The 1126229-nt window shown below is 37.0% G+C and overlaps 1 protein-coding gene, 1 long non-coding RNA gene and 1 pseudogene across 3 annotated transcripts; 2 read left to right on the top strand and 1 right to left on the bottom strand.

Annotated features, from left to right (window-relative positions):
• Positions 1-278148: 278148 nt before the first annotated feature.
• On the bottom strand, positions 278149-999260 carry LOC131757746 (SCAN domain-containing protein 3-like). 2 transcript variants are annotated; one of them, XM_067034715.1, is made up of 10 exons: positions 999181-999260; positions 987331-987443; positions 903646-903854; positions 792454-792506; positions 710391-711595; positions 707694-707742; positions 550437-550597; positions 451233-451446; positions 288377-288404; positions 278149-278228 (listed from the first exon to the last, which is right to left on the bottom strand). In XM_067034715.1, exons 3-5 carry the CDS (start codon positions 903662-903664, stop codon positions 711347-711349), a joined length of 321 nt encoding a protein of 106 aa, XP_066890816.1. In that variant the 5' UTR covers positions 903665-903854; positions 987331-987443; positions 999181-999260; the 3' UTR covers positions 278149-278228; positions 288377-288404; positions 451233-451446; positions 550437-550597; positions 707694-707742; positions 710391-711346. The 2 variants fall into 2 exon arrangements, 1 of the variants encoding a protein (XP_066890816.1); XR_010840790.1 differs by lacking the exons at positions 451233-451446; positions 550437-550597; positions 707694-707742; ... (3 more) ...; positions 987331-987443; positions 999181-999260 and adding exons at positions 289767-290017; positions 291536-291639; positions 492035-492056.
• On the top strand, positions 480766-481228 carry LOC131756869 (claudin domain-containing protein 1 pseudogene; annotated as a pseudogene).
• On the top strand, positions 518490-527538 carry LOC136794266 (uncharacterized). The gene is made up of 3 exons (XR_010840791.1): positions 518490-518653; positions 519227-519513; positions 524201-527538. It is a non-coding gene; the product is annotated as an uncharacterized lncRNA (long non-coding RNA).
• Positions 999261-1126229: the final 126969 nt, after the last annotated feature.

The raw sequence follows: 1126229 nt of genomic DNA, 5'->3' as shown, positions 1-1126229 counted from the left end.
GAGTGAATATGCTGAGAGATAAATTAGAAAGAAAGACATTAAAGGACACCTTATCCTATGAGAATGAACAAAAAAAAGACCTCTGAGAACAAAAAAGGTGGAGATAGGGAAATATATAAATAATAAGATCTATAAAACTATATACACATAGTTTTATTATGGATACATTTCTAGAGATGATTAGAGGTTGAGGTCGATCATGCTTGATGGCTTCCAACTCTTCTGGATGAAATAGTAGACAAAATTGTCATCTCAAATTGAAGGGAACTTGAGGAGAATGATGATTTTTAGTTGAAGAAAAGGAAATGGACAAGAAAAAGAAAGACTGAGAATCTATTCTGAATACACAGTGGAGTTTGGAGACGATGCATTGGGTAGTGGTGCGAACCTGGCAAGATCTGTAAGTTTCTCTATCAGGGCACTGGGGAAGTAAGGTTGTCGCTTCAAAACACGTTTATGTTTTCATTGAACAGGTGCTGCAGAAATACAATGAAAGAAGTCAAGGCTTTTGGTGAAGAATAGTTCAGATGATCAACTATGGGACTCAAGATGGGTCAGGAAGGAAGCAACAGCACATAGGAAAGAAAAGAAAGTCATCTTTTTAATATGGTGCATTAACATGCCTCAGCCTACCAGGAAAGCCATGTCATAATAATCCAATCCCAAAAGAAATTATTCCACTTGTCATGCATGTGTGCATGTGCTTGTGTAAAATTTTTACATAGCTATATATGGCATTTTATATTATTTGATATACTTTTATGTATAGTTAGATGTATCTAATACTACATTTCTTTTATAGAAAATTTTATTTTCCAGTAATCAAAGTGAAACAGGAAATAAGATATTTTCTCACATTAATAAAATATTGATTTTAAATGTCTGAGGTAATATATTTTTCACAAAATAATGAAACATTAAAAAACAAAACTATTAAATTCATTTTATTATTTGTAAATGTATGGGTTGCCCCAGATTACAAAAGAAATTTTAAAAACCCAGGAGGGTCTGTTTACAATAGCCAGGACATGGAAGCAACTTAAGTGTCCATCAACAGATGAATGGATAAAGAAGATGTGGCACATATATACAATGGAATATTACTCAGCCATACAAAGAAATGAAATTGAGTTATTTGTAGTGAGGTGGATGGACCTGCAGTCTGTCATATAGAGTGAAGTAAGTCAGAAGGAGAAAAACAAATACCGTATGCTAACACATATATATGGAATCTAAGAAAAAAAATGTCATGAAGAGCCTAGGGGTAAGACGGGAATAAAACACAGACCTACTAGAGCGTGGACTTGAGAATATAGGGAGGGGGAAGGGTAAGCTGTGATGAAGTGAGAGAGTGGCATGGACATATATACACTACCAAACGTAGGGTGGATAGCTAGTGGGAAGCAGCTGCATGGCACAAGGAGATCAGCTCGGTGCTTTGTGACCACCTAGAGGGGTGGGATAGGGAGGGTGGGAGGGAGGGAGATGCAAGAGGGAAGAGATATGGGAACATATGTATATGTATAACTGATTCACTTTGTTATAAAGCAGAAACTAACACACTATTGTAAAGCAATTATACACCAATAAAGATGTTAAAAAAAATAAAAACAAACAAACAAAAAAACAAACCCAGGAGGGTTATTCACTTTTTATCCATTTGTATATTCTAACCGCTAACTAACTTTGTATGTGCCCTTTCACGCTATGTGAAACAGTAATCATCTAAAAAAGAAAGTGGCTTCAGAAGATGACATACAGAAACAGAGGACAACTTTCTCGACTACTGAATGCCCTACAACATGACATTTTAATTTCTTGACCAATGAGTAAAGGGCATATATTCATTAGCAGGATTCATTTCCATTAACTGGGTGCTGCATGTTGAAGAATCAGAAGGGGTACTAATCAAGCCCCAGCTTTCTCAAACCATCATCTAAAAACATCAACAGTATTAAGTCCATCAACAAAACTCTTCTTTCCATCAACTGTCTGCATTTCTCAACAGGCATGTTATCAGACTATATCAGACTACACCACTTATGAACTAGATTTCCAGTGTTTTCAATCAGAACTGGAACTCGGTATAACGGAAATCATCTGATCATTTTCAATGGTTTCCCATTGAGCACTCCATCCTAACTTCATAGTGTTACCCCCTTCACATTTGCCTGCATCACACATAAACACACACATCTTTAGGTGGCCCAGCTGAATGAGCCTGCTTTACTTAACCAATCTCAAGTTTCTAGGACTCAGCTATCTGTGCCCTTTAATGTCAGTTTACCTCCATTGTACACATTGTATTCAGATTGTGTTCAGTTTTTTTTTTCAGGGAAGCTCCATTTCTCTCTCTCTCTCTCTCTCTCTTTCTCTCTCTTTTTCCTTCTCTCTCTCTTCCCCCTTCTACGCCCTAATTGCCTGGTGAAAAGCTATGAGGAATTTTCTCACATAGTAGCTCAATGTGTTATCTTTGTCCAAATAATTACATTTATTTCAGGATAATAGGATGTCTTCATTGGGTAGTGTTTTATTAAGTGTCGGGATTGGGTAGGGTTGATGATTTTGGTTATATGTGCCTCACCACCACCACATCAGAAATCTCCCTAGCAGGAAGTCACTTAGACCACTTACACACACTCTTTTTTTTCCCTGTCACATCTTGTTTTGGTTTTGCCTGTGACTAGAAGAAAGCGTCTATTTCTGATATTAAAAGGGAAGATCATGAAGGCTTCACATTGCTATGTAATCTTTGTTGATAATGAAAAACCAGACGTATTTTTAAAATATGGTTTCGTGACCAGCAAGAAAAGACGAGAGGCAGAGACTTCAGCCAGGAGATATGTGCAGCTTATATTTTCTATACTAATGAAAAGGAATATTCACATTACTAATACTTACCTATGAAATATAGATCAAAATCTCACTTACCAGCTGCAGTTGCATCTAAATAATGAGGAAAAATGAATTCAAAAATAAAAGGCAGAATTTTGGAAGGCATCCTCTAGGAAGGGACTAAGGCAATGAATACAACTGATTTCCTACTTTTCTTCCCCCTGTGCCTGTTCTCCCAATGATCTCTTTCCAATTTTCCATCTTACTCTCACAGGTCACCAGAAGATTGCTAAGAAGGCAATAAAAATTGTGAACATTGATTTTTTTTAATGTACATAAAAGGATAAATGATAGGATTGTTTGAATTGAATGTCAACAGCAGAGAGAGAGAGAGAGAGAGAGAGAGAGAGAGAGAGAAGATGTAACTACCACCTGCCAAAGTTAGTCTATTTCCTAAAGGAGCATTAGAAAAAAGTGTTTATAAAAATTCTTAGGGAAAATAACCACTTCATTTCTTCTCAGTGGCTAAATATTGGCCATCTTTTTTGCAGTTATAAAAAAAGAGAAAGAGAGAGGGGAATGAAGAAAAGCAAAACTGTAAGTCTCTTTTCTTTTTCTCATGTTCTTCCTTACTTGGTTTTTAAAGCATTAAACAATTCTACTGTTGCATCAGTGTATGTAAAAAATAGCTAGAGAGTCTGCTCTGAGTCAGGTGCAAGGTAATTCTTGCATGAAATGAGCTATTCTTTGGCAGATTTATAAATAACAAATTGAGATGGCTCATTCAGCTTTCAAGCAAGCTTCTTATCTAAATTCTGATGTAGATAGCTTATCCTGCACCTCTTAGCCATAATGCACCTGATGGAAACATTTTCTCCTACCTATGGGTATTAACAGAGAATTATCACATATATTTTTAGTCTAATGTTGTAGGAAATAAATGTTATTGTGGAATTCAGATTACAATATGCACAATTAAGCCATTTTATTGGTGGAAAATGAACAGGACTATATTATCTATATGGAGTTTCCCTCATACACACTATAAATTGACTGCTACTAGTTTGATCAACAAGTACTTTATATAAATATATGACTACAGTGCCTACTACAAAAGTAAGACAAAATGGGTGTTTAACTTGGGTGAGAAAGAGAAGGGAATGCCTTACGGAGAAAGTAAGCTAGATCTTCCTTTGAAGGTCATGTTATTGACGGAAGAACATACAAGTTTGGAGATAAAGATTAAAGGTTGGGAAATGAAGCATACACAGGAAGCATAACAATAATCAGATTTCTGTGTCCAAGGGAAAGAAAAGTATCAGCCCCTATGCCAGAAAGTTCACATCAAAAATGACAAAATTCAACAGATGACAAAATTCAACAGATATCGAAAACAAAATTATGGAAGTTTTAAATGATATAATTGGGAGTTTGTACTAATTCTGTAGTCAAAAGGAATTTGAAAGGTTACTGAAGAGGGTAAAGAGAAAATAAAATCAGTATCTGACATTATTGTGAAATGAGGAGATTAGTAGCAAGGCTCTTGTTAGGAGGCTGTTGACCTGGTTTGGATGTGTCCAGTTTAGAATCTGGTATGGTGTGGTAGCTCTAGCAAAAGGAAGAAATTAGGAGGTAGAAGGTTAGAAATAATTTAAAGAAGAAGGATCATGACCTTTGACTCTAATTGAATATGATTTTAAAGGGAAGTTAAAATAACATATCTGCACATACATGTATTTGATAAAAATAGAGAAGTCAGGAAAGGGAACAGACTTGGGATTAGAATGAGTCCATTTTTATACATCTACGCTTGAGGCTATGTTAGGTGATAAAAGAGGTTTTTTCCATAGCATCACTATTCACAATAGCCAAGTCATGGAAACAACCTAAATGTCCATGGACAGATGAATGAATAAAGAAGATGTGGTACATATATATAATGGAATACTACTCAGCCATAAAAAAGAATGAAATAATGCCATTTGCAGCAACATGGATGCAACTAGAGATTATCATACTAAGTAAAATAAGTCAGAAAGAGGAAGACAAATACAATATGATATCACTTATATGTGGAATCTAAAATATGGCACAAATGAACCTATCCACAAAACATAAGCAGACTCACAGATATAGAGAACAGACTTGTGGTTGCCAAGGGGGAGGGGGGTGGGGGAGGGAAGGACTGGGAATGTGGAATTAGCAGATGTAAACTATTATATATAGGATGAATAAACAATAAGGTCCTACTCTATAGCACAGGAAACTATATTCAATATCCTGTGATAAACCATAATGGATAAGAATATTAAAAAAAAGAATGTCGGGGCTTCCCTGGTGGCACAGTGGTTGGGAGTCTGCCTGCCGATGCAGGGGACATGGGTTCGTGTCCCGGTCCAGGAAGATCCCACATGCCGCGAGCGGCTGGGCCCGTGAGCCATGGCTGCTGAGCCTGCACGTCTGGAGCCTGTGCTCCGCAATGGGAGAGGCCACAACAGTGAGAGGCCCACGTACCAAAAAAAAAAAAAAAAGAATGTCTATATGTGTATAGCTGAGTCACTTTGCTGTACAACAGAGATTGACACAACATTGTAAATCAACTATTTCAATTAAAAATTTTTTAAAATTTCAAAAAGGGTCCTTTTTCGTAGAGGTTCACTGTCTTCTTCTATTGATAAAGCATAATATCTACCAATATCTGCCTAAATAGTCAACAGTTTGATAGATGGGGAAACATCTTATAACAGAGGAAATCTCTGGATTAAGAAGATACAATGCTTCAACTCCATATACACAACCCCACTTAGTAATATAATAAATAGCCTTTAGTTAAACATACTAAGGCAGAATTCAATTCCCATGCAGTCACTTCTCAATGTGAATGAGAAAGCTTTTCCTTACACAGAGCCAAAATCTGTGTACCCTGAGATACCTCAGTGACCTCAGTCCTGCAATTTTGGACTATAGAGAAAAATGCAAGTTTCCTTTTGGTTGAAAACTCATCACAGTATATTAATTTGACAACACAGAGTCCCCTGAACCTTCTATTCTTTAGGATAAATTATCTTAAACTGGTCCTCAAGTTATCTGATTTTTATCCTTTCACCTTTTGGTGTTTCTTTTCAGGCCATCCTCCACTTTATTTTTTCTCTCTTAAAATAATAAATATATGTAAATAGGTAAAATATCATGGTAGACTATGGAATTTGGGTGATTATGGTGTGTCAATGTAGGTTCATCAACTGCAAAAAATTTACCACTCTGGTAGGGCATGTTGATAATGGGGGAAGCTATCCACGTGTGGGGCAAGGTGGCCATATGGAAAATATCTGTACATTCTTCTAAATCTTGTTATGAACTTAAAACTGCTCTAAGAAAATAAAATCTGAAAAAATGATGTTCAGATATGAATACTGTTGCAAATACGGTCCCATTACAGAGGATAGTTGGACATAGCCATTTTACAGACTATGAGATTATTAAGGCAGCCTCTATGCCATTACTGTGGTCTGTCATATATAACTTCATATATAACACATAAAGAGGTGTGCTGCATCAGGATTTGAGAAGAATATTCTTATTCTGTATGTGATTTTTAGGTTTCTGTTTTTTCATACATAGCAGCTTCTAATATGTAATACTTAACTAGTTAGGGAAGCCTATCACTGTGGAAACAAAAACGTTTACTTTAAATCTGAAATGGAATGGATGGATTCATTCCAAAGAGGCCTTAATGATGTTCATATCATAAAATCCATGTTAAAAATAGAAAAGGAGAGGGGCTTTCCTGGTGGCGCAGTGGTTGGGAGTCCGCCTGCCGATGCAGGGGACATGGGTTCGTGCCCTGGTCCGGGAAGATCACACATGCTGCGGAGCAGCTGGGCCTGTGAGCCATGGCCACTGAGCCTGCGCGAGGCCACAACAGTGAGAGGCCTGCGTAACGCAAAAAAAAAAAAAAAAAAAAGAAAAGGAGTTAAGCACAGCCATTAAAGCACAATGTGTGAAAATAAGTATTTAATACATGCTAGCTTTTCCAAATAGTAAAAAAATTGGGGAGTGGTGCTGAGATTGAAGGAAATTTCTTTATATCAGTGTAATTTTAATTGATAACCTAACATGTTAAAAGACAAAACTGAATCAGATTAGGCCAGAAAAAGTGTGCATGAGCTTGAATTAATCACTTTTGATGGAACAAGAAAAAGACATAGCTGTGGAGGATTGAGCTATGTAGTGACTAAAGTTAATTGTAGTAGGGACTTCCCTGGTGGCACAGTGGTTAAGAATCTGCCTGCCAATGCAGGGACATGGGTTCAAGCCCTGGTCCGGGAAGATCCCACATACCACGGAGCAACTAAGCCCGTGTGCCACAACTACTGAGCCTGCCCTCTAGAGCCCGTGGGCCACAACTACTGAGCTCATGTAACACAACTACTGAAGCCTACACACCTAGAGCCCGTGCTCCGCAACAAAAGAAGCCACTGCAATGAGAAGCCAGTGCACTGCAACAAAGAGTAGCCCCCACTCGCTGCAACTAGAGAAAGCCCGTGTGCAGCAACAAAGACCCAATGCAGCCAAAAATAAATAAATAAATAAAAATAAATTTATGGTGAAGATAATGGTTACCTCGGGGGCAGAAAGCAGGGGTCATGACCAGGAAATAGTATAAGGAAGGCTTCCGAGCTGCTGGGAAAGTTCTGTTTCTTGAACTGAGTACTGGTTATACTAGTGGGAATTCAGATAACTCACGTAAGTTATTAAGTTTATAGTTAAACTTAATGACTTACACACTTTTCTCTGTGTTAGAAGTTATTAAGAAAGCTAAGACAAAAGCCTTATTTAGTTCATTAAGATCAACAGTTGGCAAAGAATTATTGAATATTATTTTAAGACACCTACAAAGTTCAAGGAACTGTCTTAGGTGATCACAGATTCCAAGTCCATTCCATTATCAAATGATTGCTTAATTTTAAATCAAAATGTTATCATTAAACATTGATATTTCAATTTTATTTAATGAATATTTATTGAACATCTTTTATGTACAAATGGAGGTATGCTGGTATACAAAGGAAACAAGAAAAAGTATTGTATTCAAAATTTTTTGGTGTCAAGTAGTAAAAACCCAACTCAAATCAGTTTAAGTAAAATTAGGAGGGAAGGGGGTACAGGGAATGGTGCTTTTGACTCAGGCCTAACTGGTTTTCAGGAGCTCAAACATCCATTGTGCTGGTCCTGTTTGTAAGCAAGCTCTCCCCAGGTGGTAGCAAGTTAGCCACTGGCAGTTCTAACCTTTCCTCATTCTCACAGCTTATTATCCCTGTGAAAAGAGTCTCCCTTGCTCAGTTAGTTCGAGGAAGCTCCCAGAGAAGGCTCTGATTAGGTTGGCTTTTATCAATAATCCATCTCCGAAACAGTTCCTGCAACCAGGAAGTAGAAGGGCTAAATAGGGGGCGTCACTCCAGCAGCATGGAGTGGGAATGTAGTGGGGAGGTCTAGATGCTAACTAGACAAAACTAAGTGTTCCCTCAGATATCTCATGGTTACAAGAAGTCTATACGTAAGATGAATAAGATCTCATTTTAGCCCTCATTCTACTGACCACTGCTTTCTTCTACTTGCCCAGCTACTCCTTGTCTTCTGCTGCCTCCTGCTCTTGAGGTGATTTCTAATGTGGAACTAACTAGTGTTCTACCCTTTATTCACCTCCTGCCCTTTCCCACCCACAACATCTCTTTAAATGACCTCACCTAGTCTCATGGACTTAAATACCATCCATATATCCTTTCTAAATACTTATCTCGAACTCTGACCTCTCCCTGCAACATCAGACTCATATTCCCAAATATGTGTTTAATATTTCCACATGAATGTTTAATAAACCTAAAACAGAACTTTTGATAATCGTAGACTCTCAAACCCACTTCTGTTAACAAACGCAAGTTCTTGCGCCAGATACACAGTGAGGCCAAACAAACTGAAACGTCGGAGTTTGATGCAGAGAAAGGTTTATTGCAGGGTCAAACAAGGAGAACCCGTGACTCTAGCTCAAAAAACCCCGAACTCCCCAAGGGTTTCAGTAAAGCATTTTTAAAGGCAAGGTGAGGGAGGGGTGTCCCAGAGTGAGTGATCACCTCCTGCACAATTCTCTGATTGGTTGGTGGTGATTCATCCTTAGGTGCCAGAAGGTCTGGGGGCTATGTGCTCATGATAATCAAGTATTTAATTTCTTTCATTTGGTGGTGGTTTTAGCATCTGAAAAACTCAGGAAATATGTGTCAGATGCTATTATCTAGGTACTTCAGAGAGGAGCTAAAGCAGAGGATATGGGGGAGGGGTCTGTCCCCGGAAGGCCCCATAGGGTCCTGGTTGGTTACATTTCCTCCCTTGAGTCCCCCACCCCCGCCATTAATCAACAGCTTTGCAACTCATGCAAATACTTAAGACAAAAATCTAGAAATTATTCTTGACACTGTTCCTGTCTTCATCCTTCAAATCCACATTATGGGCAAGTCATGTAAAATCTACTTTCAAAACTTATTCCAAATTCATCCTCTCTCTCCATCTCTGCTATTAATAGCTCAGCCCAAGAAACCACTGTCTTTTGGCTCCACTATGAGCATCCTAATTGATCTTCTTTGCTTTCCTATATCTTGTTCTCAGGAGAACAGCCAGAGTATCTTGTAAAAATGTAACTTAGTTTACATCACACAAAACTCTCATGTCTCATTCAACTTCCCTTCTCACTTGGAGTAAAAGCCCTCACCTCTAGCATTACCTACAAGGCCTACTTAATTGGGCCCTCATTATTTCAGATTTCATCTTAGACCATTCCTATCCCTCACCCACACTAGCTCATTCTTGCCTTAGGGGTTTCATTCCAGTTTCTCCTTTTGCCTCTTCTTTCCCTTCATCTTCTCAAAACGGATCCCTTCTAGTCAGCTGTCAGTTTAAATGTCATCTGTGCAAAATGTTGTTGTATAGGAAAAACTTACCTGTTATTTCTCTACTATTCACGCAATACTTCTGTACTCTAAGTGTATGGGAGTTTTTCCACATCAGGCAATTCTCCAACTGTGATGGACACCAATTGGCTGTCCTACAATTCAGTTCTGACACCATATACCTGGAGATAGCATCAGATCCCACAGGTTAGAGGCTCAGTCCTGTTAGACTGCCCCACCTCTCCCCCACCTCAGACGCTGATCATAAATCTAGGTTGATACCTGTACTCCAGACTGGCTAGGTATCAGATGTTCCCATGACCTCCCCTCCTCAGGTTTGATTAATTTGCTTGAGCAGCTCATAAAACTCAAGAAAATTGTTTACTGATTAGATTTCCCATTTATTATTACAAAGGATATTAAAGGATAGGAATGAACATTCAGATGAAGAAATACACAGGGTGAGGTCCAGAAGGGTCCAGAGCACAGGAGCTTCTGTCCCTGTGGAGTTTTAGGTGCACCAAACTTGTCCACCAACCCAGAGCCCTTTGAAACTTCATCCCTTTTGTGTTTTTAATGGAGGCTTCATTAAGTAGGTATGGTTGATTAAATCATTGGCCACTGGTGATTAAGTTACTCTCTATCCCTTCTCCCCATCTTGGAGGTGACAAGGGGTGTGGGGGTGAAGCTGATCTAATCACTTCTAATCACCTCCAATCACTTGGTTTGTTCCCCTGGCAATCAGCCCCCATCCTTCCTGACTTTCCAAAACTCTCCTCATTAGCATACATACGGTGTGGTTGAAAGGGGCTTGTTCTGAATAACAAAAGACACCTTTACAGCTCTAATCACTTAAGAAATTCCAAGACTTTGGGGAGCTGTTTTGCCAAGACAGGGCAAAGACCAAATATGTATTTATTATAAATCTCAATATCACAGCTGTTCTCCAATTATTTAATCAAAAATGGCCACCCAATTTCACACTACTACGAGAGTCTGCAATTTTTTTCTTTTTCTGTAAAGGACCAGATAGCAAATATTTTAGGCTTTGCTGGCCATATGTTCTCAGTTACAGCTAATTGATTGGTGTTGCAGCAGGAAAGCAGCCATAGATAATATGCAAATAAATGCGTGTGGCTCTGTTCCCATAAAACTTTATCTGCAAAAAGAGGTTAACATAGCCTGCTCAATTACATCAAACTGTTTTGATTCTCTGCTTTTTATTTGTGCACTATGTTTTCCCTCATTCAAATTTAAACTCTGAGAACAGCAGCACCATCATTTATCTCGCTCCTTGTTACTTTACTAACACCTAACAATTGGAGCAGAGAGGGAGCTTGAAAATACTTATCAAATGAATGAATGAAACTGGTATGTTAAATTTAAAACACTACAGAAAAACCAAACACCACCTCACGGTGTTTACCTAATTGTTCGTTAGGACAGGAAAGATTAGGAAATTATTACTATCAATAGATGATTTTACTATTTAAAAGTTTGTATTTATCCTTTAGGTACAATTATACCTGTAAGGAAGTTTAAATTATGTTTCCACAATACGTATCTTACAGATTCTTTTTTTTTTTTTTTCTTTACATTAAGGCACTTCTCTTAGGCCAATGGTTCTCAACTTAAGGTGATTCTGTTCCAATGTCTGGAGATGTTTTTGATGATCACAACTTGGGGGTACCACTAACATCTAGATGACAGTAACCAGGGATGTTGCTAATTATGCTACAATGCACAGGACAAACACCCACAGCAAAGAATGATCTGGTCCAAAACGCAACAGTGTTGAGATTAAGCAACCCTGCCTTAGGTTTATTTCCCATGGAAATAGGTCTTTGTTTTTAGGGAAATTTTTATGGAATTTAAGAATGCTACCTAAATCTGTAGATGAGTTTTGAAAATTTGTGAGAAGGCAGGTTGTATTTCTTTAAAGCCATAACTTTTGTATGAGATGGAAAGCAGTTCTGAAGGGTACATTTCACTTGGGGAAAAAAAAAAAAAAAAAAGACAAACCTCACTGTCACATTTGTATTCCAAGAACATTCAGCCAACCTGATAACCTCCTTAGAGGGTTCAGATTTCAGACTGCCTGCTCATGGACTCACACAAGGTTAAGTGCCTACTACATTTCATGATATTCATTGACCAAATGACAACAATGACAGTAAATTTGAGCTGACATCCTATGGCAGCAACAAAACAGGAAAGGAAGGAAGGAGCATTCCAAGGGCAGGAACAATACAGCAAGTATCCTTTTATAGTTTCCATGTGAGCCGGTGACTTTGTTGTTATGCGCTGATACCGTCCATTGTTGAGTTAAGCTGGCCCTACGCCACAATCTCTCAAGTTAAGCTCAGACAAACAATAGCTATAATCTCTTGATACTTAATGCTAGAGGTAACTTTTAACTATCTTCTAATTTTATTAGATTTCAATAGAACATAGTAAGAATCTGTTGGTCTGAACACAGACCTATTATTGAGGAATATAACCCTATTTCACAACCATTGACTTACAGTTACCTAACAGCAGGGGAGTGTGTGTGTGTGTGTGTGTGTGTGTGTGTGTGTGTGTGTGTGTGTGTGTGTGTGTGTGTGTGTGTGTGTGTGTCAAGGCAATGTTTGTACATTTTGATGCTGTTAATATCATTAAATAAATAACAGGGATTACACACGAACACTGTGGGTAATTATGTCTTCATGAAACTAGATGGTTTTTCATTATTCAGACTACTCCTGCCTCTTGTGATTTTCCTCCCCTGCCACCTTCTCGGGAATGTCTTCCTTTGGTTTCCTCATGTAGATATTTCCTGAAGTTCTGTCTTTGGTCTCCCTCATCTCATTCTGTAATCTATTTTGGGATTTTATTTATTCTAGTGGCTTCAACTATCACTTCCCTGTCAGTGACCTTCCAGTCTTTACCTGAATTTTTCACCTACTTCAGGAACATCTATTCTTTAATTTTAATAGCTACAAATACACCTATTTGGAAATCCTCTTGGTGCCTTAAACTGCATATATACAAAATGCAGCTCATAGTTTATTCCTCTTATGTGGCCTTTTCCACTGATCCCCATCTTATCCATCCCGTTGGGTGATACAAAAATATAGAACTCGCCCTGACCCTGCCTTCTTCCTCATACTCAGTTTGCAAATCATCATAAAATTCTACTTTTTACCTCTGAAATATTTCTTAAACGTGCTCACTTCTCCCCTGTCTCCTACCCCAACTGTAGTCTGTGTTACCACTTCATCCTCTGATTATGATACTTTCATGCTTAAATATTTTCAGTGTCATCCTATTGCTTTTAGGGTCAGAGACCCTTTAACACAAACCACAAGGAGTTGCATGGATACGCTCTTTCTTGTCCCTCTTGTCCAAGATCATGCCCCCCTTCTTTCACTGTCTCCACTTCAGCGACATGGCCATCCTCTTATTTCTCACACATGCCATCCTCCTGCTCTCCACAAGGTGCTGTAGTAGTGATGGTAGTTGTTTTTTACCCCCCCCCCCCCCCCCACACACACACACACTAAGCTTTAGAAGGCCCTTTGCTGCCCTCTTTTTCTATTTGGCTCCTATCACCTAGTCTTCAGATTTCAGACTAAGAGTCATTCTAGTGGGAGAAGCACTCCCCCAGAAACACTGAAATCACTCCTTTTACTGTAGCCTCAAATGTAACTAGGTATCTCCCCTTCACAGTGCTTGTCACATTTGTTACACTTTTACATTTATATTTGTTTGTATTATCAAATAGCCCAGCAGCCTTCCTCAGTAGAGTATAATCTATCTGTTCCTGTTCAGTATTTTATCCCCAGCACTTAGCTTGGTTTCTGGCACATAATAGGATATCAAGTATTTGTTAAAAGAATAAAAATTAAGCTCATCTTTTCAACACATCAGTTCACCCCAAAACACTTACATTTCTAAATTCTCTCATTCTGTTGGTGTTCCCATCATCTCCTAAACCCAAGGCCCAAATGTTCAGACTTCTTTGGCTTCTCTCTTTCTCTCTTGCTACCCACATCTAATTGTTTGCCAGGTATCATTGATTCTACCTCCAGAGAACATTTCCCACAAACCTTCTCAATGCCATTACCACTACTTCCTGGTGCAGGTCCACCCCATGCTATCTCTGGTCTATTGTAAAATCACCCCTTTGGGTTTCAGATCTAATCTCTTCTTACCTCAATTTTTCTTCCAGCCTTCCAAAAACACTGTACATGTTGCTCCTGTGATCAAAATGATTTTAGGATTCTTAACTTTCTGTTCAATATAGCAACCAGCATGCAGGTTCTCTATGATCTTGATTCATTGAACTTGAAACATTAACTTGAAACATTTTCTATCTAACATCTTATATTCCAATCAAACTGAAATATTTTGTGTACCCAGCACATCCCTCACGTTTACCACTTCCAGGACTTTATCTCTTATACTCTCCTATTACTTCTTGTCCTTCAAGTACAAATTCTACTTTCGTTTTCTAGACTACCTTTTTACATCCAGGGACTCTTTCTTATTTATCATTGCATAGACTATAGTGATTAACATCAGGGCTTTGGACATAAATAATGTTCAATAGATATATTTAATGAATTATTTCATTCCTTCCTCTTTTTTCTATGCAGCTTTAGTCTATAAAGGGGAAATATTTTCTTATGTATTTTATATTGTTCTTGCAGAGATTTTCCATGTCTTTTTTTTTTTTTGAAAAGGCAGCCCGAAAATAAGATTTTATGAAGTCTTTCTCCCTTGCCTTTTAAGAATGCTGCATTTTTAAAAAAAACTGAGAAAGTAATAAGAGCAGGATTTTAAAATTATGATCTAGGAACAATAAGCACAAACACTTGTTAAAGATTTGTGCTTTTCTCTACTCAAAGATGACATGCAATTCATAAACTGGTCAAAGACTGAATAGGGATGAAGTTTATCTAACTTAACAACATATATTGTCAGTAGTAAAATAGTAGCCCTAGAAAACTTTACATTGGCTTTTATTGTAATATTAATCTTTCATTTCAGGAAATACCTTAACCGTTTTTGAGGACGTTAAACACGAGTGTTCTAGACACTTTAAGCTAAGACAGCTTACCACAGTATTGACTGTATTTATTTCTGTGGTAGTCAGCCTAGAAACTATGATTCTGAATTGCTAACACCATAGATTTTTTTTCTTTTCTGAAAAACAACTGAAGTTTTCAAAATAGTGTTTTTAATAATTATACTCTACCAAATGTTTTGCCCATATTTTCTAGTAAGACCGTTTTACATTTTAAAGCAGGTTTTGTCTTCCATTTAAATATTCTTTCTAAATAAACCATATAAGTGTATATTACAATTTTTACTAAGCAGATATTCACTTCTTTCTTTATCTTAAATTTCTTATATAGTTTATTGCTCCAAGCCATAAGCACACACACACAGTATATATAGTATAAAAGATTTATAGATTAAAAGAAGAATATAAACATACAGAGTATGAAGTTTAAATACCATTTTTAAGGCACCATCACATACAAAAATCATGGTGGTAAAACCACAAACTAACCAATGCATGGAAATCTTTCTTTTTAAGTTTCAAGCCTTTTCCAAACAGAATTTAAAGCCACTGAAGACCTTTCTGTGGAGTCAACTTAATGTGCATGTGTGGAAATATCTAAAAATAAAATAATCCCATTTTTGCACCATTTCAAATTTAACTCTTGTGGTCATGAAACCTACAGTGCAAGTCATCTTTCAAAATTGAGATGTGGTATGGAAACTGCCCATTATCCGTTAAGATGCCTTAGTATATGGCAAGAGGAAAGTTTATTTACTTAAAAGTGAAACTACAGCAAAGAAATCCTACATTATTGAGTTTATTTTAACATCAATTTAATGGTTATTTATTAATTTCTTCTCACTTAGGTAAAGGTACGTTATGAAATTAAAAACATTATTTAAAACATTGATGATCAGGAAAATGCTGAGGAAAAGACCTTATTTTTGTAACAGCTGAACTGAATTAATAGAATATCTCAATAACAGCAGTGACAACTATTATTATTACTTATGCACCTGGCAGCATTTTATAGTTTTTATATTTTCATTTATGGAATTTATGGAAGTTTTTTGTAGCATACAGATTTGCCTTGGATATAAGTAACTAACATTTTGACACTTATTAGCTTGCATTCTTGAATATTTACCATGTACTATGCAAAGTATTGTGCTTGTATTTTCTCAGATAATCCCCTAATTCTTACAACACCCCTGTGAAGTAGGCGCTATGAACCCGCTTTAAAGAAACTGATGTTTAGAAATTAAGTAGTTTGCCCAAATCACACAGCTAGAAGGTAGCAAAACTTGGATTCAAACTCAGGCTCTTTGGAGCCCACAGCCCATGCTTCAAACTCTCTTACAATATTGCCTCCCTAAACTAGGCTTTCCTGACCTAAGACAAAACATTTAATCCTAACAACGACAAGAAGCAGCAGGAAATATTATTTCTATATTAAAAATTGAAATTGTGCCTCAAACAAATCAGCTTCCAACTAAATGTTGAAGACACAAATCAAGTTTTGTCTAAATTTAGAACCATGCTGTTTTCACTATACTAGTCCAACTGGACTTTCAGCCAGCATGGAGATGGTCTCCCTTGGTTGTCTAATAAGATAGTCACCAGCACATGTGGCTGGTGAACACTTAAAAGTTGGCTAATGCTGGTGAAAAACTACATTTAAAATTTTTTTTTTTGTTTTTTTTGTTTGTTTGTTTGTTTTTTTCCTGTAGTACGTGGGCCTCTCACTGTTGTGGCCTCTCCCGTTGCGGAGCACAGGCTCCAGACGCACAGGCTCAGCGGCCATGGCTCATGGGCCCAGCCGCTCCGCGACATGTGGGATCTTCCCAGACTGGGGCACGAACCCGTGTCCCCTGCATCGGCAGGCGGATTCTCAACCACTGCGCCACCAGGGAAGCCCTAAATTTTTACTTTATTTAATTTATTTTTTTGACTCCATCGCCCATTTCTCCCACCCCCCAACCCCTGGCCTCTGGCAACCAACAATCTGTTCTGTATCTTTGATCTGAGCTTGTTTTTCTTTTTTAAGATTCCACTTATAAAAGAGATCACTTTATATATAAAATAGGTAACAATAAGGATAACAATATAGCACAGGGAACTATATGCAGTATCTTGTAATAATCTATAATGGAAAACAAGCTGAAAAAGAATATAAAACTGAATCAATTTCCTGTACACCTAAAACTAACACAACATTGTAAATCAACTACACCTCAATCTAAAAACAACAACAACAACAAAAGGGATCACACAGTATTTGTCTGACTTACTTTTTTTTAAAGGTTGGGCATGCCAAGATTTATTTATTTATTTATTTGGCCACAATGAGCAGCTTGCAGGATCTCAGTTCCCTGACCAGGGATTGAACCTGGGGCCACGGCAGTGAAAGACCAGAATCCTAACCACTATGCCACTAGGGAACTCCCATGACTTATTTCATTTAGCATAATGCTCCCAGGGTCCATCCATGTTGTTGCAAATGGTGAGGTGCCATTCTTTATAGGCTGTATAATAGTCCATTGTATATATATATATCACATCTTCTTTATTCATTCACCCATCAGTGGACACTTAGATTGCTTCCATGTCTTGGCTGCTGTAAATAATGCTGCAATGGACATGAGAGTGCAGATATCTTTTCAAGTTAGTGTTTTGTTTTTTTTTTGTTTTTTTTTTTTTTGCGGTATGCGGGCCTCTCACTGTTGTGGCCTCTCCCATTGCGGAGCACAGGCTCCGGATGCGCAGGCCTAGCGGCCATGGCTCACGGGCTTAGTTGCTCCGCGGCATGTGGGATCTTCCCGGACCAGGGCACGAACCCGTGTCTCCTGCATTGGCAGGCGGATTCTCAACCACTGCGCCACCAGGGAAGCCCTCAAGTTAGTGTTTTTATTTATTTTGGATAAATACTCAAAAGTGGAATTTCTGGATCATGTGATATTTCTATCTGCACCAATTTACATTCCCACCAACAGTGCACGAGGGTTCCATTTTCTCTACATCCTTACCAACACTTGTTATTTCTTGTCTTTTTAATAACTATTCTGACACCTGTGAGGTGATAGCTCATTGTGGTATTGATTTGCATTTCCCCTGATGATTAATGATGTTGAGCATATTTTCATTACATTTTCAAACTAATTAAATTAAAATTCAAACAAATGCCCTATGTGGCTAATGGCTACTTTATTGCACAGCACAATCATGACTACACTCAATTATACTGGCCTCCTAAGCAATATATAGACACTTACGGAAAAAAGTTAAATGAACTTAAGTTTTAAATAAACTCAAATTTAAATAAATTCAGTTATTTCTCACTTGTTAATTCTTTAACTCAACATAAACTGGTATTTCCAAGTAAAGTAACCCAGCCATATCCAATGTAGAACTCAAACATTTTTTCTTCTCAGTTCTTGCTCTAAGGTGCCTTTTTTTCCCCAGTTGCTTTACTTTAACTTCCTTTACTTCAAGTTCTATTTACTTTAACTTCCCTTCAAATTACTTAAAAGTAAAAAAATTATATATATGCAAACTTTAAATCACGTTGAAAAATTTTTTTTTTTTTTTTTTTTTTTTTTTTTTTTTTGCGGTACACGGGCCTCTCACCGTTGCGGCCCCTCCCGCTGCGGGGCACAGGCTCCGGACGCGCAGGCTCAGCGGCCATGGCTCACGGGCCCAGCCGCTCCGCGGCACGTGGGATCCTCCCGGACCGGGGCACGAACCCGCGTCCCCTGCATCGGCAGGCGGACTCCCAACCACTGCGCCACCAGGGAAGCCCTGAAAAATATTTTTTTACCATGCATCCTTGCTAGTCTCCCCCTTTATTTTTCAGCACCTAGAAAATGTGAAATCAGTCTCCAATCTTTCTGCAGTAAATCTGTTTCATATTCATGCTGTGACATTCACAGATCAGCAAATCCCAATTTAGAAGAATAGAAGTCAGAGATAAGGCATTTCAGTCAAAAGGGGACTGAATATAATGTCCTGGTTCCTAGTCTGGGCAAACAACCCAAGGAACGAAGCTTCCAGTTTTCCACTCTTTCAGTAACATGAGAAAAGAATCCAAACATCTACAAAATTAAATGTTTCCCCAGGGTAAGGTCTACAACAGAAGTTATTGGTATTGGAGCTGCCTCAGTACCAGCTTAAGCTGCCTACCTAAAATGAAGGATGCTGAAGCAGCTCCCCTACTGCTCTTGCAACATCACAGAACCCAAAGTTACACCAAGATGTTATGTCTTAGAACTAGTCTTAGAATCTGGTGGGATGATATCTGGACTTCTGAGAATCAGCAAATAAAACAACTTCTCTTTAAGCCTGTAGAATTCCTACAGATCATCTCTCTGCTACTTCCTTTCCTTCTGTCTTACTCTGCTTCCAGAATCCAGAGTACTCCCAAAGTCACCTGATCATTAAAATGTACCAGTCTATAGGAATAGACATTCATACCTGAAGAGCTTCTACTACGCACATTTCCCTGATTTTTCTTAGAATTCAAGTACCTTAGTGGAAACTTTGATTAAAATCTGATATCATTGGAGACAGCATTATCTATCTTCATGATTCAAAAAGCAAGCACCCTTCTTCCTGTCATAATCATTTCCTTTAGGTTCCTTTTTTTTTTTTTTAAGATTAGGAATAAGCAAAACTTTCATAATATAGTTCACATATCAACAGATGGAGATAATTTCAAAATTATTAGCCACATTTCTCATCCCTCATCTCTCCTGACCTCATGTAGATTTTATTATTAAATTAGATTGATCAGAGGTAAACTTTACAGGTTTTTTGCTTGTGTTAAAATCCTGACTCTAATTCTTATAAACTGTGGCCTTGGTCAAGTTGTTTTAGTCCTTTCAGCCTTGGTTTTCTTTTTCTGGAAAATGGGTTTAATAATGCTACTTACTACGTGGAGCTGCTGTGAGAATTAAATGAGATAATTTATGTGAAGTACTTAACACGAGACTTGACATACTGAAAATACTTAATAAATGGTATTATTATCTTTCTATTGTAATGCATGTAAAAACATGTAGGAAAACTAAGGATCACTAATAAGAACACATTTTAGTCTACTTAAATGTAGAGCAATACACGGTAATAATATTCAGTGGAAACAAGGGAGAATTTAAGTTGAGTAAAATGACGAAGTTTGAAATTTTACTTTTTACTTTACTTTTACTTTCTCATAGTTCTAAGATTAAGTTCTTACCCAAGCTAACACAGAATATTTAAGTATTAGTTATGAGAAAAAAATCTTTGTGAACATCTATAAAGAACAGAACCTAGGGCTTCCCTGGTGGCACAGTGGTTGAGAGTCCGCCTGCCGATGCAGGGGACACGGGTTCGTGCCCCGGTCTGGGAAGATCCCACATGCCGCAGAGCGGCTAGGCCCGTGAGCCATGGCCGCTGAGCCTGCGCGTCCGGAGCCTGTGCTCCGCCACGGGAGAGACCGCGGCAACGAGAGGCCCGCGTACAGCAAAAAGAACTAAACCTAAAAACAGGCAGCTGATCACTGAAAACATACTTTTCCTACTACTTAAGAATAATCAAACATGAATCAAAAATAATTACAATTTTTTTGAGCCTTTACCTGGAGCTAGTTAATGCCAATTTGTATATTTTCAAGAAAGAAATAATCCTCAGTGAATAAAGCAGAAATGAAGCACTACTTCTTATTGATCAGAAAATTCTCCTTTCTGGTTTTATTTTTTATATGTGTTCAAAGAAACCTTCTCTAAACCAAGACTCCAGAGTCAAGATGAGGTGAAACACAAACCTCTTGACCAGATGTAAGGGGTAATTAGATTGGACTTGTGTGTGTAGTTAGGTCACAATCAACAATAATGATAAGGCCTATTTTGACATACACCCTAAACTCAGAGATTATCTCAAAGCTGCATCTTCTTTATAAATTTCAGCTTACAGTCCTGAAACATCTTCATCCAATTTTGTTTTCCAGAATTTCACAGGACAATCTATACTTTTATCTTTGTGAAAATACAGTCATGATGATACTATGAAATATAAGCCTAACTTGTTCACTCTTATTTTCTAGAACAAAACAGGAAAAAAGCAGGTTAACAAAGGCAACGAAAATGGAATTATAAAATAATAATGTGTATCTTTTCTTTTTTTTTTTTAACATATTTATTGGAGTATAATTGCTTTACAATGGTGTGTTAATTTCTGCTTTATAACAAAGTGAATCAGCTATTATCTTTTCTATTTACATACAAATTTACTACACTGTGAACATTTTGGCACATATTGAATGTAAGCAATCAGAATATGGCAGGTTCTTCAAAATATATAGCCTAAGATATATAAATACAAAGGATTTTGATAAAAATTGAAAATACTATTCAAAGCAATAAAATCCATTTCAGGACTGACTTAATAACCTATCTGGAAATAAAAATTAAGTTTTCAGGCTTCCCTTGTGGTGCAGTGGTTGAGAGTCTGCCTGCTGATGCAGGGGACACGGGTTCATGCCCCGGTCTGGGAAGATCCCCCATGCCGCGGAGCGGCTGGGCCCGTGAGCCATGGCCGCTGAGCCTGCACGTCCGGAGCCTGTATTCCACAACGGGAGAGGCCCGCATACCACCAAAAAAAAAAGTTCCATCTTCATTAAATTAGCTTTTTCAGAAAAGTTTAAAAATTGGCAATAAATTATTTCTGAAAACCATATAACATATTAAAAGACAATGTTGCAACACACTTACAAATATCTAGGAGAAGTCAAGGTAAATTATTCTCATTTGGAAAGATTTCACTGCATGCTTTTGTCTTAACTTTAAATACAAAATTTAATATGAAATTGTCAAAATGTTAAATATGGCTCTTAAGAAACACAATACACCACTTGAACCCTTCTCTTTCAGAGAACTCTGATTTTTGTTTAAGGTAATAATGTGTCCAGCTAAAGACAGACTCCCTGGCAGTTGGAAGTGGCTTTTCAACCCAGTACTAGACTAGATGTAGGAGAAGACGCTAAGGGAAGGATTTCTTCCTAAATAAAAAAGCAAATCTTGCTAGGATAAAGCACTTTTGTCACTTGCATTTTCCATTGCTTTCTGCCTGGAACGTGATGGCTAGAGGTATAAGATCAACTTACAAACATGAGGAGAGAAACGTGTATCTTTCACATAGTGGAGACAGGAAAAAAGAGCCTGAGGAGTTGATGACATCATGAAGCTACCTCATCAGTCTGGACTGCTACCCTCAGACAACTTGTTATGAGAGAAAAATGGACATCCTAACCGATTAAGCCCCTATAGTTTGTGTTCTCTGTGGAAAGCAGACAAATGCAAACAATGGATTACAAACAGTAGAAAATGACAAACATTATAAACAGTGAGATTTAATTATTTGGCCAAGATCAATTATAGAATAAAAGATGACAGTGTGGAAAAATGGAAAAGAGAAATATGATTCCATATTTTTAATTTGTGTGTTGTGTTCTCTAACCAGTCTGTTATAAAATATAACTTCAGCATTTTTGCAGATTTTCAGTCATTCCAAAATGTGTTTTAATGGCCTAATGCAGGCTACTCAGTTTACAAGTAGGCAGTAAACACTTTCCCAATTTCCTCAAATCCAAAGCAGATTGACAGAAATTATAAAAGTCCTTAGGTTAAAATTATCAAATTGGAACTACTGGCTTATAGACAAAATTGACTTTTCATTCTCTGGCAATTCTCTCTTTACATGATAGATAAACATATGATATAGCAATCGAATTTCTAGTATTTGTAAATTGAAAGCAGTTGCAAACACTAATGAAGAAATAATTTCACGTATGATAATTTCAAAAATGAGATTGTAAAAGAAGCATGAGGTGTTGCTTCATGATACATCAATATTACTTTGATTTTTTAAATAAAATCTTTATTCTTTGGTTTATATTTATACAAATCCCATTTTGGTACTGTAAGTAAATGAAATTTACTATTTCCTATGAAAAATATTAGAGGTGAAGAGACATAAAGTGGAAGAATGCAGGGTCCTTGAATCACCAGATAGAGGAAAGTCACTGATGTGGGAATGATAAACATTAGAATCAGAATATTACATGAATAAGAAACTTCTATGATGTTAAGAGACTAAAATTTGGAAGTTTGTCATCTGTTAGTCAATTGTCAAAATGTTTCATAAAAGTGATTTAATAAAATTCATATTTAGCAAATAAGTTAAAGTAAAATTCTGATTTTTCTGTGGATTAGCTATGATATTCTGATATTCATGCATTTTCTAATTAAAGCTCAAAGATAAAGTTTAACATCATTACATTATTTCTTCTATATGTTTTAAAAACTTTAACTTCTATGATATTCCCTTATAAAACCCAATTAATTTTTGTCGGTTTGAAATTTAACTATTGAAGCCAGAGAATACATTACAGAAGCTATTATAATTCAAGAATTATTTTTTCTGCAAATGAATGGTCATAACGGAAATTTACAATTTAAAAACTAATTAAATGGAAGGATGTTCTCGTAATCGATGTTCTAGTAATTTTGCTGGTGAGCAAAATTCTGTTAATACATGTCAGACCATATTTCATTTGACATTTGCCTGAAATTATATTATGTGTGATTACAATTATGATATTATGACCAGAACCAATAGCTATTTCTTTTATATAAATAATTAGAATTTTATTTTAAAGCTTCTGTAACTCAATTCTTAAAAATAAAATGGGTGCAATGTAAAAGCTGTGTTAGTACCAAAAATCTCAGTGACCTCACTATTTTTTGATAAAAGTAGAGAAATATTTATTCTGATATATCTTATATATTTAGATCCTTGGAGGCAGGGATCTATTTTATCTATCTATTCACACATACATATAAATTTGCTCACAGATACAATGTTTGGTCTTCCATCTGACCTCTACTCAGAGTATGGGTATGGAGCTTCTACAGTCTGTTTGCTCAACAAAACCTCACTTATACACTGTCTCTTTTCTCAAAATGAGCACCAGATTCATACATGACACTAGCAGTATGTCTGTGTTATGTGTTTATGTCTATGTGTTTACGTCTGTATAAATTGTGCATTTATATATGGAAAAGGATAGATGAGAACTCTTACTCAACATGTTTGGGTGTCGCACCTTCTTGGAGACACTTGTTATAGAAAAGTGAAAAACTACAGGTCTCTGCCTGCAAGCATCTTACAGCACTGACAAATGTTTTTTGGAATAATAATTAGTGCTTATCTTAAGGGTATAATGATATATTTGGTTTCAGCATTAACAATTATTTTAATGTAGAGTTTTACTTGTTTGTGTGTTGAAAAGAGTCAATGGTTAAATGATGTTTACTCAAGGAGAAAGACTTGCAACTTGTCTAGTTGCTATGGGAACTGCATTCTTTTTTCACTAAATTAACCTACGCAAGAAAAGAAACTTTGTAAATGGTTAAGGCAATATATACTTATTAAATAAAATTTGGAAAATACTAAATAGTATTTTTAAAATGCCACCCATAATTATTTCACCAAACATACTCTGTTAATATTTTGAGATGTTTCCCTTTTATTCCACTGCACGCATTTTTTGTTGTGGTAGTGGTATTTGGATCATTTGTACATTTTTGCATCACTGTTTTCCAGTTAACATTATAGCATACTTTTTCCACTAAAGTTATATTTCAGAAAGAGACACACACACAAAGCACATAAGATTATATGTTCTTTAAATATCATTTTGCCATCTTGCATGTTAATGCTTTTAAAACAATCTGTGATCAAGTGCATTTATATTCCTTCTCCAACTGTTCTTTATAACACATTTACTTTCAAAAATTACCCCATACTGTAGCTCAGAATCCATTTTACTTCATCATCACTTACCATATTGCCATATATGGGCAGGCTTTTTACAAGGTTTACTCATGGTTTTGTGCCAGACTAACTTCTAACACAAACGTACTTTTGGAGAAATTATCTGTGGTGATTATGCCACATCTCTATTCCTCTCTGTTCATATATCCCTCACTATGATTGTTCTTTCTCCTTTGGCTCCAACTTTCATTCACTTACTCATTTGGTGAATGTTTATGGAGCATTTAACAAGCCAGGCATTGTGCTACACACTGGGCTATAATGGTGAGTAGAGCACAGTTTTGACAATCAATTACTATATAATGTGATAAGTGCTGACTGGCAGAAATAGAAGGTATTTTGGCAGAAGTAGTAAAGGTCTGTCTTAGAGGATCAAGAATAGCTTTCTTGAGAACATGGCTTTATCAAATGGAATACTGCCAGCTTGGATATGACTGATGGCCAGAAAAGGAAGATCTAGCTATTATAAAGAATTTCCTCAAGTATAAATTTGGTAACTCAGGTAAATTCAGGAATTTACATTCTACAACTGGGGTAATGCAAGGTGTTAAGAAAAGGGTAACCAATATTCAGTCAAAGATTAAGGCTGGGAAGGAGCTGGGCAAATTAATTTAGCCACAGATACTGCCTCAGAAAACCGCCCCAGGCATAGGCTGCCCAATGCGTAGCGCCTGATGGACATAGCAAGCTCCCACGGACATATGTGTTCATTGATATCAGGTGGTTTAGCCTAGTGGCTACAGTAAGGCAGCAGAATTCTGGATAAATGCTGGACATTAGGAGAACTTTCTATACATAGGAGAACAGCAGACAGGAATTATGGAGACGGGACATAGACCTGGGAAAGGTCCACATCCCTCAGCTTTGAATTCAGTAGGCTTCATTGCCAGATAGAAAAACACTGGTGTCTAGAAGAATTAATACATAACTGAATGTTAGGGATGGAAACCCAAGCTGAATTCTCATAGCCTGGCTCAACATGAAGCATATGGAAGGCTATATTATCCAGAAGGGGACACATTTCAAGCATGAGCTATACTGAATTGGTGATGTGGTTACGAATATTCTTCCCTGCCTAGATAAAGTATGCTTGCAGACACACTAAGTTCTATTTCTCCATCTATAATCCTTCAAAATAGAGTCCTACCCTATCAAGTTTTAGTACCAATATTATTTTCTGTAAAATGCTGTTAAATATTAATTCTCTGACAGTAAAGAAGAAAACTTAAGTTAAAAAGTATTGTCAGAGAGACAGACTGTCCCACAAGATTCCCAGTTTTATTAATTTAGAGGAGCTGGGATCTTTGGAAGGCAGCTTGTGGGGCTTCTGAGAAGTGTCTGGGAAGAGCAGGTCTCTATACTGCTATTTACACTGGTCTGTGAGCTCTGATAGTAGGCGTTGATTTTGTGGATTCATGACGTACAAGCTAAGGAACTGAGTAAACTTTTGAGAACAATTCTCTCCCTAAGTTCCATTACGGTAAATCATTTTTGCTGATGGTCTTCAAAAAAAGAATCTGAGAAGGACATGAGAAATTCCCACAGATTATTTATCTCAGGAATTCACTTCCTGACTCAAGAATCCCAGTCTGTTAAGCAATAGGCAGAAGCTGACCAGTGGTATCTACGACTCTTGTGAGCAGTCACATGCACGAACTTCCTCTGATCAAGAATTTCCCCTGACCTTGCAATCCTCTTAAAGTTCTTTATTTTATTATTGTTTATAAAAACGAGTTGCCCAATTAATATATGTTCAATATAAAACATTTTGAATGTTCAGATTAAATGCAAAGAGGGAGGAGATATCTAACTGTAACTACATTGACTTTTTCAATTTAACATGTCAGGGACCTAAGTTTTTTGAGAGTCAGTATTTGTAAGATTAAAACTGCCCAAGGCAGAGCAGAGTATCTGAGACTCCTATAATTTGGGGGGAAGGGGGGTAGTGGGGACTCTTCTTTTACCTATAAAATTATTCAGAGAAGTGAAATAGAATTGCTACTGACCTGAACAGCAAGTGGATTTTCTACTCTTGTGCTTTCAAGGGCCAGTATAGTTTCTCACCAAACCTATATAATGATTAGGAAAAGGCTATTTCTAATATTATGGCTCATTCACACAACAGATCATCATGCTTGTGTTATGATAAAAATAAAGTAGTTCTTTATTCACTAATATGAAACAATATTAAAGATGTATTAATTAAAAACAGAATTAAACTTCATAATAGGCTATGATGTGTTTGTGTTAGAAAGGTAGGTCTTTTTTCCAGTAGAATATACAAAAAAACTAATAGCTGATGACAGTAGTTCCTTAAGGGTGGGTTGGGAGAGAGGAAGGCTGGAGAGGTTGCAGAACATGGGTACTGGTGGCTGGGGAGGGAGGAAGACAATTCTTACTTCACTGCCTTTCTTCTGTTGGATATTTTTACTATATAAATATTTTGCTATTTTTATTAAAAACTAGTTAAATAAACATATCACTCCATATGCCTTAGTGAATGGTATAGATTTTAATCTAAAACTTACTCCTTTAGCATATGATTGTTATATCATATCCAAATAATTATTTAACATTGAACCTATAAATTAAGGCTGTGTTATTTGCCCATTTCCAATATACTACATATTTATAGAAATTGGATCTGTAGAAGACTGTAATGCAGACTTAGGGAGTAACATAGTATATTTATCTGTTTTTTCAGGGTAAAGGTTTCTATCATCTTAAAAGTCATTATTTAGGAATTTAAAACCTTCCTATAATTCTATACTGTACAGCCATCCTCTGTTTATTTTCCATTTTTTAGACTACTGGGCATTTAGATAAACTTCAAGTCATCCCTCACCTGTTCTGCCAAAGAGAGGCCTCCTGGGAATATCATCCATTGCCCAATCTGAAAAAGCTGTAAGACACAATTTTATTTCTTTTGGAAATGTAATATTTATTGGGTATGAATAGCTGCTCTACAGCAGTTGATGACCTTGACTATGTGAATCAAGAGAGATGTAGAGCACATTCATTTGCTTATTTTTAACCCCCTGAAGAAGAATATAGCATTTTAAGACCTCACCTTTATTCATACAGATAATTGCAATTTAATATTCTGAGTAATTCTCCGAGAATTCTTGATGATAGTCCACGAAAGTAGGCTATTCATAACATCCTAAGAGATTGACCATTTTCTGAATTTATATATATATATATATATATATATATATATATATAATTATTATTATTTTTTTTTGCGGTACGCGGGCCTCTCACTGTTGTGGCCTCTCCCGTTGCAGAGCACAGGCTCTGGACGCCCGGGCTCAGCAGCTATGGCTCACGGTCCCAGCTGCTCCACGGCATGTGGGATCTTCCCGGACCGGGGCACGAACCCGTGTCCCCTGCATCGGCAGGCGGACTCGCAACCACTGCGCCACCAGGGGAGCCCTCTGAATTTATATATTTAAGAATACATTTCTCTTCCATTATTTAAAGTCTTCTTATTTTAGAGTCTGCAAAAAGGAGATGGATCTTAACGAAGGAAATTTTATCTCATTGTAGAAGATATGCTGAAGTGTCAAGAAACAATGTTTCATTGGAAATATTATCTGAGACTTGACACATAAAAATACATCCTGGCAGTGAGTAAGCAGATGAAAGGGAAGTGGAGATTTGACTGAAATAATCTGTATTCTGCTAAGAATTTTTTCCTTTATTTTCTGACTCGACTTTTTAATCTCATTTTTGATCACCTAAGCATACTCATCTTTCATGGGTCTTTAGTCTATGCCAAGTTGCCTCAACTTGGGCTAAAAAGTAAGTTACATTATAGTAAGGTTTTAAACACCACATACGTAACTGATTTTTATAATCGTACTCCTCGAAAATAAAAGCAAAAGAGCATTTCACACCAAATATACTTTACATAACAGTTCCACTTCGAAAGTTACTTTTTCAGTTTTTGAAAAATCCAATCCACTCCTATAGCACCTTTTAACTAGCTCTGAAATATTCCAAAAGAATTGTGATCTGATTGTCTCATAGGGGCCTCAAGCTAAAAAGGTCCAGAATTAAATTCGGTATTTTTCTCCACTCACTATCCCATCAGCTTCCTTTCCTGTTGTGTTTCTAATCTAAGCAAAGGGCTCTACCCTTAATTATTCCAACTCCTCCATCTCATCCTGTCAAACTGACCTCCTAAATATCTCTTAGAGCCACTGCTTTCTTCTCACATGTTAACCTCATCCTAGTTATAGTTTAATAATAGCTGAGTCCCAAGAATTTTGCAGCAGTTTAATAATTAGTCTCCCTTCACCTCTTCAGTCTTTCCACTTAAAGTCCATTCTCCACAAACTTTTTTGAAGACACAGATACGATCATGTTGCTTCCTTCAAATGACTTCTTTATGAAAAGCTCAAGGCTCCTAATCAGCTGACACTTGTCTAATTTTCCATGATCAAATTTTGTCCTGTTTTCTCTATGTATTCTGAATTCTCAGGCATAGTACACTCATGGCCTCTGCTTTTCTTAACAAGACAATTTTTCTTATGAATTTGTGGAGTTTAAAGTGTAGTTGGGCAAAGAAGAGTCCTAAGAAAGAACTTCTGCATATATCCCCAGGAACAGACTCAGCAGTGAATAATTAAAAAAAAAAAAAAATACGGGAAAAGTTGGGCTTACTCTCTAAACAAAACAAAGTATAGATATAAGAAAACTATTTTTCCCCAAAGACAGATATGAAGGAAAAGACTGACAAGAAATGAAGCATGACCATGATAGATTGTACTTTTCTCTTTGTGAAAGTGGGAAAAGGCATTGAAGAACAATATTGCTTTATTTTTGTTATTGTCTTGACCTATAAGAGGGTATAATAAGTCATGTACATGAAAGTATGAAATGATGTCCTAGGAAGGAAGTGGCAATATGGTAATTCAGGCAGGTGAAGAAATCCACCTTTCCCGTGTCCCTTAAATTCCAGGCAAACCACACTCATTACCTGATATCCCTGAAGTAGTGCAGCTTTCCCACACCTTTAGGCATGCTGCTCTCTTTCTGCCCAGAATGCCTTCCCCTCTCTTTTCCTGACAGTTTAACTCTTATTCATCTTTCAAGTTTCTATTTCAGTGTCAACACCTGTGACTCTTTCCCCATTACTCTCCTCTGCTGTAACACTGTCCAATGTATACTGAAGCTGTTTACTCACTTGTTTATTTCCTCAAATATTTCATGCTTTCTTCAAGGGCACCACTGTATTCCTAGTATCTGTCGTGAAGTAAGAATTCTACATTTGCTGAGTAAATAAAGGAAGGTATCTACTACAAGTTCTGAAGAAAGAAACAAATAGCAGCACCATTAAAATTATTAGATAGGGTCCAGGTTTATAATCATTAACTTGAAAAAATTAACATTCAGTTCACAGTATAAGTTCAGGTTAATCCACTAAAAGTTACCAGCCTTATTACCATCATGAGGCAAATCATCCAGTCCTTCTTCCCATGTCCTACTTTGTTCACAAATAAGGAACTTCCACTCTCAAAAATATTACAGTGAGACCATCTACTTTCCTCTGACCTCTCACTTGTTCCTTTCCTTGGAAGGAGGAGTAATTTATATGATGGACTTGACGGTGGGAGTCTGACTTACAGTGATCTACATCTCTTTTTTCTAATGTTCAATGTCAATATGCTTAAGGTTGCTAAGCATGTGTGACCTTTCCTCTGGAGCTTTCTGTGTGCAGCTCAATGTGAGGCAGCTAATAGCGCATGTGCTGCTTTGCAGACCCAGCTCTCTCCAAATGAAAGTCCCAATGCCTAGATGTGTGAAGTCACCCATTTTGGTTTCAGAGGCAAGAGAGGTTTTCTAGTCTACCTCTATCAGATATAATTCAGAAGATATTTTCATCTATATCTGAACCTTCTGTTTATTTCTCAATTACTATAGAATCTATCTGTGTGGGGTGAGAATAGCACTCTCAAAACCAGACAACACTTATTAGACCTCATAAATGCACATATCTACACGCAGTAAAGCAATCTTTTGGCTTTCCAGATGTCAGAGTTACCACGTTGGTGGTTCCACCAGTACTGGAATCAGGGCGTAACTAGGGGTTACTTTAATGAAACAGTGGGAGTTATTCCATGAAAATAGGATAATTAGATTCTATTCCCAAGAAACCTATTCATAAAACAGAAATTAGACCTCAACTCTTCTCCCTCACCACCAGACCCTTGGAAATCCCTTAGACATTCCAGCAAAGTTACTCTCTGTGGTTCACACTGCAATAAAAACTTGGCCTTTGCTCTTATGATGGTTCACTTGGCCCCTGCATTTTACTGTTAAAGCTGGATTTTACTAAGCTCTGATCTACTCTCATGTAGCATCTTCTTCCTTCACGCAGGCCAGACACCTCCAAATGACAAGGATAGTGGCAAAAGGCAGGATAATATCTCTTTATCTGAACATGGTCTTTCCTTCACTTTTCAGATTTAGGACTAAGATAAGGACTTAGAGGTGGGGTCATTTGTTTTTCTCCTCCATCCTAAGGAAGGATTTGGGCAGTTAGTTGGTCCCTGTCTCTTTATTTTATAGTAAAAATCCTTTCCCTAGAAGAATTCAAATTGTATAGCAGAAATATGGGAAAATGCACTTTGGAAGAAAATATCCAGGAATAGGTTTTGCTAAAGTTTTCTGGAAAAAAAAAAAGGGTGAAAATTAACCAAGCGAAGTTTTGGAAAAGGAAGTACTTAGATTGCTGCTCATTTTAATATGGGGGTTGGTAGGAGGTAAGTTAAGATGTATGGGGAGGTTCCTGTGAGTGGACTCCCTTGTGAAGAACTCAACTCTTGTATCTTTACATTAGAAACTGAAAATATACTATTTACCATAAAGCTTTAGTTTTTCTCTTTTTTTGGTTATTATCTTATACATCATATACAGATACATATATAGCTTGATGGTCTTGGAGAGGCTAAAGGCATGAGATGGTAAAGAGGTAGGATAACCTGTTTTACTCTCTTGAGAGGAAGCAACCTTCCATGCAGACAGTGGCCATCATCTCAGGAAGAGTGTGACCTCACTCCTTTCCGTTGTAATCCTTAAGCTAGGATGCAGCTTTTCTCTGAAGGACAGGGCATGATGCATCCTGTTTGTCTCATGGATAAAAAGATATTCAAGTCAGAAAATCTAATGATGAATTTTAGAGAACAAAACTATGGTTAATTTTCAGGTGAAATACTGACTTGAATGAACATGAAAACACAGTTGAGAAAGAGCTAAGTGTAATACAGCATGGAAGGAATCACAGAACTTAGAGCCAGAGAAAGCTTTAGAAATTATTTAGTCTTCACTTCTGGTTTTGAATCTAAGGTTTAAAGATGTTAAAATCTTGTCTTAAGATCACATAGTGTGTGATGGGGAGTAGGGATGTGGTGTAGCCTGGAAACCAAGACTCCTGTCTATAATCTGTGTCTCTTTTATACAACCCCATGCCTATTCCCAAATGGCCCCTATTAGCTGTGATGAAAACCAATCCGTGCCTCAAATCAGCAGAGTCCAAGAATGATCAATTCTCTAGCTGACTGTACCTGATGAGCTCTATGACCTGGATTTCTCCTGCAATGTCTTAATTTCCCCTTGCCCAGTTATTTTTATGACCTATTTAATAAGTCATAAAATTATGTTCTAAATTAAAAAGATAATAACTTGTAAGACTATATTATGAGAATAATGTCATTGGTAAGGAATCCTATGTAGACTATTACTTTTTAAATTTCATAGATATCTATAAGTTCTGCTTGGGGGAGCTGGTTTGAACTAGATACAAAGAAATTAGCCATATAATGATTTATCTCTTTGGCAAAGCCATTTTCTTAGTTCTTCAAAATGACTTCTGCTTCAGAAATCAACACATGTCCAAAGCCAGTATACAAACCTAGAGGTCACTGCAATAACATTGCAAAATACCATCTGACCTGCCCAAATACATATTCTTAGACGGCTCTAAAAATGGTTCCTTCCCCCGGGATACATATTTCTATTCCTTTTTTGTGAATGAATGTGTTCTCCACTCCTGCACCCTTCATTTACAGGAAGAGGAAGAAACATCGGAATTACTAAATGGAGCATGACTTTTTTTCCAGACAGCAGGCCCAACCATGAGAATTAGAACGTCACTTGGCACTGGATCCCTTTTCTATCCTCAGAGACGATGACACTTCAGGAAAGAGCTTACCTCCACACACTTACTAAAGCCTTATAAGGTCAGGAGTGTTTGCTGAGAAACATTTATTTTCCTCTTCTCAATTTAAAGGCATCACAATTTTTTTTCAGAGAGGTTTCGATTCTACAAAGTAATTCTAGTAAAGAGACTTTGGATCTAAAATTTATCACATTAAAAACTACTAAAATCAGTTCACTGTAATTTGCTTCAATTTAAAATATTATCATGAGAGTATGGCTCTTTATTTGTGTGTGTGTGTGTTTACTAAAATCAGTTTATTGTAATTTGCTCCAATTTAAAATAATTATCATGAGAATTGGTTCTTATATTTGTGTGTTTTTTAAAAATCATCTTTTAAATCCTTTTCATATTGTTTCATCCTAAATATATTAAAGTTAATCAAAGGCATGGTTGTTTTTTAGCTTAACTGGCAAAAATGGAGAAGAAAATTGCCAAATTTTAAGACATAGTCAATACTGAGAGTAAACTTTTAGAATGAAATGTCAAATTCATCTTATTGGTAAACTATTTGCTTACATTCTTTAAGAAATAGACCAGGAAACCCTGTCCATTAATATGAGTTGATTGTACTTTTAGGATCCCTCCTAGTAACTCTGCCTGCCTAGTTCTTTCATAACAAAAGCCAAATCCTCACTAATAACTCGGTAGCAGAAGAAAGTCACTTTGGGCAGAAAAGGAAAATATGCATCCCAAAGGCACAGAATTTACTTGGAAAGACAGACATAGAAAGCAAATTAGTGGGATAAATATTGAGAGGTCTTTGTAATAACTAAAGTCTCATGTATTTAAATGTTACAAAGCAGAGGAGAGCTGTCCGAAGGCCAGTCGCTAGAAGGATTTGTTGAGCTCTTACCCTGTGACATCATGAAAGTCTTTGGAAACATTAAAGCATAAAAGTCTCCACCCTTCGGATATCTAGCCTCCAGAACTGTGGGACAATACATTTCTGTTGTTTTAAGTGATCGCAGTTTGTGGTACTTTGTTATGGCAGCCCGAGGAAACTAACAATAAACTTGTCTGTCCTAAAAAAAAAAAAAAAAAAAAGTCACCACCCCACTTCCTTCTGAGAGAGATTCTAAATGCCACTGAAAGTTCAATGTACTCAAATGCCCTGATCTCTTAAAGATCTCCACTCCTGAGATAAGGATCTAGGATGTTTTAAATGTTACCTGGTTAGATTGACAAAAATAATACTCAAGTCTTAGAATGCTCTTGATCTTAAACTTATTTCGCACACTCTGTCAAGTTACAGAAAGCGTTAGTATAAAACAGCATAGAAACTGATTGCATTCTGACAAATAAGTACAGTTAAGCTTAATGACTGAAGCTTTGATACAATTTAATTCACCCTTCTTTTTTTGTTATTGTATTATATTTGGCATATATTAATGAATTTATGAGTGATTTTCCACTTTAAAGCAAAAAACTAAAAAGGAATCTCAGAGGTCTTTTTTGGAGATATGTTAATGCAAAAGGTAATTTCTATTTCTTTAGATAACACAATATTTTAATAGTTTAAAATAATATGAATCTGTGGTTTTTGAATGGCGTTATATTGCTGGTGCTGCTAGAGACAGTCTTATGATGTGTGGAGCTGGAACTGAAAGTTTGGGTGACCTCATTTCAGCTGCTAAGTTCAAGTAGTAGAATTTTGTTGATTTGGCATCTCTTGACAGCACTCAAAATATATAATTCATCTTTAAATTCAGGTCCTGCTCCTACCAATCATTATTTGCTTCATAAAGGTCCTTTCTTGGCTAATAAGGCCTTTGTTCCATGGGATAAAAGATACCCAATATTTTGTCATTGAAATGAACTGCTCAGTTTTTACCCATATTATGTCAGTAGCAGGATATTCCCTTACTGTACATCTAATATATATTGTATATATATAATCTTGGTGCAAATATTCATAAATTGTTCTCAATGTTTTTGATTCTGTGCTATTCCTTATTCTTTCTGTAACAGTCTACAGGTATACCTCGAAGATGTTGCGGGTTTGCAGCAATAAAGTGAATATCACAATAAGGTGAGTCACAAATTTTTTGCTTTTTATTTTTTGTGAAAAATAATTTTCACAATTTTTTTGCTTTTAATTTTTTGCATATAAAAGTTACATTTATACTATTCTGTAGTCTGTCAAGTGTGTAATAGAATTATGCTTAAAAAACAATGTACATATCTTAGTTAAAAAATACTTTATTGCTAAAAAATGCTAATTATCATCTGAGGCCTTTTGCTGGTAGAGGGTCTTGCCTCGATGTTGATGGCTGCCTACTGATCCGGGTGATGGCTGCTGAAGTTTAGGGTGGCTGTGGCCATTTCTTAAGATAATGAAGTCTGCTGCATCTATTGACTCTTCCTTTCACAGATGATTGCTCTACAGCATGCAATGTTGTTTCATAGCATTTTACCCACAGCAGATCTTCTTTCAGAATTGGAGTCAATCCTCTCAAACCCTGCAGCTGCTTTATCAACTAAGTTTATGTAATATTCTAAATCCTTTGTTGTCATTTCAACAGTCTTCACAGTTTCTTCACCAAGAGTAGATTCCATCTCATGAAACCATTTTCTTTGCTCATCCAGAAGAAGCAACTTATCAATTCAAGTTTTATCATGAGATTTCAGCAATTCAGTCACATTTTCAGGCTCCACTTCTAATTCTAGTTCTTTTGCTATTTTTGCCACATCTGTAGTCACCACTTCTACTGAAGTCTTAATCCCATCAAAAACATTCATGAGGATTGAATCAACTTCTTTCAAACTCCTGATAATATTGATATTTTAACCTCTTCCCATGAATCACAAATGTTCTTAATGACATTTAGAACGGTGAATCATTCCAAAAATATTTTCAATTTACTTTGCCCATATCCATCAGAGGAATCACTATCTATGGCAGCTATAGCCCTATGAAATTAGTGTCTTAAATAATAAAACTTTAAAGTCAAAATGACTCCTTGATCCATGGGGTGCAGAATGGATGTCATATTAGCAGGCATGAAAACAACATTAATCTCATTGTACACCTCCATCAGAGCTCTTGCATGACCAGATGCATTGTCAATGAGCATATTTTGAAAGGAATCTTTTTTTCTGATCAGTAGGATGCAATAGTGGGCTTAAAATATTCAATAAACCATGTTGTAAACAGATGTGCTGTCATCCAGGCTTCGTTGTTCCATTTATAGAGCAAAGGCAGAGTGTTCTGCCTCTTAATGGCCCTAGGATTTTCAGAATGGTAAATGAGCATTGGCTTCAACTTAAATTCATTGGCTGCACTAGTCCCTAACAGGAGAGTCAGCCTGTCCTTTGAAGTTTTGAAGCCAGGCTTTGACTTCTCCTCTCTAGCTATAAAAGCCATAGATGGCATCTTCTTCCAATAAGGCTGTTTCACCTAATATTGAAAGCCTGTTTAGTGTAGTTACCTTCATGAATTATCTTAGCTAAATCTTCTGATAACTTGCTTCAGCTTCTATATCAGCACTTGCTGCTTCATCTTGCACTTTGATGTTATGGAGACGGCTTCTTTCCTTAAACTTCATGAACCAATTTCTGTTGGCTTCATTCTTCTCTTCTGCAGCTTCCTCACCTCTCTCAGCCTTTATAGAATCGAAGAGAGCTGAGGCCTTGCTCGGGATTAGGCTTTGGCTTAAGGGAATGTTACAGCTGGTTTGATCTTCTGTCCAGACTACTACAACTTTCTCCATATCAGCAGTAAGGCTGTTTCACTTTCTTATCATTCATGTGTTCACTGGAATAACAGTTCTAATTTCCTTCACGTTAATTTTCTTGTGCATTCACAACTTGGCTAACTGTTTGGTGTAAGACACCTAGCTTTGGGCCTATTTCAGCTTTAAACATGCCTTCCTCACTAACCTTATCATTTCTAGCTTTTGATTGAAAGTGAGAGATGTGCAACTCTTCCTTTCACTTGAACACTTAGAAGCCAGTGCAGGGTTATTAATTGGCCTAATGTCAGTGTTGTGTCTCAGGGAATAGGAAGACTGAGGAGAAGGTGAGAGATGGGGGAACAGCTGGTCACTGGAGTAGTCAGAACACATACAATATTTATCGATTAAATTCGCCCACCTTATATGGGCACAGTCTGTGGCCTCCCCAAACAATTAAAATAGTAACTTCAAAGATCACTGATCACAAATCACCATACAAAATATAATGATGAAAAAGTTTGAGATATTGTGAGAATTACCAAAATGTGACACAGGGAGATGAAGTGAGCAAATGCTCTTGGAAAAATAGTGCCAATAGACTTACTCAATGCAGGGTTGCCAAAAATCTTCAATTTGTAAAAAAACACAGCATCTGCAAAGCACAATAAATCAAAGTGCAATAACATGAGGTATGCCTACATATGCCATCAAGCCTTTAAGGCAGGAAAATGTAATCTTAGATAAGAAGCTAGGTGCAGACTCTACAATAGGCTAATAATAAAATTTTAGATTATCTATTTTTTCATGTACTCTTTCACTTGAAAGGATTTTATCAATAAAAATTTTGTTCATTATCATAAAAATTTTATAATGTTTTACAATTTCATAGCATCATTTTATATTTCCAGACATTAGGACAAGGAGCTTTCCTGGAAGAAAAGCATAAAGGCTCAATATTAATTTATTAAAATTAACCTTTAGGATCACTAGTAGGAAAAAGTCAAATAATAATAGCTCTCTCAAAAAACCCATAGTGGTAGCTGGGTTTAGAGTATGAATATAGAGGAGTTTTTAGGTTAGATTTATACATCAACATTATTCTTGGCAGAATATATTTACTCTTTCATTTATTTTAAAATTTATTTATTAAGGGTTAATTATGCATCATGGTAGGTAATGGAAAGCTATGGCTCTTGCTCTCAAAGAGGGCATGATCCACTGAGGAGGTAAACACAGCAAAATAAATGCAGTGATTGAGTACTTGATTGAGTACTATCAGGATGATAGAGAATAGAGGAGGGGAAACTTCCTAGAGGGGGATTCTTAGTTGATGAGGAGGAATTGGTAGGATAAAAATGGGTAGGCATGCGAGACCAGGAATAGAGTCCACAACAAATACAGAGAGGCTTAAAACAGATGGTTTTCTAGGGAACTCCACGAATGTTGCTAAAGCCCAAAGTGAAAGATAAAAAATGGCAATGGATGAGTAGAGGGAGGGATGGAAGACAGATTGTGGAGGACCTTCTATGTCATGTTTGGTATCTTGGTCCTTTTTCTTATGAGCAATGGAGAGATGCAGAAAGATTATAAGCAGGTGTAGACATATGTAGAATGAATTTGAAATGCTTAGCCTGGAGCTAATTGAGATGCTGCTAAAATAATCCACTTTAAAGCTAATAAAGTAATAGTGGAAAGAAGAGTACTATAGATACATTTGTGAAATATTTGGCGGTAAAATCAGAGGATATTTATTGAATGGTAAAAAAGGAGGGTGAAGAAATCATTAAGAATACATATTTATAGTGTGGGTGACTAGATAGACAGTGAAGCCCCTAACTTGTATAAAAGATCCTAGAAAAGTAGGTTTAGAGAGGAAGAGGAGGGGCTAATGATATTTTAATTTTAAAGAGGGCTTTTGGCCATTCAAATGGCAGTATCTGGCAGACATTGAAATGTACAAGGTCAAAACTCGATATTTTTAACTGGGAATATCAATTCAGACATCATTTTTATATAGCTGGTAGTTAAAAAGATAAGTGTGGGCTGAGATCTCCTAGTGAAAGAGCATGGACTAAGACTAGTGGATCAACACAGTATTTAGAAAGTTTTATGTGATCAGAGAAGAAAAAGTCCAATAAGGGGACAAGAAAATCGGCTACAAGGTATTAGGAAATTCAAGCTAGAGGATAAGTGCCAACAAAGTCTGGTAGGTAGAAAGTTTTATGTGTTCCTATATGTTTCTAGAAAGATGGACAGAACTATTATCAATTTTGCTTGCTACAGAAAGTCCAGGACAATAAGGAATAATATTTACCTATAGACACTGTGATGAGGAAGTCATCAGTATCTTAGTGAGAGACTGTCCAGGGCTGTGATAGGAAAGAATCTTTATTACTATGCATTAAAGATGACCACATGGATGACAAAGCCGTGACAGAAATATAAACCAATTTGGAGAAGTTTGGATGAGGAAGTACTGAGAAAGATTAGGTCGTTCTTAGAAGGAAATATTGCCATTAAAGGGAAGTTTGTTTCTTTATAATGGGGAAGACCTGAGCATATATAATGCTCAGAGATAAGAGGCAGTTGAGAGGGAGAGGTTGAAAATACAGAGGTAAGAGGTAAGATGGTCCTTAACTAACAGAGCAAGACTCCAGAGGAATCAGGATGGCACAGGCTTATTGGTTGACAATAGGTGGTAGGTGGGAAGTCAATGAATTCTTAGATATGAGAGGGGAAAAAAAAGTGAGCTTGGGTTTGTCTATGGACAGATTTGTAGATTTGGAGCCTGGACATAGATCTAGAGTGTATCTGAAGGCTTCAAAGGTATCAGTGCAATTGGAGATAAGGTCTTCTGCCCAGAAAGAGGGTGGTGGGAGTTGATCAAGGAACTTAAGAAGAGAGATTGGAATCTGGAAGACTCATTGACAGAAATGGAAGGAGGAGTTGACCAAGGACGATAAACACATTAACTATTGATGCCGAGGAGCCGTTTGAGAGTTAAAACTGTGTACCAGAGATGATCACAGTCTGCTTGGTTTGGTAGTTTTCTGCACAGGGGCTCAGTGCCTAGGGGATAGGAGCACAGAAGTCATATTTTAGCATTAATGTAAGTTTGGGTTTTCTGAGTGAAGAAAAACAGAAGAAGAATGTAAGGAAATTGAGCGTGATCTAAGAGTCATTCAGGCAATCAGATAGAGAGCTGGAGAGTAAAGAATTCAGACACTGTAGAGAGGCCTAAGTGTAGAGAGAAAATAGAGGCAAATAAAAAACTATGGGAATCTAAATTGTTAAGGACAGAAGAGAAGAGCCTAAAATGACAGGAGGTTGTGGCCGGGGATTAGAACTAAAGGGAAATTATTGAACAGACTGGGACTAAGATGTGATTTGACCAAGACCACAGTACTGTCTAGCATCGATCTTAATCTCTATGGCTCCAGGGTGTTCTCATCAGTTACTTCTCACTTAATTTCTGTTCTACTAAAAAAAATTTTAAAAAGTATTACTTCACAAATACGGAGACAAGGTAGTGCGTGCTGTTAAGAGGCTTACCAAAGATAATAGGGAGTTAGTGAAGAGGCAAAAATATAAGTCAGGGTGTTTGTTGGGAAATTAGGTTAGAAGTGTCACTGAAACACTTGAATAAAGTCTTATAATTTTTTCTTCTTTGAGAGATATAGGGGGACTTCCCTGGTTGTCCGGTTGTTGGGACTCCGTGCTCCCAGTGAGGGGGGCTCAGGTTTGTTTCCTGGTCAGGGAATTGAATCCCGTATGCTGCAGCTAAAGATCCCACATACCACAACTAAGACCTGGCGCAGCCAAATATAAATAAGTAAATAAATAAATATTTTTTAAAAAGAGAGAGAGATAGGTTTTATCACAGAACATAGCTGTAGAACTCTATACTTAACGAAGGATGTTTGAAAGAGTAGCACAAAGATGCCCACGTTCTGTTTGGTGAGGCATTCAGAAGAATTTCCAGCACTTGCCCAATGTTAGGAAGGAAGAAAGAAAGAATTAGAGAGAGAGAGCAAGAAAGAGGAATAAGAAAGAAAGGCAGTTTACATGTCTAATGAAGTCTGTCAAAATATAACAAAATAGAAAGTTGAGTTACGCTGCAGGATTTCTTTTATATCACAGACCAAAACATCCTAGAAACCTCTGCCTCTGTATCTTAATATTTTACAAATCCTCTTCTGTCTCTCTTCTCTACCTAAACAAACAAACAAAAACACTCCCAACTTTACCTGAAACTCAGACTTCAATGGCTAATACCCTTCTCTTCCTTCCCCACTCATCTTCCATGCTCTTCTCTACAGGCAAATCTCAGCCTTCCCCTTCACTAAAATTCATCTTATTGGATTGCAGAAAAGTGAAGGGGAAAATAAGGGAGCTGAAAATCTAATAATACGATGATATGTATTTTTCTGTTTGCTAAACTGTTGCTAAATTATTACCAGGAACAGGGCGAAGACATGCACATGTTGTTATTCTATGTTTGCATATTCATGTAGGGAATAAAGAAGCAGATGAAGAGAAATGCTGTTAAAAGAAAGTTTCTCTGTCTGTCATTGTCTTTCATGTCTGTGGTATCATATGATAGTGAAGCTTGGGCTCTGGAGTTGGGCTGCTTGGGTTTAAATCCTGGCTCTTCCACTTATGAGCTCTGTGCCTCTAGGCAAGTTATTTAGGGAAATTAAATATACCTGCATTTCCTCATCTATAACACAAGGATGATGATAATAGCATTGAACCCACCAAGTTATTATGAGGATTAAAGGAGATAATGTTGGTAATATACAGTAAGTCCTCAATAAATGTTAATCATTATTACTTTGACTGCTAATACAGAGAAAAGAAGAAAAAGGAGGTCAGAGAGAAGAGAACCTAAATGCGTCAGTTTACTCTAGAAATAGTCTGTGAAATAGAAAGTTATTAGAATTTTTCTTTACATTGAAGTGCTGAAAGCTAGGAGACCAGCAAACCTTCAACTCTTTTTGACAACAGGTTCTTTGGATATAAGGTGGCTGTTTAGTGGTCCCAAGTAAGATTTAATTACACAATTGAATTCTGAGTGAAGTGAATTAGAAAGACAAATATCATATGATATTGCTCATATGCAGAATCTAAAAAAATATTGATACAAATGAACTTATTTACAAAACAGAAACAGACTCACAGACATAGAAAACCAACATGGTTACCAAAGGGGAAAGGTGGGGGGGAGGGATAAATTAGGAGTTTGGAATTAACATATACACACTACTATATATATATATAATGTAGTTAACCAACAAGGGCCTACTGTATAGCACAGGGAACTCTGCTTAATATTCTGTAATAATCTAAATGGGAAAAGAATTTGAAAAAGAATAGATATATGCATAAGTGAATCACTTTGCTGTACACCTGAAACTAACACAACATTGTAAATCAACCATAGTCCAATATAAAATGAAAAATTTTTTAAAAGCATACATGAATTATGTGCATATTTCTCGAGGAAGGGACATCGGTTATCACAGAGAGAACTTGCATTTTATTTGACGACATAATAGACTACAGGGTTCATAATATAGAAGGATTAATGATAATTGTGAAGATAATACTTTTACACTGTAAAGTTGCTAGTTATAAATTTAAATGATATGAGTGATTAAGACTTGTTAGCAGATGATTATGAATATAACTGCAAATATATGTAATATCTTTAGAATACTTGTAACAAATGTACTGCACCCTTTCAAATGATAAGTTGATTTTTAGATGTGACTAAAAATAGTAGCTGACATTTATTTTATGGAAATATTGTAAGATCTTTTCATGTAGTAATTAACTTCATACTCACAACAACCAGAGAGGTGGGCTCTATTTTTATCACTTTATAGATAAAGAAATTGATGGAGGGTTGAGTAAAATCATATATACAGTAAATAGTGTACTGAAACCCAAAACTCTATATTACCTCCCCCAAATACTAAACATAGTCCATTATCTAGATTTTTAAAATAACACATGAATTAAATCTTACTTTACCAAGGACTAGAATAAACTTTTAATAATTTAACTCAAAAATTTTTAAAAAAATTCATAGTTGGTGTTTCTGTGTACTTTTTTTTTTTTGCGGTACGCGGTCCTCTCACTGTTGTGGCCTCTCCCGTTGCGGAGCACAGGCTCCGGACGTGCAGGCTCAGCAGCCATGGCTCACGGGCCTAGCCTCTCCGTGGCATGTGGGATATTCCTGGACCTGGGCACGAACCCGTGTCCCCTGCATCGGCAGGCGGACTCTTCAACCACTGCGCCACCAGGGAAGCCCCTGTGTCTGTGTACTTAATGTAATTATATTTGCAATCCAGGATTTTATCATTTGCATTTACCATTCAGTAGAAGTTAATTTTCAGAAGCACTCTTAGAGAAAATTTGCCACTTAAAAACCTAACTTTGAAAAAAGTAAAATATAATATACTGTTATATAAAAACAGAAATTTACTGTTTCAAACAGTACTAGCCTTGAACACAAATCACAACACATTCTTAACTTAAAAGGTTAAATTAGGCTTTAAGGGAAAAATAAAATGACCGTTGTTCATGATTATTATTTGGTTAAAAGTTTTGAGAAATTGGTTTCATCATGAGCCAGGGAACAAACTGATTTATAGAAATATATTGGTCTATTTAATACATAATAGAATAAAACCGTACGTGCAAGTTTTTCTTTTTCTTTTTTTTTCTTTTCTAAACCACAATCTTTTAGAGGGCTTAAATTTACAGAGGAACCCTGATGAGTAGCATGTGTTGAATATGTAAAGCTGGGCTTGGAAAATTATACTACATATACAAATTCTTTCATATGATTTAGGATTTGTGTATACTATCTTTGACTTTATTTCATGAATAGGCACAGTAGCATGCTTATGTTAGTTGCTAAATGTTTTAAAACTGATTGTAGACTATTAAAGAGGTAGAGAATACAAAAAGAGAGGAAGCAATCTTACAGGTTCAGTATTTTAATGAAGAAACTGGTTCCTCAATGTCTATAGGATAAACTCTTAACTTCCTACTATACCTGAAGCTGGGCCTTTTCTACAGACCTTACCTGTCTGCTCCACAGCTACTTCCCCTATGCAGGAATAATAAACTCCAGGGAGTATTCCTGGTACCTATAATGTGTTTCATGGAAAGTCTACACCTTTCATAAACTGCTGGTAAAATCCTGGTTCAAGACCTGGTTTAAGAGGCTCCTTCTCTTAAAATTTGCCTTAAGTTGTTTAAGCAGAGTGGGTCTTTTCATCTCTTGAGCCAGTTTTATAAGCAGTCTATGTCATTATTATTATTTTTTTCATATATCTATGTGTGTGTACATACACACACACACACACACACACACACACACACATCTCCTCTTGTTCATTGTGAATTCTCTGATGTAAAAACTATGTTATCTTTGTCAATAAGTCCCAAGCAGAACATATGAGACAAAGCAGTATCTCAATTTATCCTGAGACAAAGCAGTATCTCAATTTATCCTTGTTGAATGAATTATTAGAGATATTTCCTTTGGAATAAAAAAATCCTAGCCATCACCTTCAGGTCATTCTCAGAGGAAATGTCATAAAGGAGAAAAACCTGGGTCAAGATCAGGAATCATGGATTCTTGTCTTGGCTCTCCCACTAACTCTCTCCTTGGCCTTTCTATAGACATGAAATGTTCCTGAACAATAACTAAATCATCTACAAAATAAGGATTCAGTTGCTTCTTTAAATGTAGATGATTTGGGGACCCAATGAACAATAAAATAAATACAGAAATTAATTATTTCAATAATGACCAAGGAGTTTCCTGGAAGAATTATTTGTGAATGAAAACTTAAAAAGCATATAATAAGGATTTACATAGTTTCAGAATTTTAAAACTTAAAAAAAAAAATACAAATCTTCAAATATTTAGCATAATGATTCTACATGAAATTTCTTGAAAATTTACTGAGTTTGTATATTCTCTTTAAAGTCATGTCATGAAATACGATAAATTCTGTTTTATTAATCTCATTCTCATGAAAATTTTGATTGATATGAGTTGATAAGGCATAATATTAAATGTTAAGACACTTGATCTCAAACAAAGCACTTTTTTTTCTTTTTGGGCACAGTTGTCCTTTTTTCTTACATCTTTATTGGATTATAATTGCTTTACAATGTTGTGTTAGTTTCTACTGTACAACAAAGTGAATCAGCTATATGTATACCTATCCCCTCCCTCTTGGGTCTCCCTCCCACACTCCCCATCTCACCCCTCTAGGTCATCACCAAGCAGGGAGCTGATCTCCCTGAAACAAAGCACTTTTATAAATACTTACATTTATTGTTGCTTTTGACAGTTTCCCTTAAATATAGGACATCTCTTCTGTGCTTGTGTTCTGAACTAATTGAGTTAAAGAGTAAAGCAGATGATAGGGAGGGTGGGAGGGAGGGTGACACAAGAGGGAAGAGTTATGGGAACATATGTATATGTATAACTGATTCACTTTGTTGTAAAGGAGAAACTAACACACTATTATAAAACAGTTATACTCAAATAAAGATGTTAAAAAAATTAATTAAAAAAAGAGTAAAGCAGATGAATAATAACTAATAATAATACCACTAATACCTTGCAGATGATGTCGTTTTTAGGTCTGTTACTGTTACGCAAGTAGATTTTGTGCACACAGCTCTTCAGAATTAATCAAACAAGATATAGAAAGTACTGGGAATCTGCAGGGCTTCCCTTTAAAGAGAACAGAGGAAGGAAGGGTCAGCCTATTTTTTCCTCCCAAAGATATAGCACTTCTTATCCCCTGGGGAGGAGTGAATGAGAGGGTAGAGAGAAGCCAAGAGTGTCATGTTAACTGATATGCCTACGCATGGAAGAAGGTATCAGTAGTTGGAAATAAGTGTTGGCCCAAATACTATCACCCATAACCTCCAGATATGTGCTTGAGGAAGAGTTTACAATAACTGTCTAAAGAGATAAATCATAGAACTCATAAAAATACTTTGCATGAAACCAGCGCATTTATAACTGGATGACAGTCATCAGAGGCAGATTTCATCTATTCTGATACACTTTCTTGCCTTTTGCGCATCATTTTCTTGGTTACCCCTTGCACAAAACCCTCAGAAGAAGCATTAGCGGATGACACACTGGCAGCAGCAATAGCAACGTTACGCTCATACGCCACGGCCTCTCTGACTCTTCTCCAGCCAATTTTCTTCAAAATTCTCCAATTTTCTGACCACATTGATAGAAACTTTTGGAGGACAAGATGTAAATAAGGATTTTCAAACCAGAGGCTTTCAGACTGACTAGTAGCATGTTTTTTGTGGTATGTTTGTTTGGATCTTTACTGTGTGTTTTATTTTAATTACATTTATTCATTTACTTTTGGATCTTAGGCATAGAAAGCTGGATAATTGCACTCCTTAGTCCATAGCATGTTATTATCATATGTCCATGTAATACTTTTTTTTTTTTTTAATTTGGTATTCCTCTCTCATTTCTCTTATCAGTCTTGTCTCCCATAACCAAGGCAGGATTCTAATGTGTTTGATTTATGTCATTCAATGTACATGAAATCTTATAAAATATTTTGGGTTGTTTTTTATGTAAACATTTGAAATTTATATAAATGATATGCTGGGAATCTCATTCAATTTTTTTTCTCAATGTTGTGTTTTATAAATCCATGTGCTATGCGCCATAAAACATTTTTATAAAAGTTGAATCAGTTCCCAACATTTACAAATTAGAAGATTTTTACATACAAATGCAGATTGTTGGTTTCACTTTGAGTCTATTTCTGCATGGCAAACAATCACAGGAGCTGTATTGACTGCTGCCTTAAGAAGGAGCATATGCTTTCTATTTTTCTGTTAGACACTATTCACTCATTACCTGTTCCCTGTAAGCATTTCAATATGCAGCCTCTAGAAGCTAAGAAACATGAACATGGCTCATGGGACACTGTGGCCTGTTAAACTCTTATATTTTCCTTCCCTTCTCCCCTCCCTTGTTCCCATCACTAAGTCTCCAGTTTAACTTCTAACTACCAGTATCTTTTTCTTGGTTATTAGCAACTTTTTCCTGAAGGACAAAAAGTGACTCTAGGATTCCTTTCCATTTCCACATTTGTATATAATTCAGCCCTTTTTCTCCATTAGGTCCTTCTACTATTTTCTGTGTGAACACCCGTTGTTTTACTTTTACTCAAATTATGCACTTTGTCCTCATTTATGAGATGCCATCTCCATCAGTAAATATCATTCCCATATTTCCATTAGAGCCCTGTTGTTTTTCACTCTTCAATACTCTCTCATAGTACTCCCTGTTCTATCACTGCTTCTAACACCAGAATCCCCTACACCCTCATACATATCTCTTCTTTTGAAGTAGTATATACGTTCTGCTTTTACCATTCATTCATTCCTTCAGTCATTCAGCCAGTCAACAAATATTTATTGAGCTACTACTAGGTGCTAGGAACACTGTTCTAGTTTCTGGGAATATAGAAATAAACAAAAAACAAACAAAAAGAATAAAATTATCTTCCTATTTCCATCCTCATGACTCATAGAGGATATCAATAGTTGGGAATATGCAGTGGCCAAACACCATCACTCTCCTGCACCATTAAGTGGTTTTTGTAACTGGTTCGAAAAATTGTATGACTGCTCTTATTGACTTTTATAATTTTCACCTGATGCTTAAAAATAGGTTGAAAATACACTTAAGTCTTAACATCTATTAGATTCCTTAATCAATTTGGAGAATGGTAGGTTTAGATTTAGTTCCAGGTTGATTTTACTAAGTTTACTGTAAAGTCAGCAAAAAGCAGTGGAAATAACATACTCAGATTAAGGAGAAGTGTGGGAACTTCTCCCTAATATCTCCCTATTTCTTTGTGGAGCCAAATCCTAAGTTTGATGGTCACTACAGACAATATAGAATGAGGAATACACCAGGTCAGAGGATCCATCCAGGCCATACTTTGAACCATCAGGCTTGGGTGGGGGGGGGGGGGTGGGAGACCGGTGGTTCCTCACTATGCCCCAATCACTTACCTTTCTGTTCTATTTCCAATGTGATACTAGACCCACAGGAGGCCAGGCCATGCTGGCCAGATTTCTCACAGTAAGCGAGAAATTTCTTATTATCAGAGACTCTCACTATCTCTAGATGAGAGGAAATCTGGCTTGTAAAGGTTTGAGGTGAGAAGGTCACTGATAAGGAGGTTGTAGAACCTGCATTAAATGGTAGATCTCTTCCCTAAAGGGGGTAGAAAGAATACACTTGAGAGAGTTCTCTGACAATTTACTTTGTGCATCTGGCGATGTAGTCCCTGGCCTCAGTCCTGAATGACCAGAAACAGGGTGTTATCCATTGAAAGCTTTTTGTCTTTTCTTAATCTGGTTCAAGATCTGGTTTGTGAAAGTCCAAGGCAAGACAAGCTCAAGACAAAAAACTGTATATACCTATAGGAAAATTGTATATACTGATGGAGGTTTTTTTTTTTTTTTTTTTTTCAGTATGCTGGCCTCTCACTGCTGTGGCCTCTCCCATTGAGGAGCACAGGCTCCGGATGCTCAGGCCCAGCAGCCTCGGATCACAGGCCCAGCCGCTCCGCAGCATGTGGGATCCTCCCGGACCGGGGCACGAACCCGTGTCCCCTGCATTGGCAGGCGGACTCTCAACCACTACGCCACCAGGGAAGCTCACCTATGGAGATTTTTATATACTAATTTTAAGTTGGATTTCAATGATTTTTGTTACTACTACAGCTTGAATTGACATTTTTTTGTTCATATATACAAGATATTTCTGATATTTTGAAGTTAATGTCTTTCTTTTTTTGGTGAGCATTGTTTAAAGTAAGAAAGTCAATAAATCAATTTAACAATATCATACAGACCTACCAAATGTATTTGTTCTCAGTTGGTAACTGAATCATATTCATGCATTTTATTTATAAAAATAAATTTTTTTTCATGCTAGTTTCAGAGAGGCAGGATATATTAATGAAGTTGCTTTCTACTCTGTGACAGAATCTAATGTTTATTGACTACCTACTATGTGTCAGGCACTGTACATGTTGCTGTATATATTCTATTGAAATTAATTCAAGTTAAATTAAGGATGGGGTTAGTATTTCTATTTTAGATCTGAGGATAATTAATATCACAGAAGTAAGTAACCTGGTGGAGATTACACAGATAGTATGTGGAAGAATTATAAATAAATAATGATATTAAATAAAGCCTACACACACACACACACACACACACACACACACACACACACACACACACTTTGAAGACTAAGCCAACTGTTCAGAACTTGGAAATGAATGTATCTGATTCCAGATCTCATACTTTCCCCATTTTAATAATGATAATGTTATAAGAAAGAGACAACCTGCCTTGATTCTCTTCCCCAGGGCTGGCATGGCTAGGTAGGCTTAGCCAGTATGGTTTGAGGGGTTCTGGGAAGGAAGGCTTACTCAGACTCAGACTATCTCTATACAAATCCCCATCTGAAAGGTTTGAATTTAAGAGTCAATATCAATAAAACTTCAGGGAATTTGTTGATCCAAACCATTTCCAGTGGTGATAGATAACAGAGAACACAGTCCCCAAGAATTAAGACAAAGGACGATGTATAGGTTTTCCATGGGGAGGGAAGCAACAGGTAATACTGAGAAGGCCATAGAACAGACATGAGGCAGCAAATAATAAGCTGCACTTATTTACAGTTTTCTCAAGTTTTCTCTGCTCAGTACATGGAAAGGCATCAATTCTGACCTTTAGAAAAATATTAGGTTTTGATATGATATTGTCAATTTGGTATAAAAATCATTTAAGAAAGTAAACATAGTACCGTACGATGTCTTAATTTGCTTTTTTTTTTTTTTTTCAAATAAAGCATACCTGCTTCAGATGTGTCAGATGTGTTCTCTTCTGGTAATGTGTGTTATCTCAAGGTCAAATGAATCCCAGCAGGGAGACCACAAATACACAGCATTATAAATGACCTCTGGAGAACAGAAAAGTGAATATTAATCAATTGTAAGCACTCCAAGACAGCAGGAGACTCTTTTGGCTAGGTTGCATGGCACTTCTTCTAATGACATGACTACTTGACAGCTCTTTCATTCTGGGGGAAAAAAAAGTTGAACAAGAGTCGGGGAGGTCATAAGCCAAATCAAAATCTCAAAGGAGAAATCAAACCCCAGAAGTACTCTTTAAAAAGATGGACAGTGTATCCAATGTGTAGACATGTTACAGTGAGTCATATTTGATTTTAAAGTATTATACAATCAGCTACTAAGCATCAATAATTTCAATTCAGTGAGGACAATGAAGATTTTTCAAAGACAAAGACAAAACTAGAAAGATTGCTCCAAGCAATTAGTTAATTGGGGGCAGCAAAACAAAGAAGAATAATTAAATTATGGTTTTTATTTTTATTTTCTTACCACTAGCAATATAGTCATTGGTTTTCTCTGTTGACCGAAAAATTCGAGTTCCTATTTATAATTCATTCATCCACCTATTCCTTCAATGAGCATAAAAAAATTAGCTCTACTATATGCTAAGAACTGTCAAAATCACTAGGGTTAAAAAATACCAGAAGAGGAACTTCCCTGGTGGTCCAGAGGCTAAGACTCTGCACTCCCAATGAAGGGGGCCTGGGTTCAATTCCTGGTCAGGGCCCACATGCTGCAACTAAAAGATGCTGCATGTCACAAGTAAGACCTGACGCAGCCAAATAAATAAATAAATATTAAAATTTTAAAAATACCAGAAGATAGGAGAGATGAGATGGAAAGCCAGAAAAGAAATGGAAATTTTAGTACCTGGATAAGGAGGCAATGTGTAGGTCAAGAGAAGGGAAGATGCCTGTCAATGCAGGGGACATGGGTTCGAGCCCTGGTCTGGGAAGATCCCACATGCCGCGGAGCAACTAAGCCCGTGCGCCACAACTACTGAAGCCCGAATGCCTAGAGCCCGTGTTCCGCAACAACGAGAAGCCACCGCAATGAGAAGCCCCTGCACCGCAACGAACAGTAGCCACCGCTTGTCTCAACTAGAGAAAGCCTGCGTGCGGCAACGAAGACCCAACACAGACATAAATAAGTAAGTAAGTAAAGAGAAGGGAAGAAACTGAGTGTCAGGGGTATAAGGTTGAAACCCAAAGAACAGGAATGGTGAGTACTGGAACTTCCTCCATAAAAAAATCATCATCTGTCTGTTTGCACTTTCAATGTCTTGCCTACTGTAGTTGCTGGGCTTCCATACTGGTGGAAGTTGTATAATATCCTGCACCAAGACAGTTTAAGTGCAAGTTTCTGTGATTCTAGTTGTCACGTATCTACTTTGTATGCTAACCCTAGTAATTACTAAATGCTGATCAGAAATGTCGGTCATTTTAACAATGTAAATTGAATCATATTAACATGCCAGCTGAAAAATGCTTTAAAAGCTTCCCATTGCACCTGGAATAAAATTCATCCTCCTTAGCATCACCTATTAGACCTTATGTGATCTGGTCCCTGACTACTTCCCCAATTTCACTCTCAATCACTCACCCCTGACTCTCCATTCTCCATGTGCATTCACCTCCCTTTAGCGCCCCAAACACAGAGGCCAAGGCTTCTGCTCATGCTGTTCCCTTTGCCAGGATTTCCCACTCCCACGCGCACCACCCTCCATCTGACTAACTTCATTCATCTTTGCAATTTGATTTCAAATGTCCCTCCCTCGATGGTTCTTCTAACCATCAAGTCTAAAATAAATTGTCAGTCCCTCATTATTTTCTCTCATTGGACACTGTCCTTTGTTTTTCCTTAAAGCACTTGTTCAAACTGGAATTGTATGACAGTATATAATGCAATTATAGTATAAAGTACCTAGAGTACCAAAAGCTCCATAAAGACAGGGACCATGTTGTTTTTCATTTACAATATAATGCATGCTTTATAAAAAGTACTAAATAAATGTTTGCTAAAAGAGTGAGTAAAGGCTAATTATGAATGACCTTGAAGAATATGGGTAATTAATTATTGCATAATACAGGTAGGATTTTAGAGTCAAAACATTATTTTGAACTTAAGGTCTCTAGAGAGAAATTTAATAAGTACAGTCCATGGTGGTAAATGCCTGAGCTGGATGACCTCCAACTGTCCTAGGCACATTTGGCATCTTAGGAGTCCAGAAAAGCTGGGTCCAGTCTTGGCTTTGTGGTCCTGTCCCTTTACTTCTTTGGGCCTCAGTTTCCCAAAGTGTTAAATGAGTGGTTGAACTGGATGGCCTTTGTGTTTCTGTATAAAAGAAAATCACATCTTTGTGCACGAATTTTAGAAAAACTTCCAATGAGGCACTAAGGATTTTAATGCTTAACAGACTCTTGCTGCGTCAAGTTCCTGGTATGGTATCTGAAAGTTAAGGACCCAGGTCTTCGTGCTCACTTTTCCGCCATTCATTTCACCTAAAGAGCATATCTTATCTCTCCAAGCAGAGATTAGAAACATGTACGGGCAAGCCCTCAAAGAAAGCAACCATCTGACTTTCTAGGCACCCTTAGCACTTCAGCATCTAGGTTTGGCACAGAATCACAGAACTCTACACGACTGCTGCCTTCTATCACGTGCGCATACTGAATAAGACATTTCTGCTTTACAAGAGGCAATTTCAGAAAGTCAAACATTCAGCTGCTCTAATTTCATATGTCGCTACCTTAAGGAAGTCATTTTATAGGCTATTTTGGACTTTTCTTTTTTTAGCCTGTGCTCACATACTGTAAGAGGAAAAAATCCACAATATATGAATGCATACTTACCCAATGTGTTTGTTACTGTTACAATAAACTCTTTTGACTCTCAGAGTACTATTCTGCTGAAGGACTGGGCCACCCTTTCTCAAAGTATTAGTGTTGTAGAGTACCTACCAGGTGGTTTGGCATGTTTATGTAACCACTGTTGATAAAGTTCAGTTCATAGCCAGGAAATAACAGGCCTTCAACTAAGGTTCACAAATGCAAGTCTGATAGAAAAATCTGTTACTGAGCTCACCTGTGATTTAATGTAAAGAAATTTTCTGAGTTGAAACATGACTTAAACTGAGAACTACAAGGCGTCACAGACTCATCTTACAATCTAGGAGAAGGAAGTTTTGTTTCTAGTGTTTTCTATCTTAAGAAAGAGAAATAATAATATCAGACACATGTCTTGGACTCCAAAATAGTCATTATATTTGTGAATTAGTGGGATAAGCCCTGATCTGATAGATCCTTTGTGAATACAGAGCTAAAGAAAGCATTATGGATATGTTAATGAGTGTCTAATGATTAGATTTGGAGTGAGGCAGTTTCATAAATTACTATACTAGTTATGGGTTGAAATTGAATGAAATAGCACTGGAGGTACAATTGGACCCTGATGGGACCCAAGACTTTGGTTTACACTGCTTCTCCTTTTGTCTGGAATACCCTCTGTGCTATTTCTTCCAAGCATGAATATCAGACATCAGCATGAACATTACCTGCTCTATAAAGCATCTCTTGACTTTGCCTCTCCCAAGCAAATTGACCACTTTCACCTACTCTTTTGTCTCTGTTGCCCCTGGACCCAGCACACATGTCTGTTACAAACTTTAACGACTAGGTTTAATTGATTCCTTTTTTGGCAGTAAGTCTCAGGAAAGAAGTCACCCTCCTATTCCTCTGTTTACCTTTGACTTATCTCACTACTATAAACCAGAGCTAAAGAAGATGAATAAAGCATTTACCCTGCTTGCCAGGAGTTTCCAGTATGATCAGGCTCATGATAAATGTCGTTCTTGATACCTGGTATTAATAGCTTGCCAAAGATGAAAGATTATTCTCAGTGGAAAACTGGTTTTGGAGTCTAGGAAAAAATTAAAAAGTGAAATGGATTTTGTTTCCCTTCTGCTTCCCATTCTATACCTTTCTTGCACTCCTCAGATTCCCAGAGTCTATATGTTCACTTTAGAGATCCAAAGTCTTCACATGAGGTACCTAGACTAGGTCTTCCCTTCCCAGAAAAGCCTCATGTCCCTCCAGTTTCTTTCTTTTCTTCTAATTCCAACTCCTCCCCAGTGAAGACTTCCTATCGTACAGCAAATGTTTATGCTGGGTATTGTTCTGATTATCTGAACAAAGTAAGGTATATTATCCAGTGAGGTATAAATTATTGATGCCTTATGGGGTATCAACAGAAGACCTTGAAATAAGAGAATGTGTGGGCTTACAGGGAGATACTGTTCACTTTGACCATGAACTACTAAACAAAAGCCTATCTACTTAAATCTTCTATTTTTGTTTCCAGGATAGGGTAATAAACCCCTTAGATGAGACTCTCATCCCTTTTACATTCAATTTCCTGAAGGGGGAAGAAAATACTCTCTGGGATTTGGCTAGACAAGGGGACCAGAGATGACTATTTTAAAAATTAGTGTTGCCTGTATTTGGCACTGTTTACATTCTTTCTCACATCCTTGATATGTTTACATATCCTAATAACCTCTATTTATTTTTTTGAATAATCTTGTTTAATAAATAATTTATAAGTTTCACTAGAGTAGTCTGCATGTGTTACAAAGTATCTTCTGGATTAAGTTGAGAATTTTAAAGACTACTTTACCTCCCTAGTCTCTTGTTTATTTTGGCCAGTTCATGAAGTATACTTTCCCCCAGGAATGTCGAAAAGGGGGAAAAAATAGGTGTTTTATTAAGGTGTTGTAGATAGACAAGTAAAAAGATAGAAAAGTCAAATATCACCCATATTTGAATTTTGGTCTTAGGTTTCAATGCAGGGATACACACATGAACTGGTTATCCTCTGCACTGTGAAAGTCATTGGTTCAATCATCCCTGTGCGATTGTCATAACTTACGGTTGCTGGATCTCCAAATAGTTGGTTACTGTTCCATGAAGTCATGAAGCCTGGGATGACTGTCATACTATCTGACCAAACCAGCTGTGCCTCTCAGCCCTACAGTGGCGTCCCCTCATCCTCAATGAGTGCCCCTATAATACCCCCTGTGCTTCAGCCATCCTCAAAAACTTCTCCATCTAAAGTAAATTTTTCCCCCTTAATCCACTGCCCCAGGGAATGTTGCTCCATTTTCTCCTAAGATCCATTTTAAGAAATGGTTATCCAAAATCATTACTGGAATCTACTATTTGTTCTTAGGAAGACAGACAAATATGAGAACAATTTATACTGAACTGACGTAGGTCTCTTTCACCTAACATTATATCAGATGTATTTTCCTATCTTATTTAATAGTCCTGTAAAATGACTGCCTTGGCTGCCTAATATTCCATAGTATAGAATAGTATGCTTTATTTTACCAATCTCATAGTGTTGGATATTTAGTTTCTTTCTAAATGTTCACTGTTACAACAAATGTTCAGCAAAAATTTAAATATTAAAACCCTCTATTACCTGACTTTTTCCATGCTTTTTTTTTTTTTTTTTTTTTTTTTTGCGGTATGCAGGCCTCTGACTGTTGTGGCCTCTCCCGTTGCGGAGCACAGGCTCCAGGCGCGCAGGCTCAGCGGCCATGGCTCACGGGCCCAGCCGCTCCACGGCAGGTGGGATCTTCCCAGACCGGGGCACGAACCCATGTCCCCTGCATCGGCAGGCGGACTCTCAACCACTGCGCCACCAGGGAAGCCCTCCATGCTTTTTTATTGATGACTTAAATGTAGTTTACTTGCAAGGTACTAGTTGGTACACTAATTGACCTTGGGTAGGAGCTGGGGATACACTTATTCAATTATGGATTTGTCACCATTTTGGCAACTGAGAAGACATTCTGAAGCCAAAAGAAAATTGTCTTGATTTATTTTAAATTTTCAGTTCACTTTACCAGTATTTTTATTGTCCTAATAGGGTTCTTTCAAAGCTTTTCTTAGTGAATTGAAGTAGTGATGAACCTATGAGCAGAACTATCGTTTTAATCATCTTTGTAACTCCTAGAGATTAGTAAGGTATCTGCTACATATGAGCACAAAACAAAGGAAAGATTAATTGCAAATAGGAAAAAAAATGGATGGCCATACATAAGAAAAGAGAGACTCATTTTGTCTCTGTATATGCATTTATCTACATCATCTATTGCCTTGACAGCTATTTAGAGAGGACTCTTCTTCCCTTGAGAAAAACCATATGCTTTAACACAGAAACTTCCAGAAGGTCAGAAAACACAGTATTTCCATGGAATACTGCTTTGCATAGGGCTACTTGTGTTAGAGCCAGGAAGCCTGCTTTTATGGACTCAAGGGGACTATGGGCTGTTCCTGCTGGATCAAGCTCTTGCTATTTCTTTCACTATGTTTCTGGCCTTAGCAGAATCTGGAACAGCCTGCAGGCTGGAGTGTGTTGGCACGTGTACACAGCTTTACCATCTGTTTTGCTTCTTCAATTCATCAATTTCCTCTACTTATGATCTCGCCCATCATTTAGTACAGTTATGAAAAATATGTACTCTTGAGTATTTTGTCTTTAATTACTTTTATAGATCTTTTCAAAGGAAATTGTGCTGTAGTATGTGAGTAATGATAAAGTAAAATGTAATTGCGAAAAATGTAGTAAATCATTAAAATTAAATATTTAAGTCTCAACTAATTAACAAGTCAATGGAAGCTGCGGTTGAAAAAGGAACAGTTGAGAAAAGGAAGCTTCGTATCACTGTCTTTGACAAAGGCAGGGTCTGACACTGTTCTGGCACAAGCTTATTTTTTGTTAACTCCTTTAGATGTATGTTAAAAACTTATAAAGCTAGTTCCTCTACACATATTATTTGAAATATTTAAATGGTAATATGGACTGTATCTATCTCTTATGGAAGCTGGAAAATGATAGCTTCCTTGCGAGAAGAGTCACCACCATTTATAATAGCTAAAATAATTGGTGAAGGCTGAAAACATTTTGACATTTCAGAAGGGATATATTTATGTTAACATAGTAATTATATTTCTGTCATAGATGATACAAATGTAAGTGCTACTCTGCCAGGGAATTTCCCCAAACCTCTTCAATTCATTGCAAACAACTGCCAGATGGGTAGCATTATCATTCTTTTATAGGGAAAAAAAAACCTGGAACAAAGGATCAGCTAGAAGAATCAGAAAGAGTGAAAGAAAACAACTATAAAGATATAATAAAGGATACATGAATATATTCCGGATCCTATAAGTACCGAGAGGAGTGCCCCTGTCATGGTAAAAAAAGGATTTTAAAAGAATATTAATACACCACCCACAAAACTGTCTGACAAAGAAATGGTCGCTTGCTGAACATAATGTAATCTAATGAGTTGGTTGCAGAATTAGAAATACAACCTAAAATTCCTGACAAAAATAATCAATTACCAGAAGCTGCTCCCCTTCATAGCATTTTAGTTTTATTACAAAGAATGCCTTGTGGCCACAAAAATTTAAATTAAATTACAAGGTGATAAAAATTCTGAAGGCAGTTAAATTTGTATTTTTCATTCCTCAAGGAGCTAAGAAAAGAAACTAGTAATACTGCACTTAAATCCCTTAATTTTCTGACCATTTGCTAGTCATTTTAAATAAGAGTTTATAATTTGGCTTTAAAACCTGATGGCAACTCCATGATGCAAATGCAAACTTTCCTAACCCTTTCAAACAAACAACAAACACTTTCTTTACCTGTTAACATTTGTTGAAATAACTTAGAATTGTTCTTTTGTCTAATAAGGTAAAGTTTATTAGATTCAAAACGAATTACTCCCCTCCAGTCTTCCTACCGTTTCTCCCCCTTATTTTACATCAATCTGCAGAAAAGGAGGGAGCACGGAGGGCTGTACATGAGACTTTTTTTTTTTTTTTTTTTTTTTTTTTTGCGGTACGCGGGCCTCTCACTGTTGTGGCCTCTCCCGTTGCGGAGCACAGGCTCCGGACGCGCAGGCTCAGCGGCCATGGCTCACGGACCCAGCCGCTCCGCGGCATGTGGGATCTTCCCGGACCTGGGCACGAACCCGTGTCCCGTGCATCGGCAGGCGGACTCTTAACCACTGTGCCACCAGGGAAGTCCTATGAGACTTTTTTAATGGGTCAGGCCTGGAGGTGTTCCACATGATTTGCAGTCACATTCCTTGACTAGAACTCAATTAGATGACCATACATAACTGAAAAAAAGGTGGCAAAACTAGTGTTATCTGCATGCACCCGAGGAAGAGAAGAAAGTCTCTGCCATAGGTGGAATCAGCACGCTCGTTCAAAGCCTGGAGAACCCTCCATCGGAGGTGGAGAGAAAATAGCCGTAACCAGAGTGGGTTTGGAAACTGAAGTCGTGATAAATCAATGTATCAGACCAAAGGGGAGGGTCAACAGAAGGCTAAAATAAGGAGGAGTAGACATTAGTCTGCAGTGAGCAGATCCAGAGCACGGGCTCCAAATGCTTGTGGTCTGCTAAGATATTTCTCATCTGGGGTTGGGCCCAACTATGATGCAGGGTCCTGGGAACAGATGTTTTGGGAGTCTGGAGTAGTCACTGAATAAAGCCCATTTGAATCTGGATTCCTTCTTGCCTTGACTGGTTTGATGGGAGAGGGTATGTGTGCAGAGATTGCTACTGCTGTCTGCACTGACATTAGGTGCTTACAGATCTGTCTCCTCCACTGGACTGAAAATTCCACAGAAGCCAGGAGTGTTCTCTTTATTAATCTGTGTATTTTTGGAATCTGGCATCTCAAGTAGGCCTTTGTAAACTAAACTGAACTGATTCTGTAGGTATATCTTAAACACGTCACATGGCCTCTGATGGGCATGAACTAGGTTCTTGTTCATAAGATTTCCTCATTTTTAATGAAATATTACAGAATTTTTAGCTTGCAAAATTATTTATAGAATTCGGATCCTCAATATTAAAGAAACTTCAGATTTTATTATCATATGTTGACACACCTAATATGGAATATAGTATTTCTCTCCTCTCTATTAAGCACCTTAAATATCCTAAGTAAACATAATAAATACATAAATAAATCCTTAAAATGGAAGAAAAGAAGAAAATTGAATTTCCAGATTGAAGAATACTAACAAAGAGGATATCTCAAAGTCTAGAATTATGGTGGGGAAATGCAAAATATAGAAGTGACCTAGAAGTATACTTGCAGTGACCCTATTATTCTGAATTTTTACTTGGAAGCCTAGTTCTAATTTTATCATAGAAGAAATTTTAGAGAAATTCCCTTTATAACCAATTTTACTGCAAACTTTAACTTGGAAGGGACTGAAAATCCTATATGAAGTCTTGCTGAGGTGTCCTAACACTGCAGGTGAATTGACAGTGGATGCTGACAAAGCACTTTAGTGTATGTTCTTGTAACAAGCACATAAGCTATGCATCTGTGTCCCATTTTCAGACAGAGTCACTTTGTGGTGGTGCCATCTACACTCAGTCCAGAGTCATGCTTCTTTTCAGTCTGGGGAGCTTGCCATTGAGCCCCAGTAAATCTATTATACATCTTTGAATTTGCAAATTGAGGGTTTCACTCTTTTCTAAGCGTCAGTTGATTCACATCCAGCCAATTATTTCTCCATTTTCTTTTCTTGTCCCTCAAAAGTACGAAAATGTGGAGTCTTCTGCCTAAGGCACTAAAAAGGGATTAGCAATCCTTTCAAATCCCAACTTTATTTCCCCTCCTCTCTCCAAAAATGACTTCCTTTCTCTACTTTCCTTTTAAACCCATAAAAACCTGGATCATCTACAAATATGTTCTAAGAATTCTCAAGAAGCTTATGATAGCTTTTCAAGATTCCTGGATAACTGTGAACATCACTTAGTACTTAAGTAAAATATGTATCAACAAACATCTTTCCTCCGTCCCTTCCTTTCCTTCCTTCTTTTGTTTTCTTACTTCTTATTTATCTAGCTTTTATTTGGTTTAAATTTTAACCAAACATCTATTCATTTACTTATCCTTTTAAATAAATTTTAAAAGATAAAAAGGGGTGCAGTGAAAAGTCTCCCTTACACTTCTGTTCCCCATCCAATAGTCCCCAGCCCCTGCTGTCATTCTGCACTTTTTATTATTTTCCCCTTTATTTCTTAATATAAACCTGACTACAGACTTTGGCATATGAAAAGACTTTACTTCTCTTCCTTTCAACATTATTTTTAGTAAAGTGGCACTAAGATTTACTTGGATATATTGTAATATTTTCATAAAGAAAAGGAAATTGGAAGGATTGTGTATGTGAGAGCAGATATATTAGTAATAAATTTAAATTATACTGAACACTTGACAAGAAGTTTAATATAAAAAGTTATTCTTTTTTTTTTTTTTTTTTTTTGGTACGTGGGCCTCTCACTGTTGTGGCCTCTCCCGTTGCGGAGCACAGGCTCCGGACTTGCAGGCTCAGCGGCCATGGCTCATGGGCCCAGCTGCTCCGCAGCATGTGGGATCTTCCCGGACCAGGGCACGAACCCATGTCCCCTGCATCGGCAGGCAGACTCTCAACCACTGCGCCACCAGGGAAGCCCTAAAACGTTATTCTTTATATAAGTTATTTCAACATTGGGTCATCATAGAAGGGACTGTCTAAGAGTAAAAGCAAAGCTAATACCAAACTCCATTCAATCCAACTAAAACTAGAGCTAATATCTATCCATTCTTTTCCTCAAAGCACAGCCATAATTAGAAAATGTATGTGAATCAAATGATGGAAAGAGACCATTACTGTGATATTTAAATAAGGTCTGGGTACATGGAAAAGAATAAAAATCCTCAGTTAACAAAATAATATGGGAAGGACAAAATTTTGCTCTTAAAGGGTATATGGGTTTAAGAAATAAGCAAGATTATTATAAAAACATTTTATTATCTCTACCAGAGAAAGATCTATCTGCAAACTCAGTAGAAGAAGAAAAGGATAGGCAGGAAAAGGAGAAAGAGGAGGAAGAAGAATTTCTGTTTTCACTGCACTTATTTGGAATCAGTCAGACCTTCCTCAGTTAGAAAACCCAAATCCGGCATTTACTAATTGATGATATTTAAACTTGGTCCTCACTATCTTCGTCTAAAAAAATGAGAATAATCATGTCTGTTTTAAAGGTGAAAAAGTGCTTTGCAAACTATAAATAGTATTAAAATAGTTATTACTTTGAAACTGCTCTTCTATTCTTTCCAAATTTCTTTAGTAAGTTACTAAATTCAATCAGAGAAACGTAGCATTGGAATCACTGTCATGCTAACGAGTACACATGGCATCCTTGTACAATTCTCCACTCAGTAGGTGTTAACACTGTGGAGGAGTAGCTCGCAAATATAGGGCATATTTGTCTGAACTAGGTGCCTCAGTCCCACAGAGCTTTGCATTATTTTGCAGGTTGACAATGGCCCACATTTCAGTCTCTACCTACCTCATTGGCTATGCTTTTGTCCAAGACAAAACTTGCAGAATTGTAAGCTGAGCTTTGGTTGGAAGACTTTCTGGAGGGCAGCTAGTCTAGTGCTTTCCCTCTGGAGGATACATGTAAAGTAAGGGAACCATTCATTATGCAGCATATTCCATTTATTACCGGCTTGCTGTATATCCACCCTTAACTTCCAAACATTAATCTTAGATTCCCTTCTCTTGAGCCATAGGATACATTTCCATATGGTAAGTCTTAAATAATTGAAAGCTACTATTATGTTTTCCCTAGGACATTTTGTGGTAGACCTGTTTGGTGTCCTTTTTATTTCTAACAGAACTCTCAATTTTGCTCAAATCCCTACTCACTTCCTCATACATCATATGTCTCAGAAGAACATGACCTTTCCTAGTTCTGGGGAGTCCTGGTTAGTGTGGGACTAATCCCATTTCTTTGAAAATGATGTGTAAAGGAATGGTAATGAGACACAATTCTAACCAATGCAGTCATAAGAGAAGTCTTCTGAAAAAGTTTTGTCTCTTTCCTCTTTGTAGTGAGCCATAAGAAGAGGTATTCCTGTTAGATGTATTCTCTGAGTTTGATGCCTTAACCTGTCATTACCATGTGAAAGCGACTTTAATTCTGGACCTCTTGTTACAAGAGAAAATACAATTTCTTATTTTTAACACCAATTTGAGTCGGAGCTGTTGCTTGCACCCAAGGGCATTATACAGATGAAGTAGCCTCAGTGTTTTTTTCTTTAAGACTTTCTTCATATGCTTTTTTCCCGAGCTTAGATTATTCTGGTCACTCTCTTATGAATGCTTTTTAACTTGTTGGAGCCCAAGTTTAAATGCAATAGTTTCCTATGGGATGTCCAGTTCAGAGCACTCTTCTGACTCATGTGGAACTTATGTCAACACAAAGCCTCAAGACATTTTTGTGCTTGCTTTTGGGACACTGCATCTCCACGCTGTAACAGTGCAATTGTTTGTGCACACGTTTTAAAAATCATCTTTATTAGACTTCCCTGATGGTGCAGTGGTTAAGAATCTGCCTGCCAATGCAGGGGACATGGATTCAATCCCTGATCTGGGAAGATCCCACACGCCATGGAACAACTAAGCCTGTGCACCACAACTACTGAGCCTGCGCTCAAAAGTCTGCAGGCCACAACTACTGAGCCTATGTGCCACAACTATTGAAGCCCACATACCCTAGAGCCTGCATACTGCAACTACTGAACCCATGTGCTGCAACTACTGAAGCCAGTGTGCTGTACGGCCCGCGTGCCACAACTACTGAACACATGCGCTGCAACTACTGAAGCCAGCGCGCTCTAGGGCCTACGTGCCGCATCTACTGAGCCCACGTGCTGCAACTACTGAAGCCCATGTGCTTAGAGCCCGTGCTCTGCAACAAGAGAAGCCACCGCAATGAGAAGGTTGTGCACTGCAACAAAGAGTAGCCCCGCTCGCCCCAACCAGAGAAAGCCCACGCACAGCAACAAAGACCCAATGCAGCTGAAAATAAATAAATTTTTTTTTAAAAGTAAAAAAATTATCTTTATTAAATTATATCTGGTTAAATTATGTCCATCATCCTATTCTGTTGAGATACTATGGAAATCCTTCCTGGAAAACTATGCATTTGCTATCTCTTCCCCTTTTAATCATTCTTAAATATGTGAACGAGGTCCTCTGTATCTTTGTTGATAAAAACTTTACTCTAAAAAGGGTTGACAGGAAATTTATGATCAAGCAATTAAACAACTTTCTTCTGATTGACATTGCTCTACCAGTAAACTCTTTTCATAAACTTGCACACACAGCCACTTAAAAATCTTGAGTATACTATTCAGTCCATGGTCTTTCTTACATCCCCAAAACACTATCTATTGTTTTCCTTCGATCAAAAAAAATTTTTAAGCATTCGATTTTATTTTAGTACATTAAAAAATTTAAAATATAAATATTTTTCACCTGCCATGGTTCATTCCTAATGAATAAAGGCTGATCTTTACTGACCAAATAATTATTCTTAACCGTTTTACGCACAGGCTCAGCGGCCATGGCTCACGGGCCCAGCTGCTCCGCGGCATGTGGGATCTTCCCGGACCGGGGCATGAGCCCGTGTCCCCTGCATCGGCAGGCGGACTCTCAACCACTGCGCCACCAGGGAAGCCCTCTTAACCGTTTTTGATACACCAGCTATATTTTTTTCTAAGATGGACAAAATATAGTCTATTTTTAATGCAAATTCAAATTTCTCATTATTCTAAAAGCTTGAGAAATTATTTATTTGACTCTAGATACCAGACGACTATGTCAGTATTCATCATAGATCATTGCAAGAGGTACAGTGATCTCGTTGGTATATAGTATTAGTTCCCTGAAGGGTAACTGATGTTGGCTAGGGGGCTAAAACTCATTTAGAGTGTCTAGATGCCTCTCAGGTATCTTGGACTTCAATGCTTTCATATTCATGCTTGCTCTATCACTTCCATTTTGAATGATCTCTTTTGATGCAGCAGATAATAGAGTATAGTGATTAAAAGCATGAGATACGGCGTTAGGCTGCCTGAGTTCAAAACCTGATTCTGCCACCTGCTAACTGTGTGACCGTAGGCGATTTACAGAACCTCTTTAAATTTCAATTTCTCTATTTGTGAGAAAAGGTATGATAATATCCACACCATGGTGTTGTGTTTAGATTTAAATGAGATAACCTGCCTAAAGTCCCTCTTCTGATATCTAGTTCCTGGACATCAACTCAGTAAAGTGTAATTATTACAGAGAAGACAAAGGAAGGGATATGGGCTAATACATTCTAGCTGTTATAACTAAGATAACTGCTTTAAGTAATAGCTCTGTGTTTTCTTATTCTTCTTGCACTAAGCAAATATTTTTCACTAGTTACAGCTCATTCTCAGCACTATCTTTCTTACACTGTCTTGCTTATTCAGATGGGTCCCTCTATCCATCTCGTGTATATTTATAGACATTGCAGTTTATCATGCTGTTCTCTTTATATATCTCTCTTCTCTCATAAAGGAACATTTGCAGTTCATAGTCATAATTCTATTTAATGCAACTTTTCTTCTTGAATCAGGTCATGATATCAGCCTCTAACTTTGGGAAATGTGCTTTCCAAATTAGGTCCTGATTACATGCCCAGTACCTCCCTTATTTCTAAGTTAACATCTTCCTATTTGCCCAATGTTTCTATCTCCTCCAGGATATAAAACAATTTCTCATGGTTTGTCTGAATTAAGTCTAGAGTATATTTTGTCATTCAAAACATCGATCTTGTAAAGAACAAAACTGCCTACAAGACACTTCAGGAATCTATCAGATGTGGATTTTAGCCACATTAGAACCATGTTTTTCCAGAAGATGAAGTCCCTTACCTCTATCTGCAGCAGCTCTATTCCTGTTGAGTAAAAAAAACCTCTCTCATTGCTGTGTTCTTGTCATGAGTGTCACCTCTTCAAGTTCTAGAGAGATGTAGGTTCTGGATACTTAGTGTCCTAGAATGATGTAGTGTCTGGATACTTAGTGTCCTAGAGTTAGAAGCTGGACTTCTATTTGTTTATTATTCCCTTCTTTTGCTTCACCATTCAGCTGACTGGGACCATAAGTTTTAATTGTAATTATCTTTTCTTTCTGTTTTCTCTTATCACATACTGGATAAGTCCTCTTTTATTTTTTGTCATAAAAAGGTCCTCTACTTCCCCTTAATGTAATGTCTTCTTTCTCCATTCAGGGCTGTGCCAGGGCTGCATTAAACTAATGTAGAAAAAAAATAGCCTTAACATATTACATTTCTGTTTAACAGAGAGCTCTCATCTTTCTCTCTGACTTTGCATGGAGTTTGATGTTAAATCCTGAGCAGTTCCATTAAAATGTAATTGTGTCAGAACCTCAGTTTCAGTTAATATTTTTAAAAGATAGGCACTTTCTTGATATATCAATTTCTATTCCTGAGCTATTTCTTTGAAGCCCTGTCTCCTGCTGACATTTTTTCCTCCTTTTAGGTGAGATCAAAAGGCTGATGGCAGCTGGAGTGGAGAGGAATTCCCTTTCCCTAGCCAGATAAATTTTCAGAATTGTATCTGGTATAGTAGCATGATTTTCCCTGAAGAGTGGGCCTTTACTGCAGAGAAGACTCTGGAAGTGTTTCTCAGTGGTCACTCTGTCCTTCCCCTGACCAGTGTCAAGAAGGGATCTTTCTCATATCTTCACCATGAAAACCTGGTGGGACTAAAAGTAGAACTACCATACGACCCAGCAATCCCACTACTGGGCATATACCCTGAGAAAACCATAATTCAAAAAGAGTCATGTACCAAAATGTTCATTGCAGCTCCTATTTACAATAGCCAGGACATGGAAGCAACCTAAGTGTCCATCAACAGATGAATGGATAAAGAAGATGTGGCACATATATACAATGAAATATTACTCAGCCATAAAAAGAAACAAAATTGAGTTATTTGTAGTGAGGTGAATGGACCTAGAGGCTGTCATACAGACTGAAGTAAGTCACAAAGAGAAAAACAAATACCGTATGCTAATACATATATATGGAATCTAAGAATAAAAAAAAGGTCATGAAGAACCTAGGGGCAAGACGGGAATAAAGACACAGACCTACTAGAGCATGGACTTGAGGATATGGGGAGGGGGAAGGTTAAGCTGGGACAAAGTGAGAGAGTGGCATGGACTTACATACACTACCAAACGTAAAATAGCTAGCTAGTGGGAAGCAGCCACATAGCACAAGGAGATCAGCTCAGTGCTTTGTGACCACCTAGAAGGGTGGGATAGGGAGGGTGGGAGGGAGGGAGCCACACGAGGGAAGAGATATGGGGACATATGTATATGTATAACTGATTCACTTTGTTATAAAGCAGAAAATAACACACCATTATAAAGCAATTATACTCCAATAAAGATGTTAAAAAAACCCACAAAAACCTGGTGGGATTCTGGGGGAAAAGTCCATGAAAGTGCTGGGGCCCCCTAAGGACTGAGGCCTCCAGAAGTTTCTCCCTTTCATGTTAGTCCACCATACTTAGCCTCTAGCAATTCCTCACATTTAACAATTTACGGGTTCCTACAAGTTTATGGCTTTAGTGCCGTCTGATTCAGGTATGTAGATCTAAGCTGTGATTTTCTGTATTCACCTGTCTCTTGAGATTTTAAGTTTAACCTCCAACCTCAGTTCTCGAATGGGTCCAAGAAAAGTCATTGATTTTTCTGTTTAGTTAGCTTTTCTTTGCTGTAAAGATGGGAGTGATGACTGTTAAGCTCTTTACGTGTTGGAGCTCAAACTGGAAGTCTGCTTAACTTTAAAAAATAATGCTAAACTGCTTTCCAAAGTGGTTTTACCATTTTATACTCCCGCTGGCAGAGTGCAGAGTTCTAGTTGTCCACTTCCCTACAAAAACCTGAGATGGTCACTATTTTCAATGATAGACATTCTAACGTGTTATCTCATTTTGGTTTTAATTTTTGTTTTCCTAATGACTAATGATGTTGAACATTTTTCATGTGCTTATTTGCCTTCATCTTTGGTGAAGGGTCTGTTCAAATAGCTTGCCCATTCATTTTACTGGATTGTTTGTTTTTATTGCTAAGTTTAGGATATAGTTCTTCTTCTTATCAGATATGTGATTTTAAATTTTTTAAATTAATTATTTATTTATTAATTTTTGGCTGAGTTGGGTCTTTGTTGCTGGGCGTGAGCTTTCTCTAGTTGCGGCGAGCGGGGGCTACTCTTCGTTGTGGTGCATGGGCTTCTCATTGCGGTGGCTTCTCTTGCTGTGGAGCACAGGCTCTAGGCACGCGGGCTTCAATGGTTGTAGCTCACGGGCGCTAGAGTGCAGGCTCAGCAGTTGTGGTGCACAGGCTCCGCAGCATGTGGGATCTTCCAGGACCAGGGCTCGAACCCGTGTCCCTTGCATTGGCAGGTGCATTCTTAACCAATGCACCACCAGAGAAGTCCCTATATGGATTTTAGAATCAGTTTGCCAATTTCCTTAAAAAAAAAATGCTGCAATTTTGATTGGGATTTCATTGTAATTATAGATTAATTGCGGGTAAAACTAGCATCTTAACAGTATCAAGTCTTCTGATCTATGAACATATCTCTCTATTTATTTAGATCTTTAATTTTTCAGCAATGTTTTGTAGATGTTAATGTATAGGACTTGCATGGATATTGTTAGATTTGTTTCCAATTATTTCATATTTTTAGATGCTGCTATTAATGGTAGTTTAAAAATTTTCAGTTCCCAGTTGTTCTTTGCTAGTGTGTGGAAATATAATTGATTTTTGTATGTCGCTTTTGTATCCTGTAATTTGCTTAAGTTACTTATGAGTTCTTGTAGCTTTTTTGTATATTATTTCCTACACATGCAATTTTATGTAAAATAATGGTTTTACTTCTTCCTTTCCAATCCAGATAACTTTTATTTATTTCTCTTGCCTATTAAGATGACCAAAATCTCCAGTATGATGTTTGTTGAATATAAGTCGTTAGAGTGGTTATTCTTGCCTTATTCCTTATCTTAGGGGAGAAATGATTTGGTTTTACAGCATGAAGTATTGATGTTAGCTTTAAGTTTTTGTAGTTTCCCTTTATCAAAGTGAGGCAATTTACTTCTATACCTAGTTTGCTAGGGTTTTTTTTTTTTAATCAAATAGATACTGGACTTTGACAAATGCTTTTTCCACATGTATTGAGATGGTCATATATTTCCTTTTTTTGTCTGTTAATATTGAAAACTACAGTGATTTTTTTCATAAAAACAATTTTTTGGTATAGTTTTAAGTTCACAGCAAAACTGAGGTGAAGGTACAAAGATTTTCCACATACCCTCTGATCCCACACATGCATACCCTCCCCCCTTAGTAACATCCACCACTAGAGTGGTACACTTGATGAATCTACATTCACACATCATAACCACCCAAAATCAATAGTTCATATTAGGGTTCACTCTTGGTGTTGTACATTTTATGGGTTTGGACAAATGTATAGTGACATGTATGCAGCATTGTAGTCTCATATAAAATATTTTCAAAATATTTTCAGAAATCCTCTGTGTTCTACCTATTCATCTCTCACTGCCCCCGATCCCTGGAAACCACTGATCTTTTTGCTGTCTCCATATTTTTGTGTTTTCAGAATGCCATATAGTTAGAATCATATAGTATGTAACCTTCTCAGATTGGCTGCTTTCATTTTGTAATATATATTCAGGATTTCACCATGTCTTTTCATGGCTTGATAACTCATTTCTTTTTAGTGCTGAATAATATTACATTGTCTGGATGTACCACAGTTTATTTATTCATTCACCTACTGAAGGACATCTTGGTTGCTTCCAAGCTTTGGCAATCCTGAACAGAGCTCTTAAAATTTCCAAGTGCAGATTTTTGTGTGGACGTAAGTTTTCATCTCCTTTGGGTAAATACCAAGGAGCATGATTGCTGTATTATATGGCAAGAGTATGTTTAGTTTTGCAAGAAACCACCCAACTTTCTTCCAAAGTGGCTGTACCATTTTTCATTTCTATCAGCAATGAATGCTCCATTTCCTTGCCAACATTCTGGATTTTGGCCATTCTAATACATGTATAGTGGTATATCATTGTTTTAATTTTCATTTCCCCAGTGAAATATTACATGGAGCATCCTTTCATACACTTATTTGCCATCTGTATATATTATTTGCTGAGGTGTCTGTCAAGGTTTTTGACCCACTTTTTATTTGGGCTCTTTGTTTTCTAATTGTTGAGTTTTAACAGTTCTTTGTATATTTTGGATAACATTTATTAGATGAATGTTTTGCAGATATTTTCTCCCAGTCTGTGGCTTGTCTTTTCATTCTCTTGACATTGTCTTTCACACAGCAGAAATTTTAAATTTTAATATCTCACTTATCAATTTCCTTCATGGATCTTACCTTTGGTGTTGTATCTAAAAATTCATTGCCATATCTAAGGTCATTTAGGTTTTCTCCTGTGTTTTCTTCTAGGTGTTTTGTTTTTGACATTTAAGTCTATGATCCATTTTGAGTTAATTTTTGTGAAGGTTGTAAGGTCTGAACCTAGATTTATTATTATTATTTCCATGTGGATGTCCAATTGTTCCAGCATTATTTGTTGAAAAGACTATATTTGCTCCATTACCTTTGCTCCTTTGTCAAAGATCAGCTGACTATATTTATGTGGATCTATTTCTGGACTCTATTCTCTTCTAATAATCTATTTGCATATTATTTTGCCAATACTACATTGTCTTGATTACTGTAATTTTACAGTAAGTCTCGAGGTTAGGTACTATCAATCTTCCAACTTTGTTCTTCTCCTTTAGTATTGTGTTGGCTATTCTGGGTCTTTTGCCTCTCTATATAAACTTTAGAATTAGTTTGTTGATATCCACAAAATAACTTGGTGGGATTGCACTGAATCTATAGATCAAGTTGGGGAGAACAGATGCCTTAAAATATTGACTAATCTTTGAGTGTTAAACCAACCTTGCATGCTTGGAATAAACTTGGTCATGATTTATTATCATTTTTATATATTGTTTAATTTGATTGGTTAAAATTTGTTAACTTTTATATCTATGTTCATCGGGGATATCAATTTGCAGTTTTCTTTCCTTTTAATGTCTTTGTTTAGGTTTGTTGTTGGAGTTAATGCTGACCTCAATGCATAATTTGGCAAGTACTCTGTCCTCTTCAAGTGTCTGTGGAGATGTGTGTAGAACTGATATTATTTTTTCTTTAACTGATTGGTAGAATTTCTCCATGAGGCAATTTGGAAGTTTAATTTGTTGAAATGTTTTGAACAACAAATTAAATTTCTTTAATAGATACAAAACTATTTGTTTATATTGTTCTTCTTGATTGAGCTTTAGTAATTTGTATCTTTCAAAGAAATTGCCCACTTTTAAATTTTTAAATTCACTAACCTAAAGTAGTCTGTAATATTTTAAAATATTATTTTAATACCTACAGAATCAATTGTGATGTTACCTCTCTGATTCCTGATACCAGTAATTTGGTTTTCTCCCTTTTATTTTTCATCATTCTGGGCAGAGATTTATACATTTTATTGGTCTCATTTTCTTTATTGTTTTTCTGGGTTTTGTTTTTTGATTTCCAGTTTCATGTTGATTATTTCCTTCTTTTCTGCTTACTTTGGGTTTAGTTTATTCTTCTTTCTCTAATTTCTTAAGGTGGAAGTTAAGGCCATTTACTTGTGACCTTTCTCTTTTCCAATATGGGGAGTTTGTGATATGTATTTCTCTATAATCATTCACTTGTCTGCATCCTCAAATTTTTATTTGTCATGTTTTTATTTTTATTTAGTTAAAAATACTTTATTTCCCTTTTTATTTATTCTTGAACCTATTGTTATTTAGAAATGTGTTAGTTGATTTTCAAATATTTGGGGATTTTCTAGATCTTTCTGCTGTCAATTTCTAATTTAATTCTATTATAATCATATCATAGATCATACTTTGTATGTCTTAAGTCTGTTTAAATTTATTGAAATTTGTGTGATGGGCCAATATATGGTGTATGTTGGTAAATTCATTTTGCAAGCAGAATATTGTGAATTACTGCAATTAGTGTTTTGTCTTTGTTTTCTTCTTTTTCTGCTCCCACAAAAAAATAAGGAAAACATTTAGATCTCTTTTTATTATTTATTTATTTTACTTACTAAAAAGGCACTTTGTTGTAATATGATTTTTTTTCTTTCAAAAAGTTTAGTTCAGATTATACTATCCTCATGATACACGCTAATATTTTTGAGTTAATGTATCTTGTCTCCCTTAAAATTTGACTATTTGAGTTCTGTTTGAAGTTTGATGCCACACCTATTTCTATACAATTTTGTGTTGCATCCTTAGTGCTTCGTGATCTGTAATTCGGGTATGGTGTTGATTCAGTTAATAATCCCTTCAATTATATAACAAACACATTTAGTTAAAAATATCAACCTGATGTTGTTTTCCAACCATTATTTTTTAAAAGTTTTACCTTCATGTATCCATTGCTTCACTGATATATACATTTCCCAAGATTAATATAATTTTATTTCTTCAAGAGAAATGTAATTAAGTGGACTTTTAGATGTCATATTAGGACTATTTTAAGGAATATTTTTATAGGGGTTTTTTTTTTTTGGCCTGTATTAGTTTTTAATACTAAAAATATAACTTACTAAGAAGTTCTTAAAACAAGAATAGCCCTGTCATTCAAGTGAAGTTTTTTTGCTGGTGAAGTTATATACATAAAGATTTGGAAAAAAAAAAAAAAAAAGTCTGCAAATATTACATGGTATTCAAAATAAAGCTTTCATATTCATCTAAGATAAGCCTATTATTCCTCTTCATTGTCTATCAAGAGTCTCATATCTTTGATATCTGATATTCATGAGTCTTTTCTCCTGCATCAATGCTAATAAAACTACCACAAACCAGGTGGGCATGAATACAAGTACTATAGATGTGTGTGAATATATATTACTTATAAAAACACAAAGACAAGATTCAAAGTTTAAAGGGTGCTGCTGCATTCACTTTTGAAACTGAGAGTGAGTCATGCTTTTGATTTTATCTCTAGGATCTAAAGATTTGCTGGAGGCAATGCTCTTTAAGAAAAGAAGAAATGCTTTTTCAAAAAGCTTTACATACCCTATTCCTATTTTTCTTTTCTCATGGTTTTATTTCATTCACCAGCCAAAACTTTCTACCACATTTGAAAACTAATATCACTAAGGCATGTGAATACACACTACAGTTTTAGTGTCTTTTATCTCCAAATTAAAAAAATAAAGGGATAGCATCAATTACTTTAGGTTGCTCTCTTTAATCTCACAAATTAGAAAGGTCCCCTTGCAATAGAAATGTTATCTTAAATCCCATAAAATTAAAATGACCAGGGAAAAATTTTTCATGTATCTGCAACTTTTAAAATTATACAAGTGGTACAGTTTCATTATGACTAGGCAAGATACAGCAAATAAATATTTTCTATAATTACATCATTCAAGATGATTATTGTTATGTTTTGTAGTTTTTGTAAATTGTTATAGACAGATAGATGCATCCACTTATTTAAGTGGTTGAATCTATATGTCTACTAAATTTACCAAATTCCGACTTTTTTATTCTTCCCATTTATCTGACATAATATATCTAATTGTTAGCAAAGATTGTTGCTTCTACCTGTTAAACATGTCTAATACCCGACCAATCCCCACTATCCTAGTCTAAATCACTGTCATCTATCAATAATACAATAGCCTTCTAGCTAATCTCTCTCATTCTTCACGCTTGCAGACTGTTCTCCACATAACAAGAAATAAATCATTGAAACACACATGGCTCTTCTGCTTTCCTCCCTCCAATGACTTTTCACCTAACTCAGAGTAAAGACAACATTACAATGTCCTAGAAGAGCTTGCATGAACTCTTAGCCATTTCTAGGACTTCAGATAGATCTATCTTCTCCTCACTCCATTCTAATTGCATAGCCTTCCTTGTTATTAAAAAATACCATGTATGGTCCTGCTGAGGCAGCTTTTCTCGGGCTGCTCCCTCTGTGAAGTGACCTTTGCTCAGAGGCATAAATGGCTGGACACCTCACTTCCTTCCTGTCTCTGTTGCAATGTCCTGTATCAGAGAGGCTTTCTTGGATCACCCTGCATAAACTACGGCCCTTCCCCTCATTCTCCTTCGCATGCTCTTTGTAGCATTTATCAATATCTGATGGATATGTATTTCCTTGTTTTTGTTCGTCTCTTCACTTTGTCATAGTCACTTTTGCTTTTCTGTATCTGGAACACTGTCTGGCACATATTGGGGACTCAGCAATTATCTGAGTAAACTGAACTATCATAGATACAATGACTATATATCCTGGCTTTGATAAGTATAAATATATTTATAAGGAAAAACAATGTAATGTTTTAATCAGAACTTTAATCAGAACTCCCAGAACTCCTGGGAATGCCATCACCAGGAAAAGAACCAATCTAAGACTTAGAAAAGTTAGCTAAAACTTAGCTTCCTGGATTAAGGAATGTATTTTCTTGTATAAACAATGTAAAAAGGCAATCAGATTAGAAGCCAAGACAGCAAGTTCCTGTTTACAACTCGTGTTATAACTGAAAGAGTGTGGTAGTTTGGAGCACCTCTCTGTCCCCAGCCCCAAGTTCCACAGGGTTCTTGAGTCATATCCCACAGCTTTTCTGGGACCTGAATTCCCTTGAAACTTGAGCAGCGAAGTAGTGTTAGGGCTTTACGGCCTAGAAGGAGGGTCTCTTGACTGAGGAATACCTAAATGAACTATGAAGAAAGGTATATTAGTCTAGTTGGGCTGTCACAACAAAATACCATAGATTGAGGGGCTTACAAAACAAACATGAATTTTCTTATAGTTCTGGAGGCTGGAAGTCTGAGATGAACGTGTCAGCAAGGGCTGGTGTCTGGTGATGCCTCTCTGAGTTGCAGATGGCCACCATGTCACTGCGTCCTCACATGCCTTTTCCTCTGTGTTCTTGCAGAGAGAGAAAGATCTCTTGTGTCTCTTCCTTTTCTGGTAAGGACACCAATCCTATAGGAACGAGTCTCCACTCTTATGACCTCACTGAACCTTTTATTACCCCTTATACATCCTATTTTCAAATACAGGGGATTAGGTCTTCAATTTATGAATTTTGGGGGGGGATACCATTCAGTCTATAACAAAAGATTTTTGCACAAGAAAGTGGGGAGGGGTCTTAGAAAGCAGGGGACAGGGAAATGGCCTGCCTGGGTGCCTGCAGCAGATGGGCATCTTGTGTTCGGAGCCTCAGCAGAAGTCTGGTAAATCTCCCACCACCTGTGCTGATTCCCCCAGACATTTCAAATCTAAACAGCTGCTGTTTATCATCTCTCCCTCCCCTCAGCTGGCAAATCCTGACAACAAGCACAGGCTGTTTACAGTGTTTGTTAGGGACAATCTAAACCTGCAAAGCTTCTCAAGGTGATGGTTCCCCAGGCTAGCAACATCAGAGCTGCCTGGGGAAAACATTACAAACGTGCATCCTAGAGATGCAGTTCAGACCTACTGCATCTGAATTCCTGGGACTGGGGCCGTACAGTTAGCAATCATAATAAGTACCCCTAGTGTCACTGAAGAGTTTTGGACAAATTGTGATATTTGTACATTGCTGTTTTAATTGTCTTTCTCCTTGCCTCCCTTTCTTTCTTTCTTCCTGCCCACATTGCTTCCTTTGTTCCTTCTTTTTTTTTTTTTTTTTCCCCCACTTGAAGTTCCAGGCCAAGACTTTATATTTTACTTAAAAAAAAGTTAGTATTCCGTTTATTAACATATCCACAGTAACTGTCGAGTATAAGAAAGTGAATATCCTGCAGCAGTGTGGGGTGATGCTGAGCGGCTGGCAAAAGTAAGGAAAAACATGCTTTAAAAGAGGGGTTACAGATCATAAAATCTCTGAAGGAGAAAAAAAAAAAAGGTGATCAAGAATGGGGCGGGATTTCTGGTTAGAAGATGCTAGTCTCACCACTAGTTAAAAAATAGGAAGTCCCTTTATTGGAACGAGGGTAAAAAGCTTGGAAATGAATGATGGAACACACATGTTTGATGTGTGTCCCATTTGTCCAATTTTTTCCAGTTTCTGTTTGCGTTTAGAACCCTTAGGCAGCAGGGACCCTCAGGAGAGGGAAGAGCCTCCAGCTGGCTTGTGTGCAGGATTTCTGCTTCTTGATGAGAGCTCCTTAGCCTCAGGAGGGTCAGATCAGTTGCTTAGAAGGAACATTTTTTTTTTTTCTTTCCCCTAGGGCTGATGGTACCAAGCATCATAGATAAAGCAAGTAACATTTCCAGCCAAGAAGAGAAAACTGGGTTTGGAAAAGCATTCTAATCAGCGCACACTGAGCCCCTCTGATTGCTGGAATTCTGAGGTATCATGTGTGATTTAGAGACGGATCATCTGTTCGACAGGGCCTTTAAATTTTGCATTATTGCAAAAAGGCTTTTTGATGTATGAATTTTGTCCAAGCCCCTTAAGCGTAATTTGGAAAATGGGATGAGGCAAGAGCAGACGAAATATCTCTGGCTCTTTTTTTTTTTTGACCCAGAAAGAAATGCAATTTTAAGTGATTTGGTTATCTAAGTGAGCTTCTACTTGCCCTGTCACCTAGCTTTTGTGACCTCAATCCCAATTATAAAATGCAGCCCAGGCAGCCTGTCTGAACACTGTCAGCTTATGGTTTATCCCAGGAGATTCATTTCAAAGAACCAAGGATCGTGCATAACTGGCTAAGACTAAACTCCAGGCAAACCATAATTACACAGCTGGGGTCAAGGGAGAATTATGTATAGAGGCAGGTTGCCCCAGGTCTCCCAGCCTTCCCAAGTCACTGATGCAGGGGATTCAAGCCTTTCAGTGACTACCGGCATGCCTTTCAATTGGTTTGTTTCTCTGTACTGACTCTCTCCCTAATCCAATGTGTCCTATATGTTGCTATTTGAGTAATCTTCGTAAAGAGTTGTTCCAATTAATGTCCTTCTTCTTGGCTAGAAACTGAATTCCTGACATCTTTTCAGGCATCTCGGACTCTCTAAAGACTGGTTCTTAAAAGTGTGGTTCACAGATCAGTAGCATCAGCATCACCTAGCCAGAAACTCAAATCCCAGACCTCATTTCAATGATACAGAATCAGAAACTCTGGGGATGGGTTCCAGTGAATATGCTGTAAAGTCCCAGGTGATTCTAATGTGCTAAAATTTCAGAAGCACTGCTCTAAACCATAACAACCCATCTTTCTGAACTTAACGTATCTCACTTCTCCACTTACAAATTTGACTATTCACGTTCTTTAAATGACCTCCAAATTTTGTTATCCCTTTGTCTGTTTATGGCAGTTCCTTTGACTGGAATAAAATTTTTCCATCTATGCTATTTGGACGTTATCAATTTTCTAAGTTCCGATTCAAATGCTATAGTCTTTCCCCATGAGTTTTCAACTTCTGCACTGTTGACATTTGGGGCTGGAGATAATTCATTGCTGTGGGGGTTATCCTGTGCATTCTAGGGTGTTTGTAGCATCCATGGTCTCTACACACTGGATGCCAGTAGTATCCCCAGTTGTGACAATCAGAAATGTATCCAGATGTTGTCAAATGTGGACCAGGGGAAAAATGTCGAGAACCAGTGGTATACCCTGTCATTCTATCATTTACCCCATATCTCAAAGCCAGACTAAGTCTCTCCATTCTCTTTGTGCTCCTAGAGAAATTAGGCTCTTATATTTTGCTAAATCAAAATCAGAAAGTTTTATTTATATATATATGAATTAAAAATGAGATTGTATACATAAAAGTCTCCTATAAACTGTAAAATGGCATGAATATGTAAGAAATGGACATGATCTTTTGTGATGCTATTTTATGCCATTAATTCATTCAATAAAATACTGCACACTTACACGTTGCCACATAATGTGGCATAATTAGGTTCCCTAGAGCAGACTTGATAGAATGGAAGTAGTTAGGAATTGTTACTCAGCCTTCTTTTAGTATGAGACAGATGCTGCTGGGAGTGGGAATGAACCCATCATATATTTGAGAGATGAAATCCAGTCAAGTGGGCAGAGTATTGTGGCTGGGGTATGGGGCATTGTCATGGTTAATTTTATGTGTTAACTTGGTCATAAAACTTATGTGTTTTTGGATGAGATTAACCTTTAAATTGGTGAAGTTTGAGTAAACAGATTTCCCTCCATAATGTAGGTGGGTCTTCTCCAACCAGTTGAAGGTCCAAATAGAACAAAAAGCCTGGCTTCCTCAAGTAGGAGGGAATTTTCCAGCAAACTGCCTTCAGAATGGAACTGCACTATCAGCTCTCCTGGATCTCTAGGCTGCTGGCCTTTGGACTTCATCTGCACCATTTGCTCTCCTGGGTCTCCAGCCTACCAGCCCCCACTGCAGATTTTGGACTCACTAGCCTCCATCACTGCATGAGTGATTATAATAAATCTCTGTCTCTGTCTCTGAATATGTGTGTGTGTGTGTGTGTGTGTGTGTGTGTGTGTGTGTGTGTGTGTGTGTGTGTGTGTGTGTGTGTGTGTATCCTATTGTTTCTGCTTCTCTGGAGAGCCCTAATACAGGCATCTAAAAAAATTTGGTAATTAAAGCTGGCAGAAGTATCAAAGGGCCTAATACTGACTGAAGGATGAAGTTCTATTGAGAGGCTGGTGGGATACATTCATAAGGATTTCAGAAACAGGAGGCTTTTAGAAATCCAGGCAGTTAACTGATATCAGAGTAGTCTTTCAGCAGGTAGGAATACCCCAAACCCTCTTTTATGGGTAAAGATGGCAAATAAGGTATGGTCCTAAAGACTTGTCAAGGTAGTAACTTGGATCAGGAAATGCATGCTAGATTGAGGCTTGGGTCCATGAAGAACAAGGTAGGTAATGAGTGAAAGAAATTTTTAAAATTATATAATACTGGGTATGTCATAACTTTTATAAGAATTGCCAAGCAATAATCCTAATAGTGACTTACAGATTGGACACAGGAGTCAGAGAATCACAGAGCTGAATTAACAAATGCTGACCTAGTATATGATGATTTATCAGTGGGAGCTGTAACATTGTTTTTCAGACGAGACAATAATTAGTGGCTAACTTCCCATTGTTCTTCACTGAAAATGTCTTTGTAATTTCTAAAATCTCTGCCGATAAAGCTCTCCTTTTTTTGGAAAACACCAGAAAACCCCAATTTTTATTTGCTCAAAGTACTTTATGCAGTTAATGTATTCTAATCCTTGATTTTAAAGGAAAAGATCAGCCTCTGTACAGTAGCCTAAAATATTCTCAAGGATCGCTGTTAAATATCATAAAACTCAATTATAAATAGGTATATTGAACTTGGTTCGTAAAGATATTGATTTCTTGAGAACTCTGAACTATTAACAACATGTTCTGAAGTAGTCCTTTTATTTGTAACAAGAGGTTATTTCCAGCCTCACAATGCTTTCTGTGTTCACAGTAACATCAACAGAATACCAGCAGACTCACCTGTTCTATTTGCTGCCCATTTCCTTGGGCTCCACCTATTTTGTCACCTTCCTCTTAAATATGGCATGTTATCACCATCACTTTTCCTCTGCCACCACAGAACTTAAGAGAGTGGTTCCCAGACTGAAAAAGAGAAAAGACTATGGAAGCATGATAAAAATACAGATTCCTGAGCCATATCCTCTCCAAGATTTTGATTCTGTAGGTCTGCTATGGGCCCAGGGATTTTGCATTTTCACCAGTCACACCAAGTAATTCTAATATAGGAGGATGGTGAATCGTGCTTTGAGTCATTAACATAACCAATAGTCCCAGTTTCTAAAATACTAATAAAATGCGGTAGCCAAAAAAACATCAAAGGCTCTGGTATAAACAAGTAAATACAGAAAATGACTGCAAAGGGGAAAACAATTGATTTTAACCACTAAATTCACTCTTTTGGCTTCTTCCTGTCTCTTCTAAGACTCTCCTCCTCTCTTTTTTTTCTTTCAGAACCTCCCAAAGTTACAGCTGTTTGGGAAGCCTTAATTCAGTGGTAGAAGAAGATCCCACCGTTTCAATTATTTTCAATTTTCAGTTCAATTACTCGTTTTGGTGTCAATGAATATTTAACCAAAGTTGACACCAAAACATATTTTTGAATTATTAATTAAGTAAAGGGACAGGTAAAATTCCCAATTAAAAAAACCCAACATCTCATACGTTTCATTTTCAACTTGCTTGATGGTTTGCAAGGGAGATTTGTAGATAACTATGGCATAAATTTAACATTCTTAAGTTTAATGAGTGGGAGGAAAATATTCCAGCGTGTAAGCCAGAACGATCACGTCGGAAAAGAGGAGGAAGATTCCTGAAAACTCTGTGTTCCTAATATGAGTGTGGTACAAGGCCAAAGAATGAATAACACTTCCAAGAAAAACAATTAGCAGCAGGCAAAGTCAGAAAGGCATAAGAAAAGGAAAAATCACAAACACAGACACATACAGCAGACTGAGGAATTTTGAGGACGGTTTGCATGCCTATATAAAAAAAATATATAGGTATGATGAGTACTCCCAAGCAAAATTATTACTTCACTGTGCTTGAGAGAATATGGTGGGTACTAATAGGAGAGAGAAAGTATTAGTTTGTAAGAGCAGTAAAAATGGTCTGTGTATTAGTTTGCTAGGGCTGCTGCAATGACATATCACAAACAGAGTAGCTTAAACAACAGATATTTATTTGCTCTAGTTCTGGAGCTAGAAGTCCATGATCAAGGTGTGAGCAGGGTTAGTTTTGTCTGAGTCTTCTCTCTCTGGCTTATAGATGACCATCTTCTCCTGTGTCTTCAGAGTGTTGACTCTCGGTGTGTGTGTCCCAATCTCCTCTTCTTATAAGGATACCCTAATGATCTCATTTTAATATAATTATTTCTTTGAAGACCATGTCTCCAAATCTGGTTGCATTCTGAGATACAGATGTTAGGATTTCAACATATGAATTTTGGAAGGGACACAATTCAGACCACAACAGTCTGTCACAAAGGCATATCTTTTAGAATCATCAAAGTATGCTCTACTTATGTAAAAGTAGTCATGAAACTAGGGTCTCTGATGAATTCTGACATTTCAGTTTTGAAAATCAAATACCTATCAAAATTATTCCAGTTTCAGTTTTCTCCCACTGAATCCTACTCCTGTCATTTTGTCCATCAGAAATCTTGGTATAAAGGCAGTCTGGCTCACACAGACAGATTTCAGGGCAGTGATAGCATACAAGAGTTAACTTACTGCAGCCAAGCACTAGACAGCCCAGCAATGTTAGAAGATTAATTTCTTGCCAATAAACTCAGAGAGGTGCTATCATGATGACTTGTCTTATGGGGCATTATCAAAGTTCATGGTCATGTACTCCAGCCTACCCACTGTCAGTGGGGGAAGGAAAGAGCATATATACCACTGGGTCTTCTGCAAAGAAGCATGAAAACTCACTGAGCCTTTCTCATGTGCTAGGAAATGTGTTAAGCTTCATTAAAGTATAATGACATACAATGAACTATACAACTGTACGTATCCAAAATATACCATCTAATATACTTTGACATGTGTATACATCTGAGTAAACCACTATCATAATCAAGCTGCTGAACATACCTGTTACCCTGACAGTTCCCTCACGGTCCTTTCTAATCCCTCCCTCTTTTATTTTCCTGGAACCAGAAACCCCTCAGCATATCCCCAGGCAACCACTGATCTATGCTGTCACCATACCTTAGTACACATTTCCCAGAATTTCTTTCAAGTGGAATAATACAGCGTGTACTATTTTGCATATTATTTGGCTTCTTACACTCAATGGAATATTTTGAAATTCATTCATATTATATTGTACTGTTTATGAATGATTTATTCCTTTTTATTGCACCATAGCATTCCATTTTATGGATACACCATGGTTTGTTTATTCACTTACTTGTTAATGGATATTTGTGTTGTTTCCAGTTTTTGGTTGTTATAAATAAAGCTGGTATAAACATTTTTTAATGCAAGTCTTTGTATGGACATATGGTTTCACTTCTCTAGGGAAAACACCTAGAAGTGGAATGACTGGGTCATAAGGTAGGCATTATATAGTTGGGTGTTACAATTTTTAACTGATCTGACCATTTCTGTGTTTAATTGGAGGGTTTAGGCCATTTATACTTAATGTGATTATTGATATGGTCAGGTTTAAGTCTATGAACTTACTATTTGTTTTATATTTGTCTCATCTGAACTTTATTGCTTCCCCTTCTTTTTCTGACTTCTTTTAGAATAATTTAGTATATTTTATGATTTAACTTTATCTCCTTTATTGTCTTATTACCTATACCAGGGTCACTTGATGTCCAGTGTCATGAAAACCATTTATTTCAAATGTTTTGTCAGGTTTAAAGGTTGTTTCAGGTAGGACAGTAACAGGAACGGTCCCTGTTACTCTGTCTTGGCTGAAAACTTCTTATGTCTACCTGATATATAGATTTTAAGTAGCAGACTGAAACTGGAAGCTAAGTCTCTCATATCCACTACATTATACTGACAACCACCACCACAGCAAAGGGGCCTAGAGTTCCACTAATATTTCTCAGGTCACCTTTCTGTGGTTTTGATCCCTCCCAAAAATTGGTTCTTGGAGTTTATTATTGTCCTCTGTGTAAATATATACGTCAACATACTGTATTCTTCCTCCCAATTTTCTCATTTTAAGACCAGACTTGATTAAAGGTTGAATGTGATTAATAAAAAAGTGATAGGTGTTTGCTGGGAGTTCGTGTTATTTTATGACTCTCTTAAGGATCCAATTAATACACACAAATACTAGAAAGATATTATACAAGTTCTTATAAAATGGAACAAACTATCCAAAAATTTTCCTAAAGAAGACTAGTATGTGAGAAGTTCATTTAAAATGATGAGCTATCAGATACACACTGGCTGCAAAAATAGCAGTAACAAATCAGTTTGTTATGTAAATATTAGGAGTATTTCTTAAATTCAGATATAATTTTTATCTGACAGACTTGAGAATTTATTTCAAAAGGTCCTTACCACTGTTGCTATTCACTGAAGTGTGAAAACAACTTCTCCTTTTCCAAGGGGAAAACACACACATATTAAAAATCCTCTCATTCTTTTATTTCTATATACCTCTGTAACTGCATTTTTTAAAAAACACAGTAAGTTTCTCTATTTCCATAGAAACCCCAACAACAGGTACATCTGGGCACAGGGCTACCATCCGCAGTCACACGTGGATTTGTACATGTTCATAGAAGCGGAAAGCATTTAACACTAGCATTACCTCTCCAAGGACATCACTCTTATTTAAGGCAATGAGGAGACTACAGATAAGCTGGATATTCCGGCCATCATTGATTCCTTTGTGGAAGTTACTAAGGACCTGGAAAAATATGTGTCTTTCTCTCCACTAGAGTAATTGAAACATTTAGTCTTAGAAAAAAAACAGAGAACAAAAACACAACAAAACGAGCAAATACTCATACTGAACAAACTACACGCTTGTGCCATGTAAAGGGCCCACATTGGTCAAAATATAGTTATGTTGTGAAAATGGTTCATACTGAGAGGTAGAAGAACTCAGTTGTTGGTCACTTACCGGTTTAATCCTAGGTAATCACTAAGCATCTTTGAACCTCAAGGTTGAAAAGAGGATAAAATGAAAAGTAACAGATATGACGGCACTTTGAAAACCGTTAATCATGACAGAAGGGAAAGGCGTTTTGTTAGAAATCACCTTTTTTCTCACTTCAGTTATAGCAATTATATGGTAAAACTATGACTCACTACCAGATGTCCCATTCACCTCCCCAAACAAATTTTCCATTCTTCAGCTCTAATTTAGTGTGTGTGTGTGTTTGTGTGTGTGTATGCATGTTTTTATATAAATCAAAGGATGTATTGATGGATTGATGGTAGACTTTAATTCAAGTTGATTCTGGAAAAAAATCTTTTCAACTCGACCTCCTTTCTTTCCTGTTAGTCACCCATATTTCTTTCTCCATGCCTTTATACATGTTGTTTTCACTTTTTGTAACACTATCTACTCTTCCTATTTTTCTTCTCCCCTTATACCCATTCTACCTATTCTACAAAACTGATTGAAATCCTGCCTCTTTAGTGAAGATGGTTTTTATATTTCTGGTTAATGATAAGCTTTCCCTTCTTTGAATTCATTAGAGGCTTAGCCTCCACGAAAACTCAGTTTTGCACATAGTATTTATTTACTTATTTTTTTCTCTCCCCAACTAGATTAATCAGACAATTCTCCTGAAAAGCTTACAAATGTATTAGCTACTGGAAAACACCACTCGGAAGAGTGGTGTTATAGACACTTTAAACTCAATAAGAGTATATAAAGTCCCCAAATCTATTTTTCTTCTTTATTCCCTCAGTGACAAGTACACATGTCCAGCTAGTTTTGCAGGCCAAGAAACCTCAGAGAAATGCTTAATATCACCATGAATTTTACCTCTCCTTTTCAGGATAAAAGTCGATATTTTTTAGCATGGCATGCAAAACCCTTTACGATATGACCTCTGTTTCTCTCCACAAATTTTTCTTGACTCCATATTTTCTCTGACTATTATACTACTGTGCCACCGTTCAGCTCTTGAGGATCAAACTTCTCAAAATATTCTTCTTTCTCCTCATCTTCACTTTCTCATCTCTCACACATCTTTATATTCCAAATTGATTTCCATATCCAAGATACAACTGAAACAGCCCTTGACAAAATATAATTGCCATCTTAGTAAGTCTAGCAAATACTTTTTAGTTCTAAACTTATTTGCTCTCTTACCAGATTCAATAAATCACTGAACCCTTTCTGAAACATTATCTGACTGACCTCCGTGAGAATACTTTACCCTGGATTTCCTTACACCTCGCTACTTGTTCCTTGTCTACGTCTTCTTTCAACTCACCTTCTCTTCCTTGATGTGGTGAACATTCTCAAGGCTCTTTTCAAGGCTCGCTCCTCTTTTCATCCAACATTTTTTTTCCTCCTAGGTGATTTAATTCATTCCCTTTTATAACCTTACTATCATTTATCCTTTAATGACACCAAGATTTATTTCTTCAAGATATGATCTTGAGTTCCTGACCCACACATCCAAACAGCCTACTCAACATTTTACTTGAGGGACTTCCCTGGTGGCACAGTGGTTAAGAATCCACCTGCCAATGCGGGAGATACAGGTTCGAGCCCTGGTCTGGGAAGATCCCACATGCCGTGGAGCAACTAAGCCCGTGTGCTGCAACTACTGAGCCTGCGCTCTAGAGCCCATGAGCCACAACTACTGAGCCTGCCTGCCGCAACTACTGAAGCCTGCCCGCCTAGAGCCCATGCTCTGCAGCTAAGAGAAGCCACTGCAATGAGAAGGTCATGCACTGCAACGAAGAGTATCCCCCACTTGCCACAACTAGAGACAGCCCGCATGCAGCAATGAAGACCCGACACGGCCAAATATAAATAAATAAATTTATTAAAAACAAACAAAAAACACCTTACTTGAACATCTTACAGGCAGCCCAACTTCATACACCCAATATTAAATCATTGCTTTTCCTCCCAGTCCTCTCTATCTCTGTGTTCCCCATTTCAGTAAATGATGAACCTGTTTAATGAAGGCAAACCTGAGAATAAATATTACACACTTCTGTCTTTTTCATTCTTCAGATCTAATCAACCACTAAGAATTATTGATGCATCCTTCTAAATATTTTTTAAAATCTGCCTGCTTATTTCCAATTCTATAGCCACCTTCCTAGTATGAGGTATTGCCTGACTTACTGACATAGCTTTCTGTGGCATCCCATATCCACTTTTGCTCAGCTACAATCTATTCACTACACTCTGGCCAAGGGATCTTTCAGAAACTGCAAATTGCATCATGTCACTTCTTTAGTTAAAAATCCTTCTGCGACTTCCAAGTTGCTCTTAGAATTATGTCGAGCCCTTAATATAGCCTACAATGCTCTGGATGGAATGTTGAGTCCCTCCTCCTTGCTTCCTCTCCTCTTAGCTAACCCCTGCTCATTCTAAGTTAATCAATCACCCTCTGAAATTCCAGACTGGTTTAGCCACCTGCACTAATTAGATACCTTTAAAATATCTTGTATTTCTCCTTTGTTGCATTTGTTATTATTATAAACAATTGCTGATTTCTGAAATTACTTATGGTAATCCTTTTTTTTTCTTATGGTAATCTTATTTGACCTGATGTGTTTTAAATTTCATAGTCAGAGATTGTCTAGTTCACCACTGTATCCTCAGCATTAGTGAGGGTGCTGGCCTGTAGTCACTTCTCAATATACACTTCTTGAATGAAATAAATACACTGATGCATAAATCTCATCTCTCACTCTCAAGCCACCCATACATATAAATTTGCCAGTTCTAAACTATATCACGTTTCCTGTAATTTTGGCACATTTGCACACAGTATTCTCTGTGCCTACCTGCTCCTGCTACCTTCATTGGCTGATTCAACACTAGCCCAAGTCTTCATCCCATCAGGAGACTTTCAATGACTGTCCACCTACTGGGTCCTGCACTCCCTTCACCCCACAGCATTCACATTCTGATATAACTCTGCCACCAGAGCACCACAATGCTAACTTCTGCTCTAGACACTTTCACTCTTTTGTTTCTGGTTACCTGTGCTTTATTTCTCTCCTGAGCTTTAAACTTCTAGAGAGTGGATAAGTTCCTTTTAGACATGACTCTTCAGAGGCTAACACTGTGCCTGGCACTTAGACAATGACCAATCCATAATTATAATAATCACTGTTTTTTTAAATAAACAACTCCTTGATAGTTGGGACAATGTATTTGACATCCTTAACATCTACCACAGGGTTTGGTGCAGTTATAAATGAGATATTCAGTTAATACTAGATGGCTAATTATCCATTTCTTTCATTTAATACCTGTGAACAGCTTCTCATTCTATTCCTTATTCTCTGTACCTTTCTCTTTCATATTGTCCCTATACATTATAGAGTACTTTATGCAAGAAAAAGATTTTGCAGGAAGAGAAGGGCCAAGAATAAAAAAATGGAAGTACTAGTATTCTAGAGATTTATGTCCTTAACAATTTTTCTCTTTAAAAAGGCTCAGCGAAATATTAAAGCAAGGCAGACATTTAAGGTGCATTTATACACCTCATTCTACCTGATAATGTACCATTTTTATCTGATAAATGTTTCATAAAAGTCAGTAATTTAAATACAAACTGCTAGAAATGTATATTCTATTCATGTCCATATGAATTTTCATGGAAAATCTTTGTTCTCTATATTAGTCTCCATTTTTTTCTCCCTTTCCATTTGAAAAATAATGATAATACACCTGGGTTGTGAGATTCCATCTATAAATTTACTGCTTGCATTTTAACTATATCAATTATGTATATGTGACTTATATACATTTATAAATTTTAAAAGTCACTTGAAACTCAGACACTATATGTTATAGATATTTTTGATAAAATAGCTGAGATCTGTAGAAAATAGATTTTGAAAAAACACATATTTGTAAACCAATATTTCTTCTCTTGTGACATAGTACTACTATATATTGTTTAGGTTAGTTTTTTAATATATCTCCAGGTATATATTATCTTCTTTAATTTTACCAATAAGGTTTTTAAAAGTTCCAAAAATCTTCTGAAAAATGGCCCAATACTCTCTTCTGTGCTTGCCTCTAGTAATTTGTGTAACTTTAGTGACCATCCATCATGACTAGGGAGATCTGGCATTCACTGTTTAAAAATCAAACTTGCTGAGATTGGTTCAGGATGGCAGAGCAGAAGGACGTGTGCTCACTCCCTCTCCCAAGAGCACCGGAGTCACAAATAACTGCTGAACAATCATTGACAGGAAGACACTGGAACTCAGCAAAAAAGATACCCCATATCCAAAGCCAAAGGAGAAGGTGCAATGAGATGGTAGGAGGGGCACAATCACAATAAAATCAAATCTCATAACCACTGGGTGGGTGATTCACAAACTGGAGAACAATTATACCACAGAAGTCCACCCACTGGAGTGAAGGTTCTGAGCCCAACGTCAGGCTGCCCAACTTGGGGGTCTGGAAATAGGAGGAGGAATTCCCAGAGAATCAGACTTTGAAGGCTAGAGGGATTTGATTGCAGGACTTTGACAGGACTGGGGGAAACAGAGACTCCACTCTTGGAGGGCACACACAAAGCGGTGTGAGCATCAGGACTAGGGGAAAGTAGCAGTGACCCCATAGAAGACTGAACCAGACCTACCTGCTAGTGTTGGAGGGTCTTCTGCAGAGGTGGGGGGTGGCTGTGGCTCACTGTGGGGACAAGTACACTGAGAGCAGAAGTTCTAGGAAGCACTCCTTGGGGTGAGCCCTCCCGGAGTCTGCCATTAGCCCCACCAAGGAGCCTGTGGGCGCCAGTGCTGGGTCACCTCAGGCCAAAAAACCAACAGGGAGGGAACTCAGCCCCACCCATCAGCAGACAAGCAGATTAAAGTTTTACTGAGCTCTGCCCACCAGAGCAACAACCAGCTCTACCCACCACCAGTCGCTCCCATCAGGAAGCTTGCACAAGCCTCTTAGATTGCCTCATCCACCAGAGGACAGGCAGCAGAAGCAAGAAGAACTACAATCCTGCAGCCTGTGGAACAAAAATCACATTAAAAGGAAAACAGACAAAATGAAAAGGCAGAGGATTATGTACCAGATGAAGGAAAAAGATAAAACCCCAGAAAAACAACTAAATGAAGTGAAGATAGGCAACCTTCCAGAAAACGATTTCAGAATAATGATAGTGAAGATGATCCAGGGTCTCAGAAAAAGGATGGAGGCAAAGATGGAGAAGATGCAAGATATGTATAACAAACACCTAGAAGAATTAAAGAACAAACAAACACAGATGAACTATACAATAACTGAAATGAAAAATACACTAGAAGGAGTCAATAGCAGAATAACTGAGGCAGAAGAACAGATAAGTGACCTGGAAGACATTATGGTGGAATTCACTGCCATGGAACACAATAGAGAAAAAAGAATGAAGGAAATGAAGACAGCCTAAGAGACCTCTGGGACAACATTAAATGCACCAAAATTCACATTATAGGGGTCCCAGAGGAGAAAGAGAGAAAGAACCCGAGAAAATATTTGAAGAGATTATAGTCGAAAACTTTCCTAAAATGGAAAAGGAAATAGCTACCCAAGTCCAGGAAGCGCAGAGAGTCCCAGGCAGGATAAACCCAAGGAGAAACATGCTGAGACCCATAGTAATCAAATTGACAAAAATTAAAGACAAAGAAAAATTATTAAAAGCAACAAGGGAAAAACAACAAATAACATACAAGGGAACTCCCATAGGTTAGCAGCTGATTTCTCAGAAGAAACTCTACAAGCCAGAAGGGAGTGGCTCGATATATTTAAAGTAATGAAAGGCAAAAACCTACAACCAAGATTACTCTACCCAGCAAGAATCTCATTCAAATTCAAGGTAGAAATCAAAAGCTTTACAGACAAGCAAAAGCTAAGAGAATTCAGGACCATCAAACCAGCTTCTCTACAACAAATGCTAAAGGAACTTCTCTAAGTGGGAAACACAAGAGAAGAAAAGGAACTACAAAAACAAACCCAAAACAATTAGGAAAATGGTAATAGGAACATGTATATCAATAATTACCTTAAATGTGAATGGATTAAGTGCTCCAACCAAAAGACACAGGTTCACTGAAAGGATACAAAAACAAGACCCATATATATGCTGTCTACAAGAGACCCACTTCAGACCTAGGGACACATACAGACTGAAAGTGATGGGATGGAAAAAGATATTCCATGCAAATGGAAATTCAAAGAAAGCTGGAGTAGCAATTCTCATATCAGACAAAATAGACTTTAAATAAAGACTATTACAAGAGACAGAGAAGGACACTACATAATGATCAAGGGATCAAGGCAAGAAGGAGATATAGCAATTATAAATATATATGCACCCAACATAGGAGCATCTCAATACATAAAGCAAATGCTAACAGCTATAAAAGAGGAAATCGACAGTAACACAATAATAGTGAGGGACTTTAACACCTCACTTACACCAATGGACAGATCATCCAGACAGAAAATTAATAAGGAAACACAAGCTTTAAATGACACAATGGACCAGATAGATTTAACTGATATTTATAGCATATTCCATCCGAAAACAGCAGGTTACACTTTCTTCTCAAGTGCACATGGAACATTATCCAGGATACATCACATCTTGTGTCACAAATCAAGCCTCAGGAAATTTAAGAAAATTAAAATCATATCAAGCAACTTTTCCGACCACAGCACTATGAGACTACAAAGAAATTATAGGGAAAATAACGTAAAAAACACAAACACATGGAGGCTAAACAATACGTTACTAAATAACCAAGAGATCAGTGAAGAAATCAAAGAAGAAATCAAAAAATACCTAGAGAAAAATGAAAACAAAAACACGATGATCCAAAACCTATGGGATGCAGCAAAAGCAGTTCTAAGAGGGAAGTTTATGGCAGTACAATCCTACCTCAAGAAACAAGAAAAATATCAAATAAACAATCTAACCTTACACCTAAGGAACTAGAGAAAGAAGAACCAACAAAACCCAAAGTTAATAGAAGGAAAGAAATCATAAGATCAGAGCAGAAATAAATGAAATAGAAACAAAGAAAACAATTGCAAAAAAATAAAAGTTGGTTCTTTGAGAAGATAAACAAAATTGATAAACCTTTAGCCAGACTCATCAAAAAAAGAGGGAGAGGACTCAAATCAATAAAATTAGGAATGAAAAAGGAGAAGTTACAGTGGACACCACAGAAGTACAAAACATCCTATGAGACTACTACAAGCAACTCTATGCCAATAAAATGGACAATCTGGCAGAAATGGACAAATTCTTAGAAAGGTATAACTTTCCAAAACTGAACCAGGAAGAAATAGAAAATATGAACATACCAATCACAAGTAATGAAATTGAAACTGTGATTAAAAATCTGCCAACAAACAAAATCCAGGACCAGATGGCTTCACAAGTGAATTCTATCAAACATTTAGAGAAGAGCTAACACCCATCCTTCTGAAACTCTTCCAAAAAATTGCAGAGGAAGGAACACTCCCAAACTCATTCTATGAGGCCACCATCACCCTGACACCAAAACCAGACAAAGATACTACAAAAAAAGAGAATTACAGACCAATATCACTGATGAATATAGATGCAAAAATCCTCAACAAAATACTAGCAGAATCCAACAACACATTAAAAGTATCATATACCATGATCAAGTGGAATTTATCACAGTGATGCAAGATTCTTCAATATATGCAAATGAATCAATGTGATACACCATATTAACAAATTGAAGAATAAAAACCGTATGATCATCTCAATAGATGCTGAAAAAGCTTTTGACAAAATTCAACACCTATTTATGATCAAAACTCTCCAGAATGTGGGCATAGAGGTAACCTACCTCAACATAATAAAGCCCATATTCAACAAACTCACAGCAAACATCATTCTCAATTGTGAGAAACTGAAAACATTTCCTCTAAGATCAGGAATGAGGCAAGGATATCCACTCTCACCACTATTATTCAACATAGTTCTGGAAGTCCTAGCCATGGCAATCAGAGAAGAAAAAGAAATAAAAGGAATCCAAGTTGGAAATGAAGAAGTAAAACTGTCACTGTTTGCAGATGACATGATACTATACATTGAGAATCCTAAAGATGCCACCAGAAAACTACTAGAGCTAATCAATGTATTTGATAAAGTCACAGGATCCAAAATTAATACACAGAACTCTCTTGCATTCCTATACACTAACAACGAAAGATCAGAAAAAATTAAGGAAACACTCCCATTTACCATTGCAACAAAAAGAATAAAATACCTAGGAATAAAGCTACCTAAGGAGACAAAAGACCTGTATGCAGAAAACTATAAAACACTGATGAAAGAAATGAAAAATGACACAGACAGATGGAGAGATATACCATTTTCCTAGATTGGAAGAATGAATACTGTGAAAATGACTATACTACCCAAAGCAATGTACAGATTCAATGCAATCCCTATCACTACCAATGGAATTTTTTACAGAACTAGAACAAAAAAATCTTAAAGTTTGTATGGAGACACAAAAGACCCTGAATAGCCAAAGCAATCTTGAGGGGAAAAACGGAGCTGGAGGAATCAGACTTCCTGACTTGAGACTATACTACAAAGCTACAGTAATCAAGACAATATGGTACTGGCACAAAAAGAGAAATATAGATCAATGGAACAGGAGAGAAAGCCCAGAGATAAACCCATGCACCTATGGTCACCTAGTCTATGACAAAGGAGACAAGGATATACAATGGAGATAAGACATTCTCTTCAATAAGTGGTGCTGGGAAAACTGTACAGCTGAATGTAAAAGAATGAAATTAGAATACTCTCTAACACCATACACAAAAAGAAACTCAAAATGGATTAAAGACCTAAATGTAAGACTGGACACTATAAAACTCTTAGAGGAATACATAGGAAGAATACTCTGACATAAATCACAGCAAGAGCTTTTTTGACCCACCTCCTAGAGAAATGGAAATAAAAACAAAAATAGACAAATGGGACCTAATGAAACTTAAAACTTTTGCACAGCAAAGGAAACTATAAACAAGATGAAAAGACAACCCTCAGAACGGGAGAAAATATTTGCAAATGAATCAATGGACAAAGGATTAATCTCCAAAATATATAAACAGTTCATGCAGCTCAATATTAAAAAAACAAACAACTCAATTAAAAAATGGGCAGAAGAGCTAAATAGACATTTCTCCAAAGAAGACATACAGATGGACAAGAGGCACATGAAAAGCTGCTCAACATCACTAATTATTAGAGAAATGCAAATCAAAACTACAATGAGGTATCACCTCATACCACTTAGAATGGGCATCATCAGAAAATCTACAAACAACAAATGCTGGAGAGGATGTGGAGAAAAGGGAACCCCCCTCTTGCATTGCCGGTGGGAATGTAAAATGATACAGCCACTATGGAGAACAGTATGGAGGTTCTTTAAAAAACTAAAAATAGAATCACCATATGACCCAGCAATCCCATTACTGGGCATATATCCAGAGAAAACCATAATTCAAAAAGACACGTGCACCCCAATGTTCATTGCAGCACTGTTTACAATAGCCAGGTCATGTAAGCAACCTAAATGCCCATCAACAGTGGAATCAATACAGAAGATGTGGTACATATATATAGTGGAATATTACCCAGCCATAAAAAGAACAAAATTGTGCCATTTGCAGAGACGTGGATGGACCCAGAGACTGTCATACAGAGTGAAGTAAATCAGAAAGAGAAAATCAAATATCGTATATTAATGCATATACGTGGAATCTAGAAAAATGGTACGATGAACCAGTTTGCAAGGCAGAAATAGAAACACAGATGTAGAGAACAAACGTATGGACACCAAGGGGGGAAAGCAGGAGTGGGAGTGGTGGTGGTGGGATGAATTGGGAGAATGGGATTGACATATATACAGTAATATGTATAAAATGGATAACTAATAATAACCTGGTATATAAAAAATAAATAAATAATATTCAAAAAAAAAGAAAAGAAAAATAAAAGTTGTTGATAATACAACTTCAAGTCCTTAGATGTTCAACCAGACATGTAACTCTACAGCAAACATGAAAATTAATTGCTTTTAAAATTATAAATCACTGAGATTGATAGATTTCAGTAGGGCCATTATCTAAAACTGCTGTTTTATAGTTTTATCATTAGTCATTCAGCTATAATCACATTTAATATCTTTTTAATTTTTAAAGAATGACAATTCATTTAAAATGTGAAGTACAGCTTATTTCTTAAATAAGAAAATTTAAATCTACTGAGAGTTTGTATATAAAAGTACTTAAAAATAATATTTTAAATGTTAAAAAATGAGAACATTAAAAACACTAAACATTAAAAATCTCTGTCAACTCTCTCCACAACTAAAAACCAAATATGATCCCATTTGGCACCAATATAAATTGTTTGGAACCTTTCTAGGCATTATCAGGGATTTTCCATTGAGGGCTCTGACCTTATCCAGCTGAAAAATGAAATCCCCCAAGTGCAGGGGTCACTCCTCTCTTGTTTCCTACCTCATACAAAAATCCAAATTGACTGTATGTCCCAGATGGTCCATGCTGTTATTTCATAAAGCTGAATTTTCTGGCCTCTGAACATTTGGAATATCTCCTGAATGAGCACCAATTGGCCCAAATTACTGTGAAATATATTGGTTCATTGAAATGTATTTTATTTGCTAGGGGAGCAGAGAATAAGTGGGCCTAGCTATTTGATATTAGTAATGGCATTTTAATGTAGAGTCCACCTCACTTATAGGTCTCGGGTGATCCTTAAGGAAGACCTCACAAGACTAGAAATGTAAATGGATAGGTAGGATGAGAAAAGCGTGTTCCTTTCTTTCCTATTGGTTGCCCTCACTTTCATCTTTTATTTTCCTTCTGTGGATGTACCCAGTAGGCCCAGAGGTGGAGTACCTTCTGGAAATCTACCTGCAATATATACTGACCATTATGGCTATAATTAGAAGAGTAAGAGAGACTTTTGTGGAATAGAGTTATTCATTTGGGCTGAGAAGACGCATATTCACATCAGGTGTTTTAACCTTTCTTTGTACCAATTTTAAAATAACCTAAAATACCTTCAGAATGATTACTTTTAAAGAGTTCAACAAGGGAGGTAGGTGCCCCTATCCCAAGAACTGCGATTTTACTAAGGGGGTAACAAATATATCAATTTAGCATGTGAAATTATATGACACTAAATAAGATTAAATAATGTGTTGAGTAGGTTATGTACTAAATATGAATGTATAAACACAACTTCGAAGGAGTATATACTGAGAAGCCCAGCAAGACTGAAGTGAAGGCTTTACAAGAAGCAGTATTTTGTAAAACTGAAGAGAAGTATTGGAGCCAGACCTTCAGCCCCAGGGTATGGACTTTGGCTTTAATCCTTAGGGAAGGGAGAGTACTTTGGACAAAGGAGTAACATGATCAAAGCACTCAAGTATTCCACAGCCCTCAGCAATCTTCAAGTTCAACAGTGACCTTCTATTACATCATGCTGTGAAGCAAGATGCTTTTAATTCAAATGGCTCTGGAAACCTCCTGAAAGCCCCTGAGAAGGCTGATCATTTCAAATTGATTTTAAAATTCAGAAGTGCCTTGGGATTAACAGCGCTCCTTCAGTCTTAATCTCTAGTATGATCCCAGCAGCCTCTGCATGCTGAAATAGATGTACACTTGAGGTGAAAATGAATGACGGTGAGAGAACTCACACGTCACACAGTAGAAAAGGCTGGGAAGTGAGAGCAAGAAGTCAAGGTTGAGGGATGTGAGCATTGTTGACTTACTCACAGTGAGAGAGGGAAGATAAAACTATGGTGTATAATGACATAAAGGGATATTAGAGGAGGCCAGGGAGTCATTATTTCTTCCCAACAAGGGGAAAGGAATAGGATATAACGGTTATGAGTTGAAGTAAGGAATATTTAGGTGCAACACAGAGAAAATTTCAACTTAAAGAACATTTAAACAAGATTTCACTGGAGGATTGAGAGGCCATTGTTATACTGGATTTTCAAGACAGGAACTTGGCATTCCTTCTTTAAGAAATCTTAAATAGTCCATTCCATGCTAAACGGATTCTGGGTGTCTTTAAATTTAACAAAACAAAACAAAACAAAACAAAACAAAACAAAAACAAAACAGGGCTTCCCTGGTGGCGCAGTGGTTGAGAGTCCACCTGCCGAAGCAGGGCACACGGGTTCGTGCCCCGGTCCGGGAAGATCCCACGTGCCGCGGAGCGGCTGGGCCCGTGAGCCATGGCCGCTGAGCCTGCGCGTCCGGTGCCTGTGCTCTGCAACGGGAGAGGCCACAACAGTGAGAGGCCCGTGTACCGCAAAAAAACCCCAAACAAACAGAAAAACACTTATTATCAATGGGATGGTGGGGGCCACATACTATATAAACCACATTCTTAGGAGCTTTCTCACAATATGATTTAGATTGTGCTGTCACTAATTAAAATAGAATTCAGAAGCAGAGACTGTGATATTGTGGAGCTTTAGTGAGTAAGAAAAAAAATAGCACAAATGCTCAGTGGAAACATTAAAAACTGAATGAATATTGTCTTACAGTTTTCAATAACTGCTCATATAATTTGATAGGTTCTTTTCATTCCTTAGTGGTTGGCATGATTCTCAGTATGTAACTTGGCTATAAAAGAGGGATTCCTTTATTTTCCCTAACCACTTAATTTCTGACTTTAAATTTCAATGGGCTATTGGAAAATGTTGATCTCAATTCCTCTTGGGGCTCTTTCTCTTCCCTAGGATTGAGCCACAACCCAGTTTTTGAGGCTATAAACACTGCTTCTGCTTCTTGGTCATCAGTTCACACTGAGGGTTACTCAATGTCAGTTGTTCTGTCTGCATGTGTCGTTCCTGTCTGCCTGACTCTCGGTGTTCCTGTCTGCCTGACTCTTTGGAGTCAAGAGACTCTTGGCTACTTCCACCTCTGAGAGGAGAGAGAAAGCAAAGAGAGACAGTGAGGATCCCAGTCCAAGTGTGAAGTCACTGAGATAGGAAGATTACAGCCCTGCTGAGAAACTGAAAGAAGGTCAAGGTGGCTAGAGCTCAGAGATGAAGGAGGAAGGAACAGAATAACTGATAGATCTGCCCCTGGGCCTGTCTGCTTTACCCACCTTGCTGATTCTGTCTGCAGGTTACCCAGCTAGGAGACAGAACTTGGTTCAGGGTTTCAGAGAATCACAGCACAAAACAATTTGTTTCTAGGAGTGATGGGAGATGTTAAGCCCTATCTACCCCTTGCTTCTCCAAGACACATTTTGTATTCCCAAGAATCCTGCATTTACACTTAACTTCCTTCACAATCATTCAAATATTTTTCTAAGGGTTTAGATGTACCATATACCTTCTCAGAGTCAATATAATGGAGATCCATTCTAGTTGAATGGCAGGAAAGGAAAGGAAGAAATATATTGATTAAAAAACAGTATGCCAATACCTCCAAATATTGTCCAGTCCCCATTTAACAGCAATAATTGAATTCTAACAATGTGCCACATACTGTACTGTGAATTCAGAGATAAGCAAGGCATCTGTCATGCCTTGAGGTTTCTCATAGTTTTGTGGGAGAATTTAAAGAAGAAAAAGGACCATTACCAGGGAATGAATTTATATTCAGAGTATAGTGTTTGTAGTCTCATTTAGATTTTAGAATTTTAGGACTAAATGCAGTCAAACTATTAGAAACCCCTCAGACCATAATTCCAAATCGGATTGGATCTCAGAGATCACTTGGTCTCCTCCTTATGTGGTATCCAAATGCCCTCAATATCACCCATAAGTGATCATAATCATTTCATGAAGATTTTCAGTTTTGGGTAAGTCCATTCCATTTTTTCAACAGATCTATTTATTACAAATGTCATTCTAATTAAAAAAAAAAAAAACCTGTACTCCTTATAATTCTACTCACTGGCCCTTACTCTGCCCTTTGGAGTCAAACAAAGTAAGTCTAATCACTCTGACTCTGTAGAAGTCTTATAATTAATTATGGAGCTATGTTTGACACTAACATATTTCTCAAAAATTAGGTGCTTAACTAGATAGTCCCCAAATGCAGAGATTTATCATGATGATTTGCCTAGTAATGCCTCATAATTAATGTTTAGGAAATTGAATGTGGTTTATTATTCTTTTTTGCATATTACTACATCAATATAAAATGTATTTTAAAGATGTTCTGAATTAATATCATTAACATATTTACATTTGATGAAACAGCTTTATTTATAGCCAGAGATTCACCATCATATTTGTAATATTTATGTGTTTTAAAACCCAAGCATATTTTGGTCACCAAACTGGGAGATACAGAGACTTTAATATATTAAAAGTCTTAGGGTTTCCCTGGTGGCGCAGTGGTTGAAAGTCCGCCTGCAGATGCAGGGGACACCGGTTCGTGCCCCGGTCTGGGAAGATCCCACATGCCGCGGAGCGGCTGGGCCCGTGAGCCATGGCCGCTGAGCCTGAGCTTCCGGAGCCTGTGCTCCGCAACGGGAGAGGCCACAACAGTGAGCGGCCCGCGAATTGCAAAAAAAAAAAAAAAAAAAAAGTTTAAAACAAAAAATAGAAACAACTTGCTTTGTAAATAAAAGAAAATATGAAGCATAAGAAAAAAAATGAGGGATGACTATAATTAGAATAAATACTTCATGACATGATTTGATTTTAATAAAAAAGTTTTAACCAAAAATATTTTTTTTAAAGAGAAAATGTACTAAACTGCTGCAAAAAAAAAAATGTCAAAAAAAGGGGTGACTGAGCTGTTAAGTCAGAGACTCTTAAGGTTTTGATAAACCTGGTATGGTCATCAGGGCACAGGACGTGGGATGTGGCCCTTAACTTTGCTATCCCAGAAACACAAACTTGTGAGTTAATTCAAAATTGAATAGCTCTTGGAAAGGGACTTTCATTCACCAAACTCAATATGTGTGATGATATCAGAGACTGGAGGCCAGGAGAATTGCTTTCTAGGGATGACGGCAGAGGTTAAGCCCCCCTTCACCCCTTGCTTCCCCAGGATACATTTTCTATTCCCAAGAACCTCCTTTTTCCTCTTTACTTCCTTCTCAACATTTAAAGCATTTTTTAAGGACCTAAATGTCACCAAGTACCTCCTCTGAGTCAATGTAATAAAGATCCAGCTTCTAGCTGAATGGCAGAAAGGGAAAGAGGAAAATATATTTAGATTTTTGCAATGTTAGAAAACCTCAATGGCTAGGGTCCAGGGTACTGCCTTTCTCTCACAGGGCACCCAGGGGCCAAAACAATAATCGGAATATAGCTTAGTTTAAAAAAAAATGTATTTTCATGGTTTTACCAGCTATTTGCTAAAAAGAAAAGTTAAGCCCAGTGAATTCTCCCTGTTATTTATTAAACTGTTCCCCTCTATTGTCTTATGTCTACCAGATATATTAAACCCCTTCTCTGGACAGTGCTGGGTATACATCAAAACATTATTACTGTTCAATTATTTATTTTTTTGTGTTATTTAGGCAAGTCACCTCCCTACTTTAGCTCATCATCATATTAAGCAGGTAACAACACAGCTTCCTTCTCCCATGGTTAAACTGTAGACCTGAGAATACATTCTGGTCACCTTAATTAGACGGAGGCACTCCAGTTTTTATTAGACACAAGAGATGACTTGCTGGTTTTGCAAAAGGCTTGTTGAGTGTCTCATTAATATCCCTCTCAGATACCAACTTATAGATGGCTGAACCTATCCATTTTATATTGATTTTATTAGGTTATATTTCAAAGAGTGAGCTTTCTGACCTGACCTTGTCACTGAGTTAAATATATGATTAAACAGTCTTTCTGCAAACTCTAGTAAGAATAAACAACAGTCATTAGCAAAAACCTAGATGATCATTAGAAAATTTGTGAAGTCAGTGAAGTTAATATTTAGACTAATCAGACTTACATTCCATCCTTACCTTATGTTTTTTCTTGAAACCTCATCAAAGATTAATATAATTATTCACCTTATGAGTCACATAACAACTGAAATAGTAACAACCAACATTTAAGAAGTTGCATGTTTAAGATTATCAAGCACTTTAATATATAGGATTTCCTTTAATCCTCACAGCACTGGTAGATGACCACATTTAATTACTGTTAACCTTTAGACGAGAGCAGCGGTTCTTAGAATGTGCAGCCTGTATGAGAAGCATCAACATCATCTGGGAGCTTGACAGAAAAGCAAACCTTAGGGGCCATCCAGATGGGCTGAATGAGAAACTGTTTTTGTTTGTGTGTTTTGATTTTAAAATACTTTTCCTCAGGGCTTCCCTGGTGGCGCAGTGGTTGAGAGTCCGCCTGCTGATGCAGGGGACACGGGTTCGTGCCCCGGTCCGGGAGGATCCCACATGCCGCGGAACGGCTGGGCCCATAAGCCATGGCTGCTGAGCCTGCACGTCCGGAGCCTGTGCTCCGCAACGGGAGAGGCCACAACAGTGAGAGCCCCGCGTACCACACACACAAAAAAACCCCCCAAAAAAACCCTTTCCTCATCATGAGGCATTCAGATCTATTGGGCACAGGGGTGGGAGGCTCCCCACCAAGTTGCCTTCTCATATGAGAGGACGTCTGTTGTATTTTCTACTCAGCATTCATTCATCATCTACTTTCCTCAATTTCTTTCTGTGTGATACTCCTCTCCTCATTTGCTTTGAGTGAGCTACCTTCCACAACTGCCCCTGCCCACTGGTTTAGGGGTAAGCCTTTATCTAGCCCAAGCTAATTAATCCATCATATTCCCCTAACACAGTGATTGGTTCATGGATGGGGCACATGGCCAAATAAAATCCAATGCATAAAGAATTTTGCTGGATTGTGCTCCTAAATATATACTAGGGAAATTTTCTCAGAGATACACAAGGGGCCATGGATAAGGACGTTCACTGCAGCAGTGTCTGTTTTATTCACTGATATGTCTCATGTGCCTGAAACAGTGCCTGGCACATTGTAGAGGTCCATCATATTTGTGAATAAATACACTGTTTGTAGAATAGGGAGTTGGGGGCAGCCTGAATGTCTATCATTGAGAAAAACAAGGGAAATATGGTAGTTGCACACTGTGGGGTGTTTTATATAGCAGATAGAATAAATGGATTCCATGTACAGTAGTAACATCACTGGAACCTAAAAACAGTGCTTAGTGAAACAGTAGTATATATAATATCCATCTCATTAAGTTCAAACACAATTACACAAAGTAGTACACATTTTGCAAAAACACAATAAATAAAAAGACAAACAATAAACAAATTAAATGGTTTTCATAGGGAAAGCAGAGTGGGATCAGCACATAGTGATAGAAATACATAGATAAATACATAAACATATATTTAAAGCATGATGTTTTGTAAGGGCCAGTTGCAAGTTGATGTTTTATGAACTGAAAAAAGCAATGCACTCAACCCTAGGCACCTGATTGCTGGAAATTCTGAGAAACGGATTCTATTTTCTGTTCTGCGTCAAATCCAGGTAAGATAGAGCCCCAAGAACTGTATGGAAAAAGAAAAACTAGAACCTGACCACATCATTAAAAGTCTCTGGATCAAGCCTTGCCTGGAGTGTGTTTACAAGCCAGATATGGTTAATTATCACTCCTTACCCCAACCTCCAATTTTTTCTTTTATTGTGGTCATTTAAGGTGTTTTGAATTCATGTTTTCTTTCACTTGTAACCAAGAGAATCCTGACTGATATATCATCTCTTTCTTTGTTTCCCCTAACCAGCTTGGGAAAAAAGTAGTATGTATTTGCTACCCCCATTTCACTACAAACATACTCTTGCACATGACTGAGCCATCTGGCACCGATCCCCTCACCTCTCTACTGAAACTGCTTTTATTTGTTACCAAAAATCCCCCAATCGCACATATGTTTGACACCTTCTTAAAATGCTCTCCTCCTATTATTTCACTGATTGTTCATCCTCAGACTTCATCACTGGATCCTTCTTAAATATAATGATTTTTAGTCCAGGCTGGCTGAAGATAAGTAGCTAACAAACTGTGAATCATAGCAGATGAACCAACCAACAAGAACAGCTACTGGCCTGTAGACAATGGGAATGACATTACTGGGTATTGCTGTCTGGTTATCAGATTGGGTGGGAGCTATTGATATTTTTATTATCGCTATTAGTATTAATCTTCAAGTTACTCTATTAGTCCTCTGTGATTCACATTCTCTTCCTCATCTAAATTATCCAATGAAATAAGTGGTTTTAATGTCACTTCAAAGCTAAGGACTTCTAAATCTGTATTTTGAACCCCGATTCCTCCTGCACTCCAAACCTGAATTTCCTATGAACACTAAGACTGAGATTGAACACAGTAACTCTTTTTTTTAAAGCATTTCACTAAGTTTAAAAACAATTTAATGAAATGTTGCAAACATACAAGGGGAAAAATAGAAACGACACCTGTTCCCACAGTCAGCTGTATGAATGCCATGCTTGCTTCAGATTTTTCAAAAAGGAATCAATATTACAGATAGAGTTGAAACCTCCTGCACATGCCATACTGATTGCACCTCTATTCCACTCTCCCCTCTTAGCATCCACTGAAAATCTCTCCCATGTTGAGTCTCTTCTCTGGTAATGGCACTACCAGGGACACAGTTTCAAAAGCTATAAATACTAATAATTTTTCATTCTTCCCTTTTTTTCAACCTTCTATACCCCTTCTCACCCAAGCAAATGTATCAGTAGCCAAGTGCTAGAGATTCTACTCTATTTTATTTTTTTAAATGAGTATGTCTTTTTGTCCACCCCTCACAGCTATCATCCTAATTTAAGCTGCACAATTTTTTTGTCTCGATCATGGTATTAGTCACCTAAAAAAATCTCTCACTTCTTCTAATCTCCTGACTTTCTAACTCATTCTTTGCATTGCTGTTGAAATATTATTTTCCTAAATCACAAGTTGGATCATGTCACATGTCACTTGTAGTCTCAAGTAATACTCATTAGCTTCTTGCTGCCTGCAGAAGTCTGCACACTCTCATGTCATGTTCCAAACTTTTCCTGAAATGGCCCAAAAGGAAACATCTTCTACTGCGTCCTGTCCTTTCCTGAACTCTAGCATTCAATAATATTTATTGTCATCCCAGAGGAGATACTGAAATTCTAAGACTATGACTTTTTAAACATCATTTCTTGAGCCTAGTTCTTCCCTTTATTTATAGAAACACCTTTACTCTTTAAAGTCTAATTCAAGTTTACTCTTTCCTTTATGGCTTCTCTGAACCATCCAGTCACAAAGAATAACTTCATCACTTACAATCCTATAGAATGTCCCTTTCGCTCCCCGTAGCATTCATTCAAATAAACCTTGTAATACAGATTTTCTCCTCACAAATATCCTCATTCCTACCCCATGAGAACCAGAGTCTAAGAAATTTTATGATAAAGATTCTGTCTTACACATCTTTAGGTCTCAATTCCAAGAACAGTACTTGGCAAATAGATGCTCGATAAATATTTAATTAAATTAACGTTTATAAATGCCTGTAAAGCTTTCTTGGATCATGGACCCACTGAAATTCTGAGTAAGGCTATAAAGTTATATTCTCTAAAAGAGATACATAGACACACACAAAATTTTGCATATAATTTAATGAGATTTATGGTGAACATTTGGACTGGCACATTCAACATTTGTTCTAACCCCATTCCAGTCTACAGAGGATGGAAAACTTAAAATTATTTTTTGCAGGTTCCTTTGAAGATTTTCACCTCCAGTTTCAGAATTCCATTTTTTTTCAAAATATAATACCCACTCTTCTTCCTTATTAGCTGTCCTCATACGCTACTGGCGTTGCTTAAAGATTTGAGCTTCTGGCTTTCTTGTCATTCCTTCCAACACCACACATTTCATAACTCATAGTGATTTCAATATCTGTGTAAGATACTCTTTTCATGTGCTTGGTTGCGCTGTTTCATGGCCTTCTGTCCTCCAGTGATCTCCTTGGCCTTACCTCAGTCCCCTATTTTTAAGGTCATATGCCAGATTGTTTCACTACCCAAAACTGCACTAACTGTGTTCTTAGTTTCAAACCCTTCACTATGTCCACTACCTCCTATATTTCTAGTATGCTGCTTCTATTATCCCAATCGCAAGAATGTTAAATGACTAGGACATACAATTCAATGATTCTATTAATTTACTATTACTATTACATGGTTCATCTTTGTGAGCGCATCCTTGCTTATGACTTCAACTGTCTTGCTTCTCTCTTTCTCTTTCACACTCACTGGGAAAAGTACTAGAGCTGGTTAAATTCAACTCTCTTCATACTCTGCCAGCACCTGAACAGTAAAAATGAGTGCAGAAAATCATACAACCATGCTGATTAGTCTTATTTTAACTTATGACCATTAACCTCAACTGTACTCATTGTGCTGCTTTGCAATTCTACATTTCACCAATCTATGCACTCTCCTCTTATCCTAGATGAGATATTATGTAACTTTTTTTCTCAGACCTCAAAACAACTCTACTTCTGCCCCCTCCCATCCTCACTCTTACTTAGTTCACTGAGAAAATATAAGCAATCAAATAAGATTTTCCGAACACCACCACAATACACTCTTCTTGGCTCCTATTAGTTTGAATGAATTTCATTGCATTCTATGACCTTTGACTTCTCACTCAAACTCAAGTTTGAGTGTTACAATAACTGCTTCATGAAGTGGTTATCTCTGGCATCATCAAATTTTCACTCTCTACTGAATCATTACATCAGAATATAAACCTGCTATAATATCTCCTATTTTAAAAACTCATTTGACCCATATGATTTTCAGCTATAGTCCCTTGAAAGAGTTGTCTATATTTATTGTCCCTATTTCCTTTCCTCCATTCTCCCTTGAACCTACTCTAATCAAGCTTTCATTTTTGTAATTCTCCTGAGCAGCTGTTGAGATCACCAATGTTTCAACATAGCTGTTTCTAATGGTCAACTCCCTGTTCTTGTTTGACTTGTCAACAGTATTTGATACAGCATGCTGTTTCTTTTTGAAATATGTTCTTTACTTAATGTTCAGGAAATTACTCACTCTTGGTGTCATTCTTAGTCTCATTTGCTAGATTATCCTCCATTTCTGTATTACTAAACCTCACGGTATCTTAGAGTTCAAACCTTGGGTCTCTTCTCTATGTACATGTACACTTAGGTAATAGTATCTAGTTCACAGCTTTAAATACTTTCTATATGTTGATTTACTTTTTATATCTTGCTTTCTCTCTTGAACTCCAAACGTACATCCAACCACTAACTCAACATCATCTCAATGAATGGCAATTTTAGTTTATCAGGTTAAAAATGTTGGTGCCATCCTTGACTCATCTTTTTCTCTTACATTTGACAGCAAATCTTATAGATTCTACCTCCAAAATACATCCAGAAACTGACACCTTACTGCTTTCATCACCACTATCCTGGTCCAACGCTTTATAACTTCTTAAGTGGACTACTCTAGACTTTCCACTTGAGAAGGAGAGGGATCCAAAGCTCTAGTGCAGTTAGAATTAGACTGCTACTCTATTCTCCACAGAGTGGCCAGAAGGAAATTATTCAAGACTCTGTCAAATCATATCAATCTTTTACATAGAGCTTTCCAATATCTTACTATTTCATGCAGAAGGATAGCTAAACTTCTTAGGACAATTTAAAAGGCACTACCTAATCAGAGGACTCACTCCAACTCTAACCTCATGCTCTTCCACTCACCCTTTTTCTCACCCTGACCCTCCCTAACTGAACTTCTTTGCTATTTCTTAAACATACCAGGCTCTTGCCTCAGAGCCTTTGAACACATTCTCCTCTTTTCCCAGATATCTTTATGGCTTATTCCCTCAATTCTTTCAGGTCGCTGCTCAAATGTTACTATAATTGCCATACATCATTAAAGCTTTCCTTGATTGAGAAACATAGAATAGTAATCCCTCCTTTTTTTAAAAAAAAATTATCCTTTCCTTTCATCCTACTTTAATTTTCTGAAAATCATTTATTACCATATGGCATAGTATATAAAGAAATTTCTATTTGTTTATTACCTTGCCTCTATAAGAAAGAGATTTGCTTGTATTGTTCACTGCTGCATCCTTAGCACCTTGAACAGTAACTAAGTATATGGTAGACGTTTTAGGAATAAATGCATGAATGAATAATAGAATGAATGCAATTCAACACTCCAAAATCTTTAATTAGGAACTGTGCCATGTTAAGAGAAGGAGGGAGTGAAGCATCCCCCCCACCTTTTTCTTTGTTTCTGACCTGGATCATGGCAGAGGTGACGTGGTTTTATACTCAGGAGCAGCAACAGCATTCAGAGTCTTTGATCTTTTGTATCAGTGTCCTTGTGATAGAGGATTCTAGAGAGTGAGAGTTGTTACTCACAACTTAGTTTAGAGCCTGCTAATCTACAATTTTGCATTCACATAATTTCCTCTATTAAACCCCTTCTGCCTGAACTAACTAGAATGAATTCTGTTGTCTATTTGTAGGTGAAGTTTGAGTGTTACAATAACTGCTTCATGAAGTGGTTACAGGTAATCAACATTTAAAGAAATGCAAATCTTTAGTTAGCTCTGTGGCCAGGGTCCAGTTATCAGTAGAAAATCAGATATGTTCTTATGTCAGCCAGTGGTAAAACAGTTATTTAAATTACCTCTTGTGTTGATCCTAGAATGAAGTCCTACTGAAGACAAGCTATCCAGATTGAATGACTGTTTGGACAGTCCATTAATGCTGGTTCAAACATAAAAAGACTGTGTGGGTAGAATGGCTAATTTTAACTATGCTGCAGAGCTTTGAATGCTTCAAAATATCATTAGGGAACCAAGGAATTCCTATGACTGCTCTAAGATAATGTCTTCTCTCTTATAGCAGCAGAGTTGAGGTAATAAAAAAATCAAAAGTCTTCTGATTAACCAGTGTTTTATAAATGAGCCAAAGATGGCCTCTGTATATTAGCTGTATGTTGTTTATTTGCTTATAGCACACTGACTCCTATTAGCTCAAAAGGCAATCACCACTAATATAAAATTTTTAGATATCCACTTGTTTTAATCATAGCCCAAATAAGCATATTTTAAGCTACTGAGAGCCTCCCTGCTTTCCACACGCACAAAACTACACCCACACGGGCTAGCCATAGATAAGACCCGTCAGTATAAAAGATGCCAAGCTACTGCTGCCTTTCAAAACTCTCTGACCCAGACTCCGTGTTGGGCTGTTGAATGACATTACCTAACCACACAAGCCCCCCTCTCTGATCTCTCTCTCCCCTTGGAGTTCTCTTACTCTCCTATTTCTTTTATTTTTATTTAAAAAAATTTTTTACTGGAATATAGTTGCTTTATAATGTTGTGTTAGTTTCAGGTATACAGCAAAGTGAATCAGTTATACATATACATATATCCACTCTTTTTTTAAGATTCTTTTCCCATATAGGGTATTCTTGAACAACAAAAAAATTATTCTACCCCAAATAACAATAGGACATATGTTGAGAAACACTGCCATAGAGCTATAGGCTCTATAAGCATGTGGTCTGCAATTTAAGTATCATTGGTGATAGTTTTATCTAATGTTTTGCCATAGCATGAGTCACCAGTATTCCAATCTGCAGTATCCTCACAACTGTTGCCTGACTGCCAATGCCTTCCATTACTGGTTTTAATCCAGTAGCACCTCACTTTTAGCTACAAATTATGTGTTAGGATATCAGTCCAGCTGCTGTATTAGTAATCCCAAAATGATGATGGTTTAGATTAGACAAATTTATTTATGATGTCCAAGCTGGTAGTTCTGCTTGAAGACATCAAGGGCCTCCACTTCTATCTTGTAACTCTACTATTTTTTTTTTTTTTATTGGAGTATAGCTGCTTTACACTGCTGTGTCAGTTTCTGCTGTACAGCAAAGTGAATTAGCCAGAGCACCGAGCACGGAGTTCCCTGTACTATACAGTAGGTTCTCATTAATGATCTATTTTATAAATAGTATCAATAGTGTATGTGTATGTCAATCCCAATCTCCCAGTTCATCCCACCCCTCCCCTTTCCCCCTTGGTATTCATACGTTTGTTCTCTACCTCTGTGTCTCTATTTCTGCTTTGCAAATAAGATCATCTATACCATTTTTCTAGATTCCACATATATGTGTTAATATATGATATTTGTTTTTCTCTTTCTGACTTAACTCTGTATAACAGTCCCTAGGTCCATTCGTGTCTCTGCAAATGACACAATTTCATTCCTTTTTATGGCTGAGTAATATTCCATTGTATATGTACCACATCTTCTTTATCCATTCCTCTGTTGATGGACATTTAGGTTGCTTCCATGTCCTGGCTATTGTAAATAGTGCTGCAGTGAACACTGGGATGCATGTATTTTTTTTTTTTCTTTTTAAACACCTATATTGGAGTATAATTGCTTTACAATGTTATGTTAGTTTCTGCTGTATAACAAAGTATATCAGCTATATGCATACATATATCCCCATATCACCTCCCTCTTGCATCTCCCTCCCACCCTCCCTATCCCACCCCTCTAGGTGGTCACAAAGCACTGAGCTGCCTCCCTGTGCTATGCAGCTGCTTCCCACTAGCTATCTATTTTACATTTGGTAGTGTATATTTGTCAATGCTACTCTCTCACTTCGTCCCAGCTTACCCTTCCCCCTCTACATGTCCTCAAGTCCATTCTCTAAGTCTGTATCTTTATTCCTGTCCTGCCCCTAGGTTCGTCAGAACTTTTTTTTTTTTTCAGATTCCATATATATGTGTTAGCATACGGTATTTGTTTTTCTCTTTCTAACTTACTTCACTCTGTGTGACAGACTCTAGGTCCATCCACCTCACTACTAATAACTCAATTTTGTTTCTTTTTATGGCTGAGTAATATTCCATTGTATATAGGTGCTACATCTTCTTTATCCATTCATCTGTCAATGGACAGTTAGGTTGCTTCCTGGCTATTGTATCTAAGTAGAGCTGCAGTGAACATTGTGGTACATGTCTCTTTTTGAATTATGATTTTCTCTGGGTATATGCCCAGGAGTGCAATTGCTGGGTCATATGGTAGTTCTATTTTCAGTTTTTTAAGGACCCTCCATACTGTTCTCCATAGTGGCTGTATCAGTTTACATTCCCATCAACAGCATAAGAATTACCCTCCTATTTCTGAATAGTGGTCCCTGGGTCATAGCCTCTGTATGGTTTAATGCAGTGAGGGACTCCTACATTCAAGTCTGGCCATTATCAAAAAATCTGAAAACAATAAATGCTGGAAACGGTGTGGTGAAAAGGGAACCCTCCTGCACTGTTGGTGGGAGGGTTTTTTAGTTTTGATTTGCATTTCTCTAATAATTAGTGATTTTGAGCAGCTTTTCATGTGCCTCTTGGCCATTTGTATGTCTTCTTTGGTGAAATGTCTATTTAGGTCTTCTGCCCCATTTTTTAATTGGATTGTTTGTTTTTTTGATATTGAGTTCCATGAGCTGTTTGTATATTTTAGTGATTAATCCTTTGTCTGTTGTTTCATTTGCAAATATTTTCTCCCATTCTGAGGGTTGCCTTTTTGTCTTGTTTATGGTTTCCTTTGCTGTCAAAAGCTTTTAAGTTTAATTAAGTCTCATTTGTTTATTTTTGGTTTTATTTCCATTACTCTAGGAGGTGGGTCCAAAAAGATCTTGCTGTGGTTTATGTCAAGGAGTGTTTTTCCTATGTTTTCCTCTAAGAGTTTAATAGTGTCTGGTCTTACATCTAGGTCTTTAATCCATTTGGAGTTTATTTTTGTGTATGGTGTTAGGTAGTAGTCTAATTCTTTTACATGTAGCTGTCCAGTTGTAGTGAGGTAGATGAACCTAGAGTCTGTCATACAGAGTGTAGTAAGTCAGAAAGAGGAAAACAAATACCATATGCTAACACATATATATGGAATCTAAAAAAAAAATGGTACCGATGAACGTAGTTGCAGGGCAGGAATAAAGATGCAGACATAGAGAAGGGACTTGAGGACACAGGTTGGGAGGGGAAAGCTGGGGCGAAGTGAGAGTAGCATCGACATATATACAATATTGAATGTAAAATAGTTAGCTAGTGGGAAGCAGCAGTGTAGCACAGGGAGATCAGCTCGGTGTTTTGCGATGACCTAGATGGGTAGGATAGGGAGGATGGGAGGGAGGCTCAAGATGGAGGGGATATGGGGACAAAGGTATGCATATGGCTGACTCACTTTGGTGTACAACAGAAACTAATGCAGTATTGTGAAGCAATTATACTCTAATAAAGATCTATTTTTAAAAAATATGTGTACTTCCATTCTTTGCCTCAAGGCCTATAAATGGAGTCAGGTTGCAATATTCCCCCTGAAGCCAATTAAAAAGTAAACCAGGAAAAATAAGGTTTTCACATCAAAATAATTGCAATATTGTGTTAACGTGTAAAAGAAAAATCTGAGGAATGGACTCTCAGATTCTAGACAAGGATGGCAAAGATATCATTTTAAGATAGGCTTGACATTGTTAATATGGGTTTATATGACTAGAGCTTTTTAAACTATTTCTTGATTTAGAGTTCCAGTCTGAGCACCTGGGAGTGCTTTTAAATGATTTCTCATAAACCTGGATTCAATATTGGTCTACCATTAATGAATTTGAGATGTCAGAATTTCCTTAGTATAATGTAGGAAAAAAATCCAAAGTCTTAGGGAAATAAGACTGCTGAAATGGATTATTTTTTTATAGGCAACTAGCTCAATCACCCCTTAATTCTGTCTTCCACAGAACTGAGAATTATGTCAGTGTAGAAAAGTACATTAGCCAAAGCCCTGTAGTGTCTGTTCTCTGTAGGCCATGGATGAAAATGGGAAATGGTGACACTGAAACAGACTCTCTGATATCACTGGGGTTATGAAATCCCTGGGTGACAGAGGCAAAGCAGCAGCACCTAATGAAAAGGGATAAGATTGTAATAGTTCTTCTATTAGGCAGCAGAGCCAAGGTAATTGGCAGCAGAGCCAAGGTGGTAATAAAAGTGCTTTGATCTGAAGTTACCTTTGGTGGTAACTAATTGTACATGGCATTTCTAGAACTGAAATAGAGTAGTCCGTTTATTCCCCACTTGATCTGCTTTACCAGAGGGGAGCAAAACTTATCTATGTTAGGAAGGTCAAAGTGGAAAGCTTTGCAACTGGAGAGATTGTCAGAAATACAGGTCTATGGTGGTGCATGAACAGGGAAGAATTTCTTTGGTCAGATGGTCAGGGACATAGAGAGAAGGTTATAAGTTTGGTGACAAGGCGCTTTGGGGAGGAGATATGTGAATGGATCTCTCGAAATGGGACCAGAATGGAAGATTATTTGTTTTCCATATAAATTATCATTAATGGCCCCCTCTTCTAAGCACTGTCATTCAGGTTGACCATATGATCCACACTGTGGGTGTCACTGTCTTTCTTCAACTATTCCAGTTCATGCCCACTGGACTCATGAACACAGTGGACATAATATTAAGGACTCAATATTTCCTCCCACTGAAGTTTTTATCTGACTACTGACACTGTGGTGTACTAAGTATAGCACTAAGAGAGAACAGTGGTGAGCCCCTGATATAGCAGTATATTGAAGGGAACCAACCAGCCACCTGGGGGCAGGTGAACCTGTTCATTATATAAAGGGTAGACTTTTTTTATCCGGGAACTGACTCATATTATGCAAATGGCTGGAACTATTAAATAGATCTATGGAAAACTAAAAAGCATTCAATAAATTACTACATGAGAATAATTCATGTCATATTACATGCATCTATGCCATTACTTTATTATCAAACCAAGACCTAAATACAGGTTAAAAGTTGCTTGAAGCATTGGAAATTCTTGCTGAGGACTATCCTTTCATTCTTAACAAAGGTGGTATATGTAATAGAAGAGTGTGGGTTGTGCTACCATAAAACACATCATATCTCAGTGTCTTAAAATAATAAAGGTTTATTTCTTGCCCATGCTACTTGACAGTTGCATGTGGCCAGGTGCTTATCACGGGTACTAAGGTAGACAGTCTAACAGTCAACATTTTGAATCTCGCCTGTTGTGCCAGAGGGAAAAAACCACTCGAAGAGTCTCACTGTAGCCCAGAAGTAATACTTCACTTTTGCTCACTCTTCATTTGCCAGACTAGTTACATAGCCCCAGACAACCATAAACAAATTAGGAAGTGCAATCCTATAATAAACCTGGGGCAAGGAGGACTGGAACAGTGCTGCTGACTACCAGAGTGTCTGTTCAAGAATTCTGTCAAACTTTTCTTAAGGCATTAATACTGTTCTGGGAAGGTGTATAACAGATAGCTTTCAAATTGTGAAGACTGGCCAATTCATTTCTCCTATATTCTTCTAAGGATTTTCTTGGAGCTATGCTGCCTTGCTTGATTTTCCATTTTTTTTTTTCTTTTTCTCCATTTCCCCTTTTCTCCTTTGTCTTGAGCGGGCATTGCAAGAATAACAAATTGTGTGTGAAAACATAAGCTGGCTCAGTGTAGGTAAAGGAAATGTTTGTTGGGAAAAGGTCAAGGGCTTAACGAAGACGATTCTGCAATGTACTCTGTTGGCCGTTGAATAGCATTGCCTAAACTCTAATTCTAGTCTAGGTAACTCAAAGTGCTTCAAGAATAATGAATTAGAAGATGTGGAAACAGTGTGACTCTGGAGGAAAATGTGGCCTCCATTATCCACTTAGTGATAGTTCAAACAGAGATGTGGATATTAGACCTTGGCTTTGCAAATTTCATTATGAAATGCTAGCCGGGCCACCTCAGTTATTTCAAAGTGCCATGGATCTCTTTGCTTCCATCTAACATCCAGATGGACAGGAAAGGCTGTGCAGACAGGGTGGTAAATGAGCAATATTTTATAGTCTGTTTCTTGTGGAAGTGAAGGAGGGGACAGACACCTAAGGAATATAATCCCCCCATAGAAGCTAGAATATCTAGATACATTGAAGCAAGATAGATTGATGACATTTCACATAAACATATATTCACTAATATTAAGGTTCTGATTAATATTATTGTTTAAAAAGACTTCAACTTAACATTATATTTAATTGATGACTTAACTGGTGTTTGTTACATGCACAGCACAATGCAATGGTCAAACACATTTCAGCTTCAGGTGGAAGTTCTCCATGAACTTCATCAACTCTAAGAACTACAGAGAAGTGCCACAAAAGTGATCACGATGTTGGAGAACTGCATTTACTGAATAAATTTAACAAAGATAAAGACCAGATACATGCTTTCACTACTAAGGAAAGAACAATGGGAATTAAAAGAGGAATGCAAAGCTATACATGGGGCAGATTTGAAGTGAATAACATGATTTTCCAAAAGATCTTAAAAGCAATGAATTCTACATGGTTAAAATGGGTTATTTTCCCCTGAACGAGTACACTGAATGGATCGTGAATCCCCAGACCCTGTCATGACTCAATCATATACTTTTGGACTTACATAGTATTCTTATCTGATGAACTCAGAGCACATCCATTTTATTAATGTTTGTTCACAATATTCTCAAGAATCACAAAGGGGGAGAGCTGACCATGGAAAGATCCAAAAGAAGAACATTCTAGAGAGGGCAGATAGCAGAAGCAAGAAGAACTACAATCCTGCAGCCTGTGGAACAAAAACCACATGCTCAGAAAGATAAACAACATGACAAGGCAGAGGGCTATGTACCAGATGAAGGAAGAAGATAAAACCCCAGAAAAACAACTAAATGAAGTGGAGATAGGCAACCTTCTAGAAAAAGAATTCAGAATAATGAGAGTGAAGATGATCCAGGACCTCGGAAAAAGAATGCAGGCAAAGATCAAGAAGATGCAAGAAATGTTCAGCAAAGACCTAGAAGAATTAAAGAACAAACAGAGATGAACAATACAATAACAGAAATGAAAACTACACTAGAGGAATCAATAGCAGAATAACTGAGGCAGAAGACCGGATAAGTGACCTGGAAGACAGAATGGTGGAATTCACTGCTGCAGAACAGAAGAAAAAAGAATGAAAAGAAATGAAGACAACCTAAGAGACCTCTGGGACAACACTAAACACAAAAACATTCGCATTATAGGGGTCACAGAGGAGAAGAGAGAGAGAAAGGACACGAGAAAATATTTGAAGAGATTATAGTTGAAAACCTTCCTAACATGGGAAAGGAAATAGCCACCCAAGTTGAGGAAGCACATGGAGTCCTAGGCAGGAGAAACCCAAGGAGAAACACGCTGAGACACATAGTAATCAAACTGGCAAAAATTAAAGACAAAGAAAAATTATTGAAAGCAGCAAGGGAAAAATGACAAATAACATACAAGAGAACTCCCATAAAGTTAACAGCTGATTTCTCAGCAGAAACTCTACAAGCCAGAAGGGAGTGGCATGATATATTTAAAGTGATGAAAGGGAAGAACATACAACCAGGATTACTCTACCCAGCAAGGATCTCATTCAGATTAGATGGAGAAATCAAAAGCTTTACAGACAAGCAAAAGCTAAGAGAATTCTGCACCACCAAACCAGCGCTACAACAAATGCTAAATAAACATAGGTAGAATAGGACCTACAAAAACAAACCCAAAACAATTAAGAAAATGGTCATAGGAACATACATATGGATAATTACCTTAAATGTGAATGGATCAAATGCTCCAACCAAAAGTCATAGGTTTGCTGAGTGGATACAAAAACAAGACCCATATATATGGTGTCTACAAGAGACCCACTTCAGACCTAGTGACACATACAGACTGAAAGTGAGGGGATGGAAAAAGATATTCCATGCAAATGGAAATCAAAAGAAAGCTGGAGTAGCAATACTCGTATCAGATAAAATAGACTTTAAAATAAAGAATGTTACAAGAGACAAGGAAGGACACTACATAATGATTAAGAAGAAGATATAACAATTATAAATATATATGCACCCAACATAGGAGCACCTCAATACATAAAGCAACTGCTCACAGCTATAAAAGAGGAAATCAACAGTAACACAATAATGGTGGGGGACTTTAATACCTCACTTACACCAATGGACAGATCATCCAAAATGAAAATAAATAAGGAAAGAGAAGCTTTAAATGACAAAATAGACCAGATAGATTTAATTGATATTTATAGGACATTCCATCCAAAACAGCAGATTGCACTTTCTTCTCATGTGTGCACAGAACATTCCCCAGGATAGATCACATAATGGGTCACATATCAAGCCTCAGTAAATTTAAGAAAACTGAAATCATATCAAGCATCTTTTCTGACCACAACACTATGAGATTAGAAATGAATTACAGGGAAAAAAATCATAAAAAACACAAACACATGGAGGCTAAACAGTATGTTACTAAATAACCAAGAGATCACTGAAGAAATCAAAGAGGAAATAAAAAAATACCTAGAGACAAATGACAATGAAAACACGACAATCCAAAACCTTGGATTGGGATGCAGCAAAAGCAGTTCTAAGAGCGAAGTTTATAGCTATACAAGCCTACCTCAAGAAACAACAAACATCTCAAATAAACAATCTAACCGTACACCGAAAGGAACTAGAGGAAGGAGAACAAACAAAACCCAAAGTTAGCAGAAGGAAAGAAATCATAAAGATCAGAGCAGAAATAAATGAAATAGAAACAAAGAAAACAGTTGCAAAGATCAACAAAACTAAAAGCTGGTTCTTTGAGAAGATAAACAAAATTGATAACCATTAGCCAGACTCATCAAGAAAAAGAGGGAGAGGACTCAAATCAATAAAACTAGAAATGAAAAAGGAGAAGTTACAACAGACATCACAGAAATACAAAGCATCCTAAGAGACTACTACAAGCAACTCTATGCCAATAAAATGGACAACCTGGAAGAGATGGACAAATTCTTAGAAAGGTATAACCTTCCAAGACTGAACCAGGAAGAAATATAAACTATGAACAGACCAATCACAAGTAATGAAATTGAAACTGTGATTAAAAATCTGCCAACAAACAAAAATCCAGGACCAGATGGCTTCACAGGTGAATTCTATCAAACATTTAGAGAAGAGCTAACATCCATCCTTCTGAAACTCTTCCAAAAAATTGCAGAGGAAGGAACACTCCCAAACTCATTCTATGAGGCCACCATCACCCTGATACCAAAACCAGACAAAGATACTACAAAAAAAGAGAATTACAGACCAATATCACTGATGAATATAGATGGAAAAAATCCTCAACAAAATACTAGCAAACAGAATCCAACAACACATTAAAAGGATCATACACCATGATCAAGTGGGATTCATCTCAGTGATGCAAGATTCTTCAATATATGCAAATCAAACAATGTGATACACCAAATTAACAAACTGAAGAATAAAAACCATATGATCATCTCAATAGACACAGAAAACGTTTTTGACAATATTCAACACCCATTTATGATAAAAACTCTCCAGAAAGTGGGCACAGAGGGAACCTACCTCAACAAAATAAAGGCCATATACGACAAACTCACAGCAAACATCATTCTCAATGGTGAAAAACTGAAAGCATTTCCTCTAAGATCAGGAACGAGACAAGGATGTCCACTCTCGCCACTATTATTCAACATAGTTTTGGAAGTCCTAGCCATGGCAATCAGAGAAGAAAAAAAAAAAAAAAGGAATCCAAATTGGAAATGAAGAAGTAAAACTGTCACTGTTCGTGGATGACATGATACTATACATAGAGAATCCTAAAGATGCCACCAGAAAACTACTAGAGCTAATCAATGTATTTGGTAAAGTCACAGGATCCAAAATTAATACACAGAACTCTCTTGCATTCCTATACACTAACAATGAAAGACCAGAAAAAATCAAGGAAACACTCCCATTTACCATTGCAACAAAAAGAATAAAATACCTAGGAATAAACCTACCTAGGGAGACAAAAGACCTGTATGCAGAAAACTATAAGACACTGTTGAAAGAAATTAAAGATGATACCAACAGATGGAGAGATATACCATGTTCTTGGATTGGAAGAATCAATATTGTGAAAATGACTATACTACCCAAGACAATCTACAGACTCAATGCAATCCCTATCAAATCACCAACGTCATTTTTTATGGAACTAGAACAAAAAATCTTAAAATGTGTATGGAGACACAAAAGACCCCAAATAGCCAAAGCAGCCTTGAAGGTAAAAAACGGTGCTGGAGGAATCGGACTCCCTGACTTCAGGCTATGCTATAAAGTTATAGTAATCAAGACTATATGGTACTTGCACAAAAACAGAAACACAGATCAATGGAACAGGATAGAAAGCCCAGAGATAAACCACGCACCTATGGTCAACTAATCTATGACAAAGGAGGCAAGGATATACAACGGAGAAAAGACAGTCTCTTCAATAAGTGGTGTTGGGAAAACTGGACAGCCACATGGACAAGAATGAAATTAGAACACTCCCTAACACCATACACAAAAATAAACTCAAAATGGATTCGAGATCTAAATGTAAGACTGGACACTATAAAACTCTTAAAGGAAAACATAGAAAGAACACTCTTTGACAGAAATCACAGCAAGATCTTCTTTGATCCACCTCCTAGAGTAATGAAAATAAAAACAAAAATAAACAAATGGGACCTAATGAAACTTCTAAGTTTTTACACAGCAAAGGAAACCATAAACAAGACAAAAAGGCAACCCTCAGAATGGGAGAAAATATTTGCAAACGAATCAATGGACAAAGGATTAATCTCCAAATATATAAACAGCTCGTGCAGCTTAATAGTAAAAAAACAAATAACCCAATCCAAAAATGGGCAGAAGACCTAAATAGACATTTCTCTAAAGAAGACATACAGATGGCCAAGAAGCATGTGAAAAGCTGCTCAACATCACTAGTTATTAGAGAAATGCAAATCAAAACTACATGAAGTATCACCTCACACCAGTTAGAATGGGCATCATCAGAAAATCTACAAGCAATAAATGCTGGAGAAGGTGGGGAGAAAAGGGAACCCTCTTGCACTGTTGGTGGGAATGTAAATTGATACAGCCACTATGGAGAACACTATGGACATTCCTCAAAAAACTAAAAATAGAATTACCATATGATCCAGCAATCCCACTACTGGGCATATACCCAGAGAAAACCATACTTCAAAAAGACACATGCAACCCAATGTTCATTGCAGCACCATTTACAATAGCTAGGTCATGGAAGCAACCTAAATGCCCATCAACAGACGAATGTATACAATGGAATATTAATTAGCCATAAAAAGGAACAAAATTGGGTCATTTGTTGAGACATGGATGGATCTAGAGACTGTCATACAGAGTAAAGTAAGTCAGAAAGAGAAAAACAAATATCGTATATTAATGCATATATGTGGAACCTAGAAAAATGGTACAGATGAACCGGTTTGCAGGGCAGAAATTGAGACACAGATGTAGAGAACAAACGCATGGACACCAAGTGGGGAAAGCGGGGGTGGGGAGGTGATGGTGTGATGAATTGGGCGATTGGGATTGTCATGTATACACTGATGTTTATAAAATGGATGACTAAGAAGAACCTGCTGTATAAAAAAATAAATAAAATTAAATTTTAAAAAAGAATCACAAAGGGGGAAATCTAATCTTCAAGTTAGAGACAGACAAACTAAAACTAGATTAGAATTAGTGACATGCCCAAGATCATGTAAATACCACCTGAACTTGAAATAGAATTTACTTGTCTTCTTCCCAACCAGCAATCTTTCTCTAGATCACATTGTCCATGCAGTTCTCAAGTGTCTCACATTGTTGATAAACTGGAATAATGCTGAATCCTATATAATTATGCTAACCAAGTAAGATTTAATATCTGTGTGATACCTGTCCCTCAAGAGATGGGACAGATGTGTTATTATCATTCTTTAGCAAATTACTAAGCAGCAACTCAAAAAGAGTATAACTCTAAATGCCATACTGTGGAATTGATATTGTGAATTCTGTATTACAATTTGCACTTTCTCCTTTCCAACAGTTAACTGACATGAGGAGGAAACCAGCTGCCAAAACAGTCTGTAAGCTGAGTACAACAACAATTCTAATGCAAAAAAATCTGAAATTAAAATTGACTTTTAAAGTCAAACTAACGCTTAAGCCAATAAGGAAAAATGACTTCTAATTAGTGTTTTTTATAGTTTACACTGAATATGGTTCTCTTTATGAAAGTAGGTCAGATTCCCTTGCTAGGCTCTGAATTGCTTTTAACAAAAGCTACCTGTTTCATAATGAGAAATAGTAGTATTTGAAACTTCATCCATATTAAGTCACGGGAATGAACTCAGTGAGTGGCCTGACATTTCCTGGAGAGTGCCTGATAATCAGATAATATGTGTGGACACATTTGAATAGGTTTTAAGTTAAGAGTAGTGTGATTATGCAGTCACGCGAATTATAGTTAGAAAATGTATGAAATTCCACCATTCAATGATGGTCTTTGTTCAGTGACAAAAATCATTAAACTTGTAATGGGTTATAAGGAATCTATATGGCAAAAAGGCATTTGTTATTACAAATGTAAATCCAAGCTTCAGCTCATGTCAGATGTATAATGGTGTACAAATAAATATTTTATGATGATTATGCCATTAAAAACTAGCAGTTGATGTTTCAGAATATGGGTGACCTCACTAAGGCGGTAGAAGTAAGTTTAAATTAGTAAACTTCAAGCTTAAAACTAGGAATTTCACATATTCATAAAAAGATTAAAAATTATCCATGCCATTCTAATGACAGAAAAATGTATGAAAGCTGACATGGTGAAACAGAAAGAATACAAAATAGAAGACAGGAGACCTGAATTGTAGCTGGGCTGGACACTTGATCCTGGATTTTAATTATCATCCACATTTTCCTCATCTGTAAAATGATGATAATGAGTATAACGATTGTAAGTGAAAGTTATAAATGTATAAAATGCTAAGCAAACACAAAACGTGATTATATTAGTAAAATTTACATACGCTAATGAACACTAGCATGTAGTCTTATGATTATCTAGGTAAATGTTTATTTTTATTTATTTATTTTTAATTACAGTTACATTGCTTTACCTATTTTCAAAAACATTCTCCAGGGCTTCCCTGGTGGCGCAGTGGTTGAGAATCTGCCTGCGGATGCAGGGGACACGGGTTCGTGCCCCGGTCCGGGAAGATCCCACATGCCGCGGAGCGGCTGGGCCCGTGAACCATGGCCACTGAGCCTGCGCGTCCGGAGCCTGTGCTCCACAACGGGAGAGGCCACAACAGTGAGGGGCCCGCGTACCACCAAAAAAACCCCCCAAAACAAAAAACAAAAACAAAAATGAAACATTCTCCAAAAGAAACGGTTTTCCAATAGTTGATGCATTTATAGCCACATAATTCGAAAGACATGGTTTGAAAGATATGTACTCACCTACATTTTCCATACAGGATAATGAGGTGTTACTATAAGCACAAGTACTGGCAAACTCTGCCCAACATATCAGTTAGCTGTTCGGTGAAAAACACTATCTGGCACAGGTAAACTTTTGCATTCCTTATACACATCATCTTACAGTCCTATGGGAATGTGGGACTGGTGTTTAGTAAATTGTTCACAATAAGTGTTTTAAAATTTTCAATTATAAATAAAAGTTTCTGATTGATGAAGCATGAGTATGCAGTCATGTGATTTATGGGGCATGTCACTTATTCATATATCTGGAAGTGACTGATTTATTCATCCAAGGAGTTTTTTCCAAGTCATGCAACTGCTTTGAGACCATGACTGATTTATATTCTCAGGAAATGGTGAATGGTTCATGCATTTGATTTATAAGATGCACTACTGACTTACAAATCCTCCAGCTGAAGTAGAAGTCAGTGTTTTATACCTGGGATATAAATATCTGTTTAATTAATAAGATTGATTTATTTTACTTATTTGTGTACACAGACCTTAAATTTTAGCTATAGTCTTGCTCTAAATCCCTTTGATTTTATAACGGGTCTCTTCTCTAAAATACAGATTGTGTAATTACAATTCGGTTTATGGAAACATCTATTGCATGCTGCACTACATTCTTTCGGAACTACATTCTTTCTCTGACCGAGATGTATTCTTTGCCTATTTCTTTTTGCTTTTAGAGCCAAATACACAAGTCTTTACTTGTTTTGCCTGTCATCACTTATTCTCTGTTCTCATCAGTTTTAAAATATACATATAATCACAGCTGGCACTTTGGGGCCTTAGTTGCCACTTCAGGAGCCAAAGGCTGGCTTCATGGTGGCCTTGTGAATGCTACTGATTCATGCAGCTTGTCTCATGAGGGGAGTGGTACCAGTTCCGGGAGACACATGACTGGCAACCCAGTGCAGAGCAAGCTGAAAATGGATGGGTCAGGGACAGAGGAAAGTGACCTTGCTGCAGACACTCACGTTGAAGAGGGCAACAGGGGTCAGGGTCAAGAGTTTAAAAGCACCTAGGTCTGAATTTTGCTTCCAAAATTCTTGGACCCGAAGACATCTAAACTCATGACTAAGGCACAGTGTATATAGCAACTTAGAATTCGTATGGTGATCAAATGGTTGGAAGCCAGGTGTTGATGATTCTGAGAAATAATAATAGTGGCTAACATTTATTAAGTACTTATTGTATTCCAGATACTGTTCTAAGGGCTTTACATATATAAACTCAATCATCACAACAATCATTTGAGGCAGATACTAACAACACCTTTTTCAGAGACGGACAGAGACCCAAATATGCTACATAGCCTACCCAAGTTCAAACAAACATTAAGTGAAAGAGCCAGGAATTAAATGCACCCTGCTCTCTACTGTCTCTCCTAAGAACAGAGAAGTTACGAAGTCAGCCTCAGACCCAGAAAAAAGAGGCTGAACGCAATAATAATGTGAGAATTTCAGAATATCAGAATTTCAGCAAAGTGTACTGCTATTGAAGGTGGAGGCTAATTCTTTTTGGGGGTGGTGGTGGTGAAGAGCTTGAATTATGCTCAAGATAACCAATTGGAACTAAGGAAAAGAACTGTAGGCTGCTATCCAAGATGTGGGAAATTGGAGGCAGGCTAGAGAAGCATTTGGGTATCAGAGTGCATTCAGAATATCACTCTGTCCTGCAGTGAAGAGGACCAAGTACTGTGCCTGGAATAAAACTGACTCAGTGACACTTTATTAAATAAACACTGTTGAAAGAAAAAGACTTGGGGAGAGACACTACAATCTATTTCAGGTATTTGGAAGCCCCATGACATTTGTGAATATGGGCTACTTGTTTACCTGTGAATTGGCTGAGAAACTAGAGAAGGTAGGTGAGTTAGGGCAGATGTTTACCACAGACTATTTTAAAAATACACATTTATAATGTTCTTGTCATAAACTCATTGGATAAATGTTAGCTTTTTAAATCATTTGAATTAAAAAAGCAATTGAGGGGCTTCCCTGGTGGCGCAGTGGTTGAGAATCCGCCTGCCGATGCAGGGGACGCGGGTTCGTGCCCCGGTCCGGGAAGATCCCACGTGCCGCGGAGCGGCTGGGCCCGTGAGCCGCAGCCGCTGCGCCTGCGAGTCGGGAGCCCGTGCTCCGCAGCGGGAGAGGCCATGACAGTGAGAGGCCCGCGTACCGCAAAAAAAAAAAAAAAGCAATTGACTTCTATGGTTAAAATAAATGTCAATGTTTAAAAACAGAACTTTCCTCTTCCCACCATAGAATAACCCTACTTGCACTTAACTTCTCATCACGAACAATGAGAAAACTGTACAAACGATATGAAACATCTGCTTTCGGACATTGGACACCAGGGAGAACAGATCTGTGGTCACTGTGAGAAGGAAACTGCACGTGAGGTGAACTTTCTGTCGGAAGGCTCTTTCTAGATCTCAAGCAAAGCTCAGTGGTCCTGGGGAATTGAAGAGACAGAGACTGCAGACAGTGGGACAGGTGACCTGAATTTGCAGGCCACATTACAAGACAGGAGGGAGTTAGAGAAAGAATTCTGGAAATCTGCATAGGAAACATTTTGAGTCTTTGCCCGAATTCTAATCTGTACATGTGTAGGTGTTGCTTACCATCTATAACCAAAACCAAAACCAAATGAATCAAAGTCAAGAACAGAGGAATATGAGGTCAATGGTGGTCTCCTTAATTAAGAGTCACGATTCTTCACTTTGTTCTATACCTAAGCCAGTGTTCAGATCCAGAACCCACTGGCTGGGTCTCTAGGAGGAAGGACCCTGCAAGACCATGGCAAATACATACGAGCACAATTCCATCAGTCCTTCCCCAACAGAGCATATGGCCATTTACCTGGGCGCATGTCTGCTTTGGGGAGGATTATTGGACACTGAGTTGACACTGATACCCAGAGATGAAAAGCACCATCGCTGTACCCCTTCAGAGTGGGGACCTATGGGAGCCAGGTAATAAGCAGAGTTCTGACAAGTCCAGCTCACAGTGGGTCCCCTGCAGTTATTTCCCTAGTTCCTGAGTGTATGACTGGAATTTCTATATTTGGCAGTTGGAGTAGCACCAACATTAAGTCCCTGGTCTCTGGGGTAAATTCTGCACATAGTGTGGAAGGCATAGCTGATCATGGCTATTTCATGTTTAAGTAAGAGGGAGTCTGCAGTCACTTCTCAGGATCCATCTATTTTCTCTAGGGGGCAGACTGGAAAATTAAATGAAGACATGAAAGGGACTACCACTTCTACCTCATTTTGTTATTAATGGTGATACAAATTTCTGCCACAGCCCCTCTCTCTCACCCTGGGATACCATTTTGTTTTTGAGAACCACTGTACTACATTGATATCATGATGACTGACAGGAAAAGTAAAAGGTGGTTGATATGCTGGTGGCCTTGGTAAGACATGCCAGAGGGTGGGAGATAAATCCTACATAGATTCAGGGAAGAGCCACTTCAGTGAAGGTTTAAAGGGTCTAGTGGTCAGGGCTATGCTAGAATACCCTTTCTAAAGTAAAAGACAAATTGTTGCATCTTGCATCCCCTACTACAAAATAGGCTGGTAGGCTTCTTTGGGTTCTGGAGGCAACATAGTCCAGATAATAATAGCAATATTATCAACCCATATACTGGGTGGCATGGAAAGCTGTTAGCTTTGTCTGGGGCTCCAAGTAGGTCTAGACTGCAGTGCAACCATTTTACTGCGTGGGCTATACAATTCTGCAGACTTTATGGTGTTGCAAGTGTTAATGGTAGAAAAAGACTCAGCACAGAAATTATGGTAAACTCCAGTGGAAGGGGCATGATACTGCCCCTGGGATTCTGGAGCTCTCCATGCTATCCACATGTTTATGTTTATAGAACCCTGGTAAAGACAGATGATTTGACCAAGGAAAATCAAGTGACATGTTGTTGAGAAGCAAGTTTCCAAGGGTCTCTTGAATGTTGCATATTAGAGCAGAGGCACTATTTTTGTTCTGGACTATCTTTTCTTCTTTTTTGGGGGAGGCAAATATAATTTGATAATTACATTTACTTCAGTGGATTTATGTTTTATCAGATATACTAAGAAAATTATTTGACTGCACAATTTACATTTCTTGTATGTGACACAGAGAAGCTAAGTTGAACTATATTAATCCCTTCCTCTTTGAAGAATTTTACTGTGAAGCAAAATGGACCTTGAATAGAAATGTTACATTGAGTACAACAGTACAGCTGGGCAGAAAATAGAACTCTGTACCAGAAAAGTAAAAAATAACCCAAATACAATAGCTTCTTTTGTGATTTCATTTTTATAACAGAGCGTTTGAGAAAAAATCATTTTAAAAAATTAATTAATTAATTAATTAATTATTTTTTGGCTGCATTGGGTCTCTGTTGCTGCGCACAGCCTTTCTCTAGTTGCAGCGAGCAGGGGCTACACTTCATTGTGGTGTGCAGGCTTCTCATTGCAGTGGCTTCTCTTGTTGTGGACCATGGGCTCTAGGCCCGCGGGCTCAGTTGTTGTGGCTTGCGGGCTCTAGAGAGCAGGCTCAGTAGATATGGCACACAGGTTTAGTTGCTCTGCGGCATGTGGGATTTTCCCAGTCTAGGGCTCGAACCCATGTTCCCTGCATTGGCTGGCAGATTCTTAACCACTGTGCCACCAGGTAAGCCCTGGGAAAAAATCTTTTGAATAAAAATTTGGTATGCTCATCAGGGTCCTAAGGCAACTATCAGAAATTGATTCAGGCCTGTTAAAGCAGTAAAAACAATTGATTTAAACAATTTTGAGAGATCCTGATAATCATTTGGAAGGCTAGAGAACTGGGCCCTAAAGAGAGCTGCACTGCTAAAACCCCAGGCAAATCACGCTGTACCACTAGCCAGCAGGGTAACAGAGTTGCACCACTAAGCATTGGATGTGACCTGGCCTTCTTCACCTTTCCCCATGGGAACTAGGGCTCAGGCAGCCAGGATAAATGGTGATATTCTGGCTACTGACAATGTTGTGAGTAATAACATCCTCTGTCTCTTACCCAGACAGCATTCTGTCAGAACCCATGAAATTGTGGCAGGACAACTTTTTAGCTTACATGTAGAATAAAATCTCATTTCCTTCACAATTTTGACAGCCTTGACATCTAAGTGATCATTTTTGTTTATTCCTAAGTATATTATTTTGTTGTTGACTCATAACGTATGTTCTAAGTTTTAGGGATCTCTGTGGTTTTTAAGAAGCACTCATGATCAACTGGGCCAACGTTTAGGGTACGAGACTTTTAAGCTCACGTCATCTTGATACTAGAGATTTTTATCTCTTGGTTACATTCCTTCCTCTGCCTACCAAGAATTGTAACAAGTAAGGTTTCACACCACATAGGTCATGAAAGTATGTCACCAAGACTCTAGAATGCTCGAAGAGTTTCATTCCTCTTACCCTGGGGCAGACCTTTCCTGTTCAGGTCTTGCACAAGCCCCTGAGTTTCATCTTTGTTTTGTGATTCCTCCCAAATAAAAAAAGAATTCATGCAAAATAAGAATTCATGTAATCAGTGTTTCCTAGGTTTAAATTTTGTTCTGAGGACTTTAGCAGAGCCCTTGCAGGACATTTGGTCCTGTCTAAAACATCCATAGACATTTGGTCCATAAGACGTTTGGCTCACGCCAAAAGATCCTTGATATTTGGTCCTGTCCAAAACTACTTGGCATGAACCAAATATGCCTGTGGACATTTTAGATAAGACCAAATTTCAAGGACCTTTTGGTGTGTACCAAATGTCTTATGGACCAAATGTATTATAGATGCTTTGGACAGCACCAAATGTCTGCTAACCAATCCCATTTTATTTTAATAAGTATTAATACAAATTGAAACATAGATGTGAAGGAATACTGAGAACAGAGTTCTCTGGCAGAAAAAAAGGTAGAATAAGCATTAAAAACTTAAGCTGAACTTAAAACTGAAATTCGATTCTTTGTTATTTACCAAAAAGAAATAAACCATATATCCTCATAAGGATTTTACATGAATGTTCATAGCTGCATTATCATATTAGCCCTAAATTAGAAACAAACAGATACCTGTTAACAGGTGAACAGGTAAACAAACTGTGGTATGTCCATACAACAGAGTGGCATCAGCAACAAAACAAAATGAAACACTGATACATGCAACAACATGGATAAATCTCAAAAACCGAGTGGAAGAAAAATAATTTTATATATAAATATATATTCACACATACAAACACACATGCATAGTACTATTCCATTCATGTGAATTTTTAGAACAGGCAGAACTAATCTATGATGACTGAAGGCAGACCAAGAATTATCTGCAGATGTCAGGTGGTAATTGTAGAGGGACAAGAGGGAACTTTCTGAGGTAATGCAAATGTTCTATAAGTTGATTGTGATGGTGGTCACTAGGGTATACAAGTTTGTCAAAACTCATCAAACTAGATACTTGAAATAGATGCATTTCATTGTGCATAAATTATCTCAATAACATTATTTAAAAGAAAAACTATGATTATAAAAAATTAATGATTTTAACTGCCTTTATTTAAAATGCTATATATTTGGAGTTAGAAATATATTTTGTATTGTGCAAGAGAAGATTCTGAGGTGGGTGCTGGACAGAACTGTGATAACTATGATGAAAATAGGGAGGTAGGTCTCTAGCAACTGAATGTCAATGAATTGAAACACATACTTAAGGACCCAGAATGTTTAGTGATGCAAATAGCACTTTTATATAGAGAATTACTTCTACCTTGTAAATTTATGTTTTTCCTACTAAAACTTGATTTACATTAAAAATGTAAGTGCTCGTACTTCAGATACAGTACTGCCACATAAGTTTGCATAGGTTATATGCTGTATAATCCCAGGGGGTACCATTCATGGACACTGCAGATGATTTTACCAGTTTTACCTGGCATTAAAAGTCCTTTCCAAGCATCCTTAAGATAAAGACTCCCTGATATTTTCTGACTTCAGGACACCTTAGAGTCAAATGCTTCTATGGGCTTTCTTACAGTATGTCCCTAGTCTCCTTTCAAGAAAGCTAGCAGCTTACAACTTGACTGAGGAGCATTCCAACTGTTCTTTTGATGTCTGATGCTTCTTGTCATTACTAAACTGAAAAAAAGGGAGGGATTACAAGAAGGGTTGTGTAGTTGATTTATTTCATAGCTCCTTATTGAATATTTTTACTACAAGGAAGGAGAGATGTCTCTTCACTGCATGTGGCTAGTTTGTTTTGAAGTCCTTTACTCTTTTCTGATCAATAACTCAATTCTGTATGTAATGTTTAAATTCATTAAATACTAAGTAACTGTAGGTTCCCTGAGCCTTTTATATCTGGGTCTCTGAGAAAGAACATAGAGTAAATGTCCCTTTCCCATCAGACATACTAGTTCAATCTCATGTTAGTACAAAGGGATGAAGGAGATTTTCTCACATATATATCAATGTAAAGCAAAGCAGAACATATTTTTGGAATTTTAAGATTTCATGATATGGTAATCAATTCCCCTGTCTCAAACAGTAATGGAAAATGTTAACTATCTTGTTTTGTCTTTTATAAAATGTAGGGCATAGACAATCATGTCTTGGCAAACTTTCTTGAAGGTCAAATAGTGGTTTAGGCTTGTGGGCCATACAGTATCTGTTGCAAGTACTCAACTCTGTCACAATAGCAGGAAAGCAGCCATATACACTACTTAAATAAATGGAAGCATCTGGGTTCCAATAAAACTTTATTTACAAAAACAGGTGGTTGGATCATGGGCCATAGTTTATAGACCACTGAATTAAATACTATTTAAATTCCCCCAATAGTCTAACATGTTATAACTCTACTTTAATGAACTATAAAATATTTTAGAAAAATACTATGGGGTTTGATAACAAAGTTCCTTGTCAGAAAACTGGAACTACAAGTCTATAAGCCAAGATTTTGCATGACAGACCCTTTAGCCTTTAAGATTATTTTAGAAGCAAAAAATTCAATTTGTTATCTCTCTCACTATGTGCACTTTCAGGAAATATATTACACATATTTCTTTGATAGGAATTAAGAATGGGTATATTCAGATTAAATGAGCTTGAAGTGCAAAGTGTATTTCAAGAAGGCTTTGATCAAGAGCCATGTTATATCAAAAAGGTAAGACGTTATGACTAATTTATGGAACACGAATTTAATACTCAAGCATGCCAAATTTAGGGCATAACCCATTTGACATTGTCACAGCATATAAATAACCTTTCTGGGGTAGTGTTTCCTTGGTAAAGTATTATGAGAATATACTCTGTTCTTTATAAAATGCAAATTCCTTTCAAAGTACATTAAACTTGAATAAATAAAATTTTAATGAAATAGAAGGGTTGTTTTTGAAATTCACTGTTCTCTGACAGACTCTAAATGGCTTCATTTCTCTGTGCTTATCCCTTTTTCATAAGGTCTATGACTACTAGTCTATGAGTACTAAATTCTGGGCAGCTTCTTGTATCTCTCACAGAGTTTGAAGAAGGAATTAATGAGCAACGAGGCTGTACGTTTCTTGCTCAACTTCTCCTATTAAGACAACTCATCATAGATCACCCACAAACAGCTGTGCTTTGCAAGTTGTAAATGATAGGTCATATGTGGTGACTAAAGTATGACTCTCAATCAGTGATCATGAAGACCTACTCATCAAGAGTGCTATTTTCACTATGTGAAAAGTTATTTTAAAGAACTCTATCAACACTGAGTTATCTGAGCCCTATATAGCCCCTGCCATTTAAAAAAATGACACATGGTCAGAGGCCCATTTACTCCCTCAAGTCACAGGAAGATCTGTAAACCAGTTCAGGGCTCCCAGATCCTCAGGGACAGGGTTCATCAGTTCCTTAAATCCCTTTCCCCTCTTCCTGAAGGCATTTGCCTTATAAATTTCACATAAAGTTCTGATAGTGTCAGCAACCAGAAGCAAAGAAGCATTTCTCATTGTCCACCCCAGTCTTCATTAATCTTGGAATTAATGTAAATAGACCCCACCTTCCTGAAATTGTATATTAGGAGACCTGGAGTTAGAGCTTTGGACGGCAATAATGCTGGGCAAAATAATACTGTAAAACGGGTTTGGAAGGCTCGGGGGGAATTCATTCACATTTCAGACTTTGGCTGCTTCCTGGTTCCAGTCAGAGCTGAAACACCCACAAAAATGAACACTTTTCCAAATTGCATTCTGGCACATGCTTTTCCAGTTACAGCTGGATTCAGGAAATGTGCCAGAAGGAAAAAAAATGTATTTTGAGCAAGATTTTCTTTCTTACCTTTTTTTTTTTTCCTATTAAAGAGCCTCCAGGACACTGTTAATAGTGTCAAACAGTGAGGCATGATTGCTTTTTCTTGGCACACATAAAGTTTTTAGAATTATTGATACATTCTCAGGCCCTTTGATAGAACCCAGAGTCAGAGTGGTGTATGTAGTAGGAGGTGTGTATGTAACATGAGAGGTGCTGAGCTTTAGAGCCAGGAGTAGGGAAATAGGTGTTTGCAAATGGTAGCTGACAGGCAGCATCATCGCACCTTGATTTCATCCTGACTTATGTCTTCAAAGTATAGACTGTAAGGCCAGATCAGAAGATACCCCATATGTATACTTTCACATGTGATCTCTTTTGCCTTCCCATCACATCTGTGCATCCTAGTTTTTCCTTACAACAGTCATATGCCATCTTCAAGACCTTAGCTTTACCAATGGTTATCCATGAAGATAGGATATTACCAATTTAAGTATCTAAAATTTAGGTAGAATTTCAGAAAACAGAGTGGCAGTGTCTTATAAAGGTAAACATAACACTCACCCTATGATCCCGCAATCCCATTCCTATTTATCCAAGACAAATGAAAACACATGTTCACTAAAAATCCTGTGCACAAATGTTTATAGTCGCTTTAATCATAATAGTCAAAACTGAAAAAAACCCAAATGTTCATCAATTGGTTAACTGTCATATAGCCACACAATGGAATAGTGCTCAGGAAAAGAAAATATAAAATAAAATAAAATGAACTACTAATACATGCAACAACATGGGTGAATCTCAAATGCATCATGCTAAGTGAAGTGAGCCAGGCTCGAAAGTCTATATATATTGTTTGATTCCATTTATATGACATTCTGGAAAAGTCAAAACAATAGTGACACACTACCAAATGTAAATTAGATAGCTAGTGGGAAGCTACAGCATAGCACAGGGAGTTCACCTCTGTACTTAGTGACCACCTAGAGGGGTGGGATAGGGAGGGTGGGAGGGAGGGTGACAAAAGAGGGAAGAGTTATGGGAACATATGTATATGTATAACTGATTCACTTTGTTGTAAAAGAGAAACTAACACACTATTGTAAAACAGTTATACTCAAATAAAGATGTTAAAAAATAAAAAATTTTAAAAAAAAAAGAAAGAAAAAAAAAATAGTGACAGAAAGCAGATCAGTGGGGATGGAGGAAGGAGACTGAGAAAGGGGATTGAGGGAAATTTTGGAGGTGATGGAAATGTCTATTTCAGTTGTATGGTGTTTACACCTCTTTGTGTTTGTCAAAATCATAGAACTGTATGCTATGAAGGGTGAATTTTTGCAGTATGTAAATTATCTTTCTCTCTCTCTCTTTTAAAGATATATATATATATATATATATCTTTAAAAAATTAGAGCTCCACTGCAGTATTGAGAAACTTAGTGTACATTTCCTGTGTATCTTTTGGTTTCCTTCGTTTAAAATCCACCTCCTCTCTCCCACCTATACCCCCAAGCCAGCAATCTTACTCTCCCACCTATTATGACAAGCTAAGCAGAACATCGTTATTGACCATGCTTAATTTAATGCTTTCTGACATGTTTTCAGTCTCCAGTTATCTCTTATTACCAATTCTCTTTCTTGACAACCCAGCTGTTTCTGAAACCCCCCCGTAGCTGGAGACCTACTTTTTTGATTCTGTCATTCAAATTCTCCAGAAAAGGTGGATGGAACCCCAAATAACTCCCTTTGTCTTTACAATGGCTATGAAATATACACATGCCAATTTATGTAGTCATTCAACAAATATGTATTGATGACAGGTTGTGTGCCAGACATTGTTAAGCACGGGTGATCTGCACTGTGAAAGGAGGTAAATCCCTGCTTTCATGTTGTTTCTTGCCTGGCATTAAAGAATCATAGAGATAATTATGTTCTGTACCAGGAAGGAAAGAGAGTGATTGTGGTGGTTAGAGCGGGGTTCACAATGTTTCTCCTGTCAAGGCACATGATTCGATGTGATAGTATATGATGGTAGGTGATTAGCAGATGAGATCAACAGAGGGTGGAGGAGATTAATACCTCAGCTTATTAGCAGCTCATGTTAGGCTGCAGTACTTGGTAGGAAAGTGGTGGTTTTGAGGACTCACCTTGTCTGGGACATTGGATAAGGCTGACACCTGAAGGACAAGTCTTAGCAGTAACAGTAGTGGTGGCCTTGGTGGTGGTGAGGGTTGTAATAGTTACAGTAATAGTAATAGTAGTAGTAGTTGAAGTAGTAGTGGTAGTAATAGAGAAAGGTCATGCAGGGGAAGTATTTCAGGCACAGAAAGTAGTAAATGGTATGTGTGTTGGGGGGGGGCTTTCCTAAGGTGATTAACTATTATTATAATAAAAAAACCATGACAGTACATGCTACATAAGAATTCATATGTAAGTATGTAAATCTTTAAAAATTAGGAGAGTTAGACTAGATTGGATTTTATACTGACAGATAATTTTTTATTTCTACTCATATCAAGATACACATAGGACTACTTGGATGTCTTGTATATACACCTCCTGCTATTAAAGCACTAATTTATTGGAAAAAATAAAAAAGACACACACACACACACACACACACACACACACACACACAAAAAGGAGTAATTAGAAAATGGGATAAAGCAGAATTATTCACACCCTAAAATATCTGATAAAGTAATGAGGAAAGAGTTAACTAGGTAAAAAGGGCCAAGAATGGCCTCGTGGAGGAAGACAGAGGAGGATGGAGGGTGTGAAACTTGAATCCATCTGGCTGGGTGAGGTGGAGGGCAGGCCTTTCTAGCCACGGGGGTTCTCCTGGAGCAACCCCAGGGATGCAAAGAGGAGAAATGTACAAGAGAAAGCAGGAGCATATTTTGTTGACATTGTTAAAATCATTTGCTTGTCTGCTATTTCAAAGTGGATTTGTCCCAAACACCATGTTCCATTCCCATTCGAATCAATATGCTGCTTACTGCCATTAGCTTGCTCCACTGGGGGAAAAAGCATTTTTTTCTCCCATTATGTGTGCTCTTTATCATCTCATCATAAAAAGTGCTAGATGCTGTGATGAAATTAGCAAGATTAACATCTGTAGCGATGAAAGGTCCATAAGCACCAGATCAAACGGCTTTCACACTTTTAATATCTTTCGGCTTAGAACTCCTGTAAATCTGAGCGGCGTTTTATCCTGGTTTGTTCTGTAGTTTCTCTCTCATCCTGGAAACTTCTCCAGATATCTTCCCTGAGCCTTGAGGATGGTTCCACATCTGAGTTAAGCTCAGTGTTGATGGTCTTTAGAACTTTTAATCTTTAGGCATCAGACCCAGGAAGTACAGGAAAGGGTAAAGCTCACATTGCAGTAAGTGAAGAGTTTGTGGTCAAGATCTGAAACTGTTCTCAGAGTTAACAAAATCAACATCAGAATCCAAGCCTGAACAATGAGGGAAAAAAAAACTCCCTGACTGAAGACTCCCCTGCTGATTCCATTATGATTTTCTCAGTGATAAATTTCTGATTTTTCCTAGTATGTTAATGATTTCTCCTCAAAAGACTGTGATTCTGGGATCCTAGCCCACTATCCTCCCAGTAGAGTAGCCTTACCTAGTTGGTCACCATATAAAACTACCACACTGCACGAACATAAAAAATACAAAGAATATACAAATACAGAATGACAACAAGGCCAGTCCAAATTTTACTCTAGTTTGGCAAATGTTAATCTATAAATTAGACTCTTGATTTATTATGCTATAACTCTTTTTAATTCATGTTTACTTCAGCCTCAGCCCTTATGAAGCTCTCATAAGTCTGGTATAAAGTCTTTTTTTTTTTTAATCATTTGGTTCAATTCCCTCTTAACTACAGGTTGCAATTTTTCTTCTCATATGCTTCTGAATACTTGGTCACTAATTTAGTTTATATTTCAATTCAGTTCATTTAAGTTGATTTCACCTCAGCAAAACTGTATTGGGTATCTACCATGACCTTGGCACTAAGGGGCAACAGAGATGACTGATCCTCATTGCCTTCTGTCAGGGAGGAAAATCATTTCTTCTATCCTCTTATATTCATGTCTTAAGTGCTTAGAAATTAAACTGACAAAAGACAGATTAGCAAGAGAAAAGACAAATGAGAGTTCACAGAAAAATGTGACTCAAGGAGGTATTTAGAATTTGGGGCATGAATCTTAACAGGAGAAGGGGAGGGGAGAAGAATACATATGGGAAAATAAATGACTTTAAGGAAAGATAAATGGGCCTTCAGGAGAATAGATGGGAGCTATAATTTTGTGACAATGTTTTTTTAGGTGTGATGTGGGGACTTCTCATCTCCAGCGATGAGTCAAATTTCTTGGTAGCTCCCAAGCAGGAGATTTTTTTCCCCATTGAGTTCTTTTGGGAGGCTCTACCTTTAGATAAGAAATTTCAGGAACTCAAAATAATTTTTGTGCTCAAAATAATTTTTTTGTCATAGTGGCATATTCTGGGCCCTTTCACTTCCATTTAGTTGGAGAAAGAAAAGCATACACGAATCACTGTGTCACAAGCAAGCCACAAGTGCAACATGAGAACAGAGGAGGGAAAGCTGAATTCTGACCAAAAAAGTTTTGGAGAGTCATGGGATTTCTGAGCAGTCCCTAAAATATTGGGTAGGACAGAGGAAGTTGGGGACATAAGTCAAAAGGAGGAACCAGAGGGAAGGGAGTCTGGTGAATTCCTTGGATTAAGAACTCTTTTGAAATATGCTATCTCCTTGATACTAATTTACATCATTTTTTCCTTACGTAATTTTTCTGGTTTTCTTTCTTTCTTTCTTGTTGTTTTTGTTCTTTTGCCCTGATTTTTGCTTCATACTTTATCGAATCCAGTTTTCTTCTCAATCTTCTTTTTTGTAGTAATAGTTGGCCTAGCTCAGCGACTTTCTTGCTGTGTGAACTTAAGCAACAATCTGAAGATTGTAGATAAACTAATAGCACAGTGTCTTACACATAGAACACACAGCATAGATGATGGCTAAAAATTCACCACCACTCACACATCCATATTCAAATGTCTACTTACCTTGGTAAACATCTACATATCTAGCAGCACTTACAGTATGGTTTTGTCCAGAGTCCAGTTGATTTCAATAAACTTATGTATTATAAAATATGAGCTTTTATAGCCAGCCAGGTGGGGTAAGAAACCAGAATGATCAAGACGATTGAATCTCAATTATCAATTACTAAGGAAATGGCAAGATGGGTCAGAAAGCAGGTCCTGTACTGACGGTACTTTTGAAAGTGGTCCTTGAGGCTGCCTACTTTTCTAGAAGATATTGGGCAATAGCCCCAGCATTTGGATGAGACTGGTCTACAAGTATAAACCACAGGTTCTTCTAGCCCAGGCCTCAAACTACAATAAAATATTTTAGCACACAGGGATTTACAGTTTGGAAAACCACTGCAGTCTCCTCATATTCTAATTTTTCCAGTCCATTCCCTATTTACTCTAATTTATAGCTGGAAAGTCTTAAAATAAGTCTGATCATGGAAGAAATTCTACACATGGCTCAGAGAGGAAATAATTCTTTAGAACCTAGACAATACTTAGTTATTTCTTGTGTAGAATACTATAGTTGCCTTTACACAGTTCTTTTTAACTTAGGACTTCCTTTCCTAGATGAGAGGAGTTTGTTCCAGAATTCCCTTTTGCTTCAGAGACAGGATGCCCCTGCCTGCATGGGCATGAATAGAAAGAGGAAATGAGTACAATTGGCATTGTGTTGTTTTTGGTCACCTTAACACACCCTAGGAAAGTGACGTCCATGTACCAGCAGTTTGGTCAGGGATGACTTCTGTAAGGTAAAACAGCTTCACAAATCAATTCAAATGCTTAATGCACCACTCTTTAATACATAGTCAAGGCATTTAATACATAGTCAAGGCATTTAATGAATGCAATCTGACTTTATCACTGTTCTCCTTAAATATGTCTAAGATTTATACGTTAAACCTTAGCAAAAGGACAAATGGTTAACCAATTCATTTTCGCCCCCTCAAAGTTAATTGACATTGCTAAAAACCCCGTACACATGGTGACATCCACTAAGAAAAACAGTGCATATGAATTACAGCAACAAACTTATTCTGAGTAAGAACAGACGTTTAGGCATAGTTGACTGCACGTTAGGTATCAAGGCTGCCTGCAGTGCTTCTTTTTGATGCAGCTGGGAGGGTCGTCATCTAGTCTAAACAGTTAGAGTAAAATTCAGGCCATTGGGCTTCCCTGGTGGCGCAGTGGTTGAGAGTCCGCCTGCTGATGCAGGGGACACGGGTTCGTGCCCCGGTCCGGGAAGATCCCACATGCCGTGGAGCGGCTGGGCCCGTGAGCCATGGCCGTTGAGCCTGCGCGTCCGGAGCCTGTGCTCCGCTACGGGAGAGGCCGCAACAGTGAGAGGCCCACGTAACGCAAAAAAAAAAAAAAAAAAAAAATTCAGGCCATTAGCTGGTGACAGGTCTTCATCCACCATGCTTACCAATCTGTGCACTTGGGTTATCCTCTCTTTTCATGTTGGCAAGTAATATGCAATCCTTTTAATACTCATTATTTTTAGCTGAATAGTGGCTGCCTGGAGCTAAAGGGTTGTGGATATCAACAGACTTGAGATCTGATGTGACCCCTTAGTCAAAATAATATAAGAAGTCTATTTTTTCATTAAGGAGAAAGTGTTTGTTTATTAAGAAGATTCTTTTTTCTGGCATGTCATTCTCATATTTATATTATTTGTGCCTACTATAGGGGCTAGAATTTTTTTTTTTAATGGCCTATTTATTTATTTATTTTTGTCTGTGTTGGGTCTTTGTTGCTGCATGAGGGCTTTCTCTAGTTGTGGCGAGCAGGGGCTACTCTTCGTTGTGGTGCACGGGCTTCTCATTGTGGTGGCTTCTCTTGTTGCAGAGCACAGGCTCTAGGCACACGGGCTTCAGTGGTTGTGGCACACAGGCTCACTGGCTGTGGCTCACGGGCTCTAGAGCGCAGGCTCAGTAGTTGTGGCACACGGGCTTAGTTGCTCCTCAGCATGTGGGATCTTCCTGGACCAGCGATCAAATCTGTGTTCCCTGCATTGGCAGGCAGATTCTTAACCACTGCACCACCAGGGAAGTCCCAGGGCTAGAAACTGAACTGAAGACACTTATTGAACTAAAAGTAAAAGGAAGAGAGACTGAATATTCTATGAAGATTTTGACACAATACATGTCCGGGGAGGATAGGTGAGATTTTGGGCTGGGGTGTGGGGGTATGTGTGGATATGCAAAATTCACACACAAATGTATGTGTATGTCTGTAGGGAGGAGGGTGGATTAAAACCAGGCTAAATTAGATAGCCTGGTTCTTTCTTATGATATAAAACAGTGGAAACAGATGATCTTTTCTTTTCCCATTTTAGTAATGACTATTAAGAAAAGAACTTGTACATTACATTGTAAAAGTAACACTAATACATTAAAATCATAAAAAACAATATATTAAAGACCAACTGGGATAAACATTGTGGTTAAGGCTCAAATATAAGTTTAGATCCTGCCTCTACCATCTACTTTCTGTAGGACATTGGACCGATCACTGTGTTCTGACCTTCGGTTTTCATATTTTTATAACAGAAGTAATAATAGCACCTATTTCTTGGAGTAGTAATAAGATTAAATGCAGCGATGCATAGAGACACTAGTGTAGTCCCAGCACATTATAAGCTCTCAATACATGTTAGACTAATTTTTGTGTGTGAAATTAATTATCTTTGGTCTTTATTTCACTTGCATGAGATGCCTACTTCTTGGAAGGTGAAGAAGCCCCAGACACATTTCAGTTACTTGAATATTAAGAAGAGCATCAATATTAATAAAGTTTCCTAGAAAACCTTTCTACATTCATTTTTTTTTTTTTAATTTGAGGATTTCCTAGGATTACTTGGCCTTAGAATCCAGGTTGACTTATCCATTAGGCAGCTCAGTGCCTAGGACCCACAGAAGACCACAAAAATAATTTATTTTAAAATCAGAAGAAAAATATAAACTTTTAGGTAAACAGTGTTTCAATATATCATATCAATATATATACCTTTATACCAATACAGTCATAAAATAACATTGAAAATATATTTTTATGAATGAAAGGGCCCAAGAAGACAAAGCTGCCCAAGGTCTGTGAAAATCATAATGCTTAAAATGTGATGTAGGTAATAGTATTTTCCATAGGTGACATAATGAGTCAGCTGAACAAGGAAATGGCAGTTTCCTTTGTTATTTTTCTGCTTGACTGCTGGTGGATGGGGGTGGGGAGGTTGGTGGCCAGGTGGAGTGGTGGACTTATCTTTTTAGAGTGTACCAGGCATATTTGTCTCAGGTTAACACTAACATAAATCATCACAGTAAATTCAGCATATGGAAGGATATAGTAGAAAGAAATGTAGGTGAATAAGGACAGGGTGAGTAATTCAGATAATAGGGAAAGGGTAATAGAGACAGAAACGATTTTTACTATTTTTCAGATAGGAGGTACGGCACCTCATTTAAAATCATACAAATAAGTTTCAAACCCACTGGAGAGCTAAAATAAAGTCACAGAGATATGTATTGTTACAAATATTACAGAAGTCCCTTTGCTCAAGAGGAACTAAGTTATATTTAAAACATGCTGGCATACAAGTGCAATGTCTTAACAAAAAGAATCTGAACTTGTTGCTAAGGCAAGCCCTGTGCTTAAGCCTTTGGTGTAGTTATTTGAGCTCAGTATCTGATGTCTCATAAGGAAATTTTGGACATATCAGGATGTGTTACACTTACTAACAGTAAGAAGGAGTCTTTTCCTTCTTGTTGCTTGGTTTTGTGGTACAAAATTATATTTACAAATTGCTTTCATTACTGGTTTGGAGTTATTCAACATGTTGCAAAGTGCTAGGAATCTCCAAAATAACAAAGGTAAAACCATTTCTTAACAGACAGGGATTTAGAAATCACTGGTTTCCTCTATATGCCCAAAACATGCATTTTAATTATAGTCTACAACAGGAATCTTCTAAGCAATCTTGATAATACAATTTTGAATATACTGTATAACACTCAGCTCAGCGAATCTCACTCATAGCCTGCAATAAAAATTTAGTCACCCACAGTGTGGATGAACTGTGAACTGGCACTGGAACTCTGTCAACTATTCCACAGTTGAAGGAGCTCCAATTTACTTGGGAAAATCATTTCACTTCTCTTAACCTCAGTTTCCTTATCTTTATACTAGAGGTTGTAATTCTTACTTTATTCATTTATAGTGAGGCTCAAGTCAGACAATGCCTTTATAAAAGTGCTTTGGAAAACTGCAAGATCTCTGAAAATATAAGATAAGGTTGTTACTGTCCTTTGGGCTCAGTTTTGATACCATGGCAATAATTGTGAGATTTTCTTAAGAGTAGTCTGGGACTTGGGGCTAATTTGTGGGCTTAAAAACATCTGTACGTGTAATTTAAGATTTAGTTCGACAACAGTGTCCTCGGCCATGATGTTTCTCTTAGGCTTAATAAAAGCAAACACCTCTAACTAGCAACAAACTCAGTTGCCCTTTATTGTCTACTTAGCCATTCTGCAAAGTGATTTGTTTTTCTCCTTGCAAATGTGTTAGCTCACAGAGTCTCCACTGAAAATTGTCAATGAAAATAATAAATGTGCAATGACAACAAATTGGTCAGAATCTTTGACTTCAGTTGTTAACTGAAGCCTATCCAATTTGAATGTTTTTCTCGGAAGCCATGATTATAAGATCTTCACACCTAAAGTACATCCCTAAAATTAATAACCAGATGTGTAATTTTGCAGAGATAGGACCTAAATTATTTATGCAGATTCGCTTCTTAGAATTTGTGACTGACAAAGACAAAACTACGCAGGGGACTTTGGAAACCTCTTTCGAGCTTCAGGTTTCACTTTTCTGTTTATTACTATCTTTCAACTAACTTTACTGAGTACCTACTATGTACCCAGTGCTACCACATATATCATTTCATGTAATCTTCATAAAGATTCCATTTTAAGACGAAGGAAGCTGAACTTCATAAAACTTAAAAATCTCTTCAAGATGACACAGCTTTCAGCGATGGGACTTCCTACTTACAGACTCCAAGACCAGTGTTCTTTCAAAAACAACACAGTTTATCACCCAGATCTACACTCTAGACGGAGAGTGTCCTCATATTTTTTCTGTCCTTCTAGTCAAAACTTGATCTCAGGAAAGAATTTGACAAACTGATTCACAATAAGGTGGTAGGACATAAATGACCTGAAAGGCTTAAATTCATATCTAACACAAGGAGATGTATATTTTACCAGGGGAAAAGACTAACTGTAATACTATGTCATACGCTTGAAACACTTCCCCAAATTTTAGACATTAAGATGCAAGTGGGTTAAAGAAACTAATCAATACTCTGAAATCATGTTGCATAAGTGATCCTCCCCAATTAAATAAGTGGTACCCAGAACTGCAACTGTGACAGATGGACTGATGCTTTACTTCTTTCATGAAAAGCTTGTAGTTAGATCTGTAACTGCTTCTTATGGCCTTTGCTCATATAAAGTCACTTGCAACGAGATTGCTGTTGGCACTGGCAGTTTATGTAAAATATTTCCCCCGCTCCTCCTCCAAAAACCACAACAAAGACAGATGATATATCACATATATTTTTTAAAAACATGGCTACAACCAAAAGTAAAATACACATCTCTGAAGACCAGAAACAAAATAAAAACACAAAACAGTAAGTGTGGTTTAATTCACAGGCCTACTGAGCTCCAGGATGAGAAACGAGCAAAAGTGGCCATGGATTTATCTCCTGAGGGTCAAAATGGGTAGGAGAACACAGCTGGTTTCAGTGAGTGAAATAGAAAGTTAGGCCAGGGCATCCACGGTGAGAGGCAAACATCAAGTTTGTGCCTAGAGGGTTAGGAGGAAGCACAAACAGTTGCTTCACCAAAGCTGGGCCAAGACCCAACTAAGTTAGTAATGTATCCATAATATCCTTGCATTATGAGAGCTCTGGTTGCCAATAAAAGGGCAAGGCAGGTAGAGACAACTGTAAAATGGTCACACATGGAAAGGTGAGAAAGAAGAGATTAAACAAAACCAAAGAAAGAAGGAAATCAGGAAATGCATATTGAAGAAAACACACTAAAATTTCAAAGCACACAAAGAGAAAAAAATTAATCATGAAAGATAGCCATCAAACAAACATTAATCTGGTAACATATTTATGTTTAGTAATTCGAAAAAGACTTAAGTATGTACATTTAAGATCTTAAATATATTTAAGGTCTTGAAATGCATGAATGAAGGAAAGAACAAATGATTATAATACTGAAAAGAGGATTAAGAATAAAGAAGATGTGGCTATAAAAAAGTACTGAAGAAAAAATCTTAGAAATGAAAAATGTAGCCTTTGAAATTATGTAACAATAACCAAAAAACCTGAGTAAACTGGATGAACAATCAGGTTGGAAGAGCTGAAGAGAATATTAATAAAGAGCACTGAGGATGTGACCTAGAGCATGTAAAAGAAAGATAAAGGAAGGGAAACTATGATGTCAATTTTACAACAGACTTGGAGAATGGTTCAACTTAACATTTTTTTCCCATAAGGTTTTCAGAAGAGAAAATAACAATATTTAAAGAGATAATAGCTTAGAAATCTCCAGACTGAAGTACCAAATCCTCACTTAGAAAATGCGGACAGAGAGTTAAAGATAAAAGTGAACAATCTGTACCTTGACCATCATAGTGAACCTGTAAAATATCGTGGCTAAAGAGAAAAATCTTAAAACTTCCCTGGGAGAAAAGCAAATTAGCTGATAATTAGAATGAGAGCAGACATTTCTTGAGAAGCAATAGGGCCCAGAAGACAATGAAGCAATAGCTTCAAAGTGCTGAATAAAAAGACACCAAACTTACTATTGGGTTGGCCAAAAAGTTCGTTCTGTTAATGAATACGTTGTTCAGTAAAGTTCTTGGTGAAAATGGAAAATGTGTCTTTTATGTTTACTTAAAACTGAACGAACTTTTTGGCCAACCCAATATTATGTGCACCCTAAACCCTCACTCAAGAGTAAGGACGCTAGGAAAACATTTTTAACAACTAATGGAATATTTCATCCATACACTTTGGCTGAAGAAAGTCTGAAGTATTTACTTTAGCAAACAGAAAAGTGTATCTGGATGGAAGGAGTGGGATGCAAAAAGCAATTGTGAGGGGAAAAAAGATAATATGTGTTTGTACATTTGATTAAAACTAAGTAATTTTTATTGACTTTTTATTGTTTCTTTTTAAAAAGAATAAACTAAAATTCTAGATAGAAATAATATATGAGGTCTTGTTTGAGAGAAGTAAAGAGATGCTAAATTACTTTACATTTGTTAGAAAAATCTAAAGTTTAGAACATATAGGCTCAACCTCAGGTAGCCCGTTTGCTGAAAAAGTGGGTTGATGTGCTGCTAAGTGACACAGGCCAGTTCCATTTCTCTGACTTTCCTTGTTTCTTAAATGGTAAAAAATAGATGTTGATAAAATAAACAAAAAATAAAGACAGAAATCAAGAATCATTACATGGTAATTATACATTTAAATACAGATCTAAAACATGTAACCACTAAAATAATAGAAGCACAACTGATGAATTTATACAAGCAAAACATTTAAAAAGGATTAAGAAGAACTTTATTATTGTAGCAGAAAGGTAGGAAAAGAACCTAGGAAAATCAAAGAGAAAAGGAAACAACATGCCAGATATACGTCAAAATCAGTAATCCACTCATTATTAAAATATATAATCTATCAGAATATATTTTAAAAAATCTATATTAAATGGTTCTTTAAGAGACACAAATAAAGCCCAATAATACAGAAATAAAAAGATATAAAGTGAAATAGGAATAAAAATGATACTTATATATTGATTATATTAATAAAAAGAAAGCTGGTAGAGTACTACACTAAATAATGAAATTAGTAAGTAGAATTTAAAACCAAAGCCCTAACAAGGATGAGCATCTCCATAGTAATAAAATATTCACCAGTGAATACAAATATAAATTGTGATACTCTAACAATATATAATTACAGTACATAACATTGATAGGATTATAAAAAGAAAGGAACAAATACATAATTACAGTGGGAAACTAAAATGTTGAGCTCCTCAGTAATTGGTGCTGGGTCAATTGTCTTTGCATAAGGTAAGAACATAGTAAGATTCCCTATCACAAACTGTACACACCAAAATAATCCTGTCTGATCTAACACCTAAAGGTAAAAAGCAAAATTTAAAAACTTGGAAGAATACAGATGAGATTATTTTTCTTATTATGTGGAAGGGAAGAATTTCTTAAATAAGACAAGTAGTCATGAAGTAAATATAGATTAATTCAATACATAAAAATTAAAGGTATAAGAAGAGAATTTTTCACTTATGTAACTAAAATAAGGTAACTATAATGTTAAAAAGAATTCATAAAAGTGAATAAGAAAGAAAAAATAACCAATTTAGTAAACAAGTAGACAAGGTAAATGGAAAGCAATTTGGAGAAGAGCAAACTTGAATATTCAAAGAAAAAAGTATAAAATAATGCTCAACCTCAAAACTAATCCAGAATATAAAAATTAGATAGAAATGATGGATTCTTTTACACCAATAAGAATGGAAAAATTTTTCTAATTTTGACCCTTCCAAGTATAATTGAGAATGTGAGTAAATAAAAACTCTCATATTCTGGGGAAAGTATACAGTCTAAGGATCACTTTACAGCTTGGTGATATAAAGTTGAAGATGCTTCTCTGTGCTAAGGCAATTCTCCTCACACATCCACATACCAGAGACCCTCCCGCACATCTCATGAGGATTCAAATAAGAATGTTTATTTTAAAGCAATTTGTAATAGTGAAATGTCAGAAACTAATAAATCAATATCAAAAGGAGAATGGGTAATAAAATGTATATTCTTACATGTAACATGTGTCAACATGAATAGATTTCAAAAATGTAAGCTGGAATGAAAAACAAAATCAAGTTGCAAATGATAGCACACAATGATATCACTTATGGAAATTTAAAATATGCAGTGTTTTGATAGTGACAACATATGTATGATATAAAATGCAAAAGTATCAATGGATTGAATACACAAGGTTTTGAAGGTGGTGGCCTCTGGATGGTTCAGGGATAAGTAGAATGATGGAGACCAACCGTATTCATAATAATTTCATTTCTTTCGTGAAAATACGTCTGAAGCTAATATGACACAGAGTAAATATTTTTCATCCTGGGTAGTGGATGCATATATGTGGGTGTTATTTTATTAACTTTTCTGGCTCTTAAAACTTTTTCAAGACCTGAAATAATAAACCAAACCTACTAGTGTATTTGCAAGATGGTGAGCTTGCAGTCAGCTGGGGCTCTCTTTAGTTGTATCTCATGCCTTCCTTGAGTTATATCTTTTATTTATTAGAGGAAAATGATTTATTTTATTCCTTTGGTTTCAAGGAAGAGGAATTTTTCCTAAATAGTCCTGGCTTTTTGTCCTAACCTTTACTGTGCCTGACTTGATTATAACTCAACCCCTTCTCTCTCTCTTTGGAGCCAGTGGCTTGAAGTGAACATGCATTCTTTGTTCTCCCTAAATTCATTTTCAGTTTTCTAGACTGTTAAAGCAGTCTTTAAATTTGGATGCTACATTAGGTCCTTTTTATTTATTTTTGGTTTTTATTTTCATTACTCTAGGAGGTGGATTGAAAAAGATCTTGCTACGATTTATGTCAAAGAGTGTTCTGCCTATGTTTTCCTCTAAGAGTTTTAAAAGCTTTTGCACAGCAAAGGAAACCATCAACCAAAAAAAACCACAACCCTCAATATGGAAGAAAGTATTTGCAAATGATGCAAACGACAAGGGATTAATCTCCAAAATATACAAAGAGCTTATGCAGCTCAATTTCAAAAAAACAAGCCAATCAAAAAATGGGTGGAAGATCTAAATAGACATTTCTCCAAAGAAGACATACAGATGGCTAAAAAGCACATGAAAAGATGCTCAACACCACTAATTATTAGAGAATTGCAAATCAAAACTACAATGAGGTATCACCTCATACTGGTCAGATGGCCATCATCAAAAAATCTACAAACAGGGCTTCCCTGGTGGCGCAGTGGTTGACAGTCCGCCTGCTGATGCAGGGGACACAGGTTCGTGCTCTGGCCCGGGAAGATTCTACATGCCGCGGAGCGGCTGGGTCCGTGATCTGTGGCTGCTGAGCCTGCGCGTCCGGAGCCTGTGCTCCGCAACGGGAGAGGCCACAACAGTGAGAGGCCCATGTACCGGAAAAAAAAAAAAAAATCTACAAACAATAAATGCTGGAGAGGTTGTGGAGAAAAGGGAACCCTCCTACACCGTTGGTGGGAATGTAAATTGGTACAGCCAGTATGGAGAACAGTATGGAGGTTCCTTAAAAAACTAAAAAAAGAGCTACCATATGATCCAGCAATCCCAATCCTGGGCATATATCCAGAGAAAACATAATTCGAAAAGATACACACACCGCAATGTTCATTGCAACACTATTTACAATGGCCAGGACATGGAAGCAACCTAAATGTCCATCAACAGAGGAATGGATAAAGAAAATGTGGTACATATATACAATGGGATATTACTCAGCCACAAAAAAGAACAAAATAATGCCATTGCAGCAACATGGATGGACTTAGAGATTGTCATACTGAGTGAAGTCAGATATAGAAAGACAAATATCATATGATATCACTTATATGTGGAATCTAAAAAGGGGTACAAATGAACTTATCTACAAAACAGAAACAGAGTTGCAGGTGCAGAAAACAAACTTATGGTTACCAGGGGTTAAGGCGGGGAGGGATGAACTGGGAGAATGTGATTGACATATACACACTACTATATATAAATAGATAACTAACAAAGACCTACTGTATCGCACTATACAGTAGTACTATACAGTTGTAGCACTATACTGTACAGCACTATACACTCTACCATAGCTGTACAGTATAGCAGAGTATAGGAAACTCTACTCAATACTCCATAATGGCCTATATGGGAAAACAATCTAAATAAGAGTGGATATATGTATATATATAACTTTATCACTTTGCTGTATACCTGAAACTAACACAACATTGTAAATCAACTATACTCCAATAAAAATGTTTTTTAAAATTTGGATGCTATGTAGGAATATTTCCTTTCAGGCCTATGATCCAAAATTTTATGTTAACAAGGCAAAATGGTAGCACAGTGGCAATTTGATTTTATGTTGCTTTTTAAAAAATTCTCAGACAATAGGCATGTTGGTGGCCTAAATAGAACCTGAGTGTTGCACACAGAATGAAGAAAATAGCCACATATTTAGGAAGAGATATAAAGATACTTATGCTGAAAATAATTTGTATTCAGTTCTTAAAAGGGTCTTAATGCACCTAGGAATGGATGTAAGGTTATGTGGGCTAAAAATAATTTTCTTCCAGGTCTGTGAAGAGTATGAATATCTATACATGTTGCAAGCTCTTAGCAGTTTTTTTGAGGACTGCAGTAACTCATGTTCCTATGCATTTTGATGAGCACAAATGGATACATTCAAGACTTATATAATAATAACACCCTATGTATTAGATAATGACTTTCTCTAAATAATGTATTTTTACTTTGTAAGCATTCTTTTAAAAAGTCAAAAAGTAGCAAATCTTAGAATAGTAACTAGATTTGATCTAAATATTTTGGTATGCCAAATTTTGATACGATATTCAGAGACATTCTAATGAATGCACAAGATTTTTGTCATTTTTTGTCTGTTTATGGTAATGTAAGAAATGTCAAAAGCAATGAAGTTATTTTAAAAACAGTACTCCAGAAGAACAAACATATCTTTCTTTCTATTTAAAAACTCTGCTCCTAGAATAATACCATTTGGGGATTTCTTTATTAGTTCCACTCCCTGCCCCCAAACAAAGATAAAGCCAATAACTGCCAACTCTCATTCATACAAGGGTGACTAGTTAAGCAGAGTCCTTTGCCACACTATTTATTTATTTATTTTAAAAATCATGTTTGGTACTTTCTTTTTAAAAAAAATTTTTATTGGAGTATAGTTGATTTATAATGTGTTAGTGTCAGTTGTACGACAACGTGAATCAGTTATACATATACATATATATCCACTCTTTTTTTTTTTTTTAGATTCTTTTCCTATATAGGCATTATAGAGAATTGAGCAGAGTTCCTTGTGCTATACGGCAGGTTCTCATTAGTTATCTGTTTTATATATAGTAGTGTGTATATGTCAATCCCAGTCTCCCAGTTTATCCCTCCCCGCCTCTTTGCCACACAATTTAGATGATCAGCCTGAAGACATTTATAGTAGGACTTTTAGACAGTTCTTTATTTTTCCTAACCTATTGCCATATTCTGCAAGATAGCAACATATAAGCCAGTGGTAAAAATTTTTCAACTATGACACACACAAATGATAATGTTGATGGTAAGAAACATGAACATTTCGTGTATCCTCATCTACCCCATTGTCCCTCCAAAGTCTCCTGGTAAACACTGCCCCTCTGATGTCTCAGTAATGCTATCTGAAAAGCACTGTGTTGGGAAGACAGTGAGCTTGGAGACCCTTATTCTTTCAGTGCTAGCATTTCTCTGCCTGCCCACACAGGCCAGGCTATGAACAAGGTTGAGGAAGGCTCTGCATGGGACTGCAAGACCCATCTGGTCCCTCACTCCCAGATCCTCCCTATGTGGTATCTGAACATGCTTTCCCAGGAAGCTCTGTACATCTCCCACTCTCACCCAGTCTTATACCCTCCTGACCCAACAAACCCTTCTATTTTGTTCCCTAAAACTTGAGTCAGTCATCTTCAATGTACCCTTTATGTTCTGTCCCTTCTAAAGTCTTCATTCCCTTATTTATCTGAACACATAATATGTCTCACCCCTGGAAACCCTGCTTTCCCTTTGACTCCTTCACGTCATGCTTGTTTCCTCTCCTATTTTTTTTCTGTCTTCTTCTTCATGCCCTTTCCAGAATCCCCCCCCCCCCCATATTTCCTAAAAATCCCCAGAATCTTTGAAGGTTATGATATCAAACAATGTCATTCCTCCTTATTATAGTAATCGTCCACTCTTGAAGATTTAACTACCTGAATCATAATCTCAATTGTTCTCACTCTAATATTAAGGCACACTTCCGTCTCTTTTGCTGCTGCCCTTGCTGAGTTCCCCATTCTGGCTGGAGTTCAAGTTGAACCCTAGGGCCTGCATACTTCACAGACTGTATACTTTTAGATCTCTCTATACCCTACCACCTTCACTTTCAGACTTGGATGTATTGTTACTCTGTTTGATAACACAGTTTGGAATTGTGGGGGTCAGCATCTCCTGATATGAACCCTGACCAATGGGAAAAGGGAGATGAAAGAGAGCAGGGCACATAAGTATCTCTTTATCTCTCCCTTTCAGACTGCTGCAATGTATGTTTCCTTTTCCCCTTGCAAACTTTACAGAGAAGCCTCACACACTGAGTAAAACACCCGCTTGATGACCTACCTCATCTTTTTATAAAGCATACTTCTTAGCACTACTTCTTATTACATCAGGTCCACCTTTCCTTGACTCATCTCTCTCAATTTCTTCATCTTCAATGCCCTGGACTTTCACCTACTGATAAAGTATAAGCATTTTTTTTGTGTGTGTGTGTGGTACGCGGGCCTCTCACTGTTGTGGCCTCTCCCATTGCGGAGCACAGGCTCCGGACGCGCAGGCTCAGCAGCCATGGCTCACGGGCCCAGCCGCTCCGCGGCATGTGGGATCTTCCCAGACCGGGACACGAGCCCGTGTCCCCTGCATCGGCAGGCGGATTCTCAACCACTGCGCCACCAGGGAAGCCCAAGTATAAGCATTTTAATCCCTTTCTCAGGCTTTATTTTCTGGCAGCCTGGGGCAAAGACAAATAGTTAATATCGATGACTATATATTTTGCGGAGGCCAGAGGGAAATCGAGGAGAAACTTCCAAGGTGAAATAAAGAAGATATCATATTCTATTTCAGTGGACCCTTCATTTTTGACCATGTGCTTAAGAAAAATGATGCTCAGAGTTTAATGAGCCACAGATAACATCTTTTTTTCTGTTTCCTTTACTAGTGCTAGTAAAGGTGTTCTTTGATTTTTTCACCTGAGATTACATTTTATTATTTGTTGTTTTCTTAATAAAAATGAAGTAACAGTCTCTGGCTATTATAACTATGATCAATAAAGTAAAAGCTAAATATGTTAACAATGAATGAAAATACCTAAAATGGAAATTTTAGAAATAAAAATGTTTTCTTAAATTAAAAAATCTCTGGATGGACATAATAGCCAAATGAACATGCTGGATGAAAAAGTAAATGAACTTGAAAAAAAATAGAAATAGAAATCATCCAAGGTAAAAAATGAACAAAGATTGAAAAAAGTGAATAGAGTCTCAAAAACCTGTTTCAGAAGTCAGCAAACTATGGGCCAAATCAATCTGCAAGCTAAGAATTGTTTTTACATTTTTAAAGTATTTTTTAAAAAAAGAAAAAACACCCAGGAACACTCATGTTCATAGCAGCATTATTCACAATAGCCAAAAGGTGGAAGCAACCCAAGAATCCATCAAGGAATGAATGGATAAACAAAATTCAATACATGCATACAACGAAATATTATTCAGTCTTAAAAAGGAAGGAAATTCTGACACATAGTACAACATGGATGAAGCCTGAGAACATCATACTAAAAGAAAAGACAAACACTATATTATTTCATTTATATGATGTGCCTAGAATAGTGAAATTTATAGAAACAAAGAGTAGAATGGTGGTTGCTAGGGAGAGGGGGGTGGATGGCTATTGTGTAATGGGTATAGAGTTCCAGTTTTTCAAGATAAAGAGATTTCTGGAGTTAAATGGTGGTGATGGTTGCACAGCAATGTAATGTACTTAATACCACTGAACTGTACATATTAAAATGGTTAAGATGGTCAATTTTATGTGTATTTTACCACAATTAAACATTTTTAAAAAGAAATAGAATGTCTGGCTCTTTACAGAAAAAGTTTGCTGACTTTTGATGGTCAAATACATTAATTCGGTTCCAGAAGGAGAGAAAAAAGAATGAGGGAGAAGAATATTTGAGGAAATAATGATTAAAAATTTCCAAATTTGATTTAAAAAAAAAATTTGAAGCTACAAGATGCTAGAGGAAAACCAAACAGGATAAACACAAAGAAGCTCAACTAAGACACATATTACTTACACATCAAACTGCTGAGAGCCAAAGATAAAGAGAAAATCCAACAAGTAGCAAGACAAAAATTGCATAATGGCAAGAAATAAATTTTTTGAATCAGAAATCATGGAGACCAGAACAAGAGATCAGATCAACAACTTTAAAATGCTGAAAGAAACAAAACAGTCAATGAAGAATTCTATATCCAAATTATCATTAAAAAATGAAGATGAAATAAAAGCATTTTCAGATAAACAAAAAAAACCTAGGGCTTCCCTGGTGGCGCAGTGGTTGAGAATCCGCCTGCCAATGCATGGGACACGGGTTCGTGCCTTGGTCTGGGAAGATCCCACATACCACGGAGTGGCTGGGCCCGTGAGCCATGGCTTCTGAGCCTGTGCATCCAGAGCCTGTGCTCCGCAATGGGAGAGGCCACAACAGTGAGAAGTCCGTGTAGCACACACACACACACACACACACAAAAATAGAAGCAGTAGATCTGTACTAGAAGGACTAGTAAAGAAAGAGGAAGCTATTCAAGAAAAGCAAAAAGACTTCAGATGGAAAACTTGAAATTCAGAAAAGAATGATGAACATTGGAAATGGTACATATCTGGGTAAATGCAAAAGTCTATTCTTATGTTTCTTTTTGTCATTTTCTTCTATTTCTTTATAAACTATATATAATGTGTGTAGATGTACTGCAAATAACAATTATAACATAAGGGACAGGGAGGACATGGCCTTATACAGTTGTTAAATTTTCATATTTTACATAAAATAGTACATTGTAGTACTAAACATGGACTCAGAAAAGTTAAGGATGTATATATATATATATATATATATATATATATTTTTTTTTTTTTTTTTTTTTTTTTTTTTTTAATTTTTATTGTTTTGCAGTACGCGGGCCTCTCACTGTTGTGGCCTCTCCCGTTGCAGAGCACAGGCTCCGGACACGCAGGCTCAGCGGCCATGGCTCATGGGCCCAGCCGCTCCGCGGCACGTGGGATCTTCCCAGACCGGGGCACGAACCCGTGTCCCCCGCATCGGCAGGCGGACTCTCAAACACTGCGCCACCAGGGAAGCCCAAGGATGTATATTTTAAGACCTGGAGCAACCAAAAAAAAAAAAAAAGGAAAGAAGTATAACTAAAAAACAAACAAGAAAATTAACATGGAATTTAAAAATTATTCAAATATTTTTAGGAGTAAAAAATATAAAGTGAAAAAAACAAAAGAGACAATTATTCTCTTCCTTCTTTTACAATCACCTTTCTCACTCTAGCTGGGAAAGTTTCTCACTTTTAGGACAAATGTGATTAGATTAAGCCAGCCAGATAATCCACGATAATTTTCTGATTTCAAGGTCCTTAACCTTAATGACATCTACAAAGTTCCCTTTACCATACAAAATGCCATATTCACAGGTTCTGGAGATTAGAACATAGCCATCTTTGGTGGTCATTATTCTGCCTATCATAGTGCCCTCTAGCCTCCAAATATTCATGATCACTTGGTAGGCAAAATACACTCACCTCTTCCCAAGATACCCCAAACTCTGAACCCATTACAGCATCAACTAAGTCTAAATTCTCATCTAAATCTCATCATCTCAAAACCACTGAATCCTATCACCTAAATCATCTAAATTACATATCAGTGAGGCTCTGTGTATAATTCACCCTAGGATACAATTCCTCTTTTTCTTTGGATCTTTGAAGTTAAAGAAGAATTATCTGCTCCCCAAATATGATGATAGTACAAGCATAAGAAAATAGCTCTAGAATTCCAGTCCAAAAGCGTATTTGGAAGTGAGAAGAAAAAAAAAGTCACTTGTCTCAAGAAATACAGAAATTCAACCAGGCAAACTCCATTTGGTCTTGAATACCTGGGAATAATCCTCTTTGGCACTAGGCTTCTGCCCTCTGGATTTGAGGCTCTAATCCCCAGAGCCATCCTTCCCTTTCAAGGCAAAGTAGCACAGGTTTATAACTTAGTAGTTTTATCAGTCTGTTTCCTGATTATGGAATTTCAGGATCAGACAGACTTCTTTCATTTTTGCACTTTCCCTTTCAGTTCAGCCTGGCAGTGTTTCTGCTGGTATAAAATTCTCAGGAACCTTATGGGTCTCCTGTGTATGTCACAGGGATTCAATCCACTAGAAAAGAGGCTTGTGCACAGATTTCCCTACATAATCCCTTCTTCGTTTTTGGCTTTTGCTGAGATGGTGGGGGACAAGACCCTTAAGCTTCTAAGTTGCTCTCTTTTTTGATGAAATTTGTGAGTTACATCCTTAATGTCTTCAAAGAAACTTTGATATAATTAAATATTTGAACTATTGATCTTTCTGAGTTATTAGCACATGGTTGTGCTAACCTTGGCTTTTTCTGACAATGAATCTCTTAATTTTGGCATTTTCTAAAATCTAGATAGGCTGAGAACTTCAAATATCATCAAGTTATAGTTCCATCTTGTTTAACGTTCTTCTCTCAGTTTCTCTTTACATTTTACTCTAGGCAGAAAGAAAAGACCAAACTATACATTCAACATTTAGCTTGGAAATCACAGCTAAATTCCAATTTCATTTTTTACAACTTCTGCTTTCCACATAACTCTAGGACACAGTTATACTAAGTTTTCTGTCACAATATAATAAAGATTTTTTCTTCAGTTTCAAATAATATGTTCCTTATTTCCTTCTGAGCCTTCACTGGCAGCACCTTTAAAATCCATATTTCTCCTTACAGTATTTTCAAGATAGTCTAGGCTTTCTCTCTTTTTTTTTATAGCATAGTTTTTAATGTATTTTATCTATCAAACAGGAATCTCAGCTAAATACAAACAAAAATCATTTTTATTCTCAAAGCTATGTTAGTTTACAAATCCCAATTTACCAGAATTTTAAAACAAAAAGAGATCGTTCCCTTTTTCTTCATACATTTTCAGTATGATACATACATTTTCAAAATGATACATGCTGAAAACATCTGTGCTCAGTTTTTTGAAGCAAATTCTATGAGACTAATAAGCACTGACAACGAACACAAGATTGTGAAATGCTATCTTCTGTTGCTTTCACTTAAGCAAACACACTGAATTTAGGCCTTTTGTATCATGCTCCTCAAACTTCTCCAGCCTCTGCTCAATGCTCAGTTCCAAAGCCAATCTATTTTCACATTTTAGTATTTATTACAAAAGCATCCTGCTTTCAGCTACGAAAAATCTGCATTAATTTTCTATTGCAGTAATAACAAATTACTGCAATCTTTGTGGCTTAAAACAACACAAATATGGCATGGGGGACTGGTCCAAGATGGCAGAGGAGAAGGACTTGGCAGGTGAGAAGCTCACCTCCTCCCACGAATACATAAAAAAATACATCTACATGTGGAACAACTCCCAGAGAATACCTGCTGAAAGCTTGCAGAAAATCTCATACAACCAAAGCTACAAGAAAGATCCCCGTGTAACCAGACAGGACAAGGGGAAAAAGGAGAAGAAGAGGAATCAGAACAGGACCTGCACCCCTGGCAGGGAGCTGTAAAAGAGGAAAGCTTTCCTCACCCTGGGATCATTTTTCACTGAGTCGTAGGTCTTCTGGGACAGGTAGGGAGTTTTAGAAGCTGGAGAGGAGAGTGTGGGAGCTGGCCTGAGGTACCACAGGGTAGAAAGAGACCAACACAATCTTGGACATGTTGCCACAATTTCCACCCCCAAGAAGCATGGCTGCTGGTGTGTGCAGTGACTGGATGGTGAAATTCGGGCTTCAGTGGAGAGACATGGTTTGGCTGCATGGAGACAGCCCAAAGGGCCTGGAGTGTGGCCAGGCTGCAACTGAGGGCACATGTAGGACAGAGCGTCGGTCTGCCATAGGAGCCCCATTGACAACACAAGGGGAAGGGAGGGATATGGGTCCACCAAGCCACCTCATTGCCAGTGTGCTCACAATGGGGCATGGCTCTGCACCACCATGGGTTCTGCAAACTTTGTGGGCACACACATGTATTGGCAGGGCTGAAATCTGATCTGATTACCAGCAATCCCACTGCAGGCATGGAGAAGCAGCTCCAATGTACTCTTGCTCCAGTGGAATTTAGAACCAGTACTGCACCTGCCTCTGAGCACCATCTGGGCTGATGGTCTGTGGGCTCAGGGGACTCAGATCCAGTGGATTTGCATGCTGGCAGCTTTGTGAGCATGCATGCATGTTTAAGGGACTTCCAAGCTGATTACTGGAGCCCCCAGAGGAGGCAGCTGCCAAAGGCAGTGTCATCAACAGTGATCTTTGTGGGCACATACACTGGGTGGCAGGTGTCATCACAGTATCATATGGGTGGGTGGGCATCTTTTAGGGAGGAACACACTATGGCTCCTTTCTCAGGGGGAGTGCTCCAGTCCCGCCTACTTCACAACACAACTTAGAACCAGATCTGAGGACTTCTATTACAACAACTGGGAGCAGACCCTACCCGACAGGGCTGTGAACCTCACAGAGCAAAGAGGAGGCCCTACCCAACATCCAGTATGGGCTCTCTTCACCACAACAATAAACACACCCCCTATTAAAAGGATAGCGGCCAGCACACCCTGAGGAAAGTCATGGCAAGCATCCATACCAAAACCAGCCCTCTCACCAAAAATATTGGACTCAAGCAGGCTACACAGAGGTACTCCCACATAAAAACAACCCTTCAAGACCATAGTAGATAACTGTTTCTCCTAAATTCATAGAGTCAGAGAAATACAACAAAAATGAAAAAGCAAAGGAATTACTCCCAATTAAAAGAACAAGAGAAGTCCTCTGAAAGAAGAATGAAACAGACTGCTCCAGTCTACAAGACTCTGATTCAAATAGGAAGAAATAAAAATACTGAAGGAATTAAGAAAAGCTATCAACAGAAATGTGGATCGTTGTAACTAGAAACTATAAAGAGGAGTGGGCACAAACTATAATTTGCCCACAATCAAAATTAGACAACTCAACTGCCAAGATGAAAACTGAGCTAAAGGCAATGAACAGCAAAATAAATAATGCAAATAAACAAATAAGCGATCTGGAAAATAAAATAACAAAAATCACCCAATCAGAACAGCAAACAGAAAGACAAATGAAAAAACAAAAGAGAAAGCAACATATGAGATCTATTGGATCTATGCATAATAGGAATCCCAGAAGGAGAAGAAAAAGAAAAGGGGATCTCAAATGTATTTGAAGAAATCATGGCTGAAAATTTCCCAAACCTAAAGAAGGAAATAGCCAGATACAGGAAGCACAGAGTGTCCCAAACAAGATGAACTCAAACAGATCTACACCAAGACATATCATAATTAAAATGGCAAAACATAAAGGCAAACAGAGGACTCTAAAGGCAGCGAGAGAAAAATCAAAGAGTTAGTTACAAGGGAACCCCCAATAACGCTATCACCTGATTTCTCTACAGAAAGTTTTCAGGCCAGACAGGAAGGGCAAGATATATTCAAAGTCCTTAAAGGGATCTACAATCTTGGATACTATATGCAGCAAGATTATCATTTAGAATAGAAGGAGAGAGAATTTCTCAGACAAGCAAAAACTAACAGAATACAGCAATACCAAACCTATCTTAAAGGAAATATTGAAAGGTCTTCTCTAAATACAGAAGCAGCAAGAATCTATAGGAAAGGGAAATCACAATAGGAAAGGTAAATATATAAAAGGATTGAAGCTCACTTAAACAGACCAGTACATAGGTTAAAAAACAATTTAAAAATTCTGTGAAAGTGATTATAACTACAATGAACAGTAAAACGATAAACATGAAGATGTAAAATAGGATATAAAAATCACAAAATGTGGGGGAGGGGAGTAAGAAAATGTAGATCTTTTAGAATGTATTTGAGCTCATATGTCTACCAGTCTAAAGCAAGTTGATACAATGGTGGGTTAACATACTTGAAAAACAGGGTAACCACATATCAAAAACATACAATAGAGTCATAAAAACCCAAAAGAAAGGTAGTTAAGCATACTACAAAAGAAAACCATCAAACCACAAGAGAAAAAACAAAAAGAAGAAAGGAATAAAGAAGAAATACAAAATCAACTGGAAAACAAGGTTTAAAATGGCAATAAATACATACTTATAAATAATTACTTTAAATGTCAATGGACTAAATGCTCTGATCAAAAGATACAGAGTGGAAGATTGCATAATAAAACAAGAATCTACAATAAGTTGTCTATAAGAAACCTACTTTAGGGTGAAGGACACATATAGATTGAAAGTGAGGGGTAGCAAAAGATATTTCATGCAAATGGAAGTAATAAGAAAGCAGGAGTAGCAATACACATATCAGGCAAAATAGACTTCAAAACAGAGGCCATAAAGAAAGTTAAAGGACACTATATAATGATGAAAGGATCAATACAAGGAATGGATATTACACTTGTTAATATATATACACCCGGGGCTTCCCTGGTGGCGCAGTGGTTGAGAGTCTGCCTGCCAATGCAGGGGACATGGGTTCGAGCCCTGGTCTGGGAGGATCCCACATGCCGTGGAGCAGCTGGGCCCGCGAGCCACAATTGCTGAGCCTGCGCATCTGGAGCCTGTGCTCCGCAACGGGAGGCCTGGATAGTGAGAGGCCCACGCACAGCGATGAAGAGTGGACCCCACTTGCCACAACTAGAGAAAGCCCTCGCACGGGAACAAAGACCCAACACAGCCATAAATAAGTAAATAAAATGAATTAAAAAAAAAAAAAATATATATATATATACACCCAATAGAGGAGGACCTAAATAAATAAAACAAATACTAACAGACATAAAGAGAGAAAGTGATAGGAATACAATAATAGTAGGAGACCTTAACACCCCAATGACATCAATGGGCAGATCTTCCAGAGAGAAAATCAATAAGGCAACAGAGACTCTAAATGACACAATAGAAGAGTTAGACTTAATTGATATCTATAGAACACTACATCCAAAAAACTAGAATACACATGCTTTTTCAACCGCACATGGAATGTTCTCTAGGATAGACACCATACAAGAACACAAAACAAGCCTCAACAAATTTAAGAGGATAGAAATTATTTCAAGCATCTTTTCTGACTGCAATGGCATGAAACTAGAAGTCAACCACAGGGGGGAATAAAAAGGAGAAAAAAACAATTACATGGAGACTAAATGATATGCTACTAAAAAACTAATGGATCAACAGTGAAATCAAACAGGAAATTTTAAAATACCTCAAGACAAATGACAATGAAAACACAACCATACATATCTATGGGATGCAGCAAAAGCACTCCTAAGAGAGAAGTTCATAGTGATATGGGCCTTCCTCAGAAAGCAAGAAAAAACTCAAATAAACAACCTAATCAACCACCTAAAACAATTAGGAAAAGATAAAGAAACAAAACCTAAAGTCAGCAGAAGGAAGGAAATAATAAAGATCAGAGAGGAAATAAATAAAATAGAGATTTAAAAAATTGAAAAGAAATCAATAAAACCAAGAGCTGGTTCTTTGAAAGGGTAAATAAAATTGACAAACCTCTGGCCAGGTTCACCAAAAAGAAAAGAGAGGACCCAAATAAACAAAATAAGAAATGAAAGAGGAGAAATAACAACCAATACCATAGACGTACAAAAAAAATAATAAGGGAATACTATGAACAACTATATGCCAACAAATTGGATAACTTGGAAGAAATGGACAAGTTTCTACAAACACACAGCCCACCAAAACTGAACCAAGAAGAAACAGATAGCTTGAACAGACTAATCACTAGACGTGAAATAGAATCTGTAGTAAAAAAATTCCCTGCAAACAACAGTCCAGGACCAGAAGTCTTCACTGGGGAATTCTACCAAACATACATAGAAGAACTTACATCAAACCCTCTCAAACTCTTCCAAAAGACTGACGAGTAGGGAACACACCCAAAGTCATTCTGTGAAGCCACCATCACCCTGATACCAGAACAAAGCACACTACCAAAAAAGAAAATTATAGGCCAATATCTCTGATGAATATAGATGCAAAAATCCTTAATAAAATATTAGCAAACTGAGCCCAATAACACATAAAAAGAATCATACACCATGATCAAGTTGGATTCATCCCAGGATCACAAGGATGGTTCAACATATGGAAATCAATCAATGTGATACACCACATCAACAAAAGAAAAGGCAAAAACCACATGATCATCTCAATAGATGCAGAAAAAGCACTTGATAAAATTCAACATCCATTCATGATAAAAACTCTCAACAAAGTGGGTATAGAGGGAACATACCTCAACATAATAAAAGCTGTTTATGACATACCCAAGACCAACATTATACTCAGTAATGAAAAGCTGAAAGCCTTCCCGTTAAAATCTGGAACAAGACAAAGATGCCAACTTTCACCACTTCTCTTCAATATACTATTGGAAGTCCTAGCCACAGCAATCAGACAATAAAAAGAAATTAAAACGTATCCAAATTGGAAGGGAAAAGGTAAAACTGTCATTATATGCAGATAACATGGGACTCTATATAGAAAACCCCAAAGACTCCACACAATAACTATTAGAACTGATATACAAATTCAGCAAGGTAGCAGGATACAAGATTAACATACAGAAATCTGTTGCATTTCTTTACACTAGCAATGAAATGTAAGAAAGAGAAAGTTAAAAAAAAAAAAAAAAAAACCCTTTTAAATTGCATCAAAATAAATTAAAATAAATAGGAATAAACCCGGTCAAGGAGCTGAAAGACTTACATGTTGAGAACTGTAAGACACTGATAAAGGAAACTGAAGATGATTCAAAGAAATGGAAAGATATCCCATGCTCTTGGATTGGAATAATTAATATAGTTAAAATGCCCATACTATGCAAAGCAGTCTATGAATTTAACATGATCCCTATCAACATAACATTTTTCACAGAACTAGAACAAATAATCCTAAAATTTATATGGAACCATAAAAGACCCAGAATTGCCAAAGCAATCCTGAGGAAAAAAACAAAGCTGGAAGCATAACCCTCCCAGACTTGAGACAATACTATAAAGCTACAGTAATCAAAACAGTTTGGTACTGGCACAAAAACAGATATATGGATCAATGGAATAAAGAACCCAGAAATAAACCCACACACCTATGGTCACTTAATCTTCAACAAAGGAGGCAAGAATATACAATGGAGAAAATACAGTCTCTTCAATAAATGGTGCTGGGAAAACTGGACAGCTACATGTGAAAGAATGAAATTAGAACATTCTCTAACACCATATACAAAAATAAACCCCAAATGGCTTAAAGAACTAAATGTATGACCAGATACTATAAAATTCCTAGAGGCAGAACATTCTTTGACATAAATCACAGCAATATATTTTTGGACCTGTCTCCTAGAGTAATGGAAGTAAAAGCAAAAATAAACAAATGGGACCTAATTAAACTTAAAAGGTTTTGTAGAGCAAAGGAAACCATCACAAAATGAAAAGACAACCTACAGAATGGGAGGAAATAATTGCAAATGATATGACTGACAAGGTTTCCAATATATGAAAACAGCTCATACAGCTCAATATCAAAAAAGCAAATAACTCAATCAATAAATGGGCAGAAGACCTAAATAGACATTTCTCCAAAGAAACATCCACGTAGCCAATAGGTACATGAAAAGATGACCCACATTGATAATTATTAGAGAAATGCAAATCTCTCTACAGTGAGGTATCACCTCACACCAGTCAGAATGGCCATCATCAAAAAGTCTACAAATAATAGGTCTTCCCTGGTGGCGCATGGTTGAGAATCTGCCTGCCAATGCAGGGGACATGGGTTCGAGCCATGGTCTGGGAAGATCACACATGCCACGGAGCAACTGGGCCCGTGAGCCACAACTACTGAGTTTGCACGTCTGGAGCCTGTGCTCCGCAACAAGAGAGGCCACGACAGTGAGAGGCCCACACACCGTGATGAAGAGTGGCCCCCGCTCACCGCAACTAGAGAAAGCCCTCACACAGAAATGAAGACCCAACACAGCCAAAAATCAATCAATCAATTTTTTTAAAAGTCTACAAATAATAAATGCTGGAGAAGGTGTGGAGTAAAGGGAACCCTCCTACACTGTTGGTGAAAATGTAAACTGGTACATAGAAACCAGTATGGACGTTCCTTAAAAAAATAAAAATAGAGTTACCATATGATTCAGCCACCCAACTCTTGGGCATTATGTCTGGAAAAAAAAAAAAACTCTAATTCAAAAGGATACATGTACCCTTATGTTCATAGCAGCATTACTTACAACAGCCAAGACATGGAAGCAATCTAATTGTCCACTGACAGCTGAACAGATAAAGAAGATGTGGTATATAGATATAGATATAGATATACATGCATACATACAATGCAATATTACTCAGCCATAAAAAAAAATGAAATAATGGCTGCATTATTGCAGCAACATGGATGGACCTAGATATTATCATACTAAATAAAGTAAGTTAGAGAAAGACAAATATCATATATGATATCACTTATATGTGGAATCTTAAAAAATGATACAAATGAACTTATTTACAAAACAGAAACAGACTCATAGACATAGAAAACAAACTTACTGTTACCAAAGAAGAAAGGGAGGGGGGTGAGATAAATTAGGAGTTTGGGATCAACATGTACACACTACTATATATAAAGTAGATAAACATGACCTATTGTATAGCGCAGGGAACTATATTCACTATCTTGTTATAACCTATAATGGAAAAGAATCTGAAAAATAATATATATATGTATATATGTATAAATTAATCACTTTGTGGTACACCTGAAACTAAAACAACATTGTTAATCAAATATACTTCAATTAAAAACAAAGAAATAGGGCATGGAGTTCAGTGAACTAAAATCAAGTCATCAATAGGCTGCATTCCTTTCTGAAGTCTCTAGAAGGGAATCTGTTTTCTGATCATTTGGGTTTGTGGTAGAAATCAGTTCCTTCAGGTTGTAAGATTCAGGTCCTTGTTTTCCTCCTAGCTGTAAACAGAGGACTGTTCCCAGAACTAGAAGCTACCAGCTCTTGGTTCCTTTCCTTCATCTTCAAACCGAACAACAGCAGGTTAAGTCCTTCTCATGTCACATCTCTCTGAACCTTCTTCCATTGTGGTTACATCTTTCCCTGACCAAATTTGAGAAAGATTCTCTGCTTTAAAGGATTTATGAGGTTAGAATGGGCCCACCCAAATAATCAAGGATAATCTCTTGATTTCCATGTCCTTAATCATAATCATATCTTCAAAGTCTTTTGCTATTCAAGGTATCATATTCACAGGTTCTAAGGGGTTTGGGAGTGAATATCCTTGAGGTCTGTTTTTCTGCCTACTACATTAAACATTTCAATAATTACATTAAACATGAAAGACCAAAACACTCCAATTAAAAGACAAAGACTTTTGAATGAATATAAAACAAAACTCAAATATATACTGACTCCATGAGACACATGTTAAATATGAAACCACAGACATTTTGAAAGTAAAGAGATGAGAAATGTACACCATGTAAACATTAAGAATAAGATGGCTAGAGTGGCTATATTACTGTCAGACAAAATAGATTCCAAAACAAAAATATTACCAGAGATAAAGAGAAATCCTTCATGAAGATGAAATGGTCAATTCATCAGGAAGATATAGTAATTATAAACAGAGCTTCAAATTACATGAAGCAAAATTTACATAATTAAATTAATATATAAACAATTACACATTCACCACTGGGAATTTTAATATCTCTCAGCATTTGCCAGAACTAGACAAAAAAAAGATCAATATAGATAAAGAAGAACTGAACAGTGCTATCAACTACCTTGATTTAACTGATACTTAATAGATCACTACGTTAAACAACTGCAAAATACACATTCTTTTCAAGTGCAATGATACGTTTAGTAGGATAGACCATATTCTCGTCTCATAAAACAGACTCAATACATTTTTAAAACATCTGTACAGATTATTCCTAACACAAATGGAAAAAGGGGAAAATGAGGAAAGTAATAACTCATGGGTCAGTATGGATAATAGCTATTACTGTCTTCTTTTCAATTACAGTAGGGTTTATTGTGGTTCCTGAAGAACAATGCACTTTTTAGTACCAAAAACTCTGTAAAGAAGAAAGTTAAAGGCATAAGACATGAGGGGATGGGGTAGCAATGTATACAAGAAACTGGGTAATTTTTTTCTTTTCTGGCTGTGCCATGCGGCTTGTGAAATCTTAGTTCCCTGACCAGGGATTGAACCCAGGCCCTTGGCAATGAAAGCCCAGAGTTCTAACCATTGGACTGCCAGGGAACTCCCCAAACTGGGTAATTTTGTGCACATAGATTTATTTCTCTATATCAAATATTGAAACCAATAAACACTTTAATGTTTTCTAAATGGTTTTTTTTAAAAAAATTACCTGAGAATTTTTGTCTTTTTAGCTGTAATCTCTCAAATAAAACTTTGACTTTCTAAAGGCTATGCCAATTAGGATCTCTCTATATACATAAATTAGAAAGAGCACCCAAACACCATCCACACATACCAAATCAAGAGCTCTGTATTCTCATTATTTTTGTGTCCAGTTGAAAAATTTATCTCTAATAAAAGATTTTTAAAATGTAAATATCTTTCAGTAGTTAAACATCTCTTCATAAATGAGTAGCATAAAATAAGATAATGTAGGTGAGAACATTTTGTAAACTGTATAGTCCTGAAAATATAATCAGTATATATTCTATTGATATAATAGAAATATTCCATGTGATACTTTCATTTTATAAATTCAATTCTAATACTGGCTTCTCTAGGAGTTTAACTTAACATAATGAAGAACCAATTATTTCCCCTAAAAATGGGAGAAAACATTGCATTTCTGAAGACACACATATATTACATATTTAGTGGTATTATTTACTAATGAGAAAGTAGTAATTTAATATTCTATTTATGACATACTGTCCTTCAGTGTTCAGCTTTCTCTTCCTCAAGACAACCTTCTTGACCTAACCCACTGTGATGGTTAATTTTCTGTGTCAATTTGGCTGGGCCATGGGGTGCTTAGGCATTTGGTCAAACATTATTTTGAGTTTATAAATTTCTAGTCAGCTTATAAATTTCTAAAAGAAAATGGCCTTTTGATACATGTAATTGCTGAAAAAACTGGACATCCCAATGGATTTGGGCATCACCAATCCTGGTTTGGTATAAAGGCAATCAGGGCCCTAGAATGGAAAAGGACCATCACATGGCAGGGAAATGCTCCTCCTTGCATTCTGCTCCGCCGCTTGTTCAAAGTGAGACAATCATCTCCCCAGAATAATTAAGGCAGAGATGGCTAGAGGTAAATAATTATCATGGTTGAAAATTTGTGATTTTAAAATAATTCCAGTTGGACCTCTTTCCTAATTGCATTCATTACCCTAGAAAAAATAATGGACTTAAGTTAGGAAGTGTTTTGGCATGTAGACATAATTCAAGATTTTTTCTTTTGTCAGGGTATGTGAATTAAGAACAGAATGGAATTTTTAAAAGTAGTTCAATGGTGGTTAAAATTACTCTTTCTTTTCTATTCTTTCTGTAAAAAAATTTTTTAATCAACACTTAAAGCCAAATGTCTAGGTTTTGTACACATCAACAGAAAATACAAACAAGAGATAGATAGAACACAGAGACTACTATTGATCCCTCTTTACACAAAAGGAGTTATTTTCTTTGGTACTGGCTTTAAAAAGTGGTGTTCCTCCCCTCTCCCTCCCCTTCAATAAAGGAACCAACAATTCATTGTGTGTAAGCTGGAGCTGCAAGGAATTACTGAAAAAGAACTAAAAAAAAGAAAAAAAGCATTATACCAAAGAGAGAAACACATTTCAAGTCAGACTTATCTACTCTCTTGGATTTAGGAACATACATTTTTTAACTGTGAGCTGAATGAATGAGCGTGAATACAAGCCTGTGTTGATGGTGCCTTGCACCCAACCACATAACTAAAATCCTTTTCTATATAGATTGCCCAGTGTTGCATTCCTTTTTTTCTCTACATTGTTGTATCATAAATACCTAGTTTAAACTAACATGCAATGCCATTTTAGTGAGCCTCTGGAGAGCCATTCATTTAAGTACATGTAATAGCAAGGGGAACAACCTAGGACCCATTATACTAGCATACTCCTCCATGTAAAAAAATGATGACTTAAATTTTAAACTAGACTTGTGAGAAATAAGTTGTTCTTTTATCCAAAGACTACTACAGTGTTTCCGACATACAAAAGTATCATTGACGCATATTTTTTTAAGTTACTTTTTACATACTTATTACAATGTAATACAAGTTTTTTAAAAGCTCAATACTCACAGCTAGCACTTTTTTCTATTTTCCTTCACCATCTATTTTACATGGGCAGTTTTATAGTCAGCTTTCTTCACTTAATACAGTATCATAAACATTTTACTCTGCTGTTACCTGCTTTTCTTAATGTCCTATTGCAAGTATGTACATACTTACCATAATCATTCCAGCTATTTACATTTTTCCTGTTATAAATCACACTGTAATAAACATATTTGTGTATATAAGTTTTTAAAATTTAAATAAGATGAATTCTGAGAAATAGAATGGTCTTTTAATGACATTCTTTCCTGAATATAAGAAATTGAATCAGTAATCCAGTTTAGTCACTTCCTTTCAGAATAGATAAGTAAGAATCCAAGCCTCCTTTTACACAATTGTAAAACAGGTTGATAACTCAGACTTGGGGTTAGTAGGTCTAGGTCTCAATTCTATCTCTAATACCTGTACAATCTTTGGGAAGTGACTTACCTCTTACAGTTCTTATTTTTCTCATCTTAAAATGGGAATAGTGACCTCTGGTTTCCAGTTCAGCATGTAAGGAGCTTAGAAGTCACTACCCCATCCTAATAACAAGTAAAAAGCTGAAGAAATGGAAAAAATCAACAACTCCTCAAATTATCAGAAATGTGATATCACACAGGGTAACTGCTGCCCCCAAAATTGGAGCATCAGACAAGAGGACACAGAGAATCCCAACTTACCAAAGCAGAAACCCACAAGCACTGTGGGAACCAGTGCCAAGGTAAGGAAACCTGAACTGTAATTGACAAATTACTGGAAGCTCAGCATGGATAGCTCTGAGTGTTAACAACTCAAGGGAGACTCCCATCATTGTTGGAGAAGAGCACAGGAGCTCAGCCGGGTCCATGAAGTGAATATCAGAGAAAAATCCCCTCAAGCTTCCGGCAAGAAGAAAGGGGGGAAAAAAGCCAATTTGAAAGGTACAAGAATATTCTGTTCTTTTTTTTAAAAAAAAACATGTTTATTGGGGTATAATTGCTTTACAATGGTGTGTTAGTTTCTGCTTTATAACAAAGTTAATAAGTTATACATACACATATGTCCCCATATCTCTTCCCTCTTGCATCTCCCTCCCACCCTCCTTATCCCACCCCTCTAGGTGGTCACAAAGCACTGAGCTGATCTCCCTGTGCTATGCAGCTGCTTCTCACTAGCTATCTATTTTATGTTTGGTAGTGTATATAGGTCCATGCCACTTTCTAACCTTGTCCCAACTTACCCTTCCCCCTCCCCATATCCTCAAGTCCATTCTCTAGTAGGTCTGTGTCTTTATTCCTGTTTTGCCCCTAGGTTCTTCATGGCCTTTTTTGATTTTTCAGATTCCATATATATGTTAGCATACGGTATTTGTTTTTCTCTTTCTGACTTACTTCACTTTGTATGACAGACTCTAGGTCCATCCACCTCACTACCCTGAAAAACCCATAATTCAAAAAGAGTCATGTACCAAAATGTTCATTGCAGCTCTATTTACAATAGCCAGGACATGGAAGCAACCTAAGTGTCCATCAACAGATGAATGGATAAAGAAGATGTGGCACATATATACAATGGAATATTACTCAGCCATAAAAAGAAACATTCTGTTCTTAACAAGGCCTGTCTTCAGGAGAAATTGTTTTACCAGAGCCTAAGATTCTGGGGCTTTATAATAGCCTAACTTACCTGGGAGGGAAATACTCAACTCTGTTTCCCTCTAGCTTTCTGCATAGGGGAAGGGAAACACACAACTCCAGCCTCCTCTAGCCATTCTGTGCTGACTAATGGGGAGAAAATCTGAGAATCACTGGTGAAGTTTAAAGCCCAGGAGCATAGGCTCACCAGAAGTCTGAGACTTAATCAGAGGACTACAGAATGCTTCCCCTCCCCCACACCTTACCATACATTACTGAAGGCCTATTTACTATTGTTCTTTTTACCCAGTAAAATATGTCTCCCTTTCAACACAAAATTATAAGGCATACTAGAAGGCAAAAAACAGTTTTGGGAGAACGAACAAGCATTAGAACCAGAGTCAGCAGGAATGCTGGAGTTATCAGACCAGGAGTTTTTAACAAGTATGATTAGTATGCTAAGAACTCTAATGTACAAGAACAGATGAATAATGTAAGCAGAGAGATGGAAATTCTAATAAAGAATCAAACAGAAATTCTAGAGATCAAAAGCACTGTAGTAGAAATGAAGAATGCCTTTAATAAGCTCATCAATAAACAGGAAACAGCCTAGGAAAGAATCTCTGCACTCAAGAATATTACAATAGAAAATTCCAAAAGTGAAAATCAAGGAGAAAAAAAGACATACTCACAAAACCCCCAATAGAACAGCATGCCCAAGAACTGTGGTATAACCACAAAATTTGTAACATATGTGTAATGGGAATACCAGAAGGAGAAGCTAAAGAGAGAAAGGAACGGAAGTAGTCTTTGAAGCTATAATAACTGAGAATTTCCCCCAAATTAATGCCAGGCACCAAAATGTACATCCAGGAATCTCAGAGAACACTAAGCAGATAACACCAAGAAAATCCCTACACATAGGCATATCACCACGACTACTGAAGCCCATGCACCTGGAGCCCATGCTCTGCAACAAGAGAAGCCACCACAATGAGAAGCCCGCGCACCGCAATGAAGAGTGGCCCCTGCTCGTGGCAACTAGAGAAAGCCCATGCACAGCAATGAAGACCCAACACAGCCAAAAATAAATAAATAAACTTAAAAAAAAAATTAAAGATAAAGAAAAAATCATGAAAGAAGCCTGAGGAAAAACCCACCTTACCTATAGAAGAGCATGGATAATAATTACATCTTACTTCTCCTAAAAAAATAAAATACAAGCAAGAGGAGAATGAAGTGAAATATTTCAAGTATTGAGAGAAAAGAACCCTACCAACCTAGGATTTGGTACCCTGCAAAACTGTCCATTAAAAGTGAAGGAGAGGGCTTCCCTGGTGGCGCAGTGGTTGAGAGTCCGCCTGCCGATGCAAGGGACGCGGGTTCATGCCCTGGTCCGGGAGGATCCCACATGCCGCAGAGCGGCTGGGCCCTTGAGCCATAGCCACTGAGCCTGCGCATCCTCCACAATGAGAGAGGCCACAGCAGTGAGAGGTCCGCGTACCGCAAAAAAAAAAAAAAAAGTGAAGGAGAAATAAAAACTTTCTCAGACAAATACATATTAAGGGAATTTGTTTCCAGTAGACCTGCTTTGCAAGAAACATTAAAAAAAAAATTCTTCAGAGAGAAGGAAATGATATAGGTCAGAAACGTGGATTTACATAAAAAAGAAGAACATTAGAGAATTAATAAGTGAAGATGAAGTATTTCTTATTCTTACTTGATTTAACATATTTCTTATTCTTAATTGATTTAACAGATTTCAGTTTGTTCAAAATAATTATAGCAACAAATCTTAGATTATGTCCTTTTATGTATAAGTGAAATAAATGACAGCAATTATACAAGGGATGGGAGGGAAGAATTACAAATATTTTGTTATTATAAGGTACTTGCAATACCTGTGAATTGATATAATGTTATTTGAAAGCAGACCTGGATTGACTGTAGGTATATATTGCAAATCTATGGCAATCAATAACAAAAGTAAAAAAAGAAATACAACTGATAGGCTAAGAAAGGAGAAAATATGGAATCATATAAAATGCTCAATTAAAACCATAAAAGACAGAAAAAGAGTAAAAAGGAGCAAAGAACAAAGGCAGCAAATAGAAAACAAAAACAAATATGTTAGATATTAATCCACTATGTCAATAATCACTTTGAACATCAATGGTCTAAATTTACCAGTTAATAGATAGAAACTGAAAGAGTGGATCAAAAAACAAGATCCAACCATATGCTGTCTACAAGAAACCCTCTTTAAATATAAAGATAGGCACTCTCATTCATTGATGGTGGGAATGCATAATGGTACAGCCACGTTGGAAGACAATTTGGCTGTTTCTTACAAAACATAATCTTACCCTATGATCTAGCAATCAAACAACCTAAAGGAGTTGAAGACTTATGTCCACACAAAAACCTGCACATGGATGCCAAAAGTTGGAAGCAAACACAATGTTTTGTAGTAGGTGAATGGATAAACTGTGGTATATCCAGACAATGGAATATTATTTAGCACCAAAAATGAATGAAATGTGAAGCCATGACAAGACACAGAGGAAACATAAATGCATATTACTAAGTGAAAGAAGTCAATCTGAAAAAGCTATATACCATATGTTTCCAAATATATAACATTCTAGAAAAAGGCAAAGCTATGGAGATAGTAGAAATTTCAGTATTTGCCGAGGGTTGTAGGGAGGGGGGTGGTGAATAGGCAAAGCATAGAGGATTTTTTAAAAAACTATTTTTCAAAGTCATTTTAGGGTCACAGAAAAATTAACAGGAAGGTACAGAGATTTCCCATATACTCCCTGCCCCCACACATGCACAGCCTCCCGCATTATCAACATCCTCAGCAGAGTGGTACATTTGTTACCACTGATGAACCTACAATGACACATCATAATCACCCAGAGACTACAGTAGACTAGGGTTCACTCTTGGTGTTGTACATTCTATGAGTTTGGACAAAGGGATAATGATATGTATCCACCACTGTATGTAGTACAGTGAAACAGAAGTTTCACTGTCCTAAAAATCCTCTGTGCATAGAGGACTTTTAGAGCAGTGAAAATACTATTTGATACTGTAATGATGGATATATGTCATTATACATTTGTCAAAACCCATAGGGTATACAACACAAAGAGTGAATGAACCCTAGTGAAAACTTCAGACTTTGGATGATAATGATGTGTCTATGTAGGTTCATTTATTGTAATAAATGTACCATTTTGCTAAGGAATTTTTATAATAGGGGAGGCTGTTCATGTGTGAGAACAGGGGGTAAAGGGAAACTCTCTGTTCTGTTCTTTCTGCTCAATTTTGCTGTGAAGCTAAAACTGCTTGAAGAAATGAAGCTTATTAATTATAAAGAAATTGGGAGTAATAATGCTTATTTGCCCATACAATTGATTGTGCACATTAAAAAATGTAAGGTCAATACAAATATAAATTATTATGTTGTTATATTCAAGGTAATTGTAATATCTGGCAAATCAGTAAACACTTGTATAACAAATAAAAAAGAAATTCATGCCCCAAAAATATCAATGCAACTAGATTTCATTTAAAATTTGCTAAAAAATGAGATGATCCTGTACTAGTGATAATTATATAGTTGCTCTAGATGAAAAACAAATGGAGTTTTTATGAAATATTTCTGACGTTTAGAAAACAGATGCTTCCAATTTGGAACTAGTGCTACTAGAAAAAGGCGTCAATAAACAGCTCACTGATCTTTACATTGTGTTTTCAGCCTCCTTTCAGCAATAGTTTTGGAATCCCTGACATCCCAGGTTCTTCTTTATGGATTCTGAATATCTCTGGCAGAACCAAGAATCAGAAGGATTTTAGCCAGCTAAATGGTTGTAGCCTTTATCTTCAAGGAAGATGTCTGTTTTAATTACATCCAACTTTTCTTGTTTAGTTTGAAATGTGACCAGCAACACTTAAAATACATATACAGTTCTATCTGTTCTAATACTATGCTAAATACAAACAATACTGGATATTTTTTTTCACTTTCAATTGTTCAATTTCAAATTACTTTCATCCTCAGAATCAGTGAGTAATGAACAATCATTTGGAATATGTTTTTATATTTAAACATCCTATAGATATGACATGGTATTTATATCAATGTACATTTCCACACGAACTTTGTTTCTATTTTATTTTCAGAAATAACCGCTTATTTTAATTAAAATAAATCGACTCCACGACAAGAGGATGAACAAGGTCTTTCTAAGGAGCTTGAGGTGAGGAGAGTTATAGGTTTGGGTGACAAGTACTTAATGGCCTGATTATACTGTTTTTGTGGAATAAAAGCTATTTAAATTTGGTTTTTACTCTTAAAAGATAAACTGGGTCATATTAAAAATTTTAAGAGTTTACTTGGGCAAAAATCGATTAGAGTCAGGCATAACCAAATAGGAAGTGGTTAGGAGAGCTCCACCAACAGGAGCTGAGGAGAGATTTTTAAAGAGAAAAAGTGGAAGGAAATTGTTGATTGGCTGTAGCTTAAAGTCTAGTTGGTTGTTTGTGACTGGCTGTCCTTAGGTTTCAATTTTGCAATCTTGAAGCATTTACAGGCTAAGAGTTTGGTTTGCTTACTTGTGCCACCTCAGTCTACTAGTGTCCTTGTTTAATTAGTTTAACATCACACATTATCAAGGTTATGTCAGATTGTTGGTTATTTTTACTTGTAGATTTTAAGTCTGGGAAATCAGGATAATTTTAGAGTTTAACAAAATTCCTCTGTTGTTTGCACATAATCTGAAATAAGAAAAATCAGTGAGAAGATGAAAAGGAGAATCAGAAATATGGGATTGTATTTGAGAAAACATATCACAGGAATAAAAAGTGACCGTCAATTTTGGTTTGAAGTGTATGTAATATTAGGATTATGGTTCAAACAAAAGGCAATGTATATGAAATCAGAGAAGACAGTGCTCCATTGGTTCTTGGTTTGTCTATTTATAGGTAATCATATTTATGACTCCTGAAGAGTTCTGGAAACTGAAATGGAGGCCACAGTGGTTGTATAACATATCCACTTAGCAATTCTGTGATGATGGCAGATTATCTGGAGCCCTACGTGTGTGAGTACCTCATTGACATCCAGGGAGCAAGAAAAGGAGATTTGGTGCCAAATAGGCCCCTCAGGATATCAGAGAAAGAGGAAATGGCTGTGAGGCAGTTTTGTAAAAGCATGTCCTGAGGCTGGAAATGACACAGGGATTTTTTTTAGCCTGTTTTTGGCCTGACGTACTAGGCTTGTAATCAATAAGGAAAATATGCAGCTTTGGGTTATAGTCTTTAATTCTCCTTGAACTTATTTCTAGAGAACTCTTTTCCTCCTTAATAAGCAAGACTATAAAACTGAAACTTCAGGTGGCAATTTGGAAACCTAAAGAGCTGTGAGGGCTGAAAGGGGGAAAAATGATCTCCCCACTTTGTGGCAGTAGCTGTAGCTCAAGGAATGAGAAGAGAAAAGCGGACAGTATCTGCGTATGGACAGCAGCAAAAGGAGACAACAGGTACCTGGGAAACAGGCAGAGAGAGACGAGCTAGAGGGTTCAGAGGACCCATCCTAATACTTAGGGGAAGGCTCAGAAGACACAGCACAGTCCCAGCAAAGAAAACAAACAAAAGAAGAAAACGGGTACTAGAAAATTATCCAACATCTACTGAACTGAATTGAAACAAGCAGTTAAAATGAACCCCATGAGGGTTAGAATTGGTTTTGTAACTTTCCATCAGGTATATGTAAGTATTTATTGTCACACAGTGACTTGATTTATCTTTCAACTTTGGAAGTGGGACATTTAATACATCAACAGGCCTACAGCTCCTTAGAGATTAGCAGAGTCTCACCTGGTTGGCCCCTGGTGCCTCCCTCTCAGTTGACATTGCCCCAAATCATATCAAAGGAACCCAGTCTACAGTCTCATAGAATAAGGGGGGAGAGTTATCCATTCTACCTACTATACCAATAAAGCTCCTCAACCTTATCTCCTCTGTGGAAGCCCATCCCTTCCACCTGAAGGATGAAGAGGCTGAGGGTGTGGAGGGCGGTCTTCATTGTTTTGGAGAAGTCATTGTGACAATGTTAAACAAGCAATAACTTCCCTACATGATAATCACCCAGAGGTACAGTGCTATAGTCATTTTCTGGGCTTCATTTTGAACAGCTCTTTTAAAAGAGACAAATATTTGAATATTATTCTTAGATGCTTTCATCCCTAACCTGCAAAGGAAGGTATTGTTTTGAATTTTCATGTATCTACCTTGAAATTTTGGTAAAAATTTTCCCCCAAGAACTGTTGGCTAAAAATACCCCACTATCTGTACTAATACCTTTCTATCAAGTTAATATTTTAATGATAAGTAGTTATCAGATGCTGTATTCTTGGGCTTGTTTTTAATAAATTGGTTTCTATTTTGATGCTCTCTAAATATTAAAATACAAAGTCTTTCTAGCCAAGGTAGTCTGCTGGATCACTGAAATTCAAAGGGTTCATAAGAGAGGAATATCACTGGCTCATCAACATTTGAAAATTTCATTTTCTTTCTGCAATATTTAATTATTACAAAAAAACAGAGCATTGGATGGAAAGAGAAAAGTTTTATCTCAAGTGGCCCAGGGGTGCATCATTTAGAAAGGCTGTGTTGATTTTTGTGTATGAGGAGGTAGAGAGGATTGTGGTGTTATGATTTTTTAAAACAAACTAAACTGGGCTTTATCTTTATTGCCACATAGAGATAAAATGGCTTTTGTCAGAGGGAAAAGTCACCAGGAAGAGTTAGGTTACAGATGTCTCACTTCAAGGAATCTCATCTAATCAGGGGTGCAGCAAACCAGACACGTCAGATCTGAGGCTTGCCTTACAGAGGGGCTCTTCAAAGACTTGCCTTCAAACCAATGGGACTACTCAGATCATTTGCTCCCGGAGTGACTTCCCTGGCATGGATATTAGTATCCTCTGTTCCTGCTGGTTGCCACACACAGCCCAGAAGTGGAAAAACAGACTCTCTAGAAGAACAATCTCCTCATTCAAAAAGGCAGAATAAAAATGCATATAAAAAACACATCTATCTTTTTTCCCCAGCTTTATTGAGATATAATTGACATATAACACCTTGTAAGTTTAAGGTATACAAGGTGTTGACTTGAGCCACATATATATTGTAAAATGATGACCAGCACAGCATTAACTAATGCCTCCATCATGTCACATAGTTATCTTGTGCCTTTTTTGAAGTGAAAACATTTAATATTTACTCTCTTACAAACTCTCAAGAATATAAAACAGTATTGTTAACTATAACCACCATGCCGTACATTATATCCCCAGAACCTATTCATCTTATAGCTGAAGGTTTATACTCTGTGATCAACATCTCTCCATTCCCCTCACCAATCAGCGGCTAGTAACCACTATTCTTGTCTCTGTTTCTGTGAATTTGGCTTTTTTAGATTCTACAAAGAAGTAACATCACATAGTATCTGTCTTTCCTGTCTGACCTATTTCACTTAGCATAAAGCCCTCAAGGTCCATCCACACTATTACCAATAGCAGGATGTCTTTCTCAAGGCTGAATAACATTCCACTGTAGATGTATACTGAATTATCTTTATCCAGTCACCCATTGATGAACATTTAGGTTGTCTCCATAACTTGGTTCTTGTGAATAATGCATCAGTAAACATGGGAGTATAGATATCTTTTTGATATCTTGTTTTCATTTCCTTTGCATATACACTCAGAACTGGGATGGCTGGACCATAGGGTGGTTCTTTATTAAATTTTTTTGAGGTCTTCCACACTGTTTTCCATAGTGGCTACACCCATGTGTATTCCCACCAACAGTGCACCAGAGTTCCCCTTTCTCCACATCCTTGCCAGCACTTGCTACCTCTTGTCTTTGTGATGATGGCCATTCTAACAGTGATATCTTATTGTGATTTTGATTTGCATTTCCCTGATGATTAGTGATGTTGAACACCTTTTCATATATCTGTTGACCATGTGTATCTTCTTTGGAAAAATGACTACTCAGTTCCTCTGTCAACTTTTTAATCAGATTCTTGGTTTGTTGCTATTGAGTTGTACAATTTCTTTAATATTTTGGATATTAACCCCTTATCAGATTTTATGATTTGCAAATATTTTCTCCCATTCCATAGGTAGCCTTTTCATTTTGATGATGCTTTCATTTGCTGTGCAGAAGCTTTTTAGACTGATGTAGTCCCACTTGTTTATTTTTGCTTTTAAAATAAAATCCACAAAAATCATTGCCAAGAGCATTGTCAAGGAGCTTACCCAATGTGTTTTCTTCTAGGAGTTTTACAGTTTCAGGGCTTACATTCACATCTTTAATTCATTTTGAGTTGATGTTTGTGAGTAGTGTAAGATAGAGTTCAATTTCTTTTCTTTTTCTTTTTTTTCTGCATGTACCTGTCCAGTTTTCTCAACACCATTTATTGAAGAGACCATCCTTTTCCCATTGTATGTTCTTTGCTACTTTATGATAAATGAATTAACCAAATATGCATGGGTTTATTTCTTGGCTCTTTATTCTGTTCCATTGATCTATGTGTCTGTTTTTACACCAATAGAGTATTTCTTATGATTATTAAGGCTTTGCAATATAGTTTGAAATCAGGAAACATAATGCCTCCAGCTTTGTTCTTTTCTCAAGATTGCTTTGGCTATTTGGGATCTTCTGTGGTTCCATTCAAATTTTGGGGTTGTTTTTTCTATTTCTGTGATACATGCCATTTGAATATTGATAGGGATTGCATTGAATCTATAGATATCTTTGGGTAGTGTGGACACTTTTACAATACTCATTCTTCTAATCCATGAGCAGGGAATATCTATTTATTTGTGTCTTCTTGAATTTCTGTCATCGGTGTCATAGATTTCAGTGTACAGATCTGTAAACTTTTTGGTTAAATTTATTCCTATTTTATTCTTTTTGCTATTTTAAAGGGATTGTTTTCTTAACTCTCTTTCTGATAGTCTGTTGTTAGTGTATAGAAATACAACTGATTTTTTTAAAAAAATCTTTATCTGAGTATATAACTGCTTTACAATGGTATGTTAGGTTCTGCTTTATAACAAAGGGAATCAGCTATACATAAACATATATCCCCATATCTCCCGCCTCTTGCATATCCGTCTCACCCTCCCTATACCACCTCTCTAGATGGTCACAAAGCACCGAGCTGATCTCCCTGTGCTATGCGGCTGCATCCTACTAGCTATCTATTTTACATTTGGTGGTATATATTAGTCCATGCCACTCTCTCACTTCATCCCAGCTTCCCCTTCCCCTTCCCCATGTCCTCAAGTCCATACTCTACACCTCTGTCTTTATTCCTATCCTGCCCCTAGGTTCTTCATAACCATTTTTTTTTTTTTTTTTTAGATTCCATATATATGTGTTAGCATACGGTATTTGTTTTTCTCCTTCTGACTTACTTCACTCTATAGGACAGACTCTAGGTCCATCCACCTCACTACAAATAACTCAGTTTCATTTCTTTTTATGGCTGAGTAATATTCCATTGTACATATGTGTCACATCTTCTTTATACATTCCTCTGTCTATGGACATTTAGGTTGCTTCCATATCCTGGATATTATAAATAGAGCTGCAGTGAACACTGTGGTACACGACTCTTTTTGAATTATGGTTTTCTCAGGGTATATGCCCAGTAGTGGGATTGCTGCGTCATATGGTAGTTCTATTTTTAGTTTTTAAAGGAACCTCCATACTGCTCCCCATAGTGGCCATATCAATTTACATTCCCACCAACAGTGCAAGAGGGCTCCCTTTTCTCCACACCCTCTCCAGCATTTATTGTTTCTAGATTTTTTCATGATGGCCATTCTGACTGGTGTGAGGTGATACCTCATCGTAGTTTGGATTTGCATTTCTCTAATGATTAGTGATGTTGAACATCTTTCATGCATTTGTTGGCAATCTCTATAGCTTCTTTGGAGAAATGTCTATTTAAGTCTTCTGTCCGCTTCTGGATTGGGTTTTTTGTTTTTTTGATATTGAGCTGCATGAGCTGCTTGTAAATTTTGGAGATTAATGCTTTGTCAGTTGCTTCATTTGAAAATATTTTCTCCCATTCTGAGGGTTGTCTTTTCATCTCGTTTATGATTTCCTTTGCTGTGTAAAAGTTTTAAGTTTCATTAGGTCCCATTTGTTTATTTTTGTTTTTATTTCCATTTCTCTAGGAGGTGGGTCAAAAAGGATCTTGCTGTGATTTATGTCATAGAGTGTTCTGCCTGTTTTCCTCTAAGAGTTTGATAGTGTCTGGCCTTACATTTAGATCTTTAATCCATTTTGAGTTTATTTTTGTGTATGGTGTTAGTGAGTGTTCTAACTTCATACTTTTACATGTAGCTGTCCAGTTTACCCAGCACCAAAAATTGAAGAGGCTGTCTTTTCTCCATTGTATATTCTTGCCTCCTTCATCAAAAATAAGGTGACCATATGTGCGTGGGTTTATCTCTGGGCTTTCTATCCTGTTTCATTGATCTATATTTCTGTTTTTGTGCCAGTACCATATTGTCTTGATTACTGCAGCTTTGTAGTACAGTCTGAAGCCCGGGAACCTGATTCCTCCAGCTCCATTTTTCTTTCTCAAGATTGCTTTGTCTATTTGGGGTCTTTTGTGTTTTGATACAAATTGTGAAATTTTTTGTTCTAGTTCTGTGAAAAATGCTGTTGGTAGTTTGATAGGGATTGCATTGAACCTGTAGATTACTTTGGGTAGTATAGTTATTTTCACAATGTTGATTCTTTCAACCCAAGAACATAGTATATCTCTCCATCTGTTTGTATCATCTTTGATTTCTTTCATCAGTGTCCTACAGTTTTCTGCATACAGATCTTTTGTCTCCTTAGGTAGGTTTAGTCCTAGGTATTTTATTCTTTTTGTTGCAATGGTAAATGGGAGTGTTTTGTTTCAAATTTTTCATCATTAGTGTATAGGAATGCAAGAGATTTCTATGCATTAACTTTGTATCCTGCTACTTTACCAAATTCATTGATTAACTCTAGTAGTTTTCTGGTAGCATATTGAAGATTCTCTATGTATAGTATCATGTCATCTGCAAACAGTGACAGCTTTACTTCTTCTTCTCTGATTTGGATTCCTTTTATTTCTTTTTCTTCTCTGATTGCTGTGGCTAAAACTTCCAAAACTATGTTGAATAACAGTGGTGAGAGTGGACAACCTTGTCCTTTTCCTGATCTTAGTGGAAATGGTTTCAGTTTTTCACCGAGAATGATGTTGGCTGTGGGTTTATCATATATGGCCTTTATTATGTTGAGGTAAGCTCCCTGTATGCCTACTTTCTGGAGGGTTTTTATCATAAATGGTGTTGAATATTGTCAAAAGCATTTTTTGCATATATTGAGATGATCATATGGTTTTTATCCTTCAATTTGTTAATTTGGTGTATCACATTGATTGATTTGTGTATATTGAAGAATCCTTACATTCCTGGGATAAACCCCACTTGACAATGGTGTATTATCCTTTTAATGTGTTGTTGGATTCTGTTTGCTAGTATTTTGCTGAGGAATTTTGCATCTATGTTCATTATTGACATTGGCATGTAGTTTTTTTTCTTTGCAACATCTTTGTCTGGTTTAGGTATCAGGGTGATGGTGGCCTCGTGGAATGAGTTTGGGTGTGTTCCTCCCTCTGCTATATTTTGGAAGACTTTGAGAAGGATAGGTGTTAGCTCTTCTCTAAATGTTTGATAGAATTCGCCTGTGAAGCCATCTGGTCCTGGGCTTTTGTTTGTTGGAAGATTTTTAATTACAGTCCCAATTTCACTGCTTGTGATTGGTCTGCTTCTATTTTCTATTTCTTCCTGGTTCACTCTCAGAAGGTTGTGCTTTTCTAAGAATATGTCCATTTGTTCCAGGTTGTCCATTTTATTGGCATAGAGTTGCTTGTAGTAATCTCTCATGATCCTTTGTATTTCTGCAGTGTCAGTTGTTACTTCTCCTTTTCATTTCTAATTCTGTTGATTTGAGTCTTCTCCCTTTTCTTGATGAGTCTGGCTAATGGTTTATCAATTTTGTTTATCTTCTCAAAGAACCAGCTTTTAGTTTTTTTGATCTTTGCTACTGTTTCCTTCATTTCTTTTTCATTTATTTCTGATCTGATCTTTATGATTTCTTTCCTTCTGCTAACTTCGGAATTTTTTGTTCTTCTTTCTCTAATTGCTTTAGGTGTAAGGTTAGATTGTTTATTTGAGATGGTTCTTGTTTCTTGAGGTAGGATTTTATTGCTATAAATTTCACTCTTAGGATTGCTTTTGCTGAATCCCATAGGTTTTGGGTTGTCGTGTTTCCATTGTCATTTGTCTCTAGGTATTTTTTGATTCCCTCTTTGATTTCTTAACTGATCTCTTGGTTATTAAGTAGTGTATTGTTTAGCCTCCATGTATTTGTATTTTTTACAGAGTTTTTCCTGTAATTGATATCTAGTCTCATAGCGTTGGGGTTGGAAAACATACTTGATATGATTTCAATTTTCTCAAATTTACCAGGGCTTGATTTGTGACCCAAGATGTGGTCTATTCTGGAGAGTGTTCCATGATCACTTGAGAAGAAAATGTATTCTGTTGTTTTTGGATGGAATGTCCTATAAATATCAATTAAGTCCATCTTGTTTAATGTGTCATTTAAAGCTTGTGTTTCCTTATTTGTTTTCATTTTAGATGATCTTTCCATTGGTGAAAGTGGGGTGTTAAAGTCCCCTATTATGACTGTGTTATTTTCAGTTTCCCCTGTTATGGCTGTTAGCATTTGCCTTATGTATTTAGGTGCTCCTATGTTGGGTGCATAAATCTTTACAATTGTTATATCTTCTTCCTGGATGATCCCTTGATCATTATGTAGTGTCCTTCTTTGTCTCTTATAATAGTCTTTATTTTAAAGTCTATTTGTCTGATATTAGAATTGCTACTAGAGTTTTCTTTGGATTTCCATTTGCATGGAATATCTTTTTCCATCCCCTCCCTTTCAGTCTGTATGTGTCCCTAGGTCTGAAGTGGGTCTCTTGTAGACAGCATATATACGGGTCTCATTTTTGTATCCATTCAGCCAGTCTATGTCTTTTGGTTGGAGTATTTAATCCATTTACATTTAAGGTAATTATTGATATGTATGTTCCTATTACCATTTTAAAAATTGTTTTGGGTTTGTTATTGTATGGCTTTTCCTTCTCTTGTGTTTCATGCATAGAGAAGTTCCTTTAGCATTTGTTGTAGCACTGGTTGTGTGGTGCTGAATTCTCTTAGCATTTGCTTGTCTGTAAAGGTTTTAATTTCTCCGTTGAAGCTGAATGAGATCCTTGCTGGGTAGAGTAATCTTGGTTGTAGGTTTTTCCCTTTCATCACTTTAAATATGTCCTGCCACTCTCTTCAGGCTTGCAGAGTTTCTGCTGAAAGATCAGCTGTTAACCTTATGGGGATTCCCTTGTTTGTTATTTGTTGTTTTTCCCTTGCTGCTTTTTATATTTTATCTTTGTAGTTAATTTTTGATTGTTTGATTAATATGTGTCTTGGCATGTTTCTCCTTGGATTTATTCTGTATGGGATGTTCTGTGCTTCCTGGACTTGATTAACTATTTCCTTTCCCATATTAGGGAAATTTTCAACTCTAATCTCTTCATATATTTTCTCAGTCCCTTTCTTTTTCTATTCTTCTTCTGGGACCCGTAGCATTCGAATGTTGGTGCATTTCATGTTGTCTCAGAGGTCTCTGAGGCTGTCCTCAATTCTTTCCATTCTTTTTTCTTTATTCTGCTCTGCAGTAGTTATTTCCACTATTTTTTCTTCCAGGTCACTTATCCGTTCTTCTGCCTCAGTTATTCTGCTGTTGATTCCTTCTAGAGAATTTTTAATTTCATTTATTGTGTTGTTCATCATTGTTTGCTCTTTAGTTTTTCTAGGTCCTTGCTAAACGTTTCTTGTATTTTCCCCATTCTATTTCCAAGATTTTGGATCATCTTTACTATGATTACTCTGAATTCTTTTTCAGGTAATCTACCTATTTCCTCTTCATTTGTTTGGTCTGGTGGGTTTTTACCTTGCTCCTTCATTTGCTGTGTGTTACTCTGTCTTCTCATTTTGCTTAACTTACTGCATTTGGGGTCTCCTTTTCACAGGCTGCAGGTTCATAGTTCCCCTTGTTTTTGGTGTCTGCTCCCAGTGGCTAAGGTTGGTTCAGTGGGTTGTTAGGCTTACTGATGGAGGGGACTTGTGCCTATGTTCTGGAGGATTAGGCTGAATTTTGTCTTTCTGGTGAACAGGACCGCTTCCGGTGATGTGCTTTGGGGTGTCTGTGACCTTATTGTGATTTTAGGCAGCCTCTCTGCTAATGGGTAGGGTTGTGTTCCTGTCTTGCTAGTTGTTTGGCATAGGGTGTCCAGTGCTGTAGCTTACTGGTTGTTGAGTGGAGCTGGGTCTTAGTGTTGAGATGGAGATCTCTAGGAGAGCTTTCACTGTTTAATATTACATGGAGCTGGGAGGTCTCTGGTGGTCCAATGTCCTGATCTCGGCTCTCCCACCTCAGGGCCACAGGATTGACACCCAGCTGGAGCACCAAGACCCTGCCAGCCAGACGGCTATCATGGCCACTGGGCATTTGGAGGCTGGCAGGCGAGCAAGGGACCACATGCACACTGGCACCCGACTGTGCCTCACACGAGTGGCACTCCTGGGTTAAATTGTCCAGGAAGCCTCCCCCCCATGCCACAACTAATTTTTTTACATTGATTTTCATCCTGCAACTTTACTGAATTTGTTTTTTAGTTCTAACAGTTTTTTGGTAGAGTTTTTAGGAGACCTTATGGCCTCCTATATATAATTTCATGTCATTTGCAAATAGAGATGATTTTACCTCTTCCTTCTGAATTTGGATGCCTTTTCTCCCCCCCCCCCACCCCCAATTATTCTGTCTGGGACTTCCAGTACTGTGCTGAGTAAAGATTACAAGAGTAGGCATCCCTGTCTTGTTCCTGACCTTAGAGGAAAAACTTTCACTTTACACTGTTGAATATGTTAGCTATGGCCTTGTCATGTACAGCCTTTTTTTGTGTTAGGTAGGTTCCCTCTACACACAGTTTGTTGAGAGTTTTTTTTTTTTTTAATCATGAATGGGTGTTGAAGTTTGTCAAATGCTTTTCTGCATATATTGAGATGATTATATGATTTTACCCTTCATTTTGTTAATGTGGTGTATCACATTGATTAATTTGCAGATGTTGATCCATCCCTGCCTCCCTAGAATAAACTCCATTTGATCATGGTGTATGATCCTTTGATGTACTGTTGAATTTGGTTTGCTGATATCTTGTTGAGGAGTTTTGTGTCTATGTGCACCTAGAGGTATTGGCCTGTAATTTTCTTTTCTTGTTTCCTTGTCTGGTTTTGGTATCATGGTAATGCCGGTCTCATGATATAAATTTGGATGTCTTCCGACCTCTTATATTTTTTAGAAGAATTAATACAGATCCATAATTAATGCAAATCCTTCTCAAAATGTTTGGAAGAATTCACCAGTGAAACCATCTGGTCTGAGACTTTTCTTTGTTGGAAGGTTTTTGATTACTGATTCAACCTCCATACTAGCAATTAGTCTATTCTCATTTTCTCTTTCTCATGATTCTGTTTTGATATGTTGTATATATCTAGGAATTTATCCATTTCTTCTAGGTTGTCCAGTTTTTTGGCATATAATTATTTATAGCAGTCTCTTATGATCCTTTGTGTGATATCTATCATTTATAATTTTATTTATTTGAGTCCTTTCTCTCTTTTTCCTGGTTAGTTTAGCTAAAGGTATGCTATTTTGTTTATCTTTTCAAAAAAATAAAAACAGCTCTTAGTTTTCTTGATCTTTCCTATTGACCTTTCAGTCTTTATTCATTTATCTACTGCCTGATCTTAGTTATTTTTTTCCCAATACTAACTTTGGGCTTATGTTTGTTCTTCTTTTTCTAGTTCCTGGATGTGTAAAGTTAGGTTGTTTCAGATCTTTCTTTTTTCTTAATGTAGGCATTTATTGCACACTCTTAGTTTTGGAAGGGACCTTACAGATCACATTGTCAGCTTTTCTTTATAGGACATCTGCCATTTGATCATCCAGTGATGGGGAGCTCATGGACTTGAAATGAAATAAATCTCAATTTCGAGTATTTACTAAATATGAGAATGTCTTCCCTGATATTGAAATGAGATTTCCTTCTGAACTTCTATTCACTGGTCTATGCTTTAAGATTACGAATTATAAAGCAATTCTGTTAGTATTTTTACAAGAGTTTACTTGTTATATTTTATGATAATGCTCACATCCTCAGCTAAGGATTTCCAGTTCCAGAATTAACATCCTGGATACTTTATATACTTCTTACATAATATGGCAAGGTCCCTTTTGTAGTCTAGCCACCATGCTCAAAACTTTCTACAGCTTTATCACAGTGCATTTTAAAACATGGTAACCAGATATAAATATATTATATGGGATATGACCAAAACAAGTACAGTGGTCTAAGTATGTTCTTTCTTCTTCTCTTAGTATAGATTAGATTTTCATGAGTATTTTTGGCAACTCACTACACATGGTGGCATATATTAAGTTTCAGTTAACTTAAGTGCTTACTATTTTTTCCAAGTAAGCTGTTTAATTGCTTTACTTGAAAAAAAATGTAGAATTTTGAATTTTTACCTTGATTGTTTTGACTTTGATCTTGATTCTTATGATTCTGGATGACTGTATATTATCTATATATTTATATGGGAATAAAACAGGGTGAAATGGTGAGCCTTCTTCTGTCCCACTAAAAAATGACCTATAAGTTGTTAATAATTTTTATGTAAGATTATTTGTCTATGAACCTATGTAACTGCATATGTTGTTCTAGCTTACCTTCAGGGGAGAATTCTCCAAATGCCTGTTGAAAAGACTGTCATGTCTTTAGTGAATCCATTCTGCTTCCTGATAAGCACCAGGTTCCTCTATTAAATATTAACAAGTTATGGACTTAAATTCTACCTAAATACTTTCAGGTGTGTATGTCATATTTTTTGAATCTGTAGCTCGAATTCAAATTTATCATTAAGATAATTAATATTTGATTAATAATAATTTGTAAAATTATATAATAATAATTTAAAAGAATAATTTTATCTTTTTTGAGGCCAACAAAATAAATAAAAATATAACCTTCATCAAACTATCATTAAATGACCTTTCTACAATGATTGTATGCACATTCCTTTCCATACCCTGAAATATAATTTAGCGTAGGTTACATGAGGCTTGAATCTTAAAACAGGAGTTTAAATTTGATGGGAGTCACCTAGAATGTTTGTGATCCTAGTTAAATGCCTTATATTCTTGGGACCTTGGTCTGTGAGAATGATGAATATGAAAGCACTGGTGGTGATAACCACAAAACTTGGATTCAAACATCTGTTTATGACATATACTATACCTATATGCACATTTTTTTCCCTTAAACTCTCCAAAATAATTAATTTTATGGATATTGCTGATTAGCACATTTCGTCCACCCCCATTCCCTGTATTCTTAGGAATATCTACTATTAGTCACACAACTAAAGTACTTAATTAAAGGAAAACACCATCTAAATTATCAAAAATTAACACACCATCTACACATAAACTCAGAATTCTGGGGAAAACTCTATCTGCAAGTCAGTAAGTTTACTGAAGCCAATGGTTTATGGTTTTTTCTCATGCACTTTAGTGAGGCTTGATATATATAACTTTGCCTCTTTACTCGGTCTCTCAGCATTTCCTAGAATTTTACTGCATGAAAACAGTAAACCAAGGAATATTCTTTTGAATTCACCTAGTTGCTCCACTTCTTTCCTCTTTTGCCACTCGTCCCAGAACATTGTGTTTTTGGATTGCATCCCTTCCTTTGCCAAAGGTCACCCATTACTCCTGACTATCTATGCCAATTTTACATCTGCAACATTTTGTCTACAAAAATCCTTTTTAAATCACCAGATAGAGTGGGCCTTAACTCCTTTTAATGGCAATTGCTGTCATCTTTCTGGTAATCTCATATTCTTTTCTCCGGGAGGGAGGAAATCAGTCTTTCAACAGAACATTTTAGAATTTAGTTATAAATCCATCTAACTGCCCACAATTTTAGAGTTTAGAAGTATGTTTTGGTAAAGTTTCAAAAGAAGGAAGCATAGCTGATGGTAAGATTGGTGAAGCTTTGGACAATATAGCTGTAAGTAATTCTTCAAGAATGTCATCTATTATGAGGCTAACACCTCATGTTATTCTCTCCCAAGCCACCGGTTTCACAATATTGGCAAGCATCTTTCACTTCCCTTCTAACATCTCCAGGCTCTCAATTGCAACACATAGAAAGCAGTGTTTTAAAGGACAAAAAGCCATATTCAGGCCACAATTTTGGCTTCCTTTCCCTATTACTTTTCATCAGAATTATGCAATCTTTGGGTTGTTCCAGAAAATATGAAAATGATCATCATCCATATAGGACCCTGTCCAACATGCTTAAGGATTTTTAATCACAATCCAGCTTGTGTTCGAGTTTTGCACGCAACCTCCACTGGAGAAAGATGTAAGCACTAAAGGATGGCAATGGCTTTCTTATCTGATGTCAGAAAAAAGAAAACTTACTATTTTCACCAAAGGGAAAATTCTTTAAGCAGACTGAACTATGGATCTTTGGTATTATGAAGGACACTACAGAGTGTGTGTCTTTGATATAAGCCTAAACCTTTTAAACAAAATATTATTTCAGCTGATTGAACTGGGGATTATTGGTTATATGAAGGGCACAATAAAGTTGTGTGTCTTCATTACAAACCTAAATCTTTTTTTAATAGAGTGTTTGGACCATTATGTTTTCACATTTGCTTCTGAATAGGTAATGACTACCAATCATGCTCTTTTATAATAAATTATCAGTATGATCCCTAAAAGCCCTTGCATTAAAATGTGAGAATGAGTGGGAGTGATTTGTACTTTTGACTATTACTGTCATTAGCATTAGATGATTCCTTTTAATACTTTTCACTTGAGTGCCTATTATAAAATTATAATTTTTCAAATGGATATTTTAAAATCACAGGAAAAAGAAATGGGGTGTACAAAGGTGGAAACTACTCATGCAGGAAGTACTTTTCTTGCCTGGGTAACTCTATAATTTCCTGGGAAATGTTGTCATAAAACACTTCATATTTTTAGAATACTTTCACCATGAAAAACCTGCTACATTTTAATACCTCCTCTCTCTTCTTCTATTGCAAAAGGAAAAATCCGAGCTTCATCTGTTTTAAATAAATGATTGCCCTCACCCTCTTCTTCTCCTACTATTTGCCAAGCTTGATATTGTCTGGGTCTTTCTTTGGCCTCTTCTGAAGCATGAAGTTATGCCTGGCATTATCAGACACGTGTGGCAGGGCATTAATCCTTAGGCACTGAATGGTGTCACCCCAGCTGATGATGCTGGTCAAACAGGCACATAAGTTGATTCTGGCTTTTGAGCTACCCTAAGACATCCAAGTGTATGTCTTTCCAGTATTTATGGAAAAAAAGATTTTATTTTTTTTAAAGGGCAATCAGACTATAAAATAGTGGACCTTAAAAACACACAAAATCAGTGTCATTGTGACTATTACACATTTCATTTTTTTAAAAGGCACTATCGAGGTCAGGAGCAAACAGGGACTTTCTGCTTCAGAGAATGGAAACCCATATGGCAAGAGACAAGGCCTCCAGGGACAGTATATGTAGATCAAAACAGTGGGAGTGGAATTTTCCCGAGTTTTACTTCTATAAATAATTAACCAAATGTCTTTACATAAATAAATATTTCCCTCTGGGAATCAGAGCATCATTAGGAATTTGTGAGTACTAATTCTAGTTGGGGCATCTATTCCCCAATCTCATTTTTAGCATCTTTCTGTCTGCTTCTCTTTTAAGAAGTAATCTCCTATTTTCTGAAGAAAACAAAAGAGAAATTGCATAATAGTAAAAAATAATGTGTATTATTAAGAGCAAAATGGGACTACTGTAAGGGGAGGCATGACAAAGGGCCAGGAAAAAATAGGTTTTTTACCATTAAAAATCTATAAACTTCTAGTGTTGAAGTTCATAAGGAGTGATGCTATCTCTTTCTCACCTTGGACCTTTATTCCCTTTCTCTCTGCTTGGTAAAGAGATGTCACTGAACCACTGGAGGTAGCTTACATTAGTCGTATTACCTTCACTTTTCAAACTAGTTACTCTTCTTTTCAACATTATAGAGAAGACCATGGGGAGTTAGCCTACAACTCAACCATCAAGAAGTTAAAGAAGACAAGTATTCAAATCCTTATTTCTGAAGCCATGACAGCCCCCTTTGTCATCTCAATATAATTCAACACAAAAGAGAAAAAAAACCCCGATGACTGTCAAATACTTATTTCCATAAACGAGGCTCTTGACTAGTGCTAGGAAAAGCAAAGTAAGCAGGAAGACTTTTTATACTTTGGGGGGAGCAGGGAATCTAAAATAGGTAATAGTGATACAGTCATGCATGAACAGTAGATTTCACCTATCAGTGCTTTGTAACTATTATACCTAAAACCATTTGTATAAATCAGTTTCATAACTTCATTAAGAGAGCTCTTTGTAAAGGGAGTCCTGTGTAAATTTGCTCGCAGTACGAGTAATCACCTCTTCATTGATCAGCTCTGGAAGTCAGAATTTGGTAGGTCATATATTCTTAAATCAGGGAATTACCCACATTATAAAAGAACAACATTTCTCTGAAGATCTCTCTTAGCTAGTACTGGGAGGGGATCTAGTTTGGGAGCAGACCTAGACTGGTAGAAAGTAGGGTTTAATGAGGCAGCTAACCTTTGCCCATCCAGATCTATGATGTGTACTTCCATACCATGGTCTGCACAGAGAGCTGGCCCCATCAACTTATCAAAGGCTTCCCTACCCTTTGGCTTCCTGTTGGTGCTGATAGAAGAGCAGCAGGTAGGAGGAGAGAGTGAGTGTTTATTTTGCCAGGTCCCTCCCTTTCAGGTTGCTGTGCTTTGTCTGTGTATGACCTCTACCACAGGTCCCAGTTCCTTCAGGCAACACTCCCTTACAGCCACCCCACAGGTGGGGATGCCCCTCCTGTCCTAGGTGGTAACAACTCTGTACTGCTACACGCCCAAGTACTGCTCTATCCCTGAAACCTTGCCTTTGCCAATCATCTATTATTAAATTCGTATCAACTATTTGACTGGACATCCTTGATTCTTGACCACATAGAAAGTTTCGTGATACAGTAGTAGATTATATTAGATTAGTAGAGTATGTAGTAGTGAAATAGTAGATTAATTTTCAGTAAAGACTCCAAACAGAGATTTTTTTCTTCTAAAAAGCATTCTGCCTTCTGCATTTCTCCTCAGCACCCCTGTCCTCTCAACTGTCTTGGACTGCAGGGGAAAATGCTCCTGCTAGAGCTAAAGAATACTGACCCCCTTCCTACAAACCAAGGTATCACTGGAAAGTTAAAGAGGCATCTTCCCTGAGAATTTCTTAGACCTTCAAGAACAGGAATAAGAGACAGAGCTGTATCATTACATTGTTGTTCTCAGGTTTAAAAGACAGGTTAAAAATATGTTCTGTTTGGTAGTAAGACCAAAAGGGAGGGATGGACGTACTGACAACAAACCCTAAAACGTGGGACCCAAAAAGAACTGGACACTAGAGAGAAACATTACATGGCTTCATTATTTACAGATTATTATACCTTCTTAATTTCACTTGATCATTTATTTGCTCAGTCATGCATACAGTCATTCAACAAATATTTGAGTGGTTAACTATGTTCCACAGTGCAGTGATAGGCCTTAGGAACATAACTGTCAACAAGGTAGAGTCTCTCCCCTCAGGGAGCTTTGTGAAGCAGAACTACGACTGATATAAGAAAACACTACACCCATTTTATAGTTTGTTAAAGATCATTCTCAATCAATCTTTGTATCACCTTCATAAAACATGAAGTCATAAGAAAAAACATTTCATTGATAGCTACCTAGAAGTACCTAAATATGGTGGCCTCTACACCATTACTATTGAAAAATTCTGGTGCCTCCCTTACCAAACCTGGTCAGAGTGTATTATGTGTTAAAGGGCACATTCTCATTTACAGTGGTGTCTGCCCTTCATATAGAGGTTGCTTTGGGTACATTTCCTCTTTACTTCAACAAGTACTGTGCACCAAGTAGATCTGGCATCTCCATAGGTGGTGTGTGTATTGATATATATTTTGGTGCTCATTCTCCAAGTGTTTTAATGTTTCAATGTAGCCAGGAAAAAAAAATTATTTAATTCAAAAAACTGCTAGGTATTTTTATTATTTAAAATGCAGAAAAATGTTACTTCATTATAAAAGGTAACAGATCTAGCCTCCCCAGTTTTCCAGCACAAATACCAAATGTGAAAGTGAACTGTAGTATTGTATCCAGTGCTCTCTTTCCTTCATGTGTCTTCAACTAGCATCAGCACTGGCTGTCTTGCAAAATAGACTTGTTTCCCAGAAACAAGAAAACTATGCTATAGCTGGTTTGGGAGATCTTACAGATCCTTGCTAGATCCAAAATAATAATGATAGAAAGTAGATTAACAATATTTACATGGTTGTCACATTTCTGATTTTTTTTTCAACTGTAGCAACTTGTATAGTCACTTTTTTACCTCTTCTCCTTTTCCACATCTTTAATCTCTATTGTGAGGTGCATGCTACTAACAAAGAAAGTAAGATTAAAACTGCATATTGGTGTAGAAAGCTCAGTTTATCCTTTGAGGATTTCTTATTTTGACCACAGGGGGTAAAATAGCTTTTTTGCTTAAAGCAATCAAATGCTCTATCAATACTGGCTGCTGTGTTTAAAATTACATATTTTAATGAATTTTAAAAGGATTTCCTGTACTTTGGGGTATATAATCAAATGATATTGAATTTCTTAACTTGCCAATTTAACCATCCATGCTGCTCTCATGGTAAAGAATGAAACTGGGCAGCAAAATTGAAACAAGGTAAGTATGGGGGTTATGCACAAGGAAGCAATTGGAAAATAGTTATTTCCTACTGGTTGATTTTTTTTTTTTCCGTACACAGGCCTCTCACTGTTGTGGCCTCTCCCGTTGTGGAGCACAGGCTCCGGACGCGCAGGCTCAGTGGCCATGGCTCACGGGCCCAGCCGCTCCGCGGCATGTGGGATCTTCCCGGACCGGGGCACGAACCCGTGTCCCCTGCATCGGCAGGCGGACTCTCAACCACTGTGCCACCAGGGAAGCCCCCTACTGGTTGATTTTATATACCGTCCTCCACCCAAACTTACTTGCTTTCCTGCCACTGTACCTTTGTTATGGTACCAATTACATGTACAAATCCAATCTAGGCTTCAAGAACTAGTTCAATATTTTCTTAAGTATTTAATACTTTTTACATTATGTTATATATCCTTATGTTTTGTTTTTTTTCTCTCTCTCACAATAAGCTGTTAGTTCTCTGAGGACAGGATATCTCTCTGGTTCACCTTTGCATCCATAGAAGCATGTGACCAAATATATAACAGTATGTAATATGGCAGAAGCTCAAGTGAATTTGGCTACATTAATGAATGGATGGATGTGTTCTAGGCTGCAGTTTATGTTCTTCTGATTTATTTCACAAAGGATTATATTATTATTTTAATAAGATAATTACCTTAAAATGTAATTATATACTAAAACAAGGAATATACCTAATATTGATATGAAAGATTGACATACATAAGAGATTGCCATACTGACTGAAGTAAATCAGATGGAGAAAGGCAAATATCAAATGATATCACTTATATGTGGAATCTAAAAAAATGGTACAAATGGACTTATTTACAAAATAGAAATAGAGTCACAGATGTAAAAGAAAAACTTACAGTTACCAAGGGGGGGAAGGGAGGGGAGGGATAAACTGGGAGATTGGGATTGACATATAAACACTACTATATATAAAATAGATAACTGATACGGACCTACTGTAGAGTACAGGGGACTTTACTCAATACTCTGTAATGACCTATATGGGAGAAGAATCTAAAAAAGAGTGGAAATATGTACATGTATAACTAATTCACTCTGGTATACAGCAGAAACAAACACAACATTGTAAATCAAGTATACTCCAAAACAAATTTTTTTTAAAAAAATGAGCAGAGGACCTGAATAGACATTTTTCCAAAGAAGACATACAGAGGTCAATGGACACATGAAAAGATGCTCAAAATCACTAATCATCAGAGAAATGTAAATCGAAACTGCAATGAGATCACCTCACACCAGTCAGATGGCTATTATCAAAAAACAACAAATAACAAGTGCTGGGGAGGATGCGGAGGAAAGGGAACACCTGTCCACTGTTGGTGGAATGTAAATTGGTACAGCCCTACAGAAAACAGTATGGAGGTTTTTTAAAGAACTAAAAATAGAATTACCATATGGTCCAGCAATTCTACTTCTGGGTATTTATTAGAAGAAAACAAAACCACTAATTTGAAAAGATATATGCACCCCTATGTTCATTGCAGCACTATCTACAGTAGCTAAGATTTGGAAGTGACTTAAGTACCTATTGATAGATGAACGGATAAAGAAGATGTGATACACACACACTCACACAGTGGAATACTACTCAGACATAAAAAAGAATGAAATATTGCCATTTGTGACAACATGGATAAATCTAGAGGGTATTAAGCTAAGTGAAACAAGTTAAAAAAAGACAAATACTGTATGATTTAACTTATATGTGGAATTTTAAAAACAAATGAACAAACTTAATAAACCAGAAACAGACTCATAGATACAGAGAACAAACTGGTTGTCACCAGGGGCAGGAGGGGTGAAAGGTTGGGCAAAATAGTTGAAGAGGATTAAGAGGTACAAACTTCCAGTTATAAAATAAATAAGTCATGGGAATAAATGTACAGCCTAGGAAGTATCGTTAATAATATTGTGATAACTTTGTGTGGTGGCAGATGGTTATTAGACTTATGGTGATCAATTCATAATGTATATAAATGTCAAATCACTATGTTGTACACCAGAAACTAATATAATATTGTATGTCAACTATGCTTCTATTAAAAAATAAAACAGCTTTGGATCCCCAAATAATGAGACCTATATTTGAATATTGTTACCTTGGTCAAGTTATTTATCTTCTCTGAGTCTCTCCTCTCAAATGTAAAATCACGTTGGATGAGTAAGTTCCAAGGTTTTCTGTAACTTTAATATTCTTATTTCCATTTTTAATCCTGAAATGAAAAGAAATGATTAAAAAATTCTCCTTTGTATAAATCTTTCCACACATTATGTTATACTTACAAAACATCCCGTAATGTGGATGAGCCAATATAGAAGGAAATTAGGGCTTAGAAAAGGGTATTTAATCATTTACCCAAGGTTACATATCCAGTAAGTGAGAGTCAAAAACAGAACACATGCAAAAGCACAAGTTCCTTGTCCAGTGCTTTTTCTGTGTTAGCGATCTGCTTCTCCAAAAACTAGACAATGCACACACATATAAGCTCACACTCACACACACACACACACACACACACACACACACACACACACACACAGAGACTTCCTTCCTTTCTTTATATACACAGTGAACTTGCATTTATATTGATATCTATAAGCACACAGCTGCCTGGATAAATTACTCTTTACCTTGCAGAAATCTGGAAGTATTTCAATTATTGGTTTTATGCCAATGTATAGTCCAAACCTTCACACATGAGGGCAGTTACTTGAAGAGCTGTAACATCTCCAAAGCAGAGCATCTTCCCTAGACTTCTTATATTTCCAACATGTAGCTTTTACTGCAGCAGTAAGATGAACCCAAAGTTGTTTGTACTACATTATTAAATAGAGGTGAAAATAATATTTGCACATATTTTCACATGTAGATAAATTTAAATACATCATAGTGGTCTCCAAGATTTTGCTGTTTAGTTTTCTATCTAACTTGGGGCTAATAGCTCTTATGCTATTCTTGGTTTGTAATTTTTAGCAAGTTTTGTTTTTCACTCTATAGATATATAAATGATCACCCTTGCTATTGTACTGGAACGCTGAAGTTAAAGAAATTAAGTTTTAATAAAAATAGTTGAGTACAATATTGATGCTTATAATCTTCTTGAAATCAAGTTTTATCATCCTCCAGCTAGAGAAGATGACTTATAGACATATGGAAGTAAAAATGAAATTATGTTTTTTCTTAATATCTTGTTTTGTCCAAATAATAATTTAAGGCAGCTTACACTGAGTCATAAAATACAGAAAGATGCAATAGTTTAAAAGAATAGAGTTGGAAGTTTCCAATGGCCAATAAACAAACAAAAAGGTACTCAACTATATTAAATAAACTTTTGGCAAAGCATACACTGCTGTTTCTGAATGAGACAGGAGGGGAATCATTGTTTATAAAACAGTCATACTTGAGGGTTGTTTATCACAACAATAAATTTAACTTTATGTTATTAATTTGAAACCATAATTAGGAACACAGCCCATTAAATGTAATAACCAGGCCCACCTTCTCTCTTTTAGCACCCAAAATAATATTCACAGTAAGTTGAATGATGAAAATATAACATATGGGTATAAAAGAATAACAGTCTTTCTTTATAGCTGGAAGATGTGTATTCATCTCATTTTAACGGTATATCAAGTATTTGAGGAAAAAAATTTAAAGGTAGGTGAACACACACAAACAATGCCACTGATAAGTGAAGGTTGTTAAGCAGCAGTAATGATTGGATGGCTATGTTGAGTTCATGCAACTTTGCTAACCAGTTAACCTCAAAGCCTGAGAGAAGGTCAACATAACCTTCAAACAATCATTTCATTATGGTCAGGTTTTGCTGCAAGTTTGTAATATACAGTGGTACACCTAAACCTAAAGTCTATTTAATTTACATGTGAAAGACCGGTCTGGTAAGTCCTTTTTGGCATTTAATGAAACATGAAACAGTTATTGGGCAAATATTTTAATACATGAATTTACTGTCATTTGGGAGACTTTAAAAAGGGGGTTTCTTTAAAAAATTATGGCACTAATCAAAAGCACTATGTTTGTAAGAATAATACAGGTATAAACAAATGAGCAATGTTGAAAGCCCATCATTATAAGCGGTCCTTGAATAGATCTACCAGTAAGATACCTTCCTGAATGCTTTATTCAAGTTTTGATCATTATGAAGAACTGCTTCCAATATTCAATAAGATCAGTGTGGGATCCACAAAATAGGTGATTAACCTTGACCTACAGTGCTACTAAGCTTCTCAGGTAGGACAGGTAAGAATTGCCACAATTTCAGTAGCCACTTTCAAACTGTGGGTAACTAATACAGATATGCAATGAAATGCTAACTAAATTATAGTCAACAGATATTTGTGCAGACTTTTCCAAATAAACTTGTGTTTCTCCATTCATTCCCCCATTCTCAACAGTGAAAAATGAAGTTTTAGAGAGTGACACATTCTTTGGGAATGGATATTAAATGCAAACAAATCCTCTACTCAACAGAATTAACCACCTTGGGGACACAAGAAAGGTAACACTGAATGATCCAGTAGATTCTGCTTCTTAGACCTGGAAATACTATCTGCAAGTCCCATCAAGTAGGAAAATCCTTGATTTATTCAGTCTATGCAGTCTTTCTTCAATGGCTTTTCAAATATCTACCTCTTTGTTAGGAAAAAAAAAAGTAAAAACAAAACCCCAAACACTTTTTTAAAAGGGCTTCTTGAAGTACACTGTCAAATTGCATTTGGAAAAAATGTAGCAAGTTATAATCCCACCAACAGTGTATGAAAGTACCTCTATTTTGAAAAATTTTTTCTTATTTCCTAGAAGACTCCACTGGATGCTTATCCATCTTTAATGCCTTTCTTTAATGCTTTTTAAATTTACTTTTAACAAGGAAGGCAGAATAAGCTACAGATGGCAGGAGCTGCCAGAGTAACAGCGAACAATAAAACAAAGTTCTGTGTTAGTTCACAGCACAGCAAATGTCTAGAACTGTGAATAACTGAATCCCTGATCTGGAGGATGACTGTACTACATGCACGAGCAGTTACACTCTTGAATTCATACTTTTGTCTGAACTGTGGAGAAAACTACACAAAGAATTGTTACTAAGATTAATATTATTCAATATATTCATTAATGACTTAGAGGTCAAAGAAAATTTAACACTGATAAAAATGTATAAATATTAGAAAGAACAAAAGAGTAGCAAATACAAATATTTAATAAGAATACATATGAACTGGTACAACTTTGTTAAGCTACAGTTGGGTTTTAATATACTGGAGTGACCATAATACACGCAAGGACAGAAAATGCTTGACAGTGGTACACACTGTGGATGTGTATGTGGCTGTGAAGAGAGATGAGATAATTATCAAGCAGAAAATAAGTGCTTTTTAAATTCATTTTGTAAAAGGCAATTTTGTATGGTCAGAAATTACAGCATAAAATTCACCATGACATTTTGAAAATGATTTGGAAAGACTACCTTTTAATAATAGGGAATTGGCTTGCATTTTGTATTTTCAACAGATCTTGTAATGTTGAACATTTTTCTCACACCTTGAGGTAGGTCAGTTATCATTTCACTTTGCAAGGGTCTGCTTCTAAACCATGAGCAGCATTTCCTAATAACCTACCATGTGTTGAGTACTGTGCTAGGTGCTATGGTAAAATATTTTGGTGGACATATATTAGGTGCACAATTAATAGCTTCATATATATAGGGAGGCCTGAAATGGTACAGATAGAAACTGAAGGCTCATATGAGAAAAGAAGTTATAAAGAAAGAAATGGAGTAATTAGCAACCAAATAGGATATTATGAGCTCTTGGTGAAAAGTCATTTCAAAAAAACAAAGGACAATTACCTTAGGCTAGGTAAACACAGAGGGGGTCATTCAGGCAGTATGCAAAAAGGGGTGAATCCAAGAACACCTCATATGAGTAACAGAAATTGCTTGGAATCAGAGAATTCACACTTATTGCTTCATTTCGTCCAACAGAGAGATCCCAAACTCCCCTCTCCCTTTCCCACACATATATGCAAATGACCCAGAATATTCTTTGGAACCTGAAGAAGGAAGGAAGGAAGGAAGGAAGGGAGGGAGGGAGGGAGGAAGGGAGGGAAAGGGAAAGGGGATGGGAAAGGGGAAGGGAAGGGAAGGGAAGGAAGGAGGGAGGAGGGGTCCAGTTTGGCTGAAAGTCATGCCTTTCCCACATTCTACTACCAACTGTAGAGAAAATTATTGCTGTATTTGGGATTACCAACTATAACTTAATCTCTTTTAAAAAAAGAAATTCAACTACTGAATTAAACTCTAAATTTACCATTTTTTAAAGTTGGTCTTAAATGAATATTACTGTAGATAAGCACAGCCCAGTAGAAATATCTGTGAGGATGGAAATCCTCACTGTCCAATATGGCAGCAATTAGCCACATGTGCTTATGCCTACTGAGCTTTTGAAATGTGATTAGTTTAACTGAGGAGCTGAATTTTTAATCTCTCTAGATTTAAACTTAAATAGCCATCTATGGGTAGTGGCTACTGTACTGGACAGCACAACTTTACATTTTAAATACTTTGAAGGCCGGGCCTTTGTAAATGACTTCATCACTAACTGAGCCCTGCGCAAGGTGGACCTCATGATAAATACTCATTAGCTGCTAAGTAACCCTGGAAAGATTCAGTAATCATAAAAACAGAAATAAGTGTATAGCCAACAAGAAAAAGTCACTGTAAATTTAAATAGTTCTTACTTCAATTGCCTAGGAAAATAGAATATACTCCAGTCATATCCATTAACATAGCATAAGGTATTTTTAACTCATTGCAAAGTTGATAAAGAAGACCATAAGGTTTTCTCCGTGAGAGCTGTAGGCTGTGGTTTACCATCAACTTTTCGGGGCATGAGGCCAAATGCAGAGCCAGAATCAACTTCTATGGATTCTTTATTAATGTTTCACTTGGAATTCTGAGTTCTTTCTTGCCACACTGTCACTATATATGTCACAATGGTTTTTCCATCTTTCCTAAGGCTCAGACCCTTTGTTATATACGAATTTCTAACAGCATTTTAGTACAAAGGGACTATTACAAGATATCTTACGAGATTTTTTAGGTCGCTCAAAAGAAACAAAGGAACATTGGATTTTATTATGACCATACATTTAGCCTAAATTTGAATGGAAATATAAGCTGCTATTTTTTTTGTTTGTTTGTTTGTTTGTTTTTTGCAGTATGCGGGCCTCTCACTGTTGTGGCCTCTCCCGTCGCGGAGCACAGGCTCCGGACGCGCAGGCTCAGCGGCCATGGCTCACGGGCCCAGCCGCTCCTCGGCATGTGGGATCTTCCCGGACCGGGGCACGAACCCGTGTCCCCTGCATCAGCAGGCGGACTCTCAACCACTGCGCCACCAGGGAAGCCCCTAAGCTGCTATTTTGAAAAAGAAAAACAAGCAATGTATAACTCTATTTCAAAACTTCCTTCTAGTCACTTGGAATTGCACATTGGGCACCAGGATTCTCACCATCACACCATTGTAAAAACTGTTAAAAAAAAAAAAAAATCTTGCTTCTCCCCTGAAAAACCTAGATCCTTTACTTGCAGTCATGTTAGAAGGTTAACAATATTAAGCATTAAAATGTGCCACCAATAAATGAGGTGACATAGTTAAAACTGAACAATGAAATATGCATTTATATGTCTTACCTATTAGCCTTCCACTCGGTTTGACCTTCATTACTTTTCAAATTCCTTTAACAAATTTCTGTATAATTGATATTTTCTTTTTTCCATAAAAGTATACAAAAGCTTTGGTACTACAGAAATGAAATCTGATTTATACACTAACAAATAAATTATATGAATGGTGGTGCTAAGTATTAGGAATTGAAGGGAATAGGACTGGAGTCCTCTAGGTTATAGAGCTCACTAAGGTAGGGGTCAAATTGAGCCAAATTTGGTGGCCTATTACATGACCATTTGTAAAATACAAGCTTAGAATTTGTACACTATACACTGTAGCGTTCAAAACTTGGAAATCAAGGATACTGACATTAGGAGGTGGGCTGTTTAGATGCCCTAAGAAATAGGGAGTAAGAAGCTCGAGGGGAGATATATAGTCGATCCTAATTAACTGTGGATTCTGTATTTGTGAATCGCCTACTTGCTACAAACGTTTTGCAGCCTTAAAATCAATACTCATGGTGCTTTCACAGTCATGTGTATACATGTGCAGAGCAGAATAGTCTGCTGCTCACGTTCTCAGCTCAGGTCACCAGGCGACGCTCTGCATCCTTGTTTCAGCTCTCATACTGTAAACAAGTGTCCTTTCCATGGTCTATTTAGTGCCCATTTTTCTGCCTTTTTAATTTTTTTGTAACTTTACTGTTAAAAATAGCCCCCCGTGTGTAGTGCAGAAGTGCTGTCTAGTGTTCCTATGTGCAAGAAGGCTGTGATGTGCCTTATGGAGAAAATATGTGATAGATAAGCTTTGTTTAGAAGTGAGCTAGAGCACAGTTGACTGTGAGTTCAATTTCAGTGTAAGTGAATAAACAGTGTATATTAAATAAGTTGTCTTTAAACAAAAACAAACAAAGTATTGATTGGTTGATAAGACTACTGTGACCAGAAGCTCACAGGAACCTAACTCTGTTTTCCCCTAGGAGCAATGGTGCAGTATTTGCTAATTCAGTGTTCATGGTGACTTTTAGAGAGAAACAATTATGAATAATGAGAATCAACGGTATATATTGGAGAAGTGAGGGAATATTAGAGACATTTAATTACTATTTTGGGAGGAATGTTATTTATGTCCATAATGGGCTCTAGGTCCCAAGTAGAGCATTAGGATAGAGGAGACCTGAAAGTTTCTGAGACATGTTTTCTTGACTTAGGTCCATGGGTTAACTTCAGTAAGTCCCAAACACCATGAAATGAAAGAGTATATTATGTATATATGTACATGTGTGTATTTTTCTGGAGGTTTGGTCCAGAATTTCCAGTAGATTTTCAAAACTGTCCATGACTCAATTAAAAATTACTGCTCTGTGATGTAAGTGTGAGACCTAGGACTCTGGTACTATATACAGAGCTTCAGCTGAGTAGGAACTTGGCTTTTATCTGACAATGCCTAGCAAGGATGTGGCTTTGGGTTTGGTGGGAGATGGAGCTTGAATGGTCCATTGGGAACTCAAGGAAGGAAGATCATGGAACCTCTTCTATCTGATCATACATAAAGGCTGCTCAGCCATGAAAGTAATGCCTGGGGAAGACAGCCTCTGAGACTCTATAAGGAACTTGGGGAGTCAGGCCTTTCAGGCATAGGTCCACTTTACAAAAATTGGAGGCTCAGAAAGTTCTTGGCATAAGAATTTTTTATGCAAATGTTTAGAGCTGAAAATCTATATATTTTAATTTAGAGTTAAATTTGAATATCAAGAAAACCAAATCTTGGTTTAGGAATTGGTGGTTTGCACAAGTGTTTTGTGGGTGGTGAATGGTTGCCCTGTGCCAATCTTTTGGCTCTTAGTGTACCATCTCCCATCCTTGTCCTTTTTGTCCAGAGTGCTTTTCATGATAGATAATCCCTAGGGGTGTGGGATACCAGAGGGCTTATGTTTACAGATGTAGTAAGGATGTTAAGAGAAATTTGGATCACAAATGGTATGAAATGCTTGTAGGTGCCCATAGAGAAAAGGCAAGTCACATGGTTTTCTAGATCTCAGAAAAACTTAATCCTGGAGCTGAAGGAAAGACTCTTTTGTTCACTAATTGGTAGGAGTTCTCTAGCCATCCTCTTCACTTGTCCCTATCTCATCTCTCTACCACTGAATAACCAACAAATGATTCATCTTTACCCAGCACCTTAATTGGACACATCAAATACATTAACCCTTTTGGACTAGCAGATTCTATTTAGCAGACTACTTACTGCCTTAGTACCTCAAATAATGACTACATCTCTAGAAATTTTTTTACTCTTAAGCATATTCGTATATTAGACTAAATTTATCCTGTGCAGGACAAGCAGATACATCCTGGAATGATTAGAGTGGCGATTAAGAGCCCTGGCTTGAGGATTACTCAGCTATTTTTTACACCAAAAAACCAGAATAATAATTCCCATCTTATACAGTTGTTGAGAGAATTAAATGTGATAATATAGCAAGAGCACCACTTAGCCCAGTGCCTATAGATACTCAGAGCTGGATATTTGTTAACTATCAATATACTATTATTATATTACTCATTCAATGACTTTTTTATTTTAATTATACATTTATGAAAGCTAAGATCCAACAAAGTCAAAGTACTTGCTCCAAATCACAGAACTAATTGGAGCTAAATTTGGGACAAGAACCCAAGACCCTGACTTACTGGAGGGTGGTCGTCTGTGTGAATCACTATCAAATATACACATTTGTCTCAATTTGAGCATTTTCTCCCTGAATTTTGATAGTCCTGGTATGCTTTAATAAAATGGAGACCTTGACAAAGTCTCAGGGGAGCCTGCATCCTATTAATTGAGGTTAGAGTTGTTTTGAAACCAATTGGTCTTGTTTTTATGGCCAAATATATCTGTAGATCATTAACACTCTGAAAAAGACCATTGTTATGGAAAAAGTTGAAAAGCTCATTCCTCCCTCAGGCAAAAAATGAGGACTGTAGAACACATATCAGGCAATTATATCATTTATTCTTAATTTACTGACTTGCTCCCTCCATGGGCATAATTTTCATGCTTATAAATCAGAAAAACACTCATAAGGTGGGAGAGCCCATGATGTTTGATACATAACTGATTTATTAATTGTTATGCAACCTTAGTGATTGGTGCAACGGGGTAGCACATGGGTTATTTAAAGTTATACACTGAAATATGACATTACATTTTCAAATATACTTCACCATCGTTAATGAATTCATATGTTCTTCCAATGACGTTAGCATTATCCTCAGTTTTACACATTGACAAACAGAGTTAATAACTAGCCCAAGGTCATACTCCATATTACTAGATAGTTATGAGTAAGAGCCAGAGTTCTTAGCTTTCATTTTAGAGTTTAGGCAATTTTTCCCATTGCTTCAATCATGATGGTAGAAAAGGAAAGGAATCTCTTTAAAACAAATTATTGCTGGTTGTTTTCCCTTTCACAACATGTGGGAATATAGCCATTAAAGCTAAACCTACTCCTTAAGAGAGGTTTCCCACCTCTTAACCTTACTTTCTTAAGGTTAAAGTAAATAATGGTAGACAGGAGAGTTGTAGACAGTTGTAGACAGGACTGTTCTTGTTCATTGACCAACATTTGGCACCCATATTAATTGCCAATGACTTTTCCACTTATTGTTGACAGTCAAAGACAATAGGGCTCCCCATCTCCCCCGTTTTAGATGCCCTGAGGGCAGGTGAAAGAACCCAAGGCCACTGATTTTTGGTAAGAATCCTTTTCTAAGAGCTCTTAGCATTAAGTTCCCCACTTCCCACCAGGTTTTGTACATTCTGAGTGTTTTATCTGACCAGCTCCTTTACACACACATTTTTGGGAGTCTATATGGTAAATAAAACTGAAGTCAATTATGCTTTCCTGAACCTAACATCCATTTATAATGAAGGGTAGCAGAATATGGCACTCCAAAACATGCCATTTTGTCATAAGGAGTATTTTGAGGTAAAGGCAACTGAGAAGAAGCAGAAACAAGAAAAGCTCTCTGCTCTCCTATTTCCTAAAAGCAGGACATCGATTTGTAAAGGTGTCCCACCCCCAACCCTGCAAACAAGAAGGACACAATTTAATCCCAAGAGACAACTCTAGACCCCTACAGCTCAGAGAGGGCACCAGAGAAATCTACCTAACAAACCTTGTTAAAACTAGCCCGAATCTACCATTAATTTCCCCATATACTTGCCTTCCCACAGTTTGCCAGTCATTAGAAGCTGTCTTTTTCGTTTGCCTTGTCACTTCTTTAAAAATTTATTGTACTTTTGTGAAGATGCTATATAAGCCCAGGTTCTAACCATGCTTCCAGTTACTCATCTCTGAGTGTTCCCATGTGTATGCGGGATGCACGTGTTAATAAATTTGTCTGTTTTTCTCTTGTTAACCTGTCTTTTGTTAGTCTAATTTCCAGGGCCTCAGTCAATGAACTTAAGATGGGTAGAACAACACTCCAACACTAAATGCCAGTAATATCAGACAAAATGACTTCAGAGGTTAAGCAGTTTTCCTTCCTCATTTACTTTCATCTATAGCTGTCTCCTGTGTTCCTTTAGCCTTTCCATAGTCCAAATACCTTACACTTAAGGTCATGTTCACTACCAGTGCATACATATACTTTTCAAAGTTGAAATGCTTTAAAGTTGAAGCCAAGTCAAATTCTCACAATTTATGGCTATACCTCTTCTCACTGTGCCCTAATCCCTTCTCTTGAAATTGAATGAAAAAACAAAACAAAAAGATCTTCCTTTGGAAATAAATATTTTTTAGCATTCCCTTAGGAAGAAGCAATTCATCTTAGGAGAAAAGTACCAATTATGGAGTAAGACTACCCGAGTTTTAATTTAGTTTCTTTGGGCCTCAGACTCTTCATGCGTAAAATGGGGATATTAGGAGTACCCTCGTTATCATGAAGATGTAATAGGATAATGCATAAAAAAAAGATTTAACACAAACCTGAAACATAGTAAAAAATCAGCAAAACTGATTTTATTTATATGTTAAATATATACAGCTAAATGAATTTGATGATAATGATGACACAACTCTGCCTATGGCAATATCTTATTTCAACGAGTTGTTATTCACTTGCATTAAATTTTTTTAAAAGTTTCAAAATTTAGAGGAATAGCTAAAATAATGAATGGCAGAGTCAGTATTTGAAATTAGTTCACTAGATTTAGAAGATGGGTTAAAATCAGTGAGACGTATTTTGACAGGAATAAATGAAAAGGTTTATATGTCAATTTAAATGATTGATGGAGCTGTCAAAAAGACCTAAAATTTTTCACTGTTGTGGCCTCTCCCATTGCAGAGCACAGGCTCCGGACGCGCGGGCTCAGCGGCCATGGCTCACGGGACCAGCCGCTCCGCGGCATGTGGGATCTTCCCGGACCGGGGCACGAACCTGTGCCCCCCGCATCAACAGGCGGACTCTCAACCACTGTGCCACCACGGAAGCCCTGACCTAAAAGTTTTAACTCTCCAAAAGTCAATATCGAGATGAAGTGGTTAAGAAGTAAACATAATCTTAGACTGAGTTAATCAGAATTTGCTTTACAAGAAAGTTGTCCATTTTGGAAGTCGTTCTCTGTGCTTGTTTCACACTGTGGGATTGTATTTTGTTCTGGGCTCTACGTTTTAACGGTAACATTGAAAACCAAAATAAAATAGTTTACAAAATATAGCACCCTTTGTCATATGAGAAACAGCTAGATGAACTGCTGTGATTTAGCTTCAAGACAAGGTAATTTAGATCATGCTTTGTTGTCTTCAAATATTTGAAGGGATACAGTGTGAAAGACATCTTTACTGGTTATTTACTACTTTTCTAATAAATTCTAGTCATAAAAAATACATCCAAAATTTTTTTTAAATGCTCAGAAGTTATAATATTTAAAGGTAAAGAAAAGAAGCCTCAGAGAGGCTAAATTTAGAAACAGAGATCCACAAACTTTTTCTGTAAAGGGCCAAATTGCTGGTGTTTTAGACTTTTTGGGTCATATGGTCTCAGTTTCAATACTCAGCTGTCATTGTTGTGTGAAAGCAGCAATAGACAATACATAAATAAACAGGTGTGGCTATGTTCCAGTGAAATTTTATTTATAAAAATGGGCCCCAGGCTCTCTGTGGTTTGTGAACCCCTGACTCAGGGATTTAACCACATATATATAAAATGGTAGAGCAGAGCTATAAAATTCAGAATCTTCAGCTCTACAAAAATAATGAGTCATTTAACAAGAGTTAAAACTGTAAACTTCCAACTCAGGAAATTTTCGACAGTATCTGACCATTTGTTGGGGTTATTTATTCATTCACTCATTTATTCTAAAAACATTGAGCATGTACAGGAATTTCAACACATTTCTGATTTTATCTCATTGGCTAGAATTGTGTCACATGGTCATACATACCTTGAGAGATCCTGGAAAAGAAATATTTTACACATCAAATCTAAGTCCAAATCAAGGAAGAATTAGGAATAATATTGAGTAGGAAATTAACAATACATGCCACATTAAAAAGTAATAAGTTAAGTGATAGAAGTATATAGAAATCAAATGGTGGGGAAATTTATCAATATTGTATTAGATAGATTTCAGGGAAGATCAACAGAGAAGGTTAAAAGGGATTGATTCATGCATTGATAAAAATATTGAAAATATGACAGTAAAAGATTTTTTAAATTCTTATATTTCATGATTTGGAGGATTAGCTAGATAACTATAACACATGGAGCAACTTAAAAGTTTAATTTATCTCTTCTTAAACTCTTTCTGAATGTTATCCAGTGAGAATGGCCCACTTACAATGTTTAAACATTTCATAAGTCACATTTAGCCAGGAATAAGGAGAATTAAAGTAATGCTTCACATTTAATTTTGAATTTTACAACAACAATGTTTTTCTGGCAAAAGACAACAGACTAAACAGACACATTTAACTGTGCTTCCTCTAGAAACCAATATAAAATGACAGGTAAAGGAATTTTATTTTATTTCATATGGCATATAGCCACAAAGAGTAAAAGAAGTGGAAAGCAGAACACCAGCATTCAGCTGCCAGGTACCTGCATGGTATCTAGCTGGGGCTTACCCTGACTAGTCCAGCATCTTTTCGGATTGGTTGACTCCCATAACATACCTGTTATTAAACATTTTATATCATTCCGGTGGTAGGAATGATATAAAATTTTGGAACTGGGGAAGCTGAAAGAGGAGTTCTAATTGAGTCACTCTGAAAAAGCTTAATTCAAAGCTGGCAGTGAGGGAGAAAAAGAAGCAAAATGATTTATGTCACAGAACCTCTAATAGGTTCAGGAACTGGCATCACTTGCTAACTCTGGAGTAGGGATGAATGTGGGATGAAAAGAGGATTTGTGGAGTGAGCTTAAGAAGTAGAGAGACCCACAGATCCTCAATCACACTCTATATGGCTGAACAACTGTCTCTCTCCAAATGTTACGGAGTGAACTGTGCCCCCCACAAATTCATATGTTGAAGTCCTAACCCCGATGTAACTATATACGGAGATAGGGCCTTTAAAGAGGTAATTAAGGTTAAGTGAGGTTACGGGGTAGGACTAGTGTCCTTACAAAAAGAGGAGGAGAGATCAGGAGTGTATTCTCGGACGAAAGGCCGAGACAAGGACACAATGAAGAGCCAGCTGTCTGAAAGTCAGGGAGAGAGGCCTCAGGAAAAACCAACTTTACTGGCACCTTGAGCTTGAACTTCCAGCTTCCTAGGTTGGAAGAAAATAAATTTCTGTTGTTCAGGACACCCAGTCTGTGGTATTGTCATGGCAGTGTGAGCTAACTACACTGACCAAGACAGAAGATTGTAGGTTTATGCTCTGAGAAGGGTAAAACAAAAGGTCTTTGTATAGATGAGCAGCTATAGTTGAGAGCAGGTTATGGTTAGGAGGAGTCAATGTTTATATAAGGAATGTAGAGAACCCCTTAGCCCTCTTTCCTCACTCAGTTTCCAGAATGTTGGCAGGCAGACATATATCTGGAATATTCTCTCCTGTAAGTTTTTACCAGACCAAGAGAAAGATCTAAAATACAAAAATTCAGAGTCTCCTAATAAAACAGTACAGCCAGATCCTCACACAGCACAGTCTGCAATAGAAAAAACTATCCCTGTGTGCCTCCCCAAAATCTTTTAATCTATCTCTTATAATATGAATAAAGAATAAAATGAACAAGAAGCAGATAGTATATAGATTGAAGGAAACTTTAATATAAGTTTTATTACAATGCTCAGTTAGGAAAAATATTGCATCCATGAAAAAATAATAAAATGTTATATAAAATAGAATAACTGTTCTTAAAAATTATAAACAGCAGAAATAGAAACTTCAGAAAATGCTTTGAAAGATAAAAGAAATTCTCACAGAAAGTAGAGCAAAAGAAAACACACATTTTTTTTTCAAAACCCTAAGCCATTAAACATTTTTTTAAATAAATGAAACGAATTAGAGGACCATTTTAGGAGATTCAATACCTGACTAATAGGAAACCCAGATAGAAAGAATGGAAAAACTAGAAAGTAGAAAATCATTAATAATTCAAGAAAATTTCCCAGAAATGAAGGATATGAATTTCTAGATTATGGCCAGCACAGCAGCTGAAAATCAGTAGATGCAAAGGCATTTAACTGTAAAATTTCAGGACTTCAAGGATAAGGAAAAGATTGTAAAAGCTTCCATGATCAGGAATTAGAAAGGATTTTGATATCTCAAGGTTACACTAAAGATACCGGACAATGGAGAAATGCCTTTAAAATGTGGAGGAAAGTTATTTTGAATCAATTAACACCATGCCACTGAAACTACCAGTCAAGTATGAGGGTAGTCTACAGATATTATCAGATGTGCAACCTGCCTAACAATTTATTTCCCATGCTGTCTTTCTCACAAAGCCCTTGGAAAAGTTGCTTCACCCTAATGGAAGAGTAAATCAATAAAGAGGAAAGAATGAGATGCAGAGAATGGGAGCTTCAGCTCAGGAGAGAGGATAGGATTTCTCTAGGTTTAAATTGAAGGTAGATCTTAGGATGATGGCATTTCTAAGGCATACAGCATAACCAATCCAGTTGGAGCAGATCAGCAGCCTCTGAAGAGTTGTCTGCAAGAACTTGATATAATCCTAATGAATTTGGAACGACTCAGGGAGAGTAAGGGCATAGAAAACCAAGTCAGTAAAAAAGTAGTACACTTAACAGCAAGAAGGTATACAGAAGGTTGTTCAAGAAGGCAAATATAATCCTAGTATAAAATATAGCACAGTCAACATTTCCAAATATATAATGATGTGAACCCTGAATACTGATCTAAGTAATGTTATAACTCTCAAGTATGGGGAAATTTGTACAGTAAGGAAGGTTAGAGGGTGAAAAAAAAATGCTAAATCCACATTTCCCCTAGTGGGAAATTAATAAATTGATGCTTAAAAATTGCTTTAAAGCTACCAATATAACAATGTTTATTGTTAAATGATGGGAAATAAACACGAGTGCTGAAAGCAAACACTGAGGTGTGGGAAATGCAGGAGACAGGGAGGACAGAACACTTCGATAATTCTTATGGAAATGTTTGGCCCATTAAACCATTTGTATATATATTTCTGTTGAACATAAAAACTTAATTACAAATTTAGGAACAGCTAACAATGGTTATATTTTAAAATAGTATTTTCACTTGAGTTCACCTGAGTTACACTGTTGCAAACCCTAAAAGTAAATTAATCTTGGTATTTGCTACCTACATTTGAGTAATGTTGTGCTTTATTTATAATTAGATGCTTTAGCCTTTATAAAATATATGGTCAATGTAATTATTTTCAAAAGTTATTTATGGCCTAGCCAGCATAGGAATGCACTGCATTTTAAAAGCCCTTTACATCTCTAAACTCTCATCATATCAAAGGCTAAGATAAATTTGAGGCATCCGTAACTTTGTAGGCAACCTCAGAATGTGATGTTGCATGCAATAGAGAAAAAGTCAGCCACCCTCACTTCCAGTACAGAGAAATGAGCAATAAGTGATTATGGAATTATATTTTCTCACCTCACCAGAAAATTTAACTTCAAACAATGTTTACCAGCCTTGAGGAGACTTGCTGACACTTTGCTCACTTCTATAAAACACACAAAATCTTTATCTGCAGGTTTCCTAAATGACTTCCATTGCTCCTTGTTTATTTGAAGCTCTAGTTCACATGTTTCTCTCTTGATTTTAAATCTCATTTGAAAATATTTTCTCCTCACCTTTTATCGGTTTCTTTTTTTTTTTTTCCTTCACTTGCTTTATTATTTCTAAACACTTCACTGAGCTTTTTGACACTGAGTTTGTAGGAGAGGTGATTTGCTATTTCAGTAAATTCCTTGCTGGAATTTAGAGTACAGAAAAAATCACAGAACTGTTAAAAGATAATGTGGTACAAGCTATTGGTATATAAAAGTTGAAGCAAAAGCCTTGCCCGCTCCCCTTGTTGCTTCCCTTTCCCCCACCCTCTCTAGCATATATCTTCCTGGTCTTCCCTGGGCATTGCAACTCATAAACTTCCAAAACTCATCATTTTTTTTCTGATTAAGGAAATGACTTACTGCTCCTGTTATTTTACCGTGAAATGAGAAACAATAAAACAAAACTCTAAAAAAAAAAAAATCAATGAATTTAAGAGACTGACAGGAAATGACAGCCTGTTGAAAGAGGTCAAGCTTATTACCCTGATATCAATATACTGAAAGACTTTCCAAGCCGTTCTGGCCTTTTCTATTCCTCTAACACACATACATGCAGAGCCACACACAAAGACATATCTTTAAGCATCACCACATAGACCACTGGGTAAATGCCCCATTTTTCTACACCCATGTAGATGTATTACCTTTGATCTGAGCCCAGAAGTTTTACCTATGTTGCATTTGAATTCCAATATATGGAAAGAAAGCAAGTAGGTCTTGGCAGGACCTATGAGCCCTTGATAAGCTTTTCACTCTCAGTTTACCAAAAATGTAACACTGTAAACCAGTTACTATCTCAACAAGGAAGCATGCTCTTTCAGCAGACCACTGAGTCAACTCAATAGCTCAGGCATGTTTAACAAAAAGGATACAGTAGGGATTTGCTACTTTTTGGCATTTCTAATACTGCCCTCATTTCCTATTGGCTTTTCCCAGCATGCAGTTTGGTGGCAGAGAAGTCAGATTGCTGGTAATCTACCAAAGAAGTGTCAACTCTTTCCTCTCACCATTTTAGTCAGCCAAGAGGAGAGCAAATGGCCAAAGCTCAGCCAATTGAACTGTATCAAGATACACTTTGAATCTTCAGCAAGTGATGCAAAAAGAGAAGAATGGGTTGGAGTTTCCTCTTCACAGAGGCAGTGGCCTGATCAGCCTGTTCCCGGCCCAGCCCAGGCCTACATTTGGTTTCTCAGGCCTCTGAAGCTTTCTTGGCTCTTCCAGGCTAGTTCTAGTCCAATTCTGTGGTCTCCCCATCTCCACTATGCATTCTAACTATTTTAAACCCTCTTTTGCTTAGGTTAGCTGGCACCAGTTTCTGCTTTTACAGTCAAAAACTCCTAAGTGATAGAAAAGACATTTTGCAAGGAATCTAGGAAAATACAGTTAACATGTACTATTTCATATTGTGAAAACTACCTTTTGTTATCACATGTTCCTGCAAAAAAAAAAAAGTTATGCTGATATTAATCTTCAGAAGGAGAAGGTAGCGATACAATCTTTTTCATGGGCAGAAAGAATAGGACTGGAAGTACATCACTTTTTTTCTTAGGCTGGGCCCAATTTTTCTCTACTTTTTTAATGATGCAGCATCTCATTCACTTATTGAGATCTTCATTAGTGGTTATTTGTGTTCTGCTTGGGGCAGAAAACTAACCTGTAAATTTCCATTGAAATTGCAGTGGTCTTAGAAATGAGCTAATATGCAGCCTCTTGTGATATCTAGTCCAGCATAGCTCAGTCTTAGTGTATTAGCACTGCTGAGAGGGGCGCAGCTATTTCTCCTACTTTCTATTTCCCCTAGATGTGAGATCACAGGCGGGCCATTTTTCCTCTTGGGCCTCAATGTCCATGTTTTCAATGAGTTCTAGCATTTTATGATTCTGTAATTCAGTAATTTCAACAAGGTTATTTCAATAAATACAAACATCTGTAATTACAGATTACAGATGAGAGTGGCATCCTTATATCACTCTGCGTTCAGATTTCTGTTCAATTTTATATCAATTTAACATTTGTTATGGGGGGAGGGGGGCCTATTTCACACACCAAAATAGCTAATAGGTGACCACACAATTTTAGGTGAATGGACATATGCAATCCTGAATTTAATGATTATAAGTTAATAATAATGATAGTAATAACAGCACCAAGCTACACACTTTTAATTAACAGCCCAGATACAATAAGTTGTATACGAATAGATATTTTAAGATTACCCTGGCTGCATAAGTCAATGAATCTGTTTCTAATTGTTAAAAATTAACACATTTCAGGGTAAACATTTTCCTCCTTTTGATTTTTATGATTGCCAAAGTTATTTTTCACACATTTAAGAGTCAAGTGCTTCTGAAATTCTTTTTTTTTTTTTTTTTGCGGTATGCGGGCCTCTCACTGCTGTGGCCTCTCCCGTTGCGGAGCACAGGCTCCGGACGCGCAGGCCTAGCGGCCATGGCTCACGGGCTTAGTTGCTCCGCGGCATGTGGGATCTTCCCGGACCAGGGCACGAACCCGTGACCCCTGCATCGGCAGGCGGATTCTCAACCACTGCGCCACCAGGGAAGCCCCTGAAATTCTTAACAAGAAAAATAGCAATGCCCCCAACCCTTCCTGCCACTTCCATTTTCTCAGAGGCAACCGTTTTTCAACTGTTTTAGCTTTTTAGTTAGCTGTTATTTTTGATAATTTCTCTCCACTTGTGTAAGTAAAATAACAATATTGCTCTTTCTTGATCTTTCACTTTTAGATTGTATCTATTTACTTCCTACAATGGAAAATAAGGATTTAGCTCTCTTCAACTAGGCCCCAGAAGTAAATATACATACTTCCCATGTCCTTTAGTTTCCCACTAAAATTACTGCATAATTTTTATTAAACATTTTTAGGGAACTTTATTATGTTTACGCAAGAATTATTCACAGAGAAGCTATGTATAAACCATGACTACTTTTACTTGTTTAAGTGACTTTCTATTTCCTCTGTAGCTAATAATTGTTTTATTTTGTTGGCTTTATTTTCTATGTACTAATCACTGAAAAATGCCCAAACTCTCTCAGTTACATCAGATATTCTATCATTTTTATTTTGTTAGAGATAATCTTCCTGGAACCTTCTGAGCTGCTCTATTCTTGCTCTTGCTGGCCAATGACTTGCTACATTCCTGTTATATTCCATCATCTCTATTCTGGAGATATTCTTTGCCTCTTTCTTAAAGGAAAGAAAATCCCATTTTCTGGATTCCCTGTCTTTCTTTTACTTCATTACTCCCTCATTTTAGTACAGCATTCCTGCAAAAGTTTCCTAAGGAAAGAAACATGGGAGGTAAACTTTTTTAAGCCCTTGAATATCTGAAAATGTCTATCCTTACCCTTGATTTGTTAGTTTGTCTACAAATAGAAAACCAGAGTCAATATCTTTTTACTTCAGAGTTCCAAAGTTATATCTTCATTATCTCTCAGTTTCCAGCACTGCTCGAGAAGTCCCAAACCATCAAGTTTTCTGATCCTTTGTTCGTGACCTATTTTATCTTTCTGGAAGCTTTAGAATCTTCTATTTAACCTGTAATCTGAATTTCCACTCTGAAGTGCTCTGGAGTAGATCCATTATATCTACTCAATGGGCACTCAGTAGACACTTTCAAGAAATCTTCTTGATTGTTTATTTACTGATTTCCTGAGTCTGATTCCTCTGTTCTTTCTTCATTGGAACTTCTGTCATTCAGCTGTTCTTCCTTTTGGACTGGTTCATTAATTTTCTTTTTTTTTCATTTAACTCTCATCTTTTTGTTGCTTTGCTCTACTCTCTGGGAGATTTCCTTGATTTTATTTTCTAACTGTTGTAATGAGATTTTCTTTTTTTGCTATTATATTTTTAATTTTTAAATGGTTTTCTTATTCTCTGAACAAACACATTATATATAAATTATTATAGATAAATATATTCATATATAAATGTATACAAGATATGTACAGGAAACATGTATATATATTCACTTATATACATATATATTTCTATTTTTGTGTCATGAATTCAATGTCCTTTTATTTTTCTATTATTAGTAGTACATATATATTTGAACTTTTCCTCTCCTTACATAATCTGTTTCCTTTTAGTGCTTTTTTTTCTGTTTGTACGCTTGTGTCTTTTGATTCTATCATTCATGTTACACACTTGAATGAAGTGTCTACTGATCCTTTGTTGTCTATTCATGTGTTAAGTGGATTACAAAAAATTGTGTAGAAGCTACAGGTTTGTTGAATTTAGGCTTCACTGTACTGATTTGGTTGTAATCTTTCACTGGAAAACAGTAGTATCTTTTCTTTAGCTCTGGTCATTACTTAGAGAAGAATAGTTTTGCCTAAAGTTCTTAAGTCTGGCTACCAGTCTTCTGGAAATTGAATGGGAAAAGATATATGGTCAGTTTCAACGTTGCATATATACTCCTGGGCTGCCACTATTTTGGGGACAGTACCTTTCCCACCTCAGTACTTGGCCTCCTGAGACAATCAGGAACTTCCATTTTACTGCCACCAAAGAATAAGCCTCCAGTCTTCCACCGAGGTGCTGGATGGGATCTGGACTTCTAACTGCTTTTCACACAAGAAATTTATCAAGTTCCCATTTGTTTTAGCCATGCCTGTACCCTCACCCTCAGATATTCATGCCATTGTCATTTCCCTGCCTTTTATGATATGAAGTCTGATGTACACTTAGATCATTTCTTGGATTTCCCCACTGCTTGGTTAGGTTTCAGCATATTTGGGCCTTCTAAGTCAGTTACTATTTATACTTGTACGTTCTCCATTGCAGAAAGCTATTCCTAATCTGCTTTGTTTTATCCGTTTTATCTTTTTGAGTTTATATTTTAGAATCTCTTTATTGTTATTTTCTAATTTTGGAAAGAACAGCAGTAAATATATATGGACAGTCCATCCTGTTTAACTGGAAGATGGAGCATTATATTGTTATTTCAATATAACTATATTATATATATATAAAACTATATTATAATTTTATATATAATATATATAACTATATTATATTTATATAGTTATATGTAATATTTGTAAAACTGAAATTACCACTGTTGAAACTTCAGGTTCTATAAAACAGAGTAGAGAAACTATAACATTTTTGTATAAGAAACACACATACATCTATACTTGATTTATAAAATAGTCTATAGTAAGAAATTGATAAACAGGGCCATCAGTGGCTTCCTATGTATTGACAAATTTTTTTTAAAGTGAGAACCTGTGAGGATCTTTAGGGGAAAAGAGATGTTTAAAAGAAATATTTAAGAAGTCTGTGTGATGTAATATGCTTTCCCATTTCCAACAAAATCTACATCACCCTAACATATTTATGGATTAGATTTAATATTTTTACTTAAGCAATGAGAGGAATTATATTCAATGCTAGAACATACCAATTATAGCCATAGTGCACTATTGTGAAAAATATGTCAGTTTATCCCCAATCTCAGTGTCCTCATATGTAAAATGAGGATGATACCCCCACTGAATTGTTTAAAGGATTAGAAATAAAAACTAAATATATACCAGGAAAGCACTAGGAACAGGAAAACTTCTACCTGTTGTTAACATGTGCAAATTCAAAAACATGTATACATTTACTTTATTCACTGTCTTCCCTCTTGTTTTGCCAAGACTCTAATTCTGGCAAGATATACTGAGTCTTAAGGAGAAGCCCTCTATTCTAACTGCAGTCTATTTCCTTGCCATCTTCTTGCCAGGAATAACCAAAAGAAGGACTCATTTTCAGAGTGCTTCATTACTAAGAAGTGGGCTAATGTTTAAATCTGTGTGTTTAAATTAATGTGTGTCTGTAGCATTTCAGATAGTGATTGACAGTATGCTCTCCACAAATATTTACTGAGTGAATGGGTGAACCAAAAATATTGCTAAAATTAAACACTGTTTTTTCTAGTTATGCTTTCAAGTTACATTATCATTCTCTCCTAACTTATCTTTAGATATATAGCTTATATAAGGCAGGGGTGACTAATGTTTCCTTTAAAGGATCAGATAATAAATATTTTAAGCTTTGTAGGTCATATGGTCTCTGTTAAAGCTACTAAACTCTGCCATTGTAAATGAAAGCAGCCATGGGAAGGACATGGCTGTATACCAATAAAACTTTGATTGTAAACACTAAAACTCAAAGTTTATATAATGTTCACTTGCCATAAAATATTATTCTTCTTTTGAAGTTTTCAATAATTTAAAAATTCAAAAATCATTTTTAGCTCACAAACTGTTCAAAAGCAGGAGGCTGGCCAGATTTGCTAAACAGACTAGTTTGCCACCTCTTTACTAAGGGATGGTTCTTTGTTTAAAAACAGAGAGAAAATCAGATGAGTAATTTCCTCTAGTTACAGCAAATACAAGATATTTTTATTAGAAGTTTCTGTTGGATTTCTTTTCACACCATTTTCCATAAGACTGGCATGGTGCGGAGCGGCTGGGCCCGTGAGCCATGGCCGCTGAGCCTGCGCTTCCGGAGCCTGTGCTCCGCAACGGGAGAGGCCACAACAGTGAGAGGCCCGCGTACCACAAAAAAAAAAAAAAAAAAAAAGACTGGCATGGTAATTTTGAAGTCCAGTTTGCTCAGGTATATGGTTTTCATGTCATGACAATAATGTTTATCAGAACATTTTACTCAGCTTTCAAAGTTTGACTCGTTTCAGAAAACAAACAAACAAGCCATTATTATTTCAATTATTTCACCTTACTCAAAACCTGAATCATAATTGACTCCTCCCTCTCCTTGCATCTCCCCATCCCTCAAAGCCAATCAATTCCCAAATCTTGTCAGCTTTTCTTTTTTTCCAGTTTGAAATGTCTTCTTTTCTGTCCCCATTCACAGCCTAGTTCAGGACCTCATCAATGGTTATATTTTGTGAAATAAACACTTTATATACTCTATTTCTCTTCTGTCAATCACCTGTCACCATAATCCTCTGAACTGTAAAGATGATACAAATAGGGAGTCTCACTAGAAAAACTGCCACGTTTTTTTACTTACAAGGACAGGCATAGGGCATTTGTCAAAATTATAAGACAACTAGCCTAGAAATAAATACAAAGAAAATAGTTTTCAGTGCCATAGGTCATGACAGAAAACAAATTGCATGGCTAGGTTGCATTTGACCCGAACCACTTACTCACAGAATTTGCAACTGAGGAATTGAAAAAGAGAAGATCAAGATGGCAGGCAAAAAATGACTAACTTCAGGGATCAGAAAGAATCCTTTAATCATCTCTCTCTTCTTTTTTAGACTTAACTGCATGAATTTCTTTACGTGAAAGTCTTTGATTGGATTCTGAATATCAGACACTTGACATTCAGGCACCAGGATATAACTTCTGAAGTTTCTGCCACTGAGATTTTATGAGCTTCACCAAAATTAGTAAATATTATAGATATTAATTAATGGGCAACCAGCAACTTTTCCGGGTCCCATTCTAGAACACCACATTTTTAGTTTTCAATTTTTTGTTTGGAACCATAAATGTAAACCTCCTTATGAGCACCTGTTAGATCTAAGGACTAAAAGACACAGGAGGCTGACAAGTGACTCTGTTACAATGAACTTTTAAAACAGTCCAGACATCCTGTGTGCCCCAGATAACTCCTCCCTAGCCTATAAAAGCAAGTTAAATATTCAAGGCAGTTGACCACAATTTGAATTTTCCCTGTCCCCAAACAATAGCTAGTTTGATCTTTCCTTGACAAGGCTCTAAACCCAAGAACTCTCCACTGCCAAACTTGATTCTCATCTCTGGACCTTCTAGAGTTTGTATTGGTAGATGATCTTTCCTGTTTGGGGACCTTGACTTTATACAGTGGATTGTTGTTTGGTTTTCTCTTTTGCCTCTACAAAAAAAGTTTGTGCTCCAGAGCCAGCCCAAATAATTCAGTCTTACCCACCTCTTTTTTTTTTTTGCGACTTTAAGCCCATATTTACAATTCTTAATCACTCCCTTAAAACCCAGGTAAAGAGACACCCTACCATAGAAAGAAAAGTTTGTCGGGAGCACGCTGGACTTTAATCATTACCCATTTGCTTGATAATTGCCAAGTGAGACGAAGCCAAGAGAGAAAGCTGGAAATCTGTCTGGTACTATTAATTATTTTGATGGTATGAATAAAGCTGTGGGAAGCTTATTTATCAAATTCCTCGATGACTCTATTCCAGATGATCTAACATGAAAGGTGACATACATTCAAAATAAATGGCTGTCTAAGAATAATAGGTATAGGGGTTATTTTTATTTCCTTGCCTGGATTTTTAATATTTTCTGTATGTATTATTTTTAATAATAAAAATTATTTTAAAATATGCAAAAAGGGTCAGACAGGTTTGAATATTGAGCTAAACACAACAAGATGATATTCAAAAGAAAGATTAAAAAAGTACTACATTTGTGTTTTATTTATTTATTTTTTGCGGTACGCGGGCCTCTCACTGTTGTGGCATCTCCCGTTGCGGAGCACAGGCTCCGGACGCGCAGGCTCAGTGACCACGGCTCACGGGCCCAGCCGCTCCGCGGCATGTGGGATCTTCCCGGGCCGGGGCACGAACCCGTGTCCCCTGCATCGACAGGCGGACTCACAACCACTGCGCCACCAGGGAAGCCCTGTGCTTTATTTTAAAAAATCTGTTATAAAACTACAAAATGGTGGAGACATAGCTTGTCTGCTGTAAAGAACAGACTTATCAGCTGTCAGTATGTGGGAAAAAATCTGGATCTTAAAGGGGTACAAGCTAACTTGATAACAACAGAAAATTACTGATCACAGGCTGAATTAACAGAAATATAGTGTCCAAATAAAAGGAATAAGACTGTTAATGAAAGAAGTGCTCAAATATTTCTATACTAAGACATATTTGAATGTGAATATAGTCTGAACTTCATTCAGGATAAGAAAAATTCAAATTAACCTTACTTCAAAATATATTTCACCTTTCAGATGACCAAGATCAAAGAGTCTGATATCATAATGTATCAGTGAGGGAATGGTGGAGACACTCATATATTTTTTATGAGTTTAAATTTTTGATACTTTTAGAGATAACAATTTGGCATCTTTCAAATTTATAAAATATATCCATGCATTGTGGTGAACTTTGCTGGTATTCTAATTATTTGCTTGTCCTTGCTATGAGGAAAGAAATGTACATCCATATCCTACTGCTGTCTGGCTTGACCACATGACCTTCTCTGGCCACTGAACTGTAAGTAGAAGTGACAGGTACTATTTTCAAGCAGAAGCTTTAAGAACTATCATATAGTTAACGATGTCCTCTTTTCCTTCTACCAAAAACCTACTTTGCCCTGGAAAGGCACTGCTCCTTTAGCCTAGGTCCTAGAATAAGGATGATGTAGAAAAGAGACAAAGAATCTTGCAGTAGAGATGTAACATAAGTGCGAGATTAGCTTTTATTTTTGTAAACTACTAAGAATTTGACACCATTTGCTATTATGACATAATTTAGTCTGAAATGATACAGTATTTTACTCAGTGGTTCTACTTCTTGGAATTTATTCTATACCTGTACTCATGAGTGTATAAAATGATAGGTAGGTAGGTAATCTGTTGCTATTATTATGCCAATACATGATTAAAAACCTAAATGTTCATCAACAAGGAAATGTCTAAATAAAATATTATGCCATCCTACAAAAATACTATGAAGCTGAAAAAAAAGGATGAGGAAATTTTTATTAATAAGATGGTCTGATCTCAGGTGTATATTTACAGTTATGTAATTAAGAAGCCAAAAGGAGGAATTCCCTGGTGGCGCAGTGGTTGAGAATCCACCTGCCGATGCAGGGGACACGGGTTCGTGCCCCGGTCCGGGAAGATCCCACATGCCGCGGAGCGGCTGGGCCCATGAGCTATGGCCGCTGACCCTGCGCGTCTGGAGCCTGTGCTCTGCAACGGGAGAGGCCATGACAGTGAGAGGCCCGCGTACGGCAAAAAAAGGCAAAGACTATCTCTGAAAGGAGATATGACTTGACTCTGTTTAGGAAAACTGGATGACAGATGAATACGTTTGGAAGCCTTTTAAAAAAATTCTATACTCTTTCATACATTTTAAATTTTGAATGTTTGTGAATGTATTATATATTCAAAAGAAAAATAAAATAGTAAGTAATGAAAAAGAGGATGCAGTAGTTGAATAGGTCATATCTGGATTCTGGAATCCTAATCTCTCCAATAATTCTATACTATAATCAATCCTGTCTCTTTCCCTTTGTTTAACCTTTCTGTTGAAGCTGCTAAATAGCTCTAATCATTTTTTTATGTCCAAGCTCAATTCCATGACATTATGCAGCTTTGTCTTACCAGTGTAGCCTTCTAAATGATAGTAAACGTGGTGCCTTGCCTAGAACTACTCAGTTGGTGCACCCATATTGAGCAGCTACTATGAGTGTTGACTGGTAATGAGTCATCTACATATTTCTCTGGAGAATTATCTTTGGCCAACAGGAGCCATCTAACCCTGGGACTCCTGGGAGGTTACGTCACCCTTCTCAGTGGAGGTTCTCAGCCAGAACTGACTGATAAGGGTAAAAAATGCTCAGCTCTTAGGCATCAAGATGGAAAAACTTTGTGATGCCATTTGTGCTCCACAGTTACACATGGAATCAAGTGCTAAAATCGCATATTAATTTAGCTTTTCTCCTGCCATATCCTAATTACTTCCTCATAGGTTTCTCCTGATAACTTTCATTGGGATGGCCCATAGGACACTATACTTAACAAGATAATAAGAAAGACACTGTGTGTGTGTGTGTGTGTGTGTGTAGAGATATCTGCATCATGGATAAGGTCAGTGGTGGCTATCCTTTGTATGTTGGGCCTTATGCGAGGTCATGCTATTACAGATCTAAGTTTCTTAGCAGTGTTGGGAATGACAGAGTCTTGAAAGTAGCAGAGAACAGGTAAGAGTACTTAATCATCAAAAGTCACGTTAAGTATAATTACTGTAAAGGGCAGTTTGGTCATCATGACAGCCAGGAGGACCCAATTTAACAAAATCTATTTAAAATGGCTAGGGCTTCCCTGGTGGCGCAGTGGTTGAGAGTCTGCCTGCCAATGTAGGGGACACGGGTTCGAGTCCTGGTCTGGGAAGATCCCACATGCCGCGGAGCGGCTAGGCCTGTGAGCCATGGCTGCTGAGCCTGCGCGTCCGGAGCCTGTGCTCCGCAACAGGACAGGCCACAACAGTGAGAGGCCCACGTACTGCAAAAAAAAAAAAACTAATATAACACACTGTTAGAGGAGGAAGGCAGATGCATAGCCAACAAAGGTATTGCTTAATATATAACCAAAAGATGTTAAGACCAGATGAGCTGTCATACTCCTTACTGATTTTTCATATCTGATTAAGGGCTTAGACTAAAATCCATTGATTGAATAAGGGACTTGTTTTCCATGAGGAAGCACCTTACAACATCATAGAACAAATATATAGCACCGAGTCCCAAGTCCTTCCATAAATAATACATGCCACTTACTTGAGTGACCATATACTAAACATGAGGTAATGCCCAGCCATTCTGAAGGCCTATTCAAATCATCTATTTTATACAAAATGAGTTGTCATTATATACTTTGCTGAGGAATTATTTCAGCTAAGGTGTCAAATTTATGTAGGTAGGATTTTTTTGTCATGTACTTTTATTTTCCTTTTGATGTCTGCAGGGTCTATAGTAATATCCTGTTTTACTCTTGATATGGGTAATTTATGTCTTCTCTTTTTTTTTTTCTTTACCAGTCTTGCTAGAGGTTTGTCATTTTCTTTTGTGATCTTTACAAAGAACTAGCTCTTTGCTTGTTGATTTTTCTACTATTTTTTCTCTTCACAATTTCATTTATTTCTGATCTTATTTTTAATATTTCCTGTCTTCTGCTTATTTGGGGTTTATTTCGCTCTTCTCTTCTAGGATCTTGACATGGGAGCTTAGATTATTGACTTGAGATTTTTCTTTTCTTTCTAATGTATGCATTTCATGCTATAAATTTCCTTCTCAGCACTGTTTTAGTTATGTCCTATAAATTTTTCATGTTGTATTTTCATTTTTATTCAGTTCAATGTATTATTTTGTTTCTTCCTCAAGATTTCCTCTTTGACCCATGGGTTATTTAGAAGTGTGTTATTTAGTTTCCAAGTGTATGGAAATTTTCCTGTTATCTTTCTGTTACTGATTTTCAGCTTGATTACATTGTGGTCAGAGAACACACTCTATGATTTCAATTCTCTTACATTTTTTTGATATTTGTTTTATGGGCCATGATAAGGTTTATCTTGGTATATTCTCCATAAACACTTGAAAATAATATGCATTGTAATATTTTTGGATAAAGAGTTCCATAAATGTCAATTAGATCCTGTTGTTTGATGGTAGTGTTGAGTTCTGTATCTTTGCTCACTTTCTCTCTAGTTGTTTCATTAATTGTTGAGAGAGGGGTATTGAAGTCTCCAACTATAATTGTGGATTTGTTTATTTCTTTTTGCAACTCTACCAGCTTACCTTCATGTATTTTATAGCTCTTTGGCTTAATTCACATACATTGAGGACTGCAATGTGTTCTTTTATAAAATATCCTACTCTGTCTCTCATAATTTTCTTTGCTTGAAGTCTACTTTACTTAATAATAATATCACTTTGTTTTAATTTACCATCCATTTACTTTCAACCTGTCTGTATCATTATATTGGAAATGAATTTTCCATAGAAAGCATATAGTTGGATCATGTTTTAAAATCCATTCTGCAAATCTTTGTTTTTTAATTTGTGTATTTAGACCATTTACATTCAGTGTAATTATTAATATGCTGGGGCTTAACTCTTGTTTTATATTTTATGTTTTCTGTGTTTTCTCTGGTTTTTGTTTCTCAGTTTTTCTTTTCCGATCTTCCTGTGTGAAGCTGAATATATTTTAAATTTTTATTAATTAATAATGTTCTTCAGAGTAACTCTTCGTATAGCTTTTTTAGTGCTTGTTGTAGGTATTATGTTTTATATATATATATAACTTACTAGAGTTTACTGGTGTTGCCTGTGCAACCTGCCACTGCCAGGGTCCTGTGATCCAGGGAAAACTGCACCGGGAGAACACATGGCACGCTCCAGGTTGTTGCAACATCATGTTGGCCTCTGCCGCCGCAGGCTCGCCCCACATTCCATACCCCTCCCTCCCTCTGGCCTGAGTGAGCCAGAGACTCCTAAGCAGCCGCTGCTTAAACCCCATCCTGTCTGGGCAAAGAACAGATGCCAAAGGGCAACCTACATGCAGGGGCGGGGCCAAATCCAAAGCTGAATCACAGGAGCTGTGCAAACAAAGAAGAGAAAGGGAAATTTCTCTGTGCAGCCTCAGAAGCAGCGGACTAAATGCTCACAATTAACTTGATGTACGCTGCATTGTGGGATACCTAAATAGACAACGAATCATCTCAAAATTGAGGCAGTGGACTTTGGGAGCAACTAGAGACTTGGGGTTTGCTGTATGTGACTGACTAATTTCTGATTTTTATGTTTATCTTCATTTAGTTCTTAGCGCTTGTTGTCACTGGTGCATTTGTTTATTGGTTTGGTTGCTCTCTTCTCTTTTTTTTATTACTTAAAAAATTTTTTAAATAATTTAAAAAAATTTTTATTTTAATAAATTTATTTTATTTTTCTTTCTTTCTTCTTTTTCTTCCTTTCCTTCTGAGCTCTATGGCTGACTGGTTCTTGGGGCTCTGGCTGGGTGTCAGGCTTGAGCCTCTGAGGTGGAAGAGCCGAGTTCAGGACACTGGACAAGAGACCTCCCAGCCCCATGTAATAACAATTGGCAAGAGCTCTCCCAGAGATCTCTATCTCAACAATAAGATCCAGCTCTACTCAATGATCAGCAAATTCTAGTGTTGGATACCCCATGCCAAACAACTAGCAAGACAGGAACACAACCCCACCCACTAGGAGAAAGGCTGCCTAAAATCATAATAAGTTCACAGGCACCTCCAAAACACCACTGGACATGCTCTTGCCCACCAGAAAGACAAGATCCAGCCTCATCCACAAGAACACAGGTACCAGTCCCCTCCACCAGGAAGCCTACACAACCCACTGAACCACCTCACCCAATGGGTGCAGATACCAAAAACAACAGGAACCATGAAACTGCAGCCTGCAAAAAGGAGACCCTAAATGCAGTAAGTTAAGCAAAATGAGAAGACAGAGAAATATGCAGTAGATGAAGGAGCAAAGTAAAAACCCACCAGACCAAACAAATGAAGAGGAAAAAGGCAATATACCTGAAAAAGAATTCAGAGTAATGATAGTAAAGATGATCCAAAATCATGGAAACAGAATGGAGAAAATATAAGAAAAGTTTAACAAGGTCCCAGAAGAACTAAAGAGCAAACAAGCAATGATGAACAACACAACAAAAGAAGTTAAAAATTCTCTAGAAGGAATTAATAGCAGAATAACCGAGGCAGAAGAACAGATAAGTGACCTGGAAGATAAAAGAGTGGAAATAACTGCCACAGAGCAGAATAAAGAAAAAAGAATGAAAAGAATTGAGGACAGTCTCAGAGACCTCTGGGAAAACAGGTAACTCACCAACATTTGAATTATAGGGGGCCCAGAAGAAAAAGAGAAAGAAAAAAGGGACTGAGAAAATATTTGAAGAGATTACAGTTGAAAACTTCCCTAATATGGCAAAGGAAATAGTCAAGTCCAGGAAGTGCAGAAAGTCTGATACAGGATAAATGCAAGGAGAAACACAACAAGACATGTATTAATCAAACTATCAGAAATTAAATACAAAGAAAAAAAATTAAAAGCAGCAAGGGAAAGCAACAAATAACATACAAGGGAATCCCAATAAGATTAACAGCTGATCTTTCAGCAGAAAATCTACAAGCCAGAAGGGAGTGGCATGACATATTTAAAGTGATGAAAGGGAAAAAACTACAAAAAAGATTACTCTACCCAGCAAGAATCTCATTCAGATTCGATGGAGAAATCAAAAGCTTTACAGACAAACAAAAGCTAAGAGAAGTCAGCACCACAAAACCAGCTCTACAACAAAAGCTAAAGGAACTTCTCTAAGTGGGACACACAAGAGAAGAAAAGGACTTACAAAAACAAGCCCAAAGCAATTAAGAAAATGGTCATAGGAACATACGTATCGATAATTACCTTAAAAGTGAATGGATTAAATGCTCCAACCAAAAGACACAGGCTTGCTGAGTGGATACAAAAACAAGACCCATATATATGCTGTCTACAAGAGACCCACTTCAGACCTAGGGACACATACAGACTGAAAGTGAGGGGATGGATAAAGATATTCCATGCAAATGGAAATCAAAAGAAAGTTGGAGTAGCAATACCCATATCAGATAAAATAGACTTTAAAATAAAGACTATCACAAGAGACAAAGAAGGACGCTACATAATGATCAAGGGATCAATCCAAGAATATATAACAATTGTAAATATTTATGCTGCCAACATAGGAGCATCTCAATACATGAGGCAAATGCTAACAGCCATAAAAGGGGAAATGGACAGTAACACAATAATAGTAGGGGACTTTAACACTCTACTTTCACCAATGGACATATCAATTAAAATGAAAATAAATAAGGAAACACAAGCTTTAAATGACATATTAAACAAGATGAACTTCGATGATATTTATAGGATATTTCATTCAAAAACAACAAAAAACACTTTCTTCTCAAGTGCTCATGGAACATTATCCAGGATAAATCATATCTTGGGTCACAAATCAAGCCTTGGTAAAGTTAAGAAAATGAAATCGGATCAAGTATGTTTTCTGACCACAAGGCTATGAGACTAGATACCAATTACAGGAAAAAATCTGTAAAATACACAAATACATAGAGGCTAAACAATACACTACTAAATAACCAAGAAGTCACTGAAGAAATCAAAGAGGAAAACAAAAAATACCTGGAAACAAATGACAATGAAAACACGATGACCCAAAACCTATGGGACGCAACAAAAGAAGTTCTAAGAGGGAAGCTTATAGCAATACAATCCTACCTCAAGAAACAAGAAAAATCTCAAATAAATAACCTAACCTTACACTTAAAGCAATTAGAGAAAGAAGAACAAAAAACCCCCAAAGTTAGCAGAAGGAAAGAAATCATAAAGATGAGATCAGAAATAAATGAAAAAGAAATGAAGGAAACAATAGCAAAGATCAATAAAACTAAAAGCTGGTTCTTTGAGAAGATAAAAATAATTGATAACCCATTAGCCAGACTCAACAAGAAAAAAAGGGAGAAGACTCAAATCAATAGAATTAGACATGAAAAAGGAGAAGTAACAACTGACACTGCAGAAATACAAAGGATCATGAGGGATTACTACAAGCAACTATATGCCAATAAAATGGACAACCTGGAAGAAATGGACAAATTCTTAGAAAAGTACAACATTCCAAGACTGAACCAGGAAGAAATAGAAAATATACACAGACCAATCACAAGCAGTGAAATTGAAACTGTAACTCAAAATCTTCCAACAAACAAAAGCCCAGGACCAGATGGCTTCACAGGTGAATTCTATCAAATATTTAGAGAAGTGCTAACACCTATCCCTCTCAAACTCCTCCAAAATAAAGCAGAGGAAGAACACTCCCAAAATCATTCTACTAGGCCACCATCATCCTGATACCAAAACCAGACAATAATGTCAAAAAAGAAAAGAAAACTACAGGCCAATATCACTGCTGAACATACATGTGAAAATCCTAAACAAAATACTAGTAAACGGAATCCAAAACACATTAAAAGGATCATATGCCATGATCAAGTGGGGTTTATCCCAGGAATGCAAGGATTTTTCAATATATGCAAATCAATCAATGTGATACACCATATTAACAAAATGAAAGATAAAAACCATATGATCATCTCAAGAGATTCAGAAAAAGCTTTTGACAAAATTCAACACACATTTATGATAAAAACCCTCCAGAAAGTAGGCACAGAGGGAACTTACCTCAAATAATAAATGCCATATATGAAAAACCCACAGCTAACATCATTCTCAATGGTGCAAAAATGACCATTTCCTCTAAGATCAGGAACAAGACAAGGCTGCCCACTCTCACCAATAATATTCAACATAATTTTGGAAGTTTTAGCCACAGAAATCAGAAAAAAGAAATAAAAGGAATACAAATCAGAAAAGAAGTAAAAGTGTCACTGTTTGCAGATGACATGACAGTATACATACAGAATCCTAAAGATGCTACCAGAAAACTACTAGAAGTAATCAATGAATTTGGTAAAGTAGCAGGATACAAAATTAATGCACAGAAATCTCTTGCATTTCTATACACTAATGATGAAAAATCTAAAAGAGAAATTAAGCAAACACTCCCATTTACCAATGCAACAAAAAGAATAAAATACCTAGGAATAAACCTATCTAGGGAGACAAAATACCTCTATGCAGAAAACTATAAGGCACTGTTGAAAGAAATTAAAGATGATACCAACAGATGGAGAGATATACCATGCTCTTGGATTGGAAGAATCAATATTGTGAAAATGACTATACTACCCAAAGCAATCTACAGATTCAATACAATCCCTATCAAACTACCAATGGCATTTTTTATGGAACTAGAACAAAAAAATCTTAAAATGTGTATGGAGACACAAAAGACCCCCAATAGCCAAAGCAGTCTCGAGGGAAAAAAAACGGAGCTGGAGGAATGAGACTCCCTGACTTCAGACTATACTATAAAGTTACAGTAATCAAGACAATATGGTACTGGTACAAAAACAGAAACACAGATCAATGGAAAAGGATAGAAAGCCCAGAGATGAACCCACACACCTATGGTCAACTAATCTATGACAAAGGAGGCAAGGATATACCATGGAGAAAAGACAGTCTCTTTAATAAGTGGTGCTGGGAAAACTGGACAGCTACATGGAAAAGAATGAAATTAGAACACTCCCTAACACCATACACAAAATTAAACTCAAAATGGATTAGAGATCTAAATGTAAGACTGGACACTATAAAACTCTTAGAGGAAAACATAGGAAGAACACTCTGACATAAATCACAGCAAAATCTTTCTTTTTCTTTTTCTTTTTCTTTTTCTTTTTCTTTTTTTTTTTTTTTTGTGGTACGTGGACCTCTCACCATTGTGGCCTGTCTAGTTGCAGAGCAAGGCTCTGGACGCACAGGCTCAGCGGCCATGGCTCACAGGACCAGCCGCTCCGCGGCATGTGGAACCCTCCCACACCGGGGCACAAACCCATGTCCCCTGCATCGGCAGCTGGACTCTCAACCACTGCACCACCAGGGAAGCCCAGCAAGATCCTTTTTGATACACCTCCTAGAGTAATGGAAATAAAAACAAAAATAAACAAACGGGACCTAATGAAACTTCAAAGCTTTTGCACAGCAAAGGAAACCATAAACAAGACGAAAGGACAGCCATCAGAATGGGAGAAAATATTTGCAAACGAATCAGTGGACAAAGGATTAAACTCCAAAATATATAAAGAGCACATGTAGCTCAATATTAAGGAAGAAAACAACCCAATCCAAAAATGGGGAGAAGACTTAAATAGACATTTCTCCAAAGAAGACATATAGATGGCCAAGAAGCATATGAAAAGCTGCTCAACATCACTAATCATTAGAGAAATGCAAATCAAAACTACAATGAGGTATCACCTCACACCAGTTAGAATAGGCATCATCAGAATATCTACAAACAACAAATGCTGGAGAAGGTGTGGAGAAAAGGGAACCCTCTTGCACTGTTGGTGGGGATGTAAACTGATACAGCCACTATGGAGAACAGTATGGAGGTTCCTTAAAAAACTAAAAATAGAACTACCATACGACCCAGCAATCCCACTACTGGGCATATACCCTGAGAAAACCATAATTCAAAAAGACTCATGTACCACAATGTTCACTGCAGCTCTATTTATAATAACCAGGACATGGAAGCAACCTAAGTGTCCATTGACAAATGAATGGAAAAAGAAGATGTGGCACGTATATACAATGGAATATTACTCAGCCATTAAAAAAACGAAATTGAGTTATTTGTAGTGAGGTGGATGAACCTAGAGTCTGTCCTACAGAGTGAAGTAAGTCAGAAAGAGAAAAACAAATACCATATGCTAACACATATATATGGAATCTAAAAAAAAAAAAAGGAATAAAGATGCAGATGTAGGGAATGGACTTGAGGACACGAAGAAGGGGAAGGGTAAGCTGGGGCGAAGTGAGAAAGTGGCATGGACATATATACACTACCAAATATAAAATAGCTAGCTAGTGGGAAGCAGCCACATAGCACAGGGAGATCAGCTCGGTGCTTTGTGACCACCTAGAGGGGTGGGATAAGGAGGGTGGGAGGGAGATGCAAGAGCAAGGGGATATGGGGATATATGTATACGTATAGCTGATTCACTTTGTTATACAGCAGAAACTAACACAACAATGTAAAGCAGTTATACTCCAATAAAGATGTTAAAAAAAAGAAAAAGAAAACCTCTGGGGAAATAAAAACACTATTTGCTGAAAATAAAAAAATATGACATGTCTTAGTATGAATATCCTTGAGATTTTCCTATTTGGCATTTACTCAGCATGTTAAATCTGTATGTTTATATCTCTTGTCAAGTTTTCGGCCATTATTTCTTCGAGTACTTTTTCAGCTCCACCTTTTTTCTCCTGTTTTCAGGACTCTAATAACACAAATGTTCAATCATTTATTATGATCCCACAGGTCACTTAGAAGCTTCCCCCCACCCACTTTATTTTCTTTCTGTTGTTCAGATTTCAGACTGAGTAATTTCTATTGCTCTATATTCTAATTCACTGATTCTTTCGTCTGCCCCTCCATCCTGCCATTGAGCCCTTCTGCTGCATATTTTGTCTTTTCAGTCCTAAAATTTCCATTTCGTTATTTTGATTTCTTATATGCCTTCATTAAAACTTTCTATTACTCTGCTATTTTCCATCTTTTGATTTGTTTCAAGCATGCTCATAATTGCTGATTAAAGCACTTTTATTGTGGCCGATATTGAAATCTTTGTCAGATAATTCTAACATCTGTTATCTTTGTGTTGGCATGCATTGATTTTTTTTTTCAGTCAGTTTCAGAACTTTCTGGTTTTTTATATGATTGTTTTTTTACTGAGATGTGGAAATTTCATTGAAACTTTTAAATTATCAGACTCTGGTCTTATAATTTAAGTTATATGACTGTGGATCATATTAATTTCCGTTATAAGACTCTGGATCTTATTTTAACCTTCTGTTTTAGGTGGATTTCTCTGACACTGATCCAGTGTCTGCCCCTTTACTGCCAGGCAAAGGCAGAAGTACAGGTTCCCTAGTCAATCTTCATTGCCACCTGATATAGGGGGAACCTCGTTACTGCTAGATAGGTATAGGAGTTCCAGCCCCCCATTTCTTCCCACTAACACCACAGTGTGAGTGGCTTCGTTATTGCTGGTGATAGTGAAAGTCCTGAATCTCCACTAGGTTTCCTCTGATTCACCCCGGTGAGGAATTTAGAGCATCTCACTACTGTTGGCTTAGGTGAAGTCCAGGTTCACCACGTGGTCTCCATGACACTGGGATGGGGGCTGGCCTCACTATCACTTGTGAGGATCATGGAAGTCCCAGGTCCCAACTTGATCTTCTCTGACATGACCCTGGTGTAGGAATGGGGAATACCTCATTATAGCCAAAGACAGAATGGAGTCTGGGTTCCCCACTCAGCCTTTGCTGGAATAGGTAGAGGTGGCACCACAGTTTTTTCTATGTTCTTTGGCTAGGGTAGAGCAGTTATTGTCAAGTAGTTTTCCATTTTGCTTATCTGCCTTACTTATGATCCTTTGGCTTGAGAGAGTAGGTTTTTGGGGGTCTTTTTAGGTCTACACCTGTTGGTGTTTCTGGGTTGCCAGCTTCTTCAGCTTCAAGTCTTGAATATAAGGGTGAAAAAAGAAAACCCAAGGAAAGGAACTCACCACCATGTCATTCCTTGTGTCCTGAAGTCAGTTGGTTAGCTTTCTTTTCTCTACTTTTCAGAGTCTTTTTATATTTGTTTGATACATAATGCCTAGAGTTTTTAGTTGTTTTTAGTTGAAGGAATAGGTAAAAGTACATTCCATTTTCCTGGAAGCACAATTCTTAAGACTTAAAAAAAATTCACTGTTTCAGGACTTATGTTTCCCCTATTCAATCAAAACCAAATTTCATATTGTATTTCACTCTAGAAACAGAAATCTCACTTCTTTCTATTCCCAGAGGTTTAACAATAAATCCTTTAGGCTTTTTCATTCCTCAAACTGATATTTCCCTATTCTGACTTTAATAAATGCTTTCATCAATTGGCAGTTGATCAGATGGTTTGTGTGACCTGATAGGGTGACATAGAACCTCTTTTCAAACTGACAGAATATTCAAAGCCTTTACTCTTTCCACCAGTAAAGCTGCTTTGTAAATGCCAGATTCTTTTAAAACTGTGTTGCTTGCAAGTGCATGTATTATTCATCTGACTGAGGTATCCCACACTGTCAAGGGGGAAAATTGCAAGAATCTATCTCTGAGCTTCCCTTTGATGCTGTGAGAAGATTCAAAATGAGTGGACTGGAAGGTGATTGTATTTTTCCTTTACCTTCTGGTTAAACTGACAATATCTGCTTCATGTTACCATATGACATGTCACCCAGGAGGATGACCCTGAGAGCTTGAGTCACCCAAAAAAAGAAAAACTAGTTGTGTGATCCAAGTGTCACAGAGGAGATACCGATGCTGACCAATGGCCGCACACATTTCTCTAGCTCTGCACATGATGCTTTCTGAATGGGACAACAGCATCTTATTTCATAAAGTAGCAAGAGCAGCAGAAACTGAAATGTGCCTACATATGCTCTTTCCAGTACACAATGTACAAGGCTAGATCTTAAAAGAGATAGAATTCTACAAAGGTAAGACTAAAAAGACTTGAGAGGTCACTGAATCACAGCCCCCTTCCCCCTCCCGCCATTCTATAAGTAATAGTGGCCCAAGCTAACTAGTGGCAAAACTAAGACATGCTTTGACAGCTGACTTTCATCCAGTATTCTTTTATACACACCATATGGTCACCAATGACTTAAAATGCTGGTTGATTATTTTGCATTAGAGCAGAAAATTATCAATCTACCATAGAAGTACAATCTACATGAACTTTGAGAACTGATTCCCTTAAGAGTCAGGATTTTGATGACTAAGTCGTTCAAAAACACCAAGGAGCTGCAAGAAATAGGCAGTGATTCATTCAGTGGGTAGCACTGTTCCTTGTGATGGTCTACTCCCAAGTCTTCTGTATTGTCAGCTGAAAAGTGAGCCAAACCTAGGCCTCTCTGAGGTCTCCACAAATCACAGAGTATTGCATAAGTTGACTTGTCTTCCAAAGTAGGTCCTAGTTGGGCAAAAGTTCTAGGACTGCTTTCTGATTCCATTTTAAAGAATGACCTCTAGCTGACCTATATTCTCCTGAAAGCTTAAAATGGATGTGGTTTCCAACTTCCTTTGCTATCCTAAACTGCATAGCTCTCTGAACAGCTGTTTAAAAAGCTGTAGATTCTATACAGGGTAATGAGTACTAGCATTTCACACAATAGCTGCTTATGTATTTAAATATAACCTACATACATATGAAGGTTTCAGTATGAGTTTGTATAATCTAGATATATTTTATGAAATATATTTGATATTAAAAGACACTTTAGATTATTGTTTGTTATATTCTGATAGAAAATAAAGAGGAATGTGAAATAATGTCATGGGAATGCAAGAGATTAAATATTATTCTAATAATTATATTTTCTGAACCTTAAATCAGGGCACATAGTAAAGAAATTGTAATAAGTAAAACCTGAACTCTCAGAGATACAGATTTTAGAATTGTCAGAGATTTGAGGAAACTAAGATCTCATAATAAGATCCATTAATTCCTCAAAAATCCTTATTTATGGGAATGACCAAAATTGTCCTCTTAATTTTTACCTTGATTATTTAAAAATCTTTTATATCTATTAGATCTCTTAGATTTTGCAAATATCTGATAATCATTCAAGTCTAATAAAAAGCAACAAATTAATATTGATTAATGTGAGAAAAGGAGTTTATCCAATAGATAATAAAGAGCCAGTGAGGGGTTTTAATACAAGGTGTTGTGAGACATTTCTCCATGGGTTGCTCTCGCTTCTGTACATTTTCTGAGCAAAGCCATTGATAGCTTTTGTTCCCCCAAGTACCTTTTCAAGGGTGTTTGTATGGTAAACAGCCTTGGAAGATGGAGAAAGTATTTCCTTTCAGGGCAGAGGAAAGATTTGTTTGCTGTCCAGGATAATAAAGACAGTTTATAAAGACAGTTTTCCCTTAAGGTTGGGTAGATTTACCAACAGACTTTTTGGAAAACTGAGAGTTCCATAACCTGATATTCTTAAGATGTAATGTGTACTCACAGTAAGCACAGCACCCCCTTGGGCATCTCCCCATGGAACTTGGGGGGCAGGGGTCACTGAAGAGAACATTCAATCAATGTAATAAAGTCCTTTGTCTCTGACCCAGGAGTCTCATGTCATTTGTTAGTAACTATGGAACTATGGCAAACTAACTTAATAGCTTGGGAGCAAAGTAAAATCTCAGACTCAATCACTGTTCTTGACAAAAGGTGATGTTGTCAATGTTCATATACTACATTTCCACCATTCTTAGCTATGACATCTATGTTAGTGATTCAAACTGAGCATTAGTAAGGAATCCTAAGGAAGACCATGACTAGCCAGAGAAATGGGATTAAAAATTATGCGAATGGTCTACTTCCTAGTCAATTATGGTAATATATTTTAACTGAAGACACTGTCCCATGTTCTCATCAAAGCAGTGTATAAATGTGAGAGTGCCACTGTTGGTGGTCTTGGAAGGTAATGAGAGGGGCATTACCCAGCTAAGTGCTACCATGAGCACAACAATTATATCCTCTGCTTTCCCAAACTCTGGGTGTTCTTTCAGTGGCTTACAGCACTCATTGACATTTCCTGACCAGGACTATAATTTTATGTTGCCATTATGGTTCTTCTACCCTGAATGTTAAACTTTTCTAAATACAGCTGGTAAGACATATCAAAGCATGGTGGCTTACCATTAAAACACTAAACTTAAATTCAAGAAAACTTGAGCCCTACCTTGTTGTCCCTGGCATCATCAGATGTGGACACACTCCTCTGTTCCTTAAAATAATGGAGGTTTAAGTGTAAGGGTAAATGCAGAGGGGGAACAGTTGAGTATAGACAGATAATGGAAATGAAGAAACTACTTGGCAACTCAGAGGAAGTGCTTGAGCTGTGCTGTCAATATGGAGCCACACATATGGCTGTGAAGTACTTGAAGTGTGGCTACTCCAAGTTGCAATATGCTCTACATATGAAAAATACACACTGGATTTTGAAAACTGAGTGCAAAGCAAAATGTAAATACTCATCAATACATTTTATATTGAATACATGTTGAAATGATAATATTTTGGATAACTTGTATTAAATAAAACACAGTTTTTAAAAATAATTTTACTTGTTTTTTTAACCTTTTTTTCATAGCTACTAGAAAATTTAAAGATTACCTCTGTGATTTTTGTGTATACTATTTCCATCAGACGGTGCTGTGCTAGACTATTCCTTGTCATCTACCTTAATGACATGAATGGAGTGGGCCTATAAGGAATCTTAGGGCTGACCCAGTAGCTATAAACCAAATGGTGTCAACTGTCACACACTAGATGAAAGAATTAAACCAGGTGAAGGCCTGTAAATGGACCACAGGTTTCTTGAAAGCAAAGGTCATGTATTGTCATATCCTTTTCTTTTCCCCAGCAACATGATCAGTCCCCCAATTAGCTCAATTATTTACCAGTTGAATGAGTTATAAGGAAATCTAGGAAAAAGAAATACTGCAAGTGGAACAATTCAGTACATGAAGAGATTATACATATTAATTCTGAACAGGATGCCTGTGTATTATTTTTCTTAGCAGTCATTTATATTCTTCGTTTAAGAATGCAGCCTTGGGCTTCCCTGGTGGCGCAGTGGTTGAGAGTCCGCCTGCCGATGCAGGGGATGCAGGCGCGTGCCCCGGTCAGGGAAGATCCCACATGACGTGGAGCGGCTGGGCCCGTGAGCCATGGCTGCTGAGCCTGCACTCCGCAACGGGAGAGGCCACAACAGTGAGAGCCCCGCATACCCCCCCACCAAAAAAGAAAAAAAGAATGCAGCCTTACAGTGCAATTTATCTTCCCATGTGTCTCACTGCCTCTAGAGATCTAGGCTGGAAATGCTTATTTTTCTAACGCATATCTTCTTTTAGAACACACCGAGCAGTCATGGGGGTTAATTAAAGTGGGAATCACTTGGGCACAGGTGAGTAAGTTAGTAGATACACAGGCCATGGAGTTTTCAAATTATCTGAAGATCATGGCCTTAAAAAAGCATTCAATATTTTGTATGTACAGAGACATAGAAAGTCCTAACAGAGAGGACAAAGCCAGGAGAATCTCCATGATGTCTTTGTGCTGCTTCCATTTATTACTTTATCTGCTTGTAGGGAGTGATACAGTGAACAGGGAGAGATGTCCCCAAAATGTAAGGTCCATGGCCATTAGCACGCATACATGTTGCAACAGAAATAAATGTCTGGTATATGAGACTGACAGGGATACAGGAACCAGTGGTATTCTAAGACACAGAAAGCATGCTTTGCGTGTTCTTTATTAGGTGCAACTAATACTGATGCTGGCAGATGAAGGATGATTGCCATATATCTCTTATAACAAACATATGTTGTGTACTTACTCTGTGCTAGGTAATTTATACTATAAATTACAGAAACTTTGGAAGGGAGATGTTATCTTTGTTTTATAATTAAAAATAAACTAAGTTTGAGAGAGTTGCCCAGGGACATCATAATACTCATCAGTGGAAGAGTCAGAACTTGAACCCAAGTGTAGTCTAACTCCAAAACCCATCTCTAGTAAACCAATGCCACCTCCTCTATAATGTAACAATGGCATTATTATGATAATGTAGGGGAAAAAACCAGAGTTTTAGCGGCCTTACTAACTTCCTGTCTTTCCTGCCTTCCTCCAACTCTCATCTCTTCCTCCCTACCTTTCCCTGTTGTCACCCCCTTCCTCACACTCTTTCTTTTTCTTTCTCTCTGTAACAACTTTTCCTCTCTTTTCTTCGTTCCACCTATTTTTCCTCTCCTCTTTTCCAGTTTTTACTACCTAAGCTGCCGTCCTGCCAATGCCCTTGGAGAACCTTGCTATGTGATAGCCTTGCTACTGGAGAAATACAAAGGCAATTGTAATAGCTGAAGAAGCAAATTGAGCCCAAAGTTTCTTTAGACTTGAAGATAATTCTTCCACCAAATACCACAAACATTCCACTAGCTTAGAGTTGTAGAACGGTAGGGCTGGAAGGGAACTTCATGCTTACCTAGCCTGATATCCTCATTGTATACCAGAGGGAACTCCAGCCAAGGGCAGCTAAGTGGCTGCCCGTGGTGACCAAGCTTGATGGGGAAGCCAGAACTGGGATTCTGGAATTCTTATTTTAGTTTCTAGGAAGGTGCATGGACAATTGAGTAGGAATGTGAATACGCAAACCTACTGACTCACACTGAGTGAGGCCAGAAAAGGTGAAGTTCATTTCCTCTACATAAAGTTGTTGAGAAGATAAGTGAGATAATGCCTGTAAAAGTGCTTAGAGCTCTTAAAGAGAGAGGACTGGTTTCGATGTGAGAAAATACTTACTGCTTGAGTATTAAAGAACCACCTTTCACAGCTTTAAGCCAAACCTGAAGAAGGGGACTGACTGTTGGAACTATAGACCATTTAATGCTTTTGAAATCAGATGATAAGACCTCTCTTTATATATAATAAGTGAGTACTGAATGGATGCCAAGGAGATGTCTGCTTTATCATCATTTCTGTTCAATTAAAAAGCTTTTCTAGGTAAGTATATAAGGTACTGCCTGGACCCCTGCAGATACAAGACAAAACCCAATCCTTCTCTTTCTCTGATTCCCCAGCTGACCCTAAAAGAAAGTTTATTGCTGCAATCGAATCTAATTCACATTAGGTTCATCCTTTTATTCCAGTGTGTACTTTAATTGAGGGAAGTAGCTCATTTTAGAAGAAAGATGCCTGGACTAAGACAGAAGTGGATCTTACACTTGGTTGTAACTCTAACAGACCAAGTGATTTGTGCAAAAGGTAGAACCATTTGCTTCTCTACTTTCTCATCTGTAAAATGCAGATAAGGGCTTCCCTGGTGGCGCAGTGGTTGGGAGTCCGCCTGCCGATGCAGGGGACACGGGTTCGTGCCCCGGTCCAGGAGGATCTCATGTGCCGCGGAGCGGCTGGGCCCGTGAGCCATGGCTGCTGGGCCTGCGTGTCCGGAGCCTGTGCTCCGCAACGGGAGAGGCCACAACAGTGAGAGGCCCGTGTACCGAAAAAAAAAAAAAAATGCAGGTAATATTGGCATCAATCTTCAAAAGTAAATAATAACTGAGGTAATATACATGTATTAGTTTGCACAGAATCTGGGACATTGTAAGGTTCCATAAATAGTAGCTATTATTTGTTTTTATTTGTATAAAAGTTTTTAAGGTGTTAGAATTTAGGCTGTCAACATTTCTGCCTTTTAAAAAAAAGCCTCAGAAAATTGTGTTTATCACTCAGCAGATCAAAGCTCTGTGAACTGAAATTGTGTTTCACAAGAACAGATTGATGCCTCACACACAGATGTCTTTCCCATCTCCAAACCAACAGGGTAAAATGTTTTACAGATTGGATGTTTGGCACAGAGCAGAATTCTGAAATAAAACTCCTATTGTTTTTCCTTCTTTCTTTTTCTTTTTTTTTTTTGTTTTTTAAGTATTGAAAGGGAATTGCAACTTTGGTTATTTATTTTCTTCCACGTGAAGAAAAAAGAGCACATCTGTTTGCAATAGTGGATTGAAAGGTTTAAAAATAAACATGCTTTAAAGAAAAGAAACAAAACTTTGTTGGCACTAAATCCAATCGACACAGGAAAATGTTTGTTCTAGAGATGCTTGGCTTCTTTCAAAAAAGAAAAAAGAGCAAATAATGTAGAATTATACAGTTCTAGTTAAGTGGTTCACCACATAAAAATGTGTTATTTTTACTCATCTGGTAAATAGTTTTAACTGTGACATAATGTCTTAACATTTACATTTCAATGCTGAATATACTCTGCATCTGTCATTTTCTCTGAGATTGATGAGATATAAAAATGATTTCTTTACTTTCATAATCTGTAATTAGAAAGCAAAAAGCCAAAGTACAAGTAAGGTATCTGTAATTTGTGTTGGCTGTGATCTTAGGAAATTCAGTTGCCCACTATGGTGAAAAGTGCTATTTTTAGATATGTATTTTGTATTTTTCAATTCATATAAAAAATAAAAATTATCCATTGTAAAACACGCTTACAAATACTGCTGTGACCATTTCACAGAGAAGGGAACAATCCTGCCAAATGACTTAACATGGCAGTTGTCTCTTGGGAAGCCCAGATAAACTAAGATTAGGGTGGGGACAATGGCTGGGGAGTGATTAAGGTTGACAAGTAAAAAGGAGCTTAGAGGAACTGGAATAGAAAACAGATGGAGTTGATAAATATGGAAGGGCTGCTGGGGTATCTTGAAAGACAAACCTTGGTTGCTCAGAAGTAGTTGAGCCAGAAAATCCTTGACAACAAGCTACTGAAAGGAATTTGTTCAGGCAAAAAGGAGCCCAGGAAAGGGAAAGTTGGGTTAAACAGGATTTCTCTAGGTGAGAACACAGGCTTGCTCGTTACAATCCATATCCTAAAGGACACTCACTGGAAAAACATCATTGTCTGGACTCTCGGTGAGCCCTGGAAATAAAACAGACTATTCTATTTGGATCAAAGATGTACCTGAAACGATAAACTGGAATTAATCTAAATAACTGATTAACATTTTAAACAAATGAATACTTGAATGTACTTTGAACCTGAGATTTTTACAATTAAGTATTCAACATGCCTGAGAATACAAAGCCTTCATCTTGTAGCAGGATACCTGAGAAAATCTTATAAACAGCTCTTGGCATTGCCTAATATTCCAACCCTTCTACCTTCTTCACCAACCGAAATTTATGGGTGTCACATTTCCTTGATCTTGCAAATGATAAAGAAGATACTTAAAAATACTATTTATGAAACTGTGCCCCATAGAGTTAACAGAAGCTTATAACCAATTAAAATTCTTAAGCTGTCTTACGGAACAGATAAGGGAACAGCTTGTTAAAACCCCTTTGCATGTAAACTGACGTCATTGATTAAGTTTGCTTTAGTTATTTTTTTTTTCCTCTCTTTAATGGCATACCTTCCATCTTCACGAAGCTCAGTTGTTTTACAAGAACATGGAGTCAGCTCCTGCCCAGTGCGAGGGGCTAAGGCTGGTTGGGACCACCAACCGTAAAACTGGTCCTGTTCAGGTGTCCCAGGATGGTCTGTCTCTGTCAGAGGACCGGAGTTGGAACGGAAGACTCCACCTCGGATCACGCTACTCGCCTCCATTTTGAATGTGCGGAACACTAACCGAGATGCACCTGTGCAGAACACTGATTACCTCACCGCTTTCCTTGCCTCCAATCACCTTTCCCATATCCTAACACCACCCTACTTATCCCATAAATAGCCCAACCCCCTTGCCTTCTGGTAGGCAGATTTGAGACTTGTTCTGTCTTGACCAATTTGTGAATAAATTCTTTCTTGTCTTCTTAGTATCTTTTGGGGGATCTTCCTTTTAAATGTGATGGATAAGTATTTGAATCCTTCAGGACTTTGTATTACCGTCTTTCTCATCTCTCTCTAGGATTCCTCCCAGGTGATCTCCATCCACTGCCATGGCTTCATTTATGATTACAAATTTATGTCTTCCATCCAGACCCCTCTTCTGAGTCTCTAATACATGTACTCAACTATCAACATATCTACTCTAATTAAATGGTCTAACAACATTCTCAGGATTTTTACTTTGATTCCCACCTAGGAAATGGCACCAGCATTTAACTGCTTACTCATGCCAGACACCTGGGTGTTGGCTTTGTGAGCTCTTCTCCATATTTACCCAATCACCAAGACCTGTTAGGAATCTTCCAATATAGACCTTGAATCTGTCCATTTTTTCTCTATATCTGATGCTGCTTCCCTAACCCAAGTTAACAACATTTCTTATGCTGATTTTCTTTAAGAATCTCTTAAATGTCACCTTTTCTTATTTTTTTTTTCTGCTTCCAGTCTGTTCTCCAGATGGTTATTAGAAAGCTTTTTTAAAAAGATAAATCTAGGGGCTTCCCTGGTGGCGCAGTGTTTGAGAGTCCGCCTGCCGATACAGGGGACGTGGGTTCGTGCCCCGGTCCGGGAAGATCCCACATGCCGCGGAGCGGCTGGGCCCGTGAGTCATGGCTGCTGAGCCTGCGCGTCCGGAGCCTGTGCTCCGCAATGGGAGAGGCCACAACAGTGAGAGGCCCGCGTACCGCAAAAAAAAAAAAAAAAAAAAGAATCCTTATTGTAGCTCTAAAGCCCTGAGTGACCTTTTCCTAGTTTACCTTTACGGTCTCATACCCTGAAAAATCTCCTGCTTTCTCACTAGTGCTTCACCGTTGGGGCTCAATTTTTGATTGTTTGAATCTCTGGGTTCTTATTGCATTAAGGCAATGGCTCATGTTTAACCCTCTGCTTCCACCTATTTGCCTGTAACATGACAAATTCCTCCTCACTCTTTAGAGTTAATTTTAAAGATAACTTCCTCAAGGAAACTGCACTGTCCACCCACACCGATTTAAGGGTATCTTGTTTTATTTTTTCAGTATGTCTTAGTAGTTAGCATCATTGCTTATATAACAATTATATTGAAATAATTAATAGCATAGTAATTTAATTTCTGTCTCCCACACTGGAACCTGCTCTAAGAATTTGATCTCCTATATCTCAAATTCTATATCTCTACTGTATATTCAATACTCTATTTTCATATCTAGCATCCTAGCTTATTACAGAAGGTCTCATTAAATGACTTTTGAATTGGTAGATGAACGTATGAATGAATGCCTGAATGAGTAAAATTTTCCTCATCATGCCTGAAAAATGACAGGCTGAGAGTTTCAAAACGCAGTCTTTTACTTATTCCTGAGTGTGAAAAACCAGTGTAACAGAATCACATCCATTGTATTGTTTGATTACCTGTAAGGTTAAAAAAAAAAAAAGGCTTTGATGGTGAAGAGTTTACAGGAGATTATATCACTCTATTTGCTGAACTGCAATATTATTTATTTCTACAGCTGGGTTTCTTTTTAAATCTGTTTACCTTTTCACTTGGTTGTTCACTATTATCTGTCTTCAGCTTTAATTTCTTTCAACTTCATAAGTCACAAGGCAGAAAAGGGAGTTTATTTGTCTCTATTCTAACACATTATCTATCACAATTCACTGATTCCACAGCAAGCATTGCCCTAATGTGTAGTACATACTCTCATGAAAGCATGTAGAGAAGCACTAAAAAGGAATGTTTCTTTACCCCCTACATAATGAAAATAATAAAAAATTAAGTCAGATAGGAAACATTTTTAAAAGCAGTAAGGATCTTGGCTAGGATGGTAGAAGATTTTCTAAGGAATTTTGAGTATTTTCATTTTACTTTTTCTTTTTTCTTAATATCAACACTTTTCAGGATATTTTCTGAAAAAGTTGAGAATTTGATGAGCTCATACAATGAGATGGATTAGGACTGACATAATAAGGACATGTGAGACAGAATTGCCCAGAACTTGTCGTTTTCCTTTAAGTTGGGATTTTTTTTTTCCCTCCAAAACCCTCCTGTTCTCCTTTAACAGTGAATTGAAGCCAGTTCTGAGATTTTAATCCAAACACTTATAGTTACACAGGAACTAGAAAAAAAGCATTTCAAAATTCAAGAAAGAAGAATGTCTTTTATTTGCTTCCTAGACTTTGATGACTCAGGCAGAATTCTGTATTAAAAAAAAATTTAAAGGTCATATTTAGCATTCAGATATAACAGGGCAATTTCTCTCTTTACGGATACTTTTCAACAAACATTTGAACTAAAACTTCTTGCTCAAAATTTTCTATTAAATTCTGATGGCAATTTTCATATAAGTGAGAGACTGATAACTTCTTTGGTTTTGTTTTTCATGGTTTTCTTTTTAATTTACAAGATTTCCAGGAAATGTCAGGCCCTTGTCCTTCTCATTTGTTAGTCTTCCCCAGGGTAGATTTTTTTATTCTTTAAATATTCATCAGCTTAGAATGTTAAGAAAATTACTCATAGCTTCGTGGAAAGTATGGTTTTATTTTTCCCCCTTCATTCTCAGATACTGCCAAGAATTCTTGGGAAGTGCCTGCTGTAGCCAGACTGACCCTAATGCAGGCCCATTTTCTCCTGTGGTCTCACATTCTCAATAGTTTAAGACAAGTTTATCCACTTTCAGCCCAGTACCTGATACCAAGCTGAGGAGCGTAACTTTTTATGTTCTTACTGTAAGTAAGAGGAACAGCAGCCTGATATATGTGAGATTTTTAAGGAACACCTTCATTTGGATTTATGGCAATATATTTTCTTACATGGCTTGTTCAGCACACTCTGTAGAGTGCCAGGCCTCAAGGCATAGCCCCAGTTCCATCCTCGGTAACAGTGCCTGGAGCATGGAGGGCCCTTATTGAGATTTCTGAGGCAAACAGTGGGATTTTGTAAAACTCAGAGTTCACTCTCTTCTCAAGCAGAGGCACACTGAGTCTTCACAAGAGAGAGTCTATGATTATCCACAGCAGGGAAATTCCTGGATTTAGATTAGAAAGTGGATTATAAATGGCCTCCAGGCAGGTGAGGCAGCTTTAATCAGTTAGGCCAGATGCTTCCATCTCAGAGGAATAACTGCTGAACAAGTGAGAAAAAGTTCATTTCCCAGGCTAGCCTCTTCTGTGTCATATGAACCTCAATATACATTTTTTCATTATCTAGTTGTCTAGGGAACATGAGTAGTACCGAGGGAATCTGCCAAGCTAAGCCCAAGAACAAAAGCTTATTTGGCAGCATTGGGTATCATAAACCTAAATTCTTTACCAAAAAAAAAAAAAAAATAGTTTAAAAATATTTTCTGTGAATTTATGAATTCAAATGATTTTATAATTACTTTTTCAACATAAAAAATAAGTTTTTAGCCTGGCAAAAGGATCTGTTCTCAAACCAGTGACATATTTTATGTATTTTCTAGAGATATTTTATGAATTTTCAGGCTTTTTCTGGTATACTGTCAGAACTCTAATAAAAACACTAGTGTTCCAGATGTCCCAATATTTGCTTAAAAATTATAAATGGGAAAAAAATTACAAAGAAAAGAACAATGAAGGCAACTGGTATTTGTATAAAATATTAGTTTCATCTGCCCAAGGCTTCAGAAGATTTCAAAGGCTGCTCTGTGTGTTTGTATGTGAATATTTTGAAACAAAGTTTAAGAATCTTCCTAAGTAAAGTAGAAATAATGTTTGTCTTTTTTGGATGTTAAATTACAGTTTTCTGTGAGGAAAACTAGTATATATTTTTTCCACTCACAAACAAAATATCAAAGATAAGTTTTGCTTTTTCCCTTGACCCTTAACCAAGAGGTAAAATTTTGGGGGTATAATATTTCTCATCCTGAAAGTCAGGTACAATCTTCACAAGGCCTCCTAAACTGGAAGGAAAAGAATAACTAATGTAGTGTGTATTTTATGGCTTTAGTGTAGTGTCTTGTATATTATGTTTTATTTTGTTTTCCCAATTTGTTCTTTAGAGTACAGATTTTCAGTAGATCTGAACTCTGAACCACTCTGGTAGTATATGTTAACCACTTGTTAATTATATGGTAAAATGAAATGAAGAGTTGAGAAGCAGTTTTAAAATTAATTCTTAGAATTTAGAATAATAAATCCTTTACTTCATCTCTTAATAGCTAGAGTACACTCTTAAACATACAGATCTCTTTCTCATCCTTTTCTTTCCCAGCACTAGACAATAACATACTGGGAAGGAAAAATATGTTGTGCGTTTAGCAAACTAAACCCAGTGAGGTTAAAATTGCTTTAAACACAATTCTGAAAACAATAAAGTTGTCAGTTTTGAACTACTGTTCACATTCTGCCATCCAGTAACTGTGTCATCTTGGGCAAGCTACTTAGATTTCTGGGACTTAGTTTTTTCATCTGTATGAGTAAGGTGTTGGACTAAATGGCTTGTTTGATTGATTTATTTATTTTAACATCTTTATTGGAGTATAATTGCTTTACAATGGTGTGTTAGCTTCTGCTTTATAACAAAGTGAATCAGCTATACATATACATATATCCCCATATCTCCTCCCTCTTGTGTCTCCCTCCCACCCTCCCTATTCCACCCCTCTAGGTGGTCACAAAGCACCGAGCTGATCTCCCTGTGCTATGTGGCTGCTTCCCACTAGCTAGCTATTTTATATTTGGTAGTGTATATATGTCCATGCCACTTTCTCACTTCGCCCCAGCTTACCCTTCCCCCTCCCCATGTCCTCAAGTCCATTCTCTACATCTGCATCTTTATTCCTGTCCTGCCCCTAGGTTCTTCAGGACCTTTTTTTTTTTTAGATTCCATATATATATGTTAGCATATGGTATTTGTTTTTCTCTTTCTGACTTACTTCACTCTGTATGACAGACTCTAGGTTCATCCACCTCACTACAAATAACTCAATTTTGTTTTTTTTTAATGGCTGAGTAATATTCCATTGTATATATGTGCCACATCTTCTTTATCCATTCATCTGTCAATGGACACTTAGGTTGCTTCCATGTCCTTGTTATTGTAAATAGAGCTGCAGTGAACATTGTGGTACATGACTCTTTTTGAATTATGGTTTTCTCAGGTTATATGCCCAGTAGTGGGATTGCTGGGTTGTAAGGAGGTCTATTTTTAGTTTTTTAAGGAACCTCCATATTGTTCTCCATAGTGGCTGTATCAATTTACATTCCCACCAACAGTGCAAGAGGGTTCCCTTTTCTCCACACCCTCTCCAGCATTTATTGTTTGTAGATTTTTTTGATGATGGCCATTCTGACTGGTGTGAGGTGATACCTCATTGTAGTTTGGATTTGCATTTCTCTAATGATTAGTGATGTTGAGCAACCTTTCATGTCTTTGTTGGCAATCTGTATATCTTCTTTGGAGAAATGTTTATTTAGATTTTCTGCCCATTTTTGGATTTGGTTATTTGTTTTTTTGATATTGAGCTACATGAGCTGCTTGTAAATTTTGGAGATTAATCCTTTGTCAGTTGCTTCATTTGCAAATATTTTCTCCCATTCTGAGGGTTGTCTTTTCATTTGCTATGGCTTCCTTCTGTGCAAAAGCTTTTCAGTTTCATTAGCTTCTGTTTGTTTATTTTTGTTTTTATTTCCATTTCTCTAGGAGGTGGGTCAAAAAGGATCTTCCTGTGATTTATGTCATAGAGTGTTCTGCCTATGTTTTCCTCTAAGAGTTTGATAGTGTCTGGCCTTACATTTAGGTCTTTAATCCATTTTGAATTTATATTTGTGTATGGTGTTAGGGAGTGTTCTAATTTCATTCTTTTACATGTAGCTGTCCAGTTTTCCCAGCACCACTTATTGCACAGGCTGTCTTTTCTCCATTGTGTATTCTTGCCTCCTTTATCAAAAATAAGGTGACCATATGTGCGTGGGTTTACCTCTGGTCTTTCTATCCTGTTCCATTGATCTATATTTCTGTCTTGGTGCCAGTACCATACTCTCTTGATTACTGTAGCTTTGTAGTATAGTCTGAAGTCCAGGAGCCTGATTCCTCCAGCTCCATTTTTCTTTCTCAAGATTGCTTTGACTATTCAGGGTCTTTTGTGTTTCCATATACATTGTGAAATTTTTTGTTCTAGTTCTGTGAAAAATGCCATTGGTAGTTTGATAGGGATTGCATTGAATCTGTAGATTGCTTTGGGTAGTATAGTCATTTTCATAATATTGATTACAACTTTATATCTTCAGGAAAGGAAGCAGAGTATACAGTATACAACTCTTGACAAAATCAGGAGTTTCATCATTGGGAGGATTCCATGGGTTGGGAGGTATGAAATGTCGGTTTTCTTGGTTTTTTTTAATCTTTCACTTCCCTAATTACTGTGACTTCTGAGGGATTTCTTTGTATTATAATTTGAAAAATACTGGGCCATATAGTCTCCAAGACCCTTTGCACCGAATATTTTGTCATTATAGATGCTGTTCTGGAGGGATTTAAGAATTTAGAATTTTGAGCTCAAGTAGATTTTAGACTTTATTTAGTTCAATATCCTCATTTTGAAGATATTATAACTAAGAGACAATCTTACCAAGTTCCCAGAAGGTGTGTTGCTAAACTGGACACCTTTAAAACACACTGCAGTCAGAAGAACCAGAACCAGTTCCCTAAGATAACTGAAGTATGGCTAAGAGTGTCTATGCTCACTTTCCTGCAGAAACTGCCCAAGTTTGTTTCCCTAGGATTGTGTTTAGAATTAGGTTGAGGTCTTTAACACGGAGGGTAAGTCTGAGAAATCTGATTAGACCGGGTCTCTCCATGGAAATACCTGAAGGAAGATTTATTCTGTGGTTCTTCTGAGGTTTTGGCTTTGTTTAGGGGCAAGGGGTTAAGCCTCCAGACTGAACTGGGACCCAGAATAATCTTGAGGCTTTATTATCCAAATCACACTCTATACACATTTGAATACTTCTTAACAAATGTCATTATCAAAATTATTATTTTGAGTTAAGGGCAGTAATTTTTTTATTCCAGAATATTCTCTGTGTGTAACAGGTACATTTTCCTTTTAGATTTTCTCAATATGGCACTACTTTCTTGGGAAGAACGAAATCTGAGATATATAAGAATTATCTATGAGAATTTCTATTCTGAGGAGGAAAAGCAAAAAACAAAAAGCAGTTATACTGGTGGCTTTCCCAGAACCTTGTCCAGTGCTTGAGACAGTTCTGCAACCCACATACCACTTGTAAACTATGTATGTGTGAGATCTTCATTCTAGTATAAAACACTTTAAACTGGAAGCTAAAAAACTAGGTTTCTAATCTCAGTTCCAACCTATACATGCTGTGTGGCCCTGGGCAAGTCAATTGACTTTTGTCAGCTTATTTATACATAAAACCAATATGCTAAAACTCGCTATCTGCTAGCCTTAATGTAATTCTGTGAGAATAAAAATAGATAGACATTTTAAAGAGATTTGAACATGTTAGCCAAAAAAGATATTACTTTGGAGAAATCATATGTGTAAAGAATTTCATGATTATTGGCAAGAAATGATGAATTTCATTTGTCATGACTGCCGGTAAGAAGGTTCTATTTTTATTTTTTGGAGGACATGATAAGATGTAACAATAAACATGGAACAGAATGGTCCCAGTGAGAAAACTGCATTTTGAACAGCTCCTCCTGGACTCACTAACGATAAGCAAATATTATTTCATTGGAGACCGACTACAAACTTGAAATTTGAAAAATAATTTAACCTTCAAGAAGGATAAATTTATTACATTTCTGGGAGTATTCTTGGAAATTTTGTAATCAGAATAGTGAAATGCTGGTATCCTTTTTCTCTTTGTCCCACTCTGCTCATGGCTTCACTCAGTCTCTTTAAGAAAAAGACTCTGTCATCTTCCATCCTGCAGATTATCTTTACATATAGTCCATGCTAACTCATTGGAATTTTGACATATTACATTAACTTAATTGTGGTGAGATAGTGAGGGGAAGAACAGAGTGATTTGATAAGTTTGGGTAGGGCACAGGTTAGACAGGTAGAGCATGTGAGCATTGCTCTTTGAGCAATAATAGAATCATCTAGTCCTTCAGAAAGGCAAAAGGGAAGGAAGAAAATGGACACTTGGACTATTACAAACGTTATTTTCTTAGGTAATTTATTATAAAAGCTTCTTTCTCAAGTCATAATTTTGACTGTTGCAAATTTATAGAGGGACTTGCACTTATTTCAGTTATTTCTAGTCTCTTTGAGAATCAGCTGTATTTCTAATACTCTGGTTACCACCTTATGTCCTTATAATAAATTCCTTTTTCTTAAGTTAGTTTCTTTCATTTGCAAAACATATAACTGAGGAAGACATTGGGATTTCATGAAATAGTTCCTTTGACAATTGAATTAAAATCTTTTCATAATTGGCTCATCTAGTTCAGTGTTCCCATTCCATAGAGAAAGAAAGTGAGGCCCAAATAATTAAAATAACCTGTTCAAGTTATTACCCTATTTACTGGAGTAGGAACTAGGTCTTGAACTTCTAATAACTACTTCAGCACTTTTTCTCAATCTTAAATGTATATTTTCCCCTCAACAAGTCAAAATTAATGAAGTTTTCTCATAACTTGAATAAGTATGATATAATATGTAGAGGAAAATAATAGCCTCAAACAGCAGGAAGTTGAAAAGTGAAATCATAAGGAAATCCCAGAGAAATCTGTATGATGACTTTGGAGATCCAGTGTTTCTTAGCCAATAATGGTGAAGCAGTTCACTCCAGGCGAACATGAACTTTACCCATTTCAGAGTTCATATTTTTAGATCTAAGGATGTGGGTAACATCTATGTCTTTCCCACAGAGATGTAGGGATAAGAAAATTAGAAAATTTGCCTACAAAATTTTTTGTAAACTATGACCTTGCCAGTGATGTAGTTATATAAATAAAATTATAATCTGAAACAATAAAAACACCTAAAATTACAAATTTTTGTCTGTTTTTCCTGCTCTTCCCTGATTCTTCCCATACCTGGGTCCCTCTTGCCCAAATAATTCCTTCTCAGAGAGGGTTTTCTGGCCCATCTATTTAATTACAGTCCCCTTCCTTAACCCTGTCATTTTCCCACAAATTACTGTATTTATTCATTAAAATCAATTTTCAAATCTAAAGATTCTAAAATTTTTGCTGACTTGTTTATAATTGTCAGTCCTCACTAGAATTTAAGTTCCAAGAAGGCAGAGACCTAGCTTTATCTTATACATGATGTGTATACATAATGTGAGCTTTGGGGACGAATAAATGAAGACAGGGAGATGAGAGTGATGAGCTGATTTCCTCAATTATACATAGCAAGCCAGTATAACAGCTAGACCTAGAACTAGGCTTCCTACTTTGTAGTCCTCTGCTCATTCTACTACATTATATACTGCTTCTCCTTTGGATATCTATACCTATCTATATGTAGATCAATATCTATGTTTATGTATTTGTGTCTCTATTGACCAGGCAAGCAGCCAAAAATATACACGTTTTCTTTCCAACGAAGCTATGAAATAGTACATTCAAGGCAGGCCACCACTTAGTTAAAACAAAACAATTTTAAAAGAAACAAACAAATCTGGAATGAGTTCAGATGAGAAATAAGAGCCTTAAGGGGCTGGGGGAAATGATTTATGAAGAGAGATCAAAAGAATCAGAAGAGCAGAGAAGAGTCTAGTTACTAGATGACTATCTCAGAATGCTGATAAAACACAGAGAAGAACAGAAAAAAATTACCCAGTGTAACATGAAATAGAACAGTACAACACTACTACTGTTGTACCAACAGTACAACACTACTAATCCACATATATAAACACTAAACATGAATATGCTGAAATTGACCACCACCATTGACACAAAGGAAAGTAACAGAGGCTAAACATAATTTCCAGTATAAAGGCCTTTATTTCCATGTTGAATTTTCAAATAGTGTTTAATTTGCAAAGCATCCCCATTCCCTGTAAGGTGCCTCACATAGTAAAAGAGAGCTACTGTAAGTAAGTCTAATGTAAAGAAGAAAAAGAAAACCAAACTAGGCTTAACACCAAGACAATTTTCCTGGAAGTGAATCTACTGAATTGTGAAATAATCCTCTAAGTGAAGTAATTATGCTTAATTTTCAAAAGAACAAAGTTGGTTCTTTTTTTTTAAATTTTTTTTTTTTTTTTTTTGTGGTACGCGGGCCTCTCACTGTTGTGGCCTCTCCGGCTGCGGAGCACAGGCTCCGGACGCGCAGGCTCAGCGGCCATGGCTCACGGACCCAGCTGCTCCGCGGCATGTGGTATCTTTCCGGATCGGGGCACGAACCCGCATCCCCTGCATCAGCAGGTGGACTCTCAACCACTGCACCGCCAGGGAAGCCCAAGGACTCTTTGATTGTTACTCATTTTGTCTTTCAGTAGATAAAGTACCCTTAGGAATAGGAAGATAAGTAGGAGGATTGATGTATTTGTTAGGATGTATCCATCTACAAGTAAGATAATATCAACTAACAGGGGCTTCAATAATATAAATATTTGATCATTTCACATAAAGGAAGTTTATACCTACCTGAGACCATGTGAACTAAGAGATCAAAGTCACCATAATATGCATTAAGATATATTAGTAATTAGGTAGTAAAACATATTAATATCATGTACCTTCTGATACACTGAGAAGGGCTCGTCACTTCTTTGTTTTTCTGGCCCAAAATGTATAGTCTAATCATATGAAAACATCAGATAAACCCAAATTGTGGGGCATTCTACAAGTTAACTAGTAGTCTTCCGAAGTGTGAAGTTTATAAAAAAAACAAGGCAAGACTGAGGAGTTGCCACAGACTGAAAGAAACTAAGAGACATAACAACTAAATTCAGTGTGGTAACTTGCAATGGATCCTGAAACAGAAAAAACAGACAATTGCAGAAAAACTGGAAAAACCCAGATAAAATCCACAGTGCAGTTAATAGTATTATACCAATATTAATTCTTAGTTTTGGTAACTTTATTATGGGTATTCAAGATGTTCACATGGGGGGAGCTGGGTGAAAGATATATGGGAACCCTTTGCTATTTTTGTAACTTCTCTCTAAGTCTAAAATTATTTCAAAAGAAAAAATTGCTGGAGTTGGTAGTTCCAGATGCAGTGTGGTAACTCAAGAACATCATCGGGTACTTAAGATTTGTTTCTACTTTTCTATCTGTGATCTTCTGTGTTCCCTTCTTTTCTCTAGGCTTATCTGAATACTAGATATTCTCCCCTGCATCCCAGGTCAACATAGTTCCTTCCTGTTCTGTTCCTGGGCAAGATGCCTTCTATGGATGATACCAACTGGACTTCCCTGCCCTCTGGCTTCTGGTTGACTAATGCCAGCAGCTGATCTAAGTACAAGAAGAGTGGGAGGTCAGAGTTTTTATTCCCCTGGGTCTTTCCATTTAGGCTAAGGTTTGTAAGACCTGAGTTCCTCCACCTGTGTTCCTGATGACAGCTCCTGTAGGGCACCTCTCCCCTAAGGCTATAGTTACAACCTTCTACATGTTCTGATAAACACTCCCTCCCCTTGCATCTTCAAGCCCACTAATGGTAATGGCTCCTAGCAATTACAAATCCAAGGTACTAACCATTCCTTACAGCTCTCTTTTATCCTCCCCATATTTTATTAAACTTTCAATTACCCCATTTGCATGTGCCCTCTTATACTTACCTAAACTCTGACTGATGTACCATCTCATAGTCACCAAATAGTCCATGCAGCCCCAAGCATCACATATTCTTTCATGTAATTAGAGAAATGAGAGCACCATTTATTTTGGGCACCAGAATAAAGTGTCTGTTATAAATGGTTTCAATTCTACCTAGATCATTCTCTAGCCTCACGGTATGTCTGGCACACGGTAAGTACTCAGTGTTCTCCAGCTCATTAATAGAGAATTAATCCTGCTGTTGTTCAGGATAAATACTCAACAGTCATCGTTTACTCACTTCTTCTCCAAGCCTACAGCCAATATGTCAGCAAATTCTATCAGCTCTGCCTCCAAAATGTATATAGAACCAATCAGTTCTCACTCTCTGCACCATCACAATCCTAGTTTGCCATCTCTCCTTTGGATAATTATAGTTGTCTCCCTGCTTTAATCCTACCCTCCCCTTCTCTTTCACATACACACACAGTGTGACCTCCACAATAGCCAGAGAGATCTTTGCAAATGTAACAGATCATGAACTCTCCCACTAAGAACTCCCCCAGTTCAGTCAGAGGAAAAACCCTGGTGTCCACAATGGCCTATACTGTCCTATGAGATCTGCTTCCTTCCACTTCTTTCCTCTCCTAACTTCTCTCTTCCTTAGGCACTGTCAGCCACACTGGGTTCCCTGCTGCTGCTGAAACATAAAGTGTGCTCTCCTCTCAGGGTCTTTGTTTTTCTTTCCTCTACCTGGAATTTTCTTCCACCAGATACCTTCCTGACATGTTTCCTCACTTCCTTCAGCTCAAATGCCAGCCTTCCTTAACCACCCTAAATAAAACAAAATAAAATTCCTTTCTTATCATACCATCAGCACTCCTTATTCCATTTTTTCTTTATTCTTTTTCCATAGAACTTACTACTTAGGGATATATGTTTTTCTCTACATATACTGAATATGCCTATATACGTGAGTGTATATACACACATACATCCTGTTTCTCTCATTAGACTATGTCCTCTTTAATGCCATAGATTTTATTCAGTATTATATCCCCAGTGCCTAGAATGGTGCCTGGTACATAGGAAGTATTCCATAAGTGTTTCTGAAATAAATGAATGTACAAATATGAATTGAATGTAAATCTGGACAAATGCTTTTTAAAGGTTATTTTCGGGCTTTCCTGGTGGCGCAGTGGTTAAGAATTCACCTACCAATTCAGGGAACATGGGTTAGAGCCCTGGTCCCAGAAGATCCCACATGCCGCGGAGCAAGCGAGCTTGTGTGCCACAACTACTGAGCCTGTGCTCTAGTCTGTGAGCCACAACTACTGAGCCCGTGTGCCACAACTACTGAGGCCCATGCACCCTGGAGCCCGTGCTCTGCAACAAAAGCCACTGCAATGAGAGGGCCATGAACTGCAACAAAGAGTAGCCACAACTAGAGAAAGCCGTGCGTAGCAACAAAGACCCAATGTGGCCAAAAATAAGTAAATAAAATAAATAAATAAATAATAAATGTTATTTTCCTCCTGGGATTTGGGGAGGTGTCTTCATGTGAAGGAAGCAGAGAGAATTTGAACAAAATGACTTCACTGCCCACTGAAGAAGCTCTCCAGAAAAAGTAAAGGCACTGCTCACGGAGTATTTTCTCAGCATTCCTCTCACAGAGCCAACCTGAATGGAGACTTCCGTAGGCAGTCAGGGACAAGTTTTATGGATACAGTAAATAAATTTTTATTGCTAAGTAAGCCAAAATGTAAGCAGGAGTGCTTAATGATACTCTAGATACACCAGGAGTGAAATTTCCCCATACTTCATGTCAACCACAGGACTTCACACTTGACTGAGGACCTATTAAAACAATTATCAGGTCATTAACAAGGGCCTTTAAGACTAGTTTTGAAACCATATTAGTGAGAAAAATTTACTTTGATGGGTGTATTAGCCCAGAGGGTGGCCTGGATTGGGACAATTTCCAGCTTTAAGGCCCTGTTCTCTGGCTTCTTATCTCTATTCCTCTGATTTCTGAGGACACTCCCACAGGTAAGTAGAAGGACTGTTTCAGATTTCATTAAAACCCCATACAGTTTTACCTGAACAAGTGGAAGACTGTGCTAGAATGCCTTGGGTTCTGAGTATCCACATTCTGACCATTCAGGGAGGTCACAGGAATATGAGAAACTGAAAGAAGTACAGTCCCTTTCTTGTGCTCTAGAAGATCCAAAGACAAGATTCAATTCGAATTCCTGCCCCATCCATTAAAAACTTTTTATGGCAATTACCACCACCTGAATCTTGGGCACAGTTTTCAAGTTGGTGCAATTTACCTCTCCTTAACTAACTTTGTTCTGCTTACTTCTCTCACAGCTTGGGGCCTTCTCTTCTCGCACCTCCAACACCCCAATGTTCACTCTCTTCATGTGGTCTGTGGCTGTCCTAAAGCTCCACAGAGACAGTGCACACTCCCCCGTCCTCCCACGACGCCACACAGTGCTTCTAAATCTCCCCTGGAGGCAAAACTTCTATCCCTTTTCTTCTAACTTGATATAGAGGACATACATTCATATTCTGGTCATAATCATTTATACAGACTCTAAGTTATTAATAGACCTAACCAATGAAATAAGTATTTGTGCTTTAAAGAGAAGCCTAGGGACTTCCCTAGCAGTCCAGTGGTTAAGACCCCATGCTTCCACTGCAGGGGTTACAGGTTGGATTCCTGGTGGAGAACTAAGATCCTGCATGCTGCCCTGCCAGAATGGCAAAAAAAAAAAAAAAAAAAGAAGCCTAACACAAATGAGTTAAATGTTACGTCGTTAGCTCTGAGGAAAAGAGTACTGAGGAAGAAATTAACACAATAATGCAGAGACTGGTTAGGAAGGTCTTGATTCTCTCTAAATTTATGACTAAATGAAAAACTTAGCAAAGCCATTATTACCAGATGTGCTTCTCCCTGCCTCCCCTCCCCACAAGGTGGGATTCTTTATAAATAGGCCTAACATGTAGAGATACAGAGATGAATGTGCATGCATACATTGACTATGATGTAGCTGAGATCTGACAGCTAGACAAGGTGGCCATTCTAAGTGGGTGTTCTAACCCTTTACCACTTTCCACAGGACATTCTGTGACAACTTTATTACTCATTTGAGACACTGAGGAGGAGTATCTTCTTACTCATTTATGGAAACATGAAACACTTAGCCAATGTGATTTCTAAACAAAGAGATTTTTTTAAGCAGAGGGGGTATAGATATTACATATTTTCTCTTATTGCAGACACCAAGCCTATCTCAGAAAGGAGAAAGAAATTATGGAGAACTTCACTTAATACGCAATAGTCAGAGTCTGTTGCTGATATGGAGACTCAGGCCCCATTTGAGGACTTTTCACAGTCTCTTACAAAATAAGTAACAAGTATATTTGATTAGGAAAGTCTCCCTCTTTTTTTCGCATCAGTTTTACTGCTAACCCATCCCCTCCCACAGAAAATAAACGAGTAGAAAGCAGATCTTGATATTCTACTCATAGAACCTGGCTGTAATCAATTGCAACTCTTATGGGAAGTACTATTGCTGTCTGTTTTGTTTCATTTCTTTTTTAGACTACCTAAGAGATGTATTTCAATACTTTGAAAAATACTGTTTTATTTAAGGCTGTTTAAAGTCTTAATACCGTTCAAAGGAAATTATTAATAATAGCAAAACAACCACTGAACTCTTAATTTTGATAATTGTTTACAGTAACTAAACAATGAAACTCTATTATTTTCTGTTAAGAATGTTGCAAAGTTTGAGAATCTAATTTTTTTCCCCAGATATAGACATAGGTGATGTGCTAAGTTCCTTCTAGTATATATTTTTCTTTGTTGTCTTTCAAAAAACATAATTATTTAACACATTATTTTTTTTCTCATGTGATAAAATAGGCTGTGTTAATTATCTGGTGCTGTGTAAAAAATTACCTCATAATTTAATGGCTTAAAACAAGAATAACCATTTCTTCTCTCATAGTTTTTGTGGGTCAGGAATTTGGGAGCAGCTTAGATAGGTGATTCTGTGGGGGGGTCTCTCTTATTAAGGCTGCAATCAAAGTGTTGGCTTGGACTGTAGTCATCTGAATGCTTAATGCGCAATGGACAAGGAAGACTTCAACCCAAGATACCTGACTCTCATAGCTGGCAAGTCAGTGCTGGTTGTTTGCAGGAAGACTTAATTCTTCTTGCATGGACCTGTCCATTGGATGCCTTGAGAAACCTCCTTATTGCCCTTACTCAGGACAAATGGCCCAGGAGAGAATAAGGCAGAAGTGACCCTGTATTTCATGACTTAAATTTGGAAGTCACACACTTGCTCTGCCATAGCCTCTTGGTCACAAACTCTGACACAATGTGGGAAGGACTACACGAGGGAATGAATACTAGGAAGCAAAGAGCATTGGGAACTAACCTGGAGGCTGGTTGCCACATAGCAATAAACTGGAACAATGGCTAGCACAGAGTAGACACCCCAAAAATATTATTTGATGATTTTTTTAAATAAAGTGAGAAAATGAGAGGCAGAAATTGGAAAGTCCAAAAGGACTGACAGTGCTTGAATAAGCACTAGCTTGTCTACCATGTTCTGTAAACAAAAAAGAAAATTTTATTCTAAATTACTCATATAGGACATTATTTTTTCTTTGTAATAAATATTCTTAAAATGAACAGTTGTGGGCTTCCCTGGTGGCGCAGTGGTTGAGAGTCCGCCTGCCGATGCAGGGGACACGGGTTCGTGCCCCGGTCCGGGAAGATCCCACATGCTGCGGAGCGGCTAGGCCCGTGAGCCATGGCCGCTGAGCCTGGGCGTTGAGCCTGTGCTTCGCAACGGGAGAGGCCACAACAGTGAGAGGTCCGCGTACCGCAAAAAAAAAAAAAAAAAAAAAAAGAGTCCTTAAATTGTATATTTAAAACCTGTGCATATAGTCAATTTATGGAAAACCGAAGTGGCCGAATTGCATTTTCATCTCCTTGACTTTAAATTTCTTGAAACTAAATGGTAAGTGTATGATTAAAACAAGAAAACATTTAATGATGAAATTAAAGAACTGAAAGTTAGGAGGAATTAGAGTAATGATTAATCTTATAGAGTAATTAAATTCCTGTATTATTATAGAATTTTCTTTGCCAGATTTAGTGATGACTCTTTATCAGTTACTTCAACACTTTGTAGAGAGCACAGTATATTGCAAGGTAACTGTTTGGGTAGCTATCTCTATTTTATTTTTAATTCTTCTTTATGCTGAGCTAAAATCTGTCTCACTATTATTTGTCCCAATCACCCTATCCATTGGAACTTTTCAGAAAAAAAAAAAAAATCCCAAAGAACTCTTCTAAAGGCAGCCTTAAAACATTTAAAATTGCTAGTTTTGTCTCATAAAACAAATTACTAGGATGAGATCAAGGACAGAAGACCTCTGTGGTACTATGCCTCTTCCACCCATGTTGGCATCAATTGATTAATCCTGTTTGAGCCCCGTTGTTCATCTCTAAATCCATTTAAGTATGTTATTCATACAACACTGCTTTATCTTTTTCAAAAGGACACCTTAAGAGTGAGTTAGAGAAACACTAATAAAACAAACTCCCCAAATTTCAGTGATAATACAAGAGAACTTCTTTTTTCTTACTCAAAAAAATCTAAAACCGGAATTTCTGGTAGGCAGGTGACTCCATTCCACATCCAATCAAGGGACCCAGGATCCTTACATTTTGTGGTTCTGCCATCCCCTAGGGTTTGCTGGGTAAAATGCATAAGAGAAAGAACTCCTGCTTCCTAAAAACTCTCTCCTGGAAATGGTACACATTATTTTCAGTCACATTTCATTGGCAAAAACTTGTCACATGGCCACCCCAAGAAGAAAGGAACATGGGAAATATAATCATAACAGGCAGCTACCTCCCAGGGATATGTCCAGAATATAGAGGTAAAGTACTTATAGTTATTTGCTAGCTGCCTTTCTCAGGTAGCTTTGTTAAACATTTTCTGAAGTACAGTTATACTGTGTCTGGGGTATTTCTCTGACCTAATATTCTGGTACAGGGGTCTAGACATTTTCTGTGAAGAGCCTGATAGTAAATATTTTAGGCTTTGCAGGTCATGTGATCTCTATTGCAACTAGCCAACCCTGTCACCGGATGTGAAAGCTACCTTAGACATAATGCAAATAAATAAATGTAACCCTGTTTTAATTAAATTTTATTTATGGACATTGAAATTTGAATTTCATATAATTTTCACAGGGTATGAAATATACTTTTTCGATTTTTTTTCAACCATTTAAAAATGTAAAAACCTTGGTTCTCAGGGCATACAACAATGGGCTGCTGGCCAGGTTTGGCCTGTAGGCTTTAGATGGCTGGTCCCTGATCTAGTATCACCCTTTCTAAAGGAAGTGAGATTAATACATTAAGATTTGATTTTAGTGAATACTAAGTCTTAATACTCACTTATTTCCCCCAAAGTTCTGATAAATCATTTATTAATTAGAATGTATTCTGCAAATCACATGGTATCTAAGTCAATTCAGCAAGTTGATATCATACTATATTAGTTATATAGCTACAATTTATGAAGTACCCATGAAGTATAATCACTTTACATGCATTATTTTAGCTCTTCAGAAATATCCCATGACATAGTTATTACCACTCCCAATTTATCATTGAAGATACTAAGGCTCAAAGTAGCTAAGAACTATTTTGACCATATTTCACACAGCAAGAAATGGAAAAGCCAGATTTCAAACCCAAGCTGGATAAACAACCTATGCTCTTTTCACCACACCAAATTTCTCTGGCCTTAACAGGTATCAGCTCATTAAAAGCCAATAGCTATTCTTTTATTTTCTCTCTTCACCTGTATTTGGGCTCTATTGTACCTTTTCATGTATATTTTACCTTTTCAAGTTGAAAATAATTTTCTTTCAATGGAGCCGAACAGCACAGCTAATGGCAAATGATACTGAGTATAGTAAGTAGTTCTGTATGAGGAAACATTTCTCATTGTAAAAAGTGGTTCTAAACTCATGATACCCATTATTGACAGAGTGAGCAGGAGAAAACGCTCACAGTAAAGAACACACTCTCTGAAGACAGAAGATAAAAGCAAGTAGGACATCAGTAGTTCTGCCCTTGAGCTCTGCAGAAGTTTAAGCCTTGCTCTATTACGAACTCGTATGACCTTGGGTAATATACTTAACCTCTCAGTTTTCTAATCTCAGAATTGCTTATTGAATTTTATACTCTGACCTTTTTACAAAGGGACTTGAGGTAACATTGGTGAATCAAATTTAACACCTATTTTGGAAAACTCACAAGGTTGCTAATGGGCATAAATTGCAAGTGAGGGTTTGTGAAAGTGCTTTTTGAATTGCAGATACTTCACAAATAAAAGCTATTGTTATGACTATTCTAGATTTCATCAATGATTATTTTCAGTTAAGGTCACAATATACTGATGCCCACTTTATCGAATATAGAATCTTCAGTGGGAGTAATGTTATTTGCCCCTTCCATCAGTATATAAATTTTAAACTGACGAATCCATTAATCTCTGTTTATATTTGTCCTTTGGATGAAATTTGTCTTTAATAGAAGTATACGCCTTGCCTAAGTGCAAAGATTATGTCTCATAATAAATCTATGCCCTTGAAATGCTGTATGAATTTCTAAGTATAGACATTAGTGAAATATTATTTTGGAGGATAAAAGTAATCATTTTACAGCTCATTGACCCTTCAATGGTGTTTTCACGGGGATGTTACAGGCAAGATGAGATGGTGCAGCATCAGCAGAATAGGTGAAATCAATATCTGTCTACCACAGCCTTTCCCCCATCTCATGCAGTAAAATTCAGTAAAAAGAAAATTGATATGCACAGTATTAAATAACTTAACAACAAAGAGCTAGAGAAATTCTTTGTAGCGACATATCCTGCAATACACAAGTCTCTTCTTGGCAGACTATTTGCTTTTAACCATTTGAGGCTCCTCACGTTTCCGCTGCAGCTGGAGCACATCCCAAGGCACTTCCTGTCTCTTCAGATTTTTGGCACAGGGCTTCGTTTCTGTTCCACTTGGCTCTCCTTGAGGCATCTGATTTGCTGCTATGAAGATCCGCTTTGTCTTCTCTACTGTTGTCTTCATCATAAGTGAAAGCTGTCTGATCTACTTTTCACAGACAGCTCTACTCCCTTTGATGTGTGCGGGGGACGCGAAGGGAGCAGCGGGTGCCATTCTTCTTTTATTTTTTGACACTAAACAGTTTACATTTGCACTTAGGGAGAGCATAACCAAAGCCAATTGTCTTATTACATAAAAATGCCACATTATATTTAGGGAGCCCTCACCAAGATCTAACGAGATCTACACTTTACCCAGATATCAGAGGAAAGCCTTTAGCATTTAGTAATGTTAAAACAGTAATAACGATTGACTTCTGTTTAGCTGTTATCAATCAGATTCCAAAATATGCATTTATTTTGACCCAGCAGTACAGATTCTAGGAGTTTATCCTACAGACTGACAAATGTGCACCAAGAAACATGTATAAAGATTCACAATGCTTGGTCACAATGGCACCATGTCAGCAATAGCCTGCGGCTAAGGAACACTTACCCACCTTAGACAGAGAACACGTTCTTCTGTCCACTTCAGTCTCAGCTCAGCACTCTTTATTCACTGCTGATACCTTCTTGTTCCTTAAAGGTACTTATGCGTGTGACACCCATATATGCTTTTCAAAGGGCAACGTCTCTACAACTATAGGAGCACATGGAAGTGAAGGAAAACACAACCTATCTAAGAAGAGTATTTCCTTTTGTGTCATTGACTTGTTTAATTTTAATAAAGGAAGTATTAAATGAATATATGTAGAAATATGAAGAGATAATAAATACATAGAATGATAAAATTAGAAATCCTCTTTTATCTTTGCCCCAAATTCTCCATCCCTACATTTCCCAGCTGTAAGTTTTAACAGTTTTATAACTATCTTTACAGTATACATTTTCAGGTGTGCATGTGTAGGTGTGCAAGTGCATGCATGCACAGTTCTCATAAACGAGAGCAAAATATACATCTTGTTCCATGACTTTCTTTTTTTCTTTTTTTTTTTTTTTTTGTGGTATGCGGGCCTCTCACTGTTGCGGCCTCTCCCGATGCGGAGCACAGGCTCCAGACGCGCAGGCCCAGAGGCCATGGCTCACGGGGCCCAGCTGCTCCGCGGCATGTGGGATCTTCCTGGACCAGGGCACGAACCCGTGTCCCATGTCCCCTGCATCGGCAGGTGGATTCTCAACCACTGCGCCACCAGGGAAGCCCCATGACATTTTTTAACATAATGATAGAGCCCTTTCCATATAAGAACGTAGAGATCTGCCCCACAGTTTTTTTTTTTTTTTTTTTTTTTTTTTTTTTGTGGTATGCGGGCCTCACTGTTGTGGCCTCTCCCGTTGTGGAGCACAGGCTCCGGACGCTCAGGCCCAGCGGCCATGGCTCACGGGCCCAGCCGGTCCGCGGCATGCGGGATCCTCCCAGACCGGGGCACGAACCCGCGTCCCCTGCATCGGCAGGCGGACTCCCAACCACTGCGCCACCAGGGAAGCCCTGCCCCACAGTTTTGATTGCAGCATAATATTCTGAATATAAATCACATTAATTTATTTAATTATTCCATCATTGGTACACAGTTAGGCTGTTTGAAGAATAAAAACTGGAAATAGCCACCATGATTAAAACTGTCAATCTTAACTTTGTAAAGTTTGTATTATAAAAACAATAGGTACATTGAATATATTTTTCAACTCACACACATTTCTCCCTCTCTCACTTGCCTTCTCTCTAAGATTCAAAATTGCCATATAATAGAGTGTGCTTGGCTCTATGGAAAATCCTCTCCATTAAAATTAACAAATAAACAACAATTTTCCATAGCAGAAACATCCTCATAGATAAACAAATAAAATAATTTATTTTTTCTGCTCTGAGTATCTGGAATTCCAGAGCTTTCTTTCCCCTCCCCATCCCCGTACTGTCCCTTCCTCACATCTTTCAGTTCTGTTTTTCTCTTTATATTAGCCTCTTAAAAAGACTGTTGAAAAAGCTTTCAGGCTTACATTGTCTCTCTGTGGTGATCCAAGAAGAACGAGAGAAATCCTCTCTACTAGTTTTCATATATAAAATCCCCAAGGAGTCCGATTGGCTAATTCTGTAATCAAAAGGTTGAATAATGTGGTTGATCATCCCACTGTACTGGATTGAATGGTGGCTCCCAAGAATTCATGTCTTCCTGGAGCCTCAGAATGTGACCTTATTTGGAAATAGAATCATTCCAGATGTAATTAATTAAGATGAGGCCATTCTGAAGTACGGTAGGCCCTTAATACAATGTGATCAGTGTCTTTATGAGAAGAGAAGAGACAAAGAGACAGACATGGGTAAAGGAAAGACCATGTGAAAACACACAGGGAGGACACCGTGTGATGATGGAGGCAGAGACTGTGATGTATCCACAAGCCAAGGACTGTCAGCAACTACTGGGCTTTAGGAGAAAGGCATGGAATAGGTTCTTTCTCTGAGCCCCCAGGAATGAACCAACACCATGACCCCTTAATTCTTGATTTCTGACCTCCTGAACTGTGACAGAAAAAAAAAATTGTTTTAAGCCACCTCGTCTGTGGTACATTGTTATGGCAGCCCTAGGGAATTAATACACCTACCAAAACCACATGAGTGGGAGAAGGGCAGTTCTTGAAATAATGCAAATGCTATACAAAATTACTAAGAAGAAATATTAAGTAAAACAAACAAATGAACAACAACAACAATAAAATTAAAAGTACCTGGTGGTACCACCTTGAAATACTCACAAAGCACCTTTCAAAACACATACAGTATGCTTATTTGTATTTTCACCCCATCCACTTCTACAAATAATTTGAGGAAAATTACATAAGAAATCACAATATAATAAAACCACAGACTGGCATAAAAAAGCAAGAGTTAAAAAATAATGGAGGGTAGGGAAGGTGGAATGGTTACAATGGAACATAATACTTAAAGCTATGATTCCTGGTATCCATCATGAAACAAAACTGAGTCCATACCACTTTCATTACCCAATGAAGAAAGCATACCTGGCAGTTTATAAAGAAACAATCTTTTTTCTTACCCACAAGAAGAAGTGTGTATTTCAATAAATCAGAATTAAAGAATTAAACTAGCCCTCAGGAAAATAAAAACTCAATCTCAAGTTAAATTCCAGAAGCAAATGAAAATTGAATCTGGAAGAAGCTAACACCTTCCAAAGCTTCAAAACATCACTTCAATTTTCCATACATAATATTTGAACACTCAAAAGATTATCAACTATACCAGAACTTAGCATCAAATGACCAAAATAAAGGAAAGCAAGCAGACAACAGAAACAGACCCATAGGAGAACTAGATATTGTAGTTATCAAACAGAGATCCTAAAATAACTGTGCTTAATAGGCTTAAAGATACAAATGACTAAATGGAGAGTTTTGGATAAATACAAGAGCCAGACTTTAAGAAATTCTTAAAAATGGGAAAATCAGGGTAGTGATTGTACCTTTTCAGAAGGAAGATGGAGTCTAGGTGGGATTATAAGGAGAGTTTCAGAGCTATTGGTATTGTTCAGTTTTATGAACTGGTCGATGATTCCATGGATGTGTTTCCTCTATGGAAATTAATAGAGTGGTACATTTTCTGTATATATGTTATACCTCAATTAGATTTTTAAAAAATATACAGACTGGTGAGAGTCTGAAACAAAAGCATAACCTAGTGTTGACCAAAGGAGTAAAGCCTATAGTCGTCAGTGATTTTTATATGTGAATGATTCAAGGAGGGAGGCTGAATGTTTTGCTCAAGGATAAATGCAGAATTGGTAGAAAAGGCAGAGATTATAGTCTAGAGTAGTAACTCAATAAATATTTATTAAAAGAACAAATGAACTGAGTATTTATTCCTCCTACTGAAAAAGAAGGTACAAAAACAGGATGAATAAAGGAACATAAACATTTATTTTTCAGATCTCTTTACGGTGCCCCTTTGTTTCACATACAGGGATAGAAATATTATACTGTATTTAAACTAGAGGAAAAGAAATAATCTTTCCATATTAGGCCCCGTCTTTGATTTACTCTGTGTTTTTAGGGAAAATTTTTCCCCTGCTTCTCTGAAAAGAGCACTAGATATAATTCCTGGCTTATAGCTACACAGAGCTCAGCTAATGGGAATATTCTATTTAGGATCATGCAGACGGTGAACCTGTGAGCATGTTGTGTATTATTCTCAACAGTCCAAGTCAATGTCCTAACCAGTCAACACTAAACATGTGATTTAGATTTTTAAGAGTGAACAGGTTCTATTTCTATTGTTTCTTAAGGCAAGCCAGAACAGTCTCTTATTTTGACTGAGGAACATAATTATTGACAGAAGGAAAGCCTAATGGTCTATTTGAGAACCACAGAGTTGAGTGAAATTTCCCTTTCCCCTATTTTAAATGAAGGACTCCCTTTAGGGTTCAAAACATGTTTCCAGTGTGGTTAAAGTAAATATTTTCATAACATTTAAAAGGAAAAACCAACACTCTTATTCCACTTCATAAAGAATTCACAAAGGGATCAACTTAGAGAAAATAAAGATTAAATAATTGTGGCTGGGTTGTATGCCAGGAAAATGGGTCACTTATGCACACATGCACAATCATTCCTTCTACAAATATAGGGAGGCCCTGCTGTTTGCATGGTTCCCCCAACGGCTTATAGTTTAATGGGGTGGGAGGATACACACAGCACTAAGCTGTGTGTATATTTAAAAGTACCAACTGGATATTAACAGGTGATGTTTATGGAGAAGGAAATCACAAATTAAAGTGAGTCTTGGAAGGTGGCAAGGGGTTGGATAAGAAGAACAAAGCCCATTAATTGTTCTTTCTTTTTCTTAGGTAAGGAGGTAAGTTTGGGGGGAGAATAAAAAGATAACTCCATTTGGAGCAGTGACTATAAAAAGAGAGTCATGGGAGACAAAGTTGGAAAAAGTTTTTAGAAAAACACCATTTAAGCAAGGCAAAAGAAGATGTTTGGATTTTGGACAAAATGGCATGATGAAGGCAACTTGGAGCAAGAGAAAAATCATCAGCTGTGAAGTAAGAGAGGCTTGGATTTGAACCCTTGCTCTCCTAAATATGTGAGTCTCTTTTTCCTCCTTATAAAAAGAAGATAATAATATTACTGTTTAAATTTATTATGAGTTTTAATTGAATAATATGTACAAAATGGCTGAGTCATATACACCCTTAATATACACTAAAACATCATCCAACTCTCCCATTTTATATTCTGTGTAGTTGAGTGCTATAAAAGATTTTGATTTGGCTAATGACTTGATAAAGACAGTATTTAAGGAAGGTAAATCTGACATCAATTTGCTGAAAGTCTTGGAGGAAAGGATGCTAGCTGTTAAGCCATTTTATTGGGGTGGGAGCTTGAACCTACTTAAAAATGTGTATATAATATAGATCCCCTGGGGAAAGGATACAGGGGCTTCTGATTATCAAAACAGTCCCTGATTCCCAAAAAGGTTAAAGATCCTTGCATGTGTTATAGAAGATGCTAGACTATGAGGGACTACAGAAGAGAAGTGGAACATAATAAATAAGATTTAATTACTATATATGCAAATTAAAGGAATAATTGAAAATAACACTGGAATCTTAGTCTCGTGTCACATGATACCATTTCTAGAGAGAAGGGAGTGAGTTTAGAAGGAAAGGTGATATGTTTGCCTTTAAACGTGTTGCATGTCAGGTATTTGCCAGAATTGCTAAGTAAAATCCTGACTAGACAGAGTTTTGCCTGGATTTGGGATGCAGGTCAGGAATGGAGAGAAAGATAGTTTAAGACAAAGCTTTTTAGTTCTAAGATTACATGGCAAGAGGCCAGGGAGTACATAAGCCACAGGATATAATAAGATAGCTTTGGGGAGCATATTCCAAAATATAGGGAAAATGTTTAAAAAAATTGTAATTCCAAAAAAATTATAATGCACACTTGCAATGAAAAGTTTTGAAATAGAAAAAATATATAACATTTTAAAGGTAAAACATAGGACAGAAAGAATCTGCATTCATTCACTGTTCCTTCCAGGGGTAATTTAGAGAAAAAAATTTGAGAAAACTGCTATAGAAGGAAGTTAATTTTCTGAGAGTGTGAAAATAAAGTAAAATGAAAAGAGGAACAAAGACCAGGTCTTTGATCTATCCAGAGTTAGAAGGTAGAACGAGGAAGACCCAATTAAGAACATGTCACAAAGGCAAGTAGATGTACCAGAAAAATAGAAACCTGGAAAAGAGAATTTGAAGAACAGGTTGTCAACAATGTCAAATGTAGCAGGCAGGTCACCTAAAGTGAGGAAGAGGCACCAGGTATTACAGTCTTCTTCCTAAACAAGTCTTTAAAGTAACGTTACAATGTTAAGGTCGTATGTTAAGATGTTTAGATTGTGTTCTCGAATAAGGTTGCAGAATCTTTTCTACTGCAGAAAGCCTTTCAAGAGATCCATAACCAAACATAAATGTGAATCCCTTAGGCAGATCATTTATTGTATGTGCTTTGTACCCTCCTCATCACAGCAGCATGTGATTCAAATCTTAGAATCTGACAGTCTCATCCATTTCAAAGTTGATCAGAGGTTGAAGACTGTCAAGAATGGAATAATACATAATCTCAAAACTTAGTACTTCTGGGCTAATGATAGGAAAAATCAATTTTTGTTGTTACAGAAGCAGCTTAAATGCCCAGAGCTCTATCATCCAGCCTTCTGTGCTTGTCAAAATGAAAGAACAAAAGTAAAAAACAAAAACAAAAACAAAAAATCCTGGAAAATCTATTATTATTGTTGTTGTTGTTGGATTAAGAAAACAATACATATCACTCTTATATTCTTAAGCTGCTAAAACTTCAAATATGCAGTAAAGCCACCTCATTAGAAGGAAATACTCATAATATAGTCACTTTGCCTGACTCTCATGCCATTTCTTCAAAAACGTACTACAACCCTCTAGTCCAGGCGAAGGGAGCAAGCACTAAACTAGAATTCAGGTCTTCTTTTACTGCTTTTCTCTTGTGACTTGTGCAAGTGACCTTCATTCTATGCATCTCAGATGGTCTCTGTGTAAGAGGTGAGGACAGTATCTCTCCAACCCAGTTTGCTACCCTGGGCTTCAGTGGGATAATTTATGATAGGCAGGCAATTGTATCTTTCTTCACAAACCTGTTTCGAGGATTATACTCCATAACATCTGTATTTGTGCTTAATATATGGTAGGCATTCAGTGGAATCAGCTGGAGTTCCTTCCAACATTCTTTTCTACCTTAGGGGTCTTTTGGAATGACATAAGCTTCTATGTAGTACTTTAGGCATTCATATGCAATAAATGAGAGGGAGAGAGAGATGAGGGAGGGACAGAGATTGAGACTGAGAAAGAGATGCCTCTTATTGGGAGGTTATATTGAAAGACTACAGAGAGGCCTGAGCTGGAAGATAGCTTAATAGCAGATACTGAATAGAGTAAAAATTGCCAATTCTGCAGCTTCAGAAATAGATGAGATAGTAGCATTAGGGGGATGAATTTCACATGTGAAAGGATCTCACAGTCTTTGAGACTGAGATAGCCACAGCTGGGATATACGTGTCTTGTCCAAAACCATCTTCCACGAAAGTGATAAACAAAAATGGGAATAAAAGTGACATTTAACTCTTTAAAATATCCATAACTCTGATTTTCTAATCAGTAAGGCTAAATTTTCCCTTTAGATAAGATTGTAAGTGGACATCTTTGCCAGAGAATACTTTTTTGCCAAGCACCCTAGTACTATGGCTTTCAAATGTTTTTGGTTCTGACTCATGTATTTAAAGGACACACAATAATACCTAGCCATTTTATGTGTAATACATGCTGATATTTTCTATTCTAAATGGCTTTCTCAAGGTGCTAATGAGTCATGATCTGTACTTTTAAACAAAAACAACAAAAACCCCAACCTCTTTAGTAGTAGTTACTTTTCTACGTCAACACTAAATGCAATGGTATCAGAAATGAACTTTTGTTTTAGTTTTTAATCTTTTAATAAACAGACATTTATGAATCAGGATCCATTTTTTTTTTTTATTTTTTTTTTTTATTTTTTATTTTTTTTTATTTTTTATTTTTTTTATTTTTATTTTTTGCGGGCCTCTCACTGTTGTGGCCTCTCCCGTTGCGGAGCACAGGCTCCGGACGCCCAGGCTCAGCGGCCATGGCTCACGGGCCCAGCCGCTCAGCGGCATGTGGGATCTTCCCGGACCGGGGCACGAACCCGTGTCCCCTGCATCGGCAGGCGGACTCTCAACCACTGCGCCACCAGGGAAGCCCCAGGATCCATTTTAGATAGTACTTTGGTATCTATTTTATTCAAGTCATGTAACGAGATATACATTTCTTACTGAGGTTGGATTGCATCAATTAGTATGGTCATATTTCCTGCAGCAACCCAGACTCAACATCTCACCAAGGTAGGTCATTCGTTATGAAAGGTATCAGGTGAGAGAGTGATGGTTATGCATAAAAGATTACCTCCACTTAGGAAATACAAACAGACAAACACCCCCAAACCTCAAAGTGTATGTATTCTGGTTTGGTTTATTACACAAAAGGAAAAGCCAGCATATGAGGCTCTAGTTTAGAGTTCCCTTAAACTCCAGTGCTTTATGAAAAATTTTCTGATTTATTTTGTGGTAACAAATAAAAATGTATTTGAAATGATTTAAAACTGGAGGTGCTTTATTATTATCAAGGATTCTCAGACATTTTGTAAAGTTCTCTTTAGAGACACTTTTGATCTAATCTAGGGATCCTGATACTGATGGGTGGAAGATGCAAACCACTAAACATAAATAGATAATACCAGTGAGTGGTATTAGTATAAGGAAAGTACAGACATCCCTCAGCATCCATGAATTTTGGTACCCACAGGGGCTCAATTTCCATATATAAAACGGCACAGTACAACAAATAGCTATGGATGTGACACCGTGGATATGGGGGGATGACTGCAGCACCATGCAACCAAATGAAGGAACACACTGTATTGTGTGCTCATAAAGGAATTGGAGTTATGGGCTGAACTACCATCTTAGATTTTCCTCAACACATAAACATATATTCTAACAGAGTTGTCAGATGAAATACGGTACACACATTTATTTTGTACAAATATGTTCTAATTATTGCATGGGACATACCTACCCTAAACAATTATTCATTATTTATCTGAAATTCAAATTTAACTGGGAATCCTGTATTTTTGTTTGCTAAGTCTGGCAACTCCCCACCTAGCATGATTTGTGGCATATCAAAGGAGCTGTAAAATATCTCCAGAAGCAGAAAGTTGTGGCAGAAAGAGCAAAGACTTTTGCAGATTAATCTGGGTTCAAATTCTGCTTCTACCAGGACTTTATTTTGGAAAAGATTTTCATAAGATCTTATTCTGACCTTCTCAAGGCAGTGTCATGTGCTCTGAAACCCTACTTTCTCATCACCATCAATATTACTCTGCTCTCACCTGGTCTTCCTTTGGAAATGAGCACATTTATGTTATAACAGGAGACCCTAAGATTCCTGTATTTAAACTCTTAGAAAGGAAGGGCTTTTAATTCTCACCTTTTTTTGATAGCTTATTATCTACTATACCTGTTGCCCTAGATAAAGACACCTAGGAGAAGGCTCATCTCTACAACACCTGCCTTTTTCTAATGTGTGGGCAAGGGAAAATCCCCTGGAGCACTGATAGTGATGGGAAATAGCTTGATAAACTACCATTAATACTAACATGCCTACCATGTACATTATGCTGGGCTAGGTGGCAGAAATCTGAACACAGAGGAAATTTACATAATGACATTTATTTATGACTTGGTCAATGATTTTGCACAGCACATTCCATAGGTTGTCCCTTATTAGCAATACATAGCTCTACACGCTGTGTGAAACTGCAACAAAACTAGAGCTTTTACACAGCATTTCCAACCTTAAGTTGATAGTTGGGCACTCTGCGATACACTGTAGTTCAGATTTATTCTGAACACATCCGTACCTTTAGCATACCCCAGAAAAAGTACTCAAGGGAGTTAAAATCTGGTCAGTGGGTAACCCATTCCACATGGCCACATGGGCCAATGCAGATTTGGAAATTATCATCCAATTAGTCCCTCACCACTCTGGCATAATGGGGTGGTACACCATCCTATGGGAACTCTTCTAAGTGCCCTTCCCTTAGCTTGTAAAGCGTAGCATTAATTCATTAATTGATCACTTAATGGGTTGGTTTTGTATGGTAAACATTTATTTATGTTTCCAAACTTTATGACCAAACTGTAGCTGGCATTTATTACTAATATACATAATATATGCTTTGTTAATTAAACTTATGACAATCCCATAAGATATCACTATTACCTCCATTTTACAGATGAGAAAATAGAAGCAGAGAGGTTATATAACCTGACCAAGATCACACAGTTAGTAATTGATGGAGCCAGCATTTCAACCCAGGCAAACTGAATTTAGAGTCCATATTCTTAACTCCTAAGTAATGCTGCTGGGTAACGTTAGAGTAATACATGGTAGTAATGAAACCATTTCCTGGTGCAAGTATCACTTCCATGTAATGAAGTCATTATAGACAGAGTTGTATCTTTATTTGTAATGGGATCTAAGCCAGAGAATTTCATTTTGAGAGCCACTATTCATCACCTTGGGCTAAGAGTTAGCTGGATACCTTTGCCAAATGTCAGTGATTCAATTACATTCCAACTAAGGTTTTATTCAGACATTATTTTGGATTTGTTTTCAAAGCTTTACTACTACTTGCAAGCTACCTAAGTTTTTTTTTTTTTTTTTTTTTTTTTTTTGCTGTTGTTACAAAGGGACCAACATAGTAGATACTGCAGTGTTAAAATCTTATTTAAGACTAAACACAGAAACTTGATTTGGAAGGCTGAGATAAAACATCCTCAAAAAGCCTTCTTTATTTGTAGATTTAAACCCTCAGATTCTCACGTTAATTGCAAAAGAGAAGTTATTGAATAAGAAAATTTAAGTGATTTTTTTAACCATGTTTTAAAAAAATACTATGCTATTGAAAAGAAAGAAAAGAATTGCTCTTTCTATTGTATATTACATGGCCAAAGGGGCAACTCCCTTAACTGACTGGAGGAAGTTAGCTGTTGGTTTCAAAATCATTCTTTCCAGAGAAGTAGGGTGTGTGACTCAGATTTCCACACCAAGGTGGTCCCTGAGAGAAGACTTTAGATGTAGAAGAGGTAATGTTAAATTCTCTGTTATCACTTATTATTTCCCTCAGGCAAGCCACATGTCAGAGAACCTCAATCTGAAAATGACACAAGTTACATGTGCTTCTTCCTTTACTTTTTTAAAAGGTTTTTATGTCTTTCAGTTTTCATGTGTGCTCTTGATTGGTATCTTTCTATAAATAAATTTACTTAGAATGAAAAAGTCATTCCAATCCTCAGCTGAGAGATCTTTTATATCTATCTCCCAGAGAGAGGAGATGAAATTTGATTTGAAACTGAACATACACAACTTGGCATACAGATTTCCACACTTTTCAAAGGTCTTAAATGGTCAAGATGATGAGAAAAATGAGAAAGAAAAATAAGAGGACAAGAGTTATCATTATTTGGGAACTCAGTGCACCCCTCATACCATGGTAGGTATTTTTCACACAGCATTAAATTTAGTCTTACTCCATTTTATTGAGGCATGTGATATGTGGAGATATAAAAATAACTTTTCCCAAATTATGTATGTAATATAAGTACAGTAACCAGGATTCAAAATTAAAATAAGAACTCAGGATCTGTGATGTTTCCATGATTTCACTCTTAGGGATTTAGGCCTAGTGTTGGGTGCTAAACACTCTGAAAGTGGCTAAAGAAGTAGAAATCCCCCAAGACCTCTAGAAAATTGAAATAAAAAATCTTAATTTCTAAAAATATTTTCAAAGTTAATGTTCCAATAGTAGCTTGGCATCCATAAAAGACACATTTAATTGGGAAAATACATAACTGACCTTTGATACATGAGATTCCTGAAAAATTTCACACATACTTAGGGTCAAGTGTTAAGCATTTTGTTTCAAAAACAAGATGTATGTTTAGAAATTAGTTTGGTTGACCCTGGAACTTAGGTATTATACTAACCCCAAAGCCTTCTGGATTGTAACCCATTTGGCATTATGCCATCTTTCATAATTGTGGGTTTTTTTCCTTCATAAGAACCACAGTTTCCTATTAAGCAGGAAGTAATAGGGTACTGTAATCCATGTAGTAACTGCCTGTCAGCATGACATCTTTTTCATTAGCATTTACTGCAGTACAGAAGGCTTAGGTGTGCCCTAATTATGGGATTTCTTTTTAATGCTTCACATATGTGGGAACTGAGCCTTTTGATTCATTAATTCATTCAGGTAATATTTACTTTATTGAGTACTTTATAGACATCTAGTCTTGTCCAAGGCACCAAAGATATAATGGTGAATAAACACAGTCTAGTGGAGGGGATATTAAACAAATAATCAGCAGCAACTGGAAAATTGCAATTGTGATATGTGCTAAGACATATGGTGCTCTGAGATGGCATGGTAGGGAAATTAACCTATGCAGAGAGATTGGGAAAATTTCCCTAGAGGAATGACTATTAATCTGAAATCTGAAGGACACATAGAAGTAAATTAGGACTGAGAGGAGGAAGAGTTCTATCCTTTGAATCCTGATTGGGGGTGGGGTGGTGTCGAGGGAACAAACCAAGAGGCACACCAGGCTGGGGCTCATTAAGCAAGGGTAAGCAAGGCAGGGAGATAGGGAGGGAGGGTGAGGGCAATCATGAGAGGCTGAGGGGGAGATGAGGGGGTTTCAAGGCTGAGAGGAGAGGGGATTCAGGAAGGAGTAACACAATGAGATTTGTGTTGAAATGATTGCAGAGGTCTCTTTAGATGCTATGGGGAAATGCATGAAAGGGGATAAGAAAGGATGTCAGTAGACCACTTAAGAGGTGTTTGCAGCCGTCCAGTCTGGGGGTGTGGTAGTGACGATGGAGATACAGAGAACAGATGTGTCTAGATTATCTATGAACAGATGCTGGTGATGAATTAGGTATAGTATGATAGGTGGTGAAGAAGAGGACTTGTTTAAAAGGACTTGGGTTTGTCAGTCTCTATGTTCCCCATTCATTCAAAATGGACCAAACTGGGATGAGAGTAAAGAAAGATGCTGAACCCAGTTTTGTTCAGGTTTTTTGAACCAAACTTATAGGTTGGTGTAAGCTGTTTCATTTTGTAATTGAATTTGTATTTTATCAAATACTTTATATTATATATACTATGTAATTATATTCCTAATTAACTTAGCAAAATAGCTATGTCTTTAGTTTGGGTGGCTTAAACCTTATACTTCCCAGATGAAAGCACTACTTCTTAAATGCTTCCCAAAAAACTATTTAACATAAGAAAATGAGTAAACTGAATTATTAAGAAATACAGATTGGAGGTGACAGAGATAATGCAACCTGTTCTGAGTTCTCAAAGCTATGAAACTTTGGAACGTTAATTAGAAAGCAAATCACAGATTCCCTTGAATTAGGATGTGTCTGTATTGTGATGAGGGGAAGTCACCTCAAATTCATGTATCTGTTTCCCTTAAGTATTTCTCCTCTATGTACCTTTTATGGGAAACAACGAAACTGTAACACAATTCCCTAGCACTCTTACTCCTGTAGGTTTTGCTTCCTTTTCATTAAGTAAAGGCAACGCCTCAAAGCGAAATGAATTTTGTCATTGTGAACTCTATTCAATGAGCAGTCACTTGCCACTGGGTGTAGCAGAGGCAGAGAGATTTAACCATCTCTCCTTCTTTTATCTTGAATAGTTAAAAGAAGCTTCATCTTTTCTGAGTCTTAGTGCCTGTATGCATCTTCCTCCCCTGATTTTAAGGCTCATAGTTGGTGTTTCTTCCCCATGTGTCTGGAGGTGTCTCAGTGAATTAGCCTGGTCCTCCTACCTATGAACCATGGTAGAAAATTACAGAAATAAGAATAAATAATAGCTAAAACAACACCTGTGGGAAATCTCAAGTAATCACAAACTGTTCTACAAAACAAAATTGTTGTATATTTGTTTAGATGAATCCAGGGGTATCTAACTGCATTTAGGCAATCCTGCAGGTATTACAAGTTATTCTACTTTGCAGAAGGAAAATAAAAGTTTAGGAATGGAGAATATTTAAGCTGCAAATGGAAGGATAAGTAAAATTACTGTTTATCCAAAGGTTGAAAGAGAAGAAAAAAATAGACTTTCATGTTCAGAGGAAAGTTTGAAGCATGGTATAGATAAAATTTGAGATTTTGTGAAGAAGTGTTAGATTTCATGTTTGCATTTCCTTGAAATCTACAAATGTAGTCACATCTACATTTCTTTATAATATATTCAAATGTATCCAGCTTTTAAAAGATGCATCATTAATAATGCAATAAATAAAAGCAACACTTTCAGCCTCAAAATGGTATGGTTGATACGATTTTAAAAGTCTATAAAGTTGAGATGATAACATGGAAGCAGGATTTTTTTTCCCCTTTAAAAAAGTGCCAATGACTGCCAAGGGCCCCATTCCCAGAGATCACGGTTTGGTTATTTAAGGACGAGGCCTGGTAATCAGTATTTTTAATGCTCTCAGGCAATTGTGATATGTAGTCTAGCTGGAGAATCACCTATGTGAGAGATAGTTACACTAGTTATAAACTGTGTAAAATGAATCAAACATCTCTGTCAAACATCATCAGTCTATTACTAAAGATTCCTGGATATAGTGGGCTACACAGATTCTTTGTTTTGATGAAAATAGCATATTTGAAAATGGATTTGACAAGAAAGTTTTTTTGTTTTTAATTTCAACTATTATAATAACCTTAAAAATAAACCTATGACATTGGTATTAGTATTATACCTATTCTAGAGATAACAGGCAAAGGATAAAGAATAGAGATAAGGCAGAAGAGCCTGTCTAATTTCCAGAGTCACATACCTCGAAAGTGGTAGGTTTGGGGCTAAACCCAATCTCCCTGTTGCTGAAGGCCAAACTGGCAAGCTTTCCTAAAAGGTTATGTTGTCTGCTCTTGTCTCAAAATAACAGCACTCTTCTAGAGAAAAAAGAAATAAAAATCAAGAGAAAAATATATTGGGAGGATTCAGATACTGATATATTTGTAGAGTATAGTGTTTTACATTTTCAAAGCAATTTTTCTTTGTGAATGCCAAGGGAGAGAGGGCAACTGCAATTTTCTTCTATAAAGTCAAAGGATAGTCTTCAAATAAGAAAAGAACATTTATGAGAAACTTCAAGAGCTGGATCTGAAGGCCCCTTCCATGTGGTTTCTTTTATTCAACACGTAAACTTATCAACTTAAATAGGAGGCATATTAAATATGTGAAATTCTCACATATGGACTAAAGTCTGGACTTGGAGTTGGGTATCAGAAGATTTCAGTTACCTTCTGACTTGTGAACCTGTCCATTAAACTAAGCCTCAAGTCCCTCCTATTATATTATAAGATTCAACGATTGAGACTAATTAGTTCATAACCACATTTAAAATCTTGAAAAATGCTTCTTATGCATTATATCATTAATTGTTGTATTATAGCGCCTAGCATGATGCCATGCCCACACAGGTACTTCATAAATGTTAGTAGAAGTATTGATGATTTTATATGATTAAAAATCTTAGCACAAAAATTGACTTTTATTGCCTGGAATTTAGGGGAAATATTAGATTTTGCAAATAAAAGGCATATCTTCTTACTCTCCTTAAGTGTTTTAAATTTCATAGAAAATGGTTTGTTTCCTTTTTAAACTTTTTAAAGCTATGCAGAATCTAAAGACAGGCTAAAATTACAGTCATACTCAATTCCAAGTGCAATAAGAAACAATATTCATAGCATCACAATTGCTAAAACTTACTGAGAAAATAAAATGCCATAGTATGTAATCCATCTATACATGGATTTTCTTAAAGGCCATGACGATTCATGAGGTAGGTACAACTATCATTTACACATATCCAAGGAGGAAATGGAAGCTTAAAGAGACATGCCCAGGGTCAAATATCTAGTTAAATAGCAGGGCTGGAATTCAAACTCACAGCTTTCTGAATCTGGAGCTCCACGGGCCCTGAATTTAGGGGAGTTAGCACTGAACACACCAGCCCAGGAAATCTGCAATATTTTCTCTAAGGTCACATAAATTTGCAATATTTTCTCTAAGGTCACATAACTGCCTGTAGCTTCCATAGGCTATTTGGAAACAAATGTGAATACACATGGTTTCTTATGTCTATTCTTTTGTTAATTAGAGATTTTGGTAGTTCTTATCTGCTTACACAGAAGGCAGAGAGATTCGGTTACAAGGAGGGTTTGAAATAATTCCAGTGAGAAGGTTTTTCCTTCTCACTGACCATGCAGAATCCAAATACTTAATGTGCATAATGGAGCCATTACTTCACTCTACTTTACAATTTCTCCTAAAATGCACACAAATAAACTATTAGCTCATTCAAAACAGCTTGGGATAGAAATAGCAACCGATGTTTAAATCTCACAACCAAGCCAGAAAACTATCTGTATAAGAGGCTATACTGTCTTATTACTTGTCTTATTTTGATTGTATCAGCCAGTTGAAACAATAGGTCAAGGAAGACCTGTGAATTAATGTGTATTTGTACACATGCTTTCTAGCTGTAAGTGGTAATGTTGTGATTATTAGAAATGATAGTGCCATTAAGTAAGTGATAAAAGAACCTAAAATGTTTTGTTCTCTCGCTAAGTACTAAGCACCAGTTACATGTTCCATGTAGATTATCTCACAGTAACCCTTTGGGAAGGAACAGGTATTGACCCCATTTTCCAGGTGAGATAATATAACTTGCCCAGGTGTGCAAAGCTAGCAACTGGTACTGTTACTTCAGAACTCATCCTGAACTTCTAAATGATCTTGGCATGAAATTCTGTTATTATTGGAAGTCAAATGGAATGATTACATTACAAGTGGTATGATTTAATTGTTTTAAAACCAGGAAGTCCTGGGTTCCACTTCTCCTGCCACCATTCATCAATTAGTGTCCTTGGGCCAGTTAACTACCTTATTTGTTAACTGAGGATAATAGCATACCTACCTCAGATGTTGGTGTGAGGTCTAGATAAACTAATATGTATAACTCACTTTAGCACAGTGACTGGAAAATAGTAATGACTTATTATTATTTAATTTATATGACTTCTGGTTCCATGAGTTGATTCAGGCTCTGAAAATATGCAACAAATGCATTAGGCAGTTTTGACTGCTTCCTTTAACTCTTGATTTGGCAGCTTTATATTATTCAACGATTTAGCGCATGCAATTTGGCATTTGCAGAGTTCCTTACTCACAAGGATAACTGATCTCACCAATCATCAGTCAACTTGTAAGTTGGCACAGAATTAGAAAAACCACAGGTTTCACAGGAGGAAACAGTCAGGCAAGTGAAAAGTCTTTCCGTAGGACACACTGAACCCAAGACTGGCTGAGGATTAGCACTGAGGCATATTACCTAACCAGAGGAACCACTTATCTCCTCTGAAAGTTCCTGACAACCTGAAGACTCAAGGAAGCAAAGACTCAGTGACTCCAGGAAGAAAGAAAAAACATCTGAGAAAGGAAATATGGCTAGTCTTAGAGCCTGACACAGACCCTTGTTCGATGCTGAGTATTTTCTAGCTATATTAAAGTTCTCTACACCAGATTTGCTCAGTTGTCTTGGCAAACTCTGCCTTGGATAAGACATCAAGTAAACTGTGCTCAGTGGAGAGAAGAAAAACAGCAAGATCACCGTAACTGGCTATGTTTCATTAACCCAAAGGCTCTACAAAAAAAAAAAAAAAAAACAAAAACAGAACCAAAAAACAACAAAAAAATTTTTTCTTGGTTTGTGTGATAAGTTAACAAATTTTAGAAGGGAGTATTTTTTCATTGACTTATTCTTTACCAAGTGTATTATAGTATGTAAGCTGATAGATACATTTGCATAAAAATAAATCCATGTATGAATTTCTGTGGTACAGAGGCCTCACTGCAAGATGCTTTGTTTCATTATTAAAAGTACATCACATTGGCTCTGGCCTCCATCCCACCCTCTCTTTTCTACCCTCTCCCTACACACTAAAAACACTTGTTATATCACTTCATTGGGAATTAAAACAGAATGATTTCAGTTTCATCAGTTAACTGAGATAAAGTGAAAAACATTTTAATATAAGCTGAAGATATGTATATATACACACACCTATATATTTTTTCATATATTTTGGAGGAAACTAGAAAGTAGGAGGTCATCAGATATATAGACTTGGTAGTTTGATTTCACCCCAAAAGGAGAAAAAAGAGACTAAAAGCCATTTGCAGTAATCAAGCCATTCACTGAGGATAGGACCTGGGGATAGATAGGTAGTATACTACATGGGATTTTGAATCACATTTTCTAGTTCAACTCTAAGGTTTCTTGATCTTCAAGGTAGAGTGTTCTTTCCAAAGGGCATGAGGTAAATGATGTTCTAGTAAAATTATAAATGGAAGTGCTTTGGATTGAATGTTTGTGTCCTTCAAAAATTCATGTTGATGCCCTAACCCCTAAGATAATATTTGGAGGTAAGGGTTTGGGGATATATTTAGGGTTAGATTAAATATTGTGGGTGAGGTCCTCATTATGGGATTAGTGCTATTATAAAAAGAGTGAGTCAGGAAATCTCTCTCTCTTTCTCTCTCAAGTGCATGTGAGGACATAATGAGAAGATGGCCATCTGCAAACACAGAGCATCACCAGACACCAAATATACCACCTTCTTGATCTCAGACTTAGCCTTCAGCACTCTGAGAAATAAACCTTTGTTGTTTAAGCCAGCCAGTCTTTGGTATTTTGCTATAGCAGCTTGAGCAGACTAAGACAGGTTGTATGGCCTGTCTTAAGAAACATAATAACCAAGGTAAAGTTCCTCTTCGCTGGGTGCCCATCTACCTTTGTCAGGACAGCTACTCTCTTCTGATATTCTCTCTGCCTTCCTACTCTCCCTAATTCTTGTCAAAGTGTTGACTGAGAGATAAAATGTTAGGCAGGACAAACAAGGTTTTTGCCTTTCAAACAACACTTCTTCATATTTACAAAATAAAAATATTTTCGGGGGGGGGAACCACTAGGATGTTAAACTATATAGCTCAGGGGACAGTAATTTTAGGTTTTGAAATAAAATCACGTTTAAATCGTTTTGATATGTCATAGTTTTATGAGCATGGGCAAATGACTTTAACCTCTTTTGAGCTTAATTTCCTCATCCGAAAAAAAAAGAAATAGCAATAGTTGTAACTTCAAGTTGAGAATTAAGTGAGAATACCTGGGAGTACTGAGCATAATGTCTAGCTCATAAGAAGTTAATAGTCAGCAAGGTTGATATTTTGCAGAAAAGGTATCTAAGTAGTTTCCCTTTAAATAATAATGCCTATGACCAGAAACACAACTTGTTGGTAGGACAGCTTTCCATTACTAGTCACAGATTTTCAGATTTTTATGGAAACTTAGAGATCATCCACTTCAAGCTACCTGGGAAAAAAGACTCAGAAGGATGTAGAAATTTGCCTTGGTCACATAGGAGGTGAGGACTGAGTCAGGTCTCAATAGGGACTTTATCCTGCAGTTCTAGTTCTGTCCACTTAGAGTTGTTTTCATCTCAGTGAGAATTCTTGAGTCTTCAGGGAGCTGAAGATAAGAATTTTCATTTTGATGTAAATATGCATGATCATTAAACATACGTATTTTGCATAAGATTTAAGATTGATTTAAAATTTTCATTTCCTTTAATCATTTGTTTATATAGTATTCATTAAGCAACATTTTTATTAATATTAAAACATTATCATTCATGGTAAACAAAATAAGTTTATGAAATGATTCTCTGCCTTCTCTAAGCCTGAAATCTGTTGAAGAGCTAAGATGAGGTTAAATTCTATAGTCACATGGACACACGCATACACACACTATAACACACAAATATCCCAATGCCTAAAAAGCATGCCAAGTTGTAAGTTGCTACTTAAGCTCAGGGAAGAGAAAGATTAATATAAGTTTTTCTGGTTTTTATTTTTTTAAACATTCTGAAGTACATTCTTAAGTCCAAACAGAAAATCTCTTTTGAGTGAATCCAACCTCTAGACAAGGGGCTGGCAAACTTTTTCTATAAAGGAACAGATATAAATGTTTTAGGCTTTGTGAACCAAGGCCTTCTATTACAATCCTTTTACTTTTAGAATATATATTCATTATAATCCAAACTGTTCCCTTCAATCCAGGAGTAAAATGGACTTCTCAACTAACAATATAATAAAGTATCTTGAAGTGAATGTTGCAAAGTCAAGCTGGAAAAGGAATGTCACCTGAGTTTAATATTTGGGGACAGAGTAGATCTGTAAGAAAGTATTACTGTTTCTGAACTTCATGTGGAAGCTTGTGTATGAAGGGGATCAGAATATGCTATCCTAAAATATGCAATTTTGTCATAAGGATTATTTTGAGCTAAAGGCAATTGAGAACAGACACAGGAAGAGCTCTCCTCCCCCTACTTACCTAGAAGCAGAGAATAAATTCCCCTTGTGAAGGTGTGAAGGTGTGAAGGTGTCGCCCCTCCGCCCCCCTAAAAAAAACTGTACAAAAAGAGGAAAACAAAACATCATCAGAGATGGAGATGGAACCAAGATGAGTTTGAATAAATAAACTTTACTGAATAACTCTTATCTATCATTAGCTTCCCCCCTAGATTTACTTTCCTACAATTTACCACTCCTAGAAGCCCCAAACCTTTTTTCCTTTGTCCGGTCACTTTTCCACAATTTACTGCCCTTTGTTAAATAAAATGGTATGTAAGCCGCCAAATCTAACTGTGTTTTGGGGCTTTCATTTCTTTTTCTTGTGAAGTTCCTTTACACATAACATTAAAAATAAAATGGGTGTTTCTTTTCTCCTGTTAAACTATCATTTTTCAGTTTAATTTGGTTCAGAACTTAACAGAGTAGAGGAAAAGTTTTTCCTCCAATATATATACTTGTAAGTAATACACAAATATAGCAGAATCAAAGACAATACCTATGAAAAACCTATTTCACTATTGGAATGTGAGGACTGAGGGAAGGAGAAATCGCTACATGACAAAGGACAAATCTCTAGGAGACAACCATGAAACACCTTGATTTTGCCACATGTTGAAACTTCTAGTGTCTTGGTTGTCTGCATGTTCCTTCCATAGCTTTATTTTCCATCTACTGTTTTTTTTTGTTTTTGTTTTTGTTAATCTGAGGAACTAAAAACCTTTTCTGTCTCCCAACACAAATTTTACACAAATTCTTTCCAACCAAAGTCTCATCAAGATAAATGATTCCCAAACATTGTGCAAAACTCAGTGACCCATGCAAATATCTAACAAGAAACCTTTGGTGCATTACCAGGGGGATCTAATCAGTTGATTTAACTAGCACAGTTTTACATATTAATCTATCACTCTAAAGCCCTCAGCTTCATTTAGACCATCTACCTCCTATTCTCTTATTCCTCTACCTATTTGCCTCTTCAAATATGTTTACATAAAAATAGGGTTTATACCTCTTGGGACCTTGGCTTTGGTCCTGACAGAATTTCTCCCTTGTGAACCAGTAATTCTCTCCTAGTGAGTTGATATAATTTCAAGGACACTGCCTATGATAGAAATTCTGCAACTATGGAAATGGTGATTTAAGTCAATGCTCTGGAGAATTCAAGATTTTGGATTAATAAATAGGAAAGTCATTTCATCATTACCTAAAATTCAGTGCGTAAAGTTGCAGCAGCAAGAGTTTAATAATACTAACAGATCAAGGACTTTATGAGTGCAAAAACTGCTTTATAATCAGCCAGATTAAAAAAAAAAAAAAGAAACCGTGGATGAGAGATTCCTCCAAAATGAGTGAAAAACTGCTTAAGTATGATTTTAAAATTTCATGGACTTTTTTTGCACTTCAGAGGCTGAGCTTAGAAAAATAACTGCGGCATGTGTTACATTCTGTTATCATAATTTTACTTAGTTCTTTTCATGAGGAAAAATGTGGACTGCTAAAAGTCGAATCCTGTGACTAACATGCATGTTTCTGCTAAATTACCACACTTAAGCACATTTTATTAGGGGCAGTTATTCCACAACTGTTGTAACATGAAAGGTAAAAATTTACCAGAAAGAAAACAGGAAGACGAATGATATTTTATTTTACTTATCCCACTGGAACAGGGAGCAATCTAAATGTACAAATGTAAAGCACTGCTTCACAGCTAGTGATCGGCAATTGCTCCTGTCTTTAAGTAACCGACTATTTAAAGTGCAACAGTCATGTACTCACTGGTCTAATTTGTGCTGCAAGATATTATAAATACATTAGTCTCCTAGAGTAGAAAATTCACGATCAGTATGCCTTGAGGTTCTAGTGGAGAAAGAGAGAGAGAGAGAGGTTAGAGTGACAACTGCCCAAGGTGGGAGTACACACTCATCTCCCACAGTTGCTCTAATGGACTCAGATTCAAGGTAGTAATGATGTGAAAGAGGGTGGGAAACATGTTTGCTAATACTCTAGTAGAAATATACAGGGACCATACATCTACAGTCTTAGTCACAAGCATAGGCACAGGAATAGACAAGAACCTGAAAAATCAGTCTGAAAAACACTAAAGTTCACTCTGATATAGGGACACCTTTGGTGGGGTGGGGGAAGACACCTCTTAGACATCCCCAAGAGAGAAAAAGCAAGTGGGTGCTTACAAGTTAGCAGCTTTTCGTGCTGCTGAAAATGTACATACACCAAACCTGTCTTGAATTTTTTGTTTTTATTTTAAGTTAAATTAAAGTAATAATTAAATAAAGAATTCAGCTAATTAAGGAAAGCAGAAAGAATTGCTTTGTTGTTAGTGGTTTTTTCGTTGCAAGACATAGACAGCTTCAGTTACCTCAGAAAACAGAGTTTTAAAGTAAAAAGCAGAAGAAATAGAGGAACAAATCTGTCAGAAGTTGGGGAGACATGGACACTGTTCACGCTACCCTAGCTACTCTACTATCAGCAACTCGGGAGTTAAGCATTTTCTACTTTCAGATTTCTATTGTCTCTGCTTGCCTCCTGTTCTGCTTATTTTTCAACTTTTTGCTTCTCCACTGCTCTGCTCCTGCTTTATCATTAGTGCTGTTGCCTCTTAGCCTCTGATGGTTCCTTCTCCAACACTGTACTCTCTTCAATCCTTCTTTGTGTGTGCCATGGTCAGACTCTCCCTTAGAAGATCTGATTGGGTGAGTCAGTCCCATCCTAGCATAGAACATTTCCATTCTGCAGAGTTTTCCTGCAGAGATGTTTATTGGATACTTTGGTTCAGGCAATGATTTCTGATCCCATCATTTTGATTGAGATGGCAGTGTGACGTGGTATACAGCTCCATTACCTCAATGTAAGGACACTTTGTATCATGATTCACTTTGCATAGAGAGCTTTCCTAGATACCTGTAGCTCATTCTCTCACCTCCTTCATGTCCATGCTCAAATATCCTCTTCTCAGAGAGATCTTCCCTGCCCACCCTGTTTAAAATTTAACTTGTTACCTTTTTAACACTTTCCCATGCATAGGTAAACCTTAGCCTTCTTATCTTTCTTCCGCTTCTTTATTTTCCTTCTAAATACATATCGACATCAGACAAACTATATAGTCTTCTCATTTATTTTGTATATTGTCTGTCTCTCTCTAATAGAATATAAGTTCCACAAGTACAGGAATCTTTACTTTTATTTTTCACTACTGGATACCAAGAGCCTAGGACAGTACCTGCCACGTGGTAGCCACCCAATAAATACTTATAGGCTGAACATGTCTAGATTGACGAGGTGCTGCAGCAAAAGTTAAAGATAGAACTGACAGAAAAAAAATAGTGAATACAATCCCTAGTTTGTTGTAACAAACCTAACGATTGCCTAGTCCAAATAGAAACAGGAGGTAGAGATCCCCAAGAAGATCTCTGGAAAACAAAACACAAAATTTGATTGGATATCACATTTCGGGGAGAAGAATAAAGACAGTACACATAAAAGAAGAATTACAAACTTTGGAAAAAATTACAAAAGAAAGGGACATAATCAAATCAGTAGGCGCAGCAAAGAAAAAAATTATATAAGTTGTGGTGGAAAAACTTGAAGAGGCTCCACAATTATTCTTGCCTCCTGGTACTCATGGTCTTGTGTAAACCTATCCCCTTGAATAAAGAACTATGACTTACTTCTAACTAATAAACAAATGGCAAAAGTAACAGGGTATTAGTTCCATGATTACATTATAGAACACTGCAATGTGTGTCTTGATAACATACTCTCTCCCATCCTGGCTTTGATGATGCATACTGCCATGAGGTGAGCTGCTCTATGGAGAGGCCCCTATGGTGAGCAACTAACGGTAGTCATTGGCCAAATCCTAGCAAGAAACTGAGACTCTCAGTGCTAAAATATGCAAGGAACAGAATTCTACCAACAAACATGTGAGCTTGAAGCAGATTCTTCCACAGTCTTGGCCAATAACTTGATGGCAGCCATGTAAGATGATGAAGCAGAGAACCTAGTTAATCTGTGCACAAACGCCTGACCCACAGAAACTGTGAGATAACAATGTATATTATTTTAAGCCACTAAGTTTGTGATAATTTGTTATGAAGCAACAGATAACTAATACATAGCTATAACAACTTCAGCATTTTTAATTGATTTCTGTATTTGAATCAGCCTATAAACAAAGCATAGAGAACGGATGTGATTTACAATAGTATTTATTTTTTAAATTTTTTAAATTAATTTTTATTGGAGTATAGTTGCTTTACAATGTTGTGTTAGTTTCTACTGTACAGCAAAATGAATCAGCTATACATATACATATATCACCCTTCTTTTTTGGATTTCTGTCCCATTTAGGTTACCACAGAGCATTGAGTAGAGCTCCCTGAGATATACTGTAGGTTCTCATTAGTTATCTATTTTATACATAGTATCAATAGTGTATATATGTCAATCCCAATCTCCCAATTAAGCCCACCTCCTCCCCTTTCCACCTTGGTATCCATATGTTAGTTCTCTACTTCTGTGTCTCTATTTCTGTTTTGAAAATAAGATCACATAAACCATTTTTCTAGATTCCACATATATGCATTAACATACAATATGTTTTTCTCTTTATGACTTACTTCATTCTGTATGACAGTCTCTAGGTCCATCCATGTCTCTACAAATGACCCAATTTTGTTCCTTTTTACGACTGAGTAACATTCCATTGGATGTATGTACCATATCTTCTTAAACCATTCCTCTGTTGATAGACATTTAGGTTGCTTCCATGTCCTGGCCATTGTAATTAGTGCTGAAGTGAACAATGGGGTGCATGTGTCTTTTTGAACTATGGTTTTCTCAGGGTATATGCCCAGTAGTGGGATTGCTGGGTCATATGGTAGTTTTATTTATAGTTTTTTAAGGAACCTCCACATTGTTCTCCATAGTGGCTGTACCAATTTACATTCCCACCAACAGTGTAGGAGGGTTCCCTTTTCTCCACACCCTCTCCAACTTTTACTCTTTGTAGATTTTTTGATAATGGCCATTCTGACCGGTGTGAGGTGATACCTCATTGCAGTTATGATTTGCATTTCTCTAATGATTAGTGATGTTGAGCATCTTTCCATGTGTTTGCTGGCAATCTGTATATCTTGTTTGGAGAAATGTCTATCTAGGTCTTCTGCCCATTTTTGGATTGGGTTTTTTTTTGTTGTTGTTATTGAGCTCCATGAGCTGCTTATATATTATGGAGATGAATTCTTTGTCAGTTGCTTCATTTGCAAATATTTTCTCCCATTCTGAGGGTTGTCTTTTCATCTCACTTATGGTTTCCTTTACTATGCAAAACCTTTACATTTCATTAGGTCCAGATTGTTTATTTTTGTTTTTATGTCCATTTCTCTAGGAGGTGGGTCAAAAAGGATCTTGCTGTGATTTATGTCAGAGTGTTCTGCCTATGTTTTCCTCTAAGAGTTTTATAGTGTCTGGCCATACATTTAGGTCTTTAATCCATTTTGAGTGTATTTTTGTGTCTGATGTTAGGAAGTGCTCTAATTTCATTCTTTTACATGTAGCTGTCCAGTTTTCCCAGCACCACTTATTGAAGAGGCAGTACTTTCTCCATTGTACACTCTTGCCTCCTTTATAAAAGATAAGTTGACCATATGTGTGTGGGTTTATCTCTGGGCTTTCTATCCTGTTCCATTGATCTATATTTCTGTTTTTGTGCCAGTACCATACTATCTTGATTACTGTAGCTTTGTGGTATAATCTGAAGTCTGGGAGTTCCTCCAGCTCCATTTTTCTTTCTCAAGATTACTTTAGCTGTTCAGGGTTTTTTGTGTTTCCATACAAATTGTGAAATTTTTTGTTCTAGTTCTGTGAAAAATGCCATTGGTAGTTTGATAGGGATTGCACTGAATCTGTAGATTGCTTTGGGTAGTACAGTCATTTTCACAATGTTGATTCTTCCAACCTAAGAACATGGTATATCTCTCCATCTGTTTGTATCATCTTTAATTTGTTTCATCAGTGTCTTATAGTTTTCTGCATACAGGTCTTTTGTCTCCTTAGGTAAGTTTATTCCTAGGTATTTTATTCTTTTTGTTGCAATGGTCAATGGGAGTGTTTCCTTAATTTCTCTTTCACATTCTTCATCATTAGTGTATAGGAATGCAAGAGATTTGTCTGCATTAATTTTGTATCCTACTACTCTACCAAATTCATTGATTACCTCTAGCAGTTTTCTGGTAGCATCTTTAGGATTTCCTATGTATAGCATCATGTCATCTGCAAACAGTGACAGTTTACCTTCTTATTTGGATTCCTTTTATTTCTTTTGCTTCAATGATTACAGTGGCTAAAACTTCCAAAACTATGTTGAATAATAGTGGTAAGAGTGGGCAACCTTGTCTTGTTCCTGATCTTAGAAGAAATGGTTTAAGGTTTTCACCATTGAGAATGGTGTTGGCTGTGGGTCTATCATATATGGCCTTTATTATGTTGAGGTAAGTTCCAGCTATGCCTACTTTCTGCAGAGTTTTTATCATAAATGGCTGTTGAATTTTGTCAAAAGCTTTTTCTGAATCTATTGGGATTATCATATGGTTTTTATCCTTCAATTTGTTAATATGGTGTATCACATTGATTGACTTGCATATATTGAAGAATCCTTGCATTCCTGGGATAAACCTCACTTGATCACAGTGTATGATCCTTTTAATGTGCTGTTGGATTCTGTTTGCTAGTATTTGGTTGAGAATTTTTGCATCTATATTCATCAGTGATACTGGCCTGTGGCTTTCTTTTTTTGTGACATTTTTGTCTGTTTTTGCAATCAGGGTGATGGTGGCCTCGTAGAATGAGTTTGGGAGGGTTACTCCCTTTGCTATATTTTGGAAGAGTTTGAGAAGGATAGGTGTTAGCTCTTCTCTAAATGTTTGATAGAAATCGCTTGTGAGCCATCTGGTCCTGGCTTTTGTTTGTGGGAAGATTTTTAATCACAGTTTCAATTTCAATGCTTGTGATTGGTTTATATTTTCTATTTCTTCCTGGTTAAGTCTTGGCAGTTTCTACTTTGCTAAGAATTTGTCCATTTCTTACAGGTCGTCCATTTTATTGGCATATAGTTGCTTGTAGTAAACTCATGATCCTTTGTATTTCTGCAGTGTCAGTTGTTACTTCTCCTTTTTCATTTCTAATTCTGTCGATTTGAGTCTTCTCCCTTTTTTTCTTGATGAGTCTGGCTAATGGTTTATCAATTTTGTTTATTTTCTCAAAGAACCAGCTTTTAGTTTTATTGATTTTTGCTATTGTTTCCTTCATTTCTTTTTCATTTATTTCTGATCTGATTTTTATGATTTCTTTCCTTCTGCTAACTTTGGGTTTTTTTTGTTCTTCTTTCTCTAATTGCTTTAGGTAAAAGGTTAGGTTTTTTATTTGAGATTTTTCTTGTTTCTTGAGGTGGGATTGTATTACTATAAACTTCACTCTTAGAACTGCTTTTGCTGCATCCCATAGATTTTGGGTTGTCGTGTTCTCATTGTCATTTGTTTCTAGGTATTTTTTAATTTCATCTTTGATTTCTTCAGTGATCTCTTGGTTATTTAGTAGTGTATTATTTAGCCTCCATGTGTTTGTATTTTTTACAGTTTTTTTTCCTGTAATTGATATCTAGTCTCATAGCGTTCTGGTTGCAAAAGATACTTGAGGGCTTCCCTGGTGGTGCAGTGGTTGAGAGTCTGCCTGATGATATAGCAGACACGGGTTCATGCCCTGGACCGGGAAGATCCCACATGTTGCGGAGTGGCTAGGCCCATGAGCCATGGCTGCTGAGCCTGCACGTCCGGAGCCTGTGCTCCGCAATGGGAGAGGCCACAACAGTGAGAGGCCTGCATACTGCCAAAAAAAAAAAAAAAAGATACTTGATACAATTTCAATTGTCTTAACTTTTCCAAGGTTTGATTTGTGACCGAAGATATGATCTATCCTGGAAAATGTTCTGTGAGCACTTGAGAAGAAAGTGTATTCTGTTGTTTTTGGATGGAATGTGCTACAAATATCAATTAAGTCCATCTTGTTTAATGTGTCATTTAAAGCTTGAGTTTCCTTATTTATTTTCATTTTGGATGATCTGTCCATTGGTGAAAGTGGGGTGTTAAGGTCCCCTGGTGTTATTGTGTTACTGTTGATTTCCCGTTTTATGGCTGTTACCATTTGCCTTACGTACTGAGGTGCTCCTATGTTCGGGGCATAAAAGTTACAATTTTTATATCTTCTTCTTGGATTGGTCCCTTGATCATTTTGTAGTGCCCTTCTTTGTCTCCTGTAATAGTCTTTATTTAAAGTCTATTTTGTCTGATATGAGAATTGCTACTCCAGCTTTCTTTGGATTTCCATTTGCATGGAATATCTTTTTCCATCCCCTCACTTCTAGTCTGTATGTGTCCCTAGGTCTGATGTGGGTCTCTTGTAGACAGCATATATACAGTTCTTGTCTTTGTATCCATTCAGCCAGTCTATGTCTTTTGGTTGGAGCATTTAATACATTTACATTTAACGTAATTATTGATATGTATGTTCCTATTACCATTTCCTTAATTGTTTTGGGTTTGTTATTGTATCTCTCTTCCTTCTCTTGTGTTTCCTGCCTAGGGAAGTTCCTTTAGTAATTGCTGGTTTGGTGGTGCTGAATTCTCTTTTGTTTAGCTGTAAAAGTTGTTAATTTCTCCATCGAATCTGAATGATATCCTTGCTGGGCAGAGTAATCTTGGTTGTAGGTTTTTCTCCTTTCATCACTTTAAATATGTCCTGCCACTCCCTTTGGGCTTGCAGAGTTTTTGCTGAAAGATCAGCTGTTAACCTTATGGGGATTCCCTTGTATGTTACTTCTTGCTTTTCCCTTGCTGCTTTTAATAATTTTCTTTGTATTTAACTTTTGATAGTTTGATCAATATGTGTTTGAGAGTGTTTTTCTTTGTGTTTATCCTGTATGGGACTCTCTATGCTTCCTGTACTTGATTATTTCCTTTCCCACATTAGGGAAGTTTTCAACTATAATCTCTTCAAATATTTTCTCAGACCCTTTCTTTTTCTCTTCTTCTTCTGGGACCCCTAGCATTCGAATGTTGGTGCATTTAATGTTGTCCCAGAGGTCTCTTAGACTGTCCTCAATTCTTTTCATTCTCTTTTCTTTTTTCTACTTCTGGCAGTTATTTCCACCATTTAATCTTCCAGCTCACTTATCTGTTCTTCGGCCTCAGTTATTCTACTATTGATTCCTTTTACAGTATTTTTAATTTCCGTAATTACGTTGTTCATCACTGTTTGTTTGCTCTTTAGTTCTTCTAGATCCTTGTTAAATGTTTCTTGTATTTTCTCCATTCTGTTTCCTAGAATTTGGATCACCTTTAGTATTATTACTCTGAATTCTTTTTCAGGTAGGTTGCCTATTTCATCTTCATTTATTTTTTCTTGTAGGTTTTTACCTTGCTCCTTTGTCTGTAACATTTTTTTGTCGTTTCTTTCTTTCTTTTTTTTTTTTGATGGGTGGTGCTATGTTCCTGTCTTACTGGTTTTTTGGCCTGAGACGTTCAACACTGGAGTTTGCAGGCAGTTGGATAGAGCCAGGTCTTGGTGCTGAGATGAGGACCTCTAGGAAGCCTCCCTCTGATTAATATTCCCTGAGGTCTGAGGTTCTCTGTTGGTCCAGTAGTTTGGACACAGAGCTCACACCACAGGAGCTTGGGCCCAACTTCTAGCCTGGGAACAGAGATACTGCAAGCTTTGTGGTGGGGTAAAAAAATAAAATTAAAAGAGAAGAAAGAAAGAAAGAAAGAAAGCAAAAAGGAGCAGTACAATATCAAAGAATAAAAAACAAAATAAAATTAGAAAGATAAAGATATATTAGGAAAAGTAAAACTATAACTGAAACAACTCCAACAAGGTAAAATAAAAGCACAACAGAAAAAAGAAAAAAAAAGTGGTGGTGGGGGGAAACAAGCCAAAAGGAGAGAAAAATAATGAAGTATAAAGAATAAAATAAAATTAGAAACATAAAAGAATAGGAAAATTAAAAATATAAAAGAATCAACAACAGTGTACCAACAAGGTAAAACAGAACCCCAATCTAAAAGAGAAAAATTTTTTTTTAAAAAAGAAAGCCTTGGCTATGGAGGCAGAGTTTAGGCAGGGGTGGAACTTAAGCAGGGGTGGGGTTTAGGTTGTGGCAGGACCTATGTGGGTGGGGGGTGACGTTTGAGTGTGGGGCTTAGGCTCAGGACCCACATAGCCAGATAAGGCCCTTGGGGCAGGGCCTAGGTGGGGCAAGGTTCAAGCATGGGGTGGGGTCTCTGCTTAGGACCTGTGGGGAAGAGGAGAGGCAGCAGGTCGAAAGGAATGCCTCTGGAGTGTGGAGTCCTGGAGTTTGGAGGTAGGGCCCTACATGAGGGTGTGGAGTTTAGGCCCACCCCGTTGGAAGAGGTGTCCAAGTATAGAGGTAGGACCCTGGGTGGGGGTGTAGGGGCTGGGCTTGGTCTCTGCACTTTAGGAGGGAGACTCCAAGGGCAGAGGGTTAGGCCTGGGAGCCCAAGAGACACCTGGTGTCTAAGTGGACAGGGAAAGTACTGGCCGTGTTCCCTTCCTTTCCTCCGCTCCCCCCCCAGCATCTCCCCCAGGGTCTCCCCCATCACTGCTGGACCCCTAACTGTGGGTGGATCCTGCTGGGGTGTAGGAACTCCTCCCCTCCCCCAGCCACCTCTCAGGAGTGCCAGTCCCAGAGGTCTGGCCTTTACTTTTGCTCCCCCTTATCTCTCTTCCACTCCCTCAGGACCCGTGCTGCTGGAGGGGGCCTTGGTGGGCCGAGGATCAGGCCTGGGATCTCAGCAGGTTCCTGGGGGCCCAAGTGGGCAGGGGAAACCTGGCCATGCTCCCTTTTGATCCTCTGCATTTCCAATGGTTCCCCAATTTCCCCTTTGGGTGTGGGATCCCTTTCCCTCCCTCAGCCACCCCTCAGGGGCGCCAATCCTGTCCCCCCTCCACTTCTCCTCTTCCTTCACTCCTCCCACACCCCACATCCTACTCAGTCTCTGGGGTTTCCTCCCATTCCCTTAGGTGTCCGTGGTCCCCCACCGGTACCTGGTAGGTGCCCTAGTTGTAAGGAGACGTGAATTCTGCGTCCTCCTAGTATGCCATCTTGATTCCACCCCCCAGTAGTTACTTCTTGCCATGAGGATGAAGCAATGGAATGCTTTTTATTTTCCTTCCAAACTATTTCATTTAAAAACTTGCATGTGTTTTACTTTGAAAAAATACTTAATAAAAGGTAAATACATAAAATGAGTGAAATTATTTAAATCATAAAAAATAAAGAGTATTTTATTATTAACTTCTAAATATCAACTCTTGCTCACTAAAAACTTTATAAGTTTACAGTTCTTTCTATAATTTTGCTTTGTCATCCAATTTTTCTGATGATATAAATAACACATGCCCATCTTAAAGTGAATAAGTATGAAAGTATTATAACTAATAGAGAATCTGAAATTCTACAACCCTGGGTTAACTACCACTGGTATTTTGGTGAATTATTTTTTACTTCTCTTTCTGCACTATTAAAACACACATACTTACTTTCCTCCGCCACCCATAACCTTAACATTTCATAAATGGAATTATATGATAAAAGTGCTTTTAATATTAGATAAGATAGTCTTCCATACTCCACATTTTTCATCTCTGATTGCATTTTTATTTTACTTTGTTGAGAAAAGTAGGTATAGACATACTGTGTGTTTTTCTATTAGATGTCTCATGTCCTCTTGAGTTTGTAACAGAGATAATATATGAAGATAGTTTTCTCTTACAGATGTGAAAATTTTATCAAAGAAATGAATTAAACTAAATATATAATATATATATCTACATACAATTTCATGTAAAAAGAATTTGTAATTAAGAAAAATTATTCAACATATATATGTGAATTAACATACAGGCCTACTCACGTATACACCATCTGGCAATCTCAACCATCTGAAAGATAGCAAACAATCAGGAATAAATTATGATTCCTTATCTATCCCAATAAATCTCATAAAATCCATGTACTTTTCCAGAGGCCATTAAGTTGTACTTTACCTATATTCATTTTAGTCACAATTCTAATAAACTTGGTTACCTGATTTTAAGCAGGATAAAAGAAAAGTCTTAGGGGTGGTCATGACAGAAAACTATAACCAGCAGCTAAGATATGTCAATCAGTATAGAAATTTGGCTCTAATTAGTAATAGAGCTTAAATATTTTACCTTTGAAAATATGAGAGCTCATTAAAAAGAAATAATGTTCAAATGGTGATCCCAAGTCACCAGTGAAAGGTTAAATGATTTTCAGTTTTCTTTGTTTAAAAACATTTGATGAACTGTCTAAAAAGTTTTCAGAAAGATTTTAATTCACAGGACTAGCACTTTAACCAAAGTTCTTGTTGCTTTTATGTATAATTATCTAATCAGTGGAAATAAAGTCACCACTACCACCACCAATTGGTTTCATCAGCATCCCCATTCTACAATTTACTAAACTTCTATTTGCAAGCCACATGGAAGCTACTTCACATGTTGACTTAATTAATCTAACAACAACCCTAGGAGGATACTCATTTTATGTAAGTAAAAGAATAGAACTAAAAAAGAAAGAAAGAAATGATGTGCCCAAGTTCTCACCATCTTAGAATCTATGGTAAGTTTTGAAGGTATGCTTACCTTCTAAGCCTATCCTTGTTCCTCTTCTCATTCCCTGAGTAAGTTTCTCTCACAACTATAAACTCAGTGAACATCTTTATCCAGATAACTTACACATTTATATTTCTATTAAAAAATGCTCCTCTAAACTCTAGATTCATATATCTAATGCCTATTGAGACCTCTTGAGTCTCTTTAAGACATCTCAAACTCAATATGTCCCCAACTGAACTTATCATCTCTTCATCCCTGGTCCTCTTTTAGTGTTCCTAACCTCAGTGACTGGCTTCATCATCCACCCTGTTACAGAAGCCTGGAGACCAGGAGTCAGTCTGACAGTCCTGACAGGTCCCTCTCCTTTAGATTTCTCATTCAACCTACTGCCAAGTTACATGAAATATCACCTCCTTAACATATTCTCTCCATCTCCACCACCACCAGTCATTTAATCTACCATAATAAATTCCTTGCTCAATTACAATCACCTTTAAATTAGTATACCTTTTAGTACTCTAGATACTCTTTAATTAACTATTGAAGATTTTACCAGAGTGATTTTTTTTTTTTTTAAAGCACATTTAATCATGTCACATCTCTGAAGCAGCAGAGCTTTCTATTGCTCTTAGGATAAAGACAAAACTTGTCCTCACAGCTTACCAGGCCCTGCATGGTGCTGATCTGTCTACTTCTCTGGTCTTATCTCACATCACACTCTTCCTCTATCTTTGTTCTCCAGGCATGTGGGACTTTCTGTACCTTTTCTTTATCTTGCTCTCTGTCACCACAGGATATTCTTTTCCTTCAGTGTGGCAAGAATCTATCTTCTTTCTTTATCTAGTTGACTCTTTTCCTTTTTCAGTTTCTTCAGCACAATAACCTTTTCTTCATGGAAGTGTTCCTTGATCTTTCTAAAAAGGTCAAATTCCTCTTTTATAGAAATGCATAATACCATATACCCCTCCTTTGTTTCACTTGTCCTATTTGAATTTTTACATTTATTTGTGTTATTATTTTACATGTTTGTCATCCCCTCTACACTGTAAAATCTATAACAGAGGAACACTCTCTGTTTTTACTTGCCATTTGCTATAGTCTGAATGTGTGTATATGTTGAAAATTTGTATGTTGAAATTCTGTTGCCCAATGTGATAGTGTTAGGAACTGAAGCCTTTGGGAGGTGATTAGGTCATGAGGGTAGAATCTTCATGAATGAAATGAATGCCCTTTTACAAAGGCTCCAGAGAGCTAGATCACCCTTTCACAGAGAGGGAACAGAGAGAATTCAGCAGTCTACAACTCAGAAGAGGGTCTTCACCAGACACTGAATCCTCCAGCACCATTATCTTAGACTTTCCAGCTTTCAAGACTGTGAGAAATAAATTTCTGTTGTTTATAAGCCACCAAGTCTATGGTATTTTGTCATAAGCAGCTTAAATAGACTACTAAGACACCATCACCTCCCCAGTGTCTTTTGAGAGTAAGTAGCACAAAGTATGTGCTAAATAACAATTTAAATGTTGTTGAAAGAATCAACCTTTGACAATGCTATGCTGCTTAACAGTTTGTTCCTTGAGTATTTCAAAATGGCAGATTAATGTGTACACCTGACTATAGATTCAGGTGATATGGATGAATTATTCACAAGGATTGTCCATTTCAAAGAGATACTTAAAAAAAATGGTCATAGAGAAGGAAGGAAAATGAGAATTGCATCTCTTAGGATTATACATGTCCTACTTTCTTTTCTCTTTTACCAAATTCTTAGTCAATTCTTAAGATCAGTTTCCAAGTCAGCTACTCAAAAGAACACGTGCCTTTCTTGGCTGCTTCCTCAAAACATCATGTTTCAGTTGGGAATCAGAGGGAAATTAAAGTCATCTGAATCTTCACCTCCGGTTTTGATTTGATGGCTCCAAATTGTTCTATAAATAGTTGTGTAAAATCATAACAAGCAAACAATAAATAAATAAAAATAAAAAATCAATCTTTGGAAACATAGTGCTTGCTTATCCAAACTAAGCTGGTTAAAGAAAAAAATTTACAAGAATTTGACTCAGCTCTACAAAGTTCTTGTAAGAGCATGTGTGGCTTATTTTTGTCCAAGGACATGAAAATATCTACTTTGATTTAAAATAAAGTTTATGACCAGTCTGCCTTTTTTTTACATTTGCTATCAAATGCTACAAATGTTATCAATTCATGAACTCTGACTTGAGTGAATGGTAAAGGAGGACATGTCAAGTGGATTGGCCTAAATTTAATAATCTAATGTAAAGATGTTCATATTAGCTTAGAATATCCAGCCAGTGATTTAAGAAAATGTATAAATTGTAGTTGAAGTGGCAAAAATTAATCGCACTTTAATTTGCCTTAATTTACTAAAACAAAATTGCCTTAATTTACTAAAAACAAAAACAAAAACAAACCTTCTCCTTTTGAGAAGACATTGTATTGTAGTTCACACTCCTTTGGACACCGGTGAGGCAGATCCCCCGGATTGGTGAGAACAACTTAATCTCTAACTTGTGAACTGAAAAAGTCAGAGATGACTCTGTTAGAATGAGGATTAGATAACAGCTTCTTTCATAAATGATTATGAGTCAGAATTAAAAGCAACACTTAATAGAAGTCAACCAAGTGACATTTTCCAAATAAATATATAAAAAGTATTGTTATCATTGTATCAATTAATTCCTGTTACACAAAGAAAAATGTTACTTTTTGTTAAAGCATAATAAAGAGGTAAATTAGAGAAATCATCTCTCAATCTGGATTCATTTTTCTTGAAGCAAAACCAGTGGTTCTCCTGGAGATTAAGAAAAAAAAAATGTATTAGTAGGCATAAAGGAAGGAAGAAAGGAAGCAAAGAGATATGAGGTGTTATGCGATTTTATTCCTCGCTCATCCACTCCTTTTCTCAGTGACCTTATTTCCTAATTTTGACAGTGATATCCTGTATTTTGTAACATTTCTGAGGTGAAAAAGGAAACATAAATATTTCTACAGTATTAAAGATGTTCTGAAGATAAAAAAGACCATCATTACATTCTCCTGCTTATTATATTTCAAAAGCAATAATTGTTATATGAAGTCTTCTGTTACCCTTTGCTTTAAGTCCTCAAGTTGAATATGAATGATCATCATTCTGTACATGTGAAACTGAGTTCTAAACTTCTCTCTCAATATAAGTCAATATCAATGCTATTACTTTTTACTAAGTGAATTTCAAAGTTAAGAATGAAATGTAACATTCTGTTTAGTATCTCTCTCCGATTCTGTGTTTTACCTGTTAAAAAAAAAGGCCGTCAGAGATAAAGATAGAAAAAGAAAGACGAGAAAATTTTTTAAAAATATGTTAAACCAGAGATTGACATACATAGTTAGAATGTGATTTGGCAATAATGAGAATGAAAAGAATTGTAAAGATAGAAAGAGACAGGGCTTCCCTGGTGGCGCAGTGGTTGAGAGTCCACCTGCTGACACAGGGGACACGGGTTTGTGCCCCGGTCCAGGAGGATCCCACATGCCGCGGGGCGGCTGGGCCCATGAGCCATGGCTGCTGAGTCTGCGCGTCCGGAGCCTTGCTCTGCAACGGGAGAGGCCACAACAGTGAGAGGCCCGTGTACCAAAAAATAAAAAATAAAAAAACAACAGCAACAACAACAAAAAAAAACCCAAAGAGACAAAATCTCAAGAGGCATGCAAACAGAAATCAAAACACATGCACAAAAAACGTAGCACAGAGCTTCACATGTATACCGAGAAAAGAACTTTTATTAAAAAATGAAACAAAAGTTTAGGAACATACCTTTGTATCTAACTAGGGACAATTTGATTTTGTGAACTTTTAGAACAAAATTCATATTTTTAAATTGTAGTTCTACAAATAGAAGCACACCTTCTTTTGTACATATTTGTTCTGATGTTAAAAGAATTTAATCAGGGTCAAACTGTAAGTCCCCACAGTTCCAACTCAAGTCTACAAGTAAGTACAGTCTTACATTTAAGTATCAGTATTAAATATGGACTTTTATTGAATTTTAGCATAGGGATGTATTTATTTTAAATAAAATGAAATCAGATATACTCATGTGTTTCTTCATCCATATTAGGGAACTTATGTGGCTTATTTTCTGACTCTCTATTATGCTTATTAGTTGTATAACACTATGGTTAAATTAATTAAATGCTCTTGGATTTCAAGGAACAGCTGCTTCCTAAGGTAATTAGTTGGTTTATCAATTACTCAGGGACACTTCTTATCTCAGCACTTAAGTATCCGGTTCCAGAGAAAAGTGGAGTCTTATTCTGGACACGATAACAGCTGTAGTAGTCCAACAGTCTCTGTAGAATCTTGTGATTCTGGACACTTAACTTTTCTCTGTCTCTGCTTCTCTCTGCATTTGTATCTATTTTCCTTCCATCTTGTTGCTTCTGTTTAATCATGGCTTTTATTGCCTTGTGGCATCTGCATACCCTCTCTGTCTTGAGTATTTTTCAGTTTCTATGATACCTGTAAGCTTCTGTGTGTGTGCATGTATGTGTGCAAGTGTGTGTGTAATTTACAAAACTGTAAGAGAAGAAATGTTTTTATCAATTAATCATTATCTTGATAGGACTTGCACTGGCACCTAAAAATAGCTGCCTGTAGTCAGGCACTGTTCTCAACTCCATTTAGTTGAGACCATGGTGACTGTATTCCATGGTATAAGACACAGAGACCATTGTGTGAAGAATGGTCTGCAGTTGTTTTACCAGAATGAATCTGAGGGTGTGGTTAGCGCCTATGCTATGGCCTGTCTAATATGGTTGCACTTATATACTTCATGAGTTCTAAACATTTTACAAGTTCATGTGACCATGCTATGTAAACGACATAATTTATGAAAAATTCTGCTTTGTCTCCTACATGTCCTTGAAGTTAAAAGCACTTAGGAAAACACTAGGTGAGTGCATTGTACAGCATTACCCTAAGAGGTAAGCTATTACATATCTACTGATCCATTTATATGAGTTAATGCAGCTTTCACTGGAAATTGAGTTCCTGATTGAGTTCATTGCACTTGACATCATACTACACTGCCTTTGACCATTTTATTTAAATATGGAATTGATAAGTTAAGACAATTTGTGGTTGGTGGAAGAGATAATAATAAATTAGATTGTGGTAGTTCATTTATATATTGAGGGAAAATGGTAAACAAGTGAACACAAACAAAACACAATTATTTTATGAAGGTTTAGTGAGCCCGTACTTGTAACTCCATACTTACCTGTGATTACAAATCTGCAAAAAATGATTTAATGGTTTCTAAAAAAGTCCAAGAACAAAGAAAACAAGCTTCTACAGGAGAAATACTGAATAATACATTTTTTTTTTTGGCCTGGAAAAGTAAAGGTTAAGTTCATAAGAATAAGGCAGGGCAAAGATAATGGACATATTTGACAAATTACAGCAGTAGAACTTGATCGAATGACGTTACTCAAATAAAAGATGCAGGATAAAAATATATGTAAATTCAAGAGAGGTTTTAGTAATTTCCTGGAAAGTAAAATGTTCAGAGACGTTGTTAGATGATCTAAATGTTAGATGATGTTTATACATATGAAATGTATTACTAATTTTGATTGAAGAATTGTTTCCCTAAGTATAAAAATAGCACATTATCATTGTAAGCAATGCAGGCAATATGGTAAATGAATAGAGAAGAAAGAAAAATTAAAACAACCGACTTTCAGGGGCAATCACTTCCAGATGTGTGTGTGTGTGTGTGTGTGTGTGTGTGTGTGTGTGTGTGTATATACACATACATGCACGCACGCGCACACACACACACAAAATATGCGTATGTATTCCAATGACCAATATTTAGGCAAGGGGAAAAATCATCTTCTTTGCCTCACTACTGTGCTCAGTCTGTTGTGCAGTTATCAAAACACTCTTTAATGTCAATTTCCTCCCAGGTCATTTTAGCAGATGCTGTTGGTACCCTGTCCATATTTCCTCATTTCTCTGGAGCTTCCCTATCCACAGTGGCACAGTGAGTAATCCCATTCCTTAATGCTCTCTTTATTGGTACTCTTCCCTTCTCTGCTCACTCTGTACCTCCTCACTGTACTTCCCTCTTAAATAAACCACCTGAATTCAAAATCATGTCTTGGAGTCTGTTTTTTGAAGAAACCAAATTACCATGGTCATAAACAACAGCAGACAGACAGTGGGTTTTCAAAACAGGCCTTCAGAGAGAATTGCAAGTTTTATACCACCAAATTTAATGCAAAAAGAAAACTATATGTAGCTTTATTATTGTTTCATCACAGCTGTGTTTTTCACCAGGACTTTTTTTCACTGTTCGTCCCTCCTCTGGTTCTGCTGTAGTGAAGCAGCCTGGTGTTCGGGAAAGAGCCTGAGAAGAGACACATGCAGATATATACTCATGCCTTGGCTCCAGCACTAGTCAGTCATCTAACCTCTCTGAGCCTCAATTTCTTCATCTATAAAATAGGGGTAAAATACCTGCTTTTCCAACCTTACAGGCTTTTTAAAAGCCTTAAATGATTTGTGGCAGAGTGCTTTCTGTGCAATAGTTTAGGAGATAACAGCAACTGGTATCAAATTTAGCTTTGATCTCCACCTCACACTACCTTTGCTGTTATGCGTTTATGTACTTGGTAACTTTGCCTAACTTTTTCAGAGTTCCATGTGTTGACTTCAGGACTTGAACTTCATGTTATTTATTCAGCTATGGATGCACAAAGACTGACTGTTACCAGTCATTTATGGTGCTGAAGGAAAAAATACAGTTAGTATTTTCCTCATGGAGGTCTTTGCTGCAGCAAGAGCCCAGCTAGAGTTCTCCCACAAAGAAACCTACCTAACACCAGATGTCTTCTCATAATTCCTGATCAATCAGGAAGTTCAAAGCATATGGTTCTCTCACTTAAGAGCAGTTGGGGGGAGGTCTCTGTTACCACACGATTTTGGAGTCAGAAATTCTTGCTTCCTCTAGAAGCAGCCATCTGGAATCACTATTAGTAAAGCAAAGAGATCCAATTACAAGCATCTATTTGTAGGGGAAACTCCTGTCAGGTTTTAAAGGAAAGTCATCTATGGGGCCAAGGCCTGGCCCCATTACCTATGGGAAATAAACTCAGGCACAAAGATAGGTTCTCTCACAGAAAAAATGAAAAGGAAGGAGAAATGGAAACAAATTAGACCTTGTGATTTTTTTTCATTATTCAAATCATTTTAAAATAAAATACGATTTTATTTTAAACTTCTTGTATAACTTCTGTTTTTAAAGATTACAGAATACGGTTTTCTTCCACAGCAGGGAGGGAGCAATCAAGCTCAAGTTACAAGCGAGGAAAAAGATGAAAGTTTAGAAAGCCTTAGAACTTTGCTGACTTACAGGCAGAAGGCCGGGGAAAGGCTGAAAGACAGGAAATAATGATTACTATTTATGCTCTATTTCATAGTTTCCACTTTGGTTAAACTAACTGGAAGGAAACAAGTGATTAGGTTACTTGTGTCATCACTTACATCAGTAGATTTATTTTTTTGTTATTTTTTGTTTTTGTTTTTTTGTTTTTCCAGCATCAAGATTTATTTAAGGGGGCATATTCATTGTAGTGAATACGGTGGTGATTGTAAATGTGACTCCTCATAATAGCCTTAAAATTTTTTAAACAACAAAGCACAAAGATGTCAATTATATATCCAAACTACAGGTACAAAACAAGTACATGTATTTTCCATGCTCCAAAATTGAGTACACACTGTACTGTCATAGGGAAGGGGTTTACCAATGAAAACCTGACAATGAAGTACTCAAGATTGATATACCAAAATACAATATAAAATAGGAGTTTATTAAAACAAGTTTGACAATAGCAGAGAGGACCCTTTTCATTTCTGAGCAAAAATGCATTTCGTTATACATACTCTCTCCTAAAATGAATAAACCGTTCACTTGAGAATGCTCTGTTTATTTCCTCTATTATACAACAACATTCTCCATGTCTTTGGAAAAAAAAAATATTGTGCAGAAACCGTGGGATAAGCATGCATGTGGATGGAACAGAACAACTGCACTTGTTCTTACAACTCACTTCTAGATAAGGAGGAAGTGTTCTGCATTAGTATGGCCCAGTCTTAGCCAATATTCAGTTTGGAAAGACACCGGGTTAAGATCAGAATGATCTGAAATTCCAAGTTCTAGAATTGATGATTTTATATGCCATTGTATTAGTCAGGCTTCTTTTATTTTATTTTTTTGTAATTTTTATTGGAGTATAGTTCATCTACAATGTTGTGTTACTTTCTACCGTACAGCAAAGTGAATTGGCCACACGTACACATGTATCTACTCTTCTTTTCATTCCCCTCCCACACGGTTCATTCTAGAGTATTGAGAAGAGCTCCCCGAGCTACACAGCAGGTCCCTACTAGCTATCTATCCTTACATATAGTAGTATGTATATGTCAATCCCAATCTCCCACAACCCCACTGCACAACCACAAGTTTGCCCTCCACATCTGTGGCTCTACCTCTGCTCTGCAAACAAGTTCTAGTCAGACTTCTTTAGTCATTAATTACAACTCAATTCAAATAGGCTGGAACATATACACACTACTATATATAAAATAGATAACTAATAAGGACCTACAGTGTAGCACAGGGAACTATACTCAATATTTTGTAATAACCTATATATATACATATATATATCACTTTGCTGTACACCTGAAATCAACACAACATTGTAAATCAACTATACTTCGATTAAAAAACTCAAAAAAACCCTAAAAAAATAGGCTGAAGAACAGCATTTATTAAGAATTAATAATATGAAAATAGTCATCAAGAACTAATAATGTATCGAGAAAAAGGATTATTACTGACTGATACACATAACTGAAAAGCCCAAGCATGGCTAGATTCCAAGACTCAGATGATGTTAACAGGATTCTGCCTCCCTCCACCCCTCGGTTTGGCTCCTTTCTCACTGGGATTCACTTTCACGCAGACTCTCCACACATGTGGTAATAAAAGTGGCATTCAGCAGCTCTAAGTTTAAATCCTACCAGCAGTACTCTGAGATAAACAGCCTCTCTTTCTAAAGGGTTCCAGTACATTGACTAATTGGCCTGATCCGGTTCATGCACCAACCTCAGAACCAGTCTCTCTGGGCAGGGAAAGTGTGATACATTGAAACTGGGCAGGGTCACGTCCCACAGTAACCACACTGCCGATTTATAAAGTATTCATTTCCCCCAAGAAAATTTCAGATACTGTTGCCAGTTGAAAAGGGTGGATTCTGGGAAGAAAAAAAATAGCAGATATTCATTACTATTATCTTAAGACCATAACCACTTAACCGTATTTCTCAGATAAAGGGGTTTACTGAAATAGCTATGTGTGTGGTGGTGAAGTAGTTTTATTTTTGAAAAAGACATTAACCTTTCTTATTCAAGGAGAATGAGAATTGCCCAATCTTATTCTCATGTCTCAAGCTAAACGTTTTTCTTACAAAGATAGGGAAATATTGAAATCTGCATTGGTGTATACTGTAGTTCGATCACAGAGGTGGTTGTAAATTTAGCATTAGAGACCAGAGGTTACAGACCACAGTAAACAAAATATCATCCCTGGAACTCTATCTTCATGCCAGGTTTTATTCATCTCTGTTCTCCTGCATGAATTTTAACAGTATCAATGAAGAATATCTTTACAAATGCAAAATCTTCCATACAGAATTTTCATTTTTTTTTTTTTTTTTTTTTTTTTGCCTGTATGAATTTAACTCTATTTATCCCTTTAAAAAGTGCCCTGATCAGGTTCCTTTTTAAAAACAATAAAACAAAAAAAGAGGTGAGCACCTACCAAGTGCTAACCATTGGACTGGAGGTCATACACATGAACTCACATTCATGTGAAGTAGAGGCATTACCTGGTTATGCAGATGAAGAAACTACTTTCTCTTCCCCTGAATTCCTCCACCACTTAGAGTTGGCAGCAAAAGAGTTGGCACTTACCTGTGGCATCTGCATTGTTTAATCGTTGTTTCCAATAGGTTTATCTTAACCCCAAACAGGGTTTTCAAGTCTTTTGAAGACTGAGACATTGTAGAATATTGAGTAGATGCTTAATAAATGCTTCTAGATGATTACATCTTAGGTTTATCACCTAATGCAATGTGACTTCAGTCTAATCTTAAGATCAAGGAAGTTTGATTTTCAGTGAACAGGAAATAAAACAGGCATACAGGCTAATATAAAACCTCATTGTCAGCTGTATGGCTTCAGTGTAAAATATAATCTCTCTGCTTACCTGTCCAATGTTATTAGACCAATGAAAAGGAAACGTTGTGGTATAGAAAAGAAATTCTGTGTCATAGTCATAACTGTAAAGAAGAAAGATCTAGAATCACTCTAAAGATACCAACGTAAGGTATAAACCAGTGTCTCTCAAACCATTTGTAGTGAAAGGCTAGTCTCACCCCATGCCCCTGCCAATCTATTCTGGATTAATAATTTTGTAAAATACATTAAAAATGAATTAGCAAAAAAATGAATTACTAAAAAAGAGAAATACAAAAATATGTCCCATTTTTTTTACTCTCAGATTCAGTAGACAAAAATTACCATGCCAAATTTTCATGAATGTTTAAATTTCTAAATGACTGTCAGTGATTAATCATACATAGTTTGTGAACCAACTACAGTCTGCAGACCCACACCTGGAGGACTGGTATAAATCTTAATCCTATCTAAAGATCAAGTTGCTTACTAAATACAAGCAATAAAAAAAAATCCCAAAACAACAAAGAAACAAGAACTACATTATTTTTAGTTGGGGAACCTTCCTGCTGGCCAGAGAAATAGACCTTGGGTAGCATGCCAGTGCAAAGACTTGAACAGCTGATTCTCTCTGCTCTTCCTTTTGGTTTTTTCTTAGTTTTCGTTTTGTGCAATATAAGTAATCCTCTTCTTTCCTTACATTCCACTTCCTCAATGATATGCAAGACTTCTGAATATAAATATCACAGAGAATTTTTTCTTATTTCCCTATTTCTGATATTCTTAATAAGCAATCTCTAAATAGCACCTGTTTCAATTCTATTAAGTATTATAAGACAGTAGGTAAATCTTATTTTACATTCAGCACTTCATAATGCTTTCAAGAGTTAGTTCAAGAGGCTTTTCTGACTACCAGCAACAGTGATTTCCTTAGCATGATAACCATCACTTTCTTTGAAGTTAATGTCAAACTTAATTTTTAAAATGAAATAAACGTGTGAATTCAACAAAGAATAAGGGAGATTGAAATGAGTTTTATTGAGAAATATTCAAGTTTAATCAGAAATCATTTTTCCAATATATATGCATATCTATAATCGATCAAATGACAACTTAACATTGCCATCTGGTGGGAATGTCAGTGCAATAATCATACATATATATGAGAGGTAATATATGATGAATTAACAGTAGCTAACATCATAAAGAAGAATATATTTACATAATTGTTTTTAACTATATAATTCTTAGTTTGGTCAACTCATTTTCTTTCAAATAAATCTGAACTAAAGGAGAAGAAAAGTAAGAAAATTTTATTCAATTATTTCTAGGTACTGAAGACACATTTATATATATTCACTAACCCTTGGTTTCATTCTTTTGAGATTGATATAGAATTTTTCTTCATGCATTATTTAAGAGGGACTAAGTTCAGATAGGTTACCTTACTTTCTTAGGTGCTATAGGAAGATGTGAACAGTGCAGAAAAATAGCCAAAAGTTGTCCTTGTATGTGTTTCCACTAGTTTATTACTACTCATATATATTAAAAGTTAAGAATTTATTATTATGGGGACTCTAATATCTCCTGTCAAGGGTTAGCTGCCTAAGTAGAATGTAGAACACATAATTTATAACAATAAGCAATTAGAATTGTAAAGGTAGTTGTTTTACTAGTTTAGTTGATAAGAAAAATCACACCTTTGAATTTTCTTGGATTTGAAAACGTGCAATATTTCAATAGCCATAAAGCAAACCAAATGTATTGAAATAAACATATTATATAATGAATGTGCTGTATTAGGACAGATTTAAGAGATCATTGAAGATAGTCAAAGATTTGTACATGGAACAAAGAAACTGGGGATATGGCAAATTTAACAACACTAATAATATTCCTGAGTTCATGTCCTTAGAATTCAGTTGTTTTTTTTTTTTTTTTTGCAGTACGCGGGCCTCTCACTGCTGTTGTGGCCTCTCGCATTGCGGAGCACAGGCTCCGGACGCGCAGGCTCAGCGGCCATGGCTCACGGGCCCAGCTGCTCCGCGGCATGTGGGATCTTCCCGGACCGGGGCACGAACCCTCATCCCCTGCATCAGCAGGCGGACTCTCAACCACTGCGCAACCAAGGAAGCCCAGAATTCAGTTTTGAGCATTCAATTCTTTATCCTCCTGAGTATTAACCCTTATGTAAGTCTTGTTATACAGTGGTCGAAGACTGCATGGCATTTAGTTAGAAAGTTAGCAAGTAGGAACCAGATCTCTAAAAAAAAGTGAGTATCTTCTGTTGGGTAGGAAGGCAAGAAGAATTGCTCTTTGTTTTCTTCTCATGCTTTGAGCGTGAGCAGGAGCAAGGCCTTTCAATGACTGAGAAATGTCAACTGGTCAACAGGGGATGAATAGAAACAAAAACATAAAAGCAAATTACAGTAACGTGGATTTCAGGTAAGTCTCTGGCGAGAAATTTAAACATATTGCAATATGTTGGGACTTTCCAATTTGCTAATATTTTCCCTAGTTTCATCATTTTCTTCTACAGCACCACATCGGTAAGAATTTCAGTGTTGATTAATGAAGGGAGCCAAAATATATAATTCAGTGGTGAGTACAACTGACATTTACCTTCCCATGAGAGATATGATGAGAACTCTCTTGTGGTGATACAGAGTCATCTTTGTGCTCTTTATATGAAGATTAAGATTATATCAGAGGGTGGAAATTAGGTATTTTCCTTTCTACTAATATTCTTTGTAGTCTTTTACTGAAAGATTTTTGGGGAAAATAGGCAACTGCTACTGGTACAGATCTTCCATTTTGAAGACGATCTTGTCACCACTTTGGAACAGAACAGCCGTTTTAGTTGAACTTTTAAGGATATTTCTAACTTTGATTCTAGAAATAAAAGCTATAAATTAGTTTTACTTTTAAAATAAACAAGCAAGCAAGCAAACACAAATACAAATCACAATCCAAATACCTTATTCAATCTCCAAGAATGACTCGTGTTGCAATATCTAGTTGTTGAAGGTAAATATTTGATTCTTGTATATCAAATATTTTGAAAAATAGTACTTTCACAAAGGAAAAACAACATAGACATAATTGTTTTGCTTTGAGTTTAGTGTGCTATTTATAATGACAAATTTACAATTTTCTACATGATATATGACATTCTGAGTAGTATCATTTCAATATATATTTTAAAGCTGTGTGGAGGAAAGAAAATGAATAATATTGCATATCTTTGCCTATCAAAATTGAGACTGGATGGTAGGTGGATATGGTCTATAAAGTTGTATGTGGATTTTTGATGGAGTGGGGTTGTCGCCCCTAGCCCCTGCATTGTTCAGGGGTCAACTGTACTGTTTCTCTAATTAGAATTCTCTGTGTTTTGAGTTGGTATTTGGGATACATATACATTCTCACTTTATTTATACCTCAAACACTCAAGGTTAATGCCTGACTTCTGTCTTTCATCCCTGCATTTATTCTGGAGGGTAGAACATTAAACTCAAGTGGAAGAAATATTTCATATTCTCTTCAGCAAAATGGAACTGCCCAAATATAGAAAAGATCTATTAAACACTGCTTTATATGTCTTTTAAGAATTAGAAGTGGTAGTGATAAATCCAATTATCTTTTCCCAGATGAAGAAGAAAACTTAAGAAAGAACCAAACCCAGGGGTAGAAAAGGAGATGAAGAAATAGAACTGAATTACAATTTCCTTGTTACCCTGTCCAGGAGAGAGCCTTCTAGAACTCACAGAAATATCTCCCTTTGTTGAGATACCAAAGGGATTTTTTTTTCAATTTATAGGCCAATCAACTTTAAGTATACCTAATAGCACCTTGTAAAATCTAAGCAGTTTAAACAGCAGGCCCTGTTCTGATGTGATTGGTTTTCTGAGTCATTACTTCTTTAAAAGGCTGAATTGATCTTTTCTATCTTGACTCTGGTAGAAATCTGAGGGGTTTTTTGGTCAAATAACAAGTACTCTGCCTATTAAACTATTTTCTTTGATTTTTGAGGACAGAGTGGGTTTTCCTTCTGTCTTTTAGACAGAAGTTTGACAAATAAATTGAAATATTTTTTCAAGAATGACTCATACCAAAACCTTTAAGGGTATCCATTAAATTTTACTGTACTATTAGTCCTGTCAAAAAATGAATTTGAATTTGATTCTTCTCTACCTTCATGTTAATACACAGTATTAAGACTGAGGCACTCAGAAAAATAATTTACAAGTGAGAAGCCATCATACTTCTTGACCAATTTTTAACCTTAAATTTTACTTGTTTTTAGCGGATTTTATCTTTTTAATCAATGATTGGACAGATGGGGAAGTGTCTCTAAGAAGCATGTAATGCTTGGGACTCAAAGAGAAATTATAGCAATAGTTTGTTTTATGTTTCTCTCACATTACCAAAGTAATGATCCTAATAAAGAGAGTTTCTTAGTAGTATGTGGTATTGCTCTCAAACTATTTCTATGTACAAAATATTTAGTTTCTGATTTACTTCTTACCTATTTAAGGGAGGAATTTCACAGAGCAAATAACAAAATATTTATTAAACTCTAAACAAAATCAGGAATTTAGTTGGGGAAGGTGTTAAGGAGTGTTAATGAGAAGATAAAAATGGTTTTGAATTTAATACACACTCAGATCAGCAATGCTATTCATTAATGCTATTCTAAAATCTGCAAAAGATTAATCTATAGATTTCCCAATTATTGCGTAATAAAAGCTGAGAAAACATGCCATTGCTAGGGCTAATATGCCTGCTCTTTTGTTTCATGCTTATTTTTAGCAACTGTCATGGAGATGAGTGAAAATAGTGATTGCACTTTTTTCATTGCACTTAAACTTGTTGGCGACATAGTAACTTTAAGGTGAGTTCTAACTAGATATATGTGCATGCACCAACATATTCTTTAAAAAAAAATCTCCTTTGATTTGTCATTCAATTTAATGAATTTGCATCACAGTCACTATGTGTGAAAGAATTCAAAGTATCAAGGCTTCAGAAAAGGAAGGTGGAAGAGTTTAAAGCAGGGTGAGGAATTACAATGCTATTGCTGCAGAAAAAGGCAGTCTTCCTATTTGTCCATCTTCATCCCTGGTGAAGGGGAGGTCTTTTTGGTTAGGAAGACAATAAGATTATGCTATGAAAGGTATTAAATTAATGAAGCAAGGAGGTCATTAGACTAAGGGGACTCTAATACCAATATGGTCTACGTAAGCAAACTGAAATCCAAGCCTGTAAACACCTTAAGGTTACAAAGTCAAAAACACAAAGGAAAACCAATCATGAACAGCTAGCTAAGCTTTAAGCTATAGCCAAATAACTTCCTTTCTTTGCTTTGCACTTTTTCTGTCTTTTCCCTGGCTTCTCACCACTTTGGGTTTGATGCTGCCTGATTTTAATGGATAAATGCTCAAATAAACACTTAAAATTTTTCATATGCCTCAATTTATCTTTTAATGAAGGCAATCAGTTTTAGAAACATTGAGATTTATCTTGTATGTGCTCAACACTGAAGACTGGAACCCTTCTAAAATAGAGTGAGAGTCTGATTGTCCCAAGGCTCAATCACAGAGGTTTAAGAGATTCCACAGCATGGGATATTAGGGGCTGAGCCAGGATGAAGACTGGAAGCTGCAAAGAAAGTAGGTAAAATGGGAAGGAGGGAGGGAGTCCAAGTAAGAAAGAGCTTCTTGTTTTCCATTCAAGACAATACTGAATGGACAGAAAATCAATGCAAAGAAAAAGTGAAAAAAGGTATTTTCTGGTTTCTCTGAATCCAATTTTTGGATTCTAAGTGTGTTCATGATCAGCAATACATGTCCTTAAATGCTTTTCAGAATTTGCATTTTGTAACCACTATTTTACATTGGTATTATGTGCAGAATTCTGTACTAAGGCCCAGAATTTGACCAATCATGAGGCAAATATACAAAAAACTCAATTAACACAACTTCATATTTGTAAGATATGGCCTGAATGGAACTTTGTTGGTCTCTGCATTTTCTTTTTTCTGTTGGACCTGTTTTGTAGATCTATTCTGATTTTCCTATCTCCCATCTGCTCCATCAAACCTTTAACCTTGGAATCCAGGCAAGCTCTTTCCTTGGCCATCTATGGCTAAATACCATGGTTCGGGGTTGTATCCTCCCTGCTGGTGGAGCATTTGCTACCCGGAGATCTTTGGTTTCTCTTCAGGGATGATGTGTATGAACTACCCGTGTGGTGATGACCCAGGTTCTGTTGTGCCCTTGGCTTGAGAGAAAGGGTCCTTTGAAGTCATATGACTGAAAAAAACCTTATTAATGAGGAAGATATTTGAATAGGACGGAAAGAGATAAATCAAAAAAGAAGATTATGTAGAAGATCTATCATTCAACCTCTCTCAACTGGTCTAGGGAAGGGAACTAACCAGTTAATTCAGCACACTTGGTTCCTTTTCTTTTTTTTAAACATCTTTATTGGAGTATAATTGCTTTACAAGGTTGTGTTAGTTTCTGCTGGATAACAAAGTAAATCAGCTATACGTATACATATATATCCCCATATCCCCACCCTTTTGCATTTCCTTCCCACTCTCCCTGTCCCACCCCTCTAGGTGGTCACAAAGCACGGAGCTGATCTCCCTGTGCTATGCGGCTGCTTCCCAATAGCTATCTATTTTACATTTGGTAGTGCATATATGTCAATGCCACTCTCTCACTTCATCCCAGCTTACCCTTCCCCCTCCCCATCTCCTCAAGTCCCTTTTCTACATCTGTGTCTTTATTCCCATCCTGCCCCTAGGTTTGTCAGAACCTTTTTTTTTTTTTTTTTTTTTTTTTTAGATTTCATATATATGTGTTAGCATACGATATTTGTTTTTCTCTTTCTGACTTACTTCACTCTGTATGACAGACTCTAGGTCCATCCATCTCACTACAAATATCTCAATTTCATTCCTTTTTATGCCTGAGTAATATTCCATTGTATATATGTGCCACATCTTCTTTATCCATTCATCTGTCTATGGACACTTAGGTTGCTTCCATGTCCTGGCTATTGTAAATAGTGCTGCAATGAACATTGTGGTATATGTCTGTTTTTTGAATTATGGTTTTCTCAGGGTATATGCCCAGTAGTGGGATTGCTGGGTCATATGGTAGTTCTATTTTTAGTTTTTTAAGGAACCTCCATACTGTTCTCCATAGTGACTGTATCAATTTACATTACCACCAACAGTGCAAGAGGGTTCCATTTTCTCCACACCCTCTCCAGCATTTATTGTTTGTAGATTTTTTGATGACTGCCATTCTGACTGGTGTGAGGTGATACCTCATTGTAGTTTTGATTTGCATTTCTCTAATGATTAGTGATGTTGAGCATCCTTTCATGTGTTTGTTGGCAATCTGTATATCTTCTTTGGAGTAATGTCTATTTAGTTCTTCTGCCCATTTTTGGATTGGGTTGTTTGATTTTTGATATTGAGTTACATGAGCTGCTTGTATATTTTGGAGAGTAGTCCTTTGTCAGTTGCTTCACTTGCAAATATTTTCTCCCATTCTGAGGGTGGTCTTTTCATCTTGTTAATGGTTTCCTTTTGCTGTGCAAAAGCTTTTAAGTTTCATTAGCTCCCATTTGTTTATTTTGTTTTTATTTCCATTTCTCTAGGAGGTAGGTCAAAAAGGAGCTTGCTGTGATTTATGTCATAGAGTGTTCTGCTTATGTTTCCCTCTAAGAGTTTATAGTGTCTTGCCTTACATTTAGGTGTTTAACCCATTTTGAGTTTATTTTTGTGTAAGGTATTAGTGAGTGTTCTAATTTCATTATTTTACATGTAGATGTCTGGTTTTCCCAGCACCACTTATTGAAGAGGCCGTCATTTCTCCATTGTATATTTTTGCCTCCTTTATCAAAGATAGGGTGACCATATGTGCAGGGATTTATCTCTGGGCTTTCTATCCTGTTCAATTGATCTATATTCCTTTTTTGTGCCATTTATTCAGGAATGTAGACATAGATAAGTAAACAGTCAATTAAAATAATATAATAATTCAGCAAAAGAAGAAAATGAAAAGATTTTGCAATAACTGCCATAAAGCACTGGATTAAATTCAAAATGTATTCCTGGTTTTATAATCTTAATAAAATGGGGAAAAAGAGCATCCTTTAATAATACAAATATACATTTAAAAATAACCAGTATCACATCTCAGTGTTGAATGCTGGAAGAATTCACCCAAGTAAGAAAAATGAGTAAAGCATATGATATCACTACTATCATTTATCATATTCCTAAAACTTTGAGATAGTGCAATTGACAAGATAAGGAAGGCAAGCACCATAAACATTAGAAAAAAGCCAACAAAATTATTATTTTCCATTAGATAGTCTACAAGGAAATCCTAAAATCTCTAGTGGAAAAAATAGAAATAGACAATTCAGGAAGACAGTTAATTTACCAAATTATTTTTTAATACAATAGCTTTATGTATGCCAAATATAAATTTAAAAAATATAACAACAAACATCCCATTAAAATGTAGCAAAACCATAAAATAAATAGTTTGGAATGAATGTAAGAAGAAAGTAGCCTGCACCTTCAAGATGGCAGAGGAGTAAGATGTGGAGATCACCTTTTTCCCCATAAATACATCAAAAATGCATCTAGATGTGGAACAACTCTATAGAACACCTACTGAACACTAGCAGAACACCTCAGACTTCCCAAATGACAAGAAAATCCCCACGAACCTGGGCAGGGTTAAAGAAAAAAGAAAAAACAGAGACAAAAGAATAGGGATGGGACCCATACCTCTTGGATGGAGCTGTGAAGGAGGAAATGTTTCCACACACTAGGGAGCCCCTTCACTGGTGGAGATGGGGTGGGGGGGTAGCTTTGGAGCATGAAGAAGAGTGCAGCAACAGGAGTGCAGAGGGTGAAGCGGAGAGATTCCCAAACAGAGGATCGGTGCCAACCAGCACTCACCAGCCTAAGAGGCTCATGTGCTCACCCACTGGGGTGGGTGGGAGCTGGGAGCTGAGGCTCGGGCTTCAGAGGTCAGACCCCAGGGAGTGGAATGGGGTTGGCTGGGTGAACACAGCCTGAATGGGGCTAGTGCACCACAGCTAGCTGGGATAGAGTATGGGCAAAAGTCTGGACTTGCCAGAGAGGAAAGAGACCTTTGTTTCTGGGTGCATGAGAAGAGGGGATTCATTCCCAGTGAACCGACAGAAATCAGAGCACTGCCTAAGTGAGCTCCAAAGATAGGCATGAGCCCTGGCTATCAGCTCAGACCCCAGAAACAGGCATGAAGTGCTAAGGCTGCTGCTGCCACCAAGATTCCTGTGTGCAAGTGCAGGTCACTATCCAAACCCCCTAGGAGACTGTGCAGCATGCAACTTTCAGGGTCCCGAGACCCATGGACAACTTCCCTGGGAGAACACATGGCGCACCTCAGGCTGCTGAAACGTCACGCCGACCTCTGGTGCCTCAGGCTCGCCCCGCATTCCATTATGACTACCATACCCCTTCATCTCCCAGGCCTGAGTGAGTAAGAGAGCCAATATCAGCTGCTGCTTTAATTCCCTCCTGTCTGGGAGGGGAACAGATGCCTGAGGGCGACCAATGTTTAGAGGTGTGGCCAAAACCAAAGCTGAACACCAGGAGCTGTGAGAACAAAGAAGAGAAAGGGAAATTTCTCTGTGCAGCCTCAGGAGCAGCAGATTAAATGTCCACAATCAACTTGATAAACCCTACATCTGAAGAACACCTGAATAGACAATGAATGTTCCCAAAATTGAGGTGGTGAACTCTGGAAGCAACTGTACCCTTCAGGTTAATCTTCTGCATCTAATTTGGTTCTGGTTTTATGTTGTCTTAGTATAGTATTTAGTGCTTATTATTATTTGTGGATTTGGTTATTGGTTTGGTTGTTATCTTCCTTTTATATATATATATATGTATATATATTTTCCTTTTTCTCTTTTTGTCAGTGTGTGTGTGTGTGTGTGTGTGTGTGTGTGTGTGTGTGTGTATGCTTCTTTCTGCAATTCTCTGTATAGGTTTGCTTTCACCATTTGTCCTAGGGTTCTGTCTGTTCATTTTCTTGTTTTTGTTTTTGTTCTGTTTTCTCTAAGCTGTGTGACTGGCAGGTTCTTGGTGCTCCAGCCAGGTGTCAGGCCTGAGCCGTTGAGGTGGGAGGGCCAAGTCCAGGACATTGGACCATCAGAAACCTCCCAGCACCATGTAACGTCAATCAGTGAGAGCCCTCCCAGAGAACTTCGTCTCAACACTAAGACCCAGCTCCACCCAACAGCCAGCAAGCTGCAGAACTGGAGGCCCCATGCCAAACAACTAGCAAGACAGGAACACAATCCAACCCATTTGCAGAGATGCTGCCTAGTCATACTAAGTTCACAGACACTCCAAAACACACCACCAGACACAGCCCTGCCCACCAGAAGGACAAGATACAGCCCCACCTACCAGAACACAGGGACCAATCCCCCCCACCAGGAAGCCTACACAAGGCACCAAACCAACCTCACCCACTGGGGACAGACACAAAAAACAACAGGAAATACAAACCTGCAGCCTGCAAAAAGAGAGACCAGAAACACAGTAAATTAAACAAAATGAGAAGATAGAGAAATATACAGCAGATGAAAGGGCAAGGTAAAAACCCACCAGACCGGGGCTTACCTGGTGGCACAGTGGTTGAGAATCTGACTGCTAATGCAGGGGACACGGGTTCATGCCCTGGTCCGGGAAGATCCCACATGCCGCGGAGCGGCTGGGCCCGTGAGCCACAGCCGCTGAGCCTGTGCGTCTGGAGCCTGTGCTCTGCAACAGGAGAGGCCACAACAGTGAGAGGCCCACGTACCAAAACAAACAAACAAACAAACAAACAAACAAAAAACCCACCAGACCAAACAAAATAGAGGAAATACATAGTTTATCTGAAAAAGAATTCAGAGTAATGATAGGAAAGAAGATCCAAAACCTCGGAAATAGAATGGAGAAAATACACGAAATATTTATCAGGGACCTAGAAAAACTAAAGAGCAAACAAACAATGATGAACAGCACAATACATGAAATTAAAAACATCTAGAAGGAATCAGTAGCAGAATAACTGAGGCAGAAGAACAGATAAGTGATCTGGAAGATAAAATAGTGGAAATAACTGCCACAGAGCAGAATAAAGAAAAAAGAATGAAAAGAATTGAGGACAGTCTCAGAGACCTCTGAGACAACAATAAAACCACCAACATTAGAATGATAGGTGTCCCAGAAGAAGAGAAAAAGAAAGGGTCTGAGAAAGTATTTGAAGAAATTATGGTTGAAAATTTCCCTAACATGGGAAAGGAAATAGTCAAGTCCAGGAAGAGCAGAGAGACCCATACAGGGAAAATACAAAGAGAAACATGCCAAGACACATATTAATCAAACTATCCAAAATTAAATTCGGAGAAAGAATGTTAAAAGCAGCAAGGGAAAAGCAACACATAACATACAAGGGAAACCCCATAAGGTTAACTGCTGATCTTTCAGCAGAAACTCTGCAAGCCAGAAGGGAGTGGCAGCACATATTTAAAGTGATGAAAGGGAAAAGCCTACAACCAAGATTATTCTACCCAGCAAGGATCTCATTTAGATTTGATGGAGAAAATAAAATCCTTACAGACAAGCAAAAGTGAAGAGAATTCAGTGCCACAAAACCAGCCTTACAACAAATGCTAAAGGAACTTATCTAGGCAGGAAACACAAGAGTAGGAAAAGACATACAATAACAAACCCAGAACAATTAATTAAATGGAAAAAAGAACATACATATCTATAATTACCATAAATGTAAATGGATTAAATGCTCCAACCAAAAGTCACAGGCTCACTGAGTGGATACAAAAACAAGACCCATATATATGCTATCTACAAGAGACCCACTTCAGACCTAGGGACACATACAGACTGAAAGTGAGGGGATGGATAAAGATATTCCATGCAAATGGAAATAAAAAGAACACTGGAGTAGCAATTCTGGTATCAGAAAAAACAGACTTTAAGATAAAGACTATTACAAGATACAGAGAAGGACACTACATAATGATCAAGGGATGAGTCCAAGAAGAAGATATAACAATTGTAACTATTTATGCATCAAACATAGGAGCACCTCAGTACGTAAGGCAAATGCTAACAGCCAAAAAAGGGGAAATCAACAGTAACACAATAACACTAGGGGGCCTTAACACCCCACTTTCACCGATGGACAGATCATACAAAATGAAAATAAATAAGGGAACACAAGCTTTAAATGACACATTAAACAAGATAGACTTAATTGATATTTATAGGACATTCCATCCAAAACAACAGAATACACTTTCTTCTCAAGTGCTCATGGAACATTCTCCAGGATAGATCATATAATGGGACACAAATCAAACCTTGGAAAAGTTAAGACAATTGAAATCGTATCAAGTATCTTTTCGGACCACAGTGCTATGAGACTAGATATAAATTGCGAGAAAAAAAATGTTAAAAATACAAACACATGGAGGCTAAACAATACGTTACTAAATAATCAAGAGATCACTAAAGAAATCAAAGAGAAAATCAAAAAATACCTGGAGACAAATGACAATGAAAACACGACGACCCAAAAACTATGGGATACAGCAAAAGCAGTTCTAAGAGTGAAGTTTATAGCAATAAAATCCTACATCAAGAAACAAGAAAAATCTCAAATAAACAAGTTAACCTTAACCTAAAGCAATTACTGAAAGAAGAAAAAAAAAAACAACCCAAAGTTAGCAGAAGGAAAAAGATCATAAAGATCAGATCAGAAATAAAAAGAGGGGCTTCTCTGGTGGTGCAGTGGTTGAGAGTCTGCTTGCCGATGCAGGGGACACAGGTTTGTGCCCCGGTCTGGGAGGATCCCACATGCCGCAGAGCGGCTGGGCCCATGAGCCATGGCCACTGAGCCTGTGCATCCGGAGCCTGTGCTCTGCAATGGGAGAGGCCACAACAGTGAGAGGCCCGCGTACCACAAAAAAAAGAAAAAAAAAAAAAAAGAAATGAAGGAAACAATAGCAAAGATCAATAAAACTAAAACCTGGTTCTTTGAGAAGATAAACAAAATTGATATACCATTGGACACACTCATCAAGAAAAAAAGGGAGAAGACTCAAATCAACAGAATTAGAAAAGAAAAAGAAGTAACAACTGACAGTGCAGTATACAAAGGTTCATGAGTGATACTATGAGCAACTATATGCCAATAAAATGGACAACCTGGAAAAAATGGACAAATTCTTAAAAAGGTACAAACTTCCAAGACTGAACCAGGAAGAAACAGAAAATATGAACAGACCAATCACAAGCAGTGAAATTGAAACTGTGATTAAAAATCTTCCAACAGGGCTTCCACTGCTTCCCGCAGTGGTTGAGAGTCTGCCTGACGATGCAGGGGGCATGGGTTCATGCCCCGGTCTGGGAGGATCCCACACCCCGCAGAGTGGCTGGGCCTGTGAGCCATGGATGCTGAGCCTGTGCTTCCGGAGCCTGTGCTCCACAACGGAAGAGGCCACAACAGTGACAGGCAACCGTACAGCAAAAAAAAAAAAAAAAAAAAAAAAAATCTTCCAACAAACAAAAGCCCAGGACCAGATGGCTTCACAAGTAGATTCTATCAAAATGTAGAGAAGAGCTAACACTTGTCCTTCACAAACTCTTCCAAAATATAGCAGAGGGAGGAATACTCCTAAAGTCATTCTATGAGGCCACCATCAACCTGATACCAAAACCAGACAAAGATGTCACCAAAAAAGAAACCTACAGATCAATATCACTGATAAACATAGATGCAAAAATCCTCAACAAAATACTAGCAAAGAAAATCCAACAACACATTAAAAAAATACACCATGATCAAGTGGGGTTTATCCCAGGAATGCAAGGATTCTTCAATATATGTAAATCAATCAATGTTATGTACCATATTAACAAACTGAAGGATAAAAACAACATGATAATCTCAATAGATGCAGAAAAACCTTCTGACAAAATTCAACACCCATTTATGATAAAAACTCTCCAGAAAGTGGGAACAGAGGGAAACTACCTCAACCTAATAAAGATCATGTATGACAAACCCATAGCCAACATCATACTCAATGGCGAAAAACTGAAAATATTTCCTCTAAGATCAGGAACAAGACAAGGTTGCCCACTCTCACCTCTATTATTCAACAGTTTTGGAAGTTTTAGCCACAGCAATCAGAGAAGAAAAAGAAATAAAAGGAATACAAATTGGAAAAGAAGAAATAAAGCTGTCACTGTTTGCAGATGACATGATACTATACTTAGAGAATCCTAAAGATGCCACCAGAAAACTACTAGAGCTAATCAATGAATTTGGTAGAGTAGCACGATACAAAAGTAATGCACAGAATTCTCTTGCATTCCTATACACTAACAATGAAAATTCTGAGAGAGAAATTAAGGAAACAATCCTAGTTACCACTGCAACAAAAAGAATTAAAAAAATAGGAAGAAACCTTCCTAAGGAGACAAAAGACCTGTACGCAGAAAACTATAAGACACTAATGAAAGAAATTAAAGACAATACAAACAGAGGGAGAAATATACCATGTCCTTGGGTTGGAAGAATCAACATGGGGAAAATGACTGTACTACCCAAAGCAACCTAAGGCAATCCCCATCAAGATACCAATGGCATTTTTCACAGAACTAGAACCAAAAATTTTACAATTTATATGGAAACACAAAAGACCGCGAATAGTCATAGGAATCTTGAGAAAGCAAAACAGAGCTGGAGGAATCAGGCTCCTGGACTTCAGACTATATTACAAAGCTACAGTAATCAAGACAGTATGGTACAGGCACAAAAACAGAAATATACATCAATGGAACAGGATAGAAAGCCCAGAGATAAACCCATGCACTTACAGTCACCTTATTTTTGACAAAGGAGGCAAGAATATACAATTGAGAAAAGACAGCCTCTACAATAAGTGGTGCTGGGAAAACTGGACAGCTACATGTAAAAGAATGAAATTAGAACACTCACTAACACCATACACAAAAATAAACACAAAATGGATTAAAGACCTAATTAAGGCCAGGCACTATAAAACTCTTAGAGGAAAACAGGCAGAACACTCTATAACATAAATCACAGCAAGATCCTTTTTGACCTACCTCCTACAGAAATGGAAATAAAAACAAAAATAAACAAATGGGACCTAATGAAACTGAAAAGCTTTTGCACAGCAAAGGAAACCATAAACAAGATGTAAAGACAACCCTTAGGGAGAAAATATTTTCTTTTTTTTTTTTTTAACATATTTATTGGAGTATAACTGTTTTACAATAGTGTGTGAGTTTCTCCTTTACAACAAAGTGAATCAGTTATACATATACATATGTTTCCATATCTCTTCCCTCTTGCGTTACCCTCTCTGCCACCCTCCCTAGCGCACCCCTCTAGGTGGTCACAAAGCACAGAGGTGATCTCCCTGTGCTATGCATCAGCTTCCCACTAGCTATCTAATTTACATTTGGTAGTGTACATATGTCCCTGCCACTCTCTCACTTCATCACAGCTTACCCTTCCCCCTCCCCATATCCTCCAGTCCATGCTCCAGTAGGTCTGTGTTTTATTCCCGTCCTACCACTAATCTCTTCATGACATTTTTTTTTCTTAGAGTCCATATATATGTGTTAGCATACGGTATTTATTTTTCTCCTTCTGACTTACTTCACTCTGTATGACAGACTCCAGGTCCATCTACCTCACTACAAATAACTCAGTTTCATTTCTTTTTATGGCTGAGTAATATTCCATTGTATATATGTGCCACATCTTCTTTATCCATTCATCTGTTGATGGACACTTACGTTGCTTCCATGTCCTGGCTATCGTAAATAGAGCTGCAATGAACATTTTGGTACATGACTCTTTTCTTTCTTTTTTTTTTTTTTTTGTGGTACGCGGGCCTCTCACTGTTGTGGCCTCTCCCGTTGCAGAGCACAGGCTCCTGACGTGAAGGCTCAGCGGCCATGGCTCATGGGCCCAGCCACTCCGTAGCATGTGGGATCTTCCCAGATCAGGGCATGAACCTGTGTCCCCTGCATCGGGAGGTGGATTCTCAACCACTGCACCACCAGAGAAGCCCTACATGACTCTTTTTTTTTTTTTTTTTATGTGGTATGCGGGCCTCTCACTGTTGTGGCCTCTCCCGTTGCGGAGCACAGGCTCTGGACGCGCAGGCCTGGCGGCCATGGCTCACGGGCTTAGTTGCTCCGCGGCATGTGGGATCTTCCCGGACCAGGGCACGAACCCGTGTCTCCTGCATCGGCAGGCGGATTCTCAACCACTGCGCCACCAGGGAAGCCCAACATGACTCTTTTTGAATTATGGTTTTCTCAGGGTATATGCCCAGTAGTGGGATTGCTGGGTTGTACGGTAGTTCTATTTTTAGTTTTTTAAGGAACCTCCATACTGTTCTCCATACTGGCTGTATCAATTTACATTCCCACCAGCAGTGCAAGAGGGTTCCCTTTTCTCCACGCCCTCTCCAGCATTTATTGTTTCTAGAGTTTTTGATTATGGCCAATCTGACCGGTGTGAGATGATATCTCATTGTAGTTTTGATTTGCATTTCTCTAATGATTAATGATGTTGAGCATTCTTTCATGTGTTTGTTGGCAATCTGTATATCTTCTTTGGAGAAATGTCTATTTAGTTCTTCTGCCCATTTTTGGATTGGGTTCTTTGTTTTTTTGTTATTGAGCTGCATGAGTTGCTTATAAATTTTGGAGATTAATCCTTTGTCAGTTGCTTCATTTGCAAATATTTTCTCCCATTCTGAGGGTTGTCTTTTGGTCTTGTTTATGGTAACCTTGCTGTGAAAAAGCTTTTAAGTTTCATTAGGTCCCATTTGTTTATTTTTGTTTTTATTTCCATTTCTCTAGGAGATGGGTCAAAAAGGATCTTGCTGTGATTTATGTCATAGAGTGTTCTGCCTATGTTTTCCTCTAAGAGTTTGATAGTGTCTGGCCTTACATTTAGGTCTTTAACCCATTTTTGAGTTTACTTTTGTGTGTGGTATTAGGGAGTGTTCTAATTTCATGCTTTTACATGTAGCTGTCCAGTTTTCCCAGCACCACTTATTGAAGAGGCTGTCTTTTCTCCACTGTATATCCTTCCCTCCTTTATCAAAGATAAGGTGACCATATGTGTGTGGGTTTATCTCTGGGCTTTCTATCCTGTTCCATTGATGTATATTTCTGGTTTTGTGCCAGTACCATATTGTCTTCATTACTGTGGCCTTGTAGTAGAGTCTGAAGTCAGGGATCCTGATTCCTCCAGCTCCATTTTTCGTTCTCAAGATTGCTTTGGCTATTCGGGGTCTTTTGTGTTTCCATACAAATTGTGAAATTTTTTGTTCTAGTTCTGTAAAAAATGCCAGTGGTAGTTTGATAGGGATTGCATTGAATCTGTAGATTGCTTTGGGTAGTAGAGTCATTTTCACAATGTTGATTCTTCCAATCCCAGATCATGGTATATTTCTCCACCTATTTGTATCATCTTTAATTTCTTTCATCAGTGTCTTATAGTTTTCTGCATACAAGTCTTTTGTCTCCTTAGGTACGTTTATTCCTAGATATTTTATTCTTTTCGTTGCAATGGTAAATGGGAGTGTTTTCTTAATTTCACTCTCAGATTTTTCATCATTAGTGTATAAGAGTGCCAGAGATTTCTGTGCATTAATTTTGTATCCTGATACTTTACCAAATTCATTGATTAGCTCTAGTAGTTTTCTGGTAGCATCCTTAGGATTCTCTATGTATAGTATCATGTCATCTGCAAACAGTGACAGCTTTACTTCTTCTTTTCCTATTTGGATTCCTTTTATTTCTTTTTCTTCTCTGATTGCTGTGGCTAGAACTTCCAAAACTAGGTTGAATAAGAGTTGTGAGAGTGGGCAACCTTGTCTTGTTCCTGATCTTAGTGGAAATGGTTTCAGTTTTTCACCATTGAGAATGATGCTGGCTGTGGGTTTGTCATATATGGCCTTTATTATGTTGAGGAAAGTTCCCTCTATGCCTATTTTCTGCAGGGTTTTTATCATAAATGGGTGTTGAATTTTGTCAAAAGCTTTCTCTGCATCTATTGAGATGATCATATGGTTTTTCTCCTTCAGTTTGTTGACATGGTGTATCACGTTGATTGATTTGTGTATATGGAAGAATCCTTGCATTCCTGGAATAAACCCCACTTGATTATGGTGTATGATGCTTTTAATGTGCTGTTGGATTCTGTTTGCTAGTATTTTGTTGAGGATTTTTGCATCTAGGTTCATCAGTGATATTGGCCTGTAGTTTTCTTTCTTTGTGATGTCTTTGTCTGGTTTTGGTATCAGGGTGATGGTGGCCTCATAGAATGAGTTTGGGAGTGTTTCTCCCTCTGCTATCTTTTGGAAGAGTTTGAGAAGGGTAGTTGTTAGCTCTTCTCTAAATGTTTGATAGAATTCGCCTGTGAAGCCATCTGGTCCTGGGCTTTTGTTTATTGGAAGATTTTGAATCACAGTTTCAATTTCAGTGCTTGTGATTGGTCTGTTCATATTTTCTGTTTCTTCCTTGTTCTGTCTCGGCAGCTGGTGCATTTCTAAGAATCTGTCCATTTCTTCCAGGTTGTCCATTTTATTGGCATACACTTGCTTGTAGTAATCTCTAATAATCTTTTGTATTTCTGCAGTGTCCGTTACTTCTCCTTTTTCATTTTTAATTCTATTGATTTGAGTGTTCTCCCTTTTTTTCTTGATGAGTCTGGCTAATGTTTTATCAATTTTATTTATCTTCTCAAAGAAGCAGCTTTTACTTTTATTGATCTTTGCTATTGTTTCCTTCATTTCTTTTTCCTTTATTTCTGATCTGATCTTTATGATTTCTTTCCTTCTGCTAAATTTGGGATTCTTTTGTTCTTCTTTCTCTAACTGCTTTAGGAGCAAAGTTAGGTTGTTTATTTGAGATGTTTTCTGTTTCTTAAGGTAGGATTGTATTGCTATAAACTTCCCTCTTAGAACTGCTTTTACTGTATCCCATAGGTTTTGGGTCATTGTGTCTCCATTGTCATTTGTTTCTAAGTATTTTTTGATTTCCTTTTTGATTTCTTCAGTGATCACTTCGTTATTAAGTAGTGTATTGTTTAGCTTCCATGTGTTTGTATTTTTTACAGATCTTTTCCTGTAATTGATATCTAGTCTCATAGCGTTGTGGTCAGAAACGATACTTGATACGATTTCAATTTTCTTAAATTTGCCAAGGCTAGATTTGTGACCCAATATATGATCTATCCTGGAGAATGTTCCATGAGCACTTGAGAAAAATGTGCTTCAGTTGTTTTTGGATGGAATGTCCTATAAATATCAATTAAGTCCATCTTGTGTAATGTATCATTTAAAGCTTGTGTTTCCTTATTTATTTTCATTTTGGATGATCTGTCCATTGGTGAAAGTGGGGTGTTAATGTCCCCTACTATGATTGTGTTACTGTCTATTTCCCCTTTTATGGCTATTAGTATTTGCCTTATGTATTGAGGTGCTCCTATGTTGGGTGTATAAATATTTACAATTGTTATATCTTCTTCATGGATCGATCCATTGATCATTATGTAGTGTCCTTCTTTGTCTCTTGTCATAGTTTTTATTTTAAAGTCTATTTTGTCTGATATGAGAATTGCTACTCCAGCTTTCTTCTGATTTCCATTTGCATGGAATATCTTTTTCCATTCCTCACTGTCAGTCTGTATGTCCCCCTATGTCTAAAGTGGGTCTCTTGTAGACAGCATATATATGGGTCTTGTTTTTGTATCCATTCAGCCAGTCTGTGTCTTTTGGTTGGAGCATTTAATCCATTTACATTTAAGGTAATTATCGATATATATGTTCTTATTACCATTTACTTAATTGTTTCAGGTTGTTCTTGTAGGTCTTTTCCTTCTCTTGTGTTTCTCGCCTAGAGAAGTTCCTTTACCATTTGTTGTAGAGCTGGTTTGGTGGTGCTGAACTCTCTCAGCTTTTGGTTGTCTGTAAATGTTTTAATTTCTCCATCAAAGCTGAATGAGATCCTTGCTGGGTAGAGTAATCTTGGTTGTAGGTTTTGTTCCTCATCACTTTATATATGTCCTGCCACTCCCTTCTGGCTTGTAGAGTTTCTGCTGAAATATGAGATGTTAACCTTATGGGGATTCCCTTGTGTGTTATTTGTTGTTTTTCCCTTGCTGCTTTTAATATGTTTTCTTTGTATTTAATTTTTGACAGTTTGATTATTATGTGTCTTGGTGTGTTTATCCTTGGGTTTGAGAAAATAGTTTTAAACAAAGCAACTGACAAAGAATTAATCTCCAAAATATACAAGTGGCTCCTGTAGCTCAATATCAAAAAAAAAAAAAAAAAAAAGAATCAAGAAGTGAGCAGATCTAAATAGACATTTTTCCACAGAAGACATACAGATGGCCAGAAGGCACACGAAAAGCTGCTCAACATCATTAATTATTAGAGAAATGCAAATCAAACTACAATGAAATATCACCTCACACCAGTCAGAATGCCTATCATCAAAAAATCTGCAAACAATAAATGTTGGAGAGGGTGTGGAGAAAAGGGAACACTCTTGCACTGCTGGTGGGAATGTAAATTGATACAGCCACTATGGAGAACAGTATGGAGGTTCCTTAAAAAACTAAATATAGAAGTATCATACAACCCAGCAATCCCACTAATGGGCATATACACTGAGCAAATCAGAATTCAAAAAGAGACATGTACCTCAATATTCATTGCCTCACTATTTACAATAGCCAGGACATAGAAGCAACCTAAGTGTCCATCGACAGATGAATGGATAAAGAAGATATGGCACATATATACAATGGAATATTACTCAGCCTTAAAAAGAAATGAAACTGAGTTATTTGTAGTGAGGTGGATGGACCTAGAGTCTGTCCTACAGAGTGAAGTAAGTCAGAAAGAGAAAAACAAATACCATATGCTAACACATATATATGGAGTCTAAAAAAAAATGGTTCTCATGAACCTAGTGACAGGGAACGAATAAAGACACAGAGGTAGAGAATGGACTTGAGGACACAGGGACGGGGAGGGGTAAGCTGGGATGAAGTGAGAGAGTAGCATTGATATATATACACTACCAAATATAAAATAGATAGCTAGTGGGAAGAAGCTGCATAGCACAGGGAGATCAGCTCAGTGCTTTGTGACCACCTCGAGGGGTGGGATAGGTAGGGTGAGAGCGAGGCACAAGAGTGAGGGAATATGGGTATATATGTATACATATAACTGATTCCCTTTGTTACAGAGCAAAAACTAACACTACATTGTAAAGCAATTATATTCCAATAAAATTGTTAAAAAAAAATAAAAGAAGAAGAGCTGTAAAGAAAAATGTTTAAAACTAAGGGACAACTTAGCATTTTAAAAACAAAAACTATGAAATAAAAAATATACCAAAAATTGGAAAAATCATACGGGTACAGAGTTTTATGAATTTTAATACAATATGCACATTCACATAAACTTCAAAGAAAGAAACAAATTGAATATTGCTATTAAGAGTTATATGTAACATTTGACTGAAACTATTATATATTGTCTGACACTGGCATCAAATACTGTATAAAATGTTCTAACCCCCACTGCAATCATGATATAAAATATTTCCATCACTCCAAAAAGTTCCCTCAATCCTCTTTACAAACAAATATGAATCCATTTCTAGTTTCTGGAAGCTAATGTTCTATTTTCTGTGAATAGAATTCATGCAGATAGAATCATACAATGTTAATCTTTTGTGTCTGGCTTGTTTTATTTACTATAATGCCTTTGAGATTTGCTAATTTGTTCCATGTGTCAATAATTAATTGCTTTTTTGCTAACTGTTCATATTACATTGAATGGATGTATTCTTTATTCTCTCTATTTATTCTTTCATTGTAGATGGATATTTGGGTGCATTCCAGTTTAGGGTCATTTTATATACAACTTCTATGAACATTCATGTAAAGGTTGATGTGGATATGTGGATATGTTTTCAATTTTCTCGAGTACAATGTAATTTTGACACTACCCAAGTCAGGTCAAACTTAGCTTAAAGGTACAGTCTTCCACAAGACTGTCCTCACACCAGCAGCAAACTTAGGCTTCCCAGGCCACACATACTTTTGACCAATTGCCCACAAATTCAGCCTTCCCACTGCCCCTGCAGGGTAATACTTTAGAACAACTCATAGAACTCAGGAAAGTGCTATAGATACATTTACAATTTTATGACAGCAAAAGGATACAAGTCAAAATCAGTCAAAAGGAGACACACAGGGAGATATATGGGAGGGTCTCAAACAAAGCTTTCATGTCCTCAGGATGTATCACCCTTCTAGTACATTGACACGTTTCACTAACCAGAGAGACTCACCTGAGCTTCAGGTGTTCAGAGTTTTGGCTGGTGTTTGATTATGTAGGCATGATTGTTGAATCATTGGCTACATGATTCTCAATCTGCAGCCTCCCTCCATTCCCTGGAGGTTGGGAATTTCGATTGATATCACATGGCTCTAAAACCTCAATGCTCTAATCACATTGTTGGTCTTTCTGGCAAGGTTAGCCTCCATCCGGAGATCATCTAGGGTGAGCGACAATGAGTCATTTCATTAGCATAATCTCAGAAGGTGTGATCAGAGAGGCTCATCATGAATAACAAAGATACTTCTATTACCAGGGAAATCCAATATTTAGAGGATCTGTCCCTGAAACCACAGACAAGTCTAATAAAGTAATAAAGTATAATGACTTGTTTATTATGCAACATTAGATAATATTTAGGAGAGGAATTCTATGTTCTGCTTTACATAAAACTGACACAATTTTTTCTAAAGTGGCTGTAAAATTTTTTCTTCTGATAAGCAGTACATGAGACTTCTCGTTCTTCATCTTTGCTATTACTTGGCACAGTCAGTCTTTTAAATTTAGCAATTTTACTTGGTGTACAGTGGTATCACATAATGAATTTGATTTAAATTTTCCTAATGATTAATGATGTTAAAACCTTTTCATGAATTATTAGGTCTTCTCTGGTGAAATGTCTGTTAAAATTTTGCATATATTTTTAATTGGTAGTCTCTTTGGCAGTTTTTAAAAGATTTATTCTATATTTTCATTCATTTTTCATTTTAATCTTTTATAGAAAAAATTTATTGAGGTGTAATTCACATACCATACAATTCACCACTCTGAATCATATAACTGAATGGTTTTAAGGATATTCAATGCTATGCAACCATCACTACTTTTATGGGTTGAATTGTGTCCCCCACAAATTCATATGTAGAAGTCCTAACCACCAGTATCTCAGAATGTGACTTTATTTTGATATAGGGTCTTTGCAGAGATAACCAATTTGAAGTGAGGTAATTAGGGTGGGCTCTAATCTAATATGACTTATTCCCCTTATTATAAAAAGTGGAATTTTGGACACAGAGATATTTATAGAGGGAAGACGATAAGAAGAGACCAAAAGAGAAGATGACCATCTACAAACCAAGGATACAGGCCTGAAACAGATCCTTCCCTCACAGTCCTCAGAGGAACCAACTCTGCTGACACCTTGATCTCAGGATTGTCAGACAATAAATTTCCTGTTTAAGTCATCCACTGTGTGGTACTTGATTACAGCAATCCTAGCAAAGTAAATACAACTATAACAAAATTTATTACTCCCCAAAGAAACCATGTATCCATTAGTAGTCACTCCAGATTTCCTTCAAAATCCCCTTGCCTCCAAACATAGGCAACCACTTTCTGTCTACTTTGTCTCTATAGATTTGTCACGTGAAGTAATATCGCTTTGTGACTTACATTTCCCTGAGGCCTGATAATGTTGACTGCCTCTTCATGTATTTATTTGCAATTTATAAATTGTCATTGAAGAAACATCTGTTGCACATTAAATTGCCTTACCTCTGATGAAAATTCATGGACCACATATATGTGGGGTTATTTCTATACTCTGTCTTCTGTTCTACTAACATATTTGTGTACCTCAATGCAACAACTGCAATGTTTTTCATTTTGTCTGAAAACAAAGTATTCTATAAAATACTATTAAGAAAATCCAAAATACATGTATAGTATGACGTGTAGTATAGTATGACATACAATATGTGTACATGTAGAAAAGGTAAAAAGATCAGCACCAAAATATTTATGATACATATTTTCAAGTATTTATATTGCATACTTTTCCTTTTTCTGTTTTCTAAAATTTCCACAGAAACCATATATTGATACTATAATAAAAATAAACCGTCGATGTTATAACCATAGCAAACTAGAACTAAATTAAGGGCATAGAAATGAACAGAACTTCAAAGATGGAATTTTCAGTGCAGAATACTGTGGGACATTTTTTCCCTGTTTATTCATCATATTTCTATGAATGGAAGCCTGAGATTGCATTTGTTTTTTTATAGCAACAACACCTCATTACTTTGAGTTTACAGTCAACAAAAACTCCCAGATCTTTTCTCAGGAAATGCATTCCAGCCCGTATTATCTGCTTCTATTCTTTTTTATTACTGGAGAAAAGTTGAAGCATCTTCTGTACAAAAAGAACATTATAATTACCTGATAAAATAAAATCCAATTACAATAAAACAATATATGCATTACATAGTTTAAAGAGCTAAATACAAAACAATTTACCCCCACCCCAAGTACTACTCTATAGTGGCAACCACTTTCATATATTTTAGCTGATTCTTTAGATTTTGTCTCCATATTAAAACACACATTCACACACTTAACATTGTTGTTTCTTGGTTTTTTAGTTTTAGAGATTATCTACAATGAAAGGTAAGATTCTAATATGGCACCCACGATTCCTGTCTCCTGGCATCCACACCTTTCTGAGACCCACCCTCCTTCCTCTAGAGTTTTCATTTAGGAGGGTTGTACAACTTGCTCTAACCAATAGAATATGACAAAGTTTAAAGAATATCACTCCTGTAATTATGTTACATTATATGGCAAGAGTGCAGGAACTTTTTTTGTAATTAAGTCCCTTATTCAGTTGCTTTTAAGTTACTCAAAAAAGAAATTATCCTGTGTGGGCCTGACCTAATTAGGAAAGCCTTTTAAAAGGTGGTCTAGAGGTATGTGACTGGAAGCATCCCCCGGCCCCTTTGTACATATGTGTGCCTGTGTGTTATTAGATTTGAAGAACTAAGCTGCCATTAATTCTGCCACTGCAAGAAAATGAATTCTGCTAACAAACTGAGGGAACTACAATGTGGGTCCTTTGATAGTTGAGCCTCCAGCATAGCCAACAACTTGATTTCAGCTTTGGCAGACCCTGAGCAGAGGGCCCAGCCAAGGGGTACCCTGACTTCTGACTCTCAGAAACTGTATGATAATAAATAAGAGTTATTGTAATTTTTGGTGCAGAAATTGGGTAAGTTATGCAGAAATAGTAGGTTTGGCAATTTCATACATAGCAAGAAAAAACTAGTATATCTGGTTACTTCCTGTTAGGAAACGGCTATCTTTCACCATGCATTCTCCCAACCACCGGTCTTTGCTCCCACCATCACATATATGCACACGTCTAATCTTTCTATTCTCTGAATATAAATGTATAAAAATTTTGGAAAAGGTCAGTATTTAGTGTTTTTATATAATACAGATTATAGTATTCACAACTGAGCTGTGAAACGTGTCTCTTTTAATAACTGTCATGTTTTTGCTGTTTTGTGGCCTACTTAACTTTGAATATTGCTTTTTAAAAAATTGTGTTCATAGGCTTATTTTGCTCAATTTCCAAAATTCTAATCACTTACCCCCAAAGGAATATTTATCTTACTCCATCCATTCCCTACCTTTAGAATTAGAAGCTCATAGGTATTCTCCTAGAATGAGGATAATCAGCAAACCTACTGGCATTTAGGGGGACCAAAGCTTAATTCTTATCTTTTATGATTTGCTTATAGGATAGATAACCTGGTACAAATTATTTTCAAATAGGAAAAACTACTCTATTCAGGTAACCTTGACTAATTTTTCCTCAGAGCATACTCCCTCCCAGGTTAGTGAGTCTTTGCTTGTTTCTAGATTTAATCCTCTTCACTGGACTATGTTTCTGGCAGCATCAGCATGTCTTGTGCCTAAGTATGGCTTTGTTAAGACTAGAGTCAAAGTTGGATCTCTGTAGAACATTCAAAGACTTTTCTTTAAAGAGGGAATTATCATTTCTTCAAACTATTTTGGACTTGATTGTCCTGTTTGTTAAATTAAAACCTTAATAATTTTAAGAATTAAAATTGAATTAAAATAAAATAACAGCAAACTCAGAGGGCCAGATAACTGTCAAATTGTATTCTCTTGCCCATTCACTTGGAGGAGGCTTCTCAAGGCAGAATGCCTCTGAAGGGTGACACATTTTGATTTCCTTTGCTTCTTTTCATCCTGGCTAGTTAAGTTAGAATGCCTACTTAAACACACACACATACACACACACACACACACATACACACACACACACACACACACACACACTCTCTCTCTCTCTGGATCCCTGTTGTATATAAGGCATGAAATTATCTTAAAAGAAATATATAGTCCTTCCCATCAGGAAACTTGCACAAGCCTCTTAGATAGTCTCATCCACCAGAAGGCAGACAGCAGAAGCAAGAAGAACTACAATCCTGCAGCCTGTGGAACAAAAACCACATTCACAGAAAGATAGACAAGATGAAAAGGCAGAGGGCTATGTACCAGATGAAGGAAAAGATAAAACCCGAGAAAAATAACTAAATGAAGTGGAGAGAGGCAACCTTCCAGAAAAACAATTCAGAATAATGATAGTGAACATGATCCAGGACTTTGGAAAAAGAATGGAGGCAAAGATTGAGATGATGCAAGAAATGTATAACAAAGATCTAGAAGAATTAAACAACAAACAAACAGATATGAACAACACAATAACTGAAATGAAGAATACACTAGAAGGAATCAATAGCAGAATAACTGAGGCAGAAGAACAGATAAGTGACCTGGAAGACAGAATGGTGGAATTCACTGCTGTGGAACAGAATAAAGAAAAAAGAATGAAAAGAAATGAAGACAGCCTAAGAGACCTCTGGGACATTAAACGCAACAACGTTCACATTATAGGGGTCCCAGAAGGAGAAGAGAGAGAGAAAGGACCTGAGAAAATATCTGAAGAGATTATAGTTGAAAACTTCCCTAACATAGGAAAGGAAATAGCCACCCAAGTCCAGGAAGTGCAGAGAGTCCCACACAGGATAAACCCAAGAAGAAACACACTGAGACACATAGTAATCAAATTGGCAAAAATTAAAGACAACGAAAAATGATTAGAAGCAGCAAGGGAAAAATGGCAAATAACATACAAGGGAACTCCCATACAGTTAACAGCTGATTTCTCAGCAGAAACTCCACAGGCCAGAAGGGAGTGGCATGATATACTTAAAGTGGTGAAAGGGAAGAACATACAACCAAGATTACTCTACACAGCAAGGATCTCATTCAGATTCGACGGAGAAATCAAAAGCTTTACAGAGAAGCAAAAGCTAAGAGAATTCAGAAGCAGCAAACCAGCTCTACAACAAATGCTAAAGGAAGTTCTCTAAGTGGGGAAAAACAAGAGAAGAAAAGGACCTACGAAAATAAACCACCAAAAATTAAGAAAAGGGTAATAGCAACATACATATCGATAATTACCTTAAATGTGAATGGATTAAATGCTCCAACCAAAAGACACAGCCTTGCTGAATGGATACAAAAAGAAGACCCATATATAAGCTGTCTACAAGAGACCCACTTCAGGCCTAGGGACACATTCAGACTGAAAGTGAGGGGATGGAAAAAGATACTCCATGCAAATGGAAATCAAAAGAAAGCTGGAGTAGCAATACTCATATCAGATAAAATAGACTTTAAAATAAAGAATGTTACAAGAGACAAGGAAGGACACTACAAAATGATCAATGGATTATTCCAAGAAGATATAACAATTATAAATATATATGCACCCAACATAGGAGCACCTCGATACATAAGGAAACTGCTAACAGCTGTAAAAGAGGAAATTGACAGTAACGCAATAATAGTGGGGGATTTTAACACCTCACTTACACCAGTGGACAGATCATCCAAACAGAACATTAAAAAGGAAACACAAGCTTTAAATGATAGAATAGACCAGATAGATTTAATTGATATTTATAGGACACTCCATCCAAAACCAGCAGATTACACTTTTTTCCCAAGTGTGCAAGGAATATTCTCCAGGATAGATCACATCTTGGGTCACAAATCAAGCCTCAGAAAACTTAAGGAAACTGAAATCATATCAAGCATCTTTTCTGACCACAATGCTATGAGACTAGAAATCAATTACAGGGAAAAAAACGTAAAAAAACACAAACACATTGAGGCTAAACAATATGTTACTAAATAACCAAGAGATCACTGAAGAAATCAAAGAGGAAATCAGAAAATACCTAGAGACAAATGACAATGAAAACACGACAATCCAAAACCTATGGGATGCAGCAAAAGCAGTTCTAAGAGGGAAGTTTATAGCTATACAAGCTTACCTCAAGTAACAAGAAAAATATCAAATAAAAAATCTAAACTTACACCTAAAGGAACTAGAGAAAGAAGAACAAACAAAACCCAAAGTTAGCAGAAGGAAAGAAATCATAAAGATCAGAGCAGAAATAAATGAAATAGAAACAAAGAAAACAATAGCAAATATCAATAAAACTAAAAGCTGGTTCTTTGAGAAGATAAACAAAATTGATAAGCCATTAGCCAGACTCATCAAGAAAAAGAGGGAGAGGACTCAAACCAATAAAATTAGAAATGAAAAAGGAAAGTTACAACAGACACCGCAGAAATACAAAGCATCCTAAGACACTACTACAAGCAACTCTATGACAATAAAAAGGACAACCTGGAAGAAATGGACAAATACTTAGAAAGGTATAACCTTCCAAAACTGAACCAGGAAGAAATAGAAAATATGAACAGACCAATCATAAGTAATGAAATTGAAACTGTGATTAAAAATCTTCCAACAAACAAAGTCCAGGACCAGATGGCTTCACAGGTGGATTCTATCAAACATTTAGTGAAGCGCTAACACCCATCCTTCTCAAACTCTTCCAAAAAACTGCAGAGGAAGGAACACTCCCAAACTCATTCTATGAGGCCACCATCAACCTGATACCAAAACCAGACAAAGATACTACAAAAACAGAAAATTACAGACCAATATCACTGATGAATATAGATGTAAAAATCCTCAACAAAATATTACAAACAGAATCCAACAACACATTGAAAGGATCATACACCATGATCAAGTGAGATTCATCCCAGGGATGTAGGGATTCTTCAATATATGCAAATCAATCAATGTGATACACCATATTAACAAATTGAAGAAGAAAAACCATATGATCATCTCAATACATGCAGAAAAAGCTTTGGAAAAAATTCAACACTGATTTATGATAAAAACCCTCCAGAGGGTTTCCCTGGTGGCGCAGTGCTTGAGAGTCTGCCTGGCGATGCAGGGGACACGGGTTCGTGCCCCGGTCTGGGAAGATCCCACATGCTGCGGAGCGGCTGGGCCCGTGAGCCATGGCTGCTGAGCCTGCGCGTCTAGAGCCTGTGCTCCGCAATGGGAGAGGCCACAACAGTGAGAAGCCCGCATACCGCAAAAAAACAAAACAAAACAAAACACCCTCCAGAATGTGGGCCTAGAGGGAACCTATCTCAACATAATAAAGGCCATATACAACAAACCCACAGCAAACATCATTCTCAATGGTGAAAAACTAAAAGCATTTCCTCTAAGATCAGGAACAAGACAAGGATGTCCAGTCTTGCCACTGTTATTCAACATAGTTTTGGAGGCCCTAGCCATGGCAATCAGAGAAGAAAAAGAAATAAAAGGAATACAAATTGGAAAAGAAGAAGTAAAACAGTTCCTGTTTGCAGATGACATGATACTATACATAGAGAATCCTAAAGATGCCAGCAGAAAACTAGTAGAGCTAATCAATGAATTTGGTAAAGTTGCAGGATACAAAATTAATGCACAGAAATCTCTTGCATTCCTATACACTAATGATGAAAAATCTAAAAGAGAAATTAAGGAAACACTCCCATTTACCAATGCAATAAAAAGAATAAAATACCTAGGAATAAACCTACCTAGGGAGACAAAAGACCTGAAAGCAGAAAAGTATAAGACACTGCTGAAAGAAATTAAAAATGATGCCAACAGATGGAGAGATATACCATCTTCTTGGATTGGAAGAATCAATATTGTGAAAATGACTATATTACCCAAAGCAAGCTACAGATTCAATGCAATCCCTATCAAATTACCAATGGCATTTTTTACAGAACTAGAACAAAAAGTCTTAAAATTTGTATGGAGACACAAAAGACCCTGAATAGCCAAAGCAATCCTGAGTGAAAAAAACGGAGCTGGTGGAATCAGACTCCCTGACTTCAGACTATAATACAAAGCTACAGTAATCAAGACAGTATGGTACTGGCACAAAAACAGAAATATGGATTAATGGAACAGGATAGAAAGGCCAGAGATAAAACCGTGCGCCTATGGTCAACTAAGCTATGACAAAGGTGGATATACAATGGAGAAAAGACAGTCTCTTCAATAAGTGGTGCTGGGAAAACTTGACAGCTACATGGAAAAGAATGAAATTAGAACACTCCCTAACAGCATACACAAAAATAAACTTAAAATGGATTAGAGACCTATTAAATATAAGACTAGGCACTATAAAACTCTTAAAGGAAAACATAGGCAGAACACTCTTTGACATAAATTGTAGTAATATCTTTTTGGATCTGTCTCCTAGTAATGTAAATAAAAACAAAAATAAACAAATGGAACCTAATTAAACTTAAAAGATTCTGCATAGCAAAGGAAACCATAAACAAAACAGAAAGACAACCTACAAAATGGGACAAAATATTTGCAAATGATGCGACCAACAAGGGATTAATTTCCAAAATGTACAAACAGCTCATACAGCTCAATACCAGCCCCCCAAAAGAAAAGCAAACAACCTAATCAAAAAATGGTCAGAAGATCTAAATAGACATTTCCACGAAGAAGACATACAGACAGCCGAAAGGCACATGAAAAGATGCTCAACATCACTAATTATCAGAGAAATGCAAATCAAAACTACATACAATGAGGTTATCACCTCACATCAATCAGAATGTCCATCATTCAAAAGTCTACAAATAATAAATGCTAGAGAGGGTGTGGAGAAAAGGGAACCCTCCTACACTGTTGGTGGGAATGTAAATTGGTACAGCCACTATGGAGAAGTGAAAATAGAAGAACTAAAAATAGAGCTACCATATGATCCTGCAATCCCACTCCTGGGCATATATATCTGATGAAAAGGATAGTTCAAAAAGACACATGCACCCCAATGTTCATTGCAGCACTGTTTACAATAGCCAAGACATGGAAGCAACATGAATGCCCATCGACACATGAATGAATAAAGGAGGTGTGGTATATATATATATATATATATATATATATATATATATATATATATATAAAATAAAATATTAGCCATAAAAAATTAACCTTCTTCTCCAATTTGAATGTTCATATTGTCATTCATTTTCTGGATAAATATTTTACTCTTTTATTCATTTTTTTGATAAATCTTCATTTTTTGCATAAATCTTTTGGACATTAGAGTTTCCCCCTCCTCCTCAAATTTTGGGTATTACAACAATGGCATAGAAATGTAAATAGCCAAATCATTGTGCTTATCTGTGTTACTTCCTTAGAACAAATCCTCATGATAATACAATTAGTAGGTCAATGGTTTTTGTACATTTAAAATTTAAAAAGCTTTAAAAGCTTTCCTAATCCTTGAGAAATTGATCTAAAAAATTATATCTCTACAGCAGGGTTGGTAATGAGTCTCATGCCACATCCTTGCCAGTACTATCATTTTTTTAGAAAAACCTTAATTTAAAAGTATTTGTCTTATTAATATTAATATTATTTTTCCATGTTTCCTGATTATTTTTGTATGAGTGTCATTCTGTGAATGACCTATTCCTGTTCTTTCCATGTTTTTAAAACAGTATGTATGATTTTTCTTATCAACTTTCAAACAACTTATATTTTAAGAGCAATAACAATTTCATCTTACATATTTAATTTTTTCACAATTAGTTGCATGCCTTTAAATTTTATTTTATTTGATGTAACAATTTTATTTTTATTTTTATGTAGTCAAATAAATATTTCCTTTTAATGCCATGTATAGAAAATATTTTTCTTACCCAATAATATATAAACACTTAGAAGTATTTTTATTCATTTTTTTCTATGATACTGTTTTAATGGCTGTATTCTATTTTGTCATAGCCATTCTATTTAATGGCTATGGAGTTGCATCACACATGGGGTTTAATTTGTAAAATCAACAATTTTTAGAAAGTAAGTCAAAAATTACCAAGGGTCAAATTTACTCCTGATTACTGTTTCTTTGAATGAATATCAAAGGTAGTTAGGTTAAGTTCAGAATGTTCATAAGCTATATTCACCATACAAGATGACCCCACCAAGTGGTGAAGTGGGGGGAAGCGGGGTAGAATTCTCTCCCAAATAATATTTTCTCTGGGACCTAAACTTCTGAGGGAGGGCTACGTGTTGAGCTACATGAACATCACTTCTTAAATAACTTCTCTTTCTGTATTAAAATAAATACTGATTTAAGTCTAAATAAATGTGCATACAATGGTATTTGAAACTAAGATGATTTATTTTCATGTTGTATTTAAGTTATTGTCAATTTTTCACTGTCGTATATAATGTTGTGCCTTACAATTTTGTACACATTTCTCTTTATACCTTTACCATTCCTGAAAGTGGGTCAGAGTTTTGAAATATTCTTTAGGATCTTAAATAGTGTATGTCGGCCAACAGGTGTCCAGAAAGATTGTAACAATTTACATTTATATGAGATGTTTGACAATTTGTCTTAAAGCAGATAGGATTTAGACCATTATAAATGGAAGAAAAAGCACTTTATGCTTAATGAGTAACATGAACAAAGACACTGAAATATGGCAATGCAGGAATATTCAGTGAAAGGCAAGCTATCTGATGCATGTAAAGGGCTTTAACTGGTGATGGAATCTGGATTCATGTGCAAATTGATAGCTATTTTTCTGTTAATTCTTTATGACTTGACTGGTTACTTACTGCAGTTATAGTAGTTTTCATATTATGCTGTAAAAATCACAGAGACAAATTAATAGACTCTAAATTCCGTGTACGCAGCCTGTCCTGTGTTAACAGTTGTTTCCAAATTACCTATTATGTGCCTGGCACGTAGTGGTGCTCAAAAGTATTTATTGAATGAATGAGTTAGTTTTCCATAAAAATAGGGGAAAAAATTAAATGTTAACTCTGTCTTTTGCTTTTGATACTGAATTCCTGCAACACTGGTTGCCTATATAATTGCTTTGGTAATTAATGACAAGCACAATGTCTTCTGGCATTTTAAAATGTTTTGAATCATTTCTATAACATTATTTAACTTTTCAAGTAATTGTTTTGTTTCCACATCTTAATTCTAAATATTTTGAGATCAAGAAGGATGTCTATTTTCTTTCAGCATCATTGGTTGTGATTAATACATTGACTGATGATTTAAATATATTCATAAAATGTATAAAGGTAATATTCAAATGGAAGGCAAGAGATCACATGAAAAGTCTACATGAGGATACTAACCTGTTTGCATTTTTCTCTACATTTAGAACCACAAAAAATAAAAGGTCACGAAATTTATTGGCTGTGCCCATAGCTCTGTGGCTCTGTGACTTTGGATTTGTTTCTTTATATCTTTTGCTGTATATGAAAAATTGGGATAGTAATATCTATATGGCTACTGTAAATATTAAATGAAATATTAAATGTCATATAGCACCTAGTAATAATTGATATTTATTAAAAGCTCAAAAAAAAGTTGGAAACTCTCAGCTTTCTATCCCCATTCATACCCCTGGAGTTCCCAGTGTTCCTAGGATGGACTCATTCTGACTTGTAGATCTTGAGGCCATATTTCCTTCAGATTGACTTATACCAGTAAAGCCATAGTACCTATTATCTATATCTATATATTTAAATTTTCTGTAATTTTGTATATTTCACTGTGGCAGGGATCTAAAAAGGAGAATCGTTCCTCCTTTGTAGGCTATCCTGAAAGAAAACAAATGCATTTTGTTTGTTGAATAATTAAGTGGTTTGTGTGTGTGTCCACCACACACTACTGAGGACCACAAAATAAAATACCATAAGGAACTTAGATGACCTTGAGGCTAAGCTACAATTCTTTGGATTCTGAGTTCCTCCATTCTGTAATTAGGTGTGTCTAGTTCATAGGCCTGTGGAACGTTTAGTTTAAGTTTAGTGGTTGCATAAATCTTAGTAGAATAAAGAAAATGGATATGCAGGGGCTTGAATTCACGAGAGAGTTAATGTGCAGGTTATTTTTTGAGAAAAATGAAGACAGATTTTGATAGTGAGGATGTGGGCAGTGGACAAATAAAGTAGATGAAAAGGTGCCCTCTATGGCTTTTTTAATTGCTCTTACTCAAATCTTTAAGTAAATACCTCCAGAAATGGGTATTGATCCTTGCTTACTGAAAAGAGTCAAAGACGTTCATCAAAGAGCCATATAGAAGACTAATTTTTATTGTTATATAAACTCAGAGAATTAGGAGTGGAAGGCTTATTTCCATATTAGTGTTTGTCTTTGTATTTGAGATTAAGAAAATAGAAAAATATTTCCACTTTTCTTTGTATATAAAATGATATTATCCTTGCACTTAAAAAGCTGTTTTGTCATTATTAAGGAATATATATATATATATACACACACACACACAAATGAACAATGTGCATACAGATATGATTATGTGTGGGCAAATAGGTGGGTACGTGTATAGATACTGTTTATTATGTTAGTATTATATATTTTACTAATAGAATAATACAGAAAAGGATAACTGAAATATTTTTTAGCTATCTTTCTGGGTCAGATATTGTTCTATTACATTCTCCTTTATTACTGTTTTTTTCCCCTTTGACTTAGGTTGCTAGAGTTCTAGCTAGAATAAATTAGAATAGTTTAAGAAATTCTTGCTTCACATCTTTACCCAATAAACCAGCAGTCTCGTGAGTTTCCTTCCTTTAAGTTATCATTGCCCTCGGAACCCCTGAGATCTCATGGATACCTCCCTGTCTCCAGATCTGCTGTCAAGTCAAGACTGCCTTAGAAGGTTAAAAAAAACAGTGCAGAAGTAAACTGCAGATTGCCAGCTGCAGAGTCACATGCCTAATGATGCCAGAAAATTACAAGAATTAGCAATAAATCTACAATAAGCACACTAAGTACCCAGACAAAATGCTTTTGCAGTTAGACGTTCATTCTAGAAAGGTGTCACACAACTCTTCCAAGACTCATTAAATAAGCAGCAAGAAAGGTAAAAGAAACAAGTCACAGCAGGGGATCACTTAACAAGAAGATTTCACACTAGGAAAAATGTTTAAATTCATGGCACTTGCACACTATTTATGCTGTACTTAAATTGCCATTTTCTAAATTTATCATGATTTCTGTCTTATATCCTTATTTAAACTATTCAGATTAACCAGGACCAGTACCCTTTCCTTTTAGGACTTAAGGAATCTCCACCCTTCTCACAACTTTCAGGGTTTGTGTGCCCTTCGCTACTCCTCTGACCTTTTAGATTCTTCAACAAAGTAGTTTGCAGTTATAATACATAACAAAGACTATCATAGATATATGAATTAGGAAACAGGATGTCCCTTAATCTGCATACCTTCCATAGTTGCTGTGACAACATGACTCTTAAATTAGATTACTCTTATGAGAAAACCTTTGTCTCAGTTTTAATTATGACCCCATCAAGGCTCCTCCCAAATATGTGAGGGAAGGAAGAATTGGCAAAGGTAAGGATTCTTTTTCATAAAAGAGCTTATTATTTATTCTGTCATAAAAGTATTATATATTTAGTATGGAAAACATTGAGTTATAAAAGAAGTTAAAAAGTCATATAGAGTATGACTTTTTAATGCATTTTTGTTGTCTTTTTCCCATTTTTCAAATTTAGTAAATTTTAGTTATAATAACTTTTTTCACTAACTTTAAGTTATAGTGCTTACTCCTGTTACCATAAGCTCTCTGTAGGCATTATTTGAGTCCCTGACACTTTCAGCCTTTAGCTTTGATAAATACTGCCATAGATAAATCCTTTAAAGAGTCACAATACACCTGTTGTTTGTCCCAAATCGTGTGCACCTTCTTTAGGAAATCGTCTTCCTGCTCTAACTACCACAATCAGCTGGACAAATGGAGACAGCCATCTTTTGATACTCCTCACTTCTCTGTTCATAGTGATTATTTTAGATAGGAAACCCATGCTGGTGTGGGCTACGTATGGTAGGTTGGCATAGAAATGGGCACCTCCGTAAAGCTGGGCCATTGAGAACTATTTTTGAGAATTTTTAGGAATTTTAAAAGAGAGCAATTCTGTTCCCCTCTGGTAGAGTACATGGGAGGCTCTCAGGTTGCCATCAGTGACGTTTCCCCCTTCATGAAAGGATCTGCTCCATAGAGAAAGGAAAAAAAGCAGACATGAGACCAAGCTAGTGCTGTTAGCATATCAGTTTTGTCTTATTTTCACTGAAGCCCAGCCATGGTTATGTGTCTTTTAACACATGTTGCTTCCAGCCTAAATTTGTTTAAGTAGAATTTCTATTACCTGCAACCAAAAAAGTACTGGTGAATACAATATATGCAGCTCCTAATTTATCCAGGAATGTTAAAATATAGTATTTTAATTATAACTTATCAGCACTTGATATTTTCATTTAAATTTCCTTTGGTATTTTTGTTTACTTGAACATTTTGTATGTTATTTGGTGCATGACTTTACTGTGAGTTGCATCCTTTAACACCTTTTACAGTACCATTATTATTTTTTCATTTAATGTCTTTTTTTGCTTAACTTCAACCTTGTCAGAAATGCAAACTGTAACTTCTGCGTTCTTTTCAGTCTGATAAAATTGTGACACTTTTTTATTTTTGGCCACTCTGAGTCCGTTTATTTGGAGGAGTCTCTTGTGTAGTATTTAGAAATAGAATTTGCTTTGAGATCAAATCTGAGATTATTTATTTTAATATAGCATTTTAGTTCATCTTCTGTTATTGATATGATAGAAATGTTTGCTCTCAGTTCTACCATATTATTTTTTGTGCCTTCCCGTTTTAAGTCCACGAAACTCTTTCACCTGTGGTCTATTTGTTTTGCTTATTGTATATGTACAAGAATATGTGTGCATGCATGCCAGACATTCAGGGGCATTTCTAATAAAGAAGATTTGCATTTTCTGTTATGTGGTTATCTTTTTATAAACACGTTAAGCTCCTCTTTCTTGAGAATTTATCTATTAATTCTCCTCTACAGACAAAAACAAAATTAGCATATTTCCTTTTCTTCTCTTCTCCCACCATTTGGTTTTAGTCAGTGCATTATTTTTGTTAATGTTTAACTTTGTATATACTTAAATACACTTATAACTCTATTAATTTATTTTTATCTCTAAATAATATATTGGATAACTTCTCCAGCTCTTACATTTAGATAGCTTTTAGGCTATATTTCATTAACACTTTAGGTTTTGGGAAAGGTTTTTGCTAATTGAATATAACTCAAACCTATGTAGTATGAGAATAAAACCTAAAATCAATCTATTAGTGTTTAAATCCCGTTTTCTCTTAAAATGGAGTGAGGAACAACAGAAACAAAAATAAGTGAACAAAAGAAACAAAAAATAAGTAAACAACTGAAAAGATTCCCTTCTTTAAAAACGAGATTGATAGTTCACATCTCTCAGAGAATGTAACTGATGAGTACTTTAAAATTTTTTCATAATTAAATAAAAATGGATCAGAAACATATCAACAAAGATGTCCCTATATTAGTTGAAAGTATTCAATAGGAGAAGAAATTCTAGAAGCAAAATAATTGTCTTGGATCTTTGGGTCATGAAGAATGGGTCTAAAATTTTTAAAGAAAGTCTAAATAGAATCCTTTATTATTTTTTTCTCAATTTTCTCTTCACCAAAAAGAAGAAAATAACAGTACCCATACCACATAGACTGTTACAAGCTCTAAATGAAATAATTCAAGTAAAGCAGTTGGTACAATTTCAGAGACATAGTAAGCACTTGATAAATGTTAACTGTTGCTGTTTACCTTTTTTCTATAAAAATGCATAACTTAATGAGCATTTTATTTTTTTTAAAAAAAAAAAGGACATACATGGAGGGATGGGAGAGAACGGTGAGATTTGTGTATTACCCAGTAAATGCCTATAACAAGCTGCTCCCTAGACATTGCAGTCTTTAGCCAAAGCCTCATTTTAGGCAGATGTTCTCATTGTCTGTAGATCTTAAAATTTTCTACTTTTTTCACTCTTCATATCTCTCCTAGTATTCATCAAAGGTTTCTATTTCCTTGCATTTCATTTCCTAGAGGTCTCTCAGTATGGCTATCACATGTGTAGCAGTATAATAAAGGGTAGGCTTGGTTTGGAGCATTTCTCTTGTCATCAAATACACAGATACAATGGCATGGTCTTTTGGAAACAATGCCCTAATGCAGTTCTTTAGAATCCTGTGGTTTACAAAAGGACCCACTGGGCAGTTGGGGTGAAGTAGGAGTTGGTGTGGATGATCTGCAAATAAGCATAAGAAAGGATGGGTCTGGGCCTACCCTCCTCAATTTGATATGTTTCATATATTAGAGTTCATGCCATATCATGACCCTAACTAAAAGCAGTAAATCAAATATTGGAGTTTAAAGTGACAGCAGGATAGGATAGCTGCTTTTCTGGAGGTGAGAATGTTGGGGTCTCTTAAAACAACATACATTGAACAGCATATACTCTGCCTACCTTTAGGACCATTTTCTGTTGTCATCAGTGCTTATAATAGTTATTCTAGGTCATTGAGACCATGTTATCTTCTGGGTCGCTCACTTTTATCTATTCTATGAGATCCTCTATTATTTAAATACTTCTCAGCAAAAATTTAATCAATATATTAAATTATTCATATTCTGACTATGGGTATTCTGACCAAAGGGTATCAATATACTGGTATAATATTTTTAACCTACTATCTCTCCAGACCCTCCTTATGTATCTAAATGTATAATAGATATACATAAAGGCTATGAAGTCATCCATAGACTTGACATAATTTATTGTTACCAAAGATCATGATGAGTATAAAATTTGCTTCTTATAAGGGTCAAACATGTCTTCTATTGCAGATAGAGATACAGTCATCCTAAGTTTAAAACTAGGTTTTAGTTAAACTTGGAATCAAAAAAGAAATGACTTGGTAAACTATCCTAATCATGATTGGTACTCATATGGCCTCAGACCATTTTTAATAACAAGTCTGTTATGAATATATAATGACATGAAGCTGAATGTGGAGGGAAGTGGCATTTCCATAAATCTGTTTTAAATGACATCATTTTTGGTGCAGATGCCAGAGACAGTTATGAAACACTTTAAGCTGCAAGTACATTCCCCCAATATAGCTGCCTGTCCAGTCATTTCATCTCAATTTACTTCAATTCCAGATTAAGGATATTTTGTTTGCTCATGCTATAAAATGTCATTTTTTAACTTCACACCCAAAAAAAGCAATATGCAGAACTGAAGCATAAAAGGATATAAAAAAATTTCCGAGTATACGCACTTGTATTGGCACATCGAAGAAAAAAGAAAGAATCAAGATAACAGTTCTTTTAAATTTTAAAAATATTCATAGATCTGTACAAAACTATTGTTAGAATCTGGTTGGAATCCTTATAAATCTGAGTGGTAATATTATTCAGCCCTCTAGGCCTGATTCTTATCCTTCTCCCTAAGCTTTATAATACAAAGACTCTAAGAATAATTTAAAAGTATACTGGAAGGACATAAAGAAACAGAAAGGCAAATAATAGAAGAAAACATTTTTTAAATTAATGGGAAGGTAACTGTATATTTTCATAATTTCCTACAAATTTGATAAATTTGTAATCCAACACATAAAGGAAAGGTCTCAAATTATATAATAATATGTGTATACCCATGTGTGTTGAGGGTACACACACGTGCAGTGAACTCAGCTTGTCTATAGATTGAACTAATTACCACAGTTGAAGTTCTAGGGAAGCTGGAGTCTGTGATTTCCATCAATAGGCATGGATATAATTAACCAATAACTATGGAGGATGTGGTTCTACAAAGTAACGGATTTTTTTAGCATCTACCAGAAACACATCTGTTGTGTTATATTTTATTGGCACACTATGATTAACAATCCAGTACACTTTAAAATATTTGCATGAGATTTGACTTTTATATATTTACATATGTATAGAATCACCATGATTTTCTCTCGCTTGCGTTGGAAAGTATTTCCTTTGCTCTAACCTATCCAATCGCTTATATCACCTTATCTATATACACCCATACTCTCCTCTACCCCACCCTCACCTATCTTCTTTAGTATACTACATAACAAAACAAGCACAATAAAGACTTGTCAAAGGCATGCAGGTGTACATATGGCAGGAGGACTCCTATTTCACTACACATCACCATTCATTAATAATAAACACCAGGCTAGGTTTTATAGATTTTGGAATCCCTCAAATTTGTAAGGGCTCATATGCACATACAAAACTTTTTGTGAACATCATCAATCATTATTTATATTCAATATACCTGTCATTCTAAACAAAAACTTTCATTAGGAGTCTAATCTTCTGTGGGTGGTCTGACTCTTTTTCCTGCTCTTCCCCTCCCAGACCTGCAATATACTGCTGCTGCTATTACTGCTACTGCTACTACAACCACAACAATCAGTACTACTACTACAATTAAGCTGGAGAAACTGAGTACTAGAAAGGTAATTCTGCTCTTTCCCAGTGTTGCTGAACCAGGTTCATTTCCCTGACACCCAGCAAACCAAATGCTGAGGCACCAAGGTTTGTGGCAGAGAAGAGGTTTATTCACAAGGCAGCCAATCGAGAAGATGGGAGAACAAATCTCAAATCCACCTCCTCAAGAGGCTCCGGGTATCTACGGGATAAGGCTGAGGTGTGGGGAACTTGGGGAGAGGTTTTAATAGATAAGAAAAAGATGAGGTAATCTTTGTTCTGCTCAGGAGCAACTAAACTTCTTCCTTGGGGGCATGGCTGGAAATGGTGTCATTAGCATGTTCTGAGGGTAGAGTTTTTGCCCCTTTGACATGAAAAGGTCATCAGTTGGACACTTGCACGTGCCCAGTTAGAGGGTCTGTGGTCCTAACCAGTCTTAACCAGTTTAAGCTTGAACTGGACTCAGCTGACTCCAACTTCCTGAAAAACAACCTGGGCAAACATCTTATTGCTTAGGCTACATGATGCTTGGAGGACATGCAAATTTTTGTAAAACAACAATTAAAGCAAGCTTGAGTAATTTAGGCAGGTTACAGTTTATTATTTACTAAGAAAGTCATAGTTTAATGACTCTAACTTGTGATTACCCTCGGTTTCACCAGTAATAAGGAAGATTATTTTAATGCTTATTTAATTTTAATATTTTAACATTTTTATTTCCTAAATTCCAAATTATTCTGAACATGAGTATAATTTTATTGATCCAAATCTATTTAGACAAGTATATTTCCTTTCCAAATTGAAGTAAAGAACTGACTAGAAAAGAGGCAAAAGTATAACAGTAAAATTTTTGGCACATAGATATGATTAAGACTAAATTCATAAATTTTTGATTGGATGGAAGGCTATGATAAAATAATAATCATCAGTACCTCAATGTGTTATATTTTTTGCAGTCAATAATAAAGCTGTCAATATGGATGAGGAGATCAAAAGAATATTCTTATTGAATTAATGATAAAATTGTGTTGAGCAGGATGTTTAGATCCTTAAAATTTTTGTCTGTGGGGATGTGGTCATAGACTATTTAATAATTAGACAAATTTTAAAATATATACATAGATATAAATAAATAATATTGCTTATATTTTATTAGTTGAGGGAAAGCATGTTTATGAAAAACTCTTAAGAAGAGTGGATGGGTCTATTTTGGAGGGTGAATTATAATAAAGTAGTGAAATCACTGAATAAAGGATAATAACAGCAAACCCCATCTCTTTCACCAGGGAGGGAAGTAGATATGAAAAGGCTTGTGCAGTAAAAATCCTAGTAATGGGAAAATGTCATAATGTTAGTTACGAAGTATAATACTGTCCATATTTCTGTCTAAAGACAGTGAATTTATTTTCAGTTCAAATTCATTATAAAAGTTAATACTTCCATGGAGAAAACCATAATTTGTGGCAGGACAGTTTTCTGAAATACTGTTTCATGTTATGCTCTCTTTATTTTTCTTCCATATCTCCTTTAAAGAAGCTGACTAGAACCTATTTTGCTTCTTTACTCAAGGATCGTTTACAGGCATAAGCAGAAAAAGCCAGGCTTGTTGCCATATTTTGTAAAAGTGAAAGCCTGAGGAGAAAAGAAGGAAGAATAAATCAGAGGCCTGGGGAAATGGGCACTGGAGGACAGGAGATTCCCGGACCCTGGAAAACAGCCAAATTCATCATCCTTAGGTTGATGGTACTCTGTGGCAATGCCCTGAGGAGGTAACAAGATCTCAGAGAAAACTGCTGTGTGGTATGCACAGGTGTACCTCATGCATGAGGCATTCCCATACCAGCAAATACCCTTGAGCAAAGACAAATTGGGCTAGAAGAGATCCCTGTGTAATTGGACAATGAGCATAACAATTTCAGTATTAGTAGATGAAAAACTGGAATCCATATTGTTTCTTTTTTCCTTTTTTGATGGGGAAGGGATAAGGTAGGAGGAGCAAAGGGAAAGCATATCATAGAAGTCTCCAGGAAGGAAAAGATCCCTTTTAGGATTGAAATTGAATGCCCTCCTAGTTCACTGAGATGGAAGCTTGGAGTTAGATTTTAGATTTAATGTAAATGAAGAATAATTTTTTTTTAATATTTCTTACATGACTGAGTTTAATCATTAATCTTAATTTGTTAAACTAGCTGCAGTGGGGCAGATCACAACCTGCAGAGGACAGCAAGATAGAGGACAGCCATGCATGAAGAGATTCCAAAAAATACGGTGTAAAAGTCAACTTTTAAAATATCATTTCTACAGATCCTGTTCATAAAGTAAAATTTTTTATCAGGTGAGATTAATAAGCACAGAGTGAGGAATTTCTGTGACCATACTAAGGATTCTTTCAGAAAAAAAAAAAGTCTATCACTGTACTAAAACTTTAAGACTAATAATAACATGAAACACATAGAAGAGGATCAGCTGAATCTGAGATTTCAAGAATAATGATGTTATAGATCATATCACATTATGTAAAGAATTTCTCTTATCATGTCTCTTTAAGGAATTCTTCATTGGTTTCCTAGGGAGGTCTACTTGGAAAAGCTTTCACACCTTACCACATAGAAATTAATACTATTAACAATAAATTAATAAACACTATTACATTTCTACCTTGTGGCATGGATTTAGTAATTCTAATTACAATTACTATTGTTAAATAATTATCTTTACAAAATTCTGTCATAAACAAGGTTATCTCTATTCAGCTGAATCACATCCCATGTTCTTATCTAAAGCCAATCCCTCCACTTGTGGGTTAAGTCTATTCTCCTCTAACCTAAAAACAGTTCTCCCTTTCTCTCTTATGTTATTAATTTTCTCCCTTCTCCACTGGATTATTCCTTGAGTTAAGAAACCAGCTTAAAAAACCAACCAACTAAACAAACAAAACAAAATTAAAAATTCTCTTGTGCTTACATCCCCCCATCCTCCCCCAAGTGCTGTATTAATTTAATTCTCAGTTCCTACTTGCAGCAAAATTCCTTGAATTTGTTGTCTCTGACTTTTTAATTACTTTTCTCCCATTCTCTCTTAAATCCACTCCTATTTAATTTTTGCCTCCATAACTCTTTGCTCTTGCAAGATCACCAAGAATTTATGTAATGCTACATTTATTAGTCAATTCTCAGTCTTTATTTCACTTGACCAGGCAGTAGGATTTGACACAGTTGATCACTTCTTTCAGATGCTTTTTTCTCTTGGCTTCCAGTATACCACCTTCTCAGTCTCTCTTTCTTCCTCCTGGGACATTCTTTCTCAGTCCTCTTTGCTTTTCTTTAACATGCCAGGCACTGTCTCACTTTAGGACTTTTTCAGTGTCTTTCCACCTAATCAGATTATTCTTGTCTCAGATATTCACACAGCACTGAAGCCCTCAACTCCGTGGACTCTTAGTCTAGATCTTATCTCAGTGAAGGTAAACTACCTTTTTAACAACTGTGATCCCTTGTACTGAATGAATTCTCAATCTAGCTACCCTCCTTTATTTTCTGCTCCTTAAAACTTGTTACCATCTAACTATATAATTTACCTAACTGTCATTTTAATTTTCTCATACCTGCCACCCTTCATTGGAATGTAACTTCTATGAGGGCAAAATCCAATGCCTTGCATACTTTTCTGGCCCTGCTGGTACATGTGGGCTAGCTCTTGTAGCTCATTTGGAGTTACACTTTCTTCCCTCTCATATTGGACTGCATTAGTCAGAGTTTTCCAGAGAAACAGAACCAATATGCATTGGTTCTATATGTGCATTATATACTATTATATATATTATATAACACCTTTAGATATATATTACACATATAGATAGGTATATATCATATCTATAGATAGATATATTATTCCTATAGATAGATAACATATAGACAGATATAGATATACATTTTATAAACAGATTTATTATAGGGAATTGGATCATGTGATTATGGAATCTGAGAAGTCCTACTATCTGTCATCTGCAAGCTGGAGACCAAGGAAAGCTGGTGTTGTATTTCGACCCAAGTCTGAAGGCCTGAGAACCAGGAGAAATGATGATGTAAGCTCTAGTCTGAGGACAGAAGAAGACTAATAGCTCAATCAATCAGGTAGAGAGAGTGAATTCTCCTTTTCTTTGCCTTTTTGTTCTGTTCAGGCCCCCAAGCAGTTGTCTGGTGCCCACTAATATTGGAAAGAGCAATCTGCTTTACTCAGTCTACTGATTCAGAAGTGAATCTTATCTAGAAATAATGTTTAGCCAAATATCTGGGCAAATGTCTTGCCTGTGATCCAGGTAAGCTGACACGTAAGATTAACCATCACATAGACCAACACTTCTCTAGTCAGGTTATGTTGGCCTATATGGAACAGGTTGAGGGCACATTCTAAGGGAGAGAGGGTGTTTGTTGTCTTACAAGGAAAATTGAGGTTTCTATATTTTTAGATGCACCAACCCAGGTGTATCCATTCCATGTGTCAAGGTCCCGTCTTTTTCAACCATTATTGCAGACTTGCCTGCAAACTTGTCACAAGTTTGACTTGCCTTGGAGTTCTGGTATTTTTATGTTTAAGCTCTTGGGCTCATCCTAGCTACCTCTACTCATCAGTTATAGCAGATGTGAACCTTTTTATATGCCACACAGGAGGCATTGTATCTTTCACACTTAACTCTCAGTCTTTTGTTATCTTTCTCAAAGGCTGAGCTTAGCAACAGCCACTAAATTTGACATCCCTTATTTTCTATTTTCTCCATATTTTCAAATACCTGACATATTATGTAGCTAGCGAATTAATGTCCACTGGTCTATCATATCATTTTACTCTTAATAAAAAATTCAATAATCATGTTGTGTCAAGGGCTATCTGCGCTCCATTTAGCAGGATGGGATCCTCCTTACCAGTAAGGTGGTAGATGATTTGGTTCCAAAATCCCACCATCATTTCTCTTTTCTCAGACCATGTCCAATGCCAACTGTTAGGCAGTGGAGGTTATGGGAGGGGGCCCCTTGGAAGCAGGTTGAGTTGAAAATGAGCATGCAAGAGCATTATCAGGGAGTGCTTTTGGAATCACGACCTGTAAAAGGAAAGAGAAAGAAGCAGGCTTGGAGGGAGAAGTTAGGCTTCATGCAGTCACAGAGGTCTTAGTTAACCCCACAGGGAGTTTTGAATCTAGAACAGCACTGTGAGTATCACAAGCTAGCATAAGGAAGCCAGGCCTTATGCCCCTATGTTAGCCAATCACTGGACTTCTCCCGGAAGAGAACATGACCTTGGGTGACTCTAACTAAGGCAACGGAGAAGACTTATGTTTGAGAGCTTTTTACTGACTGCATTCTAAGCAACTGGAGGAATGAATTCTTTGATCTTGAACAGGAATCTGTAATACCTTCGATTTCAGTTTCCCTAAGAATTAGTACAGTCCAAACAGTACTGCATGGTATGGCTGGTATGTTGCATTTTCTCAATGACTTGCTGTTGAATATGTGGATAACTGATATATATGCTTTAGGAATTCAATTTTTGGCTATACCCAGTCAGCGTGCTGGTCCCAGATAGATCCGTACATCCTCTACATAAATGGTAACTTGCAATTAGTGCATAGCTTGAGAACAGTATCTCAGTATAGAAACATGATCAGTGTTCAATTTGGCCAAAGAAAAATCTGAAAAAAATTCCTGAGGTTTAAGGAGATTACATACTAACTAGAAGCTTGAACTGTAGAAAAAGTGTCAATTTTATGGCAACAACAATCAGCTAAAATTGAATTTGAGTTTTTAATGATATGTAGAAACTACTTAATAATTCTATTAGCACTAAGTTCAACAAACAGCAGGGTGTGGAGTATAGACCTGAAATATAATTGAAGAGCTCTATCACAAGATTAAGAAGACAAAAGCTAGGAAGAGAAAGTTGATTACAGCCCAGAAAACTGAGAAGGTTAAGTAAATTAGAATGATAAACTTAACATGTTTTACTAGTTTCTGTGATATGACAATTGTTTGTCCTGTAAGAAAAGAGTCCTATGGCTAGGAAAATTTAAAATAAACTGATTAAAATAAAAGTGATTTTCTTGACTGTAAAGATTTCTCAGACTTAAAGATTTTAATGCACTGTGTTAGTCTGAGGTTTTTGAGAAGTATATACCAAAATGGGATCAAATGTACAAAATAGATAATTTTGGTTAAAAAATTAAATAAAAAGCTATAAAGGCTAAAAGTGATGGAGCAGGATAAAAGTGGGAGGAGCCTTCATGTCACCTATGAAAGGTGGGAGGGAAGGAAGTAGGATTGGGTAGGAAGAGTGTCAGATTGTAATACAGTTCAGAGAAAGTCTTGACCAGACAATAAAGAAGTCCTAGAACAAGACTGTCCATCAACAGAATCCTACATTGGGTCACAATGGCCCATCTCTAGTACTCTCGCCATGTTCAACCATTGGCGGGGCCCAGCCCTGGGCCAGGTTTGACTTCAAGTGAATGCTGCAATGGATCTGAAGGTGTGGTAGCTGGGGGCTGTCAGCCCATTGTCTTTGCTATTGCAGGTTCTTTTGAAAGGAGATCTGAGTGGCCACATTTCCATGACCACCATATATGCTAATAATATGTGAATAAGTTATGAATTTAAAGAAAGGTTTACAGAAAGCTCTTTCCAAATTTTGTTTGGCAGCATAGCCCTTATAAAACCAGTGTTCTGCGACTTGGGCATCTGGTGTAGAGAAGAGTAAATTGGTTATTTCTATTTAGAATAACATATAAGATTCACTAGTCAGATTTTTACTGACAACAGAACTATATAAAAATAGATTTTGTCACCAAAATAAAAATATATATTACAGATTAGGAAGCCCTTCTGATATAATATGTGGTAAAAGGGTGAAAAGATTTATCGAACACATTTCAGAATTTCAAATCCTGCATTACATGACTACATCTTCCTCCATAAATCTTTTTCTCCCCAAATCTCAGCTGCATCATTTTTTCTCGACTCTCTTTTTAACTGTGACTTTTTCTTCTCAGTCTTTGATTACCTGGTCTGTCACTGTGGTAGCCACAAAAACGCACTTATCAGATTCCCTGCTGTGGGGTAGGCTTTTGGCTGACAGCCCCAGCTGCTCTCTGTGTACACTCTTTACCCACCCCACCTCCATCTCTGCCCTGACTGATTCCCTCCCCCACCCCCTTAGTAAACATGACCCATTATTCTAGCAGGATGCTTTGTCTCAGGGACTCTCCATCATCTGGACCAACTTTCTCAGTTTCTAGTCTGAAACTCTGCCTACCCTATGCTGCTTTCACCCTTTACCCTTCAAAGGCATTTGCCTTAATACGTTTATTGCATGTCTAATCCCATATCCGTGTCTGCTTCTCAGAGGATCCAAAATAATAGTCACATATATTCATATTCTCTAGCATTCTGTCATGGGTTCGCTACATTTTTCACTCTATTCTTTCATTACTTTACATTATTTTATATTAAGGAATCCCAAACCTACTGTTTAAGATCCTTGGGAGCTAATTCTATCTCTGTCTCTGTTTCCATCTGTTAACTTGGTTTTAAAACAACCTGGGGAAATACTTCAGTGGCTCAGGGTAGCTCTCTGACTTGTTCCTCCAATCTGAATCCTGCTGCTTTGGCATACTGTACTTGTACTTAGATTCAGCTTCTCTGTTGAACCCCTCTGAATTAATGTCGTGGTTGGACTGCATTATATTTTGATATTTTTATTGTTCTTCTTCATTCCTAGGCACAATCCTTTTAATAGCCCTGAGCTTCATACTCCAAAATCAGTGGTCCAGTTTCTCTCACTCCACACATACACTGAATCCCTGAGACCCCAGCCAGGATTGAGAGCTCAGACATACTCATGTTTGCAATGAGGGTGGAGAAGGCTAAAACAAACTCCAAACTCTGTTCTGGACTAAATCCCTGTATATATAATAAACTATTGGATTGTTTTACCTAAATATTCCCCTGGACCAAACTCTCTAGCTCTAAAAATGAACTTGTCATTGCTTTTGACACAAATATGCTTCATCTTTGACAACATTATCTTGAGCAACTTCATGGACAGTGATGCCATTAACCAAGTAAGAAATCTGAGAGTTTCTATGACTCCTTTTACAAGCTTGTCTCTCATTTCCCATCACTCACCATTCCTTGCAAAGGTCAATGACCTTTGCATTCATTACTTAGTTTTCTCTTATCTGTCCCCACAACCAGTGCCTCAGATCCAGCCTTCATCATTACTCACCTGCACCATTGTAAGAGCCTCCTTGTTTGTTTAATGGTGCGCACTGGTTTCCTTCCATCTATTGTCCATATTTTACAAATTTAAACTGTTTACTCTTGGGTTTAAGATCTTTTAATGGCTTTCCTTTACCTAATGACATGGTCCAAACCCTTTGTTATGGCTTCTAAACTCCTAATAACCAAACCATTATGATTTTTTCTGCTTTATTATTTATGCCTCTTCCACTTACTTTATGCTTGAGTGATCTAGTTGAACTATGTCCAGCTCTGAAACATGACATATTATGTCATGCCATTGAATTTCTGTGCATGATTTTCCTTAAGTTTGGAGTGCCTCTCTCCTTCTTACGTTCCTGGAAAACTATTCAGAATTCAAGGCTCAATTAAACATTATTACATTTTTGAAGCATTTTTGTACTCTCTTTTATCCATTCATTTTATAACCTCTTCTCTCCCTCTTTGCTCGCTTCATAGAGTTAGGCATTTCTACTGCACCCTGCCCTTGACTCTATTACAGCCTCTCTATAAAGCCCTCTATAATGTACATTTCTTTACTCATCTGTTTCCTTTACTAGGCTATGAGTTTTTTTGAAGGCAAGATCAAGACATTTATTTTGGTACCAAAACTATGAAGGGCTATGCCTGGCACTTAGAATGTGCTTAAAAAGTATGTCGAATAAATTATCTCTTCCATTGTATGATTATGCCAAAGAAGACAATGTTATTTTTTGTTTTTGTTTTTGTTTTGCGGTACCCAGGCCTCTCACCGTTGTGGCCTCTCCCGTTGCGGAGCACAGGCTCCGGATGCGCAGGCTCAGCGGCCATGGCTCACGGGCCCAGCTGCTCTGCGGCATGTAGGATCTTCCTGGACCAGGGCATGAACCCGTGTTCCCTGCATTGGGAGGTGGACTCTCAACCACTGCGCCACCAGGGAAGCCCAAGACAATGGTTTTAATTCAAGAAAGTTCAGTGTCCAACATGAGAAAAAGAGCACAATGCCTATTGGTGAATCTTAATGAAAAAAAAAAAAAGGAAGAAAGAAAGGGAAAGAAAAACCTAACAAAAAGAACAAACAGTTCTGAAAAATAGGAAACTGTAGATATTAACTTTTTACTAATGTTTGAATCAAATTATAGAATGCCTCCAGGGAATAATGCCTATAAGGTTTTCAACTTCATTTTCTGTAAAATGAAAACATTCTTATTCTGAAATAATAAGAAACCTAAAGGATGTGGCTTGTTTTTAAATACATTTGCATGCTTTTGATGAGAGGTCTAGTTTTGGCAGGCTAACCTGCATAATAAATTTCACACAAGCAGTTGTGGATCTACTCTTACCAACCCAATAATAACTGCCTAGGAAGGATTAGATTACAATGGACTTGCAAAGAAAAAAAATGAACATATTAATTTCCTCCTGGAATAGTCTTTGAATACAAAGTTAGAACCAAGATATATTAGAAAATAAACTTAAGTAGAGCTGTTTCAGAATGTGCTAAAGTAAATAGTGTAAAGGTGAGTATAAATAGGACAGTAAATAGGATAAAGGAGGGTGAAGACAAATGCCTAACAGCAGTGTTAGCATTAAAGGATGAGATGGATAAGGCCTCTGCATTCATGGGGGAAGGTCCATGGGTGCTCAGAGAGTTAGGACTGAAGCAAGCATTCCCTTCCACTTTTTTTTTTTAATGGGCAGGAAGAGTTTCCACATTCCCACAATGAGAATTCTATCTCTTTTATGTTCCTTTTTTCTCTTAATTAAAGTAAAATTCATATAACATAAAATTAACCATTTTACAGTGAACAATTCAGTGGCATTTAGCACATTCATAATGTTCCACAACTTTATATAGTTTCAAAACATTTTTATCACTCTTAAAATAAACCCCACATCATTAGGCAGTTCCTCATTTCTTCCTTTCCCCAGCACCTGGCAACCACCGATTTCTGTGTATCTCTGTGGATTTTCCTATTCTGGTTATTTCTTATAAATGGTATCATGCAATATGTGATCTTTTGTGTCTCGTTTCTTTCACTTAGCATATGTTTTCTAGATCCAACCATGCTGTAGCCATATTTCATTCCTCTTTATGGCTGAATACTATTTTGTTGTATGTACATACAGTACCACAATTTGTTTACCCTTTCATCTTTTGATGGACATTTGGGCTGTTTTCACCTTTTGACTATTGTGAACTATGCTGCTATGAACAGGCATGTGCATGTAGTTCTTAGATTTAATCATCATTTTTCATTTATTTACTCACTCATCACATACTTTTAAGATTCTAATTATATGCTGGAATCTCTGTTAGATCCCAGATATAAAATGATGAATGAGACATGGTTCCCGCCCTGAAGGAATTCACTGTCTAGTGGTGGGGATGGCAATAAAAGCTGGCAAATTTCAACACCACTTGTTATCTCTATAAATGGAAGATAAGTGATATCCTTCAGCGAGCTACAGGATAGAGAAAGGATTGTTTTGGGCTTACTTCCTTTATACTCTTCCATTTTTATACCTGCCTGCTTTTACAGCCACTTTCACATAAACTCCATCAGAGTTTTCCTATCGCTATAATATAGATGATGATCTCTTTCTTTCATTTTTGAGGAGAAATATATCAGTATCTTAGTATTTGACCTATATGCTAACTACTAGAAACTAAGGCGCTTCTTTTTCTGAAATAAGCCAAAGGATAATGGCAATAGGGGCAAAAGGAAACTAACCACCTGCAGGGGGAAAGGGAGGAAAAGAAATTACCAGGACCTAGTGGGAATCACAGCCATGGGAGGACAGCATCCTAAAGGAGTTGTGTTAAAAAGATGTAGCCTCGGGCTTCCCTGGTGGCACAGTGGTTGAGAATCTGCCTGCCGATGCAGGGGACACGGGTTTGTGCCCCGGTCCAGGAAGATCCCACATGCCACAGAGTGGCTGGGCCCATGAGCCATGGCCACTGAGCCTGCGCGTCTGGAAACTGTGCTCCACAACGGGAGAGGCCACAACAGTGAGAGGCCCACGTACCACAAAACAAAACAAACAAACAAAGATGTAGCCTCTGCTCAAACCACAGAGCTTATTCCTCTGATTCCTCTACCTCTCACTTTTGAACACTCCAATATCTTACTAGTGCATCCTATTGGTCAACTAATCAGAATCCAGAGATCAAGGGAGCTTGGAAGATGCTAAGGGCACCAGTAAGGCAGAGAGGGGTAGAAATGGATGGAGACAGGGAGGGGGTAGAAAAACAGAAACACACTGGTAGAGAATATGGAAGCCAATCCTGTCACTACTCAAAGCCATCTATGGTCTTGTTGCCAAGAGAAAGACACAAGTCTTCATTCAAGAAACTAGCCAAATTAGTTCCTGAGGAAAAGAAAATAAAGGTAGACTTGAGGAGTAAAGTGAGGGCATAACCATACAAACAACACTAAAGGCAGTGGCATGAAATTTAGACAAAACTGGAGCAATTGCAAAGGATATGAGAGTCTAGTAGTTCAGACCTAGTCAGAAATTGGGAGTGTGTGTGTGTCACAGTCTGTTGTATGTGACAGAGAATGAAAAAACTATCCCATAAATGCTATTAACATAGGCTGGTCGGGAGATCAAGAAGAGCTTTGTTGAACAAACATTGGGATATCACTAGAAGAACCCTTCAACTGACTAAGGGTGATTTCTTGGTGTGGAAGCCAATAACCTTCACCTCTGCAAGTCACCCTAAGTGGGAAGGAACATGTCAAGCTCACTGTTTATGTTCTCTGGGATGAGGGTAACCATTTTAGATGACAGGATCACCCACAAGATAATCTGATAAAATTGGTTTTGGGGAAGTCTGTATAGGAGTTTAGAGCAGACCCAGGGCTATTTTTAATATTTCTAATATATTCATGTGTATGTGCACTATTCTAGTAAAAAGAAAGTATAGTTATCTTAATTTCAATGTGTATTTTTCAGGTTTCTCAACCCAAGTTCCTCTCTTCTCTGTAATTCTCCCTCTCTCCCTAATAAACAAATTAGCAGTGTGTCTCTCATCATGATCTTGATTCTTGACATTGGGATGTCCAGAGAAAGGACAGAAGTATGTAAAGGCCTTGCAGACAAGGGTCTTTGGAAGGCATGTAATCCAGCTCACCATCTGAGGAAGTAACATTTTCTATGTCCTTTTTGAACACTGGATATTCAGCTTGTTTAAAAGTTTCTTATAGTGGAACATTCACCATCTACTGTGGCAAACTCTTGAATAGCTTTGGTGTTTTTTATGCAATTCCTAACTTTTCTTTTTAGGTATAGTTGATTTACAATATTATATACATTACAGATGAACTACATAGTGACTCACGATTTTAAAGGTTATACTCCATTTGTAATTATTATAAAATATTGGCTATATTTCCTGGTTTATACAATATCATTGTAGCTTATTAATTTTATACGAGTAGTCTGTAACTCTTAATCTCCTACTCCTATCATGTACCTCCTTCCTCCCTCTCCTCACTGGTAACCACAAGTTTTTTCTCAATATCTGTGAGTCTGTTTCTGTTTTATTATATTCATTTGTTTTATTTTGGAGATTACACATACAAGTAATAACATACAGTATTTGTATTCATGTGTCTAACTTATTTCACTAAGCATAATACCAACCAGGTCCATCCATGTTGTTGCAAATAACAAAATTTCATTCTTCTTTTATGGCCGAATAGTTTTCCATATATACTTCAAACACACACACACATACACACATATCTCCAAAATCTTCTTTATCCATTCATCTGTTGATGGACACTTAGGTTGATTCCATATCTTAGCAATTGTAAATAGTGCTGTTATGAACATTAGGGTGCATGTATCTTACTGAATTAGTGTTTTTGTTTTCTTTGGATATATACTTAGGAGTGAAATTGCTCAATATTATGATGGTTCTATTTTTAGTTTTTTGAGGAACTTCATACTGTTTTTCACAGTGGCTGCACCAATTTACATTCCCACAACAGTGTACAAGTGCTTCCTTTTCTCCACATTCTTACCCACATTTATTATTTGTCGTCTTCTTGTGGTACACGGGCCTCTCACTGTTGTGGCCTCTCTCGTTGCGGAGCACAGGCTCCGGACATGCAGGCTCAGTGGCCTTGGCTCACGCCCAGCCGCTCCGCGGCATGTGGGATCTTCCTGGACTGGGGCACGAACCCGTGTCCCCTTCATCGGCAGGCAGACTCTCAACCACTGCGCCACCAGGGAAACCCTATTTGTGGTTTTTTTGATGATAGGCATGCTGATAGGTGTGAGATGACATCTCACTGTGGTTTTGATTTGCACTTCTCTGATGATTAGCAATTTTGAGTGCCTCCATGTACTTGTTGGCCATCTGCTTCTATTCTTTGGAAGAATGTCTATTCAGGTCTTCTGCCTATTTTTAATGGGGTTGTTTGTTTTTTGATCGTGAATTGTATGAGCTGTTTACACATTTTGGATAAATATGCACACTAAAAAGGAGAAAGGAATCCAAACATAACATTAAAGATGATCATCAAATCATGAAGGATTATAAAAGAATAAGAAGGGAACAAAAAAGAACTACAGAAACAATCCCCAAATAATTAACAAAATGGAGTATGTACCTATCAATAATTATTTTAAATGTAAATGGACTAAATGCTCCAATCAAAAGACATAGAGTGGCTTAATGGACACAAAAGCAAGACCCATATATATGCTGCCTATAAGAGACTCACTTCAAATCTAAAGATACACACAGAATGAAACTGAGGGGACAGGAAAATGTATTCCATGTAAATGAAAATCAAAAGAAAGCTGGGATAGCAATACTTATATCAGATAAAATAGAATTGAAAACAAAGACTGTAACACACAAACAAGAGCATTACATAATGATCAAGCGATCATTCCAAGAGGAAGATATAACAATTGTAAATATGTATGTATCCAACATTGGAGCACCTAAATGCATAAAGCAAATATTAGCAGACAAAAAGGGAGAAATTAACAGTAACACAATGCTAGTGGGGACTTTAACACCCCACTTATATCAACAGACAGATCATCCAGATGGAAAATCAATACGAAAACACTGGCCTTAAATGACATGTTAGAGCAGATGAACTTAATAGATATATAGAGAACATTCCACCCAAAAGCATAATTCACATTCTTTTCAAGGGCTCCTGAAACATTCCCCAGGATAGATTACATGATATGTCACAAAGGAAGCCTTGGTAAATTTAGGAGAACTGAAATCATATCAAGTATTTTTTCCAACCACAACACTACGAGACTAGAAATCAACTACAAGGAAAAAACTGCAAAAACCCCAAACACATGGATGCTGAACAACATGTTACTGAACAACCAATGGATCATCAAAGAAATCAAAGACTTCAAAAAGTACCTGGAAAGGCCACCATTAAAAAGTCTACAAATAACAAATGCTGGAGAGGGTGTGGAAAAAAAGGAACCCTCCTACACTGTTGGTGAGAATATAAATTGGTGCAGCCACTATGGAAAGCAGTACAGAGGTTCTTTAAAAAACGAAAAACAGACTTGCCATATTATCCAGCAAATCCACTCCTGGATATATATCTGGAGAAAAATATAATTAGAGAAAATACATGCACCCCAACGTTCATAGCAACATTATTAACAATAGCCAAGACATGGAAGCAACCTACATGTCCATCAACAAATGAATGGATAAAGAAAATGTGGTACATATATACAATGGAGTACTACTCAGCCATAGAAAAGAATGAAATAATGCCATTTGCAGCAACATGGATGGACCTAGATACTATCATACTAAGTGAAGTAAGTTGGAAAGCGAAAGATAAATATCATATGATATCACTTATATGTGGAATATAAAATATGATACAAATGAACTTACTTATAAATTAGAAAAAGACTCACAGACATAGAAAGCAAATTTATTGTTACAAGAGGGGAAAGGGATTGGGTGAGGGACAAATTAGGAGTATGGAATTAGCAGATACAAAGTACTATATATAAAATAGGTAAACAACAAGGTCCTATATATAGTATAGGGAACTATATTCAATATCCTATAATAATCCATAATGGAAAAGAATATGGAAAATACAACTGAATTACTTTACTGTATACCAGAAACAAATACAATATTGTAAATCAACTATACTTCAATTAAAAAAAATTTAAAAAGTACCTGGAGACAAATGAAAACAAAAACACACCTATCCAAAATCTATGGGATGCAGCAAAAGCAGTTCTAAGAGGGAAGTTTACAGAAAACAAAAAAAATCTCAAATAAACAGCCTAAGCTTACACCTAAAGGATCAAACAAAACCCCTTAGTATAAGGAAAGAAATAATAAAGTTCAGAGCAGAAATAAATGAAATAGAGACTAAAAATCAATAGGAATAATCAATGAAACTAAGGGCTGGTTCATTGAAAAGATAAAATTGATAGACCTCTAGCCAGACTCATCAAGAAAAAATAAGACCCAAAGCAATAACATCAGAAATTAAAAAGGAGAAGTTATAACTGACACCACAGAAATACAAAGAATCATAAGAGATTACTACAAAAAGCTATAGACCAATAAAATGGACAACCTAGAAGAAATGGACAAATTCCTAGAAATGTAGAATCTCTCAAGACAAAAGCAGGAAGGAATAGAAAATACAAATAGAATAATTACTAGTAATGAAATTGAATCAGTAATGAAAAAAATTCCCAACAAACAAAATTCCAGGCCCAGTTCGTTTCAGAGGTTAATTCTACAAAACATGCGAAGAATAAAACCCATATGTTCATCTCAATAGATGCAGAAAAAACTTTTGACAAAATTCGACACCAATTTATGATAAAAACTCTCCAGAGTGTGGGTATGGAGGGAACATACCTCAACATAATATAGGCCATATATGATAAGCCCACAGATAACATCATATTCAACAGTGAAAATTTGAAAGCATTTCCTCTAAGATCAGGAACAAGATAAGAATGCCCACTCTCCCCACTTTTACTCCACATAGTATTGGAAGTCCTAGCCACAGCAATCAGAGAAAAGTAAATAAAAGGAAACCAAACTGGAAAGGAAGAAGTAAAACTCTCTGTTTGCAGATGGCATGATATTCTACATAATCTAAAAATGTCACCAAAAAAACTATTAGGGCTCATCAACGAACTTGGTAAAGTTGCAGGATACAAAATTAATAAACAGAAATCTGTTGCATTTACATACACTAACAACAAAATAGTGGAAAGAGAAATTAAGGAAATAATCCCATTTACTATTGCAGCACAAAGAATAAAATACCTAGGAATAAATCTAACTAAGGAGGTAGAAGACTTGTATTCAGAAATCTATTACATGATGAAAGACACTGGAGATGACTCTAACAGATGAAAAGATATACTATATTCTTGGATTGGAACAATTAATATTGTTAAAATGACCACACTACCCAAGACAATCTACAGATTCAATGCAATCTACAGATTCCTGGTATCTACAAAATACCAAGAGCATTTTTCACACAACTAGAACAAAAAAAAATTAAATTTGTATGGAAACACAAAAGACCCTAAATACTCAAAACGATCTTGAGAAAGAACAGAGCAGGAGTTATCATGTGCCCTGACTTCAGCCTATACTATAAAGCTACAGTAATCAAAACAGTATGATTTTTGTGCCAAAACAAGTACCAAAACAGTTTTGTGTCAAAAACTGGCACAAAAACAGATACATAGATCAATGGAACAGAAAAGAGAACACAGAAATAAGCCTACACACTTATGGTCAATAAATTTATGCAAAGGAGGCAAGAATATACAATGGAGAAAAGACAATCTCTTCAATGAGTGGTGGGAAAACTGGACAGCTACACGTAAAAGAATGAAATTAGAACATTTCAGTTCACATTTCATACCATTCACAGAGATAAACTCAAAATGCATTAAAGACCTAAATGTAAGACCAGAAACCATGAAACTCCTAGAAGAAAACATAAACAGAACACTCTGCCATAAATAATAGCAATATTGTTTTGGATCTGTCTCCTAAGGCAAAAGAAACAAAGCAAAAATAAACAAATGGGACTTAATTAAATTTAAAAGCTTTTCACAGCAAAGGAGACCATATACAAAAGAAAAAGACAACCTATTGAATGGGAGAAAATATTTGCAAATGATATGATCAATAAGGAGTTAATATCTTCTTTATAATTATTTCTAAAACCAAACAAATATACAACCAAAAATACAGAACCTAAGGCTACTAAAACTTTAAGAGAAAGACCAAGTTTTTTGTCCTTTAGGGTAATTCTTTGTCTGGATTTTTTTTTTTTTTTTTTTAAAGCATTTAGTATTTACAGAATACCCCTTGCTTGGAAAGTGAACAGATGAGCCTTAAGCAGCTTGGGGTGGAAGGTGAACTGTCCCCTGATGCTGGGTTTATTAGGTTGTCTTTTTTTCACCAATCAACCTACAGTACCCAGAGGCATTTGTATATGCATATACCCTGTACCTCAGACAAACCAACTCTGAATATTTGGATAAAATCTATCTTCTTTAAATTTGGAGATTTTGAATCATTAAGCAAAGATTAAAATATTATCAGATTAGGGATAAAGTACAGTATCTGAAAATAATTTTCTAGACACATTTATTGGTTTCATTTAATTTGAAAATATTTGCCAACAATAGTTTAATGTTAATAGATGCATTAATAAACAGCATGACGAAACGTTTTCAACATGTTCTCGCACTTTGATCTCTATCTCTTTTTTTTCGGCCCTACTTGAACAAACTTATTCTAACACATCTCTATTCAGGAGTTATCCTAGTAGGATATTTCATAAAAGAGCAACTTGATATTTATGATATTTGAGCAATATAAGTAGATTTAATATTTTTCAAAATGTTTCCACAAATATAAAAATTCATAATCATACAATTCTGTTGGTTCAGTTTAATTCATATATTCAATACATTACAGAGATTCTGAGATGAAACTTTCTATGTAGTAATATACTTGGATATCACATACAAACTATTCATATACTTATATAAATCTATGGTATGTGGTTTAAACAGTGTACAGAAGCTGATCACCAACATTTGGAAGTATTTGCTTCCCAGAGCTGTGTATTATAATTGCAAACTTATTCCATCATTGAAAATTAAATACCAACTAAAATTTAAAATGAAGCTTGGACTTTGTTGGAAGCTTTTTAATCAGTTTCAATTTCAATACTTGTGACTTGTCTGTTTATATTTTCTACTTCTTCCTGGTTCAGTCTTGGGAGATTGTACCTTTCTAAGAATTTGTCCATTTCTTCCAGGTTGTCCATTTTATTGGCATAGAGTTGCTTGTAGTAGTCTCTTATACTCCTTTGTATTTCTGTGGTGTCTGTTATACTTCTCCTTTTTTGTTTCTAATTTTATTGATTTGAGCGCTCTCCCTCTTTTTCTTGATGACTCTGGCTAAAGGTTTACCAATTTTGTTTATCTTCTCAAAGAACCAGCTTTTAGTTGCATTGGTCTTTTCTATTGTTTCCTTCATTTCTATTTCATTTATTTCTGCTCTGATCTTTATAATTTCTTCCTTCTACTAACTTTGGGTTTTGTTCATTCTTCTTTCTCTAGTTGCTTTATGTGTAAGGTTAGGTTGTTTATTCGAAATTTTTCCTGAGGTAAGATTGTAGTCTATAAACTTCCCTCTTAGAACTGCTTTTGCTGTGTTCCATAGGTTTTAGATCATCATGCTTTCATTTTCAATTATCTCTATGTATTTTTTGATTTCCTCTTTGATTTCTACAGTGATCCATTTGTTGTTTACTAGCATATTGTTTAGCCTCCATGTGTTTGTGTTTTTTAGTTTTTTTTCTTGTAGTTGATTTCTAATCTCATAGCATTACGGTCAGAAAAGATGCTTGAAATGATTTCGATTTTCTTAAATTTACTGAGGCTCACTTTGTGGCCCAGCATGTGATTAATCCTGGAGAATGCACCATGTGCACTTGAGAAGAATGCGTATTCTGCTGCTTTTCAGTGGAACGCTGTATAAATATCAATTAAGTCCATCTGGTCTAAGGTGTCATTTAAGGCCTGTGTTTCTTATTGATTTTCTGTCTGGATGATCTGTCCATTGATGAAAGTGAGGTGTTAAAGTCCCCCACTATTAGTGTGTTACTGTCGATTTCTCCTTTTATGCTTGTTAGTATTTGCCTTATAAATTGAGGTACTACTATGTTGGGTGCATATATATTTACTATTGTTATATCTTCTTCTTGGATTGATCCATTGATCATTATGTAGTGTCCTTCTTTGTCTCTTGTAACAGTCTTTTTTTTTTTTTTTTTCGGTACGCAGGCCTCTCACCGCTGTGGCCTCTCCCGTTGTGGAGCACAGGCTCTGGACGCGCAGGCCCAGCGGCCATGGCCCACGGGCCCAGCCACTCCGCAGCATGTGGGACCCTCCCAGACTGGGGCATGAACCCGCACCCCCCGCTTTGGCAGGCGGACTCTCAACCACTGCGCCACCAGGGAAGCCCCTCTTGTAACAGTCTTTAAAGTCTTTTTTGTCTGATATGAATATTGCTATTTCAGCTTTCTTTTCATTTCTATTTGCATGAAATACATTTATCCATGTGATTAAAAAACTTCCAACAAACAAAAGTCCAGGACCAGATGGCTTCACAGGCAAATTCTAACAAACGTTTAGAGAAGAGTTAACACCTACACGTCTGAAACTATTCCCCAAAAAATATCAGAGGAAGGAACACTCCTAAACTTATTCTATGAGGCTACCATCACCCTGATACCAAAAGCAGAGAAAGATACCATGCACGCAGAAAAATTACAGGCCAATATCATTGATGAACATAGACGCAAGCATCCTCAACAAAATACTAGCAAACCGAATCCAACAATACATTAAAAGGATCATACAACTGAGCAAGTGGGTATTATCCCAGGGATGAAAGGATCTTTCAATATCTGCAAATCAATCATTATGATACACTACATCAACAAATTGAAAAATTAGAAACCATATGATCATCTCAAAAGATGCAGAAAAAGCTTTTGACAAAATTCAACACCCATTTATGATAAAAACTCTCCAGAAAGTGGGAATAGAGGAACATACCTCAACGTAATAAAGGCCATATATGACAAACCTACAGCTAACATCATACTCAATGGTGAAAAGGTGAAAGCATTTCCTCTCAGATCAGGAAAAAACAACAATGTCCACTCTCACCACTCTTATTCAACATAGTTTTAGTAGTCCTAGCCATGGCAATCAGAGATGAAAAAGAAAGAAAGGGAATCCAAATTGGAAAGAAGTAAAATTGTCACTGTTTGCAGATGACATGATACTATACATAGAAGATCCTAAAGATGCTACCAGAAAATTACTAGAGCTCCTCAATGAATTTGGTAAAGTTGCAGGATACAAAATTAATATACAGAAATCTGTTGCATTTACATACACTAACAACAAGAGATCAGAAAGAGAAATTAAAGAAACAATCCCATTTACCATTGCATCAAAAAGAGTAAAATACATAGGAATAAACCTGCCTAAGGAAGCAAGAAACCTGTACTCCAAAAACTATAAGACGCTGATGAAAGAAATTGAAAATGACACAGATGGAGAGATATACCATGTTCTTGGATTGGAAGAATCAATATTGTCAAAATGACTATACTGCCCAAGGCAATCTGCAGATTCAGTGCAATCCCTATCAAATTATCAATGGCATTTTCCACAGAACTAGAACAAAAAAATCTTAAACTTTGTATGGAGACACAGAAGACCCCAAATAGCCAAAGCAATCCTGAGAAAGAAAAACGGAGCTGGAGGAATCAGGCTCCCTGACTTCAGACTATACTACAAAGCTACAGTCATCAAAACAGTATGGTACTCGCATAAAAACAGAAATATAGATCAATAGAACAGGATAGAAAGCCCAGAAATAAACCCATGCACCTACAGTCAATTAATTGACAATAAAGGAGGCAAGAAAATACATTAGAGAAAAGACAGTCTCTTCAATAAATGGTGCTGGGAAAACTGGACAGCTACATGTAAAAAAAATGAAATTAGAACATTCTCTAACACCATACAGAAAAATAAACTCCAAATGGATTAGAGAAGTAACTGTAAGACCAGATACTATAAAGCTCTTACAGGAAAAGATAGGTAGAACATTCTTTGACATAAGTCACAGCAATATCTTTTTTGATCTGCCTCCTAGAGTAAGGGAAATAAAAACAAAACTAAACAAATGGGACCTAATCAAACTCAAAGGCTTTTGCACAGCAAAGGAAACCATAAACAAAAAGAATAGACAACCCACAGGATGGGAGAAAATATTTGCAAACAATGTGACTGACATGAGCTTAATCTTCAAAATTTACAAACAGCTCATGCAGGTCAATATAAAAAAAATCAAACAACCCAATCAAAAAACGGGCAGAAAGAAGACATACAGTTGGCCAAGAGGCACATGAAAAGATGCTCAACATTGTTAATTATTAGAGAAAAGCAAATCAAAACTACAATGAGCTATCACCTCACACCAGTCAGAATGGCCATCATCAAAAAGTATACAAACTGTAAATGCTGGAGAGAGTGTGGAGAAAAGGGAACCCTCCTACACCACTGGTGGGATGTAATTTGGTGCAGCCACTATGGAGAACAGTATGGAGGTTCCTTAAGAAACTAAAAATAGAGCTACCATATGATCCAGCAATCTCACTCCTGGGCATATACCCAGAGAAAACATGGCTTGAAACATGCACCTCAATGTTCATTGCAGCGCTGTTTACAATAGCCAAGACATGGAAGCAACCTAAATGTCCACTGACAGAGGAATGGAGATATGGCACATATATACAATGGAATATTACTCAGCCATTTCAAAGAATGAAATAATGCCTTTTGCAGCAACATGGTTGGACTTGGGGATTATCATACTAAGTGAAGTAAGTCAGAGAAAGACACATAGCATATGATATTGCTTATATGTGAAATCTAAAAAAACAAACAAACAAACAAAAACCGAACTTATTTACAAAATAGAAACAGACTCACAGGCTTAGAGGACAAATTTATGATTACCAAGGGGGAAGGGTGGGAGGAGGGACAGGTTGGGAGTTTGGGATTGACATGTACACACTGCTATATTTAAAATAGGTAAACAACAAAGACTTCCTGTGTATCACAGGAAACTCTGCCCCATACTCTATAATAACCTAAATGGGAAAAGAATTTGAAAAAGAATAGATACAGGTATATGTGTAACTGAATCACTTTGCTGTACACCTGAAACTGACACCACATTGTTAAGTCTATTCCGATATAAAATAAAAATTAAAAAATAAATAAAATTAAAATGAAGCCCTGACCCCTCATTTTACTTTCTTTAGCCTCAGATTTAAGACTGACAAAATAATGAGGTTTGGTTATATGAGCCCTAAGACGTTCTTCAGCTTAACATTCCATATTTTATGCTCCAAAGTAAATAACACGAACCCTTAGTATTTTAAATTTCCTTCAACTGAAAACTTTCTTAACAGTGATGAAATAAAATTCATTGTGTTTTCCCTTTACATCACTTTTCACAGTTAGCAATTATAAATTTTTTTGCGGTACGCGGGCCTCTCACCGTTGTGGCCTCTCCCGTTGCGGAGCGCAGGCTCCGGACGCGCAGGCTCAGCGGCCATGGCTCACGGGCCCAGCCGCTCTGCAACATGTGGGATCTTCCCGGACCGGGGCACGAACCCGTGTCCCCTGCATCGGCAGGCGGACTCTCAACCACTGCGCCACCAAGGAAGCCCTCTATTTCACTGTTTTGTAACAGTCATAAGGGCAAAGAGCATGTTTATTTTATCATTCATCCACAGCACATACCACCATGCCTGGCATGTAGCAAGTACCCTGAAAACATTCATATAAAATGGATAAATCAACAAATGAATGGTTGAAACAGACTCCCTTCTTTCTGTTGAAAGAAAGATCCTTGGATATAGAAGCAGGCTGGGTTCCAAACACCCCACTTGTCTCCATTCCTGGGGTACACAGGTCTCCAGAGCCTTCTGTTCTCTTGATCCAAATGTTTGGGGGTCACTCCTGGGTCCTAAAAGGATTCCCAGGTGATTGCTTATGTAACCTTGGGCTCATCACAGCATAGTAATGAAATGTGCAACTACTTACAGAATATATCCACTTATTAATAGTTGCTTATCAGTAACCAATGCTGCACTGACCGCCTTTTAAAATGACTCCTCCCATCTTTTGAACTGTTTTTTTCCAACAAGCATTGAGTCTGTGATAGCATCTCTCTGAGGTCGCTACCTTAGCAGTCAGCTCTTTTGATCTATTTCCTGATTCATCTACCAGGCTCCGGAAGAAAGTTTTTGCTATCCTGGCAATCATCACGAACAAATAATTCTAGACTTAATCCTCTTAAAATAAAATTCCTTCTTATCTGTGGCTATAAACTAAGATCTGCTAGGAAAGGCTTTGCTGAGAATAACCCACTCCGTTCTTATGGCTTGGACTTTGGCTCTCTGAATACCTGAACTCTCTATGACCCTCTTAAATAAAGACAGTATTGGTTTGGCTGTTGCTCTGGAAGCCAGATGGGCAGGAAACCCATCGCCTTTGTAAGTGCATACTTAAAAAATACACATAATTTTACTATTACTTTTATCTGCCATGTATTTTAATTTTATGAACAGAAACATCCTACGTAATATCTTTAATCGATCTTTTAACAAAAAAAATCACAGCAAACTTGAATTAGATTCTTTGAATGAAAGGCAAGCAAAAAGCAACAAACATACATCAATCACCTACCTATTCTGTGTCAGACAATATGCTAGGCATCTCATGTGCTGTGTAGCAAGAAAAAACCCACTATTTAGGCAGTGACATTCTATTGTTCCATTATATTTTTAGTCATAGAAATTCAAATAGACTATTTCTCTTGGATATAGCCCACAACTCTAGAGGTATTTAAAAATAACTAAGTGACGTTGTTACTGATGGATTTATCTGCCTTAAAGAGAAGTAGTGAACTGCATAGCATCATTCCTCATATATGAGACTACTGATCCACTCCCAGAGGGTTAACCCCCTTGGAGCTATCTAGCTGCTACTGTCATTGATTTTCATTGATTCTTCACTAGATTCTCACCTTCTTATTCCTTCTGTTGTATTTTCAACACAAATATTACTACTAGGCCATATTACCCCTTTGTGAGATTCAATTTAATAGTCTGCCAAATGAATGCATTATCAAAGCTTGGGTCACTGTATTGAGGATTCTGAAGGCAAACATGAGTTCATCATGAAAAAGCTCTGGGATTGATTAACAGTGGCTGCCATTTGTACAAGACGGCAGTAGTGACGTGTATGCTAGGTACTGCCATCTAGATGAGAGATGGCTCTCATCTAGATGCCTCCTGAAAAAAGTGTGTCCTAAAGTTGGCCTGGTACCCAATAAAAAGGTACACATCCTATTATTTCTCTTCTTCACCATCCCCAGAAAGGAAGATCTATTTCTTATGATAAATGTGTTACGTAAGCTTCTTTTTGATATACTATACATTACTGAAGCTAACTTTTATAAACTAGATTAAAAAATCTCACTACCATACACAGCATTGATTTCTATAGAAAAATACATTCTTCACTCCAAACTACTGACTTAAAAATGCATTATTAAGGACATGATTTTATTTCTTAAAATTCCTTTTTAAGAGAGTTAACTTGTACTTCCAGTGACTCAACAAAATTCTTCCATAATCTGAGGACAGAAGATATTGAAATGGATGACATCATCATGCTATTTACCAATGAAACTTCTCTTCATGTATTGAAAGGAATTCAAAGAATAAGGGAAAAAAACACTAGGGTAGAGGAATGAAACACTCTCATGGAAATTCTAACAGCATCAATTCTAAAAATGTACTGCTAAATATGAGTTATAAACATAGCCTCCATTTTCAGCATCTAGAAATAATCTTTAGTTGTTATATATCCCTTAATGCACTTCATAATTCAGGACCCAAGTCTGAGTCTCAGAGAGAATTCACTTATGTCTAAAGTACAGAGAGTTTGAATTTTTCCCCTAAAAGCAATCATACACATGGTTTAAAGAACATCAAAGCCAAGAGAGTAGCACCATATAATAAGCTTTCTATCAGAGCTCTCTATAAGTATTGAAGTCAGGTCAAACATCCAAGGTGTCCATTAGTGGTAATAAGAAAGGAACACAAAATAAAATTTGCTACCACTTAAACCTGTACCAGCGTGGATAGCCTCACAAGGAAGTCAAAACATCAAAAGGATCTGGCTAATCCTCTACACCACTGGCAATTTTTACCACTTAATACTGTGGGAAGGCATATTTCTTATTCTGTGAGTTATCATTTGAAAACAAATTTCCTACAGAGAAAAAAGAGAAAGAGAATGAACATTTAGGTAAGTACACAGGGAAAATGAAGGAGAACACATAGTTGTTAGGACATTTACACAACATAGTTTTTAAAGATAAGGGTCACTTTTTCTTTAAGGGATGGTAAACTTTCAGAAAATGAACAAATACAACACATTTTTAGTAGCTTGGAACTTCAACACTGCTTATATCTGAGAAAGATGGAACATAAATAAGATATTTTGTTTCAGAGAAACAAATTCTCCTTTATATTACTTTATCTTAATTTGAGAAATCATTCTACATTCCTAAAATGGGCTTTCCAATGAGATAAAGTGACATGTTAATTATCTGTTAATTAAATTTTGGAGGTTTTAAATGCAAACATAAGTATAGTTCAAAGATGAAGCTATAAAATATTTAATAAATGTTATTGGATGGGGTGTTGTGAAGGATTCAGTGGTAGAAGATACCATATTTGTCCTCAAGGCACTAGCACATTTGTTGTAGAGAAAAGAAACACCTATGATGGAACAGTGTAAAACAATAACTAAAGTACAAGGTCTAATGCTACATTAAACGATGTGAATTCTAAAATTAAGAATTCAGCAGAGACTGTGGAAAGTTCAGGAGCTCTCAGAAATGGCTGCAATTTTAATTTCTACTCTGAAAAATAAATAACATTAATCTAGTTTTCATTTTAAAGTTAATCTATTTGCAAGCCTTCCAGTTAACACTGAATGAGCATGTACAGTGATTATTAGAGATCAGCTAAGCATGATTATAGTTCATTCAACTTAATGGCTTACCCTTCAGCTGAACACTCTGGCCACTCTGATGATTTTGACTGTTACAAAGCCTAAAATTGCTTTAGTCATAAACATATAATATAAATCTATAATGGATCATGAATCAAAGAGAAAGCACAAGAAACATTATGTTGAAAAACAAGTGACTCTTAACTGACAAGTGAACTCCGATATGCAAGAAACATCATATTCTCCATCTTTGTTTGTGTACTTAGTTTAAATGGAATCAATGACTCAGTCCTGCTGGGTCAGGGAGGAATTTTACCTTGGTCATGACTGGGCTTCCCTGCTCATCTCCACCACTTGCAGGCATAGGTCCCAGGTTTTACACACAGCTCAGCTGAGGAGATTTCTCTAGCCTTCTCTTTTCCCTGGTTCTTCTGAGGAGCTTATGTTCTGAGTCTTCTAATTAGTCAGTCTTCTAATTAGTTAATATCTACTAGCTTTGCTTCTGCTGCTATGCTGGGGGTACAGACACTCTGAAGTGTTTTGAAACCCCAGGGCCTGGACTCCAGCCTCCATATGTGCACAATGGACATACTCCCCCATGGCATCAAGCAACCTTACTCCAATGCCACACACTAGGGTGTGGTCTTGCCTTTCCCTCTGATGTCACAACATGGTCAGGCTCTCAGGGTCACAGAGAAGAAAAACCATGAAACATGTTGCCTTTAAATGGTTTCAGCTTTCCTTTACAAACCCTTTTCGAGGCAATGACAAGGCAGATTCTTTTTAGGCGTGAAAACTCCATTTCTTGGGTCTTCAGTAAACACAACTAGCACAAACTGATGGGGAAGAGAGTAAAAAGCAGGGAGACTCAGCATACAATGATATTCCATATTTTAGCTTGGGTTAATTTCTGACAATGCACATACTAGAAATTAAATATGCTTAAAATTACCCTTGAAAAATCCATTTAATTTCCAATAAAGTACAGTATGCTCAACCCTATACTAAAATGTTTATGTGTAAATGATGCAAACATTAGTAATATAAAAATAGGAGTATTTGTGTAGAGAATTTTAAGTTATCATACATATGTATCCTCCTACCTTTTGTTTTTGTTTAGTTGTTCTTTCTTTCATTTACCCTCTACAGCATGAGAGTTTGATTTGTATTAGGTCACATGTGAATATCATCCACGCTACAACCTATGCTCAGAAGGAAGGCCAGTTCATTCTTTGGGGATTTCAACCTTTCCAGAGTTGCAACCAGTCTTTTTTTTTGATACTGATGAACAACAGAGCCAACTGCTCATTTACAGTGTCCAAGCCTTTCCCATGAAAAATTAAGACTTATTGTTAAGGTGAAATGGACTGTCCTCTGATTCAGTATGGAGCATTTAAATGGTTTTGGACAAGCCAATGAAGCCTACCTGACTCTGCGACCCACTTGATTAACGCTTTCTTAAAATCCTATTGTGCATTATCACAGTTTGAGCAAGTGTGGTATCATGCCATCATTAGCATGGAGTGCAGGACCACTGAAATAGATATGATCATATCCCAGGGGTCTAATACAGAAACAGTCAGAAAAAGCACTGATGAATTTCTTTGAATGCCAAGCCAAGACATTTATTTTTATGCCAGGCAGTAAGATGTTGTAATATATTTCTATGAGATTACTTACCAGAGGGAAAACTATTTGGTATTCTAATAACAAAAACTGAAAAAGAATTATAATAAGAGGTGAAACTACCCTACCTTTGATAAGCTGTCTTTCAGAAACAGTATTTACATATATAAAATGCCAACACATAAAATGTAGCCTATTTTCAAGGCTGAGAGAGAAGAAAAAGAAAATAGTATTTGGGACACACATTAGGTATAGGGCAGAATTCCTCATAGCGTGCATCCGAATCATGAGAGGTTGGGTAAAGGTAGAGAATATTGAGCCTTAACCAGTCTTATTAAATGAGATTATTTGGAGGTGGAGACCACAAATCTGAAAACTTGCTATTTAGATGTTTTTCATGAATGCTAAATGTGAGGATCACTGTAGAAATCAGGTGAGAGGATTGATTCTAATGTGCCATTATTTTCTGAGTAAGTCACCTTTCTGAATTTCAATCTCCTGTTTTGCAAGGAAAGTATTATCTGTAGCAACTACACCAAAGAGTTTAGAGGATGACCAAATGAAAGATCAGATATGAAAGCACTTTCAAACTTAGAAGTCTGAAACAATACACATTGCTGTAGTTGTGATCTTTATTACCATCTTACCTTGATTCTTCCCTCAAGCTCTACATTCCTTCTTCTATTCTGTGTGGTGCCATACCCTGTGGGAACCCAGGCCCAGTAGCCACTAATCTTTATAAGAGAAGAGTCTGTGATCCAGTCAATGAAAGTATCAAAGCTGGAGGGGATTTTAGCGTAATTTTTTAAACATGTCTAATTCAATATTTTATATGTGAAAATGTTGAGGCCTAGAGATTTGAAGTTACTTTATCAAGCCTTTTTTTCATATTAGAACATTAAGGATAATAGTTTTTTATTTTATTTTAAAAGTTTATCACATATAGATATGCATTCATGAGTATGTTGGTTCTAAACTTTGTTTGCTCTTTCTTTCCCACTTGTGAACAAACATGTCAAAAAAAGGTTATTAGAAGGCCTGAGTCAAAGTTCCTCGTTGGTGTGATTGCTCCTATAGCAAGAGGAGTGTCTGCTATCTGGATGGATTTTTAGAGCTTAATTCCAAAGTCCCAGTTTACATTTGTTTGAGATATCCCTGATCTTTGTACTTTCTATAAACACCTTAGGCTTCAACAAAAATAGCCGTATACAAGTCAAGAAATCTGCACAACACTGACAGAATATTTTGGTTGATAATCTGTAATCACAGATAGTAAGCATGACTGTTTCTAAATATAATCAACCACTGGATGAAAGGAAAGACCTAAGACCTAAGAAGACCTTAGAGTAATATAAACTATGTTTTCCATTTTACAGAAACAAACTGAAGCCAAGAAATATTACTTTGCACCAAAGAAGTTTGAGATTACGGTAGAATACTACCCTGATCTCCTAACATATAATACAAATCAGTTTTTATGTCACAGCCTGCTAATTAAAAAAAAAACCAAGCTTCCCTGCAAAGTACAGTCTCATATCCAATGCCAGCTTTGCAGAAAGAGTAGTTAACAGGCTGCTAAATATTCCCTCCTCTAGTGTGCATTATCGGACTGATAAAACATCTGAAGGCATGGAGCACAATCTGATGTGTGAATGTTCTGAGGCAGAGTCTTTCAGTTTAATTACACTTATTCCTCAACCTTAACCCTATTTCTCAGAAAACTAGTCAAACTGTTTTTAAATCCACATCCTCAGGATTATGCTAATTAGGTTTCTATTTTATGTATACAACCCATTTCTGAATATCAAAAAATAAAAACAAAATTCAGATTTTACCATCTTCTGTTTCAAAATAACAAGATTATTATATCAAGTGACTTAAATTCCATGGATGAAAATAGGTTTTCCAGGGTATTAGTTTATATTACTTTCAGTGGAATTTTCTGTATCATGATGCATACTATAAAGACCTGCTCTTAGTAAGGTCACAAATAAAATATACAGTGGATTATTAAACACTCAAAGAAGGAACAATACACAAAGGTACTGCATATGGGAAATCAGCCAACAAATAAAATGTCAGCTCTGCCAGCAGCCAACACATGGATAAAGACAAGTGTTCACTAGGAGGAAATGTAGCTCTGAATGATGACAATTGTGTAAAAATGCAATAATACAAGAGCCTTTTTCCAAATAAGAAATAGATGTGATTTGTCATGCTGTTTAGATTTAAAGCTATTTTTAGCACACTGTAGAAAAAGAAATATATTTCAAAAATGAAAGTGATCAACCATCAAGCGTATTTTCTGACATGAAAGTTTACACAAGAACTTTTTGGTTGTGAAGGATAAGCATTATGGTCTGGATTTTACTTTATGCCTAAAGAAAACTCATTTTGCTAAATCAGCAGTGAATGATGTTTGATTTGTTGCACTGTTACATTTTTTAAGTAAGATTAAATAATATTAATAATAAATTCTTCAAATGAAAGGCTTTGAGATAGTAGAGCTTGTTTTATGTGTTATGAGAAAAAATGACATACATCGTCAACATAAAATAGCTCTTAGTATTAACAATATTGAGGCATCATCATAATCTTTCTTTTTTATTCTTTTACTTCATTCCTCATCCTCTTGTAGATATGTATTTATGTCTATTCATTTCAGATGGCTTATATAATATACAATTAATACCCATATAATTTTCAAAAAATCATATTATTTTATACCCAGTAAAGCCTAATTAACAGGATAAATATGTGAGATCCTTTATTAACCAAAGATTATTTTTCCACATTCTTCCTATGTAATTACTATAATAAAACAAATCTTATAAAATTGAAATAATACATGAAGGTGTATATAACTAGGAGTATACTTAATTGCACAAATGCCAGAATACAGGCATGGTGGATTTAGGCTATTAGCGACCTTAATTAAAGAGAATTAAATTTAGTGCCCAAATATACAACTCAAGAAAAAAAAGGTAAAAATGAACATTCCAAGACTTTTTCTCACTCCTGAAACCAATGAGAGCAAAGGTTATTTTGATTCCTATTTGAACCAGAGAGCTTAAATTTTGATCTTTAAACCACACTGAATATAATATTCCATTAGCTCTCTGACACCAAGGAGATTACATTGAGTTGGGTCGTTGAAATTTACTACTAAATAATATACAGGAGTTAATACTATTAATAAAAATGTTGCAACAAGTACTAAATACAGGTTACTGAGTTCATAGGAGAGTCTACTCTCTTGGGCAGCTCATCATCTGGGGAGTCTGGAGACATGGTAGACTTAACCAGAGACTTCAAGATAGGAAAGCTTGGAGTAGAAAGAAAGGGTAGGAGAGCTCAAAGGGAACAAACTGGGTTAGTGGAATACGAAGTAGCTTTGATTCTAGCCATTTGGTGACAGTAATTAGAGAACAATGAGGGAGATATGGTTTAAAAGATCATTTGGGCAGGAATGAGATTGGGTTAATTCAATGCCTGATCACTAAAGGCTTGATGAACTCAACTGATGATTATTTCATCCTAAACTTTTATTTTGTACACAAATAGAAAATGGATCTAGAGATCTAAACATTTTTCATGTTTTTTCTTCTTAGTGGGGCTAAATTATTCAGTGACTACAGGATATAACAATTCTCAGCTATCACAACCAAGTTTCCTTCTACTAACAGTGCATGTTCTTGCTTTTCTTCTCCACAGTACAAAGGGTTTCAAATCCCAGCACCATCTGCATTATTTAGAAAGAGATTTTCCTTTGTACAAGGTGACCAGGATAGCTTTGTCACTGCAATTCGTCATGCATTTTCTGCTTTCAGTACTTGGTCCCCACTGCACTGAAGTCCTAGCCCCCTGAGCTCAAAGCCTATCTTTAACACAAATGACATGTTAATGATTAGTAAAAACACAAAGCAGGGGGTTAATGACTGGAGCTGAAATTATGGACTTCATTTCCATCAGTTCAGCAGAGTCTGAAACAGCCAAAGAAAGGAAAGAGGTCCTGCTAATGCAGCTGCTCCTAAGCATGAGGGCAGCTTAACATTAACTTTCAGTCAGTGATCCACAACTCTCACGGGAAAACTCACCATTCTCCAGTTCATTGGGATGTGCTGCTCCCTGTGGACTTCAGATGGTTCCCTATTACTCAGATAGCAGCTGGGTGCCTGATAACAAGTTAGGTTTTCATTTATGAGATGCCTGGAGGATAACATAGGACAGAGCCCAGTAAAGATTTTTATTTGTATCTGTGAGGTGATTACAGCCTACTTCAGAAGATGAGCAGTGATTTGGAGCAAGAAGATGGCACCTTTCTATCTGCTCCCTTCTCAAGACCTCCTCAGAAATAGTTTGTAATGGAATCCTGATCATACCACTCTCTTTCTTAAAACTACTAAATAGTTCACTATTGCTCTTAAGATAAAGACTGAGTTTCTTAATATGGTCTAGTCTCCTGCCTGGTCTGGCCCCAGCTGACCTCTCTAGTGTTGACTCACATTGAGATTCTCATTTCCATTCTCTGTACTCCAGTCAGAGTGGCCTTCTTTCAGCAGCTCCAGAGTACCTTGCTGGGTGCTGCCACAGGGCCTTTGTACATATTGTTCCAGCTTTCTGAAATGCTCTTCCCCTTTCTTCAGATATCTTAGCTCACATAGTCCTTAGGAAAGCTCTTCTCTGATCTCTCTGGTTAAATCAAATCAAATCCTTCCTAGAGATGCAATCAGAACATTGTACAACTCATTTACATACATTCGCATAATTAGTTTTTAATGACTGTCTCCCTCTCTATATCGTAAGCTCTATGATATCAGTTGAGCTCTATGAAATCAAGTATTGCTCACCTTTGGATAACCAATCACCCAGCACATTGATAGGCAAATAGAGGACACTCATTAAATATTTGTGAAATGAAAGGATATATCAGGAGAAATAAAATAATAGCGATGAAAAGTGCTATACACACAGAGACATATTTGTATGTGTATACAAAAACACACACACAGTGGTTTTACAATTATAGAATTTGTAGAACACTTTGAAGAATATTAGAACACAAAAATGAGGCTCAAGACTGTAAAAGGACAGGTTAAAAAAAAAAAAAACCAAGGAAGAAGAATTGAATACAAAGAAAAAACATAGCAATTAAAACCAGAATCACTGTATAAAATTCTTTTACATTAATCATATAGCCTACAATTTATATAAAATAAAATAATAAACTCAGATTATTAAATTACACTGTTGTAGCTAAACCTGTGAAATTGAAATATCATCATGATACAAAGATGAAATGTACCCCATGCTTGAAGATTATGTAAAAAATAAAAAGAATATGTTAGCCTTCTTTGATAGAAGAAAGTAAAATTATGCTTTCTCCTGACTCTAGATAAATGCAAGAATTATTTCCACCTAAAATTCATAAGTGTTCTTACAGGTAGATAAGACACCAACACCACAGGTGATGATAATTCAAGGTTATGATCATAATCTTGGTCTTTTTTTTGCAGGGAATGACTCATGACAGCTGTGTGCTAGCATAGAGCAGGCTTGTACTGCATCTCAAACACCACTACTTTATTTTTTTCCTAGTGTCAAGGACAAATTTAACTTGTAGACCCTGCCCTCTTCATCACTAAGCTGACAGAATAAAAGGGCCAATTTCAAATGGACTTTCAGCTTTCAAAAATGAAAGCATATAAGATATATTCTAAAAATTTTGACTTCCGAACATTGCTTCAAACTAACAATACTTAATATTTTTAAATGTCAAATCATTTTCTGCTTTTCACTTAACATAGACAGTTAACAGAATAGGAAAATCACCATTAAAATGTGTGCTCTGCAGTATCAGACATTCACAACATACTATTATGCAGGCATAGGCATTTATATAAATGTTAGTAGCAGTGGAAGAAAAACTATTTGGGTTTTTTAGGGCGAAATTGAGTTATATTTGCCAAATAAAAATAAGCATTTCCATTGATAAATTTTAATAAGGCTTAATTACTACCTCTATAATGTTATTGGGGATATATGTTTAATTTTGATTCATATGTAGAGCACAGAGTTTTGCCACATCTAAACCACTGCTCCTCCAATTTCCAATAAAATTTTGTTTTAAAGTCACATCATCAGACTATGTCACATCACCTTCTTTCCTGAAGTTGACAACATCCTTAGCCACTTCAGCATTTTTTCTACTTTCTTCCTCTCAAATTGTCAGGAGACTTTAGGGTCCCTGTCACAGAGTTTATGAGCCTGGATGTCTTTACCTTCATAAACCTAAGGCCCCTTTCTCTCTACTCTGCACCAGGTTTTCATATCTATAGTCACATTTGAAATTGTTTCATCTCTAAATCTTAAACAGCACTTTACCTTTTTCCCAGTGTCTTCACTTCCATATCCCACTCTGCCCATGTACTGACTTCAGAAACTCTTCAGTACTTCAAAATATCATTTTTTCTTGCCTCTCTATAATCCCACTTTTAACTCCTATTCTTTCTCTAACTACCCCAAACTCCATATTTCCCAAACTCTGAACCAATCCATTTGTCCACTGTTTCTGGTTTGTGCCTTAGTGATCCTGGAGAAAATCCATTTGTTTGAGATGAGCAAAGATCCTGGGACCTCAACTTCAGCCTAGGAACAAGTTAACATGGCTGTTTCAGTTTTCTATTGTTGTGTAACAAAGTACTATAAGGTACTACAGCTAAAAACAATATCCATTTATTATCTCAAAGTTCTGAAGGTAAGAAAAGTTCAGGCAGGCTTGGTTGAGTTCTCTACATAAAGTCTCATAAAGGTGAAATTAAGGTGATGACTAGGATGGGTCTGATCTGGAGGCTCTGGAGGAAGAATTTTCTTCCAAGTTCATTCAGATTGTTGGATGAACCCCACTCCTCACAGCTGTAGGACTGAGGTCCCCATTTACTTGTGGGCTGTTAGCTCAGGGCTGCTTGCAGCTATTAGAAGCCACCTGCATTTCTCATTATATGGCTCCCTCTATCTGCAAAGCCAGCCATGGCTTGTTGAATTCTTCTCATACTTCAGATCTTTGTGATTCTTCTGCACCAGACTAGTAAATACTCCAGTTTAAAAAGGCTCACCTTTTAAGGCCCATACAGATAATCTCTGTATCTTAAAATAAACTGACTTAGGCTTTTAATTACATCTGCAAAATTCCTTGACTGTAGTACCTAAATTAGTGTTGGACTGAGTGTACCAGGGCACACTTACTATGCCTTGAGGGACCATATTTGGAATTCAGCCTACCACCATGGCTCCAGTTAGCTCGATCAACTACGCTCCCAGACAGCTCTTCCAACCTTCTCAAGACCCCTATTCTACCAATGCTGTTCCTTACTCTCAGAACTAACCCTTCACCTCTCCTTTTTCTGTACAGAGAAATTAGAATGCAATAACTGAAAAGGTGCCCATCAAAATTCTGGCCCAGTATTTGATCCTAGAAAAATACATAAATTATTTTTTCAGGATTCAAAGTATCCTGGCCCTCAACCAACCAAAGTTTTATCCCTTCATTTTCTCACTGAGTTCTAACACTCTACCGCTAAGCTATCTCTCAATTAAATGTTGTATCTTTCAGCATATACCACCTCTTCTTTACGAGTTTTTTCCTTTATTTCCTTTCTATGTATAAACACATACAAGTTTCTCTCATATATATAGACAAATATAAAACAAAACATCTCCTCTTTATTTCTTCACCTCTCTCCAGCTATTGTTCCTTTTCTCTCCCTCCTTTCTTTGTCTACATTCTCCATTTCAATGCCTACATTACTGCCCAACTAAATTATTGCTTACTCTTTTTAAACATTAATTAATTAATTATTTTTTGGCTGTGTTGGGTCTTTGTTGCTGCACGTGGGCTTTCTCTAGTTGCAGCGAGCGGAGGCTACTCTTTGTTGAGGTGCATGGGCTTCTCATTTCAGTGAGAAGTAGTTGTGGCGCACGGGCTTGGTTGCTCCGCGGCATGTGGGATCTTCCCGGACCAGGGATCAAATCCATGTCCCCTGCATTGGCAGGTGGATTCTTAACCACTGTGCCACCAGGAAGTCCCTTTATTGCTTATTCTACTATAATTTCACTGCTGCCTGGATCATTTTACCTGCACCCAGGACCTTAGTGAAACAGTTCTTTATAAAGCTGTTAATGCCCTTTTCGTACCACAGCTAATGGCTGCCCTTCAATACATTCATGTAAGACTTCTCTATGGCACTTGAAAATATTGATTATTCCTTGCTTTCTGAAATGCTCTTTTCTATAGTTTCCAGGATAGAGCTTGCTACTGACTTTCTTCTTTCCACTCTGGAGAAGCATCCAACAAAACAAATAATGAGGGTTAGGATACAATCTGACAGGTTAGAGATGTCTCCTGGTGAATTATCTCTTAACTATCTCTTTTTTTAGTTTATGCTGATATAAAACTTGGAATGTTTATAGTATCAAAGATAAAATTAAACACCATCTTTTGCAGTTAACAAAGCTAATTTCCTATATGATTATGTTTCCCATTTGATCAAATTTCAGACTTTCATTTTTTCTACGTCTTCTGGATGTTTAATTGTGATGATGCTACAATGTAGATAACATGATATCAAGCAAGGCACATTATGATTGGGTTAATAGGGACCCAGGACCCTGTCTCTGAATCTTTATTATTGTGCCTCTGGTCAGGCCATTCTTACTTGGTTATTTTCATGGGCAACTCTTCAGGATTTTCTGTCATTGTTACTAAATGTGCTTTCCTAGGCCCTCATCTCTTTTTGCCTGAAAACAATATTGTAAGATGATCTCTCTCACTTCCATGGGTTTTAACTACTCCTATAACATTGAAATTTCCAATATCTGTAGCTCTCTTTTGAGTTCAAAATCCCTATAATTCATACTCACACTGAACACATTCATACACATATTCCATACATGACTACAAATTAAAAAGCCTTGAAGTTGAATGTTATCTCCTCTTGATCCTGTGGTCTCTCTTTCGGTGAAAGGCATTCCTATCTATGTAGTTTACCAAGCTACAGATGCAGAAAGATATCTCTGGTTCCTCTGCCTTATCACCTGGATCACCCCAATCACCAAGTCCTATTGATTCTTAACCTTAAATAGCACCCAGAGTCATCTTCTCCTCTCTGTTTGCACTGCCCCTGAAATGATCTGGACCTTCATCATTTCTGGCCCTGGTTACTATTACTTGTCATCACTGGTCTCATCCCTAGGACTCTCCAATCAAGTCTCCTCTCAGACACTAAAGGGCTGTTTCCAAAGTGCAATCTTCTCATGTCACTCATTTTCTTAAAAATGCTCAGTATTTCTTGATGGGCCTTCATGGTAAGACCTACATTTGTAGCCAACATCTACAGCCCATCTTGATCTGCCCCATGACTATGATCCAGTCTCATCCTTCACCAGGCCCTCCCTCAGGAATACTCCTGTCACACTTATAGTAACTTATTGAGAAAGACATAGCATTCTCCTATACCTCTGTGCTCTTTCACACATTGCTCCCTTTGGAGGCTAAACTGTACTCTCTCTTTAAGACTCCATAGCATTTGACACATTTGGTCTCTTCTTCTCTTGCCTTTTGGGACACCACACTTTATTTTCCTCTTGGTATTTACTACTATGTGATACTCTAGGACACATTTGTAGTTTTACTTGTTTATTGTTTACCTCTCCCACCAGAATTTTTAATCCATGAAGACAGAAGATTTAATTTGTTCACTGCTCTAAGCTCAATGTCTAGAATACTGCCTGGGACATAGTAATAGGTGACCCACAAATATTTGTTGAATAAATTAATCAATCTACATAAATTTCAGTCTGGCTCTGCCACTTAACAACATGTGACTTTAGGTAAGTTATTTGACCTCTCTGTGCTTCACTTCTGTACACTGGAGTTAATAACTGTGCCTACCTCATTGCATTGTTGTGCATCACAAGAATTGAGTTAATACATAGAAGTGCACATATTAGTGCTCATTAACAGCCAGCAGTCATGACCTTTGCAATGCCTTCTATGACTCTCTCCACCCCCTCCCACTTTTTCCTCCCAGAAATATAGGGCATACAGACAGGAGTGTAAGGAAGAGGGCAATGAATTAGAGGAGTGTATCTGTCTCTGGAAACCAGTCTACACTGTTTAGCTGAGAAGCCAGGGTAGAGTTTCAGAACACTTCAGATTCTCAATAATGTCTAAGTTTTCACAAATCCTAGGATAGAGATTCAGAAACAGAAATGATCATGTTCTCTCTGCCCTAGATATCATTCAGCTCCATTAGTTAACTCCTAATTAGCTTCACACCTATGATTTCCATCCAAGTATGGTCCTTGTAGAAATCCTGAAGTGGATCCTTTTGTTGTTGCATCCTCCCCTCACCTCCTCTGTCTGTGCTCTATTCCTGCTCTACCTTCCCCCAGACACCAGCCTTGAGGAGCGCTCCCCAGGAATTAGCTGTCATGGTTGGAAAGAACTGGATAACTTAATTTTAGCTAAGATGTGTATTGATAATGATTTAAGATGTTTCTACTCTTACTGACGTTTGTATTTGAATGTAGAACTTTAAAGACCAAAAATCTTTCAAGTATCAAAAGACTCATAATGGAATATTATGCAATCTTTAAAATAATGTTATAGAAGATTTAATGGCAATGAAAAAAGTTCATAATGTATTGCTAAGGGAAAATTGTAAGTTTCAGAAAGAATATATACAGTATAATTGTTTCTACCTTTTCTTTAAATACAATCTATATAAGTGTTTAACTGAAATATCTAGGAATTGACTAGGTCAGGTAATTAATATTTCCCTCATTAAAGTATTTTAATCCCAAAGAACTCATTTAACAAAGATATTCTAGCACAAAAGAAAATGTGCATATATTTTAGGAAAACTTTTAATATAAATACAATGAAAAACAACTGAAAAATGTATTATAATACATACCTGTCATCAGTTTGTATTAGTCAAAATCATCTGGTTGTATCTGAACATTTTATTTAGTGATATAAACACAAAGCACTCATTTTTCGAAAAAGGGGTAAATTACCAAAGGTCAAAAAGAGACCTTAATAAACGGAGCAAGTGAATGAAGAGCTTATAAGGGGAAAACATGAAATTCTCTCAAAATTAATCTACAAGGTCAATATGCTTACAACCAGTATTACAACTATATTTTTCATGAAACATGACAAACTCCATTGCAATTCATATTGAATAAGTGTCCCAAAATAGCTAATATAATTCTGAAAAAATAAGAAGGGAAGCTTGCCCTAACATATTTCAAAAATTATTGTTAAACTAAAGGAATACACCAATGTAACCATTTCAATTTTCAAAATAATTATTTTCCTATGGTGGAATGTAAGAATAATTGACACATGGAAAATGGAAGGTGACAGATCTCTGTATACCCCTTTTTATTACACATTATGACTAAAGAATGCTTCATTTCATTCCAAATGCCTGAACTAGTAAACAAATATTTATATCATTGGCTTTTACCTATTTGGTTTGGGGCCTGTCCCTATACTTGCCTGTATCTTCCAATAACTTGGAGACTATTTGGGAATATGAGAAATTCATTTGAAAGTGCTTAAATCCAAATATATTAACAACAACAACAAAATAATTGATTTACCTAATTTTGAAGAAACAAAAAAAAAATTAGTGTTCAAGAGTATTCAGCTTTTATTATACTCTCCTTAGTTCCCAAATATAATGTACTTTTTGCGGATGCCTTAACTGCTTTTTGGCTAAGGGCATTCCTTTAATGTGGCCAATACCAAAATCCTGGATAAGATGTCTCCCAACCTCCTCCACAACTGGCTGCAATTGCGCTACTCTTACCTGAAGCCCACATCTTATTATCACCCTGGGTTATGTCCCTAGAGAGACATAATGGCAAGTGGGAAAGGAAAGGGGAAGGGAGGTCAACGTCCCAGTATCCCTCCACTTTCCATCTCTTCACCCCTCCACCACTTTGCTGCACAGACACAGGACTTCTAGGCGGCACTTGAAGCTCACCCATTTTCTTCATCCCATTTCCTTATCACCTTCACTCTGACTTGCTTTTCTTTATGAAAATATTCCAAGGGTCTAAATACCTTTTTTCTCTGAGGAGAAGAATTTTACTTTGTTTCTTTGTGTATTGTAGGTATGAGATCTATGTGAAAAATAGGAGAGTTAAGAGTCACACAGGAGGCCTTTTTACTGTTTGTAGGTTTTGCATTTTTTCCTAGCAGTAAAATAAACAATAAAACAATAAAGCTAAGAAAACCTCTAAAAAGTATTCTTTCACTTTCTTTTAGAGTGTTCTCTTTTCATTTGTGAAGGAAGAGTCAGGAAAAGGTTTATGAAATTGTATTCAGAAAGGAGAAAACCTCTCATTGGAAGCTACAGGTAGAGACAGAGGCACATTATCTTATATTTTTGGAGGTGGAAAACGAGTCAAAGGAAACATTAGAGCAGTTCTACCATGAACAGTAACATGAACAAAGTCTCTTTTCATATTTGAATTTAGTTTTCTTGGAAATATGACCTGGTAGAAACTCTCAAATGAATTGATTCAGGCAAAAACAATATTAATAGTACTATTCTTCCATTTCACGGGAATATTGATTTTTCCCATAGATTAACTATGGAAACAAAGAATTATTATGGGAAACGCTTTGTTGACTATATCATATTTGGGAATGTGTGGTAGAGACAGGATATTATCCTGCTTAATATCAGGGAAATGGAAAGCACTTTACTTTTTGTTTCTGGTAGAATTATCTACAATACTACTTGAATTATTTTGCTTTCTTATTTTTTCACCCGAAAAAATTCCCTGTCACACTGTTTATATGTATCTGTAACTGTTAGTTATTTGTACCTATGCCATACTCTCTACCTTCATTTCTATTGCTATGATTACAGTACCATGTCTCCTATCAAAGGGCAAGACAACCAATTTTGTGCTAGACTTTATTCCCTTTTCCCTTCTCTAACAACTCTCTCTTTTTCAGTTATCAATTTATCTCTCACTGTGGGGATTGTTCCCATGAGCATACACATATTTCCTGGTTACTCTTCTATTAAAACATGTACACACGCATGCACACGCGCACACACACACACACACACAGACACTCACACGCCCTTGGCTTCATCCAATTGTTGTTCCATTTTTCTATACACTGTTACAGCAAAACTTACTTCACCTCCCAGTTTTATATCTCACCATATCCCCAACTCACTACATTAAAGTTTCTACTTCCAACACTTGAGAAAATCCCCAAAGACTTCCATGTTACCAAATCTAATGGTCATATTTCTGTCTTCATCTTAATCTCTTGTCAACATTTTATAGAGTTGACCCTCTTTTTTCTATTTTAGAATCTTTCAATATCTGGCTTCAGTGACATCTTATTCCTGCTTTTCCTTCTCTAATCTCTCAAAAACACTTCTTCCCAGGGTCCTTTGCTGGAGCTTCTACCTCCGCTGTCTGACTTCGGTTTGTGGAGTGGCCAAGGTTCCATGATGTACACCCTTCTCTTCTTTGGCCAATCTATTTCTAGAGCTTATCAAGTTCTATGACCTTAAATACAATTTATATTCTTGATAATGTCAATATAATATTTCTAACACTAATCTTTCCTGAGAATGCCAGATTAAAATATCCAGCTGCCTACTTAAAATCTTGAAATTGTCATCCAATTCAGTGCATCTCCAACTTTCTGTGGCAAAAATAAATAAATAAACTTTAAAAGTTTTCCAGTTCATCATAGACTAATAATTTTGTAGAGGTCAATAAAAATAATTATTAGAATAATAAAGAAAAAGCACATTAAAAAATATAAGCTCCCCTTTTTTCATTGATATAATGACCTAAAGTTACATTTCAGTAAGTATAATTAGAACAAGAAAAGCATAGGAAAAAATAATTGCAAAAACTGCATATGGTATTTAGCAAATGTGTGCATATATATTATTAATAGACAGTTGCTTCAACACAATTTTTTAAATTCTGAAATCATCATAATCAAAAATTAAGAGTGAAGCAGAAACTAACACATCATTGTAAAGCAATTATACTCCAATAAAGATGCTAAAAACAAAAAAACTAAGAGTGAAATAGTGATTCCCCATATTAAATTTTCTACTAATAGGCTTTTTTTGTTGTTGTTGTTTTTGTTTTTGTTTTGCGGTACGCGGGCCTCTCACTGTTGTGGCCTCTCCCGTTGCGGAGCACAGGCTCCGACGCGCAGGCTCAGCGGCCATGGCTCACGGGCCCAGCCGCTCCGCGGCATGTGGGATCTTCCCAGACCGGGGCACGAACCCGTGTCCCCTGCATCGGCAGGCGGATTCTCAACCACTGCGCCACCAGGGAAGCCCCTACTAATAGGCTTTGAACAAGCAACAAGTATATCAATATTTAAAGTTTTTATCTTGACAAATAAGCTTGCTTCTTATCTAGTCTACTTTAGAGGATATTTACTTTTAACTTTTATTAAAAATAATGCTAGTGATGATATAGTTTCAAAATTCATCTTCAGTCAGCAGACAATTACAATAATTTATCCTATAAAGTTATAATATTTAAATTCTTCTGGAAAAATATGGATTTCAAATTTGTACATTTCTAGGTTACAATGAACAAACTAACTTTAAATTATCAGATGTTGTAATGTGTTCTTACAGTGTATAACTAGTGTGTAGCTGGTGATCCATGCAACTCACCATGTGAATTTGACAGCAGAAAAACTGGTCAACACAGTTAAATGTGACAACTTTACTTACCACAAGCGTGGATATCACAGCTCTGTCAAGTTGCTGTAAACATTTCTAAATTCTTACTCCGAATTTCTGCACTTATCCTGTTACTAACTGATAAATAATTCATGGGCCAGTTTTGATGTAATTCATACCTCAAAGTTAACATAGCCAAAAAGGAACTCATGATTTACCAAACCACAGTAACTTTTATCTCTATCTTCCCCATTTATTAAGTAGTATCATCACCCACCCAGTTGAAAATTGTTAACATGAAAATTATAGGGTTTTTTTTCTTCTTTTTAAAGTCAAAATTACAAGAAGTAGCATGCCTTTGGGAGAGACATTAAAGAATTGAGGATTGGCAAACCATCCATCTCATAGAGACAGTAGCTATAGTAATATTCTTTTATGATACAGCTCTTAAGGAAAGTCCTATTTTCCGAATAATATACTATATTTGTTTCCTATTGCTGCTGTAACAAATTACCACAAACTTAGTATCTTAGAACAACACAAATTTAGTATTTTATAGTTCTGAGGTCAGAAGTCCAAAATGGGTCTTACTGGTCTAAAATCAAGGGCTTAACAGGGCTGCAGTCTTTCTGAAGACTCTAGCGTAGACTTGGTTTCCCTGTTTTTTCCATCTTCTAGAGGCCACTTGGCTTATGTTTCCTTCTTCCACATTCAAAGCATCTTACAGTATCTTCAGTTCTCTCTCTACCTCTGATTTGGTTGTCACATCATCTCCCTCTTTGACCCTCTTGTATCTTACATTGGTCCTACCCAGATAATCCAGCATAATCTCTTCATCTCAGTATCCTTAATTTAATCACATCTGCAAAGTCTCATTTGTCATGTAAAGTAACATATTCACAGGCTCTGGGGATAAGAACATGAACATTTTGGGGGCCATTACTCCATCTACTGCACATTTTTTTTTTTTTTTTTTTTTTTTGTGGTACGTGGGCCTCTCACTGCTGTGGCCTCTCCCGTTGCGGGGCACAGGCTCCGGACGCGCAGGCTCGGCGGCCATGGCTCACGGTCCCAGCCGCTCCGCAGCATGTGGGATCTTCCCGGACCGGGGCACAAACCCGTGTTCCCTGCATTGGCAGACGGGCTCTTAACCACTGCGCCACCAGGGAAGCCCTACTGCACATATTTTAACAAAAACTATATGAAAGCCTGCCCACAAAAATCCACCAATAATTTAGCACCTGAAGAAACAGGAAAAAATCAGAAAATTCACACTTTGGTGAATTCTTTATTAAAATCACTGAGACTCAAACATTTTTGTTTTTAATGTATATATCAGTTTTTACTAAGTGTTTTGATAACAACCCTCAGTTTTTTACAAGTTTTTCTATAATAATTTATAATGTAATTATTTCAATGTGAAGTTACAACAATGTGCACTGAAATAAAAATAAAGTCAATTAGCCTGCTAATTCTGAAAAACTACAGAAAAACTTTAACAAACTAAAGACAAATATTCAAGATAAAATAGATCTGTTCCCATACATCCAAAAAGAGAGTGCAAGTACCATATTTTATATTTTGGCAACATATGAGCTTGAAAACATGAACTCTATTTCCAGTAAAATTTATTTCACTGTCACTGAAACTCATGAGTTATACTGGAAGCTGGAAGTATCTGTGGAGTGGGCACGGTTAACTGGTCTTGCAAGGAATCATTTACTTTTTGGAGCTTTACAAATAAATTGGTTCACTTTCAGGTCCTCATATTTAAGTTTCTTTACACTACCAGAAGCAGCTGGAATGCCCCTCCCACTAAGTTTCTGGTGACTGATACAAATCAAAGAACCCCAGAAGTTGGGTTGCTACTGCCTCTGAAGCAATCTGCCATGAAAATCAGAAGGGGACCAGCTAGGAATTATTCTTGATTTTATTCCCCCACCCAAACTATCAATATTCTATTTCTAAATCTTACTGAGATCCTGAGTCCATCTATTTTTCTCCATTTCTACTGTTACTTTTCATTTTTTTTCCTTAATACTCTGTGATTTCTTTTTTTAAAAAATATTTATTTATTTGGTTGTGCCAGGTCTTAGTCGCAGCAGGCGGGCTCCTTAGCTGTGGCATGTGAACTCTTAGTTGCAGCATGTATGCGGGATCTAGTTCCCTAACCAGGGATCGAACCCAGGCCCCCAGCATTGGGAGCATGGAGTCTTATCCACTGTGCCACCAAGAAAGTCCCCTACTGTTAATTTTCTTGTGAAATCATCATTATTCCTGACATGGATTACTGCAATAGCCTCTTACTGGTCACCCTCCTTCCATGTTTGTCTTTTTATAAACCATTCTGGATACATAGTACACAGATTAAGCTTTAAAAAAAGCAAGTCAAGCACAAAACTGTAAAACTCCCAGAAAATAACATAAGAGAAAATCTAGATGACCTCAGATATGACGATGACTTTTTAGATACAATACCAAAACCATGACACATGAAAGAAATCACTGAGATAAAGTGGACTTCATTAAAATTAAAAATTTCTGCTCTGCAAAAGCCACTTCAAGAAAATGAGAATACAAGCTACAGACGGGCAAAAAAGCTTGATTAAAAAATGGGCAAAGGGGCTTCCCAGGTGGTGCAGTGGTTGAGAATCTGCCTGCCAATGAAGGGGACATGGGTTCGAGAGCTGGTCTGGGAAGATCCCACATGCCACGGGGCAACTGGGCCCGTGAGCCACAACTACTGAGCCTGCGCTCTGCAACAAGAGAGGCTGCGACAGTGAGAGGCCTGCGCACCGTGATGAAGAGTGGCCCCCGCTCGCCGCAACTAGAGAAAGCCCACGCACAGAAACGAAGACCCAACACAGCCAAAAATAAATAAATAAAAATAAATAAATTTATTTTTAAAAAATGGGCAAAGACCAGAACGGATACCTCACCAAAGAAGACATACAGATGGCAAACAAGCATATGAAAAGATGTTCCACATCATATGTCACTAGGGAATTGCAAATTAAAACAAAAATGAGATGCTACTACATAACTATTTGAATGACCAAAATCCAAAACACTGACAACACCAAAGGCTAGAGAAAATGAGGAGCAAGAGGAACTCTCATTCATTGCTGGTGGGAATGCAAAATGGTACAGATACTTTGGAAGACAGTTTGGCAGTTTCCTACAAACCAAACATAATTCTTTCCACAAAATCCAGCAATTATTGCTCCTTGATATTTGCCTAAATAAACTGAAAACATATGTCCACACAAAGTCCCGTACACAAATTTTTTTAGCAGCTTTTTCATAACTGTCATAACTTGGAAGCAAATGAGATGTCCTTCGGTAGGTGAATGGACAAATAAACTACGGGAAATCTAGACAATGTAATATTATTCATTGCTAAAAGTGAGCTATCAAACCGAGAAAAGACATGGAAGAAATTTAAAAGATATACTATTAAGTGAAAGAAGCCAATCTGCAGAGGCAATATACTGTATGATTATAACTATATGGCATTCTGAAACAGGCAAAACTATGGAGAGAGTAGAAGATTACTGATTGTCAGGAACTGGAGGGGAAAAAGGGATGAACTGATGGGGCACAGAGGATTTTAAGGGCAGTGAAACTATTCTGTATGATATTATAATGGTGGATACATGTCATTATATATTTGACAAAATCCATAGAATCTATAACATCAGGAGTGAACCCTGATGTAAACTATAGACTCTGGGTGATAATAATATGTCAACGTAGGTTCACTGATTTTAACAAATGTATCACTCTGGTGAGGGATATTGGTAGTTGGGGAGGCTGTGCATGTATGAGGGGAGGAGATATATGGGAACTCTGTACTTTACACTCAATTTTGCTGTGAATGTAAAACTGCTCTAAAAAATGAAGTCAATTATTTTAAAAACAGCAACAATAAATGCTTTTAATTACAAAATTTTAAAAAAATTAAAATAAGATAAACTAGTAAAATAAAATATATAAGAAAAAAACTAAGGGAAAATAAAATAAATAATAATTTGAAAACCAAAATAGTAAAACTAAACAAATAAGGAAAAAATAAATCAAATCATGTTATTCCCTTCTTTAAACTCCTCTTTACCACCCACTCCCCAGGCCTCAGAAAGAATTCCCATTGCACTGAAAATAAAATCTAAATTTTTCTGGTTTGCAGGACCCCACGTGATTTAACCTATGCTTAATTCTCCCCTTCTTTCAGGGACTCCAGTCATATTGCCTTCATTTTCTTTATGGCTCAAGCCAAAGTCATGTGGAAATCAATGAAGACCACTGGAATGAAAAGAGAGTCTGCATTCATAGCTAAAAAGGGAGTCAGTCACCATTAATTGCATTTGGCAGAAACTCAAAGGCAGTCAGGGCAGTGGGAAAGCTTTACAGTGAACAAAAGGCAAAGCTTCAGGTGTGCTCTCATTGAACATTGCTGGCATGGGGAAGCTGTAAGGGGGCCAAATAGTAGCAGAGTCTCTTATGTAACTGTTGAACACCTTTGGCTACCGCTTGGTCTTGAATTGGAAACAGGCAAAAGTAGGGAACCTGGTTTGGCTTCTGGGACTGTTGCTGCAGACATAGGTTAGAGTTATATTGCCATATATGATCTGGCCATTGTCTGTTTCTATATTCAGTCTCTCAGTCATTCCAACTGGTGCTTGCCTTTGCAACTGGTGAAGCCTCTGTCTGGAATGTTCTTTCCTTAATCATCATACGGGAACGTTAATGCCTTCTAGACTATGATATGACCACAACACAGAGCTGTGCTTTTGGATAGCTCCACCCTGACTTTAGATATTATCTTAAACATCATCTACTCAAAGATACCCTCTTTGACCATATATCAGCACATCAGTTCATTTTAATTTCTGTATTTTCTCCTATTTATCTTCTTTTTATTTCATTTATTTATTGAGCCTATTCTGCTTAAATACATATATACTTTCACAGCAGGAATTTTGCTTATCATCAATACCTATAATAATGCCTGGCATATAATAGCTATTCAATAATATATTTTGAAATAATAAGTGAATGAATGAATATTATAAAATATTCAACTGAGCTGACATCTAGGTTCTGTGTACAACTATGTGTGGCCAATTTAAGGAAATATTTATACTTATAAAAATAAAGTATAATTCCATTTTCATATTTATAATCTTCATAGACTTTTACATTTTATTTTTCTCCTGGGCTCAGAAAAAAACATTTTTCTATTTATACTTTTATCATCTTACTTCACACTTAGACTTTCTCACAAACTTTTACCTCTGCTTATTCTGCTGTTGGGTGATATTTCTGTTCCTTGTATCTTTCTCATCAGTAATAGTTGTAAATCGTGACAATTTACCTGTTTCTGAAAATTTATTTAAATAACCAAGAGAAACTGATATTTATTGTTCTATGAAGGGTGATTTGAGTAGCCCAGATATTTAACCTTTGTCTTGCGATTAGAGTTAACACCATTTTCCTGTTTTCTTTTTTCCCATTTGTTTAATGAAAGCTGATTTACAACTTGTTATGCAAAACTGGTCAGTGGGGAAGAGACACAAAAATGTGCCTAAAGAATTATGTCAGGGCTTCCCTGGTGGCGCAGTGGTTGAGAGTCCGCCTGCCGATGCAGGAGACGCGGGTTCGTGCCCCGGTCCGGGAAGATCCCACATGCTGTGGAGCGGCTGGGCCCGTGAGCCATGGCCGCTGAGCCTGCGCGTCCGGACCCTGTGCTTTGCAATGGGAGAGGCTACAACAGTGAGAGGTCCGTGTACCGAAAAAAAAAAAAAAAAAAAAAAAAGAATTATGCCAACTGATCTCTTAAAAGAGAATTAACTGGTATATGAAGAAAGATGTAAAAGATGGATGAATGAAGAATTAGATACTTAACTGTGGTCAGGAATATTGAGAAAAAGAACCGAGGATTGAATCAAGAGTGAATAGCTGTAGATATTGACAGTTTCTTAGACTGTGTATTGCTATTATAAAACATGAATGATAATGTGATCACTTAGTTGGCAGCTATGACACCAATTCATTCTTTAACCTAAGATCATAGAAAAAGAATAAGAAAACATTTTCAGATTTTTATCATAATCAGATGACTCTAGTTCCATATTTCTCTGGGGTTTTCCTTCTTTTCTAATTGTGTCGGAACATTTGATTTTGGACTGTGCAACACATTGAAAATTTTAACATTCTTTTTCTCTTACTCTTTTCTTCAAGAATAGTCTTAGAGATGTCTTCAAATCACATAAATCAAAGACCTTGAATAAAATCTACCTCACAACTTCTCTTCGATCCTATTTCCTGTGCCCTCAAATGCTCTGTCCATTTCAGAAAATAAATAGGGCTTCAACTTTGCATTGTTCTTTTCCAATATGACTTTCAAAGCCATTTAAATAATCCTGTCCATTTCACTAAAAGTGATTGTGCCCTGGTTTTTCCCCTTTCTCAGTTATTAAACATCCTGAATCATTACATTTTTTTGTGGGTTGATCTTAATTTTGGATATAGCCTCACTTGTGAAAATAGTGAAAATCCTAAACTTTTTAGGGAATAAGGAATAAAGATTCCAGCCTTGAAGGGTCTTGAGATTTTCAACATCATAAAAATTTCTAACTTCTTAATATACTGTAGTTAATTAAATCATCAACTAGACATATCCTGCTTATTGCTCTTTTAGATTAAAGGAAATTAAAGCAGAAAGGAAACACAACTTAATTGGCCTTAGATAAGTTGTTTTACTGTTACTACAACAGTTCTCTTGAACCATTTTGCACCCTTGGTGAATGCCACCTCGATGCACTCTTTGCCTAAGTCAAAGAGGGGTTATCCTTGATTCTTCCATCTGCCTCTCTTCCCCAAATCAATTAATCCACAAACCACATAAAGTTTAATTCCTCTATAAAGATCACAGTCACTCCCCAATCTAGGTCCCTTTGTCTTCTCAGATTTTGGCAACAGATTCCCAAATGGTCTTCTATCCAAGTTTGTTTCCTTCTAATTTGTTCTCCACATTGCAGCCTATGACATTCCTATTTAAAACCCTCCAATGACTTCTCAATGAAGTTAGGATACAGATGAGATATATCTGTTTCTGTACTTTATGTATGTCTGTGATTTATACAAAAAGAGAGTGAGATTGTTTTCATCTCTCAAGAACCAATTTCTGTCCTCCTGGGGGCAATATCTCCCCCTCTGAGAATGCATGAAGTCCTAAGCCATTCATCCTGCAGTTTCCTCCTGTAGTTCTCTCACTAGGTTAGTCTTAGCAAGACTCAAAGAGCAATAAGGCCTTGTTAAATAAAATTACATTGCAGTGAAACTGGCTAAATGGTGACCCTGGCTCTGGAAGGGGCCCAAAATCTCATTAGCCTTAGACTGAGGCTCAAAAATCCCCTGGACGTGGCCATGCTGCCACAAAGTTTGTACCCTTGAAAACGGTGCTTGAAAATGTGAGTGCCGAGCTTTGGGACATAAGCTTGAGACTGTTTGAAGCAGAACCAAGATCTGTCTAGAACATCTTCTAAGAGCAGTAGGTAAGCACAGATAAACCACAAGCTCCATAAGAACAGGATTGTTTTGTTTTCTTCTCTACTGTATTCAGGACCAGATAGCTAATGTGTGGAGCCCAGTGCAAAAAGAAAATACAAGATCCCTTGTTAAAATGTTATTAAGACTTTCAAGATGGTGACAGCAGAGCACTATACTAACCTCAGGTCCTTCTGAGTGTGAGGTCTTGTGTGACTGCACTTGAAGCTGCCCTGGCTCTATCTTCAACATGTGGAATAGTGTCTGGAATATTGTTAAATAGAAGTTGATGAACGTGTTATTCAGGGCTCTTCAATTACTCAGAACCAATAGGATATGTAGAAAGAGACTATTGTGATATTATGATTATGGAGGGTGAGAAGTCCCACAATTTGCTATCCGCAAACTGGAGGCCCAGGAAAGCTGATAGTATAGTATAAGTCTGAAGGCTTGAGAACCAAAGGATACAAGGGTGTAAGTCTCGGTCTAAGTCCAAAGGCTGGAGAACCAGGAGCTCCCGTGTGTGAGGGCAAGAAAAGATGGATGTGCCAACTCAGAGAGCATAGTCACTCTTTCTCTGCCTTTTTGTTCTATTCAGGCCTTCAACAGATTGGGTGATGCCTACTTGTATCGGTAAAGGTGATCTTTACTCATTTTAGCAATTCAAGTTTTAATCTAGTCCAGAAAGAACCTCACAGACACATGCAGAAATAATGTTTTACCAGCTATCTAGATATCCCTTAGTCCAGTCAAGTTGACAGATAAAATTACCATTTCCATGAGTAAATGAAACTATGGAGCAGGGCTGGGCCTAGGATGAAGGAAATGAGGCCCTTAGGGTGCAAAGTTTCAGGAGGCACTCACTCCCAGATTAGCGCAAGAGCTGAACCCACACCTGTGGGATCCTGGAAGCAGTGCACAACCTCCAGAGGGACCTATACCTGGTTCAGTGTAATGCTATCACTGCCTTAGAATTCTTAATAAATTTCCAACAAGTGCCCCAAATTTTCATTTTGCACTGGGTCCTACAAATTGTGTAGCAGGTCCTGCCTGAGAGTGAAAGCCTCCTTAAGAGTGAAGAGATTAGATCACAAAATTTATGAGATGCTCACTGTCAGTTGTACAAGTACTCAGCCCATACTTGCAGTATACTGAGAGCAGTGCCTCCTGACATTTTGCACCCTAGGCACTTCACTTACTTCCTACTATTCTGGCCCTGCAGTGAAAGACAAGCCATCTCCAATGTCAAAGAGAACTGGAAAAGAACTAATATTTGTACTATCTCAGTTCTCAGTCTTTGGAAAATTTGGGAGTGGTGGTGATGGCAGTGACAAGAAGCTTCAGAAGATGTCCTTGCCAAAGAATATATGAGAACTTGAGAGATTAACCTGAAAAATTAAGAAGACATATTTCCCCATCCATGTCAGATATATCATGAATCCTATACATCTCCTGGGAATACTGTGATGTTAATGCTACAGATAAAGACTGAATATCAAGAGTCATGTCTGGGCTACCCTGGTGGTGCAGTGGTTAAGAATCCGCCTGCCAATGCAGGGGACACAGGTTCGAGCCCTGGTCCAAGAAGATCCCACATGCCACGGAGCAACTGAGCCCATATGCCACAACTACTGAGCCTGCACTCTAGAGCCCATGAGCCACTACTACTGAGCCTGCATGCCACAACTACTGAAGCCCGTGCACCTAAAGCCCATGCTCCACAACAAGAGGAGCCACTGCAATGAGAAGCCTGCGTACCACAAAGAAGAGTAGCCCCTGCTTACCACAACTAGAGATAGCCCGCGCGCAGCAGCGAAGACCCAACACAGCCAAAAATAAATAAATTAAAAAAAAAAAAAAGAGTCATGTCTATTCTGGGCTTTCTCATAGTTTATTCATGACACTGAGTTTTTGATCAGAGCTAGTCCCTCGTGTTGGGGCCTCTCAGGCCTTGCCGTGGCTTCCCAGGTTCCCAGACTTGTTACTCCTCATATTTAAAGCATAATCATTATCATACATCTTTTAGTTTCCAAAGCATAGCCAGGCTAAAAAAAAAAATGATCTTCTCCCTTATTTCTACCACTCATAAGATTCTAAAGGTATCTATCTTTACCTCTAGAGTGACACCAATGTATTATTTATAAAAGTATCTCTAAAAAGGGTCTCATCATGGAATCTTACTTTTTAAAAAGTCAGTATCATTGGTTTATACCATCATAATTACCAGTGCTCAAAGGATATACAACACTCTGAAACACTGGTCAGTAGAATTCTCTGTAAAAGCAGTAGTTTAATAGATTGGATCAATATGACACTTGAAAATTTATTTTCATACTGAATGAAAATCTTACTCAAATTTGTTTGTAGAAAGAGCTACCATGACTTATTTATTTTTTTACTTCTACATTAGAAGCTTTCATGTTTCATTCATGACCAAAGCATAGAGTAATGTAGCCATAGCACAATTTGGAGTGAAAAGTTAGAAAAATACATTTGGGAAATTCAAGGCAAATGATAGTGTGACGGTTTTTGTTAGGCTCATTGGGTTGCAGGGAATGGGACTGCATGCTACCCAATGTAATGAGGGTTTATTATGGGATATGTACACATATAATTAAAAAAAAAACTGAACAACTAAGTCATACCTTTCTAATGGTGATTGGAAACAGAAGGTTCTTTAGAATTCAAGACAGCTCCAAGGCCCAGAGCCATGGGAATTAATGAATATTTATTCTAATTGCCTGCCATTAGAGCAACCCAGCTATGCTTTGTGAGTCAGCTTCTGTCTCTCAAATTCTCTCCCAACTGGTCTTTTACCCTCCACTCCCAGGGTCACAAATTGGCAGACTATAGCAGAATAAGCCCAGGAGACAATTCTTTGTTAAGACAGCATGTGATTGTTTTTGTTTTTTTTTTTTTAAATTGAATTTGAATGTCTTCAAGGCAATATTTGCATTTTCTAGTTTGTGGCAAGCTTCTCACAGCTGCCCCTTCAGCTGAGGGGTGGGGAGAGGATTTGAGCAGAGCAGACACATAAACAGGCCCACTGTGCCCTCTCACAGTGGAAAGAGCATCTAGTGGATGCACACTGACTCTTACAATTAATGCATGCTTAGGTTAGCTACTTTGCTGTCTTGTGCCTGTTTCCTTACATATAAAATGAGGATAATACTACTTACCCCAAATGACTATTTGGGGAATTAAACAGAAAAAATAAAATAGAATGCTTTAGAGTCCAAGTAATAGACTCACACAGTCGGGGTTCAAAATTTTCTCTGCCATGTAGCAGTTTCATAATCTTAATTTAACCTCTCTTAGCTTATATTTCCTCTCCTGTAAAATAGAGAAAATAATGCCTTTCTCATATGCTTATTTTGAAAATTAAATTAGATAACTATATATATATACATAAATAACATCATTTAATACAGTGACTTATATGTTGTGAAACAATATTAGCTACTAATATCTACTGTGAAAGTTAAACATCACAAAATGGGCAGTCAGATCAGCTAGAACTCTCTTCCTTGAAACTGTTCTTAACTATTTGAGCAGTAGAAATTTACCTTTCATCTTACTCCTTAGTGGAATATTTAGAATTTGCAAAGGTTTTCTTAGTCTACAAGTTTTTTCCCTGATTATTCTTATTCCATTCTGCCTGTAATTACTGTCTCTACCTGTACTTGCATTCTTCCAATTACAAAAAAACCCTCAATTTTTTAATAGGTTTAAAGAGTCTTATATCCTCTCTGAGCACTTATATTTTTAAAGCATAAGTCAAAAGTCTTCCAAAAATATATACTGTATTTAATTGTCTTCACAATGAAAATGCTCTGAACATGGTTTGAGCCTTTAATCATGATGTCAAGTCATTGTCATGAGCATCACTTATTGTGCTTCATCCTAACAAGGTGCTACTTTATTACTCTAGAGCCCCATAGGACCCTACTAGCACTATAGTCATTACATCAAATTTTTTCAATTCAAGTTGGTATTTTTTTTCTATCTACTTCTTTGCCCTCATGCTGTTAGTGTATTTTCTGTTTTTAGTCTTAGTCCATTTTAACAGAGGAAAGACTTAATATTTGCCAAGAGAATCTGACTTTCTTAATTTATTATATGCTAGAACCCCATTTGTCTTTTTAAAGTGCCTGGGTTTTGTGATAGATATTTTCTTGCTTTCCCAGGTGTTATTTTTTTTTGTTTTATTTTTTAATTTGTTTCCTCTTTTGTACTTCTTTGGCTAAAGTAGTGAATAGGACTATCCTTGTGCATAGAACCAAGAGGGTTACTACGTGCATTGTGTAATTTAAAAAGCACTGAAAAGCCTATTACTCTCCACCAAATTTGATTCCTCAATAGTTTCCTTATACATCTACCAAAGGGCCAGAAATTATAACATTAGAATGTTGTTTTAACACTTTTAGGTTAATATGGCAAAAATAGTTTATCACACATAGCAATTCTAAAAAATTCAAATGATGAAGAGCTGGGCATTCAGCTGGGCGTTCAGATAGGTGTCTCTGAAACAAATATATTGCACTTCCTTTTTACTTTCGTTCCTGTTATCATGTAAAAGAATTTGAAATGGGAAAAGTGATCACTGGGTACTTTACAATGGAATGTGGGACATTATCTAAAGGATCCTTCTGGGTATATCTGGTTCTATAAGGATATGTGCCTTTCATTGTCTTTGACTATGTTGCAATACTCAAAATAGTTTGTGGAGAGATCATGGTAAATGCAAATGATTCCTGTTCATAGAAGAGCAAATGAATTTTGGATGATAGAGATTAAACTGATTTCTAGCTTGTTAAAGACACAAGTTTTGTATCCATTAGCAAATTTATCTCAGCATCCCTTAATGTCCATATATATACCTATTCTTTGATAGTATTTTGAACCATTTTTTACATCACATGGATTTCTTAATAATGAATGAGATTAAAATTGGTTAAATAAAATCTTTGACATGTATCTATTTTAAATTTTATGAGTCATAATTTGACCTTTTAAAAAGTTATTCTTTAACAATTCCACTTCACCCATCTGAACTGGTTTCTTCTTTCCTGTTTCTTCAATTGCTATTTATCCTTTAGCACTGGGCTCAATGCATATCCTGTTAATGAAATTTTTCTTGATCTAGCAGGGTGCTTGGTACATGGTCCTTACCTACAGATCACTGTGGCCTATGAGCACCCACACTGAACAAAATAGCACTGTGAACTACAGACAGCAAGCCTGGGAACCTCCCTCTGCTCCTGTCCTCCCCTCTGTCTCATACTTGACTCCCTAGACTGTGGCTGGGCCTCATGCTTTCTAGGATCACCACCTACATTATGGGACCTCAGCTGTTAGCAACTGCCAATGGCAGAATCTACCAAATGGTAGAATCTCTCAGTTGGGGAATTGGCAATTTAATGAACCACCTTGCTTCTGGCCACCTGCCTAAGTTGAGACGGCTGAGGTCACTGGGAAGAGGGAAGAGTGTACTGAGACCTGGGACAGAGGGTGACTCTGACTGAGGCAGCTGCCTCCTCACGCCCCCAAATAGGCCCCTCCCCTCAGGCTGGATTCTCTTGGTCTGGAGAACACGTCCAACTGACTGCAGCTGACCCATAGGTGTCCCACCAACAAAGCAAGTCCACCCCAAGCAAATGTGATAGGGCACGGTGGGTGGAGTGTGTGTGTGGGGGGGGAAGAGTATTTTCTCTTTTTAAATACTGCTTATATACTAGCTTCTAGACCACTAAAGCCTTATATACTATTTAACATTTTACAGAAAAAGGTAAAAAGATTGCCGATAAAAGTATCTCTTATTATTATTGATAAATTATTGGTTTGATTTATGGCTTATCTTTCCAAAAGGATTGCAAATTCCTTGGGACAGCAAAGAGATAACTGTCCACCATGCTCAATAATTATTAAATGATTAGTTGTTTGCTTTCACCAATCCATACTCTTTAGCATTGAAATCTTCTATTTTTCCCTATTTAGTCCAATTTTAGGCTTATAACTTTAAAAGCTACATATATTTCAACACAATAGATAACCATGTAGTATTACTACTTATCTGAGGTGCTTACAGAAAGCTTTGAAATGTTAATTTAAAAAAATAACTTTTCTATTAGACAACAATGACAAAAAGAAACATACAGGAGAGGTCCCAGGTTACAAAAAAAATTTTTTTAATGCAGCCACATCGCATAGCACAGGGAGATGAGCTCGGTGCTCTGTGACCACCTAGAGGGGTGGGATAGGAAGGGTGGGAGGGAGGGAGACGCAATAGGGAAGAGATATGGGAACATATGTATATGTATAACTGATTCACTTTGTTGTAAAGCCGAAACTAACACACCATTGTAAAACAGTTATACTCCAATAAAGATGTTAAAAAAAAAAAAGAAAGAAAATAGAATTCTAAAATGGGTCTTACTTAACTACAGGGTATTAAATATTTCATGAGTTTTGTAAAGGAACAATCTCCTCTTTTCTAGTGCTTTCAAGATATTTGTTTCAGTAAATTGGACATCGATCTCTTGCCTTCTTCATCTGCTCTGTGACTCCTACAGGGCCTATGACTCAGGTATATAACATGTTGCATGTAGTACTTAGACAGCTACACTACAAATGTATTTTTTTCATTCATATCTGAGGGGTGATCTAAGGATTTTTGTCAGCCACTGCTCATGTTTTAGTGATTTTTCTGGTCACATTTATTTTAAACAAATGACTCATGCTATAGTCTGAATTCTACCAATCAAGTTATTCTGTATTCATGAGCTGTAAGGTCACTCATGCTCAGGGTAAATACTATGTATTTTTGGCATGTGCTTATTTTGCTTGGGAATTTTGGAACTGGATGAGAAAAAGTCTCAGCTGAAAGGTAGGTTTGAACAAAAAAAACCCTGGAAAATGGCATAGCCCTGAGGATGATATATGATGAGTTTTTAAAATTAAACTTCCCTGTCAGGTAGATTTCAGGGTTATCTGTTACTTATAATGTCTTAAATATCTGTAGGAAGGAGCTCCAAGGAGATATGCATGGTCAGGTGAAAGGCACATTTTTAAGCAAATGTTAATCTTGACTATTCAGTTGCATCCAAGTTGCTTGGTAGGGAATAATTCTTATTGTCTAAACTATTATTGTTTTCACTCAATTTTACAGATTTTTAGGAGAATTTGTTTAGCTGTTTGGAGCATGATACCAGGGAAGCTAAGCCAGAGAGAGGGAGAGGGAGAAAGAAAGATCGATTTCACTTTTAAATATATATATATATATATATATATATATATATATATATATATATATATGAAAGGTAGCTTTGTGTGGGTAAAAATTCTGTGTCCCAAAAGATACTTTAGCCTCCTTCCAGTCTGTATGGAAAAGGCTTGTTGGCAAAGCAAGAAGTGTAGATGGTTCAGAGCTTTCCATCACTGCTGTCATCTTCAAGTGCAAAGGACTGAGACTTATAGCAAAACTCTAATCTTACCCACCATGAAAAGCTTCTTCTAGTTTATATAAAAGAAACTCCTGATTGTTTCTGTTCATTCAGAAACAAAAATAATCCATATGGACTTAGGACGTATTTTTCAACCCTCTATACCCACAGGAAACTGCCCTATGAACTCATAGTCCTTTAGGAAAAGAGAGAATAGATGAAAAGCAAACCAAGAAACATGTTGTGAAATGATATAGATGGACATTTAGTAGGAGAGCTAGAAGCAAATTTCTTTTTTTTTTTTTTTTTTTTTGCGGTATGCGGGCCTCTCACTGTTGTGGCCTCTCCCGTTGCGGAGCACAGGCACCGGACGCGCAGGCTCAGCGTCCATGGCTCACGGGCCCAGCCGCTCCGCGGCATGTGGGATCTTCCCGGACCGGGGCTCGAACCCGTGTCTCCTGCATCGGCAGGCGGATTCTCAACCACTGCGCCACCAGGGAAGCCCGAAGCAAATTTCTTAATACACCATTATCATACATAGCATTTCATGCAGACCTCACCTTTTCTTTTTGTGTATGTGGGTGGAGGGGAATTAAGCAAAATTGAAAGAACAAACTTTCTCTTTACTGCTTTTAAGAATGTATTTGGAAAAATAAAACAAACAAAAAAATTCTTCTTTTTAAAGTGGGATTAAATTTGGGTATGCCAACCTGGAGTGGACAAGAAGTGGGATTATGGATATTGGCATGGCTATCCTTGAGCTGTGGATTTAAGGAGTGGCGGGTTATCATCTTTCAACAGCTTTGAAAAGAAGAACCAGATCTCTTGAGGGGGGAAAAAGGAGTATATCCAACTTAAAATACATTCCGCTCTGTCATTTGAATTCATTTTATCTATTGAGCTGCAAACAAACAGATAAGTAAACTAGAAATGTGAAAGCAAACTGAGGTTACTTCAAAGGAGGATCCAGCAGGAGAGCACAAAGAAGGGAAATCAACATTTGTTGAGGACCTGCCATATGCTGGAAGCAGTGTTAGCCACTTTATATTTAAATGACATTTAATAGTCCACTAATTTGACAAGGTATGTTTTATAATTTCTGTTTGAGAAGAGGAAAATCAGAGGTTGTAAATGATCTGCACAAAGTCACATAGCTAGGCAACCGTGGAGCTCGAATTCAAATCCATGTCTGTAGGGATGCAAAGCTGATGGCCTTTGGTACATATTATGGCATCATGACAGAGGAGCATACAGGTAGACCCCAATAAATATATATGAGTTCCTTAATGCTACAGAACCATACACGGCAATTTATTATCATTTTAGTAAGATGACCAATAGAGAATATTTAATTTTTCCCATGTCTACTGGAAATAATATTCTTTCCACTCCAGAAACCTCAAAGAATTCTTGGATGCTCTTTGGAGTTTAAGTAAGTCTTAGTTGAACACACTTATTTTGATCTTTCCAGGATTAATACAAATTACTCATCTTGAAAGATCAATAAGTATTGGCTTTCTTTGTGTTCCCCTGGTCTGTGTTTTATGATGAGCTTATTTGATGTGTTAGCACAGTACAATGAAAATGATGTGAAATGGCATCAGGGACTCATGACTGATGGCCAGGTAACTAGCCAATTGTGGAAAATTTTTTTTTTCTAGAAGTTAGGAAAAGAGATGCCACCTTATATGCCAGAAGAAAACATCATGTTTTCTTGAAAGGAAGTCACCCTAACAAAGCATTATTGAGCCAGCCATAGATGTCACTTCAAAGCCTCATACATAGATCTAATAAAATGTTCCTTGTCCTTTTAGTTTCAGGAAAAAGGACCTAAATAACCCCCCCCCCCAATTACAGTGCTGATACAGTTATTCACATAAACTCTCCTTTTCTAAAGTTTTACTGGGAATGTCAACAAATATGACTCCTAGTGTGTTCTGGAAGAAACCATCACTTCTTCATGGACAAAAAGCACCTTTTCAATCACTTAGTTTGCAAAGGGTATGTTCCTGCTGAAGAAAAATATTATTTTCTTCTTTTTCCAGGCTACACCCACAGCATGGTTCACTTATTAAAACTGTCAATATATACCTATACTCAGATTTAAGGGCAGTATGGTCTTTATGGTATACATAATATTTCAAAGGATATAATGTAAATTTTTTCCATAATCAATTAATATCTATTAATATCCAATATCTATTTAGATCTATTGACATCTCTAGCACTTTCCCATTCAACCTATCACAAGACAAAAATAATAAGCTTATTTCATTTTCTATCCTTAACTAGTTTCATTTCTGTCACTTATTCCTGCTTTCATTCATCAAAAACATGATTACCAGGCACCAGATATGTGTGAATCACTGTTCCAGTCCCTGGGAGCCCAAACAAGATGAAGCCCTGCATGCCAGGGTCTCACACTTGAGTTAGGGAGACAGACACACAAATAATTACAAAGGTAATGTGGAGGCACACACAGACCAATGACAGGCACCACAACTACAGTTTTTCCATGGGGGGTAACATACTGAATTTTGTTGCAATTAATGCTTAAATTTTTATCTGGCAGTGAATTCCTATACATAGGGGTTTCTAAGACCAGTTTTTTCCCAATTATATACCATGTGGTGAAGGACCCATCTTTTTATTTATCTGTTTTGTTTGTCCAGATCCACTATGTGCTGCCACTTTTGTAAAATACAATAAAAATGTCACAGAAATAATTTAAGTGCTTATCTCATCAGTATCTGTAACTAACAGTTTGCTGACCAGCACTAGCCCACAGATCCAAATTTGAGTACCACTGACTTAGTTTACCAGACTCAGGAATGTAAATCACAGTACTTGGCCTTATTTCAGTAGTATACTGATGACAAACTGAAGAATCTCAGGGGCTGTAACCTGCACCTCCAGAAATAATATTGTCTAAGAATTCCATAACTCCTGCTACGAGACAGGTACCCTACACAAGTTCTGAGATAGGAGTGCTCGTCTCCATTTCACAGACAAAGATATTGAGATCACACAGCTAGAAGTGTCAGAAATGAGATATAAACCCAGAGTCCAGTTCTGATTATGAGCCATACCAGAGGGTGAGGACATGGCCCCTGCCATTTTGAGGCAGGTTTCTTTTCTTCAAGTGAGAAGTCTAATATTCCCTGATTTCTACAGAATATATTCGTTCTAACGAAAAATGTGACTAGTGTGCTTGTTAATGAAAAGGATGACATTACAATAGTGAGTAGTTTTCTAAAACGAAGGATTTACTCTTAAATTCTGTTGATGAACTAAAGTCATTTAAAATCAGATGCAGTCAGTTTCCTACTCCATGTATGTTCATGTGCTGTGGGAGTGTAACACCCACCTGGATACTGGAGAAGAGGCACATTTCTTGCCTTCTGTGTGTCAATTTGGCTAGGCTATAGTACCCAGTGATTTAATCAAACACTGATCTAGGTGTTGGTGTGGAGGTATTTTGTAGATGTATTATAGTTAATGTCTACAATCAATTGACTTTAAGTAAAGGAGATTACTTTCAATAACATGGGTGGGACCCTTCCAATTGGTTGAAAGGTCTTGAGAGCAAAACTGAAGCTTCCCTGAAGAAGAAATTGTTCTTCAAGACTGTAACGCTAGCTCCTGCCCAAGAGTTTCCAGCCTACCAGCCTGCCCTGCAGATTTTAGACTTGGCAGCTATCACAATTGTATAAGCCAATTCCTCAAAATAAATGTTTATATAAGTATGTATATATATTAGTGCCTTTGTTTTTCTGGAGAACCCTAGCTGATACACACTCCTGCCTGGTTATAAAATAAAATATTTAATTTTTTCTAAACACTTTTAAGGAATATATTAGAAAGTCTTCTATGTATATTTGTTGGAAAATTCAGCTTGAAAAGTTCCACATTATGTATATACATTTTAAATTTTTTATTTTATTTATTTGTTTTCTTACTTAAAAAAATTTTAATAATGAAACCCTCTGGCAAAGTCTGGAACAAAAAAGAGAATATATCACAGGCCTGACACTCAATTCTTCATTGCAATCTGTGCTGACAGTTTTGAAATATTTAATCTGTTCATTAATATTTTCATTTAGAAAGTAAAGAGAACCAATATGTCTGTATCACTAAATTATAAGGTAGGATTACCTTCTCTTAATTTGGTACCTCAATTTTTTCCTCTGCGTAATAGGAATAAAACTTGTCCACTTTCTGCCTTAGATGAATACATATTTTAAGATAGTCAACGTATTTAGAGTAAACATACCTAGACAGAAACAGCACAATTTCGGTTCAAATATTTACTAATTCTTTTTAAAAGTCTGGTACACACACACACACACACACACACACAAAAGGCAAATACAATCAATTATTTTAGCATTGTTGTAATTAATAATTTGTTAAGAAATTAAAGCCACAAGCCTCCATTATTTATAAAATAAATTTTATTACACTTTAGGTTTTATATTTTATTTTTATTTTATTTTATTTTATTTTATTTTATTTTTTTTTGTACTACGCGGGCCTCTCACTGTTGTGGCCTCTCTCGTTGCGGAGCACAGGCTCCGGACGCGCAGGCTCAGTGGCCATGGCTCACGGGCCCAGCCGCTCCGCGGCATGTGGGATCTTCCCGGACCGGGGCACGAACCCGTGTCCCCTGCATCAGCAGGCGGATTCTCAACCACTGCGCCACCAGGGAAGCCCTAGGTTTTATATTTTAAAGGAAACTTCATGAGATGTCAATTATAAAAAGTATAACACTTTTAAATTTAATTTTAAAAAGCCAGCCACTGGCCAGGCACCAGTCTTGGTGGGTACACTTTCGAAGTTATTATGTTCCCTCTGGAAAGATTTATTATCAGATACCTTCCAAAGAAGGAATAGAAAGGTATTTATGGATTATTGAAAGTACTTTTGTCAAGGGAATATTTAACTTTTAGTAAAATACAGATTCATTCCAACAGTTAAAAAGAAGCCACTTTATTACTCTAATGCAATGTATTTGCCCTTTCAAAACTCTTGCACTGATTTTCCAGGCTCCATCCCCTTCTAAATTTCTTTTTGATTGTTGCATTGGAGTCAGTGGAACTGGATGATGAATCATATCCTGAAGAAGCTCCAGAGTGTACCTGGCTGTACCAGACATCTGGCATGTTAACTATCAGCAGATCAGCCACGCAGCAGCTGATTGGACAGCAGACAGGACTCCAAAACAATAGCATCCGTCTCAGTTGGTTATTTATAATGCAAGACTGAAGGCACGCAAGCTGCCTTGAAAAGGTTCAGTTTGGGGCTGATATAAGTAGCTCCTCCCAAAGGCCTAACAGTGGAATGTGCACTACTTTCCTGACTGAGGGGCAGAGGCATGCTAGGAAATAAACCTCTAATGGAAAGCATTCAGAACCGGCTCCAAGAAAAATTCAGACACCCATTGATTAATAGTACTAGATTGTTTTAAAACCATTTATTTGTCAGAGAGGATTATGTATATATGGACAACTACAAAATGTTGCGTTTTGACATCTTTTAAAGAGAGTTTCCTTCTTTTATTCTCACAAATCCACTGATGTATCTCCCAGGGCCATTCCTCATGAGTTTATTTCGGAAAGTCCCAGTTGTAGAGTGGAAGAGAACTGAAAGTCCAGACTTCCACCTATCTTTTCACTACCGTCGACTCCAGACTTCTTCAGATAGCAGCAGATAAACTTCAAAACAGTAATTTCCCCCAGCAAATAGGAAATGGAAGTCTAGAGAGCTAATAGGACTTTTTCATCTCAACCCAACTCTGTGATCTAATTTCAGATAGCAGGAAATATGCCAACTTTAGTGGCTAATTAGAGGCATTCATTGGAAATTATTTGTAGTCAACCTTCAATCTTATAGCAAAGGGCACTGACAATGTGGGCAGCATAAGCACTGGCAGCATGCGTGCTGGAAATTTTCTCAGGAAAAGGGTACAAGAAAAAGTGGTTGCACTTAGATTATGCAATTCGCTTGGCTGAAAAACTTCTCAGACTACACGGATGCTAATTTTGGCTAAATTTAGCCACAGTTCACGTTTTTCCACTTGGATGCTGGAAGACTTCTTCTGCCGGGGAGGGAGCTTTATAGTAAGGAGTGTCTTTCACTCACATATCTCAAAACTGAAGTTTAATTCTGGAGCAGACTAGCACTTGCATTGTGAATTAAAACTTTATTAGATTTATTAAATTCAGGTTGCTTCAGGATTAAACACAAAACCTCTTCTTTTGTTGACATAATTATACTCATTTGGGGTTTAATGCTCTTTTATCAAAGGAGAACCCACCCTAATGTAAACTCCATGAAGTCAGGAAGTTTCGTCTATTCGGTTCACTGCTGTATCCCCACAGCCTACAGCAGGGTCTGGCACATAAGCAGGCACTCATTTTGTATTTATTAAGTGAATGGTTGAATGAATGCATGAGACATAGTCTCAAGTGAAGGAGAGGATGCCACTGTACTGAGATCAGCTGGCAAGCCTAAATACTTGGTTTCAAAGAAGCTCACCCCACCAGTGTCAGGAACATTTGGATCTCAACCACACCCTGTGTTCCATCCCTTCCTCCCACTTGCTCTTACTTCCACTGTTTTAATAAAAAGGTTTTATTTGAACTTTCTGCAAGTGGGGAAGTTTGGCAGAGCTAATGAATGACCTGACCTTTCAAACCATATTGACTCTAGGGCAAGAAAACTTACTTTTTCCCACAATATCACTGCCCTAAGGTAAGATTTTTTTCAAATAAAGAGCAGCTTTAAATCATGCAGGAAGTCAGTTACATCCAAAAGGGACCCTTAAAAAAACAACAACAATAACAAAAACAAGAGCAACAGATACAGTCAGCAAATTTTGTCTTTAGTACTCCATGCTTCAACTTGTTTTCTTTTTTTATACCTCCCTATGTTCCTTGCACAAAGGTACCCATTTCTTCATTTCACCCTCCTCCCCCAGGAAAAATTTCATACCTCATTCACTTGAAATTATAAATAAGACCTTATCTATTACTATTCAGAGCTATTATAATCTTAAATCAAAGGAATCTACTTCTGAGTAAGAGTATTTTGTAGATAAGAGGCCAACTAAGAAGTTCTAAAATCCAATTATTCATTCTTATAATATTAAAGAATATTAGTTAGCTACAAAGATCTCATGGTCTAGTAGTAGAAGCAAATGTGTAAAACCAATTATAAATTTCTATGACTACCACTAATAATGTGGGATGTACAATGTGACTATTTAAAAGGGAGTGATCAGTTTGTCTGGTTCTCTGCAAAAATCATTATTTTCCATTGAATCAGAATCAGTCTTTTTCATTGTTAGGTAGCATTAATAATTTTAAAAGTTTATCCTCTTGTTGAGCTGAAGACTGTTTTTCCATGTGTTTTACATATTTGTCAAGTACTGACCCCTAGAGTAGAAAAAAGTCATAATTCTTCAGATGTTTTAGGTAAGTAGAGAGGTTTTTTTTTTTAAGAATTGCATATTTTCTAAACATTTAAACAGGCCATCCCCTTGTCTATTTTTAACTACTGCCTGTCCTATTAGAAGCCATGGACCACCCAGCATCTGATCTAATATAGCAAGTATCTATCTAAGATGGTAGCAGCTGGTAGGAGGCAATGGATTTGCCTCTAATAATTAATGGACTATCATTCTCTTGGTAGGACCTCTGCCCCACTTCATTATTAGATGGGAGGTGGAATATCAGATTAGGAGCTGCAGATGCATAATTTCAAGCACAGAGTTCCTGTTAGGATAAAGACCCAGGTTGTTGTCTCTGGCATTTGACTCTCTGCTTGTAGGCCACAGCAATCTATCTCTGCAACTGGCTGAGATCTCTGAAAGGAAGGCAGAGCATCAAGCAGGCTCCTGAATTGTTCTTAAAATTCTAGTGGAAAGTTCACCATCAATGCCAAACATAACAGGACTTTAATGACCCTGAAGTTCTCCTGAGAAATTCAGATAAGAAATAAATGAGTAGTAGAGATTTAAAACAATGATAATACAGAAGGTTAATGAGAATATGCATGCTTGCGTGCTCCTGGTGGATGTGGCCTTCTGGGAGGTGATTTGGCAAAGTATCAGAAGTCTGAAAATGTGCACATGCTTTGACCCAGTAATATTTGGAGTATAATTGGGAATATATAAAAAAATTTCCCTTATAAATATACTTATGGCAGCGTAAGTCATAAAAGGGGAATATTTGGGCAATTAAATATTTGACCATAGAAGACTGCTTAAATTAATTTGTTTATCCTAATGAGGGAATGAATACCAGGAGTCATTGAAAATCAGGCTGTAGGATACTAAATGACACGGGAAGATACTCATTATTAAATATTAGGGGGAAAAAACAGGTTGTAAAAAATTATGTGCTGGGATGTGATTTAAATTATGTAAAGCATATATATGTATATGGAAAAAACCCAACATATTGATGCCTATACATCAATATGTAATATTTGATTCCTTAAGTATAGGGATTAGAGCATAATTTTCTTACTTTGCTGTGCTTTTCTAGAGATTCCATATTTTCTATTAGGATGGGCCATAAGAAGTTGCCTTTATTTAACTGTGTCTGATCTGCAAATGGCCATTTTGTAAGGTTCGAGCTTATGTAATTAAAATGATTTTTTTTCCTAATAAAAATTATGTTGGTTTCTTTGTTAAAGAAATGATCTTCTCGGGGCTTCCTTGGTGGCGCAGTGGTTGAGAGTCCGCCTGCCGATGCAGGAGACACGGGTTCGTGCCCCGGTCTGGGAGGATCCCACATGCCGCAGAGCGGCTGGGCCTGTGAGCCATGGCCACTGAGCCTGTGCGTCCGGAGCCTGTGCTCCGCAACGGGAGGCCACAACAGTGAGAGGCCCGCGTACCGCAAAAAAAATAAAATTAAAAAAAAAAAAAATAAATAAAATAAATGATCTTCTCAACACACAGGCTGAGACACTAATCTCCCAACACTTGTATTGGCTGCAATAGCTAGAAGCCAGGATTGTGCTTTTGTTCTCCAGCTCCTTCTCTATTTAGTGTGGATAAAAAAATGATCATTTTCGAAGTATGTTGTAAACTAAAAAAGTTTGGTAAACACTGGTAGATCAAGGAGACAGTTTCATAGTTTTTTTTTCTTGCAAGGGGTTAGAGGTGGTTTGGAAAACAGCAGATTTTTTAGTATTATTTCTGGAAAGTGGCTCAAATTTAGGAATTCCTTTTCTCAAGGAATCTGTGACACCAAAAAAGATCGGTTTACCCTGTTCTCAAAATAATTTTCCAGCTCCTATCATTAAAAGGGAGAGCTGGGCTCATAAAATGAGATTGAAATATAAAATTTTTTCTCTACACATCCACCCACCCATCTAACCTCAGTTTCATTTGCAAAGTCTCTCACCTCACTAGCAATCACTGAAATCCTAACTACAGAGTATTTCAGCCAAGCTGTGGGATTGTGGCCTTTAGATTTGCAAGACTCAAGGATTTGTGTCATAAGGTAATCATAACACTGCTAACACACTGAATTGGATCATATGACTTTTAAAGACTTCAAGGAGGTAACATACCAAATATCATGGCTCAAAAAGGGCATAGCTTACTAGGCTAATTTACTTTCCCTTCATTGGATGACTAGTGCAGCTGGTAGGTTTTGAACAATCAGCTAAACTTAGAATTGTGGTCAACAGACAGACATACTGTGCTTAAAGCCTTGGCTGTGAGTCCAGATTCACATTGGAATAAATTGTCTAAACTTCAACTACACAGAGTTGGGCAACTGTCCACAGATATTTAGAACAGAGTTGGAAGAATCCTAGAGGTTTTCTAATCTAACTGTCTACTCAATGAAAAAAATCTATACTAAAGCATACTTGATGGATCGTATCAGTCAGTCTCTGCTTGGGCGGACAGCAAGTCTACTACTCCATGGGTTAGCATTTTCCATTGTTGGAATTAGAAAAGGATTCCATAATAGGGAGCTGGTATTGGCCTTGATCTTGGTTTTGATACGGTCCTAATACTGCCATCTAAAGTAGAAAAAGTTTACTTCTCTTTTTACATTATAGACTTTCAAATATTTGATGGCAATAACACCATGGTTAAATTTTAATGAACAGAAATGAAACGTCTTGAGAAACAGAGTAAATGCTGGCACAAACATGTCTACATTAAGTGTAAACAGAGGCTGTATTTGCTTTTTTGAAAAACAGACTTTAATTTTTAGAGCAGTTTTAGACTTATGGAATAACTGAGTAGGTAGTACAGAGTATTCCTATATACCCCCATGTATTACACACCCAGATTCCCCTATTATTAACATCTTACATTAGTATTAATGAACAATACTGATACATTATTATTAACTAAAGTCTATACTTTATTTAGATTTCCTCAGTTTTTACCTAAATATTATTTCTCTTCTAGAATCTCATCCAGGATACCACATTACATTTAACTGCTAGGTCCCCTTAGTTTCCTCTTGACTGGAGAGTTTTTTAATTTCCTTGATTTTGATGTCCTTGACAGTTTTGAGGGGCACTGGTCAGATATTTTACAGAATGCCTCTCTACTGGGATTTGTCTGATGTTTATCTCATGGTTTGATTGGGGTTATAGGTTTTTGGGAGAAACAAAACAGAAGTACCATTTTCATCACATCAAAACAAAGGTACATACTATCAATTTGATATCAACTGATGTTATTAACCTTGATCATCTAGCCAAGGTAGTATCTGTCAGGTTTCTCTACTTTTGTAAAGCTATTTACTTTCCCCTCTTTCCATACTGTACTCTTTGGAAGGAAGTCGCTGTGTGCAGCCTGTACTTAAAAAGTGGATAGGTATGATTCCCCTCCTTTAGGGTGGACAATCGATATAATTTATTTGGAATTCTTTTGAATAAGAGACTTGTCTCTTCTCCACCATTTATTCATTTATTCAATGATATATTTATATCAGTATGGATCATGAATAATTATTTTATATTTGGGGTTATAATTCAATACTACTTTATTAATTTTGTAACTAAAACTGTTCTGGTTTCGGCCATTGTAAGAGTTGGCTCTTATGTCTCTGTTAGGTACCCTCATCAATGTAGATTGGACTATGGGTTGTTGTTTGTTTGTTTTTTGAGTACCTCCTTACATTTTGGGACTATAAAATGCTCCAGATTATATTTAATCTCCCAGTCCTAAAATCAGACTCCAAGGAGTCTGTTTTTTGTTTCTAAGTCAGAGAATGGAATTAGAAACCAAGATCTGGGTGCTAAGTGTGCTTGTTTCTACTGGGATGTTATTTATTTTAGGCCCTCTCAGATGACAGAGCAGGGAAATATATGTGTGAATACTGCCCTATGTATATGCACATATCTATAAATATTTTATATGTAACCATATGTGTCTATATTAAGCTAAACATGAGTTCATAATGATTTCTCCAACTCTAATCCACCACTGCATGAATCATTCCAGCCTTCTGCCCCTGCCCATCTGTAAACTGCCACTTCAACAGTGAGAAATATGGCTACCGTCATCCACCATCCACTTACATAAATATTCAGTTCCAGTATACATGCAAAGCAGGATCATAATTATTAATCTTTACCCCTATGGAAAACAAATTTTTCAACTACAGTACAGTGCTTATGTGCAGTTATGCATTTAGATTTGCAGATATAATTACTTTGAATAAACAGGGTTTTAAAAACTTAGTTGATATTTTTCAATTGCTCTTATCTGACATTCAGTAGTGACAGATTGCCGTGGTTATAGTACACTGTTTCCTTGCTAAAATTTAAACTTTGCAGAAGTTCTCCTGCCAATTTATTTATTTATGAACACAACATTGTTCTTTGTAGGAAAGGGGGTATGGCACTAATAAATGCATTTTAACCAAGTTAAAGGTAGTTTATTAAGCAAATTTACCACGTTAGTGGGGTCATCCCCAGATGTCTACCCACCATGCCATGTAGCTGTCAGCAACAAAAAGGAGGCAGAAAGATGGAGAAGAAAGTCAAGAAATAAGAATTTCACCAAGTAAAGGGTATCAGAATCCTTCAAGGAGATTCTCCAAGAAAGTTTTCTCATTTTATCAGACACTGTTCTCCAGATAGGAGAGTACAGCTTCCTTCTTTCTAGCCAGTGGAATCAGTTTTTCAAGTAAACAGAGGGCATCTACAGTTTAGAGGCACTTTTTGGTAAGACTTCCTAAAAGTAAATGACAAGCAAGCTGACGTTTATCAGATTGGACAGATGTGCATGCCAGAGCCTGCTGCTGAATGCCCTCCACGGCCATGCTGTCTGTGCCTCCATATTCTCCCAAACAGCAATATGTTAAGACAGAAGAAAGACAAATTGTGGTACAATAAATGCCTGACTATTGGTCTGGAGACTTGGCCCCTTATTCTGTTTCTACAAATTAATATCTGTATGCCTTTGGACAAGTCACTGAATCAGGAACCTCATCTGTAAAATAGATGGATCATTAAATAAGGCTCAAGGTCAGCCAAGCTTTTAATGGTTTTCAGTAAGTGAAGTCTGTCTCTAGTAATGTCGGCTGTGCCATTTTTCTTCATTAAAGGAAGAAAGGAATTTATTCTCTTCAAGGAACAACCTCTCATTCAATTCTGTCTAATGAAATTCAGTTTGATACAACAAATACTGAGATTTTATTAAGTGTCAGACACTGTGGTAAGATAAACTCCTTTGGAATATAAGCAAGGCCCCTGCTTTTACAGAGCTTATAGACTAATGGAAGAAACAAATAATTAAACATGTACTTTACAATGAAGTGTGATAAGGTAAAGAGGGATGATCAAAAATACTTAAGAAAGAGCCTCAAACGTTTAAAAACCTATTCCCTAGAAAATCTGAAACACGCTCACTCTAATGAGAAAATGTCTACTAATAATTTAAAGGTTGTCCCAATAGCAGGAAAAGAATCCATAGTTTACAGATCAATGCTCTAATTTATTGGAAACAGTCAACTAAATTTTAGGCATTGGCTAGCCTCTGTGTGGACCACAACATTCCTAGGCTCTTGACATCACTGCAGTATACATGGTCACTTACCAAGTCTGCTTTCTTGACATGTAGCTGGATCTATCATGACTCTCCATGTGGTTGGAGGAAGTCATCAAGAGGACATGATCTCCAGCTGATCTGAGAGCTGAACCCAGGCAATCAAAGGCTCCTCACTCCTCTCATGATTTTGGAATCATGTTCCCACAGCTGGAGTCATTTTCAAGAACACAGCCTTGAGAGGACAAGGTGGTGTTGAGACCGTCTGTACTGAATACATGACTGAACCCAGTTAAGGCCTTTATATAGACTTTTAAGATTCTGATGGGTGGGTGCAGAGATCTACTTATCTTGTGGCCACACAATACCAGCCTCAAATGTAAGTTCCCTTTCTTATCAAACCTGCCACCTACGCATCTGGAGTGGCCTGCCTCTTTCTTTGGTCTCTCCTTGCCTTCCTTGTATGGGGACCAGTTCCAGATTTCATGCAGGGAAGCTCCAGAAATTGGCAAGCCAGCCAGGAGACTGAAGAAATGGGTCTTGGGAAAGAGCCATCCAAGAGGAAAGCCTGGGTTGGCCATCGACTTCTGTGTGGGAGAGGTGACCTGTATGTTAGGTGCTTGGGGACCACCATGTGAATATGGGGGATGCCCTAAAAAGCTGGCCGGTTTAATATACGTGTGTAAGGAATTGTGCAGAGCACACTGTGGCAAAGAAGAAAAATGAACAGCCACCATGGTAGGCTAGCCTCTGATGCCCAACTAGAGGCTGAAGCTCAGGTTAGAAAGTTGGAAGAAGAGCTGAGGTTACAGAAGGACATGCAGTGTCTACCGTTCTGCTAGCTTGGGGCTGGCAGACAAGGTGGGAGAGCAGGATAAGAAGTTGAAGAACTTAGGGTGCCATTCTACAAAGTTAGGAGGGTGCAAATGGTCACGGACTAAAGTCCCAGTGCTTGTGACAAAGCCTAATTGGGATGCTAAGAGGAGGAATCCCTGGGAAAGTGAGGAGAGCCAGAGGAGGAGGTTATGGTGATTGACACAAATGGATGAAACATCTGCTGCCATCCAACTCCTAATACACAGAAAAGGCAAAGCACAGTAACCACAACCCCAGGCAGCGGAGCAGCCCCACATTCAGGAAATGTTCATGATGAGAGAATATAATCCCACTGAGCTTATTGATATAGCTGCCAAGTTTCAGGGAAAGGCCAGGGAAAGTATCCAGGCCTGGTTAGTGCAGCTATGGGATATGGGGTACAATGGCATTTCTCTGACTGACAAGCAGCAGAGAAAATGAACAACATCACCACACACTCTTCCCTCTGGCAGTGCCTGTATGGTGTTTGGGGGGTTCAAGGAGTTCACTCCTTTGTAGATGGGACTATTCTAACTGCAGGGAGGCTTGGTGCAATAAGGGGGGGTCTCCCTGGGAATGTAGGACCCTGGAAATCCACAGAGAAGGTGCAACAAATTGTTAGGGAGTTGGGAATGAGACAAGCCTCTGCCTTTGAAGGCTCTAATCCAGTCACATTCACTTCACGAATGAAAGCAAAGATACTCTAGTCTGCCCCCAGCAGCTGGTGTGGGACACTGATATCTCTGCTGAGCCCAGTTGTGGGACAAGACATTTATGATGCTGGACAATCCACTGCTGATCTGGGGGAAACCACAAACTGACAAATCCTGGGAACATGTATGAGTTGTGGGAAAGGCCCAAGACAGAGATGGGAGTGGAAAATTCAAAATGCTTTTCCAATAGTCTGTACTGGACCTGGCAAAACTAACCCAGAAACAAATGTGGTTTGACCTCATTGCTGCTGGGACCCTACCTGAAAAGACAGACTAGCAACCTAGCACTGTTGGTCAGCCTGTAGAAAGCCTTAAAACCTGAACAGCAGTTCAGACCTGCCCCACCTGTCTCTACCATTTCTGATGCCCCACTTGCTCCAACAGAAGCCTCAGGGATACAGTCCTACTCGGGGTGGGTGCCTGCACAGCCCAGGTATAGGATGCAGGCCAAGACAGCCTCCAGGTGAGGCTTGTTGGAGGTGACAGGAGGCTTCATGCTGAGACCACTATTCACTGGTCCCCCAGAACTAAGCAAAAGGCAACAGCTCTGTTGATACTGGAGCTGAATGTACTCTAATACCTGGTCACCCAGAGAAGTTTTCTGGTCCCCTCAGCACCAGCAATAATTATAAACAACAAATGGTTATAGTCAGAAAGGTCCCTTTGACACTGCAGATTGGGTGTTCTCCCCCATAAGAATACGAGGTTTTTATCTCTTCAATACCAGAGAACATACGGGGCACTGATATCCTACAAGGTCAAACTCTGCAAAGCTCTGTCAGTGAATCCTGCCTCTGGTGAGTAATCAAACCAGCACTGAGGGGAAACACCAACTGGGAACCAGTAAGTGTACCACCCCCATGAAGAGTGGTAAGTGTCGAACAATATAAATTGCCTGGGGGCATAAAGAAATAGGAGAAACTATGCAAGAACTGCACTGAGTGGGCATTGCACATCCTGCCCATAGTGCCTTCAACAAGCTCAGTGTAGCTGGTAAAAAAGCCAGATGGCTCATGGTGGATGACTATGAATTACAGAGAACTGAACAAAGTTGTGGTCCCATCCATGCGGCTGTGCCCAACATTGCCACCATCTTAGATGACTTGGCCCTGGTCCTAGAAGTGTATCCTACTGTACTGGACTTAGCAAATGCTTTTTTCAGTATATCCCTTGTCACTGAGTCACAAGATCAATTTGCCTTCACAGGGGAGGGACAACAATAGACCTTTCAAGTGTTTCCCCAAGGTTACGTGCCCAGCCCCACCATATGTTATATGGGATGGTAGCCTGAGCTCTGTCCCTTTTCTCCTTCCCCAACTAGTAAAATGGGCTCATTGCATTGATGACATAATGTTAACATGTGAAGATCTGCCTAAGCTGCAGGACACTCTGCAGACTTTGCTGGAATACCTATGAGGGAGGGGATGGATGATAAACTACAGAAAATTCATGGCTCATGCACCACCATAAAGTTTTATGGTGTCATTTTGTCAAGTAAGATGCACATTGTCTCAAAAGCTGTGACTGATAAGGTACAAACCTATCCAACCCCCAAGAACATGAGAGAGGTGTCAGCTTTTGTGGAGATTTAGGGGGTTTGGAGAACTTTTCTTCCTTACCTGTCACAGTGCCTCCATCCCTTATACCACCTGGTTAAAAAAGGGTATGTGTGGGACTAGGGATCAGAGCAACAAGCCACCTTCCAGAAGGCAAAAATACTAGTGAAGCAGACTAAAGTTCTGGGCATCTCCCAAGCAGGGTACCATCTGGGTAGATGTGCTGTGACTCTGGAAGGGATGGGCTGAGCATTGTGGCAGAGACAACAGAAGGAAAGAGCATCCCTAGGATTTTGGTCCCAGCTCTGGAAGGGGGCAGATACCCCATACACCCCATAGAGCAACAGCTCCTAGCAGTGTACACAGAGCTCCTCCAGACAGATCCTCTCATGAAGGAACAGCATATCATGGTAAGAACTTCCTTTCCTATGAAGGGCTGGGTTGAGAATACATTCCATCCACTCACCTCTGCCATGGCTCACACTCCCCAGTTGACTGAGTGGCCTACTGGCAGCAGACAAGCACCCTGTCCATCAGCCACTGTCTCTAGAATTGTGAGTGCTATTAGACCCTGTGGAGTATGTGGATCCTCCAAATGCCCCCACTCCTGTTCCTGCAGAGGCCCCTGCAGCCTGTAAAGATGGAATGGGGGAAATTCCCACTGACACTCCCTACCCACTATGTCTGTTTGAGGCAACCCATCCATACGGACTGCAGTTGCCATTCAGCCCAACAATGACACCATCTGGATGGAAAAAGGAACAAACAGTAGCAGCCAGTGGGTTCAACTTAGAGGGGTTTGGCTAAAGATCACTTTAGACCCATGGCTGTTAACTCTTTGCACTGACAACTGAGCTGTTCTAAAGGCGTTAACTCTATGGCTTAGACAATGGGAAGCCAAGGGGTGACTGATCATGAATGAACCATTGCAGGGTCAGCATATGTGGGAAGACATTTGGGTTCCTCTGCAAAAGCCTGAGGCAGTCCTCACTGTCTTCCATGTCCCAGCTCATAGGATGCTGACACCTGGCAATCAGGAAGCTGATTCTCTAGCTTGGGTACAAGCCCTAGCAACTGTATTGCCAGGGATGATGGACTGCCCTTGAAATAGAGTGATTTGGTTGACACAATAACAGCATTTCCTGTTTGCTCTAAACAATGCCCAAGGTGAATGTCAAAGGAGTCTGGGGCCATCCACTAGAGCTCCCAACAAGTGAGGGACTGAGAAATTGATTACATTGGCCCCCTCCCTCTGAGTAAGGGTTCTAAATATGCCTTTGTTTGCATGGTTACTGCATCTGGCCTAACCCAAGCTTTCCCCGGCTGCCGTGCAAACCAGGCTTCCACTATTAGCGGATTAGAGAAGAGGAGTATCATGTACAAATACCCTCATCAATTAGACTGTGATTGAGGATCACATTTCAAAGGTCAAGAATGGACAAAAGGACCTAATATTGAATGGAGGTTCCATCTCCCCTATAGCAGGGTTGGTAGAAAGAAAAAATGAAATATTAAAAGCGCAGATTAAATTACTAACAAGTAAAACCACCTTGGCTGGAAAGACTAAAGTATTGCCCCAGGCTTTAATACATTTGAATGATCAATCATTAGGGCTATTGCCCCATATGCCATACTGGCAACCCCTGCCTAGATACCCAACATCTTAAAGATATAGAAGTCTCAGGAGACAGCCATTGCCTCGACTCTCAGTGTGAATTAATGTTCTATGGCTGCTGAGAACACCAAGTTCCACTGCACCTGGGAGAGGCATTATCTACTGAAATTTGCAATGTATGTCCCACTGGGATTTGTGAGTTACTGTGAATCCCTGGGTGAGATATAACTACTCAAACTCCACTGGGATCCCACTGTTCTGCTACAAGCCAGACCTGTTGAAATGCACCATACCTGGAATGCAACATTGAAAGAGGGAGAAGGTGGGGGTCCTGATCTGGCATATCCCACCCCAGTCCATCTCCTCACGCCTCTCAGTGCTGCCTCCCCTGGCCAATGTGTGTGGTATACACAACCAGGTCAGATTCCTAAAGCTGCTGCCATATTAACATCTGAGGATCAGGCCACAAATATAATTCTTGCAGAAAAAGACGACTATCCCATACAAAGTTCCTACTCAATATTGGTCTTTTTGACCTTAGACTCCTGCTACTCCTGAGGTATCATGAGATACCTCAGGTATCATCTCATGAGGTCATGAGATGGACACTTGATGGAAATACATTTCTACAGTGGGCCTACTTGTATGCCACACAAAGGAACAAATCCAGCTGATGGGTATGTGGGCTGCTACCCCCTCTCTAGCATATCAGGATTTCCATGGTGGGCATCACCCCTCCAGGGAGGGGATTGGAAGGCCCTAAAGCAGTATATTGAGGGAGAACAAGCTAGGACTAGTAATCTTAAATCACCTGATATTACCAATACTCACCCAAAAGCCTGGTCTGTGGCATAAACTATCCATAACACTGGGCATAGGTATTCTTTTTCTGTCAAACTACACAGGCAGCTCATCAACATGCTGATGGGAAAGGTCCTAAAACACCACCAACAGAGTCATGGGTGGCTACACTGATTTGGGGTAGGTTCATGTAGCTCACCTGGCGTTATGGACATTTGAACCCAGGTACGTCTATGCTGGTAACAGAAAAATCACTCTAAATGGAACCAACTCAATTGCTCCAGGGATATGGGGTGGATATCACCAGAACGGTGTAGTCATTCAGACCATTAAAAGATAGTGACTGGTGTGGCACTGACTAGTTATACTGCCCAGGAATTTAATGGGTAGCCCCAGATGGGACCCAGCAGTTGTGTGGCATGAATCTTTGACATGGCTTCCACATGGATGGTTCAGCCACTGCACCCTGGGTTTTCCCTGGGCAAAGGGGACAATCTACCCCACGGCAACAAGAGATATAACTACTCAAACTCCAGCTGATGGGTATGTACCAGCCTCCTTCCCCTAAAGGCAAGATGGGCATGCTCTGTTTTCTCCTGGTACAATCATTTGGCCACCATCCTTGTCCCTTCCACTGGCCTGGAGGACATTATACCACACATAGATGCCCTTACTAAATTCACCCAGCAAACCTTAAATGATAGCTGGCAAAGCCTGTCTTTACTGAACACTAAAATGTCTCTAATGAGAAAAGCTGTCCTCCAAGATACGATGGCCTTGGACATTATTACTGCCTCACAAAGAGGCATCTGTGCCATTACCAAACAGAGTGCTATGTGTTCATACCTGATGAGTTTGCTAATGTAACATTTTTATTAAATCACGTGAAGACACAAGTGAATGTCCTGAGTGATCCCACTCCCAGCACAGGGGACTTAATAATAAATCAGTGGTTCATGGTTAGGATCATGGGGATCTTACAGGAAAAAAAATCATTACTTATTTTGGGAATCATTATTTTGATCTGTGTTTTCTCTTGCATGTGCCTCTGTTGCTGCTGTGGTATCTGCCTCCAGGGCCGCCCGATAACCACCTAATGACCCACCTCCAAGCTAGTGGAACCCCTGGGACTGCTCAGGGAACATGATAGAAGAGGGGGGCTTATGAAATTGTAACAACCAGCACAAAGGGTAGACGGTTGGAGGAGGTCATGGAGAGAATGTGGCTGATGATTGACCTGTGAGCTGGATCCGGGGAATCAGAAGCTCCTCCCCCCGTCCCCTGTACTTGGAATGTAGCTTCTACCCACACTTCACAGAGCTGGAGCCATTTTCAAGGACACAGCCTTGAGAAGGCAAGGTGTAGTTGAGACCATCTGGACTGAATATGTGACTGAACTCAGGTCAGGCTTCAGTATAAACTTAAGATTCTGGTGGGTGGGTACAGAGATATATCAATACTTATCTTGTGGCCACCCAAGACCAGCCTTGAATGTAAGTTCTGTTGCTTATTAAACCTGCCACCTACCCATCTGGAGTGGCCTGCTTCTCTATCTTTGGTCTCTCCTTACCCTCCGAGTATGTGGGCCAGTTTCAAATTTCACCGCAGGAAGCTCCCAAGATTGAGAACCAACACATTTTATCTTTAAGTTGTCCTTTTAGCCTCAGAAATATAAATATTCAGTATTACTAGAACAAGGAAGCCCTTCAATCAGTTCGTGACTTTGCCCACAAGCCCTGCAAGAAGGATAGCCTGTTGTAAATGATAACAAATTCTTAATTTACTGTAATCTCTGCTTCAATCAGATCTGTTGCTGCAGCCTGGTGCCCAAGCTGATAGCTCCCTTATCTGCACTAACTCAGAAAATAAAAGGTGGTAAAGCTGAACTGCTGCCAGTCTTCTTCCAGTCAAGCCCTTCTACTTAAAAGGTTTGAAAGAGCCAGTTCCCTGTCCAGAGCATATCCAAACACACCTATGGAGTAGAAACTTGGCATAAGGACTTAAGGACAGGTTGTTACAGTGGGGGGGATGGGGGGTGGGGAGAGAGAAACACTGATTTTGACTTTGAGAAAGCTCACAAGCCATTAAATGTGAAACTCCCTTAGCCATTTCAAAGTCAACAGCAACTGCAGCATTCATGTCAGACAATAGAAAATTGATAAACACTATGTTTCCTGATGAACAGTATTTACCACTCTAACTTGTTAAATTTCTTTAGAGATTATGCTTTCTTTTTATATGTCACTAAACAGCTTCTGAATTCACTTTGTTATTTATAAACCAAGAAAAGAGTTGAGTTTCTTCCTGTGTGGACTAAATCATAACACTAATCTGCACGTTCTTTTTCTCAAGCACAGGACTTACCTGTACCTTCTAAAACACTCCTCTTACGTTTTCAGTAAGTACCACTGGCCACTCTTTTGCCTTCCCCACCAAGCGCTTATGGTTTGGGTACATGTTCTGCTTGTCGAAACATAGTTGGTCCACATTCAAATGTCGACACAGGGGCTGTTGCCTGCAATTAAGTCCTGATATTAGCAGTTCCAGGTTGAAATTGTAAATGAATCTGTATATTTTTGTCATTCTTTCTTCAGCCTTCTATTTTTCATTAGCTAAATAACCAGAAAGGTCTAAACAGTGTAAACGGCATCCAGGCTTGGAAACATGAGTGGGAGATATTACTTATGATAAGCAAAACAGCTGTTCTTTTTAAGGGGTGGGTAGTGGTGGGTTGAAGACCAAGAATGGGCAGTGCTAAAGACAGATGGTTTTTCTTCTTCTGACTCAATATTCTCCCCCAATCAGTTTGTGGAGCAAAGTTGCCTCTGAAATATGTCACCAGGAAATATGATCAGTATGCCAATGTCACGTTAGATTTCTTTAAAGTCTCCCCTCATTATGCCATATTTTTTTGCCAAAGTTCTTTCCAATTTCTGAGATATAAATAAACGTACAGTCTTAAACTTGGGCCTCTTGACACAATGCTTTGACTTGAACTTGGCTTTTTAAAAAATATATTAAATCATATATCTTGGAGATAGTCCTCACAAGTACATATAGTTCTGTCTCAGCTTTTTTTGAAAGGCGATATAGCCTTCCAATGTATGGATCACCATTGTTTATTTAACCAATTCCCTATTAAAGGACACTTAAATTACTGCCAATCTTTTGTTATTACATATTATGCCACGATGAATTTACCTCTATATCTGCTATTTGCATGAGATTATCAGTGGAATGAATTTCTAAATATGGAATCTGGGGGACAAAGGGAAATATACATATTAAATATTTATAGATTGTGCTGTTTGTTTCCATAGAGATATAAAAATTACACTCCCACCAGTAATGTAACTTAGGAAAAGAAGTTTTTCCTAAGTTATTAATAAAAGAGTGTTATTAAAACTTTTTATCTTTACCTGTCTCCTAGGTGAAAAATGTTATTTTTATGTGGTTTTTAATTTGCATTTCTCTTATGAGTGGGCTTGAGGATACTTTCCTGCGTTTAGAAGCTATGCCTTCTTTTCTGTGGACTTTAGTCACCTTTTGCTCCTTTTAACTGAACTGTTTACATAGTTTTACTTATTTGTAGGGGCTTGTTATACATCAAAGAATTCAGCTATTTTTTCTATGACAAAGTTATAGTTTTCCTGGTTTTTATCTGTCTCTGATTTAATTTGTGGTTTTCCTTTTTCAGAAAAATAAGTTTAAATATTTAATTAAATTTATATTATTCCTAGATTTTGTTTTATACTAAGGCAGGCATTATCTAAAATCTTTCAATATTCATTATATTACTTTTATATTTCAATTTTTGAATGTTTATATTTTTGATATGTCTGGAATTTATTTTATGTATTTTATTTTTCTAGATGGCTACTTAGTTGTCGCAACAACACAATGTATTAAGGGCCACTTTTATCATCTACTAAAGTATCATATATTTTGAAATCTATTTCTGTATATTCTATTTTTTTCTACTGATCTGTTTATTTGCATACCAAGTACTATTCTGCTTTAATTCTAACAGCTTTATAGCACGATTTAGTTTTCTTCTTTTCATAACTTAATTGGCTACTCCTACTTATGTATTAAGTAAACTGTAGAATCAACTGTGTACCTTAAAAAACATTTGTATTAGGGGAAATGGGTCCTTCCAGACATTTTAAAATACAAGGCCTTGACTGGAAGAAGACTGGCATGACATATATAAATTAACTCAGGGGATATTGATATTTTTATGCTGTTTAAGCTTCCTATTATAGAACATTGTATCAATTTCTATATTTTAAACTATTATATGTTCTTAACTTTTATTTTAACATTGTCTTCATAGATTCTGTGCATTTCTTCCCAAGTTTATTCACACATATTTATCTTTTTGTTGCTATTGTACATGAACCTTTCTTTCAACAAAGAATTTAAGTGGTTGTTGCAGTATATATGACAACAGTGTGATCCTGTTATTGATTTTCTTCTCTTTACTTAATTATTTTACCATTAATAAGAATTATTCAGTTGATTCTTTTTTCTTCCAATCATCTAAAATATGTAATTTTATCTCTACTTTTCCCATTTTCATAACTACTTTTTTCCCCTTTTTGCTTAATTTCATCCATTAGCAATTAGGAAATAAAGTTAAAATGGTAGTTGTGATAAAATTCATGCTACTTTGCTACTGATCATATTTGGACATTTTCTAATGTTTTAAATAATTTAAGAATGGATGTCAAATTTTGTTGAATAACTTTTCATCATCTGTGGAGGAGTCAACTTTCCTGATTTTATTAGTATTTTGAATTATGTTAATGGATTTTAATATTGAACCACAATTCAACATACTTCACCATCATAGTGTTATTCTTCACTTTGCTTCTGGATTCTGTTTGCTGATCTTCAACTGGAAATTTCTGCTTGGCTTGGTATTTGTATTTGTATTTGTGAGTTCTGCCCTTTTCTTCTGTTCTTTATTTCTTTTCTGTTCTTTTCTTTTTAGCTCTCTTTGTCAAGCTTTGATATTAATGTCATTGAAGTTTCATGTTTTGTTCCTGTTGTGATATGATTTAGCACATCTATAACATTTAAACTTTTATTTTAAAATTAAAGCACCCACTTCTCAGTTGGAGACACTTTGGCTTTAACAATTTTGGCATATTCTCACTCTTCCCAGGAAGGGATCTGAATCATAAGAACATTGAGAATTCTAGAGACAAAGTAGGATAAAGTCTAAAAGGAACATGGAAGGTGGTGATGGCAGGCACCACTTAGTGTCTGGTATCTAGTAGGGCCTGCTTCTAGTCCAGCAACCAGTCCTAACATGAGCAGACGCTGTGCTCTGTACAACATTCATGAAGGAGCAGTCACATACTTGTTTCAATACTAAACTGAACTGTACACTTTATAAGGTACCTAAATACTCCTTTATCTATTCCTTTATTTTTTTTACAGCCTATTGAGCTTCTGATATACACTAGGAACTCTGGTAACTGCTAGAATACAGAAAATTTTTTATAAATCAACAAGTACATTGCTGTCACGTAATTTGTTGATTTGAAAAACTATAAGCAATATTTATCACAGCCAAAGAATGGGAATAAGAAAATTTAGAGATATGAGTAGAAAATGCCAAGCAGTGAGTAACTTCCATCCTTAGAGACATGACTACCCAATGCAGATGTGCATCACAAGCATTACTTATGTAGCAATTAATCAAGTAACTTCTGATTTCTCCCAAGTGAGAAAAGTAGGAAAGGATAAAAGCAAAAGTAGGATAATTTTCCTTTAATACAAATTTAATTGGGGATAAGAGAAAACAAAAGAGAGAGCGTACATCTTATGGATATTCCAAATAGGCGTGTGTGTGTGTGTGTGTGTGTGTGTGTGTGTGTGTGTGTGTACTTTATTTCCCTATTGACTTTTCTTCATACATTGATAATAGAGTCTTGGATTAAAAAGATAAGTAGGCTAGTAGTTCCTTTATTACTCCTCTACTCAAAACTTTCTCAATCCAACATATGTGAATTATTTCTTAGCTGCTTAGAAGAAGCCATCTAGTTAAAAGAACTTAATTAGCAACATTCATTTATTTGAATAGGAATTTGACACAGTGTTGAAAGATAATAATAATGACATAACTTGTGCAGTCATAAGCTATGATATAGGTGTGGTGGGACCATATAGACATAGACATGCTATTTTAAAAGACCAATGTCAAACAATTATGTAAATTCTTTTCTAGTGCAGAGAAACTCTAAACTCTATTTGAGAATACTGATAGTCTAGAAAAGCTGGTTTATTTTTGCCCTCTTACTCTGAATATAGACATTGTATACTGCTTTAAAAGAAATGGAATATATAATAAACCACCTGCTATAAGGTCACGTCAAACTGTTTTCATATAGTATGTCCTGACATGCTTGGAATTAAGGATTAGCCCTTATGTCTAATCAATCTTCCTGTGATGCAGTATTCCTTCTCATTCAGAAATTTCCATGATGTGTTTGTATCTACAAAAGCTAATGGTGGGATGAAATTCTTTCTGTAGAAAAGCTTGCCATATAGGAATCCTCAGGGGACTTGGATGATGGGAAGGGAACCTGACATACATCTTTTTCCTCAGTAAATATTTAAAGAGATACATCCTTTAAGCCTCTGAACTTGTCTCAGCCATGATTCACAGAACAAAGAAAACTTGAAAAGAATTCTCTTTCCTTTAAAAGAAGAAAATTATTAGTCTGTCTGTCCTACAATCTGGGATTACTGAGATAAAAAATATATACTAAAGCTACATATGTGCTCTTGATTTTTCATCTATTGTTTTTTCTATCAGCATGTGGCAAACTTCAACAGGAACAGAAGTACTATTTGAAATCATAAAAAGTTTAAAAAGCATACTCAGGTTGTGCCCCACCCTCTCAAGTACAGCAAGACTATTAACACACCAGAAGCAGTTAATTTAGAATCATTTTAAAATTTTGGTTGATAATACGTTCCTCTGGTGACTTTTTTATTCAAGATATCATCAGCTTCTAAGGGAGAAATGACAGTACAAACTTAGACCTGATATGTTTTCCCAAAAGCAAAAGAACAAAGCTGAGTTTGTGACTGCCTCAAGATGTTGTCCCTCTGTGGCAGACAAGTCTGAATTTATACCTTGTCAAGATTCAGTGGTATTATTCTTATTGACTGAAAGGAACTTGAAGTACTGATAAGGGAAGGAAAAGCAGGTAGCTTTTCCTTATCAGGACATTTTTGTTAACTTGCCAGATAGCAAATGGATGGGGGTGGGCAGTATTGTAGGGAGATGCAAGGACTCCCATGATGGTACATGTCATGGTCAGAGAGAAAACTTGCTAAAAGCATTTAAATATATAATAGTGTCTCCATTACCTCTCTCTCTCTCCTATGGTACCTACAGTGCCATAGCTACAGAGTCATTGTTACTGTTGCTGAATATATAAATGTATACTGTGCTATCAACAAAGGATGAGGTATTCCACATATAGTATTACACATAAGTGAACTTTGACCACTTATTAGTCACTTACTTTATATTATAAAATTGTAGGATATAATTTTTAAAAACAAAAATACTTTATTAATATCTCTATGTTACTAACCACTCAGTGACTCAAGATCATTATACTGGCTGTCAAATACAGCCAATACTCTCATGAATGCTGATATATATTAGCATACTTTTCCCTTCACTAAATTAGACCATTTTTCTTGGATTTCTTTGTATTTGAATTTGCTTATTTTTTCCCTCTCTCTCTACTGTACCTTCTTGTTATTAAATTGTATGCCTATAGAAGTCAGGATTCGCTATGTGATGCTTCCGTGGGGTCAGCCACAATGACCCTCTACTAGACTTTAAACTAGAATTCTCTCATTCGACTGTGAATGACCATGGTCTTTGGCAAAGAGTAAGTTCTTACTAAACATTTCTAGAATAAGTATATAAAAGATGACCCTAGCATTTTTAGAGTACAGTATGTGTCTGATATTATGTATGACATATATGTACATTATTGAATTTAATTTCTATAACATCCTGAGAGACAGATGTGATTATTTTCATTTTCCAAAGTAGGAAATTGAATGTCATGGAGATTAAGTGACTCATTGCATTCCCCAGTTAGCAAGGGGTAAAGTTGAGATTTGAACTGGGGTCTATTTGGATCTAAAGTCAGTGCTGTGTATCTGCTGGTTCCATAGTCCTACAACCTTGTCTTCTCTTCCATTTAAATTTGCCTCACCTGCTATGTCTGAGAAAACAGACAATCTATGAAAACATGAATACATAACATCATTTTATACTTTATCTTCTAGTTCTCAGCTTTATTCCACATAGTAGGAATTTATAAATATATATATTTTACCACTCTTCAGGTATGGCCCAAACCATATTTACACTGATAAAATTCATTCTATGTCTAACATATGAATAGTATTTGAACATCATGCAAAAATACACTCCAATAAATATATTTTAAAAATACAAATATGGCTGTTTTAGGGAACCTCAAAATCTCTGTTAAAATGAAAATATTTTTATTATTGTTTGCCATTTCCCTTTACATTTGTTTTGGTTTGTAAAGTCTGATTTGTACTCAGTATTTTCAGATACGTGTTTCTACACACAGACAAGTATCAACTATGTTGCTCATAGGAATGGTCTTTAAAAACAGTCCCTTATTATAAATACATAAATATTATATTTTTATTTCTGAAACATTTTTGATGATAAGGTTGATATATTAAAAATATAGTGGTACTTCCCTGGTGGTCCAGTGATTAAGACTCCTTGCTTCTAATGCAGGGGGCACTGTTTTGATCCCTCATCAGGGAACTAAGATCCCACTGCTGCACGGTGTGGCAGGGAAAGAAAAGAAAAAAGGAAAATGGTAGCCAAATGTGCTGCCATTCTTAAAAATTTCAAAAGCTCTTTTAATGCAGCCTGAAGTTTGTTGCTTTTACATAAGGACTATCACTGTGGAATTTTGCCTGGCCCTATTTTGCATATACCATAATCATAATTAAAGAATGGAGTGAAAGTTAAGAAGGGCCTTGCTTTCTTCCTAATTAAAAAACAAAATGCTATTAATGCAAAGAAGACTTTTAGCTACTACCTACTGAACAAGAGCTCTTAGAGCTTGCAGCAAGCCATTTCAGGCACCATGACAGCACCAGGTTCACTTTTCTACTGTGGGCTAAGGATGGACATACAAGGTGAAGGCTTGAAATGGCAGAGGCTTAATGAAACTGATTTCACTTAAGAATAATTTATTTGTTTCAATTTCATTAGACTCTGATTAGCCCCTATGAAAATGTATCCTGCCCTCATTCCTGGTGAAAGTCATTTTCCTCACAAATGTCTTAACAATTGCTAACATATTTGAGTTCTCTGGCTAGAGATAACTCTTAGCTGAAGTTCAATGAACAGACATGGTCTTAGCCTTAATTTATTAGAAGATAAATAATAAATAGGAGAATTGAGAGCAATTCAGCCAACCTGAAATTGAGGTAAGTTGACTCTGTTGCCAAAGTACAAGTGTATGAATAAATAAAATCCTCTTTAGCAACCCAAAAGAAAGATATTGCCTTATTCTAGCTAAACTGTGGAAAAATAAAGGCAGTTTAACCTGACATAGTTTGGAAAAGTTTATTTCAAGGGAGAAAAGATTTGTGGCTAAAACATGAGTCTTTAATTGTAATGATACTTTGTGTTTCCCATCTCCCCTGTTGCCACCACTTTCCTGAAATTCATCTCTTCCAAAACAAAAGATTATGCATGCAAAAAGCTTGGAGGGTACACAGTGAGGTTAGCCTAGCCTATACCAGGGAAAGAAAGCAAGATCTCAGGAGTATAACTTAAGAAAGTTCACTACAATGTGATGACACTTCTTGGTGGTTCCTATCCAAATAGTGACCCAGAGATTCATTCTGCTTGAATCTTTTGTCTGCATCAGCTACCAGATGATGAGTTGGGGAAGAGAGAACCTGAGGGAACACACCAACTCTTAAATGCCTTGGAAAGAAAGTTACATACATCAATTCTGCACACAGCCTACATGCCAAAAACTAGTTAAATGGTCCCACTTATCTTCAAGGGGGCTGAAAAATATGGAACAGATCATGGCTATTTCATGAGGATAAATGTGTCTGCCACAAGGGAGTCAGCTTTAGAATAATTCTACAAGAAGTAACAATATTTATAACATAAGAAGTATAATAAGAGTATTTCATTCCTTAATTTGTTAATATGGTGTTCACATCGATTGATTTGCATATATTGAAGAATCCTCACATCCCTGGGATAAATCCCACTTGATCATGGTGTATGACCTTTTAGTATGTTGTTGGATTCTGTTTGCTAGTATTTTGTTCAGGATTTTTGCATCTATGTTCATCAGTGATATTGGTCTATAATTTTCTTTTTCTATGATATCTTTTTCTGGTTTTGGTAGCAGGGTGATGGTGTCTTCGTAAAATGAATTTGGGAGTGTTCCTCCCTCTGCAATTTTTTGGAAGAGTTTGAGAAGGATCGGTGTTAGCTCTTCTTTAAATGTTTGATAGAATTCGCCTGTGAAGCGAACTGGTCCTGGACTTTTGTTTGTTGTAAGATTTTTAATTACAGTTTCAATTTCATTACTTGTGATAGGTCTGTTTATATTTTCTAATCTCAATAGATGCAGAAAAAGCTTTTGACAAAATTCAACTCCCATTTATGATAAAAACTCTCCAGAAAATGGGCATATAGGGAAACTACCTCAATGTAATAAAGGCTGTATATGACAAACCCACAGCAGACATCATACTCAATGGTGAAAAACTGAAAGCATTTCCTCTAAGATCAGGAACAAGACAAGGATGTCCACTCTCACCACTCTTATTCAACATAGTTTTGGAAGTCCTAGCCATGGCAATCAGAGAAGAAAAAGAAATAAAAGGAATACAAATTGGAAAAGAAGAAGTGAAACTGTCACTGTTTGCAGATAACATGATACTACACATAGAAAATCCTAAAGATGACACCAGAAAATTACTAAACTAATCAATGAATTTGGTAAGGTTGCAGGATTCAAAATTAATGCACAGAAATCTCTGGCATTCCTAAACACTAACAACAAAAAATCAGAAAGAGAAATTAAGGAAACAATACCATTTACCACTGCAACAAAAAGAATAAAATATCTAGGAATAAACCTACCTAAGGAGGCTAAAGACTTGTACTCAGAAAACTATAAAACACTGAGGAAAGAAATCAAAGATGACATAAACAGATGGAGAAATATACCATGGTCTTGGATTGGAAGAATCAATATGGTGAAAATGACTATACTACCTAAAGCAATCTACAGATTCATTGCAATCCCTATCAAACTACTAATGGCTTTCTTCACAGAATTAGAACGAAAGATTTTACAATTTGTATGGAAACACAAAAGACCCCGAATAGCCAAAGCAATCTTGAAAAAGAAAAATGGAGCTGGAGGAATCAGGCTCCCCGACTTCAAACTATTACAGTAACCAAGACACTATGGTACTGGCACAAAAACAGAAATATAGATTAATGGTAGGATAGAAAGCCCAGAGATAAACCCATGCACATACGGTCACCTAATTTATGACAAAGGAGGCAAGAACGTACAATGGAGAAAAGACAGCCTCTTCAATAAGTGGTGCTGGGAAAACTGGACAGCTACATGTAAAAGAATGAAATTAGAACACTAACACCAAAAACAAAAATAAACTCCAAATGGATTAAAGACCTAAATGTAAGACCAGACACTATAAAACTCTTACAGGAAAACATAGGAAAAACACTCTTCAACATAAACCACAGCAAGATCTTTTTTGACCCACCTCCTAGAGTAATTAAAATAAAACAAAAATAAACAAATAGGACCTAATGAAACTTAAAAGCTTTTCCACAGCAAAGGAAACCATAGTCAAGATGAAAAGACAACACTCAGAATGGGAGAAAATATTTGCAAATGAAACAATGGATAACAGATTAATCTCCAAAATATACAAATAGCTCATGGAGCTCAATATCAAAAAAACAAGCAATCCAATTAAAAAATGGGTGGAAGACCTAAATAGACATTTCACCAAAGAAGAAATACAGATGGCCAAGAGGCACAAGAAAAGATGCTCCACGTCACTAATCATTAGAGAAATGCAAATCAAAACTAAAATGAGGTATCACCTCACACCAGTCAGAATGGCCATCATCAAAATACCTACAAACAATAAATGCTGGAAAGGGTGTGGTGAAAAGGGAACCCTCCTGTACTGTTGGTGGGAATGTAAATCGATACAACCACTATGGAGAACAGTATGGAGGTTCCTTAGAAAACTACAAATAGAACTACCATATGACCCAGCAATCCCACTACTGGGCATATACCCTGAGAAAATCATAATTCAAAAAGAGACATGTACCAAAATGTTCATTGCTGCTCTATTTACAATAGCCAGGACATGGAAGCAACCTAAGTGTCCATCAACAGATGAATGGATAAAGAAGATGTGGCACATATATACAATGGAATATTACTCAGCCATAAAAAGAAATGAAACTGAGTTATTTATAATGAGGTGGATGGACGTGGAGTCTGTCATACAGAGTGAAGTAAGTCAGAAGGAGAAAAACAAATACCGTATATTAACACATATATATGGAATCTAAGAAAAAAAAATGTCATGAAGAGATTAGTGGTAGGACGGGAATAAAACACAGACTTACTAGAGCATGGACTTGAGGATATGGGGAGGGAGAAGGGTAAGCTGTGACGAAGTGAGAGAGTGGCAGGGACATATATACACTATCAAATGTAAATTAGATAGCTAGTGGGAAGCTGCCACATAGCACAGGGAGATCACCTCTGTGCTTTGTGACCACCTAGAGGGGTGGGATAGGGAGGGTGGGAGAGAGGGTGATGCAAGAGGGAAGAGATATGGGAACATATCTATATGTATAAATGATTCACTTTGTTGTAAAGGAAAAACTAACACACTATTGTAAAACAGTTATACTCCAATAAAGATGTTTAAAAAAAAAAAGAGACATGTACCACAATGTTCATTGCAGCACTATGTACAATAGCCAGGACATGGAAGCAACCTAAATGTCCATCGACAGATGAGTGGATAAAGAAGATGTGACACATATATACAATGGAATATTACTCAGCCATAAAAGGAAACGAAATTGAACTATTTGTAGTGAGGTGGATGGACCTAGAGTCTGTCATACAGAGTGAAGTAAGTCAGAAAGAGATCAACAAATACGATGTGCTAACACATATATATGGAATCTAAAAAAAAAAAAAGGTACTGATGAACCTAGTGGCAGGCAGGAATAAAGATGTAGACATAGAGAATGGACTTGAGGACACAGGGGAGAGGAGGGAGAAGCTGGGGCAAAGTGAGAGTAGCATCAACATATATACACTACCAAATGTAAAACAGATTACTAGTGGGAAGCAGCAGCATAGCACAGGGAGATCGGCTAGGTGTTTTGCAACGACCTAGAGGGGTGGGATAGGGAAGGTGGGAGGGAGGCTCAAGAGGGAGGGGATATGGGGATATATGTATGCATATGACTAATTCACTTTGTTGTACAACAGAGACTAACAGTATTGTGAAGCAATTATACTCCAATAAAGATCTATTAAAAATATTTCATATATAAAGGCTACTTAACTTTTAAAATAGGAGAAATTATAGCATTTCTATCATCAGAGAAACATGTTTTTCCATCCATAAATGTTCATATAAATCATTTAATTCAGAAAACTGTCAGTAAACTGCTAATTTTAAAATGCTGAGAAAGATGCAATATGTCTCTTTTCACAGACATTATAGACATCTAGGAGCTTTCTTCTTCTTACTATTTTTTTCAGCCACTTCACTCCATTTTATTCGCTTCTTAGAGCTTTCATTTAATTTATCACATATATAAGGGATAGTCTCAACATTCCTGTCCTACAAACCGTATCCCTCACTTTAAATTGAAGTTCAGAGCCCATTTCAGAAAAACATCTCAAGGGAAATTTCCCTCAATTAACTGTGGCTCATTCTTTGATCTGCACAATCCCTTCCTTATCTCTTTCTGTCAGAGTATTTCTTTGTATGTATTCATATTCCTTGAATACCAACCCATCTCATCTTTTTTGAAAGATTATAAAATTCTGAGGGCATAAGTCACGTCTAATCTCAACTATATACTTTAGGTTCCTATTATAGTGCTAAGCATCTATGCATACTTTACAAATGTTGTTGACCTATTTACAAGGACTTGAAATTCTATGTATAGATTTTGGAATCTCTTGCTTGACTGCATTAAATTCTTCAAATAATTTTTTCCTGTTCATCAGAAAAGTATATTTCAATGGATGAGAAATAAATCATTTAGCAGTGTCTATTTTATAACTGGTTTTCAGCTTTGTAATAATGAAGGACAAGTTGGGAGAAATGTTGATACTCTAAGACAGTAATGTATTCACTGGATTCCAAAATGTATTGTGAGTAATTCTAAAGAGCAAAAGTAATTAACATTAAACAGCAAATAATAAAAACAGCATTATCTTCAGGAAACAGCAAGTGCAGAATGCAGTTGAGAGTTTGGGAAAAGTGTGTTGCCAGGAGAAAGGCTGTTTATTTTCCAGCTGTGGGAGCTTGCTACAAATTCTATGGATCTCAAAGTGGATTCTAACCTAGACTTGTTTATATTTTGACAATAACCTATCAAGTTATAAAATAGAAACCCTTTGCCTCACTTACTTGGCCCTACTGAAGTATTTTCTTGCTTTGCATACATTTGTTTCACTTTTCCCAGGACCATATAAAAATAATCTAAATTGCCTTTCTTCAACTAAAGCAAAGAAAATAATAGCACAACAACACATTCTAAATCAGCAGTTCTTAACTTTGGCTGTACATTGGAATCACCATGGAGGTGTTAACAAATACACTGCTTCCCCCACAACCCAGGGGTTCATTTTGTTTGTATTTTTGTTGCTGTTCCAGGTAGAGCTGGGCATCAGTATTGTTTTTAAGCTCATTCAGGTTTTTCAAATGTGAAGCCATGTTCCAAAGACCCAGCAGAAGGTCTGGCTCTTTTTCTTTGTGACTGGCTGAAACAAATAAGAATCCTACCAAATCCTACCGAGAACCAACCCCATCGATTTCACTTTGACATTTAGTTTCTAAGAATAGAGAGAAATAAATGCAACCGGAATGTGTAGAGATAAATGAAAGTAAGTGGAATTTCACTAAATCTACTACTCCTCAGATAGATTTATTGATTATTTGTGTGTGTGTGTGTATGTGTGCATGTTTGGAAGGTTTATGGATTTGACAATGATATAGAAAACAGAAATATGTAAACAAAACACTTAAAAAGTTGCTAAGATTTACATCAGAAGTGTGTAAATAGCACATTTATCTGCTTTGTTTGACACTATTTACACTATAACATTGCTAACATGGTTATGAGTGTTCCTCTGTAAAGAATTCATAAAAATTTTACTTGATTCTAATTTTCCCCTCTCCTCACTCTCAGACAATATCCAAAAAGTATTGCAGAAAGTCAAAAGCATTCATCCTCTCTCTCTGAAGTTTTACACTGCATATTATCACTGTGGGTAACTTTCTAAGATCTTTCAAGTTTGGGAGGTAACAGGAATTATTTCCTTAATGTAAAATGGTAAGGTCATAGAGAGTTAATATGAAGTTTCAAAGCTTTGATTAGATAAGAATTGAAATTTTAGATGAAGGGCCAGTAACTGAGAGTCAAGTGAACTATATTATAACCTCTTGGAGAAGGCTTCTAGAGGCAGCATGTTGAGGGAGGTAAGAAACATAGGAGAAACCACCTATTTAAACCGTGAGGTCATTATGAAGTTACAGCTGACTGGGTTCTACTGTCCTGGTGGATTGAAGTTTACTTAAAAGGTAGGACAGCAGGAGAGGATGGACCAAGAATCCTCAATCAGAAAGAAGTCATTACAAGTAGATCTATGAGTATATCAAGACAGGAAGGCAGAATTGAAATCAGGAAACTGAGCAACAGGAATGAGGGGCTGGGATCATTGGAGCAGGAGATAGGCAGTAGTCAGAAGAAAGAGAAAAGGGAGGGTCAGTAAGAAGAAGGTGAAGTTATAGAAAGGAGGCGTGAATGAGTAAAAGGGACCCAAGGCTCTTCTGAGGTGCTCCTTTTGAGGAAGCTAGTGTGCTGCTGGGCGCTAAAAGCAAATAGGCAGAATTGAACAATGAGTATACTAGAATGAGCCCTATATTTACTCATATTTTCATTCTTTATTCAACAAATATTTATTGCATGCCTAGGATACACCAGGCACTACACTGGATTCTGAGGAAGTGCAGATGAACAAAACAGACCTTCTAAATAGCTTTCCTTCTCTATTCTACACCATGTACTGTCATAGAGAATGGCCGATGGAAAATGTCTCTAAGGAGACTGCAGCAATTCTTCCCTTTCTGCTAGCTTTGGGGAGGCCCAGCCCCTTAGCTAGTTTTTTGGGTTTGCTATATTTATTTTTATGAGTAATAATGCATAATATTTAAACTTTTATGTTTGCTCGGTTTGAGTTTATATTTGCACAGGTGTAGCCAGTATTAACATTTGACACTTAAATTGTATTGATTTTAAGTTTGTTCTTGAATTGTACAGTTCCCACTGGTTTCCCTCCTGGTAATGGGCAGCTGGACATGACTGATAAAAAGCCCAGACTCCTTTTGGAATAACCTATCAAAATATTTGACCAAATGATACCATCATTTTGAACATATCTGAAAAGAGTAAGTTAACAGAGGCTGTCTTTGCCAAGGATCACCCAACAGTATTCTTTCACCAGGCGGTGAGGGCTTCCTGTTCTCCTGTGAGCCCAGGGACTGCTCTGGCACCCTCTGATGCCCAGGCATTGCAGTAACTGAAGAAGGGTCACAGTTTTGTATCTTTCTTCCTTCTAAACTCCTTACCCTATTATAATTTAGATAACTGGTCTGAAGGAGTATGGTAATAAAGTCTGCATGCTATGGAATTGCACTGATTGGTTATATAAAGCATCATTAGTGCTGTGCTGAAACTCCAAACACAGGGTTTAAGTTTAGACATACAAAACTTACCGCTTCAGGCAAGCACAGAAGCTACCGATTCAATATACCCACTCCTTCTAGTCCTGTCCCACATGGTTCTCTGGTCAGGGTCACATTATTACATTTACGGTCCTAGGTATCATGAAACACACCATTAAAAAATAATTAAAGGTTCTATTTTTGACTGAGCATGAAAAGACAAAGATATGAATATTATATGTTACAATATTTTCTTCTATCTAAAACTACACTTCTTTTCTTCTGATTTTAAAGGAAATTAAAACATTTCATGAGTTTCTAAAAGTATTGTGAATCCTAGGCAATCTGTCTACTCAACCAAATGGATAGGATGTCTCTGCCTCTGGAAACTTCTACCTCATCCTGCTGGCATCAATTTACTGTACCACCCGATCTCCCTTTGCTTTTCGTTTTTAATGTAAACTCAAACTTTAGATTTCTTTTTTGGAACAAAACAGGCTCTTTTCTGATTTGTTAAGGTTATTTCTGATTTGTAAAAATGATCTCCCATCCATGTTTTTAGTAACCCCTGTTTTCCCTCATTCAATCTCGGCTGCCACAGTCAGAAAGAAAAAGAACATAGAGAAACAGACTCTTAGTAATGTGAGGAGAAGCATAAAAGAAGAGAGTGGATAGTGCTAAAGAGGAAAAAGCATGGATTTCCATCTTCCACCTCATTTTCTTCCTGAGAATCATTACCTCTAACCGCCTATACTCAAAACATTTTTCCAAGAGTTATGTTTCCACCAAATCTCTATTTTCACTACCCATCACTAGAAGAACTCTCTAGGAAGAGAAGGCTCTAAAGGACTGCCCCAATTATTGCTGCTGCAAACAAACTACCCTAAACTTAGGGGTTCAAAGCAATCATTTTATTTTCTTCACAGCATCTGTGGGTGAGATTTTTGGCTTATCTATCCTCTTTGTGGTCTGGGACCTCGGCTGGGAAGACTCCATGGCTCCATGGAGATGAGTTAGTAGTTGGAAAGGGTCTGGAATCATTAGAGACAATTTCACAGCTGCTGATGCCAGCTGTCAGCTGGGACCTCATTGGGGGCTGGTGACTGACATACCTACACAGGGCATCTTCATGTGGCCTGAGTTTCCTTTCCTTAAAGCATGGCAGCCTCAGGGTTGGAGGATTTCTTACATAGCAGCTCAGATTTCCAACACAGAGTATTTCAAGAAAACCAGATGGAAGCCGTGTGGCCTTCTCTTACCTAGCTGCAGAAGACACATTGCACTAATTATGCCTTACTCTACAGGTCCAAACAGAGACATATCTTGTCAGAGTCAAGGGGAGGGGACATAGTTCCCATCTCTCAGTGGGAAGAGGGTCAAATAATTCGTGGACATGTTTTAAACCACCACAGGTTTTAACTAATCCTGTAACCCATTACTTTCTATCTCAACTGAATGTTGTTAAAATCATTAGGCTCAAATACTACTACTTCACCTTCTCTAGGACAGCAGAGCCTCCTCCCCCGTCACTGTGTACCTTTCTTATGTAGAATAAGAACAAATGCTCTATCAAAATACCTCCAAATTAAGGAACTGCACAGCCCAGTTCTGGAAGTGGGGTGGACGGGTGCAATTACTGAGCAAATGGCCATTTGCTCAAGGCCCTTATTGTTTCATGCTATAGAAATTCAGGCTATAATGTCCAGCATAATAAAATAATATTTCAAAAACTCTTAAAAATTATTATGTCTCTGTACATAAATAAGAATCCTAGGATAAAGCTACAGGCTTGGCAGAGCACTTTAATAAATTATAATGGGCTTACTTCAAGCAGAAACCTTAGATGCTCTCCTCAAGATTTCTTAGAATTTGTTCATCTGTGACCCTTCCAGATTTCAGTTGAACACAACTTGGTGTATATAATTAACAAAATAGTTCCTGATTTAACACTAACACTTTGTCCTAAAAGTTTCCAAAGCCTTACTTATATCCTGTGTACTTGACAGTCTTAAACTAGGTGAATGAATAAATGAATGAATGGGTTTACTGTTTGCAATGATTTTTCTACCCATTATTCTGGTCTTTCAAGGTTTTTAATTCTACAATGATAAAGATTATATAACTTTCTTCTTAAGTATACTGTTTAGCACCTAACTTTTCTTAATTGATTGAAATGGGAATATTTACTATCAACCACAAACACAAAGGTCTGAGAGTAGAAGTGTGGTGAGAGGTGATATACTGACTAGAAATTTACAGAAATGCACTTACAGCATGGGGGGGAAGGGGGGCGGTACAGAGTAGGATAACCTGGAGGGAAAAGGAAATGAGAGTTTCTACCTCTGTTCTGCTGAGATTGGACTTGAACCTACTTGCTGGTAACAGGGGCCTATGTGAAGAAAGAGAACCACACAGGCATCTAGCCTAGTGGTGGGGGTAGGATGGGAGTTAGGATGATGAAAAGAGGTGATTTGTGATTCCAGTTCAGAAATAACATTAAAGACTCCAAGTCCCAAGGGATTTCCAGTTATCACTATATATGGAAGTTTGGAACAGTGAGAAAAAGATGATGACTATAAGAACACAGTAAGATTCTGAGATCTTTGCAATTCCTCTATGCTCGTTCTTTTTATAATCTTCTGTTTTTCTGCTCTGATTTATGATAAAATTCTTGAAGCTAAAAATCACTGTGGCTTACCCAGTGGCAACCTTGTGGCCTGTTCTATTGGACAGGCTTAGTTAAAAGACAGGTTGAGATACAGAAAGACTGAAAAAGAGAGTTTTGGGTGAGTGCTAAGGACAAAAAAATAGTTTGGAGCACAATTTACCTTGAGAAAAATGTTAGAAGGGCAATAATAGGAAAACAAAGAACAAACGTATGAGCAAAAGACAAAGACAGCATACAGGCTTGTGTGTGTATCCCCGACTTAAAATTTTTCAGTCATGCTTTTAGAAGCAACCCTCTCCACTCAACAGCTACTACAGTGACACAGGCAATGACAGATAAGGTTACTTACTTAGGAGCCAGAGCAGAGCCCAGAGCTCTCCAAAGATTTTCTGATAATTCTCACATGCTCCTAACTCTCTGTCATTTAAGTGTTTTTACCCTGTCAGTTGGGCATCAGAATGTTTCACCTTTGCAAGTATGACCTTCACTTTCCAGTTGGGTCTCCAAGGCCCAGGCCTCCTCAGGCATCTCTATCAACCATGGGTTGGCCTGGGCATCTGAATAAAACTACTTCTGTTTAATACTCCCATCCCAACCCAGTAAGAAGTAGGGTACTTTTTGAAAAAGATCCAACCATGAGGTTTATTGTAGAAACATGTCCAGATCAAAAATTGATTGTTTGGAGACAATAGGTTGGCTTCTTCTACAGGCAGGAGTCTCCTTTAAATTAGCTAAAGGTAAACTATGCCCCTAGCCATGAAGCCTCAGTTGTGTATCATTTTAGATCATGATTAGAAATGTCCATTTTTATTACTTTACTAGCTCAGCCTTGGCCCTTCTTTCCTGTTGAGTTATATAGGACTGAGACAGGCCCAAGCACCAGAAATGAGGCAAATGCTATACGTGCTGGGTCCTTGTGTACTTTATCTTCATATCTTTGTCTTCCCTCTACCTGGTGTAATGGGCTCTTTCGAATAAACTTTCTCCTTAACTCTCCAACCTACAATTAATTTAAACAATCATATTGGGTTAAGGGCTGAAACAAACCTATTTAATTTTAATAAATGTAAAGTCAGCTCCTCCATGAATTTCTAAGCTTCTTTTGGGAAGGAACTATGTTTCTTTCCTTTTTTTTTTTTTGCGGTACATGGGCCTCTCACTGCTGTGGCCTCTCCCGTTGCGGAGCACAGGCTCCGGACGCGCAGGCTCAGCGGCCATGGCTCACGGGCCCAGCCGCTCTGCGGCATGTGGGATCTTCCCAGACCGGGGCACGAACCCGTGTCCCCTGCATCGGCAGGCGGACTCTCAACCACTGCGCCACCAGGGAAGCCTGGAACTATGTTTCTTATGCTTTTATTTCTGTCATAACCTCTATCAGAACATTCACTGAGGATATGTTGTTAAAGGTCAGGTTTTGGAATTTGTAGAATTCCCCAGGATCAGATGCTGTTTTTGTGAACTGTTCTAGTTTGGGGCTGGGATATGTCTGTTTCAGGTTGGGTATGCAACTTGTCCAAAGGACAGAGATGTAGAAGTTGACAGAGGCGGGCCAATACAGGACAGTTACTCGGAGGTGGTACCTAAGCTAGACTGGGGAGAGAAGACAGAAACCAGTGAGCAGAGCTCTGGGTAAGGGATGGGAAGACAGTCAAACAGACAAAGCCTCAAGCTGGAAGGACTAGGATATTTTTTTCTTTTTGCTTAACTGTAATTTTTATTTTTTTCTACAGGAAATATGAATTACATATATTTTTTGAAATCTTAGGAAACTGTTTCTTGTTAAAGTCTGGAAAAAAAAACTAAGAATCAAATTAGAGTAATTCCAAATAATTTCAATGTACTTAACTTTAATTCACATTTAAAATATTGTATAAATTGAAGTGGGAATCAAACGTACATTCATTTTTATTGGATTTTTACATTTTTCACTTCTTTATTTTCTTTTATTTTAATGTTCAGCCCTCCTCACTCCCACTTTCCTACCTTCCTCTCTGCCCTGTTAAACCAAATTTTCACTATTGAATGTATGTTTTTTTCCAATTTTTATGACAATAGGCAAGCATGTATATGTATACACCCATGCAAAGACTCACACACATATACAAATGAAGAATTTAGTTATCATGTAATTGTATACTCAAAAAGATTGTTCAATACCCACTTTTCTGTATCTTTCTATTCTTACTAAACAAAAAAACCACAGAAATCACTCCAAATCAATTATACATTGGTACAGCTTTAATTCATTCTTTTTTAACAGCTACAAAATTGTGATATGTATTTACCATATTTTCAGTCATTCCCCTATTGAAGAGCCATTGCTTTTTATTTAGTATTTGGCTACTCAACACACTGCAATAAATATGCCTCCTACTGGTACTTTGTTTTATGGCTGGACTAGCAAGAAGAGGGGTTTCTGTGTTAGAGGTAAATGCATTTTTAATTTTAATGGACATTGCATTCCAAAATGTCTTTAATACTTTTGGTTTTACACTTGCCAGTCAAGTTATCACCCTTTCAAATTACTGTCAGGCTCAAAGCTATAATGTGATGTCTCTTCACTATTTTTGCATAGAAAGTTAACAATCAGTTTGAGCATCATTTTCATATACTTGATCTCTTGAAAATGATCTCTGTGAATTGACTCTTATTATTGAGCTACTATTCTCATTCTGACAAATTTTCAGGGTCCTATGTGTACTACAGAAACAACACTCTGTCAGTATTCTCCAGTATACGTATTTTTCTTTCGAAACCTATTATGCATCTTTTGATTGATATTTTGTCTGTGTTATCTTTTGCTACAAATTTATATACCTTATCTCTTAGAGCTTCTGGCTTTTCAGTCTTATTTAAGAAAGTTATACTTGCTACTAGCTATTGTACATGTACACGTACTACTAGTCTCCTAGATGTTTGCAAAACTTCTTTTTTAAACTTTTTATGAATAAATCTTCAATCCATCTGAAATTTGTTTTTCGTACATGGTGTAAGATGCAAATGGATAGCTGATTGTGCCAGGGTTAATTATTAATGATCCATGTTTTCCCTGTGAAATGAAATACTACCTTTGTCAAATATAAAATCTTCTATTATATACTACAATCAATTTCTAGACTCCCTTTTTCTTCTATGTCATGCTGATAAAATAATAATTGAATATCTGTTTTACAGGTTTTTCTACAGTTACGCTGTCTCTTACTATTATTATGTATGTGTGGGTGAGAGAGAGATTGAGAGAGAGAGAGAGATCTATAAAACCCATTCTGTTATATAAATGTTAAGGCTTTTTTTTTTTTTTTTACATTTCCAAAAATTCCCAGTTGGGATTCTGATTGATATTAAATTAAGCCCACATTTGTTTTAGAAGCATAAACATTTTCTATTATAGTGTATCCCAAAAACCTGATTTGTCTTTCCATTTGTTGAGATATTTGTTTTATATCCTTTAATGAGGTTTTTATTTTTCCTCATGTAGGTACTAAACCTTTAACAATATTTTCCTAAGTATATAAAAGCATATGAATACACTTTATGAGTAACTTAATCCCAGCAAATCTTATGGGATCTATTGCAGTAAGTCAAACATGTGACTTTGTGTATTGTGCTGATAACGCATATCCATTTTCTTTTTTTTTTTTTTTTCTTTTTTTTTTTTTGTGGTATGCGGGCCTCTCACTGCTGTGGCCTCTCCCGTTGCGGAGCACAGGCTCCGGACGCGCAGGCCTAGCGGCCATGGCTCACGGGCTTAGTTGCTCCGCGGCATGTGGGATCTTCCCGGACCAGGGCACGAACCCGTGACCCCTGCATCGGCAGGCGGATTCTCAACCACTGCGCCACCAGGGAAGCCCATATCCATTTTCTTTATATTATAGTCTAAATATGAATTATGGGCCCTTCCTCTCTCCTATCTACAATTACCTTAATTAGATAGTTTATAACTCCGTATCTCTTCAACCTGTTCTATTCTGTAGTAAATGACCCTATATTATCCATCTCTATATATATTCTCAATTTCCTTAGTAGTATACAGTCCTCTTTCCCAAAGGAGTTACTACAATCACCAGTTCTTTTCATTCAGGACCAGAACATGAACCCCTGACTGACTCTTAGAAGTGATAGAGATTCCATGCTTTACACAGCCAACTTCCATCTGTCCACCTGTCTGCCTGTCTATCTATCTATCTATCTATCTATCATCTATCCATTCTCATGTGGTTGATCTAAAATACACATTTCCCAATTTCAACTGAAGTTTATACATATATTATTTGTCTGATGAAACACTTAAGAAAACACAGGTTTGGACCTTGCTATAAAAAAGCAGGGGAGAGAGAAGGCTATGAACAATATTCTAAGATCCAACTAAGGAAATACACAACCAAGTAAATGCATATCCAAGACATAAATCCCACCTTAGCCTAGGTGATGACCAGAGACTGGGGACCCATACATCCAGGCCAGTTAGAATCCTGCTTTGTACTAGTAGCTATTTTAACTCACAAGCCAAAAGCATCTGTTTCCATAACAAAAGAACGGATGCTGGACTGTATTCAAGGACTTATAATATGTCTAATAAAAATTAAGACAAAACATAGACTATACAATTTAAAGCCTAAATATGGCAAAATTTATTTAGAAAAGTTGCATTTAGAGGAAATTAATCACAGCTGATTGGTCCTATCCTGGTCTACAGAAGTTTGTGTCTCCCATTTTAGTCAACTTATTAAGAATGGACAAATCTGAGGTTCTGGACTTGAATTCCTGTTCTGATACAAATGAACTGTGGAAAGTTGGACAAATTAAATTTCCAAGGCCACATTATGAAAGAGATATTATAATCCTATATATTGATATGTATCAGTGGTTCTCAACTGGGCCAATTTTTGTTGTTACAACTGGGAGGTTGTTACTGGCATCTAGTCAGTAGAGGCCAGGGATCCTACAAGACATTGTACAATGCATAGGACAGAACACACAACAAGGAATTATCCAGCCTAAAATGTTACTAGTGCTGATGTTGAGAAACTCTGCTTTATAGGGATTTTGTGATGATTAAGTGGGATACTCCTTATGAGGACATTGAACAGGCCTGATCTATGGGAAGCATGTACATGGTTGCTTCTCTCATTATTACTGTTATTAATAATCTGAACTCATTCATTTTTTCCATTCAACATTTTCTGTGAATACTTTGTGATTGCTTGTGGGGAGGAATGAAGTGGTAAAGTACGATATGATGAGCAGCAAATTCTGCATGTAAGTAAAATGCCACAGGAATAGTGACTTACCAAGGAAAATTTGCTGATTAGCATTTTACAGTATCCCCAACCCTTTAAATCCAAATGCTTACTTTCTTCCATGATTGTTTTACTTGTTCTTAGAACTCTCTTCAGAATTAGCAACTCAGGACAAGCCCTTAAAGTGAATTCCATCAAATGCTAAAACAAGCAAACAAAATGCAACAATCCCTGTATGCAATTTCTGTCTTGCATTCTTTGTTTAATCAGACATGTCATAATAATATGGCATCTTGTATAAAATGTCCTCTTAAAGATAATAAAAGGGAAAAATATTTACACAGTCACTGAATTAATAATAATGTAATCTGAAAGACCAAAAGTATATAAATGTTGCATGTGTTACACCCCCGGAGACTAGTGAGCCATTACACGGATGACTTCAACTCTGCTTTGGGTAACTCAAGGTCTGTTTGGTTTGTATCAGGATTTTTTGGTTAATGAATAAGACCTGAAGTACTTAACAAAGGGAAAAAAGGGATTTTAGTTAAAGATTAATATCAGATCAGCTAAGCTTTACTGAGTTCACACATGAACAGTTTAAGAGCACTGACTCCACTGATTTTTTTTTTTAACATCTTTATTGGAGTATAATTGCTTTACAATGGTGTGTTAGTTTCTGCTTTATAACAAAGTGAATCAGTTATACATATACATATGTTCCCTTATCTCTTCCCTCTTGCGTCTCCCTCCCTCCCACCCTCCCTATCCCACCCCTCTAGGTGGTCACAAAGCACCGAGCTGATCTCCCTGTGCTATGCGGCTGCTTCCCACTAGCTATCTATTTTACGTTTGGTAGTGTATATATGTCCATGCCACTCTCTCACTTTTCCACTTATTTTAAGACAGAGTCAAAGTGTGGTGCCAGTGCTAGCAACATCATCATCACAAGAGAACTTGTTAGAAATGCAAAGCCTCAGGCCGAAGCCCAGGTTTCCTGAATCAGGAACTCAGTGGATAAGCCCAGCAATGAGTGTTTGATTGCAGCCCTCCAGGTGACTTGGATGCACACTGAAGTCTGTGAACTACTATAGAAAAAAAAAGCAAAACAAAACAAACAAAAGAGGAAAGTGCTTTCTATGGACTCCTCAAAGTGAATAATTTTATATGGATTTATTTTCCATTCCTCAAGGAGGACGCAACCTAGATCCACTTTTGCTGAGGGGTCTTTATTCTAACTAAAATACAAGGGATTCATTTACCTAGATTTCTACCCTCAATTAGACTTTTAGTCCAACTGATAGTAGAAGAGAACTTGGTGACCACCACACAAGACGCCCTTTTGCTACAGCACAGGGAGCACCTGTGTAGGGAAAAAAGGGAAGAATTCTGGGTTTCAACAAAGTCTCTGTCACTTACATTTAAGTGACCTAGAGCGAATTATATTACCCATATTACCCTCAATTTTCTAATCTATTAAAAGAAGGTTAATTCATAGGATTTTAATAATATATAAAATTAGGGAAGTGTCTGGTACTTTTTTTTTTTTTTTTTTTTTTTTTTTTGTGGTACATGGGCCTCTCACAGTTGTGGCCTCTCCCGTTGCAGAGCACAGGCTCCGGATGCGCAGGCTCAGCGGCCATGGCTCACGGGCCCAGCCGCTCTGTGGCATCTGGTATCCTCCCAGACCAGGGCATGAACCCGTGTCCCCTGCATCGGCAGGCGGACTCTCAACCGCTGCGCTACCAGGGAAGCCCATACTTTTTTAAGAGATAAATAAAACTCTCAAGAGGAATGGATGTTTATGGCCAGCTAAAAAAATCTTCTCTCTATGGATGCTATACCCTCTAGGAAAGCCAAGTTATCAGAAGGTGGCTTGGTGAACACAGACTCAGAAAAGGGAGTTATTTATATGATATAAATATGTTTTAAAGTTCAGGCTAAGATGGCCTAATACATCCACCTCTGCAATAACAGCTACCACTTAATTAGTGCTTACTGTCAGGCATTTACTGTATAAATGCTTTACATATATTCACACATTTACTCCTTTCAACAATCTGTGTTCTCTATCTTATGCATGTGGAAACTGAGGCACACAGAGTGTACAAAGCTTGTTCAAACTCACATAACAAGCAAGTGGCAGGCACGGGCAGGAATGAAACAGTAAAGACCAGAGCCTGCTGGGAATGCAGCTCCCTGGCTTAAGCCTGAAAGATAAGTTGCTATTCTGAACCCACTGATTACTCTTGGCTTAGAAGTTTTTGCTTCTCTGCTTCTTCTTTAAGCAAGCTTAAGCAGCTCCCAGATTTGGAAGAATTCCCAGCCAGGGTTTCCGTTCAGGTGTCTGGATGTGCAGTTATTCTGACATACTGGGTGGCAGTGGAAACTTCTCTTTATATTTCAGCCCAGATAAAGATAAATGAAGGCCAAACAGGAAAAGAGCTGAAGTCAACATTGGACTTTGATTTGAAACTAAATCACAACAGTGTTAAGCCTTCCAACTTTTTTTATTCTTAAACTTTTTAATCTCAAGTTGAGGAAAGAAGAGTTTTATTTCATGGAGAGGCAATAGTTTTGTGCTAATAAATCTTTAAGTTTGTGGGTCATGATAATAGTTCTAAAAGCAATAGAGAGAGAAAGAAAGAGAAAGGAGATTGAGATTAATCTATTCTACACCTTTATTTTTCTTTTCAAAAGAAAGATACTTGAAAATAATACTTCACAATAACACACGAAAATGCACAACTTCTAAAAATTGTACTTATCTATACCTAATTAGTTTTTGTAATCACAGTACGGATGACACTAGTCCTTGAATCAGCTATTCTTGAAAAATGTTGCTATGGCCAAACCTCTGTAATAGGACACACTCAGCATGAAGGGATAATGATCAGGTAAACACTGGAGTCAGTGAGAAAAAGAAGCGCTCCAGCTGTAGTGTTAATTGCCAAATTTGAGGGGTGTAGGGAATATGGTAAACCTCCCTGGCAGTGAAACTCTGCCGTGACGTCTACAAGTTGCAAAACCCTGCTTTAGTCATCTAATAGAATGCACATAAAGCAGCATCTGATCACTGAGTTAGCAGCAGCAAGGTAAATTAAGAAAGAGACATTTCATTCAAAATATTCATTGGTTATATAAAATGTTTCAGGCAATCTTCCAAGTTCTAGGGATATAGCAGTGAACAGAACAAAATCTCAGCCCACAAAGAACTTAAATTCTTAATACTCATCAATGAAACCACATAGCTGTTGGAAATAAGATGGACATAACTACTCCCCAATCTCACACAATATAGTATTTGGCATTTATTTCAGAGTGTTTTCTGTAGCTGTCCTTGCAATGATACAGTTATGGAATCTTAATATTGCATAATATCTTCTTTGGCAATACTATGAGGATTTGTACTGGGATGAAACAAACATTGTGATGGGATAAGTTTTGTCATCAGAGGTAAAGCAAAACCTTGAAAACACAACAAATGTAGGCACGAATGCTCCTTGCTGCTGCTGTCCATGTTGTTTATAAAATCTGACTCTCAAGATGCCATTTCATATGCCTGTTATATAATTTCCATATGCACTGAATCCAGTGAAGACTTAACAAGAGAGGGAGACACCAAAAGAGCAACACAAGCATTCATATTCAAGAAAATGTGATGCTCAAGAAGCAGATGAACCAGTCTGCAAGGCAGAAATAGAGACACAGATGTAGTGAACAAATGTATGGACACCAAGGAGGGAAGCCGGGGGGGGGGGGGGGGGGCAGGGGCATGGGATGAACCGAGGGATTGGGATTGATACACATTCACTAATATGTATAAAATAGATAACTAATAAGAACCTGCTGTATAAAAAGTAAACTAAACTAAACTAAAATTAAAAAAAAAAAAGTAGCAGTAATACAAACAGAAATAAAGCCTTGGTAGGCTTTATTTTTTTTCAGTAGAAAAAGAAAAGCTCTCATTCCTGTCTCATGCATAAATAAGACTTCGGAAAAAATGATTCATAAGGGTGAAATTTGATAAGTGTTGATTGGGGAAATTAATAGGCTTTTTCCCTGTTATATTAGAAAACTTTAGTTATTTATAGCATAATGGTACCAGGACAGTATGAACTGAGTTATTCGTTCATTCATTTTAATAACTATTAATGGACTTCTGCTTACAAGGTTATGAGTAATACTACTGAACAAGACACCACTTGGAGAACTTACAGTTATGGTGAAAATGAACAAGTTAAATGAGTAATTACAACAATTAAAAATAATTGAAAGGGGTTGTATTATTTTCCTAGGACTGCCCTAACAGAGTACTACAAACTGGTGGCTTAACAAAAAAGAAATTAATTCTCTCACAGTTTTGGGGGCTAGAAGTTTGAGATCAAGTTGTCAGAAAGGCCATTCTCCTTCTGAAGATTCCAGGGAAAAATCCTTCCCTACCTCTTCCTAGTTTCTGAGATTCTGAGTTGACGTAAGTTTTCAGAAGACACTATTCAGCCTACCACAGGTGTATGTATGATTTGTAGAAAGAAAAAAATCTTTTGCTATAATTGGAAAGATATTTATAAAATATGAGGAGTCTCTCACAAAAAATATGAAGCATCAATTTTAGGTAAAGAAGAGACACAGGAAATAACCTGAATATCTGATAGTTGAGAAAACTGAGCACAGAGAGGTTATTTGTCCAATCTCATACAGTTCAATAGAGAGCCCTGAATTTTAGATATAATTATCTTTTTGTAAATACATACTTGAAATGGTTCACTATTAGGGTGCCTTTTACAATGCTTAATGGTTATGCATGGAAATTTTCATCTGTTCAGACACAAACCCAAATCTCACTTTAGCTAATAGTTGCTGTTATTCAAGCAATGGTTTAGTCAAAGCCATAGAAAAAATTTCCTCTGACTGGTAGAGATGGTAATAGATAATGGTAGAGATAATGAAATAGTAAACATTGAAGCAGAAAGAATATTAACTAACTTTACCAACAAATCAGATAACCCTGGCTATATATACAGAAAGTTCATAGTAAAATATTTTTTAAATATAGCTAGCTTGGGCTTCCCTGGTGGCGCAGTGGTTGAGAGTCCGCCTGCCAATGCAGGGGACGCGGGTTCGTGCCCCGGTCCGCGAAGATCCCACACGTCGCGGAGCGGCTGGGCCCGTGAGCCACGGCCGCTGAGCCTGCGCTCCGCAACGCGAGAGGCCACAACAGTGGGAGGCCCGCGTACTGCTTAAAAAAAAAAAAAAAAAAAAAAAAAAAAAAAAGAAAACGAAATATAGCTAGCTGAGTAGAGAAGTTAGACCATTGCAGACATAGAGACTATATAGTAGGAAGGTTTTTATATAATGGAAGGTCAGAAAGGGAGAGTAAATTGATTTATGTATATAGGACAGGCTTTAGAATTTAAGATAATAGCTTTATTTTTCTTACCGAGATAATAGGGCAGAGGCTTAATGGATGAGATAATCTTTCTAATATACAAGGACAGTAGGCAATGGAACCAAAAAATAAAAGTGTTTTGAGCACATACTACATCTCTGACAACTTAGTTTTTCTCAGGTAAGCCTATTACAGATAAAGAAACTGAGGTTCCGAAGAGTCATGCAAGTTGCTAGCAAATGGGAAAACTGGGATCCTTGCACACTGATCTGCAGGCTCTTCTATAGAAAAAAGGGATAAAATGCGGTCTCTTGCAAAGCTTAGAAGTGACAACAGAGTCCAGGGTCAGGGTGTTAAGTAAAAAAAAAAAAACAAACTCAGGGAGGAAAATGATGAGGATCAAAACCATTAATCAACCAAATATAGAGAGAAAGAATGGGAAACTGGATGGTAGAAAAATAGAAGGAAATTAATAGTCTCATCATATTGAAGGGTGTGGCAGAAATTGGCTAAAAGCTCACCAAGCTTGTTTTTTCTTCTTGGACACACAGAAAGACCACTTCTCCTAGTTCCCCCTAAAATAAGTTTAAGTCTAAGACCATATAACTGAGTTCTGGTCAATGGACTGTGGAATGTGGTCAAATTAATGTATGCTATTTGGGGATCTGGCTCCAAAACATCCCATGAGACTCTACAGTCTCTCTGCTCATTGGCTGACTAAATGACAGCAGAGACCTCCAAGTTGAACCTACAGGATAGCAAAGACACAAGATAGAAGATTCCTGGATCCCTGAGTTGCTACTTGGAATAGATTCACCCAGAAGAGCTACCTGAGTTGCACTAAGCTGTGATATGAGCAAGAAATAAACTTTTATTGTCTTAAGCTATTAAAACTTGGGGGTTATTTGTTATGACACTTAGTGTTAATTGCCCTGAATAAATATCCTGACTTTGGGGACTTCAAGAAAACTCATAGATTACTTAAGTTACCTACTACCCTTATTTCATAATTAAAGAGAGACAGAGATGAGAGAGAGTGAGAACTTGCTGCAAATCACACAGCCAATTAGCATAACTGAGGCTATAGTCCAAAATTCACTTTATAGTTCTTTCCTTGAAAAAGCCAGTAGAAATGGCAAAGACTTTTAAAATAAAGACATTCTACAAATACATTCCCCTTTATTTCAGAATTTGACACCATAAATCAAGCACATGATGATATCCTTTGAACAACGCTAACTCTGGGGCAAGAAGAGAATTAATTAGTGTGTCGAAATGCAAACACTGAACTAGAGGTAATTAGATGTGAATATGATGCCATGTAGAATCTGAAAGGAAATGAAAGTAGAGAGAAACAGAGAGACACTGAATTTTCTCTGAAGGAGGTTGTCAATAATAAGCATAAATGCAGAATAAACTCTGGCTACCTGGGGACACATCTCTTTGGGAACTGAGGTATAACAGCATAATGAAATGTCCAAAGTGGCTAGAGTTATGAGTAAGTTGGTGATGAATATCAGACAGTATAGCAGTTCTAAAATGAATGACTGAAAAAGTGCCAAGACATAACATCGCTATTCAAAGGAGCTATGGATAGATTAGATGGGAAAAAAAGAAAAAGAAAAAAACAAAGTTTTGAAAAGGGAGTTGAATGAATTAAAATGGAGACAAGAGTGTACTTCACTTTTCAGCAAAAGCTTTCATGTGCAGTGGGGAATGGAATGGTAGTTGGAACGATTAGCAAATCTTGATTTTTGAGGATCAGAGAAAGCTAAATTTTCTTTAAAAACATAGGTGAAGCAAATAGGGAAAAGATGAGGAGCCTCATGTTCACTGAGGGAGAACCTCAATTAAGCAAATATTGAATCTATTCAAAAATCATTTCAAACATAATTCCAAACTTTCATGTCTGTTCTTTCATTTAGTTTTTGCAAAACACTAACCTTTCAGTTTTTATTTATCTGATTCCCTGGGTAGTCCTACCAAAAAGAATCACTTTAAACCTAGATTCACTGCCATGCATAATGTATAAGGATTCCATTTAGCAAAGGAAAAAATCCACTACTTTTATTTAAGTGCCTTTAAAAAATCCACAATAGTTTCACTTAAGGGGAATGTTTTTAGGGAAGCTCAATATTTCTTGAGACTCCTAAGTGAAATGACTTTTTGAAATCAAAGCAGAGATAAGCTTCTTATCACCACTCATGATGGAAAATTCTCAACTTCAGGCCCTGACAACAGCTTTCGCAGTCTTTATTTTAAACATTAACTGTAACGTTTGACTGAAACTAATTCTGCCTAAAGAATTTCTCCCTAGTAAATTAAGAACATTAATTCATTTACTAATAAAGTAGAGCCTATCTGATTATAAATCATTGATGAACTATTCCACCTCTCTATACCACACTCTCAACTTCCCCGTTTACTGTATATCCAATACCCACTGCAGTAAATATTGGTTGTTGTTGTTGATGATGGTAGTGGTGGTGGTGTATGTGGTAGAAGTTCTGCATTTTTCTCCTTTCTGTTAAAACAGCAACTCTACATCCTTGGGAATTACCTGTTCCTCATTCCATATGACTCTTTGGGCTCCCAATCAGAGCACATCTGCCATCAGTCTGCTGGGTGTACATTTAAGTATCACACACAAAACCTCACACTTCTGACCATAGAAATTGGCTCAGGGAAAATCATATGACATAAGTTGTGCAAATTAGAGTCTTCATAAGGAACTTTATACAGATACTAAAGGAAAACCTTTATCTTTCCCTTTAAATCATGACCTATTAAAAAAAAAAATGTGATCCCAGAGCTGCTGGTGACCATGATTCTGTCACATAGAGAACACCCTGAAAAAATTCTCAAGCAGGAGACTTAATCATGGTCCCTTTGTTTCAATTCTGAATATATTAAGGGCCTATTTTATATAAAATACTAGACTAGAGATAGTAAGAGACTGAAAAATAAGTATGATATTACCTCTTTGTTAAATTTTCAGTCTAGTTAATAGTCTGTAAAGTTTTAATCATCAGAGTTTATTCAAAGAACCTAAATGAGAACATTTTTCCCAGCTATTTGATGTAGTGGTGATCAAACAGATACACTTCCCGGACTCATTGAGCTTATAGATTATGAAAAAAAATGCATTAATCAGATGGCCACAGAAATATTTAGCTTTCAACTGTGATTAACATTCTGAGGCAAATCCAGCATATTTGAATATTTATGTAAAAGAGGCATCTATTCAAGATTTGGTGGTGGGGTGTGGTGATGATGGTAATTTAGTGGACTTGAAGGCTACAGTTGGAAGTAGAAAAGGCCTAAACCCTTAATGCTGCTGCTCAGCCCTAAAGACACATTATGGCACTGGAAGACGTATCCTGCGTTTGACTAAAACGTTCAAGGTCTCCACTACCATCCTTTCTCCATCCTTCACCCCAACACTCCCTGGGAACCCACAGAAAAGGAGCAAAGGAAGTTGAGGCAGAGGTGCTTCTGGAACACACTCTGGAAATCAGTGGAACGTGGCTTGAAACAGCAAGGTCTCCATACCCCTGGGACCAGGGAGGAGCCGTATGGTTAGGCGAGTCATACCCGAGGCAATTGCTTCAGGCCGACTGATGGTGAAAAACTTCTAATAACATAGTGTTCAATAGAGAAAAATGAGATTACTTTTCACCAATGCTATTAAAAACTGGAGCGGCTGTTACACACATTTGTCACAAGCAAAGCCCATTTACCAATTCCCGGGAAATAAGAATAGAATCTTGGTAATAAGATAAACTCTAACCTTTTTTTTTCCTTTTTCCTCTTTTTCTTTGTGCTTCCTCTAGTTTCACTTTCTGGTAGGATGCCACATGCAGAGGCCTTGCACCCGGCTGGCCCTTCAGACGGGAGTTCCTCCAGAGAAATGGCTGCTCGCGACACCTCAGCTCCACGGCCGAGTGCAGATTCAAAATGGCGGAGGCAGGCTGTGCGCAGAGACGCTGCATCCGCACTGCGATCTGGAGTGAGAGCAGCACAGCTGAGCCTGACCCATGAGAACTCCGCCCCCTCCCACTAAGTCCACATAAAGCAGCCCCACCCACAGCTGCAGCCTGTTAGGGAGAGCGTGTGCTCTAGAGTGTGAGCTCACACCTCTCCGTTCTCTGAAAAAAGAATAAAACTTTCCTTTGCTTCTGTACTGAACTTGGTCTTGTTCTATCGCTGTGAGTGGCTCCCACTCTGCTGGGTCAGTAACACAATCAGCATATAAAGCTTGTACCACCTCAAAGGGAAGCAGGGAGGACTACATTTCCTCTTGAAGTGTATAAACTCCTCAATTATAAGCCTGTGAGACACTGGACGAATATTTTGAGGGAGCAGAGAAGATGAGTTTACTCAACATAGTCTACTATCTATGGCAAAATTGCTGGTCTGGGTTTTCTGCTATCAAACTATTGGGTCTGGCATAGGGCCTAACTTATAGTAAGTACTCAATCAATGTGTTGAATGAATGAACGATTATTACAATGAGAAAAAATCCCATGCTTATATTTAGCAACTTTGCCTACATTTCTAGGCAGAATGAATATTTTTCCTTTTCAGTCATTTCTCTCTTACTATCCTTTCATCAATCCCTATCAGAAAAAAAAAAAAAATAGATTCTCCTGACTTCATTCTTTACTTGAAAAAACTGTATCAATGTAAAATAAATATCTTAATTATGTTTCTAGTTATTTAGGAAGTTTCACTGTTGGGTCATTAGCATCTTTTAAGCATCTTACCATTGCCATAGAGGAATTGCATTACCCCAATTCCTACCCAAAGAGCTAACAGAAACAGTGATGACAAGTATCAAGTTCATTTCCAAAAGTGTGTGGTTATTTACTATTTACTATTCAGCATTGTGGGAGACTTTGATGTAGTTCTGCCTGGAAAGTTGGGAAAGGCATCACAGAGCAATGTAAGTACTCACAAAGACCTGGAGGATCTAAAGATGTCAAATAGGCAAAAATGTGGGAAATACTCTTAAGAGAAGGAGGAAATTTAATAAAATTACATGCAGAAAAAAGTAGAGGTTGATTTTTAAGGATTCCTACAACTCTAGAGAATGTGAGCATTTTAACGTGGTTTGTAATGAATTTCAATGTTAACTTTTTCCAAGGAACTCTATTCTCCAATCGTTTATATCAATTTCTATCCATACAAACTATAATCTGGAGAATACCCATATGGTAAATAAACTTTCCTTGTTAGAGCAAATTTCTCTAAATTACAAGCTGGTGGAAGTTTTCTATAATTAAAGACAGTAGAAAGGGAAAATTAATAACTTCAAGTTGAAATTCTAACTATAAGGATATCTAATTGAGTCAAATTGTGAAAATTCAGCTATTTGTGGTTATGAGGTTTCTTTTATGAATCCATGTTTATATTATACAGTCCATGTTAATGCTCTTCATAATCATCTATAGCTCCTTTCATAGCTCCTTCTTTATCATTTAAAAGCTTCAAGAAAATACAAACATATTGTAAGTACAAAAACTAAATTCAAAAGAAAAATAAAATGCCAATAAATAATTTAATATAAAAGAAAATTTAGAATGTAATAGTATGGGCCATTAGGGTCATTAGAAAGTAAAGACAAACAGATAGCTTGAAGGATTAAAGGAAGAATGAATAAACTGATATAGAGGTTTTTATTCATCTATCTATATATCCACTCATCCATCCATTTATCTATCCATTCATTTGACCCCAAACTCTATCTACAACCCAGATTCATATTTCCAGATACCCTTTGGACAACTCTATCAAGACCTTACAACTTTCTGTCTTTTAGAAAATTGAAAGCATCAACATTCATTTAATTTCTCAAGACAACAAACTCAGAGTCATTTTTGATTCAACATTTTCCTTTGCCACTCATACAAAATTGATTATCAAGTCATACTGATTTTACATTTGAAAGGTCTCACTAATTTTTTTTCTTTTTCTTTTTTTTTGTTTGAGCCACTGCCATAGGTCATCTCTTGCATGGATTACTGAAATACAATTGTAACAGTTTCTTTTTTTTAATAAATAATTTTATTTATTTATTTATGACTGCGTTGGGTCTTCGTTGCTACACATGGGCTTTCTCTAGCTGTGGCGAGCGGGGGCTACTCTTCGTTGTGGTGCACGGGCTTCTCATTGTGGTGGCTCCTCTTGTTGCGGGGCATGGGCTCTAGTCTAGGCACACTGGCTTCAGTAGTTGTGGCACATGGGCTCAGTAGTTGTGGCTCACGGGCTCTAGAGTGCAGGCTCAGTAGTTGTCGTGTGCAGGCTGAGTTGCTCTGCAGCATGTGGGATCTTCCTGGACCAGGGCTCGAACCCATGTCTCCTGCATTGGCAGGAGGATTCTTAACCATTGTGCCACCAGGGAAGCCCCAGAAGTTTTTATTTTTTAAGAAATAAGTCTCGGGCTTCCCCGGTGGCGCAGTGGTTGAGAATCCGCCTGCCGATGCAGGAGACACGGGTTCGTGCCCTGGTCCGGGAAGATCCCACATGCCGTGGAGCAACTAAGCCCGTGAGCCATGGCCGCTAGGCCTGCGCGTCCGGAGCCTGTGCTCCGCAATGGGAGAGGCCACAACAGTGAGAGGCCCGCATACCGCAAAAAAAAAAAAAAAAAAAAAAGAAAGAAATAAAATGCTGTTGATAAACCAAAGACTCTTTTTTTTTACCCCTCTCTGTTTTCATTTCCTTCCCACCCTTCCCAAACAAACACAGTACCCTGAAGTTGGTGTGCTTCCTTCCCACCCACTTTTTTTTTTTTTTTTTTTTTTTTTTTTTTTTTTTTGGTGTTACGCGGGCCTCTCACTGCTGTGGCCTCTCCCGCCGCGGGGCACAGGCTCCGGACGCGCAGGCTCAGCGGCCATGGCTCACGGGCCCAGCCGCCCCGCGGCATGTGGGATCCTCCCGTACCGGGGCACGAACCCGTATCCCCTGCATCGGCAGGCGGACTCCCAACCACTGCGCCACCAGGGAAGCCCCCCCACCCACTTTAAAAAAAAAATATTACTCAGGCATAAAAAAGAATGAAATAATGCCATTTGCAGCAACATGGATGGACATAGAGATTATCCTATTAAATGAATGAAGTAAGTCAGACAGAGAAAGACAAATACCATATGATATCACTTATTTGTGTAATCTAAAAAAAATGATATAAATGAACTTATTTACACAACGGAAGTAGACTCACAGACATGGAAAACAAACTAATGGTTACCAAAGAGGATAGCGGGAGGGAGGGGGGAGAGATGAATTAGGAGTTTGGGATTAATATATACACACTACTATATATAAAATAGATAAACAACAAAGACCTACTGTATAGCACAGGGAACTATATTCAGTGTCCTATAATAACATAATGGAAAAGAATCTGAAAAAGAATATATGTATGTATAAATGAATCACTTTGCTGTACACCTGAAGCTAACACAACATTGTAAATTAACTATACTTCTATTAAAAATGGTTTATGGGCTTCCCTGGTGGTGCAGTGGTTGAGAATCCGCCTGCCGTTGCAGGGGACACGGGCTCGTGCCCCGGTCCGGGAAGATCCCACATGCCGCGGAGCGGCTGGGCCCGTGAGCCATGGCCGCTGAGCCTGCGCGTCCGGAGCCTGCGCTCCGCAATGGGAGAGGCCACGGCAGTGAGAGGCCCGCGTACCAGGAAAAAAAAAAAAAAAAAAAAAAATGGTTTAAAATATTGTATCATGTATGTACAACTCCAAAGCAATGTTCTGTATAGTTCTGCGTATTTTTAAAATAAAACTGCATGGTGTAACACCATGCATATTCTTCTGCATCTTACTTTCTTTACTCAGTGTTACTTTACATTACTTCAACTTTTTTTTCATTCAACACTGTAAGATGTATTTCTGTTGATATGATTTATTTGAAATACTGTGTAGTATTTATTCCATTTTCCCATCTTCCTGATTATTTATTTTCAGTATTTTATTTTCAGTTTGTTATTAACCACTGCCTCTTCCCAATTGGTTATTATTAATATTAGTAGTAATAGTAGTAGCAGTAGTAGTACTGGTCAATGATTATGTAAGTTTACAGACATTTTCATCAATTCTTTTGCACATTTCTCCTACAACCCACTCTTTGATTTGGTTTCAGTTTCCTTGTTAGTAAAGTACATTTTGAAAGTAATAAACTGTCAGAGTCTTTGACTGAAAGTATTATTCTACCTCTCTCTTAACTGAGTCCATAGCAATCATTTTACCTCAGCACAGAATATTATTTTATTGTTCTCTGGGAAAATTTTTACTTTTACCCTAATTATTATTTTTTTATGTATCTTATGATTTTTTTCTGAGATATTTTTAAGATTTCTATATTGTTGGGACTTTCCCGGTGGCACAGTGGTTAAGACTCCACACTCCTAATGCAGGGGGCCAGGGTTTAATCCTAGGTCAGGGAACTAGATCCCACATGCATGCTGCAACTAAGAGTTCTCATGCCACAGCTAAGGAGCCCACATGCTGCAACTAAGGAGCCCTTAAGCCACAACTAAGAGAGCCCACATGCTACAACTAAGGAGCTGGTGAGCCACAACTAAGGAGCCTGCTTGCTGCAACTAAGACCCAGCACAACCAAATAAATAAATAATTTTTTTTAAAAAAAAGATTTCTATATTGTTGATGTTCTATATTTCTTAAACTCAAGAAAATCTGGGCCTTTTTGTTTTCAATATTGTCTCTCACGTTTTCTCTTACAGAATTTTATCAGACACACGTTGGACATACTGGATCTATCCTCTATGATTCAAAACTACTTTTTTTGGTGACCCATAACTTTATCTCTTTGAGCTATATTTTCTATGATTTTTTTTTCAAACCCACCTTCTCTTGGTTTATTTTTTTCAGTGGAACATATCATCTAACAGTCTTTAAAATGTACTTTTTTTCTTTGTTACTTCTAAATTGAGGGGCTATCTATTTCATTTCTTAATGTTGAATTTGTTCCTACCTTAAACTTGGCTCTTCTTCCCCACAGCTTAGTACTTTCATTGTGATTTCTATTTTTTTAAATTGTCTTAATCATTTACCATTTGAGTATTCATATTTCATTTTAGATTGTAATATTGTTTCCATTTATTGGTGTTAGTTCCTCTCTTTGTTGCATCTACCAACTTGCCCCTAAGGTGATAGTTTCCTCATCTGTTACACACTGTTTTGAAAGTGAGTTCATTTTTAGTAAGACTCTTTGGCCTCTGGGGAATCTGAAGTGCTCTGACATGTAGAGTGGTTTATTTCCTTTGTGGCCATAGGAGTTTCAGTGGTGCAGTAGCCAGAATTCTAGATGACCCCCATGACCTTTTTCTCCTGATGTTACCTTATGATTATGTTATATTACATGTGATGGTCAATTTATATGCCAACTTTGGTAAGATTTAGTCCCCAATTATTCAATGAAAGAGTAATCTAGGAGTTGCTCTGAAGGTATTTGTAGATGTGATTAAGTCCATAATTAGCTGACTTTAAGTTAGCAAGATTATCCTAGCTAGTCTGGGTGGGACTGATTTAATCAGGCTAAAGGCCTTAAGAGCAGAACTGAGACTTCTCAAAAGAAATTCTGCCTGTGGACAACCGTTCCAGCCTGCCCTTCCTGCCAAGCTGTCCAATGGATTTCAGACTTTCCTAGCCAATCCCCACACTCACATATGCCAATTCCTAGCAATAAATCCCTTAATATACATCTCTTCTGTTTCTCTGGTTGAACACTGACGTATTGGCAAAGAATTTTGTCAGATGTAATTAAAGATAGAAAAGGAACAAGTACCCCAACTCTACATGTACAAGGAACTTAATTCTGCCAACAAGCTGAATGAGCATCAAAGCAGATTCTTCCCCAGGATGTCCAGATAAGAGCTCAGCCCAGCTGACACCTTGATTCTGGCCTTATATGACTGTAAGCAGAGAACCAAGCTCGGTCTGCCAGGTCTTTTGGCCTAGAGCACTGTGAGTTAATAAAAAGGTATTGTTTTAATCCACTAAGTTGGTGGTAATTTGTTACACAGCAATAAAAAACCAATAGTAGTGTTTTGGACCAGTATTTGTATTGATTTCTTAGGTTAGCATTCCATACCATGGATAGTGTAATGTGAACTTCATCTACTTATGAATGACCAGGCTTAAGTTTAAATTTCTGGTGTCTGACTGTTTACAACCTTAGCCTCTGGCAGGCTGCATTCTTTCTTGTAGTTTCTTTAGTCAGTGGTGGATGAAACATGACTAATTCTGTCTTTATGAAGCAGGCAGCTCTTGGCTTTTTGAACGATCTCAGGTCCAGGTCCACTTACCTATTTCAGAATTTCTACAATTAATCTTTTAAAAATCTCTTTCATACAATACTTTTAAGGGCTAGTCTGAGGCTTCGTTAGATAAGGAATGGATCTAGAAAGAATCGAAAATGCAGAAGTAGTTTTTATTACAGCAAAAAAACCCCCCACAAAAACATAAGTTTCCAACCTAAACATATAATTATAATTATGAGAAAAACCAGGGTCAGGTGGTAGAATGAGACTAGAATACAGTTTTACAATCACCGGATTCCTTGGAGACAAATATTTCAGACTTTAGCACTTTTCCAATGTGACAAAGGTAAGGCAGGGCATTTACTATGTATTACATAATATCCCTTCTAAGCCTGGATCAGTGTCCTATGATCAAAGATGCTGGGATGCAGTATATCAGTATTCACACTAAGTGGAAAAATAAAGAATATGAAGATCTTCATATAAGTTCACATGAAGTTTCACTGCTATTTGGTTCATGTTAGGGCAGTTTACCACCAAACAAATTAAAATAAATTCTAAGATTTGGGAGCTCTTAGATTTTGGAATTTTAATAAGACTGTGTGTGGGTATAAACATTCAGTGGAAAGTCTTTTTAAAAGTAAAAAAAGGGATCCTAAAAATTGGGATAAAAATAATATTCTTCCATAAATAATAAAGAAAATCTCGACAACAAGGCTTTCCAGATAATTATAGATTTTTTGAGAGCCCTTGACTAGACACACTACTTTTACGTAGGCTTAGCACTTGATGTTTTAAACCTGCCCTTTTAAACTGTGAATTCCACCTGGATAGAAATATAGCCTACCACTATTAATACTAAATAGATATTGTACTGTCCAAAAGTAACCAAACCATCAGATTATTTGGCCATGTGCTATCTCACAGATCCTCTGAATTCTGTTTTCCTTGGGGATAACAGCAATGTTTGTTGGAAATTGGACACTGTCATTCTAAAGGGGCCCTACCCCCACAGATGCCACCATGGCTGACAGGAATCTGATTTATAGCTTAGTAAGAAAATAAAAAAGTCATTTACTTCTTTTGTTGCTCTGCAAAGGCAATTAGACAAGAGCGGAAGCTGCATATAATTCTGGAACAATGCTGAATGGGGAGTGTGTGTGTGTGCATGTGTCTGTGTAGCATTTTAAAGCAGGTGTAAATAAATAATCTTTTCACTTATTTTAATTCTTTCAAAGAAGCTGACACTAGGAAAATAAGAAAAGAACAGTAGAGAGCTTTGTAAAGGAGAACAGTTGTCATCAATCTCTGCTTTTCATTCCTGTCACCTTTAATTCCAGGATACATTGTCATATCTTAAGTGATCCTCCATTCAAACTCTGTGTTTAGAGTATTTGCAATGACAAAGAGCTTAAATCTATGACATCTTGATCTACTACTAACAGTATTTGTCACAATTCAAATAAACATTTACCTCTTGTGCGAAATGATTTTCTTGATAATCTCTGGCCTTTGTTCTGACTTTGCTTTCTGTTCTCCTGAGGCTCTTTTCCTTAATCTAACTACACCAACTGAGAGATCCAGGACTGGTTCCTCTTTCAGCCAATAGAATATAAAACATTTCTATTAAAACGGCTTTTGAAATCACTCCTCCTCTATTTTTACTTAGTTCCTCATATCACCTGTGCTTTCGGTTGAGAAAAGTTAGTCGTCATCCTCATAGGTGACAAATCGATGAAAGTATGACAGCAATGGGCTGCAGTAGAAGTTAATTATGCCCTGGTACATGTCTTTCATTAAGGTGCTACTTCCTTCACCAGAGCCCTCAATAAAGCACTTCTCAAAGGGCCCCTGAGAAATCTGTGCAGGGAGGAGCAGTCTATCAGGCAGTTCCAGGAGGGATGTAGTGCTGCATCCTGTGAGGTGGCATTAATGAGGCTGAGTAATGAATGCAACTTGACAAGGCCTGATGAATGGGACTCTCTGGGGGGATAGTCTGACCAAGGTAGGCTCCATGACAAGCATAGTTTTCTAAACAATGTGAGGCTTCATTTGTCAGTTGATTGGTTATGAAAAAGATCTAGTTCAAAAAGAGGACTGGGATTTAATAAAGAAACTGTCTTCAGTGGTTAGAAGCAATATGAGTTGATGGTATTACCAATGATAGGTTTATTGGTAATTCTGCTTTTCATCCGGTGACATCAGAGAAATCTCTGGCTAGAGAGCCTGACTAAGAAATTGTTTCATGGCAAACTGGAGTGAAAAAATGGTACCTCTGGACTTAACATTTTTGTGGCTCTCAGATATGTCTAGATATGCCAAAGGTGGGAACTGATACCATCTAATAGCTTTGGCTTCTAAAATACGCTCTATCACCACAATCTTGACTATAATGTTTTACATCTTTACATTAGAAGAGTCTTCTGGATTTTTTTGTTATGCCCCATATCTAATGAATATAAGCTTTGAAAGACAATTTGAAAAGTGGTACTCCTTACTTGTTTTTTCCTACATTGGAAACTAGAAACTTAACTGTAACAGTTGCATTGGTTTTACTAGATAAGATATGTTTAGTAATGGAGATTAAAGGTATTTAAATTAAGACGTTGTGGGGATGACATTTTGTTGGGGGAGATTACGAAATACTCATACAGAATGAAGTAAAGAATTAGTACACCGGATTTGGATTTCAGTCTTGAGTTCCTCTCTTCTGAACAACTGACAACAACCCTTAACCACTGCACTTAATGAAGCAGTTCTTATTAGAACATTGCCTTGTTCCACATCATTTATGTTGGGATGTCAGCTTCTTATATTTCTAGGCCCTTGTTATAAAGGTTTTTGTATGACTGTAGATTTTCAAGCCATTGGTTTTGGTACCCTCACATATGCTTTGCCAAATGTTGGCCCTGGGTCTGTGATGTAGCAGCTCTCTATTAACCTGTGCACTCCATCCATGTCTAGTGGTGGCTTTGTTCTCTTCGTGGTATCAACATCATCACCTTCATTATTATTACTACTAATTTTGGTGGAATGATAGAGGAAGATATGTTTGTAAAGCCTCCATTTTCTTGAAGAATGAGAAGCAAAGAGATGCACAATTACCAGGAGGCATGGAAGCAATGAAGTTTTCTATGCAAAACTACTAAATATATCCATCTTGCCCTCCTTCCCCACAGGCAAAAGTAGGATTGGCACTACTGCAGTTAATTTCTAAATTCTGTATACTGTCTTCAAGCCAATCCCATGCTTGAAATAACATGATCTACTGGTAGATATACAGCTGTCTCTCTAAAACAATTCCCAATTCATTTGCAAGTCAACTAATCCTTTGTCTCATTTTGTTTCTATTTTGAGGCCCCATTTGTGTCTGGAAGAAGTTTTTGAAATATGAAGATGATGATAATCATAATATGCTTTTGTGAAGTTCAAATTCTACAAATTCTTTCATTAACATCACAGAATTCATCTCTTATAATAGCTAAAGGGAGAGAGAGTTTCAAATCTACAAATACAGAGAAGAGGTGAGTTGCAGAAAATAAGCAAGAATTTACAAAGAAAATTCATATAGTTCTGAGTTTAAGTATCCTGACTAATCGACACATCTACATTAAGTTCTTTCAAACCTGAATTTAAGCCTGTAAACAAGTATTTTATTACATGGCAATTCTCCCTAACGTTAATGAAATCTTTGAATCTTGAAAAACGTGAAATTCAGATGCAGTGTTCACAGTGCCATTTCAGTGTCTCTCTTAACTTTTTTATGGTAGTGTAGGTTTGGCACCTCTTCTGGGCTTGTCTAATTACTGCTTGCTCTTGGCATTTAGCCCAGTTAATCTCATTTTATTTCCTTCTACAGAGTATCCCAGATAGAGTAGGGTTATTTTGAGATCTTTACAGTGAATAAATGAAATTTTTCTTAGGTGGCTGCTATCACTTCTAAATCAAGGCCTTCTTTTTATGTCATTGATAAAAGAAACACATTAGACCAATTTAAAAGCAATGTCAGTTTAGCAATTTTATGTGTGTGTGTGTGTGTGTGTGTGTGTGTGTGTGTGTGTGTGTGTGTATGAATGATGGGCCAGTAAAGAGAAGATAATCTCTGAGTGGAAGATTCCTGAAGTCAAAATAATTTTTCTTTATTATAGTGGTTTCTATAAACTTTAATAGTACTCTTTTTCATTATTTATTAAATGTATTTCAGGAGTTCATATGAAGGACAAACACAAAGCAAAACCTGTATAGCTCAAACTACCCCAGAGAAGACCACTGTATGACTTTTTGTTAATCTCTCTGAGTTTTATCATATGCTACCATGATACCCACATGAAAATCTTCAGAGTTGGAGACTTGAAGTACAGAAATAGAATGTGAAGATAGACATAAAATCACCAACTTCATGCCCTACTATCTGCAGTATCTGGCATTAAACACAAAAACATACACACACATACACATCCACTGAAAGTTGGCCTCTTCAAATTCTAAAACTTTTCCCTTGTACCAAAATGATTAATTTTGATAAGTGCCCAAATGTTTATACGAGTTATAGAGTAAACAGAAAATGTCTGAAAATAGGAAAAATGTCTATGTTTTGCCACAACTGAGCTTTTCTAAAAGAATTTATTCACTCTTTCCCGGGCCATTCATGAAGAAGCAAAACTCAGTAAATGTAGGGGCACGTGTGGATTTGTTGTATAACTTTGGAATCATAGAAAATAGTTTTCCATTTTTTTTCTGAAATATTTAGCTCAGAGACATGCTGATTAACAAAAATAATCTAAATTTAAGACATGTAGTTATTTTTTGGTAACTTGTTAGTTTTGAGGAAAAATTAGCAATGAATTAGATAGTTGAACATATATACATGTGCACGTGTGCATTGAATTTCAATATACTATGTTTTTTGCTGATTAACTTCTGGGGCAAGTAATTTCAAAAGGTTTCTGTCTTAATATTCTGGGCATCTAAGGTTAATTATTTCATAGACAGAACTATTATAAAGTTGTGAAATTTCACAAACTATTATAGTAGTGTATATATCATGTATGGTACATAACCATGTCATACAATCCTCAGTATTCCAGTATAGAAAACAATAGGAATTCTAATCCTGCGACATATATTTTGCTAGTGTGAACTAGTACAAACAGGGGGTGGGGCAGCAGGTATGGCTAAAACAGTAAGTAGTGCGAAGAGATTGAAAAAGTCCAAAACGATATATACAATGAAGCAAAATTCCCATCTAGACTATTTCAGCAATTTTTACGTTAAAATATCATCATTGTTTCTGCAAGGAGGAAAGATATGTTATTTTGGAGGCTTCCCCTACATTCAATTTAATCTCTTCTAGGTACCGATTTTGCTCCTCTGACAGCACCACCGCGCTCATTATGTACCCCAAGTCATCAAGCAGAGGTTAGGAGAGAGGAAGCCTGTTCCCTGAAGCAATTTCTTTCAGCAATGCTGCTAGAGCACAGTTCAGAATTATCTTTAATATGAATGAGAAGCTGGAGCCACTTGAATAGGCAGATGGAGTTTTGTTTTTCCCCCCAGACCATGAACTTGTCAGCTTCTTTTTTCGAAGAACATTCATCATCCTGGTTGCTGTTTTGTCTAACCTTGTTCTGCCATTCTTTCCAATTACTCAGTTTAGTTTATCCATTCCAGGTTAGCTAATTGGCTTTGCTTAGCCCTCCTTTTCACACATTTCCGTCCCATTCCACATGTAATTCAAGTCCCATTAGCTCTCACTTCATTTAAACCAACATAGGGCTCATGGGAGTAGTAGGACTGTTGGAAACAGGTGCAACTGGCCAGATGGCTGCCTTGCCAAGAGGGCAAAGCAGACAGAGCAACTCCCTTGCCAAATGCAGACTGTCAGGCTGAGACAGCTAAAAGGGTTAGCAGAGGGCTAAACATGGAATTAATTGCTATAGTTCGTCTGCAACTGGTTCCCTCTTAGACTCCAAATGCATATTCTTTTCAGGCTTAAAGCCAACTTTAAGAAGCAATCAAGTTGCTTATAAAACATCAGGCATCTACCACTATAATGTATGCTGCCAGGACATTGCTTGGTTCTATTTCAAAAGAAGTAAGACCAGTTCTAGAGCTTATTTGGGTGCTAATTTGCTTCTGTGAACATCTATTTTCATGCCATATTTGCTACTCCCTAAGACTGTCTCATGGTTTTTAACTCAGAGGGCACCCATCTGAACCTTGGATTACCCCCTGGTCTGCTTTCTCCTTTATTGGCCAGGGCTGCGGAACAGAAAATCATGTGGATCTTGCCTACTGCAAATTCATGGTATCCAGTATCAAGCAAGCTCTAGCCCAGTGGGTTTATTTTTTTCTTTTTTTTTTTCAGAATATTCCACAAAAAATTTTTAAATGCTACCATTAAATCCAGATTCTGCCTACTTCACTTTTGCAAAGATGACTGGACCTCTATTTCTTATTATCTATTCGCCACATATTCCTCCATATCTGACTTTGTTTCACATGACTAATAATATTGTGTGTTTAAGGGACATCATTTGCCTGGTAATTTCCAACCCCAGTTATTTTTTATCTTCAGTCTCCATTTCCCTGAACTTGAAGCAATGAACACTAAGTCCATGTAAATCACCATATTTTATTTTATGAGATTTTATTTTTTTTATTTGGGCTTTTCAAAGAGCATATTTTTGATTTCCATTTAATCCTCTGGTCCCATCTTTTCGCTTTTTCTTAATGCATTCTGTACATCTGGGTGTTACTCAAGACTCTGTTCCATCCTCTAGGTTATTTCGATTTCATTTTCCACAGCAAACTGACTATGCTGCATTCCACAGTAATTCCCTATCTGTCGCTCAATTTCCAAGCACTAACCCCAGTCACAAGTTTGTATTTTAGAGGATTTTAGGACTAGTAGATTTTTAGGACTGGCTCTACAGTTTTTAGTTTTTTCTCAGTTCTATGAGTTCAAGGGCTATTATTCTTTTTTATTTATTCCAAATCATCTTAACTGCCAGCCCCCACCCCCCCACCCCACTGGCTTGTTACCAAAATATTCTTTATTCTCAACTTTTTCAGTTCTACTGTTAAACATTTTGGTCTGAACTATAATTAACATATCCTTGAACAATTACAATGGATTCTACCTAAAAAGAATTGATACTAAAGACAACAGAAGCTAAATATCATGTCATATTTACCATGTGGTAGATATCCTTCTAGTTGATTCAATGAATTTTGTCATTCGGTCTTCACAATATCCCTATGAAGTATTATTATCCTTATTTTAAAGGTGATAACGTTGGAGTACAGAGAAATTATGCAGCTTGTCCTTTATTATAGAACTACTGCAAGCTGGGACTTGAACCCAGGATTTCTGAGAAGGAACGACTATGCTATAATGCATCTACTTTCCTTCTTTGTCTGCTCTCCTCTGAATAACATGTTTTTAGAACAATAGAGGACATTCCTGGCCTAAGAGCCTCCAGAAAAAAAAGAATCCCAACTTAACAAAATACTATCCACACAAATTCATATGCACCTATCTCACTGGACTCCTGGTTTTCTTTGTAGCCTTCTCAGCCTTTCTTAGAATTTTGGTATCAGTTATATATCTGGGACTCTGGGTTTACCCTTAGAAACAGTTGGTTATAAAGGAGACAAAAGATCAATCTTTAGAGGGAACACAACTACAAGGGGTGAATTTTTTTCCTCAAATAAAGGATCCTTGTTTTAAAGCATATGGCTAAAAATAGTTATATTTTTTATCTTGAATTCACCAATTATATTACCTTGCCCCAGTACCACAATTTCAATTTTTTTAGTCTGTTAATCTTCTTACATCACCAATTTTATAGTGTCATTCTGTTTTTAAAAATGTCACCTCCTTCCCTACTTCTTGAAGGATAAAATTCAGTACTGGCCTATCACTCAAAACCATCTGCAAACTATGTATAACTTTCCCTCTATTATTCTCCCAATATACACTAGCCACCTTAACCAGAGTGTTACTGTCATTTTCCTAATAATGTGTCTTTTTTCACTCTAGTCCAAAAACCTGGTATGATCCCATCTCTGTATGTTGAAATTCTACTCATTTTCTAAGAGTTAGATCATGGTTTTATGCTCTTCATCCCTTAGCCAAAAGTAAGCTCTTTCATTTCTCAATTCTCATTGTACTCTGTAATTCTCTTATTGCATTATCTTATGGTGGTTTGACTTTTTGTTTTCTCTTTATGTACTTTACTTATCTTTGCTGGAAAATTGTGAAACATTAATATAAAGGGTCAGCATCACATGCTTCTTTGTATTTTACAAGAAATGCTCAGTAAATGTTTATTGTTGATACTATACATAATAAGTGGTATCATTAGTATCTCAGTTAATAATATGCTTTGATGAAAATTCCAAACCTGCCATCAGCATGATGTTAATAGCTAGAAATTAAGGAATTCCAGGGATAGCACTGGCACATTGTATGGTATTTAATTTCATCCTTCAAACAACCGACATGGTAGGTAACCTGACTCTTATTTTATAGGTGAGGGAACTAAGTTTCAAGGAGGTTAAGCACATATTCAAGATCCAGAGAGAAAGTGTCGGAGTTCAGGCATTCCTGACTTCAAAGCCACATTCTGCCAGTCTTCTTTTTTGCATCCATACAATTTGTCAATAAGACTCATTGAAATATCTCCTAGACTAAATCTTTCCTCTGTGTTCCCACTTTTACCTCCTAATTTTAATCTCTCATCAATCCATGTGTTTATTTCTAGAATATGCTCTTAACTAATTGCTTCCCTACAAATTTTCCAGCATCATATACTGATTGCTATACACAATACCTTGACTCATTTTCCTTAAAATTTTCTACTTTCATCATATTTTTTTCCTAATCAACTAGCTATAAAATAAGCTTGAATAATTTTTTCAATAATCAATTTTGCTACATCTAAAATAGGAATAATAACATAGTCTGTCTCATAAAGTTGAAAGTATGAAATGGATGCTAAAAGCATGCTCTGCTCACAGAGTAAGAATTTAATACATTTTAGTTTTTATTATCATGTACATCAAATTTTAGAACTGCCATGTCTAACATCATTTTACATAGAAAGAAAATGAGATGCAGATAAGAGATTTGCCTAAAATCAACCAGAAAGTTAGGATTAGGTCTAAGAGTAAAATCCTGACCCAACACTAATTTTTTTTTTTTTACTATTCAAAAATTGCTTGACTCACCTTACCTACCTATTTTCTTTCTCACTATCTGTCATGTATCCCTTGCTTCACATTACAGTATGTTCGTCTGTACAATTTAATTTTGTTTGCTTTGAAAGTCTTCTAAAGCTATTTTAGTTATCAGTTCTCTCCAACTCTCAGGTCCTATTCAAATAACACTTGCTTGAAGATATTTTCCACAAAAACTTCAGGTCATACATACCCTTCTATGCCTAACTTTCTCTGAGGTTTACTTTCTACATTTTTCATTAATCATAAAATTATATCATACATTGTTATGTCCTATAAATGTTTCATAGTGTGTGATACTGATTTTAATTTTACATAAAGAACTTTTAACACCCCAAACTAGCTGAAGCTAAAAGGATTATTTCTGTCCTGCCTTGATGAGACCTTCTCACCATCATCATGACAAGACTTGGTTTGTTATTCCACATGTCATTCCAGACTATTTTGGAGCAGGCATATTTGAGTTTCTGGGCTTTTATATGAATATGTGAGAGATATTTTTTCAATATTGTTGTTGTTGTTGTTGTTGTTTTTTCCCGTATGTGGGCCTCTCACTGCTGTGGCCTCTCCCGTTGCGGAGCACAGGCTTTGGACGCGCAGGCTCAGCAGCCGTGGCTCATGGGCCCAGCCGTTCCGCGGCATGTGGGATCTTCCCAGACCAGGGCATGAACCCATGTCCCCTGCATCGGCAGGCGGATTCTCAACCACTGCGCCACCAGGGAAGCCCTTCAATATTGTTTTTTACAACTGTTCAAAAGCCAGACTTTGAGTTCAGAGTTGTCATCAACTTTCTTGCTTAAGTTCAATTTACTGCCTTTCCTAACTTGCTACTTCTCTAGAGATCTGTGTAACACTGAAGCATGAAAATGTTTGTCCTCCAAAATATATTTTCCAAAGTGGCCCAAGATAGCTGCCAGACTTCCCAGGATTTTTTTCTTTCCTATCTCATCGTACTGCCCCCATATTTCCTCTCTTCATTTTATCTTTGTCTGGGACAGTGAAAGAGTTATAAAAACTACCCTGGAGTTTGGGGCAATTTCCAGCTCAAGTTATAAAAAGAATCCCCCCTCTTTTTGTGAACAATTCATCTATCTGATACCTTCAAATAATCTCTTTCACCATATTCCTCAGAGCTTTGTTGATTAACCATTTTATGCTGACTGTGGGTCAGCCCAAGACTACATTGTCAATATAAGCTGAAGGAAAGTCATAATAGTTATTACTTATGGTAAAACATATTCCATTTTCCATTTATAGACCCATTACTTTCATCTGTAAACAGCTGTAAGAACTTGTACATTTATTTTCACTTTCTGTCTATCCTAGCTCTTGGAATAAGAAATTCTACAAATTTTGAATAAGAGCATTAAATATTAGCATTATCTTTCAGTAGTGGAATTATGGGCAATTTTATAAAGTATTATATGATATATTAAAAATAAATATGAAGTGATTTTACAATCAGAACAAAGCTATTTTAATTTTGATAAAAACAAGTCTTTTCAGTGTTATTACCTAGTTGAAGTAGTATTTCATGTTATACATTTTAAATGTATCTCCATAGTTTTTTCTTGTTGCAATATTTTTAAAGGTATCTTCTTGTACAAAATTTAATATATTAGCATTTGTTAAAACTGCTCATTTTCATCACTTTTAGTCATAGCAGGATAAGGCTTGTAAATTTTAAACAGAGACATTTTTATGGCCACACTGTTTTATGGTTCCAAGACACCCCACTAATTACTCCAGTGTCATTCGTTGCCTAATAGGAAAAGTATTTAATGTCCAGGAAAAAATCCATTAAACTCTCCCACAGATACTTTTAAATTAATGTCAGAGAAACATATTCTGAAATCAGGACTTTCAACTGCAAAAGTAGATGCTTCACAGAAAAAAAAATGATTTTTAATTTCTTAAATCTTGACTAGTAGACATAGACAGAATTGGAAAGAATGTAGGATGCATCCTAAGAATTAGATCTATCCTAGAAGGAGATAAAAGTTTGACTTGCCTATGAAAGAAGGTTGATTTGAATAGTAAAACTAAGCTGAGATGGAGACCCAGTGTCCAAATTTCCAGGCCAAGACTTAGAGGAGCAAATGTATTAGAAACTCTAAGAGGTTAAAGGGAATCCAAGAGCACAGAAAGCATCTCAGAGCAAAGACCGGAAAGACTACTAGCTTCTTAGACATATTCCTCGTCAACTGAGTTGATAAAGTAGTGGAATTGCAAGTGCTGAGAGATGGGGATGGTGAGTGGGGTCACAGGCAGCATGTTATTGTCAGCACCACCCATTGTGGGGAAGGGAAACACCTGAATTGTATCTATAACATTTGAGAGAACCTTGAAAGTGGCTGAAAGAGAGCCACCGGGTTCAGAGCAGATTCAGAGTGTATGTAGAATAAACTTGGACACCACGTGTAGCAACAATGGGTGCAAATATATGATAATGGGAACCAAGCGGGATGGTACTGTCAGTGGAGGCTAGTGTGGATAGAGGACAATTCTGGATCCATATTCCTCTAATGCAAGAGTCATATATAATCACTTCCAGAGAGCTTCACCCAGGAAAATGCTAGGTTAACTGAATGATACTAAGTGTTAAACTTGATATGACTGAGTTTACCTTGGATAGGTAAGACTAATGCTGTATCTCTGGAAATGTCAGCTCTAGAAAAATAAAACAGCTTTGTTCAATTCATTCATGACCACAGAAACAGATTTACAGTAAATCTAATGTAGCTGAAACCCCAGAGCCTCTCACTTGCTCAAGCTTCTTACAAAGCTCAGCTCTAGCAATGCTTTTGTAAAATATGGAGACGTAGACTCTAGCCACAATTGTATAAGACAACTGCCTCTTTCCACTCTGACTTTCCTTTGAGCACACTTCCCCTCGTGTCCCGGAATCCAATTAAGGGTAAATTCAACTAAGTGGAAATTTCACTGGAGATACATTTAGTTTGGGCTTAATGAGAGTTATATATGTGGTTCACATTCCCTTCCATGAAGGATTGAGTTAGTGTTAGCCTCCCATGGTGCTAAAGCACATGAGTTATGCATGGTTATGCAGTGGTTATGCGTGGTGCATGGTTAGGAGTCAGGCTGTGAGATGAATGAGTCCTACAGTACCAAGCACTAGAAATATGTGGGCTATGGAAGAGAAACAGGTTTGGGATGTGGTATGTGAGAACTTCTCCCAATCATCAGATATGTAAACATTTAAGTAGAAGACTCAGTTTTCCCTCATGCTTATTCAGTGAAAATACTCTTTTTATTACTGCACATATACCCAATAATATAGTATCTATTACTATAAATGCACAATAAATAGATCTTTTCATTTGATTATATAGAAGTGATTAGAATTCCTAAATTTTTAGAGAACAAACCTGTAGTTGTACCATGGAGTATGTCAGTGTGTAAAGAATCATGTATTTTTCATCCTTTTGTAATAAATTGCACCTTAGCATTACATTTCTCAGTGAGCTGTAAAACTGAAACTTTTCTAAACTATCAATAATAAAACAAACTTATTTCTATCATTGTAGACAAAAGCCTGAGTTTTTTTCTATACTCTCTACAGAAAATGGTATACAATCATTAATGTATGAAGAGGCTATAAAAAGTATACAGCCAAAATTTTAGGGAAAAAAGTGTCATAGTTGTATGTCAGTTTATTAGTAGAAGTGTTATTATTTTCCTGAATTTTATAATGCCTGTGGCATGTAACAGCTTTAAATTTTTTTAATTTTGTGAATTTTTTCTAGTTTTAAATAAATATTTATATATCCAACTTTGTATCTCTAATTTTGTATTGTTTTCTTCTCAAATACCCCTATTCCCAATTATATACATTTCACACTCTCTAAACCTATGACCAGAAATATCATCATACTTTTTACTGATACTTGAATACAAGCTCCATGAGAGCAGGAATTGTATTTCTTTTGTTCACTGTTCTATATCAAAACCTATACAGGATCTGAAATATAAAAGGTACTCAATCAATATTTATGAAATGAATACAGTCACTGTTTAAACTCTGTGCTTCCAAGCTGAAGTAGCCTAATGTTTTATTTGTTCTTATTCAGTAGATTTGCTCTACCCAATTTACTGTATTAAATTTTTCCCACAAATATCATGATGTTTTCATAAAAAATTGTAAAAAAAATTCCTTGCAAAATTATAGTATTTTAAAAAGAATTTACTTTCTGCAGTAGTAATGGATTCAGTTTAGAAACTATGTAAACAGAAGACACCCAGGAAAGTACAAGGTGAGGGAAAAAGATAAAAGAAAAAACCTAAAGACAAAACAGGACAGATTATAACAAGAGGCATGAGAAAGGTGAGAAAGAACAAGAGTTAAATATGGAAAGATGGCTGAACTCAATTTTCCTTTTCACTTTAAGAGAAACTGAAAAAGAATATTAAAAAAAATAAGCTTTGACATTTATCCAAATGACCAATGTATGTTATATTCTACAGATGGATGTTTGAAAAGTATCATCTTTAGCTTTAAATAATATTTACTGAGTGACAAAAATACCCTGAGGGATACATAGTTAAAATGATAGGTTAGCTCATTTTATGCAGAGGTGAAAAGAAGCATGAACCACATGTTGCAAAATTGAAATGTTAAAGGAAGCTGTGATGTGTGGGAACTGGGCCAAAACTGAGCTCAATAGACCAGACTCAACAAACCATGGAGATTTAAAATTTGGAGGCTCTGATATTTTTAAAATATTATGATTTAAGAACGCTTTAAGCTTTAGAATAGTAGCTCCCATTTGTCCAACTCTAATTTGAGATTATGCTTTTGAATATGTTTTTTTTGTAACAGTGATAATATTAGATGCAAGCTCATACAAATAACAAAACTGATTATTTAAAATTTTAAAAAATGACTTTTTAAATTTCTAGAGTACATTGGTTCATTCCCTTCTCCTACCTGAGGCTTCTTGAAGTTACTCTGTACTTCAGTGTATCACTTTCTTGGTGCCAAAGAAGTGTCCATATTGCTTTATCAGATATGACAAAATTAGTAAAGTGGTATTTGATTGATGGAATTTTAGGAAGTTCTTGAATGACCTACTGTCAATCTCCAGTCAGTAGCAACACTAAGAGCATTCTATTCAGAATGGGTACTAGGGGAAATTGGTGAGTTTATATTTAGTACCAACTATAATCCAGGAACAACTTATGAGAGTTGTGTCCTCATGATGCTCTTGGGTTACCATAGAACCATTCTCTATGTATTTTGAATTCATTTCCTCTTTTCAAATTTATCTGACTTATGTTCATTATTTAAATGCCATACTGCCCGGCGAACTATCAAACAAGTTTCCTCTGTAAGTTAACTTTTTACTGTAACAGCAGCACTTATTACTTAAACTATAGGAGTGAGTAATTATGGTTATTTCAGGCATTGTGTCACAGCCATAATATTATTTACGAGTAGGAAGGCTAGGTCCTTTTGATGCTCCCTAAATCACACCAGGTAATTGTGATGTCAAATTGGTTGTGAAGGTGACTCTCCTTTTACTACCAATATAAGTCATATCACTTTGAGGTATATGTTTATCTCAGGAAAGAAAAATTTTCTACTTAAATGGGAGACAAAAGTTTAATGACAACTTCATACAATTATTTAATTTTAAGTCATGTCAACAACTGTGAAGATATACTGAGCATCAGTTGAGTGTCATCCATTATTTTAGGCACTGAAGATACAAAGAGGTAGGCATAGTCCTTACTCTTAGATATTTTTTTAATGAGTGTGTGTGTGTGTGTGTGTGTGTGTGTGTGTGTGTGTGTGTGTGTTCTGGGGTAAAATGGAGTCTAGTAGCAACCAGGGCTGGGGGAGAAACAAATAAATAGATGATTATGTTGCAGGGCTATAAGCTCTATGGTGGCAAACCTGATGTGTCTCTTAGTACAGAAACAAAGGCATTATCTCATCCAGGCCAGGAGGCATGGTCTGAGTTGAGTCTTCAAGGAAAAGTAACAGTTAGCCAAACAAGGAAAAAGAGCATTCAGGGTGGAGGGAACAGTATAGGCAAAGACATGGAAGACAAAAAGCTGTCACCATTGGGAACGAGCAAATAGGTCAGTGTGGTAAAGATGATCTTGAGCTGGGATTTAAACCCACACTCTATTTTCTACACTATGTGATGCTATACACTCCTGATAGGCTACAGCCTTGGAGTATGCAGATCTACTTAGAAAATGTACCCTTGACATCGAAGCTAATGATTATCAATATAAAACTGATGAGACTATTGAATTTAATTAATGGCTCACTATTTTGAATCCTGAATCCCTCAGAAGGATGCTAATATAAAATGTAATGAATGTAATATAAGGTAAAAGTCACATGAATTTATTTATCTATTTATTTATTTAATAAATATTTATTGTTAATTATATGTTACAAAATTGTGTTGGTGGCGAGATGCAATGATAAACAAGCTATGCCCTGTGCATCCAAACACTTGACAATATAATAACAAAAATGGTCTGCCTCAAGTCTGAAATACAAGACAGAAACAGCAAAAACTGCTCAGTATAATCCTGGCCTTATTTAATAGAAATGGGCTGTTTGGGCTGTTGTCACAGGTATCCTGGTCTGTTTAGCAGTTTTATCCCTCTGGTAAAGGTGGGCATATATCAGTCTTGATAATACTATTTCGTAAAATCATCTAGTATATTTATCTTGATTCTTTGTTCATTAAAAAAAATCTTTCTGATAGTAATTTCACTATTCCATCTAGGAATAAAATGTTTTGACAAAATAGAGGTGTATTCTGAACCTTGTGGCTGTTCTAGTCCCCATTTTCACTTAATAATATTACTTTATGTCTGATCAAGCAGGAACTTGTGATTTAATGCTTACAACTATTCTCTGAGGCCTCATCATTGTGGTAGGAACTAACACAGACTAATAGGTATTGCAGACTAATACAGAGGATCAAAAATTGACTATGAGAGAGTCAGCAAAAAGGGTAGTTAGCCTTTGTTGCTTATCCAATCAGCCACTATCTTTATCTCATATTAATTGTACTAGGCTGTTTATTATAGATATTCAAACACAGAAAATAGAATAGCACAATAAATCTCTATGTATCCATAGCCCATCAACAATAAATATATTAGTAGATATCTCTAAAGAATGTCTTTTTTAAAAAATTAAAACTTAAACAGAAATATAGATCAATGGAACAGGATAGAAAGCCCAGAGATAAACCCACACACATATGGCCACCTTATCTTTGATAAAGGAGGCAAGATTATACAGTGGAGAAAAGACAGCCTCTTCAATAAGTGGTGCTGGGAAAACTGGACAGGTACATGTAAGAGTATGAAATTAGAACACTCCCTAATACCATACACAAAAATAAACTCAAAATGGGTTAAAGACCTAAATGTAAGGCCAGACACTATCAAACTCTTAGAGGAAAACATAGGCAGAACACTCTATGACATAAATCACAGCAAGATCCTTTTTGACTCACCTCCTAGAGAAATGGAAATAAAAACAAAAATAAACAAATGGGGCCTAATGAAACTTAAAAGCTTTTGCACAGCAAAGGATACCATAAACAAGATGAAAAGACAACTCTCAGAATGGGAGAAAATAGTTCCAAATGAAGCAACTGACAAAAGATTAATCTCCAAAATTTATAAGCAACTCATGCAGCTCAATAACAAAAAAACAAACAACCCAATCCAAAAATGGGCAGAAGACCTAAATAGACATTTCTCCAAAGAAGATATACAGATTGCCAACAAACACATGAAAGAACGCTCAACATCATTAATCATTAGAGAAGTGCAAATCAAAACTACAATGAGATATCACCTCACACCGATCAGAATGGCCATCACCAAAAAATCTAGAAACAATAAATGCTGGAGAGGGTGTGGAGAAAGGGGAACCCTCTTGCACTGTTGGTGAGAATGTAAATTGATACAGCCGCTATGGAGAACAGTATGGAGGTTCCTTAAAAAACTATAAATAGAACTACCATACAACCCAGCAATCCCACTACTGGGCATATACCCTGAGAAAACCATAATTCAAAAAGAGTCATTCACCAAAATGTTCATTGCAGCTCTATTTAAAATAGCCAGGATATGGAAGCAACCTAAGTTTCCATCAACAGATGAATGGATAAAGAAGATGTGGCACATATATACAATGGAATATTACTCAGCCATAAAAAGAAATGAAACTGAGTTATTTGTAGTGAGGTAGATGGACCTGGAGTCTGTCATACAGAGTGAAGTAAGTCAGAAGGAGAAAAACAAATACCGTATGCTAACACATATATATGGAATCTAAGGGAAAAAAATGTCATGAAGAGACTAGGGGTAGGACGGGAATAAAACACAGACCTACTAGAGCATGGCCTTGAGGATATGGGGAGGGGGAAGGGTAAGCTGTGATGAAGTAAGAGAGTGGCATGGACATATATACACTACCAAACGTGGGGTGGATAGCTGGTGGGAGGCAGCCGCATAGCACAGGGAGATCAGCTCAGTGATTTGTGACCACCTGGAGGGGTGGGATAGGGAGGGTGGGAGGGAGGGAGATGCAAGAGGGAAGAGATATGGGAACATATGTATATGTATGGCTGATTCACTTTGTTGTAAGGCAGAAACTAACACACCATTGTAAAGCAATTATACTCCAATAAAGATGTTAAAAGAAATAAAAACAAAAACCTAAAAACCGTTATTACCTAAATACTTATAATAGCTCCTTAACATCCTTGAATATCTGCTTAAACGTTCAAAGTTCCAATTGTCTCATATATGTTATTTTTATTAACACTTGTTTGAATCAGGATCTAAATAAGGACCACACATTGCAAATGGTTGATATGTTGTTTAAATCTTCTTTAATCTATAAGGATCTCCTTCAATTTTATTTTTCTCACTTGCAATTTAAATGGTGGAAAAAAGAACATAGGTGCTGATTGCATCCCTGTAGTGTCACTTGACATGTTCATTAGTCATATCATTAAATTTGCATTTGGATCTAAAGATGTCTTCTAAATTAAGTTTCTCCTACATTTTATTTTTTGAAAAGATTATTCCATAGCTGTATGTTCTATCAAGAGAGACAACATCTAGTCATCTTTCTTTTTGTGATGTTAGCAGCTATAGATGCTTAATGTCTAGATCTAAATTACTTTTAGAAGAATCAACTTATCTTTGTAACTACGTTTGAAGGAAATATTGTGTTCTTCATATTCCTGTCAACTGAATATAGGAAAAGAAAAATGGATGCATATGGTATTTCTTCTTCTAGAAAGAAAGAGAGAGAGAGAGAGAGAGAGAGAGAGAGATCATCAACATAAAAAAAGTAGCTATTCTTAGGAATCTTATAATTGACTGGTAATATCATGCAAGTTATTTCATTGTTGCTATAGAAATCCTAATGAATAAAAGCCATTATTTTAAAACAAATTCTATAGTAGATATTTTCAAGTCTCATGAGAGCTCAGCACTATGAAGATTATTTTTGTAGCTTGGAAATTGTTTCTATTTATATCTGCTTACTGTAAGACTGAAGAAAGTGAAGCATGTAAGGTACCATGTCTCATGGACCCATAATTAAAGTCACATAGGAAGTCAATTGTAGAAATGAGAATGCAGCTAACATATATTTTGGCACTATTTTACACAAAATGTTAAAATAGTCCCTAAACTAATAAAAGAAGCACAGGTAGAGATGATACAGTGAAAAGAGAATTCAATTTAGGGCAAATGATTTTTTAAAAAACTTCAAAGGATAGGTAATATTTGAAATAGACCTTGAAAAGTAACTTATATGTTGAGAGGGAGATTGGAAGTCATTCAAAATGGAAAGCAATGAAATGGAAATGGATAGTAGCCGGGTTTGGATGGAGAGTGGTGGACTAAAGATGGGTAAAAATCTGTAAATGTGGATGGAGACCATATATTAGTGGCTAAGTATACTGGGTTTGGAACTAGATATCTAGAGTACAAATTTTAGCTCAGCTTCTAAGTAGTAATGTGACTGTGTTAGTCTGGGTCTTCTGAGAAGCACATACCAAGACAGATTTAGCCATACAACAGCTGATTGAAGTAAATCAGGGAAAACGGGAGATAGCCAGAGAAGATCAAGAAAGTTGTCAGACTATGATTTAGGTCTGCCATCTGTTAAAGAGAAAGAGAAGGAAGGAAGGACTGAAGTGTAGCTCAGGAAATTTCTACAAAATTGGTAGGGAGTCTTTGAGCCACAGTTGTTTGTCAGAAGAGTCCTGTATCTCCCAGTCACTGACTAGGAGTAGCCCTTAGGAACTGTGACTTTGGTGCACAGTGGTGATGGATTTCAGAGCCCAGCATCTGAAGCCATGGTCTGTTACGCTCCCTACCCTGAAGGATACATTTTTGTGTCTTGAGTAGCTAACTTTCTGAGTTACAGCTCCACCATTTAACAAGGAGAAATATAAATATTTATTTCATAGATCTGTTGACAATTAAATGAGCAGGTATCTATAAAGTAGAAAAAAAATTATAGTTTAGAAGTTGTTTTTCAACTGACAAAGGATTAATTTCCAAAATTTATAAGCAACTCATGCAGCTCAATAACAAAAAAACAAACAACCCAATCCAAAAATGGGCAGAAGAACTAAATAGACATTTCTCCAAAGAAGATATACAGATTGCTAACAAACACATGAAAGAATGCTCAACCTCATTAATCATTAGAGAAATGCAAATCAAAACTACAATGAGATATCATCTCACACCGGTCAGATTGGCCATCATCAAAAACTCTAGAAACAATAAATGCTGGAGAGGGTGTGGAGAAAAGGGAACCCTCTTGCACTGCTGGTGGGAATGTAAATTGATACAGCCACTATGGAGAACAGTATGGAGGTTCCTTAAAAAACTACAAATAGAACTACCATACGACCCAGCAATCCCACTACTGGGAATATACCCTGAGAAAACTATAATTCAGAAAGACTCATGTACCAAAATGTTCATTGCAGCTCTATTTACAATAGCCAGGACATGGAAGCAACCTAAGTGTCCATCAACAGATGAATGGATAAAGAAGATGTGGCACATATATACAATGGAATATTACTCAGCCATAAAAAGAAATGAAACTGAGTTATTTATAATGAGGTGGATGGACCTGGAGTCTGTCATACAGAGTGAAGTAAGTCAGAAGGAGAAAAACAAATACCGTATGCTAACACATATATATGGACTCTAAGGGAAAAAAATGTCATGAAGAGGTTAGTGGTAGGACGGGAATAAAACACAGACTCACTCGAGCATGGACTTGAGGATATGGGGAGGGGGAGGGGTGGGCTGTGACGAAGTGCGGGAGTGGCAGGGACATATATACACTATCAAATGTAAATTAGATAGCTGGTGGGAAGCTGCTGCATAGCACAGGGAGATCACCTCTGTGCTGTGTGACCGCCTGGGGGGGTGGGATAGGGAGGGTGGGAGAGAGGGTGATGCAAGAGGGAGGAGATGTGGGAGCATGTGTGTATGTATAACTGATTTAGTTTATTGTAGAGGGAAAACTAACACACTATTGTAAAACAATTATACTCCAATAAAGATGTTAAAAAAAAAAAAAAAAAAAAAAAGAAGTTGTTTTGGTTTCAGATATGATGTTGGTGGGTTTGATGACTATGGCAAATAAATGTAAGGGTAAGAATTTTTCTTCAATTGGGTTACAAATCAAAAATGTATAAAGTCTTCTTGGCAAAAATGTGATATTTTCAAACTGTACTATAGGAATGAAAAAGCATTTATTGAGAGAGAAGTGTCAGAAGAACAGTAGGGAAAGGCACCATCATCTCATGGGATTTAGAGATAAAGCAGTGGGAAGAAGAGGCTATTAGTATATACCAATCTTGTAAACAAGACCTTGAATGAGGGTACCCTATTGGAAAACTGTCATATTAAATAAGGCAATATATTAGGAGGTAACAAAATCCTGAACTCAAATGTTGGCTACAATCATGGAAAGAAAGGACAATATAAACGAAACACTTAGGAGAATTCATCTATGGATAGGATATCTAAGTAGATGTGTAAGGTGAGAGGAAAGAAGAAGCAAACTTTGTCACCAAGATTTAAAGTTTGTATCTTGGGAATGTTAATTGGGGGTTAAAAAAAAGGTTTAAAAAAATTTAAAAGTTTAAGTTTAGATATTGTCAATTGATTTAAACTTTAGATTTTTGAAATTGTGGTGTTAGCCAGTTATTGCTATCTAAAAATGAAGGTTAGCATCCTAGGAATAAGTTAGCTCATCGGTAAATAGACTTGGGACTCAATAGAATAGAAATGATCTTGTGATTAAGAAAACACATATGGTCACCAAGAAAATAAATGTAGAGAATAGTTAAGCAAAACAAAGTCAGGACTTTCATTTAATTCCTGAATTTGGCTAGCAGGTAAAGCCAGGGCTTTGAAAGTTAGTAGAAAAGGAAAGTAAGAGGGAAGAAATAGTGAATTCAGAAATTTAGGAGGTCAATTTAGTTTCTTTTTATGGCTGAGTAATGTTCCATTGTATATATGTGCCACATCTTCTTTATCCATTCATCTGTCGATGGACACTTAGGTTGCTTCCATGTCCTGGAGTAGTAAATAGTGCTGCAATGAACATTGTGGTACATGTCTCTTTTTAAATTACGGTTTTCTCAGGGTGTATGCCCAGAAGTGGGATTGCTGGGTCATAAGGTAGTTCTATTTTTGTTTTTTTAAGGAACCTCCATACTATTCTCCATAGTGCCTGTGTCAATTACATTCCCACCAACAGTACAAGAGAGTTCCCTTTTCTCCACACCCTCTCCAGCATTTAAATACCATATGCTAACACATATATATATGGAATCTGAAAAAAAAATGGTTTTGATGAACCTAGGGGCAGGACAGGAATAAAGACACAAATGTGGAGAATGGACTTGAGGGCATGGGAAGGGGGAAGGGTAAACTGGGATGAAGTGAGAGTGGCACGGACATATATACACTACCAAACGTAAAATAGATAGCTAGTGGGAAGCAGCTGCATGGCACAGGGAGGCAGCTCAGTGCTTTGCGACCACCTAGAGGGGTGGTATAGGGAGGGTGGGAGGGAGACGCAAGAGGGAGGGAATATGGGGATATATGTATACGTATAGCTGATTCACTTTGTTATACAGCAGAAACGAACACAACATTGTAAAGCATTTTTACACCAATAAAGATGTTTTTTAAAAAACAGAATAGAATAGAATAGAATAGTATAGAATAGAATAGAATAGAAGAAATTTAGGAGGCAGTCCTGGGCCAGGCCCGGCTGGGGCATGGGCCAAGGCAGGGGCACTGGAGTGCAGGGGGCGAGCTCTGCAGGGAAGTGCGCCAGAGGGGGAGCGGGGAGAGCAGGGTGCTGCGGTTTGAGCTTGAGGGTGAAGCTGGTGGAGCAGGAGGATGGGCGAGCAGTCTGAATGCCAGACTGGATAACTGTTTTGCTACAGCATTTGTAATTGCTTGTGTGCTTAGCCTCACTTCTACCATCTACATGGCAGCTGCAATTGGCACAGACTTCTGGTATGAGTATCGAAGTCCAGTTCAAGAAAATTCCAGTGATTTGAACAAAAGCATCTGAAATGACCTTGCTAGTGATAAGGCAGATGAAAAGACTTATAATGATGCACATATAATGGCACAGTGGGATTGTGGAGACAGTATACCCCAAAATAAATACTAGTACAGCCCACCTGAAAGGACAGAGTCATTTGCTAATGGTCACAAAATGAATGAGTTTCATGCTAACTGAACAATTCGTGGAGAAATTTGTTGATCCTGGAAACTAGAACGGTGGGATTGATCTTCTTCGGACCTATCTTTGGCGTTGCCAGTTCCTTTCACCTTTTGTTAGTCTAGGTTTGATGTGCTCTGAGGCTTTGACTGGACTCCGTGCTTGTATCTGCCGAAGATTGTACCCCACCATTGCCACAGGCATTCTCCATCTCCTTGCGGGTCTGTGTACCCTGGGCTCAGTGAGTTTCTACGTTCCTGGAGCTGAACTACTCCACCAGAAACTAGAGCTGCCTGAGAATGCATCTGGCGAATTCGGATGGTCCTTCTGCCTGGCTTGCGTCTCAGCTCCCTTTCAGCTCATGGCTTCTGCTCTCTTCATCTGGGCTTCTCATACCAACCGGAAAGAGAAGGCATTTCTTCATGAAGGCATATCATGTGGCATGAGTGGGAAGCTGCTTGCTTTACAATTGCCACTTTTATGATTTTTTACATTATATTTTCCCTTATCTGCCCCCCCAATTGTTTTTAACTTTGTGTGGTGTGTGTGTGTGTATACCATTTCATCCTGAAAATTTATTTTATTTATTCACACAGATGGTTTCTTAATACTGCTAAAATTTATATGGCACCTGAGTGAGTCCATTTTTCAAACTAATCTAGGTTCAGAGTCCAGACAGAAAAAAATGGGTAGACTCTTGGCACAAATTTGTCAAAGAAAATTGGTAGTAAGGGGTTGACCCAAAGCAAGTTCTGCTGAGGTCTGTTGGACTTCTCAGTACAGTAACTGTATGTGTTTAACTGGAAACTCTAGTTTCTTGGGAAACCTCTTATCATCGTCAAAACTTCTATTCACTTTGCTGTTGTAGATAGCCAGTCAGCCAGTGGTATTAGTGCTATTTTCAAGGACTTAGGCTATCTAAAAATAAGGAAATTACCTAAGATCTTTTTCCCTAAATATTGGCATATAGCTTCATCTGAGGTGAAATATCACAGTTGTTTACCTATACTGTGTCTGTCTGCAAGAAAGGAAGTGTTTACATGGAATTTGAACTTTGTAACTGCAAGAATTCCAGTTCCGCTAGACAAGAGGATTAACCTTATTTTACTTTTTTTTTTCTAACTCTCCTTAATATGTCAATGGGATTTTCAGTATCACCAAACCATTTTGGACTTTTGTTCCTTCCCTCCTCATACACCACCCTTATTAAAACAGTGCTTTCTTTTTAACACTACATTGGGGTCCCAGAGTAGAATTCTCCAACTGCCATCTATTTATTTCAGCTAAGTACCATAAAGAAGGTTCCACCATAATGACCCCCTGGAGCTATGAAAACTACCACAAGACCTAAAGCTTTGGCTGGTCATTAACTTCCAACTATTGTCTTTATTTCTTGTGATGAAATGATGTGCCTTTCCTTGCCTAATCCCTTCCTGGTGTGCATCAACATTATTTAATGTCTTCTAACTCAGTTATTATTTTATACATATGTCTATAAACACTGAACTTTAAAAATCTTGTTTATTTATTCCATTACTGCAGTACGTGACAGATTTTTTAAAAAATGTAACAGTAATTTCTTACAAAATCCTAAATCTTTCTTAAAAAATAAAAAATGAGAAGCGGAAAAAAAAAGAAAAAAAGAAATTTAGGAGGCAGATGATGAACATTGGCCAGGAAAATATTTCAAGAAAAACTTCAACCTTGGAAATCAGAATAGAAGAGAAATGAAATCAATGTGTTAGTTAAAATTGTTTAGTGATCTTTGAGACCACAGTTTCATTAGATACAGAATCCTAAGTATACGAAATAAGTCAACTATATGGAAGATAAGGCACCAAGGGTCAATTCATTTTCTAAGATTGCTAAAAGAAAATGGAAAGAAAGTGATAAAACAGTAAGAAGTTTGGGGGCAGCAATAATCAGAGAAGTGTGTTTATATTTTTGTTTATTTTTCTCAGGGGGTTGTTTGTTGCTTATCCCAAGTATATTTTCAGGCAGAGGGAAAGAAAGTAGTTGGAAATGAAAAATTAAAGAAATATATGTAGATAGATAAATAATTTTAAAGGACATAGTTGATAAATCAAAGCCCTAGAGAAGACAGAACAATGAGTAGGACTAGAGCACAAGCAGATCAGCCTTGGTTAAAGACGATTATTTCTTTCTCAGAGACTGGAAAATGGAAAAGAGGGAGAAGCTATAGAGTGGTTTTAGAAATGAAAAAGATGGATGAGTATGGGTGATGAGTATGGGGATGCTTGTGGGGAGCCTTACCTTTCTCAGTAAAATGAAGGAGTAATATCATCAGGCCTTTTCTAATCAGTAACATAGTTTCCTTAACTTGGTAAATTCCACTGCCAGCTATCATGTATTGACCACATTTATGGTGCTCTTTAAAATGCCTGGAAACTTTTCTCCTCATTACTGACAGTATTACTGAAATAATTCCATTAAGGCACAAACTAGGCTAATATTTTATTGACTTAATTTATTTAGATTGAGTCTGATGACTTAGGCATCATGATAATCACCCTGGAAGCATTTTGAATAAAATAACCCAATTAATTCAATAAATTCTTAATTTATTCTTGCATTCCAAATGTAATTAAAAAATCAGTTTAACCCATTAATATGGACTTAGCAACTTGGTTTGTCAAATGAAGATAAAGCAACAAACAAAAATGTCACTCATAAGAACTTTCTCCAGAAACATCATCAAGTCATTAATGTTCACAAATTTTCAAAAAAGGATGCATAATGATAGCATTATTATTTTATACTTGAAGTAATTTTTACTCCCAAGTGAAATTCCGATTTCTTAACAAATTATAAGCAGCTAATTTTGATTCTACTTATGCATTAGGGAATACTACTATGAATTAAATCACTTTCTTTCCCCAAGAGCTATATATATTAAGAACTGCTCTCAATAATCTGGTACAAGGATCTTAGGCCTCCTAGTATATTCTCCCAGGAAAATTCAATAGCAGCTGTGTGGTAGAGATATAATAAGATGAAAATATTTATATAGACTTTGGTATAACTGTGACCTTTTCAAACCAGAATCACCCATGCCAGTCTTCATTAGAGCTGAGACCCAACCAAAATAAAGTTCAAGTAACAGAAAGAACACATCCTCTTGACAAGATTGTCTTCAGTATTTTGTAGTCATAATTTGCAAAATGATACGGCAAGCTTTCCTGAACCAAAGAATCATAGGACTACTGATCCCCTGTGATGAAAAAATGTCACTACTTCAGAAATTGGAAGCTTTCATGAACTGCATTTTGAAAAGCTATATGTATCCCCAAAGCCACAAAGTGTCATTGCTTTCTGGTACTTTGGTAACAAACACTTAAACCTGAAAAATATGGGTAATGGAACACTGGCATTTCTTTTATCTGAGGACTTGATGAGAAAAATGATGCCTGGTAATCAATGAACAGTAACTCATACACAAGGAGTCAGATCTAGAAGCCAGGGGGAAAAGTAGGTGCATATACCTGAGGTCAATGTTGGTGATTTAGTTAGTAAATTAATTCAAAAAAATTAGCCTAAATTGTGTCTTCCTTTTAGGCTAATAATCTTGGCATCATTGCTGTCTTTGGCAGCTGTTATTAACAATCCTGCAAATATATCTTTGCCTCTATTCTCAGAAAAACTACTCTTCATTCTTGTGGGAGATGTCTTACAAAGCCCAAACATGTAGTCATCTAATTAGAATGGGCATCAGAGTCACAAGTATTCTGATTCTGAATCATCCCTCTGCTATGCTCTAAAGCTTGTTGGCGGAAAAGGAAAGAGAGAGCTGTTTCTTCCAATTCATCTCCCTTCTTTATAGCACTCTTACAATTCCCCCAACAAAATGAAAATGAGTCAACTGCATAGCCCCATGGCAACAATGTCCAGTCAAAAAGAAAAGTGAATCTTCATAGAGGACATTAGGAGTAGCCTAGCATATGTGCTCACTTGTTTGCTACTGACTGATGGTGTCATAGAAACTCTCAACCTCTGCCTAGGCCCTTCTTTTATGGAGCTAAGAACCTGAAGATTCAGGAGCATCAAAAAGTCAGAGGCCAAAACAGTCTCCTGCATTTGTGATATATGTTCCTTCTTCTTAAAATGAAACTAATTCTGCAATAGTTCACGATTTATTTTAAAAGAGATGCATATGGCATGCTTAAAGGATAGATATTTGCAATACATCTGTACTGGATTTTACACACACACACACACACACACACAAACATGCTACTGAAAGTCTCAGCTTAGCCAACCCTCTATCATTAACTTTATTTGATCACTTCTGATTTAGTAACTAGGAACCAGTTGGTACTCACAAGGAATATTTCTTTACGGTGCTCTGGGGAAAATGGATTTATGAAGTTGTTTTCAAATTATATTCATCCTTATTAGTATTTTGAAAAAGAAAAAGGAGAAAAAAACATACTGGGTTATATATATTCTCATTTTCTTGTCCAAACAGTTTGTTGCAAGGAGACTACAAGACCACCATGGGTTATTTTAAACTTCTTTCATTTGTAGCTATGTTTTTGGCCTTCATATGTGTTTATTAAGTGTAATATTATCTGCTTTGTCTGGCTCCTCAAAGCAGCAGCCAGACCATAACAAAGTGAGTGCTGAGAAATACTGTTAACAAGATCAAGATATATACACAAATATTTGCTGCCATCAGCCTTCCTTCACCACAGGAAATTATTTAGGAAAAAGAAGCAGAGTGCCTTGTTCAAAGCAAATCCACGGCCACAAATGCCATCATTATTATTACTTTGCACTCTAATGTCTCTGCCTTGTTTTTTCCATCTTTTCATACTCCTATAATGATTTCTTTTGTTCTAACTTTATCTCAAACCCAGAGAACCCTGACACCAACTCTCTCTCATGGATGCCTGCTCTTTGGGTTATTCTTTGTTCCTTCTCACATCGTCTCCTCAATTATATATTTCCCTATTTTCTTCAGACATAATACTATTTTTTCATTATCTTCATCTTCCTTCTCATCCTGCCCTTGCAACCTACAGAGGTAATTCTTTATATATTTTTTCCTGTAGGGGAGAAATTCAACTGATTTGTATCTAGCTAGAGGGAAAGGAGAGGAGAGAGAGAGACAGAGAAGAATAGTTCTTCTGAAGTATTTAGTGTCCAACACATGAGACCCGAGCAAACAATATTTGGATCTTCCACTGAGAGATGGAAGCCCAGCCTTTATGTTTGGAAGCTCCCTGGTGTGCACATACTTTCTCCCAGGTCATCAATTCTAGGTGCTACTGTGAAGGGATTTTGCACATCAAATTACAATCCCCAGTCAACTGACTTTAAGATAGATTATCAGGTGGGCCTGACCTAATCATATGCACCCTTACATCTGTGTCTAGAGACATAGGAAATCAAACTCAAAGTCAGACATGCTCCTGTTGGTCTGGAAAAAAGGAATCACTAGTAAAGAACTGTGAGTGACCTCTAGGAGCCAGGAGGGATCCCTGGCAACATTATTTAAAAATGGGGACATTCCTACAACTACAAGGAACTGAATTCTGCCAACAAGCTTAATGAGCTTGAAAGAGGACATGGAGCCTCAGACGAGAATGACAGTGTGGCCAACACTTGGTGGCAGCCTTGATTATAACCATGTGAAACCCTGAGCAGAGAACCTTAGCTACACCGCGCCCAGACTTTTGATGTACAGGAAATGTAAGATAATAAATTTGCATTTCTTTAAGCCACTAAGTTTACAGTAATTTTTACACAGCAATAGAGAATTAATACATAAATAAATTATTTATAAATAAATTGCAAAAAAGCAAGTTTGTCATATATCTGCTGTTGCATGGTTGGGTTCTAATATGCTAAAATTATTTTTAACAAAGAAAATTTCATGATTCCAAAATAAAAGGGAAAATGTCTCAAAAGCCTTGTTTAATTGCTTATTAATACTTATATCTATAGATACAGCTAATAAAGATGCTGAAATAAATTATTACCAGTATCTTAAATAAAGAATTCAGAATACAGGAAATTATAAACAACAAACCACTATTATAAAATCAAAAGTATTCATTGATTTTAAGTTTTGGATACTGAACAAAGGCCTTAGAATCACTTAGGTTTTAAAATAACTATTTTTAAGTTCTTTTGTTTTTTTTTTCTGTACGCTGGCCTCTCCCACTGCAGAGCACAGGCTCCGGACACGCAGGCCCAGAGGCCATGGCTCACGGGCCTAGCCGCTCCGCGGCATGTGGAATCTTCCCAGACCAGGGCACGAACCCGTGTCCCCTGCATCAGCAGGCGGACTCTCAACCACTGCGCCACCAGGGAAGCCCTAAGTTCTTTAATGAAGTGCTTCAAAATACTGTAGAAAGGAGAAACTTTGGACTCACCAGAACTCCCTCCCCTTCTCTTTTCATCCTTAGTGAGGGAGATACATGTCCACAGCATTGATGACAAGGGACAGAATAACAAAACTGGGGGCAGATTCCATTCCTTGAAAGTTTTTTCCAGTGTAGAATCTGTTGTTAACTCTTGCCTCTCCATTGTATGACATATACAATGCCTAATTCCCAATTCCCCCCTTTTTTCTTCCTAATAGAAGCCCTTTTAATCTAGAGATTCACAATACATCTAGTCCTCAAGGAGGATTTTGATTTGTTTGTGCCAGTTAGATCATGGCCTTCCTTAGTCTCGAGGTAGACATGTGAATTAAGTTTTCCCAATCAGATTGAAGAAAAGGAATATTTTCTAGGTTTAAGGAAGAAAGCTTCCCTTTCCTCTCCTGCTGGCAGTTAATAAGAATGAATGTTGCTCAGGATGTCACTGGCAGCCATCTTGAAACCATAAGGACAACCAGCCCTAGGAGGTAGCTGAGTACAACAGAGGAGAAAGAAGAAAAGGAGCTGGATCCTCGATTATATTAGGCTTCTCATTACAACACACTTAGAGCTCATTCTACCTCTTTACTTCCAGTTATATTAGATAATACTTTTCTTTGTTGGTTAAACCCCTTGGAGTTGGGGGTTTTCTGTTATCTGCAGCTCATATATCCTAACAGATAATGTGAGAGATCAATACTCACTGTCAGTATGCTGTTTAAACTTCAGCTGAGCTTAATTCTCAAATGTAAAGCATTTCAAAGGCCTATAAAATTTCATCTCTAGTTTCCCAGGCAACTATCACATGTCACTCATGGATGTTCCGAAGCACACAGGTAATATTCCATCTCATCACCTCAATTTTAAACCTGGAGAAAGACAAATGAAATGGGTGCCAATAAATCCTCAAGGCCGCAGAGATAAAAGAAAAGAATGAAAATCCAGGAGGCAAAGCAAAGTAAACAATCTACTCTGCTATCTAATCTCCCCTTTTCCACTCTTTGTTTTCATTTCTCTTTTTTAATGCTGCCATGAGAGATTCAAAATTAGATATAAATTTTCCTGGAGGCTAAGTCCTTCTTTCTGCATTAGTTTCCTGGACTCACTTCTTGACCCTTGCATATAAGTAACACCACCTCCTGAAAAGAAAAGATTCAGCAATTCCAAATTCATAATCTAAGACCTTTTGTTCTCTTCTCTCCCACATCATAAGAATAAAATTCAATCTTAGACCTAAATAGGTACAATAGACTTTAATGTAAATCATTTAAATGCTAATATTCTTTCTCTCTAAATGATTCTTTGATAAAGCTGAATTATATGCAAAATGATGGAAATAAAATTGAAAAATTATTTTTGTCAAATTTTATAATGTTTTTTCCCATCATAGAGGCAATAAGTTGGAGATAATTTCAAGCCAGGGTAGGCAGCTTTGTTCATAGTTGCTTTGGATAGTAACCAAATGAGACTTTCATTCAGGCCACGGAAGAAATCTCATGAGACACAAAACATTCAGAAAAGCTGAGGACTACTATGTACCCAAGAACTACTCAGCCAGAAACCCAGAAAGCGAGATCATCCCTCAACTGAACTGCTCATTGGCTCCATACTGGCTTCTTGGCTTCCACTTCTTTCCTGCTATCACCTACTCTTCACACAGTAGCCAGCATGATCCTGTTAATTATGAAATAGAACCATCATCTCTGCTCAAAACCTCCAACAACTTTTCATCTCACTCAGAACACGATGGCCATCAGACCTCCATATAATCTGACCTTCTACCACCCTGTTTGACTTTATATTCTGTGCTACTTTCCTTCTCAAAGTCCACCCCACCCACCTTGGCCTCCTTGATGTTAAAAATGCCAAGCATGCTTCCACTCAGTGCCTTACACATCCTCTGCCTATGAAGCTCTTCTTGGAGATATTTCCTTAGCTCACTCACTTTAAGTAGGTTTCTGCTGAAATATCCCTGTATCTATTCAGATAAATTCATTATTCCCTGCCCAACCTATACAAAATAGCACTTTCTATATCACTCTCCATCTCCTCACCCTATTTTCTTCGATTTTTTTCATAGTATTTGTCATCCCTGAACATATTACATAATTTATTGTCTATCATCCATGACAATATGAGCTCCATGATATCAGGAATTTCTCTTTGTTCATTGCTTATATCCCAGCACTTAGAACCAGTACCTGGCATTTGGTAGAAGCTAAATAAGTATTTCTTAAATACATGAATAAACTTTTATTCAATAAAAGTTGCCAAGAATATTCACAACATATCTAGATAGAATACTGTCTTAATGAAAGCCATTTTATCATATAATTCTGTATAATGAGATTACTTCTCATTCTTTTGCTTTATTAAAAAAGTTATTTTCTTGGAAACAATCTAAATATTCATCAGCAGAGGAATGGATAAAGAAGATGTGGTACATATATACAATGGAATATTATTCAGTCATAAAGAAGAATGAAATAATGCCATTTGCAGCAACATGGATGGACCTAGAGATTATCATACTAAGTGAAGTAAGTCAAAGACAAATATCATATGATATCACTTATATGTGGAATCTAATACAAAAAAATGATACAAATGAACTTATTTACAGAACAGAAACAGACTCACAGATCTCGAAAAAAAAACTTACAGTTACCAAAGGGGAAACGTGGTGGGGGAGGTGATAAATTAGGAGATTGGGATTAATATATATGCACTACTATATATAAAATAGATAAACTGCAAGGACCTACCATAAAGCACAGGGAACTATACTCAATATTCTGTAATAATCTATATGGAAAAAGAATCTAATAAAGTATATATATATATATATATATATATATATATATATATATATATATATGATTCACTTTGCTGTACACCTGAAACTAACACAACATTGTAAATCAACTCTACTCCAATAAAAATTAAAAAGCTATTTCTTTTTAAAAGGAAAATAGGGCTTTCCTGGTGGTGCAGTGGTTGAGAGTCCGCCTGCCGATGCAGGGGACAAGGGTTCGTGCCCCGGTCCGGGAAGATCTCACATGCCACGGAGCGGCTAGGCCCGTGAGCCATGGCCGCTGAGCCTGCGCGTCTGGAGCCTGTGCTCCGCAACGGGAGAGGCCACAACAGGGAGAGGCCCACGTACCACATAAATAAATAAATAAATAAATAAAAGGGAAATAGATATTCATTACAGAGAAATGTGCATGTGTACATATGTGTGGAAAAATGTAAAGGAAGGAAAACAGAATGTAGCTACAATTCCATCCATCAAAGGACAACCACTGTTACAAACTGTATAGGAAGAAGCTATTTTCATTTCCTGGGAAACAATTTAAATTAACATTTCATTCCATGGATTGAAACAATTTCAGATTTTGCTAAGAAACAGACTGAGCAAAGCACCATCAAAGACTCACTGACTATTCAGCACAATGTTAGGCCTGATTATTCACAAAGAACACACATTTCAGATTGTCCCAACTGGGAGAAGCCTGGTCTCCCCATACTAGAACAAATACCAGCTTTAGCAGTTTTCTAGGAAGTAGACAAAGAAAACAAATAAATCAACAAAACATCAAAAGGCAAAAATCAAACAATTAAAATTGTCAGTGAACTTCCTCTAGCATTTCATTCAAATACAGTTATAAGTGGAGCAAAACTATATTTACCCTCCCTAATGCCTCTATGTTAGAAGCAATTAAAATGTCTCTTTGTAAGAAGCTCAAGGGTGTACATCCTTTCTTTGAATTATTATCCAGGAATCATTTACAATTTGATATTTTATATATATATATTACGTACAAAAATTTTTTTAAATAAGATTTACATTAAATCTCTTCTGGCACTGTGGCTGCAGCTTTCAACTTTTACATAATTGATTGTGCTATGACTGTTTGGATGTTCTTCTAAGCTTGTAGCACATATCATTAGCATTTCCATAATGTCAATATTAAATTTTGTCCTTTGAATTCATCTACCTAAATAAGAAAATTCAATTTTGAAATTAATTCATCTCCATTCATTTATCCAGCAAAACAAGTTCAAATTATGTATTTTCAAGTTACCTAAGGTTATAATGTTTTTAGAGGTTTGTATCATTTGAATTTTCAAAATCATATGGCAGATGTTTCCAAATGACATGTTTTTGTTCTTGTTGTTGACATTCCCCATTATACATATATCTTAATACTCCCTCTAGAGTCCTCAATAGGACTCCTTAAAATGTTACTGGGAAAAACAAAAAAAGACATGACATGCTGACATGAAAGTCAGTGGCTTAGGAAAGACTATTCCCATACTTAGGAAAGACTATTCCCATACTGTGTTCTTTGTCTTTTACCAATTCAGAGATTTTTATTTTCCAAAATTTAATTGCAATCTCCATTTTACTAATAATATTCATTCTTCTTATAGAACAGGAAAACTCAGCAATGCACAGAGGACAGATTGTTTTGATCTAAAACTCATGTCCTAAACTAAAATTTAGCCCCAGTTACTGGGGAAGATATGTCATAAAGCCACTGTCAATAGGATCTGTGCTCTAAAGAGAGAAGCAGGGGCTTTATTTTACTACTAGGAAATGTACCGTTAAATAAATCTATACTACGTTTTCTTAAATCACAATCTAAGACAATCGAGCAAATGAGTGAGAAATTTAGGTTAAGGCTTGAGCCTCCTTTAAACACTTATCATGACATTACAGGAATACATTGTTCCTCCAGCTTCCCAAACAGATGCCACATGGAGAAGCTAATGTCCAAGAGCATCTAAAGTGTAACCATAATGTTGACTCAGAGTATGCATACCCTCATTCATTAAATCTTATGTTTATTGATTGATGCCTACCTTATGTTAAACACTCTTCTAGGGGCAGGGGAACGAAGCAAAGTCCTGTCACTCAAGGAGCTTATAACCAATCATCTCACAAAATCCAAAGGTTTAACCAATATACATCAGGCTTCTCAGAGCAAAGAGATAGATGTTTTCGGGGGATTTAATCTCATGATATATCCAGTCTTGTACCATTTAAAAAATGTCCTCAGCATCACCTGGGGGTGCTTATAAAAAGTAGATTCCTTGGCCCGCTTGACACTGAATCAGAATCTATTAGATTACGGACCAGATATGCACTCCATTGTCAAGAATTGGAAACCAGAAGAAAAGAGAATAAAAGGAATTTCCAAACCTCTCCCTCTCCACTCCTTTGTCAGTCTGAATCCAACCCCTCTGGTGCTTCTCCTCCCTCTAGTTCACAGAGCTGAAAATGCTGTTCAGCTTGATGTAATAATGATAACTATAATCATACAAATTGCATATTCCACTCCCCGTGGTGCTGCACAGAGAATTGATGGCCTTGTGCAGGCAGGGTAGTCATGTATCAAAGCTGCAGGACCTGTGTAGAATTCAGGAAATGCCAGTGCTTTCCTTCGCTTTATGTTCCTTGTAACCTTGCTGTCTCTCTCAGTTGCTGTAGCAGAGAACAGGTAATCCATCAAAAGAGAAACATCATAAACTACCCTTCTGCCCTCCAAAGTACCCTTTTTTCCTCCACCTTCTGATTTCAAAACTGAAGCTGGAAGGAGTTTTAAGACAGTGTGGAATTCTTGGGGCTCTCAGAATCCTGGCCGCAGCCTTTTGGTCCTCAGCCTATCCCAACTGAGTCTTTCTTATTAGAGAGATCTCCTCTCCTCTCAAAAGACACTGGCCTTTTCCAGAAAGCAGTCACAAATTCCATAGAAATTGCATTGCGGGCAAGGACGCGTTTCTATCAGATTTGTCAAGCAGTCTGGTTCAACTTCCAGTGCCTGACAAGACCTGTGCTCATCTCTGAATGTGCCAGTACTTTTGCACAGTTTCCTCACATGTGGGAGTGTGGGAGTATGTATATGTGATCTTTTCTTTATGCTTTTGAAAGAAGAAAAATAAAGACCAAAAAGACACAGGAAAAAAGGGGAGGAAAATTTATCATGAAAATTTAACCCATATCCAGTGTTTTTAGCAGTTTGGGAGCAAATACAAACTCCATTATTTATACAGCTATTTCTGTCACCTCCCAGTGACCCTCAGAGCTGGACCCTCCACTGCCCAGGGAGACAGAGTTTTGCAGTTTTTGAAGGCAATGAAGGACCCTTGTCATAAGTTTATTAGGATGTAAAACCCAGCTATTTTACTGGAAGCATTTCCATTTTTTTATGCATACTGAATCTGCTAATGGACTGTCTCATGTTCTTTGCTCTTTTTAATTCAATATTCTGTCACTTTCATTTTCAAGAAGTCTCAAAGAAAACTATATTATGATGTGCTTGATATGCAAGAATCAAAATGGACTTATTTCCTAACGTACCTTCAGTTTAGTATTTGTGGACCAAAGATTGTTTTTATAGGTAGTTTCTTAAAATGTATGAAGTGCCCTACTTCCATTGTCACTTGCATAAGAAGGCCAATGACACCATTTTATATGAACTAAGGAAAATTTCAGTTTATTATGGAAATAAATGTAATAATCAATCTGTTGAGAGAACACTATCTTAGAGTTATTATATGTGGATTCTACACTATATGTAGCTTATAAGTAAGGTATACATAGTATTTAAAAATAAACACGGGTACATTTTTCCACCAAAAGAAACTAATCATCACTGCTTTTGAAAGCCACCAAGCACCTCTCCCAAGTAGCAACTCCTTTATTCCACATCCAGAGGTAGCCCATTCCTTTTTTGTTTTTTTGATAGTTTTATCACCTATATCTGTATCCCTAATCAACAGTATTTAATTTTATGTGTTTATTAACTTTTTTATAAATGAATTTTATAAATTCATTCATTTTGCTGTCTACTTTGTTTACTTAATATAACTTGTGACATTCATCTAGATGATAGAGTTAACTTTATTTTCACTGCTGAATATTATTCCATTGTACAAATATCACACATTTTTATTTATTCAATTTTTAGTCAGTGGACATTTGAAGTGCCTCCAGTTTTTTTTTTTTTTGGTTTTATTTTTCACTATTAAAAATAAATTAGTTCTGGGACTTCCCTGGTGGTCTAGTGGCTAAGACTCCACATTCCCAATGCAGGAGGCCTGGGTTCAATCCCTGGTCAGGGAACTAGATCCCACATACTGCAACTAAAAGATCCTGCATGCTGCATCTAAGATCTGGCACAGCTGAATAAATAAATTAAATAAATAAATATTTAAAAAATAAATTAGTTATTTTCATCAGATATTGTTACATGTGAAACAAAATCTAGGTTTTAACTTCCTGTTAAATCCACAAAGAAGTAACTACACTGTGCAAGGTTCATTGTTTGATTCTACTTAGGAAGTAGGCCACCGATGTCTCTTTAGCTTTGTTTATTGTTTTCTCCCCTCTGTTTCTGCAGTTTGAACCTCTCTTCTCATTCCCCACCATAGTACCCACTTTCCACAGATTTTCCAATATACCAAAAACAAAAACACAAAGAAAACTTTACTTCACATAGGCAATGAAAACATGCCCTGGCAATCATAAAGAAAATAGTAAGGAAATCTTTCTGTACTCTGTCTCCTGCCTATTATTTCATATTGCGTGTATTAAGGTATGTGCTTTTACTTGAAATATTTGTGAAATTTGTTGGCGAATTTCTGTTCAGAAAACTATCTGTGTAAGTTTCTCAGTACAAAGTGTCTACTTCTGATTTATTAGCTCCAGCACCTCTCTTGGACATCTGCTGCATCTCCATGTGGCTCACCTACTTGTCCCCTTTGGCTACTGAGCTTTACGGACTGTTTCAGGAATTTTATTACTACTACAAGGATGGAACATACTGCTTTGTCAGTCAGCCTCTCAGTCAGATAATGCTATTACTTGTCTAGTCCCTGCACTACTGACTCTCACAGATGAGGGGGTAATAGGATGCTGTCTAATCTTCTCCAACCACATTTTGCCAGTAAGAAATAGGAAGGAGTCCTCACACCTGGCCATTTCAGATATAGCCCTGATTATCCGGATCTTAATGGTTCTTAAAGGCTCTGGAATTTGATTACTGGTTACTAATCCTGCCTTCTCCACTAACTATCTGTACATTGTTAATCAAATTAGGTAACCTAGGGGCTTCCCTGGTGGCGCAGTGGTTGAGAGTCCGCCTGCCGATGCAGGAGACACGGGTTCGTGCCCTGGTCCGGGAAGATCCCACATGCCGCGGAGCAACTAAGCCCGTGAGCCATGGCCGCTAGGCCTGCGCGTCCGGAGCCTGTGCTCTGCAGCGGGAGAGGCCACAACAGTGAGAGGCCCGCATACCGCAAAAAAAAAAAAAAAAAAAAAAAAAAAATTAGGTAACCTAATGCTGCCTCAGTTTACTTGTCTGGAAAGTGGGATATAAAACAATACCACATCAGTTAGTTCTTGCTATGTAACAAATCACCCAAAAACTTAGCAGCATAAAACAATAATCATTTATTATCTCTCATGACTCTGTATGTTGTCTGGGCTGGTCTGATGTTCTGTGCTGGACTTGACTTATCTCAACATGACTTATTCAGGATGTATTCTCAGCTGGCAGGTTAGCTGAGGATTGGCTGGTCTAGGAGAGGTTTAGTTGGGTTACTCAGCTCTGCTGCACATGGTCTCTTAGCCTGGATTAGTCCTCATGCTACTGGCAGGACTTTAAGAGCATGAGGACATAATTAGCCAAATGTTACTTCGCTAAAGCAATTCACAGGGTTAGCCCAGAGTCAAAATAGATGGAAACTACAAAGTTAAAGCAGAAAAGGAGGCAATACTTGGGTCCATCAATACAATAATTGTACTTAATAATATCAATCTCTAATAAAAAATGTGAGAATGAATCCATGTAAATATCTTGGTATAATGTCAGATACATAATAAAAACTGGTAAAGAACCAGTTATCACCCTACTATCTAGGATGGGAATGCTGTCTTCTTGTCCCAAATATGTTTATTAAATAGAAAGGCAATGACTGCTTTCTTCTGTTCCTGGAATTAAGAAAAAAATTCCTAAAAAAATTATCACTGAAAAAAATGTAGACTCTATTGCCAAGATCCTCTAAATAGGAAGTCAGCAAATACTTTCTATAAAAGGGTGGAGAGTAAATAGTTTAGACTCTGAAGGCCATATGTCTCTGTCACAACTACTCAACTCTCCCACTGTAGTGAGAAAGCAGCCATACATAAAAATGTCACCAAATGGGCACAGTGATGTTCCAACAAAACTTTATTTACAAAAACAGTTGATGCATCAGATTTGGCCCAGAAGTCATATAGTTCACTGTTTCCAAATGTAAATGAACAAATGACCTAGCATGTGAAAGCCTGGGAAGCTTATAAAGAACTTAACCAGTTAGTATGATTTATTCCTAGGTTCACTAGTCTTCTATTTTATTTTTTCTGAAGTTTTCAGTATACTATTGAAATGAGAATTATTATGAGGCATATATACTCCAAATATCAAGCAATTGACAGATAAAGCCTGTTATACCAGAATATGGATGTATTTTTGGTAGTTGAGATATTGTACAGTTTTCATTGTATAGGAAAACCAAAATAGCAAATCGTTTTCAGATTATTTGCCATAAAAAAGCTCAAATAATACAGCTTATTGATGATTGATAGAAGTTTCCTGCCCATATATTTAAAGCATGGCAATATAAATCACATATTTTCATTTGTAAGGAGTAAATGATATTCATATTCTGATGTGATTTATTATTTTGAAGTTGAACACAATGTGACTTTATAAGTGTGAAGGTGCATTAGACTGTGTTATTAATGTTACAAAAGTTGGGTATAGCTATAATTTGGTTCCATAAAAAACAGCAGTAATATATTTTGGATGCTCTAGATTAACAGTGATTTTAAAGCTGTGATAACATAGGCCATCATAAGACATATATTAATGGAACCATCTAGTAAGAAGCTTACTCTTCCATTTTACTAAGAAGCATCTTTCAGGCAAATAATTGTTTTTACTGCCTAGTCCTTCTTCATGGCAAGTTTTGCGTGTAGATTGAGAGAGGGAAAATCACTCAGGAAATATTGAAAATCTACAAACGTGTTTGGAGAAAATAAAAATCAATCATGGCATTACAACCATTTCTATACATTTTCCATGTATAGAAAAGTTAACTTTTCAGAAAAGTTGTCTTATTAGTTCACTTATATTTGCATTCAATCTCTAAATATCCCTTGCTTGGCAACTCTTATTCAGCTTTCCTAATTATATTTATCATAGATCATGTATATTCTCTGGTTTTTGTTTTTTGGGTTTTCTTCTGATATTTGAGACCTGTGGTCTTAGAATTAGATTTCTTTTAACACTGTTTATTTATTTATTTTTTTTTTAACATCTTTATTGGAGTATAATTGCTTTACAATGGTGTGTTAGTTTCTGCTTTATAACAAAGTGAATCAGTTATACATAAACATATATCCCCATATCTCCTCCCTCTTGCATCTGCCTCCCAACCTCCCTATCCCACCCCTCTAGGTGGTCACAAAGCACCGAGCTGATCTCCCTGTGCTATGCGGCTGCTTCCCACTAGCTATTGATTTAACATTTGGTAGTATATATAAGTCCATGTCATTCTCTCACTTCGTCCCAGCTTACCCTTCCCCCTTCCCGTGTCCTCAGGTCCATTCTCTATGACTGTGTCTTTATTCCTGCCCTGCCCCTAGGTCCTTCAGAACCTTTTTTTTGGTTTGTTTTTTAGATTCCATATATATGTGTTGGCATACAGTATTTGTTTTTCTCTTTCTGACTTATTTCACTCTGTATGACAGACTCTAGGTCCATCCACCTCACTACAAGTGACCCAGTTTAATTCTTTTTATGGCCGAGTAATATTTCATTATATATGTGTACCACATCTTCTTTATCCGTTCCTCTGTTGATGGACATTTAGGTTGTTTCCATGCCCTGGCTATTGTAAATAGGGCTGCAATGAGCATTGGGGTACATGTGACTTTTTTGAATTATGGTTTTCTCAGGGTATATGCCCAGTAGTGGGATTGCTGGGTCATATGGTTGTTCTATTTTTAGTTTTTTAAGGAACCTCATACTGTTCTCCACAGTGGCTGTACCAATTTACATTCCCACCAACAGAGCAAGAGTGTTCCTTCTTCTCTGCACTCTCTCCAGCATTTATTGTTTGTAGATATTTTGATGATGGCCATTCTGACTGGTGTGAGGTGATACCTCATTTTAGTTTTGATTTACATTTCTCTAATAATTAGTGATGTTGAGCATCTTTTCATGTGCCTCTTGGCCGTCTGTATGTCTTCTTTGGTGAAATGTCTATTTAGGTCTTCCACCCATTTTTTGATTGGGTTGTTTGTTTTTTTGATATTGAGTTGCATAAGCTGTTTGTATATTTTAGAGATTAATCCTTTGTCCATTTCTTTGTTTGCAAATATTTTATCCCATTCTGAGGGTTGTCTTTTTGTCTTGTTTATGGTTTCTGTTGCTGTGCAAAAGCTTTTAATTTTAATTAGGTCCCATTTGCTTATTTTTGTTTGTTTTTTCTTTTTTTTCCATTTGCTTATTTTTGTTTTTATATCCATTACTCTAGGAGGTGGGTCATAAAAGAATTTGTTGTGATTCATGTCAAAGAGTGTTATGCCTATGTTTTCCTCTAAGAGTTTGATAGTGTCTGGTCTTTCACTTAGGTCTTTAATTCATTTGGAGTTTATTTTTTGTATGGTGTTAGTGAGTGTTCTAATTTCATTCTTTTACATGTAGCTGTCCAGTTTTCCCAGCACCACTTGTTGAAGAGGCTGTCTTTCCTCCATTGTATATTCTTGCCTCCTTTCTCATAGATTAGGTGACCATAGGTGTGTGGGTTTATCTCTGGCCTTTCTATCCTGTTCCATTGATCTATATTTCTGTTTTTGTGCCAGTACCATATTGTCTTGATTACTGTAGCTTTGTAGTATAGTCTGAAGTCCAGGAGCCTGATTCCTCCAGCTCTGTTTTTCTTTCTCAAGATTGTTTTGGCTATTCGGGGTCTTTTGCATTTCCATAAAAACTGTAAAATTTTTTGATCTAATTCTGTAAAAAAATGCCATTGGTAATTTGATAGGGATCTCATTGAATCTGTAGATTGCTTTGGGTAGTATAGTCATTTTCACAATATTGATTCTTCCAATCCAGGAGCATGGTAAATCTCTCCATGTGTTTGTGTTATGTTTGATTTCTTCCAGCAGTGTTTTATAGTTTTCCGAGTACAGGTCTTTTGCCCTCTTAGGTAGGTTTACTCCTAGGTATTTTATTCTTTTTGTTGCAATGGTAAATGGGATTGTTTCCTTACTTTCTCTTTCTGATCTTTCATTGTTAGTGTATAGGAAAACAAGAGATTTCTGTGCATTAATTTTGTATCCTGCCACCTTACCAAATTCATTGATTAGTTCTAGTAGTTTTCTGGTGGATCTTTAGGATTTTCTATGTATTGTATCATGTCATCTGCAAACAGTTACAGTTTTACGTTTTCTTTTCCAATTCATATTCCTTTTATTTCTTTTTCTTCTCTGATTGCCGGGGCTAGGACTTCCAATACTATGTGGAATAATAGTGATGAGAGTGGAATTTTCACCATGTCTACTACACAAATGACTTTAGGTGACTTACATATTTATTGATTTTCATTTTTTAATTTGAGATATAATTGACATAGAATATTGTGTAAGTTTAAGATGTACAGCATGTTGATTTGATACATTTATATATTGCAATATGATTTTCATCAGAGCATTAGCTAACACCTCTATCACATTACATAATTATCATTTATTTTTCTATTGCTTTTTAAAACAAAACTTTATTAAATATCATGGCACTCAGGCCACTGTGCTTATATAATTATATAGGGGAGGTAGACAGGAAAGGAGAGAGATAATTCTTCCAGGAATTTGGATGCAATGATTACTATATTTGAACACTCAGTTTTGTTTTGAACATGGTGGGAATCAAAGCAAAAATGAAACCATAGGGGTTTATATGTTTCTCACTGCAAGATAAAAAGAAATGCAAAGTTCTATGGAATAGACATGTTTTCTTGGAACATATACTAAGGAAATTGTGACTTACTTTTTCAGAAGATTAAAACTTGTCCATCTTTTAACTCTTACTATGTCTTACTAAAAGTCAAGAAAATGTATAAGGACAGTGGACTGTTAGCTCAGCCAGGAAAGTCTACATATATTTTCTGGTTATCTAAAATGAAACAGGGATAGGACTTGGAAAATAAAGTAAGAGAAATGAATGGATAATAGTCCCTAGTACATCTATCTAGTATCTTATATTTAATTTGTAAATTCTTTCTTATATATTATTGATGAGCACCTTGCCAAATATGGATAAATTATTATCACTGCATGATTTTGACAGTCTTCCCTACAATAAAAATCTAGAATTATCTGCTTATAACATAGTGACTTAAAACTATTAAATTTAAATCCATTAAATGTTTTAAAATTTCTTGTACAATGCCAGGCTTTCTTGAAAATAAAGCCATATGTAAATTTTGTCAGCTAAAGTATCTTCTGTGTTGGAGAAAATATTTTCTCAATAATTTGGGGAAGATTTTTATCATACGCCAATCCTTCAGTTTTATTTTAGGAGTTCCAATAGATGATGATATGCATTTTTTCAGTCATATAAAGTTTTTTAGGTATCTGGTATGATTCTAATTAAAATAAAATTCTTTGTACAAAAATGATAAAAATTTCCAGTAAAGTGGGCAGGCAATATAGCAGATTTTTACCACATTGTGAAGGGTCTGAGATTCTGCTTCTCTTTGCTTGTGTCCTTTGGAATAACCAGCCCTTCAGCTGGTCAGTGGTACACAAAGATTCAGTTGTCAATGAATTTTACAGATCATGCTAGTTGCTGCTTTATTCCCAAGGAAGGAGTCAACAACTCTTAACTTAGCAGGTGTCATGGTGCAGTTGAGCTTGACAACATCTCAGGAAATGTACTTAAAAGGACTTGAATTGGACTTTCCTATTTTATCCTTATTCAGAGAGGCCATCAGATCGTTATGTGCCATTTCTCATTCCCAGCAGGGCAATGATATTATCCTCAGAGGGTGCTGTGTTGGCACCTCTTGCTCCCACAATTCATTGTATAATTTTTAATGCCTTGTGTCATGCAAGTGGGAATCATATATGTAATAGGAGTAGGCTAATTTAACCTACTCCTATAATATTGTTCTTCTGCTTGATATTAGGTTCCTCTATTTTATATTTTCTTCCTTGCCATTTTTCAATAGTTTTCATGTTAAATGAGACAAGCTCTGCCAAATTAGAGTGAAGAACTTATTCCTTCAGTCTTCACTTATCTTTCCCTTCTATTCAGATCAGCAGCTTACACTTACTGAGCACTTAGTAGGGGCCACCCCTGTGTTCTAATTGCTTTTCATACACTAACAGACTGAATCAGAACAACAGTCCTAGGAAGTGAACACTATTAGGATCATCTTTTCAGAGATGAGGAAAAATAAGCCAGTCGATTCAAGGTGATACAGCTAGTAAGTGTAGGAGCCAGAAGTCTAACCCAGGCAGCCTTATTTCAGAGTAGGCTCTGAAATCATTAATCTATTCTGCCTCTCAGTCATTCAAGGTCAAATATCTGGTTCCACTACTTACTAGTTTTGTGATTTCAGTCAAGTCCTATGAACTAATTAAGCCTCTGTTTCCACATCTCTAAAAAGATGCCTAATACCTTCATCAAAGAGTTGTTTGTGGGCATTGGATGGGTACATAAACATAACAGCCATTTGTAAAATCAGAGCATGACTATACAGTAAGGAATATGTAAGGAAAATAAGAATTTTAAAAATTGCTGTAATGGATGAAAAATAAACTTCATCCCTTCACTTATGAAAGGGGCAGGGGGAGTAATGGGAGAAAAGACAAATATTTACTAAGTATCTGTTCTATGTATGAAATAATAGACTCAAAGGTGGCAAAACAAAAGATGGCTTAGTAAAATTAATCGACCAGTGATTTTACTCTTAGTTTTCTTGAAAAAAATATAGTTGAGATTTGACCAATTATGCATGTGTCAGTATGTAAAAGTAATGGTTAATATTGGAGTGAAATATAAAATTCAAAATTCAAGTACACTATCTTGGAAAAGGTGGTAAAAATGGCACTATGGGGTGCCTGGAGTCAGATGTCATCATGCTTGGAGAGCTTTATAGAGTAGACAGTTCTTTAGCAGAGGAATAAGATTAGGTGAGAAAGGGGAGAGAAGGCATTTGGACATAAGAACTGATACGTGGGCTGATTTAAAAGCTTGAATGTATGAAGCTTGTCTACAAGCAAGCCATCCTGGCTGACAAGAATGATGACGTTAATGAGAGATGAGAGAGTTAAATGGACAAGGTTCTCCAGAGAATATTTTAAATCTTAGATTTTATGTAACAGAGTGTTAGGTTATTCAAATAGGTTAAGATCTTTTTTAAAACATCATTTTAAAAGAAAGGCTATTAAAAAATGGAGAAAAAATGAATGACTTGCTTGTGTATATTTGTCTTTGATTAAGAAGAGATGAAAGTGCTCAAATTAGTTTGTAATTTGGCCATGTAAGTAGACATTTCTTAATCAAAAACAAAAATAACAAGGTTAGAGCCTGACTTTATTCAAATGGAAAAAGAGATACAAAGTGACATACTTTGAGCTATTTCTATTTTTAATCTGCATGTGAAATTTCAAAAAATAAGATGAGGTAAGTGACATTCTTAAACCTAGGGGTGACATTTTCTTTTAGAATAGTTGTTAATTGAGGACCAGAGCTATCTCCAAACAATATCATTTCAAATACTTTGCAAAACAACCCAAAATAAGTGTTTTCATAATTATTAAGGATAATTCCTACATTTCCTACATTTGAAGTATTTGTTTCTTCAAATCATTTCCCTAAATATTATTCATCAAGATTCACATCTTATCTATATCTATAATCTTATCAATATCTATAATTTCTTATATATAATCTTATAGATCTTATTATAAGATATATTTTATTATTCCCATTTTAAAGAAGAGAAAATTGAGGCTCAACAAAACAAGTGATTTATTTGCAGGAAAACAGTATAAGGAGGAACACAGTACAGTACTATGACTTCAGTCCCTAGTACTCTGACCTCAGAATTCCAGAACACTACACCTGTTTTTCAGTCAGTACCTATATTTGCTGAATTCATGAATTTAACAACTCCTTTAAGGCCCTTGCATTTTCAGTTTCTGGAAGCAAAGTAAATCATTACATAAATAAATATATAAATAAATGTTTAAGGTAGAAATGATATTAAATTTAAGTAGTGAGTGGTATTGGTTGATTTTAAATAAAAACATCATAGCTTGTACTTAGCGCTTTTTTTAACTTTCTTTTCCTCTTATTTACTTAATCTTTATGTTGTTGAGTTGTTTTATAAAATAATAATGTTAGAGCTCAAGAGAGAAAAACGAGTTTCATTTCCCCCACCAATAACTTGTAAGTAAAGGAAATACAGATTACCCTCTGATAGTTAAATTAGAAAAATCAATGAACCTAATGAATGAGTTGTCTGGTTTAAAATGGTTTCTGGCTAATAGCCTTATAAATTTCCATAGAATTATCTATGTAATGATGCAAAGATGTAAATTCACAAGACCTAAATATCAAGGTGATCATACAATGTATCAGTGGTATGTAAGAGGAATTTCTAGTAAATATAAGTTAGAAGGGACTAGATGAAGGGTGGGAAATGGTTTTACTTCCATGTTTTGCTCCATGAAACATGATATCCTCCAGTTGAAAGAACATGAGGACCCATAGCATGCTTCCCACTAACGTACAGCCTCTTGCTTAGGGAGCCAGGGTCTACTCCAGCAGAAAACTTCATAGTCATTTACTGTCAAATGGCAGTGATTATAATTTTTCATATACTCCCCTATGTAGCATGTCAGAAGAATATCTAGTAGGACAAGGGAAAAAATCCCACTAAAACATGAGTCTTGCTAGATGAAATAGCTACTAAGTATAAAAATGCAGTCAGGAAACATACATACTAACCTCTTCTCAAGCTGTCTTTTTGAGAAGGGTTTTTTTTTTTTTTAACAACTTTATTGGAGTATAATTGTTTTACAATGGTGTGTTAGTTTCTGCTGTATAAAAAAGTGAGTCAGCTATATATATACATATATCCCCATATCCCCTCCCTCTTGCATCTCCCTCCCACCATCCCTATCCCACCCTCTTTAACTACTACTCAAATATCCACCTCTAAAGTCTGCTTTGCAAACACAGGTTTGAATATATTTTCCCTTATTAGAGGAAAAAGTCAATATTCAAAACACCACCAATGAATAAAATGGAAGTTCTGAAGGAAAACTGTACCATGAAAGACAGGGTATATTATCCCTTCAAGTTCAAAACCAACCGACCAATCAACAATTTACTGATATGAATTTTTTCCTGAATTGGCTCATCTACTCCTACTTTGAAAACTTGGGCAAGTAACTTACCATTCTATACCTCAGTTTTCTCACCCATAAAATGGGGATAATTTTTCTACCTGAAGCATTTACTCTTAGGATTGAAGGTGCTAATACACATGGAGTACGTAGAGCCATCATAAACCCTCAATGTATTCTCCTGCTACACTGTCCCTCTCCCTCACCCTTTTAGTCTCAACGAGACAACAAATTAGGAAGCTTCTTGAGATATTTCATGTGATACTAACAGATGTAGCCATTCTAAAAGAGAAGCATGAATCTATAAGAAGCTGTGATTCAAAGATAACAGAATAACATGCAAAGGAAAGGAATTAAATGAAATTAGAGTTAGATAAGTAAAAGTTGGAGGAAATTTAAAATTGTCTTGGCAGAATTAAAATAATCTAGCAAAATAGTAAACTGAAAAATCAATAATGTGGGAACTGAATCAGATATTAATTTAATATCAGTTCAGTTTATATTACTGAATATGTACTATGGGCCTAGCATTGTACCAGACTCTTGGAATAAACTGGAAAAAATTGGTGAATAAGAGACACCAATATGCCTTAGGGAAATTCCTTCTTTCCCATCTCTCTCTCTCTCTCTCTCCCTTTGTCTTTGTCTCTGTCTCTGTCTCTCCCCACCTCCTAATCTAACTACCTAGGTAGAAGTAGAGTGATTGGTTCAGTGATGGGCTGAACACTCATCTCAGCACAGGGAGTTACATGAACTACAAGGAAATATATATTTCTCACTGATGTTGAACCTGAGAAAATGTGAGGCTGGACCTACTGTAACCATCTCTTAATCACAAGGAGAGAAGCTTTCTGAGCATGAAGCCAACATAGGATGGAGAGAAAGAAAACCCCAAGTTCAACTTAGTATAGTAAAGACTGTAGGTGCACCAGGCAATTCGCTAGGCCCTGGGGACCTGATCTGGTGAGAAAGGCAGCCGGAGGGAGAGGGGCGTGGCCTGGCCGATAGGTTAGTCCACGTCAGCCATTGTTTAGATTACACTCACCAGGGAACAGGATTGAGACCAGAAGGAATGGGACCAACAATGATAAGGGGCCCAGGAGGAAGGGGCAAGGTCACTTAAAGCACGGGAAAGCAACCCAGTGACAACATAGTTTTGCTGAAAGCTGGTCTTACACGTTGTAAAAATGATTCTTCAAAGTATTACGCACTTCTTTCTCCCAATATATTGAGGACAAATTTCCAGCACAATTTCTTTCTGCTGTTGTGATTCTGGCTTCATGTAAAGAGAGCCCTCCCTGCCCACTTAGTCTCCCATGTTGCCTAATTTTCCTTTCATTTATCCTACAAATATTTATTAGGCACTGCTATAGGCAAGTGAAAACATGCAGGCTTTAAAAACAAAGAGAGTCAGAAAACAATTTTCATGCCAAATAGCAAAATATGGTTGAAAAACTTCTTTTGGGTACACATGGCATGAATAAAATGATTTCTCTGGAGAACCGATGAGGTAAATTCAGCTTTCATTCACAACAACAGTACTGTTTACATTACACTGAAACCATTTCTGCTATTCATTCATTATTACAGAACTAATCTGGTTAAAGTTCAAAAAAGTTTTAGTATCTTCTCTATTCATCTTAAGCCTTTTAAAAAACCATTTTATCAGTAATAGTTATCAATTCCATTTTCTAGGCTGTACAAGAGTTCCTAATCCTAGGATTTTAATAGATGAAAAGACACTAATACTTATTGACTGCTTACTGAGCCAGATCAGACATCGTGCTGGGAGCTTTTATAGATTATTTCACAACATACTTTATGTTTTCCTATCTTTGAAAATATTGTTCTAATATTAGCACAAACAGAATATGGTATAGTCTCTGAATTTGTTATTAGTTCTCACTTTTCTTGTTCAACATGGAATCAGGAAAGAAAGCATAGAGGGTACTATTCTTGTATCTGACAAATACTTAAAAAAATCCTTTTCATTGCATCAGTCCCATGAAATGTACTTAAAGTTATGTTTTAAGCTTTTATTATTATTATTTTAGTATATAATATCTATCACCTATCTCTATCTCTCCAACCATCCAATTGTGAGCAAGGATACTCATATTCCATGCTCATTATTGTCTTTTTGAGTCCTTAGCCAATTTATAAAACAACTCTATCTAGTGTTAGAAGACCTATCTCCTTCAGGCCATGGTTAGGTCATATTAGCATCTCTTAACTAGGTGATTGGTCCAGTTACTGAGGGCACTGTCTTGAAACAATATTCTCCATCTATCCCACAAATAAGAGGCTCTTCTTCTTCAGGTATCATAAACTCCTCTCCCAGGACACCTGTCACTGCTGACTCTCTTTTTGACAATTCCATTCAGGTACAGCTAACTGGTAGATGAAATATTCCAGCAAGGTATGAAAAACTTCAACCTAGGAAACATTTGTTCCTTAGACAACTGGAATAGAGAGAAGCATCTTGAAGTCTAGCAGTCTCACCACAAACCAGAATTCACCTGACAGCCTGAGTTTCCATCAGCCCCATTCCATTACTCTGCTCCACCAACTTCATCACAGGTTGTGTGTGACACTCTATTTCTATGATGTGTCCTGGTACTGCCACTGCTGTTTATTCAAGTGTCATGCAAATGTCATGCACCCTCTTAGGCAACGGAGATGCACAGATTAAAAGACATGGCTTCTATCCTTAAGGAGATAGATCACAGAAGCAGGCATTAAAAGCAGTACAGAGAAGTCTATGCAAATTTTTAAGCATCCAGTTAGAGTGTCATTTGTTTGCTAAAAATCGCCACCATCCTCATGCCCATTGGCTCTTCCAAAGTCATGTCCAAGTCTAGTCCTTTCCAGCTCATTAAATTGGATCTAGCTTATGGCCAAGAGTAGTATTCTAGGCTCTGTTAAAATCTTTTCTAGGCTTGCAACAGGCTCAGTATTGGAACAAGTTGACTTCCAGGGTTGTGTTTGGAGTATGGAACACTGGGATCCCCACGGTAACCCAATTCCCCAGTTTCCAAGGATTCCTACATCATATTCTAGTGTAATATTTCTCAGAATGTGTGTGGGGAGTTGAAGTAGTGGCACTTAACTCTGTGAGCAAAATAATTTTAGATTATTTGAAGTCAGGGAATCAGAATAAATTATCTTCTTTTATCCATCAATACTTTTGATCACTCAAAAAGAAGAGTCTCTTGTCAGTGCCTATATGTATTGTATACCACTCTAAATAACAATAGGAAATGAGAGGGGTTTAGAGCACTTGACAAACAGGTACAACTTACTAGTATTAAATTACATTTTATGGTAATCTTTTGCATGCATATCTTCTACATATGACAATAGTTCCAGTGTTGGAATAAAGTTACCTTTTCAATAAATTTATCTTATTTTCAATATTGATATATTTGTACAATGGACTGCTATCCAGTAATAAAAAAAAGTAAACTACTGATACATGTGGCAACATTGATGAGCACATGATATTGTGTGAAAGAAGTGAGATCCAAAAGAAAAATACTGTATGCTTCCATTTATAGAAAACTCCACACGTGGCAAAACTATGATAAAAATAATCAATCGTGTTTACCTATTGGAGAGAGAGGATTGACTGGAAAGGGGCTTGAGAGAACTTTCTAGGGAGACAGAAATGTTCTGCATCTTGATTTGGTAGTGCTTTAAACAGGTGTGTACATTTGTCAAAATTCATATAACTGCTATATTTAAAATCCATGCATGCTTAGATACATTTTAACTTAGCAAAGAGAGAGAGGGAGAGAGAAAGTGTATTTTGGGCAAAAAGGATAGAGATATTACACTGAGTTACACTGATTTGACTAACACCAGAGACTGCCTTTCCCAGAACCTTCCCTGTGTGGCCAAGAAAGGTCCCCATGCAATTCAGAAGGTAGATGTGAAGTCATCATTCTGGGCACAGAGGTGCCCGGCAGGTCCCAGGTTATTCTGGCTTGCCCTTGCTGCTCCATATCCAGCCCCTCTTCTTGACCACTGACCCTGTTGACCAACAGCACCCCCTGGCTCACCACCACACACTTAGTTGTATAGCCACAGAGCTGGTACCTATTTCCATAGAGTCTCCACACACTTCCTCTCCACAGTACCACTTCAGAGGCCAACATATCTGGCTTCTCAAATATTCCCATTATGAAGTTGACAGATAAATTACAGGATACACAATGAAAAAATTTTAGCATAAATACAATCTCATATATTGCATGGGACATCTAATACTAAAAAATGTTATTTATCTGAAATTCAAATTTAACTGGGTGTTACATATTATTTGTTAGTTGCTAAATCTGACAACCTTATCCTATAGTTCTGACTGGATACTCATACCTGTGTGTCCGATGGAATGATTGGTGCCTATCACTCCCACTTTTAGATCTTCACTTCCCCAGTTTATTGCACATTAGCATAAGGTCTAATTAATATAATTAGTTATTCTAATAAATACTGTAAATCCCTTATTCACATAATTTTTATGGTGGCTCTGTTTTCCTGACTGAACTCTGATTGATACACAGGGTTAATTTAAAGAGAAAATGTTAATTACATGCATGCACATGCATAAGAAAGTTAGCTATGACCAAATTCCAGCAAGCAGAATTTAGAATCTTAAAGCTGCTCTAAGATTACATGCTTCACCTCGTTGGCCATTGGGGTGCACAGGGCAGATTCCCTCCATAGAGGACAGTTCAGCATTGTGTTTACATAAGTATATCTTTTTTTTTTTTTGTGGTACGTGGGCCTCTCACTGTTGTGGCCTCTCCCGTTGCGGGGCACAGGCTCCGGACGCGCAGGCTCAGCGGCCATGGCTCACGGGCCCAGCCGCTCCGCGGCATGTGGGATCTTCCCGGACCGGGGCACGAACCCGTATCCCCTGCATCGGCAGGCGGATTCTCAACCACTGCGCCACCAGGGAAGCCCTATAAGTATATCTTGAATTTGATTTTCCTCATCCTTACCTTAAGCTGATAATATTATACCTTCATGAAGCCCAGAGGAGGCAGCCTGTTATAGTCATGGAAACACCACTCATTTTAAAGTATAACAGTCCTAGGAGCAAATCCACATACTAGTTATGTGATCTTGGGCACGTGAGACAACCTTGCTTTACAAATCTGTAGTGTGGGCTTGATAATCCCTACTTTATGCATTTACTGTGAGGATTGGTTCACATATGAAAATTCCTAACAAAGCAACTGCCGAAAACTAGATATTTTTCATAGGATGTTTTATCTTAGTGGAAGGACAACCACTTCTATCTTTTAAAATATTTAATTTTCATAACCTGGAGGCTTGCTCAAGTCTTATGTAGTCACCTTTTTAAGCCCTCTGCCTCTTGGGAAATATATTCAAATTACTGAAGTCTTTCATTCAGTCATGAACTTGCAATGCCCTTTCTTCTCTTAGAAAGCAGGCACACTCTAGCGTTTACTTTAGGCCTTAATACCTTTGAGCTATATATATATGAGCCACAGTTGATTTTGCTGACATGTTTACATTTTCAGGATCTTAGAAACTGTTGTTTCAGATGATTTTAGTTAGTGGTATTTTGTTTAAATCCCCAAAGGAGTGGGAGAACCTTTATGAGAATCCAATTTTTTATTTGTTTTTTAACTTTGGCAGGAGGAAGAAAACCAAGTCTGGAAATAATAAAAATTTAGGGCTGATATATTGCCAAAATAAGGAATTGATGAGTCACAAAAGCATACACACACACACACACACACACAAGCTGAACTGGCTACATATGATGACATTAAATAATTATTATTTTTACCGGTGTTGATAGTATTATGTTTATGTTAAAGGCAAGAATCTTTATCTTTTAGAGATTAAAAAGAAAACAGAAAGGTTGGAAAGCATGCTTTGATTTGATGGAATGAGACTATCTTATTCAGAGTAAGGTAATGCTTCTATAACTAAATAGAGACACTAAGATCCTGGGTTCCCCTTTGGGAGTTGGAGAGAAGCATTCTGGGTTGAATTAGAAATTGAGTCACTCTCAACACAGAAGTGATGACAGAAACAACCTTGAAACAAGAAGAGACACCACCTTGTGAACACCCCCAACTTCTCTATTTTCCCAACTCACCATTCCAGGTAACAGGACAGATCTTGGGCTTCTACTACTTTCTGCAAAGCTTTAAGAGCCATTTCATCCTCCCCAACTCCTGTTTGCTCCCAATTCCTTTGCAATGCTTTTCTCCAATAGATCTTAGGGAACACACAGTTATCTTAAATCTCTTTCTCTACCTGTTCTTTTTTTAATTCTCCTGTCAGTTAACTGAGTGGCCATCCACCAGCTCTACCTTTTCTCATCCAGAAAAGTCTCTCAGATGCATTCATTTTACTGCTATTATTAACTTTTGCCTGAAACACTGAAGTATTGGGTTGGCCAAAAAGTTCGTTCGGGTTTTCCTCACGATGTTACAGAAAACGCTGAACGAACTTTTTGGCCAATTCAATAATTTCTTAAGACTTCATGCCTTCAATATTTTCCCCAATTAATCTATCTTTATATTTTAAGATGTGTTTTTTTAAAATGTCATTCCTCCGATTTATAATTTGTAGCTCTTCAATATCTACAGAAAAAATTGAATTTCCTTAAGTTAAAATATTTATATAGGGATTGTCTATTTTTCATATATCACACTCATTATAGTACAGTTACATGAGCATAGTGACTTTGTATGTATGTTTCATTGTTGTAATCCCAACAACTAATAATACCTGTCATATAGTCATCCCTCAATAAATATATATTAACAATAATAATAATAATAATATAATCTATGCTTTTTTAGCATTTATTATGTGTCAGGGATTACATTGAGTCTATTACATACAAAAATCTCATTCAACCCTCACAATAATCATTTAAGGAAGGGACTTTCACCATCCCCCCACTTTATTTATGAGAAAAGTGAAGCACAGAGAGGTTAATCAATTTGCCCAAGTTTATAAGGCTATCAAGTAATTGAATTGATTCAACTGATTCATTCAGTAAATATTTATGAATAATTTACTGTTTTCCAGGCACTTTCTTTCTTTTTTTTTTTTTTTTTTTTTTTTTTGTGTGTGTGTGGTACGCGGGCCTCTCACCGTTGCGGCCTCTCCCGTTGCGGAGCACAGGCTCTGGACGCGCTGAGACTAGTCTCAGCAGCCATGGCTCACGGGCCCAGCCGCTCCGCAGCATGTGGGATCCTCCCAGACCGGGGCACGAACCCATGTCCCCTGCATTGGCAGGCGGACTCTCAACCACTGCGCCACCAGGGAAGCCCCTCCAGGCACTTTCGTTGTTATTATAGTGATATCTATAGTGATAGAGCAATAAACAAAACAAACAAAGCCCCTGCTTGCATGGAAGCTGGAACGTTGGGGTGGACCGGGCAGAGGAAAAATACGGGCAAAGGATAACGGGCTTTGTGGACCACAGAATTTCAATATTTTAAGTCCCATTTCCTCAGGCAGTTATTTTAAATAGTCATAAAGAAAATGTTCAAGAAACGTACAGTGAGCAGGAAGCAAGTATTGCAATCCATCAGAATAAATATCTCAATGAAGCCATTCCTTCTTGTTAATAATGATTTTCATTCATATATTCCTTTGTGCCCATGCTGGGAGAGAGGGCCTCAAATCACAACAGATGTAAAGGTAAAAGAAAGAAGCAGTCACCAGAGCAGACCATGGAACCCATGGTAAAAATACAGAGACAAATAGATGGTTTTAGCTCCTCACAAATGCAATCAGGGAGCAGAGACTCTTTCCTCTTTCCTCAATCTTGTGTCTCCAGAATAGTGACACTGCTGGCATTTAAAAAATAAGATTAGGCAAACATTTACATGAGGCATACAAAAAAGCAGACCGAGACAAGTGCTACGAGTTCATTCGGGAGATGATCCCAGAAAGCACAATGAGGGAGTGGGGAAGTAAGTCAGAGAAGGGAGGGAGGAAAGCCAGAAAGTGTGCGTTAACGACAGGGTTACCACTATGAGCAACTGAGCCTGAGTCTCAAGGGGGCTCTGAGAAACCAAATCGAGCACACCTCAGAACTCCAGGACCCACAAGGGTCCGAAGCTGGGTGTTCTACCCATAGACCTCAAACCCTCATTGGTTAAGAGTTGCTTCTGGGGCATTACTTCCCCAGCACTTTTGTCCTGCTCCACTCATGGGGTCAGATTAAGCTCTCAGAAGTAGAGTCACAAGTGCTCTAGGGGAAGCAATAGGTATATATGGGGACCTTCCACTGAAGCTGTAGGTGAGCTCCAGGGAGTGCCGACGGGATATGGCAGACACCAGCTTCATCTGCTATAGACTGGGAAAAGGCTCAGTCACCCATTCTTCTCAGAGAGTACACTAATAGATCTGTAAACTGACTCTAGGGCCAATTCTATACTTTCTAAAATTTACAGAGGCTCTGTAAAGGGATTCACAGTGGGATTAAACCACGTTCTTACCACAAATAAAAAAATCCGGCAGGGAATTATTCCAAACACTTCACCTGCTTCCTCATGGTGAATCAACATAGATATGCTGCATCAAAGGTAAACCTGAGAAATGTGGATGGAACTCTCTCAAAAGAAAACAAAATAATCTGCGCCTGTCTTTTCTCTCAGCATACTCTACAATCTAACACCTCTTAATGCACTGTTTTTAATCCCTCTACACAGTAAACTAGCACTCCTTGCTCAGGGAGAGAAAATTCTGTAACTTGGAAAGTTGTCATCAAGTAAAATACATATTTCCACATATAGAAATGAAGTTCTTATATATGAATATATAAATATTTATATTCTGCATATATCTTCCAAAGATAACTTTCATCATCTTCTAAGACTGAAATATTATTCTAATTTTCCTCCATTCATGGCATAGGAAAAATTCCAATGACCATCCATTGGATCAATATGATCTGTCAACAAAGATGAAATTTTGTATGAAAATCTTGAATAAAAAGCCATAAAAGTAAGATTCACTTTCAAGTTATTACTAAAGACTATAAATAATTTTTAGGGTTTCATAAAGACTAAATATATGCTTTCTTCTGAAAATAAGAAAATTAGCCCATTGAATATATAATTAAAAAGTGATTTAGCTCATTTTCACAAATTACCCATATAATGTACATTTGAATAATTATCATTATCTGACTAGAATTGTGCATTTTCCTTCCTGTTCACTAGGAATTTGGTACTGTATAATTATAAAGGCATTTTCTCTTCCTTTGTATTTTTTACCTTATCTTTGCTAGCTTCATTATTTGGTTTTCATTTCTGCAAAAGCAATTATTACAGATATATACCAACAGTTACAGCATAGTTCCTACTACTATTTGTTGTGTATATTGAAGAATCCTTGCATCCCTGGGATAAACCCTACTTGATCATGGTGTACGATCCTTTTAATGTGCTGCTGGATTCTGTTTGCTAGTATTTTGTTAAGGATGTTCACATGTATGTTCATCAGTGATACTGTCCTATAGTTTTCTTTGTGACATCTTTGTCTGGTTTTGGTATCCGCGTGATGGTGGCCGCATAGAATGAGTTTGGGAGTGTTCTTCCCTCTGCTACGTTTTGGAAGAGTTTGAGAAGGATAAGTGTTAATTCTTCTCTAAATGTTTGATAGAATTCACCTGTGAAGCCATCTGGTCCTGGGCTTTTGTTTGTTGAAAGATTTTTAATCACGGTCTCAATTTCAGTGCTTGTGATTGGTCTGTTTATATTTTCTATTTCTTCCTGGTTCACTCTCAGAAGGTTGTGCTTTTCTAAGAATGTGTCCATTTGTTCCAGGTTGTCCATTTTATTGGCATATAGTTGCCTGTAGTAATCTCTCATGATCTTTTGTATTTCTGCAGTGTCAGTTGTTACTTCTCCTTTTTCATTTCTAATTCTGTTGATTTGAGTCTTCTCCCTTTTCTTGATGAGTCTGGCTAATGATTTATCAATTTTGTTTATCTTCTCAAAGAACGCACTTTTAGTTTTATTGATCTTTGCTATTGTTTCCTTCATTTCTTTTGCATTTATTTCTGATCTGATTTTTATGATTTCTTTCCTTCTGCTGAATTTGGGGTTTTTTTGTTCTTCTTCCTCTAATTGCTTTAGGTGTAAGGTTAGATTGTTTATTCGAGATTTTCCTTGTGTTTGTTGAGGTAGGATTGTATTGCTATAAACTTCCCTCTTAGAACTGCTTTTGCTACATCCTATAGGTTTTGAGTCGTCGTGTTTTCATTGTCATTTGTTTCCAGGTATTTTTAAATTTATTCAGTGAACTCTTAGTTATTTAGTAGCATATTGTTTAGCCTCCATATGTTTCAAGTTTTTACAGTTGTTTCTTCCTGTAATTGATATCTAGTCTCATAGCATTGTGGTCAGAAAAGATACTTGATATGATTTCAATTTTCTTAAATCTACCAAAGCTTGATTTGTGACCCAAGATATGATCTATCCTGGAGAATGTTCCATGAGCACTTGAGAAGAAAGTGTGTTCTGTTGTTTTTGGATGGAATGTCCTATAAATACCAATTAAGTCCATCTTGTTTAATGTGTCATTTAAAGCTTGTGTTTCCTTATTTATTTTCATTTTGGATGATCTGTCCATTGGTGAAAGTGGAGTGTGAAAGTCCCCTACTATGATTGTGTTACTGTCAATTTCCCCTTTTATGGCTGTTAGCATTTATTTGCCTTATGTATTAAGGTGCTCCTCTGTTGGGTGCATAAATATTTACAATTGTTATACCTTCTTCTTGGATTGATCCCTTGATCATTATGTAGTGTCCTTCTTTGTCTCTTGTAATACTCTTTATTTTAAAGTCTATTTTGTCTGATATGAGAATTGCTACTCCAGCTTTCTTCTGATTTCCATTTGCATGGAATATCTTTTTCCATCCCCTCACTTTCAGTCTGTATGTGTCCCTAGGTCTGAAGTGGGTTTCATAAACAGCATATGTACAGGTCTTGCTTTTGTACCCATTCAGCCAGTCTATTTCTTTTGGTTGGAGCGTTTAATCCATTTACATTTAAGGTAGTTATCAATATGTATGCTCCTATTACCATTTTCTTAATTGTTTTGGGTTTGTTTTGGCATGTCTTTTCCTTCTCTTATGTTTCCTGCCTAGAGAACTTCCTTTAGCATTTGTTGTAAAGCTGGTTTGCTGGTGACGAATTCTCTTAACCTTTGTTTGTCTGTAAAGGTTTTAATGTCTATGTCAAATCTGAATGAGATACTTGCTGGGTATAGTAATCTTGGTTGTAGGTTTTTCCCTTTCATCACTTTAAATATGTCCTGCCACTCCCTTCTGGCTTGCAGAGTTTCTATTGAAAGATCAGCTGTTAACCATATGGAATTCCCTTGTATGTTATATGTTGCTTTTCCCTTGCTGCTTTAATATGTTTTCTTTGTATTTAATTTTTGATAGTTTGATCAATATGTTTCTTGGTGTATTTCTCCTTGGATTTATCCTGTATGGGACTCTTTGAACTTCCTGGATTTGATTGACTATTTCCTTTCCCATGTTAAGGAAGTTTTCAACTATAATCTCTTCAAATATTTTCTCAGACTCTTTCTTTTTCTCTTCTTTTCTGGGACCCCTATAATTCAAATATTGGTGCATTTCATGTTGTCCCAGAGGTCTCTGAGACTGTCCTCAATTCTTTTCATTCTTTTTTCTTTATTCTGCTCTGCGGTAGTTATTTCCACTATTTTATCTTCCAGGTCACTTATCCATTCTTCTGGCTCAGTTATTCTGCTATTGATCGCTTCTAGAGAATTTTTAATTTCATTTATTGTGCTGTTCATGGTTGTTTGTTTGCTCTTTCGTTCTTCTAGGTCCTTGTTAAACGTTTCTTGTATTTTCTCCATTCTATTGCGAAGATTTTGGATCACCTTTCTTATCATTATTCTGAATTCTTTTTCAGGTAGACTGCCTATTTCCTCTTCATTTCTTTGGTCTGGTGGGTTTTTACCTTGCTCCTTCATCTGCTGCATAATTCCTTGTCTTCTCATTTTGTTTAACTTACTGTGTTGGGTGGGTCTCCTTTTCACAGGTTGCATGGAGAAATTTCCCTTTCTATTCTTTGTTCCATAGCTCCTGGGATTCAGCTTTGGTTTTGGCCCTACCTCTGCATGTAGGTCGCCGTCAGGCATCTGTTCCCACCCAGACAGGATGGGGTTAAAACAGTGGCTGATTAGGGGTTCACTCATGCCATGGAGAGGGAGGGGTACAATAGTTATAATTGGAATGTGGGGAGAGCCTGCAGCAGCAGAGACTGGCATGACATTGCAACAGCCTGAGGTGCACTGTGTGTTCTCCTGGGGAAGTTGTATCTGGATCATGGAACCCTGGAAGTGGTGGGCAGCACAGGCTCCCAGGAGGGGAGGTGTGGATAGTGACCTGTGTTTGCACACAGGATTCTTGGTGGCTGCAGCAGCAGCATTAGCGTCTCATGCGCGTCTCTGGGGTCCGAGCTGATAGCTGTGGCTCACACCTGTCTCTGGAGCTCATTTAGGCGGTGCTCGGCCTTCTGTGGGCAGACAGGGAAGGAATCCTGTCTCCTTGCACACCCCAAAACAATGGTTTCTTGCCTTTCAGGCAGGTCCAGACTTTTTCCTGGACTCCCTCCCACGTAGCTCTGGAGCTCTGGCCCCTTTCAGGCTTTGTTCACACAGCCAAACCCCAGTCCTCTCCCTGGGATCTGACCTCTGAAGCCTGAGCCTCAGCTCCCAGCCCTCACCTGGCCCAGTGGGTGAGCAGACAAGCCTCTGAGGCTGGTGAGTGCTGGTTGGCACTGATCCTCTGTGCGGGAATCTCTCTGCTTTGCCCTCTGCATCCCTGTTGTTGTGCTCTACTCTGTGACTCCAAAGCTTTTCCCCCGCCACCCTCCATCTCCACCAGTGAAGGGGCTTCCTAGTGTGTGGAAATCTCTCCTCCTTCACAGCTCCCTCTCAGAGGTGCAGGTCCCATCCCTATTCTTTTGTCTCTGTTTTTTCTTTTTTCTTTTGCCCTACCCAGGTGTGTGGGGATTTTCTTGCCTTTTGGGAAGTCTGAGGTCTTCTGCCAGCATTCAGTAGGTGTTCTGTAGGAGTTATTCCACATGTAGATGTATTTTTGATGTATTTGTGGGGAAGAAGGTGGTCTTCATGTCTTACTCCTCTTCCATCTTGAAGGTCCCCCCCACCATTATGTCTTGACAAAACACCTGACCCACAGGATGACCACACATAGTAAATGGTTGCTGTTCTAATCCACTGATGGTTTGGGAGGGTTTGTTATTCAGAAATATATTCCAGAACCTAAATTTGGTACTGGAAGTAGGTTTTTTTTGTTATAACAGAAATGTAAAACACATGGCTTTGGATTTAGGACCACATGTTGTATGGCAGTGTGAAGGACTTCAAGTAGACGATTTGTGGCAGTGGAACGAAACTGAGAAAAGTGTTATTGAAGGATGGAGAAAAGATAAATTGTGCTCCATAGTAATAGAAAATTTAGCAAACCTATTGACTGAGGTAACATAGATGTGGAATTTATAGAATATGTCCACAAATTCTTAGATACTCCCCCTTTTAAGAGGTGAAGCTTAATTTCCCTCTTTGAGTATGTCTGACCTCAGTGATTTGCTTCTACTGGAATGAAATGGAAATGTATGACTTCAGAAATTAGGTCATAAAAAGAACTGCAGATTCTTTCTTGCCCTCTATTTTGGAGCATTTACTCTTGAGGAAACATCTGTGATGCTGGGAAGACTCCAAGGCTGTCCTGTGATGCTGAGGCCTTCTGCCAGCAGTCATTTGAAGTGTTCTGCCAATACCCTCTAAGTGAGCTATCTTGAATGCTGATTCTCCAGCTCCAGCCATGCTATTGGATAGTTGCAACCTTTGCTGACATCTTGACTGCAGCCTTACGGGAGATCCTGGGCCAGAACCATCCATCTAAAGCACTTGCAGATTCCTGATATTCAGAAAATGTGAGAATATTACTTTTGCTTCATATGGTCTTAAGATGCTAAGTTTTGGGGTATTTATTTTACACAGCAATAAATAATATAGAAGGAAATGTAAAGTAAAAATGTGCCTATGAACTCGAGGATCTGGTTTAGCAGATGTTTAGCAGAATTTTGGAAATGCTAACTGTTTTTTTAGTTATGTATAATGAAATATGGCTACAGAAAGTTGAGATAAAGAGGGAATTGGTCGCTTTTCAATATGGATTTTGAGGATCTATAAAGGAGCCAGGGCTAGCTTCAGATAACAAAAGATCCTCAATTTAAGGAGCAGCCTCAAAACAAGGATCAAATTCAGCCCCCTATCAGTAAAATGTGACCTCTGTGCCATAATGGGATGAAATCTTCAGGGAGAGGGTAAGTGTATTTTGCATGTAAATGGGATGTGGGTTGTTGTGGCCAGAGAGCAGAATATGAAATATTACATTGTCCCAAAGATGACAATAACATTATTTCTAAAACAATTTTCTTCTGCAATGTGACCTTCCTAATTCCTAATTAAGAGTGACATTTACATCCCCACCCCCTGGTATCTAGGCTGACTGTGTGACTATCATGACGATATGAATACAGGAGAAGTGATGCAGCACTGGTCCTAGGTGTGGCCCTTGATTGGCAAGGGAGCTTTCTTTTCCTGACTCTTGGAAGCCATATACAATGTAAGAAATGTGATTATCCTGAGATCACCATGCCATAAGAAATATAAGCTATATGGAGAGGTTCTACAGGATGGCACATCATGTGGACAGAGAGACAGGCAGACCAAGAACAACTGAGGCACCAGTCATGTGAATGAAGAACATACCTTGGACAACCCAGCTGTGGTAGGTACCACCTACTTCAGCCCATCTCTATTTCCTGATCCAAAAATGAATCAAATAGAAAGGTTGTTTTAATATACTAAGTTTGTAGAAACTTGTTAAATACCAATTCCACATGACATTTCAATGCTGCTCTATCAAGAAAGCACAAGGCCAACCAGGTGACTTTATTCTAGTAAATAAAACACAGTAGCAGTGATGGGATGCCACTTTGGACATTAGGTTATAAAAAAGACATTGACTTCCGTGTCGGTATGTTCTCTCACCCTCATTCACTCTCTCTGAGGGAAGCCAGCTGCCATGTGGGGAGGCTGTCCTGGAAAGAGTGCCATGATGACACTCAGGCAGCCTATGAGGCAGCCCATAGAGTAAGGAAATCAGGCAAACAGGCAGCCGTGTGAATAAGCCTAGAAGATCTTCCAAGGCCTGCCAATAGTCACCTGAGTGAGCTTGGAAATAGACCCTCCCCCACTTGAGCTTTGAGAGAACCACACCTCAGTGGACAGCTTGGATGCAATCTCTTGACAGACCTTGAGCTTGAACCACCCAGCTATGCTGCTTCCAGGTTACTACCACAAAATCTACAAAATAATAAATGCTAATTGTTTTAAGCAACTAAGTTAGGGATAATTTGTTATGCACCAATAGATAACTAATACAATCCTCTTCTTAGATATGGAAAGGCCTGTTTTTGTCTCATTCTTGCTCCTTTTACTTTAACCTATCTTTTTCTATGTTTGCTTTTAAGATTTTAATCTTTATCTCTTATCAGCAACTTTACTGTGCTATGTCAGGTACAACTTTCTTTGTATTTATCCTGCTTGAGGTTCATCGTTATTCTTTTTATTTATTTTTTTAACATCTTTCTTGGAGTATAATTGCTTTACAATGGTGTGTTAGTTTCTTCTGTATAACAAAGTGAATCAGCTCTAGCATACATATATTCCCATATCCCCTCCCCCTTGCATCTCCCTCCCACGCTCCTTATCCCACCCCTCTAGGTGGTCACAAAGCTCTGAACTGATCTCCCTGTGCTATGCGGCTGCTTCCCACTAGCTATCTATTTTACATTTGCTAGTGTATATATGTCAATGCTACTTTCTCATTTCATCCCAGCTTACCCTTCCCACTTCCTGTGTCCTCAAGTCCATTCTCTACATCTGCATCTTTACCCTGTCCCACCTCTAGGTTCTTCAGAACCACTTGTTTTTTTTTTAGATTCCATATATATGTGTTAGAATACGGTATTTGTTTTTCTCTTTCTGACTTACTTCACTCTGTATGACAGACTCTATGTCCATCCACCTCACTACAAATAACTCAATTTCATTTCTTTTTAGAGGTTCATTGTTATTCTTGAGTTATTATTTTCAAAACTCTAATGATTTAGAAAACTGCAGCCATGTATTTCCACACATTGCTTCTATTCCATTCTTTCTTCTCTTTCTGGGACTCCAGTCACACATATGGTAGCCCTCCTCACTGTAACTCCTAGGTATATCATGTTATTTTGTGCTTTTTCCATCATTTTTATTCACTGTACTTCTTCACACAGTGTTCTGACTTATCTTCCATTTTACTAATGATATTTTCAGGTGTTAGTAATCTGTTGTGAAACCTTTCCATCATATTATTAATTTCAGTTACTGTGTTTTTCAGTGCCCAGATTTTCATTTTCTTAAACACTATTTCTTTTCAGAACCTCTCAATTATATCTATTTCTTTGAAAATATTCAGGATACTTATATTAAAGTCATTGTGTAATGCCATTATCACACATATTCAGGATATTATTTTAAAGTTATTGTATAACTTCACTACCTGAATCCTTTATATGTCTTGCTCTATTACCCATATTTTCTTTTAAAAAAAAAGAATGTTCTTTTTTCCCATATGCCTGATGATTTTAGTTTGGGTAACATAAATTGTATATAATTAAGCCTAATGTTACATCTTTTCTTCCTTGAAAGGGATGTATGTCTAGGGAACTAATAACCTTCTATGAATTTAGTCTAATTGTAGGAAGATAGGTGATATGAAGCTGGACTTCCTTACCCTGTGAGAACCAGACCATTTCTAGATCACACTAACTACTAGAGTACAGTCCTTATCATGTGTGCTTATAGGCATTGCTTCCTTGGCAGGCTCTGGACTTCAGCTGTGTCACTCTGAGCCCCATAAGAAAGCTCTATTCAGCTTCTCACTTGCCTTTTGGCATTTTCCATATACCAGGCTTCTCTATCTAGGTTTTTTCTTCTTTAAGACCTTGGTTACTAATTTTTTAGTGGCTTGTTGCCTTTATGATACCTTCAAGTAGTTTTTTAATAATATATTTTGATTAGGTTTTCTATCTGTTCATGGTGGGAAGATTGTCCCACATTTCCTAGTCACAATGACAGAAGTGCATATCCCCTCACACAGAGTTTTTGCCTCTCAAGTGAGAGAATTTATATACTTTGGAGAGATGCTTCTCTTTTGTTTTAGGGGAAGAAGAAAAAAGTATGTGTGTGTCTGGGTGTGTGTGTGTGCACACGCTCACATGTATTTGGTTTCAACAAATACTCTCTTTTGAAAAGGAGAAATTCTGTGCACACATTTTGTCACTGTATTTATTTTTTTAATCTCTTGTGTTATAGCACCATGTTTATTACAATTTTGTTGAACCGTGGAGAGGTTATGCAGGTGTAGGGGCAGAGAATATATGGAAAATCTCTGTACCTTCCTCTCAATTTTGCTGTGAAACTTTAACTTCTCTAAAAAATATTGTCTTCATTTAAAAATGTGTTAAATTATATATCTTAACCACATTTGGTGAAAAGTAGAAGTGGACCCTGTTTCTCTTCAGTTATAAAGATGGCAGTGGCCAGCTATGATACAGTAAGAGGTGAACTGCTTTGGGAAAATGGACTAGTGATTATGTCTCTCTGTCTAAATTCAGAACCATATATATATAAAACAATATTAAATCAGAAACACTGGTGGACTGAGAGTAATGGGATTTTTAAAATGCTGAAAGTAGAGAGATAAGTACTACTCAGGGTCACCTTAACATTATCTTTTTTGTTACTTGTTTTTCTCAGTGAGGATGTGGCCTTGCTGACACTGAGTATCGTTCAAGCACCAAGAAAGCCTAAAGTTTGTAAATATTCCCTTTTAAAGACCATGAATTAAATATAAATTTTACCATTTGCAACAAGGTGGATGGACTTGGAGGGTACTATGCTTAGTGAAATAAGTCAGAGAAAGACAAATACTGTATGATATCACTTACATGTGGAATCTAAAAAATAAAACAAACTAGGGAATATAACAAAAAAGAAACAGACTCACAGATATAGAGAACCAACTAGTGGTTATCAGTGGGGAAGGGGAAGGAGGGAGGGGCACCATAGGGGCAGGGGATTAAGAGGTACAAACTATTATGGATGAAATAAATAAGCTATAAGGATATATTGTACAGCATGGGGAATATAGCCAATATTTTTAAATCACTATAAATGGATTATAGTTTTTAAAAATTGTAAATCACTACGTTGTACACCTAGAACTTTTATAATATTGTAAATCAACTATACATCAATAAAAATTTTTTTTAAGAAAAATGAAAATGAAGACCATGGCTTTTGTGTAAATTCTTCTTGAATAATGACTAAATGAACAGATAAAAGAATATTGGATTAATAAGAAATAGAACCTCTTTGTTCCCCAAAGTTCTTTAACTTGACAAATCCTACGGCCAACTCTCAACCTTTTGTCTTATCAAAGTCTCTGTGACATTGAGTCTGAAAGAGATTGTGTCAGTTGGCATTTATTGTATCTCATTCTCTTATTTTTCTCTTATCTTTCTGTCTACTCCTTCTGAGTCTCCCTTGCTAGTTTGTACTTCTCTGCTGCTATGCCTCAGTTCTCTTTGTTTCTCTATCTGTACTCCCTCCTGGGGTAATTTCATTCTGTCTCATGTTTTGAAATATAGTATCTAACATAGAATCCCCAAATTGAATCTGAAATCTGTCTAACATCTCCCTTGGTCATCTCAAACATAAATGGTCAAACTAGACTCATGTCTTTACATACATCCCTAACTCTTGCCAAGTATTCTCCATCTTTTTTTTTTTTTTTTTTTTTTTTTTTTTTTTTTTTTAATTTTTGCAGTATGCGGGCCTCTCACTGTTGTGGCCTCTCCCGTTGCGGAGCACAGGCTCCGGACGCGCAGGCTCAGCGGCCATGGCTCACGGGCTCAGTTGCTCCGCGGCATGCGGGATCTTCCCGGACCAGGGCACGAACCCGTGTCTCCTGCATCGGCAGGCGGACTCTCAACCACTGCGCCACCAGGGAAGCCCAGTATTCTCCATCTTGATGAATATTTCCATTAGTCACTTAGTTGCTTAGGCCTAAGAATCATCCTCAGTTTATTTCTGTTTTGAATATGCCACATCCAGTTAATCTGTCCCATTACCTTGCTTTATTTCCTTACATTTTTATTGAATCTAGCAAACCTTATCTATTTCCACTGCTACTACCAAAATTCATGACTCCATCATCTATTTTCTTGAGTACAAACTCATTATTGGGCTCCTAGCTTCCATGCCCACTGTCATAGTTCAATCTCCACGTACCTTCTGCATGAACATTTTTGGAGTGAATGTTTACAAAAATCATGATATTTGACATTTTTATATCTCTTCAACAGGTTCTACACTGGAAGCTGAAAACTCCAGATTCTTTTGTGGAAGCAAAAGCCTTACATAACCTTCCTGCTGCATAACTCTCTGATATAATCTTCTACCATTTTTCTACGTTTCACTATGTTATAGCTACTTTGACATTAATTTTGTGTCTTAAACAATCAAGCTTTTTTTTTTGCCTCAGAGTATTTGTACTTGCTGTTCCATTTGCCTGGAATACCCTGCTTGCAGATTTTCAGAGCGTTGATCTCTTTTCATTATTCTTATTTCAAATGTAAAATACTCAACAGGCAGTTGACAACAGAGTATTGTTAGCGAAGGGGCCAAAGAGAAAATTCTGTGGTGCTAAACATGGTCCATATCTTGATCTACATGGTGAACATGTAAAAATATGTCCCTCCCAAAATATAAAGCAATGCCTAAAAGGTTAGTGATTTTTTATACTTTTTGTGTATATTTATACCTCATTAAAAAGTTTTAAAAGGTTAAACTATTCAGAAGTTCCCCATGATCACCTATCCAGACAGCCTGCCCAAGCCCTACTACCTACCTGAGTCTATCCCATTACTCAGATTTATTTCCTTTATAGAATTTAACATTTACAGAAATAACGTAATCTCTTTAAATGTTTACATTTATTATATGTCTTCCCCATATAGAATATAAGATATTTAGGACATATATTTTGCTTGTATTTTTCACCATTATATTTCTAGGACCTTAAACAGTACCTGCGACATAGAAGGTTAAAAATAAATGTTTGCTTAAATACATTAAAGCAGGGGCTTAGTATATTTTGTTCATTTTGTCACTGTACAATATACAAATAACTTACAGAAGGACATCTCCACCTTGCTTAGATTCAAAAGAACTGGTCACAATCCATTAATTCCCTCTGTTCCCTAAAGAAAGAAGGAAAAAAACGCTACATGATGCATGCCAGAAGATCTGCATAACGTCTTTCTTTAAAATTTCTCCTTCTCCTCTTTCTTAGTTTCACTGATTGAAATTCTAGTCATTTTCTTCTGATAATTTTCCTCTTGAAGCCTTTCACAATCCCCCTCTGTCTCAGATAGATATTATCTCTCCTTTTCAATCTCTCTCATAAACATTCTTCTTCCATCCTATCTGTATGAAGATACTTGGGTCCTGAATGTTTCCAATTTAATAAAAAACTTATTGAGAGGAGACTATATCCATGTTTATCTTTTATTCCTCTACTTCCTCATAGTGCTGTGCACATATTATCTTAAATAAATATTTTAATCAAATTTACTCTAAAATATCTCAGGTAGATTAGCAAAAGGTAAGACCATTTATGATAAGAATAAAGTAAATAGGTTAATAGGAAGAAGAGGACTTAATTAGGTAAAGGGGTCATTAGTGCCAAGCCCTCCTGATTCATTTCCTTGTCTACAGTCCCAAATCTTTTAATCAATTCCCCATACCAGACCCTAATAACTCCATAAGCTTACTGCTTAAAATACTTCAGCGAATAAACACTGGCTTCAGAATCAAATAGAAGTTTCTTAAAATGTCATACAACAGTTGGCTTATGCAACCTACACATCATCCCACCACCACCTCCCTATTCATATGTAGCTCAGAATATGTCATGTTCACTTTATGCTTGTAGGGCGTTGCATATGCATAGAGCACTCCTACTTCCCTCGATCCACTTGGATTATTCATTTTATCCTTCAAGACATAATTTAAGTGCTACTTCCTCAGGAAAACTTCCTGACTTTCTTAATTCAATCAGGTGATCTTCTGCTATGTTAAAACAGTCTTGAGCAAAATCCTATCGTAGGGCTGCCTACTGTAATTCTTTGATTTTTTTAATCTTATTAAGCCAAAAGATTGTGATTACGATTAAGATTAAGCCAAAAGATTCTGAGGGAGGCCTCAGAAAAGGGCTCTGGCTTGTTCACCTCCGTATTTCCAATACCCAGCAGAGTGCTTAGAAATTAATTTGGCGTTAAAAAATCTTCCTGTTAAATAAGTGGGTGAATGAACAAGTGAATGAATGGATGTATAGGTAGATATACTGAAGGCTGAATAATATATTAGTTTGCAAGGATAGTGGGTTTCCTTTTTTAAAGAACATTATTCTTAGGAACTTGCTGCTACTGTTTCTTATACTGATTTTGACAAATAGGAAGTAATATATCATGGGAATAAAAATATGCTGTGAGGGAGAGTGAACCTAACACGAATGACCTGAGACTAAATAATTAGCTTAGCGGCTCCGGGAGATGAATGTTTAATACACTCAACCGCTTAGTCATTCTTTTTTCATTGTCATTTATCGTTGTCATTCCTATATCTGATAGATATTATAGATGCAAAGAAAAAGAGAGAGACATTGTGGCATACTCAATGTCAAAAGCATATTTTGAGCTCATGTCTCAGCGAAGACATTGTCTGATACTAGGTATCTGGGTCAGGGCTGCTCCCCTAAACCATGAACTCTTTACTTTTCTTGGGCAGGATGCCAGTTCAACTTGAAGCAAAGTTGAAGTCTGCAGCACTGAAAGCTATTTGGGGCACTGTCCCTGAAAGCCTCACCTGCTATCTGCTGGGCTTGCATAACATTTCACTGGGGCATTCCAGAGAACAGAAATATTAAAACTGGCCTGTAGCCTAGATGATGACTTATTCATAATATTTCAAAGGGAACTTATTTTGCCAGCAATGCAAAGAAACACATGGCCAACCGTTTTCTAAGTGACCTCTTCTCTTGGAGCTTTGATACTTATCAGTCTTTAGGCAAGAATGCTCTTTATGAAATGGCTTGTGTATATGTTCTAGTATATCTGAAACGAAAGATCATTGTACAAAATATAATTAAACACTAACTTAATAATGTTCTAAGTGTATGAAATCTAATAATGTTCTAAGAGAGCATATAAAGGCAAGAATAGCAGGGGAATAAGTGGCAAGTGAATAAGTGTGGTAGGAAGGTAGAGAAGAGGGAATGATATTTCCAGAAAGATCTATTGCAGAATAATTCAGACACAGAACACTGGATCTCATGGCATTGCCAGCCATCAGAAACTGGTCTTCAGCAGTCAAAACAGCATGATTTCACTGATTATCTGTCCCATAAGACTTGAGGACAGGCTGTCATTTTATGGTACAGAACAGAGTGTGCTATGGCTTTGATGCCTCTTATTCCATGGGGAAGCCATTTTGAATTCAAGATCCAAACAAGAAGAGAGTCTCACTGATAAAAATGTTTGAATGATTTTTTTGTGACCCCTCTACCATTTCACAAGAACACTGGATGCAACAACTCAGGTTAGAGTAAAAACTTTCCATGGTAGCTTCCCAGGTTAATCAGAAAATTAACTCAAAAAAGAAAAAATCTACAAGCAAAATGTGGACATCTCAGCATGGGACAAGAACAATATAAAACCTGCAGAACTGGATCTAACTGGGCTACACCCCTTAGTTACACTGAGAGTTACCATCAGTTCCTGGTGGAAAAGATCTGGGGAACGATGTGTAAACTCATAATAGTTTTTGTACCTGTAGAGTGAGCTGATTTTAATCCTTCTTACAAGTGTAGATTTAGACATCAGTATCAACAAACTCTTTTGCCAACTTCACGAAAGCTTGCATTAAAGATGAATTTAAAATGTCCTGTTATTATATATGTTGTATGTAGGTGTTCTAAAAGGGTTGTACATATATGATAATTGGAATTAAAGTTCTGTTGTCCAAAGTGAACAAACTTAAGGTGAAGCATTGTGGTAAGGAATAAATGAGTTAAAATACATAAGAGTCAAAGTACCTCATCCATAATATGAGTCATTCCTGCTTTGATGGTTATTATATAGTTTTGTCTTGAATCTTCTTTGTGTCTAGATATGATTTATATAAAATGGGAATAATTAAATTCCTTTGTGATTTAATTTATAAAAATATATTTATATATTGTCATTTCACACATATTAGCTCAAGAAATAATGACCATTTGGGGGAACAACTGCCAGTCTGTTATTCAGAAAAGGACAGTATTTATTGAGCTACCATTATGTGTGATGTATCATGATATATACCACAAGTAGAAAGAGATAAGCTACCTATTTCAACCTTTCAAGGATTTATAGTGAAAAGGACAAATTATTAACTCTCATTTTACAAAAATAATTGAAGCTCTGGGAGATTATATAGTTCAATCTCACATAAAGATAATAATAACAAAGAACATTCAACTACAAAATTCCTCTGGAAACTAGAAGGATAGGGTTTTGCTTTAACAAGGGAAGGAAAATGTGCTTTGCTGAGCAAGGAAGGGGATGTGGAAGAGCATAAAGAGAGCATGTGGAAGAGCATAAAGAGAGCATGTGGAAGAGCATAAAGAGAGCACAGGGAAGGAAATAATGACCATTTGGGAGAAACTGAAATCACAGCATTACCTTCATACATGCTATTGTTCTAGTATTTCTTCTCCTTCCTTCTTCCTTTTTATTAAAAAAATAATTTTTAAATAAAATTTTTAAAATAAATTAAAAGACCAGATCATTTTTTTTTCTCTAATTTTATCCCTGTCATTTTCTGAAAAAACTTCAAGGTTTGATGAAAACGAACACTGCATGAAGGCAAAAAATAGATCAATTCATAAGAAGGAAGCAATCACCCTGGTTCCCTCTTTTGAAATAGTTTTTTTTATCATTGGTAAATGGAATTTTGTTTTGTCCTAAAAGCCATTCTTCCAGTAATATTTAAGAAAAAACACTATGAACTCAATACTAACTGTGGGTTCACTGCTGTACTTTTGGTCCATAACGTTTGAAGCATCAATTATCTCTTTTGTGAGAAAAAGAGTGAATTTATGACCCATGAGAGCAAAGACAATCATTTATCTTTCACAGCCATCTGCACAAATGTATTTTCCTTGCTGGATCCTTTAATTGTGCTTCTTTTTTCTTTTTTAAACATCTTTATTGGAGTATAATTGCTTTACAATGGTGTGTTAGTTTCTGCTTTACAACAAAGTGAATCAGTTCTACATATACATATGTTCCCATATCTCTTCCCTCTTGCGTCTCCCTCCATCCCACCCTCCCTATCCCACCCCTCTAGGTGGTCACAAAGCTTCTTAATCAGATGTTCAAACCCTTAAATTCTCTCAAGTCCCACACTCTCTTTTGCACCCCCTCCTGCCCTTCCCCAAGAGGCAATCAATAATCACTAGAGTACGTAACTTTTCTTTGTAAAACTGTTAATGCTAAAATCTCCATTTCAGAACTTCTGATTATTGTGCTCTGCACGTGGCCTTTCCTGTTTCTTTTCCTTTCCCAAAACATCCTCTAAGCAACTTATGCTAATTAACTATAGCCTAAAAGATAAAACTTCAAATTATGCTTTACAGAAAAGAACCTTCATAATTGTCCAAAGGAAAAAAGGCATTGGCATCAAGTTTCTTTTAGAATTTCATCTTTTCAAAAAAACAATATCTTAATGTTAAATTATGTCCTTAAATAGAGACCTTGTTGCATTACCAATGTGACTGAGCTAAAAACCTGTTCATATAATTTTTTTTCTAAATTAATTACATAAATAAATGGGTTCCAAAGTGGTGTATTGGGATGTAGCATGAAAATAATAGAGCTTCTCTTTCTACTTATTTATTTTTTAAAAATACTTAATTTATTCTTAATATACATATTGGTACTCACTCGACTTGGTTGTCACAATGATATATGCATAATTCTGAAGGAAACATGGGGATAACACTAATGTAGTTAATTTTATAGAAACAAGACCTTTAAGTAGTAAAATCTTTACAAAACTTTGTAATGTTATCAAATGTGATTATGAAAATATTCTGTAGCTCATGAATTTTCATAAGCTAACTCACAGCAAAGACCATAAAATAGTTGTTAAATTTAGGCATTAAATAAAATTTTTTCTTTTACAAAAAGATGAAAATTTCAAATTTTTAACCTTTACCATAGCAAGCAGCTATGGGTAGGAATCTATTAAAAACATACTTAATTTGTGCCTTTAAGATAAAGGAACATATTGCTGCATCACAAAATGTTAAACCAAAATTTTCAAAATTATTAAAAAGTATTCCACCGCTAATTGTATTATTTAGTAAAAAGATAGGGGTCTTTTGTTACATTAATAAATAAAATTTAAAAGTATTTTTGAAATAGCATTTAGTTGTTTTTATCCTTATTAATATTTTCTTTATTTCTAATAAACATGAAAATAACTTTTTTTACATGTGTAGATATATAGCATGAGGAGTAATTATTTTTGATTGATAAGGTTGTATAATCACAAAAATATAAAGGAAAAATATGAACTGAAGATATAAAATTTATCAACTCTAAATCTCCCCCTTTTCATAGATTAAAAGACACCAGGAGTTAATTTACCGGCCCAGCTCCCCAAAGCTTAAGTGCAGGTCGGTCTAAACCTCAAGTGTCTTGACATCTAAACCTCAGTCTACTCAGAATGCCACCCACCAGCCTGTATGATGTGGCTTTTCTTTCTTTCCAAACTTATTCCTTAATATCCTACGCATACTGAGCTGTTCGCAGTACCCAGTATACTCCATGAACTCTCTTCCCACGTCTTTGTGCCTGCCATTTTGTTTTTTCAATCTCACATGCCCTTCTTCAAAATCCTAACTTATCTTTCAAAGATTCATCTCAGGCATTACCTCTTTCAGAATATAAAAAGATCTACATGATGAAAAAACAAAAAGAAGTTTTAGCAATATTGTCTACACTCTCATTTTATAAGTAAGCAAAGACTCAGATAAGTGATGTGCCCAATGTGACCCAGTAATCTGGTACCATAATCCAGGGGTCTTTCTACTGCTCCTCTCTAGTTTCCAACTGTGATAAAATGGATGAGCAATAAAAATTATTGGTCTAATTACTGACTATTTTATACCCAGCTACTTAGTACAAATGCCTTAGCATTATTTGTACCTAAAATTAATTATGGAAGAGAAAACAGATTAGCTTATTTTCTAATTTCTTTAAATTAGCTCTTAAAGTACTAATAATCAGAAATGTTTTATTTTCATGCCTTATTAAATATTTCTTACAACATCTTTAAAGTGTGATTTATATCTATCTTATTATTTATACTGGAGCAAAGCAAAGATATTAAAAGGATATATTTAGTAACTCAAGGCAGACCTGAATAAGTACAAGGGGATGTTTTGTAAGTGAAATGGAGCTTAAATCACCTATCATAGGACAAATATGGGATTAGGTTTCTTCTACTGAGCATATCAGAAGTATTTTTTTACTGGACGGGGCTTTGAAATGGGGGATTTCAAAATGCAACTATATTTTGGAGAAGATTTGCCAAGGTAAGAAAAGTTCCAGTTTTGAGTTCCAGGGAGACATGTGTGTTTTTCCCAATTATACCTCCTCCTATTTCTTCTTTAACTACTAGTCAGTTGGAGTTTGATCTTCCAAAGTTTAGAGCTAGTACTTTGATTAAAATATGGTCTTCGTTAAAGTTCTAATTTGGTGTTTCATTTTGTTAGGTAAATATAATTAAATATGTTAAAATTATGACTTGTAAAATAATAATAGCTAGATAGTAAGCACAAGATTTTAGCCACACAGTAGGCTTATGGTTAGGTGACTTTTATCTATATAATTCAACTCAGCTTATTTTAGAACTTCTCATTTTGCTCAATACCTCTCATCTTATTTTTAGGTAATCAGTTCAGTTTTTATGTTAGGTACTTACATAACTAGTCAGTCGATTATGGATCTTCCTCAGTATTCTTCTCTTTTCTTTTTTCCTTCTCTTTGAAGTGATCTAAGTTTGATGAGCAGGGTTAGGGTGGCTTATTTATTGCCCTGGCATCATGGGGAATTTTTTGCTACCATTCTTTTTCATCTGCTTTGGCCTACACTGAGAGTAACTCATTCTTCTTGGTCTGTGGCATTGTATGCTGGTGTCTACCGCTAATGTCCATGATCGTCCCATGACCTCTGGTATCCAGGTCTAGGCCTCATTGTGCTTCCATGTGTATCTTTGGTTAGGATCACTTGTTCTCAGCCAGAACCATACTCTCTAACTGGACCTAGGGAACTTTCATATACACTCCCAGATAATGATGGAATGCAAGGACCCTACAAATCTGACTTAAAGCCCATTCCCTTTGGCTCCACCCATGTCCATTGCTACGATAACCACTCAGGATTCAGTCTGGACATGGGATCACTCTAAGAGAATCTAATATCTCACACTATCACCTAGGACGGGAGACATGTCTGTCTTAGACCCCACTAAACTTACTCTCACACCCGCCTTTACAATCTGTCCTAGAGAAGATGTTAGATGCTTTCCAAAGGACTCAAGAAGCATCTAAAGCTCTAGCCATATCTTTTCTAAATCTCTCCCTCTCTCTCCATCTGATTGGTTCTACTGCTTTCTCCATTTACTATAGAAGGAAAATGCTCTCTTATATAATTCATAGATTTCATTTGTGATGTAGTATAGGTATAATCTTTCTGTTCTGAGGTCACTAGTTTTTTTAACATAATAGAACCCAAATCCTTTTGTCTACAAAAATTCTAGTATTTGCAATAGAGACTCAATTCTATCCCAAGACAGTTCTATATTTTAAAAATGTGTTCAGAAATTCAATAGACTCCTTCGTTTTATTCTGTGTCAACTCTTTCCCAGAATAAATGCCACTGAGTCACTGGGCAAATGGCCTCAGGACGATGAGAAAATTTTGATCTCTGTAAGAAAATTTAAAACTCTGTTATCATCTCAAAATAGTATTAAATTAAATCTTAGATTCATTTGTAAATTTAATATTCTCTTGGCAAGTAAAATACATATTTTCTGGGTGGAGACAGAGTCTGCCCAACTATATCAATTATTGCCAGAAACAATAAACCTGATCTTTTGTCAGAAATAATGATATTAACCTTTAATCCCAAACAGTCCTCAGACCTTGTGTTCACACCAAATAAGATAGAATATTTAGAATGCTACTGTTGTGGGACCTGACTAAACCAGGTATAAGGCAATTGAGTTAGTGGGTAAGGTTCTTAACATTTCAGCCAGGGACATATACTGATCTGTAATTTATCCAAATCTAGGCAATAATATGCTTGACAATGTACGTGAGTATTCTATCCTTAAAACTTAAATTATGTTCTATTCTTAAAATAGAACAACAAATTCCATTATAGCCAAATGCTATCACATGAAACTTTCCAAAGTGTACTTATTAAATATGGTTGGCCAAAAAGTTCGTTCGGATTTTTCCATACGCTCACTCTAGCAGTGCTTAGTTGTCTTTAATTTCATATGAAACAATTTTGTTAGATTGTATTGTGACAGCTGTCATATCAGTGTGCACTAAAAAAAAAAAAATTGGTGAATTTTTGCGTGGCCATTTTAATATTGAAGATGGAAGAAAAAAGCAACATTTTTGGCATATTATGCTTTATTATTTCAAGAAAGGTAAAAACACAACTGAAATGCAAAAAAAGATTTTTTTTTTGCAGTGTATGGAGAAGGTACTGTGACTGATCAAACATGTCAAAAGTGGTTTGAGAAGTTTTGTGCTGGAGATTTCTTGCTGGATGATGCTCCACGGTTGGGTAGACCAGTTGAAGTTGATAGCGATCAAATAGAGACGTTAACTGAGTACAATGAACGTTATACCACGCAGGAGATAGCTGACATACTCAGAATATCCAAATCAAGTGTTGAAAATTATTTGCACCAGCTTGGTTATGTGAATCGCTTTGATGTTTGGGTTCCACGTAAGTTAAGCGAAAAAAACCTTCTTGACCGTATTTCCATATGCGATTCTCTACTTAAATGTAACGAAAACGTTCCATTCTTTTGTTTTTTTTTTGGCGTTACGCAGGCCCCTCACTGTCGTGGCCTCTCCCGTTGCGGAGCACAGGCTCCGGACACGCAGGCTCAACGGCCATGGCTCACGGGCCCAGCCGCTCCGCGGCATGTGGGATCCTCCCGGACCGGGGCACGAACCCGCGTCCCCTGCATCAGCAGGCGGGCTCCCAACCACTGCGCCACCAGGGAAGCCCCCATTCTTAAAACAAATTGTGATGGGCAATGAAAAGTGGATATTGTACAATAATGTGGAATGCAAGAGATCGTGGGGCAAGTGAAATGAACCACCACCAACCACACCAAACGCCGGTCTTCAGCACTCAGTGAAAAGCGTCCGGAATTAGTCAACAGAAAATGCATTATCTTTCATCAGGATAACGCAAGACCTCATGTTTCTTTGATGACCAGACAAAAACTGTTACAGCTTGGCTGGGAAGTTCTGATTAATTCGCCATATTCTCCAGACATTGCACCTTTGGATTTCCATTTATTCTGGTATTTACAAAATTCTCTTAATGGAAAAAAATTTAATTTCCTGGAAGCCTGTAAAAGGCACCTAGAACAATTCTTTGCTCAAAAAGATAAAAATTTTTGGTAAGGTGGAATTATGAAGTTGCCTGAAAAATGGCAGAATGTAGTGAAACAAAACGGTGAATATGTTGTTCAATAAAGTTCTTGGTGAAACTGAAAAATGTGTCTTTTATATTTTTACTTAAAAACCGAAAGAACTCTTTGGCCAACCCAATACAACTGAATTAAGTCCCTTGATACAATGGTTGGATTTGAAATAAAACTCAGTAATTTAAGAGTATAAGTTTTATCTCATGCATCTGAATTACATCCACATTTTAAGATGTAAACATGGCATCAGCATGACCAATGCTCTGGCTAGGTGGTTCTTAATTTTTTAACAGAGTATACAATGTCACTGAACCACTCTTTCATTTGTGGTATACCAACAATTGATCATTCATTCTACACATGTATTTACGAAAGAAAAAAATTGAAAATTGATCTGATCTGACTATATTTTGCCATGGATTGACAATCTTACTGTAGATCTTAAAGTTTCCCTCTCAGACTCTTTGATACCTATCTTAATGCTATTGTGTGGCCATCATTTACACTGTCTGTCCTGGTGATAATCAATCTGAATTGGGAATGAACCAGCTTTCTTATCATTATTAAGAGATTCCTTAATTAGTGTGCAGCTGCGGTCAATACTGGCATTCACATTTTTTAAAGAACACTTTCAAAATTTTATTCCTAGTTTTACTTTAAACACGTAACAGAATCAAGATGAGTTCTGTAACTCATCTACCTTCCTAAAGTAAAAATGGGAAAACAATCATGGAATACAGTCTCATTGTTTCAATTTGTTTCTTTCTCTTTCATCTCTCAATAATGACTCCCTTCCTCACTAAGTAGCTCTATTACATTTACCACTCTATTCTAAAATTGTCCTTTTGTTCTTGTGAATTGTTTAATTCATTATGAGAGAAGCACAGTCATTTATAAGAGCCTTCATTATATTATTTTCAGTATGTTGGAAGTGTAAGTGGCATCGTTTGTTCTTTTCCATCTGCAACACATATGCCATCACTCTCTCCTGCCTGAAATGCATTTTCTAAAGTATGACTTTATTAGAATATATGCTAAGCTTTAAAATAATCTCCCAAATAAAGCCAAACAAATAACTATATAAAGCTGCCAGTTGTAATTTTAGTGTTTAATTTTTTTTGAGAATTTATTTCTTTCCACTAATCCAAATAAAATTCAAATTCAAATACAATTGTCTCTAAAAGGTACTACACTGATTACTACAGGAGACACAAAGATGATTAACACTCAGTTTTTGCCCCCAGAAGAGCTAAGATCCGTTCTAATGGGAAGGACAAACCCAGTACAAAATAAACAGAAGCCCAGACTTTTTCAAGTCAAATGAGACAGGTGACAGATCTGTTTAAGGAAATTCAGTAGAACTAAGTGGAATCAGGGAAGGTTTTATAAAAGGGGTGTCCTCTGAGATACACTTTAAAGTAGATGTGGCAGAGAATGCTAGCTGCTTACCTAAACCAATGTTCTTACTTTTCTGGACACACATCTAGCCTATAAGTCCAACCTCCCTTGCAATTCAGTTGACTGAGTTCTAGGAATTATGAAGAGGACCACATGCCAAACATCTGATTAGCCTATGAGGAGAGCAAGAAATAAAACTGTACTGTGTTAATCAGTGGTGATTTTGAAATTTTTGTTACAACAGCTAGCATTATTTACTTTAAAATATTCACTATCTCTATCAAATGAGAACAACTTAAAATTTGAGTTCTTTAATCTTCAGCATGTTATGTTTAGCTTTCTGAGGTTTTTCTTCTTTTGGATTATTTTTCCAGTTCTTTCCTTGTTCATATCTTTCATTGTTTTTTTTTTTTTTTTCTCCTGACAATATTCTCTGGGGAAAAATCTTCAGGTTCTACACATGTGTGCTTCAATCTATTTTGTTCATTAACCAGTGTCCTGTTTGAATTACATAGGCCTTCCATATTCCAAACATCTCCCCAGTTCCAAATTCGGGTTTTATAAATTATAGTACATGTAATTCCAGTCTGGTCTAAAAACTTTCACAATTTCTTAAAATTTGCAAACTCAGAAGAATTTTAGTTTTAAAATATGTTTTTACTTTTTTTTCTACTTATCTTTCTTAGTTGCTTTAATAATACACTGTGTGAAAATAGTAGTGAAAGTAGAACTGCTTGTCAGAAGAATATAGGAGAGAAAATGAACCTCACATGGATTTCTTTTGTGAGCACACATAAATTCAAGCAGTTTTTCTGTTGAGCTATTCATTTGGAGGGGTGATAAAAATTAAACAAAAACAAAAACTGAGAAACAAAGCAAAAAAGAAATCTTACAGGAACTTTGGTCCACATGTCCCTAATTCTCATTTGCCCTATCTTTGTCCATAAGAATATGGTAACTCATGCAAAGCTGAATTAGAATTCTCTTAATGTACAAATACATTATAAATATTAAGATTTAAAAAAGTAATACTGCTAGCATTCTAATTTCAATTACCCAAGGTACAATACAAAGCAATTTAAGCTCTCAGTGATAACTCCATCTACTTTTAAAAAAATATTTATTTATTTAGGCTGTGCCAGGTCTTAGTTGCAGCACTCGGGATCATCATTGCAGAATGCTTAGTTGCAGCATGAGTGATCTTTAGTTGTGGCATGCATGTGGGTTCTAGTTCCTTGAGCAGGGTTAGAGCCCCAGCCCTCTGCATTGGGAGCACAGAGTCTTACCCACTGGACCACCAGGGAAGTCCCAAACTCCATCTATTTTGAATAATAGCAAACCTCGAGTTACTAAACAACCTAAAAACCAAAGATGTAGCTGTAATGCAAATAAAATATTGATAGTTATTATACTGAAGGCATGTCCAGAGTGATGTGACAGCTCAGAGGAAGGCACATTGGAGGATAATCTATTAGGTTGCACAGTAGCTTTCCAGACAGAAAAAGAAGAAAATCGGTCTAGGTCCAGAGTATAAAAAGGAATGGTTTTCTCTGGATATATGCCTAGGAGTGGGATTGTTGGGTTGTACGGTACCTCTATTTTTAGTTTTTTAAGGAACGTCCATACTGTTCTCCATAGTGGCTGTATCAATTTACATTCCCACTAACAGTGTAGGAGGGTTCCCTTTTTTCTACTCCCTCTCCAGCATTTATTGTTTGTAGAATTTTTGATGATGGCCATTCTGACTGACGTGAGGTGATACCTCATTGTAGTTTTGAATTGCATTTCTCTAATAATTAGTGATGTTGAGCACCTTTTCATGTGTTTGTTGGCCATCTGTATGTCTTCTGTGGAGAAATGTCTCTTTAGGTCTTCTGCCCATTTTTTGATTGGGTTGTTTGTTTTTTTGATATTGAGCTGCATGAGCTGTTTGTATATTTTGGAAATTAATCCTTTGTCAGTTGCTTCATTTGCAAATATTTTCTCCCATTCTGAGGGTTGTCTTTTCATGTTGTTTATGGTTTCCTTTGCTGTGCATATGACCCAGCAATCCCACTCCTAGGCATGTATCTGGAGAAAACCATAATTTGAAAGGATGCATGCACCTCAATGTTCATTGCAGCACTATTTATAATACAACAGCCAGGGCATGGAAACAACCTAAGTGTCCATCGGCAGATGAATGGATAAAGAAGATGTGGCACATACATGCAATGGAATATTACTCAGCCATAAAAAAGAAATTAAATTGAGTTATTTGTAGTGAGGTGGATGGACCTAGAGTCTGTCTCAGAGTGAAGTAAGTCAGAAAGAGAAAAACAACTATCGTAAAATATCATTTATATGTGGAATCTAGAAAAATGGTACAGATGAACTGATTTGCAAAGCAGAAATAGAATCACTGATGTAGAGCACAAAACTTATGATTACCAAGGGGGGAAGGGGAGGTGGGAAGAATTGGGATATTGCGACTGACATATATACACTATGTGTAAAATAGATAACTGATGAGAACCTACTGCCTAGCACAGGGAACTCTACTCAGTGCTCTGTGGTGATCTAAATGGGAAGGAAATTTTAAAAAGAGGGGATATATGTATACATATGACTGATTCACTTTGCTATACAGCAAGAAACTAACATAACATTGTAAAGCAACTATCCTCCAATAAAATTAAAACAAACAAAGAAACAAACAAAGCTTAGAACCTGAAAAGAAAGGGATGGTTGTTAGAAAAATAGACAAAAGAGTAACCATGGTCAGAATCAGGCCCATATGAAGTATCAGGAAATGAGGAGACAAATTACACAGATGGGACAGTGTAAACCTATGCAAATATGAGCAACGGTGAAAAACTCTGTAGAAGACTGTTGCCTCTTCATCTCATGGTATAGGTGAAGTTGCCAAAAGTCAGAAGGGCAGTTAGGAAGTAAAGGTGGACATACAGTGGAACAGAAAAAGAGCAAAGTAGAACTTATGAAGGCAGACTAGAACCAACAGGCACAAACTGAAATGCATATCTGTTTCCCACAGCCTCCAACCATGATGGTATAGCTGACCTGTAGGTGAAGCTGGAGACCCACACCGTGGAGCTGCATACTCAGCTGGCCCAGGACTTAGAGAAACTGTAGATCAAATGGGAGCTGGAGCGGCTGTGAACCCCCAGCTGCTGCCTCCGGCCAAGCAGGAGAGCCAGCTCATCAACAGCGGGAGCAATCTGCACCAGCACCCGGTGCCCCTCACCGACCTTCAGAGTAGAATGGCTATTGCTTCACTTCTGCCCTACAAATCTCACGCATATTTCTCTTGTGGCCAACCATAAACCCAAAACCATAATGAAAAAGAGGTTCTAGGAATATAGTTCCAACTTAAATACGTTGATACAGCATAGAACCACAACCACACGCTCCTCATAGGATCAGCTGAACACGTATTTTTACAGAGACCTCACACAGACTTCAGCTGAGCACACATTCTTACCTTGATGTTTCTTCTGCCCATTCTGTTTCCCAGACAATCACAGGTTTCACCTGGAAGCATCGCTTCAGCAAATCAATTGTGCAAGAACTCTGTTTTGGTCTCTACTTCTAGAAACCCAACCTAAAGCAGGCCCCATCATGCTAATGAGTTGTGACTGTATTTCATAGGCAACAGGGAGATGTTGATGGCTATTTTTTTAATTGAAGGTAAGCTAATTAGAAAGGTGACACAAGGTAATTATTGAATTACTGAACAAAGATGCCAACGGTTTTAAGGTACACTGAAAAAAAAATACCACTAATTAAACTATAAAACAATGCTTACTGATCACTTCATTATTTTATAGTTGCTGAAAGAGCTATTTTTAGAATTAAACATTGATTTTTATTAGTCATAACTTTCGTGCATACATTTAGAAAGGATATTAAAATGGAAATAAAATGGTTAAGGTATTTTCAAAACGTCTTCATAAGAACAATGTATTCATATGAAATACTGCATCATTTTCAACTCAGAGTGGTCAATATCTGTGATTTTACATTCTAAATCTTTCTCTGTTCCATCAAGAATGTTGGTAATACACCATTTCTTAAAGAACTGATGAAGAACTGAAAGCCATTAGTGCTTGAAAGTTAGGTGTGCAATCATATAAAGCTAGACTACTTTTGACTTTCTCTTTAGGAATGTTGTTCTACGATTATTCTAGGTTTGTCTGTTTTTAGTCGCTGACATTCATGCAGGTTATGATACTGGGACACTTGATGTTTGGGTGAAGACACTAATAACCTCATCATGACTACCATCTGGCTGACAGTGATTGTAAGAAGTATTCTAATTTCAAAGAAATTTAAATATGAAAAATTGTGTACTTAGAATCAGTAAACTATGGTGACTGAAGAGGAACTGAAAGAGGATAGATAATAATTAGGAAAATTGGCTACATGGCATCTGTGTTGGTCAAGGAAAAAGATGACAAGAACCTATACTAAAACATTAACACTAGATATATGAGACAGAATTCGAGTTGCATTTAGGAAGCAAAACTAGTATGGATAGTTAAAATAATAAAATCCTAAACAAAGATACTCTCTTGATACATTTTATATTAAAGGTTCTAGAGGCTATTAAAGGTTATTTTATACCGAATAACACAAATTTACAAATCTCTATGTATATAAAGACTGAAGCTCATAATCCTAAATTCGAAGAAATTTTTATGATTTCACAATTCTCAACAAATTTGTAGATGTATAGGTTCAGTTGAATCTGTTGCCAATATTAGGGTATTATTAGGGTACGCAAAAAGAGTAACTCTCACCCAGTTGATTTCCATTTGTTAATTAGACATTGATATTGGGCCTCAGCTTCTGGCTATGCTACTATTTACGAAGAGCTTAAGGAGTCTTGTTTTAGAACAAGACTTGTTTTAGAACTCATGAAATATGATAACACTTTACAGTGCAATACAAAATTGTTTTTCTATTCAGTTATTGATTTAGATTTATTCTCTTCCACTTCATGATTACATAGACAAATTTTACATTGACATATTAAAAAATGTTATTTTTTCTCAGGAAAGAATCCTTAATCGAACTAGGTTATGATGACAGAGTTATGAGGCAGTCATTGCAAAGATTTTGATAACACTGAGTAAATACTTGAGTTAGTGTGCTAAGAGATAGAATTTAGAATATAACATTGAAATGTAATTACAATAAGGTACAATGGCATAAAAATTTTAAAAGAAAATAAAGTATTAACCATGAAAAAAAATTATTTTTTCTGGCTATGCATTTTAGTGGGTTAAAGAAAACATCTTATTTGCATTAACAATATCTCCAGATATGCATATATGCATATATGTCTAATATATGCATATATATGCATATATATATATATATATGCATATATGTCTAATGTCAATTACCAAGCATATCCCTGACATTGGTTATTTTAATATTTTATAATAATTAAATGGAACCTTTAAAAGTTAAAAAAGACATTGATTGACATAGTATTATACTAGAAAGCAGATCATTTGACAAAAACATAATTTTATTAGCAGTATCTATCACTAAGTCAATTTTTAAAAAATTACTTGTAATTTTATTTTGCACCATGCTTCACCACATATTTTAATATAAAATATAATTCTTTGAAGAAACTGCATTATCAAAATTTGAAACACAAAACTTATCACTGGTTAATATATTAAGATGGGATGATGAATTCAAGTCTCTCATCAACCCCTCATATCATTTGTGATTGCATCCTCCAGGTGGGCCAAGTAGATATTCACAATATTAAACAGAAAATAAGGCTGAATATAGCCTCATATTTGGAATTGCCAGTTCTTGCAGATATCTTTCATATAGTTTTAAAAATAAACTGTAAAGCATCTGTTAAGAATCCATTTCCAACTGTCATCACATGTCTGTCATGCATATATTTAAGTGTTTTTTAAGTTATCACAGAAAATTTCAAATATACATAAAATAGAGAATAGTGTAATAAACTTCTGTATACTCATTGTCCAGCTCCAACAATTATCAACATTTCACCATTCATATTTTAATATGACAGTTTCTACTATAACTATTATTAACTATCACCACCACCATTTGAAGACTACTACTATGTGCTAATGTTTCAGTGAAAGTTCTTGGTTGTAAGCAGTAGAACAAAGCTGGCTAATTTAAGTGGAAAAGATTATTTAATAAAAATAACATAATCTATGGAAGGATCAAAAACTTCTTGAAGATAAAACATTCAGGAATGCTGCAGAAAGTCACAGTGAAGCTTCCTTAATTACCACTGGAAATTAAATGTAGCTTCTACCTTTACCATAACCCTTACCTAATAAGTTCGACATAGACCTTTATTTTATAAGCCTCTAGCTTCAGTGATGTGATTAGCAACATCCAGTACACATGCCTGTGCATAGCTGCAAGGGAGATGAGGAAAACCAATAGCTGGCTTCTGTGGTGGGAAGTATTCTAAGAATAACAAAATAGGACATTTCTCAAATATAGACAAACAAAATACTGTATGATATCAATTATATGTGGAATCTAAAAAATAAAACAAATGTATATATTGAAACAGAAGCAGACTCACAGATATAGAAAAAAACTAGTGGTTTACCAGTGGGGATAGGGAGGGGGAAGGGGCAAGATAGGGGTATGGGATTATGAGCACTGCACTAATTTTGAACTGAAAGAGATTATGTACAAAAGCCATCTACTACAATCAAATTCATCATCTTACAATAAGACAGTGAAGACCAGGGAGAATCTTCAAGTGCCTTATCCCAAGTTCTACCACCAGCAACCTCAGACAACCTTTGTAGCAGATCAGACTATCTGGTAGGATTGTGATATATGATGGTGCTTCTAATCAGGTATGCTGCCTTATTGATTGTGGGGAAACTGGCATCCCCAAATTCAGAGTCCATCTTCAGTATTAAATTATTTTGGAATACTCAGGATACCAGAACTGTAAATGATAGAAATAAAATGTCTAAAACAAACAAACAGACAATCAGAACTCCACACAAAGAGAAAGAAATGGTAATGGAACTGACTGACAAGCAGCAAAACATTCATCTATTCCCAAGGAAGAACATTTGATTTGTTGCTGCATTTGCTTGAAATCAGTCTCACACACTAATGCTGAAAGAAAAATTCAATAAAGAATCAGAACAATTTAATGAAGTTCAAATATTTGAAATTATGAATTATGTCAGGGGCTTTCCACATTGCACTGTTCATACCTTTTAGTGTATATTGACAGCAAGTCTGTATGGGAATGTTGGTGGCTAGAGGAGTACATAAAAATTCGGATAAAAAATTATCTGAAAATGGAGCTGGAGGAACCAGGCTCCCTGACTTCAGACTATACTGCAAAGCCACAGTAATTAAAACAATATGGTCCTGGCACAAAAACAGAAATATAGAACAATGGAACAGGATAGAAAGCCCAGAGATAAACCCACGCACCTATGGTCACCTTACCTTTGATAAAGGAGGCAAGAATATACAATGGAGAAAAGACAGCCTCTTCAATAAGTGGTGCTTGTAAAACTGGACAGCTACATATAACAGAATGAAATTAGAACACTTCCTAATACCATACACAAAAATAAACTCAAAATAGATTAAAGACCTAAATGTAAGAATAGACACTATAAAACTCTTAGATGAAAACATAGGCAGAACACTCTTTGACACAAATCACAGCACCTTTTTTGACTCACTTCCTAGAGTAATGAAAATTAAAATGAAAATAAACAAATGAGACCTAATGAAACTTAAAAGTTTTTACACAGCAAAGGAAACCGTAAACAATACAAAAAGACAACCTTCAGAATGGGAGAAAATATTTGCAAATGAAGCAACTGACAAAGGATTAATCTCCAAAATTTACAAGCAGCTCATGCAGCTCAATATCAAAAAACAAACAACCCAATCAAAAAATAGGCAGAAGACCTAAATAGACATTTCTCCAGTGAAGACAAACAGGTGGCCAACAAACACATGAAAAGATTCTCAACATCACTAATTATTAGAGAAAAGCAAATCAAAATTACAATGAGGTATCACCTCACACTGGTCAGAATGGCCATCATGAAAAAATCTACAAACAATAAATGCTGGAGAGGGAGTGGAGAAAAGGGAACCCTCCTACACTGTTGGTGGGAATGTAAATTGATACAGCCACTATGGAGAACAGTATGGAGGTTCCTTAAAAAACTAAAAATAGAGGTAACATAGGACCCAACAATCCCACTACTAGGCACATACCCAGGGAAAACCATAATTCAAAAGAACACACACACCCTAATGTTCATAGCAGCACTATTTACAATAGCCAGGACATGGAAGCAACCTAAATGTCAACTGACAGAGGAATGGACTAAATAGATGTGGTATATATATATATATATATATATATATATATATATATATATATATATATAAATGGAATATTACTCAGCCATAAAAAGGAATGAAATTGGGTCACTTGTAGAAACGTGGATGGACCTAGAGAGTGTCATACATAGTGAAGTAAGTCAGAAAGGAAAAAGCAACTATCATATAATAACGCATATATATGGCATCTAGAAAAATGGTATAGATGATCTTATATGCTAAGCAAAAATAGAGACTCAGACATAGAGAACAAATTTATGGATACCAAGGAAGAAAGGTGTGGGGTGGGAGGAATTGGGAGACTGGGATTGATAAATATACATTATTGATACTATGTATAAAATAGATAACTGATGGGCACATACTGAATACCACAGGAAACTGTACCTAATGCACTGTGGTAACCTAAATGGGAGGGCAGTCCAAAAGGGAGGGGATATCCGTATGTGTGTGGCTGGTTCATTTTGTTGTGCGGTGGAGGCTAACACAACATTGTAAAGCAACCATACTCCAATAAAAATTAATAAATTATTATCTGAGGAGATTTTTTGACCCTAAGAAATTTCCATTATCGAAAGTATATGTACAAAGATTACCTTTTCACATGTTTTTGAAGGACCTATTACTGCATGAGGTGAAATAAAGTTAAGAATAATTTTTTATTGTAAGTATCTTTTTTTCTATGGTACAAATGAACTTATCTGCAAAATAGAAATAGAGTCACAGGTGTAGAAAACAATCTTATGGTTACTGGGGGGGGGGAAGTTGGGGGGGATAAATTGGGAGATTTGGATTGACATATACACACTACTGTATATAAAATAGATAACTAATAAGGATCTACTGTATAGCACAGGGAACTCTGCTCAATACTCTGTAATGACCTATATAGGAAAAGAATCTAAAAAAGAGTTGATATATGTGTATGTGTAACTCATTCACTTTGCTGTATAGCAGAAAGTAACACAACATCGTAAATCAACTATACTGAAATAAAATTTTTTTAAAGTATCTTTTATCTTATTACTTACAAAATTGTTAAAGTCATGTTGTTATATACTTATAATTTTTACACTTATCGAGTGACTTGCCTAGGAGGGAATATTCCTAAAAATGGAATTTTGAAGTACAAAGAAATGCATTAAACTTTTGGCTCCATCATATCCTCTAGAGTTATACAAAATTACAGTGTGATAGTTGCATATGAAAATGTCCACTCTCCCACACATTACTGAATTAACATTTTCCAGTATAATAATTTAAAAGGAGTTTTAAAGTAATATTTCTTTGATTTCTCTTGAGGTAACATATTTTATAATTTATCTAATGTTATTCATTGAATTGCCTGTTGACGACCTTTCCCATTTTTCTACTGGAGTGCTCGCATGTTTTTTTTTTTTTATAAAATGAAAATTTATATTTAATCTCTCTCAGCTCTATGATTTTCTAAATCTGATGGTACAAAGCTACAGTTACTGCAAAGAAACATTATATAAATGTTTTTTATTATTGTCTAAGAACATTCTATGTATCAAGAAATATAATCTTTTGGTATATATTGCATCATTTTCCTATTTGTCTATTTTATGTTTGTTTGTTTATATACTTTAATTTGGTGTGAAGATGTTTTAAACACATGTCAATTCTAACACTTTCTCATTAGAGATTCAGTCATTAATCTTGAAAATGAAAAAAGTTATCCCTACCTCTTAGGTTATATAAATACCCACTCATAATTTCTTCATATTTCATGAGTTAATTTCTTCATTGAAAATTATGGTTTTTATATAATTCACTTTTATTTCAATTATATATTCGTGTGTATAAACTATATATATATTTACAGTTTCCCAAACAGTTGGCCATTTTTCTCTCCATCATCTAAATGATATAATATTTTCTACTTGACCTATTATATTTTATGTTCTCTTTTCTCTCTTCTTGTTCATCTTTTAGATTGATCACATATTACTATTACCAAAAATTCCATTTTTTAAACTTTCTATTAAGTTGTTAAGTATGCATTCTTTTCCTGGGTTACCTAAATATTATAACAAGCATCCTTGACTTATTACAATCTAATTACTTCTTATAAATAATTACTTCTTTAATAATGCTAATATTTGTTTTTAAAGAAATATGCAACAGGTTGCCTTTGAAGAAATTAGATAACTTTTGAGCATCCAGCCTGCTGAATGTCTGTTTTGGTTTGTTTAGTTTTGTTTTATATTTTTTTAAAATAGTGTATGTCCATAAATTATAGAGCAGATTAAAAGATAGATTTTTTACTCCATGAAGAAAATATTTACCTATTAAAATCTGGAAATGCAGAAAACTATTTGTCCATGGTTAGTGAGAATAGTGGATGTTGAAAACCATATTGTGAATAATAGATAAAATAACCGGTTTCTTAAAAATTGAGACAGATCATATATGGAAGATGTGGGTGAATAAGATTGAGAACAGTAATTGTTTCTATTCTAGAGAAAATGAGAGTGTGGAATGTGGGCTCAGCTGACCAGTACTAAATAAGTTAATGACCAGTTTCCAAGTCATCACAGGGCTGGACTGAAACAGTAGTTTTTCAGAGGGTGTGAGTGACTGATGGATGACAAGGTCTTACTTTTACTTATAGTTCATTGAGAGAGAAAAGAGAAATTGTAGCTCAAAGGGAAAAATTAAGAATTTCTTTCTCATTGTAAATCAATTTCAATTCTTCCAAATCAGGCTTCCTTTTCTATCATTGACTGAAAGAAGAATAAGAATTTACTATGGAATAACCTATCAGAGCTTCATAACACAGATTTCAGTATGTTTTAACAAGAGAGTACAATCTGTACAAGCTATAAAGATCATTTGAGAAACGCTTTGCTTTTAGTTACTGGATGAACTTGTGATGTGGCCAATGCTGAATTCATCTTTTTCTGAGTCTGTTTTACATGTAAAACACTAAGCCACAGTGTTATATTTAAGGGTTGAGCATAGTTACTATACCTGAGTTTGCAATGTATTGTTAAATTAGACATTATTCCATTGGTTCTTCTTGTTTACTATAACCACATGAAAATCTGACTTAATTTTCCATATTTGAATCACAAATCTACAGTTGTAAAGTTATGCAGCAATATGTTTAATAGGTTATTTAGCCCCAAGAACACTCACATGAACATATCTTCTTTGCCCTCCTCTCTACATCCCAACAAAATAAAAGTCTCGTACTTAGAAATCATCTTTTACTTATTTTTCTGTATAAATTCCTGTACTTATTCAGCTCTTAAGCTCAAATTTCTCTTCAAAATGTTTTTTCTCCATTTTCTCACATTAGCTCTGCCTGATTTTTGAGATATCCTCTTGGCCAATTTTACACTGCTCTCTTCATACTCCAATCTCAAAATAAGTCAACATGTGCCAGATTTTCTCCTCAAAAATAACTATTAAAACATATCCTTTTTCTCTCCTTCCTTCCCTCCTTCCTCCCTTCCTCCTTCGCTTCCTCCCTCCCTCCTTCCCTTCCTTCCTGCCTTCCTCCCTTCTTCCTTTCCTCATTTTGTCAAAAGTCATTAGAAGGGCAATAAAGGTTGGAGCTCATATAATAGATGGGTGTAGCATTAGTATCTTTGTTGGGTTTGGAGTTAAAACTTGAGTAGGGTAAGGAGGGCATCTACACTGAGAGAAGAAAGGGCTCCCTCATTATAAAGTTGGTATGAAGCATGAGAGATTGATCAAATAAGTGAGTATACTGAGAGCAGTAAGAGGTACAAATATGTTAAAGGGAATGGTTACAATAATCTGTGTGGTTTTAGAATTGAAAATTTTCATTGTGAATGCATGGTTAGATAATAGATATATAAATAACCTATATTGTATATTTTAGTACTGGCCCCTGAGAGGACCTCAAAGTAGAGACCTATTATAACAAGGAGATCATCTAACATCCATATCTTAGTTTTTAAATATCATTCTCCACTAATAGAAATTAGGGTTTCTTGGAGAAATGGTTGATCTCAGGCATGCCACAGGAAAGTACAAGATAAGCCTGTAAAGAAGGACATACTCAGAGAATTACTGGAACATGTGGTTCCATTTATCTATTGCTACATGACACATCACTTCAAAACTTAATGGTTTGAAATAATTTATTATTACCCTTCATGGTGGTAGAAGCTCAGCTGGGTGTTTGTTGCTTGGGGGTCTCTCAAATGATTGCAAACAAATGGCAGCTGGTTCTGGAATCACCTGATAGTCTGAGATTAGGTATTCAGCATAGCTTACTCAAATGACTGGTGATTGATGCTGGCTGTTGTGTAGGAGCTCAGCTGGGGCTGAATGTCTACATGTGTCTTTTCTACATGGCCTGAGATTCTTGGCTAATTTTTTTGGATTTTGAGAGGAAGCATTCAAAGAGCAAGCATTCCAAGAGAACAATCCAGAAGCTACAAGACTTCTTATGACTTGGCTTGGAAGTAATATGGTGTCACTTGTGCTACATTCTGTTAAGTACCAAAGGCAAACTCAAATTCAGTGTGGAAGGGGACTCTACAGGTGTGTAAATACCAGGAGGCATGGTTTGTAGGCAGGCCACCTTTAGATTCTAGATATCACATGTCTGCCCCCTGGCTTCAGTGGCTTACATCCCTCCCACAGGCAATACACTATACCCCAATGACCATCACCCCGCCCCAATCAGTATCAGGCTCAGTTCTAATATCCTGGTTTAAATAGACATCCTTGGAGATGGTTGCTCAAGTGCATTTCCTAAGGTGCAGGTTTCCAGCATAATAAACAGTAGGTTAGGTAAAATATGAGATGACTTTAACCGACTGACTTTATATTACAGCACCAGAATCACATATTGTAAACTGAAAGATGAAGTACTACCAGACCAGAATTCAATCAGAGATATTTAAGAAAAAGGAAATAAATTCATAGCAAAATAAAAGCTGGAAGCACATTATAGAAGAACATAGAAGATAGATCAGTGGTTGGCAAACTTTTCTGTAAAAGGCTATATAGTAAATATTTTAGGATTTACGGGCTACATACAGTCATTGTCACATAATTCTTTTTTGCTTTTCTTTTTAACCTCTAAAAATGTGAAAATCATTCTTAGCGTGTGAACCACATAAAAAGAGGCCATATCCAAGTTTGAAATGCAGGTCATAGTTTGCCTACTCCTGTGTTAGACCAATAATTAGTAGACAGTAGAATTATGAAAGAAATACAGCAACGTTAGTTATATTAAGTGGGTTTAAAAAGCAAATATTGAGTGTTTACGAGCAAATTTCTGTGTTAAATATTTCTTAGTTGTATATGAGATCTATATTTTAAATACATAGATACTGGAAATATATCTGGTTATTATAAAATCCTTACATCCAAATATGATTTCCAGTAATTATTAAATTAGGGTATTGCAGTTCTTCAGAAAAGTGCCCTTTCAGTTTTTTTTTTTTTTTGAGAATTGAAAAGGCAAATGTAAGGGTAATACTTTCTAATATCAAGTCTAACCATAACATTTTCTGTGATACATTTCTCCAATGTATATAATTTGCTTTCATACTACTCCCTGTTTAGTTACTAAATATTTCACTTGAACTGCCCAGGGCTGTTCATCTACCGGGCAGTCTGCTGAGGAAGCAGATGCAAATTGTGCTTGGTCATCATGCGCCTGGACTTTCTAATGAACAAACTATAAAAGTTAGTCATGTGGAGATGTGTTTTCCTACTTGTTATTGAACCTGTAGTACTGAGTACTCCCTGAGTTTTAAGAACGAAACTGTTGGAAAAAAAAGTTTTTCAAGTCATTTGTAGAGATGGAAATCAATTCTAAACACAATTACTTATAGGACGTTTCTACAGCGCTGGACTTCATGTCTAAATAAAAATTTTCCCTCTGGGGGAAAGAGACAGATGAACGATAGTGAACACAAAAGATCTTACTTGTTATTATCAAATCAAAGATTGATGTGCTTCTCCTGAGGCAGAGTTCCACTGTAGCTAAAAGCACAGGTTCTGGAGGCTAAAGACTTGGGTTCAAAACCTGTCTCTATAGCTTTGCCACTTGAGAGAAGCTGGGCAAATTATGTCTTCCATTTCCTCGTCTGTAAAATAGAGAAAACAATAGTATCTTAAATAGTATTCTTGAAATAATTCCATTAGTTAATACAGAAAAACTTAAAAGAGTGCCTAAAATTTCATTTTAAAAATGAAAAAAAAATTTGTAGGCTAAAATGGTAATTGAGAGTTCCCCAGATTGCAGTCATTCATGTGCAGTTTTTATAATTTCTTTTTTTTTTTTTTTTGCGGTACGCGGGCCTCTCACTGTTGTGGCCTCTCCCATTGCGGAGCACAGGCTCCGGACGCGCAGGCTCAGCGGCCATGGCTCACGGGCCCAGCCGCTCCGCGGCATATGGGATCTTCCCGGACCGGGGCACGAACCCGTGTCCCCTGCATCGGCAGGCGGACTCTCAACCACTGCGCCACCAGGGAAGCCCAGTTTTTATAATTTCTGTGTACTTCTATGTCCCATCTTCTTTAATTTCCCTCTTAATAATTGCTACATACATTATTACTTACCTGATATTTTTCTGCGTATGTAAGTGAAACATGATTTAAATATTTAAATATTAAAATTGGGTGATTGTTTAACTATTAATTAATGCTACATTTGAATATTATTTAAATTAATATTATCATCCTAAAGAAACACCAGTATTTTTACCATAAATGAAAGGTAACAAACAAACCTAAACAAAATAACGTTATTTATTTCTAACTAGATAATGGTGACTGCCAAATGCACTGAGTTATCTCCCTGCTTTTTCACTGATTAAAAGAAAAATTATTAAATGTTAGTGATGTTAAAAACCAAAATTTGTTTAACCAAACTGAGGTCTTCTCCTCAATAAAGTTAGAAAGAGTGAAGGAAATAGAAAAGGGAATAACTTTTTTAACTAAATAATTCATGTTCTTTTGATACCTTTCTTTTAATGCACCACCTAAAATTATGTCCCCCACACTTTGGAAAACACTACTATGCAGGAAGCTTTAGGGAGATCCTTAGACTTTAACTGGACTTCAGTATGAGGCCAGAGTTCAGGTAATTTTTGAGCTTCAACTCATTCTCGAAAAGGGAATGGTGCAAGCAAATGCACCAAACCAGGCACGTTGACCAGTACATTGTCACTAAATCCTTGGGTTTGTGAGGGGGTAAAAGAGCTGGAGAACTCTGTCATTCACATTGTACACAGGGCCTCAAACTCTAGGCTAGGCGAGGCAGACTGCAAGCAATAACCATCATAGAAGGATTCTGAGGTCAGGCTAATGTGGATAGTTTATGTCAGGCTAATGTGGATAGTTTATGAGGCTCAATTCAACATAGAACATGGACTCAAGAAGGCAAAACCTGGTTGCAGGAAAACCAATGCCTTGGCAGTTACTGTGGCAATGAAAAGGAATCTATGTATCTTTGCCATAAGAGCCACAGGTTGAATAGAAAAAGTGAGGAAGAGGAGAAAATGTGTACCAAGCTTCAAGGTTGGATGACAAGGAAACTCCTGGTACCGTGTCAGAATAAGAGATGGGGGCTTAAGGGGAAGCACAATGTTTAGTCTTAAAAACACTGAATTTGAGAGGATGATGTGGTATTCAAGTGATGATACTCAGTGACAGAAGTAGATTTTACACATACAAGTTAAATCATGAAGAGAGATATTAGCCTAGGAAACACTCTAAAGGACATACAGTGTAGAAAAGAAGAGACAGGGAAGCACATAATACATCAGGTAGGAACACTGAACATGCTGATGATGGAGGCTGCATGACTAGCATAGTGGTGGAGGGAAGGAGATGTCAGAATCCAGTTCAGTGTCTTGGTACCAAAATGGAAAAGAGAATTTCAAAAGATTGGATTCTCTAGTGCTCAGTGCTAGATAGAGATCAAGCAGATTAAGAAAATTCAAACACTGGATTTGACAAATAGGAGGTCATTTAGTAACCTTAGAAGACACAGTGATACAGGCATATAAAGATTAAAGTTAGGTGATCGATCAGAGAAAAGGGAAGCAGAAAGTATAAACTATCAAAAATGACTAATTACTTTTGTATCAAAGTTCTAGCTGCCAAGCTAAAGTTTAAATTCCTTATAGGCAGATATCAAAAACAATAATTACATATTTCCCCACCAATCTTACATGATGCCTTAAAAATGAGAAGTACTCAACATCTCACCATTGATTTATCCATTCATCTAATTGATATTCAGTAAGTGCTTACTGTTTGCCTCTCATTCTGTTAGGTGTTGGAACTACAACAGTTTCGTAGGACACAGATCTGCTCCCTCCCCAGGGTGTCCCAGACTAGAAGTGGAGAGAGCATAGTAACCAATTAATTAGAAAGTGTGAGAGCTCCCAACAGGGTTATAAAATCTCTAAGGAAAATGAACTCAACCCTGTATCTTGAAAGGTAAGTGAAGATTTCCTAGTTGTGTTCTAAACGTTCGTTACTAAGGTGATTAGAAAAGCCAGTAGTTGTTCAGATCTCTGTTAACAAGACTTGGAAGACACATATGGTTGGTAGGATTAAGCTCAAACTACTATGACCTGGAAGCCAGGCCTCCACAGTCAAACTCTAACATATCCTTGCAATTTCCCATCCCAGTGCTCCTGTCCTTCTGTCTCTGACACCAATTTTATTGTTCCTTGCTTCCAGGATTAATTTAACTCACCTTTCTTCCTAGTCAAGTCCCACCTAATCTCCCCATACATCCAGTGAAAATTCCTCCACGAAATCTTTTTGGTCTACTCCAATTCTAAATGACCTCTTTCTCCTCCAAACTCCTAAATTGCAATGAGCTATATACAATTTGGTGATGGGAATAACAAGATCATGAATTCCTTTGTAGTCATAAAACAGTGGCTAACTTTTATTGAGTGGGAATTTCTTAATACCCACCTTTGTTTCCCAGGCCCAAACCTCCTGCAATTCTGTTCACTCTCCTCTACCCTCCATTTTATATCTTTTATCCACAAAATACTGTTCAATTTGTGCACGAGCTTTTTTTTTTTTAAGTTTGCCCTCTATCAAACCAGCCTAAGAACTCTATTTTATCCTCAAATAACTTATTAAGATTTTATTTTAAACCAGTGTTTAAGACGAACTCTAGCTACAGTTGCTAAAATTTTACAAACTATATAATTTTATAATTATGTACAAGTAATAAGTCATATAATAAATTATCACATATATATGTATTAACTTGTTCTTAGAACTGGTCAAATAATAGCACAAAAGCAAATGTCACCCTCACAACAAAAGGCAGCCTAGATTTTGAGCCTCCATATACAAACCATTTATTACAATTACAGTGCTCACCCCTCTCCAACTCATTGCTCTCTACCAGATGAAAGAAAGAAAGATTTCTCAAGGACCTTTGCCTCTATCTAACAACCAATCTCCCAAACAAAAAACACAATTCAGTAATGTAGCTTGGAAACTTTCTAACCACAGGAGGACACTTTTCCTCTCAAATCAGCGCTGGGATGAGTAGGTCTCTACATTCTATTTAATTAGTGAGCCTTGTTTAGGGTTTTTCTAGGAGCAGGTAGTTTTCTTTCAGAACAATGTGCTACAGAGCTGACACAAGTAGATTTATACAAGGGGCTAAATCTTGACAAAACAGTAAACAGCAGTTCAATTAACCTGCTTCAGGGGAGCCTAATGTAATTTAAGAAATACAATCACTTCAGCTAAGGTTATAAGGTTTGAAACTAAGTTTATTGTCTGAAGGTAAATGCATCAGTGCTAGATGTTCCTTTGGCAACTAAACTTGGAACAAAACTAAACCAACAAAATGATGAGTGATAATTGACAATAGAAGAGTCTAGTAGCTGTCTAGATTCCCCAAATTAAATAGTAATAATAATACTCAGAAAATCCAAATCAATATAAAAATGTTTTCAACCTTGTTTTCTGATTTTAAAATATTAAAGAGTAAGGAACGAGGAGTAAGAGTTAGGATAAAAGTCACTAAGTGTCAGGTTTAGGAAAGACAAGTTTGACTGGGTATATGTACACTTGATTATGTGACTAGAGAAATGTTTAATTTTCCCTATGAGTAAAAAGAACTGTTTCCAAAAGGAAAACCTGAAAAGGGATAGGGCATTCTACAAAATAAACTATTACTCTCTTTCAAGTGGACGTTACCATTCCAGGCTGCTAGCGGCTGTTTTAACCTTTCAGTGTTTCAAACAAACCAATCCTGTAGAGTAACTTTCTGTATGCAGGACCATGAAAGAGCAAGGGAAGACCTACTGATGTACCTCACCAGTTCAGTCAGACTGGGTACTCCTTGAGATTTACTAGGCAAGAGCTGTTCTTGGCCATCATCAAAAAGTCTACAAACAATAAATGCTGGAGAGTGTGGAAGAAAGGGAACCCTCCTGCACTGTTGGTGAGAATGTCAGTTGATAGAACCACTATGGAGAACAGTATGGAGGTTCCTTAAAAAACTAAAAATAGAGCTACCATATGATCCTGCAATCCCACTACTGGGCATATATCCAGAGAAAACATAATTTGAAAAGATACACTCACCCCAATGTTCACCGCAGCACTATTTACAATAGCCAAGACATGGAAGCAACCTAAATGTCCATCAACAGATGAATGGATAAAGAAGATGTAGTACATATATACAATGAGATATTACTCAGTCATAAAAAAGAATGAAATAATGCCATTTGCAGCAACATGCATGGACCTAGAGATTATCATACGAAGTGAAGTAAGTCAGACAGAGATAGACAAATATCATATGCTATCACTTATATGTGGAATCTATAAAAAAAAAAAGATACAAATGAACTTATTTACAAAACAGAAACAGACTCAGACTTCTAAAACAAACTTATGGTTACCAAAGGGGAAATGTGGCGGGGAGGGATAGATTAGGAGTTTGGTATTAAAATATACACGCTACTATATATAAAATAGATAATCAACAAGGACCTACTGTATAGCACAGGGAACTCTGCTCAGTATTCTGTAATAATTTATATAGGAAAAGAATCTGAAAAAGAATGGATATATGTATGTGTACAACTGAATCACTTTGCTGTACACCCGAAACTAACACAACATTGTAAATCAACCATATTCCAATATAAAATAAAAATTAAATTAAAAAATAAAATGAAGATAAATAAAAAATTTAAAAAGAGCTATTCTGACCACCATCACCAGGGGTAGACACCCCACCCTGCCAACTGCATTTTTTTCTAAAGTACTAGGTTCCCATTTAATAATTTATTTCTTTGTAATAATAACGAACTGAAGAGCACTGTAGTGTACAAATATCTTTCTCGCCCATCATTTCACTTGTTTCTTATAACAACACTCTAAGTTCGTTCTCACATCATTTACAAATAAGGGAAATTTAGTGACTTGCCTAGGGTCACATAGCTAGTAAGTGGGATCTGAACTCTGGATTCTCAATTCTACATTATTCTTGTTCTTTATCACTGTGTTTTACACAACTGCACATATTTCCACTGGAATGGCTTAGAAAAGTAATTTTTTTTCTGTAGTTTCTGAAAATAGCCAGAGTATTTTCTCCTCATCTAAGGTTTAGTAATATCAAATCAAAATTTTAACTCTGAGATTTATGATAAGACACATCATTCATATTTCCTTGTGAATGAATAATATCAATTCACTGAAATTAAGCAAATGCAAACTGAAATGAATGCAAGATACTATTTTCACTTTCTTGATTGGCAATTTGTAAGTTTGATAATAACAAGACTTTATGGAGGGAATAAGTATTTGTATGCATTGTTTGTGGTAGTATAAATTATAATTTTTTTTTTTTTTTGCGATACCCAGGCCTCTCACTGTTGTGGCCTCTCCCATCGCGGAGCACAGGCTCCGGACGCGCAGGCTCAGCGGCCATGGCTCACGGGCCCAGCCGCTCCGCGGCACGTGGGACCTTCCTGGACCGGGGCACTAACCCGCGTCCCCTGCATCGGCAGGCGGACTCTCAACCACTGCGCCACCAGGGAAGCCCCAAATTATAATATTTTTGCAGGGCAATTTAGCAATAGCCATCAAAATGTAAAATGGATATTTCATTTGACTCAGCATTTTCACTCTAATGATTTACTTTATGTGTGTATAATGGTAAAAGTTTACATATATACGTACTATACATACATATATACATATATACACACACACATAAATACACACCTGTATATACATACACACAAATATATTTATTTTTACATTGCTTTATTAACCATAACTTTGGGAATAAGGGGAAATGGCCATCATTTGAAGAATGGTTAAATTAATGATGATCTATGTATATACTGATGTATCTCCAAAATAAATAAGAGGAAAAAGCACAATTTTAATAAAATCCCATTTACTATAAAAATTATGTAGGTATTTGCATTTTTTTCTTAAAAGTTATGAAGGAAAGTGAGAATAATGCTTACATTTGGGAAGAGGTATCAGGGGAGTGTGGGAGAGATGCTTACTTCTCATATGTTATCCCTTTTGTATAGTGATGAATGGTAATTATGTGCATTTATTACTCCCTAGCTAGTGTCATTTACGTGCAACAATCCTTTTCATAATGAATCTTTAAGTTTGCCTCAGATTCCATGATTTACTATTGAGCAGTAATAAGATAGTCCACACCATGTTAAATTGTATCTTGAATATTTGCATTTTTCAAGATTTATGGACTATGCCATCTGATGGGACTAATAAATTCACTCTGTTGACTGGGAAGCTCATCTTTGCATTTAACAATCCTAGGCACAAAATGGTTAGAAACAGCGGCTGAGTGTAAAAGTAAGATAGGTATCTGAGTCATTCAAAATATACCTTCAAATATACCTTCAAACAAACACCATAAATATGATTGCCTCCAATAATACTCCCATGACACCCAGCAATGTTCAATCTAGACATGATGCAAGATAAGATAATTGCTAGAACTACATCTCCACTTGTTTTTTGTCTTTGCCTTCATGCCTTACACAGGACATTGTTACACAGATTCTCCCCCATGAAACTCTGAAAAAGAATATCACCAGAACTGAGGGGGAAAAAAAGTGCATAGAAAGGTCAGTAGTTCAAACTGTAATCACTATTTTGGAGACACTTCCTTGCTACCCAACAGAAAACCAAGTTCCAATATGAAGTAAAGCTCTTGGAAACAAATTTGGGGAAGAAGTGAGGCAGATTCGCACACACAGCTGAGGGAGCGCTTGGAAGCATAGATCTGCATGAATTTGTTTCCCTTTGTACATATTTATTCACCATAACACACTCGCTAAAAAGAATCAGTTGTACCGATATACTGAGAAAATGAATTCAGGGATGGTAATAGGGAGAAAATCTGAGAAATCAATTTCTTTCTTATTTCTGCTTCTGGAGAAAATAAAGAAATTAAAAGCAATTTACATATAGAAAAAAGATGTTTGTGATAATCAAGATGTGGATGGATTTCAAAGGGTTATATGATTGAGAAATATAAAGAAATCAATGCTTTTTATAGAAATTATGTAAATAAAACTAGCCATCTTTTATCTATTTATTGGGCTTTTAATTGAAAGAAATGAAAATGAGATAGGAATGCACCAAGTGCAGATGTTGGACCTTAGATGATACTCCTGGGGAAGCAGTTATAGCACATTCACTGCCATGCTAAATTTCCTCTGTGTTACGCTAGAATATTAAAGGAAGAGAAAAAAAATAAATGGTTTTTAAAAAAGAGAACATTCCAAGTAACTTTAATTGACTGTATTGATTTGTTTTTAAATCAACAGCTTAATAAGTAGTCAGAATAGAAGCTATCTGGATCAAACTGCCAATCTTCAATGATGTTAAACATCTGAAAGACTAGTCAAATAAAATCTAATGCATACCACAGAGTAAAAGGGCAGTTGTTCTATCATTTGCACCTTTTCAAACCAGCAGAACAATGTTCAGGTTTCACAGTCCTAGTAATTCAATCAAAGTATCAGCCTTTAGGCTTAGATAAAAGCTCACATTCTCTTAAATGCTTTCCTAATGTCTGCAGGCAGAACACTGTTCTCCACTTCTGACACACACAGAAATGTACTTGTGCTATTTTCCATATATATACATATACATATGTAAAATCATATATGTTTGCCTAGCTCAATCCCTGCCCCATAACATTCTTGTGTTGGATACTGTCTGTTAACCTCTGTACACCTTCCACCCCTTCTATGTCCTGCGATGTATGTTGTCACCTCCATGGACCATGCTACCCAGGCTCCCTTTACCTCTTGTTTCCAGTTAGCTTTCACCAGGCTCTGGCAGGACACAGAAAGGTGGAAAGATGGAGAGTTAGGTGTACTTCTTTCCCTGACTCCCTCCTTACTTGTCCATAGTCCTGGGAATGGTTTCATTCTCTAATGTCACATCCCTTGTTAGATGGATCCTATTCCATAGCTTCATCTCTCTCTCTCCTGTCCTTAGGGCAGGTATTATCTTCCCCCTGATGCTAGCCCTTGGGTCTTCACCAGCGCTGCTTAGGTCTCTGAACCCTGTGTCTTAAGTGTTTGCTAAATAGTTCCTTCACCTAATGTTCTCAACTCTTCTGAGTGTGCAGTACTTTTCCTACTTCAATCTTACCATATCTTCCCAAAGAGCAGAATTTAGGTGTTCATTAACTTTATGTTCTCAGTGTTTAATACAATGCCTAGAAGAGAGTGGGCACTCATTAAATGCTTTTGGAGTGCACGAATGAGTAAATGAAAACGGTATTAGATTAGCTACTGTGTAAAAGAAAAAAAGTAAAAATGATGGTCTTTATTGCAATGAGGTTTACATCTAAGGAAAAAACAAGGGGCTTCCCTGGTGGTGCAGTGGTTGAGAGTCCGCCTGCTGATGCAGGGGACGCGGGTTCATGCCCCGGTCCGGGAAGGTCCCACGTGCCGCGGAGCGGCTGGGCCCATGAGCCATGGCCGCTGAGCCTGCGCGTCCGGAGCCTGTGCTCCGCAACAGGAGAGGCCACAGCAGTGAGAGGCCCACGTACCACAAAAAAACAATAGACAGGTGTACAAATTCAAATAACTTTTCAAGGCTACATGTGGTAAATAATGAATCACTGGGTTCCATGTTCAAACCGCAGAAAGAGTGCAATTCTTTACTATTAGTAGAGAGAAGCTACCTAAAACTGGTTAAAAAAAAACATTCAGCCATATGACAAATTCCCCATAAGGTAAACAAAGTAAGATAAAACAACAACAACCCAATATTTCTCTGCCTCATGGGTATGCTGGCAGCTTTGATTATTTAATATTTATAAAGCACTTTGAAGATGAAAAGTGCTAAACATTATCTAACAGCCATGCAAATGCAAATGTGTCAGGTCTTAAGAAATTTAACAGAAATTAGAGAGTGACAAACTACTCATGAACAAAAAATGCTCAACTAAGGCTTTGCATTTAAAGAGGCCAGATGGGGGAGAAAAGACATTTTCCCTAGCGCAGAGAATCAAGCTAATCGATACCCCACCCCTGCTCCCATCAACACACACACTGCTGAAAAGCTTAATTTAAAGCCTGAAAGATGATGTACTTTGTAACAGCATGTAAATCAATGTTTTATTAAAGCCAATGAATTACTATGCAGAAAAATGCAAATCACAACAAAACATCACGAGCAGATTCAACCCTGCGCTGTTCTCAGTGGAGCAATTATCAAGCCCTGCTTTGGCGAGTCAGGGTAGAATTTAACTAGGGGTGCACAGTTTTACCTCTTGCTTGCTTGCGGAAATTGCAGAATCTCCCAACCGTTTTGCTTCACCTCCAGAAGTACAAATAGTCAAAGTTTTCCCCACTGCCATTTTTTAAAGTTGCATTTTTAAAATGCTTATGCTTTTCCATCCATTGATTTTAATTACACTTAGCCTAAGAGGCTTGCCTGGACAGATAACCTTTTTACACAAAAGAGAGGAACTTACACACCATAGCATTTCTCTCCAGCTTGTCTATCAGTTAGAAGGCCTGGGTTTAATATCTTTAAGCTTGTCTGTTTGCAGGCTGATTTTATTTATTCAGAATTTATATATAAACTAGACATCCAATTAAAGAACCAGAACTATGGCCTTAATTCCAGCGTGATTTTTCAGCTGTTAGGTCAGGACATGCGCTGAGGTTTACTGAGGTTGTTTTGTTGCCGAAAGGAGCAGGCATTTGGGTGACAAATCCTTTTTAGAGTACTGAAATGGTGATAATATCCACTGAAATTGAATACAAGCATAAAGAAAAAAGGATTAAAAAAGAAAAAAAATGGAACAAATGCATTGCAAAATGAGTTCTAAGAAACATTGTATGAAAAAATATATTTAAAATAGAATAGTAAATCCATTCTTAAACTGCCTTGAAAGTGCAAGTTTTCAGTTACTAAAGAAAGCAGAGAGGAAGAAGCAGAAGTTATTATTGCCATTATAATCCATAATCTTATTTTATATTTGGGACTTGTGAAACTATTTCATTTTAAAGGAGGACTTAAAAAGCTTCACTGCGGGCTTCCCTGGGCGCAGTGGTTGAGTCCGCCTGCCGATGCAGAGGACACGGGTTCATGCCCCGGTCCGGGAAGATCCCACATGCCGCGGAGCGGCTGGGCCCGTGAGCCATGGCCGCTATGCCTGCGCGTCCGGAGCCTATGCTCCGCAACGGGAGAGGCCACAACAGCGAGAGGCCCACGTACCGCAAGAAAAAAAAAAAGCTTCACTGCTGTGCATTTTGTTAAACAAATATGGCAGAATAAATAAACCATAGACAATAATGTATTGTGCAAGCTCTAAAGAGTTAGATAGGTCTTTAAGGCTCAGTGCATTTTAATATATTAAGTAATCGGATGTCTGTGACAAAATAAACTGGAATTGCTACAATTTCATATTGCTGATACCTTGAACACTTAGTAACGAAGTGAATTTCCAGTGGATATATTTTGTGCTATTTATGAATAATAGAATACATATGATAATCAACTTTCCATTTCTTAAGCATTGGGCTTTGAAGATCAAATGAGACACTTGCATATGAAAGTGACTTAAAAACTAACAAATGCAACAAATATTAGGTCTTATTAGCTATGTCAAATGATGTAAGACCTTTGAAAAAAGAATAAAATATTGATCTATCCACATTGGATTTACAAGCCAGTGATATTCATCATCATCATTATCCTTATTTTTTTCACAAACTAATCAAAGACACTTTTTCAATCCATCTGTTCACATTAAACAATTTATAAACAAAGACCCCATCTAAGAAAATTTAGCCTAAGAAGGGGAAGGGAACGTTTCTTGCTGGGCATCCCCGATTTATGTCTGTTTTATTCAATTCGGAACTTTTGCGGAGTAGGTAATAAAGATTTTATCTTATGCAAATACATATTTCTTTAGAATATTCATCCATTTAATAAGTAATTCCCCCAAAGTGGCTATCTCCCATGTAATGTCCCCCTAACCTAAGAACTACAATGGTTCTTTTTTTTTTTGCAGTACGCGGGCCTCTCACTGCTGTGGCCTCTCCCATTGCGGAGCACAGGCTCAGTGGCCATGGCTCACGGGTCCAGCCGCTCCGCAGCACGTGGGATCCTCCCGGACCGGGGAACGAACCCGTATCCCCTGCATCGGCAGGCGGACTCTCAACCACTGCGCCACCAGGGAAGCCCTACAGTGGTTCTTAATGTTCTAATAGAATTATGGAGAAAGATAAAATCCTGGTATCCTAAGTTGTTATTGAAGTGCATTTTTTTGTATAAATGGCACTAGGAATTGTGGCTACATGTATTTAAAATACTTCCATTGACTGCATGTATTAAATATATATATGATTGTAATCTTTTTGAGGTTAATATTGAGGAAATTAGTATAAGCATACCTTATTTTATTGTTTTTTGCCTTATTAAGCTTTGCAGTTATTGCGTTTTTTACAAATAGAAGTTTTGAAGCAACCCTGGATTTAAAAAGTCTATTGATGCCATATTTCCAACAGTATTTGTTCACTTTCTGTCTCTGTATCACATTTTGGTAATTCTGGCAATATTTCAAATTTTTTAATTATTATTATATTTGTTATGGTGACCTGTGATCAGTGATCTTTGATGTTGCTACTACAACTCACTGAAAGCTCAGGAGATGATTAGCATTTTTTAGCAATAAAGTATTTTTAAATTAAGGTATGTATTTTGGTTTTTTTTAGATATAATGATATTGCACACTTAATAAACTACAGTATAGTGTAAACATAACGTTTATATGCACTGGGGAAGCAAAAAATTCACTTGACTTGATTTATTGCAACACTTGCTTTATTGTGGTGGTCTGGAATGGAACCTTCAATATATCTGAGGGATGTCTGTGTTTAAAATATTTGTTTATATAAAAATTGTTTTCTCATCTGAAAAGCAACTCTTTACAAATTAACTTTTTTGTATGTTTAGCCCATTTATAAACTGAGAAATATCTATTCAGTAAAATCTATTATAAAGATGCTTTGAGCACCATAATTCTGGTTATTCTTGGGTCAGACCATAATTTAAGGAGCTGGGGTAGGAGCATAAACAAAGCTTCATGCTCATTAATATCTATTTCCAACTACAATGTCTTCTCCATTGACCTTATGGCACTTCTTTCTTTAGTTGGTGCTCAGATCCTGCAGAGGCTGCATACCATAGTCAATACTGTCTGTATTCCTCAAATGCACATTAACATCTGTACTCCTCACTGAAATATGACCAGGTAATAAGTAGTAGTTACATCTATTCCTCCAACATCAAGTTATAACAGTCTTCTCCTTAGTTTTGCCTATATGTTCAAAAATAAAATTTAAAACAGTGTAAAATTAATATTGTTTTAACAAATTAAAAGAAGAAACCAGATGAAAAATCTGATTATGATGTTCTTTACATTAGATTACATTGTATGTTCTTACAAAAGCAAGGAAGACCTACATATAAATTTTATCACTGTAACTAAAATGCATCATAAAAGAATAAGAAGGTCATGCTTACTGACTCTAAAAATATTTTAAATGTTATTTAAAATTTTTTCCTTCTCATTCCTTTAACATGATTTAATAAAGTTGCTCTCATATTTAATGTTTGATTGTTGATGACCAATGTTTCCTTACCTACAGCCTTGTGCTGAAGTTAGCTATAATGATAGATGGATAGATGATAGCTAGCTAGCTAGCTAGCTAGAGGTTGATAGCATTTGTACAAATGTGTATATATATGTGATAGTTCTCTCACATACATTAGAATAAAATCATCTACTTTTAGTAAGAATGAAAGTTGTAAAATAATAAAAATAGACACAACTGAATTTCACTATGAAATATTGTTATTAAAAACCAGAAATGTCACATAATAATTTCTGCTTTGGCCAAGATACAGTAACCCTTCCACCTGAAACAATAAAAATACACAGATATTTATGAAACAATCGTTTTCAAGATATTGGACATCAGGCCACATGAGACAGTAGTCCCTGAGAGATGACCAACAAATGAGTTCAGCTCTACCACTGTCCCTCCTTACTGCACCTAGAGAGTTTCCAGGCTGCAACACAGGGGAGGGAAACAGAAGCAGGGCCTAGCATATAACATGAGTTGAGGAGTCAGAGCTGAAAGTCTCAGGTGACCAAGGGAGCCTGGGTTCTCATGAGAGAGTACTGAAAAGGAGAGAACCGCACAGGAAGAACTCTAGAGACAGGCAGAAGGACCCCCTTGAGTGTTCAGCAGAGATATTATTAGTGCTTGTAGGTGATGAAACTACCTGAGGCTCAAGAAAGAATCACCCAAAAGGTTTTGAGCACTGACAGTGAGCTGGAAATAATGCCCATTCCCACAAGCCAGACTAGAAAACTCCATAATTCATTGACATTGGGCACAAATCAGACTTCCACTACACATGACTTTGGTCTTGCCTACCAAATCTTAAGGGCAAGACCAAAAAGGATTAAAGTCTTTACAAGTTACTTAAAGTTCAGAAAAAACTGAAGCATATACATAGAAATACAGAAATATTCAGAACCCCAAAAGAGGAAATTCACAATAATTGGCATCCAATTAAAAGTTACCAGGCATGCAAAGAAGCAAAAAAATGTAAACCATAATAAGGAGAAAAATCAAACAATTGAAGTGATCCAGAACCAATAGAGATGCTAAAATTAAAAACAAGCACATTAAGACAGTGATTCACCCTAAATTTCACATGTTGAAAAAGTAGACACAAGTAAGATACAAAAAAAGACCAAAATCAAAAATTTAGAGATTAAAACTATGTCTGAGTCAAAAAATACTATGAGGAGAATTATTGGAAGATTAGACATCATAGAAGAAAAGAATGGTGAAATAGAAGACATAGCAACTATCTAAAATGAAATACAAAGAGAAAAAAAGAATTGAAAGAAATGAGCTGTGGGATAACTGCAACAGCCTAACATGTGCAACTGGAGTCCATGAGGAGGAAAGAGAGAAGGTTATCAGAGAAAGTATTTAAAGAAGAATAGCTAAATATTTTCCAAATTTGAGGAAAACTACAAATCCACAGGCACAAGAAGATCAATAAACTCCAAAAAAAGAAACATCAAGATAATTACTCCATAGCACATCACAGTCATTTCTCAAAATGAATCATAGAAAATCTTAAAAGCAATTAGAGAAAAAGAAACATTATGTACAGAGGAAAAACATAAGTATAATTGTACATTTCTCATCAGAAACAATACAAACGAAGTCAATGGAATAACATTTTTAAAGCATGTAAAGCAAAACCTAGATTGAATAAAAATATTTTTCATACTTGAAGAAGAACTAAAGAGTTTTTCATACATAAAAAATGGAAAGTATTTATCACAAGCAGATGACACCTACAAGAAATGTTAAAGGAAGTCCTCAAGCTGAAGGAAAATTATAATAGACAAAAATTCGAATCTACATAAAGGAATTAAGAGTACTGAAAATAATTAAATTAGTAAATATAACGAAGTTTTCCTCATTATTTAAATCGGTTTAAAAGATAACTGTTAAAAACAAAGAGACAACATATTATAGAGTTATAACATGTAAAAATGAAATGGAACAAAGCACTGGAACAGAGTCTAGGAGACATACAAGTACACTGTAGTAAGGCTCTTATTCCACATGATAAGTGGTAAAAGACCACTTGAAGTAAACTGAAAGTTAAAGATGTATACTATAAATGCTAAAGCAACCACTAAAATAGTGAAAGAAAAAGTTATAGCTGGGCTTCCCTGGTGGCACAGTGGTTGGGAGTCCGCCTGCCGATGCAGGGGACACGGGTTCGTGCCCTGTTCTGGGAGGATCCCACATGCCGCGGAGCAGCTGGGCCTGTGAGCTATGGCTGCTGAGCCTGTGCACCGGAAGCCTGTGCTCCGCAATGGGAGAGGCCACAACAGTGAGAGGCCCGCGTACTGCAAAAAAAAAAAAAAAAAAAAAAAAGTTATAGCTAATAAACCTACAAAAAAGAAAAAAGTCATAAAAAATACTGAACTAATCAATAAGAAGGCAGAAGAAAAGAATAATGGGACAAATAAGAGATGAAACAAATGGAAAACAAAAGAAAGACAATAGATGTAAACATAACCATGTCAATAACCACATTAAAGATAAATGGTCTAAACACCTCAGATAAATGTGCCAACTGTTGTGCCCAAGTTCTTTAGTGGATTATCTCATTTAATTCTCAAAAAAAAAAAACTATGAGGAGATTGATGCTCTAATCTCATTTTACAGATGTTCAGTGAAATTATATAATTTTCTTTTCTTTTTGTTAGAGGTTACCAGCAACTCCAGACCCTAAAAATCCGAATAACCCTCCTTCCTCTGAGAGATAACACTTTGCAAATGTTAAAGACTATAACTGTCAGTTTCAATGATCCTGTCATAATTTTTATCACAACCACAATACATAGTTCTTCACACTGATAAATGCACACCCTATGGGAAACAAAAAACCTTACTGGTTTATTTATTTGTGATTTAAAAATTATATTGCCAAATCTCTAACTCTATATTTGCTATTTACACAGTCCATTATTTTCTAGAATCAATCTTCCCACACTGAATGAATTTCTCAAATAATTGTGGCCTTACTGATCAGTATCATCACAGACAATAAACTCAAAATAATCCTCCACCTAATCTAGTAAGAAAAACTAGTGTCCATATTTTCTAACCACATTCTGCTCATGCATTAATGCATTTATTTATCTTCTTTGACTTGAAAACTGAAGATAAGCTAGCAAGTGGAATTTAGTTAAAAATCATGTTGGATGGGCTTCCCTGGTGGCACAGTGGTTAAGAATCCACCTGCCAATGCAGGGGACACGGGTTTGAGCCCTGGTCTGGGAAGATCCCACATGCTGTGGAGCAACGAAGCCTGTGAGCCACAACTACTGAAGCCTGCGCACCTAGAGCCTGTGCTCTGCAACAAGAGAAGCCACTACGAGAAGCCCACAAACCACAATGAAGAGTATCCCCTGCTCACCGCAACTAGAGAAAGCCTGTGTGCAGCAACGAAGACCCAATGCAGCCAAAAATAAAATTAAAAATTTATATATATTTAAAAAATCAATAGGCTATTGAATACAAATTCAGAATTGTTATTAAAAAAATCATGTAGGTTAGCTAAGAAGTAATAAGCAAATCCCTAAGTGAAGATACAAGGTATGAGGTCAAAGACATCAGGCAGAGTATAATCAAATGTCTTGATACTAGTACAGATTCTGCAAAACATCATCTTTTAAAGTAGGAAACTGATATTACATTGAGACTTTCTACATGGTGAGCAGTGTGCTGAACATTGCACATTCACTGCCTCCTCATATTATTACGTTGTAAGATACTTCTGAAATATTAATTGATAGGATTTCTATTCTCCATAGTTCCTTCTACTTTCTGGCCACTTTCTCACTGAGTCAGTCATTTCATGTTCCCTACTTATGAAAAGTATGACAAGAGAAATAAAATACACAAGGATTATTGGATTTTAAACATCTAATTCTCAAGAGAATGTGAGAAACTCACACTATATAAATAAGTAAAACTGAAGAATAAGAGATAATTTATCCATCCAGGGACTATAAAAGAGGGAAAGAGATAGGAAGAGATGTTAAGGTATAAAGAGGGAAATGGAGATCGGTCAAAATGAGGATAAGGGGTCCAGATACAGAAGAAGCTTGTAGAAAGGAAATGAGTGACCATTCAAGAACCTCTAACCTCTGCTCCAAGGCACACCACCTATTGCCAGTGACAAGGAGCTCTGTAGGAGCAGAATTCATGTTCAAAACTGTCCAGACTCCATCTGTGTGAGTACATGTACCACTGGCACCTAGGAAATACATTAATCGTCCTTTCTAGTGGCTTCCACTGAGGATTTCTCTTTGATTGCATCAACATGGTACTAGCTGACTGTCCAGAAGAGGTGATGCCTTTAGGTTTTTCTATACTTTGCCCCAAAGATCCCAGCCTAATTTGCCTACCACTTTTCACCAGCAAAGTATACTTCTGCATCTACATTACTCCCTTCCATGCAGGATTGGATTCTGGACTTCTAGAGGATGACTGAAAACAAGGAAGGGAAAAACTCTTACTTTTGTTCTTGTATTTAACTTAATGAATCAGTTTCATTTGTCTCTTGATCCAAGTTAGAGGTAAAACACATCATGTTATAGTTAAAACAGCCCCACTGGGTAGTGGTGGTAATTATTATAAGATAGAGAAAAAATCTAGGGTTCAGAGGGTTAAATTACAAATGAGTAATTTAACTCGAACATTAAATTATGAACAAATTCTGTTCTGAGAGTGCTTGTAAGTTCAATTTGTTCATAAGTCCAACAAAGTTAGCTTAGGTATCCAACTAACACAATCGGCTATATAGTACTGTACTGTAATAGGTTTATAATACTTTTCACATAAATAATATGTACATAAAAAACAAACACAAAAAATAAAGAAAACACTTTTAATCTTACAGTACAGTACTTTGAAAAGGACAGTAGTACAGTACAACAGCTGGCATGCACGTTCTCATCTTCGAAAGTTCGTAACTTGAAGGTTGGTATGTAGGGGATTTACAGTATATACCCAGGAGTGGTATTGTTGGGTCATATGGTAATTCTATTTTTAGTTTTTTGAGAAAGGTCCATATTGTTTTCCAGTGGCTGCATCAATTTACATTTCCACCAACAGTGTAGGAGGGTTCCTTTTTCTCCACATCCTTACCAACATTTGTTATATGTTTTTGTGATGACAGCCATTCTGACAGGTGTGAGGTGATATCTCATTGTGGTTTGCTTTGCATTTCCCTGATGATTAGCAATGTTGAGAATCTTTTCTGTTGGCCATCTGCACGTCCTTTCTGGAAAAATGTCTATTCAGGTCTTCTGCCCATTTAAAAAACTGGGTTGTTTGTTTGTTTTGCTGTGGATTATATATGTTTTATATTATGTTTTATATTCACCCCTTATCAATCATAAAATTTGCAAATATTTTCTCCCATTCAGTAGGTTGTCTTTTCGTTTTGCTGATGGTTTTCCATTGCTATGCAAGAGCTTTTAAGTTTAATTAGGTCCCATTTGTTCATTTGCAAAAAAAATATTGCTACAACTTATGTCAAAGAGTGTTCTGTCTGTTTTCCTCTAGGAGTTTTATGGCTTCCTATCTTACATGAGGGTCTTTAATCCATTTTGAGTTTATTTTTGTATATGGTGTTAGAGAATGTTCTAACTTCATTCTTTTACATGTAGCTGTCCAGTTTTCCCTGCACTACTTAATGAATTAGTCTTTTCTCCATTGTATATTCTTGCCTTCTTTGTCATAGATAAATTGACCGTAAGTGCATAGGTTTATTTCTGGGATTTCTGTCCCACTGATATATGTGCCTGTTTTTAGGCTGGTACCATACTGTTTTGATAACTTTAGCTTTGTGATATAGTCTGAAGTCACAGAGCATGATTCCTCCAGCTCTATTCTTCTTTCTCAAGATTGTTTTGGCTAATCAGGGTCTTTCGTGTTTCCATACAAATTTTGAAACCATTTGATCTAGTTCTGTGAAAAATATCGTTGATATTTTGATAGGGATTGCATTGAATGTATAGACTGCCTTGGGTAGCATAGTCATTTTAACAATAATTAACTCTTTCCATCCAAGAACATGGTATATCTTTCCATCTGTTTGTGTTATCTTCAATTTCTTTCATCAGTGTCTTCACTGATGAAACATCAGTGAACACCAGTTTTCTGAGTACATGTTTTTACCTCCTTATGTAAGTTTATTCCTAGGTATTTTATTCTTTTGGGTGCAGTGGTAAATGGGATTGCTTCCTTAATTTCTCTTTCTGATAGTTCGTTGTTAGTGTATATCTTTTCTGGTATGTTCTGGTCTTTTTCATTGATGGTTGTTCTGCAAATAGTTAAGAGTTTTGGTGTTCTCATGAGAGGAGGTGAACTTAGGGTTTCTACTCTGCCATCTTGGCTGATCTCCTTATCATCTTTTTTTTCCACCTATAAAGCTATGCATGTTTATTGTAATATATAAAATGATAAAAAATACATTTTGAAAATACATAAAATTATAAGAAGGGAAAAAAAATCACCCATAATTTTACCATCTCTATAAGCAGTATTGCCATTCAGTGCATATATTCCTAGTTATTTTTCTAGATTCACTTATTTTGTTGACTTTTATATTGTTAGATGCTCTCCTACTATAACTTGGGTACTTCAGAGATGTTAAAACATGGGTCTGTGTATTTTGCAACTGAGCACTAAGTCTGTTGAATATGTTCAGCCTTATTTATAAAGTATGAACTGATGATTCTGTGGGGCAAAACTCAGTAGTGAGTCTCACTCTGGGGATAACTGGACAGCAAATTCAGAACATGCAAGCATTTTTCTATATTTTATTTTAATTTGGTTCTTATTAGCATCTCTCTGCTTACAAATGGCTTTATTAGAAAACAGTCTGAAATAAATAAATTTTAAATTCATTCTTTTTTATTTTTGCAAATTACACAAATTATTTCCTGTTGTCATCTTATTTAAGTAGAAAAGGCCAAATCCTATTTCTTTTTTCTTGGATACAAGTGAGTAAGCCTCATTTAATGACACACTCCTGAGAAATGATTTGCAATAAATAACAGCTCAGGGGAACTAAAAAGCCTCAAGTAGAATTCAGAAAACAACTCTGATGTCTTGTGCTAAGCAACAAAAGTGCATGTTGTGAAAACACCAGAACTGGTGTTTATGTTCATGGCTCTCAGTCCTTAATTCATTTGATCAATTTATTGTGTATTATGAAGCATTAGAAATAATTTATGTTTATATATCTGACAAATTGTGATAGAGACCATTGGTTCTCACCAAACATGGAGATTATTTCCTACATTTTCCCTGCCCCAAGGCTTCTAGGTGTGGTCATGTGGTAAATTCTTGCAATGCAACATCAAATGGAGGGATGTAGGGCTGGGTCACTTCCACTAAAATGGTTAAGAATGAATGTTTCTCCCTCCACCCTTCTCTGTCTCTCTCCATAATTAGAAATTTAAAAACACATGGGTCTTGGAGTTCTAAGAGGAAGCAACCCAAGTCCCTGATTCACCACTTGAAGGAGAGTTGTGTTGCATAAAGTAGGATAAACATGAGTAAGAAATAAATTTTATTATTTTTGTTTTGTTTTGTTTTTTTTGGTTTTTTTTGCGGTATGCGTGCCTCTCACTGTTGTGGCCTCTCCTGTTGTGGAGCACAAGCTCCGGACGCGTAGGCTCAGCGGCCATGGCCCACGGGCCCAGCCGCTCTGCGGCACGTGGGATCTTCCCAGACCGGGGCACGAACCCCTGTCCCCTGCATTGGCAGGTGGACTCTCAACCACTGCGCCACCAGGGAAGCCCCAATAAATCTTATTTTTGACAAACCACTGAATTAGAGGGGTTTATTTCTTATTGCAGAATGGTCTAGTTGTACATTTAGCCTTGTCTTATTGTTTTACAGGGGTTGAAGTGTGCATGTGAGAGTGTAGGTGGTAGCTGAGTAGCTAAAGGAATAGCCTGGGCCAGTTCTCAGTTTATTCTCAGCCTCTCAGCTCCACATTCAGCTCCTACCTGCTCCACCAGAATGATCTGGACTCCAAGCATTTCTCCTCTACTATGAGCATGATGTTAAGCTTTTGTTAAGCTTTGTCAGTATAGGGTGCTGAGGGACATTGAAAGGGGCCTCTCTTCCTGGTTCTGGAATGCTGCCTTTTTGCTCCTGCTGTAACAGTCCATCAGTGTGTGTGTGTGTGTGTGTGTGTGTGTGTGTGTGTGTGTGTGTGTGTGTGTTCACATCCAGTGTCATTCTGTGTCTACTGCACATTCAGAGTGTACAGTCCTTCAGCCATCTTGCAGCCCAGGTTGGGTCACAGTGACCACTGCCAGCATCAGGCCTGTTGTTGGCAACAGCATGCCAGTGTCTCCCTCTGAGCCCCTGTGCATCAGCCTCAGCTCTCCTGGGCTGGGAGGGTTGTTTCCTCCAGCCCTCCTGACACAACCACATTGCTCTGCAGGCCACATGCCACTGCCAGCAGTCAGGCTCCTAACAGCTGAAACTTTCTCCATGCCTGCCTACCCACAGATGTGCAGATGTGTCTGCCTGTACCCAAATGGCTGTTTCTTGCTTTCCTGGCAACTCTGGACCAGTTCTGGCCTGGACAACTCAGCATATTTGCCTGCCATCCAGTAGATTATAACCACCATTATTCCAATGAGGTCTGAACCCCAGCTTTGGGGAGGGGGGCCCTTCTAAATTGTCCTTCCTTATGTGATCTTATCGACACATATATATTATATAATTTATATTTTAAACATTTATATTTATATTTTAAAGGAGCACAATAGTTAAAAATATTTGAGAAATAATTTACCTAATAAAGAGAATGAATAGATGAATGAATGAATGAGGTGACTGGTAAGAAAAAACTAAACTGGCCGTATCTGAGAAGAGTTGGCCTATGTCACCAAGAAGAATTATAAGCAGCAAGTTTATAGCAGGAGAAGATGAAAATTAACAGTTTCTTTACGTGAGTTTTTTTCTAGAGTTTGTCCAAGGAAAGTTAAAACAACACACTATCTTACTAAAATTAGGAGAGGAACTACAATTGAATAGGAAATGCAACCAGCATATAGAGATTTTTCTCTGGACCTTTGCACCGCCTTAAATATATATATCAGGTCTAGAGTCACGAGCACTATTCAAGATCAATTTTCAGCACTAAATTTGGTTTATCTACAGCAGAAAATATACCAGGAAGGTATTCAATAGTTTGCAAACTCCCTTCCCAGATGAGTCTACCTCTATGAATCTCTAAGAAGCATTAATCCCATATCAGAGACAGATTTTCTTGTTCATTTAGGAAATGCCAACATGTCTGGTATCAAAAATAAGTTATCATAGGGAAACTAGGCTCAGAGATGCAGCTAAATCAACAGTAAAGAAGGATATTTTCTTCTATTACATTTTAATTTCACTCTCAATCACTAGTTAGGCTGTGCTGTTGTTTAGAAATTTTCAAATTTCAAATATGAGATTAAAATATTTTAATTTAAAAACACTTATAATGTAAAATAAATGTTAGTTAACCTCTAATGTCTTTACTAGGATGCATTAGTCTATATAATTACAAAAGTAAAAATTAATACGAATTCCTTTTGTAAAAATATCTGGGTTTTCCATATTCCACTAAACTGGGTACAACTTTTTCCTGTTCAGAAATTTTACCCATACACATGCAGAGGACTGCATTTCTGCCAAGTCAGGTTAGATAAATCATTGTCTTTGTTCAATCTTCCTTCTTAATAATACACAGGGGAACTATAGATTACATGCAGTCATTTTTAATTTCCAGTTTTTCACTCTCATATTTTTCACATACCAATCATTATTTTTCTTACCATTGATTTTTCTTCCTTGCACCACATGAATCATTTTTATTTTCCTGATGTTAATATTCAGTGTTTAAGGATTTTAGCAAAATTATACATATTCACATCGATAACAAAAATAACCTCAGGTCTTCCCTGTCTCTATATCCATATTTTTTCATAACGTGACTTTGTAACATTTCCCATTAACAGGTAGAGTTCATTTCTCTGCCACTGAGTCTAGACTGAAATTTTGATGCACTTTGGACAGTAACATGTCATTATGCCAGTACTGAGTCAAAGCCTCATGAGGCCTTGTTCACTTTTATACTTTTTCAACTGCCATTTCAACAAGCCCAGGCTTGTGTGTTCTGTGATGGGAGAGAAAGTGGAGCAAAGATGTGCCACCCCAGCAAAGCCATCATAGACCAGCTCACCTCCGGCCAACTTGAGAGTTGACTGCAGTCACATGAGTGAGCCCAGCTGAGATCAGAAGAACCAGAAGGCTGAGCACAGCTCAAATTGCTGGCAAATAGAATATATGCTAAATGAATAGCTTTTCTTTCAAGCCACTGAGTTTTGGGGTGGCTTGGTACGCAGCAAGAGCTAACTGATACATTTATCCTATACTTTCACCATTTTATCTGTTAGAATTCAGATTCTCCCTCACAATGATATTCATTCACATCAGAACTCACATTCTGATTTGGTTGGCCAAAAATACACTAATAGTTTGGAACAAATATAGGCAACTATACATAAATTCCTGGGTGGTATCATAAATAGCTATGCTGTTTGCTTGCTTTCTCATGAAGACACATACATCAAATAGCTTTAGAGGATGTTCTGTTTAAAACAGTAAAAATAAAATGTAGCCCCTGCTAGAGACTACACTAAACACTTTATAAGCTGTGTCTCAACTTTACCTTATAGCCTCCCACAAGATAAAATGAATACCATCACTGTGTGGGTTTTTTTCTTCAAATAAGAGAATTGAGTCTTGGAGAATTTAAATAATTTTCCCAAAGTCTACCCAAGATGTAGAAATGACATTAAATGAATAATCTCTGACCCTAAATTCTGAGTGATTAACCATAAAGTATGTTGCCTACAATGTTCCAGAAATGTAAAGAAGGGGCAGCCTTTGATATGATTTCAAAGCATTTCCCATTCAACCAAATTCAGCTGGAGAAATTAAATGTGAAAAAGCAGGTAAAGTTCATGTTCTTATATTTCAACCTAAAGAAATTTACTAGTTCTCAATCGACTCAATAAGTTAGCAACCCACCTGTTTAACTCACTGTTGTTATGTCACTGTAATATACATAAATTCAAGTGAAGACAAAATGTTGGCGGACAGAACAATCAATCTTACTAACTTGCTCTTCTAAAGCTAATGGGCTTACAGTGGCATCACATGAAAGTGCAAGGTGCAAATTCATGTCATGTAAGAGTAAAAACAAGTAGCAGAGAAACTAAGTGCAGTTACGTTTACAAATTAATAAGCTGTCACTTATGTTGTTGCACAATCCTATATCTATAGTTTCATCAACCAAAACACTCTAAAAATTGAAAAAAAAGTTGTTAACATACAATGAGTGTATACTCATTGAGCAAGAAAATCTGGTGAAGTGATGTAAAAATATTTATAGTCTCTGTTTATATTTCGTAGTATGATTATTCATACATTTTACTGAAGAAATTTTTTGACTACATGGTTTTGCCTCAGTCCCTGCTGGAAGTGCTATGTGATTTAGAATATATGCTGTGTGCAAAACTTCTAGAGTTCAAAAGGTCTTAAGTGTAAAATAATCTGAATACAAGAACTTTAGATAAGTGATTGTAAACTCAAAATATGATTTGAGCCTGAAATTCAGCCAATAAGTCTTCATTCCTCATGTTTATAATGGATTTAATCAGTCATTTCCATTTTAGTCCGAATGAGTAATCAAATACTTTTTAGGGAGCATATTTTGATAAGAAGAGGGGGAAAAAAAAAGAATCTGAAGTCTTTTTTTTTTTTTACTTCCTCCATAGTTGGTTTTTAAAACAGAAATACATCAACACAGAAAAAATAAAATATGACTTCTGAATAGAATCTCAATGTTATAAATCCTCATAATGTAAAAGAAAAATTGTTCACATAACAGAAACTGGGAGGTGGTTAGTAGATGTAGAGAGGAGAGCAGGAACACAAAATATCATTTCTCATGGTGGGAACTCAGGAGATATTGTCTAAGGTTGATGGAAGAGGGCATTGAAAATTCTGTGTATTATTCAAAGTTTAAAAGCAAAAAGAAGAAGTAAATGATAATAAAATTATCAACTTTGGGAGTTAGGGATGAGGGAAAATTAAGAGCGATGCAAATAAATGGAAGTTCTATCTTTCAACATGAGAAGTAAACAGATATGACTAAATTTGATAAATGATGAAATATATATCATTTAGAAATAAAAAGCTTACTATGAGAAGAAAGCACAGCAGAAATGGTTCCAAATGGGTTGCTTCTGGGGAATAAAAGGAGGACAGAGGGGTAGATCAGAGGCTAATTTTAATGACTGTGGTACCATTTTAAAAATAAGAAGTAAACAAAGCAAAACTATGGTAGTGCTAGTTGATTAAAATAAAAGAGTCACTAGAAAATAAGTGAGCGACGGTCACTTTAAATAGGGTGGTCTGAGAGTGACTTATGAGAGGGGGTAGCCAAGAGAAAATCTGGAGTAAATGTGCTCCAGGCAGACAGAGCTCCCTATCCAGAGGTGCTCAGGGGGTGTGAGCTTGGCATGTTGGAGGAAGAGACAGGAGGCCTTAGTGAGCCAAGGGAAGCACCACACTAGAGAACAGGGAGGTGTGCAGCGGCCAGATGGTGCAGACCTTATGGCTCATGGCATGAAGTTTGGGTCACATTCTAATTTTAAGTAGTGGAGAGATAGGCTCTACCTCAGATTGAGAGATAGTAGTAGCTGCTCTGCTAGAAGTAGACAGCAGGGGGTAAGCATGGACTTACCCCCTGGTAAGGCAGGGGGACTGGTTAGGGTGTTCCTGCCAAGGGTCAGGGAGAGAAAATGATGAGTTGATGACCAGTGTTTAAGGTTTGAGACATCCTTTTGGAAGTAAATCAAACAAGGCTTACTCATAGGTTAGACGTAGAGAGTGAAGAAAAAACAGTGGAGATTCCGAGCAATGGAATGAATGGTAATTATTTTAACCATCTTGATTGGGGTCACAGATGTTTTTGGAGCAGAAACTCAGTCTTTTTTGTGCACGATCAGTTTGAGATGTCCATTAGAAACTCAAACGAAGATACTACACAGGAAATTCGATATATGAATCTTGAGTTAGGGACCGGGTTAAACTGCTGATATAAACTTAGTAATCATCAGCATACAGGTGATCCTTAAAGCCAGGAGGGGCTCACCTTAGGAAAGAGGGTAGATAATAAAAATAGCTAGTGTTCATTACATGCTTACCATATGTCTAAGACTCAGCTAAGTGGTTTTTACATGCTATGCTGGGAGGTCCCCAAGGCCACCTCAGCTTCTATGATTTGCTAGAAAGACTCACAGAGCTCAGCATATGGTCATAATCACGGCCGTGATTTGTTACATCAGAAGGATACAAAGCAAAATCAGCAAAGGGAAAAGGCACCTGGGGTGAAGTCTAAGGGAAACCAGGTCCTCTCAGTGGAGTCACACAGGACGTGCTTCATTCCCCCAGCCATGAGTGTGGTAACTCCTGTGAAATATTGCCAAACAGCGAAGGTTATTAAAGACTCAGTGCCCGGGATTTTTATTAGGGGCAGATCACGTAGGCAGCCTGTGCCTGGCACTTGCCAAAATTCCAGACTCCCAGAGGGAAAGCTGGTGTTCAGCAGAAACCATATTGTTTTCATGAGCAGTTTAGGTGCAGTGAGGGCACCCTTATCAGTTAGGTGGTTAGGAACCCTCCTGAAATCCAAGTCGCCAAACGCCAGGCCAAGGCTAACCTCATTAGAAGCCTTTCTAAAAGCAGCCAAGACTGCTCTGTTGACTCTTTTCTGCACAAGTCTTAAATTATTTCAGACTCCAACCACCTTCTGAGATAAGTCCTATTACTATCTTTATTTCACAGATGAGGCAACAGGAGGAGAAACCTCTGTCAGTTAATAGGTGAAGAGTTTGGGAATTGAAACCTGGCAGTTTGGTGCTTGTGAGAGAGCTCTTGGATACTTTGCAAAGGAGCCTCTTGCAATAGAGAACAGAAAACACCAGGGGAGAAGGGTTGAAGGGCTGATCCTTGGGTGCACCAACAGTTAGAGGTCCAATGAACAATGGGGCAAGACCAACCAATGAAATGGGCAGAAAGCCAGGAGGCCATGCAGTCTGCCTCAGGACTGAAAGAAGAGTTCAGAAAATGAGTTATTTGGAATCACCACATTGGAGGGGTGCAAAGATTGTTGCTGACAAGCTACGTACATGAACTAACTTTAATTCTCCAGCTTTGTCTCCTACCGCAATGTCAAATACTCTACCTCTGACCACAGGGGCCAGATGCCTTTCCACAGGCATTACCATTGTTATTGAAGCTGCTATTCCTTTACACACATTCTGCCTGTTATCTGAAATGTTATTCCACTGTTTTCTAGGTAGCACTTTCTAGTCATCTTTCAAGAGCTGTACCTAATAGTCCTTTCTTGGTAGAATATTGTTGCCTCTCCAAACAGAGTCATCTACTTTATCCTCAGAGTTCTTTTCTTCATACTTCTAATACAAATCTATTCTTATTAAGTTCATTTTATTTGATTACTTTTCAGCACCCTTCTCTAGCCTGCACCTGCACCTTATTAATATCTATACTGTCAGCATCTAGGGTACTGTTAGAACATAGCAGATACTCAAGAAATATGAGAGGAAGGAAGGAAGGAAGAAAAGAAGGAAGGAAGGGAGGAAAGAAAGTGGGTAGAGGAAGGGAAGAGGAAGGAAGATAGACTGAGGGAGTTCCACTGAGGAGCAGAAAAGCTAAACAGGGAGATCAGCTCGGTGCCTTGTGACCAGCTGGGGTGGGGGGATAGGGAGGGTGGGAGGGAGGGAGACGCAGGAGGGAAGAGATATGGGGGGATATATGCATAGGTACAGCTGATTCACTTTGTTATAAAGCAGAAACTAACACGCCATTGTGAAGCAATTATACTCTAATAAAGATGTTAAAAAAAAAAACGCTAGACAGAAGTGTTTGGGGTAAATGTATATAATATTTCCTGAAACTCAAGCACCTGAGATTGAATTGGAAATATCTTATTTTATTTTATTATTATTAATATTTGGCCGCACCATGCAGCTTGTGGGATGTTAGTTCCCCAACCAGAGATGGAACCCGGGCCCTTGGCAGTGGGAGTGCAGAGTCCTAACCACTGGACCGCCAGGGAATTCCCTGGAAATATTTAAATTCTAGTAATGTGTGTATTAAATTTGCATTTGCCTGACTGATGTTACGCAAACAAATCTATAAAACTTACTTTCGGGCTTCCCTGGTGGCGCAGTGGTTGAGAGTCCGCCTGCCGTTGCAGGGGACACGGGTTCGTGCCCCGGTCTGGGAAGATCCCACATGCCGTGGAGCGGTTGGGCCCATGAGCCATGGCCGCTGAGCCTGCGCGTCCGGAGCCTGGGCTCCGCAACAGGAGAGGCCACAACAGTGAGAGGTCTATGTACCACAAACAAAACAAAACAAAAAACACCTTACTTTCCATGCATACATAAGTACCTGAAAGATATAGATTGAAATGTCCTAGGCACTGTTTTTGTCTTCCTTCCACCAAAGTCTTTCTTGGACTAGTTAAAATGCAAAATTTCATCAGAACGGGCCTCTCACTGTTGTGGCCTCTCCCGTTGCGGAGCACAGGCTCCGGACGCGCAGGCTCAGCGGCCATGGCTCACAGGCTTAGTCGCTCCGCGGCATGTGGGATCTTCCCGCACCAGGGCACGAACCCGTGTCTCCTGCATCGGCAGGCGGACTCTCAACCACTGCGCCACCAGGGAAGCCCAAGAGGAACATTTTAAAGGGAAGTTTATTTCCTAGTGTAAATGAATTTATCAGGACTTTTCCCAGGGATATATTTTTTCTTTGAGGAGAAGGAGGAAAAAATATGGGGATATGGGGACTCTAAGACAGGTAGCCATAAAGGAAAAAAAAAAATATCCAGAACTAGGAGGCTAAGAGATCAGGGAAATCAAATTGTGTGCTTCACACAATATCTCATCTTCTGAAATACAACCAGAAAAACTCCTATATGGAGATACAAAGGGGACATGTGGATCCTGTTTCCAAAGGGGTTTAGAGATTGGTAGAGGAAATGCCAGTCATACATGGTAGTTAACCACATGGGACAGGGGACATGGGATACAGGCTCGCTCTAGGCATGGACCAGCTATGAGGGCTGACTGCAGGCCATATTCTACTCCTACAGTGTGCTATGTGTTCAAGAATATTCCTCAGACTGGGGTGCATGAGACAACATGGAAAGTTGGCAGGGCCATCTGACCACAGCTCCACAGTTCTCCCCTACTCACAGATGTTTCCTGCCTTCCTCACGAAGTGCAGCCTCCTCTGAGGCCTCTGGGTTTTCTTGTAAATGCATCTGCAGTAGCCAGATCCTGTTTCAAAGTTTGTTTCAGCCTAGCCATCATTAAAAGGAGAGTCATGAAGAATTTATTAGAGGAAACACTGAACACAGTGAACTGATTCTATGTCTTTATGTCCCCTTTTTTAGCCACTCCATTTTTATTATGGATAAACTGATTTTCAACCTAACTGACTTTTTATTCAAGAAAAAAAAAAAAGAAAGAGAGAGAAGTGAATTTTGCATCCTATACGATTCTTTCTTAAATGAGTTGAGATTTAACAGATGTTAAAAAAATGCATTTACAGAAATTAATAGCATTTTAGGTGCAAGTACTGGGGAGTGTAGTGTATGTGTGTGTTAGTGTGTGAGAGTGTGTGTGTGTCTCTCGAGGGGGTTGCCTAACTGTGTCTGCTCCCTCTGAGCAACTAAACCAGAATTCTAACAGTGTAGGTGTTCATATTCACAGCATCTTTTTTTTTTTTTTTTTTTTTTTTTTTTTTTTTTGCGATACGCCGACTTCTCACTGTTGTGGTCCTCCCGTTGGGGAGCGCAGGCTCCGGACGCGCCGGCTCAGCGGCCCTGGCTCACAAGCCCAGCCGCTCCACGGCACGTGGGATCCTCCCGGATCGGGGCACGAACCCGTGTCCCCTGCATCGGCAGGCGGGCTCTCAACCACTGCGCCACCAGGGAAGCCCCACAGCATCTTTAAATAAGGAAAAGATGTGCTGTTGGAATTGATTGCAACCACACTCTGTAAAGAGATCCACACTCAAGTGATAGTCGGTGAAGCCCATCCCTGCTTCAAAGCTTCTGCAGTTGCCCTTGCTTCCTGCTGAACCATTTTGCTGCACATCTCAGAGCTCACCTCTCTCACCATTGAGGTCTGAGCTCAGGAGCCTTTCCCCAACCCCATGGGCCATGCGCCCACGCTCCCACCTTATCATCCTATCTGATTTCTTCTATCCTCTGTGGAGTGTCTATCACAATCCAAAACAATATGATGGATGGATTGATTGATTTACTCTATTGGAGAATGTAAGCTGAGAGTTGGAGCTTTCTTTTCATTCTATCCCCAGATTATCAGAACAGTTTCTGGCACTTTGGAAGCACTAACAAGGTATTATTTGATGTGAAAGACAGAATGATTTCTAAAGCCTGTACAGTGGATTCTGATATTGTCTCCTCCAACTCCTCAATAAGAAACTCTTCATGAGCCTTAACCATTTTGCTAAGTAAACAGTCTGTGTTTGTCACATGGGAATCATCTGTGTCTAGCACTTCCTATTGCCTCTGCATATTCTAGTTATTCTAGAGGGTTCTGAATGCCCTTTTCCTGCCCCAGGTTCCAAATAATTCTAAAGTGATATTTTTATCATGTTTATTAAATCTTCTTAAAGTCTGAAAACAGTGGAGTTATAACTCAGTTTCTCTCACTAAAGGATCTTGCCTGCTTTATCTGTATGCTTGCTCACTGAGACTAGTTTTAAAATTCTTTCCTGGGAAAGAGTCTCATTCGTTTTTAGTCAAACTGAAATTTCACACTTGCAAAGCTGTCTTTCATCCTTTTCCTTTGGAATAATAGCTTAGGATGTGATTGGTTAATCATTTTGTGTGCAATCATACTGATTACACATGCATGTGAAAAAAACCCTGAATCCGACATTGCAACCTATTAGCTCATGGACTGACTCTCCCCCGAGATTTGTGTCTGGTCCATCTAGTGTTGACCAGTAAGATATTTAAATTTCAGCTATCAGCCAGCCTTTGAAAATGGAGAGCTTGCGCATGAAATGTAACATTCCAAACTTCTCTTGAAAATCTAAGCATCTGGGAAAAAATAATCATCTGGACAATAATCTTCTTGGACTACTAGCACCTTCCTTTTTTAGGTGAGTCATGAACCCCCTGGCTGCCCAAATCCTCAACTCTCCCTGTTGCTGTTCCAAATTAAACCAGAATCAGTTCCTTTTTTTCATCAGAAGTCTATATTCTTTTAGTTATTTTGACTGCTTGAGAACTGAAAGATCTAAATGTCTGTTCATGGTCTAAAAAATTCAGTGAAGCTAGTATATTTCTTTATTTTAAAAAGGCAACCACAACTCAACAGTAAATATTAGTTATATATTCATTGTCGTCTTCATAAGCAAGCAATTTAGAAAAAAATATGTGGGATAGATTGGCCTCTGTAGTAGACTACCCCTGCAGGGGAAAATATTCTCATTACTAGGCACAGGAATAGTCTTTCTGGAATTACGAAGTCAGGGTTATGTTGAATAAAGGAATATCTTCACCTTTAATAGGAGTTCAAGGAGTAGAATGTTTTCTCTCAATAGATTCAAAGCTTCGTCTGTTAAAGGAGACAGAACTACATTTGAATTCTGACTTTTTCTTTATCTTCTATGAATCATTGGAAAGTCTGTGAATATCTGATCTTTTAACTGTGGGATGAAAGGACTATATGCACCACCATGAGGGGCAATAAGGAAGAAATGGTGATATACATAAGTGGTTGGTCTTTCATCCAGCCAAAACAGGCTACCCTATGTGTTTTAATCTTCACCACGTCATCATTTCTTTAACCCCATGCTCTTTAGAAGGCATCTAAGCTGATGGCAAGATAAAGATGGAATGCAAGAAAGCCAAGGTTATGTGTTCAAACCTTTTCATCTAAAGATAAAAGATATTTTTTAACATCTTTATCGGAGTATAATTGCTTTAGAATGGTGTGTTAGTTTCTGCTTTACAACAAAGTGAATCAGTTATACATATACATATGTTCCCATATCTCTTCCCTCTTGCGTCTCCCTCCCTCCCACCCTCCCTATCCCACCCCTCTAGGTGGTCACAAAGCACCTAGCTGATCTCCCTGTGCTATGTGGCTGCTTCCCACTAGCTATCTATTTTACATTTTGTAGTGTATATATGTCCATACAAAGGATAATATAAATACTAAAATATAAATGCGTACAGACATTTATATAAAATATACAACAAATACATACCAAGGTAAATAATTGCCTACAGTTCTCAGATTTCTGGATTTCATGAGGCAGAAAATTTTAAATATAAAATTAAAGAAAAACAAAGAATTCTTTTTTCCCTGAGTAAGCAAACAAACAGCAAAAGAAAAAAGTTGCAATTTATCATTATTACCAACACTTTATGTAAGAAAGGACATTTAATTCTCCTCAGAAAGGGTAAGAAGGACAAAATTTCAGAATGAATGACAGCTCTTTAAATTGAATCAATGTAACCTAATGAAAAACTCCCCAGATTACTCTTATTATTCTTATTTTTCCATAGACTTTAAAAGTGTCCCTGAACCAAAGACCTAGATCAACATTTGAAAACCATTTGTATAGACTCCGCTTAAAGTTTAAAGTTCTTGTTTCAGTGCCTAAGCTTTACTGTCAAATATTTAAATTATAGTATCTGCAAAAATAAACCTGACCTAATTAGATGACTCTTCCTCAAACTATCACACAATCCTCCAGCACTGGGATTAACCAAGTGCTTGTAAGTTTCTGTGTCTGATGGGTTGATTGGGGGAAGGAAAGAGACAGGTTGAATGTCTTCCCTTTCAAGTCCCTTTTCCATCCATCCATCCTCTGTCAACAAGTTTGTGGAGGGAGTGAAGAGCGTAATGGCAGAGACAGCTAGCTCCTTCCCAATATCTTTTCCCATCCCTCCTTAGGAACAGAACTCTGATTCTGTTGAAGTTGGCAATGTGTGCAGCTAAACCTCCTTCATTAATCAAGTTCCCTTGCAGACAGTGGTGGCTAGGTGACACCATTCTGACCAATGAGCTATTGTAGAAATTAGTGGTGAGGCTTGAGCAAAACACTCTTTTAAAGCAGGGGTTTGCTTAGCTGCCCCCTTTTCCCCCATGGAAAAAATAAAACACTATGGCCAGATCCGCTACTGGCAACAAAACTCAATCCGTAACTCATACAAATATAATAAATAGAAAAAGGAAGAAATACTCTTTCCTCAGTAACAGAATAGAAAAACATGGTAATTGGAAGAACATATTACTCTACATCTTAGTGACTGATGAACCATTACATACGTATCATAATAAGTCAGCCTGTTTCCTTGGGAATTTAAAAGTAGAATGTGGATAACCTCATTATTTGTCATTACATATATAATAGTAGACAAAAAACCACGTATAACATGTGTTATGAGTTGAACTGTGTTCCCCCAAAAGATACGTTGAAGTTCTAACTTCCAGTACCTCAGGATGTGACCTTATTTGGAATCACAATCACTGAACATATAATTAGTTAAATTAAGATGAGGTCATTCTGCAGTAGGATGGGCCCATAAGCCAAGTGACTGGTGTCCTTTTGAGAAGTGGCAAGAGAGACACACAGGAGGAGAATGCCATGTGACAATGGAAGCAGATATTGCAGTGCTGTAATTGAAAAAGTTAAAGAACATCAAGGATGGCTGTCCACCATGAGAAGCTAGGAAGAGGAATGGAGGATTCTTAATAATCAGAGGGAGCGTGGCCCTGCCAACACCTGGATTTTGGACTTCTAGACTCCAAAATTATAAGAGAAAAAATATCTGCAGATTTACCTTACCCAATTTGTGGCATTTTGTTACAGCAATCCTAGGAATGAATACTACGCAAACCAAGATACTTTTACTCAAGAACATTAATGCACTTTAGGAGTTATAATCAAGATAATTGTAGATCTTATTTGAAAAACTTTTTCTAATGATAGATTTTCTTATTTTTTGTATTAGATAATATAGAAACTTTTAAAGAAGAAAATAAATCTGTTTACAATACCACAAGTAACCAGTAACATTTTGTGGCATTTGCTTTCAATATTTTGTGTATGAAATTTGTGGGCGATATTTGTATGTATGTGTAGAATTATGCCTGTGTATTTATTGTGCATACATGAGAGAAAGAGAAAGACATTGTGTGAATACTATATTTCTCCCGCCCTCTCCTCCCTCCCTCTTTCGTTTCTTTCTTCCACACATATCTGGGGAACACTCTGAATGCCCAGGCACTCTCCTGGGTACTAGGGACACAGTGGCGAATATATCAGATAAAATTCCTCCTTTTATGTGTTTTACAATTTGGTTTATTATACAAAATAGCCTGACATTTCCAAAACATTGTGTTAAAATGGAGCAGCGCAGAGTGTCATGGAAGCACATCTGCTGGTACTAAGCATACACTGGAGAGTTTGAGGAGGGCTTCCTGGAGGAGTTAGGTCTCAGCTGAAGACAGATGGAAGAAGAGCAGCAGTTAGGAAGAGAAGACCAGGAGTATTACAAGCAGAGGGAGAGGCAGATGCAGAGAGCTGGGCAACAGAGAACAGGACATGTTTGAAGAATGTAAAGAAGTTCAGTATTCCCAGATTGTTAGTAGAAGGGGAACATTGGCAAGAGATGCAGTATGCAAGGGCCAGACCATGAAGGGCATTCTAAAGGCTGTTTAGAAGTTGGACTATCTTAATATAGAGAAAAACAGTGAGGAGTTTATGCAGATGAAGTGAAACGATCAGATTTGCATTTTAGGAAGATCTGATTGGAAGCAATGTGGAAGATATACTGAAAAGGGTCAAGGCTACTGAAGCGATCCATGAAAAAGATGATGGCAGCTCAAAACAGGGCTTGACAGTAAGGATTGGGACATTATCAAAAGATAAAAGTGAGGACATGGTACTTATTGGCATAACAAGCTTATTAACTAAAAAACAGTGATGAAGAGGGTGTGACTAGGGCCTAGTAGGTAGATGTCAGTACTGGTCATGAGATAGCATCAGGGACATGGCAACAAAAGAAAGTTTGGGGTGAATGACATGAAAGAGATAATGAATATTTGACATTTTGAATTTAAGATGATCGTGAAACATCCATGTAGACAGACACTTGGGGAATATGTCTAATGCTCAGCGAAGAGTATTGAGCCAGAGACTTGCATTTCAGAGTTGTCAATGCATTTTTGATAATGTTGAAGCTTTGGGAATAGACAAGAGTGCTCATGAAGAATGTGCAGACTGAAAAGAAAGTGATTGACTGAGTTCTAAGGAACATTAGGATTTAAGGGGCAGGCAGAGTAAGTGTAACTTACACCAGAGGCAGCAAAGTAGAAGCCAGAGTGGAGAAAGAATGAGTGTGCAATGCCATGGATGTCAAGTGGAGATAGCATTTCATGGAGAAAATCAATACTCAGTTGTAGTGATTAAAACGATGCAGTTCAGGCATAAGAATAGGTAGATCAATGGAAATTACTAGGCTAAAATACCTAAATATATGTGAAACTGCATTCTATGACAAAAGCAACGTTTTAAATTAGTGGTGAAGAGATATATTATTTAGTAAATGGTACTGGGTCAAGAACAAGTTGTATGGAAACATATATATAGGAAATGACCTTTTCTCCTTTCTTTATACCAGTAAAATTTCTAAGTGTACCAGAAATGTAAATAATTACAAAGTAAAGTTGTAAAAATACTTTAAGTGATATAAATGATACAGCAATACAGAGTGGGATGGAGAAAGTCATTGAAGGCTAGAAATCATAAGGGAAATATTGATATATATATAGGTAACCTACAAGCTTAAAACTTTTCTATAGAAAAAATGTCATAAAATGTAGATAAACAAAATATGGGGAAAAACTTACAATACAATATGTAGAAAAGGAATACTATTCCTCCTGTACACAAGACTCTAAAAAAAAAAAAAAGGTAGTAGTTAAATGCTTCCGTAGAAAAATATGTGGAAATGTGAGTATGTTGTACACAAAAGACAAAATATAAATGGATAATGAATATATGAAATGTATTAAGAATCCCTAGCAATAAAGGAAATATTAATAAATGCAATGATAAAATAGCATTTATTGGCTATCAACTGGAAAAAGATTAAAGTAGATTGTCAAAAGCTAGTGCTAGGGGTGTAAATTGATTCAAATGTCCTCCCTGCTTATCAAGGGGCACATAACAAATGGGGTTTGGAGACAAGCTGCCTGAGTTTGAATGCCAGCTTCACCTCTTTCTACTTGCGTGGCATCGGACAACAACCTCTTAATGCCTCTGTTTCTTCGTCCATAAAAGAGGGTAATAATAATGATACCTACCTCATAGAGTTGTGAGCAGAAAAAGGCACTAATATATGTCAAGTACTTAGTGCTGAGCATGAACCAGTAGTAGTAGTGCTTATTATTATTATCATTTTCTTTCCTTTCCTCAGCTTAAATTTTCTTGCCATTATTTTAACATGTCTCTCATATCCAGAAATACCTTCAATGTTTCTGCTCCATTGCCCTTCTATCCTACCTTCTTGAGTTTCTGAAAAGTTTAATTGTCTATATTTCAATAGCATTCTATAAAAAATTTTATATAAACTTTATAAACAATTTTCAAAGGACTCAAAAACTAAATTTCAATATTCTGCCTATGTAATTCAAACCATAACTGAGTTTAAGAATTTTCTTACTTTGAATTCCATAGTATGGTAAATAGAGGGTTTCCTAGGATACTACATTTTATAGACACTGAGGTCTGTTAATTTGAGTTCTTACTCCATATGAATCATTCCTCAAGAGTAATTTCGATACTTAGAATGAATACATGCTATTTCTGGAAGAGTTTCTAAAATATCCCCACCATGGTTCTTATATACAACAGGAATCTGACATCATTGATAATATTTATTCATTTAAAAAAATCTCTGGCAGGGGGTGGTGGTGGTGTGATGAATTGGGAGATCGGGATTGACATATATACGCTAACATGTATAAAATGGATAACTAATAAGAAACTGCTGTATAAAAAAATAAATAAAATTGAAAAACAAAACAAATCCAAAAAATCTCTTACAAAGGGGACTAACAAAATTCATGAAACCATTTTACAGCAATATTTATTTAGTGAGTTCCAGCTTATTGAGCCCTTATAAATATCCCACTGTTTGACTCTCACAACAATCTCATAAGTAATCAAAACAGAATTGCTTAGTATCTCCATTTTACAAATGAGGATTGTAAGGCTAAGAGAGATTAAGTGAATTGCCTAAGGTTGTACAGTAAGAAAATAGTCTAGTCTGGAACAGAAGTCTAAATTCCATTATATTTATTCCATCTATTCCTAGTCATTGTCAAAGGTATGTTTTTGTTCCCATGGCTGGGGTTACCTTTGTAAGGATAAGAAGGGAAAGAAGAAGAGAGAGAGAAAGAAAAGACAGCAAGACAGAGCAGTACTATACTGTTCCTTTTCTACATTATTCCATTATTGATCACACAGCACTGGAGCATCATTGCTTCCTGGCCATAAAATGCAAATAACATAGAATCTCTAATTTAAAAACATATTTATCATATTTATTGATAACATGTTTGTCTTTTAGCAAATATAACTAATCCCAAAGTAAGAGCATTTTGATGGAATACTTCAGAGTACTCAGAGGTAAACTTGAAGGATCAAGTCCCCACTGCTAACACTCTCACCCTCCTCATAAGCCTATGATTCTTAACACATATTAAGAGTAGTTAATGATTCTCAAACATAGTCATTTTGGCCTCTTTAAGTGTAAAACTCACAAAGGAAAACTATTACACTTTAGGAATTTGTTTTACCTTCATATTTCTTTTAAAAAGAAGTGCCAGGCATGGTAAAGGCAGTATTGATGGAAAAGCCAAAGAACATCCTCACTCCAGAAGGTCACAGTGTAATGTTAGTCATCAGACAGGTGATTCTACAAAGACAGTGGATGCATGCGTAATAGAGGAACACAGTAGGAAAGTAAACAGGGCTAAGTCATCTCCTCCAATTCCTCTGATACCTAGCAATAGACAAAGTTCACTTACTACCGAGTATAACACTAATGCTAAAATCAAGCTAGGACTTTACCTAATTTTCTTCCTTCCTCAATTTCATAATTTTCACCCTATATATTTTTAAAATTTATTTATTTATTTATTTATTTATTATTTTTGGCTGTTTGGGGTCTTTGCTGCTGTGCACGGGCATCTTATTGCGTTGGCTTCTCTTGTTGTGGAGCACGGGCTCTAGGCATGTGGGCTTCAGTAGTTGTGGCACATGGGCTCAGTAGTTTTGGCTCACAGACTCTAGAGCGCAGGCTCAGTAGTTGTGGTACACGGGCCTAGTTGCTCTGCAGCATGTGGGATCTTACTGGACCAAGGATTGAACCAGTGTTCCGTGTGTTGGCAGGCGTATTCTCACTGTGTCACCAGGGAAGTCCTTCACCCTATATTTTAAAGTTTATTCTCTTTCTTCCCTAGCATACATTTGCATATTAAGTTTCTAGGTAGATAACCGGTTAAGTCAAAATGTAGCTTTTTTTTCAATATAAGTAATTTAGGGGCAAATTCAAACCAATGCAACAGAAGGTTTAAAAAAAAAAAAAACACAGCAGACATTACCTACCCACAGTAGATGGTCATTGTGGCTGATGAGGTATTAATAATCTAACCTGTCTAACCAATGACAACCTACTGTCCTTTTTCCACTGACACTTTGCTGGGCAAAATTTCAGAGCAGTGGCTGAAGTACAGAAGCAGCTGCTTTCCCCCCACTCCCTTAGTTTTATCTTCTTGAAAATTAATCACTTGTCTTCCAAACTATTTCATCACCCCTTCCCCCTCTACTAAATATCACATCTCTAAATCCAGATGATTCTCAAAAGTTCTTTTCTTTGGCTCAGGCTCAATTTTGTCTTGATGAAAATGTTCAAGTATGCCAAACAATGATCATGTAAGAATTTTCCAAATTCAAACATCAATCAAAAATTTAATAAGGTTTTACTCTGAAAAAATAAAAATAAACAAATGTCAAGACATCTAATTTAGGATGCAATGAATGAACAATGCAATTAGTCTATTAAATTGTCAGACTATATATTATGATCATATATTTTACACACAAAAACTATGTATCTAGGGACTTCCCTGGTAGTCCAGTGGCAAAGAATCCACCTTCCAACTCAGGGGACACAGGTTCGATCCCTGGTTGGGGAACTAAGATCCCACATGTCCCAGGCCAACTAAGCCTGCGCGCTACTGAGCTCGTGTGCCTCAACAAGAGAGCCTGCATGCCGCAAACTACAATGCCCATGTGCTCTTGACCCCCGGCACCACAACTACAGAGACCACAGGCCCTGGAGCCCCCGTACCACAACTAGAGAGAAAACCCTCATGCCACAGCTAGAGAGAAGTCTGGCGCCGCAATGAAGACCCCGAGTGTCGCAACTAAGACTCGACACAGCCAAAAATAAATAAAATAAATATTTTCAAAAAGAATGTAAAAACTTTAAAAAAAGACCTACATTACACTTAATTTAAAAAAAAACCTGTGTATCTACTGTGAAAGGATATACAAAAAAACTAACAAATATTGGCTATTCCATGTGGTAGGGACATAGTGAAGAAGAGTTTTCCTTTTGGTAGCCTAACTAATTTTATTTTATGCTTCGTTTTTCATATTATATATGAATAATGTTTTTTTAAGCAAGACTGGAATACTTAAGTAATTTTTAAAAAGAAAAGCGATAGAAAAATTCAAGAATATAGAATGAGATAACCAAAGATGGACTTATTAATCATCATACAAGAAGGTACATAAAATTTTCCCTAGCTCATCTGATGAGAATTCCTAACCCTCAGGCTTGTTACAGGTGAAATTTCCAAATAGAAACAGGATTTCAATAAGAATGACAAGGAATGTTTAGAATTAAAATATTTGTATCAGTTCTGATAACACATAGGTAGCTAACAGGGATGACTGCTCCCAGTCTAACACAAAGCAGACCTCCGACTGAAAGGAAACAAGGCTGTTAAATATAAAGGCGGCAGTAAGAATAAGGTCCTTTAGAGTGGTCAGGGATGGTGAGTCACTCTCTTAGATATCTATGGAATCTGTATAAAGAACATTTGCTCCTTTTTCTTCCTAAACTGCATTAACTCTGAGCTTCAATGCAGGGTTGTTAACCTGGGGCCTATGCCCCCCCACCCCAAAGCATTACTGAGCAGAGAAAACTCAGGAAATGTATTAACTTGGATGTGCAAAAATTTTCACCTCTATTTTCATGAAAATCTCACTGAAATTTAACATTTCTTTAGTGACAAATGTTGGCAACAACAGCAGTTGCATCAGTGGTACCTTTAATTTTCCCACCAAAGCAATGACAGATATTTTTATATCACGTCACAGTTGTCTATCTCTAAATATTATTTATGCACACTACACTTCAAAATTATAGTAGTTGTTATGTCTGCTGCTAGATCTTGTTATTTAATGTTTTAATAAAGCAGCACAAATGTGTTTTTAAAAATATTTTGACAATTGTATTTTATTATTCTTGATTCCCTCAAATTCCCACATATTTTATTATACAAATCTAAATATATTCTTCTATGAAGGGGCTCATATATTGCCAGAGTTACCAGTTCACCAGATTGCCAAAGAAGTCCATGGCACAAAAAAAGCTATTGCTGTGTGCTCCTAAGAGGCCAATCCTCTCTAGATGCCTCTCCTCTGGTTCCCATATTGCCCTGTGGTACCCCTATCCAACCCTGCCACCACGGTGTCATCATCAGTCTCTTGTCTCGCCCCTACAACCCACCACAGCAACTGACACAAAAATACGTGTGCAAGAAAAGGTTTTGCAAGTGAGATAAAGAAGCAACATGAAAGCATTGGGTCCCTGAGGTAGATAGAAAAGCAATAGCGAAATAATTCACAGCCTTTTCTGGACCTGATCCCTATCAACACCATTAATATAGCTGAATTCTAACAGTTTGAAACTAATTCCAGTGCCCTAAAAATTGTGCTAAAAATCTAGAATATTCATATTCTTTCAAGTAAGCAGTAATCTTTTCCCCTTACATTCATAACATATTATCCTTCTATGATATTTAACATACTCTGCTTTGGTCAGAGTTGTAAATTCATGCACATACACATACATACCTGTCTGTGAGTACATATATACATACAGGGAGATGTGGTTTGGCCCACATTCACCTCTCTGTTGTTGCCTCTGTATATGCAAGCAGCCAGCGACCTGTCTATGGGACTATCCAGAAGTAGCAGTTTTAGCGATTTTCCAGAATTAAGTGATTTGAGACCCAGCTGGCAACTGGGGGCCAAAAAAGCAGCACATGACATCGAGGTACAGGAGGGCAGCCTAGTAACAGAAAAAGACCCACCCTCCTTTTGCCCAACATATGTTTCCAAAGTTGAGGAATACTCTTTGTTCAAAGAATATGGACACTGAAGTATGAGGTACTTTCAAGTGAGTAAGAAGTTGCCATTTACATTTTTGTCAATTGAATTTTTAGCACTTAGAACGAGAAGTTCTGTTAATGATGGAGAAGCTAGTTTCCCCTACAGAACCAGGTCTTTTATTAAAAAAATAATCACTAGATGCACCAGAATGTTTGGTACCACATTTTACACATAGTAGGTACTCAAGGTTTTTTCAAATGAATTAATGATTTATTGTCTGAACCCACTTCTCATAAATAAAACAGGATCACATGAGATAAATCTCAGTTACTCTATTTGAGATTAGACTTCTGAGAGGCATGCTTAACATGTGCAGAGTCATTTTACTAATCTAGTAATACTTTTGATGAAAAGGCTAATGCGTTTTCAAAACAACTTAAGAATGATAAAACTTACATAACTGTAATGCAGATTAGTCTTCAGACACACTTGCAGAATATTAACTGCTTTTCAAGAATTATCACAGCTTTTTAGTTTTGACAAATATTGTAGAAGGTTAAAGTTTTAGATCATCCTGGACCTGGAAATCAAATTGTTAGCTCCATATTTTTCTAGGAATTTGAACCTAAATTTTGCAATAACACTGCTACTTATGAAGCACATTGTCCTCAAATGCACTGACCGGTTAAAAAAAAACTGAAATCAATTAAAAAACCTGCATAATTGGGTTCTAGTCCTAATTAATCAAGTGACAATATTTCTGTCTGCTGTGCGAACTCTTAGATCCCACTAGAGTTCTAAAATTCTATGAACCTGTGAAGTCAGCTATGGATGATCAGGTATGACAGCAACCCTGCCATGGACATCAGTCGTATCTGACTTTGTGCTATCACAGATATCACTTCCAGCTCCTGAACGGCATTACTCCCAAGTCCCATTTGATGTCAGATGGCAGGACAGGATCATTAAAGTCCTAGATTATAACGAGTCAACTATTCCTAGAGCAATGCTCATTACTAAACAACTCAGTTAAACTGAGTAAAGGCTGAAAGGCATCACCCTATATACATGCACATATATTTTTGACTGTGAGAAAAATTTTAAAGATGGAATCATAGTCAGTGTATGCAAAAGATGTGATTAAGAGATACTATGAAGCAGATACATTTAAAAAATTATATATGTGCTTCTAAAAAACAGAGGGATGTACAGATTAAATTATGGTGCTAAAATTAAAGATGGTCTGCTTTAGTTAAACCTAAGGCTAGGGAGCAAAGAAGTATGATAACACTGAAAATTTTTCTAATGCAGTCAGAAACCAAACCAAAGATTGTCACTGTGTTGATCATAAGGAAATGTGACCCAGTCAAGTGTCTACACAGCACTCTGCCAACACATGTTAAAGCAGCAAAACCAGGAGCAACACCTTCTCTCTCCTTCAGGGGTCACTATCCCCTAACCTGGTGTTTCTCAAATTTTAGTGTGCATAAAAATCAATTTGTGAGTTCAAGTGTGTATTCCTAGTGCCATCACCGGAGATTCTGATTCAACAAATATGCGCCAAAGTTTAGGATTCTTCATTAGAAAGTATCCTCAGGTTATCATGACATGGGAAGCCTGGTGACCATATTTTGAGAAATGCCACTCAAGCATATGTTGGGCAAAGGAAGGGTGGGTCTTTTCTGTTACTAGGCTGCCCTCTTGTACCTCAATGTCATAGGCTTCTCCTTTGGCCCCCAGTTGCCACCTGGGTCTCAAATCACTTAATTCTGGACAACAGCTTAAAACTGCTACTTCTAGATGGTCCCATAGACAGGTTGCTGGCTGCTTTTGTATACAGAGGCAACAACAGAGAGGTGAACGTGGGCCAAACCACATTTCCCTGTATTGCTCCATCCCTTTATCCTCAACATCACCCATCTGAAGGCTAATCTATTAGATTTTCCAAAGAGTTAGTGGTAAATAATGGTTAATAAAACATAGAAGGAAAGAAATTCACTTCATTTGACTGTCCCCAAAATTCAAGAGAAAAGCCCACAAAACTGCTAAGCTCTTCATAGGAATTACATTTCAGACATATCCGTGCTCTAACTTTGTTCTTCTTTTATTCATGACTGCCCTTTCCAAAAGTATAGATGCATCTCTTGTTAGAGAAACCATACCTTCTTTGTCAATATGATACACAGGACACTGCAATCCTCAAAAGTCCAAAATTTCACAAGTCTGGATCATGACATTAGCAATGACTGTGTCTACAGCATTTGCATATTGGTTGGATTGAATTGCTTTCCTGATAAATTACAATCTCTTTGAGAGCATAGATTCTACTATTTTCTTTTTTTAACTCTTATGTCATAAGCTTTCAAGTGTATAGATACTAGCTGATGGTGCGACTTGGTGTCCTAGAGATTTAACAAACATAAAAGCTAGGATAGGATTTTTATTATAATTGGAGTTGTTATTGTTATTATTAAGTTTTGTTTCTAAAGAAATAATACTGCACCAGTGATGAGCCCTAGAAAATTAATGAGACAGAGTCCTTGGGTACTTCCATTAAAGTCACTTCAACAGAACAGATAATGATCCAAAACCAGCTTAAGTAAACAGCCAATCATTTTCTAAGATTTTGTCTAAACAGTAGAAAGAGTTTAGTGGTTTAAATATTACTTTGAGGTTGTCTTATATTCACTTGGTATTTACAGGGAAGTCTCTGATACACAAAAGTGCAGGAAGAAACAGTATAACCCTTAGAGAACAGTGACTCGTGTTACTGCTGGAGAAACCACTGGTCTCAGCATATTTTAATATAGTCCAGCAGGGTCTGCAGGCTTTGTCACACTAACACTGAAGAGTTGTTATGCAGATATTTTACTTTGACTTCAGTTTGTACTCATTGTGAGTCTACTTGGTGAGTAGAATGCCAAAAGGAGAGGAAATAATTGCTATTGAGGTGCACATTCAGAAAAAATTTGCATTATAGAATATGGGAATAAAAAAAAAATGTTTCACAGGCCAAGGGCCCTAGATTTGAAATAAGGCTTCATCTCACACCAGTAGTGTGACTTCAGGCAAAGATATATTGGTAATAATGGAATTTATTGAGCATTTTTTAGATAGGCCTTACACTAAGGGCTTTACATATACTACCTTATTTGAGTGATCTGACTTGCTTAAATCAGCTTCCTTATTGGTAAGATCATTTCTATAAAAATTTAAATAAGACCATAAATTAGAACGTGCTAGATATAGTGTCTGAATCAAAGTAGGTGCTCAATAAATTCTATCTTCTTCATCAAATAATTTTTTTGTAATCTATTCCAGTAGGTTTTATGTTGTTAAACTATGTATACTTCTGGGAATTTATTTGAAAATCATTTCCACACAAGGAAAAATAAATACTGTGCTTTAATAAAGTTAGTGAGGGTAGATGGCTGTATGAGCCTTGGAAAACAAAAATATTTCACCTGGAAGATTCAAATAGGACCAATGTCAGGAGTATTTTGAGTAGAGAGCAACCTATATGGCACGACTGAAAAGGAACAGAAAACACTTCTAGTTTGCTGCTATTCCCTCTGCTACCCTATCTAAACTAATCATCATAATAATCATCAATTGCTGTTGTACAACACAGCATTTACCATGAGTTAATCAGTCCTTCTCTTCTATGTTCCTTCCTTCCTCCCTCTCTTCCTTTCTTCCTTCTTTGCTTTGAGTAATAGTTTCAAATACCCCACCATTAAGAGGGAAATATATTTAGAAGGTCTTATCCTTAGCCCTGGATATAGGACAGGGAACTCTGCTCAATATTCTGCAATAACCTAAATGGGAAAAGTATTGGAAAAAGAATAGATATATGTATATGTATAATTGAATCACTTTGCTGTACACCTGAAACTAACACAACACTGTAAATCAACTATAGTCCAATATAAAATAAAAATTTTAAAAAAAGAATTACCAGAGGTAATTTTTTAAAGTATAGGAAAATCAAAAATAATTTCTTACTAGTGTTTTTGTTCCAAGATGAAGACAGAATAGCTAGGTATGCAGAAGCAAATGTATAATCTTTAAAAATACATGTATTACATTTTATTTTATAGCTGACCATCTGTAGTCCCAATCTTTACTGATTTCAGTTATGTGTGATGTTCTTCTTAAGAAATTCATATATTTTTGAATGCTGTATAATAGAATCAATAATAGTTATATCCAGCCTTTCCACTTTTGAGAGATATAAAGCACAGAGCAATTAAAGAGTTGATTAAAACACCACTCGAAGGTGGAGAAAATATTAAAAACTTATGTTAGTATGAATAATAAGATGAAGGAAATAAATTTACCTTAGGTGAAAAATCTAGCACATTCTTTCAGAATTTAAAAATGGCCCAGTATAGACCCAAGTTTATTCTAAGTAATATTCAGAAACAATGAAAAAATAATTTTACAAATCAACTGATAGCTGTGTGATTTAATTTGCCAATGGAATAAAATACAGAAAGGAGTAATGTACCTCAGCAATTGATATTGCTTCCATGCTGTTGCAGACAGTGTTAGTTGGTCCCTGAGCAGCCTGTTGTTTCTTCCCCTTTTAGAGTGGAGCTCTCTTATTGATTTTGTTCAGCTGGGCATGATATTTCTATGTGTTCCAATAATCTATTTAGAATTGGGCATATGGTTCAGGTATATCCAATGATATATGAGAGAAGACCTGTTGGAAGACCCCTAGTTTGACTTTCTGTGCTCTTAAAAAGAGACATACGGGGTCTTCCCTGGTGGCGCAGTGGTTGAGAGCCCACCTGCCAATGCAGGGGACGCGGGTTCGTGCCCCGGTCCCGGAAGATCCCACATGCCGCGGAGCGGCTGGGCCCGTGAGCCATGGCCGCTGAGCCTGTGCATCTGGAGCCTGTGCTCCGCAACGGGAGAGGCCATGACAGTGAGAGGCCCGCGTACCGCCAAAAAAGAAAAAAAAAAAAAAGAGAGACATACGGGAAGAAAAGGCACTCTCCTGCTGGAGCTTGTCATGTCTTCCTTGATCCTGGAAATTGGCATTCTTTTGCAACTGTTGGTGGAGTTAAGCTGATGTGCTAAAGATGACAAGGCGGAAAGAAGAAAGAACCTGGGTTTTTATCAATGTCACTGAGCTACTGAATTAAGTAATCCTAGAACTGCTCTGTCTCAGGGTATTTTGTTATGTGTAAACTTTTGTATTCCTTAATAAACTAATTGACTTATTTATAGCTCACAGCATCCTGAAACACAAGTTCACTATAAGAAATTGAAAATAGCACTACTATATGATCCAGCAATTCCACTCCTGGGTATTTATCCAAAAAAAAGAAAGAAAACACTAATTCAAAAGGATACATGCACCCCAAAGTTCACAGCAGCATTATTTATAATTGCCAAGACATGGAAGCCACCTAAGCGTCCATCAACAAATGAATGAATAAAGATGTGGTGTGTATATATGTATACACTACTCAGCCATAAAAAAGAATGAAATTTTGCCATTTGCAGCGACATGGATGGACTTGGAGGGTATTATGCTAAGTGAAATAAGTCAGACAGAGAAAGACAAATACTGTATGATAACACTTACATGTGAAATCTGACAAATAAAACAAACTAGTGAATATAACAAAAAAGAAACAGATACACAGATATAGAGAACAAACTAGTGGTTACCAGTGGAGAGAGGGAAGGGGGGAGGGGCAAGGTAAGGGTATGAGACTAAGAGGTAAAAACTACTATGTATAAATTAAATAAGCTACAAGAATATATAGTACAACACAGGGAATATAGCCAATATTTTCTAATAACTATAAATGGAATATAAAACTCACCTTTAAAAATTGTGAATCACTATACTGTACACCAGCAACTTACATAATATTGTTCATCAACTATACCTCAATTAAAAAAAAAAGTTTATTATAGGAATTTGAGCATGCACAGAGAAATCTAAAGGTGAAAGTATTTCTCATAAGCACTATTAATATTTTCTTTATTTATAAATTATATATATTATATTAAATGTATATAATTTAGTATACTTTAAGGTTTTCTCTCATGCACACTTTTTTCTCTCTTGTTGATATACCATACTCTTCCCAACCACTTTCCCATTTTTGACTGCTAAATTCCTTTTATATATTTCCACATACAAAAAAATTATAATAAAAACTAGGCTGTTGGGACTTCCCTGGTGGTCCAGTGGTAAAGAATCCACCTTACAATGCAGGGGACACGGGTTTGATCCCTGGTCAGGGAGCTAAGATCCCACATGCCACGGGGCAACTAAATCCGTGTGCCACAACTACTGAGCTCACACACCTCAACTAAAGAGCCCTCATGCCACAAACTAAAGAGCCCACACACTCTGGAACCCACGTACCACAACTAAAGATGAGGAAACCCACACACCACAACTAGAGAGAAGCCTGCACATCCCAACGAAAGATCCCGCATGCCTCAAGGAAGATCCCATGTGCTGCAACTGAGATGCGAAGCAGCCAAAAATAAAATAAATAAATAAATAAATAATCTTTTTTAAAAAACCTAGGCTCTCTTATAGCTGAATTGTTTTAATGAATAGTCTGTTTCTTTATTTGTTGATCTAATAAATATCTATTGAGTACCTATGATATACTAAATACACTGAAATGCAAAGTTGAAAGAAACAATTCTTGCTTATAAGAGTTTAAGTGTAGTACAAGACAAAACCATGAAAACAAACAAATGCAAAAGAAATTTATGTTTCAAGTGGCTTAGACAAGGTAAAATCGAATGAATCAATGGATAACAGTTTTTGTACCATGAAAATTCAATGGATGAATAAATGGATAACAGTTTTTATAGCAGAATAATAAATTTTATTAAAAAGAAAAATCTAGAAAAAAAGCAATAAAAAATTCAGATGAGAACAAGAGACCTTTATGATAAGTGCCTGTAATTGACACTGCTAACTGCCTTTGTTATATATTATATATTCTTATGTTATATATTCTTCAAAATATATAATTCCAAGTATGTTGAGGTATACACAGTTGTTTACGTAGCACAAGTAAGTAAAAAGGGGAGCCAATTTAGGGTTTAAGAGTAGATTCTGATGGTCTAAAACCAATAGTTATAATTCCATCCCCCAAGCCAAGCATAGCATCACTCTGGTGAGTGTTTTTGACCCAGCAGTAGCTATATGACTTCAGCTGACTGAACTAGAACAAAGGAGAAAACATGAATATGTCATAATTGGTAGAGTTTGGTAGTTGGCAAAAGTAGGTGAACAAGAATGCATGTTGTCCTAGTTGCTGCTGCCAGCCACTGACATACCCTGAGTAAAAAAAAAATCTGAAAGACAAAACTAAGACACAAAAGAGGACAGACAGAATTGAAGGACTATAGATGGAAGAAGTGGAAATACACACCAACCCCAATTGCTTGGTAAGCCAGCTGGATTCCATTTTCTGAAATTTGCAGCTAAAATCAACCTAATTATCCCAAAATATTTAGGAAAAATTAACAAAAGTTCAAATTACACAAAATATTTTGGAAAAACTTTGTCTAAGGAAAGAAATTTAAAGACAGTTGAGAATCCTTGATACTAGTTTATGTAGTACCTATGCTGCTTACTAGATAGTAATAATAGATGTCAGTTCACTTTACTTCCGTAATCTGTGAATAGAGAAATTTGAACTAGAAAAAAAATTAAGGCCTTTTCTACATTTAAGTATGTTGGATTTTATGTGTTCAAGGTGTTTTACTAGGTGAAACCGAAAGACTATTTTTGTAGTATCGTGGATATAGTGGAAATAGATGGGTATACCTCTAGATAAAAATAGAAAGATGAATGGATAGGCAATCCCATGGACAGATAGACAAATGAATTGAGAAGATGGGAGGACAGATGAATCAATAGGCACACTAATGGATGGCTAGACAGAGGGAAGGACAGTAGGAAGAACAGATGGACAGACAACAATTCAGATAGAGAAACATCCTGAGGAGTGGAAACTAATATACTTAAGGTAGAGAAATAATGTCTGATGTAGAAGGCAGGCAGGAAGGTATGAAGACAAGGAGGGCTTAAATCAGCCAATGCACCATGCTTTTTAAAGATCGTGTGTACGTATCTGTCTACGTATGTATATACTTTAGTGTGGCGATATATATTTTCACTTCCTTTACACATATGAGAGTAAGTCAAAATAGCTAGTGCAACTTTACCAGTGAAGTGACAGAGAAGGCGTAGGAACTGAAGGCTGACCACCTCCAAAACCATGAGTTATGCCTTCATTCCATCAGGCGTAACAACTCTGCCAGGCAACGCAGATGTAGGCGTCACAGCAAAACAGCAGCAACAACAAAACCAAAGTGGCAGCAAACACTGTTAAAATCTATAACCTAGTTTTTGAAAAATTATATTTCAATAAGAAAATAATCTTACATAGGTATAGCTCTGATAAAGATCTAAATTAGATGAGGAAACCAAGCAACATCAAGCAAAACTGTTTATTTTGCATTTGGAGGTAATTTCATTAACACATCGTACATTTTTCTTTCTGGATAACTATATACTATATTTTGAGAAACTCAAAACAGTTCACTAATCTTAATTCATTATTAGCATGGTAATACCTCGAGATTTAGGTTAAGTCTCATGGGTAGCATCTCCATTATATCACATTGTACATTTTTAAAAACTAGGTATCATTACGTTTTAGAACAATGAGAGAAATAACAAATTTAGATATATGCCATATAATAAGAATTTCTACCCTAATATTAAATTACTCTAATATCCTTGGGTAATATGGTCCACACAGTTAGGGCCAATATATATTAGATTAATCTGTGTTTTGAGTAAGCATAAGCTAATTATAGTTAAGTAACACGTTCAGTAATATATTATGAAAAAAATACATGGAAGCTAAGCTAAAATGTAATTGGGAGAATTGGTTCCTTTGGCTCCTGTGGTTTACACCAACAAGAAGAATGATACTGCTGAGATTGCATATCACTGGCTACCCATTATTTGTGGATTAAAATGTGGATTAACATTGGCTTTAGTTATGAGCCAGTCACTATAGAAAAGCACTTGCTATGAAATGCACAGGGCCCGAATTTCATTACAGAGCTACAGAATCTTATCTATAGACACTTTTCCCTTTGCTGTTTGAAAAACCTATTAAAGCACAAAGCTTATTACTGATATACTGTTACACTAAGAAGTATATGTGGCTCTGACCAAAAAACGAACACAGATGTGGCCAGTGAGGTAACTCTAATTTACCTGAGATTCTCAGTGTTTTTCCTAATTTAGCATGTGGAACATACTGTTCATGAATATGATTTATTGCATGGATATATCCAGATTTGGATATTGCCTGCAGTATTTGAAAAGGACTGGGGTATAGGGTGGAGTAAATGGAAAAGTAAACAGAAACTGACATTGTAGTTTAGTTGCTTGTTTCTTTTAACCGCTACACTAATTAATCATCTGCCAGTAATGATCACCTGGTCTAGACAGTGGTGTGGGTGAGACAGGCTGCTTTTGCACAACTTCTGGCCTGCTAGCTTTGAGGTTCTATCATTTTCTTTCTTACTCAAAAAAAGAAAAAAGCATATCAGGATGCAAGTAGTGGGAGTGATATTATCACAGAAATAACTTTGGATCCACTTTCATTTATAAAACTGCAAATTTTGCAAACTTTAGTTCTTTAACGAAGACACCACATTCTCCCTGCTTTTTCTTTGTCTCTGTCTTTCTTGGTTTCCTTTGTGGATTATTCTCATCTCCCACCATCTGTGTCTCAGGACACAGTCCTTGGACAGCTTCTCTTCTCTCTCCGCACTTAATCCCTCATTCTTATTTCACTCTCACCTTCTCCCATGGCTTTATATACTGTCTATATGCCAATGATGCTCAAATCTCCATCTCCAGCCCACACTTTTCTCCTGAGCTGTAGGTTTGAATATTCAATTGCCTAACCACTGTCTCCATCTGGATGTCTAATAGCCATCTCAAACTTAACATGCTAAAAACTGAGCTTCTCATCTTCAATGTACCACATTATATGTACTATATGCCAAACAAGCTTCTCTGGCCTCCCAATTGCTCAGGTCCAAATTTCAGGAATCATCTTCATTCCTTTGTTAAGTCTATTATATTTTACATCCTAAATATGATTGTACCCACTACTGGGCATATACTCTGAGAAAACCATAATTCAAAAAGAGACATGTACCACTATGTGCATTGCAGCACTATTTACAATAGCCAGGACATGGTAGCAACCTAAGCGTCCACTGACAGATGAATGGATAAACAAGATGTGGCACATATATACAATGGAATACTACTCAGACATAAAAAGAAACAAAATTGAGTTATTTGAGGTGAGGTGGATGGACCTAGAGTCTGTCATACAGAGTGAAGTAAGTCAGAAAGAAAAAAACAAATACTGTATGTTAACTCATATATATGGAATCCAAAAAAAAATGGTTCTGATGAACCTAGGGGCAGGACAGGAATAAAGATGCAGACATGGAAAATGGACTTGAGGACACAGGGAGGGGGAAGGGTAAACTGGGATGAAGTGAGAGAGTAGCATTGACATATATACTACCAAATGTAAAATATATAGCTAGTGGGAAGCAGCCACATAGCACGGGGAGATCAGCTCGGTGCTTTGTGACTACCTAGAGGGGTGGGACAGGGAAGGTGGGACTGAGACACAAGAGGGAGAGGATATGGGGATATATGTATAGGTATGCTGATTCACTTTGTTATACAGCAGCAACTAACACAACATTGTAAAGCAATTATACTCCAATAAAGATGCTAAAAAATTTTTTTGATTGTTAATCCTGTCATCTATACCATCTAAATACATCCAGAATCTAAACACTTATCACCCCATCCAGTGCTACTACCCTTATCCAAGCTATTATCATTTCTTTCCAGGTTTATTGCAATGACCTAGTAATCATTTTCCCTATTTTGATCCTTGCTCCCTTCCAGTCTGTTGTCAACACAGCCGGAAGAGTGGTCCTTTTAAAACAAAAGTCAGATCATGACACCACTTTGTTCAAAGATCTCCAAAGGCTCCCATAGCAGTCAGAGTAAAAATCAAGGCCTCCCAATGGCTTACAATGTCCTATATATTCTGGTTCACTGTTAACGCTCTGCCCAAGTACGCTATTGGCTCCAGTTACAACAGTCTGTTAACTGCTTCTTTTCCTCTTACAGTCTAGGTCTCTCTATCTTCCGATGTTTTATACTCTCTCTTCCTAGAATGTGCTTCTTCTGGATATTTACATGACCAAGTCCCTATCACTTTGTTTCAGGCTTTACTCAAATGTCACCTTCTCAGTTGGAGCCTTCCCTGACACCCTATCAAAAATGCAACACCTCATACACCCTAGCCCACATTCCCTGCCTTCATTTTATCCTTAAAACTTTACACTACCTAACAAAGTGTACATCATATTTATCTTGTTTATATTGTCTATCTCTTTACAATAGAACATGAGTTCCAAGGGAAAGTCATATCTTTCTGTTTTGATCATTGTTATCTCCAGCATTTAAAGAGTACCTGGCACATGACAGAAGTTTAAGATTTGTCAAATAAAAAAGTACTAACTAAAGATTTTCAGGCTATCTCACAACTGTTGACAGAAATTGTTGTTCTCAAGGGATGGTCTAGACATGAGTAAAGTAGGTCAACATTATAAGGACTGGACTCAGTTCAAAATGTTACAACTTTAACCTCAATTATCTTGCCCATTGCCAAGTCAAGCTAGTGGAAGAGACAATAATTAAAGATTGAATTTTTGTTTGCTTGCTTTTGTATTTCTCTATATAGTTGGAGCAAGATATAAAGTTATATAAAGTTAAAAATTCCCTTGTGACGCTCTGTCATAAATCCTCTGCCCTTACCCCCTGGCTCAAGACAAGCACTGATCTGATTGCCATTCTTATGATTTTTGCCATTTCTGGAAATGTTGTATAAATGAAATCATGCAGTATGTACCCTTTTTGTGTATGACTTCTTTCAGTTAGCATGATGCTTTTTAAGATTCATACTGTTGTATGAAAGTCCTAGAGTTGTTTGGGTTTATTTGTCTGTATATGCACAGGAATGTAGTAAAACATCAATTGACCACGTGTGTGGTGTATTTATAGACATTGTATTCTGTTAGAGTAATCTACATTTCTCCTTATGCCATTACCACACCTTCTTGAGTATTATCACATTTTATTAAGACTTATAGTCAGGTAGTGTGAGTATGCCAACTTTATATTGTTTTGGTTACTCTAAGTTCTTTGCAATTTCATATAAATTTTAGACTCAGCTTGTCAGTTTCTATAAAACACACATACATACAAACACAGACATATGCACCCTGGTGACAAATTGATTTGGATTGTGTTAAATTTACAAATCAATTTGGGGACAATTGCCATCTTAACAATATAGAGCCTTTCAATCCATAATAGCATGACTATTAATTTAGCCCTTCCATAATTTCTGTCAACAATATTTTGTAGTTTTCAGTCCTGCACATATGTTATGGCGTCTATTTCCAAGTACTTCATGTTCATTGATATTATAAATGGTATTTTAAAATTTCTTTTCCAAAGTTCCAGTATATAGATATAAAATTGATTTTGCAGGACTTCCCTGGTGATGCAGGGGTTAAGAATCTATCTGCCAATGCAGGATACATGGGTTCAAGCCCTGGTCTGGGAAGATCCACATGCCACGGAGCAGCTAAGCCCCTGTGCCACAACTACTGAGCCTGTGCTCTAGAGCCTGTGCTCTGCAACTGGAGAAGCCACCGCAATGAGAAGCCTGTGCACCGCAACAAAGAGTAGCCCCTGTCTCTGCAACAAGAGAAAGCCCGCGCGCAGGAACAACGACTCAAGGCAGCCAAAAATAAATAAAATAAAAAAGTAAATAATAGGTTTATTTCACCCTGACTGTACATTGGTAAGGCAGTAAGTCAAGATTTTTAAAAATGTCTTCCTTGCAACAGAAATTGACTAAAATACCGGTGGTTCCATAAAGAAGTGAGATTTAAAATGTTTAACCGGGCTTCCCTGGTGGCGCAGTGGTTGGGAGTCCACCTGCCAGTGTGGGGATGCGGGTTCGTGCCCCGGTCCAGGAAGATCCCACATGCCGCGGAGCGGCTGGGCCCTTGAGCCATGGCCGCTGAGCCTGCACGTCCGGAGCCTGTGCTCCGCAATGGGAGAGGCCACAACAGTGAGAGGCCTGCGCACCACACACACACACACACGTTTCACCACTGGTAGGCAATATTTTAGAAGATGCAATTTCCTAAAATTGCCACATGCAACAAAAGATCATATGAGGAAATATTGGCCTGTAGTGATATTTTACAGGGGACCAAAAAGGCACTGAACATTTGTCTCTTTCCCCTGACAGAGTTGGACGCTGCTCAGAACAAAGGGTTACATCTGGTGATTGAAGCCACCTCACAGGTGACATGGCAGGTTCATGGGCTAGTGCTTTGGCTGGTGGGTACCAGAACAACTCATCAAAAGTATCCACTTAGGTGACCTTAGGGCAGGGCAGTGGGGACAGGGACATTTGGATGGCTTGGGCAATGGTATTTACCAACCAAAATGAAAGCATTTCAATATTTTGAACAACCAATATAATTGCACCGTTGTGAATATCAGTCCTGTTTACCTGTTAGTGTAGTCATATACATTTGGCAAATATTGAGTTAAATGGAGTTAAACAGATTTTTTACTGAGGGAATTCTCAGAGCTTTAATTGGTAGTATACATTGTGGGCCTTTAAAAGAGAAATATAGTATCTAGTATTTTTTCTAATTTACTTGGACATGGAGAGTTTTTTCTATATAGATTGCTTTTTTTTATACATCTTGAGATTGTTCTTTTTTGAAACTGTGTTAGTAAATTCTGAATTAGGCCTATGAATTAAAAAGGGTAATTAATGTTTTTATAACCACCCTGAAATTTCAGTGACTTAACACGAAGTTTATTTCTACCTTAAATCACAGTCTAAGGTAGGATTGGGTTGCTCTCCTGGGTAGCTGTTTTCTAAATAGTGACTCAGGGATCTAGAGTTTTCTATCCTATGCTTCTGCCATTCCCTAGGGACTCCTTGGGGTTCTCCACTGGTTTCCCTCCACCTGTCTACCTGATGAGGAAGAAAAGAAAACATATTGGATGTAGAGACCACATAGTGATTTTAAAATGTGTCTACAAATGCTTTTGCAATCCTCATATCAAAGGGTGGAGGCTAATTCTCTTTCCTGTGAGTATAGTCTGGAATTGGTGACTTGCTTTAAACTAACTGAATGGGACAGGAGTGATGGTGAGTAAATTTTGAAATTACGTCACAAAACACATTCAGCTTCCTCCTTGCTTCTCTTTCTTTCTTTGACAACATTCTCGAAAAAATCCAGATACCAGGTTCTGAGCACAGGGCTAGCTTCGCAAGTGTATGTCCTATGTAATCTCATAGGCCCCATACTTAGAAAGGTCCCATACTTGTTTAAATGCACAGTGGTTGCCATATTACAATTATTAATAATTTTTCAGGGACTTCCCTGGAGGTCCAATGGTTAGGACTTCGCCTTCCAATGCAGGGGGTGCAGGTCAGATCCCTGGTCAGGGAGCTAGGATCCCACATGCCTTGCAGCCAAAGGGCCAAAACATAAAATCGAGGCAATATTGTGGCAAATTCAATAAAGATTTAGAAAAAATGGTCCACACAAAAAAAGTCTTAAAATAATTTTCAACAAGAGGTCTCACATTTTCATGCTGCACAGAGCTCCACAGATTATGTAGCCAGCTCTGTGTGAGGCTATTCAAGGAGATTTATGCAGAGGGCCATGTGATAATGGATGTACCAATGGCCAGTGAAGAACTGAAGATTCCTACTAACAGCCATGTGAGCAGATTATCTTGGAACTGAATCCTCCTGCCCTAGACAAGCCTTCAGATAACTACAGTCAAGCTAACATACTGATTGCAACTTCATGAGTGGTCTTAAGCAAGAACCACCCAGCTAAGCCACTTAGAGATTCCTCACCAACAAAGAATTTGAGATAATATATATTTATTTTTTATTTTTTTATTATTATTATTATTTTTTTATTTTTATTTTTTTTGTGGTACGCGGGCCTCTCGCTGTTGTGGCCTCTCCCATTGCGGAGCACAGGCTCCGGACGCGCAGGCTCAGCGGCCATGGCTCACGGGCCCAGCCGCTCCGCGGCATGTGGGATCTTCCCGGACCGGGGCACGAACCCGTGTCCCCTGCATCGGCAGGCGGATTCTCAACCACTGCGCCACCAGGGAAGCCCTATATTTATTTTTTAAACCACTAAGTTTTAGAGTAATTTTTTGCAGCAACAGACAAACAAAATAGAGGGATTTTAGAGACTGATCCTGAGAGCAGCATTCCCTTCAACCCACGTGCCATTAACCAAAGTCCAGTCACATGGATTCAGCCAACTACAAATGTAGGTGAAAAATTAAGACTTTTTTGTGCACTGGAAGAAAAGGAGATTGATGAGCATAGAGTCATCCTCAGATGCGCTCTGTGAACAAATTGTCATTCGCAAGTGGTGGAATCTTATTAGTTGTCACAACTTAACTATAAGGCTGACAAGAGTGTGTGGAATGGGAAGAGGAAGCCAGTACAAAATATCAGAGTCCAAGATCTTAAAGGAAACGTGGGGATGCAATACAAATATTATGTAGAATTTTAACCAATCCACCTTAGCTAGAAATGGAAAAGACCCCACTTAAAAATATTATTTTCATCCAAGCTTAAGCACCCTCTTGGAGACCCTATTAATATAACCTTGGGCTTGTAGCCAGAATGACTTTGGTTCCTGTCTTCAGTTTTCCATATTAGTCCTTGATCTTGGGCAGGCAACTTAATCATCCAGATCTTCATCCCTAAGATTAGAAAAAACGTGGGGCTATCTCAAGAGATGATTGGGAAGGTTATGTAATACTGTATAAAGAACACCTGTCACAGTGACTGGCATTTATTAAGCACTCAGCAAATACTAAGTGTTTTATTAAAACCAGAAAGACAATAGAATTGGTGAAGATAATAGGGAGTGACAGAGACATCAGGAAGTTAGAGGAATTAAGCTTTTCCTGAGAAACATTAAAATCATTTGGTTAGATTCCCAAAGTCATGTATCATTCATTCAACAGGTATTTCTTCATTAGCTACTGTAGACTGCTATACACAGAGGCAGGTACTAAGATTTTGTAGTTCCTTCAGTTGGGGTTGCTTTTAGACAACACTTGAGAAGATAAGACAATGAACATGTGGTTACCAGAGTGAGTAGTAGGCAAGGGGAAATGAAACTCATTTGGAGGACTGTATGAGATAAAGCTAATAGGCTATTACAGTGCAGAAGGTTCCATACTACACCTAAGCCATAGATTGAAGGTGGAGTACATGTTCTCCAGACTGAGAATGTATCAGAGAGGGACAGCGGCAGGGTTGGAAGTCTTCTGGGAAGATGGAAAGGCAGAGAGAATGTACTGAAGATGGGCTTCCAAAGGACAAAACAACAGAGAAGTTTAGAATGTCAACAACAAAAGTAACTTCGCTGGGTTACTGATTTGGTTCCGTAACCCAGCAAAGTCAAAATAGGAGGAGGTTGATGCTAGAGAAAATGTTGAAAATTTCAGAAAGGAAAGACAAGAGTCGGAATCTTTGAGAAAGATAGAAGGTCATGGTCAAGAAACAGGATCTTAAATCAATTATTTCAAGGTGATGCAAAGTCCAAAGCATAATGGAGTGGATGGCCCAACAGAAGTGTGAAAGGAGTCACTGCATACACAGCATTCAAGAAATTGAGCCCACATGAAAATTTCAGTCACCTGACCTCATGGGAGGACTTGGAGCGGAGAGGTAAACTATGAGCTAGGTACCAGAACATTAATGGGCGACCTTGTAAAAGACAAGGTGAAAACTGATGGTGCCAATAGTGTACATTTGGAGAGAACAGAGTTCATTTATTTGCTTTGTTTCGTTTTTTTACAAGAGAATAATGATCTTAAAATAGCCCTTGGGAGCAATGAGTAGGAACCACCTTCTGACCCTGAGGTATGTAGAATGTGGAAGCTTGAGCAGCCGTCACCAAAGAAGAATCATGTCCTAAATGTTTCCTACAAAGTCTGTGATAGTAAACAGAATAAAGTCAAAATGTCCCGAATTTCTAAGCTAGTTACCACCAGGAAAAACAATGTCTCAATAAAGAACTTTACCTTTAAACAAAAGTGAAGAAGTCATTAAATAGAGCTCAAGTATTTTAAATTAGAAATTGTAAAAGTTAAAAATATGTGTGTGCATATATGTGTATGTAATAGTGCCTGATAGTATACACACACATAGTTAAAATAGAGTTAATGTTATTTGAAGAGAGGAGAATTTTAAGAAGTCAGTCTACTATTTCTATGTCCCATTCCACTTTTTTTTTTTTTTTTTTTTTTTGTGATATGCGGGCCTCTCACTGTTGTGGCCTCTCCCGTTGCGGAGCACAGGCTCCGGGCGCGCAGGCTCAGCGGCCATGGCTCACGGGCCCAGCCGCTCCGCGGCATGTGGGATCTTCCCGGACCGGGGCACGAACCCGTGTTCCCTGCATCGGCAGGCGGATTCTCAACAACTGCGCCACCAGGGAAGCCCTCATTCCACTTTTAATTGTAACAAACTAAAGTCAGTCATTTCTGAAACAAAAAAAATGACTCAATTTATTAGCTCTTTTCCAGAAAAATAAATTAGAAATTGACTCTGGTCATAAACGAGTGTGTGTGTGTGTGTGTGTGTGTGATTGAACATAAGAATGTACAAGAATTGCAGAGGCTTATAAAACAGTTATGAGGTTTTTCATTTTATAATAGAAATGTATAGCCACTTCATAAAAGAAATGTAACCAGGATAAGTCAAAACATAACTATCTCACTACCTCACTACCTCCATACCATTGATCTTTGCATCCTCAATAACATCGTTTCCAAGGTTTTAATATGTATGTGCATGCCCCTTCAATACCTAACCCCACCAAGAGAATACTGTTCTATAAACTAAGCAAATATATATTACAGTTTTACTTCTCTGTGCATTTTAATAATATGGATTCTTTATCAACCTGCTCTTCAGAGGATAAAGTGCAACGAGAGGAAAGGTAAATCTTCCTGTTAACAACATCATGTAGAGTAAGTTGCTCCATCCCTCTCTATAAACTATGAGAGTTTCTGGGTGGTTAAACTGTTTTAAAGATCATTGTCAGTGATCACCCATTATCTCCTCAGCTGACACAAAAGGACTTTTGAAGTCACCAAACAATTAGCAAAATAAGTCTTTAGGTCAAAGGAAGCTTATTGGGATTAGGAGAAACTAATTTATTAGAGAGCAAGGTGACACCTGAGTTCCAGAGGAGGCTCTGAGTTGGTAGCTATTACCCTGGACAAACACTCTTCCTAACAGATTCTATGTGACTCTGCCCAATAGACGTCACCATTATGTACTGTGCACAGCACACAGTGTACAGGAAGACAGCCCTGTTGCAGCTGACTTACTCTCAGCAGTGATACATGAGAGAACGGAGTGGGAAACAAGCAGTCTTTCAGGGCTGGAGTGACCCAGTACTTCAAGGGGTAACGCTGAAGTAGGAAGACGGCTAACTCTGGCCACTCTTAGGGTGTGTTTTTCCTGCTAAGAACGTGCAGTACCTTCTCTCTCACGCTTCTCTCCACACCCGTGGTAAGAACTGACATATTTGGGCAAGAGGAGATTCTGAAAAGAAAACAGGCTTCCCTTTCTAAATTCTCTAGCTATAAGCTTCGGGGAAATATGAAACGGGTTTTTAAAAGTAACCTGGGATAGGAAAATAATTACAGACCAAGCAAATTGTACAGTGGCCTCTGCTTGCTGTTCCTTTGATTCCTGGTCACACGTAACGGATTTATTGTCAATGCTTTTAATTGGTAGGTTCTTTCAATGTTTCACATCAAATATTGGTGTCTCTTTAAATTTTTTTCAGTCGCTTTTGCACTGTCGTCTGTTTTTCCCCTGTGCCTCAAAGCACTGGGAGCATGGATCATACTGATACCTAGGGTTTCTGCCATTTTATTTTATTTTATTTTGCGGTACGCGGGCCTCTCACTGTTGTGGCCTCTCCCGTTGCCGAGCACAGGCTCCGGACGTGCAGGCTCAGCGGCCATGGCTCACGGGCCCAGCCGCTCCGCGGCACGTGGGATCTTCCCGGACCGGGACACGAACCCGCGTCCCCTGCATCGGCAGGCGGACTCTCAACCACTGCGCCACCAGGGAAGCCCCTCTGCTGTTTTATTTTAAACTCTGTTTGTGAAGGTGTCTTACACTCTCATGCCCTTGTTTATTTAATCCTTTTTTTGTCTCACCTCATTATGTCCAAATGAACATATTACGTTTAATCAGTGTTTGTGGCCCAGAATGTCTTTCCAATACATACAAAACAATTTCATTATGTGACAGCAAAAATAAGAGTCAAAAGGAAAACAGTATGTTCAAACATAGGGTTGGACCCAGCCATCTCTTATTTTACACTTCATTTCTGGCATTTGTTTTAACAAGTGATGAAGTTTGAACCCAGGACAACTGGATGAGGACCGTTAACCAGCATATAAGAGAGACTGGCCACTTTTCTTCTTTCTCCTGATAGGTTCTGCAGAGAACATTTTTAACCTCTCTCTCTTTCTCTCAAAATATAGACTTTTGAACAGTTATTTTCCACTCCATTCCTGCCCACTGAAAGTTGAGAAGTTGCTGGCAACACACTGAATTTTTAAAAGCCCTGAAACCAAGAAAAGTTGAGTAAATCATCAGTGCTCTCTAGTGTTCAGAATAAGGAACACCTTGGAAACCACAACCTCAGCTGCAGTGGCTTTGCTAATGCAGCTGCTAAAGTCTTTTTTGTTAGGAAGAAATGTGGTTTGTTTCCATTATATTTGGTAACCAAAGAGCTTCAGCTTTTCCCATAAATTCTCTGGAAACAGAAATGCTGCATTTTTCAGGTCAGGCCATATTTATTTCACAGTTATCTCTAAAAACACAATGAAATGCAATTATATCATTCTTGAAGGGACTGAGAACAGAAATTTTTTTTAATAAAAGAAACAATTTCAGCAAGTTTTTCTTATATTTAAGAAAAGGCAATACCAAGAAATTGACATAGAGCCACTATCTATGTCTGGAATTTTGTGTGTGTGTGTGTGTGTGCGCGCGTGTGTGTGTGTGTATGTTTGTCTTAAATTGGTCTCTAAATAGATGTGAATGTGACCTGTTTTTACTAATAGGACAATTCATTCGATTTTTAAAAATCGACAGAAAAGAAAACAAGTTATCCTTCTTGTCCTGGAGGGCAAATAAATAAGACATTTTCAAGAAAGTCCACAGGCAAAACCATCTGTTTGAAATCACTCAGATTACACAAGCTGGTAATTCTTGGTCTCAAGGGAGGTAGCTAAAGTATGGAAACTTTTAAAAGGTGATATAGCTTCCCAGAGGTCCCTAGAGACTGGAAGCATGAATGTCCCTCCTTCCTATCATGCAGCCACTGGCCTCTCTCTCACCCACACACCTGGCTCCAAGCCTGGAAGGGCTGAGCAGAGTCTGTGAGAGTCTGAACCACACCTGGACCACTGTGGTGAGAGCAGTGGTCCTTGGGGTGCTGTGTACCACAGAAATGTCAGGAGAATGACTCATAAACTTACATGAAAACATTGAAATTTGTTTAGTTTGGCCAGAGAGAGGATGATAATGGTCAGCAAATATGTGACTTGCAGAGAAGTTGTTTTAAATGGTATAAATAAAGGATGGAGAGGAAATTGAACTGATAAGGGTAGAGTGACTTTCTGAAAATATTTCCCAACCTAAAATTTAGGCAATAATGAAAGTATTTCCAAGGAAAAAGGGAAGTTTAAATTCTAGGATCTAAATTCCAAGTCGGATAGAAACAAGGATAATCAAAGGTGTTCTGGGAATTATGGAGTACGCAATGTCATCGTCTAGAATGGGTTGACCTCTCCTAACAGCTAAATTAAGCAAGTGATCCCCACTTACAATTTTTACATAAACCCTTGCCTTTGCACTGGAATTTCTTCCTACTGTTTTTTCCTTTTCTACCACCTCTTTCTCCATACATATTTTACCTATGCCTGGAATTCCCTGTTTTGGTCCATATGATTCATTCTCTACACTCATTTTTTTCCAAAGAAATTTTCCTTCTTGCCCTATGCCAATGGTCTCCTAGGACAATGTTCAATGTCCACAGAAAACAATATAGATAGCTTATGGGTTATGACAGTAGCCTGTTGCAATGGACTGAATGTTTGTGTCCTCCTCAAATTTATATGTTGAAAATTTAATCCCATTGTGTTGGTATTTCATCACACTGGGTGATGTTGGTGGGGCCTTGGGGAGATAATTAGGTCATAAAGTTGGAGCCCTCATGAATGGGATTAGTACCCTTATAAGAAGAGGCCAGAGTGAGCTCTCACTGACATGTGAGGATACAGCAAGATGGTCCTCTGTAAACCAGAAAGAGGGCACTTACCATGGTCCCGATCATGCTGGCACCCTGATCTCGAACTGCCAGCCTTCAGAACTGTGAGAAATAAATGATTGTTGTTTAAACCACCCAATCTATGGTAATATATTATGGCAGCCTGAGCTAAGATGCCTTCCGAGTAAAACTGCTTAGAATTGAATAGTTCTGTAAAGTCAGGCAAATCACTCAACCTCCCTGTGCTTCAGTGTAAAATGGGAAAAATTATGAGATCAGATGTGAGGATAAAAGGAGTTAACATATAGCCACTTAGAATACATTCTGGCATGTAAGAATTACTGTTAATATATAAACAATTTTTTGAACTACTTTTACTACAATAAGAACACACTTTACATGTGTGTATAAACAAAAATTCCATTATATAATACCTTATGATGTGCAATGCATTCTATTTTATTCTTCTATATTTTATATATTTCCTTGAAAAAAAGTGTGATCATGACCCACTAAATAATTCTTAAGTCTCATTATTGTTTCTTGACTCACAGTTTGAAAAGCGAGTCTTGGGATACAATTTTTAGGCCATAAATGTTCCAGGATATAAGAGGGAAATAGGGTGCCCAGACATTATTTTTGGAATTTCTGACAATTCTCACAGCACTGGGATTTCTTTTTAACTCTCCAAGTCCATTCTGTAGTCCACTCTTCTTGTGAACACAGAATTTTTTTTAAACTAAAGACAGTAACAACAGCTACTATACTACTACAACAGCAGCCAACAATAAAACTGTCACCTTGCCAGAGTTTCCATGTCCTGAGATAATCAAATGTCAGAAATTTCTAGTATCCTGTAAAAGATTATGTTAGAATGAGAAACAAGCTTGTGGCTCCAGGACTTCAGCAGTGCTGAGCAGCGTTAGATGACTTAGAGGCACATAGTAGATGCTGAGAAGTGAGGTAGCGGCTTCCTTCCCCTCTTCCCTCCAAATAAGTACAACTACCAACTGAACAATCCCCAGGACTATGTATGTGTGTATAACACAGTAAGGATAAGTATTGCTTAATAAAATGTATATTTTTGTTTTAAGTATATGTTTATATTTGTGTGGGTGATATAGAATTATTTCTTATGTGGAACCTCATCAAATAATTTTGAAAAATACTGTTTCAGATGATATGACAATTCTATGGGTGGATCCCAAGAGAGCCACTTAAGGGTTAACTTCAGTTAGTAACTAAACTGTCTTTTTTATTCCCCCATTGATTTCTCTTTTTTCAAAATTTATTAAAAAGATAAAGATTAAGCAATAATATTGCAAAGCAGTGGAGGTGTGCATGGAACTAAACTGGAAAGTAAGTGTCAATGTAATAATAATAATAATATAAAGAACAAAAATTAGTCATGGTGAATGCAGCTAGTTGGTGCCCTGCAGAAACTTGTGGGACAGATTTTAGGTTTCCTGAAGTTCAGAGAGGGCTTGCTCTTGGAGACATGGTCCTCTGAAAAGGCTGAGGTACAGTCTGCAGCCCTGGAAAAGTGTTCTGCTGTCACAGACTCAGCCTCAGGTTCACAAAGCTCCAGACGAGAAGGGAAAGAGCTAAGGAAACAACTCACACATGAACAGGAGTTAACTACAAAACATGCTTTTCCACAGCTCTCTGTATTTTCATTGACCCTTGCACTGCAGAGACAAAAGATAATCTAATTCCATATATGCTATTCTCCTCTGACTGTACATACCTCAACAACAATTATTTTCCAATCAGAATGGAGTATTTTTCTGCCCTTTCCTGGAAAGTGTTACATATCTCCTTTGTCCAGTATTGCAGGCTCCACAACATGTGATTTTAATGTAGGAATCCATATGTCCTTAAGGTTTGTCTGGTGAACTATATACTACTGTGTTCTTCAAATACGATCTTGCTGGTGACTATTGCTGCTACATTCTGATTTAAAACTGAAAAAAGGGGTCTTCATCTTCCAACAAGGTCATCAAACAATGACCCTAATAAGCAGCTAACCTGCATGACTTGATGTACAGACTTGTTCAAAATCTAAATCTAACCTGCATCACTTGATGTATAGAACTTGTTCAAAATCTAAATCTCGGCATGGAATCAAGTCTAAATAATGAATTTAAGAGTTCACTCAGGTCAAACAGGTACTTTTGAATTAAGAGTGTGTTCTGGAGAGGAGATTAAGCACGCCGTTTAAAGGAGCTCCAGAAACGCGCGCGAGCCCCGGCTATCAGCGCGAACCCCAGAGACGGGGGTGGGACGCTACGGCTGCTGCTGCCGCCACCAAGAAGCCTGTGTGCGAGCACAGGTCACTCTCCACACCTCCCCTCCCGGGAGCCTGTGCAGCCCGTCACTGCCAAGGTCCAGGGATCCAGGGACAGCTTCCCCGGGAGAACGCACGGCACGCCTCGGGCTGGTGCAGCATCACGCCGGCCTCTGCTGCCACGGGCTCGCCCCACAACCGTGGCCCTCCCGCCCCACAACCGTGGCCCTCCCGCCCCACGGCCTGAGTGAGCCAGAGCCCCTGAATCAGCTGCTCCTTTAACCCCGTCCTGTCTGAGCGAAGAGCAGACGCCCTCCGGTGACCTACGCGCAGAGGCAGGGCCAAGTCCAAAGCTGAACCCCGGGAGCTGTGCGAACAAAGAGGAGAGGGGGAGGTCTCTCCCAGCAGCCTCAGAGGTGGCGGATTAAAGCTCCACAATCAACTTGAAGTGCCCTGCATCTGTGGAATACCTGAATAGACAGCGAATCATCCCAAGTTGAGGAGGTGGACTTTGGGAGCAAGATATATTATCATTTTCCCCTTTTTCTCTTTTTGTGAGTGTGTATGTGTGTGCTGCTGTGTGAGATTTTGTCTGTATAGCTTTGCTTTCACCATTTGTCCTAGGGTTCTGACCGAACCGTTTTTTGTTTTTGTTTTCTTTTTAAAATTTTTCTTCTTAATAATTATTTTTTATTTTAATAACTTTATTTTATCCTACTTTATTTTATCTTCTTTCTTGCTTGCTTTCTTTCTTCCTCCCTTCCTTTCTTACTTCCATCCTCCCTTCCTTCCTTCCTTCCTTTCTTTCTTTAATTTCTATTTTTTTCTCCCTTTTATTCTGAGCCGTGTGGATTAAAGGCTCTTGGTATTCCAGTCAGGCGTCAGCGCTGTGTCTCTAAGGTGAGAGAACCAACTTCAGGACACTGGTCCATGAGAGACCTCCCAACTCCACGTAATATCAAATAGTGAAAATCTCCCAGAGATCTCCATCTCAACACCAAGACCCAGCTTCACTCAACGACCAGCAAGCTACAGTGCTGGACACCCTTTGCCCAACAACTAGCAAGACAGGACTACAGCCCCATCCATTAGCAGAGAGGCTGCCTAAAATCATAATAAGGCTACTGACACCCCAAGACACACGACCAGACGTGGACCTACCCACCAGAAAGACAAGATCCAGCCGCATCCAGCAGACCACAGGCAATAGTTCACCCAAGCAGGAAACCTACTCAACCCACTGAACCAACCTTAGCCACTGGGGACAAAGACCAAAAACAACAGGAACTATGAACCTGCAGCCTGCAAAAAGGAGAATCCAAACACAGTAAGCAAAATGAAAAGACAGAAAAACACACAGCAGATGAAGGAGCAAGGTAAAAACCCACCAGACCTAACAAATGAAGAGGAAATAGGCAGTCTACCTGAAAAATAATTCAGAATAATGAGAGTAAAGATGATCCAAAATCTTGGAAATAGAATAGACAAAATGCAAGAAACATTTGACAAGGACCTAGAAGAAATAAAGAGGAAGCAAGCAACGATGAGCAACACAATAAATGAAATTAAAAATACTCTAGATAGGATCAATAGCAGAATAACTGAGGCAGAAGAACAGATAAGTGACCTGGAAGATAAAATAGTGGAAATAACTACTGCAGAGCAGAATAAAGAAAAAAGAATGAAAAGAACTGAGGACAGTCTCAGAGACCTCTGGGACAACATTAAATGCACCAACATTCGAATTATAGGGGTCCCAGAAGAAGAAGAGGAAAAAGAAAGGGACTGAGAAAATATTTGAAGAGATTATAGTTGAAAACTTCCCTAATATGGGAAAAGAAATAGTCAATCAAGTCCAGGAAGCACAGAGAGTCGCATACAGGATAAATCCAAGCAAAAACACGCCAAGACACATATTAATCAAACTATCAAAAATTAAATACAAAGAAAACATATTAAAAAGCAGCAAGGGAAAAACAACAAATAACACAGAGGGGAATCCCCATAAGGTTAACAGCTGATCTTTCAGCAGAAACTCTGCAAGCCAGAAGGGAGCGGCAGGACATATTTAAAGTGATGAAGGAGAAAAACCTACAAACAAGATTATTCTACCCAGCAAGGATCTCATTCAGATTTGATGGAGAAGTTAAAACCTTTACAGACAAGCAAAAGCTGAGAGAGTTCAGCACCACCAAACCAGCTCTACAACAAATCCTAAAGGAACTTCTCTAGGCAAGAAACACAAGAGAAGGAAAAGATTTATAAGAACAAACTCGAAACAATTAAGTAAATGGTAATAGGAACATACATATTGATAATTACCTTAAATATACATGGATTAAATGCTCCATCCAAAAGATATACCCTGGCTGAATGGATACAAAAACAAGACCCATCTATATGCTGTCCACAAGAGACCTACTTCAGACCTAAGGACACATACAGACTGAAAGTGAGGGGATGGAAAAAGATATTCCATGCAAATGGAAATCAGAAGAAAGCTGGAGTAGCAATTCTCATCTCAGACAAAATAGACTTTAAAATAAAAACTATTACAAGAGACAAAGAAGGACACTACATAATGATCAAGGGATCGATCCATGAAGAAGATATAACAATTGTAAAAATTTATGCACCCAACATAGGAGCACCTCAATACATAAGGCAAACACTAACAGCCATAAAAGGGGAAATCGACAGTAACACAATCATAGTAGGGGACTTTCACACCCCACTTTCACCAATGGACAGATCATCCAAAATGAAAATAAATAAGGAAACACAAACTTTAAACGATACATTAAACAAGATGGAATTAATTGATATTTATAGGACATTCCATCGAAAAAAAACAGAATACACATTTTTCTCAAGTGCTCATGGAAGATTCTCCAGAATAGATCATATCCTGGGTCACAAATCTAGCCTTGGTAAATTTAAGAAAATTGAAAATCGTATCAAGTATCTTTTCGGACCACAATGCTATGAGACTAATCAATTACAGGATAAGATCTGTAAAAAAATACAAACACATGGAGGCTAAACAATACACTACTTAATAACGAAGTGATCACTGAAGAAATCAAAGAGGAAATCAAAAAATACTTAGAAATAAATGACAGTGGAGACACGATAACCTAAAACCTATGGGATGCAGCAAAAGCAGTTCTAAGATGGAAGTTTATAGCAATACAATCCTACCTTAAGGAACAGGAAACATCTCAAATAAACAACCTAACTTTTCACCTAAAGCAACTAGAGAAAGAAGAACAAAAAAACCCCAAATTTAGCAGAAGGAAAGAAATCATAAAGATCATATCAGAAATAAATGAAAAAGAAATGAAGGAAACGATAGCAAAGATCAATAAAATTAAAAGCTGGTTCTTTGAGAAGATAAACAAAATTGATAAACCATTAGCCAGATTCATCAAGAAAAAAAAGGAGAAGACTCAAATCAAGAGAATTAGAAATGAAAAAGGAGAAGTAACAACGGACACTGCAGAAATACAAAAGATTATTAGAGATTATTACAAGCAACTGTATGCCAATAAAATGGACAACCTGTTAGAAATGGACAAATTCTTAGAAAAGCACAACCTGACGAGACTGAACCAGGAAGAAATACAAAACATGAACAGACCAATCACAAGCACTGAAATTGAAACTGTGATTAAAAATCTTCCAACAAACAAAAGCCCAGGACCAGATGGCTTCACAGGCAAATTCTATCAAACATTTAGAGAAGAGCTAACACCCATTCTTCTCAAACTCTTCCAAAAGATAGCAGAGGGAGGAACACTCCCAAACTCATTCTATGAGGCCACCATCACCCTGATACCAAAACCAGACAAAGACATCACAAAGAAAGAAAACTACAGGCCAATATCACTGATGAACATAGATGCAAAAATCCTCAACAAAATACTGGCAAACAGAATCCAACAGCACATTAAAAGGATCATACACCATGATCAAGTGGGGTTTATTCCAGGAATGCACGGATTCTTCAATATATGCAAATCAATCAATGTGATACACCATATCAACAAACTGAAGGAGAAAAACCATATGATCATCTCAATAGATACAGAGAAAGCTTTTGACAAAATTCAACACTCATTTAAAATTTTGATAAAGTATTTGATAAATAAATTTGATAAAAACCCTGCAGAAAGTAGGCATAGAGGGAACTTTCCTCAACATAATAAAGGCCATATATGACAAACCCACAGCCAGCATCGTTCTCAATGGTGAAAAACTGAAACCATTTCCACTAAGATCAGGAACAAGACAAGGTTGCCCACTCTCACCACTCTTATTCAACCTAGTTTTGGAAGTTCTAGCCACAGCAATCAGAGAAAATAAAGAAATAAAAGGAATCCAAATAGGAAAAGAAGAAGTAAAGCTGTCACTGTTTGCAGAGGACATGATACTATACATAGAGAATCCTAAGGATACTACCAGAAAACTACTAGAGCTAATCGATGAATTTGGAAAAGTAGCAGGATACAAAATTAATGCACAGAAATTTCTGGCATTCTTATACACTAATGATGAAAAATCTGAGAGTGAAACTAAGAAAAATCTCCCATTTACCACTGCAACAAAAAGAATAAAATATCTAGGAATAGACCTACCTAAGGAGACAAAAGACCTATATGCACAAAATTATAAGACACTGATGAAAGAAATTAAAGATGATACAAATAGATGGAGAGATATACCATATTCTTGGATTGGAAGAATTAACATTGTGAAAATGACTATACAACCCAAAGCAATCTACAGATTCAATGCAATCCCTATCAAACTACCACTGGCATTTTTTACAGAACGAGAACAAAAAAATTCACAATTTGTATGGAAACACAAAAGACCACAAAGCCTAAGCAATCTTGAGAAAGAAAAATGGAGCTGGAGGAATCAGGCTCCCTGACTTCAGGCTATACTACAAAGCTACAGTAATCAAGACAGTATGGTACTGCCACAAAAACAGAAATATAGATCAATGGAACAGGATAGAAAGCCCAGAGATAAACCCACACACATATGGTCACTTTATCTTTGATAAAGGAGGGAAGGAAACACAGTGGAGAAAAGACAGCCTCTTCAATAAGTGGTGCTGGGAAAACTGGACAGCTACCTGTAAAAGTATGAAATTAGAACACTCCCTAACACCATAGACAAAAATAAACTCAAAATAGTTTAAAGACCTACATGTAAGGCCAGACACTATCAAACTCTTAGAGGAAAACATAGGCAGAACACTCTATGACATAATTCACAGCAAGATCATTTTTGACCCACCTCCTAGAGAAATGAAAATAAAAACAAAAATAAACAATTTGGACCTAATGAAACTTAAAAGCTTTTGTACAGCAAAGGATACCATAAACAAGACCAAAAGACAACCCTCAGAATGGGAGAAAATATTTGCAAATGAAGGAACTGACAAAGGATTAATCTCCAAAATTTATAAGCAACTCATGCAGTTCAATATCAAAAAAACAAACAACCCAATCCAAAAATGGGCAGAAGACCTAAATAGACATTTCTCCAAGAAGATATGCAGATTGCCAACAAACACATGAAAGAATGCTCAACATCATTAATCATTAGAGAAATGCAAATCAAAACTACAATGAGATATCATCTCACACCGGTCAGAATGGCCACCATCAAAAAATCTAGAAACAATAAATGCTGGAGAGGATGTGGAGAAAAGGGAACCCTCTTGCACTGCTGGTGGGAATGTAAATTGATACAGCCACTATGGAGAACAGTATGGACGTTCCTTAAAAAACTACAAATAGAACTACCATACAACCCCACAATCCCACTCCTGGGCATATACCCTGAGAAAACCATAATTCAAAAAGAGTCATGTACCACAATGTTCACTGCAGCTCTATTTACAATGACCAGGACATGGAAGCAACCTAAGTGTCCATCGAGAGATGAATGGATAAAGAAGATGTGGCACATATATACAATGGAATATTACTCAGCCATAAAAACAAGCGAATCTGAGTTATTTATAGTGAGGTGGATGGACCTAGAGTCTGTCATACAGAGTGAAGTAAGTCAGAAGGAGAAAAACAAATACTGTTTGCTAACACATATATATGGAATCTAAGAAAAAAAATGTCATGAAGAGACTAGAGGTAGGACAGGAATAAAACACAGACCTACTAGAGCATGGACTTGAGGATATGGGGAGGGGGGAAGGTAAGAGGAGATGAAGTGAGAGAGTTGCATGGACATATATACACTACCAAACGTAGGGTGGATAGCTAGTGGGAAAGCAGCTGCATGGCACAGGGATATCAGCTAGGTGGTTTGGACAACCTACAGGGGTGGGATAGGGAGGGTGGGAGGGAGGGAGACGCAAGAGGGAAGATATATGGGAATACATGTATATGTATAACTGATTCACTTTGTTGTAAATCAGAAACTAACACACCATTGTAAAGCTATTATACTCCAGTAAAAAAAAAAAAAAAAGAGTGTGTTCTGGAATGCTGGATGGTATGAATGTTGGTGGGGGTGGATTATGTCAACAACAGTTGCCAGATCTCCATGGCTACACTATATCTTACTCACAGAACATGTTTCACATGAGTTGGCAGGGGTCTCTGCTCACGATAGTTGTTTGGGGACCTGAGCTAACATGATCTCTCTCAACACACACCTCAACACACATTACCACAACCAAGGGAATAAAGCATGTCAAATTGTTTAAGGAGTATACACCTAGAAGCAACCTATACCACTTCTGCTCATGTTTATTGGCCAAAGCAAGTCACAGGACCCCACCTCACTTCAGGGGAGGGGGGAAAAAAGTGCAAAACTAACACTGTTTAGAATAAAAAAAGGGAACTATTTTGTAAACAACCCTGAGGAGGACCACCATTTTAGTCATCTTTCACATTCACTTGATGACCAAGACCTGCTCGCTGACAACTCATTTCAGTTTCTACTTTCCATTCAATTGTTGACTTGGTCTGTAGTCTCATCATCCTTCAGCTGGATTACAGAAAGGTCTTTACACTCAGCCCAACAACCCATACTTATATTCCAGTCACACTGAATTACTTACAGACCAGCATACTTTATTTCACCCCTCATGCTTTTTCTCACATTTCTCCCTGTTACCTTCTCTCCCTGAAAACAGTCCCCTCATCCCTCCACAGCCATCTCAAATCTTACATCCCTTATGAAGGCTTCCCAGAAAGCCCCACATATTCTCCAGTCCATGTTATATTTAGTAACACTGTGGTACTTTCTCTATTTGTATTTGTTTTACAAGAACGTGTGTCTCCTTTACTGCAAGTATTAATTAATAGGCAATCATTTTCTGTTTACAAGAATGTAAGCTCCCTGAAGGTAACAATCATTCTTCCAGAAGAGCCACGACAATGTACTGTCATTCTCATAACTGTGCTTCTACCCCATCCTTTTTGTCTTTGTGTCCCTAGTGTCTAGAATACTTTCAGAACTCAACAAAAGCCAAATTAATCTACTAATGTGTACCAAGAAATATAAGTAACAGGCATTCCTGATAGTTAGTCCATACTAGAAGAAGAAACTATTTTAAAACATTCAAAATTAAAAATTACTAGATATAGACTCAGAGCAAAAGAGAAATGAAGGTTGTTCTGGAACATTACCATTAAGCCATAGTAGTTGTTCAATATTCTCTTTGCTGAGCTCACTAGATATATGTATTAATCTGTGGTTTTCTGGATGGTGTAGGGTAGATACTAAGAGCCTTGTTCATTTCTAAGACTATTCTGGAATGTGATTCTCTTAATATGTGTCATTGTAATATTCCTATCACTCAATTCCCCACTTTTATAACTTGATACATTTCTCAAGGTTGCAGCTTCTACTTATATTCTATTCAGTGAGGCTACCAGCTTCCTTATGGTTCACAGGAAAACATCTGTGTCTCACCCCCAACTCTAGAGTAGCAACTATAGGAATTTATTGTGAGGAATCAGAACCAGAAACCTTGTTTACATTGGTGATGAGAGGACTTATTCCCAGTAGTAAGGGCTAATACTTTGGTAGGTAGATTAAAGAGTTCCTAAAGGTGTGTGTGTCTAATACAGATGGCCAACAAATACATGAAAAGATGCTCAACATCACTAATTATTAGAGAAATGCAAATCAAAATTACAATGAGGTATCACCTCACACTGGTCAGAATAGCCATCATCAAAAAATCTACAAACAATAAATGCTGGAGAGGGTGTGGAGAAAAGGGAACCCTACTACACTGTTGGTGGGAATGTAAATTGATACAGCCACTATGGAGAACAGTATGGAGGTTCCTTAAATATCTAAAAATAGAATTACCATATGATCCAGCAGTCCCACTACTGAGCATATACCCAGAGAAAAACATAATTCAAAAAAATACATGCACCCCAATGTTCATAGAAGCATTATTTACAATAGCCAGGACATGGAATCAACCTAAATGTCCATTGACAGAGGAATGGATAAATGGACAAAGGAATGGAAGATGTGGTACATATATACAATGGAATATTACTCAGCCATAAAAAGGAATGAAATTGGGTCATTTATAGAGATGAGGATGGACCTAGAGAGTGTCATACAGCGTGAAGTTAAGTCAGAAAGAGAAAAGCAAATATCGTATAATAACGCATATATGTGGAATCTAGAAAAATGGTATAGATGATCTTATTTGCAAAGCAGAAAGAGAGACACAGATGTAGAGAGCAAATTTATGGATACCAAGGGGGAAAGGGGTGGAGAGGGAGGAATTGGGAGACTGGGATTGACACATATACATTATTGATACTATGAATAAAATAGACAACTGATGGGAACATACTATATAGCACAGGGAACTGTACCTACTGTATTGTGGTAACCTAAATGGGAGGGAAGTCCAAAAGGGAGGGGGTATCTGTATGTGTAAGGCTGATTCACTCTGCTGTGCAGTGGAGCCTAACACAGCATTGTAAAACACCCATACTCCAATAAAAAATAATTTTAAGTAAGTGTGTGTGTCTACTCACTTTCTGCGTTCTGTGCTTCTAATCACTTTAGCACCATTAGGCTACTAACACAGTATGGGAGTCCTGCATACTTGTAGCATAAGGAATTTCAATATTAAGCAAAAGCCAGAAAGAAAAACATGATAGTTCATTCACATGTCAAACTAATTATAGTTACTTTTCTTATTCCAAATCCCAAGAATATTCATTCAGCTCAAATACAGTAGAAATTTCCACTGTACAAGAATACAATTTTTCCAATCTATACCATCAAAGTTTAATTTACAGTCTTGTTTATGATTAAGAATAGCTTTAAATAAAATAATAAGAAGAAGAGGAAGAAAGAGAAAAAGGAGGAGGAGGAGGAGGAGGAGGGCGACGCGGAGGGAGAGGAGAAGAGGAGGAAGAATATCTTCTTGTTTGGTTATTTTTTTAAATCTCAAAACACAGATTCTCAGCAAACCAACTAAATGTCACTGGAGGTGACTCACAGTTCTCCTGCTGCAACTGAGATAAACTGAGCTCCCCATATTTCTGTGTGGGTGTTTCTGAAATACGATCTTAAACAACAAACCCAGGTCCACTCTAGAGGAACATGAAAGATTCTATAAGACTTCAAACAGGAGCAAAGTATTGGTTTCCTTTCTCCCTCTTCACTAAAACATATCCTTTCCATACAGTGATTGTTCAGTGATGAGCTCAGCTCTTTAGTATAGGCTCCTTTCCTGTTCAGAATCCCCACGAGATACTCCAACGAAGTTGGAAACATTCGAAGTTTCCCTATGAGACTGGCTGTTTTATGTGTTGTCAAATCTAATTTTGTAGGAACACTGAAGTTCTCCTATATAAATGAGTGTTTGAATTTGGCAGAACACAGGAAACTAACAGACACAGTGGTTATATGACTATCTTTTTACCATCTTCTAATAGAACCTAATTTTTTCACGTCTGCTCTTTCTCCACATGCCTCATGGGAAGCTGACCTCTTGCCTGCCTTCACAGGTGTATCAGGATTAGAATAAAACTCATGATCCCATTACTCCTGACTATGACTGGTTTTGGGGAGAGGGGGCATGTGGTCATGAAGTCAGGTCTTCACAGGGCTTCTGGGAAACGTTTCCTTGCTCTTAAGAAAACAACACATAAATGTTCTTTTCTGCCTCTGGACATTGCTACTTCCTGATGTGACCCAGGAACTACTGTAGCTATATGCACACAGGAAGGGATGCCCGAGGGCTCCCTAGCAGAGAGATGAAAGCTATCAGGGAACCATGTCCTTGAGGTCATTATTGAACTGTTGATCATACTGTACCTAGGGCCTGATTTCTTCTTATTCTGACTTTTCAGTTATATGGAAAAAAAAAAAAATCCCTCACTCATCAGGGTATTTTTAATCAGATTCATGGACAATTTATTTTTGCCTCAGTGACTCTGCCCTTATTTCTGGCTACTTCTCATCACACATGGAACCAATGACAAAACGATTTAAATTTCCCTTTGGTTCCATTTACAGTTGCCAGATAAAATACAGGAAGGCCAGTTAAATTTGAATTTCAGATAAATAATGAATAATTATTTTAGGATAATTGTGTCCCATGCAGTGTTAGGGACATACTAATACAAAAAATTATTCACCATTTATCTGAAATTCAAATTTAACTAGGTACCCTACATTTTTATTTGTTAAATCAGCAACCCCAGTTCTATTAGAACAATATTAGGAAAAAGAATTTTTAAAGTTACTTCTGAATACAGCAGTGGGAGGTAGAATATAATAGAGTATGTGTGATTTGATTAATAGGCATCTGATCTGATTTAGAAGGACTGTGAAGAAAAAAACCGAACTCAAATTTTCAGTCATAAATATAGATAATATAAATAGTCATGAACGCATATGTATAAAAAATCAAACTCATTATCACCAGATGTATCATCATGGAAATAACCTAAAAGAAGGGAAATTTCTTTCAACACTAATCTTGCATTAATTACAACCTTTTTTAAAAGCATACTTATGAAAGGCATAACTTTTAAAGTAACCCCAACTTTTTGTTTCAACCTGCCTCATGTCTGTTCAGATAGATCCCTGGATTCAAGATCTCCAGATACAGCATTTAGTCTGAATTCATTAGAAAGGTTTTGTAAATTTCTCATGAAGAGAGATTAGGAAGAAGTTAACTAGTTTGCTCTATGGTAAAAGTGCACTGGAATGTGATCATGAAGTTCTGGATTTGAGGCCAAGGAAATAATGTAAGAGTACAAAACTAAGAAAATGGGCACATATTCTCTTATTTTTGCAAAAGTTTCATAGGATTTTAAGCAACATTCTTAACCTCTAATTCTTAATGTCTAAAATGAAGAAATTAGTTGTTTATCATATAGGAATATTTTTTTGTAAATTTAAAAGCACTTTGCAAATAATAGGTCCCCGTAAGACTATGAGTTGACATATGAGTACTGCAATTAAAACAAGTTCCAAAAAATAATCAACCAGATAGCTCTAATTCTAGAAATATTCTCACCACTGCAATCTACAAGGATTTTATTTCAGCTTCTCTTACTTGTCTTGCTAAGAATCCATTTTACATGGTGACTTCTCTCAAAAAAAGTCTATTTCTTTTGTACAAAATCTCATTATCAAACTGTCCTAGTGATGCAGATGCTCTTCATGGCAGGCAACTGGGTGTTATTAACCTCTGCAGTTGTCTTTCTAAAGAGGAAATATGGACCTTTTTCTTTTATATTAATGACATGATTTGAAAATTATTCTCAAGTTTGGCAAGTAAGGATGATTTAATTTATGCCACATTTGGAACTTTGGTCTTCTAATTTGATTATTTTGACTTTTAGCATCTCTCTGTAGAACTACAGATAGATTGAATGCTTTATTTAAAGCAATTCTGCTGTCATGGGGGAAATAAATGGAATGAGTTATTAAGTTCAGTATAAGCCTTTGATTATTCTGGAATTAAAAGCCTATGGAAGCTAAAAGTTTTTTGAGATTTTCTCAGCGAAGGTTTAGAGAAAGAAATGTTTGCAAACTGGTAATCAGGATAAACGCATTCCAATCAAACACATGGAAGTTTTAATTGTTCTTTAAAATGCATCCTTTCTAGATGTTGCTGAAGTAAATGTCTTCTAATTATACAATTGTTCTTGCTGCAGCACTTCAGTTTCAGCCAAGATTGTTAGGGTACAAAGATGGAGAATAGAGGGAAATAGGTTTATGAACATAAAGAAGTCTGTGGCATTGCAACTATGCAGTAGTTCTAGGACCTTTGCCTCATTTTTGCATGAAGGAGACAAGTTGATAAATTTCAAAAGTATTCAAACTAAAACTTGATTGTTCTAATGGTACAATGGTATGTGTTCTTTGGTGAGAAAACCTAATGAAAAACTATACCTTAAAATACATTCCTTTAACACAGAAAACCTCAAGAGCAACTTATTTTATTCTCATTAAATTTTCTGAATTTAATCTCCAAACACATTTGGAGCTTCAGCTATGTGCCAGGTACAACATTAGCAGCTGGAGCTAGGAAAAAAAAAAAAAAAAAAACAAACCCAAAACATTAGATTTGTCTCTTCTTTTCAGGGCCTTCATTTAATGGGATGATAACAAATCCTCTATAATCTGGGGATCTCGTCACCAGTATCCTTTGTTTGTTTGTTTTTGCTTGATTTTATTTTCTTTAAGAAAAAGATGTACAAACAACTCAATTCTGATTTTATGGCTGTATTCCTGGATATAACAATAGTTTTAAATTTCATGTACAGTAATTTCTTATACCCCAGTCAGTAACTGGCATCCATACCAATTCTTAAATACCATACACATTTGATAAGAATATATCAAGGATTAGAAATAACTTAAATGTTTAGCACAGTGTATAGCACATGGTAGGTATCCCATAAATAGTTCAGTTATTTTCAAACTCAGTACCACAATGGATTTTTATCACAAACACACTTTTAAAAAGCTGTAGTTATGGCTGAAGGAAGGAAAGATGAATTCAAAGATGATGTTCCTAGATATTAATGCAAACAAAACAGAAAAATGAAAATTCCTTAATTCATGTTAAAACAAATTGTGGGGTGAAAACACAAAGAATTAGAAGATGTGGGTGCCAGTGTCAGGTAGGAAGTCTTTGATCAAAAGCATAGATATTAAGAAGCTTTTTTATATTTGGAGAATTTTTTTAAAAGAAATAGAAAATAAAGATAAATAGGACAAAACGGCCAAAGAAAATAAAATAGTGTGGGTTTTGTAAGTACAGGGTTCTAAATGGATTACTAAGAAATTTTAAATATATATTCTAGATGGTGATTGAGGTGGAGAACATATATATATATATATATATATATAAATATATATATATATATATATATATATATACATAAAACATGGTGAAAAGAACAGAGAGAGAGAAAGAGAGAGAGAGACCCATGCAGCTAATCGGAAGGAGCAGAGTAAGCAATTTAATCATTGACCACAGTGATGACATTCCAAGAAACACAATCCATCAAGGAATCCTATTATATCCTTTCTTTTACATATTATTTCTCTGTATTAACCAACCACTAACTAATGCTGAAAATGATAACACAGAAGGAAAAGGAAAAATAGGGCAACCCACAAATCCTTTTCCCTTCTGTCCTTCCTTACTCACCAAGCTGAAGATAGAATGTTATTAAGAAGTGAAATAAAAGTCGTTGAGTTCAGTTTGTGCAGCATTTCTATTGTTCTATTCAGAACAAAATACATATGCCCATGTGAGCCACTAAATGCAAATTGTGTAATTTTGGTGACTCTGGATATGAGTTAATTGTTCTTACTTTTGCATTTAAGACTAGCATCACACAAGATAAACAGAGGATAAACATAAAAAGTTACAGTAAAATTTGGGGCTTCCCTGGTGGTGCAGTGGTTAAGAATCTGCCTGCCCGTGCAGGGGACATGAGTTCCATCCCTGGTCTAGGAAGATCCTATATGCCGCGAGCAACAAAGCCCGTGCACCCCAACTACTGAGCCTGCGCTCTAGAGCCCACAACTACTAAGCCCACGTGCCATAACTACTGAATCCCGCGCACCTAGAGCCGGTGCTCCACAACAAGAGAAGCCACTGAGATGAGAAGCTGAAGCCCGCGCACCGCAGTGAAGAGTAGCCCTCGCTCACCGCAACTAGAGAAAGGCCGCGTGCAGCAACGAAGACCCAACGCAGGCAAACATAAATAAATTTTAAAAATTTATGTTAAAAAGTTACACTAAAATTTAAAATGTTAATTTTTCTTAACTTAGAACAACATTAAATAGGAAATATAACAAACCCTGACAAATCAAAAGAAAAACTGCAGGAGAAAAGAAACAGCTTTTATAAATTTAATTTTAATACTGTTAACAGCAATTTATTTAATTTTTTGCTTTTTGAAAAAGTGGCCTCATGTTTTCATTTTGCACCAGACCTGTAAGTTTGCCTACTCAAAGCCTACCCAGTAGAAGTGATGTCTGTTGCATTATGTCAGAATCTCCATCTTCCTTCTCAATCACAGACTGCAGCCTCTTTATATTTTCCAATAAAAGCCTATGCTGCTCTCACTACTGGGACTGCAGGGGCGACCTTACTCGACCTTACTCGTTTAGCTTGAAACATGGCACAAAGTTATTTGTCTTTGGTATAAGCAGAGCATTTATAAGAGTTCATGGAATATGTTCATTTTTAGAGCTCACAATTTGTGAAGCAACACTTAAAACCTGGATCAAATCTGAGAGAAAAACCAGGAAAGTTAGAGACATAACCATTTGTTATTGTTATATCTTATTTTGTGACAGGGAAAACTGGGGGTGGGGAATATGAAAGCTATCTCCTACCACCAAGTGCTTGCTGTATGCTAGACTTTTGTCCAGGTACTTCATCAACTGCATTTCATTTCTTCCTTGAAACAATTGTTTTGAGATAGGTTTTTTAATCCCATTTTATAGCTGAGAGAGAGGCATGGAGAAGTAGAAGGTCACACAACTCATAAAATCTGGAGCCAGTTATTAAACTTAGAGCTGCCTGAATCCCAAACACTAGCTCCTAATCTCTACCCCATAGTCTAAGGGCACCCATTTGTTTAGAAGAACTCAAGAAGCTCAATTAAGAACAATGAGTAGAAACTGTTGGGAGAAAGATTTGCACTCAAGACCAGAGAATGACTCATGTTTAAAGCTCATGTTTTGGGAATCAACACTTAAAACCTGTATCAAATCTATAGGAGAAAACCCAGAGAAGTAGATGACATAGCCATTTTTTGCTTGAGAAACCACTAAAAGACCACAGAAGGACCAAAGCTCTCTTAAAGCTGTAAATGGAATGCATTGTCTTTCAAGTTTATGGGCTCACTGCCACTAATAATATTAGAACAAGACATAATTGCACTGTACAAGAATGTTTGTTAGAAATGGTGATGTCATTTAGAGACTAAAATCAGGGGTGATTGCAGATAGTGAACTTGAGGTTGACTTCTATTTCAGCACTAAATAACTGTGAGACTTCAGGAAGTCACTTAACTTCTCCAAATATAGGTTCCCTCATCTGTAAAAGAGGAATCATAATAATACCACATGAGTTATTGTGAAGATTGATTGAGACCATGTCTGAAGCACTTCGCTCAGTGCCTTGCATAGAAAGTAAACACTCAATGAAGGTAACAAATAGATTTTGGTGTGCATGGAGTGACAAAGGTAGTGAGGAGAAAGGATTTCTACTTTGATTAGGAGATTAGTCTAGATGACATTAGAACATCTTATAATTATGTATTTATATAGGAAATGACTCAATATCTAAAATTGCAAGTTTGTCAGGAAGCCGAAGGCAGATATAAAATGTTGATATAAAGATAGCAACTGGAATTTAAACTAAAAGCCCAGGTACAGGTGGAAAATAAAAACAGAATATAAACACCAGACAATATTTCAGCATGTGGGAGATGATTCTATAACTCAGGAAGGTGAAGAGGAACTGGAAGGTACATATTGCTCTCAAGCTATGCTGCCCACTATGACAGCCACCAGGGGCATATGGCTATGGAATTTTAAACGTTTTTTTTTTTTTTTTTTACTTTCTCAATTTTTTTCCCTAGTTTTATTGCGATATAATTGACATACAGCACTATATAAGTTTAAGGTGTACAGCATAGTGATTTGACTTACATACGTTATGAAATGATTACCACAGTAGGTTTAGTGAACATCGATTGTCTCACTTAGATACAACATTAAAGAAATAGCAAAAATTTTTTCCTTGGGATGAGAACTAATAGGATTTATTTAAAAATAGATAAAATAAAAAATCCAGTGTTTATGAGCCACATTTCAAATTCTCAGTAGTCACATATACATCTAACAGTTCCCACATTGGACAGAGAAGATATAGAACATTTGCATGTTGCAGAAAGTTCTGTTGGACAGTGCTGTCTCCAGAGAAAGGCAGGGTGCTACATATATTTGGGTGTGTGGTTTCAGCCTCAAGGGGGAGTCTCTACTTTCTCCTCCTATTACATCTATTCATTTATTTTCCCCTCTCATATTTCCACCTTTTCACTGAATATTTAGAAGAAAACCAAGAAAAGCTCTGTGGTAAGCAGAATTCTAAGAAAGTCTCTAAAATTTCCACTACTGGTATATGCATCCAATACAATTCCCCACCTTGACTGTGGGTGGGCCTTACCTAATCAGGTGAGAGCCTTTAAAAGAGGGTTTAGAAATAAGAGAAAGAAGTCAGAGATTCAAAGCAACAGAGACATTCTCCTGCTGGCCTTGACCAAGCAAACAGCAATGTTTTAGAGACAGCCATGTGGAAGGGAATAAACAACTACCTTCTAAGAACTGAGAGCAGCCCCAGTCAATAGCCAGAAAGAAAACAGGGACTTGGGTCCTACAATCAAAAGGAAATGAATTCTGCCAATAACCTGAATGGTCTTAGAAGCAAACTCTGACCCTCAAATGAGAACCTGGACATGGCCAGCACCTTGATATTAGCCTTAGAGCACCCTGAGCAGGGAACCCAGTTGAATTATGCCTGGAATTCTGACCTACAGAAAAGTGAGATAATAAATGGGTGTTGTTTTCAGCTGCTAAGTGCATAATAAAATTGTTGTGCAGTAATAGAAAGTTAACAAGTCCCTAGTGACATAACCACACACACACACACATACACACACACACACGCCCGCACTCATACACACATTTTCTTCTCCTTTAAAGCACACAAAATATAAAATTTTAAAATGCACTGTGGTTTTGTTTTACTAGGATAAAAGTTTAAAAGAAAGTATGTTCAAAATTTTGCTGCTGGCTTTGACAGGGGAATAGGAAAGAGGTGAGGCAATTAGCTGGGACTCCAGTACTTCTACATTTTCTTCAGATAGAATCAAATGTACTTGACTCCCTACAACTCTGAGAAAGGTAATACATTTTCACTGTAACAAGGAGAAGCCTTCAAAAGTGTTTGGTGACTGCTTAAAGGTACCAACTTATCACACATTGTGGCTGAAATTGTTCTCTTAGGTTAAACCGTTGTCCCCCAAGGCCCCTATTAAAATGTAATGTTATACGGTGGGTGGGTGGCTAGAGAGTCAAGGGTCTCATTAAAACCTACTGCTACCTTAACACATGGTGGACGATCATTCTCTAACAGAAAAGAGGCCCGGAGCAAATGGGCTGACGGTTAGATAAGCTTGGCTAGGGAGGAGAAGAAAAGCAAAGGTCAAGAACTATTCCCACAGCAGGCGGATCTGGATGGGTGCCTCAGGAAGAAGCCTGCACTGAGAGAGGACCGCTGGAATACAAGCGGGGGACCCATGTGGCGGGACGAGGCTTCAGACTGGGGTGGTGAGGACTCTACAACAAGCCTCACCTGCTTTATAATCTTGCTCGCTGCCCCCTGATGTGTAGACACCACTTTTCAGTCACATGTATTATCTCCCCTGAGGAAGGAAACTTCTGAAGAAGACTGCTTCCCTAAGTGGCCTCTTGACAGGAGCTCGAGAAGTCCCTGAGGAGAGGAGACTTTTTAAGAGAGCCCAATTAACTTTGCCACTGATGAACTTTGTCACAGTTCTTTACCAGAGAAGGGATGGAAGACTGGGAATCATAAACTAGATATGAAATAAGGTTGCTGAGTGAACAGGCTTCTAATGGTTTCCTGCTTCCTACTCCCTTTGTAAAAAGATAGCTTCGAAGGGGAATAATTTCTCAACAATAATATTATTGCCTTATAAGAATTACACAAGACACAATAGGTCAGGTATGAAATATGACCAAATAGTTCACTGAAATAAGCTTTTGAAAATTCCAGCACATGCAACCGGGCAATGCTGTGTTCAAGCTTAGTTCACTATAATTTTCATAAAATAGAATGTTTGAAGTGTGCTGTTCTTTAATTCTTTTCACATGGGTTAGCCTTGCTATCTAGGGAACGTGTACCTTGAAGTCAGGGATTCTATTTTTCTTTCGAGTCCATCTCCAAACTAGTATCATGCTGAGAAGAGAATAAATTGTTAGTCAATAGCTGGTGATTATTTAACCATTACCATTGATGCCACGGATCAAGATCGATGACTACTGCAGGTACATGTGACCCAACAACACCTTTAAATACACATATATACACACCAGGACACACATACACCCCTCAAATATAGAATTGGCCCCTGAGGAAATGTGACAAACATCTTGTGATCCTCCCTATTCGTACAGAAAAAGAAGAAAAAAAAGATTAAAGCAGCATTTCTTCTCCCCAAGCCTCACCTTGATCCTATCTTCAAACAATGCCACGTTCAATCATTCTAGTTTTGACTTAGCAGAAGAGCATTTCCCCAGGAGTGCATATGCTAGCCTGGCATAATATTTGCTTTATAAATCAGGGATTGCTTGTTCAGCCTTATATACCCAAAGCTTCTGGGTGACTGTGTCCCATGCTTCAGTCAAAAGTAGCTGCTGCATATCCTTTAAAGGTCATGCATCACCACAAATCAGCCAGAACAGTTAGCTTCTCTATGACAACTTATAATTTTCAGACTGAATACGATGTTACTGGGAACATGCAGATCAGGATGAAGAAGCAGGATTAAGATGTGTTGGCAGGGACTTCCCTGGTGGTGTAGTGGTTAAGAATCCGGCTGCCAGTGAGTTCGATCCCTGGTCTGGGAAGATCCCACATGTCATGGAGCAACTAAGCCCATGCACCACAACGATTGAGCCTGTGCTCTAGAGCCCATGAGCCACAACTACTGAGCCTGTGTGCTGAAACTACTGAAGCCTACACACTTTAGGGCCCGCGTGCCGCAACTACTGAGCCCTCAAGCTGCAACTACTGAGCCTGTGTGCTGCAACTACTGAAGCCTGCGAGCCTAGAGCCTGTGCTCTGCAACAACAGAAGCCACTGCAATGAGAAGCCCATGCACTGCAATGAAGAGTAGCCCCAGCTCACCGCAACTAGAGAAAGCCTGTGCACAGCAACAAAGACCCAATGCAGCCTAAATAAATGAAAGAAGAAAAAAAAAAGATGTGTTAGCAAAAATAAGGTAGGGGAACGAATTCTGGGCAGCAATACCATCCATAAACTATAAGAGAGACTTCAGAACACCATTTCAAGTGAGCTATCCTGCTTTTCCCAGAATACACTTTCCTGAGGGTATTTACATGGGATAGAATTAAGTTTTTTTGGCACAGCTGAACCCATCTTGGGACTTAGATATGTAGAATTAGATATGTATAAAGCTATTTGATTCAATCCTTAGATAACTTAGATATGGTTGTTTCTTCTGGTACTCATAAATAGGTGATTGAAGATGGTTCCACCTCAGTGTCCTTGCAGGATATAATTACACTTCTCAGAAACTATCAATTTAGGAAGAAAGAATCAAAGCCAGAAATTTGGGGGACTACTAGAGCCTTCAGTACAGAGCCCCAAAGACAGCATAATCTTGTTACCCTCTTATCTCCAGCCTCATATTTTACTGTATTAATTCACTTTTGCTGAGTAACATATGATCCTGAATTTGTGACTTAAGCATCAATCATTTGTATCACTCAGTCTGGTGACTTAGGCCAGGTTTAGCTGGCCAGTTCTCCTGTCTCAGCTGGGTTCACCTGCACGTCTGTAATAAGCAGCCAGGTCGGCTGCAGCAGGCCTCAGCTGGAATGGTTGGCTTCACTCCTCAGGGTCTCTTCTTCTCTGGTAGCTCAGCTTGTGCTTGTTCACATAGTGGCTGGACAAGCTTCCAGGAGAGTGAGAAGTGTCAAGCCTTCTTGAGTCTCTGCTCAGAACTGGCTCGTTTCTTCTGCTGCATTCTACTGGCCAAAGTAAGTCACAAAGCCACCCCTGACTCAAGGGGTGAGTAAACAGACTCAATTTTTTTATGGGAGGAGCTGAAAAGTCATATTGTTAATGTCAAGGATCCAGGGAGGGGAATAACTGCAGCTATTTTTACAATCTACTATCCAACCAAGATTCTAGATTATATACTTGTCGCAGTCTGAGAGAGTCAGATTCTCTCTCTTACCTCCAAGCCTTTACATAGGCAGTGCCCTCTTTTGCATCTTCACTCTTCCTTTTCTCTAATGACTTTCAATTACACATCAAGATTAGGCCAATATTCCTTCTATTAGGATGACCCTGGACTCTAGATTTAGGCAGGCTTCCCTCATCTGTGTTCACATAATCCTTGTATTATGCATTCTTACCAAAAATTATTGGCAGCCCTACACATAATAAATGTTCAATAAATATTTATTAATCAATATTTCCAATAATTGGAAACTCATATATAATTACCTGCAATAATGAAGGGGTACATATTTTCTAGGTATGAACTTGAAATTCTCTCTCTCAGACAAGCCTAAACAATGTGAGACTTCATGATATTAGTCTAAGAAGTCATAGCTTAAAAGAAAAAATTCAAAGCAACTGAAGTGTTCTATCTAATAACTTCTCCAAAAGATAAAGTTGGATTTTTAATATTATCAGCTAATTCAGACACCATAACTTATACAGTGTGTTAAAAAGTAATGGGTCTGGCAATCAGTGCTGAAGGACTCCATTTGTCACCTCTCCACGAGGATTTGCTACAATTTACTGCTATCCTATATATTTTAGGCTACAATCAGTTTTTTAGCTAGGTTGGCACTTAGACTGAAGTCTAACATTTTGCTCATTAACCTTTTCTCTGATAGACTGTCAAAAGTCCCATCTGAACTCCTATTAAATTACACCTACTTCTGCACCCTAGTATAGCTACTTGGTCACTGCCACGGCAGACTATAAATTGTCTGATGAGACCCAATTTTCCTTTTAGTGACCTAAAACACATTTCCTATTTTGTTCCCCAAATGAGCCAAATTGTCTGTTTCTTATGAAGGATTTCAAACTTTTGGCTGTTTTAATTCAGGTGCTTATCTTCTTACCTTTTGTACCTAACACATATGGAAAATACTCTAGCATGATTATTCTACCCTCTTGCCAAATTGCTTGCCACACAGTTTCTAGTACTTTAACTAGAGATGAAGAATTTATATAGAGCCATTTTTCCTCTAACTCTCAAAACAAATAAAATACATTACATCATCACATCTGATATATGGAAATTCTAGACCAGTTATTACTATGACTTGCTAAGCTTTCTCACATTACATTTCTCATAGAGGTATATTCAGGTTGAATGAGCAATGGCAAGTCTGATGTCCCACATGCATATTTTTTCACTGCTCCTCTTTTTTCTGTCTTCAAAGTGTTTCAGGGTTAAAGTTCTATGTTAGGCTGATTTTAAGATTTACCATGACTTTCTTTTTTTAACATCTTTAATTGCTTTACATTGTTGTGTTACTTTCTACTGTATAACAAAGTGAATCAGCTATACGTATACATATATCCCCATATCCCCTCCCTCTCTCCCACCCTCCCTATCCCACCGCTCTAGGTGATCACAAAGCACCAAGCTGATCTCTCTGTGCTATGCGGCTGCTTCCCACCAGCTATCTATTTTGCATTTGGTAGTGTGTATATGTCAATGCCACACTCTCACTTTGTCCCAGCGTACCTCTCCCCCTCCCCCGTGCCCTCAAGTCCATTCTCTATATCTGTGTCTTCATTCCTGTCCTGTCATTAGGTTCTTCAGAACCATTTTTTTTTTTTTTTTTAGATTCCACATATATGCGTTAGTACACGGTATTTGTTTTTCTCTTTCTGACTTACTTTACTGTGTGTGACAGACTCTAGGTCCATCCACCTCACTACAAATAACTCAATTTCATTTCTTTCTACGGCTGAGTAATATTCCATTGTATATATGTGCCAAGTTATTTTTATGCATTATCTGTCTATAGACACTTAGGTTGCTTCCATATCCTGACTAGTGTAAATAATGCTGCAATGAACATTGTGGTACATGCACTCCCTTCTGGCTTGTAGAGTTTCTGCTGAGAAATCAGCTGTTAACCTTATGGAAGTTCCCTTGTATGTTATTTGTCATTTTTCCCTTGCTGTTTTCAATAATTTTTCTTTGCTTTAATTTTTGCCAATTTGATTACTATGTGTGTCAGCGTTTTTCTCCTTGGGTTTATCCTGTATGGAACTCGCTGTGCTTCCTGGACTTGGGTGGCTATTTCCTTTCCCACGTTAGGGAAATTTTCGACGATAATCTCTTCAAATATTTCTTCTGGTCCTTTCTCTCTCTCTTCTCCTTCTGGAACCCCTATAATGCGAATGTTGTTGCATTTAATGTTGTCCCAGAGGTCTCTTAGGTTGTCTTCATATCTATTCATTCTTTTTTCTTTATTCTGTTCCACAGCAATGAATTCCACCATTCTGTCTTCTAGGTCACTTATCCGTTCTTCTGCCTCAGTTATTCTGCTATTGATTCCTTCTAGTGTAGTTTTCATTTCAGTTATTGTATTGTTCATCTCTGTTTGTTTGTTCTTTAATTCTTCTAGGTCTTTGTTAAATATTTCTTGCATCTTCTTGATCTTTGCCTCCATTCTTTTTCTGAGGTCCTGGATCGTCTTCACTATCATTATTCTGAATTCTCTTTCTGGAAGGTTGCCTATCTCCACTTCATTTAGTTGTTTTTCTGGGGTTTTATCTTGTTCCTTCATCTGGTACATAGCCCTCTGCCTTTTCATCTTGTCTATCTTTCTGTGAATGTGTATTTTGTTCCACAGGCTGCAGGACTGTAGTTCTTCTTGCTTCTGCTCGCTGCCTTCTGGTGGATGAGGCTATCTAAGAGGCTTGTGTACGTTTCCTCATGGGACTGACGGGTTGTGGGTAGAGCTGACGGTTGCTCCTAGATTTTTTTTTAACAACTAGCTCTTCCATTCATTTGACTTTTTTTTTTTCCAGTGAGAAAGATATCTGGCTTTCTTCCCTCCAGCAAGTCCTTAATAGTCTATCCTGATAACATATCCAAAATCCTACAACTTCTTACCACCTCCACTGTTCTCTGCAAACTAACATATACTTGCCAGAACAACTGAACTAGACAACAATTATCTTTTATTTATTCTGTTTGAGGCACAAAAAATGACCTCTTTAAAATGTAAATCAGAATATGACTTTCATGCTCAAAATTATCCATTGATTTTGATCACACTTAGAATGAAATCCAGACTGCTTACTTACACATCTTATAAGGCCTCATGTGATCTGGCTCCTCACTGTTGTTTGGTATTATCTTGCTCTGTCCTAAACAAAGTAGCTTAGACCTTTAAACCAGCTATTCTTTCTAGAATGTTCATTCCAGATCTACCATGGTTTGTTCCTTCAAATAAAGTTTCTGTTGAAATGTCATTTATTCAGGGAGGCCTTCCTGACCATTCTATCTAAAATTTCCCCTTCACTTCCCAAACCTTTAATTTGACATAACAATTAACTCCAGAAATGATACAAACTGTTTGCTTTAAAAAAAAAAAACCAACAAATAATATATTGGGATATATTATATTTGGCCTTAGTGCTCCTGTTAATGCAAGTTCCATGATGGACAGACATGTTTGTTATTTACTGCTATGTAAAATGGTAGCTAGAATATATTAAGAATGTTATAGTAATTATAGTAAAATAATCAGCAAATTTATTGAGCTAAAAGATGCTGAAGCTCACAAAGTTATCAGATTGTGGGGATGAATCAATATCCCTTACCTACATAAGTTTAATTGGGAAAAAAAAATCTATAGAGTCATCCTAATGAAGTATTTTTCTCCTGTCATTATTTCAAACCTTAGAAGCAGCTGTAATATTTTTATTGTTTCATTCAGATTCTGATTATATAAGAAGAATATGGGTAATTTAGGTCATGCCTATTCATGGCAAAAATAGATATTTATATGTATATAAAAAAACTTTAAAAAGTGAGGCTTAGCTCTAAAGGAGTATATATATAAGTCAAGCCATACTCCCTATATAAGCACTCATATATATTCACACACATACACATACTGATTATAAAGAACACTGAAGACAAGTTTTCTCTGTACTGAAACCAAAAGTTAATCTGCAACAGTTTTTCTGAAAGAAAGGTAGAAAGAAAAGAAAAGAAAAGAAAAGAAAAGAAAAGAAAAGAAAGAAAGAAAGAAAGAAAGAAAGAAAGAAAGAAAGAAAGAAAGAAAGAAAGAAAGGAAGAAAGAAAGGAAGGAAGAAAAAGAAAGAATGAATGAATGAAAGAGAGAGGGAGGGAGGGAGGGAGGGAGGGAGGGAGGGAGGGAGGGAGGAAGGAAGGAAGGAAGGAAGGAAGGAAGGAAGGAAGGAAGGAAGGAAGGAAGGAAGGGCAAAGCTTGATGTTGGGTCCATGAAATTTTTCACATTACCCTGTACATTTACTTTCCTATATGCCTGAAATATTTTATTAGAAATAGAAGTAAGATGAGAAGTTTTAGGATAATTAATAAAGTATGTGTAACTCTTATGTCCTAGTTTTCCACAGGATGAAAGACTTGGGTTATATGTCAGAAACTTGTCAGTTTCTTAAGGCCAATACCTGAAAAATTCAGACTAGCCAGATCAGATTTGCCTGTAATTAGCCATGATACTCCAAAGATAAAAATAAAGCTCTTAAGAAATATTAGGAATAAAAATGGTGATAACTCTGCCCATTTCTTCCCTTGAGAGCCAACTCCCCTCACCCATTTCAAACCACCTTCATATGCACATGGTCCCCATTTTCGCTGTTTAAGACCAGTGTTACATCACCAGACAAACACCATATCAGCTTCTGGAAGGACCCAACTCTAATAAAAGAACACGAGATTTTTGAGTCAGGAAGCTCAGCTCCTCTGGCTAATCCTGTGGCTTTAGACATTTTATTTGGTGTTTCTGTGCCTCGATTCTCTCATTGATAAATTGGGGTAATTTATAAGACTGTGCTTTTTGCAATACAGTAAATTGTTTCCATGACCCATTATGGATTAGGGCTCACAGTTTGAAAAGCACTGTTCTAGTCTTATGTTTGAACATTTAGCAGTTTTAATTTTTTTCTGTTATAAAAATGCTTGATAAGCGTGAATATTCTTAATTAAATACAGAGACAATTATAAAGGAACATGATTATGTGGAAAGTGTGGGTCTCTGGTTTCCTTATTACACATAGATATAAATAAATGCATATCCATATGGTTAAGTTTCTTAATAAATATTACTAAAATTCTCATCAGAAAGCAATATGGCCTACTTAGTACTCAATAAATTAGTTTGTTTGTTCATGTACCTCAGTCTCTCTTGAGTTAACAAGTATGACTCATGATCCCTAAGTCTGATTTCTGGATCACCATTATTATTGAGTTTTTGCACCTGGAAGATTAAGAATCACACCCTGAGTTTCTGCAAATCACCAACATAAAAGCCTCCTTGTAAGTCTTCCTGATATAGCTAGCCACCTTCCACACACTCCTGGGAACTTAAACTGTCGCAAGGCACCAACAGTCTGGATTGAAAAAGAACATACATAAACATTTCCACCAACTTGACAAGAGTTCTTACAAGACCTTAAGATTGTCAGGGTATGATTACTCTGATCATTCCTCACTCTCCCATTTATAAAAACAAACAAAACAAATGTCAGTAGGAGTCAATTGTCATAAGCACAGCAACTGGGTTGGACTTCACTTTTTACAAAAAGAGAGTAGTGACTGGATCTGTGGTATGACTCAAGCCATGAAAAATTAAGGTGCGTGTGTGTGTGCGTGTGTGTGTGTGTGTGTGTGTGTGTGTGTGTGTGTACCTTTGTGTGTGTGAGAGAGACAGAGAGAGAGAGACAGAGAGGTTTTGCTTCATCCCTTATCTAACACAAATAGATAAACAGATGTTGGTAAGATTAATGAAAAGTCATTCATCAACTATTCCAACTTGCGTGGAGAGAGATAATATGAAAAATATCAATTAAAAATGCCTTTTGTGTTTTGTTAGTTTAGCTTAGTTTGGTGCCTGATCAGATTGGGCATCACTTGAACAGCCAAGTGCAGGAAAGAACTCCACATTACTGAGCGCTTCTGTATCAGGACCCCTTTATACAATTTCTCAAATTTTGTGCAAATAGCAAGTAAAACACCTGGGAAGTTGGCATTAACACACTTATTTTGCAGATGAGGTAACTGGGACACCAACAGGTTAACTTACTTTCCTGGGATCATGGAGCTAACCGTGGTGAAATGACATTCGAACCCAATTCTGGTGAATTGCAAGGTCCATATTCTGTCCATCAAACAAGTATGCAAAATGACTTAAGAGAATTCAAAGTGCAGTGCATGATACAGAGAATTTTTTCTCTTACACAAGCTCCCATGATAAGATTAAGAATTAGGTTGAAGTAAATGCTATTTCTAAATTCCACTTGAATGTTTCTATTTTGACTCCTGAGTGGAACATATTACCTATCCCATTGTAAAATTCCTTGGTCTAGATAATTTAGAATTCTATTAAATGCTCTAATTGAATAACCAGTCATTTCATGTATAAAGTTTATTTTCTCTACATCTCAATTGCACTTGTGACAACTTACATTTAATTCATGTATCTTTAGTGTCTTGTCAGTTATTATGCTGCCATTGGAATATTAATATTTTTATAACAATTCCCCTAATCTAGCATTTGGCAGGGTAGTGGGTTGAATAGTGGTGCCAAAAAGATCTGTCAAAGCTCTAACCCTGGTACCTGTGAATGTGACTTTATTTGGAAATAGTGTCTTCGCAGTTGCAATTAAGTTAAAGATCTTGAGATAAGATCATCCTAGATTTAGAGTTGGCCCTCAGTCTAATGACTGGTATCTTTATTAAAGAAAGAAAAGGAAAATTGGTTACAGAGAGAAGACGATGTGAAGGTGTAGACAAATATTGGGATTATTTATCTATAGGCCAAGGAATTCCAAGGATTGTGAGCAACAAACAGAAGCAAGGAGACAGGAGTGGAACAGACTCAAGAGACTCCAGAAGGAACCAACTCTGGTGACACCTTGATTTCAGACTTCTGGCCTCCAGAACTGTGAGAAAATAAATGTTTGTTGTTCTAAGCCACCAAGTCTGTGATAATATGTTATGGCAGCCCTAGGAAATGAATACAGGCAGATGAACATTTCCCTTGAAGACAGAAAAATACATTTATTTGAGCTATCCACCACAATTTATTTCAAAGGTGGATCTAAAGCAACTTCTCTCTTTTTGAGTTGGTATTTCAAATTAGTAAAAGTTCTCAGCCATAGGGCTTCCCTGGTGGCGCAGTGGTTGAGAATCCGCCTGCCGATGCAGGAGACACGGGTTCGTGCCCTGGTCCGGGAGGATCCCACGTGCCGCGGAGCGGCTGAGCCCGTGAGCCATGGCCGCTGGGCCTGCGCGTCCGGAGCCTGTGCTCCGCAACGGGAGAGGCCACAACAGTGAGAGGCCCGCATACCGCAAAAAAAAAATAAAAAAATAAATAAAAAGTTCTCAGCCATAAAAAAAAAGACATAATGGAATTTGCAGCAACATGAATGGACCTAGAGATTATCATACTAAGTGAAGTAAGTCAGACAGAGAAAGATAAATATCATGTGATATCTAAAAAAAAAGATACAAATGAACTTATTTACAAAACAGAAAATGACTCACAGACATAGAAAACAAACCTATGGTTACCAAAGGGGAAGGATGATGGGAGGGATAAATTAGGAATTAGGGATTAACAGCTACACACTACTATACATAAAACAGATAAACAACAAGGACCTACTGTATAGCACAGAGAACTATATTCAATATCTTATAATAACCTATAATGGAAAAGAATCTGAAAAATAATATATATTACTGAATATATATATATATATAGATATTGAATATAGTTCTCTGTGCTATACAGTTTTATATATATATATAAATGAATCACTTAGCTGTACACCAGAAACTAACACATTGTAAATCAACTATACTTCAATTAAAAAAGAAAAAAAAGCAACAGTTATCAGAATAAACCTTAATCCAAAACTGGCTAAGAATGCAGAATCTATCTTTGGTCATCGAGGTTAATCAGAATGTTCCCTAATGTATATCAGGTGGCATTTTACAAAATGGGATGGGGAAAGAGGGGAGGATAATGGCAACTGGAGTTATAAGACTCTAAACTATTGTATGATGGTGTTAAATTTAAGGACATATGAATTGTCTGGCCTGATCATTTTTCCACCTTCTAGACTCCATTATTTGTCTCTTTATATACCATAAAACCCACAAACAGCAATGAACTGTTGGGTAATTTAAATGCCTTTATAAAGTGTTATGTGTAGAATTTAGTAAATTTTCTTCTTATCTCTTTCCTCTGTGAACTTCCGTATATAATATAAAGCTAAATTTCCTAAAATTCAGATCTAATAAAAACACTGGCCTCTTTTAAACTATTCAGGTTTTCCTATTTACTTTCAAACTCTTTAGGGGAGTAGCTAAGTATGTAGAATCTGAAATCAAAAACAGTAAGTTTGAATCACAACGCTGCACTTACCAGCAGATTCGATCCCTTTAAACCTCAATATCTTCATCTGAAAAATGGGAGAATCCTAATAGTACCTCCTGAAAAGGGCTGTAGCTGTAATCAGAGAAAACATGTTAACTGCTTAGCCTAAGCACTTGCATAATCAGCTCTCAGTAAGTGGTGGTAATTTTTAACTACTGTTATTACTATTACACATCCTTTACAATCTTGTCTCATAACATCTTTACAACTAAACTTATTACTCATGTTCATCTGCCATTTTCAAAACAGCTTCACACTTCTTTGGTTTGTATGTTGCCTTTGTCTAAAATTTCCTTCCTCACAACTTTCACACCTTTCTTTAGGTAAACTCCTGACATATTTTTCAAGGATCCAATCCAGCTATCACCTCTCCTAGGAAAACTTGACTAGGTAGAGTTCCAGTCTCCCTGAACTGTGCTAGCATAGCCCTTGGAAGTATTCCTCTATTAGCACTTCTCATGCTGTATCATAGACATGTAGTGGAGTCTGTCCTTCCCAATATTATAGAAACTGTCCTTCCTGCCAAACTAAAGCAAGACCTTTTTTTAAACATCTTTATTGGAGTATAATTGCTTTACAATGGTATGTTAGTTTCTGCTTTAAAACAAAGTGAATCAGCTATACATAGACATGTATCCCCATATCTCTTCCCTCTTGCATATCTCTCCCTCCCACCCTTCCTATCCCACCCTTCTAGGTGGTCACAAAGCACCAAGCTCATCTCCCTGTGCTATGCAGCTGCTTCCCACAAGCTATTGGTTTTACATATGGTAGTGTATATATGTCCATGCCACTCTCTCACTTTGTATCAGCTTACCCTTCCCCCTCCCCATATCCTCAAGTCCATTCTATAGTAGGTCTGCGTCTTTATTCCCATCTTGCCCCTAGGTCCTTCATGACCATTTTTTTTTTTTTTACATTCCATATACATGTGTTAGTGTACAGTATTTGTTTTTCTCTTTCTGACTTACTTCACTCTGTATGACAGACTCTAGGTCCATCCACCTCACTACAAATAACTCAGATTCGTTTGTTTTATGGCTGAGTAATATTCCATTGTATATATGTGCCACATCTTCTTTATCCATTCATCTCTCGATGGACACTTAGGTTGCTTCCATGTCCTGGCTATTGTAAATAGAGCTGCAGTGAATATTTTGGTACATGACTCTTTTTGAATTATGGTTTTCTCAGGGTATATGCACAGTAGTGGGATTGCAGGGTCATATGGTAGTTCTATTTGTAGTTTTTTAAGGAACCTCCATACTGTTCTCCATAGCGGCTGTATCAATTTACATTCCCACCAGCAGTGCAAGAGTGTTCCCTTTTCTCCACACCCTCTCCGGCATTTATTGTTTCTAGATTTTTAGATGTTGGCCATTCTGACCAGTGTGAGATGATACCTCATTGTAGTTTTGATTTGCATTTCTCTAATGATTAATGATGCTGAGCATCCTTTCATGTGTTTGTTGGCAATCTGTATATCTTCTTTGGAGAAATGTCTACTTAGGTCTTCTGCCCATTTTTGGATTGGGTTGTTTGTTTTTTTGATATTGAGCTGCATGAGATGCTTGTAAATTTTGGAGATTAATCCTTTGTCAGTTCCTTCATTTGCAAATATTTTCTCCCATTCTGAGGGTCGTCTTTCCTTCTTGTTTATGGTTTCCTTTGCTGTGCAAAAGCTTTTAAGTTTCATTAGGTCCCATTTGTTTATTTTTGTTTTTATTTCCATTTCTCTAGGAGGTGGATCAAAAAGGATCTTGCTGTGATTTATGTCATAGAGTGTTCTGCCTATGTTTTCCTCTATGAGCTTGATAGTGTCTGGCCTTACATTTAGGTCTTTAATCCATTTTGAGTTTATTTTTGCATACGGTATTAGGGAGTGTTCTAATTTCATTCTTTCACATGTCGCTGTCCAGTTTTCCCAGCACCACTTATTGAAGAGACTGTCTTTTCTCCATTGTATGTTCTTGCCTCCTTTATCAAAGATAAGGTGACCATATGTGCGTGGGTTTATCTCTGGGCTTTCTATCCTGTTCCATTGATCTATTCTGTTTTTGTGCCAGTACCATACTGTCTTGATTATTGCAGCTTTATAGTATAGTCTGAAGTCAGGGAGCCTGATTCCTCCAGCTCTGTTTTTCTTTTTCAAGACTGCTGTGGCTATTTGGGGTCTTTTGTGTTTCTATACAAATTGTGAAATATTTTGTTCTAGTTCTGTGAAAAATGACAGTGGTAGTTTGATGGGGATTGCATTGAATCTGTAGATTGTAAAGCAAGAACTTTATCAATTACAATACTTTCATTGTTTCCTAGCACATTGGGTAGTAAGTAAGCATTTAGTTAATGAAAGTAAATTAAGCAAATTGTGTAATTCTAAAGTTCATTATCATACTAGTTTTGGCCCCAGTAATGGAGAAGTAGCTTGTATCAGACTAATCCTCCCACTAAGAATAACTATAAACTCTGAACCAAACTTTTAAAAGACAACAACTAGTTGAAATCACTAGGGAATGCCCAAAGGCAGGCTAGAATTGGAAGTGATTCCATCAAGAAAGAAGGAGATTACACTGAGTAAAGATCTATGTTTACATGTTCCCCCCGCCGCTGGGGCATTTCCCTGTCTGTATGGCTGGTGTAGTTTGAACTCAAGCAAAAAGCCAAAGTCTTATTGGTTTGAAATCTCAGAGGATGACATTTAGGGCTGCTAGTACAGCTGGAAATTTGAAGGGAAAAGTGCCCAGAAAGCAGGTAGGTACAGAGAGAAAAGCTCTGAAATCTCAAGCACTGGCTTAAACTCTAAATTACATAAATATAGGACAGACTCCCAAAATCCAGCAGCAGGGGATATTTGTAAAGCTGAAAAAAATGAGCAGATATTTCAGCTAATGTCCATAACAAAGGAGACAGAGTTTGAAGTTTTAATTTTATTGTGTTAGAAGGCCTTGATGAGCAGCTTGGGCATTCCATTAAAGCCCCGGGACAGGGACTTCCCTGGTGGCGAAGTGGTTAAGAATCCACCTGCCAATGCAGGGGACATGGGTTCGATCCCTGTTCCGGGAAGATTCCACATGCCACGGAGCAACTAACCCATGTGCCACAACTACTGAGCCTACGTTCTAGAGCCTGCATGCCACAACTACTGAAGCCTGCGTGCCTTAGAGACTGTGCTCTGCAACAAGAGAAGCCACCACAATGAAGAGTAGCCCCCACTCGCCACAGCTAGAGAAAGCCCGCACACAGCAACGAAAACCAAACGAAGCTAAAAATAAATAAATAAATAAATAAATAAACAAAAACAAGAAAAACCCAGGACAGTTAAGCCTTAAGAGAAAAGATGTCAGGCCAAAGGTTAACCATAACCTTAAGACTAAGAGCAAAATCAGGACAAGCCATCCTTCCATATGAAATTATTCGTATGAAACCAATCCCTCACATGTTCAGGATAACAGACCTTTAACTTAACTGCCTGCTACAGCAAAATCAACACTCTTCAGAGGAAGATAATAGAACATACAGTATATATATTATATTATCCACATTGCCCAATATACAATGAACTATTTCTAGACATACAAAGAAACAGGAAAATGTGATCCACAGTCCATGGAAAACTAAATCAATCAAAACAGACCAACAAATGAAAACAAGCTGCTATGGATTTCACTTATGGGTAAATTTCTATTTGAAGACAAGGAATATTATCAGAGATAAAGAATGGTACTTTTTAATAACAAAAGGGTCAATCCCATCAGAAAATCATAACAATCCTAAATGGGTACACACCTAATCAAAGAGCTTCAAGATATCTATAGCAAAAACTAGAAGAACTCAAAGGAGAAAAAAAAAAAAACAACACACCTAATGAGATATTTTAGGAGAAAAAAACCCACACCTACAATCTAATGAGATAACACTCTTTCTTAGTAATTGAGAAAATAACTATTTTAAAATAAGAATATAGAATATTTGAATAATGCCATCAACTGTCTTGCTCTAACTTATATTTAGAGAACATTATACCCAACATCTGCAGAACATGTATTCTTTTCATGTGTGGATGGAATGGTTGTCAAAATAGACAAAATGCTGAACTATATGTCTTAATGCAGCTCAAAAGAATAAACTTTACAGAGTATGTATTGTGATGGCAAGTGAATTAAATCAGAAGTCAATAACCGTAAGTTATCTGGAAAAGCTCCAAATATTAAACAACATACTCTAAATAGCCATAGGTTAAAAAAAGAAATACCAAGATAAATTAGAAAGTATTTTGAATGAAATGCAGTTAAAATAAAATATCAAAGTATGTAAGATGTAATTAAAGCAGTACAGATATTTAAAGTTACACTGTTAAATGCTAACATAAGAAGAAACGTTTAAACCAAAATCCATTATTATAATTACTATCTTGTAAACATGTTCAACAAATTTTCCTCCTGCTTCAATAATACTCTCCATGATAAACCCTCTCTAACTGAATCCAGAGTCCTAAGATTCCTAGTCTCTTCATAGAGAAATCTCACTTTCAAGCATAACACTCTCCTGACAGTCATACTCAAAAAATCCTACAGGATTGAGGCAACATAGAAATTGATCCAAAAAATTATAGGACCACTCATCTGCACCCATTCCTTTCTTTCTCCTCCATACCATGCACACATAATCTTACATGTGTGCACACACGCAAACACACTCACATACATTTTACAATGTAACAAAGAATAAAATCATTTTTGCTGTTGTTATGTTTAATAATGAAAGTTCTTATCATGGTTGATGTTTCTTGTCTCATATTAGAATATTTCTTTATCACTTGCAATCGGAAAGCTCTATTTTCTTCTACTTCTTGTGTGATAGGTACAGGGAAATAGATTTTAGTATTTCAGTTAGGGATTCTGTTATTACTTCCTTCTAAAAAAATGTACCAGATAATAGAAATATAATCATACATTTAATCTCAGGCTTTTAAGCATATCTTACTTAGATTTTCTTATATTCACAATTGCAAACTGAATTCACTAAATTCACAACAGCATATCAAAGGCATTTATAACTCAATTACCAATTAGCCAGGAATCTCAGAGACAGTGGGAGAAAATATTCATTTATTTCTGACCTCCCCATTTACAAATAGAATCCATATTTTTAAATTTAAATAAACATTTTAAAAAGTGGATTGGTTGAGTTACCTATAAAGACAGTTTTATCTTTGGAACAAGAAGAAAAATTCTAACTCATTCATGTCTGGGGAGTCATGACTTATGTTTTCTAAATTTATGAAGAAAGTATTTCAGTGTTTAAGGGCAAAATATTCTTATGAATTTAAACTTTTATAAATATACTTTTCCTTTGTCATTCTACAGTTTTGCTATAAGACAGTCTACTCTATAAAATTGTGTTTGAGAATGACTTACTTTATCATCACAGAGCAATAAAAATTTAATTTGTAAAACTACCAGCTGTTTGTTTCATTAAGATGTGTGTTACTTCAATCTGTTAGCTTCTTAGTTAGAAGTAGTATTTTAAAGTATTCAGGATTGCATATTCTTTATTGTCTTATATGTGCATCTCTGGGCTTGGGGTTCTGATAGACAAAACTGTTGTTTTGTAACAAATTAACTACATTTTCTTTGTTATTTCATTCTTATTTCCATTCTCTCTGTCAACTGTCATCTATTTTTCCAGGTCCTTAATATTTGTCCTTCAACTTCAATTTCACCAATATCTACAAATTATTGGTCCAACTATTTCTGCTCTCTTGCTCCCCTCAATGTTCTTATTTTCTTCCTTACTCAGCTACAGGTCAGTGATCTATCATGATAATCATACTTTTGAATTTACCTATCACGCCCCCCAGTTCCCTCTATCTTCTTTGAATATACCTGAAAAAACAAGTTAAACCCCAAATCCAATCTATTCCATGACAGGATCCCATCATATGAATACAAATGGAGAAAACAGAATCTTATTGCCTAGACTCACTTTATATTCTTGAACCCAGATTGCAAGTGGGCACTTAGCACTACCAAGCCATTATTCTACATTTCACCAGTAAATTTGTTTTTCTCAGTCTTCAACATAACAATGTAATATCAAACCTCCAAAAGAGTTCTCCTTCTTTTTCAGCCTATGACTCCAATCCTTACTCACTGAGAAAAAACAATTAGATAAATACAACCTCATTTTCCATCTTTTTCTGTATTCGTATAATTTTTTTCCTTCTATTTCATAAAATAATTGTTCCTGCTCCTTTATAATATTAATTCCTCCACTTGGACAGTAGATCCTATCACCTTTCATTTGCTCAAGGAATTTATCTCCTCTCTCTTCTGAATTATCAATGTACTCTTTGAGCTTATATCCTCCTTCAGTTATCACCCCAACATGTTTTTCTTTGTTTTAAAGGCCTATTTCTGAAAACATTTTCTATACACTAAGTAGTAAATCCATCTATATCTACCACTTACTCTTCGAACTACTCTGATTTGGCTTTCTTCCTCACTTCCCCACTGAAATTACTTTAATGATCACTAAATACTTCCTTATTGTCCAATCCAATGGAAACATGTTATCATTTTTCATTTCTGTCAAAGGCAACACAGTTGATATAGTTCCCTCTCTTTAGGCTTAAGACTTCATAGCCTTCTAACTTTTCCTTGTGGCCCTTTAGCTTTTTCCTGTATAAAATACCCTTACACAAAATACGGGAGCACTCCAGGAATTGGTTTTGTACCCTATTCTCTCCTCTAGCAATATTATCTTCCTGGGTGAGTATATTTCCATGGATTTAAATAGCACTGAATACTATGACTCCAAACTTTATACCTCTGTTTTGTTCCCCTCAGCACCACATTAATACATTCATCTGTTTGACCTTTCTGCTGTGATTTCTAATACGCATTGTTGGCTCTTGCTTATCTTCAAGATTCATTGCAAATATTAACTTCTTAGAGAAGTCAGTCTATCTAAAATTCTATCCTATCACCCTATTTTATTTACTAAAAGGTGCTTATTACAGTTTGAAATAAGTTTATTTATTTATTTATTTTCTTTATTTGTTTACTGTCCTGTTCCCTTAAGGGAATACAGTCTCCTTGATGGCAAGGTTTTTGTCCATCATGTTTGCTTCTGTATCCCTGGCACCTAGGATAGTACGCAACATATGGAAGGAACTCAGAAATACTTGTTCAAGGACACTTAGATAACACATTCATGAGTTGAATTCTAGTATTCATCAATTCATCTATTCTAGTCAGAGTTCTATTGATTCATTAGAACATTTATAATATATCTGCAATAACCTAAGGTTACAACTCACCTGTATGTGTAACATTGCAGCATTTATCAGTATATGCCATTGGTTACAAACTCCTGTCTTTCCACATGTGATGTGGTAGCATGGGTTATTTTTAAGCAAAGTATAGATGGTTTTTACACTGTTTCTTGATATTTATTTAGGCTACATTTGCTTTGGTTTATTTGCCTAGGTAATTATATTTTGTAAATGTTTAGCCTCTATTTTTACAGTGAAAGTAATTCTTTTTCATTTATACGTTTCAAACTAAGAGTTTAAATGGGATTGGACTGAATATCAGTCAAGGTGACAACTTCTGCAAACACTTTTTGAAAATTTATTTTATATTGGAGTATAGTTGATTAACAATGTTGTGTTATACTCAGGTGTACAGCAAAGCAATTCAGTTATATGCATACATGTATCTATTCTTTTTCAAATTCTTTTCCCATTTAGGTTATTACAGAATATTGAGCAGAGTCCCCTGTGCTATACAATAGGTCCTTGTTGGTTATCTATTTTAAATATAATAGTGTGTACATGTCAATCCCCAACTCCCAGTCTATTCAACCCCCCTCCCTCCCCCCCTGGTAACCATAAAATCGTTCTCTAAGTCTGTGAGTCTGCTTCTGTTTTGTTCATTTGTATCTTTTTTTTTAAGATTCTGCATATGAGACATAAATGGAATAGAATACAATCCAGCTTCAATTTTTTTGTTTGTATTTCTGCTATGAACAATAAAATCTTGCTTTATTTCATTGATTTCTCCATCCATGTGGGTCAAAATGACCAGAAAATGTAATACCTTGTACTAAATTCCATCCTATGGAAGTAGGACATAAGTATGGTGTCTGTGTATAAACAGAATAGTTTCTGAAGTGGACATATCAAGGAAACACAGATTTACCACACAGCTAACCTTGTAATCTGACCTCTGCTCATCTTTCTAGTATTATTTTTGCCTTTCTCTGCTTTCCCACTCAATGCCTTAATCTTATTGAACTAATTTTTGTACCTGAACTTCTATATTCCTCTCTCTGCCTTCCTAAAAGCAGTTACTTCTACCTGACCCACTGCACTCTCAGCATACCCCAATCATCCCCATAACCCACCTTTTCCTGGTCCAGTTACCCCTGCTTTTAGCTCAGATGTTGTTTCCTTTTCTGTCTCACTCACTGCCCAGTCTGGGTCAGACATCCCTCCAGATACCTCCATGCCAACCTAGAAATATCTCTCTCATGGCACTAAGTACATGCTATTGTAATCTTCCAGTTACCGTTTCTCAGAACCAGAAGGCAAAGAAAATGTCTCATACATTATCTTTCTCTGAGCTCCAAACTGTTATGTAACTGCCTAATGCATGGTGATAAGTACACAACAAATGATTACTTAATGAATGAGCTCACGTGCATAGATGGCAGCACAAGTGGTGACCAGGAAAAGGAGAGGAATAGACAATTCACCCAAAAGGAAATAAAATCAATTAAACATGCCTTGTTTACCATGCAAATCAAAGAAGTAGAAATTAAGACAAATCTGTCTTCAGTCACTTACTCAAAGAAAAATTATATTAATGGCATTATTCAATGAGAGCAATTATGAGATGAAAATGGTATAGTTGTATATTACTAGTAGGAATGTAAATAAGAAACTGTTTTTATAAAAATTATAGTAATGAGCACCGAGAAGCATAAAATATTCATGACCGTTTGGCGTACTTTGGGAAGTTATCCTCAAGAAAGGAGCTAAAGGAAGGAAAAACTTTTATCTCAAGGCTCAACCCTGAGCTCCAGACACATCTACCCAGATGCCAATTAGACATCCTGACTAGGGCAATTGGCAGCTTTGAAATTAAACCCGTTAAACTTGGTTATAAGCCAGAATATATTCTTTCTTAGTTAACAGAACCACCATCCACTCAATTGTTACAGTGAGAAACCTGGGAATCCCTCCTCTCTACTTAACTGACTCATCCAATTTAAACACAAAGCCTTCTCTACTTTACTAGCTCCTCTTCTACTACCTCACTCCAGGGGTCCCTCACCTGAATTGTTTCAATCGCCTCCTCTCTTGGCCAATAGGTTTTGCATAGCACAAACCAACAGATCATTGTAAAATACAAATCTTATCATGTCACTCTCCTTCATAAGTCTTTCCAGTGTTTTCTTATTGTTATTGTATATCGCTCCTCAACTAGGCTTAAAAGGCAAACTGTTGTTCACTGCAGGGCTCTCCTTTACTTCCCATGCTATGTGCTAACCAGGTTCTCTAGTTCTTCTGGACCTTTACCTTTGATTTACTTCCTCTGCTTGGAATGGTTCTCCCCACCCCATCTCTCCTTCACCCGGCTGATTCCTACTCATCTATTATGTTTTGGCTTAGGTGATACTTTCTCTGGGAAGCCCTAGCAGACAATATTCCTTAGCACCGTGTATTTTTCCTCTTACAGCATTTGTGACAATAAATAAATTTGTTAATTAATAATAAACTAACTTCCAGGCCTACTAGAGTCCAGGAAGGCTGGTATTATTCCTATCTTGTCTGTCAATGTATTTCTTAATGCCTAGTACACTAAAAACATAGGAAATGTTTTTAGAATAAATGAATAATGTGGTCACCAAAAAAATTAGTTTTAAAAAAGAGAGATAAGATCAACAACAAAAAAAGCAATCACAAACAATGCTGAAAATGATACCACTAAATGGATACACACATATTTTTGGTGGAAATGTGAATTGCCACAAACTTTCAGATTAAGTAACCTAGCAACATGTACTAAAATTAAAAAAAATCTCCACTTTCCTTGGAGCAGTAATCTTGGTAGTTTTGGAAATCTACCAGGCAGAAATAAAAGCTTCAGTACATAAGGACCTATGCATAAAGCATTTATGAAAGCATTGTTTATAGTGGCCAATAACGTAAAGAATAAAAACAATAACAAAAATACTAACTCTTGAAACATGTATGTTCATCATTAAGGTTGAATTAATATTGTACAAATAATGCAGCATCACATTATCACATCTGATAGCGTAACAGCTATCCCATATAAAAAGATATATCTACATTATTGACTTGGAGGGATGTTTCGAGACGTATTGTCAAGTGAATAAGGCAAATTTATATGAGAAAAACTGGAACAATATAAAAAGCCATATAAATAATTATACACATACCCACAAGCATACGAAAACATATAAAAGAATTCTCAAACTGTTATCATTAGTTATGAAAAAGAGTAGAATTTGACAGGGTTAGAAAAATATTAATTTTCCTCTTATAAATTTCCATATCATTTGACTTATAATAAATTAATGGAGGGGGATATATGCATATGAAAAAATAAAAGGTGCTAAAAATTTAAATGGTGGCTATTCTTTTACAAGTATCTTGAAACGTCATGCATTTTTACAATACATATTCTAAAAGTTGGGAACATAAACAAAAGAATGATGTCTTACATTTTTCTTTAAGTTCATCAAAACAGGATTTCTAAATCTCTTTGGTCATTTGTTTGTCACTATCTCATTTCCATAGTGCTCCATATATCCCTTTGTCAGACCCAAATCTCAGTCCTCCTAAATCCTTCCCCTGACTCCCCTGCTTCGACTTGACTCCCTGGTCCTGACCACTCTTCCTCCCCTGAAGTCTCTCTTTATTATAGGCATTTATTCTCCCACATGTGTCATACCTCAGGGTACAGAGGTGAAGCCCATGGTCTTCCCCATTGCTGCTTCTACAATTTACTTCTGCTTATTCTTGTAAAAGAAGGAACAAAAAAAAATCAAAGAAAGAAAGAAAGAGAGAGAGATACTATTGATATGCCAACAACTCTAGCCCTAACCACACTTTTCACTATCAAGAATATGCAGTTACCCACCTCTATCACTTGTCTATTTCATTGATATATTCCAAACTGAAACACTGGTGGTCTTCTCAGCCTTGATTTTCTTTTACATTAGTTTCCTTCTATCAGTAAATGGCACTTGCATCTACACAGTTGTTTATGCCTGAACTGGGGGAATGAATCATCATTTATAACTCCCTCTCTCATCCCTCATATCTAATTTAATGCTACCTGCAAAATACATTATACATCCAACCTATTATAATAATCCATTAGATTATATTCTTCACTCACTGTCTGTTATAGAATTTTATACATATATATATTCTTGCAATATAATTTTGTAGCACCTCCCACTGGAGTAGTCAGACTTTAATCCACACTTAATGTTTTGCTTGGCCATATGATTTGCTTTAGCTAATAAAATGTAGGCAGATACAATATATGCCCCTCTGACAGAGGGGCTTTAATGTACTTGGATACTTTGGCTTAGACTTTTGCAATTCTGCCTATCTGCTTTGAAAAGAACATACCTGGGGAAGCTTCTCGTCCCATGAGAAAGAGAAGATACATGGAACAGACTTGCACCCAATGCTTGAGGCAAGCCCCTGGGCCCTCAGTCTACCTGCAGAACCATAAGTGATAAAAATAAATGCTTGTGATTTCTGAGGTTATTGTTACACGGCATTACTGAAGCAAAATACTCATCTAATAAACCACCCTAGTCCTGTGCTCTGTCTCTCATCTGGTCTAATGTTGCAATAGCCACTTTCCAGCAGTCCTCTGCAGTGATCTGAACAGAGCAGTCAGAGTGGGTGTTTTAGAAATACAAATTCAATCATGCCACAACCCTTCTAAGAACAACCTATTGTACTAGAATATAATCTACCTCTATAAGGTCCTGATGATCTATTAATAGGGATACATTTTAGAAAGGAAGCACTCAATTTCAAACATAGGAAATGGTCATGTTTATTTTGTTTCCCTAACTATGCAGAACTCTTTATGTGTTAGGCCTCTAGTGAAAGCTGAAGCTCTGCCTGGATCTCTGTCTCTTGTCCCTCATGGTCTGGCTTATGTTTAATTATCTACCAGGATTCAGCTCCAATTCCATCTCAGATATTAATTTTGTCCTATAAGATTATTTTCCTTCATATCACTTGTCACAATTTGAAACTACATATACATATTCATTCATATGTCTGCTTTATTTTTCTTCTAAAAGACTGGAAGCTTTTCAGAGGTATAGCCTTTCTTTATTTAAATTAATACCAAAGGTATTAATTTAAATAATATCTGAAAGATGAGCTTGAATGACTTTTTATTTCTCTAGTGGTTAGACCAAATAATGGAATGACTGACAAAATATCTAAAGGGGAGGAAAAGAAGAGACATTTAATGTGTTAAAATATTGAAATCGAAATAAAAGAGATACATTATTTCAATATGGATAGCTAAAAATTAAATGGAAAATAAACTTAAAAGGTTTTGCACAGCAAAGGAAACCATCAACACAATGAAAAAATAACCTACTGAATGGGAGAAAATATTTGCAAATGATATGACCAATAAAGGGTTAATATCCAACTTATTTAAATAGCTCAAACAACTCAACAGCAAAAAAATAAACAACGTTATTAAAAATTGGACAGAACTGAATAGACATTTTTCCAAAGAGGAAATGCAGATGGGCAACAAGCACATGAAAAGATGCTCAACATTGCTAATCATCGGGGAAATGCAAATCAAAACCACACTGAGATATCACCTCACACCTATCTGAATGGCTATCATCAAAAAGACTACAGATTACAAATGTTAGAGAGGATGTGAAGGAAAGGCAACCCTTGTACAATGTTGGTGGGAATGTAAATTGGTACAGTCTCCATGGAAAAGAGTATGGCGGTTTCTCAAAAAACTAAAAATAGAACTACCATATGAACGAGCAATTCCACTCTTGGATATATATCTTTAAAAAACCCAAAACACTAATTCAAAAATATACATGCACCCCAATGTTCATAGCAGCATTATTTATAATTGCCAAAAAAGCAACCTAAGTGTGTCCATCAACAGATGAATGGATAAAGAAGATGTAGTGTGTACACACACACACACACACACACTATATATACATACATATATACAGTATATATATATGTGCAATACTACTCAGCCATAAAAAAGAATGGAATTTTGCCATTTGCAGCAACATGGATGGACTTGAATGGTATTATGCTAAGTGAAATAAGTCAGAGAAAGACAAATACTGTATGATATCACTTATATGTGGAATCTAAAAAATACAATGAACTAGTGAATAAAACAAAAGAAGCAGACTCACAGATATAGAGAATAAGCTAGTGGTTACCAGTGGGGAGATGGAAAGGGGAGGGGCAACATAGGGGTAGTATATTAAGAGGTACAAATTATTATGCATAAAATAAATGTTACAAGAATATACTGTACAGCACAGGGAATACACCCAATATTTTATAATAGCTATAAATGGAGTCTAAACTTCAAAAATTGTGAATCACTATATTGTATACCTGTAACGTATATAATATTGTGTATCAACTATACTTCAATAAAAAAAAAAATTTAGGGGGGTTTGGTGGTGGTGAGATCAATCGGGAGATTGGGGTTGACATATATACACTAATATGTATAAAATAGATAATAAGAACCTGCTGTATAAAAAATAAATAAAATAGAATTCAAAAATCCAAAAAAAAATAGATCTTATAGAGAGGACCTTCAAGATGGAGGAGTAAGATGTGGTGATCGCCTTCCTCCCCACAAATACATCAGAAATACATCCACATGTGGAACAACTCCTACAGAACACCTACTGAACGCTGGCAGAAGACCTCAGACTTCCCAAAAGGCAAGAAATTCCCTACCTACCTGGGTAGGGCAAAAGAAAAAACAGAGACAAAAAAATAGGGACGGGACTTGCACTTCAGGGAGGAAACAGTAAAAAAAAAAATTAAAGAAAATACATCTAGCGACTTTAACATATACCTTGAAAATATAAAATAGTGATCACTTAATATATTCAAGAAAGGGAGCAAGGCTTGAGTATAAGAATCTGCATTACATGATACTATGATTTCCTATCCTTGAAGTGGTGATCTTCATTCACACACTCCCTAGGGAAGCTAGCAATGGAAACACACCAGTCATGGTTTATTTGTAAATTTATCTGGAAGTCATTCACAATTGAAGAAAATCAGCAGAGGGAATGCTCAGACCTTATTATTAAGTTCCTGACAGTTCTTAGGCTGGGTAAATGTATTATCGATCTACTCCTGGTCATGTTTTTGGTTTAAATCTGGCCCATCCTATCTAAAAACTATTACTCATTCACTGTTATCTGCTCACAGCACACAGGGATGTTACTCAACCTATTTTGAGACTGCAGGTAACTACACTGCAATCTTCTCTTTCAACAGAACAATTTACTGCAGAATTTATGACCAGCAGGATAATTTCACATAGACGGCAAAATATGGTGGAAAGCACTGAATTAGGAACTAGAAAAAATTTGATTCTCTTATGTCCTATTTCCTCTGCCACTCCACATTGGGAAGGAAGGAAGGAAGGAAGAAAGGGAGGAAGGAAGGGAGGGAGGGAAAGAAGGAGAGGGAGAAAGAAAGAAGGAAGGAAGCAAGGAAGGAGAGGGAAAGAAGGGGGAGGGAGGGAGGAAAGAAAAATCTACTTATTATTCTTTATTTTAAAAAGCAAATAAATAAAAGAGATAATACATGTGAAAGTACTTTACACAATTTAAAGACTAGTGTTATAATACAGTGCATTACTATATGCTTAATTACTCTGTCTTTGCCAAATTGTTGTCCAGACATATTAACCGAATTTAGACAACTAGAAAATATATTTTGGGAATCAATATTTTATGAATTTGCATGACACTAACATGGTAGACTTAAATTTAAGCCATTTTAATAAGAGATTTCTGTGTCAATTACTACTGTAAAGTAGTAATATATAAATTATATGTAAATATATAAATTATATATATGTAAAGTCCATATATTTTTAAGATTTCCTTCAATTTTACCTAATGTCCTTTTTATGTTTCAGAATCCCATCCAGGATACCACACTACATTTAGTTGTCATGTCTCCTCAGGCACCTCTTGGCTCTGACAAGTTTCTCCTCCTTTACTCATTTTTGATGACCTTGGCAGTTCTGGGGAGTGCTAGGTAAGCGTTTTGAAGGATGCCCCTCAATTTGAGTTTGTCCATTATGTTTCTAATGATTAGACTGCAGTTACGGGTCTTGGGGAGGAAAACCACAGAGGGAAAGCTGCCATTCTCATCACATCGTATCAAGGACATGACTTAATCACTGTTGGAAGGTAAGCTTTCCCACACAGCTGTGGCAATGACTATTCTGTTTCTACACTGTGAAGTTACTTTTATAGCCCCCTTTCCATATCATCTATAACTTTTGCTTTATAAAATTTGCTGCTACAGTATTTGTACGTATATATTCCTAAGCATTAGATCTTACTGGATCTTGTAGCTTTAGCATTACAACGCTTTCAGCCTAGATTCTACACTGAGATTAAGATCACTACCTGTTATTTTCTTTACTTTGTATTTGCCTGACATACCTAGTCCATTTTTAATATTTATCCATTCCAAATCAATTTGTTTTTAGATATATTACTTTTCGACAGCAAAGAGTTGACATGCATGCTAAAACCCTTTTAGCTTTTAATAGTTAAGCCCATTTATATTTACTGAAAAAGACATATGACAGTCTTTCAAATTTTATCTTATATAACTGCTAGCATGCAAAACAATGTGTTGCATAATATACATTAACATTATGTAACTTAAACACACGTGAATGTGTAAACAGGTATAAATTACATACGTGCATATATGCATGTGTGTGCATGTGTCTGCATGATTTGTTTTCTTTGTCTCTTTTTGAAGTTCCTCTGAAATTTTGGAATTCTTGTATTTTTGTTTTAGTGGTTAACTTCATACTTATCCTGTGACACAATACCCTTAGACCTCCCCCCTTTAGATAACAAATGTTATCTTTTATGAAACCAATAACGTCAGCTCTAATCCTCTTCCCTTCCATCCTTCCCTGCTCCTTGGTCATACAATTATCTTTTTACTGAATGATTACATTTGTTCCCTTAAATTTGCTAACACTTTCACTACTAGAATAGTCAGTTTAAACGATATTCCTTGATCCCCAACACTCACAAATGAGTAATCAATGAGTTTATTCTATTTCCAGTGTTTGTTCCTCTTTCTCCCAATTTTTATTATTCGTTGTCATTTCTATGTCTAAGAACATTTAAAATCTACATTCCATTTTTTTATCCTTATATTCACTTTTTTTGGCTTAGGTTTGCAATTAAATCTATTCAGTGCTTATTGTCAGTTCTTTTGCTAAATTACCCTTGATTTGTTGGAGGACTCAAGGATTTTTCTCAAGGAAGACATAAGAAAACAATATTCTCAGCACTCTTGCATAAAAATTCAGTATTTGTAGCCTTTATGTTTGAAGAACAACTTGCTTAGATGTAAAATCCCTGGCTCACATATTCTGAGACTCCTTCAGTATATACTATTTATGTTAAAAGAGATAACTGAGTCAAATACTTATTAAAAATAAATTTCACAAGCACTTTTTTACTTCCTGTTATGTTTCAAATACATACATCTTGACCAAGGTGTCAAGGTTATTTTTTTACATCATTTTTGTTTTATTTTATTTTTTGGCCGCGCCGTGCGGTATGTGGGATCTTAGTTCCCCAAACAGGGTTCAAACCCGTGCTCCCTGCATTGGATGCGCAGTCTTAACCACTGGACTGCAAGAGAAGTCCCCAAGGTTATTTAAAAATTTTTTTTAAATATTTTTTAAAAAAAACTACCTTTGCTGACCATATAGTCTGAGAGAGGAGACAGTATGCCAACAAATAATTACAGTAAGATCCAAGAAAAACTAATAACAGCCAAAACCACAAAGGGGTGGGGGAGCACATTTAAAACACAGATAAAGAAACAAATAGCAGTACAAATAAAGTTAATATTTATACTATTTAGGAGTGAAAGCAAATAAATGAACTTTAATCACCAATTAACAGCAATGTGAAATGTTCTAATTATAACTGCTTATTTAAAATATATGAATACACTAAGTTAAAAAATGTTAGTCCAAAGGATGTAGCAGAAAACAACTTTATTTTCCTTTATTTTTGTGTCCTTTCAAACCAGCTCTGGGGAACATGTTCTTCCTTTCCTCTCCATGAACTCTCTGACAGGTCCCATGATTGTCCCCATCACTCTCAATTCATTTATTCAAATATCTCTTGAGCATCTCTTATTTGCCAGATGTGTGCAAAGTAGAAGGAAACAAAACTCGAAGCATAAAAAGTTTTTTTAAGCTTTTTTAAACTTTATAATATGGTGAAAACAAGTGATCTAGAGTACTGGGGATAAAGAATGACTTGTATGTGGGTGCAATTTTACATGGGCTGGTCTGGGAAGGTACCTCTGAAAGGTTATATCTGAAACCCAACAGAATAAATAAGTCAGGAGGCTATGTGGGTGGGCAAAAACATTCTGGATATTTAAAAAATACTTTAAAAAAGTATTTGCAAAAGCAAATTTCTATGGGAAGAGCAGGCTCCCTGTGTTCTTGGAACAGAGAATAAGTTGGGGAGACAATACGTGACTTAGCAAAGGGTAGAGCAGAGGAAAATGACATCAAAGAGGCAACAGGGCCCCGATCGTGTAGGGCCTTGTAGGTCAGGTTAAAAATTATAGAATTTTCTATGGAACAAAAGGTATGCATTTGGATGGTTTTAAATAGACAGATGACATATTCTGAATTTTATTTTAACAGGATCACCCTGGCTACTGTGTTGAAAAGTAAACAGTACATGGCATAGATCAAAATAAGGAGACTACCATTAGACGGCTTTTAAATGAGCAAAGGTGAGAAACGATGGTGACTTATATGAGCATGTCAGTGATACACTGGGATATACTGAGAAGTAGTAAGTTTCTCAATATCAGTTACAAGTACAGCCATCATGATTTCTTAATGAATTGGATATAAGATGTCAGAGAAAAGAAATCAAAAATGATTTCACCGTTTTCGGATGAACAACTAACTGGAGGATTGTAGTTGCTATATACTGAGATGGAAGAAGACCAAGATAGAAACAGGTTTAATGGGCAGATTTAAATCAAGAGTTAAGTTCTGGGAATTCCCTGGCACTGGTGGTTAGGACTCTGTGCTTCCACTGCAGGGGGCACAAGTTTGATCCTTAGTCCCTGGTCGGGGAACTAAGATCCTGAATGCTACGCAGAATGGACAATAAATAAATAAATACATACATACATAAACAGACAAATAAATATTTTAAAAAGAGTTAAGTTCTAATCATGTCAAGTTTGAGAAGCCAGTGAACATCCAAGTATATAAGCTGAATACACAGTAAAATACATGTGGAGTTCATATGAGTGGTCTAGGATTGCACAGGAGTCAATAAGAAGTTATAAATTATATTTAAAACTGGACAACTGCATGTAAAAGAATAAAATTAGTACATTTTCTCACACCATATAGATTAAAGGTCTAAATGTAAGACTGGAAACCATAAAATTCCCAGAAGAAAACAGAGGCAGACACCTTTGACATAAATTGTAGTAATATATATTTTTTGATCTGTCTCCTAAGGCAAAGGAAACAAAAGCAAAAAGAAACAAATGGGACCTAATTAAACTTAAAAGATTTTTCACAAGAAAGGAAACCATTAACAAAATAAAAAGACAACCTCCTGAATGAGAGAAAGTATTTGCAAATGATATGACCAATAAGGGGTTAATATCCTAAATATATAAACGGCTCATATAATTCAATATCAAAAAAACCCAAACAACCTAGTTTAAAAATGGACAGAAGGCCTAAAGAGACATTTATCTAAAGAAGAAATACAGATGGCCAACAGGCACATGAAAAGATGCTCAACATCGCTAATCATCAGGGAAATGCAAATCAAATTCATAATGAGATATCACCTTACACCTGTCAGAATAGCTATCATCAAAAAGAACACAAATAACAAATATTGGTGAGGATGTGGAGAAAAGGAAACTCCTGTGCACTGCTGGTGGGAATGTAAATTGGTGCAACCACTGTGTAAAACAGTATGAAGTTTCCTCAAAAAACTAAAAATAGAACCACCATAAGATCCAGGGATTCCACTGCTGGGTATATACCTGAAGAAAATGAAAACACTAATTCAAAAATATACATACACCTTAATGTTCATAGAGCATTATTTACAATAGCCAAGATATGGAAGCAGCCTAACTGTCCATCAACAGATAAATGGAAAAAAAGATGTATTATATATGGAATACTACTCAGCCATAAAGAATAATGACATTTTGCCATTTACAACAACATGGATGGACCTGGAGGGAATTATGCTTAGTGAAGTAAGTCAGACAATAAAAGAAAAATACTGTATATTTTCACTTATATGTGGAATCTGAAAAATAAAACAAACCAGTGAATATAACAAAAATGAAACAGACTCATAGATATAGAAGGCAAACTAGTGGTTACCACTGGGGAGAAGGAAGGGGGGGCAGCAAGATAGGATTAGGAAATTAAGAGGTACAAACTACTACGGATAAAATAAATAAGCAACAAGGATATATTTTACAACACAGGGAATATAGTCAATATTGTATAATATCTTTAAATGGAGTATAAACTATAAAAATTTAGAATCACTATTTTGTACACCTGAAATAAATATAATATTATAAGTCAACTATATATTAAAAAATAGTTTTTAAAAGCTGTGGGACTGGATAAACTCTCCTAAGGAGTGATTATAGTTGGGAAGATAGCTGCAAGGAACAAACCCTGGTGCACTGTATAATTTACAGGTAAGGAATTTGGGAAAGCTGCAGAGATTAAGAAAATATTGTAAGAAAAACAAAACAAAACAAAGGAATTATGTTTCTGGAAGCCAATGAAGAAAGTGGACAAAGGAGAAAGGTGGTGGTGTGTCATATGATGGCTTTGGATCAAACAAGATAAGGACTGAGAGGAGACCACTGGACTTGTGAATGTTTGCAAGTCATTTGTGACCTTAACAAGAGCAGTTTTTGAAGAATGGTGTGGGCAAAAGCCTGACTGATGGTTTTGCTGTAAAAGGAAGTTTTGCTGTAAAAGGAAGTTTGAGTTTTGCTGTAAAAGGAAGCAGAGAAAAAGTTCTCCAATCACTGTAGTTGTAAAAAGGTACTGTTTCAGTCATTAAAATGTCATTCTGTGTATGATGAAAAACTCCCTAAATGTCCATCAACTGATGAATGGATAAAGAAGATGTGGCAAATATATACAATGGAATATTACTCAGCCATAAAAAGAAATGAAACGGAGTTATTTGTAATGAGGTGGATAGACCTGGAGTCTGTCATACAGAGTGAAGTAAGTCAGAAGGATAAAAACAAATACCGTATGCTAACACATATATATGGAATCTAAGAAAAAAAATGTCATGAAGAGATTAGTGGTAGGATGGGAATAAAACACAGACCTACTAGAGCATGGACTTGAGGATATGGGGAGGGGGAAGGGTAAGCTGTGATGATGTGAGAGAGTGGCAGGGACACATACACACTACCAAATGTAAATTAGATAGCTAGTGGGAAGCTGCCGCATAGCACTGGGAGTTCACCTCTGTGCTTTGTGACCACCTAGAGGGGTGGGATAGGGAGGGTGGGAGGGAGGGTGATGCAAGAGGGAAGAGATATGGGAACATATGTATATGTATAACTGATTCACTTTGTTGTAAAGGAGAAACTAACACACTATTGTAAAACAGTTATACTCAAATAAAGATGTTAAAAAAAAAACAACTCCCGAAGTTAGCTTTGGAAAGCCTTCAGTGGCATAAGTGGGGTGTAGTCGACTTCCTTTTCCTGCCTGTCTCATTTATGACTCCACTCCATTAATGAGGCTGCTGCTGGGTTCTTGGGGGTAAAAAAGGATGAAGGAGAAGGAAGGAGATGTGAGGGAAAGGAGAGATGATACTTGAACAGCATTAATGAACTCTGACTTTGGTCTTTGAGTGTTGTAGGTATTTATATCTGACCCCCTAGGCTTGGAAAATGGTTCAAACTTAGTCTCACCTCACCATCCTCCATTCCTGCCCCCGAATTGGGATAAGGTCTAGTTTCCTAAATTCAGATCATATCTCCTCCATCGAATCTTTTATAAATATTCTCTCATCATCCTGGTTTTGAGCAGTTTACTCCAGAGAAGCTCTATTGAGCCAGTTCCCCACCAAGTGACTCTCATAGGGCTGAGTCCCCATAAGACCACAGGATGGGCATGATCCGTGCAGCCTTTGCCCTAAAAAATCTTTGGGAAAGCAGCTTTTTCTCAATGAAAGCATGTCTCCTTGATCCACCATCAGAACATTCAGGCAGCCAGACACGCTTAGGCTTGAGAATGATGCCAAGATTACCTTCTGCTAATCTGGCCATTTCTTTTGCTATTTGATATCCCAAGGGGTAAACTGTAAAGTTCTTCTTTGGAGGCTGAATTGAATACTGGCAACTTTTATTTAATGTGTACTATGTCAAGGGTTACTCTAGAATCATTACTCATATTTTAAAATGTATTGTTCACAGCACCAACTGAGGTAAGAATCCATTTTACATATAGGAAAACAGAAGTACAGAAAAGTTAAGTAATGTTCACAAAGTCACATAACGTCTAAGTGGCAAGCTCAGAATTTAAACATAGACAGTCTGGCAATGGAGTCTGTACTCTTAGCCGAAATTCTCCTCTGAAAGGAGGAGACTGAGACTCAATTCCACACCACTATTAACCTACATTAAGAACAAGAAAACTTAGATTCTGTGTTTGTTACATTATATGATGCTGTTAGTTTGTTAGAAAGCTTTTGGTCTCTAGCAATACCATTATTGCCATTAAACAAATAAACATCTTTGGTGCTGCATTTTGCTTATACGTAGCAAAATAGCACATGAGAATAACGACAGGAACTGTAAACTATCCTTAAAATTTTCCAAGGTGATCCATCTGATGGAAACCCATTCATTACCCTTCCTCATATCTACACAATTTGAAGATCCAGAATCTCCTGAAGGAAGAACCAGCTCTGAAGCTGATTTTCTTGAAGGCACCAAGTTACCTGATACAAAGTACAGAAAAGAATTGTGACAGAGACAGCACACAAAGGACACATTTTTCTTCATTTTCTACTTAAGACAAAGGGAAAAGAAAATGCTCGAGAGGACAAAGTACATAAGAATATGGATTAAAAGTCAGGAGAAATTCTCAAGTTTTGTTTGGTTGATTTCCCAGACTTTTACTTTTTTATATTTTAGGTAAATTCCTATCTAACACTGAAAATACAAGTATAAGGAAGATGTTCATTCCTTAAGCTCATTCCTATCTTGTAATTCTATTAAATAAATTATATTTTGCAAAATTAAGAAAGTATACATTAAAGTAGAGAGATAATAAAAAGTGTAATGCAATGTATCACCTTTATCTGTAGTCTAAATTCAAAATATCAAAATATCATGTGAGGCATCTCAAAGGCTAGGATTATACTGATATCTTACACACTTTAGCATAGACATCCTGGTTTCACACTATCTACCCTTCAGGTCCATCTTCTGAAGAGTGCTAGAGGTCTTTCTGTAGGAAATGCTGCCAACACTATTAATGGCCTATGCTAAACTTTAAGCAAGCAAAAATAAAGTCAATTCGGCTATCTTCCTCCAAACCCTAAAATCTTGTTCTAAAAATCTGTTACCAGACATGATTTTTAAAGCACAAAAACATGGACGTATCCAGAAACAAACAGCAAGCATAGCATAGCCCTTTACCCTTTCTTAGAGAAAAATCTCTCTAGATCAACTTTAGTGTCAGAGTTACCTGGACAGCTCATTCCTAATGCAAAAGGTCATTACCCTTTCCTGGAGATTGAGTCTGGAGGTTCAGGTGGGGTCAAGCTGCTCTCTAACTGATTCTAATGCTGGTGCTTACTTGCAACTAGAATAGTTGTTCTCAAAATCTCAATCTCTGTACCATCTACATGAATACCATTTGGGGGGATATTACATTATTTACTTGATAATTAAAGAATCTTTTCTTTAAAGTTTTATATCATTAGAGATACATAACATAGATAGATGATAGATAGACAGTAGAATCTTATGTAGCCAGCTTACAATACTTGCATTAGCCACTTCATGGTTTTGTATACATGCATTCCCAATTTTGGACTGCAAATTAAAACAACATTACAAGTCAACATATGCTTCTCCCATAAAGTACTACAGTATAAATGACTTACATTCAACAATTCAAAAAATTATGTTTCAGAGCATAAATATTTCCAGTGAGATGTTTTGAATACTGCATAGTATTCAAGAACTACAAGAATACTGCATAGTGAAGAAATATTAATACACTGTGCTTAATACATAAGAAATGGCTTTTCTTATATAAAACTGTAAGCATACATGGAGAACATGGAGACTAAGAAATCAATCTGGTATTTGAAATTTACAGTGAGTCTTGAATAATGAAAGTTGATTTGGAAATATGGAGACCTGATCAGGACGTTGAATATATATAGAGAGAGAAGAGGGGGGGGAAAAAAAAAACAACTTTAGCAGATGGCAAGCATAAATTGAAATATAATCTAAGCACCTGATCTTTTGTAGAAACACACATTAGCTTAAACTCAATTATAAAATCTAATTACATTTCTTGTGAAACCTTCTTTTAAAATGTTGATCAGTTATTAACGGCTTAATATTTGCTACTACTTGGAACACAGTAGGTAAAGACAGCTCAGTGAGACTAACTATAAAGCACATGTGGTTCATCCATCCAGTCATTAGCTGCATGATTATCAAGAAAATGTGCTCAAGTTCATTTGTGACTAATTGGCAGCCTTCGTTACAAAACAAAAGGTATCCTTCCAAGTCGAAAGAAATTTCTTAACTGATTCTTAACTGGAACCAACTGCTTCTCCTGAAATTTTTTTTTTTTTTGGTCAAAGTGAAACTTTTCTTGACTACTTTCTTTTACTGTTGTCTTAAGAACAAAAGCACAAAAACTGATCAATATGGCAATCAAGACAATTCAGTAAGAAACTTGCATCTATTTGCCACCAGTGAATGCCACAGAGACCATCACCGCAGGAAAGACAACAGAGGAGGCAAATCTGAGGCAATCTTTGAGCAACTTTCCTAGTTTTAAAGTTTCTTTAGAAAAAATGTTGGCCTTTGGTTCTGTTTTACAGTTTGCAGTGCCATCAATTGAAGCTGTGCACGGACATGCTGGGAGAAAATGGCTCCTTTCAGGTTAACTTGGTTTTAACTCGCAATGTGACTTACTCTATTTGAAATGTGGCTAGCTTCATCTAGTCTAAATTGGGGGCATGTATCATTTCTTTTTGCCTCGGGACAGTACTGGAAATGAGATGTTTGATTTCAATGCATTTTTTTTTTCCAGCTGAAATTGTGTAAACAAATGGATTGGGGAAAATGTAATGAAATCATCTGTAGCCTGGAACTAGCTATTGGTCCTGTGCTAAGCATTTGATGCAATCAACTGTCTAAGAGATTGAAAGTCCTAGGCACAGGGATTTAAGGTTATCATGAGCTCAGAGAAGGGAGGATGTAGGAAGGGGTTCGCACAGTAACTTCATATACAGAGGTTAGGTCAAATAGAGTGGTAAGTGACCAAAGGCATTTTAACCAATAAAAAGAAATGACATGGATAATTCAAATACTAAAATTAATATTTTAACACTAGAGAAACTCTAGATCAGAATGCAAGTGTACTTAGTTTTCCCTCTGATTTTGTTAATAACTCATTGGTTGCCTTTAGACAAACCAAATGATTTTTCCATGCCTCCGTTTCCCAGTAGCAAAAAATATGGTTAGAAAAGGACTATTTTACCCAGAACATTAAGGACTATAGAACACAACAGGGACAGTAACAAAAAATGGATCTGAGCATTTTATCCTTGCATCAACTGGAGCAGTAGTACTGCATTTTTCTATTGTATTTTACATTTTCATTTAAAGGAGTCCTGTTGCCATAAAATGTTTGAAAAATTCGTAGTCTAGAAGAGGGTTTCTAAAGTGACTTCCAGCTCTGATGATGGCAAAGGTATTTTAGACAAGGTATATAATTCTCAACTCTACCCTAAGTAACCTCTGTGCACACAGCGCCTGTGACAGGATTTTCATCAACACAAATTTACATCAGAGAATGGGCATCACTAAAGCACTAATAAAGGAAGGAATATAGTGGAGATAGACAGTGAAGGGCCTTCACTTTGTTAAAAGAGAAAGTCAATATGAGCATTTGTATTCATTCAGAAATAAGTAGAAAAGAATGCTACTATTTGGTAGCTTTCCATTGAATGGGCTACAAAAGTAAATGAAATTATGAAATGAAAATGAAATTTAAAAAAAGAAAGTGAAAGAACATACCTTCTGTAGTGCTAATTAATAACTCAAATTATTTCTAGAGCAATTATACATTAAACATTTAAAAATTATACATTCGGGCTTCCCTGGTGGCGCAGTGGTTGAGAGTCCGCCTGCCGATGCAGGGGACACGGGTTCGTGCCCCGGTCCGGGAAGATCCCACATGCCGCGCAGCGGCTGGACCCATGAGCCACGGCCACTGAGCCTGCGCGTCTGGAGCCTGTGCTCCGCAACAGGAGACGCCACAACAGTGAGAGGTCCACGTACCGCAAAAATAAATAAATAAATAAATAAACAAACACTAAACATACATTAACCATGGATGTTTACAATGGTCTTAAGAAACTCCTGAACTAAATTTTTTGATCAGATAAAATATTGTACTGAATAGTATGTGAAGAGTGAGCTTTTGTCAGAAATATTTCATTGTTGTACAAAGATTTCAACGCAATAAAATTTTATTTGTATTTGAAGAGAATGGAAAATTCAGAAATGTATTTTTCTAAATGAATAAAGGAAATTAAAATGGCATTCTGTTAAAAGATATCTCATTTTATGACATTTTGACTAGGTACAGAAAACTGGAATTATAATGTACCTCATCTACTCAATATCCTTCTATTATCTGATGGGAAATATTTTTTAAAACAACCCAACTAGAGTTAACTCCTTAAAAACAATCTTGAAAATAGGATTCTCCCAAAATATTCTGTTTGTATTAGAGTATATTTTATAAGAGAAATGAAGCACTATTGGAAAATAATAAATCATGCCTAAAATTCCCATTCACTCTCACATACTCTTAATAACTAAAATGATGTAGAAAAGTCCTTCCTACTTGGCTACATAGATTGCTCTTCTCAGTGATGTCAAGAGGTCATGTGGTTTTATAAGGGCAACATACACGCAAATGATTGTGCTTTGCTGAAAATAATTAAGGAAAAAGAATTTGTTTAACCAAGTCAATCAAACATCAGGATGTATTATAAGACTAGCTGGAAGGGAAATAGTACTTCTGGGTGCATGCACCTTGAAAGATTCCTCATCACTTTGTGAGGAAATGCTAATATGCATTTTACCAATTCCCCAAGATAAATGTGGGTAGGCAGAGAGGCTTGCAGAAAAATCCCTAATCAGAACAGATTACAGGACTCTGTGATTCTCTGACAACTAATTGAGGAAACGTGTTAACATGGAAGCATGTTAAGCCAAATGGAACACTTACAGATTTATTAAAAGTTAGGCATAGTAAACTAAACAACATATAAAACATGAATTCAGTTATGGGGAAGGAGAATGAAGTGTTCACCTGAAGGCAAAGAGGTAGAGTCAGACAAAATTATCTAATATCATTCCCCACCTAGTCACCCAAAGCAGATTGCCATTTCCTAGTTAACAAGAACTTCGCTTTACCATCTTGGAGTCAGGAGATAGTGATCATCCAGAAAAAAAAGTGATTGTTGCCCATTTAAAAATATTATGATTCACCTCAGCTGAGCAATCAGACAGTCACCTGAGTAAATTAAAGATTTGCTTTTAAATACTGTAACACATTAATAGATTAATGTCATAAATGTTCAGAATATTTTGAAAATTAGATTTGAACCAAGAAAGAACAGCTAGAAAATAAACACATAAACGAAGACAATGTCAAATGTTCTGGTATAAATCCACCTATGGGTTTACATGCTCTCTTCCAAATACAGTCCAAATATTTTATACTTCGAGATGTTTATGGGTTTGTTTAATTCAAAAGATAATTAGATTACTGATAAAAGCTAATAAACTAGCCTCACATATGACTCTGTAATATTCTTCTGATTAACCTCTGAACTTGCTTTCTTTTCCTCCCACTCACCTCACCCCACCCACCACTATAGGATCTACAAATTCCAAGTTAGAATCACAACTCCCTGATGCACTCCCAAAGTGACAAAAAGGAGAGGGATTTTCCTTTCCTTAGTTGAGTCAATCTCTAAGGCAGATGGTTAATTTATTGCACCTGTAACCAATTAGTCATTCAAAACAACTGATTCTTCACAGTAAATTGTTGCTTTGCCAATATGAGAAGCAGGTGCATATTCAATGGATAAATCGCCAAGTGGCTGGGTACACAATATGGAAATAATCCAAATACAAAACTCTTTTAGATTAATGTGCAGAAAAATATGACCAGTTACAATGCTTCCAATCTAAATTAAGAATTTAATTATTTCAGATTTTGAATCGTGGCTTTGAGAATTTTACTTTTTCATTCTGATATTTGGCTATCAAATTAGGCAGATGTTTTTTCAATAAAAATTAACTTTCTTTTTAAAATAATACTTATAATTTTTTTCTTCTTTCTTGAAACAATGAATTTTGATTACAATAAATGTATTAAAATACATTATATAGTAATCCTATTCAGTTATTCTGCTTCAAAATAGGTACCTTAAATGGAAGATTTAACTTCCAGCCCAGGCACCATGACTAACTCCATGAAACTGGGTACAGGTTAGTCACTTTCATGTTTTGTAGGACGAGAATCTTTGTGATCTATTTGATTATTCTATTGCTGCGGTGGCAACGTTACAGACTTTCATAGACTTAAACCATTTTATTCTAGGAAATTATTGTGTTTCTCAGATATATTATTTGAATATAGAGAAGGGGTCCAGAAACTATTTGGGGGGCTTCAGATGTCAACAGCATCAAATCTAAGCATCCCAACTTCTGAATTCTCTTCCCATCAGGATTGTAGGATGATAAGGAATCACACCCAAGAGGAGTATCAGACCCTATTTAGTTGGCACCAGGATCTTATTTACATCTTCTCATCCTAGGAACCAGCCTGGAGGGTACATATATGGAGAGACTATGGCCACATTTCTAAAATTAATAAGGGATCTCCAAACACCTGGATGAAAAGTTTTGTACAGGGAGGAGATTATCTCTGGGAGGATACAAGACTCTAACTGCATCATTGTAGTAGCATCACTATCCCGATGAGGACAGATACACTGGAGACATGTTTAAATCTGGCTTTCCACATCTCACATGTCTCCAATCCTTTGGATAGAATTTTCAGTATATTTGCCATGTTTTTCATGTCCATCATCACTATCCTTTTGATGTCCTTGTCCCCCAACTGACTTGTTCAATGTATTCACACATTTTTCATTTACTTATTCAATAAATATGGATTAAGTATCCACTAAGGCCAGGCACAAAAAAGAAAATTGTGAGTGGAGAATAAGGCAGACAAGATACCTGTTTTAATGGTGTTGATAGTCTAAGGTAGATAATGACAAATAAATCAATAGTTAAATTTAGTACTAATCCAGAGCTGAGGATCATGAAGGCTCCTGGAGTAAGTGAATGTCTAAGCCAAAACCCAGTGGTGAGCCCCTTCTCTAATTAAGAAAAATAAAAGAAGGAACATTTTTCCAGGCAAGGGGAATGATCTGTTTCTTGTCTCTTGATTCTCAGTGCCAAGCTTCACAATGATTACAGATTTATATCCTTAAAAATACTTCAGATCATGGCCATCCTGTTTATAGATTCCCTATTGTCTACTGAAGAAATTACAAACTTGAGATTGTTTCCAGTTTCATCTTCTCCAACAAAGGGCAAAAGAGTATTAGTCCAGCAAAGAGTATTAGTCCTTTGCTGAAAAACAGGAACAGTTAAACTATTTTTTGTTGTTGTTTGTGCTATCTGCTTATACGGGAATGCCCCACACTGGAATGCCTTCTTAACATCACATGAAATCCTACTTATCCTTGAAATATCTGTTAAAATATTGTTTTCTGGGAAGTTTCTCTTGCCCTTCCATTCAGAATTAGCTGCTTTTAAAAAAATTCTGCAGCCCATTCCTTGCTCCTCTATCATATAGCACCTATTTTATTCTGCTTTCTATAGTAGATCTTTGTTTGTAGCTGAAGTTTAGGCTATACTAGCAACTTGGAAGCCCCTGCCCCACTGCTTTAGAATTCCTAGTCCACACTCCAGCCTAGAAAGCTTTCTTCCTCCTTAGCTGCTTTATTGCCACAGTGAAAATAGAGTTGCCCATAATTTCCTGCCTCCCTCCAAGTAGCAGGGGTCACTTGATATTGGATGTTACCAGTGGTATTTTTCACTATCAGGGCCCCCTTTAGCACCTAGAATTTGACTTTGCCTGTGCTTTATTTCTCCTCTCCTCCCTAACGACCTGAGCTTCCTGGCATTACCTTTCTTCTACACTCTCTGGTATTCCTGATGAATTCCCGTTTAGAATCATGGCTCTTTCTGCCACAGAAGAAAACTTTCTTCCAAACATGACACAGTTTTCACAGAGATGGACTCACCTCTAAGAAATTATGCATTTTAAAAAGTCTCCTAGGGCTTCCCTGGTGGCGCAGTGGTTGAGAGTCCGCCTGCCGATGCAGGGAACACGGGTTCCTGCCCCGGTCCGGGAAGATCCCACATGACGCACAGCGATGGGTCACGTGAGCCATGGCCGCTGAGCCTGCGCGTTCGGAGCCTGCGCGTTCGGAGTCTGCGCTCCGCAACTGGAGAGGCCACAACAGTGAGAGGCCCGCGTAAAAAATCTCCTAAAGAGATATTTGCTTTTTCAGATTTAAAGCTCCCTTAGATAAGAAATTCAGACCAGGTTATGGTAAACGAGGCTTTTCCTAACATTCTTCTACTCTCACATCTGGTCCCTTAAATATTTTCTGACATTTAGGGTTGTCACATGGAACCCTCTCCAGGGTTGGGTGGACACCTTTCAGCTCAGCCTTTGATAAAGATTTTAATTGAAAAGAACGAACTTCTGATCATAATACTCCATTTACAGTTGACCCCAAAGAATTTTAGGTCCTTTTTGGAATGAGAATTCCTAGAAATTCTATGACTCTTGGTGCCTTGGAGTCATTGATGTAGGCTCTGGCTGCATACCTCTCCCTCTGCATCGAGATTATGCCTAATTCTATTTTTCAAGCCTCTCAATCTTATGAAATCTTGACTAGGATGGTGCTTTATGCACAGTAGGCACCTAATAAATGCAGCTGACTTAAATTTTCCCAGGAACAAACATATGGCTCAGATGACTAAAATGTGAAAATCCTCTATAACATACTGCATGGCCATCTAAGGGGGAAAAAAATCTTGTTAATGCTCATGGTGACAAGTTTATATCCTGAAACATGAGATCTGATTAGCTTTTTAAATTTAGCTCTCATAACTACTACTTTTACTGCTTGTCATAGGATTATCCAGCTCACTTTGAAATTCAGCTACAAAATAGAACACTCTGACGTTCTGTGATTATACCAGTTTCTGTGAACGTATAACTCCATGGCAGGGGGTTTACTACAACTACAGTTTGGGAACCTAAGGAGGTCATGTTGAAGAAATCTCAAGGGGGTCTCAGGGATGAGAACACTTTGGGTGCATTTGGCACTGGTACCAGCAAAAAATTCAGTGTTTTGCCAGGATCTTATCTTGTTAACCGAAATTTTGTAGTCATGAGGGCAAGGTCATGGATTCATTTTTTGTATGTCAGTTCCTCGGCCTTGGGCTGTACCCCTAAACTGTTGTCAACAGATACCCATCATTTACCAGGAATATCACTAAAGCATGCAATACAGGGGCACTAACTTAAAAGTCCATCAATAATTTATTTCATAAATTTGTGTTGAGCACCAGCTAGGGATTCTGAATTTACTCTGTAGATAAGAAACTAGCAGCAACACTCTAATATTTTTTAAGTAAACATATACATATGAACTTTCAATAGAGTGTAGATCTGTATGTCGGGTCCATGGCCATTTAGAGAGAAAATCAAGCACTGGGAGACATGCACATCCTGGGTTGAGGTCAGGAGGTTTGATCAGCAGAAATAAAAGTGAACTGGAGTCTCTGGGCTTATCTTAGGTCAATGCACTTACCTAGGTACCAGGACTCTAGGGGTCAATGACCATAAAGTTGAGTCCAACAGACAGTTTAAAACAGGTTGTATCAAGATAGATACCTCACGAAATGGGGAGGCCATTAGCTTCCTATCATGATTCCTAGCACTACAATTGGAGAGATGTCAGCAAATTATCCCAACAAGCAATGAGAGCAAGCTGCCACCATCCCATACAAAAAAAATGCATAGCTTAGAGGTTTCCTATAAAATCAGGAAGCCTTGATAAACAAGGATATATTTATAGTAGCTGAAGAAGTGAGGCTGAGAGGGTAAGGACAGTCACAGCCATGGAGATAGAGGAATCAGATAGGGTTCCATACTATCAAAGCTTTTTCACTGGTGAGGGGAGGGGATAAAGGAAAAGCGACTCCATCCAATTTCTCTCCTAATGCAAGTGGAGACATTGGTAGAAATGTGACAGTCCTTTCTTAAAATATGCTCAGAAGACCTACCCCCATATTTGCTGGGTTCAACTCCAGAGGATACTTTTTATGAAAGCTTCTTTCTTAAGAATCTCCAAGGCTTTATCCTGTCTAGATCTTTCAAAACTCACTGCAGAAACAGAGGACAAAGAACCTATGAAAGCAGTACATGGACATCATAAAAGGTAGTATTCTGGGCAAACACTTGCAATCTTGATGATTCCTACCCCCGCATCCCCTCCCACACTGTGCCAGTATGATTTTGTTTATTTGCTCCTTTTGCACACCTTCAGCATCATTTCCCCTCAAGACACCAACTGCCCTAGCTGCGTGAAATATGACATGGCCATTAAACAATTTTCCATCTTAAAGGTAATTACTTTAGTTGGGTTTTGTTTTTTGTATATCTCAATTTAGGCATCCTTTATTCCTGCACTGTATTCTTAGGAATATGAACAATCTCAGGGATAAATCATCAACTGAGGATTACAGAGCAGACATACATACACATGTGCACACACATATACTCGTGTACACACAAAGATCTGTTACTTTATCACTGCAAATAGCTCTTTGTCATGCATATCTGTCTTCCACATCATTTTGCCAATTACACAGTCTCCTCTGCCACATACTTATTAAAAACATTTAGAGATGAAGGGTTTTAAGACCTCATTTCTGTTGCCATTTCACTTCCCTGTGCACATGCGTTTTGTACTCTGACCCTATAAGGCAAACTATTGACTATGTTTCATAGAACCACAAGACTAATAGATAGCATTTGCATATGAGAAATATTGGTTGGCCAAAAAGTTCATTCAGGTTTTGCATAAGATGTTAAGGAAAAACCCGAATGAACTTTTTGACCAACCCAGTATTATTTAATATTGGCATTTTCATATGTAATCTATAGTCCTCATATGTTTTTTGAATAGTTACTCTACTATTATCACTGCTCCTTTTATTACTACTTCTAGTACTAAAACTCCTATTACTATTAGTTAATATTATTAACTGATGACCTAAGCTAAGCAGTTTATATATGTATAATTTTTAAAACAAATCTAAGTGTAATTATTCCCATTTTACAGTAAAGAAATTGAGTAACAAAGAAATTATATAGCCTGTTAAATAATGAATCCAGATCTATCTGACTTTAAAGTCCATGCTCTTAACCATTATGGAGAACACAGAACGTAAGAGAGTATGTATCCTCATGCTGTCAGGTGTAATCAGCTATCTTAATACCTAAGATCCTAGGGTAGGTCTGTCAGTTGATGAAAGTGTTTTACACAAAACTTAACATATGAGGATTCAAATGTTTAATACTACCAACGTATGACACTATCTTCTTAAATGAGATGAAAATAGATCTTGAACATTGATTTGAATTTGGATCTACTTTCCAAATCCCAAAGCAACTTATAGAAAGACATCATCTGTAAATACTGCATCATCATCATACACTGCCGTGGATACCACCTCACTTCACTGATTCAAGTATAAATTCCAATAATTCATAAAAATTTAAAGAGACTAAGCCCTATCCCTTTCTGCCCAAATTGGTTAATGAAACCTTGCATTCCTAATTAAACATATATGTGTATGTAACAAAGTGTACATAGAGGTATTTTTTCCCTCTTATTTTGCAAATGGGTCCTTTTAAATCACGTCTTTACTCATAAAGTAAATGAAATATTGTTTATGACTTCCAGAACATATTCATGTCCTGGAAATTAGAAATGTATCTAGCTTGTTCACTGTTAATCTCTATAATCTAGCAAATCAATGTGCTGTTATTATTTAATATTATGCTAATTTTTAAATAAATCTTTTATAAATTCCAAAGGAATTATAGTTATTTACTATTTAAGCTAGACTTAATTAAATGCATAACCTCATTGAACCTTCCACTGATTTTTTACCAAATAATCTTCTAATTACATATTCTCACTTCCCTAAATTATTTGCTTAAAAGAAAAATGTGTAACTATCCATAAATTATGAGATGTCTATAAATAAAAAACATTGAAGAATATAAATATTTATATTCAATTATTTTCAAAGAGATTTGAAAAAATGTATAAAACATATACACTGCAATGGCTCAGAAATAGACAATAAGAACAAGAAAAAAGGAAAAATAAGATAAATAGAAAATGAGATTCAAGGTAAGGTTACCCAAAAAATGCATACCAAAATTTCTTTAAATATAAGTCATTGATTTTGCTGTGAGCTTCCTAATAGACAAAACAAAATGAGAAATACTATTATTTTTAATTCAGAGTCTATAAAGATGTTAAATATAGTTGGTCAGGAAAAGCACAGTTGATACATGCATAAAAGTGTTGACTCTTTGGAGGTCATGTATTTATTTAAACCATGTTGCCAACTGGCAAAAGTTTTTTATTCTTTTTGGTAGGAGGGATTGCTTTCCATGAAATAGAAGAAAATTCTTTGGCATCTCATTACTTTAAATCATATATTAGTTTTATAATAAAACCATACTCAAGGATGACGAATAATATATACCAGACTCATCTTTAAATGATATTCATTCATTTCCAACACCCAAGTCCAATTTCAAAGTCTATAAATAGACTATAAGGATCTGCAAAAAGTGACAGACTTCAAAGGTCATTTGCAAAGATGTGTTCAGAAATATTTTGAGCAATGTTGATATCAAAGGAAGAGTCATATAAGCTCTTAAGGTGAATATTTGAGGAAAATAAATGCTTGTTAATATAGTTTTCATTCTTTGTGTACCGAAGGGATTATATTAGGCTGTGATTGTAAATATGGCAGTCAAAGATAAACAAGGCATACACAAGCCATCCTCTTTAGCTTGGGGGTGCAAATAATCAGTCCTTGCTCTCAGTAAATATATTCCTGGGTTTTTTTTTTTATGCTTCTTGTGCACGTCTTTTTTCTCCTTTAACTGGAATAAAAGTTCCTTTAGCAAAGGAAGCATAATTGCTTTTTCATTTTACCCTTGGCCATTAGCAAAGCTGCTGTTAGATGCCAATATATACTTATTGAATAAATGAACTATTCTCTGATCCCCTGAAACACTAGCAGACTGCCTAGCTCTGCTGTCACTTGCCGTGTAAAGATGCGGCCTCGGAACACATTCTCCCATATCTTTTCTTGAAAATTCATCATGTTTATAATAAGGAGATGTAAAATGTATTAAATGTCTTTATAATCTCATTTTTCTATGCTTTTATGCTTGGGTAAATGCTAATCTGAGATTCTGTAATCTGCATGACTGGTATAGATGACAGCATGCATAATTTGCTGATATTATTTTCTTAGGCTATTAAGCTCTGCCCAACCTTTTAAGAATATTGAATTGGAAGATCATGTTCCCACCATTTCAGGAAATTGGTAGAGTCACAGCCCAACAACTTGAGAAAATAACATTATTTTATAGGGGAGGTAAAAAGAGGAAATGGCAACAAAGAAACTATCCTAAACGTCAGACTGGAAATGGTGAATATTTACCCAATGCACCCAAAATGCTGTCAATGTGAAGAAAGCAGCAAAAGCATATTACTATGATTTATTTAACTAATTAGCTCTCCTTTAAAGGTCTCTGGTATTTAAATTGCCAACTGTAAGTGTTAACCCTTTAGTTGTTCTTATAAATGAACACTGCTTTTTTCACAATGGAAATCCACATCAGAAGTTTTTAAATGCTAAGTATTAATACAATGGGAGACATAGGAATCTATTTAATAAGGATAATTTAATCAAGACCACAAAGGAATGTATTACGCAAACAGTTTTTGAATATAGAGAGGTGGAAATGCTGGAAATGTGGTCTTTATTCTCAATGACCTTTCAAAGGGAAATATACCGTTGAGTAAAAACTTTGCAGCCTGATGGCTCTTCCTAATTAAGGGTGTGACTAGAAGGGAGATGGTAAAGTAGCCTCCAAATAATGCTGGCATCCTAGCAACCATAGCTCCAGTGATTTAACCAGATTTTAAGTGCAAACAATAAACCTCAAGTATTGAGCCTGAGAAGGGTGTTAAAAATCTTGGGGCAAACAGTGCACCAGTTCTTCAAAAGAAATGCTCTTCTGAGGAAGCAGTGATACCAGTCTGTTTCAGAGCTTTCCCCTGCACTCAGGTACCTGCAGTGAGCTCTGCATGAATACTGAGTTACACTATGCTTAGATTATCTCCCCAATACACTGACAGACCCTACAGTTTCCTGCCAGAAAATAGACTTTAAGAGTTAGGTGTCTCAAACATGATATGTATCCACAAGGATTGTTTACCACTTTGTAATTTACAGCCTAATTTATTAGATTGTGAGTATATTCTTCATAAGCTTGTTTTTCATCCATTCTCAGTTTCATTCAGTATTATCATTCCTGTTTTCTAAAACACAGCCTCAAGAAAGTCAGTCTAAGAAGATTCGATGCAATGTCTTAAACAAGCATGACACTCAAAAGCAGCATATGTTTCCAAGTAGGTCTCATTCATACAAACTATTAAGTAGAATATTGATGTGAGAAAAAATTTTAAATGGGTGAATGTAACCACCTTCATAAAGTCTTACTTAATTGCATAATATCCAATACCTTATGGACATATATGGAGGTTCCAGAAGCATGATCTAGAGACAGGTTTCTTGCAGAAGAGGGCCCCTGACTCTCCTCCAATGAAAATTGGAAGACACTCAGAGCTGTGGAAAAGTCCCCGGAGTCTTCAGCCATGATGGATCCTAGCCATTCAACACAGAAGATATTTCCCAGGAGAAGGACTGAGTTGTGCAGACAGAAAGCACAAATTTCTCAAGAAGATTACTAGGAATGATAGCAAATGGGGTCACATGTCCTTTAACCCCTTGATTCTTGAATTCATATACATTATAAAGGCCATAGATTCAGTATAGAGGTTAGTAAACTACGGCCCTCAGGCCAAATCTATCCTTTTTGCCTATGTATGTAAATAAAATTTGATTGGATCTCAGCCATACCCTCTCATTTACATATTATTTAAGGCTGCTTTCACACTAGAGTGACAGAGTTAAGTAGTTGCATCAGAGACCAGATGGCTTGCAAAACCTGAAATATTTATTATCTGTCTCTTTACAGAAAAGTTTGCCAACTCTTGATTACACACATATATTGCATCCTGGAGGACAGTGCCCTATCCTTGCAAGGAATCATCTTCAAGCTGGCACCTTTGCCTTCACAATTCCTTTTTTTGCTCTATCAGGCTGACAGCTTCTGGGCAGTGCAATGTGGTCTGTTGATCTCATGGTCATGTGTTCACCCCCACTCCTCTTCTGCTGTAAAATGAGTGTCTCAATCTGACATGATATTCAGTGAGATCCTGATCTGGTGGATCTTTCTTTAAGCCCTTGGATAGTGGTGCTGTTTGACATTCTGCAGTCAGGAAAGGGAAACTCATGCTCAGAAAATATACCTATTCTTCTTAAAATGAATCACTGCCACTGAAGGGTAACGGGGTCCAGTATAGTCAACTTGCCACCAAGTGTCTTCTTGGTTTTCTTGAGGGATCGTGCTATATTAGACTCAGTGTTTGTTTCCATTGCTGAGAGGTTGATGGTTCAGTAGGGGGATAGCTAGACCAGCCTTGGTGGGTGTGAGCCCACGGTCTTGAGTCCATGCATAGCTTCCATCCCTGCCATCATGGCTGCTACATTCATGTGCCCATTCTGTAAGCACTGGAGTGGACAATACAGAGTCTGGCTGACATCAATTGGATTATTCATTTTGTCTACTTGGTTGTTTAGTGCCTCTTCCATGATGGGTGTTCTCTGGTGGAATTAGTATGCAATGAAAAAAATTTCTCATTTTTTGTCTACTCCCCAAGGATAGAATGGTTTTTTGCTGAACCAACGTACTAAACTAACATATTTATGAACCAAGCTCTGATTCGTTTCCTCCTCCAAATTTCCATTTATCTATAAATGTAAGCAGAGTGAGAGGTTCTGGTGCAAAAGTGAATGATCTGGTGGGGTGTGAGGAGAGGTGGGGTAGTGATGGTAGAGTAAATGCTATGGTGGTAGTGATGATAAGGCGGGTGGGCTCAGCCATCTGCTTAAGATACAAGTTTAACTTGAGTCTTTGGGCATTACTTATACCAGATCTCAGATGCACTACTTCCATATTACAATGAAATCCTTATGGGGCTACTAATTTTAATCACAGATCTGCTCATGAAGGAAGCTCTGACCACATGGTCATTTTATGACCCCATGGTGAGACATTCCATCTCTACCAGTGCCCAGTGGCAGAAAAAAAGATATTTTCCAAAAGGCATAAAATTCTCAGCAGAGCCTTGCTCCAGAATAAACTGTATTGTGTTTGTCCCACTGAAACTTACCCAATATCCCACCAGACATTTTCTTCCATTAGAGACCTCTCCAATACAGTATAAGGTTCAAGAAGTAGAGCTGCTTGTCCTACAGCCTGGACAGCCTGCTACAGAAACCTTTGTTTTTCTGTTACCCAGTCAAAGCTGGCAGCTTTTCATGTCACACTTTATATGGACAGAGCAGTTTTTCCAGGTTTAGAATATGCTGATTCCAAAACCTTAAGAGGTCTACGCAGTGTTTGTTGTGTTTCCTTCTTCATGGTGAGAGATATCAGAGGTAATCATTTGTCCTTTACTTTAGGGGATGTATACTGACTTGTCCCTGACCACTGAATCCCTGAGCACTAATATGACAAGCCCCTGAATCTTCCCATCTCTGTAATGCTTGTGTTTTGCAAACACCCCTAACATACTTGTTACTTCTTGCTTTTCCAATCTGATTTGCATGATGTCATCAATATAGTGTACTAGTGAGATAATTATGATGATGTCCAGATAATTCAAGTCTCTTTAGAGATGGGGGGTATGAAGTTGCCTTGGTATCAATGTCAACTCAGACCCTGTGTCTAACACTCCAAATGGTTGGGTATTCCCTTTCCTGAGTAAATGGTTATTCCAGAAGCAGATTTTATATAGCAATTTCTAATCAGGAAGTTTATTGGGGAGTGCTCTCAAAATCAACACCTACAGAAAAGTAAAGGATACAGGATTGTATGGAAGGAAAATTGAACTGTGATGCTCTCTCAGAAGAGATCTCAGTTGGCCTCACAGGGAGCACTGAAGCTTTGATAACCCTTCAGAGTTATTCTAAGTCGTGGCAAAATAGCCAGGACGCTATACCTCTGTGTCGACCAGTTGGCAGATACAGGCTGCCCAGGGAAGGGGATGTGATCTTGGGTGAGGAGGCTCTTTTAGCCGAGGCAATTTGAATAGAACTAATAATTGAGGGCTTTCAGTTTACATCTCTAACAGCAGTTGGCAGGGCAGGTTGGGGGGAAGCCCTTTATTCCGAAAGAAGGGGTCACAATGTCTACTACACCCCCACTTGGTACATTATATCTTAAAAAGTTCACTAGTAAACTGAAAAGAAGTTCAGTGCAATTTTTAAGTCTCTCCATAGGAGTTGAATTCAATTAACATCATGTTTTCCAATGTTCTAGTGTACACTACACACAACAATACTTAAAGTACGTATTGTATCAACAAAGGATTGATATGTGTGTGTTATTTTCAAAGTTATTTAAAATAATTTATCACTTAAAAAACAAAATAAAATAACATCACTAAATTGTATAGCAAAAAATTAACTTTTTAAAAAAGCAAATACTCTCAATTCTTAAAAAATTCCATGGGATAGCCAAAGAAATCAATACTAGGGACGTTTTTCTCCTTCCCAGTATTCAGAGAAGCAACTAAAATATTACATCTTGGAAAGAGCACTGGTCTGGAAGTGAGAAGACCTGAGTTCAAATTCTATTTCTACTGTCTTTTATGTGACCTAGGGCATGCAGTTAGGGTGCCTTTTAGTGATACGATGTAGGGCAAGCTCTATATGTTTCTTCTGTGTGTGTGTGTGTGTGTGTGTGTGTGTGTTTTATGAATGCTTCAAGGGTTATTGTGAAGACCGAAATATTTCAATACATAAAAGTGCTTTTGTAAGGTACAAATTAGTATATGAACATAACATTATTTAGTAATCTGTGTTAATTCAAAGTTATTATACCTGATTTATTATATATCCTTCTACCTGTAAAGTGGCATGTAAGTTTTATCCTTCATTATAATTGAGATGACAATAGAATTAAATGAACACACTGCTTCATTCAACAGCCCCCCCATGGCTCAGAGATTACAGCTTAGTAGTACTCTTAAATAGTTGTTGATGAATAAGAAACTCTACAAAGAGTATAAGTAATCAATCCACAGATATTAAGTCATGCTATCTATATAAGACCTACATGAGAATTACTAATTTACCATACTGACTCCCAATGAGACTTGGTATTATAGAACCATAACATCTTAGGGCTGGAAGGGGCCTTAAGTATCATCCAATTTAGCCATGTCTTTGATATATGATTTAACCAAGGTACAGCTATGAATAGTGATATGTTTGAAATCAGGTCTAACTAGTTGCATAACTGCGTCAGAATCCAAAACTCTCAACAACCAGGTTAGCATTCTTTCTTTTGCACCATTCTATATGTCATTTTTCTATTATTCTGGCTCCCTATAGAAGTAAAATACAGTGGAAAAAGAAGAAGTAAAATGTTTTCTAACATAATATCTTGAAGGGATTTTTTAAAATTCAAACTCAAATTAATGTTTACTAATCTAATTTGCAAACCTGGAATATGGTAGAAGAAAAACTCTCAACGATCATTTTGATATAAGGGAGTTAAAAGAAAATTAATTTTTAAAACAAAGCTATCAGCATTTTTTGGCAGCTCTTAATTGAACTTCACGTTGTTTCTACCTTTAGATACCATTCTGTTTTCCAACCAGTACCCAACAAAAGACACATAATTCATTTTTCTCTCTTCTCCCCTAATTCATCCAACCTTAGCTTTCTCATATGAAATATGTATTCAATGTACCTTGTATATATGAAATACATAAATTTATATTATATGAAATATAGTTTATCTCTTTCAATTTCCAAGCAGAATGATTAGAAAAACATATGTCTAAAGTCTGATCTAAACGTAACAGAAAAGGAATCATCACAGTTTACGTTATGCATAAAAGATTTCAAAATGCTATTAGGCACACTTAAGCAATTGCTAAAAATTATTGTCCTAGTGATTATGTAGACAGACTTTTAGGAAATAGTAGGGAAGATATCAAGAACAGATGAAAATAGTAACATGAAGGCATATCTGCTTAATGAAATGATAAAGAAACCTGAAATGTACAAATATGAGGTTGTCACAACAGCACAAATCAAAGGTATTTCCTATGGCTTTTGAAAGCCAACAAAAAATGGCAAGGTACTGAGAATGAGCAAAAAAAGGTAATTTTATTGAAGTTCTTTTATCAAAGAACTTAAGAAAATCGAGTTAACAAAGATCTTAAAATAATAAGGTAGGGGCACTTTTAGAGATGGTCTCTTCAATAAAAAGTTTTTTCAGCAGTCCAAATGGGAAAAAGCATTAGTTTTTCTTTGGATTAAAAAAAATGGAATCCATCAATAGAATTAGCCACATAATCACATCATAGAGCTGTCTAAAAATCTATAAAATATATTTTTGGCTTCTGCTTCATAATTTTAGGGATTATTAATGTGCTTAGTGTGCTTAAGTACATGTTTTAAAAAGAAATTGGTTGTTTTCTATACTTACATTCAAGGTTGCATTCTGATTTCCTTTTTAGATTCATGAAGAAACAGAAATGCCAATTTTCTATATAATATGGACACTGTTTAACACTGTTAAATAATATATTCAGCATGAGTAAGCATTTATGAAAGTTGAATAGGTTCACATGGATAGTCTTATTAAAATGGAGAAATTTTGCTTCTAAATGCTATTAGGAGAGTAAACCAATGTTTCAGTCGGCATGCCCTTTAATTTATACTCAAAGGGATGTGGTGGTCTTACTTTTTTTTTTTTTTTTTTGTGGTACGCGGGCCTCTCACTGCTGCGGCCTCTCGGAGCACAGGCTCCGGACGCGCAGGCCCAGCGGCAATGGCTCATGGGCCCAGCCTCTCCGCGGCATGTGGGATCTTCCCGGACTGGGGCACGAACCCGTGTCCCCTGCATCGGCAGGCGGACTCTCAACCACTACGCCACCAGGAAAGCCCTTTACTTTTTAATAAATTGCCTTTGTAACAAAGGCACCTCTTTTTTTACTCAGAGAAATTGAAAAACAATAGTTTGTGATCTTGACGTTCTACTCAGGCATTCTGAGAAAAGATTTGACAATTTCCACCCGTATCCAAGCTACATTAAAAAAAACAAAACTCACCATCCTTTATATCTCCACACCTAATTATTAAGTGTCAATCAAAACAGTAGGACAACAAAGCCACACAATTACACAGAAGGATATACTTTTAAATGCCATTCTAAATTTATGAAACTGCACAGTTTTATAGTCCTCTTAGAAAATGACAAAAGGTGCCAACCATAACCTTTTCTCTGACTGGTGAATACAACAAATACACATCCTTAATGCATTCACCTTTTATTCTTACAAACAGTGATAAAAATTTTGGAGTTTAATTCCTATCTTTTTATTTCTTGAGGTTAGGAAGTTTATTTCATATGCATCAAAAAATCACTTATATCTAGAAAAATAGTGAAAAGCATAAATTAAATTAGGTCAATTTTGTTTAATTATAAAAAATTTATACTCAATAAAATATTTAATAATATAGGAGAAATTATAGATTAAAATAGACCTCATTCCCAAGCCTTGGCTGCCTAATTCCTATCCTCAAAGGTCATTTGGATAGTCATATTAAAATGGAGAAATTCATTATTGATTTTTGGCAGATCATTCTATACATATTCTACGAATTGATAGATTGTTATGGATATATTTATATATATTATCTTTTAGATAAATAATATAATTATATATTTATATATATCGCACGCATCTGTGAATGTAACTGTAGGATAAATTCTTAGTAGGGAAATTTCTATGTCTAAGCATGTATGTATATACATATATACATACATAAAATTATATACTATAATTTAGTTAATATTAAATTATATCAGCTAACTATGACATGTTTTTAATACAGTGCAGATATAATCCATTTTTAAGAGTAAAGTTAATCAACAGTGGACAAGATAAATGATAATTTTGTAAAAACAACTCAAAACAAAACATAAATATTTTTACACAACTAGAACAAAAATTTTCAAATTTGTATGTAAACACAAAAGAACCCAAATAGCCAAAGCAATCTTGAGAAAGAAAAACAGAGCTGGAGGAATCAGTCTCCCTGACTTCACACTATACTTAAAAAGCTGCAGTCATCAAAACAGTATAGTACTGGCACAGGAACAAAAATATGGAACAGTGGAACAGGATAGAAAGCCCAGAAATAAACCCACGTACCTATGGTCAATTAATCTACAACAAAGGAGGCAAGACTACACAATGAAGAAAAGACAGTCTTTTCAATAAGTGGTGCTGAGAAAACTGGAGAGTTACATGTAAAAGAATGAAATTAGAACATTCTCTAACACCACATACAAAAATAAACTCAAAATGGATTAAAGACCTAAATGTAAGACTGGATACTATAAAACTCCTAGAGGAAAACATAGGCAGAACACTCTTCAACATAAATATCTTCAGCAATATCTTTTTGGATCTGTCTCCTAGAGTAATGGAAATAAAAACAAAAATAAACAAATGGGACTTGATTAAACTTAAAAGCTTTTGCACAGCAAAGGAAACCATAAACAAAATGAAAAGACAACCTACAGAATGGGAGAAAATATTTGCAACCTATGTGACTGACAAGGGAGTAATCTCCAAAATATACAAACAGCGCATACAGCTCAATATCAAAAAAGCAAACAACCCGATCAAAACATGATCAGAAGATCTAAATAGACATTTCTACAAGGAAGACATATAAATGGCCAAAAGGCATGTAAAAAGATGCTCAACATCACTAATTAGCAGAGAAAAGCAATCAAAACTACAATGAGGTATCATCTCACACCAGTCAGAATGACCATCATCAAAAAGACTACAGGGCTTCCCTGGTGGTGCAGTGGTTGAGAGTCTGCCTGCCGATGCAGGGGACGCGGGTTCGTGCCCCGGTCCGGGAGGATCCCACATGCCGCGGAGCAGCTGGGCCCGTGAGCCATGGCTGCTTAGCCTGCGCGTCCGGAGCCTGTGCTCCGCAACGGGGAGAGGCCGCAGCAGTGAGAGGCCCGCGTACCGCAAAAAAAAAAAAAAAAAAAAAAAGACTACAAATAATAAATGCTGAAGAGGGTGTTGAGAAAAAGGAACCATCTTTTACTGTTGCTGGGAATGTAGATTGGTACAGCCTCTGTGGAGAGTAGTGTGGAGATTCCTTAAGAAACCGAAAATAGAGCTATCATGTGATCCTGCAATCCCATTCCCAGGCATATATCTGGAGAAATACATAACTCAAAAAGATATATGCACCCCAATGTTCATTGCAGCACTGTTTACAATAGCCAAGACATGAAAGCAACCTAAATGTCCATCGGCAGATGAATGGATAAAGAAGATGTGGTACATATATAAAATGGAATTGTACTCAGTCATAAAAAAAATAAAATAATGGCATTTGCAGCAACATGGACTGACCTAGAGATTATCATACTAAATGAAGTAAGCCAGACAGAGAAAAACAAATATCATATGATACCACTTATATGTCGAATCTTAAAAAAATGATACAAATGAATTTATATATGAAATAGAAATAGACCCACAGACATAGAAAACAAACTTATGGTTACCAAAGAAGAAAACAAAGCGGGGGTGAGGGGGTGGGGATAAATTAGGAGTTTGGGATTAACAGTTACACACTACTACATATAAAATAACCAATGAGGACCTACTGTATAGCACAGGAAACTATACTCAATATTTTTTAATAACTTATAAGGGAAAAAAATCTGAAAAAGAATATATATATGTGTATATATATATTTGTATATGTATACCTGAAACTAACACAACATTGTTAATCAACTATACTTCGACAATAAATAAATAAATAAATAAATAAATAAATAAAAACTTAGAGAAAATACCTTGGGAAAAATAGTTGATGGCCAACACTGGAATTAAATTTTGAAGAGCACAACAAAATGACAATAGCAATCACTAGTTTGTAAGATTTAAAATAAAACTATAACTTTAGTTATATTAGGTTAATAAATTGTTAGGGCACATTAATAATGAATGTCATTATTTCTTGAATATGCAGCATCAAAAAAGCAAACAAAATTATTAATGCCAAATAAGATAACATATTTGTCATCAATGCAGAAAGTAATTAGCCCAATATTTGAATGATTTCACATTTAAAGCCATTAAAATCACACAATTCCCTGAAAATGGTAAGTTATTATGGAACAAAGTGAATATATACCTCCTAATTCCTAACCATTTCTGCTGGTATAGAACAAACATATGGTTCAATGACATACTCTATTTTTTCATTTGATCTTTCACTGGGAGGGAAGGTGACTTAGCTATTTGAAAATTTATCCTTACTTTATTATTCTATTTAGATAGAGAAATTTAAAATGTCTTTTTATTTGGAGGAATTTAAGATCTAGAGTAAACAGTACTAGGCTGATCACTGTGTAGTAGACAAAGTTTTTATAACCAGGGTCAACAAATTTATTAGATGTCCAGTTTCTAGCAAGCAATTTGAGAAATGGAAAACTTTGGACCTCGGGTATATACAGGAAGTGCAGCTGTGTTCAAGTTTTCTGAAAATGAGAAAATACATAATAATCTAGTTTTTTTTTTCAAGATTTTGTCCTTAAAATACAGGTTCTAAAATATATTCCTTGAGGCTTTCTTATGTAACTTCTTTGAGAACGTGGGTTTAATTTCAAAATGCTCTTCCAATAATCAATTAAATATAGTGTATGTTGCTTTATATGTATTTATCACAGAACATAGTGAAGGAAGAAATGTTTTTTTTTTTTTTTTTTTTTTCGGTACGTGGGCCTCTCACTGTTGTGGCCTCTCCCATTGCGGAGCACAGGCTCCGGACGCGCAGGCTCAGAGGCCATGGCTCACAGGCCCAGCCACTCCGGCATGTGGGATCTTCCCGGACCGGGGCACGAACCCGTGTGCCCTGCATCGGCAGGCGGACTCTCAACCACTGCGCCACCAGGGAAGCCCAGGAAGAAATGTTTAGATCTCTCCCTCTCCCCTCTGACCCCCCACACACATTCATCAAGCTTCATAATGACTGAATTTATTCTAGAGATCACAGTCAGCTTAAATGATCAGTATCTGCCTGGTTCTAAATACAGTTGTAGCAATAGTACCTAAAACTGTATCCATAAAAAAAAACAATTACTACTCCTTAATAAAACATCTTTTCTAGGACTTCAATCATCAAATGCCTGAATAATTTAGTGCCCTTGTTTTTATTATGACACCTACTGCATTAGTCTCAGAAAAATTCACTCATCATTTCACCACCATTAAATTTAATGTACACACTATGTAGATCATTGTATTAGGAACAATACATTGATCAAAATTTGGGTTTGATTCTGAGTCTAACATTGTGCCAGGATCTATAGTTTATACAGAGAAATATGGTCCTTCATTTCTAGGAGCTTTTGAACTATCTGGGGATCAACGATTTACAAACAACAAAAAAGTAGAATAGGAACAACATACGATACATGAGAAATGAGTAGAAAGGCAATAAGGTACTGTAGATTTTTAAGGAAAATGTCTGTATTCACTACTTCATAGAAGAAATTTAACTGGAAGTATCACTTGATGGTGAAAGGAATTCAGACTTCCAGTGGAAAATGAAATATCCATTTTAGGCATAGATAATTGTGTGAACTTATATTAAGGCACATGGTAGGGGACTGGTTTAGGAAGAAGGTACATATCTATCTGGCCAGAATAGACTTTAAGAAAAAAAAAAAAAAAACCTGTAGGATATATCCATTGAAAACTAGTTGGAATCTAGGTCATGGTAGACCATAGGGACATGCTAGTACATAGCGACTTCTAATACAAGTCTAAGGAAAAAGCATTTTATCCTATGGGAAGAGAGATATTCTTAAAAATCTTTTATCTGAGGTGGCAATGCTTTAAAATATTAGATATAAGAAATAACATGGATGGATGATAATACTAATACCTAAAATTTACTTAGTACTTACTGTGTAATAGGCATTGTGCTAGGTGACCAACATGGATTGTCTCATCTTAAATGTACTTAGAGACTGATGTTATAACAATTCCTATTTCCAGGGGAGAAAATAAGGTTAAGACAGGTTCAAGAATTTCCCCAAGATCCCCAAGCTGACCCATGAATGAGCCAGAACTTAAATGTGGGCAGTAAGTCTTTAAGCCAGACTTCTGCAGGCAAGTAATAAAAACTGGTCTTTTGTGATAAGTTGCTCTACTGTGCAGCTAGAGTGAAAATAAAGAGGAATGAAAGGGCGCTAAAGAAAATGTGAAGGAAATCAGATCAGATCAAACAGTGCTGTGAAAACGCAACACATTTAAGAAATAAAATTTTTGAGTAAGAATGTATGAGTATTATGCACATTTTCTTTGCAGAAATTTGCTTCTACCTTTTCCTGAATTATGTGGTCATGCTAATGTTAGTCAGTTATCCTAGACTGGTTTGAAAGAAAATTCAAGATGAAAACAACTTGCAGATGTCTCAGAATAGACTCATTTTGTCAGATTGCTCTGCTGGTGATGGTTTGGTTTTGTGTGAATGATTTTCCCCCCAATATGTATTCAGTAGAAATGATACAAACCAGCTTTGCAGATAGGTCTCTTAAGGAAAAATTAGCTTTGTCCTTACCTTTGTTTCCTAAAGGCATTCTTCTTCAGTTTCTTTTGGAGTAGACATAAGGAAAGCATTAAAAAATCTGCTCACAGTAAATTCTTACAAAGTTTCATCCAAAACAGATTCTTATGAAAAAGTAAGAATAACAATGAGTTCATACCCTGATTTTTGTTAGATCTTACCTATCTTCTTTAGAGATATGCTTATTAAATAACTTTGCACCAATAATACCTAATTAGAAATAGGAATATCTACATTTGAATTAAATGTTTAAAAAGCATTAAATCTGGCATAAATTTTTTTCTACCAGGAAGTCACGACTAGGGCATATAAAGTGTGTTTGATAACGGTTTACTATTGAATGAGCAATGTGACTGTAACTTGAATGCGGGTCCATCTCTTTTCCATAGCTGTGTTACAGTGTAACCTGCATAAGATTTACTTTGGATAATCAGCTAAAGGTAATTTTGTCCAACAAAAGTTAAGTAGAAATATGAGTCATGATCGTGCCACTCCTCTGCATAAGATCCTGAAATGGCCTTGCATCACACCCTGAGTAACGTCAAAGTCCTCACAATGATCTTGTATGAACTGGCACCTGCTACCTCTCTGGTCTCTCTCTTGCTGCTCTCCCTCTCAGGCACTCTGCTCCAGTCCCCTTTGGCCTCTTGGCTACTTCTCAAACAAACTAGGTACCAACCTAAGGTAAGGCATTTACTGGCTGGTCCTTCTGTCCAGAATCTTCTTCAAAATTTCAACATGGTTGATCCCCTCTTATTCTGCAAGCATTTGCTAGAAGACATGAATGATGCCAATCCTGACCATCCTATTTAAATATGTTCCCTCCACTGATACTCCTCGACTTGCTCCATTTACATATGCTTTGTCAGGTATCATCTTCTAACACACAAGAAAACCTATATATAATACATACACTTTAAAAATTTTATAACCATTTTGCCTAAAAGGTAAGCTCCTGGAAAGCAGGAATGCTTGTTTAACAAAACGAACATTGTTGAATCCCAAGCATCTAGTTCAGTTCCTAAATAGTAGATACTGAACTAATATTTGTTGAATGAAAGAGTGGATGAATGAAAGCATCTTCACATTCTCCCACCAAAATTGGTCTCTAAATAGCCATCTTGTGTTTCAGAGCTGCAGGGTAAAGAGTCAATAAATTTTTTAGTTGGCCAATCCTTCACCAGGGAAACATTAATGAATATAATTCTTCCAGGGCATATTTTTGCTAAGTGTTTAGAGCAATTGCTAGTTACATACTGTGCTTTACTGTTGAAGTCTGATGAGTGTTAGTTTATAAAATGTCATTAAACAGAATGAAGCAGACACTCTTTTAAGTCATATACAATCCTATTTTCTTTGAGAAGAGTAGATGCTAAAGAGTATGTCTCTGAGACACGGAAAATCAACACAATTATCTAAACTATATGATCTTTGAAATTATGTCTGTCTCATGTTTGAATAAAACCTCTCAATACCTTGACATTTATAAATTCTCAATAAATATTTGCTGGTACAAGAATGCATTTCAAAACTCCTTTTTCTCTAGCATAGTGTCAAGGATTTTTAATTTTAGCTGCTGAGACTTAGGAGATCTCTGCTGGTTCCATGTCCTCTCTACACAAAAGGGATTTTGGCTAAATAACTTCAGAGCTCACATTCTATTGATTTACACTTATCTTAACTATTCTACTAGATTAGCAAATTCCTTAGATAAAAGAACACTAGGAGAAAGGCTAATGAGTATTTTTTTCAAATTGTCATGCTTTCATTATGGTCCTTCCTAATCTGTGCCTTAAGATGTTCTTTTCACTTCAGTTAAATCTACAAATAGCATGTTGAAATAATCTCATCACTTTCTTCTCTGTGTTTTAATATTATAGCCCCAAAAGGAAACAGTTCTATACAGTGAATAGATATTATTGCCTGGCTGAATTTCATCAATGACGAGAAAACAATAAATTCTTTCTGGGTCTGTGGTCAGTGCACAATATTGTGTACTACAGTGTGGTACTGTATCTTAGCAGTGTGAACCAAACATGGAGTGACAGGCCTTAAACTGGATTTAGCTTTGGGGAATTTAATGAAAAAAAATCTAGAATGACAGAAAGTTAAAGAAAGAACATTTAATTAAACAACAAATTTCTTTAACAATTATTTTTCTATAGTCCCTTTGCTATAATCTTAAACTCACATATTTGATTCAAAGCTTTTCCCTCAATCTTATGGAGTCAAGGAAGTTATCGTGATACAATTGAAACTTCAGATTCTCATTGCTGAAATCTTTCATTACAATTCTAAAAGGTCCTGCTATGGTCTGAATGTTTATGTCTCCCTGAAATTAGTATCTTGAAATGGAACCTCCAAGTTTTGGCATTAGGTGGTAGGGCCTTTGAGATGTGATTAGGTCATGAGGGTGGAGCCCCCATGAATGAGACTAGTGCCCATATAAAAGAAGCACAACATAGCTCCTTAGCCCCTTCAGCCACGTGAGGATATATATATAATGAGAAGTCTGCAATCTGACTTTTACCTGACTGTGCAGGCACTTTGATCTTAGATGTCCAGCCTCCAAAACTGTGAGAAGTAAATTTCTGTTGTTTATAAGCTACTCAGTCTGTGGTATTTTGTTATAGCAGTCCAAACAGACTAAGACAGGTCCCCACTACTACCACCATTTCCTTAATGTCTATCAATATTCATAAGGACTGATAAGATTGAATTCTCAGAATGTGATCATTCTTGACTGCCTTTCTGTTCTACAAAGTAGATTATATGAGATAGGAATTGCATTAAGACTTCCACAAAAACAAAGAAACAAAAACAATAGCAAAACCCTTAGAGGTATGAGTATTGGGGAGACCTTCAAGATGGCAGAGGAGTAAGATGTGGAGATCACCTTCCTCCCCACAAATACATCAAAAATACATCTACAGGTTTTCCCTGGTGGTGCAGTGGTTGAGAGTCCGCCTGCCGATGCAGGGGACATGGGTTTGTGCCCTGGCCTGGGAAGGTCCCACATGCCGCGGAGCAGCTAGGCCCATGAGCCATGGCCGCTGAGCCTGCGCATCTGGAGCCTGTGCTCCGCAATGGGAGAGGCCACAACAGTGAGAGGCCCACGCACCGCAAAAAAAACAAAACAACAAAAAAAATGCATCTACATGTGGAACAACTCCTACACAACACATACTGAATGCTGTCAGAAGACCTCAGACTTCCCAAAAGGCAAGAAATCCCCCACATACCTGGGTAGGGCAAAAGAAAAAAGAAAAAACAGAGACAAAAGAATAGGGATGGGACCTGCACTTCTGGGAGGGAACTGTGAAGGAAGAGAAGTTTCCACACACTAGGAAGTCCCCTCACTGGTGGGGATAAGTGGAGGTGTAGGGGGAAGCTTCAGAGCCATGGAGGAAAGCACAGCAATAGGGGTGCAGAGGGCAAAGCAGAGAGATTCCTGCACAGAGGATCAGTGCCGACCAGCACTCACCAGCCTGAGAGGTTTGTCTGCTCACCCACCAGGGCAGGTGGTGGCTGGGAGCTGAGGCTTGGGCTTTGGAAGTCAGATCCCAGGGAGAGGACTGGGGTTGGCTGTGTGAAGACAGCCTGAAGGTGGCTAGTGTGTCATAGGTAGCAGGGAGGGAGTCCAGGAAAAAGTCTGGGCCTTCCAGAGAGACAAGAGACCATTGTTTCAGGGTGAGCAAGGAGAGGGGCTTCCTGCTCTGTGTGCCCAGAGACGGCAGAGCATCACTTAAACAAGCTCCAGAAATGGGCACAAGCCACAGCTATCATCTCGGACCCCAGAGGTGGGCACGGACCGCTAACGCTGTCACCAAGAATACTGTGTGCAAGCACAGGTCATTACCCACACCCCCCTGGAAGCCTGTGCAGCCCACCACTGCCAGGGTCCCATGATCCAGCCAACTTCCCCAGGAGAACATACAGCATGCCTCGGGCTCTTGCAATGTCATGCTGGCCTCAGCCACTGCAAGCACACCCTGCATTCCACTTATGACTACCATACCCCTTCCTCTCCCTGGCCTGAGTGAGCAATAGAATCCTAATCAGTGGCTGATTTAAACCCTCCTGTCTGGGTGGGGAACAGACTCCTGAGGGTGGCCTACATGCAGAGGCGGGGCCAAAACCAAAGCTGAACCCCAGGAGCTGTGGAACAAAGAAGAGAAAGGGAAATCTCTCCCAGCAGCCTCAGGAGCAGCAGATTAAATCCCCACAATCAACTTGATAAACCCTGCATCTGTGGAATACCTGAATAGAAAATGAATGTTCCCAAAACTGAGGCGGTGGACTTTGGGAACAACTGTAGACTTGGAGTTTGCTTTCTGCATCTGATTTGCTTTTGGTTTTATGTTTATCTTAGTTAAGGTTTTAGTGGTTATTTTCATTGATGGATTTGTTTATTGGTTTGGTTACTCTCTTCCTTTTTTTTTCTTTTTTTCTCTTTTTGTGAGTGTGTGTGTGTGTAAGTTTCTTGGTGTGATTTTGTCTGTTTAGGTTTGCTTTACCATTGGACTTAGGGTTCAGTCTGTTCGGGTTTTTTTGTTGTTTCTTTTTCTATTATGAGAGTGCGTGTGTATGTTTCTTTGTGTGATTTTGTCTCTTTAGTTTTGTTTTTACCATTTGTTTTGGGGTTCTGTCTGTTTGTTTTTGGTTTTTTTCTTCCATTTCTTCCATGCCACATGCCTGGCAGGGTCTTGGTGCTCTGGCTGGTGATGGGCCTGAGCCTCCGACGTGGGAGAACCACATCCAGGACATTGGACCACCAGAGCCCTCCAAGCCCCACGTAATATTAATCAGAGAGAGCTCTCCCAGAGATCTCCTTCTCAACACAGAGACCCAGCTCCACCCAATGGCAAGCAAGCTACAGTGCTGGATGCCGCATGCCAAACAACTAGCAAGACAGGAACACAACCTCACCCATTAGCAGACAGGTTGCCTAAAGTCAAACTAAGTTCACAGACACCCCAAAACACACCACCGGACACAGCCCTTCCCAAAAGAGGGACAAGATACAACCCTACCCACGCAGCCTGTGAAAAGGAGACCCCAAATACAGTAAGTTAAACAAAATGAGAAGACAGAGAAATATGCAGCAGATGAAGGAGCAAGGTAAAAACCCACCAGACCAAACAAATGAAGAGGAAATAGTCAGTCTACCTGACATAGAATTCAGAGTAATGATAGGAAAGATGATCCCAAATATTAAAAATAGAATGGAGAAAATACAAGAAATAATTAACAAGGACCTAGAAGAACTAAAAAGTTAATAAACAATGATGAACAACACAAAAAATGAAATTAAAAATTCTCTAGAAGGAATCAATAGCAGAATAACTGAGGCGGAAGAACGGATAAGTGACCTGGAAGATAAAATAATGAACATAACTACCGTAGAGCAGAATAAAGAGAAAAGAATGAAAAGAATTGAGGACAGTCCCAGAGACTTCTGGGACAACATGAAATGCACCAACATTCGAATTACAGGGGTCACAGAAGAATAGAAAAAGAAAGGGTCTGAGAAAATATTTGAAGAGATTATAGTTGAAAACTTTCCTAATATGGGAAAGGAAGTAGTCAATCAAGTCAAGGAAGAGCAGAGAGTCCCATACAGGATAAATCCAGGGAGAAACATGCCAACACACATATTAATCAAACTATCAAAAATTAAATACAAAGAAAAAATATTAAAAGCAGCAAGGGAAAAGCAACAAATAACATACAAGGGAATCCCCATAAGGTTAATAGTTGATCTTTCAGCAGAAACTCTGCAAGCCAGAGGGAGGGGCAGGACATATTTAAAGTGATGAAGGGGAAAAAACTACAACCAAGATTATTCTACCCAGCAAGGATCTCATTCAGATTTGATGGAGAAATTAAAACCTTTATAGGAAAGCAAAAGTTAAGAGAATTCAGCACCACCAAACCAGCTTTACAACAAATGGTAAAAGAACCTCTCTAGGTCTGAAACACAAGAGAAGGAAAAGACCTACGAAAACAAACCCCAAACAATTAAGAAGGTGGTAATAGGAACATACATATCAATAATTGCCTTAAATGTAAATGGATTAAATGATCCAACCAAAAGACACAGGCTCGCTGAATGGATACAAAAACAAGACCCGTATATATGCTGTCTACAAGAGACCCACTTCAGACCTAGGGACACATTCAGACTGAAAGTGAGGGGATGGAAAAAGATATTCCATGCAAATGGAAATCAAAAGAAAGCTGGAGTAGCAATACTCACATCAGAAAATATAGACTTTAAAATGATGACTATTACAAGAGACAAAGGAGGACTCTACATAAAGATCAATGGATCAATCCATGAAGAAGATATAACAACTGTAAATATTTATGCACCCAACATAGGAGCACCTCAATACATAACGGCAATTTTTTTTTTTTTTTTTTTTTTTTTTTTTTTTTTTTTTTGTGGTATGTGGGCCTCTCACTGTTGTGGCCTCTCCCACTGTGGAGCACAGGCTCTGGACTCACAGGCTCAGCAGCCATGGCTCACGGGCCTAGCCACTCCACAGCATGTGGGATCTTCCCAGACCAGGGCACAAACCCATGTCCCCTGCATCGGCAGGCAGTCTCTCAACCACTGCACCACCAGGGAAGCCCCATAACGCAAATTTTAACAGCCATAAAAGGGGAAATGACAGTAACACAATAATAGTAGGGGACTTTAATACCACACCTTTACCAATGGACAGATAATCCAAAATGAAAATATATAAGGAAACACAAGCTTTAAATGACACACTAAACAAGATGAACTTAATGGATATTTATAGGACATTCCATCCAAAAACAACAGAATACACTTTCTTCTCAAGTGCTCATGGAACATTCTCCAGGATAGATCATACCTTGGGTCACAAACCAAGCCTCAATAAATTTAAGAAAATTGAAACCGTATCAAGTATCTTTTCCAACCACAATGCTAGGAGACTCGATATCAATTACAGGAAAAAAACAGTAAAAAATACAAACACATGGAGGCTAAACAATACACTACTAAATAACCAAGATATAACTGAAGAAATCAGAGGAAATCCAAAAATAACTAGAAAAAAATGACAATGAAAGCACGATGACCCAAAACCTATGGGATGCAGCAAAAGCAGTTCTAAGAGGGAAGTTTATAGCAATACAATCCTATCTCAAGAAATAAGAAACATCTCAAATAAACAACCTAACCTTACACCTAAAGCAGTTAGAGAAAGAAAGAAAGAAAAAAGAAAACCTAAAGTTAGCAGAAAAAAAGAAATCATAAAGATCAGACCAGAAATAAATGAAAAAGAAAGGAAGGAAAAAATAGCAAAGATCAATAAAACTAAAACCTGGTTCTTTGAGAAGATAAAAAAAAAAATGATAAACCATTAGCCAGATTCATCAAGAAAAAAATGGGAAAAAACTCAAATCAACAGAATTAGAAATGAAAAAGGAGAAGTGACAACTGACACTGAAGAAATACAAAGGATCATGAGACACCACTACAAGCAACTATATGCCAATAAAATGGACTACCTGGAAGAAATGGACAGATTCTCAAAAGAGTACATTTCAAAACTGAACCAGGAAGAAATAGAAAATATGAACAGACCAATCACAAGCACTGAAATTGAAACAATGTTTAAAAATCTTCCAACAAACAAAAGCCCAGGACCAGATGGCTTCACAGCCAAATTCTGTCAAACGTTTAGAGAAGAGCTAACACTTAACCTTCTCAAACTTTTCCAAAATATTGCAGAGGGAGAACATTCCCATACTTATTCTACAAGGCCACAATCAAATTGATACCAAAACCAGACAAAGATGTCAGAAATAAAGAAAACAACAAGCTAATATCACTGATGAACATAGATGCAAAAATACTAGCAAACAGAATCCAGCAGCACATGAAAAGGATCATACACCATGATCAAGTGGGGTTTATCCCAGGGATGCAAGGATTCTTCAATATATGCAAATATATCAATGTGATACACCATATTAACAAACTGAAGGAAAAAAAACTATATGATCATTTCAACAGATGCAAAAAAGCTTTCAACAAAGTTCACCACCCATTTATGATAAAAATCCTCCAGAAAGTGGGCATAGAGGAAACCTACCTCAACATAATAAAGGCCATATATGACAAACCCACAGACAACATCATTCTCAATAGTGAAAAAATGAAACCATATCCTCTAAGATCAGGAACAAGACAAGGTTGCCCAGTCTCACCGCTATTATTCAACATAGTTTTGGAAGTCCTAGCCACAACAGTCAGAGAAGAAAAAGAAATAAAAGGAATACAAATTGGAAAAGAAGTAAAACTGTCACTGTTTGCAGATAACATGATACTATACATAGAGAATCTGAAAGATGCCACCGGAAAACTACTAGAGCTAATCAATGAATTTGGTAAAGTAGCAGGATACAAACTTAATGCACAGAAATCTCTTGCATTCCTGTACACTAACGATGAAAAATAAGAAAGAGAAATTAAGGAAACACTCCCACTTACCATTGCAACAAAAAGAATAAAATACCTAGGAATAAACCCACCTAAGGAGACAACTGGAAGGATCAACTTGTGATAATGACTATACTACCCAAAGCATTCTACAGATTCAGTGCAATCCCTATGAAACTACCAATGGCATTTTTCACACAATTAGAAAAAAATTATATAATTTGTATGGAAACACAAAAGACCCCAAATAGCCAAAGAAATCTTTGAAAGAAAAACAGAGCTGGAGGAATCAGGCTCCCTGATTTCAGACTATACTACAAAGCTACAGTAATCTAGACAGTATGGTACTGGCACAAAAACAGAAATATAGATCAATGGAACAGGATAGAAAGCCCAGAGATAAACCCACTCACATATGGTCACCTTATCTTTGACAGAGGAGTCAAGAATATAAAATGGAGAAAAGACAGCCTCTTCAAGAAGTGGTGCAGGGAAAAATGGACAGCTACATGCAAAAGACTGAAATTAGAATACTTCCTAACACCATACACAAAAATAAACTCAAAATGGATTAAAGACCTAAATGGAAGGCCAGACACTATCAACCTCTTAGAGGAAAACATAGGTAGAACACTCTATGACATAAATCACAGCAAGATCCTTTTTGACCCACCTCCTAGAGAAATGGAAACAAAAACAAAAATAAACAAATGGGACCTAATGAAACTTAAAAGCTTTTGCACAGCAAAGGATACCATAAACAAGACCAAAAGACAACACTCAGAATGGGAGAAAATATTTGTAAATGAAGCAACTGTCAAAGGATTAATTTTCAAAATTTACAAGAAGCTCACGCAGCTCAATATCAAAAAAAAAAAAAACAAACAACCCAATCCAAAAATGGGCAGAAGAACTAAATAGACATTTCTTCACAGAAGATATACAGATTGCCAACAAACACATGAAAGGATGCTCAACATTACTAATCATTACAGAAATGCAAATCAAAACTACAATGAGGTATCACCTCACACCAGTCAGAATGGCCATCTTCAAAAAATCTACAAACATTAAATGCTGGAGAGGGTGTGGAGAAAAGGGAACCCTCTGGCACTGTTGGTGGGAATGTAAATTGATACAACCACTATGGAGAACTATATGAAGGTGCCTTAAAAAACTAAAAATAGAACTACCATATGAGCCAATAATCCCACTCCTGGGCATATACCTGGAGAAAACCATAATTCAAAAAGAGACATGTACCACAGTGTTCATTGTAGCACTATTTACAATAGCCAGGACATGGGAGCAACCTAAATGTCCACTGACAGATGAATGGATAAAGAAGATGTGGCACATATATACAATGGAATATTACTCAGCCATAAAAAGAAATGAAATCATTTGTAGTGAGGTGGTTGGACCTAGAGTTTGTCAAACAAAGTGACGTAAGTTATAAAGAGAAAAACAGATACAATATGGTAACACATAGATAAGGAATCTAAAAAAATGGTTCTGATGAACCTAGGGGCAGGACATGAATAAAGATGCAGACGTAGAGAATGGACTTGAGGATACAGGGTTGGGGGGGAGGGTAAGCTGGTATGAAGTGAGAGAGTAGCACTGACATATACACTCTACCAAATGTAAAATAGGTAATAGGAAGCAGCTGCATAGCACAGGGAGTTCAACTTGGTGCTCTGTGACTACCTAGAGGGGTGGGATAGGGAGGGTGGGAGGGAGAGCCAAGAGGGAGAGGATAGGGGGATATATGTATACATATAGCTGATTCACTTTTTTGTACAGCAGAAAGTAACACAACCTTGTAAAGCAATTATACCCCCCTAAAGATGTAAAAAGAAAAATAAAAGTATGCATATTCCTATATCAGCGTCCAAAATCTACCACTCCATCATGAAGAGAAAATAAATGGAATTGCTGCTCCCTAAAGATTAATTAGTAAGCTTATTCAGATAATATTTATATTGTTTCTCTATGAACAGTGCTAGGCTCTAAAATATCGCTGGCTAGGTGAGCTAGTCTACTACTTCTAAAATTTCACCATCTAATATGGTAGTCACTAACTACATGCAGCTATTGAGGACATGGTGTGTGGTCAGCATGACTGAGAACTAAATTTTTAAATTTTAATTTTGATTAATTTAAATATAAATTTACATAGCTACAGGTGGCTAGTGGTTACCATATTGGACAGTGCAGTTCTATGGACATATATCTTTGAGTAGTACCAACGGGAGCTATACTGGCAGAAAGCTTATAATCTAATGGACAAGGAAAATAGAAAAGAATGATAAATAAAGCAAATACTTGGCAGAGGCTGTTTTCAACTGTTGTTATTATAAAATGAAGTGTAAGTCACTGGCAGCAGTAAATGTACAAATCTTGGTCATAAAGCAGGGTGCAAGGACTTCATTTAAACAATTCTAACAATTGTCACTTGTGATACATATATATGCCTGTAAGAAACATTAATATGTATCAGAAAGTGCTCTACATGAAAACTCTGTTCTTGACCACCATGAAAAAATAATCTGCCAGATATGTCCACCATCTATTTCTGGCAACATGATTGTCATTTCCAGAGACAGGAAAGAAGTCAGTTTTAGACTGATGTAAAGACATCTCTAACTATTAAGTTATTAAAAATGGGATGATGGTTTTCTCACATCATTTCTGTTTGTAGTCTCTAGATGTATATTATCTTCATGGCTATTTGTACTCTTGTTGTTCAAGAGAAGTTTTATTTCAGAGAGAGAGAGAATGCAGAAACTAGCAAGAAAGGAAAGGAAAAAGGCAGAAGGGAAGAAGGAATTTACTATGCAGAAGTAATGATGTGGTTTAGAGAGGATAAATGTCAAATCTACTTTTAAGGAAAATGAGAATAAATTATTAATCCAAAGTGACTAATCATATTTTTAGTTATTCCATATGAAAATTTAGAGGGAGGGGATAGGGGGATATATGTATACATATAGCTGATTCACTTTGTTATACAGCAGAAACTAACACAAGGTTGTAAAGCAATGATACTCCAATAAAGATGTGAAAAAATAAACAAACAAACAAACAAGAGACTGGAAAGGTTTCAACAGACCAAAAGTCAGATTTTGTGTGTGGATCAAAACATTGTGCTTGTGCTATCTCATTTTACCTTTCAACATGTTATTTCTCAGTTATTTGCAGTGCACTGTATTTCAGAATGGAAGATCTGTTTTGTCAGGTGGAAGAAGTAACTGAGCTTATCCACGATGCCTATTTGGCGCCATTCAAATATGCTCCACATTTGAGATACTTATGGAGAAGATGGCCTGATTAGGTAAGGATGGGTTAGTTCTTCAGAAAATAAAAAGGAGGGAGAGAGAGAAGCTTGATGATCTAATCAGAAAAACCAAGGGTCAGACTAAGGAAAATCAAAACTTGGGTAGTAGTAAATAAGGAATTATCTAAGTATAATGGTCTAATGGGATAAAATGCATTGGGGCAAAACACTAAAGGAAGACAGAGAGCAAATTGGGTTTCGTTGGATGATACTAGAACTCAGTGGCACATAGGGATATGGGGACAACGGGTCAGGAGCTGAAGAGCAGTGTCTTAACACTTGGGAACATTTACTCATTTTTCTTAAATCACATATAATTGTGAATACCTGTTTTCTTGCCACTGCATTACTTTCTTTGAGAGAGAGTCAGAAATAACTGCTTAACTGAATTGATCTGAATTTGGTCAACATTATTTACTTTCTCCTTCCACTAAAAAATAAACTTCTGTGTGTTTTCTTAAAGAAAATACAATACTCGGTTTATTTAAAATATTTTGGGGTAGCTTGGAAACAAATTGAAATAAAGTTGATATATTTAACAAGATCTTTCCTTTGACACTGTCAGTATCCCATGAGGTAAACAGGGTAAATACTATTTTGTCCACATTTCATTTTAAAGATAATTAAAGCAAAACCATGATAAATTAATGTAAAGATAAATGTTCATGATTATTTATCAAATCAGTGACAAAAATATCACTTTAATATTTTTAAAAATGGAAAAAAATTAAAGAAGTTTTTTTTTACCATTCCACCAATATTTTCAAAACTATTTCCTAACATTCTCTAAGAAATGTGTGTATACTTTTTGCCTAAGAAGTCAGATATTATTTGATACAGATGTTCATCAATATTTAAGAAATAATATTCTTAAATATTTTTAGGCTTCTGTTTTCTTTTCTCTATATATCTCACTAGCACAGTAAAATAAGGCAAGGGTAAATAAATAACCCACTATAAAGTGGCTTGCTACAGATTTAGGTGATTGTCCAGAGAAATTAGTTGATGTTTTCCCCTCCTAATGTTTTCTGCTTTTTTTATATCCTTGTTCAGTTGTTTTGTTTTGTTTGCTGATTTTTTTTCCCCTTAGAGCAGTCTGATGTGGTGTGTGTGTGTGTGTGTGTGTGCTGTCTTCCTTTGGTTAATAAAATGAAATACGATATTAGATTTGTATTATTCATAGTACTGCTAAGGAAAAAGTCACATTTTTATCAGGATATAGGAAACTTAATAGACCATGGCCCCTAATAAAATAAGATGATGGGGTTTTAATAATTATTTGTTCTCTTTTAGAGTGGTAGCCAAGACTGTTTTCATGGTGAGGCATTACTAAATGTCACTATTCAACTTTCTGTCCTAATTCTCTGTATATTCATATTTGAAAAGCCTCAATTATCTAATGAAATCATTTGGAAATTATTTACTAAAATAAGTAGTTTTCCAAAAAACACTCTGGTTTTCTCTTTCATACTGTCAATGAAAATGTATTCTCTACCAAGGTTTAATGTACATCAATGCATAGCCCTAGAGACAATTCTTTGCCCTTTGGACAGTTTTTCATAGTAGAGGGCAGTGTCGTTTGAATTTAAATGATGTTGCACTTGAGGCCAACAGTAATAAGCAAGCTCTACTAGACTTTCATTACATTTTCTTATCATCTGAATATAATCATAAGCACTTGATGCTAGCTCCTACAGCCTTCATGTGAATTATAAATATCATATTTAAGTTTCTCTTTAGAGGAGAGACAAGATTTCTGCTGTGGATGAAGAAGTGAATACAGTTAAATAACATGATCTGTTTACCAAATTGCCTGCCATCAAAAGAAAGCAAAATGCCTGGAAAATGGGAATTGGCTTGACAACTCATTATTTAAAACAAACAAACAAACAAACAAACATGTCTGGTTTTGAATACAGAATTAACCTATTAGCCCACTGTCAAAATAAAGCTTCCAACTGAATGTCCAATTACCCACTCAAAAGACCCTCACAAATCATTTGGGCAAAAACCTCTACAAAGAGGCCTGCCTGAAGGTCAGCAGTGGAAATGTGTGATGCAATAAGAGGGGAAAGAAACCAAACAAACAGAATTCAAAACACTCTCCTTGTTATTTCCTCAACTCCAAACAAAAGAACCTTTTTAATCTACAATGAATGCCACATTTATCCCAATAGATATAATTCCAACAGTGGAATTGCATAAAGATCATGCCTACCAGCAGAATTAACTCTCCTTCAGCCCTAAGAAATCCCACTGGCACAGTAAAATAATGCAAGGGTAAATAAATAATCCAGTCTAAAGTAGCTTGCTACAGAATTAGGTGATTGTCCAGGCCTTGATATCACTAATTGCTTTATGCACGTGGCCTATTGTTTTCTGTGCTAGCTAAATTTTTGGTGGAGGAAAAAGCTGGTGATGCATCTAATTTCAGCTTTGAGAGCCCTGACTGTGCTCCCTTGCTCATCTGATTTTACGTATGCATACATGCATAAACATGGCATTGTAAAAAAGGTATTTAAGTAAAGGTTATCAGCCTTTAAGAATTGTAATGAGGCCACCAGGTTAAAAAAAAAATGGTCACAACTTGTGTGCTACGCAAAGCATAATGCAAAGTTTCTCTTTTCTGAGGCACCATCCTAAATCACTTCTGCTCTGTGAAGACTTTAATTCAGTGTAAAGAAAATACTCTTCAGCTTCTCCAAAAGCTTCCATCTTACCTGGATTAAACTTCAACCTGCCTGTTGTCATTTTACTTCACAGTCACTCCTAAGGGAAATAGGAGAATCAATTTTAAAAGAAGTGTATACCTCAGTGACTTTAATAATAATCTACAGGAGTTCCATTTCCTCTCAAATTGAACAAGACCACATTCAGGCCAGAAGATCACAAGATAGTGAGCAAATGGATATTTCCCACATACATGTTACTGAAATGATCAATATGTGTATAAGCAAATTGGTACAGTTGGCCCTCCATATTGGTGGGTCCTACAGCCACAGATTCAACCAACTACAGATCAAAAATATATTTTTTTAAAATCCGGAAAGTTCCAAAGAGCAAAACTTGAATTTGATGCACACTGGCATCTATTTACATAGTATTTACATTGTGTTTACAACTATTTACACAGCATTTACATTGTATAAAGATGATTTAAAGTATATGGAAGATATAAAGATGATTAGATGATTTAAAGTATATGGGAAGACGTGAATAGGTTATATGCAAATACAGCTGACTCTTGAACATCAAGGATTTGAACTGCTCGGGTCCATTTATACGCAGAGCTTTTTCAATTGTAAATACCACAGTACTACACGATCCAAAGTTGAATCCTTGGACATAGAAGAATTGATATAGAGGGCCAACTCTAATTTATTCACAGATTTTCAAATGTGAGGAGGGTCAGCACCCCTAACCTCTGAGTTGTTCAAGGGTCAACTGTACTATGCCATTTGACATAAGGAACTTGAGCGTCCTCAGGTTTTTGTATTGTTGGGGAGGGGGGTATGTCCTGGAACCAATCCCCCACAGACACCAAGGGACAACTGTACTATCTTTGTAAAAAGTTGATGAACTATATTATAGGGTTAAAATATTGATCTCAAGAGTTAAATCGTCTCTGTTGAAATCTGACTTTGCCATTTGCTGGTTGGGTGACATGGGGCAAGTCATTTAACTTAAGTCTCACCTCCTCATTGCCAAAATAAGGATCACAATGGTGCCTATTCCAAATGGTAATTGTGGGTTATGAGATAATGCCAGTTGACTAGCTGTAATATAAAATATAAGACCCACAAGTTCTTAGCATATGGCTGACAAACAGTAAGGATGTGTTAAGTGTTAATTTTTATAAATCTGTTCTTATATTGTGAACTAGACAGGATCCAGATATTTTAAACAATTTTTTCCATTCTTCCAAATACCACATGCATTGTGCTCAACCTTCTTAGTTTTGTTTTAACTAACTGATGTTAATCAAGTTTTAGTGAAGCACATAGATATGTCATAAGACATGTTATGTTTTCACCTAACTTAGAGGTTGCCGAACTTTTTTCTATAAATGGACAGACACTAAATATTGAGAGCCACAGCCTCTGCTGCAATCAATTCTGCCACTGTAGTGCCCAAGTAGATAATAGATAAATAGATAAAAGATAAATAGATAATACAGACGATACACAAATGAACAGGTGTCGCTGTGTCCCAATAAAACTTAATTTATAGAAACTGAAATTTGAATTTCGTGCAATTTTCAAGTGGCACAAAATATTATTCGTATTTTGATTTTCTTTACAACCTTTTCAAAAAGTAAAACAAAAACAATCTTAGCTTGCAGGCCACACACAAACTAGAAGTGAGTGGTATTTGGCCCTCAGGCTATAGTTTATTTAACTCCTAATCCATTATTTCTACTAAAACTGTTTAATTGTTATATCTTGTATTTAAAGATAAATTATATATAAATTCTTTCAAAGTTCTTGACTATTTACTAGTGAAATTAATGAATCTGCCCTATCAATAACCTAGTATTTTACTGTGATATTAACAGTAAAATATTTACTGTGATATTAACAGTCCTAGTAGTTAATGTTAAAAATTTCTAACACAATTTGGCACATTCCTTAATTTTATTTCCTCTGAAATGTAAAAATAAGGTAAAGGGTACTTTAGACATTAGTACCGAGGCTGGTCATTCTGGGGAAGAGTAAACCCGCCTACCTGATCACTGTAATGAAATATCAGCTCTGGAGTTGTCAAATGACACAGCCATTGGAAGAACTGAGGGAGGCTAGATAATTGGAAAGATAAAAAGGTCTGTCTAGAAGAAGGACTCTGATCTTGACTGCGATTAAAAAAAGGATTGGATGTAAATAATCTGATTGGACAGTTTACCTTTGGTAAACAACACTGGTTGTTTGTGTGGGTTTATTTGAGAATTCGGATTCCACGTGGAAAAAAGAACAAGAGAGAGATCATCCAATAAATATAAAACTCTATTGGTCTACTGCTCTGCTCTTTGAGGAGACTCTTGAGGATTCTGAGTATATTAAATAACATCTGATATTTACAATCGGAGCTCCAGCTATGCGGCTTCCACATCCACAGATTCAACCAACCGAGTATTGGATTCAACCAGGTTCGGAACAAATTCAATCCAAGGTTGGTTGAATTCGTGGGTGCAGAACGGGAGGACTGGAGGGCCGGCTCTACTATGCCATTTTATACTTATAAGACAGCAGTCCCCAACCTTTTTGGCACCAGGGACCGGTTTCATGGAAGACAATTTTTCCACGGACCGGGGGCGGGGGCAGGGATGGCTTCGGGATGATTCAAGTGCGTTACATTTACTGTGCACTTTATTTCTATTATTATCACATTGTAATATGTAATGAAATAATTATACAACTCACCATAATGCAGAATCAGTGGAAGACCTGAGCTTGTTTTCCTGCAACTGGATGGTCCCATCTGGGGGTGATGCTGGGAGACAGTGACACCCGAGGTGTGTTGCTTATGGCCAGTCTGCTCCGTAATCTCGTTTTGGTTGCTGTCACTGCAGAAAACCCTGCCTCACAAAGATAGGATGTTGGAAACGGAAGCAGGCTTTTCAGTGCTTTTGTGGCAATCTCAGGATATTCTGCCTTGACTTTAATCCAGGACGTAATGGAGATTTGAAGCTGTCTCAAACAAACTTTTAAGGCCACCGTCATTTGTGATCTCAAGCAGTTGATCCTCTTCCAGCACAGATAAAGTCAATTCACCTGGCTTATTCACAAATGTGTCGTGGATCCATTCCTTCCCAGTTCAGGGGTCTTTTGTGGTTAGGAAGTAATGCTCAAACTCTTTTGAAAGATGAGATATGTGAACATGCACCAGCTGGGAGAAAGAAGGCCCTGGCTCAGTCTCTTTCAAAATCTCTGCTAATGTTTGAAACATGACAAAAGTCCCAATGTTCACTTGTTGCCCCCATAATTCCAGTTTGGCTTTGAATGAAGCCACTTTATGTGCCAACTTGAACACAGCTGTCATTCTCCCCTGAAGTGATGACAGACTGAGTTTGCTGAGCAGGTTGAATATGTCACATAAGTAGGCAAGTTTTGTAATGCATTCTGTGTCACTGGAATGTGCTGCCAGTGGTGACTTTTTCTAAAATAAATCTCTGGAGCAGCTCTCGTAACTCAAAAGCTCTGGCCAGTGATCTACCTTTAGAAAGCCATCTCACTTCTGTGTATAAGAGAAGATGTGTGTGCTTTGTGTCCATCTCACAGTGCTGCATGAACGGATGTGAGTTAAGGTCATGTAATTTAATGTGGTTGATAATTTTAATCACATCCTGCAAAACCTTGTTAAGTTCAGGTGACATTTTTCAGCTAGCCAGCATTTCTCTATGGATGACACAGTGTGTAGACTCACATTCAGAAGCGACCTCTTTGACCCAAGTAATGAAACCAGAAAGCCGTCCAGTCATGGCAGCCACTCTGTCTGTGCATATACCAACAGAAAATGACCAGTTCAGTTTTCCTGGTATGTAGTCATTCAAGGACTTGAATAGTTCTGCAGCTGCGGTGTTGGTTGGCAACAAAAGTGCACATAACATATCCTCATGCACATCCCCCTGAAAAATATATCACACAGAAACAAGCATTGTTGCCTTATTATCAACATCAGTAGACTCGTCAACTTGGATTGTGTACAACGGTGACTCATTAATCCTCTCTAACAATTGTGCCTCAAAACCCTCTGCTATTTCATCAATTCATCTAGTTATGGTGCTGACAGGAGGCAGAGCTCAGGCAATATTGCAAGCAATGGGGAGTGGCTGTAAATACAGATGAAGCTTCTCTTGCTCACCTGCCACTCACCTCCTGCTGTGTGACCCAGTTCTTAACAGGCCACGGACTGGTACCAGTCCGTGGCCCAGGGGTTGGGGACCCCTGTTATAAGGGACTTGAGCATCCATGGATTTTGGTTATGGGGAATTGAATGTTGACTTGGAGCTCTTCAACTGGGAGAATGAGGAAAGAAGATAAAGATACCAGGAGGGGAAGAAAATGGAAGGTGGATAAATGCAAATGGGGCCTATATAGATATCTATTAGTAACTTTCAGAGACAGATTGTCACTGAAGACTATTCGAGAATTTAAGTTAGCCTCTGCTGTGTTAACTCTGAAGAGGGGCAATTTTGGAATATAAATTAATTTCTTAGAACACTCATAGTAGGGACTTCCTTGGTGGCCCAGTGGTAAAGAATCCGCCTTACAATGCAGGGGACGTGGGTTTGATCCCTGGTCAGCGGACTAAGACCACACATGCTGCAGGGCAACTAAGCCTACCTGCCACAACTACAGAGCCTATGCGGCCTGCGTGCCACAACTAGAGAGAAGCCCACACACCACAATGAAGAGCCTGTGCACCACAATGAAAGATCCCGCATGCCTCAGCGAAGATCCCGCGTGCCGCAACTAAGACCCGATACAGCCAAAAATAAATTAAATAAATAAATAATAAATAAATCTTAAAAAAAAAAAAGGATATATTAAAAAAAAAAAAAGAACACTCATAATTCCCTAAAACGGGCCTCGGCAAACTACAGCCCTGGAGCCAAATCCTCTTGCCTCTTGTCCTGTAAATGAAGTTTCACTGAAAGACCACCATGCTTACTTATTTATGTATCAACCATGACTCTTTTGTGCTTCAGCAGCAGAACTGACTAGCTGTGACAGAGAGCCTATGGCCTGCAAAGGCTAAACTATTTATCTTCTGGTTCTTTACAGAAAAAGTTTGCAGAGCCCTGCCTCAATCCTCACTATTCCACATGTGGTCTGTAGACCAGTAGCATCTGCATCACAAGAAAGTTTGTTATTGATAGAAATGCAAAATCTCAGGCCCCACATCAAATCTACTGAATCAGAATCTATACTTTAATGAGATCTCCAAATGACATAATGACACATCAGTGACTGAGAAGCACCTCCCTGAAATAATTTCTTTCTGTTGACAAACACATGAAACATGGGGTGTAGGGGGACCTGATGTTTATCATTTTCTGGCATCCACCTTGTGAGGATGAGATTCTCACTCTCTCCCAAGTGGTTTTAAACCTTGATATTCATAAAAATTACATTTCTTAATTCACAATCCAAACTCCTGATGTGGGAACTATACCAAGAGGTCATAAAGAAGGCTGAAATATTTATAGCAACGGAATATTCCAACAACTGATAAATTACCATATCTATAAGTCTTGAAAGAAAGCCTTCTTTAGATTACCAACAGGCAATAAAGGTACTACAACCAACATGTGAGTTCACATTCAGAAAATTTAAATGCTGTTAAGCTACAATAATAATATTTTTAAAAACTGTTTACATTTTTGTAGTTTAATCAGTCTGAAGAGTTCTATTTTTATATTAATCAGATGTAAAGACAGAACTTGCATTTCATCAGCCCAGGTACATGTTAAAAAGGAAAAATACAGAAATGTACTTTCCTGGTTGATGGAAATGTAGGTCTATTTAATACATACTTTATATTTAGTATTTTATTATTAAGCTTAGTTCAGTATAAATGCACATTTTCAATGTCATGAATACATGGCATGAATGATGTGACAAGCAATTTGCATTTATATAGCACCTTTCAAAGGCTCAGGATCACAAAGCAAAGCATAAATGCTTGTATAACTTTGCAATTAAGAATTCACTTCTAATTACTCCTACTTAAATGTGCAGTCTCTTTTTAATCACAACATTTTTACACCTGTGGTTAAGTGCTCTGACAGAGCCTCAGCCTTATCTCCAAAGCATGCAAATTGCATGACTGGATTTTGTAATGAAGACTACGTTTGCCAGGGGAAAAATGATCACAGACATGTAACACTGGTAAGAGTATTAAAGACACAACTAAATTTAAAAGCATCATTCTCTCCCATTATGTACTCATTCAGATCAACACACACACACACACACACACACACACACACACACACACACACACACACACACACACAAATGTCTGTCAATTCTGGAGCATGCACGAGTTTCAGGCTTAGTTATACTTCTGCTATATCGCCAGGAAGTTAAGAGATGAGATCTGAAAAATGGCTCAGAAACGTATGGTTGCCTTTAGTAAATCTTTAGCTCCTGGAGCTACAATTGCTAACATGTGTGAGATTCCTAGTTTTCTTGTATAATCAAGGGACCAATAAATAACATGGTATTAAAAAAAATGATATCCTGCTACTAGGGGAAAGCACAATTCAGCTGCAACATATGGTTCTGGAGAGCTGCAGGCTCATAAATGGAGCTGAGGAAAGAAACGTAATTCTGGAAAGGTGGTTGTAGCTAAAGAGGAGGCTCTAGTGACAGCCACATTCATAACTGACTGCAGAAAAGCACGAAGCTCCATTTTCAAAAGCTGATTAGAAAGAAGATTTATTAGGAACCTATGGTGATATGGGGACCAGTGTAACACAAATAGACCAGGCATGGTTCCTGCACCTTGAAAGGCTGCCAAGAGGCAGCAGAATTGCATGGACCAGAAGCAAACACATTTCAAAAATCCACAGTCAGTAATGAAAAATTAGTAGGTAAGAAGGTCTTGGGTTCTCAATAAACTATTAATTGTATGAAAAATAATTTTAATAGACTGTCCATTTAAAAAACAAATATTGAGACCTTCCAATATACCAGATATTGTGCTCATCTCTGATGATTAAAGTAATAGCAATATCGGCAACAATAATAATAACAATGATGATCATAAAGGGGTGTTAGGTAATCAGGCAACACTTCTGTACTCAGGAAGTCACAGGATGGAAGGCAGGGGGAGAAATAACTAAAGATGGTGATGTGTGTTTTATCAGCTTGTGTGCAATGCTCTGAGAGCAGAGAACAGGGAATATTTAATTCTGCTAGTCTGTGGAATGTCTTCAGAGAGACAAGGATATTTCAATAGAAATGTGAAATACTGTCAACCACACTATTGGTGGAGGAGGGGTGAATATCAGGAAGTAGGAATATTCAAATATGAATATTCACACAAATTATTTGTGACCCTTGACTTCATACATAAACACTGCAGTAACAGCATGTTAATTAGGAGTATAGGCTTAAAAGTCGAATTATCTCTATTCATTTCTAACTGTGTGACTTTGGACAAGTCACTTAACCTGAGTCTCAGTTTCCTCACCTCTATAATGGGGAAAGAATAGAATATACCTCTGAGGATTGTCTTGACAACTTAATAATACTTAATATTAAGCATTTTGAATTTGACATATGACAAATGTTTAGTAAGTGTTAGGTGTTGGATTTTTTCCTCTCTCTCTCTCTCTGTTTTTTCTTTTCTTTAACTTCTATCTCTTTTTAAGTAAAGCTAGAGCCATTCCTGGTATATGGTAAAGGAAGCAGTAAAATAAGACCCCTTATGCTTAAGGACGTTTGTGTTTCTTCCTTTCCAGAGGGAAGATGATAGTTCTGCCATTTATTTGAGAAATAAAACACAATACCCTCCATCATCTTTTAGTCTGCTTCTTTTACCACTCCCATTTCCCATTACACATATCTAGTCTTTACAATAATCCTATGAGGAAGGTAATATCATTATTATTACTTCATAAATGAGGAAACTGAGGCTCAGCAATAAATAATTCTGCAAGTTCAAGAGCCAAGAGCTTGTGAAGCCATGATTAAAATTTAGGTGTTCTAAGTAGAAAAACCAACTATTTATCACTTTACTGAAATGTTCTAAGATAGAGTTTGGTCCAAAATAATCCCTCCTCAGTAACTGAAGCAGCAAGGAAGCCCAGATTCCATTTGCAGCAGGGGCAAGGGGGTAGTATAAGAATTCTGGAAGACTCCTGTAACTAAAATCCTAAAATGCTGGATTGAAAAACATACAGGTAAGTTTGTCACAAAAGGAAGGACTCTGCATAGGTCAAGAATTATGTGAAAGCAGAAATAACAGAAGATAAATGATCCATGAAAACCAGTTTTCAACAAGGAAATTTCTACTGATTCTTGGAGACTTTGAGACACCATTTTGATGGCCACATGGGGTAGGAAACAGACAGTAAAGCCTAAAGCTCACCAAAAGTGAGTAGTTTAATAGATGACTACCACGTATAACTAATGTCTTCGAAGGAAATCAGAAAAGAAGAGGAGCCCACTTGGTGTGAGATCACTCTAGAATCCACAGCACAAAGAGCCATAGTGGATGGGTCATTGATTAAGATGATAATGAGTTAGAAGACATTTTGCTAGTTTACTCCATGTTGACAACCAGTGGATCTGTCGATCCACGCAGTAGCCTTCTTTTATTTGCCTCCATCCAGTATTTTACTGCATGAATTCCAAACTGCAATCATATGGGAAGTTACTGTACCACCAGTGTAGACTTATTGGGTATACTATACTAATGTCTGACAGTAACAGTTAAAACAACAAAAATACCAGAAAAAAGAATCAGTCTCCAGCCACATCCATCTTTTTTCTGATCCATATCTGGAAATGCTCACTTGGCTCCAATAATCTTGTTTAAGAACTAATGTTCTTAAAGAAATTTTGAGAGTTAAAAATTAACTCTGGATCAAATTTTGGCTTTATATTTTCTTGAGTATACAGCACCCCATTCTCACTGCAATGATATCTCTCCATCTCATTTTTGTTAATTGTATTGCACTTGAGTTTATAAAAGTTCCATTCTTTTTTTTTTTTTTTTTTTTTTTTTTTTTTGTGGTATGCGGGCTTCTCACTGTTGTGGCCTCTCCCGTTGCAGAGCACAGGCTCCGGACGCGCAGGCTCAGCGGCCATGGCTCACGGGCCCAGCAGCTCCACGGCATGTGGGATCTTCCCAGACCGGGGCACGAACCCGCGTCCCCTGCATCAGCAGGCGGATTCTCAACCACTGCACCACCAGGGAAGCCCAAGTTCCATTCTTTATATCCTGTATTCAGGGTCCAGATAGACCAAGGGTGTTGACTAAAGGACACTGGAGAAATGGGTCGGGAGGAGAGCCTAAAGACAAATTTGGGGATAGACAGGGATCTTTCCACTAGTGGGCAGGAGACCAGGCAGGATGTCCACAGAGAGTGACCAAGTATGTGAATGGAGATGGAGAAAGTAGGGAAGAGTAAATGAGAAAAGCAGTAAATTTTTCTTACAGACTAACAAGGCACAGACATATCACTCAGAGTTAGAAATAGTCACACAAGCCTCACACCAACAGTTTTAAAGCAAAAAAAGCTTTCATAATAGTGTTCTGCTTCTCTTTCCTTCTTTTATCACCCAAATGTTCCTCTCCATCCTTCTATCCTCAAGTTGACTGGTTATGGTAGGATAGATTATTAAAGACTGAAATCTAAGAAAAGGTGTTTAAGTAGTTAGGCAAAAGACCACCTTTGTAGGTTTCTAAATAAGGAAGTAGTAAGAGTAATGTGGAACTAAAGGAAATTCAGAGCAGCAGAAATCTGTCAGATGGGCTGGGATTTTAGTAAGCAAGTCAAAGTTGTAATCCATATCACATATGATTCTTAAATGGTTCCTACATTAAACAGAGAGACTACTAGTTCTTAGAAGACAGAGATTTTTGTTCAGTTTAATAAACACTGATACCTTACCTACTATGTGGCTGGGTATCTTACTGGCAGTCTAAAACATGGAGAAAGCCACTATTGAAACTGGGTTTTATAAATGTAATAACAAAATCAATAGCCATATGTAAAGTTTTCTATGTGTAATATTCTAGCCAAATAACTCTGGAGAAATTGGAGAAATGTTTCATAACTTCTTTTCACTGGAGTTGTTCAGATTCTCAGAATGGCACCTTCTATTAGAAGTTTGAAGTTGAAATAATTTGAGGGAGAGTCAGGTTATGCATCTGTGAAATTTCTACATGGCTAATAATTTCAAATTTTGAAGTCATAAAGACATACATTTGATTCCTGGGCTTGTCATATTCTAACAGCAAAATCTTGCGTTCTTCTTTGGTCAAGTAGGAATAATAAGGCACTTCACAAAAGGTTCTGTGAGTGCAGTAAATTAGAAACTTTTGTGAAAATTACCTAGTATAATACCAGGCCCAGAAAGCCTTCAGTAAATATTAGTTGATTTTTCTTCAATATTCAAAAAAAAAAAACCCAAAACTGAAAGCATGAGTTGGAATTTTCAGATCCAACCATCTTCTTACAATTTCACATATCAACAGCTGATTTAGCCACTATTTTATTTTCACTCATAGCCACTAACTTCCCACATGAATTCCCTTGCTGTTCTAGAATGTTGCTCCCAGCAAGAGAATTCCCTTGCTGTTCTGGAATGTTGCACAGCCCTTTGCTATTTTACAAATTACTTCAGTTCAACTAGAGGATAAAAATTATTTTTAAGCAAAAAAACCCATATAATACAAAACCACATCTCCACAGTCTGGGAGACCAGATTAATTCTCTACATAAGGCAGGGAGAAATCATTAGAGATCACTACAGGAAAACATTCCAAGGAAGCAATGCATATGTACTTTTGTTTTATTCTGTTGATTAAAACAGAATAAGATGAGACTTGCTTTTCCAGATATCCTCCCACATTTTTAAAGTAGCTTTCTATATATTATGCAGGTTTTCACAATACTAAATATCCTTTTTTTTTCTTTCTTTCCACAAAGCATGATGGAGTATGGGCTACAGAGTTAAGTAGACCTGATTTGAAGCCTGTCTGGCCAAATTATTGTCTTATCTTGTGAGAGTTACCTCACCTCTCTGAGCCTGTTTCCTTATATATAAATTGAAAATTATACTTTATAGTACAGTTGTGAGGATTAAATGAGGAAAATATGAATGCTTTTTATGGTGTCTGGCACAGATAAAATGTTCAATAAATATTAGTGAAGATTCATAGCTATTATTATCAGGTAGAGGAAGCACATGTAGTAATGCCTATGCAAGTTCACACAGGATTTGAGCTGCCTGCAGTTCCTTAAGGAGCTGTGCTGATAGAACTGAGAGAATACTGAGGTTCCAATCTACTCCAAGTCCCATTGCAAAACTCTGAACATGGATGTTTGGACCTCAAATTGAAAAGCCAGAGACATTAGGATACAGACATGGGATAATACTGGTCAAAATAGTTTAAAGGAAAGAGATGCACAGGTATAATCTTTAAAGGAAGAAAACTGATTTGTTACATATATTCTTAAAATGTGTTATTATAAGGAGACTATAAGCAGTGTGATATCTTCTCCAAAACACTCACAGATATTTATAAGCACACTGTCCAACCTACTGTATAACTAGCCATCGTCAGGAAGATGACAGACCTGGAGCATATTCAGTGTCTGTTCCTTACTCTTTCCATCCAAAAATCGGAAAAAAAAGCAACAATTTTAAAATTATATATAAAGTTTTCTCTTAATCAAAAATTAAAGATAACTTTTAGAGGGAGAGAAGAGGAAGAATGTTACCAAATGGAAACTACAGCCTAAGGAGTTTATCTGAAATCAGAAGACCTAGGCTTTAAGTTTGTGTTTTCTGTTTGTCAACTGGATGACTTATCTTGGATAAGTCACCCAACCTCTCTGCACTTTAGTTCCTTCACTGTCTTGAAAGATTTCTGTGAGAAGCAAAATGAGATGATATGGACTCCTAACATCAATACTCCTTTACATGCAATGGACACATTCACCTAGTGGCTACAGACATTTATAATTGGCTTCTGTCTTGTTCCAGGCTTTCTTCCATCCTCCTTTGTTTAACCCTTTCTCAGTATCTGCCCTAATGTCTGGTCTTACTTGACTTTGTGCCTTGACTGCCATGTCTTTTGCCATGTTCCTGTCTCATTCAATAGCAGACATCACATGGTCCCCTGCCAGCCGCAGACACAGCACTCCCATAGGAGACTGTGCACATGTTGACCTTTGACTCCACCCACAAGGTTACTCTGCTGGCTCCAGCCCCTGGACAGTACTCAGGCTGCCAACTAGCAACCACTAGCACAACCCCACCCCACTGGCCAGGGAAGGGGTTATGGAAACTAAGCCAAAAATTGCTATTTCTCTACATCCATGGGGTTAAATGGGGGGTGCTGGCTGCCAAGAATCCAATATCAATGCTGTGGTCTCTGCAGTGAAGAGCTGTCTGAGTTGAATATATGCCTGATATAACACTGTACTCTTTCAACACCAGCTGGCCAGCAGGTTTATCTCCCTTGACTGCCACAGTCTGACACATTCCAGGTCTCAGGACTCTGAGTTGCACAGAACACAGCACTGGGAATATATTTCTTGTGGGACTCAAATCCTAGGCCTTAAGGTATGTGCACAAAGGCACAGGTTTACTGGTTCTTGAAAAGTAGTTCACATACTAGAATGGTACAGACCACCCTAATGACAAAATGCCTGGATCACAGTGACACTGTCTGTGTCACACTGCCTGGGGTCTTAAATTCCAACAGAATCAGGGAGGAATGTAAAGGAGAACTCAGCTCAGCAAGAGTTTCCCTGCTAAAAGTGTACTAAAATTCCCTATTTAAAAAAAGGCAGAATTAAAAATACAGCTAAGGAAGACCACTCTGGGTGCCTAATGGCCCCTCCTTCCTCTTCAGGCTTGGATGGAGCCTCCTCTTCAGACAAAAAGAATCTCCCTCATATCTCCTTCAGGGAAGTCCTAGGAACTTCTAGAATCTAAGCACATCCCAGTTAACCATCAACTTATGAGAAAATGATCAAGTCACTTCACCCTCTTGACTTATAGTTGCCCTTTTATATAATGAAGAATTCTCTTTCAGTCCAAAAGTCTGTGACGATAGCTTTAAAATGGCAGTAAGCATTAAATTATTCTTACTTTCAATTTGATGTGTTTATATTTGGAGTGAAAGGATCTATTCTGCTGAAGAGAACTGAGCATCTCTGATTTCGGATACTCTGCATGAGCATTTTAGGGCTCAGTGGCTCTCAAACTTTTCTCAACCCAACATACTAAGTCATGAAGCCCATTCCTGTTAGTAACAGTCCTCACCATAGTATTGACCACTTGTGGGTTGGGACAGTTGGGTATCAAATGCAGAGGGGGATATATGTGGATGAATACTCCTCAGCTAATTCTGATATGTCCTTCTCACACCATGCTGAGAATCATTATTATAGATTGAATTTACCTAAAGAAACATATAGGCTAGGAAAAATACCAAAAAGAAAGAACTTTCAAGTGGCCAGAACAGTCCCTGACTGGCAGAATTAGAACTAAATCTACTCCAGGGTACAGCCTGAATATGCCTTCTCAAAGCTGTTACATAGCATCTGGTACAGCAGAAGACTAATATAATAACTAACCAAAGAAAGGAGAATGTGGATGAGAAAGATTTTGATTTTTGTCAGTTTTTAAAATTTATTACAAAGTTAATAATTCTTGATGTAACAAATCAAGTAAGACAGCAATGTGTAAAGAAAAACTTGGTACCGTCCTGCATACTTCTCTTCAGTCTAGTCACTGCAAGAAATATTTTGATGTGGGATGTATAGACCAGATCATTCTCTATATGTACAAATATATAGATTTTGTTTTGACAAAAATAGGATAATATCCCAATATATTTACTTCAACTTTTTTTTGTGATTACAAATATCATGACTTTATTTTCAGATTTATATATAGTTAGATAGAGACTGAGATACAGAGCTAGACACAGAGAGGTAGAGAGAGATAAGAAAAACAGAAAAAGAGAAATTATGAAATATATTATTTGGTGAACAATTCCCTACTTAATATTCAGGCTTTTGCAGCTTTTTTGACATAAAAAACCACTTAAAAGAAATATCGTTTACATATATCCTATATCTTTATATATCTTACTTTTAGTTTTATGGTTTAGAGTCCCAAAAGTGGTGTTGCTGGGTTAGAGTATGACAGTTTAAACTTCAATTTAAATGCTGATAGAATTCTTTCCAAAAAAATGTATGCTGACTTGCAGTCTCACTGGTATTACATGACAGGAGCCATTTTCCTGCATCCTCCAGCAATGGAGGCAATGATTTTTCCTAGTTTTTGTTTACCTTAAAAGTGACACGGCAACAGCACTGTTGCCTACTTGTGATTTTAATTAGTCATTTGCATTCAATTTTCTCTGGATTACCTGTTGTTCTCATTTTTATGTTAAGTAGCTTATTCTTCTCTAATTTCTGAGAATTTTTAATATACAGCTGGCCTTCTTTATCTCCATGTTCTGTATCCATGGATTCAACCAACCATGAATCAAAATATTCCAAAAAAAAAAAAAAAAAAAATTCCACAAAGTTCCAAAAAGCAAAACTTGAATTTGCCACACACTGGCAACTATTTATAAAGGATTTACATTGTATTTACAAATATTTACATACTATTTATATAATACCATGTATTAGGTATTATAAGTAATTTAGAATTGATTTAAAGAATACAGAAATAAAAGACTTGGCCATCTGCAAATTTTGGTATCTGAGGGGGTTTTGGAACCAAAATCGAGTGAATACCGAAGGACGACTATATTGACTATACTTTCCATTTGCCTAAATTAAGTACACATACTTATTTTAAGAACTGATTTTTTAGAAACTCTAAACAATAAAGCTTTCTTTATCTCTACTTGTAATTCACTGTCCTGATATTTTTCCTTAATTTTATTGAAGATCATCTTTGTATGCAAATAAGCATTCATATAAGTCTTACTACTCATCACCTCACCACCTATAAATGATGAGGAGCTTATTATCTACTATGTGCATGTGCAAGTTTATAACATAAGTTTGAACAAAAAACTGATTTTTTTTTCTTAATGTGCAAATATAACATGTTAAAAATAGTTCTGAAGTACTAACATCATATCTAAGAAAAAAAAATTAATGAATGATTCATCTTCAGGTAGTTTATCTTCCATAGCTATTCAATCAGAAGGATATTCAAAGAAGGGTACTTTCCTTTCCTTTCCGATTATTATTCTGTTTTAATGCTCAATTTCAATTCAAGTTTTATCACTCCCTCCCTCCCCATTCTTCCTTCCTTCCTTCTCTCACTCACTTCCTCTTTCTTTCCTTTCTTCTTTTAAGTATTATTCTATTTTAATTAAATAGAACAATAATTTAAAATTCTATTTAAATTTCAGTTTCTTTTTTTTTCTTCATTTTTTGTCTTTCATTTTATAAATCAGGTCATAAACATCCGTTGAAAAGGAAAAGTAGCACAGAATATATATTCTTCTATCCTCTTAGAAAAAAAAGTATTCAAAAGATGGGTAAGTGACAAAGACTTTAAAGTACCTTAAACACATTTGGGACACATAGATGAACTTGATGGAACATCATTTCATTGTTTTCAAAATGTATGAGCTAAAGCAGGAGGTATTATTTCAGAGAAAAGGGGAAAAAAGATTAATGAGAGCAAGAACAATGATGAATTACATGCAAGAGCAATGATGAATTACATGTGCCTATGATAAAGTCTGTTAGCAAAGAAGTCTAGATCCTATTAACCTAATGAAGAAACATTAAAAAAGAATTCAAGAAAAAACAAAGAATTCAAGGACCTGCTTTAAAAACATGAAGTTTTCAAATTTTATTTCACAGAATTTATTTTATTTTAGATTCTTGTCATTTTTACCTTACCAGAAGTTAAGTTATGAAATATTGGATACTCCTTCCCTTGACACATTTTGATGGCCTTGATAGAGGAATAATATTTATTATTATATTACTCCAAAAAAGGAGAGATTTTTCACAGAAAGATTTCCATAAGATTCTCAGTTTTTAATCATTACAGCAGAGACCCTAAAAATGTCATTACCATGGAATTAGATACTTAAAATAGCAGACCAAAAGAAACAGAATGATACCTTAATTAAGGGTCAGGATATGGATCTACAGAAAAGTATAGTATCCTCTATATTACTGGCCATCACAGCAAGGGTGACCAAACTATAAAATGACATATCTATAGAGAAGGTAAATTGGGCAATTAGCACTGCCATATTTACCATGTAACACATTTTAAAGAATTTAATACCACTTGTAAAATTCTGCAGACAATTAGACAAGGGTTGTGATCCTCTATTAGCTATGATGATGCTTATCATTATTGTTTACATTGATTGAGCATTTATCTGCCTAGCACATAATGAATGTATGAGATTTCCAACCTTTTCTCTACCAAGGCCACTGAAAAGAATTCTGACTCCGTGAATTTTACAAGGAGGAGGGGCCTAGTGGAACTGACAGACCTCCACATTCCAACACCATCTTGGGCTCACAGGACGATGAGATCTACATGTTTGGACTGGTCTAGTGACAGAAGGCTGTAATCCTTGATTAATTGTGCTCCATAAACTTGCAATGACTGTTACCATGCAGAGGTAATGGGTGCTCTGCATTTTAATAAAGATAAGAGTAATCCTCAGGAGTCTGCCTCAGTGTCATTAATGTTGCTGCATAACTTGGGATCATGAAATACAGAATGGAAAAGAAGAGAGGAGCATAGAGAAAAAAGAAGACCCATTTGAATTCTCTTGAAATTGCACCTGCTCTTTCACTCAGTTTCAGTACAAGTATATCCCAAGCAGTGGATACAGAAAAACCTGAAACATTCAATGCTGGTTGGTGAAACCTTTCAAAGGATTGGACAAATAGCTTCAAGGATTTCCTGACCTACAATAAAGAGCTAACTGCATTGTCAGAAAGGACAGGCAAGGTGATAATGACTTTCCTGAAAAGCCTTGGGGAAAAATTGAAGAATTAATTGAGATTCAGAAAGATATTTGCTAATGAAGAGTTATTAGACTGTACTATACTATAACATCATAGATATAGATATCTATATACATCTATATTTATATCAATCTATCTGTATCTATATTCCATCTATCCCATCTATCCTATCTATCATGTATCTACATATCTGTCTACCAAAGTATCTATCTACCTATCTAGATTCTATTCACCTAGATAGATAGATGATGATAGATAGATGATAGAATGTATAGGTAATTTAAAACCTACACTCCCTTCTAATTTGGCCCCATATAGAAAGTGACAACATTGTATATTTCTTAAATTTAGCCCCGACTCACTATCTTTATGAGGTTGATAAGTTGAGTATGACGAAGACGGATGATACACCTCTATCATAAGCTGTTTTGGAAAGCATATAACCTAAGAGGCAATGCCATAAACATAAAATTATTAAACTGTTCTCTGCAAGTGATAGGGCTCCTTCTATAATTCTCATATGTATTTGGATTTATCACAGCTTAAGGGCCCGTTTTCAGACTCAAAGATGATCCTTGATTTTCTTTTCCATACTGGCTTTTATCTTAGCTTATAGTTTTAACTCAGCTTCCCCTAATGTTAACATCTTTTATAAATCATAGTACAATTATCAAATCAGGAAATTAACACTGATGCATTACTATTAACTAAACACACATCTTATTCAAATTTCACAAATTTGTCACTAAACTCCTTTTTTTCCATTCTAGTATTTAACCCAGGATTCCACATTGTATTTACTTGTGTCTCCCTAGTGTCCCCAAGTCTCACAGTTCCTGTCTTTCATGACCTTGACACTTTTGAAGAGTACTGGCTTGTTATTTTATTTAACTTGGGCTTGTCTGTTTTCTCATGATTAGACTGAGGTTATGTATGTTGGCAAAAATACCACAAACGTGGTGAAGCCTTCTCAGTGCATTCTATCAGGAGATATATGTTGTAGATGATGTTGATACAGGTTAAGCTTTGTCACTTGGTTAAGGTGATTTCTACCACGTCTCCACTGTAAAGTTACATTATACATTATAATTATGTTATAAATTCTATCATTACTGTTTTTCTTTTGCTCAAAATGTTCCAGCTTTGGCAATTGAGAGTTCCTTTCAAAACATCTTCAACCGCTTTCAACACTTCCTTATTTTCTGGCACCACAAGATATTCCAAGCTTCTCATATTTTTTTTTTTTCCCTAGTCCTGGAAGCAACTATTTCTCCAAGGAGCACTGTCTTCCATTATTAGAGAATGACTTTTAGAAACCATTAATCTCAGCACTAGGTGTGCTCTTTACTACAGAGATTTCATTGCATTTCTTCTAGGCACTCCACATAGAAAGTTAGAAATATATTTATACACACTAACCCATGTATACACATCTATATTTCATTTTCTACATGTGTATCTATGTACCTATCAATCTATGTATCCTGTGAGCTGACACTCCTACCTCATATTCCAGTCCATCAGAGTTTTGTCAAGCCTTCCCATTTCCCTTATCTATTTATCTATCTATCATTTATCTATATCATCTTCCTCCATCAGTGAGTTACATGGTTTTCATTATCTACAATAAATTTGCTTATTTGTTCAATCCTACTATACAAAAATATTTTCAGAATTGATAACCCATACCCTTGCAAAGAAAATATTAATAACTAGAGTACAGTACTGAAATGGTTTATTTTTCTTTAGTCTTATGTCAAATACTTCTTTCCAATTTCTTCTAGATTAGTTCATCTCTTCCCAATTCTCTTTGGTGTGGTTGTATGTCATGGATGACCTAAAATTAAGGCTCAGTATTATGTGCTGCTTTGACATCTGGTAAAATCAGGATGGCTCAAATAGCCTAATGACAAGTTTCCCTCCTCACTCTGTGCCCTAACCCAGTGACCTCCTTATCACGGGAGCAGGTGCAGTTCTTGCTTATCCCTGAGGTTTCAGTTCCCTGCCAGGCGGAGGAATTATTCAAACAAACCAATCACATCCTCCCATGGGAACCAGGGGACTCTATATGGATTTGTTTACCTTTCCTAATTTGTATGGCATTGGGTTGTTCATTAAAGTTTCCTATTTCACCAACATCCAGATATTTTAGCAGATTTTGTTTGTCTGGTAGTGGGGAAAGGGCTGATGAGTCCCCTTTTATTCATAGTACCCTGCATCTCCCACTTCTGCCTTTTTCCCCCTTCAGCACCCAAATGGCTAAGATGTATTTCTCCCTTTTTGGATTCCTTTTTCTGCCCCAGAAGTTATACCTTTTAAAGATACCCCTCTAATTTACAAATATTTTGTGGTCCCTTCCCTATGGTTCACGATCCTAACTGCCCAGAGCTTTTTCAGTAATTTCAGACTTAGAATGGTCTAGTCTTTCATACAATAATTTTACATCAACTTTATGTCCCTTCTCTTTCTTTTTCTGTCTTCCCTGCAGTTTTTCATGGTTTACCTTTGCTCATCAGAAAGCCTAGAAGCAGGGTAGGGATGTGTCAGAGTGTGCTAGGTCATACAATAGGATTGGTGGTATTTTTCTCTTTATTCATAGTTGTTTTGAAGTTTCAGCATTCTCTGTCTTCAAGTTATTCTGTGGGGATGATTTTTGTTAGCTTTTTTTCCCTCTTCTTGTATTTTTTGGTATTATTATTATTGGGAGACAGACAGCTAGGTGTCTGTAATTGCCGTCAGTCCTCAATCATGTTATATAACATTTCTAAAGTTATATAATTTTTTATAACTAATGTTTCCTGTGCCAACAATTTAATATTCCTATCTCTGTCTAACTCATTTGGTTGGGGGGTAATTCATGCTAATAAAGATCTTCCAGAGAAATTGATTCGGAAACTGCTTAGTGTAGATATGCCTACAGAAAAAAAAAAAGTAGTGATACCCTTGACAGTCAATATAAACAGTTCTCTTTGTAAAATCCTGTCTGACACCGTTTGGAGATGAGAAAAAGGCTAAACAAGTACCAAGTAAACAGAATGTCTTCGTATGCATCCATTACTTCTAGTTGTATGCTTCTTAATATTCTGTTTCATGAAGCACACAGAAATGAATATTAGAAATAAGGATCCATGACTATCACTGACATGTAGGAAAAGATAACGTGTTAACCCATGTGAGCTTGCAGTAGAATAGTTTCAGGTCAGTAATTGTTTGTTTCTTGAAATCAAGGAGTCTGGTGAGTTTGACAGATTTCTCATTTTTACATATATTCAGCTCCCAGCTTGCAGTGGCACTAGTGAGAAGCTGCATTTCCTTTGTCTGCAATAGAAGAGACTGATAAGGCCTCATTTCTCTTTGACCTTTTGCCATGGAAGGCTGCTCTGATTTCAACTTGCCAGGCAGTAAATGTATGCGTCAGTTAACAAGGATGCAAATTTTTAAATGTGTATTTCAGCCTTAATCCATCAACCTCACTGGGAATACAATTCAGCTTGCATTTCCTTCTGAAAATGATTTACAGAAATGATTTACGTGCTTCACATATTTGTACATCTGACATCATGCAAAGTATGGAACAATTTACAGATGTGCAAAATGTTCCACAAAAAGCCTAAAATGCTGTTAGCAATCTGGTTGAACAGGAACCGAGATGGGAGAGATTTATCAAAACTGAAGATTGATGAAAGAAGTCACGAATCAAGAACTATCCAAATTATGTCATGTAACTAGCTTCTGCTTACAAGTAGCTAATGGCAAATGGTTACGTGAGGATTGGAAACAATTGGGTATTATTAATAGGTGACCAACAAAAAATAATCATTTTAAAATCATTGTACATTTGATTATTTTATCAAAATTATCTAATTTCTAGATTCCAGCTAAATCAATGGCACATTTAGAGAAATATTTCTGCAATATTTTAGGTAATACAATTGCTCCTACATATCACACTTCAGGACACTAAGATGAAACTTAGAATCAATTTAGTCAAAGACCAACCAGCCATTAATCACTAGACTATGTGAAACAGCACAAAAAGAAAAAAAAAATTACAAAAAGATTTTCTTAGTCGATTCAAAGAGGAGTTCACATTTTAAGCACTGGGAACAATTAAAATCTCTGAAAGACCAGAGCATCCAAATAATCAATATATCTGTAAGTTGATACACTAAAGCTCTTAAAAGTGTCATAACAAACAACTTGTAATCTTAAGAATATTTTATGAGGCAGTTGGATTCTGGAGGAATTGTAGGAAGTTATAGCTCAGGCTAAGGAAATATCTTTTCTGTTCTCACACTAAGCTTTGGAGGCCAGATCAACATTGCTGTGTTGGGATAACAAAAAAATGGGAAGTTTATGCATACTCCTCAAGAAAAGTCCAGTAACATGAAAATTTTCAGTTAATAGAGAAGCATCTCTCTGAATTATTTTTCCAGTTTTTCTTGGTATTTTAATAGATGGTTTGGATCTATTTTGTTTTCTTTTCTCTAAGAACTCTTTTATTTCAAGGTAAGATGATAGCTACTTATTTGTAAAGAGAATTTAATTTCAACTTATTTGTTATCAAACATATGGACTAAAACAGAGGACTAAAGTGAATACTTTTGTTTGCAAGCTTGCTTAGGAAGAATTATATTTTTCACCATACAGCCTCCCCCATCACGCTCTTTGCGTTTTAAGTGTATGTATTCTCATAAAAATAACATTTATTTTATTATTTTTATATACTGAATTTTTCAGCTATAATCTCCTTCAGTCTACCTTTGAATGCCCAGGTTCTAATTCAGTATTTAGGATATAGGAGACAATAGCTATATATTGAATTCATGAACTTCTGAGAATTAGGTTCTTTCTTTGGTCATATACAATCAAAAAAATACTATTCCTTACTATAACAATGTGAACCATTTTTGAACTTATATAAACAGAGAGTAGAAAAGTGCCAGAAGCTGGGGGGGTGGGTGTTGGTGAAGTAGGGAGAGGTTGGTAAAAGGGTACACACTTTCAGTTATAAAATGATAAGGTCCAAGCACCTAAGGTATAACATGGTGACTATAGTTGATAACACTGTATTGAATAACTAAAATTTCCTAAGAGAGTAGAATTTAAATGTTCTTAAAATAAATTGATAGATAGACACATAAGCGAGGTGATGGATATGTTTAACTAGATGGAGGGGAATCTTTCACAATGTATACATATATGAAATCATCACATTGCACCAATTAAATATCTTCTTTGTCAATTATACCTCAATAAAGCTGGAAAAAATTTCAAGTGGCATATTTTTAATGAAAATCTTATGTTCCTTTTTCTATACAATATTTTAATACATTTATTTATACCCTGTTCACATTTAGAATAAGGCAAGATAAGATTTTAGTGAAAAATAATAATGCCGCCTACTTCTGTAATGCCTTGGTAGTTATCAGAAATCAATAGAAATTGAAAAAAAAGAAACCTAAAAAAATGATTAAAGCTAACAAACCAAAATATTTAATAAATGTGTCAAGATTGGCATCACCAACGCTTACCAATCTCTGAATGCTGAATATTTTGCACAATGTTTAGTCCTAAATATAAGAAATGTAATTTTCAGTATATGGGCCTTATATGCTTTTTGATAAATATAACGTTAACTTTTGTCATGTCTTTACAGTATTGTAAATGTTAATTTTACTTTCAATTTTCAATTGTTCATTGTCTAACTACAGAAATACATTTTTAAAAATATTGATTTGTATTGTGTAACATTCCTTAACACTTACTAGTTCTATGAGCTTTTTCATAAATTCCTTATGTTTTTCACATATACAATCAATTCATAATAAAAGCAAAATAAAAGCAATTTTATTTATCCTTTTCAATTTGTTTGCCTCTTATTCTTGCCTTATTGCACTGGCTAGGACCCCCCCCCCCAGTATAATGCTGAACATCTACCTTGACTTTTTCTTGATTTTAGGGTGCATAGTGGGTGAAATAGTGTTCCTCCAAAATTCATATCCACCTGGGACCTCAGATTATGACATCATTTAGAAATAGGATCTTTGCCTATGTAATAAAGTAAGAATCAAGATGAGATAGAGTAAATTAGGGTGGACTGAATCCAATGACAGCATCTTTATAGGAAACAGAAAATTATACACAAAGACACACACACAGGAAGCAAGCGTGTAAAGATGGAGGCAGAGATAGGAGTTAGGATAACACAATCCAAGGAATATCAAGGGCTATCAGAAGCTGAAAGAGGCAAGAAAGGTTTCTTCCTAGAAACGTCAGAGGGAGCAAGGCCTTGCTGACATGTTGATTACAGGCTCTGACTTTCAGAACTATGAGAGAATAAATGTCTATTGTTGTAAGCTACCAAGTTTATACTAATATATTACAGCAGCCTTAGGAAATGAATGCAGGATGGAACCATTTTGTCTTTCACCATTAAGTATTATGTGTGCTATTGAGTCTTCATAAATGTAGGGCCTGGATTTTAAAAGGCAATATGCCTGGGAAGAGGCAAAAAAGTCTTGGGCCCATTGGGGTCAGAGATATTGCACAGAAGGGCATGCTCAGATGAATTGGCCAGGACAAAAACACAACCTGCAGAAAGTTAATGGCAGCATTTTCCAGTCCTGGTCTCAGTTCCAGAAAAACAGAAAGAATTTTTAAAAGCATATGTCTCCTGCAACACAGAATAGACAAAACAATCTTGAGAAACACAAAGTTGGAGGATTTACATTCTTGATTTCAAAACTTAATACAAAGCTACAGTAATCAAAACAAGGTGGTGCTGACACTAGGAGTGACACATACAACAATGGCACAAGGATTAGAACTGAGAGTCCAGAAATAAAGTCACACATTTACGTTCAATTCATTTTCCACAAGGATGCCAAGACCATTCAATGGGGAATGAATAGTCTTTTCAACAAATGGTGCTAGGACAAGTGAATATCAACATACTAAGGAGTGAATTTGGAATCCTACTTCATACTATGTACAAAAACTAAATCAAAATGGATCAAAGGCCTAGATGTAATAGTTAAAACTATAAACTCTTAGAAGGAAATATAGGTGAAAACTTGCCTTATCTTGGATTAGACGATAGTCTTATAACACAAAAAGCACAAACAAAAGAAGAAAAAATAGATAAATTAGACTTCATCAAAATTAAATTCTTTTGTGTGTCAAAGGGCACAATCGAGGAAGTGAAAAGACACAGAATGAAAGTATTTGCAAACTATCTGATAAAGGTCTAATATCCAAAATGTATAAATAAGTCTTACAATCCACAACAAAGAGACAGATAACTAAAAATTGATCAAACAACTTAAAAAGACATTTCCCCAAAGAAGATATACTACAAATAACCAACAAGCACATAAAAAGATGCTTAACATTATTAGTAACTAGGAAAAAAACAAATCAAAATCACAATGAGATACAACTTCATACCCACTAGGATGGCTATTAAGGAAAAAACAAAACAAAACATAACAAATGGTAGTGACGATGTGGACAAATTGGAACTCTCATACATTGCTGGTGGAAATGTATAATGGTGCAGCCATTGTGGAAAATCATTTGGAAGCTCTTCAGAAAGTTGAATGTAAAATAACCATATGACCCAGCAATTCCACTCCTAGTTTTATACCCAAGAGTATTGAGAACATATATTCAAAAGAAGTTGTACATGCATGTTCACAGCAGCATTAATTCACAATACTCAAAAAGTGGAAATAACTCAAAGGTCCATCAACTGATTAATGGATAAACAAATGTGGTATTTCCATGAAATAGAATGATATTTCATAAAAAGAATGAAGTACTGTTAGGTGCTACAACACAGATGAATATTGAAAATATTACTGTAAATTAAGGAAGGTGGAGACAAAAGGCCAAATATTGTATGGTTCCATTTATATTAAATATCTAGAATAGGCAAATCAATAGAGACAGAAAGTTGATTAGTGGTTGCCAGGGGATGGGAGGAGGCAAGAACTGGGACTAACTGCTAATAAGGACAGAGTTTCTTTTTGGGGTGACAGAAATGTTCTGAGAATAGACAGTGATGATGAGTGCATAATATAATGAGTATACTAAAATCACTGACATATTAATAACAAGTACATGTCTTCTTCGGAAATTCCTAATAATAAAATTTCATGTGTTTGGGGTTAGAAATTATACTACCTGTATCTCACCCCCCTCAAAAAAAGATAAAACTTTAATTTACATAATGGGGGTAGTATTTGACTTATTCTTGGACAGATGAAAATTGCAAATTCTATGTGTAAGTATTGATTTTCACAAGAAAAACCAAAAACATAAAGCTGAAAATGACATAAAAGGTATAAAGATGTCTCTATTAATAGATTATATAATTCCTTTCATACCTAAAGAATTCTTACTACAGAAAAACTTGCTAGAATTAATAAGTGAATAAAGCAAAGTAACAGAATACAGGATAATATAAAAATAAATAATATTCCTATTATGTTAGAGATAAACATTTGCAAAATAAAATTAAATTACATGTACCACTTATGATAACCACAAAACATAAAATTATTAGAAAAATAAATTTAATAAACAATGTACAAGATCACTCCACTAGATTAGTGAAGCCCTCATGGTATATTGAAGCCCATTTACTGGCTTTCCCAGTTTCGTGCTCAGTCATATCACACCAGTAACTACTAGAAATGAATCATAGGATTATTTATCTCACAGAAATTGGCAAATGCTACACATGAGAGTTGTATATTCTAGAGAGCAGGTTATTAAATATTTATCAGCATAGCCAGGGAGAATACTTAAATAAATGAAGAGATAGTCAATGTTCGTGGATTAGAAGATTCAAAATAGGTTAATCATCAATAAGTTGATTTATAGATTTCATGCCCATTCAAACCTAAATTCAAGCAAGCTTTTTTGGTGGAAAATGACAAAATTGTTTTAATAAATGTACATAAAAAATATAAAAGACCTAGAATAACCACAACAGAATTATAAAAGAGAATAAAATTGAAAGACTTCTAGGGGCACAAAATACATTAATCATTGAAAAATTGGCCTTTATAAAATAAAGAATACTCTGCTTTTCAAAAGACAATGTTAATAAATGAGCAAAAATACTGTTTAAAAATATGTAACACATACATCTAAGAGAAGAGTAATATCAGGACATGAAAAGAACACTGATAATACAATGATGAAAGGACAAGTGATGCAATAAAAATAGGTAAATGATTTCAACAGGCACTTATCAAAGAAAACAATGGTAAATGCACAAAAAAGGTAGTCAATGTTATTAGATTTCAGGGAACCATAAATTAAAATCACAATGAAATAAAATATTAAATTACTAGAATATCTAAAATAAAAAGTAGTGATGATATAAGCATCATAGTATGGTAGCGATACTGAAACTCTCAGAGATTATTTATGGGAGTGTGAAATAGTATGAACACAAGAAAATTTCTCATACACTTAAATAATTACCTTACCTCTGACCCCATAATTCCACCCAAATAGAAATACTATTATTTACCAAATAGAAATTCTAGTATAGTCACAAAAATATGTCTCATGACATATTAAAACACAGGTTAACATGACATCAAAATATTGGAAGAAACTTCTAAAGATGAAAGTAGCACAGAAGCAAAAAGAAAAAAATAAAATATATGAAAATGAGGTGAAGAAATGATTAGAAGATCCAACACAGATCTAAGGAGAAAGAAGCCATATTAGAAGAAATAGTGGCTAAGACTATTTCAAAAGTGATGAAAAACACCAATGATCAGATTCAAGATTTCCACCAGACAACGTGGTGAAAATGCACAAGACCAAAAGCAAGGTCAAGATTTAGAAGCAATCAGAGGAAACTGCAGCTGGACAGTCACTTAACTTTTTAATATCAACAACAGCAGCAAAAATGAGAAATGGTATCTCAACGTGAAGAGAGAAGAGAAGATATATTATTTTTATAACTTTTCTAGGCAAAATTGGAGTTTTTACCACCAGAAAACCTTCACTAAGAGACATTTCTATAGGAAGTACTTTAGGAAAAAGATTTCAGAAGGAAAGTGTAAGATTCAAGAATGAATAATGAACAAAAATCACAATATTTGTTTGGTTAAATCTTAAACATCAACAATATAAAACAAAAATATATATTTTGTGGGGCAAAACAAAGTCAGCCGGGAGGGGGAAGGGTAAGCTGGGACAAAGTGAGAGAGTGGCATGGACATATATACACTACCAAATGTAAAATAGATAGCTAGGGGGAAGCAGCCGCATAGCACAGGGAGATCATCTCGGTGCTTTGTGACCAACTAGAGGGGTGGGATAGGGAGGGTGGGAGGGAAGGAGATGCAAGAGGAAAGAGATATGGGGACATATGTATATGTATAACTGATTCACTTTGTTATAAAGCAGAAACTGACACACCATTGTAAAGCAATTATACTCTAATAAAGATGTTAAAAAAAAATCAGCAAAGAACATTTGACTAAAATAGCATGTGAATTGGGATGAATTAAATGAAGTTAAAATACTCTTAGATGTTTGTTTAGTTCAGGAAGAATGTAACGATAATAATTAATTTTAGATTTTATTGTATTTAATATTTAATGTATATCAAAATTTCTAGAATAACCACTAAAAGATTATTAATAGACTAAATGATACTAGAACAATACTAGAATAATATACTAAAAAAATGTGTACAGCTTCCAAATCAATAATGGGAAAATGGCCAAAATTTACAAAATTGACCATGAACTGGATTTTTTCAGTCATAATAAAAGATTTGATATGTTAAAAACTATATACTCATAGAAAGGAGCTAAACCTAAAATGCTCATATTAGGAAAGAAAAAAGGTTGAAAGTAAATGACTTAAGCATTCACCTTAAGAAGTTGGAAATAGAATCAGACTATATCCAAATATGGCAGCAGAAAAGAAAAACAAAGAGCAAATATTCATGAAATTAAACACAGTGGTATGCAAGACTAAAATGAGGGGTTGAATGTGGTTACTCTGGACTGAAAGCTGATGGGGGAGACCCAATAACCCAAGAAAGTGCTGAGGCCGATCCTGCTGTGTGCCAACCCTAGCTTACCTGCCACACCTGTATGGGTCACTGCTTCCTCATACCTGAGCTGGTGGAAAACAGGACCCACAGAATGGGTGACAGAAGGAAAGAAGGAGAGAACAAACAGATCTGGGAGTTGGGTTTAAGATGATTTCCAGTGCCTCTGCAACCTGAAATAAAGGAGTACCAGATGCCAGCGGGGACTGTGCTTTTTGCATTTACTTGGAAAAACAAACCAACTGCTCCACCAAAGACCTTGCACTGGCTGTTACTAGGGCATCGTGCATTGCCCATCTTTAACCAGGCTTTCAGCTGTAGGCTCTCAGCCATTACTAACTGCCTGAAATATTTATAGTTTTACAGTGGTGTTTTATGTTGTATGTGCTCCCACAGGTCTTGGTTAGTAGCATGGCTTATGAATTTATTTAATTTTGAAACAGATTTATATATTTCCTTTTGGCTATGCTTTATTGGATGCTTGCTCCTAAACTGACACATAGAAGATGGTGCCCTGTCTGGAGGGTAACTTGCCAATCTCTACACATTAATGAGTGAAGTGAGAAACAGCAAAACATTTAAAGCTGAATGGAAATTCATCTTTGGATAAGCACACAACTGAGAAGATGAATGCTGAATGCTTGCTTATGACTAGAGCGTGCTTGTAAAAGAGACACTTGCTTAACGCCACTTTGTAAATAGAGTTGGTAACTCACAACTTATGCCCAACGTGGAAAAAGAATTCATGTTGTGGAATACTATGCAAAATGCAGGCCTCCTGACAATGGGTAGCATATTATTATATTGTAATGCACCCTAAAAGTTTGAATCAACATAGAAATTGATAAAAATAGCTTTCTGGAACACTGGTTTACAACCCCACACACTAAAAAAAACCTCTCATACATGTGTGTACATATATGTATACATCCATATATATTTGTATATTTATTCATATATATTTAATATAGATATATACATGTTTTTCAAGTTAATAAGGAATAAACCATCTTTTCTATTTTTCATTAATTAAAGCCCTTTTTATAGTTAATGTTTCTCTTCTCATAATAGAATTATTTCTACATTATTTGAAATTTAAAGGTTAGGCTTTCTTCTACAACTTGGAGAATTGGGACAGGAAACAGGGATTTTTTTTTTCTTGGATCTTCTTTTAGTCAGGCATTTGATTATTACTTGCTTCTAAGAAAAAAAATGTTCCAGAGAATAGAAATAATTACGTATATTTGGTCTGAGGTCTTTGAAAGTATATATGACATAGGCTCTTCTATGATCACAATTCAGACTGAATTCACTGGAATGACAACAGCACAGCTAAATGGTTTGCAACTCAATTATCCATCATGCAAGAATCTCAGAAGCACTGGGTTTAAAAAATCCTTCTGGCTTCTTTCTGATATCTCCTTTCTGAAAGAGCCAGCACCAATATTTTTAGAAATTTTAAATTAAAACAAAAACTATTCAGATGAATGGATAAAGTCACATATGAAGGTCAATAATATCTTTGGAATAGTAAGATCTTTAAAACTCATTCATTTCTGGACAATCATGATATGTTCCATAAATGAATGTAAAAAAGGTAGAAATCTTAGTTAAAGGGCAAATTTTCTATGGATATATTTTTTTTTTCCTTTTGTCCTATGAAAGTGCTATAAGACAGTATCTGTTTCATAATTACTTTCTTTATAGTCATAGAGAAGTTTAATCTGAAAAGCTACCAGCTATTTATTTCATTAATGTATGTATTATTGTTTCTGGTGGCTACCTGAGATGAATCTGATATTTAAGTGCCTCTAGACATTATATGTTGTTTATAGCTTTGTATGTGCACATCTGGGCTTGGGGCTCTGATAGACCTACTGTTCTTTTGTAACAAATTGAATTCTTTTTTTTTTTTTTTTTTGTTCTGTGACTCTGACTTCCACTTGACAACTCAGAAACAAAGGAGAGGAGCATATTTTTACCCTTGAAGCCTGACTTGGCAGCTCCTCAATTGATGTCAGGAGATAGATGATAATTGCTAATCAGCATATTGTATTAGTTTTTTTAAGTTTTACAAGATGTTTTTCCTAGCTTTATTGAGATATAACTGCCATACAACATTGTGTAAATTTAAGGTATATAACATGGTGATTTCATATATATACATACTGTGAAGTGATTATCACATTAGTTAACATATCCATCACCTTATATTGTTACTATCTTTATGTTTGTGTGTGTTGAGAACTTTTAAGATCTACTCTTTTAGCAACTTTCAAATATAAAACACAGTATTGTTAACAATAATCACCACTTACATTGTTACAATTTGTGTGTTTGAGGGTGTGTTAAGAACTTTTAAGATCTACTCTTTCAGCAACTTTCAAATATAAAACACAGTATTGTTAACTATAGTTAATGCTGGACATTACATCCCTGGAACTTCCTTATCCTATAGCTGGTACCCTTTGACCACATTCACCCATTTCCCCCACCTACCCACAGTCTCTGCTCCTGGCAACAATCAATCTACTCTCTTTTTCTACAAGTTTGGTTTTGTTAGATTCCACTTATAAGTGAGATCATACAATATCTGTCTTTCTCTCTCTGACTTACTTCACTTAGCACAATGACTCAAGGTTAATCCATGTTGTGAAAATTGCAGGATTTCCTTCTTTTTTAAGGCTGAATAATATTCCATTATATCCATCAATGGACACTTTGGTTGTTTCCCTGTCTTGGCTATTATACATAATGCTGAAACATGGGGGTGTGGGTATCTCTTTGAGACAGTGATTTCATTTCCTTCAGATATATACCCAGAAGTAGGATTACTGGATCATATGCTAATTATTTTTTAATTTTTTGAGGACTCTTCATACTGTTTTCCACAGTGGTGTATCAATTTACATTCCCACTAGCAGTGCACAAGGGTTTCCTTTACTCCACATCCTCACTCACAGTTCAGAAATCTGTCATGGCAAAACTGGGTTCTCATCTCAAGAAATCACAACACAAATCATGGTATCAGCCAGTCTGAACCCCCATTTGGAGGCTCTAGGGGAAAATGTGCTTCTAATTTCATTCTTCTTGTTGGCATAATTCACTTATTTGCAGTTGGAGGACTGAGCCCCTCATTTCCTTGCTATGTGTCAGCAGGCACTGCTTTTAGTTCCTAGATGCCACCTGCATTCCTTGGCATTTGGCAATCTCCAACCTCATGTCAGTAATGGTGCATCAAATCCTATTGCTTTGAAGAACAATCCTGCAGCCTGTGGAACAAAAACCACATTCACAAAAAGACAGACAAGATGAAAAGGCAGAGGGTTATGTACCAGATAAAGGAACAAGATAAAACCCAGAAAAACAACTAAATGAAGTGGAGATAGGCAACCTTCCAGAAAAACAATTCAGAATAATGATAGTGAAGATGATCCAGGACCTCGGAAAAAGAATGGAGGCAAAGATCGAGAAGATGCAAGAAATGTTTAACAAAGACTTAGAAGAATTAAAAAACAAAAAAACAGAAATGAACAATACAATAACTGAAATGAAAACTACACTAGAAGGAATCAGTGGCAGAATAACTGAGGCAGAAGAACGATAAGTGACCTGGAAGACAGAATGGTGGAATTCACTGCTGTGGAACAGAATAAAGAAAAAAGAATGAAAAGAAATGAAGAAAGCCTAAGAGACATCTGGGACAACATCAAAGGCAACAACATTCACATTATAGGGGTCCCAGAAGGAGAACAGAGAGAGAAAGGACCAGAGAAAATATCTGAAGAGATTAAAATAAAAAACTTCCCTAACATGGGAAAGGAAATAGCCCCCCAAGTCCAGGAAGCACAGGGAGTCCCATACAGGATAAACCCAAGGAAAAACACGCCAAGACACATAGTAATCAAATTGGCAAAAATTAAAGACAAAGAAAAATTATTGAAAGCAGCAAGGGAAATATTACAAATAATATACAAGGGAACTCCCATAAGGTTAACAGCTGACTTCTCAGCAGAAACTCTACAGGCCAGAAGGGAGTGGCATGATATCATTAAAGTGATGAAAGGGAATAACCTACAACCAAGATTACTAAAGGATCTCATTCAGATTTGATGGAGAAAGCAAAAGCTTTACAGACAAGCAAAAGCTAAGAGAATTCAGCACCACAAAACCAGCTCTATAACAAATGCTAAAGGAACTTCTCAAAGTAGGAAACACAAGAGAAGAAAACGACCTACAAAAACAAACCCAAAACAATTAAGAAAATGGTCATAGGAACATACATATAGATAATTACTTTAAATGTGAATGGATTAAAAGCTCCAATGAAAAGACACAGGCTTGCTGAATGTATTCAAAAACAAGACCCATATATAGGCTGCCTACAAGAGACCCGCTTCAGACCTAGGGACACATACAGACTGAAAGTGAGGGGATGGAAAAAGATATTCCATGCAAATGGAAATCAAAAGAAAGCTGGAGTAGCAATACTCATATCAGATAAAATACACTTTAAAATAAAGAATGTTACAAGAGACAAGGAAGGAGAGTACATAATGATCAAAGGATCAATCTAAGAAGAAGATATAACAAGTATAAATATATATGCACCCAACATAGGAGCACCTCAATACATAAGGCAACTGCTAACAGCTATAAAAGATGAAATTGACAGAACACAATAATAGTGGGGGACTTAAACACCTCACTTACATCAATGGACAGATCATCCAGACAGAAAATTAATAAGGAAAGAGAAGCTTTAAATGATACAATAGACCAGATAGATTTAATTGATATTTATAGGACATTCCACGCCAAAACAGCAGATTACACTTTCTTCTCAAGTGTGCACAGAACATTCTCCAGGATAGATCACATCTTGGGTCACAAATCAAGCCTCAGTAAATTTAAGAAAACTGAAAGCATATCAAGCTTATTTTCTCACCACAACACTATAAGATTAGAAATAAACTGCAGGGAAAAAAATGTAAAAACACAAACACATGGAGGCTAAACAATACATTACTAAACAACCAAGAGATAACTAAAGAAATCAAAGAGGAAATCAAAAAATACCTAGAGACAAATGACAATGAAAACACGACAATCCCAAACCTATGGGATGCAGCAAAAGCAGTTCTAAGAGGGAAGTTTATAGCTATACAAGCCTACCTCAAGATACAAGAAAAATCTCAAACAATATAATCTTACATCTAAAGGAACTAGAGAAAGAAGAATAAACAAAACCCAAAGTTAGCAGAAGGAAAGAAATCGTAAAGATAAGAGCAGAAACAAATTAAATAGAAACAAAGAAAACAATAGCAAAGATCAGTAAAACTAAAAGCTAGTTCTTTGAGAAGATAAACAAAATTGATAAACCATTAGCCAGACTCATCAAGAAAAAGAGGGAGAGGACTCAATTCAATAAAAATTAGAAATGGAAAAGGAGAAGTTACAACATATATCACAGAAATACAAAGCATCCTAAGAGACTACTACAAGCAACTCTATGCCAATAAAATGGACAACCTGGAAGGAATGGACAAATTCATAGAAAGGTATAAGCTTCCAAGACTGAACCAGGAAGAAATAGAAAATATGAACAGACCAATCACAAGTAATGAAATTGAAATTGTGATTAAAAATCTTCCAACAAACAAAAGCCCAGGACCAGATGGCTTCACAGGTGAATTCTATCATTTAGAAAAGAGCTACACCATATCTTTTTCAAACTCTTCCAAAAAATTGTGGAGGAAGGAACACTCCAAACTCTTTCTATGAGGCCACCATCACCCTGATACCAAAACCAGACAAAGATACAACAAAAAATAAAATTACAGACCAATATCACTGATGAATATAGATGCAAAAATCCCCAACAAAATACTAGCAAACAGAATCCAACAACACATTAAAAGGATCATACACCATGATCAAGAGGGATTTATCCCAAGGATACAAGAATTCTTCAATATATGCAAATCAAATGCGATACACCATATTAACAAACTGAAGAATAAAAACCATATGATCATCTCAATATATACAGAAAAAGCTTTTGACAAAATTCAACACCCATTTATGATAAAAACTCTCCAGAAAGTGGGCCTAGAGGGAATCTACCTCAACATAATAAAGGCCATATGCGACAAACCCACAGCAACCATCATTCTATATGGTGAAAATCTGAAAGCATTTCCTCTAAGAACAGGAATAAGACAAGGTTGTCCACTCTCACCACTATTATTCAACATAGTTTTGGAAGTCCTAGCCACAACAGTCAGAAAAGAAAAAGAAATAAAAGGAATACAAGTTGGAAAAGAAGTAAAACTGTCACTGTTTGCAGATAACATGATACTATACATAGAGAATCTGAAAGATGCCACCAGAAAACTACTAGAGCTAATCAATGAATTTGGTAAAGTTGCAGGATACAAAATTAATGCACATAAATCTCTTGCATTCCTATACACTAATGATGAAAAATCAGAAAGAGAAATTAAGGAAACACTCCCATTTACCACTGCAACAAAAAGAATAAAATATCTAGGAATAAACCTACCTAGGGAGACAAAAGACCTGTATGCAGAAAACTTTAAGGCACTGATGAAATAAATTAATGATGATACAAACAGGTGGAGAGATATACCATGTTCTTGGATTGGAAGAATCAATATTGTGAAAATGACTATACTACCCAAAGCAATCTACAGATTCAATGCAATCCCTATCATATTACCAATGGCATTTTGGTAGAAGAAAAAAATCTTAAAATTTGTATGGAGACACAAAAGACCTCGAATAGCCAAAGCAGTCTTGAGGGAAAAAAACAGAGCTGGAGGAATCAGACTCCCTGATTTCAGGCTATACTACAAAGCTACAGTAATCAAGACAATATGGTACAGGCACAAAAACAGAAACATAAATCAATGGAACAAGATAGAAAGCCAAGAGATAAACCCATGCACCTATTGTCCACTAATCTATGACAAAGGAGGGAAGGATATACAATGAAGAAAAGACAGTCCCTTCAAGAAGTGGTGCTCGGAAAACTGGACAGCTACATGTAAAAGAATGAAATTAGATCACTCCCTAACACCATACACAAAAATAAACTGAAAATGGATTAGCGACCTAAACATAAGACTGGACACTATAAAACTCTTAGAGAAAAGCATAGGAAGAACACTCTTTGACATAAATCACAGCAAGATCTTTTTTGATCCACCTCCTAGAGTAATGGAAATAAAAACAAAAAATAGACAAATGGGACCTAATGAAACTTCAAAGCTTTTGTACAGCAAAGGAAACCATAAACAAGACGAAAAGACAACCCACAGAATGGGAGAAGATATTTGCAAACGAATAATTGGACAAAGGATTAATCTCCAAAATATATAAATAGCTCATGCAGCTCAATATTAAAAATACAAACAACCCAATCCAAAAATGAGCAGAAGACCTAAATAGATATTTCTCTAAAGAAGACATACAGATGGCCAAGAAGCACATGAAAAGCTGCTCAACACTAATTATTAGAGAAATAATTATTACTAATCATTATCACTAATTATTAGAGAAATGCAAATCAAAACCACAATGAGGTACCACCTCACACCAGTTAGAATGGGCATCATCAGAAAATCTACAAACAACAAATGCTGGAGAGGGTGTGGAGAAAAGGGAACCCTCTTGCACTGTTGGTGGGAATGTAAATTGATACAGCCACTATGGAGAACAGTATGGACGTTCCTTAAAAATCTAAAAATAGAATTACCATATGATCCAGCAATCCCATTACTGGGCACATACCCAGAGAAAACCATAATTCAAAAAGACGCATGCACCTCAATGTTCATTGCAGCACTATTTACAATAGTCAGGTCATGGAAGCAACCTAAATGCCCATTGACAGATGAATGGATTAAGAAGATGTGGTACATATATACAATGGAATATTACTCAGCCATAAAATGGAACGAAATTGGATCATTTGTTGAGATGTGGATGGATCTAGAGACATCATACAGTCAAATAAGTCAGAAATAGAAGAACAAATATCGTATATTAACGTATATATGTGGAACCTAGAAAAATGGTACAGATGAACTGGTTTGCAGGACAGAAATTGAGACACAGATGTAGAGAACAAATGTATTGACACTAAGGGGGGAAAGCAGCGGGGCGGTGGGGGTGGGGGTGGGGGTGTGATGAATTTGGCGATTGGGATTGACATGTATACACTGATGTGTATAAAATTGATGACTAATAAGAACGTGCTGTATAAAAAACAAATTAAATTAAAAAATTAAAAATAAAATCCTACTGCTTTGAATCTCTCCCTCCTGAAGGAGCCCACTCCCTTTTAAGAGCTCACCTGATTAGGTCAGGTGCACCCAAGATAAATTACCCTATTTCCTTTCATAAAGTCTACTGATTAGGACCTTAATTATATCTGCAAAACACCTTCACAACAGCTCCTAAATTAGTGCTTGATTAAATAACTGATGTACAGTTAGAATTAATATCTTAGGGTTAGCAACTGGAGATACTGAGGGCCATCTTAGAATTCTGCCTGCCACATATTTGAACATTTCATTAACAGTCACTTTATTACTTCCACAATCAGCTCATGCCATATTCTAATAAACACAAGACTAGCTCTTTTCTTGACTATGAACTCCTCAAAGGCAGCATGCATGTTTTACTTAGTTTGGTACTTATACCAGGAGCTCACTCCAATCTGCACAACGTATGATAGTTTGATAGATACATGAAAACTCACATTTTCAAAAAAACACTTTTGCTTATCTAGCTAAAAAGTCCATTTTTGCAGCTCTAATTCATCTTGGCATTTGGAGTCAGAAAGAACAAGGCTAATCTCTATTTCAAATATTTGAAATCATGATATTTTCCATCTTTGAGTTTTTTCTTCTCTACACCATATGTCTCTAATGTCATAAATCTTTCATCAAAGCATGGTTTTCAATCACCATTAATACCCTGTTACCATTTTTATGGACACTTTAATTTACTTTAATTTTAGTGCCTACAACTGAACACAATTCTCTGGATGATTTTTGCAATATTGTTGCAGTTGTTTTGTTTGCACAAAGTATAATAGGGTTATCATTAGTTGTACTGGAACTCCATACCTCTATGAAGCAGTTCAAAGTGGCAATAACATCTTTAGAAGTCATATAAAAAGGTTGACTCACTAAGCCTATAATCTAGTTTAGTTTACCTCAACTTTTTTTTTACATGTGCTATTCTGAATTATGGCTCCTCAAGGTAGATATTTTTAGATACAAAGTATATTGATTCTTATTAGATTCTGTCATTAGATTTAGCCTTTCATCCAGATCCTTTAATATTTCTTGAGATTCTGAATGTGGTCACTGAATGCATCATTTGTACACCTTATCCTTCTTTCCTTTCTCCTTAAAGGAATCCAGAGGATGTCATCACCAAATATGCTGCTTTGGCATATTGAGTATTTGAGTTGAAAGACTTCAGAAACATTAGGTGCAAGAAGAGCACTCCGACCCTCTTTTTCTTCCTAAAAGCAAGAGCTAAAACTACCAGGTGAAAGGTACCTTCCCTGTACCTGGAGGAAGGAAGACATTCCTATCACAGAGACAGAGAATTCAGGCCAAGAAATCTGTACAAACCAACCTTGTTAAACTAACCCCATCTTTCTAGTCACTTCTCCACAATTTACTACTCCTAGCCCAAACCATTTGACTTATCAATCCTGCACAAACTTATTGTTTCTTTGTCTGAAAGGCATAAACCTTTTTGTCCTGGCCACTTTTTTGGGTCTCCAATCTTCCATGAAGCCCCCCATGTACATGTAAAATTTTAATAAATCTTGTATGCTTTTCTCCTATTAATCTGTTTTATGTCAGTTTAATTCTTAGGCTCAGTCAGAAACCTTAAGAGAGTAGAGGAGGATTTTTCTTCCCCTACATCCTCATAGCCCATTGTCTGCATGTCATATTCAATTTACATCTCCCACTTACTCACATATGCCATTAACTAAAATGTGAACTCAAATAATACCATGGAGAACAGCACTCTGGCCTCTATGCTGACATTAATTCAAGAAGTAGCACTCAGCCAGTTACCAATATACTTGATTGCATTATTTCCCAACAGACATTTCCATATTTTAGCTACAATAACTTTTAAATACTCATATAATTCAGATAAATTATTTCTACAACACTTTTCCAATCAAACAAAGGAGGCATCTCAACATACCTTGTCAAGAAAAGATTACTATTAAACATTAAGGAAACATTTACTGAACACCAGTTCTGACCTGAACATTGAATTAGAAGCACAAAAAAATTAGAATGCTATTATGCCTTTGTTTTTCCACTTTTAAAGTCAAACAAATATGGTCTGCCTGCAGAAGGTATGCTCTGAGGTATAATTAATTTAGAAACGTAAATTTGACCATAAAATGGGAAAGAAATAGTAACTCAACTGCTTCCAAATTGTTCCATAATAAGTGTAGACAAATATATTTTATAAATCTTTTTTTAAAGTACCCATATATAATTTTTATTAAATTTTAGTCATCTGTTATTTACTAGTTGATGTAATTTACAGTTTCTTCTTACTAGCATTCTATTATTATCCATAGTTGTTTAATTGACTGATTGACTTAATAATCCATCCATTCATCAATTATGTATTGAGCCCTGGTATAGGAAACACATGCTAAGTAATTTTTAGTTAATTTAAAGGTAAGTAACATAATCTTTCCTCACAGAACTTAAAAATGTGATATGCAACACTAGAAAACATCACCAGTGTGGAGGACAGAGAGAGATCACCTACCTATTCAATAGCATATTATCAAGAATTTATTACGTGTGAATAATTGTGATAGGCATTGGAGATAAAGAGATAAAAAATAGTCCTTATCTTTAAGGCCTTTACAATCTATGCATAACATTATAAATAATTTTTTGGAACTGGTGGTTTTTGAGTTGTATTATAGGTAGTAGTATGTGTGATAAATTTGTAGCAAGGAAATACTGAAGGTAAAAAGACAGTTTAGAGGCTATAAGAATAGTCCAGGCAAGAAATAATTACGTTATGAATTTAGGTAACTGTTACAGAATGCATACTTAAAAGCCAGATGTGAGAGGATTGATTGGGCTAAGTATTTATTGAGCTCGGGTGAGCAGAAAATGGTATAAATCAAATATGCCCCAGGTTAATCAGTGTGTCTCTGAGACTGATTATTTTAATAGAAATACAATATTTAAAAAAGATAAATTTAAGGTTAAATATCTTTTGATGATAAATGATTATCATGAAAAAAAGATAATCACTTTGAAGTACCTGGATTGAAATGATAGAATATTGTATGTTACCACTAAATTTTTAATTCCCAGGATGCTTCCATCCATGTAACAGGGATTCAGACATCAGAGAAGCAGTGCAGCATGGTGGTTAAGGGTCTGGGCTCTGGAATCAGGCTACCTGGATTTGAATCCTGTTCCCGCCCCTTACTAGCTGGGTGCCGAGCCAGTTGCTTAACAGTATGTACCTCTGTTCCCTCACTTGTAAAATGAAGATAATAATAATACTGTCTATATTAGATGATTCACACAAGGAATAAATGAATTAATACACTTTAAACAATGCTTGGCACATCATAAGCATTAATACATCCATCGTTAAACTTTTTCTCCATCTGGAGTAGACCATTGAATGCCTGACTTAAATATGCAGCTGACTACTTGACACCTAGCTTAAACTCGATGGCACAAAAAAGTGAATGGGGCTTCCCTGGTGGCGCAGTGGTTGAGAATCCGCCTGCTGATGCAGGGGTCACGGGTTCGTGCCCCGGTCCGGGAAGATCCCACATGCCGCGGAGCGGCTGGGCCCGTGAGCCATGGCCGCTGAGCCTGCGCGTCCGGAGCCTGTTCTCCGCAACGGGAGAGGCCACAACAGTGAGAGGCCCGCGTACCGCAAAAAAAAAAAAAAAAAAAAAAAAAAAAAAAAAAAAAAAAAAAAAAGTGAATGCATTAGGTACAAGCCCTCTCTATCTTTCTAAAATGAACGTGCTTCTTTCCCTGTCTTCCCCTTTGGAGAAAGGTGAACTTTCGGAAACCTGAAAGTCTTCTCCCCATATAGCTAATCAATTAGCTAATCCTGAAGACTTATCTCCTTATTGATCTCTGACCTGTCCTATCTATGCTTACTCAGGGCCACTTTTTTGTTCAAACCACATTAACTCCCCTATGAGGTACTACAGTAGACTCCTAATTGGTTTCTGGCTATCACATCTTCCACTACATATTTGCCCAGACGGTATCTCTAAAATCCAAATCTTATCATGATATTTCACAGATTAAAACTCTTCAAAAGCATGCCCCATTCCATAGGATACAGAATAAACTCATCCAAGAAAGATCTTCCACCCGCTCTGCATGCTTGGGCCCCTGTGTATTGTGACACTTGTACTCCAATCACAATCTCCAGCTACATCACACAACGGACAATTGTTAGACTGAAACAAGATGTTGCCAGCCTCCCATCTTCATTTACACAATTCTTGTTGTTGGTAATGCCCATTCCCTCTTCTCCTTAGTCTTCTTAGTTTTATGGAACTCATGGTCATCTGTCAAAACTCACCTCAAAGGTCATCTTTTCTCTGAAGGCTTATGGATTACTTTTCCTATCATCTGTCTAGCACTTTCTTTGATCTTTCTTCTCTGATCGCTCCCCCCCCACCTTATAACCTGAAAATTTGCCTATCAGAGCCCATGTAACCTTAATTGAATCAAGGTACTCCAATGTCTATTTTACTTCATTAGAAACTAAACTTTTCAAATACACTTATGTGACTTTGTAACACTGCCTGGCACATGGAATATGCAATACATACTGAATAAATATTTGATATATAAGAAGACTTTATAACTAATTCAGTAAAGGTGACAGCCATAGTTTTCATAAAAGACAATTAGTCAGACTAGAAAAAGTACTGGGAATGGGTTCGGATTTCTTGTCACTTAACAGATTCCTAACGTAAAAGTTATAAAGTACAGTGCTAGAGAGAAGACATTTTTATAAAAAAACAAAAAGTGGATTAAGTTTTAATTTCAAACTAATTTGTTTAGTGGCTGGCATAAATTTACACGAAATGTCTTTGTATTAATTATTCCTTCACATTTTGTTCACTTCTTCCCAAAGTAAAAAATGTCATCAATAGAGTTTTACGTCCTCTTATGTTTCTCCTAAACTTAAATTTCCACTAATAAATTCAGCCTGATTAAAACATCTTGTAACTTCCTTTTAGGTAAATTTTCATAGTGGGAAAAAATTAGCAAATAACTTTTTCCCTCTTAATTGTGTGCCTCTTTTTATAATCCTTGAGAAATCAAATAACAATTGTAATGAACTTTGTGATCTTATTTCAAAACATATTAATTATTGAAGTACTATCTCTAATTGTTATACATTTCCAGCCAAAACATTTCATGTTCCCCTTCCTTTAATTCTGAGATATTTTATTTATATTCCAAGTCAAATAATATTTTAATCAGAGAAAATATAAATGTACTTTCTCTGAAAATAGAGAAAAAGAAAAGAATTATTATAGTACTACAACGCAGAATTCATGTAACAATACAAATAATTCTACTAAAGATTATTCACTAACTCTCAGGTCAATAATATAGAAAGACTCTTTCAGAACCATTTAAACCTTTCTAATGTAGATTCTCAATTACTCTGTGACTCTTGAGTCATAATGAACCAAGTTATTTTGTAGGTAAACACAATCAGTATCTTGGTCCTCTTACAGGGCAAATAAGTTACTGGCAAATTGGTAGATTTCCCAGTTAATGGCATAGAATTAAATTAAAATACATCATATAAATGGCATTAATACACTCTGTAATTGAATCACTTAAGAAAAATGATAATGTTAATTAAAGTTATGCACTACTGGGTTTATCAGCAAATGCCCAGACTGACAGAAAACTTAGAAGATAATTTTTTCCTCTTTAGAAATTAGATTAGAAGTTAGGGGCTTCAAGATGGTGGAAGAGTAAGATGCGGTAATCACCTTCCTCCCCACAAATACATCAGAAATACATCTAAATGTGGAATAACTGCTACAGAACAACTACTGAACGCTGGCAGAAGACCTCAGACTTCCCAAAGGAAAGAAACTCCCCACATGCCTGGGTAGGGCAAAAGAAAAAAAAGAGTCAGAAGAATAGGGACGGGACCTGCACCAGTGGGAGGGAGCCGTGAAGGAGGAAAGTTTTCCACACACTACCAAGCCCCTGCGCGGATGGAGACTGCGGGTGGCGGAGGCGGGGAGCTTCGGTGCAACTGAGGAGAGCGCAGCAACAGGGGTGCGGAGGGCAAAGCGGAGAGATTCCCGGACAGAGGATCCATGCTGACTAGTACTCAGCAGCCAAAGAAGCGTGACTGCTCACCCGCCGGGACGGGTGGGGGCTGGGAGCTGAGGCTCCGGCTTTGGAGATTGGGTCCCAGAGAGAGGACTGGGGTTGGTGGCGTGAACACAGCCTGAAGGGGGCTAGTGCGCCACAGCTAGCCGGGAGGGAGTCCGGGAAAAAGTCTGGAGCTGCCGAACAGGCAAGAGACTTTTTCTTCCCTCTTTGTTTCCTGGTGCGCAAGGAGGGGATTAAGAGCGCTGCATAAAGGAGCTCCAGAGACGGGCGTGAGCCGCGGCTATCAGTGCGGACCCCGGAGACGGGCATGAGACACTAAGGCTGCTGCTGCCGCCACCAAGAAGCCTGTGTGCAAGCACAGGTCACTATCCACACCGCCCCTACCAGGAGCCTGTGCAGCCCGCCACTGCCAGGGTCCCGTGATCCAGGGACAACTCACCTGGGAGAACGCACGGCGTGCCTCAGGCTGTTGCTACGTCACGTCTGCCTCTGCCGCCACAAGCTCCACCCACACTCCGTGCCTCTCCCTCTCCTCAGCCTCAGTGAGCCAGAGCCCCCGAATCAGCTGCTCCTGTAACCCCGTCCTGTCTGAGCGAAGAACAGACGCACTCAGGCAACCTACACGCAGAGGCTGGTCCAAATCCAAAGCTGAAACCAGAAGCTGTGGGAACAAAGAAGAGAAAGGGAAATTTCTCCCAGCAGCCTCAGGAGCAGTGGATTAAATCTCCACAATTAACTTGATGTACCCTGCATCTGTGGAATACCTGAATAGACAACGAATCATCCCAAATTGAGGAGGTGGACTTTGGGAACAATGATATATATATATTTTTCCATTTTTCTATTTTTGTGAGTGTGTATGTGTATGCTTCTGTGTGTGATTTTGTCTGTATAGCTTTGCTTTTACCATTTGTTCTAGGGTTCTGTCTGTCCGTTTTTTTTTTTTTTTTTTACTTAAAATTTTTTAAAGTATTCTTAATAATAATTAATACTTCATAATACTTAATAATTAAATATTCTTAATATTTTTCTTAATAATTATGCATTTTTAATTTTAATAACTTTTAAATTTTATTTTACTTTATTTTATTTTATCTTCTTTCTTTGTTTTTTTTCCTTCTCCCTTTTATTCTGAGCCCTGTGCAGGACAGGCTCTTGGTGCTCAGGTCAGGTGTCAGGGCTGTGCCACTGAGGTGGGAGAGACAAGTTAGGACACTGGTCCACAAGAGACCTCCCAGCTCCACGTAATATCAAATGGCGAATATCTCCCAGAGATCTCCATCTCAATGCCAAGACCCAGCGCCACTCAATGACCAGCAAGCTACAGTGCAGGACACCCTATTGCAAACAACTAGAAAAATAGGAACACAACCCCATCCATTAGCAAGGATGCTGCCTAAAATCATAATAAGGCCACAGACACCCCAAAATACCAGATGTGGACCTGCCCACCAGAAAGATAAGATCTAGCCTCATCCACCAGAACACAGGCACTAGTCCCCTCCACCAGGAAGCCTACACAACACACTGAAACAAAGTTAGCCACTGGGGACAGAAAGCAAAAACAATGGAAACTACAAACCCACATACTGCAAAAAGGAGAACCCAAACACAGAAAGTTAAGCAAAATGAGAAGACAGAGAAACACACAGCAGATGAAGGAGCAAGGCAAAAACCCACGAGACCTAACAAATGAAGAGGAAATAGGCAGTCTATCAGAAAAAGAATTCAGAATAATGATGGTCAAAATGATCCAAAATCTTGGAAATAGAATGGAGAAAATACAAGAAATGTTTAACAAGGATGTAGAAGAACTAAAGAGCAAACAAACAGTGATGCACAACACAATAAATGAAATTAAAAATTCTCTAGAAGGGATCAATAGCAGAATAACTGAGGCAGAAGAACGGATAAGTGACCAAGAAGATAAAATAGTGGAAATAACTACTGCAGAGTAGAATAAAGAAAAAAGAATGAAAAGAATTGAGGACAGTCTCAGAAACCTCTGGGACAACATTAAATGCACCAACATTCGAATTATAGGGGTCCCAGAAGAAGAAGAGAAAAAGAAAGGGGCTGAGAAAATATTTGAAGAGATTATAGTTGAAAACTTCCCTAATCTGGGAAAGGAAATAATCAAGTCCAGAAAGCACAGAGAGTCCCATACAGGATAAATACAAGGAGAAACATGCCAAGACACATATTAATCAAATTTTCAAAGAATGCAAAGAACAAATTTGAAAAGTAACAAGGGAAAAACAACAAATAACAGATAAGGGAATCCCCATAAGGTTAACAGCTGATCTTTCAGCAGAAACTCTGCAAGCCAGAAGGGGGTGGCAGGATATATTTAAAGTGATGAAGGAGAAAAACCTACAAACAAGATTACTATACCCAGCAAGGATCTCATTCAGATTTGATGGAGAAATTTAAAGCGTTACACACAAGCAAAAGCTAAGAGAATTCAGCACCACCAGACCAGCTTTACAACAAATGCTAAAGGAACTTCTCTAGGCAGGAAACACAAGAGAAGGAAAAGACCTACAAGAACAAACCCCAAACAATTAAGTAAATGGTAACAGAAAAATACATATCGATAATTACCTTAAATGTAAATGGATTAAATGCTCCCACCAAAAGACACAGATTGGCTGAAAGGATACAAAAACAAGACCCATATATATGCTGTCTACAAGAGACCCACTTCAGACCTAGGGACACATACAGACTGAAAGTGAGGGATGGAAAAAGATATTCTATGCAAATGGAAATCAGAAGAAAGCTGGAGTAGCAATTCTCATATCAGACAAAATAGACCTTAAAACAAAGACTATTACAAGAGACAAAGAAGGACACTACATAATGATCAACAGATCAATGCAAGAAGAAGATATAACAATTGTAAATATTTATGCACCCAACATAGGAGCACCTCAATACATAAGGCAAATGCTAACACAATACATAAGGCAAATGCTAACAACCATAAAAGGGGAAATCTGCTTTGTTCCACCCCCTTGATCATTTTTTTTTTTTTTTTAAGTATTTAGCTACTTGCAATTGCTAGGCTTGGAGACTCAATTTCTTGAAGAATCAATTTAGTAATCCCCTCAACTTGATTTGTAATAGATTATGTTGAAAAACACCTATCTTGTGTCAAACAATGAATTTAGAAGAAAATTTTCATAGTAACCATTTTTATACAAGTAGTATTTGTCTGCTTGCCAACCAGCCCTTTTTTGAGTACTTTAACCTTTCTCCTCTTATTTTTTTAAGCCCACTGAGGTAGAACCCTTGGTAATTGACCAAGCACAGCAAGAATATATCTTCAATGGTTTTTCTCATTTTATCTTAATTATGTATTATAAATTTTAATCTCACAATCTCACATTAGGTTTCCAAGATTCCAGATGGATTTGAGGAAAAAAATATGTTTTTAAAATAAAACCTTTGAGTCTTATCACCAGAAAAAAAAATGTCTGGGAATTATAACTTAGGAATAACCTTAGGAATTTTAATTTTATCCATACAAGAAAGCCACCTTTCCCCCTTGTATTCACAATACCCAGCTCAGTGCTGGTTATTATTCAATTTTTAAAAATATTTTTTCTTGTAACGGGTGTGGAATTTTTTTAATTTTAGTTTTTGCGGTATGCGGGTCTCTCACCAGCGCAGCCTCTCCCATTGTGGAGCACAGGCTCCGGATGTGCAGGCTCAATGGCCATGGCTCACAGGCCCAGCCACTCCGCGGCATGCGGGATCCTCCCGGACTGGGGCACGAACCCACGCCCCCCCGCATCAGCAGGCGGACTCTCAACCACTGCACCACCAGGGAAGCCCTGGATGTGGAATATTTTATAAGAATAGTGTTCCATGGAATAATGTCTAGGAAAGTTTGTTCAGAATATGTTAGAAGAATACAAAACATCTTTAGAATATTATATGGGATAAAGATTTAGTACATATCAAATCATAGTAACAAGCATCTCTGAATATATGAATAGGTCCATGAAAAATAACAAAATGTTCTAATACAACCAAACAAAAAGAAATCAGAATAAAACAAGAAGGAACATTAATATGGGACATTATAAAAATATGAGCAGAATCGGAATAATGCAGGGATGATAAATCCAGCCTAGAACACAGGTCCACAGCAGACTCAAGGTTTTCATCAATTTCTTAGCTAGGAAAAAAATGGACATTATTATAAAGATCATAGGTATATTTGTATTAACTTTTTCTTGTGATAACTTTTAAGGAACTATATTGAGAATCACAGTGTTCATTGTTCACATTTCAGAGTGTTGCTTCACTTTCTATCAACTAATCATTTCATTGTCTTCTTCATGAAGTTCTAAACTATAAAAACCCATCCAGATGTTACATGAGATCATCTGGCTTAAGTGGACCCTACTATACTATTGCAGTCAAAATCCCAGCACCAATTGTAGGCAAAATCAGGCAAAATCATCCTTATGGAATACTGCCTTATCCTGGCCTATATCTGCCTGCGGAGACAATTTCAAAGCATCTGGATATTTCTGTGAGGTGTCCTGATTAACAAGAGGTATATTATAAAACTTGTTGTGGAATAGTTCTCTATTACTGAAAATTAGTAATAAAATTTTCACCTTCCTTTCTTCTTAGTCATGTAGTAGGAATTCACATACGATAATTTCCCTGTTCTTAAGAGATACTTTTAGAGTAGCTCAAGCTATTAGCAGCTTATTGTATAACCCTATAAGGTCATGTTCAGAAACAGACTCACTATATATACACACACATAAACACACACACACACACACACACACACACACACACACACCGATTCACTCAGGGATGAACATTCAGAAATTCACACATGAATGTTTTGATTTATTGCAAAAGGACTAGAAGAGTCCTCACTTCCAGAAAATAGAAGACTTTCTCAATTGATTTTATGAAGCTGGTATTACTGTCATACCAAAAGCAGATAAAGACAATACAACCAAAGAAAATTAGAGACCAATATCCCTCATGAATATAAATGTAAATATCTTAACAAAATACAGTATTAGCAACTAGAATTTAGCAATATATAAAGAATTATACATCAATACCAAGTAAAAACATAAACAATATAGTTAGAAAATGGGCTAAAGACACACAAAAAATTTCACCAAGGCTGATATTAGATGGAAAATAAGCACATGAAAAAATGTTAAACAATTTAGAGATTAGGAAAATGTGATTAAAACTACAATGAGCTATCAATATACACCTATCAGAATGGCTAAAATGAAATACTGTGGCAACATCAAATACTGGCAAAAATGTGGAGAAACTGAATTCCTGATACATTGCTTGAGGCAATACAAATAGCTACTCTAGGAAACAGCTTTCTAGCTTCTTAAACACTAAACATGCAGTTACCATATGACAGTAATTGCCCTCTGTCACATATCTCAGTGAAATGAAGACTTACTTTCACACACAAACCTGTAAATGAATGTTTACAGCAGTTTTATTCATATTAGCCAAAACCTGGAAACAACTCAGAAGACCTTCAACGGGTGAGTGGTTAAACAAACCAAGGTAAATTCATACCATGGAATAGAAGTAAAAACAAACTATAGATACACAAAACAACTTGGATGCATCTCCAGGAAATTATGCGTTAGTAAAAAAAAGCCAATCCCCCAAAGTTTGCATACTGTAGTATTCTATTTCTATAATATTCTCAAAATGACAATTCATAGAAAAGAACAGATTAGCAGTTGCCAGGGGTTAAGGAGGATGTAGGGGCATGTATAGAAACAGATTCACTACATATACACCCCCCCACACACACTCACACACTCACACGTACACTCACACACACATAGATTCTGATTCACTCAGAGCATTCTCAAACAAATATTTTCATTTTACTGCAAGAGGACCAGGAGAGAACATGTGCAGGGTAGAATTATTCATAGGCAATATGCCTTTGGTGGTTTCATATTTCTACTCTTCAATCCTTTCTCCTATAACAGACAGCTGATTTCTCCCTTGGGGTCTACATTTTAAGGACTACAAGGACCTTTCCAAAGAAGACTACCATCCAATCTCTTTTTAAAAATATTATTTATGGTAACTTATGATGTTATGCCACCCAGAGATACATTATTTAAATAAGAATTTTAAAAACTTGTAAGAACCAAAAGAATGTTTCTCTGCTGGTGGAATTGCTAGCACCAGGTTGGATAAAATTATTTGGGGCATTTAGCCCTGTAGAATTTCTTTTAAAATCACACTATGTAGACCTCACCATTCCAGAAAATAGGTGGATGCATCAAATACTGGCAGAAACATGAGGATGGGTCAGCACAATCAATTTCCATTATTGGAAAAATAATTCAAACTCATGTCAATGTGATGGTGAATCAGTATTAATATATATATAAAGGCATACAAAAAGTAGCATCTATAATGCAAATTAAATGTATTTTAAGATAACCTACTAATAAAGGCATCATAAAGCAATCAATTCACTTGGAAAATATTTTTATGGAGAATACATGAAAGAAAAAGATAAGGCTGAGTTCATCAGTACAGCTGATCTTACTGTCAACCAAAGACTAAAGTAAGATCCCCAGAGGATCCTAGATACAAGCAGGCCATTTAAAAAAAAAAAAAAAAATTGTTTTCTTAAGCGGAGTCTATTTTAATTGCTACATTTGTACTGGCCCAAGGTAGAGCTTTCATTTATCAAACAAAATTAAAACTTTATTTGATCAGCAATATGAAATCAGTCAAATGCCATAGTGATTTGAGACCTGCTCAAATCCACCTGGGTGAGAAGGGAAGTTTACCAGGGAACTCTGTGAGATCTCTTCATTTCCTTAACTCTAATTCCAAATAGTATCCCTGCTCTCTTGTTAACTTGAGAAAATTATGAAACCAGAATGAAAAGAGCATCAGAGGAATCCAGGCTATTTTCCTAGTTCCCCAAGTCCTGCACCTCTCATCACAACTCTCATCACCCATTATGGAGACTCAGGAAAGGATTCTGTGAGCTGTTGTCATAGGGGATTGGACGCTGTTTAGTATGCAGGCTATTGAACCTGGTCCCTGATGAATAGGAGGAGACAGACCCTGAGACTGTCTAGTGCATGATATTTGTGTTGTTTAAAATGCTTCAAGCCTTGGCTCTCTGGAAGAACAGAGGAGGAAAGGTCATTTTAACATTTTCCCTTTTCTTTCTGATGGTGCAGTTCTTAACTTGGTGAGTTAGAGATAGGCAAGCACAAATAATGCTTTCTCAGCTTTCTTGAAATGCTAACCAAAGATAAAAATGTTATGCAGTGGTGCTTAAAATTGAATGCCATTTTGAAAACAAAAAACATGAATTCCTAAGTAAAAGTAATAACACTGTAAGATAATACCATAAATGCTATACAAATGAAAGAAAGACATTTAAATGCAAGTGACCCACCTCCTATCAGACTCACTTCATTAGCCCATCCTTCCTCCCCACCAGTTCTACACAGGGAAAGACTAGAGATCTGTTTAAAATGCTTAGATTACTTTTCTTCTAGAATGTTCTTTGGGTAAAGTGCTTAAGCAAGAATATACATAAGAATAAGCTATAGATTGGAATGGAGATTAGGAAGAGGATAACAGGTAAACTGCAGGCAGAAAACAAAACAGAAAGAAAAAGAAAATGAAATCCTCCTCTAAGTGACTTTAATGCATTCTGAAACCTAAAAACCACCATTCACTCATAAAATAGTAAGTTAATATACTTATAGAGATTTCTGGTAAACATATATTGTATGCCCCATTTGTGATATTGGTTGAAATGTTATTTTGAATATTAAATTTAAAAGCAAAACAGAAAAATCCACAATCCTACAAGAGTAACTCTACCTCTGGATACACATTTCCTTTGAATAGGCACACAAACTTCCTTTACAAGTGATCTTAATTTTGAATTGAAAAGGCCAAATTTGTGACTTGCTGCTCAACCTCTCTACCTTTGACCTGTCTACTCTACCTTCCAAAAGAGAAATCAATGGAGGCACGTATCAGCACTGTTTGAAGATTCTATTAGATGGCCATGAATGAAGAGTTGTCCTGAGCCATTAAATCCACCTTTCTCTCCTGTAGTTTCAGCCTACCTGCACACATACAGTTAAAAGAATACATAACATAATGGTAAACAATCTTCCACAAAGATAACTGGGAAAAAATAAGAAAAATCTTTTATCACTAATATAATTTAACAATACCAGCTCTTAAAAATATTCATAATGCTGTCATTAGAAATTATGTTTTTCACAGTTCAAGAGGTTTACTGTCTCTATCTTGCTTTCAGTTCTAAGGAGTCTCAAATCAAAAAAAGACTACCATTTTAATGACTTCATAAATAAATACATTTCATAACTAAAATCATTACAGATATTTTTATTTGCTTTGAATTCTTGCAAATGACAACAATTACCATTGTGATTAACTGCAGAACCTGGGAACTGATAAACAGAGAAATTTGGGCTTTTTTAGATTAAGCAACAGTATGTTAGAAGGAGATTATTTTTAAAGTTTGATTTGTTTTTTATAGATGTTCTTTTATAGTTTACAAATTAGACTCTATTTTCTTCTAAGGCCTCATTTGTTGAAATCATGAATCAGAATTATCAGTTCCAAAAAGGAAAGAAATTAAGATACAAATAATTATTTTTTCAGAGCATAATCTGATGAGCTAGCATCTGAGCCCAAATAACAATTTCAAACAATTTGGAAGCAGTTTTCATATAATTTCATGCTCTATGAAAAATCCATTTGGAAACATTGACATTTGTTACAAATAGTACATTTATACTTACATCCTTACATTTTTCCATTTTTCATCAACTCCTGCCTATTTCATATTTCAAGGAGGGGCAAAAACGTGCCATCAGAAGGGACAGAGAAGATGGCAGAAGAGTAAGACGCAGAGATCACCTTCCTCCCCACAGATACATCAGAAATACATCTACACATGGAACTGCTCCTATAGAACACCAACTGAATACTGGCAGAAGACCTCAGACCTTCCAAAAGGCAAGAAACTCCCCACGTACCTGGGTATGGCAAAAGAAAAAAGAAAAAACAGAGACAAAAGAATAGGGACGGGACCTGCACCAGTGGGAGGGAGCTGTGAAAGAGGAAAGGTTTCCACACAGTAGAAGCCCCTTCACGGGCGGAGATTGCAGGTGGCAGAGGGGTAAGCTTCAGAGCCATGGAGGAGAGCGCAGTAACAGGGTGTGGAGGGCAAAGCGGAGAGATTCCCACAGAGGACCGGTGCCAACCAGCACTCACCAGCCCGAGAGGCTCGTCTGCTCACCCGCTGGGGTGGGCGGGGGGCTGGGAGCTGAGGCTAGGGCTTCGGTCGGTTGGAAGCTGGGAGAGGACTGGGGTTGGCTGCCTGAACACAGCCTGAAGGGGTTAGTGCACCACGGCTTGCCGGGAGGGAGTCCGGGAAAAAGTCTGGAGCTGCCTAACAGGCAAGAGACTTTTTCTTCCTTCTTTGCTTCCTGGTGCGCGAGGAGAGGGGTTTAAGCATGCCGCTTAAAGGAGCTCCAGAGACGAGCGTGGAGCTGCCGAAGAGACAAGAGACTTTTTCTTGCCTCTTTGTTTCCTGGTGGGAGAGGAGAAGGGATTAAGAGCGCTGCATAAAGGAGCTCCAGAAAGGGGCGTGAGGCGCGGCTATCAGCGCGGACACCAGAGATGGGCATGAGACGCTAAGGCTGCTGCTGCCACCACCAAGAAGCCTGTGTGTGAGCACAGGTCACTCTCCACACCTCCCCTCCCGGGAGCCTGTGCAGCCCACCATTGCCAGGGTGCCAGAATTCAGGGACAACTTCCCCGGGAGAATGCATGGCGTGCCACAGGCTGGTGCAACATCACGCCAGCCTCTGCCGCTGCAGGCTCACCCCACATCTGAACCTCTCTCTTCCCCCAGCCTGAGTGAGCCATAGCCCCCAAAGCAGCTGCTCCTTTAACCCCGTCCTGTCTGAGCAAAGAGCAGATGACCTCAGGTGACCTACACGCAAAGGTGGGTCCAAATCCAAAGCTGAACCCCTGGAGCTGTGCGAACAAAGAAGAGAAAGGGAAATCTCACCCAGCACCCTCAGAAGCAGTGGATTAAAGCTCCACAATCAATTTGAATGTACCCTGCATCTGTGGAATACCTGAATAGACAACGAATCATCCCAAATTGAGGAGGTGGACTTTGGGAGCAAGATATATTATTTTTTTTCCTCTTTCTCTCTTTTTGTGAGTGTGTATGTGTATGCTTCTGTGTGAGATTTTGTCTGTATAGCTTTGCTTTAACCATTTGTCCTAGGGTTCTGACCATCCCTTTTTTTTTTACTTAAAAAGTATTTTCTTCTTAATAATTTTTTTTATTTTAATAACTTTATTTTATCCTACTTTTTCTTTCTTTCTTCCTTCCTTCCTTTCTTCCTTCCTTCCTTCCTTCCTTCCTTCCTTCCTTCCTTCCTTCCTTCCTTCCTTCCTTCCTTCCTTCCTTTCTTTCTTTCTTTCTTTCTTTCTTTCTTTCTTTCTTTCTTTCTTTCTTTCTTTCTTTCTTTCTTTCTTTCTTTCTTTCTTTCTTTCTTTCTTTCTTTCTTTTCTTTCTTATTTATTCCTGCTTTTATTCTGAGCTGTGTGGATTAAAGGCTCTTGGTGCTCCAGCCAGGCGTCAGGGCTGTGTCTCTGAGGTGGGAGAACCAACTTCAGAACACTGATCCACAAGAGATCTCCAGCTCCACGTAATATCAAACAGCAAAAATCTCCCAGAGATATCCATCTCAACACCAAGACCCAGCTTCACTCAATGACCAGCAAGTTACAGTGCTGGGCACCCCATGCCCAACAACTAGCAAGAAGGACCACAGCCCCATCCCTTAGCAGAGAGGCTGCCTAAAATCATAATAAGGCTACAGACACCCCAGAACACACCACCAGACGTGGACCTGCCCACCAGAAAGACAAGATCCAGCCTCATCCACCAGAACACAGGAACTAGTCCCCTCAACCAGGAAACATACTAAACCCACTCAACCAACCTTAGCCACTGGGGACAGACACCAAAAACAATGGGAACTATGAACCTGCAGCCTGCGAAAAGGAGACCCCAAACACAGTAAGTTAAGCAAAATGAGAAGACAGAAAAACACACAGCAGATGAAGGAGCAAGGTAAAAATCCAGCAGACCTAACAAATGAAGAGGAAACAGGCAGTCTACCTGAAAAAGAATTCAGAATAATGATAGTAAAGATGGGGCTTCCCTGGTGGCGCAGTGGTTGAGAGTCTGCCTGCCGATGCAGGAGACACGGGTTCATGCCCTGGTCCGGGAAGATCCCACATGCCACGGAGCAACTGGGCCCGTGAGCCATGGCCGCTGAGCCTCTGTATCTGGAGCCTGAACTCTGCAACGGGAGAGGCCAGCAGTGAGAGGACGGCGTACTGCGAAAAAAAAAAAAAAAAAAAAAAAAAAAAAAAACTCTCAGTAAATGATAGTAAAGATGATCCAAAATCTTGGAAATAGAATAAACAAAATGCAAGAAATATTTAACAAGGACCTAGAAGAAATAAAGAGGAAGCAAGCAACGATAAACAACACAATAAATGAAATAAAAATACTCTAGATGGGATCAATAGCAGAATAACTGAGGCAGAAGAAGGGATAAGTGACTTGGAAGATAAAATAGTGGAAATAACGACTGCAGAGCAGAGTAAAGAAAAAAGAATGAAAAGAACTGAGGACAGTCTCAGAGACCTCTGGGACAATATTAAATGCACCAACATTCGAATTATAGGGGTCACAGAAGAAGAGAAAAAGAAAGGAACTGAAAAAATATTTTAAGAGATTAGAGTTGAAAACTTCCTTAATCTGGGAAAGGAAAGAGTTAATCAAGTCCAGGAAGCACAGAGAGTCCCATACTGGATAAATCCAAGGAGAAACATGCCAAGACACATATTAATCAAACTATCAAAAATTAAATACAAAGAAAACATATTAAAAGCAGCAAGGGAAAAACAACAAATAACACACAAGGGAATCCCCATAAGGTTAAGAGCTGATCTTTCAGCAGAAACTCTGCAAGCCAGAAGGGAGCGGCAGGACATATTTAAAGTGATGAAGGAGAAAAACCTACAAACAAGATTACTATACCCAGCAAGGATCTCATTCAGATTTGATGGAGAAATTAAAAGCTTTACAGACAAGCAAAAGCTGAGAGAGTTCAGCAACACCAAACCAGCTTTACAACAAATGCTAAAGGAACTTCTCTAGGCAGGAAACACAAGAGAAGGAAAAGACCTACAAGAACAAACCCCAAACAATTAAGTAAATGGTAACAGAAAAATACATATCGATAATTACCTTAAATGGATTAAATGCTCCCACCAAAAGACACAGATTGGCTGAAAGGATACAAAAACAAGACCCATATATATGCTGTCTACAAGAGACCCACTTCAGACCTAGGGACACATACAGACTGAAAGTGAGGGATGGAAAAAGATATTCCATGCAAATGGAAATCAAAACAAAGCTGGAGTAGCAATTCTCATATCAGACAAAATAAACTTGAAAATAAAGACTATTACAAGAGACAAAGAAGAACATTACATAATGATGAACAGATCAATGCAAGAAGAAGATATAACAATTGTAAATATTTATGCACCCAACATAGAAGCACCTCAATACATAAGGCAAATACTAAAAGCCATAAAAGGGGAAATCGAGGGTAACACAATCATAGTAGGGGACTTTAACACTCTACTTTCACCAATGGACAGATCATCCAAAATGAAAATAAATAAGGAAACACAAGTTTTAAATGATATATTAAACAAGATGGACTTAATTGATATTTATAGGACATTCCATCCAAAAACAACAGAAAAAACAACACTTTCTTCTCAAGTGCTCATGGAACATTCCCCAGGATAGATCATATCCTGGGTCACAAATCTAGACTTGATAAATTTAAGAAAATCAAAATCTTATCAAGTATCTTTTCCAACCACAACGCTATGAGGCTAGCTATCAATTACAGGAAAATATCTGTAAAAAATACAAACACATGGAGGCTAAACAATACATTACTTAATAACGAAGTGATCACTGAAGAAATCAAAGAGGAAATAAAAAAATACATAGAAACAAATGACAATGGAGACACGGTGACCCAAAACCTATGGGATGCAGCAAAAGCAGTTCTAAGAGGGAAGTTTATAACAATACAATCCTACCTTAAGAAACAGGAAACATCTCAAATAAACAACCTAACTTTTCACCTAAGGCAATTAGAGAAAGAATAAAAAAACCCCAAATTTAGCAGAAGGAAAGAAATCACAAAGATTAGATCACAAACAAATGAAAAAGAAATGAAGGAAATGGTAGCAAAGATCAATAAAACTAAAAGATGCTTCTTTGAAAAGATAAAAAAAAAAAGATAAACCATTAGCCAGACTCATCAAGAAAAAAAGGGAGAAGACTCAAATCAAGAGAATTAGAAATGAAAAAGGAGAAGTAACATCTGACACTGCAGAAATCCAAAAGATTATGAGAGATTAGTAAAAGCAACTGTATGCCAATAAAATGGACAACCTGGAAGAAATGGACAAATTCTTAGAAAAGCACAATCTGACGAGACTGAACCAGGAAGAAATAGAAAATATGAACAGACCAATCACAAGCACTGAAATTGAAATTGTGATTTAAAATGTTCCAACAAACAAAAGCCCAGGACCAGATGGCTTCACAGGCGAATTCTATCAAACATTTAGAGAAGAGCTAACACCTATCCTTCTCAAACTCTTCCATAAGATAGCAGAGAGAGGAACACTCCCAAACTCATTCTATGAGGCCACCATCACCCTGATACCAAAACCAGACAAAGACGTCACAAAGAAAGAAAACTACAGGCTAATATCACTGATGAACATAGATGCAAAAATCCTCAACAAAATACTAGCAAACAGAATCCAACAGCACATTAAAAGGATCATATACCATGATCAAGTGGGGTTTATTCCAGGAATGCAAGGATTCAGTATAGGCAAATAAATCAACGTCATACACATATTAACAAACTGAAGGGTAAAAACAATATGATCATCTCAATAATGCCAAAAAAACTTTCAACAAAATTCAACACCCATTTGTGATAAAAACTCTCCAGAAAGTAGGCATAGAGGGAACCTACCTCAACATAATAAAGGTGATATATGACAAACTCACAGCCAACATCATTCTCAGTGGTGAAAAATTAAAACCAGTTCCTCTAAGATCAGGAACAAAACAAGGTTGCCCACACTCACTGCTATTATTCATAATAGTTTTGGAAGTGTTAGCCACAGCAATCAGAGAGGAAAAAGAAATAAAAAGAAGCCAAATCGGAAAACAAGAAGTAAAGCTGTCACTGTTTGCAGATGGCATGATGCTAGGCATAGAGAATCCTAAAGATGCTACCAGAAAACTACTAGAACTAATCAATGAATTTGGTAAAGAAGCAGGATACAAAATTAATGCACAGAAATCTCTTGCATTCCTATAAACTAATGATGAAAATTCAGAAAGAGAAATTAAGGAAACACTCCCATTTACCATTGCAACAAAAGAATAAAATACCTAGAATAAACCTACCTAAGGAGACAAAACACTTGTATTCAGAAAACTATAAGACACTGATGAAAGAAATTAAAGTTGATGCAAATAGATGGAGAGATATACCATGTACTTGGATTGGAAGAATCAACATTGTGAAAATGACTGTACTACCCAAAGCAATCTACAGAGTCAACCCAATCCCTATCAAACTACCTCTGGCATTTTTTACAAAACTAGAACAAAAAATTTCACAATTTGTATGGAAACACAAAGACACCAAATAGCCAAAGCAATCTTGAGAACGAAAAATGGAGCTGGAGGAATCAGGCTCCCTGACTTCAGACTGTGCTACAAAGCTATAATAATCAAAACAGTATGGTACTGGCCAAAAATAGAAATATAGATCAAGGGAATAGGATAGAAAGCCCCAAGATAAACCCACACACATATGGTGACTTTATCTTTGATAAAGGAGGCAACAATATACAGTGGAGAAAATACAGCCTCTTCAAAAGTGGTGCTGGGAAAACTGGACAGCTACATGTTAAATTATGAAATTAGAACACTCCCTAACACCATACACAAAAATAAACTCAAATGGGTTAAAGACCTAAATATAAGGCCCGACACTATCAAACTCTTAGAGGAAAACATAGGCAGAACACTCTATGACATAAATCACAGCAAGATCCTTTTTGACCCACCTCCTAGAGAAATGGAAATAAAAACAAAAATAAACAAATAGGACCTAATGAAACTTAAAAGCTTTTGCACAGTAAAGGATACCATAATCAAGAGCAAAAGACAACCCCCAGAATGGTAGAATATAGTTGCAAATGAAGCAACTGACAAAGGATTAATTTCTAAAATTTATAAGCAACTCATGCAGCTTAATAAAAATAAAACAAAACAACCCATTCCAAAAATGGGCAGAAGACCTAAATAGACATTTCTCCAAAGAAGATATACAGATTGCCAACAAACACATGAAAGAATGCTCAACATCATTAATCATCAGAGAAATGCAAATCAAAACTACAATGAGATATCATCTCACACAGGTCAGAATGTCCACCATCAAAAAAATCTAGAAACAATAAATGCTGGACAGAGTGTGGAGAAAAGGGAACACTCTTGCACTGTTGGTGGGAATGTAAGTTGATACAGCCACTATGGAGAACAGTATGGAGGTTCCTTAAAAAACTAAAAATAGAACTACCATACGACCCAGCAATCCCACTACTGGGCATATACCCTGAGAAAACCATAATTCAAAAAGAGTCATGTACCAAAATGTTCATTGCAGCTCTATTTACAATAGCCAGGACATGGAAGCAATGTAAGTGTCCATCAACAGATGAATGGATAAAGAAGATGTGGCACATATATACAATGGAATATTACTCAGCCAGAAAAAGAAATGAAACTGAGTTATTTGTAGTGAGGTGGAGGGACCTGGAGTCTGTCATACAGAGTGAAGTAATTCAGAAGGACAAAAACAAATACCGTATGCTAACACATATATATGGAATCTAAGAAAAGAAATGTCATGAAGAGCCTAGGGGTAGGATGGGAATAAAACACAGACATACTAGAGCATGGCCTTGAGGATATGGAGAGGGGGAAGGATAAGCTGTGACGAAGTGAGAGAGTGGCATATATACACAACCAAACGTTGGGTGGATAGCTAGTGGGACGCAGCCGCATAGCACAGGGAGATCAGGTAGGTGATTTGTGACCACCTAGGGAGGTGGGATAGGGAGGTTGGGAGGGAGAGAGATGCAAGAGGGAAGAGATCTGGGAACATATGTATAACTGATTCACTTTGTTGTAAAGCAGAAACTAACACACCATTGTAAAGCAATTATACTCCAATAAAGATGTTTAAAAAAAGTGTCATCAGTCTGAAGTTACTAGGATATGTGATTTCCAATCATCATTCAGACTTGCATAACTTTATGTTTTGCACAGGGACCTAAAGAATATATTTCAAGAACGTATTGGAGGTGAGAGGATGCACTTCTTTATGGCAGAGACCTCATTTAAAGAGCTGGGTCTTCCAATAATCCTTTCAAAGGATATTTATGTATGCATTGAATAAGAAATATGCTAAATGCTAGGAGTGTATTTTAAGCTTTGGTCAGGCTAATATGCTGTTTTAATTGTTCTTTAACTGAGGCATAATAAATTTTGAGAAAAAAAATATATATCAACCAATAGGGAGGTTATTTTTCCTTTAAGCAAGACTGAAGGAAAATGAGAATGCTTTTGTTCCACTTTTTAAATTGTGTAATATTTTAAAAAATCATTCATTTTATTTATTTTTAAATTTCCTGTACAAATCAATAAATTTTGAGTAAAAGAGCAATAACACCAGAAGAAAAAAAAACTTGCACAGATTTCGTGAGAATCAAATGCACATAGTATATGAAAATAATTTGAAATTTTATCATCCTACAATTGAAGTGAATAATATGAGATTAATGTAAATGATGGTGATGATGATCATCTTGAAAATGATGCGAAAATTTACTACTCTTCAATGATATTTTATACCCAGGCATGTACTTTTTCTATGTTTTATCTAATTTATACTTAGAAATATTCCATGTTTCTTTTGTTTTTTTAACATATTTATTGAAGTATAATTGCTTTAAAATGTTGTGTTAATTTCTGCTTATAACAAAGTGAATAAGCTATATGTATACATATATCCCCATATCCCCTCCCTCTTGCTTCTCCCTCTCACCCTCCATATCCCACCCCTCTAGGTGGTCACAAAGCACCTAGCTGATCTCCCTGTGCTATGTGGTTGCTTCCCACTAGCTATCTATTTTACATTTGGTAGTGTATATATGTCAATGCTACTCTCTCTCTTGGATTCTTCCAATCCAAGTACATGGTATATCTCTCCATCTATTTGCATCAACTTTAATTTCTTTCATCAGTGTCTTATAGTTTTCTGAATACAAGTGTTTTGTCTCCTTAGGTAGGTTTATTCTAGGTATTTTATTCTTTTGTTGCAATGGTAAATGGGAGTGTTTCCTTAATTTCTCTTTCTGAATTTTCATCATTAGTTTATAGGAATGCAAGAGATTTCTGTGCATTAATTTTGTATCCTGCTTCTTTACCAAATTCATTGATTAGTTCTAGTAGTTTTCTGGTAGCATCTTTAGGATTCTCTATGCCTAGCATCATGCCATCTGCAAACAGTGACAGCTTTACTTCTTGTTTTCCGATTTGGCTTCTTTTTATTTCTTTTTCCTCTCTGATTGCTGTGGCTAACACTTCCAAAACTATTATGAATAATAGCAGTGAGTGTGGGCAACCTTGTTTTGTTCCTGATCTTAGAGGAACTGGTTTTAATTTTTCACCACTGAGAATGATGTTGGCTGTGAGTTTGTCATATATCACCTTTATTATGTTGAGGTAGGTTCCCTCTATGCCTACTTTCTGGAGAGTTTTTATCACAAATGGGTGTTGAATTTTGTTGAAAGTTTTTTTGGCATTATTGAGATGATCATATTGTTTTTACCCTTCAGTTTGTTAATATGTGTATGACGTTGATTTATTTGCCTATACTGAATCCTTGCATTCCTGGAATAAACCCCACTTGATCATGGTATATGATCCTTTTAATGTGCTGTTGGATTCTGTTTGCTAGTATTTTGTTGAGGATTTTTGCATCTATGTTCATCAGTGATATTAGCCTGTAGTTTTCTTTCTTTGTGACGTCTTTGTCTGGTTTTGGTATCAGGGTGATGGTGGCCTCATAGAATGAGTTTGGGAGTGTTCCTCTCTCTGCTATCTTATGGAAGAGTTTGAGAAGGATAGGTGTTAGCTCTTCTCTAAATGTTTGATAGAATTCGCCTGTGAAGCCATCTGGTCCTGGGCTTTTGTTTGTTGGAACATTTTAAATCACAATTTCAATTTCAGTGCTTGTGATTGGTCTGTTCATATTTTCTATTTCTTCCTGGTTCAGTCTCGTCAGATTGTGCTTTTCTAAGAATTTGTCCATTTCTTCCAGGTTGTCCATTTTATTGGCATACAGTTGCTTTTACTAATCTCTCATAATCTTTTGGATTTCTGCAGTGTCAGATGTTACTTCTCCTTTTTCATTTCTAATTCTCTTGATTTGAGTCTTCTCCCTTTTTTTCTTGATGAGTCTGGCTAATTGTTTATCAATTTTTTTTAATCTTTTCAAAGAACCATCTTTTAGTTTTATTGATCTTTGCTACCGTTTCCTTCATTTATTTTCCATTCATTTCTGATTTCTTTCCTTCTGCTAACTTTGGGGTTTTTTTTTTCTTTTTTTCTTCTTCTTTCTCTAATTGCTTTAGGTGCAAGGTTATGTTGTTTATTTGAGATATTTCTTGTTTCTGGAGGCGGGACTGTATTGCTATAAACTTCCTTCTTAGAACTGCTTTTGCTGCATCCCATAGGTTTTTGGTCATCGTGTTTTCATTGTCATTTGTTTCTAGGTCATTTTTTATTTCCTCTTTGATTTCTTCAGCGATCTCTTGGTTATTAAGTAGTGTATTCTTTAGCTTCCATGTGTTTATATTTTTACAGATGTTTTTCCTGTAGTTGATATCTAGTTTCATAGTGTTGTGGTTGGAAAAGATACGTGATACAATTTCAATTTTGTTAAATTTACCAAGGCTTGATTTGTGACCCAAGATATGATCTATCCTGGAGAATGTTCCATGAGCACTTGAGAAGAAAGTGTATTTTGTTGTTTTTGGATGGAATGTCCTATAAATATCAATTAAGCCCATCTTGTTTAATGTATCATTTAAAACTTTTGTTTCCTTAATTATTTTCATTTTGGATGATCTGTCCATTGGTGACAGTGCAGGGTTAAAGTACCCTACTATGATTGTGTTACGGTTGATTTCCCCTTTTATGGTTGTTAGCATTTGCCTTATGTATTGAGGTGCTCCTATGTTGGGTGCATAAATATTTACAATTGTTATATCTTCTTCTTGCATTGGTCTGTTGATCCTTATGTAGTGTCCTTCTTTGTCTTTTGTAATAGTTTTTATTTTAAAGTCTATTTTGTCTGATATGGAAATTGCTACTCCAGCTTTCTTCTAATTTCCATTTGCATGGAATATCTTTTTCTATCCCCTCCTTTTCAGTCTGTATGTGTCCCTAGGTCTGAAGTGGGTATCTTGTAGACAGCATATATACGGGTCTTGTTTTTGTTTCCATTCAGTCAGTCTATGTCTTTTGGTGGGAGCATTTAATCCATTTACATTTAAGGTAGTTATCAATATGTATGTTTCTATTGCCATTTTCTTAATTGGTTTGGGTTTGTTTTTGTAAATCTTTTTCTTCCTTTGTGTTTCCTACCTAGAGAAGTTCCTTTAGCATTTGTTGTAAAGTTGATTTGGTGGTGCTGAATTCTGCTAACTTTTGCTTGTCTATAAAGGTTTTTATTTGTCTGTCGAATCTGAATGAGATCCTTGCTGGGTAGAGTAATCTTGCTTGTAGGTTTTTCCCCTTCATCACTTAAAATATGTCCTGCCACTCCCTTCTGGCTTGCAGAGTTTCTGCTGAAAGAACAGCTGTTAACCTTATGGAGATTCCCTTGTATGTTATTTGTTGCTTTTTCCTTGCTGCTTTTAATATTTTTTCATTGTATTTAATTTTTGATAATTTGATTAATATGTGTCTTGTCGTTTTTCTCCTTGGATTTATCCTGTATGGGACTCTCTGTAGTTCCTGGACTTGATTGTCTATTTCCTTTCCCATGTTAGGGAAGTTTTCAACTATAATCTCTTCAAATATTTTCTCAGGCCCTTTCTGCTAACTTTCATTTTCTCTTCTTCTTCTGGGACCCCTATAATTCAAATATTGGTGCATTTAATATTGTCCCAGAGGTTTCTGAGACTGTCCTCAATTGTTTTCTTTTCTTTTCTTTTTTTTTTTTTTTTTTCTTTATTCTGCTCTGTGGTTATTTCCACTAATTCATCTTCCAGGTCACTTATCCGTTCTTCTGCCTCAGTTATTCTGCTAATGACTCCTTCTAGAGAATTTTTAATTTCATTTATTATGTTGTTCATCATTTGTTTGCTCTTTAGTTCTTCTAGGTCCTTATTAAACGTTTCTTGTATTTTCCCCATTCTATTTCTAAGATTTTGGATCATCTTTACTATTACTATTCTGAATTCTTTTTTAGGTAGATTGCCTATTTCTTCTTCATTTGTTTGGTCTGTTGGGTTTTTACCTTGCTCCTTCTTCTGCTGAATATTTCTCTGTCTTCTCACTTTGTTTATCTTACTGTGTTCAGGGTCTCCTTTTCACAGGATGCCAGTTTGTAGTTCCCATGGTTTTTGGTGTCTGTCACCTGTGAGTGAGGTTGGTTCAGTGGCTTGTTTAGGCTTCCTGGTGGAGGGGACTCGTACCTGTGTTCTGGTGGGTGGGGCTAGATCTTATCCTTCTGGTGGGTAGGGACACATCCGGTGGTATGTTTTTGCGTGTCTGTGAATGTAGTATGATTTTAGGCAGCCTCTCTGCTAATGTGTGGGTTTTTGTTCCTGTCTTGCTAGTTGACTGGCATGGGGCATCCAGGACTGGAGCTTGCTGGCCGTTGGGTGGAGCTGGGTCTTAGCACTGCGATGGAGATCTCTGGGAGAGCTCTCAATGATTGACATTACATGGGGCCAGGAGGTCTCTGGTGGTCCAATATCCTGAACTCGGCTCTCCCACCTCAAAGACTCAGGCCTGACACCCGGCCAGAGCACCAAGCCCCTCTCAGCCACATGGCTCAGAAGAAAAGAGAGAAAAGAAAGAAAGAAAAAAAAAATTTGTAATTAAAAAAAAGAAGATAGCTACCAAACCATTAAACAAATCCACCACTGTTAAGAAGTGCTAAAAACTATCCGAAGGTAAACATAAAAATCAGAAACAAAATCAGTCGCAGACAGTAAATCCCAAGTCTACAGTTGCTCCCAAAGTCCACCACCTCAATTTTGGGATGATTCGTTGTCAATTCAGGTATTCCACAGATGCAGGGTACATCAAGTTGATTGTAAGGATTTAATCTGCTGCTCCTGAGGCTGTACAGAGAAATGTCCCTTTCTCTTCTTTGTTTGCACAGCTTTTGGGGTTCAGCTTTGGTTTTGGGACCACCTCTGTGTGTAGGTTGCCCTCAGGCATCTGTTCCTACCCAGACAGGACAGGATTAAAGCAGCAGCTGATTAGGTGGCTCTGACTCACTCAGGCTGGGGGCAAGAGAGGGGTTCGGCAGTTATAATTGGAATGCAGGGTGAGCCTACCTATGGCAGCAGATACTGGCATAATTTTGTAACAGCCTGAGGCACTCTGTGTGTTCTTCCCGGGAACTTGTCCCTGGATCACAAGACGCTGGCAGAGGCATGTTGCACACGTTCTCAGGGGGGGTGTGGACAGTGACCTGTGCCTGCACACAGGATTCTTGGTGGTTACAGCAGCAGTGTTAGTGTTTCATGCAATCTCTGGTGTCCAAGCTGATAGCCGTGGCTTGCACCATCTCTGGAGCTCGTTTAGGTGGTGTTCTGCCTTCTGTGGGCAGACAGGGAAAGAATCCCCTGTCCTCACACACCCCAAAACAATGGACTCTTGCTTTTCAGGCAGGTCCAGACTTTTTCCCAGACTCTCTCCCAGCTAGCTCTGGAGCTCTAGCCCCCTTCAGGCTGTGTTCATGCAGACAACCCCCCATCCTATCCCTGGGGTCTGACCTCCGAATCTCGAGCCTCAGTTCCCTGTCCCCACTTGCCTTGGTAGGTGAGCAGACAAACCTCTCAGGCTGATGAGTGCTGGTCGGCACCGATCCTCTGTGAGGGAATCTCTCTGCTTTGCCCTTTGCACCCCTGTTGCTGTGCTCTGCTCCATGGCTCTGAAGCTTCCCTCCTGCCCATCCCCCATCTCTGCCAGTGAAGGGGCTTCCTAGTGTGTGGAAACTTTTCCTCCTTCACAGCTCCCTCCCAGAGGTGCAGGTCCTGTCCTTATTCTTTTGCTCTGTTTTTTTCTTTTTTCTTTTGCCCTACCCAGGTACATGGGGATTTTCTTGCCTTTTGGGAAGTCTGAGATCCTTTGCCAGCGTTCAGTAGGTGTTCTGTAGGAGCTGTTCCACATGTAGATGTATTTGTTGGGAGGAAGGTGATCTCCACTTCTTATTCCTCCACCATCTTGAAGGTCTCCGTAATTGTGTAATTTCTAAACCTTTATTAACGCCACAACACAACTCTGTAATACTGTCCTATACCCTTTGTAGTCTTAAACTTAGCATAAATATATAGGAATTAGTAAGTGATTCATCAGTTTTTCTCGAGAAATAGCTATGACCAGAGTATTAGTTAGTTTCCTGGTTTAGCGTGCTCTGCTAACTAAGCTCGATCCAGATTATACCTCTATAGCCCATGAGTTACAGATGTTGCTTCATTCTAGGGTCTCATGATCTACATGGAAAGCCACTGCATGTGTATGTTTGCGTGTGTTAATGTGTTGCTGATCAAAACAGCTGAGAATGTTTAGCTGGATCAATAAAAATCCATCACTAGGAATAGAAAAGTCAATTTTAACTACTAATTATGGCCCAGCAGCTTCATTTTTGCAGACAAAAAAATTACTGAAATTGACAAAAGAAAGACAAAATATGATCTGTATAACAATTTAAAATCTGACACAGGATGCGAAGTGTACGGAGGTTGGTTAATCACAAAACTATATACAAACAAAATAACAGCAATATAAAATACACAGGCAACACTGGCTCTCTTGTACAGAGATTATGTGAGTGGGGACAAGAAAAGCCATTATTCTCTAGACTGCTCTTACTCTCCTCTACATTCATTGGTGACTACATCTCAGGACTTTATCCATCACAAACACATATATTTCCTATTACAATCATGATTCACCATGTATAAGAAGGACATAGTTTGATATATTACTACAGGACAGGACATTATTTTCAAAATATAGATTATCCCAAGAACTTTTTATTTGTATGTTTTTGACATCATGATGGTTTTATTTTTGCCTTCAACTTTATAGGTTTGAGTGTGGTTTTAAGAGATTAGTGTGTAAGAATAGGGTTAAGGAGGGAGCAAGATTAATAATTAATTATACCGAGATTATTACCCATCAATCTATTCATTTATTAAAGGTGGGGTTTAGAGTTATTGATGTTTTGCTCTCTGATATTATATGTAAAGAACCCGGTTTCTTGCCTAGCCCATAGCAGCATGATATCAGTGACTGTTAATTCCTTTTATTTCTATTTTCATGTGTATTTATAGGGTTGAAAGATTTCATTGGGCTTTGTTTAAAAGGAAGTGGTTCAGCAACATTCTGAAGCATTTATTTCAAATTCTCATCCATTCTACAAATAATTATGGAATTGTTATTATGTGCCAGTTCTTATTATATTGGTGCAGTCTATATGGCTCAGCCTAGACAATTAAATGAGGCATTGCAGTGAGGTATTGCGGTCATTAACAGAGATAGGAAAGGGACACCATGCCTACTTTAAAATAGTCTCAGAAGAGGGTTGGGGTCAGAGACTGTCAAGTTGGAGAGAACAGACAGTATAAATACCTACAGAAAGGGAAGAAAGCATGGAACATTCAGGGAGCTGAAAGTGCTCAAAAGGATTCTAGGAACTAAATGGACTTTGTGAAAGTCACATTTCAATGATATACATATAAAGATCAATCAAGATCCAAAATTGCCAAATATGGGAAATCTGGATTACTGTAAAGATATAATTTTCTACATGAAAATAGGTTATGTGGTTTATTCAACTATGGGTAAACTTGTGCCATGTAAACATCTTGTTGTGACATAGCTAAATAAATGGTTTTCAGGAAAGTAAATCTAAAACCTTACATTATCCGTTTTTAGAAATTACTCTTATTACAGGAGGTAATTGAAATATTACTTATTAAATTATCCCATAATTTTCCCTTAATGAAAATTTAAAAAATTAATAAAAATATTTCAAACTGATATATTACATTCACATTAATTATTTTATAGTATTTCTTTACTAAATCAATTTATTCTTCACTGAACTGGTAATACCCTTCATACTAAATTTTTCTTGGTATAATTTAGTTTAAGTCAGTGTAATGCTAAATGATGCTTATTAGCGGCTGAAGGGGCATATTGGATACTGAATAAGCTGAAAGGGATACTGTCATTTTTTAGAATGCACATTAACAAAGAGTTTACAGGTCAAGAATACTTATGTTTGTTCATAGAAACAAAATGATCTCTTTAGAAGTATATTTGTTTAGATATAACTTTGTGATGTTTGATGTTTACTGAAAATACTGCCATGCACAAAATCACAAAGATATTTTTAGTATAATTTCTTCAAAATCTTTTTCTTTGCCCTTCTAATATTTTTTGAAGAAGATAAAAGGCACATTAACTAACTTTCTAAGTAAGAAAAAATACCAGGTAAAGGAATCCATTTTCATATTAATTTGAAAGTTTACATTTGGGCCCACCAAACAATATTTAAGTCATGAGAGTTTCTGAGCATGATTGAAACAATCCTCTTTTTCATACTTTAACCTTTATATCTTGATGAAAAACTTCAAATTATTTTTCTTATTGGTATTTTTCCTTAATCATTATTTGGCTTACAGAAAATTCTAACCTCTTGCTTCTGTCTATTGCATCAAAATTTAACAAGCAGAACAAAGAAAATCATTGTGATTTGAGAATGATTTTTCATTCAGTAAATGGATTTCACCTCCAACAAATCAAAATGAAGAATGATGACTTCTGGAACATTTAAAAGACTAAGTACCCACAGAGTAAACTTAAAACCAGCAAAGTGGAGAATGAATAATATAATTTATGACACATACCCTAAAACACAGAAGATTTGTGATATAAGAGAAAAAAAGTCTAACAAATAGCTGACTGGCAAGGGTACAATATATGCCACAGAAAAACAAAAAGCAGTTATTTATGATTTCTCAAGTTGCTGATCTTGTAAGTCCAATGTGTTCATTAAGAATTAAATATTAATTAAATAATGCTGACTTGTAAAATTCAATGTAGAAAATATGAGTTGCCCCAGGTAAACCCACTGACTGGTGGCAGGTGGAATTAGATGATGGAAAGTAAGATAAAATTTGTACTTAACTCAAAAACCTTTTTTCTTTATTTTTAGTTCAAGTTATGAGTAAAGGCAGCCAAGATACCAGACTCTGCATTTAGTCCTCTGCAAAACCTTCAGCTAAAGGGAGAGAAGCTATGCTCAAAAGCACCATTGTCTCAGACCAGCATTATGGTCACCCTGTGTATTTGTGAGCAGGTTGGGAGGGGCATAGAAAAAAGGCAGAACCCAGCTAGCTCTCCCTCAGTTTAAAACGTGCACAAACCCAGGATTTTTACAGCTAATGTGCTAGGCTCTAAAAATTAATGTTCTGGAGAAGTCTACAAGTAATGTGCATGTAAAGGGAAAAAGTAAATATAAATTGTCCATTACCTATATATATTATTTCCTTTTTTATAGCTGTGCAAAAGACATTAACATTTGTGAGTATGACTTCCATAAAAATTTCTACCAAAACAATTATTAGTGTCAAAAGTAACCATGACTTTTATGTGGACAAATAGGAAAATTTTTAACTCAGGCATTAATTTGGAATTTGAGATAATCTGAAACAATTTGAGTTTACTTTTGAAATCATGTTAAGAAAAGTTCTGATGAATAGTGTAGTATGTTAGAAATAATAGTGGAATGAATAGGAATCCTAACTCTAACACTTTCTGGATGTGTGAATTTGGTTTACCTAAACTTTTTTGTGCAAGAAATCCATTATCTTCATTAACCCTAGAGAATGGTACATATTGAGCCATCAGTAAATGGTTGAATGAGAGCTCTTTCTAAACAATACTGTTTGGCAAATGTAAACAAATTCATATTTTAAAAAGGTAAATATTAGCACTTAAAAGACACATTTTCAAATGGTGCTCTAGAAACAGTTTGCATTCAAACAATGAATGGACCTATAGATAATTACAGAAATATATAATTTTTCATGTGATATTTCATATAAATTGCCTCTGGAAGCATTTACATTTGAGGAATAAAAATTAATTTATTTTAAAATGTTTGTTATGTATTCACTAAGTCACTATAATTATCGAAAGCATGTTTCTACTTTGGGTAGTAATTACAGTGATGTGGTTTTTTTTTTAAACCAAAATCAATAATGATGTAGATCAAAATGACTCAGAAATGATATTACGTATTTCTGATAACCATTCGCAGGTCACCACAATCTGTTTAACATGGAAGGATATATATTTAGTTACCATAGAGAAATCATGTGTTAAAAGAGAAAAGAGTTACAACTATTACATTTAGTAGAATACAATTAAAAGCTTTTCTGTCTGAAATCAGCCTTCACTGTCTTTTAGAACAGCTTTATATGGAGAAATAAATACACTAAAATTTCTTTTTAATGGGAAGAGGTTGGGGAAGACTTTTTTCAATAGCAGAATAATACTTCCTAATAATGTAGCAATAATATACTTTCCTAAAGCATGCTAGGGACTTCCCCGGCGGTCCAGTGGTTAAGAATCCAAGCTTCCACTGCAGGGGCATGCGTTCATCCCTGGTGGGAGAACTGAGATCCCACATGCCTGCACAGCATGTCCAAATAAATAAATAAATAGATAAATAAATAAATAAAAGCATGCTAGCCAGAGTAGTTCAGCAATCTGAGAGAAAGGAATATTTATTTTATGTAAAACCGTGTAAGAAAATACGACTAGCTAAGCCATAAATAAAACATAGTGTTTCTATTGTAACATCTAAGGGTTAGGTGAATATGAATTCCAAACTACATTTAGAGAAAACCAAAAGGTAGAAATCTGAAAATGCTGCATTGTTAAAAGAGAGTAAGTCTCCGTTAGTTGAAAAGTTTGAGCACAGATGAACAGTCATGCTTTATTACAATATAAGTTTATCAACACTGAAATCAGAATGCTAAACGAGCTGAACAAAAGTTCAAAAATCTTTGCAGACTAAAAGTTATCCAAAACTCTAGAAAGCCGTCTAAATTGGTGCACCTGGAGCTGTAATGGTAGTTAAAACTCATGGAGAAATTTCTATATGCCGGGTACTGTGCTAAGCAGGAAACTTTTGGAAGTTCTGGATATTTCTTCTTTTCCAGAGATGAGGAAGCTGAAGTACCTTGGTAAAATGTAGAACAGCTACGAAGTGGCAAATCTTGGACTCAAATCCTGACCTTAAGTGTGACACTATATTACCCCTGTATTGTACATATACTGATCTGCTTTTTAATGCTTGTTTACAATAAAAAGACAGTAATGCTCCTATTTCTAACTGAATGTAAATGAAGAAGACATTAGTATGCATAGGCAGTTGACTGCATTTGAGAACATTTTTTAAAAAGACTGACTCTGAAAATTTTAAATGACACAGCATTAAAAAAACTGTATATAATTAATTTAAATCAGTTAGTTATATTAATTACTTATAATTGCCAATTTTTGCCAAATTTCACTGATTGGTGTTAACAAATGGACTGAATTATAAAAATTAAAAAGTATAAATTGAGTTATATTTAAAATATGAGAAACTACTGTAAATGAACACTTTAGGTTGTTTGAAAATGTCATCCATGAAAGCTTTAAACAATGTTAAGAATTTACCTGTGGCTTACAAGAAGCAAGTCAATAACTGGATGGAGAACATTTTGTTCAGTTTGGTTTCGTTTCTTTGTCTTATACAGGGAGTGAAATACTATTATCATATTACTTGGTACAAGCCAAGGAAAAGGAAGTAAGTCTACTGCTGGAGAGTTTTAGGCTTTTTCCTGAGGAAGTTCATTGTTTCTAAATTATTTTTAATGGACATATTTATTCATTAATTACAGATTCACATGCAGTTGTAAGAAATAATGTAGAGTGTTCTCATGCATGTTTTTCCCAGCTTCCTCCAATCATAACATTTTGCAAAACCTTAGTATAATACCACAACCAGGAGGATGCTGACATTGATACAATCCACTAATCTTACTCAGATTTCCCCAGGTGAATTTGTAATCATGTGCAGTGTATGTATTAAGTTATATACAATTTTATCATCTGTGTAGGTTGATGTATGTACCACCACAGTCAAGATACTGAACAGTTACCACACAACAAGGAGAGTCCCTGTGTTGCCACTTCATAACCATGCCCAGCCCATCTCCTTCCTTCCCAAATGCCGGGCATCTACCAGACTATCCTCCATTTCTAAAAATCTGTCATTCAAACATGTTGTAGAAATGGAATCACAACATGTAATCTTGGGATTGGCTTTTTTCACTCAGCATAATTCCCTGGAGATTCATTCGATTTGTTACATGTATGCATCACCAGTGTGTTCCTTTTAATTGCTCACTGGTATTCTATGGTATGGATATACCACAGTGGGACCATTCACCCATTGAAAGACAGACATCTGGGCTGTTTCCAGGTTTGGGAATTACTAATAACACTGTTATGAATAATTATATACAAGTTGTTGTGTGAACATAAATTTTAATCTCTCTGGAATACTCAGTAGTGTAAATGCTGGGTCATGTGGTTGCTGGATATTTAGTTTTTTATGAAACTGTCAAACTGTTTTTCAGGGTGGATTTACCATTTTACACTCCCACCAACAACATATGGTGCTCCAGTTTCTCCGTATCCTCACTAGCATTTGGTGTTGTTAGTGGTTTTTTTTTTTTTTTTTTTTTTTTTTAATTTTAGACATTCTGATAAGTATGTAGTGATATAACTTTGTAGTTTGAATTTGTATTTCCCTAATGGCTAATAATGTCAAATATATTTTCATATGGTTATTTGCTATCTGTATATTTGCTTTAGTGTAATAACTATTCATATCTTTTGTCCATTTTCTAATTGAATTATTTATACCTTGTAGTGATGAATTTTAGATTTCTTTATATAATATAGACACTAGTCTTTCATCAGATATACGGTTTGCAAGTATTTTCTTTCAGTCTGAAGCTTGTCTTCTATCCTCTTCAGGTGGGCTTTCCAGAACAGTTTTAAATTTTGATGAGATTCAACTTATCAATTTTTCCTTTAATGGATTGTGCTTCTGTGTGATATCTAAGAACTCTTCCATTGTCCAAGATCCTGAAGATTTTTCTAAGTTTCTTTTTGTAAAAATTTTATAGTTTTACATTTTCATTTAAGTCTATGATCCACCTTGAATTAATTTTTATATAATATAGGTTAAGTTCAAAGTTAATATTTTGCTTCTGAATACCCAATTTCTCCAGTACCATTTGTTGAAAAGGCTATATTTTCCCTTTGAGTTGCATTTGCACTTTGTCAAAAATCACTTGAACATATTTGTATGGGCCTATTTTTGAGTCTGTATTCTGTTTCATTGATCTCTGTTTCTACCCTTCTACCAATATCACACTGTATAACCCTTAACATTTAGTAGAGTAATTCTTCCCACTTTATTCTTTTTTTCAATATGCTTTTGGCTATACTAGGTCCTGTGCCTTTCCATGTAAAATTTTAAGTGAGTTTATATCAAAAAAAAAAAAAAAAAAAAAAAAAAAACTGGGGGATTTTGATAGGAATTGTGTTAAACATGTATATCAATTTGGAGAATTGCTATCTTTACTATGTTGAGTCTTCTAATCCACAAACATGATACATCTCTTAATTTATTTAGGTCTTCTTTGATTTATTTCATCAGCATTTTGTAGCTTTCAGCATACAAGTCTTGCACATGTTTCATTAGATTTAGATCTCAGAATTTCATGTATTTTGGATATAATATAAATGGTATTGTATTTCTAATTTTGGTGTCTATGTGTTCATCACTACTATATATAAATACAATCAATTTGGCATGCTTATCTTGTATCCTGTGACCATGCTGAACTCACTTATTCTAAGATTTTTTTTTGGTAGAGTCCTCAGGATTTTCTCTGTAGACAATTATGTCATCTGTGAATAGATATAGTTTTATGTATTTATTTCTAATCTGCATGCTTTTAATTTCTTTTTCTTACCATATTACTATTTCTAGGACTTCCAGTACTATATTGAATAAGAGTGGTGAGAGGAAACAGCCTTGCTTTGTTTCCAAAGTTAAAGAAGGAAGACTTCAGTCTTTTACCATTAAGTACATTAAGTATGTTAACTATAGGGCTCTGTTTTTGGTTTTTTGGTTTTGTTTTGCTTGTTTTGTTTTTGGGTTTTTTGTTTTTGTTTTTGTTCTTTGGTAGGAGCTCTTAATTAAGTTTAGGTAATCCTCCTTTATTCCTAATTCACTATTTTTAAAATCATGAATGGACGTCAGGTATTGTCAAGCTTTTTTCTGTGATATCATGATCATAAAATTTTTTTCCCTTTAGCCTGTTGATATGGTGAACTAGATGGATTTGACTTTTCCAAAGCTGAACCAGCATTATATACCTGGAAAAAAATCCCACTTGGTCATGGTGTATAATTATCTGTATACATTGTTGAATTCTGCCTACTAACATTTTGTTGAAGATTCTTGTGTCTAAGTTCATAAGAGATATTGGTCAGTAGGTTCATATTTTTGTTCTGCCATTGTCTGGTTTTGGTATCCGGATAACATTGGCCTTATCAAATAAGCTGGGAAGTGTACCCCCCTCTTCTATTTTCTGAAACAACTTGTATAAAACTGGTGTAATTCTTTACATGTTTAGTAGAATTCTCCAGTTAATCCACATGGGCCTGAAGATTTCTTTTACAGAAGCTTTTAAACTATGAATTCAATTTATTTTACGGTTATAAGTCTATTTAAATTATCAATTTCATCTTCATTGAGTTTTGTCAATTTGTGATTTTTGAGAAATTGGTTCATTTGTTCTAAGTCATCAAATTTATGAGTAAAGTTGTCCATAGTATTCCCTGATTATCTTCTTAAGGGCTGCACAATCTGTAACAATTATCCCCTATTTTATTCTTTATATTTGTTAGCATGTTTTCTTTCTTTTTATTAATGTCAGTCTTGCTAAGTGTTTACCAATCTTACCGATTTTCTTAAGAAGCAGGTTTTGTTTCATTTATTTTTCTCTACTGTGTTCCTATTTTCAATTCCATTGAAATATGCTCTTTATTATTTCCTTCTTTCATCTTGCTTTAGGTTTATTTTGCTCTTCTTCTTCTAGTTTCTTGAGATAGGAACTTAGGATATTGATTTCAGACTTTTATTCCCTACTAATATGTATTCAATGGTGTGACTTTCTACTAATCATTGCTTTTGCTAAATTCCACTAATTTTAATATGCTGCTTTTTTGTTTATATCCATACCTGTGTATTTTCTTATTTCCTTTTAGACCCATGGATTGTTTAGAAGTATGCTGTTTAATTTCCATGTGTTTACAGATTTTCTTGTTGTCATTATGTTATTACTATTTAATTTGATTTCATTATGGAAAGAAAACATATTCTGTATGATTTCAATTCTGTTAAATCTTTGAGGTTTGTTTTATAGCAGAGGACATAGTTTATCTCGGTGAATGTTCCATGGATGCTTGAAAAAATTCTGTACTATACTGTTGTTGGGTGGAGTCTTCTTCATATGCCAATTAGATCCCATTGGTTGACTGTATTAATAAGATACTCTATATCCTTGCTGACTTTTCTGTCTAGTGTTTCTATCAGTTGCTGAGAGGGGGTGTTGAAGTCTCTAGTTATAATTGCATATTTATCTACTTCTCCTTTCAGTTCTATGAGATTTTATTTCCTGTCTATTGAGACTCTGTTTCTTAATATATAAAAATTTAGAATCATTAATCCTTGTGGATTAATCATTTCATCATTATGCAATATCTATCTTTTTGTCTCTAGTAATTTTATTTTCTGTGAAATCTACTTTTTCAGGTATTAATACAGCTATTCCTAATCTTTTATTAATGTTTGTATGGTGTATCTTTAGACATCCTTTTACCTTCACCTATTTTGCCTTTAAATCAAAAGTGACTTTCCTGTAAGCAATAATATTTAGGTCATGTTTTTATTATTTTCTCTGCAATTTCTGCATTTTTATTGGTAGGTTTAAGATATTTATATAAGGTAATTGTTATATGTTAATACTTATATCTGACATCTTATTATATATTTTCTATTTGGTTTTTCTTTTTATTCTGTTTTTTTGCTCTTGCCTGCCTTCTGGCAATTAAACAATTTTGGGAGCCCATCTTTATTTATTTATAGTGTTTGAGTATATTTTTGCATAGCTTTTAGAGACACTGCTCTGTATATTTTACATATAGAAATAGATGATATAGATATCAATGATAGATATAGGAATAGAAATAGAAATATAGATATAGATAAATAGTTGTGTAACTTATAGTCTACTGAGATCAACATCTATGATATCAGATGAAGTGTGGAAACCTCACCTCCATTTAGGTCTCTTATCCTTCCCCCAGTTTTAAATATAATTGTCTTGAGTATCAGATGATCACATAACTTTTGTTTTAATGATAAATATAATTGACAAAGCTCAGGAAGAAAAAGATAGCCTTATGTTTGTAGCCATATTTCTGCTCTTTCCATTGTTCCTTCTTCCATCCAGATGCTACAAGATTCCTCCTTTTTATCATTTCCTTTCTGTAAAATAACTTCCTTTAGGCAATCTAAATACTCTAGTAAGAGATCTTTAATTTTCTTTCACCTGAGAATGTTTTTATTTCCCCTTTATTATTTATTCCCCATGAGTATAGATTTGATGGATATATAATTTGTGGTTAAAAGTTCCTTCCTTTTAGCACTTATATAATATTATGCCACTTCCTTCTTATCTCCATGGTTTCAGATAAGAAATCTGCTGCCAATTGATTTAGGATTCCCTACAGGTAATGCTATTTCTCCCTGGTTCCTTTTAAGTTTTTTTTGTTTTGTTTTTTTAAAATTTATCTTTAGTTTTAAAATTTTAATTAAGATATTTCTTGGCATGTGCTTCCTCAGGTTTCTCTGTTTTGGGTTCACTCAGATTATCATTTATGTCTTTCACCAAATTTGGGGAGTTTTAGTCATTATTTCTTTGAATACTCTTTCAGCCCCACTTTTTCTTGCCTCCTTCTGGGACCCTGACAATATGAATGCTGGATCATTTGCTATCATGCCACAGGACCCTGCCTCTGTACTTTTTTTTTTTTTTCCTCAGTCTATTTTCTCTCTGTTGTTTAGAATTGATAAGTTCTATTATTCTGTCTTCAAATTTACTAACTTACCTTCTGTTATCTCCACCCTACTATTAAACCCATCCAGTGAGGTTTTTTTTTTTTTTTTTTTTTTTTGCAGTATGCGGGCCTCTCACTGTTGTGGCCTCTCCCGTTGTGGAGCACAGGCTCCGGACACGTGGGCTCAGCGGCCATGGCTCACGGGCCCAGCCACTCCGCGGCATGTGGGATCCTCCCAGATTGGGGCACGAACCCACATCCCCTGCATCAGCAGGTGGACTCTCAACCACTGCGCCACCAGGGAAGCCCCATCCAGTGAGTTTTTAATTTCTCTTACTGTATTTATAATTTCTATTTCTTTAGTAATATTTTATATTTTTTGCTTCAGGAGAATTTGCAATTGGTTGTTAAAGCATTTTTATAATGTTGCATACAATACGTGTCAAATAATGCCAACATCTCATTCATCTTAATGTTGACATCAGTTGATTGTCTTTCCTCATTCAAGTTGTAATTTTCTTGGTCTTTGGTATGATGAATGGATTTTTATTGTATCCTGAACATTCATCTGTTATTTAGGAGACTCTGCATCCTATTTAAATCTTTTATTTTAGCAGGTAGTAACCTTGTTTAGTTTTAGCACTTGTATTTTGGTTTAATTTTATAGGCTGTGGTTCTATAGCACTTTAATTTTCAGGACCTTAGTGGTATTATTTTGGTTTTCGTCTGTACATTTAACTTTTCTGGGACTCCCACTGGTCCTGCGGTTGGTGTCTGAGTATTTCTGGGTGTCTCCCAATGGTGGAGGAGTCCAGTAGGATCCTCCTACCTGTGCTTGTCTGCTCTAATATCTTGATCTGTGGGGACAAAGAGGCTTCCCATACCATGTCACTTGCTGTGATTTGGTCCTTTTTCTGGTTCTATCCACCTACCCTGATGTCTCTGGATCAGGGAGGAAAGTATCATCCCAGAAGAGAAAGAAGCTTCCCAGACGAGTCTACCTGCTGTAGCTGGGTCTCTCTTACTGGTTCTGCCTACCAGCTTCAGTATCTTTTGGTGGAAAGATAAGTCTTAGAGCCAGAAGGGAAGGAGACTCTCCTGGATGGTTTTTCTGGCAGGAGTCCCAGTTGATTCTCCTTTCTGGTGGTGTCATGCTCCCCTAGTGTCATCAGAGGGACTCCCATTGAATCGGGGGTAAATGAGCCTACTTAGGCTGCCTTCACATGTTATATTGGGGGTCTAGAAATGCCAGGTCTGAGCAGGCTTCCTCTTTTGAGTGGAAGGATGCAAGATGTTCCGCTGCTGTACCATTTCTCTCTCCTGAAGTCTCAAGACAACTCACCTTCTTAGCATCTTTTAGAGTTATGTTTTGATTGTTTCCTGTGCTTTATACTTGTGCTTTGCAGGGAGGAGCAAGGAAAATGTGTCTATACTATTTTGTCCCAACTAGAAGTAATGACACAAATATATTTTGAAAAATTCATCCACAGTGTGGTGCAGGCAAAGTCTGGATATAACTCTGAATGACAGCATCTGTTTTCTCAGAGAGGAACTATGACCAGCCAGCTAGCAGGATCCTTCCCAGTTCATATGCTCTCTACTCAATAGGAGGCTACCTTACAGCTCAGCTTCCCCAGGGGAGTGGAGCATCAAGAAACTGCTCACAGTAGCTCCTCCTTACCTCTCTTCTAGAACACATGGTCCATTCTAAATAATCTACGAAAAAATGGAAATCTACTTCTAGTCAACAACAGAGGCTGGGAATTATTTTAAAACCATTTTTTCTCTCTCTGTAATATAACATCATTGACTCAATACATGGATCAAAATGTGAGTCATTATAACACATGTTAATCCAGATTGAATTATTATCCAGCCACTTATTATAGTTCTTAATCTTACCCCCCAAAAGACACAATTTTTGCTATTGTCTGTGCTTGCAGCTCTACTCAAATAGGGAATAAATCAATGGATCTAATACTACATCTGATGAATGGTCAACATTTATTTTGATTGTAACCAATATATATGCTTTGCAATAAGCTATGCCAAGTGGTACATGTACATATTCTTGAAATAGGGATACTTCCTTACCCTCTATCAACTATGCATGCAAGATAAGTAAATGTGGTAAAGTGAATATGGAAGTCTGTGGTCTGTTGGGTCACTGATATATAAATCAGAGTCAGGGCTCTGAATGCCGTCCAGTTGGAGAATATACTATTTTGTCAATAGCAGAGGAATTGGTTTTCTGGGGACCAGGAAGAAAAATGCTATGTTCGTAGGGTCTATAATTAATTGTACTGAAAGGCAGCTATGTTACTGTATCCTGGCATGCAGCTTTATATGCTTCCTTTAGGAATCCAAGAAAGAAAGATGACTTCTAGGGCTTTTTTAAAAACAGCAAGTTGGAGGGACAGGCCCTACAGGACTCAGCATCTGTTCAGCTCTATGCCCCACATCGTCAACTTTAAGTCTCTATCTGTGTCTTAGGCAGCTCTGGCTGCCATAACAAAATATCACAGACAGGGTGGCTTAAACAATAGACATTTATATTCTCATAGTTCTGGAACTGGAAGTCTAAAATCAGAGTGCCAGCATGATTGGTTTCTAGTGAAGACTCTTCCTATCTTGTATACAGCCACATTCTCACTGTGTCTTCACATAGCAGAGAGAGATAGAGAGCAAGCTCTTATCTCCTGTGTCTCTTCTTATAAGGGCACTAATCCCATCATGAAGGACCCACTCTCATGACCTCCTCTGAACCGAATTACAGTCAGCCCTCTGTACTCACAGGTTTCACATCTGCGGATTCAACCAACCACAAATCAACAATATTAAAAAAACAAAAAAACTCCAGAAAGTTCCAAAAAGCAAAACTTGAATTTGCACCAGCAACTATTTACATAGCATTGACATTGTATTAGGTATTATAAATAATCTAGTGATGATTTAAAGTAAACAGGAGGATGTGCATGGGCTATATGCAAATACTATACCATTTTATATAAATGACTTGAGCATCCTTGGATTTTGGTATTTGCAAGGGGTCCTGTAACCAATCCCCCATGGATACCAAGGGATGACTGTATCTCTCAAAGACTCCATTTCCGAACACCATCACATCAGAGATTATACTTCAACATATGAGTTTTGACGGGACACAATTCAATCCATAGCAATCTGCAAATCTGTGGGTGCCTCCATGGAACATTATAGCAACTGTCATGCCTATGAACAATCCTGAATCATCAACACTAGATGAATTAGTGTTACCAGGCCCACATTTAAGTGTCAGTAAATTATAGTTTATATGTATATATAAACATAAATATTATTGTTTTTATGTATATATACACATTTATAGAAATACATTATAGGAAAACTCTGTACACTAAAAAATGTAAAGATAAAATATTTGTAATATGAAAAGGAATTTTTACTACCCAGTAAACTCAAAGGATATGTTTTAGTAATGTCAATATATAATAAAACAATTTTTTCTTTCCCTTTCAACTGGTTTATTTCTCTCTGCCTATAAGCATGTTCTGACATCCCCTTTCCAAATCAAACCCTCTACCAACCCTGATATCAATTTTAACTATTATTTCTCCATTACTAGGGCTTCTATCTGCAGCAATGGTCTTCTTTCCACTTTCCTCCCATATACCCCGTAACAGGATAAACTGATTCCAAAGTTGTGAAACTGATTTTTTTCAGATTTTCGTGCACACACCATTGATCTTTTCTGTGTTAATTTGCTGACAGGTGGGAGCAAATCCAGGCCTAAGCTGCCAAAGCCCTAGAAACATAACCAAAGAGTTAATTATATTTTCTCCCTTAACTCTCTAATAACCTCCAGACACACACACACACAGAGAGACACACACACACACACACACAGACACACAGACACACACACACACATACACATCTCCAGTCTAAATCTTATTATGAGCAAACATAGTCAGATTGCCCCTAACATGTTCTGAACTTAGGCAAGGCACAAATAGATGTCCTGCTTGGATCAAGGGAAACACATGTGTCTAGCTTGGAAGATGGATATAGGGAAGAAGTCTATGTAGGCACTGGATATGAGCTGATGAATTCTGAGGTTGCTGGAGCATGGTTTAGAATGGGGGGGCCACAGGTTCAAGATGGACACATACCCTTAGACCCAGAAAATCTTCATATTGAGATGAGGGACACAGTCAGAGAATTAGAGTGGGGACTTCTAAATCAGGGGGACTAGTCCAGGGGCCTATTTGCTTGTGTTAATGGTGGCACTAGCCATGGTTGTCTCTTAGTTACTCTACCTTCTCAATCTAATCCACTAAATGTCTTTGTACATAATATTAACTTTGTTTTGTGATATTATCATCCTTCCTGAAATTTAAGAGCCACTTAGTTTTCTTAATCTCCCTTCATTGTACCTTTCATCTCCTTATACCAATGATATCCTCATTCCCTGGCTGAAGCAGCTAACAGCTTGATGTGGAAACTAAATGACTTCATGTAATACTGAACAATGAAGTGCAGAACAAGACCTGTGATAAAAATAATATAAAGATATTAAGGAAAGTAAGAATAGGCCTATAACTAAAAAATAAATTGAATCTATAGATAACAGCCTTCCAAAATAGAAAGCACCAGGTCCAGATGTGTTCACTGGTAAAATCTACCAAACATTTAAGGAAGAAATTATATTAATTATCTATAATCTCATTCAGAAATTAGAACAGAATCAATATTTCTTAACTCATTCATGAGTTTAACAATTCTATGGCCATCATTACCTTAATACCAAAATCAGACAAAGACAGTACAATAAAAGAAAACTACAGACCAATATATTTCATGAAAATAGACACAAAAATCCTCAACAAAATATTAGCAAATTTAATCCAATAAGCATAAAAATAATTTCACAGCACAACCAAGTAGGATTTATTTTTGGCAAGCAAGGCTGGCTCAATATGTAAAAATTAATCAATGTAATCCATCACTTCAATATACAAAAAAAGAAAAATCACATGATCATATCAATAGATGCCTAAAAAGCACTGCTAAAATATAACATCCATTCATGATAAAAACTCTCAGTAAGCTAGGAAAAGGGGAAACTTTCTCAATTTGATAAAGACTATACAAAAAACCTATAGCTAACTTCATACTTAATGGTGATAAACTTGAAGCTTCACCACAAAGTTCAGATATAAGGTAAGGATGTCCACTCTCACCATTACTCTCAACATCACACTAGAAGTTCTACCTAATGCAATAAGACAAGAAAATGAAATAAAAGGTATACAGACTGGGAAGGAAGACATAAAACTGTCTTTGAAGATGACTTGATCGTCTGTGAAGAAAATTCAAAAGAATCAACAAAAAACTCACAGAACTGATAGCAATTATAGCAAGGTTTCAGAATACAAGGTTAATATAAAAAAGTCAACTGCTGTCCTATAAACCAGCAGTGAACAAGTGGAATTTTAAATTAAAAAAACACAATGCCATTTATATTCACATCCCCCAAAATGAACTACTTAGTCATAAATATAACAAATTATATACTAAATCTATATGAAGAAAACTACAAAACTGATGAATAAAATAAAAGAAGAACTACATAAGTGGAGAGATATTCCATGTTCATAGACAGGAAGATTCAATGTCAAGAGGTCAGTTCTTCTCAAATTGATCTATAAATTGAATGCAATCCCAATCAAAATCTCAGCACTTTATTTTATGGATATTGAGAAACTGATTCTAAAGTTTATATAGAGAGGCAAAAGACACAGAGAAGCCAATACAATATTGAAGGAGAAAAACAAAGTTGGAAGACTAACACTACCTGACTTCTATACTTATTATAATGCTACAGTAATCAAGACAGTATGGTATTGGTGAAAGAACAGACAAATAGATTAGTGGAAGAGAAAAGAGGACGCAGAAATAGACCCACATAAATATAGTCAGCTGATGTTAGACAAAGGAGCAAAGGCAATAGAATGGAGCAAAGATAGTCTCTTCAACAAATGATCCTGGGACATACACATGCAAAAAAAAAGAAAAAAATCTAGACACAGACCTCACACTCCTCACAAGAATTAATTCAAAATGGATCACAGACCTAAATGTAAAATGCAAAACTATAAAACTCCTAGAAGATAACCTATATAGGAGGCAACCTAGATGACCTTGGAGATGCCAATGCCTTTTTATACACCACACCAAAGAAGATATAACAGATGGCAAATAAGCATATGAAAAGATGCTCCGCATCATATGTGTACCATCAGGGAAATGCAAATCGAAACAATGAGATACCACTACACACCTATTAGAATGTCCAAAATCTGAAACACAGAGAACACCAAATGCTGGCAAGGGTATAGAGCAACAGGAGCTCTCATACATTGCTAATAGGAATGCAAATTGGTACAGCCATTTTGAAAGATAGCTTGGTGTCTTCTTACAAAAATAAACATACTCTTAGCATGGGATCCAGCAAACAAGCTTTTTGGTAATAACCCAAAGGAGTTGAAAACTTATGTCCCCACAGAAACCTGCACAAGGGTATTTATAGCAGCTGTATTCATAATTGCCAAAACTTGGAAGCAAACAAGATGTCCTTCAGTAGATAAATGGATAAATACATACAGACCGTGAAATACTATTTAGTGCTTAAAAAAAAAAAAAAAAAAAAAAAGCTATGAAGGCATGAAAAGACATGGAGGAAACTTGAATTCACATTACTAAGAAAGAAGCCAATCTGAGAAGGGTATATACTGTATAATTCCAACTATAAGGCATTCTGGAAAAGACAAAACTATTGAGACAGTAAAAATATCGGTGGTTACCAGGGCTGGAGGTGATTGTGAGGTATGAATCTGCTGAGAACAGAGAATTTTTAGGGCAATGAAAATACTTTATAGGATATCATAATGACGGATACATCTCATTATGTATTTGTCCAAACCCATAGATTGTACAACACCAAGAGTGATTACAATGCAAATATGGACTTTGGGTAAATATAATGTGTCAATTTAGGTTCATCAACTGTAACAAATGTACCACTCTGGTGAGGGATGTTGACAATGGGGGAGGCTATATATGTGTGAGGGCAGGACACATATGAGAAATCTCTGTTTCTTCTCCTCACTTTTGCTGTGACCAAAATACTGCTCTTAAAAAATAAGACTGAATAATAATAACTTTTAAAGATGTCAAATATTATTTAAAATAATAATTTAAAAGATTTCAAAGAATCTGCAGAGCACACCCTCTCACCCCTTTGAGGGAATGATGTTGCTGTCTCTACTTTTGTAGCATTTCCTCCTTAACTCCCAAAAGAAATGGACCTCTAAGGAGAGAATACCAGGAGTTCTCACAGATAAGCTGGAGGCTGGTATTTCAAAGATGGTCTTGGTTCCTGCCCCTCGAATCACAGACTCCAAGTAACCTTCTATTTTACCTGTATGAACGTCTCGGATTACAGCAGAAAATTATTGGAATCATAAAATTGTTGGAAAGGGAAAAAAGTAACCATTAGCCACTACTATTTTCTGTTTTATTTTTAAAGTAATATTATAGCTCATTCTATCAATATCTTAAAAAACAGTGCTACATCAGTATTCAAATAAATAATGTTTTAGATTATCTAAGAAACACGTTCATGGTACCAACAAACTGATTCTAAAGTTAATGTAGAGAGGCAAAAGACTCAGAATAGCCAATACAATATTAAAGGAGAAGAACAAAAAGCTTTGCATGATGTAGTGAATCCATCAAAGGGAAAGGCAAGTTCAATGGTAGCCCATGCTACTCTGCATTTGGTGTGGAAGTTCCTCATCACTGATGTGATATGAGGAAACGGTAATAGAACTTGATTTGTACATCACAGGTTAACTTGGAAATCTATCAATTTACAATGCTATCTGTTAATATGTTAATTCTCAATACTAATCTTATTTATAAAAGGCACACTTTATCCACCCAGGTAGAGAAACAGCTGAAAATTTAACTTGAGACCTAAGCTTGGCACAAAACTAGAGAACAGTGAAAATGGAAACTAATGACCTCATTTTTACCCTCTCTCATGAAAGAAAAACTACTTTCTCAAAGAAATGAGACCGGAAAGTGAGAAATCATGACTTGTTGCTTAATGCTTCTCAGGGGTGTTATTCTAAATTCTGTAGACCTGTCTCCACAGAAGGAATGCAGAAACTCTTTTGAATTTTCAATCAAATCCTCTGTAGCAATTCTAATGAAGCCCCACTGAGTCCTTAGACCAAGCCAAGATTTTGAATTTGGATCTGAAAGTAGCTCTAAAATATTTTCTTTACATTACCTTTTTCTTTGCAGAGAAGACAATGTTGAGGTTCCTAAGGCAGCAGATGGTTGCTAGAAGATATGAATGTGTTATGAGTAAATCAATTTGTTCTATTATAAAAACTGAATTTAATGTATGTTTTCTATATTCTTAAAGAGTATTAATCAATGGAATTCATCTTACTGAAATATGTGATTTAATACAGAAATTCTATTTGTATTTATAACCATGAAGTGATTGAAATCATGGGAAATTAGAGAAGACTGTAAGTTGTATATCATAGGAGAATACAAATAAACCACGGCATGAAAAAGTTTAATAGGATGTTAAAAGGAGATTAAAGGAGATTTGCAAATTTCTTTGTCTAGCACTTAAGGGTCTACACATTTTCTTACCCAGCAGCAACCTTTTATGTCATATGAGAACCCTTGTTTTTCCCATTACAAAAAAAGCTCATATACATGTCTGAACCTTTGTCAAAGTTGTTTCTGTCTGAGTTTCCACTGTCTACATATCTGTATTCTACCCTGGAATGAAGTAGTTAAAATGTATTAATTTTAACTGATAAAATATTTAAATTTTAATTACAAAATTTATTTTAATTAATTTTTTGAAAAATTAAAGATTTTTAGTTCTACAACAAGAAAGTTCCGTTCTGACCTGCCTATTATTCTTAGGTTCCACCCTGATCTACCATCAGTAGGAGTCAGAAAAAAGCAAGGCATGCCTGGCTAGCGGAAGAAGTAAGTCTGCCAAGAACCTGTTTGCAAGAGGGACTGAAGAAACTATTCCTAAAGAAAAGAGACATTTTTAGCAGAAGTTTGTTGAATAACAGAGTCTTGATGGCTATATGCTAAGAGGCAAGACTAAGTGCTAGTATTAGTTCTTACCTGAGCTCCCTATGAACTTACATCTTGGATTTTGAAAATGGGCTGTGACTAAAAGCTGATTCCTTTTAAAAAATTGTGAGCTATTTGGAATCTTTAAAAAGCATAATACACAGAATGACAGAAAAAGCAATCTCTCAACTGTGCCAGAGAGCTCTGTCCAGTTTTGGCTCCCTGAGGGCATATTGCACTAGTGGTGAGACAGTATAAGTGGCAGCAGTGACATTTTTGGGTGGTAGCACCCAGTGAACGTGACGCGACAGATGAAGCACCACCTGGAAGAAATCCTACCAGAACCTCGAAAATGAGCTAGCTGCAGACTGGCCCACGAATACATATAAGACACTCCCTGGGGACTTGGCAGTTCTTGATGGGACTTGTATGGTGTTGGCACCTATATTAATATGCAAGGCAAGAACTAGGGAAACAAGGTTTACATATTTTCTCATCAGAAAGAGAAGGTAACACCTGCTATGCCTAACACAAAAGATTCTGGAGAATAACATGATATATCATATTTGAAAGTCACTTACAATAGAAAATCCCCAAAGCTACACACAGCAGTTATATAGCAAATAGGAAAAAAGAAAGGAAGGAAAGGACAGAGGAGGAAAGAAAGAAGTGAAACAGATATTTATTCAGATGGTTGTTATTAAAACTTCCAGAACTTAGTCAAATTCCCCATGAAGTTTTCCTAGTGATGCTAGTCCACAGTGGCCATACTTTCTTTAACCTTTTAAAAAATTGGTGTATGTGTATATCCCTCAATTAGCACCTTAAGTATAATATTTCTTGACTCAAATCATCTGGACAATAGAATTTATCATATCTGGGCAAGTAGTATCTAACTCTCTGTGTTTTTCATTTTAGAGCTTTAATCATTAGCAGTGCCTAGTAAATAGCTATTATCAATTCTCAATCCCTAACCCACACAATCATGGGATGAAGGCCATGGGATAGATAGCAAAAAGACTACTGGAGTTGGAATGAGAAAAATCAATTTTCAAATCTCAGTGTTGACATTTAGCAAATATGTAACTTTAGCCACACAACTTAACTTTTCTGAGCCATTTCTTATCTGAAAATAAGGAACATGTACTGAACTGAATTTTTTTGCTGATTAAATATCTATTAAAAGGATGCATTATATATAACAAATAATATGTTAGGTAAATTTGAATTTAACCAATTTTTAACTGTTATTCTTTAACTAGTAGGTAAATCAAATATGTTCCAAAAGACAAAGATAATACTATCAGAATATGGCACATTCCCAATTGAAAATTTACCCTGCAATAATGTATTTTAAAATTGGATCTCTGCAAATACAGTGAAAGCAGGGCCTGCCTACATATGATACATGAATATGTCTCATTCATGAATTGTTTGATGTGTATGAGTTTTTTGTCCTCAAATAAATCATGAGCTTACTGTGGGCAGCAGTCATATCTAATATTTTCATGTATCATTTGATAAATAGCATAGTACTGGGAACAGAAGATTTTCAATATTGTAAATTGATTTGTTGATGGATACAAAACAGCCATCTAGTAATAGACAAATTGGAACTCAAAAGCACTAAACTCTGTAATTAGAAGAACATCAAGCTTATATTTAATTTTCTTAATTTTCTTTATTACATTGTCATTTGTCCTTTTCTCCTTTAATGTGAACATAGACTAAAAATTAAACCAGGGTTACCATGTGATAAATTAATGATCAATGACATATGTCTCTCTAAATAAAGGGAAAATAATATAGTCTCATATCTATTTAAAAGGGAAAAAGTTCAAAACAGTCACAATATGTATATCTGTGTCTGTCTATGTATATATATATAATTTTCTATTTAATCCTAAATAGCATATCTCCTTAAGACTAAAACTTAGAAAAGTTTAGCTTTCTGTGTTCTCCAGGATTAAAGACCATTTCAAAGATGATCTCTCTAAAGATTAGAATTAGGGTTAGTGTTTGGGATGGGGAAAGGGTCAAGCTGAAATGTGAATTTCCTCTGTCTACACTTAACAGTGATACTTTATTTCCCAACTTAACACATTCTAGCTCCTCTAGTGTTATATATTTCTCCAAGAAAAAAAGAATACAATCTCTTCCTGCAGTGAAACATGCCCAAGTCCCTCTCTAAAAGAGTCCCTTACTAATCAAAATAAAAAGGTTTTTTTCATCATTGATTTTAGAACTCCACCTCAGGCATTTAATTTGAACATGGCACAACCATATCCCTTTAACTATTGTTTAAAGTCTTGACTCAAGAACAGTCAGACTAAAATCTCACCCTGCTTTAGGCAGCTTCTGCTTCCATTCCTCACCCTACCTAACCAGATATATTTATTTACACTATTGCTTTCTCCCCAAATAAGTAGGTCATTTCTCTGAGCCCTATAATCATTGTGTTCATCTGCATATCTGGGTCTTCTCCAGACGTTCCTTCAAACTGATCTTTTCCTTTTCAACTTTCTAAATTACATATTTTCTTAAAAATTTAAATGCAAATTATGATGCTGGCTATGCTCTTATCTCATTCCAACAGAAACTGCCCAGACGACAGTGCCTGTTATAGGGAAAGCCCTAGGGAGAGTGCGAATTTGATGTACCATGGCTCCTGACCCAGGGGCTGACTAGTGACCTGTGACATGACCTGATGTGCTAATAATAAATGGGGATAATCAGAAGTTCATTCTCTGGAATTTGAATTAAAAAACAGAAGTAGGTGGCTCATAGAAGCAGGAAATTAAAGAATGTAAATCTCAGAAGCAAAATATTGAGGCTTTTACAGGCAAAAAATTATGAAGAAAATAAAGCAAGGAGAAGCTCAGCTGCAAAGAACAAACAAAACAAAACTCAAACAAACAGGGAGAAGGAATAGTCTGGTGGAAATATACTCAAGTGTAGGGGTACTAAAAGGAACAGAGCAATATGAATGTAGATCACTAGAATTAACAGCCAAGAAAGGCTTCTAATAAGACTCCTAGTTCTGTGTGTTCTGGCTCTGGATTTGTGCTTTCCTTGAGGCCTTGCACATGTATGTGAATAAGTACTGCTCACCAACCTTTAATTCATTACCTTATCTTTACTTCCAGATTATAAGCATCCTGGGCTCTGAGGCCCTGTCTTAACTCTCTCTCTCTTCTCTTTCATCCAAACACCTAGCATTAAACAGTATTTGACACTTAGTAAATGCTCATTGACTGATTCAAAACAACTGTGAGACTCTATAAATTATTCTTTATCCAGCAATACACAAGGTAATGATTCCAAGTCTTGTTATTTCACTTTATAAAGTGATAAGGAGTACAATTTAACTTCTAACAGGTTTATTTCCTCCTTTTTGTCATTATCATTAAGGCCTGACAATAATAACTCCAAGCATAGCTGGAGCCAAGTAACAGAAGAGTTTAATACACAGGTATTTGAGTTTGATAAATGGCAAGAACCTGTCAAAATTTGTTTATACAAGGAAAAAAAAATGCTATCCCTCAGATGTGAGAAGCAGAAGAAAATGATACTCTTCACTTATTGTCTCTTCTCACCACTTACTCTTTCAAATGAAAGAATGATAAATACAAGGTCAGATTTTTTTAAATGAAAAAACATTATAATAATTAATATAAAATCAGTCAAATGTGCTGGTTACAGGAAAATTTCAGAATAATTTCTTGGTGGTTTGAACTCTGTGGAGATGGATTAAAAACAGAGGTAGTAATCCTCTTGAAATTTGAAGATAGTTATTAAGTTACCATTCAGCCTCCTCCTCTTTCAACTAAATATCACTAGCTTCTTTAGAGTCTAGACAGGTCACATTTTTCATCCCAGTAATCACTGTGGTCGGTCTTTTCTGAACCAACCAATTTCTCCACATCCTTCTCAGGTAATTTTCAAGACTTTACAACGGCTTATGTTTAATGGCAGAGCGAGCCAAAAGAATCAAAGATTTATTTGGCTCTTGTTGGCTTGTATTACAACAGTGAGAGAATGTTCTGGCTTACAGACAAGGAGGAAGCAATAAATATAGCATGTCTGACCTTCAGGAAAGTTTTTGACTCTATTAGGAATACCATTTTATTAAGCAAGCCAGAAAGGTAATCATTTTCATTACATAATGGATGGGGACTCATGAGGCCTCAACCTTTCACTTCTAATCCTTGTAATCCTGAACCAAATAGAGTGGTCCCTGGTACCTATTTCTAAATCTTTGGGGAGAGTCTGACTGATGTCCTTGTTGGTATTCTCTTGAAGTACAACCTCTTAGGCCCTGGGCTCTTCTCACTTATCTGTGGATGAACCAGATGCACTTCTCCATATTGAACTTTCCTGCTACTCTTCCTTATACTAAAATAATACTTTTATAGGTTTCACATAAATTTTATCTACAGGAATGGGGGTTGGGAGGGAAGATGCAGAAGTAGAGAATAAAACAAATAGGGAAATTTCAAAACCACAAAGATAAGTTCTTAGTATCTCTGGAAGTTAACTCAACAACTTAAAATCTGAATTTGATTATCATAAATTTTAGTCACTATCTTGACCTGCACCTAAAACAGTCCCTTTGGGTGTCATTGACATTCACATGTTTCTACTAAGAAGCAACATAGGTGAGGTATTGAATAACAACTTAGCACACCAAGGTTAATGTTGATTTTGGATTTGTGAACATTGGGCAAGATATTCAATTTTCTATGCTTCATTCTTTCATTCAAACAACATATATTGAATACCCAGTATACCACATGGCTTCCTAAGACCTCAACCTCCTATACTTTACAAAACAAAGAAATTGATTTAATGACTCCAAAATGCCTTCCACCTTTAAAAGTGTATTCTTGGCTTCCCTGGTGGCACAGTGGTTGAGAGTCCGCCTGCCGATTCAGGGGACACGGGTTCGTGCCCCGGTCCAGGAAGTTCCCACATGTCGCGGAGCGTCTGGGCCTGTGAGCCATGGCCGCTGAGCCTGCGTGTCAAGCCTGTGCTCTGCAACGTGAGAGGCCTTTGTACCGCCAAAAAAAAAAAAAAAAAGTGTATTCTTTCTGGTATTATTGATATTTGAGGCCAAAGAAGTTGTGCTTAGTTACACCTTGACATCTTTATTTCTTTTCTGAGTATTTTTTTCTCTGCTCCCATTCTGAGGTGTTTCACTTTGCAATAATCACAAACTTTCAACTGAACCCAGTATGTATGAATGCTTAGCTAATTAAATGGTTCTCTTAAAGTAAAAACCCAGATTATACATCCTATAGCATAATACATTCTAACTTGCCTAAGTATTGCTCTGGGTAGAGTGGAAAAAGTTACACTTTCACATTCTCAATATCTACTGATCAAAGATCTTGCCTGAAAGCTTTGTCAGGGCAAGAGTTGGGTCTTAACACTTCTTTATTGCAAGGTTGAACAATGGGTGATTTTTTTTTTTCCAGTTACAGCAGGAAATAGTAAGAGTATGTTCTGATAGTAGAAACTGATAAATGGATCTTTGAGCATGTAAGTCAACTTATAATTTAAGATGGCAATGGTGATTCTGAAACTTCAGATTCCTGAGTTCTCAAGCATGATTAAATCCCTGGGGACCTTGTTAAGATGCAGATTCTGAGGCAGCAGCTCTGGTGTAGGGTCTGAGACTTACACATTTGCATCAAGCTTCCAGGTGCTGTAGATGCTGCTTATCCACAGACCACACTTTGAGTAGCAAAGCCTTTTGGTACAAAACTTTCACCTGGTGACCTTGGGAAAAACTATTGGTTCTTAAGCCCTACACCTAGATACTCTGAGACAACAGTCCCAGCATGGTCTAGTAATGCAAGTGATTTCAATGCAGATGGTATTCAGACAACACTTTTATAAAGCACTGATTTATGACTTTATAAATATTTCTTTATTAGCAGTCTCCAAGATTAACACATGTTTTCTAATTCCTGCCATCTGGACATTGTTTTTAACACATCTTGTAATTTTAGGAAGACTCAAAATCAGGCCGAAAAATAATACACTGTACTCAAAGTTAAAATGGAATTCAGAAGACACAGCCACAGTTATTTATTTGGAAAAAATATTGTCAGAATTTATTATTAACGTCTCAGGTGTTCTACTAGGGACTAGGGTTACAGGATTGTGAAAAATAAATCCATAACCTTTTAAATACGCCTGTTTCCACCGAGCAAATATGGACTGACTGCTGAGTGAGACCCTCAGGCTCACAGGAAGTAGGCTCATTTGTTTAGAAACTATTACATAAACAAGTGAAATTTCCTTTTGGGTCTCCTATGATTACTTCCAAAATTATTTTGAAATTTTTAAAATATGTTTGTCATATATAACCCATTTTGCCCATTTGAACTGTAACCACTCAGTTCACAAAGTACAAAGCACGTGCCCACCAAACCTTGCTTTTATTTAAAAGAACTGAATTTCTAAATTTCAAATGGTCATTATACTGAATTGCTTAGCAAAGATAATAAATTAGTGATTTAAGCTTTATACTGTAATGTAAGTCTTGTTTTTAAATACATGGTCTTTTTTACTCCTGATATTCAAATTTCTACAATAGCGCTGATATTGTCTTCTCTATGTTAATAGAAGAATTAACAATTTATTAGTAGAGGGATGAAAAATCCTCAAAGGCATTCTTCCCTTCCCCTCCCTGATTTTATTTCTAAATCACCTCTATTAGAACAGAGAAGACAATATTTAAAATCGCTTTATCTTTAATAATGTTGCTATGCCCAAACAATAAGGTTTTTTTTGTCAGATGGCCATGTCAAATAATGGAAACAGAAAATGATCCCAATAAAAATCATTTTAGTTGCAAATAAAGAACCTAGTTTCTCCTGGGCAAAGTCTATGATCTGTAACATTGTTGGCTCAAGAAAGACGAAGACTGTTTTGCTTTCATTTATGTTTCAGCATGATCGGTTAACCTTAAAAATACCAAATAAATGCCACGGAAAAGAGTACAACCTAAAATTCGTAGAGAAAAAATAACTTCAGGTTTATTTCTGTAGTTAAAAAAGAAAGGAAGATTGGATGTTTTGGTTGAGAAGGCACGGTAGAGATGCTGAACTAATGAGACTGTGGAAGCAAAGGAAGTGTAGGAAGAAAGGTGCAGCCACACTAAGAAGTATGATTTATAGATGATGCCAGAGCAGCAAATCAGCATTGCCTTTATCCTGATGTCTGCTGTATAGGTCTGGAAATTCCCCCTGTTCCAGTTCTGATCTCAAAAGGATTTTCCAGATATGTCTAGAGAATAAAGTTTTCTCTTTAATGCATTGTTAGATATGGTACAATTTGATTTTTGTTCAAACTGATAGAGCAGCTAGCTAATCAATTCAAACTGAAAGATTCCTAAGCCAGAAAATTGTACTTCTATGATGAGGTTGGAGGGGCATGATGTTTGTTCTCATGGCAGTCAATAATTATTTCCATCTTAGGTGATGCAGGACCTGTATACCCACTTCCATCCCATCCAAAAAAAATTAAAGTTGTATTTACATCACTTAGTTTTTAGTAATCAGTGGGAGGAGGTGTCATTTTAATCCTAAAGCCAACAAAACAGTGGCTAAATCAATGCATACATAAAATCCTAAAAAAGGAATGGAGAATAACGTTTTGAATGATGGCCATAGTTTCCATGTAGATATGCCAAACTATCAATTTGAATTTTCAAAATCTGTTCCAAATTATAGTCAGAATAATTCTGTCCTTCACTACAACCCCCTCCAATTTGTAGTAACAGTCAGTTAATACCTCTGATATTTTTACTATTGTGTCCAATGCATATTATGATGAATAATAGCTATTAAAATCCCCGAGCCTTATTAAACATTGAGTAGTTTTGTTTTGTTTTGTTTTGTTTTGTTTTTTTCCGGTACGAGGGCTTCTCACTGTTGTGGCCTCTCCCGTTGCGGAGCACAGGCTCCGGATGCGCAGGCTCAGAGGCCATGGCTCACGGGCCCAGCCGCTACGCAGCATGTGGGATCCTCCCGGACCGGGGCACAAACCCGCATCCCCTGCATCAGCAGGCGGACTCTCAACCACTGCACCACCAGGGAAGCCCGAGTAGTTTGTTTTTAATGTGAAAAAAATTATAGAACATTACTTCCCCATATCTTAAGTGGAAAAAAGGAAACAAAAACCTTACATTTTAACATTGAAATATGTTTAAAAGTAAAATTTGAAATACAGTAATATAATTATACTGATATCTTTTGTGAGTGATAACATGATAACACAAAATTGAATGGCTCCTGTACCAGAAGAATTACAACTATGGAAAAAGAGAAAGAGCCTAATTTATTCTGACTAATCAGGATTGATGTTAATTCAAGAAGAGTGCAAGATAATGACTTCTCATTACACCTCATAGATGGAAATAGATTGTTCTTCTTCTAGGTAAAATAGCAAATAAGTAACCTTTTAAAAAGGATTTATTTTCAGAAGACTTTCTTCTATAATTGGTGAAGTATTCATAAAAAGATCTTCACATGAAATCATCTAAAAAATGGATTTCATCAAAGGCTGCTTATTCTATAGTATTTATCATATTTTTTTGGATAGGTACAAGATAAAGAGTAGTTGAAAAGGTGGTAATCAGGACAATATTGGCTTGCATTATTCTATGGAATGTTTCACATTAAAGAACATAGTCTAGAAAAGTGATTAAAGCTCAAGTACAAATCCCAGTTCCATCATCAATCAGCTCTGTGAGTTGCACTAAGTGTTTTGACCTCTCTAAAACTAATTTTCTCATCTGCAAAATTTTAAAAATAATAGATCTTGCTTCATAAGCCTGTTGTATTAAATAAAAGTATCTATGTATTATCCATTGCACAGAGATGGGTATTCCATAGATGTGCTGGTACATTAAAAGAATTAAATAAATATTGGATACTGCATTAGTTTTTTATTGCTGTCTAACAAATCACCACAAACTTAGCGGCTTAATGCAAATTTATTATCCCACGGGTTCCATGCAGCAGCAGTCTGGACTCAGGTGAAAAGGGTCCTCTGCTCAGGGTCTCCCCAGAGGAAGTCAAGGTATTAGCGAGGGCTGCACTCTCATCTGGGGCTCAGGATCTTCCAGGCTCACCTGCTGTTGGTGGAATTCAGTTCCTGCGGTTGGGAGACTGAGGCCTTCTGCAATCAGAGGCTGCCTCCATTTCCTGTCACATAGCCCTTCCATGATGGGCTGATGATTTGTTTCTTCAGAGCAAACGAGTGCAGCTACTACTGCCTCTCTCTCCCTGACTTCTGTCATCTCTGACTTCTAAATCCTTTTTAAAAGAGCTCATCTCATTAGGTCAGGCCCTCCCACGATAATCTCCTCTTGGTTAACTTGAAGCCAGCCAATTAGGGACCTTACTTACAACTGCTAAATACTTTCCCCTTTGCCAGGCACAGTAACCTAATGATGGGAACAATGTCCCACTATATTCACAGTTCTCACCTGCTTTCAAGGGGCTGAGATTCCTACTGGGGAGTCCAATTACAATTACAATCCTACCAGGGAATCCCGTACAGTTGGACTTCTATCTATGGGTTCCACATCCCCAAATTCCACCAACCTCAGATGGAATAGTACTAATAGAGCCTACAGAGGGCTGACTGTATTCATTGTACTTCATCATTTTATATATGGGACTTGAGCATCTGTGGATAGAGAGGACTCTAGTCTAATCACACATTGTTTCACTGGTTCTTCCCTTGGGCTTTGCTTCCTTACGGGACTTTGTCCTGGGAAAGACAACAGAACATTCTATTGGATGGCATCATACCCAAGCTTGGGACTGTCATAATTGCTATTCCCAATATCTGCCAGGTAGAGGTAGGAGTAGAATAGGAAACACTAGGAAAACATTAGATTAAAAAAAAAAAAATCTCTCTAAAAATCAGGTATCTCATTATGTTGAAAAAATATACTGATGAAAATTATTAATGAATTTCTATTGCTGTGCAGAATAATGCCCTCCTCCCAAAGGTGCCCATGCCATAATCCCTGGAACCTTTGACTATGTTACTGTTCATGGCAAATGGGACTTTACAGATGCAATTAAGGCAAAGGACTATAAGATGGGGATATTATTCTGTACCATTGGGGTGGTAATCAATCTGATCACATGGGTCATTGAAAACAGGAATCTTTTTGGCTGGGGTTGGAGAAAGAGACATGATAAAGAAGAGTCAGAGGGATATAACACCTTGGCTTTGAACCTGAAGGAAGCGGGGCGGGGGCAGCACCAGCCAAAGAATGTGTGTGGCCTCTAAAAGCTGGAAAAGGCAAGCAAACCAATTCTCTCTTAGATCCTCCAGAGAAAAACTCAGCCCTGTGAATACAGATTTTAGCCCAGTAAGACCTGTATCAGACTTCTAACCTACAAAATTGTAGGATAATAAATTTGTGCTGTTTAAGGCACTAACTTTGTGGTAATTGGTTATAAGAACAATAAAAAATTACTATAATTACTAACGAAAATTTTGCAAACACTATTTAGCTATAGTGAAAAACATTTATTTCAGCAGAGGGTCAAAAGACAATGTGGAAAACAAGGAACCAAGAAAGCAAGCTAATTATTGCTCCCATTGGTCCTCCTGTCCCAGCCAATGTCTATTACAACACCTCCATTAGGTTAACTGCCCTCTCAGGACACTTAGAACATATAGACAACAGGTGAGGTGTTATGGCGGGGAATGCCTAGGCTAAGAAATCTAATAAATCTGTGTTTGAATTCCTATTCTGTCACTTAGAAGATCTGTGACACTGTGATAAGTATTTAACGAGTTAGACCCTCAGTTTCTTTATCTCTATGATTGAAGATAATTATGTCCAAAGAGTTGTCAAAATAATCTCATGAGTGAGTATTTAAATAATGGTCAATGTATAGTGTATCCTGAGTGAATTTCAGCTATTTATTATCACTGGCAATTTGTCTGGTGAGTTACATAAACCAAAAAGAAGTTAGATGCCCAAAGTTCTCATCAAGAAAACCACAGAATAAGGAATCAACTTCAAGGCCTCTAACCTCTATTTTTTTCACTATTGTCTACAGCCTGCACTGGTCAAAATAGCTTATTAGATGAGAGAGTTCCTCAAATCACCATTTTAAACGTAAAGATACACATAACATTTTGGACACATTTTCATGCTTATATTAAGGAAAGATTTTAATAACACTCATAGAATCTGGATCCCAGAGGACTATGGAGAACAATGTGCAAAATACTCTGTTCATTCCTTCTGCCAAATACATAAATCACCAAATACATATGATGAACATTATGAAGTCCATCTGAATGACTAACTAACTCTTAAACTGTGTATCTTATCTGAAGTGTCCCAGGTTGGGTTCCCTAGAAGTACAGCATAAAATGGAGGTTCTTGTGAAAGTGATTTATTGGAGTTGCGTTCTCAGGAGAAGCAGAATGAGGCAAGCAGAATAGGGTAAGAGAAAAAGCTAAGCATAGATGTGGTCTGTCCTAGAGACAAATAACAGCCCTGTGAGGGGTTAGAGAGCATGAACTGCACCACAGAGTTGGGCTCAACTTGAGGCACAGGAGCCATCTGTATACTCCTGTGTCAGTCAAAAGAGGGCATGTATGAGCTATTAAAAACTCAACAGGTATAGCAGCTAGAGGTGATGCCCACTGTAGAGAATGATCCCAAAAGTCTGGATCAGAACTAGATCTTAAATTACAACATTAAATTACATATCTCTAGAGCATAATATTAGTTTTAAATCATACTTTCCCTAGAAGAACACAAATGCATCAGTCTTGCAAATAAGCAGCTTTGAAGTCTGGGTTGGGGTAGACATTTGAAGAAGGACAACCTTAGAACAAACTAATAAACAATCTAGTAAAATATGCATCACTAATATGACATAAACACTGTATCACTAATTACAATATTGGTTACATGTTCCTCTAGGATATGTCAGTACTTTCAAGTAACATAAGTCATTACACTCTGGCCACTGTGGGGTTGATTTTATATTTTAATTTTTTTAATAGATCTTTATTGGATAATTGTTTCACAATACTGTGTTAGTTTCTGTTGTGCAACAAAGCGAATGAGCCATATGCATACACGTGTCCCCATATCCCCTCCCTCTTGAGCCTCCCTCCCACCCCTCTAGGTCATTGCAAAGCACCAAGCTGATCTCCCTGTGCTATGCTGCTGCTTCCCACCGGCCAACTATTTTACATTCGGTAGTTTATATATGTCGATGCTACTCTCACTTCGCCCCAGCTTCGCCCTCCCACCCCATGTCCTCACCTTTTAACACAACATTGTGAATCAACTCCGATACTTCAATTAAATAAAGAAATAAATAAAATTGCCCTTAGTAAATATGTATACAAAGAGACTTCTGGACCTATTATGCATTACTTTTAATCACTGTCTTGCTGGATACATATATCCAATAATGAACCAGGTTTCCCACACAAAACCTGAGAAGTAGCCCTTCAACACCACATCTGATTATTCAGCAATATAAAAACCAAAATAAACGTAGTAATGAATGTCAGTATGACTCGAATACCTCCTTCTTGATAAAGAAGGTTAAAAGAAAGAAGAGACCCTAACCAGTGCAGATATCATTATAGCTTGTTTTGTAAGGGGTAATGATCCTCTATTTGATATATGGATTAATTTGTTTCAAACAAACTGTCACCATTCACTGTTTTTGTTTTTCTACTTTAAGAATCATCTTCCAGATTCTCATCAACCTTTAGGTTGATGAGAATAAGGTGAACTTTATTTCTTCTATAGACAGGCCTTAAAATGATCTTTTACTAAATATTCTTTTGTTTTCTATTGGCTCAAATAGTGAAATTTTCTAAGTAAATTTTCCTGTTAGTTAACCTCATCTATGGAGAATTACAGATATATAATTGAAATAGGTGATCTTCACTTTATTTTTAAAACCCTTGTTCTTTTTAACAGGATAGTATTGATCAAAGTAGACTCAGAAATGAGTCAATTATGAAACATAATAATTTATTCATATTATCATTCACATTATCACTGATAATAAATTACTCATATTATCACTGATCAAAATGAAAATAACTTCATTTTTACTTATGAATTCATAAGCCACAAACATTAATTTGCTGACATACACATTAATGCAAATCTCAGCATGCTGAATAATCTATTTCCAGATAGGAACATGTGGCAAATAAGCAGTACGTTTCCTACAACACAACTAGACTCTAAAATCAACCTCTGAAACTACATAGAGGGAGTTGTTTAATAACATCTATTGAGCAAGACCTGTCCTGGGAGTCTCCGGAGTGAATCATCTCATGCCATATTCTTTGTCAAAACCTTAAATGAATTAAGTGTTTGGCTCACTGATAAGTAGGATGCACCAAAATAGTTGAATGTGGTCATCAAAAATGTGTTAAACCTGTCACTGTACATCATTATCTGCTTCAAATCCAACACAGCACAATTAGCTTACAATAGTTACAGCTGAATCAAATCCATGTTAAGGTTGAGTGAATAATGTGCACTCTTCAGTAAATTAAATTAGACTCCAAGTAGATGAACAGAATAAAGGATGCATGTGTGACTGGTATAAATAAGGTAAAACGTAGGATTTATAGAATCCTAAACCTGTTTCCTGAAGCAATGTGGGCTAAATAGCCTTCATTACTGTCTCTTAACTAGCAGACATGTCATAGGTAGATCAAGGCCAGAGCCTAAAAATAAAAATCTACTTAATTTTGACCCTGGCTTACGATTGATATGTTAAAAGCAAGTAGTCAAATGTGTAACCATCAATAGATACTAGACATTATATTCTTCTCATTGCTGAAGAAGTACTGAAACTTACAAGAGAGGAAGACTAACCCCATTGTACCTTAAATTGTAGAGAAGAAGGCTTTGGGGGAAGAATATCCCATCGTTCTCTCTTAGTACGATTAGAATTTTTAGTAAAAACTTACGGTTACACTCGCAGCAAAAATTTTACTACAGGGTTTATGCAATGGTAGAAAATGACCTGAAATAATTGGTAGGGAGATGTTTATTTGCTAGGAAATTAACATTATATGGGTGTGTTCATACTCATAAAAGGGTTTAGGTGAAAATGTGTTTTAGGGGATGATTGGAATTGGCATAAATATTAAATTAAACCCAACAAATAGGCATTTGTGTTACTGATTTGTTTGGGAAGCTCAGAAATAAACACAAGACACTTGTGTAAATGCCAGATATAACTCAGTTACAACACTCCACAAGTCTGAAAATTTAATATCTTTTGACTCAGGGGTTATGTAAATTTTAAATTATAGCCATGGAATGTATAAACTTAGACTGCTTGGGACTAGAAATTTGATTAATTTGAAACTAAAGGTAAATCTTATAGTGGACTGGAATGTTCATATTTCCTACCAAGTTTACCTCCTCAGTATCATCATATCTGAAAAATCATGTTAATAGTTACAATGTTTTCTGGTCAATATGTCATGAGAGAAAAAGATGCTTGCAAGTCCTAATGAATTTGAGTTACATTAAAATAGATGGGTAATTTTGAGTTTCTAGAGACCAGACTGCTTACCTCTTTTTATATATTTTAGATAATATATTAATATTTGGTAAAATATTAACAAGTTTTTATTTCCTCCAGCTGCCTCCACTATCATTTTCTAGATTTCATATATCTCTGTCATTTCAGCATATTTTCAGCACATGTCACACATTATAGGATTTTTCAGTGATTGTCTTTTCTGTTGGTCGTTTCCTGTTGCCTAATAGCCAGCTTCATTAATCTCAAAGGTAATGTCTATAAATCTTGGTACAGAACAGACTCCTTCTCAGAAAACTTCCTGAAGATAGCTAACCTCACCCTTTTCGATTCTTGTTGCTTGCAACAATAACATGATGGCTCTTGGTAAGGGCCCTGGTGTTTTTCTGATTCATACTTTTGGCATGCTTTGGGGTCTTCAAGTATATCCATGGCCTACTGACTTTTGAAGAAATGTGTTACATTTAATTGTCATTTTTACCTGTTGGTAAAACTATTTCTTTTCATTTTAACAGTTTATATGTAAGATAGACAGTATTACTGTTACTTGGAAAGTTGATTTATAACCTATCATACTCATATATAATTGTCTCCTATTTTCTTTGTTTATTTTGAGCATTTACCCTGGCAATTTGAAAGATAAACATATGTTTAAGAGAATACTATTAGTTTAGGGTAATGAGTCCACATATACTTTTCTCTCTTCGATGACAACTTAAGATCTGCAATCTCATCTGACTTCTGTTGTCCATGGCTTACAGGTAAGTAGATGCTTGTTTCCCCACAGGTTATTACCCTTCGTTGGCATGCTTATGGTAGATGTATTGGGAGTGTAGGGGGACCTTATGTCCAAAATGGACATAGTGGCTGCTAATTCTTTTTTCTCCTGCATAAAAATAAAATCAGTTCCTAATGTGAAAGCTATTCGGCACTTTCTACAATACAGAATTTTTTTTAAAGATCAAAGATTGTGTATTTGAGTGAACTACATATTTTTAGTTGTACTATGGACTCTGTGTGAACTAAGTATTATTTGGTGAGAGTCCTGTCCTTACCTGGATATTTCAAAAAGGTTTTAAAGATCTACATAATTGACACCATCATCATTTAAGTATCCCCTGTGTCTATGGAAGTATACAATATTATCTGGGTAGAGAGAGCAAAATAAATAGAAGATTGATCCTACATTGAGGAATTTACAATTTAATCAAGATGTACATGGATGAAATGAAAAGCCAATAGATAAAAAAACATTTATACATTAGTTCCAGGTGGTATGGTTTAAAGTCAGGCTAAGTCTTTAACAGTTACAGAATACAAATATATACCTTCACAAAAGCACACATGCCTTCATCACATAAAACAAAGACACTCTAGGCCACTACACAGACCATGATAAATTGCAAGAAAGGAGAGGTGCTATAATAGTAAATTCAAGCCAGTCAGTTTTCCGCAGTCTTTAGCACTGGAAAAATACCTACATTATTAGTGAGGCTGCACAAGCTCAACACAGAGCCTCAGCTCTCAATACACATTCAAAACTAGCACTTTGTTGTCATAGCAAGCTAGGGAATGGTTTGAGCAGTTTTAAAAGACAAAATCTAAGATGGTTTTGACTACCTCCAGTTTTATTTCCAATTACTTTTGTGTAAAATTTTTCAAAAACACAGTAAAATTGAAAAAATAAATTAAGTGAACACCTGTATCCCAATCACCAAAGAGTCCACAATTAGCATTTTTCTAGATTTCCTTTATTGTATATCTATTCACCTATCCATCCCTCTATGCATCCATCAATTCATTTATATATATATATATATATATATATATATATATATATATATATATATATATATTTTGTGATACACGGGCCTCTCACTGTTGTGGCCTCTTCCGTTGCTGAGCACAGGCTCCAGACGCGCAGGCTCAGCGGCCATGGCTCACGGGCCCAGCCGCTCCGTGGCATGTGGGATCTTCCCGGACCGGGGCACGAACCCGTGTCCCCTGCATCGGCAGGCGGATTCTCAACCATTGCGCCACCAGGGAAGCCCAATTCATCTATATTTTAAATGCATTTCAAAATAAATTGCAGACACCAGTATACTTCCCATCTAAATACTTCAGCATATATATTATTATTTGTTTAAAACTCTTCAGGTTAAATGTGTGCTATGAAATGCACAAATATTAACAGTACCATTAAATGAGTTTTGACAAATACATAACCTGTATTAACCTAAACCCCCATTTTTAAAAGATACACTCTTAGTACTTTGATATAGAATATCAAGAGGTAGAATATTACCGTCACCCCAGAAATTTACCTCATGCTCCTCCCCAATTAATCCCCACTCCTCCCAGAGACTATCATTGTTTTTTACTTTTTCCACCAAACATTAGGCTATTGGCTCTAGAACGTCATAAAAATGGAACTATATAGTATGAACATTTATTTAAGGCTTCTTTCACTCAGTATACTCTTGAGATTCATTCATGTTGTTGCATATAAGTAGTTTTTATTCTTTCCTTTTATCACTGAGTAGTATTCCATCGTATGACTATACCATAGTCTGTTTATTCATGTACTTATTTGCTGGACATTTGGTTTGCTTTCACATTTGAGCCATTATGAATAGAGTTTCTCAGAACATTCCTACACAAGCCTTTCTGTGGTCATACATTTTTATTTTTCTTGGAGTGAAACTGACAAATCATAGGATAGGTGTCGGTTTAGTGTTATAAGAAACTTCAAGGCTTTTTTCCAAAGTGCTAGTAATATTTTATACTCCCACGAACAATGAATGAGAGTTCCAGGCACCCTACATCCTCACCAACATTTGACATTGTTCAATTTTTTAAAAAGAAATTTATACATTCAAGCGTATATGTAATTGTATCTTTGTGGTTTTAATTTGCACGGTTCAGTGACTGAACTCATCTGGGTCCAAACAGGAAATAGAAACCACACAGTGGATCAAACAGAAGTTTAATATAAAGAATTATCAAGCTATGATAAAAGAATAACTATAACAGATAAGAAAATGCTGCACATACCCTAGGACTGAGAGAGCATACCCAAGGAAGGACATACTTAGAAGAGAACTTCCTCCTCAAGGCTGAGGTTCAGACCTTGTTGGAGAAGTTACAGTTTAGCTCACTGGATGGTGAAAAATTCCCTGGCTTTTCCAGGCTAAAGCTTATCTGCAAAACTGGGCCAGCACAAAGCAGCCCTCTGGTGTGCTGCTGGGGACTAGTTCATTAGCAACTGGAAAGCTGTTGTTCAGATGGGGTAGGAATCCTCCAGGTCCCAGGCTATACATGCTGAGACAGCATCAGCCAGGTGGGATCCTCTGGGTCTCAGAGGGGCCACGCTGGTGCCTGAAAGGGAAATCAGGTTGCTTGTGGCAGTAGGAGGTTTTTGGGGTGCTGGTGTCTCTGTCTGCAGCAGAGCCGCTGCACAGCCACGCTACCCACCCTCCTCGTAGTACCTGAAACTGCAAGAGAGACCTTTCTTCCTGTGATGCTCCTCTAGCACCTTCTACTGAGAAAGCTTAACACTGTGCTCACTTTAAAGAAGAAGGGCTTGGGCTTCCCTGGTGGCGCAGTGGTTGAGAATCCGCCTGCCGATGCAGGGGACACGGGTTCGTGCCCTGGTCCGGGAAGATCCCACATGCCGCGGAGCAACTAAGCCCGTGAGCCATGGCTGCTAGGCCTGCGCGTCCGGAGCCTGTGCTCCGCAACGGGAGAGGCCACAGCAGTGAGAGGCCCGCATACCGCAAAAAAAAAAAAAAAAAAAAAAAAAAAAAAGAAGAAGGGCTTAAAGGAACCCTATTATCACAGGGAGCATATTGAAGGGGGAATTTCAAGCTGAGTGACAATATACTGATAACTGATACAATGAACAACGATCGTGCACACTTTTTATGTGATTTTATATATCGTCCTTTGTGAAGTATCTATTCTAACTTTTTGTTTTTCTTTCTTTCTTTTTGTTTCTTTTAAGAAAACCATTCTAAGCACCTTGATATTGCTTCAGCTTCAGCTTTACCTGGATTCATTAAAAAGCCACAACAAAGAAAGAAGCCCATCACATGAGTTCTTCTGCATTCTTTTATGTGGTTTTGATTCTTCCAAACATAGAATTGCTACAAGAAACGCTGATATCTAATCTCTATCAGAAAACACTGCTTATTGTAAAAATATTGTTGGAGAAGACTCAATATTATGGATAAAAAATAGTACAGATAAACATTAAAAAGGCAGCATGGGGCTTCCCTGGTGGCACAGTGGTTGAGAGTCCGCCTGCCGATGCAGGGGACATGGGTTCGTGCCCCGGTCCGGGAAGATCCCACATGCTGCGGAGCAGCTGGGCCCGTGAGCCATGGCCGCTGAGCCTGAGCGTCCGGAACCTGTGCTCCACAGCGGGAGAGGCCACAACAGTGAGAGGTCCACGTACCACTAAATAAATAAATAAATAAATAAACAAAAGAAAAGGCAGCATGGCACAGGCGATAGAACTGACTTTGAAGCCAGATCACATATGTTAAAATACAGCTTCTTCACTGACTAGTTGTGTGACTTCGGGTAATTTGCTTAAGATCACAGTGCCTCAGTCTCCTTGCCTGTAAGATAGGGATAATAACTGTACCTCATAGGGTCGTTGTAAGAAATAAATAAGTTAGCATTTATAAAGTTCTTAGAAAACTTTCTGGCACATAGTAAGTCCCAGTGTTTAAATATATGTTTTATATACTTTATACTTACATAAATTTATATTATTGATAACATATTGATATATAATAATCTATTATTAGTATATAATAATCTATCAATACATTATATTTCTATATAAAATTTTAAATGTAGGTTAGCTAGTAATAATACTAGTTAATATTTATTAGGCACTTTCCATGTACCAGGCACAAGAACTTTGCTTGTATTATCTCATTGAGTTATCAAAAGCAAAACTTTTCTGATAAAGATATAATGGGAAAATGGAGTTTTAGATAGGCTAAATTGGTTTTTAGCCAAAATAGTGTATTTGGTTATAGTGTAAAGTCCACTCCCCATCTCACCTTCACCCTGGCCAATTCCACCAAGCAAATGAAGATGCTGGACAAAGTATAACCATATAAAAGAAAGGAAAATTTCCATACATAAGAAAAAAAAGAGAGAACTCAAAGTTACAGGGGTGAGTAGAACTGAAACTGAAAGAAACCTGGGATTACTGAAGATGAGTCACCCTTGTAGGACTGGATATTAATGCTTCACTATGTCAGGAGATGAACCCTCAGGCCCGTGCACAGTGGAGAGCTGGATGCAAGCTTTCTGCATAAAGCCAGGAACCACAGTGGGCTGTCAGTCCATGAAATAGGAATGAGGCAACTCCTCTCATTGGCTATAGAAAATGGCAAAGAGGCTAAGCTGTTCACCAGGAGCCATGGTTGGAAGAAAGAATCTTGTACAAGAAATCAAGCCCGAACCTACCGTATCTGTGGATATTGGATCTGAACTTACAGTACTCAGATGGAAACCCCATGACATAAAATGGGTAAAATGCGTACTTCCCAGAAGAGGAAAATAAAACTTCTTCATAGGTGTGTCTCTACAACCCAGAGCAGGTTGAACAACCCTGGAGGAAGGCATGCTAAATCCATATTCGCAGGAAAAGTCATAACAACACAAGGAAACAAATCACTTTGAGACTTGACGGAAACAACCACCTGGAGAACCCATATTTTAAGAAATGCAATAATGGAATAAAATTAAGGACACTGAAACAAGTATGTTAAAATAATCAGATACATAAAAAGAAAGGATTAAAATCATAAGGCAAGAATGAGACATATGGGAAAAAAAAAACTAAGCTAAACTAAAAACAAACTAACTAAGGCAGATCCAAGAGTTGAAATATTTACCCAAGGTCCTACAAGATGTAAAGGACAGATTCAGCATTTGAACTCTGGCACTCTAACCTCTAAGTACTGTGCTATCCTATCTCTCAAAATAGTATGAGAGTTTTATATAGGATGCACAAAGCCAAAATAGTAATACTATTTTTAATCTCTATATTTCCATCTCTTCTAAGATAAACAGAATTGTGGATAATTTTTATTTTGTGCTTTTTTTTTATTTTTCAAGTTTTAAAAATTAATATATATTATCATTAGAGAAAAAGTATTTTTTCTTTGCAATAACAATAATTTAAGATCAAAATAACAGTTTCTTTTCATCTTGCCTAGGACACGATTGTCTTAAATCTAGCAGTCATAGAAATTTGCCCAAGAATATAACTTGACTCTTTTTACAGCCCAATTGTCACAAAAAACTTCAACTTGTGGAATCTCATATTTTTAAGAATTTGTATTTCATTTATTTGTCTAGATAGTTTAAATTACAGACTAGACAAGACTCTCAGAGAACCAGGTGCTAGGTATCTTGGCCCCTATACAATAACTTTTACAGAAATTAACTTTGGAAATTTTTTACCAACTTTATATCAAGAGACATAAGAGGGCTTCCCTTGTGGCTCAGTGGTTAGGAATCCGCCTGCCAATGCAGGGGACACGGGTTCAAGCCCTGGTTCAGGAAGATCCCACATGCTGCAGAGTAGCTAGGCCCGTGCGCCACAACAACTGAGCCTACGCTCTAGAGCCCGCGCGCCTAGAACCGGTGCTCTGCGACGAGAGAGGCCACCGCAATGCGAGGCCCGCGCACGCACGGCAATGAAGAGGAGCCCCCGCTCACCGCAACTATAAAAAGAAAGCCCATGCGCAGCAACAAAGACCCAACGCAGCCATAAATTAATTAATTATTTAATTAATTTTTAAAAAGAGACATAAGAAAATAATCTTACAAAGTATATGTCATTTGTATTCAGTTCAGCATTCAGCTAATTATATTGCCTACTAGATTACACAATGTGTGTTTGTATGGGTGTGTGTGTGTGTAGTATTAAATTTCACCTGAGGGTGTTTTCCTTCACCACATTTTTTTTCTTAAAATATATACTACACCTGTCTGAAATTGTGCTTTTTGCCCAATGAATGAACACTTCCTTTTCACCACCTGTGAGGTTAAATTTCAAAGGTCAAAAGATGTCCTCACCTCAAAGATGATCTGAATCACCCTTTATCTCTAGAGGGGACAATACCTGAATTATTACAGATCTATGGTCACTTATTTTATTGAAGTTTGTTTTGATAGATGCAGAATACTGCATACTTAGTCTTACAAATGGACACTCACCTAGGTTTAGAACTATCAGAGGAAAATTGGAGTTTAACTGATGGAGTTAAACATGAAAGGAAGATTTTATTAGAGATTATTGCAATAGGGTTCAAGAGGACAGCAATAAGGGAGAGAGGAACTCATCTCCTCTGGAACAAAAGGCAGGAGAGGTTTTAAGTGCTGGCAAGAGCTAGTGAAAAGTTCTGGAGGACATTACTGGACTGTGGTCAATCTGATTAGACCATCTGTGTTTGCTAATTGGCACTCATTGAAATTAGGCTCCCACCCTCCCACTGAGACTGGGAGATACAGGTGCTATCTTTCTTTTTTTTTTTTTTTTTTTTTTTTTTTGCGGTATGCGGGCCTCTCACTGCTGTGGCCTCTCCCGTTGCGGAGCACAGGCTCCGGACGCACAGGCTCAGCGGCCATGGCTCACGGGCCCAGCCGCTCCGCGGCACGTGGGATCTTCCCGGACCGGGGCACGAACCCGCGTCCCCTGCACCGGCAGGCGGACTCCCAACCACTGCGCCACCAGGGAAGCCCGAGGTGCTATCTTTCTTGAAGATGACATTTCAAAGGATGGTTCCCAGGTCCTTGAGAAAAACATTCCTGGGCTGTAAAACTGGACAGAGGCTTGGACAAGATTTATATCTCAAAGGGACAGAAAAAGAACTTAGAATTACAAATTTTCTAAAGTAAATGCTCTAAGTAAAAGAAGGTCAGGGGCCTATAGTTAGGACAAAACTTGTCTAAAGTATCGTCAAACTGAGGAAAACATCAGGCCATCTTGGTTAGTAGCCAATCTATAAGTAGATAAAGCTATATAATTTCACTGTATATTTAGATCCATAGAAGGAGACAGTTTAGTCTTTTTAACGATATGTTTTAATATATTTAAAGCATTTATTTCAATGATAACGCAGTATTTTGCACATGTGGTATTATCCCACCTTTCTCTGTATCTGTCCTCTCCTCTTCCCTAGTGATTTCCTCCTCCTTCTGTCACTGCTGAGATTTTGTGGGACCCTGATCAATCATCCCTGCTCACATTTAGTCTCAGGCAGCCACAGAGCTTTGTAGCTTCAGTTGTTCAAGCTACCTAAATTGACAATTTCATACCCAAGACACTCAGCATATACCTTACAAGGCTGTTGTGAGAAATGAGTGAGATAATGTATGTGAAAGCACATTGCACAGTCCCTTGAATATAGCAGTTAAGAAATGCTTTTTCAGTGAGTCAATCCTTCATGCATTAGTTCACCTCTTCTCACTACCCCTGCCACCTGTTCTGTTTCCCTTTCTTGTTTTTGTCTTCAGCCTCCTTTTCTCTCACTTTTGTGAGAATGTGCCACACCTGCTGACAACTGCATGCCCTTCGCGGGTCCATGGCCCCAGCAGTAGCAATGCCTTCACTCTCCACGTTTGCTCCTTGCCCCACTGCCTCTCTCATACACACACATCCCAGTTCTGGTTCTCTTCTACAGCTCTCTACAACTCAGCATTGAGAAAGGCAAGGCAGACCGGATGTAAGGGCGGAATCAGCCCTGGAATTCATAAGTTGTTAGAGGGGCAGCCCGATCCCTGGCTCATCCTACACCTGAACAAAGCCCCACAGAAACGTCCCAGATATTATGATTCTGAAAAAGTGAAGAGAAGAAAAGTCAAAGGAGGACAGAAAATACGAGAGAAAAAAATGACAGTTAGACAAGGTACAAAGGAAAGGAAGAAATAGAATGAGAATTAGTTTAAAAATAAAGGTAGCAGTTATTTGTTTTGTTTGGCTTTCAAGGACTCAAAGATTGGAAAGTCCCATACTAAAAGGAGAGCAGAGAAGACAGTACTGGGTGACAGCTGTCCTGGGGAAGGATTGGGGAATGGACATTCTGGTGGGAAAAGGCTATGAAGCACCTCTCAATGAGACATCTGAATTTTCATTTTCTTCAGGCCGCTGCTTCTACACACACCCTCAAGGCAAAATAATTCATTCCTTGGTTTATTTAAAGTGAAGCCATTGAAAATATTTTTATCTTGTCTAAATTCCTTCTCACTGTTTTCTGTCCTTCTATCTGTTCTTTTTAACTTGTCTCCCATTTCAGATGAACATCTGACTCAAATATTATGGGGACTATTCCTTCAAACTTTCTTCACCCTTCATTCCTTTCCCTTTTCTTCAATTTCTCTTTCCATAATTAGCATCCTGTTTCTTCAGAAGTAATGCCCAGTACATTCAGCAGAGTAAAGAATGTTTGTAAGTCTAATACATATAGTAACTCTATTATAAATATTTTAGAAACTACTCCTTGAATAACATGTACTATGAAAAATTTAATATATGTAAAAGAAAAGTGATGGAATAAAAGGAATAAATGCTAAGTACCAGGGAACATTGTCACATTTCTTGTGCTCACTCTGCCATGACAACAACTTCAGGAACACTTTATGATGAAGGATGGACTGAATAATGGCCCAAATAAAATTTTAATTTTCTTTCATTTTAAGCTTATTGAGTACTTATTATGCCTGGTCCTTAAAAAGGATAAAATAATGCTTTCCATTATTCACAAAAAAATTACATTTGTATGGATGCTCTTGTACCATTATTCCATAGATCTCTTCTGTGACACTCAGGAGTTTCAAATGTAGTAAATATAAAATGGGACTTTAAATGTTGATGAAGTCACTAAACAACAAGCATGGATGGTTTAGGAAGAATATTCATTACTGAGAAACAATAGAAATGTGTTTATGGAAGAATCGATCACAGAGTCAATACTGGCATTTTTCAATGGAATTGGTGCATTTCTCCCATTAAACTTGTAATGACTCGGATCCAAAGCATATTTAATTCATGGATCACTGCTGTAATATTGTGTCAACATGTACTAAGGGAGTCTTCACTGTATGGATCACTGCAGTGATAGACTGTAATGGTCCCTTTTCTACCAAGTTAATGCATATTATCACAGAACACTAATACAGCCTATACTTTATAAGAAATAGCTAACAAACCCTTAACATTATCAGTAGGAGAATTAACAAAAAACCAGAACTAGTTGCTAAGACTTTTTAGAAAAAATATTTACAAAACATAAGTTTTCTCCAATTTCACTCTACGCTTACATGATCATTTTTACATTGAATTTTTCCTAAACTCTATATTGTTAAAAGATATATTCAGCTCTTCTGCTTTTTCTGGACACTTATATGGGTAATTTTCTTTGACCTTTTTAAGAGTAAAAAAGCTACGAATTTGGGGCTGAATAACTAGGAAGTGGAATATTCAGTAAATTAGACAACTCCAAGATAACCCTAGGTGGTAAACTGAGTTTGGTGCCTACCTCCCTCCCCCAGGCAATGGCAAGACAGACTAGATTACATTTAGTCAAAAGTTTCTGCTGGCATATTAAAACTATTAACATAGGTTACTGAGAACCCTCCTTTTTATTAGAAAAGAAAAGATTCTATTTGATTTGCATGTGGGGTATTTTAAATTCTCCATAGAATTAAGTTCAGACTATCCTCGATTCACAGTTATTCCAAGAAAAAAAATTACATCATTAAAATGCCAAACAATAACAGTAATAAAGAAATATATGTACAAGATAATATAAAAAAATCATCTCCTTACTTGTTTTCACTTCCTTCTCATCCACTTGTGTTTATAAGGCAAAATCTAATAAATAAATAAATCGTGGTAGACCCATGCAATGGAATATTATTCAGAAATAAAAAATGAACAAACAACTGATTCATACAACAGCATGGATGGGTCTAAAGTGCATTTGTTTTAACGCATTTTTAAGTGAAAGAAGTCAGACACAAAAGGCTACATAGTACATGATTCTCTGCATATGACATTCTGGAAAAGGCAAGACTATAAGGATGGAAAACAGATTAGCGTTTGCTAGAGATTAGAGGTAGAAAGAGGGGTAGGGACAAAGGAGAGGCATGAGAAAAAATTTTGAGTGATGAAATGATTCTATACATTATGTGGTGGTAGAAATATAGGTCTATGCATTTGCCAAAAACCAGAATCATTCAAAAAGTGTGATAAATAAAATTGGCAGACAGCATTTAACCAACTGATCAAGAGTAACATCACCAGTAATCCTTGATAATAATTTGCTGAGAAGTGATGGCCTCACTAAAAATTTATAACATCAATCTAATCATAAGACTAATCTAAAATAAGGAACAAAATAGTGATCAATACCCTTAAAAGTATCGAGATAATGAAAGGCAAGATAAATCAGAGAAACTGTCATAGATTGGAGGAGTCTAAGGAGACATCAAAATTAAAGGCAATACTGGATCCTGGATTGGACCCTACGACGAAATAGAGACATTAGTAGATAAATGGTAAAAGCCAAGTAAAGTCTGTAGATTAGTAACCAGTATTGTACCAATGTTAATTTGCTAGTTTTGACTATTTCACCATGGTTATGTAAGATGTTAACATTATGGAAACAAAGAAACTGTGAAGGATGTACAGGAACTCTATGTGCTATCTTTGCAACCCTTCTGTAAGTCTAAGTTATTCAAAGATAAATGGTTTTAGAAATCTAATGAAAGTACCTGCTGCACTGAAGGGACTATGTTTATGTGTTCAAGTTGCCATGAGGCTAAGAAAAAACCAATAGACACAGAAACATTGCATTGATTTTATAAAATAAAATCTAAAAACCTAATGTGATTTGGATTAAATGCCATCTAACTCCATCTCTTCTCATAAGATTTTAGAATGAGAACACATTTTCTGCTTTACCTTCCTAAAAGCAATCAGAGAAATCAACTGTAGTAGTTTATCACTATTGTTTTAATCTCAGCATTAGCAGAGTATTGGCCAGTTGATATATATATATATATATATAAAGCACAAGGCACAATCAACTCTTCTCAAATCATTACTCTCAAGGTCTAGTCCATGACTCCATTCCTGAAAAGAATCATGGATTCATAGAGTGCTTGAAATACAGGAAACCTCAGAGAGATTATTTGATTCAGAAGTTATCAACTGTCTGAGTTTGAACATTGTCTAAGATGTTTGACAACTGCCTCAGAGAAAAGGAGGTCACGTGAGTGTTACTCAACTCCCTGAAACCCTAGCCTCCTCCCCTTTTCAACCACTGCAACCAGATAACACTTGAGTTTCTTTTGTTTTGTCTAATGGGACTCTACAGAAACTTTTTTAAAATAAAGAATTCTAAGGCTAAAAGAAAAATTTTAAACCACTGCTGTGTGTCAACCTTTTAGTTTTTTGTTTTTTTGAAAAAAACAATGAGAGGGAAAGATGTGAAGTGACTTGCCCATGGTCTTACAGTGTTTTAATGATAAAGTCTAGAATTCAGACCTCTTAAATTCTAATGCACTATTTCTTTTTCTACAGCTTGTATCCTAACTAAGTCCCTCCAAAAGAAGCAACTAAAACTTTTTGGAGAGATCTCCTTAAACTGGAAATGCAATGCTCAAGTATGATACCAATGTATAATGTAATTGTGATTATCTTCACTTGACTGCAGTGGTAATCAATGCATGATCTAAACATATAACACATACACCTATATATACAGCTATACAGAGACATACCCATAAGAATGCTTAAGAGCTTCCCCCTCATATATGTGTGCACCTTGCTTCTTGTCCTAGCAAATGAAAAGTTGTGTCTGAGGAAGAAACGTGTTGTTCCTCCACAATCCTACTTCATGAAATCTTAAGTTCCTAATATTTCCTGTGCTGAAACCAACCAATATTTTAACAACAACAACGGATCTTGAAATTTCTGAAGCAAGTTGTTAATAGTGAGAGAGAAAGGCAACCCCTGACAGTGACAGCCAGGTCTTGGTACAGCACTATTAGCCGGGCTGCAGTGTTACCATGAGCTGGACTAGCATTCCCGGCTAGTTCATGTTCTTCTCTTGTGGAACATCAACAGTCTCACAGAACACCAATATGGGAGAAAGCCACTCTGAATCAGTGACTATGCCAGACAAAAATCAAGACTACTGAAAATCATGTCTGATCACAGACAGTATCGTACACATTTCCAACCATAAAAATGATCAACCATCTTTCTATCCTGGCTACTATGAGTGAATGCTACTTCTTTACCAAACATAGCTTTAGCGTTGCTTCATTCCTTTTGTATTTTAGATAAGAATTGTTAAGAAACAGAGTTACCTCTACTTTCTAATGGCATCCAATACACAGCAAAGCCCTGCTTCCTTGAATCCTTCTAAAAAGCAACTAACAGAAGCTGAAATTCTGCAGGGAGTCCCCTCTAAAACCTTCTTACTGAGATATTCCATGGTTCCCCACAGTACATGTTTTCCCTCATTGCAACGAGTCAGTAAACCCAACTTTGTTCAACTGCAGGTGTGTTCCTGATGGTCTTGGCTGAACGGCACTGACAAAAGTGCAAAAAGAAGAAATTTAATCACACACTTAGAATGACAAATAAGTGACTAGGGGCCGTTTTGAGTGTCAGCCCTTTTTCCCTAACATCTTCTGCCACATGAGAAACAATTAAAAAAAAAAACAGCTAACAAGAAGAAACTGTTCATCAAGTCAGGGTCTGTAGATTCTATGTCATCTCACAAGTAAGCTCTGGCCTCAGCTCTGTCTTTCTGGACCACTCTAGAGGCTGGATGCTGGTCCCACAGTGACTGTGCAAGACTGTGTTCAGGGCGGTTAAGCTGTTCAACTGAGCTGCTACTTGAGACTTACTTTTTGCTCAAATGTATATAGTATTACTGTTTTAATAAGGTTCATTCTGAAGAAAAACTTCACATAGTGTAAACCTGAGTTGTTTACTTAGTAATTTTCACTTTGGGTAAAATTATAGTCCATATAGATGGACTATAGGGGAGAAAACAGATCAAAAACCAAAGGAAGGGGCTTCCCTGGTGGCGCAGTGGTTGAGAATCCGCCTGACGATGCAGGGGATACGGGTTCGTGCCCCGGTCCGGGAAGATCCCACGTGCCGCGGAGCGGCTGGGCCCGTGAGCCGTGGCCGCTGAGCCTGCGCAGCATCCGGAGCCTGTGCCCCGCAACGGGAGAGGCCACAACAGTGAGAGGCCCGCATACCACAAAAAAAAAAAAAAAAAAAAAAAACCAAAGGAAGATTTAATTTCCTTACATCTGGACAAGAGTTAGAATGGCAAATCTTTGTGTTGTGATAAGAATAGCTCTGTAATAATACACAGTATTTGCCTTTCTCTGACTTATTTCACCAGGCATAATATCCTCCAGGTTCATCCACGTTGTTGCAAATGACAACATTTCATTCTTTTTTTATGGCTGAGTAATATTCCTTTGCATGTGTGTATATATATATATATATATATACCACATCTTCTTTATTCATTTACCTGTAGATGGACAATTAGGTTGCTTTCATATCTTGGCTATTATAAATAATGCTGCTGTGAACATTGGGGTGCAGATATCAATATCTTTTCAAATTGGCCTTTTTATTTTCTTCAAATATATATCCAGGAGTAGATATTGCTGGATTATATGGTAATTGTCTTTTTAGCTTTTTGAGGAACTGCCATACAGTTTTCCAAGGTGGCTGCACTGACTTACATTCCCACCAACAGTTTACTAGGGTTTCCTTTTTTTTCACATCCTCACCAACATTGTTATTTATGGTCTTTTTAATGACAGCCATTCTGACCAGTGTGAGGTGATATCTTATTGTGGTTTTGACTTGCATTTCCCTAATGATTAGGGATGTTGAGCATCTTTTCACGTGCCTGTTGGCCATCTGTGTGGCTTCTTTGGAAAAATATTTATTCAGGTCCTCTGCCCATTTTTAAACTGGTTAAAAAACCTATTTGATATTGAGTTGTATGAGTTGTGTATATATTTTGGATATTAACCCCTTATCAAACATATCATTTGCAAATATTTATGTTATCACTTATATGTGTAATCTAAAAAAAAAGACGACAAACAGATGAATGTAACAAAACAGAAACAGACTCACAGATATAGAGAACAAACTAGTGGTTACTGGTCGGGGGACAGGTGGGGGGAGGGCAAGATAGAGGTAGGGGATTAAGAGGTACAAACTACATATATATAAAATAAATAAGATATAAGGATATATTGCATAGCACAAGGAATACAGCCAATATTTTATAATAAATTTTAAATGAAGTATAATCTATAAAAATATTGAATCACTATGTTATACACCTAAAACTAATATAATGTGTAAATCAACTATACTTTAGTTTTTAAAAGAAGACCAGTTCTGTGGACAAATGATTTAAAAACAGCAAACAAACTATCATATTGTAGGTAATATTTTTAGGAGAAAATATTTTAGATTCATAAGAATAGAAAAGTTGTTTAACGTGAATAGACTATTTGATGTCTATGCAATCACAAGACTTGACATGGAATCTTAGTTTCCTCACAGACTGTTATTGTTTGTTGAGATCTTGAAGAATTTACTTGATCTGTCTAAGCTCAGGTTTTTCACCCCTAAAATGTAAGCTCCATTGGGGCAGAGGTTTTTTTGTTTGTTCGTTTTTATTGGAGTATAATTGCTTTACAATGGTGTGTTAGTTTTTCTGCTTTATAACAAAGTGAATCAGTTATACGTATACATATGTTCCCATATCTCTTCCCTCTTGCGTCTCCCTCCCTCCCACCCTCCCTATCCCACCCCTCTAGGTGGTCACAAAGCACCGAGCTGATCTCCCTGTGCTATGCGGCTGCTTCTCACTAGCTATCTAGTTTACATTTGGTAGTGTATATATGTCCATGCCACTCTCTCACTTCGTCCCAGCTTACCCTTCCCCCTCCCCGTGTCCTCTAGTCCATTCTCTAGGTTTGTCTCTTTTGTTCATTGCTATTTTCCTTGCACCTAGGGCAGTTACTGGATCATAGTAGATACTGAGACATACAATAGAGAGATTTTATAAAATTGTAGCATAGAATCTGGTAAATAGTAGATGTTTAATATATTTTTATTATTAACTATGATGGTGGTGGTAGTATCATGATTTGGGGCACAAATTTAAAACAAAATATTAAAACACTACTATCAGTTATGTTGATGTAAACCTCTCAAACAGGAGGAGAGTTTGAATGAATCTCTGTTAGTTGTTGCTAGGCAAAGAGCAGTGCCTTTTAACTGATATATAGGCAAAAAGTGATCTCCACTTGGACATGGAAAGCTACAAGAAAGGAACTGCAAATATTTTATTCTGACTTATATATTTCAAACTTATTATCAAAATAATTTTTAATATTCTAAGATTTGTATAACATAAGATGTGAATAGGGAGAATTTTAGAGAAATATAACAAGATGTGCATGAATTTAAAACCTCCTACTAAATTAAAACATTATATTAATGATCACTGTCTAGCTTTTCTTTTCTAGACTCAAGAAAATAGTTAATGTTCTCCAAGTTTTTTATTAGGCATTTGATTTGGGGTAGCTTGCTGTCTATGTCCACTCAAGTTTCATCCTAAGCAGTTTGGATTTTTCAGTTTTAGAGATGAGAGTGAAAATTTAACTGTGTATGGTAGCAGAATACACCACCCCCAAATATGCCACTTTGGCAACAAGATTATTTTTAGCTAAAGGCAACAGAAAAGGAGCAGATACAAGAAAAGCTCTCTGCCCTCCCTCTATCTGCCTAAAAGCAGGACATAAATTTGCCAAGGTGTCCCCTTTCCCCGCTCTACCTGGAAGGACAAAAGTTAATCACCAGAGACAACTTTCAACCTTTATCAGCCCATTGGCATCAGAGGAATCTCCACAACAAACTTCACTAATTAGCCTTATCTTCCATTAGTTCCCCACATATTTGCTTTTCTACAATTTATCACTCCTAAAATATCAGTCCTTGTCTTTTCACTTATCTGAAAATGTATTGTTCCTTTGCTAAGATGCTCTATCTATACACCCAAGGTCTAACTACCCCTTTGGGCTACTTATCTCTGGCTACTCCCATGTGTAAGTACAATGCACCTGCTAACAAACTTTGTTTTTCTCTTATTATCCTGTCTTTTGGAAGTCAAATTTTCAGGGCCCCAGCTGGAGAACCTAGAAAGGCAGTAGGGAAATTATTTTTTCTCCCTTACCACTGCTTTAGGAATAACCACCTACTGTTTGACCTCACATGTTTCAAACCAACTTAAGGAACTACAAACTATAGAGGGTGAGTCCCCTAGGTAAGTGGCTGACTAAATAAATATCTAAAATTGCCTGAGGTAATCACTACTTCAATGACAGTCTGATGCTTGGTCTCCTGGAACAAACTAAACTGTTCTCTGTTTTGATAACTTAGCCTTTTCTAACACTCTTGATCGCTGGTAACATTTATTCACTTACTGGCAACTTATGTAGAGGAACATTGCCAAATTCAATATGTAAAAGAAGCTGTGCTATACTACCGCCCCCTCCCTATAACTCCCTTATTCCAAATGTTCTTACCTACCCTTTCTATTGAATACTCTGAAGTATATAGTGCTCTACAAAGTAGAGGCAAACTTCTTCTCACTCTCTTGACTCATGAAAGTGATTTATTATTATGTATTAGGCATCAGGTAAATAATAAAAAATATGTCACCATCAAAACACTGTGTTCTTCTTTTCCATGTATATTTGCATTTGGAAGAGTGAGAAATTCCTTTTCCCATCTGTCTTTAACTATTGGTTTGTTTTGATCCCCCCAAATTTGGGAGAAATTAAATGAGAGAAAGAGATTTCAACACGAGTGGATGTAAGATCTGCAAAGGTAGAAGCAAGCCATAGTAAGTTACTTCGAAATTCATTAATTCACTCTTTGAATGCTTAGATTAATTGCATCAAAATTAGTGTTTGCCTCTGGAACATCTAGGTGGTGATAAATTTATTAAATGTCTTTTATCCTGACAAATCCTAAATTGCCAAGTGTTGTTTTGTTTATGTGTGTAAATATATGCAAAGTAATTCAAACTTTACTTTGAAAGTCTTCAACTTTATTTATAACTAAAATTGCCTGTCAGCTCCAGAAGAGATGATGAGGTAATTTGTTAATGGGTAGAAGTGGAGTCCAGGGAGACATGATTAACCTGACTAAAGGCAATGGGGATTTCTTACATGTAGATCCACAGGTTAATGTTCACCTTTCAGGATCCTCTAAATTATATCTTGCCTCCTAATCAGCTAGGCTTAAAATATTCTGTCTCTTAATAGTGACAAGGTCCAATTTATTAATTCTCCACATTAAATGTACAAGACCAAACATATCTTAATAGATATGTAGACCATGTGCTATTAAATCAGTTATGTTATTTAACAGAATCTCAAAAAAAACTGTTGTCCCTGAATACCTTCGAGAAGCTGTATTATGAACAAGCTGTGCTATGAATAGGCTCAGTAAACAATATGCCTCACATCTAATAGTAATACCTAAAATTTATTGAGTACTCTGTTCTAAGCACTTTATATGTATTAACTCATTTAATGCTTATAGCAACCTTATAAGATAGCTACTATTTTTATGCTCACTTTGCAGATAAGGAAACTGAAGCATGGAAATCTTGGGTACCTTGCCCAAGGTCACACAACTAATAAGTGGCAGAGCCATATTCATGTTTAAAACCAGGTAGACCAGTCCCACAGCTTACATTCATAATGTTAGACTGCCTTTCTTATAGTAACAAGTACGTTCCCAATGTATGTAGATGCTGCTATGATGAATAAAGTATAAATAGTAGAAAAGTAGGTACTGATTCTTAGAAGCCAATAGATATTGAAACTGAAGGCTGATCTGATGAGGCCCTCCTAACCTAACCTGCCTTGCTTGCTTTTAGTCTCTTGCTTTTACTAGATATTAAACTAAACTCCCACTAGTTTCCTTAAAGACAACACATCTGGGCTTCCCTGGTGGCGCAGTGGTTCAGAGTCCGCCTGCCGATGCAGGGGACACGGGTTCGTGCCCCGGTCCGGGAGGATCCCACATGCCGCGGAGCGGCTGGGCCCGTGAGCCATGGCCGCTGAGCCTGCGCGTCCGGAGCCTGTGCTCTGTGCAACGGGTGAGGTCACAACAGTGAGAGGCCCACGTACCATAAAAAAAAAAAAAAAGACAACACATCTGACTTTTGGGTCACTATAGTAATGGTTGCTTAAGTTTTTTTTTTCAGGAACATGGAGCTAGTTCTTGCCCAGTTTAGACCAGTTGAGACCATTGACCATTCAACTGGGTCCTCATGAGTGTCCCATGAATGACATTTTGACTTCAGAGGGCCAAAAACTCCACCCTCAGGACATGCTAAGGCTTCCATTTTCTGAACACACATTGTGTGAAGAGCCATGAAGCCTGACTATGCTTGCTCAGACCATCAATTACCTCTCTTTTCTTACCTCCGATATCCTTCCCCACACCTCAGATCACCCTGCCTCTTCTTTCCATAAATATCCCTAAACCCTGTCTTCAGGGAGGTGGATTTGAGATTTGTTCTCTGGTCTGCTCACTTGGCTGCCTCATGAATAAATCTTTTCTCTGCTGCAAACCTTGGCATCTTGGCATTTGGCTTGCAGCACATCAGGCAAAGTAACCTGGTTCAGTAACAATACCATCAATATTACTACTTTTATGTTGTAGTTCCTTGAAATTGCTTTGGCCTTCAAAATGAAGCTTTTATCCTCGAAAGCCTGGAAACTGTGGGCCTAGCACAATTTATCATATTCAGTGAGCCTCTTCTTCATCTACAATAATAACCAGAGACTGAATTCTCCAGGAATAGCCAGTGGGAGCTATTCTCTGGTTATCTCTGGAGGATGATTGAAGATCATCTTGGCTGGGAACAGGGAGAAAAATATGAAAGAGTGAGCTTCCAAAACAGAGAGCAAAGGGAGAAGCAGAGGTAGGGCAGATTAAACACCAGGGTAGAGGTCCGCACGGAAGCTTGAGCCAATGCCTGTACACCACGGGTCACCACCGAGGTGAGAATTGTGTCTCATCCACTGTAAGGCATCTATTCAACAGATGTGGAGTAAAGGCCTTTTGTCCACAGATGCTTTCAAAGTCTTGGCTCATTTAGCATTCGTATATCCCACTAGAACAGTTAAAATCACAGTATAGTTACATGAGGGATAGGGCAGTGATGAAACTCACTCCTTATTATAATTACACAACTATAATATATACTATTACTTTCAATATATTTGAGAATTCTTGGAAGACAAACCTTTTCTAGAGCAAAAAATAGCTGGGACAATTTTCTTACTCTGTTGAGTTTTTTTTATTTCTACTTGCTATATCTCCTTCCTATTTTTCAGAAATATGGTAAAGATTATACCATAATTAATGGAAAAACAACTGCAAATGTGAAAACAAGAGTAAAGATTCTCCTACAATAAATGAAAAAAATATGGTGGTTTTGAATTCTAACTTAGAGTATTCAGGACATGATTTTAATCACATCCCAGGCTTATAGACACTTGCATTATATTGCCATAATGCATGTTCAATGCTGTAGAAAAAGTGTTGCTACCAAGCCAGCTATAAGAGTTTTCTACACAAGTACTAGCCACCATGACTAGCACTGTTCACATTCCATTTTTACCTTATGACATAGGCCAGGGTAACGGAACTGATGCACATGTACTTCCTGTTTGTATCATTTCTTTCACTGATCCAGATACATAATATTAAGATCTCATAATTAAGTCCAATATTTGCCCACTAACTAGTCTATGAACTGAAAATAATATGAATGGCTAATCAGCCTAAAATGATCTGAGTACACCCATTTGTTCCATTCCTGTTTGGCTTTCTTGCTGGCTGAGCTTTTGAAAAATGGCTGCTTGATCTAAAAATGTGTTTTATTTCTAGGTAAGGGACTACGTCAACTTCCATTTCTTATGGAATTCACAGTGAACAGTCCAGCATAACAAGACATTTCTTACATTCTTATTTGCTTGTTCTTTCCCATCACAAATTTTAACACAACCAACATCCCAATCTCTACTTATATCTCGTGACCTCAGCAACTGGGTTTTCAATTTCACAGATTTCCTTTTAGGGAGCACAGACATTTGCTGTAGAACAGTACATTTAGTTTTCCACTCATGTAGCTTTGAAAGAAGAAAGTGTACCTATTTCTTGAGGCCTTCTCAGCTAAGTGAATTTGGCTCCATCTTCCCCAGTTTTTAATTCTTCCATTAGTGTTAGAGGATGCTTCAGTGAAATGTACTTGTATTCCATATAATGGAGGTACCCTTACTCTCACTTTGATGCTGAGAATATTAAAATTGGATTTTCAGAATTGTAATTGTAAATTTTCCCAGAAAAATCAGAATCAAACTCATATTGTTATTGTTATATTAATTTAGCAGTAGATAATTTTTAAAGAAATATGTATATTATTACTAATTAATCTGGCAAAAACTATGATAATTTTAGCCCTGATAGAATCACTTGATTAGAATTACCCCAACTGAGGTGACTCTACTGATGATACCTGATGTGTCAACATTCTTAGTTTTCAATGAAAGTTAGACTCAATAATACTTTTTTTTTTAATGGCAAAATAAACATATGTTCTCTGGAGGTCATAGGGCCACAACAGAATAGAAACATGGATCTAGGCCATTAGGAGATATAATGAAATTATTTCATTTTCCACTCGCATTCATTTTGAAAAAATAATTAAATTTTCAAATTTTAATTTATCAGTCTTTCTGTATCAAAGATGTAGCCATTAGATATTCCCCACACTATTTCTAAGTGTGTTGATATTTGCTCAACTAGACATTTAAATTAAAATGAAATGTTTAAAATGTTTGCTTCCTGTGTGTACTTCTGGTTATGGAATCTCAAAGATAAAATAATAAAATACATCTGTATTAGTAAGCATTCTCCATTCTTATTATTAGTAAGTAAGTCTCTCAAAACAGAGATTTATTATGGGGATTTGGCTCATGCAATTATGGAGGCTGAGTAGTCTCACAGTCTACCATGTGCAAGCTGGAGACCCAGGAAAGCTGGTAGTGTAATTCGGTCTGAGTCCAAACACCTGAGAAACAGGGGAGCCAATGATATAAATCCCAGTCTGAGTGCAAGAGAAGATGAGATGAGATATCCCAGCTCAACACAGACAGGAAAAAGGAGAAGATTCCTTCTTTTCTGCCTTTTGTTCTATTCAGACCCTCAATGGATTAGATGATGCCCACAAAATTTGGGGAGCATAATCTACTTTCCGGAGTCCACCAATTCAAATGCCAATCTCATCTGGAAACACCCTCACCAGTATACCCAGAAATAATATTTAATCCAGGCACCTCATGGCCAGTCAAGTAGATACACAGAATTAACCATCACAAATTTTATGTTATAAATGAGGAAACAGAACCTAACTAACTAGGCTTAATCTCTGAGAATGTTAGTGATGGCGTTAAACGTAGATACTGGGCTTCTCATTCCTGATCCAGAGTTCTTTAATATGTTCCTCTTTTTTTTTCTCTGAAATCTCCTATGGATGCTTGTCAATTTAGACATTTACTTTAAGTGAGAATTTTACTTTTTAAAATAGCATGTTTCATCATGGAGCAAAAGGTCACAGTCAACCTCCAAATCCAAACTTCGGACATGGGATTGTAACAGAAAAAATACCATTTGTAGAGATGGGAAGATGAGACATAAAGAAAATAAACTATCCTCCCAAAACCCATACATTAGCAAATATCTGATGCCTAAAAGATATACTTCTTATGTACATTACAATTTAATATTCACAACATATCTGTACCAAGCTCTTCCTTAGTGTATGACCTGCTTCAAGTGCTACAAATATTCACCATCAGGTGCTTTTTCATTTTCTCTACCATATGTATCCACTCATCTGTAGTACGGCATCTGTTACCTAAGGATTTGTCTCAAAAGATAAGAGGGACTAACAATTTCTTTTAGTCAAAGATGTTTCAGGTAGTATACTAAACATTTAATATAGAATATTCTCACCACAGTTTACAAGATAGGTATCATTTCCTTTTAAAAACAAGAAAAATGAACCCCACAGTTATACAGATGACAGAATTCACTGTATATAACAGTAAAAATTTGAAAAATGTTTTCATGTTTAAAAAGATGAGTCAACTGTGGTAAGCCCACCTATAGTGATGACTATGAAAAAAGTGAAGCACAATAAAAAACATTTGAGCATATTATTATTAAAAACAATACATGAAAGTGTGTGCAAGCTCTCACTTCAAATCTTTAGAAATTTACATAGGAAAAAAGACAGAAATTCAATGAAAATATAATAAATAATTCATAGAATTAGAACAAGTAAATCCAAAAGGAGATGTATTAGAGTGGGCAAATAGGGCACATTTTTCTTTTTTATATTTTCTGATTGACTTTTATAATGTAGATATATCACTTTCACACAGGTAAAAATTCTGTTCTATGAAGAACTAAAATGCACTAAAATTTAGATAATACCAAAGATAAAAGTATCTGAAAATAAATTTTATTGATTTTAGATATTTTTTAAAATTCTGAAACATAGTATCATTTTGTCTCATATTTATTCATAATAATAGTTCCAATATTATATTCATACTTAATTTAAATTGTCTCAAATTCTATCTTGTAATTATTTAATTTTTTTCCTGGTAATATTGCATAATAGGAATATATGGAATGATTTTTCCCATGTAAAATGCTACCTTAGAACCAAGGTCAAACTGCTGCCTGAAAAATTTTTAGATGCCTAGATTAGCCCTCACTTTCATTGTGATGAGGGTGAAAACATACTATTTTGGGAGCTGTTCCTCCTTTATCCTTTACTTTTACATGCAGCTGCATAGTAAATGAGTTTTAAAAACAATTTCAACCAAAACCAGCCTTCTCTGTAATGGATAGGAATGAAAAATAGAAATACTGAAAGATTTTGTCTGGCTTGCTTTTTTTTTTCTTATTGGCACAGAAATAATTTGACTGCAAACCATCTCTTCTTCATAGCATGCATGACTGTTTTGTCCATTACTTTTCAATTGAAAAAAGAAAATGTTTAAAGATAGAAATAGGAAGGTGACTTTTGTTTGTAGATGAGAGTCTCCTTTGTGGCACTTGGGCTTAAAATCTTTGTAGTAAGAAAAATAGTTCAGTAATAGCTCAGGGGTTTGGGTCGTGGTAAAGAGAGAAAGAGAGAAAGAAAGGGAAGGAGAACCTCTGAGAGATGTTTAAGGCCAGAATCATGCATTATTGGCCACGTTTTCATTTGGTCCTTTTTGGACTGTGATGAGCAAGACCTGGAAACACTTTAAATGCCATATGATCAGGCATTTAAAGATAGGGTTCCTTAGCAGAGCAGTGGATCTAAGGATTAAACTTTAGGGTAGGTGATCAAAGAGAGAGATTGAAAAAAGACAGCTAACTAGTATAGACCATTGACTCCTACAAATCTTAAGCCATTTAGTCTAAATGGATTAATGTGGCTTCCTGTTAGCAGACTATCCCTCTTACAGATAATAATTATAATATCTGAACAAAATGTAAAAACAATAATAATAATAACACATTGTAGAATGACCAAAAAAGGCAAAAACTAGAAGGGATTTGATTCTTGAAGAAAAAAAAAAAAAATACACACGATAGAACTCACATTTATATTGCTTTTCCCCTGAGGACATTCTCAAGTCTGTATAGAGCTGGCAAATAGAACTCAAGCAAAAAGTTACAGCTTTTTTTTCCACTTTATTTTATTTTACTTTGTTTTGTTTTGTTGCTTAAGGTGTCAAATGAAGTAATTGTGCCTACCAAAATGGTGAAAATTATGGGAAGAAATCCCATAAAGAAGGGATCCACAATGGAGGAAGACCCAAAATTATCATACATACTTCCCATATACTCTTGGCTGACCCCTGAATGGCAAACACATAAGGAAGACTTGAAAAACCTTAGATGAAAACAAGAGTTAGAAGGCTGAAAAAACTGAGCAGAGATCTCAGGGATTTCCCACTGCATAAGAGTGTGGAGTACAAATCCTTCCACATCAGAGGGACTCGGTAAACACCTCAGGTCTTTGCTTTACGGCCTCCGTGAATTCAAAGTGATTGGGCAACTAGTTTAACTGTCTGATAGAACTAAAAGCAAGACTCTTCAGAGGACGATAACAGAATCAACAATCTACAATAAATCAGAATTTCCAGGGAAAAAAAAAGATTATTAAATAAGTAGAAAAATATAACCAATTATCACATACACACACAAAAGCAGTCAATAGGAAAAGACACAATATGACTAAAATATTGGAATTAGCAGACAAGGAATTTAAAGTAGCTATTAGAATTAGGCTCAGTGTAGTAAAGCAAAAACTATCCTTACAATGAATAAAAAAATAGGAAATCTTAGCATAGAAAACGGAAACTACCTTTAAAAGGACTAAATAAAAATTCTAAAATGGAAAATTACAATATATAATATGAAAATTTTCCTTGATGGACATACAAGCAGATTGGAGAGAAACAAGAATTGAAAAGTAAAATTAAAGACAGATTAATAGAAATGACTTAATCTAAAGAACTGAAAAGCAAAAGACTGAACAATAAACATCAGGTTCTAAGGGACCTGTCTGGCACTATGCATCAGTCTAACATATATGAAGTAGAGTCTTAGAAGGAAAGAAAGGAGAGAAGTAGATTTTTAAAAATATATTCAAAGAAATGGTCAAACATTTACTAAGTTTTGTTAAAGTATTAAACTGCAAATTCATAAACCTAAATTAAATCCAAACTGGGTTAATACAAAGAAAATCACACTTGCGTATATTATTGTCACACTGTTGAAAAACAAAATCTTGAAAGCAGACAGACATAAAGAGCTAAATAACACACAAAGGAATAAATATATGTAAAAGAGCTGGCTCTCACCTGAAGCAATAAAAGCCAGAAGACAAGGGAACTATATCTTTGATGTCCTATAAAATATAAGTCAGTTCTGAATTCTCTTTTCCATAAAAAATATAATTCAAAAATTAAGGAGAAGTAAAGTCATTTTCAGATATGTGAAAGTTGAGAGAATGTATCACCATCAAACATCAGATCTGTATTATTAAAAAAATGGAAAAGGGAGTGTACAGGCTAAAAGTAAATACACAAGATGAAATATAAATCTACAGAAAGAAACAGCACTGGAAATGATACATATGTGAGTAAATACAAAATCAAAATTCTCTCTTAATTTCTTTAAAGGACCTATGCCTATTAAAAGCAAAAAAGTATAGCATTATATTGTTGGATTTATGGTATATGTAAATATAAAATGTATTAAAACAATAACACAAAAGACAGGAGGATAATAAGGCACAATATTAATTCTAAGTAGACTGATAAATTAAGGATACATACATAATGCCTACAGAGACCAGTAAAAATAACACAGAGGTATATAATTAAAGTTAATGGAAGAATCAAACTAGAATATTAAACTGGAATATTCAACTCATATTTTAAAAGGGCAGGAAAAAAGGAACAGAGAAATAAAAATGAGATGGGACAAACAGAAAAAAAAATGGCATAGTGATAGGCTTTATTGAAACTGAATTAATAATTAGGCTAGGGCTTCCCTGGTGGTGCAGTGGTTGGGAGTCCGTCTGCCGATGCAGGGAGCGCGGGTTCGTGCCCCGGTCCGGGAGGATTCCGCGTGCCGCGGAGCGGCTGGGCCCGTGGGCCGTGGCCGCTGGGCCTGCGCGTCCGGAGCCTGTGCTCCGCAGCGGGAGAGGCTGCGGCGGTGAGAGGCCCGCATACCGAAAAAACAAACAAACAAAAAAACCAAAAAAACAACAACAACAACAACAAAAATAATTAGGCTAAATGTAAATTACTAAACACCCCAATTAAAAGGGAGAGATTCTTAGATTTGATAGGGAAAGCAAAACGCAACTAAATGCTGCCCATAAAAAAAGCATTTTAAATATGAAGAAATAGGTTAAAAGAAAAATATATGTTATTCAAACACTAATAATAAGAAAACTAAAGTGGGTATATTCATAAGCAAACTGTGAGTTCAAGACAAGGAATATTGCTAGAAATTAAGAGGAACATTTTATAATGATAAATGAGTAAATTCATCAGGAAGACATAACAATCTTAAATATATATATACATTAATAACATTAATAACAAAAGTTCAAAACACAAGAAACAAAAAACAAAAATTAAGAAAGATAAATCAACAGTCATAGCTGGAAGTTTAAACACATCTTTCTCAGAAATTGATAAAAAAAAGTGCTAGACAAAAAAATAGAACATTTATAGAATTTACTACATCAAACCACTTGTTCTAATTGACATTCATAGAACAAACATTTCATCCAACAAAGGCAGAAAAAATCATCTTAAAAATGCACATGAGATGTTCAGCAAGATTGGTCATATCTGGCCAACAAGATAAATCTTAAATGGCAGGATATTCACATTTAGTTCACATCAAAATTCAATTAGAAATCAATAATAAAGTTAAGTTTAAAAATTAATAATAACCTAGATACCTAAAAAAGCTCCAAATATAAGAAAATTAAACAATCTAAAATATACTCTAAATTACATGGATCTAAGAAGAAACCACAAAGGCACTAGAATTATTTATGATTTAATGATAATTAATAATAAAAATACAGTATATCAAAATTCATAAAATGAAGTGCTTAGAAGAAAATTCATAGCTCTATAAACTTATACTAAAAAGGATGAAAAGTCTAAATTAGTGACAAATTATCACTTTAGGAAACTAGAAAAAGAAGAGCAAATTATACAAAAAGTAAATAGGCAAAAATAAATAATAAAACTAAGAACAGAAATTAAAGGAACAGAAAACAAAAATAGCTAGACTGGTCTAAAAATTAAGAGAGAAAAAACAAATTAACAAGTAAGGAATTAAAAGATGCCACTTCAGATACTAAAGATATAGAAATGATGACAAGCCAATTGTATGACAATAAACTCAATGTCATGGATTAAATGCAAAAAATGGAAGGAAAAAAAAAACACAACTCACCAAAACTAACACATGGAAATTGAAAATATGAATAGTCTTGTATCTATTAAAGACAATGAATTTTTTTTTAACATCTTTATTTGAGTATAACTGTTTTACAGTTTCTCCTTTACAACAAAGTGAATCAGTTATACATATACATATGTTCCCATAACTCTTCCCTCTTTTGTCACCCTCCCTCCCACCCTCCCTATCCCACCCCTCTAGGTGGTCACAAAGCACAGAGGTGAACTCCCAGTGCTATGCGGCAGCTTCCCACTAGCTATCTAATTTACATTTGGTAGTGTGTATATGTCCCTGCCACTCTCTCACATCGTCACAGCTTACCCTTCCCCCTCCCCATATCCTCAAGTCCATGCTCTAGTAGGTCTGTGTTTTATTCCCATCGAACCACTAATCTCTTCATGACATTTTTTTTTTTTTTTAGATTCCATATATATGTGTTAGCATACGGTATTTGTTTTTATCCTTCTGACTAACTTCACTCTGTATGACAGATTCCAGGTCTATCCACCTCATTACAAATAACTCCATTTCATTTCTTTTTATGGCTGAGTAATATTCCATTGTATATATGTGCCACATCTTCCTTATCCATTCATCTATTGATGGACACTTAGGTTGCTTCCATGTCCTGGCTATCGTAAATAGAGCTGCGATAAACATTTTGGTACATAACTCTTTTTGAATTATGGTTTTCTCAAGGTATATGCCCAGTAGTGGGATTGCTGGGTCATATGGTAGATCTATTTGTAGTTTTTTAAGGAACCTCCATACTGTTCTCCATAGTGGCTGTATCATTTTACATTCCCACCAACAGTGCAAGAGTGTTCCCTTTTCTCCACACCCTCTCCAGCATTTATTGTTTCTAGAGTTTTTGATGATGGCCAATCTGGCCGGTGTGAGATGATATCTCATTGTAGTTTTGATTTGCATTTCTCTAATGATTAATGATGTTGAGCATTCTTTCATGTGTTTGTTGGCTATCTGTATATCTTCTTTGGAGAAATGTCTATTTAGTTCTTTGGCCCATTTTTGGATTGGGTTGTTTGTTTTTTTGTTATTGAGCTGCATGAGTTGCTTATAAATTTTGGATATTAATCCTTTGTCAGTTGCTTCATTTGCAAATATTTTCTCCCATTCTGAGGGTTAAGACAATGAATTTTTAACTTAAAACCTCAATCCAGAAGTTTTCAATGACCAATTCTATCAAATATTTCAGGAAGAAATTATGTCAATCTTATAGAAAATCCTGCAGAAAACAGAAAGTACACTCCCCAACTTATTTTCTGAGACCAGCATAACTCTGATGCCAAAACCTGGCAAAAATATTGCCACAAAAGAAAATCACAGACCAAAATTATTAAAAAAATAGAATTCAGCAATACATAAAAAAATACATCAAGGTTTATCTCAGGAATAAATGGTCGGCTTTATATTTGAATATAAATGTAATCCACCATATTAACAAAATACAGAGAAGAAAATCCCATAATCATTCCCACTTCAAATAAAGCACTTGATTTTATTAAAAAGGAACTGAGAAATCTAAGAAGAGAAGGGAGCATTCATTACTGATATACGAAATACATAAAAAACCTACAGCTAATATCATACATAATTTTAATATGAAATATTGAACGTTTTCTCTCTAAGATTGGGAGCAAGGAACATATGGTTATTTTCTATTTCCTTTCATCATTATTATGATACACCTAGCTGATATAAATGCAATTTTAAAAGACATGAAGATTGTAAGTGAAGAAATAAAAGTTTCTATATTTGATGAGAGCATAAACACTTATGCCCCCAAAGTCCTAAGGAATCTACCCCCAAACACAAAGGAATTTTATTGGTTTTTTAGGGCTGCCCTAACAAAATATCACAGTCTCAGTTGCATATACAACACAAATTTATTTTCTTGAAGTTCTGGAGGCTAGAAGTCAAACACTAGGTGTGGGCAGGTTTGGCTTCCTCTAAGGCCTCTCTCCTTGGCTTGTAGATGGAGAACATCTCACAATGTGTGAGCATACCTAGTGTCTGTGTATCCAAATTTCCTATTCTTACAAGGACACCAGTCAAATTGGATTAGGGCCTACTGTAAGGGTCTCATTTTAACTTAGTCACCCTTTTCAAGACCTTATCTCCAAATACACTCATTCTGAGGTACTGAGATAACATAATTTTGAGAGAACATAATTCAGCAGATAATCAGAACTAATAAGTGAATTTACCAATTTTGAAGGGTATGATCAATGATATTTCAATACATTAGCAGCAAAAAACAAATAGAAAATAAAAATTTTTTTAAAGACAAAAAAATTCATTTATAACAGCATTAAAACCAGAAAATATGTATATAAAAATTAACAAAAGATATGCAATATGATACTGAAAGAAATGAACTGCTTATACACACAACATGGATGAATCTTAAAAACATTACGGTGAGTGGAAGAAGCCAGACATAAAAGAGTATATACTGTATTATTCTATTTATATCAAGTTCAAGAGGAGGAAAAACTACTCCATAGTAATAAAGACCAGAACCATGTTTACCTATTTGACTCCGGATTCTCTTGAAGGAAGATGAGGGAGTTTTCTGAAGTGAAGTACATGTTCTGTATCTTGACTGTGTGGTGATTAGACAGATATTCATTTATCAAAACTCAATGAATTATACACTTAGGATCTGTTCATTCACTATATGTAAATTTTACTTCAATTGTGTGTGTGTGTAAAACTGGAGTGACATATAATACCAATTTCCAGGGAGTGACATATAATACCAATTTTTGTATACTACAAAAATTATGAGAATTAGCTTTGAAATCAGACAAAGAGAACTGTAATCCCAGGTCTGCCACCTCCCATTTTGTAGCACTGGATGATCTACAAAACTTTTCTGGCCCTGTGCTCTCCAGGCAGAAAACTGGAGTGATCACAATATCCATCACACAGAGTTATCCTGAAGATTAAATAATATAATGTATGGAAGGGTTTAGAATAGTGACTAGCATATAATATGTGCTCAAGAGTAGTAAAAATTGTTATGATTAAGATGCAGAAGATTGCTTTTAAAAAGGGAAATAGTGGTTTCTCCGTTATACTGAATTGTCTTCTAATTGTCTTCTAATGCACGATATCCACAAGCAAAGAGAGAGAGATGGATGGATGAAGGATAAAAGAAAAACAGATTGGAGAAGCTGCTGCAATTAAGGCAGAATGCTAACATTAGCATAATCGAAGGAGACTGAGGGATTCAGTGACATTTCTTAGGGATATTGTGAGGATTAAATGAGGTGTGACATGAAAAATTACTTGGCTGGTGTCTGGATTGAGTAAATCCTCAATAAGTTTTCAAAATGAATTTATTTGTATTCATACTTAACTTTTTACAAAACACAGATACTGATAAACAAAGCTTTATTTTATTCAGAAAATATACCATATAAAGTATTCCCTCTGAAGCCCGCGTGCCTAGAGCCCGTGCTCCATAACAAAAGAAGCCACCACAATGAGAAGCCTGCGCACCACAAAGAAGACCCAACACAGCCAAAAATAGATAAATAAATAAATTTATAATAAATAAATAAATAAACTATTCCCTAATAGTTCATCTCAATTAGCTGCTATTCATGTTTTCACAGGATGTATTTGGAGCAGATTATAAAACTTACTTATGTGGTGGCCTTAAAAATTTATCCTTTGATATAAATCCATATATCTGAGTGTAAGATGATTTACTTTAATAGTTACTCATCTATAGTTATTCCATTTTAGTTTTTCCCCCAATCAAAGCATTTTAATCATCCCTGTTGCTTCTGCAATCTATTGTCCTTTGTTTAGTTCTAAAGGTTCGTGACCCTGTTCAGATCTCAGCCAGTTTCGATTATCTTTTGAATTTTTAAACCATAGAAAACTTTGTCAAATAGTTATACTGAATAGCTACTGAAGGACTTAGTATATAATTCAGTCTGTTCAGAAATTCTCCTCTTAATCATGCTGCTTATCATAAGTTATTTTGAGTATGTGATTTTGACATAATTCCTTTTATTTCCCCCCTCAATAAAATAATTAAACATAGTTTGCTATTCTATTTTTGGACAACTTATGATCATTTATAAAATAAATTTGTATGCTCTGAATTATTAGTATTTGCATTTTTTAGTAATTGGGTTTTTATTTAAAAAAAAAAAAAACCTCTTCAATATTGATCTATTTCAATAATCAACAGACCCTTTTCAAACCAAGGGACAGGGAAGAGTCAAGTGAGGATGATTCTTTCTTAAGTGGAAATATTAAAAATCAGTTATCACTTTTACTGCTCATCCACAGACCTCTTAAATAGCAACAGTGAAAAAAATTAAAACTATCTTGTCTTCTCTATCATAGAATAATTTGAGAAAAGTAGGTAGAAAAAGAAATTCTGGAAAGAGCTGTCAAAAACCACATATAATTCCTCAATACTACTTTCCATTAAAATTAAACCAACTAACTTTAGGGTTTAGAAACATATTCCATGAGCAGATAAGGATAAGGTATAATATAATTCATACAACCATATTAATAAAGAGATTTCTTGGGACACCAGTCACCATTTTATTCCTAACAGTCTTGAAAAAAAGAGACAACAATCCCAAAATGGAGTGCTTGTGCTAAGCCCACATCACCAGACCAAGGCTTAATACCTAACTTAATTGCAGTTACGACCTCCCCTAGGAATGTAGACTTAACCTGTCAGTCTGTAATTTTCTGGTCAGCACCAGTGAGGTAATCTGCCACATAGGTCCTTTTCCATCAACCAAAGGAAAATGAGGTCATCTGCTCTCTCCTTTTCCCTCCGCCACCTGCCTTTAACAACCTTCCATACTGTACACCTCCTTGGAGCTCCTCTCTACTTCCTAGATGGGATGTTGAGTCATGACTCATTCAATAAAGCCAATTAGGTCTTTGAAACTCACTTAGTTGAATTTTTGTTACTTAACAGTGTGATTATACCACCTAAAATCATTTTTACATTAATAAACTTAAGAATTTTCTTTTTAAAAAATGTTTGAAATATGTTAACTTTTATAAGCAAATGTAAAATTTAGCTCAGACCTGGAATGAAATTCCACACATTCCATTTTAATATAAGTCAAATTAATTACAGATTTCTTTAAGGTTTTATTCATCATTGCTAGTCTTTTTCTTCCATATGCAGATAGATAGATAGAGAGATAGATAGATACTAAACTTTTCTTAGTATGTGGCAAAGGATCAGCAAGACAAAGTTGTTCTTTTTATAAAATACCTTAATTCAACTGTTTTTATGAGTATTATTAAAGCTCAGAATTCTTACATATCAACTGAAAGAAAAAAAACCACTATGTAAAAGCTGTGAGTTGAGTTTATCCAGTGGCTTACTGAGGACTATAGCCTGGGACACAGCCTCTCAGAGAGCTCTGAGAAACTGTTCCAAAGAGGTAAGGGGAGAGGGTAGCACATATGTGATTTTGGCAGAGGGAGTACAGGTAACCAAGCACACATATCAGTAGAAGGTTGCTACTCGTCACAAGGAACAGATATCTTAGTTAATGGTTTTAGGACTTTTCTAAGTATGGGAAGATAGAAGAATCCAGGTTTATAAAATTTTTCTCCTGAAAATATCTAACGATCTGAGGGCCTGTTCTGCCAGTTCTTCTCAGAGTACTGAGTGCCTCATTCCTGATCTCTGCCCTGAACTCCTTCCAGGGTGTGTTGAAGGTAAGTGACTGCAGTGGCTAAGGACTCAATCCTTGTAGAGTCAGATGGTGAGTGACATTCTTTAGTTGGCAGACATAAAAAGACTATATAATGGTGAGTTAAAAAGAAAAATCTGACTAACTTCTGTCCTTCTTTGTGGTTAATGTTTTTTGTTTTAGTTTGTTTTAGTCTACACTGGGTGTTCTAAGAAAGAATAATATTCATGCACTTCCTTTCCATGGCCCCTTCTTAAGTAGGAGAGGTCATCACTGTGCCTCTAAAGTAAAATAATTTTTTAAAGATAAAATCATGGCTCTCATACAAATACAAAACTAATGCTTGTGAAATGCTATATTTAACTCCTTAGTGAGGGAACTAGTAACATATTAAAACTCTTAAAATTGTCATATATAAGCAATCAGGAATTCTGAAATGAATTTACAAATAGATGCAAAACTGATCACTACCTATAGGGCAATAATCAGTTACATTCAACCTGACACATTTCATTTGTATTTCTGTGGGCAAAAATTACTTGTATTATTATCAGTTTTCTGAAAATATCTATGTAAAATAGCTCAAAGAAAACAAAATGTAAAGAAAGCCGAGAGGGTTGCACTAAGTAGAAGAATTACTAATCTTGTTTGACCATTTCAAAGTCCTTCACTATTTTTTTCTGACACTAAAATGTCCTTAAAAGTCTCCTTAAAAGTCTTATTAAGCTCCTTAAAGTTGTGTTCTAATTAGAGCTGAAATAAATAGCCTGAGTTTTCAAGACTATAGGTAGTGATAGGATGGCATTTTATGGCTCACACAGAATTTATAGAGTATATTGGAAAAAGGAAGTAGTTTCCTATATGTGAGAGAGAGAACAAGATTTGGGGAGTTTCCACAAAGGGTAGAAACAAGTGTTCTTAGGGGAAAAGGTAATGAGTGTTGATGGAGTGGGAAAGTTATGAAAGCAGAGACCAAAGAGGTATGGTTGGGTCTGGGTCAGCAGGCAGCACGGCTGTGAGGGACAGCACTAACTCATGCAGAGCAGCTGAGCCCAACATGGAGTTGCATGTTCTATCAGATGCAGTGGTATGGACTGCAACTCCCACAGACTAGGAATGAGCCCTACTCCTACCTTTCCAGATCCATGTAAGCCCAGAGTTCTTGACTATAGGAAGGTATCTTAAAAGCCTAAATTTCTATTCTAACCCCAGGACTTGGGACTCACAGCTGGCTTCATTTGACTTAAAAAGTAGAGTAATATGACATTTTTGAAACTCAAATATAGTATAATAAATCCATTCTCACTATAGTATTAAACCTTTGGTTAGTGGCATTACAAGAAAGGACTACTTGTTCTGCAGTTACTTTCAAGGCTGATTTAGCACAGATTTCTTACTTTGGGAAAATAAAGATAGGAAATACAATATTAAAACACATAATTATATTGCAGAGTAGTATAATAAACTGTTCCCTAAAAACCCTGCAATTTTAGGGGTTTTTTTCTAATTATTTCAAGATCAGAGATTAGTAGTCTGTTCAGGAAATTTAATAATGAATGTGAATAAATGAGCTTTTCCTACCAGTCTATGAAATTTTCATCATTCATAGCTTCACTGAAAGAGGACATATTTCTAGAAAAGCCAACATGTTTCTTTTATAGATATTTCAGAAAACTAGATGAGTTATCAGAATAATATTATCCCCTTAAATAGATATAACATCATTTGTATCTATACACACACTAAGTGGTTGATTCATACACCCATTCAATAAATATTTACCCACTGATTTCTAGGTGTCAGGCAGTGTGCTGGGAACACAGCAATAGACTAAACAGGCCAAAGTCCCTGCTCTCACAGAGCTAGTATTTCAGTGAGGAGAAAAAAATGGCAATAAATGGAGAAAAAGTAAGTATACAAAGAGGATGTAAGTATCAAGCAATGGAGAAGAAAATTTATTGAAGTGGTCAGGGGAGGATTTAGTGAAAAAGTCACAATTGAGCAAAATTCTAAAATTGTGGAAACAGAGATATATGCAGATTGCTAGGCAAAGAGATCTGCAGAAGAGAGATAAAAAAAAAAAAAAAAAAAACAACCTAGGAATAACAACAACATACACCCTGAGGATGGAACATGAAGCATGCCTGGAATGTTTAGGAACAGCAAAGAGGTAAGTATGGTTGGAGCCCATTGAGAGGAGAGAGCTGTAGGGAATGTTGAAGAGGCCACATATGAGATCACACTGTGAAAGTTACTGTAAGAAGTCTGAGTGAAATGGAAAGCCATCTCCTGTAACATGTGATGACAGCAGCTTAATTCCAAGGCTGCTAGACATCTACACAAGCATAATGTCCATACAAAGCACATACAAAATTTGGTGGTTATAAAATACTAACTTGCAGCATTAAATTTGCAAATTATTAAATTGCACTACATGTTCAGTTGCTGTAACTGAGACCTAAGTATCAGTGATGAGAGCAAGGTAAATATGTATCTCTCTCTTGCATAAAAGTCTAGACATAAGCAAACCAAGGCTGGCAAGACACTTTCTAGTATCAGGGACCCAAGTTCTTACTAATTTCTTTTCTATTTTTAGGATTTTGCCCTTATCAGTGTGTTCCAAAATGAAGCATGACCACACCACAACTCTCATGAGTAGGAAAGAGGAAAGGAAAATGTAAGGTTATACCTTTCCTATAAAGGTGTGACCAGGAAGTTGAACACATCATTTCTTCCCCTAACCACACTGGAGATTATTTAGTCACACAGTTACCCAAAACTGAAAGGGAGTCTGGGATATGTAGTCTTTACTCTGGGTGAACACATGCCAAGTTAAAATTAGGAGTTCTACTATTAGGTAAGAAAAGGATAAAGAATATTAAGAACAATTAGTTGTCTCTGGTTTAAGATTAAAATACATCCTTGTAGCCTATCTTATACCCGATATAATTTAATTTTAAAATGCATTAAACATCCTTTAAAAGTCTGGCATAAAGGAAAGAGTACCTGACAAAGGACAAAGGATATTAGTATTCAATACTATTACAAATCTACCAAGAATTAGCTGTGCAACCTTCTCTTACAGTCAGTATGTCATATGTAGTACTGGATAGCACCTAAACAAAATATTCTCCCCAAAATGTTAGAAAAGTCACTATTATCAAGTGCATAATTTTTCTAAAATACTGAAACTTGCACAATGATATAAAAATTCAAGGGTAGAAATATCTGGCCTCCAGCCCAAGGAATACCAGATGCATCTCTTAAAAGCCAATAAAGTATGGGAGAAAATATTTGCAAAAGAAGCAACTGACAAGGCATTTTTTTCCAAAATATGCAAACAGATCATGCAGCTCAGTAACAAAAATACAAACAACCCAGTCAAAAAATGGACGGAAGACCTAAATAGACATTTCTCCATAGAAGACATACGGCCAAGAGGCACATGAAAACCTGCTCAACATCACTAATTCTTGAGAAATGCACCTTAAAACTACGAGGTATCACCTCACACCAGTCAGAATGGCCATCATCAAAAAAATCTACAAATGGGAGGAGCCTCAAGATGGTGGAAGAGTAAGATATGGAGATCACCTTCCTCCCCACATATACATCAGGGATACATTTACATGTGGAACAACCCCTACAGAACACCTACTGAACGCTGGCAGAAGACCTCAGACCTCCCAAAAGGCAAGAAACTCCCCATGTACCTGGGTAGGGCAAAAGAAAAAAGAAAAACAGAGACAAAGAATAGAGACAGGACCTGCACCAGTGGGAGGGAGCTGTGAAGGAGGAAAGGTTTCCACACAAGAAGCCCCTTTGCGGGCGGAGACTGTGGGTAGCATAGGGGGGAAGTTTCGAAGCCACGGAGGAGAGCGCAGCAACAGGGTTACAGAGGGCAAAGCAGAGAGATTCCCGCACAGAGGATCGGTGTTGACCAGCATTCACCAGCCCGAGAGGCTTGTCTGTTCACCCCCCGAGGCAGGCCGGGGCTGGGAGCTGAGGCTCGGGCTTTGGTCGGATCGCAGGGAGAGGATTGGGGTTGGCTGCGTGAACACAGCCTGAAGGGGTTAGTGCACCACGGCTAGCCCGGAGGGAGTCCGGGAAAAAGTCTGGAGCTGCCGAAGAGGCAAGAGACTTTTTCTTCCCTCTTTGTTTCATGGTGCGACAGGAGAGGGTATTAAGAGCGCTGCTTAAAGGAGCTCCTGCGGCTATCAGCGCAGACCCCAGAGACGGGCATGAGACGCTAAGGCCGCTGCTGCAGCCACCAAGACGCCTGTGTGCGAGCACAGGTCACTAGGCAAACCTCCCCTCCCAGGAGCCTGTGGAGCCCGCCACTGCCAGGGTCCCATGATCCAGGGACAACTTCCCCAGGAGAACGCATGGCACACCTCAGGCTGCTGCAACCTCACGCCAGCCTCTGCCGCTGCAGGCTCGCCCCACATCCATACCCCTCCTTCCTCCCAGCCTGAGTGAGCTGAGGCCCCTAATCAGCTGCTACTATTTAACCCCATTCTGTCTGAACAGGAACAGATGCCCTCAGGCAACCTACACACAAAGGTGGGGCCAAATCCCAAGCTGAACCCCGGGAGCTGTGCGAACAAAGTAGACAAAGGGAAATCTCTCCCAGCAGCCTCAGGAGCAGCGGATTAAATCTCCACAATCAGCTTGATGTACCCTGCATCTATGCAGTACCTGAATAGACAACAAATCATCCCAAATTGAGGCAGTGGACTTTGGGAGCAATGATATATATATACTTTTCCCTTTTTCTCTTTTTTCATGTGGATGACAGCATCTTGGTGGATGATAGCATCTTGGTGCTCCAACCAGGAGTCAGGGCTGTGCCACTGAAGTGGGAAGGCCAAGTTCAGGACATTGGTCCACCAGAGACCTCCCAGCTCCATGTAATATCAAATGGCAAAAATCTCCCAGAGATCTCCATCTCAACGCCGAGAACCAGCTCCACTCAACGACTAGCAAGCTACACTGCTGGACACCCCATGCCAAACAACTAGCAAGACAGGAACACAAACCCACCTATTAGCAGAGAGGCGGCCTAAAATCATAATAAGGTCACAGACACCCCAAAACACACCACTGAACACAGACCTTCCCACCAGAAAGACAAGATCTAGCCTCATCCACCAGAACACAGGCACTAGTCCTCTCCACCAGGAAGCCTACACAACCCACTGAACCAACCTTAGCCACTGGGGACAGACACCAAAAACAACAGGGACTACGAACCTGCAGCCTGCAAAAATGAGACCCCAAACACAGTAGGTTAAGCAAAATGAGAAGGCAGAGAAACACAGAGCAGATGAAGAAGCAAAGTAAACATGCACCAGACCAAACAAATGAAGAGGAAGTAGGCAGTCTACCTGAAAAAGAATTCAGAATAATGAGAGTAAAGATGATCCAAAATCTTGGAAATAGAATGGAGAAAATACAAGAAACGTTTAACAAGAACCTAGAAGAACTGAAGAGCAAACAAACAATGATGAACAACACAATAAATGAAATTAAAAATTCTCTAGAAAGAATCAATAGCAGAATAACTGAGGCAGAATAACAGATAAGTGACCTGGAAGATAAAATAGTGGAAATAACTACCACAGAGCAGAATAAAGAAAAAAGAATGAAAAGAATTGAGGACAGTCTCAGAGACCTTTGGGACAACATTAAACGCACCAACATTCAAATTATAAGGGGCCCAGAAGAAGAGAGAAATAAAGGGACTGAGAAAATATTTGAAGAGATCATAGCTGAAAACTTCCCTAATATGAGAAAGGAAACAGTCAATCAAGACCAGGAGGCACATAGAGTCCCATACAGGATAAATACAAGAAGAAACACACCAAGACACATATTAATCAAACTATCAAAAATTACAAAGAAAACATATTAAAAGCAGCAAGGGAAAAACAACAAGTAACATACAAGGGAATCCCCATAAGGTTAATAGCTGATCTGTCAGCAGAAACTCTGCAAGCCCGAAGGGAGTGGCAGGACATATTTAAAGTGATGAAAGGAAAAAACCTACAACCAAGATTACTCTACCCAGCAAGGATCTCATTCAGATTTGAGGGAGCAATTAAAAGCTTTACAGATAAGCAAAAGCTAAGAGAATTCAGCACCATCAAACCAGCTTTATAACAAATGATAAAGGAACTTCTCTAGGCAGGAAACACAAGAGAAAGAAGACATCTAAAATAACAAACCCAAAACAATTAAGAAAATGGAATTAGGAACATACATATGGATAATTACCTTAAATGTAAATGGATTAAATGCTCCCACCAAAAGACATAGACTGGCTGAATGGATACAAAAACAAGACCCGTATATATGCTGTCTACAAGAGACCCACTTCAGACCTAGGGACACATACAGACTGAAAGTGAGGGGATGGAAAAAGATATTCCATGCAAAGGGAAATCAAAAGAAAGCTGAATTAGCAATTCTCATATCAGACAAAATAGACTTTAAAATAAAGACTATTACAAGAGACAAAGAAGGACACTACATGATGATCAAGGGGTCGATCCAAGAAGAAGATACAACAATTGTAAATATTTATGCACCCAACATAGGAGCACCTCAATACATAAGGCAAATACTAACAACCATAAAAGGGGAAATCGAAAGTAACACATTCATAGTAGGGGACTTTAACAACCCACTTTCACCAATAGACAGATCATCCAAAATGAAAATAAATAAGGAAACACGAGCTTTAAATGATAGATTAAACAAGATGGAGTTAATTGATATTTATAGGACATTCCATCCAAAAACAACAGAATACACATTTTTCTCAAGTGCTCATGGAACATTCTCCAGGATAGATCATATCTTGGGTCACAAATCTAGCCTGGCAAATTTAAGAAAATTGAAATCGTATCAAGTATCTTTTCTGACCACAACACTATGAGACTAGATATCAATTACAGGAAAAGATCTGTAAAAAATACAAACACATGGAGGCTAAACAATACACTACTTAATAACGAAGTGATCACTGAAGAAATCAAAGAGGAAATCAAAAAGTACTTAGAAACAAATGACAATGGAGACACGATGACCCAAAACCTATGGGATACAGCAAAAGCAGTTCTAAGAGGGAAGTTTATAGCAATACAATCATACCTTAAGAAACAGGAAGCATCTTGAATAAACAACCTAACTTTGCACCTAAAGCAATTAGAGAAGGAAGAACAAAAAAACCCCAAATTTAGCAGAAGGAAAGAAATCATAAAGATCAGATCAGAAATAAATGAAAAAGAAATGAAGGAAACAATAGCAAAGATCAATAAAAGTAAAAGCTGGTTCTTTGAGAAGATAAATAAAATTGATAAACCATTAGCCAGACTCATCAAGAATAAAAGGGAGAAGACTCAAATCAAGAGAATTAGAAATGAAAAAGGAGATGTAACAACTGACACTGCAGAAATACAAAAGATTATTAGAGATTATTACAAGCAACTCTATGCCAATAAAATGGACAACCTGGAAGAAATGGACAAATTCTTAGAAATGCACAACCTGCCAAGACTGAACCAGGAAGAAAGAGAAAATATGAACAGACCAATCACAAGCACTGAAATTGAAACTGTGATTAAAAATCTTCCAATAAACAAAAGCCAAGGACCAGACGGCTTCATAGGCGAATTCTATCAAACATTTAGAGAAGAGCTAACACCTATCCTTCTCAAACTCTTCCAAAAGATAGCAGAGGGAGGAACACTCCCAAACTCATTCTATGAGGCCACCATCACCCTGATACCAAAACCAGACAAAGACGTCACAGAGAAAGAAAACTACAGGCCAATATCACTGATGAACATAGATGCAAAAATCCTCAACAAAATACTAGTAAACAGAATCCAACAGCACATTAAAAGGATCATACACCATGATCAAGTGGGGTTTATCCCAGGAATGCAAGGATTCTTCAATATATGCAAATCAATCAATGTGATACACCATATCAACAAACTGAAGGAGAAAAACCATATGATCATCTCAATAGATGCAGAGAAAGCTTTTGACAAAATTCAACACCCATTTATGATAAAAACGCTGCAGAAAGTAGGCATAGAGGGAACTTTCCTCAATATAATAAAGGCCGTATATTACAAACCCACAGCCAGCATTGTTCTCAATGGTGAAAAACTGAAACCATTTCCACTAAGATCAGGAACAAGATAAGGTTGCCCACTCTCACCACTCTTATTCAACCTAGTTTTGGAAGTTCTAGCCACAGCAATCAGAGAAAATAAAAAAATAAAAGGAATTCAAATCAGAAAAGAAGAAGTAAAGCTGTCACTGTTTGCAGAGGACATGATACTATACATAGAGAATACTAAGGATACTACCAGAAAACTACTAGAACTAATCAATGAATTTGGTAAAGTAGCAGGATACAAAATTAATGCAGAGAAATCTCTGGCATTCTTATACACTAATGATGAAAAATCTGAGAGTGAAATTAAGAAAACACTCCCATTTACCACTGCAACAAAAAGAATAAAATATCTAGGAATAAACCTACCTAAGGAGACAAAAGACCTGTATGCAGAAAACTATAAGACACTGATGAAAGAAATTAAAGATGATACAAATAGATGGAGAAATATACCATGTTCTTGGATTGGAAGAATCAACATTGTGAAAATGACTCTATTACCCAAAGCAATCTACAGATTCAATGCAATCCCTATCAAATTACCACTGGCATTTTTTACAGAACTAGAACAAAGAATTTCACAATTTGTATGGAAACACAAAAGACCCCGAATAGCCAAAGCAATCTTGAGAATGAAAAATGGAGCTGGAGGAATCAGGCTCCCTGACTTCAGACTATACTACAAGGCCAAAGTAATCAAGACAGTATGGTACTGGCACAAAAACAGAAATATAGATCAATGGAACAGGATAGAAAGCCCAGAGATAAACTCACACACATATGGTCACCTTATCTTTGATAAAGGAGGCAAAAATATACAGTGGAGAAAAGACAGCCTCTTCAATAAGTGGTGCTGGGAAAACTGGACAGCTACCTGTAGAAGTATGAAATTAGAACACTCCCTAACACCACACAAAAAAAATAAACTCAAAATGGGTTAAAGACCTAAATGTAAAGCCAAATACTATCAAACTCTTAGAGGAAAACATAGGCAGAACACTCTATGACATAAATCACAGCAAGATCCTTTTTGACCCATCTCCTAGAGAAATGGAAATAAAAACAAAAATAAACAAATGGGATCTAATGAAACTTAAAAGCTTTTGCACAGCCAAGGATACCATAAACAAGACCAAAAGACAACCCTCAGAATGGGAGAAAATATTTGCAAATGAAGCAACTGACAAAGGATTAATATCGAAAATTTATAAGCAACCCATGCAGCTCAATAACAAAAAAACAAACAACTCAATCCAAAAATGGGCAGAAGAACTAAATAGACATTTCTCCAAAGAAGATATACAGATTGCCAACAAACACATGAAAGAATGCTCAACATCATTAATCATTAGAGAAATGCAAATCAAAACTACAATGAGATATCACCTCACACCGGTCAGATTGGCCATCATCAAAAACTCTAGAAACAATAAATGCTGGAGAGGGTGTGGAGAAAAGGGAACCCTCTTGCACTGCTGGTGGGAATGTAAAATGATACAGCCACTATGGAGAACAGTATGGAGGTTCCTTAAAAAACACTACAAATAGATCTACCATAGGACCCAGCAATCCCACTACTGGCCATATACCTTGAGAAAACCATAATTCAAAAAGAGTCATGTACCAAAATGTTTATTGCAGCTTTATTTACAATAGCCAGGACATGGAAGCAACCTAAGTGTTCATCAACAGATGAATGGATAAAGAAGATGTGGCACATATATACAATGGAATATTACTCAGCCATAAAAAGAAATGAAACTGAGTTATTTGTAATGAGGTGGATAGACCTGGAGTCTGTCATACAGAGTGAAGTAAGTCAGAAGGATTAAAAACAAATACCGGGGCTTCCCTGGTGGCGCAGTGGTTGGGAGTCCGCCTGCTGATGCAGGGGGCGCGGGTTCGTGCCCCGGTCCGGGAGGATCCCACGTGCCGCGGAGCGGCTGGGCCCGTGGGCCGTGGCCGCTGGGCCTGCGCGTCCGGAGCCTGTGCTCTGCGGCGGGGGAGGCCGCAGCAGTGAGAGGCCCGCGTACCACAAAAAAAAAAAAAAAAAAAAAAAAAAAACAAATACCGTATGCTAACACATATATATGGAATCTAAAAAAAAAAAAATGTCATGAAGAGATTAGTGGTTCGATGGGAATAAAACACAGACCTACTAGAGCATGGACTTGAGGATATGGGGAGGGGGAAGGGTAAGCTGTGACGATGTGAGAGAGTGGCAGGGACATATACACACTACCAAATGTAAATTAGATAGCTAGTGGGAAGCTGCAGCATAGCATAAGGAGTTCACCTCTGTGCTTTGTGACCACCTAGAGGGGTGGGATAGGGAGGGTGGGATGTAGGGTGACACAAGCGGGAAGAGATATGGGAACATATGTATATGTATAACTGATTCATTTTGTTGTAAAGGAGAAACTAACACACTATTGTAAACAGTTATACTCAAATAAAGATGTTAAAAAAATTTAAAAAAAGAAGATGTAGTACATATATACAATGAAATATTACTCCGCCATAAAAAAGAAAATACTGCCATTTGCAGAGACATGGAAGGACCTAGAGATTGTAATACCAAGTGAAGTAAGTCAGACAGAGAAAGACAAATATCATACGATATCACTTATATGTTGAATCTAAAAAAATGGTACAAATGAACCTATTTACAAAACAGAAATAGAGTCACAGGTGTAGAAAAGACACTTTTGTTATTAGCAAGGGGGAAGGGGGAGGGATAAATTGGGAGATTGGGATTGACATATACACACTACTATATATAAAATATTAATAGATTACTCATAAGAACTTACTGTATAGCACAGGGAACTCTACTCAATACTCTGTAATGAACTCTATGGGAAAAGAATCTTAAAAAGAGGGGGTATATGTATAACTGATTCACTTTGATGTACATCTGAAACTAACACAATATTGTGAATCAACTATACTCCAATAAAAATTTTAAAAAAGAAATAAAAGCCAGTACAACTTGTCTCTATCTTTGTACCTCTGTACAAATGGAACTCTATGACTGCCTCGCTGACAGGGTACAATGACTGGGCTGAATGCACCATGGGATACTGGCTGACATCCCTGAGGTGGCACCTGATACACAAGACAGATGACCTTTCAGCATAGATAAGGAATGGGCAGTTTGTTTTTACACAGCCAATGAATCCACTGCCACAATATTCATTCAAGGAAAGCCATCAGTTGCAAATGTGCCAGAGATCTCAAAGAAGTGCCTTATTTGGGCTTATAAGCCATAGCAGAAGCTAAGATTATCTGTCATGTGTTGGAAATGCATTGGATATGCAAAATCATCTTTTTAGAGATTTTTGCTTCATTGAATGCATTTCCCCATAGCCCATTTGTGGTTCTAGTATCTTGCCACCAGCTTTCCAATGCTCAGGAAACATTCATTCACAGGGCCAAAGCCAGTTATGTCAAAAGTCTGGTCCTTGTCTCTCTCTCCATGAGTGCACTGAAGTCTCCTCTAGAACTAACAGAAAGGGAAGTTTTCAGTCTTCATGCTGTAGCCAGAGTCACAGTTCCCAGGAAAGCCAGTTAGTCTGAAAACCAGTATCCAAACGTAAAAGAAAAAAGAAATATCATAGTGTCAATTGACGTTGAAACCTAACAAATGTTAAATAGAAAAAAAAAAAAATTTAAAGGAGGAGGCCTCACAAACAAGCAGAAATGCAAAAATTTACAAAAGCACCTCTCCATTTAGGTACTAACAAGTGTAATCTATCTGAAATAATTAGAGTGATTTGATGCTACATATTTTGATTTCAATATCTTTCATTTTAAGCTGCAGGGTAAGGAACATGATTAAAATAAATGATTAAAACACATACTGCTGTACATAATTCAAATGTTCCATGAGAATCAGGGATGTTGCTTTAATGTGTTAATTTGATGGTCTATTTAAAAGGCAAAAACTAGTTATGATGACAGCACAAACAGATAAACATTCATACCTGCAACACCAAGAACTTTCACAGTAAACTTGACAGCCTGTCTCTGTGGATAACTGAGGTGTACAACATACAGAGTTCAACTTATCCATTCTAATCTACTTCAAACAATGGGGACTGAGTCACTGGAATAAAAACTGATGCTTTCATTCAGTCTACCTTTTAAAAAAAAAAAAAGAGCCAGGCTATTTGGTACTGTGGGCTGAAAAAAAAGACAAAATGTCAATGCAGCGAAAACCTTTCAGGTCCTAAGATTGTTCACTATCCTTACTATAGTTACCTTTGTTATGAAAACTTTTATAAAACGGGGAAGTTACCCCTCCTTTAAAAATAAATCTTCAGGGCTTCCCTGGCGGCCCAGTGGTTAAGAATCTGCCCGCCAATGCAAGGGTCACGAGTTCAAGCCCTAGTCTGGGAAGATCCCACATGACGCGGAGCAACTAAGCCAGTGCACCACAACTACTGAGCCTGTGCTCTAGAGCCCGCGAGCCACAACTACTGAGTCTGCGGGCCACAACTACTGAAGCCCGTGCACCTAGAGCCCATGCTCTGCAACAAGAGAAGCCACCGCAATGAGAAGCCTGTGCACCGCAATGAAGAGTAGCCCCCGCTCACCACACCAGAGAAAGCCCACACGCAGCAACGAAGAACCAACACAGCCAAAAATAAATAAATAAAATAAATTTATTTTAAAAAAAGATCTTCAAAAACTACTTCTGGCATACAAACTATAAAAATAAATTGTATTAAGTGAAAAAATCATTTACTTTAGAGTGCTAAAACCAGAATTTCAGTCATGGTTCCACCATTTTCTCACATTTGGTGGGAGGATTCAATGATTCAATGAATATATACATTTCATATACATCATATATATATAATTAATTGTCATGTTATAGGCAATAAGCATATATTAATTATCTCCCGTTTTAAGTACAACATTTAATATAAAAGACTGCAGTACACTGGTTAAGAGCATGGAGTCTGGCGCCACGACTCTGGTGTCTGCTTGGGTTTGAATCCTGGTTCTTTTGATTTTGTGTCTCTGTTCCACAGTTTCCTCTTCTGTAAAACTGGGTTAATAATAGTATATACTGCATAGGATTGTTATGAGGGTAAACTGAGTTCATTTATTTGTACTGAGGAGAAAGGGCCTGGGAAATCAGCCAAGGTGAAAGGAGGCCAGGAAACTGCATGGAGTACCAGCTCTTCAGAGTAAAGCAGACATTGCCTTTAGTCCACACAATTGAGCCATAGAGGGAAGATGAGATTGGAGCCTCCAGGCTAGTCATGGACCAACTAATGCAGGGCGGAGCTTAGCCTCAGAGGAAAAGAACATGAGCAAGACACCACCAGCCAGAAGATGAGGCAGCATCTCTCAAGAGCTAACAATACCTGAGGGAGCTGCTGAGGTCTGAATGCTGCAACAGTAGGGCCAATTGAAGCTACTAACACCCACACATACTGGGCCCTTAGGCAATAATTTAGATCTGCTGTGATGACAAACAGAAAGAGGAAATGTTTCTTCGCAGGGACTTGTAGGAGGAGGTAGACATCTGTTTTTCTCTCCCTCCTCCTGCTCCAATACAATGGGCATAAATCTCAGGAAGAAACTTAATAAAGTACTGTCTCCACACTTGAAGAGCTTACAACTAGTTGGTTAGACAAATGTGCAAACAAAGAAATACCGTACAATTAACAGGAGGACTTCATAACAAGGTATTGTTTTGTGTTGGGTCCTGAAGGATGGGTATAAATTTTCCAAGCAGACAAGGGAGACAAAGGAATCTAGAGGTAACATTCAATGTGAATATCATGAAGAAATTCTCAGAGGCATGGAAGTGCATATGTTCCAAAAGAGTACTTAATTAGAATTATGGTTACCAGGGAAGGAATGGATGAGGAAGAAGTAGGGAAGAAGCTAGAAAGAAGAGCCCCAAGGTAGAAGTCTGGAAAGAGTTTCACATTAGATATTGAAGGGTCTTCCCTTTATGCTAAGATAAAGAGTAGGAGATTTATTCAGTAGGAAATTAGAAACTGGCAAGAGTTTGAACACAGGGGAGTGTGACATGGTCAGATTTACATTTTGATCTGTATCACCAATAGTAATATGGAAAGTGCACTGGAAGAGAGAGGCTGTGGCATAGAAAAGAGGTTCAGTAATGCAGACCACCAGAACTATGTCCACAGCAGTTAACAGTTATCAAAAATGAGACAATAAAAAAGGATGGGGACTTTTGAGTCCCAAGTGTCATAAATTCTCTCCCTTATTTTTTTAACAAGACATGAAAATCAACTGGTGGGGAATAATTGTAAGAGTAATACCTGATATAAGAAATTTTAGTAAAGGAAATAAACACTATTTCAAGGTTGTAAAAGATCATGTTTTACTAGACCAGAAATCTCCCTAGGCATTAGTAAACCAACACAAACCATTAATTTCATGGTTGTCTACTCTGTAAAAACCTATGGCTGATTTGCTTCATAAATACATACATACATACACACATAATATATATATAATATATACATAATATACATATATTATGTGTGTATGTATGTGTGTGTGTATATATATATACACACACACATACATACATACATAAATGGAACAGACCACACGAATAACCCCAAAACATCTAATGCTGATAAGTAAATATTGTCATTTACTAGAGGTTCAACTCCATATTGACCCCACTTTAGCTCTCTATTTGACCCTTCTTTTCCAATTGGGAGAAGGAAAGTACAGTAAATGAGCTGTAAATTTTGGCAATGCATATTTAAAATAAGGCCTGCCAAGTTAAAAACTGAAAATGCAGCAGCTGTTTGCATAAAACATAGGCCAAGAAATTCCTGCATGACTGACAATATACTTTTGCTTCTGGCCACACAATCTCTGACCACGTATTCATTTCAGCAGCTGTCAGCCAAACCTTGAGAGGAGAGTTTTTCTCACTATAGAGGAGAAGATCCCTAAAAGAGAAGGATTAAGTGTTGATACACAATAATGGGAGTGCTTCTAAAGAGGAAATCTGTATATTCAACAAGGAGGAAATCTACATGGGAATGGAAAAGCAACCATTCTCACAGTGTAGGCAGATTTAACACGGCACATATCTTGAATATTTGGAGAAGTGTCTTATTTCGTTTGCAGAAGAAAGCTCCCAGGGCCAGTCCATGGGGCCTGGCACTAAAAGATACTGTTTCCTAAGCTGTGTGGAATGTGCCTTCCAGATGCTGGCCACACCAGGCGGCCATATCTCTGTGATGGAAACAGTGGAAGGGGCAGTGGCAAACACTGAGCAAGTGTCTAAGGCAGCACCATCTCCCACATCAGCCTGCAGCTGTGATGGGACCAGGGCCAAAGGCATTTGTGGAAGCAGTCCAACAGGGGCAATGGCTATTGCCTGGCAAGGGGGCAGCCAGCAGGTGGGGGAATAACGCCTAAGGCTCAAAATGTAAAGAAATTCTACAATGATAACTGCAATTAATAGCACCAAAGACACAGCAATAATTTAGAAAATGAAAACTTGGGGGAGTAAGTGGGCAAGTAAATAACCCTTTCACTTTCCATGTTCAACTTCATAACAGAGGGAGGAAAGTCAGACAGATGGAGATAAAATTATCACACTACTGATAAAGCTGACTGCAGAATGTGGCTCAAGATCTGCAGTTAAATGAGCTTGTTTAGACTTCATCCTAAATTAGATACTGGCATAGCTGGACAACGGCAAGCAAGAGGCAGACTTGGTGGAGAAAATACCAGAATTTAATGCCCTGTGGGCAAACAGGATCTAAAAAGTAAGAAGGAGTTGGACTGGGCACATTAGGAATTGAATGTTCCTAAGGTAAAATTTCCTTGTCTTTCATCCATGGGTAGGAGTGAACAGAGAGTGAATAGAGGCTCTTCCCCTAATCCACCATAACTTTTCCTCTAGGTGAGTGAAGTGCTAATTTTCCATCCTTTTTGGAAATATGAGGAGGGGGGAAATATTATTACATTAACCATAATAATAATGGCAACTATTAATTTATTAAACATTTGTTGTCTTCCAGCACTGTGCTTTGTGTATTTAATTAAACCCTCACCACAACCTCATAGGTAGGTATTGTTTTTAAACCTCACTTTCACACATAACTACACAGTATCTGAGGATGGGTTCCCTGCCCAAAGTTACATAGTTACGAAGAGCCAAAGTCTGGAGTTTGTGCTTCAACACCTATACCCTTCTGCCTCCTGCAAGTGAGGGCTGTGAGCTCCTAAGTACTCTGAAGAAAAAAGAGAAAGTCAAGAGACTGGATAAGGAATGAGGTGAGCTCAAGTCCCATATATTACCAGGCGGACAGAGGAATTAACAAAGGCCCTTGGCTTAGTTGTAACCTACATCCTCTGCATGGTTAGTTCTACCTTTCCACTGTTAATCTCTTTTTTAAGCATGTTCTTTCTTCTTTTCCCCACAGCTTTAATGAGGTATAATTAATATACAAAAAAAACATATATTTAATGTATATAATTTGATGAGTTTGAACATAGGCAGAACCTGTGATACCATCACAACAATTAAGGTAATAAACATATCCATCACCTCCAAAAGTTTTCTTGTGTCCTTCTGCTTTTGTGTATGTGTGTGTGTGTATGTGTGTTTGTTAAGAACACTTAATACGACATCTACACTCTTTAAAGAATTTTGTGTGCTTACCACATTTTCTTTATCAATTTGGCCATTTGGGTTGTTTCCATGTCTTAGCTATTGTGAATAATGCTGCAATGAACATGGGAGTGCAGATATCTCTTCCAGATTTAATTTCCATTCTTTTGGCTATATACCCAGGAAAGGGGTTGCTGGTTCATATGGTAGTCTATTTGTGATTTTTTGAGAACCCTCCATACTATTTTCCATAGTGGCTACATCATTTTATATTCCCACCAACAGTGCACAAGGGTTCCAATTTCTCAACACTTGTTACCCTTTTTGTTGTTGTTGTAATAGCCATCTTAACAGGTGTGAGGTGACATCTCATTATGTAGATAAACTCTTCAATGCAAAAATATAGGTATATTTTTTCACAGAAGCTAAGGATTCTTTAATCATATCATATACATGGAACACATGGTTCTATATTGTAAGCACATGTTGAGAAAAGGTTTACAGATATTGATTTTGGTTGTGGCCAACTTAAATAAGCCTACCATCACCATCCTTTTACCTATATCTACAGCCTCTAAATATTGCTGGTCAGAGAGACATAGAAATCTATTTACAAAAGTAAATTCTTTCGCAACTATAGAGCAACGTCATGCCAAACGGAAGTACTCATGGTCCAAGATACTTAAACTGCCATCAACCTATAAAAAGCAAACCAAAATAGATTATTTGCATTAAAGCTATTATAACTCAACGTTTGGTGGTAAAGAGCAAAAATAGGATAAAATACTTATTTTCACATGTGATTTGAATAGTTAAGTCAGAAACAGAAAATACTGGGATATTTTCATGTCTCTGTAAATTTGTTCTCATACTAAATGGCCTTCATATGCTTTTCAAAACAAACCTCAACTTTTTTCAACATCTGAGCCATATAATAGTCTACTAAATAAACACTTAAGGAGATATTTAGAGCACTATTTGCATTATTTTGGCAGAGTAGGAAAATACAATATAAAAATAGCATCCCAAGGGAAGATTAAGTTTTTTACGAAGGTGCCAATAATTCACCAGTGGTCTTTGGTTTCCCCATTTGTCAACCTTGCTATCTCTGTTCTACCCTCTCCATATGTGCATGGTATCACCAGACCAGATTTCTTCTATCACAAAGAGAAATTATCTACTTAATAAGTTGATACATGTCCCTACGTAAAAGTATTTTTAAAGATGAGTCTACAGCATGAGTGCAGAGCTAAAACAAGGCAGTAGATTCCTAAATGTGGAATTCCAAACACAAATAGAGAGAGGAAAATCTTGCTGGTTCTCTTAAAATTATACCATATAGATGACACACTATAGCCTCCTCTCCCAAAAATATACGTTGTGGAAAAAAGGATTTAAAGTGTGTAAGTTCATGAATAAACAGAATAATAGAGTCAAGTGGCTCTGGAAAGGCCTCCCCTTCCTTCAGTGGCTTCCATACACAGCTGACTGCTAGTCAAAATTCCAAAATTAGTTTTATTTTGTTGTCTTTTTTAAATGTGCATATTCCTAAGATAGATAGCATTTTAAGTTTAATAAAGCATCCAAGCAACATTTTCTACAGTACTTCTATGTGCCGGACCATGTGCTAGGTACTAAGGACACAAAGACATTTATGAAAGGAGTTCAGTAATCAGGTAGGAACCCAGGCCATATAAGCAATTAACTAAAAGACAGTACAATAAGGGCTGTAACAGATAAATGCATGCAGAGCTGTGGGAGCATGGAGATGAGAATAATTGAGTTACCATGAAAAAGTCTCAGAAGACTTTTTATAAAAGTCTTTTTCTATCTTTTACCTGGATCCAAAATGAGTGTAATTTTGATCAAAGGAAGAAGACAGCAGGCGTGAAGCTGCAGAGTTGAAAAGACTCTACAAGGAGAAGAAACAGGATGTGTGCACAAAATAATCTCTATTTACACCTTCTTTTAGGTCATAGAGAAAAAGGTAACTATGTCTAAACTCACAGAACATTTATGCATCTCCCCCTAGTTAGAGCTAAAGACATATCTGTGCATTAATAAATTTATATGCTAAAATGTGAGCTATTTTTACTGAGAAAATATATACTAACAGAGATATAGGTAGAAGTAGAAATGATTAGATACGTCAGCAGACATCTAGCTAGAAACTTTTTAAATTGTGATTTTACCATTTTTTCACCTAAATGAGTCCAGCTGTCTACTTACTTAATATTACTGAATGCTTAGCAGTTGCCATGTGCTTTTCAAGGCACTGGGGATTCACTGAAGAATTAACCTAAGTAACCTGATTTCACAGAGCTTATATTCCTAAAGAAGATGGAAAATAAACAAGAAACTAATATGTAATATAATTTGAAGTGTGACTAAATTGAAGAATCTTGCAAGCAGTTAAGGTGGAATTACTTGCCGAAACCAGTAGTCCTCTCAGGAAAAAGTAGAACAGCCAGGTAAAAGGAAAATAAAGAAGCTTTTGATTTAAGGCATTAGAGACTGGCTGAAGCTTCTAGAACTCGAGGAGCCAAAATCACAGAGACAATGGAACCACAGAGAGGTGAGCAGACAACCTGTTGGCCATTTCTTCTCTCAGGCAATTCTTGGAGTGAGACTAAATGTCAAGAATTAAGTCAGGGGACTACACACCCCTCTGTGTGTGCAGGTGTCAACTGACGCTTGTTGTGTCCACATCTGAGTGACAGGGTGTGGAAAACTAAAACTAGAAAATTGTGCTATGACACACTGCTAAAAGAAACTGTCCTTTGACTCTGACCCAGGAGTCTCATGACTTCTGTTAAGGGGCAGAGAAGTCAAAAGAGCTCTGAATAATCTTGTGGGACAAAAGATACAAAACCACTGAAATGCAGGATGAATTTTTCTGTAATCTTCCACTGCTAAAGAGACAGAAATTGTTGTTCAAGACCATCGAAAAAACAGGGGACCTAGAAAATTCCCAGGCTCTCAGTTTCTCATTTGGAACTTCTGGAGAGCTACACATAAGATATAAGGAGAACCAGAGTCTACAGAATTTCAACCATCCCTAAGTCATCTCAATCCTGTTAGGAGACAATTCTCCATGGGTCTCTTGAATTTATTCACATCTTATAAGCAGAGGAACTTACTGTCTTTGTTCCATACTATCTTTCAAGAATGTTTTTATAGTAAACAGCCATGGAGGAGAGAGACAGTGTCTTTCTCTGGAGCAAAGGGCAGGTTGTTTAAATGTTGTAGATGTATTCTATATATGGATAGAAATCTACAGAGATCTATAGATCCATTCAGGTTATTTATTTTTCTTGAGTGATCATTGGCAGTTTTTATCATTGAAGAAATTTGTCCATTTTATATAAATTGTTGAACTCATGTGCATTGAATTATTTATAGTAGCCTCTGCTTATTCTTTTAATGTCTACAAGGTTTGTGGTAACATACCCCTTTTCATTCCAATATTTACAATTTGTGTTGTCTCTCATTTTACTTGGTTAACCTGACTAAAGGTTCATCAATTTTACTGGCATTTTCAAGAAACTGGCTTTTGCTTACTATGATTTTCTCTCATATGTTTCTGTTTTTAATTTCATTGGTTTCTGATCTGTTATTATTTCTTCTATGCTTTGGGCTTAATTTTCTCTTTTTTTTTCTAGTCTCCTGAAGTGGAATCTTAAATTGTTGATTTAAAACTTCGCTTTTCAGCAACCTAAGTGTCCATCGATAGATGAATGGATAAAGAAGATGTGGCCCATATATACAATGGAATATTACCCAGCCATAAAAACAAAATTGAGTTATTTGTAGTGAGGTGGATGGACCTAGAGTCTGTCATACAGAGTGAAGTAAGTCAGAAAGAGAAAAACAAATACTGTATGCTAAACATATACATGGAATCCAAAAAAAAAAAAAAAGGTTCTGATCAACCTAGTTGCAGGGCAGTAATAAAGATGCAGACATAGAGAATGGACTTGAGGACAAGGGGAGAGGGAAGGGTAAGCTGGGATGAAGTGAGAGAGTAGCACTGACATATATACACTACCATGTGTAAAACAGATAGCTAGCGGGAAGCAGCTGCATAGCACAGGGAGATCAGCTTGGTGCTTTGTGACCACCTAGAGGGGTGGGATAGGGAGGGTGGGAGGGAGGCACAAGAGGGAGGGGATATGGTAATATATGTATATGTATAGCTGATTCACTTTGTTATACAGCAGAAACTAACACAACATTGTAAAGCAATTATACTCCAATAAAGATGTTAAAAAAAATTAGGAGTTTTAAACTTTGGACAACATTACCTTTGAGGGAACCCTCCTGTTCCTTTTCAGTTATGGTTGTTTTTTTAAACTATTCTAAGAAAGCATGGCAAAATTTAATACATTCTTTGTTTAGGGTTTCAACATGGCTCACTATTTTCTAAGCATTCCATCTTTTAAATTGTTTTATTATAAAATATACACAAAGAGAATAATATGTAAGAAGACACTTTGAATAATAAAATGAACACCTGTGTATTCACCACCCAACTTAATTATTGTCAGTCCCTTGTAGCTATTACTCGATTTTATTAATAATCCCTGTGCTTTTCCTCATTGTTTCATCTCATGTGTATGTATCCCTAAGAAATATAGTTCCACTTGCCTGTTTTCTAAATGTGTAAACTGGAATATTTTACATATCTGTGGCTTTTTTTTGTTTTGGTTCAATGTTAATATTTTTTGAGATTCATGCATATTGATACATATATCTGTGGTTTGTTCATTTTCTTTGCTGTATACTATTCCATTTTGTGACTACATCATGATATCTGGTGGGGAAAGTTCTATTTTGTTTTTGCTCAGGATCATCTTAGCTCTTTGCATTTCCATATAAATGTAGAATTCACTTGTCCAATTTCATGAAAAGCCCCATAGGGAGTCTGGATGAAATTACATGCAATCCATAGGACAATTTTGGAGGAATTAACATCTTAATGATACTAACTCTTCCTATCCATGAACAAGTTATAGCTCACCATGTATTTAGATCTTCCTTACTGTATTTCAACAAAATTTTATAATGGTCTTCATAAATGTTGTTGACAAATAATAAACAATCTATAATAGGAAAAAAAATCCTTGTAAAGCAACTATACTCCAATAAAAATTAATTAAAAAAATAAAATTTTGCTTTTCAAATAAAAAGCATTAAAAGCTATAAATTTAACTCTAAACTTCTTTAGCTATATCCCACAAATTTTGACACATAGAACTTTTATTTTCATTTGATTCAAAACATGCGTGAATTTCCCTTGTGACATTCTCTTTGAACCATGGGCTATTTTGATGTGTTTATTTTCAAATATTTGGAAATCTTTCAGATATCTTACTGTTGCTGGTGTCTAGTTTCAATCCCATTTGATTTGAGAACAAACCTTACATGATTTTGATTCTTTATTGGTCTATCTTGAATAATATCTATCTTGGTGAAAGTTCCATATGCTCTTGAGAAAAATGTGTATTCTACTGCTGTGATTTGAAGTGTTCTATATGTATCTAATAGATCCATTTGGTAAATAGTGTTGTTGAAATCTTCTGTTTCCTTACCAACTTTCTATTTGTTTAATCTAATACTTAAAGTTGAAGTCTCTAACTCTACTTGTAGATTTATTTCTCTTATCAGTTCTATCTGTTTTATTTCAAATACTTTAGGCTCTGTTGTTAGGTGCATACATATTTAAGATTACTATCCTTTTATTGAATTGTCCCTTTTATCACTATGAATATTGTCCCAGTACTATTCCTTATTCTGAAGTCCACTTTGTCTGACATTAATATAGACACTTTAGTTTTCTTTTGATTAGTGGTTTCACACTATATTATTTTTATATTTTTACTTTAATCTATTTCATTATATTTAAAGTAGATCTTGTTGTCAGGACATAGTTGGGTGCTACTTTTTTATACAATCTGAAAATCTCTAATTTTTATTTGGTATATTTTCACAGTTTAAATTTAATGTAATTATTTAAATGATTGGTTTTAAATCTACTAACTTATCTCCAATTTGGGGTTATTATTTAAAAGTTTTACACGTCCTGATGACTGCTGTAGATTTTACAATATCCACATTTAATTAATCATGCACTATAAGGAACTTACAACGTTGTAATTTAAATTCCTTTCCTATCCTTTGTGCTATTATTGTCATGCATTTTACTTTATATATACCATAAACATGTAATACTTTGATACAATGTTTGCCTTTCATAGCTATCTTTACAAAAATTCAAAATAAGAAAACTAAATTTTAAATCTTCCTTCATGAATGCCATTTCCAGCACTCTTTCTTTGTGTAGATCCTAGTTATTGTCTGGTGTCTTAGTCCTTATTTTTGAAGAACTTCCTTTAAGGAATAAATAATAGGTATGCTAGTAAGGAATTCTCTCAGTTCTTGTTTTTTTCTGCAAGTCTTTATTTCTCCTTCAATTCTATAAAATATTTTCTTTGAGTATGAAATCTGGGCTGACAGGTTTTGTTGTTGTCGTTTCAGCACTTTAAGATGTTACTCCCTTGTCTCTAGATTTCATAGTTCATGATGAGAAGTCTGTTCCAATCCTTACTTTTGCTTCTTTGTATACAATGTGCACTTTTGATCTGGCAGCCTTCAAGATTTTCTCTTTGTCTTCAGGTTCCAGCAGTTTGAACAGTTATGTTTCTAGATACGTTTGGAAGTATTTATTGTTTGGTGTTCTCTGAGCTTCACAGATCTATAGTTTTTATAATTTACTGCTTTTGAAAAATTCTTGGTCATTATCTATTCAAACATTTCTTCTGCTCAGTCTCTCTTCTCTATGATTCCAATTCCATTTATTTTATACCATTTACTATTGTCCCTTAGCTCTTAGAAGAACTGTTATGGTTTTTTGTTTCATGCTTGTCAGTTTGGAAAACCTCCCTTGACCTATCTCCAACTTTACTGTTTCTTTTTTTTTTTTTTTTTTTTTACTGTATTGATTGTACTGATAAATTCATCAAAGGAATTCATCTCTTTGATAAACATGCTTTTAAGTTCTTCCATTTCCATTTGGTTCTTTATCATAGTTTCCATCTCTCAGCTGAGATTCCATATCTATTCATGAATATTGTCCACTTTTTCCTCCAGAATCTTTGTCACATTATTCAGCTATTTTAAATCTAAAATATGAATCATATTTGATCTAGTTCTGTTGATTATTTTGTCTCTTGACAGTGTATTGTTGCTTTTTACCCCCTTGCTTCTTTGTATGCCCTGCATTTTAGCTGAAAGCTGAATATCTTGTGTGGAAGAGTAGAGATGACTGTAAATAGTATTTATGCCTGGAAATAGGCATGTCTTTTCTGTTTGGATTATAAGAGTTTGTGTCAGTCTTGTCAGGAATTGAGCTGAGTCTATTTTTTTTGTTGTTATTTTGGCTTCTATGGTTACCCTCACGGCACCACAAGCTTCAAATTCTCTGGTTTTAACTTGTACTTAGAGTGAGGAATACTTTTTCAGAAGATTTTTTTCTCAAGGTCTGCTCACCTCTCAGTTTGAGGTTTTTCCTTTGTGCCTGAGAAAAGATCTCTCTCTTCACTTTACCCTTCTCTCAGCATTATACATATGAAAACTGCTATAGGTCACTTGCCAGCCTGATAAAGAAGAATGGAAGAGGGGGAACAGGGAATCATTTTCTGTTGTTCTGGTTCAACCTCAATCTGAGGAAGACACTGTGTGTCCAGATCTTGGATATGAGGCCTTTTTTGTGGTCATACTCCTCCTCCAAAGGTAGAGCTCTAAGTGGTCTAGGCTCAGGATGTTTTTCTGTCCCTCCCCTAAGGGCAGATGGTGTTTTGTTTTTTCCTTCACCTAACTGCAATGCCTGTCCACTTCTGGCCTGAAGGTGACAATATTTGTTGTCCTTCCCACATCAGCTTAAGCTTTTACCTCATAAAGAAGATAAGAGACAAGGTTCTAGGTGAGGCTTTACACCTTTTCCACAAGAGCTGTTGTTCTCCTCTCCCATACCTTCACCAAAATAGAGGCTTTCTCAGGTCTCCAACCCTAAACTCTCTTATAAGTACATACATGGTGAGGTCTGTGGAGAAGATCATGTACATATGTGAAATTTCTCCTTGTGACTGCAGCTCCCAAGAGATTCTACACACTCATTCTGGTCCAAAGTCAGTCTGAAGTAATTTGTCAGAAATTTTAGTTGAATTCTTATGAACAGCTTGCATGGGGTTTAACATTTACCCCAGGAAAGAAGTTGCTCATATTTTGCTTCTCCTTCCAGAAGAATGTTTTTCTTTAGATTTTGAGTTAGTTGATTGCTCTACAACCTCAACTCTCTGATAAATTCAAGGATAACGATTAATTTGCAGATTATCTCTCTTTTTCATTGTAAGGGTAGTAATGATGCTCTTTTCAGCTTTCTACATCCTAAGTAAAAGCCAGATGATCACTTTCTCTCTTTTATTTTAACCACTGAAATATACAGTTCCTTTGTATATTGAGGAAATATACTCATTCCTGCCCATTTTTATAGCACTAGCTTCTTCGAAATTTATGTATTACTACAAGAATTAGTCTAATAATGACAAAATTATGTGTGGGAAATAATCTAACACTTATCAAAATGTTGAGCCCATACCTGTGGATTTACTCTATGAAAATACTTCAGTCCACTGGCATGTACGGCTTCTATTATGGTCATATACAAACAGATGGCACAGAAGTGTCAGTTCTCACATCATAAACTCATGGAGTGACAGACAAGTTAATGAAACACATGTCCTTTTTTCTGATATTAATTGCACCACCATGTGATAAAATACTTTAAAATTGAGCTTTATAAGATTCTATTTGCCATGGCAAATTATTTACTTGGAAGAAAGTTGTCTTTCAATGAATTTCATCAAATTAACTAGAAGTAAAGAAATTAAGTTAGCAAGTACTCTTAAGTTAATATCAGTTTATGTCCTAAATAGTAAATAAGTAACTCATATTTGGCCTAAGTAGTAGCCCATGGGATTTAACCTATAAAGGTTAGGTGCATTTAGTCTGAATAAACAAGCTTGGAAAAAAATTCTTCTTGAAAATCTTGGAAAATAGAGGGTTTGGGGGGAAATTTGTTAAGCACAGGTCAATTTCCTACCAGATAAAAAGGCATGTTTATAATTAATCTGACGGTGATAAAAAGGCTTTTAATTAGATTTCCAATGCAAAATGGGAAAGGATAGGTTTGGAGGCAAACACAGAAGAGTTGAGCCATCTGCTGTCAACTAGCTCTTGCCAATATCTGATTTGCAGTTGAATTATTCCAGCTGATGACATATGACATTTCCTTCTTCTTTTCAATATCTTACACAAAATGAGTTTGATGCTCTGCCACTTGATTAAATAGTAAATGCTCTCAAATGCTGATGTTGGACTTTCAGAAGTCATACCCATTGCCATAATGTTCCTCAGTAAACAAATCTAACTAAAGAAACATAGATCTGAGTTGCTGGCTCATGTATTATTGCTCTGTGACATGATTTTGAGTTACAGAAATTTGACCTCTGAGATATTCACATTTGGAATTTACAAACTTAAAACTTTCTTCACAGTTTTAGGGTAATGAGGCAGAGGAAACAAGAGTCACGTCTCTAGGTTTTGATCCATATCTGAGCAAAAAGGGAAGATGGTTTAAAGAAGTCAAAAACCTATTTGAACTCACTGCTTCATCTCTAGCATGATGAGTTTATCACCCGGCAAAAGAGTTGAGACTTATACTGCAGAAGCTCTCAAAAATTTAAACCATAAAAACACTGCAAAACAATGTGTTCTTATTCCCTATGGCCTAAAGCTGAAAAATTCTGTTTCTCTCAAGGTTTTAGGCTTATTAATAGCTACAGTTTTGCCTTCAGAATTATTGATCCAAACTGCCTTGAATTAAGGCTACAGCTTTTTCCAAACTTTTCAATCACTTAGTCTCCACAGAAATCTCCATAAACAATTTTATCATAACCTAACTAAATCAACCTATGTATGCCAATAACTATAATGCAAAGTGTGTGTGTGTGTGTATTTGACAAGACACCGATTTATATATCATAAAGATAAAACCATGGATAGAAATTGGTTTTGTGGTAAAGAAGGTGAATATTCATTTCCTGAAGGAAAGCCCAAACCATTGGCATATGAGTTCTTGACAGAAAATGAGCATCCTCAGCCAGTCACAACACAAATTTCTCTACCAGTGATCCACATGTTCACATGTAAGGCAAGGACTTGAGGCAATTATATTGGAAATGATGGAGCCTACTGATCACAGTTTTCGTCCCAGTTCCTTGTACCCCCTATGCATTCATAAATTTTTAATCATGACTATCTAACTTACAGCTACCAATGGCAGTTTTCTTTAGAAAAGACTTGGTCTCCTGGCATACTTGCAACATTTTTTTTCAGATTCTGACTGTACGTTCTATCATTACAAAATCAAATTTTAACACCTTTTTCTTAATATATTCATCTGATATAAAGCAAAGACTTTATAGTTTCCCTAAAACGAGGCAACATATCTTAAAAGTTCCATTACTGTTTGATAACAAGAGGATGTAAAAGTTATGTAATCAGCAAATCAGTAACAACTTAGGTGGATGAACACAAGCAAAATAAAATGCTAGTGGAACATGAATGGTCATCGTGGGTTTTCCTTAGGAGCCAAAGATAGTGCTTAGCAATTGGAATTTTAGAGAAAATGAATGGCAAGACCACTAACCAATCTGAACATTAGCTGGTTTAGAGTGCCTTGGTCCCAGAGGCCCCTGCCCGTGTTGAGAATCAGCCCTTCAATTGCTGAATTGTGGCAAGAGGCAGAAGTGGCTTAAGCAATAAGGGGTAGGAGGCAACTTGAGAGACTCAGGAAAGTTGCTATATATAACAGGTCCATCCAAAATCATTTTATATTTTAATAAAAGATATGGCTATATGTTGTACAATGCTGAATGTTAGTCCTGGTCTACAGATTTGCTTCCAACATTCTAAACGGTGGGTTTTTCTAACTCTTAGAGTTTCAGAAAATGAACCCTCAGAGTTCTAAAGGATATACTAAATCTTGAAGTTAACTCTAGCATGTCTCTTCATACCACCAACACCGATAAAGCACAGAAAAACTGTGTACTTATTCAAGGAGGAATGAATGTAGGCTGTGTTTGTGTACGTGCATACACTGGTACTGGCAGGTAAAATCTGAGCACCTAATAGTTCCAAGTGCTTAAATATGTAATTCAAATACTTCAGCATTACCAACCCTTGAACACAACTATTGTCACATTAATAGTAAAACCTTATTTCCTGTATTTAACTCCCACCTTTACTCACAGGTATTCCAGCTGCCTATCAGATCCTCTCTAGTGTTCTGAGAGTTCCTGAAGAGTGTTTGTCATGTGCTCATGAAGCAAAATGCCCATTACAGGGGCCACATAACACCTGCCATGCTCTTGCTGTATTTTACTCTCCTACCTTTTTATTGCTCTCTGTACATAAGATTTCTTGAATGTGTATTGGATGCTGCTGTTGTTGTTTTGAGGACACTGCTTTATAAATTGTACGGTTTCTGCTGCTGCCTGACCAGGACTTTAGGTGCCAAATCCTCTCTGTGATGAGGAAGAAATGTTCCATTCCTCAACAATGTGCAGCACTCTGTCACCAAGGCCACAAGGCATCACTACTTTTGCTCTGTCTCAAAAAGTTGGTCTACTTTTGCTTTAACCGCTATCTGATAACTATTTCTCTCAAACTCAAAGCAATTCTGGAAGACAGTGAACTGAATGGCCCACAACAGGATGTGACTCAGGGTGGACCATGAGTGTCCACCCTCTTGCACATCATGACTTACCTCAACAAGGCCAATTCAGATCCTTCTCAGGGATGGTAAGGCTGCTGAAGAAGAGATGGTTTTCTCTCCTTCTGTGAGATCATACTATTTGAGGACCAACTCATTCTGTAGTTTCCAGGAGCCACTGACACCACATGGAGACAGTCTGAGAATAAAGCCAATAAGAGGCAAGCACAGCATGATTTAGAGTTGTGCCCTATACCAGAGCAGCCACCAGCCACATGTGGCTTTACACTTGAATTCATTAAAATTAAGTTAACACATTCATTTCCTCAGGTGCTATTAGCCACACTTCAAGTGCTTAACAGTCACACAGGCTATCATACTGGACAGTTTAGATGTAAAACATTTCTGTAAACACAGAGCATTTTGTTGGACAGCATAATCTAGAGGAAGAAATACAGCCCTAATTTCATCCTTTAAATATCTGCATCCCACCTTGCCCTAAGCTGGATCCACCTTAAATTCCATGTTGGTTTAAGCTAAAATAATGAACGCTTGTTTAATTTATATTTCTGACCTTTGAAAAATGTATGAGAAGAAACTAACCCTCAAGCCTATTCCCCAGAGAGCTAGGAAACATACAACAGCCCTCTCACATTTTCCCAATTTCTTCCCATGACCTTTCCTGACAAGACTGAATCTCACTCTCTCCTTCGGAAAACACACACACACACACACACACACACACACACACGCAGGCACGCACACACACATACACACACACACATCCCATTAAAAGAGACCTGGGGGCAGAGGTTTGGTAGGTGTTACCACAAAGCCAGCCTTTACTTCCAAAGAGAAACAAAGCCAGACATTAGTTAGAGTGGTGATAACAGATTTTATTCAGTAAATACTGACAGTAGTGGAAAGAGCTGAGCTCCATTCTGATTTGCACAGTGGTGACTGGGATTTTAAAGGCAGAATGATGGTGTAGAAAAGCGAAGTGAGCAGGGACTCAAAATTACCAAGGGCTGGTCAGTGTAAACATGATTAGGCCGGCCGGCTGACTCTGCTACGTGGCAATTATTAATGTTAGGATCCTATCTTCCCAGAGTCTAGTAGATAGAGCCCCTAGCCTTCCTGATTATTACATTTCAAAGGAATGGTTTTCAGGTCCTTGAGAAAGACACTTCTGAGTTATGGGAGATACATCTACGTCTTAAAGGTTCAGAGGAAGGATTCACAATTGCAAGACTTTCTTAGTAGATGCTCTAAGAAGAGACCTGGTGTTGACTAGAACAAACAGTAAATTCTTCTGACATCCCTGAGCTTTTCAAAACAAGAACTCCAAAGACGGCTGGTTGTCCCAGGGACACAAGGTCTTAGGCGGCTAGAAGCCATGTTAAAGTTTGGCCATGTCTCTGAGGGCAGGGGTTTGAATGGTGTTTCTGAGCCGAGAGTTCTTTGCAGTTCTCACTACCTAGATTTTTCCAGAATACACAGCCAAACATAAATTATGTAATTTAATCCATAAAATAATCATCTGATGTAAATATCATTATCCCCATTTTACAGATAAGGGAATCAACATTCAGAGGACTTAAATCACTTGTCCAGGTCACATACTAAAACGTTAAAAAGCATACTGAAACCCAGATTTCTCTGACTAAAGACTGTGTTTTTCCTCACATCATCCACAACTCTGTCTCCCTACTGGTCTCCCTAATTTTTCACACACGTTTCAGTAACAGTTTTTACAGAAATGCCCTTGCCTTTTTTTTTTTTTCTTTTTTTTGTGCTAGGCGGGCCTCTCACTGTTGTGGCCTCTCCCGTTGCTGAGCACAAGCTCCGGACGCGCAGGCTCCGCGGCATGTGGGATCTTCCCGGACCGGGGCACGAACCCGTGTCCCCTGCATCGGCAGGCAGACTCTCAACCACTGCGCCACCAGGGAAGCCCTGCCCTTGCCTTTAAATGACAAAACCCATAAGATATGAACATGGAAAAATATCTCCCAAAATGCCAGGAACTTGTGATTAACAGGCAGCAGGTGTACGAACAGAAAGTGTACAACTCACATCCATTGTCATCTCAGCAAATGGCATGGTCCCAAAGTTGCTGAAGGGGGAAATTTGATTATCTTTTCTTCCCCTGAAGACTGATAAATCGAATTCAGGCTGCTATTGTTCCACATACAGCCTGAATCTTCCATAGGATTTTAATCAGCAGCAGAATTATGTAGCATATGGGAGCTATTTGGCTGAAAGGAGACTCCAACTGTTACTGGTACATCCTCCCAACATGAAAGGAAAATAATAATATGGAATAATCAGACTTTCTTATCTATGCAACAGCTTCCCTCTGAGAAACTCCATGGTTTACTGTACTACATCTTCCCAACATGCTGTTTGGTGGGTCAGAGAACTACTTGACTATAATCCTGGATGCTTACTGTCTGATTCCACCAACATGTTCATCTCTTCCATAGCTCTCTCTCTATCCCCATCTATAAATCTTATCTCCTCTCACCTTTCAATCTCTCTCTAATGATTAACTTTCACCCATTCCTCCTCACCTACACTACCCTGCCCTTCATTCCTCTTTCTTGCTACTAATTTCTACCTTTACCACCCTTATTCTGTAAAAAGCCTAAATGGGAGCACAGGATTCATACGTGATCAAGTCTATAGTTCAATTGCATCATCCTGTTATACTACAATGATGGTCAAATGTAGAGGTCACTTCACTTATTCACTCCCTTAGCCATCAAAACTTTATTGAATGTGTTTGTTTCAAGATTCAAAGGTAACACATGGTCCTTTCCTTCAAACATGGAAGACAAACATAAACAGGCAATGACAATACAATGTGAAGTGTCATCATTTTATTGAGCCCACTAATGTATAGGAAAAACAAAGAAGGTTAGCAGCATGGTCTCTACGGTTGCTGGCGCTGGTCCCTAGAGCTTTTATTTTGTTTTTGTTTGTTTTTTGTTTTTTAACATCTTTATTGGAGTATAATTGCTTTACAATGGTGTGTTAGTTTCTGCTTTATAACAAAGTGAATCACTTATACACATACATATGTTCCCATATCTCTTCCCTCTTGCATCTCCCTCCCTATCCCACCCCTCTAGGTGGTCACAAAGCACCAAGCTGATCTCCCTGTGCTATGCGGCTGCTTCCCACTAGCTATCTATTTTACGTTTGGTAGTGTATATATGTTAGATCTGGTTCCACAGCCAGGCTCAGAAACCAAATACCAGGCTTCTTTTTAACCCCCCTCTCCCTTTTCTTGACCTTTCTTGATATGCCTCAACCCCTACTCACTCAGAAAGGTTGTGAAAGATATTATCAGGGATTGTTTAACAATCTTACACACACCTGAGAATGGCATTGACCAAGCTCACCTGTTAATTCAGCATTTTAAGTAACCCAGGAGTCAAATCTAAAGCTCTTGGCATATATATTTTCCTATAGCAGGAAATGCGAAGAATGAGCCACTGGTGCTATTGGGAAGCAAAACAAGATTTTGAAATAAAGTGTCAAGACCCTCTTGACATTCCTGTACTTGTCCCAAATGTGAATTCCATGGTGGGGAGCTAGTAAATGTCATTTTTAAGCCCTCAGATACAAGATAGACTTTATTAGATGGTAGAGAGAAGAATGGTTGAAAGAGAATTGGCCAAGAATGACACACTCTTTCAGTCCTGGGCCATGTCAGAAGATGTGATTTCCTTCTTCTGTCCCTTGACCTAGTTACCCAACAAAAACTCAGCTCTAGGAGTGATGGAAGGTACTTTCTTTACTAAGGTATTGCCATCAAAGTTCTCAAGCCATGAAAAGGAATGCCTAAAGTAATGGGTGCTTGCAAAAGAAAACCTATATTGATTTTGTACAAGGGTGGGAATTCAATAAAAGAGGATTTTTCCTTCAGAAGGAATAATGAAAAACAAACAAATAAAAACTCTTCCATTACCATCAAACCCTAGGAAGAATCAGGCAACAGAACAATTCTGGGTGTCTCAGATAAGAACTGAAAATGATTCTAATCCCTTGGGACCCTGAGAAGAGTGGTAACGTTGAGGTTTTATGCTGAGCGTAAAAATTAAGTAGTAAATGGGCTCAGGATAAGACTGTAATATACCATTAACTTTTAAAAAGTATATTGAAGATAAAACCTTTTTTCTTCTTTGTACCTAGGACAAAATAGATGCTAAATAAATGTTTGTTGCATCCATGAACGAATGAACAAATGAATAGACATTTTCAAATGCTCTAAAACAGGATTAAAAATTACTTGCTGGGCTTCACTGGTGGCCCGGTGGTTGGGAGTCCGCCTGCCGATGCAGGGGACACGGGTTCGTGCCCTGGTCCGGGAAGATCCCACATGCCGCGGAGAGGCTGGGCCCATGAGCCATGGCCGCTGGGCCTCCGCGTCCGGAGCCTGTGCTCCGCAACGGGAGAGGCCACAACAGTGAGAGGCCCGCGTAACGCAAAAAAAAAAAAAAAAGTACATGCTTAAAGAATTATAAAAGTAAAAAGACAATTATATTCAAAAGCCATATGCAAGGAACTAATGAAAAAACTGTACACAAAAAGTCCCAAATCCAAATAATAACCTCCCAGTAAGTTCATTAATCTTGATTTGCACTGATAACACTGTTATTGCAAAATTGATACATATTAGGATAACTGGCTAACTGCTTCAACAAATACCCCAAACAACCTCACTGTCTTCACACAATGGAATTTTCTTTCTGGCTTACATAAGAGTCCAATGGCAAGAGTGGGATTTGGGGGCAAGGAGCTCTGCACCATGAAGTTATTCAAAGACCCTACTCTTTTATTGGTTCTTCCATTCCCTATCACCTCCAAGTTCTCCACTGGATTTCCTACATTCAGTCAACAGACGATGGAAGAGAGAAAGCATGTGGCCAATGGTGTGGAAGGTCTTGTGGTCCAGGCATGGAGATGGGCACATCACCTCTGCCCACACTGCTGGACAGAACTCAGTATTTGCCTTTAAGTTAGAAGGGCTGAAAAGTTTCATTATGGTAAATAAATAATAGGCATTGTCAGGTTTTAAGCAAACAAATGACAAGATGAAAGTGAAGAATTATACTGGCCATGCTGAATAGAAGAACCTAGTGAGGGGATAAACCAGAGACAGGGGGACCTGTTAAGAAGCTATTGCAATAACATGGGCAGGGAATGATGAGTCCCAGACCAAGACAGTAGAGAAAGAATGACAAGAAAATAATCAATATAAGGATATATTGACTGATTTGCTGAGTGAGCAGAAAAAAACAAGTGATAGTCTTGGGCTTTATATATTTATAGGTATATAAAATCACATTTGGGTGGTCTTTTGGTTAACTGATGCATGCTACGTTGGGTTGTTCACTTTTTCCCACAGGAATTAGGAAAATAAAAATGTAGATGTGAAGAAAAGTGAATAGAATACAGTGTCTGCGGGAAGTCAGGGAAAGCTAACATGGAATCAAGGAAAACAAACAAATGAAGGGAATGTTTTGGGATTCTGAGGGTTTTGAAGTCAATGTATGACAGCAAATTAAGTGTCAAGAGAGCAAAAATTACATCCAAAATATTTCCCCATATTTGTTATGTTGCTATTTTCCACAACTGTCAAACATTCAGTTGCAAATAAAATACTTGAATAAATAATTTCATTTTTGGATGTGGCAACTGGTTTACAGTATGCATTTTTGAGGATTCTATAAATATGCTATTTTTAGTGCTTAGAAGAGGAAATTTGTACCTGGGGAGGCTAACTGGTAACCAAGTAATCTGACAAATGATCTAGTGCAAATCAGCTTCAATCACATTGTTGGCATGCATTATAGGAATTAAGTAATGTTCAATAAGTTTAAAATATACAATGTAAGATCCATTACTTAGACAAAGAAGGGTGCCATTAATCCCCGGAAAAACAAATATCTACTTTTCTAAAGACTTCCTGCAGCCTTTCTGCAGTTTGTGAGAGATATGGACACGGCAGCTGGGCTGGGCACACAGCAATTCCGTTAGTGGTAATAACAGCCAGAGTGAGGAAATGAATGTGAACCAGTATTTCAGTCTCCTCACACAGGTCAGCCCCTCTTCTTGAATCACACCTAGGCCTGATTACCAGAGAATTCCAGAATGTTCTCCCTGTAGTGAACCAGTCAAGGTAAAAGGAAAGAGATTTTTCTTGGGGCCTTCTACACATCTAATTTTTTTATAGGAAGAAACAAATCCACACATAAACCTCAGTTGTTCAATGCAAAATTTGTAGAGATACTTTCAAGCATCTGTGTTATCTCCAGGCAACAGGAACATTTTTAATAAAATTTTCATTAATTTCTCAACAGTTATGCAGTAATCTACATGTGCAAGTACTCTATCAAAATGAATTCCTTTTATCATACATATTCATAAAGCAGAACTTGAAATGTTTAAGCACACACATTTAATATACTCCCAATTTCAGTAATAGGTTTGGAGAGCAAAACGGAACAGGGCAGACCCTAAAGAAGAATATGTAATTTCTACCAAATAACACAGCACCAAACGGTATGTAAGCTACTATGAACCAAGCACTCTCCACTTAATCTTTCCACATCCAAGTGAGGTACTAACATTGTTCTCAGTTGAGGAAACTGAGGCACAAGGTGGGAAAGTAACTTACTATAGACACACAGTTTGGAAGTGGCAGAATAAATGTAGGGCTGGACCGAATGCAGGGTCTACCCACTTAACCACTTGACTGTATTGAAGCAAGAGCACAGAGTATTTTACCATCAGAAGTGACACTGGCGGTTTGTGGGGTTGGTGGCAGGGTGTGACAGAAAGAAGAGCACAAGAGATAAAGCAGAAGTGATAACCAGAGATCATGCCATGAAGAAACTTGGGTTAATAGAAATTATAAAGCTACTGCTAGTGATTCCAATAAAAATGGTGATAGTCATAAGGTTCTGGATTTGTATGATATGTGCAAAAGGGTAATAAATAAATCAGAGTTGGAGCCTCGGCCAACTACATCTATTTTCTGTCTTTTGAAAAATAAATACTGCTCAATAGCCCTCCTTTGACAGAGACTGGTAAATAAGAAAGGTTTGTTTAGTTGTAATTAACATTGGTCATCCTTCCTGAATCGTTGCTTAGGTGCCAAAGAATTCTGTCTACACTCTGTTTTCAGAAGTTTCTGCCAAGTATCATCCTCACATCACTGACGGCAGTTTCCTCGGTAAAATTCTCTGTTACATTCTCAAGATTTACCAAGGTACAGCCTGTTCTACATCAGCACATGTTTCTATAAGACCAATTAGCTCATATTTTTTCTTGATAAACAAAAACACATCTCATAATCTTAAATACACAGACAAAAAATTTGGCACTATTGCTCATAGACCTGTAATCACTCATGCACATTACAACTTGTAATGAAATAACTGATTTTTATTTCAGAGAACTAGAGAATAGGTAATGAGAGCTGTTACAAGCATTTGGTATATCAAAAATTTTGTAAGTGCACACATCCTTTTTACACTTTCTTAGAGTGGATGGATGGATAGCTAGATCAACAGATAGATCGATAGATAATGAAGATAAAGATAACAAGTAGGTAGGTATATAGATAGATACAAAGTACCCTAGTCTGGATTCCCCAGAAGCAGACATAGAAAACAAATTTATGGTGACCAAAGGGGAAAGAGGGTGGGGGAGGAATAGATTAGAAGTTTGAGATTAGCAGATACAATCTACTCTATGTAAAATAAACAACAATGTCTTACTGTATAGTACAGGGAACTATATTCAATATCCTGTAACAATGCATAAAGGAAAAGAATATGAGAATATGAAAGGGAGATGAGCATGAACAACAATTATCAAGGAGTGTTTTTAGGATCAAGACCTGTGGAAGCAGGGGGAAGGAAGCAGTACTGAGAAGGGCGAGAAGCAGAGCTGGGACGCAAGTATTACGAAGGCCACAGGTGACCACACATCTCAGGACTGGTACAGCCATTGAGATGTCTAAATTGATAAAAGGGACCTTCATATGCCCATGTTTGATTAGTCATTGAATATAAGCTGCCTCTGGAAGATGTGACCAAGGGCAAGTCAGGTTTCTTTCACTGGGGCACTCCTCCAAATGGGATAAGGGCCTTCTTTTATTAGCACTCTCTGCTCCTAGATGAATAAACATTTTATTCCTAAAAGAATATCTGAATGGCATATCACAGTATTCTCACACAAAGGTATAGCAACTCTATAACATATCAAATTTAAAAACACAGGAAAATATAAATCTGATATTTTAAAAATAACTAAAATCCTGAAAAATTATATTTTCAGCTGTTGCATCCAGAAGATAATAACTATTTATATAAAAATCATTGAAATTAGTATTTAATTTATAGAATATGTTTTTCTAAAATTCTTTTTTATTGAAGTATAGTTGACTTACAATCTTGTATTAGTTTCTGGTGTACAGCAAAGAGATTCAATTATACATATGTATTTCTTTCTCCTATTCTTTTCCATTATGCTTTATTACAGGATATTGAGTACAGTTCCTGGTACTATACAGTTTATTTTAGACAGAATAGTTTGTATCAGCTAATCTCAAACTTCTAATCTATTCCTCCCCTGTTACCCTTTGGTAAACATAAATTTTTCTGTGTCTGTGAGTCTGTTTCCATTTTGTAAGTAAGTTCATTTGTATCTTATTTTAGATTCCACAAATAAGTGATATCATATATTTGTCTTTCTCTGTCTGACTTACTTCACTTAATATGATAATCTCTAGGTCCATCCATGTTGCTACAAATGGCATTATTTCATTTATTTTATGGCTGAGTAGCATTCCATCGTGTATATATACCACATCTTCCTTACCCATTCATCTGTCAATGGACATTTAGGTTACTTCCATGCCTTGGCCGTTGTAAATAATGCTGCTATGAACACTGGGGTGCATGTATCTTTTAGAATTAGAGTTTTCTTTGGATATGTACCCAGGAGTGGTATTGCAGGATCATATGGCAACTCTATTTTTAGTTTTTAAGGAACCTCCATACAGTTTTCCATAGTGGCTGCACCAATTTACATTTCCACCAACAGTGTAGGAGGGTTCCTTTTTCTCCACATCCTCTCCAGCATAACTGTAGACTTTTAAATGATAGCCATTCTGACTGGTGTGAAGTTAAACCTCATTGTGATTTTGATTTGAATTTCTCTAATAATTAGCAATGTTGAACATTTTTTCATGTGCCTATTGGCCATCTGTATGTCTTCTTTGGAGAAATATCTGTTTAGGTTTTCTGCCTATTTATTGATTGGGTTGTTTCTTGTTGTTGTTGACTTGTATGAGCTGTTTGTATATTCTGGAAATTAAGCCCTTGTTGGTTACATCGTTTGCAAATATTCCTTCCCAGTCTGTAGGTTGTCTTCTCATTTTGTTTGTGGTTTCCTTTGCTGTGCAAAAGCTTATAAGTTTGATTAGGTCCCATTTGTTTATTTTTGCTTTTATTTCTATTGCCTTGGGGGACTAACCTAAGAAAACATTGCTGTGATTTATGTCAGAGACTGTTTTGCCTTATGTTCTCTCTAGGAGTTTTATGATGTCATGTCTTTAAGCCATTTTGAATTTATTTTTGTGTAGGATGTGAGTGAATGTTCTAACTTCACTGATTAATATGCAGCTGTCCAGCTTTGCCAATTCCACTTGCTGAAGAGACTGTCTTTTCTCCACTGGATATGCTTGCCTCCTTTGTCAAAGATTAATTGAGGGCTTCCCTGGTGGCGCAGTGGTTGGGAGTCTGCCTGCTGATGCAGGGGACATGGGTTCGTGCCCTGGTCTGGGAAGATCCCACATGCTGCAGAGCGGCTGGGCCCGTGAGCCATGGCCTCTTGAGCCTGAACGTTTGGAGCCTGTGCTCTGCAACGGGAGAGGCCACAACAGTGAGAAGCCTGTGTACTGAAAAAAAAAAAAAAATTGACCTTAGGTATGTGGGTTCATTTCTGGGCTCTCTATTATGTTTTATTGATCTATATGTCTGTTTTTGTGCCAGTACTATGCTCTTTTGACTACTGTAGCTTTGTAGTATTGTCTGAAGTCTGAGAGAGTTATGCTTCCAGCTTTGTTCTTTTTCCTCAGGATTGCTTTGGCAATTCTGGGTCTTTCGTGGCTCCATATAAATTTTAGAATAATTTGTTCTAGTTCTGTGAAAAATGTCACAGTTACTTTGATAGGAATCACATTCAATCTGTAGATTGCTTTGGGCAGTACAGCCATTTTAACTATATTAATTCTTCCAATCCAAGAGCATGGGATATCATCCTATTTCTTTGAATCATTTTCAATTTCTTTTATTAATGTTTCATACTTCTCAGCATTATAGTCTTTCACCTCCTTGGTCAGGTTTATTCCTAAGTATTTTTAAATACATTTATATATTTTATTTATTTATTTTTGGCTGCATTGGGTATTTGTTGCTGCGTGCAGGCTTTCTGCAGTTGCAGTGAGTGGGGGCTACTCTTCATTGTGGTGTGCAGGCCTCTCATTGCTGTGGCTTCTCTTGTTGTGGAGCATGGGCTCTAGGTGCGCAGGCTTCAGTAGCTGTAGCACACGGGCTCAGTAGTTGTAGTGCACAGGCTTAGTTGTTCCAAGGCATGTGGGACCTTCCTGGAGTAGGGATCGAACCTGTGCTGCCTGCATTGGCAGTTGGATTCTTAACCACTGTGCCACCAGGGAAGTCCCCTAAGTATTTTTTGATGCAATTTTAAACTGGATATTTTTTTAACTTTCTTTTTCTGATATTTCATTGCTAGTGCAACAGAATGCAACAGATTTCTGTATGTTAATCTTGTATCCTGCTACCTTGCTGAATTCATTAATCAGTTCTAGTAGTTTTGTGTGGCACCTTTAGGGTTTTCTATATATAGTATCATGTTATCTGTATATAAGGACAATTTTACCTCTTCCCTTCCAATTTGGATACTTTCAATTTCTTTTCCTTGTTTGTCTGCTGTAGCTAGGACTTCCAATACTATGTTGAATAGAACTAGTGTGAGTGGGCATCCTTGTCTTGTTCCAGATTTTAGTGGGAAGGCTTTCAGCTTTTCACCACTGCGTATTATGTTGGCTGTGGGTTTGTCATAAATAGCTTTTATTATGATGAGATAAGTTCCCTCCATACCCACTTTGAAGTTTTTATCATGAATGGATGTTGAATTTATCAAGTGTTTTTTCTGCATCTATTGAGATGATCATGTGTTTTTTGTCTTTTCTTTAGTCAATGTTGTATATCACATTGATTGATTTGCGTATGTTGAAATATCCTTGTGACCCTGGGATGAATCCAACTTGGTCGTGGTGTATGATCTTTTTTATGTGTTGCTGGATTCAGTTTGTTAATATTTTGTTGAGAATTTTTGCATCTATATTTATAAATATTGGCCTGCAATTTTCTTTTTTGGTACTGCCTGTCTGGTTTTGATATCAGGGTGATGGCAGCTTCATAGAGTGACTTTGGAAGTGTTCCACCCTTTTCAATCTTTTGGAAGAGTTTGAGAAGAATTGGTATAAGTTCTTCTTTGTATGTTTGATAGAATTCCCCAGTGAAGACATCTGATCTTGGACTTTTCTTTGCAGGGAGTTTTTTAAATTACAGTTTCTATTTCACTTCTAGTGATCAGTCTGCTCAAATTAATATTGTTGGGGCTTCCCTGGTGGCGCAGTGGTTGAGAATCCGCCTGCCGATGCAGGGGACACGGGTTCATGCCCCGGTCTGGGAAGATCCCACATGCCGCGGAGCGGCTGGGCCCGTGAGCCATGGCCGCTGAGCCTGCGTGTCCGGAGCCTGTGCTCCGCAACGGGAGAGGCCACAACAGTGAGAGGCCCATGCACCATAAAAAAAAAAAAAAAATTAATATTGTTGGTATAAGGGTTGTTTTCAGTATGGATGCCTGTCATGTCTTTCCTCAGTGTGTGCTGGCCATAATCCCTTTGATAAGAGGTGTGATCATTGTTGTGATGACCAGAGTTTGCACTGGATGTTGAGTGGGGCCTCCTCTTTGCTCTGTGGCTGTCACAGCCCTGTCGAGTACAGGGTCTGCTCCCTAATTGTTGGAGCAGAAGCCCCTAGATCCATTTCTGAGCTGTGGTGTGAGGCAGGCAGGACTGGAGCACTTCTACTGGGAGAGGAACCATTGGGTATTCCTCCACAGGAGCTGTCTACCAGGAAGTGCACTCTATGGTGTCGCCTACCCCCAGTTGTGTGGGCTCACAAAGTACATTGTTGTTGGCACTGCCCCTGGTCCCACTTCAACTATGGGAATGCAGGCAATCAGCCCAGGTGTCCCTCAGGCACTGTGCTCACACAGCCACCAGTGCAGATTTGTTGGCACAGATCTGCTGAAGTCAGGTACCAGGACCGCCAGAGTCATGCACCTGGACCCCCTGCAAGGAGCTACAGAATCAGACCAGACCACAGCCCTGCCTCCACATGCGCACTCCTGCAAAACCCACAGCTGCTAACCCCGGATCTGCCCCTGCCAAGGGAGCACCAGTAATCTGCTCAGATGTCCCACAGGCACTGAGCTTACAAAGCTGCTGGCAGCATGTAAATCCGGGGGCAGCACAGCCACTAGATGGCTCAGATTTCAGCCTCTCCATGTGTGGGCAACCCGTCAGTGCCTGTTTGCTCCCAGGGTTCATAGAGGTGGAGCCATGCCTCCTGTGAGCACACTGAGAATGAGGCCACTATGTCTGGGGCCCACGCCTCCCTTCAGCACTTGTGTTGAAAATCGGGCTCCTATATCAGACCTAGGCTCAGTCCTGTGGATGCCCCCATTGCAGCTCAGACCACACTCCAGCCCCTTCAGATTGTCTCCATGCAGCCAACCCCAGTCCTCTCCCTGGGTCTGTGCTCTGAAGCCTGAGTTTCAGCTCCCAGACCCCACACACACCAGCAGACACACATCTCGGGCTGGGGACTGCAGGGAGGTGGCCAAGACCCTCTGCACTGGTCTCTCTCTGTTCTGCCTGCCACAATCCAGGTGCTGCACTCTCCTCTGAGCCTCTGAAGCTCCCTTTCTGTCTTGGCCAATCCTCTAGCCAATGAAGGGAGTTCCCAGGGTGAGGGGAACATTTCCTTTTTCATAGTTCCCTCACAGAGGTGCAGGCCATGTACTGATTCCTTTTTTCTTTTCTTTTCTTTTGTTCTACTCAGTTATGTGATGATCTTTGTTGCAATTTTGGTTATATGAGTTTTTTTTGCCAGCTTTCAGCAGGTATTCTGTGAGAACTGTTCCACATGTAGATATATTTTTAAATGTATTTGTGGGAAGAGGTGAGGCCATGTCCTCCTATTTTGCCATCTTGATCTCTGTCCCCTAAAATGCTTAAACATTTTGTGGGAATGATGTTATTTATCTGATTGATATACCAGAAGTATAGGAGGTATATAAGATGTTTAGGAAGTTTAAATAAAAATCACACAGATAAGACAAGGTAAATGCATATAGCTGTTTTAAAACCAAAACTGTCAAACCTAAAGGAGACAGATCAAGATGGTGGAGTAGGAGGACGTGGAATTCACCTCTCCCCAGGAACACATCAAAAATGCACCTGTGGGGCTTCCCTGGTGGCGCAGTGGTTGAGAGCCCGCCTGCCGATGCAGGGGACGCGGGTTCGTGCCCCAGTCCAGGAAGATCCCACATGCTGCCGAGCGGCTGGGCCCGTGAGCCATGGCCACTGAGCCGGCGCGTCCAGAGCCTGTGCTCCGCAACGGGAAAGGCCACAACGGTGAGAGGCCCGCGTACCAAAAAAAAAAAAAAAAAAATGCACCTGTATGTGGAGCAATTTTCAGGAAAAACTAACTGGAGACTGGCAGAAAGACTCTTACACAATCAAGGCTATAAGAAAGAACCACAAAGAATGGGGTAAGGGAAGAGAAGTGATCAGGTTGGGACCTGCACCACAGGGAGGGTACTCCAAAGAAGAGGGGGATTACATGGGCAGAGAACCTCCCTACAGAGTGAGCAGTTTGAGCAACAGATTGGGCACACTGCCTTGGGGTCCAACACCTTGAAGACAAGTTCCCTTGACTGGTTAGAGAGCTGGTAGGACTAACAGAAGGGCTGGGGGAAGCCTGGACTCCACTCAGGAGGAACACACACATGCTTGCTTACTCCTAAAATAGAGCAGAGGTAGATTGAAACTGCATGGGATGCTGGCCAGTTTCCCAAGACCGCCCAATGGGCTCCCTGGCCTCAGCCAAGGGCTTACTCTGGTCCCGCTTGTTTCATGACACAGCTCCACACTGGAGTAAGCACTGCCACAGCCAAGGAGAGAGCTCCACTGTGAAGGGTGGAACCAGCACATACATGGATCAGTTTCTGAAGAGTGTAGGGGCAGCCATTACAGTGCCTAAGGAGGCAGCCTTCAAAAGCAGTTCTGGGCTCTGACTGTAGCTGGTGCCACCAAATCTCATACCCAGACCCACCCCAAGCACCTGCAACAGCCCTTATTGATCCAGCACTGCTCCCCTCTGGGACAAGGCAGCCAGTGCTGGGAGTGGGAAGAACACAAATTTAAAGGGAACATAGCCACCTCAGGGTTGACCCTCATAGCTTCTGCTCCAGCAACTTAGAGCCCACCCCCAATAGGATGGTGCTGGCCACTGGGCACACTGAGCAGAGAAGAAGCCCTGGCTTACACTTGATTCTGGTCTATCCTTTCCATCCTCAGCCCCACCTCCTACCAAGGTGATACATGCCAGCAAACCCTGGGGAAAGATATGATGCGTGCTCACATCAGATCCAGCTCTCGCACCAAAGCCACTGGGTACACACAGACTATATAAGGATGCTCCCATACGAGGATACCCCTTCAAGACAGGAATTGGAAACTGTTTCACCTAATTTCATAGAGATAGAGAAAGTTAAGCAAAATGAGAAGACAGAGGAATTTGTTTCAATTGAAAGAACAAAACAAAGTCCCTGAAAAAACAACTAATGAACATAAATAAACAATTTTCCAGATAAAGGGTTCAAAGCATTAGTAACGAGAATGCTAACTGAATTGGGACAAGAATAGATGAACACAGTGAGAATTTTAACAAATAACTAAAAAAATTTTTGTAAAAAAGAGCCAGTCGGAACTGAAGAATAACTGAAATGAAAAACACACTAGAAGAAAATAATAGCAGGCTAGGTGATTCAGAAGAATGAATAAGTGATCTGGAAGACAGAATATTGGAAATCACCAAACCAGAACACCAAACCAGAACAGCAAAAACACAAATTTTAAAAAGATAACAGTTTAAGGGACCTATGAGGCAACATCAAGCATACCAACATTCACATTATAGGGGTCTCAGAAGGAGAAGAGAGGAAGAAAGGAGTAGAAAATGTATTTGATGAAATTATGGCTGAAAAATATCCTGAATCTGAAGATGGAAACTAATAACCAGGTCCAGGAAGCACAGATGGTCCCTAACAAGATGAACCCAAACAGACCCAAACCAGGACATATCATAATTAAAATGGCAAAAGTTAAAGATAAAGAGAGTATTCTAAGGACAGCAAGGGAAAAACAGAGTCATATACCCGGGAACCCCCATAAGGCTATACGCTGATTTTTCTGCAAAAACTTTGCAGGCCAGGAGGGAGTGGCAAGATATATTCAAAGTCCTGAAAGGGAAAAACCTGCAACCTAGGATACTCTACCCTGAAAGATTATCTTTTAGAATTGAAGGAGAGATAAAGAACTTCTGAGACAAGCAAAAACTAAATTAGTTCATCAATACTAAACCTACCCTCAATGGTCTTTTCTAACTGGGAAGGAAAGGGATATAACAGTAAGTATCTATAGTAAAGGAAAATTCCCACTATTAAAGGCAAATATATAGTAAGGCTGAGGATGAACCACTTAAATAAGCTAGTGTAAATATTAAAAGAGAAAAAACTGTAAGATCAAGTATAACTACAATAATCAATAAAGGTATAAACATGAAGATGTAAAATATGACATCAAAATTTTACCTCAAGGGGAGTAGAAAATGTAGCTCTTTTAGAATCTGCTTGAATGTAAATGACTGCCAGTTTAAAACAAGTAGATATAGTTATAGATATCCATACATGAACCCCACAGTAAACACAAATCAAAAACCTACAATAGATACACAAAAACTAGAAAGAAAGAATCACAAGGATACTACTAAAAAAAACCCACCAAATCACAAAGAAAGAAACAGAAAGAAGGAAAGAACAGAAAACAAGTAATAAAATGGCAATAAGCACATACCAATCAATAATTACATTAAATGTCACTGGACTAAATGCTCCAATCAAAAGACATCAGTTGGCTGATTGGATAAAATAATCAAGACCTATCTATATGCTGCTTACAAGACACTCACTTCAGAGCTAAAGACACACACAAAATGAAAGTGTTCGAAGATGAAAAAATATTTCATGCAAATGGAAACAGAAAGTGGAGTAGCAATACAGTAAGTCCCCTACATACGAACGAGTTCAGTTCTGAGAGCATGTTCAGGAGCCCAATTTGTTCGTAAGTCCAACAAAGGTAGCCTAGGTACCCAACTAACATAATCATTATATACTGCTGCTTTTATGCTTGCTTCTGGACATCCTGAGCTTGCAATAAAGATGCTATACTACTGTACTCTATACAGTACTGTACAGTAAAGAACACAAAAGCACAACTGCTTGTAGAGGACGCATGCGCGTGACAATGTACACCAGACACGTGAACTAACTTACATGACTGGACATGCAAATACATGTTTGCATCTTTGAAGGTGTATGTAGGGGACATACTGTACTCATATCAGACAAAATAGACTTTATTTTTTAATTGGGGTATAGTTGCCTTACAATGTTGTGTTAGTTTCTGTTGAACAACGAAGTGATCAGCTAGATGTATACATATATCCCCTCCCTCTTGGACCTCCCTCCCACCCCTCCCCCCATCCCATCCATCTAGGTTGCCACAGAGCACCGAGCTGAGCTCCCTGACCTATGCAGCAGGTTCCCACTAGCTGTTTTACCCATGGCAGTAAACATATGTCAATCTCAATCTCCCAATTCACCCCACTCCCCCATCCTTGCCCCATGCCCACACGTCCATTCCCTATGTCTGCATCTCTATTCCTGCCCTGCAAATAGGTTCATCTGTATCATTTTTCTAGATTCCACATACGTTCATTAATATACGATATTTGTTTTTCTCTTTTTCACTTACTTCATTCTGTATGACAGACTCGAGGTCCATCCATGTCTCTACAAGTGACCTAATTTCGTTCCTTTTTATGGCTGAGGAATATTCCATTATATATACATACCACATCTTCTTTATCCATTCATCTGTCAATGCAGATTTAGGCTGCTTCCATGTCCTGGCTATGAAATAGTGCTGAAATGAACACTGAAGTTCATGTTCTTTCTGAATTATGGTCTTCTCTGGGTATATATGCCCAGGAGTGGGATTGCTGAGTCATATGGTAGTCCTATTTTTAGTTTTTTAAGGAACCTCCATACTGTTCTCCATAGTGGCTGTATCAATTTACATTCCCACAAACAGTGTAGGAAGGTTCCCTTTTCTCCACACCCTCTCCGGCATTTATTGCTTCTAGATTTTTTGATGATGGCCTGGTGTGAGGTGATACCTCACTGTAGTTTTGATTTGCACTTCTCTAATAATTAGTGATGTTGAGCATCTTCATGTGCCTCTTGGTCATCTGTATGTCTTCTATGGAGAGATGTCTATTTAGGTATTCCACCCATTTTTGATTGGGTTGTTTGTTTTTTTGATATTGGGCTTCATGAGCTGTTTGTATATTTTGGAGATTAATCCCTTGTCAGTTTTTTCATTTGCAAATATTGTCTCCCATTCTGAGGGTTGACTTTTTGTCTCATTTATGGTTTTCTTTGCTGTGCAAAAGCTTTTAAGTTTCATTATGTCCCATTTGTTTATTTTTGTTTTTATTTTCATTACTCTTGGAAGTGGGTCCAAAAAGATATTGCTATGATTTATGTCAAAGAGTGCTCTTCCTATGTTTTCCTCTAAGAGTTTTATAGTGTCTGGTCTTACATTTAGGTCTTTAATCCATTTTGAGTTTATTTTTGTGTATGAAGTTAGGGAGTGTTCTATTTTTATTCTTTTACATGTAGCTGTCCAGTTTTCCCAGCACCACTTATGAAGAGACTGTCTTTTATCCATTGTATATTCTTGTCTACTTTGTCATAGATTAGGTGGCCAGAGGTATGCGGGTTTATCTCTGGGCTTTCTATCCTGTTCCATTGATCTTTATTTCTGTTTTTGTGCCAGTACCATACTGTCTGATCACTGTAGCTTTGTAGTATAGTCTGAAGTCAGGGAGCCTGATTCCTCCAGCTCCGTTTTTGTTCTCAAGATTGCTTTGGTTATTTGGGGTCTTTTGTGTTTCCATACAAATTGTAAATTTTTTTGTTCTAATTCTGTGAAAAATGCCATTGGTAATTTGATAGGGATTGCATTGAATCTGTACATTGCTTTGGGTAGTATAGTCATTTTCAGAATATTGATTCTTCCCATCCAAGAACATGGTGCATCCCTCCATCTGTTTGTGTGATCCTTGATTTCTTTCATCAGTGTCTTACAGTTTTCTGAGTATAGGTCTTTTAACTCCTTAGGTAGGTTTATTCCTAGGTATTTTATTCTTTCTGTTGCAATGATACAATAGACTTTAAAACAAAGTCTATAACAAAAGACAAAGAAGGGCATTACAGTAAGTCTCCTACTTATGAACCTTCAACTTACAAACTTTCAAAGATGCAAATGTGCATCTGGTTCCAGCAAATAACCAGAACCTGTGCCATCAACGTTAGGCATGAATGAAATTACAGCTTGCACTCCATCTCCTATGCTGAAGATACTTCAGCTCTACCATCTCCCACCTCTTTTCCCTCCTCCAGTCAGTAACTCTTCTTGCCTGTTCACTCAATACCAGCCCCTGTATGCCAGCAGTTATATGGTACTACTGTATTTTCAAGGTACTGTAATATGAAAGTAGACATAGAGGAAACTTACCTCAACATAATAAAGGCACTGTATGACAACCCCACAGCCAACATAGTCCTCAATAGTTAAAAACAGAAACCATTTCCACTAAGATCAGGAACAAGACACGGTTGCCCACTCTCACCACTATTATTCAACATAGTTTTGGAAGTTTTAGCCACAGCAATCAGAGAAGAAAAAGAAATAAAAGGAATCCAAATCAGAAAAGAAAAAGTAAAGCTGTCACTGTTTGCAGATGACATTATACTATACATAGAGAATCCTAAAGATGCTACTAGAACACTACTAGAGCTAATCAATAAATTTGGAAAAGTAACAGGATACAAAATTAATGCATAGAAATCTCTTGCATTCCTATACACTAATGAAGAAAAATCTGAAAGTGAAATGAAGAAAACACTCCCGTTTACCATTGCAACAAAAAGAATAAAATATCTAGGAATAAACCTACCTACAGAGACAAAAGACCTGTATGCAGAAAATTATAAGACACTGATGAAAGAAATTAAAGATGATAACAAATAGATGGAGAGATATACCATGTTCTTGGATTGGAAGAATCAATATTGTGAAAATGACTATACTACCCAAAGCAATCTACAGATTCAGTGCAATCCCTATCAAACTACCACAGGCATATTTCACAGAATTACAACAAAAATTTTCACAATTTGTATGGAAACACAAAAGACCCCAAATAGCCAAAGCAATCTTGAGAAAGAAATACGGAGCTGGAGGAATCAGGGTCCTGGACTTCAGATTATACTACAAAGCTACAGTAATCTAGACAGTATGGTACTGGCACAAAAACAGAAATATAGATCAATGGAACAGGACAGAAAGCCCAGAGATAAACCCACGCATATATGGTCACTTTATTTTTTATAAAGGAGGCAAGAATATACAATGGAGAAAAGACAGCCTCTTCAATAAGTGGTGCTGGGAAAACTGGACAGCTACATGTAAAAGAATGAAATTAGAACACTCCCTAACACCATACACAAAAATAAACTCAAAATGGTTTAAAGACCTAAATGTAAGACCAGACACTATCACACTCTTAGAAGAAACATAGGCAGAACACTCTATGACATAAATCACAGCAAGATCCTGTTTGACCCACCTTGTAGAGAAATGGAAATAAAAACAAAAATAAACAAATGCGACCTAATGAAACTTAGATGCTTTTGCACAGCAAAGCAAACCATAAACAAGATGAAAAGAGAACCCTCAGAAAGGGAGAAAATATTTGCAAATGAAACAATTGACAAAGGATGAATCTCCAAAATTTACAAGCAGCTCATGCAGCTCAGTAACAAAAAAACAAACAACCCAATCCAAAAAATGGCCCAAAGACCTAAATAGACATTTCTCCAAAGAAGATATACAAATGGCCAACAAACACATGAAAGAATGCTCAACATCATTAATCATTAGAGAAATGCAAATCAAAGCTACAATTAGATATCATCTCACACCAGTCAGAATGGCCATCACCAAGAAATTTACAAACAATAAATGCTGGTGAGGATGTGGAGAAAAAGGAACCCTCTTGCACTGTTGGTGGGAATGTAAATTGATAAAGCCACTATGGAGAACAGTATGCAGGTTCCTTAAAAAACTAAAAATAGAACTACCATATGACCCAGGGATCCCACTACTGGGCACATACCCTGAGAAAACCATAATTCAAAAAGAGTCATGTACCACAATGTTCATTGTAGGTCTATTTACAATAGCCAGGACATGGAAGCAACCTAAGTGTCCATCAACAGATGAATGGATAAAGATGTGGCACATAAATACAATCGAATATTACTCAGCCATACAAAGAAATGAAATTGAGTTATTTGTAGTGAAGTGGATGGACACAGAGTCTGTCATACAGAGTGAAGTAAGTCAAAAAAAGAAAAACAAATACCGTATGCTAACGCATATATATGGAATCTAAAAAAAAAAGAAAAAAATGGCCATGATGAACCTAGGGGCAAGATGGGAATAAAGACGCAGACCTAATAGAGAATGGACTTGAGGATACAGGGAGGGGGAAGGGTAAGCTGGGACAAAGTGAGAGAGTGGCATGGATATATATACACTACCAAACGTAAAACAGATAGCTAGTGGGAAGCAGCCGCATAGCACAGGGAGATCAGCTCAGTGCTTTGTGATCACCTAGAGGGGTAGGATAGGGAGGGTGGGAGGGAGGGTGACGTGAGAGGGAAGAGATATGGGGATATATGTATATGTATATCTGATTCACGTTGTTATAAAGCAGAAACTAACACACCATTGTAACGCAATTATACTCCAATAAAGATGTTAAAAATAAATAAACAAATTAATTAATTAATTTTAAAAAGAGGGTTTAAAGAAAAAAGGTACTCTAATATTAAAAATGTGTTCTTTATATTTTGTGTTTGTTTTTTATGTTATATTTGTGTGAAAAGTATTATAAAACTATTACAGTACAGTACTATATAGCCGATTATGTTAGTTGGGCACCTAGGCTAACTCTGTTAGACTTACGAACAAACTGCACTTACAGACGTGCTTTCAGAACAGAACTCATTCATGTGCAGGGGACTTAATGTATATATTGATAAAGGGATCAATACAAGAAGAGACTATTACACTCATTGACATATATACACCCACTACAGGCACACCTAAATACATAAAGCAAATATTAACAGACATAAAGGGAGAAACTGACAATAGTAAAAAAAACAGTAAGGGTCTTTAACACCCCCGTACATCAATGGACAGACCATCCAGGCAGAAAATCAGTACAGAAACAGTAGTCTTAAATGACACATGACCAATTGAACTTAATAGATATCTACAGGACATTTCATCCCAACAGCAGAATACGCATTCTTCTAAAGTGCACATGGAACATTCTCCAGGATAGATCACATGCTAGGCCACAAAACAAGTCTCGATAAATTTAAGAGTATAACCAAAGAGGTGAAAGACCTATACACTGAGAACTATAATATATTCATGAAAGAAACTGAAGATGATAGAAAGAAATTGAAAGATATTCCATGTTCATGAATTGGAATAGTAAATATTGTTAAAATGGCCATACTATGCAAAGCAATCTAAAGATTTAATGCAATCCCCATCAAAATACCCATAACAGTTTTCACAGAACTAGGACATGCAAACTTAAAATTTATATGGAACCACAAAAGACCTAGAATTGCCAAAGCAATTTTGAGAAAAATGAAGAAAGGTGGAGATATCACACTCCCTGACTTCAGACTGTACTACAATGGTACAGTAATTAAAACAGCCTGGTACTGGCACAGAAACAGACATATAGATCAAATGGAACAGAAGAGAGAGCCCAGAAATAAACCCACACAGCTATGGTCAATTAATCTATGACAAAGGAGGGAAGAATATACAATAGAGAGAAGACAGTATCTTCAATACATGGTGCTAGGAAAACTGGACAGTTACATGTTAAAAAATGAAATTAGTACATTTTCTCATACCATCTACAAAAATAAACTCAAAATGGAGTAAACACCTAAATGTAAGAGCAGAAAACATAAAACTGCTAGAGGAGAACATAGGCAGAACACTCTTTGACATAAATCATAGCAATATTTTTTTGGATCTGTCTCTAAAGGCAAAAGAAGCAAAAGACAAAATAAACAAATGAGACCTAATTAAGCTTAAAAGGTTTTGCACAGCAAAGGAAACCACTGACAAAATGAAAAGACTTACTGAATGGTAGAAAATGATTGTACATGATATAACTAACCAGGAGTTAATATACAAAATTAATAAATAGCTCATACAACTCAATATTTTTTTAAAAAAGCCTAATTAAAAATGGGCAGAAGACCTGAATAGACATTTTCCCAAAGAAGACATACAGATGGCCAACAGGCACATGAAAAGATGCTCAACATTGTTATTCAGAGAAATGCCAATCAAAACCACAATGATATATCACCTCGCACCTTTCTGAATGGCTATCATCAAAAGGACCAGAAATAACAAATGTTGGCAAAGATATGGAGAAAAGAGAACCTAATACACTGTTGGTGGAAATGTAGATTGGTGCAGCCCCTTTAGAAAACAGTATGGAGCTTCCTCAAAGAACTAAACTTAGAATCACCATATGTTCCGGCAATTCCACTCCTGTTTATATATCCAAAAAAAACCCCAAAACACTAATTCGTGAAGATACACGTACCCCAGTGTTCACAGTAGCATTATTTACAATAGCCAAAATATGAAAGCAACCTAAATGTCTATCAGCAGATGGCTAAGGAAGATGTGGTGTACACACACACACATACACGCACACACACACACTGGAATATCACTCAGCCATAAAAAATAATGAAATTCTTCCATTTGCAACAACGTGGATGGACCTAGAGGGCATATACTTCAAAAAATAAGTCAGACAGAGACAGACAAATACTCTATGTAATCCCTTATATGTGCAATCTAAAAAATAAAACAAATGAATATAACAAAACAGAAACAGACTCACAGATATAGAGATCAAACTGGTGGTTACCAGTTGGGAGAAAGAAGGGGGAGGGGCAAGATAGGGTAAGGATGAAGAGATTCAAACCATTATGTATGAAATAAATAAATAACAAGGGTATATTGTACAGCACAGGGAAATATAGCCATTATTTTATAACTTTAAGTGGAATATAATATATAAAAATGTTGAATCACTATGTTGTACATCTGAAACTAATTTAATATTGTAAATCAACTATATTTCAATTAAAAAACTTAAGTAACTGAGGTAGGGAAAAAAGCATTTTCAAACTAGTCAGAATTGTCTAAAAATTTGTTTTAATTATGGAAGTCGCGATTCTTATGTTTTTTTTTTTTTTTTTTTTATTCAGTACGCGGGCCTCTCACTGTTGTGGCCTCTCCCGTTGCGGAGCACAGGCTCCGGACGCGCAGGTTCAGCGGCCATGGCTCATGGGCCCAGCCGCTCCGCGGCATGTGGGATCCTCCCGGACCGGGACACGAACCCGTATCCCCTGCATCGGCAGGCGGACTCTCAACCACTGCGCCACCAGGGAAGCCCTCTTGTGTATTTTTTTAAAATGCTTTTAAACTGGCATTTTCAGTGAAAAGTGTTCTTTTGGTGTTTTTTGTTGTTTGTTTTTTTAAGGGTTCCATATTTAAAGTATTAGATATTTAGTGTCTTTAATTCTCTAGGAAATTTTATGTTCCCTTATATTAGACTTTTATAAACCTTATTAGCTTCTATAAACCAATCAATATAGAACTCCTTAATTTACAAGATTTTATATCTAATTGATTTACTTATTTTTCCAGAAGAGAATATTTGTAACACAAAATGAGAGATAAAGACTTTTCTGCAATTACAGACACAGACACACAGCTTGTAGCTTTAGTTCTACACCCTTAGTCATAAATTAAAATAAACATGGAGAACAAAAGCTCACAAATCTGCATGTCAAAATGCTCTTAATCTTTTCAGTGGAAGGCTGATGTATTCTTGAATAAACAAGGAAACCAACAAACAAATTTTTCTGTCATCTCTCACCTAGCAGAATAGGTCTCTCTTAAATGGTTCTGGAATGTATTTACTTGGAAATCTCTGGTGTAACCTCCAAAGCAATCAAGGTACAATTTTCAAAATTTAAAAAGCTGAGTTAGAATAAAGTTGTGAAAAAATGTGTTTAACTCATTGATGAAAAAACCAGGAGGACTGTAAAGCAGGTTCATTAATTCTGTTGGTAAAAAAATCAAATGACGTCTAAACCCAGATCTCCCAAGAGGCAGTATTTCAGCTTTGCCAGATCCAACGTCAGAGCAGGTTGTTCTTTCTCTGTGACCATCTCAATGAAAGTTATACTGGCTAAGAGATCCACTTCCCTCTACTCTATTGATACCATAAGTCATTCTACTCTGTAACTGCAGTATCCTCTATCCATATTGAACTGCCTTTCTGGTTTGTTCAAGTTATCTCTTAAAATATGTATCATTGTTTTTGTTAGAATTTTGGTTAGACATTTTTTATTTTAATTAACTCTACTTTTCTCAAAATTCACATTCTTCTATTTTGCATAATATGTAAATTTCTAGGAATGCATATAATGTGTTATGGTAGAAACACTTCATTTCTCCTCCTTCTTTGATTTTTTTGTATGTGAAAAGTAGAAACAAAATGGCTAAACTCAATCTCTGATGGGCTAACACAAAAATTTATTAAAATTTTATTCAAAATTTATTCTTGAAAGAACCAAAAATCCACGAGCCTCTTTTATCAGCTGTCTACTTTGATGAAAAATCACCCATGCATGATGACTTGTCTTTCCTCCATCAGTCTTACTCTGACAAATCAGAGCAATACTTTGGCAACTACGAAAAAGAACAAATATTCAAGCAAGGAGTATTTTCAGACTTTTCCTCTGTTAGTTGCCTAGGGAATTATACTCCTATAAATAATAAAGCACCCTACAACTTACTCTAACATTTTTTCTGATTTAAAGTTTCTGACACAGCATGATACGGCTGATTATGCCAATGAATTTTCCCCCTTAAGTCAAGAAAAACTGCACAACAATAATTATCTAATTAAGATTCACATAATTATGATTACTAAATTCCAAGAGAACTATTGTAGTAACAGTATAACAACTTATCTAAGGCCAATTCAGTTGTGTTTCCTTTCTGCTTTAATTTATTTTAATCCAAAAGAGCAATAAACAGGATATGTCTAGTTGATGATTTAATTAACTACAGTACATTAAGAAGTTAGAAATTGTTATGATGCTGAAAACCTCAATGCCCTTCAAGGCTGGAATCTTTATTCCTTATTCCCTACAAAGTTTAGGATTTTCACTAATTTCATAAGTGAGGCTATATCCAAAATTAAGATCAACACACAAAAAATGTAATGATTCATGGTGTTTAATAACTGAGAAAGGGGGGGAAAAAAACCCAGGGCACAATCACTTTTAGTGAAATGGAAAGGATTATTTTAATGTCTTTGAAAGTCATATTGGAAAAGAACAATGCAAAGTTGAAACCCCATTTACTTTCTGAAATGGACAGAGTATTTGAGGGCAAAGGAAATAGGATAAAAGAGAAGGTGTGAGATAGATTTTATTCAAGGTCTTTGATTTATGTGGTTTGAAAACATCTCTAAGACTATTCTTGAAGAAAAGAGTAAGAGAAAAAGGATGTTAAAATTTTCAATGTGTTCCACAGTCCAAAATCAAAAGTTCCAAACACAATTAGAAAAGAAGGAAAACCCCAGAGAAATATGGAACTAGAGAGGTATGATTATGATAAAAATCTGAAAATGTTTTTTCTTACTCTTTTTCTATGATCTTAGGTTAAATAATGCATTGGTTTCATAGCTGCCAAATAAGTGATCACATAATCATTCATGTTTTACAATAGCAATACACAGTCTGAGAAACTGTCAGTATCCTCAGCTATTCACTCTTGGTTCAATCTTCAGTTCTTTTTCTCAATATTTCTGACCACAGTTAAGTATCTAATTCTTCATTCATCCATCTTTTACATCTTTCTTCATATACCAGTTAATTATCTTTTAAGAGATAAACTGGCATAATTCTTTATTTCCTTTCACGTTAAGAATTTTCAACCTCTATGTGTTGGTACATTAAGTTAAAAAAACCACCGCCAAAATTTCCTATTAAATTCAATAGAATTGCATTTACTTTCTTTACAACCATCAACATTTAACATTTTGAGAGGATGATGGGTTCACAGTTTTACAAACCTGTCATCCATGACATTTTAAAGAGATTTGTCCTAAGGATTTCAAACTATGAAAAAACTTTGATATTTAACTCAAATATCATCAAATGGAACTTGCTTTAATTTTGGGTAATTTTTTTAAACGTCTCAGATCTCTCTAAGCATTTATTTTCTATTTAGTATCCCTCCATAGCAGTAATTATTTTTTTTCCTTCCAATACCTGTTTACATGCACAGTAAACACAGATCCAGTTATTCCAGATTTTGAAGATGAGCTGTAGATAGACTTGAGGCTATACACAATTGTTAATATGGGTTAACACTAACTTTGTTGTTTTAACAACTGTTAAAAACAAACATGTGGGAACTGATGTCCTTGATTATTACCACTGGAATCTAGCAAATGTTTTTACTGCCTCTCACAGAGAAACCCTACACCCATTTCTTCTCCCCCTGATATTTTAACTCAGAATATGTCAGAAAAATGGAATACAGTCATCCTTCCATATCCACTGGTTCCACATCCATGGATTCAACAAACCAGGGATGGAAAATATTTTTTTTTAAAAATTCCAGAACGTTCCAAAAAGAACTTGGATTTGCTGCATACCAGCAACTACTTACATAGCATTTACACTGTATTTATGACTATTTACAGAGCATTTACACTGCATTGGAAATTATAAGTAATCTAGAGCTGATTTAAAGTATACTGGAGGATATGTGTAGGTGCAAATACTGCACCATTTTACAAAAGGGACATGAGCATCCTCAGACATTGGTATCTGTGAGGGTCCTGGAAACGATCCTCTGTGGATAACGAGGGGCCACTGTACCAACTGAAAGAGGCATCCTCGCTGCTTCCCCAGGAAGAAACCTCTTTTACAGATAAGTAAACTGACTTTTAGAAATGTAAATTACTTGCCCAACATTGGTAATACAGATTTTAATTAAAACTAAAATGCCTTTTCCTCTACACCACTAAGCTGGTCTTTATTATTTATTTTATTTTAAAGACTCCTTAGTATCCTGGATTCCTTTCTATAGCTCTTTCTTACATTTACTTACAGTGACCTTCTCAAACGTGAATGACTCTTACTTGTGTATTTATAAATAAACTTTTAATATTGAATAATCTTCATCTACAGTGGAGTAGTAGTATTCAGAACAATTATTTGTCAACTGGAAAACAATGCACAACCTATAAGTTGAGAATTATGTTTTATTCAATGGACTCTGAGGACTTAAGCCCAGAAGACAGCCTCTCAGGTAGTTCTGAGGGACTGTTCCGTAGAGGTAAGGGAGGTCCCTGGATAAATAGGAGTTTTTACAACAGAAATCAGGTAGTTAGAACATCGAAAGATTACTGTAAACTTAAAAAAGACATGTTAAGTTAATGAATTTAGCCCTTTTCTATGTATGGGAAGATGCAAGAGTCTGGGCTCAATGAAATCATTCCCTTGATATGCTCCTCAGCTATCTAGGGCCAGTACCCTCTTCTTTCCCATCCTGAGTCCCCTCAGGGCTCACCGTTGGGGGGAAGCTGCAGTGGCTGATGACTTGAGGGCCACAACATCCTTTGTTTGCTGATACAGCAGGTGGCATTCTTAGTCCACATAATTAACATATATGAAGCATTTTCTAAATGACCAGATTATAAAAGATTAAATGTTAAGTTACGTGAATATGATACCTTCACAAAGGGCAAAAAGGACTTTGCAGGTGTGATTAAGTTAAGGATCCTGAGATGGGAAATTTTACTGTATTATTATCTGGGCAAACCTAATGCAATCACAAGGGTCCTTACAAAAGGGAGGCAGAAGGGTCAGAGTTGGGGAAGGAGATGTGAAGAGGGAGAGTTGATAAAGAGAGATAAGCCAAGGAATACCAATGACCTGTAGAAGCTGGAAGACACCAGCAATTGGATTCTCCCCTAGAGAGAAGGAATGTGGCCCTGCAGATTCATTTCAGACTTCTAGCCTCTAGGACTGTAAGATAATAAATTTATGTTGTTATAAGCCACTAATTTTCTGGTAATTTGTTACAACAGCAATGGGAAACTAATGCACTATGTAAGAGTTGAATTTTGCAATACAGAATTCACTGATGACTTTTGAAAGAGGGGTATTCTTTAGAGGAAAAGTCGTGAGATTGCTTTTTTTGGGTCTTTAATTATGTCTCTGACCTTGATGTTTCAGGTTGCTTGCTTCTTCAGCTCCAAGTCTGGGATATATGAGGCAAGAAGAAAACTCAAGGAATTCATCACTCTATTGTTTCTTGGGTCTCAAAATTCCTGGGTCATCTGCCTTCCTCTTTCCACCTTTCAGAGTTTTCTTATGTTTGTTTAACATTTAATGTCCAGGGTTTTAGCTGTACTTATCAAAAGGAATAGGGGGAAATATCCCAAATGATATTTTAATTTTAATTTTTAAGTTATTCTTTATCTGTGTTTTCCAAAATTTTTTACTGGATATGAACTACTTGTGTTTCAAATAAATGTGTTTTTACAAATATAATGCCTAGAACAACACTTTATATGTCACATAGCAATCAATATACAAAGTTAAATTTATTTTGCAAAAAAATAACAAATCTGAAACAATTTAAAATAGACAAATATAATAAACGTTCCCTATTATAATATGATTTTAATATAATAATATATTAAAATCCTATATAACATTTAACTCATCAGTGACACAACCTTTCAAATAGCATTTTCTAAAATATATTCTGTGTAATGTGATTTACAAAATACTTAGCAACTGGTATGGACCAGGCAGAAACTAGTAAGAATGACTGCCCAGAAGTCAGAAAGGACTGGCTAGAACAACACAGTGGGCATATCAGCCTTTAAAACCCTAGGAAAAAGTGTTCCATGGCCAACTACTTTGGGAAAATAATACTATTTCCTCTTCTTGGGAGTTCTTGTCAGGGGAAAAAAAAATATCCTCAACATCATTAAATGCAGACTTTTATTTTATCATAAAATTATTTTCTCATTAAAAACTTTTTTCTGGCAACACCTATTCACAGCCTGTAGAATATGCTCTGTCAAGTGCTTTTATGCTAAACTATTATTTTGCTGAGCCATTTCTTATCCATATCCTTTTCTACCACTTGATAATTATTGCCACTCAAATAGAATGTGTTCTGTAAAATGGCTTATTCTGTAGCCTAATCTGCTTAAGAAAAGTGACACATCTGAAATTAAATCATGTGAGATATTAACATTTCCCTGGACCTTTGAATACATTCATTTGCTAGATGCATATCAGCAACAAATAAAAGCAGCATATTAGGAAAAAGGTGAAAGGTATAGGTTTAGAGCTAAAATCACCTATCAGTTTTCTGCAGTGTCATCCCTTGTCAACTGTGCTCTTTGTGGAGAATTTTGCAGCTGGATCTTGGCCCAGATGGAAACTACAAAGTTTAACTAGTGATTCCTGCCATGACCACAAGATGAATAAATAAATGAAGACCTGCAGGCCAAGTACAGTATTTTGTGTCTTTTTATGAAATAAGGCTGAATAAGAATTCTACTGCATGTTGATCTAATTCCTCTTTCATAGAAAGAAAACACAATTTAGAAACTTCCTCAATCCCTTGGCTATTGAAATTGAGATGGGAACCTACTTCTGCCTGACAATAAAATCTTTTTTGCTTTCACTATATCATATTGCAGTATTTAGATAACACATGAAATAAAGTTATCCAAGGACACATAATGAGATAACTCTAGGGGTAATTACATTGAAAAAAGAGGATTAGAAATATTTTTTTTTAAGTAGTACACAATTTAAGCTTTTACTAAACAGCAAGTACAGTCAATTAATTTTCATCACTCTCAAAATAATTTTATGATGTATCATAAAAATAAGCATTAAAGATTCCTATAAAAATGGTTTATACATGGCCCAGGATATACATGCTTAAATCAACTATAACTAAATCCAAATGCCTTAATAGATTAAGAAAATATTTTTGTGAACAGGAAATGGAAGAGGAACATCAAGAGGCAAGTAGTCCTCAAGCTGCAGGTCTCCTTGCTCTGAGTCCAGAAGCAAGAAGCAGCACCAGGGCATAAGGTGGCCAAGGTAAGAGGGGAAACCTTAACCACGTTTATCGCTTAGAAATGAGCCAGGACTGGCCTTCTTGGTGCCTAAAAGGAGGCTGATAAACTGCTCCAGAAAATGTAACCGAGCAGGACCCTCTAGTGCCTTCCTGGGACAGATCCCTCCCCCATATCCTCTGCTTTAGCTCCTCTGTGAAGTACCCAGATAATATTATCTCATGCATATTTCCTGAGTTTTTCAGGGGCTAAAAACCACCACCAAATGGAAGAAATTAACTACAGTAGGTCTCCTACATACAAACCTTCAAGTTGTGAACTTGAAGAGGATGTCCATACATCCTCTACAAGCGGTTGTGCTTTTATGTACTTTACTGTATAGTACTGTTGCTGTGCAACACGAAAAGCTTCCTAATGAAGACCTGATGGAATTGGAGGCCCAAAGAAAGGATGAAGGGAGACAAGAGGAAGAAGAAGTAACTGAAGAACTGAAAAGATTCACAATGCAAGAAACGGCAAGGGAAGTTTTTTATTTGAGGAGGCACTGTTAGTTTTTGAGGCACAGGACCCGAATGTGGAATGGTACAGGAAGGTTGCAGCAGCCGTTCCAAATGCAATCCAGTGCTACCGTGTCAACTATCATGAGAAAAAAAGAGCTACTACCCAGACATCACTGGATGGGTTTTTCAAGAGAGTAAATAGAATTGAATCCAGCAAGGAACCAGAACCTGTGTCATCAACGTCAGGTGTGAGTGAAACTGCAGCTTGCCCTCCATCTCCTATTGCTGACAATCCTTCAGCTCGATGCCAGCCCCTGTATGCCAGCTGTTGTACGGTACTATGGTACTGTACTATAAGATTAAAAATGTTTATTTTTTGTGTTTGTTTGTTTTTTATGTATTATTTGTGTGAAAAGTATTGTAAACCTATTACAGTACAGTACTATACAGCCGATTGTGTTAGTTGGGCACCTAGGCTAACTTTGTTGGACTTAATGAACAAATTGGACTTACAAACGCACTTTTGAAACAGAACTCAGTTGTATATAGGGGACTTACTGTACTTGATGATCATGAGCACATAGTTTCCCGGACTTACTGGCACCCAAGGACTGATAATGTTAACTGCCATGTTACTTCAACATCAACAAATCAGAGAACTGTGTACAAGATGATCACATACCCTGTAACACCCACTTCCCTCACCTGGCCTTTAAAAATGCTTTGCTGAAACTCTTCGTGGAATTCAGGGGTTTGGGGAGCATGAGCCCACCCACCTCCCTTCTCCTTGCTTTGACCTGCAGTAAACATTTCTCTGCTCCAAACTCCAACGTTTTGGTATTGTTTGGCCTCACTGTGCATCAAGCACACGAACTTGTGTTCAGTAACAAAAACTGAATGTGGGAATAGCTTATATAAAGCTACCAACTTAAGAAGGAAGGTCATAGCTTTAAAACCGGATCCTAAACCAAGCCACGCACTGGACAGGTTGCACTGTCTGTGAAACTCTCCAAGAGCCCTCACAGCAAAAAAACTCGGAATTGCTGAAGTGAGACCCCCTTAGTGGAAGATGATCCAGGAGCCATGTGGTGGCTGCCACAAAACTACTAGCCAAGGACAAGAGCAAGAGAGAAAAAACAATCTCATTGAAGACATTGTGCAAAGTAAAACTCCAAAATATGTGAAGATAACTAATGCTACAAATAACAAACAAACAAACCAAAAGAACCCAAACACTTTTAAAACAGATATTACAAAATATGAACTGGCAGAAATGAAAGTAAACCAATCAACATTTTTTTTTTTTTGAAATTGACAATACAGTCACTGAAATTAAAACAATAGGTCAGATATAATATTTTTGAGTTAATGAATTCTTAAATTTGAAGAGAGTGATATTCACTATGAACATGGGCAGAGGGTAAAAAACATTTAAAAAGAAAGAAAAACAAAGGGAGGAAGGGAGAGAGAAAGGGAGGGAGAAGGAGAGAGTTTCTAGACATGGATAATAACTGAAAGTCTCCAAGACAGCTTGAATAGGAATTTATCCACCCCCTCAAAAAAAAGTGGAAGAGAAGCAATATTAGAAGATATTATGGCTGACTGTTTTTTCCCAAAGTAAAGAAGGAAAAGAGACCTCAAATTCAAAGGACTTCCAATTACCAAGCTGGAATTTAAGTCTACATTTGAGATGGCATAACAAAATATAAATTTAAAAAGTTACCAGAAAGAAAAGATGGTTACTTACCAACAAATAATAAACGCATTGGGGCTTCCCTGGTGGCGCAGTGGTGGGGAGTCCACCTGCTGATGCAGGGGACACAGGTTCGTGCCCCGGTCCGGGAAGATCCCACATGCCGTGGAGTGGCTGGGCCTGTGAGCCATGGCCGCTGAGCCTGCGTGTCCGGAGCCTGTGCTCCACAACAGGAGAGGCCACAACAGTGAGAGGCCAGCGTACTGCAAAAAAAAAAAAAAAAAAATCACATTGGCAGAAGAATTTTCATTAGCAAAAAATAAATGCTAGGAAATAATGACATGACATCATCAAAGAGCTGAAGGAATTCTATACTAGTTCAACCTTCCTCCAAGAGTAAGTGTGAGGGTTCTCCATCTGGCAGTGTGGCAGACTGAATTCTCTGAGAGATTCTCCTGCAATAAATCAACTAGATAATGGATACTATAGTTCTCAATGCATGCAGTGCTTGCAAGAAGCAGGGAAGTCCGTCACCTCTCCCTCAGAAGGAACAAACTACAAGTTGAATGTGTGAGCAGTGAGAGGCAATCAAGTGGGAGAAACATACCCCTTAAGAGCAGGTACCCATAATATGACTGTAATTGTACTACATTAAACATTGGGCCAGCAACCAAATGAAGAAATTAAAGCTGACACTTAAGAGACTAATGGAGTTCTAAATCTATGGTCCCCCAGGGCTCTCTTCAGAAACAAAAGGTGAAGGAAAGCATTCACAATTTAAGCCCACAATATTCTCAGATTAAGATCAATCAAGTGTAAGTTTCTAATATCATTAAGCAGATGCTTCCTGAGTGAGGCAGCAGAAACAAACAAAAAAGGTTTAATATACCAAAAACCTTGAGAGTGGAAATGTCAAGTGCAAAATATAATATGGAAAATGTATGTTAAAAAAAGATAAATTCAGAAATGGAATGGAGATTTTCAGAAATGATCAGGCGATTCTAGAAAAGCAACTAAATGAAATTTCTAGATATGAAAAATGTAATTGTTGAAATGAAAGAAGTACAATAGAATGGGATAGAAAATATAAAAATGAAATATATACAGGCATACCTCATTTTATTGTGCTTTGGTTTATTGTGCTTCACAGATATTACATTTTTTACAAATTGAATGTTCGTGGCAACCCTGCATTGAACAAGTCTATGGGCATCATTTTTCCAACAGCATTTGCTCACTTCATATATCTGTGTCACATTTTAGTAATTCTTGCAATATTTCAAACTTTTTCATTATTATTATATTCATCATAGTCATCTTTGGTCAGTGATCTTTGATATTACTATTGCATAAAGATTACAACTTGCTGAAGGCTCAGACAATGGTTAGCATTTTTTAACAATAAAGTATTTTTTCAGTTAAGGCATGTACATTGTTTTTTGTAAGATATTATGCTTTACACATCTAATAGATTACAGTGTAAACATAACTTTTATATGCATTGGGAAACCAAAAAATTCATGTGACTCACTTTATTGCAATATGGATCCAATAAATTCTAATTGGAGTCATAGTGAAACTGAGCAGGACCTTGTGGGGATCTTCCCAAGGACACAACCGTCCTGTGTCCTCCACACTTGTTTGTAGAAAAGTTTTAGCTTCCTAGGCCTTTTCCAAGTTCTAAAGAGCAAATAATTTAACGAGAGAAATGAGAAAATGTAGAAATAAAGGAAAACAGTGAAGCAAGACAAAATAATAATAGTTTAGCCATAAAACAAAGTCAAGAAACTTTAGTTCCTCCTCAAAGGCTACAGATAATATCCTGAGCCATATCCTTGTTTTGTTTTGCAGATACTAGAATTCCCATCAGGTGGAAGAAGTTAACTGCTGATCACCAGCATGTAGATCTCAGGCAAATTGGAAACAGAAGGTTGATGATTGAGATTCCTGAAACATCACCAAGTTACTTCACCACCGACCAATGAGAAGGATGCTCATGAGCTGACCAAGCATCCTGTGACCCTCTCCCTCACCTTGTCATTAAATATCCTTCACTGGAAGCCACAGGAGACTTTGGGTTTTGGGGGCATTAGCCACCCATATTCCTTGTTTGGGCTCACAATAAATGCTGCACTTTTTTTTTTTTTTTTTTTTTTTTTTTTTTACAACTTGGTGTCAGCAGATTGGCTTTACTGTGTACAGGTAAGAGGATCCAAATTTAGTTTGCTAGCAGTAGAAAGAGAGAGAAGAGAGAATAAAAGAGAGACTTGTCAATAAATTTATAAACTCAGCTAAAATTGACTAATTCATAAAAAAACAGAACTGAAAACTCTTAAGACAAAGTACAAAGTCTGAAGAGTCCTAGAATTATTATAAAAATTAATCAATAACTAAAAAGAAAATATTCCAGGTCTGGGTGATTTACCATGCAATTTCTAATATACTTTCAATGATAAAATCTTTCTAATTTACACAAAGTCTTCCAAATAATGGAAAAAGAGGATGGGTGCATATTGCCCAAATCAATGAGAATGGTACACTGGTCTTAAAGTTTTAACCTTGATATATAGATTCAACATAGATAGTTAAAACAGGAAAGACAGACACTCCTTTAGGATAAAAATTCTAAGCAAAAGAGCAAGAGAAATGAACTTAACCTGATAAGTCTAATAAAAACATATTGCAAATGTTACTGTTAAGGGTGAAATTTAAGAGGCATCTCTTTCGAAGTCAGAAATTTGACAAAGATTTAACTGCTTCAATTCAACATTTAGTGAGAATGTCTAACTAGTAGCATCAGGCTTGACAAAGAATAAGGGATTAACGATTTGAAAGGAAGAGACAAAACTCATTACTCATAGATAATATTGTACAATCAAGAAAACTAAAAAAAAAAAATCCAAAGTTTGTAGGAATTGATGAGAAAACAGTCAAGTGGTTGGTTATAAGATTAATATACAATAATCATGTGCATTTTTATATCCCATCAACAAACTGGGAAAAGCCTTGTAAAAATAACATCTACAATGGCCAAAAATACTGTAAGTTTCCTAGAATACATCTAACAAACATTGTTTCACAACCCAGATAGAGAAAATTATACAAATATAAAAAAATCCCAGATACAGTGATGAAAACATATGTCATATGTGTGATGAAGAGGCATTCTTTAAAATTTCAATTCTCTCCCAACTGACCCAAAGACTCAATGCAATCCCAGTCAAAATCACCATAGGATTTGCTGTAAATTTTGATAAGCTGATTCTAAAATGTTCACAGAAGAGCAAAGAGCCAAGTATACCCAAAACACTTATAAAGAAAAAGGCAGGCAGACTCGCCCTCAGCAAAAGCAGAGCTTAGTATAATGCCAGATGAATTAAGACAATATGATGTACATTAAGGGAAAACCAAATTGCTTGATGGAAGGAACTAGAGAGTCCAGAAGCAAATCCATATATAAATGGAAACAACAAATGACAGAGGTGGCATTTCAGATCACTGAGGAAATGTTGTCTTTAATTTATGGTGATGGTTTTCTACACAGATATCAAATCACATGAATTCATGACTTAAATGTGAAAAGCAAAACTTCAGCAGTTTTGTAAGAAAATATAAAAGAATATCTTTATGTCCTATAATTCAAAGATAATTTTTGAGGCATTATGATATTAACTGTAAAAAAATTAAAATTCCACATTATTTCATAATGAGTCATTCAAATGTATATATACACTAAAACCAATATGGTTTAACCAATATGGTTGCTTTTTACATTACAAAGCAGGGAGTTCATAGACCACAATGAGCTGATTTCAAAACATTTTCAATAATAAATAATCTTACAGGGCAAATAAACTCAACAAATAAAGTATTCTATGAATATTCAATAATTATGTCTAAAGAAAAAGATATTAAATTTATTTCAGTGGCATGTGCATAAAATAATAGAAAAAGGACTAGCGTGAACTAGAACTTATATTTTTCTTTTTTTTTTTTTTAATTGTTGTTGTCCTGGCATCAAATATGTACTTTCCTTCCAGACCAATTTTTTCATCTCAAAAAACTCCAACTCTGTAAATAAAATTCACCTCAACCCAAAAACTACTCTTGCAAGCAAGCCAAAAATCTAAGCAAGAATATAATAGGAGACCAATGATACCTACCTTCTTCTTCCATTGTATTCGAAGCATTTTTTTTCATCATCAACTATTATTACTATAAGACTTGAATCTTCTTTCATACAAGTCCTGGAAATTTTGCCTGTGCATTTAGCCATCGTGTTGGTTAAGGTAAATGAATTCCTTTAGTTTTTTAGAACTTTCTTGGGTTATTCAAACCTCACTGACCACAATCATTAGTGCTGGATAACTTGACATCCAGTCCCTAGAAATAAACCTAGGTAGTATATGTATACATAAGTTGCTGCTGCTGTCCTTAATGCTACACTGACTATTCCTTACAAGTAATCAGAGGGAGTGTGTTGGAAATAGATTATCTCTTGTCGCAAACTCATGAGTGATTATCATTAGACATCTAATTAGTTTTGTAAGCATTTGTAGAATGTATACATATGCAGTTGCAACCTATCTTATTTGTTTTCTGCTTTTTAAACAGTCTTCCGAAAGCAGCAGATGGTCAATAAATGCTCAAATAACTGACCTTATGGATATTTGTTTTCAACCTATTAATTAAAAAAAGAACACATACCAACGAGTGTGCTTAATTCAAAAATTAGTTTTTAGAAATAATATTCTCAGCTGTAATGCATTTTAGTAACATACCCCACTTATGTTTGTTTGAAATCTTGCCATCTCATTACTTATACCAAAATCAATCTAAAAATATAGAGACAGCATTGATCTTTCTTCCAGCAGTGTTGACAAGTACTTTACTGCCATTTGCAGCAATGTGGATGCACCTAGAGAATATTATGCTTAGTGAAATAAGTCAGACAGAGAAAGACAAATACTATATGATATCACTTATATGTGGAATCTAAAAAATAATACAAATGAATGCATATGCAAAACATAAACAGACCCACAAACTTGTGGTTACCAAAGGGGAGAGGGAAGGGGGATACAAATTAGGGGTATGGGGTTGACAGATACAAACTGCTATATATAAAATAGATAAGCAACAAGGATTTACTGTATAGCACTGAAAATTATACCCATTATCTTTTAACAACCTATAATGGAATATAATCTGCAAAATACTGAATCACTATGTTGTACACCTGAAACTAACACAATATTATAAATCAATCATACTTCAATTTTTTTAAAAAATGATTACATTAAGATCCACATAACTAATATTTCAAAATGCTGGTTATTATATTAATCTCATGTGCACTTTGCCTAATGATTTTCCAAACATTAAAAACCAAATGAGGAGACTTCCCTATTTGGTTTTTAATGTTTGGAGGTGCAGTGGTTAAGACTCCACACTCCCAGTGTAGGGGGCCCGGGTTTGATCCCTGGTTAGGGAACTAAATCCCACATGCATGCCGCAACTAAGAGTTCCCATGTCACAACTAAGGAGCCCTCCCGCCACAACTAAGACCCGGCGCAACCAAATAAATAAATATTTAAAAAAACAAAAAAACAAATGTGGTTGGTGAATTGGTGGTCATTACAACACCCACCAGTATTCCTATAAACCATCTGCCCAGCTTTATGTTTTTACACCGAGCAAAAAAGTAAATTCTGCATGACTCTTCTCTTCCTAATTAGATCACAAACTTCTCAAAGGCAGGACCATCTTCTTCCTATTTTACGTCCCCTGCAGCACCTTGTACCCAGCTGGCTCTACATACAATTAACTGGAAAAAGAAAACTAAAATAGAAATGAAAGTTGAATTGCAACTTAATACAGTGCATAGTACTGACATTTGTGTGGAACTCTCTTTACTCCCATTCCTCTTCAATTTTTCCATATGCAAATACCCTAAATTCAGTGCATTTAAAGAAGCCCCCACTGCCCCCTGCCAAATACAAATAGCTATTCTCTCAAGCATGTTATGACCACCAAATGAAATATGTCTGTGGCTTTGTTTAAAACATACAAAAATAACATATTTGGGGACTTCCCTGGTGGCACAGTGGTTAAGAATCTGCCTGCCAATGCAGGGGACACGGGTTTGAGCCCTGGTCCAGGAAGATCCCACATGCCGCGGAGCAACTAAGCCCGCACACCCCAACTACTAAGCCTGTGCTCTAGAGCCCGCAAGCCACAACTACTGAAGCATACGTGCCACAACTACTGAAGCCCGTGTGCCTAGAGCCCATGCTCCACAGCAAGAGAAGCCACCACAATGAGAAGCCAGCGCACCGCAACGAAGAGTAGCCACCGCTCACCACAACTAGAGAAAGCCCACACGCAGCAACAAAGACCCAACGCAGCCAAAAATAAATAAAATTAAATCTTAAAAAAAATAACATATTTGAAGCAATTTTTAGTTTCTGTTTCTAAGATGAGTGCACAAAAAAATTTGATCAAATCATTCGAGTTATTGTGACCCTGTACAAAAGAGTCACAGAGGCATGGTTACATATTGAACAATTTCTTGACTAAAGGCAGTTTGGAGCTTTGAGTCCTTTTTGAAACAGGTTGCTTAGTATTTTAGGTTTCATTCTTTGTGGCAAATAAGGATGTCCTCCCCCCCTTAAAAGGATAAATTAAGTTTTGTTTCCTTTGCTTCACATCTTGCAACAGTACATTCAGAATAGAAGCTGTTACTGCATATTTTTACTGAGTGATAAATCACTTGAGCTTCCACCAGTGGATCTGAGCTTAAGCAAATACCCCTAAATATAACGTAGCACTAGTGTTAGCTTACCTAAAAGGCACCTCCTTTTTATAATTTCTAACATCTTCGAAAGAAACACAGATACAGAAACTAGAGCCTGTAATACTCAAAAACATAGATTTTGCCTTCCAGACTTGAATGTTATGAATTCTATAGACTCTTCTGTATCAATAGCTTAAAAAAAAAAAAAAAATCCCTCCGTGAATAGGGTGACAGTTGAAAGCTTGCTTGTTTCTGTGACTACGTGGCATAGAATTCATTAGCTTCTGGTGTGCATTCTTTCAGCATCGTTTACAGCTACAGGAAAAACCAACAGCAAGGCAATGGACCGTGAACCCTGCAATTCATCTCATGTTTATTTTGATGAGACCTATACTCATTTCAATGAAATTATGACGAGAAGCAGCAGTGAGTTCACCTCCTTGGTTTTTTTGTTTTGTTTTGTTTGTTTGTTTGTTTCTTGCGGTACGCTGGCTTCTCACGTCGCAGAGCACAGGCTCCGGACGTGCAGGCTCAGCGGCCATGGCTCACAGGCCCAGCCGCTCCGCAGCATGTGGAATCTTCCCGGACCGGGGCACGAAGCCGTGTCCCCTGCGTCGGCAGGTGGACTCTCAACCACTGCACCACCAGGGAAGCCCTCCTTGGGTTTTTTTTAACCTAAACAGCCTAAGAGCTTACCCTTTCACAGAAAGACATTTCTTTGACCATTTTATTAAAGTTTAGCTAGGAAGCAATGTTTCCTATATTTCATACATATAGAGGAACAGCTTACACAAAAACAGCTTTCCTGAGGATTAATTTTAATGAGTCATCTTTTACTGTTGCTCCAAGAGCTAATGTTAGTGTTCATATTTTTAAGTCATTTTAAGTATTATCTGCTAATTAACATTGATTGTATTCATGTAGAATTTACTAAATCATCCTTTATTTGATATTCAAATATTTCTTTCTTCAAAGGACGATGTAAGACACATGGATATTTCACATTTTAAGTATCAGGAAAAGCTAATGCTTCAACAGAATTGCCTGCTTTGATTCTCTAAAAATCATTTAGAGAATCTCCCTTTAAAGGCATCACATTTGGTATTGGATCTGGAAGAGAATTTAAAAGAGGAAAAAAAAAAGAAAGAAAATAACAGAGAGACAAGAGATGTTTGATAAGTACAAAACTTTTCAACCTGAGCTTTGAATCATCCAATTTGATATAAGTTGCCCTCTAGAAGAAAAACAGGGAAAAACAAAAAACTGTTTTCAATAAGTGAAGACTCTATGATATAAAGTTGGAAATTTCTAAACTATTGAATAGAGTTTCAGTGTCCTCAATATATCAATCATTGCCAAAAAATGTTTCAAGTTACTTCTGACAAAAAAAGAGTAAATGCCGTCCATTTTGCTATTTTATCCCACAGCCTAAAAAGTTCTGAAGCTACAATTTGGAGTAATTATTTATATTACATTATTTCAAGTTTATGAAAGGATTCATAGCAGGGTTATTTTAAATACAGCATACCCCATAGTGCATTAAATATCTGCTTAAAGATTGTTTCCTATTTTGTCATGGATCAGATAAAACTCTAATAAGAATCACTGACAATTTATTAAAAGTAGAGATATAGCAATTTGGAAAATATGTAGTTATGGTTCAATTTCCAATTTCATTTACAAACATTTTTCCTCAAGAGATTTACCTCTGTGAAATGTGTCAGAGTACAGAATACAATTAACTATTTAATTGTACTCTATATTTAGTAGGACAGGCTAATTTAAATGTTATCATTTTTCATCTAATAAAAAAAAACAACCACTATGGAAAACAGTATGGAGGTTCCTTAAAAAACTAAAAATAGAACTACCATATGACCCAGCAATCCCACTACTGGGCGTATACCCTGAGAAAACCATAATTCAAAAAGAGATATGTACCACAATGTTCATTGCAGCACTATTTACAATAGCCAGGGCATGGAAGAAACCTAAATGTTCATTGATAGATGAATGGATAAAGAAGATGTGGCACATATATACAATGGAATATTACTCAGCCATAAAAAGAAAAGAAACTGAGTTATTTGTAGTGAAGTAGATGGACCTAGAGTCTGTCATACAGAGTGAAGTAAGTCAGAAAGACAAAAACAAATACCATATGCTAATGCATATATGTGGAATCTTAAAAAAAATGGTACTGATGAACCTAGTTGCAGGGCAGGAATAAAGATGTAGACATAGAGAATGAACTTGAGGACACGGGGTGGGAGGGGGAAGCAGGGGTGAAGTGAGAGTAGCATCGACATATATACGGTACCGAATGTAAAATAGCTAGTGGGAAGCCTCAGCATAGCACAGGGAAACCAGCTCAGTATTTTGCAATGACCTAGAGGGGTGGGATAGGGAGGATGGGAAGGAGGCTCAAGAGGGAGGGGATATGGGGACATATGTATGCATATGGCTGATTCATTTTGGTGTACAACAGAAACTAACACAGTATTGTGAAGCAATTATGCTCCAATAAAGATCTATTAAATTTTTTTAAATGCATAGAAATTTTTAAAAGATACTCATGGAGTACCTACTATGTACTAGGTACTAAATGGGAAAAGTTGAGATACAAAGGTGAATAAAGTAAATAAGACATGGTGGTGTTGCAGTTTAGTGGAAGAAGTAGACAAATAATCAATACCTAATATACAATGTAAAAAATGTTCTTTATATGTGTTATGTGAGTACAGAATAGAACAGCAGTCAGGTAAAGCTTCACAAGAGGGATTTTTTTTTAGCTGGACCTTAAAGACTGCACTCTCCACCCGTGGAAATATGGATGGTGAGATCCCTATTGTGAAGTTGTTCATATATAGAGTGGATGACCATTCAGTGGGGATGCTGGAAAAGATTTGAACATTAAAAGTGGGGTGGGTGAATTGATGCCTCCAGTAACACTTGGATATGTCTCACTACATCTATGCCTCAATCCAGAAGCTTCCCTATGGAAGGTATGCGGAATCCATATATATTCATACTACGCTTAGTCACACCTCAGAGAAAAATGCAGGGTTCAAAAGGTTGTTTATGGCCTTTCCACTCTGAAAATAGTCTGGTTCCCCTGACATAGACTTTTGCCAATGCTGTCAAAATGAATGGCCATGTATAGAACACCTACTATGTGCCATAGTGTTTGTTAGTTTTATTTCATACTTAAAGTGTGATGAGTAAAGTCATATTTAATCATGCGTATTTACTCCAGAGTGGCTTGCTGCATGTATCATGACCAAAATACAATACTACCCTTCTAGAAAATCAGTGCAACATCCCCACGAAACCATCTTGCATAGGTAGATAAATCATGCTCATGGTTTGTGAACAGTTCCGCATGATGATCACTTTAAGTCAATCTGGGATCTTGTCCTAATAACTGCAGAACTGGGCCAAGGAGATCTTCCAGCATCATAGACTGAAGTGAAAGTGTCAATCTACATCTGGGGTCTACAGTGATGGAGGATGTAGGATACTATTATTCAACATTATTTGTTTAAACTTGCTGGCAAACACCATAAAGACAGATGCTGCATACACAGCAATCTAGTGAAGGGCATGGGTTATTTTTCTGAAAGGAATAGCAATTATTGTTAATTTTGATTATAACTCCTTGGCTAGTAGAGAACATTTAAAAATTATTTAACCAGGAGACACATATGATTATTTACAAAATCTATATGACACAAAAAATCATTCAATAACACTCATGTACCCACCTCCCCAGTTTAAGCTGACATTTTTTTTCTCCTGATATAACTGTGAGAGTCTGAGAAGTGCCTTGTAGGATGGCTGATACATGAGTCTCCAAACACAAGACTGAGTCAATTAAAAGTGGCCAAGACCTTGTGTAAAACACAGAACAAATGTATCTGTGCTGACCTGTGTTCCATTTCTCTTACCTATGACCCTATCCTATTTCCAAAATCAGTTCATCTTTTAAACACAACTTATAGCTGCTCAGCAGAATAGCCCTTTTTGTCCTTGTGTGTATGTGGGTGAGAGACGCCTCTATCTACGCCAACCTAGTCTCTGCATATCAGACCTACTGTCAAGTTCCCTGGTTGTAGATTCTCCCCATTCGATATTCTATCCCATTCTCTAAGCTCATCAGTGCCAGACTGCAGCAGTAATACCAACAGTAATGGTAAAACATTGGAAAATTACAGCAGAAATAGGAACTTATTCCATTCAGGCTACTATAACAAAAATATCATAGACAGGACGGCTTAAGCAAACATTTATTTCTCATGGTTCTGGAGGCTTGGAAGTCCAAGGTGAAGGTGCCAGAAGATCTGGTTTCTGATGAGGGCCACTTCCCTGTTCATACATGGCTGTCTTCTCTCTGTAACCTCACATGGCAGAAGAGACAAGGGAACTCTCTGGGGTCTCATAAGGGTAAGAATCCCACTCATGAGGAGTCTACTCTCATAACCTAATCACCTCCCAAAGGTTCCATCTCCACACTGGGAGTTAGGGTTGCAACATATGATGGGGTGGGGGGGAAAACACAAACATTCAGCCTATAAGCAAAACCCTGGCCCCCAAAGTATTTAATACATAATGTCTCTGATAGGGGATGTATTAGTTTCCTATGGCTGCCATAACAAATTGCCTCAAACTTGGTGGCTTCAAACAATAGAAATGTATTCTTTCACCGTCCTGAAGTTCAGAAGTCTGAAATCAAGGTGTCCACCAGGGCCATTCTCCCTTTGAAGACTCCAAGGGAGAATCCATTCCTTGCTTCTTTTGGTTTCTGGTGAATCCAGGCATTCCTTGCCTTGTGGCTACATCTCTGTAGTCACCCAGCCTTATCCTCTTGCCTCAGACCCCCGTCTGCCTCTCACTGATACTAATACATGTGATTGCATTTAGAACTCACCTGGATCATCCAGGCTTAGCTCCTCCTTTCAAAATTCTTAACTTAATCATGTCTTTTGCTGTAATAGGTAATATTGATAGGTTCTGGGGATTACGGTATGGACATATCTTTTGGGAAGCATCATTCAGCCTACTGCAGAGGACAATCATTTGAATGCCTAAAGTAGAATCATTAACTAACATCAACAGAACTCTAGCCAGAGTATTTAGACACAAAACTTAGAGAGAGCTGCTAGACTTCCCTCCTAGGACCTCCCAAATCCTCTCCACAATCTGCCACTGGAACCAATCTCTCCCCCAGATAACTCAAGCATGCTGCTGCCATTAGTAGCAAAATAGCTTACAACATTCAATAGATCTGTTTTTTCAGGATAATCTCACTTTTCAAATACCTCTTCTGCCTGGCTGGGCATTTTGTAACATAAAGATAAATCATAGGCTTTTTTTTGCTCAGAAAAAGTGAGTTCATTTCTGTGATAATAATAAGTATTATCATGATTACTAAGTTACTCATCTATTGATTAATGTTAGACACAATGTTTTGAAATTAGTTCTGCTGTTAGAAAAAGCATTTAATATCTGGGCTTCAGTTTCCTCAACTACTAACACCATTCAACTCTATGCTTTGTTATGTTACAGGAAATATATAATAAACTAGTTTGTGGGGGAAAAAGCATAATGGCTGAAAATAAACCACAGTTAATGGAAAACACAGAGTCATATTTAAGAATACATATAAAACATAATATTTTGAAATAACCAGACACTAAAGCAAAGAAAACATCTTAAGAGCACCCAAAGAAAAAAGACAGGTCATCTGCAAGCAAACAAAAAGACTGTTAGAATATTGCTCATTAGCAGTAATAGAGGAAGGAGACAATGAATCTTCCAACTGCTGAGTTAAAATATTCAAACTAAAATTCTATGCTTAGCTAAACTACAATTCAAAAAAGAAAAACATTTTCAGATTTAAAAAATTTACCACTCACAAGTATTTATTAAAGAAATGATTAGAAGACATAATTCAGGAAGAAGGTTAGAAATTTATGTTAATAAAGGAAGAAGTAGGATGCAAGAAGCAGTGGTAGACAAAGAAATGAGCAAGCATGAATAAATCTTATCAAGCATTAATTGTTCAAAAACTAACAATAATTACTAATCTGAAGATAAAAATTTAAGAGCAAATAAAATATGAAAAAGTGATAGCTAATGTATTTCTATGTACCAGAAATTCTTTAAAAGTGTTTTTATATATATCAATTAGTTTAATTCTCATAACAAATCTATGGGATAGTTCGTATAATATCCTCATAACAGATGGAGAAACCAGGCCAAAGTAGACTAAGCAACTTGCCTAAGAAATCACAGCTGGCAAACAGTAGACCCAGAATTTGAACCTGGGGAGTCTATGCTCTTCATTAGTACCCTGTACTGCCACTATGAATTAGTAACATAGAAGAGATATCTGAGAAAATTACAAAAAATATAAATAATAATAAAATGTAATATGGAGAAGAATGATTGGAGTTAAAGTTTTTCAATTTTCTTGTACAATTTTGGGAAAGATTAGAGATCCTGATTAAAACTAGACATTACTAAGATAAATAGGTAAAACAAACAAAGTGTCTTACGTGTTGCTGGCAGAAAGTGGTGTGGTATTATTAGGTAAATTTGAAAATATGTATATCCTATGACCAAACGCTTCTGCTCCTAAGTATGTACAAGAAACTCTGGTGTACTTATGCACCAGGAGATAAATACATGTATATTCATCGAAACAGTGTATGTAATAAAACAAAACTATAAACATTAAAAATGCCTATTGCAGGGAGAATGGAATTAAAAGTTTGGTAAACTCAAATAACACAATGTAATCCTGTAGCAAAAATAAAAGAACTATAGCACTCACAATAATAGGGATAAAGTATAGTACATTAATATTAATTAAATAAGATGCTTTATGAGGCTGTTATAATTTTGTTGGAGTTTTAAATAATTAAAATTATATAATTTCTTATTTAGGCATATACATTTAGGATAAAACTATTGAAAAAAATTAAGAGAAAGACAAAATTAAGATATGGAAATACAATAAAGGGAGGAGCACATAAGTAAATGAAAGCTATTGTCAATGTTCTAGTTCTTCAGTGGTTTGACAGTTTCACCATCATGAATTGGTCAGTTCAATACCATTGGTAGGTTCACTCATTAATGAATGAGTAAGTCAATCAGGCAATGTAAGTGCCCGTGATGAGAGTATGTTAATGACAAAGAATTCTGATTTTTTGAAACCATGAAAATACATTTCTTCTTCACAGTAAATATAGAAGGATGAGAAGCCATGAGTAGTTGGTCACTTATATGAGGAGGACTCATAGAATAAGGGAAAAGCAATAAAAAATGAGATAATATTGGGGCTGGGTATTAAATATTACATTTTCTTTTTATTCATGGAAGTCACTCTTTTAAGCATTGGTGGAAGAAAAATGAGTTTCCTGGATTCAATCTTCAATTCTGCTACTAAATCACTCTATGATCTCATGGACATAAAGGGATAATTGTACTTCACGGCTGTGCAGTGTCTTTCAGACATGTCTATTAATTCATAATCCTCATAATATTACACCTGTGAAATTACAGTATAGTAACAGATCTTACTACTATTACTAAGTACCTAATAAGTACTCAATAAAACTTAACCATTATTATTATTATTATCATTAATAGTGATGTCATTCAGTGTATTTTTTTAAGTATGAGAAAGATACTATCTATATTGTGTTGGTTCCCAATATTATTTATCATAAGAATTTCCTGAGGGTCTTGATAAAATGCAGAATTCCAGGACTCATCTCTGGTTATTCTGATTCCTCTGTTCTGGTATAAGGAAGAAAAAACCTACCCCGACAATTATAATTCATATGGTCCTCAGTCAATACTTTGAAAGACATATAGGAGGACCAAAGCATACACCAACCAGTTAACCAAGAATTTCTGTGTAACCTTATATACTTACTAATCTAATCATGTTAACCAGGCCCTAGGCATCTCTAACCCATCACATTATGATCGAAGTTCTGTTCAATTTGAAGAAAGTTCTGAGGTGTCTATACTAGAACCTTGTAATTCATTGGACACTGATGACTCAGCCCCTTTTCCAAAAATTTGGAAGTCTCACACAGATGATTAGCAGGTAAGCCAGCATCAGTCATCAATCATAACAGATGTTATCATAGAGGTAAAGTTGAAGATCAGTTGGGACATGTCTAATTCCAGCTTTTTAGAGTTAAGAAGATTTCACAGAGAAGGTAAATCTTGAACAAGATTCATAAGATAAATGGGAACTTTTATCCCCTAAACTAGAAGAAAAAGAAAAGCATAATAAGGGCTCATGGGGTATAGGACACCCAATGCAAGGACCTGCATGTGACAAAAACCCCAAAATGAGAAACAGCTTGGTGCTAGGCCCACTTTAGAATCCTCAGTACTTAACTCAGCCCTCTGACTAAGCTCATCACCCTGTTACGGTAAAATCTGGAAGCACCTCTGGACAAGTACCACTCCCCTAGAATGTAGCAGGATGGAGCGTAACTTCCCAATTTATTCAAAATATGTATAAACTAAAATAAAAATTCATTTCTATTATCAGCTCATAAAAGAGTGGTCTGTTACTTGTGTTGCCTTGTTTTTCTCTCTTTTCTGAAGTCAAACTCATGAGTATTTTTAAGTGGTTAATCTGATCAAAATTAATTTCATATAACTTTTGATACTGCCAACATCCAGGAGAGAGTAAAATGAACCTGCAGATGCACTATCAAATCTGTGAGCTTTTCCCTATGTATAAGACCCACACACACACACACACACACCCCCACTGACTCTTCCACCCTTAAAATGGTGAAACAGTCTAACGGGACTCAGAGAGCTCCACGTGGAGCTTGTGCACACATGCCGTCTTCACTTTACGCTCTCCCACTCCTCCACTGGTGATCCGTCTGAGGACTGTCCTGGGCAGGGCAGATGGAGGGGGACACCACAAATGCAAGTTGTATTATTTGGCCCTCACTCCTGGTAACCTTCAAAGTTATTATATTTTTGAAGGAGGAAGAAAAATATGCAAGAATAAACTGATTTAGGATTCAGCTGTGAGTTTTTTTTCTAAGTTCATTGTTTTTTTAAAAATTAATTTTTATTGGAGTATGGTTGCTTTACAATGTTGTGTTAGTTTCGTCTGTACAGTAAAGTGAATCAGTTATATGTATACGTATATCCACTCTTTTAGATTTCTTTCCCATTTAGGTCACCACAGAGCAGTGAGTAGAGTTCCCTGTGCTATACAGCAGGTTCTCATTAGTTACCTATTTATACATAGTAGTGTATATATATATATGGGACAGATTTTCTTTTATACATAGTAGTATATATATATATATATATATATATTATATATATACACACATATATATAGGACAAATTGGGAGATTGAGATTGACATATATATACACTACTATGTAAAAAATGGTTTTGTTCATTACAAAGAAAATGTGGAGCACATGGTTAATTATTGAAGCCACATGGAAGAGAAGACCATAAATGGCAATAGACACCAAGCTGCTGAAAAGTAAGGAAGCTGAAAGGATGCCAGAATCCATCTCAAAGAGCAGCTTCCTTCTTAGTGAGCCAAAGACCTGGAGAAAGGCGAACAGGATACACTTGCTACTTAGAAATACTCTAAGAATCCCAAGATGACACCAGGGCTCTTTACTTATGACTCAGTAAAAAGGGTACCTTTCTGTTTACCATGGGACAGGTCTTGTTAATTTCTATTGTTCCTGCATAATTATTCATAGCGTTCCCTTCCAACCACCAAAAGCGTCCCAAAGTGGATGATAAATTATATGGTCATTCTATGAATAAACAGTTAACAGAAACAGCTAATAATCATTGAGCATCAATGTGCCAGGGGCTAGTATAAGAGTTTTGGCTCAATCACTTATACATCTCCATGTTCATTACAGCATTATTTACAATAACCAAGATATAGAAACAACTTAAGTGTCCATTGACAGACGAATGGATACAGAAATACTGGTTTATATACAGGCATACCACGGAGATATTGCAGGTTTGGTTCCAGATCCACAATAAGGCAACTATCGCAATAAAGTGAGTCACATGAAATTTTTTTTTCGGTTTACTAGTGCATATAAAAGTTATGTTTACATTGTAGTCTATTAAGTGTTCAATAGCATTATGTTTTTAAAAAGCAATATACATACCTTAATTAAGAATACTTTATTGCTTAAAAATGTTAACTATCATCTGACAATGCTGAGTTGCCCCAAACCTTGATTTTGTAAAAAATGCAGTATCTGTAAAGCACAATAATGTGAAGTGCAATAAAATTAGGTATGCCTTTATAATAACAGTGAAAAGTTTGAAATGTTTTGAAAATTACCAATATGTGACACAGAGACATGAAATGAGCAAATGCTGTTGGGAAAATGGTGCCAGCAGACTAGCTCAATGCAGGGTTGCCACAAACTTCCAATTTGTGAAAAACACAGTATCTTCGAAGCCCAATAAAACAAGGTATACCTGCATACAATGAAATACTATTAGGCCCTATAAAAGGAGAAAATCCTACCATTTGCAACAACTCGGATGGACACTGAGGGTACTATGCTAACTGAACTATTCAAACAGAGAAAGACAAATGCTGTATAATTTCACTTATATGTGGAATCTTAAAAAAAAAAAAAAAAAAAAAAAAAAAAAAACCTCATAGAAACAGATCAGATTTGTGATTGCCAGAGGATGCCGTTGGAGTTGGGGAATTAGATGAAGGTGGTCAAAAGGTACAAGTCTCCAGTTGCAAGATAATTAAAGTCAGGGGATGCAATGTACATGTGGTGACTATAGTTAGCAATAGTGTATTATATATTTGAATATTGCTAAGAGAGTAGACCTTAAAAGTTTTCATCACAAGGAAAAAAACTGTAACTATGTGAGATGATGGATATTAATCTTGTATTAATCATTTTGCAGTATATACATATATCAAATCATCATGTTATATACCTTAAACTAATACAGTATTATATGTCAATTATTATATCTTAATAAAAGTGGGGGAAAAAAGATTTGACTCACGCCTCACTTCTCATGCTCAACCACTCATGAAATAGATACGATTTTTACTCTCATTTCACACATGAAAAAACCAAGGCACTGGAATGTTGAGTGACTTGCCCAAGGTCACAGAGGTAATAAGTGGAGGAGCCTGGATTTAATCCCAGCAGAAGGTTCCAAAGCCCATACTTCTAAGTACTACTCATACTGCCTTTCAACTATGAGGTGTGTACAAAGCAATGTTTTTCAACTATTAAGAATGAATTATCAATCTCCATATTTTACAAATGAGAAGATAGAGAGAGGGAGAAAATGCATTTTGCTAAGGTCATGAACTTGGGCAGTCTGACTGTAAAGTCTGTGTTCTTAACCTGCATTCCATACTCTACCCTGAAATATTTCAGGACCCCTTGGAAACTGGAATTTTCAGGAGGTTGCACACACATAAGACATCAGCAGAACATTCTTTTTCACTCTTAAATGAGTATTAAAATGTCACAATAAAAACCTCACCCTTCTGTAAGAGAGCACACAGTCTTGCATTCTTCACAGCTATGTTTCAAATAATTTAATAAGAAAACTTTGATGCTTGGTGTTATAAGATGTGGGTTAAATTTGGACCTTAGGCAAGTAATTTGGGGGGGGTGCCTTTGTCTTTTCTTACGTGAAAATAGAGGCAATGCTAGGGAAATGATACAGTCACTCTAGGAGAGTCTCAAGGCCTGTGGATATTCTGTGGGGTATGCGTCTGAGAATCTTTGGTTTGTCGACTAATTTATCAGTACTGCAACCCAAGAACCCAGGAGCAATAACAGGAGGGGTTAAGATCTCCTCTCTACTCTAATGCTCTCTAATAAGCACACCCTTCTACAGCCGCACCTGGAAGCTGCTGTATGCAGACCACCTGTAATATGTGACCCATTGTATTTACAAACTAGAAATGCAAAATAATCCACACATTCCTCCAGACTTTTCTTTGCTCAACACCTTGTCTTCTGCATGTTGTGAGACTGGTCATATTCTGCCAATTAGGCTAAGAAAGTTTAACCCAAACAGCTGTTTAATGTCTTTCCTGTAATTTTCTCGCTCAGTATTCCCTGCAGGGAAGAACAATAAACCAAGCGCAGCATGTATAAAAAACAAGGAGGCAGGCTGTGGGAACATTCAGAAACACACACACACACGCATGCACACATACATACACCATATACTATACACTGCAAATCATCTGAATAATGTATCAGCTGACATATATTAATGTGCCATATTCTATTAGATTTGGAGAAAATTGAAGGAGTCATTTAATTTGTGTTACATGGAAGTATTTATGTAAAAGGCCAAAATAAAACTGTTATTTTATCTAATGATGACATTGGCATTAAAAAAAAGTCAGCATGTGTTCCCCTCTCCCATGTGGCACAAGTGACAAGATTCACAGTAGGAACACCTGGCTCACCCACCTCCATGCTCTCTCCCCAAGCAAATTTCTAAGACACATTCTCTTTTTTTTTAACAATCAATTTGATTTTTATCTTAAAACATCTTGTAACTTATATCTATCTCCAGTATTAACAGTATCAATTTTATTTTAAAAGAAACAACTCACTTACCACAAGCAAAGCAAACCAATCAGTGAAGGAGCAGCAGAGCCCAGAAAACAGAGAAGAAAATAAAAGAGGAAGGTTTCTCTCCACTTTAGATCTATCTCCTGTTACAGTTTAATGATTATCTCTATTTTTAAAATTCATTAAATATAAAAGTTACCAGATTAAAACTGGAATATGTTCTTATTGTGAAAGAAGGAAGGAAGGAAGGAAGGAAGGAAGGAAGGAAGGAAGGAAGGAAGGAAGGAAGGGGAAAAGAAAGAAGAAAAGGAAGGGAAAAAAAGAAAAAACATGATTTTTGCATGCTCCAAAGTGTTCAGAAATTTGAATGGATCCAACTTCCTAATATAGTTCTATATTTTTACTTCTCCCCCTTTATCTATTTTTCTTCCGTTGCTGGTTTAGCAAATCTTGTTTCTTCCCCTTACAATCCACAGGAGGAACTACACACTGTGCATCTACACACTGATGCACAAACACATAGCCCAGAAATACTCTGCCACTAACTTCAGTGGTATAATCTACGTCTCTAGTTCCTAGAATGCACTTCCTACACCCAAGCTCAAAGATTTCTGTGGGGAAGGAACTGCTATGGGGAGTTCCAATGTCAGGTTTACTCAGAAGTGGCTGTGATTCAGAAAAGGAAAAGTAAAAACAGAAGGAGGAGGAAGAGGAGGGAAACTATGTGGGTTACAGCTCTCTGCAATATAAACTGTTTTTACTATTCACTCAGAGACAGCATATTAGAATTAACTAAAGCATCACAAATTATACCTTGGCAATGATTTAGTAGAAAAGACTTAGAAAAGTAATTGGATCCAGTGTTAAAATTTACTGGTTGCATGAACACGGAAAAACACTTAATGTCTCTGAGTTTAGTTTATAACCAGTGAAAGGGGGATAATAATATAATCTATATCACTGAGACATTATTTAAACAATAAGGGTTGAGTGAGACAATATATATGTAAGGGCTTTATAAACGGTGATATTCTAGAGATACTTGTTTGTGGCCATTCTTATGCATTGTTGCATGTTTTTTAAAAAAATGATTCAATTAATTTATTTGTAAATCTTTTATTTTTAATCCCTCATTGAGCTTATTCTTGAGTTACTTGATAAAATATAAATGAATTATTTAAATTATTGATGTCACTATTTTTTCACATCCCCCTCCCCTTTTTTTTTCTTTCATACTGTTAAGGAGAACAAACATGCTGACTCAAGTACTGTGAATCCCAGCCTGAATACTAGTTTAGTCATCACTTGATATGTAGGTATAACTTGGAATTAGGCACAATTCCTTTCTAGGTTTTATAAATAAGTTATGTAATTCAAAAAACTGAAGATTTCTTTGGAGGTAATATACATGCATTGCTTGTGGGAGAATAACAGGTATGGATTAAGCCCCTTAAACATATATAGTAGAATTCCGACACTACTAATAAGCAATTACTCCTGAAACAAAGCATTATCGTATGTACTCACTAGCTTTTTTGCTAATTCCTCTAGATAGCCTGCCTTTAGTCTCCAAGTTTCACGTTGCTTTTCTTTCACTCACAGTATAAGGAGCTATTTATGTCCTTTGGTAACCTAGCCACTTTGATGGAAAGGACTGGCTTCCTGTTAGTGTCACCAGAAAGACATTCTCCTCAGGAAATCAGATTTCCATCTCTGTTGCACTCAACTTAATGCAAATAGAAGCCAGTAAACCTCTGCTCTTTTAATCCAGCAGCAGGACCCCAGCAGTTGCTTACAAACAGCCCACTTGGCTGCCCTCAGCATCAGTGCTGCTTACCCACTCTGCTAAGAAGTAGAGCAGTCTCTGCTTTTCTTTTTTGTAGTACTTACTGTTGTATAATAGGCATTTCCTTTTTCTCAAACATATTGAATTTCTTTCAATAAGACAAATATGTAAAAGAATAAGGGATACACTTTTTAATTATTTATTTTTAAAATACAGTCTCTACCCTCAAACTGCTCATTGTCTGAGCAGAAAAATAAACAATAAAAAACATTACAACAGGGCTTCCCTGGTGGTGCAGTGGTTGAGAATCTGCCTGCCGATGCAGGGGACACGGATTCGTGCCCCGGTCTGGGAAGATCCCACATGCCGTGGAGTGGCTGGGCCCGTGACCCATGGCCGCTGGGCCTGTGCGACCGGAGCCTGTGCTCCGCAACGGGAGAGGCCACAGCAGTAAGAGGCCCACGTACCACCAAAAAAAAAAAAAAAAAACACAAACATTACAACAAAAGGGAGTAATAGGTACATGCACAAGGGAGAATAATAGCCCTGGGTTGTTGGTGGTGGTGTTTTGCTTTGTTTTGTTTTTGGTTTTGAGGTGTGTTGTCAGAGATCTCAATGAATGCAATTTTTAAATTTCAATTTCAATGTAAATAGGAGTTTTTTATGTAGAGAGGGGAGTTTCAAGAAAATGTCTATTCATGTCCAATTGATTTACTAGAATAAAAGAACAAGAGAGTCCAGGTTAGAAGTACTCACAGAGAACTCCCATACAATATGGTTTGAAAAGTTCACATGAAGACACATATCACAATGTCTCAGGAAACTGGCAACAAAGAAAACACACTGATGTACCCAGAGAGAAAGAAACAGGTCACATACAAAAGAAAGGAAATAAAAATGACACCCAGCTTTCAAAATGTTTTAGGAATCTAGAAAACTATTTGAAGGAAAATAATTTCCAACTTAGTATTCTATACTTAGCCACAATATCAACCATGATGAAAGGATTAAGATATTTTGGATATATAAGATGTGGAAAAGTTTAGCCATCTTGCACCATACCCTGGGAAACAACTGCAAATCCACTTCACTGACTAAAGAAAAATAAACCAAGAGAGAAGAAGATGTAGGATCAAGAAAGCAAGGGATTCAACACAGGAGAAAGGAAAAGGCATCCAAATGATGATGGTAAAGGTAGATCCTATAATAGGGAAAAACAAATCTGACTCCATATTAGATCTGTTCCTTTTACTTTAACCCTTGTGCTTTGTTGCCTGTGCTTAGTCATGCTGGCTCTGCACCTTTTGTAAAAGAATGTTGCCTACAGCCTGAAATATATGTGGTAGCCTATTCTCAGGGCTCTGATCTTTAAAACAGTCCATTTATATAGAGATTAACAGTTGCAGAACAGAGAATAATAACATTTGTCTTGTTGGAGGTTTACAAGAACATCGTGACCTGACCTTCAGTAGACAGTTACAAGAACAAAGGATTCTGACCCCAAGAAGTTTGCAACAACTAACCACACCCCTCCCTCACCTTGCCTTTAAAAGTGCTTAGCTGAAATCCTTTCTGGAGTCTGGCACTTTTGGGGGCATGAGCCACCCATCATCTTGCATGGCCCTGCAATAAACCTTTCTCTGCTCCAAACTCCAACATTTCTGTTTGTGTGGCCTCACTGTGCATCGGGCACATGAACCTGTGTTCAATAACAATCCCAGGAGCACAGATGTGCAGCAGGCCTGCAGAAAAATCAGTACATATTGGAGCAGGGAGTCAGAAAGCTCCAAAGGGATACCTCTAAGGAAAAAGAAATGAGATGAAGAGATATACTGAGATGTTTAAACATACTGAAAAGAGACTGAGATTTCTAACAAAGTGTGTGTAAATGAACTCGTGACGAGTATTCAGAAAATTAAGCAAATAAAAATTGAGACTACTTAACTTCATGAAAACAAAATGGCTCAGCTGTAAATAATACGTACATGTCCATAGTAATGCAAGAACAAGCAGTACTGATCAGAACAAAATTACCACTTAACTGTATTGGAGGGAGGGAAAGTGCACTGTGGCACAGGGGATGTATAACAAAGCACAATTCTCATCTTTCAGAGTTGAAAGTAAATATGCTATATGCAAAAATATTTTTTTAAAAAAAGGAAGGATAAGAATGTATTTATAAACAATAGAGGAAACGTAGAAAGGAACAATGAAAAGCATTAAAAAAATTGTTCCTAGGGAGTAAAAACAAGGAGTAGGAAGGAAAGACGGAAGATTCATTTAGTAGTAAGATATATATAGAATGATTTAACTCAACATGTATAAGTTTTATAACACTAAATATTAAAAATAAGTATTATTGGAGTTACATAGAGAAGGAAGCCATCAGAGAGGTAGCAATCAGGCAGTGAAGAGCTTTGTATGCCAATCCACTGCCTTTACAATTTAATTGGTAAGTGATGGAGAGCCACTGAACATTTTTAAAACAGGAAAGACTCATGATTCTATTTGGATTTTGGAAAAAGCATTCCAGTAGTGATACCAGACGGGACAAAACAAGAGGCAAAGGAATCAACTAAGTGTAAACAAGCTAAGAAAAAACGTATGTAAAACATGATAGATAAAAAAAAATTACAATGTTGTTAATAAACCAGGAACTCTTATGTATCACTGGGGAAAATGAATGAAAGTGTACAAATTCCCAGTTATAAGATAAATAAGTTCTGGGGGTATAATATACAGCATGGTGACCATAGTTAACATACCGATTTGTATATCTGAAAGTGGCTGACGTGAGACAGTAGCATTGACATATACACACTACCAAATGTAAAATGGATGACTAGTGAGAAGCGGCTGCATAGCACAGGGAGATCAGCTCGGTGCTTTGTGACTACCTAGGTGGGGGAATAGGGAGGGTGGGAGGGAGGCTCAAGAGGGAGGGGATATAGGGATAGATGTATACATATAGCTGATTCACTTTGTTGTACAGCAGAAACTAACACACCATTTTAAAGCAATTATACTCCAATAAAGATGTGAAAAGAAAAAAAGTTGCTTAGAGTAGATCTTAACAGTTCGCATCATAAGAAAAAAAGAAACCTGTAACTAGGTAAGGTGAGGGATGTTAACTAAACTTATTGTGGTAATCATTTTGTAATATATACATATATCAAATCATTATGTTGTGCACTTTAAACAAATACAAAGTTATACATCATCTGTATCTCAAAACTGGGAGGAAGAAAGATCAAAACAATAGAAATACTGGCAAAAAATGTAAACAGAAAATTCACAAAATAAGAAATAGAAATGGTTAAGAAAATAGGAAAATATAGTAGAAGATATTCAACTCACCATTAATCTCAAACATGGAAATAAAATCAACACCATTTTGACCAAATAATTAGCATAAACAACAACAAAAATGATGGACAGCCTGGCTTTTATGAAGGTGAGGGAACTCTCAGACAGTTGCAGAAAGTGTAAATTGCTACAATCTTTCTGAAAGATGAGCAAAATTACTAAAGTCAAGAGATTACCTGTGGTGCAGAGTGCACTCCTCTGTTTACCCTCACTTTCTGCCCTTCCACAACTGCATTTTGCACATGGCTTTGGCACAGCAGTGCAGTAAACCTACCCCAGCTCTCTTAAGATCTCTTAACTGTGGCTCCCTTTGGCTGACTGGCTCTTCTAATTGTTCTAATTCCAAATTTTCTGGATATGAGTTGATCAGCATTGTTTGTGAGATATACATTCCTGGTTGAACCTCTTCTGTGCAGCGGAAGGAGGTTACCTGATACAAACCTGAGCACCCACTCTTTCAGCTTGGTCTGTGGGCTGGGAGAATTTACCAACAAGGCAGCTGAGGACAGGTGGTTGCCTGAAATAGCACTTGGAGACTATGTATTATGAATGTGTAGTGGTTAGGAGGACAGACTCAGGAGCCAAAGGTTTCTACCACTTAATAGCTGGGTGACTTTGGGCAATACTTAACTTCTCTGACCTATTTCCTCAGTTGTAAGAGGGAATAATAATATCCATCTATATATATGAAAGCATTGTTGAGAGAACAACTGACATATAGGTGCTTTCCATCATTTTTACTATAAACAGGCTAAGGGAAAATGATATTGGTCTGAAATATGGTGTAGGAAATGGAGAACGGAGAGCCTGCAGAAAGGAAAGTTTAGCTGGGGCCTTGGCCCTCCTTGTTTTCCTTTATTTTAAGCGTAGTTTTAAAGTATTCAGACAAAAAGAGGAGTCGTTTCATTTGGTGCCTAATATTTATATGTATGTTTATAACAATTCTCAAGGGAGTATACATTTCTGAGAACACAAACACATGAAAGTTCCCTCAGGAGTTGATATTTTGCACATCTATATTCTCAGTAACCTGAAGTGATGTCTCTTGAAATATTTTAGAGTCTTCAAAGCCTTCAGTATAACTTGTATCATGTTGCTTTTGTAATGTTCAGACTATGTGTTATTGTTATTCTTAATTCACAGTTGGCCCTAAATCTTGCTCAGCCTTCAGAAAATGGTTAGTCACACTGACACTTTTAGAAGTTTCCCCTATTAAAGGGACCAGAGGGCAGAGTTTGATCCTAAATGAGTAATAATATAATCAAACTTCGTGGAGGTTTCTATTTGTGAATTCTCCCACTCCCAATTCCTACCAATATTTCATTTATTTTCAGAGTTAGAACAGTCTCCAATTTGCCTTTAGCTCCTGGCACTCCTGACTGATTTATTTTGACTCCATTCTCCCCTAACTCTCCCAGGCACAACTATAAGACTTTGTCCAGCTGTACCCAAAGTTCATTACCCCAAGCCTGTCAACTTCCTCTGCCTCAAGGCCTCAGGCATCCATGTATTTCTACTGAAAGGCATCTATGAAGATTATCTTAGAGTAATCATTTGTAAACTGTTGTGGATAGTTTAAAATCATTAAGATTGTGGAACCCTTTTAATGGTTGGCTTCATGAAGTGTCAAATGTCATTGGAAGAAATTTGGAATAGCATTCACTAGAAACAACTGATCACTGGATGTCCTTTGTAGTTCACTGGAAGGAAGGTGTATTGATTCAAATTTTGCATGTGTGTGCCTCAAGCTATAGAAACCCACTCTAGCCAATATAAGAAACCTAGGCTACAAGGATGTATTGTACAACACAAGGGCAGAGAGCTCAGCAAGCCTCTGAACCGAACAGGATTCTTTTAACCTCTCCTTCTTTCTGCCAGTTTGTTTTATTTCTTTTTCTCATACTTGCTAACTCTCAGTTACCCATCCACCCCACCATCCCAACTAGCTATCACTTTTGTAGACATAGTGGAAAATGTGGCTATCAAGGACCATCCAATACTGAATACCCAGAGAAGGGTTACTGATGCCGCAGTTCCCAAGTACTCCCCAGCTTGTGTCAAAGAGAGAAGGTCACCAGGATAAGCAGCCAAGGTCAAATGCAGGAAAAGCACTGCTGCTTAGGGCAACACCTTTAGTGAGTGGGCAGTGGTGAAAGGGGCAGAACTCAGGAAAGAGTGGCTGAGAAGCAATCAACAAGAAGTCTGTACCTCTTTCTTTAAAAGAGCTAATAACCATTTCGGAAAACATTTTGCACCTAGAATGTGCAGCTATTGGGTTGGCTGCCCTCCTCTACTGATACTGTCAAATTCTACATAAAAGAAAATTTTTATTTTTTAGAAAGAAATATATATATATATAATATTTCCTACATTGACTTTTAAATTGTTACTAGAAAAAAATAAACCTTTATTAAATAAATAAAGTGGAAAAGAGAAAGATTTCTAGACTCCAGGATAAAATGACAGACTGAGAACATGTACTTTCCTTTCCAAGCTCTCAAAATGTTATAAGGTGCATCCATAACCACAGTAAGGTTTGGAGTGGAGAGGTCATCCACAGACCAGACATTTTGATGACAGATAAACTATGCAGGACAGATGAAGCCATGGTTCAGAATATGAAGAGAGGAACAAGTGTCAGCAATTGTAGAAACTGTTCTTTTAGAGAAACTGAGAAGGCTGAAGCTAAAAACTGGCAGGCCTAGAGAGTTAGAAAGAACTATGGAGAAGCAATCGAAGGAAATAATTAAAAAGCTGTCCACATCACTGCAACTTGGCTCCCCCCAACAAACCCCCATTCCCGCGTGAATGGCGAATGACAGGTCTTGAATGTTCAGTGAGTATAAACCAGAGGTCTGTTTTCTAAAGAAACTGAATCAGTTGCTTGGGAACAGCAAGTGTTCCATGTGTTGTATTTTGTGCCCAGATTAAAGTTATCCTTATTTTCTCTGGCGGATCCCGAGGGCAGTATACCTGCCTGCTTCTCATCTCCATACCTTAAAATGAAACTTGTGCATTACCAATAATACCACATACACACACACACACACACACACACACACACACAGACATTGAGCCCTGCCCTCCTGGATGAGGAAAATGTTTGATGGTTTAATAAAAAAATCTATAGCAGAAGGAACTTATTCTAGCAATTTAAATTAATATTGTATTTTATTCACAAAGATGAATGGAAACCTAATTATCATGAGACAGTTGGGAAAAGTCATCAGTACAAAGAAAAGCATCAAGAAGAACAAGCCAAATCACTGATCCTGGATCCTGGAGAAAACACAGATAATAGGGAAAGAATGGGAAATTAAACATATTATTTAGAAATTAAACATATTATTACTGAAATTGAAAGCTCAGTGGAAAGGCTGGCTGATAAAGTTAAAGAAACCTCCTACAACATATAGCAAAAAGACAAAGAGATGGAAAATACAAAAGATCCAATTGCTAAAAAATAGAAGTTTCAGAAAGAAAGAATAAAATGGAGGAAAGAAAATTATGTAGGAATTCAAAATCCCAGAGTTAAAAAGAGATATGAGGCTTCCTATATAAAGGGGTCACCAATGCCAAACATAATGAATTTTAAAAGAGCTACACCTAGACACATAATTATGAAATTCTAAAATACCTAGGATGAAGACAAAATGCTAAAAGCTTCCAGAAAGAAAAATAAGATGTGCTCCCAAGTAACAAGTTTCAGGGTAGCGGATGTTTCCAGTGCCCTCGCCCCCCAGTTACATACATCACAGCCCATTGCCTGAGTCTGATTTCAGTTGCATCTGGAGAGTATATTCCATGGGAACTGGGACACATCTCACAGAGACAGCATCCCATCTGCAGCACACATTGTGTGTCTTTTCTCTTTCTGCCCTCAAGCCTTCTCCAAGCCCATAGGAGGTCCTGTGCTTAGGTACAAGCACATTCCAGAGTGTAAGAGAGTTATACCCAGGAGCAACCTTCCCAGCAGAGGAGCTGGTAAATAAATGATCCAGCTCCCTGTATTTCCAGAGGCTAATTCTGGTGGCATTATATGTGACTCTCGAAAGATCTTAGCAGACTCAAGCCCCTGTATACCTCAGTAGTGACCTCATTAATGCACCTTAAGATCACCTTTTCCTCCTTCTTTGTCTCACTACTTTCCTTCCTCAACCCTGTTTCCTGGGATCTCATTGCAAATAAACTGGCCTGAGCCCAAGTCCTTTACTCAGGCTTAGTTTGGAGAAACATGAACTATAAAATTTTGGTGCTCACATGCCTGGTGACAACAATGAGTGAGTAGTTTCAGCAACCACAGCCTGACAGGAGCAAGGTAACCTTTGCTACTAAGAAGTAAAGCCTAAACCTTCCTGGCATTAGCTTCCTGCTGACTATTCAATCGGCAGAAGCTGGAAAAGTCTGCAGAAGACTGTTAGGGAAACCTGAAAGGACCTCGAGGAAGTTGTTAGTGAAGGTTTGAATACAGCGAGGAAAATGTTATTGGAGGCCAAAGAAAAAGGGCATTTTTTATGTAGTGGTAGACAATTTGGCAACACTGTCACTTGCATTAATGAGGAAACTAGAAAGAGTCCCCAGTGGACTTGTGGATGCCTGGGGAGATTTGAAGGCAAACTTCCAAACCTCAACTGGCTTCTTTCAGCTGCCTGTGATAAAATATAAGAAGAGAGAAATAAAATAAAGGAGAAAATCTTTAAGTGTTGTTTTTAGCAGAACTTAAACATAAAGGGTCAAGCTTTGGGGGATCAAAAATAAGACTTTTAAAAAATCTCCAGTCCCTCCAGAAAAGATTCTTACAGTGTGAATTTCTTAAAAACAAAGATCAAATCATGTCGGAGTGTAAGTTCCTTGATAAACATCAGAAAGAGCTAAGACGGTAACTGAAAGACAATTTCAGACAAAGGGCCTTGTAGACCCTCTGTGGTAAACATAAAGGCTTCTAATAATCTTAAAGACATTGTCCCACAGGGGACCAAAGGTAGAGAAGACCTGTTCCCAAAAGAGTTATGAGTGTGGCTGTTGTCTAAAGCAAGTTTCTGTACATTGGCACTACTAATATTTTGTGCCAGATAGTTCTTTGTTTAAGGGGGCAGGAGGAGGTTGTTCTCTTGTCCCAGGCACTGTTCGATGTTTAGCAGCATCCCTGGCCTCTACCATGTAGTTGCCAGTATCCCTCCTTGTATTCTTTTTGAATTTTATTTTATTTGTTTGTACAGCAGGTTCTTATTAGTTATCTATTTTATACCCTCCTTGCTTTCTTGACAATAAAAATTGTTTCCAGACCTTCTAAATGTCACTTGGTGGAGAGGAGATCATCTTCATCTCAGAACCACTGATCTAAAGCACTGGCTTATAATTTGATACACAGGAAGTCCACAAAGATTTTTAAAGAATGATATCAGCTTGGACTGAAAGGGAGAGAAACAGGACAAAATGAAAAATCTGTCTTTGGACATCTACACAAGAATCAACCTAAGAAAATTACTTAGTTGCAAACATGGGTTATTTCTATGAAAAAGACAATCCTCTCACCAAGAGTAGGGTTTATGGCCAACCCCTTAAGGTTTGGGTAGGCTCTGTGATTGCTTTGACTAATAAAATATAGTATAAGCTACACAATGCCAGGTTCCAGGTCATGGCCTCAGGTAATTGGCAGTTTCCACTTCCTGTCTCTTGGAAAACTTACTTTTGAAACTCAGCTGCCATATATGAGATGCTTAAGACATATGGAAAGGCAGTATGTAGATGCTCCAATCAACAACCCCACCTGAACATCCAGACAACAATCAGTAACTACTAGCCATGTGTTTTAGCCATCTTGAACATTCAGGTCAGTTGAGTCTTCTGATGATGCTAGCACCAGCCTGTATCTGACTGAAGCCATAGGCGAGATCCCAAGGAAGAACCACCCAGCTAAGCCTAGTCAACACAAAGAACCATACAGATAATTAGGCATTGTTATTTGAAGCCACTAAATTTTGCAGTGTCTTATTATCCAGCATTAGATAATCGGCAATTAGGGAAGAAGTTCTGGGTAATCACACTGACTTTTCAGAGATTAAGCTTTGGGTTATATCACCAGGCAAGCAATTTAGGCCAGCTGAAGTGCTGGCCAAAGATGAGAAAAATCTAGAATGAGTTCTAGAGGAAAGAGATAATGAATATCCATCACAGTCTTGGAAGCAGTGGTTGCACTGGGGACTACAGTTTGTTTCAAAAAGACACTAAATATGAAATGTTATAAAGATTCCAGCTGTTCATCACCTTGAAGTATCAGAAACAGAGTGGACTTAATGTGGAACATAAGGAAATCTTTATAGTGCAAGGAGTGGACCGGAGAACTCTGGTGCACTGGTCACATCCCATCAATCCACATGCGATTTCATTCTCAGCTGCAGTAGACAGTTCTATGTGGGATCAAATTTATCTAATGCCGACAGCATCGCACATCAAGAGTGCATCTGTTTGTATTTTGCCTCAAAATCTTCTCCAACATTGTAAAAAATTGGAAGAATTGACAGAACAAGTGGCAGTGGTAAGGGGAAACAACGCACCTAGAAAGAAACAACCAATGAGGAGTGATAGCCTGCATATTAAGTCTCCAGGCTCCTGTTCTGCAGGTGGAAAAATCGGGGCAATATTATATACATTTTTCAGGAGATGCTATAGGAATTGAGCCCTGTTGCCCTCAGTGGCTCCTTTGAGAAAGTACCCTTGTACTGAATTCTCTTCCTTACCAATCTCACTCTCCCCCTTCTCTCACTTCTCATACTTTGGATTGACACTGAAATAAACTACCTGTACCCAAGCCTTTCCCTTACATTCTGCTTTCATGGGGAACTCAAATTAAGACAATCAGATTGATAGCAGACTTGTTATCAGCATCATTATCTACAAGGAATGTTGATTTCTATACCTAGCGCCTAACTATTATCAAGCATGAAAGCAAAATATATTTTCAGACATGGAAAGAAATGTAAGAGGTAAGAAATATATTTCTTACCTCTTATGCACCTTTTCTCAAAAAAGAAAAAAATTAAAGAGGTAACCTAGGAATATAAAAAAGTATTCTGAGAAAGAAGACTTGAAATCCAGCAAACAACACAACTGACTCAGGAGTGTAAAAGTAAAGAAATTCTGGATGATAATACAGACACATATCAAGTATTCAGTCAAAATTAGAAATTTTTAAAGCCAAGGACCCAACAACTGCTTTCAAGAAAAAAATAAATCCCACATAACACATACTATTATTAAGAATCTGGAAGATATTTGCAGTATTATATAATTATTTTATTTTAACTTTACTTTAGGGTAAAATTTTTAAAGGCAATAGAAAATTATGGGAAAATGTTGTAAAAGAAAGTTGTGCTCCAGATCTGAAGAAACTAATATATGGTATGATTTATTTTACTTTACCTTATTTTTTAACAGAGTAAAATTGGCTTCTTGTCCACATACAGTTCTTTGAGTATTAACACATGTTAATACCACTACCATCAGGATACAAAACAGTTCTCTCAACCCCCAGATCTCTATAATGCTGCCCCTCTGTAGTTGTACTACCTCCCTATGCCTAACCTTTGGCAACAACTGATCTTTTGATCATTAGATAGTTTTGTCTTTTCCAGGATGTCATATAAATGCCATCATACAGTATGTATGTAACTTTTGAAACAGGCTTCTTTAACACAGCATAATGCCTTCAAGATCCATCTGTGTTGATGTGTGTATCAACAGTTCATTCCTTTTCACTGCTGAGGAGTATTCCAGTGTTTCAATGTGCCATAGTTCATCTATTCACTCATTGAAAAACTTTGGATTATTTCTAGGTTTGGGCAAAAGAAAAGAGATGCTATAAACATTTGTAAACAGGTTTTGTGTGCACATAAGTTTTTGTTTCTCTAGGGCAAATACCTAAGAATGGGATTGTTGGGTCAGAAAATAAGTGTATATGTGATTTATAAGAAACTGCCAGACTGTTTTCCAAAGTAGCTGTGCTGTTTTGTTTTCCTACTAACAAAGTATGAACACTGCAGCTACTCCACATTCTTGTCAGCACTTTAAATTACCATGTTTGCTTTGTTTTGTTTTGTTTTTCAGCCATTTTACTGTGTATGTAGTGGCATCTCCTTGTGGTTTTAATTTGCATTTTCCTAATGGCCAGTAACATGGAGCATTTTTTCATATGTTCATTTCCATCGCAGTATGTTCTTTTGTGAACTGACTACTTACTTGTTCTTTTTTTTTTTTTTTTCGGTACGCGGGTCTCTCACTGTTGTGGCCTCTCCCGTTGCGGAGCACAGGCTCCGGACGCGCAGGCTCCGCGGCATGTGGGATTTTCCCGGATGGGGCACGAACCAGTGTCCCCTGCATTGGCAGGCAGACACTCAACCACTGCGCCACGACGGAAGCCCTACTCATTTTTAAAACTGGGTTACTTGGCTTATTACTATTGAGCTTTGAGTGAGCTCCATATATTTCAGACTTAAGTCCTTTATCAGATTTGTGATTTGCAAGTATATTCTCTCAATTTGGAGCTTATCTTTCATTATGACTTGATTTTGAACATGTATTTGAATATCCACTGACCTGTCTCTTGCAAGATTCTCATTCTCTTTGAAATGATATAGGATTACACATATTCTCTGTAGATCTATTCAGAATATTTAATCCTGTAGTAGATTATATATATATATATAAAATCATTAAATCATAGGAGCCCTTTATTCATTTGCCATTTTAAAAACCAACTTATAAGCTAAGCATTTTAAATTAATTTTTAACTGAATTCTATTAATTACTTACTTAATAGAACATAAATGTTACAAACTGAAAAATATGTAAGAAATGACATGGTATACAAAAGTGAATAGTGAGGGTTGTGAGGGGTAGATGCACAGTGATAAGGGAGTCTTAATTGTGTCGTATTTCATAGTGATGTATTTTGAAATAGTTATAAAGTTGATGAAACAAAAAATAAAGATTTAAGTATTTTAGTAAACAGAATAATTGAAAACAATAATATTGGTAGCAAAACTCAGGAGGTGATGAGAGGTCAATGTTAGTAGACATGAGTTAATTCCTCATCAAATGAAAATGTGAATAGAATGTGCAGTCCCAAGATACTGTCTCAATAGAAAAAAAAAATTAGTAATAATTTTTTTTTTTTTTTTGTGGTACGTGGGCCTCTCACTGCTGTGGCCTCTCCCGTTGTGGAGCACAGGCTCCGGACGCGCAGGCTCAGCGGCCATGGCTCACGGGCCCAGCAACTTCGCGGCATGCGGGATCTTCCCGGACCTGGGCACGAACCCGTGTCCCCTGCATAGGCAGGCGGACTCTCAACCACTGCGCCACCAGGGAAGCCCAGTAATAATTTTTTACTTGACATTTGGTGCTATTTTAAATTGTTCAAACTTCTATGTGCATGTGTTAAATAAATATGTACACATATATTTATATTAAAATATAGTTCTATATTATGGACAGTTAAAGGAGTATGAGAAAGTGAGACTTCCCTGGCAGTCCAGTGGTTAAGACTCCACACTTCCACTGCAGGGGACACGGGTTCAAATCCCTGGTCAGGGAACTAAGATCCAGCATGCTGCATGGAGTGGTGAAAATAAATAAATAAATAAATAAAATAAAAAATAAATAAATATTTTTTTAAAAAGGAATGTGAGAAAGTAAAAAACAATAAAGAAACAGGAGTTTTGCAGGGAGAAACACAGAGAAAAAAAATTCAAAGAAAGTGAAAGAAAGACATGCCCAGGCAGCTAGAGGAAAAGAGGCAGAGAAAGAAATTTGGACTGACAGAAACAGTGAAAAAAGTAACATCAGTAATAGAAACTGACCTCCATGGAACAATATTGTCAACTTGTGGCCTTTTAAGATATTGCAAGTAGAGATTTTTCAAACATTTTGAAAAATTGCAAAAATCCCATAAAATGTTTTGTGTCTGAAGAGGCAAGGAACCAACCTTCTTTCAAAGTGAGATGCCACTGTTCTTGAGTGACTGTTTTCAGTTAAACAAAAAAAAGGAATATATCTAAAAATCCAACGTTAAGAATCAAACACTGGCCAATTTATTTATTCAATCAGAGCATTTAAGTTATTCACAGAGGACAGCACAATCCAATATTAGAAAATTCCTCTGAGTATTCAAGACACTTGACTAGACTTTTTCTGCATCATTGTTGGGATAGGAGCCTTTCAAAATATCTCCTTTGTAACTGCGGGCAAAGAATTCCACGGATACATCTCTAAGTTCATAAATACTTTCCATACCTCTGACAAGTACCTGCCTCTCAAGCTTCAGTAGTCCTCATCAGTGAGGTATAGGGAAAAAGAGAGATAATGATCGCTTAATTTTACCATTTGAACTAAATATTCAGTACCTTTTGAACCTAGACTTGGAGAGTGCATTTGTGGTATGGGTTGGGAGGAGAGAGGGATGGTAGGGAAGAAAAGGGAAGTACTGTTTAAGGGCAGGTGACACTAATGTTATAAATACTAACTATATGGATTTGTCCACCAAATAGAGCATCTTAGGCCCACTGTGAAACTTCTGCCAAGAGTCACTGAGTTATCGTTAGTGAAAACCTGGCATCAGATGAACAGTCTAACTAGAGAGCTACTTTACTCATTTCTATATCCAGTACAAGAATTTAAGCAGTTGTGAAAGTGTAATTGAACAATCATGGGAAGAAACTCCAGCTTCCCAAATCCACTAAAGGAGAAAGCTGCATAGTTGGGGGTCTTTTTAACCTCTATATCACTTCCTATTATCTCATGGCAAAAGTGGATCACTGGCCTAAAGATCAGTGGTAAATTACCAGAACTCCATGAAACAAAGAATAAATAAAATAACTAAATGTTGATAAGTAGAGACCCCAAAATTTTTATTACTTTTTACTCTCCTTGAGGAGGAGGTTAAATTATCTATATTAGATCAATCTACTTAATTTCTAGCTATTTTCAAGCTTGTTTCAATTTGCTTTCAATTGTACATCAACAAGGAAATGTGTTACATACATAGAGTGGACTCATAATTAACTATTTCAAAAAAGTTTCAGAGTTCAAGGGTTAGCTTTATATTTTTCCTAACATTGTTTCAGCGGATCATTGTTCCAAGCTTTGATCAACTATCTGTGATAATGAATTGCTCTAAATTCTGAAACTGGGAAACCTATCATAGCATTTCAAAATTAGATCATAGTAGGTCTTTAGAATGTGTTTGTTTTTTCCTTTAAAACTGTTGTGTGAATGATTAGGGTTAAAGCCAGTGCCTCCACCAAGAGAACAGAAGAGATCCATATAAAAGAAAAGATATATTATGGACCAGCAGTGAATTAATAAATTATTTTTAACTTGCTTAAATACATACAAACATACAACAGTATAAATCTCTCATGTGCCTAATACTCTCCCAACCATAAAACCAAACATTTATATCAAATACTAAAAAATTTAAGAAAATAAAAATTCAGAGTGACAGCATTAACGGGATGAATGATATTTTGTTGAAGCTTAATTAAAATTCACAATATAAATATGGTACTGAATGCTATAGTGTAAGTTAGTTGAGTTTCAGCAATCTAGTGGTGGTGTGATGGCACAAACTCCTCACCACTTTTGTCTATTTAAACTATCATGTAGCTTCTGTTCCTTTGTGATATCACTTCACCTTTACCAGGTGCAAACATTGCATTTGCATTTTAAGTCAACCTCTGTTTTCCTCTTCTCAGTCCACTACAAGTGGTACATTACTCTACCTCAAAGTTCTTTCATAATATCAGATCCCAGTTTTTATGTAGCTTAATAATTTAAAATTTCAATGTATTAAAATGTTTTCAATAGAAATGTATAACTATAAATTCATCTGTAACTGTTAAAAAGTCAAACATGAAAATTGTGTCAGATATCACACTTTTGATATAAGGATCCAAAGTAGATCCTTATGACAAAAATTCAAATGTGAATATAGTGACAGATAGTAATCATTTTAACATTAAGAGATGCTAAGATAACTGCGGATATGCTTAATACTTTAAAAGATAATTGAGGATATGCTTAATACATTATCAATTATGGTAACCACTTATGCTGAATAAAATCACAAAAATAATACTAAATTAACAACTAAAATCATTTGGGAATACTCAGTTTTAATCTGATCTTTGGGTAATCCAGAATATTCTTAAATTGACAAAATAATATTGAAATAAAAAGCCAAATTTCAATGTTTCCAATATTTTAGAATATGTGGATTATCTAACATTCCCTGGCAATGGATATATGCAATCTTATTTGAGAAACATCAGATTAAACAAAGCAAATTTTTAGGAGCCACATAAAATGAGGAAAGGATCTTAGAGTCTAAAGTCAATGAATTACTTGGAGACACATGCCAACAATTGGAAACAATGTCTCCACAGATGTGAGGATCTCAGTTTTTCTGACTTATTTTTTTATCAGTTATTTTTTTAATTTCCAATTGTGCTGAAATAAAAAAATAATAATTCACTGATATTCATATTCTGCAAAATTAAAATCATGTGGTAGGGCTTCCCTGGTGGCACAGTGGTTGGGGGTCCGCCTGCCGATGCAGGGGACACGGGTTCGTGCCCCGGTCTGGGAGGATCCCGCGTGCCGCGGGGCGGCTGGGCCCGTGAGCCATGGCCGCTGAGCCTGCGCGTCCGGAGCCTATGCTCCACAACGGGAGAGGCCACAGTGGTGAGAGGCCCGCGTATCGAAAAAAAAAAAAAAAAAATCATGTGGTAATAGCAAGTTTAAACATCCACATGGATATAACTCTCAGTACTTATGACATCTTTAGAAGTAAAAAATACCAGAGTTTCTCTAATCATGATAGGTAAGTTAATGTAGTACAAAAAATATAATTCATATTCTATATTTAACACAGTATATCAGTTCCAGTGGGGTTCTGAGTATAATTTAGTACTCTAACTATTTTAACTCTATGTCTGAAAAGAACTTTCCCATATATGCAGAGTGAGCATGATGGAGTTTAGTACAGCTATATGTAAACACACCCTGGAAGGGAGCTGAACACTGTCTTTGACTTTCTGTTAGAGGACAGTCTCAGAGAGAAAATTTCAAAGCCAATATAAGTATAATAATTAGCATGTTTAAAGTACAAAGGACTTAGATTTTAGAAGAGGTATATATTTATTTATAAGTTCTGTTCCCACCACTCACTTGTTATGCAATCCTAGGCCAATGCAGAAAGTAATGAGAATTTAATGTGTATAAGGCATCCTTTTCATATTAAATTGCAAAACTTAATTTTCAGTATTGTTCTTTATGAGACAAAAATGGTGATATCACAATGTTATATAATTTTGAAGTTTAGATTGTAGGCAACTTAGGAAAGTACTATTACAAGAAATGCATAAGAAAAGAGGTCAGAAATGCAAGAGAAAAGTCAAGTAGAAATTATGAGCTGGTGGGCATTCAGAGAAGGTCGTTACATTGATATTTATGAGAGTTTTAAGAAAATTTATAAGAACTGAGGTGAGGGCAGGAATTCAGAATGCAAAGAGTTTAAGAATGAAAGAAAACTATCGTTTCTGGGGTAATTTATATGAGACAACCTCAAAACGTCCCCCATAAAGAAAGGAAACATAATGAATAAATTTTAACAATAGTTTTCAATGCATATTTCACTCTGCCAGAAAATAATGGAAACTCCATAAGCTAAAAAAAAAAATATGTTGAAAACCGATGTTGGAAGTGGGCACTTAACCTGTGGCTACCATGGGTCATTTACATTCTGTGTTACTTATTGCCTTGCATTCTAATAGCCACCCAGAGGATAAGACATTCTGTCTTGAACCCACAAAGTAAATATTCCTGATTTAGACTGTAGCACAAAACACAAAGGACTACATTCTCAGTAAACAGTTTGATTAAAAAAGAAGGAAGCTAACAAAATACATTTGAGTTGGTCTTCACTCTAATTGCAGACTAAAAAAACCTTTCCTTGTAATTATAACCAAGAGCCTGATTTTATGTGTTTGTGTGTGAATTTACTCTGTCCACATGATCCAGGAAAACTAAGCTGAGAAATTCAGTTAAAATTGCCCCTGTGTTTAAGTACCCTAGGAGTTTATTTTAAAAAAGGAAAGGCAATCTAAAAATCTTAGGTGGTATAGGATTATTCTGGATAACAGCAACTCTTCAAACATTTGCTCACAACCCACAGTTTCAAAACACATGAGGAAATTAACAACCATGAGTAAGCAGAAACAATCATAACAGGTTTAGAACTCAAGGGTGTCAAATATTTAAGCTATCATAAAATAATTATGCTTAAAATGATAGACATAAAAGATAGTTGAAAACATGAATTATAATAATATAGTATAAAAAGAGAACAGACATATTTAGAACAGGAACCAAACACAACTTTAGAAATTAAATATAATATATTTCATTGCAATTAAAAACATAAAGTATAGGATAAAGGGCAGATTAGACACAGGTAAAGAAAGAATTAGTTAACTGAACTAAAGAATGATCTAATGTAATTTCCTAAAATACAGTATAGAAAGACAAAGTTATGGCAAATATTAGAGATAGTTTAAAAGTGTGAAGGAAAAAATGTTACCTGTCATATCAGTAAACAAACAAAGGGTGTTGCAGCCATCAAGCTACCATATTACAGCCACCCCTGACAAGACTCAAGATGAGAAAGCACCGGACACTGGCCCCAGATAGCTGAGATGCATATCAAAGGAATGACTTCAATGAGCCCATATTTTTGCATGTTCCCATACATAAAGAAGCACTAAATTCAATAACTTGAGATGTCTGGTTTTCTTCAACAGTAATCTTTTGATGTTCCAACTACCTGGTCTTTGTTGCAAAAACTCCTTTATCTTCTGGCTCCTCCCTTACATCTTCAGAGCGGTCCCTCAGACCTGCTTGAAGTCCTCAGAAAGTCCCACTGAATAAAACATAACTCTCAACTTTTAGGTTATGCATTTTTAAAAGCATTGAGTGATCAAGTGTAAAAACACCAACTTACAGCACTAAAAGAAGGAAGAGTACACGAAGAAGAAACAAGATTTTGGATGGAAGAATCAACATTGTGAAAATGACTCTAATACCCCCAAAGCAAACTACAGACTCAATGCAATCCCTATCAAACTACCAATGGCATTTTTCACAGAATTAGAACAAAAAATTTCACAACTTGTATGGAAACACAAAAGACCCCAAATAGCCAAAGCAATCTTGAGAAAGAAAAACGGAGCTGGAGGAATCTGGCTCCCAGACTTCACACTATATTACAAAGCTACAGTAATCAAGACAATATGGTACTGGCACAAAAAAAGAAATACAGATCAATGGAACAGGATAGAAAGCCCAGAGATAAACCCACGTTCCTATGGTTACCTTATTTTTGATGAGGGAGGCAAGAATATAAAATGGAGAAAGGACAGCCTCTTCAATAAGTGGTGCTGGGAAAACTGGACAGCTACATGTAAAAGAATAAAATTAGAACACTCCCTAACATCATACACAAAAATAAACTCAAAATGGATTTAAGACCTAAATGGAAGGCCAGACACTGTCAAACTCTTAGAGGAAAACATAGGCAGAACACTCTATGACATAAATCACAGCAAGATCCTGTTTGACCCACCTCCTAGAGAAATGGAAATAAAAACAAAAATAAACAAATGGGACCTAATGAAACTTAAAAGCTTTTGCACAGCAAAGGAAACCATAAACAAAACGAAAAGACAACCCTCAGAATGGGAGAAAATATATGCAAACAAAGCAACTGACAAAGGATTAATCTCCAAAATATATAAGCAGCTCATGCAGCTCAATATCAAAAAAACAAACAACCCAATCCAAAAATGGGCAGAAGACCTGAATAGACATTTCTCCAAAGAAGATACACAGATTGCCAACAAACACATGAAAGTATGCTCAACATCACTAATCATTAGAGAAATGCAAATCAAAACTACAATGAGTTATCACCTCACACCAGTCATAATGGCCATCATCAAAAAAATCAACAAACAATAAATGCTGGAGAGGGTGTGGAGAAAAGAGAACCCTCTTGCACTGTTGGTGGGAATGTAAATTGATACGGCCACTATGGAGAACAGTATGGAGGTTCCTTAAAAAACTAAAAATAAAACTACCATATGACCCAGCAATCCCACTACTAGGCATATACCCTGAGAAAACCATAATTCAAAAAGAGTCATGTACCACAATGTTCATTGTAGGTCTATTTACAATAGCCAGGACATGGAAGCAACTTAAATGTACATCGACAGATGAATGGATAAAGATGTGGCACATATATATAATGGAATATTACTCAATCATAAAAAGAAATGAAATTGAACTATTTGTAGTGAGGTAGATGGACCTAGACTCTGTCATGCAGAGTGAAGTAAGTCAGAAAGAGAAAAACAAATACCTACACTAACACATATATATGGAATCTAAAAAAAAAAAAAAAAAAAAACAAGAAAATGGTTCTGAAGAACCTAGGAGCATGACAGGAATAAAGACGAAGACATAGAGAATGGACTTGAGGTCACAGGGAGGGGGAAGGGTAAGCTGTGACGAAGTGAGAGAGTGGCATGAACATATATACACTATCAAATGTAAAATAGATAGCTAGTGGGAAGCAGCCCATAGCACAGGGAGATCAGCTCAGTGCTTTGTGACCACCTAGAGTGGTGGGATAGGGAGGATGGGAGAGAGATGCAAGAGGGAGGAGATATGGGGATACATGTATATGTATAGCTGATTCACTTTGTTATAAAGCAGAAACTTACACACCATTGTAAAGCTATTATACTCCAATAAAGATGTTTAAAAAAAAAAGAAGAAGCAAGATTTAAAGCTAAGAGTTTTTCAGACACTTGGATAATCAAGTAAAAGCATAATTAGTTCTCATATAAATCATATATCCAATCACTATGCTAATGAACAAGGAATACTCCCATGAGGAGGCAGTGCTAATCAAATGATAACAGGCAAGAGTGTAAATAATATTCTCATAGAAAAGAACAGTGGTCCAGTCTACCAAAGTGTGCTCTCCCATGGAAGAAAAATAGATACACTACTCTACAACATATTTTATGTGGTGAGAAAATTGTGATTAAAAAATTAGACATAGACACCAACACGAGATTAAATTTTAGCCCAATATTTTTGATGGAGATGTATACAGACATTCTAACTGAAATATTATCAAGTCAACTCATTAAGCACAGAGAAGCAGAATGTTTAACATTTAAAAACATATTAATGTAATTAACAAAATAATAGATAAGAAAAATGCATCTCGATAAATGCAGAAGATGACTGGCAAAAATCCCATCATTCATTTGTGATTAAAAACTCTAGAAAATCGGGCTTCCCTGGTGGCACAATGGTTGCAAGTCTGCCTGCCGATGCAGGGGACACGGGTTCGTGCCCCGGTCCGGGAAAATTCCACATACCGCAGAGCGGCTGGGCCCGTGAGCCATGGCCGCTGAGCCTGCGCGTCCGGAGCCTGTGCTCCGCAACGGGAGAGACCACAGCAGTGAGGGGCCCGCGTAGCACAAAAAAAAAAAAAAGTCCATTTGGTTTGGCAACACGAAAGCCACCTCTGACCTTGAAAAAGCAGTTTTGATAGAGTGGTTGGGTGGGAAGCAAAACTGGAGAAGAGCTGAAAAGTAAAAAGAAAGTGAAGGCAAGGAGATATGTGAAATAAGTTTAGCTACTGGAAGAGCAGGAAAAAGTATAAGCTGGTAGCAAGAGGGCTATGAGAGATTCAGGGAGGACTTCTTGTTTAATTTTTAATGGGAATTACAAGAGCATGTTTTGTACTGATCCAGTTGAGAGAGAAAAGTTGATATGGATGCTCCACAACTCTTTCAGATTCAACATTTCAAATACTGAATTCATCATCATCCCACCGCTCCCGCCTCCCTTCAGTCAGCCTGCCCTGCTCTCATGCTAATCAATTTAGACAAGCTCCGCTTACTGTTACCTAAACCAAAAGTCATCCTAGACTGCTTTGCCTCTGGCATTTTCTACATGCAGTCCATCACTGAGTGCTACAAAATTTATCTCCTAAATTACGAAAGTCCTTCTCTTCCCCATTCTACTACCAATGTTCTGATTCAGACAAGCACTGTCTCAGATGGACAATTTTTACAGCTTCTAGTTGATCACTCAGGCTCCAGTATTACACTATAATATTTCCTGTCTATACTGCTGCCAAGTCACTCTTTAACACACATGCCAATCACCTGCTTAACAACCTGTGATGGTTTTCCAACAATAAAACCTAATACCAAAGCTTAGTTTCTTAGAACTTTGGACCAGTGTTCTTTTTTTTTTTTTTTTTGCGGTATGCGGGCCTCTCACTGCTGTGGCCTCTCCCGTTGCGGGGCACAGGCTCCGGACGCACAGGCCTAGCGGCCATGGCTCACGGGCCCAGCCGCTCCGCGGCATGTGGGATCTTCCCGGACCAGGGCACGAACCCGTGTCTCCTGCATCGGCAGGCGGATTCTCAACCACTGCGCCACCAGGGAAGCCCTGGACCAGTGTTCTTAAGCAACAGTCCTACTTATGTATGCTGGCTCATAATATACTACTTCAAATCTTCAATTCTTGGCTAAAATTGCCCCATTTGACCTTATTATTACTCTTTAAAAATTCAGCTCAGCCATCATCTCACCCTGGAATTTTTCTACTCCTTGTTTCACTATCACAAACCCTTCCTCTACACTCCTGTGGTAGGTAGAACCCTAAAATAGTCCCCAAAGATTTTTCTGTCCAATTCCCAGGACCATGAATGTGATGAGAATTCATTCAAGCTCTAATTGTGTCAATTAATAAAAGGGACTTTACAGATATAATTAAGATTACTAATTAGTTGACCATGAGTTTATCAAAGGGGAGATTATCCAGGTAGGATGTATGAGCCCTTTAAAGGCAGAGTTTTCTCTGGCTGGTAGCAGAAGAGGAAGTTAGAAAGATTCTAAGCCTAAGAAGGATTCAATAGACCCTTGCTGACCTGAAGATGGAAGGGGCCACATGATGAGGAATACAGGAGAGGCCCGTGACTGACAGCCAACAAGGAAACAGGAACTTCAGTACTACAACCATAAGGAACTAGATTCTGCCAGAAACTTGAACGGACCTGAAAGTGGATTATTCCCTAGACCCTCCATATAAGAGTCCAGACTGGCTGATATCTTGATTTTTGGCCTTGTGAGACCCTAAGCAGAGAATCCAAATAAGACTGCCCAGATATCTAACTGATAGAACTGGATGCTGTGTTAAGTTTACTAAGTCTGTGGAGATTTGTTATGCAGCAATTGAAAAAAAAAACTCCATAGTTATGGTTCCATGCTTATGCTGGCTCCCTTGCATTTCTTATTTATGGTGCTCTCTCCTCAGTGAACTTGTGAGCTGCTTAGGATGGAAGTCATGTTTAAACAATGTTTGTATTCCCAGCATCTAGCACATTACTTGACATATGGGATGGGAGATGTTCAACAAGCATATATTGAATACCTTAGGGGGATGTTACTGTGTCAGTTGAGTCCAATGAGAAGCAAACACTGAGAGGAGTGTGAGGAATTTGTGGAGGTATGGAGGGATTCAGGCCTGTAAAGCTAAAAGACAGGGAAGCTGAATTGGTCATGGAAAGATTTCAGACTTCAATGCATATCTGAAAAAGTCAGAGCCAACCCAGAGCAATGAATCTGGAGCTCCAGACCAATAAGTACCCTTAAGTGGAGTCCCATGGTGGGCAGAAATGACCAGGCCCAGTACCTCCAACCTGCACACTCGTGGATCAGGGACTGCCTAGGAAAACGATTATCTTGGCCTGGAAGCTGAGGTGGATCCTGATGGTGCCAAAACTAGAAGCTGTCAGTTAACTGTACTTCTTTCAGGTGAATAGTAAGTTCTTACCAGAAGAAAGATCTAAACAACACCTCTCCACAGCCACATACTCTATGAAAGATCACTCTCTCTGAAGCAAAACATAACATAAGCCCTACTCATCAAAGTGGAACTATGAGTTTTTCTTCCAGAAAGAATGAAATAAAGACAGGACTCCAAAATAATAGTATCCTAAAATTTAGTTAAAAATCAATCCACTATTTTACAATGAAAGTTGTAATGATAAGGAAACCATAACAAGATGAAAAGACAACCCTCAGAATGGGAGAAAATATTTGCAAATGAAGCAAGTGACAAGGGATTAATCTCCAAAATACACAAACAGCTCATGCAGTTCAATATCAAAAAAACCCGCATCCCAATCCAAAAATGGGCAGGAGACCTAAACAGATATTTCTCCAAAGAAGACATGATGGCCAACAAACACATGAAAAGATGCTCAACATCACTAATTATTAGAGAAATGCAGATCAAAACTACAATGAGGTATCACCTCACACCAGTCAGAATGGCCATCATCAAAAAATCTATAAACAATAAATGCTGGAGAGGGTGTGGAGAAAAGGGAACCCTCTTGCACTGTTGGTGGGAATCTAAATTGATATAACCACTATGGAGAACAGTATGGAGGGTCCTTAAAAACTAAAAATAGAACTACCATACGACCCAGCAATCCCACTCCTGGGCATATACCCAGAGAAAACCATAATTCAAAAAGACACATGCACCCCATGTTCATTGCAGCACTATTTACAAAAGCTAGAACATGGAAGCAACCTAAATGTCCATCAATAGAGGAATAGATGAAGAAGATGTGGTACATATATACAATGGAATATTACTCAGCCTTTAAAAGGAATGAAATTGGGTCATTTGTAGAGAAGTGGTTGGACTTAGAGACTGTCATACAAAGTGAAGTAAGTCAGAAAGAGAAAAATATCGTATACTAACGCATATATGTGGAATCTAAAAAATGGTATAGATGATCTTATTTGCAAAGCAGAAATACAGACACAAACGTAGAGAACAAACGTATGGATACCAAGGGGGAAGGAGGAGGTGGGATGAACTGGGAGATGGGGATTAACATATATACACTATTGATACTATGTATAAAATAGATAACTAATGAGAACGTACTGTAAAGCACAGGGAACTTAATGCTCTGCAGTGCCCTACATGGGAAGGAAATCCAAAAAAGAGTGGATACATGTATACGTATAGCGGATTCACTTTGCTGTATGGTAGAAACTAACACAACATTATAAAGCAACTATACTCCAAAAAAAAAAAGCTATAAAGATTACACATGCTCCTGATATTGATGGTAGTGTTTTTCCCAAAGCAGAGAATTATTAGTCAATTATAACTTCCTCAAGGTTTTGGCAAAGAAAAATATTTTCACCTCAAGGGTGTATCTTCAGCTCAGAGAAAATTGTTTAAATAAACACCAATGATAACTTTTTAAGGAGTTTAGTTTTCTTAGCATTGTTAAAATGAGATTTTAAAGAGAAAACTCTATTTTCTTAGATTATTCTGTCTGAATTCATATATCTTTGTTCTTAGACTGTTTTTCTTATTTGTTGCAACAGCTCTTATTTGGAATTGCATAGGTGTGAATTTTAAGCAAAACTATGCAAAGCTTCTATTATCATTTCCCAAGTGTCAAAAAGAACTACACATCACTCTCTTTTTTTTTAAGAGGACTGAATGTTTTAGAGGAGAGGAAGTCTGGCAAGGTACTAAAGGAAGAGTTATCTTCAAAGGCAGCTGTCAAATCATGTTTTTTGATGACTCTCATGTTTGAGAGTATCGATATCACATCAGGGGAAATATGACAATTAAGGATACCTTCTTCCCAAACCTTCTACATTCTTGTTTATGTATATGAGTGTAAAAATTCTCAATACAACTGTTCTCAGAAATACAGTTTTAGATTTAATTATATCAAATAGCATTTTGCCAACCGTAAGCCTGGATGAGACTTAATATCTTCTGATATCCTTAGTGATACTGGTTTTCTCCTCACCCAGCTTCTGGCGTGGGGATTGGAACGTATCCTAATTGCCATATTGAGGTTTAATTGTATCACATTCGATTCAAATATATGACCATAAAGTTTTAGTGGCATTTGTTAGATTAACACAATTTTTAGAGGTATAACAAGTCTAAGGAAAATCCACCTTTAGTTTCATTTACCAGAATTCATTCTACTTCTGACTTCAACTTGCTACTTTCTTACTAATCTGCAAAAAACACACACAAAAAATTAAAATGTCAGTTTAAAGAAAAATCTAACTCTTTTCCATATGCATAATCAATAGTAAAGACAGAAGCCCAGAGCTCTGTGTGTCCCTGACAAGAACCCTAAACTACCCTTCTATGCCCCACATTTTCTTAATCTTTTTCCTTTCCACCCCTGGATGACCACATCAGTATTCTCATTCCTCAAATCCCAGCTCCTCCTTATATGTGCTCACTTTCAGCTCATGGTCTTACTTCCTGTTATGTAGAAGAGCAAGGCCATCAGAAGTGGTTTTTCGCATGCTGCCATTTCCACATCTATCAACATGCCTGCAATTGAACCCTTGTACTTACACTGCCTTCTCTCCCATTGCTACAGAGGAACTGCCTTACTTAGCTCCTCTATGAGGAGTTTCCACTGATGCACTAGCTCCCTTCCCCACTCGTATCCTCAGGGACATAGTTCCACAACGCTCCCCTTTTCCCTGTGACCAATTTCTTTCTTCACTACATCATTTACATGAGCATAGAAATTCAACGTTTCATTTGCATCTTTTTTTTTTAAGGCATCTTGACCTCACAACCCCTTCTGGAAAACACTCTCTCCAATAGGAAAACTCGTAAAAGCATATAGATAGCTATCCTCCCTGTCTACCTTCTCTCCTTTCTTCCTTTCCAATCAGACTTTTGTTTCCACTACACCAAAAGGGCTCTGGTGAAGGTCAGCATTGTTAAATCAAATAATCAATTTTCAGACCTTATTCTATAAACAGCATTTGTCATAGTTGACATTTTCTCAGACACTTCACTTCTTTTCACTTCTTTTCCTCTTTCTTGTTCTCCTCCCATCACACTAGCTGCCTTGTCTCAGTCTCTTCACCATTTCGTCTCCATCTCCCATGTTTCTAATGTTCGAGTACCCAGGGCTCAAGGCCCTAGATATCCTCTCCTTTTCTATCTATACACATTTCTTAAAATATCTCAACTATTTTTGATGCTATAAATTATACTTCCTGGGACTTCCCTGGAGGTCCAGTGGTTAAGACTCCACGCTTCCAATGCAAGGAGCACAGGTTTGATCCCTGGTCAGGGAACTAAGATCCCGCATGTTGCGCGGCACAGACAAAAAACAAAACAAAACAAAACAAAACAAAAAACCTATACCTCCTGTCCAGATCTCTCTCACTGAACTCTAGACTGTTATGTCCAACTGCTTACTCCCCACCCACACTTAGATGTCTAATGGGAATCTCAAATGTACCAGGTATAAACTGAATTCTGATCTCCTCCCTTCACGAAAATTTAGCTTCCCTAAATCTTCCCCAGTTTAGTGCACGGCAACCTCATTGTTCTACTTGTGGCCAAAAAACCTGGAGTAACTTTGATTCTTCCTTCTTTCATACTCCCCATTAACCCATCAGCAAATTCTGTTGACTCTACCTTCAAAATACATTCAGAATCTGCCATTTTTTACCAGTTCAATTGCTACTATATGAGTGCAAAGCTACCATCACCTCTCTCCTGAGTTACTGCAATAGACTTAACTGGTCACCCTGCATCTACTCTTGAACCTCTGCAGTTTATTCTCAACCTAAGAAAGATCATACTTCTTCTCTGGTCAAAACCCTAAAATAGTTTTCCATCGCACTTGTATCTGTCAGGGTTCTCCAGAGAAACTGAAGCAGTAAAACAGGACAAATTGTACGGAGAATTGGAACAAAATAAAGAGATTTCTTTAAGCAATTGGCTCAGGTGATTGTGCAGGCTGGCAAATCTGAAGTCTAGAGAGGGCAGTCTAGCAGGCTAGAAACTCAGGCAGGAGTTGATGTTGAAGTCATGAGGCTGAATTTCTTCTTCTCCAGGAAACCTCAGGTTTTGTTCTTATGGATTTTCATTTGATTGGATGAAGTCTACCACATTATTGAGGACAAACTGCTTTAAAATCAAGGTTGTAGGTGCTAACACATCTACAAAATACTTTGACAACACCTAAATTTGTGTTTGATTAAATACCTAGGTACTATAGACTAGCCAAGGTGACACATGAAGCTAATAACCATATTCCTCAAAGTCAAAAATACTTAAGATTGCCTTAAAAGCTCTGTGTAGTCCATCCCTGTGTTAGCTCTGACCTCATCTCTTTCCACTCTCTCTCTCATTCACTCTGCCCAGCCACTTTGGCCTCCTTGCAAGTTCTCAAGCTCATCAAGTACATTCTTTCTTTAGGAACACTGTTGTTCCCTCTGAAATATTCTTCCCCAAAGGCTTAAAAGGTGCCTCTTCACTTTGCTCAGATTTTGCTCAAATATCACTTCCCTTCATTGCTTTCCTGATTTATTATTCTCCATAGCACTTATCACAATCTGACATCCAATGTACTTCTGTGCTTATTTGTTCATCGTGTATCTCTTCCCACTAGGATAAGCTCCAGGAAGGCAGGGATCTTTATTATACTCACTGAGAACAGTGTCTGAAACACAGTAACTATTCAATAACCACCTTTTGCATTAATTTTTGTTTTTAAACACATCATAGGAATTTCTATAACGATTACATTAAAGTTTTCCCAATGAGTGCAGTGAAAAGGATTGGATTGTAGGTTTATAAGCCTGAGCTCTAATGTGGCTCTGCCACTCTTCTTACTTCCTCTCTGATAAATCACTTCACTATTGCAGGACACAGACTTCCCCAACTGCAAAACAGGGGTTCTGCATTAGGTTCTTTCCAACTGAGAAATCTCACCTTGTTTCTTTCCTCTATGTCTTATTTTTTTTAAACAGGACCTCAAGAAATATGACAGCTCAACAAGTTGGAAAAGGCTATACATATCCTGTCATAAAGCATAAGGGAATTACTCCTTAATTGAAGAAACATAGATGATATAAATTAAAACAGACATGGTGTAGGGACTTATTTAGGCCAGCAAACTAAAAATACCTTCTAGATGTTACCCACCCCCATTGCAATGTTATAAACACAGGTCCACATATTTCCATAATTGTGTGCACACTTGGAGGGCCTACTACATACTTCAGAAGCTGAAGACAGATGCTGCAGGCTTTAGCAGGTCCATCTCTTCATAATGACACCACTTCTTCTTCCTCCAAACTTGAGAACATTCTGCTCTCCTGATTTTATCTTTTGTATTTTAGTTTCCCCTCCTCATGGTCCCTAAGCACCTACTGTCTTTCTGGAATAAAGCAGCAGTTACATATAAGTAATCACTTTGTTTAGAGCTACCCCAAAGCCTTGTGAATTCCATCATCAGGGCCCTGAAGGTCTTACCTGCCTTTCTTTACAGAAAGTAATAAACAGTGTCACTTTATTGGCAGTTTCAGCAATCTTCAGTGACCCACTTTCTCTTTCTCCCTCTCTCTCATTCAGACACAGAATTATGAGTATTCATTGTCCATAAGACTTTAAATCAATGTAGTCAATACTTCACAATTCTGAACCACAATCAGTAAGAGAGGCTTGTACAACACTGCAGTGCATTTTCTCTTGCCTGGGAAACTTTCCTTTCTTATGAGAGAGAGAGAAAATGAAGAATCTTATACAATCAATACCTCAGATGTTGAGTTTAATCCTTTCAAGTCTAGAAAAGGAGCCATGTCAGTTATAATCATTGGATGAATTTTTACAGGGTTTTACTTTCACTAGCTTAATAATGCATTAAATTTTTAAACTATCCAGAAAAAAGACGCATAGCTAAAATTCAGCTTAAGAAGTTGAATTAGTTCAGCTTAGTTCTAACTGCAGTCATAGGCACAAGTAAATTGCTGCTAATGCAAAAGAAATGCACAGAGAACAATTAAAGGGAAAGTCAAAGAATGAACATAGCCACAAAAGGCTTTAATTGAAGTTAATCTCACATTAAAGAAAACCATTATGTGAACAAGGCAAATTAAAACAGTCATTAACAATGCAGATGTGCTTGACAAGCCAGGCTTAGCCTTTCAAGCAATGCAGACCAGTCCTACAAACGCTTGCCTCTTTATCTCCATCACGCCATTAAAAAAAAAAAAAAAAAAAAAGTAAAAATGTATATTTTAAGATTGAAAGAATACATTGCTAATTCTAAATTATTTTTCACTTTCACCCTTCAAACTTACATGGAATTAGTAAAAGGAGGCTCTAGAGAAATATTTTTAAAAGCTGTAAACTAAGTCACCCGTCTCTAGTGCCCCAAATGCCCTTAACACTACCACAAATTATTGGCCTTTTTTGGATGCCCACAAAAGTCAAGGCCCTGTCCTAGACCCATTATATACATTATCTCAATTCAATACTGCAGAGACCCTGCAAGGTAGGCATTATTATTCACATGTTATGGATTAGATACTAAGATTCAGAAATGTTGACAGTTTACCCAAGGCTATACTGCGAATTAGTGAGAAAGCTCAGATGCAAACTTTGGTCTATCAGAATCCACAACTGATGTTCTTTCTACCGCTCTTCATAAAAATGAGTTTCAGTTGAGATTCAGTGAGGGGTAGATTTTCTTTTTTAACTATGGGGTGTTTGGGACTCTCATGGAAGGACTGCAACTGAAAAGCCTCTCACCTGCTTTCGCGGATGACAGGGAAGCAGTGCCCAGGGCCTGGCTGAGGGCACGGTGAGATTGGCAAGAAAGTCAGAGAAAACCTTCCCAGGTCTAGCTATTGAGGACAGAATTGTTGAGGGGGCAGAGAATAACCGAAGTGACCTTTTGATCACGGAAATAGGCGTCCTTTTTCCCACGCATGTGCATTTCAACATCTTGCATCCATTTTATTGACAGTGTAAACAAGGGAGTGCTCCAGGCAGTGTACTTCAAAGTTCACAAAGCCTTTAATCAATGACTGCCTCTCCACACACTCCCAACAGTCCTGGAGTCTGGCTGGAAACATGACACGCTCTTCAAAAGTACTATCAATTTCTGAGAACCTACCATGTACTAACTACTGTCAATTGAAAGAAAAATGGACAACCTAAAAGTTTCAAGTTAAGTTTTATTCGGGGACCTTAACTGAGGACTACAGCCCAGGAAGACAGCCTCTCAGTAGATCCAAGGAACTGCTCTGAAGAGGTAAGGTAGGAGCCAGGATATATAGGAACTTTTTTTGCTGGGAAAAGACATGTAGTCGAACATCAAATGATTACTGCTAATCACAAAGAACAGACATCTCAAGTTAATGGTTTTAGTGCTTTTCTATCTATGTATGGGAAGATGCAAAAATCTGGGGTCATTGAAATTATACAGTAAGTCCCCTACACACGAACCTTCAAGTTGTGAACTTTCAAAGATGCGAACATGAATTCGCATGTCCAGTCAAGTAAGTTAGTTCACGTGTCTGGTGTACAGTGTCACATGCGTGCATCCTCTGTTAAGTGGTTGTGCTTTTGTGTACTTTACTGTACTGTATAGAGTACAGTAGGACAGTACCATCTGCCACCTCCTCTCCCTCCTGCAGTCAGTAACTCTTCTTGCCTGTTCACTCCATGCCAGCCCCTGGATGCCAGCTGTTGTACTGGATTATGGTACTTTTCAAGATACTGTACTGTAAGATTTAAAAGGTTTTCTTTATTTTGTGTGTTTTTTTAAAGTATTATTTGTGTGAAAAGTATTATAAACCTATTACAGTACAGTACTATATAGCCGATTGTGTTCATTGGGTACCTAGGCTAACTTTGTTGGATTCACGAACAGACTGAACTTTTGAACGTGCTCTCGGAACGGAAGTCATTCGTATGTAGGGGACTTACTGTATCTAAATATACATCTGAACTGTCTAGCACCAGTATCCAAAGCACAGAATGCCTCCTGGTTTTCTCCATCCTGAATTCCCCTAAGGGTATAACGTTGGTGGGTAACTGCAGTGACGAAGGGCTTGATCCTCGAACAACTGGAACAGCAGGCAACGTTCTTTTCTTTACACTACTCTACTGGGGGATGATACATTTCCAAATTTTATCTTCAAAACACCCTTTAGACAAGAGGAAACCCAAGTGTGATTTTAGTTTCCTACAATCAAAAAGCTAGTAAAGGGCTTCCCTGGTGGCGCAGTGGTTGAGAATCCGCCTGCGGATGCAGGAGACACGGGTTCGTGCCCTGGTCCGGGAAGATCCCACATGCCGCGGAGCCTGTGCGTCCGGAGCCTGTGCTCCGCAACGGGAGAGGCCACAACAGTGAGAGGCCCGCATACCGCAAAAAAAAAAAAAAAGCTAGTAAAGTAAAATCAAAGTATAAATAAATGAATAAAGAAATAAATAAGAAAAAGAAATAGTACCCTTATTTTTTACAAAGAAAAATGATTTGTTATGTGAAGACTTGTTGTTGATACAAGTCTCCCAGCTGCTCTTTTCAGTCACATTACTGGCCTTAACCACCTTCTACGTAGAACTTCTGGACTCCCACTGAAGAGAAAAGGCAATCTACGTTTGATTTCACATCTAAAATTAAAGTTAAATAGAATCTGTGTTACTTTCCTATTACTGCTATAACAAATTACTTAAAGCAACACAAATTCATTATGCTACAGTTCTGAAGGTCGAAAGTCCAAAATGGGCCTTACTGAATGGAAAATCAAAGGGGCAACAGGCTGCATTTCTTTTCAAGTCTCTAAAGAAGAATCAATTTCCTTGCCTTTTCCAGCTTCTAGGCTGGAAAGGCTACCTGCAGACCTTGACCATGGTTCCTTCTTCCACCTTCAAAGCCAGCTTCAGATAGCATCAACATCCAACCTCTCTCTCTGCCTCTGACTACCACTTCCACCTGCCTTTTCTTCTTTTAAAGATCTTTGTGGTTACGTTGGGCCCACTCAGATAATCCACGAATAATCTCCCAGTCTGAAGTTCCTTAGCTTAATAACATCTACAAAGTCCCTTTTCCCATATAACCTAACATTCATTCATTCACAGGTACCTAGGATTAGGACACGGACATCTTTGGAGGGCCATTATTATGCCTACATAGCATATCTGTCTGGAATTTATACTCACTGATCTGGAAACAAAGACTTAAAAGAGTTTATAACAAAAGATTCTTTGGCCTCTTTTGTATAAAAAATGATAATGAAAGTACTTTTAAATGTCAGTTAAAATTCTTAGTATGATTCCAAGGAGCAAAACTCTTCAATGTGACATCTAAGAAATGGTTCACATTTGGGCTACATAATGCAATAAACCAAACATCTGTGATGAGGGGAGAAGAAATTCTACTACTGTATGGTAAAAATAAATATAAAATTGGAGGCCAAAAGATATGAGTGGGGTGTGTGTGGAGCGGGTGGGGTCATCTATATTACCACTGAATGACCCGCCAGCTTGAATTTTAGGCTCTTCTGCTTACTAGCTAGGTGACTGTAGGTAAGCTACTAAAGAAATCAATGCCTCAGTTTCTCACATGTAAAATGGAGACTGTTTCTGGATTATAGCCATGTTTTAGGGTGGTCGGGAGAATTGAAGATCATGCCCCTTAAGTACCTATCACAGAGCTTGGTCCAGGGGAGTTGCTAGGTAAATAGTAACTACTCTATTTCCATTTCTTTTCGCTCTCTTATTACACAAGGAACTCCCTATGCAAGGATGTTTTCCATTATTTGGTTAAATGTACAACATTTATATTCCTGAATGGAATCCAGCTTCAGAAGAATTCCTGCAGAGCTATAACTCCTTTCAGGATAATACTTTATAAAACTCCCTGATGAACTGCCCAATAACAAATTAAGAAATGGTCAAGTTTTGACAATTAAATTATACAAAGTTCCAAATGCCACAGTCACAAAACTGAAAACAGACAACACTGGAATGCTAATTCAGCTGAAGAAACACCAATGGGAAGTACCCTCTGCAGGCTATCACAGAGGACTTAATTTTCTGACTTGAGTTAGAGGTCAGTTTAATAAATAAGGAGCTATATAGATCTTACATTGTGAATATAATTGCTAACCTCTTTCTGTAGTTTCTTTAGGTCATTAAGTAGTTCCTGACACTGCCTCCCGAAGTCAGCGTTTGAAATGAAAAGGTTTCTGAGCTAGCTGACCATGACAAGTTATATCAAGCCTCATTTAGGCTAGGATATGCAGAACATATCTTTTTAAAAATCGAGTGCTAAATATTGAGCAGATAATATATTCCCTACAGAAATCTAAAGCAAAGCTAATTGCAAACAAATATAGAATATTTTTCTATAAATTAAAAGAAAAAGTATTTACAGTTGTTTATAAAAAATACTTATTTTTATTGTCAAAATGTCTAGTGTCACACTTTTGGACAAACAATTCAACAAAACAAGCTTGCTTCTAGTAGGAAATCTATCAAATATCAAAGAAGGGGATGTCATCATTAAAACAAGAATAGTTTCCTGGTGCAGTATCTGTGGCATATATCAAAATGTGTATATTTTATTCTAAAATATCTTAAAAATCCCACTTGTAAAGTTTATGCTTTCATTAACTAGTTATATAAATTGCAAACTCCACAAGCTTTCATATTCATGAACAAAATATAAGTATATCAAAGCAACAATAATTTGTCCTTTAATAATATTGTTTCCTATGAGGAAATTACCTTACGGTTTCCTGTCTTTTTCTTGTGAAATTTGAGTGAAAAGCAGAAAACTTTTAATGCCTTTTAAATTTAAAATTACAGCGAGAGACTAGAGACACATATATACTGTCAGCCAAGGCAAAGGAATTCTACTGTTAAAGCACCAGAGATGTTGCTCTCAGTGTATGTTGCCAAAGCCCTCCTAATTTCATCAGTGTGATTTCATCAGTCTTGCGATGAGGAATCAGAGAAAGTTTGTATTCCTTTGGCTGCTGAAACGCTGGGGTTTTAATATCTTCATAGAATTGAATCTTCGAGGGATTTACAATGGGAGCCTTTAGCTATCTACAACTCTAAGTTTTTGAAGTTGGGAAAACTATTAAAATAAGAAGAATGTAAAATGGCAAGTGCCTTGATATGAGGCCTTTGCAGCAGGATATGGTGTTAAATGAAGCTAACCAATTTCCACTTTGTAGTTTTGATAGATGTCCAGAGGGCTTTTTGAAAGAAAAAGAAAATGAAAAGAACAAAAGCTGAGTGGACCCTTGGTTTATATTGTAGTTCAATTTAGGTAAGTCAGTATCAGAAAACTCAAGAAATACAAAAGAACTTCTCCTCCTCAAAACTCATTTCATCTCTCATCCAAGAGCATACCCTAATGTGCATTTCATCATTTCTCTGAAGTTATACTCCTCTCGTGTTCCCATCCAAGAGAAAACACTACTGAATCCACCATCTATAGAAGCTTTATTTCATGACTTTAATACACAGACAAGTGTGTTTTGCATACACCAGGTCAACTTAAACATTGAATTAGTTTACCAAAAAATATTTCTGAGTATCTATAATGTATTATTACCTATGCTAAGTTCTAAAAATAAAACAATGATCCAGATGGGTATAGTCCCTGCCTTCACAGAATTTACAGTTTACATGTAGGAAATAAAAACAATAAGCAACTAATTATTCATTTCAGTGTGATAAGCGTTGTGAAGCAGAACAGGGTACTATGGGAGCTTTTAATAGATTTGACTAAGTGGAGCTTTATAGAATGACTCACTCGATATATGAGCTAATTTTGAAGGATGAAGAGAATTAATAGGGAAAGCAGCTGGGAACTAGTTGTGGGAGAAGGAAAACTATCCAGGCTAATTGGCCCCAGAGTGGATTGATGTGTTGAAAGTTTGAGAACTGAGAGAAAACCAGAATGGAGACAGCCAAGAGTGAGGAGGGAAAAGCATGACATGAGGCAGAGGGAGAAGTAGGCAGATGTTAGATCATGCCAGATTTGGAAGCCACATCAAAGATTTCACTTTACCCTAATAACAACAAGAAACCATTAAAAGGTGTTGAGCAATACATTGATACAATCACACTTATGTTTTTAAGTGGTCACTTTGGAGAATGGATGAATTACTACTAATGAAGCAGTTATTTCTCAAAGATTTATGGATTCCCCACATCACACAGCAATAGTGAATCAAAGGAAAATGAATGCAAAAAGTTAATGAAAAACAAATATGCACCAATAAATCTGAATCCAGAAACTGTAACTGTGATTTGGTAGAGTATCACAAAAAGTGTCTGATTCAAATGACTACCTCTGTCTTTACCAATAGCATACAAAACTCCAAGACCACATTCATCACCTGCACTTTGTCCATAATTTATCTGCAGCACCTGAAACTGTGGTTGGCAACAGCAAATCCTCAGTAAATACTTACTAAATGCATGAATAGACGAAGAAGCAAAAGAAGTATCTCCAATCACTACACACCAGTGGTAATTACATTCCCCATTCTCCTCTTGATGATTTCGATAAATATCATCTTTCTATAGATTCTTCCTCTTCCACCAGTCCTCCAATGTAAGGCAGAAGAAGGTAGGTAGTAGGGTTCAGTGACAAGAGGAGCAAAGGGCTAAGTGGTGTCAAATGATAATGCAGTAGCCTGAAGAAAAGATAAACTAGGGAAGCATAAGATACAAAGAGAATGAGTTAGGTTAGGGCATTAAATCATTCACCTAACGAGGTTCAGGACCCATTAGGGCCTGGTGACTCATAGCTACTGATGACACCCTGCTATGGTCTGGGTGTTTGCACTCCCCCAAATTCATATGTTGAAACACTAGCCCCCAAAATGATGATATTAAGAGTTAGATAACTTGAGAGGTGATTAGGTCATGAAGGTGGAGCCCTCATGAATGGGATTAGTGACCTTATAAAAGAGACCCCAGAGAGATCCCTCACCTCTTGGGTCTCATGAGGTTACAGTGAAAAGGCAGCAGTACAGGAAGCAGCTTCTCACCATGATTTCGTACTTCTCAGCTTCTCTACAACTGTGAGAAGTGAATGTTGTTTATAAGCCACCTAGTTTATGATACTTTTGTTGTAGCAGCCCAAGAGGGACTAAGACACACCCCTGTCTTCAAGAGTTCATATTGAAAAGCTGTCTTATAGGTGATCAGCTGGAAGAGTAGGAAGCTCAATTACATATGCACTATAGCAAAATAACCAAGGCACCTATGGGTGAGGTAGCACTGTCATCCTCTACTGGAAAGCACATAGGAAAGTAATGTCCAACAGCTTTAGGGTGATGGTTGAGCAGCTCTGTGCCTCCCATTTTTCACTGCAGCAACACTGAACACTTTCTGTGTATTCAATGTTCAATCAACCAGGAGAGATTCTCAAGCACACACCATCCATGCACTATACACACCCTCCACGTGCACACACCCCTACACAGAGAGAAAGGAGAGTGTCCCCCTTGGGTGGAAACAGTCTAGGTGAGTGCCTATGCTCGAGAGCCCTGGCAGGGCCCATAGAAGCCTGTGCCTAGAGACCAGCTTCCAAGTCACCTCATACCCTAGAATTCTATAAACAGACAAAATATGATTCAAAAGTGGGACTAACATAAGGAGATTTTATTTATATATATATATATATATTTTTTTTTTGTGGTACGCGGGCCTCTCGCTGTTGTGGCCTCTCCCGTTGTGGAGCACAGGCTCCAAACACACAGGCTCAGCAGCCATGGCTCACGGGCCCAGCCACTCCACGGCATGTGGGATCTTTCCGGACCGGGGCACGAACCCGTGTCCCCTGCATCGGCAGGCGGATTCTCAACCACTGCGCCACCAGGGAAGCCCATAAGGAGATTTTAGATCTATAAAGTCTCACAATATGTGTTCTGGAGAGATATTCTGTAAAAGGATTACCGAAGAAGGTACCACAGAAAGTAGAAAAATGAAGCCAGGAGGAATTATTGGAATTCAGGAAGTAAGGTAAGTTAATTACTCAGTGTTACTGTAAAGTTTAAATAGGTACTGATTATTAAAACATTTAACACATATGTGTATGTGGGGGAAGGGAAGAGGTGCCTGAGGTGAGGGTGGAGCACAGAAGTGGAAATTAGATGATGCAAACACATCTTCGTTTACATCTTTTAGGGTATATATAGATGTTCAATAATTTAAATCTTTGTTTTTAAAAGTATAAGTTCGAACACCTGCTAAATTCACAATGGAAACATTAAAAGCATAGAAATAGAAGTATTATTTTCAATTTAGAAAGAGATACCATGGTGAAGAGAAAACACAAAGCAAGACATCAGGTCTTCAGTGAACACAGTATATATAAATGTGCTTAAATTAGCTCATCTTTTGGAAGACATTTTCAAATTTGTTAAAACAAACTAATTAACCATATTCTATTTTTAAATGATGTACTTTTTATAAAAAGGACACAAGAAAGTTGAAAATAAAGGTAAATGCTAGCAAAATAAATCTGAATTGGCAATAGCACACAAAAGAGGATTCAAAGCAAAAGCTTTAAGAGTTTTCAAGCAGTTCATGACATACTGATAAAACAACAATCTAATACAAAGATATAAAAATCATAAATTTTAAACATCTAACAACAGAAGTACAAAATTTATAAAGGAAGAACTGATACTTCCAAGGAGAAATGGATAAATCCATAGTCCACAGTAGGAGAATATAACACATCTCAGAAATCAACAGATAAAATAGAAAAGCATATTAGTACAGAGGATTTTAATGCCACACTTTAAAAGTTTGATCTAATACATCCCCCACACACACACCTCCCATGAGAAGTTGCATGAAAAAGAACATATTCTTTTTTAAGCACACTTACACAACAACAAAAAAAATGATTTTCTATCAGGCTATAAAGAAGATGACAAGTTTCCAAAAATTGGTATAAGTCTCACAAGGCTTATTCACTGATCCTATTAGAAAAATTAGAAATCAACAACAAAAATAGCTAGAAAAATTCATACATCTTAAAATTGAAATTCACATTACCAATCATTGTACTAGATAGGAAATTAAATACAAATTACAAACTAGTTATCACAAATATGCCCAAGGAGACATGTACAAAGATGTTTAGTTAATTGTTGTTTTAAACAACAAATAAAATTTCAGGGAAAAGGCTGTTCTTTAATAGGATAAATAAAATTGCTGAATAAAACATGGGACACATACCATGGAATACCAATTATATCTGTAGATACTACCATGGATCCATTTCCAAAATGTATCACTGAAAAAAGCAACTTGCAAAATAATGTGTAGTATATGAGGATATCAATAAAACACAACACTTACAATCTACATGAAGCTTGCATATATTAGTCCATAGAAAAACATCTGATGATAAACACATCTAACAGAGGAGTAGGGACAAGACACAGATGTAGTTTTCATGGTCAAAGAGGACCTCAGCATTTTCTACAATATTTTACTTCTATAAGGAAAACAAAACCATGCAAAGATCTGGTTTGAAACAGATTATAAATTAGTTTATAACATATTGAACTTTGAGCAATTATAGATAGTATGTAGAGAAAAGAGAGAATGAGAGAGAAAGAGAGAGACAGACCGACAGAGAAAGAGACTTAGTGAGGATGGCCGAAGGGTTCTTCTTTAAAGAGGGTGCTAGATGAGGGATCTCTGAAGAATTAACTTTTGAGCAGAGGTCTGAATTAAGTAAGGAAGTTGACTATTGGGTAAACAGGGAGAAGTGTGTGTTAGGCAGAAGGAACAGCAAACACAATGGCCCTGAGGACAACTTGGTATGTTAGAAGAAGAGCAAGGAGAAGGGAGAGGTAAGCACTAACTATGTATTTTGGGACTTTGTAGCCATGGATAGGAGTATACATTTTATTCTAAGAGTTACAGGAAACAATTGGAGGATCTGAGCAAGGAAAGGACACGATTTACATTTTGGTTTTCTTTAGTTACACTTTTTATTTTAAAATAATTATGGATTTATATGCTGTTGTAAGAAATAATACGGTGAGATCCCATGTACCATTTACCCAACTTTCTCCAATGGTAATGTCTTGCATAACTATAGTACAGAATTACAACCAGGATATGGACATTGATACAGCCAAGATATAAAATATTTCCATCACCACAAGGATCCTTCATGCTGCCTTTTAGATCCACATATCCCCCCTCCTTTTGACCTGGCAACCATTAATCTGGGCTCCATTTTTATAAAGTTGAAATTTCAAGAATATTACAGAAATGGAATCATATAGTATGTAACAGTTTTGGATTGCCTTTTTTCACTCAGTACAGTTGTCTGGAGATACGTATAAGTTGTTGAGTATATTAATAGTTTGTTTCTTTTTATTGCTGAGTCGTAATCTATGGTACTGCAGTTTAACCACTCTCCTCTTAAGAATTAAGAGAACTAAAATTGGGTCATTTATAGAGACGTGGATGGACCTAGAGAGTGCCATACAGAATGAAGTAAGTCAGAAAGAGAAAAGCCAATATCGTACAATAACACATATATGTGGAATCTAGAAAAACGGTATAGATGATCTTATTTTCAAAGCAGAAATAGAGACAGAGACATAGAGAACAAATGTATAGATACCAAGGGGGAAAGGGGTGGGGAGGGAGGAATTGGGAGACAGAGATTGACACATATACATTATTGATACTATGTATAAAATGGACAACTGATTGGAACATACTGTATAGCACAGGGAACTCTACCTAATGCACTGTGGTAGCCTAAATGGGAGGGAAGTCCAAAAGGAAGGGGATATCTGTATGTGTATGGCTGATTCATTTTGTTGTGCAGTGGAGACTAACACAACATCATAAAGCAACCATACACGAATTAAAAAAAATTTTTAAGTCATTAGAAAAATTAGAGAAAAAAAAGAATTAAGAGAATTAAATCCCTGTATAATCCATGTACAGGTTTTTGTGTGAATACAAGTTTTCAGTTCTTCAGGATGAATGCCCAAAAGAACACCTTCTGGGTTGTATGGTAGGTGCATGTTTATATTTCTTAAGAAACTGCCAAACTCTTCTCTAGAGTAGCTGTACCATTTTACATTCCCACCAGAAATGTATGAGTTATCTAATTTTTCAACATTCTTGTCTGCACTATGTGTTGTGACTGTCTTTATTTTAGTCATTTTTAGACATTCTGATAGGTGCACAGTGATATATCATGATGTTAATATCCATTTCACTAATAGCTAATGATGATGAACATCCTTTTTATGTGATTATATGCCATCTGTATGTCCTCTTCCGAGAAATGTTTGTCTCTTGCCCATTATCTAATTGAGTGTTTGTTTTACTATTGAGTTTTGAGGGTGCTTTATATATTCTACGTACTAATTCTTTGATGGATACATGGTTGGTAAATATTTTCTCCCAGTCTGTACCAGTCTGTAGCTTATCTTTTCATCCTATCAACAGGTTTGTGGGTTTTTTTGGCAGAATAAAGGTTTTCATTTTGATGAGGTTCAAGTTATCAATTTTCCTCTTATGGATGGTACTTTTAATGTCAATTTTAAGAACTCTTTGCCTAACTGTAGAGCTTAAAATTTTTCCATATTTTTTCTAAGAATGTTATAATTTTACATTTTCAATATAAGTCTGGGATCCATTTTGAGTTGACGTTTGTGTAAGATGTGAAGATATGAGACATAGATCAAGGTTCTTTTTTTTTGTTTTTAATGGATATCCAGTTGATCCAGCTATCCTTCTTCCATTGAATTTCTTTTGCACTTTTGTCAAAAATCAGTTGGGTATACATTTGTGGGCATATTTCTGGGTTCTCTATTCTGTTGTATTGAGCTCTGTGTCTATCTCTCCATCAATACCACACAGCAAGGACTCTGATAACACAAATATGAGATTTTATGTTTTAGTTCTACAGATCTCTGAGGCTGTGCTAACTTTTTTTCGTCTCTTTTCTTGTTTTTTTCCACATTGGGCGATTTCTATCCTTCTGTCATCAAGTTCACTGATTCCTTTGTCTTTTCCCACCATTCTGCTGTTGAGCCAATTCATTAGCTTTTTTAAAATTTTGGTTACTATATGTTTTAGTTCTAAAATTTCCACTGGATCCTTCTTTATATCCTCTATTTCTTCCTGAGACTTTTTGATTTCTTTGCTGAGACTTTTTTTCATTGCTTGAGCAAGTTAATAACTAACTGTTCATTGAGGTATTTTCATGATGGTTGCTTAAACCCTTTTTCAGATAATTATTATGTCTCTCTCTGCTTGGTGTTGGCATCTATTGGTTATCTTTTTTTATTTCAGTTTGAGATCCTCCCTGTTCTTCAAATAAGGCATCATTTTTATTGAAACCTGGACATTGTAGATGTTATGTTATGAAACACTTTATTTGTCTCCTGCATTAGCTGAGTTTCTGAAACCACTCTGCAGGGGAAGGAGAGGAGCTGACTTTCACAGCCAGGTGGAGGCAGATGCCCAGGTTCCTCACTCAGCCTTCATATATCCCCAAGGTGGAAGCTAACTGGTACTGTGGAGCAGTGGTTGAAACTCCATCCCCCGAGCAGGACAACAGTGATAACTCTCTAGTTGAAAAGATACTGCGTTGTTATTCTTGTCGCTCCCATCCTGGCCTCTACGGACACTGTTTCCTGTTTCTCAGGGCATCCACGAGGGTCACATTAGAAAATCCTGAGCTACCAGAAAGTCCCCAAAACTCAAGGAAGAAATCTCCCTTCACTCATAGTCTTTTGAACAGCTTCATGCTCGACTCTGGCATGCCCTTAAAATGATCTTAAAATCAAAAGTTACACTGAGCTCAGCTCGCTGCCAAGCAAGCACTTTCCCGAGGCAGGTCTTAAAATATGCTAATAGGAATGTAAAAACAGTAAATTTATTTTACATCCATAAGACTCACACTGGAATATTCATCTTCAGCTATGGATTCCTATCAATGTTTAATTTAATGAAACCAAAGGCATCTGAATAAAACGTTGCAAAATTTATAATCAACAACTGCTTGTCAAGACAATTTATTACCGGTACACTATAGGCCTGAGGATGTGATTTTATGCAGTTTAGATGCAAACATCTAGAACTATCTTTCATATCTGTAAGTATTATCTACTCTGTCTTTGCTCCTCTCCTGAGATGATTTCCTGAGCCCTCTGTTCCCTGAGCAGCTGTGAGAATGGGTAAGGACCTCTTACTGCTAAGTCCTAAACTGCAGACTTAACTTTTTAAAGACTCAGCAGGTCTGGCAGAAAACTAAGGCAAAGCAACATACCTAAAGAAATCTCCTCACTCCTCAGTGGACATGGAGTCCCAGGAAAAGAGAAGTAGACTGTCAGGCTATCCCTAACTATCACTCACTCAGAACTAATTGCTGGGAACATTTTCCCATCAACATTTATTTCTCTGGTCACGCATTTGCCTCCTAGACCGATATGAGGTGTAGTTAGTTCAATTTCCTTTGATAAAAGTTGATGAATATAAAGCTCAGTCTCATCACCATTGGAATATAACTTAGGTATGGCCTTTTAGGTAATGCATACGCCCCTTAGAGCAGGGAAAGAGGACGTTGCTCTTGCCCTCCCCCACTCGCTCCCAGCATACAAGGAGAGGAGTCTATGGGCCATGGGACTAGGACAAACCAGATACATGCCCCCAATTTCGGGCCACTCTCTTTGTACCTAGGACCCTATGTCCTCTCCAATTGACCCAACCTTCTTTCAGAGACTGCACAAACACTTCCAAGGGCCTATACTCCTAAGGTTATATCAACTGATATGAGCTTAGGTATAGTCAAGGATGGCTTTTTGCAGAAGATGAGGATGGGGCAGTCCAATAATTCAAATTTGAAGTTGGCCTTCCAGGCAATTATAAAAGTATATTTGTCAATGAAGGAGGATAGAATATATTTTATCTACCAGTCTGTTGGCTTGATGTATAACTTCTAAATATTTAGACATATGGCAAATGGGCCTCCATCTCTATATTTCTTGCTGAGATCTTTTAACTATTAGAGTTAAAGCCTAGGCTAAATCTGTGTGTAGTAAGAGTAAATGTCTACAATTATTTGCTAATTATGAGTCAGAGGAGCTAGTTCCAAAGAAAGTGCCAGTATAAAAATGTTATAACTGTGTATCTTTAAGATCCTGGGAAACAGGATAGTTATGAATGGAAGAGATAGAGGCAACTCTATAAAACCCGGGAATCAGAAAACACTTTAAGATCATGGGAGTAGCACCCTCCAGAGAGGATTCCTTCACCCCCAAATGAATGAGGTGCCCTCATCCATGAAATCACTGTATCCTGTCCTACCACAGCACTGTACTGTAATTACTTACGTGTCTATATCCCCCACTAGACTGAGTTCTAGAACAGAGAGACTATTAATTTGGTTTACTACTTTATACTCAGTAATCTGGCATAATGTATAGTAGGTGTTCAATTAACATATTTTGAATGACCAAATCAAAAAATGAATAAATTGTGCTATCCTAACTGAGATGAACCAAAAAATGAAGAACAAACATTTCCAAATCTTCACATACTGGGCAATCCAAGAAAAGCTCTCCTCAGAAAAATGGATAAGAACAGGTTATAACTAGTAAGAAAATATACATTTGATTCATCAGAGAAATAAACGCTAGATCAAAAAGTCAGAGTATTCTGATAACTAGAGAGAAATTTTCCAGTTTGAGAAAGCTTTATGAGTTCCCTAAGGATAAGACTGGAGTCTAATCCATCTCTGTATCCCCAGAACTTCATGCAGTGTCTGTAATATAGTAGGTGCTCAGAAAGAGTTTGGTGAATGAATAGATAAGACACTTTCCAGGAAAAAAATGTACTAAACTCTATTTCAGTGTTATATGAACATTGTTCAGAATATGTGCTCTAATAAGTATTGAAATTCAATCAAAAGATACATTTTGATTGTGTAATTTTTACCTTTAAATGTACTGGATTGTAAACTCCATGATGTAGCTCATGTGTATAAGGAGTATGAGTACAAAGATACAATTTGTTTCCAAGAATCATTTAAATAAATGATAGTGTTCCAGTTATCGACAACTGTACAACAAATCCCCCAAAACTTTGTGGCTTAAAACCATAATAAGCATTCAATTACCTCTTATGGTTTCTTTGGGTCAGGTATTTGACCAGGGCACAGGGGGAACAACTTGTGTCTTTTCTATGACGTTCGAGGTCTCAGCTGAGAAGACTTGAAGGCTGAAGTAACTGAATGGCTGGAGGACAAAATTATCTAATAGCTCATTCATTCACATTTCTGAAGGTTGTTGCTAACTACTGACTTGGGCCTCAGCTGTGGGTTTATTAGGATTATCTGCCAACATACTTAGCAGTAATCTCTCACGGTTTTTCTGTTTCTTTAGAGCATAGTGAGAGGGTTCTAAGAGTTAAGTATCCCAGAAACAGCAGGCAGAAGCTCTATCACCATTTGCTGTTTAGATTCAGAAGTCATATAGCTTCACTTCTACCATAGTCATAGGTCCACCCAGACTCTAAGGAAGAGTGTCAACATCACATTATTAAAAAGCATAAAGGGTAGGCGATCTTATTGTTGTTGCCAACATGGAAAATACAATCTGCTACAGTCAACTCTCTGGCCACTATAATTCACATCCCTCAAACATACAAACTGCCTCCATTCCCACCATCAAGACTACCAAGTCTCATTCCATTACAGCAACACCTCAAAGTCCATGAGAATCATCTAAATCAAGCAGATGGGGCTCCTTAGCTGAGATTCTTCGACTACAGCTCCTTAAGCACCCTTCCTTTCCAGCTGGAGACTTACGACATTAGGAGACAAGTTAGGCATTAACAGATTATCAGAGCAGTGTCTTTCCTACAAATGACTCAGGCAGCAATAGTGGACAGGACAAACACTCAAAAAGGGGAAAAGCAGGAGGCACATAGTAGTCACAAGTTAACAGCAATTCTGAAATCCATCCTAATATATATTGCCAGTTCCTTAATTACTGCTCCCTAGAAATGATTCTCCATGACTCCTTGTTCTGCCTTATGAATTATCTTTCCTTTTATGTGTAAATCAGCTCATGTTTGCAGCTGAGTAATTTTCTCAAGATGTGTCTTGTTAGTAAAAATTGTGGGGAATGGGACTGGAAGTCTCTTTCACTTTTACGCTCTGTCCCTTTCAGTCCAAGCTGGTGGTGCCTCCATGAAATTAAAAAATTCCATGAGATTTTCTACGGCTTTCTTTGGTGTTAATTCACTTCATTAGGCAAAAGTCATAAGCACAAATCTCTTCTGGATGAGCTCCTCTACCTAGTCTTCCTTGAAACATTGCTATGGTTGAACATATGTAAGATGTAAGAATCTTGAAGCCTTGTTACTTAACAGAGATCTATAAGGTACGCCCATAAGGTCCTTAGAGAGGCTTTAGTCTGTCTAAAAGAGTCGATGAAGCACCACCTTAAATCTTTCTGAGGTCTCAAAAAAAGATTATACAGTCATACTCCTCGCTTTTTCTTTAGACCATGTTTTCCTGACAATGATGTGGATGTGACATATATTAGGAAGCCTTTTCTCAATTTTAGAATAATTTTCCACTTGGAGAGGTGGGAATGAAAAACAGTTTTGTTTTTACATGTGATTCCTGGCTCCTTTATTTTTAACAGTTTGTTTTTTAGCTTATCTCCCTGTTTTCATATTTTATCATGGGTGCCAAGAAGTTCAGTGACACTTTCAACATTCTCCCTGGAAAGTTCTTTAACTAGATCATGGAATTCATTAGATACATATACTATTTTCCATATACTGTAAGTGTCAATGTCACCAAACTTTTCGCCACTATATAACCATGGTTCCTTTACCTGTAGTCTCCAATAACATTTTTCTAACTTTCCTTTAAGCCTTCACCAGTAGCCTCCCTGTGGCTTTTAGGTGTCCACTAACTCATTCTTTAGGGTCCTTTAGGCTTCCCTTAACAGTCTTCTCAATGTCCTTCCAGCTTCCAACTGCCACCGAAAGCCAAAGCCACCTGTTTTAATTGTTTAGCTGCTCATTTCCAACATGCAACTCTGTTCTGGCTTTTTGTTGCTGAGCAAAAATTACTCCAACACCTTATGGATATTTATTATATCTCACAATTTCTGTGCATCAGAAATTTGCACAGGACACAGAAGTGACGTCTTGCCTCTGCTCCACAATGTCTGGAGTCTCAGCTGGAAAGACTCAAAGGCTGGGTGCTGAAATCATCTGAAGCTTTGGTCACTCAGGTGCCTTGAGGTTAATGCTGGCTATTAGCTGGGCCCTTGGCTAGGGTTATCAGTCAGAACACCTACATATGGCCAATCCATATGGTCTCTTCATCTCCTCACAGCACGGTGATTGTGTTCAAAGAACAAACTGTATTGCCTTTTATGGCCTATCTTTGGAAGTCACATAGTATGACTCTTGCCTTAGTCAAAGGCATGCCCAAATTCAAGGAAAGGTAACACAGACAATCTTCCTCCTTTGCCCCAACATTTCAGTGGGAGAGATGCCTATAATATATCGTAAGAAGTACAGGCAGAATAAGACAACTTATTGCAACCATTTTGGTAAATATGATCTGCCACACATACTATTAAAAGAAGACTGAGATACCTATGCTTACATGTCTCCAAAATTCAAACTGTAATGATATCTTAAGTCTTGTATCTTAAGAATATGTATTTGAAATCTATACATTTTTTTCTGATTTTAATGCTATAAAGAGGATTTAGTGCTCCTCTACAAAATACCCCAAGTTTACAAAGAAATATAATAAGGCACAGAGAGTTAAAATAACTTGTCTAAGTCACTGAACCAATTAATAGTCTTTTAACTTCCAATAGAGTTATCTTCCCATCATATATCTTGTTATATTAAAATGCTTAAAATGCTCTCTCCTCTCTCATCTAACATGGCATCTATAATACGCAAATCATCAACAATACTGCAAGTCTTTCTGAAAAGTTTTAGAAATACAGGTGATAGCTAAACCCATACATATATGAACAATTAATTTACAACAAAAGAGCCAAGAACGTACAGTGGAGAGTCTCTTCAATAAATGGTGTTGGGAAAACTGGACAGTCACGTGCAAAAGAATGAAATTAGACCACTGTTACACCATAAACAAAAATTAACTCAAAATGAATTAAAGACTTGAGTGTAAGACCTGAAGCTATAAAACACCTAGAGGAAAACATAGGTGGTAACCTCACTGACATAGATCTTAGCAATGTTTTTGTGGATCTGATTCCAAAGGCAAGGGAAGCAGGAGCAAAAATAAACAAATGGGACTACATCAAACTAAAAAACACAGCAAAGGATAAACCATCATCAAAATGAAAAGACTACCTACTGAAAATAGGTTTTTGCAAATCACACATGCAACAAAAGGGTTAATATGCAAAATATATAAAGAACTCATACAAAAAAAAACCTCTCATACAATTTAACAACAACAACAAAAAACACCTGATTAAAAAATGAGCAGAAGATCTGAATAGACATTTTTCCAAAGAAGACATACAGGTGGCCAACAGACACTAAAAGATGTTCAACATAACTTTTATGGAAATGCAAATCAAAACCACAGTGATATCACCTCACACCTGTCAGAATGGCTATTATCAAAAAGACAACAAATAACAAATGCTGGCGAGGCTATGGAGAAAAGGGAACCCTCATACAACGTTGATAGGAATGTAAATTAGTGCAGCCACTATGTAAAACAGTATGGAGCTATTCTACGTCTGGGTATTTATCCAAAGAAACAAAAACACTAATTTGAAAAGATATATATACTCCAATGTTCACAGCAACATTACTTACAATAGCCAAGATATGAAAACAATCTAAGTGTCCACTGATGAATGAATAAAGCAGATGAGCTATATATATACATAATAAACTACTCAGCCATAAAAAAAAAAATGAAATCTTGCCATTTGCAATGACATAGATGGACCTTGAAGGTATTATGTTAAATGAAATAAGTCAAAAGATGAAAAACAAAAACCATACAATTTCACTCATATGTAGAATCTAAAAAAAAGAACAACAAACAAAACAAAACAAAAACAAATGCATAGACACAGAGTACAGGTTGGTGGTTACCAGAAAGGAAGTGGGTTACGAAGTGGGTGAAATGGATGAAGGAGGTCAAGCATATGGTGATGGATGGTAACTAGACTTTTGGTGATGATATCAAATACAGATACAAATCAGATATATTTGTATACAGATATCAAATCATAATGTTGTACACCTGAAACTTATATAATGTTATGTACTTATTTTACCTCAATAAAAAATTAATTTGAAAAAGTTTTATCACTTATAACTTTGTAGTAAGAATACAATACAAAGTCACATTTCCTGTATGCAAAAAGCTAGAACCTAACTGGTATCTCTGAACAAGGTGCAGGTTAACAAATAAAACTTGCTTTGAACAGAAAGGAATATAAACATTTCACTCATCTTTCTTTCTCTTTCCTCAGTGCAAACTCTGGGTACATGTGTTTCATTTTACTGTCTGCTTTTAGGACTATATAGGCATTTTTTCCTCTGGTAGTATTGCTGAGATCTTTTAATCGGAGAAAGCATGGGTGGGGCCAGTGTTGCCTAACTGATTCCTGAGCAAAATCTTTGTAAAAACACACAATTAGTTGATTTTTCTTTGTGGGCTACTACCACCAATAATCTAGAATTGAATTATTCATTCTCAAAAATAATAAAAATAAATAAAAACATACCTACTGTGAAAAAGAAAGAAATACAGGATTCCTTTTTTTAATAAAGTAATTTCTTTAAGCCCTTGTGAAAGTTGCAGGAACCTTTAAATATTACAATAAGCATTCAGCTCAAGCAAGACCCTCAGGTGTGTTATGCTTGCAACTCCACTTAAAGTAACAGGGGCATGCAAGGCAAAAACATAATTACTCCAAATGTGTTTTTAAACATTTATTGACCTCAAGAGTTCAGAGCCTATAAAGTTGTTCTCATCCAAAACTAATCACTGACACTTCATAACTCAAATGCTGACAAATTTCCACTCAGCTGCTGTCAAAGATAGCATAATTATATTTAAGGTACTTTTTTCTGGAATGTTTCATATATTTTGGATAGCAGTGTTGGAGTCTAATTTTAAAGGTGTTTATTTGTCAACAGAATATTTTTTTGTTTTCTTTTTTTTTTTTTTTTTTTTTTTTTTTTTTTGCGGTACGCAGGCCTCTCACTGTTGTGGCCTCTCCCATTGCAGAGCACAGGCTCCGGATGCGCAGGCTCATTGGCCATGGCTCACGGGCCAAGACGCTCCGCGGCATGTGGGATTCTCCCGGACCGGGGCACGAACCCGCGTCCCCTGCATCGGCAGGCGGACTCTCAACCACTGCAGCACCAGGGAAGTCCAACAAAATATTTTTTAAATTCTAATCTCTGAAAACAGTGATAAATGAATATTAAATGCAAATAAAATCCATTAACATGTAGTACTGCCTTCAGTCTTTAGAAAGCAACATGCTACTTCTTGCCCAGAACTGTGCCTTTAATAGGCCTGAGGTCAGACTGTGAGCTACAAAGAAAAACAGTTTTTATTTAAAAATTGACAAAAATAAATAAAAGTAAACCAGCTGACAATAATAACTTCATATATATTGCTGCTTACCCATAAACACTGAACTATTAACCTATTTTTAGAAAACATTATTAAAAATATTTTATTTATATTTTTGCTTTAAAAATAAAATAGATGCCAGAAAAAAATACCAGTCTACACCGTTACATAACACAATTTTAATGTAATTAAATTAGTCATCCAATATCCACATCAGATAATTTTTTAGACCCTAAACCTAATGAAGAAAAAGTATTTACTTCATGGAGAAAGAACCATCTTATCTGTATCTATGAACTACTCACAAAAATCGATATAAATCACAAAGAAAGGTTTAACGTACTTAAAAATGAAGAAATCATACAGTAACTGAGTTGATTACTCTGGAAAAAAAGAACTGTGATGGTCAATTACAGAAGTTTAAACAATATATCTACAATAATATGGAGATTAAAATCACAACATAAAAATTTTATAATATGACAAATCATTATTCTTATGTAAAGAACTGATTCAAATTAATAAATAAGTAAAGGGGCTTCCCTGGTGGCGCAGTGGTTGAGGGTCCGCCTGCCGATGCGGGGGACGCGGGTTCGTGCCCTGGTCCGGGAGGATCCCACGTGCCGCGGAGCAACTAAGCCCGTGGGCCATGGCCGCTGGGCCTGCGCGTCCGGAGCCTGTGCTCCGCAGCGGGAGAGGCCACAACAGTGAGAGGCCCGCATACCGCAAAATAAATAAATAAATAAATAAATAAATAAATAAATAAATAAATAAATAAATAAATAAATAAATAAGTAAAAATGAAAGACCCTCCTATCTGTTATGGAAAAATAACAGTTGAGTAAGTAGTTGAAGAAATAGCAAAAATAAATGCATAAAAACATCTGAATAAATGTTTAACATCACTAAGAATCATTTACATGCAAATTAAATCAATAGAATCCAATTTTAATTGATAAAATAAACAATGATTAAAAAATAAGAACATCCAGTTCTGGAAATGCGCATTGAAGCTAGGCACTCCCAACCACAACTGATAATAGTCTAAACTGATACAATTTTTATGAAGAACAACCCAGTCATTAGTTGCTTGAAAAGTATCCAAAACCTATGACTAAGTGATTCTACTTTTGAAGGTCTGTTTTATGAAATTAAATTGAAAAGAAAATTTATGTCAACACCACATATTATTGCATTATTTATTACCAGTAAAATGGTGGACACAACATAAATATTCAGCTTTAGGAAATGATTAAATCCAATCCTTATATACTTATATAAAGATTTTACAAAGATTTTTACATATTGTGAACAACTGCATATGAAATAATATTACTAAGAAAGCGTACACAAATATTCATTATATTTCCCATTATATAAAATGTATATCAAAGAAGCCTGGAATACAATATTCCAAAAAGTTGGGAGTAACTCTGGCTTTACGGAAGTACTATGAGAGATTTAATTTGCTTTTGCTTTCCATGTTTTAAAAACAAGTCTGTATCACTTACTATTAGAAAAAGGTAAAAAGAGAGAAAATGTTCAATCATTTAAGAGGGAAAAATTTATAAAGAAAATATTAGCTTCTGGCAATCATTAGTATAACAATAGGTAAAAATAATGTTTAAATCTTGGTTGAAAACTTCTATTCATTTTCTTTCATATAATGATTCACTGATTTTTCTCTTAAAATTCTGTACAAGGATTTTTTTTTTTTAATACGGAAAATCCGAGTCATTCTTTTTAAGAGACTCTGATGATTATACACCTGCTTGTTTTCCTTTCATCCTTGCCTACCAGGAAGTGCAGGGTCAAGTGTCCTTCTGAGAAAAACAATCATGTTATTCTATTTTCTTAACAGTCATTTACCTGCCTAGTCAACTGCCATTTTCACTTACATCTACAGCCTTTTAACATGTTTTATGATAGATCTGTTATAGCAGATGCTGCCCTACTTTTTAAAAAATGTGTATAATGTAGAATATGTGAAAACAACTTAAAAGAATTGCATGATGATGAGAAAATCTGCATAGTTAATTAGGGACAGAAGTTTTCAAATTAATGAAGGTTTAAAAGTAAAACTAAATTTAATCAATGTTTTTTACCTTAAATTTTGGACTCTAGATAAATCCTGGGATTTTAAGTATAAAGGTTATGAGGGTGACTAGAGAAAGAAGCCAGGAAAACCATTTTCTCTGCAAGAAAAATTAAGCTAATCGCATGTACGGAGGGCTTGTCAATAGGATTAACAGTTGAAGTGCTTCTGATTATATTATTTGTCTACGCGTACTATTACTCTGTGGCAGATTTCTCTTGTAAGAAATTCTATTCTTTATTTTAATCCTTGAACAAGTCTTCTCTCTCTGGTGTAAAAAGCTTTCTACCAAATAAATAAGTGAGCCATTGAAGCGTAGAAGAACGGGGTGGCTATATTTCATCACCTTCCTGGTTGTGCTGTGGGTCTCTTTTCTGTACAAGGTGATAACTTATGGATATCAAGGCTCCATTTCCATCAATTCTCTTTAGGAAATGAATCTTTAGGAAATCGTCTTCAGACTGTATTATCATCATTGTCTGATACCAAAATGAGGCTTTTTTTCTATCATAATTTGATCACTTCTAAATTACAGCACATTTTGAATATTCTTGCATCTCTGTGCTACAAATATTGTAATAACGTAACCCCTGACTTCTAAAGTAAAGCTATGAATTCACTTTCAAAAAAATCTTCCCAAAGTGGAATTAAATACCTGTTTGTATTGCTCTCAACAAATGACAATAATGTTTTAGGAAGTTATAGATTTATCCCTATGAATATGTACATGCTTTGAAATACAAACTCTAGAAAATGTCAATGTGGCCTGGAAGTTTAACATTAATCTTGTCAAATTCTGCAAGGGACAAAAAAGAGAGGGTTAGCTAGTAGATGAGACTTAGGTGCTGTTGGACACCCATGTAAAGTATAAAAACTTTGGTGCCTTATTAGCGATAACTTAGTTAAACGGTTGTAATTGTTTTTCTAAAATGAACATTAGTTAGAGTGCTTGGTTGTTTTATGAACTGGCTTTGGTTACTAATATCTAGAGCTTAGAATTTAGAAAAAATATTTATGTAAACTTCTCATTTTACCTTTTAAAATACCTATATATAAATTGATTAACATAATTTCAAACACACATAACACATATTCTCCCTGTGCAAAATTAAGATGTGAGATTTAAGAAAATGTTGATAACTAACTTAAATTTCAGTCTCATCCCCAGAGGTACACAACATTATCAGTTGAGTGTGCATCCTTCCTCCTCCTTTTATCACATTTATGTATAACTATTAAACATAATATATAATAATATATATGTAAAATACCATATACTTTAATGTGTATGTAAAAGTATATAGTATTTTATATACACTACCCATACAAACACAAATCCATAAAAATTCCAATAGCAATGTAGCAATATATCTATTACCACTGAAAATGAGCTTTTTTTTCATCTTCCATGAAATACTTATACAAGTATTTCCTCCATTTTTCCTATAAGGCTATTTATCTTTTCCTTATTGATTTGTGTAGCTTTTTGTGTATTCTAAATATTAACGTGTCTCTTGCTGTATTTAAATTTTAATTGTAATGTCAATTTCTTCAACTTTTCCTTCATAAGTTTGGCTGCTTAATTTATTTTAGAAAGGTTTCTCCAACCTAAAGATCAAATATACATCTTCTATATTGTCTTCTAATAGTTTTATAATTTACTTTCACATGAATATATTTAATCTATTTTTCGTTTATCTTACAAGTTGTGTAAGAAATCATATCTTAAAAATTTTATAGAACACACACCAACTTTTATCTTATTTACTGAATAACCCATTCTCCATACTGACTTAAAATGTCTCCTTTACAATTTATGTCAAATTTGAAGAAAGGAAGAGAGAAGTAAACACTTCTGGGTTCTTTACTCCATTTACCTATTTGCTAATATCTTTTCAATTAATAATTACTTAATTCCTATTTAATTACTATAATTTTTAACACTTTATTAGGGCAAGCTTCCACCATTGCTTTTCTTTCAATATCGTCTTGGCTATTTTTTCACATTTACTTTTCCTTATAAATTGCCATCAGCTTCTCAAGTTCATTGGAAAAAAATCTATTGATTTTGAATGGTCTGACGTTAAATTACAGATCTAGATTACAGATTTGCCTTATGGGAATTGAAATATTTAAAATGATAAATTTCCTCACCCATAAAATTTTCTCTCTCTCCAGTTTTGCAGCTCTTCTAATAAAATTCCTTAAATAACATTTTAGATATTTTAAAATTTTAATCCTAAGCTCCGTGGACAGACTTGCTGGTTTTTTTCGTAAGTGCTTTATGGTTTGTGTATTTGTTGTTGCTATTAGCTATTTTTATTTGGATTATTAACTCTGTATTCCCTATTTTGTTAAGTTCACATATATGAAAGTAATTACTTTTGTATGTTGATATTTTATCTAGCTACCTTGTTGAAGAAGCTTGAGTTCTGATAGTTTGTCAGCTGATTCTCTTGGATTGTCTATGTGACAATCATCTTCTGCACCTTATCCGGTTACATTGTTGTTGTTATTGTTTCATTGTCCAGGCCTCTGGTGCCCCGTTAAATAGCTACAGTAATAACAGACCTTCTTTCTTGTCCCTCCTTTCAATGGGAATCCTCAAAGTACCATTTAATGGGATATATATTTTTATAGATTTTTGTAAAAAATCTTCAAGATAATGATAACAACCTTTCTAGTCCTTGTTTGTTAAAGGATGAATTTAAATTTTTACTTAAAAAGTTTTTCATATCCTTTAATATGTCACTATTGTGTATTGCATTGACAGGTTCTGTGTTGCTGAAACATTTGTTATATTTCTAGGGTAAACACTGGATGTTCATGATATATTTTAATTTCAATGCACTGCTTGATAATATTTATAAATATTTTATTTAAAAATTTGCATCTATATTTATATGTTTTTTCTGTGAACCTATGTATTGTTTTCTCTTTACTAGGTTTTTTAATATTTGTACTCCCCCTTTCTTGCCTTTTATTGAATCAATCAACTTTTGTTTGTATCTTTTATTTTTACTAATGGTTAAAACATCTATTTCTCTTCTTCTAGTAGTAACTTTAATTTTTTTTTTTTTTTTTTTTTTTTTTTGCAGTACGTGGGCCTCTCACTGCTGTGGCCTCTCCCGTTGTGGAGCACAGGCTCCGGACGCGCAGGCTCAGCAGCCATGGCTCACGGGCCCAGCCCCTCTGCGGCATGTAGGATCTTCCGGACCGGGGCAAGAACCCGTGTCCCCTGCATCGGCAGGTGGACTCTCAACCACTGCGCCACCAGGGGAGCCCTAATTTTTAAACTACTCCTTTATAATGAATTGTAATTCTACTATTTCTAAAAATGGCATAAACAAATTTTCTGACTAAAAGTTAAGAACTGTAGCGTGTTTATGCTTTTCTTCACCAGCCCATTTGCCTTGTTGATATAACCTGGAAATTTTAATTATAAATAATTAATTTTAGAAAAAATAATTACAGTCAATATTTATTTAGGATTTACAATAATTTTGACTAATTTAGTTGCTTATCAGTACTTTAGTATCCTTATTCTTCCTCTTGGATCCATATTTATCTTCTTGCAGGAGAACACCCAACAGTAATTCAACCTTGTCTATAAGTGATACATTCTCTGAATCATTCTATGTACAAACCAACCCTCTTTCTCTCACACAACTGCATGATCAGATAAAGAATTATACAAAGTTATTTACCTCAAATGTACTTTCCCATTATCTTCTTGCATCTATTTAACCTAGTGAACTTTGAGGTGAATCTAATTTCAATTTGACTATTATTTCCTAGTAAACAATCTCTTCTACTTTCCTTCTCTGGAAGCTTTTTGGGTTTTGTCTTTGTCCTTCAAAATTTCATTAGGATGGGTGGTGCTCTGATAGCTTTCTTCAACCTGAAGACACAACTTTTCCCAATTCTAAGAAATTTTTGACAGTTCTTTCATTTAATGTTACTAATTACCTCCACTCTACTCTCTTCTGAATCTTTTAGTATGTGAAGTTTGAGACAGGAGATTACCTTACCTTTAATACTTTTCATCTCTTTTTTTTTGTTCTGGATTCTGTAAGAATTCCTCAGTTCATTTTTTGTTTTTAGTATGTAAATTCACTTATCAGCTTCAGGGCTCATTCTGTTATACTTAGTTCATCTATTTTGCTGTTGTTTGACTAACCAATTTTTATTTTCCATGTAAAATAATTGATTACTTTTCAGGTATCAATATCCTCTTGCAACTCCCTGTTGCTAAAATATAATTTGCTCTAATAAGAAAACCTTGTTCTAACAGCTCTGTTGGGTTTAAGTTCTTCTGTTTATCACCTTTGTTGTCTCTCTTTCATGGCAATGAATTTCCCTGAGTACTTAGTGATTTTTTAATTCTGTGCTCCTTTTAAAAGGGGAGATTCTCTGCTAGGATGTCTGCTGTAGCACTTCACTCTTTTTCTTTGCTATACCAAAATCCGGCTCCTGCACTAGCAATGAATTTACTGCTAACTTACAGAACAGCTAATAGAAAGATCAGCTTTATTGTGTGATTCACGTGCTGCCACCTTTAGCTTTCTAAAGAGAAGTTGAGTACACTTTTGGCCTTTAAATGAAATAATAAGATAGAAAAGAATATTTACTCTACCTGGAAGACAAAAACAAATAATTTCTTAGAGAACTTTGGGTAGAATAATATCACCAACAGATTCTAGTACAAAAATAGCAGCTCCAAAAAAATCCTGCTATAAAAGGAAAAATCATGGTGGAATATTTCACTTCAGATAGAAGAGTTTTATTTCAAGAGGTTGTTTTCTTTAGGCTACTCCATGAAAAGAAGTTTGGTAGGAAAAATGTAACCCAGGGCATTCAGAATCTTAGCTCCTTGCAGAGTCATGAGGAGAAAATCAATTTCAATACAAACTGTTCTAAAATTAGATGAGATTTAACTTTGCAAGAGATACTAGATCAAGTCATTTAACCTCTGTGATCTTCCACTGACATTTAGAAACTGGGATTGATCATTGTTAACACACATATCACAAGGTTTTGTGAGGACTGAATGGATGAATATATCTGCCTTTATTTTTTATAAATGGTAAAATCTTCTAAAGTCATTTCCCACATATGCAGGCCCTCACTGTAAAAGAAACTACACACGTTATTCATTATTATTAAGTCAATGTGTAATAAAATAAAATTTTGAAATTTACTTTTCCTTTTTTGTGTAATATCTCTTCTTATCCTATCCCTTTTTCATATATAGATGAATAGTTAAATAATATTCCCTTGATGTCCTTAATTTCCCAATCTGAAGATTCAATTATAAATCATGTGTCCCCTTCATGTTTGAACGAAAGAATCTCTTGAGTTGCTTGTTACATGAATGATAAGTTCTAGGGCTTCCTCTGGAGATTCAGATTCAGGAGGGGCCCAGACAAATGTTATTTCATAAGCTCCCAAATTAAAATTTGTCATCAGGAATATCTGGAAAATACTGGCTTAAAGTAATGAGCTGTAATGGTTTTCTAAGAGTCACAAGTTCACCTTCATTTAGTGCTAATGACAAATGGCGAAACATTATAATCCAGAAACAGACTGCCCCGAATGTGTCTAAAGTCCTCCGTATGCTCTCATCCCATTGAAAAATAAGTTAAACTGGTTAGAAGAAACTGGTTAGAAGAAACCATTTTCAGGTCATCTAGTCTGTGTTCCACTTATATTATAGATGAGAATAAATCCTATTTCCTAAGGCTTCCAGGTAAAAAACATTTCCCTCCTTTGTGATAGCCCATTCAAATATTTTTTCAACTGTCCAAAAGCTCATTTTTTTAAAAATCTGGCTTAAATATTTAATGTATATAAATTCAGTGTTAGTAGATTAGCATTGCCACTGGAATGCAAAGACTTATATCTCAAACCTTACTAAGCTCACAAAATGTCCCCCAAATTAAAAACTACTCTTCATCATCCAGAAGCTAATTTCTTGCTAAGAGGGGCCAAAGAGATCAAGGAACAGAAAAGGAAAAAACCTGTATCCTGCATCCACCTAAACACCTCTGTGAATGTGCTGTCAGTAATACATGAGGGGGCGGGAGGGGAGGAAGGGTATGTTTTCCAAGAGACAAATGATTAGCATGAATGTATCATGCTCAGAACTTTAGAATAACAGAATAGCTGGGGTCTAGAAAAAATTGTGCAACTGTTTCTGGAATGCTTTTATTTGTAATTTCATGGACAGTGCATTGTGCCAAAGAAACGTCAGTGGAAGGTATTCACTCAGCTGCATGATTGTTTCAAAAGTCCTGACTGTCACAGTGATCACTAATGAATATGCAGAACATTTTTAAGGTTCAACAGTTTTCAGATAGGCTAGTGACAAACAACCGTGACTAAATTTGCTCTCAAGGCTCTTTTTAGAGGGCTAGAGCCCCTGACATGGTGCCAGTCTTGCCAGCACAGGAGAAAAACTGCTTTGATTGTGCTCTTGTCTGCTAAAAAGCCTAGGCAATTGTATTCAGCTCCTTTTCCAATAGCAGCCTCTTCAACAGCTTGGTGTGAACCAGCCATTCTAAGAATGCCTGTTTAAATCTTAGAATGATGAAAAGTAGACTGATTTGGCATTGAGACTAACGGAACAGGAGGCAACATTAAAATTTAAAGTATTCATGGGTATGCACACATAAATTTTCATTTTGTGATTTTGGTTACTGTACTTTTGGTCTTTTACTTGGAGATCTCTTATACAGTTAGATATGTAAACTCACCATACACACACCGAAAGATCAACGCTTGTGGCCAGTACAGCTATTCATTTCTTAAAACTGTTTTGACTGGCACAAAAACAGAAATACAGATCAATGGAACAAGATAGAAAGCCCAGAGATAAACCCACACACATATGGTCACCTTATTTTTGATAAAGGAGGCAAGAATATACAATGGAGAAAAGACAGCTTCTTCAATAAATGGTGCTGGGAAAACTGGACAGCTACATGTAAAAGAATGAAATTAGAACACTCCCTAACACCATACACAAAAATAAACACAAAATGGATTAAAGAACTAAATGTAAGGCCAGACACTATCAAACTCTTAGAGGAAACCATAGGCAGAATACTCTATGACATAAATCACAGCAAGATCCTGTTTGACCCACCTCCTAGAGAAATGGAAATAAAAACAAAAATAAACAAATGGGACCTAATGAAACATAAAAGCTTTTGCACAGCAAAGGAAACCATAAATAAGATGAAAAGACCACCCTCAGAATGGGAGGAAGTATTTGCAAACGAAGCAACTGACAAAGGATGAATCTCCAAAATTTACAAGCAGCTCAAGCAGCTCAATAAAAAAAAAAAAAAAAAAAAAAAAAACCCAATCCCAAAATGGGCAGAAGATCTAAATAGATATTGCTGCAAAGACGATATACAGATGGGCAACAAACACACGAAAGGATGCTCAACATCACTAATCATTAGAGAAATGCAAATCAAAACTGCAATGAGGTTTCACTTCACGCCAGTCAGAATGGCCATCATCAAAGTCTACAAACAATAAATGCTGGAGAGGGTGTAGAGAAAAGGGAACCCTTTTGCACTGTTGGTGGGAATGTAAACTGATACAGCCACTATGGAGAACAGTATGGAGGTTCCTTAAAAAACTAAAAATAGAACTACCATACGACCCAGCAATCCCACTACTGGACATATACCCTGAGAAAACCATAATTCAAAAAGAGTCATGTACCACAACGTTCATTGCAGCTCTATTTACAATAGCCAGGACAGGAAGCAACCTAAGTGCCCATCGACAGATGAATGGATAAAGAAGATGTGGCACATATATACAGTGGAATATTCCTCAGCCATAAAAAGAAACTAAATTGAGTTATTTGTAGTGAGGTGGATGGACCTAGAATCTGTCATACAGAGTGAAGTAAGTCAGAAAGAGAAAAACAAACACTGTATGGTAACACATATATATGGAATAAAAAAAAAAAAAGGTTCTGAAGAACCTAGGGGCAGGACAGGAATAAAGACAGAGACGTAGAGAATGGACTTGAGGACACGGGGAGGGGGAATGGTAAGCTGGGACGAAGTGAGAGATTGGCATGGACATATACACACTACCAAATGTAAAACAGCTAGTAGGAAGCAGCCGCATAGCACAGGGAGATCAGCTCGGTGCTTTGTGACCACCTAGAGGGGTGGGATAGGGAGGGTGGGTGGGAGACGCAAGACGGAGGAGATATGGGGATATATGTATAAGTATAGCTGATTCACTTTGTTATAAAGCAGAAACTAACACACCATTGTAAAGCAATTATATTCTAATAAAGATGTTAAAAAAAACCACAAAAACTGTTTTGTATTACTATATATAATATACATAATGAAAAGAGCAAAAAGTATACAAATGTACAGCTCAGTGAGTTATCACAAAACCAGTTCCTGTGTAACTATCACTAGGTCAACAAAGAACATTGCTAACCCTGCAAAAGCCCCCCCTTCATGGCCACTCCCAACCACCATGCCTTCCCATCTCCTCAGAGGAAACCACTATCCTGACTTCTAACACTACAGCTTAGTTTTCACTATTTGATACAATTTTTTATCAATGAAATTACACAGTATACACATTTTTGTATCTGACCTTCCCAGCAATATTATAACTGTGAAATTCATCCCGGTTGTTGGCTGTTATGGTAGTTCCTTCATTTCCATTCCTAAACAGTATTTCACTGTATGACTATAACACCCTTATTTATCTGTACTACTGTTCAGTGGACATTTATGTTTTTCCAGTTTAGGATCGTAATGAATAATGATGCTATGAATATTCATTTGTATGTCCATTGGTGTGTGTGTGTGTGTGTACACTCACACACACACACACACACACACACACACACACACACACTTTCCTGCTGGATACCCCTATCCAATTTGACTAAGGAGTGAAATTGCTGGGTTATAAGTTATGCAAAAGATCAGCTTTAAGAGATACTATTAAGTATTTTTCCAAAGTGATCACACTAATTTACAGTTCAGTCCTAGCAGCAGTATAGGAGGATTCTTGTTCCAGTCATGAAACCCAATACAAAATAAATGTCAAAGTTGAGAAGAATTTCTGTTATTATAAAAATCTGAGCACATGGAAACTTTGAGAGAAATGTTTCATTAGGTATCTGAAGGCATGCAATAATACTAATGGCTAATGCCTATATATAGGACTTACTTTGTGCCAGACACTGTTTTACTGTTCTAAGAAATTCATATGTAATGTAGTCTTCACAACAACCCTATGAAAAAGGTACTATTATTATATTATTATTCCCATTTTACAGATGAGGAAACTGGCACAGGAGGTTAAGTAAATTGCCCATGGTCATCTAGTTTGTAAGTATTATAGCTGGAATGTGAACCTAGGCAGCACGTCCCCAAAACCCACGTTCTTAAACTACTATCTGGTACATGAACAATGGAATAATTCACAAAAGTCAGTGCCCCTGTAACTTATATCAACCATTAGCAGCACATGTTTGAAATGGGAATATATGAATGTTAGTGTTAGTAATTTTCATAATGGCTCATAATGGCTAATTGAAACAGAAAGCAGACATCAGTGAGCTGAGGCCAGTCTTTAAGAAGCATTTTAATTTTAGAACCCAGGTATGGAGCCTTCGTACTGCTTTTATAAATTCCTTTGTTTAGGCTTTCAAACGGTAAATTCAAATTTAATGCTACATTTAACCTTAAATTTAGAAATTCCTTCTTTTAGACCTGCAAATGTACATCATCTAAAAATACAGCCTTTGTAATCAAGAAGACATAAAAATAAAGGCACTTGATTTGACAAGCTAACTGTAATAAACAGTAATAATAATAATAAAACTCTAGGTCTATGTCTATCTAGTGCTGCTCAGGAATCATGCACACACCACTGCAACATGACTACCTGGATATCCTCAGTCACAGGTGATGATACCCTCTGAGGGGGCATAACCACCATTTCCAGTCAAGCTCTTATATACACCACACTGATGAAATGGGTCTGTGTTGTGAGGTAGCCAAGCAAGTGGCAGCACTAAGTAGGAGACACAAGTACTCAAATAACCCTGGCTCCAGCTAGTTTGACAACCTTAGTCTCGCCATGCACTAACATGAAATTCAAATCAGACTCTGCCACTCATTTGGAGAGCTCTAACTCCACCATATCCCCACCCCCGTTCGTTCTCTCTGTTCCCCAGGGTACATTCGGCTCTCTGATGGTAATCAGCCTTACAGTTTCAAGTCCATGGAGGCCCAAGGAGATCAAATACTGTAAAAGAAGATAGGAATTCTGACAAAATTCTTGAGCTCCTCTAAGTAAAATAACAGTAAATGAGCAAGGGGAGAAGGATACCTTTTGTGGAGCTATCTTCATCGGAGAGATTGTGACTCCTTCTGTAGATATACCTTTCTTTTCCTCTTTCTATTCCTTCCAATTTAAAACAGCACCATTTCTAGCCAGCGTGCCTGAAGAAAAACATATACAATGATTGTAAAATAATTTGCAAAAACATATATTGCTGTAAAATATTCAATGAGATTTATTTCCTTTCTTGCAGAATAAGTCCCTGTTGTATACACAATAGGATATTTCAGATACATTTTGTTGCATATTTAGCACAATTCTGAATATTCATATTGCCCCAAAAGCTACTTACTAGAGCCTTCATAATAATACTTTTTAATCTTCTATACAAGAGCATAAACCCCAAGTCTTCTTTATGAATTCACAAAAGTTGTATTCAAATAAGAGTAATTATTCTTAAGTATATAAGCCTAAAATATGTAAAGGATATTTATGTATTAAAGCTGGTAGGTTCTGATTGCCTTTATTTTGATGGGGAGTTATGAATCCTCTACATTTAAAAGAAAATGTGTTTTCAAGCCCCAAAGCTAGAACTCTTTTTAAAACATATTGAAAATGAAGTAATATTTCCCTGGTCTATTTCAGCATACAGTACTTTGTAAAATAAATACTCCAAAGTGGTTTGACTTCATAACAATAATTGCTTAAAAACTGCCCCAAGGTTAGGCCTAGCATTGCAGATTTTGTCTGGTGGCCAACTATTATGGTTCTGTTAATGCTCTAAAACACTGTCTATAATAGAAATGTCAACTTCTCTGTAGTCCATATGAATGAAATATTACAAATTGAAGTATGCAGTTGATGTGCAACTTCTCCTATGAAATACGATGATTGCTATTTGCCAGTATATTTTCAAAAAATATATGAGCAACAATTGGTATGAATGCTTAGGGACTACAATTAAAAGTATTGCTCAATTCCGTATAATCCAATCTTTTATTATATTGTTACATTTAGTGACTATTCATTATGAGTTACATCAGAAAGTAAGACAGCCTTCCCTAACTCAGTGACATACCATACACTACAATTATTTATTAGGGGCTTGTATACACCTACTAACTCTGTGATTCTTGGTAGACATTTTAAACTGTAATTTAAAAAGAGAGTAGAATTTGAAACAGAGATAGTTCATCCACTGAGAAAAAGCAGGAATGCCAAAAGCACCATCTCAAAAGCCTGCTCACCCATTTCAAATTCTGAATAGTAATAAAAGCATGTCCTACCACCTGCTCTAGCAGTCCTTTCCACAGAATCAAGGACAAAAGAAACAGGAAGATTACTGGGGAAACAACATCCTATGCAGCTTCTACTTGCCTCTTTTCCCTGCTGTCTCTATTCTGCCTGTTCCAAGGGTGACAAGATCAAACCATGCATGTGTTTAAACAGCATTTAAGTAATACCAATAAGTTAGGAGAGCACTTTCGTTTCCACTGTGTTGTAGTCAAAGGGCAGAGAGTCTTAAAATTCTGGGGAATAATTTATATAATATTGCATGTGCTACAATTATCACTTATATGAACAACATTGACCTGAATCTTTAACTCTTTTCTGGAAACATACTTTCCACATTGAAGAAATGCCTTAAATCACATTATAAATTTTTATTCTATAAAAAGCTGTCAATCAAGGATGAGCTAGTCATCATCAAATATATTCTAGTCACTGTGGAGGTTTAAAAAAAGAGTAAAATATGTGACCTCTACCGGTGAAGAATCATATCTGCTTGTTTTAAAAAAGACATACAAAAGTTACTAGAAAATAAAGTGTAGTGTGTATTACAACACACTAGAACATTTTCAAACTATTCTTGCTTTGGGAATTTAGCAAGGAATGGAAGAGCTTGGTCTCAAACTGTCATTGAAGGAAATATACGTGTTGAACTGATTGGTGGAGAGGCAAGAAGATATCTCATGTGGAAGGGAGACCACTTGGAAAATGGTACAAAATGGGAATGAGCATGCAGAAGACAGAGGTTAACCAATGTGATAGATTCATCAATGAGATGTTTATCATAGTATCTGGTTAATGGAGAGTGTTAAAAGGCACATGTGAATCTGCAGGGACAGCCACCAAAAGGATTGAAGTAGGAAAATACAACCTGTAAGATTTTGTCCTAGAAGATTAATCAGGAAGCAGTGGTAAAGTAGGGTATTAAGAAACTAATGGGGGGCCTCCTTGGTGGCGCAGTGGTTGAGAGCCCACCTGCCGATGCAGGGGACACGGGTTCGTGCCCTGGTCCGGGAAGATCCCACAGGCCACGGAGCGGCTAGGTCCATGAGCCATGGCCGCTGAGTCTGCGTGTCCGGAGCCTGTGCTCCGCAGCGGGAGAGGCCACAACAGTGAGAGGCCCGCGTACAACAAAAAAGAAAAGAAACTAATGATTGCATTGAACACTTTAATGTATACAACATACTGGAAACGAGCTCTAGAGTGAGTGTGTCTTGACTGGACTCTCAGCAACTCTACATACTGAGGTACCCAGAACTGCTGCTGAAATCCCTGTGCAGCAGTTTTCTCATCTAAAATTTTGGTATAATAAAATACCTCGCTCATTGGGTTATTATGAAAATTAAATGGATTAATACAGGTTAAAAGCTTGGAGTAGAGCAGGCACATCATAAGCAGTCAATAAAACAATGCCATTATTATTACTGGGAATTACATGTATATGTTGCATATTCACACACACAATTTTTTACATTAATTCTCTTATCGTGTAAAAATTAACTTGAGGATAAAGGATTATGAATTTTTCAAAACTACATCCACTGCAGTTTGCAAGGTGCAAGTCACAGAACAGGCATACAATAGATATTTCCTAAAGAAAAAAAAATATGGAAAGGGAGATAGGCTAATATTGGATATTGATTATTAAGCTACTAGAAAAAATTCATGAGGGTAACAAGACTGCTTCAACTACTCTGACCCCCTCAGAATTTAGAGAAATGCACCGAACGAATGCCCACAGTGTGTTCCAAGGAAATGTATGAAACTTTTCTGAAATCATACACAAGAGCAAACTGACAGCTTAATCATTCTAGGCCTCCCCAAAAAGATGTAGAATCGCATGTGAAATTTAACAGGAGTCAGGAAAGCTGAAGAGATGAACTGTGAAGGGAATTCTTCAAAGAGAATAGAGTCTTGAGTTTTTAAAAACATATATAGAAGCAGAGACAGAGATTTTCTGTGGGGAGACAAATACTGGGGACAGTTACTTAGAGGAGAGAGGTTTCACATTCTCCACAAAGGTTAGAGGCGTGTGTGTGTGTGTGTGTGTGTGTGTGTCCTATGTATTTCAGAGCAAAAGTGAGCCAACAGCATAGAGCAATGGATGCACAGAGAGAACAAGCCACCAGTGGGTACCACAAATGTGGGAAGCAGACCTCGTGGGTCAAAACAAGGACATAAGAATATGGAGGAACAATGCAGATGAGATGGAGCCTGCCTCTGAAATGTTCCTCACACTCATGACCTTACTTTTCAGAGTTCCAGTTAATGGAACAAGGTGAAAGCAATTCAAAATATAAGGAGCTTGGCAGCATGGCTGAGGTAGCAGGTCACCCTGAGGTGCTGCTGGCTTAAATTTCAGTCAACTTCTTAGTATAACTTATGCTCAGAGTTCTTGCAAGAAGTGGTGAATAGAAACAAAAGAATGGCAAATGAGTCAGTGTAATACAATTTTGCAATAAAATCCCAAACAAGGGGCTTCCCTGGTGGTCCAGTGGTTAAGATTCCACGTTTCCACTGCAGGGGGCACGGGTTCGGTCCCTGGTCTGGGAACTAAGGATCCTGCATGCCGCGTGGTGGTGGCCAAAAAAAAAAAAAAAAAAAATCACAAGCAAAAAGCAATTCCTTAGAATTTTTAATATAGGACCTCTGATGGCAGAGTTGATCAACCCAGAGATTACATATGCATACGAAGAGATAAATATATAATGAAATTATGTTGCAAAGGTATGTCTGAACCAATAATCTAATCATTCTATAGATGCTACAAAGTATGACTTCACAAGCACTGTATTTGCAATTGGTTCCCTAAAAAGAAAAGAGAGGCTTTGATGGTGATGGTCTGGTTGAGAAGGGAGAAGTTGAACATATCCTTATTTAAATATTACAATGTCATCTCTTCAATGAGGCTTTCCCAAACACTCCTATAGAAAACAGGTGCCCAGCACTCACTCTACCACAGAACTTGTATATGCATTAATTTTCTTTTTACTTCGTTATCTTCTTTTTCACCCAATGGAATATAAGGTCCATGAGACAGAGGATAGTAACGATTTTGAAAGGCCACGCAGCATAAAGATTAAGAGCACAGATTTGAGAACTAAACACTAGAATTAGAGTCCTGGGCACATTGCTTAATGTCTCCATGTCTTGGTTTCCTCACCTGGAAAATACAGTTAATAACAGGACTAATACACTTTAAAATATATAATAACAAATATATATTTTATAGATATTAACTACTATATAAGTGTTAGCTTTTATTGTTTATGTTCACCACTTTCTTCAATGCTTAGAAGAGCAAATGAATGGATAAATATTTGAACACAGATGTACACATATACATTCTGCACATCCTAACTTTCTACTGAAATGTGGAATATTCATAATCAGGTCTTTACTTTTAAATAATTAAAACTGTTCAAAGTACCTGTATATGTCAAATATATACAAGTAACATGCAGTGTTGCTGTGAAGCTCAGCACTGCATTTGGCACCACAAGGACCCATGCTTCAGCCAAATTCAAGGCTTCCCAACCAGTGGCCCTCAGAGTTACTGCAAAGCATCTTCAAGTCTACAGTACATGAAGAATAGTTGATTGACTACATAAATCTGTCTTGCATTTCTTTGACTATCTTTCAAATATATGCATTGTAGTTAATAAAATAAGAATGCATTTAAAACTACTACTGACTTCAACAGAATTAGCATTGTTTTGTAGTCCCTCATTGTTTTGTAATTCTTTCATTATCTTAAAGTTCTTTGGCAATTGATTCAAAAAAATACAACTAGTGTCTTTGGGGATTCTGAAAAGTTTGACATTTAAACGGGAATGTTAAAGGTGGAAAGGTTGAGAATCACAGGTCTAGGTCATGCTGCACCACCAAAATGTCATCTTGCCCACCCCCAAGCTCCCCCGGCAAGCAGCAAAAAGTATTTGAGTCAAGGAATATACAGACTAGAAGTGCTCCTGTTCAGCCTTCTCATCTAAACTGCTCTAAGCATCATTGCCTGAGTTTGTCTACATTTGTGAATTCTGTTTCAGCAGAAAGGTCAGGCCTTTGCTCAGAAATAGCTTAAACCACTGTGGATGAAACATGCCTTCTTTTTTAATGTAGTTAAGTTGAGACTGAGAGAAGGTAGTAGACCATAAAAGTCACACTGTTACAATGGTTCAAAATTTCAGTGGTATCTTTCTAAATATTTATCACCTGCTTCTTAAGCAGGTGATAAAATATTAGTATCTTCACCCATTAATCATCCATAATCACTACAGCCACATTTCAACATCCCTGCAACAAGTACAGATGCCTGGACCCTGTGAGAGACACTGGAGGGACATGATGAAGATGGGAAACATGATAAAGCAATTGTGGAACTCCTATATCAAGAGGAAGGCTTTGATGTCCCACTATATTACAGTTTTCTGGAAATTTCTAAATAAAGACTACTACTATCAGGAAGACATAAGCTCTGTGTTACCCTCTTTCTGTCTATAAGCATAATAATAAAAGATAATGTAGCAGTCCTTCAGTTATCTGCACCATGACCAGTGGTGGAGATACAGCACAGGCAGAACCAATGCTGTGGGTTCATGAAATCTCATTTCATTCTTCTTCTTCTGAAAATGCAAGAAAACCACATTTCCAACTTGCCCTTGCTATTAGGTCAGGACTGTATGATTAGTCTGTCTAGCGGGATGTAAATGGAATTGATACGTGTAAATTCTAGTCAGAGGTTAAGAGTGGCTATATATCCTCTGCCCACTCTCTTCTGAAACCATTTAAGACCTGCTGCTAAATTTCACATGAATAAGAAACAGGGAATTCCCTGGTGGTCTAGTGGTTAGGACTCAGCACTTTCACTGTGGAGAGCCTGGTTTCAATCCCTATCCCTGGTCCAGGAACTAAGATCCCACAAGCCATGCCATGCGGAAAAAAAAAAAAAAAAAAAAAAAAAAAATTCCATATTACATCACTGTTACTGCATGTTCTAATTTGTTACACTGAATATCCTTGCCTAACCTAATACACAGTGTGTTCTAAACAAGTTACTTTCCCAATTAAACTGAAGATTAGTTATTAAACAAAAGTACATTGGCTTTGGAATTTGATAAACTTGGTTTTAAATACCAAGTTTACATCTTATGATTGAAATCTTTAGAAAGTTAAATGACTTCTAAATCCTAATATGATTTTTCTATAAAATGCATAGAATATCACATGCTATGCAGTTTTACTATACAAAGTGCTATACAAAGTACCTTAGGTAACTAAACAAGTGAATAAATTTGTGAGTGTATGTATGTGTTTACACTCCTTGAAGTACAAAAACAGCTCAGTGAATATTAATTCCGTGTTTTGTATTATTTCTAAAAAATATAATTTGACTAGAAATGAATTAGATGCTTAGAATAAAAGTTTTAAGGATAAAAGGAACCTGAATCCATCCTTTTATTTTGCAGATGGGGCAAAATGAGACAGAGGTTAAGTAAATAGCATTGCCTATAGTGAAATGCTCTTCTTTCCATCATACTATCTGCTGTTGAATTAGATATAATTAGAAAGTATTAAGAAATGTCGGGGCTTCCCTGGTGGTGCAGTGGTTGAGAATCCGCCTGCCGATGCAGGGGACACGGGTTCGTGCCCCGGTCCGGGAAGATCCCACATGCCGTGGAGTGGCTGAGCCCGTGAGCCATGGCCGCTGAGCCTGCGCGTCCGGATCCTGTGCTCCGCAAAGGGAGAGGCCACAGCAGTGAGGCCCACGTACCACCAAAAAAAAAGAAATGTCATAACTTACTTTCCTATATATTAGACACCATGACATCAAAATGTGGAATTGAAAGAGTTATTCATCTGCAAGTTTTATAAAATATAAAATAACTCCTCAGTCTTGCCCAACAATGTGGAAATAAGAGGCACAGATGTTTCGAGCAGTGTCAAGGATGGTGAGAGTGAAGCAGCGGTCTTTCCTCTACCCAAAGCCAACTGGCTTCTGTATAAACTGACTGTACAACTGTGGCTTCATTCGTGAATACTTAAGTTAATTTGTGCAATAATGTAGCAGAGAGGTTCAGAGCATCAATGCATACCAGATAGATTTTGGCCCGAATTCCAGTTTCACCACCCTTCAAGTCCAGGGCCCTAGGCAGTTTAACCACTTGTTAGCTCTCCGTTTCCTTCTCTGTAGAATCAGGATAAGAGTTTTTGCTACAAATAATTTTTCTGAGTATTAATAGAGTTAACGTTTGTAAAATCATTTAATACAATGTCTGACAACTAGTAAGCACACACTAATGATAATTATCATGATGTGCAGAAATCCATTCCTCTCAGCACACTGTAATCACACAATGGATATACCTGCATATAAATATTCATACCCACATATATATTATGAATGAAAACTTGTTACATCTGCTAAATCACTTATTTTTGTACCTCTATGGAAATGTTTGTAATTGAGTTACCACAGAGAATTTCACATTTGCAAAGCATGAATGGGACACAAATTAAAGATTAAAATTTGTAAAAACAGAATTTCAGAAGATATTTACAATGTTAGTATAGCCTCTTTTTTAAAATAAATTTATTTATTTCATTTATTTATCTTTGGCTGCATTGAGTCTATGTTGCTGCACGTGGGCCCTCTCTAGTGGAGAGCAGGGGCTACTCTTCGTTTTGTAGGCGTCTCCTTGCGGTGGCCTCTCGTTACAGAGCATGGGCTCTAGGTGCACAGACTTCAGTAGTTGTGGCATGCAGGCTTAGTTCAGTTGCTCCGCAGCAGCACATGGGATCTTCCTGGACCAGGGCTCAAACCCATGTCCCCTGCCTTGGCAGGCAGATTCTTAACCACTGAGCCACCAGGGAAGTCCCAGTATAGACTCTTAAAGCAACTCATTAAGTAGCAAATTTTTTCTCTGCCTTCTTATGTACAATATAACCAAATTTCACATTTTATCAATTACTTAGAATTATCATTATATGTATCATTATATACATGCCATAGCTGCTCCTGATGTGGGATATAGGGAGTAAGGAGTATGGATTTAAAGATATTCTCAGACACTTGCTTTCTATATAAAGTAGATGATTAGCTTGCTTTTTGCTCATCTGCATTATTCTTATGAAATTGAATATGTTGAGCTGTTTGTCCTTCAGGTCAACAGAACACCATGAACTTTTTGAAGAATAGATTAATAAATTAAAGAGTAAAGTAATCATCCCTGAACTGCTTTACTTCCCCGCCAGAAAAATTATCTTCTTTGTTTGTGCTTCCAGTATCTTTTGAGTTGTCAGCACCATTCAAAACATTTCTTAAGATTCCACCATGCATGTCATTTCAGATCGCCTGTGTTGTTTCTCATACTGTCCTCTCCATGCCTGAACCAAATGAACAAACTTGACTGTATAATTTTGAATTAGGGTCTGCAATAACTGTCAGACCTACAACAGGTGTGAGTTCCAAGATGCTTTTGTGCCTACAGAGCTATTGCTTTCTCCACCCGAATGGAAAACTGTTTCAAGCCCTGATTTATATGCCAGTTTTCTGACTAGGATTGGATCTGGCTTCTCAGTTTCAACAATCATAACAGGGTTCTAAAACACTCCTACTTTCCCTAGGAGTTGGACCCTCTGTCCCTCCTGCCAACAGCTGGCTGGAATCCTGCTTCAACCCAGATGGACTCCCACGCTCCGGAAACCACACAATCCCCCATCCACCTGTTTCCATGGCACTACTGCAGGGAAACTCAGGCTGAGGGGCCCCAACCACCTGATTTGAATGTCAGGATATCGATTCAAGTCCAGATGGAGAACAAATTTGTTGTATCAACTTGGATCCCAAATCGGATTCCTGCCACCATCCTCACAGGCAAACCCTCTGCTGAGAAGGTTTCCCTAGTGCTGGCACTGCCTGTTCCTAACTTGTTTTTCTCTTGCTGCAGGCCAAACAACTGAGGATTCATCATGTCACATGACCCATCCTACAAAGTTTATTACAATAAATACCTTTGGCAGACTAATGCTCTCTTTCTCTCTGGCATCTTTCATTAATACATTGTCAATGAAAAGTACTCTCAGATGTACCCAGTACTTTTCTAGGATACTTTGGGCTCGTTACTAATGCCTCACCAACAAAATAAAAAGAGATTCTCTACAGCTATGATACTGAGTTAAAACAATGAAATTTGTATAGTTTACTCTGTACAAAGTCTGTTTGTGACACACTGTATTAGTTTGCTCCACCTGCCATAATAAAATACAACACGGTGGGTGGCTTAAGCAACAGAGATGTATTTTCTCACAGTTCTAGAGGCTGGAAGTTCAAAACCAAAGTGTTGGCAGGTTTGGTTTCTCCTAAGGCCTCTCTCCTTGGCTTGCAGATGGCTGCTCTCTTGCTGTATCCCAACATGCCCTTTTCTTTGTGCAAGTGCATCCCTGATGTCTCTCTCGTGTGTCCAAATTTCCTCTTATAAAGTATACCAGCCAGATTGGATTAAGGCTCACCCTAATGGTCTTATTTTAAATTAGCTGCCTCAACAACAAGGACCTACTATGTAGCACAGGGAACTATATTCAATATCTTGTAATAACCTATAATGCAAAAAAAATCTGAAAAAAGAATATATATATGTATATATATACATATATATGTGAATCACTTTGCTGTACACCTGAAACTAACACAACATTATAAATCAACTAAACTTCAATTTAAAAAATAAATAAATAAATAAAATCAATAGCCTCATTAAAGGCCCTGTCTCTCAATACAGTCGCATTCTGAGGTACTGGTGGTTAGGGCTTCAACATATGAATTTCAGAGGGAAGGAGGGACAATTTAGCCCATAACACACGAAATAATATCCTCTTCACAAGGTCTTAGTATACTGCTTTGAAGAATGAGTCTCCCATAGTAGACCTCTTTTACAGGTTATTAAGTGGCTGAAAAACTATTTCAAACTTTTAATCTTGACCTCACTAGGAACCTGTGAGATAATACTCACAGGCAAAATGAGTAAAATTTTACCATCAAATCTGACTTTCTGAAATGGGCTGGACAATAGTGAAAATAGTTACTGTACTTGATAAACCTCTAGTCTCTAAGTTGTCTTTAAATGATGCTTCAGAAAGAAATATCTTGGTCTATCCATGTACTAGTATGTTTTGTTTATACTACAGTCAATTATATTCCTTTAAACGTTTTAATGCACATTTCAAATTGCCAGATGCTTTATGTCATGCTAGCCTGGAGTCTGGACAAACAGAAGATGGCTCCTAGAAGCAGTGTGTTCACTAACGACTACCACTGGTATAAAATTTGACAAGATCTGAGAAAAAAAGACTCTTTTTTTTTTTTACTGATAAAATGATCAGAAAATGGTCACTATTCAAAAACAAATTCTGTGTAAAGACCCATTTTCATTCTGTGGTTTTTTAAGGATTGATTTTCCTCCCCACTGGCTATGCCACTTGGAAATGCCAAAGTTTCCCATCCCTCAATTCAATCCTTCCAGTTCGGGCACTGGCTAATCTTGGATGTGGAAGAATTTTAGAATCCACACAGTGGGGAGGCTCCTGTAAGGCAGCTGGCACTGCTCAGCTGCGTCTGTTACCACTGCCATGCAGGCTGCAGGGATACCTGCCTGGCACACAGCCCACTGGGGACTAAGAAGAAGGGGGGAGCCCTCACGGCTGGTTCTTCTCTCCCACATTGTTCCTGAACCTTGCTCCACTATTAGTGTGCTGCTCCCAGCTCCTGGTCTCTCCTGTTCCCATTGCTCCTATCATTTCAGCTCTCTGCTGGGCTCAGTTTCTCTTTTTCTTTCCATCCTCAGGCTGCAATGAACGTTTTCATAATAGAACTTTGCACCCTGGTGAGAGTCTATCTGTAGAACAGATTCCTTGAATTGGACTTGTGGGGAATGCTCGATACTTTTTTAATGCATAAAGAAGAAGCAAAGGTGATGCACTAAGAAAACCCTTTGCTTTCCCATCACTGTTGAAAGAGCACAGGTTTCTATATTATTCTAAGTTTGGTTAAGAGCATTTGTGGCCATGGGAGGGGTGAGAAGCAGAGAAGAGTCCAGAGAGGAAGAAAAGAAGGAAAATAGAGAAAAGAAGGTGAGAGGGAACTGGAAGGTTTTCAGGCAAATGAGGGGAACAGTTGGTAGGGAGGAAAAGATTTAAACTATTCCCAAGCACAGTGACGTTCACTTCCAAAATTATAATTGCCTGCTGGTTATGGCTGAAAACACACAATTCTTTTTTTAATCTTATTTTCACCATCATAGTCTTCTCAGGTTGACATAATTACCTTTTGGGGTTTCATCAGCATTTGGCAAAATTACAGCATCTCAATTTCAAAAATGTTTTATTTCCAGAAAGGAATCTAAAGCCTCTTATTTTTTAACACATGGCAGGTGGTTAGCTGTTAACAACTAACTTTTTACCTAAAGAGTGACATAATTAACCCAAACATGTTACGTTCCCATCACTGGATGTTATATCACTATTTTTTTTTTTTTTTAGAAATCAGGCTTCATTTAATAATAAACTAGCATTTGAAATTATTATTAGCATCATGGCAAATCTACCCAAGGTTACCTTTCACGGAATAGCCGCCTGTTGTTCTCAGTAGGTTTTGCCCTGCAGCAGGTGACAGATGGTCCATGTGAGGATGAATACTGGAGAAAAGAAAAAGGAAAAATATCAAAGCAGATATACTGTGTCTTCTTTGAAAGTAATTTATCTTTCGATTTCATGTTCACATAAGGAGGCAAAAATTTATGGCTATCCTGTAATAAGTGTGGTAAAGTAGCAGGCTCCTGATCTCAATGATGATGGCGGGCAGGGAATGGCTCATTGTGGCTGCAGAGGAACAGGTGGTCCTTCGATTTTAGACTCAGAAGTTTAATTGTATCAGCTCAGTTGGGGAAATCAGGCCTTGGCAAAGAGAGAAAATGTAACCAAATTCTGAATAGGCTGCTTTATAAACCTGTTGCCAATTGGTTAACTTACAATGAGAAACATACTTTTGTTTTTTGATTTTTTAAATTTATTTATTTATTTTTGGCTGCGTTGGGTCTTCATTGCTGTGCCTGTGCTTTCTCTAGTTGCTGTGAGCGGGGACGACTCTTTGTTGTGACGCGCGGGCTTCTCATGCGGTGGCTTCTCTTGTTGTAGAGCACGGGCTCTAGGCATGCGGGCTTCAGTAGTTGTGATCCGTGGGCTCTAGAGCGCAGGCTCAGTAATTGTGGCACACGGCCTTCGGTGCTCTGTGGCATATGGGATCTTCCCGGACCAGGGCACGAACCTGTGTCCCCTGCATTGGCAGGCGGATTCTTAACCACTGTGCCACCAGGGAGCCCCCAAGAAACATACTTTTGAATGAAAGAATAGTTTTCTCCAGAATGAAGGCTTTAAATATATGTATATATATTTACCAAAATGCAACTATATGAGCTTGGACTCAGAGCAAAGGGGGTTAACATGATAAAAACAATAGCACAGAGTACAGTCTCTGTCACAGCTACTCAACTCTAACTTTGTAGTGTGAAACAGCCATGGATAGGGCAAGTAAAGAAATGGGCAAGGCCATTTCCCACTATAACTTCATACACCAAACAGGCAGCTTTGGCTTTGGCTCGGTTCTGCACTACAAGTCATATGCATGATCATATATGAGAGATTTATCACAACTCCCTGAGGTTAGTGTTACGTATTTCATGGGTGAAGAAACTGAGGCTCAGAGAAATTAGTCGACTTATTACCTGAAGTGACACAGGTAAAAATGCTAATGAATTTTTCAAACCAGGACTTCCTATTTCAAGTCAGGTTCTGTTGCATCAAAGTTGGCTACTCTGGAGGTAATTCCATTGAGGCAATAGTAAAGTCTTATTAACTTTTCTTAATTCAAAATATTTGTATTGGTTGAAATTATCTTTTTCCCAAGAGAAACACCAACATTTTAATCCTCAAACTCCATTATTTTTCTAAACTCTACGAAGATTTTAATATTTACTCACTGTGACTGAGCTACACAAAGAAAATAGCTTCTTAAATTCTTTAAATCTGCATTTGTTTTTTTCACAACCTCTAACCATGGGTAGGAAGATTTTTTTTTTTTTTTTCAGTACGCGGGCCTCTCACTGTTGTGACCTCTCCCATTGCAGAGCACAGGCTCTGGATGTGCAGGTTCAGCGGCCACGGCTCACGGGCCCAGCCGCTCCGCGGCATGTGGGATCTTCCCGGACTGGGGCACGAACCCGTGTCCCCTGCATCGGCAGGCGGACTCTCAACCACTGAGTCACCAGGGAAGCCCAGGAGGACTTTTTTTTTTTCAACTGGCAAAATATTTCTGCCTCTTCTTGTTTCAACAATCCTTATTCAGTCTTTCCAAAGTTAAACTTCCTACTAGGGCTTTTAAAAATTTGCCTCTTTCACAGAATTTAGTCTTTTAAGGTAAATGTCCAGTCTTTCAGATTTACCCCCTTAGTCCTCTCAAGTTTATATGAGTGTGTGAGGGGGTGTGACCTTGTCCTCATAGAAGTAGGTGAAGGACACATGAAAGGATGGTGGAGAGGTTCATTCCTCAGATCCATGAGGTATCACCTGCATCTCTGTATTCTCTTATACAGAATATATGGAGTAGTCTCCTCCCCAGATTGGTGACTGCTGATGGGCAGGTGCCTGGACCAGGCTTTTGGGGTGACATGCTGGCACCACTGCTAGGACCCATAAGGACTTTTCACCCCGTCTCAAAGTCCTTACCTATGGTGGCCACTCTGTCTTGATCCCTGGTCTCTGCTACCTGCCAGCAATTTCAACATCTCTTCATCACTTCATTGGAGAAATTCTGGGATCCCAGAACGCCATACAGACCATCTATCTAGCTGCCTTACAGCAAGGATGTGCATAACCATTCCATGCCAAGCTGCAAGTATCTGAGGGATAGAGGCTCAAAGGCTTCCATTTAGTTTTGCCAGGGAAGCATGACCAGCCTGCAAGGACTCAGGCCCCGCATATCCATGTGAATATATCAAGTCAACTCTTTTTTTTTTTTTTTTCAATTTAGGTAGATAGTAAGACCCCTTATTCCTCATCTACTCACCCTCCTCTCTGTCCTCTCCTCTGTCTTCCTCTCCCCACAAACTACTAAGACAAGCAGCAGTTTTTCTCTCCCTCTCTCTCTCGGCCCCTGCTTGATAAGGACCACCTGAAAATGGAAGTCTTCAGTCCAGTTTTATCAGCCTCACTCATGTTATGCTTCATGAAGAAATAAAAGTCTAGGAAATCCTCTGTTTTACCAAAGCCAGGCTTTTAAGTCTATTGTCTTCTGTAAACTTCTATCTGTATAGTGTCAGAAGCTGAATATTAATTCACTCTCTTTGATTTCCTCTTCTGGTATTCTTAATCCCTACCTGAGATAGATACACTTATAAAATTGGCTAGGAAATTGAATGTGGATATCACACACACACATTTAAAAAATACAAATTCTATTATATACCATTACAGTATTTCACACTATACTGACATTTTCATAATATTAAGCTTCCATATTCCTAAAACATTGTTCATATTTTAAGTTGTGTGCTTCCTGAAGACCCAAAGAAATAAATCTGTATTTATTTCCAAATGGAAAGTTGTACTTCAGAGACAGTACAACATTTGAAAATTTATGGATTCTTTTAACAGCAATAATAGAGAACTGCACATTTTCACTTTTTCAGTAGACTGTATTTGTATCCTAGTCCTCATTCCATAGACTCCTGCAAATAAGAGAGACTTTTGCAGATAAGAGGAAGGGTGTGTCTAGAAACTATTATGTAAGACAGCCCGGGTAGCATAATAAGTTCATTTGCGGCCTTTATTAGAATTCCCACACCTTAGAACCTAGATTAGAATTCAAGCCACTGAATTAACATATGGCACTTCCATAAAACCTAAAAGGCAAAATTTCAAGTCTCTGAGGGGCACGAGGTCTTAACTTCTTGTGGTAAAAACCTCTTAACTTTCTAAAGTCAAAACTAAAATAATTTCCTTCTACTCATGGCATCACAACAACCATCTTCTCTGATCCACTCTATCATTTGACCATTTTATAGGTAGAAACTTTACTCTGCAACTTTAATTTTTCAAATCCATTTTCTGAAAGCATGTTAATTTAACCCACTAATGCTTTATTAAATGAATAAACCAAGTATAATCCCCATGTATAAATGAGGAATCACACACGTTTTATGGTATATCCATGTGCTATACAAAGAACTGGAATTAGAATAGTTTCCTAAGTTTTAGAAGAGTTCACTGCCATTATCACAAATCATTCATCTTCTTACATTGCTTTCACAATTTGTTGGTTCACCACATAAAGAATTATTATAAAGAGTTATTAAGTCTGCTCTTATCTTTCTCTTTCCAAGCCCAATTTCAGTGCTAATGTAGGGGATAGAACTATTACCTTATATGCTAAAAATTTTATAATTTTATTGTGAAGTTTTCTTTGGGGAGTCATGTGACTGTGTTATATTCAAATTTGTGATATGAGGTGTGGTAATGAGGGATTTGCTCTGGTTATATTTCTAATTAAAGTTTTCTCTATAGCTCCTTTTTTCTGACCCTTTGATCTTTTTTGCGATATCTGAGCCTTTCCAACATTCCTATGAATTAGATAAACTCGACAGTCTAATAATGTTTTGAATATTGCTTCATATTTTGCCCAAATATGTTGACTAATCCCTGATTTTATTTTTCCTTTACTACTCTTTTCCTGCTTGCTTTTGATATGCTTTTGTTGGACTGTCCATTAATTTCTACACCAAACTTTATCATAAACTCACATCTCACATTATGTTTACTCCTGAATTTACATCTTTCACTGTATCTTGAAAATATAACCAACTATTTTTAAATTTTGGAAACAAAAGATACGACATCAACATTATACTTAAGCTGTCAATGATTAAGTTATTTTTGGCTTAATTCAAATTATGGTATTTGGAAAATTCATGTTGCAACACAAAATTTTTGAATCTGTGTATGTAGAGTGACATATCAAATACACTGTTTTTAAGACAGTTAAGTGTCTCCTGGTCATGAGATACAAGAAATACACCGTTAGCAAGTGTTATTTGCTATTGACTAGCTAAACTGCCTTATTAAAGTGCCAAGAAGAACAGTAATTTCTTGGGAGCAAATACAATTGCGCAGAAAGAAATTCCATTTTCTGGGGAATCCTAAACACTTTTAGACCCTGCTGTTCTTAACAAGATACTGAAACACCTGACTCATCTCTCACTCTATTCCATAGTCTTTTTCAGGAACTAGGACTTATGAGGTGAGATAGCACCTGCCTTTTTCCCACCTTCTTTTTCGAGTTCTTTTGCACTTCCCACAGTACTGCATCCTTTCTGCCTTGTTAATCACCTCAGACTACTCAAGCAGACAAAGCTCTCATCTTCTGAGTGAACAATGGGTAAGCATTAACTGGAATTACATGAATATTTGTGTTCATTTTTTCTATGAAAGCAAAAATAGAGGCGGTCTTTTCCACCACTAAACTGCCAATGCCTAGCACAGTATCTGGCTGTGTGACATCTACACACGTTTGTTACATGCTTCACATAGTGATGCTATTCACATGCAGAAGAGACTCCTCGAATTTTCAAAAGATTAATTCTTTTGATTCATATATACATGTATATGCTCTGTGTTCCTCTTTTAATAAAACCAGATATTTTTATTCTTAACATTCTCAACATTCTCATTTGTAAAATCTCTCCTACCTTTCTTTCCCTTGATGATATGATTTTATAAGCAGAAAGGAAAGCCCTTCTGCTTTATCACATCTGCTTGCTGATTCAGACTCATGCCAGTTTCAGTTTTCTCATCAACAAAATGGTGAGAGAACAAGAAACAACCTCTTCCTCACCGTATGGTTATGGGGATTAAATACAACAATACATACAAAGTGTTGCTCCAGAGTATATTTATTCAAAATGCCTATAGGGCATTCCCAATGCTCAATAAACATCAGCTGCTTTTTCTCCTCGTTTTATTCCAGCTACAAAAGGAAATGCCACCTTTTCTACAACTATCTCATTAAGGTAAAATGAGATTCTCTATTTAAACAAAGCCCTTCCTTACCTAAGAAAGTAACCAAAGTTGCCTGGTTGTGCTAAACACAAACAGCAGTTGTGTAGGTGATGGAGAGCTGAAGTCAGTTCAATAAATCATGAAAGAATACAAAGTTTAACAAAGAAGAGTTTAATTAGAAACTGTAGTACCTCCATCTGCCCTGATTACTATTGCCCGAGGCAGATAAGCTTTAGACTAATCTGAATAAAGTGAGATGTGACATTAATTACTACATTTGAACTCTTACCAGATTAGAAATTATGCAGCTACACACATAGCACATAACAACTTGTAGGTCCTCTTTTTCTTTTCTTTTCTTTTCTTTTCTTTTCTTTTTTTTTTTTTGTATTTTCAAGAGATTATTCCATCTAGGGTGTTGCTGTGCTATTAAAAAGTAAATCTTGGGGCTTCCCTGGTGGCGCAGTGGTTGAGAGTTTGCCTGCCGATGCAGGGGACACGGGTTCGTGCCCCGGTCTGGGAAGATTCCACATGCCGCGGAGCGGCTGGGCCCGTGAGCCATGGCCGCTAAGCCTGTGCATCCGGAGCCTGTCGGCAACGGGAGAGGCCACAACAGTGAGAGGCTTGCGTACCAAAAAAAAAAAAAAAAAAAAAAAAAGAAAGAAAGAAAAAAGGAAATCTTGCATAGGATAAAGTGTTCCCTGAGACTTTGTTTCATGTGAGAGAAAGGGATACGGCTCTACCAGACTAGTAATAGCCAGATGCAGTTCGTGTTTACCTTCTCAAATGCAGATTACAGACAGATTACTGTCTTTTGCCATGAAAAGAAGAAAACAAAAACAAAACAAAAAAACACCTGTCTTTGGAAGAACTGATCTCCAGGAACAAAAGTAAATTCAGACAAAAGGGAAAATTAACCAACAAATTTAGAAAGCATGAGGTCAGCCACAAAACTCTATTGATAGGAATTATTATTCATATTTAATAGATAAATAGGCTCATGGAGGTTAAGTGGACGTCACAAAGCTAGCAAATGGATGAGCAGAGATTTAAATTCAGCTGGGTTGGGTTGTTTTCCCTTTCAAACATGGTTCATTTTACTGCTGCTCCCTGTTTTGTAAGCAACAAACTCAAAGGACTGTGGTTAGGATCGAATTGATACTGTAGATGAAATGTGCTTTGAGGGCTGAAGGATGGAGGTGTCTAGTAGGCATATGGACATACCCTGATTCAGTTTCTCCAACAGTAAAATGTAATGTTATGAAAATAAAATTGGAGGCAGTTTTAAGGACACTTTAGAAAGTTAAAATACTATAGTGTATCTTTATTCTGTTAATGCTTGTTTATAATAAAGAAGCAGAAAGCCACATGCCTAGAGACCATCCTTCCTTCCCTCTTACCTATCCTCCTCACTGCTCTCCCCCACCTCCTCCTATCACAAATTCTGATGTACATATACTTGAAGACAATGAAGTCCTAAAAGAAATTTCCAAGAAAATAAAAAGAGAAGATGAAGAGAAGGACATTTAAAGTCTTCGAGGAGGAATGAACCTGTGTTTCATATCTTGGGGCAGTGTTCTCAGAACTCTTTCAGAATTACAATAATATTACTTATTTGATTTACAAGCTCTTAAGACAGAGGTGGTATCTTAAGGTTCTTTGTATTCCCAGTATCTACCACAGTAAAGAAAACTTAATATTTATTTATTTTATTTATTTATTTTTTTTTTGCGGTACGCGGGCCTCTCTCTGTTGTGGCCTCTCCCGTTGCGGAGCACAGGCTCCGGATGCACAGGCTCTGCGGCCATGGCTCATGGGCCCAGCCGCTCTGCGGCATGTGGGATCTTCCCGGACCGGGGCAGAAACCCGCATTCCACCGCATCGGCAGGCGGACTCACAACCACTGCGCCACCAGGGAAGCCCTAAGTATTTATTCTTGATAGGGAATACATGCGTGTGTATGTGCATGCACATACACACACAGAGAGACTCTTGCATTGACAGCGAATTCCTTGTCTATAAGAATTTTGTTGTACCCATCTTGAGATAACTGAGGCAACAATGCTAAGTTTCAAAAAGCATGTTAGAAGCCCTAGATTTTGTAGGAGGAAACCAGAATTATAAATTCTAATGAAGAGACCAGCAGGTAGGGAGAAACTAGAAAATTATGGTGTCAATAAAGGCAAGGAAATATTTTTATTTCAGGAAGAAAATAGTTTCAAACTCTAAAGTGAGCTCAAATAAAATATATAAGGAAAAGTGTCCAATATATTAAGCAACAAGGAGGACATCGGTAACCTTCTCAAAAGCAGTAAATTGATTCATTCAGTCTTTGCTCATATGACTATAGTTTTACTTACTGTAACAATGTCTAAAATGTCTAAGCCATCTCACATCTGATTTAGGTAGAAAACCAAGATGCCATAATGAATGCATTCACCCATTCAACAAACACAAACCAAGCACTCACTAGCTCTGTGCTGGGCACTAGGGATAAAATATAGATAAATATCACGGACTTTCAGGGCACCATTCATTTAATTTATCATTTTCTTTTCAAACTTCTATTTGCCTCAAAATAAGTTTGTGGAGCCTTTGGAAAACATATATTCCTTTGGGTTTTCCCCATGAAGTGAGTGAATCTGAATCATCTATTATAAGACCAAAGTATCTATATTTTTATAGGCTTCAAAAACTTCTAACGCACATCAGTGTTTTAAACCACTAATACATCATCCCTCTAATAGTCATAATGTAAAGATAAACTTATGGTTTCTGTTTGTATTTCAACAAGATGGAAAAATAGATGGCCTAAAAAGCCTCAAGCTCAAACATCAGATAGAATATAATACATAGCTGACCTTTCAAGAAAGAAAAAAAGACTTCTGCTTCTGGATAAAATGTATGGGATGAAAAAGACCTTGATCCTAGTGGTAACAACCAGAAAAAAAACTAACAAAATAAAAGTCATATTTGCAATGTGACAAAGGAGTCTTGATAAACTGACAGCCTCCATACCTGGAGGTGGGAATACGGTCTAGGTACAGCTGACTGAGGAGAGAGATGCTAAAGATGAAACAATTACATGGGAACAGGAGAGGTCAGACAAGCCCTGAATGATAGTGTAGACTGAACTGGAGTATAGAAAAGTCCCAAGTACAAGAGCAAATTGCTGAGCCTGACAATTCTCTCCACCAACTCTATCCTCAAAATTCTGCAAAGAGAGCTTCAGGGGAGGAAGGACTAGAAACATAATCCATGCATTCTCACAGTGACTGGACTGCTGAGTCCTACAGGTATAGAATCCAAAGATTAACCAACATATTTGAAGCTGCAGCCAACTGACTCCCAGCTCACATATTTATGAGATTTAAAGGGAATGAACTCAATCTAATATAAGCTGTGACCTAGCCTCAGCTCAACACAAGAAAGGAATTCAGCTCTCTAAACTACATAAAAAACAATATGACACTTCAATCTCTACTTTTTATGCACAATATCTGGGATAAAATTCTTAAAAAATACAAGCAGGAAATTCAGTCTAAGTAACAAAGAACTGATGGTATAAACAGAAAATAAATAATATGATGATAGACTTATACCAAAGTCACACTGATATCTATGTTGAATGTAAATAGACAAAATATTCCAAGTATTAGTCACACATTGTCACACTGGATTAAAAAGTCAAGAACCAACTGAATGACGTTTGCAAGAGACATACTTTAAATTTAAAGATACAAATAGATTAAAAGGTAGAGAAAAGATAAAATAATCATAAGAAAACAGAAATAGCCATATGAATATACAAAGTAGACTTTAAAACAAGAAGTGTTACTAGAGAAAAATAGATCATTTTGTAGTGATAAAGGTCAATTTATCAAGAAAAAAAAATTCTAATGATATATACACCTAATAACACAACTTCAAAATATATGAAGCTATCAATTGAGAGCACAGGGACATAATCTTGCCAGTGGACAGAGCAAGGGTTCAAATGAACTATAAGTTAGAGCTGCTGCTAGGCACTTTGGAATTGTGTCCAGGGACCAGCAGTCAAGGAGTTACTACCATATTGTTCAGGGTAATTAACCACGATCAACAGGAGGAGTAGAGATGGTTTTGCACAATGGGGAAAGGGAAGAATACATGTGGAAGCCAGGTGATACACTTGGATGGCAACTGGTACTCTTTTGTCCAATGTAGCAAAAAATGAACATAAGCAGCAACCCTGGCCTGGAAATAATTACCAGAGTTTCAGAGCCCTGTGAAAGGAAGATTTGGGTCACACCACCAGGTAAGCTACTAAGATCCAACACGGCATTAGCAGAGGGTGAGGGGAATTTGGAATGGAGAGTGGAAATGGTAAAAGATGACAATAGTTTTAGCCCCAATATCAACTGCAACTATTAAAGCTGTAGCTCATCTCACTAATCTGCTAAATTTCCTCTCAGAAAGATAAGCCCGTAGAAATCATGGAGAAGCTGATCCCTGAACTTGTATGGAGAAGCAGATCTGTGTGATGTAAGGGACAGACTATGACAGTCATAAAAAAAAGTACCACTCAAATTTCCAACTGTAGTGACTACGACTGACTGACACCGCCAGCTGCTATGCTTTGAATACATCACTGCATCGTGGCCAAGGGCATGCTTCCACTGAGCTGCTCCCAACCAATGACTTAGTGCAAAGGGATGCTAAGGCAAGCACACTCCTTTGTGATTTGGGACTCCTCTGACAGACTATTTTGGCACAAAGACTCTACACTGGCCTTGCCAAAACATTCATAAAATGGCACTGCAATCTAAGGCTTTCTTTCTTCCTTCTTTCCTTTTCTCCTTCACAGGGGTCGGACGGATCACAATCAGATGCTCGCCCAGCCTCCTCCAGCTCCCTTCTCATTTTTCCTCACAGAGGGAAATCTCCCAATGAAGCTCATGAATGACCAATGTCATCTTGTCATCCATCTTTAAAATAATGTTGATATAAAATTTTGTTAAATTAAATCGAATCATAAAAGTTTGATCATTTTTATACCAATAGTAACTAGGTTTTCTGGTGTGTCAGCTAGACCTTAATTTTCAAGATCTTTAGGTACCATAATAACTTATACTAATATTAACTTCAGTTAATAAATGGGTAATTATTGGATACCTAGGTGATTTCTATGAAGGATTGATTACTGGAAGATTGATCACTGAGCATAATTTTACATTTATATGCATTTGCTTATTATTATATGCTATATAATGGCTTTATCTTTTGGACTACTTAATATGTTTATTTTTGGCACTTAAAGAAGGTGTAAAGGAATATAAGGTTTTTTCCTTTATTCATGCACTTTGGTACTGTTAAAACTTCTTCTATGTTACAGAAAGTTCTCAATTATCTACCATTCAGTTTTCTCTGAGAAATAGAAGTTAGCATCAAAAATATTAAATACATTTAAAAAATGTTTTACATGTGCCAAACAGCTCATACAGCTTAATATCAAAACAAACAAACAACCCAATCAAAAAATGGGCAGAAGACCTAAACAGACATTTCTCCAAAGGAAACAAACAGATGGCCAAAAAGCACATGAAAAGATATACAATATTGCTAATTATTAGAGAAATGCAACTCAAAATTATGAAATATCACTTCACACCAGTCAGAATGGCCATCATCAAAAAGTCTACAAATAACAAATGCTGGAAAGAGTGTGGAAAAAAGGAAACCCTCCTACACTACATGTGGGAAGGTAAATTGGTGCAGCGACTATGGAGAACAGTATGGAGGTTCCTTAAAAAAACTAAAAATAGAATTACCATATGATCCTACAATCCCACTTCTGGGCATATATCCAGAGAAAACTCTAATTTGAAAAGATATATGCACCCCAATGTTCACAGCAGCACTATTGAGAATAGCCAAGACATGGAGGCAACCTAAATGTCCATTGACAGATGAATGGATAAAAAAGATGTGGAATATATATACAATGGAATATTGCTCAGCCATGAAAAAGAATGAAATAATACCATTTGCAGCAACATGAATGGACCTAGAGATTATCATATAAAGTGAAGTAATCAAAAAGGATGTAAAAATTCCAATCCAAAAATCCTTATAAATATTTTAGGCTAAAGTAAATTCTTTAGACTTAGTTGCTGGTCTATACTGTATGGCTCAAGATTTGCCGAGAAAATGCGGGAAGACATATATAATTGATTAACACTACTCATTTTGCACTATTGTACAGATTAGGACCACCAGTATAATGAAGTAATAATATTCTTGTCTCATTTCATACTTTAAGAAGTAAAGCATTCCATATTTTACTGGTAAGTACTCTATTAAATCTATTAAGTATTCTACTTAAATGTTTATAGATATTCTTTTCAGATTGAGAAAGTTCCCTTCCATTTCTGGCTTACTGAAATTTTCTTCCATGGATATGTGTTTATCAAACCTTTTTGGTTTTCTAATGAGATAATCAGGGCTTTTCTCCTTGATTAGGTTAATTTGGTCAATGCAGTGACTGAGGTTTTCAAATGTTAAATCAACATTGCTACCTCAGAATAAACCACACTTGTCATACATGTTAACATAGTTTATGTATTACTGAATTCAATTTTCCCTTTTTTTAAAAGATGCAGCCAAAAAAGCCCCACATAACATGAGATCTATTCTGTTCTGAAAAATTTAGTTATACAGCGCAGTATTGCTAACTATAAGCACAATGTTATATAGCAGATCTCCAGAACTTTTATATCTTGCACGACTGGATCTCAAAGCCCACTGAACAGCAGCTCTCCATTCCCTCCTCCCCCACATCCCTGGCAACCACCATTCTATTGTCTGCTTCTACTAAGATGATTTAGAGAACATCAAATAAGTGGAATCAAACAGTAGTTGTCCTTGTGTTATTATTGACTTATTTCACTTAGCATAATGTCCTCAAGGTTCATCAATATTATGGCATGGCAGAATTTATTTCTTTTTTATGGCTAAAAAATATTCCATTATATGTATGTACCACATTTTCTTTATTTATTCAGGTATCAATGAACATTTAGGTCATTTCCACCTCTCGGCTATTGTGAGTAATGAGGCAATGAACATGGAAGCACAAATATCTTCAAAATCCTGATTTCAATTATTTTGGATAAATACACAGAAGTGGGATACCTGGATCACATAATAGTTCCACTTCTAGAACTTTGTCTTTTGATACAGTCTTTGTTTTAAAAACTATTTTGTCTGATATAAAATAGCTACCCCATATTTTAAAAACTATTTTTTCTGATATAAAATAGCTACCCCAGCTTTCTTTTGATTTCCATTTATATGGAATATCTTTTTTCAACCCTTAACCTTCAGTCTGTGTATCCTTACATATGAAGTGAGTCTCTGATAGGCAGTACATAGATGGGTCTTGTTTTTTCATTCATTCAGCCATTATGTCTTTTGATTGGACAATTTATTTCATTTACATTTAAAGTAATTATTGATAGGTATGTACTTATTGCCATTTTGTTAATTGTTTTTGGGCTGTTTAGTAGTTCCTCTCTGTTCCTTTCTTCTTCTCTTGCTCTCTTCAATTGTGGTTTGATATCTTTCTTTAGTGTTATGCTTAGATTCCTTTCTCATTACCTTTTTTTTAAAATGGATCTTTATTGGAGTACAATTGCTTCACAATACTGTGTTAGTTTCTGTTGCACAACAAAGCGAATCAGCCATATGCATACACATGTCTCCATATCCCCTCCCTCTTGAGCCTCCCTCCCATCCTCCCTATCCCAACCCCTCTAGGTCATCGCAAAGCACCAAGCCTGTCTCCCTGTGCTATGCTGCTGCTTCCCACCAGTCAACTATTTTACATTCAGTAGTGTATATATGTTGATGCTACTCTCACTACACCCTAGCTTCCCCCTCCTACCCCGTGTCCTCAAGTCCATTCTCTATGTCTACATCTTTATTCCATTCCTGCCCTGCAATTAGGTTTTCAGTACCATTTTTTTTTTAAGATTCCGTATATATGCGTTAGCATACGGTATTTGTTTTTCTCTTTCTGACTTGCTTCACTCTGTATGACAGACTCTAGGTCCACCAACGTCACTACAAATAACTCAATTTCGTTTCTTTATATGGCTAAGTAATATTCTATTGTATATATGTGCCGCCACATCTTCTTTATCCATTCATCTGTTGATGGACACTTAGGTTGCTTCCATGTCCTGGCTTTTGTAAACAGTGCTGCAATGAACATTGTGGTACATGTCTCTTTTTGAATTTTGGTTTTCTCAGGGTATATGCCCAGTAGTGGGATTGCTGGGTCATATGGTAGTTATACTTTTAGTTTTCTAAGGAACCTCCATACTGTTTTCCATAGTGATTGTATCAATTTACATTCCCACCAAGAGTGCAGGAGAGTTCCCTTTTCACCACACCCTTTCCAGCATTTATTGTTTCAGATTTTTTGATAATGGCCATTCTGACTGGCATGAGGTAATCCCTCATTGTAGTTTTAATTTGCATTTCTCTAATAATTAGTGATGTTGAGCATCTTTTCATGTGCCTCTTGGCCATCTGTATGTCTTTCTTGGTGAGATGTCTAGTTAGGTCATCCGCCCATTTTTTAACTGGATTGTTGTTTTTTTTGATATTGAGCTCCATGAGCTATTTGTATATTTTGGAGATGAATCCTTTGTCAGTTGTTTCACTTGCAAATATTTTCTCCCATTCTGAGGGTTGTCTTTTTATCTTGTTTATGGTTTTCTTTGCTGTGAGAAAGGCTTTAAGTTTATTTAAGTCCCATTTCTTTATTTTTGATTTATTTCCATTTCTCTAGGAGGTGAATCAAAAAAGATCTTGCTGTGGTTTATGTCAAAGAGTGTTTTTCCTATGTTTTCCTCTAAGAGTCTTATAATGTCCGGTCTTACATTTAGGTCTTTAATCCATCTGGAGTTTATTTTTGTGTATGGTGTTAGGTAGTATTCTAATTACATTCTTTTACATGTAGCTGTCCAGTTTTCCCAGTGCCACTTATTGAAGAGACTGTCTTTTCTCCATTGTATACTCTTGCCTCCTTTGTCATAAATTAGGTGCCCATATGTGCGTGGGTTTATCTCTGGGCATTCTACCCTATTCCATTATATCTTTTGCCTATCTACAATAGGTTTTTGCTTTGTGGTTGCCATGAGCTTTACATAAAACAGAACATATTTATAATAGCCTATTTTAAGTTGCCAACAACATAAGTTTGAAAACATTCTAAAATTCTATGTTTTTACTCCCACCACCCTCCCCAGGTTTTATGTTTCTTTTTCTTGTTTTTTTTAAGATGGGAAATTTATTTTATTTTAATTTTTAAATTTAATTTTATTTACTTTTTTATACAGCAGGTTCTTATTAGTCATCAATTTTATACACATCAGTGTATACATGTTAATACCAATCACCCAATTCAGCACACCACCATCCAAATCCGCATGCGGTTTTGCCCACTTGGTGCCCATACATTTGTTCTCTACATCTGTGTCTCAACTTCTGCCCTGCAAACCCATTCATCTACACCATTTTTCTAGGTTCCACATACATGCATTAATATATGATATTAATTTTTCTCGTTCTGACTTACTTCACTCTGTATGACAGTCTCTAGATCCATCCAGGTCTCAACAAATGACTCAATTTCATTCCTTCTTATGGCTGAGTAATATTCCATTGTATATATGTATCACATCTTCTTTATCCATTCATCTGTTGATGGACACTTAGGTTGCTTCCATGTACTAGCTATTGTAAATAGTGCTGCAATGAACATTGTGGTGCATGTGTCTTTTTGAATTATGGTTTTCTTTGGGTGTATGTCCAGTAGTGGCATTTCTGGGTCATATGGTAATTCTATTTCTAGTTTTTTTAAGGACCCTCCATACTGGCTGTATCAATTTACATTCGCACCAACAGCGCAAGAGAGTTCCCTTTTCTCCACACCCTCTCCAGCATTTGTTGTTTGTAGATTTTCTGATGATGCCCATTCTAACTGGTGTGAGGTGATACCTCATTGTGGTTTTGATCTGCATTTCTCTAATAATTAGTGATGTTGAGCAGCTTCTCATGTGCTTCTTGGCCATCTGTATGTCTTCTTTGGAGAAATGTCTATTTAGCTCTTCTGCCAATTTTTGGATTAGGTTGATTGTTTCTTTAATATTGAGCTGCATGAGCTGTTTATATATTTTGGAGATTAATCCTCTGTCCGTTGATTCGTTTGCAAATATTTTCTCCCATTCTGAGGGTTGTCTTTTAATCTTGTTTATGGTTTCCTTTACTGTGCAAAAGCTCTGAAGTTTCATTATGTCCAATTTTTTATTTTTGTTTTTATTTCCATTACTCTAGGAGGTGGATCAAAAAAGATCTTGCTGTGATTTATGTCAAAGAGTGTTCTTCCTATGTTTTCCTCTAAGAGTTTAATAGTCTCTGGTCTTACTTTAGGTCTCTAATCCATTTTGAGTTTAGTTTTGTGTATGGTATTAGGGAGTGTTCTAATTTCATTCTTTTACATGTAGCTGTCCAGTTTTCCCAGCACCACTTAATGAAGAGACTGTCTTTCCTCCATTGTATATCCTTGCCTCCTTTGTCATAGATTAGTTGACCATAGGTGCGTGGGTTTATCTCTGGGCTTTCTATCTTGTTCCATTGATCTATATTTCTGTTTTTGTGCCAGTACCATATTGTCTTGATTACTGTAGCTTTGTAGTATAGTCTGAAGTCAGGGAGTCTGATTCCTCCAGCTCTGTTTTTTTCCCTCAAGACTGCTTTGGCTATTCGGGGTCTTTTGTGTCTCCACACAAATTTTAAGATTTTTTTGTTCTAGTTCCGTAAAAAATACCGTTGGTAATTTGATAGGGACTGCATTGAATCTGTAGATTGCTTTGGGCAGTATAGTCATTTTCACAATACTGATTCTTACAATCCAATAACATGGTATAGCTCTCCATCTGTTGGTATCATCTTTAATTTCTTTCATCAGTGTCTGATAGTTTTCTGCATACAGGTCTTTTGTCTCCCTAGGTAGGTTTATTCCTAGGTATTTTATTCATTTTGTTGCAATGGTAAATGGGAGTGTTTCCTTAATTTACCTTTCAGAATTTTCATCCTTAGTGTATAGGAATGCAAGAGATTTCTGTGCATTAATTTTGTATCCTGCAACTTTACCGAATTCATTGATTAGCTCTAGTAGTTTTCTGGTGGCATCTTTAGGGTTCTCTATTTATAGTATCATGTCATCTGCAAACAGTGCCAGTTTTACTTCTTCTTTTCCAATTCGTATTTCTTTTATTTCTTTTTCTTCTCTGATTGTTGTGGCTAGGACTTCCAAAATTATATTGAATAATAGTGGTGAGTGGACATCCTTGTCTTGTTCCTGATCTTAGAGGAAATGCTTTTAGTTTTTCACCATTGAGAATAATGTTTGCTGTGGGTTTGTTGTATATGGCCTTTATTATGTTGAGGTAGGTTCCCTCTATGCCCACTTTCTGGAGAGTTTTTATCATACACGAGAGTTGAACTTTGTCAAAAGCTTTTTCTGCACCTATTGAGATGATCATATGGTTTTTATTCTTCATTGTGTTAATATGATGTATCACATTGATTGATTTTTGTATACTGAAGAATTCTTGCATCCCTGGGTTAAATCCCACTTCATCACGGTGTATGATCCTTTTAATGTGTTGTTGGATTCTGTTTGCTAGTATTTTGTTGAGGATTTTTGCATCTATATTCATCAGTGATATTGGTCTGTAATTTTCTTTTTTTGTTGTATCTTTGTATGGCTTTGGTATCAGGGTGATGGTGACCTCATAGAATGAGTTTGGGAGTGTTCCTTCCTCCGCAATTTTTTCGAAGAGTTTGAGAAAGATGGGTGTTAGCTCTTCTCTAAATGTTTGATAGAATTCACCTGTGAAGCCATCTGGTTCTGGACTTTTGTTTGTTGGAACATCTTTAATCACAGTTTCAATTTCATTAGTTGGGATTGGTCTGTTCATATTTTCTATTTCTTCTTGGTTCAGTCTTGGGAGGTTATATCTTTCTAACAATTTGTCCATTTCTTCCAGGTTGTCCATTTTATTGGCATAGAGTTGCTTGTAGTAGTCTCTTAAGATGCTTTGTATTTCTGCGGTGTCTGTTGTAACTTTCCTTTTTCATTTCTAATTTTATTGATTTGAGTCCTCTCTCTCTTTTTCTTGATGAGCCTGGCTAAAGGTTTATCAATTTTGTTTATCTTCTCAAAGAACCAGCTTTTAGTTTTATTGACCTTTGCTACTGTTTGCTTTGTTTCTATTTCATTTATTTCTGCTCTGATCTTTATGATTTCTTTCCTTCTGCTAACTCTGGCTTTTGTGTGTTCTTCTTTCTCTAGTTCCTTTAGGTGTAAGGTTACATAGTTTATTTGAGATTTTTCTTATTTCTTGAGGTAGGCTTGTATAGCTAAAAACTTCCCTTAGAACTGCTTTTGCTGCATCCCATAGGTTGTGGATTGTTGTGTTTTGTCATTTTTCTCTAGGTATTTTTTTATTTCCTCTGATTTCTTCAGTGATCTCTTGGTTATTTTGTAACATAATGTTTAGCCTCCATATGTTCGTGTTTTTAACGTTTTTTTCCCTGTAATTCATTTCTAATCTCATAGCATTGTGGTTGGAAAAGTTGCTTGATATGATTTCAAGTTTCTTAAATTTACTGAGGCTTGCTTTGTGACCCAAGATGTGATCTATGCTGGAGAATGTTCTGTGCGCACTTCAGAAGAAAGTGTAATCTGCTGTTTTTGGATGGAATGTCCTATAAATATCAATTAAATCTATCTGGTCTATTGTGTCATTTAAAGCTTCTCTTTCCTTATTTATTTTCATTTTGGATGATCTGTCCACTGGTGTAAGTGAGGTGTTAAAGTCCCCCATTATTACTGTGTTACTTTCGATTTCCTCTTTTATAACTGTCAGCAGTTGCCTCATGTATTGAGGTGTTCCTCTGTTGGGTGCATATATATTTATAATTGTTATATCTTCTCCTTGTATTAATCCCTTGATCATTATGTAGTGTCCTTCCTTGTCTCTTGTAACATTCTTTATCTTAAAGTCTATTTTATCTGATATGAGTATAGCTACTCCAGCTTTCTTTTGATTTCTATTTGTGTGCAATATCTTTTTCCATCCCCTCACTTTCAGTCTGTATGTGTCCCTAGGTCTGAAGCTGATCTCTGTAGACAGCATATATATGGGTCTTGTGTTTGTATCCATTCAGCAGGCCTGTGTCTTTTGGTTGGAGCATTTAATCCATTCACGTTTAAGGTAACTAACGATATGTATGTTCCTATGACCATTTTCTTAATTGTTTTGGGTTTGTTTTTGTAGGTCCTTTTCCTCTCTTGTGTTTCCCACTTAGAGAAGTTCCTTTACATTTGTTGTAGAGCTCGTTAGGTGGTGCTAAATTCTCTTAGCTTTTGCTTATCTGTAAAGCTTTTAATTTCTCCATCAAGTCTGAATGAGATCCTTGCCAGGTAGAGAAGTCTTGGTTGTAGCTTGTTCCCTTTCATCACTTTAAGTATATCATGCCACTCCCTAATGGCTTGTAGAGTTTCTGCTGAGAAATCAGCTGTTAACCTTATGGGAGTTCTCTTGTATGTTATTTGTCGTTTTTCCCTTGCTGCTTTCAATAATTTTTCTTTGTCTTTAATTTTTGCCAGTTTGATTACTATGTGTCTCAGCATGTTTCTCCTTGGATTTATCCTGGATAGGACTCGCTGTGCTTCCTTGACTTAGGTGGCTATTTCCTTTCCCATGTTAGGGAAATTTTCGACTATAATCTCTTCAAATATTTTCTCTGGTCCTTTCTCTCTCTCTTCTACTTCTGGGACCCCTATAATGCAAACATTGTTGCATTTAATGTTGTCCCAGAGGTCTCTTAGGCTGTCTTCATTTCTTTTCATTCTTTTTTTTCATTCTGTTCCACAGCAGTGAATTCCACCATTCTGTCTTCCAGGTCACTTATCCATTCTCCTGCCTCAGTTATTCTGCTATTGATTCCTTGTAGTGTAGTTTTCATTTCAGGTATTGTATTGTTCATCTCTGTTTGTTATTTAATTCTTCTAGGTCTTTGTTAAACATTTCTTGCATCTTCTTGATCTTTGCCTCCATTCTTATTCTGAGGTCCTGGATCATCTTCACTATCATTATTCTGAATTCTTCTTCTGGAAGGTTGCCTATCTCTACTTCATTTAGTTGTTTTTCTGTGGTTTTATCTTGTTCCTTCTGGTACATAGCCCTTCGCCTTTTCATCTTGTCTACCTTTCTGGGATTGTGGTTTTTGTTCCACAAGCTGTAGGATTGTAGTTATTGTTTCTCCTGTCTGCCCTCCAGTGGATGAGGCTATCTAAGAGGCTTGTGGAAGTTTCCTGATGGCAGGGACTGGTGGTGGGCAGAGCTGACTGTTGCTCTGGTGAGCAGAGCTCAGTAAAACTTTATTCCACTTGACAGTTGATGCTGGGGCTTGGTTCCCTCCCTGTTGGTTGTTTGGACTGAGGCAACCCAACACTGGAGCCTACCTGGGCTCTTTGGTGGGGTAATGGCAGACTCTGGGGGGACTCACGCCAAAGAGTACTTCCCAGAACTTCTGCTGCCAGTGTCCTTGTCCCCACGGTGAGCCACAGCCACCCCCCGCCTCTACAGAAGACCCTCCAACACTAGCAGGTAGGTCTGGTTCAATCTCCCCTGGGGTCACTGCTCCTTCCCCTGGGTCCCGATGCACACACTACTTTGTGTGTGCCCTCCACGAGTGGAGTCTCTGTTTCCCCCAGTCCTGTCAAAGTCCTGCAATCAATTCCCACTAGGCTTCAAAGTCCGATTCTCTAGGAATTTGTCCTCCCGTTGCTGGACCTCCTGGTTGGGAAGCCTGATGTGGGGCTCAGAACCTTCACTCCAGTGGGTGGACTTATGTGGCATAAGTGTTCTCCAGTCTGTGAGTCACCCACCCAGCAGTTATGGGATTTGATTTTATTGTGATTGTGCTCCTCCTACCATCTCATTGTGGCTTGTGCTTTGTCTTTGGATGTGGGGTATCTTTTTTGGTGAGTTCCAGTGCCTTCCTGTCAATGATCATCCAGCAGCTAGTTGTGATTCTGGTGTTCTCGCAAGAGGAAGTGAGACAATGTCCTACTCCACCATCTTGGTTCCTCCTCAGGTTTTATGTTTGTTTTTTTTTTTTTCTTTTTGGTGGTATGCGGGCCTCTCACAGTTGTGGCCTCTCCCGTTGCGGAGCACAGGCTCTGGATGCACAGGCTCAGCGGCCATGGCTCATGGGACCAGCTGCTCCGCGGCATGTGGGATCTTCCTGGACCAAGGCACGAACCCGTGTCCCCTGCATCGTCAGGCAGATTCTCAACCACTGCGCCACCTGGGAAGCCCCAGGTTTTATGTTTTTGATGTCACATTTTACATCTCTTTATCTCACGTATCCCTTAATTAATTATTGTAATTACAATTATGTTTACTACTTTTGTCTTTTAACTTTCATACTAGCATTGTATGTGATTAATCTACCTTTACTATATATTTATTTTTACCAGTGAGCTTTACACTTTCATGTGTTTTCTTATTACTAACTAGTGCCCTTCCTTTTCAGCTGAAAGTAGTTCCTTTATTCTTCAGCTCTGTGGCTTCTGTTTGGTATTTTCTTATATTTTCTATCTTTTTGTTGAACTTCTCACTGCATTTATCCATTTTTCTCCCAAGTTTGGTGAACATCTCTATAAACATTAGTTTGAACTGTTTATTAGGTAAATAATACTTATTCCCATTTCATTAAGGTTTTTTCCTGAGGTTTTATCTTGTTCTTTCATTTGGAACATATTCCTCTACTTCCTCATTTTGACTCTTTTTTGTTTATATCTATGTATTAGGTGAAACAACTACCTCTTGCAGAGTTGACGTGTGGCCTCATATAGAGAATAAACCATATTGTTCAACTTTGTCTCGGTTCTTGGTTGTGTCTCAAACCTTTGTGATTATCCAAGCATCCCATTTTATTTTTATTAGCTCCTAGTTGTTGAGGACATGCCAAGACCTGTTAGTGCTCCAAAGTAAGGTATCTCAGTCAGCATCTAGTTTCAGGGTGACTGGAAACCAGACCCTCAGACAACAGCTTGTAAAGTATGCAAACGTATACAGTCCCATGGTACCACAGCCATAAACCCCACTGGTCTCCAGACCAGACAATCTGGAAATGTCCCTTGGGCAACAGTTGCAAAACTCAGGGCTCCAGAAGAGTGGATAAGCTCCTTTCTGAGAGGTATTAGCAAGCTGTCACAAGGCAGAAACAGAGCACAAAGATGGAGTCCCTAGTCTACATTCCCTGGAATGTAGATGTGTGGCAAACCTGAAGAGTAGGGGTGCCTGATGTGGAGTGTGAACACTGTGCTCTTTAGGGAGATACTCCAAATTTGTGAGTTCCCTCCCAATTGTGGGTTGCACACCAGGGTATAAGGTGAGATTGTGTCTTTGCCACTCCTACTTGCCTCAATGTGACCCCTTTTTGTTTTTCTTTTTTTTGTGGTACACAGGCCTCTCACTGTTGTGGCCTCTCCTGCTGCGGAGCACAAGCTCCGGACACGCAGGCTCAGTGGCCATGGCTCACGGGCCCAGCCGCTCGGCAGCATGTGGGATCTTCCCAGACCGGGGCACGAACCCGTGTCCCCTGCATCGGCAGGAGGATTCTCAACCACTGCGCCACCAGGGAAGCCCTGTGACCCTTTTTTTTGACGTGAAGGAGCTGTTTAGATAGTTTATCGTTCTTTTTCAGAGGAATTTGTTCTATATGTAATTGTAGATTCAATGTGTCTATGGGAGGAGAGGAGTTCATGATCTTCCTATGTCACCATCTTGAACTGTCTTCCATAGTTTCTTCACTCTTTCCTATTGTCTTTCTTATATTTCATTTATTTTTATTTTTATTTTAATATTTTCTTCCTTTTTATAATTTTAGTTTGTTCTTCTCTTTCTAGTTCTTTGAGGTGTAAAGTTATTTTGTTATTTTTGATCTTTCTTCTTTTTCATGTAGGCATGTATCACTATAAACTTCCCTCTTAGTTCTGCTTTTGCTGCATCCCTTTAGTTTTAGTATGTTATGTTTTCATTTTCATTTGTCTGGAGATATTTTCTAATTTCCCTTTTGATTTCTTCTTTGATTCACTGGTTGTTCAAGATTGTGTTCTTCAAATGAAGAACAGAAACAAAATCATGGACATAGAGAACAGACTGGTGGCTGTCAACAGGGAGGGGGTTGGGAGAGGGATGGCATGGGAGGTTGGGGTTAGCAGATGTAAGCTTTTATATATAGAATGGAATATAAACAACAAGGTCCTACATTATAGCACAGAGAACTATATTCAATATCCTATGATAAACCACAATGGAAAAGAATTTTTAAAAAGGAATGTGTATATATGTGTACATATATATATATATATATATATATATATATATATAACTGTATCACTTTGCTATACAGCAGGAATTAACAAAACATTGTAAATCAACTATACATCAATTTAAAAATATTGAAAGAGATTGTGTTGTTTAATTTCATATAATTCTAAATTTTCCTTCTGCCATTAATTTCTAATTTTATTCCATTGTGGTCAAAAATTATACTTTGTATGATTTACATCTTAAATCTGTTTAGTCTTCTTTCATGACTCAACATGTGATCTATCCTGGAGAATGTTCCATGTGCAGTTGAAGAAAATGGGTATTCTGATGCCGTTGGAATGTTTTATACATGTCTTTCAGGTCTATTTGGTCTAGAGTGCTGTTCAAGTCCTCTGTATTTTTACTGATTTTCTGTCTGGATGTCCTACCTTTTTTTAAAGTGAGATACTGAAATCCCCACTATTATTGTGTTGCTGTCTATTTTTCCCTTCAGTTTAGCCAGTGTTTACTTTATATATTTGGGTTCTCTGTTGTTGAGTACATATACTTTTATAATTACTATATCTTCCTGGTGAATTGATTTTTTATTATTATGTAATGTACTTCTTTGTCTCTTTTGACAGTGTTTCTTACATTAAGTCTATTTTGTCTGATATAAGTATATCCATCTCAGCTTTTAGTTATCACATGCATGGAAAATCCATCCTTTTACTTGCAGCCTATGTGTGTTCATTATTCTAAAGTGAGTCTCTTGTAGACAGTATATAGTTGAATCTTGTTTTTATTTTTTTTAATCCATTTAGCCATTCTATGTCTTTTGATTGGGGCGTTTAATCCATTCATGTTCAAAGTAGTTACTGATAGGTGAAAACTCATTGCCATTTTGTCAACTTCTTTCTATCTTGTAGCATTTTTGGTCCCTCTTTACTTCTCTTGCTGCCTTCCTTTGTATTTCATTGATTTTTTTGTAGTGACATGTTTTGATTGCTTTTTCAATTTCTTTTATATCTTATATAGATATTTTATGTGTGGCTGCCATAAGGTTTACATAAAACACCTTATAGTTATAATGATTTATTTTAGGCTAATAATAACTTAACTTCAAATGCATGCAAAAATTCTACACTTTCACTTCTCTCTCCCACACTTTGTTACTCATTTAGATATACAATACAAAATATGTAATTTATGAAATGAATAACAAAGTATTGCATATTTTATAGCTAAAGTTACTTTTTTATATTTTTTGTCTTCTAACTTCCATACCATATTTAAAAGTGATTTACACACCATCATTACAGTATTACAGTATTCTGTATTTGTCTATATATTTACCTTTACCAGAAAGCCTCAAACTTTCATATGATTAGCATTGCTGTTTAGTGTCCTTTTGTTTCAACCTGAAGGACTTCTTTAGCAATTTTTTAAGACAGGCCTAGTGCTGATGAACTCTCAGCTTTTGTTTATCTAGGGAAGTCTTTATTTATACTTAATTTTTAAAACATACTTTTGCTGGCTATAGTATTCTTGATTGGTAGGGTTTTTTTTTTTTTCATCCCTTTGAATATGGTATCCCACTGCCTTATGACCTCCAAGATTTCAGCCGAAAAATCCACTGATTGGATATATCATCCCACTCCCTTTTGGCCTGCAAAGTTTCTGCTGAGAAATTTTCTTCTAAGAGCTACCTTGTATATGATGAGTAGTTTTTCCCTTGCTGCTTTCAAAACTGTCTTTAATTTTTGACACTTTGATTATAAGGCGTTTCACTTTGGATTTCTTTGAGTTCATACTAGTAGGGTTTTGCTGGGCTTCTTGAATCTGTATGTCCATCTTCTTCCTTAGATTTGAGAAGCTTTTGCCCATTATTTCTTTAAATAAGCCTTCTGCCACTTTCTCTCTCTCTCTTCTCTTTCTGAATCTCCCATAATGCATATATTGTTCCATTTGGTGGTGCCTCACATGTCCCTTGGGCCTTCTTCACTCATTTTCACTTTTTTTTCTTTTTCTTCCTCTGACAAGATAATTTCAAATGACCTATTTTCAAGTTTGCTGATTTTTCTTCTTCATGATAAGTCTGCTGTAGAACCCCTCTAGTACATTTGTCAGCTCAGTTATTGTGTTCTTCAGCTCCAAAATTTCTGTTTGGTTCTTTTTTATAATTCCCATCTCATTGCTGATATTCTCATTTTGTTCAGGCACTGTTCTCTTGAGTTCGTAAAGCACCTTTATTAAGATTAGTTTGAATCCTTTGTCAGGTAACGCATTTACCTCCATTTCATTAGGGTTGGTTTCTGAAGATATATTTTGTTTCTTTAATTGGGCCATGTTTCCCTGTTTATGTGTCTTGTAGCTTTATGTTAACATCCACACATTTGAAAAACAGCCTTCTCTTTGTCTTTAGAGACTGGCTTTGTGCAGGGAGAGACCCTCACCAGTCTATCCACCTACAGATTGTGGGAGCCTCTGAACCATTTTGGGAAGCAATTTCTCTGGGCTTGTGCATAAAGTTTCTCAATTAGAGAGGTTTGCCAACTTCTTTTTCAGGAGCTTGTAATCTCTTGCTCCCTCTGGTATCTGTCTGTGGCACTGCATGTTCTCTGGCTCTTCAGCAGCAAGATAAAGCCACCGGACATCCAAAGTATGCCAACTCTTTATCAGCACCCTGAGTCAGAAAAGACAGATACCAGTCCCCTGAGGTATCTTTGAAAAGCTGGACTACCAGAAACACACTGTACTCTTCTTCCCTCTGAGAAAGAATCCTCAAGTTGTATGCTTTCTCCCCACTGAACCAACCTTTCAGTCAACCCTAGCATTCAAACTATCCTGGTCCTCTTAACTTTCTAAATGAGGTAAGATAGACACCAGTCCTTTGTGCAGCCCTCCAAAATCCTGGAACACTGGTACACATGTTCCATACTCCTCTTTCCCCCAAAGTAGAAGTGGTGAGCCAGAGCATTCCCTGCTGACATTGAGCTGTGCTGGCCTGGAGGAGAGGCTGATATGGGTAAAGTGAAATTGCTCTTATCTGTTTCACTGCAGCAGTTCTCAGCTTCGGGCTCACCTGGGGTTCTACAACTTCTTAACTGGATTCTAGAAATCTGATAAAGGTATTCTGGTTTGTATATCATTGTTAAATCAGTATTTCTATGGGGGAATGAGAGCATAGACCTACTCTTCCATCTTGCTGATATCTGCTCATATTTTGTTTTGTATATTCAAGAATGAGGGTAAAATTCAGACATTTTAAAAGTCAAAGTCTGAGAAAATTCAGAATCCCACTCACATTCACACAATGAGCCACTAAATTTTCATAAGAAATAATTTGAATAAAGGAAAAAATGGTTTGAAAGAAACCAAGATGAGCAAATAAATTGTCAAATTTTATGGTCAATTTGAACAAAAACTGATTCTAAAAAATAACAAAAATTTATGTGATCTAAAAATTAGATAAGAATAGTGGAAATAGTATTACATAAAATGGGAGAGGGTAATAGGAATTTCCTAAGCTGTGTGTATTGTACTGATAAAGAATATAAATATTGATTAAATCAGGCTGCCAATTTAGATATGCATAGGCTTATAAATGATTTAAATATCTTTCTCAAGTCATAATTCCAATTTAAAAAAAAAATCTATTTATTCTTCTTCTGCCCACCCTCAGTGCTGGAGTTTAAGAAAGTAGTAAGTAACCAACTATTATTCTATATCTGTTGTAACATGCAGGTTTTTAAAGATGTTTTGATGATTACCTCCCTCTTCAGAGAGCTCTGAGTGCCTCACTTATCCTTTCCACCAGAAGCTAAATGTTTCCTACTCATCCATCTTCACCTCTCCTTTTTAAGCTTGATTCAAGATTTAGTCTCTTTATTTATAACCAAAGTAGCAAAGCATAATCAGTGATATGTATCTGAATTACCTGGAGAAAGGTTTACAACATATATTTATACTGGATTCTACATCCACATTCCTAGATGTACCTATGCAACAGGACCAAGATGAGTCCCAGGCAGGAATATTCTTTAAAAGCTTCTCTCTACCAAAGTTACTCTGATGTACAGCCTGTGATCATCAAATGAGATCCATTTGCATTTTTTAGGACAATATGCAGCAAGATATCATTTATAACAACACTCTATCATGCACTGAATCTACCCTGAAAAGTAACTTTCTGCAGTAAAATCTGAATAGAAAATTATTAACCTATAAGTTGGTATCTTTCAAGATTCCTTTTTGAAAAAAATTTGCAGCAATATATGCTCATTATAGGATAATGAAAAAATGAAAAAATATAGTTATTCTTATTTCTTTATCTTTTCACTTTTTATTCTAATATGTATGTATGTGCATGTGTGTGTACACCTTTTGCTTAAATAATTAAATCTTGCTTTATATATCAGTTTGTTCTTGTCTTTCTTCATGTACTATTATATTGTGGGCATTCTCCAAAGTCTTTATAAAAATCTACCAACACTTGAATTTTTATTCTATATTTCATCATAAAGGCATACTATGATTTATCTACCCAGTCTGCATTGTTGAACATTTAATAGTTTTGATTTTTTACTAAGATAAACAACGATGTGAGATCCTTCAGCATAAATCTTTGTACATATTTTTATTATTACTTCTTTAAAAGAGAGTCTCAAGAATGGAATTAGTGAAGGTGAACATTTTTAAAGCTCTTCATTCCAGATTTGTTGTATTAAGGTTCTATTATTTACATAGATCTTTATTTCTCTTTTTTTTTTTTTAAGAAGATGTTGGGGGTAGGAGTTTATTAATTAATTTATTTTTGCTGTGTTGGGTCTTCGTTTCTGCACGAGGGCTTTCTCTAGTTGTGGCAAGTGGGGGCCACTCTTCATCGCAGTGCATGGGCCTCTCACAAGCACGGCCTCTCTTGTTGAGGAGCACAGGCTCCAGATGCGCAGGTTCAGTAGTTGTGGCTCACGGGCCTAGTTGCTCCGCGGCATGTGGGATCCTCCCAGACCAGGGCTCAAACCTGTGTCCCCTGCATTAGCAGGCAGATTCTCAACCACTGAGCCACCAGGGAAGCCCTATAGATCTTTATTTCTTAATGGAGGGTCATACTACCTTAGAAACTCTATACTCTTTTATACATCATTATGAAATATGTGGTCTAAGGATAGAATATTTTAATCTTCATAGAGTAGAATGAGAATCCAGGAAAGTGAGAGACCTGAAGTTGCTTCCCTTCATTACAATTTACTTGCTCTGTGGCCTACAGCAATTCACTGAACTATTTTGTTGAAAAACTGCCTCAAGCTTCTACACAGTAAGAAAGAATGAGAAAGTTACACCCACATTCTCTTGAAGATTAGACTGTGTGCTATGAAATTCAAGCAGACAAATGAGATAAAAAATGAAGAGCTGAATTTAACACACAAGAGCAAACAAGTGACTATATTGCTTTAGGGATGAAACTGCAAAGAATTACATTTAATATATCTGTGGAAGTTTCCAGAAATTGCACCACCTTGTTGCCTTTCATAGGCAGGCATTTTCCTTTCTGTTTAAACACACAGTTTTTCACTTAACAAAGCAAATTCATTTTAGAAACTTAATTCCATAATTTTTTAACCTAATTTTTTTTAAGACTACAGGTTATTTCCTTTTTCCTATTTCTTTCTCAAAGGCTCATTTAAGGTTAATACAGGAAATGATTTAATTGTTTTTAAAACACCAACAATAGAAGTCTCCTGAAGTGAGGCTAATTTGGTGTAAGCAGAGAGGAGCCTATTTGAAATGGAATGGAACATCTGTTGTAGTTTTAAATTTTGTAAAATCTTTTGGTAATTTACAGAAATCATTCATTCAAAAAATATTTCTCAACACTTTATATGCACCCAGCACTGTGTTAGACAATAAACATTCAGAAAACAGTAAGACAGATGATCTCTCTCCAAAGGGTTCATAGCACAGTGAGAGAGATAAACATGTATACAGATATTTACAGTGCCATGGATACTAGACTTGAGGAAACATTTAGGCTGGAGTAAATAATAAATTGAGCCTATGGTCAGGTATGGAAAAACTTCTCAGAGGAAGTAACTTTTGAACAGACAGAAAAAGAATAAGCCTTCACAGCAGTGAAAAGAATGGTTCGAAACACATTAAAAGCATGCAGGATAGCATGTTTCATTAAAAGAACACAGAATTGTGTTTCCCTGGTGGCGCAGTGGTTGAGAGTCTGCCTGCCGATGCAGGGGACATGGGTTCATGCCCTGGTCCGGGAAGATCCCACGTGCCACGGAGCGGCTGGGCCCGTGAGCCATGGCCACTGAGCCTGCGCGTCCGGAGCCCCCGCTCCGCAACGGGAGAGGCCACAACAATGAGAGGCCCGTGTACCACAAAAAAATAAAAAATAAAAATAAGCATCAAAAGAACACAGAATTATAGAACATGACTATATACTATGAATGATCAGAAAAGTCTCAGATTATGTAAGATTTCTCTATTAAAATACATTTTGTCACTGTTTACCTTCAGGTATCACTTCTCCCACTGTAACCCTAAGAGGTTACTAGAAATTATTGTATTTAGTGCTTTTGTACAGATATTTTGCATAACTCTCTTTAAACTAAAACTGATTTTTAAGTGAAATTGTAACAAAAAACATTAAAAAAAAAACAATCATTCAATGATTGTACTAGAACTAGATGGGCATTGAACCTCGGGATTTGAGATATTTGCCACAAGGGATAAGTAACTGAAAAGAACTTCAAGAAGCTGATGATACATAAAAGAGGCAGTTTCCCCATAGGTCAGACCCACTGCTAGGAGCATTTCCAGGAGAGCTGAGCAAAGTACAGAAGAGCCTAGAATCCTTCCCGGGTCTCAAGAAGTTTCTGATCAGGACTTTGGTCTCTTTGGAGTGAGGCATGGTGCAAATACAATTTATTACAAACTTTTCACAGAAAAAACTATCTCAGAAAAATTAAGAGCTGAACATTAAAATCTCAACCTAGCCAAACATCATTCTTTATTTAATGACTAACAGCCTGCTAAATTTAAAAAAAATTAAAATGTTATGAACAATTAATATCTCTCATACTCATGTGGTGTTTCTGTACAAATGCCTATTAAATATTAAGGTCAATAATGGCTGGCAGTGCTCCAGGACTCTGCAAAACACACGGCGCATTGGCAGCCACCATTTGCCTGCATCAGCAGAGGCTACAATTTAGACTATTAAGTTCTTCTCCTCCTCTCTGTGTGCTTCTATTTGTTTCTTTTTTTCCTTCTCCTCATTGAAAATCAAATTCAGTGATTTAATATTTACCCTTTTTAAAAGCTACATATAAAAAGAGATAAGTTAAACCTCTTTGGGAATTCTGGTACTATACACTCTTTACCCTAATATTTTCTAGAAGGATGCATTAGGCAAGAAAAGGAGAACTTTATGATCTAGAGAGATGGGAAGCCTAGCCTACCGGATGTGGAATTACAGAAAGCAAAGGGGAAGGTCAGAAGGACCTATCAAACTACCAATGGCATTTTTCACAGAACTAGAACAAAAATTTCACAATTTGCATGGAAACACAAAAGACTCCAAATAGCCAAAGCAAATATTTGGCAAATAGCCAAATATTTGGCAAATAGCCAAATAGCCAAAGCAATCCTGGAAAGAAAAACGGAGATGGAGGAATCAGACTCCCTAACTTCAGACTATACTACAAAGCTACAGTAATCAAGACAGTATGTGGGCTTCCCTGCTGGCGCAGTGGTTGAGAGTCTGCCTGCCGATGCAGGGGACACGGGTTCGTGCCCCAGTCTGGGAAGATCCCACATGCCACAGAGTGCCTGGGCCCATGAGCCATGGCCGCTGGGCCTGCGCGTCCGGAGCCTGTGCAAAAAAAAAAAAAGACAGTATGGTACTGGCTCAAAAACAGAAATACAGATCAATGGAACAGGATAGAAAGCCCAGAGATAAACCCACGCAAATATGGTCACCTTATTTTTGATATAGGTGGCAAGAATATACAATGGTGAAAAGACAGCCTCTTCAATAAGTGGTGCTGGGAAAACTGGACAGCTACATGTAAAAGAATGAAATTAGAACACTCCCTAACATCATACACAAAAATAAACTCAAAATGGATTAAAGACCTAAATATAAGGCCAGACACTATAAAACTCTTAGAGGAAAACATAGGCAGGACAATCTGACATAAATCACAGCAAGATCGTTTTTGACCCACCTCCTAGAGAAGTGGAAATAAAAACAAAAATAAACAAATGAGACCTAATGAAACTTAAAAGCTTTTGCACAGCATAGGAAACCATAAACAAGACAAAAAGACAACCCTCAGAATGGGAGAAAATATATACAAACGAAGCAACTGACAAAGGATTAATTTCCAAAATATACAAGCAGCTCAGGCAGCTCAATATCAAAAAAACAAACCACCCAATCCAAAAATGGGCAGAAGACCTAAGTAGACATTTCTCCAAAGAAGATACACAGATTGCCAACAAACACATGAAAGGATGCTTAACATCACTAATCATTAGAGAAATGCAAATTAAAACTACAATGAGTTATCACCTCACACTGGTCAGAATGGCCATCATCAAAAAAATGTACAAACAATAAACACTGGAGAGTGTGTGGAGAAAAGATAACCCCTCTTGCACTTTTGATGGGAATGTAAATTGATACAGCCACTATGGAGAACAGTATGGAGGTTCCTTAAAAAACTAAAAATAGAACTACCATATGACCCCGCAATCCCACTACTGGGCATATACCCTGAGAAAACCATCATTCAAAAAGAGCCATGTACCAGAATGTTCATTGCAGCTCTATTTACAATAGTCAGGGCATGGAAGCAACCTAAGTGTCCATCTACAGATGAATGGATAAAGACGATGTGGCACATATATACAATGGAATATTACTCAGACATAAAAACAAACAAAATTGAGGTATTTGTAGCAAGGTGGATGTACCTAGAGTCTGTCATACAAAGTGAAGTAAGTCAGAAAGAGAAAAACAAATACTGTATGTTAACACATATATATGGAATCTAAAAAAAAAAAAAAAATGGTTCTGAAGAACCTAGGGGCAGGACAGGAATAAAGACGTACATGTAGAGAATGGACTTGAGGACATGGGGAGGGGGAAGGGTAAGCTGGGACGAAGTGAGAGAGTATCACTGACATATATACACTACCAAATGTAAAACAGATAGCTAGTGGGAAGCAGCCGCATAGCACAGGGAGATCAGCTCGATGCTTTGTGACCACCTAGAGGGGTTGGATAGAGAGGGTGGGAAGAAAATGCAAGAGGGAGGGGATATGGGGATATTTGTATATGTATAGATGAGTCACTTTGTTATACAGCAGAAAGTAACACAACATTGTAAAGCAATTATACTCCAATAAAGATGTTAAAAGAAAAAAGAAATATTGTGTGCCCCCAGCTGAAAATAAAATAAAATAAAATAAAAAATAAACATAATAACAGGCATTCTATTTCAAAATTAAATACTATTAAAATATAATTTAAGGGCTTCCCTGGTGGCGCAGTGGTTGAGAATCCGCCTGCCGATGCAGGGGACACGGGTTCGTGCCTTGGTCTGGGAAGATCCCACATGCCGCGGAGCAGCTGGGCCCGTGAGTCATGGCCGCTGAGCCTGCGCGTCCGGAGCCTGTGCTCCGCAACGGGAGAGGCCACAACAGTGAGAGGCCCACGTACCGCAAAAAAAAAAAAAAAAAAAAAAAAAAAAAAATATATATATATATATATATATATATATATATACATACATATATACATATAAAATTTAATACACTGATGTTTGAAGGATTACAACCAAGAGATTTCTGAAACCTTACTAAAATTTCTATTTTTTGATAGTGAAAACAATTCACATTTCAGATTATCAATTCAAATGTTTTTATTGTGACATTTTACAAGAGAAGGGCAAAGTATTTCTACTAGTAGTTTGAATGCCATGAATTTGGAAAATATGTGGGGGCTTTTTGTTCCTGAAAAATATGTATTTTTAAAATTAAGAATTAGGCTAAATTCCTAAAGTTTCTTAGTGATACTTTAACTTTTTCTCTTAAAAATTATATCAATTTCAGCAATGCCTTTCTGAGAATATCCTGCTGAAGGATTCAGGCAATGAGTGCTATAATCAGAATGAACTCCCTCGGTGCTTTGGCCACCCTTTCCCATGATTTCTTACAACCCTTCAAACATCCCAGAGATCAAGATTAAATCAGAAAGAACTGACACACATGCGTACAGCTATTGTATTCCAGGAACTATCACTGTTGTTTAAATGGATACTTTATTCAGAAGAGCTGAATAACTTATTGCTTCTGATTTCTGGCATCCAGTGTAGAATTTGACAACCCACAATACTGTGTCTCAAGGCTGTCTTTGATTCCTAAGCTCCATTAGCCTTGCAGGTAGACGGCTGACTTTTTCCTGCACTCTTGAGGAGAGCTGTAGTTTTAAGTCAATACAAAAACAATTCAAGAAGCAATGGAAACAATTTTCAAAGTAATAGACTGAGATTCATCAGAACAGGTAGCTTCATATCTTGGCCTGTTGGTACCTAGCTGTGTGGCCTTCAACTAATCTCTCACTTCTCTGTGTCATGATTCGCTCCCCCATAAACAGAGAGGGTTCTAGGATTCACTCATTTATCCCAGGTATTTATTGTACACTGACCATTTGCCAGGCATTGTGCTAAACTTCAGAAATGTAGCCTTCAGTTTGCTGACTAATAGAAATAACTTATTCTTTTAGGAACTGAGTTAGAAGTTATTCAATTGAGATAGATAATACTTCCAGAGACCCAGAAATTCCACCCATTCTTTCCAAGGCATCCCCAAGGGAATTATACATACAAGGCATAACAAATAAGAACCAAAGTATAGTTGTTGTAATAAATCAGAAATGATGATAATGACTAAAATTTTTAATCATCTACTGTGTGTCAGGACTCAGTCTAAGCATTTTATGTGCATTAACTTATACGATCCTCAAAGCAAACCTATAAGAAAGGTTCTATTCTTATCTCCATTTTTCATAAAAGAAAACTGAGTCCAAGAGAGTCAAAGATAAACTGACTCAAACAGCTAATATGCAGCAAATCTCAGATCTGAATCCAGGATTTGAATCCAGAGCCTATATTCTAAACACTCCCCCAGACTGCCTCCTGTAACAAGATAAGGGCCCAATAATTCAATCCAGAATTTCTTTGTAAGAGCTGAACTAAATAGCTTGCCCTTGATGTCCACTCTATGAAACTAAATCCTTGTCTGGGTAGGAGGTAACGCTTTTGGAATTGGCCTTCCTGCTCCAAGCAAATAGCCCTATCTTCAGGGTTGCCTAAGGCAATAGGAAAGGTATGCTGTACTTGTTAAAACCAATGACAACAGTGCTGTCTGCCTCCTCCAGTTTCCTAGGGAAGGAAATCTCAGGCCATTGAAACAACAACATCCCTATTCTTGGCTAGCAGCCTGTATGACACACTGCCTAGAAAGATGACAGTCTACATGGATCTACATGCTTATGCAGAAATGGAATCAAAAGAGTCAGCTGGATTTACAGCATGAGCCCTGGCTCACTTATCCCCTCCTCAATATTCACAGAGGTGGTGAGAATAAACAAAAGAGACAAGAAATAGCAAGAATGACAGAATCCACCATTCTGCCCAGCTATATAGGAGAGAATAGGACATAACTACCTAATTTTTAACACAGTCATCTGCCCACTTGTAAACATAACTCACTGAATAGTTTTCTCTCATGGAGGTGGATACAGGAAGAAACAAGCAGAAATGGAAGCTTCCTTGTGCACAGAGAAGAACAGAAATGTTCCTACACCCACATATATGGAGACAGTACTCTTTCTTCTTCAAAGATATTTCCTTTCTTTATTTTCTTTCATCTTCATAACAGCAGTATAAGAAGATGCTTAACCCCATTTCCATAGAACACAGTTGTGGAAAATTTCTCCAAATACCTTTTTTCCAATATATTCCTTTTTACAGAAACCAGCACATACTCTACCCATAATTCCTGAGACTGATCTAATATTAATTCATATGTGCTATGTATTTAAATCAATAGAGATTTATAAGAACCTGTTTCAATTCAAATACTTCTCTCATTGACACATTCTAGACACCTAATGACAACAAATGAAATGAATAAATCTGAATATATTCATCCCTTATTTCTCATTTGAGGATGTTCTTCTAGAATTTCACTGTGGATGTGGAATTTGACTGATTCAACTCAAGGCAGAAACTTTGTGTTTGGAGGTTACCCTTTTTATCCATCCTACAATGAACCAGATTACCATCGAGGAGAATGCCCACTCTTATTGAATTTTACATTATTACTCTGCATTGGACTCTCCATGTCCCAGACTAGCATCCACCAAATTGAACTGATATCTAGATTTCCTCCAGATCAATTATTCTCAGTCAGCATCTTTAGAACCATGTGTGACTCATTCAAATATATGCTAGCACCCAAGCTATCACATTGCTGCTTTAGAATTCTTTTATGCAAATGCTTATCAATACTGTAGCCAGACATTTTCAAAAGATATTAATGACTGTAAATGTGGTTACACTGTCAATGAATATACAATACTGTGCTCAACTGGGGGTAACCCAATACTGGAAAAAGCACTTTTTTCCAACAATTATTTGAATAGGACTTGGACCCATCATATTTTCTTTTATAAGTTAGAAAGCACATACATTTCAGGGATATTTTCCAAATGTCTCCAAAAGAAGACTACATACAGTATTTTTTTCTACCGTAGCACCTAGTGTTCCTGGTGAATCAAATATTTATCCAAAGGACAAGGCTTAACTCTAAATGATATCCGAGGTTCTCTATCTCCTTCTCGGCTCATTTATAACTGATTAACTCCCTCTTCCACACATACATGCACATTGTCACTGCCACTCACTTTCTCATCATCCTGTTCAATCATCTCAAATAATTTATTGACCACTTTACTCTATACATTGCACCAAACAACATGCTTGTTACTGGGCTCACAAAAATTAAATTTAGAAAAGCAGATATCAAAGTATAGTTGTAAAAACAGATATGTAATCAATTAGATACAGCATGTTAAATACTTCAGAAACTTGGAGAAGAAAAAACTGATTTTCCTTGAAGGAGTCAGACGCAGATACGTGGTTTTGAAGAATATGTCAAGGAGACGGAATAGCGTGTGAGATACTAGAGAGCAAGGCACATTGAGAGATATTCACGTACCTCAATATCCCTGAAACAGATTTACACAATAGTCTCTTTTAAGTGATTTTTCTGCTAGCAGTATTTTCTCACCAAAACCCCTTTTTCACACGGCTACCGTTCATTTTTCTAAAACATATCATGTCTTATAGTACAGCTGCTAAAAAAAAAAAGTGTATGCATACCTACTACCTGTAGCATAAGACACAAACTCTGTGGCCAAGTATACATAGCCCATGCTTGAAACAGGACAAGAGACATAACCTATTAGCAGTGGTGGCAGTAAGTGGATTTTGAATCAGCTCTTTTAACATGATTATTCTAACATTCCCATAACAAAATGGTAACAACAAAGTACAAAAACATTTTTATTTATTTAGTTCAACTAATCATTCTTAGGTGCATGTTATGAACCAAGTGCTCTTATAGATGCTTAGAATATATCAGTGGACAAAACAGACAAAGATCCCTGCCTTGTGGAGTTTAAATCCTAGTAAGGTGAGAGAGATAATAAAAATAAACTAATAGGAAATGAAATTAATATGTTACAATATGACAAGCATAATAAAGAAGTTGAAGAGGTTAAAGAATCAAGTATGCTGGGTTTGGGAAGTGGGGCAGTTTGAAATTTTTAATATGGTTATTAGGATTGACTTCAATGAGAATATAAGATATGAGCAAAGAGTTAAAGGAGCTGAGGGGGATATCAGAGAAAGGGTGTTCCCAGCAAAAGAAACTGCCAGTTTAAAGGTTCTAAGGGAAGAAAGGGCACAGCATGTTCAAGGAATAACAAGGAGACTAGTATAGTTGAAATAGAGGACGTGAATAAAAGAATAGTATAAGATAAGGACAGAGAGTATGAGGGGACAGATTATTTGAGACCTTGGTTGATATTAGAAGGATATTAGCCTTTATTCTGAGTGAAGCAGGAAATGATTGCAGGGTTTTGAGCAGCATGGCATGATCTAATTTACACTTTCAAGGCAACACTCTAGCTGCTGTCTTGAGGAGGAGAAAAGGGAAGAAGCAGAGAACAAAGTGAATAGCTTCTGCACTAATCCAAGTGAAAGATGATGTTGGCTCAGAACGAGGTGGCATTAGTGAAAATGATGTTAGATAATGAATATAGTTTTAAGGTAGAACTAATAGTATGTCCTAACAGACTGGATGGGGATTATGAGAGAAAAAGAAGAGTCAAGCATAATTCTAAGATTTTTAATGTTTTCTTTCCTTTTTCTTTTTTTTTTTTTGGCCTGGAGAAAGAAAAATGGAGTTATTAAATGTAAGAGAAGCCTGCAGGTGTAGCAAATTGTGGTGTGGATCTCATATTAAATATAAATGATCTAAACACCCTAATAAAAAAGCAAATATTTTCAGATTTGACAAGAAAAAAGACCCAATTACATGGTGCCTACAGGAAATATAAAGAAACAAAAAGCTTAAAAGTGAAAGGATAGAAAAAAATTGTTGCAAACACTAAATCAAAAGAAAGCAGGAGTAGCTATATTGTTATCAGACAAACTGGATTTCAAAGCACAGAATATTACCTGAGTTAAAGAAGGTCATTTCATAATAATAAATGGGTCCACTCATCAATAGGACCTAAAAATCCTAAGTTTTGTGCCATAATAAAAAAAAAAGCTTTATGCTAAAGCATATACTGATAGAACTGTGAGGAGTTCTGGAAATATCCTAAACACTTGGAAATTGAATAACATACTTCTAAATGACCCAAGGGTGAAAGAAGAAATCAAAAGGGAAATTAGAAAATATTCTAGAATGAGTGAAAACACAACATATAAAAATTTGTGAGATGTCACTAAAGCAGTATTTCGAAAGTTATAGCCCTAAATGCCCAAATTAGAAAAGAAGAAAGATCTCAAATCAATTGGTGACCTCAGCTTCCACCTAAGAATCTAGAAAATAAGGAGCAAAATGAACATAAAGCAACCAAAAGAAATGATATAATAAAAACCAGAGCATAAATCAATAAAGTAGAAAACAGAAAAACAATAGAGAATATCAATGAAACAAAAACTGATTCTTTGAGATCAATAAAATTAATAGCTATACTGACCAAGGAAAAGAGAGAAGAAACAAAGTACCAATATCAGGAATAAATGAAGTAACAAACTATAAATTTTATTGTTACAAGCACAATATGGTAATATTATGAAAACCTATATGCCTATAAACTCATCAACTTGGATTAAATGAAAGTTCCTTAAAAGACTAACTACTAAATCTCACTTAAGAAGAAATAAAAATTCTGAATAATACTATATCTCTTAAAGAAATTGAATTTGTCAAAACCCTTTCCCCAAAGAATACTACAGGACCAGATGGCTTCACTGATGAATTCTTCCAAATATTTAAGAAAGAAATAATACCACTTTTACATAAATGTTTCATAAAATTGAAGGACAGGCAATACTGCCCAACTCATTCTACAAGGCCAGCCTTATATTGATACCAAAGCAGACAAAGACATTACCAGAAAAGAAAATGGCAAATCAACTCCCCTTATACAAACAGAAATAATTCTTAACATAATTTTAGTAAATTAAATCAAGCAATCTATAAAAAGAGTAATATCATAACCAAAAGAGATTTATCACAGTAATGTAATGTTGATTTAATCATTCAAAAGTCAATGTAATTCATCACAGCAACAAACCAAATGGAAAAATCATATGATCAATTCAATAGACAAGAATGCATTTGAGGGCTTCCCTGGTGGCACAGTAGTTGAGAGTTCGCCTGCCGATGCAGGGGACACGGGTTCGTACCCCGGTCCGGGAAGATCCCACATGCTGCGGAGCGGCTGGACCCGTGAGCCATGGCCGCTGAGCCTGCGCGTCCGGAGCCTGTGCTCCACAACGGGGGAGGCCACAGCAGTGAGAGGCTCACGTACCGCAAAAAAAAAAAAAGAAAAAAAGCATTTGACAAAATATCCATTCTTGACAAAAATTCTCACAAAACTAGGAATAGAAGGGAACTTTTTCAACTTCATAAAGAGCATCCACAAAACATCTATATCTAACAATATACCACATACATAACAACATACTAAATAATGAAGACAGCTTGCTTTTCTCCTAAGATCATAAGTAAGACAAGGATGTCTGCCCCCATCTCTTCTGTTCGACATTATACTGGAGGCTCTACCCCACATAATTCTTCAAGAAAATTAAATAAAATGCATCCACATTTTTTTAAAAGAAGTAAAACTGACTACTCACAGATGACATGATCATGTTCTTGGAAAATTTGATGAAATCTTAAAAAAAAAAAAAACAACAACACTAAAACTAACAAGTGAATTTAGCAAGGTCACATAGAATTCAAGATCGATATGCAAAAGTCAATTTTGTCTCTGTATACTAGCAATAAACAGTTGGTAATTGAAAATAATGCCATTTGTAATACAAAATATATAAAAGAAATACTTAGGAATAAATGACAAAAAAATATACAGTACCTATACACTGAAAACTAGAAAATGTTGCTAAGAGAAATTAAAGAAAACCCAAATAAATAGATAAACCATATTCTTGAGTCAGAAAAGTCAATATTTTTAAGATGTCAACTTAGATGTCAACAGTAGATTACTGTTGAAGTGCTATCTTTGAGAAACTAAGTGGAAAGATAATCAAATAGGGGAGCAAGAATGAAATCTGTTAGGATAGCATTAGATAGAAGCCCAGATTTAAGTACAAAGGTGTAAGAATATGAATGCAAAAGCTGACAGGTGACTAGATGAAGCTGTGGGAGTCCTTAGAAGTTTTTATTTTGGTGTTTCAATTTTCTTAGTGAAGTAGGAACCAATGTCATTAACTGAGATAGGAGATGGAGGGCAAGGTTTGGGAGGTTTGAGGAAAGAGGGGAGAATATGAAATAGGAGTTTAGGAGAGCCCATGGTATTCTACAAAAATTCATTATGATTGCCAGGTAGCATTAAAAAAAAAAAATTGACGCTCACGGCCATGAATTTAAAGTAGGACCAATCAGCATGTTTAGGTATTTTTCTCCAATCAGTGGACAGGGGCAAGCACTGAGTAGTCAAAGAGCTCTTTTAACTAGAGTTGTGCTCTTTCCAAGTAAGTTCAATGAAGTGAGAAAGGAAGAAAAGAATTGAGCATGTGTGCAAGAAGCATCTATAATGACTGCTCACAGAATTTAAGCCTGGTAAGAGAGTGGAATGAATGAAATTAACATATTAGAAGGGCTGTAATTACTGATAATGATATGGTCTAGAGAAACACCGTAAGAGTGAGAGATGAAACAGGGTAAAGGACAAAATCACTGGAGGATAGAATGTTCAAAGGATCATCAGTGAAGCTGAACCCAAGCAAAATTAAGGTAGGAATGGTGTTGGCAAAAGCATCAAGTAACCAGGTGCTAAAATCTATGAAAAAGGAACAGGAACAATCCAGAGATTAAGATGACAGGAAAATAATAGAAAGTGGGTGATATAATCAGGTGACATAAAATTCCTCTTCAGGTTCAAGAGTATGATATCTGTGAGAGAAAAACTATCAATAGCTGAAAGAGCTAAAGGGGAAGTAGTGTCTTAAGGGCCAGGGGGGTAAGCATATGAAAGAACAGGCTTCCATTAGCTCAAAAAAGGTAATCTGAATGTTTCAATAAAAGAGTAGTCACATATACTGATATATTATTTGGTGATGCTGGACAATGATTTTTAGAAAGCACAACGAAAATATTTCAGGAGTTGGAGATAGGTGGGAAAAGGGTGCATAAGATTCTACAAAGCCTTATGGAGAACACTGGAGCTAAAGGATGACTGATAGTCTAGGGCCCCTCTTATTGTCTGACAGATCAGGAAGAGATAGAAGGCGTAAGATTTGTCCTGGTGGATTCAAGGTCAATTGTGTTGATGATCTGAGTTCAGAGGTGGGGAGGGTTGGATGTCTGGAAATTTCTCTTAACACCTCGTCATGGAGTCAAGAAGCCTCTAGAATGGGACCTTAGTCCTGGGACTGGATAGGAAAAAGTCTTTGGTGAGGCATGGTCTTAGTGTATGGTTTTACCTTTGAGCCCTATTAGAAAAGGGGCAAACTTACAGCAGTTGTGCTGATTCATCTTCAACTATTTTTGTAGTCCAAGATGTCTAAAGAAGCCAGCTAATATGAAAAATAATTATTCCTCAATTGTACTGAATCTGGACTTGCATCCTATCTCTCACAGCACCTTACAACGCTGGCCTTCATCCTATCCCTAAGTAGTTTAGGGAATGGCTGACAGCACAAGTGTCAGAGGTGGCTATCTAACCCTTTATATCCTAATCTCCTACCCCTCCTATTCCCACCTTTCTATTCCATCTCCCCTGCTCCATATACACTTACCATGAACCTTTCATTTTGCACAACTCAAACTTTCCAAATCCACAATACACTTTCATTGATTTGGGCCTTTGCTTATGCTACACTCTCAGCCTGGATATTGCATCCCCATCCTTTCATATGCCTGATGTACTCTTACTTTGACCTAGTTCAAATGCTCTACCTCTCCTGGGAAGCCTTCCCCTGTGGTCCCACATCAGATGCCCCATTCTCAGTGTTGTGCACTACTTCATACACACTACTCCCTCAGAGCATATCACACAACATGCTAACTCTTCATGTGCTTGTCTTTCCTGCTGGTTACTGAGTTCTTCAAAGTCAGGAGATGATATTCAACTTTATACTACAAAGGCCTCAAGTGCCTTGTGGAATTAAACTGAATATAATTTACTATTAAATATTTCAGAATAGGTGGTGTTAACCAAAGCTAGAGTCATATGAAGTTCATCCAAGTTTATAAAAATATGACTCAAATTCACTTTTATCAAAAAATATTTTACTCATAATTCTAAAAATATTATAAGGAAATAACTTTTTAAAAATTTGTAAATGGAATCATTTACTTTATCTTACAATGATTAGTTTAGTTATCCCAGCAGTATAGCTGGAGTTAGGAGATTCAAACTAGCTTAATAAATATAGTTGGTTTCAGTGAAAAACTAAAGGATAAAATTGCACTCTCTTATCAAGGTGAAATAATACTATGCACCTAAATAGCATAGAGGAAGCAAAAGGTTAACTGGAATTTAAACCAAACCCCATTTTAGTAGACTAAGCCTTTAATCAAAAGGTGGAATTCAGCATTAAACACTATAGTAAGTGTCACTATCTGAGATCCTGGCTTATAAAAGAATGATAAATCAGGATACCTTTATTAGAATACAAATGATTTTGCAGCATATCAGAATACAACTAGCTAAGGCATAGAAAGAATTTGGTAAGGCATATTTTACAGCATAGTTCAAAATATAATGGCTTTTGCACAGTAAAAGCATAAGCCAGATGCAATTTTTCCAGAGAGATTAATTAACACAATGTTGGCCCAATCCAGTTCAAGTATGTGGACATCCCAGGAAGTTACCTCAGATTTTAAAACTTGTTTGAAACTGAATTTAAGTGCAACACCCTGATACAATCAAATGGCCATTGAATGACAATAAATATAGATCTTCAGAGGTTTAACTTTTAAGTGTGAGATTTTATTTGAAATCAAATTTATATTTTATCTTTTACTATTGCATTAGCAGGAGAGTTAGTGCATAATAATGTCAATAATTCTTTGAAAGTCAGTAAGAAGAATTGCAAGCTGTCAACAGTTTTAAGAGCTTATGCCAGTCATAATGACAGAAGCAATTCACAGCCATCTTTGCTTGGCACTCACAGAATGTCCAAAATTGACATGCTAGGAAATTCTATTTTCTTTGAACTTATACTTTATCCCAGAAAATTGGTGTTTTATACCACTGGGATAACAAGAAGCTGCAACTCTTCTAGAATGCTTTCTCACTTCGAGGCATGTGACACAGACGGCGTCTCCATCCTGAGAAAGGCTTGAGAAAGAAATGAGGGGATGTTAACGTCATTTTTAAGTAGACAGAAACAAAAAGGTAACATTTTTTTCTCTCAGAAAAGATCAGCCTCTCAATTAGGTACTTCACTGACACTGTATTTCTCACAAATGTAAAATTCTATATATTCTTTTAGTCCATCTAAAAAGCTAACACGGGCTTCCCTAGTGGCACAGTGGTTGAGAGTCCGCCTGCCGATGCAGGGGACACGGGTCCGTGCCCCGGTCCAGGAAGATCCCACATGCCGCGGAGCGGCTGGGCCCGTGAGCCATGGCCACTGAGCCTGCGCTCCGCAACAGGAGAGGCCACAACAGTAAGAGGCCCACGTACTGCAAAAAAAAAAAAAAAAAAAAAAAAGCTAACACTTCTCACCAAACTGCAAATCATTAGCAGAAAGTGACATTTATGAAGTCCTAGATTTGCATAACTGTGTGCTGAAAATTGATAATAAGCTATAAGGACAGTTCTCTCTAGAATTACATTCACATATTAATGTTTTTAATCATAGAAGAGATCATATAGAGATAACTGCAATTATCTGAACAGTTGCTGCAATCACCAGCAAAAGCAGTAGCCCTGAATACATACGGCGTGACCAAAACACCCACAACTCAGTACCAGTAGTTATGTGCAAAAGAGTAAGAAGACACAGCCTGCCACCCATTGCCTGTTATTTATAAAAGAATGCTTTAACAATAAAAGACTGAATTGAAGAAGGTCAGAACCTGTCAGATTAAAACTTAGAAGAACTTGGGTTCTTATAACCTCAAGCCAGCTCTGTACATGCTGCAACCTTCTCCTCTTTCTTCTGGCTTCAACATAATACTAACATTGCTTCCTACTGACCATTTATACTCCAAGTCGTGGTGACCACTGTATTATCGGTGCATATTGTATAATTTGAAGCTATCACATTAGGAATTCCAAAAAAAATGGCTGCTGATTCCAGAATTCTTCAGACACAACATAGATCATTTCCTTCTCCTTATAGTGTAAATAGACAAACTAGAGTCCAGATGTCCTGTCAAGGAACTTATTATTGTCAAAAATGCAAGAGTTCCAGTCAATAGTATCTTTGACATTTCAGAAGAGCAGCTCAGTAGTAGTACCGCCCAGAACGGTCAGTTCCACAATGCCAACAGAAAAATTGATAGAGGCAAAGAGTTTGTAGGTCAATACACTAGGCTGATGCTACACTTGCCACCTAAAGTGACAGGAGACTGACATTCTCCACAGCTGCTTAAGAGTCAATAAGTGAAGCAGTATGAAAAAAAAATGGAAGAGACTCCTCTCATCCTATTAGAGCTTATTAATTCTTAGCAGATACTCTGGCTTCCCACTTCTGTCTCTGCGTGGAAATTCTTAAACTCTGAGCAATGTTATCATTCCTTGACTATGATCTTCACTTGGACAGCAAAGAATCTTAGATAGCATTTTTGAGCTCCCCCCCAAATGAAGGTGATTTAAGTTGCTATTAAATATATTATGGTAGTAAGGTATAAGCACATACTTAGATATACCTCCAACTGTTTTATTTTTGCCACAGGGAGATGTTGAAAATTATAATTATCCATATGAAAACTTCATAGCAATGGAAAGTTTTCCTGGAAAGAAGCAAGTATCCATCTACCTGACAACACTACACTTAAATTATCCCAAACTACCCCCCCCTTTTTTTTTTTTTTTACCAAATTGAGGAATAAAAGATTTGAATCCAGTTATCCCAACAGTAAACATGTGTCTTTAATTGTCTTTTTAAAAGTCTTATGAACATTTTATTGTAACACAAGTTGAAACTCATTTCGATGAATATTTCATAATGGAAAGTATGGCTCATGTGATTTTTCTTTCTACTTTGCAGCAATTGGTAAATTGAGTTCAAGATCTTCAGCTAGTTAGCAATTATTCTGCTGCTGTACTTCATGTAGATAATGGCACAGTAAGGTGGAAAGGGGCATTAGAAGCACAGATAACTAATAGATCTACTTTGGGAAGTGTTTAAATCATTATTAACCTCCCAACTCATCATTTCTTAAAAACTGTCCCTCTGGAATATAACGGTACAAATGAAGCTCAAGAACACATTGGTCACCTAATAAACCAGAACTGAATAAGTAATCGAGTTTAATTCAAAATTCAAACCAAAACACCTCTACAGAAGCCCTAAGAGCAAGGCATTCTGGGGAACACAAAGGAGGCTGTGTGCCTTAATAAGCTACCACAAATAACTGGAATACAAGGTCCCAAGTCATTTAACTGGAGTGCAGAGGAAGCATTAAAAAAGTGAGAGATCATACTTTTTCCAACAACAAGAAAAGTGTTGTGGAGGATTTGACAATGGCAATAAAGCCTGGCACAAAGGGTTTTTCTAGAGATTTGTTTAGCTGGTAATTTATTTCTCAAAATGTGCATAAAGAGAAGGTAATTCATAGGAATAAATTAAACTTTTAGTAGTCCATGTAATCTTTTTGGCAAAGAACAGGCAGAATAATTCCATTCATGTATTTAATCTTCCTCTTCCTATATCTCCCACTAATACTACCCGGTGCACAGTGGTTTTTTGTTTGTTTGTTTGTTTTTTAATCTAGCTGAATATAATTGAACGGCTAAATGATATATTTTGATATATTCATACTACAGCATAGTACACAGTAGCTTAAAAAACAGACATGTTTACACATAGTTAGATGAATAAACTTCCACAATATATGTTGAATGGAAAAGCCAGTTGTTGAATGCTGTATACTGTATCATATTATATATGCCAAAACACTAAGGAGGATTCGTTATAATTTACATAATTATCTTTATCTAAATTCTAAGACCCTAATGCTCAATTGACTTGAACCTCTAGGCAATAACTTTGAAAACTTGGTATAGGCCAACCCAAGGGAGACATATCCTAAGTTTACAAGATAGGATTCAAGCCCAGGAGCGGTATTACCCTGAGAGAGAGTCAGGAAGGCAAGGACCTCCTGAGACAGGCGTTGCTCATTCACTCTACCTGAATATACTACCCAGGAATGACCTGAAAGCAGAGGCTGTTCCCCCCACTACATCTGTGGCATTCAGCTCAGCTCCTGGCAGTTGCTCTAAAAGACACTGGCAATGTTCACTGAGGAACTGTGAGAGACTATGAATTTCCTGTCCTGAGTCCTTCTCCACCTTATTCTCACAACTTGCAAGTACACTGGCCATCATGTGTCCAAAGCATGTTCTGTTAAATAAAATCAGTGGAAGGAGAATGATTAAAAAGGTGCTGATAGACCAGCAATTACCAAATAGAGTCTACAGAAGTCCTGTCATCTTCTCCATTCAGAAAAGAGGTCCAAGATTGGAAAAGTGCAAGAAACCATCACCCTGTCTCGGAGAGTCACAATTCACATACATACATAGTTAAACACACTAAATGTTCTGAGAAGGCATGTAGTAACAGAACCTGTTGAACATTGTTTAATTTCTCTCTAAGCTCCACTCATCTGCCCCTTCGACATATCCAAAGGCATCTAAGCCCTCATGTGTCAAAAACTGAACATATGGGTTATCTCCCCAAACCCGATCTTCCTCAGGTGATGCCTAAAGTGTGCAAGTCATTCATCTAGTGGTGCAAATCAGCAAGCTCAATACCACTTTCTCTCATCCTATACACACAATCCAACATCAAATCCCGTCACCTCTACGTACAAAAGGGCTCTCACTTCTGTACACTTTTCTCAACGTCTGCCGTTCCCATTGTAGTACGTACTACATTATCTCTTATCGGAACTTCTGCTGTGGTTCCCTACCCAGTACTTCATATCCACTCTTGCCACCTGTTAGTATCAGTCTGCTTGGGCTGCCATAACAAAATGCCATAGACTGGGTGACTTAAACAACAGAAACTTTTTTTCTCGCAGTTATGGAGGCTGGAAGTTCATGATCAAGGCGCCTCTTTTCCTGGCTTGCAAATGGCCACCTTCTTACTGTAGGGCCACTTCTTACTCCTCACATGGCCTCTTCTCTGTGCACAGGCTGAGAGGAAGAAAGAGCTCTGTTGCCTATTCCTCTTCTTATAGAGACCCCAGTTCTGTAAGATTAAGGCCCCATACTTATGACCTCAAGGACTTTAACCTTTATTATCTCCTTATAGGCCCTGTCTCCACATACAGTCACATTAGAAGTTAGGGCTTCAAACATATGAATTTGGAGGGTCACAATTCAGTTCATACCACCCCCTTTTACTCTAATGTCCAACTGTAATCAAAGTGTTACTTTAAAAATGAAAGTCCGGGCTTCCCTGGTGGCGCAGTGGTTGAGAATCCGCCTGCCGATGCAGGGGACACGGGTTCGTGCCCCGGTCCGGGAAGATCCCACATGCCGCAGAGCGGCTGGGCCCGTGAGCCATGGCCGCTGAGCCTGCACATCCAGAGCCTGTGCTCTGCAACGGGAGAGGCCACAACAGTGAGAGGCCCGCGTACCACAAAAACCAAAAAAAAAAAAAAAAAAAAAAAAAAAAAATGAAAGTCTGATCATGCCACTCTCCCTCAAAAATGGTCTTTAAAAAAAAAATCATCAATGCTTTGCTCATTCTGGCTTCTGTTTACCTCGTTACCTCCCTGTGTGAGCTTCTGCTACAAAGACTTTCTTTAAATTTCTCAAACATCACGTTTCTGTTTATCTCAAGTCCTTTGTACATGCTGCTCCATTTCTGCATTGCTGACTTCCCTCTTCTCCTGAGAAGTCTTCTCTGGTCCCCAGATACTCCAAAACTAAACGAGACCTCCTCCTAAAATAGTCTGCTATAATGTCCTATACTTTTTATTCATTAGAATTATCTCAGTTATATATTATATATTTGTGGAATTAGTTGATTAATGTCCTAGTCCATTTGGGCTGCTTTAACAATATAGACTGGGTGGCTTATAAACAACAGAAATATATTTCTCACAGTTCTGGAGGATGGAAGTCTAAGATCAAGGTACCAACATGGTCAGATGAGGACCCCTTCCTAGTTCAGAGCCGGTGTCTTCTTGCTGTGTCCTCACATGGTAGAAGGGGACAGGAAGCTCTATGAGGTCTCTTTATAAGAACACCAACCTCATGTATAAGGGCTCTACTCTCATGACCTAAATCACTTCCTAAAGGCTTCACCTTCTAATACTATCACATTGGACATCAGGATTTCATCTTATGAATTTGGGGGGGGATACTAACATTCAGACCATAGCAATTAATGTCTGTTTTCCTTCTAGATCATAAACAACATGAGGCGGCAATCATGTCCATTTTGCTCAACATTATATTGACAGCATCTTGCACTGTGTTCACCACATAAGAAGTAATAGACATTTGTTCAATAAATAAATAAATAAATGTAACCAGAATCCCTTTAATTTACTTGAAAAAAGATTACAAGGCCTACTCATAAATATTTTGCTTAACTAGTATTATCCAGAGCACACTTCAGGAAACATGCCAATTATCTAAACTTCCCTGGGATAAAGATATGTCCTGGCAAGTAAATCCATAGGAAATTTGCTCAGATCTAGAATTCAGAAGGTCACATATCTGCAGATATGAAGAACAGAAATCAGCATCTGATTAGGAGAATTTTATACAGATTCTTGAAATTTTTCAGATGGATTCTAAAAGGATCTCTTTCCCTCTTTCTCTTACATCAATTAATGATCCTGTGATCAAAGGCCTATTTCTCAGGTATAGGGACCCATATGTTGTGTGGTTCGAATTAATTATATGTTTACTTGGCTCTAACAATAAATTATTTTATCATCTGATTGCTATGAATGTATATGTGTATGATTATGATTAATTAGGGTGAATGTGACTATTTGCCTAGATCTACATATGGAAAACTCCTCTCATTGCACTAGGGGAACTTTCCAAATAAAAGATTTTCTGGAAATTATGATTTGTGCATCAAAGAGTACTTTTTACAAGCTAATCTTAAAGGTCCTGCCAACTCTGAGATATGATTCTACTTTTTGTACTTAAGAACTAACACCTCAAATAGATGCATGATATATTAAGACCCTAGAGAAATATCATCAAGGATGTCTTTGGACAACAAAGGTACTAGAAGATTCATTCATGTAAATGCCAAGAGAATGAAGGTGCTGCCATTCATATAGGTAAACTGAGTTGCCCGATGTCTAATTCCCAAATACTAATGCAAATTCTCTCTCTCACAATTACCTAGGGATTCATTTAAAAATTAGTAGAGAAAAATAGACTGAAAGTCATTGTAAAACTATGAGTCATTCATACCAATTTATGGTATATTATTGTCCTATATTGAATCAGGTGGCAGAGAGGTCTGGAACTTAAGATCATGAAACCTCATGAATTTGTTTTTCCAAACTCAGGGTAATTTGTATCCAGCTGATTGTAAAGTTTGCTTTTATTTAATCCATCAGAAAAGGGCTTGCTAAGCAAATGAATATCATATACAAGATTACAAAGATAATGTTTATCCTACTTAAGGTAAACTATTCAAGTACTTAAAATCATTTGCATATATGCAATTAATATGCTCAATACAAGAGATGCTCGTGTATTCATTAGAGTAATTCCTGTGGGACTACTACTTGGCAAGGCTTTGGATGTGATTAAACATAAATTATATTATATATAAATGGCTGAATACAAGCAACAAACATTTAGAAAAGTTCTGTTTATTTACCAGTTAATAGAAGATTGTTTCATTTCATTATTTCTAACTTCTGCATGTAAAGATGCATATTTACTAGTCAGATCAGATACGATATGTCATTTATACTTCTGAAAATTTAAAGTTCAGTCTTCTCTAAATATCCTTTAATTCAAAACTTTCAGAAATTCTTACTGGCCTTTCTCTACTTATTCTGAACTAGTCTGCCAATGAATGCAACACCTAAAGGGGTCTGAGCCAAAGCAGGCTCTGCAGAAGCAGGCTGCAATGAATGAAGCCTCACCCAGGCACCACCTACTCAACAACAGGTCTGTGTGTCGCAACGATGAGTCTGGTAGTCCTGGATGAGGCCTCCTCAGCAATAGAAAGAAATAGAAATAGAAATAGAAATAGAAATAGAAAATAGAAAATAGAAAATAGAAATAGAAAGCTCTATTTACAATAGCCAGGACATGGAAGCAACCTAAGTGTCCATCAACAGATGAATGGATAAAGAAGATGTGGCACATATATACAATGGAATATTACTCAGCCATAAAAAGAAATGAAACTGAGTTATTTGTAATGAGGTGGATAGACCTGGCGTCTGTCATACAGAGTGAAGTAAGTCAGAAGGAAAAAAACAAATACCGTATGCTAACACATATATATGGAATCTAAGGGAAAAAAATGTCATGAAGAGATTAGTGGTAGGATGGGAATAAAACACAGACCTACTAGACCATGGACTTGAGGATATGGGGAGGGGGAAGGGTAAGCGGTGACGATGTGAGAGAGTGGCAGGGACATATATACACTACCAAAAGTAAATTAGATAGCTAGTGGGAAGCTGCCGCATAGCACAGGGAGATCACTTCTATGCTTTGTGACTACCTAGAGGGGTGGGATAGGGAGGGTGGGAGGGAGGGTGACGCAAGAGGGAAGAGATATGGGAACATATGTATATGTATAACTGATTCACTTTGTTGTAAAGGAGAAACTAACACACTACTGTAAAACAGTTATACTCCAATAAAGATGTTAAAAAAAAATAAAAAGAAAAACCCTCTAAATAAGATGTCCTTGGGAAGAGTCATCTACCTTATTCACAGCACTATCTTAAAAGAAAGACTTTGGATGCTTAGTATACCTTAAACTTTAATGACAAATCCTTAGAGTATTCTAATTATAGAAGAGAATGACAGGAATGAAAAGACATGGCTAAGGATGAAAAAAAAATGAGAGAGTCTAGAAAGAAAAGCAGAAAGTGGGACCAAATCAAGCTAAAATGCACACCAAAGCAGCTATTGAACTCTTTAGTTCCTGCAAAGATGTATATTTTGACAAATTGAGATATCAACTCCAAAAAGCCTGACACAATGTCTCACATATTTAATTGTCCAAAACCATCTCTTCTTTTCTTGGGCATTAACTCAGAGCAAGTTTTCTGGAAAATCAAAGCAAAACAAAAAATAACACTTTTGTGTTTACCATTCCCTTTCCTCCCTCCCTCCTTCCTTTCCCTCCCTTCCTTCCTTCCCTCCCTCCTTCCTTCTTTCCTTCCTTTTTTCCTTCCTTCCATCCATCCTTCCTCCTTCCACTTCTCCCTTCCTCCCTCAAAGACACATTATGTCTCCCTGAAATGGAAATTGTGCTGCATCTGTAACATAATGATGAATGAAAGCACCACAAAGTTGATTTTTATATCAGAAAAGGGAATAGACCCAATGAAAATTGTGTCATAAACAAAATTTGTGGAAATGACTTGTAAGTTATAAATGCAAGCATTATTATTCTCATCCAAGGGGCATTCAATACATTTCTGCTGATGAAGAATTCCTAAGTGTTCACTAAACTTTTAATGTCTTTCCTGTCACTTATCACTGACAGATGCCATAGGGCATTTTGTCTAAAATTTAATAAAGTCAATGCTCATCAATAAATTAATTAAAATGCAAGCTGCCCTGCAGGCCAACTTCTTCCCTAGGTGATGATCACGGTGTATTATCCTCAGAGCAAGCATATCTCTGTGATGATTAAGCAATTCTCAAAAGTTGTGGGTAACCCAGTATACCATTCATGACTGCCACAGAACACTAATTAGTTCTTCCAAGCAGAATTCTATACCAACTTTTATACATGCTACCCATCACTTCCCCTTCCCCAAAACATAATGGGGTGTTAATAACAACACTAGCATTTTAAGGGACAAACTAAAGGATTTTTTACTACAGAATTATAATCAATGACTGTATACAAATGACACCCAGAGGAAACAATGAAATACCTGTGTTCTCAGAACGTTCGCTGCTAATAAACAACAAAAGGAGCTCAGGAAACACAAGTGTTCTGATGTGAGTGTAAATCATCATCGCTAGGTTACAAGCTCCTCAAATAATATTTGCATAGTACTTGACATTTACAAAACACCTTTATATATATTCTCAACTTGATATCAAAGCAAACCTATAAAGTTATATTTTGCTATTGCCAATTTAGGCACAAGAAAATGGAAACTGAAAGAGGATATATGACTTGTTCAAACTCAAGGAACCAAGCAGAGGCAAAACTGGGTTCAATCTCAGAATTTCTGACTCCGGATAATCTACTTGTCCCATTCACCCGTTCTGTTGTCTCTGTACAACAACTCTGTAAGGCATTAGAAACTGTAAACCAATTTCAGGCACGGTACAAGTTCAGTAGTCTTTAGAATGAATAGTTCAGTATTCCTAGAATTCTGGGTTGAGAATTTTGAGTGGGTCCATTCAGCAGGAGAATGTCAGTGATAATGCCTTCTATTTGAGTTCAATTCCTCTGCATGGAAATCTAAGAATATCAATTTTATCTGGCCCATAACACTTAGGGCCTATATTGAAAGTCAAAAGGGTTCTGCTCCTCTAGGCCTGGTTCAAGTGCTGAACTTGTAACAAAGCAGAATCCTGGGCCTCATCCCAAGCCTATTAAATTAGAATACACATTTTCAAAAGGTCCCAGGTGGTCCATATGCACATTAAAGTTTGAGAAGCATAACCCTGGTGTAAATCTCACTGGAATTTATATTCCAGTAGATTCAGGGTCCTGCCACTGTCCGAAGCTTGGGACTGTGGGCCAAAACTCTCCTAATACTATGGTGATTAGATGCAACTCTAGATTCAGCTTCTCACTTTATACTCACATGCATGTCAGCATGTTTCCCTCTCAAAGGAATAAGGAGAACACAGTGGTCAGCCAGAGCAAATAAAAGCAGAGCTGAAGCTAGGTGACTTGACATTTTTTGCAACAGAATGTTGAAGAGAGAGCATAACAGAATTGGCAGAGTATTTTAACATATTAGAAGTATCTTTGTTCAGAAATAATGGTTTCTTGACTAATGAATTCCCTTATTACCAAAGGACTGAAGTACTACCTGTTGGTCCCAGTCTTATACAGTCCTGAAGAGTAGCATGAGCTGGTCTGTAAGCATCAACAAAACACATTACATGAGTCATCTGGAAGCTTCAATATATACTTTACATCTAATTATGATATGCTTTCTAGATGATGCATATTATTCTGAAATGGTAATCTGCCTAAGGAAAACAAATAAGTCAGGAGCCTGCGTCAGGTTTCAAAAGTTTCTATCATATACAACTAGAAGTTGACAGTAATTTTGGAGATGTGCTCTCAGAATCATACGAGCCTAGAGTTAGGAGTAAAGCAGACATCTCACATTGCAATGAAGCTGTGAATAACCAGGTGGAGCATCAAGTCCAGGTCCAGCACACCTTTAGGAACTGATCAAATCTGGTGTCAAATGAACACCAACCAGCTGGAAGATCCGAAAGGAGGGGTGTTGCAGTTAAATTCCCAAAACTGTAATAACTAGACCCTGATTGGTATGCCACCTGGCAGCTTAACCCATTGTCTTAGCAACCAGTGAAATCCATTCTAACTATAACTGCTCCTCATGTAAACAACATGGCCCAAATCAAACAAAATCCTGCTTAAATTGTAAAATGAAAGTTCTTTAAAGAAAAAGCAGATATGGGAATTCCCTAGTGGTCCAGTGGTTAGGACTTGGCACTCTCACTGCCAGGGACCCCCCGTTCGGTCCCTGGTCAGGGAACTAAGATCCCACAAGCCACATGGCCAAAAACAAAACAAACGAAAAAGCAGATGTGAAAGGAAAACAAAGTCCCAGGAAGAAGCCCTGATTGATATTATGTAATTAATAAACGCTTGTTTAAAGATCATGAATGAAGGAAAATCAATGAAACAACAATGGAGGCAGTGGCCATCACTACGCCCACGCCAGGTTTCTATCTAGAGTCCTCTTTTCTGCTCTCATGTGTAGGGTATCTTGCTTTCACAGCAGCAATGAGGCTCACCAAAGTCAATGACGGGGGAAAACTGTTATCTTCCCAGCATCACACTCAAATGGGTAGCATACACAGAATGTATGATACACATTGTTTTAAGTGCAGCCAGTTTTAGTGCACTGAAGTGGACTCTGTAATGCAGAAAATTCAGAAGTAAATTCATAATTGTCACAAAACTTCCCATAGCCAATCATGTGCCTTGAAAGAGTCAAAGTTTTGTCTGTAATTGAAGGAAGGAATGCAAGCCAGGGCACATAAAGGGATACGTATGCAGTAGGAAGAGGAGTGTAGATGGTATTAGAGTCTTTTGGGGTCATATCAACACACAATTATCCAGGTCACCAGCTATAATATCACCTAGATAATATGAGATCCATAGATATGGATACCTATACCCATACCCATATCTACCGATCTCATATTTTCTAAACACTATGTAAAGCTTTCAAGAGCTATCACAAAATTCAGGATTGGAAAACTGTTAATATCAAGAAATGTTTACTGAGAACCTGCTAAGTAGAAGGCACTCAGGAATATCAGTGGTAGAAGTAAGATATCTGCATTAGCTATAAAAGCAACCAAAGTCATGAGTACTTCTTTATGTTCCATTTAAATCACTTTTGAAATTACATTTTGTTGGAGAAAATGATATCCTCACTACCACTTATGCATTTTCACATGAATCTAACTATATCAGTCACAGGATAGTCTTCGTTAAATAGAGAATAGTTAGTTCCTTTTCTAAAATGGATGCAATAATTCAGAAGAATAGTAGCCATCATCTCTTGGGGAAAAAGTGAATTAGCAAAAGTCTGTTCGAACTTTCAACATGTGATATTAGTAGTGCAATTAAGAGGTAACCTCTCTGGGAAGAGGTTAGAGTTGAAATGGGAGACAAATTTACCAGAAAGAAGAAATCAGAGCATTGGGTGTTTCTGTATTCCAAAGCAGAATAATTAGGAAGGCAATGTATTATGATAAAATATCTGTAGCTCCCGTGCAAGTACATAAAGAATTACCAAATTAGAGCAGGTTTATGATTCATCCAGGATAGTGTTAGATCTCTAAATGTGGTGGCTAGTAAATGCCTACTTGTTGAGCTGAAAAGGAAACCAAACGCCTATCCCTAAGGCTGTACATTGCATATTTACAGTAAAGTTATTCCCCAGGGCAAGGTCTTGTGTCAAAGCAAACATTTTTGTAAAGAAAACTGTTTAAAAATCTGTTAGTAGTAAATCTAAGGTCTAGAAAATATACAAACCAATAGCCATAAAATTTTCAAATTTTCTTCATATTATAGGTATATTGTAAAGGCATGGAAAAGGAAAGAAGGAAACAGATGTGGGGAAAGAGAAGCAGAAAGGAGGGGAGGAAAAAAGAGTCATTCATGTGCACTCTAGTGGCCCCTGAATTTCTAAATTAAATTCAAAATAAAGGTTTCCAAAATAAAGAAATGCCAGCCAAAATTAATGTTAACAAAAGTGAAATCATCTCTGTTACATAGTCAGCTTATTATTTTTTTCTAAGTTCAATTCTACAGCCTATAAGTGTGACCACAGAGGATATAAACTTGAAATGAAAATAATGCGTTTATTAAATGTATAAAGGTGAAGCACATTACAGCAAAAGAAGATGACATTGCTGAGAGAAGTAACTTTGAAATGATAAGGAAAAATGAACAGGGGAGGAGAAGAAAAGAACTGGAAGAAATGGAGCAGGAGAACATTATTTCGTGTAAATTATAATTAAATGTAAAAGGATGACAGTAGTTCTGATCTTGTCAGACTGAGATATTTTGGTGGCAGACGAGAATTACAAGCAATTTGCAAACCACAGGTCAGCAAGCATGCACATTTCTCCTCTTTTAAGATTGTTAAACAAGTTGGGTTTTTTTTTCATTGAGAAAAACAAACTCCAAAATATCAGTTTCATGAATCCCTGCCAAAATCAGGAGCAGTTTGGTCCCTGCCAATGACAGACAGCCCCTGCAAGCCGCAGGCAAATTTGCCTCAGATGGCGCCTCCATTTGCTAACACCCTTCCTAGAGCTATCTTTCGTACAGAATGCAGATTGCCTCCTTCTCCACGCTTTCTCTCTGATTGAGCAACTGCTCCCTGCCTCCTCCCCTGCCCTCGGTGCAGCCCTCTGGCCTGAGGTTGTCAATTCCACAGACAGGATCCCTCCCTCACCCAGCTCTCTTTCTGTAGGTCCACAAGACAATGGTCTGCTTCTACCTCCTCTAGCTAATACCGCGTCCTTGCTCTGTGCCAGGAATGTTGACATATATTAAAACATTAAAAAATATTTCATCCTCAAAACCACCTTAATGTGGTTGGTACTATTATCACGCTCATTTTACAAGTGAAGGACCTGAGCACAGAATGAATAATGACTTAGGCGAGTCACATACCTGGGAAAGGATCTGCACTCAGGGAAGTCTGGCCCTAGAGAATTCTCTCTCTTCACAATGACATTATATAGCACCTGTTTCTTCTCAAGTATTCATTCATCAAACAATCATTTATTTTAGCATTATTACATGCAAGTTACTGTGCTAGATGCTAGGGAGTATATCAATGAGTAAAAAAGATACGGCACTTTTTCTCGGGGCGTGAACAGTCAACTTGGGGTGATAGACAAAGGACAAGTGACCCAGTATAGTGTCACCACTGTGAAAGTGTTCTAAAGGGAAAAAACAAGGTTGGACAGAATAACAGTAATTTTCAAAATTCGCTAACGAATAGTCCTCATATTATAAAGCTGAAAACTATATATTAAGGGAGAATTAAGAATTAGTAAGGATGTAGGGGAAGGTGCATTCGTGGGAAGAAATGCACTTAATTCATTTTCTCCTTTTCAAAAACAGAAAGGGAAATAGCAACCAGATAACACAATATACAGTGTCTGTTTTTCTATGAAAAATGCCAAGTAAAGAGGTCTTTGTATTGAAATCCACATAGCATTATCCTCCACTTCTGAAGATTATTCCCGCACAAAAGGGCAGACAGATTGCTGTTTTTGTCACCCAAAGGCATGGGTAACAGTGACATCTAGTGGCACATGGTGATATAGGAGGGTGAAACAGAAATGCTCAGTGAGAGCTGAGAGCAAAACCTGGGAACCATGGGGCTACATTTAAAATTTCCTGATTTATGTGGCAACAAAACTGTACTCCAGTGGAATCAGTGAGTCCTGTCTCCAAGAAAATGATATTGTTCTGGGTCAAGATTTGGAAAAGTCACTTAATATTCACTGCTGGGGAATGAGAAGCCGGTAGTCAAATCATACCACCTCGGTCTTGGAATTGGAAAGGTGGCAGCAGTATTACTGGGATTTTTTTTTTTTTTTTTAAGCATTATCAATATGGCTACAAGAGGTTATGCTTCTCAGATAGGAGAAAGGTAGCTGAATACACTTCTGAATGCCAACCCTAAAAATTATCCAAAGATATTAAATTTCACTTTTCTTTCTTTTATTGCTCTACTGATTATCTTCTCCTGTCAACAGAAGAGGCCACCTCAGGCTACTCTCCAGCAGCTGAAACTCTGGCACTCAGCCCTTTGGATTAGACCTATGAGCTACACCACTCTGTCCCTCTCTGCCTTGGGTGCCAGCCACAGTAGCCTTTTGTCTGGTTGCCAGGTCAATAATCTCTCTTGGCATCTGCTTTTTTCACCCCTTCCCTCCTCCTCCTCCCCCTCCATCAAGAAGTCTAATTCCAAGTTGGCAAGCAGAAGGTCAGAAATCTTTGAAAGCTGCCATTTCCACCCCCCACACTCAGGTCTCGCCTCTGCACATACTGCCAGATGCCAACTTACTTTTCTCCCTCCTCCATAACCTCCTGTATCTCTGCAGTGCCCAGGTTGTCACCTGAATCTTGACCTCACATCTGCTTCACTCCCCTTCTTCAGCAGCAGGTCTACCTTTTAATAGTAACATCCTGCCATGTCTGTCCCAAAGGCTCAGCACATCTTGTCATCCGTCCTGGGATCAGCAACCTCTTCAGAGTTATCAACTTTGGGACTTGCCTCTGTCAGAGGTGACCGGAAGCCTCGAGCTGGCCCACAGCATCTGGGGAAAGGAGAGCTGACAGTCCCCTGAAACCCACACAGTCACATCTCTGAAAAGTGGGCCAACCTAAAGCAAACGATTGCAGGCTAGTGTGACAGAAAAGACAAAGGACAAAGTCACACTGAACCCCAACAGGTGACAGTTGTATTTCTTTATACACTTTGAAAAGACATATTCAGGGCTACTTTATTTACTTATTTTTTTAACATCTTTATTGGAGTATAATTGCTTTAGAATGGTGTGTTATTTCTGCTTTATAACAAAGTGAATCAGCTATACGTATGTATACATATATCTCCATATCTCCTCCCTCTTGAGCCTCCCTCCCACCCTCCCTATCCCACCCCTCTAGGTGGTCACAAAGCACCGAGCTGATCTCCCTGTGCTATACAGATGCTTCCTACAAGCTATCTATTTTACATTTGGTAGTATATATAAGTCCATGCCACTCTCTCACTGCGTCCCAGCTTACCCTTCCCCCTCCCCGTGTCCTCAAGTTCATTCTCTACGTCTGTGTCTTTATTCCTGTCCTGCCCCTAGGTTCTTCAGAACCTTTTTTTTTTTTTTTTTTTTTTTTTTTTAAGTCAGGGCTACTTTAGAACAGTCTTTTAGCAAAAAAAAAAAAAAAAAAAAAAATTAAATATCTGGCATGATTTTTGCCAGCTATGAAATAAAAGAATTTTTTTAAACACATGCACTGGGAATTTTATACCTTTTTTTGTTTTAGAAAGGGGATCATGTCAATGTTCAATTTTGAAACTGCAAATTGTATAGAAATTATATTCTGAAAATATAGGACTTTCATCTCACTTGTTTTTAAACTCTTATAGCCACTATGCTATCACTATCAATTCTCCCCCAAAAGAGCAAAGTCAGAGCTACCTAAAAAGGGAGCAAAAGAAAAGGAGAGCAGAGAATTCCCTGGTGGTCCAGCGGTTAGGACTTGGAGCTTTGCTGGGGCCCAGGTTCAATCCCTGGTCGGGGAACTAAGATCCCGCAAGCCACAGAGCATGGCCAAAAAAAAAAAAGAGAGAGAGAGAGAGAGAGAGAGAGAGAGAGAGGGAGATCAAAAGGCAATTATTATCTACGACAGAAATATCCATTGAGCAGAAGCTGAAAAAATGACTCCAAAATCTGTGAAACTAGGAAAACATTTACTTGTAGCAATTCAGAAAAGATGGATAAATCACTAACTAGTAAGAAAAAGTGAAGTTACAAAAAAGACTTTGTAGTATACTTTAGAGATATTATTACTTTTGTGTTGCTCTGTTATACATGTAACAGTGTTCAGACTCGACAAAATTATTTAAACTGGGGTATATTATATTAAGGTGTTTGGTTTTTTTTTTTCCAATAGCAAAGTAGGAACCAGAATCTAATTTTTTGATTACCAATCCAGTGCTACGTATACATTAATGTAGGATTTTTAAATATTAAAAGAATGTGTTATAGTAAATAGATGATTTTATAAACTGAATTGTGTTCCCCAAAATTCATATGTTGAAGCCGTTAAGTCCAGTGTAATGGTATTTGGAGGTGGGACATTTGGAGATGAGGTCATGAGGGTGGGGGCCCCATGATAGGATTAGTGTCCTTATAGGAAAAAGAGAGAGACCAGAGCTCTCTCTGTCTCTCCACCACATGAGCACAGTGAGAAGATGGCCCTGGGACTAAGGTAAACCTCCTCACCAAGAGCCAAATCTGGCACCTTGATACTGGTCTTCCCAGCAGCCAGAACTGTGAAAAATGTCTGTGGTTTAAACCATCCAGTCTATTGTATTTTGTTACGTCAGCCCAAGCCGACTAAGACAGATGATATCGGCCTTACACACTTTTCCATTTCAAAAAATAAATATAACCATAATCATGGAATCATGACTATGCACCACTACGTCAACTAAATCACCTGATGTAATGAAATTGGCAAATGATTGGGAGAAAAGGAAAACTCAGCCCTTTAAAAGGAAGCAGGTAAAGAGTAGAGATGGCATCATATAACACTCTTTCACGGAGTGTGTAAAACGAAAAAAAAAAATATATAGAAACAGATTGAGATGAAGAATGAGGTCTGGAAAGACTGACAATGATTACAAGGTTTAGATTTCACATACTGAGGGCCCAGGGATTGTGTCTGGAACTTGCTTTGTCCTCACCATGTTTTATTTGTGTTGCTAGGGAGATATTCAGCTTAAGATGACAGGAAGCCAGTATGTCATCCAGGGACTAATGCTAGAGAGAAAGGCGTATGGAATGAACAGGCTTCTGCAAGCTAAAAGAACAATGGAAGGTTTCTCCGTCTTTACAATGTGAGTGATAGATAGATGGTGAGTGCTTGCCTAAGGCTGCAGCTCTCAAAGACATCTTTCATTATTCTTTTAAAAGTGGTGCATCAAAGTAATTCTCTGACTCAAAAACAACGAATTCACTGAAACTGGTTACAGTTTGGTTGAAAAAGAAACCACCAATCCAATGTACCTGAGTTGAAATCCATTGTTTCCTGGTTATGTGACCTTAAACCAAGCAGTTAGCCTCATTGAACCTCACTTTCAATCTTTAGTCTAGAGATAATACATGTCCGTAGTCTCTTACATGATATCCTTGGGATCAGATTTCAGAAATTTTTATAATGTCCCAGACTCATAATGTTTGGGACAGCAATTAGTGAGCAAACATACTGATATTCCTTCAGAAAAATGAAGTATCAGGAATCTATTAGATGAGAAAACTAAAATTTATTAACAGTTTTCTGGCAGTTCAAGTCAGGTGTTGTCACCAAAATTACAAAAAGAACTTTCCAATTTAGAGCTTTCTGGATTTTGGAATTTGGGGAGGGCGACCCATAAATATATTCATCCTAGAGGGACTGTGAGGAATAAATGGTGGATAAATGACATATGGTGGATCGACAAATAAATGACATATGGTGGATAGAAACTCGTAAGATTATGTAGGATGGATTACAAATGAGAACCCAAGGAATGCAAGCACAAGGGAGATCTTTCCTGAGCATAAACTCCCTCTCCTAAAATAACCAACATCCAGTTGCCAAGTGGCCTGAGAGGCACGCCGAGAAGGTACATAGATCCCCCTGTTTCTTTCTTCCACTCAGTATTCCCTTCTTCAGACCTGTATTTCCAAGCCCTATGGGAGCCGGCCCCTCTGCAGTTTGGGGAAGCAAAGTGCATGTCAACAGTGTTTTCTTTTTTAACACTCCACCTATCTTCTAACTCACTTCTCCCTCTGCGGGCCCCCAGTGAAGAGGAAAGAGCTTCGGGCATTGCTTTACTGTTTTTAAAACATGTTGCCTCCACCGACTTCTTTAATCATTACACCAGCTGATGACAGGCCAGTCTTCTTAACCTACTATTTGCAGTTAGTATCAGGATCTAGGTTCCAAACTTTCTGTATCCCCTTCAGATGGAAGATGTCATCCCAGGATCCCTCCTAGGATCCAGAAGACCTCTCTCTTCTCAGTTCAAAGCCCACATCTGCTTTTCCAAGCACTAGTTCTTATCTCTAACCTGAAGAATGCCTCCAATCCTGCCCAGTGACTCATTCAAAAACATCCCACATGCATCCCCTCCTCAATCCCCCTTGGAATCCACCTTTCCTGCATCCTATTACCTATGGGTTTTACAGTAGAAAATTGCTTTACAGTCCTAGCAGCAACAGCAGTCACTCAGCTACCACAGTGAGCAGAGATCTGTTCTTTCATGGTTCCTATGCAGCTTAACAAAAGTCATAGACACAGATATTAAATCTATCATTTATATACCCCAAATCACTACACAGAGATGTAGCTTGATTTGAATCTAAATTCTAATTTTTAAAAGCCCTAGTGACACTTACTAAGATAGGGGTTTAGGAGAGTGAACAATTACCATAGAAAAGCAACCACCCACACAAATATCTTATGACTCAGACATTATATTTCTTAAACATCTTCTGCAAAAGAATATAGTAAGTCAGGACAAGAGTCATCATTTCAAATATTCCAGTAACTAATAACAGGCCTGTTACAGTTGCTATCACTTTTGTTTAAATTCAGAGCTCAACAGTTATGCACATGCACATGTGTGTGTATGTTCCTGTGTATTTGCACAGGAGCATGCAAGCTTGATGCCTACAATGTACTTAAAAGCGTTAAAACGCAGTCTATTCCTATGTTGATGGAAGGAGTACTTTTCTAAGGTAACAGAGTTATCCGAGTATCTCCTACAAGAAAGATTACTTTTATTATTATTATTATTATTGTCAGCAATATAACCATATTCTTATTATTTCATAGGCCATAATTCTGATCTGACACCAAATTGCACCTATGAGCCCACTCACTGTCCTTGTACGTGCAGTGCGTGCAGATTCCTTCCTCACATTATATAACGCGGTACTATATGGCTATTGGGTTTCAAAACACCACGTGGCAAACACTTGGAGAATTCAAGATTCTGTTACCATGGGGACAAGATGTTGGTCCTTCTCAGTACAGTCAACACACTTCCTCGTTCAGAAAAACTATTTCCACAGGAAAATATATGAGCTCAAAAACTGAAGCTTTTAGCTTTAAAAGAATGACTATTCTCCTAAAGTTCTGTATTTAATTGTGACAGCAGAACTGGGCAAGCAATGGAGAAATATTTAAGAAGACTTGTTTTCAAAAACTTATTTCTGACTTTTGTTTTCCTCGCTGGCTAGTACTAGGTGAAGGAACAGATTTCAAAGATCTCATGCTGCACTTCTCAAGTGCCTGTCCTATGTGGTAGAATACTAAATGGCCATAAATCATTTCTCTTCCTTTTCCTATATCCGTTTGCATTTGACTTTGCAGCTCTTGCCACAAAAAAGTTGGAATCTATTCCCTCACTCCTTTGTGCTTTGTCTGGCCAATAGAATGTGGCAGAGCTGAGAGTGTTATCAGTTCCATGCCTTGAGTTCAAGTGCCCTACACTCTTCCACTCTTTCTTGTGATCCTGCCTACTTCCGTGTGAACACACCTGGGCTGTACTGCAGGAAGATGAGAGACGCTGGCTTAGCCATCTCCACTGTCACCCAGTCTACAGCCAGCCAACCCTCAGAAGCAAAGCTGCCTAGCTGAAAGACAACTGCTTGCAGACACGTAACTTAGTCCAGTGAGACCAAAAGAACAAACTAACCCACAGAATCATGAACAAAATAAACACGTGTCTTAAGCCACTAAGTTTTGGAGTGGTTTATGTAACAAAAGGAAACCATATACCATATGCTTCTTTGTTAGTTCTGTCAGTTTTTTTTTTTTTTGCGGTACGCGGGCCTCTCACTGTTGTGGCCTCTCCCGTTGCAGAGCACAGGCTCCGGACGTGCAGGCTCAGCAGCCATGGCTCACGGGCCCAGCAGCTCCGCGGCATGTGGGATCTTCCCGGACCGGGGCACGAACCCGTGTCCCCTGCATCGGCAGGCGGACTCTCAACTACTGCGCCACCAGGGAAGCCCAGTTCTGTCAATTTTGAAGGACATACATGCAACTGGGTTCTTAAAACCAAAGGTTAGTCTGGAGTGACATGAATGCCTATTAAAAACCCCAAGCAGGTATGCACAAGCATAAACAAATACATTGCCCTCACTCTGACAATATGGACAGCAAATAGTTTCCTTTCATATATGAATTCAGATGATTTTTATGCCAGATTCTGCAGAGTCTGAAAAGAAAATTTAACCCAGATGAACAATCCCTCCCTCTCAATTGCATATTTACTGAATGAAATCACCTTTGCTCTCCCAAGAATAAGATGAGTATACTGCTATAGATTCTATGGAGAGCACACACACAGACACACACGCACACACACACACACACAGACAATGAAAGAGAAAATACCATTAATGTGTCTACTGCATGCAAAGGAGATCAACATCCTTATTTTATTTATCAGTGGTAGGTGAAATCTCACATAGTGGATAGTAAAGAGTTAAATTTAAAATATCCTGGATTTTTAAATGTTTATCTCTAAAGCAGCTTTTCCTTAAAAAAAAAAAAAAAATTATATGTTGTTCTTCAAAGCTTCTTTTTCCAACTCTGTTTATGCCAGCTTCCCCTCTCTTTTCCTGGCCCTGGGGACCCTAGAGCCATGTATTGACCTCACAAGCTGAAGGAACCAGAATCTGTGTGTCACTCTCATGGGGGAGAGCTGCTCTAAAGAGTCATCCAGCACCTGTTTGATGTTGTACAAGAAAGAAATAAATCACTGTTCTGTACATTAAGATTTCAGGGCTTGTAACCACAAACCAGCAAAGCCTACTGTAATAAAGTATTAGGGCATATAGACATGCTGATAGGAATGATCCTGCAGAAAGGAGGGAAGGGCACTGATGAAGGAGAGAAAGGGGACAGTTGCAGGAGCCCATTTTCACAGATAAGACTACAGAGTATGTGAAGTTGGTATACTCACTGAGGGAGGATTGGGGGTACTTTTATGGTTACCACTATTCTGGCCCTAAATCACGAGGCAGATCACTGGCTGAGACTGTAAAGGGGAGTGCAAGTATGAGGACCAACTTGATGCTGTAAAACAGTCTTCTCGGGAAGAAGAGAGTAAATGTTGAATGTGAGATGCTCCCACAGGTACTGAATGAGTGTTGTTTTCCTTTAGCCGTGCTCAGCTGTTTGGCCATGGGCTTTATCCAAGTGGAGAGTGGGATCTCATCAGAGTGGAAGTTTTGCTAAGCAGGACTTATAAAATATAACAAAAGGATGAGGCACCACAAAAACAAAGGTGTAGAGCGGGCATGATTATGGTGTTGGACCATGAAATCTGATCTGAGGAAAGATGCGAGAGCATGGTGCTATTAGCGAGCTATGTTAGTCAACATGGGCTACCATAATTAAATACCACAGACTGGGTAACTAAAACAAGAGAAATGTATTTTCTCACAATTCGGGAGGCTGAAAGTCCAAGATCAAGGTTTCTACGAAAGCTTCTCTCTTTAACTTATAGATCGCCATCCTCTCTCCCTGTATCTTCTCAGGGTCTTCCCTCTGTGTGTCTGTGTCCAAATTTCCTCTTCTTATAAGAACACCAGTCTATTGAATTAGTCCCACCTTAATGACCTCATTTACACTTAATCACCTCTGTAATCACCTTTGTAGACCTATCTCCAAATACTGTCACATTCTGAGTATTGGGGAATGGGACTTCAGAGTCAGCACTTTAGAGGAACACAGTTCAGCCCATAACAAGGGGACTGAAATGGAAAAACAAAGCGATGGCCAGGAAGATGCTCAAAATTGAGGTTTTGGAAGCAAAGGCCTAGAGTGTGATCAAGAAAATAGATGTCAGAGGTGAGGAAAAGACAAAACAGTTGGGGACGAAGCAGTCAAGAATAAGGCACAGAATGAATTATCCTTGTGGATACTGAAATCACCAAGCTTGATGACAGAATCCACAAAGGAGAAAAATATAGTAAACCAAAGTAGAGAAAAGTGCTAAGATCTTCCATGAACCTGTGTTTGTGTGTGGAAGGTGTGGGGAGGGAGAGTGGGACAGGTGGGAGGGAGAACAGGAGGCAAGGTGACCAGGACAGTTGATGGCTGCAACAAGGAAGGGTATCAGATGGTCCGGTCAGACGGCATGTGTTTTAAAGGAACTGAGATTTGTGGGAAGAAGCAAGGAAAGCAAGGGAGAGCCACATTCTGGAAGAATAAACAGTGAGCAAAGAATACACTATCTTGCCTACAAGTCCAGGAGTATGTGGGGTATAGGAGAAAAAGCTTTAGGAAAAGCCAGATTCTCTTAGAACAAGAAGTTGAAGAGAAATTTAAGAGAAGAGATTGAAGATGGGGTATTTTTTTAAATTACAGACTGAGATAGTTTTTACTGGTGATCAAAAATATCATTCACCTCCCCTTTCAGCCACTTGAAAGACAGGACTTCTCAACTCCATTCTACTTAGGCAGGGACATCTGAATATTTCTGGCAAAGAAATGTGAGACATGACCCATGTTACTTTTGGGCTGAGGCAGTGAAAAGCCCATGTGCAGTTCTCTCATTTCACTCTTACTCTGCTGAGGCCGCCAAGAAGGCTTTATTGCCAGATGTTTTTGATAAGAGACTGGAGCCTCTGTCAGCTTCTTCTCTGGGTGACTATGTAGAGTTGACTCCTTGCCAAACAATGTTGACCATAAAGATTAAGTGAGAAATGAGCTTTTGTTTTGTGAGGGACAGTGGTGTTTCTGGGTGTGAGTGTGTGTGTCTGCGTGTATGTGTATTTGATTTGTCACCACAGTAAAACCTAGTCTCTCCTGATTTGTACACACTCCATGATTCCAGAACGTACAATGGAAGAGCTGGGAAGGGAGGGAGACTGTGGCTTATCAGCGAATGTAGTCACATTTAATACATGAGAATAAGGGTCTTGGGGCTGCAAGATGGACTGGCAGGCTTGGGCGTCTTGAAGTGATTGAGAAAAATGAAGATGCAGGGTTTGGTGACATCTTAGGGAAAGGTAGATGGTTGGGTGTCCTTGTAGCCTCCTTCAGTGGGCCTCTCAGGCACACCGTGATGGAGAGACGGGGCATGTGGTCAGGAGTGAGGAGCAGTGGTGAGAGCTCTGTGACTAGTTCCCACCACCCGCAGCACCCTGGTGGGGGCAAAAGGGACATATTACTGTGATTATATACATTTTTTTTATTCTAAAGAAATATTTTCTTCTTCTTGGAGTCTTCACATAGAGAATATATTAATCACCCCCAAGAAATTCATAACAAACATTTTTACAAAGGCAGGGTGGAAGAAATAAGATAAGGAAAAAAGATGGAAGGGAGGTGCATGAGAATGTTCATCACAGTTGTCTCAGGATGATGGGGTTATGTGTGACTTTTGTTTCCTTCGTACTTTTCTGAAATTTCAAGACTTCTGCAAGGAACTATAAATATTAAAAGGTGGAAAATGTATCACATAGTCATAGTCATAGAGTCATTCGGTTCTTCACTAATTCATTTAACAAATAAATATTTCTTTAGTGCATACTATGTGCTTAGCACTTTCATCAGTGCTACAATTAGAAGCTAAGAGATTATCCAATACGAACTGTTTACTTGACTGGCTGGAAAAACCCAGAGAGGTTATGAGACAACCTTAGGAAGTTACAAGAGGACTAGAAGAATGCGGATCATGCTCTTCTTGTTCTGGACTCTCCTTCTTTCATCACTTTAACACCAAGAACAAGAAGGATGTGATGTGACCGACCACATAATCAAACAGCGGTACATCCCTTAGCGGACACATCCCTTCCCTTCCCCTTTGATACAACATCCTCACACTCTTCATTGGAAAGTTCTGTTTTGTAAATACCATTTCTCTGTTCCGAAACCTTCAAAGGCTAATCATTCCCTCCCAAATAAAGTTGGGATTTTTTACCCTAACATTCAAGGCCTTCTCCAATCTGTGTTTTACATACTTCCCAGATATTATATTTGGTCTGCTCATTTCTCATGTACAAAAAAATAACAAATGTATCTATTATTTGTGCACTTCATGCTCCATGACTATTCTCAGTTTTTCTCCCATTATTTAGTAACTTTCTCAACAGAAGTGTGTAGCGGGAGAGGGAGACAGCCAATCAATGAACATGACTGGACCCTAAACTTTCAATCACAAACGCTTAAACTCGTTTGCTCATCATTTAACAGGTGTGTGATATTAGCAAGTAATCTTGGCCTCTTTGAAAAGCCTGTGTACTTCACAGGGCTATTGATCATTTCTTTATTTACGAATTCTCATGTAATGAGCTTTTATTGCATATTTATTACTCACCAGGCTCTGTGTTAGGTACTGTGCATTCATCACCACAAGATGGGCATGGTCTCTGTGCTCATGGATCAGCAGTGAGGTGCATGAGAGAGGAAAATGGCATGAGATTATCTGTGATTATAATTTTTAAGGAAAAAATTACAGAACTAATGCTTCTGGGAACACACATTGGAAAATTCAGGTCTAGAAACATATTAGATAATCTTCTGTGTGATTTGATATCTATCAACCATAGGTATTCTTGAAAATGAGAAAATGTGGGAACACCATAAAAGGGTGTTTTTTGTGTGGGTTAAGGAGATAATTTTCCTGGCAGGTGCTGCCACAAAGTAGATCTTTTCCCATTTCAAGAGTGAAGTTGCCTAAGCAAAAGATAAGTTTCTGTTTTACTTATAAAAGAAACAAGTAAATAAGTGGGACCACAGAGTACGTGAGACCAGGTATCCAATGCCCAGGCCTCTAGAGTGAGCTAAATCATATGTTAGAGGGCAGGCAAGTCCAGAGAATGGAAACACAGTGTGGTGTCAGGCAACACAAAGAAAGGAAATGCAGAGCATACAAGGAAAGGAAATGGCTGATGATGAAGCGGACAAGGCTTAATTCCCAAAACGGAGGGCTGGAGTGGGAGTGTGGAGAGGTAGCAGTATCAGGACACACAGCAGCAGGGCACGGAGCAGAGAACATCCTTCAGTGGATATGCTTAGGATAAGAATCACAGAGACACAAAGAAAGAATAGAGTTAAGGAACAGGTAAGTTGGGAAACTGTAAAGCCATAAGAAGTTCCAAGCCCTCTCAATGGCTACCCACTATACACACAACATTCGTAAGAAAAGAACAGGAGAAAATGGGTCAAAAGAGGAACACTGAGGAAAACAAGGAGGTAATATGGCTCAGCACAATTACATTCACTGCCTAGGGCTGTTGCAGCAGCTATAAAGGGTCACCAAAATATGTGCTACATAGAGAATGTTGCACTGAAGAATAATTCTCATTCCCAGAAAGCAAGACTGAAATGTCAATGTATCCACGGATGGCTAGAGAGAATTTACCAGCTCTCAAAATGAGAAAAGATTATCGGTCCAACTTAAACTCAGCCTTGTGTATTTTATGCTCCATTCAACTCCATAGAAAATTCAGTTAAAGTTCATGCACAGGGTAAATACTCTCTTTTGCTGCAAGTCTAAATAAAGAACACTAAAATGATACTAAAAATAAAATAACACTAAATAACACTAAAATAACACTAAAATGTATAGTGGATACTTATATCCCAGTGGACACTAATGATCATTTGATCATTGGCCTGGAACCTAGGCCAAAAACAATCCCCAATTTTGCCAGCCTACTTCTCTACGTACTGGCAGGAAAATCTGAATGTATGTGTTTATGGGGCTATAATTTAAATGACTGATGACCCCCACAGCCCCCCAAAAAAAGTACCATTAGTGATACAGACAGAGCTAGGGAGTAAAGAGAGAGGACCACCTTTGCAGATGAGGCTACCATGAGACTGTTCATTAAGTCTCTTCCAGGATGAAGAAACCCAGGCAATGAGCTCTTTGAAAGCAGGGCTGATGCCCACTCTTCTGAGCACCACCAACACACAGGACCCACTACAAGACCAAACACCTAAAGCTGTGGTATCTGTTGGTTGATTGGTGAATTGTTTTAAATGGATAATAGTTTGTGGATTATGCACATTCCTCCAAGTTGTGCTAATCCTTTTACAAAGACCAGAATGGCCTCTTTCTACTCCTTTGATACAAATATGCTTATTGCAAACTTCCTATATCCAGGGCCACACACTAAGGCCTGAGGATACAAAGGTGAGAAGACCCTGTTTTAGTGTGCTAGGGCTACCACAACAAGGTACCACTGGGTGGCTTAAACAAGACAAACTTATCTTCTCACAGTTCTGGAGACTAGAAGTTCAAGGTGAAACTGTCTTCAGTTTGAACGCTTGTGAGGGCTGTGAGGGAGGGATCTGTTCCAGGCCTCTCTCCTTGGCTTCACCCTGTATCTTCACATGATCTTCCCTCTATGTGTGTCTGTGTCCAAATGTCCTTTTCTATTGGATTAAAGCCCACCCTAAGGACCTTATTTTAACCTAATTCCCTCTGTAACGACCCTATCTCCAAACACGGTCACATTTTGAAAGTCAGGACTTCAACAGATAACTTGTGGCCAGGACATAATTCAGCCCACAACAGACACATGCCCTACTTCAGAATACTCATATTTGATTGCTCAGTGAACTTCTCCCAGAAAGACCTGGGAAAGCAAAAAATATTGTTGCTGTCCAGCACTTGCCTGACAGAACTCTACTTCCCAGCAATGAGCTTACCTTTCTTCTATTTAAACTGCATTCACAGTAAGTTCTCTGTTAAGAGAATTCTAAGCTCTGCTAACTAGCTCCTCTGCCGGAGAGGCATTCTGTATTTTTTAAATCCTTGTGGAACTAAAAATCATAGTGGCTACACTTTGCCAAAAGGTATGCATGCATGTCAGAGATAAAATAGTAGTGAAGTAACTAGACAGGTCCATTCCAGAAAAAGCAAAATGACTAACTGTATACTATCTGCCCTTCTGCTTTATCTGTATAATTCTTACACAGCGAGTTTATTCATCACAGGACTCTATTCTCTGTCCTTTGTTTCCAGTCTACACTGGGTCCCCAGCTCAGACTTTCAGAATAGAAAGTCCAGTTGCATAAACAAATTTTCTGCTTAAATAATAAGGCTTATAAACTAAAGGCATAAGCATCTTAAAGCAAACTACTCGTAGTTTGCTAATTCAATGAATGACATTTACACAATGTTATTTTGAGCCATTTTAGCTACCAAAAAGCATTCCATTTGCACACTCAGCCAAACTCATAAAGTGTACTCACTTGCTGCAGATCAGTTGCTCATAAAGTGTAGAGTCAACTTCTATTTCTGCATGAGCAATGTCAAAAAGGTAATAGAAGAAAACCTGCAGTCTGAGCAAGGAAGTCAGCCCACTCTTTCATTTGCATAAACACATGCATTAAAGAGGAACTTAAAGGTCTATTTATTTTACAATTACAAAGGATAACAGAAAAAAAGCTTTCCAAGTTTTTTGTCCCAAAACCTAAATTTCTAACTACTCTGCTAGTTACATATTATTTAGTTGGTTGAAGATTGCTATTCTTTGGTCATGAGCAAACCAAACCCAAGTTTACCAACTTTCCTTCTCACAACCAGATTCATTATCATTCTCTTAAGTCTCCCGTTCCAGTTAGTATCATAAAGAGCTTCCCAGTTACCCAAAGGAGATATCTTGGAATCATCTTTCACTCTTCTCTCTCCTTTACTTTCCATATCTACTCAATCCCCAAATTCTTGTGATATTACCAAGCTCATTCAACTTTATTGGCTTGCCATTATATGCCAGGAACTGAGCTAAGCATTGGGGAAATAAAGACACATAAAAAATGGTGCCTTCTATCAAACAGCTCATAAAATAGTTGAGAAGGAAAGTCAGTTATCAATGACAGTGATGGGGCCACGATAGAACCATGTTTTGACTGTTTTGGGAGCTCAGAAGCAATATTCTTGAAGGGAGTTTTAAAGAAAAAGAATTAAATAGGGCCAGATTGGGGCTGGGGAAGGAAGCAGGTAGCAGTGTGGAGATGTCATTTGAAGAACAGGAAAATGCACACACATGAAGCAGCATGAAGTCATTGGGAAACTACCAAACTTCAGGATGGCTAGAGCAGAGTCTGTGGTAGATTGGCAAGAGATAAAATTGCATAATAAAGCAGGGAACAGACCTGAGAATATCTTATGTTTTAAGTTATGGGTGATCCATTAAAGGCTCCTAAGTAGTGACACAACCAGATTTCTTTCCTAGAAAGCCTGCTCTATCTGCAGCGGGTAGGTTAGATCGAATGTGTAAATGCAGGTATGCTGAGGGGGGAAAATCGGATAGGAGCTATTGGGTAAATATGGAGGAGAAAGAGAGAAAATTACCTTAACCTATTGTCTCCATTCTCCCCAACATCAGCTACAAATAAGGGTGAAAAAGTATAATTTTTTTAAAAATCAGAATATCAATGCATAAAATTAGATGTGCAATAGCTATTCCAATCAAGAAATTGTACTGGTTACAAAATAGCCATAGAAAAACCATATTGAGCAATGCTGGTAGTACAGTATAATTGTTAATATATGGACTCTGGATTGAAACAGACCTTAGTCTAAACTTACTAATAGTGTAAACTTAAGCAGGTTACAAAACCTCACTAAACCTCAGTTTATTCATCACACAAATAAGATTTAAAATCATACCAACCTCTTAGAGCTACTGTGCGGGATAAATGGGCTGATACATACACTTCACACAGTACCAGACACACAGTAAGCAACCAATAGAGAGCAGCTATTTTTATACCAGTGCAGAATTGTTTGCCTCTACAATAAACCTGCAGGGAACTGGAGAGGAGAGTCCAGAACTGGGACATCTGCGTCTATTTCTTATTGTTATTTAACTTCACATAAGTTACTTAATATCTATTTCTTCTGATCAACTGAGATAATTCTTGTTCTATTTATGTAATAAGATTGTTTCTGACATGAGATAATATATGGGAAAGTAGCCTGAATAATCTAAAGTGATGAACACATACAAGATATTATGGTCTGACCTTGGCATATTTCACTTTGGGCAGCTCTGGTCACATGGTGATAATTACGAACTCCTGCACAGAAATAGTGCCAAAAAAGCCGTGGACTCAGATGAGGTGGGGGGAGGGTGGGGCTGGACTCTAGCCCCAGGATCACCACTGACCTGTGACCCAGGCCAAGCCACTTCCCTGTTGGAGTCTCTACTTCCTCATCAACAACTCAAGGGGATGTATTCCAGCCCCTCTAAAATCACCTTATTGCAGATCCAACAATCTAATTCCCTTCATTAAGACAACTTTTTAAGTGTTCAATATTTCACATTTTCCTCTATGCCAACAAAATGCTACAAAATGAAGCAAAGGCAGGATTTACTATGGGTCAAGAATCTTCTAATCCAGAGTCAATGCAATCTCACATTTAATTTTTCACATGCTTTAATCTGTGATGACATTCAGAGATGAGCAGATTAAATATAATTAACCCATCAGAACACAGTTGTCAGGCTTCACCCCCTGAAAGGGATTTATTATAGCACCACTTAACTGAAAGAGGGTATCCGTGTAAAGAGTCTGGTCATAACCAGATAAAAAGTAGCTGGTAATAAAACTCAGCAAAGGAAAATGAACATGGGGCTTGCTATCTATTTTTTTAGTATTTTTCAAACAGATATAGAATATTTATTTGCTATTATTCCCTGCTATTCAAGTTTCATCTCCCTGCAATATGTTGCTTTTTTCCCATTGGCAATATAATCAGAAAGGTTATTTTAAAAAGAGAGAGAGAAAAGGCTAAGAGTAGATAATGCTATGAAAAAATTATTTTCTGGATGAACTAGTAAGACACCAAATTCTTCCATTATGTTCCAAGGTTCAAGAACCTGAACTATAAATCCAGTGGAAAACTGCACAGGATTTTATTGCTGTTGACGTTATTGCTTATTTTGAGTTGTTTCTCTGAATGAAAATCATTGTCCCCAAAAGAACAAATGGCAAAACAGCTAATTTAGAGTGTCTCAACCTTAGCAGTATTGCATCCTGGACCAGATAATTCTGTGCTGTGAGAGGCTGTCCTATGCCTCGTAGGATGTTGCAGCATCCCTGGCCTCTACCCACTAAGTGCCAGCAGTACTCACCCACCCCCAGTCATGACAATCAACAATGTTTCCAGACACATTGCCAAATGCCCCTGGAGAGACAAAATTGCTTACATTGTGAACCACTGGTTTAAAGAAAGCACACACACACTTGTCCAGTTCCAAATCTGTATCACCCCACCTGCCATTATCATACTGAGAACATCCTTTACCCATAGGAAACAAGACAGTTACCAGTGAGGTAGGGAATTTTTTTTAACATGACTCCTGCTCCAGAGGGGTGATCAAATTACAGACCACCAGGGCAATAGCCAAGAAACCACCCATCCCATGAGTTCTCATTCACAAAAGATAGGCTGGGATTCTCAACATCCCCATGGAGAATATGGAAAGCAGGAGGCCTGGAGTACAAATGCATGTGTGTATTTTTGTTTGTTTGTTTGTTTTTGTTTTTGTGCTAGGCGGGCCTCTCACTGTTGTGGCCTCTCCCGTTGCTGAGCACAGGCTCCGGACGCGCAGGCTCAGCGGCCATGGCTCACGGGCCCAGCCGCTCCGCGGCATGTGGGATCTTCCCGGACCGGGGCACGAACCCGTGTCCCCTGCATTGGCAGGAGGATTCTCAACCACTGTGCCACCAGGGAAGCCCGCATGTGTGTATTTTAATCTCTATTTCCCATCTTGATACATGGAATCTAGAGGGCTCCATTTTCTTTTTCTTTTTTTTTTAAATGATCTGTTATGTGTTTTCTCTGTATGTCTCCGTTTAACTCTCTCCCAGAAAACAATCTTGGAAGCTAAAATTTGTGATCAAAAAAATTCTGGAAGGAAACTGTTACAGAGCATTTGCCTCTGGAAAGGGTGGGCTAGGAGGGTAGGGGTCTCTAGACTTGTTTTTATTGTATTCTCTTCCATGCTATTAGAACATTTAATAGCTTCCATGAATTTGTTTTCAAATTTAAAGAACTAGTTATCAAAATAAATTTAAATTATGATCTGCCACAGACAGTATACAGGGTAATGTGGTTTTAAATCAGAAGGCAGCTGCCAACACTGATTCCCCCTATAGACAGAATAGCAATTATTCAGATCTGTGATTTCAAAGTCTCTAATATTTTTCACTGCCTGTAGCATGAATGATGCAGAGAAATAGGTGCACTTAAGACTGTTGCAAAAGATAGAATCCTGGGTCCCTACATTAGGGATTCTATTTTATGGGGAGGGAGATTCTGAGCAGCCCACTGCTTCTGAGAATATATTCATAAATTCCTGCAATAATTCAGTCTAAAGCCTTGGATTACATCTGCTGTTAGGCAGGGACTTTCACATTACATAGACTGACTATGAATTCATTGTGAGTCACTGAATAAGAACTATATGACATGTAAATGCAGAATAGTTGCAAATATATTTTAGCTTCTGATTAATAGATATTCATTATATGTGTGTGCAAATTCATAAAATGCAACACATATTTATTCAGGGCCTACTCAGTACCCGGCAATGTGCGGGATGAAAGGATATAACAGTGAATCAGACAGACATGGTCCCTCCCTTCATGGAGCACCCCTTTAGTTGAAATATAAGAGAACTGTAATTCTTTTAACCTTATACGTTTGTAAAATTGTCATTTATAATGAGCATTTACTTTGCTTTTTTATTGAAAAATACCTTAAAAGCAAAAAAAGAGAATGAATTTATTAAAATAGAGCAGAGTGTCCCAATTTTTTTCCATATAAAATTATTTCCACAAAATGTCCCCTCAAAAAAAAAAATCTATGGTTAAATAAGCTGATGAAACAGCACACACCATATAATAAATACCTCTCTTAGAAACATGAAATGTAATTAGCTAGAAATTTTTGCTTACCAGAATCCCAGGGTGTTTATCCCCACAAAAAGAAGAGGCAAAGAGAGAAGGTAGGGAGAAGGGAACAGAGGAAAAGAAAAAGAAAGGAGGAAAGGAAAAGTCAAAAAGAAAATACAGCATAAACTATATTAAACTTCCAAGGGTGCTGCAAAAGGCATAAAAGTTTTCATATTGGGAATGTTTTCATATATAGAGAGAGGTGGGGGGGCATCCTTTGGTATCTCTGGGGGATGAGTTCCAGGACCTCCACAGATACCCAAATCCCAGGATGCTCAAGTCCCTTATTTGAAATGGCATACGGTTTGCAGATAACCTATGCCCATCTTCCCATATACTTAAAGCTATCTCTGGATTACTTATAATACCTAATACAGTGTAAATGCTATGTAACTAGTTGTAAATATAATGTAAATGATACGTAAATAGTTGCTGACATATAGATTCAAGTTTTGCTTTTTAGCTTTTTAGTGGTTGGTTGAATCCACAGATGCAGAACCAGCAGATACGGAGGGCTGCTTGTGTGTGTGTGTGTGTGGAGAGAGAGAGAGAGAGATATACACACTATATATATATAGAGAGAGATATAGTTATAGATATCCCAACTAAAGACAAGGAGAGGGAAAAGAAAATGTGTAGGGTAAATAAACATGAATGCACGGAAAGAGAGTGAGAATGAATGGAGTAGTAAATTGGTAGAGAGACAGACTGACAAACAGAAAGACAAACAGATAAATGGGTAAGTGGGGAAAAGGAAGAAGAGAAAAGGAGAAAATGGCACAGAGAAAATATTTTTGAGCAGCTGCTTTAATGATGGATGTTTGCTTTATAACACACTACATAATCTATGTTTATCTCTTCAAGAATACCTATAGTTAAGATCCACATTCTTCTTAAAGTGTCTGAAATCAAAGCAGTAAGTTTGGGGAACATACCAACAGAGGCAGGCTCCAAAGTAGTCCACAATACTAGCATCACACATACCCGGACCAATAAGGCTCTGCAAGGCCTGCCTGTATAGGTCATAGAATTAAGGATCAACAAATTCTAGGAAGCACTAATGTAGGAAGACAAAGCCTACTAAAACTTGTCAGTAGATAACAAGAATGTGATTAAAGAAACCAGAATAATGCTAACTAGATAGATGATAGATGTAGATAGATAGATAGGGAGGGAGGAAGGAAGGACGGAAGGGGGGATGGGGGAAAGGAAGGAAGGAAGGGAGGAAGAGAGGAAGGTTGGTTCTAAAGTGACACTAATTCAAACTGTTTAAACATTTGCCAGCATTAAGGCAGCAGCCTAACTTTAACATGTTAAAAATCTCATCCAGCAACTGGTTTTGTAGTTCTAACTGAAAGGCATTTCTATTATCATGAAGAGTTTTTGTTATGGGAACCATTTTGAAACTAGTTTACAGTAACACTAATATTTACCTTGGTTTAAATAAATGGCCACAGCATATTTTAATGGAATACATTTTTATATTATTAGACTTATTTGCTAATATTGTACTGAAGATTTCTGTGTCTGTGCTCATGAGGGATACTCATCTGTATTTTCCTTATCCTGAAATGTCCCTCTCAGGTTTTGGTATCAGGGAAATGCTCAAAACACAAGTTAGAAAGTGTTTTCTCTTCCTCTGTATTTTGAAAAAGTGTATGTAAGATCAATAGTTCTCTTCCTTACATGTTTGATAAGATTCATCATTGAAAATATATGGTCCTGGTGTTTTCTGGTGATTGATTACAAATTCAATTTCTTTCACTGATATGAGGCTATTCAGATATGGCTTCTTCCTGTATCAGTTTTAGTAATATGTGTCTATCAAAGAATTTATTCATTTTATTTAAATGGTCAAATTTACTGGCATAAAGTTGTTTATAACATCCCTTTATTTTCCTTTCAGTGATGTCCCATTTTCAATTCCTGGTATTGATCATTTGTGTGTGTGTGTGTGTGTGTGTGTGTGTGTGTGTGTGTGTGTGTGTGTGTGTGTGTGTGTTGTGGGGGGGTTCCCCTCTTTTTCTTTTGAGCTATCTTGTTAGGGGGTTTTACTGACTTTCTTAATCTTTTTGAAGAACTAGCTTTTGGCTTTTGTTTCTTTGTTAAATGTCTCTATTGTTTGTCCATTTTATATTTTATTGGTTTTTGCTTTTATCTTTATTAATTACTTTCTTCTTAGTTTGGATTTAATCTGCTTTTGTTTTTCTACTTTCTTAAGTAAGAAACTTAGATCATTCATTTTAAACCTTTTGTCTTGTCTAATATAAGCATTTAACTACAAATTTTCCTCTAAGTAATGTGTTAGTTGCATTCCACAAATTTTGACAGGTTGCATTTTCATTATCATTCAATTTGAAATATTTTCCAATTTCTTCTAGTTTGTTCGTAAAATATACGGTTCATTCTTAAAACCATGGATTAATATAGATGTATTGCTTAATTTCATAACTAGTCTACAAATATGAGTCCCAACAATGCCTACTCTCTCTGTACATGTATGTTACTCCTCACATTGAGATAGAGATTATTTATCTTATCCTCAAATTTATGCTGGCCTTGCTAGCTGGCTTTAATCAACAGAATGCAACAGAAGTGATGCTGTGCCAGTTCCAGGCTGAGTTGATCTAATTTGTAGTTGAGTTGAGTTTTGATTTGTTGCAGCCGTAGTTTATAAATTCTAGTCACCAATAGTTTCATATATTTCAATGGCAAGATCACCGATTGTGATCCGAACACAAGCAATGCTTCAAGGGACCCTCTATGCTTTATAATCTATCCAACGGCTTGTAAGACCTCTGTGGAGTCCCTCTGCACTCCCATCCCAAACCATGAAAATCTTCCTCTGCCCTACTATCCTCCCCCTAGACTTCAGTGTGCCACCGTGTTGCAATCAGTAAATTCCTGGTATGCGCGCAAGGGGTTTCTCTCAGCTCTCTGGCCCTGCCTCCAGCCTTTAGGCCATGCACCTGCCCTATATGCTAAAAGACACTGTGTGCCTCAGGGGAATTTCTTAGCTCTCCTACTTTGCTCCCATCTCCTTCAGCATGCTGCCTCTACTCTCAGTGGCAAGAACTGGGCGGTAGACATGGCTTTGCTCTCTGACCGGGGCTGTTGGGGTCTAATCCAACAGGCATTGTTAAAGGTTTATTAGAAGTTCATCTGGTTTCCTCCTATCCAATTTGAGGTGAGTTGGTGCCTCATTCTGCTGTTCTCCAGGGAAAAGAGCGGTCATGGGTCCTTCGCTGCTAGGAAGGATCATGATTCCTTTCTAGACTTTAATTCACTTATAATTCTTCAGTTCTTTGCTATTCAAGTTTATTGGATTGTTCTCATCCACAGTGGAATCGATGGTCTTTTTCAACTTTCTACCTCAAAACAGGAAGCAGAAGTCCTTGTATTTCAATATATTTAAGGTCCATAACCTTTTCACTCAACAGATGGGCCAGTGATAAATGATCTTTCAATATTCGCTCAAATTTCTCTCCCACTTACTAGCTTGTACAACTAGAGTGACTGATGCCCTCCTCCTGGCCCAGTTTATAAGCCAATTTTCATCAGATCAATAGATAAATTAGCAACCTCACTGCCTTGCCTACCAGCCTCTGGTTGTATGTACAGGGTTGAAGTGGATGCTTTAGGGTTAGAGTCTGTTTATGGGAATAGGCGGGCTGACTGGCTATTAATATACACAGCTCTTCAACTACAAGGACCTTCCCTGATACCTACGATACGGTTTCCATTTATATGTCTAATCTGTTTCCCATCTGACATTTCAGTGACATGGTGAAATTAGGACCATGCCCTGCTCTCCATCCTACATGGCCAGGATAGTGATACCTAAATTTTGCTAGCCACCCCGTCTTTGCTAGCCACCTACTCATCTCCACATCCACCAATAACTAGTCAGCACCTTGCTATTGTAAAAAATGATCCGCAAACGAAGCTCTACTCATCGGCTTTTAAGCATTATCCATCCACATTTTGCTCCAATATTTTATACAGAACTTGTGAGATTTTTTTATTACTATATGCCCAGCATAGTGTATGCCACAAGGTGTTCATTCAATAAATGTTCATTATTATTTAATTAAAGATATTACTGGTTAAAATTTCTATCTACATTGCAGATAAGGTAAACCATGGCAGACAGATGAAGGAAGAGAGTTCATGAGTGAGTCTTAATGACTGGCTTCACCTATAAAACCAGTTGTCCTAGTAATGGTCAAGAGTGGATTCCCCCCTCTGTACACTACTCCAAGATATGGTTCAATGGTTAGACTTCTGGTTCAAATTCTGATGTTTAAAATTCAGATGTGAATGAAATTGGGTAAGGTGAGACAATGCTACATGCAAGTAATATCGACTGTCAAGGGCTGAGCTGAGTTGAGCTGAGTGGTGTTAGAGTGGTCAATTAAGATAACAAGCCAAAATGAAATAGTCAAGCCTTTAATAATTTACTGTGACAGTATAAGCAAGAGGTCAAATAGGGAAAGTGCCAGCTCCCTCACTGTACCACTTTTCCCCGTGGATCAGCCCTAGGTCAGGGTCTGGTGAATAAGCCCAGATGGGAATCATCTCACTGCCAAGAGAGTACAAAATAAAAGACTCTTGAGGTTTTTATGGACCTGAGGGCCAGAAAGAGGGGGAGAGGGAAGGGTTAGGGATGAAAAAGTACTAAGTACAGGGTCAGATGGAGAAAAAGTGTCTTCAAGCTTTCCCCCTTTCCCTAGACAAGGAGGTCTCTGCAGAGGCACCTGAGAAAGGCTTCTGCCAAAGGCCCCCAATAAAGAGACCTCCAAATGGAGGTGCCTGGGCTAGGAATGCAGAAATACTTGAAAGCATGGCCAGCCAGAGGGCTGCAGTCCTCAGCTGCTATCCGCCCCCCCCCCAGACACTGCAAATACATTAGCTTTGCACCAAGCCTGGCGAGAGAAAGGCAGCTTTGCTTGGCGGGCTTTGTTATTTCCTACGGTCAGGCTTAAAACAAATCACACAGAGGTTTGGGGCCGGGAGCTGTGTTCCTCATCATCCACCAGCAACAAGCAGGAACCGAGGTAGGTGGAAACCTAGAGACTCCACAGGCCCACTCGGTTACACAGCCTGAAAGCCTGGTCTCCTGAAAGGGGCTGGAGGAAATCTAGCACTTTGAGAACTTCTTTTCTATGTAAGCCCCTGCCAAGCTCTGTCCTGTCTCAAGACCCTGAGCCTGGTGGTCCACTGCATACACATGCAGAAACTAATCAGGGCAAAGGAAGATGTTCTGAGACAGTTTATAAAATTATCTACGGGGCAAGGGGGATCTTCGAGACTAAAAGCACTGGTGTCGTTATGATTCTCACAATAAATTCGAGTTAAAGAAAACCCAGACCCATCTTCATTACATTCATCATCACTTAATACGTTGCATCCATGGATATTAAATATGATAAATTTAAACGGCACCTTCAAAAGATGTAGCTCCTGTCCTGAAACAATCTACATTCTACAGAAGCACTTAGATCTGGGGGGAAAGGCCTGAGAGAATGTAGTTGTGCTGGTTAATGCCAACAATAAATAATAATAATAAATAATAAAAAATAAATAATAAATAAATAAATAAATAATAAAATAAATGATCAGCAGGAGCTCCCATTAAAGGCAGTCTCATGTAAAAGTTTAGTTTCTTTTAAAGATTCAATAGGCATTCTTTTACTATGACATATACACAGATTTTGGACAGTAGAGCCTTTGTTTTGTTTACTAGATCAAAAAAGAAAGCTATGGAGTGGTTTATATCAGCCTTGAACAGCGATTTGGGATAAAGTATGGGGTACTTGAAACAATAAATCACATTTTAATGGGACTTGTAATGAAAATGCCATGGAAGGATAATAGTCTAAGGGTCTCTGTCATACTATGTAACTAACAGTAGTAATTGTCGCAGATCGTTTCCAGAGTCAATGCCCTATAACAGAAAGACACACAGAAAAAAGTGTGTTTCCAGAGTCAATGCCCTATAAAAGAATGACACACAGAAAGAAGAGTGCAATCCTGATATTATCCTTGATAATAGGCTGATATCCAACAGCATGTGCCTGGTAGAGGGAAGAGCAAGTGTATGAATATTTAGAAAGGAAAGAGAAAGAGAAAATCATTCTAGTTTCTAAGTCATCCTTTCCTGTATATCTTCTCAGAAATAAATACTTATGCTTTACTGCCTATCCAAATACCTAGTTGCTACCTATGGGGGAGGACGGAGGGAATACTGCCTTGAAAATGACCACCACATAAGTCATGTAAGTTGGGCTTAGGTAGAAAGTTGTGTTTATTTTTTAGTTTGTCTTCAAAGGAAATTTTATTTTTCTGACAGTTTTATGGGCACTGTTTTCTGCAAATATCATCTCTAGCCCTAGCTCTCATCTTATATTCACTGGAAACCATTCCTACTTCCTTTCACAATCATCAACAAATGAGGGCTGTCTTCTGGATCCACCATGTAAGCAATGCTATTATATCTAAGGATTCCCACTGAATTGACAGGCTCTCAATGAATCTCCAGAAGTATCTCATTTGGTCAGTAAAACTATTAAACAGATGAGATTTAGGCTGAACCAAAGAGCCACAGCATTATAAATCCTGCCTGGAATAAAGTTTCCAAGAAAGCATCAGTTAACCTATTCCTGAGTATCATCCCTGCAGAAGGAAGCCTGTAGCTGATGATCCTGTCATAACTGATAATAAAGCAAACAATGAATTCTTCAAAAATAGGCAAAAGATTTCAAGAAAAATACAAACAACTCACTATTAGAGATGAGACTATTTATTAAATAATCCAAGTTAATTCTTACTTTACTCTTTAGAGTAGATATTATAGAATGGGACAGTTCTAGCAATCATGTTTCCAGTGCATATATAAGCTGGAAACTAGATTTTTCATAAAGCTTAAACATTCAGCTTGGTAAATTTAGTAATTGCATTGTCTTTTCTCATTGTATTTCTTTAGAGATATTTCCACTTCTCTCCTGCCTGAGAGAACAGGCAGAGAAATTAATAGAAATTTTCTATTAATTTGTCTTTCTGCATATGTTTGCCCTCCTTTTGTGCCATCGTTCTGCAGTGAGAACTCTTAGAAAAAGCACAATGCTTAAGTATGGGAATTAAGAATGTAATTTTGCTCTTTATTTTTCTTTTTGTGATTTCTCACATGTAGTTCAGATATTTATTTTAATGTTTTTTTCACCAGAATCATTTGAGGGCAAAGGGCAGTCTCATTTCTCAGAATTTCGTAATGTAGTTTGATAAATGTTAAATTATATTCCTTATTCTAGATAAACATTCATGGTGCCCTAAATATAACCAAATGAAAAAAATCCTACTTTATCTTATTATGAAACTGACATTTTCAACATTTATTTTAAATTTTTAAAAGGCCTATCTCAAGCAGCTATAAATTTTAAAATCACAACCGCATTGAGCAAATGGGACATGTATATAATTTATTAAAATATAAAGCCAGCAAGTGTTTTCAGGGAAGTCCAAAGTACTTCCTTGTTCCAAGGTAGGAAAGCTCCACTGGTTGACAGGCTCAGGATAGGCTCACTGAGAACACCACTTTTAAGACAGGATTTGGAAATGAATTTGATTTCAATATAATACTCTCTATTCACTTCATTTTTCTTCCTTTATATGGTAAAAAGATTCAAACATTCTATCAAAACACACAAAACAGGATTCAGAGGTTTTATTTGACCATCTGCAGATATACAATGTATACAGTTGATTCTATTTTTCACATAACAATATGTGAAGGTGAGGAGATACTATTCATAATTATTGGGAAACAGGTACTACAGAAGAAAAAGTATTTGTTAGTTTTCAAGGAACATCCTTCTAATCTTTTATTGATTCCATTATTCACAAAAGGATAAATTTCTAATAGTGCACCTTACTGAGCCTGAAATAGAAAGATTTTCATGGATGGCCTCATAGAGAGGTGCAGGTTAGCCACAGACCAGGGAACTCTATCACAGTAACACTGCATCCCCTAGTTTCTGCTTTCTGATCTCATAAAATTCCAAAGTTACTGATGACAGCATTTATTTCAGCAAATTTAGCATGCCCTTTAAACTGCCACAAGTTAGATGAACAGTACAAGATACACACAAAATATACACTAAAAGTACATTTACCTGATCCCTAAATGACATATTCATTTTAAATGCAATACCTCAGGGCTCCTAAGAAGGATGGAATTAGGAATCAGAGGATGGTACTTGATGCCTTCCCTTCCCCACATCTTAGCTGAGTAACCTCAATCTAGTCATTCCTTCAGCAGAAAAATACATTGAGCACCAGGTACTTGTTCTAGGTACTAAGATGAGGCACTTATATTCCAGTGGGGGAAGCAGACAGTAATGCATGTGCATAAGTGAATGTGCATATTGTAACTAAGTATACAGCCCAGCAAAGGTATGACATGCTGCAGAGAAAGACAAACCCAGATAAGGTGATCAGAGAGGTGTTACTTTATAGACAGGACTCAGCGGTCTCACTAATAGGCTCCCTGTGTGCCGAGACTGAAGAAAGTGAGTAAGCAGGCCAGGGATATTGGGGGGCAGAGTGCCCCTTCCAAAGTGGCTCACTTTGGTGTATTCATGGAGCAACAAGGAGGTGCTGGTAGCTGGAGCTGAGTGAGAAGACGTGGGGTTGGTAGGACATGGGGTCAGAGGAGGAAACAGATGTCACCGCCCACTTACACTTTTATTTTGTCCTTTTTCATGTACAGTCTCACTAATGTTATCCTTTTTGAGACTTTTTTACTTTCTTCTTTGTTCTCCTCCCTGAGTACAAAGTTTAATTAATCTGCAGTGAATATGAAAGGGTTTGAACTCATCCAGTGTGAGGGCAGAATTGGTAATGAGATGTAAAGAAACCACCGACTTCTTCGGACTCTGCTAGAACTTCCGGCTCCGGGCTGCTTCTTTTTTTTTTTTTTTTTTGCCTTTTAAACATCTTTATTTGAGTATAACTGTTTTACAATAGTGTGTTAGTTTCTCCTTTACAACAAAGTGAATCAGTTATACATATACATATGTTCCCATATCTCTTCCCTCTTGTGTCATCCTCCCTCCCACCCTCCCTATCCCACCCCTCTAGGTGGTCACAAAGCACAGAGGTGATCTCCCTGTGCTATGCGGCAGCTTCCCACTAGCTATCTAATTTACTTTTGGTAGTGTGTATATGTCCCTGCCACTCTCTCACATCGTCACCGCTTACCCTTCCCCCTCCCCATATCCTCAAGTCCATGGTCTAGTAGGTCTGTGTTTTATTCCCATCCTACCACTAATCTCTTCATGACATTTTTTTCCCTTAGATTCCATATATATGTGTTAGCATACGGTATTTGTTTTTTTCCTTCTGACTTACTTCACTCTGTATGACAGACTCCAGGTCTATCCACCTCATTACAAATAACTCAGTTTCATTTCTTTTTATGGCTGCTTCTTTTCAAGAACCTTTTCAAATCCCTGCCTCCTAGCGGGGCCCTCCCAGGCCACACCTCCTCCTCTTAGTTTGCAATCCAAAAACAATATGTGATGACCTTGTACCTTTGGAAGTCATCCAGGTTAAGCAACCCAGGGAATGAAAAGACACCTATCTCTTGCATGGCATACATTTCAAAGGGGGGCTAGCCCAGAGCAAAAGGGAGAAGGAATTCAAAGGCCTCTTATGGATGGTGATCCTGCTCTCTGGAAAGGAGCCACTAGTTATGTATCATCATAATCCCGCTCCTCTGCTCCCTACTCAGAGACTGCTCTACCCCATCCACGTGTAGCCAAACAGTGAACAGGAGAGCAATGGGAACAACACTCAGAAATTCACCTGCCCTAAGTGCCATGAATTCTCTATATAAAAGAGAGATAGGAGATCTGTAAATAATTTTAATATGGATAGAAATGCAAATTTTGTTTGTTTTCTATCATCACACTGTATTGGACAGAACAGCCCAAATAAAAATTGATCATACAGCTTCAAGCTTGTTTATATAAATGCTCAGTTCAAGAATAATGAAAAGAGACTTCCCTGGTGGATCAGTGGTTAAGAATCCACCTGCCGATGCAGGGAACACGGGTTCTAGCCCTGGTCCTGGAAGATCCCACATGCTGTGGAGCAACTAAGCCCATGCGCCACAACTACTGAAGCCCACGTTCTAGAGCCCGCGTGTCACAACTACTGAGCCCACTCACCGCAACAAAGAGTAGCCCCCGCTCGCCGCAACTAGAGAAGCCCGTGTGCAGCAACAAAGACCCAATGCAGCCAAAAATAAATAGATACATGAATTTATAAATAATAAATAAAATACACCTTAAAAAAAGAATAATGAAAATACTCCATATAAAAATATTTTTTAAAAAATAGATTAGAGACAATTAAAGATTTAAATGGTAAAATGTGAAGCAAGATAAAAATACATAAAGAAGAATAAAAATATAAAGTATTATACAATAGAGGTTTGGAGTGCTTTCTGAAATCAGATTCAAATGCTTAACTGTATAAAACTTTAAATGTATGATCATAAAAGGCTGTGTTCACAAAGTTAGAAAACAGGTAACAGATTAGGAGAAAATATTTGCAATGTATGTAGCAGTAGAAGGATTAATAGTCAGAATACATATGAAGAACTCCTACATATCGAATCATCCATAAAAATGGTAGAGGGTAAGAAATTTGAACAGATCACAAAATTGGAAATAAAGTACACAGATGCTCAACTTTTAGTCATTAGGAAAATATAACAAGATCCAAATTTTTAGTCACACTAACGAAAAATAAAAGGTTTGATACTATTCAGTGTTGGCAAGGTAAAGGAAAGAACACTCACTTTTGGAAATGTAAACTAAACAAAGGTTTTGAAGGATAATTTGACAGCATCTGTCAAAATATAAAATGTGCATTATCCTTGACCCAGCAATTAAATTTCCAGGTATTTTCATCTAAAGCAATGTTAGTACGTGTAACAAAGAGTCACACACAAGGATGGTCAGTTCAGTGTTGCTCCTAATGGTAATAAAATGGAAATATTCTAAATGTCCAACAATAGAAGGAGAGGTAAATAAACTATGGTGTAACCCATACCCTGGATACTGCAATAGCAGTTTCTAAAAATTACGGAAATCTCTACACAAGTGGTTTTTCAAGCTGGGAACAGTTCTGGCAATGAACAGCAAGGGACATTTTCGGTTGACATAAATAGAAGGGGTGGGGGTGCTACTAGCATCCAATGAGTAGAGGTCAGGGATGTTGCTAAACATTCTACAATGCACAGGAAACCTCTCCCCGAAACAAAGAATTATCCAATCCCAAACGATAGTGCCAAGGTTGAGAAACCTTACCTTATACTAACATAGAAAGAACTCCAAGTCATCATGCTAAGTGACAAAAGCAAGCCAGACAACAACACTTACGGTATTATCACACTTCGTAAAAACAAAATCAAAATTTAAAAATCTTCACAATGTGTTTGTGTATAAATATCATTTTTCTGGATGAATAGATATTAAAATATTAACAGTATTTAACTTCTGGGGGAAAGGGAGATAATATAGACAACAACTCTACATTTTTCTGTACAGTTTGAAATGTGCCCACCTAGCACATTTTAAGGTATAATTTATGTAATTAAAAGAACAAAATAAAATTGCAAAAGCATATATTCCATTCATTCTAAGTGGATTAAATGAAGTTCTCACTTTCTCTCCTGAGCTTTGGAACCTCTGATAAACCATTCCCTACTCTTGCATATTATTGTCTGAAAAGTAGCGACAGTACAAACATTTATTTCAGTAATGATTTTGATTTAAAAGTACTTTGAATTCCCTAGAATACAGTTGCTGTTATGCACTGAGCTGCTTCCAGCCCAAAATTCAAATGCTGAAGTCCCAACTCCCATTACTTCATAATGTAACTGTATATAGAGACAAGGTCTTTACAGAAGTGATTAATGTAAAATAAGGCCATTGGAGATTGGTTCAAGATGGCGGAGTAGAAGGACACATGCTCACTCCCTCTGGTGACACAAGAATCACAACTAACTGCTGAACAATCATCGACAGGAACACACTGGAACTCACCAAAAAAGATACCCCATGTCCAAAGACAAAGGAGAAGCCGCAACAAGACGGTAGGAGGGGCACAATCACAATAAAATCAAATCCAATAACTGCTGGGTAGGTGAATCACAAACTGGAGAACACTTGTACCACAGAAGTCCACCCACTGGAGTGAAGGTTCTGAGCCCCATGTTAGGCTTCCCAGCCTGGAGGTTTGACAATGGGAGGAAGAATTCCTGGAGAGTCAACTTTGAAGGTTAACAGGATTTGATTGCAGGACTTTGACAGGACAGAGGTGGGGGGAGCGGGGGGGGGGGGGGGATGACAGAAACTCCACTCTTACAGGGCATACACAAAGCAGTGTGCGTATCAGGCCCCAGGGGAAGGAGCAGTGACGCCATAGGAGACTGAACCAGACCTACCTGCTAATGTTGGAGGGTCTCCTGCAGAGGGGGGCAGTGGCTGTGGCTCACCGTGGGGACGAGGACACTGCCAGCAGAAGTTCTGGGAAGTATTCCTTCGTGTGAGCACTCCCAGAGTCTGCCATTAGTCCCACCAAAGAGCCTGGTAGGCTCCAGTGCCGGCTCACCTCAGGGCAAACAAGCAATAGGGAGGGAACCAGCCCCACCCATCAGCAGACAAGTGGATTAAAGTTTTACTGAGCTCTGCCCATCAAAGCAACACCCAGCTCTACCCACCACCAGTCCCTCCAATCAGGAGGCTTGCACAAACCTCTCAGATAGCCTCATCCACCAGAAGGCAGACAGCAGAAGCAAGAACTACAGTTCTGCTGCCTGTGGAAGGAAAACCACATTCACAAAAGAGAGACAAAATGAAAAGGCAGAGACTATGTACCAGATGAAGGGACAAGACAAAACCCCAGAGAAACAACTAAATGAAGTGGAGACAGGCAACCTTCCAGAAAAAGAATTCAGAATAATGATAGTGAAGATGATCCAGGACCTTGGAAAAAGAATGGAGGCAAAGATCGAGAAGATGAAAGAAATGTTTAACAAAGACCTAGAAGAATTAAACAACAAACACCTAGAAGAATTAAAGAACAAACAAACAGAGATGAACAATACAATAACTGAAATGGAAAATACACTAGAAGTAACCGATACCAGAATAACTGAGGCAGAAGAACAGATAAGTGACCTGGAAGACAGAATGGTGGAATTCACTGCCATGAAACAGAAGAAAAAAGAATGAAAAGAAATTAAGACAGCCTAAGAGACCTCTGGGACAACATTAAACACAACAACGTTTGCATTATAGGGGTCCCAGAAGGAAAAAAGAGAGAGAAAGGACCAGAGAAAATATCTGAAGAGATTACACTCGAAAACATCCCTAACATGGGAAAGGAAACAGCCACCAAATCCAGGAAGCACAGAGAGTCCCAGGCAGGATAAACCCAAAGAAAAACACGCCGAGACACACAGTAACCAAACTGACAAAAATTAAAGAGAAAGAAACATTATTGAAAGCAACAAGGGAAAATCGACAAATAACATACAAGGGAACTCCCATAAGGTTAACAGCTGATTTCTCAGCAGAAACTCTACAAGCCAGAAGGGAGTGGCATGTTATAGTTAAAGTGATGAAAGGGAAGAAGCTACAACCAAGATTACTCTACCCGGCAAGGATCTCATTCAGATTTGATGGAGAAATCAAAAGCTTTACAGACAAGCAAAAGCTAAGAGAATTCAGCACCACAAAACCAGCTCTACAACAAATGCTAAAGTAACTTCTCTAAGTGGGAAACACAAGAGAAGAAAAGGACCTACAAAAACAAACCTGAAACAATTAAGAAAATGGTAACAGGAACATACATATCGATAATTACCTTAAACGTGAATGGATTAAATGCTCCAAACAAAAGACGCAGGCTTGCTGAATGGATACAAACGCAAGACCCATATATATGCTGTCTACAAGAGACCCACTCCAGACCTAGGGACACATACAGACTAAAAGTGAGGGAATGGAAAAAGATATTCCATGCAAATGGAAAGCAAAAGAAAGCTGGAGTAGCAATACTCATATCAAATAAAATAGACTTTAAAATAAAGATGTTACAAGAGACAAAGTAGGACACTACATAATGATCAAGGGATCCATCCAAGAAGATATAACAATTATAAATATATATGCACCCAACATAGGAGCACTTCAACGCATAAGGCAAGTGCTAACAGCTATAAAAGAGGAACTCGACAGTAACACAATAATAGTGAGGGACTTTAACACCTCACTTACATCAAGAGACAGATCATCCAGACAGAAAAGTAATAAGGAAACACAAGCTTTAAATGACACAACAGATCAGATAGATTTCATTGATATTTATAGGACATTCCTTCCAAAAACAGTAGATTACACTTTCTTCTCAAGTGCACACAGAAAATTCTCCAGGATAGATCAAACTTTGGGTCACAAATCAACCCTTGGTAAATTTAAGAAAATTGAAATCATATCAAGTATCTTTTCCGACCACAACGCTATGAGATTAGAAATCAACTACAGGGAAAAAAGCCCATAAAAAACACAAACACATGGAAGAAAAATAATACAGTATTAAATAACCAAGAGATCACTGAAGAAATCAAAGAGGAAATCAAAAAATACCTAGAGACAAGTGACAATGAAAACATGACGATCCAAAGCCTATGGGATGCAGCAAAAGCAGTTCTAACAAGGAAGTTTATAGCAATACAAGCCTACCTCAAGAAACAAGAAAAATCTCAAATAAACCATCTAACCTTACACCTAAAGAACTAGAGAAAGAAGAACAAACAAAACCCAAAGTGAGTAGAAGGAAAGATATCATAAGATCAGAGCAGAAGTAAATGAAATAGAAACAAAGAAAACAACAGCAAAGATCAATAAAACTAAAAGCTGTTTCTTTCAGAAGATAAATAAAATTGATAAACCTTTAGTCAGACTCATCAAGAAAAAGAGGGAGAGGACTCAAATCAATAAAATTAGAAATGAAAAACAAGAAGTTACAACGGACACCACAGAAGTACAAAGCATCATAAGAGACTACTACAAGCAACTCTATGCCAATTAAATGCACAACCTGGAAGAAATGGGCAATGTCTTAGAAAGGTGTAACTTTCCAAGACTGAACCAGGAAGAAATAGAAAATATGAACAAACCAATCACAAGTAATGAAATTGAAACTGTGATTTAAAATCTTCCAACAAACAGAAGTCCAGGACCAGACGGTTTCACAGGTGAATTCTATCCAACATTTAAAGAAGAGCTAACACCCATCCTTCTCAAACTCTTCCAAAAAATTGCAGAGGAAAGAACACTCCCAAACTCATTCTACGAGGCCACTATCACCCTGATACCAAAACCAGACAAAGATAATACAAAAAAAGAAAATTACACACCAATGTTACTGATGAATAAAGATGCAACAATCCTCAACAAAATACTAGCAAACATAATCCAACAACACACTAAAAGGATCATATACCATGATCAAGTGGGATTTATCCCAGGGATGTAAGGATTCTTCAGTATATGCAAATCAATCAGTGTGATACACCATAGTAACAAATTGAAGAATAAAAATCATCATATGATCATATGATCATCTCAATAGATGCAGAAAAAGCTTTTGACAAAATTTAACACCCATTTATGAAAATAACTCTCCAGAAAGTGGGCATAGAGGGAAACTACCTCAACATAATAAAGGCCATATATGACAAACCCACAGAAAACATCATTCTCAATGGTGAACAACGGAAAGCATTTCCTCTAAGATCAGGAACAAGACAAGAATGTCCACTCTTGCCACTATTATTCAACAGAACTTTAGAAGTCCTAGCCATGGCAATAAGAGAAGAAAAAGAAATAAAAGGAATACAAATTGGAAAAGAAGAAGTAAAACTGTCACTGTTTGCACATGACATGATACTATACATAGAGAATCCTAAAGATGCCACCAGAAAACTACTAGAGCTAATCAATGAATTTGGTAGAGTTGCAGGATACAAAATTAATGCACAGAAATCTCTTGCATTCCTATACACTAACAACAAAAGATCAGAAACAGAAATTAAGGAAACAACCCCATTCACCATTATAAAAAAAAAAAAGAATAAAATACCTAGGAATAAACCACCTAAGGAGGTAAAAACCTGTACTCAGAAAACTATAAGACACTGATGAAAGAAATCAAAGATGACACAAACAGATGGAGAGATATACCATGTTCTTGGATTGGAAGAATCAATATTGTGAAAATGACTATATTATCGAAAGTCATCTACAGATTCAACGTAATCCCTATCAAATTACCAGTGGCATTTTTTACAGAACTAGAACAAAATATCTTAAAATTTGTATGGAGACACAAAAGACCACGGATAGCCAAAGCAGTCTTGAGGGAAAAAAACAGAGCTGGAGGAATCAGACTCCCTGACTTCAGACTATACTACAAGGCTATATTAATCAAGACAAGATGGTACTGGCACAAAAACAGAAACACAGATTGATGCAACAGGATAGAAAGCCCAGAGATAAACCAACGCACCTATGGTCTACTAATCCATGACAAAGGAGGCAAGGATATACAATGGAGAAAAGACAGCCTCTTCAATAAGTGGTGCTGGGAAAACTGGACAGCTACATGCAAAAGAATGAAATTAGAACACTCCCTAACACCATACACAAAAATAAACTCAAAATGAATTAGAGACCTAAATATAAGACCGGACACTATAAAAGTCTTAGAGGAAAACATGGGAAGAACACTCTTTGACATAAATCACAGCAAGATCTTTTTTGATCCACCTCCTTGAGTAATGGACATGAAAACAAAAATAAGCAAATAGGACCTAATGAAACTTCAAAGCTTTTGCAAAGCAAAGTACAAACAAGACAAAAGGACAACCCTCAGAATGGGAGAAAATATTTGCAAACGAATCAACGGACAAAGGATTAATCTCCAAAATACACAAACAGCTCATGCAGCTCAATATTTAAAAAAAAAAAAAAAAAAAAACCCAATCAGTAAATGGGCAGAAGACCTAAAGACATTTCTTCAAAGAAGATATACAGATGGCCAAGAAGCACATGAAAAGCTGCTCAACATCACTAATTATTAGCGAAATGCAAATCAAAACTAAAATGAGGTATCACCTCACACCAGTTAGAATGGGCATCATCAGAAAATCTACAAACAATAAATGCTGGAGAGGGTGTGGAGAAAAGGGAACCCTCTTGCACTGTTGGTGGGAATGTAAATTGATACAGCCACTATGCAGAACAGTATGGAGGTTCCTTAAAAAACTGAAAATAGAATTACCATATGATCCAGCAATCCCACTACTGGGCATATACCCAGAGAAAACCATAATTCAAAAAGACACATGCACCCCAATGTTCATTGCAGCACTATTTACAATCGCCAGGTCATGGAAGCAACCTTAGTGCCCATCAACAGACGAATGGATAAAGAAGATGTGGCACATATATACAATGGAATATTACTCAGCCATAAAAAGGAAAGAAATTGGGTCATTTGTTGAGACGTGGATGGATCTAGAGACTGTCATACAGAGTGAAGTAATTCAGAAAGACAAAAACAAATATTGTATATTAACGCATGTATGTGGAACCTAGAAAAATGGTACAAATGAACCGGTTTGCAGGGCAGAAATTGAGACACAGAAGTAGAGAAAAAAACGTATGGACACCAAAGTGGGAAAGCAGCGGGAGGTGGGGGTTGCGGTGTGGTGAATTGGGCGATTGGGATTGACATGTGTACATTGATGTGTATAAAATGGATGACTAATAAGGACCTGCTGTATAAAAAATAAAATAAAATTCAAAAATAAATAAATTTTTAAAATAAAATGAGGCCATTAAGGCAGGGCCCTAATCCTACATGACTAGTGTCCTTATAAGAAGATGAAGAAATACCGGGGATGCTGTACACAGAGGAAAGACCAGTGAAGACACAAGGGAGAAGGTACCCACCTGCAAGCCAAGGAGAGTGGACTCAGAAGGTACCAAAGTAACGGACACCTTGATCTTGAACTTCCACCCTCCAGAACTATGGGAAAATATATTCTGTTGTTTAAGCCATCCAGTCTGTGGTAATTCTGTTATGGCAGTCCTAGCAAACTAATATCGTTGCTGTATAAGAATACTGTACAACTGAAATGTGTCTATTTGTTCCTATTCTATTCTCAGTAAAAAGGGGCTAAAGGCAAAAAGGAAACAAAAATTATTAAGCTGGTTTCATTTCTCAGCTGAGGAGATGAACACGGTGAGTGAAAGCAAATCCATACTCCTAGATGAGCACCATGCTGCACCCCGGATCATCGTTGACACTACTAAGTTATTAACAAAGGTTTCTGTGACACGTCCTCCTCCCATGCCTGTGTTGCTTCTCCTCTCCTTACCAGTACCGGCTAACACAGGCCCTGGCTGTACATCTGCACTCACAGGAGTCAAAGGATTTGATTCCCCAGCACTGGAGAGCTAGGATTGAGACATGCATTTGACTCAAGATTACAGGCAATTGATCACCTATTTTTTTCCTCCTTCTATTTCCCACATAAGAATGGCTCCTTCCTCACAGGGGACAATAAGGGGGAAAGAGCAGTGGGAAAGAGAGGTTACAAAAACCTACAGATCTGAATCAGGCCTCAGGTCAAGAGGGACAGATTGGTTACCCCAGATTAATTAAAGGGGAAGCCAAGTGCTATCTGGAACTCTAGGAGGCGATCAATCCCTCAAAATCAGCCATGCCAATCTGGGGTGACTATGGTGGAATAAAATGCCTGATGGTATGCTTAGATAGAGAGAGAACCTGAGACAGTACCCCACATTCTCCAGGGCCTAGGTGTGACATGTAAGTGATCCAGAAGCCTCCTCTGTCCCAGAGGGAACAGCTGATGTCGCTGGCTGGTGGGTTGACCTGGTGGAGCAGCCCAGCGAAAGGGAGTAATCCTTAGGAAGGGAGCAGAGGGGCCAATTGTCAAGCTGAGGTTAAATGGGAGTCATTGTCAAAGCTCAGGGATCTAGGGCTCAGAAAAGCAGATGTGGGGAAGAAAGAAATGATCAGGAGCAGCCCAACAATTTGGAGCCCAGTGTACTACTGATGTTGAGAAAACAGTACCAGACTTGTCAGTGACAGAGGCAGCAAGGCAGCGGTCTCCACCCATGAACAAGCAGGACAAGACACCTTGACCCAGAGGACTGGCTGGAACAGACCCTCCTCCTATCCTCAATCCTCTAATTCCCACCCCCACTGTGAGAACACAGCGTCCTCCTGCACCAACCTGCCTTCCTGGGAAGGAAGAGAAGGCGGTGGTACCACTTGAAAGAAAAGAAACAGCCCTGATAGTGAGTTTGAACTTTGAACAGGTGGAATATTTATCAAAAAAGAGGCTGCTTTATCAAGAGAAGTGAAGAGAATATAAAAAGAGAATACAAGAAAGATTTTCACCCTTCCTCATGAAAATAAGTATATATCTTTAATGCACCCTTCAGTATTCCAAGGGTAACTAGGCATCTTGCTTCATTTGCATGCTCCTAATTTCCTTTTGAATATATTATTATTGTAGTAAGGAGGTGAAGATGCTTAAATTAATTTTATTGTTAATGCCTCAAGGCATTGCTAGGAAAAGTGCACAAAGCTTTTAAAAATCCAATAAATTATACAGAACCTTAATTTACTTTGCAGTTATACCTTCAACTGAGGAAGGACATAAAATGCTCTTGAGTTTAGATCTTGTTTGTATCACCAACTGAATACGTATTTGACTTACTAAAATGGGCAAGACACACTCTTGGAACGTTACTCATGTGCTAACAATCCCTCCTTAGTTGGATAAAGAATTATATCTTGACAAAATTGATAAGATGCTTCTAAACTGTCTTATTAATCTGCAAATAATGATAACTTGTAGGCATATTATGTCAAACTCATGTCAATAGAAATGAAAGTTTTTCTGGAATCATTCTATAAAAATGTTTATTCATCCACTCTAACTCCTAGGCAGAGAATCCTGACTGCAATTGTCAGCAGAAATTCCACTAATTCAGTTAACTATGTGTAATAACATCTGGGGGAGATTAAACAAATATTTTATAAAGATAAACAAAAATGGAGAATGATAAAACGCACCCTATAGATTAGAGAAGAATAAATGTATACATTTAAAATTCAGTTCATTCACTGAATGAATAAACTAGACCTCACTGGGCTTCCCCTCTCTCCTCCCCTAAAGTCAGGCTTGATATGTCATATCTCAACATACAGAAACATAACTGGAATCGGGCAACGCCAGACAAAAGTGGTTCAGGGTGCCCCACGGACAGGAGCCAGGGGAAAGGCATCTAAAGTGTGGAAACAAAGAAAGGAAATTTGACTGACTGTAGCTTAAAGCCTAGTTGGCTCTTTGTAGTTAGTTGTCCTTAGTGTTTTGATTTGGTAAGCTCAGGGCATTTACAGGCTTAGATTTTGGTTTGATCACATGGGTTCCGGCAGTGGAGACACCTCAGTCTTAACAGCCTCCTTGTTTAATTAATTTAACAGGAGTTTTGTTTTGTTTTGTTTTAATAACAAGTGCTTCATTACTGCTACTAAAACTAGGCTTCACTCATCCTCAAACACACAGGCACCCTATGCTCACTCACCTGCAGCCTCTTCCTGCCCTAAGCATCCAGCTCTTCCCTCCTGGGGAATCCCGGAAGCCAGAGGAAATGACTCAGCACTATTCTGGTTTGGCTTCCCCTCCCTGTTAAGTCATCTAATTCTTTTCACCTTATCTGCATTTGACACTGATTATACCTTCCACAAATATCTGTTGGAGTGGTCACTTTTTAATATCAATGTTTTCAATACAATTCAAAAGTAACTTTTGATCTCTTTATTACAAGTGGCAAAATTCATCATTTCAACATGGTCTCCCTCAAATGCATTTCTGTGGCATTGTTTTCTTCCTGAACACCCTGCAAAATCCTGACTGCAAGTATTTATTATCTGAGAAAATTTCTCTCAGCTCTGCATAATATCCACTGTGAGCCTGTTTTTCTTTTCTGCTGTATTACATCCCTTATCTACCGTAAACTGTGTCAGTAGGATTTTTATCTCACTCTTGCTTTGATAGAATTTTCAGGTTGCATTCACAGAGGAAAAAGTTACCCTCCTTGATCAGTTATGATCTCTAGGAAATACTCTGTTTACCAGCATTAAATAATCCCTAGATGTAATCACCACGGATTTTCTCTTTAGCTGTTTCATTCACTTCTTCCGGGGATACTGAGGCCATGGGAGTCACCAGTATTCTTGGGGTAAGTCAGAAGGGAGCCTCCCCCTAGCAGTCCAAGTCAATCATCCCAAAGCGCCAGGGCTGCCTCAATTTGGTACAAAGCAGGTACACACAAAAGAACTGAAACCATGCAGATATATATTGACATTGATCACCTAAATATAAAATTACTGAGAGAGCTACTAGGTTAATTATCATCTAGCTATTGCTCTAAACTTAATGGGCATTGGTAAGGGAGTTTCAAAGCTGAGTGTTTTGCTATTCATTGAGAAGAACTAACAGTTTCAGAAGAATTCTTGTCATTTTGCAAGTTTGTTATTAGCTTATGCAAGAATCACCGCAGCTGTGGACCCTCAAGCTCCTTGGAACCATACTCTTCGACACTCTTTAAAGCTGAACATCCTGTAATGTAGAAGTCCATTTGAATTTTCAGTTATTTAAGCCCTGCCCTGGAAATAGTCTAAATTAGTTGTGTATCTGAATACCACTCCATTTCTCCAACTCCCAATTTTTTTCACTGCCCAGTCTTCTGTTAACAATCTTCAATCATTCAATTTTTAGGGTTTTTAATAAAGTACTTGAAGTTTTATATAACTCTCAGAATCAAATGATTTTTTTAACGTATTTGCTTTTGAAATGCCTTTGAATTAGTTCTTCTACAAACATGGCTCAAATAGGAGACATTTCAACAGATATTTTAAAATTTCAGTAGTTCCAGATTTAGTGACTTTTAGCTCTTAAATGATCAAGCCACATAGTTTTCCCTATCAAAGAGCTTACCTGCCAAAACAGTATGATCCAAACTGTCCCCTCCCCCACCTAGGATAAAGTCCTTAAGTATTAAAGTAGCATTTAATTTATAGAGATACAAATAAGTGCTTAAGCAGAATAGGTAGCACAAAAAGCAAAACTTGTGGTGAAACTTGAAGCTGATTTGCAGGTGAACACAGTTCTTTGTCCCAAATCCTTTTTGTTAGTGCCAGTGTCAGTTTTGACTATAGAAGGGTCATTATAGTACACTGTATCAGCTAGTCTTGATGGGCAGGCATGTCAGACAGAAGTAACATTTAACCCATCTGCCCAGCAGCTCTTTTCTCAGAAGTCTAAAGAGAGCACCTCCATGAATAAAAATGAATTCCAAAAATTTTGTTTCTTTCCTGGGGGTAAGCACACCTAGCCCAAAAAGGACTAAGAATTATAACCATGCAGATTTGTATATATTCAAGTTTCTACAGTTAAACAGAATCCTGATGGAGTTGGAAGAAATCAAGTGGTAACTAATAAAGAATATCTTGTGAACTGTTTTTATTGTTCTGTATTTTTAATAAGAAATAGCACTTGAATAAGTTTACTTAATAATATACACTAATTTTTGCACAATTTGATCACACAGGCATTAATAAAACTAGGTTGAGGTATATATTTCCAGGCTTGTAGAGCACACATTGTTTCTATCTGTCTTCAGGTCATCTCAGACCATGTCAGGTGCAATCACAGCAAATAGTCCAGGATGGAAAAGAGAAACAGGAACATGTTTCTAATTAATAGGAAAAATCTCTTCTTTCCCACTTCTCTTCAGGTTATGTTAAAATGTTTTATCTCTACTTTCATAATATTTATTACTTAATTATAAAAGCAATACCACCATCTAAGGTTTAGAAAATACAGAGGAAAAAAATTTTTTTTTTTAAAAGCAGAAAAACTATCTGTGATCCCATTACTGAAATAACCGAAGGCTAGACAGAGCTGGGTGAAATCCTGACTCTGTTTGTCACAAGTAGACATGATTTTAGACAAATTACGGTCTTCTCTATGTTTTAATTTTACTCATACGTTAAATGAAGTTACTGACCAATGTTTAGGTATCATTCTCAAGTAAAGAACCAAAGCCCAATTCTCCTCTGTATTAAAAAACATTTGCATGAATTGGCAACATATCATAATAATGATTCTTAGGAGAAAATTGGCATCTAAGCACAAACACTTTACTGCTGGTGCTTACCTCAGTCCCTAAAATCGTAAGTGAAGAGTGTTAGCACAACAAGCAACACCATTCTTTAACCCTTCAGACGTCAGTGTAGATGATGGGAGGGTGGCAATAAGTGAAGAGAAATGGCAAAGGCAGGTCCTAGAAACCTTGGACTCCAAGCATGTTGGGACTCTTCATTCTGCTTTGGGAGAAGATCACCTCCTCTTTGGAGTCCTCATGGGAAAACCACCATGACTGGAATGTAAGTTCTATCAAAGAGACTGTTCTATTTCATCGCCTTAAGGTGTTAAAGATCTAGCCAAGGCTACAGAGGCAACCAGTCATTGTTGGGTATTTTAATGCCTAAACCCACTGGGCCAGTTTATACTTTACGAACCAGTCTGAACAACAGCCGTTAATGCACCCCATCCAAAGAAACACACTCTTAAAATCAATTACATCCATTATATTTGCATATTTAATTTCTTCCAGTACACAATTTCAAACTGTTGACCTATGATTTTCAACTTCAAAATGATCTCCAAAAACTATTCATCCAGGGAATCAGTCCTTGACAGTGGCATTTTCTGAGCTGCCCATAACAATCTCATTGTGCTCCTAAGAGGATTAAATGTGATACTTTGCCTTATGCCCATTCATGTGTTTGTCTTTACAAACCAAAATTCTATTGCATATAAAGTTGGTTTTCTGGGTGTGTTGTTGCTGTATTTTTTCTTACATTAAAAAAATCTGCTTTTAAAACTTCTTCAAAATATTTTTAATGTCTATCTAATAGTCCATTAATGGAAAGGTCACAGTTTTTATAACAATATATTTATTGTTAGAGACTTTGGTAGTTCCAGACTATTTATATAAATAATATTGCGGTGAACATTTATTTACAGGAATCTTTATCTGCAAACTTACTGTTATATCTCTGGTTATTTTCTTTCAATTTCTACCCTAATATATTTAACTTGCAAGATTTTCTAAAAACCACACAATGCCAAAGAAAACCAAAATGCAAAACCATGTAATATATTCCTTGGAAGGCTGGGTAACTTATTTTTTATTAACTCAATAAATTTCCAACTGAAAAAAATAACTGTCTAAAAATTTAATTTCTTTGGGGGAATAAAAACATGCTCAATTTAATATGACTTTTGTTCAAGCACGATGATAACTTTATGCGCCACTAATTTAAACTAGAATATACTATATGCAGCAAAACAGTGCAATTGGTAGACTTCTCTCACATCATGGAGAATAAGATCTTTTGTCAAGTTATTCAGAGAAAGGTTCAGGTCAATGGAGCCTTCCTCATAAGAATAAATGTTTATTCCCTTATGCTATTTATGATATTGTGCTAGTTGACAGCAGATTAAAAACTAAACTTACAAAGTCACAGCCACAAGCGTATGTCAGCAAGCAGGCTCCAGAATCCATCCGTAATTCTGCTTCTACTTACCCACAGGTCCTCCTGTTGATTTAGGTCCAACTATAACAGAAATTTATGATCCTATTCCCATCTGATATTTCAGTCACAGCCCCAATCTAAGAAGGGGAAGTAAAGGACTAATCTGTAGGCATTACTTTGAAGAAAATGTGTTAAAAGCTTGTCAGAATTTAAATTATATATTCTTTGAATAATACCAAAGTCCGTAATGCAAAGTGCCTACTTCCAAATGTGAGGCTTCAGTTCACAGCTGAAATCTAGACTTTCCAATGATATCCTCTTTTCCTCACTGTGCCCTCACCTCAATAAACCTTCAACATGCAGTGAGGAGACCGCCCCCTTTCCCCATCTTAGAAGTACACCCAAATAGAGGTATCCAAATTGGACTGGAATTCTTAGAGTCATTTGAACAGCCACCTGGCTTCAAGCCTGACCGTCACTTGGCTGGACTGGGACAGTTTTTACCAACTGCCAATTCTTCAACTTCAACCCACCTTCTACCTCTGACCAATGGATGGAGGTACGAGAGCAATACACTCCCCAACTGTAATTTTCGCCAACATTGTGATTTTAGACTTGTTGACTTCCCCTAACCCAGGACTTGCCCACAATCACCTGTGTCTACTCCAGCAGTATCAATAACATTTAATCTCAGAGATAAAAGGCTGCAGATTTGATCTTTCCTCTCCACTTCATAACCACCAAAGTCCTCATGCAAATTTACCCACTTTTCCAAATGCCCTTCAGTTGCCACATTTCAACAGCTCCATAAAAATTTTTAAATCCGATTTCACCAGATTCTTGTCATAGTTAGGAAGAGATAAATATTTCAATTAGTAGCTAGAGATGAAGAGAGCAAGAGAGAGAGCAAGAGAAAAGAGAGACGGACAAGACAGTATTGAAGTCTTAGGTTGTTATTACATTGATTCTTTTCTGTCCTGTTAACCATGCTTCAACAAGTACAATTTAAGACTAAACGCAACTAATTTGGTGACTATAAAAAGAGTCTACAAATGATTGGAGCAATAACATGTTGAATAAAAATATGTTACTGTACCTCAGAAAAAACTGGCATTTACCTCTCAAGTGTTCCCAAATGGGTGTTTTATTTTTAAGGTAATTTATTCCTCAGGCTTAATTTGTGGATATATTCAACTATGATAAAGCATTATAAAATATTAAGTACTTATTTGCTTGTCTCCTCAGAATAGTGACAAATTAAGAAGTATGATGTAAATGTTTTCCTAGATTAGAATAAAAATAAAGGATGCAATTTAAAGAGTATGGAAAAATTAGCAAATCTTAGTGTTTCAAACAGAACCATAATACTTTCTGCTCAAAATCCAAAATAATGATTAAAATGAAAATTTAGAATGGTATGTTCAACTGTCAATATAGTTGAGTGGAATAGCCTATAAGTCACCATAGACTTTATCTATTCTATGACATCTAAACAGCTAAACTTAACATTAAAATAATAAGTGAGTGAATACTGAGAAAGCAACAGGAACATTTAGACTACTTTAGTCCCTTCAGTACAAATTGAATTTATCTGTGGAAGAAGAGTCTCAACTGTTTCCAGTCTCTGAGAACACATTAGGCCACTTAATATAACATCCTGCTGTATTGTTTGCTTTTTGATAGCAAACAAGATAGACTGATTGATCGAGTCAGTCTTAGGTATTCATTCACTCAACAAAATTTGCTGAAGGATTATCATGTTGGACACTGGGACAGAGGATTTTCCAACGTCACTTAATTGAAATTCAACAAGTATTCTTGTGTTATAATGAGGATTAAATAAGTTAATATTTGAACAGGGTTTAAAACACTGTGTGGCACATAGTAAGTGTTATATAAATGTTTGTTAAATAAATTATGTTGAGTCAGTTGTAACAGGATCTTTGTACAAGAGTTTGGCTGTTCCATTTCTTCTCTCTCGAAGGTTTCTATGTGCATAAGAGATAGTGGGAGAGTCCTAAAACTCCAGCCAGGGAGTACCAGGTACGTGTACATGAAACACCCAAGTCAATATCTACCCATATAAAAATCACCTGATGGGGAATTTCTCTGGAGAAATAAAAAGTCTGTAGGACTAGAGTAACAGGTTTTACATTGCCTTTTAACATTTATTTAGCATGTATTTATGAAACACTATATAAGGGGATCTATTCTAACTGCTTTATATGTAATTTAATTCTCATATAATTTTCATAATAACCCTATGATACCGTCATTACACCCACTTTACCAATGTGGAAACTGAAGCACAGAGAGGCTGAGCACCTTGCCAAGGTCATACAGGTAGTAAGAGGCAGAGCCTAAATGCAGTCTGGCTCCAGAGTCCAAGTTCCTAAACACTAAGTTAAAATGTGGGCATATAGGGGCTTCCCTGGTGGCCCAGTGGTTGAGAGTCCGCCTGCCAATGCAGGGGATACGGGTTCGTGCCCCGGTCCGGGAAGATCCACATGCCACGGAGCTGCTGGGCCCGTGAGCCATGGCCGCTGAGCCTGCGCGTCCGGAGCCTGTGCTCCGCAACAGGAGAGGCCACAACAGTGAGAGGCCCGCGTACCGCAAAAAAAAAAAAAAAAAAAGTGGGCATATAAAGGGGCCTGTAGCTATAAGGATCCTCACAGTGTCTGTCTCCCCAACTCAGAATTGTTCTGCACACATCGGTTTACTTGTCATGTATCCCACACTGGGAAAGAAAATAAGCACAGATTTTACCTTACAAAAAGAGACAGTAAAGGGCCACTTTGAAATATATACCCCTAAACCATACAGAAAGTCAACAAGGAGAACTGAGGTGACAAATGAGAGTCCAGGGCTTAAGTGAGTGTTAAACTTCACATGATCATAACTAACAACTTTTGGCATTCGAACGTATTTTGCAAGAGTTGGAACCCATCAAGTATTGGCAAAGAACAGAGTAGGCATACCTGTGTCCTCCTCAACTGAACAGAGGAAACTCCAACTTCTTTGCCTTCGTCCTAGCCCCTTGCCCTCAATTAATCCACTACAAATAAGGATATGTAAGGAAACTACAGATCACAAAGGGTAACAAGTACAAATAACAGGAAGCATGACTTTTCCATATGAGATAAATTACAAAATTATGGTGGAATACTTCTGAAAGTCGTCTTCAACTTAGAAATCCTGCCGAAGGGAATACAGGAGAGGAAGCAGACTTTTCTCAAATAGCCAAAGATAAAGATGAATTTTAAAATGTGATAACGTATCCCCCTTTCCTGAAGACCAAAGTGACGTTTCGGCAACTTATCCAGAAGTATTAAAGCTGGAAACCTGCCAGTAATTTCTCTGCCTCAGAGAGAAAGGTCAAGAAAGACCCATCCCTGTCCTTTTTAAGGACATGGCAAAGTTTGCTTCTCAATTCTTCCTACAGTTTAACTCTGATTAGTGAAAGAAGAAAAGAGTGTAACGAGTACAGAGGCTTTCTAAGAATGTTTGCTACCACAGATCCTGCCAACTGCTGCTTCCTCATTAGCTGAGCACAGTTTGGGCCACTTAAGCTGGGGTGTCAGCTCCTGCTTCGACGATGATTCAGTAACACAGAGACTTCAGTATGCTTTCTGCCCAAAATGTTCAATACAGACACAGAGGCTTCACAAGCCTGATGCTTGAACCTCCCACAACGGCTCAGCCTAACCACTCTATCGATCATGATTATTTGGTGCCCCCCGCTGGCCTCACTGCAGCAATTTAATTTAGCTCCCAGGAGAAACTGAAAAGAATTCCCAAACATCCAGGATGGAATCACAAGACTGCCTGTGAGAGAAACCTCATTTTGTCTGCATTTATGATTATTCCAATTCTCCAAGGCAAAGGAAAATTTGGTGGGGCTGACTGCATGCTTTTGAACTCATAGTATAGTTAAGATGACATAATTTTGCCTTATGTATTTTCAAATATCCCCCAAGGAGACAAGAGAACTCTCAGTTTTTCAGTTAAGATAACCCTCTGCTCAGAAGAGTAAGGCAATTTACTTAGGAGAAATAATTCTGCTAAACTCAGACAGCCTTAGGACACCACAATTGGAATCTGTATAAAAAACTCAGGTTAAATAATATTACTTATTAAGGTCATACAACTCCTATTATTTCAAGTTATTCACCAGCCTTCACCCAAGGCCCCCTGGACACAAGTTGTAACCATTCACAGAAAGCTTACAGTATCCCAAAGTGAGTTTCTTCTCTATATCCAAGGCATCCTGCACTGTGGCCACTCCCTTTGGGGTGACCATGTTCTTTCTGTTAGGTCACTTATGCTTTGACTGATTTTAGCGATAGCACGCACATTGGTTTCCAGTTTATGGCATTAAGGAGTTGGGCAAAGGGGCAGGGCACTCATGTCCACAGTTTCCAAGAGAGAGCTGAGCCAGTGCAAGTGCCAGAGATAAGAGGTCAGGCCCCATAGGGTTTCCAGACAGCACTGAGGGAGTCAGACCCTGATGGGCATAATGACAAGGGGAAGTCAACCTGTAAAAGCAAGAGGCTGAAGAGCCAGGGAGACTCCTTGTGGGCGACAGGAAGGTGAATGTGGAGTCTTTGTACAGGGCTTTGGGTGTTGGCAGACATGAAGAAGATAGACATTAGACACACAGAGAGGATCACAGGGCAACCTGATTCTTCCTTTCTTGCCCTTCATTCAGAATTTTTAAATTCAGGGACTTCCTGGTTTGGAATATGCAACTGATTCTTTTTTCTAAGTCATAAAAAATGAAACTGAAACACTCGCTAAGGAAAAAAGGTCAATTAAAATTCATCCTCGGGATAAGGAGCAAATCAAGGGCATGACCATAATACTTTTCTGAAAACCTCTGAAGCAATTAAGTTTATGCTCAGTAAATATTCTTATTTGGAAAAAATGGCTCAGGGAAGACAGTAATAAAATTAATCACAGTGAGGACTTGTTTTAGTCCTAGATCCAATTATTTAGTCCTTCAACAAAAGACCAGATGGGCAGGAAGCCACATATGCACCATGCACTAAACATTATAAGTATCATAGTTTATAAGCCAAAGGTGGGTCTACCGAAAACCGTTTTATTCTCCCTCAATATCATCTGTAAGGCAATACCTGGTAAAATTATCCAAGTAAATGACAATGTGATAAACAGTTATTTCCAGTGGTGAACAGAAGTAACATTTCCTCACTACAAAAATATTTTCTTTGGCAGATGAGACTAACTGAATCAGAAATCTACTGACACTGAAATCACACAACCAAATTCCCTTTCATAGCACTTATCACATTGTGTTAGAATTGTCTGTTAATATCTTTACTTACTTTCATAAATGGTATAATATTTGCCTTTTCCTCCCCAAAGCGTTTCACAAGGTTTGACATATAATAGGCCCTCAAATAATGTTCTTTGGATTCAACTGAATGTTCCTTTTAAGGTGATTATGCTCACTGATTTAATAACGGAATGGTACACAGCAAGTACAAGTTCTGATCTTTCATAGCTAAGTAATTTTTTTTAATGGATGAGGGTCTAATCTGGGAAATACTGTGTTATTTTAGATCAAACGTTTTAGTGACATCTCAGAAAAGGTAGGAATTCTGAGCCAAGTGGACAACTATAAGTGTCCTTTCAATGATCCTATTTTAGCATCCCCAAAGAGGAGCAAAATAAATTATTTGACATTTTTTAAATGAAAAAGTAAAAATATAAAGCTATTTAAACTGAGAATACCCACATAAAAAGGATTAATAGTGTGAGCCTCAATGTTAGGTTCTAAGTAGGATTTCAAAACAGTTTTCCAATACTTCTAAGTCTCCTCTAGAAAACATGAGATGAGAATATAACAGTTTATTGACACAGAAACACCATTTATTTGCTCTGTGACTGAAACAGTTGGCCCATTTAATCAGACAAGTGATTTGAGTTTATCTGGTTTCCACCTGAACTGTCTAGCACAGCAGGACAGACAAGCCCCCAACACTGAGGTTAAAAAGAATGCTTTAGTTCTAGTCGATTCAGTGATCCTCTTCGGACATCATGTTAGTGCTGAGGGGATAATAATGAGTCAGATGGTTTCAGGTAACTCATCTCCTGCCCTCCTTTGTACCCAGCAAGTAATATAAGTCACCTGTCTTATGTGCAAAGAGAAGACTCACAGCCTTGAAGCATGAGTAGGTCTGGGAGCAGACCCAGTGATGCTTCTTGGAGCAAGCCTGTCATATCCCACAAGCACATCCTCTCCAAATACATAGTCCCTCGGTACAAAGACCAGGACTTCCACTATCATTCTCCTATCATTCTCCTATCTAAGATATATGTCAATGGGAGTGCAGCCATTCTTAGGAATGATAACTAAAAAATCATGTTTGATTTGATTCTGTTTTTTGGTTTCCTGCTTTATGATGCTTGTACAAAATCAACCATGCCTTTTGTAGGGGAAAATGACATCTGTAAGATTGATGACTTCCTTATCTCATTGCCCTCTCTATGCCAAAATTAATAATAAGAAAAGAAACTTTAAATCATTAAAATTCTTCACGCAAACACAGTCTCTCCCAGCTCTCCACTTCACACACTTTATCACCTGCGAATGATTGTGGACTAATAAGTTTCCAATCTAACTTCCTCAGGAGAGGCAACGAGTCTGTCGATGGCGCGGGAACTTCCCTCTCTCTTTAGACATTTTAAGCAGCTCTGAGGATGCAACGGATCTCACTTGGGAGCAGCACACCATCACCCACATATTAACTTGTCACCCTGAGTAATAAAGTTCACAAACTCCATTTCATTTTTTTCTTCACCATGTTGCCTGATAATATAAAAAGGTGTCACATCCCTTTGATTTGTGGCTTGTATGTTTGTGAAAGAGCCTCTCCACAAACAACCTGATGAAGTCAAGGAAGCTGGATGACTTTTTTCTTAATGCTCAGGTTTATTTCCCAGTAAATATTCATGTGCATAAACATAAAAGCGTTCAATGAGGTGCAATCTCGGTAACTGAACAAATAGGAAAAAGTCAAAGCATGATTGTTTTGAGCAGGGTAGGAATTTCTAGACTCACTGCCCGTGTTAAAAGCAATGACTCCAAATTACAGTTAGGTACGGCATTTCCAGACCTTTGAATTACTGACTAAGGTATCAAGAAATGCCACACTGGTCATATATAATTGAAAAATGGCTATCGGCTCTTCCACAGCTTTCCTTAATTTAGGCTTCTTTTGTGGTATGCAAAATATATTTATACCTGATCCATTTTAACAGCCTGTTTCTAATGAACATATTTGTGATTCACTTTGACAGACACTTCACTAACAGTCATTCTTTTGCCAGCATTGTATGGGGAGAAAAGAATAGCAATCAGGGCTTCCCTGGTGGCGCAGTGGTTGGGAGTCCGCCTGCCGATGCAGGAGACATGCGTTCGTGCCCCGGTCCGGGAGGATCCCACATGCCGCGGAGTGGCTGGGCCCGTGAGCCATGGCCGCTGAGCCTGCGTGTCCGGAGCCTGTGCTCTGCAGTGGGAGAGGCCACAACAGTGACAGGCCCGCATACCACAAAAAAAAAAATCAGAATAGCAATCAATTACATATGCTGTTTGAATTTCTAGTAAACATGTTTCCAGAGAAATAATGGAGACTGTGGATGTGTGTGTGTTTTTTGTTTTTTTTTTTTTTTTTGCGGTATGAGGGCCTCATTGTTGTGGCCTGTCTCGTTGTGGAGCACAGGCTCCGGATGCGCAGGCTCAGTGGCCATGACTCACGGGCCCAGCCGCTCCGCAGCATGTGGGATCTTCCCAGACCAGGGCACGAACCCGTGTCCTCTGCATCGGCAGGCGGACTCTCAACCACTGCACCACCAGGGAAGCCCTGGATGTGTGTTTTGAGATCATCAGCTATTCTCATCATTACTCATCATCTTAATTCTCTGTGAAGTGGTTTTTAATAGTTGAGGGTATCAAGGCCTCTTTCAAGGATATGATAAAATATCAATGCTTCTCCCCTGAAAAAAAAAAATCATAGACACAATTTTTTGTCTATAATTCAAAGGACTCACAGACTTCTAAAGTCATCAACCATGGATGATTTTAGGTTAAGAATCTCTGCTGTAGGATTATGATTATGCTTGTTTTTATACCATTATGGTGGCAATGTGGAGAATGGGTTGGAATAAGCCAAGAAAGGCTGCAGTGAAGCAGTGAAAAGTATTTGCCATTTTCATCAAAATCAGGGAACAGTGAGGGTGGTTTGACCAGAGTACAGGCAATAGAAAGTGAGAAAATGAAGAAACAAAATCAACAAAACCTGGAGACTGAAAAGGTTTGTTTTTTATATCTATATGGAAAGAAAAGAAAAAAAAAAGACTTCACTTCTTAGTAATATCTGACATCAAAAAAAGAGGGGGTGGGGCTTCCCTGGTGGCACAGTGGTTGAGAGTCCACCTGCCAATGCAGGGGACATGGGTTCATGCCCCGGTCCGGGAGGATCCCACATGTCGTGGAGCAGCTGGGCCCGTGAGCCATGGCTGCTGAGCCTGTGGGTCTGGAGCCTGTGCTCTGCAAAGGGAGAGGCCACAGCAGTGAGGGGCCCACGTACCAAAAAAAAAGAGGGGGTGGATTAAGTAGAAAACTGGTTCTTTGAAAATGTTAAGGCTTTTATTGTTGTATCTTTATTTTACATGAAAACGACCCTTTGAAAAGTAGTAAAAAAAAAAAAAAAATTCCTGCACAGAATATTTTTTAAGTGATTAGGTAATTTTGCAATGTGATTTTTCTAGAATGCCTAAAGAAGGCTCGTTTCCAGTTCATCCATGGGCTGTGTTCTATAGAAGTAGTGCCTTATGTTACCAACAACACACTCTATCATACTTACAGTGACTGAAGGGACAAACCAAAAGGAAAATCTATGTATAAAGAGGTCAGATCCATAGTCTTCTCCCAACCGCCCTTCATGGATTTGTGGTTACTCCTCTCGCTACCAAGCCCCTACCACTACTACCTCCCTAAAGGTGAGAGGTTTATTCTCTGGAGAAATTGAAGCTGAAGGCCCCAGACTTAAGACACCAGACACAACTGTGGGGGGAGGAGGGAGGGAGGAATATGGAGCTGATGACAGGATGGAAGAAGTAGAGTTTCCTCCTCCCTGATTCTAGAATGCCAGAAGCTGGGCTTAAATCCCAACCCCAAGGCAAGATATAAAAGGTTTCTTCCCCAGAAAAAAAAAAAAAAAAAATCAAACAGTCGCAAAGAAAAGACACCAAAAGTTTAAGGGCCCCTAATGAAAAGGCTGAGCCCTCAGATTACCCTACAGTAAATCATCAGCAGATAGATCCCTCTGACCCAAGGCTTTCAATTAACTGTCTATCACCTCACTCTTAATATGAATGGACAGCCAAGTTATCACCAGTGTTTCAAAGAATCCCCTAATGGGAAAAATAAACAGGACAAAATAGGAATACAGAAGGAATAAAAGCAATACAGGGTATAATAAAGCATTTTAAACAAAAATAAACCTATCACTAACATTCTCTGAGAAATGAGTTTACATCAATAACAAAGAACAGAGTGCTATTGAAAAGGAACAGTGGGAGACAAAAAAGCTCTTTAAAATTAAAAACAGGATAGCTAAAATTGAAAACAGATCAATAAAAGTAAAAGGGAAAGATTCTGTTTTGTTTTCAAATAATACTATGCCTTTTTTTGGTTTTATTTGGCAACTAACAAGTCAAATAACTGTGAGATAATAGAAAATACATACATTGGTGTCTGTCCCCAGTTACTGAACAGAGCTCTTAAAAACCCTTTGTAACTTCCTAAGTAATAAGAGCTCTAGGAACATCTCTTGTTCTAATATTTGCTCTGTGACCCTGACATGGGACTCCTGAAACTCATAATTTCCTGGGTGAAAGGAGTGTGTTTTGTTCTAATGAGGAGACTGTATGGGCTCCTGAATGGCTCCTGGATGTGGACCATCACTGGAAAGACCAAGCCATGATTAGAAACTTGGAATCTTCAGCCCCTCCCCTCATTTTCTAGGAGGGGAGAAGAGCTGGAAATGGAGTAAATAACTGATCAGGCCTACATGAGGAAGCCTCCATAAAATCCAGTAGTATGGGAATCAGGGAGCTTCCACGTTAGTGAACACAGACCTGGAGGGTGATGCACCCCAACTCCATGGGAAAGAAGCTTCTGTGCTCAGGATCCTCCCAGTTCATCTGTATCTTTGATCATATCCTTTAATAAACTAGTAAGCATAAGTAACTGCTTTCCTAAGTTCTGAGAACTGCTCGGTTAAAATTAATCAAACCCCAAAAGAAAGTCACAGGAGCCTCAAATTTATAGCCTAGGGGTCAGAAGCACAGGTGACAACCTGGACTTGCAATTGGTATCTGAAGTAAGGTGGGAGTGGTCTTGTGGGACGGAGCTCTTAACCTGTGGGATCTGATGCTATCTCCAGGTAGACAGTGTCAGAATTGAATAAACTGTAGGACGCCCAGGCGGTATCACAGAGAACTTCCTGGTGGGGGCAAAAGCCACACATTTTGTGACCAGAGTGTCCTGAGTGTAACAGTAGGGTGGGAGTAAAGGAGAAACACAGGAAGTAGATGGGTTTTTTTCCCTAAGCAATACCCCCTCTCAAACTATCTCTACCAACTGCACATTTTATACATTATAGGAAGACATCCTCAGGTCATTAGATTGTACATCTGTAATTTGGAACTCTAGTCCTCAGGCCCATGTGCTAAAATAAATCTTTAAGAAAATATTCCGTACTCAATTCTACATGCTTGCTTTACCACGTGGATTGTAAACTTCTGGAGAGCAGAAGTCAAACTTCCTTGGTTTATACCTAGCATTTCACAGCATCTGGTAAATTTTTGGACATCATTGGGTGATGTAAGAAATACTTTTTGAAAACAATCCTAAGTATTCCAAACATCTCTAAATCTTGTAGGACAGAAGAAACAGTGGGGAGATATTCAAATAAGTGTTAAACATGTGACGAGAGACTTACTAAAAGAACAAGGAAACTAATCATTACTTTTGAGTTAAATAATGATAGCAAATTAGATGAGTAAAAATGAAACATTTTATTTCAAGGTGAAAACAACAGAAACATTTGGAAATACCAGACTAATTTAATCAGCAAAGTATTTATGACACTTGTTGAATAACATTAAGATAGAAGCCCTGGGTTTTCCTAATACCATACAACTAGTATTTGTCAGCAGCTTTCCATGTGCTAAACACTATGCTAGATGTGTATGACACGAAGAGATGTAGAAATGAACAAAACAGAGCAGCTCCCTTCAAAGAGTGCAAAGTATAGCAGGACCAGATTAAAGTAGAATATGGCAATTCCTTTCCTTGCGGCATAAACAGACACATTTCATCCTGGAGGGAAAATGGGATTGGAATAGGATTTTAGAAAAAGTCAACTTAATCAGACTCTTGAAGAACAAGTCAGGAAAACTAAAGGGAAAGAGACATTCTGAGCTAGAGTGATAAACCAACCCTGTTCGCCTGGGAATGAAGGGTTGCCTGGGATGGGGGAGGCTTTCAGGGCTAAAAGCAGGTAAATTTTAGGCACACCGGGACAACTGGTCATTCTATTCTAAGCAGAAGAAACAAACTGGTTGAAAGGTAAAAGATATAGGTATTTGGAGACCTAAAAAATTCCATAGTTCTAGAGCACACATAAAAGAGACAAGCAATAAATAAAAATTCAGGAAGCTAACCATTCTAAGGGTCATTGTGTGCTGTACAAAAGAGTTTACAGTATAATTTTAAATCAATGGAGAATCACTGATTGGTTTTGCTCAAAGGAATGAAATGTTCTGATTTGTCTTTAGAAAGATCATTCTGAATTGCCTGTGAAAGATAAATCAGAAAGCTTAGACAAGAGGAAAGTGAACTGATTAGGAAGCTACTATATTAATTCATAAAAATAAGACAAAGAGAAATATGACAGCTTTAACAAGGATATAGCAGGAAACATAAATTCAAGAAATATGTAGGCAGTCGAAACAATGGGATTTTAACACGTATGTGAATGACCAATAATGAATCCCATGTTCCTGGTTTAATAGCTCAACAGATGGAAGTTTCATTCATTAAGAATGGAAACACAGGGCTTCCCTGGTGGCGCAGTGGTTGAGAGTCCGCCTGCCGATGCAGGGGACACGGGTTCGTGCCCCGGTCCGGGAAGATCCCACGTGCCGCGGAGCGGCTGGGCCCGTGAGCCATGGCCGCTGAGCCTGTGCATCCGGAGCCTGTGCTCCGCAACGGGAGAGGCCACAACAGTGAGAGGCCCGCGTACCACAAAAAAAAAAAAAAAAAAAAAAGAATGGAAACACAAAAGAAAGAACAGACTCTGAGGTGGAGATGTTTGGAAAGGGGAAGATCAGGGATTCTCTTTGATTTGTTGAATGTAGGAGCCCCATAAAGGATCTTAATCAAAGCATCAGCAGGTGAATATTTTCAATATAGCTCTTGTGTCCACAACAGAACTTTAAGATGGAGACAAATAGAACCTCCAAGCTAGAGTGGAGTCAAGGAAGGAAGGGAGGGAAGAGGTTCAAGAAGGAGGTGATTGGTCAGTTTTGAAGGCTGCACAGAGTTCAAAATAATAAGTCTGCAGTGTGTCCAAGGATCTTGGTGATTTGGAGTAAAGTAGAGACCTTTTCCAGAGCAGACTTGGTGTGGAGATGGTGACTAAAACTTTGCAACAGTGAGTAAAAATGTCAAAAAACAGCGAAAGAAATTATAGGCTAATCTTTTAAGAAGGTTGGCTAAAAAAATACAACATTTGGCTGCTGCCCCCAAAAAAGTAACATTCTGTTGGAAATTAATATTAATCTAGAGTCTGACAACAAACTCAGCATTTTTAGGCATCCCCCAACATTCCCTATAATACCTTTGGCTGTAAAACTCTGCAATCGATAAAATGTGCTTAATAAGAGACCCCCGCAAAGTATCAATGTTTGCATTGTATTAATGTATATTATAAATCAAGATTATGGATACTTGAAGCTTCACCTTTGCAAAGAAAAACTAGCAATGCTTATGGTGTATCCAAGACAGTGGTATCTGGTCTCTACTATTGAAAACGGTCCATGAAACAGCTCTAGAGGCAAAAATGGATTTTCCAAGTTTTAGCTTTAAATTTCTAAAAAACTGTATAGTGCAACAAACTCTTTGGAGTCCTAGTCAGAAAACAAACTGGAATCTGTAAAAATTGAAGCAATTGCCCTTTATTTCTAGAGATGGCAGCTCCAGGGTTTTGTTTTCTCCAACCTGAGTCACCAGAATAATACTTTGGGTAAACTGTCCCCAAATGTGCCCTATTGTCAGCCTGTAGAAGTCTGAATAGTCTAGTGTATGCTGCAATATCAAATAACCCCAAGTTTTAATGACTTAAACAGGAAAGCTTTCCTTCTTATTCATGGAATATGTCCATAATAAGTCAACCAGGGGTGCTGCTGATCTTAGTCATTCAGAAACCCAGACTCATAGAACAGCCATCATTTCAAACATCACAGAGCAAAAGAGATCTAGTGAGCCTTGCAATCAGCCAGAGTAACAAATGTCACCTTTGCTCGTAAATATTTAGCTAGAACCAGTCACATGATCCAAACCCAGGTATAAGAGGACCATGGAATTATGGAATTCAATCCTACTGTGAACCCAAAAGGTGAAGAGACAGATATACTGATAGAATTTTGTTAATGACTACCACAGAAATTATACTGATTAAACCCACGTCTTCCCTCAAGGTATATAAACGTACACACACACGTATATATGCATAGCAACGAGAAATGTATGATACGTTTTAAGTTTTAAAAGACTCCTGGGGGCTTCCCTGGTGGCACAGTGGTTGAGAGTCCGCCTGCCGATGCAGGGGACGCGGGTTCGTGCCCCGGTCCGGGAGGATCCCACATGCTGTAGAGCGGCTGGGCCTGTGAGCCATGGCCACTGAGCCTGCGCGCCCAGAGCCTGTGCTCCGCAACGGGAGAGGCCAAAACAGTGAGAGGCCAGCGTACTGCAAAATAAATAAATAAATAAAAGACTCCTGGGTGAGGACCACCTTTGAGAATTACTTCTATTAACATTTTACTTTATCTACTCAATGTCTTAATCCAGAAACCCTCAAGAAATCCATGGCAGTTTTAAATATTATTCTAAACAGGGTTATTTGCACACACAAAAATAAAAATCACACCCAAGGAGACATTATGGTTTTTTTAAGTATGTAACAGAAAAATAAAATTATTTTCTATAAGAATAATTGGGTACTATGCTGTTCAGGAGATTCAATTTCCACATTTCACTGGCAATTGAATACCCTTCTTTGATAAAGGGATAATCAAAGTTTATTTTTCAACTGAGAAGAGAGAAAGAGAAAAGGAATGTTTTCATGGACTGCTACTGCCACAAGCCTTCTCCCTGAACGGTCCCCTCCAGCTATATTTTTAACTGATTGGCTCCTTTCCAGACATCTTTAGATTATGCAGTGAAGCAGAATAAATGCGATGTTTTCACCTTGACCTTATAGTAAGAATTCCTGTACATTTTTTTCTCCTAAGCCTGCTGCTTCCCAAAGCCAAGCAAGCTTTTTATTTATTTTGCTGCAATCAGATATTTCTTCAATAAATTCAGAATCCTTAGCATTTGTTTGTATATAAAATTTTATGTCTATGTAATTCCTTCCAATCTCTCTTGTTCACTCATTTTATCTTTCTCATCCCATTCACAATTATTTCTGAAACAACTAAGCCCCACTGATAGTTTCATGATAGCATTCATTACTAATTTATTCAGAGCCAAGGAGTATGAAGCAACCCTCCTCCTAAAGACAAACGTAGCTTTTAGAATAAAGCTTCCTTTCTGTGTTTTTTTTTGCTTTCTAAACCAGGACACTTCTCTGAGCATCTCAAGGGAACAAGTTTCCAGAGTTAGTTTTCCCTCTTATTTTGAACCTGTAAACTGAACCAGCTCTCCCTTCTCTGAACTGCCCATTTGGTACTAGAGTGCTTATGGTACTTGGACTCTTATAGATTTCATGCATAGTCTAAATTTGTATAAATCCCTCAAGCTAATGTTGAATAAATGATTTGGCCCTGTAGCTCTTCTTAATGGTGTACTTAAACAAAATGGCGAAAGTTATCCCCTCGCCCCAACATTAAAAAGTTAAATAGGTTTGTTCCTCACAAGCACGCATTCGCATGGGGTGATGCTAATGATGCCTTAGGTGATGCCTAAACTTCAGGGCCCCTCACCTGCCCAAAGCCCAGAGAAAGTCCCTAGCATTGCTGTATGCATAATATTTATTCTTTTTCTTAAAGAAGGGCCCAAAACTGTATAAACTTGAGGTCCCACAAAACTGGATTTACCCCTACATATACTACTAAAATAGATGCAACTCCCTCTTGGTAAATTGCAACACAGGAAAAAAAAGAAATAGTCAAAGAGAAAGAGAAGAATATTGAAAGCATATTATCTAATATGAGCAAAATTATAGGTATGCCAATACCTGGAATAAGGTATTGAATGAAAAAAACCTAAGTTCTAAAAGAGTAGACTATTTTAAGAACTAGTTGCCATGGAAACTGATACAACAAAAAATTATTATATATACAGATAAACTGAATTTATTTATACTGCTTTTAATGTGAATAGATGGCTAACTCCCTCTCCTTTTCTCTCCCTTTGATGTTGACTCTAAGGATTGCAAAAGATTCTATAACAGCAACCCATTGAAGGTCAAGGCCCAGGAAGAACCAGCACTAGCCAAAGCAGCAGGAGCAGCTTTAGTGAAATCACTAAGACAGAAGTCCCACAGGAACTCAAAGTCTGTAGGGGAGGTAATCTCAAACAGTAGTTCATAACCTTGGGAGGTCAGAGTCTCCCTCTGAGACTTTAATGCACACTGTGGATGCTCCATCCAGAAAAATGCAAATTCCAATTTGAATATGATTTCAGGGGGTTCTTAGAATAGTTAGTTCATGGAACTTAGCTAATAAACTTTTGATTTATCATCTAGAGGTTATTATATATTATAATCCTTGTTTCCAATGGAAACATTATCTGGCAGCCATATCAATATTTGGGTTATTTATTGTATAGGAAAGACAAACCTTCCCTCTAAATAACCTTTTTATAACCTACTGCAAACAATCTTGACATGTAGGTATGATCCAGACTTTCGATTTAATCTCTTCATTAGTTTACTTATCTAAGAGCAATGATCTCTCATTTTTAACTGTAAGAAATTAGTTTTATAAGAGAAGTGAGGCTGAAAGAAAGAGAACAGGGTGGGGGTGGCACAGAACACAATAGGATGTACACTGCTCAGAGATGGAAGGAAAGAGGAGACTGCCAACACCAGCCTGCCTCATTAAACTTCTTTGATGTGTGTGTTGGGATCTCTGTGATGAATAACATTTTTCAAGTTTTGATGGATACCGGAGGTGACAAGAGATAAAATTAAAATCTCAACTAACTAAATTTAATTCTTTTGTCAAGACTTCTTCTCTCACCTCACTGGGCCTTCAATCATCTACCTTGTCTCCACACGAGCACTGAGGGGTCTACACATTGGATTGAGCATCTGAGGTCTCTCCCTCTAGCTTGCATGTCACGTCTGCTCCCCAGGTGTCTGGTTTCTAGCCTGACTCCACGTGTTTATGCTGCTGGGTAGAGGCTGACCAATTCTCTCACCCTGTCCTCCTGTTCTCATGATTCTTTTATTATTCCTCTTCTTGATTTACTCTACAGTAATTATATTCTCACACAGACCTTCCCCATCCCACATATAAGTTGCCTTAGTCTGTTCGGACTCCTATATCAAAATACCATAAACTAGGTGACAATAACAACAAACATTTCTTTCTCACAGTTCTATATGTTGGAAGTCCAAGAGCAAGACACCAGCAAATCTGGTGCCTGGTGAGGGCCCTCTTCCTGGTTCACAGATGGTGTATGTTTGCTGTACCCTCACATGGTGAAAGGACAAGGGAGCTCTCTGGGGTCTCTTTTATAAGGGCACTAATCCCATTCATGAGATTATAAGGGTGCTAATATTATTATTTATAAGGACACTGATCTCACTCATCTCATGGAAGATAAGCACCTTCCAAAGGCCCCACCTCCTAATACTGTCACATTGGGGGTTAGGTTTCAACACATGTGTTTTCCGGGGACACAGACATTCAGTCCACAGCACAAGTGAGCTCACACACTCACACTCAGTCCCATGCACTCCTCTACAGTAATACCCAAGCCCAATCACATGCACTCACCCACACTCCTCACAGTCCCATGCACACGGGCATGCACCCCCAGTCACACAAGCACACGCATGCACACACATGAAGTCCCACTTCCACACAAGCTCACAAGCTGAGTCCTACTCACTCACACAAACACTCAGTACCACTCCTTCACACAGGTCCCATCTACTCAGTTCTACCCTCCCCTTCTCTCACTCTCAGTCACAGCTCCACTCACCTAACCTGCCTCTCCCCACCCTAGCTGACATCCATACCCAAAGTCACACAGGGGTGCTCCATCCAACAATTGCTTTCTCTTCCACAACTGTTACTTCTTTTTTTCTTTAATTTTTATTGAAGTATAGTTGATTTACAATGTAGTGTTAGTTTCAGGTGTGCAGCAAAGTGAATCAGTCATACATATACATATATCCACTCTTTTTTAGATTCTTTTCCCAGATAGGCCATTACAGAGTATTGAGTAGAGTTCCCTGTGCTATACAGTAGGTCCTTATTAGTTATCTATTTTATATACAGTAGTGTGTATATGTCAATCCCAATCTCCCAATTTATCCCTCCCCCTGCTTCCCCCCCATAACCGTAAGTTTGTTTTCTACATCTGTGACTCTATTTCTGTTTTGTAAATAAGTTCATTTGTACCATTGTTTTAGATTCCACATGTAAGCAGTATCATATTTGTCCTTCTCTGTCTGACTTACTTCACTCTGTATGACAATCTCTAGGTCCATCCATGTTGCTGCAAATGACATTATTTTGTTATTTTACAACTGTTACTTCTTAACTAGGCAGGAACAGAGAATGGCTCAGTAATATAGTCTCCTCCTTTTTAGAAGACTTTCTTGAGTGGTAGCCCTTTTCATTTAAGTGCTAAAGGAACAGGCCTCCTACCTGTCCTCCTAAGAGAAGGGCAGATTAGGTTTTGAGTGACTTAAAAATCTGCCTTGGGATAAAGTTGAATTCAGTTAGGAAGACAACACCCATATTGTAGTTCAATAGAGAGAACTGAATGCAGGGAGCTGGTTCACAAAGGAGCTGGAAGTGCTAAAGAGTTTCTAGGAGCTAGTGAGGCAGTTCCAGAGATAAAAAATTATAGGAAGTCACTATCACCCTCAAGGCTGGAAAGACAATGGGAAGAAGTGTATTAGTCAGGGTTCTCCTGAGAAACAGAATCAATGGGGGTGGGGGAGGATGGGGAGGAAAATGGAGAGAGAGGAGTGAGATAGGGGAGAGAGAGAGAGAAAGAGAGAGACAGAAAGATTTAAGGAATCGGTTCCTGTGATTGCAGGGACTGGCAAGTCAGAAACTTGTAAGCATGGCGGACAGCCAGAAATTGAGGTAAGATATGATGTTGCAACCTCGAGGCAGCATTGCTTCTTCTTTGGGAAACCTCAGTCTTTGCTCTTACGGTCTTCAACTGATTGGATGAGGCCCATTCACATTTTGGAGGGTAATCTGCTTTACCTGAAGTCAACTGACAGTAAATGTTAATCACATCCACAGAAACCTTCACTGCAACATCTAGCATTTGATATCATAGCTTAGGCAAGTTGATGTAATGTTGACCATCACAGATGGTATAACTGGAGCTCAGGGTAGAGGTGATCAGTAAGAGCTAGAACCACAGAGGAGACACAGCCAGTACTGGGCACTGAGGCAGGGAGAAAAGGGAAACACTCCAGTTGATCCCTCGTCCTGCCCTCCAGTCTGCTCCAGTGCCTCACACTGGCCTAATCTAACTGAAGCTAGCTGGCAAGAGATATGGGAAATGTCATTTGCAAGAGTCAACCCTTTGGTACAGAAGAGAACAGGGAAGGGTAGGGGTGGATCTAAAAGTACCTGGAAAGACTAGCACTAGGACCATGAAGTGTTAGATTTCTGAAACGAGGTCCAGTTTGACCTAGGAAGAGGATGTGAACTGTGTATATGAACTGAAAATAGTGAACAAATATAAAGCAACCTCAGCCATGCTCTTCTCAGAAGACTGGAGCTATCTACCTTCAAAGAACTCCTGGGGTCTGGTTGGAAACAGGCTGTGCGATACCTGGAAACAATGGTATTAGTGTACCAACCAGACTCCAGTTCCCTCTATGCCTGGGTTGTAAGAGGACAAAAGTATTTTAAACCAAATAAGCCTCCTCTGGGGCCATTCTTGATTTCGCTGACAGCTGGATGAAATGATCCCCCAAATTACCATTCCCCCAGTACCCAACAGAATGCCGAGAATCAAGGGAATATGCAACAAAAATGGACGAAAAGGGGAAGGGTAAGCTGGGACAAAGTGAGAGAGTGGCATGGACATATATACACTACCAAATGTAAAACAGATAGCTAGTGGGAAGCAGCCGCATAGCACAGGGAGATCAGCTCGGTGCTTTGTGTCCACCTAGAGGGGTGGGATAGGGAGGGTGGGAGAGAGGCGCAAGAGGGAAGAGCTATGGGGATCTATGTATATGTATAGCTGATTCACTTTGTTATAAAGCGGAAACTAACACACCATTGTAAAGCAATTATACTCCAATAAAGATGTTAAAAAAAATGGACGAATGACTTGAGATTTCTTTTTTTTTTTTTTTTTATATCAAGAAGCTTGCTCAGGACTCTCTACTAATTCCATTATCTTCCCAGTCATCTTGGAAAGACTAGGGTATGTTCACTATTTGCAGGTCATATTTATGAATCTATGTTCTGCAGTTTCATCTTGATGAGGTGAAGATCCCTTCTATCATTTAAAATGTCTTTTCCAAGAGGGGGATTTAATTATGCTGTTAACTATACAGTCATATTTATCTTCAGGTAAATAATGCAAACAGGAAATTAGAAGCTCACTAAGAAGAATTTCTTCTCCTTCGAATACTCCAGAAGCTATAGAAAAGAATGCAATAGAATCTTACAGTTGATAAGGAACCCAATTTTCTATGAAATGCAAAAATCTCTTATACAGGATGTTGGAAAGTGATCATCTGTCCCTTCATTCATAATACTCAAAATTAAATTTTTTTAAATTCATAAAATAAAAAAAATACTTGAGGACCTATTATGCCCCAGGCACTCCTCAGTGTGCCAATGTACCTAGTGCATGTGAAGTACAAGGTCCCGTTCTCACAAAGATTACACTCTAGTGAGAGGAAGGGAAAAGAGAAAGAAGCAAAGAAAAGAAAGTAATTTCATATCATGGCAAATGCTCAGAATGAGGGTTGGGAAATGCTCTTGGAGAAAGTGATATGGAAACTGAAAAATGAGAAGTAATATGAAACGTCATGGGAGGAAGATCCAAGGCAAACATGACAGCCCTGAGATGAGAACAAGCTTGGCATGTTAAAATGAGAGCATGCCAGAAAACCACAGAGCGAGTCTTCACTGGATTGTCAGAAATGTGTGGGAGCACTTTTGATTGTCACATGATAGTATGGGGGTGTTGCTGCTATTTCATGAACAGGGGCCAAGGACGCTCAATATCTAGCACAATGTGAAGGCAACTGCTCCAGAAAGAAATTTTCCACCCAAAATACCAGCACTTCCTTTGAGCAACCCTGACAGAGAAGAGTGAGTGAATGAGAAATTGTTGAAGAGGAGGTCAGAGAACCAGACAGAGGGCACATTAGAGAGGACCCTGGGGCCACAGTAAGAGTGAAGAACTGCCAACAGAAGCCATTAAATGCCCTGTAAGCAGGGGAATGCTTGCCAAAGTCTCAGAGACCGGGAGCGTAACACCTTCATACAACATTCTGTTCCACCATAGTGTCCCTGAGTTTTATTTTTATAATTTCCACTGAAATTCCTACTACCACAAAGGGAAGCCCCAGAAAATGTCCCCTCTTTTTCTAAATCCCCACCTTCAGATTCCATTATAATCCTGTTCTAGCACCAGTTCTGTACTCAGAGGGAATTCCACAATTCACAGGTCCATATCTCAAGTGAAAGTGAAACATACTTTTTTCATGTCCTTGTTGTTCCCACTTTATCCTTGTCCCTAGTTCTCCTTAGTAAGTGGCTGCTAGGACTCAGCCCCCATGTTCTATTCCAGATAATTACTTCTACTCAGATAGAGAGCCTACAATTGGTAACTACCAAGAAGCTTCATTCTCCTAAGACTAGATCCTACTAGGTTTTTAACCATACGTTCAGCATTCAGATCCTGCCCATGAACCCTAGGCCCACAGCAGATGTTCTGTTACTTCCAACCAGACTTTCCTTATGCCCACCATATGGCTACCTGGCTGCAAATCCATGTATTGTCTTGTTGTCAGACATGTCTGTGTTCATGCCGTGCCCATCTGCTAAGACACCCATAAGGGAAGCAGGCCCTTGTAGCAAGAACAGTGACTTGGGAATCAAACCTGGGTGTGAATCCTGATACCACAGTTTACTAACTGTGGATTTCTTTTTAATTTCTTAGAGCCTTGGTTTCCTAAAGCAGTGATGATGGTGATAATAACAATATCTGCCTCAAAGCTCTGTAATAAGTAAATGAACATGACATGGGTGTTAAATGCAGCCATTATTATCATTTATAACCATTGCTGGACCTTCCTAACAAAGGCCAATAGCTTACACCTATCACCAGGCACATTGGATTCTGTGCCCTCACTGTCCTCTTTCCTCCCTAAACTCTGCTCCATGCCACTAAGTGTGCCTGTTTATGGGTTCTGTTCCCCTGTTACCAAAGAACGGAGCCATAGGGCATGACTCTATGTCAGTCTATCTGCTGAGTTAACCCAGTTACAAAAGAATATTGAGCAGGAAGGGGTGGGTGTATACAGGAAGAGGTAGATACTTGGAATGCTAAAAAGGTAGGGCAATTGTTGAGGATAAAGCTAAATGGGGGAATGAAACAGGAGAAAATAGCAGAGAGTGGGAAGGGAGAACAAAGAAACTCTTATCCTCAATTATCCTGACACTTCTGGGTTTGGCCTACATTAGCAGAATCTTTGTTTAGATCTTCATTTTTCTTTGGCTGTAGAGGCCTTTCCTGGTGGGATTAGGAGGGAATTTTATAACCCATCCTCTCACTCCTCTCTCTCCTGTGGTTTTAACTGATGGGGAGGAAGGGAACTACTCAGTAAAATTAGGTCCCTTCCATATAACACAGCTGCTTTTCTTCAGAGAGATTTACTTTTGACTAGTAATTTATGTTGCTTTCAATTACTATGGACTGTTACTGGGGGATGGAGGAGGAAAGACTTAGAGACAGGATTGCCTGGGAGTGTTCTAATGTCGTTTGTTGCAGCAGGTGGCCTGAAGAACTGCTGACTTGAAGCCACAGCTGCTCTCAGCTGGCTTGACTGATGCAGGAACCTAACTGAACCTGGAACAGGCATAACCCAGGTGCACCAAGTGAACAGCTGTCTCTACTTCGATTAGGGGAAAAAAGTGGGCACAGATTTGAAAAATAATATTCTATGAACCAAAGTGCAAAGAGATGGTTTGATTCCTCTTTATTACTTTTTATAAATGGTTTATAATAACACACTGAGTGAATTATGATGTCTCTTTAGAGGGTTTTCACCAGTGTTGCCGCCTAGTGCGTCTCAGACAGTAATGTGCATACAAGTCAACTAGGGACTTTGTTAAACTTCAGATTCAGTAGGTCTGGGTTGTGCTGGGATTCTGCATTTCTAACAAGCTCCAGGTGATGCCAGGTCTGCTGGTCCATGGATGACACTGAGTACCAAAACTATCAACTACACAGCACTTCAGAATATGAGATTGGTTAAAACACTGTGAAGCTGTCAAATGTAAGAAATGGTCTATCAGCAGGGAATGAAAGTAAACTACATACTGAATTGTGTGTGTGTGTGATACGCGGGCCTCTCACCACTGTGGCCTCTCCCGTTGTGGGGCACAGGCTCCGGATGCGCAGGCTCAGCGGCCATGGCTCACGGGCCCAGCCGCTCCGTGGCATGTGGGATCTTCCCAGACCGGGGCACGAACCCACGTCCCCTGCATCAGCAGGCAGACTCTCAACCACTGCGCCACCAGGGAAGCCCCTGAGGAGATTTTTAAAGGAAATTGAACGACTGGAGAAGTCTTTAATATTAATGATTTAAAATTGCTCTTTTGACCTCTTAGACTTCTGATCATATGCCATGGGCTTAAAAGTACCCATTATTATCATGTTAGAAATGGCTTAGTACATGACTATTTCAATTTCTGAGAAATTTAACTACAGCTTTTTATTATTATTATTTTGACCATACAGTCAAGCAACCAAAGGACTTTTTAAATTATTGAATTCAACAGTTTAACTATATGCAAAGTTTTAGAAAGGCTCTTTCCTCCACTTTGGCGAAATATTTAATTCTGAGGCACAATAAGTCAGTAGAAGTTAAGGCAAATATCAGCGGGGATGCACTGCATAGACAATTGGGTGCTAAGAAAGAGTGCGAAGATGATTCATTGCATGTGTCATAGCTGATAGAAAAAACTATTTGTCAATATTAAACCAATGTGCTTTTGATCTTCTCCCTGTTCCCCAATAGCAATTCCACCATCATTGCTCCAAAACGAGAACACTGAAAAAGGAAGTTCTTAGAATCAGGAGAAGGAATATGAGAGCTTGTCACTGCCGCACTGGGGAGTCGGTGAGAGGAAGAAAGGAACAGAGCAACTGTCTGCCCTGCCCTCCCTTTCAGCCAACGCAGGAGGCATGGTTAAGAAAGGGTGAAGCCAAAAGTCAGCGTGCTTTGACCCCATGTCTGTCTGAGATGGTGAGGTAATGATTTAACCAGCCATGCTCTGATCAGCATTGGGTGGCCATTCCAATGGGAAGAGGTAGGGTGTCATTGTTGGTCAGAGACAGGCCTGCACCTAACTGTCTGGAGGCTTCCTGTTCCTGAGGACATGAACAGTAGGAAGAGGTTTCCACTTGCAGCGTGGAGAGATGCAGAAGGTAGCTGATATCATGGCTGGCAAGAAAGGTCAGATGGCCCAGAGGCTGGAAGCAACAGGAAAGACCACAGTTGGGAATCAAATCAGTTGCAAGCAGATTTCAGGCAGGCCCGCAGGGCTGTCAAAGGCAAGGGGAGGCTGAGTCTTCAGGGAAGTCCTTGGGGACGTGACTGAGCCAGAGGGAAGAGACCTCAACTTGACCTGAGCTGACCTCAGGGGCAGATAAGGGAAACTGCTACCAAAGAAGAGGAAGCAGTACTGGGACCTGCTCATGGTTATTGGGTCCCCACCATTCCTTCCTGGCACCGCTGGGCCAAGTCACGTCCACCTCCATGTATGTATCCGTCTGAAAAGAAAATATGAGGCGGGTGGTGGGTAAAAATCTTAAAGATTAGGGTTTGATCTAAAAGACTCTGAGTTACCTTAAGAGCCTGTATAAATTATTGGATTAGAATGACTAGATTTGGGTGTTTTACTTCCACCCTCCTCACTAACTAGATAGGAGGTTCTTAAAGAAGATCAAATCTACAGAAAATAAAGCTATCATTCCTTCACATAGCTCGGCGTAGTGTGAGTTTAATTTGAAAGCCCGCTTCAACAGTAATAAACCATCGCATTTCAGTCAGAGGACTCCCTCGTTCTGAGGTGGAAACATTGAGTTTGGGTCTCTGATTTGCCATCGCTCCTCCCCCCATCTTGGTTCATCTGTGAGCTAAACTCCAACCAAGGCCTCCGCCACTAATTGTTAGAAACCCTCTTGCCCTAAGGCTAGCACTCGGGAGGGATCCCCCAGCCTGTGTTCATCCAGTCTGAGGCCAGTCCAGGATTTGCCCTGGCTCTGAAAATCTGTGCGACAATTTCCTGAGTGCGTTCAGGAAATAGAATCAAAGGAGCAGGAGCTTTGGAAAGAAACTGTGTTGGATTCTGCTTCAGGCACTTATCATCCATCTGGCCGTGGGAAAGCTACCTTTTCTTGTGAGTGTCCTTCTGTAAAGTAGAGTCATTAATATCTACATTTAGGGCTATTATAAGAAATAACAAATCAATAAATCAGGGTCATATTACAGTATTCCAGTTACTTCCACTGGGCACACAGCCCTGTAACAGCCTATTCAACTGAGACCATGGACCTCTTATTCCTTGTATTACCAGCTCCCCACACATTTTCCTTCCTCCCACATAGATGTCATGGACGATCTGCTTTGCCACCCAGACACCTCCTTCAGAACCAAAGGATGCACTTCCCCCACTGATGACAGACACTGTCAGCCCTCTCTGGGAATTTCCTGAGCCAAAGTCACACCCTCTTCCTGAAAGGGCAGCTTGTATCCAAGGACTGGTGGATGCAAGAATAAAAACCAGTGCCTCTGGCCCAAGCCAGGGAAATTCTCCCACCCTAAGAGCAGGGATGGCCAAGGGAGGCTTTCTGGTGACTGCACTACAGCCCAACTTTTCCCTCAGTCCAGCCCTGCTTCCCTACATTTTTCCTATAGATACTGATCCTAAGAGCCCACCCTCATAAACATTCTACATGTCCATCTCTGGCTCAGACTTGGCCTCTTGGAGAACCCATCTGGTGACAAGAGATTACCAAAATCCCTTGCTCAAAACCCCTCACCTAGCTATTATTATTGACACCGTACAATCAACTTAACACACAATTTGGTAAAATAAACATGCACGACCCTCTTGGCCACTATTTTTGGACAAGTGCTACGTGTCAAAGCCAGTGCTATCCTTTAGTCCTGGCCCTTCCTTCCTCAGGGTCTTCCTCAGCCTGCCCACCAGCCAAACATGCCCAGAGTGGCCACTACTGACACAATGGCTTTAGAATACTTACCACATTGGAGTGTTGGCAAGTATACAGATGTAGCCTTTAGACTTTCTTTGATCCAGAGCTAAAATGTGCAACTACCTTAAGAAGGTTTTCATATCCTTGTCTCCACTCTATGTGAATAAACAATGTCTAGCTATAAGAAATTGTCAATTCCTCTGTACAGACTAAGCATCTGCTCATATTATTGCCCTGCTATATACAAATGAACCATTTGGGGAAATGAGTAGAACAAATACGCTCTAGAAATTGCAATACAAGCAGTTCCCAATTTGGAGATAGGTTGTGTTCTCTAAGTTGATTTGCAAATTGGCTATTTGGAGCTCAGAATTATCCCATAAACAGTGTTATAAATGATGGCCAGCTTCACAGTATTGTCCACAAACCCTGGTAAACACAACATAATTAAAATGCCACTGCATTTAATAATAGACTATTCTTTATTGGGAAAACTATACTTCACAGGGCATAATATGGAAACCATGTGGCACCAGGAACATGCATCTCTCTCTCACTTATAGTTCTCCTCTTCTCTACGCCACACATTTGCTATAATCACCCATTTTCAAGATGGCAACAAGGTCCAGCAATGAACCTGGCCCTTCTCCTCTCTCTCCT

This window comes from Kogia breviceps, chromosome 5 (genome assembly GCF_026419965.1).
Source record: "Kogia breviceps isolate mKogBre1 chromosome 5, mKogBre1 haplotype 1, whole genome shotgun sequence".
NCBI lineage: Eukaryota > Metazoa > Chordata > Mammalia > Artiodactyla > Physeteridae > Kogia > Kogia breviceps.
This window is presented reverse-complemented; position numbering and strand designations above follow the sequence as displayed.

Excerpts from the sequence above, each read along its gene's own strand:
- LOC131757746 (XM_067034715.1), bottom strand. Across the intron at positions 711,596-792,453 it reads TCTTCTCTGCAAAGAAAAAG|GGGGATGTGCATGAGGATAT; the intron begins GTAATGTAAAGA and ends TATATTTTTCAG.